The 1,153,433-nt window shown below is 42.0% G+C and overlaps 9 protein-coding genes across 28 annotated transcripts in view; 6 read left to right on the top strand and 3 right to left on the bottom strand.

The window, feature by feature from the left end:
• Positions 1 to 5,413, top strand: part of GPR20 (G protein-coupled receptor 20) — a 22,220-nt gene extending 16,807 nt beyond the window's left edge. Inside the window, exon 2 of the mRNA XM_082752368.1 lies at positions 4,078 to 5,413. Within this exon, the coding sequence (XP_082608494.1) occupies positions 4,093 to 5,160 (1,068 nt within the window). The 5' untranslated portion in view covers positions 4,078 to 4,092 and the 3' untranslated portion in view covers positions 5,161 to 5,413. The remainder of the gene's footprint in view (positions 1 to 4,077) is intronic.
• A 57,441-nt stretch (positions 5,414 to 62,854) lies between these two features.
• SLC45A4 (solute carrier family 45 member 4) lies at positions 62,855 to 113,063 on the top strand. 8 transcript variants are annotated; one of them, XM_082755045.1, is made up of 9 exons: positions 62,855 to 63,005; positions 79,796 to 80,022; positions 85,704 to 86,334; positions 101,229 to 101,417; positions 103,361 to 103,540; positions 104,547 to 105,622; positions 105,720 to 105,819; positions 106,556 to 106,767; positions 107,486 to 113,063. In XM_082755045.1, exons 3-9 carry the CDS (start codon positions 86,091 to 86,093, stop codon positions 107,846 to 107,848), a joined length of 2,364 nt encoding a protein of 787 aa, XP_082611171.1. In that variant the 5' UTR covers positions 62,855 to 63,005; positions 79,796 to 80,022; positions 85,704 to 86,090; the 3' UTR covers positions 107,849 to 113,063. The 8 variants fall into 8 exon arrangements, with proteins under 8 accessions (XP_082611171.1, XP_082611174.1, XP_082611172.1 ...); XM_082755046.1 differs by lacking the exon at positions 62,855 to 63,005 and adding an exon at positions 64,216 to 64,349; XM_082755048.1 differs by lacking the exon at positions 79,796 to 80,022.
• An 879-nt stretch (positions 113,064 to 113,942) lies between these two features.
• Positions 113,943 to 147,175, bottom strand: DENND3 (DENN domain containing 3). Its single transcript, XM_082753028.1, has 23 exons — positions 147,050 to 147,175; positions 142,441 to 142,717; positions 141,569 to 141,684; positions 140,936 to 141,075; positions 135,235 to 135,346; positions 134,259 to 134,378; positions 132,778 to 132,996; positions 132,088 to 132,209; positions 131,466 to 131,621; positions 129,241 to 129,337; positions 126,557 to 126,660; positions 126,046 to 126,227; positions 125,158 to 125,679; positions 123,880 to 124,142; positions 123,354 to 123,524; positions 122,342 to 122,471; positions 121,787 to 121,894; positions 120,313 to 120,452; positions 118,974 to 119,134; positions 117,951 to 118,084; positions 117,066 to 117,181; positions 116,797 to 116,934; positions 113,943 to 115,675 (listed from the first exon to the last, which is right to left on the bottom strand). Exons 1-23 carry the CDS (start codon positions 147,131 to 147,133, stop codon positions 115,475 to 115,477), a joined length of 3,813 nt encoding a protein of 1,270 aa, XP_082609154.1. The 5' UTR covers positions 147,134 to 147,175; the 3' UTR covers positions 113,943 to 115,474.
• Positions 147,176 to 216,350: 69,175 nt separating this feature from the next.
• On the top strand, positions 216,351 to 407,920 carry PTK2 (protein tyrosine kinase 2; the record flags this gene model as incomplete). 11 transcript variants are annotated; one of them, XM_082755035.1, is made up of 34 exons in its annotated part: positions 274,134 to 274,374; positions 298,126 to 298,352; positions 308,573 to 308,739; positions 314,906 to 314,993; positions 329,948 to 330,027; positions 331,585 to 331,647; positions 336,387 to 336,441; positions 340,299 to 340,439; positions 341,161 to 341,238; positions 342,221 to 342,328; positions 343,490 to 343,607; positions 350,882 to 350,912; positions 353,310 to 353,362; positions 361,152 to 361,235; positions 362,401 to 362,418; positions 366,071 to 366,127; positions 367,431 to 367,451; positions 368,507 to 368,604; positions 371,820 to 371,904; positions 374,732 to 374,832; positions 376,325 to 376,440; positions 377,446 to 377,546; positions 378,675 to 378,764; positions 379,970 to 380,174; positions 386,348 to 386,459; positions 389,289 to 389,375; positions 390,427 to 390,564; positions 391,936 to 392,067; positions 399,296 to 399,358; positions 402,315 to 402,354; positions 402,867 to 402,973; positions 405,646 to 405,801; positions 405,936 to 406,016; positions 406,639 to 407,920. In XM_082755035.1, the coding sequence occupies exons 1-34, from the start codon at positions 274,329 to 274,331 to the stop codon at positions 406,849 to 406,851; spliced, it is 3,360 nt and encodes a 1,119-aa protein (XP_082611161.1). In that variant the 5' UTR covers positions 274,134 to 274,328. The 11 variants fall into 11 exon arrangements, 10 of the variants coding, with proteins under 10 accessions (XP_082611162.1, XP_082611165.1, XP_082611164.1 ...); XM_082755036.1 differs by lacking the exons at positions 274,134 to 274,374; positions 361,152 to 361,235; positions 362,401 to 362,418; positions 367,431 to 367,451 and adding exons at positions 216,351 to 216,511; positions 230,693 to 230,751; positions 256,764 to 256,790; XM_082755038.1 differs by lacking the exons at positions 274,134 to 274,374; positions 361,152 to 361,235; positions 362,401 to 362,418; positions 367,431 to 367,451 and adding exons at positions 222,946 to 223,066; positions 230,693 to 230,751; positions 256,764 to 256,790.
• A 1,250-nt stretch (positions 407,921 to 409,170) lies between these two features.
• On the bottom strand, positions 409,171 to 410,311 carry RPLP1 (ribosomal protein lateral stalk subunit P1). The gene is made up of 4 exons (XM_082755043.1): positions 410,142 to 410,311; positions 409,949 to 410,023; positions 409,735 to 409,852; positions 409,171 to 409,292 (listed from the first exon to the last, which is right to left on the bottom strand). The coding sequence occupies exons 1-4, from the start codon at positions 410,211 to 410,213 to the stop codon at positions 409,213 to 409,215; spliced, it is 345 nt and encodes a 114-aa protein (XP_082611169.1). The 5' UTR covers positions 410,214 to 410,311; the 3' UTR covers positions 409,171 to 409,212.
• Positions 410,312 to 418,335: 8,024 nt separating this feature from the next.
• Positions 418,336 to 470,027, top strand: AGO2 (argonaute RISC catalytic component 2). 2 transcript variants are annotated; one of them, XM_082754604.1, is made up of 19 exons: positions 418,336 to 418,443; positions 432,356 to 432,551; positions 435,681 to 435,801; positions 441,146 to 441,327; positions 442,713 to 442,849; positions 442,986 to 443,120; positions 446,014 to 446,101; positions 447,128 to 447,275; positions 447,467 to 447,586; positions 447,954 to 448,076; positions 449,878 to 450,011; positions 452,345 to 452,529; positions 454,510 to 454,669; positions 456,703 to 456,793; positions 457,615 to 457,809; positions 458,906 to 459,040; positions 460,180 to 460,281; positions 461,099 to 461,298; positions 461,721 to 470,027. In XM_082754604.1, the coding sequence occupies exons 1-19, from the start codon at positions 418,413 to 418,415 to the stop codon at positions 461,827 to 461,829; spliced, it is 2,592 nt and encodes an 863-aa protein (XP_082610730.1). In that variant the 5' UTR covers positions 418,336 to 418,412; the 3' UTR covers positions 461,830 to 470,027. The 2 variants fall into 2 exon arrangements, with proteins under 2 accessions (XP_082610730.1, XP_082610729.1); XM_082754603.1 differs by having other exon boundaries at positions 441,143 to 441,327.
• A 3,216-nt stretch (positions 470,028 to 473,243) lies between these two features.
• Positions 473,244 to 476,174, bottom strand: CHRAC1 (chromatin accessibility complex subunit 1; the record flags this gene model as incomplete). The annotated part of the gene is made up of 3 exons (XM_082752367.1): positions 473,244 to 474,178; positions 475,029 to 475,155; positions 476,034 to 476,174. 3 exons carry the CDS (start codon positions 476,172 to 476,174, stop codon positions 474,033 to 474,035), a joined length of 414 nt encoding a protein of 137 aa, XP_082608493.1. The 3' UTR covers positions 473,244 to 474,032.
• A 3,607-nt stretch (positions 476,175 to 479,781) lies between these two features.
• TRAPPC9 (trafficking protein particle complex subunit 9) lies at positions 479,782 to 932,932 on the top strand. 2 transcript variants are annotated; one of them, XM_082754767.1, is made up of 23 exons: positions 479,782 to 479,803; positions 480,633 to 481,233; positions 489,256 to 489,401; positions 490,662 to 490,790; positions 493,328 to 493,354; positions 494,767 to 494,888; positions 497,070 to 497,195; positions 502,358 to 502,574; positions 505,069 to 505,212; positions 518,671 to 518,797; positions 523,603 to 523,748; positions 528,942 to 529,027; positions 536,558 to 536,684; positions 538,411 to 538,543; positions 542,054 to 542,217; positions 548,344 to 548,496; positions 558,927 to 559,051; positions 618,193 to 618,335; positions 629,431 to 629,541; positions 676,375 to 676,528; positions 686,705 to 686,795; positions 922,165 to 922,388; positions 929,692 to 932,932. In XM_082754767.1, exons 2-23 carry the CDS (start codon positions 480,650 to 480,652, stop codon positions 929,869 to 929,871), a joined length of 3,459 nt encoding a protein of 1,152 aa, XP_082610893.1. In that variant the 5' UTR covers positions 479,782 to 479,803; positions 480,633 to 480,649; the 3' UTR covers positions 929,872 to 932,932. The 2 variants fall into 2 exon arrangements, with proteins under 2 accessions (XP_082610893.1, XP_082610894.1); XM_082754768.1 differs by lacking the exon at positions 493,328 to 493,354.
• Positions 932,933 to 987,925: 54,993 nt separating this feature from the next.
• KCNK9 (potassium two pore domain channel subfamily K member 9) lies at positions 987,926 to 1,067,397 on the top strand (the record flags this gene model as incomplete). The annotated part of the gene is made up of 2 exons (XM_082752474.1): positions 987,926 to 988,502; positions 1,066,556 to 1,067,397. 2 exons carry the CDS (start codon positions 987,926 to 987,928, stop codon positions 1,067,395 to 1,067,397), a joined length of 1,419 nt encoding a protein of 472 aa, XP_082608600.1.
• Between the last annotated feature and the right edge of the window lie 86,036 nt (positions 1,067,398 to 1,153,433).

Here is a 1,153,433-nt window from a genome sequence, read left to right as displayed (position 1 = left end):
GAAGGGGGCAGAATTGGAAACCTCTGGGAATGTTCACTTTTCCTCAGACACGAGGTCACGCTGCCTTTCTGTTCAGCCTGCTGCAACATGGGGCAATGTACCTTTGTCAAGTGCTTGGAGACCCAGAATGGAAAAATACTTAGTAGCTGTTAACCAAGGGTTTGGTCCAGCTCCATCTCATTAAAAGCACTCAGAAGAATGCCGTTGCTTTGCCAGTCGTCAAGCTCTCCATCCTTGCTGTTTGTGAGCAATCCCACAAAAAAAAAAAAAAAAAGGCCATTCACCCGAACATCCATCAGCAGCAATTTGATTAGAGGAAGACTTTTTCCCCTGCAGCCCAAGAGCAGCTTTTCCATCGCTTGTCAGTAAGGAAATCTTCAGAATTACTTACATTTGTCAGGGTTTCTTTCACGTAGCTGCTTGTACTGTGAGCCCAGGCAGGGCAGAGACAGAGTAGGAAGAAACATCAGCTCTAACACGGCTCCTCCATTACAATTTGGCAAAGTGCTGCCTGTTATTCTTTTGGGTGATTACAATATCTGGAGTTTATTTCACTGCACACAGATCTCAGTGGAAGAGGGGCCGACGTAAGCCAGCACACCGTATGTGCTGATGATTTTCATTTCTGTGTACGGGCAGTACTCACAGGGGATACTTTCCTATCAGGCTAAAGTGCCCTACTTACCTCAACAGCGTTGTGAGGATGGGGCACATCTGAAGGCAGCTCAAGTTACTTATTTCACTGAAGCAGGAAAAGAAAAATGGAAGATGAATATCAGGTGCTCCTGATAAGGGATCTGAGAGTGAGTAAAAAGCTTGCAGAAGAGGCAAGCAACTAACAAGATGTAAAATCAGAGCAAACAGCCAATGCCTTACAATTACAATAGGAGGACAAATGCACATGCAAGTTCCTCCTAAGGGGTGGGATGGGTGATTTTGTCTTCTCCCCTTGCTCACATACCTGTATGAACACAGATATACAAGCTCATGCCACACTCGAGAGGCAATGGAGTCTTTATTTCCTTACTTGCACGGGTGCAGTGGCTTCTGCAGCGCTCCCCGTGACAGCATCTGCAAAGGGAAGCCTGGGAGCAGATCCAGGCATCTGCTGGTTTCAGTTTGTGTTTGTAATTAAAGAGCCACACAAACAAACAGAGCAGATCAGATGGTGAGAATATTAGAAAATCATGAGAAGATGGGCCAACTTTCTACATCCTCCCCACGCGTCTTTCTCAAGTGCCACGCTTTGCGATTCCACTGCCTTCAGCCAGTCTTGGGTCTGTTTTTTCCTGTTATTTACCATCAGCATCCTTGGCACAAAATCAGAAGAGACGAGACTTTTCCCCAGGAGCCTGCAGGCTCAGTCAGACCCAGACAAAATAACGTGAACACGTGTGTGACATTGGCTGCCGCTGGAGGTCAGTGCAGGGGGAGGTAATCCAGTTGTTTCCAAAATACACGTTCCCACATCTGATTGCTGATGGAGATGTCCTAAGTGCAAAAGTCAGGCCTGTTCCTCTTTGCCCAGCAGTCCTTTGGGACATCTGACACCAGCCTTCGGGATTTCAGTCCTGCAGAATAACTTGGGACTGGGTTTGATTTCAGGAGGGCTTGAATGATTGAGCATCAGCCATTCCAATGGGCAACTCAGAGGCATGGATCTGAGCAGCTACCTAAACACGACAGATTGCCATTTGCTTATAAACATCCTCCCGAGTTCAAGGATATTAAAACCCAGCTTTTTTTTTTTTTTTTTACCACTTCCACTGACTAGATGAGAGGCAAGAAGAAAGTAGAGCAGCCACCAGATCCCGGGCTGGCTGACCTAGGACACCTCATGATGGCAAAGTCAATTCTGCAAACATCTCCAGAGGGAGCTTGATGGCAGACCTAAATTCTTAGTCCTAATCTCTGCTTTTTCTCAGCAAATACTCTCCTTTAAGATCACCTCAGTGAATGATAACAGAAAAAACACAGGTGGGCTGTGACATGCCATGAGGACTCTTCACTCAGGGTGGTGAGGCCCTGGCACAGGCTGCCCAGAGAAGCTGGGGATGCCCCATCCCTGGAGGTGCTCAAGGCCAGGCTGGATGGGGCTTTGGGCAACCTGGGCTGGTGGGAGGTGTCCCTGCCCATGGCAGGGGGTTGGAAATATGCTTCTATGGTTACAATTGATTTTAAGCTGGAAAAAAAAAACAGCAAGCAATGTGTTCTTGCAGCTGACAAGACAAAGTGAAGACAGTGCTAGGTCAGGAGGATCATGCTCAGCAGATTGAGGGGACAAGTTACCTCCAACAATTCAGCCCTGGTGAGGTGCCCAGCTTGGTTCCACTCTGTTCAGGGGAAAGCTGAAAGACAGCAGTGGGTTACCAGATGGGAGGAACCAAGTACATCCTGGGGACAATCAGCTGGAAACCAGCTTTGCAGAGGACTTAGGGTTCTGGTGGACATCTAGATGCACACAAGCCAGCAATAAACCCTTGTGACAACACCCTTAGGGTTGCCTTAGGAGGAACGTTCCCAGCAGGTCAAGGGAGATGATCCATCTCCTCTGCTCAGCACTCAAGAGAGCTAAGTCCAGCCCAAGGAATTCCATCTATCAGGACTTTGTGATTCGTTAGCCCAACAAACAAGCTCTTGGTGGCTGGCCACCAACAGCCTGAAGCCTTTTGCAGGCAACAGAAGTCCTATTGGGACACCTCCCAATCCCCAGAGGCAGCAAAAAGGATTAGTGCAGATAGGAAATCAGCTGCCAAGCTTGGAGGAGCTTGATATCAGGACCCCCTTAACATCTCAAGCCTTCCCCATTGAGACACACCACGGTTCCTGCAAGCCCTGGGAGATGTGTTTGCAGTTCCTTGTCTCCTCGCCCTTCCGCACTTGGCTCTTCGGTAACAAGGATTTCAAACCCTCATAACTCAAGTCTTTCAGCATCATTCTCTGCTGATTCAAGCTGATTTTTTTTTAACCTCACAGGCCTGCTCAGCTGCTTTGAGATATTCCAGACATTTTTCAACCATTTATTTTTATTGAAACCAGCCAAGTCTCTGTATATATTGGGCTTTTTTTTTTTTTATCTTTTTAATATACAAATCAGTTTAAAATAGTGTGTAAGTCAGGAATGATTTGCAAATTAAACTGTCAGACCCTGGCAGGAGTGGTGGCTGACGCCCTTGGTTGAAATTTCCCGGCTGCTGTTGCTCTGAGTGCAGATCTCTAGAAAAATGCCACACAACCCGCTTGTGTTTTCCTGGAAACTTCAGCCACCCTTTGCTATTAGGACAGTCTCACCGTTCCTGAAGATGCTGCTGCATGGAACTCTCTAATGGGATCACCTGGTTAAGAGAAGGAATGGGATGTTTTAGGAGTCAGACGGTGGGGCTGTGGTCGTGCTAATAGGTTGGTAAAATGTCTTCTGCCTGCCAGCACTATCCTGCTCCCATGAGAGGTTCAGAGAGAGGCCCTAGTTAGGAAGAAACTGCTCCCATGGAGAAAGAACTCAAAAAATGAGTGCCTTATTCTAGAAGTAAGACTTGGTAGGACCCTCATACTGGTCTGAGCCTCCCTCCCACAGCAGCAAATGGACTATGCGTCAATGCACCCTGCTTACCCCCAGCAACCCCGTCCACTTCTCTGGGCCATTGGCCATGTGTTTGGCCGAGCATGACCCAAATCCCTTAATTTCCCTTCTCCTCTCTGTCCTCCTTGGTGTAGTTCACTTCTTTGTTCTTGCTAGGGTCTTAAAACCAATTTTGAACAGAGCAAGGGAAGAGCAACTTGAAGTTGGCATCGTATTGTTTTGGGATTCCCCAAAACACCTTTGAAGTGGGGATCGCACGCCTTCCCCAAAACACCCAGCTGGAACCGCTGGAAGACAGCAGATATAAAAGCAGGTATTTTCCTAGCAAGTACCAACCTGCCACTTAGTGTATTGACTGATAAGCTGCCTAGAGAGTACAGCAATACCTATAATTACTGAGGATGTGCAAATACATTGGTTAAAATGTTCTCGGGACAAGATTCTGAGCCTTAAGCTGTGATATATCCGTCAATAACCCTCTGCTTCTTTTGTTCCAGCTTGCTGAGAAGGCAATGACCATGCCGACCTCCTCCACCCAGCTGCCAGCTCTTGACCATATCAATGCCACCCAGCGACCCAACTCCAGCCTCTACTTGTTCTCCGTGTTCATCCACCCTGACAAAGAGCTGTACAGAGAATTTTACAGCCTATCGATCGCCCTGATGGCGGTCAATGCCATCATTTTCCTGGTGGGTGTCGTGCTGAACAGCTTGGCGCTGTACGTGTTCTGCTTCCGTACCAAGACAAAAACCACCTCTGTTATTTACACCATCAACTTGATTGTTACTGATCTCTTGGTGGGCTTCTCCTTGCCCATCCGGCTCATCATGTTCTACTGCGCCGGGGACTGCCTGTATTGTTCCTTGGTTCATATCTTTGGCTACTATGTCAACATGTACTGCAGCATCCTCTTCTTGACGTGCATCTGTGTTGACCGCTACCTGGCGATCGTACAGGTGGAGGCCTCACGTAAATGGAGGAACCCCACCTGTGCCAAGGGGATCTGCGTCTTCATCTGGATCTTTGCTACCGTAGTGACTTTCTCCATCCTCATCATGGCAATACAGTTTGCCCAGTGCTGCCTCTCCAAGATCCTGGTCCTGATGGTCTGTGAGTACTTCTTCCCCCTCATCATCATCATCTTCTTCACCGCCAGGATTATGTGCGCTCTCTCCAAGCCCAGCCTCATGCACCAGAGCCGGGAGAGGAGAATGAGGGCTGTGCAACTCCTTATCACCGTCCTCATCATCTTCATGATCTGCTTCACTCCTTTCCACGTGGGACAGGTAGCCATCGCCATCAAATCCAACATGTCCAATAATGTCAGCCTCCTCGTCTACCACGTGACGGTGACTCTGAGTAGCCTCAACAGCTGCATGGACCCTATTGTCTACTGCTTTGTCACCAACAACTTCCAGTCAACCATGAAAAACATTTTCAGGAAAACCGAGCCACAGCAAGCCAACGTGGACATTCTGGGCACAAACAAGAACTCCAAGGGCTCCAACGCAATCATCGCGTTCTCCAACACAATAGGAAGCCCTGTGAGCTTGCCATCACCAAGCAGTGTCCAGATCTAACCTACTTCCAAGGGGACTTGCTGCAGGAAGCCGGCGTAATGATGCTGGAACATTGCTAGGGTGCATTGTACCATTGCCTGACATCTTTTTTTAGGGTGAGGTTCAGATTGACAGTGGTGGAATTTATTCCTCAGAAACATTGTGGTCTGTTTGGAAAATAGAACTTGCAGTGTGGTTAGTACCAATACAAAAGAGAGATTATTAATTACTGTTCCCAACAGGAATGTTTTCTTTGTATTTTAATACAGACATTTTGCTAGCAACGAATTCCTTACTGTGGTTTTCTTTTCCTGTTTGACATTGTAATGATGACTACGAGTCCTATTATGACTTAGAAAGCAGTAAATCCCTCTGTTTTCTATGAAAGCTTTCAGGCCTTAGGCATGTGCTTAAGGGTAAAGGATAAAAGTGATGTTTCCAGAGCTATTCAAAGATTTTAGATGCCAATGGAGTGGGGCAGAATCACTCTAACCCACCTATTCCCAGTAACTACTCAGTTGTTTCTGAAAAAAGTCTGAACTTTCTCGGGGAGAAATTGTGAAGTCAAGCAGTAATGTCTCCTCTCACTATTTAAGCTTTAAGAAAAAAAAAATATATGTGGGTGTGTATGTTTTCATGCACGTTTTCTGTGCTTGGAGAGAGGTTAAGGATATGTTCCACCTTTATTTGGATCCCTAAATCCCCTAAATTGCAGATGAGCATACAAAAAAAGCTGTGAAAATGAATGTGCTTTCCAGCAAACTCTGCTGTTCAGCTCTCTCTCCCTGAAGAACAGCCAAGATGAAAAGCAGAACCAGACTGTGATGCTATACTATCCGTGTCTGAGTTTTCTTCCTGGCACATTGTGAAACCAGGGCTCGCAGTCCTAATTCCCTCTATCGGTTCATCCACTCAGTCATTTAAATGCTGATGCTTCCAGGGACAGAAAAAGATTCCATCTCAAGCATCCAGGTCAAAACTCACCCCAGCATAAAGCCCCTATGATGATTTAGGAGCCATATTTGAAAGGTATGTGAGGATATGGATGCCAGGAAATTCTGTCCAGAATAGTGGGTAAGTGTCCTCATTTGGACTTTACCAATTAAACAATGCCAATACTAAAATTATCCTAGGAAAAGAGCAAAACCTGCAGTGCAAATGGCAATAACATTTGTTGCTGCTCCATTTCTCCTTGCTCTTTTGGCTACTCACCCTCCATCTGGAAGGCTACCCTGAAGTCATCAAGTCTACCAAAAGGCTTTTCCTGGCACACAATGGTGTTGCCATTTAGGACAGCAGGCTCTAGGGTTGGTCCAAGCTGGCCATCCTTGAACACTCTGCTTCCCCCAGGTTCCACCCACGGGGCAGCCACCTCCATTTCACAGAAACACAACCCAAATGATTCTTCAAACCGTGTCCTGAAGCTACATGCATGTTCCCCTCACCCCGTTTCCTCAACCAATCAGTCAGGCACTGGGACGGGTTGCCCAGGGAGGTGGTGGAGTCACCACCCCTAGGGGTGTGCAAGGAAAGGTTGGACGTGGTGCTTGGGGACATGGTTTAGTGGGTGACATTGGTGGTAGGAGGATGGTTGGACCAGATGATCTTGGAGGGCTTTTCCAACCTTAATGACTCTATGATCCTCACATATCCCAGAGCACTCCCAGGCACAGACACGTCTGCTTGGACAGCTGAGTCCTGTGCCTGAAATAAAAGTATATACCTACAATCTACAAATGGGCATTGCTCACTCAGCTTCTGAGGGACGTGAAGAGGATTTTTTCCTTCCTAGAGGTTGGGATGACAGCCACCGACACAGTGGTACATCCCACGGGATGTAAGACTGTTGTTCTGGCTGTTGCTTCCCATTCTAGACATGGCCATGGTGAGTATTCCCATGGTACTCTGCTTTCCTTTTGCCTCATCTTTTTCTTCATTCATCTGCAAATTACTGACTTTGATGAGGCACCTAACAGCCAAGGTCACCTTCTTGGCAGGTCTCCGACAAATGATGCTTCAGCACACACGGATTATGCTCTTGCTTCTTGGCCATGCTAGGCACTTCGCATTTCCACCAGCCCCTCATTTTGCGAAAATATGCCTCAAAGTTCTGCACTGCAATGCAGACCCCCAAAACCCATGCCCACCCACCCACAACGTGCTCTCAGACCGCGTTCTCATTACAGCTAACTTGTTTGTAATGAAAATCTGCCTCATATATACAGAGTTGTTAACACTACTGCCTTTTGCCAAGACTATTTCAGAGAAACCGGAGCAAAAGTGCAGGCTCGGTGCATAGCTTATTTTAGGTTCTTTGTTCCAACAAGCTACAATTTCACACCTCCCTTTCTTCTGCTATCAGCGGGGTTTTTGCCATATACAGAAATGCTTTAACATCTTTCTCAGTGCCGTTGTTTCTTTGTGGCCAGTATAAAACCTCCGAGATTATTTGCTTAGATGTTTGAGTTCCTAAATAGTGTCTCAGCTGAATCTCTCTGCTGTAAACTTAACTTGCAGTAGGCTGAATTCCCTTTACTTTCAGTGTATTATTCACCCCCCAGAAGACCCATCTGACACTGAATAATTCTCTTTACTTGGTAAAGCCTGTTGCGTTATCTAGAGCTTTCAATGGTCCTTCTTCTGTTTTCTCCCAGCTCCAAAGCAGGATCAGGTCCTTTATCAAGAACACAGTCTCCAAAAACTGGCAAGCTGCTAAATCATTCACAAGCTAGCCTATTTTATTAGTGACTCTTTGTGCTCTCCGTTTAATCCATATTGTTTACACGTGTCATTTCTCCTCAGGGTGCAGCACTTGCCAAACTTCTGTCCTATTTAGAGTCAGAATTTTCTGCTCAGGGTGCAATGTAGAAAATCAGGATGAAAAATTTGGCTATCATAGGAAACAAGTTTCCAATAGCACAGGTTTGCTGGGCCCATTCCAATTCTCAGTTCTCATTGCTGCTGAAGCCTCTCTCAGTTCTCTTCCAAATTTCTCTAGGCTCGGGGCAAGTCTCTTACCCCTTATCTTCTCCATCCCTCTGCTCAGGTCTCATGTTGGGTTGCCTTCCCGTGATCAGGTTGCTCAGAGAGGTTGTGGGGTCTCCTCCCTGGAGATCAAAAAGCCACCAGGACGTGGTCCTGGGCACCCTGCTGGAGGTGGCCCTGCTTGAGCAGGGGCTGGACCAGATGGCCCCAGAGGTCCCTTCCCACCTCAACCACTGTGGGATTCTGCGATCACCGACAGGGATTGCAACAGCCCTGTTCCTGCCCCAACCTGCCCTTCCTCTGACGAGGGCAGCACATCAGAAGCTGCACAAGATACACCAGGAAAGCCTCCACAGGCACCGTGAGTAACGCCACGCACCATTAAATACACTCAGAGGCTGTGAAAGCAGAGCACCTACAAGACGACATTTGCAGGGCGAGATTTTACGTTGAGTACTTGAAGATTTAGATGCTGAATGCCCGACGATTTCGAACAAAATCGGGCACTTAACAGCCTTTGAGAATCTGAGTCATTAGCCAAAGGCTGAAATATTAATAGGGTTGGATGGCATTGCATAGCATGCTATCACCGCCAAGTCCGTGGCAGACAGAATACAGTGTTCCCTAAAGAGCTTAACAGCAATAAAGAGCCCTGTAAAAAGCTCCAGCCTTTCAGGGGAATTACATCGTTCATTCCCCTTTGATGTACCGCAGCTCTCTTGCACATCTCAAATCCTATGAAGTGAATTAGAAATATCCTCTTCTACCAGCTGCCCCAAGGCTAGAAAAAAAATACTGTGCAAAATCTCATGTTTTGGGGGGGATTTCAGCCATTCCTGGGACAAGACATCTCTGTTAACAGTGAGCTCGCCTGCCTGAGTCACTGATGTCTGTAGAGAGGCAGAATAGCCAGCCCTAGGTCACCGTGCAAACACAGCTGGGCCTGGAAATGATGAAAATCTGCAATTTTGTGCAAGGAAAGGAGCCCCTGCCTTGACACATGGGGTTGTATGCCAGATCGCCTTCCCCCTGGGCTCTGAGCTAGCCCTAGCTCCAAAACCTCCTTGATAACTGCAAAGGGGAACCAGCACAGTGGTGCTTGAAGGTGATTTCTTCCCTCCTGTTCAAGTGGAGCTTGGTAGAGGGGAGGGCTGGTGAGAACAAGGACGAGGAAGATAATGGAGGGGAAGGCAGCCAGGGAACGCAGGGAACTGATATTCAGCATAGGATGACACAGGAAAACGAGGGAGGGCTTGGCTTGCTTTTCCCCATCAGGGCATCGCTAGTCCTGAAACAGGAGCTCTGGGGAGGATTCCAGTGCTTGGATCAGAGCTGGAAGACTCCCATTTAAGGAAGAAAAAGCCTAAAAGCGGAGCACTGTACCCTCTTCCCAAGGTGAGGCCCAGCAAAGGGACAAGAGTGATCTCCCCACAGCCGTCTGAGCTGTTGTGTTCTTGGGGTAAAGGAAAGGAAGGGCTCCTGTGTGCTGGGAGAGATGAAGAAGGTTTTTGTCCCCCACATCCATGGAAAAGGGGTGCAGGGGGTGCAGACAGGGACCTGGTGTGATATGGGTGGGCTAGTAGCAGCATCCGTCTTGTATACTGGTTAAGTGATGAGGAGGATTGCTAAGGGAAGGGCTGGGTGACACTGCTGCTGGATGGTGCCACCTGGAAAACCACATCACGGCACACCTCATGACCCACGGGGCATCCCAGGCACAGGCAGAGTGGGATATTGCAGCAGGTCCAAGAACATGGGAAACGAGTGGATATGTCACCATAGTACCTCAGCAGGGGGTACTGTTCGTCTACTGGGATCTGATGGGGAAACAAGGGAGGATATCCCCTGCAATATTCCCTCCCCATCTCTCTGATCCACCACAGGACATGTAGCCTCAATTCAGCTGCTCTTTAAGGTGTGCAGGTTCTTGTTTTCCTCTGCTGGCCTTCCGTATAGTCACAAACACAACAATTCAATACCAAGCTGAGACAAGGACATTGGACCAGCAAAGTCCTTTACCCTGGGTGAAAAACTGGCTTGGCTCAGGTCTGCCTCCATCCTTTCTCTACACCCAGCAGATGCTACAAAAAGCACCCAAACTTCACTGGCAGAGACATGAAATTTCCTAAGCGTTTTTGCAATCTGCCAACGCTGGCACCATATCAAGGCCTTAATTCACGAAACTATCCTTCTTCAGGCTGTTTGACTGTAGCATTAGAGCTCAGATTAATTTAGGTACAGCTTTGATTTCTATCGCAAGTGATTTCACTTCTCTGTCACAGCCATATGTAGAGCTAACTGCTCAACGCGGGGCTGCCCTTTCCAGCTCCCCATGCATCAGAAAAGAGCATCTCAGATTAAATAAAGCCAAGTTTATGTGGAGGAGAAACCTTCACCTGATGGCAGTCTCAGCGAAAACTCACAGAAAGGAGCTTCTACCACCACAACCAGACAGTAAGTAGCCCTCTCCTGGCTCCAGTCCCCTATTAAACCCACTTCTTCTTATTAGGAAGGGCAGAGTGCTGGCCGTCACCTTTCAACACCAGGCCGCAGAAAAGCAAAGGTAAACATTTGCCATTGATGTTTAGATTAAATTCTATTAACAGTGGGAAATTAAACCACTGGCAGCCCTTACGGGTCTGCTTTCCTCGTTGTCTTGACGATGTAAGGCCACGTTGGCGAGAGCCTACCAAAAAATGGAACATGTCTAGGACCTCAAGGAGAAATATAACAATGGGGTAATGTTCCCCTGTGGCACATGGGGAGGCCCCTGGTGGAGCAGGCTGTCCCCCTGCAGCCCATGGGTCCCACATGGAGCAGATCTCCATGCTGCAGCCCGTGGAGCAGGTGGATGTGGCCTGGAGGAGGCTGCGGCCCATGGAGAGCCCCTGCAGGAGCAGGCCCCGGGCCGGAGCTGCAGCCTGTGGGGGACCCCTGCTGGAGTAGTTTGCTCCTGGGGGATGGACCCCATGGGACGGAGCCGTGCGGGAGCAGTTCTTGAAGAGCTGCTGCCTGTGGGCAGCCCACACCATGAAGGAGCGGTGGAGACAAAGTGTCAGGGACTGACTGCAGCCCCCATTCCCCTGCACTGCTTGAGGGGAGGAGGTGGAAGAGGGTGGATGAAGGGGAAAGGTGGTTTTAGTTTGTTCTGAGTTTCTCACTGCTCTAGTCTGCTAGTCATAGGCAATAAATCTCATTAATCTCCCTACGCTGAGTCTGTTTTGCCTGTGACGGTAATTGTTGAGCGATCTCTCTGTCCTTATCTCAACCCTTGAGCCCTTCCCATTTTCTTTTCTTTTCTCCTCCTTTCCCTTTGAGGATGGGGAGTGAGAGATGTGGTAGTTCTCAGATGCCCAGCTGGGTAAAACCACCTCAGCACCTGACTTACACCTGTGGTAATAGGGCTGAATGGGGCATGGATTGCTGATTTTCTTTGAGTGTTGTGCTCTTGACTACAAGATGTGATCAAGTAGGTGTGTGACAGCGTGTAAGCCTCTTGTAAGGAAGAAAAGGAGTCGCTTCAGAGAGCTTTCTGGAGAGCTCACTTGAAGCTTATTGTAGATAAGTGTGGGTAGAGATCAGAATCGACTGCAGTGCTATGCCTTGATGGACAGATGTGATCCAGAGTTTGGTTTCTTTATGGATCATGAAGGGATGTATACGCAAACACCAGCTGACAGCCATGTAGAGATGTACAATGCTCCATGAATGGGCAGATCTGCCAGAATAGGTTTTATTTTGTCAAAAGGTCAGTCAAGAGCTCTGATCCGAACATATCTCCTTCTCCAGCCATGTCACCTTTGCTCTTTTCAGTGGGAAGAGCCAAAGAGCAAGCACTGCTCTGAGCTCCAGCCCCCCACAAGAGGCATTTTTGATAATTCCTCTCCTCTCTCCCTTGCAGCAGACCTTTAGTATTCTCCTTGGTATCTCAGTAAACCCTAACAGGACTTTCTTGACGTGACCTTAAAGCAACCAAACAAAACTCCCTTTACATGGTTAAAGCACCTGGCCTCAAAATACTACCCAAGATTTTCCTGAGTGGGTTTACTTCCATCTCCTCCAAATGCAGATGTCTAAAACAGGCCTAGAAATGGTTGTTCATCTCCACAGGGGAAGAAAGGATTGCTGCAAGTCGGTTATACAGATTCCCCCAACAGATTTGCCCAGGGGAAGCCCATATCAGAGCAGGGCATGGCACAAAAGCCTTGGGTCGGAGCCCAGAAGTTGGCTCATCCTTCCTTTGATCTCACAGGCAGCACCTCTCCAGCCAGTGAAGGACCCCTATAAATTCATTCATGAGGCTCCTTAGACAGCAGCTTACACCAAAGCTCCGTACCCAGCCCCTTGACGTTTTGGAGAGCTCGGAGACTGCCCAAATCCCAGCTCCCAAGGGCAGGCCTCTCTTGATTGATATTATTTAGAGTTGGAAATGCCGTCCTGCCAGCACCACTTGGAAAACACGGCGGTGCTCAAGCTATTCGGCTGCCCATTCGCAGCCCATGTGGTGGGAATCTGTTGATAGGCTCTTGACAGAAGTTATGGTTTGTTTATCTGGTAGCTTTACTTTGTGCCTCCTACCCAACCCGGAAACCCTTCCTCTTCTAACCTCTTGGCCTGCTATTATACACAGACTAGTCTGCACGATAATTTTGGCAACCATGCTTCATCCTCTGACAAACACTGCGTAAAGCAAACAAATCAGTATTGTCATAATTAAAGCGAATTATTGGGTGACTTATCTATACAATCCTAACAGTTCTGCCACTGCGAACACCATACCTTGCCTGCAGAGGTTTCAGCAAGTGCTGCAGGATATATTAATCCCTGCAACAGCAAAATTAGGCACAAAAACCCTGCTGCCTCCCACAGTTGGCAGGACTTGGAGGCCTGCAGGAGTTCTTCTTAAGGTTACTGCATGCCTACCAGAGATGAGAAAGCCTCATGCAATCATCCCTTTTAAACTGGAAGCCCTTTTTAGGGTTTCTTTAGGGGGTTTTAAGCCCTTTTTTAGACAATCCTCCAGTTTTGCTCCGATGTTTCCCTGAGGTTTACAAAAGATAAAGCACGTTCTCTGCAGCATCACATTCCAACCACGGCTCTTTGCTTTGTCTTTGTCTAACAGATTACTACACCCCACAACGCCAGATTTTTTTTTTCCTTTGTTCCAGCAGACGTATTTGTAAACAGCCATGCATTCCCGCATTCCAAAAAAAAATATATTAAATGGCCCTGTCTCTTCCTATGAGGCATACTTCCACGGTCAGACTTGCAGCCTAGTGTTGGTGATCGATAGAGCAGCTGTTTGTCCTGCAAGCTCCTGGGGGCAAGAAAAATCGATTGGTTCTGCCGAGAGTATCTTGTAGGGTCACTTATAGCAATGCTGAATAAGAGGAGAAAGGGAGAGCCACACAAAGCAGGGCAGGAGAGCTGCACAGAGGTGTAGGTGTGCAAAGCAAGCACGGGTGGCAATGAATCCTCTGTGTGTGTGTGTGTGTAGTTATAACGGGGTGATGGAGAAACAGGGCAAGGATCCTGGATGAGACAGCTGCAGGAAGGGAAATCCTCTCTGTGTCAGGCAGCAGGAGCCTGTGGGCTGTTAAATACAACAGCAAATTCCTGCTGTGTGATGTAAATCAGACATCACCCAAAGCCAGGTCCAGAATCCATTGGCAGCCAGGCAGGATTTCGGGGGTTTGTGGTCTGTCCTGGGCTGTTCCTGGAAGTCTTTCCCACCTGCTCCAGCTGTTGGTGCCTTCACAAGAAAAAACACTCCTGGTCCCCTGCCCTGGGGTCTGAGAGAGCTGAACAACTGGCTGAATACCTGAGGACCCCGGCACCTTGAGAAACCCTGATTGATGCGAGGTTAATGCAAGCCCAAAGGGGCAAGAGATCTCTTTATGCTCTCTCCACCCTCCTCGAGGACACAATTTGCTTCCCATTCATGGCAGGGTGGTTTTCCTCCGCAATCAGCAAAACACCTCTATGGATTAAATACGCTTTAATAGCTCTCCAGAGGAGCCTCTTTGACCACCTAGTGGAGCGTAAAATCACAGGAAACAGCCTGGAGAATAGAAAAAGCTGTCAGGACACAGCCATAAATATTCTATTGCTTCTTTTTAGGCTTTTAGGCTTCAGCCTAGGAAGTGGCTCATCTCTGCTGCCAGGAACAGAGGACTCAGCACTGGGCAGGACAAATGTTGAACCTCTCCACTCATCCCTCCCAGTCTGCCCAGATCCCCACGAGCTTTTGTCTGCCTTATTAGCAGCGTTACAGCCATTCTACCATTTCTTCTCAAGCCTTACTCACGCCAGTGTGTCCAGTGTCAGTCGGTGAACCAGAATCCAGCCCTTGCCAGACAGAGGTGAGATCCTAAATCTATCCTAAAGCTATCACTTGACATGCCAGCAGCCACCGAGGGACTGTCACAGGAGCTGTCCCCCAGCTTTCCCTTCCCAGGCTTTCTGGAGCAGCTCAGAGCAGTCCCACACCAATTTTATTATGCTTAAGGAACTTTTCCAAGGCCACCTACGACTCACTTGCTCGGTCCAGGTGGCTGGTATCCTTGTTTTGCAGGAATTTTTCCATTTTCTCGTATCTCTTCCCTTCCCACGGGAACAGGATGCCCGGACGATGAGATGCCGCATGGTATTCTTCGCTCACATGAGCAGTACTGGTTACACACACTGTTTAGGGAAATTTTATAAACACAACCAGCAGGTTTAAGGATTTTTTTATTTCAATTAAACACTCGGGGATAACAAAATGCCAAACTCCTAGAAAAGCATTAGTAAATCAGTAGATTTAAACCAGGTCAAGGAATATTTTTTTTTTCCTTGGAAATCCTTTTTAGCTCTGTAAAATGCCACAGGGTGGGAAGAGGGAGGTTGGCTAAATTCCCCCAAAAGACTTCGCTGACCCTCAGCCATCTCTGCTGCATTGCACTGCTGCAAGGCAGGGAGGATCTGCTCCCATCACTGCTTTCTACAGCTTTTTTGGATACCCTGCAGCAAAAGGATTTCAACAAACAGCAAAAGCTCACAGCACAGGCACAGAGAAAGGCTCCCAGACTGTGGCAGTGGTTGAAGAGGGCTAACGCTGCCAGCCAAGTAGTGACCAAACCAAGCACTGCCCTCTGCTGAACACAGTCCGAAGTCCCCACAGAGATCCCGAGGATCCAGCTCGCCAGAAAATTAACACAGAAATCCTGTTTTGCTGGGAGGATGGAGAAAAACGACCCCCTCCTATATTAGACCATGAATTTCTCCTTCAAGTCTGCTGCCAAAGTCCTGTATTTTGTGGTTTTCATGTCAAATCCCTGCTACAGGGTTGCATCTCTACAGTGCATTTAGGTACACACTGCTACGTAAGGCTGCTATTTTGTGCTCACCATCAAACGTGTTTTGTATAGATCCCTTTCCACCAGCCACCCTGATTAAGGATTTTGGCAAATGTATAAGAAAAAGAAAAGTTTCTGATGAGAATTACCACAGAAGTGCATCCAAATAGGCAAAGATGTGGGGAACTTACTACGTTTGGGAGGAATCACTCACTGAATGTGATTTCTAAGGGACTTTGTGGAGTCTCCATCACAATAAGATAAGCCTGGGTGCTCTCCTCAAGGGCACACCAGCTATGGGGAGGAGGTAAAATCTCTGGCCCCATTCAGATGAAGGCCAGACTAGGTAACTGCAGTAACCTCCTTCATCTTCAGAATGCCAGTCATTCCCTTTTCTGACATACTTTGGGCTCAGTTTCCCTCATTGAAAGAGCCTGAGGAGCTTTGAGGGTGATCTCATGCATGCCTTCATGCCTTGGATCCCACAGAAACCCTTGGTGTTAGGTCAGAGGTTGGACTCGATGATCCTGAGGTCTCTTCCAACCTAGACAATTCTGTGATTCTGTGATTCTGGTGGGTTCTTCCATCCCTGAGCTCCAGCCCAAAGGTGGCAAAGGACCAAACACAGCCAAGGGCAGGAAGGATTCTTGTCCACCACCAACAGCTTTTTGTACACCTCTTCTGAGACCACCTGTCCCCAAAGCTCTGAGGGTGAGGGGTCAGTCACCGGTGCCCCCAGGATGGATGGATGTTTGCTCCACACACTAATTTAGAGTAGGGCAGCCAAGCCCCAGGGCACAGCACACACAGATTCCTAAGGATTCATTTATTAAAGCTGCCAGCTAAGACTACCCTTGGCACCATCGCTTGATTTATAGCACACTTCTCAAAACAGCCCAGCCAGCCTGGAGCCAGGAAGGGAGCAGAGACCCAACAGCACCGCTCCGTGCCCTCCTTCTGGGACTGAAAGCAGAGACTTTCCCATCCAGCCACCAGACTGGTCCAAATCCCACCCCAGGTGCCTCGTGCCTTGAGCTGTGACTTGCCACCACTGCTTTAGCAGTCACCATGCCACTTAGCTGAGCTGGGCTGGTCTTTCAGCATCCTTGTGGCCTCTCCTCTGGACACACAGTGCAAGAAGTCTCTGAGACCCCTCTTGTCTTACCACCCCGGAGACCCTAAGGTTACAGACTGGTAAGACACAGGGTTACAGACTGATGGACATCTGCTTATTCCACTGGTGGGCTTCCCTGGCATTTCAGAGATATCAGCCCATGCTGATGCAAGGAGTTCAGGCATTTTCTAAGAGATGGCTGCAGTTGGTCCCCTGTGCTGCTTTTAGCTGCTGGTGAAGAAAAAATATCACATCAGAGCTTGTGAAAAAGCATCTTTAACACAGCACCAGGCGAGGGAAAATAAATGTTAGCCCCTACCTGGAAGGAGAATGGAGGCAGAAGGCTGTGCACCTCTCCTCAGGGCTCTTTAGCATTTGCTGAAGGGGGGCTCTCTGCCATTTGCCGGAGAAGCTGGCTCTGCCAACACAACCCACACACAACATATTTCACCCTAAACTCCCACCCCAGACCCCATATCCAGAGCTGGGCAACCCCAGGATCCGTCCCCCATAGCTATGGTGGTGGCACCCCTTAACAAGCCTCCAGTTGGACTCCACAGAGCCAGCACCACGGGCTGAATCGTTCTCCTTCCTAAATCATCTCAGCTCTTGCCCATGTACTCGGCAAGAACCCATCCCACACCATTTTTCTGGTGCAGTTTTAATGGTGCTGCCGAGCCTTGGTTCAGAGAGGGGGATCTGCCCCCAGATACCTCAGCCTGAGGCGGGCATGGCCGTGCTCACGTCCCCTGGCACTGCGAGCTGGGATCTGATTTCTGGACCTTGCCACAGGGACTCATGAAAGGAAGGCAGCAGGGTTCCCTGCCCCAACGCCATGGGGGAGGCTGAGGGGAGAAAGGAGAGGGAGAAGATGGGATAGCGAGCGGAGAGCCGCTTCCCGCCATGGTCGCAAGATGGCGCTGCGGGAAAGGCCGAGGGCCGCCATGCTGACGGCGGTGGGGGGACCCTCGGTGACAGGAATGTCGGCCCCTCGGTGGCAGGGCTGAAACATGGTCCCCATATGGTGGCAGAGCTCAGACCCTGTCCCCTCAGAGGCATGCCCCCTAGGTGTCAGGGCTCTGACCTCTTCAGTGTCAAGGCTCAGCCCCAAACCTCTCCCCCCACCCACAGTCAGTTGTGGAGCCACAGCAATGTCACAACGGCCATGGGCAAGGGGACAGCCACTTTGTTGTCCCCTTCCCTCAGCAAGGGAGCGGACTCAGCAATGGGGGAGCCCAAAGGCTGCTCCGAGCACCCCCTGCTCCCCTCCATTTGAGAGGTGAGAGATGGGGACACCCCGTTTCCCTTCACCCACCTCAGCACATAACACAACCAACATTTGGCCCCACGCTCTCAGCTATTTTGGGTATCGAACTGCCCCAAAAGCTCCCAAAAGCAGCAGCAGCCAGGCATATGTCAAGGTCAAGGTGGTAATTGTCTTTGGATGCTGCACAGGGGCAGGTGTGGTGGTTTTACAGCAGCCCCTCTAGCTAAGAATGTGGAAGGGATGCAGCCCTGTGACAGACCCTGCTTGTCTTTAGGGGGTGCTGGCATCTTTACAAGAAAGGTTCCCCTGTTCTTGCCATGGGATACTGTTGCATAGGTGACCCTGGCCTAGTCCTGGGATAACCCTTCCCATTAGAAGTCCTTCCTCTTTAACTCCCTCTGGCCCTGATTTCATCTATATGACTCCTTATGTCTTGCAGATACATGGGGAAGCACTGTGTCCTGCCTCGCCTGCCAGGCTGTAGTCAGTGTCCTAAACATACCTGGCTAGAGCTGTTTTAAGGCTCTGAGGCTCTCATCCACCCCAAGGATAAGTGGTCTAAGCCCAGACCTCCAGATGAAGAGCAGTTAGTATCTCTCCTGGGTGCACAACAGGACCCAGGACATGGAAATGCTTTGGGTATCACACACAGCATGTGTGGGAACCCCTCAGCTCCAGGGAAAACCTACACACCCTGCATTACACTCTAGCAGTTTCCTGTCTGAAGCTGTTTTATTTGTCATCTTCTGGGATTGCTAGTAAATCAGGGGAAAATAAAGCTATGACTTATCCCTTCCATTCTCAGACACGCAGTGCTCCTTCACTGGGAATTTCCTTTGGGTTACCAAGTCACTACAGAAGGAAAAGGAAAGGTTCTGGTGGAAATAAGTCACCACAAATCAATCCTGTGAACCACTTGCTATGGAGTGCATCTCCAGACCAGACCATCTGAGTCTCTTTGTGCATTTTCCCCAGGCACTATGTATGTCTGAAAGAGCCTGAAGAAGCCCTGTTCAAAGTTTAGCTCCACCACCACCCTCCACGTGCCACACAAAACACAACAGAGCATCCCAAGCAGTTCTCAGTCAAGGAGACACTTGAAATACAAAGGACTAAAAGCCTCCAAGGACGATGTGCCATAACAAAAAGGCAGGAGACAGCAAGTATCTTGCCAGGGTCATGGGTCCCTGTCAAATGATCATAGAATCATAGAATCATAGAATATCCCAAGTTGGAAGGGACCAAATGATGTCACCCTCTGCATTACAGAGAAGGAAGGACCCAGCCCAGTTCCTTTCTGACGTTAGGTCTGACTCTGGGATAAATTTTGGGGGTGTAGGCCATTCAGAACACTTCTGCCTCCTTCTAAAAGCACAAGTGGACTGCTTGCCCTTCTCCACAACTGGCTATTTTTACTTGGGCTTGTCCGGTGGTAACAGGGAAGGGAGAGAAAAGAGCCCCCAAAATAAATCAAACCCAAAGCCAAGTTCTGCATCAAGGAGGAAAGGTTTCCTTCCTCCTAGCAGAAACCCTGAAACATGGGAACAACTCAACATGATGAAAACAGCGTGTAGCTGAGAACAGTAATGGGCATCCCCTTCCAATGCCCCCCTGTGGATACCAACAAATCCCACATCTTCCCAAGTGATCAATATGTTCTTCTCACAAAATAGATCCCGCATTTCCCTGGTCAGCCCAAGCTCCCCGAGACTGTGCACAACACTCTGGGAACCAGCTGGTAACCCCCGATGCTTAATTCCTCCTTGGTCTCCCTTAGGCATAGAGACTTTCATGTCTTCGAATGCAACAAGGGAGCAAATATTTCCATTATCTCCTTTCTCCCCCCCGATTGCACATACCTCTCCCCGTGACACATAGCCTGCTGCAAGGCCACGAGGCACCCATATGCTGGGAACATTTTGTGATGTTCCTTTCCTAATCCATTTGAACCCTAACAATTTGACAGGTCAGGCAAACCTAACAGGTTTTGCTACCAGCTGGTGGAGCAGAACAGAAGAGCTCATCCCTCTTTAAGTAGGACCCAAAGGACCAGGAGGCCACCCCAGCCTCCAGCCCTGTGAAATGCACGATTCGGTGGGCTGCTCGGGGAGACAATCACCAGTATAATCCCGGAGCCTTCCCTATCATTCACACTCCTTTGGACAGGGCATGTAACTTGCCTGTGATTCATCTCGGCAAGCTGCCACAAAGGAAGAACATTCAAAATGGCCCACGATGACTCTCCGCTGCTTCACTCCAAATCAAACAAGAGAAGCAGCGGCAGCTGCAGAGCCTATTTCAAAACACAGAGCCCCGGCGAAATGGTGACACAGCAATTCGCCCAAGCCCAAAACACTGCAAGGCTCTGACATAAGCAGCCTTTTTTTACAGCCCAACCTGCAGAGGCGGGGGAGCTCACCTGGCTGGTGATTTGATCTGTTTCTGAGTGACAAGTCAATGGAGAAAAATGTGGTGGTGCCTCGCAGTCAGAAACAGTTGCACACAGAAGCCAGGCAACTCCAGAAATTGTCCCTTTTTCCTTTTAACAAAGTATTATTTGTATCCTGGAGATCCTGCTGTTATTTTTTAGGTAGAGGACCCCCCAGCCTTACAGGAGAAATTTATACTCCAAGGAGGAAGTGCAGTGAGTGACTACATCTGGCCAAATAACCATATGGAGAAATGATACTGCTTTGGCACGGCTGTCCTGGGGCCCTTTATAACCTCTATCCTAAAACACGGCCCTGCCCTTCCAGATCTTACTGTTTTCTCAGCATTCTTGCTTCAACCACATTAAACCTGCGTGTTGATACTGAGAGTCAGAGTTAAAACAAATGGATTTTTGTGTAGCTTCACTCACTTTGACGTGGTTTAGTGAGCACACTTTAAGTTCGCCCCTCTGGGTAGTCCTGTTTAGCTTGGAAAGTTGGCTCTGCAGGAACGAGCTCCCCAGTAATGGATCTGTGCTCGTTCCTTGTTCCAAACCACAGTTTTCTCTGTGCTTTAGTTTAGTATGGCTTTAGAAGTGGGAGTTCTGAAAACCCCAGTGGGAAGGATTAACGTGGCTCGTATTTGTAGGGTGCTATCTACATCCTCGCTGGAGATGATTTCAACACAAGCGTTGCTTGTATCTGCCCTCCCCTGCGTTTGCTGACATGGGATCAACCTAATCCTCTTCCCAATCACACCCATCTGGTGAGCTGAGCCTAACCCTTTAGATCTGAGCTGATACCAAAGCCATAGTGCGGGAGGGCAGAGGGACACGTGGAGCAGGGCACATCCAGCTACACCCATCCAGGGAAAGGAGCCGGCACAAGCCGGCGAGAGCAGAATGAATGGGGCGGTGGTGTTGATTAAATAGGGTGTCCTCAGAGGCTCTGGGGTTTAATGGCAAGTCTCTGGCAACTGAAAGGAGGTGGAGAGGGCTAAAAGCTCAAACAGCGGCCGAGGAGGTGCTCAGCCTTCATTCCAGCCTCAGTACGGACAGAAATGGGGTACAAATGTCAACCCTTTCGCTCCCTTTGAAGGAAGCGTTTGTGCACTCGTCTGAAGACACTGACTTCTCCAAGGTGCTTTCAGTTGTGGTGGTTTGCTTGAAGAGTGCCCCCAATTCCAGATCTGGGAGAAGGTTCAAGTCCGCCCAAGGTTAAAACCAATCAGCAAAATTAGCAGCGGCTTCATCTCAGTTAACCTCAAATTGCCTACGTCTACACAGACGCACCTTGAAGCAATTGAGCTCAAGCTTTTCATTGGCGCCGGATCAAGGACCATAAATTTGTGTTTGAGCTTGAGCTCGCACTGCACATAAAGCTTATCCAGACAGCAGGCCCGCATGAGCATTTACGAGCTGCTTCCCTTCCTCTTTCCTATTTCCACAGAAAATTGCTGAGGAGTGTTCCTGACGGCCTTTTAAAGCACAAGCGGTCAAAATATATCAGTACGGTATTTATAGGCTGTTGAAGCAGTATAAAATAAAAATAAGAGCCTGCTCCTTTGCTGCAAAGCTCAGATTCGGTCTGCAACAACACGTGCTGTTTGCAAGCACAAGACGTTATCTGTGCAGAGGTTATATTCACATGACAAGTGGTCAATATAGCAGGGGGCAATACTTGCAAAATGTCCCTGTCACCGTCACCGTTCCCAGCATTTGGAGGCACAGAGGTCATCGTGGTTGCATTCGTGGATGGATCCAGCTTTGGCCACAGTCCCATTGCCTTCCCCACCGGGAGAAGCAGGCAGATGGAAAAAAAAATAAAAGGGCTGGGAATTGCAGCTAGGTGCAGGGCAGGAGCTGCTGATGCAATTTGTTTGTACGAACTTTGCTTTGGGGATTGTCCCGCCTTGCGTCACGGCGTGGAGAAGAGCCTGATGGCCCATGTGGCCTGCTAGATCTGATTCAACCACCAAAGTTTGCAAAGACCTTGAGGTTTTTTGCAGATCAGCACAAACCATTTTATGGGGTTTGTTTTTTTTTATTTGGTCCTCAGGAGCATTGCCATTGTATTGCAAGATGCAATCCTCACTCTACCTGCTACAATTTGCCCCAGCTGCCGATCCCTGGAGGCAGCTGAGACCAGCCAAAGCACAGAATAATTCTTGCCCTGTGCTGCAGAGGATGGAGCCTGCTGAAGATCACTCTCTGAGTTTGCTCCATGGACTCCCTGCCCTCATTAAAGCAGAAAGATATCTCCTCTCGAGTGCCTGTTTCCAGTCCCTAAGACCAGGAACCACATCTTTGCCCTTGCTGCCATTGTGGCTGTTACCACAGAGCATCTCTTGGGAGCATCCCTTCTCAGGAGGAGTGAGGAACATAGTAAGAACACATCCACGCATCTTTGCTCTCATTACCAGACTATTATGAGCTCTGTTATGTTCCACAGGCCACAAACCATCCCATAATCACCAGCCATAAAGCAGTTTGATCCAGCAGCGCAAACTCTGCAGGTGTTCCTGGCAGGGGATGGACTGGGGAGGGCAGATCGTAGAAAGAAACGAATTAATGGTTAACATACAGAGCGGCTTTTTTTGTAAATAGCAGCATCAGCAACTCTTTATTCTTGCAAAATGTAGCTGCAGATGTATCGTGGCCAAATCTCTTCTGTAGTGCCCTAAAACTGGCAGCAATGGGGTGCTGAGATGTGTACCTGTAAGAAAGCGTGCATGGAAAACCACAGAGCAGCCAGACAGACATGTGCCAGCTGCTTCCCTTTATCTCCAAGCCTTTGCCTTCTTGTTCCGTGCATTACAGTGCTTCACCCCACGAAGCCCTGCAGAAGGACAGCCTTGACTTCCCCAGCAACATGTTCCAAAACCTCAAAAAGCTTGCAAGGCCCCGAGGCCTCTTTGGGAGCTGGCTGGAGGAACTCAGACACAGGCCAAAGGTGGACGTCTGTGTAGGTGGGGAACAAGTTGTGCTGAGAGCTTCCAGCTCTTCTTGTGGGGATAACACCCACTGAGCACATTTGGGTAGTCCATGAAAATGAACGGTGTCTGGAGGAGATGGCCGAAATCTGGAGTGGAGGAGAGCACAGGCTCAGATGCCTGCTCAGCCAAATCCTCTTTTATCTCCCCTCGCAAAATGGGGATCAGCTCCCCCTCAACATCTTGTGCTGGTAGGGAAACGCTGGGGGGGGGCTCGGCAAAAGATTCAGTGGGATTTCTGGGCCTTGCTTAGTCCACACATCTGTAGCTGGGCTGCATTTCTCAGGTCAAAAAGAGAAATTCCTTTTAAAACAAAAGTCATTGATATTGATACATTTGGCAATAACAACATTGTCGTACGCTGACCGCATCCCCCTTTAATCTGATTTCTCCCCCACTGCCCTGGACGCAGACACTTGCAGAGGTAACGCTGCTCTCCCATCTTCTGATAAATCCTCCCACGCACAGCTACCCACGTAAGATCATTGCAAGGTGGTTTTTTTCCCCCTCTTTTTTTCCTTTCAAACCATTAAGATGTGAAACAATTTTTACATCCATCACTGCTCCTAATTTTCAGACCATTTTCCTTATATTATTATGACCAGCATAATAGCCAGGCAGAGGCATCTAGAAAAAAAAAAAAAAAAATGTGACTCCAAACCCTTCAAAAGCCCTCTGCAATATCTCTGCCTGGCCAAGCTCTCATTGCACCCTGGGCCAGGAGGGGCTGCAGTGATGTACTGGTTCTCTACCAGATATAAAGCACATGTTGCTGAGTGCCAGCTCTTTTCCCTCGTCCTGATAGTAATAAAAGATATCAGAGTCACTCAGTCCTCACCTGGCCGGGCAGTCAGCACAGGGAAGATGTTTTTGCCTTGCAAAAGTAATGGCTGAAAGAATACCTGCAGGGTTTAAGGATCTGGTGCTACACTTTATGGAAATGCTGGGCCAGACTGAGCTGGTCTAGGTGGATATAGCACCACCTGAGTTGTTTAAGCTGCAGTAAATGAGAAAGGATCAGGAAACGGCAAAGTCATTTATCCCCTAAGTGACACCAAAGGCAACAGAAGCCGCAGAGCCCTTGTTCCACCTGACGTGCCACTTGGAAAGGAGCAACGCGAGGGCCTCTGTCATGGTAACTGCTCGTCCCTAGCAGACGAGCTGTCTCCAGGCCTCTCCGATTACATCTTTGCCGTTATAATTCACATCCTGCACCTATCAGCGATAAGGTCGATAGCAGCAAGTACAATGGGGAGCTGCTGAGAGCTCTGTTGTTGCACATGCTCCCGCCGACACTCGCTGCGCTACAGAGACCAAAAATAACTTCCTGGTCTCCCAGAGCGGCGCGGAAAATATTTCCCTGTATTTTCTGGGTTATGGATAACTTCCCTTCTTTAGGTTTATGGTAGCTGCTCCTCCAGGATAGCTGAGCACAAATATCCCTTGGGGGCATGTGCCGTTTTTCCCTGTACTCTGCAGAATTGCTCTCACCCCAGAGACCTTCACGCCCTCCTTACAAGGGCAGAAAATCACTATCCTTTCTCTGTCTTTTATGCTTACGAAGCATTTACTCGAAATTTCTCCTTTTCTTTCCTTTTTTCCAACATCCTCAGCTTTATGTTCTTACTACAAATCTCCTAACGCTTTTATGTGAGTTTTCAGTGCGTGCTCATAGCAGGGAGCAGCAACACTGCTTGTGCCCTCTGTTGTTACTCTAAATTAAATATACGCAACCCCTGAAACTCCCAGAGGCACTTTTCTATTTTTTTTAAGCAAGAAAAGGAAAAAAAATATGTCCCAGGAGCTCCAATTCTTCCCCAAGAGCAACCACATCTGCAATTGCTACACACCACCAGGGCAATGGACCACTACAATCAGGGGTTTGCCCCGTATTTGAGGCAAGGAGTGGTTTCTTGTGGGATAAGTTGTGTCCTCACTGCTTAGACTTTGTGGTTTTGTTTCTTTCTACTCCAGGAGCTCTCTATCAGCTGCTGTTATTGACATAAATTGGAGTGAACCCAGGCAGGGACTTTCTCCCTCTTTCCTCTTAATAACATCCCCTGTTCTTATCTTTCATCCGATGCACGAAAATTATCAGAAAAAAAAAAAAATAATAATAATAATAATAATAATTACTTCTACTCAAGCCCTCCAGCTTTTTTGCTTCTCCCTTCCACTTTTCCCATTTCTTCTGATGCTATCTCTGACTGACTTTGTATTCTCTGAGCTTTGTATTCTCTGAGTGGTGAATGCAGAGATCGTCCCTGTGTGCTGGCATGCTGTGTTCTGCTTAAATGTTCCCAAATTATCCTCGGCAGTCTGCAATTTGTTTTCAACACATGCTTGTAAACTCCAGAAGTGCAGCGAGAAGGGGTAGGAACAGGATGTGAGAGTCTGGCCAGGTTGAGAGTGAGCAAAAAAGAGTATCCAGGGGCCTTCGCGAAGGTCAAGTCCTGTAGATAAGCCACCATATCATAAAAGCCATTAGCACTAATTGTTTTTCCAGCAGGAATCCCTGTCCCTTTTCCACTGTGTGTATGAAAATACAACTCACACACACAAGGGGTGAAGCTAGAACCGCTATTGCAGTCACATCTGGACACCTCCGAAGCCAGAAAGGCCCCATAGTGCTGTCTTACATGGATACACATCGTAAGTCCTGACCCCAAGTAGGTTAAACAGGCAGTGCAGAGCAGGAACGGGTAAATTTATTACTCCTCTGGCCACGGAGAGGGATTCCTTTGCTGGGGCTGATTGGTCTGGCTGTCCCCAGACTCCCACAACAGCACATGAACTCCTGTGTTTTCACGGATGCTGAAGGCTTTGACAGTCCCTGATCCAGCTGCAAAGAAACACCAGCTTTTCTGGCAGCATGGTAATGACTCATTGTCAGAGCAAACATCTGCGTCTCATCTAACATCTGGTGCAGCACCAGAAGTCCGAGTGATTCCGTAAGGAAACCAACAATGACCTGCTGATCAGGCCAAGAGGAGGCAGGCTTCAAGCTGGTTTGCACTGCTCTGCAGTCTCCAGAGCACCATTAATATGTCCAGGGACGTGAGGGACCTGGAACCAGTACTGCATACCCTTTTCTGACCTCATACACTGCAGCCAAGTCAGGGCTGTTGAACACCAGAACTTGCGAGCAGCCAGCTGCTTGGGGAAGCAAGCCCAGATGTGTTAGGAAGGGCTGGATTTTGTAGGGCGGGAGTAGGATCTCCTTTAAAAGGTAAATTCCCCAACAAACACTTGGACTTCGAGAAGCCCAAGAAGCTTTATGTGCCTAATTCTGCTTCTGTCCCTGTGAGCTCAGGCCAGACCCATGAAGTCAGCCATGGGGTGGCAATTCTCTGAGGGCTGGGAGCCTGGATATAGTGCTGACGTGGTTATTTAGCCTTTGGGTACCTCCTGCTCAAGGCCCTGGTGTTGCACTGAGCAAACTGGGCAGCTGGCTTCAAGTCCCCAGTGTCACCAGTCACTGGCTGGAATCTGTTAGGGAAAACTGAGCATCCTAATATATTGTCACCAACGTGGCACCTCTTGCTCCATGCAAGGATTTGGGAGACAGACCAGATTGCTCAGGTCTTTACCCAATCAGGTCTCGAAAACCTCAAAGGATGGAGACTGCACATCTGGTCCCCTTGCTTATCTTGTCCTCATGGGGAAAAGTCAGCCTGACAAGGTCAGATCTACCTTCCAAAAACTGGATTTTTGTGTATTTTTTGATGTACTTTTGATGGCCTGTCTTGTCTGTCCAGGCCCAAAGTTGATCTGGGGGTCCCAGAGCAAACCCCTGGCTCCTTACCCCATCAGCCACAGGTAGCCCCAGTCTGTTGAACGTGGGGGCTGCAGAGCCACTGGATTTCAGCCCATAACACCTGCACCCAGAACCCAGAAAGATTGGCAAGACCCTGAACATTGGGTCTAGAGACATCAAACATGAGGCTAAAAGAGTCTGGTGATGTATTTGCCTCCTCTGCTCTTTGCCAGCCTGCCCCCTGCTTTTCCAAAGGCTTTAATTCGCCTGCCTGACAGCTTCCTTTTATTAAAAATCTCCCTTTTCTTTGAGGTAGCCAGAGTCACAACACTGTAGGCCAAACCAGAGCTCCCGTCCCCCAGGACATGTTCGTTTGGTGGCTTGGCATCCTGATCAGGCTCTGAACGAAGGATGAGGCAGAAGCTCCTGCTTCAAAAGGTGCCTCCACGCCACCAATAGAAGGATCTTGGTGGCCACAGCTTTCAGAGGGACCTAGGAAGGTCTGACTCAGCCACTGCTGCTGGGTAAAAAACAGCCCAAACAGAAGGGGAAACCAGCTTCTGGTTGCAGCATCTGTGTGGGGCTGGACACTTCTGCTTTCACACACGGGTGCCATGAGGTGGTTCGTGTCTCTCACTCACACGTCAATAGGCCCCATGCAGGCCCAACACAGCCAGGGATCTCCCTGGGGGTTTGGTGGACACTGAGGAGACCAGGAACATCTTTCCAGGGAACTGCCTGGGAGGATCCCCTCACCTGCATCCCAACAGCCTCACATCCTTAACTCCAAGTCCCATCTGCTGTCTGGACCAAAACCATAACAGGGTATATGGATCTGTGGCCATTTTTCAACCACTATGAGGGGCCACCAGTATCGTGAGACTTCACACCAACCTCCTCCCACATCTTTGTGGAAGAGAAAACCTCCACCCCAAGCCAGGTCCCCACCAAACCCACCTTCTACTCCCTCCTTCTGCTCTCCTCAAACCAAGACCCCAACCCTTAGCTTCTGCCCTCCACCTCCTCGGCCCTGTCCTCCTCAAGCAGGGCCTTCCCTCCACCCGTCCAATAAATCTAATAAACCAGCCTCCTTTTTTCCTTCCCATGCCTTCCACCTCCTCCATAGCCCAGCCCATGGCTGTTTTGGAGCCAAGGCACCCCACTGCAGGGAACCATTTGGTTTACTCCTGTTCTCTTATGGGATCAGATGTGACAGCAATGAGCACAACAGAAAAGCTGTCACTAGAGGCAATGTACGGAGACTGGACTTCAGATCTAATGACTTAGAAGCATTTCATGTGTTAATCATTCTTCTTTGTTGTTCTTTATCCAAGTTGAAGCTAAATCTTAATCTCCTTAATCCCACTATTTCCATGTGAAAGGTCTCCGGGCAATGTGGGAGATAAACTCATTTATTTCTCTTAGAAGTTATGTCAAGGAGCACAACGGGAGGATCCGCATAGGCAGGATTTTTTAGCAACAGTCCCCCAGGGTGCGAAAGCCGTGTTCTTTTTTCAAACCTGATTAATTCTGCATCACTTGGGCACATTACAGACACCATTTTCTTGAAGGCTACAGCGTATTCCCTGGGCCACAGCTGCTGCTTCTGCCACTACTTGCTATTTCTGGAATGATTGCATCTGACAAATAGCAAAGGGAGAGATTTCAGCAATGACTCAGAGGCAGTTTCACATCCAATTTTACATCCAATGAAAGCTTTTCACTGGCTACAAAAATGTGAATGAATGAGGCTTCTTCCTGCCCCTACAGCCTCTTGGGATCTTATTGAATGTCACATCTCAAGCTAGGGGCACTCCATCGCCCTTCGGTTTTTCTCCTTTCCAGGCACAAGGGACAATGACTGTCAAGTCCTCATCAAACTTCTTGGGTTTCTCCCTGTTTAGTGACAATGGGCTGGGTTTGGATGTACCCTTTTGTCCCCTAGAGGAGCTGCCAGTGATGGGTCTCTCCATGCTGTCCCACTTCTGTGAGTCACCGGGATTTACTCACTTCTATTCATCTCCAAGTCCGAGTGTCTTTTGGCAACACACAGAGATTTAGTCAATTTGCTCATCTAAGAGCCATTTACACCTGCCATTTGTGCAGCCCTTTCACTGTGGGTCCCTTCTGGTTCTTCAGCAGGAATCTTCATCCATTCTCCAGTCTTGCCAAGCTCAACATTTCCATCAGAACATCAGCAGAACTCCAATACAGGCACAGCAGTGACTGCTCTGCCACCTGCAGGATCTGTTGCTCTTCTAATGTAGACCTAGAGAGCCCTTGTCCTCCCCTATAGGTAAAGTTGCCCTGTTACCCCATCCCTGCTAGTTTTCCACCTCTGTTTCTGCTTCTGGACCCAAGAAGCATCAGTACGGTAACAGAGAGACATTTTAGCTTTCATAGTCTGGCTTAGTCCCACATTCAAGCAATACTCCTAATGTTTTGGGTCTTTTTCCATATAGGAAAATGGTGATGGAGAGGAATATGGAAGCAGGATTTCTTTTTTTTTTTTTTTTTTTTTTCTATTTGAGGCTCAGTTTTAATGGCCTAACTTTGCGTTAAGTATTTCATAAATTGCAAACAGCCTTCTCAAAACACAGACTGAAAAAAAAATATATCTTTGAGAAATTCTAAAACTCAGCTTTTCTCTGTCATCAGAAATTGGCTGAAACCCTCCGAGCTCCAGGAACCCCCTACCTTTTTCAGTGGAGACATATTGACCCCCCAAGGGGAAAATCTGCATATTTCTGCAAATATTCCTTAAATTCTTGCCATAATCCCCAAACCTGGAAATTACACATCTGCACATTGCTTCCACTTCTAGAATTTGCCCATTCTGTGACTTTTTTCTCCTTTCAGGAAACGCCTTGAGCACCTTTTCAGGCAGATGTGCGGCAGGGCACTTGTACCTCCTGCGGTCTGAGTCAGGCTGAGCCTTCTCCTCGTGGCCTTGTGAAAGTAACGTGACTCACAACGCCGAGTCCCTGCCCTCCGATTCCGGGAGGACTAATAGCAGAAATGGTAATTAGCACGTTGGAGGATCAACAGTAATTACTGGTGTGTATTAACACCTACTATTACCGTCATTGTTATTAATATCAATAATGTCTCGAGAGTAATTGTGATTCTTGAGGCAATTAGAAGAGCAATTTTGTTATTACTGCTATTTTGTGCCTGTAGCCCTGAAGCACCTCGGAGCCCTTGCCATGAGCAGAGCTGGCCGCGACGGTGCCAGCCCCAAAGGCCAAGCCAAGAGGCAGCGTGGGGAGATGCTGAGATGGAGATGAAGGAGGTGGGGACACGAGGCGGTGTCATCAGCACGCGGGCATGAGCAAACAGGTGCTAACGTGCCAGCTGAGGAGTCAGGCGATCCAGAGGCGTTCCCCTTCTCCACCACAACCTTCCCCGTGTGACATCAAAGGAGGCGTTTGGAAAGCCATCGGGGAAAGGAGGCAGCTGCAGGTTATGGCGCTTAATTGTAGGTGTCTCCATGGGTGTAGGTGCCTGAGCTCACTTTGCAGCCACCAGGGACCAGATCGGAGCTGCCAGTGGAGGCTAATAAGCCATTTAACTGGCTGAGTGTACAGCTAACCCACCTGCCTAAACATCAGCACAATAGACATCAATTATATTGATAAAACCAGGAGCTCAGTTTGGTGGTAAAGCCATGATGCTCAGCTTCTGGTTTAAGTTACAGTGCTGGGCTCCCACGTGAGTCTAGTTTTCATTCCTCTCTGGATGTAAGATCTCCAAGTGAAAATAACTTGCTGTGCCCGGGCCTCTCTCTCCAGAATTTAAAAAGTCACAGAGGAGAAGATATTGCTATCGGTTCAGTGATCCAGCAGAGCCAAGGAACAGCTGTACTGTCATGAGCGAGGAGAAAAGCAAAATGTGACGGAGGCTCAAAAGCGAAGGAACAAGGAGGGGAATTTCTTAAGCCAGTTTCACCACGAAAAAACAGCATCTTGTTAAATGACACCCTGTTGCTGCCTGCCTGGACAGTGGTCTCTTCCTCCTCCAAAGGTCTCCTCCAACCTGAATTACCCTGGGACTGCAGAAGCCTACAGCAATTCCCAGCTGTTATTCAGCTCCCTGTTTAATCATTTACAGCAAGGTGGGATGGGCACCGTGCTGTCAAGACCTTGGTGCTCGGCGAGGTGACACCCCCAGGAGCCCCAGCCTGCCCATCGCTGCCTCTTCCACCCCACACCAAGCTGAGCATGAGGCTCACCCCAAACCACAGCAGAGCCTTCCAGGAAGGGGCTGGGTTATTCGGAGGGGTCCGCATCCAGCCACCTATCTCCGAGGTGACACCCTCTGCGCCTACGTGACCAACACCCTGCTCCTCGCCCTCCCCACCCAAGGAGAAATTAACCCACGGCGAGGCTCCCCGTCACACCCTGGGAGCCCGGTCGTTACCTGGTGACCTGCTAACAAACATATTCCCCACACCACGATGCCGTGTCCTCTCTGAGCCCCAGAAAAGTGCCAGTGGGCAGCTTTTTGACTCTTTGCGGGGTCAGGAGCATCTCTGCGCTCCTCATCCCCAGTGCCTTGTGCTGGGGGCACTTGCATCTCCGAATGGTCTTGTGCTCCTAGGAGAGCTTTGCAGGATGGATAGTGGCTGGCGTGATATAATAACACTGGTAAATCTCTGATGTGGTGGAGAGCTGCCACAGCATTAATTCACCGGTGTTTGGCACCGAGGAGCACTCTGCAGCACACCCCGTGGTGACGCCGCTCACCGAATGCTGCGCTCACGGCCCCGAAGTCCCAAACACCCTAAAGGGTGTGGGAATGAGGGCATCAGTGAGACATAAACAGGAAGAGTGAGAGAAATCCATGTGTCACCGCTGGGAGGGCCTTGTTTCCGAAGCAACTGGGTGGATCCTCAAGCCTCTGGGAAGGACACCACGAGGTGACCTCCTCCTTCCCTCTGCCCCAAGGCAAGAGCAAGTGTGCCTGAACCTGCCCCGAGTGCTCTCAGCTTCACCTGCCCCTGAAACATCCCAGGCCACCACATTTGCTGTCCCCAGCTCTGCCAAAGCTCTGCCTCGGTTCCTCCACCTGTAAAAGGAGGAATTTGCAAGCGGATCCATTGCTGGGTGATTGGAGAGGCAGCGGGGAGGGGAGCCTCCGGCTGATGCTCGATGATTTGCAGCCGTTTGGTGAAAAGCAAGAAACGCACATGAAAAATTATGTGCTTAGGGGTGTTGACACCTGCTGAGGTGGGTGTGACACAGCTACAAAGTGCTGCCAGTCTCATGATGGTCCACGTGTGCACACCTGTGCTTGTTTGGCCCTTCTCGTGCTCCTCCAAGCGCAAAGGGAGCATTTGCCTTGCAGAGCAGTTCCCAGCACAGGGACCGTGGCCAGATTTCCAAGGGACACCATGTACCTCCTTTTAACTGCAGTTTGAAAGAAGTTTTTTTTTTTATTTTATTTTTATGATTATTGTTGCTGCTGTTATTCTGTTGGGCTTGGAAAATGGTGTGAATCACAGTGCTAGACTTCCTAAAAAAAAAAAGTCAACATTTGGTCGATTGGGCCAGCATCCTATTTTAGCAAGGAGAGAGGCAAGAATATTACTATTTTTGTCCAACGCTGCATATATCTGATGCCTGTGTGAGCACTGGATGGCAAATACAGCCAAACATGTGTTTTAAAAATTGAAGTATTTTTATGGCTTTAATTGCAACGCCCTCAATCTTTGAACCCTACTCTTTGCAGGACATCGTGGGCGTCCAAAGCTGCGTAATCTGGGTCCAGGTGAAGACCGATTCAACACTTTGCCTCAATCGATGTCTCAATCCTGTGCAAAATCATGCCATCAGCTTGAGCTTGAATATTCCTGTTGCACCAGACAGGCTCTGTGTGCAGCAGACATCCCAGAGAGCCTCACAGCTGTTTACCAGCTCTGTGTGCCCAGGATCTGTAGGGTCCCGGTGCGATTCTCCACTGCCCCATATTAAACACAAGGACTTATTCCTGAGAACAGAGACAGCAAGGGGCTTCTTCTCAAATCTGGACAATAGTTCTGGCTCCTGCAGAGCCAAACTTACTTACAGAGATCAAACTTACTTAGCTGAGGTTGGTTCAATGCCCCATATGTTATTGTGTTCCCAATTTAGCTCTGAAGTCACTGCTCCAGTCACTACTTAGAACGCTAAACCTGTGTCATTAAATCATCTCGGAGCCCTCTGGGGAACAGTTAAGACTCAGGATGGCCTCTTGGTATTACTGTGTAATTTAGCTGTGTTCAAATCCTGTTAGCTGAGAAATATGATGAAAATGTATCCAGGAGACCAGCGCTCAGCAATACAGCTTCTATTCTTGACAGATGCACAAGCCCAACTTTCCACTGATAGTAATTGCTGAAGACTCGGACCTCATGATTTATCCAGGGCTCTTAAAAGCTTGATATTTGCTGTTCTTCCGGCACGGAAAGGTGAAGTTTAAATATAAAACCTGCCTCGGAAAGTTGTGTGCCATCCAACCGGCCAGCAGGTTCCTTACAGATGATAGCGCCCTGATCCTGGCGTAATCCGACGTTTCATAAATGCCTTAAAAGATTAACGCATCATTTTCTGCTCAAACGGCAGAGGAGAATAGCATCTCTGCAGAGTAAACACTGGCAGCAGTCTTGCATAAGAGCCAGCAATTTCGCTGAAATTCTCCTCTGCGCTTCCTTGCAAGGGCAATTACATAATCAGGAACCTGCATCTATCAGAAGCAATCCTTTTCATTAAACAAGATGCTCGGCTAAATGCACAAGTGCAGGCTGAATGGGAAGGAAGGGAAGGGAGCTGGACTGCATCGCCTGGCTGGCTTGCAGAGGGGATTTTAACCTTTGAACGACTCAGCCCTGCTTAGTTTTTTTTGTTCATTAGCCAGCTCCAGCGCTAGGAGCAGGAGTCTGGCAGCACCACGACCCCTTGAATCCCCATCTCGCGAGGCTCGGTGCTTACAGACTTGCACGCACCCCATCCTCCTCTGTAAATACAAGGCTTGTACCTGCCAAGGGGCACAGTGAGGCTCAGTGACTGAAAGAAGACCTGTGGGTGCAGAACAGCCAAGGAAACCTCACCTGCTCCTTGTTGAACCTTTGAAGAAGTAAAGATTTCCTACAGATTCACTACACGCTGTCCTGCTTGGCTGAGCTCCCTTAGGGACACGTCCTGCCCCTCTCTCTGTCACAGTCCCTTAGTTTCTAGTTTCTCCTAAGTCTCCAGGTGCATAAATTAGGGCAATTAGTGCTTAAATCTTAAGGTCAGTGCAGACAGTAACGGGCATCTGCACTTCAGCTTGTCAGCTAGACCCCATAACACCCATGGGGAGACAGCAGCTAGGATGAGATGTCCCAGTCGTTCCTGTTTCTCTCAACTTTGACGGGTGAATCTGCCACGACCTGCCACAGCCCTGTCACTTCCCTGCATTTGTTCTGCAACCAGACACAGCAGCGGACACCATTAGCACAGTCTCCAGATACAGACGGCAGCTGTCTCAGGACAAATGTCATTTAGAGCCATCTCCTGAAGGCCCATATCCAGGTATTAAAACCATCAGATACACTCATTAGCCTGCTAAAAGTGCTCTGCTCTGCTGGTACCAAGAGCTCCAGAGGAGGCCTGGATCTAACACAGGTTTATGCCTTACAGGAAGGCTGTGTCCTCACCGTGTTTTCCCCTTTGAACTGGTGGTAGGACTGTCCTTGGGGAAGATAAGGCCAAATTTTGCAGGAACCCCAAGGATGTCCATCTTGGTTTGGGACGGGCTTCATATCTCAGCTCTTACTGCCTCATCGTGGTGCTCCTGGATGGGGAAAATAAAGGACAAAAGGACTCAGAGAATCATACAATGGCTTGGCTTGGAAGGGACCTCAAAGATCATTTTACTCCAACCCCCTGCCATGAGCAGGGACACTTTCCACTAGATCATATTGACCAAGGTCCCATCCAGCCTGGCCTTTTGTCCACCAAAGCCCCCAAATCCTTCTCCACGGGGCTGTTCTCCACCAGTTCTTCTCCCAGCCTGCACTCCAGGACTGGATTTACCACACGCAGCCGAGTGAGGGACGTAATTCACTGAAGTGCCTTCTCTCGGCAGGAGAGCCCTTCCTGACTGCTGCGAGCGAAATTGCAGGAAACAATATTTTTCCTGCTCAGCCCTGGCGAGCCAACAGCACAGAAGGGACGTTTTTTGGCAGCGTTCCTCTGAGTTGATACAAGCATCAAGGAGACACAAAGCAAGGAGGATGCTGCTGTGGTCCACCCTCTTCCAGATATGAAACCATCCTCCTGCACTGGCATGGTCTTGGTGCTGTAGGTGTTAATCCTATCCAGAGTTTCCAGAGCAGGGAACTACAAGGCCAGGAAGCTTTGGCAGAGGATCTGGTGAACATTTCAAATCATTCCCTGCAGTGGACAAGCTGTCCTTGGAGAAGTGGAACTATGAAGCCTATTTTTTTAGAGACTGAAGGTTTTTAAAGGATGGTTTTGGAGGTTTTTAGAGACTTCTCCTCTGGGGTAATACGTACTGCAATCATAGCACTGTATTTCCATTAGTGGAGGCATGGAAAGAGACCTTTTCTCCATCCAGCAAGTGGTATTTGCAAAAGTGGCAGGAGTTTTGATTTCTAAGATCTTCAGCCCTTCATCTGAGCTGGCTGAAAAAAGTGAAGGATTCGAGGGCTTGAATGAGCAAAGCGGAAAAATCATGTAAGAGAAAGCAAAAGGTCATTAGCTTTGTATCTCCAGCAAACTGAAACCAACACCCTTAGTTATTGCCTGTGACATGCTTTAGGTCTTTCTGGATCGGAGCGTGAAAATTTCTGGGAAGGAGACTCAGTTATTTCAGCGTTTAAAGTTTGTATTTTCAGGAAAAACACCCTGAGAGGAGGACGGTGAGTTGGAGAGAGCAACCAGAAAACAGCAGCGGGGTTACAGAGCTCAAAGAAGAGAAAGGATGAGGAGCAGCCACTCATAGCATACTCAGAGGACAAACCTGCTCTAGGAAGCCACTTCCAAATACTCTAGGATGGGAGTTAAAAAGGTAACGAGGCACTGAAGATCAATTAGTCTTTGCAAACCATCCCCTGCGATTGAGTTTCGGTGGGAAACAGGCACCTCCGCATCCTTCTGAGGCTCAGTGGGGTGAGCATCGTGCTGGGAGGGTAGAAATGTCACAGCCTGCAGAAGGAAAAAAAAAAAAAATCAAGGAAAACTGCTGATGTTGCTGCCAAGGGGATTGAAAAGCTGAAGTGCCTTGGAGCAGGTCACTTCCAGAGCACTTGAAAACTGCCATCGAATTATCCGGTCAAATGAGCGTTAGATAAGCAGAGGCCTTTTTGGGGGCCTTCAGGGGAATTCAGACAAGAGGGTTATTCAGCAGCTGGGTGATTAAGAAAACTTTCTGAGGCAGGTGGGGGGATAAATCATCGCTGCCAACCCAAGACTCAGCTGGGAGGGTGGCTGAGGAAAGCCGTGAGGCTCAGCTGGGGCAGGCTCCTTCCTGACCAGCTACCAGATCCCCAAGCTCTTTGAGGAAGCTGATTGAAAAAAAATAAAGAGTTTTTTGGGTTTTTTTTGCTTGGGTTCTTTCTCAGCCAGGTTTCCTATGTGGCTAGAAAATCCCCTTATGCAGTCACCATGCCTGTCTGTTCCTCCCCTCCTGCCCAAGAGTTTTCACCCCACCAGCGACAACCCTGGGGCTCGCAGAAGCACGAGGAGAGGTTGTCCTCCACGTGCTGTGAAAACGGGTGGGCAAATACAGCGAGGTGTTTGGGGTCGAAGGGCTCGAGCAAAGTGTCACGGGGTCGCAGTCCCTCTGTCCCTTCCATAATACAGAGGAGCAGTGTGTAGAAAAGCTGGGGGACGCTCACCCTCAATCACACATCGGGTTTTGGAAATGGATGGAGGATGTTCCCATCTGGGGACCATCTCAGCCCACCAGGGCTAAGCCTTCTCAGAGACCCTGGAGGTTGTGCCCAGGACCTGGAGGGAGCCACACGTCTGTGGTCTGGCAGAGGACTATGAGAGGAGATGGAAATGAAGACGGCTGGCAGACAGGAGTCTGGCTTCTGCCAGTGAGTCACCGCAGAGCTGGGCAAGCTGCACGTCCTCCTGTGCCTCCGGTGCTGGCAAAAAAAAAAAAAAATAGGATACAGATCTGTCTCCATGTTGGGCCCTGAAATTCTCCAAAGGAGGAGAAGGAAGGAGGCAGGGTATGTGTGCTAGCCAACACCTTTTGATCCCTGAAGATGGAAAGTGCTTGGTTTGTCCTGCAGACAGCACTAAGCGGTGCCACATAAATCAGCTGATGATGAGTCGAAGTCTATCAGCAAGGTTAATGAAGGACACTGGAGTCACTGTTTCCCCTTTTCTTCCCTCTCCCCTCCTTGTTGTAACAAAGATCTCCTTCTTTCCTTCTCTTCCCTGCTGAATAAGTTAGGTCTGGCCATCTCCAGCTCCATCTCCTGCTCCTAGAAGGGTCACCAGGGTTAGGTCAAGACCCTATTTGGTGAATTTGGAGTAATTCACCAAATTGGAGTAATTCACCAGATTTGGAGTAATGGCAAGGGAAGGGCTACACAAACGGCACGTGCTGATGGCACCTAGGGGAGCAAGGCAGCGAGATTCCAGCAGATCGATGTGCTGGGCTGGGAGACAGAGCAGTGAGTAAATCCTGGTGACTCACTGACATAGGAAAGGGTGGAGAGACTCGTCACTGGCAGCTCCTCCAAGGGACAAAAAAAAACCATCAAACCCATCTGCCTCATCTACCGCAGCCTCTTCCCATACGTCTTGTGCTCTCCAGTGGACTTCGACCAGTTTGTTGCTCCCTCTTTTAGTGGGGGACCCAAAACTGACCACGGTGCTCCACGTAGAGGAGGATCATCACTTCCCTCAACCTGCTGGCTTTGCAAGGGACCTGTAAGAGAACGAAAACTGCCCTTAAATTCAGCAATGGTTGAATCAAAGCTGTCTCGGAAGACCCTGACAGTTCTGCTCCCCCTCCCTGTACCACGTCTTTGGAAATCTCATCTGAGAACGAGCCTACAGACACCTCTTGTTACTTGCCAAGAATCTCACTGAATTAGCAGCAAGAATGAGCTGTTGCATCTTTGACGGCAAAGCTTTAAGTATTTGCTGATGTGAACTAACATCCCCCTCTCCGTTTTGATTTGTACGTCCACTCTGCTCTGCCTGATAAATTGCCTCCCGTGTAGAATCAGAGAATCACAGAATGGCTTGGGTTGGAAGGGACCTTGAAGACCACTTAATTTCACCCCCCTGCCATGGGCAGGGACACCTCCCACCAGCCCAGCTTGCCCAAAGCCCCATCCAGCCTGGCCTTGAGCACCTCCAGGGATGGGGCATCCACAGCTTCTCTGGGCAGCCTGTGCCAGGGCCTCATTTTTTGCCCCATGATCAAAATTCTTTGGGAGCAAACCTAGGAAGGATGAACAGATAGCTCCAGCCAGCCTGGAGATGAAAGGGTGCTTTCAAATCACTAAGAAAACACGATTTAAAAAAAAAATAATATTCCAAAGCAGGAGCTTAGTTCAGCTTTTAATCACCCTCTCACCCCTCCAGGCTCCACTGAGATGTTATTCCCTTGGCTGATAGAGCCCCTCGTAGCCCAGAAGCGAGAGCAGGAGGCTGTGGGACAGGACGCCTGGGCTGCCCTGAGGTCTGCCCCCGACCTGCTGTGGGAAACGCGTCTCAGCCCGGCTCCTGAGGGGCTGTGCTGGCAGATTTGGAGGCCGAGGGTTTGCCTGCGAGGTGGTTTTGTGCAGCGTGCGTCACTGCAGCTGTGGTTTCCACCGCACTTATCGTGCCGGCCCCGTAACGCTTCCCTGTCTTACCGAGGTGTCAGGAAGATTAGTTGATGTTTGCTCAGCGCTGGACAGATGCGAGGAGAGGGGAAAGGTCCCCTGCCAGCTCTTCCTTCTCGCTGAGCAAATGTCATTCTCTCTGATGATGTTTTCAAGCCCTGCCAGGATCCCTCTGCTTGCCTTTGCCTCCACCCCTCTGGTGGCCCTTGCGGACCAAGGTCCCAGAGCAGAGCTTCTCCGCCCAGCACGGCAGGAACCTCCTCATGGGAAACATCAGGGCTCTCAAAAAAACCTTCTTCTTTCTCACCCCTCGCTTTCCTACTGGGTCTGTGTCCCCCTGTCCCTCCTGCTTTGTGGCCACACGCTGCATGGGGCTGGTAGGAAGCGCTGGACAGACCAAGTGGGACCAAACTGGCCCCTCCTGCATCCCTGTGAGAGCAGGAGTCTGCTGAATTGTTATTTGAGGAATAAAGGCAGAAATCCCATTTTATGTGCCCCTGCTTCTCTCTCTCTCTTTGCTGCCATCGCTTTGCAATGGATTCGTCCCCAGGAAAGGGAAGCAGGTTAGCTCTGAATTACCTCTGCAACCACACAGAGCCCAACGCCAAAAATCTGCAAAAAAAAAAATAAATAAATAAATGCAAAAATCTGCATCGGCCACCTCCAGCAGGGTGCCCAGAACCACGTCCTGGTGGCTTTTGAAGGTCTCCAAGGAGGAGACTCCACAACCCCTGTGGGCAGCCTGTGCCAGGGCTCAGCCACCTGCAGAGGAGCAAAATGCTTCGTGCCGTTCAAGGCCATTCCCCAGGCTCAGCAGTGTAGCCACGTGGGGCAGTCAATCTGCTTGGAAGAGGAAAAAGCCTTTTTGCAACGCACCAAGGTGCCCGGCCAGGGTTGCCATGGTAGGAGGAAAATCTCTGGGCTGATTAGGATTAAACTTTGGCTTCCCTAAGACCGAATGGAGGTGGCCCTGATGGATCAGATGGATCCACAGGTCCCTTCCCACCCCAACCGCTCTGTGTCCCCGTGATTTTGTAAGCAGAGCCCCCAGATCTCCAGGTAATGGAGCCACGAGGTTTCTCAGAAGACCCTGGCACTGCCAGCCTTTGGTGAGACCTCAGACACAGCCCTAACCCCAGTTTCCTTCCCCGTGGCCGTGCCTTCGCTGCCCTGGTTATCTCATGCCGTGTCCTGCTTTAAGCCAAACCTCTTCCCCGGCATTCAGTGCCATCAGGGAAGTCACCTCACTTTCCAGCCACCAGTTTCGTGGGCGTCCAAGGTAGGACAGGATCCCAAAACGGTGGGCAAGCCGCGGGGCTGAGCCACACAACGCCGGGGCTACCTGGAGAGGAACAAGAGGGGGAAAGCTAGCATGTGAGATCTGACAGGCTCGTATCAAAGCCAGCTGGCTGGCACACACACCGAGCCCAAAACACCCCGGGCCACCCCCCTCCCACCCGCCTGATACCATCACACCCCTCCGCGTTTAATTAAAAAGGGATTAAAGCCGGCTGCAAGGACGTGGGCGATGGCTGAGGTCAGGGGGTGCCTTGCGAGCCGGCGCCAAGCCCCGCAGCTGGTGCTGGGCCACTGGGCTGCCTGCTGGCGACGCCGATTTCTCCAAAACCTGGGAAGGTCTCAGCTGAGAGTCAGGCACCTCATCCGGGCTGGATTTTTTTCTTACAGAGCTGCTCCAGGAGGAAAGAGTAGGATTTGTGGTGCAGGAGCCCACAGGGGATGCTCACACCGCTGGTAAGGGTGAGTAGGATGGGGGCACATCTCCGCTGGCTCTTCCTGAGGCTCACATTTGGCTGTGCGTCCTCCAACCCGCTCCCCAGTTCCCAAAGTGGGATCATTTCACCAGGCAGAGCTCAGAGGGCTTTTTTTCCAGCCAGGCACACACCAGTCCTTCCCAGATCCAGGCTGATGGAAAGCCCTGGGAATGTGTCCGTGGATGGGGCACAGGGCCAAGGAGCCCCCATTTCCCCTTGATTTTGGGGTGTTCCCTAACCATGGTGGGAGATGGCTGGAAGTCACCTCCACAGTGGGGTTAACCTGGGTTTGAAGTCTTCACGTCAGCGAGTTGCACCTTCAGGAGATGAACCTATTCCCAAAAAGATGGAGAAAAACTTAGAAGTTCATCAGAATGTCCTGGGTCAGAAGGGACCCACAAGGATCATCGAATGCGACTCCTGGGTCCGCACAGGACCACCCAAAAATCAGACCCTGTGTCTGAGAGTGATGGGACGTGGTGGCAGGAGGAAAGATGGCTTGGGATGGTGGGTGGACTCCACCACAACAATGTCCCTGGGCCTCTCGGTTTGTATCACTGCAAAGAACTCATCTGGAGAACACAAGTGGGTCCCTTGTCAGTAGGGTGGTGGCTCGTCCAAGCTGTGACATGGGGCCAGGCCCCACGGGTTGGACAGGCCAGTCCATGGCATGTCAGTCCTCCCGGTTTGACCTGACCCAGCCACACATCCCCTAAAGCATTTTGGCTCTGCCCCAAACCCAGATCTCCCTCAGTGGTTTGGCCATCGCAAGCCTGAAGAGCCCAGCAGAGTTCCTGGTGGCCTTTTAAGCTCTTCCTATCAGGATTTTATAGAATTATAGAATAGGATCATTCAGGTTGGAAAAGAGCTCCAAGATCATCTGATCCAACTGTCCCCCTGCCACCAATGTCACCACTAAGCCATGTCCCTAAGCATCAGACCCAACCTCTCCTCGAACACCCCCAGGGACGGTGACTCCACCACCTCCCTGGGCAACCCGTCCCAGTGCCTGCCTGCTCTTGCTGAGCAGAAATGTCTCCTCACTTCCAACCTGAGCCTCCCCTGGCACAACTTGAGGCCATTCCTGGTCCTGTCAGTGGTTACCTGTGAGAAGAGGCCAACCCCCAGCTCCCCACACCTTCCTTCCAGGGAGTTGCAGAGAGCAATGAGGTCTCCCCTGAGCCTCCTCTTTAGACTGAACAACCCCAGTTCCTCACAGGACTTGTGCTCCAGGCCCTTCCCCATCTTTGTAGCCCTTCTCTGGCCATGCTCCAGGGCCTCAATGTCCTTTTTGTAGTGAGGGGCCCAAAGCTGAACCCACGACTCGAGGTGCGGCCTCACCAGAGCAGAGCACAGGGGGACGATCACCCCCCTGCTCCTGCTGGTTCCATTACTCCTGATACTGGGTGCTGTTGGTGCTGTCACCCAGCCTTGGAAAGAGCTCTCCCTCCCTTCTTCCCTCCTTCCGCACCCCACACTTGTCAGAGTCCATCTAAGTCACCCGCTCCGCCTCAGGCAGCCCACGCTGATTGAGTTCCCTAACGATTAAGCAGGGCCTGAAATCTTCACAGCACTTAACGTGGGTCAACTAATTAAGCCGAGCGCCTAGCTGAGGTAGGTTAGGTTCAGTCTTGCAGGCGAGCGTGCCTCCTGGATTGAAGGCAGAGCCACCTTTTTGTCCCCATGGGTCCCCACTGGGACCTCAAAGGGTCGCAGAGCCCATAAGACCTTGTCCCTAGCCCAGGTTTCTTTCAAAGCCTGACCTTCACTGGGTTTTTCTCCCACATTTTCTGTCCTCTCAGGGGGGACAGGGTTCAGGTTCACCGAGCTGTGGGCACCCCACAAGCAGCCAGGTGCCTGCAGGGTCCCGCTGGCTCTGCCTGGTTCCCAACCCCACAAGACTCGGGGCCTGATCCTGAGTGAATCATTTACCTTTTTCCCCCAATGCACCCGCTTTTCACCCAGGTGAGGATAAAAGAAAATACCCTGCAGGTTCCCAAGCATCAGCTAAGGTCTGCCTTGATCTTCCTGATGAGTACAGGATCCCCCAGCACAAGGACGGCCACCCCAGATGTAGGTGGCCCCATTTGACTTCCTGACACCAAAAGGTTCAGCCCCTGCTCCAGCCCTGTGGTGCCCATAACACCAAGGAAGGGGCTTGAGCCAAAACCATCAGCGTGCAGGTTGCAAAAGCATCTCCGCTGCTCGTAAGGGACGAGGGACACCCTTCCCATACTTTTTTAATAGGGAAACTTCCACCCTCACCGTGAAATCCACCCCAGAAAATCCAGGGTCCTAAAGCAGAGGAACTCGTAGACTAACGCTTTACCTCTGGGTCATAAACCATCGCATACATTAGGAGGATTCTTTATTTTTTTATTTCTTTTTTGATTTTTTTTCTCTTTCCTGAATATGCGCTGATCTCATTCAGCTGGGGAAGAGCACAGCGTGTGCTCAGCCGGGCTCTACCTGGCAAGCTGCACGGGCTGTGAGAGAGGGAGCGAACTTGCGAGCAGGCTCTGCAGTGGCTGCTGCTGGGCTCCTCGTGGTTTCCTGCTGGAGCGAGAGCTCGGCTTCCTCACCTGGCCTTCTGCAGAGAGATGAAGGGTAAGGCAGCACAGCAGCTCCACGCACCGCCAGCATCCTCTGCTTTCAGATTAGCTGGGGTCGGGATTTGCCGCTAGCTGGGCGAGAAAACGTCTGCAGGCTTCCCCCCCCACCACCTCCCGGGGAGCAAGAAAATGCTTTAAACGTGCTGAGTGCAGGGAGAGAAATCAACGGGGACCGCTCCTGATGCTATTTTAAACGTCGACACAGAACCGCTAGCTAGCGGCGCTGAATCCAGCAGGGCTGCAGAAAGCCAGGAGCAGCAGCAGAAGGCACCGGCTGCCTGCCCGAGCAGCAGGGAAGCATTTACAGGGACGCGTGGGCTGCTTTTTCGGGTCTGCTTCGTTCGGTGCGTCTCCTCCCGACACCACCGTGGCGTTGACATGTCGGCTTCTGGATGCATGCGGGCAGCTCCGGGGTTCAAAATGATCCGCAGCTAAGCCGTCCAAAGGGATCCGCGCTGCAGCCCATGTGAGTGCCCCGGTGGAAGTTTGCATGCGTGGCTCCAAGGGGGGGATGCAGCTCTCGGCCGGGTGACCGAGGGGGAAAAAGGGCACGCCGTGGGCTCGCTGCATCCGCCGGGTGCTGCTGAAGGCAGCGCGGGAGCTTAAAGGTGGCATCGGAGAGCAAAGATAGCGCAGCGACTCCCAGCCTAAAAATAAAGGCTGTTGCAGAGCCAGCTGCCGCAGGAAACGTCCCCTCGGTAAAGGACTGGGAAGGAGAAGAGCAATCCTGTGGCTGCCGCTGCAGCTCTTGGTGCAGGAGGGTTAATTGGGGGTGAGGATGTTTGCTGGCGGTTAAATGCTGCAGCCTGGGAGGCTGGTTAAAGATGCAGAATTACCAGAGCGGGCACAATCATCTCGAGACAGGGGAGCACCGATCGGTTTGAGCTCATCCTAGGGAAAAAATAAATAAATAAATAAATAAATAAATAAATAAATCTTTTTTAAGATAAGGCCCGTTTTGCAAAGCCCAGGCACCACGGGGATGGGCACAACCCAGAGCAGCTCTTTGGACCGGCGGCTGGAGGCCAGGCCTTTGCAGAAACGCTGCTTGTGCAAGCAAAACTGCTGCCGGAGGAAAAAGCTCAGGGGCTGGGGAGCTTCTTGTGCGTGGGTGCCTGTCTGCGCTTTTGGGGGAGGAGGTGAGAAATGCTCCCCGTCCCCCCCAGCTGACTCTGCAGCCGCTCGAACACGATAGTTTTGCCGTGGCTGTGATGCTGGGTGCGATGCAGGGCCGTGCTTTTAGCAGGAGAAAGCTGCCGGGGTTTAACGTGATGGTTATTTCTGGTGCTTACAGCCTTGTAAGCAGGAATTTCGTAGCTCTAACCAGAGCTTGTTTCTGAAAAGCTGGTGTCGGGGGCCCGTTGCTGCTCCTGTTGGATTAGGATTGATTCCCCTGATGGAGGGATCGATGCTGTGTGGTCATTACGTGCTCCAGGCACAGGTCCCACCTCCTCCCTGCCTTCCCTGGTTCACATCTCTGTTCCCTGTTTTGGAGATGAAAGTTAGGGAAACGTCCTGGATTGCTACTTCATTGCCTTTCACTACATTGTTTGTTTTCGCACTAAATTTATGGTCTGTATTTTTTTATTTAACACAGCCGAGGACAAAGGGTCCTCTGTGCTGAGCAGGCGTCTTAAAATGTGCCCATTAAACCTTGCCCTGTGAAACCATAGGGGTTGAGTGCTGCGTGCACTGGTAGCGATGGCCCCGACATTTCTCGTCCTGAAGATTACGGGAGCTGAGCTCAGAACAACGCTGTCGTTGTCAGAAAGGCTGCAGGGAGGGAGGAAGGACGGAAAGACTGGCACACGAGGGAAGGGCTGCAGCTCTCTGACTTGCAGGACACCTTCCTGGTGTCTTCACCCAGAGAGGTTGTGGGGTCTTCTTCTTGGAGACCTTCAAAAGCCACCAGGATGTTGTCCTGGGCACCCTGCTGGAGGTGGCCCTGCTGGATCAGGGGCTGGAGCAGATGGCCACCAAGGTCCCTTCCACCCCAACCACTCTGGGACTCTGTGATTCATGATCTGGATGACCAGGAAAATCTTCATCCACCTCTGAAGCACAGCCACGGCTTCGCTTGGCAGGGCTTGGCAACCCATGCATATCCTGCCGTGGAACTGGGCGTCGCGTTTTAGCCCTGCCGTCCACCCACCTTCCCACGGCGGGTGCCGAAAGTGACCAAGCACCACAAACAAACTCCTCCTGGATGAGCAGCTTTCCTGGATTGATACCCACAGAGTGCCTCTGCCTGCCCTGAAGTCATCCACAAGCTGCTCTGCGATGGGTCTAGCCCCCCAAGGGACAAACATTTCCAGCGTCCCAGAGCAATAGGAATTTTGAACACACACACACAACAAACACCTTGCTAGCAGCTGCACGCATGCACGAAAACACTGACCTGAACAGCAGCCAGATCGTGTTTTTCTTTATGAGAATGCCCCGTTCTTGAGCAATTTTTCCAGTACATCCCACGCAAAGAGGTTTTCCTTGAACGCCACACGGCAGCAGTTACCACCTCGTGCCAGGTTGTTTTCTTTTCTCATTGTGTAAGGGCTGGGAGGGCTCTCACGCATCACCTGGTGTCTCCGTCCTGGCTGAGACACCCTGAGCGATGTGTCCTCAGGGCGCTCGGGGACCGAAATCCAGCCAGGTTTCCCTGCCCCTACTTGATGTGCAGAGTCCTGCTGAAGTCACAAGATCCCAGAGTGGTTGAGGTGGGAAGGGACCTCTGGGCCCACCTGCTCCAACCCCTCCCTGCTCAAGCAGGGCCACCTAGATGAGGTTGCCCATCAAGGCAAGCCGAGACAAGATCGCAGCTTTCCACAAAAGCCTCGGGCTTTCATTTTGGCACGTACACGCGGGTCTATTAAGGTATCATCCTTCCTCTTCTCATCACGGGAACAGCCCTCGTGGGACGGGCACGTTGACTCTTCCAGGTTCACATGCACTGCAGAAACCTTATTGATACTCAGACTCCTTCAACACCGGCATTGGCTATTAGCGTCTGGGATATTTTGCTTAATTAGCTAAATTCTTAGTTGTCAAAGAGCTACAGGGTGAACAAGAACAATGTATTTAGGGTTGCGGGTATAACCAAAGTCCCACATACTCCTCAGTTGGCCCAGTGTAGCCTGTGCTTACTCTGAGTTTGAGCTACTGTGAAAAAGGGGAGTTTTTAAGGCCTTATTTGACCTCATTTATCAACTTTGGCCATGTGAACTGGGCCACACAGCTTCCACTTGCCCACAGGATGCAAAGACAAGCCAGGACATATGCCTTAATGGGTAGAAGAGGATAGTTTGCCCCAGCTGGGTTGACCCCAAATATAGGATCCCAATTATCTATCAAATCATGTATGATGGATCACTGCACTTCATGTTTAGCTATAAGTGATGGACATGCAATATTTATTCCTAACTAAGGGAATGAAATGGTCAGACTCTCCCATCCCACCTGGGAGAGCTGCAGGGTTATTTCTAGGGGAGCGGCTCTGCTCCTTGGCAGACAATTCTCATTGATCCAAGCTTGAAATCCCATCAGGTCCCTCGTTTCTGCAAGCAGGAGAGAAAGAGAGGCCAAAGGAGCACTGTCTGCCCTGCCTGTCTGCCTCCTGGTACCCTGCACATTGACCTGATTTGAAAACCAGGAGAAAAAATTGTATTAATTCAAGAGAATCTAGCAAAAATTTCCCCTGTGTTGTCTCACTCAGTAAAAACAAACAAACAAAACCAGTATTCTAGTTCTTCTTTGACCAAATCAGATCATTTTTAAAAGTCCATTAATTGTAAAACCCCAACCCTCCTCCAAATAAAAAGGCATGGGACATACAAAATTTGCTTTCCACAGTTCTCTTATCCAAATTTGATCTTCAGTTTGCTCGGCCGTGATGAATTTGTGGCCTTTAGCATTTCCCAAATAAACAAATAAAAAAATTTGGAGCCCCAAACAAACAAAAAAATTAACAGAAAATGTATATTTTCTTTTATTTCTAATGTAACACACCACAGAAATACCTAGGGAAACCTCTGCTTCATGGTGCAGTTTTATGAGGGAGTGAAGTAAACCCTGTAGTGGTGCAAAGGCGAACTGATCCCTGTCCCCATGTGATGCTGGAGCAGACTGAGCAGCTTGTTACCCATCCTTTATATGTTCTTTTAGATCTATTTTGGGGTATTTGACATGATTAGGTAATCATTAGGCACAGGAGAAGCTTCTGGCTGGGATCACAACTGCATTGTTGGCCGGGGACTCCTGCATTTGAGTCCTGTGTTAATGAACATGGAGTTAATGAATACCTGTTAGGAGAAGAGGTTAATGAACATGGAGCAAATAAATACCTGTTTGGAGAAGAGGTTAATGAACATGGAGCTAATAAATACCTGTTTGGAGAAGAGGCTGAGCTAGTTTGTGGGCCGGGGACCATACAGAGGATGCAGAGGATCCTGCCGGAGGATTCGGTGTGCTTCAGTGGGGAGGAGGGGGAGTTTCAGATCACAATTACCTTACAGACATGCACAGAGAAAAGAACTATAAACACACGAAGAAGAATACAGGTTAAATTTGATTTGGCAATCTAAAAAAAAATAATAATAAAATAAATAAATAAATAAATAAATAAATAAATAAATAAATAAATAAATAAATAAATAAAAACAGGAGCAGTGCTGCACAAGGGGGGCACTTAGTCCGAAATCTAAGTGACGTGAGGAGTGAAGAACCATCATGAACCAGTAATATTCTCCTCAGTTCTCATCTAAACATCCAAAATCTCTGACTTTTCCTCTTCAGAAAGCAGCATGGGGCTGCAGAGCTGCCTGCCCTTGGGAAGCTTTGGCTGCCATGGCGGCGCTGAGGGCCTCGGCAGCCATTTTGCCACGTCTATGGTGCGAGCGGGTTCATGGGCCTGAGGAGAACATTGGGCTGTTTTTCGGGCGAGCAGGAGCTGTGGCTCTCCACACGTTGTGCCGGGACTTGGCGGCACAAAGGCTGAGGAAGCCCGGGGCCACATTGGCTCTTTGTGAGAAGGCTGGGCAGACACATCCAGGTCATCCACTCCAGACGGCATTCACAGCCTGTGGTTTTTGTCATCTTCCAGTCATCCCGAGGGGAGCTCGGCGCCTTGGCAGCAGCCCTGCCGCTGTCCCCAGGGTCCCTGGAGCACGGCCGGAGCGTGTGGTGGCACTTTGGGAAGAGGCCACCACGTCCTGCTTGGATGTGAGGTGCCTCACGCACAGGGCGCCCGGCCACGGCGCCTCTCGGGTTCATTTGGGCACAAAACTCGTTCCTGGCCAGCTGAGGAGACATCCAAGGACAGGATTGAGCCGCGGCTCATCATCTCCTTCCTTCTCCTCGGTCCTTGTACCGCTTTTGGCTGGGATAGTTAATTCCTAGGAGGCATAGATGCAAAAGGGAATGAAGCAAAGGTCATCCGCGGCCAAGTCCATAGTTGTCTCTTGCCATGCCTTGGTGGAGTCCAGCATTCAAGCTTTGGGAAGTGTTTGGAACTGGATAAATGAGCAGGAAAGGCAGCATTTTGGCAGCTGTGAAAAGGAGAGGCAAGCTTTATCCTTTGCTCTGAGGTTTCCCTCGGCTCCCAGGCTTTAGACACTGAGGCGCAGGGGTTGGCAGAGCGTGACGAGGGAGATTTGGCCACGCTTCTTGCTGGGCTGACGGGAGGGACTGTGCTGGAGGAAACAACGGCTCGATGACGGCTTTCACATTCACAGGGCAGCTCATGGCCGTGCGTGCCTTTAGTGTGCTCGTTTTCATGGCATTTTCAGTAGATGCACCTTTGAGAGGGAAAGAAAATGAGTGCAAGATCCCATTTTCCTAGCAGACCCTGACTTTCATTTTTGAGGCCAGCTGTCTGTCTCAAAAAAAAAAAAGATTTTTCTTTACAATCCTGGAGAGAGAGATGAAAATGCAGGGTCAGCTGCAAAAGATCAACTTGCTGCAGCAAACCCAGCGCCCTCTGCACCAGCCGAGAGAGCGGGAACTTGGCTTGCGTTGCTTCTACACAACCGATCAATGGAAACCAGGCAATGAAACGCTGTGGGTTAGCATGGTCCTGCAGGCTGGGGGGTGGCCAGAGCTAACACGGTGACACACACAAACACACCGTCAGCTGGTGAGACCCCAGCTCCTCCTGCTGCTTGGTTCTCCGTAAGGAAAGGCCCGTTCAGCGCAATCATCGTGGATTCAGGCCTGCTTAGCCGCTGAAATTTTGTCTTCCCACAGCTTCTGTGACTCACTCTGCCCTGTTCTCCTCCTCCCTCTTTATTTCTCTTTCATGTTTCCTTTATTCCCTCCTCTAGCTTCTGATGGGGTCGCACAGGCCTGTGTGTTTGAGTCTCTTCCCAGGGATCACTCATCCACACGAGCAAACTCAGCCACCTATCTCCGCTGCTAAGAGCATCTTTCTATTCCTGACCAAACCTGAATCCTTCTGCCCTCCATGCCGTCTTAGCCTCTCCTACATCTCCCCATGGGTGCCTAATTAATATTTAAAGGTCAGCCTGGCTAAAACAGCCTTGGATATCCCCTTCCTCCTAAGCATCCTCCCTAAACTTTCTCATAACACAGCAAACAATATGATGTGTTATCTGCCACGCTAACGCAGCTCCTGGATGCCAGCTCCACTTCCCACCTCTCTTTCCACAGTCCGTGCATTTTGGCTGGTTTTAAACCTTGTGAATTTTCTCCAGCCCAGCTTCTCCAGCCCCGCAAGTAAATCTCTTGTGTATCTCCTCCTTCCTCTGTTACCAAAATACCTTCCACGGGACCTGATAGTGCTTCGCTCTTACCCATCCAGGATCCTTCCTATGAGGTGGTTGATGCCCCATGGCTTCAGTGTTAAGAAGCATTTGGACAATGCCCCCAATAATGTCCTTTAACTCCTGGTTAGCCCTGAAGTGGCCAGAGAGTTGGACTTGATCTTTGTAAGTCCCTTCCAACTGAACTTTTCTACCCTAAAATAGGCGTTTTTCCTAACTTCTCCTTTTTGTCTTCCACAAATAACCCCAAATAGCCCTTCCAGCCCCTGGCAGAAGCCTGCCTTTGCTCCCTAACATCTACACCCACCACGCTGACACAGATTACGTTATTGCCCCGTGATCCCCTTTGCCTGAGCCCATCCGTTCCCCTGTGTCTCAATCCTGGAACGGCAAACACCAGGAGTCATTGCGCAGCACCGCTTAGCCCAGCTGCAGCTTCTTGTCCTATGGCAACACAAACCAGGAATAATAACAGCAAGGTGATGACTCATTAAAACCAATAACCTCAATAATTAGGCTTGCTTAACTTTTCCAGTTGTATAAACAACTGAAAACAAATAAATAAACCTTATGCTTTTATGCATATGCGTTTTAATATACAAGATATTTTACTCGTCCAGTTCGTCGCACAGAAATTTGCAATTTCAGGCACTTGTCTCGGGTCTGATTTCCTCTCTACCCAACGGCAATCCCAAAGAGCGAGCTGAAATGCTTGCTTTGCCCAATTCTGTTAGTCCTAGAGGCTTCCCAGCACCTCGCTGCTTCTGAGCAAGGAGGAGCCCAGCTGCAGCGGTGCCTTGGTGCTGACAACCCTTCAGCTGCCATCATTGCTACAGGGGAAATAATTAAAAAAAAAAAAAAAAAAAGGAAGGCAGAACTGTCCAAGTTTTGAGTTCCTGAAAAATCTGTTTAAATCAGGTCAGGAAAAACTGTGTTGGAGTCTGGAAACAAAATCCTCTCGAGATCTGACGCTCGGTGGGTGCATATCTGCCATCCACCTCCCATGGGTGCAGCCTTTTCTCTGCTACCCTGCTGCCTGCCCCTCGCTAAATAACCCTTGTGTGCTCGTTGCTCTGGATGGAGGCAGAGAAGGAAGGTGAAAACTATGACAGGAGCTGCCTGTGGGATAGGGGGGGCTGTCTGTGGGACAAGGAACCATCAGTCAGAGGAAGCTGAGGACTGAACCTTGGAGAAGGCACCTGAGGGCAGCTGAGACCCCAGCAGGGTCTCAGGGTCTCAGCAGGGTCTTCTCCAGCACTGGGGAAGCCTTAGTGTAGACAAGACCTCAGGGCACTCAGGAATATCACCTCCAGGCTGTCACACCTGCCCCATAGTCCTCACACCCCCCAAAAACCCCCAATGAGTACAATAATGCGGTGTTAAAAACGGGAAGTGTTTATGGAGAGAGACCAGCTCGCTCCGCTGCACGGAGCTGCATGTCCTGGAGTCCCTTTTGATGTAAATGTGTGAAATTACACATTTCTTGCAAGGCTCAAACGTAGCCATGGCAACGTGGTTATCAAACAGTTCCATATGGAAGCACAAATCCATAGGGGTTTCTGGCTGCTGAGATTAAACTGCCCAGGGACAGGGCTCGATATACACCAAGCTCAGGCTCTCCATGTCCAAAAGGAATCGGCTCCAGCTTTGGACCGAGATTTTTGTCAAATTTTTTTTTGCCTCCAAATTGTCTTCGTTCAGCTGGGCTCATCACCAAGCAGACGCAGAGAGCTGCTAAAGGAGCCGGTACCATCAGCGGAGAGGCAGCATCATGCGCCTCTCTGCTCCTTTAGGAAGTTAAAAACTTCATCAAAACTCCTTCGCTCAGCCCCTCAAAGCCTCTGCGCCTCCTCTGCGCCTGGGATTCTGTGATATTTGGGGCAGGAGCCTCAGCATCGCTCTGCAAGCAGCAAAATGGGATGTATCTCCACAACAGCACAGTGAGCAGCTTCCTTGGACACCTAAAATCCCCATTGTCAGCTCCCCCCAAGTTGTCACATAGGAATTCCTAGGGTGGCTCCCTCCCTGTAGCTAATTAACCCCTGATCCTCATTTCCAGCAGGAACATTTCGTGTTTCTGCCTCCAGAAAATGACTCATGCAGCTCTCGGTCCAATAATTTAGGCAGCCTGCTAAATTCTGGCACCTGCTGCCACCGCAGGTTGTCCTGGGGACCGATCAAATCCCTTTCAACCTTCCCTCCTGCGAGCCAAACCTGTCAGAGCTCCAGTCCGCTCCTGTTTCCAAACCCACTTCCCACCTACATCAACCGTCCTCCTCGGGTTCCTGCTCTGCAGTGGGAGGTTTTGCAGCAGAACCTCTTCACTTTTCCTCCCAGACTATTTTAAGGAAAGGTTGCATGGGATATTATTTTGCTTGAATAAAATGCAGCGTGCTGGCTGTAAAGACAGCCTTTTCTCAGTGAAGGACGTGATTTTGGAAAGAAAAATGTTGTTTCTTGATTAAAAATAAAGGTGAATCACACCCAAACTGTTTTGGAAAATTAATAGAAGCTGTTGCAGCGCTAAGTGACGTTACCCAAACAATTTTGGGTAGGAGCTCCTGTCTGTGGCCACGCAGTTGTGCATATGGACCTGCCGTTCCTGGCTGCAGCAGACTGAGCACCTGATTTGGGGTTAGCTGTGAGTTATGGATAAAATAAAGGCAGCAAAACCCTGCCTGATGCAACACCTGCGATGCAGGAGCATCGGTGTGCTGCCGACGCACCCAAGCCATGCCAACAGAGCGTCTGCTCCCCAAACTCGGTCTCTGCAGCCGGAGAAAAACCCTCTGAGAGGGAAGGCGAAGCTGTTATCAGCATCCTCTCCGCATCCCTTGATCTCCGTAACTGGAGAATACCAACGGGAGCGCTGGAGCCTGAAGTGGCTGCAAGCCATTTGCTTTATTGCTCGATGAGTGGAGGCAATCTGCGGGCACTGAGCGAGTCAAGAGCTTCCCTCTCCTCGCAGAAACGAGTCCGCCGAGCGGCCAGCCTCAGCTAACTGCTTTTATGAATGGGCTTGGAAATAGCAGATGCTGGGAAGCTGTTGCTAAGAAGCTTTTTTTTATATATTTTTTTTCCTGCCTGCTGCCCTGATCGCTCCGGCCAATGCAAGCCACGGTGTCCCAAGTGCTGCGCAGCCCCCCAAAAACGAGGAAGTGGGGCAGGGACAGCAAAGGTTCTCGCTCTGCTCTCAGCCTGCACGGAGTTAAGCAATTATCCAACCCCGTTGGATATCTGCAGTTCTCTCTGGCAAGGTTTCTTCACCTCATGGGAGACTTGTGGAATAACACAGCGCTTTCCTAGGGAGTGTCAGCCATCAGGCGAATGTGCCTTCCAGAAGCGATTTTTTCTTTTTTTTTTTTTTTTTTTTTTTCCTTGTTTAAATATGTAAGTAATTGTTTCTTTAGCGTTTGGTCTTTGCCTCTTCGTGACTCACGCTTCTACCTTGTCGGCTTTCAACGCGGGCCCTGCCCTCCCTCACAGTGCCACAATCCTCCCAGCTCTCACCCACGGCGCCAGGTCACCCCGGGTGAAATGGTGAAAGACGAGAAGCTCGCTCCTGCCCAGATGTTCTGCTCCCGGGGGGCTGCTGTTGGGGGGCTACGTGCGCTGCAGCAAGCAGGCAGAAAAAAAAATAAAATAAAATAGGTGTAGGCAACGCCCCCGATAGATGTAAATAGAGGTTGGTCTGTGGTTTGGGATTTGGACGAGTCCAGATGCATTTTCACCAAGACGGCGACAGGCTCTGATCCCCGGCGCGGCTTCTGTGCCAAGCGGCTCCCTTCTGTTCCAGCCTCCTGCGGCGCAAAAGTGCCCTTCAAAATAAAGAGGCAGAAAGCTTAAACATTCATAAAACTGCTGCTTTAGCTTTTAATCCCAGTGAAAAATAACCCCGCCTTTCAGGGAAGGTTGTTTTTCTTTTTTTTTTTTTTTTTTTGGTTTGGTTTGGTTTGGTTTGTGTGCGTAAATTTTCCCCCTTCACTCCTCTCCAAAATTTATAAAAAAAATAAATAAATTAAATCAACTTGAGGCAGAGAGCAATTATGGAAAATTTCAGGCTCAATGGTTAAAGCGTGGCCAACTTGTAAAGTAATTGGAAACACAAGGAGAGAAAGGGAAGTGTTTGGCAACGTGAGTGTCATGCCTTGGGATGAAAGGTGCTGTGTAAGTGGAGGATTCTTTTTTATTGCACGCTCTCCTCTCTCTGATATGTTAATTGTGTTTTGCCTGATCCTTTGACAGTTCATTAATTTTTTGGTCCAATCGCAGGCTGTGGAGGGCAGATAAATCTCAGGCTATTATGGGAACACCCTAGAAGTTTGTATAGAAAGGAAACTCACGGTTTCCTGTATCATCCTTCTGGGGATCTTGAAAGAGCTCAAAAAAAAAAAAAAAAAAAAAAAAAAAAAAAAAAAACACTTAAGCAAACTTTCTTTGGTGGAAAACGGAAGGAAAGGAAACTGTGAACAAGCAAACAACACTCAATTCCATGAGACAAGAGATACTCGCAGGTCATTAGGGAGAAAGTAAAGGCGATGACCGCAACGCGCAGTAACTGTCGGAGGGTGTTCTGAAAAGAATGGGAATCTCTGCAGCTGAGCAGCATTTCTCATCTGTAAAAGGGTGAATGAGGCAAACCACCAGTGGGATGGGGGCCGGGATATCCATCCCAGCAACGCCTGAAGTCCTTTTGGAAGTTTTTGTGAGGTTCAAGCAAATGAGCTGGAAGTGGTCACGGATCACCTGCGTAGCTCTGCTTTCTTCCTGGTGTTAACAGCGCCGTCAGCAGAGGTCTGCTACCACCAGCTCTGATTTTTTTTTGTTATGTAGGCATTGAAAGCAAAGGTGGGAACAGCTGAAAGGTTTCCCGGGGCTGGCTTCAAGTGCAGAATTCACCCAGAGCTCAGACGGCTGGGCCAAACACAGCTTCAAGTGTGTGAACGTGTCGCCCATCTCCAAGATTTTGTGGAATTTGCTATGAGCACATCCACGTGGTGGAGAGACCTTCTAGCTGCTTAAACCCCAGGAAAACTTCTGCTTGAGTTTTGCAGTCAACAACAAGACACAGGCCTGGAAGAAGAAGTGGTTTAGGGGAGCTCTTGGCTAGCAGCAAGCAGGGCAGGCTGGGAGGAAGGGAGCGAAAGGGAAGCAGTACAGCAGCATCACTCATTTCTGGGAAGTAAAGCTCAAAACAAGCCAGAGGGGGTGACAGAAAGCTGACATCCCCTACAAAACACATGTGCCCCTCTCCGAAGAGGAAGAGTCCAGCAGGTCTTTGGTTTTAGGTGGATAGATAGATAATAAGAGCTGGTGTCTGCTCTGTACCTGTTGTAGAGTTTAAGAGCGGATTTCTGTCTCCAAGGGTGCTGACCGGCAGGTTTTGAGAGGCATTTGTGAAAATATCAATTGTGGAAACATTTTTTTTCTGGCAGATTCTGTAGCGCTCACTTCTGGCCTGACCAAAACCACTAACAGGAGAAAGGGAGAGAGAGAGGAAAATATATGAAACTTCTGCCAGCTGGAAGAAAATGGCTCGATCAAATTCAGAGCAAGCCATTCAGGCCAGTTGTTGTCTGATTGAGATTGGGGGTGGCCATTTTTGCAGAAATGAAGCTGATTACTTGACGGGATAAAATCGAAACTCCTCAAAACCATTTCTGCTGGTCTGTTCTCAAAGCTTTGCACAGCAACAGTGCTTCCCCGGGGAGCTCGTTAAAATACCCCCATCGCTCTCATCGCTAGGAATTTCTCTCCTCTCAATTTTATTATAGAAGAAAAAAAATCAAGGGGACAAAACTTTTGGTCGCTACCAGTGCAGTCCTGGGTCTTTGAGGTACTTACTTTAGGAATTTAGCTGCCAGACTCCTTTTACAAACCAAGGGACAAGCTGCTGAACTGATAGGATTGCCCAAATCCTATCTGGGATTTGGGAACTGGGAAATGCAGCTGGCTTTATAGGGGTCAAAAGCGAGGACGGGAGTGTGACTTACCCCGGGTGAGAAAACACTATGTGAAAGGCTCTGACCATTATCTGCCAGCCTCCGCAGGCTGAAATGAGGTTTAGCAACTGTGGTGTGAGTCAGTGTGCCCAGTTTATCCAGCAGAACACTGCCCATTTTTTTTGTGGGGTTTCCCACCAAATTGGCTAGACAGACTGAGTAACCCTGGGCACATACAACGAGCGGATGAAAGGAGAGGAAGAGAAGAATCCCTTTGGAGAGCAAATAGATTTTAAATCATCGTCAGTGCAAAGTGAAGCTAGAGCTCAAGAACAGCAGCGTGTGGTCTCCACACTGTATTTTAAGTAGAGGGATTCCCCCAAATAAAATGTTACATGAAAATTCACGACTGGGGTGACAGTCAGTTCTAGGGAAAGGGAAAAATAATAACACAATTTTTTTGAGCAAATAACAGAATTTGTGAATTTGACATTTTCCACCCACCTTTTAGTGAAGACTTGATTAAAAGAACCTTAAAAAAAAAAATAAAAAATAAAAAATAAACCCTCAGTATTTTGCTGAGGATTTTAGTTTCCATTCCAAACAACTTTGGAAATGCATTTCATTTTTTTTTCCTCTGTGTTTAAAATGGCCTTAATATGAAACACTTCAGGGTCTGCAGTTGTTTGGCTGAGTTTGGAAATTCAAGCAATTAGAATAAAAAATAGGCGCCCGATTCGTTGCAGTTTCTCAGTCACAACTACAACAACAGCGTGCTCCAGGTTATTCTTGAAACCTGGATTGCTTAAGTCATTTAAATAGATTTCTATTTCAGAAACAAACTGGGAGCCAAGAATTTCACAATTAAAAGCTCGAGGGCTATAAAACTTGGCTTCACCTAAGACTCTTAACATTGTTTTTATTATCTTAATCACCAGGTTCTTTACATACTAATTTTCCATCCCATTGCCAACCGGTGCCAATCCAGCTCGCTTTTCCATCACCCAGGTGAGCGTTACTCATGTTTTCAGGGGAATGTTAAAAAAAAAAAAAAAAAGATGAATGTAGTGGGTACAACCCGGTCTATTTTTGTGACTGCTCACAGACCTCCGCTAGCACTGAGTCACGGCTAGAGAAGTCATTAGCTGAGGTGGATTCCTTGAGTTGCTCCCCAGGATTCTCCAAAAAAACACAGAAAACACTGCTGCTTTCCCACGTGCCGTCCCCATGACACAGGGCTGAACAATTTCAACTCCTGCCTATGCTGGGACCCGGAATATTGCAAACGCTGGTGAGGTACGGCCCCGATTAGGCAAGGGGAGAGATGAGATAAGTCACGCCGTGCGGTTGTAACAGGCCTTAGCAGAACAAAGAGCAAAAGCAAGACCTCCTGGAAGGCTGCAGAGGTTTCAGGTCCCACCTTGGCGATCAAAACAGACGTGCCCAGTAACACCTGCGTGCTTTCAATTCAGCTGGAGCTAAAAGGCTGCAAGACAAGAAGGAGGTGTGAGTCAGGATAAACGGCCTGTTAACTAAAAGCCCTGGTTTAGTGTCTAGAGATATCGGCTCGGCATCTGTGTCGTGACCAGATAAAACATGACATTTATTCTGCGCCTAACTGGCATCACCTATAAATAAGTTAAACCCCCGAAAGGTCGTTTTGTTATGAGAAAGCACTAGGGAATAGAAACATCCCTCAGGTGAGGCTTCGGTTGGGAGCTATCTCCAGCACACTACAGGAGCCTGTACGGGGAGAAAATGAGCACAGCTCCCTGATCCAGTCTTTTTTGTGTATTCACGGGTGTAAAAGGGCAGTGATACTGGCCAGGGTAAAGCTAAAGCGAATGAGGTCACTTGGAAATCATCTCAGCCTTAACCAATCTCAGGCTTTGGTTTTTCAGGCTTTGCCTCATTGCAGGCTTTGGTTCCAGGTTTTTGGTTCTTCTTCGCAAACCTAACGCGATGAAAACGTATCCGCCTTTCAGTTTGGCAAAAATAGAGAGAGACCAAAGCACAAACAGCCCGGCGCAGCGATGGAAACCTCATAAACATCTTCGTCATGGTTTAATGTAAGAGCTCAGAAGGAATACTGACTAATCGCAGCTCATTGCCCAGGAGGAGAGAAACAGAAAGAGAAAATAACTCCAAAAAGGGCAGTTTCTGGTCTCTCCGTTGCAAGGGAAGAAGTGGCCGAACTGACCAAGTCCTGCAGCTCTCAAACGTTGTCCAGCAGCCGCTGTTCTTGAAGGCCAGACAAGTAAATTCCCCATCAAGTGCAAATTGCACTGGAGCTTAATGCCTCACAGTTTTATTGTGCAGATAATTATAGAGCACATAAATTCAAAAGACAGGGTAATTCTGCAGCTGTTAGTACCAATTTTAGCTGTGCAAACCCGGAAAATAAGTCTCATTCTTCAAGGCAACCTCCAGGAGACCTCACAAGCAGCAGCAGCAGCAATAACACATCTTAGGACCTCATCTTTTGCCAAAGTACCTCGGGACCTGACCCATCAGCCATTTATTTTCTATATGGGGGTGGTTTGGGGAGGTGTAGCTCCTGCTCCTGCTCTGGGTTTAGGCACAGAGACCCACAAGTGCCCTGCCACATTTGCTTAGGACCACTGACACTGCTCTGGGGTGACACGAGCCAGCTGGCCCCAAACAGGTGAACTTTTGGGGACAAGGCAGGGCAAAGGGCCGGGTTGCACTCTGTAGCCGCAGGTGCTGCCCAAAGCAATTTGGATCTGAAAATTCAAGCTCAAAAAGTGCCCGTCTGGGTCCCCCTCACAAACTCATACATCCTGCTGTCCGTGAGACCTTCTTGTGACTTGTCTGAGTCCAGACAAAAAAAAAAAAAAAATCTTTGGTTGGCTTGGCACAAGTCGACGGCTTTTATCTGATAAGCAGAAATTAGAAATATATCTCAATGCTTTTAGGCAGAAAAATAAAATAAAAGCATCAAGGGACATGGGCCATATTAACACAGCCATTTCAAGTTCCAGCTTCATGAGAGCGTATGCTGGGGAAGGGTGGGAAGAAGGAAAAACAACAGTTTCAAGCTCAGGGCGCTGTTTTCCCATCAGAAATGAATCAAACACCCTGTGCGAGAGATACCCGAGGGATAAGCTACCAGCCAAACGTGTGAAAGTTGAGGCTCATTTTTCATGTCCTGTTTACCAGTGGTCCTGGCCAGGAGACATCAGCTGGGCTTCGGAGGGCTCGGCTTTGCTTCAAGCCTCGCCTCAGGTCTCCTAAACCCATGGGTGCTGCCCCAGTCAGGAGACACCTCGAAGAGCCACCTGTGTCACACGCTGTGAAGGCTGAACGCCAGCTAAAACAACCCCGTGGGCTTTTGTCTGCCGGGGATGATGAATTACCTTTTATATATAAAAAAAAAGTCTGGGTTTTAAAGGATTTAGGAGCAGCCTCCCGAGGTTGGGACAATCGAGGAATCCCTGCCTTTGGCATAAAGCAACTCGCACCAGCTCCGAAGGCTGGCAAGCAGTCAGCTAAACCCATTATCGCACGATAAGGCTCGAACATTGCATTAATTCCTCAGCAGCTGTCCTCTGCTCCCTTACCCCTTTCATCGCACAAACATCCCTTCAACTGTCTGAGGGAGGGGAGGAGAGGGAGGATCAGACGCAGCCTTGTAAAATTCCTCCAGCCCGCTCTGCCTGCGGCAAGTTATTTCTTTTGACACGCATGTAAAATAATATCGGGGGTGGTGTTTGTTTGCCTTGGCTGCGTGGCCAATTTTCATAACACTTTTGGAAGCCAAAAGTACCTGAGAAACGGAGCGGGGAGTACTCACGGCAGCTTGTTGACGATGCTGGTTAATTAACGCAGCTCATTAAACAGAGGAGACCCCTTGCCAAGACGGAGGGCATCGCGTGGGGAGCTGCATGGCTTTGAGGGCAGGATGTTGCTCTCCAGAGGGCCCAGGGATTTTCTGGAAAATCCTCGGGTCCTGTGTGCAAAACAAAGCAGTGGAAGCAAGAATCCTGGGAGAGAGGAGAGCCCAAGGGGGTTCACCAGCTATGCGACCCACAACATGGAAAGCAAAGCACTGTGAGGGTCACGAGGGAGATTTTAAGGTCATTTCTGGATGTTTTCTCTATGGTAAGCTCCGGCTGAAGTGCTTCAGCCCCGCTACAGCTCCATTGCCATGGGAGAAATAAGCTCAAGGAAAAAGATTCACAAAAGCCACCCTGTTGAGCAGGGACCCAATAAAGGTAAACTATAACAAATGGTAGGGAGAGAAATGTGTCCCGAACCTCATTCTTAGTTATTATTTAGGGTCTTTTCTCTCAGCCCCACAAATATCAGACCTCAGCTCTGTGTCCCGACGGACATGGTCGTGCCCAGTGCGCATCCACAGATCCCTCAGCATCAGCAAGAGGAGAAACTTCATTTCTCCCCTGCCAAGACTCGAGGATGTGTTTATTTATTATGGATTAAATATTTGGAGTTGAATAAGAACCTCAGAGGGACGAGGTGGATCTGCTTCCTCGGCTTTTTTTTTTTTTTTTTTTTCCACCCCCTCGCTCTCTTTGTAACAATTCCTATTTTTTTTTGAAGTAAAATATTCGCTTTATGGAAAATTACCCTTTCTGGCTCTGGGCTCAGCTAGTGGCTGACAATTAGCAACTCTCAAGCGAAAATCACACGAGGAAATAAGATGGAGAAATATCTGGACACGCCTGGACACGTCTGGACACTGCCCGAACACGTCTGAAATGTCAGGGGGAGGTAAGGACCGAGCTTTGCCACAGCGGCAGACAAGAAAAGGACAAAAACAAAAGGGTATTTTCCTCAGGTATTTTAAAGTGAGGTGTCAAAACATCAGGTAACCTGTGTTGCCACAAATTATGGGGAACCAGAAGCAAATTTGGGATGTTTTAACTGCACGCCCAGGTCCCGATTCCTGCTGGGTGTTTCCAGTTGCGTTTGCACCTCAGGTAATTTGCACTGAAATCACCCAGGTCTTTTCCCTCACCACAAGCCATTAAACTCCTCCACTGCTATCCATATAGGCAAATCTTGTGTCTTCTGTGGAACCAGCTCTCATGTTTTATTAATGCACTTTCAGCTGAGATATAATGAATATTGTTTTCCTGCCAGGAGGAGGTGTTACACTAAGCTGCTATCGGTGTGGCAGCTTTATCTTTACCGCGTGCGTAATTAAGACAACTATTTTGCCGATTTATTTTTTTTTCCAGAAAGGTAACAATGTCATTACAGTTTTTATATACATCAATAGTACATTAAACCAACAACCCTTCTTTGAATAGGCTTTGGGAGTCCTCACCAGGGGATGGTTAATTCAGCAAGTTGTACAGGATTGTGGTTACGCCTGCTTTTTAGTCCTTGGCCTGAATTAGCCTAAAAACAAAGATATATTGAAAGTGGTGTTCTAGAATAAAAGATCAGCTCTGGTTTTTGTTTCTTTAGGGTATGTAATCGTAGTAATTTTGCTCTACTCGAAATTAATATTGCTTTTTAATAGCGCAGAGCTGTATGCCGTTCTTTCATTTTGCCTTCTGTGGTTTTCCTTTTTCTTTTCTGAAGTCTGGTATGCGTTGTGGTTTATTCATGAACTGCAGAGAAAGAAGTTCACAAGAAAAAAAAATTGTTTTGGAATATATACTTAATGGAATGGCAAGAAACAGAAAACGGTTACACTTACGCGATATAACGTGCATTTTTACAGGCCACTAACATGCAGCTTTACGCATCTCTAGTTTATATAAGTAAAGAAAATTAAATATTACCCTGCCCAATGCAGTCAGCACAGTTAAGACTAGATGTCAGTAATTCAGATTTAAGAATACATGCCTGTATAGGTTTATGAAAGAAATTGTAGGGCAAGTTTGCACAGGGTGCATACGATGTGGCAGGAACTTCAATGTAATGGGGTTTTCTCCTCATAATAAAAGGAAAACTTTGGACATGTGGCGTGTGGAAAGCATTGGAGATTTGGTTTTTGGAAAACTTTGAGATGTGTGTGGAAAGTTATGGAAATCTGGAATGTGTAAAACTTTGGAAATTTGGTGGGTGTAAAACTTTGGAGATCTGGAGGGTGAAAAAAAAAAATAGAAATTTGGTGGAAAACATTGGAGATTTGGTGTGTGGAAAACTGGAAATTTGGGGTGTGAAAAACTTTGGAGATGTGTGTGGTAAACACTGGAGATCTGGTGTACGTAAAACTTTGGAAATTTGGTGTGTGGAAAACATTGGAGATTTGCTGTGTAGAAAACTGGAAATGTGGAGTGTGGAAAACTCTGGAAATTTGGTGTGTAAAACTTTGGAATCTGATGTGTGGAGTACTTTGGAAATTTGGCGTGTGGAAAACATTGGTGCGTGGAAAATTTTGGATATGTGGGTTATATAAAACACTAGAAACCTGGAGTGCTTGCAGTACAGGCAGGGAAGGGACCCCAGCGCTTGTGTTTGGGTGACCAAAAGTCGCCTGCCATGGCAGGTGGCAGGGCACAACTCTCCCTCCGGGGGCCACCCCATGGCAAAGTGGCTCGTCTGAGGAAAACACCCGGAGCCACAGCCGAGCCTGGCGGCCTCCTCCTCCCACCCCCTTTTGGCTCCTCGCCGGCCTGAGGAGGCAGAGCGGCGAAAATGGCCGCTACACCTGCTCCCCCCCCCCGCCTCCGCCATCTCCCTCAGGTGGCAGCGCCCCTGCGGGGGGCGCGGGGCGGCCCCGTAGAGCCGCCATCGCGTCTCCTTAGCAACATCCCACCCCCCCACCACCACCATTTTTTGGGGGAAAAAAGACGAGGTTACGCCTCCTTCTACATATTCATGAGGCCGGTGGCGAGGAGGGGGGCGTGGAGGGGGCGGAAGCGGAAGCGGGGTTCCGAGGAGCCCGGTATAAAGCGGCCGCCGGTGCCCGCTCGCGTTCGCCGTGAGGGAGCTGAGCCCTTCCTCGTCCTCCTCCTCCTCCTCCTCTTCCTCCTCCTTCTCCTCCTTTCCCCCCCCCCACCCTCCCCGCCTCACGGAGCTGGTCCCGGGTGCAGGGGGGAGAGCAGGGGGCAGGTAAGGGGGATTTGGGGGGGGGCATTGAGGTTTTTTGGGGGGTGAGGGGGGTTTTGGGGGGCTGAGGGGTGAGGGGGTGAGGAGGGGTTGGGGTGAGGGATGTGTGGGGTTGTGAAGGGGAGGAAGGTGGGATAAGGGAGATAGGGGGCTGTTAAGGTGCAGGAGGGTTGAGGGATTTGGGGTGAGGAACATCCAGGGCTGTAGAGGGGAAGATGGAGGTGAGAGGTTAGGATGAGGTGGGTATGGCCTCAGGAGGGGTTGGGGGTGATGGAGGTGTAGGGCTGTGAGGGGAGATGAGGAGGTGAGGAAGGATCGGGGGGGATTTGGGGTAAGGGGTGTGTGGGGTTGTGAAGGGGAAGAAGGTGGGATGAGGTAAATACGGGACCGCAAAGGTGAGGAAGGGTTGGGAGATTTGAGGTGAGGGGAGTGTGGGGTGAAGGGGTGGGGAGCTGTGGGGTGAGGGTTTGGGAAGAGGGAGGTAGGAGACCATGAAGGTGACGAACAGCTGGGGATGTTTTGGGGGATGGAGATATGAGGCTGTGAAGGTAAGTAAACTGGGAGAAAGGCGTGCAACTGGAAATAGGGGAAGGTGGAGAGGCTTTGGGGTGAAGGAGGTGCTGTGGGTGTTAGGAGCTAGGGGATGGGGAGCTTTTTAGTGAGGGAGATAGGAGAAGGGTGAGAAAATGGGGTAAGGAGTAAGGGGTGAGGGAGCTGTGGAGATGGAGAAGGGCTGAACCCCATGGTAATGGGCTGGGGGCTGCCTGAGCCAGATGGGGTGGAGATCTTGGAGATGATAACTAGGATGAGTAAGGTGGGGATGGAGAGGCTCAATTGGGGTGTCTAGGGTAGAGCAATGAGTCCTAACAAGGTGAGGATGGGACGAAAAGAGATGGCTGTGGGGTTCTGCTGGGGGACGAAGGGACCAAAGATGGAAATCAGCTTAGCCTTTCAGGCTATTAAACTTGACTAGCCTGCCACTGGAATAATTCCACATTTAATCTGCAAGCCGATCTTGGCGGGCACCACCAAACAGTGAGGGCTAACCTAGGCTGCTGGGGTGGTGACTGGGGAGTCCTGGGGGGAGGAAAAAGAAATTACTTCGCACTTAACTCATAAATCTCCCCCGAAAGCTGCAGTTTTCCTTGAGATCATTATCAGTGATTTGCAGCTCAGAGCTGCCCTCATTCTGCACCTGCTAGCTGTGTGAAAACTGCTTTTGACCTTGAAAAATACCCTCCCCTGGGGGCAGTTTTCCATCGCGGTGGGTCTTATAAAGGCTGGCATCCTTTAGGTTGTGTGTAGGGGAGGAAGAGACGCAGCCAGGGCTCCGACTGGATGCAGTGGGTGAGTCCGTGTGGCTGGAGCTCGGCTCCTGCAGCTGATTGCGAGTGGGAAGGGCTAGAAGAGACCCCGCAGGGTGGTGGAGGTTGGACAGAGGAGGTGATTTTGCTTGGAAAGGAGGTGTGTTGCTAGATGCACAGAGGGATAACCGTGGTGTTCTGGGAATTCACGGGAAGAAATCTCTCTGTTACAGTGTGCTCTGTAAGAGCTGCTCCAGTACGATCTGCGTCATGTTCTGCTGCCTCAGATCAGGCAGTGCTACTGAAATATTTAAGGAAATATGGCTTGAGCTGGCACTTGAGCTGAAAGAGCTGGTGGATACTTGCTGGTTCCCTGTAGAACTCGAGCTTCTCTGTAAATATCTAGCAGCAGTGGCTGCTGATGTGATGACTCTGACACTTCTGCTGCTTAAATGCTGGACCTGCATAGCTTGTGCCTGCTTTTTTTCCTGTAGGATTGCAAAATAAGGTTTTCCTCGTTTGTTTAATGATTATACTGGCTTGATGAAATGTTCAACAGGCCTAAGTGCTCCCTTCCTAAATAAGGAAGAGCAGTTTCGGGTAACAGATTAAGGTATTTAGTTGATGCTTTGGCTATAAATGCTTCCAGAAGTATCTTTTCACCTTAGGCTTGAGAAGGTAACGCGCTCGTAAGCTGCTCAATCTGCATCCAGGTCTGTCTCGGGTGTTCTTGGACATCTCTCTGTCAAAGGCAGCAGCTTGGAAGTGAGAGCTTTGTTCCTATATGTACAAAATCAGGCATTTAAGGGAGTTATTTCAACAAATAACTCAATTCCCATGATGGAGAGGATGGGATCAGTGAGATTTTGGGCTAGCTCCTTGTGATATTGGAGGCCGGCTCACAAGTTGGCTCATGTCTCACGGAGCAAGGGAATGATAACAGGTCTTATTCTATACAACTGAGGCGTCTTCAGTAAAACTGAAAGCATCTGTTCCTACAGATAACACTCTTGTGTAATGTGTTAACTCCCAAAAAGCAGCAGGTTCCTGCAGGAGGTGTTTTTTTTTTCCCCTTTTTTTGAGGGGAGTGAGCAGTGTCTGCTGCTGTCATCTCATTTGGGTGCTGTGGGGGCTCCTCATGATCGAAAGCAGAACTCAACGCTGAGATGTTGTGAGCAGTTCAGCTTCTGTACGTCCTCCCTTGGCAGCTTAAAGCAGCGTGATGCATCCTGTAGATGTCCTTTATTAGCGGTGCTTAGACTTTAGCTGTCGAACTTCCTGCTTCTGCGTCACCTTGTGACAAAACTCACGAGTTGAACCAACCGCCTTCCTTCTAGGACAGCCTCCGAGGAGCTTAGAGGCTGAATTTGGACCCGTCTCGCGAGTCTGTGACCTCAGAGGTTAATTACCTTTCAACTCGCTCCAGTCTTGGCTTCGGTGACGGCTCAAAAGTAAGGCCTTGGTAATTTAATAGGGCTCTGCTCCTCTGCTGGGGCTGGAATGTGTGGACTCCACCGCTCTCCCTGTATGAACTTGTTTTTCAGCGGGTTGTTCCTAAAAGCTGGGAGAATAGGAATGCTGGGAAGTGTTTCATTAGCAAAACTGCAGCTGAGGATTGAAAAGCCTCGATGTCAAAACGTTCAGCTGGCAACACAGCATAGAAAATGTGTTTGTGCCTAGGTGGGAGCTGCTGGCAGCTGACCTAGCTGAGCAGAGCCATGGATAGGATTGCTTTTTGAGAATAAATAAATAATAAATATTTTGGGGGCTTGGCTAGCGTCTGTACCTCTGCTGTTGCTACTAACAGCAGGCCACCCCAAAATCCTTGTGCTGAATGATCAAGCAGGGCGTGTGGAGCTTCAGGTTTTAAAAATAAAAGCTTCGCTTGTGGTTCAGGCTGACTTTAAGCAGATGGTCGGTGTGAAAGCCTGCGGAAAAGAGGCAGAGCCGCTTGAATTGAAGCAGGACTCACCGGCTGATCTGCCAGGGGAGCTGCTGTGGATGCAGCAAGGTGATGGAGGGAAGTGTTAGCAGAGGAACTGGTAGCATGAAAAATGGCTGGGCTGCTTTGGGATCTCAAAGGGTCGCTCCTGTTGCTCAGTGAGCTTCCTAGCAGAGAGCTCATACATCGTCCAGAAACAAAACGTGAGCGGTTTTGGCAAATCCAGCTGCCAGAAAGCTGAAGGAGAAAGTGCAGCCAGCATGAGTGGGGTCTGGGGCTTCATTTTGGGATTCTCCTTCCAGTTGGGCTGCCCCAAACAGCCCGGGAAGGGAGCTGGAAGCAGACCCTGGAGCTGAGGAGGTCAGTGCTGAGAGCTAAGGACTTTACATGCTCACAGGGAGCTGCTGCTGGTCAGCTGACTGCTTTATGGGCTGCAGCTTATCAGCTGCCCACACATCGTGCATCTGGGTCACAGCCCTACTCATGGTGTGCTTGGTAACCACCCAAAAGTTCAGCTGGGGCGGGATATTCTGCCCTCCAGCTGGTGCTGAGTGGCTCTCAAACCCTCAAGCTCAACAGTGATATCCTCGATCAAGGGGTCTCTCCCCTGAGGGGGGAATAAAATACTTTGCATTAAAAAGAGCTGAGTTTATCCTATCCAATTTTGATTCAAACAGAACTTAACTCAAGTTAAATGTGGGATTTTGGGTGTCGCAGCCCTCCCTTGGGAGGTTTTGTGCCCTGGCTTAGCCAAAACCCCCTCGTGTTGGTGTTCCCAAGGGCTGGGCAGTCATTTAGACCATAGCTGGCATTCTTTATTATAACAGCTCGGGAGAAGCAGCCAGGTTTTCTCATCAAACTCATTCTTGGCCGGCACGCTGGGCTGGTAATAATTTGGGTTGGCGTAGGAGCTGCTGCTGACCTTGGGCTCGCTCTCCTGGCGTGTGTTGTGCTCGAGCACGAAGCTCGAGGTTGGGGTGTTGGGAAGAAGCTCGTCTCAACACAGTAATAAAACTTAAAAAATGCAGTTCAGGCATTCAGAGTCGCTTCCCAGCACTTCCATCCTGTGCACTATTAATATTAAACCATCCCCTTCAGCTGGCTTGATGCTGTGAGGTGTGACTTTGTCCCTCTTGTACTAGGACTGACAAATCTGGGGCTGTCCAACAATGGAGGAACCTTCCAAGACCAAAATTTAGTCATTTGTTGCTGCTCAGGTAGTAAGGCATGGGAAGACGGGAGGTAAACAGCCCTTCGTGGCCCTAAAGAATAAAAAGGTGATTTTAAAAGTCTTAGCGGTGTGTAAACAGCAAGAGGAGAGGATGTTTTGATAAATTGTTCCTGCAGTGGTGTTCTGGGCTCGCACGGCTGGTGATCTCGGAGCAGAGAGCCCGGTTCCTCGGCTCGCTTTAAATGAGAGCTCCGATGTTTTCCTAACTGAAATTGAAACCAGCGTTCTGCTGACCCTGCATATTTTCAGCCCTCCGCTGGCTGGCCCGCGCCACTTCTGCGTGCAGCGTGCTTCGTGTCTTTTGGAGGCTCGCAAACAAGCCGTTATCGCCCCTCGGTGCCAGAGAAATAAACGAACAGAGCGGGGGCTGAACCTGCAGCTCCCTCTGGCCAGCGGCACGTCACGCTTAGCTCCTGCCTCCTGGCCTTGAGGATGCGACCGTACCCCGAGGAGCGGTGAGTGTGGTGCCGTCGGGTTTCTCTGCCGCTTAATTTTAATGTGCCACAGGGATTTTTTTTTTGTTTTTAGTGGGGTGGGAGAAGGCGTGTGTGCGGGGTAAAAATACTTCTCCCCTTTGACGAGGGGAATATCTGAGCAAGGACGCCGGCCTGTGCAGCCTGGCCCCGGGCGCTCCCCGGGGAGTGATTTGGCAGTGTGAGCTGCTGCTCCTCGGAGCGGTGTGGCCGGCCAGCGAATTCCCAGGAGCTCAAAAACTAACCCAAAATAAATGGACGGCTAGCTTTCACACTAACACATCTCACACACATGGCCTGCTCGCTGTCAGGGGGAACTGGCACTTGATGTAGGTTTGTTCTCGTTTTTTCTTGGCTCTTGTTCTCCTTCTAACTAACAAGTAGAGAGGGTGAAGGGGTTTGCTTCTTGGTGCAGGAGTGGAAACAACTCTGGTTGTTTCCGGCATCGTGGCACTTGCGTGGCTTGGGCTGCTGCTCATGTCAGTCACTAGAGCTGAAGTCAAAACACTTCATCCTGGGAGCTGAGAAAAAGCACAGCCTGACAGTGATCTGCATGCTTTGTGCTCCCACAGATATTGCAGGTAGCTGCTGGAGAAATGCCAGTCCCAGGCTGTTTGGGGTGGGAAGGGACCTTTGGGGCCAGCTGCTCCAGCCCCTGCTCAAGCGGGGCCACCTCCAGCAGGGTGCCCAGGACCCACGGCATTTCCCGGAGCTGCTCTTAGCAGCTTTCTTTCCCTCATTAGTTTCTTTTCCTCATTAACTAGGCTCCTAAATTAACACCCTCTAAAGAAATCAGCTCCAGTTCTGTGTTAGGGCTGGTTACTGAATAACTGATTGTAATTAATGCTGAGATTTATCACTGGGACAATAATAGCCACACTGTTCCCTGAAATTCAGGCTCTTTCAGAAGCTTGTGGTCAACGGGCTCCTTGTCTGGGTGGCTCTGGAAGGAGCCTGTGTAGGTATTTCTGAATATCTGATGGGATCCTTCACTGAGCTGACGATAAACTGCCACAATTGTGGGTTGTAACCTCGTTCTGCCTGCTAAGATTTTAGCAGCTGATGCATTCCTGATGGCCTGTGAGGATCTTTCAAGTTTTAGAGCTTTCCCTCTGACAGCTCCAGGCTGGGAAGTGGCCCTTGGTCAAACACCTGCACCAGAGAAAGCTTTAAGTCCCTCGTGGGCTGAGACTTAACACCCAGCCTAGCTTAGAGAAGGCAAATTCTCCAAGTTAGCGCGGAGTGAGGCTCTAGCATTATGTGGAGACACCAAATAACGCCGTGTTCCTGCAAAACAGGGTAAGGAAGCCACACTGTTGTTTATCTCCTATGGCAGCCTGCAGCTCATTAATACTGCATCCACCCCGAGCTTGGAAAATGAGAGGAAGCCTGCCAGTGGCAAATACTAAAGGAAAACCAGTTCTTTAAGTTTTGCTCCAGTGGCTGCCCAGCATCCTTTCTAATTCTTACCTGGTGGTTACGCAAGTGCCACTAAAATGCTTCGTTTTCTTGCTCCCCATTGATGCAGGGATTAAATCACTTCCTTTATTACAATTTTTCTGGGTAATTGCAACAACTTTTCAAATGAAAATATTGGCCAGTTCTTGACTTTGGGTGAATTAAGTTTTAAAAACATGGATGAGAACAAAGCAGGAAACCAAGGCTGGAAACTTCTTGACCCCATCTTATCTGATAAAGCAAGCAAGAGCCCAAAACTCTTCATCAATTTCTTAGCATCATGGGACAAATGTAGCTCTGTAAGGTGCTAGCAACTAAGACTAAAGCTGTTTAAATCTGTTTTTTGCCTCTACAAATATTTAAGCCTGATGTTGCCACTCTTCCAACCCCTCAGGAAAGAATTGAAAGGGGAGTTGAAAAGAGAAGGCTCCCAGAGCAGTGAATAAATCTCTAATTATACATATATATGAGCATGTAGTTTGTTAAATCTTCATTCCTAACCTTCCTGATAAGGTTTGATACAGAAGGGAGCTGCTGACTGTGCAGGGGAAGCCTGGCACACTTCTGATCTGTTACACCAAGAGTTTTGCTCGTGGTGTGTGTGTGGGGAGGATGCGCTTGGAGTGACAGACAAGTGTCACTGTTCCCGATCTAATGGGATTCAAGGCACGGCTGCGGAGCTGCCAACACTTCAGAAATCAGCTGAATCACAGCAAATGGTAGGCACAGCTGCTGCTAATGGCAGGGATCTGCTGCAGTCTGGGGTTTTGCACCAGGAAAAACTTTGAGTTGGTTGATTTGAATTGGTTTTAACCCTGTGATGATGAGCTCTTTATTATCCCAGTCGGTGACAGCTCAGAAGCTGTTCCCAAAAATGCCCAGGGTGGCACAAAACTGCCTTGAAGAGACGAAGCAAAGAACCAAGGGTGCATTTCTCCTCTTACTCCCCTCCTACACACAGGATTGCTTCCAAGGTTATGCAGAAGAGAGCCGCAGACACTCAGGAAAGATGAGTCTGAAGGCTTTCAGAGGTTTGGAACAGTGTTGTGCGCCTTGAATTCCTAATAAAAGAAGCCCTAATTACCTTAATGTCTTCCTTAGTCACTTCACAGTTGGAATCACTTCTGTAAATGGAGATGCTTTATCATAATCTGAACAGGGTGGACCTTTCCAATCCAGCTTCAAGCTAGGATGTACTGACTGGCAGATAAATGACACTGGCTCTTGGTTTGGTAGCCCTCTAGAGACACAAATGCTGCTTCCCAAAACTGTCTTTTCACTTTGCAAGCATTAACTTTGTCTTCTTACTGATGTGTAGATCGTATCTTTAGCTCATAGCAAGGAGGATGAAGGAGCCTTTTCAGTGTGCTTGAGTTCCTTGGGATTGTCCCACTCCTTGAACCGATCACATTTGATAATAAAGCCTGCCAGAAGGCGCATACATGTGCTCAGTTTGTCTTCCATAGAGCAAAGAAATCCAGGCTCAGGTCACTGAAATCCCTACCCAGCTGCATGGTTGTTCCTAGTGTTTATCCCTGAATAAACCAGAGTCTGTTTTGGTTGTGCTGAGGGCACTCTCCTCTTCTCTGGAAGTCGTCGTGGCATACTGAACCCATAAAGCTTGCGTCTCTGCTAATTTTAGTTCCATGTTTTGAAAGCTGATAACACTTGCGAAGCTCTGTACTCCCTCTGAGTGAAGTTTTGAGCCTGAGTGAAGCTTATCGTTATAGGACAAGCCTTCTTTCGTCAGGAAAATAAAGACACAACGGCACGCTTCATTTTCACACTGTTTCTCCAGTCTTTGTGTATGAGTTTTAAGACGAGGGCAAGCTGTCTAGGGCCTCAAAAGAAGGTGAGCTAAGACTTTTCCATTTAAACCAAAATGAGGTAACCTTTTGAACTCTTTCTGTCGTTCTGTATGATGACTTGTACCACTTCAGAGAGCTTTGTTGTCTGCTCCCCTTTTTTCCAGATAGCAGAAGGGTGTCCAGCTTAAAAATTTTCCTTCTCGAAGAGAAAAAACTTATTACAGGATAATAAATGGCTTTCACTTCAAGGAGATAACAGGGAAGCTGTGCCCCTGTTTTGTCTATTAAATTTTGGCTGCTCTACAAAGCAGCATTAGGGAATTTCAAGTCTATTTAGGCTCTTAAAGCCCAAAACGTTTGAGTGTACATTATGCGTAACTGCGCATTGCTTCAATCAAATCTTAGTCCTCCCTGAAATCTGGCAGGTCATTGTTCAAGCAGTAAACACATTAGTTTATTGCATAAGCTGGTACTGTAATTGGAAAAGTAAAATGACTAAGCAGAGTTCTCAGTGAAGCTGCCAAAATGAAGTAGTCCAGAAGGACAAGCCACTTTTTTGTTAAAATTAGCTTGCACGGCCATGAAATTCTTCGCCCCGAGGGCTTCCCTCACTTTGACAAGTGACCTAAAATGTCAAATACCTCCGTGTAACTTTCATCAACTCTACGGTCTTTGTTAGTCGAATACTAACTGTACTTTCTTGTCCACAAGCTACAAGAACTGAAGAATTTTCTCCCTGAACTTCCTCGTGTTTAATATCGAGGCACCTGGCTACAGCGTGCAGCCCAAGGGGGAAAGTCTGCGCCGTTGCACCTGGTAGGAAGGCAGTTGTGTGTCTTCACAACTGGATGGGTGAGGATTGTGAGAAGCAATCTCAGCTTGCAGAGCCCCAAGAAAGCTATCAACGAGTGTGGTAAGGAAGGAGTAAACCTGCTCTGCCTTTCTCAGGAGAGATAATAACACTCCTGGTACCGATAACACACGGGGAATGTGCTGTAATCTTCCTGCTCGCAGCTTAGGCCAATTTCCTCTTCTCTGAAGAAGAGATCGCTTTAGTGTACTGCTTTTTCAACATGTTTTGCATTTGAATCTCATCGTCAAGTCTTTGTTTAAGTGAGGAGAATAATTCCATGCCCTTCCGCCTTGCCTTAGTCACGTCTCCTGGCTCTCCCCCCAGCTTTTTCGGGTTGGCTGGCATCTGTTTAGGTACGGCGTGCTTTGTGCACTGAAGTGTTCAAGATGAATGTTGTTTTACTGGATGAGGAGTCATCAGTCACATGAGGTGATCCTCACCTCCAGGAGCACGCTAGGACAAAAGCAGGAGTATCTGTTTTCAACAGGAGACTGGCTTGGCTTCTACTTCTCTGCTAAAACCCATAGACCTTGAAAAATCTGCTGTCCCTTCCTCAGTTAACTATGCTAACATAAAGAATGCTTGAATAAATGCTTTTTTTTTTTTTTTAATCAATTTTAATTTCAGACTGGCCCCTGCAGTTCATGCAGATCTGTTCAGTAATTCAGGGCTTTAAATGATGCTTCTGGACCAGCACAGGGAAACTCCTGACATCCTGGTTAGAAATGCTGTTTTGCGGTCAGCCACACTTCCTAGTAAAAGATGGGGAAGATGGTGTACTGCTCTAGAAAGGCCAGTGAAATCCTTCATCAGTGCTAGTTTAATGAAGTCTTCCTGTGTTTCTGAATAGGATTCTTTGTGGAAAACCTCAAGTGACCAAATTCAGGCACTTCCAGTTGTTTAGGATCAATTCTAAAAGTCTCACAAACCCAAGAAGGCCTATGGCAGGCTATCCAAAATGCCAAAGTACTTGTAAGAGGGTTTTTTCAGAAATTGTAGGCAAAATTAACATCACCGCAGTCTGACCTGGGTAGGACAAGGGATAAACTAAAAGAGGGTAGATTTAGGTTAGATATAAGGAAGAAATTCTTCACTCAGAGGGTGGTGAGGCCCTGGCACAGGCTGCCCAGAGAAGCTGGGGATGCCCCATCCCTGGAGGTGCTCAAGGCCAGGCTGGATGGGGCTTTGGGCAACCTGGGCTGGTGGGAGGTGTCCCTGCCTGTGGCAGAGGGCTGGAATTAGATATTTTTCAAGGTCCCTTCCAACCCAAACCTGTTGTATGATCTCTGCAAGTCACCCAAGGCTCACTCACTTCTTTGGTTTGATGCCCACTCTTAATAGCCGCACGCTTTTAGCAGTTGTAACACGTTCTATACTTAGCACACACACATCTCTGTATCGAGGTAACATCTCTGTCTGCTCTGTGAGCACCAAAGCAACAACGTAGCTAAGTGTATTTATGTGCACTTAGCAAAACTGTTCCCTCATCTTAATTCCATCAAACTTCTTCGTATAAGCATCCAGTAAACAATTAGTAAACAGGCCCAATGCAGGGAAATAATTCAAGGAAAAATGTTCTGTCCCATCTCAGCTTTGTGTTGTATAAAGGCACTTAGCTGGTTCTGATGCTGGAGAAAGGAGTCCTGCAAGTGTTAACTATTTTCTTTGGAGCTGGGTTGGAAGCCAAGCCACTATCTTGTACCAGAATAAACTGATAAGAGAAAATATTCGCTTAAAAGTAGAGCAGTCCTTTAAAGAAATAGACTGAAGACCTAAAACTCTTTTAAAAAGCCGAGAGTAGGTAATATTCAGTCTTCATCCAAGTAATTGACTTTGGTTTTGCAGCTTCAGCTCATCCCTTTGTTTTAGGAATAACGGCTGCCCTGCTGTTTCCCCCTGCAGATGTAAGCCCATGATTTCATCTGTAAAAACAGAATTAAGGCATCCCTTTCGGAAACCTACCTGCTCAGAAATGCCTAGCAGCTTGAAACAGGTGCACCTGCACTCACATCGTCCTTTGTGTGTCCTCTGCATGTGATTTGTGCTGCTCCTTGCTCAGGTTGCTGCTGGTCTTTACCTGTGGGTGGTTGTCATCTCCTGGAAGATCACCACCGAGTTGATTTTGAATGGAAAATTAGGATATTATAGCAAGTGGAAATCACCAAGAGGTGAAAGGATCAGAGGAGTGATGAGGGAGATCAGAGAGATGTAGAATACCCTAAGATCAGGCTCAGCTTTCTGAAGGAGCTGTGAGGATGGACATCCATCACGCTTGTCGGATCAGAGAACATCGAGCAATGGAAGCTTCGAGCAAAGAGCTGAATATCCTAGCTCCTGGTAGCCCTGTTCTGAGCAGCTTCTGCTCATGAAAAAAGATGAAATCAGAGCAAAGGGAAGACACTAAAAAAAACTCTTGTACCAGCAATTCTTCCACTACATGAGCAGAGCTGAAGCCAGACTGCATGGGAGTGGGGCGAGGTGAGGAAAAGTGTAAGAAACGTGTGGGGATGAGAGAAGCTGAATGGAGAGCTATTTAACTGCCTTTAGGAAGCCCACACTGTAATTTAGGTGCCTGTTAGATGAATCTTAAAGACTTCTGAGAATAGGTCTTGCTGTTTGGGTTCATGCTTCAATTCAACACTCAACAGACTTCACTTTCCACTCCAAGCTGTGGTTAGTATGTGTTTTAAACGTGGAAAGGAAATACTGAAATCTTTCATCTGTGAATGCGTGTCCACTTTGGGGATCCTGAATTTATGTTGTAGCCCTCACCTGACACTGAAAATATACTCAGACTGTGGAGTCCCTTTTATTTCCTGCCTCTGCAGATGGCTTACACCAACTGCCGTGTGCATTTTGAGGTCTTTTTAAACAATAAAAGCACAAAACCAAGCCTGTTTTGTCTGTGGTTAGGCTACTGCTTCTCTCCCCGTCTCGCAAGTGAATTTCCCACTTGCTTTGTGCGCTGAAATTCTCGCGTTTCCCCGATGATCCTGCTTGCTTTCCCCGTGTGCTGCTTGCAGTGCCTGTGAGTTTGAAAGCAGCTCTGCCCACCTCCAGAAGCACTCGTGATATTATCTGACCACAAATTCGCTCTGCCTCTGAGAACGATCTGGAAGGGCACTCGAGCTGGTATGCAATTAGCTGTGCATAACGAAGCAACCACTAGATTAGCTTTGTTTTCTAAACAATCAATCGTGCTTGTAGAGGCTAAACTTCTCATTTCCACATTCTTCGTGCCAGCAACCCTGCGTCTAGCAAATGACTCAAGTGCAATCCCTGCGAATCTCACAAGTGAATTAATGCTGGCCATGAGCTGTTGTCTTCAAATACCCATTTTATGCAGAGAAACTCCTAGAAGAAGCCTGAATAATCCAACAGAAACTACACAATTGTATTTTTTACTCATGAGCATTCAAGAAAAGGTGCTTTAGTATGTATAAAGCTGATTCCCTGAGGATGTGTTAGGTAATTTTAGGCAACTATCTGATAGTAAACTACAGGAGAAATACTTGTAAGAGACTAGATGCTTTTCAAACAGCATTTGCTGACAGAGCACGATCAAATTGAAGGTGACAGGACTGAACCCAGCCCATGAGGTAGATGTACTCTGATTTTTCCTGCCAAACGTGACCATCAGCTGTGAGATCTGCCCTATGATGGCACAGGTGCGACAGCAGACCATAAAAGCACCTCAACCACAAGTCTCATCCCACGGAGGTCCAGATGTCTGCTGTGTAGTGGTGTGGAGACTAAAACTCGTGCATCCTATAAGAGGAGAGTGGCCGACAGTTCTTCCCAAATTAGGTAAAAACGCCAAAATCTGCCCAGCCTTTGCCAAGTGCTTCATAGCTCTACAAAGTCAGATGGAAGAGGTCTGCATACCCCAAATATTTCCCCTCTAGCAGGTCTTTAAGTATCGCATCCAACTGCCAAGCCTCTTATTATTGCAGTGTGTGTCTGTAAATGTCTTATCTCGCCAGTGCTAACAGGGTTAGAGCTTGGCAAAAGCCACGACTGAAATAGCATTTATTCATAGTTAAAAATCAAAATATGCTGGTAGCAAGCTGCTCTCACACGCGGCCCCCAGCTTTCTGCAGGGCTGCTCGTGAACCAGCTGTCTAAATCCTGTGACTTGCAGAGAATTCGTCTAAAACAGATGGTTTGTAAATGCTTCATATTGGTCAAAATGTTGCCTGTGCACGAGCTCCTAGAAAGTGTAATTCTTAAGTGTTGTATTTCACATACAATTTTGCTTAAAATTGAATATTAAAATACTGCTGGTGGAGGTTCTTACAGCGTTCCTGGAGATGTGGTCTGAAATCAGTGTGGTCATACAACCCTTCTAAGCACTGATTAATCCATTTTATGGGCAGGACAGCATTCGTCTGGAATTCCTGAGACTTAGTAATTTTATTAATTATTGTTGCTAAGAAGCGACTCTGAGTTTTGGTCCTTTATCTTATGTCCTACTTAAAACATACCGGCTACGCATCACTGCTCGGACAGATAAAATGTTTATTTAAATTGTTCAGAAACTCAATGGAATAGCTGCCCTTTGTGGCAGTGAACATGAACACGGCTGGTGTTTGGCATGGTCTGAAGGAGCAGAGCAGGAATCTGCTCAAGTGATGTAGCTGCTCTTTTGGTGGAGTGTGCAACCTCAAAACTTGGTTCTGCTCACTGGTGTTTCAAAGGGGAGATGCTGAAGGTGTAAGAGATACAAATTTGTTAAAATCCCTTTATTCTTGTCTTTCAGTGCAAGAGCAGTCAGCTTTGTTTCACATGGGGCAGGTAAAACGATCTAGGAGCCCTTGATGAGAGGAACCTACGCAAACATTTGGGGGTGAGGACGAGGCAGAAGGGAAGGCGTTATTTATTCACACTGCTGAGAGGCAGGCTGTTTCTGGCAGTCGTGCTGAATCGGTGCTGGCTCAAACTGCAGGTTCCAGGTATGATTTAAGCAGTTCCTGCTGAATTACCAGGCTGTCGCAGTGAAAATGTACCAGTTTGGGCTGTGAGTTCACTGGAAAAAGGCAGAATGATAATATGCAGTGCGAGGTGACATGAGCAGTTATATTTAGGTGTTTACAACCTCTTCGGAGGATCTGAAATGTGAGAAACTCTTCCGAGTTGTTTTGCTTTTCCTCCCAGGGAGTAATTATTTCCTCAGCTTTAGGAAAACGTAGCCAGAGCGTAACTTCTCCATCTTGGTTGGAGAAAATTCTGTGGATGCTTTCAGAAGCTCAACTTTAACAGAGCTTTCTGAGCCTGACTGAGGATAATGCATTTAGGGACTGCTAATTGGAGATAATTCCAATGAATTAGACTTTGCAGATGTTAACGATATGCTAGGGGAAGTCAACTTAAGAAGATCTATGCTCTGTTCTTTTTTGTCTTGATCTGCTGAATAGCTTCTGTAATTGTCTGATACATCTTCTGGCACTGTTTGGGCTTCTTAAGCGTTTACAGCCTGAAGAAACCAGTCGGTACAGCCTGCGAGTTTTCAGAGCACCGAGGGTAATTAGCTCAAATGCCAACGCACGAAAATAAAGGAAGTCTTGTGCCCTTCACCGTAGGTGCAGTAACGTCTGCAGGGAATATCTGGCATTGCCAGTCCGGCTTGACTATTTCCGATGGATGAATATTCACGCAAAACACCGATCTCAGCCTCTTGCAGAAAGCATTGCTCATTCTGGGGAGTAATTTGCCAATGGTTGCGCTGATAGAATTCATTTCCCACACCGCCCTGGTCAAAGACCTTGGGAGAAAATGCTGCTGGCAACGATGCCCTGATAGGTAGGATTGCACTCGCAGCACCAGCCGTGCGGGGTTGGACACCTTCCTTCTGCAGGAAGGTGAGGTTGCCCCAGTTAATCCACTTAGAGACATAGCGAGATGTTCCCTGACGATAGCCTTACGGGTGTTTTCCTCCACGGCCCTGCCTCGTTGAGGCAGAGGGGGATGAATCAGCTCTGGATGGGAGATAACTCTCGTGTTCGACGTGGTTTAAGACTTGAGGATCGTTCTGCTTGAGCTGGACCATACTTACCAAGGTTTGCCTGGGCTTAGCTGACCAAATCAATGCTTTTCCTTCATTAATGTTTTCATTTTCACTGCAGCATTACTCCATATTTGATGGAGTAATCTCCATCCCAACGAGTTTCTGATGAGCAGATTGTTATTTTTCACCTCTGAATGCACTCAGGGCTTGCTGTCTTGCCCTTAACCCTCATCTAATTTTGAGGGTAGATCCTGCGACTTGGAGATCCAAGATTAGGGCACATTTTTCTGTGAAACTGCTTCAAGTCTGCCTTACTGGCATCACAAATCCCAGCTGTTTTCCACCAGTTAGGAAGGTTTCTCAGTTGTTATTTGTGCCCGTGCCTCCTTAGCAGTGTACTTGTTTAATACATCGCTGTTAATACACTTCAGGCTAACAGGAGCACACAGAAAGTGCTTTTTTGGGGGTTTGTTTGTTTGTTTGCTCTTAGTGGTACAGCCAGGAGGAGGTTTAATCAGATAATGGTCCCTCCCCTGTTGAAGAAAATGAAGTATTTCCTAGTAAAAACAGCAGCAGCAGTGATTTAACAATGTAATCTGATCTAATATTAGCAACGGGCTGTGCCTTCAGGGAGCAGTATAATAGCCAATCCACCCAATAAAGTCTGTCTCGCCTTCAATTCGGGATCCTTTTTGAAAAGACGGCTCCCCGAATTGGTTCAGCAACGTCACAAAAAGCTGGGCTTCCCTCCGTTTTGTAGGTTTAGTACCAGCAGGGCTGGAGGTGGGCACTCGCTTAGCTCAGGTTTTAATAATTCCTGGTGTTTTGTGTGCATCCCAAGGCAAGGGTGCAATAATTAATCCCGAACCCTTTCGAGGGGAAGCCGCACACACTTCTGCTCGTATTTCATCTGCGTTTCTTGGGGGAGTCGGGGATGTCAGAGTACGGCCTCAGCACTGGGAGAGCTGCCAGAACCCTCTGCTTCCCCTAGATAAGTGTATTTTCCACAAGTTATGGCCTTTTTTCTTTCCTTTTCTTTCTCCTTTTCTTTTTTTCCTTTTCTTTCTCCTTTTCTCCTTTTTTCCTTTTCTTTTTTCCTTTCCTTTTTTTTCCTTTTCTTTTTTCCTTTCCTTTTTTCCTTTTTTTCCCTTTTCTTTTTTTCCTTTTCCTTTTTCCTTTTCCTTTTTCCTTTCCTTTTTTTACCTTTCCTTTTTTTTCCTTTCCTTTTTTTTCCTTTCCTTTTTTCCTTTCCTTTTTTCCTTTTCTTTTTTTGTTTTCCCCTTTCCTTTCCCCTTTCCTTTCCCCTTTTTCCCCTTTTTCCTTCCCTTAGTAGTGTTGCTCAGGCACAATCCCCTGGTAAAACAAGCCGCTTTACGCCGTGTGGACTCGATGCCTCTGCTTAGCTGCCTGCTGGATTAAACATTAGGACGTGTCACACGCGGCTCTTTATTGCACCCAGTTAGCCTTAACCTTTTTCCTTTGGCAGCCTCTTTGCTCTTCGGAACAGGTTGGTCCTGTTCAGTGTCAAATCCGAGGTTGCCTTTGGGTGGCAGGAGGAGCGGTGCTCGCGTACGGGGCTGTGAAGTAACATGTGGTGCAACTGCATTAAAAAAAAAACAAATCAGGGAACGAGCCCAGCCTCCCCCTTCTCTTAGGGTTAGCACAGTTCTGTTTTTAGAAAGCAGCGCCTGAAAACCCTTCTGTGTTTGCATTTGACTAGGTGAGGAGCCCTAATGGGAATTTAATCAGCTACGGGGCTGTAATTGCTGCCTTTTTGAACCGAAGGCCTCGTGACTCGGGTACACGCTGGTGCTTCTAGAAAGGTGCAGGATTTTTGCTTGTAACCGTTTGCGAAGGAGCAGCGCAGGACGATGGGAGGATCCAGCCCCCTTGCACAACTCCAGCAGAGCTCTTGAGTGCGTTTGTCCGGCAGGGTCAGAAATCCAGGTATGTTTTCAAGCTGCTTTTCACCCTCCTACCGCGGCCGAGCGCTCGAGCCTTGGCATGGGCCAAAGAAACTTCCCCTGTGGCCAGTTCTGTTACTATAAACAGCTGCTAATAATGAGCAACAGAGCCACAAAACACCCTGGCAGAAAATAGCTGCCTGGTGGCTAAGCAAGTGCCTTTCTGCCTCGCATCTCTCAAGTGCTGCGAGGCAGAATAAATGCTGCCACTGGCGGCTGAAGGATCCTCCTTCTGAGGAGGAGGAGCGTGGAGCTGAGCAGGTGAGTCTGCTTTTTGACCTTGCAGCCTCAGGGAGCTGCTGATGGCTTCTTTGCTCCCCGGGAGCTGCAATTTCCCACTGGGTTTGGGTATTTTTTACCCAAAATGTTACTTCTAGCTGCTCCCATCCCCTGAAATGTTGGTGTGGAGCCACGCAGCCAGGTAAAACCAACCTGGCTTTAAGGATACGCTGATCTCTCTGGCTGGGCTTTGCTCAGGTTGGTTTTTAACCTAGATCAGCTTCATAAATGCTCGTGGCGTTGTGCAGGAAGGGGTGGGAGTAAGGAAGAAAAGGAAGAACAGAGTGCTGCTTTTAGAGGAAGTACTTGTTTATGCTAACCCGAAGTGATTGAGAAACCTATAGCATAAGCAGTGTGAGAGGCTGGCTGTGTATTTTATGTTACACCTTTGCAAGCAGCAGGCTGTAAAGCCAAAATTGCCTTGCTAGTGAAGCTGGCTGGCCTAGAGAATGGATTGCTGATAAATTTGAAGCTGTTCGTGCTGTGGGGAGGTCGCTTCCAGCTGCTGCTACCCCAGGGGTGGCTACCAGGCCTGTGGCAGATCTGCAGAAGACAGGGACGGTGAAGGAGCCACCTGTTTCGGTACAAAATCATCTGGATTCATCTCCTGGAACCGTTTTTAGTGTTTTGAAAAGGGACAAATCCACGTGAGGTGGCATATCCGTGGCTGCAGAAGGATGAAGGATGAGGGACAGGTTCGGTAGCTGCTTTTTCACAGCACCACACTATTGCTCTGCTGGTGTTTGAGGGGACTGGAGCTCCAAATGCCAGCAAGTTCCTTGGACAAACGCCATTCTCCTCTTTCAAAAGGCACGGGCCCAAACAATGCATCATCCTGCAAGGCCGTCAAACGCCGCAGCAGAACCCAGCCTCCTTTTTGCATTTAATCCCAGAAGGAATAACAAATGATGTTTGTCTCCAGCGCAGAGGTGGAAGTGTTCAGCCAAACGTTTATTTAGTCTGAGAAAAAGCCAGATGCACTCCGAATGCCTTTCTTTCCCATGCTAACATCAAAGCTGCACTTCAGCCACTCGAGATAACTTTTCAAGGGATGGCCAGGTTACTAGAAACTCGAGCATAAACCAAGTTGACAAGTACATGGGGTGACTGGGCAATTAGAGGCTTGCTACCCTAATGTAATTCCCAAGCTGAATAGTGTGGCTAGCAGCACGTGTGGCCGTGGGGTGTGCTCCTTGAAGAAGTGAAGGAGGGTAACATGCAAGATCCTGGAAGGAAGGCAGGCTTCTTTTGTTAGACTGGCAGCTCCTGGACTCTTTTTTGAGTCAAACAATTGGATATTTTGTGAAATACGCTTGCTTGGTTTTTTGTTGTTCGTGATTTTTAACTGTTTTCCCTGTGAAATTAGTGAAGAACGAGGGAAAGGCAGGGGCGTTGGTATGCAAGGATGGCTCAAGGCATCTCCATCCTTTGCTCCAGCATCGAGTAGATGAAACTTCACAAACTGCAGAGTCTTTGAGATAGGACAAGTGCTACATCACTCGAAAACAAGGCCCGGGTGGCAAAGAGAGTGCGTGTGATCACCTGAAGTGTGCTGCGTGCATTGTAGCTTCATTAAGGTCGCAGGCTCTGGCACTGGCTCAGAATATCCCCTTGCTCGTCGAACAGTACATTCCTACTCCTTGTGAGCCAGAGCTATCTGGGAACATGTATTAAAAATAGTTCAGTCTTAAAAGATTGGGGCGGGACCGCTGCTAACCCCCCTTTATGCTCTATTTTGGGACCGCTGGGTGTAGTGCCCATCACCTGATCTCCAGACCACGGTGTCAGGGATGTGAAAACACTGCTGCTCGACCTCGGAGCCCTCAGCAAGGCTGGGAAATGTGAGAGAAGTCGTTTGACTCATGCCTGGACGGGAGAGAGCACAGATTTATCAGATTAGAAGAGAGCTGAGCAGCTTTTGTAAACTTTTGCTCGCAGGTTAGTCTTCTGAGTTGCCTTTGAGGTGTCAGCCTCCCCTTTTTTGTTTGTACCATGTGCAGCGGGGCCAGAGGTCAAAGTAAAAGCCTGCAGGCAGGTTGGAGAAGAGCTGGTGTCATCAAATCTCCTCCAATATACGTTTTACAAGCGTGCATATTTCTGCACTGAAGCTCCTGCTCCTACCCCTCCTCCATACAGTGCCCGACGTTAACCCCTTTGTCAGGCCGAGACACTTTGTTCTACTTTCTCATTCTTTGTGAGTCATCAAAACGCCTCTTAAAGCGTTGGGGAAAGTACACTGAGAGTGCGTGGCAGATGGGGTACGCGGTCTCGTCCTCCTAAGGCACATTTTGAAGTGAGTTTGGGTGCTGCGTGGCCTGATGTTCCTGCCCTGCTTGAGTGATAGGTAAAAGGTAAGCCTAATTCATCACTTGGCTTTATTTTTAACCTTTTTCTAATTTATTTTTAGAAAGGAAAACAGCACAGGCCTGTTTTTTTCCCTATAAAATGAAGCCTTTGAACCTCAGGAGGAAAAGGAGTTTGCTGTATTACAAATTCCCATTGATATTCAAAACTACAATCTAAACTATGCTGTCAATTAAATTTTGGCTTTACTGGCTGACAAAGGTGAAAACAAAACAATATTTGTGCTAGATGCATCCATGGCAGTGTGCCCTCTTTGCTGTTTTAATCCAGCTCCTCTTTAGATGCCATTTAATTTGGATGCGGAGCCCTTTGCTACGTAAAAGCTTCCGTAATATTTCCTTCCAGCAGGTAAATGAATTTGCCTGCCTTTTTGATAAGAACACCGCCGTTCAAACCTGCCAAATGCAAAACAAGCTTGGGAAAAGAATCAGCCTGTAAGATGAGCCTGAACACAGCCTCCAGGGCTTACCAAAGGACTGGAAGACCTTCCTGAGAGGCTCTTGCCCTCCAGCTCGTGTGCTAGACGTGTGCTTGGAGCCAGATGAAAGTGCCACTCCCCACAAAATTGGCACAACGGGCCAGCAATTCGCTGCTGCTTGAGATAAAACCCGCACGTTGTGCCTCCCCCTGTCGCACTTGAAGACTGCAACCGCTTTTTCTGGCGTGTTTAAAATCTCCTGCTCTTTTTATCCGGGTCAATTACAGCTTCAAAGTCTGCCTCCATCCATCATCCGTTGTTCCTGTCAGTTATCCGACTGCTCCCCGGCTTCGAGCAGAACTTCTCCAGCCCTCCCTGAAGAGCTGAAATCTCACATCTCCTCTTTTGTCCTCCCTTTTCCCATCCTGGTGACAAATCCTCCCAGCCTGCTGCCAGCCTGCTTGCGTATTCAGGCAGCCCCAGTGCATCATAAAATGCTCTTCCTGCCTTGAAACTACCTTATAAAAGAGGTGTTTGGGGGAAACTGAGTCAAATCCCTCCCGGACAGTGACATGAGGAGCCATTGAGCCTAAGGCTTTAAAGCCTTGTAGTACAGGAGCCTTATCAGTCACCTCAGCCTGTAATACGACGTGCTCGTTCGGAGAGATTTCCAAGTAGTAAGAGCTGATACGTAAACTTATTAAATTCTGCTGAATGCAGTTTTGCCTGCCTGCCAGCAATTAAACGTTTTATTACTGTAATTAAAATAATAGCTTCTACCCTGCAACCTGTGCTCTCTAGGTTTTATTCACCCGGGCCTTCTGTTACGATAAGCGTACGTGTTCTGTGCTCGTGTTTTGGTGGCGGAGCTGTTTGGGGTGTTGTTGGTGGTGTTTTTATTACACGGTGCTTAATTTCATATTTCTGATAAACTAATCGCTGTTCGAGGAGCGAGTCTGAAACCTCAGACACTAGAGCAAGGTAAGAGACTGCCATCCCTTTCCTTCCTGCTGCAAGCTCAACACACTGCTAATTAGTGGGCAAATGAGCTCTGCCACACGAAGAACGTGGCAAATCCAAACACTGATGGGAAGAAAATGCTTTATGGAAACAGCTTACGAAGAACTTGGAACAAGTTCCTGTGTTTGTCGTGATTCGGCGACCCTGGGCACTGCAGCTCAGCTCCTCCTTTTCGTACCGAATGGGTGAAGAAATGCTTTCTTGAGCCCTTTTTGTCGTGAAGGATTTATTACTTATAGATTAAAACTTTGGTACTTAAAACTTAAGTAAAATAGCTTACAACCCCTAGTTATTTTAACTTCCCTTGCATGATTTGACTAGCTCAGAAGGAAATGATGGGAGTAAGTTGTTACCAAGGTGGCCGAAACTGAAACTTCAAGTCATTTGGGGAAGTCTGGGAGGAGAAAAAAACCCAGACCAAAAAAAAAGGATGCTTTTGGCTGGAAGAAGAGAAGCACTCAGGACGTTCCCTTGCTGCACACGTAGAGCAGGGTGTTGGGGTCACGTGGAAGCAGAGTTGCTGACGTGCTGCTTTAAACCCCAGACGTGTCATCTTTTTCTTAGGGCTGACTTGTAGGTATGGTGCCTAATGGTCTGATTTACCCTACAGCCCACAAAGAGGTTTTGTAGGCGCAGCCGAAAGGGCTGGGGACTTGTTGGGGTCTGGCAGCGTGGGACCATACCCCTTGAGGGTTTGTCCTGGGATAAGACTCCTTCTAAAATGCTTTTTCATCCTCCTGAGTGAATATTTGGTTGACGTGGGACTGTATTTATGGCTGCTTTGACTTCGTCTGCGGCACAGAGGAAGGGGAAGGACAGGAGAAGCCCGTCTTACCTGGCAGGGATAGATTTCACAAATAATGTACAGTGCACCAGCAATGTGTATTGCACCATTATCTCATTAAATTCACAAGCCTCGTAGGATATGAGACTAAAACACTCAGGTGTGTGCAGAAAGTGGAGATGGATGCCCATGCCATATAGATCTCGTTAAAACTTCAAATATTTTAATGCCAGTCTTCAGAATTACGTGCCTGATAGCTTCTTTCTGCTTGTGTTTGCACGGTGATGAATTCCTCTGTCAAGCCATGCACTCGATTTGCTAGTGCTAGGGAAGCTCAGGGGAGCTGTGGGCTCTCAGATGTTCCTGCAGAAGTAGCTGGCAACTTCCAAAAGTCCGACCTGGGCTGTCGGTGAGTAAATGGCAGGCGATGAATCACCTTCCTGGCATAGTGCTGGAATATCCCACGCTGTTTTGGGGATGGAACCTGCCTCACATTTCCCAGAATCTGTTAGCCTGGTGCTGGCTGTGCTCAGGGTCTCAGGCACTGCTGCGTATTCTTCGGTGGCTTCGTCTAGGATGAATTCAGGAGCTCAGATAAGCATCGGTTAACGGGAGGAGCTGCCTTTCACTGGCAAGTCCAGGGGTAGGAGGGATCGTGGAATAAAAGACCCTACAGGAGGCAGGGACAATGGAAAGCATTAAGCAGGAAATAGGGTATATGGTTAAAGGGGGGGGGGGCACACAATATCCTGAAAAAAAAATGCTATTGAAATTTTTAAATGCCTGCTTCTTGTTGCAGATTAATCAGCCGCTCGATGGGGATTAACAGTGGAGCACCTCTTTGTGTCGCCTTTCCACCTCTCTGTAGCAAGAAGAACAACTTCAGCACTTCTTCAATAATAATTATGAAACTGGTATTAACTGAATGGCAATTATGGATTTTTAACTCTAACTCTCAGTAAACCAGCAAGCCATATGTTGAAATTCCTACCAAATAGCTTTTCGTCCTTGATGTCTCGTACCTGTACAAGAAGTTGCAAGATTCCTGTTTGTACAAGAGGAATATAAGCGTTTACTTGCCTGAGGAACAGAAGCTGAACGAGAAGACACCCTGACTTGTTTGTGGAGTTATGGTAGTATTATTTATATAGATATAACAAAGAGAGATATATATATATATATTTTTATGGTAATGAAAATGGCTCCCCAGAATGCTGACTCGGAATCTATGCAAGTTCAAGACCTACCTGTGGCCCAGCTTCAGAAAGCAGAATCCAAGGAGAACGAAAGCAGAGAGGAGACCATTAGCGAAGGGTCCATAGACCGGATCCCCATCCGCCTGTGGGTGATGCACGGCGCAGTCATGTTTGGCAGGGAATTTTGTTACGCCATGGAGACGGCTTTGGTAACGCCGGTGTTGTTACAGATCGGTGAGTCTCGCTTCTCTTCATCAAAACTTTACGCCTAAATTTTCATTGATGTCAGAGGAAAAGGGGAGTGGGAGCCGATAACTTCAAAATGCAGATGGTAAAAAAAAATGGGTTACGTGTTTTTTTTAATTCTTAATTGTGTGACTGTTTAAGTGGGGAGGATTTCTGTCTGCATTCACCTTGTCTACTATTGCTTTGCTCCATTTAACCCGGTGTAAGTTTTGAGTTCACATTTAAAACCACCAATCTCAAAAGCTTCAAAAATTCTGTGTTAAAAGGTAGGTATCCTTCAAACCAGAAACTTCAGGCTATAAAAGACTGCAGTGAAGCTTTTTCATTTATGAAGAAATGCTTCAGGTTACAGTACTTCAGAACAACTAGATGTTTAATTTAGCTTTTCCAGCTCTTAATGTAATGTGACATTCATTTCAAACCACTAGTGAGTGTTGCGTTATATGGTTAATGTGCTTGGTTTATGATTAAATACACAAATGCTCTCGATAAACCCTGATACAAATAGCTCTAGAAAAAATGAGGGAGAAAGGGGAATTGGAATAGGAGCAGGTTATGGTAAATTTTGTGGTGAGTGCTCTAATTAGGTTTCCAATAAACTGCTTGCAGTATTAACGATATCTGGTTTTACCTTATCAAATTCAGAAAATCATGTTCCTCTATCAGATACCTGAAAATATTCCATGAAAGTGAATGGAGACGCTGCAGCGAGCATGGCTCCGCGTGAATAAATCAATATTTTGTGTACACTGTGTAAGCGTGTATGCAACACAGGCGTGTTACCTCTTTGCTAATGTTTGCTTTGGCTTATACAAGCAGTCGTGCCTTACAGCACGCTCGCTTGTGGCCAAACAGCAGCACCCAGCCAAGTCCCTAAATGCCGTGCGATGAACATTTTACAACACTGCTGAAAAAATTCAAGGCTAACCTTTGAAATGAAGCATTCCTATTTCCTTTAATATGACCAAAGTGCATCAGAGATTGAACGTGCGAGCGTGCGGTGGACAAATTCCTTCCTCCTTGAAGCTATAAAATCGTGTTTTCAGATGAAATTACTGCTGGGTTTGCTTTATATTAACAGATGGGTCTATAACAGGTACAAGAGCCACGAGAGACCCTGAGGGGTCATTCCTCCTCCGAGCTTTCCTGAAAATGTTCATTCTCAGAGCTCATCAGGTGCCCTCTTTGGATGTATTATTGACGTAGTTAAAATAGATTATAAAAGTATTATAATGTATTATTGATATACATTATATGTGCTATAAATATGTTCAATTCCTCTGAATAGGAGCTGTCTGCTCAAGCCAACTGGCTGAATAAAACACACGCAAGGTTCATCTAGGAATATTTACAGTGGCTGTAACTTCTTTCAGGATTTAGGGGGTTTTGGATAACCTCAAGATTCAGAGATTCAAAATATTTAAATTGTATTAGGAGATCAGATTTAGTTACTGTCTACCATGACTACAAAATACTTGCATCCTGCTCTGCATGGAGAAGACCTCCACTTTTATAAGTGACCTGTACTTCTTTTTTTGTTGTTTGTGCTGGCCCTTGGGTGTTTAAATGCATAGCTGGCTGAGCTGCCTTTACCTTCCCAAACGATTAAGGTCAGACAGCATAAACAAACCATCCTCTTAATTACTGATCACTCTCCTGGTTTACAGGTCTTTTGTGAGCTCTTCTGGCAGATCTGTTTCCTCCAGATAATTGAAAAATCTCTCTTCCCTTCCTTCCCTAGCACCAGTGATCACCAGAACATTGGGATTCGGGGGAGGGGAACGGAAGAAAAGAGCTCTAATTTCTAGAAAAGCTGGCAAATGGGGATGCAGTGGTAATGTTGAGTGTAGTATAGATGAGAAGTGGAGGTCACTGGTTAAATATGAGAGCATTTGGGGAATTGAAATTCTCGGTGCTCTTGCTCGTGTTCTCTTGGCAGAGCACTAAACATGGCTGGATGCACTGAAGGGTTAAGTTATTCACAGGTGACTTCTCTCCTGGTTTGTAATTACCTCTTACATGCTTCTGTTTACCTTTATCAACCTCAACATCTGTCTGCCTCAATATTTCTGCCTCGGTGGAAGGGGCTGCACGGAGCTGTTTTAGTGCTGTAATATTCCCTCTGCTTCTTGTTCTGGCGAAAGCAGCGTTCGGTTCTTTGCTCCCTGAGATCCCTCCGGCTTCAGAAACTTTCCAAGAGGGGGCAGCTGGAGAAGCGTGGCAATGCAAGCAATGAAAAGAAAACAAAATCACTCCAAATAAACCGAAAAACCAGAAGCCTTTTGGATGTGCAGGGCAGACTCCTCCTCACAGCCGTACATTAAATCTGAAGCTTTCTGGTTTGTACTCACGTTCCTCATCTCAAAGAAAATCTTTGCTCCCCGAAACGCTCTGAGATTCTTATCTGATGCCTCGGTTAAAACCTTAGATGTGTTAGCACAGTGCTAGACGCTTTGTGCTTGCAGATATTTGACTTCCCGAGCTGTTTGTGTACCCTAAATCAGAGGTGTAGCTACCACCTGGCTGATCCTAACCACCCGGAGACTTCAGGTACTCCCTTGGTGCAGTCCCTTTCCAGTTCAGCCCTGCTTGGGTTATCAGCACGTTTAAATTCCAACAAGTCCTCAATCCCTTACAAAAGAACCAGAAGTGGGAGCTGCTGGACTCGAAGGAGCGAATTCGAAAGCTCTGGAAGTCTCTGAGTGCTGTACGCCTGCCAAAATACGTGCAGATTTGTGACTTTAATCTTTGCCTTTATTGCTGTGCTTAGATAGATGGATGTTACGTTGCCTCTTCAGCAACGCAGCTACAAATTGGTGGCAGTCTTGTCATAAACGGGTTTTAGTAGCTTAGCAACAGGAACAAGACAAATGCATCTCCTTGGGTGTTTTTATTCTAACGTGTTCTTTGATTCCCAGCTATCTGCAGCTCAGGAGTTCAAAATTAAGCAGATAACTTGTTGAGGATAATTTGGAGGACACAGAGCTACGCCTGGTAGGAGAATTGGCAGGCTGACTCCAGATGAAATGATACTAGGTGGCACTTCTGTAAGTTTTAACCTCTAAAAACCTTCGTTAACCTTTTTTTGGAGGCCCACTGAGGCAGCAGTTCTCCCGACAAGTGTTAAAACATCACAAAAAAGCAAGTGGCGGCTCCTTCAGCACGCTGGGTTTGGTCATTCAGGTCAGTCCAAGGTGGTTTTGGAGGAGCTGGAGGATTTTGTGTTACAATTTAGCATGTTCTCTGCATTAACCCTGACTGACACCAGCTACTGTCGGCTTCCTCTGCCACGTTACCATATTATAAATTCCATAAGAGCACGAGAAGGCTTTGTCTTCTGAAACATCTGTTCTGCAATGCTGTTATCTGTGAGAGGGAATTAAAATCCCTGCTATTAACGAGGGAAGAAAATACAATGTCACTTGGAAACCTGGCTTCTAAGCATTACATCTCCAAATTCATAATAGTTCGGGGAAAATTTGGATGGGATTGGGAAAGGGTTTTGCAAGGGATTTGATGTGAATCAAGGTGAGGAGAAGGTAAGGATGGGTCTGGCATAAAAACTTGGAAAAATCTGTATTTTGGGGCTTGGGGTGGCTCCTACCTTCGGGAGGATTTGCCTTGCGACAAGTGAATAGAGGTGATGCAAACACAGAGTGTAAATTTCATATTTAATACGCTGAAAGCTTCGCCAACCCTTTCCTGTTGCTTCAAAGGCTCTTTCCCGTGCTGTTGAGTGTTTTATGAATAGTTAATAGGCAGAGAAGTGACTGTCAGCACCAGAGCTGTTCCTCATTCCCCTGCGTGAATTATTAAGGGGATTACACCAGTGCTTGAGGAAGAAACAATGTGCATTTACATCCAGAAAAACACAAACACGCCTCGCTTACCTTTACGGCACCACTTAAATCTAGGGGTGTTTCTCTGCAAATTAGGTTTGGTTTGCTTTATAATTTCAATAATTTCTCCCATTCTGTGCTCTCGCACCAGCAGAAGACTGTCCTTGCTGCTGTCTCACACATGTGGGATAGCTGTCTGGGGCTTTGGGCTGTGGGTTCGCAGCGAAATTTCCTTCTCAGCTCTTATGACTAAGTGCTTTATCAGCCCGAAGCTCAGCAGAGCGTGCTCGGAGGGTCTTGAAACGGAGCTCACGTGGGCTTGCCAGGATGGGAAAAGTGCGTTAAGCAAGAATAGAAATTGCTGATCCTGAGAAATCTCAACGTGGTGGCCGAGAAGTGTCTGGCCTAAGCAGATTTAATACTCCGGGGTGAACTTTTAGCATGAAGTAGCTGGTCTCCCCCTTGAAATTCAGCGTTGATACCTGCCTGAGAAGAATGCGGGTAGGTAAAGAGGAGATTATGGGGACGTATTTAGAAACCAAGCATGAAGTGTTAAAGATAAGTCAGCCCGTAGGTATGGCTCTTCAAAGGAATTAAAGTATCAGTTGCTGACTCAATTCAGTGTGGAAGGGGATAGTCTTCCACGGCTCAGCCTGAGATCAAAGGCAAGCTAAAAACCTTAAAGACCTGGGGGGGGGGAGAGGGAAACAAAGGGATTGGATGAGCTTTTAGAGGCTGCCTATAATTCAAGGGAAAAAGGGCTGACTGGCTGGAAAAACTCAGCTGGAGGAGCCTCTTCAACATAAAAGCAGCACTGGCTGTTTATTTCAGCTCAGCTCTCCTCTGGCAGAGAATTATTTTAAGGACATAAAGGATATACATTCATACAAATCTGTGTCTTCCCATTTCCCTTACCAGGAAGAAACTGTCCTAGTTGCCCTTTCACCCCCAAGTGAATTTTTTTCTAAATTCCAGCTGCATCTGAGCTCCTGGGCGTAGTTGCGTGTGATGCTGAGGATCTGAATTCTGCCTTGGAAGAGTTAATGGCTTGAGAGCTGACCTGGGGGACTGTACCACAGCTGACCTCAGGGCAGGAATTGAATTTACAGTGGCTCCAGAAAACTCAGACCAGTAAAGGCTTAATTGAATACACTTCCCAGCCGTGGTAGCTTTGAGGATAGCGTCTTAAAGATCACGTAAAGCTTGAATTCAGATCTCAAACAGTGGAAAGGATAAAACAGCAAATGCTGTGCCTTTGAGGCTGACTGCCCTATAAAACCTCCCACCCATCATTTGTTGGTTATTGACTAATTTTATGCCCGCTAAGGGGTTGTGTAATTCTAATTTTACTGTACTTTAAACCAAAAATCAAGTCAATGAGGCTTTCGTATCACTTTTCTCTGACATAAAACACCTCTTGGCTTGGAATCAGCAGCAGCACAGTTTTTGAACACGTTGTCTTCAGGAGAAGGTTTGGTTAGGGATTCATTTAGTGTGTGAGGAGCCATACAGCACATGCAAGAAGCAGATCTGAGAACTGTGGGAAGGTAGAGAAATCACAACGTGCAAGACGAAGCAAATTGCAGGACAACGCACGCTGTCAGCTCTCCTGAGAGGATGGAGATTTAAAAGCAGTTCTGAATTTTGTTGCCATTTCTGTTCTTCAAACCCAATTTATCCTGACACTTCAGGCTGTGTGTTGTGGGAAGGGCTCAAGGCCTCCAAAAATGATCACCCCTGACAAAGGGAATGGATATTTCCTTTCCTAAACCTCTCCAGCTCCCAGCAGGTGCAGCAAAGCAGCAGAGATAAGGACCAGCTAACGCCACCACGAAAACCCAGCAGGTTATGGGACTACACTGAAGTGTAAGCAGATTTTTGGGGGTTTAATTAGAAAATATTGGGTGAAATTCAGTTTTCTTTCAGTCTTTTGTCACTGTGCATCTTATGTTGGGTTGTTTTGGAGTTCTTCCCTGCCACCCATCGTGTTGGTGCAGGTGAGATGTGCGCTGAAATCAAGTGGTTTTACCCTCGCTGCCTCAGCCTTTCCTCTTAGCCTGCCTTCTGCCCACGTTTGCTGTCAGCCAAACTTGCCAAAACCCTCAGCTTTTTGTACTTCTGTCCAAACACGCTCCAGGAGGTGAGGGGAAGCCTCACTTAAATCTCAAATCGAGGGGCTCCTGTTCAACGTGGGTTGTGAAACAGGGCGTGGAAAGGGGAAAGGCTGCGTGCTCCTTAACGAACAGGAGGCTTAATTTTCAAGGAAAGAAAACGAAGGCCACTTTTGAAATGAAAAGAATGTCAGCGGGTCGCTGCCAAATCACAGAACGCTTTCATAAAGCTCGCTGCAAGGGGATTGTCAGAGCTGCAGCCCCTTAAGCCTCTATTCTGCGCCGGGTCTCCTGTGTGCTTGTTGCAACAGCGTTTCTGCTGCCATGCGCCCTCTGGGACTGCCTTTAAATCGGCCTTTTTTAACCAAACAGCAGTGGAGAAGGGTTCAGATACGCTTCCTGCAGGCCGTTCTGCAAGAAATTGTTGGGGAATTCGGAGCTGCTGATTGTTCGGTGATGAAACTGGAAACGAGTCCGTTTAATTCAACGCGGAAAAAGCAAATCACAGCTTTTGTTTCCGTGGGCTTGGAGAACCCCCCGATAGCTCCTGTCCCTCCATAATCATATTCCCTTCTGAAGTCTGAAGGTGAGGTGTTGTAACTGGCTGTGCTGTCACTGTAGCATCTGTCTCACCTGTCCTGGCTCTGGATCCTGCTTTCTGGCAGAGATCCTACTCTGGATCCCAATTTCTGGCCTCTCTGGCTCGAGTGACAAACCGAGCTGGACCCTTTTCTGCGTGTTCTTGTGTATGGGCTTGTTTGGAAACGTGAATTTCCTCCTTTTATCACTTGTCCTGCCCCGTAAACAATGGGCTTTCAAAAATTCACTCTATCAGAATGGAGCCCAGCACCCCCCCAGCCAGGATAATTGGCAAATTCCAAAAATATCCTGCTGGCTCTAACTGAGCTCTGGGTCTGGAGGTGTAAATGTTATACGAGGTGTTCAGCACCTCCTATAAATGTTGTATCTGGCCACTTCCAGCATTTTTTTTTTATGTCTTTGCAGAGTGGAGATCAAGTCCACACACTTCAGAGCTTACATAGCTGGCCAGAAAACTGGTGTGAAATTAAATATTTTAAAATCAGCGTTAAATGGGGATGCTCCAGGAGGAACCTAAAGGCAACAAAACTCCCCCGGTACTCAGACAGATGATTTTTTAGGGGCAGGGACGGGTCGTTGCGGGATCTGCTGTGTTTTCCTTGCCTGATTTGGGAAGCCAGGCGGCGCAGCTCGCCCAGCCAGGCATTTTCTGGCAGGGAAGAGTCATTACAGGCATACCTGCTGCCTGACATGGGCTGCATCAGGTGACTGCAAAGTGGTTGTTTATCCTGCTCCGCTACCGATCAGACAAACCCCATAACGATGGGCTGCCCCTGCAGCCTCAAAAACATCTCATCTTGTGTTTTATTCCAAGGTAGGCACACAAATGAAGAGCAGACACGCTGGGCTCTGCTCCTGCTTTCCCCCCTTGAGTTATTTTTCCGTGAAACCTGACAAAAACAGGCTTTTGGGATCAGTTTATCACCTCTGTAGTTGTTCTGTACTATATCTGCCTTTTTAGAAAAAAAAACAAACATTTATTTAAAGGGTTTAGGGGATCACTTAGGGGATATATTCCTCGTATTATTGCTGCTGAAGCAGTGCATGGGGGGGCTTTAAAGATACTCGGGGCAGAAGAAAACAAGATGTAATCGGTTAAAAAAGCTGAGGGTGGCTCTTCCTCTGTAATTGAATTAAGAGCATTTTAATAATTGATCCCTGCTTCACTTTTGAAAACATGAAATAACCTCAGGGGAGTCCTGAGGACTTCAGGAAGGGCAGGAGGCTGGAAGAACAGCGGCCAGAACACAAAGGTTACACCAGATACCTGCAGTGTTTGGTACCTCTCGTGTTTCCTTGGCTCTAGGGCAGTGACTGAAGGAGCTGCCCACGTAGCTTGAGGCCCTTACGAGGACCACACGGACGTGATCCCAGCTGAAATGCGGAGAGAACCGCCTGGCCAGGTGCTCGGGGGGGTGTCAGGCCAAAAGCCACCTTCCTGAGTCACTTTTCCAAGCGTGTAGCCTAAAAAGCAGGCTGGTTTTCCTCCATGTGCAAAGGCAAGCTGGTTTTTGCTACCTTACCCTGCAGGATTTGGGATGTCCTGGCCACGTTCTTCACCTTACCATGGCTCGATTTTTTATCTTAATCATGCTTCTGCCTCCTGTCAGGTTGGGTAAGAGCAGAGCAGAAGGGCAGCCAAGGTTTCCCCTAGACAAAAACCCCATGGGGCAGCTGCTGGGCTGCCTCCACCCCGCTACCAGCAGCCCCGTGGCCGGCAGCTCCCCATTAAGCAATCCAAATCTGGTTGGAAAATTGCCCTTAATCATCAACCAGATTTTTAGGGGGCCGTCCCCGGGTGGCACAGAGCTTTCAGAGTTAACACTTGAGGTTTGGCGCTGCGTGGAGGGGAAAAAATAGGGGTTTTGAACACCGCTTTGGGGTTAGATTTGGTACAGAGGCTGCGTAGATGGTCACATCCCAGGGTATTAATGCCTTAATCACGGCAACAAAAGCTCCACTGTGGGTAGCAGAGCACGTAATGAAGGATTTTATGTCGTGCACGTAAATCTGTTGGGTTTGGGGGATTGTGCAGTGCGTTGGAGCTGAAGCGAGCGCCCTCGTTTATAAACTTGCCGATTATTTCCGAGGCAGTGACGGGAAATTATCGAGCCCGGGACAAACTGGGCTGCTGCGTGCCTGCAGGCAGAATAAACATGGTGACGTTGTGGAGCTGGCCTTGGGTGCTCCCACGGGTACGTAAGGGATAATTGGGTGCAACTCCATCTCGCAGGCACTAGAGGAAGTCCTCAACTTTTTTCCCCTCGATTTAAACCTCTCGGTTCCATCCCCAGACCTCCCCTTGGCTGGAAGCTGGAAGGCGGCGTTTTTATTGCTGCTGGTTCAGTCCTAAATACTGGTTAATGAGTGACAGAGGACGATGAGTTGACAACAAGTTGCCCAAGAGCCCAAAAAGATGGCACGGGTAATCTAGGAAACTGCAGTGAATCGGTTCCAGCCATGGATTTTTGCTATAATAAGAAAATTGACAACAGCAATTGATTCTTGGGTCTTTTGACCGAAGAATTTGAGCGTCTCACGTGTTTTGCCTCTCGTTTCTCCTCTTCAGCAGCAGTAGGGGTGGCTTGTGTTGGCACCTGGGTCTGTTGGACTCCCCCAGCTGCCAAAGAAGAGATGGGGAGGGCAGCAGCAGGAGGCTAAGACAGAAAATGGGAAAACCGAGACAGAAACTGGGAAAACGGGATGCTGAAATCCTTGAAGGGGCCTGGCACTTATTCCCTTAATCCTATTCTTCAGAAGTGTCATTTAACCCAACGGGGCTGCTGCTGGCGTGATCCTTTTAACATCCCTGCTAATTCTTTGCTCGTTTATCTCGGGCTAGACCCAGCTTTTCTCTGTAGCCTTGTCCTTACGGCACAGAGCAACTAAAGCAGGAATGTGAGTGCATTTCAGGGGCAGGAATCTGCTCTAAAAGTGTTTGGACCTCGTGGTGAGGAGCATGGGGGGTCCCTGCCCTGCGTTCAGGCCCCAGCCACATTTTCTGGTGGCTTTGGAGATCGTTCTCTATATTTTACCCTAGCGTAGCACTTCCTCAAAATACTGTGCCTTTTATATCCTCGTAATATCCCTTCTAATGATTTTTTCTCTCGGTTATCACTCCCTGACTGTTAATAACCCACCCAAACAGCAGCATCGTGCTTTAACCATCGCTCTCACAGCCCGCAGCTGATTCTCCCTTCTCACCTGGCCTCGCTTCGTGTCCCCAGGAGCAACCCCAAACCCTTCGGAGCCAAGGAGAGGGCGGACTTCATGCAGCTGGGCGATGCTTCGTGCTCCAGAAAAGTATGTTCAGAACGCAGAGCACACGTCCTGCTGCCCATAAGATGCACGTAACGTGCTGACAGCTCGAGAAAGCTGCAGACTAGGCAGAAAGGCTCGCGTTGGGCAGCCCCAAGAAGAATTTCGGGAGGGAAACTTTACCGGGGGAAGATCTACACCACGGTTTCGATACCCTTCCTGTTTTACATTCCGCTTATCGCCGCGGGTCATTTCAGAGACCCTGAGCAAACACAAGCTGCCTGACTGCTCGATATAGGCTGGGATCTTGGTGGAGAAAGCAAACAGCAATTAAAAAGCTCGTGGTGGCAGCTTTTTTCTGAGCTCTTCCACCTGCACGTGGAAGTTGAAGCGAGCCCTGTGGCCACACACACTGCCCACTGTAATTTTGCTCTGCTGGCAGCTCGCTGAGGGCACAAGACACCGAGACATCAGGGGTGCAAACCGGGGGCTTTCCTATCTCATACAACATCAGGCTGTGATCGCAAGGAGCTTTTCAAAGCAATTCCTTCTTAACAGCTTGTTTCAGTTTCTCAGGGGGATCCAAGCTCAGTGTTTGTATTTTAGAGGCTGGGGAGCAGACGTCAGCTTGCCTTTCTGAAATGCTCGCAGCCCTATTCCGAAACCCCTCATCTAGATTCTCCAAAATGCCTGAGTTTGCTCTGTTTTCTCCAAATCTGCCGCGACAAGACGAAGAGCAGATACCGAGGCTCCGACTCTTTCACAGCTTTTTTGACAAGCATTGATCCTGGCTGGCTGCGCGCTTTAAAAACGCAGCCGAAACAGAGCGGCTTGCGGAGGGAATGCATTTCAAACAGATCGATGCACGGTATTTTTAGCAGCACGCCGTGTTTTCCGGGGGGATGAAGCTGCAGCACACGAAGTATTTACGTGCAGGGCCCGACAGCTTCTCGTGGTAGCCCAGAAACTTGGACGGCGTTCGCCTTCGGCGCGTAAACAAGTCTCTAGGTGATGATTTCTGAGGAACGAAACCAGGCGCTCCGCATCCGATTCCCATATCAGATCGTATTGTTAAGCTTATAAAGACCTATTTTTCCCCCAATAGACCTTATCAAAACGAGGTTTTGAATAGAAGGCGCTGCATGGGACTTAATCTTTCTTCCACGGAGCCCGTGACCTCACGCAGCCCTCAGCCCGCTGGTGACACAGTGAGCATTTCCTGTGAACCGCGAGCGGTGCTGGTCCCACTATTGTTGGGCACTTTTTTTTGTGTCTGGGAAAAAACAAACCCTTATTTACTAGAAGCCAGTGTCCTGTTTGTTTGTAGCTGGCTGGGAAATGCCACATTACGAGGGTCTCAGTGGCTGCCGGCGCTGCTCACAGAAGCTGTTGTTGTGGTTTGCCCTTTTTCTCACTGATTTCTCTCAGACTTCGGAGGCCGACTTGTGACCTGCTCCGGATCCAGTTCACGGCACAAACGCTACCCTTGTTTATCCAATCTGCTTTTTCCCTCCTCGGTGTTTCCTCAGATTATAGCTGTCAGTAAAAAGCTAAATAATAATCCTGAGGTTATTATTCCTCCCCCCTTTCCCCCCCACCACCTCCCCGTGTCGCTCCTTTTCCAAGCTGGCGCACGGGCGAGCTGCTACCTGGCAGGGAGAACGCATCGGTGGAAAATTCCAGGCAAAATACAGGAACAGCATGGCACTGGGAATGGGATGCAGCTGCTTTGGACTTCGAGTCCTCCTGCAAGCCTCTGCTAAAAGCGTTGGCTGCGGGATTCTTCCCTCAGCCATCTGAAATCGGCCCCAGCCCGGTGAGAGCCTGTTCCAGGTGGGTACAGCAGCTGCCAGCAGCTGGGACGTTTTACATTTGGCTGTGGCGAGGCCGTGATGTCGATGTCAAGCCTGCTGGGCCTTGAAATCTCATCCAAACCGGCGTCTGCACAGCTGTGGTGAGCATCAGAGGCTGGATGCTGCCTCCTGGCACGGCACCGCGGCCAAGGGTTATTTAAATCCGTGCTGCGTTGGAATCCCTGCCGCTAGGTGGGGCATCAGGAGGAACTTCTTGGTGTTAAAATGTTCCCTTTATGTCTTCATTTCAGCTCGTCGTCTTGGGTGCCTCCTTAACTGGTTTCAAACTTAAAAATATCGTATGAAATGGTCAAGTTGTGTAGGAAGGTATCGCACATACATACATGGAGAAAGGAACCATTAGGATGTGTAATTCCCTTCCTCAGCTGCCCAGCGCCCTTCACGGACACAATTTCTCTGAAGTTTGGTAGAGCTCCTTCTTGTGAGGCTGCAAACTTTCAGAAAACATTTGTATATATATTTATATTTAAATGTTTCCACGTCCAGTCCCCATATTTATTTCATTTCTGCTGCCAAATCACAGACACCAACCTAAATATCCTAGCGATGCACGTAGACATTGAAGGTACTAAAACCTCTTTTAAGGGAAGTGTTTTGGCTTTGGATTTCTCCTTGTCTGTCTGGAAATTTGTCATTTATATCAAAACTTCCAGCACTAACATAACCCTACTGCTGAAACGGTGACGGTGCTGGAGACGCTGCCAGTAGGATTTGATCTCTAAGGTATGTTTTGAAGTCTCACATCATGGTGAGACTGCTTCAGAAAGCTCTTTCCTGGAGGACCCATGGTGGGAAGAACTCTGTGAGCTCTACAAAGGATGATTTCCCATCACCAGAGTGCAGACATCAGAGGCAACACCTAAATCTATATGGAGAGAAGAGTCTTGAGGAAATCAGGCAAGAGAAAAGGGAAAAATGGTCCTGAGAAATCCATGCACAACCAGTGGGAACTGTTCTCCGTGCAAGTTAGCCCTTTCCTGTTTATTTGGAGGAGCGGGGAAAGCTCCTGCAAGACAGAATTTTCGGAATTCTGCTTGCTTCGGGGCTAATGGTTCTTCTAGAGATTTTTATCACGGCCTCTTCTTCCAAAAATAGACGTCTTGGCTGCTAAAGAGTAGTTCAATAAACAAACCCAAAGCGGTTTGTCTAAAGCAGGATCTCCAAACATTATGTGCTCGGATAAGCGTCCTTTTTTTTTCCCCTTCCATAAAAACTACCGTACATCCCTCACTCATTTTGAAATCCTTGAGATCTGCATCTTCTGCGAGCCATTTTCAGTGCAAATATTTGGATTTAGGCTCGTATTTATAACAGATGCTAGGAAGATCACCCTTTTCCATCAGCGAAGATGAAACCTTCTCAAGAAAGCACTCGAGTCTCTCTCCCCTGACTCACCGAGGCTATGATGAGTCTCCACATTTCGGCACGGAGCAGAGGTTGGGTAAAAGCCCTTTTTTCCTTTTATTTACTGCTCTGTAAAATCAGAATGCAGGCTTTAAGCTGCTTTGGAGTTATTACATGTAAAGTTGACCTCGGAAGTACTGAAGTCAGGGTAATGCTAGCAGTAAAAATCCCTGGGTTTTGATAATCTTGGGCCATTCTTATGCCAGCTGGTGAGTTGTGTGTTGTGTTTTGTTTTTTTTCCACCCTAAAAAAATCACAGCCCGCTCAGCATTTAGCTTTGCGTGCCCTGAGCATCCTGGAGCAGGCGAGGTGCTGGTTAAACACACAGCCCCTGCTTTCAGACCTCAGTTCTGGATCCTGATGGCGAAATCGTGTTTTTATGGTACCTTGTGGGCAAAAAAATGGCTTTTTCCCTGTAATATAAGTACCGTATCACCAGAATGGTGGGAAAACCTGCTGTACCTAGCGGGGGAAGTCACCAGCGTCGTTAGTCGGGATTTGATGGCACTTTAAATAACAGGAGATTAGACTTCCAACCTCGCAGCCTGGGCTATTCTGGAGGGGGATTGGTGTAATCCCGCTGGCAGCAGGTGCCTGAGGATGTAGAACAGAGCACGAGGGGCAGGTCGAAGCCTCCAGCGAAGGTCAGACACCGCTCACACAGCGTCTGCCTCTCGATTATGAATGATTTTCCTTCGGAGGATCGAGACACCGAGCTTGTTGGTCTTGGGCTGCCAGCGATTGATTGTTTTGCTTGCAGTGCATGTCGGAGGGGTTACCTGACCCGTGCTGAGAAGCTCAAATGGGGACAGATGGCAAAAAAAAAACCCAAGCACAGCTCTCCTGGGCCAGTCTGCCATCTGCAGGCCATTGGTGAGGTGTAAAGCAGAGCTTTTGGGTTTCCTTCTCCTCCCACACACCTCTCCCTCTCCAAAACTTATTTATAATGTTATTTTTTTTTCCCTAGGTAAATATTACATGGTAAGTCCAGTCTGTTTCCATCTGATGCTCTGAGTAATCCCCTCAGTTCTGGAAAACAAAATAAAAAGCAAGGATATTGGAGACAACCAAGCTTCTTCAGCTGCTCCCTGCATTTTAAGGAATAATTATTTCTCCTTCCATTGTCCATTGATCAATCCCATCATAAACAAACATTTAAAAATTTCCTTAAAAATGGGAAATTTCTCATGACAGCCAAATTCTGCCCATCATCCTCAGCCCATTCAGTCTTTAATAACCCTTTAAGGCAGTGGTCTTAGATGTGCAGTGCTGCTGTGATGTTTGGCTGCTGCTGGGCATTGGTGAGATGGAGATGTGTACGAGATGTACGACCAGCAGCTCGCTTCCAAGCATCCCAAAACTCTTTGCTTTTATCATCCATGGATGGACCGAGGACGGAGCAAAGTGATCGGGCTTCTACACGGCAAATCTTGGCTGCTGCTCCTTTACAGAGGCACTCCCTGCTAAAATCCCTGACAAAAAAAAATCAGCAGGTTCAGCAAAATTCAGCAAAAGTGGGATTTGGGGGCAGGGATTCAAACCGGGTGTAATCCAGCCTGATTAGTCCCCCCACCCTTTTTATTTTAAACTTTTATTTCAATAGCTTAAATATACTTCATGTTGTGTTTTTTAACCATTGTTAAGAAATCTGGCCGGAGTCGTGCATCTAGGAGCAAACGTAAAGTAAACCAAAGATCAATTTACGATTTTCCAAAGCTGAATGAAATGCCCTGCACGAGGTCAACTGTCTGCTGCGTCCCACGTAACCTTGCCATCCTTTTTTGTCTTTGTTCCAGGTCTTCCTGAGCAATACTACAGCCTCACTTGGTTCCTGAGCCCCATCCTGGGCTTGATCTTCACTCCGCTTATAGGCTCAGCCAGTGACCGCTGCACGCTGAGCTGGGGCCGCCGGCGGCCTTTTATCCTCGCTCTCTCCATTGGTGTCCTCTTTGGAGTTGCACTTTTCCTCAACGGCTCCGTTATAGGTAAATAACGGGGAAACCACCTGCACACATCCCTACCTTCAGATTTTTATGTAAGAAGTTACCATAACGACAAGCAGTCGAATAATTCGGTGGTAAAGTCGTCAGAAACCTCTGCAACACCGCACTTGAGCTGTCCACCCTAAATGTTTTCACTCCTACCCCAAAATCCGAGCGCTGTGCTGAGTGTTTTGCAACGGGAGCTGTCAGGGTCGCTGCAGAGTTACTCACGCCGCGGCTGCCAGCAGAATGTTTGCCGTGGCCGAGGTGAATTTCGGCGATCCTTGACATGGGAAAACTGTAGCAACCTGTTCACAGGGAAATGTTTCCTGTTGTGATCCGTTTTCCCTTTAATGCATATCTGGCAACACATCCTGTTTCCAGCATTATTTCAGAAATTATCTTTTCACTTTTTCTTGTGCTTTTCTTAGAGCCGGTATTGAAAAAGGCCAGAGCACAGTTAATATTTGTTTATCAAAAACGATGTGGGAAAACAATTTTTCCTGAGCCCCCATCAAAGCTGGTAAAAATAGTTCTCCTTGAACATAGTTTACTACAGAACTTAATCTCCAATCTAAGGCTCTTTTGTAAATTTAGTGTAAGAGAGGTGACACGAGTACATTTGGGAAATGTTTACGTTGTGATGCAAATGAAAGGAACTTAACACCTAATAATATCCTCTTGGCTCTCTTTTTGGGGGGTTAGGTACAGCTCTATTGTGAAAAAGTTGTATTAATTGAGGGAAGTGAGCGGAACACTGCCTTGGCTCAGCACATTTGCTTTTCAAAGCCAGGTTGGATTGCCATAGGAAGCTTTTCGTTTCTCTGCAAAGTGCAGGTGAACAAGGTCTAGCTTATGTTTTTTTTGAATTTACCCGAGAAATATCAATTATTGGAATTGCTCTCGTATGGTACCACTTGTGCTTCGTTGTTGTGTCACCAAGACTTACTCCTCCAGCTCCAGGTGTAGGCAAAATACTGGACTGCAGCCCTACTGCAAGATTTTAATTGACAAGGAGCTCTTATTTCCTCACCTTGGCTTAGGGCAGAAGCCATTGATACTGGCAAGCAAAGCTTTTATAGGTTCATTTCGAAGTATCTCACCTTCTAATAAATCAGCACAATTGATTTTTCTCCTCTTCTTCCTTACACAGCAGTGCAGTTTATGGCATAGCTCTCTAGAAACCCCACGTGTTTCAGATACCCAGAGCTGCTTTTGCTCCATGAAACTTCTTTAAACACAGAGGTTGTCGCAGAGCATTGCAAAAGTGATCCGTGTTCATTAGGCATCCCTTCCTGGGATGCTGTTGTGGTAGGTTTTGAAAGAATAACCCCTTCTGGGAACACTGCTGTGCCTCTCCCGAAGGAGCCTGGAGCAAACTCAGCAGAAGTGAGCCACGTCCCAAGGTCTTCTCCAGACCTCTTCCGTAGCCAGCTCATCTCTTTACTCAGTCATCATCATCAGTTACACTAATATTTTTATCATTCGTGCATGTCTAACAACTAAATCTCTCTGATTCAAGTAATTCACGCCTTTGTCAAAGATTAGTTTTATGAAAAATTCCCTGGCAATAGATGAGGTTTGTCATTCTGCTTTTGGATGCTCTCCTCTCTCACCGTGGCAGTCTCTTTTATAAGAGCAGCCTTCAGCATTTGGAGGAAAATACACGAAGAATGCAAAATAATCTCCAGTGCTAGCAGTGCGTCAAGAGACACTTTAAAAATAGCATTTTGAAAAATAAATGTCAGCCTTCCAAGTGTAAAAACATAATCTTCTGCCCCAGACCTTCCATCAGGCTGTGCCAGAGAGTTAAAATTGCCAATTTGTTCTGCAAAGGAATGTTTCCAGTAAGTGTGCTGGCCACCTTTCCCTTAAGATTAACCTTGTTCTTCGTAGTGCTTGCTTTTGGGCTGACGTGCTCAGATTTCTTTCCTGTTTTCCCGCAGGTCTGGCTATTGGCGACGTCCCGGACAAGCAGCCCATCGGGATAGTTCTCACGGTGCTTGGCGTTGTGGTGCTGGACTTCTGCGCCGACGCAACGGAAGGGCCAATTCGGGCGTACCTGTTGGATGTGGTGGACAGCGAAGAGCAAGATATGGCCCTTAACATCCATGCCTTTTCAGCTGGTACGTGGCTAGGTCATGTCTTGGCAGCTGTCAGCTCTTCCTGATGACCGAGTTTTGGCTGAATTGATTTTTCCTGGGTCAACTGTTGTTTTTTTTCATCCTTTGCCCCTGCCATTTCCTTACAAGTACTGAAGCTCATAGTGCAGCTGTCTTGGAGGAAATACCCATAAGGACCCCCAGGCAGAGAATAGAAAAATTATTTACAGAGTATGAAATACAAATGCAAAGTGCACTTACCTAGTGGCATAAAGCAATGAGTTGGTGGTCAGCATTATAAAATTTTTAAACCACTTGGTTAAAATGAGGGCTTTCAGCATTTGGTGCTATCTGCTGAGTAGACAAAACTGAACAGTAGCAAACTGCAGTGAGTCTGTTACTTGAACGTAGGTTTATGTTCTTTTTCCCCAAGTGCCATAGTTGGTAATGAACCTTGTATGCGTAAACCTGTGTGAGAAAAGGGCAGTGAGCTACAGACTGAGGAGCAGAGTTACTGCTGCACCTTTCAGCCGCAGTATACACTCATTTTAAGACATGAATCCAAAGATGTATCCTCCAAACACTTGCAGTCCTTCTTTTATTTACCACTTTTCCCCAAACATGCACCCTTCGGGCACTCCATCCCTTCTGAGGCTAAGGGAGCAACAGCCTTTATCCCATACAGTAGCAGCTGTACAGCCCCAAAAAAGAGCTTTGCACAAACACGTCTTATTTATTTACTCCTCCTTGTCTTTATGGATGCATGGAAACTGTAAGGGCAGCAGCAATTAGTCCTGCAGCCCTCAGGTTGTCCAGAGCTAGAGTATGTGTCCCAGAGAAAGCAATTTCCCAAAGAAATAGCCCTATCAGATATTTCCTCACATTGTGAGCCAAAAACTCATTTAAACTCATTTAAAACTCATTTCATTTAAATTTTGTTGAAGTTTTCTGATGTAAGCAACTTGTCTGTTGGGTTTAAGGTGCTTTTTTGCCAGTGCTTATTGCCATACCTCCGTTTTCTCTTCCACAGGTCTCGGAGGAGCAATCGGTTATATGTTAGGAGGGCTGGACTGGACGCAGACCTTCTTGGGTGTTATTTTTAAATCTCAAGAGCAAGTCCTTTTCTTCTTCGCAGCCATTATTTTCTCAGTCTCCGTTGCTCTCCACCTTTTTAGCATTGAAGAAGAGCAATATAACCCTCAGCAGGACAGGATCGACGATGAAGGAGACACCCTCTCGAGTGTCAAATTCAGCGGCAGCCTCCCCCCTCTGAATCGGCTGAACGTGATCAGCGAGGAGGAGCCGTACGGAACCTCGATGTTCCACGACGAGGTGCAGTCCGAGCACGATCTCAACATGGAGTTCCTGGAGGTGAACATCGTGAGGAGTAAGAGCGACTCCGTTCTGCACATGCCCGACGCCACCTTGGAAATCGAATCGGAGCTGCTTTTCCTGCATGACATCGAGCCCTCCATTTTTCAGGACACTTCGTATCCAAACACCCCCCACAACACCAGCCAGGAGATGATGAAGTCCAAACTGAACCACCTCGCTCCTTTCCTCAGGGACAACGAGAAGGAGGAGGAGATGTTGCTCGATAACCGCTTGAACGAAGACAAAGTCCCGAACGCGAACGGCTCCCTGCGGAAAGACTTCCTCAACGGCCACGCCCGAATAGGCATGAAGCAGTCCAGCACTTCCAACTCCATGCGGAGGCGGAGGCACATGTTCTACCGGCAGCCCTCCTACACCTTCTCCTACTACGGCAAAATCGGCTCGCACCGCTACCGCTTCCGCCGAGCCAACGCCATCGTCTTGATCAAGTCCTCGCGCAGCATGAATGACATCTACGACATGCAGAAGCGGCAGCGGCAGCGCTACCGGCACAGGAACCAGAGCGGCGCGACGAACTCGAGCGGAGACACCGAGAGCGAGGAAGGGGAAACCGAAACCACCGTCAGGCTTTTGTGGTTGTCGATGCTGAAGATGCCAAAGGAGCTGCTGAGACTGTGCGTTTGTCACCTCTTAACGTGGTTCTCGATCATTGCTGAAGCTGTGTTCTACACGGATTTCATGGGCCAGGTCATTTTTCAGGGCGATCCAAAGGTAAGAGAGGAGTTCCCATGTGCAGACCCGCTTGGAGCTGCTTGTTTTCTTTCTGAGGTGTGCTCACCAAATGTCTTTCTCTTTGCGTTTGGCACAGGCCCCTTCCAATTCAACGGAGTTACATGCCTACAACGCGGGGGTTCAGATGGGATGCTGGGGGCTGGTGATTTATGCTGCTACTGCTGCCGTTTGTTCAGGTAAGAGACTGCACAGCCAGACACTGGAACGCACCTCATCGATGCACTGCAAGATAAAAATGGTTTCGCTTCAATTAGCATCTACCCCCTCTTTTGGAGCGAAAAATACATTTGAAAAGCACTTTGGGTGGTTGTAAGGGGAGAGATTTTTAAAAAAATCCTAAAAATATAGAGGTAGAAATATGAATAGATGAGTTAAATGGTATCAAGCACAAAATGATACCATTTTTAAATGGCATTTATCATCAGGAAACTAAAATTTTGCTTGTTAGAAGATTCAAGCCTGTATAAAAAGGGTTCTCCGAAGACTGTTTTAAAATGAAAGTTTTACACAAGCTGAAATACGGCTGAAAACTTCAATCATCTGATCATTTCATCTAGCAAATGCGTTTGCATTAGAAAGAGCTCTGTGCTCAGAGTACAGCCGCATCGATGATGTTTAATAAATAGATAACAATGAATGGACTTCCACTGAGTGGACTGATTGAGTTTCACGTTATTGAATTCTGCTGCAGGCTCGTAGCAGGGCTGTAGGCAAGTCCCTGAGCTCGTTAGTTCCTCTCTGAAGCAGCAATACGTCCTTTTCCCAGCGAGGGCTGAGCAGTGCTGCTACGCCTTGCCAAATATGCAGTCAGCATCCAAATCCTAAAAAGCATATCGAGCTGCCCCGGCCATGTCAATACCATAAAAGCTCACCAAATAAGCTGGTGTTTGTTTTATTCTTGATCTGTTGCAGCCTTGTTGCAGAAATACTTGGACAACTACGACCTTAGCATAAAGGTGATCTACATCCTGGGCACACTGGGTTTTTCTCTGGGCACTGCAGTGATGGCGATGTTCCCCAACGTGTACGTCACCATGATCATGATCAGCACAATGGGAATAGTCTCCATGAGCATCTCCTACTGCCCCTACGCGCTTCTGGGACAATACCACGATATTAAAGAGGTACGTGGAGTACTTTGATCAAGGCAGAGCATTTATCTGCTCTAGGGAACCTGCTTTGGCACGGGGGTTGGACCCGATGATCTCTTGAGGTCCCTTCCAACCCCTACAGTTCTGTGCAGTTATATGAAAGGATTGCATATCTCTGTGCAGAGATATGAAAGGATTTGCATGCATGTGGGTAGATAAAGAGAGAGGAAATAATGATTAGAGTATTTATTATCTACATGGTGGTTGCCACTGTTATGGTAGCATTAGTTAGGTTCTTGGCAGCCTTAGATATTGAGGTGAGCCTGGATCTGCAGCTCAGGGTTTGAGGAGATGGAAGGCAACATGATGCTGCTGGCAATGAGGACAGCTTTCCTGCCCAGTTTTTAGCACTGTGACGTTTGGCTTACAGATGACACGAGGATTATTTATCATAACACGTTTCTGTGCTGGGACTGGAAGGGAGATTCCTGGTTTAAAATCACAGAAATAATTTTCACCAATGGTTCCGTGTCGATTTTTTTATGAAACCTTATCCTGGAGCCAAAGTCACGCTAGGTAAATATCTACCTCAGGGTAAGGTGAGGAGGCTTTGATAAGGAGATAAGGAATTTGTTGCTTTGGACGTGGCATAAAATTGACCACGTGGCTGAGATATTGAGGAAGATACCCATCTAAATGTTTGCTTTCCTGCTTTGCTTTGCCTCCTAACACGTTCCTTGTCTCTTCCCAGTACATTCACCACAGCCCCGGGAACTCCAAGCGAGGATTCGGCATCGACTGTGCCATTCTGTCGTGTCAGGTTTACATCTCCCAGATCCTCGTGGCCTCCGCCCTCGGTGGCGTGGTGGACGTGGTTGGCACGGTCAGAGTCATTCCCATGGTGGCTTCGGTGGGATCCTTCCTGGGCTTTTTGACAGCCACCTTCTTGGTGATATACCCCGAGGTCAACGAAGAGCCGAAGGAAGAGCAGAAAGGACTGGGTCCTCCAGAGACCGCCGAGGGCAGCAGCACGAGCGCGGAGAAGCCGACCGTGCTGAAGCTCACGCGCAAGGGCACCGCCGCGTCGGAGCTGGAGGGCGAGTCAGCCGTGTGAGGCTTCACCACATTCCAGGGAGTGCAGGTGCAGGATCAAGAACTTTCTTTTCTTTTTTTTTTTGTTTTTTTCCAGGAAAACGAATTAGGATCTTCACTACTTGTAGCTAAAATTGCAGAAGAACAGGCAGTTTCATGCAAAAATGTAAATGAAATTCTGTAGTCCTTACTCTAGGTTTGAACAGGTAGCTATGATGCTAATTGCTTTCTCTACAACTTAGAAATGTCATTTCTGAACACTTTTTTATTGCAAATACATTTAGATTTCAAATAAGTTTTATTAATCTGCATGAGACTCACAGTGTATACGATTAGCAGTTAGAAAAAATAAGTTTTCTGCTGTTTTTAAACTAACTCAAAATGGAAGCTATCTCGACTTCTAGTCTCTTGCCATTTTTTTTTGTCTGAACATTTCAGATTTCACTAGTGCAGTAACTGAATCCAACGCTTTGACACCTTGACCAGTTTTTTTTTTCAGGAGCGTATTATTGGTCTGACAGCTACAGTTCTTTAACATGAATTTTAGATTTCGTATTTTCGTTCGTGCAATTACTACAGAATAGTTTTATTTTCACAAAAAAAAAGAAGCAATTGCTGCGGTTTCTAAGAAACTGCTGTGAGTCCTTTTGGTCATAAGTCCACCAGCTGCTCCCACGTCTGCTGCTTGGCCCAGGCGGGTGGCATTGGGTGCGTGATGTGAAGCAGAGGTGGAAGGAGCAGCGGCTGGGAGAGGCGGCCGGCGCTCGCGGGTTTTTGTCACGAGTGCTGAGCTTTGTGAATGTCTTTGGAAATAACGCTGTGACAATTTCTTGCTGGGAGTTTGGTGTGCCCGTGAGCTCTGGGGTGTTCTCGGCGTTTAAACCCAATCGTCTCTGGATGAAGCTGCCGTGGGGAAGGGTCATCTGTGGGGTCAGCTTGGTGGGATGGGGCGTGCGAGTTGTCACCCGTGGGGAAAGGAAAGCCGTTGCTGAATTGCACTTTTTCTGATCCTTTAACCCCCCGGCTGGGAAGGCAGCAGCCAGGGAAAGGGCACAGTGTCAGGCCTACCTCTGTGACTTTGTGGCATCATCTGGTTGTGTAAAAATCCGTGTCAGAAACAGTTTTTAGGCCTTAAAATCCAACCCACTAGCATGTGTTGCTGTTCCAGGCCGTTTGTCGGAGGACTTGTAGGCTGGAGCTCTCCCGAGCTGCTCCAATTCCATCAGCGCAACCTCCGCGCCCCCTTCCTTGATTCAGGATGTAGCCACGGTGCAAAGACATTTGCTGTGAAGAGCTTCAAAGAGCTGTGCTAATCCGATTTAAAACCTGATCGGGATCGCTGGCAGTTCCCCAGTCCATGGGCAGACGAAACTCAGAGATCCGGCAGCCGTTTAAAGCAACTTCAGGACCCCAACTTCCACCCGTCGTCTTCTGAGAAGCGTTTGTGATGCTGTTGACCCATTTTCACGTGGACCTACGGGTTGCAGCCCATCCGTGGGCTAAGCAGCCGACTCACACAGCTCCTCGTAAGATTCCTGCTGCCTCAAACTTCTTCTACTACAGTCCTTTAAACCTGCATGTGGAAATCATGCTGCAATATAGTCAGTCAAAAGAAAAAAAAAAATCTATATATATATATTTCCAAATGAGAAGCAGTTTTTAACAAATTACTTGAATTGTCGATGTATTTAAGAAATGTTTCTTTTGGTATCTTCGAAGTCGACGTGCGGTCTCGGCTGGCATCACCGACCAATTCCTGGTGTGGTTTCCAGCTGAAGGCTTTCGGGCAGCGCCGACGTCCTTATGCTGGCAAGGGTGACGATGTCGTGTAATCGCACAGGACTTTTATTATTTTTTTTCTCAAATGTCTCAAAAAAGTCTTTTTTTTTTTTTTTCTTTAAGGTGATTTTTTTTTTTTATTTAGGACACATACTGTGAACTGTGTTCGGACAGGGGAGTAGTACTACTGAAAAACACGAGACCTTACTGAAGCAATCAGTTGTGAGAAACGCTTTAACTGACCTTCTGCCGTGAATTTGATCATCTCAGTTACATTTAATATATTCTGGTGATATTCCTATCTAACAGAGCTGTATTTCACCCTATAACTGGCATTCATGTAAAATACAAACTGAGTTAGGCGTTTTAAAGCGGCTTTAATATTTTATTTTGAAAACTCCTTGAAGATTCTGCTTTCGGTTCAATGAACACTGTCGAACGCTCCTTATTTCAGTCTCTACTTCTCAAAAGGTTCTTCTACACTTTGAAAACCTGCTGAAAATCTTCTGGTCAGCGCCAGCCTTCCCCCGTTTCCCCCCCAGTCGTGGTTTCGGTGATTGTGAATGTAGCTTCAGCCCGGCGTTGCTCCAGGCAGCACCTTTGTAAGCCAAGATTTCTTGCACAGGGAACGCAAAATAGTTTTGGGGGTGAGGTCACACTCTTTTATTTAGCTTTCTCGGCCGGGGTGAGCAGTGAGGAGGGAGAACGACATTTCCAGCCCGGGGGGGGTTCAGTCGCAGGCAGAGCAGGGCCGGTTTGTCCCAGGCAGCGTTTTGCTGAGCCTCGTTTCAAAGAATTGGACGTTAAAAGCCAGATTTGGGATTGGCTATGGGGTTCTTTAATTACCCTTCACGACGCAGAAATACGCACAGCGCCTTGGAGCAGGAAGCTCTATTTCACTGCCCTCTAAAGCCAAAGGAAATAATTACCCATTGTAAACAGGCTGAAGTATTTGTAGTGTTGCCAGAAGAATTAACTGGGGGCAGCCCCTGCCAAAGTATCTCCTCCTGTACCTCGGCCAGGCCGTGAAACCACCGCGCTGACTTCCAGCGTGCTCGCCAGCGATGGTTTCTGACATCTGTCAGAGAGATAAATGCTTTTTTCTGGAATTTCTGAGAGTTTTCTTAGCCCCAGCACTGCTCAGGGTAGAGTGGGCACTCGTTTGTGTCTAGATGTGTCCCTTACCTTTATTTTGATACAGAAAAGATGGGTTTTGTCACAATTCAAAGCTAAACTAGTATGGTTTTATGTCTTTATTACAGAAGAGAGAGTTGAGGGGGCTTTGTTTTTTATTCCTGGTGATAGTAAGTGTCATTTTTGTTTGCTGGTATTACTGTACGAGCTCATCCTGCGTGCTCCATGTCCTGGGACCTTCATGCAGTTGTCTTGAGGCGCAGTGGTTTCATTCCGAGTCGCTCTATACTGTAAAAAATTTAATGTTTTGCTGCGGCCTTTCTGACCTCCAGCACCTCTGCATCAGGCACCATCAGTGCTCAGTTTCTTGAGTGTTTCGTGAGGACTTTGTGGTCGGTGAGCTGCGCGTGGGTAGGGATAGCCACGGGGAGGCAGAGAAGCTCCAAGCGATGCGCTCAGCAAGGCATAGCAAGGATTTTGCACCGCTGGGTTATCGCAAGAGCCCAGTCGGGTCTGAACCGCTTGCGGCTGGCAATTTGAGATTCCAGAAGCAATAATTTCTTAGGAATGTTTCCCTTCCTGCTGGTTAGACGACGATCATAGAGATTTATTACCTACATAGCCTTTTCGGAACACGACTCCGGTCGTTTTGGAGCGCTAGCACTAAGCAGGCACGGCAAGCTGCGGGTTGTTCATCATCTGGAGGGAGGAAGCCAGTAAATCCAGCAGAGGTTAGCGCTCCCTGAAACGCGCTGTCCTTTTCCCCTCACCTCGGGAGCCCAAGGCGACTGTACTCAGCAAGGTTTTCAACTGAGTTCTTCCAGCTTTTCCCTCGTCCTCGCCCGCTACGCGACGAGCTCGGCTACACGTATAGACCTTATTTAAATCACTAAGTAAACTCCTGCATGCTACTCCAAGCACATGTAGCAGCTTCGGCATCTGAAGTATCTATTGTGAAAGAGAAGTCGGTTTTCTTTGCAGCTGTTTTGTCCTCGTTTCCTTTTCATAGGCCAAATAAATGTTAATGAACACCAAATGTTGCACAGAAATGTTGTTAATGACTGTGTAGAAGAAATACCAAATTTTATTTTTCTTTGCAGAAACTTTTATGGTTACAGAGAGTCCTCTAGCTGTTATTCTTAAGCGACAAAGCTGAACGTTTGTAAAGCGCGTTGAAAAAGTGGTCATTTTAAAACCAGGGGAGCTACCCAAAGTTTTCTGTTTCTCATGTTGCATCCAGAACAAGAGGCGAGCTGCAGCAGCCTCTTTGGTTTCAGCAGCCTGGCCAGTTAGAAAGGGTGTTAGATAATAATCAAGGGGCTCAGGCTTTCAGCCTCGCACAGGGAAACACGGGCACTCCGACATTGACCGAAATTACAGTAGTTTAGTGGCAAGCATTTACACCCCCAAAAAAAAGAGAATGTTTTCAAATTTCTTCTCAAATTCATTTTTCTTCTCAAATTCAAAGGCTTTTGGCACGGTTACAACCTGCTAAAGCTTTACAGAAAAGCCCGGACATGGGTTCATTTTGACATATTCTACCACGTTCTGAAATTTTCTGACATTTCCGAAATTTCAGAGTTGTGGGTGGAGCTCAAGGAGCATTGCCTTGCTCAGCCAGGCATCGCCCGCACCTATTCAATCCTCAGCGATAGCCAAATTGTAGTAAACAGCCCCAAAACCAGGTAGACTTCTCTCTTACCACATTGGCAGTTCCCAATGATGATTTTCTTTCGGATGTAACATGAACACTAAGCCCTTTTGGTAGCCAAATGACCAGCTTCTTTAAAATGCCTCATATTAATAGAAAGCTGCATATAGGCATCTCATAGCGGAAAAAAAAATAAAAATAAAAAGAGAATATTTAGTTCCTTTGTGAACTGGCCATATGACAACTACTTTTTTATCAACTTATTAAGTTGGGGCACTATAATAGCTCTTGCTGAGTTTAGCAATGTTTATAAGCATGTGTTAAACACATAATGTTAAGTTTTATGAGGAAAAAGGGATAAAGAAAAGTAATGTCACAGATGAATGTTTGAGTGCATAGACGGCATAATGTATGTATGTTTTTTATTTCTACACTGTTGAGCTTATTTTCTGTTTTAAGGTCAAAAAAAGAAAACAAAAAGATTTGTTGCATGAGAACTGTTTTATTGTGTTCTGCACTTTCTGTTCTTTTTGTATAATCTCGATTTATTTTTTTTTCATTTACGCGTAGAAAACAATGACAACAACAAAAAAATCAATTAAGAGCTATTCTACTTCACGAGCCGTTGTGTTCCGATCTGTTGTTCTGAAGTTCGATCTTAATAAACATTTCAGTAAGAGTTTGGGGCTCGCGTTCCTGTGTTGTTTGTAGGGTGGGGGTGTATTTGTGACGTTTTGTGATGTTTGCAGGAGGGAATACCCATGGAGGAGCAATGTGCTGCAGCCTGGGTGAGGTGCACGCCTGTTTTTTTTTTGCTGGTTGCTCTCAGGGCTTTGCATTCCCAGGCAGAGGAGGCGAGGGGTGGCAGCCACCTTCTAAGCCAACAAATGCCAATATTGAGAGCTACAAGGGCAAAGCAGCTCAGGGGACAGCTTCCTCCCTCCTTCACCTGCCTCTCCTCTGCTTCCATGGGGTGTGAGACCCTGCTGGCCCTGGCCCTAAAGGGGCTGCAGCAGGAAAAAGTGGGCCAAAAGCTGGGGCTGGGGCAAGGCAGGGACCTGCAGGGACCCCTGCAGCCTCCACCCAGCGCTCCCCACCTCATCCTCAGCCCCCGCGCGGCCTCTGACCTGCTCGCAGCCGGAGCTCCCATCGCTGCAGCTCCTGTGGGTTACTTCCAGAAGGAACTGCTGCCATCCCTCGGCTTGAATCATCAACTGCAGGAAGGAACAGACCGAAAGTTAGCCCTGAACCGCAGCCGGCTTCCAAAAAAAAAAAAAAAAAAAACAAGGAATCTTTCCAAGAAGTGGAAGAGGTGAGCTGAAAGCTGCACGGCACAGCTGAGCAGCCCCAGCACGGGGCTAAAGAGCCACTGAGTGTGCTCAGACAGGGCCCTGCTGCAGCTCCACTCCTCAAAGGGGCTTCCTAGAGCTCAGAAGGTCTCCATGTCCCTTCTGGAAGGCAATTATTTGGGGTTAAACTGAAGGGAGACAGGCAGAGAGGAGCCAAAGCCTCTCTGGGCAAGTGAGACCAGAAATAGCAGCTGTCTGTAACACAGGCTGGCAGGACGCAGCACCTCTTTCTGGTTTATCAATAATTTAAATATTTATAAAAAAAAGTTAAACAGGAGAAAGAACAAGACATAAAGCCAGTCTGGAGTATCAATATAGTGTTTAATAGTCTTAAATTGAAAAAAAAATACTAAAAAGATAAAATTACAATTGCCATCACATGATAAAACCATTTGTCAGTACATCGAAAGTCAGAAGTATTACATGAAGTACATCTACAGTAGTTTACACTTCACTGTTTCAGTTTACACTTGTTAAAAAAGTAGCAGCCCATATTTTTCCTTCTATTTACAATAATTTAAATATTGTCTTCCACTCTAGTGACACAAATAAAATTATTCTGCAAGGATTTCTTGTTTTACTTGAAGATGATTTTGTTACCAATGGGGAAAAAAAAAAAAAAAACTCAGGAAGAGATCAGGGAATGCTGCTTGAAAGAATCCCTTTGACTGCAATCTGATGGTGCCCACTCCAGTAATTAAGGAGTAGTTTGATGACTTTGCAGAACTTAAATAAAATTACATTAAATTAAGCAGGTTCTCCATTAAATAACAGCAGCTCCTCTGCTTACAGAAAGGGTGACCGAAGAGAGGGCTGGCAGAGATTTGTCTGCAAGGCAACTAAAAGGTTGCTTCCAAAAGGAAGTCCGACACACTTTCTTTGAATAAACTACTAATAATAAACTGCTGCATGTATTAAGTGCTTCAAATGAAAAAAAATCAGTTGCATGAAGTGTTACAAGTATCAACTGCATTGTTTTTACAGGAAGAACAGGTTTAAGAAGTAAAACCTTATGGAGACTACCGAAGTATCTTGCTTTGCCAGCAGGAAGCTTTCAGTGCTATCAGGGAGAGGCCGCCTGGACATACCTTTTAAATAACAGCACCATAAATATACACACGGCAGTAGCAGACGGCCCTCCCACCTAAATCTGCTGGTTCAGAAAGGTACCGGGCATTTACAGTAACTCAATAAATCAAATTAACACATTTGGGTGCTTTGTTTGGGGTTTTGTTGCTTTTTTTTTTTTTTTGGAGAGATTGGGTTCTGTGTTTTTTTCCCTCCTGTGAACTTTTCCAGCTATTACAGGCTGTAAGGCCATTTTTTTGTGAGTTTTTAAGGTAATCCGTGCATCGCTGAGAAAACATCCCTGTGGAATTACCAAGCTGATCCTCCGCTAGCTTTGGCTCACTCAGTGCAGCCCACACCACGGGGTCCGGCCTCCAGCTCCGATCCTTCACACCAAAATAGGGGAAGTTGAAAGCCCGTGGCCCCGCTATTCACATTTCCATTTCTTTACCCAACGTGCAGGTGCAATTCAAGGTGCAAGGTGAGATTCGCTTCTAGTCTGATTTTCTACAACAACGTAGCTCCGAAAAATAACTCAATAAATACAAAAATAACACTGACGGCTGGTTGAAATAAATGCAAAACGCTACGGTAAACAAAGCCGGAGGTCTTCTTCCAGCACAGGCAGGCACGCTGAATTTGCCTTTTTGTATTTTGGAAAGCTGAACTACTCGACCTTCCAGATTGCGATTTTCCCTTCCTCCTTTCCAGCACCACTGAGGACGTATCTGTCCTCTGCCGAGCAAAGCGCCTTTACTGTGTCAGCGTGCCCAACCAACTCCTTCTCCACGCTCTTCTTCTCAGTGCTGACCACGTAGATCTTCCCTTTGGTTTTGCCCTGGGATGTTCCGCTGCTGCCAACCCACATCTGGAAGAAAAACATAACAGAATAATGCTTTTTGATAGATTTTGTTCTAGGACACAGCTGAGACAGGAGTTTTGCATGCCGTGAGAATAAAGTGAGGGTTCTGTCTTGCTAAGCTGGAAGAAGGGAACACTGAGAATCTCCCATGTATGTATTTATTGGATTCATGGTTTTCCCTACAAAGAAAGGGGTCCTGAAGAGCATCCTTAGGAAAAATAAAATAATCAGGCTAACAAGTCTGACTTCCATCCCTGGAAAGACAGCAGAGATCATCACAGGGGATAAAATCACTGAGTAAATGAAGAAATTCTTACTGGTGGTGAGCATTAATACAGAGTATTTGTTAATATTATCTATTGGGAGCAAGTCAGCTGGGCTTCTGACAAAAAAAAAAATCACAAGAGTGCAGATGAGAATGTAGAAGGAGAATGTAGAACTATTTTTCAACGAATCCCACAACTAGAGAAGTAAGGGCCCCGTGTGGAAACTAGAAAGAGTTCAGTTTCATGCAGAAGAAAGCACTTCTCTTTATACAGCTGGCAGTGAACTTCTGGAACCTGCTGCTCCAGGAAGCTGCCAAACCTGCAAATTCAAGATGGAATCAGATTTACAGAATTCAGGTCCAAAAACAGATGAGACTGAGGAAGAAATACATCCATTTATTTCTTGTTTAGTACCCCTCAACAAGATCTGAGGAGAGTGAGTGAGTTTAACTGCAGAGCTGTGAGGAAGAGGAGCATGGGTGCTCCAGGCACGGTGACAAGCTTGGACAACAGGGGCAGTCTGGAAGATGGTGTTTGAACACTCAGGGTCAGGAGATGGAGCACACAGGGATATCTTCCAGTTGTTTCTTTGATATCAAGGTTAGTTAAGGTGGAGTTGAGTGAGGAATGAGTTAAAGAGAAAAGGAGCAAAGTTCAAAGTAGAGCAAAAGAGCCCTTAATGATATGGCTTTCCAAACAACCCTCTAATTTACAGGTTAGCTTTTCTCATTTTCTCATTGTTTGTCTATTAACATTTTCTTCCAAAACTCAGTTGCAGGAGCCTTTAGATTAAATATCAAGGGACCTAAACTTCCCTTCCACAAGAATTCCACGTGTAAGAACAGTCCAAATGTCTCCCACCTGGTTTTTAACTTGGATCATGCAGGTGATCTCAGAGCAATCCTGAAGATGAATTTTTTGGGGCGTGCTTGTGAAGTCTTTGGTGTTCCAAATATACAGGTCACTGCTCCCTGAATACGATGCCCACACTTCATTTCTCTAAAGGACAGAAAGTTGTGTTTAACAGCACTGCTGACAGGAAGCATAATGTGATAAGTAATTATATTTTCGCTTGTAACACCACATAATGTGGTGTGGAGACAGCATGACTACCAATTCAAATTTAGTACCTCAGGAAAAAGCTGGAAGCAGAGGAAATATGAACACAAATCCTTCAAGTGGCAATCAATTTTCATCTGCAGTCGAAATTCATAAGTTGACATAACGAGTATGCAACTTCCAGTACCTTCAATATGAAAGGGAAAGTGCTGTTAGCAGAAGTGCCTGCTTCTTCCACAGCCACAAAGCAGGGGGAAAAGAGGCAAAATAAAGCAGATGCATCTAACAGCTGCCTTGTTTCTCAAATCAACAGTGAAATCTTGGAGGTTCTTCTTCCTCTTTTTTATAGCATCTATTTTTTACATCTGTCCTTTCTCTAAACTCTGGTTACCATTCTGTAGCACAAACACCTGTTAGGAATCCAAAAACACTGCGAGGAGAAAAACCAAACTCCTTTACAATAGGAGATCTAAAGGGGTATTAGGAGATAATCCTTTACCCAAACATAAATCCTGCCTTTATTTATCTAGGCTTCTGCAGAGGGGATGACAGGTTCAGGGCCAGAAGGCAGGCATGAGGATTACCAAGTCAGACCAATAACATCAAATCTAGCCAAAATATCAAATGGAATTTGCAAACATCATTGTCACTCTAGACTTTAAAAGGGCTTTTTCAAAGCTTTTCATTCCAATTTACAGGGAAGGGCAGACAAACAGGGTGTAGCAAGGACTCATATCCTGCAGTAAGGATAATACCTTTAGGAGAAATCCGAGCTAGCCAACTATGAAAGTGTTTTGGAAGCCTTACCCGCTGAAGACTGCTTAAACAGACCAAGTGGAAAGAATATCACATACTGAAAAGTCAGTGTTTGAGATTAATGGATTGTTCTGCCTAATAAAACAGCGTATCGTGTGAAGATTTAAAAAAAAAGTTAATTGTTAGAGTAATGAACTTACAGCACCACAGCTGGTCGTTATGAAGTTTGAGAGAAGTGAGGTTCTGGCAGGGCAGCTGAAACGCACGGTTAACTTTCAGAGTGTTGATGTTCCAAGCGATCACTGTGCCATCTAAGCTGCTCGAGTACGCTTCACTGTTGGTACAGATAAAAAATTAATAATGACAGCACAGCGTACATTCATGTTCACAACAGAATTCATGCACAGAAGAGGCTTAGCGTAAAATTTGCTATTTTGCAGGTAAGCCTAATTAACATTTTTCACTTCATAGACTGAAGTCCAAGAGGCTCCAAGCCAGACACAGATCATTTTAGCAGTGAACACTCAGCCTCGCTCAATTATTTGAAACAGTGACCAGAGCCTTGAATGGATGAGAACACATCCATCCTATCATCCTATCCCAAAAAGATGCCTAAGGAAAGGCCTACACTTGAACTAGAGCACCAATTACATCATGCTTGAGGAATAAAGTACAACAAAAACATCCCCTATAATCCTCCTGAACATTGTTGCTTGTTAGGACTTTTGATTAAGATTTTTGACACATACTCAGCTTGTCATTGACCACATCCCCAGATCCCTTTCTCTCCAGCCTCTCATCCCCCAGTCTGTACATATATTCACAGAAGCCCCTTCCCAGGTGCAGAATCTGACCCTTGCTCTTGTTTAACTTCATACAGTTGGTGACTGCCCAGCCCTATAATTTGTCCAGATCTCTCTGTAAGGTTTTTTCCTTCCAACATCTCAGAAAATCAGCCACTGGTTTCCTCTATGCTCCTTGAGCAAAGTTAATTTTTTTTTTTTTTTTTTGCTTCAGTCAAATAATTAAGGCACCATACTGCATCACTTCTTTAACTGGTCCTGCACTGCAGGCTGAAGGTGCCCAGACTGATGAATACTTTTCTGGCTAAAATGGCTTTTCATTTAACCACAGGAAGATTGGCCTTACATCCACGACTCTTCCAGTCTTTCATTTTTGATTGTAAATGTATTTTAAGATGAAAACGGTGTAATTAGATATACCTGGGTATCCCATTCTTCTTCTCCACAACGATGTCAGTGATATCAGAACGATGATCATTTAGCTGCTTATTACAGGACATGCTGTGGGTGTTGATTATATAAATAATGGAGTCTTGAGAGCCGATCCACACTTGACTCTGTTCTACCATCACCATACAAGTCTGGGGAGAAAAAGCAGGATTAAAGACAATTCAGAAGAAAAACACTTTTGAATGTAACTTAAAAAAATGCTGCATTCAGAGTTCCAGTAATTACCATAAAATTGTAACAAGATCAAGACTCAGCACTGCAGTATTCTATCCTTTGCTCTGCTGGAGAAGAGGGGAGAGAGGAAGAAAGAGAGAGAAAAGGGACAGATCTCTGCCAAGTTCAACCTTCAGTAATTAGGATTAATCATGTATCTTGGTTATTGACTCCAAGTTGTGTTTCCTGGCTTACACAAAGTAAAAGTTACAGATGGTGCCAGGGGAAACCACTGAGGTTGGTGTATTTCTGTCCTCTGGATTAGAAGCTGCACTAGCCACCTGACATAAACATACTTCCCACTTTAGTTAGAAGTGGTGCCTCGGAAAATATCATCTTCATTGCCTCTGGAACATCCTTCCCCCATTCAGAAACTTTTAATTTCTCTCCCAAGTCCCCTAAGTTCCAAACTTCTCTTCTCCTCTTCTTCAGAACAGGCCAGCATCCAACTCCTCCCCTAAATTTCCACTTCTCCTCCACCCCCAGCCCCTCACCATCAGCTTTACTTTTTCCAACTCCTTTGCTGCTTGTTCTTTCTTCTGCATGTTTTTCACTCAGTCCCAAACCTGATTTAGCTTTCCGTGTTGTTATTCTCTCCCTTTCAAGTTACTTGTTTCAAGCCAAGCATCTCTCTTTAATCTGTTGTTAGTCATCTTCTTTTCGACTGCTCTCTCTCTTACAAAATCATCCACTGGTTTCCTTGCACCAGTTTCCAGTTCTTCAGCACAGATGACTTTCCGTGTACTCTTCAGGTTCTCCTCAGCTTCTCTTTATGTAGACTCTCTCCACTCAAGCTGTTTCAAAGCAACCTCCCTGCCCCAAGCGCCCACACCACTAGCCCAGCACACCAGACCAGCACTCAACCCATCACTTCCTACCAGCCGAGTTATTTCAGCATAACTCCATTTCCTCTCCTCTCCCTTTCCCTTAAAAGCTTCCATTTCTCCAAGCTGACTGTGGCACAAACGACCTGAATGTCCTCCAACAACTTTTAATGAGTAACAGCGTGGCCTAGCCCCACGATTCAGGGTCACACAGGTTCTAGCAACAGAAAAACCAAGCTGAAGCAGCAGTCATGGTATGCGTTAAGTCTCACCAGCCTGCAGCGGCCCATTCTGAAGCAGTGCTGTTGGATAGACCAGGTAGATGCATCGAAAACCACCACTTTCCCCTCATTTAAAGCACACCAGAGTTTCGGGTGAGCGCTGTCGGGTCTTTCTGTAGGGTCAAGATGCCCTAAAAATGAATCAGAGAAGAAAATAAACCACTTTTGGAGACACAGGGTAAAAAAAAAAAAAAAAAAAAAAACGTTATTAGGTTAGGCAGAGCAACTTCCTAACAAAATCCACCCATGTTCTGCCACTGAGCACTCCAGTTAATGAATCGGATAACACAGCTCGTGATGAATTTGTACTCCTGATCTATCTGTTGCCCAAATATTAGGAATTAAATGTGAACTTGCATCAGAAGACTAGTAAGGTTACAAAGTTAACCCAGAATTAGTTGCTCCACTTCCCACATTCACGCCCGCTGTGAACAGCCTCAGATACACGCCTTTTGTTTTGTTTTTAAATGTATGATCATATACTTTGTGTCTCATACATCACTGCCAGCTGTCCTGCACTGTATAGATTTACTTTTGAATTAGATCAGGATCTTGCAGCAAAGGAGAGTTATTTCTAGGATTTCTCCTTCACTTTCTGGCTAAATGCATGTCGTGAGTGAGGCAGAAGTTAGGATCTCTAGGGAGTTCTTAGTGCTTCTGAACCAGAACACCCATGTAAACCATTTAATCCAGAACTTCTCACGTGCAGCACACTCCTCACTTCGTTACGGTTCAGACGTTAAACCTGAGGTGAAAAGCTGAATTTATATTCAAGTCTCATTAAGAAGTGGAATACGACTGCTCTGAAAAAATCAGAGCCACGACAACCCAAATTAAGCATTTGAAATGATGAGGCTTTCATCCTTAATTTTTTTTTTTTTTTCCTCCAGCACATTTTGAATCAGTGAGGTACAAATTTGCCAACTATCAAACTTTTGCTCGCAAGGAACACGATAATACATTCTTCAGGAGTGAACCTATATCAAGTGCAACAAATTAGACATTGGATCACACAGGATACAGTGAGAACCACAGGAATATGGATCTGTCTGGGATTTCAAGAGGTAGTACACTATTCCCCGCACTGTGGTTCCACAAAACACCCCCATTTGACTATCCTGGAAGATAAAAAGGAGCGGTGAATGATTATTGATCAATAATGGAGCATCCTTCTTCCACCCCGCTCAATAAATGAGGTGGAAGTCGTAATGGGAAATCAGCACATTAACACATAATTAAAGACTATTATAACACATACACGTAGGGAAGCAAATTACAGCTTTGAAAATATACCTTGGAGTATCTTAATATGCAATATTACTGTTCTTTTTTAATGATTTTCCTGTTTTAGTATTCTATACACAACCAAAGGCCGTCAGAATGTGAACAGAACCATACCAGGTGCTGGGAGATAACCTGCTTCACAGGCTAATTAAAGCTAACACAGAGAAATTCATCACCTCACCTGGAGTATAAAGCAAGACATCTATTGCTTGTGGAAACGTCTCACCAGCTGAGGGGTTGATCTTGTGCTTTAACGTCTCTGAGGTTGTTTTGGGGACCATCATGGGCACTGAAAAAGAGATGTAAAAGGTTACAAAGCGCATACTTAAAGCCTGAAACAGATCTGTAATTTTTCTGAAAGAATAATTCTGCATCACTTATTAAAATTATTATTTTTCATTTTTCTTTCCCTCTAACTTTGGCTGACCATGAAAGCCCAAACGGTATTTGTATGAATTCTGGTAAGAGAATCACGCATACAACACCCAAGCAATAAGGAAGTGAAACAAAAATCCAGCAGCCTATATATGGACATAGACATGCCAACTATGTTGTGCACAGGAGCAAAATAAATAAGTAAAGTTACTATTTAATAAACTATAGCTATAAAGTGCAATTAGACTATCGTCATCTTATATTTCTGCAGAAATTAGCTCGAAAAATTTAACGTAAACAGAAGAAGCTGAGGCAGATGGTGAACCAAGAGCAGGTTTCGTGGTATTGCTGTGTGACTGACCTTCGTTTTTCATCCTGTCAAAATAGGACAGCTTAGAGGCTGCGTAGATGCTTTTGGAGGACTGCAGTGCACCAACCACAGCATCCATCAGGAGAACGTTTGTCAGTGCCTGCTGAATATACTGTGGATCCTAAAGACAAAAGTCTTGTTGTAGTTTTTTATTTTCACAAGTTATTTTTCACAAGGTTGTGTCCCTGGAGCACAGCCCATGCTAAGTGCAGTCAGACCCCATTTCAAACCCCACTCCTGCGTCCCATTTCACCCCCAAGCAAGGGCATGGAACGGGGAAAGAAGAGCTACTTTTAACTCATTGCACTGAAAGAAGTATTCCAGATCTGGAAGTTCAGACTCAGGATGTGCAAACGAAACCACATGAACTGCACTGATGGGAAACACGCAGCACGGACAGAATAGGGACCAATTTTCAGCCTGGACCTCTCTGCACAGAAGTGCATTACCCTTGATCTCAGCTAAAATGATCCAAAACCTTCCTGGAGAAACACCAAGATACATTTTCACTATTAAACTCATCACTGCTGGAGGATTTGGTGTTTTAGATGGAAACCATGGTTGTGTGATCTTTTTTCTCAAGGTTTCCATGGCAGAAGAAAGCATCGTGCTGTTCATTCAAAGGGATCTACAACCACCAAGATTCCCACATGACAAAAATCTTTCTGTATATTATACTTTTTAAGGGAAGCAACTTGTGGGAAGCTTTCTTTTGGGATCAATACTCTCATGCTGTAAGTTTAAACTATGAAACTATTTCCCGTAAATGGTGACTAAACAAAAAGGTCCAGACTAATGGATTAGAAAAAAGTAATTTTTAAATGTAACTTCACTTTTTTTTGGTAGTATTCTGGATGTACCATATTTAGAAGAAACATCAGAAGCAACAGCTTGTTACTTAGCTATCATGTGCTGAAACCTAGAAATTCCAAGATTGATACATGAATAATTCAGAACAGAGAAAGCACACCCCTTATCCAGTTAGATATGCCCAAGTTTATACCTTGTGATCGTCTGCCATTTTCTTCCCAGCCCACATTTCTTTCACTATCAGGTGCCAGAGATCACACTCTGTTTTAAGGTTAGCTTCAAAGACTTCTTTTTTGGATCTTGTTGCAATCCTCAGAGTAGGTATTTTCAAAAGAAGGAAAGCTACAGTTGTGACCTTCACATCCTGGAAAGAAAGAAAGCAAGGAAGATGTACCGTGCAGGCACGGGTGAGGTGCAGACCCACGAGTAAAAACACTCGTGTTTTTACACACCTCCAGCTCTATATCCCACTGTGCTTTGCATCTTTCTGTAAATCTAGAGGTTACGGGCTCCAGATTTTTGTACCATGCCACCTTAGCACCCAGCACACCTCAATCCTGCAATTCTTGGCCTGAAGATCCAGAATTTTATCCAATCACTGATATCAGAGGTGTTTCCTACAATCCTCACTGAAACAGTCAGGTTGAGGAAAATCTCTTTGCAAAATGGAACAAGATTCATGATCCAGGATCATGCAAGAGAAATTCCTCGATGCTCACCTCTATGTCCCTGAAAGCAGCAATATGGATATAGCCAGGGCGTCCTCCTTCGGTCAAAAGGAACAAGCGTTTTTGGGTCAGTGCTATTTTTCCTACACCATAGTTAGTTTTAACTGAGCAAGACAACTTGTAGACACATTCATTTTTATCTAGGTGCTCTATTACTGCCGGTGGCAGATTTACTTCTTGAGCTTCTGCTTCGGTTTCTTTCCAGTAGTTGTAGAAGTCTCTAAATGTTTCAGGATCGATTTGTTTCTGATGCCCTAAAAAAAGCAGAATGCTGGTTACTGTGAGAAACTATTATACAGATTTAAACAGAAAGATGGCTTTAAAGGATAGCTTTAAACTTTCAATTTGTGCTTCTAACAGCATAATGGGTAAACAGAGTACAAAAAATATCAAGAAAAAAAAAAAAGTTGGCCTGGAAAAGAGTTTGGAGACAAAAACTTTCTTGAGAAGGATTTATAGAGAAGGAAAATGCAAAAACTGCACCATTATTTCTTTTCTTTAAATTCTTATCAGAAAAATCCAGCCAGACAATGGGAAAGGATTTGTCATCCCCTACTGAACTGAATATTTTTCATTATTACATTCCAGTTCCTTATCCTATACTGTGTTACTATGCTACATACTTAACCTGGAATAAAAGTTAGACTTCCAGCAATTAAATACTTCAGCAACAGTTATTCCAAATACATAATTATTCTAAGAATTCAAGTGGGTCTGAAAGCAGAGTCAAACAAATTCTTGAGAAGTGTATTCTACCTTTGGCCTCAGAAAGTCTTGCTATTTTGACTAACATTTAATCCTTCGTGGCACAAAATGTAACAGTTACTGCAGTGACTAGGTGCAGAAAAAAACAAACAGTGTTTTAGAAAAGCACTCTCAAACTGTTTTTAGAAATCTGTCACAAGACTCAGATCTCTTTGAGGAGATAAGAAAGTTCTCTCAAACATTGAAGTAACCTCTCCTTTTGCTACGATGACCATCCAAGAGGAGTTTAATTTGTAGCTACTTGAATTCTGGAATTTGCTAGGTGCTTTTAACAGTCTGCCACCTTACCAGGCTACCTGGTGATTTTTAAGAGTTATTTTCCATTGGCAATTAAGACAACACTTTTCTCATCTAAGCCAAAGCAGAACTGCACACCACAGATCACAAAACAAGTAAAACTACCTCATCTACACAATCTGGAAAACTGTAAGCTGTATGCACATAAGCAGATTCCTTGTCTTTATGTCAATGTAGATAATCCATAAAAATACATTTTCTACCCACCTACTGTTAAGGCATCAAACAACCGATGTATAGTGTCTTTGTCTCTGACAATCCCAGACTCCTGGATTCGCTTCACAAAATCATCCAGTTGCATGTGTGTTTTTGGCAACGCAAAGTTTTTTACGTGGTCATCTATTTTTGTAACTTCCCTTTGTTTTTCCATCACTCGACTTATCAGCTTCTTCAGCTCAGGCTTGCGGTCTGCTTGAAAACGCTCAGAAGGAGGCATAGTTTCCACGATCTTTCTTACAAGATCAGTAGGAAAAATTCTTAAGTCTGTTTTATCTAGGTTCTGAAAGTCAGAAAGTGCATTTAGTAGCTTCCCTTGCATCAAGCTAATAAGTCCCCGGAGGTAGAAGTACCTTGCCAGCAATGCTGACTTGTCAGGTGGTAAGGTATTTATAGCTTTGCTGAGATGGTTGAAGAACTCTGTATAGTAGGAGTGAACACACTGGTACATCAGAGGAAAGTGAATTTCTGGGATTTTGAATGTGCTGACTGATTTGGAGGGCATCTTCAGAGCTAAAAACAAAAAAGAAGGTACACTGATTAGCGTAAGCAGAGAGTAAAAGTGTGAGTGTCTTCACAACCAGCAGTACTGTAAATAATGCGAAGAAATCCCAGTTGTGCTAAGGACACAGATGCACTGTATGCACATCCTCCTTATTATCAGAGTATTCCCTATTCTGATAACACCAGTAATAGAAAATGTATTTTAATTTGCATATTCGTATATATAATATGATACGTATATATATAAGCACAGGCTCAAAGTGACCCAGCTCACCATTTCTTTCTAGCATCTGACCCTGTTTCTGTGGAAATCATTGAATGATGTCACCAATAAAGATGACAGAAAAGCACTTGTTTGACACCTTCTTCCCTTACCAATGTCTGTTTCTACTCTTCGAAATGAGGAATTTCTAGGGGGGACTTCTGGCAGCTTGATATCTTGCAGATCAGGCATACTGATCACCATACGCCTATTCATCATGGACTGTGAATTCATTTGTTTAGAAGCCATTTTCTCTGTAGCCATTCTTCTTGGGATACGAAACATCAAGTTCAATCTGAGGGAAATAATTTTAAAAATTATGCAATTAATTTTACAACTCTGTATACATACACACTAAACGACTACTTGATAATTTTGTTGCTGTTTTACAATATTAAGTTTTACAGTATTAAGTTACCATCATTCTATTAATTTACAATTCCAACAGCTGTGACTGGACACATTTATATCATTCTTTCACAGCAAGCTTAATAAAACGGCCTATCAGTTAGTCACAATCTTATTCATGGATAACCTGATCTCACACCAATAGAGTCAAAAGGACTTTTATCACAGACAGCAAGATGAGATTCAGAAACACAGTAAGAAATGAGAAAGCATCACCTGTCTTCTTCAGACTGGGTACTCAGCTCAAGTCGAGCAAAAGCATCCATCTTTCTGTTCAAACGGGCTTTAAGAAAAGAGTGAAACATGTAGGTCTCCAAAACCTGCGAGAGACAAACTGATTAACTCTTGATCATTTACAAGTTAGCAGCATCTTTTGCTCATTTTTATTAGCTTTGCTTATACAAAGCTAAGAACGTTGATGTTAGCAGTCACAAAACCAAAAATATTTCAACCAGAAGAGCCAACTCAGCTTTCATGCACCTTCCGTACTTGCTTAGTGGCAAACTGCAATCTCAGACCAACCTCGAAAAGAGGGAAAAGAGGGAAAAAAAAGAGAAATACTGAGCATAACAGAGTTTTAGCTACTGAAGTGTAACAGCATTATTTTCCGCCTGTAACAAAGTGATGCAGATATTGTCTATGGCTTGGAACAAGAAGTTTCTGGCACTTTAATGTTACATAAAATTGCAAAGCTACCATTTCAAATTAAAACAGGATGAAACCAGGATTTGAGGCAGCATAACATGTATAACTCTATAAATGTTAGTACTAACACAGAGCAATTAGTGTTGTTTGAAGTTAAACAATTCAGAAAACTGATCATTCAGAAAAATCCAATGCAAACTTCGTCAGGAGAGTGTCATAACCAGGAATTATAACCATTCCTGTTATAACCAGGAATCCTGTCTTTATGCTCATGCAACTTTTAGCCATTAGAAACGGACTGACACTAACAGAAAGACTGTTGTATCTTTGAATGTAACTACAAACATTGCTTTAATTAATGCTTTATCACAGAGGCTTGGTTAAAGTATGCTTTTTAGTCTTGTAGTTACCGGGGTGGAAGTTTATTGATCAGATAAACATAAGTAATTTTGATTTATGAATCAGATTCGTAAGTAATTCTGGTACTCTGAACTTAATGGAAACATTTTCACAACAAATAGCCTGTTTGTACTCAGGATGCCTCTTAGCTACCTATTTGCAATGCATCCTGTAAAATGGCATCTACAGAAGCACCAAGATTTCTGCTTTCAGGTATTCTCCAGTAGATGGCGTATTTTATTTCCAGTTGTATATACAGGCGCTGACAAGCTGCAGGAACTGAGTCCTTCCTAATGGTTTTTAAAGATAATTAATCAAGATAACTCCAGATATCACTAGATACCATTAACACTATCGATAACACTAGATAACACTAGTGATTAGTCCATATTTTTCTAACTTGCAAGATTTACTTGAAAGCATACGTACCACTGTGGTATTTTAGTATTTAAATGAGTCATCTGTTCAAAGGTCTTCTTAAATATGGATGTGCTTTAAATTTCAACTCATGAAATTGCCACTCCTTCATTTATAGCATTAGAAACTGCCATTGAGAACATTTCAATTATTTCTATTCGTTTGAAATCTGAGTCAGAACATTTCTCCTAAGTTTTTGGCCAGCTGACACATTGACAGGTTCTTTTTATTTTTTCCGTATTTAGTTTGGTAAATGGCTAGACACAAACCCTTAAATACGCAAAGTCTATTTCTCAGACACGTGACGGTTTAGTTTAATTACCTGAAGGTAAATATTAATTTAATTAGGTGCAAACAGTTTGATGAAAAATTAACTGCAAGGATAAAAATCTCAAACTTTGAGCTTCTGGGCAAAGCGCCTGAACACTTCAAGAAGCTCTGGTGTAATTTGTCTATTCTTAGTTTCTCCTTTTCCCCCTGCTCCTTTCCTTCTTCCATTTTCACTTCCTTTCTCCTCACTTCCCCTCCTCACCCAAAGGGTCTCCAGCCTTTGATGATCAGTGACAGCCTCACACCAAAGAGAACAGCACCAAATCCTACAGCCTTGTGACCAAGATGCTCTCTTTTTAATGAGGAAATCACACCCACCCTATTTCTTTAGGATATACACAGTCATTACATTAAAAGCATCCTCATGCACTGGTGTTCCAAAGGAAAATGCCTGCAACCTCACAGAAGGAACAAAAGGAACTCGGGGCTTGTACAGGAAAACTCCACATGCCTATAGGGCTTTAAAATCAGGTATATTCCAATAAGCTGAGTTAGTAGGAGTGCTAGGAAAAATTAAGTGGGAATTTTAGGGTGTCCTTTAGCCCAAGCAGCTGTAGTTCTACCTACTGAGTCTAACAAGAGACAAATCCTGTGCTTGGTGTGAGCAGCACACTCTCACTGTGACACGCTGTAGGAAACGGGTTTGGGGCTTGCAGCCAAGCAGGCATCAGCAGCTCCACGCCCCGCTGCCCACGCTGCAGATAAGGCAGGTGCTTCAACTCGTGCCATTCAGGCTCTTCTGCCATGCTCACAGGCTTGCTCAAAACCTGTGTCCACGCGTGGGCTTTGGTCCAAACAGTCTGGACAGGTGCCTGCGCTTAAAATGCAGTTTAGATGTAGCTCTACTGACCATCTGCCATAGGTTTATCGCACCCCTGGGGAATTACATTTTATTTGCTGTGAAATTACGTAGTGTCTTGCTCTCCAAAATGCTGCCTGCTATTTAATCTGTTTACGGTAAATAAAACAAATCTCATAAAGCGTTCTGTGAAAGCTGGTGAGTCAGGAACACTACACAGCCCAAACTGTGACCATGCCATTAATTTTTGGCATTAATCCTAAAGTAGGGATTAATAGCAGAATCACAACATATTTAACACTGAATTTACCTTTCTGTAAAACGGCTGGTCTCCCACTGCCCTTGTTTTCAGAAATTCTTCACTGTTAAACACTCTGTGTTCATAATTTAGATGGTCTTTTACTTCCCTGGAGATAAAATAAACACAAAGATAAATATGCTTGGGGATTTGTAAGTAAGTTGCCCTTTTGCAGCAGCAACCCACTGATACTACCAGAAACATGCCGCAGTATCAGAAGGAAAATTCAGTTTTACTGAACAAGCCTGAGCTACTGAATCACAGAAAAAAAATACAGACTCTTGTAAGAAGCAAAACAAGCTACCTGCTGTCACTGCCATTTCCAATCAGCAAGGTCACTTACAGTCCATGGGTTTAATTTCAGTAACCCCTGGAGGAGAATCTGTATATTTAAGTCATGACTTAGGCTCCAACCCTGAAATTGTGTCTATATGCAGGGTCCCATACAACCCACTGGAGACACTATGAAGGCACCTCTCCACATGGGCAATGTGAAATCTGTGATCTGGCTTCATATTGTCCCACTGCATCACATCTGTAACATGCACATGAGACACTGAAAATATTTTGCTGAACTCTCAAACTCTGCTCCTAAAGCCAGCACTAACTGACAACTTGTGTTGTGTCTGAAGAGAAAGAGTTCTTTCAATAAGAGAGAAAGTGAAATGCAAAATCAATGCAATTTTTAGCATATGCATGGTCACAGCAGGCAACAGAGGCTCTGTGCTATCTCTGAAAAACCAGACATCAGTTCTAACTTCTGTGTCCTAAAAATGAGAGAACAAGCTGTCTCAGGAGCAGCATGTGTGAGTTTTTCAGGAAAAAAAAAGCTGTTCACTGAACTCAAGTCCACGGGTAAGTTATTTAAGCTATACATGCAAGTGGCTAAAATCAGGGCTCCTAATAAAAGGTTAGGATGATAAAATTCTATCTTATTTCATCTATTCATGCTGGATATTAAGAAATAATGGAAAAAAAAAATCATAAATGAAGAAAATAACTTGGTGAGCTAAAATCCAATGTAAGCACAACTGGGGAATCTTATATCCATGCAGAGACCTGACAAAAGGCCACTACATTGCTTGTCTTTCATGCATGTGTTCAGAAAAATGGTAGTTAGTACAAGTATATAGTGCTATATTATTTATCATGGCTTGCTTTGAACATGGAACCTCATGCACACAGAAATACTACAGTGCTTCACTGGAGAGAGCAGCAAGTGGCAGCACAATTGCATCAGAGATTTACTTTCCTTCATTCCTGGACGGTGGTAGATAGAGCATTAGAAGATAGAAGAAACAATGCTGAAAAAAAAAAAAAAAAAGAACAGAGAAAGTTTGAAGGCAAGGAGAAAGAAAGCAAGAAAAGAATCAAAAGAATCAAACAATCAAAAGGTTATTATCATCTATTAAATACCAAAGCATCTGTTCATTTTTTTTTTGTATACAGGCATTTAGTGAGTTAGAGAGTTCAAGCTGTTCAGGCAGGAAAAGGCATTTCTTGTTCATCTTTATCTGGAACATATTGCTGCCAAACACTGAAATCCACCAAATCCCACAGTGGCAGCACATCAGGCTTTAAATGGATTTCGTTTTCCAGATCCAGCTGTGCTCTCTGGAGTCTGTTGATTCCTCCACATCCAGGAGCTACTGTCCTTGCAGAGGGCCCAGCCACTTGCGTGACTGTTCTCTACAGTGACCCAACAAAAGCAAGCAGTTAACAAAGCCCTGGCACTTGGGCTATATAAATTAACCCAGCACCTCCGGACTGGAAGTATTAGGAGCAGGTAGGTGAGCAGCTGACCCACAGGGAGCTCCATCCCCAACAAGAGGGGGGTGGTAAATGGCTGGGGATTTTCCCCTCTTCTTCTAGAGAAAAGGGCTGCACTTCTCTTCCTGGAATCCTCTCAAAAGAGACACGCAAGTCCACAATTAGAACAGCTTTACCTAAGATGTCCTAAAAATGTATATCACCAAATCACTGGGGTTGAAAAGGACCTCTAGAGGTCATCTGGTCCAACCCCTGCTCTAGCAGGGCCACCTACAGCAGGTACTAGATGTATCCGAATACATTAATGATGGATATTCCAGCAGGTTGGCAGGACCTCTTTCTCATTCCCTCACAAAACCTACGAGATTTATGGAATGTCTATGAAACAGGATAAAATAAGAATATTTTCAGTGACATCTTAACCAGTGCCATATGCTTTTATGATAAAGAATTCTATACCCGCTCACCTGAAGATATTAACAATTAACTGCAAAGTCATTTGCTGAACTTCTGTATTCAGCTTCTGCTGCCAAGCCCTTCTGCGCATTTGGAGTTCACCAAGATCTGTGCTGGCACGGAGATGGCACAGCTCTAGGTCATAATGCAGCTGAAGACCCTCCACTCTACACGGAAAAGAAAAATAAATGTCAAGTTACATCCTAACACCAATGTTTTATTCTTATCTGTTAAAGAAAAAGTCATTTAGCTCTCACAAATGTGTTTTTTTTACCAAGTGCAAGACTGATTTACAAACACTGACAAGCGAACAAGATTCCTGGAAGTCCTATTAGCGCACGTACATCACAGTGCGCTCAGTTTTCTGTATAAAGAACAGTAAAGTTCAAAGAATAATATCTGAAATCAAAAATAAACAATTGTTCTAGGTGTTGCAGCATAACATGGCTATGATTACAACCGCTTAAAAGTTAATTGTATATTAATTAATTGAAAACTTCAATTTTCCTTCATCAAATGGCATTTTATATGAAAAATATGAATTAATAATAAATAACACACAATAAAAACATTAAAAAGAGAGCCCGACATGATTTATGCACTATGATAAACACAGTTTCAGTATCTTTTTACCTCTTTATGAAAGTTTCTGCGGCTTGTGCCGGAACATCTGGAATTTCAGGTTCCTCTTCATCCATTTTTGAACGTGCAATATTCCCATTATCAATATTAATTAGAATTAAATCTTCAGTTTCCTTTTTAACAGAAGAAAACAGAAAGACTGACAATGTATTTCTCTTTCTCCTTAATACACAAGAGTACTACCACCTACTAAAAGAGTGTTTCAAAAATAAGGACAAAAATAAACCTTCAGAATAACTGAGAAATTACATTCTTTATATTACTGTTTTTCTTCTAATTAAGTAGTTCCATGATAGAGAACAGCAGCTCCATTACAGTATTTTCAAGTGCATGCTGACCTCTTAAACCAGCTGCCTGGAAAAGGAATTCATCCCACACAACTCTTCAAGCAAAGATCTGAAGGGAAACTACTCATACACAAACAACATGTAGATGGAAATTTTCCCAGATGAAAAAGAAACTCCCAGAAGCCATGAGAAAAAGCCATGAGAAAAGAAAATAAGGGTAAAGGATATAACAAGCAGCTTATCCCAATAAGCCAATGGTCACACTAACATGGCTCTATTACTTTTAGTTTCTTCATTTCTCACACACCTAAATAACAAAACCAGGTTTCTAGGTGAATCTGAAAGAAGGGAGAAAACACACACATGGAACTGAACAGCAAGAATGGGAACATACCGTGCTAACTTCTTCAAAGTGATCGATATGACACCCCATCAGAAAAGATGTTGGGGCCATTACGAAATCCAGCATGTGACGAGACAGAATAGGCACAAAAGTGTGCTGCCACTGAAGAGGATGAAGGTACAACATAAAGCACTCAGCCACGAGCGTCAGCAAGGCCCAGTCAGAAGAGAAGAAAACAATTCTCTGCTCAGTCAAAATGCAGGTCAAGATCTGAAAACAACAAAGCGTTTACAAGGAGTTACATCTAGAACATACAGCATATATACAAATATTCCATCTGCTTGCAAAACAGTCTCACAAGTTCTGTTTTCTAAGAGATAACTTACGTACTATTAAAATTGAAATAACATCCATTTATGGGCTCTTAGAAAACTAAGAGAAGAAAACAGAGAAGGAGAGTAAATTTAATTATGGAAGTCAAGAGGCGTTTTGCCACCAATGTCAAAGAGGTTAGGATTTAGCTGAAATTACTGAAGAAGTTAATCCACCCTTTCCTTCTGATAGAGAGGGACTTAATGGCATCTCAGCACCAAACTCAGATGCCTTGAGTTAAGTGGGATGACTCAAAGCCAAGCCATGGCACATACTGGTTATCTCACAGAGGCGAGAACACAAACTCCATGCTCCAGATGCACCAGTTGCAGAGGACCATTATGGAGGATTTTTGATAGCTCCATTCATAAAATGCAGAAGTGGGTGGAAAAATGGGCACATCAAAAATTAAAAAAAAAAAAAAAAAAAAAAAAAAAAGCTAGTACCACCTCCCTTCTCAGGACTGAGGACGCTTACAAACATGGGTAGAAGTCTCCAACCTGAGCTTTTTAGAGGAAGTGACACCAGTACTGCTAAAGATCTTGAACAACCTAATTGAACTTTGAAGTCAGATCTTACATTTAAGCAGAGTCAGATCAAGTAACCTACAAAGACACTCCAAATCAAAATTACTGGACAATTCTATGAAACTCTGAAAAAAACCCTTTGCAAATAGCTTCTTGTATTTTCTTGTCTTTCTGTACCATTTACATTCTCTTTACAGGAATGCCAACTGTCACTAATCCATCCTACAGGTCCTTTTTTTTTTTTTTTTTTTTTTTTTTTTTTTTTTTTTTTTTTACACATGAGAAGCATTCTTATGAACCTTCTGAAAATGCATTTTATGAGAAATCAAAATAAAATCTGTCAGCTTGGGCATTTATATTTTAAAATGTGTGCTTAAGAAATTCAGCACCTGTTGCTAAACTGTAGAAGAAATAAATCCAATATGCCTTAATCTGGTCTTTAAGTAAGGAAATATCTTAATAAGTACGGTTTATTATGTTATATTTTTAATATGCAGAACTAAGGCTATTCTGAATTCCTGGGTTTACGATGCTTTTCAGTAACTAAAACATCTTGTTTTGTTTCTTTGTTTTAAATACAAATTACCAGTACTATCAATCCCACATACAATTTAAAGTGTTGACGAGCTTTACCTGAAGCACCTGCTTTGGCTTGAAACACAGCAACGGAAGGTGAAGATCCAAGTCAATAACTGGACTGTCCGGGTCCTCCCGTGAAGGAATTATTATTTGAAGTGGTTTCATATTAAATACCTGTTACAACAGATGTTTTTTTGTTTATTTCTTAATGAAAGTGTTCCCACACCGCATTTAGCCCAGAATTTTAGGTCCAGCTACAAAGCATCAAGATGAACTAGCAGCAAAGAGACAGGTATTTGACCACTGGAATAGAAACAGAGGGAAATAGCAAAAGATAAAATCTCTAGTTTGAAAGACTGACAAGGACTTTGTTTCCTTTCATTATCATAGGCTACTTTGCCAATAAAACTTTAAAAGAAAATACTTTTAAGACTTCTAAAACCTTCTTTGTTATAAATACATTATAATGTAATTTATATCTGTAGGTACAAGTGGAAAACTCGAAGTCTTGATAAAATTCATTTAGGAAACAGAAAAATTATGAATGTTATGTGAAGATGACAAAACAAGCCAAACCAAATGGATTATTTCAGTGTTTCAAACATTCCACTTCAAATATCATGGGGGCAAATGCTGGATTATCTCAGCACTCAGTAGTTGGTTTAGCCAATCACTCAATGTTCCACCTATGCACTTTTTTCCCTCTTCTCCAAACCCCTTATCCAAGGTTCAAGGAAATCAGCTAAGGAGAAGCACATGGCTGAAGTACTGCTTCCCTGGAAGCCATTTCAGGTAGATGAAAGATAACAAGGTGCCCAAAATCAGATACAAGACAGGGAACTCCCACACTTTGGTCAAGTGACACAGTTGAGAGGGAAATTTTGTTTCCCTTTTGACATCAGTTATGTATCAGCAGGCAAAATCTCTGATCTGACAGGGAAGACATTTCTCTAATTTATACGAAGCAACATCCTAGAGCTTTATAGTGTGTCATATGAAGATAATTGGGAAATTCAGCATCAGTAATTACCAAGTGCAGTGGTCCTGGTGGCGGGCTGGGTATTAAAAATAATTTTGCTGCAAATTCTTTTATGTGATCATCGACATCTAAATCCTTGAAAGGTCGCAGTTGCACCAGTAAGCTGAAATTAAATTATAGAGAAAAATTTATAAATAATAACATATAAACATGAAAAAAGCTTTTCTGATGACAACCTAGAATTAAGAGGTATTACTAGGAGCAATGAAGCTATTATACCAGATAATTTGTTTCTAATTTATTGGATACTTTTATGGCTCCATTTAATTTTAATGATGCTGCTGTGTCAGAAGCAGACCAGTGTTTTGTTTTGGTTGGTTGTTTTATTTTACTTCCTTGCATAAAATAATGCTCCATATGTATCAGAGGATGCAGCTGGCACACTTCATCTAATGATGGCCAAAGAAATCTAGAGGTGAGATGCAGCTTGAGGAAGGAGCATACTCAGATTGCTTCAAGAACAACACAGTGCCATTATGTCCATCTCATCCCAAGCATCAGACATCAGCTGTAAGATGGAAAACACAATCAAAAAAAGAGAAACTGTATATTAAAAAAAAGGCTAAACACCAGAGGAATCTGAAGCAAGAGCCACACATAGTGTAAGGCCTAGCCCTGCATGAACACCGCTGTTTGTTATCATTCTTACCCCGATAAGGACAAATGCAAAGTGCAAACTTGTCCAATATTGCTACTCTGGATCTGCATTACCTCAGCTGTTTCAAGGCCACGCAGATCATGCGGTTTGCATTATATGTCAGCTCAACTCACGTGCATTTAAACATACACGATATTAACACAGCAAACCAGGAAGTCTGACAGCATTCCTGAAACGTAACAATTCAGAAGCTACAAATCTGGAATTTAAGCCTAATCTGTATGTGCAGAAATGAGGAACTTCGTATGGTTAATATTCTCCTTTGCGGTTTTATTCTGCTTTGTATCTTCTTTGGACTCTTGCAGGAAACTTGTAGTTGGGAAAAGAAGCAGTCTACAAAGCAACTGAGTAGCTTGAGAGATATATCAGAAGTCAGGTTTCCACATTTGTGTACAGAACGTAGACTCCTGAATAAAGACATTCTGTTCTGTGTCACCAAGCTTTATAGCACGTTAGCAATAAGGAAGACATTTAGATTTACTAAATTCACCTTTGGAAGCTGCCTCGGGCTGAGTACTAGGCTGCAACATGCATCCTGCAGAGTCCATCAGCTACCAGGGGGTGTGGAGGTGGCAGGGGGACAGGAATTTAGAAATTCTCAAAGCAATGTACTTTAAACATGCTGCCACACTCAGACCACATCTAAGGTACTACCAACAGCAGAGGCAGACCCAAGAGGTTTTTGTTTGTTGCTTTATTATTATTAGAGATTAAAAAGCACGTGGCAACACATCCAGTAAGTGTTACAACAGAAACCACCTGACCCTGATGCTGCAAAGGAGCAGATGTACAAAAGGGGCTGTGAGAGCCTCCTGATCAGCAAGCTATGCCCATCAGTGTAACAGCAGCTGACAGATCCGCACTGCAAAAGCCTGCTGAAATAAAGGAGGTAATCTCTGAGACATTAGAGAGGGAGCTAATGAGTTTAAGCACCTTCCATTACCTCTGCTAACTGCCCTCAAACAGATTTTTCAGAAAGCAAGACCACGGGAGAGTAGGTGCTTTGTACTGCCTCGGTGCTGCAAGCTATTTGCACTTTTCCCAAGGCAGCTGAAGAAACTCTTACACAGGTTGGAAGATTTCTTGTTTGAACGAAGCCTGTTCATCCATCCAAGACGAGAGCTCATCCAGAGGGAGATCAGTGCCAGGGATATTTCACTTTGTGAACGAAAGATCATCATCACTACGATGAAGGTTTGGAAGTTCACCTTGCACTTCAAAGCACATACACGGATCTAACTTTGGACGTTGCATTCTCATCTTTAGTTTGAGCCTGGTTTCCAGTTATTATTTTTACTGTACTTTGGTGTTTGATAAAGATTAGGAGCCTGAGTTTTATCTGGAAATGCTTATGACGACAAAATACCTCTGAGGAATCTTCTAAATGAAAACAAACAACCACCCTACCTATGCACGATCCTCTGCACTGCAGGGCCTGCAAACAACGAGCTCTGCAGTACAGAGTTTTTTGTTTTTAAATTTCCCCAGGAATCTCTTGCTGGGACAGGATCCTAAGTGGAAACAGAACCTACTTCAGCATCAGCCCTTTATTAGCAATAACAAAGAGGATTTTTCCCATGAGTAATTACAGGAAAGAGCTACACACCAGAAATAGGTGGTTTAAGGTCCACAAGCAATTTTTTTCAAATCCCCAGACTGGCAGAACGATAAATCAGCCAAAGCACCCAGAAGAGTGGTAGATGAACATAACTGCCTTTCTGCTTTACAGGCAAACAGCGACAGAATTTTGTAATGTTACAAAAAGCTGAAACAACCCCAGCTGCACAGGGACCTATGCTCCAAACAGATCACTGAGGTCTTGTTTGCTATAATTGCTTGTATTCCTTTCAGAACAGCCATGCATCCCTGCAGCGAACTGTTTGATGCCCTATGAGGAAAAATAAATAAATCTGTAACACAATCAAAACCAAAAAAATGTTACCTCTCCACTTCTTCCTCTCAACTCCACCCTGGCACAGTATGCTACCTTTTTATAAAAAAAACAAAACACCCCAAAGGGTAGACATTCTGATCTTATCTGTCCAATGGAGTCAAGGAAAGCACGTGGTGATCACGAGCTTTGAAACAAATATAAAAATCCCAAAGAATATATGGAAACATCATCGGTTGAGTTTCCAGTTCAGCAGGAAAAGCCAGCACTGAACAGAGTTTTGCCACTTGCGTTTCCCCTCTCCTTCCAGCTGCACACACACACATGAGGATCTTACAGCCAGATGCAGCAGAGATACAGGAGGAGAGCTGTGCCACTAAATTCCCCCACTATACAACCAGGACAACTTGCAGTTCCATTACCCTTGAGAACTGCCATATAATTATTGACATATCTACAAGTCAATTAAAGCTTAGATGGCAGGTTAAAGACAAATTTGAACTGCCCTTAGAAACCAGTGCAGTTTAAAGGAAGAAGCCATCTATAGTTACCTTGGAGGCTAATACTTTAAGTGAGTGCAAAAAACGTGTTATGGGTGATCAAGGCGGAAATATTTAATTATAATGTTTAAAATACCCAGCCAGAGGCAGAAGGTTGAATTTCTAAAGAGATGACTCTACCTGCTAGTTCCTTTCCACACGTGCAAGGCTCCACCTGCAAGCTGGTTCCTGTCTGCTCTGAACCTAGAAACATTTCTGTAGCCTCTGGAATTTTCCATGGCTTTCCTGAACATTTCCCCACTTCTCCCTTAGCGGACTATTTAAAAATGCTTTCACAAACTGACTGCTTCATCCAGCTCGGAAGTATCTCCTTAGAGAAGAAATGACTCATGAACATACCATATAAACCTCTGCTGAGCACCATAACTGCAAAACTGAATCTAGACTATTTCCCAGCCTGTGGAGAGCTGAGTTCAGGGAATAAAAAAAAAAGCATAAAGCTGGACTGGGTTTACGTGGCAAGTTTTTGCTAGCAGGGAGCTGCAGGGCTGGCTTCTGTCTGAGGGGAGCTGCCGCCCATCCGTGGGGGACCCATGCTGGAGCAGTTTGCTCCTGGGGGATGGACCCCATGGGATGGAGCCATGTGGGAGCAGTTCCTGAAGAGCTGCTGCCTGTGGACAGCCCACACAGGCTCAGTTTGGGAAGGACCCTACAGGGAGCAGGGGCAGAAAGGGACCTGGAAGGAGAGACAGAGATGAAACGCTATAAACTGACTGCAGCCCCCACTCCCCATTCCCCTGGGCCCCTCAGGGCGTTGAGGGAGAAGAGGGTGGATCGGGAGAAGGTATTTTTAGTTTGCTTGTGGTTTCTCACTGCTCTAGCTTGTTAGTCATAGGCAATAAATGTCATTCATCTCCCGATGCTGAGTCTGTTCAGGCTGTCACAATAATCGGTGAGTGATCTCCCTGTCCTTATCTCAACCCTTGAGCCCTTCCCATCCTATTTTCTCCTCCTTTCCCTTTGAGTAAGGGGAGTGAGAGAGCGGCTGTGGTGGAGCTCAGCTGCCCAGCTGGCTAAAACCACCACAGAAGCGTATTATAAACGCCTGATAGATTGCAAAGCATCACAGCTCAGGTACACAGTTGTAACAGTCACACAGATTAGTATTTATTTGAGGTTTGGGACTATAAAAAGCGAATGAATCACCTCCTGCAGTACCAATGGCTGATGCAACTGACTAAAATAGAAGGACTGGAAAAAATGATCTGGGCAGGAAAGGAGAAAGTGAAACAAAACATTTCCTTTTTAATTTACTTATTGTCTGGATTTTGCAGTAGCCTGTGAATACCTAGTTTTTACCACATCGATGTCCCTCGTCCACACTTAACCCCTCTATTAATGCTCTGAAAGTGACAGGACAGAGCTAGCATGAAAAACAGCAGTGGGTGTTTTCTCCTTAAGGGCAGCCAAGAGTTACTCACTTCTGGTATCAAAGGTTTTTGGAGGAAACATCTGAATTACCAGGGAGGAAGGAAGGCACTGCTTTGTTCTTCCAGGGCTCTCTTATCTAAACCGGGGAAAGCCAGCCCCTACAACATCCAAGCCCACAGGGGAAACGACCAAGGTACAGAGTCCAGTTGGGAGGCAGTGATGCACCCACCGCACCCACGAAACACACTGCTGTCTGCTCTGAACACCAACAGCAGGCAGAAAAAGACTGGCAGACTCAAGCTGTGACCTAAAACCCTAGTATTTCTCGGCTTACATATACAAATATCACCTGCTGAGGCAAATCCCTGCAAAAAGATGACACGTGACGTCAAATTTGTCTCTACAAAGCTTGGCTGAAATTTCCTGAAAGGAATCTTCTACCTCTGCAAGCAAAATTAGCCAGGAATGTCCACCATGCAGTGCCAGGCTCCCTCACGCAAGGAGGGTTTAATCCACTTTAGAAAAGCATACAGATTTTAACAGTTTAACAACAAAGCAACATACAAAGGTTATGACCTCAAAAGTTACGAAAGAAGACTGACTTATGTTCATTTCTCTTTTAATTCATCCGTACTGCAGAGTTTGAGTGTTTCTGACACATGAAGTACTCTAACACTACAATTTTCTCTGCTAGTTCTACGACAGCCAGGCAGCCACCATACTCCCTCAATTAACTTGGATTTAGTTAAAATGTCATCAACTGCTTATCCATACACATATTCACGTTCTTATGGCATTTGTGTGCTGCGTAATAAAGAGGTCTTTGGCTTTTGAAGTGATTTTCACCAGTGTGCCAGAACTGCACTCACCCTTCTTCCAGTGGAAAGAAAAACAAAACCCAACCAAACAAAAAAAAATACCACAAAGTCTGAGGCATCTGTTTCCTGCAAACTGTTATTCTTCTAGGCATACCAAGAATATCAAAGAATAGAAAGATGTCATCAGATCTAAACATTATTTTTTTTGATATTTAAAATGTGTGTTTTCCTGCTGCCCAGGTAACATTCACTTCACATTTCTTCTCTTCCACTCCCTCCCATCTGATAGTATCTTAACTTAAAACTGTTTTAGCATTCTGCACGTTGTGGGAACTGATGTACGAAAACCTGCGCAGTTATTTACAGTAAAAACACAGAGGATAGCAAGCCTTACCATGAGAGGCAATCCTTGAGGGCATTGAAATACGGGTATCTGGATATAACGCAAATAGCGAGCGGTACGAAACACTCCGACTTCTTCTCAGTCCGCGCAGATTCCCAGGGGGGCTGCCCGTTTGAGGAAATACAGCCACCCTACAAGGAAACTACAGATTAATGTGTTTATGTTAATCAGGAATTTGTGGCTGGTATTTTCTCGAGAGCCCAAGAGATACGATACCCAATTCCCTCTGCATTTTCAGGGGATTTGGATGCCTATCTCCCTTGAGCTCTTCAGAAAAATTTCAGCCTACATGACTAAACACACATATCAAAAAGAATTTTAGCAGAGAAGATATTTAGAAAGAATAGAGGGCACAGCCTTCACAAAAAACGTGCCCAAGGGACAAGTCTGCTCTTAAATATTCAGTCAAAACTCCTGAAAAACCTGTTATGGATTTTAATCAGAGTACACTAGAACAGCAATGCATTAAATTACAATGGCATTATAAAGTATGATTTGTTCTATACTTCTGCTAAGAAAAACTATGTTAACTAATTGCAGAAATTAAACCCGGCATTATTTTCCAAGCATTTTATTTTATATCTTTTAATATGTTTCAATAATGGCATGAGTTAAATAACATACTTGCATAGGCTGGTAGTACTGTGCAACAACACCATATGTTCTGTTACCACAGACATCTGTGAAGACCAGGAAATGAATCTGGTCCTCTTTTGATTCAGAAGTTACATGAAGTCCTCCTGCAATGAAGACAGAAGTTTGTTTTTTTTTTTTTTAAGACTATATATATATGTAGTTAAAATATATAATGATATATATATACACACAGTGACAACTGCTTGAAAAGTGATTATTCATACCAAATACTGCACATTTCTACTTAATTTCAGGAGAAATGTGTCATCTGAAGGGATTAAAATGCACATATACAATCCACTCAATCTAAGGTTTCTTACAAAGGTTGCAAGCCACACAGAAGCCAGAAATATTGCACAATTATTTTGCATTTTAAATGGAAAGTACAATAGATGAGTTTTGTTCACTCCCCCCTCAAGGTATCTGTAAGGTGTGCAGTACTAATATGCATGTTAAAATTGCTGCACTTAAGCCTGGAGGAAAGAGTCATTACTAACTTTATTGTATATGTTAAGAATACACTAATTAGGCTATCTTAATAGCAAATGCAAATTCCAAGAGTCATTTAAAAAAAAGGGGGGAAAAAAAGAAAAAGTGCACGGGTGCTCATCCATTTAAGCCAAGATTGTGAATCCGTTGTGGACGGGGATTTCCTGCTTCCCTCCCCTGCACCTGCTGCAGCTTCTTGTGCTAACGGGTCTGTCCCACCCAGTTCAGCCCTACTCTCATCACCGACCTGCTGACAAGTAGACATGGTTTTTGTACTGTGGAATTCACTAAGAGAGTGAAGATGATCGTATTATGGGTCATGAAAAACATATTAAAACAGTTCTCACTTAGAAGTGAGAGCCCTACAGTACCTGGGAAGCACAGCTGTGGCAAACCAATAAGATCAATGTCCTTTGGAACTGTAATGTCCTCGGTGTCGGGCACTTTCTGCTCCCCATTGACACTCTTGATGTTTTCAAACTTGGGTTTCTCCTTCTTCTTTCGGAAAGACCGACGCTTACTTCTGTTCAAATTATTAGTGCTTGTATTAGCCGTGTGAATATCATCTCTGCTGATGAACGGAGGCACAAATACAGAAAGAACTTCCGGATCAAGGGGAGGAAGATTTTTGGTTCTTCTTTGAGTATCCTATAAAAAATAACAATAATGCATTAAGTTGATACTCATCCTGCTAGGTTTTTGAACCATTCTAACCCTGTTTTCTCCCTGCTTCTACAGTTGTGGGTTTAGAATACATTTTTCTCTTCTTAAATAATTCATTTTTCCTTCCAATTTCCCTCTTTAAATAAATCAGTGCAAGGGGAATACTCTGGTCATTTTTAATCTGTAAAGAATCATTCTTCATCTTTCAAAAACATTCCTTATCAGTAATCCCTTTCACATAAGAAAACTAACAAATATCAAATAAGCTATTTCCTCCTTCCAAGCATTAGGATTAAACACAGGCTCTCTATAAAGTAGCAAAACAAACCAGGCAACAAATAAATGAAAACAAACAAACCAAAGGAAGCAGAGCTGAACTCCCTGGGTAAGTATTTGTTCAGTTTCAGGGAAAGTTAGGTTTTGACTCAGAATAACATCTACAGGAGAAGGAGGGGGGCCCTTTCACAAAACAACTTCTTGGATTCTTGACCACATACCTGACACGAGTAGCTGCATTTGAACTACTTCGCTGTCATTTTAATTCTTTTGGCAAGGCAAAAGCAGCAAGTGAGAACTTTGTTTAACCAACGGATATTTGGAAACAGGAAAGGCAAGCCTCAGTGTGGCTGACAAGCCTTTCCGTGTGCATTTTTTGCCAACCTTAAAGACAGACAAAGCATGCATACAGCTTCTTTTACCCTAAGACATGATGCAACTGGCACTTATATTTTAAATAATCATTGAATAGCAGTGCTGGCCTCATCATTTGCCCCACTTTTTCAGGTAGCTGTAATATACAAAACTCTGCTTGTTCACTGAAGCCCATCCTCCTCTGTCAAAGTTTTGTAACAGAAAGTCTCAGCGTACACATTCCAGCAGATGAGCCCACCAGCGGTCTTCTTTACTTGTGAGGCATCACAGGAAAAATGAGAAGGAATACTTAACCTTCATGATATATTAGTTACTGGATCGTTAAGATCCACCATATTCAATAATAGCATACTTGAAAGAAAATACATAAAAATAAGTGAGAAACCTAACATGATCCCTCTCAAAAAAAAATAAATAATAATAAAACACAAACAGAAAAAAAACACTGCTAAGCACTGCAGAAGGAAGTTGAGAATTAAGGCTTAGCCCTGAGGCTGTTGCACTAGGAAAACACAGACCCACTCCAACAGCAGCAATCTCAACTTGGCAGCTTTGCCCCGCAGAGCTTTTGATAGGAGGCTGCTGCGACAAGGCAATCCCTGACTGCCTCTGAAGGCATCTCTGTGCTACAGAGCGCTGGATGGCAGCCAGCGATTCCACGGCCCCTCAGCTAAACAGCTTCTAACGTGGCAGGGCCTTGATGGCTGGGACTACAAGAGAGGCATTAGACACCAATTTGATTTTTTTCCCACAGAACAGCCTAGTCAGCGCTGTCGCTGGCTCAGTGACCCAGTTGTCAGCAGTCAGATCAGCTCTTATTAAGATCTAAAGCCCAAGTCATAGGCTTAACCTCTCAGATCAGAGAACGAAGAGGCAGCAACCCAACAACATCCACTTGTGTCTACTATTCTTTGAGCATTTCTTATTCTCTGCTTCTCCTGCCACTTCTCTGTTTTCTCTGACTGTTGCTTTTCACTACCGAATGTCCTTGCAGCATACCTAGCCTCTAGTGCCTTTTCTCTCCATTAATTCTGCAAGATTCCTAAGTCAGAGACTTTATTCCATTGCTATTTACACCAATTATGCTCCTGTGATAACAGTGCCACATGCAACACAGATAAAAGAGACTTCTTTAAAAACAAAAAAAAACGAAACAATGACCACACTGCTTTTGACAAAAACAAGGAGTATTGAAACCACAGAACGGAGCGTCCTCTCAGCCATGTGATCTTGACTATTTGCTGTCTCCTCGATGGCATTCTCCTCTTCCCATCACTAAAGAAGTTAATTCCACCTCAAACGTCACCAAAGAATTGGCTTCTTTAAGGAAGAACCAGGCAGTGAAAGGTATGAAGGCTTCCCCTAGAGGAAGGGACCTCTGGAGGTGACAGCAATAATAACTTTGAAGTTAAATCAAGTTGCTCTGGGTCTCATCCAGCAGTTTCAGAAATCTATCGAGAAGCAGATTCTCCCAAATTGTGCTGCAGCCCTCAAATAACTCAAATCACTTCTTCTGGTAGCCCTCCTGCTGGTCAGCAGCTGTCTGTATCAAGGTACCCAAAGGTGGGCCAGTATTTCAGGTGTGTCCTCGAGAGCATTGAGCTACAATAATAACAATAATCACCACTTAGCTTCACCTATCAGCAATGGTCTTGATAACACAGGTCACTACCTGGCAGCTTGCACTGCCACATGCTCACACTGCTGACTAATATTCAACGTGCTCACACCTGGCTGCTTCTGCACAACGTGACACCTCACTTCCAGAAGGCCGTTACAGAAAATGTCCAAAAAAAAATGGTTTGGTGGCGATGTCTGCTTTGGGATGGCCAGAAAGCATAACGCAGCCATTAAGGAAAAGCATCTGTAATACTTATGGTGGTGGATAGATCAAAAACCCAGCAACGATGGAGCCAGTGGAAGATCCCAGACATCTCACAGACTGCGTGTCACACTCATCACTTCAAAACTCAGCTTTATATCTGGAAATCTTAGAGCGAAAGTTATCTTGGCAATAAGGACAATTACTGGGTGACAGCCCGGAAACTTCTGTGCAAAATTGTCTCTTTGTTCCCGGAATCCCCACTGGCAACAGGTCTCTTAAAATTACTCCTGTTTGGGGAGTGGTTTAAACATCACGCTCCCACTGACCTCACTGACTTTATTACTCCACATTGCAATAAAGTTAATGCATAAACACAATTTCCAGACCAAGATCTGAAGCATTGACAAGGTTATCCTACTGTTACCTCTGCAAATATCACCAGTTTCCATCCACATTTTATTATTCCTGTCAGAAGTTCTCTTCTTTCTGCACTCACTGGAATTACACAAAACATATCCCAACATTTTCTGATGTCCATAGTGCTGTGGAAGGAAAAGGAAGTGGGATAAACCTACAAACTTTCCCCAAGATAACAATTACCCTGTGGTGTAACAGCTTGAAGAGATGTTACTGTAGTAACATCCACACCCACAGAGCCTACTTTCCTTTCTGACACTGTGAGCAAAAAGAGGATTCAAAGCATGTGATGCGATCAGAACAATGGAAAGGCTTCTTTTATTTTTTTAAGCCAGTTTCCTATTTATTGTTCCACATGTTTTTGGAAGCAATGAACTCACGCTGCACATACAACAGTGGATGAAAGTGAAAAGGAAATCCATCCCTTCTGGGTCTGCTCCTGAAGCAGCTGCCAGAACAACACGTACACACCGATTTCAAAAGCCTGGTGGCAACATTTATGGCATAACTACTTCCCCAATTTGAATGTATACATGAATGAGATCCTGGAATTTGAACCTCTGCTTAGCCACTATCACTGAAGAGGCTGACATCAGCAGAAACCGTCTCCTGAGTGAGTAAGCAACAATAATATTTTAACAAAGCCTTTTTTTTTAATCTAACACTATGAGAGCGCACGGCCAAATCCAAGCTGAAGAAAGAGGAGATCCGTGGGAGCAGGAGCTCGGCTTTTAGTGCATGCCAGCAGCATCACGGCTATTCCCACAGCCGGACAGCCTCAAACAGAGCCATCAGCACGTACCAACAAAGCAAAATTAACCAGAGGACTTTAATTGTTAACTCACGTGTGCAGCGGCGGGTCCCGAGCACATTACAAATATTCGAGGCTGAGTCCAACCTATCGACTCCTGCTGTACCTGAATCAAACAGGTTGTAATTGGGAGCACTTAATGAGCCCAACCTTAACCTCAATACCAGGATTTCGACCTTTAGGTTGCCCTCAGGGTACCGGTTACCTGGCTTTATTCCCCTACTTCTACCTTGTTTTCCACCTTGAGGTGGGAAATGGGACGTTAACCTGTAAAGTATACACACTATCCAAGCATTTTGCCTATGTAGAGCTACTTTGCACCCTCCACCAAAGCCCAGACCTCCAACAAAGCGCAATTACTTCACATTTTTTGCAGAATTCCCCCTGCTGCTGACGGTCTCCTGTCAACTTTTCGAGCGTTTCTGCCGCACCCGATGCCAGCAAGCAGGCAACCCAGGTGCTTCGCCCGCCTCAACACTTCGGGAGAGAAGCTCAAGGAGGGCAGGGAGGAAAGAAAAAAAGCTGGGGAAGAAGCTGCAGAGGTTGTCCCACGGAGGTTACCTCACGGAGGAGGCTGCCCGCCGCTCCCCCTCAGCCCCCCGACCCCCCTCACCTGCAGGAGCGCCCTCAGCTGCTCTTTGGGCACGCCGACCATCAGGCAGACCTCCAGCAGGCCCGAGGGCAACACGTCCTCCATGGCACGGCAGCACGGAGCGGCACGGGCCGGCAGGACGCGGCGCTCCGCCGCCTTCCCTCAGCACCACCCGTCCCCTCCCCTCAGGCGGCCCCGGGGAGGAGCCGCTCCCTCAGGGGGCTCCGCGCCCTCCTCTCCCCTCAGGGAGTTCCGCTTTCTGATTGGCCATCCTTCACGTCGCTTTGAGGATGCGACCAATAAGAGACGCGGAATTGAGTTAGGCGGGCTTTTCGGGGCGGGGCTTCGCCTCTTGTCACCGCCCGGGCTGAGGGGGAGCCGGGCTCGCCGCATGGCGGCAGCCGCTCGGCGACCGTCGCGGCTCCTCCTCCGGGAAAGCTCCCGGGGAAGCCGCTCCCCGCCTCAGGGGGAGGCTCCTTATTTTATCCCGAGAGAAAACAAGCCCTTTTTCTTTCTTTAACCCTGAGGTGCCTCGAGGCTACCCGCTTCCTCATAGAGGCGGGTGCAGTTAGCGGTGCCGCTCGCCTCATGTTTGCTCCAAGTGACTCAGCAGCAGTGCGTGGCTGCCATTAAATACACCATTAAATACGAGCCCCGTTTACATAACGTGTCACAGTTTCATAGTTTCGACGAGCCGTAACCGCAGAGCGGGTTGCGGGCTGTGGGGTGTTTTCGCCTCACAGCAGCAGGGCCCCGGCTTCGAGCTGCCCACACAAGCAAGGGGATGGCGAGGGGATGCCGTGGTTTCTTTTCCAGCTCTTTAATCTACGCAGATACTGAGTCACTTCATACCTACTGTCTCAAATTGGCTTTCCCTGACCGAAATCTGCGTCCTCTGGGACTGGCACGTAATTTTATCGGTGGCTGCACGAGGTACCTGCGACTGCGGCGAGCAGTTTCTTTGAAACCGAAAGTGTGAGAGGTAAATTCACCACAGCCACCAACCTCTTCGTGGTTTACTCACGTCTTACACACACAAAAAAGTCCTGGTAGAAGTGCCTTTTCGTGGAGATTTTATAAACTATTTTTTTTTTTTTTACAGCCTCACGTGTTCTCAGATAACTTTTTGGGGGAAGTCACACAAAAGAAACTCATTATATACCACTGACTAAAAGAAGGAAATTCTTGAAAACCTAGAAGCTCAGGGATTATTTCTTCCAAGGCTCACAGATTTATGTTAATCCCTTACGGCCTTAAAATTCAGTGTTAAAATCATCCTGTTTAGCTTGCATAGCCCAGGACGTGGAATCAGAGGGATTTCTGGATGCTTCTGACTGATGCATGAGTCCTGAAATAGGGTTTGATTGCAATCCCTGCTAGAAGTCATCTTACTTTTGGTTTCACTGTTCAGTTCGGCTTTTTGCCACTGGTTCATGTTAAGCTTTGTCTCCTGTTTGAACATCTTTGCTACAAAGAGATTTCTCCTTGCAGAGAAAATGTAGAGTTCAAGACGATTCTTGATCTCAATTTATTTTTAAGAAATCATACAATTTATGTATACTCATTAAAATTCTTCCCAGTCACATCTGTGCATCTTTTCTCAAACTCTTCACAGTTTCTGGATATTCTTAGGGTTATTACTTCCACAGTGACAGCCCTACATCTCACAGTCTTTGACCCGTGTCTGTGACCTGCTGTTTGACCACATTAAAAGAAACATACATATGAACAAAGGCTATTTAGCAATCTAGGTCACCCTACAGTTAATTACTCTGTATTATGATTAGTTTCAGATTTCTCTGCTCTCTGCAATGATAAATAGTGAATGATTCCTGTTCATAATTAGTCTAGCCCTCAAGAAGTTGTAAAAGCAGAACTACAAGATAAAAGGTGACAATGTGAATCTCTGATAAAATCTCAAAAACTTTGGAAACAAGAAAACAGCTATATGGGCTCACTGGTAGGAGACAGAATAATTGACGCAGAGAAGAATCCCTCTGTGCTACAAAGGGATTCACGTAGTTGAATTAACTTTACCCAAGAAAAATTGACATCTGAGGAAGAAATATTGACTTTTATTATTCTCTTTTTTTGCAAGAGTACAAATACAGTAGATGTTTCTTTGTTAACTATCTGATGTGGTGCTCAACTGCTTAGAGTACATGAAGAAAAACTGCTGCTGTAGATACATCTGAAGATGTAAGATGCCCTTGAGTGGGCAAGGCTCTATTGGACCTGAAGGCCATGTCTTGGTAAAGATTCCCTTAACATAGAAATCTAATTCAGCTTTCAGTGTTCCTTTGATGCCATCTTGCTTGTAAAATATAACCAACCCAATCAGATGAGAAGCCTCGAGCTGTCTCTAGCATTAAGGACATCGTCAAAATCCCATAGTCACAGGGAATATCTTCCATCTTCCATGTTCTGCCTTGCATCTGAAATCTCTTCCGAAATCTTCTCCAGGTGGAAGAGAAGGTGGACTTCCACCTTCACCTCTTTCAAATCGAGTGACTGCAAATCAGATTTGTCTGACAGTCGTGCTATGAACTGCATGGGCATGGTTGACGTGCTCTCCATCACCCCAGAAGAGAGCTCAGTGTGACTTTGTTGGGTTGCAGACATCTGTAGAGAACACCTCTAGTTAGTTAAACGAACCCTACCCATGTCATAGTAAAGCCAGTCGATGTGTCTTCATCCTTGCATCTTCCCACACAAGTCTTCTGTCGTCTTTGGTACCCAAAATACAGTGCTCAGTCCTCAACCTTTATGCTGCCTCCCAAAGGATGTGGCACAACCCGTGATAACAGCAGCGCTGAGGTAAAGAAGAGAAAGGAGTTTGCCCTCCAGAAGCCCTAGGACTGTGAGCTGTAAAGCACAGAAGTGCCCTAAGGAGTTACAAGATGGTTATCGGGTGTGTTATTTTAGTGCTGATTTCCGTTCATGCTTGTGCACGTTCTCAGAGCTGTGAATTATGTGTCAGCCACACAAGGAGCGTACAGTTTCTAACTTTTGCAGAGTTTCACCATGATTTATATAAGTCGACAGGCATTTCCTTTTGCCACTGAATATAGACATCATTTGTTTTCTGCAGGTTTATTCACATGCTGCTCAGTATCCTCCCCTTCTCTTACAATTCAGATCGTCTTGCAATGTTCTTCCCAACTTCAGCATTTCAGCATTGTAATCCTTCTCTCAGAAGGAATACAAAGCAGGAGAATCCCATGGCCATGTAGAGAAAGGTATTTATGGGCAGCCATGACATCGCTTTCATTGCCGGACAATGCAAATTTAACCTGGTATTAGCAACCACTTGGTAACGGGCTATGCAAATTGAATTATTATTTTCAAACACGGGCCCTGCACCGGCTTAGAATATCTCAGAGCCTCAGATATTTATTCCCATTCTTACTAATGCTATAAAAATGACTGTGATAAATGTTTATCTTACTTATTGTCCAGCTGAGGATAACGGCTTTGACTTCAGTATTATTCTCTAAAAGGTCACCAGATTCAGCAGGAAGGCATCAGAGGGAAAGGAGGACAGCTTAGGCATCTCAGCAGCTATTAACAGTTCCATTTGCATCTTCCTTTTTGACTTGGCTTGTCTGGTACTCTTACGGTACCGAGCTAGTACCTCTGCACTGCCCCACAGCAATCCCAGAACTGTCAATAGCAGTCTTTGCACCTGCAAAAACATCCAATTAATTGGATGTGCTGCACACAGAATGCTCGTCAGCTTTTATGATGCTTGCAGTTAATTTACCTTAATGGCTGTCACCTCCTTTGAGATATAAAGGCGGATCCAGCCACGCTGTGAATGAGGGTAGGATGTGGGAGGGAAAAAAAGGTGCCACGACCACACAATGTGCAGCAGCGTTGTGTGAGCGGGTGTTTGTGCCCCACCAGGGAGGGAGAGAGGGCTAATGAGGAAATTAACATCTCCGTAGCCCCGCTGTAATCCCACAACCTGATAAAAGCTGCAAAGGATGTAGGATAACACTAAATTCAGTAGAAGAGCTGCCATGGCGTTTGGGGCTGGAGCACTTGACCTGAGAGGAGTCAAAGGAACAGGGCTGGAGAAGAAATGGCATCGGGGAGCTACGAGCAGCCCCAGTACCTCCAGGTCATCGACAAGACGCGGCCAAGCTCATAACCGAGGTGCACAACAGGAGCAACAGTGGTCAAAACTGAAATGGGAAGTACTGAGTGTATCTGAGGAAAATATTTTTCATTCTGAGAATAGCAAAGCACTGGAAAAGGGGCCTGGAGATGTTCATCCGTGGAGATTTTCAAGAAGAGGCTGAATAAAGTCGTGAGCACGTGGATCTGACCTGACAGCTGACCCTGCCTTGAGCAGGAGTTTGGACTGGAGACCTCCTGAGGTCCCTTCCAGCCTGGATGAGTCCGTCATCCTCAGTGACTCTCTGTACAAACACAACAAGAAGGCTAAAAATTCTTTCTATATAGGAAACGAAATGTTAGAATTGCAGGCAACCAAGTAGGGAAAATCCTCAGCCAGCTGGACAAACAGTGACCTTTCAATTCAACATAGAGTATTTTTTTGTGGCAGGGTAACCGAGCCCCAAGAAAATAGCTTTGGGTGTCAATGCAACATTTATTCCCCATCATCTCTACACTCCCATTAAGTAGACTGGCCATAATTTTAGTTTTCTGGACAAAAAAAAAAAAGTCTGTTGAAAGTCCATTGATGAAAAAATAAAGAGCTTTATCACATGTAGCACCGCTAAGCTGTCAGGTGCTGGCAGAAGAACCAGACTAATATGAGTGCTGTGAGTATGAGAAACATTTCTCATTTCAGATACTGTGAGATTTTCCTGAGGCTGCAGGAGAGCTCCTTCCTGAATCTAATTACTATAGGGTCAATTTTAGCAGTGTTTTATTTACGTGGGACGTATAGCATGTCCCTCAAATCCGATTTGCTTAACATGACATTTATTGTTCCAGTTAGTTGCCATCTGGCACAATCTCGGGCAGCCAATGGGATTTTGATAGTTTTACAGCTTTTTTTTTATAGTAGCATTAAGGCTTCATAACATTTGTCATTTTACTGCAGTGCTGTTAAAGAAGTGCAGATCCAGAATTATCGAAGTGGTGGGACGAAAGAGAGGAGAGCTCCATTAGGGCAGAGAGAAGGAAAACCAGATACAAAAAGTAAAACTTCGGGTAGAATAATTTTTATGTGCTAATTTTTGCATAAATCAATCTCAGAAGCCTTAAAATACATGAAGACAGATATCATAATTCATAACTATAAGCTGTTTTTCTTTGTTTGCTTGTTGTAAATGAAGGAAATTTGTTTCTGTCCCTGGTATCTGACTGAATCTGAAGGTGCTTTGAAGTGGTGAGCATGGGTTTACCAAGGTCAATCAACAAGGCGGTTACTCCAAGTTCCCTTTGGAAACTTGTTTGGATAAAGAGCAGAGCAACCTGGTCTAACTTTGAAGCTACCTCCATTTGAGCAAAGGGTTGGACAGGTGACTTCCAAAGGTTCCTTCTAAACAACACCTGGCTTTGTTTCTATACTTAATTAAGCCTAAATTGCTTTATTTGCATCCAAGGGTCCTCAGAGATTTCGAGGTGCAGCAGAGGGAGAACAAAGTTCAAGCATTTGCATAACTAAACATATCAGGTACTTTTAGGTGTACTTCTATAGCACTGTAAAAGAAATCTCTTTAAATGTCGCCCGACGGGTCAAATATAGCAATTAGACACAAACTGCTGTGTCGTGTGTGACTGAAACTGGACATAACGTGACTTCTGGTAAATAGTTAACTCCAGTTAACTGCTTCAAAATCCCTCATTTGCATGGGGACATCATAGGGCAACTTGGAACATGAGAGCAAGCAGCCTGCACTGCCCCAAGACCAAGGAAGATTCCGCACATAGGTGGGTTTGCAAAGAAAAAATACAATAGTAGAAGCATTGCCCATGGTCTGTGCTTGTTTTTTATGCTGCATTTTTCCTGATATTATAGATAAAGAACTGCCGAAGTCAGGGATGGTAAATTTACCTGACAGTGTGTCCCCTCTGTCTTGTTTCTGTGGTTCTTGTTTGTTCCTCTATGATGGGAATTTCAGTTTTCTGTAGGCTATCCTGTTAGTTAAAGAGCAGAGAGAGTATCTACAAAGGTGAATTATTCATCAGAAGCGTGAGGCTTTCTTTTCTGGCCCAGCTGAACGTAACACTGCCTGTCTTTATTTCAATTTATCTTTCCTTGGTGCTTGGAGAATTTTTCAAAGTCGATTTACCTCAAATCTTCGAAGAGCAGAAAACCACCTAAATACAATGGCTCTACGAGATGAAGGAATACAACCCAGCGTAAAAGGAAGTGACTGAAAATTGTAAAAGAAGGGTCATACCCCACAAAGATGAACCTTAGATGTAATTATCAAGTGTCAGAAAGAGCAAACAGGTTATAACAGCTTTGGTCTTCCTCCAGTAGCCTAAGTTTTCTTCTCATCCACATGTTTTATATATTGGTAAGATCGCTTGCTGCATCTTTTTTAAAATTAAGCCTCCAGCCCTTAATTTCTTCCTTAGGATCAAGCCCACACAAGTCATCACAGCATTGCAACATCAGGCTGTAAAAGCCTCAAGTGGGGAGGCATCGAAATACATGTGGGATACATCATTTTGCTGTGGCCTGTACTGCACCAAAAGGGAGGTTGTTTTACTATCGCCTCTTCATAACGACATGCACGACTATCCCTGAAAATCATGTAATTATGATAAGGACTTCAAAAGGAAAGAAGGTAATTTATTTACGTAGTGTCCAGAAACATCCAGTCTCTCGAACTGAAGCAAAACTTGAATCTCAACATGGAAGTCTGTAGAGTTACTGCAACAGGAGCAGTCTGAGTGCACCAGGGAGGAATCACAGGGGCTATTAATAAAGCGATGACTAGAAGAGTGCTGCAGGGCACCGTGCTGCGAAGTACATTTACAATATGCTATAAAAGTTGCGTTTATTTTTAAATTAACATCTTTTAAAAGCAGTAAATTTTGCTTCAGAGAAAGCGGCCCCCAGCTGGAGTTTCCAAGTGATCCCGGCCTATCTAAACCTCGTGAAATAACAGCAGCCAAGCCTTCTGTTCTCCTGCTCAGCCAAAAAGCAGCCCCTAAACATAAACAGCACAAAGGCTTTGGCACCAAGCAGCATCTGTAATTCAGCACGGAGCCAGCTGTTGGATCCCCCATGGGATATTTTGGTACTCTGCTTTATTTTTGCTAACACCCAGGTACACTAGAGGGCTCGAGACACCCTTGATGCCAAGCATCCTGCAGACCTATGGCACAGCGTCTGGTCTGAAGAGCTTACAAAACCAACAGCCAGGCAACAAGGGCTTGTTTTGTCTTTATTCTCTGAGTACAGATGGTGTGCAGTTCTGCTAAATTAAAATAAATACCAGAACTTAAATATAACATCCACATCCTCCAGACAAGTGATTGCATAAATATGCAGAATTTGCAGCCTTGTTTTCATATTAATTCTAACCACATCTCCCTCGTATCGCCAGGCAATGTTTTCCCCTTATTATCTTTCACCACCAGTCTCATTTCAGACAGCAAAGCCAGCTCCAGACAGCCAAGTTTCTGATAACAAAATATCCACGGCTCTGGCTACCCCTGCAGCATACGACAGAGCTCTGAAAAGCTCTGCTTACCCTTTCAGCTCCCAGGAAGGAAGAGGGAGAAGGTGTGTGAGATGATGATTCAGAGATGGACACTGCCCGAGCAACAGCTTCTGAGTTCGACTTTCCCATTCTGTTCAAGGCACAAAGAGCAAACCCAGCTCTTCATGACTTTCCCCGGAGTTTTCCATCCCAGATCTTCTGCTTAAATTCATCCCATGTCCCATGGCAGGAGCAAGGTTTGTATAAAAGATACAGGTCAGGAAGGAGGCTGAGGTCATTATTTTTTTTCAGGTTCACCTCATTGACTCTGCATAACACGTTTCCCTTACCTTTTACAAAGGAGTTGTAAAAAGGGTTTCTGTAGAAGTCATTAGCACTTGCACTGCAGGAGAACCTAAAGCCATCTGAATCCAGACCTCTGAAGGCAGGATGAGCTCCCAGGCTTTGCCTTAGGGAACGTGCTCTCCACCTTTCCTCGCCCTCATTGCCTATTCTGCCCCGAGGCAGAATGGAAGCAGTTAATGATAGCTGTGAGGAACACCACAAGCTGTGTGGATGCCAATACTCATGGCACGTGTCTCTTCCTGCGGCTCCAATTTCATGGCATCCAGGCACTCTCAGGTCTGAATTGCAAACTAGGCTCTGCTTTCCACTCTTGCAATCATCCACCCATCCAGATTTTCCTCCTTTTTAATTGAGAAAGGGAGGTTGTGAAATTCCTGTTGCTGAGCAACCTGATCTAATTTCCATGTCAGCCCTGCTTGGAGCAGGGGATTGCACGTTGAGACCTTCAGAGATCACTTCACATTTGATTTTTTCTGATTCTTCCCTCCATAAAAGCAGGTGCATTGGGTGTCTTCATCAAGTTTTGCTTGAGCAGAGCCAGCTCCAGCCACCTCTAAAAGAGGGTAGGTTTAAATTAGACATCAGGAAGAAACTCTTCACTCAGAGGGTGCTGAGACCCTGGCACAGGCTGCCCAGAGAAGCTGTGGATGCCCCATCCCTGGAGGTGCTCAAGGCCAGGCTGGATGGGGCTTTGGGCAACCTGGGCTGGTGGGAGGTGTCCTGGACCATGGCAGGGTGCTAGATTTAGATGGGCTTTAAGGTCCCTTCCAACCCAACCCATTCTGTGATTCTTTGTTCTCCAAAATGCACCCACTGCAGGCACCTCTGCAACAACATTTCAGGAGAAAGGGTAAAAACCCCACACGGCAGCTGTGAGGTGCAGGGGGAAGGCGTTTTTAGTTTTGTTTCTCACCATCCTGCTCTATTTTTAATTGGCAACAAACTAAATGAATCTTCCCCACGTTGAGTCTGGTTTGTCTGTGGCAATCATCAGTACGTGATCCCCCCAACTTTATCTCAACCCACAAACTTTTCTGTCTTGTTTTTCTCCCATTATCCTGTTGAGGAGGGGGACTGCGAGAGCAGCTGGTGGGAGTTCGGCAGCCAGCTGAGGTCAAACCCACCACAGCAGGTAATGAACTTTACGAGCCATGCTCTGAGCACTGAAAGCACATGAACAGCACTGTGGAACTCGTGATGGGATTTGTTCAAGTGCATAAGGGTACCAGGATGTGCTCTTTTATGAAAATCCTGCAACAACACTCAGAAAGCATTTTCTGTTTATAGTTGGGTCACTGAAATCATGTAATGTCACTCAAATCATTGATTGGTATTAGGAAACAACAAAATTTTCAATTATCGACTCCAGTTCTTTGCTCTAATTTTTGCTATTCTATTTATGAGTGCATAAATACAACCATGATACATAAAGCAACAGAGACACTATTTCTCAAAAGGGTTAAGAAAAAGAAGAAAGAAAAAAAAAACAGCATTAAGGCACTACTATATCGTGGCAAGGCAGTTATTTATTCCAAGCTGAAGGGACTGGTTTCACACACAGAGGTGATCAGGGGTCAGTGTTATCTCCCTTCACTGCTTATATTGTCTTTGTTAAGTTTTAATCTGTTCTGCTCTCACTAGTGTCCACTTTTTTTTTCCAGAAGGAGGGAAAAAATCTGGCAGCACCGAGGACTGAAGTAATAAGGAAGCTTGGGAAAAGACTGCACATATTCAGTCGTGAGTACTGTTAGTAAGTTAGTGCCAAGTGAGGTGTGTCATATCAGATTCACAACACCAAATCCAGCCACCCCTGCTCATAAGATATACCCCCACCAGCTGCACAGAAAGAACAGGAAAAAAAAGCAGGAGGTGATCTGATTAAAAAGAACTTGGATGGACTTCTCCTGGGGAAGAAAGGGAAAATGCTGTGTTATTACTGATTTATTTAATATCACAGCCCTTTGTGACACACTGTAGGCATGCAAGGTCCTACTGGAAGGAATCTGTCTTTGTAAGTGTGTGCAAACACCCTGGATGCAGACCGTGAAACTGCAAACAAAGGTGGTGTGCTCTGCTTTTGACAAAGTAGTGGGATGGGCACGTATGCAATGAGAAATAATCACAGCTCTGTCACCAGAAGTTCCCTGTCTCCCACGACTACCCCCAAATAACCAGCTCTGCAGAAGCTGCTGACTAGTAAGGATGTTCCACAAGCAATTTCTTTTCTGAGTGTTACTGCCATTAACTTTGCATGTTAGCAAAACAAAGCAAGTCTTTTCCCTCCAGCCTGTCATTCTTCAGGCTTTTTGATAGAATCATTGAGTCGTTAAGGTTGGAAGAGATGATACTGCTGGTACAGACCAGTATGTAAAAATTATCAGTTGTTAGGGAAACTGTAGCTCTGTCTCCTAACAGCTGTGGAGACCAGATTTCAAACTGGTAGTGGGATGAGGACATCAGTGACAATAGAGAGAGTTTAGGGTGAATTTCAGCCTAGTTCCTTCACTTGGTACCAAGACAGATGAGATAAACCTCAGCTTAATCGTTCTAATAAGAGTACAGAGAAAATTGAATTAAGAGATACAGATAAATTCTCAAGAAGCACTTGCACATCTGCATCTTTCCAATTACAACAGAGGGGAAATAAAAATCACACTTGATGTCATCTGCACATTTACTGCTTAGACTGTTGTTGGGATGATTAACAAAAAGCTAAATTAGGTAGTGTTTTTCCACCATATTTAACTGCTAATAACAAATTACTAAGACTAGCAAACGGCTCTGCCTGAAAGATTAGCCTGAAGTTTGTAGTTCTGGCGTACTAAAAATAACAAGCTGGATTTCCCTTCCCTGCCAGCTCATCGGTATTGAGTACTGACAGCATTTTGCATGTGATGGAGAGCAACGCTCTTATCCTGGAGTTTATAAATAAAATACGTGTACCTGCATCACTGTTTGCCATGACTCACCTCTGTAAGATCACATGGGGAAAATCAGTGCACTGCTTTCACCTCTACCAGGCAAACAACGCTGGCTGCAGATGAACAACAGCAGGCCTTGACATTCGGGACCTGAGCTGACGTCTTCTTTGTTTCACCTTCTGTGCAGAAAAAGCAGGTACATACAATAGCACCACAGGATTTATTTTTAACCAGCTTATTTACCTTTCTCCATCTGTTCTAAGCAAGCAAACACCACAAAAAAGACAGGCAAGAGGCTGGGCCAGATGTACAGAGGTGGCTACCCCTGTTCTATTTCATGCAGCTCTTGGTCTTCAGATTGAATAGGTGAGGACTTCCTCCTTTCCAGCTCTGTGCAAACAATAACTCGTAAACATACCCATGGAAAAGTAGGTAAGAAGCAACAATTTCAAAACTAAGAGGGCACAAAATGTGTTAGTTCTTGGGCGGGGGGGGGAAGTATTCTTAATTTGGGCTGCCATGAGCATGGCAGCTGAAGCTTAAAAGCTGGGTTGGTACTAAATGAAAACTTCAAAGGGAAACTTGAGTGTAAAACCTAGCCCTGTCCCTCTATTAAAACCCCAGGTGACTTCCCTTCATCTTTGCACAAATTAGGAGTGTACTTCTTTCTTTCTGTCTTTCTTTGGAATGTAAGCACATCCTAAATGGAGGCAAGGAATTTCCAAAGCAGCTACTGATTTTGATTATGTCTCTATATGTTTCTGTGCTGTCTTTCAAACTGCAGCTTGTTCAGTATGAACTGGAGGTGTATGGCCATCACGGCTTCTTGGCAACCAAAGATATCTCGGAGGAAGCTTGCGGGTACATTGCTTACCCTTTTTTTGAAAAACAGAAGTTAGATAAAATGATGGTGAAGTGTGGGCTTCCCTTCCCCAGTGCTGCTTGTAACAGAGAAAGAAAAGCTACACTTATTTGTTCCGTGCCAGCAGGTGTAGTAACTGAAATCAAAGTCCTCTCTTCTCCAAAGGGCATACTTGGAGTAAACTGTTTCCTACAACCGAGAACAGGATTTCCCCTACCACAAACTACTCCTTTTATCTTCCTTCTCATAAGCAGTATCTTCTAGCTGAGAAAACCCCAGCTCCTTTTGTGTATGGCCATTTAACTCTTGCTAAGCCTAGTTCCATATTTACTGGAACAAATGAATATTTGATTTTAATCGTGACTTAACAATTCTATTTGGGTTTTGCAGAGACTCAGAAAATTTGGACTGGCTGAAACACCCCAAGATCCACAGAGTGAGTTCATGTCTGAGCCAGCCCAAAACTACAGCCCAGGACTTGTTAAATTAGTTCCCTGTAATGGCTACACAGATCTAACCAACGACCTCTCTTCAAGAAAAGGAAACATTTCCCATCTCATAAACTTCCTTTTTGGTGTAGGGAGATCAGACTTCTAATTGTCCCAAAGAGGAAGAATGCTGTTCTTCTATGGGGTTCCCGCTCTGAAGGTCACGAGGAGATGGCAGGAGTTCTTTCAATTGGTAATGACAGAAAATATTCGTTCAAATACATTCAGCACGTCAAGTGGCATTTTAAAAATCCTTTGAGAGTGAGATGGACACAGCTGCAGGCAACTGCCTTTGTCTAGGCAGGAATAGGGCACGGAGGGGTCACATTTGCTCCAGACTGAATTATCTTGCGCAAATCACGCTAGAAAAAAATCTTTCTAAAGGCTTCTTGAAAAGATCAGTTTTGACAACCTAAAATTCATCTCTTAAGATTGGACTCTTAAATCTTGTGAGTTTAAAAAAATAGACTCTTAAATCTGTTAAGTTTTAAAAAATATGCATCTTTGCAGCTATTCAGAAGGATTCAAGACTAGGGGATCTGTGTTTCAGGAAAGATCTCTTAGCTGCTGTTATGTGTCATGAATAACTGTGACTCCATACGAAGTCTTGTTTCACAAAGGTCCTCCCAGTTGTATCTCCACTGCAGACAGCAAACCAAAAATATTCAGGGTCAGTGGGCTACATCAGGAATTTACTCCAAGGAGCTTTGTCGGATTACATGTTGGGGTCTTCTAAAAGTTTCTTTATTTTCCATATAATATTTTTTAAATCAAGTATAATGTGTTACTGGGATATGTTTAAGAGAAGTGTTGGTTTTAGGTATGACACCTCCTTCATCAGAATTACATCACTTGTGCTGAGATAAGCTAACTTCTCCGACAGCAGCGTGTTGACTGTAAGTCATGCAATTTACACTACATCTTTTATCCCAGCACACAGGTAAGTAGCTCTCTCACCCTAAGTTTCACTTCCTGAAGTAAACATACACACACTAACGCTGAAGTCAGAGCAACCACAACCAGCATTTTAGCCACTGCAAATGAAATTAGAGCCCAATTTGATATGGCAGAGTCTGCAATTGCTAGAAAATCCCTTTGGCAATTTTCATGCTAATAACTTCCTCTCCTCATACCAGAAGGTTATGGCCTAGCAGCTTCCAATTTCTTCACTCGTCGCCTGTCTAAAATCACACTACCTTTCTCTAAAATGACTCTAAGACTTTTCCCTGGAATGACTAACTTAACAATATTCCACTCTTCAGTGGTATTTAAATACTCTTAGACATGCTCATGAATTAACCTCCATAACCTCCATTATGAATTCATGGGCATCGTACTTACTACACAAATTAGTTGCTGTTAGATGTTCAAACAATCAATTTCATGCTTTCTCTCATGCTCTGGGCTTACAAAAATATTTACAGAGCTTTCTCATTAGCTTTTCTCAAATCCTTTTTTTTTTTTTTTTTCCACAATACAGAAACCTCATGAACAGCTTACATCCTGTGATCAGTAGTGATCAGTAGTGCTGCTCTCAGACTGTATCCATCTGTTGTTTCTTGTCATACACCTCAAAAGCAATTTGGAGCAGGATTACCTCTTCATTTCTTTCTTTTTTCTTTTTTTTTTTTTTTTTTTAAATTAACAGTAGCTGGTAAATGGGGAGGTGGATAGGAAGAGGCTAAATGCATTGCCTGAAATATCCAGTGATGGCTAGGAGTTAGGGCACTATCCATCTTGCTGCCTTTGCATCCTTTTTCTCACAAAAAATTTGCCATCCTTCTCGTTCTAGAGGAAGCCCAAGAGTTCTAGAAAGGATGAAAAATCAAATCTAAAAAGGAAGAAAGATTACGGTGGGTAATTCTGGGGAAAGGGAAGAGTTCCTCATCCAGTTTACCAAGCGTCAAAACTCCAACAAAGCTCATGCAAAACATGCCATGGCTGCTTTTAACCACTAGGAGACGTATTCAGACCACCTCCCGGTTATAACAGTCATGGCAAATTTTAGCTTTTAGGTCAAGAGAACGGTAAAGATCTCCTACCAGCCAGGGCTGCAGTCATCGACACCTCATCCATGATTGCATTTGGGATTGCCAAGCTCCCGACACTCTCAGGAACACTCGATATTTCCCAGACTAAGCCAAAAAAAAAGCTCCACATCAACCCAAACTCTTGAGGAGTGCCTACGTCCAGCCCAGATTTCCTCATGGTCCCACTCTTCTAAGTGTGGTCACATCACTGGACAGCCAGTATTGACAGAGCTGGAGGGAAGAGAAGTGGTTCCACCCCAATCCCATACAAAAAAAAACTTAGGAAATATGAAAAAAATAAATAAAATACACAAAGAGAGCGTTGTAGGCCTTTCTGATTCTGGAGGGCTTTGTAGCTAGAGCCCCAACTTCTCAGAAAGTCACTTCAGCCAAAGAGTCCATTGTCATTAAAGACTCATCCTATTTTCATGAAGACTCATGAAGACTCATCCTATTTTCATGAAGACTCATTAAGATTCATCCTATTTTCATAAAGACTCATCCTCTGGACTCCACGAGGGCCTAGAAAGGGGGCAAACATTCCTCGACTAGGACTGTTAATTGCTCTGGGCTAATACACTCTTTTTGCCTGCAACTGCCAGGGAATCTGAGGATGTTGTTGAGTGTTTGATTATTTTAAATATTAATTCTTGCAAATCTCTAAATAGGTCTTTGGGGGATTTTGCACTCCCATGATATTCGTCATTTCAAGGCTCGGAGATCACAGATGTCTTTAGGAAAGTACACCAGGTCAGCTGTAGAAAAAGCAAAATTTCTTTATCCACTGCCAGCTTTACCAAACAGGTTCAAAATGTGAAGGAAAGGACAAGCAACCAAACAAAACAGAGACCTTTGCAACTTCTACTTCATCAGCTTTTCCTCAGTTAAATTCTGTCCAGTGTAAGCAGTTTGCACACAGAGAAGTTTGCAAGAAAAATCCATGGGCTTGTTACAAACTCCAAAGCCCAAAAAATTATTTAGAAAACAGACCTTTTTTGCACACTCATGATGTGTCATCAAGGCTGGACGTCTTCTCCTAAGCCTTTTGTATAACCCTGAGCAAATCACGTCGCCTGCCAGCCACACAATTCTCGGTAAAACGAGAAGTTTTCCCTCATCTGTGGGGTACCACTTCCTAACATATGCGAAGTACTTTGAGAGCCTCTGATTAAAGGTGTACATCTAGATGTTTCATTAAGTAATACATGAAAAAATCTCAGAGATCAGGCTTCAGTTGCAGCATATGGTGCTGACACACTGACAGCCTTTTCTAAAAGGAAGCAGTGTCATGGCTGTGGACTGTTTTTTCCTTTTCCCTTTCCCTTTTTTTTTTTTTTTTTTTCAAGCTAGCTACAAGCAAACATCTTTCAACACACCAGAATTTGTACAAGTGATGTTTGAGTATCAGTGAACCATGGATTGCTTGAGATTTGTGCCCCAACTCACTGCCTTCTGCACACAAAGAAGTGAAAGCACCCAGGGAAGCTTTTCCCACAGTAGCAATACCCACAAGGTGTCCACCCATTCTCATTTGAGTCACAAATTTACAGCCTTTGCTTTTGGTAAGGATGCTTACAGGTGCTTTTTTTACCCATTCACCGGTTTTCACAAAGCTGGCAGGAACTTAATTCTGCTCAAAATTTTGCCCTTTTGTCACATTTGACTGAAAAGAGGTTTAAACATTATTAGCAAGAGAAGGAAGGGTGGGGAGAAATCCATCCGATGCCATGATCCTACAAAGTCTTTGCAGGCACTGGTGAGAAAGTGTGTGATTAAACTCCAGCCAGTATTGGAGAGAGATGGGAAGACACAGCTCTCACTGGAGAGAATGAAAGTGCTCTGGCAGTCCAAGAGAGCAACTTTCTGTGAAAGTTTCTTTCCAAACAGCACAGAACATCTAAATGTGACCTTTTTCCTCTTGAATCCAGCACTGACTGTTGTTTTTTTTGCTTAAGTTGCATACATCATCGCTGAATGCAGGAAGCACCTAGGTCTTTATCTGCTCTCCAGTACAAAAAGCAAGGGTAGATGGGCAAATTTGCTTTTTATTTCCCAGTTTAGAGAAAATAAATTCTGTCGGAAGGGCACAGAGAAGAGCCGACAGCTTTCTGAAGAAAAGAAAACCTCTGGCTCCATTCCCAGGAGATAAACATTGTCGTGCCACACACATCTGCACCTTCTTCTGCTTTTCAAGGAGCTGCTGCCGCAGAACCAGCTCTCCTGGACCTGGCCTCCCTTCTCCTCAGGGTTAATGCCTGCAGCCAAATGCACACTGGTTTGTGCTCAGCTGCAGGGACACTGGAGCCCCAGTGATGTGCAAACAACACCTGGCCTTGTAGGCAGCAAGTCACACGCCGAACATTGAGCACCAGCCATGTGCAAGCTCATCTCTGGCCCTTGTCTACATCCCATCTTATTTAAGACATCTGACAACAGCCCACAGCTCTCCTACCCAGGCTTGGCAGAGCCTGCCCCCTATAGCTAGTAGCCATGGGGAGCAGGTGGCCCAGATTGCTCTCCCTACCTCCCCGTGCCCTATTAACCCATCTGTCACAGGCACCAGAAGGTATCCTCACCCTACACACCAGGGTGGGCTGCCCAGCTGAGGCTGTGGCTGCTCGGGGGTTCCTCCGACCCCTTTCTGGATCACTGAGCAGAGCTGACGACACCGGGATCAGCCGAAGCAGAGGAGCAAGGAGCTGAGCAGCAATTCGTCACAGCTCAGCAACATCCCAGCCTGCCAAACTCCGACCCTGGGCTCTCCTAAAGACCCAAACCCTTGAGAATAGATGGGACTGAGTGCACTTTTCCACGCTGTACGTAATATTATTCCTTGTCTGAGATTCAGGGGGAAGCCACTGCATGTTGCATGCCCTGCTGCCATAAATTCCCACTGGGATGTGGCTCTGAAACACCCTGTGCTTGCAGCCAAGGTGCTGTTTGTGCCCGCAGAGCAAGCAGCACAGCCCCCAGGAAGGATCTCCTCCAGGTCCCCCAAGGAGCACAGGCTGCTCAGCACCAGGCTGTCCGAGTGCCATCCCCTCACTTGCCAGGCTCTGAAATGCTATTTCAGTCAGTCCTCCCCAATTTAAACATCCTGGCTAGAGGCTGCAGCACTTCAGATGCATTTTTTAACTTTAAAAAAGAAAAAAAAAAGGCACACCTGACAGCACAAATTAGTCACAGCCATGGAAAACCTGAGAAAATGCATTAAAATCAGAGCAGAGCCTTGGCTCCCAAGACAGAGTTTTCATTAGCTGCAAAGGACAGATAACATTTTTTGGCTGTTGCCTATTTCCATTTCGAGAGCCGGATATTCCCTTCAACCAGGAGCACCTGAGTGCTTCATACCCCAGTTTTTTCAGTGTACTAATCCTTTCTCTCCTTGAAAACCCAGCTCAGACCCATACCTACCTCTAATGGGGGGAAGTTTCCACCATCTGAGCTATGTTCAGACCCCTGAGGTTGCTCTTGAGCTTTAAGGGCACTGATCGCAGCAAAGGATGTGTCCAGCTGGGATGCAGAAGGGTCTGGCCACAAGCAGGATTTTTGTAGGACCCCTGGTTCCTGATCCGGCTCCAGCACCCTGCCAAGGAGGGATTTCTCCACGCCTCCCTGGGCTGTGCTCAGTAATTAGACTGATTCCAGATGTTGCCCAGCCAGGGACTCCGAAGGGGGAAAAGAGGTGGTTCATTGTTTGTTTTTTCTTTTTTCCAAAAAAAAAAAAAAAAAAAAAAAAAAAAAGTAGAAGCTTGTTTTCTGACAGCTGGACTTCATTCGAACAGCCTGGTGGAAAATTGCATTGGTTTTTAAGACACGCTTGCTCACAAAGAAATCTTGTATGAACTACAAAAGAACGGGAAAAGGGAAAAGGGAAAAGGGAAAGGGAAAGGGAAAGGGAAAGGAAAAGGGAAAGGGAAAGGGAAAGGGAAAGGGAAAGGGAAAGGGAAAGGGAAAGGGAAAGGGAAAGGGAAAGGGAAAGGGAAATAAACTCTTTTTATAAAAATGGCCAAGATTTTTTATAAAACTCCTTCAAATGGCCATCCTAGTAAAGGAGAGAAAGGAAAGGCACAGCTCACGTTGTCTGAAGGGGATCCACCCATCATTGTCCAACACGGGCAAGCTACAAGAGATGGGCACAGGTGGGGAGGAAAGGAGGAGGTGAGCTGGACTCAGGGCACCTGGTGTATGGTGTTATAATAAAAACAGGGTTAATTTGCTAGGAAGAAACAATTTAGAGAATAGAGAGATGAAATCTGGGCCACCTGTCCAGCTGAGTCCCACCTGAGCTATTACAGAGGGGGGCGAGTTTTCCTCTCCGGGTTCCTTCCCTCCTGCCTCCCCCTCATACAGGAGCCTGAAATCCCAGCCCCGTGAGCGAAAGCCGGGAGCTTACCGGCAGAGGAAATGCTTTGAAAATGAGATCTCCCGCTCCTGTGCAGCAGAACGGGCTATTTTAGGACCAGCTTGCGTTGGAGGTACGGGATGGGATGCGATTACTGCAGCTGCTAAAGGAAACGCTGCTGTGCCCACAGCATCCCGGGTGCATTTAGCAACACCGCTTAGAAAAGTACAGCCCCGAGCAGCTCCCCAGCCTTTTACAAGCCATCAGAGAATCAAACGTGCTCTGGAAGCACCTAGAGCACATCACAGCCCTGCTGCTGAAATCTCCAATTCTTCCCTTTTCTCCTAGGCGATGTGCAGAGCCCTGCAGCTTGCTACCTGTGGATTTATGGCCCTTCAGCAGAATTCGAGCAGGACGCTGCCGTCTCTATTCTCACCAAGATTTACAGCTGGTTCCGCCTAGAAACGGGCCCCTTTTTTTTTTTAATTGAGTGATCTGTCTGGGCAGGAAATATTTTATTTTGGGTCGTGCGTTTCAAGGTCTCTGGCTGTGTCACTGCCACTTTATTTAGCTGCCCTGTCGTAGCAGCCTCGTGTACTATCTGTGGCAACCTTCATGGCTCACACCTTCATCTTTCCTTTTATGCATCTCCATGATTCTTCCCAAGCTGCCTGAGAGCTAAGCATGACCTTAAATTAGGACTTAGCTATATGGGAGGCTTTTCCAGGGATTTGGGGATAATTCCTCTCCCTGGAAAGGCTTCCTGCAGGATCTGTGTCCGTGGGATGGAGTTACAGCTGTCATAGCTCACCGTGCCGTTGTGCCACCGTAAATTAGTACAAGCACCAGCTCAGGAAAAGTCCTTGGCCATAACTGGAGAAAATTCAGTGTGTGCCCGCATCCAGCAATCAAATATGTAGGAGGCTTTATAAGGGATGGGATGGGATGGGATGGGATGGGATGGGATGGGATGGGATGGGATGGGATGGGATGGGATGGGATGGGATGGGAGGGGGAGGCTCTTTAATGCAGTTGCACAATATATGTGGTTGCTGACATTGGAAAAGTATCTTCAGGGCTTGTTCCTCTGTGTCAAAAATAAATAGTAAGGCTGGGCAGTTCAGGGACAAGCGGCGTCCTTACAGCGATGAACAAAAGAAAAACTAAAAGAAGGATCGGAGCCATTTATCTGGGAAGGACAAAATGCAATATATCAAATAATAAACAGCCTAGGACGTGTGGATTGAGCGCCCGTTTTCCTTTCCATACAGTAAAAGAGCAAAATGACATTGAAAAAGATGAGAAAATCATAATTTTACAGCAGAGGCACTTGCTCAGCGTAACTACAAACCATGGGGCTCTGGAATTTGCTTAAAACCCCAAAGAGAGAAAACTTGGTAGAGGAATGGGAATATATATAGATACCATAGGAGGGAGATAAACACTTCAGTACCCATTGTATATAGGGGATTCATTTATACCATCAGGGAAAAGAGAGCTCAGGGCTTATTTGCACCCTACAGATGTCTCCATCACTAAACCCCCTCTGAAGCAAGCTGCCCCACCAAATGGCCATACAGCCACCCCTGTAGTGATGGCTGTTCTCCTAAGGGATGCCACCAGCACCGAAGGCAAAGGAGCTGCCACTGACTTCCCAAAATCTATCACATCTGCCTTTTGTGCTGGTTCTTGGCACGGCAGCGCACACTGGAGCTCCAGCTGCCAGTTCAGTGAGGGAAAAATATGTCTGAAAGAGCTGCGATGCAGTGAACTTTCCTGGTTGCCCTGGAAACCCTGGGATGCTGAAGGCTTGGGGCAGCTTTGTCCTAGGGGTTTGCGTGGTGCCAGGAGCCTCAGCCACAGCAGCACTCACCGAGACGATCGATCTCAGCCCGCAGCTGCAGGGCAGGTCAGCCTGCTCCTTCCTGGGATTAATATCAGGTCACATCCATCCTGATCCTTGTGAGATGAGTTTCGAGATGAGTTTCCTTCGAACGCACATCTGTGCCGTGCGGCAGCTGCTCCTGGCTTTGGGATGCTCGTTGCCCCAGGTGGGCGCAGTCCCGGTGTCTTGTTTGCCTCGACGAAGCGGCAGAGGGAGCTCAGGCAGTTCAAACATCCCTGGAAGAAATCTAGCAGGGATTTGGGACTCCTGGCTGCAATATCACACGTTGCTACCAGCACATAGCAGTTCTCCAGTCGCACAGCACGACGGAGCCAGCCCGACAATTCTTCTTAGCTCTATTACCATTTTTTTTTACCAATATTCTCAGCTGTGTGGCCTCAGTGCCAGGTAATGCTGAGAAACTGCAAATTTTACAGTTTTCAGTAGGATTTACACGCGCTCAGTGCCCCTCGGACCAGGACCCTGTTTTGTTCTGCTCTGTAAGGCGCTATTTTGTGGCCAAGTCCCACCCTCAATGCCAAGGTTTTACAAAACTCAAATCAAAATGTTATTTTGCAAGCAGGATCTCAACCCCTGGGTTACGACGCATTCTAGGAATTGATGGGAGTGTCCTGCAGATCACAACAGGTTCCAACAGTGACCAGTGCCCACCTGATTTAGGGAAAAAAGACACGATTTCCTCCCTTTACATTCAGTTTTTTACATACATGGGAGTAAGCGTCTACGGGTGAGAAATCCTGAAACTAGCAACTGTGCTGCAGGTTTATTATCACGGCGTTATTTCTCCTACTAGGTGGAAATAACTCGGCCCTAATGCTGAATCAATTCACAGAATAAACCCTGTGCATAGCTGCTGAGGGAATCAATACGAGACAGTGAACTGAAAACACTCTGCAGATAGTCAGAAAAAAAAAAAAAAAAAATAGCTTGCAGCTGTCCTGGTCTGATATCCAGGAAAAGTCTGGGCCTAATAGTGAGTTGGTTGCCCAGGTCCCACCTAGGTTAACAAATTCATCGAGAAGCAAATGAGGGGAGACTGTGGGAAAAGGGACAAAAGAAAGAAATTGAAATTAAAGAGGATGGGTGGTCACAGGTAAGCAGCAGCATGGATGGGCGAGGGGAGAAGAGTTAAAAGAGGAAACCATTCACAGTGGGAGAGTAGGAAAATGAAGTGGGATGGGGCTAAGGGCAGCAAGTATAGTAGAGAGAAAGCTCAGCCTCTTTCTTTCTGCTCCAAGGTGGGAGCACCAGCAGGGAGACCCCATAAAGGTTGGAAAATGATCTCAGCTAGCTCTGATCTTTGCAGTGATAGCAAAAAGATCGAGGGGCAGCATGCCCAAAGGAGAAGGACAGAAGGAACACGGCTGCACAAAACGGGGGCACTGTGCAAAGCAAGGGGCAGGGAAAGACGAGGGGTGGAGAAGACAAGTGAGCACTGAGGACCGACGTGACGCACACACCAGGCTGCCATCGAGCTGCTCCCTCGATGCACACTCACCAATCCTGCAGCTGGGCTGGGGGGGGGGAAATAAATAAATAACATAAAGTGGAGATGGATGAGCAATAAGGTTAATAAATAAATAAAATAGATTGGATGAGCAATAGGGTTAAGAGATTTATATTTGACAATACAGTGAAAATACAATATTTGCCTGTTGCTTCTTCCCCTGTTGCCATATTTCAAGCATCTCCAAGATTTTTTTTCCCAGATCTCATCCAATTTCTCTACAGATGCAGCTTCACGCTGCAGTTTCTGCTGCATGGTCCAAGAGTGGTCCCTTAAGGTTGCTCTCGCTGCGTGTCTGTGCTCCTGTTCATCCTTGTGCAGGTCCAGAGCTTTACACTGGGGCTTCCAGTCTCATATATAGGTTTTGGGGGGACTTCATCTTTACCCACTGAAGCTATAAGATCTGAAATAAAGCTAATAAACTGGGAAGTGAGTCCTTCTTCTCCCACTGCTGCTCAGTATATTCATGCAAGAGATACACCAAGCATCCCTACACATCTGCCATCCTGTCCGTGGCTGGGTGCTTTTAGAGCCTTTTATCTCCACGATCTGCTCTTCGTTTTTTCTCTCATCTGCTGGATGGAGGTAATGAAGATTTAAGTACAACGTGCAAACCCATCTGTCCTGGCAGAGAGGCTGGAGCTGTGCAGAGCTGAGGATCTCTGTGAGCAGCTCCATGGGTGGTTCCGCCTGGGGCCAAATGGATTCCATATGCGAGGTCATCTGTCATGCAGAAGGCAGCGTCCTTCTCTCTGAGAAATCCTTTTCCCCTCCTGAAATACAGTGAACACACTGTCACTTAACCCAGCATGCTGTTTTGCCATGAAGGTGTTAGTATGGAGCAATTCTTTGGTAATTTCTAAAAGTACAATGGCTTTATATATATATGTATGTCTGTAGACAGCTAGTGATGCCATTTTATTCATTTTATTCTTGCTGTATTCTCTTCATTCAGGTGATTCCAGTGCCCGGATACCTTTGAGGAACCTCATCTTAAAGATACTCCACACCTGAGCTTTTAATTGTAGGCTCAGACCATTACCCAAGGAGCAACACGTTTCCACTCCGCATATCTGGTGGTTTCTCCACCCCATTTCTCATCTATGCCTATAGCTGGGGGCTAATCATCTGGATTTTTCTTACCATCCAGTTTTCCAGTTCTGATTTTTACTGCTCTGTAGCAACAAATGTTCAGATTCTGAATATTTTCCAAAGCTACCCAATTATTAGTATATATAATTAACACCCGAATCCTTAATCCGTAAGCCTGGTTTAGGCTGGATCCAGTCCTACTGCACTTACAAAATAAAACCTCAATGTGAACATCACATCTTTAAAAAGCACAAAGCAATCCTAGCTCCCAGTCCTACCCTGTACTCGTATAGTACAGAAAGCAAGAAGCACTACTACAAGGTGTAGCTGCTTGCCATAACTGTAGTACAACCTACTCCTCACAAACTCTACAGATTTATTAGCGCCTAATTAATTACCAAGACATGTGTCTAAGCTCAAATGCTCAGGAAAAGTGATTAATATTACTCAGAGCTACCAGCGTGTGGGTCATTGTCTGTAAGTTTGTAATCAGGTGGTGGCAGTGCAATGAGATGCACGTTTCCTGTAGCTGACAATGGATTATTCACATAGGATGTGCAGCGTAATCGAGCGAAGGCTGGGGGAGCAAACACACCTTCTGGAACCCACCCAGCTTGAGTCACACACTTTGGAAAAGATAAAGTTGCATAATTCAGGGATATTTGTATGCATTTGCACTACAAACATTAGGATCGTGCTCTGATGAAAATACAGCCCGGTAGGAACAGTCTTGGTTCTTACCCGGATCTAGTTAAATAAATGAGAAGTGCAGCTCGGTTTTGGGGTGGTTTCAGTTACGAAGCTATTTCAAGAAACCCATGAGGATTTCTCTAAACCGTGCAGCTGCGATGTGTGCAGGCAAACAGGATGCTGTTCTATCACCAAAGGAATAACAAACAATTCCAAAAGAGGGGGTAATTTGGTTAAATATAGCGCTTGAAATAATATGCTGAGAATTCGTGGGTTTTGTGATAATTCTACCTTTTTTTTTTTTGCAGTGGATAATAGCAAAATCCTTACACGGGGAACGACTGCAAATGGTGTTCCTGCAAGAGAAGAAAAGTTGGAGATAACAACTGAAGAACAGCGAGGCAAGCTCTAGCAAATAAGATACAGAAAAAAGCAACTGAATGCCTGAGGTCATTGCTTTGTCTACGTCCAAGGCCAGACCCTTGAGGTCTCACGTGCACAGCGAGGCTGAAAAAAAAATGTGCAATATTTTCTATCCTCTGTGAATGTATTTCAGGTTCTGTTGACCATCTGAGCGTCAGCTCATGCCCTGATTTAGGGCAGCCCAAGGACCAGGCTCTGCCATCTGTAGGCACCCTTCCCCAAAAAGGACACCTAAGGAAGAGGGTGAGAATTGGACAGGGGTGTGAGGTACGTGATTCAAAGTTTTCTGAAGCCACACAAGCTTTCGGTTCCCACCGCACGCCGTGGCAGGAAGTCCCAAAGTTTAACCACAGGTGTGAAGAGTCACTTCCTTCTGGTTGCTTTGAGCTCGTCCTCTCCTACTTGAACTTCCTTACTCCTTTCTTGAAGAAAAACAATGAAAAACGAAGCTCTCGGCACCTTCTCCATGATATTCATGATGCTGTAGATTTCTCCTGGGCATCTCTCGGATTGAAGAGGTGGACCAGGTTAGTTTTTCCGCATATTAAACAGCTGCATTCTGCTATCCTCCTTGTTATTCTCCTCTGAATCCTTTTAGCTCTTTAATTTCCCTTTTAAATAATTTTAGCTCTTCTCTTTCCCTTTTAAATGGGAGGACCAGAGGTGCACAGAGCTTTCAAGCTCAAAGGAATCCATAGGTTTATGCAGTTGCATAATGACATTTTTTATCCCTTTCCAGCCACTTCCTAACATTTAATTTGCTTTAATGACCGCTGCTAAATATTTAGCAGGCATTTTTCACAGAACTAGCTAGCACAACCCCAGGTTCTCCCTCTTGGCTGGCAGTGGCTAGCTCAGGGCCACCACTCCGCACATGAGTTGAGGGCTGCTTTCCCCTTGTGCATCCTCTCATTGCTGTGTCACTGGGAGCCATCGAGTCCTTCTGCAGCTCTTCACAGCCTGTCCTCACCCTTGGCACTGGGATTAGTGTGTCCTGGGTACTTGGTCACTTCACTCTTCGCTCCTTTCCAGCCCGTGGTATCAGGGGACACCACTGCTCATCAGCCCGTACCATGAGACCCGACCATGGGCTCCCCCTCTCTGTTTTCTAGGTTTTAATCCTGGTTTTATTCATTCAGGGCCCTTCCCTTTTATGCCTGGACATTCCTTAAAAGCCTTTGATGAGAGATGCTGTCCGCAGCCGTTAGGAAATAAAAGCTGGTTATATCAACAGGATATCCTTTATCCAGAGGCTTGTTGACACCTTCAGAGGACTCCAGTGGGCCCACATGGCAGGACTTCCCTTTGTAAACGCCAGGTTGACTTGACCACAGCACATCACATTTACCCGTTTGTCCACTAATTTGTTTTTTTAATGCTAGCTCCTATAAAGCAGCAGCACGGCACCAATCTGCAGGCAGCTTCCTACGCCGCTGAAAGACCTGAGACCTGGACCACAAAATCACAGAATATCCCGAGCTGGAAGGACCCACAAGGAGCATCGAGTCCAAATCCTGGGTCCCAAAAGGACCACCCAAAAAATCAGACCACGTCCAAGACTTGGATAAAAGCGCTCTCGCTGGATCTGTTTTCCAGACTGTGTCTTTCAGGTGCGAGAAGATCAGGAGCTGGGATATTTTCCCCAGATTTTCCTCCTAGCATTTGCTGTTGGTTTGGGTCAGACCCACAGCATCATTTCCCTGTGGCGGGATTTTTCTACCTACCACAAAACATTACAAGCAAAGTTCCCTGCCCCAGCCAGTCCTCTTGGCAAGACGAGCACCGGTCTCCCTTCGGTTACATCTCCAAGGGGCAGGAAATTCCTCTTTCTCGCCATATCCCCCCAAAATCCTGGGGGTGGGAGCCCTGCCAAATGAGGGGAGGAAGAACCAGACAAGTTGCTGCCAGCTTTGTCAGTCCCTGAGGAAAAGAGGTTCTTTAGTGCGTGCTGCAGTGATCCTGTGCGGTGAATCAGGAACATGTTTATAGCCCCCAGGCAGCCCAACCTTCCCCTCCCGTCTGAGAGGAAAATTCAGACAGGGGAGAATCCGGCTTCTTCGTATAATCCAGCATGAATTATTTCCTGATCCTTTAAATGATGATTTTTGTGGTTTTGGGGTGCAGATTAATTAATTATTTTTTTATTTTTATTTTTCAGCAGTGGTTACACGGCAAAGCAGAGGGCTGCCTGCATCACCCGGACAGTTGCAGCCAGTCTCTTACCACTTGTCCTTCTGGGTTGGGGGACAGGTTCTTTATGTTTTAGAAAATCCAGAAATCAAAATAAATGACAGGAAAAAAAATAAAAACTAGAAAAGAGCAGCTGCTAAACAGCTCAAGAAGGGCCTTGTGGCCATTTCCTCCAAAATAAACCATGAAAAGTAAACAAGCATTCTTGCCTCTCATGAGGAGAACATTTCACCCTTTCTAGCTCTCTGTGGCTTTGGGATGAAGCAAAGCACCAGCACCTTTGAGCCTTGCATGGGCTGCAGACGTCTTTTTGGAGCCCCGAGCCACCCCAAGGAACATCTCGCTTTGACTCTCCTCATCAAACCCCATTCCCAGACATTGCCCTGGGCTCATAGCACGGAGCTGACCTCTCCAGGAGGCTGGGGAGGGTTTTGCAGACACCAGTAAGAACCAGTTGTCCCACCGCAGTGACTCAGGGTGCTGCTGGCAGGAGCGAGGCTGTGCGTGGAGCGCGCCGCCGTCAGGGTGAGTAACCAGGTGAGCACAAGCATGACACCAAGCACGTACATGCTCGGCGTGATACGTAGGGTTGTGCAACCCCATGTGCCTCCAGTAGACGAGCTGAGGGGTCTACATTTCGTATTCCCAGTGTCTTGAGTGTGAGCTGTGTTGTTCATGGGCAAGAGCCTCCAGCTCTGCACCGATGCATGCTCCTGCCTCTCTCCCAGCAGCCCTGGGATGCTCTGAGATTACCAAATCTAGAAGGATCTGGTTTAGTTTAGAGGGATCCCAAAATGACCCACTGCAAGGGATCTGTAGGCTGTCAGATCTCAGGATTGACTTTTTTCTATTCCCTTAGGAAGGGCAGAGGTAGACCATCTGAATCACCAGGACTTGGGACACCTCATTCCCATTAACTTCAGCGAGGAGTTTCCATATCCTCTAGGAAGTTTTGAACACAAAGCTTTGACATGCTCCAACCCCTTCCCACTACAAGTTGTAACCATAAGGGGAAAATGAGGGATTGAGGAAAATCTTAAACAAAAACTTAAGCCTTACAAATTCAGAAGACCAAGGTCCACCTATAACTTTTGAGTAAATGGAAAAGGCATTAAATTCACACAGACCACAGTCTAAAATACAAGTATAGGCACAGAATACCTGCCACAAAATTGCCACGATCTGGAATATAAATTGTCAGAAAAACTATGATGTCTTCATGGAAAACCACGATACAAAATCCCCTCTTGCTAATTCTCTGTCTCCAGAGAAGTGGGAGCAATGTAAAGTCCTTATGGGTATCAGTCCTCTGGGTATTATTCTCAAGTGAAGGCCCCAGAGTTGTTATAATGTGCAATTTATGACTGTAAAGTGTAAATTGCACATTATTAATTGCACTGAGAGAAATTGGTGACTTGCCCATTTGGTCCAGAAGACGATGCTCAGGAAAGGATGACTTACTCCAAAATGTCCAAAAATAACTTTTCAATAGGTAAAATCCAAAGTAGCTATGAGAATGAGCTTGATAAATTAAGAGAATATCAGATGGATTTGGTTTCCCATTTTAGACTTTTCTATTTCTGTGTTACTCAGTTTATGCCGGACCCACACAAAGCGTGCATTTTATGCACGGATGTATTGACAGCAAAGGAGAAAGGAGAGTATGAAATATAGCTGCTGTGCTGATCTCCTGCACTCAGGCTGCTCTTTTCTTCCGGATATCTATGGAGATAAATTCCAGCATGCAGAGCAGCCTCTCTTTGCAGTGCAAGCTGCCTTTGTTCACTCACTTATGGAAATCTACCCTGAAATTAGTGATGTTCTCCTATAGAAAACCTCATAGTTTGGTCTCAAAACCCCAGCTTTTGTCCGGCTGTGGGGACAGCTGCACATCTAGGGGAGAAATATAGAGTTGAAAACAAGCAGCCAGAGCAGGGGACAGACAGAAAACCCTGAACCTACCTACATCCCCGTATCATCAAATTGTGTTTCATCAAATTCATCGTGAATCATTGTGAATAATCAAACTGTGTTTCACCCCAGTTAAACTGGGTCTGCTGTAGGAAAATCCAGATTATGCTGAGCTCCACAGACTCATCCTGCAAACCTTGTACGTGATGGTGGGTACCTGAACTGAGATCTTTGCCTCCGTTTGCTTCCAGCTCATGTTTGCTCCTTTCTGCCTTTTGCTCGCTTCACAGGGAGGAATGTTTGTATAAACACAAATGTGAAGGAAATGCCTGGGGAGTAGCTGCCTGCTATGGAAATGAGCCTGGAGGTCATCTGCGAATATCCGCAACGGAGACCTGGTTCTGGATGAACTTCTCCAGCCAGAGGAGATAAACCCAGTGTGTGATTCATGTGTCCAGTCAAAACTGACAGCACACCTCAGCATAAGCCATCTACTGTGTGCTGCTAATGTATCATTGATAAGCCATGGCTTACTGGGAAAAAAATGGTGTGAGAAATATGAAATACATGTGATAAAAGTAATAACCTGATTGCTCCTGAATAAGAAAAGAGATTGCATTTGTTGAGCAAATCCCAATCCACCACTTCTCACGCTGGTACCGAAGGGCAGCTGTCACAGGATGCACAGCTCTGGAGGCCTGTGGGTGACTGATTTTACTGCAGAGAGGAGCCAGCCTACCTTTAACCACTGCCAAGAAGGAAGTCCGGCTCCCTGCTGCCGTCCCTGACCCCGGCGTGCATCCTGCAGCTTCCCTTTCACCGTGCTGCTCTGTCCCTGACCCACTCTGTGCCAGGCCAGGAGCTGAAGCAGCAGCACGGAGCCCTCCAGTTCCTGGAGAAGTTTTCTTGCTGGTGTAGTTCCCAGCACCAGTATGCAGCAGGATCAGCACAAGGGACCCGATCAGAGAATCACAGCATCATTACAGTTGGAAAAGACCTCCAAGATCATCTAATGGAAGTGTGCAGGCTGCTGAGCCTGGCCACCCTTTCCAACAGCAGCTACCCACTAAAAATATAATCAAAATCTCTTTCTCGGCCTCCTAATCCCACCTTGCCATGAAAAGAACAACATTAGATGCCAGAGCAAAAGCAAAAGGCTGTAAGGGGAAGAAGCATGCAGTCTTGACTGACCGTGAGAATTAATTTCTGCCATAAAATACGGCACAAAATCTGAAAAGTCTGAGAACCATCCCAAAGCCTCGTCCTCCAGCAGTGAATTTTAAAAGTATTAGTTATGGTTTAACATCACCTGAAAGTACGTGAATGCCTTGCAGGCCAGACTGACGGGCAGGCTGCAGCCCTGAGGGAGCTGCCAGCTAATTAATTAACGCTAGGCAGCATGAGGCCTGATGAAAGAAAACTGGAAGGGCACAGAGTAAAGCTCCTCACTGCAACAAGCATGGGGCTAAGTGACGGGCACAAGGCTTTGCTGGGCAGGAAGGAGGGAGAGCCTCCAGTATCTGGCTGTGAAGGAACCAGGGGAGTATGCGGCCAAAGTTTTAAGGTTTCATCGGAGTTTTTCATATTGATTCGCCCCATGGAGGTCAGTGGGGAAAGTGCCTTTGATAGGGAGGGATCTGAAGGAAAAAGGGGTGCAGTGCTCTCCCGCACGGCCTTGCACCATCAGGCATTGTGCCAAGCCAGAGTCTTGGCGAGGTGATAGAGGGCACTGCTGGCAGAGCAGCACTACCTCATCGTACCTATAACATACACCAAACATCCTCTATATGCTGCCTCTCCTCCCCAGCCTGCAGGATCAATGGTGTTATTTCTGCTCCAGGCAGTGCAGCAGGGGACTGCTTGATGCGGTTATGTTTTTACAGTGAAGTCACCCCACAAAAAACAAGGCTCGCTGCCTTGTTTTGAATTGACACTGAAATTCCTTTCAACCCCCCAACCCATGCTTGAAGAGAAACTATTCAGGTTTCTCCTGTCTTCTGTTCGGGTTATTATTAGAAATAATGCATTGCTTCACACTGGTGTTTCTCGGCTCTTACAGCATTCCCAAGGTTTTGATAGTCACCCAGGCTATGTTCATGCATTTAGGCTCTTAAATAAGCTGTTATATACTGACATCCTCTAAACTGAACCCAGAAGTGCTTACTGGACTGAAAAAGACATCACCAGATGGCTCCAATATCAGCCGAGAAGGATTTCTGTTCTTCAACAGGCGCTAAATGTGGCTGAAAAATCAGCAGGCTGCAAAGCGTCTGCATAGTCAAATCACCTCCGAGAGGCTTTGTAATTGCATTCAGTTCTGCAGCACTGAAAAAATGAGGGTAATAAGCTCCATGTATTACACTTTAACTGTAGCTAGACTCCATATATAGCAGCAATAAGAAACACAGGCTGGTGGTTTAAAAGCAGTACCTGGGGACTCAGCACTTTGCGCAGTGGAAAAGGAACTGCCGAGCTACCTTGGCTCACCGGCGTCCTAGCCACAAACTTCTACATTTCCAAAAGTGCCCAGAGACAGGAGATCACCGATTCGAGGCAGTGTGAAAGGGCCCAGTACTCACAAGTCAAGTCTTGTGCACATCTAAAATTAAATGAGTTTCTCATAGTGATTTTAGGGTGAGAATCTAGCAAGTGACATTTTTCAACATGCAGATCAAAAATAGTTGCTGTATTAAAGTAGCTAGCGTCAAGGCTACAGTTTTCTTTGATACTAAAGCTTCACTAATCATTAAGGTATTTAATTTCATCGTGCGTTGCCTTGCTTTCATCTCTAAATAGTCTCATTTTCTGTCTCTGTGCACATGAATTGAGCTGAGGGGTTTCCTAACAGCTGACCACACACTACCTACAGAAAAGTCTTGAGCATGTTTCCACAAATATCTCTGTGTCTCAAGTTCTTTTCAACAAGGTCTAGAAAAGACAGGACTTTCTGCTATCTTTTGTCTTTACGTTGTACTGACAGATGAGTCACTCAGCTGGGTTTTCAGCTGGGTTTTGCTTTGAAAGGGTACTTTCCCTTCCTAGCCACCATGCCAGTCTAAGCAATCCCAACCTCTTTTCATGCTTCCCACTCAGTTGTGTGTGTTTCCATGGGCTTCCCAGTACATCCTGACCAAACATGATGCCTTTTTTTTTTTTTCTCAAAACCATTTCGACCTTTGTTCAGTCTAAAATAATAATAATAATAATAAGGAATAAGTCTGAATCTTGGTTTCAAATTCTTTTTGCAAGTCAACCAGCTACATCATTACCTGGAAATCCAGTGCAAAGTGTAACGTCCTCATTTACCATCAGGCTCAGATCACAGAAAGTGCAGCTCCACGAGCTCTCACTCCATAGTTATAGGCGTGTTCCAGGCCCTAAACAACTTAGTTTTGTGTCAGAGCAAAGACTCACAAATCCTTCAGCAAAGCTGGTCCCACCATGGGACTGAAAGCCCAGCAAGAAGTCCTTTTGCAGCCCCTGGGGAGAGCGGAGCTCTTTGTAGATACAGCATGACACCACGGAAGCCTTCTGTCAGCCTGGCTTTTGAAGCCTTCTGGGCCTCAGCACCGTGGGGAAATGCCCAGTATTCACCAAAAACACCTTTATCTGGCTTGTCCCCCTCTGTGCCCTCTCTGGTCAAGGTTCCGTTTAACAGAATCAGAATGCTTTGAGTTGGAAGGGACCTTAAAGCCATCTATAAAGCTGGAGACATTCAGAAGAATTTTGAAGGACATTCAGGCAATGACAGTAGTATATGATTCATCTCACCTCACTTTAGGAGTCTAGAAAATGCAAGGGTGGGATTCAGTTGCTTTAGACTCGCTATCTAGTGCCATATGGGATGTTCTGTGTTACCACAAGGCCACCGCACAGGGCTGATAGACGTGACACCGAACATGTAGGAGAACTGCACGTTCTGCAGTGGCAGCCAGAGTTGCTCTTTTCACCTTTGTTAAGGTGACCAAAAGTCACCCAAGAAGTCTACATCTGAGCTAATGGTCTGGGTAGCCATTATGGTGAGAAGAGGCCTAACCATCTGCGTCAACTTCAAGGTGCTATTCCTACCAAACGCAGGCGTCTCCTTCAGGAGAAGATAAATTGCTCGCTGGGTTCATCTGACAACTCAGTGTCTTGTTCTAATGAAGTTGACTGAGCTGGTTTGCAAATTACTGGGCCCAGTGTATGACATTTTGAGGCCTTTGCTCCTTGGGTGTCAGTGGAGAGGCTCGCCTTGGCCTTTTCTGAGTGCTGGAGGCTGTAACTTGGCTGCTGCCATCCCAGTTGCCCCCCTGAAACTATCATGTGAGCCACAGCAGGTCAGGGTTCCTTCTCACAACCTTGTCAATGGACTTCAACAAAACCTTTGGAGAAAGAGCCTATGGTGCAAGAACTACCTCTGGCCTATACCAGTCAAGGTTTGGCAGTGGTGCTCTCTCCTGTTTTCACCTTAGCACATTGCTTTACATATTGATTGTCTCACCTACACCCTGTAGGACACCATGGGATCTCCCAACAATCAGAAACTAACTTCTCATCCTAATTATCTGCAGCTGCACTTGAACCATTCGCTCATAACTGGAAGGTTTCCAACCTCTTACCTTGCCGCTGTTCTCAATGCTTTCTCCAGGGTGGTTGGACATTTCCATATGAACCAGGCACCAGGCTGGAAGTCCCTGCCCAGAACAAGCTGACTATTATTACACAGCCCACATCATTCATCTGCTTGCCTCATTCAAGACAAATCAAATAGCTGGGTACTGCCTCACGCTGCCTGCAACTTAAATTAGAAAGCATAGCCCACAAGAACAACTGCAGAGGTAGGAGAAGTGACTACAAATAAGGAAAGGAAAATGTTTTTCTTAGAAACCTTTGTTCCACAGAGGGAAATTGCACAAGTAGTCCAGGATATGTTTGTTGCTGCTTTTTAATTTGAAATTTCATCTCTGGAAACATTTACAGACCTGGAGTGTTGTGCAACGTTTTTGCTGCAGTATGGTTACTGCTAAGATTAGCACAGTAACAGATCATTTTAGAGTAAATTGCATATAATTAATAGGATTCGAGAGGAAAAAGGAATAATTGTACTTTAATCTAAATGCAAGTTCATTTCTCCCAGAAGGTGGAACCAGCACTAAGGCCATGCTAAAGAGGGGCCTTTTTGCATTCCTTTCAGCTGGGTAATGAACAACAATTATGTGCCCATATTGCAATTCTCCTTTCCAATTTGAGGTGAGTTTTATCAAAGTGCAGGGATTTGATTCAGGTCCTTCATTGCAATGTTGGAGGTTATTGCTTTGCACTTCTGGCTTGTCTCCCATTCAATGTCAAAACACTTAATAGACAATAAAATGATTTTTCCTTGTGCAGGAGCTATACAAAAGCTATGCGACACTTAGCTTATATTTTTCTCTTTAAGGCACGACTAAAAAGAGACTTCATTAGTAGTCTACTAAACACAGCTTCAGCTCACTGTTTCTGAAGTAAGGTTTCAACATCCCATGGGAGCAAAGAGCAATACTTCTCCAGGTGGTTGCAGAGAGGTTAAGCACCAGGACAAAAAAATCCTACACTCCCAGCAAGGTTTCTATCTGTTACAAACTCTGCAACACCTCGCCAGAGGGAATCTTAAGTCTCACTCCAACATGAGTAATTACAGCCTTCCCCACACCCTTCTGGAGCTCATGGTCAACAGAGGACCTGTACTGAAGCCACAAGGCATGCGGCATGCTGAGCTCCTGTCTTCCATCCCACTGAAGCAACCCAATTTCCCAGGGGGTGGTTGTGAGCAGCAATTAGGAGGAACGAGTCCACACGTGTGCCCTCACTCAGACTTTCTCAGCCTTTTGCTTCTCCACAGAGCCAACCCCCCCGAATGTATTAGAGCATCACAATATTGCCAGATGCACAGCTCACTAAACCGAAATAAATCATTGCAGCCAAGGTTTCACTTAGCTGCTGTTATTAAGCATTAGCAATAGTTATTGCTAATTAATGTCATTACACATCATGACTATTAACCATAATCTGCTGACACAAGACGTGTTGTCTCTTGTAGATGGAAAGAAGTTAAAAGCCAGGGAGAAAAACTTTAAAATGATGCTGGGCAGCATCTGCAAATTCACGTTGCAAACTTCGTGCTGAAAGTAAGCCAACGTCCCTGCCTCAGGTGGCTGCATCTCTTCGATTGGTTTTAAGAAATGCCATTTGGCAATAACCACATATCACCAAAATGAGCATACCAATTTAAGATATTGTTTAGTATAGGATATATTTTGATGAGAGCTCTATACTGTGCGGGAAACAGATTTCAATTAAACATTGTCTCCTACATAGCTCCCCACCAGGAACAGCCCTGTGCTGCTGCCTTTACATCAAGGTAGGCTTTCAAAAAGAGTCAAACTATTCAATTCAAATACAAGCTGTTAGGCTGTATGCAAAAATCACAGGGAAAATGCCCATGACCTTAGTTAGGTGGAAGGTGATATTAACTGACCCTAATGGTCCCTTGGTTCATGAAGTCTACAAAATGCTACAGTGCAGCAAATTCTTTGGCATCAGAAGTGCTGGGTCATTAGGATTTGTTTGTCGTTAGGATTTAAAACCCCATTAATCCTCATAAGGAAAGAGAGATTGCCTTCATTTTATATTTTAATCTCAAGTGGAAATTTAAATGCAGGTGTCTGAAGCTGCAATGCGAGGGTGGAATCAATTCTGTAGCTTACGAAATTGATTTGCCCCAGACCTGAATCGGTAATGCAGCCCCTAAACCAGGCAGCCGGGAGCTGCGAGCACTCAGCACGTTTGCTTTCCCCGTGGTGTACAAGGGCTCGCGTACAGCCCTTGGCTACCAGCTTCATCCTGATGGACCTGGGCAAAATCTGAAACAAAATCCCTGAGCTGGGAGTCACCGGTTGTGGCTTATGGAGAAATTCACCGCAACAGCAAACTCGGAAAGCATGATGTGAAGAACAGGACGCTTCTGCTGGCTTTGGGTCTACAGATTCAGCTATAACAGGGTGCTAAGGGTGGTTGTATGGGGGAGAAGGTGTCAGTCCTGCGAAACACAGCTCCTGCCACTGCACGTTCAGATGGCCACGTCTCCATCTGCTGCAGGACAAGGGGCCGTTGGTCACAGTGGTGAGCTCATTAAAATGAGATCAATAGAGATTTAATCTAATGCTGAGGATTATTCGAAGTGGAATGCTCAACTAAGTGTGGAGGGGGAAAAAAAAAAAAAAAAAAAAAGTAACACATCAGATGAATTGCCAGCTGATTTCCCTCCTTTCTTCAGAATTTAGCCTGATATTGAGGAGGGCTGATAAGCTCAGGCAGAGCTCTGAAGAACAGTTGATGCTGGGCAGAGGTCAGCAAATTCAGGTTAAATGTGCCACAGCGTTACTCAAAAGTTTTGCAGCCAGCTCTGAAGGTGCTCAGCGTTTGTCCAGGATTATATACCTGCCACTTTTCCCTTCTACACACACCGGAGGCTGTATGAATATTAGAAAGCTGCCAAGGGAAGGATTTGCATAAATAGGATTTGCTACAGCTTTTGGAAAAGCAGCAGAGTTAAGTGCGAGGAGTGCTACAAAACTTGTGTTTCCTTCACTGCTCTGTAACCTCAGCCATTGCTCCCTCCTTCCCCTTCCACCCACACCAAAACCTCTGCCTCCTACCCACGTCCCTCACCTCTCCGAGCAGCGGCCACACACGGGGACAAGGAGGATCCTGCTTTGAATGAAGCATTTCATTCTCCAGGCCCCCCCCCAAAAAAATGCAGTGCCAGGCAGTGAGCCAAGGCGTAAGAAAAGAGAAACACAATTCTTTAATTAAAACAAGCGCCGCTCGCTTTGAACGAATAAAACGATGCTAAAAAATACAAAATCGCCACGATGCCGTCTCATTCTCTTGAAGGGAAGGACGTGCTCCAGCCCAACCCAAGGCCCAGCGAGTGCCTGCATTGCAGAGGAGAGGGGAGACAAGGCGAGATGCTCTCCCCAAAGTCACTAATTGGCAGGCGCAGGGCCCAGCGCCGCTCACAGAGCGACGATTTAATCGGTACACGCACAGCTCTGTGGCCTGTTGGCACAATATCACAGCTTCTTTTTTCTTTTTTTTCCTCCAGCGAGCAGCTTTTAAGCCTTGCCCAGACATTTCAAGGCAGAGCTGTCTTATTTCTCCTGGATGGCAGGACACCTTCCCACGCCGTTCCCTAAAGGCATCATTTTTAGGATGAGGCCAAGCCAATCACGACCTCCCTCGTGCATCTTCTTCTTCTGTTCCTCTAAGAGCCTAAGGCTTATAATTTCCTTTAACAAGTCCAGCAATTCACTGTCCTGAATATTTTGCCTGAGCTCCCACACTCTGCCCCATCTTCATAACCAGAGAGGTTAAAAACCACGTGTTGTTACCTTTTTGGCTCTCACTATCGCTCTACATCCTGGGCTAATAAAGGCCAAGCACAGAGTTATCTTCCCCTGCCTGCTACCACCTACCCGTGGCCCTGCTTCTCTGCTATCTATCACTATTACCATGATTATTTATCATTATTATTGTCACTATTTATCAGTGGTCTGGGGTACGCAGCAGGAATTTCCCTCCCACCACTCAACAGCCTTAGAGAGGGGATAGGTTTCACAAAGTGGCCCAGGACGGGCTTGGGAAACCATGAGCCCAGAGAATTAAAAGACAAAGCTGCACCTACGATGACAGATTTCTCCAAACAACCCATTTTGGTATGTGTTTTTGCAATTACCCATGAAGTGCATTCCCTCTGCTGTCCATTCTTCTACAAAGCCCTTCTGTAGGATGCTTTTTGGACTCAAGAGTGACAACAGCCACTGGCACCATGGGGTTGTGTTACCCCATCTGGCCCCAGAACAGAGCAAACGCCCGGAGCATTTACAGCCCCTCTTGTTCTCGCCCTCAGCATCCTCCCAGCTCATCCCACAGATGACAAAATTATTGGCCCGTGTTTGTGATGCAGAAGACAGCTCTGATGGTTGCTCCACATCCATGCCTCTGTGGAGGAACAGCACACACACAAAAAAAGAGCTGATCGAGGATAAAAGAGGGAGATTCAATGGCAATTTCCTCCAGAGCCTTCCCATCTATTTATAACGAGGAAGAGCATCCTGCAGGAGAGACTGTGGGAGGTGGGGTGGGGGTGCAGCATCCTGGCTCATCCCAGCACATCCCATGGGATCTGCACCCACCGGAGGAGCCTCCTGGCTCCACAACATTGCCAAAACCTCTCCCTGCCAAGGCTTCTGGTGTCAGCACATTGTCAAGAGCTTGCAAGGCTGGGCTAAAAAGAAAAGCAGGGCTTGAAATGTAAAAAAAAACTACACCATGGGTTCAAAGCTCCCTGACCCCACCAAGAGCATGCTGTGGGTGCCTGGGGGTGGGATGTGCTCTGGGACATGAATAGATGGGGATTTGGCAGGAGATACCCTGGGGCACGAAGCAGAAATATTTGAGGGGCATGCTGTTTTCGGGAGGGTGGGGGAAAGACCCAGAAATGCTTTGATTTCGTACAAACACAGCAGTTTAAAGATAATGGTAATAATAAAAGAAAACAGTGCTCACTGCAAAAATAAAAAAGGGATAAAATATGAGATTAGAAATACATAATTTATATATAGTATAGGTCTGTATGCTTGGCATTTTTACAGTCATAAATTCTGCAAAGCTTTTCCTGGTGCTGTTTTGTCTCGGGGTTATTTAGAGGCTGTTGGAAGAGCCCAACTTGGGAGAAATTCGAAGTGGAAGAGGCTGAGCTGTGCCCGTGCAATCCCAGCCCCACCACACCGCTAACTTGTGGCATCAGCCCCAGTGGCTGCCAAGAGCTGGGATCGATGTCTTCATAAAGAAACCCTGCTGAGACCCCATGCTCCCATCGAGCCACCCAGCTGCAGCTAATGCCTCCTCTCGCTGTGTCCTCGCGAACAGGAGGAGCTTCAGAAGATGAAGGCAAGTGGCCAGGATGGAAATCTTCAAGGAGAGGAGCAAGAAGCAGAACTGAATCCAGAATTGATGGAGGAGCTGGGTGTCTGTGCAGCCCCAAGCACCCTGCTTTGTCCCTATTCATGCGACTCTTTCAAAGCAAGCGACTCTTTGCAGCTTGCTGGCACTCCATGAAAAGCAGTGCCCCCTTCAATTCTTTCTTTCTGGGCTTTTTATTGAAACCAGGCGGTCAAAAAAATGTGGTTTTATTGGAAACAGGGCGTCGAGGACGGTTTCTGTGTGGCAATATTCTCGTTGCAATCTGCTCCCAGCGACAGCCTATTTATTCTTCTCCAGGACTCGAACAATAAAGGTCTCACACAAAGGCGGGTCGCACAGCAGGGGAAAGGATGCTTGAGGTCAGGGCTCTTTCCTTAACCTCCAGTGAGGTCAGGAGGAGGCGATGTGCCAGTCCTGCTTTCCGGGGTGAGCTTTCACCAAGCCCAGGAGGTGGATGGAGATGCAAGGTCTCCTGCAATAGATCTCTTCTGCTCCTCCTCATAGTCCTTTGGGCTTCGTTGTGCCACAGAGAAGCTGTCCTCACCAAGGTCCAGGCCACCTCCATGCTAAAGGGCTCCTCCGTTGCTCTGACTCCTCTGCTTCGAAGTGTAATTTCGCCAGACCATCATTTTTAAGCCTCAGTTTTAGCCTTTCTGGACATTAAAAATATTTTTTAAAAAAAGGAAAAAAAAAAAAAAAAAGAAAGAAAACAAAACAAAACAAAAAATCTAGGCTCACTCCATCCATTTAGGAAAACACCTACAGAAATACACGTACAGAAAATACAGAAATACACAAATACATGTTTTGCTCTGTATGTTTGTGCTCTGTAGAACATCATAACACATTTTTTGTTCTTTAAACTCCTTGTCCCCCTGTAACACGGATAACCCATTTGCTGGGTATTGAGTGTACAAGTAGCTAAAATACGAGAGGTAAGTACATTAAATACTTCGAAATGTGATGGCCTGCTTTATTCCTAACCATGGCATCAACGTGGCCATACCACATCTGGACTGAGGAAAATCCATGTAACAAACAAAAAAAAAGGTAAAAAAAAATAATAATAACTAAAGCCAGGATGGAAAAGACCTTCAAGACCATCAAGTCCAACCATCATCCTGACCCACCAAGTCCACCCCTAAACCCTGTCCCTTAGTGTCACGTCCACACATCCCTTAAAACCTCCAGGGATGAGGATGCCACCACTTCCCTGGGCAGCATGACCACCATTTCCATTAATAAATCCTTCCTGATATCTAATCTAAACCTCCCCTGGTGCAACCATGAACTTGTAACTTTCTCCTGAAAACAGAAGGATCTGTCTGTTGCTTTTGTTTCTCCCATCACCACCAGCAGCAAAAAAACCTGGAGTAGATACTCCACAAACAGCACAAACACCACAAAAAAGTGTGAATTTCCAACCTCCCAGGACTATCATTTCAGCCCCTTGAGTCTTGTGTGGTGGGGATTTGGGCAAGAGCATTGCAAGCACAGGCATTTCTCTTTGCCCCCGTCTTTGTGCTAGATCTCCCACCTACTTATCACTTTTTTTTTTGCTTATCTCCAGCCCTTGAAAGAAAAAACTCCCCCGACACTCACACCAGGCATTAATGCTCAAACGCTATTAGCAGATTATCCATGGTGCAGCCTTGCTTGAAGGTTCATCAAGGACGTTTCCAGATCTAAGAACCGTTACTGGAAAAATTGTCTTGAACACATGGCGATGGACATCTTCCCCAAAGGCAGCTTCTTAATGAGTTTGACTTGTGGGGGTTGACTTGTTGGCTTCCTTGAGATAAAACACACAGTTGTTTCACTTCCCTGGCACTTTGCATATTCTTTTACAACCAATTTGTAACTTTAAAACAGCAACAAAAGAGGGGTCATTTGGGAGTCGAGAGTGATTTGGCCACTTCAATTCATTTTGTAAGGTCTTGTGGCCCAGATGTACATTGGAGCAGATTCCTGTGGAGTCCTTTGGCATCCGTTTTCTTTGAAATCCGGATTTTAATGATCTACAGAGGAGTTTTTGGCCAGAGGTGGAATCCTACATTAGGCATTACTTCAGGTGTGGGGGACTACACCATTATTTGGAGATAAAACCCTGGATGCCTTCAGCTGCCAAGCTTTGCTTGCACCCAGAGGGAGTCGTTACAGATAGCACAAGCCTAAAATGGTGGGAAAACTAAGGCAAATTATGAGCAGAAAGATTTTAAGGCTTTAAAGACCTTCTACCCCTGTCTCCAGGTGTGCTTTTATGCTATCAAAGTCTGGTGGAAAATAGCCAGGTTATGACAGTAGCCGAGACTCCCTCGTGCTGATACACAGAGAAATCTCAGTGCATTTGCCATTAAAAAGAGGGTTTTTTTGTTGGTGGTGGTGGTTTTTTTTTGTTTGTTTGTTTGGTTGGTTGGTTTTTTGATGACCAGGCTGGAATGACATGGAGGTGCCCACATCCATCTCTCCCCTGGCAAAGAGACAGGTTGGGCTCCTCACCTGGGGCACTATGTGATAGAAATAACCATTTTGTGGCAGCAGAAGCCACCTAAAAGCACAGGAGCAGCTTCACCCCAGCTAGGAACTCCTTCCCCTCCTCCTAAGCTTGTATACAGCTGGAAAACAAACTGCACGTGTCCCATTCCCAGTGAATTTCTACCACCCCCTCACCAAAACCCTGTTCATTTTTCTTCCACTGGTCTTGCAAGCAGGAAAGTTTTAAGTTCTTCCTCAAATCAAAAAAAAAATAACCTTAGCCTACAAGGACAGCATCCCCAATGCCTTGTTTTAATTGTGAGAGCCCCCAAACAGGTGGCAGCTGAGAGGGGCAAGCACAAGGCCGCTTTTCTTTTTCCAAAGCTGCATGTAAAACGCAGTCACTTAAGCCGGTCGGGGGCCGTCTGGTACTGTTAAATTTTTTAATAACCTTCTCGGCTGGAGCCAGCTTTCCTTTTGATGCCGTACTGGTTTCATTAGCGGTCGTTCAAGGTGAATACCTGATTAGCTACGGGGAGCCAAAGGGTGTTTTTTTTTTTTTCTTTCCCTTTTTCTTTTGACTCCTGGTAACACCCGCTCCCCACAACGAACACCCGTGTCCTTACCGTGTCAGAAGCACAATGAGTGGTGTCAGGCACTGAGTTTCTGTGTGTTTGGCAGTTCAAACAAACTGACTCACACAGCCACAGCCGAGCTTTTGGAGCAATTTTCCATGCTGCTCTTCGTGTTGTTTTCAGCCATTTGGGGTCCTTCCCCCTATTTTGTCCTTCTGAAATGCTGGGCATATCCTAAATGTCTTTATATCACTTCTTTCCCTGGGAAAGCACAATAGTAAATGGCACAGATTATTCAACGTTATATATAAGATCATTAAAAGTGCTGCAATTTGGAAGGGGAGGAAAGAAAACTTTGATTTCCTGAGAACTCCTGGGAAATAAATTCACCTGACCGCTTGCAAAAACGCCTCGGGTTTCTCTCTTTGCTTTCTGTCATGATTTTGCAGGCAAAAGACGTGGTAATAACTACTGAGGAGGCTTCCCAGAGATGCTACAAGCTGTCGACTGAATTTCAGGCCAGTTGAGACATCGCTCCCGCTCCCTTTCCAGAACCCATCAACGTGTCACTCTTGGGTAAGTTCAATTATTGGTGCAAAGGGAAAGAAACTGCTTTCTCCCGCTTTGGCATAATAACATAAACATAACAACAAGCTCTTAAAAAAGCCGTTCTCCACAGGAGGTACCAATGTGCTCTGTGAAAGGCGTGTTTTATGGGGAGAAATGGAGACACAGGCAGGTAGTGAGCTCCCTGTTGCTGTTCAGCGGGGCTGAAACAAGGACCTGGGCCCCCCAAGGAGAGGGTAGTGCCTAAGCTGAAGTCAGACAGCCTCCAGCCCCAGTATTCTCCAATTTTACAGCATTTCTTATTTTAAACTTATTTTTGCTGTCTTGATAGAGCAGGAATATGAGAACCACGTGGCTGGTGGGGCTGTTTGGCACATGGGCCCCATCTACCTAGAAAACAGCAATCTGGAAACAACAGGAACCGAAGCAATGCTCTCTGTGCTCAATATCCCCATCACATCTCTTCTCCTTACAAGGCTCCAGGACCCCAAACCTCCATCTTCCAGCTCCCAGCTGGCTTTTGACGGATCATAAGGTTCAATACACAAGCAGAGAGCCTTTGAAGAATGTTTCCCATGTGTATCTTGCTGGCACTCACCTCTCCCAGCACCCCACCATGTCTGCCACCTCAGGAAGATGATGCTGCATTATTGCAGAACTCTGCACAGAGCATCAAACAGACCTTACATAATAAAATATCACATCTCCTTACCTGCTTCTCATGGATTTAGAGCTTTTTAAAGGCAGGAATTGCTGCAGAGAGCACACAGCACCGGCTCAGTAACCTACACTTTAATTCACCACCCTGTGCAGAGCAGTGCTGCACGTCAATTTGAAGGTATCAAGAGATGAAGAGCCCATCACCAGCCTGTGTTTAACAAAACTTATTTCTCATTAAATTTGCCCAACTTTAAGCCCCCAGAACTGGCTGCTGTCACATGTTTCTTCCCAAGATACCTGGTGCTTCCTCCCCAAAGCACATTGCACAGACACCAAGTCATCCCTTGGTCTTCTTTTGGGCAAACTGAACAGATGGTGCTCCTAAATTTGCCAGTGAAGCATTTTTGCTGGGCCCCAAATCGTATCTTGCTTTTCCTTCCCACCAACACCAGCTCAGCCTTTTTCAACATTTCCTAAATGTGAACATGCAAATGGGATGGCATTTCTGCCACCAAAGGGAAAAGGTCACTACTACACCGCTTCCCATCCTGCCCTGGCCATTTGGCTGCAGTCATGTCTAACTGTGCATCTGTCTCCTTGAAGGGAGGTTTTATTTATCCCAATCAGCTTATTAAGTCATTTGTCTCATGCTGTGTGGCATTCCCCCTCTTTAGCAGGATGGGTTTTTAATTAAAATTGTCCGCTCGCGTCCCTGTGAAATCGAGGTGTTGGTCAGCTGGTAAAATCCTCTTATATAAAGCTCAACTTTCATTCTTTCCTATTCTGCTTCAGGACTGGGAAATTACCCTTTTTGATCTACCCAATGTATTCATTACTGTGTCGGGCCATCCTCTGCTTCTGTGAAAACGGGGTCCCAGCCATATGTTCCTAAGACACCGTCATCTTCCAATGCACAGCCCAAGCTGTCAGGGGGAAAGCTGAAATACTGTTATCTGGCGTTGGGCGTAATATCTCCTGTGCTAGAAAATGATCACACATCATTCGAGAAACTTCAAAGAGATTTATTTCTGGTTATATGAGACTTCCAGCATACATCTTGATGATTGAAATCTCCCATTACCTGGTATTTCTTTCCATATATTACAGATAAAAGCAGCTCACCTCTTAATGTGAGCCCACGGTCTGTAATCCCCTTTCCTGGCACTCCCACACACTCGCCCCGCACTAACCCCCTAACTTTGATTGTTAAAGCTTTAATATCTTTATATTTAACAACGAGACGGGTCACAGGCTTCTTCCCATGCCGTCCCACCCATCCTTTTCTCTCGGGCACACACTGCTGTTCATACACAGCTTGTTGTCAGCAGTTTTAATGCTCCAGTCAGCCTCCAGTTTTGGCAACTACGCCTAATTTATTTTAACCAACAGGCATTTGCAATTCCTGTCGTTACCCACATTCCTCAGAAATGCGAAGAACGAAGGAGGAAACTTTCCACCAAATTTCAAGCCCTGATAATAGAAATTGGATGATTTGCTTGCACAAAATCAGCCTCAATGGGTAAAAAAAAATCTGCTGGTCATACTGCGGGAGGTGTCTGTAGGCAAACAAATTACCACTGCCCTGCTATGCAAGGCAGCTTGATTGAGGAAATCTGCTAAGCATCATCAATCAGTCATCTAGGGAGTAATAAATAAAATTAATGGAAGAAGCTGGATAAAGGTAGAGAGTTGCAGGGGACTTGATGGCATCGGCAGAAGATGTTCAAAGCCAACCCTACCACGTCCTGCGTGGAGGAAGGCCCTGCAGCTTTGTTTGGGCCTGAGCAGGAAGGGATGTTTATAGGTTGTGTCTTTTAAAGAGCACCGTGGCTGAGTCAGAGGACGTGTTTACATTTGGTTATTGGGTGTTTTTAATATCAGCACAAAGTCCAAAGCATAAATTACTATAACGCAAAAAGAAGGTGAAGTCCCATTTTACTGAAGTGACTAGTTGTAGTGCTGGAAAGATAATGGGGTAACGAGGCAAATCTCATACCCAGTGCAGTGATTTTTGCTCACAAAGCTGAGTATTGGCAGACCCATGGGGTTTAGGGCTGGGAAGACATGCACAGTGACACAAAACACCGAACCGATGGCAGCTCTTTGGTCCTGGCACATGTAACTGGGGAGGAGGTGTAGCAGTAATTCCTTCAGAAGTAGGAGGAAGCCATTCCTGAAATAATAAAAACTTCCTCAAAGCCTCTGAAAACACTCTTAATACCAAGAGCAAGAAGAAAATGGGACAGATTCAAACCAGCACTGCACCACGTAACAGGACCCCTCTCCCTGGCGGGGATGAGTTCCTCCATGGCGCAGCAAAACCCCTAAAAGACCCTCAGCCAGCACACGAGGAGTTAAAATCTCACTGTAAATATTTAGCCCAGACCTAAAGAAAATAAATTCTTCTGTATCAAGCTGTGAAACTCAGCACAATCAGACTGTGGCAGGGAAAGGGAGCCCTCTCCAACCATCACAACGCGGTGTTATTCTAGAACGGAGGGTTCCAGGACATTTTGGAGCGTGGTGCTCGTTCCTAACTCCCCAAAGTAAACCTTGATGCAAACAGGAAGAATATCTCCATTTTTCCCAGCCAGCTGCTAAGAACCTGGGCCCGGCTCAAAAGAAATGGGTCTCGTCTCGGCAGAGCCTTGGACACGTGAAACCCAAATGAACGGGCAGCAGGGATGGGTAGGGTGAGACTTGAGGTGAGATCTTTAAACACACTGCCTCAATGTTTTCATCGGGAGGGGGCTGTGTCCTGTTCAGAACGATTTTCTTCCATTATGTCGGTTTTATTCGGTATTTTTAACACCGCTGATACAGTGGAGCCCTGCCAAAATCGGACGCTGAAATGCCAAAAAAAGAGGAGAGGCTCTGCTGGAGCCTTTCTGAGTCAATATAGGCAGGAAGCAGGGGAAGCCACAGGCACTTCTGTTCGTGCACAAGCTCCAGCCCCGTGCTGCAGGCTCCGGAAGATGGATTTGAGCTAATCGTCTGCATTAAACCCGTAATGGACTGTCACGGCTTGCAGGCAGGTGCGCTTTTATCGAGGATACTAATTGCCCTGGAAATAACACAGAGAGCTCTGCGGCCCTCAAGCCCAAGGGAGTCCGAATCCCGACGCGAAGCACTAGCACTCGGTATTAATTTCACACAGAAGACCTTTTTTTGTTTGTTTTTAGCATGAATACTGTCCTTGGCATCCCATAAGACATGGTACATTCCTGTGGGAATAAAAGGAGGTCTGTTGGGGCTTTGACTGGTCTCTTGTCAGACACACAAGATCTAATTCACTGTGGTATTTCTCCTTGTCCCACACTCCCACCGGCACCCTACTCCTTTAGCTATGCTGCTGGGAGGGTTCGTGTCTTCTTCTCCTGCTTCAGCTGCTGTAAAGCAAAGGGCAAAGGGATAATCTCAGAGATCAGTGCGTTGCTCAGCCCCAAGGTGGAGGCACCGGAGCTCATTTTTTTCGTTTCTACAGCTCGATATAGTGGGGTTTGTCCACAAGTTTGCCCACTTTGGTCATCCCAACCTGCAACGGCCAAATTCATTCCAGCTGCAGGTGTCTGAGTCCAGGCTAGTTTCACGATTTTCCCTTTTAATTGGTGGAGAAAAGCAGGTACAAGAAGGATGCCCTTCCTCTCACCTTAAGTTTGGTGTCTACTGGCTCAGGTGAACTGCCCCCAGGAGGCCTCTTTGCCCCCATAACTGAAGAGGACAGCCTGGATGCTCGAATGGGGCCGTTCCCATTGTCGGGACTCACTTTTAGGCTACATCTGAGGAAAAACACAGGAAACCTTCTGCCCTCCAACCATCCTTGCTGAGCTGGGAAAGAAACAATCTCAGACCCAGAGTATAAAGCATTTCCCTTCCCACAGCCTTTTCCTCTCTTGTCATTGGGAAGATGACATTTATATTTGCACAGCGTTGAGCACCAGGGACCCCCACTCCCATTTCATCCTTGGGCGCTGCTGCAATAAGAAAAATAAACAGCTGAACGTGCTGGTGGGGTTTGGGAGCGATGCCAGCTAGCGTTCAAAGCACGGGCCCAGTTATTTCCTGATGAATAACAGCGTTTACAGAAGGCCTCTCACCCCGAGGTGCTTCGCAAATTATAAACATACAGCGCCACATCACAGAGTGGGCAAAGCAGCCAACTTCAAAGTTTCAGCTGAGAAAATCCCCCACGCAGCCCACTGCAGGGAGCAATTCACCTTCCAGATACCAAGAGGCCTGGCAGTCCCAAGCACGAGGCCGGGCTTGCTTCCAGCCCCAAGGCATGGCCGCACTGAAAGAAGACCATAGGATCGCCTTGCCCCTCTCTGAAAATGACTTGGGTGGGGTTTTTTTTGGTGTCCTCTTTTCAATAAAATTATTTCCTCAGTGCCAAAGTTGAAGCCACCTGTTTTTTATTGATTTTCAACGTGTTTCAACAAGGTCCATGTGACGGTTCACCCTTGTTAGAAAATCATAGAATGGTTTGGGTTGGAAGGGATCCTAAAGATCACCTAGTTCAACCCCCCTGCCATGGGCAGGGACAATTTTTTACGTGTTTTACCTCAATTTCTTTCATGTCAGCCACCCCTTCCTCACAACCAGCAATCCTACCACCCCAAACTGGTGTGAACATGAGGAGAAACACTAAAGAAGAGGGCAAACATCTCAGGACTTATGCAGGTCTGTATAAAAATGACAACTAAAAATATCCCCAAAAGAGGTGATTCAGGACTTCTGGCTGAGTGTTCCAGGGGAAAAAAAAAAAAAAAAAAAAAAAAAAAAAAAAAAAGAAAAGATGCTCAATGGCATAATTTATATAACTGCAAAATAATCACATTAGCAAAATATAGGAATCCCCAAACTAGAGACATTTGAGCATCCAGAAACCACCTGAATACTTTCTTCATCTCTCCAGCTTTCCCAGCCCTCTGACTGTGCAGTTGGTTCTGCAAGGCCAGGTTTGTTTTCAGAGTGATTAACGATCAGCAGCAGGAATAGGTTTTTGTTTTTTTTTTTAATCCCTTCTGCAGAGCAAGGGAGGGAAAAAAAAATGCAGCTAAGACAGAATTTCTGCCTCGTGCTTTCTGCTTGCTGCGGGTCTGAACTCTCGGAGCAGCAGAGGCAGCTTACAGGTGGTCTCTGCGCTGCTGCTAAAATTACCAGGAGAAGATTTGCCCTGTATCTCACGACTGACCCACCCACTCATCCTTTCAGAACTGATGTTCCCATTCTTTTATTTGTATTAATGAACTCCACCCCAAGTAGCTTGCTCCATGATAAGAACTCGGATAATCTATTAACCGCCTCGTGTCGGGTGGCTGCCCTGGTTGAAATGAGATTTGCATGTCATCAGGCACGCATTCCTGCAATTCAGAGCCTCCCCTAATTGCATTCTCGTGCATATTAACATGAATTAAACCCCGGTTGCAGAGATCTCGCCTTCCTATTTTGTTCTTTTAATGGTTTTTGTTCTGGCTGTTGCTGCTGAATAATCCCCGCTTTGGCAATCGAACTGAACCGAAAGCGTTTTTTTAGACAGTAGATAAAGTTTCCAGTGGAACAGCATTGCCCTTGATGAGTTAACCTCCCTGTGCCCTAGTGTTTCCTGTTTTCCCATTGTCCTTTAAGCTTTATATTATTTTATAAGCATTAAATTGGAATTTATGTACACCGAGACACATTGCAATTATCAATAATCTAATTATAATAAATGCATTCGTATTATATAAATAAATAAATGCTAGAAATAAATAGGTATGAAATACTGGTGTCATTACAGTTCAACCTTATACAGCATAGAAGATTTTATTATGCATCCTTATGCCAAGAAGTTAGGCTGTATCATGCCTAGACGTTATCTCATTAACATCCCGTTCATTCCCAAATCTAAATCCAAATTACAATTGTTTGATTTAGCGTGTACACATCATTTGCAGGTTGTCTGCCTTTTGGGAAAGTCAAGAGATCTGAGGCTATTGCAAACGTTTTAATTGCTATTCACACAAAAGTTTAGCATAGTCCTCAGGTCCTTCCTTGGAGCTCAGAAGGTTTCTTTGAAAAGGAGAGCTCCTTGAATTGTCCTCTTTGCATCCAAGGCAATGACTATGCTGCAGTGACCCTACCACATGAAGGTAGATAAAGCCACGCACCGTGAGCCAAACCCCACGCTATTCATCTCTCACAGGGCAAATATGGTAGGTGCATGTCAAGATGTTGCTATTGCTGGGGAAAAATAAATAAATAAATAAATAAATAAATAAAAAGATAAAAATCACACCAAACACTCAAGGAGAAAAGGATAACCCTCAACATTTCATTCTCCCCTTTTTGCCCTCCAAGTGCGTTAGAAACCAGAGAGGTGCTGTGTGTTGTTGACAGCCGACTGGAAGGCTGAGGTTACGTCCAGCACGCCAGAAATTTCTTTTAAACACCTTCGGCTTACAAAGCATCTATGGAACTATAAACACGAGAGGCTCTGGTTGCAACGGGGTGGCATTTGTCCTGGGAACACAGACTCTCCTCTAGGACGTGGCTCGGCGGATCATATAACCGGTGTCTGCAGAGGGATGGAAGCAGCAGCACTGCCTGCAGTGGGGTTTTCACCTTGCTGAGATCACGCCTGTCCTCCAGGCTGCAGGGGACAAAGATAATTTCAATTTATATATATTTGCATTGTTTATTTATATAATACGAATTCATATAGCACCACAGTGCCATGCTTACCCTGCTACCGATACCCAAACTAGGCAACTTAACATTATTTTGGGTCTCTCTACGCCAGGCTATGCAGTCTGTGCTGTGACTGTGGGGCAGATATATCCCATTACCATTTTTTTACACCATTTTTTAATGCAGATCAGGAGAAGTTTGCATTAGATTACACGTTTGGCTGTTGAGGGAATTGGTGTTAGGCTTCTGTAAGAAATGTTCCTTGCTACAGTGCAGAGGGTTGATGAAGTAACTAAAACAATACAAAACCACCGGGAAACACATTAAATGGATTAAGAGTTGGCTAACTTCGGGCCTCAAATATAATTATAAACAGAGAAATTTTCTTTGAGTGGGTGTGTGTTCGGGGAGATCCCATAGGGACTGGTTCTTGGCTCTACACTAACGTAGTTTATCAGCAACTTGGAAAGAAGAAGAAAAAAAAAATAAAATAATTACCAACAAATTTTTCAGATGAGCCGAAGGTTGGGAAAATGGTAAAGAGCTAGAACAGAGGTCAGGGAAACAAATGAGTAATTGGTAGTGTGGAGGTAAGCAAGTACAGCCAAGCAGAGTCACAAGATCAGAGAAAGAAGACGGTGTTTGCCTGGTGGGGGTTGAAGCAGTGGAAAGCCTTGACCGAAAAAGACTCACAAGTCACGGTGAGCAACCAACTGACCATGAACTGACCCGATCTGTGTACATACAGGCAGAGGAAATCCAAGGGGAAGAGGAGGATTATGTTGTCTGAGTATCCTCCCCTCTCCAGACCGCTGCCAACACATCGTGCCTTGCTCTTGCATCCACGAAACAAGCAGGAGGTTGGCAAGAATGTACACGGGACTGAGAAGGATGGCTTCCAGGGAGACATTTAAGCAGCTTAGTCTGTTTAGCTAGTCAAAAGAAAGCTAAGGGATGGCTAGACACTCATCCAAGTGCCTTTAGGGAGAAATCCAGCACCAGAAGTCATCTAGGGTCTAGCAAACGGGAATGTCCCATGCCACCAGCCCTGGGGCTTTCCCAACGCCCACGCCAGGTGCAAGCCTTGCCTCCACAGGTGAGGAACACATCGACCTTTGTCTCAAAGAGAAATTCCAGTGCCTGGACAAAGCAAGAGCTGCAGCATGCTCTGGCAGGTCCCTGCCGGGGACCCGGAGCCTGTTGTGCACCGCAGAACTCCCTGGCTTTGGAGCACGAACGTGGCCAAAGAATTTGGGTCCAGGATCCTCCAGCTCTGTTTTCATTCTGTGGTTTTCGTCTTCGTTCTGATCCCAGTGCCAAAGAAATGTTGCATTGTTTGAGAGATTGGAATCGGGTGGCCCAGCCTGTCTCAGAACAAGCACTTTCAAAGTTCCCGTCTAATCTCTGGAGGGAGAAGGAGCTAAAAACCAAGAGACGAGGGGAGCAGGCTCAGGCAAGAAAACTGCTGTGCCTTTCCCCCCCCCAAAATAAAGGAAGGATTATTCATTGACCAGTTTGAGCAAGAGAAAAATGGAAGGGTTGAAGAGCAGCAGCGCTGTGTAATGTAGTACATGAGAAAGACAAAAAATAAAAAATGCCCATAAAAAATGATGGGCATTTACTACACCCATATCTCAGCAGTTCTGATTTCCATGGTCCTACCTGCTCCTTTGGGAGACCTCTTATCCCATCCTTTCTAAGGCCAGTAGCCAAACGTGACGGTGTAAGGAAGGTCAGAAAGGGGTGGCTAAAATCAGGCTGAATCCATCTGGCTGCAGATTCTGCCTTAGTGCAATCCCTCCCTTTTTTTTTTTCCCTTTTTTTTTTCCTTTTTTTTTTTCCCTTTCCTTCAGCTCTACTGGGAGATGCTTGGAAGCACAAAGAGGGGAAAAATAACCGGTGAATACGTAACAGGAACAATTCGTTCTTGGATTCAGAGCTGTCTGTGGACAACAGTAAGCCAGTGTTTCGAGTGAAATATTCGACGAGCAATCCCCACGAGGAGTATGGAATAATTAATACCTCGATGTGATACACAAGGGTGTGGAAAGTTGGAAGTGGGTGTAGCAACGTGGGAGCATGGCAGTATCTGAGAAAAGCCCACATCTTTGGAGGTAGCTTTTCATGGGGGAACAAGTTGTGGAAAAAGTACATGAAGAACAAGCTGGATGCTTCAGCACACATTTTAAGTGTATTTGAAACATTATAAGTGTTAAAAAAAATAAAAATATGGTATTATGCAAGCAATCACAATGCTAGCTGCATATTTTTAACTGCAGCAAATTATTGACTTGCTTGAGCTTCACAAAACATCGGTGAAACTTGTTACACTTAGGAACAATTGCATGGGCTACTTTAATATTCAAACACTGCTGAATAAACAAGCATTGTTCTGTATTAAGTTTTCAACAAAGTGTTGCTTCTGCTGGTTGAACCCTGTGTTTGCTGCAAGGATTACTTTCTTATGGCATTTCTAAAAGCTAATGTGCAAGCGCAACATATAATTTGAGGTCCTTTCAGTTAATTGCCCACACAGCTGAATTCTGCAAAACTCCTCAATTACAAAAAAAAAAAAAAAAGGCAAAAATCCGAGCTGTTTGTTTATTTTCCCTTCAGTGGGAGCGAGGCTTTCTGCTAATCAGGGAGTGCAGCTGAAATGAATTCATCATCACAATGGTAAAACAAGTAGTGCATTCATTTAGCAGCCCGTTAAGCTGTGCATACATTTCAGCCCCTTTGCAATGTGGTTGCTATGGCATTTGGGGGTGGCGGTGAAGATGACGGGAGATTCTCCACATAAATGCCAGACCGCGCTGTAATATATGTTGGAGTGACCTGCTATTAATTCGGTGGCTGCTCTTTTATCATGAAAAACAGATCAGCTCCGCTTTCCCTCCAAGAAATGGATGCGAAATGTGAACCAGCAGCGGCTACAGGAGCATAAATCACGTGGAAAAACTTTAGAGGTTGGGTTTGTGTGTTACTGGGGCTTTCTGAAACTGTGAAGGATTATAAGCAATAAGGGACAGTCTGTGCTGAGAAGTTGGGCTGTGCACCTGCCCATGGACTTTCTTCTAGCAGTTCCATCTTGCCATAAAATGCAATGATTGTCGGGAACTTGTATTAATTTATATACCCAATTATAATCCCCTAAGAGTTGTTTCTACGGGGCTGTGAAACCTGTAGCAGAGATGGGACCAAGAAACACCTATACTCTTTATTTGCAGAGAATCTGGCAGCCTGTTTTCCTTAAATTCGGGAAGACACAAATAACAAATCTCTTTCGTGGCCTTTTTCCTTGGGGTTGTGTCATCTTTGTATCAAGGGCCAGTGGTACCAGTGGTTGGTGCCTTCTTACTGAGGGGGAAGGTGACGGCCTTCCTGCTGGGCACACAGTTCTGACACCGCTCTGGAGGTGAAAATCAATGGGAATTTAGAGGATGTTGGCAACCTGAGCTTCTGTGATGCTTGCAGCAGGCTGCCCTATGGTGAGAGAGGCGCTGATTAAGCCGTTGCCTGCTGGTCGCTTTGGCAAGTAAAGTGCTGCCAGAAAGAAGTTCAGCAGAGGATGCGAAGCCAGCTTTTAGGTGCCAAGGCTTGTCTTCTCATCTTCCCTGCATTGTTTTCTGCCCTGCAGGTCCTGACAGAGGTCACAGCCGGCGATGTGGCCTTTTCCATCAGCCCCCAACCCCATAACGAGCCAGCACGGGGAATACTGGGGCCATTCACTGAGAGCTCCCGGGCTCTGTACACAGGGCAGCCAGAGTTTCTCTTGTTCTGTAGAGCAATTTCAGCTCATCTGGCATTTTTCATTCAAGAGCATTAACCTACAGTCTAATATAATTATGCACTGTATGCTCTTAAATTTTTATTTAGTTACACGCATTTGAGAGCAAATGGTCTCTTTTTCCCCTGGTATATCCACATAACTGCTCTCAGCGTTAATGGGATTTACAGGGGTTTATCAAGTGATAATCAAAGCCTATTCTTCAGCCTCTGCTAACATTTACTGTGTAATTTCCTGCTCTCCCAACGCACGGGGAGTATAACTACGCACTATTAAGTGTAACACAACAAGGGGGGGAAAAAAACATTTAAGGTCAACACTCAGCTTTACCCATACTGTCACTGGAAACCTGTTAGACACAGAGCTCTTCTTGAAGCATTGTTATAAATCACACAGAATGAAGCAAATCAACGGGAAAACTGTTTTACAAGCCAGGCTCCATGTGGATCTACAAAGGATGGTCCTTTGTGGCACCTAGGTGAGTCTTTGTAGGAGCCCCACAAGCAATGTGTTTGAGATTGGAGGGACCATACAGCACCTTGCTCTTGCTCGGAGGGGAATATATGAAGAAGACAACTCCAGCTGGGCTGATTCAACTTATTCTTAGGTGCCTGCAGCTTCCTGCCAGGCAGGCGTGAAGCAACAAGTCCTTCAAGCACCGCTGCCTCTGCTCTTCAGTGCCCAGAGGAACCACTGCCAGCAGGCATGCACCGGGCTCCTCTCAACCCTGCTCCTTCCTTTAGGGCAGAAAAAGCCACGTTCTGACCCGTGTCATTGAGCCGCAGCCAGTTCTGCAGGGTTTTTAAAATAAAACATATTTGAATCTCTTCTTAACGCCAGTATTTTTAATGCTTGGAGGGCTGAAGTTTGCGGCACGAACTTTCTTTGCAGGAAACAGGCATAGAAACACACAGACTATGTCTAAATATTTCAGGCATATTTTCAGTTTAGGGGCTTAATATTGCTCTCCAGCCTTTTCTTCCATGCCACAGCAGAAGGAAGTTGTAGAGGGGAAGCTGAATGGGGAAGGGAGTATGGACACAAGCAATTTTAATAACCGCTAATACAAATTCTAGCCACATGCTTAGCCGCCTCCCAGAGCAAATCAGATTAGCTTCAGCAATAATACCTCACAGATCTCAGTTCATTGGAAAAAATGAAAATAAAAACTTGCACAGGGTTTGCACAGGCTGAACCTGGGTTGGTGCTGCCGAGTGACTGCCACCAGCTCACTGCAAGCTTGGAGGATGGGCACACCTCTACTGCTGGTGCTCGATGGAGCTGCCGTTCACTTGCTTTTACCCAGGGACTGAAAGAAAATAGGAGAGAGGGTTGGTTTTTTCACTTTCATAGTGGAAAACTTGCCTGCTCTAAGGGGAATGTCAGGCAGGCTCAGCTGCAGGCAGATAGAGCCAGCGGCATCCCACACACATACCAACACATGCACGGGGAGCGCACACAATATGCAAACACCCTGAAATCCCAAATAAATATCTCGAAAATCAGTTGTGCTCCGGGGGAAAGAAGGGGCCTGCCCACACACAGAATTAAGAAGTTAATTAGCGTTTAAATATTTCCTTGCAGCTTTGGCACTCTTGCGGCTTCGATGAGTACAAAACCAGCAAGAGCAGGGTGACTGAATGGGAGAGGAATGGTGCTGGGTTTCAGTAGACCGAGATAAATGATAAACGCAAAGCATGCAGGTGAACTGTGCGTGCTTTTTATTACAGCTTTAATACGGTACGGTTGGCAACTGAGGGAAAAATATGCTCAAAAATGCTTATTCATTTTGATCTAGCAGTGACCTTTTAGTATGGACCCCGGCAGAGGTAACAAAGCTAGCTGTGGTCTTCTGGAAAAAGGATGAAGGAAAAGGCACTTCAAGATCACAGAAAATCAAGGCTCAGCCACAGGGAAACATATTTTCATCCTGTATACCACCAGATGTGATGAGCTATTCATTTTGATACCCTCCCATGTGTGACCTCAAGGTGCGATGTGTTTCATTGGCTCTGCCACGAAGACTCGTCCATCACAGTGAGAGAAAGCTGTGGTATCTCTTTTAGGGATGGCAACAGAGAGAGAAAATGATGCTTACCCATTCCTGCAGTGATTTGGCTATTTGTCATAGAACCATAGAGTCATAGGATCATAAAATCATAGAATATCCTGAGTCCACACAAAGTCCAACTCCTGGCTCCACACAGGACTACCTACAAATTAAACCCATCTACCCATCTGGGACAGAATTTACGATAGCTGAGAAGTGATAGGATGTGAGGAAACTGTCTCAAGTTGCAACCAGGAAGGTTTAGATTGGATATTAGAAATAATTTCTTCACGGAGAGTGGACAAGTGCTGGAACAGGGAAGTGGTGGAGCCCTGGAGGTATTTAAGAGATGTGTGGACATGGCACCAAAGTTTAGTGATGGGACTTGGTTGGTCAGGTTGATGGTTGGTCTTGAAGATCTTTTTTGACCTAATTGATTCTGTAATTCAATAATTTTGTTTTGGTAGCTCTTTGAGTGCCACCAGAAGGCAGCTAAAAGAGTCCTGGGGGAACCAGCAGTGTCTGAGGCACCCTATTGATGGTTTTACCTCATACTTAGTGCTACTGTGCAACTCCCAATGTGAATAGATGGATGGTGGAAATGGGTTTATACTTCTCTCTCCACAGCTTAGGCTTTTGGATTTGCCTTTTTGAAAAGTTTTTCAACTCATAGGTTTTTAACTTCTAGCCAGAGTTTTCACGTTGCCTCCGAGACAGAGCAGTTTCACTTCAGGTATTGAAGCTATGCATTCCTCTTTTCAGGTCTCTAGGGGCATGAGGTGTTTCTGCTTCCAGAAACGTGTCTAGCATGTCAAAATGGAAAGATCTTTGCATTATCATTTTTAAAAAGGTGGTGGGAAGCTTTCCAGACTGAAGTACTCTGTGATCTGAATACGCACTTCCCAAGGTAGGAGCCTAGCAGAGCTTTACATAGGACCAGAGCTTTATAGGAACATACAAGAAAGATGGAGAGGAGGAACATCGCCCCTTTAAAGCTTACTAATTGCTGCCTGCATTACAGTTGTGACAGCCTGACGTTTTACAGCTCGTTTCTCTTAACAGCTGATAAATGGTTTGGTTTTATGTGCTATTCCTTGTCTCCAGAAGTTCACTTGCATCAACAAGAATAAGATCAACGTTCCCTGAGTGCAGCTGCAGCAAGGCAGCTGGCTGCCATCGATCCTATTAAATTCACCTCTCCTGCTTCTCTTCCAGCTTTGCCAGGACCCATTTTCTGACCTTAATCCTGATGTTTTCCCTGTTGAGGTGCCACCTGACTCGATGGTAGACAGAATACTTCTTACCTTAGCTATCCACTTAGCTCAGTCTATAACGTGCTTTTAGCTCTTCAGATAACACACCACAGAAGTGCAGGTGTTATTGAAACACACAGGTGGGTAAAGCAGCCTTTCTGGAAAGGACTCTCACGTTCTCGACTGTCCTTGGCACATTCTGGACACTTAGGGCTGAACATTTGCATTTAGACACAGAGCGATGGGTCAGCAATAAGAATGTTCCTTTAATCTATTTTATTCGAAACAGGTATTTCCATTTCACTCTGATTAAGAGGTAAATTAATAAAGGTTTGTTTGTTTGTTTGTTTGTTTGTTTTCCTGCCTTCTTCAATTAATATGCATGGTTTTGAGTATTTATCTAGAAACTTTTAACTATATTTAAGAAAACTATTATTTTTTGTATTTTTTTTTTGAGCTAGGTGAGCTCCACAGCCCAGTTCCCAATGCAGCCCCAAAACAGCTTTACTGATTACAGCAGCATGGGGCTGGAGTGAAAAGCAGAGGACGATCATAATTTGAGTATTGGCATCGAAGATTCAGCATCTTAAAAGCAAAGCACAAAGGATTCTGTCTATCATCAGGGAAACAGCAAGCCTGAGAAGTCAGAGGATGCTCAATTTGTCTGCCACGGTGAATGATCCCTGGCTGCTATGCAAGGAAGCGCAAAGCAGCGATGTGCATGGTTTGTAAAATCCCTTCTTTTATTTATTTATTTTTGAGGGTGTACAGCTTTGTAGGAGGGTGTTGGAGGACTTTATAGGGGAAAGGGAGATAAACCCATAGAACTGTTTGTAAAGTCCCCAGGGAGTGGTTTTTGGAGTGAACAAACTTAAACACTACAGTTTTTATTTCAGAGGGAAGCGTCTGACCGAATCCCAAGGACAGCTGGGACTGAACTAATGTTTATGCACTGCGGATGCTCAAGGGAAAGGACCCAAAAGTGAATGGGGAGCCGAGTCATTTAGGAGGGTGGAGGCACCTTAAAGGGAAAGAGGGGAACTGGTTGCCAAGAAACTACCTTGGGAAAAAAGCAAACACAAACAACTCCATGGATAAACGGAGGGTGGAGGCTGAAAGGAGGCTTCTGACTCGTGGCTAGCTTACTGTACACCCTAGGACTGGGAAGTTAACTGTTTTGTGGTTGAATTCGGCCAATTCAGGATGAGGCTCACACCACAAGGTGGATGGGGCTGACTCACGAGCTTCCTTTCAGAACCGACCTCCTCTGTGGGATGGTCCTAATCGATGCTGTGCCATCCTTTCCTCAGCACAGGTCCCCCCAGGTCTGAGTATTTCCCTTTACAGGAATAATAGTAAATATTAAATAATAGCAGTGATGTAAAAAAATAAATAAAAATAAATAAGATAAAATAAAATAATAAAACCACATAAAATATGCTTTTAGAATAAAACCATAAGATAAAGGGCTTACTCTCCAGTTGGGATGGACAGGGCCGGTTCTCACTTCTGCGGCCACATGATAGGAACGAAGGATTTGATTCAGGTCAAATTAATCACCAAAAAAGGGCTTGATTTCTTTTTGGACCAGGAATATCATTAGCTCCTTCCTTATTCTGCTCTTCCAAAATACTTACTGCTGAACAAGAGAGGAAAAAGGATGAATCACTGCAAATATTTGGCCGGTTTAGCAGTAGTAAAAGCCTCTCTTCTACAGCAATCTCTTCCTCTGTGGGCTCACTTTAGCTTATTTTAGCTCAGGGATGAATGTATCAAGCATGTCTCTTGAAATTCAAGAGATAAATACTTTAATTTAGAATGAAAGGGCAAAATAATGAAGGAGTCTTAGTCTACATACCTAAAAATAAACATGACCATGTCTTGTTTTCAGGGCATCGAATAGTCCACAGGTGACTTTCCTGCAATTCTAGTATTTGACGCTACAGCTGCAGTGTAAGAAAGACAACAGAAGCCAAATGGACTGTGAAACAGTCCTCATTTATTGTTGAAAATAGTCTAGTATTTGTATTATTTTTACTGAGGGAACATTGTTTGGCACAGTAGCTTAAAATAACACTGCCATTGCTAATGAATTTGTTCTTTTAATTTGTGTTTCCTGTGGAGGATTGCTCAGGCAGAGATTGGAGGGATGCAGGGACTGCATCCATCCCCACAAAAACCAGGGCTGCAGACTTTCTTATAACTTCTGCTAGAAATAAATGGAAAAGACTCCAGCTCTTCACCAGCTCTAGAGAAAAGATATTCTCTCATCTGCAAGGAAATCAGAAATAAAATTTAAATTCCTTATGTTCTATGACAACTTTCATATATTTAATATATTTTATATATTCATATATTTTATATAAATTTAATATTTGTATCTTTTCCATAGGCACAGTGCCACTGCTTTCAGACAATTCAGTGGTTAAGTGGCTCACGTATCATATCAAAGAAAGCCCCCTAAGATAGTAATTCCAGGCACAAAACATTGAAAGTTACCTCTTTTTTGTAATAAGATATTTCGGAAAGGTTAAAGAAATGTTTTAAAACTTTCCAATTCACAACAAGAATTCCAGTGGTAAGACTTGAAGATAAAAATATTTGATAACAACAACAATCATGAAAAATCGATGAATTTATATTAATGTCAAAAATATTTGATATTAACAAAATATTTGATATCAACAACAATAATATCAACAATTTTACAATTAATAACTGATTTAATTAAAATATAAAGTTTTGTAAAAGAAGAGAACTAATTTATACCAAAGTCCAGCAGTACTTAAAAGACACGAGCATGTTTTATGGGGTTATGGTAAAAAAAACCTGCCATCAGTCTTCAGAAAAGAGTAATAATAATAAAATGACTTTGGAAATAATGTGAAGAATCTATAAGGTTGGTCCCAGCTATATAAATAACATTGCTAAGTAAAACTGTGTGAGGCTTGGCTAACTGAAAACGGAACTGGAAGCTGGGAACCCTGAAGGGACTTTTGGTAAGTTATTTCTCCTTTTCTATTTATAATTTCTGGATTTTATTAATTCTCTACAATATATACACACATTTTGCAGAGCTTTGAGGTTGGTCTAAAGGCTGCTGAAGTCAACTGGAGATTTTCTGCTGATCTTGGGGTCGCCTCCCAACTGGGAGACGCCGAGCACTGCGCACCTTCACCCCGCACCTGCAGCATCACTGTGGCAGATCAATGCAGGGCAGGCAGAGCAGATGTGACAGCACACGAACTGCCTTTGGACCTTCTGGGGTTTCACCCCTTTGGATGACTCTGCTTGTGGATTTAGGAGAGGATCCTAAAATATAGGTATTCATTTCCCTTCCTTTTATCTTCTGTAGTAAACTGATGCTCTAAGCACTCAAGAAGGTCCATAAAGTTTTCATCAATAAGGTCAGAGCGTGATTCAGGTGACTGCAGACATATCATTCAAGGTGAGATGATGCACACTGTCCCCTCCTTTGACCTGATTTGCTCAAAGACTTTATAGATGCCTCACTCAGATCAGTTCTGCTGCATCTTTTGGGAAGGCTTTTTGGAAGTATTGCATCCCATGAAGCAACAGGCCTGTTTGCCCCCCACAAGGATGGAGAGGAGGGAAATGAAAAAGGCTCAGAGCCATGCAAAGCTTCCATTATCTGGAAGAAATGCTGCAAACAACCTAATGTTTCTTTGTTTGGCTACCCAGACATTTCAACTGGTGGTTCTGCAGCTGCTTCAGAGCTTCTGAACTGGTCACTGTAATACCTTGATGTGCTCAATGAGATTTTTTTTTTCTTTTCTTACTAAATCATAATAATGACCAAAAGCAGAAATATTCCCCAAATACCATATGTTTCTCAGAAGATTTACATATGATGTTCAACACATAACTTAAGGAAAATAACATTCTCTGCAAATATGAAGATTTTCATTGCCATCTGGCTAGAAGCAATGAACTTCATTTCTATTCCTGACCTCAATACCTGTGAGTTTCTGTTTTCAGACAAATTGCAGGGCTCCCTTCCCTACAGCAAAGGGGAACCACTAAGTACCTCTAAAGACAATTTGTTTTTTAAGCATGAAATCTCTCAAACTTCTTAACTGCCTTTATTTTTTCCTACATTCTGGACACATCCCTAATTTAAATCATAGCAAAAGACAGCATTGGGGGAATTAATAACAGGAGCTTGAAAAATCCCTACACTTTGGCACCTGCTTGGTACATAATTAACACCAACAAATAAAAAAGGCCGACAGAGGAGCTGATCTAGCAACATCAAAAGAAACCAGTAAGGAAACATTTGCTCCTCCGTTACACACAACCCCACTCCGTCCCTGGAACTGTAGAAGTTTTTTTGTAAGCTACAGATAAGAGGGTTGGGAAAACAACAACTATACGTGAAAAGAGAAGAAAGCCTAGCTTATACACATGATCTTGAATGTTCAGACAGCTTCATCCTCCTAGCTGTGACACCCAGTGTCTTTCCCAGCTAAGGAATTACTACGCCTAATTTACAGACTGGAATTGGGGGCATCAAAACCCTAAATGACATTACATCCCATGGGAAGCTGATAGCAGAGAGAAAAAAAAAAAAAAGCCTAACATTGCTTGTCCTTCTAACTTGTAAACTCATAAGTAATACTCTTACAAAGTTCATAGTGATGTGCAAAAAATGCATTTTTAAATAAATAAGAAGGAATAATCCACACCTGATTTATGAGGCCATTTTCTTCCCTGCACACCAAAATGGCCAGATAACTTTCTAGAGAGGCAGGCGTTCATAAGAAAGACATGTTTGGCTCTTGGAGAAAGAGAAAGACATAACTGAGTACATTTGCTGTTGGTTTTTGTCTCTTGCTGTTTCTGAAGCAGCCTTTACTTGAAGCAATATTCTGTTTCCAAGCTAGATAGTCACACTTTTAAACTGGTTCAATAAAAATTAAAACTATTCCACTCTTTCTCGAGTAGAGAAACATTTTCAAGATCAAATTTCTATTTAAAGATGTGTTATAGGTGTCTCAGCTGCCATCAATTTGCTTTTCTATAGCTTCGAGTGACTTGCAACAATGTGAGATTGCCACAAAGGGCATGAATCTTTGTGCAGTCTTTCTGCTACAGCAATTGGTTTCAGAATAAAGGAACCTGAGAGAAATATTTGTGTTCTCCAGTGCTTGCCATGTCAAATCAAAATGGCACACAACCTCAGGATGTAGAAGAACATAACTGTTAAAGAACGTGGTCTACTCTTCAGGAGTTACTGAGATGAGTTGGGTTGGAAGGGACGTACAAAGCATGAACTCACTCCTGTATGTGTCATAATCAACTAATTTAGTCCCCCAAAGCAAAGCACACTGGTTTAAGTCCAGCCAAAGGTATTTTCTCTTCCTTATTTTGATGCAATGCTTTTCCTACCAAGTGCAGAAACTCAGGTGTAGCATTGCGGTAGTCAGATATTAAGGCACTTCACAGAACATCTTGAAAATAGGCAGAGATGTTGAGCATGTGCTGAGAAAACCCGTAGGTAGAACTAAGAGTGTCTGGTGGCAAAAAAGACACTGTAGAAAATCTCTCTTCATCGATATACTGCAAGTACCTACACTCCAGTGAATGTCAGTCAGCACCGAAGGGACACAGAATAAAATATGTGTGAGCTGGACAATCCTGCAAAGGAAGTATTTTCTGATGCATCACCATCTTGTAAACATATCTGCTATGATAATTAACTCCACATTTTATCTGTTGCAGAGGCTCCATTCAAAGACTTTGTGCATGACTGGTACCCTTCTTCTTCAGTGTCCTAAACGATAGTAAATTATCATTTTGTAATTAGGCAACTGAAGAGCATGGACCTGAAATCAAGAAAATCAGTCTTTTTTTTTTTTTTTTTTTTTTAATTCTATTTTTATTTCAGCTTTCAAAGCAGTACAGGATGAAAAAATTAGAGGAACAACAGAAGCCTTCTACCTAGATACGCTCCTTCAGGCTGACTTAAACTTATGAGGTCATTTATTCAGCAGTTCCCAAATAATGACTTCATTCAGACAGCAGGGACTCCCGATGCAGCCATCGGAGAATAAATTCATGCAGGTCAGCAATATCCTGACTATAACTTAAAGTAATTGTTTTTTAACAAGAGGAAAATGTAATGCAAGGGGATCGTCTCTGAATATGGGATCAGGAGACTTGCCCCACCCCAGAACTAAGTGCTAGAAGGTGTCTCCTTCACCACTGCAATGCAGCTATCAAAGCCAAAGACACCTTTGGACCAGCAGAGCAACTGCAGCCCCTAGCCATCAGTCTGCTGTGGGAGTGCAGAGAAAGAATAAAATTTCCATTGCCACAGCTTTAGGGAGGATGGGAAGAACCCTAAAACTCAGAGGAAAGGAACAAGCACCAGGCCTGTACACCATTCCTAAAATCCAAACCAAAACAGCATCAAAGTTGTCACGATTCTGGGACAGACCTCACAATGACTGGTCACATTGCCACGACTCTCAGAAGTCCATCTACCTAAAATTAAAAATCAGGTTGGTGACAAAGCTGGAGATGCTACAACTGAATAAACAGAGTGGAAAATAAGGGAGGTATTAAAAGAATCAATACTCACAACAATTCAAAATCATTCATTGAATATGAGGCTGGCCAGCAAAGACCATCAACATCCAAAAGAAAAGTTTTCCGACTTAATGTAATTCCCTCTGTTTGAAAATAAATCTACAGAAAATTATTCTCAGATGTCTAAACTGTTGTTTAAACAACAGCGAGGATTGCAGAAAGGAGAGTGTTTTTGTTTTCCCATTTGCTCAAATCCTGAGAAGTAAATAAAAGAAAAAAAAAAAAGGACAACTTTTCTCAAAGGTGGTCATCTAGACTGGACCACCATAGGTGTCCAGAAGTAATATTAGCTAATCTTATCAGAAATAGATAAGGCTTAAGTAAGTCTTAAAATAAGGAAGTCAAACTATTCCTCGGCAGCCACCCCTGACTTCCTTGCTGGCTGGACGGCTGTCCCACGGGCCCGGTGTCGCTCTGGCGATCGGGAGGATTAGATCTATACATCCACATCTGACTGCCAGAAGTGTGCTGAAATTTGCATTAAGTACAAGAACTCCTTTGATCAAAACATGGCATACATTTTACACATCAAGGGGCTCTACAGGAGAAGTGTAAGCTTACCAAAGCAGCTGCAGGGATTTGGGGAGGGATTTGACAGAGAACAGAGCGATGACATCGCTGTCACAGTTTCTGCAGAAGGCTGACTCGATCTGATTAATAACAAAGAAGCAGGACTGCATGAGGATAAAATAAAAAAATGAGATGTTTTAAGACCAGTTTGACAACTACAAACATCAGGCTTGTGGGCTGGTTGGAACTGGAAGGCTGTATCTTTACTGGGAAAGCCACCAAGTGCACTCCTGGAAAGCAAACTCTGTTGCTCCGACCCCGAGTATCCCAAAAGCACGCACTCCTCAGGCCCCCTTCTCTTCCAGGTCTGTCTGAGAAAAGCGTGCAACACAGTTAAAGGCATCAAAATGGTAGAAAAATGTTTTTTGTTTCTTTGTTTGTTTGTTTCCCATCGGGAAATCTAGGAGATTATTATTGTGCTTCTAATTAAGACATTAACATTTGCTTTGGAGGTTGTAGTTAATAACAGCAACTCATCAAGAGGGTCCCCCAGCCACTAATTAGTTTTTTCCACAACCAATTTTCAACCTGAATTTTCCCTTCATATTCCTGTGTAGTTACGTCAATTTTCCTTGGAATTTTCCATAAGAATTTATTTGGGGTTCTTTATTGTTATTATTTTTAATAAATCAGTAATTATTTTATATTATTTTATATTATTTTATATTATTTATATATTTAATATATTTTTAAAAAATAATATTATTTTTAATAAATCAGAGATACTTCTTTTGGTGCCTTTCCATTCAGTTTATAGTCTAGACACTGTCCAGAGATTCTAATATAATGTTTTGCTTATTTTTTTTAATTAGGGGAGAAGCCAAAGATGTGCATTTTGTCATTACTAACATTTTGGTGCCTTATTTAACCAATGTCAGAGTACTGAGTAGACACCCTGTATACGCAGTTGAAGACTTCTTCATCTAGGGCTGATTCAAAGGATTTTAAAAAGCATTTTCTCCTCTTACGATGAAAGATGTAACTGTGTATTTTGTGAAATATTTAACGTCTTGCCATTTTCTCCTTTTTTCTAAATCCTCCTGCATTTCATTGTCACAGCTTGAATTAGCCCTGCAGTTCAGAGCTACCTGTCTCTCACCAGCCTGATCACTCTGGTTGTTTTGATGAATATTTACCATCCTGCAGGAAAGCTGAAGACGCCTGACTGCAGCTGTGCTCCAAAACACCGGAAAGGACTGGGTCTTTTTAAAGCTATTACCCCAGCTCCGTCGTTCAATAAAAGACAATACACGCTACACTATAATGAAGTTTCCTATCTTTTTGTTTATACCGTGCAGCACAGGTTTAATAACTGCTGTAAATTGAATGAGATAATGGCGTGGACTAGACAAATAATAACATTAGTATTCAACTGAATGCCTTACCTCAATATTAATTGTTCAATAATGACTTACAGAGGAAAGTCTCGTTTCCACCTACCAACAACCTCTGTGGAGACAGAGCTGGCAAGCAAGTTATTTTACGTTTCTGTATATATTTTCAAGGAATAGAAGAAAACAAGAATCTTAGAAGCCCAAGGTGCAAGTCATATCTCATAAAAGGTTATCTGTGTACAGATTTAGGCTCATTACCTAAGCTCTCCAGCAGTCAGTTAAGAAAAATAGATCCAATCAGAGAGGGATTCGTTGTTTTCTCAGTAGGTAGGATGGGTGAACTTCTGAAGTGCCTGTCTTTCTGAAATGCAATTATTAGTTTGGATGAGAATATGGAATTAGAGGGGGTAAAAAGGCAACTACAAACAGCAAAGATCTGAAAATGAATGCCTTATTGTCCATACAGAAACCATGACTATCATCCTAATGTGTGATGAATTTCTGCTGACGCTTTTGTTCTGGGTTAACTGTTTAACTTGTCATTGGATTTAAACTTGAATATAGCTCCCCTCTCCCAGCTGAGAGCTTCAGTCAACAACTTTTATGGAACTTCCTCTATAACTGAATAAAAATTGCATTCAGTAAGGTGAGAGAGATTTCCCATCAAGTGTTTTATCAAAATAGGCATGTTGCTGAATGCTTCTGTTTTAATATTTTGCTGATGGACAAAGCAATGAGAAGCCAACAAAAAGTAATTTCACTAGGATATAAAACAACCACTTTTCAGGAATTGGTAGAAGCCATCAATTCATGCCTGACAATTACGGTGGCTTTCTACAGCAGGGTTGATAAGAGAAGAGCAACTGATGGGCTTGTGCAGAGCATTTGACACCATCCCACACGATATCCTTGTCTCTAAATTGAAGAGACAGGGATCTGATGGACGGACCACTCAGGTAAGGAATTGGCTGGGTGCTCACACTCAAAGAGTTGTGGTCAATGGCTCAATGTTCATGTGGAGATCAGTAATGAGAGATGTTCCCCTCTACTCTGCTCTTGTGAGAGCTCACTTGGAGTACTGCATCCATAAAATGGGGAGAATTGGTACTCTGATGCTTCCCAGAGAATCTGCGGACAATGAAGGTATAAATACTCGGGAATAGTCACCATTTATTAGAGCAAAGATATGTGAAAAGCTACCTGAAACAAGAATGTTTATTAAACCTGTGTATCAAAACAGTAGGATGTACTATGTGTCATAGGAAGTGCATATTGTTACTGCCTTACATGCTAAAGATACAGCTCTGGAGAGGAGCTATTTGCTTTCAGGCCTGTTCAGCCAGTGAACACTGCGTGCATGTGGCAACTCAAATACTGTCTCAACTTACCACTGTAAAAAATAGCGATAACAATATCCTCTTCACAAGTTTGTTGGGAGGCTAGTGCACTATGATGTCTTTGGATGAAGGCTGAGACAAAAGGAAACAATAATTGGGATCAAATGCTTGGATGGGTCATTTAGTGCAATTCCCTGTTACCACTAGTAAAAATATCATAAAAATTTATGAAGATACATTTTCCCTTTCCAGTAATGTACCTCCACTCCCTTCCCTGCCTATTACACAAAATATGCTTCTGTTTTTACTCATGCACTTCCTTCCATTTTTACTATCCCAGTCCCCAAGAGCATTCAATTTTTCCTGTGTGTTACTGTGAACATCCTCTTTATTGATGTCTCCCAACTTTCTGTCATCAGTAATTTTAATTAGTGCATTTCTACCTTTTTTTTGGCAAGAGCATCAATAGTGATCCCCAGACCAATAATTATAAAATAACTGAAATCATTCTTCCTTCCTTCCTTCCTTCTTTCATTTCTGCATAGTGGTCCAGCTTTGGCTGAAAGGGTAGAGAGTATCAGCTATCCTGTCTAGCCTACAGCCTGCTGGGCCAAGGACTCCCAAGAGACTGGCAGATTCGTGTACAAACCCCATAAGCTAAGGAAGTCACTGCGTCTCCCATTTTTTTGGCAGCCTATCTAATGGCCCAGTTCTTCTATAAAAGGTTGATGGTAATGCTGCACCTGTGTTTAAAAGTTTCTAGGACTTATTTTTATACAGTGCTCAGTGCATTTGTATCGTGTTCAGAGCTTACCTGATAGATTGGCTCCCATAGGGGCTTGGGACATTTTAGTTGGGATTCACCTGATTTGAAGTAGCTATTTACAATCTAGGCATCTATTTGTTTAGCATGGCTCCCTTGTTTCCTTATAGTACCTGGAAAGCTAATCAACCCGGTCAGTGAGGTTTAGAGCATGACTTGTCTTGCCCTAAAGTAAACTACCGACGTTTGATCTGATGAGTCAGCCTAAATTCCATTGACTGCATCGACCAGTGCTCCATCGATGACAAAGAAAACCCAGCCAACTAGCTCAGCTGTAGATACACGTTCCCACTGAAGCATCCTACCTTCGATTTCCAGCCACAGGGGCAACTTCCACAGAGGTGAGAGCTTGGGACCTGCTCAAGCTGGGTCTGCCTGGGCTTCTCAGGCTCAACTGCCACTAAAGGTGAGAGATATAATAAGGATTTTTAAAGTGGCTGCTTCAAACTTCAGTTGTTGAATATATGCAATGACTGACAAGCATGCAAACACTGTTGCCATGCTTAAGTATCTCCTTGAAAAATAATATTCTGTCTTGATGCGTCATCAGGGCAATTAAAATGATTAGAGGACTGGAGCACCTGTTGTACAAGGACAGGCTGAGAGAACTGGGCCTGGTTAGCCTGGAAAAGAGAAGACTGAGGGAAGACCTCCTCAATGTGTATAAATATCTGAGGGGAGAGTGTCAAGAGGCTGGAGCTGGTCTCCTTTCAGTTGTGCCCAGTGAAATGATGAGAGGATAATGAGAGGTAATATCACCAAGCCCAACCATCAGCCAACACTACAAGTCTACCACTAAACCATGTCCCTAAGCACCACATCCACGCATCCCTTAAATACCTCCAGGGGTGGGGACTCCACCACTTCCCTGTGCAGCCTGTCCCAGTGCCTAACCACCCTTTGCATGAAGAAATTCTTCCCGATATCTAATCTAAACCTCCTCTGGCACAATCTGAGGCAGTTTCCTTGTGCCCTTTCACTTGTCACCTGAGAAAAGAGACTGACACCCAGCTGGCTACAACCCCCTCTCAGGTAGTTGTAGAGAGCAATGAGGTTAGGGCTACAAAGATGGTGAAGGGCCTAGAGGGGAAGATGTATGAGGAGTGGCTGAGGTCCCTTGGCCTGTTCAGCCTGGAAAAGAGGAGGCTGAAAGGAAACCTCATGGCAGTGTACAGCTTCCTCATGAGGAGGAGCAGAGGGGCAGGCACCGATCTCTTCTCTTTAGGGGCAAGCGATAGGACCCTTGGGAATGGTGTCAAGCTGCAACAGGGGAGGTTCAGGCTGGATATTAGGAAAAGGTTCTTCACCAAAAGGGTTGTCGCACACTTAACAGGCTCCCCAGGGACGTAGTCACAACACCAAGCCTGTCAAGAATTTAAGAAGCGTTTGGACTGTGCTCTTCATCATATGATCTGAATTTTTGGGTAGACCTGTGTGGAGCCATGAGCTGGACTCGATGATCCTTATGGGTCCTTTCCTGTTTGGGATATTCTGTGAGGTCTCCCTTCAGCCTCCTTTTCTCCAGACTAAACCCTGGTTCCCTCATTTCATGTTTTCTAGCCCCTTCACCAGCTTCATGCCTTTCCTTTGTACACGCTCCAGCATCAGGCTGCCCAGGGAAGTGGTGGAGTCACCATCCCTGTAAGTCTTTAAAAGACGTTTAGATGTAGAGCTTAGGGATATGGTTTAGTAGGGACTGTTAGTGTTAGGTCAGAGGTTGGACTCGATGATCTTGAGGTCTCTTCCAACCTAGAAATTCTGTGATTCTGTGATCTTTCAGTAAAACAAACACAGACGCACTGAGAACACCAGCTGAGCACGCAGAGCTACCCCTACCACTCAGGAGGGAGGACACAGATTTAAACCTCCCTTCTCCCACCCTCACCCCTTTATTTTTCCCCCCAACCCTGTGTGCACCTGGGGGGCTAGCAGCAACCACTGACCCCCCAAACCCCCCCAGGAGGGAGCTGCCTCCATAGAGGCGCTTGCGCGGGCGAGGCGGGGCTCTCCCCTTACGGGGGGGGCGAGAGGGGAGGCAACTGGACCCTTTTTTCTCCCTTTTTCTCCTTTCCCTTTCCCCTCCCCTCCTTCCCCGCGGCCATGTTAGTGCGGGGAGGGAGAGGGCAGCGGCGCATCCCATGGTGCAGCGCGCCGGGAGGGCGGGGGAGAGGCCTTGGGGTGGCCGGGGCAGGGGGAGAGGCAGGCAGCGGGTGGGGGGGGCAGGAGGGAGGAGGCTGCCGCCCGCCCCGCCGCGCAGAGCCACCGACAGCGGGGCCGGCAGGGCGATTTCACGGCTTTTTCTTCTTCTTCCTCCTCCTCCTCCTCTTCTTCTTCCTCCCCGCCTACTCGCTCGCCGCCCCTCCTCCGGGCCAGCTGGCCGGAGGCGGCTGCCCGCAGCGCGGTGAGTGCTGGAGGCTTGGGGAGGGAGGTTGGGGTGGGGGGGGGGGGGACCGCAAGCATAAGGGGCCAGGCGGCCTGAACTTACATAACGGGCCCTTGGGGGGGGTGAGGAAGAGGAGGGAGGGGGAGGAAGGAGGAGATAACCCCCCCTTTTCCCTCCCCTTCTTTCCGCGCAGGGGGCGGCAGCGGCACCGGGGGGGGAGGGGGGGAACTGGAGACCCCCCCCCTTGGGGCGCCCATATCCACCCTTGGGGCACCCATACCCATCTATGGGGCACCCACACACCCTTTAGGGTCCCCCCAGACCCCTAGGGGGACCCCCACATCCCCAGACCCCCCCCACATAGCTCCGGGAGCCCATAGCGGGGGGCTGCGGGCGAAGCCGCTTCCCTGCCCCGCTGGGCGGCGTGGAAGGGAAAAAGGGGCAAGGGGGAGAGGGGAGCTGCTGCATCGCCCTTCCTTCCTCCTCCTTCCCTCCTCCTCCTCCTCGTCCCCTGCTTCTTCTCCTCGCCCCCTGCCCCTTTTCCTCGCCCCCTTCCCTCCCTCCGTCGCCCAGGGCCGGTCCCGGCGGATGCTGCGGGACGCGGGGCCGGGCGGAGCGGGGCCGGTCCCTAAAGTAAACAAAGGGGAAGGGAAGGGAAAAGAAAAGGGAAAAAAAGGAAGGGAGGAGGACGAGGAAGAGGAGGGGGTGGTGGCCCCTTGGCCGCCCGGATCCCCCCCTTCGTCCCCACAAGCCGTGCTGGGGGAGCCCTGGTCGGAGAATGGGGGGGGAGCGTGGAGGTTTCTTTCTTCTCCGCTTTTTTTTTGTCTTTTGGGTTTGGTGGTTTTTGTTCCGTGCCTGCACCCTCTGGAGAGCAGGGTTAGATCCAGGGAGAAGCGGTGGCAGCCCCCTGGTCCTGCACACGGGGTAGGATTTGGGGCAGGGAGCGGGGAGCGCCCCTCAGCCTTGCCTTGGGGGTCCGCCACATGGGTTGCGGCGGAGCCTTTGTGGCTCTCAGAGAAACTGGATTTCTTCCTTTTATTTTCCCTTTTTGTAAACCCGATTCTGCACTACACCAGCCATTGACTTCTGCAGCTGTAACCGAGTGTCTCTGCTCCGTTCCCGGGTCCCCTTTTGGGACGCACGCCGCACAAAGCCCTTTCTCATCCATTCTCCCAAACTTCCTTTACTCAGATGATGCTGTTTTGGAGCAGGGGGGTTGCCTATTTGATTTTTTTTCCCCCCTTTCTTCTCTTTCTGGCTGAAAGACTGCAGTTCGCCGTGTTGCTCCTGTGTCCGCCGACTTGCCCTCGGTCTCGTCCAAGTGCCCTGGAAGCCGAGCGTGTCCCGCAGGCCCCGGCACCGCGGTCAGGCTGCTGCAGCGTCAGCCTCCAGCTCCGTTTTTGGCTGTTTGATGAGAATAATAGCGGTGCTGTAACACTGGCACCGAACAAAAAGTTCCCTTGAAGGGAGAAACGCTTGGGGATCCCTGCTGAAGTAAATGGGAAAAGTGGGATTTAATGGGCTAGCTTGAAAGCGGTGTTGCGATGCCCCTTAAAAATACAGATTATTTTAGTCTTTGGCTGTTTCAAACTTTTTTTTTTTTCTTTTTTATTGTGCTAAGTGGAAAAGTCCCGCATTCCTTGCAGCTAATCTGCCTTCAGCATCTCTGATTTTATGAAACCTGGGGTAAGGTCAAGAGCACAGCTGGACGGGGGCCAGCAAATCCGGTTACGTAGCCATCGAGAACAGTGTGTTATCTTATTGGTGTTGGCCCTGTCCAAATTTCCACCGCTTCCTTTCTCCACCCATCTCCTTTTTTGTTACCTCCAAAATCGGGCTGTTACCCTTGCACATCTCTGTTTGGGGACGCCCTTGTCCCCACAGTGGGATTTATGGGATGAAAAGTAGAGCCTTTGGATTTCTTAAAGCAGGGTTTGTAGCAGAGAGTTTGTAAAGAATTTGTACGTGTACATTTGGGGCTGGAGCTCATGGAATAAATTCAGTGGAGGTAAAATCTGGGGTATTATAAACAAAACAAAAAAAAAAAAAAGAGGGAGGATGCACTTGGCTAGCTGCTGGAAAACATTTTATCTCACAGGACCGTAAACTCTTCTGGCTATTGAAAAAGAGGAATATGGTCCAGAAACTAATCTGCCTTGTACATTTAAAACCTGTTTCTTATATATTGGTGTTGAGCTCAGATTGATGCTTGTGTTGGTCGACCTTTTATCTTTGGGGAAGGTTGAAGCGTACGCATAAAAGGAAGATGGCATCGTGCTTATTTGTCAGAAGCTCTAAACTCTTCAGCTTTGGGTATTAGTAAAAGTGTTACACGTGTGGAGGTGACATGGCAAAGGTAGTGTTGGTACTGGAGTACTTCATCCAGAAATCAACATTAGAATAGCGCTTTCGAGTGTGGAATTGGCTGAAATAGCTTCAAAAAACTGGTTTAGATTCTAGATATCGAGTGTAGTGATGCAACCCGACTTCAAAGTAGTTGCTTGTTGTTGAAAGGGCTTTTTAAATATAATGGTTTACCACACGATGACTAACGCTTGAAAGGGGGAAACCTTGGTTTTGTGAATTCCACTCAGCTCTCAGATGTGTGGGGGGGTGATAGGCACGAAAAGAGGAGGAGTTCTTGGAAATGAAGTAGTGAGCCAGGTGGGTTTGATGGCTTAGCAGATTATTTTCTGTTTTGGATCCATAAATGTATTTTTTTTTTTTTTTATGAAGAGGGAAAATCCAGAAACTGAGCATCTCTGGGAAACAAGAAGTTATTTCGTGCTGTTTGCATAACAAGATGCATTTTCTCCCCCTCGCAGTCACTGCAGTGCATAGCAGCACTGCCTGTAGGATGCTCCAACACTCATGATGATAACAGCTTGTTCCCATCCTTCCTCTGCCTCGGGATTTGTGGAAAAGTCTCTTTCACTATGACAAAGAGCTTTCTGTGCTCTCCAAGTGTGGTTTTGCAGCAACCCCATGTGCTTTATGTTCCTAAATCCCCGTGTATGCATTCACCTCTGGGTTTTTGGCAGTACCTGCAGTGGTGTTTAAAAAAAAAAAAAAGTAATGTTTTGCAGAATACTGGTAATGTATACATTCAAATGTTGTCTGGTTTTCATTTTGCATCATTTCTTGTCTTAATTAGAACATCTGCAGCTTGAAACATGATATAGGTGGTTGTACACAGCGCCTCCAAGTTACTGTGTTCTGGATAAATGTCAGTAAATCACTAAAAGGTGTTTAACAAGGGTACTGTGAATTCATTGTCTTTTTCTTTTGTGCTCCAACTGGAATGCTAGTAGTGAAATCTGGGGGTTTTATTTGCTTCTTACCAGTAAGCTTAGGATTTTTCCTTTCAGACAGCTTTCAATGAACGTGCAAGTGTGTGACTGATACCTGCCTCCATCACGTGAGGTTCCCAGCCTAAATCCATTTTCCCCCTCATCTCATGCTAGTGTAGCTCTAATATTTTGAGCACCACTGCTGGGTAACTTGCAAACACAGACATATTGACTGAATTTCTTGAAAAGGTTTTAATTAGAGGCCGGGATTTAATAACTGCAACAAATTCTTGCTGTATCGTTTCCATCTCTTGGATGGAGTGACAGTAGAAATGATGTAAGAACGCTCTAAAGTTTTAAATGTATTTATTTAGCACTCGAACTTCAGGGATTCTTGTCTCCCTGAATGGTGACTTCTGCAGGATTGACGTTTTGCTTTAAAATTGTCTGAAAAAAGCAGAACTAAATGCATGTTAGTGTAGGATTGGAGCTTGTAAGTCGCTGGCTCTTTCAGGTGAGTCTCTCGGTGTGTGTAGGGCTGACATTCAGGAACCTCTGATGGCCGGTGTGTTGCACCACAGCACTCAAACACTGGTTTATCGTGTCTGTTAGAAAGATGGGAAGGTGGAAGAAGGAGAAACTCAGCTGAGAGCGTGATAATGGATAGCTGGCTTTAAGTAGCCTTTTAACGTAGGAGGGGGAGAACTGCTGTGGATCTGAGCAAACAGCTTTCTGAAAGCTGTCTGTTCCTGTCACGTTTTCCCTCTTCAGGCAGTGGCTGATGGCTAATCAGATGAACTGCTGAAGCAAGTGTTTATTTAGGAGCTGAGCATCTTAAAGACCTCAGGTTTGTACTGCAGGCTTAAACTTTCCTTTTTCCTCTCCTTTTCCTTTGTAAGTTTGTGGTATTTCCACCATGGAGGCTTCCTAAGGTGGTTTGCAGGTTGCTCAGCATTTAGGGTTCCTGATGCTCTACGTCTTGCTTCCAGCGTGGCTTTTGAGTAGGTCTTTGCAAATAGAAAGTGGTTTTGTATTTAAAAAAAATAAATACAAATCAGATGGCTTGGTTTGGTTTCCTCCACTTGTATTAGAGCAGCCCCAAGGGGCGGTTTGATTACCCCAGAGGGTTGTGCTGCGAGGTGTGTGAGCTACTAAAACCTGCAAGGGGAGGTGTTGAAAGCTTTTTCAGAGGGATGTGTTGGTGGATGGAGGGAGATGATGCTGGAAACCACGTATATGGAAGAAATAATGTCTGAGCATAGTCGGAGGTGGGATGAGAACCACTGAAACTCACCCCGCCGGCTGACAGTCCTCGAAATTCAGAGATGCACGAGGAAGAAATGGGAGAACAGTCTCTGAAATCTGGTTTGTAAGGTTTGTTAGCAGTGTTTGTCGAGTAAAAAATCAAAATGGAAGAGGTAAATAAAAGCTGAGGGCTTTGTTAGAGAGGCTCTCATCATTCTCTTGTATCAACGTCAATCGTGGGTATATCGAAGGCTTCCTCAGATCCGCAGCAGCCCACAGCTGAACTGATTAAAAAAACCCTCTCCTGTATCAGATTTCCTTTGTACCCTATGACTTCAAGACTTTTTTTTTCCCCTCTAACACTGTGCATTGAGTTACCTGGGTGTCTTTTATTGTGCTCAGCACAGGAAGGGCATGAAGGATGCATCCAAATAATTGTGCAGATTCCTCCTGCACCGAAGCTTTGCTGCTTTTTTCTTTTGGCTGGGAGGTGGGACCGGCAAGCTCAGGACTGTTTTGTTTTGCTGCAGGACTCCAACTTCATACAGTGCCATACAGGTCAGATTAGAGCTTTATCCTTTCCATTAATCTCGACCCTTTTCCCCCGTTGGAACTGTAATTCAACTCATTTTACAACCCTGGGCTAATTTCCTTCCTTTTAATCAGAAGAGCATGAGCTAAAGGTGTGCATCGGTTGTCCAGGAGACAGCACTGGGAGCTCACACGTTCTTTGCCCTGCTCTCATGCTTGGTAAGTTGATCGAGCAGTACATTTAGAGGCATTAATGTGTAGGGGAGCATCCCTGAAGTGCTGCCTGTCTCATTTCCATCCCGGATCGTAGAGGTTGGTGTGACAGAGCCGGAGCTGCTGAGAATGGTGAGGAAGAGGTCGGAGGGCTCAGCTGCCTGGTAGCTGCTCCTGCTTCCTGCTGCCATCCTGTTATTTTTATTTTTATTGTTTACCCTCGCATGAAAACGTGCAATTCCTGCTTTTGTTTTAATCTGTTTTGGGGGAGGGGAGCAGCGGCAGACCACATCAGGCTATTAAATGCCTTTGGAAGGCAGAGATCACTTTTCTTTCTGTCCCGTTAAAGTTCCTGGGAAGGATTTGAACCAGCAGATGGGATTTTTGTTTGTTTTGTTTTTGTTTTTTTCTCCTTTTTGAGTGTAGGAAGGAGGAGCTCCTGCTCTTTCCTGTCGTCTCGCTGCTCGGATAGCGAATAATTTGATTGCAGGGGAGTAGCAGAAGTCTAATCTAGCAAAAGCTCCAAATGAGCCCAGTGATTTATTCTGTGGATTTGAATGCATCTCCTTAACCAGGGACCAAGCTTCCTTCCTGCCTCTTTCTTAATGCTGCAGAGAGTTCACGGCTGTAAGCCACGGGACGTACAGCAGCCAGCAAGGTTCATCTACACTTCACATTTTATTTGCTGGAGATGCCTCAATAAACAGCTTCCAGACAAAATTAGTGAAGTACAGAAGGTACAGTACCAGACTTCTCATAAATCCCCATGCCTGATGATCTTTAAAAGAGAATTTCCTCTTACTGACCTCAGACAACTTCTTAAATTCTGTGAAATGCGGAGTGAAAGCATGTAGTCTAGTCCCGTTCTCATGTTTTTACATAGGTGTGTGTTCGTGGTTTCCTTCTTTGTCCCTTTGTGGGCTGGTTTAGAGCACTGGAGCCTGCTTTTTCTCCAGTAAAGGTTAAGTACATAAAGGGGAAAAATGAAGTTAGTGTTTTAAAGGAGCACAGTTCCTTTTCATTCCTGTTCAGCTCACCAAGCTGTCTCCCAACTTTTTATTTCTCCCGTTTCTAAGACGCTTTTCTTCAGGCAGAAATGCCTTTTGCTCGGGGCTGAACGCTCTCGTGGTCCTTTTATGCCCGCTTTTATTTCAGGTTTTAGCAGTCTCCTTCATCCTGTTTGCTGTTCTTCACTGAAGCTCCATTGTAGCAGCAGCTGCTGAAGGCAGGGATATTTCCTCACAGTCGATCTGATGATCTAGGCAGTGGCATACAAAAGAAATGTCTGCAACAGGTACCTCCAGAGCTGCTTGAACATACTCCGTGTAGAGATTTAAACTCAGTACATGTTTTGTTTTGCTTTAGCCCTTATCTCCCTTTCCTCGTGCCCTCCCCTGGCCAGTTCCAGAACGTGAGCGAGGTGTTCTTGTGTTCTTGCCAGTGCTTGCTAAGGCTCCTGATAGCGCTGCTTTTGCTAACCACTGGTGGAAGGAGATAGCAAGCACTGATAAAACCACAGCACTAAAAGTCAGGAGGTGAGATTTTTTTTCCTCTACCTCTTCTCTGGCTTATTTTTTTTTCTTCTGATGTTGGCTGAACTGATTGAATTTCTGTGCTGTTGTTTCGTCCTGCTTAAAATAAGGGTGCTGCTATGCTTCGACTTCGTCTGCTGGCATATAAACTCATGGTGATTCTGGAGTGCTTTCTGTAAGAGGGGTTGAAGTACCCCTCACCATGAATTTGGGTGAAAGCTGGTCAGTTAAGGTGCTCTTACTGCTTGGCAAGAGCCCTGACATGGCCATCTCAATAAATTCACATTTGTCAGTGTACTTGTTATCCTTTCACAATGCCTGACTTAGAACCACTTCGTGTTTTATTTAACAAATAGGAACAAAAGCAGGTTGATATTATGTATATGGGGAGAAAAAAAACCCACAAACACAAGTTGGAGGGCTTTAATCTCAAAGCTCTGTATTAACTTTTTAAACTGGATTTTTCTATTGCTAGCTTTCAGCCAGGAAACCTTTGCGTGCTGACTTGTAAGTTTCTGTTGCTCTCAGTAAAGTTGTTTTTTTTTTTTTTTTTTTTTTTTTTTTTTTTTTTTTTTTTTTTCAAATATTACAAGTCATAGTTTCTGTTCTCACCCTTCTGTTAACAGCACCATTACAGGAATGTTGTTAATGGAGAAGTAACTCTGATTTTCATCAGTTCTCATTTTCTACATCAGGCTTAAGCACCATATCCTAGAGGTTTCTAGATCCCAGTTGGTTTATGAACCATCTTTTCATTTTCATTTTAGTTTATAAAAATCGGGAAGCTGGCTGTTTTCTCTACTTGTTTTGTTGCCTCTCTCCTACTCTGAGTGCATTCTGAATTTTGTTGTTCAAGTGTCCACTTCAAGCATGCTTTTCGAGTTCTGCAAAAGCCGAGTGAGCCTGGATGTGTGTTAGTTCTCAGGTTATCACCTTTTTTTGTAGTGTGGCAAAGACAGACGTGTTCTCCTGTGATGTCTCAAGGGCTGAACACTTGGAATAATCAACCAACCAAATCCAATATTGGTGGGATGGAGGGAAAATGCTGTGTTTGTTTGCAGCAAGAAAGGGTTTTCCTCCCTTTTGGATGCCTTCAGTAGCTGACCAGATAGCTGAAGTGTAAGATGTATAAAAATGGAACAGAGTAAGGTGTTGATGCTTTCTCTCCTTGTATTCTAAAGCTATTCCCGTGCATTAGTATTGGAATAGATTAGGGAGCAGGCTCTTGTCACTGATGGTATCTAAGAACAAACTAGGCACCTGTGAGAAAGGAGATGCCGTTTATCCCTACCTCAGGAGCAGCAGATTGACGAGACACGCTCAAGTCCCTGATTTTGGTGACAGTAATAGGTAACAACCACGGGGTTTGTTATTTCCATGTTTACACTGGTGGTCGATGTAGTTGACAGTAACCCCAGCAACTTGTAGCTTTTTCTGAGCTCTTTAGCAAGTCTTCTCCTGCTACTTTGCAGCTTTGGGGTAGAATTGTTGCAGCAAAGCATCTTGTTTTCTTTGTGCAGTGCTGTTCTCAGAGCTCAGAAGAAGGAGAAAAGATCCCTTCCATAAATGAAATGGTCATGCTTTTCTGTAAATGCGCATATCACCTGGATATGGCTGGACAAACAGAACTGCAAACTGGTTACTGACCCCGCAACAATCAGCTTGCTTTGGTTGTACCTCTACAAATTCCAGGAAAGTGCAAGCACCAGGCTGCTAAACCGCAGGAGCAATCAGTAGAGTGCTCTTGGACAATTTCTCTCATTCTTTTTGGTATCGTGCTTTATTTAACGAGTAAATTTTATTGCATGCTAATAAACTGAGTCTTTATTTCAGAAGAGTAGTCTGGAAACCCTGAACACTTCATCTTTCACTCCTTAATGCGATGGCTTGCATTTTGAAGTTGCACCAGTAGGCTTCCTCTTAATTGTAACTTACGTGAATCTGTTTTAAAGCAAGTCAAAATATTTCCCGGCATTTTGTCAAGGAACTGCTGAGATTGGGAAACAGAATGAAGTGATCCTTAGTGCAAGAGTGTGTAGAGAGAAACTGCAGCATGGTCTGCGTGCTGTCTGTATTTGCTACAGCCTTTGCTGGAAACTAGCAGTGATGGCACCTTCGAAGTGTTCCTCGTGAAAATAAAGAGTAAGCTCGTTGATCTAATAGATTTTTGAACCTGAAGTTGAAATTTAGAGGTGGAATCTGCATGAATTACTCTTCTAGTGCTACACCTGAGCTTTCAGGGAGCCTTCAAACTAAGGAGCAGAGCTCAACGTGTTCCCTTGTGTGATGCATGGCCCGGTGATCTGGCAGGGATTTCAACAATAAAAAGGTGACGTGGAGCCAAGGGGAAGCCTCTTCCTAATCATTCGTATTAAGTTCTGCTTAATCGACTTATAAAAGCACCCAGTCATGCTGAATCTTCATTATTAGGGCAATCTAATATTAATCTCTGATTTACGTGGGCTTGTTTATCGTTGCATTTGTAAGCTGTGTGATTTTGAGGTGGGGGAATATCACCTCCAAGGAGGAGGAGAAGCAGTGCTGCAGTATCTTCCACAATGCACATGTACATAAGGAGTTTTGGGTATATTAATTTGTCAATATTCAGAAAAAATAGATTTCTACAAGTGAATCGTATTCTTTTTATTTCTATTTTTAAGGCACAGATTAAGGATTGATGTTAAGAGAAATGGTGTGGGGGTATATGGCACTTGTTTCTGCTGTGGGAATGTTCTGACTTGTTTCTTGGTGGCTTTGTGAATATTAGATGGAGTTTATTACTTGTATTTCTTAGGATATGGAAGGAAACAATGGAGTCATTGCTCCTATAAAACTTAGTCAAAGAGTGGAGTTGAAAGGAGAGGGTCATAACACCCAACGTGCCTCTCTTCCATCCCCTGCCCAGGGTTTGTGCCTGTACTTTTAATTAGATAAGAAATGAGCTTTAGTTTTCTGCCTGTCATTACCTTCTTTCCTGAAGTTCATTACCTCCACGAAATAAAGAAAATGCTCTTGATTTATTAAGGAGATCAGGCGCTGTTCGAAGGCGATGGTGTGCAGCACAGAAGATGAACTCTCCGACGAGGATTTAAACGAAAGTTTAGCTGTGGCACAGGCTACAAAGCCTCCACTGATTCAGCTTTAGAAGGGGGTGAGTTCCTTTGTGCTGCTCGTCTCGTGCTGTTCGGGGCTTCCAGCAGCTGGGTTTGTGCCTTGCTCTGCTTTCAGTGAAAGAGGAGAGGCAATTTGTAGGACAGGAGTGTATATCACTGGCTTCGTTTTACAACTGAATCAGCTTTTTCTTCCCTTAAAGGCAAACAAAACCTTTCAACTGCTTCATAATCTGAGCAGAGCATTGAGCGCAGGAGCTTCCCTTCCTAGGAAACAAACTTTGGAGTTCTGTAACGTATTTATCTTCTTTTTTTTTTGAAGATAAATGGGGATTGCATTGAGATCCTTCCTCTCAAGCCTTTCAAAGTCTGTTGCAAAAGGAGTTGCGCTGTAGCTGGAAGGGGGAACAGGAGCATTGGTTGTACTCCAGCAAGGAAAAGGTCAGAGAGCAGAGGGTGAGGGCTGCAGCACGTTAGGAAAATAAATGCACGTAAAGTCTGTGGGCTTTGATCCCTTCCTCTTGAAGCTGTTAATCTGCATGGCTGATGTGTGATGGCTCTTAGGGATAAGAGCCAACAGCAGGTATGGGCTCCTTTGGTTTGTGGCAGCTTTAATACACTGGGATGTGAGTTCTTACACAAATTTGCCCTTTGTCCCCCAAATAATGGCTCTGACGAGCTGGTGCGTGTCTGTGCTGAGCTGCTGGTGGTGGGGCTGAGTGGCCACAGCACCACGTCCTGTGCTGACATGTTTTGGGTCCAACGAGTCCACTCCAAATCCTCGTGAAGGACTGGATTCTTCTGCTGCCCGAGCCACAAACAGCATGAAGATCGAGTTAGTGCTTGTACCTTGTACACTAATTACCCTGAAACACAAATTCTTTTGCTGCTCCAGGCAGGTCCATTGCCCTTACTGCTCCAGGCGTGGAGGAGCTGTGCGTGTACAGCTGTTAACACAAGGTCCAGGAGAGCATCCAAAAACCCGTACATGCCATATAACTAGCAAGAATAATATCACAAAACTATGATAACTAAGACTCATCTCTAATAAAAAAGACTGATCTTTAATAAAGCAAGTGTTGCTTGTGTCCAGAAATCAGCGTTGCTGCTCTTTCCTTGCGCTGGCGTAGCTCTTGAAATCTTTTCCATCTGGCATGGTTGTTTGTGGAGCTGTCCTGTAACTTAGAGTAGTGCCAAACAGCATCATCAGAAACCAGTTCTGGTTGTTGTAAGGCTATAAATGCTTTATGTATAAGGATAAAAAAAATGTGGCATTGTGCCAAAATTTGCTCAGCTGTTGCAGATCAGAGGTAGAAGGAGAGATAAATCAGGGATGCTGGTCGGTAGTGGTCCATCATTAGTTTTGTCAGGCTTGGGGTAATGGGTTGTTGGAAGGTTCAAGGAAGCATAAGGGTTGAATTCTACACCTAGAAGATGTTTTTAAGATTTATTTTTTCTTGGATGTTACCAATTAGTTTGTTTTTAGTAGTGTGTTTGGTCAAGAGGTTGAGCTGGAGAGAGACTGGCAGACAAAACCTAAAGTTTCAGGCAGGGCATTTGGAGGTTTAGATCCCCAAATAAGATGAAATTTTAATAGAAAAAGCAAGTTGAATTGTGAGTGTTTTAAAAGAGGTAAGACAGTAGTAGATAAAACATTTAAAAAAAAAAAAAAAAAAAAAAGTAGGGAAGCAAAAGTGGAGCAAATGGAAGACTTTCAGCCAGTTGGAAGAAATGTAAAAGGAAATGGTTTTCCACCCCAAACAAGTGTGTTAATGCTTAAATATCGTCAGTTTATTGAGAGTCTTCCCTTGGAGAGAAAGGCAGAGAAATTCCTGAATCCATGGAAAGTTCTGTCCTAATATTTTCACAGCAGATATATTTGCCGTGCTTTTATGTTGTTTTAAGGAAACCGTTTTGGTAAAAATTCATGGGTTCTCTTTTAAAGTTGAAATCCAAGCGCTGCATTTTGATCAACCCAAACCACTTTTAAGTCTCATATTGACCACTTGAGGAGTTTTCGGTGTTTATCCCAGCCAGAATGAGACTGAGGGACACTTTTTAAAAGACTTAAAACTGGTGGAATCTGAGTTGAGCACAGCAGAGATCTCATCACCTCTTGCTTCCTAAAGCAAAGCAGTGTATGAAGCAGACCAGTAAGCAGCAGTGACAGCAGAAAATCAATGGGATAACCTGTGCGAAGAGTCTGGTATGCTCCTAAGTGTCTACATTTATTGATGCCTAAGCAATTAAAACGATATTTTTCTGGTATTTGCGTTCGGTGCATTTTTGAGGATGTTTGTGAGCACCTCCCAAGCATTACACACGATTCTTTTAACAAATGCTTTACGGATACCGTTGACGTAATTTCCCAGAGCGGAGAAAGGTCATTACTATCAGCCTTGGAAGTTAAAAGTAGCTTTTGCCATATCGGAGAGAGTCTTTTTTAAAGCAAATCAATACTTGCACGGGCTTCTCAGTCTGCGAAACAGTCTCGTGAGGAATTTCCCTTTTCGTAGAGGATGTAAAAAACTCGTCGTGATGTCACTCCCATTGTGTTCGTCGTTGGTGTTCCCACAACTTGTCTCAAATCATGACTAATTCCCTAAAAATACTCCGGGCAGACACGAGGCTGGGGAAAGCTGTCGTTTGCCACTCAGTCTGGAGGAGGTGATGGGAGCAGCTGGCTGCCTCGACGGATTCTGTGCTGACTTTGAAGTCGGTGTTTGGGGTGTTTGGTTGCTGTTCTGCTCTTGCTGGGGGAAAAACAGGTGCTAGGAGTAGGTGAGTAGGGGTTTTGCTTCTGCTGTTTGATGGGTAGGGGGTGAGAATCTGTGGAAGGGAAGGAACATCTCCCCTCTGCCATCCTCGTACCAGGTGAGACGCCTTTCCTGGGGAAATGCTGCATCAGAAGGAGCAAAAATGTGAGTTGCACCAGGCACACTTTGCATCACTGCACGCAGTCAGCACACTGCTGGGTTTACACCGGCCTGGCAATGTTCCCTATTCCCTCATGGCAGCTTCTTGCTTAATTTTTAACGTAGGCACACCGGTTTTGTAGGGGAAGGTTGAAATTCAGACCTGAGTTCTGCAAAGTGCTCTCAGCCAGCACGTGTAAATGGGGTGAGGAAGAGGCAGCACATCTTGCTCTCCCTTACCGTGCACGCGTCCAGACACTGAAATTCTTGTGGCTGTTCGTGTAGAAACTGCAAGTAGTTTGATTTTCTCATTTTTTTCAATTTATTATGTCATAGATTACTACTTGAAGGGGGATGTGTGTGCTGTTTTCTTATTTAAAAAAAATGCAAGCTCCTTTGCAGTCTCTTTTTAGTATTTTTTTTGTTGAGTGTTAGTTTGTCTTGTGGAAATCTTTCGGTGGCCTTTGTGTGTGAAATAGCGTAAGTAGCTAAGGTGAATAGAGGTTCAGAAACAGTCCTTAAAAATTGATTTCTCTCTGCTCAGTACCGCCGTTGTCCCTGCAGCACGCGTTCGTTCAAAAGGCAAAAGAGCAAAAAAAAAAAAAAAAAAAAAAAAACCAGCAAAACAGAAAAAAAAAAAAAAAAAACTCTGCAGATTACTCAGCTTCAAGGAGTTCTTTCAGTTTAAGCATTTCCTTTAAAAAGAAAAATAAAAAACAAAAACAAAAAAACAATTCTTTCTGGACAGTCTTGTATGTGTATTTTGAGCTGTATCTGCGTGTATTCATTACTTCAGCTAAAAAATGGCTTGGCTGTCCCGTGATGCACATACCCTGGGGCAATAAATGCTTTTCACTAGGTCCTCCCCCATGTGCTTTTTTCTTTCAGGAAAGCACTCTTTAATTCTAGATTTGGATGCTGCTGTCGTTGTTTTTATATCACTGATCAAAATTTTTAGTACTTGCTGCTTTGTTTTTACCGTTCAATGTATGTCAGCTAGATTAAAAGTTCACTTCAGAATCCTTTAACCCCTTCCACTCCTCAAAATATCAACGCCATCCAATTAATTAAGTTCTGAATGTATGAAACCTATGACATGGATGGCAGCTTGCTTTGTAAGGTGTCTATTTTCAGTTCAAATGTAAGTCTCCTGGCTTCTCCCACTGTATTTCTGGGGTCTTCCTAAGGGCTTGCAGGTGAATAACTTGTGATGCGGGGTACCTACTGTTCTCCATTTCAGTGGAGAATTAAATTATCTTGTCCTCATACAAGAACATCACTTAGCTGTGTTCTGCTTCTATGGGATATTGGTCTGCTTTGATGTTAAGGAAATAACCTAATCAACTCTAATTGTTCGTTTCAGATTTCATGTTTCATCTTATGTTGAGCACCTACTGCTGAGAGCTGGAAAGTCTACTTAAGGTAGGTAGAAGAGCTCATGATTTTGCTCTTACAAGGCTGTATGGTGGATAAAATGCTCCAAATTGAGTATTTTTTGTTCTTCTGGTTTTGTTACTCTCCTGTAATTATTGCCGAAAATCTTGAGTTTTGAACGGTCGCATTAAATAGAGTTTCTTGGTGTGTTTCTTTACCTGAGTCTTTTAAAACTGGCCTTTTTCTGACTTCCTGATAGCCCCTATGTGCTCTTTCCATTCAGCCTGAGTACCGAGGTATAGGCATGCACAGGAATTTATTGTGCTTGGGAGGAATTTGTAAGGTGTCTTCTCACCTACCACAATTGCTTAGCTGGAAATTGGCTGGCCAGACTGACATCCTGGCTCTGAAACAAAATGGTAATGGTTTTATGTTATTTTCTGTAGTAGATAAAAGCTTGTCTTAGGCAAAATCGTCACTGTAGGGGGACTTGACCTAATCTTAAGTAGTTGAGCTATAAGCAGGAGCAGAGAATTTGGGTAAGCACAGTATTCATTGTACTGGAAGACTCTTTTTTTAAAATTATTATTATTATTTATTCCTTCTGATTTGCCTTTCCCAAAGTCAATGGTTATATTTGCAAACTTCAATTTTATTACTCGGTGTACTTGGAGTTTTCCTGACTTCTGCTTTTATGCTGCTGACATGTGGATGTTTAGAATATTCGTTCATCTGAGCGTAGCTAGAAGAATTTGCTGGATCCATTTTTAATTTTTTCCATGATTGCTTTCTCCAGCGTTCTCTGTAGTTGCTGCTTTGTGAGCTTGCATTACAAGATTTATCTTTATTTCCTGTAGCTCAGGCTTTGACACGTAACAAAACTCATCTCTTGCCACTTCAGGAGCACTTGTGTATAATTTCTTGATATGGAGAACCTTCTTTAAAAATTATATCACCTGTTTTAGACAAAATTAGTATTCTCCTTGCTTGGGCTAGAATATACTTGGTAGCAAAGGAGATGTGGCTAGCGTTTTACATATGGACTAGGTCCCTAGGGGGACTTCAGACTTACCTTGCAGTTCAACTGGTGTATTGCCTCTGGTATATAAAAAAAGCTCTCCTGGATCTCTGTATTTTCATCTTTGGGAAACAGAGGGTCACTTATTGTCTCATGACTGTCTAAATTTGTAGTCGTAGATATCTTTAATCTTCAGTAACTTTTTTTTTTTTTTTTTTTGCATAATTTGTTATTCCATGAGTGGTGTGCATGCTAGCCTTTCTTAAATTTTTAAGTTGATGGCGACTAATTACTTTCTAATTCATTCCTTCCCTCTTCTGGTTGGGGATGCTGCTTGTATGTACTTACTATACAATTAGTAGGTGGAACTCCTCGGAAAAAAACTTTAATTGCTCCAAGGGATAAATGGAATAGCTTAAAAACTAACAAGTCTCACTTTTGTCACTTAAACTGGAAAAACGTGAAACACTTTAGTTTGGGGAAAAATGATTAAAAAAAAAAGAAAGAAAGAAAGAAAAAAGGCATCTCCACTTGTACTTTCTTTCAATTAAGACCAGAATTTGTTGTCTTTATATATTAAGCTGAATCTGAATTATGGTTCAGAAGGAATTCCAGACATAACTTTTTTTTTTTTTTTTTAACATGAGAGATTGGTAATATGGGAAACACAGAAAACAAAGGGGAGGGGCTCTTAAAACAGGGCACCCACCTCTTGAGTTTTTCAGCCCTGTGATTTCAGGTTTTCTTACACCTCTTCCTTTTGTTCGACCTTTTAAAAGGAACAGCTACTACTGTCGTGATGTCACGGGCAAAAAGCACACTTGTATGTGTTGTGAACCGAAGCCATTTGTTCTTTGGAATACATAGTCTGTAAAGGATTGAAGTGAGTCATATCCTGGTAAAACCATGACAACTAAGTATTTATGAGTTTGTTAGGTAAATAACTTGCAGTACCTTCCTAGATAAGGCTCGAGAGGAAAGCAGCCCTGTGAATAACAAGGTTTTGAAGTGTAATGGCAAGTAAGAAAAAACCAGCAAGAGATATTAAATGTAAATTGCGAGTATTTCTGATTCGTGAGGTTAACACTGAAGTATGTGTGTTTGTTTCCTGGCTGGGGATTTGCTAGGAGGAAGAGATTAGCACTCCTTACTTCTTGGAAATGTGTTATATGTGCAAATACTGCAGTGACACTTCCAGTACCGGATCTCCTGCTATGTTAAAGACCATTACTGTGAGCTATGTACTCAAGTTGTCAGAATTTAAGCTCCTACCGTGTTCCACGATACTCTTTACGTACACAATCATGCGTTTCATTCCACACCTCATTTGGTACCCAACCATATTTTGTCTATTTTCTGCAGTTTTTGAGCCCTTCTCTGACTGAATTGATTTTTTTTTTTTTTTTTTTTGTGCTAAATTTGCAGTGGCAGTGTCTGCTTGACCCTTTCATTTTACATCCTGGTTAGTACATGTGCTGGATGGAGTCACAGAATTTAGGATCACATAATTTGATTTTCTCTCCCTCCTCAGACATGCGTTTTTTTTTTTGTTGTAGCACTTAAAATTTGCATTCAAAGCAGATCTCTCACTGACTTGAACAGCACCTGAGAGTACTTGTCAGTTCTGTATTTAACCCCCAGGGTATCAAGGCACGTGTCTGAAAGAGAAACACGTGGTGACTGTGGAAAGCTGAACCAAATGACTCTGTTAACATCATCCAGAAACCTGAATGTGCAGATGACACTAATTGCTTCAGCTCGTGAAGCTTTGTCTTCTTCCTGCTGCTCCTTATTTACTCGGATTATTTATTAGCAAATGTAGAAGACGTGTATCAAGGAGGAGGGATTATGAGCAGCAGTTCGGCTTTATAACTGATTTATGCCTCAGGCAAGTCTTCATACACTGAATTGGCACAGGTATGGGTTTATGTTGTGTGTTTCTTTTCAAAGATGATGGACAGCCAGTGGCAGTAGGTGGTGCTAGCACTTCCACCTAAAAAGCAACTCAAAAAATGTTCTCCTGATTATATCCCTACTGCAAGTGGCACCGGATGCTTTCCAGCTTTCAAATCTTTTTACCTTAATTTGAATTAAACTAGTATTTAATAAGCAACCTTGTTGTACCTTTAACGTTATTCATTTAAAAGCAGTGTGGTAGACTGATAAAGAAGGATTCTTAATTATTTCTTGCAGTTTCTCTTATAAAATCTAAATATATCCACGTTTTCTCTATATTTTGGGTGTTGTGCTTTGGAATCATGTTTCAATTTGTAGAATTAAAGACTCCCTTCTTGATATAAAAGCTGCTTCCAAAGATTTCAGTTTGCAGCTCAAGCTCTAAGGAATAACCACTATCATTAAGTGTCAAGGTAATTAATTAATGTATAGTGCTTCGAGCCAATAACACCTATGTGCTTATAGCTCCTCCTGGCTTCCGAAAGTGGAATTTTGCTGGGCTCACTGATTTATTCTTCTGGCCTTCTGGGGCCATTGAGGAAAGATTTAGTCTTCCACTAAGTTTGTAGGCAACTTTGAACTCTTCCAAGCGGGCTGGGTTCACAAGTGTGCTTGGGTTGACTGGTGGTGTGGTGTAGAAAGTGTTCTCAGCTCTGGCTGGATCCTTTTTGTTCTTGATCCATATTGGCAGATGTCATCAGAGCCCTCACTATGCACAGCGTTGGAAGCAATGACCTTGAATTTAACAAACACGATCCATGCTGTGTGATGCTTAATGCCTTCCTCGGCTCTCTCTCCAAGCCTTTGCTCAGGGTTGCTGCTGTTCATGAGTGTGTCCCCAGAGCAACTGTTGTTTTATACATGGAAGTAAGTGGGCTGGGAGGAAATAAATTTAAGTGCTTTCTCCATATTTGTCTCATCTCTCAGTGGAGTTTAAAACTTCAGCCTGTCTGGATTACCTGGGAATACATTACCAAGGTGGAATGAGGTAGGGTTTTCCATCTTCCCTCTGGAGGTGCCAAAAGGTCTTCAGGACACCAAAACGAATGGTTTGTTTTGCCTGCTAGCTCTTCTGCTAAGTGTGAGTAGGGAAGTATGCAGCAGAAAATAATGCTTGTGAGTCTATAAATAGTATTCCTTTGTAGCACAACTTGGATGGATCTGTAGGAGTACATCCTGACAATGCCAGGAATAGCCTTGTAACGCTGCTGTTGTAACTTTCCAGACTGTTTAAATTACAGATTTCCGAATGACTGACTTGGTTAAACATCCATCAGGGCATCAGCCTGTCCACTGCAGCACTATTTCAGCTTGGAAATGCCGAGATCTTTTTCACAAAATAAACGCTGAAACCTCTTCACAAAATAAATGCTGCTGCTTGACTTGGGGCCACTAATTTTTTCTTAATCCCAGCCCTGCAAGTAAGTACCTGTCTGGATTTGTGTAACCACGCTGACCTGCTCACATCAGGCAGAGTATCTGAAGTCAAGCGTGCCTGCACACGTTTTTCAGAGTGACTCCAGTGCTTAGCTATTGTGGCAGCAGGCTCCTATTTGTACTTGTAATGAAGGTGGATGTAATCCATTTCCTTGTCTTAAAAGGCAAAGTAATTCTGGTCCCCTCTGGTTATTCTGCTCCACCCCAGTAGTGTATTTACCACTTCCCTAAAAATAGATGTGTCACTCTTGGGGACGCAGTAAGGTTTGCTGTAGCTGTTTCTGTAAGAACACTTACCTAGCTGATCATGGCTAATTGTCCTTTGATACTGTTTTTGGCTGAAGAGGTTAAAAAATCTGTACTGGCTGTTACTTGCTGCAGGAAATGCCCCGGGCTGACACTGGTCTAGGAAAGCTTCTGAAAGCAGCAGGATATTCTGAGTCATTCGCTCAGACATTCTTGGACAAACTGATGATGATGTGCTTTGCATTGCTGGTTGGTGGACTTTAACCCTACGGGATGTCCAAGCTTCAGACATTCAGTGGATCAACTCAGCATCAGGCTTTGAGTGCACCTTGGATAGTGTGCTTGTAAAAAGAAAACTTGAAGAGTTTTGGAGAGCATCAAAAAGACCCGAATTCAAACCAGACCATGATCTTTCCAAGGCTTGAAAATATCTGTTTTAACCTATAAACTTAGTTTGGCATGCCAGGCTTCCCGTTGCCTTTCCTGGTACTGTTTGTGAATGGTTTAGCATCTGGAGTTGTAGTTGCAGCACAAAGGGTAACGAGTGTCCTCGACCAAATACACATACCAAATACAAGGGAAGGAAAACTAGTGGAAACAAACGTACTGACAAGTCATAAAATACTGTGTGATGGGGCAAATACTGGTTAGCTTGATAGGCAGCAGGCCCAGCAAGTGGCAAGCCAGGGATTTGGTTGTAGACTTGGTAGTAAAGGAAAAAATCTACGTTATTTCCTGGCAGATGCTCTTGGAGAGCTCCTCTGAGTAGAAGCAGTCTTGAGTATGCTTCCTGAGATGTGTGTGTTAGCAGTGCCCGAGATGCTGAGAATTTCATCCTTCAAGATATCCAGGGTTTATAAATATCGGGCCATGCTGGATATGAAAACTGGACCCAATGTTCTAGCCAAATCCTTATCAGCGTTGTGTAAATTGAAGCCTTTCCTCATGAAAAAGGCATCCCTTTTTCTTAAGTCCTAGAGTAATAATTGACTCTTATTTTTCCCCCTTCCCTCAGTAGTTGCCCTGGTTCTTGTTCACTTTTGATTGACTGAAGCCCCCAGATTATGTTCCATGGAATTACTGTCCTGCTGGTGATCTCATTTTGGATATGCATGGTTTGCTAGTCCTACCTAGGTGAAAATTATGTCCTCTCATGTGTCTGTAAGAGACAAAACCATTCTAAGTGAACAGCCAGTTTCTTTCAAATTCAGTGAATCCTTTCAAATCAGCCTGACTCCCCTTTATGCCTAGGAACGTGAAGATAACTTTGATAATTCTCTTATTTCTTCGGGACCTTGAGTTTCCTAATTCTTCCTAATGCATCCTAATTCTTTGGCTGCTAGTTTCTTGTGAAACAAAATGTTTTGAGTTTGGCTAAGCTTATAATTGAGTAGAATATACTTACAAAAAGCTTTCTCCTATTTCCCATCCTTGTGCTGCTAACCATCTCCATTTAGATGTTCGGACTAAGCAATGGAGTCGTAGGCTGATGGATTTGTAGACCAGAAGTGTTGGCCACAGTTAGTGGAAATATTGCTCTGTTTTCACGTGCTTGAATTAATGTAACGAAATCCACTTACAGTAGCAAGATTTGGCAGAAATTGTGATTTCTTTTTGATTACATCGTGTGCTAGTCACGCATGCTGCTAGCTCTGGAATAGAGTAGATGACCGTCAGAAGCGATGTGAATTCTTGTGTTTCCTTCTTACTGGAAGCTCTTAATTTGTACTTTTTTTTTTTTGTTCTCTGGCAAGATGTACAGCAAGCAACTCGAATTCCCTGGGCAGGATTCTGGACTCGTGCAGCTTGTGCAGTGTTTCCTTATTAAGGAGAATGAGAGGACGTGAGAAGACCATAACAGGGTAGCAGTCTATAACCGAGCCCATAAATGAACGCATTAAATTAGATTACAATGCTCTTTACCAAGAGGACAAAGAGGGATCACCTAACAGTGTTACGATCAATGGCTATTCCAGGTATTGCTAAAATACTGCCCCTAAGGACACGTGGAACCTGCTCACAGCTGTATTGTGAAAGGTGCAGCCTTTAAATCACCCACCGAGGTTCCTGCTGAAAACAAAAGGTCATTTCTTATTTTAGTATAATGGTATCGGGCACGTGGAAAGGAAAAGGGCACTTAAAAAGTCACGGTTGTCAAGAGGGCTCCAAGTTTGGCATTCCAGGTTATATTTGTGTTTACTGTAAGCAGGTGGTCGTGCCATCATTTCTCTCTCCCAGGATCACTACAGTTGGCTTAACTTCCAGGATGGGATAACAAAAGCCTGACGGTATCTCGGTAGGTGTTAAGGTCCAAAGAAATTTGGGTAGCTGTGAACACAGAGTCCTTTCCTTTCAGCCCATTTCTTTATTCTTAAATGACTTCAGCAAGAGAAATGTCCAAAAGGAATGGTAGGCTTTTTCTAGTAATGTTAACCTTCAAAATTTTTGACTTTCTCCTATTTTTGGAGGTCTTCTGATGTTGTTTTGTTTATTGTCACGGTGCTGGGAGTCTGAACGGTATTGTGTCATAGCTATTTTAAGCAGGACAATCCAGGTTGTGCTCATCTGCCTTTAATGTATGCTGACTCATACAAACCATCTTTCATATGCGTTTGAGTTGGTTTCTTATGGTGAATAATTCACTTTACAGACCTCTCCAAAATAACTTCTTGCTCTTTGAAAAACAAATGGGATATTAACTTGCACCTCCTTTTTGCATGGTGTTAGAGGCTATGTACTAATCCTTCTTTGATACCTTAAATTAGGTTGAAAACAGGAAATGAAGAAATTAATTTTTTGGGGGGATAGGGCTAATTCTAAAGAATAATTTCTCCTAAAAAAAAGTCTTGACTTACAAGACTTCACAGGTGAGGAGGAGGTGATGTTGCCTTCTCGCAGAGACTAGGCTGTTGTGCATCACAAAGTCATCCTTGCGTTGAGGAGAGCAAAGTAGTAAGTTGGTCTTTTATCCTGTTGGATGAATACAAATCTACATATGAGGATAAAATTTGACAGAATAGCCTTCTTTTTTCACTTTGCAGGTTTGTGTGCTTGTGGTTGTGCCAGTCCGAATGGATTTGTGCCTCTTCATGGCCATGGCATGCGTTTGCCCGTGCTTTGCTTTAGGTCATTCCTAGCTCTGTGCTCTGCTCCTCAAGGCAGCTAGTTGCTTGAATCTATTGAACAGATGTGACCCTAAACAGGGTGTTCTCTACATCTTTTGGGGAGAGACGTGTTTTTTTGAGGCCCACTTTCTCCAGGAGGTTTTGTATTTGTGTAAGTAGTCAGTGAAGACTTGGACATTTCGGGGATGGAGTTGATCTGGGCTTCGGTTCCGAGGTTTCCTGTTAATAAAGTTTGAAGAGGAGCCAAGCAAAGCTACCTGAAAGATTGGTGCTTTTTATTTTTAATGTGGAATGTGCGGAAATGTATGTGTATGGTGTGAGATTCTCACACCAGTTACTTTCCTACTTCTTGAAGGAAAAGGAAAAATAAAAGTTGTATACTAAAAATGACAAAAAAAGACAGAATCCTGATACTAATACAAGAAATTCATACTTTTTGACATTTCTTTTGTTAACAGACACTTAGCTTTGGAGACATAAAGTAAGTAAATGCTGGAAAGGAGAGAGAAGGACAGAAGGAACCCAGTGAGTTGCATTGCTTAATGTACCGATGGTATCTGTATCCATAGCAATGACAGCAGAAGGACCTGCACAGGATGCTGCTGCCATCGCTCTGATCACTGTATTCCAGCAGGATGAGTAATATGGGTCAGAAGATGCTGCTTTAGCTTTTCTAAACCTCCCACTTGAAGGTATTCTCATACAAAGAAACTCTGTGGTGGCTACATGGAGTGGAGCACCACAGATTTAAAAGGAGCTGCAAGGCACGAATACTGAACTACGGTTATTCCTTCCACATTAACACTTTTCTAATGCAAGTTTTGTATCCCCAAAGTTTTAAATAGTGGGCAAAGTGCAGAGCTATTAAGGTGGGGAGGGAAGGTTGCAAGGAATCAGAATGCTCATCTGTTTTTAGGTACAGGATTACATCATCCCTTCATTCAAGTTGCTCATCGATTTTGCATTTTTAAATAAAATAAGTCTAATTATTGGATTTGCATCAGAACTGCTGCTTTTGTTAGGAAAAATTGATTTCTACGTTATTTGGGTGAGTTGGTTGGAGTTTGCTTCCCATTTGTTACTTTAGGATGAACTTCTTTCCCTTTCTTCAAAGCAGTTTCTTCAAGAGAAAATTGCAGGAACCTGGGAACACTTGAAAAGCAATTTATAGGAGAGGTCCAGTGCTTGGTCTCTGGTCTAGAATTTTTGCTTTCATGAGAGGTATTAGAAGGCTATAGAATTTGAACAAAACACTTGGTGCTTTTGTGTATGGTAGAGCTGTAATTTTTCTCCGAGTCAAGTGGCAGCACTGGAAGATTGTAGCAAACCTGATTTCAGTTAATCTGGGTTTTCACCTCTGCAGCACCCCTATTTTCTGTACTGCTGCTCGATGACTTAATTGAGGTCATAGGCAGCCTGTTCTTGAAATTATGGTAATTTTGATGGGATTTTATTCTTTCTTTTACCTCTTATTGAAATTGCCTGAAACGTGTTTGGGAGCGAGGGCATGTCCTGATTTGTCTGAGAGCTCTCAAATTTCAGAAGAATGCAGAAATTTGAAGGAGGGGGGCAGCTGGGGATGTGAGCAGCCCGAGGACAAGGAAATCTATCCGGGCTTGTTGTTCTCCCTGTAGCAGAAAAAGAAGTAGGAGGAAAAATTTGTTTTTGGAGTTTCAGAGCGTGCAATTAGTGGCATGTATGTGCCGTTTATAACTTAAACGGGTGGTTGTTTACAGGTTGTATTTCAGTCTTTTTTCTTTAAATATCCCCTGCTTTTAACAATGTATAATGCACACTGGCTTTTATTTCATTATTGATATAATATGCATGCTTTGTAGATAATCTCTCCTAATATTATTCAATCCTGTGCTGGCTGCAAATGAAATATTGATTTTATGCGTTGCTGTTTTTAAGCTTAAAGGCACTCCTGAATTGTGGTTAATTGATCTTTAACTCCATACTTTAATACACAGTGGTGCTTCTGGAAGCCAGACATCTTAATTACAAACTGCTTTCTGTTTTACAGCTGCAGTTCATGGGTGCTACTGATTGCAGTGATGTGAGTCTAGCTTGGTTTTGCTCTGCAAGTTGCTTTCAGAAAAGGTTTGGTGTAAATATGGAGGGGGGGGAAAAAGGACAGGAGAAAATAAGAAATAGGCAACTGCTAACCAGCTTTCTAAAGTGACACTGATGGTACTTGCATGAAACGTACTTGGAAATGCCTCCCTTGTCATTCATACTGTCCATCTCATGAAGTTCAGTTTCCCAGAAAATTCAGAAATCAGATCTCAATTTTTTGGAGCTTTCCATCACAGATTTTGGTATTTAGCTAGTAATCAGAGCTGCAATCCGGTGCACAAATGTTCCCAACATAGGTTTGTGCTAGCTGAGTCTCCCTCTCTTCGCTTACAAACATGAATTAAACAATTGTCATCCCTCATTTTTTAATGAGGTTTTATCCCTAAAATAATAGTAATACATTTGGGGGGCTGTTGTATGAGGCCACATGAGTGATTTTATTCTTGTGTTGATCCTTAAAATATTTTGATGCATGTTCTTGTCTTGCTCTTAATCAATGCTGCCATTGCTTGCCTTGCATTTGAAGACAGACCTGTCTTTACGGGGTGCTGGGGTGGAGGTCCACCGGGTCTTGGTCATGCCATAAAATTCAAAAGCCCCCCAGGAACTCTGCCTGGCAGAAGGCAGCAGCTGAGAAGAGCCGCGTGCTACCCAAAGCTCTTGTCTCTGACTTAAATGGACTATAAAAATTAAGGTAAAAGTTAATGTAACGCAATCAGGTTGTCTCAGTTCTTGAGCAGGTAGAGTGGGGGTTGCCAAAAAAGAAAATAGTTTTTCTTTAAATTTTCCAGAAATAGATATGCTGGATGCAGGTCAGATAGATAAAGCTTAGGTGTTCCTAAAATAAAGCTTAGGGTCTAATTATTTTGTATACTTTGGATTTTAGAGCTGCATTTCACTTCCAAGCCTACTGACATCACTGATTGTCTACAGACAGATGCGAATATGTCTTCAATAGAAAAGTCTGTTGGAAAAACTAGTTGTTTTTTTTTTTTGTATTGCTTTTTCTGAGGTGACTTAAATGAGTTTAAGGTAGTCAGTTGTAATTGTGCATCACTGGGATAAGCCAAGGTAACTTGTAGCAGGTGATGCCCTTCTGTGCACAGAAACACTTTTGGACAGGATGAAACTACTTAAAGTTAAGGTCTGTACCAGCTGTGACATCACGTTTCCCTTCTCTTCATGGTCTTGTTCTTGAGAATCATAGAATCACTATCCTTGAATATCCTGGATTTGAGGAGACCCACAAGGATCATTGAGTCCAACTCCTGGCTCCACACTGTTCTTTCTATATTATTTATTATAGAATGAATATATATGTATGTACATCTAAAATATTATACTTACAAGTAAAATAAATTATTAAATAACTTGCTTTCCTAAATAATTAGGCTTGCACTTCATACCACCTCTGTTTTCGTCTTTCATGTTCTTTCTGACCATAAGCTGGTTCTTGCCAAATTGAGCGCAGTGGCAGAAGCTTCCAAGCAGCTGAGCAGAGCTGTTGGTCTCAGGCCAGCAGCTGTCCCACCAGCTGAATGGTTTGGGAATGGACGGGGACCCTCTGGTCACCATTGTGGCCATCCCCTACCACCAATGTCACCACTAAACCATGTCCCTAAGCACCAGGCCCAACCTTTCCCTGAACACCCCCGGGGACGGTGACTCCACCACCTCCCTGGGCAACCCGTCCCAGTGCCTGACTGCTCTTGCTGAGCAGAAATGTCTCCTCATTTCCAACCCAAACCTCCCCGGCACAACTTGAGGCCATTCCCTCTGGTCCTATCACTGGTTACCTGTGAGAAGAGTGGACTGAGCCACTGACCACAACCTTCTGGATGCGGCCATCCAGCCAAATCCAATGTCTAGTGAGAAGGTGAGCTGGGGGGAGATGCTCGTGAAGCAAGGGGAAGGGTATTCTGGTTACTGTGGTGGTGGTGAGTACACACTATGCTGGAAATAATCCTTTATTAATCTGTTCACAACAGCTTCTCAATTTAAAACATGCTGTAGTTAGCTGTTTTAAAGTAAAATAGTGCTGGAAACATGTGAGAAGCTCTTGTGGTCTGAGCTATCCTGTTAAGCACTATTCTGTGCCATTCATTTGCATCTTAGTCTGTGTGTTGGTTTTTTTTTTTTTTAATTTGGAGACTTTTTTCAGACATTTTCAGTTTTCCTTCATTGTATTTAAAAAAAAAAAATCCACCATAAATGAAATGAACAGGACTTGACTACTGGTGAAGCAAGAATAAGCCTGAAATTTTACAAAGACGAGCGATGGAATAGGATTTGTATGGCTCCGTGTTGGTGCCTGCATGTTTGGTGCACTCATCTGAGCCACTCTAGACACAAGCAAAGGGTGATTTGTGCAGTGGGACAGGAGGAGGAGGAAATAACAAGCAAGAGTTGCTGGTTTTAGAACAATTTTCAGGAAGGGAAAGCCTCAGGATTGCATGCTTCAAGCAGTACCAGCTAGAGGTGTAAGACGGGTTAATAGAGAACTTGTAGGATATTGGTTTCAGGCTGTAGGTTTTTCAGGGAGACGTGTAATTAATTGCACTGGGCTGCGTGTGAATTTGTTCGAAAAGATTCTGCTGATTCCAGCCTTGGATGTGCTGGGGAATGCCTGCAGGCGCTGACTGCCAGATCCGCCACGGCGATGGGAAATGTTGTGCTCTGCTCTCCTGCAGGTCAGTGTTGCCTGTCTTACCCCAAAGCCTTCTAACCAAGGTCTTTGTGTCCTGTGGGCAGAGGGAGAGGCTCCCTAAGGTTCCTTCTGGCCTCGTGACTCAGGAATTGAGGAGGAGGTAGACGGACTTCCCTTCGACTGCATTCACGTGGCAGCAGGGTTAACATCCCTGTGACTTAGACCGAAAATAATGCTTTCATTCTGAGCTTCCTTGTTTGTTCTAGCTTTCTGTATCCTGTTATTAACAACTTGGGCTTTTTTTTTTCCTGTGTGGTGCTGCGACAGAGAAATACAAAGTAGAAATTATTTCAACTCCAGTTCTGCGAGATATTGTTAGTGTACGCAGCCTGAAATTCCTTTTTGCTGTCAAAAATGCTTAATTTGCAGAACGATGAAATAAATATCAACTCTAGCAGAGCTAACACTAGAGTAAGTATATGCTGTAGTTCTTTAGTTTTCTCTCTTCCTGCATACCAGCAGAAGGTGGATGCGTTCAGGGGCTCCTGAACTACAGCTCTCCTCTTGCTGTAGCCGGACAGCTTTGTGCCAGCACAGCTCAACAGTTCTCAGCAAATTCAAGTTCATGTTCACTCTGAGCTTGACTGGATCTTGAAAGAGCTTGCTTTGAAAATGTGTGGGTTTTGGGGGGTAATAATTACTGGGAAATTTAATAAGGTTTTTAATTTGGACCTTTAAACCATTTTCTTATTTATGTTTCAAGCTTGAACTTGAATGATTTTCATTAGGATGACTTTTAGGGTGCCTTCACTGCAAAGTCAGAAAGGGAGGGTTGAAGAGAAGAGATCTTGATGTCCTCAAGGCTGCTTCAATATTTACTGAAATTTAATTTTTAATAAACCTGGCGTACGTACTCTCCTATCCTCCACAAAGTGCAGGTATTTTTAAGTCTTTGAAATACTTTAATCTGCTAGGAATAAATAGCATTTCATACGTGATAATGCAAAAAAGCAAATCATGATTTAGTAAAAAGAAAAGTACCTTTTTTAAATGTTGCCAAGGTTAAACGTGTGTGAAACAATTGTCATTCTGTTCTTCATAATTGCTTTGAGCAGGTGTAATTCTTCCTTCTTGCTGCTGGTGAGATTTGGTGGCATCCAAGTGACAAGGCTGGGTAAAGAGCAGAGAAAGCTGAATAGATTCTTTTGCTGGTCTTTCTTGCATTATTAATTAATTATTCCATTATTCCTTTATTATGCTTCTGTAATTAGCTATTCAACTAGTTAATTTACTAATTAATTGAAAAGGAAAAGCTTTTTAGAGCTCCTTGAATAGCTTGTCTTTGTTAGGAAGATGCGAGCTGTGGTTATTCTTTTTATGTTGTTTGATGGTTGGCTGGTTGTTTGTTTTTTGTTGTTGTTTTTTTAAGTGACCAGTGATGGGATAACCAATAAACTATAACATTAGTGAAGAATTTAAGTCTTATCACTGTTTTTTCTTGATGTAGCAGCCACAATAAAACCTTTCATTTCCTACACATCGTATTGTGTGGTAGGGAAGATGAACGTTGTGTTGTCTTTCATCCCTCGTTGCTGAGGAGAAAGCACACACCTTTTCTGTATGCTTCTTTGTAGTCTTGAATTTCTATCTTTGTATAGAAATCACTTGTTCACCACGACCAACCTACACATGGCTGTACCCAGTGTGCTTATATAATTCAGATCTGCAGCCCTTCTCTATTTATCCTTCAAGGAAGACAAGATCTCCTTCTTGATGCCAATGTGTGTTCTAGCTAATTTGCTTGCTAATAAGGAATCATTATACGTCAGCAGTGTATATGATCAGCATTAGTATTGCATTTTACATATCAACTAAGCAAGTTCAAGAAAGACATAATTGTATGAGTGTGTACACTGTATGATCCCTGTGCACAAAGGGAGAAAAGCTGTTAGTGAAATATTTGACTAAGTACTCTTTAAGAGAAACAGTACTGTTTCTGAACTTCAGAAATAGTAACTTTTTTTTTTGAATTTCCTGTTTTTTTGATTACTAGATGAAAAGTATTCAGAAACTTCTGAATTCTGAAAGTTTCAGAGACTTATTTTTTCTTCAAAATGAAGTCTAAATACACAACTCTGGTAGACAGTCAATTTTAAGTAGACCTGTAACACTCTAGTACTTCAATAGTTCTCAATATAAGGTAAGTTGGAGTTATGTAGGGATTGTAGTGATTTTTATAGAAGAAAATAATGAACATTTTCCATGAACAGTACTCCATCAGGATTCCTCTCCCCGCTGCTGCCCTTCATGTTGGCCTGTTCATTATTTGTGAGGGAAATCAGTCTAACAGCACCAAAGGCAGAAGCGTCTGCTTCATCGTACAGATAGCGGCAGGGCTTTCAGTGTTTTGGGGGATAATCCAGATTATATCCCCCCTTGATAGGTTTTTTGGGGGGATTATGAGCAGATTCTTATCTGAGACAACAGGGATTTGGATCTGGAACTCGTTCGGTTCTGAGCCATGCATTTATCCAACTTGCTGAGGCCTGGAACCTACATGGGAGAAATAAAATATATATAAACTGAGAGTTGTCTTCGTCCTTGTTCCATCTCCCTAATGTCAGCGGAGTCTGCATGGCATCAAATATTGTATTTGACTTGAAATATTGCAGTCGTCGCTTGTGTAGGAGGCGCAGTCTGAGTTAGCTGCTGGGGAGGTAATTACAGCGTCAACCCAAAAAACCCACAGCTTTTGTAGACCCAGGATTGAGTCTACAGAATGCAGAGTCTGTGGCGTGTCTGATGTTTATCTGGTAGTGAGTCTTGAAGCTTTCTGCAAGTATTTCTGGTGGTCTTAATCTGCTTCATGCCAGAGGCAGGGCGAAATAACGCATCCAATTTTGTCAAATTAACTTTTTACTGCGCATTGAAATTGATTAAGTAACGCGGCAGATTAAAGGGAGAAATACCATCTTCAATTGCATTTTCAGGACCGATAGCATCTTAATGATGCCAAGCTGAAGTTTTTTCAGTGGGCTCGTGGCTATGAGAACCCATTAATCATGCACGCTAGACTAAGGGTGCATTTTATTAGAAATAAATGGGCTTGCTCACTTGGCTGGTGTGAGTAAGGGCCACGTGTGGAAGTCGCTGCAAACAGAAGATGGAAGCCACACGTGTGTTGTGTTTTGTCAAGCCAACTGGGGCTCTCATTTGATCGTGTTCTTGCCAAGAACAGACGTGTTGGGGGTTTTCCTTTGACACGAACAACAGCGGCTTTCGAGCATCGCTTTCCGACAGCTACATGACAGAGCCAATTAGGAGAAGAAAGCCTGTCTCGTGTTGTGTACTGAAATCCTTCTGGCTGCAGCCTTGTTCCCCCCCCCACCCCTTTTCTTCTTCCTAATCTAGTTTTCATCAGTCATCTCTTGGTGTCTTTGTCCTGGCGAATGTGTGTATTTTCTCGTCATGTTGCTCTGTGTGTAGGTCCTCCCTACCTCACCTGTCATCTTTTTTTTTCTTTTGCTGTCTTAATTTCTCCTGCATTTCTTTTCCAGCTGGAAAACTGTATAAAAGGTGACAGAATCAGAGATGAAGCTAGGGGAAAAACTTCTCCCTAGCATCCCCCTTAAATGAAGGGGGAACCAACCTACGCCAATGCAGTTATTATTAAACATAGCTGCCCCCAAATGGTTTTATGTTTCAAATGAATGCAGAGTCTATATCTCAGACTATTCTTTTATTATTTCCTGATTTGCCATCTTTATTTGTTTCACCTCTTTAGGATCTCTGCCTTTTTGGCTTAAAATAATTACGAATGTTTGTCTAACAATAGAAATAATAATGAAAATTAACAAGAAAAACATTACCGTATGTTGTCTAGTCTCTGACAGATAATTTAACCTAGATGGTTCTTGAAAGAACCTCCCTTTCTTTGTGATCTAGGTTTTAGAAAGCTTCTTATATATATTTTATAGCACCAACATTGCACCTTGCAGCATGTTATGCCTCCGAACAGCAAAGTAGTTTGAAGGTTTGTAATCTGTGTCCCTAGTAAGAAGTGCTAAGACTTGCTGAAATAACATTGAAGGAGTCATCAGTTCCCTGTTATTTTGTCTGTTGTTGGGACCTAAAAGCTGTTCTGTCTCACTGCAGGAGCGATTTCCCACTGCAAATGCCTTAAACCATGTGCTTGTGGAACTGCCCATTCATTGTAGAGCTGTTATGCTTCGCTTTGAGAATCAGCTCGAAGTGCAGCTAAGGTTTTCTCTGTCCATAGCATCACCCTCAAGCTAAGTAAGCATCAGTATTCTCATTAAAATAGATTTAATTTCCTGCATTGGAGCAGGCTTCTGTACAGAGCAAAACTTTTGCAGCTGCTGTCAAACTTCCTTTGAATGGCTTGCAGGAATCCCACTGAAATGAATCAAACTCTTAATTTTTGGCACTAGGTAAGTTGGTCTTTTCATGCATTAACTACACAACAGCCCTTTTTAGGTAGGTACGATGCATGAGCAGAGATGCTAAGCTCTTAAACTCCTGACAAACTGCTGTGTGTGTGTTCTTTCACTGAAACATTGTCTCTTACATTTATTTATTTATTTTTTTTACTTCTCCTTCCCTCAGTGCCACTTGCATTGATTTCCTTCAGCCTTCTTTCACTCCAAAGTCCTGTAACTTTAATTCTAGCTTCAGGAAAACTGCCGTAACAATGGAATCCGTGTGTGGGCCATAGCCATGGAAACAGCATAATTTTACAGTGGTGGAACATGAAAGGAAGTGACTCTCCCAACTTTCGAAGAATTTAAGTCTTTTCCCAAAAAGAAAAAAAAAGGCTTGCAAATTACCATTCCGGTATTCAGAAAATAAATTTTAAGTGTTGTTTTTTTCTGTTGTTGGTCTTTTACTCTAAATCTTCTTAATTACTGTTTTCTTGTTCTTGTAAGGATATTCTTATACATTGTTTTCTGGGATCTCTGGCACTGGGGGGATTATTTTTGAGTTTCCTGCCTTGAAATACTTCTGTCTTCCATTCTTGTTGTGACCTTGGTGTTCATTTCTGTACCCCAAAATACATTATTTTTCTTCCGAAGCATCTCCATACTTGTACTGAGTTCCTGTAATACCTGCAGCAGCTGTTCTGGCATGCAGTGCTGGTTTGTATTTTAGCACAAGAATTACAAAATCCTGTCACCTTTTGAAAATGCGGGTGACTTGTGCTGGAACACTGCATGTCACGAGTCCATCATGTTAAATGACACGGGAGGGAATTTTAATCATAGCAGGCACCGTCAAGCCTATGTTTAAAAAGAAAAGGTTGCACTAAACCCATTGCTTTCAAGAAGAAACTCTCTGTAGTACAAATGAGAAGGGGAGAGGTAGGTGTGTGTAGAGTACAAGTCTGCTGTTTTCCCTAAGCTTGCCCGAGGGCCTGAATTGGTCGGTTCATAAAAATGTCGCAGGATTTCCACCAGGATTACGTGATCACAGGTCAGTGCTGGAGATACTCCTGTTATATCTGAACCACTGCCAGCACACAGATGTCCCTCCTTAAACATCTGAAGCAGTTTTAAAGTTTCCTGGGCTTGTTCAGAGTTATAGCAAAAGGAGATGCGTTTGTGCTTAAGCCACAAAAATATAAGATCATTCCTATAATGTAGCTGACCTACCCTCCAGATAGTGCTTCCAGTTCAATAGGTATCTCTCCAGGTTAACCCTAAAGCTTGTGGGTGCCCTTCATCTGCACAGAGCTGCGGTGGGGACTTCAGGGCCATGAGGGACCCTGCTGGATGAGACCAGTGATCCTGCAGCCCAGCGTCATGCTTCAGTGACAAAAAAAGATGCTGTTTAACCAGTGTGTGGATGTTCCAGTCCCTTGGAGCTCACTGAGGCTACCTCTCTGTGCAGGCACTCGAGGAAGCTCACTGCTAGCTGTGCTCTTATCTGTATGAAGCTATCTCCAGCACTTCCTTCAGATGCCTCCCACTACTCACATTGGCAGGATTTGATGAGCAGTGGTGCTGTATTGATGCACTTTCTCTTTTTTTTCCTTTTCACCCTTGCTTGTAACCTGTGGCTATACTCTGTGAGTCTCATGTCCTTCCAGCAGGAGTGTCCCAGATTATTTTGTCTGTCCTCACGCAGCAGCTGCTCCATCCCTTCCCTGAACCTTCTCCAACTCCACTATGCATTTTCTCAGGTGCAGAGGCCAAAATAGGCAAGATTCCTTATCATTTGATATAACAACATCTTTAAGTACCACGTTTTCAGTGCCCTTCCTAATGATACACAATGCTTTACTGCTTTTTTGTTGTTGTTGTTGGCTCCTGCCCTTGTTGGAGCTGGTGATTTCAGAGAAAACAGTCAGCAGTGACTCAGACTTCCTTCTGCAGTTGGAGCTGCAGAAAGTGTAAGTGGTAAGTGTGATTGAGGTATTGCTCAGAAAATTTTCCCCTAGATGCATTACATCACATCTCTGTCGAAGTACATCTGCTACTTTTTGGGAACTCGCTTCATTTTGTGAGGTCCTTCTGGAGTTTCTTCCCACTAGCATGGCATTTGCATACCCCCAAGAGCTTAATGGTGCATGTAGACTTGCAGGTCTGTTATCCATCTTGTTAGGCATAAAACTAACTCTAAAGGGACCTGAGTCTTTATCCATATCTCTCTTCACCATAGGCAAAAGAGCAGTGAGATAATAGAGAATAAATTCTTCACCCGAGTTGCTCTGTAACTCAGTAAGTAGTGCCGATGATCCCACATTACGTTGTGTAAATTAATTCAAAGTTTCCAGGAGCGTGCTCTTTTAGATGAGGGCAGAATTCAGCTGAAATGAAGGAAAATACAAGTGGGTTACTCAGCATCTTAATCAGAATTTAGATTTTTTTTTTTAATTAAAAAAAAATAGCATTCAAAAACCATAAGCCAAGTGATTTAGGAGTGTTCCCTTCGGTGGGAGAGGGGAAATTGTTGTTGGAAACTGTTGAAAAACTTTTGTAGATGCTGTAAACTAAGGAAACTAAACATTGCTTTTGTTTTTAAATCACGGTAGGTGAGAAGCAGAAGGCAGGTACAAGCAGGAGGTTGGGGGCAGTGAGAAGAATGCCACAGTTAATTAGCTCCAGATTTGTCAATTTGTCAGTTATGGAAATAAATATGAACTGAACACGTTACTGAGATATAGGACAAGTTGACGCTTGTGTTTCTGTAATAGGATATTTTACTCATGCATGATATTGTTTTAAGCTGTCTGAAGTATGGCAGATAGGTGGTGATGATACTGTAAATATATCATACCTGTTCTGTCAACCAAACAATCCCCAAAAAAGTTAATGTTCTGTGCAGTATGGCAGCTTGTCTTCTAATTTTTCCTTACCTTAATTTCATGTTGCATTCATGATTCAGAGACAACAGCTTGCGTTAAAACTAATAAATGGTAAAACAGACCTTCGCAAAATACAATACAGAATGTGCACATTTCCTGAGGAGGGTCTGATAGCGGTTCATTTTTGGCTCTTTGCTCATTAACCTTTTCAACAGACGTAGATGAAAGCATTAAGTCATTACTGCTGATATTCACAGTTGAAACAAGGATTTAAACGAAGCTAATAAAGGATTACAGCGCAACCTGGGTGGGTCTCCTACGAAGTAGGGTTGAAAACAAAAGCCGTGCGGTTTTGTACACTGAATTTCCTCTGATTTGGTGAAAGGACAAAAAGTGCAGGCAAGTTGGGTGGATGGAAGAGTCTGTCCTACAGCATTCGGGTGTTGCTGTGCTTAAGGCAAATGCAGTAAATATGTTAATGGGGAAAAACTCGATACTAAAAACACCTCCTGCTTGCTTAGACTGTTGTGGGTGACACACAAATACTGTGTCAGGTACTGGTACCTGCAAATCAGAGATGCTACTAAAAGCAAAAGTAGTGTGAGATCTGTAAGGCTGATCAAAGGCTTAGAGAAATGGGAAACGCTTCTGTCTCTCATTCTGTGTAGCTAATGTAAGAAGAGTTTTCATTGAGTTGATCTTTAACCTAAAATTGCCTTAATGGGAAATGATATAATAAAGGGCTGCTGCCATTCAGCTCTGCAGACTGCTGAGTTAGAAGTAGGTTAGATTGAGGTTAGAAATAAGGTATGAACTTTTAACAGTGAACGAAAATGTATGGAAAAATTAACCATTGGCTACTGTAGATTTTGCATGGGAATTTAATCATGTTGTAAAAACTACTTAACAGCTTTTCCTTACTGGATATGCTGCAAGAATGGATTAATTGTAGTTCCAGTATCTTTGCCTTATGGATCAGATGACCGTGGAGAAATAAAAGAATGATAGAATATCCCAATTGGAAGGGACCAACAAGTCCCCACAAGTCCAGTTGGATCATCGAGTCCAACTCCTGGGTCCCCAAAGGACCATCCAAAAAAAATCAGACAATATTTCTGAGAGCGTTGTCCAAATACTCCTTGAACTCTGGCAGGCTCTGTGCCATGACCACTGCCCTGGGCAGCCTGTCCCACTGCCCGACCACCTCTGGGTGCAGAACCTTTCCCTAACCCCCAGCCTGACCCTCCCCTGTCCCAGCTCCATGCCGTTCCCTCGGGTCCTGTCGCTGTCCCCAGAGAGCAGAGCTCAGCGCCTGCCCCTCCGCTCCCCTCGTGAGGGAGCTGCAGGCCGCCATGAGGCCTCCACTCAGCCTGCTCTGTGCTGGGCTGAACAAACCAAGGGATCTTTTTGTAGAAGAAAATTAAAGTTTGTTAGATATGACCTTCCTCTGGTGAACCCATGTTGGCTCTGACCAATGACTATGTCGTCCTTTAGATGTTTTTCACTAATTCCTTGAGTTAACCCTTTTTCAATAAATGCTTGAGCTTCACAACAAACGTCAATTTACAATTTTTTTTAAGGTTGTTTGTGTTCTCTGCTTAATTGTTTACGCTTTAAAAATGAAAACCTAGACAATGAAATCTAAGCTTCATCAAAGAGTAGAGAAGCATCCATCCAGAAATCCCCTTTGCCTGTCAGCAAGCAGTAGGAAGGGGAGGCTTCAGGGCTTTTGAATATAGCCTTTGAGGCACCATCATGCAGGATCAGTCACGGGAAGGCTAAATAGTGAATACACACGTGTATTCCTAAATGATTTTGGTACCGGTAGGTAAATAAGAAAATTGCATTTGAAGCTGTGGCTGCAATATTCCTCGTTCAGCTGGAAGGCTGCTTGCTGAAGGACACGTCCTGCTTCGCTTCCTGGAGCTTGGGAGCTTGTGGTCTGCGGTTCCTCGCATGCTGCGTGCTCCTCGCAGGAATGAGAGATGGGTTTGTGAACCGAATAGCTGAACACATTTCAAGGGGATACTGTTAGGTTCGTCTGTTATTGCTACAGTAAAACGGGATTGAATTTCTTGCGGTTGTCTGCTTACCGCGGCGCTGGAAAGAGATCCGTGCTGCAGCCTGGGCGAGTGCATGAGCCTCTGTCATGGCCCGTGGAGCCATATTCTCATCTTACCATGGGACAGGAACACAAAGCTCACAAAATATTCCTGCCTTTGATGGTTAAATGTTGCTCTTGGAAAGACGGATGTTAAATTGTGGCTCGATTTCCAAGAAAGCATTTGAGGAAAGTCTGCAGTGCAAAATGCATGGTTTCATTCAAAACAATTTTTTTTATTTAAACAATTTTTTTTAATCTTTAAAAAAAAAGCGTTACAAATACATGAATCCCTCGGAGTACTGGATATCTTAAAAACACTGCTTGTGACTGGATCAGCAAAGCCTGCGTGAGGACTGTACTGCCACAAACCATCCCAGCGGGTAGAGAAGTGACAGTCGTATTCTTTCTTTAAAATGAAGTCCTTCTGTGAATTCCTGTAGGTAATTGATTTACTTAGCAGGATTTTTGGCCGAGGAACCGTATTTCATAGCACCTCTAATATTGTTACAGCTTCTTTCCTGTTCATTTATTGTCACCTGTGTGTAGTGTTACAGAAACAGTGATTGGAAATGACCTCTTGAAGCCATCTCCTTCATCGTTCCACTATCTAGGATTAAAAACAGTTTTCCTTGAGAAGTAGCTTACCTTTGCTAGGTATATAAAAGGCTGTTAAAAAAAAAAAAGTCTAAATTTTATTTTTCTTTCTGCCTATGTAATGACTGACAGTTTTTCTTCTTAGTAGCATGGTAAGTAAGAACATAAATGCAGAACGTGACTGATTTGCTTGGAAGTAGGAGTAGAAAGAGAAATACATGAAATCTGAATGTTTTTTAAATACACTTTGAAGAAAATATTTAGAACAGATGGGAATGTACGTTTGGCTTGTGTTACCCAGCTGTAAATGGGGTGCACGTGCCAGTTCATGGGCGTTCAGGAAATGAGTTGCAGGAGACAAGTCAGTGCAAACCTCCAAAAGGGGGGATCCTCACCGACAGGACAGCTCCTGGAAAAGGACAAGTGTGTAAACATGATGTGAAATGAGTAGCTGGCTGAATGCATAGTCTATTTGCTTCTCAATGAAGTCCTTAAAGTGTTGTCAGAATCCACTCGTCTTTTTTTCAATGTTAGATGTTAAATGAGAAACTGTATTTGGAGAATAGGCTTAAAAAGTTTCAAGCCAGAAAAGATGCTGAGGAGACAGGATAGACCAAACGGTAAGAAACATCATGGAAGTTAATCTTCAAAATCTGTGATGCGACTGCAACTAATAAAAATGCGTGAAGGTAACAAACGGAGTAACATTTACTGCTGTGGTTCCTGGGTGCACAGTGATCACAAAGCATGGAACTGCTTTGCAATTTGCAATCAGAACAGTATTTGCTTCATTTTATGCTGTTATGAGTTGATGTTTCTTAGCAGTCTCTGTTTTCCAGAGTTAGGATGCATTAGCCTATGGAGGACCTTGAGCTTGATGGAAATCTTTTGAAAAATAAAAGCAACTTGCTAAGTGCATTTATGCAATTTTCAGTTGACGGATGTGACCTTCAGGCTTCAATTTCTTTTGGCCTACTTGTTTTTAACTCTAGTGTGTGCATGTCAATTAATCTTGTAAACCAGTCTCGTAATCAGTTGTATTAGAAGAAGGTGGACTTGCAGGAAGCTGCTCAGGATACTTGTCCCGGAGGTGCAGCATCTCTTCGCTTATTGCATTTACAGGACTAATTTGTAGTGGAACTTGGAAGTACTAAATCATTGCAGTCGTGGACTTCGATATAGCAGCAGATCTGATCTGGTAGGTCCTACAGAGGTCGGTGGGACACACAGGTGCCTTCACACAATGATAGTACAGAGGAAGAAGCAACTCAGGTGCTGGGGACAAACACAGAAGTATCCCAAGCAATTGGTTAAGTTAAAAATCATGTGTGCATCCTAGACACAGAGCTTTCCCTCGAGCTGTTTGAAATTGCTTGGCTAAGTTCAGAGAATGTAAATGAACGTTTTCCGCATATCTCTGTGGTATGATAATGTATTTATCTGGCGGCCGTGTTTACCATTATTTTCTTGAGATCTGTTGTGGAGGCACACGAAATCAAATGGGCTGCTTCAGGAATAATAAATGCTGTGATGAAAATTTTCCAGTACATCAAGGGCTACGAGAAAACTTTAATGCAGCTTTTAGTTTTTTACGGTAAATTAAATTTTCAGTTTTCTTTATAAATTTAAGTCTAAACGGAATTTAGAGATTGGTTTTCATCACAGTAGACAAATTAAAGTCAAATGTAATGTTTTCTGCTCTGCAGTCTTATTCTAGGTTATTTACTCAAGTGGCGAGGGTTGTGTGGTCTTAGTGACAAGCAGAAATTGTTTTGAATTATCAAAAAAAAAAAAAGAAAAGTGGGGGGGAAACCATCAAACCTCCGTGTAAACAGGCAGGCAGAAAGGTGTGATGTGACGTTTCTCTTGATTCGTTCAACTTTACAAATTAATTGTAGCTTCAAGGTTTGTGTGCCAGAAGAAAGCTCCCTTCCTTGTACGCTGCTGTGTACTCGATGCAGAAGCTGTTGCAGGAGGCGGCTTGAGGCTTTTCCTTCCTGCGGTTCGAGCAGCTTCTTCCTGCCTTTCTCCTATCTAAAGGCATTTCTGACCACATCAGCTCATTTGGTTCATAAGCAGACAGCATGGTGAGCATCTCTTTAATGTATCTTAACTGACTTTCAGCCTTTTTGTTCTGCCAGAACAAAGCATGCAGTGTTGTCTCTGCTCTTTCGGGCGTCCCGTTGCTATTTTTGTTTGGCATTTTAAGTGTAGTTTAGCTTTGTTTTGCTTCTTCACTGTTTCTCAGGGTACTGAAGTTCGGTTTCGAAATTTTCAGGAGGCTGCCTTTACGTTTCCTTTCCAAGTGTAATCCTCTTTGGAATTCAAGTTTTGCTATTTATTGCAGCTGCAAATGTGGAGTATAAATGAAAGCAAGCATGTCGTTAAGAGTCTGGCAGTGAGAGCAGGGCTACGTTTATTAAGCCTTGTTATTTCTTCTAATAGCTATCAGTGCAGTGACCATCTGCCCTGATAATCTCTGAATTTGTTCCAGTTGCTTCACCTTTTGACGAAGTTCAATTTCCACAGGGCTTTTGTACCCAAAACAGGGGTTTTATTACTCAATATTGCTGTTGCCTTCTGACCAAGCAACTATGTGGACCTTTTTTCATGGGCTCAGTTCAGTTTCTTAATTCAGTTTCTTTCTATTTACCCATATTTGTATTTATTTCAGCTTTCATTAACTCCTTGGTGTTTCTCCCCGTCCTCATCCGTACTGACTTGGAGTAGCTCTTGCTTTCTCATTCTGGGTGTGTTTTAGTTTCTGTTCTGAGCCTGATCCAGTCCCATGGAGGGATCACACAGATCTGAGATGGCAGATGTAGGGAAACCAGGCAGAAGGAATATAATGACTTATAATTTATTACCTGTTTGTGTGTTTACATCAACGTCTATCCTTTTTAAGGCGTCATTTTTTAATATGGTCTATTTAGGCTCTGAACCAGTGGTTTTTGTTATGTTGATCGTAGTTAAAGACAGCCTTGACTTTTACTGTAAAAATGTTCAGCGGCTGTGTCTTGTGCCTCAGATAATGGCAAATATCAGCCCTCCTTTCTTGTAGTATTGCTTCTTGTGTTCCAAGCCTGTTTGTTTTTAAGGTTTCTTTGGTAAGGTTTTTATGGTCTTTTCTCTAAAGGGTTAAGAATAAAGCAAACAATCATGCCCTCTTCATATGCCAGGATTAACCCTGACACTTCTAACACTGAAATTACATAGGTACTAATAGAGAAATGCACGTGTAACATAAATTTGTACGTAGTGACTGGTATTCTGCTGCAATAATTACCCTCACTGCTTAGTAGTGTCATCTTTATCCTTCAGTTAGGCGGGCAAAACATAATCTTGTTAATGAACAGGGTGAGACAAGGGGAATGCTTCTGACTTGCAGGTGGCGTGCCTAGCAGCTAGCAAATTGCTTCAGATAATGGGCTTTATTAGGCAAGCACAGCTTTGCAGAAAAGTGATTAGGCTGCTTCAGTTGCAGAGCTATTTTTCCTTCTGCTTCTAAATGTATTTCTTTATTGTTACAGATATTTCAAGACATTCCCTGCCAGCAGGTAAGTTCTCCTCTTTCATTTATTTCTTGATGTGACAGCAAGCAGCATTTAGAGGCTTGCTTGCAGTACAGCAGTGCTTTTATATAATCAGAGGATCGGTTCTTACCGGCCCTGGCATGGCACTTGGTCATGCGGGGACCTGAGGTAATGCTAAGGTCAAAACAAAACCTGGTGAGGTCCAGAGATTTTTACATTCAGATGGTGTATTTTGACAAGAGGAGGAGCTAACTCGAATATATGCAGTTGTTAAATATGCAGGTGGTGTGGTTAATGTTTAAAACAGTACAGTGCATGATAAAGATGTCAGAACAACAAGGATATTGGTGGTGGTGCATCAGAGGGACAGCCTGCAAGGAGATGTGGATGGTGGTTTATGGTTGGAAGGACCCGGATGCTAACAGGGATGGTACGGGCCAAGTTCACCCACCCAGGGTTGCTGGTGACTGTGGCAGAGCTGGAAATATTTCGTTGTTGAACCCTGTGTCTCACATCAGTGTTCTTTGTCCAAAAGTAAATAATAATAATTTGAAAATAGTATCAATTGGCTGGTGCTGTGGGCCCAAGCGTTTGCCATGGAGCTCAGGATGAGGATGGTTTTTCATTGTTTGCTCTCACAGTTTTTCATCTGTGTTCCCAATATGAGTAATTGAGGGACAGCCTCTGAAACATGACTTCTCCATTAACAGCATGGTTTTACTCAAAGCTGAGCAAATTTTGAGCTGGATATTTGTTAACAGGCCTGCTGCCTGCTGTCCTTACTCTTGGTTGGTGATTTTCCTAAGTATCCTTTGTGTTATTTCTTCTTGCTGAAACATGCTTCATATCTACCCTCAGAGTGTCTTTTTATAGTGAGTATCTGAAGTGCAGTGGTATGTATGTATTACGGATATTATTCGAAATCTGTTCTGGAGGTGCTTGGTTTTTTATATTTGAACCAACTGACCGTTTCAATTAAAAGCTTAACAAATGATCTCTCATACAGTTTTTCCCCAAGTACTTGAACGTGGCTGCTCTGAGAAAGAATCGTGCTTGGTTGAAGCAGGGAAGAGAGTTTGGTGAGGCTGGTGGCAAGCTCTGGGTATTGTGTTGTTCTGAGTTCCCATTTGGGACTCGAAGATTTTTGTCTGCTGCCGTGGATCTGAGTCACATGGAGATTGTTCCTTTCAATTTGTGTATGTGCAGGGGGGCGTCCCAGTTGCAATTCCGAGTGCAATTTTAGCTGTGACATTGAATACTGATAGAGGGCAATTAATTGCCCAGGATTTTGAAAAGATAACCTTTTTCTGTGGCAAGGTAAGGGGATTTTATATAGGGTAGAAAAGCTGTACAACATAGCTTGACGAGGGTTTAACAATTCTCACAGGTAAGGAAATTAAGGGAACTTGTTTTAAAAACATACTTAAAGTGTTGTCAGAAGAAAAGAGTGTGTGGAAAGGAGTCCCACAGAGGTCTGACTTGTGCTGTGGTATTACAATAGCTTCATTAATGGCCATGATCATGGACTTAATGTGCTTATTCAATTCACGAGTGACAGCAGTATAAAAAGGGCTACAAGCACGCTGGATGATGGGATTAAAACTCAACAGAAACTTGACAAACCAGAGAAATAGCCAGGATGAAAGATACAATGCGTTTGAATGAAGATGAGGTTCTGCATTTAGATGGGAAGCTTTAATTGATGTTCGGTCACCAGAACTCATATTTGCAGAACTTCATTTTCTTTTCCATGTGCCACTTTTAACAGATGCTGGAAGAAATGCTCTCATTTCTGCCTCCTATGTTTTAGCACTCCAACTTTGCATCGTGCAAGCTTTTTGGGTGTTTGAAGACTTTGCAGTAGCAAGGAGGTCTTCGTCACAGTGTCTCGTTTAAGGTTGTGTTGCACGTAAGTTTGTTGTGGTCAGTGGTATACCAAAGTCACCCAGAAAACTTCCTTTTTGCTTTGGTTTCATAACAAACTCTTGTGGTATGAATAATTGCTTGTGTGCTGTCGAAGGTATTGGTTGACTGGCTGCTGGTTAAATCATTAGTAGGGAGTTGTCCTCCCCGAATCTGTGTCACTGCTTTGAAGCCTAGGTAACTCGGGTGTTTTATTACCTTTTAACAGAGTCCACAGATACGATCGTAGAGGGTTTCTGCAATGTGAGCCATTAGGGACTTGGAAGGAAATGTGCTAAAATATCAGAATTTCAAAGCCAGGTAGAGAACAAAGTATTCTTGTCTATGTGTGAAGCTATCCTGGAATACGAGTGTGTTCATAGTATGCCTGGAGGAATGAAAGGCTAGCTCCCTTTGGTAAGTGCAATTAAACTTTTGTCCGTTTGGCACTGTTGGAATTAAAAATAATCCCTCCTGGATTTTATTCCCCTCTGAATTTAAAACAGGTATCGTATTAATGATGTAGGTGGCTATTCTTAAGCCTTGGTCCTTTGTTCTTGATCCTGTAGTGCAAATAAGTATTCATTACTAGAATCAAGAAATAGTAAGAAAGAGAGAAATTGTGTATTAAAGGACTACATCAGATAGTTAGAGAATAATGACAAAGGAGCATATACTGGGTTTCTGGTTTGAAACGGAGTGAAGCATTTTCCCAGAATAGAATCTTAAATGCAGATGTTCTCTCCTTGAAGACTTTCTCCTTCCCAGATACTCTGAGTTGAGTAAAGCATTGTTCTCCTAGCTTAAGGCATTGAAAAATGAATAAGTGTAGCTGAATTCCAGAGGTATAGTATATTTGAGGTCTGTCCAGTATTTTTTGGGTGGATTTTGTGACGTATAGCATAGAATTTAGGTAAGTAGCATCCACACACAGTCGTCATCTTGAAATACTAAATGGCTTTGGGACTAGCTTTAGTTCCATGTGACCAGGAAAAAAAAAACCAAAAAACTATGAAAATGAATAAAGTTGAATCTTCACCTCAGCCTAATAATATTGCTCTTCCTAAATTAAAAAAATGTCTTATGTCATTTATTAGTGTGTTCCTTCTTAGAGGAAGCCTGCTGGTGATCCCTTTAGTTAAACCAGATTTATCCCCTGGAACCCTCCATAGAAACACAACACCTCAAAAAAAACCTGCTGCTTCTTTTTTTGTCAGCTACCAGCTACGAGGTGGGGTGCTTAATGCTGCGCTGTGTAGCTGGATCTTCCTTATCCTAAATCTACACCTGCTGCCTGATGAATTTGCATGTAGCAACCTGAAATGCAACAGCGCTTTTCAGACTAGAGATGAAAAACAAGCAGGGATACTTTCCATGATGTTAAAAGATGGAAAATTGAAAATCAGTTAAGCAATAGCCAGATGAAGTTGCAGTAGCAAGAAATGACAAATTGATGAAATGCAGAATTCTTAAAAATAAATGTTCCCGCTTAAGACAGCGGGTAATAAATTCTGCAGTGATTATTCATTCAGCTGAGAACAAACTCAGTAATATTAGTAGAGAACTGTTGTTAATGTCTCTGTTTAAAGCAAAAATGAATGACCAACTGTGGACTTAAAAGTAAGTATGAAATAGTGGCCTTTTGATTTGTCATTTCAATTCTAAAGTGAATGCAAACTGTGCTAGAGATTGTGGGCAGTTCCTCTCGCTGCTCATGTCACATCGCCTGTTGTATGGTGCCTAAGGTGGTATGCAAGGAAACCTGCATCGTCTGTTTTGTTACAGGTGTAGTATTTTCAATAATACCTTTGGAAAACTAGGATCTTCTTCAAGGAATTTTTATCTAGAATTCTGCTTCTTATCTAACAGTATTAAATTTACTAAATTAAATACAACAATATTAGCATTTTAAATATATTTTTTTATATGTTTGTAATGCCTCTGGTTGTAATTTTTACTTTGTGTTTAGATGAGGCACTCATACAAATGAAAAAATAAGGAATTAGCAATTTTCAGTCTATAAAAAGCTAGTGCTGTCAAGTCAGAATAGTTGTCTGCGTGCCCCTTGAAGTTTGGAAGTCCCAAGAAAGCTTTTTCTTCTTTTGATACAAGTACACTTTATAATTTTAATTCTTTCTTCACTATTGAGGAATCTAGACTTCCACATAGTGTATTGTAAAACTCCCACTCCTTCTGGATGAGAACTATTGCTGATAAAACTTAATTGTCACCTTGAAGACATTTCCTTTGCCTTTTGTATGCTAAATCTTCCTCCTTTAAAATTTTGGTGTGTACTTCTCATAATCTAATTCTCTTTGCTCATATAATACCTTTTCCTACTGTTTTATACCTCTGACACTTGGTAAAACCATATAATCTATCCTTTGCTGCTGTTAGGTGTCTGGCTTCTTGTACTGAACACTTTTGGGATGTGAGGAGAAGACAACAAAAACTTTGAAATTCAATATTGGCAAGCCTCTGTAATGAAACTTTCTATGCTTATTTTGGCTGCTCTTTTGACACTGCCCTCTCCCACCCTTCCCTTTGCCCCATCCATATCTTGTAGCATTGGTCCAAACAATTCAAAAGCAGGTGACTTAGTGTTTCTTCTTTTTCCTTTAGAAAATGTTGTTGTTAATCTTTTATTATTTGTGGCTGGTCTCCACCTGGACTTCGAGCTGCTGGTCACAAGACATTGAGTCTGACAGTCTGGACCATTTTCAGTTTGTTTCACTGTCCGTTTATTTCGTCCATGCTCCATCAGTTTGTCTACAAAGATGTTGTCAAAAGGAGGCAGTGCTGAAAGCTTTGCTGAAGTAAAAATAAACAACATCCTCTCGTCCACCAGGCTAGCCCATTCATCATAGAAGTCTATCAGGTTGGTCAGGAATGCTAGACCTCCATCGCTTGTGCCTGGAAGCTAGCAACATACTCCAGAAACCCTTGGGATTTGTTGTACCCTGCTGCATTGACCCTCCAGCAGATACTAGGGTGGTGAGTCCCCCATGGTGACCAGGGCCTGCTTATTCCAGTTCTGTCCTTTCACATCTCCTACCTCAATCCTTGTTTGATATCCTTGTTAATCAGTTAACCTAGATATCATCTAGTTATCATCTGTGCCCTCCATCATTTCTAGTTTCAAGCTCTTAACCAGGCCAGCCTGGTAGTAAAGATGATTTTGCCTCACTTTGTAAGGTGGATCCCTTCTCTACCAAAAAGTCTTCAATCCTCAGAGAGGATCCCAGCCAAAACCCTGTTGCCAACACCAGCTGTGCAACCTTTTGTTGACGCCCAAGGTCCATCTACTCCTCAAGCCCTTGCTCTTCTCAGAAGTATCAGAAGAGACAGAAAAGGACAAGTGCTTGTAGCATCAGTAAGCTAGGGGTAGCCTTATATGTAATTATCAAAGCTAAATAATTGATTTCTGTTTGCAAGTAAGCCTGTGGTTTGTCAGTGATGCTAAGGCAGTAGTTTATTATTCTCTCCTGAAGACATTTCATCAGCAAAATGCTGGTGAGCGTTAATTCGATATTATTTAGAGGCGACAATGTCACTTCATCAAACCAACCTGAAATGCTACCAAGGCCTGGTTTGCTGATTTTGAGGTTGATTTAGGGCATTACTGGCTTATAGCCCATGAAGATACAGCCTTACGTAAAGTTAGTTATTTGGAAAGAGAATCTTTCTTTCGTAACAGGTTGTGGAAAGGGGGAAGGCTATCTGCAATGGCAGATCTAGGAGCCTTTATTTAAAAAAAAAATGCAAGATAAATATTAGTTGCTGCTGCTTCTCATTTAAAATGTTGGTTCGGTAGAGGTTATTTAGAAAATAAACTACAATAAGCCGGTGTAAAAAGTCTTGTTTTCAATGTGTTTTTTTTTTTGGCTTTGGAGTTTATATTTGTATTTATATGTTGGTGCTGTATATTCTGTAAATGTAACTTACGTGCCTCTGAGCATGCCAGAGTTTTACTAAACAGTAAGAAATCCTATGTATGACTATAAATCACAGAATCACAGAATTTCCTAGGTTGGAAGAGACCTCAAGGTCATCGAGTCCAACCTCCAACCTAACGCTAACAGCCCTCCACTAAACCATATCACTGAGCTCTACATCTAAACGTCTTTTGAAGACTTCCAGGGATGGTGACTCCACCACTTCCCTGGGCAGCCTGTTCCAGTGCCTCACAACCCTTTCAGTGAAGAAGTTCTTCCTAAATCTTCCTAATCTTCTGTGATTCTGTGATTCTGTGAATTCTGTGATTCTGTGAAAGACAAAATAAACTCAGTTTTTGAAAAAGAAAAAAAAAAAAAAGAAAAGAAAAAAAATCATATAAATACTTCCATAAGAGATTCTTAAACTTTGGTATGTGTAGTACCAGCAGTGCAAAAATGTTGTTTAAGAGGCTGTGTGTGGCACACAGACTATGCTCAAAGGTTATCTTTGGTGTCTCAGTCTTGCACTGAAGGGACAGAAGAAAAAGGATAGAAGGAAAAAGGTTTCAGCGTAGGGTATTGAATTTTGGCGATAAAGTCAGGAGAACTGGGAGTAGTGCTGCACCCCTAGTAATTGGTTTAGTTTCTCTTGATGCTCAAAGTGAAATTCGATGCGTTTATCGCTTGATTAATGCACTATGACAGGACTGCATGACAATGTAGGGAGTAGGAGTTGATGACGTGAAAAGTCCTTCTAGCCCTATGCTTCGTGTTCCTGTAAACATGAGCAAGCTGGCTTAGTAGTCTGATAACTTCAAAAAAGCAAACAATGAAACAAAACCAAAGCCTGCAGCCATTGAGCACGTTCTTGTAGTGCTTCCTGTCTAGCTCCCAAGATTTTGGGGGGACACACAGTTAGGATTGTTCTTGCTTACTTCTCTGCAGTCATCTGGAAGCGGAAGAATTGCAGAAGTCAAGGATATGCCATATACAAAGCCAAAGGGACGTTGCTGAGAGTTATTCAAGTGGCATAATTGATCTGGATATAAAGCAGAATTTTGTCTGGACTCAACCAACATTACAGAAACATGAGATTTCTCACATTTCTGCAGGAAAAACTGGTTTTTGGCCTCAGGGGAGTAGCTGTATGAGTGCTGTTGTGCTTCTCAGAAGTGAAGGTTTGCCTCTGGTAGAAGTGCAGCTGGTGCACTCATTTCAGTGGGTACCTTTGCAAAAACCTGACCGAGCATCCCTGTTCCAGCTTGATGGAGCAAACCCTGCTGGAATGAGACATCCTGATAGTAGCAGAGGATGCAAAAATTGTTTCCCGTTTTGTTACGCATACTGTGTGCTAACAGTGAACTAATTTCCAGGGCTATTTTAGAGCATCAGCCAAAGGGAGTCGCTTTTAAATGGAAAGATTGGCCGTCGTTGCTCTAAGAAGTGCATGCCTGCTCATTTACCCTGGGACATCATACAGCTGCAAACTCTAAGGGAACTTCTTAAGGCTGTTTGGCAAGGAGTTAGGAACTTAAGGGATTTGTTTGTTGTAGGGAGGGATTTTCTGAGTTTGTAAAAATTTGTTTGAAAGTCAAGGCTGGAGGTAGTTATCTGAGAGAACTGAGAGAAAATTCACCTATATCCTTAAGGGAAAAGAAAAAAAAAAAAAAGATGTAGAAGCAGAGCCAGCCTTGCAAGTGGAGGACGGTGAGCTATTCAGGCATTAGGATATGGTGAATGAGAGACCGTGTTGCTCCTTTACAAGAAAAAACATTTGGTGGCAGCTGCTGAAAGGGTCTTGTTATGGTGCAGACCACAGTAAGAAAAATATGAAATTCTGAAAGCTAAAGAAATGAATAATTGCAGTACATAAACATATATACTTTATCTTGCAGCACCTTTATCTTATGCTTATGCCATAACACATTTACTCTTTTTTTAATAAGGCTACTCCATAGAAAAGTGCAGTTCCTGCTAATTTCTGTAACCACTTCAACTCTTGTAATCCTTTGAATGCGTAGAAATAATGCACAAAGCAGATTTCTCTTAAACCACACACCATGTGGGTTTCCTGTCCAGTTATATTTGCATCTCATATTGTAGGGCTCTGCTGCAGAGGCAATCGAGATGACTAAACCTTGATACATTTTTCAAGATGTTACTTTCCTTTTTCCTCTGATAAAACGCAAAAGTATGGGAAAGGAGCATCCTCTGTATCCCTCCACTTTGTCAAGAAGATGTTGACGTAATCTTTCTGGATTTCTGTAAAGCTTTTGATACTGTCTTTCACGCTATCCTGGACAAGGTGACCAGAATGCAGTTAGATAAAAGTGTAATAAGCTGAGTGAAGGACTGGCTGATGGGTCAGGCTTAGAGGATACTTGTAAATGGGGTAATGTTGGGACGGCGAACTGTTGCTAGTAGGGTTCCCCAGGGCTCCATTTTAGGACCAGTCCTCTTCATTCTTTTCATAAACAATTTGGATGAAGGATTTGAAGGTTTTTTGAGCAAGTTAGTGGACAATACCAAATTGGGTGGAGCTGTTGACGCTGTCGAGGGTGCTAAGGCTTTGTGGAGAGATCTGGACAAATTAGAGGGGTGGGCAATCATCAACAACATGAAGTTTAACAAGAGCAAGTGCCGGATTCTGCATCTGGGAAGGGGTAACCCTGGTTATATGTACACGCTGGGGAACAAGATGCTGGAGGGCAGCCCCACAGGGTGGGATCTGGGGTTTTGGTCAACAGCAAGCTGAACATGAGCCAGCAGCATACCTTGGCGGCTAGAAGGGCCAACTGTACCTTGGGGTGTGCCAAGCACAGCATTGCTAGTCCATCAAGGGAAGGAATTGTCCTGTTCTGTGCTGGTGTGGCCTCACCTCAAGTACTGTGTGCAGTTTTGGGTACCACAGTACAAGATACAAATACAAGATATAAATATAAAGATATAAAAGTGTTAAAGAGTGTCCAAAGAAGGGCTACAAAGATGGTGAAGGGTCTGGAGGACAAGGCGTATGAGGAGTGGCTGAGGTGCCTTGTTTTGTTGAGCCCCAAGCAGAGCAGGCTGAGGGGAGGCCTCATGGCGGCCTGCAGCTCCCTCACGAGGGGAGCGGAGGGGCAGGCGCTGAGCTCTGGGGACAGCGACAGGACCCGAGGGAACGGCATGGAGCTGGGACAGGGGAGGGTCAGGCTGGGGGTTAGGGAAAGGTTCTGCACCCAGAGGTGGTCGGGCACTGGGACAGGCTCCCCGGCTCAGTGGTCATGGCACCAAGCCTGCTGGAGCTGAAGAAGTGTTTGGACAGTGCTCCCAGACACGTAGTCTGACTTTTTTTGGGTGGTCTTCTGGGGACCCAGGGGTTGGACTCGATGATCCTTGAGGGTCCCTTCCTACTCAGGATATTCTGTGATTCTAAGATACCTGTGGAATTGGGCACCATTAATAGTGTGTTTTAATGAGCCCTGAAACTTGCTTGGATATGCTTGCTATACTATCCAAGTATGTTAGTACCTAAGGTTGTGATAGCAGCAAATATAAAGTAAAGGAGGGGTGATGATGACGGTGTTACTGAAAGAAGGATTCTGGAAATCAGGTTGGATCTTGTGTAGTTGTTTATATAAAATATTAGTTGTTTGTGTTTTTTTGTTCTGCAAGACCTGAATTGGGAGTGGCTTGGGATTGTCTCCCAAAATACACATAAGCTTGTTTGAAGTAGAACATCATGGGCCACAATGAACTAAGAGGAAAAACATTACGTGGTTGAACTTTTATCAGACTTTGTTATAAGTTACGCCTTAAATGATCATAAATGAAAGGCTATATGAGAATTCCTGCTGATTGTTCCCTGGTCAACTATGCATCCTCCAAGAGGAGGACTAAATGGTTTTGTTAAACTTCTGAAACTTTAGGCCTTATGATATGGAAAGGTAGATGGTTGGATATTAGAGGTGGTCTTAATGACTGAGGTTCTGGAAACATCAGCAATTGAATTACTGACATTTTTTAATGTACAACTTGTTCTGTAAGGGTTTTAAGTTGAAATTTGGAGAACAGTGATGAGCTTTGTTGAACGACCTGCCTCCTTCAAAGCCTGAGGGGAAGAAGAAGTTTGTCCTTCCTACCCTCAAGACAGAAACAACTAGACATAAGTCTTTTAACCTATGAAGATGACCTATTAAGATGTCGGTTTCACAGTTCATTCAGCAATTTAAAAATTCTTACTGGGCCTTCATTGCAGAATGCTTAAACTTCTCTATCAGACATTTGACTGCATTTTGTTCTCCATGTGCTGCCACCAAGACAAGGCTTATCATCTTCCTCTGTTTATGCATTCACTGTTTTTTGTCTCAGTTTTTTTGCATAAAAACTTTAACACCATGACTCGGTTGAAAGGCATCAAATGGGACTGTGGAGACGAATGCCACAGGTTTTTTGGAAGTGGTGTTTGACAGCTCACTACTAGACAAGAGGTGAATTCTTGGCCTTGTCAGATGCTGTTACATGCTGACAGCATTGCTCCTGTGACGTTTGGTAATGTATTCAGGTCACTGTCAGGTTTTTTAACATTGTGTCTACCATTGCAAAACACTGGATATTTATTTAATATCCCTTTCCCTAGATCTGAAGAAGGGCCGTGCCCCAAAAAGTTCTCAGCTGTATCACTTGGTCTTGTAGCTTTTGGTCTTCCTTATTTTAATTTTCATTACAGCATTCTTGAACCTGTCTTTGACTTCATTAAAACACTGCCTTTTGTGCATAGTTGTCCTCAAGTCACTGAATAAAGTTAATTACAAGTCAGTTGAGTTTGGAGCTACAGTGAAGAGGTTGTATGGGTCTGCTCATAAATGTACCTGTTACAGAAGGATGAAGACTAGGGGTAATTGCTGTCTTCAAAACAGTTTCATGCTGTGTTACAGCTGGTTAACGAACCCAACGTGGGCTTTATTTCCCAGTGACGTCCTTTTTACAACTGAGCAACATGTACTTGTGCTTTCTGGGCCCTTTGCTTTACAGTTTACAGGCACTTCAATGGGTAAACCTGTTGGATAGAACAGTGCAGTTGTGCCTAATTGGAGGAACAAACGAGTTTATATAAGGTGGTGGATTTTGCATCGAATCAAAGGTTTTGTGTTACCTGAGGACAACCTTTGATCCCCATAACCGAGCGGAGAATGCCTCAGGCAAACAGCAATAAACTTTGAAGGAGCTGCTCCTCAGGTAGTCAGAGACACAGGAGAAAGTTCCTGTAAAATGAATGGCACTTCTCGTAGAAAATTGTAGGGGAGATTGGTTAAAGTGAACAGGAGTCGATTTTTTTAATATATATTTTTTTTATTGGTGGTTTAGGGGCTATGCTACAGCTGACTTTACTGAGGTTATCCTTTAAAAAAAAAAAAAAAAAAAGTTAAACTCAATTTTTATTTGAATTTCCCATTCAACAGCTCTCACCCCAAATTATGCGAATGGAAGAGGAAAAGGTGTATTTGTGCATCTTTTCTTATGTTTTAAACACACATTATTCTTTGCTTGATAGCTTAGGCAAAGAATTTGCTCGCTTAAGCAGCCTTAACATTTTGGCTTATAAAATTTTAATTAAAAAGACATTATGTAAAAATGAATTTTTAATTTCCTATTTTCTTAGGCTTGAAGGATGTCAACACTGGCTTGACTCGTCTAGCACTGAAACATTAAAGTTAGATGGGTGTTTATCGTAGCCTGTAAGTGTTTATTTACACGTGGAAATTATTTATGCTGCTCTCACCCTTCAGTAAGAAATACATTACTAACCGTTCCACCAGATTTTTTAAAATATAAATGGAATAATGCTGCATTATTGTGGATTTTTCTCCATTGTGATGGCATTTAGTGATGTGAGTCTGAGGAATTGCTAATGTTATATTTGTGTTTCATGTAATGCTGTGAGTCTGAAAATTACATGCTTTCTTCTGAGGTGCGGTGATACATAAATTAGACACAACTCTTAGTTGTAAACATCTTTTTAGCACACTTTTTTTTTTTTTTTTGAAAAGCTGTTGTTCTAGCTGGGTGTTTAGCATCTGGAGGAGAAGCTGGTAGGACGAGGGAAACGTGTCCAGGCTATGCCATTTCTGGTAAATTAATTGGACCCTCTGTGGCTGCGTAGCTTGCTTTCTGTTGTATGACTGGTTATGAGATAGATGAGAGAAAAAGCAGCCCAGATCCGAGCAGGCACTTAAGAGACTTGCTGACCCCTAACCAACTTCTTTTTCCTCTATCGCCTCGTCGAAGATGTGACCAATTATTTCTCGTTTACCTTTGAATTAATGAAGAGGGGTTTTCAGGAGTGTCTGTAAGGTCAACTGATCCACTCACGCATCCCTTCCACAGAACAAAAGTAATCCTTGCAGAATGAGTCCCCATTAAACAGCATCAAAGAGGGGGGGTTCTCCCCCTGGAGGTACTTTCTGCTGTGTTTACCCCATAACCAGAGCCTTTCCGCACAGAGGAAGGTTTTGTAAGGCTCTGATGACCGTTCTGGATAGCTTTGTGTCTCACTCCTTCTCCCCATCCAAACTGGAAGAGAGAAGCAGTGCAAACTGGTAAGCATGGGGAGCAGAATTCTCAGACTTGATTTTGCCTTAAAGCACGGAGCAGGAGCTGCAGGTTTGGGTCTTTTCTCCTCTTGGCTTTCCAGCTCACCATCAAGCAGATTTCTGCTTTCTGGAAGCACTGGAACTGTGAAGGAACTTCGCAAAGACATCTTGAGGATGACAACAGGGTTTTTGGTGAAGAGCCTTGAATCCAAAAAGGCAGAAGATTGGAATCGGTGCCCTAAGGAAGGAGTAATCTTAAACCATTCTCAGATTTCATGGTGCTGCCTTTCTATTTCTCTACAAGAAGCCTTCGCAAAAGTAAATGGAAGGAAGTGGGAGAGTAGGAGGGGGCTGGTACACCCACAAGAAAATCTGCCGTGACTTTCATGCCTGCAAATTAATGCAACCCATGTGGGTTTAAAAAATGGCTAGTCTTTTTTTTGTGTGGAACAATAAAAATGAAGTTAACTCAGTGGTCCTTCTAACATCTGGTGCCTTAACAGCATGAGCCAGGACACCGGGGTGTGAATCCTGCAGTGTATTCCCTCCTTGTCCTGGCCCAGGCTGAAGCTAGGAGGTGTCCATCGCTGTGTCCTCAAAACAGAGCAAGAAATCGTAAAGCAGGATCTGCTTAATGGAGGGAAGACTAACATTGAAGGCTGAATTCCCAAATCCAGATTTCTTGATTGAGAACTTTCCAAAAGAGAACTGATCTTACTGGGAGTTTGCTTTGCTCTTGTTTTTTGGCCTTTTTTTAAAGATTGATGTGTTTAGGTACCAGGGCATCCCAGGAAGACCTCCAATAGAGTCCTTGCAGAATTGAGCACACCCACAACTAATTACAGGAATTAAAGGAACTGTAAGGGGTAAGCTTGAGAGAGTGCAGATCAGTAAAAATTGCACTGCAGCTTTGCTCTTTGGAGAGCATTGCTGCTGAATTCTAGAAACAAACATGGAAAAGCAAATGAGTTAGGATGCAGAAGATTGTCACATGAGCAATGAACACGTTTTAATTGCTAAAACAGTCGTGGGCACTTTAGCTTTACAGGCTGTTCTGCAGTTCTCAGGAAAAAGCATTTACAGCTTAACAAAACAAAAGCCTCCATTTTTCATCAGGGCAAATTTGGTTTGGGAACTGTCATTTTTTTTTAACTGGTAAAACGAATGCAATGAAGAAATGTTCTTTCCGGCGCTATCCCAGAAAGTGGCTGAGACTGGGAATGGTCAAGTCCAAAAAAATAAATAAAATAATGATGGTGTGATTCCTGTGCTCTAGGCTGCACCTTTTTGTTTCATCTAAGAAGCAAAACTGCTGCTCTCTTCTCGCTGTTGGAAGGAGAGCCCTGGTGCTGGTATGCTCAACTGGCAGCTGAGATGTAGCAGCAGAGGAACCGAAAAAGAAGGTTTTTATTCTGCTATTGAACGCTGCCTTGAGACAGATCCATGAACTTCACCAAGTTTCTGAGGACTGAGTTTAGTTTGGTTTCTCCGGGCAAAGAAACTTCTTGATTTAGCTCTGTCCTGCTGCCCATCCCAACAGTGCTCAGAGTGGGCAGCCAGTTTTGATCGAAATCTGATGAACAGAGATCTTAACTGATGGGAAAACAAAACTGCTCTTTAACCCTTTGTTCCACGAGGCTTTGTTATTTTTGCAGCTGGCTTCTCTGGGAGGCAGGACCAGCCCTTCAGGCAAAATGAAAACAAACAAAAAAAAAACAACACAAATGCTGTGATACAACTCAAAAGCTTTTGACTACTTTCCTTTGCCTTCAGAGATACTCAGAAGCCTGGAAACTAGGCTGGCATTGGGCAACTGAAGTCATTGCCGCTGTGTAAAAATTAAGAAATAAAAATTATATTAAAATAACTAAAATGCTATTTCTTAGGCTTTCTAGGTTATTATTGGGGTTCTCCAAGGTTTTCTGGCTACAGTGTGTATTTTATGAGAGTGCCCATCCTTCTACATGCTCTTAGTATGAACAGATACATTTTTTTTTTTTGAAATAGATGTTTTTTTTCTTAGTATTTTGTGTAATAGCTGTTAGCATCATTGCTTACACAGTGAGTACAACGCAGATACTATCAATATATGTCAGCATGTGCATCTAACACGAGAAGAACAAATGTTCTTGTTCCACAATCCTGGTTTCTGACAAATGGTCCTTACCTCAAATGCTTAATCTGATTGGCATTACTTAAAACAGGTGATTTTGTGTTAGTGGTACTACAACACCTTCTTGATGTGCAGTATGTATAAAATGTTGCAAATACTTTTTGATTATTTTTTTTGTTTTACTTTGTGCCTCATCTGCTTTGCATCGCCCCCCAGAACAGAACAAAAAATCCTACCAACAGCCTAGGTTTGGGGTTTCTGACTTTATCCAGAACACAAAGTTTACTCTTTGGGCTTTTTTGTACTGGAAAAACTGGCAGTGGTGTGTGAAAGAGGAGAAAGAGCTTGTGTCTACTAGGTACTTCTTACAATAATAAATAGAAAATTAAAAGAAAATACACCCTAGCATCAAGGAAGCAATTGGCTTATTTTGACAATCTGTCTATTTAGGGTATGAGATATTCGGTTAAATTGTAAAACAGAGTACAGAAGCTCTCAGGCCGTGTAGTACTTTGCATTCACCTTGACTTTGTAGTGATTTTACAGCAGGGAAGTAACGTCCTTGCCAGGAAGGATCGTCTCATTAGTAAGGAGAGCTGTAAGGAGCAGGCAGCATCTCTTGGTGCTGGGATTGATAGCCTGCACCCGTTTCACCTGAAAAGTGGAAAGACAAATGCAGGTCCACTCATTTTGCTACAATTTGCACTTATTAGTTGATATTTAAGAGTTTTCTTTTCATAAATAAAACTTAATTTAGGCCCTACTGCTTTTGCCTCTCAATTTAATTATTATTATTTTTTTTTTTTTCTGCAAAACACCATCTTTCTATGGGAGAAATCCACGCTTGTTTTTAATATACTTTACACCCTAATGCACAGAGCAAACAAACTGGGTGAAAACCGGGAAAGCGCCTGCAGCTTTCAGTTTTGCAGCAGAGCGAAAGAAAGGTTCAGGGTCACGAGGTGGCGGAGCCGGACCTGGAAAATCTCCCTGCTGGGGCTGGCACCGCACCGGCACCTGCCCTCCTCTCCGTGCATCTTCTGTAGGACACAAATGTACTCGGTCATGTTGCGACGGGTCCCCTGAGCACCATGTATTTCTTCAGCGTTGAAGGTAAATAGCACCCAGCCCGTTCTGGGAAGTGCCGGGCTGTCTGCGGAGCACTTGAAGGCTTTGAAAACTTTATCGGGAGGGGGGGAGGCAGCCAGGCACGTCTTCGGTTCCCTTTGGCTTTCTTCAGCCCCAGAAGGAGCTTTGTGCCTGAGCAGTGATGCAGAACATCTGATGGCCTGCTTGTGGCCTCACCCCGCTCTTTCTTTTTTTTTTTTTTTTTTTTTTCCAGTGAATATTTTTTCTCCTTTAAATATAGAAGAAAGCAACGCTTCTCCAAAGCAGCAGCAACTGTATTTATCGAGAGTTTTTGCATGCACCGCCGTAGTTCTGCGTAGCCAGCGTATTAAGAAGTGAAGGTGGCAGTGAAATAATGAACAGTAATTAAATCTACGCTATAGATTAGTTTGTGCTGCTACAAGTAGGCAGATAGGTTAAGTCGAAGGCTGTTAGCTTCGGATTAATTCCCTTTTGGTTGCAGACTTGGCTAAGCCCTGTGCCTTACAGCTGCGAGCGGGGAAAGATTAACATGCAAGACGTGAAAAGGCCTGAATCGAAAATACGTGAAAGGAGCTGCCTGAGCCCTGTTCTGGTGGCTTTAGTGGGGATTTCAGCCAAAGCAGTTGTCCACGGTCTGTTTTGTGCCAAGGGTAAAATGGGTTTTTCCTTTATTTCCATATACACACGCCGCTCGAGCGCGTGTTTAGAAACACACACGTGTGCAATGCTTATACTCTGGTTATATACTGAAATATATTCTGAATTTTATCCTGTGATTATATACTCTGAAAATCCTTGTGTAGATGTTAAATCCTGCAAAGTTTAGATGAGCCAAAGGCTGTGTGCTGGTGGTGATCCTCACTTTTCGACTAGAGGGGTGTGTGTGTCTATATATATTTATATATATACATAAATATATATTTATATATGTGTATATATATAATATATATGCCTGTATGTATATATATACATATATATATACAGATATATATAAAATATACACACACACACATATATACACACATACAAAAAAAATATATATATACACATATATACGTATATACAAATATATAAGGAAGCCCTGCTTGTAGGGGGGTGGCAGCCATGCTGCTGGCTCTGTAGTGACACGGGCTGTGGTAATTGCTGGCTTTTAGTGCTTTCTCTTATTTTTTAAGGCATCCAGACACTCCCAGGGCTCTGGGAGCCAGGCTGCAGGTGCGCAGTGGGGCAGGCGATGCCGTGGGGCTGCCTGCTTGCCCCTCCAAATTTGTGGAGGATCCCGTGCGCTTTTTGGGGTCGCCGTTTCTTTTTTCTTTTCTTTTTTTTTTTTTTTCCCCTTTTTTTCCAGGACGGCTGCGTGCGAGCATCTGTAGAAAGGAGATAAAAGCGACGGGTGGAGGGGAGGGAAGAGGGGGGGGGGAAGAAAACCGCGGGCGTGAATGCCGGCTGCGGGTGCCTCTGGGAGGATTTTCTCCCCCATTGAATTTGGCCGCATTGTTTGCCGCCCCAACCGCGGCACCGGGGGCTTGAGGAAGCCGCTGGAGGCCCCGTCAACGGGGAGCAGGGGGAGATGGGCTCTATGGACGCCGCGTTCCCTCCTCGCCTCCCCTCCTTCTGCCCGCCCTCCCTCCCGCCCTCCTTCACTCCCGGCCTCCGCTCGCCCTCCGCCACGGCTCACCCGGCCTTGGCTTCGCCGGGCGGAGGAGCGAGAGGATGAAGGCGGCCGAGCGGGCTCAGGAGGGAAGGTCGCCTGGTGGATCTCTCCTCACGCCAGGAGGAGAGGAGCTCTCCTTCCCAGCCCCGCCACAGGACCCCGGGCGGCCGCAGCACTGAGCGGGGTCACCCTGAGCCTGGCTCCATCCCCTCCGCCCCGGGTGCGTGGCGGTGGTGGCGGTGCTGGCGGCGGGGCCCCAACCCAGCAGGTGCGAGCTGCATGGAGAGAAGCGGCTGCAGCCCTTTCCCGATGTGCTGGGCGAAAGGTAGACTCATCTCTACCCTGATTTCACCCCCCTCCTCCCTTCCCTCCTTCATCTCATGTTTTACCAACCTGTGCGTCTGTAGCTTTGCGGCGCTTGGCTTTTAAGGTTTCTATGTTTTAAAACAGCGTCGTGCTGCTTTCCTGTGCCTTTTGGAAGAAGTTGTGTGTAGCATTTATGATGGGGGACTGATATCTCTTTGCTTCAGCTCTTACACACACAAAAAGAGAGGGTGTCTGGCCACAAAGCAGGCATCCCTTACAGCGAGGCACTTTGACTTGAAATGGAGGCTTAACAATAATTAGGTGGAAACATGCAGCTCATTCCCGTGATTATCTGAACTTGCATTGCAAAACACTAATATTTACCCTGCTATGATGTTTGCGCTGGCGATGTGGGTGAAAGTATCCCTAGGAAGACACAGCGTGGGGATTAAGCTCAAAATGTTGTTAGTAGTCCAAGAATCCAATCTTCCTTAGATGGCAAGCGGCTGTGAAAGGTTAAGTGCTGCTGATTGTAAGCATAACTCTCCCCTTGTCCACTTTCATTTCAAAGCCACTTTCTTTTTTGGAAGAGAAACCGGCCGTGGGGTGTTGCGTCACCGCAATCTTGGATCGCCGACAGAGGCGGTTGCCTCAGGAGTTGAGGGGAGAGGTGGCTGAACCAGGGAGGAAACGGTGCTGTAGGAGCTGGAACACGTAATAATTGATTAGGAGTGGTCTCGGGTAAAGTAACACCGAGTTTATTTACAGTTTTTGCTGCTGTCTGGAGGACACCCGATGCAGCTAACGCTGCCTTTGTCCTGCGTGCTTTCTGCGCCTTGCTGAAAAGTTCAGGCTAAACTTACTGCCCCTTGCCTTGCAGTGATAAGTAGGGGCAAAAATAGGAGAAATAACTTAAAGAAATCACAGAAATGGAACACCGCCGCGTCCTGGAAATGTCTAATGAAGTATAGGATCTGTCACCTCGGTGGGGAACAAAAGTTAATAAAGCGGTGAGCAACAGGAGCTGGAGGTAAAGCTGAGACCAAGCTGTGCTTGGATTCCAGAAAAAAACACACTTGTTTAGTGGGATTTATGGGTAATAGTGGTGTCTACGCCTCTTTGACATAAACTGGGTAACAGCACTGTTAGATGAAATCAGGATTCACCTCCTTGGGATATCCTGGGAGTCAGAAGGAAGTCTCTTTCCTAGAGAATAACTTGCAGAGAGTACAGATAGGGAAGAAAAAGTTCTTTTAAAGGGAAAAAAAAAAAAAAAAAAAGAACAGGTTGTTGCCATCTGGTGTTAAGGCTGTTTAGTCTCGGGGATATCAGTTTTCTCCCTCCTGCTCCAGCACCAGAGGATCAAGGCAGCAGGGAAGGCTGCCTGCACCCTTCTTGCAGGGGATGGCTGCGGTCGGCCACGCTAAAAGGTATTGATTTTCCCCTCACCCTCTGCAATAAGCAAAATGAAGGCAAAGCGATCCCTCTCTCTTGCCCTGGCTGCCTGAGGAGGGTTCTCAGGACTTAATTTGGGTGCTGATGGCTTATCCCAGCCGTCCCCGTGCCGTGTAATCTCTTCTTATTCCTCTTGGGGGGGGAGAGGGGACACGAGCGGTTACGTAAGGACAAAGGCACAGCATCTCCGAGTCTGCCAATTGTGGCGATTTCTGGAAAAAAAAAAAGACGTACCGTCCTCCCCCCCAAAAAATAGGGCAGATGAGCAATAGCTTGTGCTATATTTGTCATTGAATGGTGGCCGTTCGCTAGTTGATGAATGCCCTGTGCACTGCTCGCCGGCTTAACCTTAGGGAAATGAAACGGATCTGGCCTACTTTGATAAGGGTCGTGAGATATCTGCAGTCCAAGAAAGGTAATATATTAATGAGAGAAACGGTTGGTTTGCTTGGCTTCGTTCTGAGCCTTTTTCTAATCTGTTAAAGCGCCCGTTTACCTGCAGCAAAACCTGATCAAACTTTTATCGAGTGTTTTGTAACGTCTTAAAGGTGTGATCGTGATGGGTGTCTTTGATTTCTACGGGAAACGTCTTTCTGAACGGCCCCTTCTCCCTTTGAATGTGACAGATGAAGCTTTTGGCGTGCTGTGTGTGATCTCATAGCAAACATTTGTTCCTTGAAAATGCTTCGAAACGTTTCGGGAAGTCTGCGCTCGCTTGCTTTTGAGCATCAGTCTGAAACCTTCGGTCCTGCCGGTGCTGTGGGCCGACCGAATTGCTGTTAATTCTGTGTGCTCCCACTGCAGGGCTGCAAAAAGAATAAGATAAATGCTTATTTTCTTCATCAAGCATTTGTATAATCTCTGTTGCCAGGTTTTGCCTCCTCTTTACCCTAGCATCCATCCGAAGTGATGCTGCTGAATTTGATACCATAGCCTGGTGCCGTATATTCCGGATTTGAGAATATTTTGCTTGGCAAACGAAGAGAAAGAGTGGATTTTGTTGACAGGCATGCTTCTTCTCAGGGAGCAGCCCCTCTAACTTGACTTACTTCGGCAGCGATAGGAGGAAAACGTTTTTGGCTGCTTCTTTCCCCCCCGCTACCCTTCCCTCACGGAGCAATTTGAAACTTAAACTCTCTCAGCTGGTGAAATACGCAGCTTCAGGCTTGGCCACAGCCTCAGAGAGCACTGCAGTCGGTGTCTTGGTCACGGCAAAGGCAGGCAGTAAGTTTCTTTGGGCTGAGCAAATCCGTGCTGGTGTCCGAGAGGGATGTTTTCTTCCTGTAACGTGACCAGAGAGTACTTTAATTGCCTTAAATTTTACCAAATCCATTCTGTGGATCAGTAGTAATCTACTAAAGCTGTAATCTGAAGCTTGCAGCTATCTAAAACTTATAAATAATATGATTTATTGCATTTTGGTTTAGATGCTTTTGCTGGTAGCCTTTCTTCCCAACTTTTGCGTGGCGTGCCATTTTTAATATACCCAATAACGTGGTGAAGGAAATGTGAAATCAACAGTTAAGGGTGGTTGGATGGCTGGGCTGTATAGCTGTAAATTATCCGCCCAAGGGAGGAGGAAGTTTCTTTAATAACCTTCCAAGTGAAGAGCTCGGTTTAATAATTTACGAGCAATAAATGGACGTGATGTTAAGTGTATCGCCCGTGAGTAGTCAGCGAGGGGCGATTGCAGTTGCTGAATATTGCCTTTTAGACTGGAAAAGGTGTGCACTGCCTCCAGATAACTGCAATTCAGCCCAAGCCCTTGTGTTGATTTTGTTTTCGAGCCAGCTGTGTTGTGAAACTCACTCAGTCCACCAGGAAGGCGTTTTACCCTATTTATTGCAAGCTGTTTGTGTTGCAATCTTTCTAATGCGATAAGCGATGAGTAAAAGCCAGATTTCGGTACATGGGGGAAAAGTTCAGAGCTCCTTCTCCCTCATCCCCAGCTCCTCACTCTCTCCTGTTTTACCAGCAGGAAAATACCGGGGCGATAACTGGAGTCCTGCACACCCATGGCTTTTCAGGTGCTGAGTAATCCCCTAAACACGATGGTAGCAGTGGCATAGGAAAGTTGCTGATGTTGGAAAGGTAGGCAGGTAATTAGTCTGAGTTCTCTTTTTTTTTTTTTTCCTTAATGTCTTTACATAGCATAGAAATATAATAGCCATGGTGTATTAAGAAAAAAAATCTGTTAGCATGAGTTTTCTGTTCCATCTTCCTCGTGACCTGTGGTTCAGGTGGCTGGAGGGAGTGTTCAGCTCGCTTTTGCACTTCTTTTAGACCTGGGGAAGAGTTCAGTCCGTCCTTTGGCAGCCTGTTGGCATCTTCCTACGTCAGCTGCATCAGCTGATGAGACACGTTAGCCATTTATTTCCAAACATTAGTTTTCTCTAAACTTTTTGTTAGTGACTTTTTAAGACGTGAGGTTCACAAACTCTTGAAGCACGTGTTATTTCCATCAATGTGTGCCTGCTTTATTGTTGGAAGCCTCTGCAGAAAAAAAGGAAAAGAAAAATATCATTAATCTTATCAAACCACTAATTCTTCATAGGCAATTTAAGAAAAATTCCCAAAATGCTTTTGTATATTTAAGAGTAAAAATAGCCTGGAAAAGTGGGTGGTTTTGGTTTTCAGTTCAGCGTTACCGCACTGCACGTGGTAGAGCTGATGTTGCTCAAAATGTATAGGATGTGTGAGAAGGGCTATGAGAAGTGATGTGTTTCCATCGGGGTGGTTGTTTCTTATTCCAAGAGAAATGGGATAGAAGATGGAGCTCGAGATACTTGGGCAAGAAAGGCAAAGGATTGTTTTGAGTGCCTGGAGAGCATTTAGTGTCAGCAGTGTAATGGAGATGTGTGATCTTATCGCTTGTGGTACTTAGTGATGAGCCAGTGAACCAGAGCGGAATTAAATCCTGTGCTGCCACTGGAAAACCAAAAGTTAGGCAAGGAAAACAAAGTGATCTCACTGTCCTTTTGGAGATGCTTGAGATAAAGGCAGAAGAGCAAAGTCTGGAAGGCAGAATCTAAAAGAGGATGGCACGTTGATCGAAATACTCCCTTTTGCTGAATGTTCAGACAAGAGTTTGGGGTCTTAACAGATTTCTTATTCCATTTATATTTGGCTTTTTTATCACAAGTCACATAGGAAAAAAAAAAGTGTGTGTATGTTCTTACATATATATATCTTTACTCATTTTCTTCACCCAGTTAGCCTGGCAATAGCCTGTTGCAGCATTTAGAAATCAGCATCCTTAGGTGCTAATCCTTCAGTCCACTCCAGATGTTCCCTTACCTGTTTTTGTTGTGCTAACAAAAGCAATCCACTGCACAACTGATCTCCATGCACAGCTCCTTTTGGAAGGACTATTGTAATGAAATGAGCTTTTCTGACCGGCATTACATTTGCAGGGCATATATTAGCTTGCTTAAATCCTTCCACTTGCTGAAGTGTGGCTTGAAGGGAAGAGGTGCAAATTCATGCCATGCAAAAATTTCAGTGTGCTAGCAGAGCCTGTAGTTTTCATCAGTTCTTAGTCCAAAAAAAAACCCTCTTTATTATCCTTAATTCATGACGTGGTATGGATTTGTTCACGATACCCTATTAAAAACTGGAGAGACATTAAATTAACAGGCGCTATCACATTATAGCAGGCAAGCCCGTACAAGCTGCTGGTTCCTATAAACTGGCACAGCAAAGACAAAAGAAAATGCCTTTGTGAATGTTGTATTAAAACCAGCTTAAGTACAGCACTTCATAAATGTAGTTGATTATAGTAGTTCTTTACTCCTTTTTTTTATCTGATAACCAAGTTTTGTGCCATTGCCAGGAGAGGGATGGCTTTCCCCAGCACCACCACTGCTTTCCAAAAGGAGTGTTTTGCCTGGCAGGGATTTCAGAGCTGTAAAACTACAGGCTCGCCTTCTGGTTTTGCCTGGTTTTTGTTTGTTTGTTTAAATTGGACTCCTTCTGCGAATGATGCATAGTCCCTTGTTTTATGGGGGAAATTCCTAATGAAAATATGGCTTTTCCGTGGTGTAAGACTCTTCTTTTGGATTAAGCCCAGGAAGAAAATCGGCCCATGACCTTCAGTTTTGCCACTGCTCGGTACAGCTGTGCTCAGGGCAGCTGAAGCCACTTGGGGAGCAGCTTGCAGGGAAGAGGGCGGATGAAGAGCTTAATAAAAGTGTGGCATTTTGAGGCAGAAAGCTGAATTTTGACTTGAATTTGACATGCTGTAGGACTAAAAGTCACTTGTCAGAGGAAATTGAGTAGTTGTGACTCCTCTGCACCCAGCGTTTGGTGTTTTACCAAGTGTGCCCCCAGTTTCCTTTCAGGATCAGAAGAGGTGTGCTGATAAAATAACTTTGAAAACATTTAAAAAAGCAATCAATTACTTTGCTTCTTGACCTTGTAGACTACACAGATCGTCTTCATTCCCTTGTTTCTTACAGCCTCTGACCCTGGCATTGTCTAATGACTAAAGAAAAGTAAATGCTTCTGGTTTTTGCATGCTTGCCAATAACTATAGGGATTTAGCTGAAGCCATTCATACTTAAAATTGTGAATAAAACTACACTTCTCCTGGTTCTAGCTCCTTGTTGAAGCTAGACTCTTTAATTGCTAATAGTTCATGGATTCCTGTGGTTGTGGATTTGTGTTTTCTCCTTTAACATGAACTATAAAGATCACTGCAGCAAATAACGTGATCACAAGTAGTTGCTGCGTGGGTAGTGGCCTGCAGTCATGCCAAATCTGTATTTCTAGGCAGGAAGATGGGAAAGAGCCAGATATATTCCTGGAGCTTCTCAGCTGGCTTCTGAAGGTAAGGGGCAATGGGTAACAGTAGGTTATAGCAAAAGGTAGGCGTCCCTTACGTGTTCCTGAATCCGTGCTTGTTTAATACAAAAAGGTTTTTTATATCAGTGATAACGCGAGGATTTAATGCCTGGGTTTATCTTACGCTAAGGTAGGAGAACATCAAGGCACCTGTTCTGCCCTTGAAGTAAAGGATTTGTACTACAGCTGCTAAGTTTCTTCAGCCACGTTGCTTATTTGCATATGTAAATGGGTACAAGGAATCATCAGTGCTCGGGAGGGAAAATGTTCATTATTTACTCTTTCAAAGTCATTTTGGGAACTCAGTAGGTTCTGGTTTTATCAGATACTGAACAAATTCTTTCTGGTTTTGGATGCACTTAACTCATTTTTAGTAAAACAAAATCACTTGGCCTGTGATAGCCATTAATGGATGTGATGCTTGAGAAGTACCAGGTTACATTTAAACACTTCCAAGTATCTGCCGTCAATTGGAGGGGCGCAGTAAGGACTCAAGCTGTATACTGCTTTTATCTGTCACATCTTTCAAAACTGTGATGTTCATAAAGTTTAAGAATGCAATACCTTAATGATGGAAACCAACGGATCACAGTAGGAACAGCAGCACTTGCTGTGAGTGTGGCTGCATAACAGTTTTTGTGAAAAACCCTCTTTCAGGTAGTTTTCTGAACTCAGAGTTCTTACTATTCCTGCTGAAATTACTCAGGTTTGTACTCTGGAATCCCTCTGCTCTATCACTGTGGGTTTCCAACAACATCAGGATTCTCTGTAGCGATCTTGATGTTGTGCTCCTGCCAAGGAATTAATATTAGGCCTTACTAGCAAATACCATGCATCTCTATAGGATGTTTTATCCGGTACTTTTAATACTATTTTCTTTGTTTTGCTTTAGTTTTTAGCTCTAGTTGCTAAAAATTATCATTTTGAAAAGAGCAGTAGATTTGAGAAATTTTGTAGGGCTGTGCAAAGCAACTAAGAAAACCGGCATAGGTATCACCCGAGTACGTTTTGCAGGGCTTTAGCTGAAGATCTGAAATTAAACAGAGCAGCTTCCTTAAAGAAGAGTGAGAGAAGAGGAAAAAATGGTAGTGAAGCACTTCCAAAACACTGTCACTGGACACTGGTATCGTTTAGGTAATGGTAAGTCTTTGTAGGTAGAGGCAGCTGTGCTCATTTTTAGCTTAAATAAAGAAATACTGAAGTAGAGAATCGTTTCTGCTTTGTAATTAATAAATTACGAGTAGTTCAGAAAAACAATGTTTTGATCACCACCAGCCCAGTGTGAGATTCTCTCAAATCTGGTGGCTGCTCACTGAGCTGATTGAAGTGAATTTGAGGAGTTTCCATTAGTTCAAGTACGTGACTTTTTATCTAATGCTTATCCAGCACAGAAAAATAATGCTGGATGCTGATTTCTGCTTAATATAGGTTTATCTCCACTTTGTTATTTTATGCGAAAATCGCAGTAAAGCCGAAGTAAAACAAATCAGGGTGGGAGGGTCTGGGTTTAATAATCTCGGAAATCAGTAAAATTCAATGAAAAAAAGAGGAAAAACCTTCACAGGGTGAACTTCAGTGTCTGTTCTGGACCTGCATCGCTGCACAAATGAGTAAGCTACCTAATTGAAACTGGTTATGTTATAAGAGAAGATAATTCTTGGATGTGAAGTTATGAATACAGAAGACAGGTATCATTTTGAGGTATCCAGAAAGGAATTTAAGGATGCTTGCATTCAGTATCTGGAGTTACCTACTATAGTTACCAGCTCAGTCGTGGCTTGTGCATCTTCAGGAGAAGGAGGAACAACCAGCTCAGAAGCTTGTACTTGTACCTCTTCTGGATTTCTTTGACATCAAGCAATTCAGAGAAGTTTAGTATGAGTACATTGTTCAGAGATGTAAGAAAAAAGAAAGCAAAAGCAGTGGGCAGATTGGAGGTAGGGTGCCAAACCTCAACTTAAAATAATTTTACTTGTATGTTAAGTATACTTGCCCTTAGTTGTGCTTGTGGATCCATAGAAAGTGTTGATATAATGATTTATTTTAATAGTTTTTTAAAAAAAATCAGTCATCACTGATGCCTGAGGCCAGTCGATATTTTCCTGTGACCAAGAAGTTGGGTATGCTGTCAGTCCTCTGAACAACACAACATCTGCAAGCACAGAAGCATTCCCGTGGGCTGTTGGGGATGATGCCTGGACCTAGGAGGTGACAGATACCGTGAACTTCACTTGGGTTTCTCAGTCTGTGGTGTACGTGATGCTTCAGCCCTGGGACAGATCATGGGAAGGAGGAGTTCATTAGCAGCTTGTCTGTAACTTAACCATAAAATTCTTGGAGAGCATCTTTTCCTTCTTTTTGTTAGACTTTCCTCACTCTTCATCTCCAATCTACGATGTAAAGATACCGTAGATCCTACTTCTAAGACTAATATCACTCCACTTCTGATGGCAATAAAATGCAGTCTTGTTTTCTTCCTCCAATGGGAAAAATAGTTCTCAGAGCAGCAATATGGTAAATACAATGTAGGCTGTTACCCTTCTGTTCCTCGCAAGGACAGTCAGCCCGCTGCAAAGCCATAAAGTTGCTCATAAAATGTGTCCTTCGTGACTCTGCAGTTTTCTACCTGTTTGTAGGGCTAGGGCCAGGCTCTCTCAGGTGCTGAACGATTCTTCCCACCTTATCAGTATGCACACACCTACTCCAGCTCATCACCCAGCCATAAATACCCACTTGAGTCTGCTCCTGGCAATGCCTGGGGGCACCCATTGCTTTGCAAAATTAAGGCCAAACTGGTGAAGGGCTCGATACCAGACACTTCAGGTTGCTGATTTCTATTAAGGTCTTTTTTTCTTTGACATTGGTTGCCCGGTGTAACTTGGCCCTGGGTTTTTCTATGGACTATAATTATTTCTGGCATTTTTTACAGCTACTTTGCGTATTTTCCTTTTTCCCCTTGCTGCCTTTGGGCCATGGAGATGCTGTTTGTACTATCACTGTGAACTGGTTCGTTTAGCACATAAGAGGAGAATATATAAATGTTATAATAAATTGATTTATAAGTTCATAGCTGTCTGTGAAAACACTTCTTAGGAGTATTTCCAGAGCCATTTGTCATCTCCTTAATCCAAATTTTACATTAAATCACAAGAACAAGGAATTTAAAACCCCTCCCGCAAGAAGTCCTTCAAAAATTGATAAACCTTTTCCAAAATACATATTTTTTAAAAACACTGCTGCTTCTTAGGCCTGATAAAGGGGAATAAAAGAGCAAGGTAAATGTGCAAGCTAAAGATATGGAGCTTGTTCTTACTTTTAAATCAAATTTACAGAACAAATCCAGTTCTAACAGTATGCCTTGCATCTGGAAAACGAAGAACAAAGTTGTTTTTTCTGTTTGTTTTTCCTGGACACTTGCTCTGGTATATAAAAGCAGTAAGTCTAGGTAATTCAAATAATTCCTTGATACCAGGTCTTTTGTGGGTGATGGAAAATGAAGCAGTTGACAGCAGGGCATGCTGGTGAACAGTTGTTTGAATGCAGTGCTTTCAAAGTCCTCTGTCCTCAAATGCTGTTCAGGTAACTTAATTGGTAGAGTGGCTGTGTTAAAAGCAAATAACTTAGTTCATAGAAGCATTAAGGTTGGAAAAGACCTCCAGGAGCAGCTGGTCCCCTACAACCAGCATCATAAATGTGAAGGAGAAACCGAATCAGTCCCGAGTGGTTGCTCGGTTTGGTATAAGCTGCCTTCATCTTCTGAAATCGTTGAGCTTTGAGGTTCGTTTGCTCAATTAAAGAAAAACTAAAAATCTCTCCTCTAGTTAGAAACAAAGAGGGAACACAGGCCTGGAGGAGTGTCGGCGAGGAAAGTGCCACAGCTTGACTTGGCCATCAAGACCTGAAATCCCGTGAGGAAATCCTGAAGCACAGCTCCCTGAAGTCCCACATGGCTGAAGTGAGAGATGAGGAAAAGCCATGGGCCTGTTTCTGTAGTAGTAAAACCATGCAGCTAGCTGTTCCTGACGGGTTTTTCTCCCACCAACACCCTTCTCGTGCCTGTCTTGTTGCAGAGAAGTGTGGCCGGGAAGCAGCCTGCAGCTGAGACTCTCGTAAGGAAATAGGTTTTTCACAAGAAATAGAAGAGGGGAAGTTTTCAGTCTCATTTACGAACTGACATCTGAAATGAGGAATTGCTGGTTTGCATTAATAAATCAGAGTTTGCTTCTCATTTTTTGCACTTTCTGTAGCCTTGCAGTAAGTGAAAGATTGTGGCTGGGGGGTGCTTCTTTAGGGTCTGCTCTTCTTTAGGGTCTGCTCTTCTTTAGGGTCTGCTCTTTTGTAGCTGGAGGGACAACAAAGCACAAAGTCTCGTTACGTTTCCTGGTCTGGACTCAGCTTTACATGAGCAAAATGAGCTTCTATCCACTCCTTAAAGCAGGTAAAACCCATTTTCTCCCAGTGTGGAAATAACCTGCAGTGTATTTCTTTGGAGTAAATCTTCCTAACTCTTACTGTCTCCGATTTTATATTTGTGTAGAAGGGACATAGGCTCTGCGGCTACCGAAACCTTAGTTTGCTGCTTTTCACCCCATTTTGGTGTCCCTTGTTCCTCTAAGCAGCGTGTGTGACATTTTAAATGTTTTTTTCTCTTTGACTGGCTGTTAGCTATGAAACCCCATTTGCTCCAGGAAATATCCTGCAGCTGATGAAGACGTAGTGCTTTGAGTCGGATTCAAACAAATGCCGAGCATCTTTAAAGCATACTTTGACATTTACAAACTACTTGAGAATAATTAGAGATCAGGTGTGCTCCTGCTGCCATTGACTGTGCCAGGCATCTTTCAAACGCTTGCTTGTTTTATGTCATGTGTTCAAATGGTTTCTAACCCCAAACTTTAGTTTCAAAAGGTACCATAGCACTTCTACAGTGTTCTTAAATCACAATCCCTTGCTGAATATCTCCAGCTGGTACTGTGATAGTTAACTCTCAGATGTTTTGTTGATTTGGGTGCAAATTACAGGTGCTTGTCCCTGTCTGCTTCCTATCAGATGCAAACAAACCTTGTCTGCCCTGTTACCCAGGAGTCCCATCCGCTTTTGCCCCACGTCCAAATTCCTGGAGTTAATTTCTTTGATAAGAATGTGTCAGAAGATAAAACTTCAGTGCCAGCACTGCTGGCATGTACCCTCAAGGACTTCAGCTCATGCAGTGTTGAATGTGAACCCAAAGCAGGAGATGCCTCAGTTTTTAAGAGTTAAAATTTCCAGAGATAAGGGTGTTCTGATGGACTTTTGGGAATATATTTGGTATTTCGCAACTATACTTCCCATATCTTGTTGCACTTGCTTTGTGTGCATTTTATAATACCATCCAAGTTGCATGTTACAAAATCTATTATTTTTTTTTATAAGACACTTGTGTTTCAGAAGAACACTGGATACTGCTGTAGCCAGAATTGTCCAGCTTACCAAAGTTTCAACCCCCAAAACTACAAGATAAATTGCTTCTCTTGCTCCACTCTCAGGAAATATAAGAATAATCTTATTAATAAGAACAATCTTAATAATTACTATCATTATTTCTGACGATTTAGTGTATTACATTACAATCCTTTAACATCTGGTGCAGAAACAGAGCTTAATTTCAGCAAAGCTGTAATTGTAAGTTTATTATTTGTAGTTGAGATGGAACATGAAAGTCCTGTGCAGTTTCTGTTCCCTTTTCTTCAGTACGAAGGGTTGGCAGTAGAGACTACGTAGGTGACCTAAAGAGCCATCCATCCTTACTGGTAAGGAGATGCAGGCAGGAGCTTCCCAGATCAGCAGGACTCCCTCGTGGTGAGGTAGGTCAGGCATTGAAAGGATTTTTAATATGAGTATTTTAACCAAATATTTCTGCCTTCTTTAACCATTGCAATGGAAGAGCTCCTCTTCTCCTCCCAGCTCTGCCTCTTCTCCTCCCTTTTTCCACTTCTCTTGCCCAGGTGAGTAAATGGTCTCCCCAGCATCAGTACCAGCAAGTGCAATTTAATAGTTCAGTGTCAGGGGCTCAGAGCTGTCAGGTGTGGACTGCAAACGATCCATGCAGCTGGACTGGAAAAAAGCAGTTTCACAAAAACCCAGCCCTCACTTTTCTCCCCCTCCTGTGCGTGCAGAGGATGTTTTCTATCCCCTGCTTAGCTATTTTCCTCCCACCCCAGCCAGGTGTAGTCCAAGAAGAGCAAAGAGCCGACATAGCTTGCAGCTGCCAAGAACGGGGAAACCTCCTCCTCCTCCCTACTACTGGCCATGTGCTTTTGCTGTTTACTTTGTGCTGGCTCCAGAGCTTCTTAGAGCTCTTTTTCAGCCACTTCACCGCACTTAGATAGAAAAAAAAACCACACACACACAACCCAAAACCAGAAGGAAGAAGCCCGGACAGATTTCTTCTGTCTTAATAAGTAAAAGCAGCTCAAAAAGCATTTAAGCAGCAACAGGAGGCCACAGAAGGGAAGCAAGGGTTGCCTCGTCAGGCAACGTGGATGAGGAAATGCTTGGCAGGGAGGAAGGGGGTAGCAGGCTCTGCAGCTTTGGCAGCAGCAGGGACAAATTGGTTATATTAAATTGGCTCAGCAGCCTGTGGTGACAACTTGCTTTCCTCTGAAAAATGAGCTCAAACATCCGTACAAACATATATATATACACTTTAGAAATAATTATGTATCAATTCTGTTGTCTGCAGCATCTTTTGGAGGTAGATTCGAGAAGCAAGACTTGAATTCCTGTAGTGAGATTTGAACATCAGACTATACATGAGAATTTCAACCGTGCTTGCAAACATTTGACATTTAAAAAGAAAATAACAAAACACCTGAAAGTATTGAATGAGTGATGGGGCATCTTTGCTTTTTTCATACTACTTTGGATCCCTGTAAGGATGAGAATATATTGTGAATGTTTTCTGGCAAGTCGATGTGCTTTTTTCTCAGATTTATGGATTTTTCTGAATTGTTCCATGCAAGAAAAATGTCTAATTTTTATTTGACTTCATTTAATTTTCTGACTTACAGTCAAAGCCTTTACTAAGCCTGGAAATAATCATCCTTCACTGGCAACAAATGACATGATAAATGTGGCCTGTGAAATGTCAGGCACGGGAAGGCTTGCGAGTCTGGTTATTTGTATTTTCAGCTGAACTTTAAGGAAGAAGCAGGGATCACGCTTCAGTGGTAGAAGCAAGAGGTGAAGCTTTTATGGACATTAAGAATGTAAAAAAGTGCATCACATCGGTGGTCCATCTTGCTCACTGTTCTCTTTGACAGCATCTCTCATCTGTAAGTGTTTGAGGAGACCACATGAGGGTGGCTGTTATCTGCAGTCTGTTCTCCTGGTTCTTCAGCATCCACCATTGATGCATGAGAGACTTCAGAGGAGTCTTACAGGATCTGTTTAGGCACCCATTCTCCCTGAATTTACCCAAAAGCTTTACAGATTTGCTGAGACAGTCCCCTTTCTCCTGTCCTCACACCTTGAAGGGTCCCAGCCTTTTTAATTCCCCTCACACTGCTGCTGCTGCTTTTTCCCTAATTGCTTGGTTACCTTTTTTTTTTTTTTAGGACTTCGTGGATATTTGTCAAATCTGGTGGAAATCTCATTGACTTTTCTACTCTGTTGCACCTTGAAGTTAAAATAGAACAAATTTAATCCGTGGTTCTCTGCTGGTGAGAGGCTGTAGGATGCTAAAGATAGCAGCCACTCACCCCCAGCCTTTGGTGAGCACTGACAGAAGTTATTCCAAGTTATGAATATCCTGAAGACCCAATTTCAGGCTAAAATTAATACAATGCAATGAAATACAGTACCCTTTGGTTGGAATACCTAATATTTTACTCCTTTGTGGTATCTTTCATAAAACTAGCATGGAAATAGGGCTTGGAGCGACGGTCCTGTTCCTCCAACCTGCAGAGAAAAAATGAATCCTCTCTACAGTGGAGGGTGTCACGACTGAACAAATTCTCATTTGGTGCAGAAATTTAGATGTTTTGTACATACAAAAGCACTCGTGAAGGTTTCTATTTTCCTGTGTTCTCCATAGCTACAGCAAAGGACTTTTACAAGAAGTTTAAACAAATTAAGAGCACGGATCGCAAATATGTAAAAAAAACTCCCTGCTTCCTGAAGCTCAGGAAGTAATGCTTTCATTGCTGGACCCTCTTGTAACAGGGTCTGTGCTCAGGCCAAGTGCTACTCAGCATTTTTAAAATTCCAGGTTTTTAAGTAGCCCCTGACATTAACGTGCCTGCCTGCTCTAATAGGGACTGAAGGAAGATGGGGTTGTTCGTTCTGAGTAATGGAGGCTTGTGGAGGTGTCGTCTCTGTGTAACATCAATTTATTACCACCTGGTGTTTCCGTAAATTGTCAGCGTGGGATGCAAATTGCACTGTTCACTTCTATGTTATAGTGGGGAATTGATTTATTGTTTCCAAGGAAGTAATAAAGTGGAATCAAAACGCACGATAAAGTAAGCTTCGTCGTACGAGTCTTTTAATTGCCTGCCTATGATCAGGTGTATGATAAAATGGTGCAACAAATTCTGGTGGAGGTAGTGAAACCTGCTAAGCAAGCAGTCGTTTCTTCAGGTTTGCCTTTGTTCCTGGCACGTCCTAGGCCATGAAGATCTCTCACCGACTATCTGTCACCCATGTCCTTCAACAGCCTGGCGTGATGAGGGACAAGGCACACCAGTGGCTTTGGACATAAGTGGGTGTTGATAGCTCTGTCATTACGGCTGTGCTCCTTAGGGCTGCCAAACAATGTGTGAACACTAATTTTTACTATGATTTTTTTCCCCCAAATTTGCAGCAGCCCAACTACCTGATGTTTCTGACCCTTCCAAGTTCCCCCCCTGATCATGATCGAGTGTTCTTGAGGTGTTCCTGTGTGATCTCATCCATTTTAAAGCAACAAAAGGACGAGGCTGAATTGCCACAAAATCATCCCTGTTGTAGAGAATTGAACCCTAATTTTTCTTCTGCGGACCACTGTTTCTTGAGTATTAGGTTTCTCTTTCAGAGGCTTTGTTAGAGGAATTTTTATCTGGCAGTGTGCTTAATCTTTAGATCAGATGCCAAACTTGAGAAGCTACTGTACCTGTTCTTTGACTAATTAACCTAATTCTGCTTATTCTTCTGTCTTTGGGTGCAATAGATCGAGACTTTAGGAGAAAAGGACCCTTAGCTGAAGAATGGAGTGGCTTAGATCCTCAAGCACAAGATGAGGAGCCAAGAGCTCTGATTCCTAAAGGGATTCAAGGGAAGCCCACAATTTCCCCAGCTCTTCAGGGTTTTACATGAGGATGTAAGGAGACACATGGTACATGCGCAGTTCCAACAGCAACAGCTCTGCAAATAACTGATATTTCTTGTGTGTGTGGAGATGCACAGAAGTATCATCTCAGCAAGCCATAATTAGAAGGATTTTTATGGTTGGCCTACATTAAGCAGCCATTCAGTCACTTGAATGAGAATCACTTTGTGTCTGGTCCCTCCGTTTCTCTGTATGTAACAGAGGCTGTAATTACTGGCTTTGGAAAACACTTGAGCCGGAATAGGCTTAAGTAAAACTTTTTACAGGTCATTGATTTTTGGAACAGGCCGTTGCCATACAGCGCGACAACGTGACCATTGTCATGCTCTGTTCCCCTTCAGTACTTACAGTGCCTGTTATCTGATGTGCCCTTCTGGTTTCCATGAAAAATGGAGATAACGTGGGGGCAGTTAATGCTGTATTAAAAGGGATCCAAAATTAAAAGGCTGTGCAGCTGAATGGTGTGACATGCGGGTCTGGGATGGCATCATGCTGTAACCTAAAACTAGGAAGGGAAGGTTTTGAGTCAAATGGCAGCAAAAGCCAAATATTTTAATCTGTGATACTGCATAGCAGGAATACCTTAATACTTCCCCTAACTGCCTCTGTTTCAGGCATGTCTCCTTCCTAATCTCCTGGAAACATGTTCTCATTATCACCAATTCTAATTTATTCTTTGCATTTGGTTTTCTAGAAAGACAGTAAACACTCAGTGCTCCTATTTACTTACTCTGCAGCTGTTTAGAAGAACTCATGCTATGTAGGGCCTCCATTGAGCAGTACTCAGTAAGTAGTATTAAAGATGGTCATATTGCTTCCTTCACAGTCTTGTTTTGATGTCCATAGGTAGGGCTGCTGCCAGTTTTTTTTAGAAGAACAATTTTTACTGCTCACTTTTAGCAGTATCTTTTAAGAAAACTTCATTATAACTTTGTATACCTTGCTAGAGAGATTTGTAAGGTCGTTAATTGCAGATGTAAAGGAAAATTAGTGTTTACTTGGATTTCTGTGGTACCAAGGGACTGCAGTGCATGTTCAGAGTGCTGTTGAAAACTGAAGCAAATATCTGGCTGGATACCTTGTGCTAATTAAAGACACTGGTTTTCTTGTATTCCCAGCACAAATGATGTTTCCTCATTATCAAATGTTTCACATTAAAACTAGGAATTGGTGCCAACTCCAAAGGGAGTTGCTGAGTGGTGCAGATTATGCAAGCACATTGCAATGAAATTGGGTTAAACTGAGTACGAAGGTATGTCGGGACTCATCCCTGGGGAGCCTTAGGACTGGTGCCATACTGGATATTGCAAGACAAAAGGATTGCAAGACATCTTACTAGATTAAAATTACTGTTTGACAGTACAAATAGTTCAGCTGGTTGTGAATGTTCTTTAAAACTTTTCCCTACTTTTTTCTCCCAAGGTACAGACGAATGCTTTTGTAGCATTTTCCAAAGGTGATTTACAGGTTCTTACAAATCTTGAATACAAGTTCACCAGTAGCAGCTGTACATGGAATCCACCCTTGTTTCAATTAATTTAGGGCATTTTTATACTTAATAATTGATTTTTGTCGAGATATGCTTGCCTCGTGTTACAACCTACAGGATGTCATATTGCTTTATTTCATATGAGTCTTGTAGTTTACATTTTCTCCAAATTCCTTCTTCATGCTCCCCTGAACACTTAATCTCCTAAAACACTGATATAATTGAAATAGATTTTTGTACGTTTGCACCTTGCATTGCTAAACTTGCTTTGACTTTGGTCTCTGTCTTTCCATGTTGGCTTTTCAGTGTATAGCTCAAATACATAATTTTGTTTGAAGAAGGACTATAAATTTCTGCTTTGAACTGAACTGAGGCCTGGAGTTTGTAAGTGCTTGGGCAGTGTTCTACGGGAAAGAAAACGGTGAGGAATTTTGTCAGTCACAGGCCATATTCCCATTTCATATTGATAAAGTGAAATATTCAGTGGGTCAATTCGGACTAAAATAGATATTAAGAAGTCATTATTTAAATGGCTTTAATGGGGCTGGCCAGGCTTCTTTATACTTTGACCTGGGGGCCTCAATAAGTGCTTCTGACTGCAATTAATGTACTTTAAAATAAATATATGTATGAGGGAGGGAGTGGTGGCCAGGAAGGGATCAGAGAGGAGGCAGCAAGGGAAATGTGTGTGCCTTCTTGGATGTGTAGTTACAGGCAGCCTTACCAACGAGGGTGGATGTAGCCGAAAGGTGCCAAAGCTGGAGCAAAGGATCACTTTTTTTTTTTTTTTTCCTTTTGAACATCAACAGTAGCTGAAAGAAAAACAAGAGAAATAAGCTCGTTAGGAAACAGAGAGTTTCCAATGTGACTTTTGGAAATAGCTGAAATTACTGACTTTCTGAAGGCAAAAGTGAATGTAATGGGAAGAAATACCCTTTTTGCTGTCTTCCTCTGTTTTATCCCGTTTGAAATAGAAAACTCTTAATAGCTTTTTCAAAGTTTCATCCTTAAATCCGTAGCAAAATTTGAAGTTAGCATAAGATAACTTTAAAAAGAAAAGAGAGGAGAAGAACCTTGTGCTTGCACTCCTGGTGTGCTTGCTGCTGCTTTGCTGTGGTACATGCATGTTCTGCGGGTTCAATTTGACAGCTCAGCTTTTCCCACCTCTCCATTCTGTTCTGTTAAATACATTAGGACAGTTTTCTTAGGAAGAGTGTGGTACTGGTAAGATAGGGAGTCATCTGATTTATGTCCAAGAGCAAGCATCGGGCCGAACCCTCAGAAACAACACCACCAACAAAAAAAAAAAATGTATCAGGATGTGGCATATCAAGTGTCAGCAGTGTGCAAAACTTAACAGACTCCTAAAAATACAAGCTTTGTAACAGGGAAAATATTTACAGTTCTGCCTAACATCCTCACTTTCTGTCAGGTTGAGATAGACAAGGTAATATTTGCAAGGTGAGCTCCAGCAGGATTTAATGCAAGCTGTGAAAATGGATTGAGCTGTATGTTTGTGAGATGTTTACTGTCTGATACGAGGCACATTATGGATAATTTAGGATTTTAGAGTGTGGAAGGAATTCTTAATGCAGTCTTCACTGAATTGCAAAACCAAGGCCCCCTCCAAGCAGGGGCAGGTGCTGGGGCTGTGCCCAGCTGTGCTTTGAGCATCTCCAGGGCTGGAGGCTCCCCGGCCTTTCTGGGCCACCCAAACCAGTGCTCTCCCCAGGATAACATAAAATCTTTGTATTACATTTAAATGGCACCTCCTGTTCAGCATTTTGTGCCAAAAAGGGCTTCGTGTCAGTCCGATAAAGCAGTGTTGCTCCTTGAGGGTGCAAGTAACCTGATGGGTTTCCTTCCTTTTAATAAGCCTACTTTAATAAGTCCAACTTTAGTATTAATTTTAAAAGTATTTCGAGTCTTGTAGAATTTCCACACCAGGACCAATGAAAGAAATGAACTCTGGATTTATTTGTAGTGGGAGATTTCTTCTGGGCCTAGTTACTTTTGTAGGCCTGAAGTGCGACAGCCCAAGTTAGTTTTGATGAAGTGTGGCGAGAAATTTTCGTAGATGTGGCTGCCTTCAGGCCGGAGGTGGGGATCAGGATATGGAGATTGGAAGTGCCCCGAAGTTTTATAACATTGCTCAAAGGACAACGTGAAGTCACGGTGTGAATAATTCCGGCCTGGTTCGTTGTCAGGCAAACTTGCTGACACCACGCTGATGGCCATCTACCAACACCAGCATGAGGAACTTTTCTATTTTATTTTATTATTTTCGGTAACTTGTCAAATATAGAAGACGTTATTGGCATTGAAAAGATTGCCCCGATGGGACTACGCTAACTTTTCTGTCAGTGTGCTAATCACTTCTTAATTAATTGATTTAAACATTTGTTATGACCTCTTTTTTTTCTTTCTTTCTTTTTTTTTTTTTGACCGTCTCATCGGTGGAAGTGACTTAGTTTCTGAGTACTCAGAGCTGGTAGTGAAATGTGACTTTGAACTTTGCTTGTTTGTACTACTGAAAGTCATAATATTGACTTTGCTCCCGCTGCAGTCATCAGATGTGGGGCTGCGCAGTGCTGGTGAGATGTCAGCAAGAATTAGGCTGAGCAGCAAATGACTTGCAAACAGAAATTCAGAAGTAATTCAATTAGTTGCCTCATAATTCTGGGGGTTTTGACAAAATGATTTTGATTATTCTTTCCTAACGTAGCTGATATGTGAGTAATGACAATGGCTGCCATTCAAAACTGAATGGTATAAAAAGCAAAGTACAAAAAAAGGTCAACAGTGCTTTCTTGCTGCAAAGTACAGTTGTTTGGGGGGAAAAAAAAGGCTTTATCTTCTAACCTCATGTAACAATCTCCTGTTTATTTCCCTAAATGTCAGGTACTCTGATAGCAAGCTGTCAGGATGATGATGCTCAGGGGAGTGACTGCAGCATCTTAGCAGAACCACTGAGTATCAGCAGGCCAGGACTGGTTTGCTCCACTCCTCTCCCCAAGCTTGGAATAAATTGTCTTTATAGTACCAAGGAACAGCAGAGTGTTTTGTAATGTGTGAGCACCAGGAGGTCAGTAGTGTTTAGTTTGGGACAAGCACAAGGAGAGGTGGCACGACTTTGCATACAAACAAGTTTGACCAGCCTTGATTTTAGACCACTGGGCTTGCCCCTGCTCTTTTATCACCACAATATCCAATAAAACCTGGCAGAATTAAGTCTCTGTGTGTACTGTAGCTTGTTTCTGCTCCGTAATAGTGTCCTGCTTGGTTCTTTAATACCAAGAGAACTGATACTGTTCTTTTAAACCGAGGTCTGTAATGGCAGGATTACAAACTGATCTGGTTTGAATTCAGAAGAGCACAAGGAGGTATCCTGGTCTTGTAATCCCTCTTCTCTTTGTATCTTAAATAACTGAGCAGATCTTGTAAAATAGTAGTTTAATTATCCTTACATGACAAGCAGCTATGTTTTACAGAATTTTGGCCAGGGGCAAAGTTTTACAGTCACATTATAAACTCAGACCCAGGGGCAGGGCTTAATGGAAATATTAATAGGTCCATAACCAGAGACAGAGCATGTGTTTCTGTAACTTCAGAGCTACCAAAGTTACTGCTCTTCTGCTGCCTCGTAAAGTAAGCATTGGGATTTTTAAAAGAAGTTGTAAAGAACCCAAAGATGATGAAATTTTTGAGGAAAAATGTTTGTCTGCTTTTGAGAAGGAGGTTGGTTTACCTTTTAGTGCTTCCTATCCTGTGAAACACTGAAAATTGACAATACTTTGTATCTGCTGTGGTTGGTCCCATGTTGGATTCCAGATTTTGCCCTCACTGTGATGAATGTGAAGGAATTCCTTCTGTCGTTGTGTTTTCCCCACCCAGTGAAATTATGCTGCCTAAGTGCACTTCAGTATATAGGAACTGATGTCTTTCACTTCTCTGTTTGCTGCTCCCAAGGGACATAGATTGTCCCATAGATTGTCCATAATAAATCTGTGGTTAGACACTTACAATGCTTGTTTCTGCTTTTTCCTATAGCTTTTCTGCCTACTCTTTTTCTGCCAAATAAAACCCGATAAATAGGTCCTTTAAGTTGATGATACTATGCATAGATATTAAAACAAGAGCTCTTTTAGTTCATCATTACTAAAAAAATACATTGCTTTGGTTTGCAGTCAAATTTTCTATAGTTTGTGTGCATAAGCTTGAGGTAACACAGTATTTTTCCTAGTGACTTTGAGCTAGGGTAGCTTGTTTTAAAGGAGGCAGAACGTAATGGAGGAGGGTTAAACATGGCCCAAGTTTGAGCAGAAAAATAAATTCTTAATAGAAAACTATTTAATTCTTAGTAGTTACACCAATGAGAGCCATTAGGACTTTGTCCAAGGGAGTTGTCCTCATGCAGCTCCCCAGCCTGCAGTCATCTGGAGTTTTACGAGGCTGTTTTACGATCACAGGAGAGGCTGAGGCAGTTTTACAGGAGAGGCTGAGGCACTTTTACAGGAGAGACTGAGGCACTTTTACAGGAGCTGAGGCCATTTTACCATTACAGGAGAGGAGCCTCGCAGGTCGGAGCGTGGAGGGTGACGTTGCGTGACGTTGTGTTGGTCTCAGTCAGCCACAGAGAAGATTTTTATACCCGCTGCAACTTCCAAATCAAGGTTTTTATGGAAACAGCATGCCGGCTCCTTCAGTGTGGAAAACCCACGAGTAACCTCGCCGAGGTTTTCCCAGCATTTTGGGATCTTTATCTGTTGGGACAGGGCGGACAGGTCTTAAAATGGACATGGGGTTGGTTTAGTGCATTTGTATTGATTGCTAGAAAAGAGAGCAATAAAGCACAGCTCAGAAGCTCCTAAAAGCTTCTTGAATTTTCAGGCACTGTGGCAACAGAGGGTTACGAAAGCAGAGCTGGCAGCTGGCAGGTACGGGAAGTCCCTCAGGGCTCAGGCAATGGGGAATATTTGGGAGAAGTGTTGTTGGCCTGCTCTTAAATCCCCTGAGGGCAGGACGGCGGAGGAGGGCTTTTGTCTGCCCCAGTACTGCCAGTTCCAAGTTCTTACAGCTCTGTTGGATGAACACAATTCAACTATTTGTTGTAGAGGTAAAGTCACACTGTGCAGATGGGCTGTTTGTTTCCCCTTTATCTTGTACCCTGGCTAGGAATTTGGACACTTAACATTGTTGTTAGACTTCAAGCCCTGTTTTAGCCTCTAGCAAACTGTGTTATCTGCAGTCTCAAGATTTCGAGCCTTGATAAGGGCCGGTGCTGAATTCCTGGTAGCCAAACCCTGGCTGTGGGTTGAGATTTGGGGAGAACTGATGCAAGGGACAGGGTGTCCCCTCCTGCCCCTGTCTACCCACTTCTGCTGCTCTTGCTCTGTGAAGAGCTAATTCAAGATGCTGTGCTATAAAACTAAAAAGGGCTACCCTAAAAGCTGAGCTGTAGCCTTCTGTAGCCTTCTGCCTTGCAGTGGAGCAAGCTAAGGTTCAGCAATTCGACCACAGTACTGCTTAAAACACTTTTAATTCACCTTGTCTGCCCCTTTCCCAGCTCAGCTTTACTACCAGAAAGGCGTTCATCCTGCTGTGCCCAAAAGATCAAGTTTATTTTTAACAAATCGGCTCCAGATTTTGAAAATTGCTTCCCCACTGTCTGCTTGCTGCAAGGGGGAGGTGTATATATATATAATTTCCAGGGAAGCTGTGGCTGGAGGTGTTGAAGGCCAGGCTGGATGGGGCTTTGGGCAACCTGGGCTGGTGGGAGGTGTCCCTGTCATGGCATGGGGTTGGAATTAGATGATTTTTAAGGCCCCTTCCAACCCAAACCACTCTGATTTCACAGAAATATCAGTGTGCTTGTCCAAGCCCTGTCAGCTTGGAGCAGAGCCCCACAGGTCTTTGCTCTTTGCATCCATCAGGCTGGGATGGTTCTTGAGGCTGCGTCAGGCAAGGAAGGATGGATTATTTTCTCTTTTTCCCTCTCGATCTGTATTGATTTCTCAGACACCATCTGCTCATGGTTGATTAATTTGCAGCAGTAGCCAAAAGTCAATCTTTTTCTTCTTTGGGATGCAGACTCGTATGGTAGTCCTTTTGCCACCAGACTTGGAAATCACTCCGAAATTAGTGGGTAACAAAACTAGCCCCTAGTCTTCACCTGGAGAAGCTGTGTCAGTGTGCAGCTTCTTAGTGCAGAGCCTTCAGTTTGGTGACTCGGTGGTTGGGGTTTCCTGGTGCTGATCTTTGAGCTGTTGTAAACTCAAGAGACCTTTGGAATGAGACCTCCTGTTAAAACTGGAAGGCCGTATTTGGTTTTAAAGGCTTTTGGTGGAGGGCTAGGTTAACACACTGAGAAACTGAAGGAAGAAGTGATGCCAAAGATGCCACTTGTGTTAACTGTATCATGGAAATTAGACACACTTGCTCGCCGGGGCTTGCTGTTTCTCCGGTAATATTTCTTTTACATTCGTATTTGCATAACTATTTTAGTAGGGGACTCCAAAAGAGCAATTAAATGTCCCTTAAAAAAGAGTTTTGTTGGATTTGCAGTAAATATTTTGTCTGACTCAGCGTAAGATTCAGGCATAACTAAAATTAATTTGCTTTCTGTTTTCCTTTCCTAGAATATGACCGATACCTAGCATCTAGCAAAACCATGGCGGCAGCTTACCTCGATCCAAACTTGAATCATACACCAAGTTCAAGTGCAAAGACACACCTCAGTACTGGGATGGAGCGTTCCCCAGGGTCCATGGAGCGAGTCTTAAAGGTTTTTCACTACTTCGAAACTAACAGTGAGCCGACAACGTGGGCCAGCAATATCCGGCATGGAGATGCTACTGATGTCCGAGTAAGTCTGGCTTTAGCGTTCTCATGTCATCTTCAGGTTAAATGTTAACTTCATGGCCAAAAGGCAGAAGTCCAGAAACAGACACACGCAAGTTTCGCAGTTTATTTTCAAATAATCTTTACCAGTTGTATGCTGTGAGTAATTTCAGAGAAGGCTTTAAATGGTACCAGTTTTCCTTAAAAAAAAAAAAATATCTGTTAAACGGTTGTGTATTACCTTAAAGAAATATAAGAACTGTTCCCATTTTTGCAGAACAGAAACTTGAAATTTAGAGAACTGGTTACCAGTCTAGGTACCACTCCTGATTTATGTCAACTGACTTTTATCACTGTATACTCCCCCAAATCCTCTGTGACGACTGGAGGAAATGTAAGAGAAAAGTGGCATTAAATTACTCTCTTCATATTCTTCTTTTTTTTTTTAAGTTCAATGTTTTTACATGTTTACTGTGTTCAAATGTAATTTTCAAATTCAAATGTACATATTTTTTTTGTTTTCTTTGTCTTTTTTATTTTTTCATCCCTGTTTGGAAAGTCTTTCCTCCCAATGTGGGGAAACTGAGCTGAAGTTTTTGCATCAGAGCCCTTTGTCCCAGCAGTACATCCCTTTGTCCTCCCCTCCTCACCCTGGCAATCACCTGCTGCTTGTATTTGTACAGTGTAGTCCTTCAGTTAACTTACACAAAATACAAGGCTGGGATTGTTTGAAGGATAGCTTTAAGTATCTGTAATCTTTGAGATAGGTGGAAATGCACATATGCATGAAAATAATGTTTGTTCAGAAGAGGGAAGTTAAGCAGCACTGTGTGGAAGGTGCAGGTCAATAATCCTATGCGGAGACTTTTATTCACCATTTTTTACACTTGCTCATATAATTGGGGTCTTGTGGAACTGAAACAAAGCTCACTTTAACAAGTCAAATGTTTTTATGATACCAATTTTCCTTAAAAAAATAAATAAATCTGATAAATCATGAAAAAGTTCATGGTTTGCTTGGTTTTAGTTATTGTCCATGAACAGTCTTGCCTGCTGGTCCGTGGTGTATTGTTGTTTTTTTGTTTTTTTTTTCTGTGATATTCTTGCTGTAGAAGCAGGTTTCCACCTGCTCATTCCTCCCATCCATCACTTGTGTCCTCTGTACAGTACTTCATATCCCACTTCAGAGACACAATTCCAATCTGCTGAAGCGAAAGGGACTGCCAGAGCTGAGGAGATATGTTGTCTCCTACTGACCACACAAATTTCTTTTGTGTAAGAGAAAACTTAGGAAAAAAGACAAAATTTGAATGCTCGCTCTTCCTTTCTTACTACTTTCTAGCATCACTGTGTATGAAAAGACCTAAGAGCATGCCTCAGTGGAGTAAGTCTTGTGGCAGGGATTGCAGACCTGTGAAATTCAAGGATTTTCGCTGGTGATCATCAAAGAATCTGCCTAATGGCAATTGAATAAGCTCCCATCTGTGTTTAGGGATAGCCTGGTGACTGTACCAATTAGACATACAGCAGTGGGAATCATTGTCATCGGGAACATACACTTATTTTACATTAAATAGGTTTTTTTGGGTGCCATTTGAAACGTCTTTACACCCTGACGTAGGTAGATTAGTTTGAATAGAAATCCAATATGATTGATTAATTTCATAAAGTGTATTAATGGGTGAAGGGAGGAAAACTGTCTCCGTTTTTTAACCTTATTTGCAAGCCTCTACCATGAATCTAAGTCCAAGGTTCTTTATACACTACTTGAAATGCAGGTTATCTTTCCAAGGGAGAATGTAGGAACTTGCAAAACAAAAGCAGAGATTACATCTCTGGTTTCTTCGACTCAGAAATACCTGTGGTTATGGGCTTTGGGGCTTCAAAACTTACACTCACTAAGAAGCTCAGTGTCGAGTTCAGTTTGCAGAGCAACATATCCTTGTTTTGAGCACAAACATGTCATATTATTTTTAAAAAACTGGTTTAAAAGAACAGACAAGTACCAGTAACCTGAGGCTTGCCTTAATTTTTACTTTCCATACATACACATTTCTTTGGATGTTTGTTTCTAAAAAATAACATTATTTTTGTGTTCTCCTTTCCTAAGACAGAAGAATGTACTTTGGGCAGGTGAAGGGATCGCTCTTACTCTTTTAACAAATACGATGGCTCTTTTATTTTGTCAGACTGGGACAGTGACAGTGGAAACGTGCAGGTACTCTGTAGTAATGACTTAGCACTGATGTGTTACCACGCCCTGACACTTATTTTAGAAACAGTAAACCGTTGGTGGAGTACAGGCCTACATTCCATTGAAGTGACTGCTGTCCAGCCAAGCCCAATAATTTAAGATGAAAATAGTCTTTAAGGTTAGTTTTTTTCCTTCTCTTATGGAGATCGACTGCAAGAGAGCTTCTGTTTCTTCTGAATTACGAACTGGGAAGAAGACTGGTGCTGGCTTCGGTATTTGGCTTGTTTGTGACGAACTCTTGAAAGTGTTCGGTGGTGAATATCTTTGAGGTAGCTCTGCAGTTAAAAGAGGAGGGGGAAAAAAGGTGGTTTTTTTGTTTGTTTTTTAAGACTTCTCCCTGGTTAGTGTGGCTACTGGGATGATAGCCGAGGAACCTTCCCAGTATTCAAAGGAAGTTAAACTTGGGCTGAAATCTCCAGAAAAAAAGTATTTCTGCTGGTAAAGCTGAGGTCTTTGTGGAGTGTTCTAACACCAAGGGAAAGTAAGTGTTGAAGTTTCTTTCCTGATTTCTAACATCTATTTCCAACCAAGTCAAATTTGCCTTTGTCAATGGAAAGGATGTGCTTGGTGGTTAAAAAAGTGAGGAAAACCCTCTTTTGATTTTTCAAGAGCAGAGTGGAAGCAGTGCTTTAGTTGTATACATTATACGCAAATCCTCGGTAATGAAATCCTGGCCGTGAACCTCTGTTTTTTCTGGATGGGTTTAGTCCCTCCAAGACAGCTGTTTGCTCTGAACGATGAGTCTGTATTCTCCAATGGATTGAAGGGCAGCTTTTCAATTCTTGGAAATGCTTCCTTGGATTTCAAAGAACTGGCGTGCTCTCTTTATTCCTTTTTTTTTTTTCCTTGGTTTTACACTCCAGACATGCTTCATTTCCAAAACAAAAAGTGCTTTTTTCTGAACGTGCAACCATTGCTCTCCTACTGCCAATGTCTGTATTTGCAGTGCAGGGAAAGGAAGGTTGTTTGTCTTGCCTATTTGTGTTAGGATGTGTTGTCTACGAGGATATTGCCAACAATGGATTTGCAGGGCACCCTCTGTCCTGTTCACAGCCTCGGGTGGCCATGCGAGTGGGTGGCTGTTGCCGAAACGGAATTTCAGTGGTCCCAACGTGCCCTGAATGCAAGCAGTGCCACCACAGCTTGATCAGCAGTCACAAGTAAATCACCTTTCTCCTTCCAGGTGTGGCTCAAGAAAAGTTGGAACTACCCTACTGAATGGAGAAATGAAGGCGTTGTTGACATTTAGCAGTTTGGGGGGTGGAAGAGGGGATTTTTGTTAAACGAACCATTGAAAAGGGTGTGTGAGTGGGTCTAGATACAAAGCTTTTTGGTCAGCTGCAGTTCGTTCCCACCCCAAAGGTGTCTAGTTCACATACATTATATCTTTTCAACTTCTAGCCCTCAAAGGTTCCTTCAGGAATCCTTGATGAATGGGCTAAAGTTGTGCCGGGGAAGGTTTAGGTTGGATATTAGGAAGAACTTTACTGAAAGGGTTGTGAGGCATTGGAATGGGCTGCCCAGGGAAGTGGTGGAGTCACCATCCCTGGAGGTCTTTAAAAGACGTTTAGATGTAGAGCTTAGGGATATGGTTTAGTGGGGACTGTTAGCGTTAGGTCAGAGGTTGGACTCGGTGATCTTGGAGGGCTCTTCCAACCTAGACGATTCTGTGATTCTGTGAATAGTAGTTGTGAGAGGTGAAAGTGGCATTATTTGCATAGAAATAACAACCAGAAATCTCAAACCAGGTTATTGCCGGACTTGCATCACACCTGAATTGTCACACAGGTTTGTTTCCTTCCAAGCAAGCTCAGTCCGTTCACTTTGACATCGCTTTTAGTGGCGTTTCTAACCCAGATCAGCCCTGCAGTCCTGTTAGCTGCATCATCCTGCAGACGGACCCAGCTGAGAGGGTTGTAGGACGAAAGGAAATGCCTGTTGGTGCTGGCACTGCTCAGGTCTGCAGAGTTACTGCACCGCCAGGGGACGGGCTGTTAGAGCTTTTTGTGAGCATCCCTCATCATCCACTGCAGCATTCCTGGACTCCAACCACACATCAAGAAGGATATTACCTATCTGGAGGGAATTAGAGGCCTATCAGTCAAGCTTCAGTCCGTGAGACTTGCTTCTAGCCAGGGTTGCACCCTTTTGCCTTCCTCTCTGTCCTTCAAGCCTTTTCCTCCTTTTACAACCCACCTGATTTATGGACAAAAGACAGCAGATCCTGTGGCTAGTCTGGAGCAGAGCTGGTCTGAGTGATACTGATCCCGACGGGCTACCAGGGTGCTACTGCCAGGTAGCCAGAAACGTGGCTTCCCAGCTGCTGGATGGGCCAAATATATTCCACCTAAACCAAGCAGGTACCTTGAAGAATTCTAGAGGATTTGGCATGCTGCAAGGCTGTTCTAATTTAATTTATCTACTGCTACCTGTAGAGGAAATTGCTGATGTGTTACACAGTAGGTTTTATCTAGTAGGTTTCTCTTTTCTAACAGGTTCTCATGGTAATGTGGTACGGGGCTAGCAGGTTGGCCACAGAAAAAGTCCTTTCATCTTCAGGGCAGAGAGCCTGTGAACACCAGCAGGACTGAGAACCGTGCCAGATGAGGATTTTTTGATTGGTAGAAGTCTGCTGCATGCAGCAAGGGCTACACATCTGAATCTAATTGCCATATGTATACAGCAATATACATGCTTAGAGCCACAGGTACCTTCTGACGTAGTAGAATTGGACTGGAGCAAGCACACTACTTCCTAACATCAATTACATCTGTGTAGAAGTAAACAAAATCCATCCTGGTGTCACAAAGGAGCTAGAAAATAAGTAGCATTTACTGTTTTACCTTCCTCTTCTCCACTGTATCCCAACCTGCATTGCACCAGATGAGAAGACATAGTTGTATTTTTAATTACTATGAACTTTGCTTCTGAGAACTTGAAAAAAATTATCAAGAACACAACTACAGACCTGCAAATGGAAGCAGCATAAAAAATGAAGGTATACAAGTTATAATCAAACTAATTGTAACAGACAAAACCACCTTTGGTCTTTAGAGTGCCTGCTTTACTTGTGGATGCTCTGGATATCCTAGGATGAAGTGTACCAGCTGTGCATTTACCCGCACGTGCCCAGAGGTCCTCCATTATTTGGCACTTGGGATAAGTGATCCGTGTTTTGTGGGACGTGTTTGTGGGATCAGCGCAGGGGAGAGAGAGAAAAAAAGCAACATGACAGTGTTCAGAAACAGAGGTGTGGGTTTTGCTGTTCAAATATTGGGCAAGCATCATCAGAGGGGGTGATGCTCGGTCAAAACTTGGTTTGCGAAGGCGTTCTGGAGTTTTCTTTTATGGAAATTTTAAAATTAACTTGCACCAGAGCTTTGTCATTTCCTTTTGTTCGGCTCTTCGTTTAAGCTCCCCATATAAATCTCTCACCAGAAATGATAATACGCAATATATAAATAGCATTTGACATATTTTGAGAGCCTCACAAACATTGACACTGTGTCCCTGTGTAGGAGGTGCCGCTTAAAGACTTTTTCTAGTGCAGGAGACTTTCTCCTTCCTGCTAAATAGGGAAATTAGGTTTGTAGTCGCCCTGGGAGAGCATTATTCCAACTTCAATTTATTCATAGTAGCACATCAGCTTGGTTAATTTACAAGCAAGCAATTCATTTTCACTCGTTTGCAGGAGCAGAAGATGATATTGATGCATGCTGCAAGAGCTGAGGTTATCATCCTGCACCGTGAGCCTTCCTCTGGCCTGTCTTGATTTTTTCAACAGCTTCCTAACTAGCCCGTATTGTCAGTTCAATTTCTGGACACTTTTTCCTTCTAACAGAGGACAAATATTAATCTGTTTTGTGAGTTAACTGTGTTGAATACATGGGTTGTTTGGATGAAGGAATAAATCTTAGTGCTGCCTGGTTTGTTAGCTGTAGAAAAAGCTTTTTTTGCCTCTCCTCTGGGCTAAAGGGAGGGAAGAGGTGACCTATCACCTGTTACTGATAGGAAATTCCTCCAAGGGCTTCCCATTCTCTTCTGCTCAGCTGTACCAGCCTATTTTTTGTTTGGGATGTAAATGTCAGCTCCACAAACCTAATTAAAGGCGATGTGATTGCAGTAAACAGCACTCAGCTTGCGTTCAGTCGTGTGACTTCATTACGGTTGGCCTGTGTTCAGATGAGAGTGACAAGGGACAAGTGAACATTTCTATCAGGAGTTTATGCCCGTGCAGGTGCCCTGCTTACACCCAGATAAAATCCTCTTTTGATGTAGGTGTCTGCTTGGGGTGCAGCTCTCCCACCGGTATTTCTATCAGGGATGGCTTTGGGGCAATGAGTTTGTTTTCAAGGATGAAACTTTGATGTTGCTTACCTGTGTGTATTTTCACTCAAGAACACACCTGAGGAGCTTCCTGAGCTAAAAAGCTGCTTGCAGTCGAGCCTGCAGAGACTTCAGATTTCTTTGGCAGCGCTTCCACTTCAAAGACTGTTGGGACGTAGCCCAGCTGGGTGTTCAGTCCCCATTGTGTGGTGCTCAAGCAGTTAAATTATTTGTCTGGGAACTGCTGATTAAGCATGCTGGTCCAGGCCTGTGAAGAACACCAGGCGTGCTTCTGGCAAAGCAGAGGAGCCGTCACCCATCCCGCAGCGATGACAGCAGCTTTGTTCGGCACCTCAGCCTGGCCCAGGGAGGCTGCCCACGACCCGAGGAGGCTCCATGTGGCGTTTGAAACTCTACACGGTTCAAATTCACCTTCCCTGATACATTAATAAAGAAGTAAAGAAGCAAATAGGTTTTTTATTTGAGAGGTTTCCCCTGCTGACTGGCCGTAGGCACTTTGAGCAGCTTGACCACCACGGTGCCTTACTTCTGCGTCTTGATTCTGGCTGTGGTGGAATGAGCTCTCTGGGATTTCCTAAACCAAAAAGAGGAAGAAACCTACGTGTTTGTTACACATAAAGCATCACTTCTTCCTTTCTGGGTATACATAGTAGTTCTTAGATTATATTTTCAAACACTTGACCCCTTTCCATCAATACTGAGATCTCCATAGCGTTTGGTAGTCAACTTTTTCTTGAGATGCAGCGTGGTCTCTTGCTATTTATTTTCTCAGTGTGGTACTAACTGCTTGACCAGAGGGGTTATTGTGCCCTGCTGAAATAAATAATACTAAAAATCCATATGTGTTTTTATGTTGATTCTGTGATAGGCTTAGAATTGTCCAACCTTTATGATTCTGTGATAGCGTAAAAGGGAGAGAGGCTTGAAAATCTTGCTTGCTTTTGGCAGGAATGAAGATAGCTGGCTTCTTCTGTCCTTCTGAGATCTCAACCTGAAAATTAGAGGCTCTTAAATGTCCAGCCTGATTCTTTCCTGAGATGCTCATGGTGTCAGCTACCTTACTCATCAGTGTTCTTGGTTGTTCATGGTCATAGAAAAATGATTTATTTTTTTTTCCTTCTGAAGCCATTTCTTATCACAGCAGGCCTGGCTGCCTGTTAAGAACATGCACACCCATTTTCACTACGGACTGACAGCATCCAGAGACGTGGGAAGGGTTGGCTTTCCAGAACCAAAGGCTGCGTGCTACGTCCTCTACTCACTCAGCATTCAGTAAGCGAGGAGAATGAATGAATCTCTTCTGGCTGCGTGCGCATGGAAGAGCTGGCGGTGTGCCCTTCAGGGGAAAGCACGCCTGCCAAAATACCAGGCTTCCCTGACTAAGCAGAGACAGCCCTCTGGGTGAAGAAGAGGTTAAATTACAAGTTCCTCTCTTTGTGGCTTCTGAGAGTGCTGGGTTGTTGTGTGTTTCCCTGGATACTGGCAACTCTGCTGCAGTATTTGCTCCTTTACACAAAGAGCCATAAATAGAGGCAAGAAACAAACTTAACCGTTTTGTACCCTGCGGTCAATGCCTTTAATTCAGCTCTGAACCTGCCCGCTGTCTGGGTAAGAGACCTTTTCAGGCGGTTGGTGAAGAGTGGAGGAAGTTAACAGCCTTACGGAGAGACCGGAGGAGGAATTGGAAGAGTCTCACTGAGGGCTGATGAATGACACGAGGCTTGGCTCAGGAAATCCTCGGGATAAAAATAGGCAGAGGCTGGCAGAGTGCTTCGGGCAGTGCCTGTGTGCTTGTCTGGTGTTGCCTCTTCCCCGGGCATCCAGCCCTGGCCGCTGTGGTTCTTCCTTCAGTGGTTTTACCAGCCTGTAGGGAGCTCGTTTTCGTTTGTGTTGGACGTTTGTCCCAGCAGGTTGGCTCCTGGGCTCAGCTCTCGCTGCTTTGTCGGCGTGGTGCCGCCAGCAGGTAGCGGCTGCTCCCAGAGCTTGACTTGTCCAGCATGTTCTAAGGCATCCTTCCTATATGATAAAGCCCTCCACAAGCATCTCACAGACTTCACTGTTTGTGTCCATCTTCCTGCAAGCATCAGCCTCGCAATTTACTTGGCAGTGAGGATTTGGCACCTCCTGGCCAGGAGCACAAGGGTTTGGAGGCACCGCTGGTACCGAGGAGGAGGAGAAGGATGGAGACAGGGTGCTGGGCTCACGGCACTGCTTCTAACTCAGTCTAAACTTACTCAACACACTTTGTCTTTCCTTCTTGTAGGCTTTAAACAGTTTTATTTTGCATTTCACTGTGCACTCTGTTCCTGTAGCAAGATCTTTCCAAGGTTGCAGTTTGATAAGATATGCCAGCACGCTCACCAAAAGCATGGTTCCACTCCTACACGTAGCAACTTCCCCCTCTATTCAGATATAATGCTTCTTTGATATTTTTTGCTGTTTTCTGCATGCTTAATTTGCAGAATCGAGGTCTTAAAACGATTTATTTGGGATATAAACTCATGAATTTGGGGAAACAGTGTCATGGTGTAGCAAACTTTTGCCTGAGCAGCTCCAACAGCTCGCACCTGGCTCCTGCAAAACTTCCTGTTGCCTACACGTTTTCTGAAATCCTGTGCAAGACTCAGCAGCTCGTGGCTGTACCTGTGTATTTGTGCATGCATGCATGCCCACATGAGCGTTTTCAGAAGGATGCATCGAGCTCATTACAGGGTCAGCAGCAGAGGACGATGATTTCCTGAAAGCAGCGCCTGGGAGCGGCGATAGCCCGTGCTCCTGCTGAGCTGGGAACTCAGCCCTGGCAGGGCTCTGCAGCCTGCCAGGGACACATTTTACCTTCCAGCAGGCTGTGAGGCTGCAACTCTGGTCTCCTGCTGACTTTCTAATCTGGCTAAGAGCAGGACAGCCCGGCACACGGCGCTTGAGAGGTTGCTAATCCATGCTCTGTTAACACATCTCGATTTTAGTTACCGCATCTTAAACTTTTCATTTGGGAAGGAAAGAGGCAAGCTGTAGGGTGCTTTTTGCATGGATCCTCTCCCTGGCAGGAGATCCTCAAATTCGGAAGGTTACCTCGGTGTTTTTTTTTGAGGGTCTTCTTCAGTAATTGTCAATTCCCTCATTTTGTATGGGATCTGTGCTGAAGCTCAGGAACAAACAGTTGGGGGGCAGTGAAATGAAGGGGCTGTGACCTGCTTAAATCCTGGCTGCTCAGGCACTAAGCAGCGTGAAAATCTAACATAATTTTCCAGATGTAGACAGATTTTTTAAAGGCTGATGATGTTTTTTCTTGGACAAATAAATTTCACTTTCATCCACAAATCTGCTTCTTATAGTTTGGTTTTTGTTATTTTATTTTACATAGAAGGAATAGTGGCTTAATTCTGATAAGATTCATAGAAACCTTTTTATGCGGTGATTTCTGAAGCTGTGCCAGTAAAGCATCAGCAACTGTAAATGCTTTATCTTAAACAGGAGCTTAAAATGTTAAGTATTTTTAATAAAGATGATACCTGATTTATTGCTTAATATTTTGTATAGTGTATGACCTGGTTACATTTTAAAGCCTTACTGTAGGATTTTTTTAAATATGTATTTATTTTACACTCTTTACAAGCTGTATCATGCGTGTTTCTCTGTTTTAGGGCATAATTCAGAAGATTGTGGACAGTCAAAAAGTGAAAAACGTGGCCTGCTATGGGTTGCGGCTCAGCCATCTGCAGTCTGAGGAGGTTCACTGGCTACACCTGGACATGGGGGTGTCCAACGTGAGGGAGAAATTCGAACAAGCCCACCCTCCAGAAGAATGGAAGTAAGGCCATAAACTTTTTTGACAATTTTTTTGACATTAGTGTCAAAATCAAGTGCTGTGAGTGTTTGCCTAGTCATAAAAGTCAGCTCTATCATGTGCTTTATTAAGGAAGATCCTCTTTTGGGGGAGCAAGGTAAAATGGTTTTCACATTGAAGAGCTCTAAGTGGTAAAAAAAAAAAAATGTTTGTTGTTGTTGGAAGGGGTTTCCTGCAAACGGAGAACAGATAGGTCTAACCTGGGATTTAGAGGAGGTATAAAGTAGGGGCAGAAATCTCAGACATTTGTCCCGAAAGTCTGCAAAACCTGTGATACATCCAGTGAGCCCCATCTCACGTCTTGTCATCCTTAAAGTTTTAGTACAAGAATCTTAGTGTATCTGTGGTGTAAGCATACCTCTAAAACAGAAAAGGAGAGATCTTGATACATAAATGAAAAAAAAAAAAAAGAAAATATTGTCGTTTACTAGGTTGTTGCAGGGGTTTTGTGCATGTTTTTCTCCGTATTTTATGTTCATAACCACAATTTGTGCAAAAGTTGCTGTTATTTCAAAGGCTGCAATTATTATCTTCTGCAGAATTTTCGTAAATAGTCTTAATTTCTTGTAAATTGAGTTAGCTCCATATACCAGCAGAAGTCACAGTTCATATGTTCTCTTTAGTGTCCTGACTTTCACACAGCAAACAAATCAGAAATATTTAAACCTTGGGTGTCAGAAATGTAGCATGTTCTCTTCTATGCATGTTACATTTTATTTTCTGGGATGTTACATTTATTTTCTGGGATGTGCATCAGTATTTTTCCTTCTTTACCACACAATAAATTTTTCATTGATAATACTGTGAAATCACAGCTTGGGAAGTAAGGGATTCCTGAATCCCTTCCCTGAGAGTCACGCTGCCTGTAAGATGTGAATTATTTATGCTGTTTGAAATTTCTTAAATAGTGTACACAAGTGCCAGTTCCATTTTTATTACGTGGTGCAACTCACATGATACACGTTGCAGAGCAGAGTTAATCAGTTTTAAAAGCCAAGGTAAATGATTGTTTTGAAGTTTGTGGAAAGGAATTGGATAAAATACTCATGAAAGAGCTGTGATAAGACGTAAATTATTCAGTGCCTTTCCAGGGAGTCATTTTATGTTTTATCGAATACATGCAGCTGACATACCTTTGAAACCTGTGGAGATTTGCTGTGCATAATCAAAACGTTGCTGTCATATTTGTAATACCATAAAACAGAGTGTTTAAGATCATATGACAGTACTTGTAAAAATATTTAGATTAGTTAAGGGAGAGGAGTCTTGGGATGGGTCTTAAATGAAAAGCTTCCTATAGTATTAATAACCCAATAACTGCCTCTCGTGTGATTTATTTTTTTTAATTATCTAAATTTAAAGGGCTGTACATTCAGTGCTCCGAAATAAGATCTCAAACATTCTCCTGGACTGATCCAGATGCTAGAAGTTGTACCGTTCGTCAGTAGGACGTAGGCAAAAGTTTCCAGAGTAAAATCCATCTCCCATGTAGGCATCTCTTGTCTCGTCCTGCACTATTTATAGACCTGCAGAGGATGGGTTAGTGATGGGGAACAGCAGGGCTGTGGCCCTGCCTCGGATGACACAGCTGTAGCTAGAGCTTAGGAAGAGTAAATAATAGTGGACAGCAGGGCAATGAGGTCGCCCAAAATGCTGTCATTTCAAATTCTCTTCCCTCTCCCTATGGCAAGCAGCTGAGCTGCAGGAGCACACACGATTTAGCTTTGCCAGACTGCCAGGGGGTAACCTCAATTACGTGGCAAAAGACGAGCATGAAATCACTGCTTACTGCAAGTCTTTTTTTTCCCCACCCTCATGTTTGCCTTTACGTACTCCTTTGACCTCCTCATTGCTAAAAAAAAACGTTTGTATTTTGGATGGGATAGCAAATGTTGAACTACCTTGTGGTTAAAAAAATAATCAGTAGAGACCTGATACTTCAGTTTTCCCTACAAAGATGGGCACTAAAATTCACATTGAAGCTGTGTATTAACTGCACCTTCGCTTTGGGAATATTCATGCTAGCTAACCATATCAGACAAAATATTCTCTATCCCTTTTGTTTTAATCTCTGGAAATGAAGATAGCTCCTCCTAGCATCAGAAAATTCCAAATGTATCTCAGTCCTGGTGCCGAAAAGTCTTCAGCGTTATAATTATTGGAACTGCGTGCTTATTTGTTTGTGATAACTTTTCGGGAAATAAATATTCTGGAGTCTGCTTTATGTCAGTTTGGGCAATACTGCCTTATCTTGGAGATGTCCAAGGTTTAGCACTACAGAAGCATTTGTAAAATCTGAGGATGATTTCATGCAGTTGCTGTAGAATAACTGGGGTCGTCCAGATGAAGCCTGAGAGTTTTGTTCGTTATTGAATTCCACCAACACTGCTGCTGGTAGGTTTATCTTAGCCTAGCATAAATTGTTAATTCTTCATTAAGCGTTTGGTTGTGTGAAGCTCTGTGCAGCTGTGTGTGCAAGACGGTCCCAGATGACAAGAGGAATACAAACAAAATCCCAGTGCTCTTTTATGGGAAGATAATAAAGACCGGAGTGCCTTTGATTTATATGCTTCAGGTTTCCTCTCCGTGTTTATGCCAGCAAGGCAGAGCTGGGCACTGCATTAAACTCAGTTTTTTAATGAAGAAACTCCTCTTCACTTGTAGGATTATTTTAATGATTGGATGTTTCAAAGGGCACGAGGGTAAAAGATGAAAGAAGCTTCCTCCCTAAACTGTCATTTTTATCCTTGTACAGAGAGGTAAAATAGGATTACCAGGATGCAGGACTCTTAACTCACAGCATCAGCCCTGGTCATTTTTGATCAGACTCAGCAATCACAGCAGCTAAAGCACTGTTCCATTTCTTGGCCTTTTTTTTTGTCCCAAAAAAGGGGGAAAATCAAAAAAGGTTCGTGTAACAAATGAGATCTCTTGGAACAGGTTGTTCCTCCTGGGGTAGGGCTCTTCCAGCTCTATAGGGGTGTGGGTAAAAGTGTTCCTCGTAACGGGACATCGCTCATGCTTCGGGTTTAATAGATAAATACCCCGAAGGAAGCCCCAGAACGTAGCAATCCTGTGCTGTAAGTTTGGATAGCTTCCCCACAAGTCTTCTGGTAGTGTTTTTAGTGAACTTAAGGGAGGTGAACATTAGCTGGCTGACTGGCTCAGCGAGCAGGTCAGTGCTGTGAGAAGGGACCTGGCATCCTCTTCAGCTGGCTGCGTTTCAGAGGGTAAATTTACAGGATATTGAAAATCGAGCCCATCCTTGAGCTGGCCTTTGGAAATCAGGTTCTTCGTTCCCATAAGTGTAGTCAGAGATTGGTTTATAAATAGGTAATGAAGGTCACTACTGCTGGCCCAGCCCAGCTTTTTGACTTTGCTCGATTTGCTGATGAGGTCCTGTTGCAAAAAGCAATACGTTTTGTGGCTCCTCAGTGGAGCAGGCAGGTCTCTGCAGATAGGAAATGCCGCTTTTCCTGGATTTTCTTACCTCTTTACAAGGGTGACTGAATCTTGGAGGTTTGAGATAAGTTTTGTATCCATCTCTTCAGGCCTGAATGATGTCTTATTTCTGTTTGCAGGATTGAAAAATAGGAGAAGAGGTGTAGGGTGAGCAATGGTGTTTAGCCAGTGTTTGTTCTTTGTACTTTGGAAGACCAAATAAAGGGGTCTTTTCATTTATGTGGTGTGAAAATTTGATCCCATCTTCAGAATCTGTCATTAATCTGTACCTGTCCCTAGTACAAAAAAAGACAGGGATCTTCTGGAGAGAGTCCAGTGGAGGGCCACTAAGATGATACGGGGCCTGGAACATCTTCCCTGTGAGGAAAGGCTGAGAGACCTGGGCCTGTTCAGCCTGGAGAAGAGAAGACCAAGAGGGGATCTCATCAATATTTATAAATATCTTAAATGTGGGAGGCAGAGGGATTTGGCCAACCTCTTTTCAGTGGTTTGTGGGGACAGGACAAGAGGCAATGGTCACAAAATGGAGCCCAGGAAGCTCCGCACCAACACGCGAAATAACTTCTTCCCGGTGAGGGTGACGGAGCACTGGGCCAGGCTGCCCAGGGAGGATTCTTCCTCCTCACATGTGGCCCTGCTCCAGTCAGAGGTTTGTACCCAAGACAAGTGACCTCTGTTTGGATGATACTGAATTTTCTTTAGCTGATTTTGCTCTTTTTTCTTTGGTTTGGTTTGATGTTTCAATTCTTTTATGCCATGCGAATGCCCTCAAGTTGCACATCAGCCTCCGCTACGTATTTGCAAGTCCCTAGTACAAAATAATCCTAACAGTAATACAATAGGTAGTGGATTTTGTGTTAGCATCCAGCGATCTGCTCAAATTCAGCTCCAATTCAGCTGTCAGACTGCTTTAGGAGTGAAAGGAATGGGCATAACGAAGCTGCTTTTAATTAACCGGGAAGCAATGTGGATAACCCTGCTGCATTCAGGTCTCAGGTCACCCCGCTTTCCTTTTTTCAGAGGCTGGATCTTCACTTTTGAATATTCTTTTTTTGGCTCAGAAACAGCAAAAGCAAGCGCCAAGAATAGGAGAAAGTGCACCTGAGAAATGAGGAGGAACAGTAAGGATGGCTTTCAGAGCACAGTGGTGTTGATATTAAAATGTAGCAGGACAACTGAGACGTAATGGGTTACAGAACAAAGAAAAAAGTGTAAATGGGTCTTTTTTTATATAGATTTGTTCCATTTCAATCTCTGCAGTGGTATTCAGTGATGAAATCGAGGGGATAGAGGGTGATGAATTTGAGGTGGTGATAGGGAGCGCTCTGCTTTTCTGCTTCTGGGTCGTGTGTGCCTGCTGCCTTCTCTCCTCGGCACTTATACACTAATAGGTACAATTTGCCTTATAGTTAAAATTCCAGTGAATAACCAGGTATCCTCTATGTATCTTGAAATAGACAAACTCTCAAAAAATGACTCGTTAAACGTGACTTTGGGTCTTTTTCTCGCTTCTGCCTGGTGGTGTCCTCCATCTCTTGTATATCCTACAGCCTGAAGATGGTTTAAGAATGTAGTTTTCAGTGCACAGAACGACTTGCTGTCCTGTAGAAAACCCTTAATTCTAAATATTCCTCGTTTGTGTACAATGTCTGCGTGTGTTTCCAGTTTCTAAATATTTTCCTTAGTTTGACTTCTAACTAGACAACGTATTTCCAGTGATTTCAAAGCAAAGAAGAACCCTGCAGCTTCTCTTTGAAGTCTGTTGTGTAGGACTCCTCGTAGCCCCATATAAACCCTGCTCATGGGCGTCCCAATTACTTGCCTAAAAGAAAGTAGAGGGATGCTTGCCCTAGAGGGATGAGTACATTTATTATCAGGGTTGCATGGCAGGAATGCAGTGTGTGTCAAACATCATTAGCTCTTGCCACAGGACAAATAATAATGCTAAATTTAGGATTTAGAAATAGAAGTAGAGGCTTTGAGAAGGGGTAGAAATTTGGTGTATCATGAATCAAGGGGAAATCTGAATGTCACCCATTATGCACTGTTAGCTTGTACATGACTGCCACGTTGAAAACCACTTCATTCAGCTTTTGCTGCTGCTTAGTGATGAAATAGGAAGCAGGAAACCTTTTTACAGGTAAATCCCTTCTAAACCTGTGGCGCAATTCAAAAGTGGACATTGCAGTACTGGATCCAAGAAGGAGCTGAGCTATTTTCCCTCAGCACACCCTTGTTTTGTCTGGAGGATTTGGGATCTGTGCGTGGAGAATCACGCTGCTGATAACCAGAGATAAATTCTCTGGCAGTGGTTGTGCCAGTGTTTATGGCTGGTGACCTGCTGTCATCATCTCTCTGGGTTCATCCTTCCCATGGTTGTGGTCCTGATCACATATCCACTGAGTCCTGATGCTTCAGTTCCCTCCTGAAGCTTTGGGAAGGCAAGGCACCAGGATTTTAGGTTTGCTTCCATACAAAGGTCCCATGGAGGGGTTTTTAGGAAATGTTGGGTACTTTCTGCCCTTGTTTTAGTTTTCTGAGTGGTCAAAAGAGTCAATTTCCCCATAGTTTATGATTTTATCTTTGTTTTGCGCAACCTTTGAAGGCTGTCTTTAATTGTGAGGAACTCTTGATGATTGCTCATCTCAACTCTTTCTTGCTTTTTCAGGTATGAACTACGAATTCGGTATTTGCCAAAAGGATTTCTAAACCAGTTCACCGAGGACAAACCAACTTTAAATTTTTTCTATCAGCAGGTACGTTCAGTTCTGCTACTTTCTATTTTGCTGGCATCAGTTTGGGAAATTCTTGCATTGCTTACATGGATAATGTATTGTTGCAGAAACATAAATTGGTAAAAATCTAATCATATATAAATCAAAAGGAACCAACAATGGCATCTTTGAAGAGATGAGTATTTTCTGGTAATTCTGCAGTTGTTACAGATTTGCTACATGTTAGGTTGGTCTTTTTGAGTTTCTGGGTGGTGTAATGTCTGCCTTCATGCACTGAAATACTGCTAGTGCTTAACAATTTCTGTTATTAATGGTGGCTTTTTTGTAAACCAGATACATTTGTATGTTACACTTCTAACCAGTAGTTTATACTACTATATGGAATCTTAGTTTTAATCTAAATCATTTAAGAGGTGTCATTTTATGAGACTTCTTACGAGACGTTATGTCATAATAGAGACAGAATAAGGTAGGACTGAGAGGCAGGAGAACAGGGCATCTGCCAGGTTCAGAAATATCCCAATCTTAGGTCAGTTGCTTGGGGCATGCATAATTCCTGAGCAACATCACCTAAAATTAGGATATAACTGGAGCTGGGGCAAACCGTGGGACTGCCCTGCCCTTGTGAATAAGCAGCGTCCTCTTACATTTGCAGATGAGGAACTAGGAGACAGTAATTCTGATTAAGTTTTCTCTTTAAGATCCTAGAAAGACAAAAATATAATCAGCCCCTCTGTCCAATCCTTCATCTTAAGTCAGTATAGGGAATTACTACTAATTGGCATTAATTTCTTAAACATCTGTTACACTTTATTGTACACACATATGTTACTGCCTTAGGTAAATGACCTGTAATTTTTTTTAATGTGTAACAAAATTGATGTGTGCTGGAGTTGACACCTGAGAAGGCAATAACCCTACTGCAGTGCTTATCTGGACGTAGTATTCCAGTTCAACCAATCTGTGACATATGCTTGGACTTTTTTGTATTGCCGGGGGTTCTGCAGAAGCAACAAAATCGTGTTCCTTTTTACTTTAGCAGCAAGTGACTTTCTTCTTACTGGCTTTAAACATACGAAGGTTTTGTTTTCCATAATGCAAAAGTGGGTGATGAGCTCCAGAATCGTTCCCTGAGCTCCATCATTCGTCTGCTCAGCAGGTGGGAAGAGTTCAGGAGAACTCCCCCAGGTTGCTCCCCTTTTATTGTAGTGTGACAAAACTCACCTGGCTGTCACAGCCCAAATCTGGGTAAAAACACACAGTTATGTTTGGTTTTGTGATTATTATTTTTTTTTTAATCCCACAATTCAGCCCTAGGAAGGGCAGCAGCTATGTCTTTTCAATCCCTTGTGGTGTACTTATTCTTTTTTCTTGGTATGTAGAGATTTGTTATGTTTGCAAACGGTGGCACTGCAAGCCTGCAGCTTCTCACGCGTGCCTCACAGGACCGTTTCTTTCAAGCAAGGAGTTGAAAGTGCCAGAGGGATACTTGTAAACAAAGATGCTTTTACTAAATTTGGAGAAATCATTATAAACAGGTACAAATGTCTGAGAATAGCAGGAAGGCTTATGAAGCTGTGCAGGAACTGATGTGCAAAGACAGACAGCTGCATGTATCTGATGATACCCTGAATCTCAGTTCTGCCAATTACCAAATGAAAATCAGAGGTTCTTGTCTCCTTACTCTGCATACCACGCTTTTTTTTTTTCTCCTCCCCTTTCTTCATCATGTTATCAGGAGACATTTCTGAATCCAGTTCTTCAAAAGTCACTGTTCTTCCTTCTGGGGTCCTGCAAGGTATTTGGGTCTCTATTGTCATGCAAATCAAGTGTGTAACTTTCAGACCTATCAAACTCTGTCCCTGGCTCTGTTTCACTCCATAATTCTCACTTGGCTTCTTGCTAAATCAGAACAATGACTTCTATCTGGTAAGGTAACCCCACTGACTTAGGAAAAGAAAGCAGGAAAAGGTTTTGAGCAATAACGCTGCAGCATAAAACAGATCTAAAACAGGGAGGGACGTGGAAGGAATTTTTCACTTTGTCTCTAATTGTCATTCCCACAACATTTTAGTATTCTTTTCTGCTAGCCACAGCTCACCCTTCACAATCAGACATTGTGTCATCAGACACAGCATGTTGTGTATGGGCAAGAACAAAGCACATCTAAATTATATGTGCATGCACGGATATCAGGAGGGTTCAGCACAGAAATTACTACATTAAAGGTAATGATTGTAGGGCCCAGTTAGAGAATTAAGAAAAAATAAAAGCCAAAGTAGTAGTTTTAAGATTCAAATGGATGTAAAAGTTGAACAAGGTCTTACCTTGTGTGTTTTAAATGAGGAAAAAAAAAAAAGATTTGGGGGACCAGATGCTGCCCATGACTAAATCTTTGTTTTCAAGACGTGGCTGAGGACCTGTTGCTGGCTTGATAACATCTAAACACATGTTGTCTGGCTGATTAAAAATGTACAACATCAAATTAAAAAGGTCGTGGAGAAGGAAAATAAAGCTGGTGGCTTCTGTCACCTATGAAAAGTCCATGGATTTTAGAAGTCATGCAATTATTTTTGTGAGTTTTAATTGCAGAGCAGCGGTATCATTGCAAACCTGAAAGTTTGGGCAAGACCAAGTCCTCAAGTGATCCCCCGTCTTTCACAAAAGCCCAGAACATTAGTAAAGATGACAAAATATTACCTTAATTGCTGTCAACAGACACAATTTATTCATACAGTTGAACCAAACCAGGCTGTCGAACTGCAAACTGGCACGCATTTGCCACCCCACGTGCATGACTTCTCCCATTCATTCGATGCGTGCCTGTATAAATTGATGCAAGCATTTAAGTTTTTCAGCTTGTTCTTAATATGTGAAATCTTTTTTTGTTTCTTGTGTTTGACTACATTGAGGATGCTGTGACCTTTTTTCGTATCACATATTCTTTATTGCCAGGAGTTGAAACCAAGACGCTGCAAGCGGAGCCGTTCGCAGTCAGTGGCAGTCACTCTGCCAGCTGCAGTGGGCGTAATCGGTCCTAATTGGGAGTATAAAAGCAGGGCACTTAATGAGACCTTTCACAAGAGTGCTCCTGTTCTGCAAGCTGTACAGCAAAGGATTCAAATCAATACTTTGGGGGGGCGGAAATGCTGTGACTTGTTTGTAATGTCACAGTTAGTCAGACTTGCATCGATAGCGTGTGGTTTGTCCAAGTGTCTGGGTTTCAGGCTGAGTCTGGGGATGGTGAAGAGTGATGCCCAGGCCAGATTTGTGCTTGAATTTTCTGTTTTTTCACTTTTTTTCCTGGTCTGTTCAAAAGGCAGCAAAGGTAGTGGAGGACAGGTCTACAGAGGTGTTTTCTTGAAGTAGAAGCACGTTTAGCTGGTGATATTGCATTGACTGTGTTCTTCCCTTGCACCCAACTGCTTGCAATTTCAGCCAAATCAGGCAAATTTCATCCCACCCAGTGGTGTTTGAACTGAGAGATTAAGTTGTCAAAAATCAGGAGGTGCCATTTTTAAGGTTGATCACGCAGTCTGCAGATGCTGTACTGGCTTTATGTGCCCGTCTTCAGTTGTGTCCTGTCGTGTTGGATACCCAAATCCGAAACAAGGTCAAGTCCAAACCCACCCCGAACCCCTTAAACAGCAAGTACACAGGATTGCTGAGGAAAACTACTGCAAATGAATTCTTAACACTAAGTATTTTTTTTCTATTAACTGATACTGTAAATCTCAAAAGGATAAATTCAACTATTTTTTATGATTTTTTAATATACCGATTTTAAAGAAGACTTCAGATGAAACAGTGTATGAAAAGAGAATTAAAAACTGGATTGAAACGAGTCAGGAAAATCACACTTCACACTTTTCTTGTTCTTTTTGGAGCATTTCAATTTCCTTTTTTTTAAAAAAAAGTGTTGGTTGGGAATCGTTGCAAGTGTCTTCCTCTCCCTATGGTCCAGGGATAACACTGCTGGGAGGTGGTACAGACTTAATAGCTGAGCGAGGACCGAAAGCTGTGTCTCACATCAAGCTAGAATACAGATTTTTAAAACATTCATATAATTAAAATCAGACGTAAGCTACTTGAACCGCCTGCCTTTGATTGTGGGACAAGAGCCTGCCCACGGTTATCCTTGAATAACATGTTAGGCCCCAGTAATTGGAGCTGGTTTATCCCTTGATGAAAAGGGAATAAGCATCTGGATGAGAGTGGGGGGTAACCAGCTCTTGGGCATCAGCTGTCCCATTGTTGCCGTCCCTGTGCTTCCAACAGATTTGTAACTTTTGGGGGCTTTGAGATCCCAAAGAATAGGAAAAAGTCATTTTTATCAATGTACAAATTTTCTCTATGCTGTCTTTTATAGTTCATGGCATGGAGCTGCCTTGGAGGTGTCCATTTATCGGAGAAAGGAGACCGTAGGACTTGTTTTGGGTTTGCTTTTTAAAATGAGGCAAACTTTATGTAATGCACAAGAGGAGGAATTGCAAGCAGAAGGAGGATGAGCTCAAAGTTAGGGCAGCTACACGGTGCTCTGGAAAGACAGAGATGAATTTGCTTCACTTGGTAATTGCAGTGCAGGTTTGTTTTCATAAGAAATGGCGTCCCTTTCAAAAAAAAAATAGAAAAGAAGCGCCGGTAGTTTTCTGATTTTAAAAAAATAAATCTGTACTATAAAGAAAAATGAGATGGTTTCTTGTGGGCAATGTCCTGTTGCTGTAGCATTTGTGAAGGTAAAGTTACCAGTTTAAATGCATTTCCTTAAATGAAATTTCCTTAAATGAAAATTCTCTCTTTATTCTAGAGAAATATATGCAAATAAAATGCCATTTTTATAATCTGTCCCCCAACATTTTGGGGGAAACGAAAGAGATTTTTAAGTCGGGACAATTGCTATAATAACGACTAAAGTTTTATAAGGGTTTGGTGCATGAGATATAATTTGAAGTGCAGGCTGGGAATTAGACTCTTTAACCTAATTAGATACCAGCATCTCTTATACTGTAATAAAAATAAGGGAGACCTAAAGCAAATGACTTTGATAGTAAAAGCATTGTAGAGAATCAAGGACATACGAGGAAAAAGCTTGCATTGTTCCTTATATTAGCAGCCTGTTGGAAATAAAATAAAATCCTTCAAGAAGAGTTAATGGTTGACACACAAAACTGTGCCCTAAGGCGAACTGTAATAAATGTAAGAATTGCAGCTGCTTAGAAAGTGGAAAGATAAATCTAAGTGAACATCACCTGTCTGCTCTTTACAGCTTGTAAAAGTAATTATGAGCGAGGTACCCTTTACAGGGGTCGGTTTCTTGAAATTGCTGAAATTCACAATTCCTCATAAAGTACTCATTTTTTCCCTATAACGGCTGATTTACGGTCTTGTAACTGCGCCGATGTTCTTGCAGGTCCTGCTGTTTGTTCGGGTGCGTCGCTGCTTCTGCATCTTCCAAATGTTCCGTGTCAAACGTCTGCTTTCTGTTAGCAGGGCCGTGTGCCAGGAATGTGAAACATGCTTGTGTTCCTAAATCCTTCTTCACTAGTCGAGCGCAGCCTGAAGGAAAAGGACGTCTTTGATTTTAAACTTCCACCTGTCAACAGAAGTGGAGAAAATAGTGCTTGTGGTGGGCTTGCTTTCAGTCGTATGTGAGTGGCTGTTAACTTGAAAATAGCACAGATTTTCACATATTGGTGCGTGTGTGCATCTTTCCCAGTGTCCTGAACAAAATGGCATTGTGATGAGCAGGTTATGGGGTATATAACATCCCTCAGACAACCAAAATGTAAATCACATTGATCCTTGGACTCGTTTGATCTGGAGAAGCAAAGTCGTGTGTCGGAGGGGAGGAGTATGAAATGAGCTGTTAGCAAGGCGTGCTTAGTAGGTTGAGTGCTCTATGGCTCCCAAGTGTATAGTCCTACTTTATTGAAGATCTCCGAGCTGCAGTGGATATTGCGGTGACATCTGGAGATCAGCCCTCTCTGACAGAAGGGATCATTTTTAGCCATTCTGTCCCAAACAATGCCTCGTCAGAAGTTGCTTTTTTTTTTTTTTTTTTTTTTCCTCTTTTCTCCCTACTTCTAATGCCCTTATTATTAACATAGGAGCTTCCAAAATTAGTTAGAGATGTCAAAGATCACCTCTAGATAATGTAGAGACTGTGACCTTGGAAGATGAAGAGGAGGAGCAGCTGAGGGCAGATGGCAAATGAATGTTATCCTGACACCGAATCTGTGCTTTTAGCTCCACGAGAAAAGATTTGAAGCCTTAATTTTCCCTAATGTAGCCTTAGTTTCTATAATAAGTCTAATATTATCGGATGGGTAAATAGGGGCAGTGAGCTCCCACATATGCCTTTTCCTCCTGTGTGCATTTTAAAGTCTACCATTATGATTATTAAGGAGGCTCCTAAAATACTGATGACATTAGAAGCCTGCTTTGGGTTTTTGTGCATATGGTATTTCATTTAAAGCAGATGAGGCACAAATCTTGGAGGGTTAATTTTGCATAAGATTTCTGAAGCTATAGCAATGTGGGTTGGGGCCTTACTCTCTCTAGGCAAAGTTGTATCTCAGTTTGATTATTTTGAGTATGCAGTGCAGAGCCATCTCCTTTTGCAGTCTTGTGATTATAAACAATTACAGAGCGGGACATTTCCACATTCATCTAATGCTTTATCTCTCCCAGGATGTGCTACAGCTTTTTGGCAGTCTATTTTACGTTGCACAGCAGATTACAACCGAAAGCACACAATATTTGAGATGATTATTTCTGGTAGGAAGAGCGGTGACATGGATTGTGGTGGACTTAGGTGGGCTACCTGCAGTAAGTAGGAAATAAAACACGATCAGAATGTGAACACTGAGTAACTTGGTTAATTTTTAATGCCAGGTTTCAGAGAAAAGAAATGTGGTATGTGCTTCGCTTTTTGTCATGGGCACATAACTAGCTGCTGAAGATGAGCTTTGCAGACTGATGCATTGATGTATTCTGGACCTGAACACCTTTCAGAAACTTAAAACCTCTAAACACAGGAGCTAGAACACACCTAAGCTGTTAAAAAGAAGAAATAATTATTGTAAGTAGAGGAAGAGAAGGAGGAGAGTTGTGTTTGTTAACGCAGATATCACTAACCAACCACAGGTACTAATTTCTGAATGACAAACATAAAAACACCAGCTGAAAATCTGTGGACAGAACACATTGCCTAAGGAGAAAGTGATGTAATTTAATTTTTGTCTTCCACGCTTCGTTAAACTACTCTAATGACAACTCCTGTGCTGCTTACTAAATGGGAGTGCAGAAGACAATTGGTACCCCCAAAAAACATATGTATGAATAAAATTGAAAACCTAAGTTGTAAAAGTAGGTCACACGCAGTGAAAGTATAGCAGGAGAAATAGATTGCTTAATTTTAAACTGTCCTGAAAAATTGGAGATCGTCCTGTGGGAAATGCCTTGGTAACATTAAATGAGATGGGAGAGCCAGCACAGAGGCTAATTATTGGTATTTGCTCGTTTTTAGCCAGCTTTTAATAGCATTGTAAGTAAGGAATATTCACAGTATTTATACCTGAAAACAAAACTCAATAGAAAGTTTGATAATTGTATTTTATAGTTTTTTTTTTAGGATATAAACAAATTTAAACTGAAAGTATATTGTTAAGACATAAGAAGTAGGCTCTTTTCTTTTAAATTTCTAAACTCCTGGAAAGAGTTCAGTACTCAGTTCAGAGTGGTTTTACTCTTGTTCTTAATAAAGAAATCTCAATCCCACATGGTGTTTTTATGAACTGCACTGGCAGGATGGCTTGTCAGCCCGAGTGAACGTTGTTCTGAAATACTGCAGCTGCATCAAAAACTCGTGTGCAGAAAAATGAAGCAGATGGCTTTTGAAAGTAGCAGCTGGTATATAAAATACGAGACCCGTGATAGATTTCTTCTTAGATCATGTGTGCTAGCACAGGGCTATTCTCTAATTTCTCCGTCTTCACAAACATGGGCTTTCCCCTGTCTCCAATTTTTGTTTTTAATTGTACCAGCTGGAACCATTCATAGCTAGCCATTGAGATAACTAGCAAAGTGCCAATTATTTCCTAGTAAATTTTGAGAAGTTTACAAGTTACACCATCAGTAATTTGTCCATTCATGGAAAAGAACAAATATTTTAAAAGTCTGACATCAGAAACGAAACTGGTCCAGAGAAACTGGGCTTTTTGTTTGCATGCCTGTCTTCCTCGTGGAAAAAGCTTATTAGTTTGTGGTTTAATGTTCACCTCCTTTTGTTATGATTTCACACTATCTTTGAACTTTTATTGTTGAAAAGACTTAAAAACCTAACAGATAACTGTGCTCTGGCCAACCAATGAAGAGTATTGGGGATAAAAATACATTGCTGAGAACAGAAGGTGAATATTGGTGAGGACAAATAATAATAATGGTAATAATAATTTTAAAAGGGAATTCTAGCTGAATGTCAGGACATTCATATGTCAAATAAATTGTGGTTTAGGATTATGTTGGACTTTGACATTCTTGTTTGTTTTAAATGTTACTGCCCTTTCTAACCACATATTTATTGATAGGCAGTGTACATTGCGTGGGTTCTCAGTTTTGTTCCACCTTTTATTTTATCAGGGCCTGTAAAAGACTTTTTCTTACATCTGAGAAGTGCATTTCTGCTTGGCACTGGTGGTTTTCACATATTTCATCCCTTCTTTGCAGTAGACTGTAGTTGTCATGAGCAAGAGCTTAAGAACAAACATGAAGCATAGGTTGTGCTTAAATTCTTACTCATCAGCCCGTGAGTGGGCAAATACAGGTACAGTATCGTTAACACTCAGATTGTAGTACTCATCTAGAAGTTTGAAGTAGTCTGAATTTCCTTTATACTACGTGATCCTTTACACCTGAAGTATACACCTGCTTGCCCATAAACCTGATTTAAACTTGTTGGAACATTTTCAAACAAATCCAAGGGAAGAAGTGGTTAAAGTCAACACCGCAATTTGCAGCAAGAAATTCTTTTTTTCTTTATCCTCCTTTAAAATTTCTTTGCCAATACAGTTTCCTCCGCAAGGTCAGATAAGCACAGTGTGCAAGAATGGAAATTGTACGTGGAAACACAATTGTGTTACAGGCAACGTAAACCAACGTAAAAGCATCATACCAGCTTAGGAGGAGTACTTCAAAGGCTTTGTTGGGTTGGTAGAAGTTGGTATGGGTTGCTGCTTTGTTTTTTCGTATTTTTTCGTATTTCGTATTTTGTTGTTGTTTTTTTTTGTGGCTTTTTCACAATCAGGTCTGTGAGACTTATTTATCTAAATTAGTGTTCTCTTACAATCTAGGTAAATTAAATAATGTAAGCTAGGTAAATTAAATAGCATACTAGGCATTTTTCTGGTTTAGCCTTTGGAGAGTTCACATGTTGAGCCACTAAAATGGGGAAGAGAGCAACAGCAGCGAGACTTCATATCCTTGAGTAGTATGGAGATCTTGGTAAATACTCTTCATCCCTCCTCCAGGAGGATATATCTGAACTTCCAAGCCATAACTAGAGGTCTGCACATGTCTAGGAGGAGGGCAGTGCTGAGGGGGAACGTGAGTTGGGATATAACAGTGTCATATTTGAGGGCCACAAAGATGATACGGGGCCTGGAGCATCTTCCCTGTGAGGAAGGGCTGAGAGACCTGGGCCTGTTCAGCTTGGAGAAGAGAAGACCAATAGGGGATCTCATCAATATTTATAAATATCTTAAATGTGGGAGACAGAGGGATTTGGCCAACCTCTTTTCAGTGGTTTGTGGGGACAGGACAATAGGCAATGGTCACAAAATGGAGCCAGGCAGTTCCGCACCAACATGCGAAAGAACTTCTTCATGGTGAGGGTGACGGAGCACTGGGCCAGGCTGCCCAGGGAGGTTGTGGAGTCTCCTTCTCTGGAGATATTCAAGGCCCCTAGGGACGCCTACCTGGGCAGCCTGCTCTGAGGAACCTGCTTTGGCAGGGGGGTTGGCCCTGGTGATCTTCCAAGGTCCCTTCCAACCCCTACAACTCTGTGATTCTGTGATATCTCCAAGGAACACAGATCAGGAGTCATCTTTCCTCTTAATGCATTTCTGACTTGGCAATAACCAGGAAAAACTAGTCGAATTCTTCTAATGTGTCAAGAGTTTAATGTTTTGTGGTTTTTAGATATATTTTAGGTTTTCTGCTCTTGAGAATAAACACCATTTTCTTTTAAAAAAAAATAAAATAAAATCAAAAAACAACACAAAACCACTCATCTCTCTCATTTAACTTTATTAACAACAATAATAAAAGTCATAACTGAGCAAACACAAAAGACTTGGAGGAAAACTATTTGATTGCTTTGTGGCAGCACACTTAATTGCCATTGAATTCTCTCTTGTGTCTCTTCTATTTAATATTTGCTCGGCTCTTTCCTTGATGTTATGCAAAACATGCTGAAACTCTTGCAAGGTTCGTCTCCAGTCTGTGCGTGAGCTTCAGTTCATGCATGGATCTCAAAGAGAATAGGCAGTAAAAGGCGATAAGAGAAGCTCTCATTAATATTCTGGGAGCAGAAATCAAATCTACTTTTTTTTTTCTTTCTTACTGAAATTTAAAGAAGAATGTGTGCAGACAAGTTTCTGAAAAAAGCAAGAATTTAATTCCTCCTATCAACTTATTACATTTGCTATCTCTAATACAATGTTGTTTGATCGAACTAGACCGCAAGATTATGGCTGTAGGCTTTCTGAAGTTTGTACGACTTTGTACACTTGCCAAAGTTTAAAAATAAAAATAAACAGACGAATATGCAGCGCTTTATGATAATCAAGTGCAGCTCTTCATTTCTGTAAGAGGATGTCATAGCTGATTTTGTGAACGCTGACATTGGTCACTTGTGAAAATTGGAGAGGTGTTTTTTTCCTGTATTTTCATGTCCATTTGTATGCAGATAAAGGCATTTTTATTCGACTCTTCCAGCTGCATACTGGGGTGGCTTTGACAGACTTGAAACTCTACATCACCAAAGAACTTAAGAAAAAAAAAAAAAGTACAGAAAACCTGCAGGCAAGAGTCTCTTTTGAGCTGAAATGTGAGGATATGGGAATATTCTTGATTTACTCCACCTCTGTGAAATATCCGTGTTTGTCCGTCTCTTCCAGACTGGGATGTGCAAAACAGAAAACCTCCTTTTTTTCTGCTTGTCACACTAACGAAATTATGCAGTCAAGTAGGCAAATATCTGCCTGCCTATTAGAATACGGTGAAAATGCCTCACTTTTGTCTTGCAAATAAGCTGAGGATTTTCACAATGCTTATTTTTCCTGCCAAATTGTCGAGATCAGGAGGGCTTTTAAATTATTTTTGTTGAGTTCTGGTGCTTGTAGTTGCAGAGTCGGGCAGGGAAAACACGACTGGAATTTGTGAAAGCTCCCAAGCCAGAGGGCAAGGGGAAAGAAAACCCAAGCGTTAAGTGTTTGGTTAATGTTGCATATTTATTTATGGACTATGAGTTACTTGAGGCTAGCAGCATTTTTAAATTTGTTTGTATGAAACTGAAGATGTTCTTGAGCTGTTTAGTTTAACAAATGAATTATTTCAGTACTGGGATCCACCAGGCAATGAGCTGTGAAGATAAACGAATAAAAATTTGATCATCATATATTCTAGTAGCTTCAACATCGTGTCTGCAAGGGGAAATTTTGTATGGCAGTGTTGAGAAAATGCTTTGCCACAGGCAGGCCCTTTGTGGTGCAAAGGCCTCGAGGAAGGGGTAGGTAACAGCACTGTGAAATCTGCTGGTGATGCGAAATTGCTGAAATGGTTCAAAAATGGATGTGTATTTTAACAAAATAATTAAAAGTGAGTGAGTTAGATGATGAATGGTTGATCTGGGTGGACGTAAGGCAGGTTAGGTGAGGGATTTCGTGAACAGGTACGGTAGTGTCTTCAGGGAAGTAATTTGGACTATCCATAAAGGCGAATGCTTAGAAAAGGTAGGAGATTGAAATGAAAGGTTGTATTTAAAGTGCCATTAAAGTTCATTAAACCTCGTTATGAATGATATAAATGAGAAGTAAGTTGGTTATAGCTCTTCTTAACTTGATTCATTTCTGAAATACAGGCATCCATATAGGAAGTGAACTCACTTAGAGTTCGCCTCTTCAGTTTGTCTCTTATTTTTCTTATATCCCCATGCAGACCTGCAGACTGGGAGTACCAGCCTGCTGTTTGCCATCTGTAGTACTGCAGAGGCTGGTTATGGTAATAACACAGGAGTCTGAAAATTATATTCTCTATTTAAATGCTCTGAGCTTGGGACTGACAGTTTTAGTGCAGGACTGGATTCATAGCCCAACTGATGAAAAGAAGTTCTAATTTAATTTTCTGTTTAAATACTTACATTGTGCCGCTGTCTAGATGGTACTTCTGATTTAAAGTTGAACAAAACCTTGGAAACAGAAGATTTTCCCATGGAGGAATATTACACCATCACGCACAGGTGCAATTCTGCAGTAGAATGACGAGTGAACGTAGATACTAGCCAAGAGAAGTACTGCTCAAAACCTTTTTTTTTTTTCTTTTTTTTTTTTTTTGTCATTTACATACTTCTTCCTGCTTTGGCACTTCATGATGCTGAGCAGTACGGGCTGGTGAGAAGTGCCCAAATTCCTTGATTTCCAAATACCTTGGAGAGGTATTTGGAAAGAGCTTGGAGAGCTTGGAAAGGCTTTCTAATGACTTTGAAAGGCCTGGAGCTGGCGGAGAGAGTCCAGCAAAGGGCCATGAGGATGATGAAGGGACTGGAGCATCTCTCCTGTGAGGAGAGGCTGAGAGCTGGGACTGCTCAGAAAATATCTGCAGTGTCTTTGAAATGAATGGAATATATCCACTCTATAAATATAAATAAGTAGATGGCAATATAACACATGTTGTAGGTGGTATCTGTGGTCATATAACTGACCGTTCCTTCTAATTGATGTTTTTTTTTTTTGTATATGACTTCGCAAATTAGATACTTCATTCATTTGAGCAATGTCTGTTTACTTGGCTAACACGTAGGACTCTTTGCACAGAAACCTTCGTGGCTTTGAATGAAAATACAGAATCAAAACATCTTGACTTCCCGGAAGAGGCATCTCTCTCCGAGTTTGCATCACTTTCAGCCACTGTACTTATCAGATATATGCAGCCTGTGGTTTTTGGGTGCTGGGTTTTTTTAACCTCTAATCCGATAAATCTTGGTAAATGTTACCAGAAAAACTCAAACAGGAATCAAATACAAGAGGGATTTGTTTTGTTTTCCTGTAAACTTCACGAAGAAAGAAGTAGTCGTTAATTCTACGTATCTTGTGAATTACTACCATGGGAGCACAAAACACCGATTATATTTCCATGTGTGTATATGCTTTGCAAACTACATAATGCAGAAGGACACTTAGTTAAGTCTTTAACTTCTTTCTAATCGTCAACTCTAATATGTTAGAATTGAATTAAGAACGATTAAAAACTCACTGTTTTGTCAGTGTATTGAGTCCCAACGCAAGAAGCTTTTTCCTAATGTTGCAGCTTTTGTAATAAACTGGGTAAGAGTGAGAATGTAGTTATCATATTCGTTCTTCACCATCTTTCAGCAACAAATTAAAAATGTTCATGTACTTTATATCTAGGAAAATCTCCTGCATTTGTTGCACTTTAGTCTCAGGCTGGATCCAGCTGTTACACTGGTGGGGGGACTGCTGCATGGTAATATTTTACTGGGCAGATGTTGCCTTGAGATGACCTCCAGCTGTTGAATCTGCAGCTGGATTTCCTTATCTCATAATCCATGAATTTCGTAGTGGTAGTTTTGAAATAGTGGTAGGATGAAATAGTTTTTCTTACAACTTGGAATCACTCAAAAAACATTGTGTGAAGTATATTTCTCTCACGGTGTGTAATCTCCTCTTTGATTTGCGGTTGTCATGTTGATATTTCTGGTAATTTAGGACTTTCTGGAACAAGAGGCTTTAGGATCGCAACAGCAGGTTTATGATCTCATGAGATAGAGCATAATGTGAGCTATAAAAAAAAAAAAGTTATGCTTCTGTAAAATTTTTACTGGTGAAAACATGTCTGTTGCGTGGAAGATGGGGTTTGAAGAGTTAAGTTCTTCAGCACTAGTTCTGTTCCCTCTCCCTGTCCTTTTTATTAATAACTGTACAAATGACTTACCGCAGTGTTGTGAAAGTACTACCCCAAAAGTGCTCTTGCTATCTAGGCTGATGTTGGTAAGTGAAACAGGTCCAGGACGTGCGGTGGGGACGCTGTGTGCCCCCAGTGCTCCAAGTGCACTGGTTTGGCCCAACCATCCTCTTCAGGAGCCAAGACGATGGCCAAACATAGCATTTGGTTTCTCTGTTGGAGCACTCTCCTGGCCTGTTTGCTTTCCTACTGTAGATGGCACCCATCTACTTATGCTTGTTTCTTCTAGTTGCTAGTTCAAACATTATTTCAAGTCAGTATAGAACATGATTTTCACATGCCACTATTTTTACTTACAACTATTTTTATTTTCACAGCAATGCATGGACATTTATATGTTTTATGCACCTAGAAAATTAAAAACTGTAGACCAAAATGGTTCAAGAGTAGAGCACACGTTGATGTATCTCAAAATCAGGGGTGACCGTGTGCTCAGATACTTTGAAGATTTTCATTTAATTTAATAAAGCATAAGTAATACTGATGTAGATTATTTTTTTTTTACCAAGTTCATTGCAGTTGAAATAAGTTTCTTACAAAAATGCGGCTCATTTGTGGATAATATAAATATGGCTTCTTTCTGTGCACTTTAAGTAAAGACTCCAAAAAAGTTAAACCCAAGATAGGTTTATCCCAAAGATGTTTGGGCTGCATTTTCATCTGTATCAGCACTGAACTGATTTGTCTGTGATACGTACCTGCTTCTTTTGCTGTAGGTGAAAAACGACTATATGTTAGAAATAGCAGATCAAGTGGACCAGGAAATTGCTTTGAAACTCGGTTGCCTTGAAATCAGGTAAGCCGATAATTTCATTTATTATTCAACATGTTTCTGGTAGAATATCTACATTAATTTTGAAACTCTTTGTAGTTCATAGATCTCTGGCCAATATAGCTGAATAAAATATCAGACTTTTTGCTACAAAATAGTTGAAGAAAAACTGAGTAGGCATTGTAACCAACATTGTAACCAATTTCTGGTGATATTTAGATTAAAATTATTTATAAAATTTTAATTACCTCTTGATACTGCCTTCTTGGGGTGATTTTTTTTTAATTTGAATAATCCAAAACCCTGCTGACGACAATGATATACATTAAAAGAAAAATGCATCCGTGGTTTTATTTAGCAAACAGTCTTGCCAATGTGCATCTATAAATAAGAATAAATATATAAATCCTACAGCTAAATAATGCTTAAGATAAATGCTGCTACCTTGTCTCTCTCCATTTACTCAGTTTTAATGCGCTGGTTTCAAATGATTAAATCTTAGAGATTTGGGGGGGCGGGTTCTTGTCAACTGTATAGACAGCTGGAAAATAAAGATAAGTTTATCAGATTAATAGATCCTTGAGAGAGTTCCCAGCACAGCTTTTGAAACGCCTGTTTTGTTTTTTGCTAATTTATGGAGAATTCACAGCCTGAAACATTTGCTTTAGTTACACTGTTGTCTCACACAGGGACATTAGGAAAGCAGTAAAACTGATAAAAAAATTAATGGCAAATGTAAACTTCTTAGCACAGAATAAGTGTCCTTTGAACTGTAATTCTGCAGAATAAAACAGAATTTAGGTCTGTGAAATTGCCTGGGCGCTGTTAGGGAAAACCTTATGTCCTTGCTGTAAGTTTTGCTGGTAGTCCCAGAGAAAATAAATTGTTTGTGTACCTGCACATCCTTCCACGCTGGCACAACTACTAGTACCTTGTTTCAAAATGTGCAATGAATATAATAATCCACGATTATTTTGTCAGCCAAATCCTGCTTTCCATGGCTCTGCTGTGGTTCTTCAGCACTCAGCACGTTTTCACCTCAGTGAAACTAAAACACTTATTTTAAGTCTTAGTGGCCCCACTTTGTCCTCTCCCTACAACAGCCACTCATTCTCACATTTTTTTATTTTTTGAGCTGGTGATTTGAACATCTCTGGATTGAAACTTCTGGCTCTTATCATTTGCCCCTTCCTCTGGTTCTCCCTGTTACGTGCCCAGACACAGATGCTGTTGGAGATGTAATGATGGAGTTGTAAGGATGGAGATGCTGGGAGGGGTGGAAAGGAGCTGCTGAAGGAGAGCTTAAATAGCTTCTTTTAAAAGTTAGGCTAGGTCAACGTGGTTCTGAAAACGCAGTGCATACAGTCCCATGCAATGTTCCACGCCTGAAATTATTTTGTCCCCCCCAAATTAAATCTGTTGTATTGAGCTAGGTTAATAAGGTACTGATACTTATATTTGAATTCATTCTGCAAATGCTTTCTAAGAATAAGTCTCTGAAAGATTTGACTGTGTTGATATTGTAGTTTTGAGTTGGGTTTTGCAATAATTGTTGCTTTCAAATGTTTTTCCTGCCTTCAGGAGATCCTATGGAGAGATGAGAGGCAATGCATTAGAAAAGAAGTCCAACTACGAAGTGTTAGAGTAAGTATTGTGTTCCAGCTGGAGGTTTGAACTGTTTCTTAATCAGATAAATGAAATGCAGGTCCATGAAAGAAAGATTCCATTGTTATTTTTTATTTCATGAAGATTGTTGAGATTTTTGAGTGCATTAAATAAGAAAAGGTTGATGAAACCAACCAAAGCATGGAAGTAGGAACAGCACATTCAACTGCTATAGGGAAATAAAGTTGGAGTCGTTTGAACTCGATTGTGAGGCTTATTATGATCTTTTTTTTCAATTTTACTAGTGTCTATGGGATCAACAAGTCTAGTTCTAAGGTGTGCTTGTTTCTAAATGATTTTCTGTGCGTGGCTGCATTCTTCAGTTGTGAGTAATCTGTGGTAAAGTTTGAATTGCCCAAAAAGCTTGAGGTATCATTTTTTCCTTTTATTTGCTAAGTAGGTGGACTTGCTGAATCGCAGTTAACAAGTTGATGATTTATTTTATGTATCACCAATTTTAAGATGACCAGGAAGCATCTTTATACTAAAATATTTTGGAAGATTAATCACAGTGTATAGTAGATTGGGATCAGTCAAAAAAAAAAAAAAAAAATCCAAATTCCGTAAAGTTTTAGGGATTGAAGATTTTTTTTATTTTTTGAAGGTTTTATTTGTGTTAATATAGTGGAACTGTGTTTCATACATATGTAGTCCATTGAGCTCATCAATTATCTTTGTGAAAATATGTTCTACAGCATAACATAGAATTAGATGTAGCAATGAAGTCTGTATTTTTATTCTATTTTTAATAAAACAAGTGTGCTGACTTGTAGAGGAGTGATATTAAGAGTATTTTGGAGTATCAGTATGTTCTTCACAGTGAATATTTATAAGGTGTTTTGAGGAAACCATATAGTTTTAATGGGTAAAGATAAGTTGGGAATTGCCTGCTCGTTAGGCTGCAACAATAACACCCTCCTCAGATGCTCCACTCAAAAGTTTCCCTATCTTCAGACTTCTTACTGCAGATGGACCCTGCTGCATGTGCATACTGTGGCAGGAGATTTTTCTGTTTAATTCATGCACCCAGTTGGTTGTACTGAACACACAGCCAGGATTTTCTAGGTCCCCTTGTCTAACGTTGGCTTTTGAGCAAAGTGGTGAGACCTAAACTTTCAAAAGTGGCTGAGAAGTGTGGCAGAGCTCCCATATTGGCTTTTTGACTCTGCTTAGATTTGTTTGTGGTTGGAACCTGTGAATTAGTCTTCAGAAATAGATATTCCAGATTGAGTATGGTAGAGACAGCCTCAGTTTAAAAACCCAACTGTTTTCAATCTTTTTAAATGGAAAACAGTTGTTCTTCTGTTAATTCAGAAGGATAAATTGAATTTATATAATGCTCCTCTGTTTGTGCAGCCATTCTGAAGTTCTGCTTTCATTTGAATTTTTTTTTTTTTTTTTGAAGGAATTCAGTTTTTTGTCATAGTCACCAGTAGAAAAGTGCTGGGTGAGGGAACTCATAACAAAATGAGAAAGGACTAATAAAGATGAACAGTATGAACAGTTAGAAAAGGCTAAAATACTATATAAAACTCAGCAAGAACTTGAGAATATTTAGACAGTTATTTGGCAACTCGTGAAGTACAGATGTTAGTAATGAGGTTAATAACTTGGGAAGCCATGAGACAAAGGAAACAAGGGTTATAACAGCTGACACAAGTATTAATTAAGAATTACAACAGGTAAGAGCTCCTGTAGGACTCAGCATGGGGCTGCTTCCATTTTAACAATGACTTATCTCTTGCAATGCACGTGTTTTCCAAACACTTACTCTTCTGGTAGGTTTTAACGTAATTGCTGCTGTGAAATCCAGGAAGAAAATGAAGCAAAACCACGATGTGCAAAATGGAAAAGCTTAATGCCATGAAAAAAAAAAAAAAAAAAGTTGAATTGTGCACTTCAAGAAACAAAGTGTGTTTTGTATGGGATTCAGCTAGGAGAGGTGGAGGATAAAAGCATCTTAAAGTGGCTGCAGATAATTATGAGGTTGTGAGAGTGTGCAAAAAGTGCCAGTGATCCCCAAAATGTACCCATTTGATCTTATCACCTTAATTAGCCTATAAAGGCTTTCTTATACAATTAATATTTATTTCTCAAGTGAGGCCTTTTGTTTCTTTCTCCTTTTTTTTTTTTTTTTTTTGCTACTTTTAGTACTTCATGAGGCACTTAACCAGCTGAGTGCAATTTTTAAACAGCACTTTTTTGCAGTCGGTATGATTGCTTCTTGCCTGTCTTTGTCAGATGTCTATTTGATGTATATTCATCTTTGATCAGATTTTCAGACAAGACCAAATCTGGATGGGAAATGATAGATAGAATCAAACTGTTAAGTAGCCTTTAATAGTTGGGCCTTCATGTAATGAAAGAAGAATTTTTTCATGATAAATGTGAAGCCTGTTAGTGTGGAACAGGGATAATTACAAGGATACAAATGGGAGCTATGTGAAGAAACAGCTGCATCCACAATTTTGTAAAGAGCATGTTGAAGTCTATTATGTTAATCTAACATTACTTTTTTGATGTAACTTTAATTGAGATGAAAAATAAAAATGAAGATGGGTCCTGCCTAGAGCTGCTTATCAGTATACGACAAGCAGTATCATCTATTTGTAGTTGGTGTTTTATTAATCCTATTGAAGTTTATACATGAAAAAAAAATAATAATTTCGCATTTATGTCCACAAGTAGGATGGAGTAGACGGGGTTAAACACAAAGCTGCTGAAACTGTATGAACAGGGATCTCCCTGCAAATTATTTCTTACTGGCAATCAGAAAATAGATGTTGGAGTTCTTAATAGGGAGGACTGATTTGTTGTGGTTTATCCCCACGTAGTGCAGCTGTGGAGGGAGAGGAAAGAGTTTGTAGGGTTGTTTAAAGAGCTGTTTGTATGCTCCAGTTTATAATGCTTCTCTTATTTATAGGTACCCATCGTTTGTTGTTGACTTTGGCATTAAATCTCTGTGCTCCTTAGGTTAAATTCTCCTACAGTAAATGAATTTGCAGCCTAGCCTAGCATACTTTATTAACAAATTTAATTAAGAGTTGTGTTTCGTTGTATTCTGCATAAGAGTTTCTTCCAAATTTGTTGCATGCAGACCTTACAAACCACACCTCCTAGCAGCCAGCTGAATCCGAATGGCACAGCCAGGTGTTGCAGTCCTGTTAAGATGAGTGATACAGCAGAGATGTAGGGTGCTTAATTTTTGAAAACACCATTTCTCTCTAAAACGCTTAATGTTAGACTAATATATTCCTTGTCAAAATGTCTTTGCATGTTATTTAGATGGTAATGGTGTGTTAGACTTAGTTAACTGTGTGGGATGATAAACCGCATATCATTTGCATTTGAGAAGAAACGCAGCAAAGGAATTAACATTTATGAAAGTTTTATCATCTTTCAGCTTACTGTCATTGCACAGATGCCAGTGTTCACTGCTGTGCGTGAACATTCTGCTCCTCGTGGTGGAGGATGTTTTTAGTATGTTTTATAAAATTCTAGACTAGTCTTTAGAGAGCTTTAAAAATACCCCGCTTTATTATTTTGAGCAAGCTTTTTATATTGACTTTAATTTTGGCTTTTTTCTTGTGCCGTTAGGCAGCAGTGAATGTATACTATATTTCTCAAGCTGGCTAACAGCTTTGCCAAATGTAAAAATTCCAGTTACGTGTCTGATTCTGCAAAGCATGCAGTCATGGAAAGCCATCATACTCATTTCAGAAGTTGAATGCAGTCTTTGTTTAAAAAAGGTTGCAACCTTTTGATCATTTTTTTTTTAAATAAAGTTGTCACTAATACCTTTGAGAGGCAAGGATTTAAGTCCTTTTCCTATTTACATTTTTTTTTCTTTCAATTTTTCCTTTTTGTAATGCAAATTTCCTGCTAACGTGTGTACAACTTGTCTGTGGTCATGCAGTATTTGATGTACCTTCCTGTATAATAATCTCCTTCAGCACCAACACCACCAGCATCTAAGCTCTTTTTTAATTGTAGTCATACATATATATGTTAAACATACGGTAGGTGCAGCACACCTAAGCCACAAAAATATTCACTCCTTGTGGATGACTGAGCCTCTTTGTAAGTGATGTAATTTGGTCGCTTGATGTAATTTAGTTTGCAGAAGCCAAGCTCACAGATTTAGGATCCTGACATACGGATGCAAGAAGTGAGATTATTTGCAATAAAAAGCTGGAAATTCTAACATTAGATGCTCAATGTGAGGAAAAAGTGACAGTAGAAATTCGAAGATGTAAATTGTGTTTTATATGGGTAACACAGTAGTGGAAAGACGGTCAGAATGCCTACTGAGCTGATAGCACAAGAGGTCCTCTTCTTTATATTGCATCTTCTACTTAATTCCAATAGCTGTTTGTTAGAATTTGTCATTTTTGTATTACCCCTTTCTCAGTTGATAAAGCTGTAAGACTGTTTTTCAATATTCTGTAACTTATTAGAACGTGTACAATTAACAGTTTTTATTACCAAAACTTCTCTGTGCCTAAGGCAACATTTCAAATGATACTCTTTCCACATCAGGTACCTGTTGTAAATGTGTAATCCTTCTGAGTTTAAAGTAGCAATTCTGCTAATTCTGCACTTGCTGCAGAGTGCACAAGTTTAAAAAAAAATAAATTAAAAAAGACTCCCTGAGAAACAGCAATACAGTATCTGACATTGTATTTTATTATAATATATATGCTTTTATTTTTTTTCAGGAAAGATGTTGGTTTACGACGATTTTTTCCGAAGAGCTTGCTAGATTCAGTGAAGGTAATTTTAATTCCTCTCAACTCTATGTCACTTTAAAAAAATAAAAATAAAAAAATCTGTTTCAGAAATCTGAAAATGGCATGATTAATTCCAATATATAGCCATAAGTGAGTTGGTGTGTAGTTGTAGTATCTTGCTGAAAAAAATATCAAAGCTGTCTATCAAATTGGTAGGGCATACATCCATATAGCCAAGTATAAGCATGCGACTGGAAGAACTGATAGTGATTTACGTGGCCCTGCTGAGCTGATGTGAGAGAGGTACACCTCTACCTCTCCAGCCTGGTGGACAAAAGCTCAAAACGAGTCCTCAGATTCCCTGGCATCAAATAACTTATTTTCTGAAAGAGAAATGAGACTTCTGGAGAAGGAGGATGGGGATATTAAAAAAAAAAAGTCATATAAAGACATTTTTAGTGTCAGCTTGATGAACCAAATCCTGCCTTCCTTGCTCAAGACTGCAACCAACTCACTCGAGGAAGATTTCCAGCAATTTCCATTTATGTTAATCCTCGTTGAGACTATAAACGTTAGTCAGATCTCACTTCCATTGAAGTCCATATGTTCCCAGAGTAAAAAATGCAAATTTTTTCCTACATGTTCTGAAAAGGTGGGGAGGGGAGGCAATGTTAAGAATGGTCACCATGAAGTCGTACAGCTGTAGCTGTCTTGATATGGTTGCCGTGGTAAAATACATCTGTTGTTCATATATGCAAATATAAATCATAAATGGTTATTTTAGAGCTGCTTTTGGTAAGCAGTGATGTTTTTGTAGAGGAGTTACCAATAGAATTTAACTTCAGATTTAGAAAGTTTATTCATTGTTAATTAAATGGGAGGATAAACAGCAAAGGTCTGTCATGAAGGGGTTTTGTTTCAAAAGACTTCTGAACATCAGAAAGTAATGAAGTCAAGTGGATTTAAGTAATCCCTCTGCATTTAAATTCAAGCAATTATCTGAAGCTGGAGGGAGATATTGTGGTGAAAGGCTCCAGACCCAAATGAATGAAAAACTACCTTGAAAAATGTTATTAGGGAGCCAGAAAACTGACCAACAAAAGAAGATTGCTCTTTAGAAATTATGAAATGGAGAAAATAACAGAAAGAAGTAGCAAGAATTGCCAGAAGGTGAAGCTGGGTAGAAACTTGCAAAGACATGAAAAAATGTTGGATGTCTGGAGAGAAAAGCAAGGGAAGGAAAACCAGGTCTGCTTTTTAATGAAAATGAAATCCCTATGAAAAATAATTTGGGACGCGTTCAAATAATTAAATGACTAACTTTGTGATGACCAATAGTTTTGAACTGGCAGGCAGAGAAGGGCTCCTGATGGCCATGAAATGCAAAAAAAAAAAAAGTGTTTTTCTCTATTAGGGAGGTAGAATTACAGCATCGTGCAGTGCTAATGAAATTTGTTGATATATCCATCTAGATATATCATGTGTACGGAAACCACAGGATAAAAATGCTACTTACACTAAACCAACAGTGGGCGGGGGGAATGAATATAAGCCAGATTCTTTTTAGTTTGCAGATTTTCTCCCACTCCAGAGCATGCCTTGAGATAACAGATAAATAACAGAGAAAAAAAATGTTCTTATGAACTATTTTAAGAGCAATTCTTTAATGCATTTCTCTTGAAGTCATTTGCAGGTATTTCTCATAAATGTCTCTTTTGTTGTGGATGAGGTTGTTTTTTTTTTGTAACTGACTTCCTATGTTTAGGCTTTATTAATGATCTGAAGTTAAGGTGAAGATTATATGCAGGTAGCAAGTCATCTTCATTGACTTAAAAGAACCAAATAATACTTCCCCTTATGCCTTGAAGTCAAGATAAAGTAGGGCAGTGAATTAAATCATGGGCAGAATAATCTATCTTTCACAAACTGCATGGCTGAACTACTTGGGACGACTTCTATTTAGCAGATTTTTTTTCTTATTATTCCTGGTCTTTATCAGCTGTCCAGGTAAGGCTATGGTCTTAAGTTCCCTAATATCAGTTTTCTCTATAAAAAAGGGATTTAACCTCCATTACATAGGAAAATATAGAGGCACAGGAGGGTCTGGTATTCCTGAGTGCTGACGGCTCTGGGTGCAGTATGGAGGAGCCACTTTTTTGTCCTGCCCAGCATCCTCAACTTGGCAGAGGAATGGTTCAAACAACAGTTGGTAGAAGGTTCTGCTATACAGACAGGGTAATTTGACAAAATGGCAGATTTCTCTGTTCACTTTATGACATAAAGCTTACTTGCTGATCTGAGGTATTTTTTTTTCCATCCACATATGCATTGCTCCAAAACTCATCGTCATTTTGTATGTGAACACACCGCACCATTAGATCACTGCTATAATGCTCTTTTCTTAATGCTACTTTTTAAAAAATCTGCCTATTTAGAGTGGATGTTCTTTAAAGGATTCCTAAAAATTAATGCTTAAGCTGACTGGAAGTGCTAATGTCAAAAGAAAGTTTATATTTGAGCAGAGCCTGGAGCTGTTTCAGGCAACGTGAAAGAATGAAGACCCTTAGTGCTGTTACGACAGGAAAGTTAGATACGTTTTGGTAGAGGAACAATGGAAATTCCTGTTTTAACCTTGACGTGTTGAAAAAAAACAAAAATGGTTTTGCATTTTATTATTTGTGTTAGTTGGAAGATATACCAGAAATAGGTGTTACCAAAGGTAATTTTTTTAAACGTCCCATTCAATCACTTTTGACACCATTCAAGCTTTGAAAAGGAAAAAAAAAAAGGATTGGGTTTTGAGATTTTGTCACTGTGCAGTAATGTAAGCAGTGATGAAACCCCAAGTTACTTACATGTATGCTACTTAAATAGCATCGTTATGCTCTTATAATGAGGACAGATGAGAGAAGCTACTGGACTTTTTCTGGGTGTTTTCTGGTGGCTAGTCAGGATGTTTTCATTTGGGATTCTTGATTGTTTGTTCTATTTTGGGGTGTGTTAAAGAGATTGCATCTCAGATTGCTTTCATTGTGATATGGATGGCAGCAACCCAAGGGATATGTGTTACATACAGGCAAATATTTCACTTTTCCTAAGTCTTTGTTTAGTTACCCGTTAAAAAAAAAAAGGTTGCTTGAAAATCTGCTTGGATCTTCTACATGCTTTGTGGCAGGACATGTAACAGGTGTCTTGCTCCATCTCATTGTCCCAAATGGTGTGGCTATTAGAAGAACGATGTGTACTGCTCTTTCAAAGTGGTTCTTTCTGTCCTGGAAAGAGTTACTAAAATGATATGTAATACAGTTTAAATATTTTACTTTTTAATTTAAATATTTATTTTCCTTTTTACATTACTTTTTTCTTTTTTCTTTTTTTTTTTAATAGGAAAGTTATTTTGCATGTTATCAGACTTTAAGAATCCAGTACGTAATGGATAGTCTAAGATACTTGAATGGAGAGATTAAGATTCAGCTACAGCTGAGGTATTTGTACCAGATAGGCGAATGGTGATTTAAATTTAAGGCAAATTAGAAGGTGTAGGGTCCTGATGGCAGTGCTTTTCTGTTGGTAGACAGTTAAGATGTTGGGAGAAGTGAGGAATGTAGAAGAAATAGTTCCTGCAAAGGTTAATGTCTTGTCTTTTGCTGTAATTTAATCAAAACATTATTAGCTAGAGATTCCTTCTGTAAAGTATAGCAGAAATAATCTTATTCCCAAGAAGAATTTGAAAGGAAAAAACGTTATTTATATTTTGAAGCTCTTTTTTTTTTTTTTCTTGAGAATTTTCAGGGTATCGTTTGAAAGGAATTCTTAGTGACACTAAGTGAATGAGCGTCTTAAAATGCACCATCACTGACTAGATTTAAAATAATGACTCTTTACAATTTTCATGCACAGGCCAAAACACTACGAAAATTAATCCAACAAACGTTTCGACAATTTGCCAACCTTAATAGAGAAGAAAGTATTTTGAAATTCTTTGAGATCCTCTCCCCGGTGTATAGATTTGACAAGGAATGCTTCAAATGTGCTCTCGGTGTAAGTAGAAGAATGCAAGTCACCAGAATACTTGTTGTAGTTACAAATTAAATTGGTTTTGCTTAGTTCTACAGTTAAATGCTTGCTTAGTTCATCTTTTGATGTAGAGAAGAGTCCTTGGATTTCGTTAACGACAAACTATATTTATTGATTTTATTTGGAACTTTCTCAGTTGACTGTTAAAAAGCACCATTTCGTAGCAGGGTAAGAATTGTACCTTATTAGATGTTGTTATTGGTGCTTCATTTGTGAAAACTGAGTAGTCATTAACTTGGTTTCCTGAGGAAATGAGACTCCTCAGCTGCTTCTGTTTTGTAAATTTTCCTCTACTGGCTTTTAATCTCTACCAATTTCAAACAAATTTTGCGAAGGGGACCTTAAGTCTGCAAACTTTGTGAAAATAGATACTCAAGTAGAAATTAGAACATGAACATCAATGTCCATGAGGAGAGAAAAGGAAATAAAGGAAACATTCAGTTCTCATGTAGACCTAAGATAAAACACATGGCAACTCACTCTGCGTAGAACAGATCCCCAGGAAACTCGTCATTAGGAGTTCTGCTACTTATAGAATGACTTGATTTTAATATATTTTAAAATGTTTGAAAAGTTTGGAAGCTTCTAGAGATTAATTAATTACTAAAAACTGTAAGGATAACGTGGGAAGATAGCATTCCATTAAACACACTGCAATTCTACTCTTTCTCCTTCGATTCTGAAGTCAAGCTGGATTATTTCGGTGGAGCTGGCAATTGGCCCAGAAGAAGGAATCAGCTACCTTACAGACAAGGGCGCAAATGTGAGTCTACTTCTGTTTTCTTCTCTCTGTTACTGAGTTAACAGCCATGGCCTGTTGCGAATTGAACTTGACACGAAGAGGAATGGCAACTCTAATCTTTGAAATAAACTCAAAAGAGCTGGGAAATTCAATGTACAGAGCTATTACTCAGACATTAAGTCATGATTTGGGATGGAGAAAAACATAATTAAGTAGAGAGAGTGTCAGTCCTTACCGCTGAATTTTTTATTTTTATTTTTATTTTTTAACCCAGTGAAGTGCTCACTTAAGGAGTTTGAAGCATTTGTGGTTACTTTTTTAACAGTGAAACATGTAAATTATTTTAAATTATTTTCTCCTTTCTTCAGGAGGTTGTGTAAGTGAAGAGCTTATTGATCAGTGTTTAGCATTGGCGCAGTCATCGCTGGCTTATTTCTGGTTTTTGTCTTATTTTGTGCTCTTAACAGCCTTGCTATTGCCTGATGTTGGCCATGTTACAGTTTTGCCTGTACACCTTCATGGTGTAAGCTTGCTTGGACAGGTTCTTTATCAAAGTGTTTAGGACATCTTCAGTCATGATATAAGTTAAGCCAACTTCTGTTGAAAATCATTCAAAGGTAGTGAAAAGATTTAGAGATCAGCTAAAAATAAACCTCTTACAGCCATCTGATGATATGTAACTGTGCTCTGAGTGCAGATACCATGTTGGTATAACCTGTTGAGTTTTCAGTCTTGCCCTCCAAGACGTTTTTTCCACTGTGTACTTCAGTAAGTGCCTAGAGTTACTCAACAGTGACCTCTGTAGGCAAACTTGGTGCTTGGTTTCATTTGGTAGCTACTTTTGCATATTTGTAGATACTGTTATGCAAAGCCCAGTGAAACTAGAAACAGAGGAACAGGCTTCTAAAAGTGTAATGTGGAGATCAAAATCTACATATGCTTCAGGAGTAAAGCCAAGGTATTTTGCTTTAATTTGAATTTTGTTTCCATTGCCTTCTTGTAGCCAACTCACCTGGCAGATTTTAATCAAGTGCAAACTATTCAGTATTCAAACAGTGAAGACAAGGACAGAAAAGGGATGTTGCAACTCAAGATAGCAGGTGCCCCTGAGGTATGATTCTTGTTGTGATAAACTTGCTATCTTTGGTTTTCCTTAAATAAAATAAATGAAATTAGTGTACTCTAATTAAAACACTCTGTTAATTTTACTTTTCTTCTGGTCTGTAACTTCATCCTGATTTTTTCTACTGTCAATGTAGTTGACAAATACATTGCACTAAAAGTATATGCCATGTTTGCACGTGTGTTTAATCTGGGGACAGCCTAACTAAATATGCATACAAAGACTTCAGTTATCATTAAACTCTCTTGCTCCTCCTGTAGTTACAGCCCATGCATTATATTTTGAATTTTGCATTCCAGGCAGTCTTGTATAGTTGTTTGATTTTTCTTGTGCTTTAAGAGGGAAGGGAAGTTGAGTGTGAGTATTCATTACTCATAAAGCTCATTACGTGCTTTTTGTTCTGCATCTGGTACTTGTATACTCTGATATTTGTAAATGAGGTTTAATTTGAAAATACTAACTCTTAAGTGCATCTTAATAGTAGCCTGCATATATATATAATGCTATGCACTGAAGAGGAAACTGAGCAATTTCACTTTTGTGAAAAGGGAAGTATAAAAGAGAGAAAATCTGTTTTTCTTATATTACAAGAGGAAGAGCTGGAAGGGAAATCAAATCTTTTTCTTGGTCCTGTACACAGGAAAACAGTCACTGTGATAGAGAAGCATTGGGGGCAAGTTGGCAAATCTGTGCAGAGGAGGATGAATATTGGAGTTATTAAAATTAATAGTTTGCCTGTATGTCTCATCTCCTTCTCAATTTCTCCCCTTTGTCGGTTTAATTTCAATTTATTTTGCATTTGGAGAGGTAACTTTTTAGGGTAAAGAATAAGTTTCTGCAAAAGGGTGGGGAGAAAATTGTAATAAGAGTGGTTGACTAAAAGTTTGCCTAGCAGGTGTTTTAATAAGTCCATGTTATTCGTAGTTTTAGGTGGAAGGTTTTATCAGCTGTACTTTCTAAACCTTGTGTTTTAAATTTGCTACATTAAAGGTAAAGCATGAATCTGATATTTCTGTACTTGCCCACTTTTTTCTGTGGACTGTTTGTGAGTGTATGTAAAGTTCTGATGCAATGACACAGCTGTTCTACTCAGTGCTTGCAACTACAATAATCCCTCTTTGTTGCTGCCTTGTTTTTCTTCTTCTCTAGCCTCTGACAGTGACAGCACCATCCTTAACCATTGCAGAGAACATGGCTGACTTGATAGATGGATATTGCCGACTGGTGAATGGAGCCACGCAATCTTTTATTATCAGGCCACAGAAAGGTAAGGAGGTGTTTCATTCTGGTAGTGGCTATGCTCTTATCTACTGATAGATTATCTTGCACTTGAACAGAAGACCCAGGGTAGTTTCAGAATCCTCATTTGGAGACTGTTGTCTTTCTCGAAGGAAACTTAAGGTATTTTTATTAAGGCAAACACTGGCAGTCAATGTCACACCATTGAAAATTACTTAATAACTGATAATTTATATTGTTTTCCAGTAGTCACTGCTTTACAGTATTCTGAACCTAACTAACAGAAGTAAGCAAACTGTAAATAAAGGCAGCCCTAACAAGAACTTGTTAACTTGAAATACAACACCCTAATATTCAAGTGGAAATTCGGAGAGGTTGGTTAGAATGCCTTTAGGTAAGACTATTGGAAATCAGCACTCTATTCCCAGATACTCAAAATTTCTTAGTTTTTATTATTTAAACTCTGACACAAGTCCTGCAAGCCTTTCTCAGTTAATAGAACTGAAGCAAAGCATGTATTTTGTAGTGTTGATCTATTATTTTTTAGCAAACCACAAGCTGAAAGCCATGAGAACAGGGTGCAGCTTCAGCTAGATGTAAAGAGAGAATTTAATTAAATTTCAGTAGGATTTTTTCTACTTTCAGTTAGCTTTAATTATTGAAATATGTCCGATCAAAGCTGCTTGAAAATGGAACTTTATCCTTCTTCCATAGTCCTTGCTTATGGAAATTCATCCAACATTTTTGGTTTCTAAAACAATGAACAAATTATTTCCTTCTTCCTTACTTGTCATACAAGAAAGTACATGAGCCATTCCAGAAATTCTGCAATCCAAACTTGAGTCCCTTTATAGCCACATTTTTGCTTTTTTTTTTTTTTGCCACCAGCTTTCCCCACTCTGTAGTTGTTTGAATGAGGTAACATTATCGAAATAGTTCGGGTCTTTCAGTTTCAGGCATCATGAACCAAGAATTTCATTTCAGTAGTCTAGTTTATACCTTTTAGCAATTGTCTTCTATGCCTATTATTATTTAAAATATTCACAATACCTTAGCTTTTTCTGGCAATCATAGTTTGGGGTTTGTTACAACCCTTATTACTCACTCCCAAAACTTCCCTTCCAATATCCCCAGTAAATCGGCAATTTGTCAGCTTTAACTATAATGGCCAAAGTTGGGCTTTTAATTTTTTCATGTCTCTTCCCACCTCTCAGTCATCCGAAGTTAATGGTTAGCCCTTTCTAAGTTAATGGAAAGCCCTGCTTTTTCTTTCAAGGCACCCATGTATGCTATGTCCAGTTCTTGCCACTTCTGCTTTGGTGGTATTTCAGAAATTTGGTCCGCTTAGCCTCTGTGGCCAGTGCAAATTATCAGCATGGAAAAATTACCAACTGGGATGGCTTCCTTTTCTTATCTACACATAGGTGCTTTTAACTCCGCAGAATAATGCTGCCTGGTGATTTCCCATCCTGTCATTCACAATTGCAACCAAGAGGCAGTTACGGTCCCCATCGCGTCTTAGCTCTGTCCATCCAGTGGGCCATCTTCCAGTACTGTGCATGGCAGCATTGATTGTATTCCAGTCATGCCTGTTGCCATTTCTCTGCCAAACCCTCCTCTGCTTCTTGCCTTATCAGGAGAACAATTCCCAGCCAAAATCTCTACAGGTTTTAACCTTTCCTTGTCAACATAACCTGTTCCATGATGCATACAAGCAACTGCTAAGACCAACAGCACTAATTGGTCCTGATACTCTACTGCTGAAAGAGGCAATAAATTTGACCCACTCAGTTTTAATTTTTTCCTTTCTTCTACCGACCTGACTTCCTTATTATTCAGCTATTATGTCTTCTAGGCTCACTAAGCTCTTTTAAAGGCAAAAAATCTGATTTTTCTATGTTATACAGTACTAAGCATGGCTATGCCATGCACTGTGGTTTGACTGTAGGCACTAATGCAAAATAAATCAATGCATGTAAGAAAGGGAATGTGTTTATTTGCATGATATTCTTCTTAGTGTATATTAACATAGAGCAAACAAGCAGTGATTCACTTAAAGGAACATTATATAGCACTTCGGGAACATTCCTCTTTATGCAAACATTAAGAGAATCCCTCCAGCTAAAAATGTTTTGTTGTTGTTGTTTTATTTGAAGCTTTTTTTAATATTGTAGCAATACTTAGTATATTAATTAAACATCTTGTAGGAGAGCTGTCCCCACCATGATCTGAATTCCCACATCCCTCCAACAGTGAGCTTTGAAGCATATCAGAAACAAATCATGTAGCAGCTCTGGATCCAACAGATGTGGTTTTTCCCCTCCATGAGCTTTCCCATTCCCTCTTTGTTCTAAATATATATGTTTGTTGCAAGTCTCTTTATAAATTGTCTTCCTTGATTACTACAAGAAATGTTTTTGTGATATCTGCACAGTTAATAATCCTGTTTCTCTTAATTTGGTGAGATCTCTTAATGTTTAAGACCTGGACAGCATTTGGCGTATTTTCATTCAGTTTGTTTTATTTTTCATAAATATTTTAGTACATAGGTCAATTTAGTCCATTGTAGAAACTTTATGAACTTAATATGTGCTTGCATTATCATATTTAACTCTTTCAAAGTGCACAAATCAATGATTAAAAACTTCAGCTGACATTAAGTAGCTATTTGCTGATTGAGCTATGTGCTGAGTAGCTTTCCTGTGATCTGAGTCCAGTGACTGAATTTTGAATTTATTAATCTATTTATTCAAGCTGGTGAGGTAATGCAAAATTGTCAAAACTCTTATAAAAGGCTAAAAATACTTGGGGGGGAAGAGAACAAAAAACATTTGAGTAACTGAACTAGATAACTGATTGTCATTCCTTTAGATCAAAACTCACCTTTAAATTTAAACATTCCCTTTGAATATGAAAGGATTGCAGCTAAATGAAAACTCAGAGCTTTGAGTCTCAAAACACCAGAATGAAGTAATCCATGAAATTCTCCAAATAAGTGTTTACTCCTGGTTCATACCTGTGAAAATTGTTCTCATTTTAACAGAATGGCAACGAACTCTAATTAAAATACTACAATTAAAATCATGTCAATGTCTGGGCATGGATACCCCAATACAATTGTGCAGAGCTGAATTTTGTTTTGTTTTGTTTTGTTTTGTTTTGTTTTATTTTGTTTTATTTTATTTTGTTTTATTTTATTTTATTTTATTTTATTTTATTTTATTTTATTTTATTTTATTTTATTTTATTTTATTTTATTTTATTTTTTCAAGTGTGTGAAGAATTGGGCAAAATGTTGTGGGTTTCAACTTGTGAAAAACAACATATGCTTTTACTGGGATGCTGTTAGTAAGGAGTTTTGACTTTGGACCTGCAAAGGTACTAATGAAGGCTTCTGATTTGATTTGGGATATAAGCTGTAAGTGGATGAGTGCCAGCTTGGGAAATGGTGCCTGAAGTGATTGGTTTGTGCACCAAGAGCATGTAGGCATCTGTACCATCAGCTTTGGTGGGCCATTTCACCTCTAGTCCCATACAGATAGATTTTCCCTAAATTTTCTCCAGTGAAAGTAGAGGTACTTGATAGTAGGGTTCTATTTCTGACTTGGGTGTTTTGGTGGTTTTCTACATATGTTTATTTTTCCCCTTTTTTTCCCGTTCTCCTTGTCCGTATTTGACCATCCATTTGGGGCACGTCTCTGGTGGCCAGAATGGGGACGTTGTCCATTGTGGCTGGCCAGTGCCTTGCTCTGCTACTAATGAGAATGAAACCAGTCGTGCTTCCTGTGGGCAAAGGACAGTAAAAAGGAAGATTATTTAATTCCAACCCCCTGCCATGGGCAGGGACACCTCCCACCAGCCCAGCTTGCCCAAAGCCCCATCCAGCCTGGCCTTGAGTACCTCCAGGGATGGGGCATCCACAGCTTCTCTGGGCAGCCTGTGCCAGGGCCTCACCACCCTCTGAGTGAAGAATTTCTTCCTTACGTCTAACCTAAACCTACCTTCTTTTAGTTTAAAGCCATTCCCCTTTGTCACTACACCCCCTGACAAAGAGTCCCTCCCCAGCTCTCCTGTAGGCCCCATTTAGGTACTGGAAGGCCACTGTAATGTCTCCCCGGGGCCTTCTTCAGGCTGAACAACCCCAGCTCCCTCAGCCTGTCTTCACAGGAGAACCCCTTGATCATCTTCATGGCCCTCCTGGAGACCTGCTCCAACAGATCCATGTCCTTTTTGTGCTGGGGGCCCCAGAGCTGAACACAGTGCTTTATTTGGGGTCTCCTGCATGCTGCCTTTTTCCAATTTAATCACAGTCCTTCATTCCAGCCACACCATCAGAAAATTGGTTCACGTGTAGAGCTGTTATGCTATCAGTTACTGCTTGTTCATCCTTGGAGCTCCTGATTCTTCCTGCTGCCTGCTGTGCTCTGCTTTTCATTTCACAAAGTTGAAAATAAGACAGCTTTCCTAAATGCAGTCATGACAACATAAAGGCACTAAGAGAATGCAAATCAAGTCACAGACTGCAAAACATTAGGAAATGCTTGTTTAATCCTGTGTCCCTCTGTGTTATTAATCGACAACTATGTAATACCACCTCTATTCACATTCTCCTTATATCATAAGACACATAGGATGGCTTCCTCCCAAAGTGGAATCAGATTTTGGTGTGCAAGAGATATTTTGATAAGGCCTTTGCTTTGTATTTTGCACCGATGGGAAGCTGTTCAATAAGAGAAGTAGAGAGTTGCAGGGACAGAATGGGAGATATCGTGTTTAAGGATATTTAATATTGCCCTGGAAAGTTAGAATCTATATTTATCTCTTTTAGAGAGATCCCTTTCGATATGTAGCAACTTCAGCTTCCACTACCAGTTTCCACCTATGTGGTATCTCACTTTCTTGAGGGGTTGGAGTCTGTGTTTGCAGGAGAGGGGAACAATCTGATCTGCAGCTGAAGTCAGCACTTGGAACATGTGCAGTGTTATAAAATCATTCGCTCTTTCTGTGAAATCCTCAAATATGATGCTGATATGCTCCTCACACACACAAAAAAAGAGAGGAAATTAAAAAGCCCATCTTTAGAATACGGTTTTGAATAGTGTGCAGTTAATATGCGATGGAGCTGCACGTAAATATCTTTGAATAGTTTTTCATTAATTGTACGCCAGTTAACCTGATTTAAAAATAGCAAGTGATGAAGTTAAGTTTGCAGTTTAATAAAGTTCTCTTAACATAGAGGTCTGTGTGTTTGTATAGTTTCCTGAGCCTTTAAAAGCAGGCTGGCAGGTATGTTATATCAGCAACACATGGTTCATCAGCAACATCTGATTCAATCCATTGCCAATGGATCGGAGAGGTGTTGGAGTAACTTGATGCGAGCTAGAACTTGGCATGCTTCCACAAAAAAGGGCTGACAGCTGATGGAGGTATCCGGAGATAGATAGCAGGTGGAGTCTTAAGCTTCTGAGCCTCTTTCACAACCCAAAAAAGCCTCGCCAGGTGGTGGGCAGGACTCTTGTGCCTGTTTCTCCAAGATTGACATCTTTTGCCTAGTTCAAGCCAGTGTGATTCCTCTAGTGCCCATCCCAGTCTCTCTTTTTTGGATATTCCCTCCTCCTGCATCTTTTTAGTGCCAGGCTGTCACGGTCAAGCTTCTGAATTCTTTTTTTGTCACTCCACACTACTTTCATGATCTTTGCCTTTAGTTTCCTTCTTTCCTTTTCCTTTCCTTTACTTGCTCCAGTCTCCAAACTTGCTTGGAAAGATCTGGTTTTGTAGCCCTGGGCTGGATGTGGAGCATGTGCACTTCTTTTGCAGGAACATGTTAAGTCCACACAAGAGCAGAAAAGAGATGGAGCATGTTCGGTTACTTGCTGGAGATGATGAATGTATACTTTAGTCAGTGCTAGGTGGAAAAACATAGTTGTTTTGGGAACATGGTGCATGTCCTGCAGCCAACATCCGAAAACTTCAGGGGGATCAAGGAGCACTGGCTCTGTGTGGGCTGATACATGTTCAGTTTGTCACTTGGGAGTTGGTAAGGTCTAGAAAATACTTCCTAGTTGCACAGGGGACAGTGCTGGAGTCCCCTCACACAGGAGAGATTTAACTTTGAGGCTGCATGATGCCTCTGTTGAGCGTACCTGTGCTGCAGTGGGTTTGGGTTTTTTTGGACACCAGAAGAATTGTAACTAAATGCTGTCATTTGCCATGTTGAGCATGATGTTTGGATATTGGGCATTTCGCTGCATTCTACTACTTTCTTTTTTAAGGTTCGGAAATTTCAGAAATTTGAACATAGGATTAAGAAAAACTAGAAATAATGTGATTCTTTGTAAACAGCACACATCTCCATTTTCTAAAAGCATCTCTTCAATTTTCTCTCAGGTCACCATATCACTGCTACAGTGATTTGGAGAAAGATACTTGCTCTTGTTACCCACTTTCTCACCTTCCCTGCATACTTCAATATACTGCAAATTGTTGGTGTTTTAGTAAAGGCTTAGTAATTTCCCCATCATCCTTCCTGTTATGAATACTGAGTGTATCATCAAATGCAGATGGGAAATCTACTTGATTATTTACATGCAAGCTTTTCCACTCAGTGCCATTATCACACAAAGACTGGCAGAGGATTTGAAAATAGTTTATATGAGGATACCCTCGTTTCTAGCTACTGAGCATTACTATTGTATAAACTCAACCAAATGGGAAATTAAGATTATATGTTACATGCATTAATGATTGTTGTCTTGTTTGGAAGTCCACGTTGGCTTAAGTAGTTTTATTTATGTGTACATAGTATGTTTAGAAATACATTATTATATCTATATATTTATACATATCTATTATATATCTATATATCTACTATATTTTATGTTTATATTTTTATATTTATATGTAAAAATAAATCTATATTTATTTCCTGTATTTATACGTGTATTGTGTATACTTAGCACATCTTGGAAGTGAGAGAAGCATTTCTCACTAGAGAGCTGAAATACTGTCATACCTTCTGCCAGGTGATTGATCAGAGTTATTTGTTATGAATAAAAGAGGAGTTATATTCTGTTTACGATGCTCTCACACAAGACTTTGCCAGAAGGTCTGTGTTTCTGATTAGGAGCTGTGTTGATATGCTGCTGGTAATATAAGTATAGAATGGTCTTTTGAGTCACCATGCTTAGTTTCCCTGAGAGGTTGTGGTGATTACTGTTTCAGGCTTGTATATATTGCACATTGAGAGAGGTTATTTGGAAAGTGAAATAAATTTTTAATTCCTTTTTCTTCTTCTTTACACAGAAGGTGAAAGAGCTTTACCGTCAATACCAAAGTAAGTTTTACGCTTTTTTTTTTTTTTTTTATGTAGTGAAAAATAGTTTTGCTTAAGTGACACCTTGGGACTTTTTATACGTGCTTAATTTTTATTGTTGCTTTTGGATTCTAGGACAAATAGCAGGCAATCACTGGGGACTGCGGGGCATAGATGACTGACAGCAGCATTAAACTATAAAGATACCAGAAATAAAATCCGTGGGGAAGGAGTTCATAATGCATCAATAATGTTTGACAATAACAGAAGTAGGATGTTTTGGAAAAGACTTGACTGGGCTTCAGGCCATTTATTTCCAGTCCATAAGTAAATTTAATTATAGGAGTAAATTTGATTACAGGAGTGATGCTAAACAGTCCTCATATTGTCACTTCAGTCTCTCTGTGAGTCAGCCTACAGTGTTGTTCTTTCCTATTTGTCCTCTTTTCTGCTTATGCAAATATAGAAAATATTTCTTTTTTTCCCTATCATAAATCTTTCATGTCTCCTTTTTTAAATTAAATTTCTATAATGGGACCAATCTGAGTTGAAATCTCTAGGTATGACTGTAATAAAGAATATCACTTATATGGCAGAGAATTTCTCATCTGTTTTTTAAAAAATATAGTAATGCAGAAAAAATCTGCTCCGATAATAATTGTAGATGTGTAGAAAATCCTAATCTGTGTCATGCAAATAGATCTGAATTCTTTGTTTCTGCATAGTTTTATTGTGATATTCAACCCAAGGTACGATGAGACATGCTATCAGCATCTAATAATTCATATTTAATGTGTGCTAATACATCTCTCTGCATCTTTCTCCGTTCAGAGCCTTCAGGTAAATAAGAAAAGATTTCTAATTTGACTGTTTGAACTATGAATACTCCTTACCTTGTTGGAGTTTATAGTCCCTAATGCAGTGACAGCAAGCCTGTTAATTCTTTCTGCTGATTTTTTGCCCACCTAATATTAATGCCTAGATCTCTGTCCTGTCTGGCAAGTTGTGATGCTTGTCTACCCTTTCCAAGTGCATTGTGGCTTCCTAAAATACAGTCTGTTAACCGGCTTCTTTGGAGTCTGACTGCTTCATCAATAGTCACATTTCGACCCAATTTAAAGCTGAATCTCATCAGATTGTTTTCCTTGAAGCCCTATCAGGTAGCATCACTAATATTGAGTAGCAGGAGATGATGGTTGAAAGACCACATGAAATGTAGCTTTTTATATTGTCTTATCTCTTCCTTTTTTTCTTACTGGAGGAAGTCCAAAACTATTATTATTATTACTACTATTTTACCCTCTGGATGGAGTATGGAACATGATTTATTCCTGAAATCAGCAGGAAACAGGCCATGTAGATATTAGTGGTAGCTCTTCCTTTGCATGTCCTGCTGAAGTCCATGCTAGCCTGGCTTTGTCACAGTGCAGAAAGAGAGGAGTTAAAATGCAGGGAGGAAAAGGAAATGAAAGTCGAGGCTGGAGGCAGTAAGATTGGTAAACGCAGTGTGCACTCATACAGGAAAGGAGAATTTGTTCTTAAACAGATAAAACTGAGGAACACAGCATAACCTTCTAATTGCATACATTTCGTCTTACTCCTGGTTTTGTTTTTCCATTGTAGGGATTTCTGGGATAAAATAAGGTTTGAAGGAGAAGCTTATTCCCATTTTAGGGACAGTTTACCAGAACTGGATTAGTACACCCATGTCTGTATAAACAAGAGCACCACATACACTCTTAGTCTGACAGTAGAGGAAGGGTCTTATGTCAAATGTATAAAAGTACTAGCCAACACCATCGTGCATCTAGAAGGACTTGCTTTGGGCAGCTGAAATTTCGGATTTTTCACAACACAAAGTGCAGTACTCTTTTGCTCTCTTGCCATTAAAATTATATACGTACATAAAAAAATGCTGGAACAATTCATTGAAATTTGTTAGAGATGAACTTGTGTAGCTAAATAAATTATTTTTCTATGTCAAGTAAATGAAGAAAACGATTTAAAATTCTTTTACAGGATAAGTCATCTTACAGGAAAAAGAACAAATTCATATTTTCTATTTCTAGCATGATAATGAAAGCAGATACACCATCAAATTGCCTGCACTGACAGTGTTTAGACATGCACTGCTTGATTTTAAAAGTTTTTAAAACTCAGGTTTATCTTTTTCTTGAAATTCACTCTGTGGTCAAGAAGTTGTTTGCTAATTAAAATGGTAATGCCTTCTCTCCACTCCTCCCTTAGCTGGGTTGAAATGGTAGATTCCTTTCTGACTTTGCTCCCCCTCAAAAGCTGTCGCTGTGGCAAATGGATTGGCCCTGCTAATTACAGAAGGTGCCCTGTTAGGATGAATTCACAGCGTATGGGACCGTGAAGAATGTACAGCATTCAGCGATTCAAACCTCTCTTTTACAGGCTGGCCAACAATGAGAAGCAAGGAGTAAGGTCACACACGGTCTCTGTATCAGGTAAGGCTTGTAAAAAAAAAATAAATAAGTGAGTTTATTTTTAAAGCTAGCAGATGTTCAGGCAGATTTGCATTTGCAGTTAGCTCGTTTTGTGCTTCGTGGCTGTTGACTTTCCCCAAGACCATAGCTGTGCTGCTTTTGTAGTGGAATTTGTAAAGGGAAACTTTTTCCAGCTATCCTTCCGTGTCGTGTTGCTCGTGAGAGCAGCCCCAGCCGTGCAGTACAGCAGGGCCAGGCTACTTCAAAGCAAGGCTGTCAATATTCCCGCTTGGCTTTGTAATCAAGTCGGCTATCTCTTAAATTACCTGAGGATGTGTTAATTATGAGGGAGTAGCTTTGGAAAGTGAAAATAAGCAATTAAATATTCATCATCGCCTTGCTGAACGAAGAAACTGAATAGCTGTTTTCTTGTAGCTGCTGTTCAGATCAAAGCACTTAAATTTTTCCTATTGAAAATCACAAGTTAATTGAAGGGTTGAGCAAGTGAGGTAGTATGTGCTGTCTCTGCAGCTTATAGGCGTCTAAGATTTCCCTTAGTTACTGTATTTTTTGTGTTGTTTTAAGTTTATATACTTGAGAAAGAACAGTTTTCTTTTACAGAATCTCAGAAGAAGCCCTTTTGAGGGATCGAGTCAGTGTCTCAGTAGGAAATGCATTTCTGAATACTTACACATGACATTTATAATGGAGGTTTGCAGTGTGGAAGTGTACTAATATTGTGATGTGTCCCTGTAGAGTTAGAGTGCTTGGCCACAGACTTCAGGAACAATTACTGTGACCCAGTGGAGTGTCCATCCTTGACTTACAGGGAGGCTGCAGCCCCACTTTTGGGAGTTTTGCAACCATTTAGGGGTACATACTCAGAAAACTTACAAAAAGGAGAAAAGATGCATAATGTTTGATTTCCTGCTTTTCAGATTCCTTTCCCCACCCTTACCCTTTTCTAAAGATGCTTAAGATTCACCCCTGGCATAAGAAGCCCATGTAGACAGACCTTGTGCAAGAAAATAGGTGAGAAGATCTGGAACTCAAATGTTTATCGAATTGCAGACGTGTAATAGAGCTTCATCAGTTAACGTTTGCTCTCAAATAGCAGCTCTTGCTCCTTCATCAAGCAAGGTTTTGGGGCACAGAGGTAGATAAGCACGAAGCATGATAGGCTTCTCTCTTGATTCATACCTGTGTGGGTTATTTTGGCTGCTAGAAAAAGTGGAAACGACTAGTGCAGTGTTTTTTCATCACCTCACTCCAACAAAAAAAAAGTTAATCTCCAAGGAAAAAACACACTGCCACCTCAAATTTCCACCCTTTCAATTTTTGGAAGACCACTGATGTACTTTTATTATTGAAAAAGTGTATGGTATTAAATACTTAATTCGTGATCCTATATTGCAGTCACTTCAACTTTGCAAATTTAGGTATTCTTTGCTTGATATCTTATATCTGAATTAGTGTCATGTCTCACACCACAGACTTGCTCAGAAAAGTGGTTTGATGTTAGTTGTGATACCCCGTACCTCTGGTGTGCAGGGCGTCACATGCAGAAGAATGATAGCCAAACAAGAGCATAGCATCTAGCAAAATCCAGGAGAAACAAGTAGCTGGAGCTGAGCCAGTTGTTCCAGTGGACATCAAAGAAGCTGTAAGGCACAGAGCTGCCTCATAACGACATAAGCAAGCCAGGCAAATTAATCCAGCAAATGTCCCTCTGCTTCTTTCCAGTTCCAAAATCAAAACCAATTATGTATTTTTCTTGTAGTAAGGTATCTTATTTAAAGTATCTCTCCCCAATGAAAATCTTAAAGTATCTTTCCACAAAGAAACCATTGTGCTTGGGTTTCGTACCGTGTTACTAGCTGTTGGAAACACTGACATAATACTGGAATGATTCAAACCGTTGCATTTATAATTCAGTCTCAAGGATTTGTTCTTCTTTTTAATAAGAGCACAGACAATCTTGAACTTTTTTTGTGTTTGATTTGGTTTTGCCCCCAACTTCTTTGAAGTGCATCAAGTGTGGATGTCCGGACATTGGGTTTAACCCATAGCCAGATCGTTGAGATAAAGTTGCACGATAATAAGGTTTTTTTTTTCCTTAAGGGAGTTGTCTTCTGTAAAAATCTCCGAGTTACCCTAAGGAATCAATTCGTTATAAATGAGGTAATGCTTCGTGTAGATGCAAAGAAGTGCCACTGGTGTTGTCAGATGTAACTGATACATCATATGGAACAGCAGAGGCAACAGATGTACGTAATGCTCGGTTAACCCGGGACTTACAGGTCAGCAGAGTCTGACAGCTGACAGCATCCAGCGCGAAGCCAGCTGTGGATGATGCTATCTCGGTTTGCAGAATAAGAGCTTTTCTCTGATGACATTTACATGCCTTAGAGCTAAGGACTTCAAATGAGATGAGGCTTTATAACATTCGGACAGCTGTAATGTCCTTCGTGCCTTTGATAGTTTAAATCATCAATTAATTCTCCTCTTTGTGTGCAGTGAGACTCCTATTCTTTATTTAGACCCCTCCCAATGCTAACACTAAAGAGCAAAAATCATAAACAGGCATTCAGCAGGAAAATCAAGCAGTCAGACACATTGGTAGCATTAAACCCCATATTTCAAAAGGAAAGTTTCAAAGCGAGCCCCCCCTCCACAATTTGGAAGCAGCAGTAGCTGAAAGCCAGTGTGGAACATGATGTAGTGGTCGAAAAGTTCAGGCATTTGTCTGAAGTTTTACAGGTTTGAGGTTGAACTTGTTAATGAAAGACGTCTTGTCTTGCTTTTTGAAATGTGCTTTAAGCTACCTTGAAATATTTCTGGTCTAGGGAAATGAAAGCTTGTTCTTTCCAAGTGTTTCAGTATTCCAAGGCATACAAAGATTGAAGGTTTCTAAATACAAATTTTTTATTTTTTTTTTTGCTCTGACTTTGAATAAAGACCTTTTCAAACTAATAGAGGGTGAAGTTGGTTCCAGGAATCTAAAGCAGGAGATTGCTGGACCTGGGAGCCAAGAAATGTTCTCTTATGGCTGTGTGTCACTGAACCAGCTTTCACCACACACCTCTTACTGCATGCGTTTTTTTTCTGTTTGTTCTGCTATTCTTTGTCTGTCTTGCCTTTAAATTAAATGTTTCTTGCAGCAGGCATTATCTTTTATTATGTGCAAGCAAGATGCCTACCAGATTTCCCCCAGTTTTTAAGCATAGTAATAATTTTATTTGTCAAATTTTACAGTTATGTGTGCGTGTCTGCATGTATTTATATATAAATATAAAAAGCCCAATTAAATCTGAGTGGAATTTCAGATTTTTTGATGTTTTGGATTAAATTACTGTGACTCACCAGAAGCGAGTGGTGTTCTAGCTGATGGATAGTCCCAACTTTTATCTCCCTCTCAGTTTATTTCTTCCTTTCACATTAAAAAGGAATTCTTTGTACTTGGCCGAGAGCGTGCACTCAGGAAACAGTAAGGCTAAGCTATTTGCTGTGTGCAAATAGTACATCTAATTTGTAAGAAGCAACATAGGACTTTACTATGATTTTATTGACTGGGTTTCCTGCTGTTTTGCTTGGAGTCACCTTATTAAATGCTTTACTCTAGTCCACAGAAACTTTCTTTGGCCAGCAGTTTGTTTTGAAATAGCAACCATTAGCCTCAGCAAGGTGATGCACGTATTTCCTGATAGACATATTTCCAAAAATAATAAGTTACCCAGTCAGTTATATATTATAAGAAGTTCTTCATAAAATGGAATCAGTAAAGCCTTAGTTAGCTTGCTCCACTCTTACATAAATCCTTCATGACAAAGTTCTTTGGTTTCTCCTACCCCATCCTTGCTCACGTAAATATGAATAGGAAGAAAAAATATCAAATGATTGTATGCCATAGCTAATCGTTGTGCTTCCTTTGCACTAGAAAATTCTCTGGCCATAAATTCTTCGAGTTGTAGCTCCAATGTTGCATTATGTGCTGAGCTACAGAACAGGGCAGAATACATACAGACTGTGGGTGGACTTACAGAAACACAGAATATCCTGAGCTAGAAGGGACCCATGAGGATTATCAAGTCCAATTCCTGGCACCACACAGGTCTACCCAAAAATTCTGACCATACGACTGAGAGCACAGTCCAAACGCTTCTTAAACTCTGACGGGCCTGGTGCCATGACTACATCCCTGGGGAGCCTGTTCCAGTGTGCGACAACCCTTTTGGTGAAGAACCTTTCCTGATATCCAGCCTGAACCTCCCCTGTAGCAGCTTGACACCATTCCCAAGGGTCCTATCGCTTGCCCCTAAAGAGAAGAGATCAGTGCCTGCCCCTCCGCTCCCCCTCATGAGGAAGCTGTACACCGTCATGAGGTCCCCCCTCAGCCTCCTCTTTTCCAGGCTGAACAGGCCAAGGGACCTCAGCCACTCCTCATAGATCTTCCCCTCCAGACCCTTCACCATCTTTGTAGCCCTTCTCTGGACACCTTCCAACACTTTCACATCCTTTTTTGTACTGTGGTGCCCAGAACTGCACACAGTACTCAAGGTGAGGCCACACCAGCGCAGAGCAGAGCAGGACGATCCCTTCCCTCAACCAACCATCGATGCTGTGCTTGATGCACCCCAGGATAAGGTTGGCCCTCCTGGCTGCCAGGGCACACTGCTGACTTGATCATCTTGAAGGCCTACTCCAGAAGCCAAAACTGGCATTGGGATGTTCTGGTGCTGCTGAATAAAACGAAGTGTCTGTGGGGAGGGAGCAGTGACTGGAGAGGTGATGGCAGGCACCAGCACAAGGCACAGGCCTGAAGGTTTGCTTTGAAGGAGATATACTAAAAGTTCACTTAAATTATGCCTGCATTAGTAAATAAATAAGTAAATAAACAGGATATGGTACAGTTTATCTATGAGAAAGACTTCCAGTTGGCTATCTAGAACAAAATGAAACATAGCAGGAGCCAACTGTCAAAATTAAACATACAGCAGAGAAGAAAATGCTAAGTGTATTTACCTGATTACATTATTAAGACAATTAAAAATGTTCTTAATGAAGACAGTGTTGGCATACAAAAGGCCCAGGATAGCTGTGAACGATGAGGGCTGTTCACAAGCAAAACTGTGAGCAAGGATGGAAAGACAAATAAGATTTTATTAAATCACTTCTGTTTGCAAAGCACAGTGCCTGCCCTGTGTGGTGATTCCTGTGCTAAAAATGAAGGTGTGCCCTGTGCTCAGCTCTGAAGGAGTTTCTTGTGTAGGGCTTACATTGCCTAGTCCAATTTGAATAAATTGATAAGGGGGAAAAGGTGTTCTTTGCCCGAGGTCGTAAAGGTTTTTGTTTTGTTTTGTTTGCATGCTGATTTTATCAAATCAGTCCAAAAAGATAATGCTGAAAAGTGCGTGGATTTTTTAAGATTCAAAAAAAAACAACAACTTTACTTCTCTTCATGCACAAAAAGACCAAAATGAACTGTGGTGACACTCTAAGCTGATTTCTTCCCTGTCAAAGCCTAGGAAGTTATCGCACTGATTTCATCAACCTGTAGCGTTGGTTAAATTTCTTCCCCTCCTGTGCTCCTCCTTTGCGATCCATTCTCTTGATTTGAGCAGACATTTTTGTATGGCAAGAAAAACATCCCATGCATTGTTACTTTTTTGTTTGTTTGTTTTATTCTTTATGTCTAAGCATACTTGCTTTGACAAATACATTCATGTTTCTGCTCTGTGGTACTTGTTTTACTTCAAAAACCTTGAAAATGCATAGATTTCTTTCTTTCACAGGTTTTTCTCTGGGGTTTTCTCAAACTGGTTCAGGAATATGTGACTAAAGTAGAAAGGGACGTTACAATATCCAGCCTTCCAGTGCTGGATATCCTAACGAGGAGCTCCAGGAGCAGCTGCCCTCTTGCCTGATGGCTCCCTTTGGAGAACAGGTTACCATGTACAAAGTGTTGTGGCCTTCTTGAGCACAGTAGTTTTAGTGAATACTTAGAATTTGGGAGAGGAATTAAACAAAAAAGGAGTCAGGTGAGGTCTGTTTGCAGCAGCATTTCTAAGCTTTATGGGCGTCAGTGTGGAATGGCAGAAATCTGTCTATAACATTCATTTCAACCAGGTACTCTCAAGGTTCCTAAAAAAGAGTTGCAACTTCTTTTTGAACTTAAAAATGAATCTTTACCAAAATAAACTTTTTCCGTAGCTAGACTGAAGATGCAGTAAGTTTAAGACAAAGCATTCTGGATTTAATCTGGCAGAATAATTGCACAAGCTATAAGCAGTGGATCATAACCACAAATTTTCAAACGCAGGAGACAAGTTGATCTGAGCATTGCTACTCATCGGGGCATGATGAAGTCAACCCACCTTTGTTATTTCAAAGAGAGCTTCATAAGAAATGGGCTGGTCAGGTTTCCATCAGCTTCTGCCACCCATGTGCTGGTGTAGGAGTGACAACGTTGCAGCGCGTCAGGCTCGGAATTAGCCTTGTAGCCTGAGCAGATGGGTCGAGGTGAAGCATCTCTTCCCTTTGAGACAGCTCGCGTTGCTTCCAGCGACTCTATACCTGTTCTTGTATTTCAGTGCAGTGTATCATGTTCCTTCATTCTTATTTCAGTACCTTTTCAGCAGCCTCTAAAAATAGCTGTAGTAGTTCTTCCTTCTATTTGTGGATGTTGAAAGCTTTGTTAGGAACGTTACCCTTAGGTTTGTGCGCATGAAATTCAGCGTGCAGCCTCCACATTGGACAGTGAACACACTTAATGCAGCTCTAAAACATCCTGCACATCATCCCTCAAGCTCCAGCCACAAAAAAAATGAGTGTAAGACAGTGCTTTTTGCATAAATACAGCTGCTTCGGTGGTTTGTAGGTTTCCAGACTCTATTGAAAGTGTCAAGTTTTTAAATAAAATCAGCTGTAGTTCTGCCCTTTACTGGGCTTTGCTGGAATGGTAGCTGTGAGGGAGTCTTTGGTTGACTGGATTTTTACATCACCTCTCCTATTCCCTGAGATAGAGGAGAGAGGGAAAGGATGAAAGCAGAGAAGAGTGCACAGATGCCAGAAATAAGAGGAGCAGCTATCCTCAGGTTCTTAGCATCTTGTTTCCTCCTTTCTCACCTTGTGAAATCCGCTTTGTATGCTCTCAGAAATATCTCTCGTCATGATAAGCTCTTTGCTAATTCAGTGCAGTGTGATGATGAAGAAAGGGGGACTGTGCTGAATATCTCCTGGCAAGTGAGGTCTGCACTGGCAAGAAAACTCAGTGACTGATCCCATTTTATAATATGTGTCAGTGGGACAGAGTAGCATAGTGCTTTTCCTTGTTCTGTGTTACCGTGATATGTGAAATACCTGTTTTGTGTGAAGTTTTCCCTGTGTCTAGAAAGTCAGTACATGCATGTTTTGGTCTGGTGACTGCCACTTAAGTCAGAATTTAGCTACAGCACCTTCTAGGAAAACAGGGAGCTTGCAAAAGTGCATTACATGTTTGGGATGGACGGTGTCTGCATTGTGAATGAGGAGGCGTATGTAGCTGGCAATTTTTTATTTTTTTTAATAGATTCTATTTTAAAAAGTGAAATGAACATAGCTTATTGCTGTAGAAAGGAATTTGTAGAAAAATAACAAATGTGCCTTAGAGTCCCATGAACATTTGTATATCCATTTTGCGTATAGAGAACTGTAACGTAAACCTTTTATTTTTATGTTCATTCGTTGTAGATGTTCTCTCCGCTCTCTTTTCTTTTATTTCCAAATAATTTGTTTCTGTTTTTCTCTTTTCTTTTCTTGCCTCTTTGTAAAGGAGTCAATCACTGTCAGCATAAAGTAAAGAAAGCCAAGCGCTTTCTCCCTTTCGTCTTCTGTTCCCATGAGCCGCCGCCTAAGGGTACTGCACTGCTCTTTGTATAGGCTGCCTTATTAACCCAAAAGCTGAAATACTAACTCGGTTACTGTTGTTTTTTTGTTTGTTTGTTTGTTTACTACTTTAGCCTCAGGCAAACAGAGTTCCAAGAATAATTTCATTAAATTTCTGCTACCCCTTCGTCTCCCATTGAATTGGATTTTCCTGCAGTCGCAAACTTGCCGGTCTCCATTTTAGTAGGGGACTTTGTTTTAAACATCGTATGCTATGCTGACAAATTACTCATATTTTTATTTGTATAGCTCTGCGGGCCCCGTCTACCCTCGGTGGGTTTTGTCGATGTATTTTTCCTTCATTCTTGGAGCCCTGATGCAGCATGCTCATGAATGAAATAGAATAGCAACAGTAAGCATCGGCTCAGATCACTTTGAATTAAATACTGAGTACAGCGATGCTTGTGGCTGCACACTGGTTCAGCACTTGGGCTGGGCTGGTTTGGCTTCCGTAGGGGTAAGAAGAACCAGAGTAACGAGGGCATTTCTTTTCCAATATTTTCCTTTTCTTCGTAGATAATGTCTAAAGTACATCAGCTTGTGCTGCGGGGATTGGCGTGGAGTAGTGTCATTACCAGAAATGCAGGCTGTGGGGCTCGTTTGCATAACTGCACTATGCTCTGTCTAATTAATACTTAAATTAGAGGGTGTTTCTGATGTCTTAGCGATAGCACTGGAGTGTCCTTCCTTGGAAAGTGTCAGCACCAACTCTAGTTACCAGCAGCCCTATGTGTACGTGCAAAGCCAAACTGAAATGGCTCATCTGGCCGTAGGAGATCTATTTTGTAGCAAAATTTCAAGTTATAGCAGAATTTGTCATTACTGAACAATACCTTAGGAGTACTAGTTCCACTCCTGGATTTAATTTTTGTGTAATTTTGTGCTTGAAAGTCATTAACTCTGTTTCGTCATACAAGCTTCTCAGGACATATCTTTATCCCTTGGGTTTTAGGTGAGAAGTCTTAAATTCCGCTACTTTTCTGGTTTCTCTTGAGTCAGGTATATAAGATAACTGCAGTCTGAATACTTTTGGATTACTCATGAATTTAATAGTGTATTTTCCCCTCCCCTTCTCTCTGTCCCTTCTCTCTCCCCCTCTGTTTTTCTCTCTCCTTGCATGCCACCTGGATCTGCAGATGAAATTAGTGGGGACGGTAATATGTTTTCTAGTCTGTGTGTTACTAATATGCAATATGCAACTCCTACATCCACATACCACTCAATGCGCATTTCAGTAATCAATTTTATACACCTTTTAGTATTAAAAAGCAGTTCTGCATTGGACATTAGCCGATAAACATTGTACCTTACAGGCTGTGCCACTAACCCTTTCTGCTAAACTGGAAACGAAAAAGGAAAACCCATTTCAGACACGCAGGGATGTGGTATTGCATGTGTTTGCAAAGGGAGCTCTGGCATGATGCAAAGAAAGTTTCTAGCTTTTCAAGAGCGTCCATTCAGTTTGATTTACATGGTTATATCGCAGATCGGGTTTGGTCAATGGCTGTAATACAGCATGGGAAATGAATCCACTAAGTGATGCTTTAAAGGCATGGTGGCATCAAAGTGCTCGGTGGTCCGCAACTGCTCCTTGCATTAAAGAAGCTATACATGAGGGATTGATTTAGATTGAATTTATGAAATATTAATCAGGTTTCAGCTACTCAATCTACCGATTTTTAAGACATTTAATATTTTTCTTCAAAAGTTTGAAACCGTGGTTATAAAATATTGTCCTCTCTAAACATTTAAAGCCTTTTTTTTTTCCTGGAAATATTCGCTTGCTATCCTCTGAAAAGAAGTTTGTTTTTTAGCAACAACAAAAAAAAAGATTTTAGCTGGTTTTCTAAAGGATTTTATCTGATGATGGAAAAAAATCAAACTGATAGACTGGTGTATGTGTCTTTATTCTTATAAGTAGGAGGCACTGCTTTTTATGTTCTTTTAATTTGCAAAAGAAGGAAATGAGAAGAAAGAGAGAGAATGTCTTGTGGCCTTTCTCTTAGTAAACTGTCAAGGGGGTGTATTAATTCTCATCTGCTTTCTCTCTTTCAGATATAAATCATGTTAAGATAATACTAGTTATTACTTAGAAATAGTGATGTGTTTCTTAAAAACTCAGTGTTTTATTTCTGTCATAAATTCAGAAATTGTATTTCAGATACTAACCTTGCATTGATTTTCATTGGTGTTTACCTTTTAAAAAACAGGGGCTCTGAAAAGAGAATAAAAATCATGAGAAAAAGAATTTCAAAGAGGTTAAAATAAAGGATGAGCTATTATGGATGTAATACTGATTTTTTTTCTACTCTTTAATAAATACATTCAGTTTAGTGAGGTTCGACTTGGCTCACACCCCTTTATCACTGACACTATGTTTGTCCAAAAGTAGCCTGCTCATTTCCTTCACCTGGAATAATCCAAGCCTGCAGATCCTTACCCAGATGGGTTTTGCTGTAGACTGCGTGGATTTTGGACCATCTCTTGGCAAACATGGTCGTGGTCTTACCAGGCTTGGTTCTCATCTCTTACCAAGTGACTGCAGTCGTGGGGTAAAGCAGCAAGCGAGGGAGGTTGGTTACCCTTGGTGCAGAGCACTTGGAGCACATCACCTGGATTGAATTCGCCTCTAATTCCAAGAAACGATGCCAGACATGGATTGGAATCGTTTTTGAATTCTCATTATATATCCCCCTCCAGAGTGTTAAATGTATAATAAGAAATACTTAGTTAATTACATACATTTTATTTATTTGGATTGGCTACAAAGACCCTTTTCGTTTCAGGACAGTTTTGGGCAGTGGCTCAAAACCACGTAAAGTGCTCTGCAGTGTTCTCTTAATGCTTTTATTAAAAATAAACTTCATTAATTTAAAACGGGGAGGTGAACAAGCCAAGTCATTTATCATATTTTATAAGCACTGTCCCGTAACCTAGTGTGACAGATGTTTTCTTTTTCTAAAGAAGTGTGACACCACACTTTCTAGGCTTTTAAAATTCTTCTTGAAGATGTTTTTGTATTTCTTTCAACCCCTTTTTTATACATATATGAAGAATTCTTTGGTATTATCCTCACATAACAGCTTGTAACAGTAGTAGAGAACTAAAAACATCTTGAACAATATTGCAAGGAGGCAGAGTGATCCGTCCCCATCACAGTGGTGTAACACTGATGTTTTCTTTCAAGCAGATGCTTTTCAGATCAAGCAGGGGCTTTTCTGCAAAAACACTAGTTTATATTAGGAGGAAAAAACATACCAAGAGATCAGTGCCTCTGGGGTGTGCTGCCTCTTCAGACTTGTGCGCTGTCTTCAGATTTCATTGAATTTTCATTAGGTGGCCCTGTTTTGCAATGTCCTAAATAGAAATTGCCTAGCACAGATTCAGATGGCATAAAATTTCCTGATTCTGTTTTTACAAGACATGGTACAGGTGTTTGACAGAGAAATTGCTTTAATTTTATTTTAGTAGTACCAAGTTAGGATCATAAATCTCCACTTAATTCTCCATTTAATTACTGAAGTGTGTTGAACTTGAGAGGTTGCAGGGACCTCTAGTTTCCCAGTTTTTGAGTACTTAGTTGGTCTGAAAGCTTTTTTTCTTGTTTATCTACGTGTAAAATATTTAGGGGCCTTGCTCTGGTTTCGGAAGTGGCTTAATTTGGTTGAGCTGAGGGCTGCTGCCAAAAGGGATCATCCGACCTTTGCTTTGTCCCACTCACCATTCAGAAACCTTATCTTTAGAGATGATGCAAAGGACATGTAGGAACATACGTATGCTCCAGGGCAGAAGGGGAGAAAAGGGGAGCGAATCTTGCTTTTCAGAGGCAGCCCAACCAGAGGCAGCTGAAACCAACCATGAAAACCTGAGACTGGACTTTGAAATTGCTTGATTTTGAGAATTTCTGTGCATTTAAAGTTGGTGAATTGAATGTGTCTGGCAGTGAGTAACCATCTCACTGCTGTGGATTGGTTTTGTAACCTGGAAGAGTTTCTGACCATTAGGACCTCCACTCACTGGAAGAAGCTCTTTAGAGCAAGCCAAGGACCTTCTGATAGGGCTTGACACCATTTAGACCATTTTGGGAAGTGGTGACATAAAAGCCCTAAGTCCTAAACAGAGGAAAAAATACTGACATTTTTCTGAAAACTTTGAGAATTGGGCGTTTTCACAAGCAGTCCATGAGATGCCGGTTCTTGACAGCAAAAGTGATAGTGAAATTTCTGCTAAACAAAGGAAACTGAGAGCGATACAAGGAAAATGGGTCTCAGGCAAGAGTGTGACCTAAAATACCTCGAAGCTCCAAGAGACGCTACAGAAAATTGCTCACGTTGCCCCACTGACAGCGGGTAGATGCTGCCCTGGAACATCTTTACTGGCTGTTTTGCTTGTTTGACACCAAATAGTAGCAAGCTACTATTCACACTTTTATTGAAGATGAAGCAATTTAATCCATTAATGATGTTTTATCTTTCCTGTGGTGGGATTTGCTGTTAGAAAGGTTTTCTTCTGAAGTCAACAGTTGAGATTGGTTTCAATGACAGAGCTTAGACTTTTCTGAATCCGAATGAATCTTCCTTTTATTCCTTGGTGAATGCATCTATGTGACGTGGTATAATTGGCAGGGGTCATTACCATACCATAAATTATGCATGAGCAAGTTTTATTCACGCTATTGTGAATGCGTCCCGGCGCTGTTGAAGTGGGGGGGGGGTTGTCGCATATCACCCTTGATAAATTGGAGGTACTGTTTTGGAGAACTGTTTTCATTTTTTCCCCGAAATTCTTCAATTCCTCCCTTTACAGAAACAGATGACTATGCAGAGATCATAGATGAAGAAGATACGTATACAATGCCATCAAGTAAGTATGGGACTTAATAGGAACTTTTTGTCTGGCAGTTTCTTTGGTTTAGCAAGGGGTGAATCTGAGATTTCATGCTTAGTATGTGTGCAAAGAAACTATTCTTGATGATGTTCTGAAAACTCAGTTTCAGTGTCTTTCAAGTTCAGGTTACGAAGCAAACAAAAACAAGTTCTTCAGTATTTTTTGCTGATGTCAGTGACTTCACAGAGAACTGCCTTTTATGTCTCAAAATACATTTTTTTTATGGTGATGCTGAACACAGTGCACAAAGAAAGATTGGATAAGATTTGTTTAATAAGGGCAAGGAATTTGGAAAGCTGCTGCCTACTGCTCTGTAACTGCTCCTCATCCTTGCTCTGTCTCAGACTTGCTGCTCTCTAATTCCTTGGTGAAAAAAAAGTTGTACCACATGCAATTTTGTTAAAGATGAAAGACTTGGGGAACAAGAACAAAAATGCAAAGTTTTTCTGAGTCTTCATCTTTGAAAGCAAAAAAAGGTCATGCATTAGTCACTGCAAAGATTTTCTTATGGCATATTTGAATTAAGGTATAATACTAAATAGGGTTAGCTAATTTAATGATTGGCAATCAGATGGTGCTCAGACCTGCAAAAACGTCAGGTTTGGCTAGCGTAAAAGGGGAGGGTGGTGCTGAGCTGGTACCATGTTCTGCTGAAGAATGATGAACATATGGAAGGATTTCTACAGGTTTCCATGTGGCAGGAATGCTGCATGATCACTCCAGTGTTCGCAATATAGCATACTGCTGTGGAAAATATTTGAAAAGCAAGAATATATGTTTTCCAGAAATAAACAATGTGTTTCGAATGTCTTGCAGTAAGTCACTACATGAATCTACCAAAATAATTGCAGGAGCAAAAAAAAAGTACTGTGATAAGTTACATCCTTTATTTTTTGTGAACATATTAACTCTGTATGATTTTTTTCAAAAAATCTTTTTATTTAAACTCTCATGGAAGTAATTACTTGTGGTCCCAGCCCTGGATGATGCTAAACACTTAAGTATGCCTTCAATTCGAAGCCCATAAGATGGGCTGTTGGAGAGAAATTCATGAAGTGAAGCGCTTTGCTTGGATTGAAGTGGGTTCAAGTGTTCAGCTCTCGCAGGACTGAGGCAGTAGGATCACAAGAACAGACCCGTGACTTCTGCTAATGTAAACTTAAAATTGCATCAGTATATTTCTTCTTTTTTTTTATTGTTAACAAATGTTTGTCCTTGCTTTGATTTCAAGAAGCTATATCTAAGTAAGCATTTGATTTTTCTCTTAATTGCACTGCAGAAAGCTATGGAATAGATGAAGGTAACAGGAGACCCTTTCCCCATCCCTGTATGCTTGCAGTTTGGAATGATGTGGAATTTTTAAGTTTCCTATTCACTTTCATTTAATAAACATTTATTTCTAGTTAAACCAGCTAGCTTTGGGATTTTAAAGAGGAAAATGCAGTACTTAAAACAAGAAATGAAAAAATCATTTAACATTGTATTACCCAGCTCTAGGTGACATTATTTCTGTAGTGTTAATGAAGACAAAATAATCAGTCATGAAGTCCTAAGCTGGTAGATTATATTTTTTTCTCTCTGAATAAAAGAAGTAGAGGTGAAAACATATACTGCACATGCTTTTCTGCTACTCCTGAAATATTTTTCCATGTCTGCTAGAAATTAAATTGCAAATGAAGTAATTCAGTTGCAATTGATTAAATGTTTTGCTGAAGTACCGAGACATTTTCATCAGAAATATTCTCAGTCTATTAAACAATGGAGTTAACAAAATTGCATAAGTTGCAAAGCATTATATCAATTTTACTCCAATTACACACTGATGGTGGTGTAGTGCACTCAAAATTCTGCTCTTTCATTTTATCTTTGTTTGCCACGCTCTTGTTTCTGTATTTTTTTTCTTGCAGTTACCTCTTTAAAAATTCTCCTGGCTCATTTGATGGTTCCAAGATCTAAAATATCACATAGTGGAGTTCTCTTAAACATACAAAGGCACGTGGGCTAAGGCTGTATTTATTATCATCTGTATTGCCCTAGGCTGTTTGTGTTCTTTGTCTTTTACGAGCTATAATTAAGAAAGATTTAATTACGTCTATTGCAATGAAATAAATAATGCATAATAGTTCATTAACAGATTAGATTTCACAATTCCTTTTACACTGCTTTGATTCAAGCATTTGTTTAAGAGGTTTCCACTGTGTATATGGCATTTTTATAGGTTGGTGTGCAGCAAGTGTTAATCTTAGTTATTCATATGAGACATTTGAGTGACTTACTTTGAGTTTGGTATCTTGTGGATTGTTCATTTGCTCTTCATCGGAGATCTGATGTTTTAAGTGCATTATATTCTTGTAGCCAGAGATTATGAAATTCAAAGGGAGAGAATTGAGCTGGGGCGCTGCATTGGTGAAGGACAATTTGGAGATGTACATCAAGGAGTTTACATGAGTCCGGTAAGCCTTATTTTGGAAGTAAATCACAGACAAACAAAAAGTTTCTAGTTTAAATAAATAAATGTATGCTTCATATGCCTTGGACTGTGTCTTCCAGAACACAAGTACATGTTGACTCTGTGGTTTATCAAAATAATCAGCATGTAGTGCATCTTTTTCAGTTTTCAGGTATGTAAAAAAGGAGCTCCAGAGTGGCTTCTCTGCTCCGATATGCCTAATTTTTTTTTACAGATAAGGAAACAAATCAAAAATGCTAAATAAATTATTCAGGTCCTTATCGAAGCCACTGGCAGAGTTGGAATTTTGCTTTTAAACCCCAGCAATACACTTCTTTATTTTGAGTGTGTCCAAGCATGGGAAGCATGCACGTACCTCTGGCCATACTCCACTGTGGGATATTCAGTGCTCTAGAACTTGTTCAGAAGTTCAAAACAGTATCAAAAGTTGTGAAACCTGAGCTGGGTTTAGGTTCAGTGTTCAGTGCAGAAGCTGCCGTTTGTGTCAGGATAAGGTAATCTAACTTAATCTAACTGTGCTGAAATACAGAGGAGAAATTGTACTCTGTTATGCTGGAAGGGCAGTAGCCTACAACAGAGGGACAATAACATTGAAAAATGTCTGTTTCGGCAGTAAGCATCTCTCTCTTGCTCTCTAGTTTATATGTTAATAAATCTACCACTTTTTCTTGAAAGAAAATGCTGTCCACTTCTATAATTTTTTTGTCTAGGAAAAAATTGGTTTTGTTAAGTCAGTGTGTGTCTGGCAGATTTTTGAAACTGATGACTTTCTTTCATGAATTTTTGACCACATACAAGGAACTTGAATATATAAAGGAAAAATAGTAAGGTACCATTACATTTTTATGCAGTAGTCATAAACTGAAACGTAAACTTCTGGAAGAAATGGTACAGCAGGTAAAAGATCAGATGCAATAGCATGATAGCCTTCCCATCTTTGTATGTATTCAGGTCACATTAAAAAAAAAAAAAAGGGTGATTTCTGGCATCTCGTTCTGTTAGCTCAAATTCCAATCTGAAAATCTTATTTATCCTTGTTCATTGGACTTGTAAAGTTCCTACTCTATTGATTGTGCAGCATCCACATCTTCTAGAAAGCTGCTTTTTACTAAGAATTCCCGAAATACCACAACCAGCCTGCATTTATAGCATGCTGAATGAAAGATGTATGCATACATATACACCCAGGATCCTGTTGCTCAGGTGTAAGCTGTTCAAATAAGACCGTCTTTAAAGGTTTCTTTACTCTGGAATTAAGCCAAAAGTGTCATTTAAAACGGTGATGTTTGCTGCTCACTGAACATTTTGGTACCTGTCTGTTAGATCCTCGCTGTTTTGGCTCCTTATCCAAAAATAAAGCATCAGCAAAACCCTGATAAGAGTCCTCTTTCTGTATGTTGTTGTGCTGCGTATCTGGAGTCTTTGCTGGCTGCAGGCACTAAAACTCTGCCTTTTGATGTTACTACTGATATATAAGACGTTGAAAAACTCTGTCTGTAGCCCCAGGAGAGAAGGATTGGTCTGGCAGGGCTCCAGAGAACTCTTCCAACCCTGATCGTTGGATCCTGATTTCAGAAGGGAATAAAATCTTCATTTACCACCAGTTTTTCAGTCAGCTTATGGGCACGTTTATGTACGAGAGAAGATTTTTGAGCAACGTTTTCATGCAAAGGCAACCCGAAGACCTGTGTTGTGACTGACTCTTAGCAAATGGACGTGAAGCCTGCAAAATACAAATATTATTCTAATTCTGGTAACACTTGTGTATAAAAATGGATTTAAAATAGCAAAGGATGTGGGGACACAGGACAATTCTGTGAGTGCTGGGCTCTCACAGGCCTTAAAAACCAGGCGAGGACATTGGTCTACCCTCTGCCCTTTTGGGGAAAAGGTGGTGTGTAATTTTCCCATTAGAATCATGGAATCAAAGCTGAAAAAGACTTTCAAGATCATCTGGTCCAACCATCCCCCTACCACCGATGTCACCCACTAAACCCTGTCCCTAAGCACCACGTCCGACCTTTCCTTGAACACCCCCAGGGACAGGGACTCCACCACAGAATTCCCAATATGAAGGAAGTCATCTAAGGCCCTGGTCAGGACTGGATCAGGATTAATTTTAAAACACTTCAGCTGCTTTTAATCCATGAAGAATTCATCAGAGTGACATCTTAGCACGGCGTGGAGCAGTGGGGATGTGCCATGTTGCTGTGCTGGAAGAGCTTGAGCTACCTGTGGTGGAGCAGCTTCTGCTGGGCCCCTGCAGTGCTATTCTTGTGAGAGCTAGGGATACACGAGCTTTCCGGTTTGTAATGCAGGTTACTCACTTGATAAATGAAGATTTAAACTTTTAAAATACCATTTTCTAACTAAATCGCAGTGTTTTGAATTCTACTGAAGCTCAAATGCCTAAAGCTTCTTTACAAAATAAAAGGCACTTACAGCTTCTCCATGCTGTCTGGGACTTAGAAAAGGAGTGTTTGTAGAAGACACCAGAGGAAGAGAAGATGAAAGATGCCGCCTGAGCCAGGAGGCCTCCTTTGGGCTTTCTTGGAGCTTCCCATTTTTCTGTATTCAGAGGATAAGCAATGAGATGCTACAATCTGTTTCTGATTTTGAATACATGTGTTGGGTTAAATCGGTTCTAAGCTCTCGATGTAACTGATTGTAAAGCTAATTTATAAAATATTTCACTTCCCTTTGTAGTTGGAGCTCAGCTGAAAAGTCCAATTAGTATGCATCCTGTTAGCAGTCTGCTTAATAGGAAGGATTGGAGTCAGTCAGAATTACAGCCAGTCTTTGCACTGCACAGCCACAAACACTCCTTTATTTGGCTTTCCAAGTTGCTTGCTTGCAGAAGCCAAGTGTGTTTTTCAAGCATGTATCTACTTGTTTTCCTTTGCTTTTGCTAAATATGCTCATAGTTTACTCTCCTCCAGTAGCCCTGTAACACTTATAGCACTACTCATTTAAATCAGTCATCTTTTATCACAATTTTTGTTTGAATTAATATATTCTAAATCAGATGAAATTTTCCAAGGCTCATTAGATATAAACACAGACACTAAGTGTTTTGCTTATATTAATGTTTTATCAGTGATGTTTGCAAAATGAATTTCTTAACTAAAGTGCTAGAATTTTACAGGACTTAGCTTTTGGTGGGCTGTATTTCAGTTATTTCTAATTAATGTGTTTCAGGAAAATCCGGCGATGGCTGTTGCAATCAAAACTTGTAAAAACTGCACCTCAGACAGCGTTAGAGAAAAATTCTTACAAGAAGCCTGTGAGTATTAAATTATTTCTTTCAGGGTAGCTTCTGTAAATGGTCCTTGGAAAGATTTTGCAGCCCTCTGTGCCAGAAACTTCTGATACTAATTTGAATGTTTTGTTAATGTACAACATGAGCTTTGTTCTCTCCTGCAAAATGTGCCAGGAAGACTGCTTTATTTCCTGGCATTGCCTGTGTATATGATTATATGTGGCTTATTTGATTTTTCCAAGTTGAACAGTGATATCTGACTCCTGGAAGACTTCAGAAACAGTTTTGCAGTGTCAGAGATCTGATCTTCTATTTTTTTTCCTCAACGAATTTTTAAAATAAAATCAGGTAGCATTTGTTTCAGTGTATTACACTACCTTTAGAAGGTCAGGTTGTGCTTGTTAAAAAAGTTGCTAAAACGTTAGGTCTAATACTTACCTGTTTTGAAATTTCAGAATTAAAAATTGTAGTAGAATAAACAAATTTTCTAAATAATTGCCCACAAATATTGCATTCCCCAACTAATATCTTCACACACGAGGAAGGCTTTTCGTTGAGAAGAATACTTACAGAAAACGTTTGTAAGCATATTGTAGGTACTGATTTCCATAATGTTTGGCTTTGTAAGTAAATTATGATATGAGACATAGACCTTAATTTTTGCCTATTATCCTCCGCTATTACATATCTATAAATCTTGTAAAGGCATTGTGTTACAACAGTAAATTAATTGGTTATGGCCAGATGTTACTGTATTCTCTTACTCAGTAGCCTTTTGTTTAAGGATTTTTTAATTATTCAGAAAAAGCGTTCATAACTAATGGCTTATTATTTTTGAATGTCAGATTTTTCTTAAATTACTATAGTTCTTTCAACTATAGTAATTTACTGTTGGAAAAGTAAATACCATTGTTTAGAGTAATAACATAGCAGTCAAAGGTAGGCTGCTGTCTCTTAACAACATAGAAAATAATTGCTCATTGAATGCTGCTTATTAGACCTTGAGCTCAACAGATCAGGAAATGCCAGCAGCATAGACAGGTAAATAGTGCTTTTCAATTTAGTTTTAATCATTTTTTCTTCCTTTTTTCTTCTAATTCCATCCATTCCATTTCCCCTGTTTGTGTTCAGATTGCAAACTCTTGAGAAGACACTGCCACTTTGTAAGAGCACCCATAAAAGGCCCAAATTCAACATTTTAACCAGAGTTTCAGTATTTCATTAAAGAGCTTTGTGTATTTTTTTCCTTTAATAACACATAACATACGTAAACCCTGCGGATTCAGAACTTCTAAGTAGGATATAAAGACAGTTCTGGTAGTTTGGGGGTTTTAGTTGTTCACATTGGATTTTCCAGTGCTGAAAAGATGCTGTGTTGATTCTTGCAAGAAGGAAGACAAACTGCCTGGGGTTTGGAGATCTTCACTGATCTTCCACTGGTTTTGGTAAATTGCTCCTTTCTGCAAGTGGTTCATTCCTTCTGGAAAGGGAATCTTCCTCTTGGCTCTAGAATCTTGATGGCAAAATGAATTTGTGAGTTTGTCAGGTAACGTTGATTGAATTAGTCTCTCAGATATATTTTCCAACAATGGAATATATTGTGCTTAAAACTTAAGAACATAAAAAGTATAGAAATATGTATGTTGATTTCCTCTTCATCATTTTGTCTTCCCACTTCATTTCTACATCAAAGAAGCAATATTTTCGTGTTGGAAAACATACTGCAAATTTCATTGAGTTAGATTAGTGTAAGAGAGGCCTAAAGGTAAATAATTGGTGGTGTTTCAGAATATACATTTTATTTACCAAGATTTTAATACTGAAATAGGGTTCAGTTAAACTTCCTTCTCTGAAATTCCTTTTACTTCAAAAGGGAGGAGGGGAGTTCAGTGATTTAGGAACCTAGTCTCAATTCTATGTAGTGTTTTACCAGTTTTTATTGCCCAGTTGGCATGTTCTTTATTCCTGTTCATTAATGTGTTAAGCTAAGTCCTCGACAGGGTTGTTTGTTTTATTGATTCTTTTCCTGATTTATTCATAATACATTAATATTTTAAAGAGTATCTTTGTTTCCTTCTTTGCAGTAAAATATATTAGTGAAACATTGTGGGATTAAGTAGCATTGTCCAAGGGATTTTCTTGGGATTTTTAGTGTTGCAAGATGTAGTGGTTATACTGCTGTTGTGTATCAGAAGTAGAATTCAGAGCTCATCAGAATGTGAATCCAAAACCACCTGCTGTTTCAGTTTATAATTAATTAAAAGCCAAAATACATTTTTTCTTTTCAAATTCTGTGTGAACTGAAGCAGACTTGCCAGTTTGGTAATTGCTATGTATTTCTGTTGACAGCATACACTGTAAATGTAAAAGAGAGACTACTTTAAGATTAAATTAAGGATGCTTGTTGTGCGTATGTTGGAAGATAAAAACGTAATCAGAGGACTGATGTTTTGTTTAACCTACCAAATAGACCTCCCCAGAACATTAATAAGCATTTGTACATCTTCCTGCATAAAATATACCGACTGTGCTGCTGAGACTGAAAAGTTAATTAAGCCCATAGAAAATAAAATCAGATGTGAACTTAATCATCAAATGAGGTTGTGTGTCTGTGCCATAAACTGACATATTTTTTCAGACATGGAGTTATATATACTGGTTTTTCCCTCCTCCTCCTGTTCCGATAGGTTTATAGGTTGGACACTGGGCTGGTAGGTCAATGTGTTCACTTACATCATGCTCAGCCAGGGCAGAACTTAATTATTATATTTATTTAAAAAAAAATAAAAATAAAAAATAAAATAAAATAAAATAAAATATAAAAACACAAACTTCTTTTTTCTCCTTGTAGTAACGATGCGTCAGTTTGATCATCCGAACATTGTGAAGCTCATTGGAGTTATTACAGAAAACCCAGTCTGGATAATCATGGAGCTCTGTACCCTTGGAGAGGTATGAAAACTTCCCCTGTGCCTTTGGTTTCCCTTTTAGCTTTGCAAAAGACTGAAAAAATCACTTATCACTACTAAGCCAAAGGCAAACTCCTCAGACATGATATCATACTTGTGGTAGAATTATGGACTCAGACACAGGAGTGGCAGGATTTGACCTCACTCCTCCACTAAGGGAACTGCATCAGCTCGTACCAAAGGGATTTAGTCATAGCTTTCAGAGAACTTCAGTTGCTCTTGCAGAGTGAGAGCATGACCTGTGTCAAGTCAGATGATGGTAATGAGTTACAAATAGCATTTTCAAGCATGCCTTCTGGAAGGGAAATTACGTGGTACATCTTCTGCTCCTAAAAGGTGGCGGTAGTGGCTGCTGTTGTGTGAGCAGCAATTGAAGGAAACTATAGCAGAGAGGGTTTGGGAGGAGGGTGGAAGTGGGGTACATAAAACCATCCAAATTTCTTTCCCAGCCTTGAATAGATGTTTCTTGAAAAGTGGACGTTGCATATGAAAGGGAGCAGGTGTGTTATTCTTAAACAAAGATGGCTTTTGGAAGCCTTCTGAGTAATATTGCTATTTTCCTCAGAATCCTGAATTTATTACCTTTCTTTCTGTACAGTCTCTGCAGCAGAGACCTTAGATAAGATGACTTTCCTCATTATCACGTCATTTGGATGTATGGTTTAAAGAAAACTAGAGCTCAGGTTTTTGAAACTCATTTGTTTCCTTTGAGCCACGTATATCTGAAAATGTGAGCTGAAGTAATATTTCATTCTGTAAGACATTTTAATTAGCAACCTGCAGTACATTGTCTAAACAGACAAAAAAAAGGCAGAAAAACTATAGTGGAAGCATTTTCTGTCAAAAGTTTATAAATTTCTTTTATGGAGCCCAAATTACTTTTTAAAGCCTTTTTTTTTTTTTTTAATTGATAAAAGAGAATCTAGTGCTACTAGATTAGGCCTACATTAGGTCCTAACTGCCTTTTACTGGGAGTATGGTTCATAAAACTTCTGCATTGATAGGGGCTACTCTGAGCTAAATGCGTATATCTTAGCAAATGTAAATGCAGAGTAAAATTCATGCTGCTCAAACAATATTCATCTAATCAGTATTTCAATTTGCTGGATACTGTTATGTCCTGAAATCATTTAGGACAAAAACTTGCTCAGTTCTCAGGGAAGAACTCGTAACAAGACCACGAGCACTTGTCTCAGCAGCAGCATATGCACTCAGCCCTCGGAAGGAGCCTGAATGCAATGCAGAAATGTTTTCTTGATTGGGCTAACAGTTTCCACACAGAAAAAATACTGCTTGGATTTAACCCAGTTGGGCTTTTTCATAAGTGGTTTTCTGTTCTTGCCCATCTAAAGGGAAAGCAGGCCTGTTGACACTTGGGTAAACTTTACAATTTGAGATATGTCTTGTTCAAATCTGTTATCTTTTTTTTGTTGTTGTTCTGACTTCTTTCCTTCTTTTTTTCTTTGTGCAAAAAGTTGAGATCGTTTTTGCAAGTCAGAAAATACAGCTTGGATCTGGCCTCCCTCATACTCTACGCTTACCAGCTTAGCATGGCACTTGCTTACTTAGAGAGCAAAAGATTTGTACATAGGTAAGCCCGTATATACACACGTGTGCGTGTTTTTATACGTAACTACTTGAAATTTTATAGAATAAGCTGTGTCTTAGATTACCAAATTGCTTGTTGGCAGTAATTCTGGGTACTAGATACAGTTGTCTGAGTGAAGAGACTTAATATACATAGTTGGATCCTTTAAGCTTCACTTTCATGTTTCTTTCCCTTGGCTTATGATGAATGTGTAGCAGCAATACTTTGACACTCCTAAAAGCCATTTACATGTTTTATGTCTGTCTCCATATCAGTATGGCATTTTTTAGTCAAAATAACACCCTTTTCAAGAGTGACACCTGCTGGCTCAGCCCTAGATTGACTTGGAGATGGTGCCTGATTTTAATCAGAATAGATTTCAGCTGAGTTGTTGCTTTGTGGTTACATTTTTTCAAACTGGTAGTCAACTGTAATCTTGCAAATACAGAAAATAAAACAATGGGCAGCCGGCTTCTTAAGCAAAGAACAGGGAAAACAAAATATTTATAAAATAAAAGTTCTTTTTTAACCAGAAAGTGAACCTAAATTTCTTTCTGGATGTGTTTTTAATTTTCTTCCCTTTGAATTCCTCCCTAGGGGGGAAAGACTGATTTTAGCCTCATGTTGTATGCAATTAACAGTAAACAGAATTCAAACTGCTATGAAACATTTAGGGCTTGAACTTTCTGTTTGTGCTTAAAGATTTAAGTTCAGGTTGCATGTATATGGTATATATTGTACATAGATACATATATATGCATACTATATATAATACACACCCAGATATAAGACCAAATGTGCTAGAATATTTCTTTAAGCTTCTTAGAATCAGTAGACAAATATGTAGACTTTTTTTTTTTCTGTATGTACCCACCCAAACTGTAGAAGAATAATTTGGTCCTCTCAAGGGACTTTGATACTTCTGGACTTTAATAATATACTTCAAATAGTGTTTTACCACTCTTAAGTTTTTAAATGACTAGAAATAGTGTCTCCTCTATTTGGCAGGGATATTGCTGCTAGAAATGTGCTGGTGTCTGCCACTGACTGTGTGAAATTAGGTGACTTTGGTTTATCCCGATACATGGAAGATAGTACTTACTATAAAGGTAAGTCGACATTCAGTTTGACAACTGCTTAAAAATTTAGCAGATGGCAGTAAATTCCTACATGTATGGTTCAAGAAGACAAATCACAGGATCTGATTTAAGTTGCAAAAAGTAGGAAATGCATTTGTAGGTTACATTCTGGTTTTTAGGACAAGCACACAGTACTTTTTTCACAATTTTAAGAAGGTTCTCCATTTCAAGTCCTGAGATAATCACATTAATGGTATAATCTAAGTAGCCTAAAATGGTTTTAAGGCTACAGATGTTTGAGTTTGCATTGTTATTGTATGCTGCATACTCACAAATGCCACTGGTCTGGCAAGATTCAATACAAAACATACTTGAAATTACTTTTTACCCCCATTTTGCATGGAAGACTGAGCTTAAGTGTCTCCAGCAGCTGTGAGATGCCCTTCAGTGCCTGATGGGGAAAAACAGGCCATCTCTCTTCTCCTGCTATGTGGTGCCAAACTGCAACATTGAAATCTGGTGCATATTATGTAGCTGTCTTTACAAATTCAAGTTTCAATAAATTTTGAAGTTACAGTCGTGTATTTTAAAAATCTGTTATCTGCCTTCTTAACGCTTCGGTATGCTTCCTGGTTTCACTTGTCTCATTTCACTCTGAGCTACTTTCAGTTGATTTAATTGCCGAGAAGGTGAGGAATGTTTTTGACATGGTCGTTTCTTGTTGTGCTTTTGGGTTTTTTGGGGGGAGGTTTGGGGAAGTGCTTTGTTTTGGAGTTGTTTTTTTCTGCTTCATGTAAAGCCAAGCAAGCTACCCTTATTTTGATCAATCATTTGCAAACACCTGCTCCCTAGCTGAGATTTTGTGAGTTTTAGACTTAGTACCAGTGGGTTCTTAACCACAATAGTTGTATTTTGAATGAAGAATTGACTTAAAATTAGAAGGGGCTTAATCAGTCTGTATATTTATGCAAGGTGCTGTTCCCCTCTCTCTCAAGGATGACCAGCAGAACTGGCCAGGTGGCACAGAGATCTCGTGTACAAATTTGATAGTTACTCACTGGAGATGGGTTTTGCCTGTAAATTATTTCCCTGAGGAAACAAAGCTGTTTGAACACAGCAGTGGGAATAACAGCCTGCCTTGTCTTGCCTTTCCTGTAGCTTCCAAAGGAAAATTACCTATCAAATGGATGGCTCCAGAGTCAATCAACTTCCGACGGTTTACCTCAGCTAGTGATGTGTGGATGTTTGGTAAGTGAACCCAAATGGTGCGGCTTTTACTGTCCTGTCTGAGACGTTCAGTGTTTTTAATTACTGTAAGATGAATAATTTCTAGATATTCAGCTGTTCTTATTGTTCTTTCGGAAATTCCAGTTTCTTCTAGCACCTTTTCTATCTCTGTATTTTTTTTTTTCTATGTATAAGTTTAGGCTTAACTTTCAGGAATATCCTGAATCCTTCATCTTTTTTTCCTAAATATGCATGTTTTTTATATGAATCTGATCACCTGTGCTCGAACAAGAGCTCACAGAGCGCTGCTCTAGACAGACAAAACAAAGACAGGCTGTGTAAAGGAGCAAAGACGACGAGACTTTAAGTAAGAGCAGCGTTCACCCTCTTCACAAAATAAAGTGTGTTTTTTTTTTAAGCAAAGGGTATATGATTTTTACCTGTTTTATAATATTATGAAGAAAATTCTGGTGGTACAGTCAGAAGAATTAAGCCCGTGGAACATTCTGGCTGATCTTAACCTGACAGACCATTTTTCCCCTTTGTGCTTTTTAACATAGTTTCAACAGAAACTGTTTTATTACATAGTTTCAGCACAAAAAAAAAAAAAAAATGGGATCGGTGCCAGCGTTAAAACACCCTCAAAGTGAAAATACACTATGCAAGTCGAAACAGGCCAGTTGGAACTAGTCAAAGGGAAAAGCAAATACAGCTCATTCTACTTAAAAAAAAAAAAAAAAGAGAGAGAGAGAAAGAAAAGTAGATTTGAATATGAGCAACCATTCTGATTTACAATAGGTAAAGCGTAGCTAAATGTGCAGGCAGGCTGCTGTGAGCCAGCTGTGGGTCATGCTTCCTCATAAATAGTTCTGGTTGGTACTGCGTGTGTGATCTTACTACACGTCCCTCCTTGGGCTGTCAGCCGGTAAGTAAAAATTGATTCCCTGGCTATAGGGTTTAGAAGAAATTGCATTGTTTGGCTGTACTTCTCAAAGCAAGTACTCTGGGAATTTGTAACATGTAGTATTCCTGAGCATAGCAACTCTGAAAGGACGCTTTTGTCCTTTATTTTAGCCACCATTCTTATTAAACCTCCTTTCTTCCCTCTTAAAATCGAGGCTTTGTGTGCTGGGGCTGGGGGAAAGGTTTGCTTTCTCTTTTACCAGTTTTTTTTTTGTTTGCTCACACGGAGGAAATGTGTTTTTTTTTTTCTGTGTGTTCTCCAGGTGTGTGTATGTGGGAGATCCTCATGCATGGGGTAAAGCCCTTCCAGGGAGTGAAGAACAATGATGTAATTGGGCGGATTGAGAACGGTGAGCGGCTCCCCATGCCTCCAAACTGCCCTCCTACCCTCTACAGCCTTATGACCAAGTGCTGGGCATACGACCCTAGCAGACGACCCAGGTTTACAGAACTTAAAGCACAACTCAGGTAGGGTTTTACTTCTGAAAGGTCATTTCCTTGTTCAGAAATATTTGCTTTTTGCTGTGCCTTCCATTACAGTGTTTTCTTTCTGTCAAAAATGCAAGGCTTTATCTCCAGGGGGCCAGGTTGGTGATACTTTCTTGGAAATCTGGGCCTTATCTGTTGGAGAAAATTAAACTAGGCAGTGAATTCAAATAATGAGAAATATGAATCATCTTTCTTTGCCAAGAAAAACTACGTTTTGTACTAGTAATTTGTTTATAATTTTAGCTATATGTGCTCCAGTTCTCCAGGGGCAGGGGGAGGAGTAGAAAGAATTTAGAGTGATTACCTAGTCAAACATGTAGTATACAGTTTTGGGGTACAAACGTGTATTTTCCTAAAGAAATGAATCACCAGGTTTCAGAGTAGATGCTTTGAAATTAGACATCTGAGCATTTTCAGTAGAACAAGCAAAATTTTGAAGTGCTGTTGGAAGTCAGTTTCATTACGTATCTAGCACACAAGTTCCCCATGGTATCTCTTTGTGTGCAACTGTGGAGCCTGCAATAAAAGCATTGTAATTAGCTAGGAATTACTCTGCCCTTCATAAAATGGGATGGACTACCTTATGTTCATCTTGTAAAGTGTGAGTGCACATTTGACACCAGTCTAAATTCACACCACAGTTTATTCTGCAGTAATTCAATCCAGTGTCCATATACCCATATCTCCAGCCACAGGACAAGGGTGATATTTAAACTTAGAAACATTCCTGAGATACTGTATAGAGACATTTAATATTTGTGGCCATTTTAGTGATTTTATGAGTCCTCAGTTTCTATTTTGCCTCAGTCAGTATGTGAAGGCTTCAAACAACGTGTAGGTACTGTACAGCTCTAAATCTACTCTTGAATTTGTTGTGATTCATTACCAAGTTCTTCAGTTTCAGCTGACATTGAAGTTGTGCTTTGTGGTATGTTTTGTTTTCGTAACATAATATGTGCTGCTGCTGGATGTTTGTGTTAGAAGAGAATTCACAGGTCATTAAAATAAGAGGCAATTGGAGTATAATTCTGATGCTGTTTCAAAGTTGCTGGATGGATAACTTTTCCTGTAGCTGCCTTTTAAGGTTTTTTTTTCCTCCTCAGTAAAATGTTCCACTGTCTGTTGCTCTGGGAGCTCTTGTGTAAACTTAAAATGTACATATCTAGAGAAGGACATACCCTTCTCACAAGGACCTTACCATAATATTATCAGTGCACAGGAAGGAGTGGTAGGCCTGGGTAGGGATTACAAGGAGAAGATAGGACTTGGTAATGTGGTTTGGATACTAGGTGGAAAGTGGCAATTCTTTATTTTTTTTCTTCCTCTGGAAGAAAATAGAGACTGTACTCAGAGACTGTACTCAGAGAAACAGAGCAAAGGCAAGAATGGCTCTAACAGCATGAGTCAGAAGAGGAAAGAGAGGAAAAGGTATCGCCAAATAAACAGGGTGGACCAATGCCCAAGAACCTGGCTCTCATCAGAACCTGGCTCTCATCAGAAACGCTCAGGCAAAGGGTGAGAAACAACAGGCAAAATCTGCAGCAAGGCAAGTTCTGATCATTTACCAGGAAAAATGTTTCCCAGAGTGCATGAATAAGCACTGAAGCTGGTCGCTGGGAGACTTTCAGACCCTGCCTGGAAAAAGCTCTGAGCGACCTGACCTCGCTGTGCATCAGCTTTACTGGGAGGTTGGGCTGGAGACCTCTGGGAGTCCCTTCCAACCTCAGTGGTTCTCTGATTCTGGATGAAAAATGCCCTAAGGGGGAATTTTTTAATTTTTTACCCTCCTCTTGTCATGCTAGGAGACTTGAAGCAGCATTCAGAGAACAAGCTCTCTCCTGGGGCCGCAGCAACCCTAACACACAGTTTTTGTTCTCACCAAAGCAAAGAGTTTTCTGCCCCTCCAAAACGGTGACCTTTCCCTGCTGGACGTCAGGCAGCACAGTCGTCCTCAGGGCTTCTCCACGCTGCTCGCAGAGTCAGCCCCTTGTCAGAAAGGTTGCCAAATCCCGCATGGCGAGGCAATCTCAGGCAACGAGGAAGGATTGTGTTTCAAAACTCCAATTCCCATGAACTTGCAAAAACAAGCCATTTCCCTGGTGGCCTTCTCTGTGTGGTGTGGCTGCTGCTCGTGCTGGATAGGATCCAGGGTAGTTTTTTCGAGCTGAGAGCAGACTTTGTTTGCCTAAAGCCAACGATACAACACTGCAGCATTCCTCCCTTTTTAACGACAAAGACCGTGGCTTTGGGAAAAAACTGCTTTTCTGCATCTGAAGGAGTACTGATGGGAGCACAAATATTTCAGCTGTTCTCGGTTTAGTTGATGCCTTACCCGTTCTGTCGTGACATCTGCGTTGCACAAACGTTACTTGCAGCTGCTTGTGCCACGCAAAGATGCTGATTGCTGTAGAATTTGTGTAGTGTTATTAGGAGGGAAATAAGGCCGGAAATTTTGTGGTATTTGGTTTGTCCAGAGTGGGTAAAGGATGAGTTAGTCATCGCATCCTTCCTTCCTAGGTCCATTTCAGCATTTAACAGACCCAAATCGTGCACTATTACTCTTAATAGTGTTGCTATTCAGAATGAGTTCTGCCTATTTACAGCACCGTAACATACACATACCACCTCATACATAAATGTATTATTAAATTTAAATTATTCTTTGCTGTGTTCAATATGCTACAGGCTTGTGTTGGTAGGGTAGCCCTAGTACACTCCCAGGTTTTCTTACAGGTCTTCTCCCAGGCTTGTGCTTGTGAGTCGTGGTGCCCTGCACATCCCTTGGCAATAATCCTGTTAAAACTCCTTTTAGTATTCCGTGTTAAACTGGATTTTCCTTTTGAGCTTTTTAAATTAGTATCATGCCATGACATTTTGACTGCATCATTGAATTAATTTTGTATCAAGTACCTGTCGCCAGCCATTTCTCTCTAATAGAAATAGCAAAATCAGGAGCAGTTTTATCATTGCTGTGACAAGATTGGGCCCTCTGTTGGTTGCTGATGAAGAAGCACAGGTTTTACCAGAGTAGATGATCCCAGATGATCCCTGGACTGCAGGTCATGTGTTAAATACAGATTCAACTCTAAAAAGAATATAAAAAGTAAAATAATGACTGATTCATCCCCATAAAGTTTGGTTTTATGACAGCAATGAGACAGTTAACTGATGGAAATGGGACTTGAGCCTTCTTGTGGCTGTGTTTGCTGCAGCTCTTGAAATGTTGCTTATAAATAAAAGGCCCAAAACTGATAAGAATGAAGGCAGTTTAAGTCACGTCGTTTGATGGCGTCTGGCAAAAAAAATTGTAGCACGTACTCGATATATATGATGGAGGTTGCAACACTTCGTTGGCTTTTTGGTCATTGACAGTGACTATTAGGAATAAAGTCCAGCAAAAGTGCTCTTAAATTAGGGCTGTATGGGGAAAATGTGTTCATCTCCATGCAACCATGTGTTTTTGTTGGCCAGACAAGAAAAAAGAAGCTGCTTGTTGAAGGGTCAGCACTTCCTCTAGGTTCCCACACCACATACAAGCAAACACTGGCATTGCTTTGTCTTCCAAAACGTAAGGCTGCATTTCAGTATTTCAGATATTTCTGCTTTGAACCTCCCAGTAAATGTTTCCTTTTCAATGCCACGGGCAAAATTGAGTGAAAAGGTTCTTTGAAAATGAAATAAGTTTATCAACTACACAAACTTCAATAGTAGACGTTTTTCATCAGACCTAGCCAAGAAGACAGCTTAGGTTTGTTTGTTCTACCTTGAGGTTTGCTAGGGAAGTCGTACGAGTAGAAATGCCTCTCTGCTGCTAAAAATACGTGCCGTTTGGGAAAATATGCCTAGATGTGACTTCCCTGACCTCTGCAATTTCTAATAAACCGTTGAGAGTCCTCAAGCAGCTGCACCGAGATGAGGTCAAAAATATCTCTTGGCACACTTGTGCTCTGTCTATGGATCGGTCTTCCCTTTGTAAAAACAAAGACGTTTCTGTGAGTCATTTATATTCCTTGTGTTTTTTTTCGAGTGATGCTTCTCCGAGGCATTTCTATTTTATATTCTCTTCTTGTATGTAGCAGTCAAGGGCATCCGGTACAAATTCTGCTGTAGCTCATCAGCCGTTGACCAGGCTACTCGCCGGGCTGGGAGGGAAAGGTCCTCGTGATGACACAGGCGAAGGAATAGCAGGATGAATTAGAGCTGTAAGGCAAAAAGCTGAGCCTGTGTTATGAAAAACAAATCATTTCAGTCAGAATTTGTCATTCCCAGTGACACGATTGAGGTTAATGGTACGGTATTAAATACCGGGACGCCACAGATAAAATGGCTTTGACAGCAAGGCAGATAGGTAGCAGTGTTTCATTCCTTTTTATGGAAAAACAGGACTGGGCTGTGACAAATTATACCCGTGGCCCCAAATTGTCAATAAGCCATCTCTAAATTTAGTCAGCTGCTTTTAGCTGACTTTTGTTCCATTCCTTGTGCTCGCATTAGAGCAACTGCCATATCAACGAAAAAAAAAAAATTAAAAATGCACATTTTATTCATACGTGTAGGTGGTTTTTTGTTTTGTTGGCATTTTTTGGTTAAGTTTTGAGGTATTTCTTCAAAGATTGTAATCGTGGTTCGTGGCTCCAGATGCGTCCCGACTGATTTCTCACGATACATAAAAACTCGTGCTGAATATCCAAAGCCTGACCGAGCCTTAAAACGGGGCATTTTTGCTAATTCTTCGTGAGTTATAGTAAGAAATACTCTTTTTCCTTCCTCTGTAGGAAGAGAGAGGTGGTAAAGCAGAAGGATTTTCTTTTTAGTCGCCTGTGTGGGGCTGTAGCTGTTTGTCTGCAATAGCTCTATCAGAATGACTGCTGCAAATAACTTGGTCTGATTTTGTTTTTGTTCCACATTCTTGTGTTCCTTCGGCAGTGATGGATTGAGATTGCTGCAATACTCAGAAACTCGGGTAGGCTGCAGTTGAGATGAGCTGACTTCCCTGCTTTTAAGAAGTGGCATGAATTTTTTTGGCTGAGGGAGGAAAGGCGAAGCTCTAGCCTCCGACCAAGCAGGAATTTATTCTTGAAACAAGCAGCGAAGTTCCAAGATGAGAATAGATTGCTGGAGTTGATCTCATCCCTTGCATGAGTAATTCTGGGTGGTTATTTAGTCGTCTGAGCAGGAGATTATAAACTCAGAACCGAGCTTTGTTTCTAGAAACTGGAGTGCTCAAGGAGCTGGGGTAGCTCCTTCTCGGGATTATCTTTACTCTGGGGAGATCAACGTGTCAATAATCTGCCCTGCTCCGATCTCGGGACTATCCCGTGCAGCGTGCAGCTCCCTCGTCCAAAGCTTCCTTCTGAGCAGTTCTGAAATGGCAAATATCCAACATTAATAATCCACATAGCAGAACTGGGAGGAGGCTGCTGTGGGGGCAGCAGTATCACGTTGAACTTCAAACGGGCTTTTTAATAGTCAGAGCAGTGGTAAGTAGCAAACTCGGTTTTACTACTGTCTTGTGCTTTGTTTGAAAATGTACCCTCCTGACCTGAGCCTTGTAAAAGCGGAGTGAATGCTGTCAGATGTTTCTGTCTCGCCGAATTGCTTTGCTGAATGTGTTCCTGGTTAGGCTGAAATGTAAGAGGAAAGCATGGTATTTGAGATGTTGTTTTTTTTTTTTTTTTTTTGACTGCTTTGTTTAACAGAGGGGAAAATCCCAGTGATTTGAAGCTCAGTTGAGCTTCCATAAAGGACGTTATTTTCGGTTTGTTTTGATCCTTTGCAGCAATCGGGGTATTTTCATGTGAAAAATAAGCTTTCATGCAAGTAAGTGCTTGGTTTGTTGTCTTTGAGGATTTCTCTTTGTAATTACACATCAAAAGAACTGTTAACATGCAAAAAACTTTTTTGTACAAGATCAACCACAGCTTTCTGAAAGCCCGGTGCTGCTTCGGTTGTTGAAAGCACCCTGACAGCCCTACAGATGCATTTCTTCAGAAACCTGGTTTCCAGAAGCAATATACAGAAAAGAACTTGGTCTCAAAAGTTCTCGCTCACTCTTTTCGTGTAATATTCATTGGCTTGAGAGATGTGGGAGCTCCGAGGTTTGTTAGACGTGGAGCTGGAGTTTTACTTACCTCCGATGTGTTTTTTCTTAGTACCATACTGGAGGAAGAGAAGCTGCAGCAAGAAGAACGAATGAGAATGGAATCCAGGCGACAAGTCACGGTGTCCTGGGACTCAGGAGGATCGGATGAGGCTCCTCCCAAGGTAGCTAAGATATCAGAACGCAAAGCACGAGTGTTTCTAAAAGTAATAATAATAATAAAGAAATGGAATTGAAACGATGATTATTCTTCAAAGCCGGGTTTGATGGGTTGGTTGAGAACGGCGTTCTGCCCAATTCTGTCATCATCTGCTAATGCTTGCCTGAAATGACCCAGCTCTGCTTAGGCTGTTATTAGAACTGATCTGTGCTGTAATTTTGCACTGACAATTTTCTGTTTCTTGTTTGTTTAACTTGCAAGAGACTCCCATAGTTGCCGCAAAAATGTTTCCTGGCTTTTTCTTTCTTTCTTCTTTCTTCTAGCACTACTATGAAACGTTAGCTGGTGAGATCTCAGACATTCGTCAAGTTTATTTATAAAACATCAGCGACGGAGTATAAATTAATTAATTGTAATTTTCTTATTCTGGACAACGGTTTTACTTCCCAAGGACGAGATGTGTTTCAGTTTACACTTAATTTTGTTTCCTTGCATGTCTGCCCTGTTTGGATGTCCCTAAGCTCTCCAGTTGGGGTAGTCTAACCTCTCCAGTTGCTGAGCACACTCTTCTCTCCATAACTTGCGTGCTTTTCCTAAGATATATTTTGTAGTTTGAAGGATCGGGTCCATACTTCGGAGGATTTAATTTTGTGCAGTCACTGCTATGATGCGGAATAATATCTGCATCCTAATCAGTCTGTGATGAATTCCTGTAGCCCTCTACTCAAGCTCTGGTGCTGATAGGGATTTTAGTAGTAGTAGCAGGGCCCCTTCTGCTGCCCCAACGGCCATAGGAAGGCAACTTATTTTTGTTTGGTTTCCACACATCTGGCTTGTTGCCTGATAGATTTCCTGGCTTTGTTTTTCATTTTGGTAACTTTATGGCAACCAAGAAATACGGACACTGAAGCTGCTGCTTTCATTTCAGAGTTGAGAATGGCAAAGAATCCATCAACCTGTCTAGGCACCTGAGATTATATGATTTCGTGTATATGTAAACAGACAGCATCCTGAATTACACAAGCAGATAAACTGCGTGAATTGGAACAATATGCTACTTAATTATTGCAAAATTGTTTAAGAATGTAGTCTTTAGGGCTTAAAAATACTTTTAATTAATGTTAGGAGTGATCATCATCAGAGCTGTGGGTGTGACACATAAATGAAAACACCTGAAAAAAGGTGTTAGGGTTGATATTAATGCTCCTACCACTGCACACCTTTTTTTCAAGAGGTAGAAGGGCCTTGATATTTTAACTCCTTGAGGTACTCTCACTGTGTATGCAATGCAAGCGTTGCTTAGTTTTTCTTTACATTGTGATTTTGTAAAATGTGTTTTTTCTAAAATGTCATGCTAATGACATTTGAACAAGTTGAATTTTGTAGATAAGGAATTTCAAGCATCTCAACTTACTATGTAAATTTTTAATGGTAATAATTGACTTTTTTTCTTATAACACTTCATTTAAAAAGTTTGAATTCTTCACAGGACTTAAACTCCCTTTTACTTACAGCCTTAAATTCCTGCACATTCTCAGACAATTCACAGCTATCACAATCTGTGCTATGAAATTACTTGGTGATTAGTTAGAAACCAAAAATAACAAGTGCTGAGTGATAACAACATTTTTCATGCAGTGGTGATAAAATTCTGTAGTTCCAAAGAACTGTGAAAGTAGCTTTTAACTGCCAGAGGGACACCAGGAGCCCATGTGCAAAACGATGAGGTTGGGTTTGGGTTTTGTTTTTTCTCTTTGGTTGACTTTTTTTTTCCTTCTGAAACACCCAGCAGCACTGTTTCTCAGGAAAAGAGGCAAATGTACCTTCAGAGGTTAACATCAAGTACAAATAACAGAATACTGCTTCTTGGAAGATAAAAGTACACTTCTGAGAAACTTTTTCCAGCATTGCTTCGTCCACTAGTGTGAAGTTTCTGTGCCTGCTCTGGCAAAAGGGAGATCTGTTCAGTGTGGGCAGGAAAACAGGCTTTTTGAACTGGGCTTTCCAAATTTCTGGTGCCTTTTCTCCTGTTTTTCTGTAATTATACCTCCTCTTTGTTTATATGCACAAAGTATTGTGTTTTTCCTGAAGGGGTAAAGCACAATACTCAGATAAATAATCTGATAACTCTTCTTTAGCTCCTTTCTAATAGGAAATATTTCTGTTTTTTTCTTGGCTGGGAATGGGTTGCAACCCATAGCATGTATAATGAAGGACATGGGGTTCAGAATATGACTGAAACGTGGGGGTTAATAATCAGAACTAACATCAGTCCTCAGAATAACGCATATAAATATTCATGCTAAACAAAACTTGATTTGTGTTCTCACTGAAGCAAAAGAATTTTGCTGGGAACTGCTGGGAACAGTCACAGAACAACAAATTAACGGCAAAACTTTACGTAATGCAGATTATAAACTTGGAAACTTCGCTATTTGCACCTGGAAGCATGATTTAAGCATTAAGTTTTTCTGTGATATTCTGTCTGGACTTAACCAGCAGAGAGAAGGCCCTGTGGTTCAAACATAGCCCCAAAAATGTACAGAGTGAGTGTTATTTAATGAAATACCTAGCAAATAATATAGCTTCTTCTGTATCCAGACAAAAAAGTGGAGGAAAACTTAATTTTATATGGATGTTTGTTTGTTTGTTTGAAGTGTAAATAACTTTGAATGTTTATTTCAGGGATTTTTTTTTTGAGCTTGTTTTTGTGATGTGCCTCCTGTAAATGTTTGTTTCAGCAAAGAGGAATTTGGTGTGTTTAGTTTTCTGTTTAAAGACTCTCTTCTGTCTAAAGACTCCTTTAAAAGACTCTTTCCCTTTATCCTTACAGCCCAGCAGGCCTGGTTACCCCAGCCCAAGATCCAGTGAAGGGTTTTATCCGAGTCCACAGCATATGGTACAGCCAAATCACTACCAGGTATTAAATTTAAATACTCCGCGTGTTTTCTTTCAAACGTGTAGTCTATAACTCAGTTGCAGCTGGTGGGACTGATTCACTTCTTACACAGTTTAGTTTCATAGAGTTGCGTTAAACATGTTTGGTTTTTTTTGGTTTGTTTTACATAAGAACAAACCCTGAACTGGACCTGGTAGGGTTACTCCAGATGGCAGATACTTTCAAATGTGATGTAGTGCTCAAATTCCTAAAAACTAAAGTGAAGTGCATTAGACATTTTCATATTTACTGAAGGAATATAATATCCATGTTAGCATTTTTCCAAGCTATGAAATTACTTGTGTTGTAAATTGCAGCGATTAGCTGCCACGCTTTCCTTGGGTTTCTTGATACTCTACTCCCTGATGGTTCTCTGGATTTTTTTATTTTCTGCTAGCTGATAGCCTCCTTTGGGTATTCTTGGGCTTGTTCAAATCAACATCCACATACAACAGACTCAGTCGAGGTCCTTTTTCCCGTGGAGGGGGGGAGGTTTTCCTTGTTTTTATTGGAATGCTTCAGGCTCATTAAAACTACTTTGATTTTTCTGTGGGGAAGTTCTCAGGCTGTGCAGCTAGGCACAGTAATTACATGCAATCACTCCAGGCTTAAGCTTGTCATATGCACGGGGGGTACATGTTTGTATGGCTCCACAGGGTGATGTGTGCATGGCTCCTATTAACTTGAACATGAGTTCTGCGTGTGTAGGTCTTATAAATGTATCGATACGGTTGGTTTTGTTCATCAGAGGACTTTGATCGTTGTGACTACAGAGGTTGAAACATATTTTCTAATGCTGCTGTTTGGGTAGGCTTCCTGACATAGTACAAGTCTTAGAGAAAGAGTTTTTATCATATTGTGTCTTGGCTTCCTTTTTCTGCTGTTGTTTCTTCTCCTCCTTCCTTGCAGTGACTACTGGAATTGAGTCCCTTCTGCACTCTCATGTTTGCTCCCTTGAGAAAAAAAAAATAAAATCTATTAAATATGGGGAAGTAAGTTTGCTAATATAACACCTTTTGCGTTTTCCCTAAAGGTATCTGGCTACCCTGGTTCTCACGGGATACCAGCCATGGCAGGCAGCATCTATCCAGGGCAGGCTTCTCTCTTGGATCAAACAGATTCCTGGAACCATCGACCTCAGGAAATATCAGTGTGGCAACCAAACATGGAGGTAACGTGAACTAACACACCTGTTGTTGCTCTCTGTACAATAAAGACACTTTTTTATTCTTCAGATACCTCTGGAGATTATTGTAGGAAAATTGAGTATGTTTCTTGGGTGTTTTTTAAGTTGCCTTCTTGGAGTTGGATTGGAGTCATGACTGAATTCAGTTCTTTTTGAACCAAATCCTCTTATGTGAGGTTGGACATAGTGCTTGTACTCTTTACACAAATTCTTGATGAAGTGACTGCTACTTAGCATCTTAACTAAGACATTGAGACTAAACGAGTGATTATAGGTATCCTGAGTTTGTTAGAAGAAAGCTTTACTGAAACTTAGTGGTGTTAAGAGGGGAGGAAAAATTCATATTAAAATTTGTTATATCGTTACCTACTTAAAAACACCTCTCATGGAAGATACCCAGTATAGAAATTGTACTCAAAGATTCTCTGTAATTTATCAGGCACAGAAAATGAAATGGTCTGCAAAACTGTTCTTGAGCTGTATTCTTGGTAGACGCTTTTCAGCCTCTCACAATTGCATATAGCTGCAAGGAATATGAAATTATTCCCCCCTTTAACCTTCTGCCATTTTATTCCATTCTCCTCCAATATTTTATATGTTTTTCATTCCATTTTATCCTTCCACAAAGATTCACTTTTTGCAGTTTCTGTCTTAAATCCATTTGCACTCTCTAAGCAGTGTTCTGTTCTTTGTGCCTCTGGTAGATCTTTAAGTGAGAGCTGAGGTTTACACCCAAAATACAGTAGAGCAGATAGGCGTGCGAGCCTTCAGTTTGCCTCAGGTAACTCTTGGTAGATTTGGTCGTATTTTCTGCCATTACAGCTTGCTGCCATGCTGTTGTTATTCCTGCTGTATATAGTTGAGATATTGCATATTGAGGCTCAAGGCACACACAAAAACCTGTTCAAAAATTCATTAAAGGTGTTTTCGTGACATGATTTACCCGTCAGCTGAAACAGAAAAGGGTATTTGGTTTGGGTAAAATACGTATCCTGCAGCTTTAACAACTGGATAGTTGCATTATTGCATGAGAAAAGGAAATTGATAATTGTTATTGTTGTCCAACTTGAAGTGCAACATATGAAGTGACAACATTATTGAAAAATAAAACAGGATTTTTCAAATCTTTTGGGTTCCAGTGATTAGGAGCAAGGCAAATAAAATGTTTGCAGCTGGAAAGAGATTCTTCTGATGACCTGCTTCAGTTTATAAGCAGATCGAGGAACTCTGCTTGATTGCTATTGTGCACTGGGGCTTTTAAAAATCCACTCTTTTATAAGCTCAGTAAGTTCTTGCAGCTGTTTTCACAAATTATCAGTGGTTTTGAGATTGCATAAACCTACCTCTGTTTTGTAGGATTCAGGCACTTTGGACATACGAGGAATGGGGCAGGTTCTACCCACACATCTCATGGAGGAGAGGTTGATACGACAACAACAAGAGATGGAAGAAGATCAACGCTGGCTTGAAAAGGAGGAGCGATTCCTGGTAAAATTTTGTTTTGTGGTGCTTCTTAACTCTTTTTGTTGCAGCTTGCTAAAACTGATCGCTTCCATTAAATGAGAATATTAATGAACACAGGAGTCGGTTCCAAAATGCAGGTTTGGAAGAAATTCTTAATTGAAGTGTTCAGCTAGGAAGTGTGACCTCTCCTACAGGTGCCTCAAACAGCTGTTGTTTTTTTTAGTGAGTCTCACTTGATGCAGTCAAGTATTGATGTGTGAAAAGTTGTGGGTTCTGTGGCCATCTGCAGATTGCCTGTTTATTCTTAAGGATATCGATCTGTGCACACTCTGCCCCTAAAAAAGGGATAACCTTCAGCCATCTAGCAACCCTGACTGTGACTAGACTTGCAAGCAGTCTTGCACCAAAGGAATAAAGAGACACATCAGTGGGAAGAAATAATTTAAAAAGAGAGCTCTGTGAGGTGGGGGGAAAAGCTCTGAGCATCGCCAGGAAAAAGAAGAAGAAATGCTTTGGTAATGGCATCTACTGTTGCTGTTTCTCTGCAGTTCCAGGTTTTCTTGTTGTCAGAGCCACTCATTTCTGAGTTCAATTCTGACTTCTTTATTATAAAAATTCAAGTTCAGTGTTAAAATTCAAGACTGTTGGCTACAGATGCAGCAGAAGATGCTGGTAGCATTTTACCCAGAATAGGCTCGTGCTGGGGAGCCTCACTTGGCAGGTGAATAAATTGCAGTGGTGTGATATGGATTGTGACAAATACCAGTCCTATGTTTGGTCATAAGTGTATTTCAAGGAACCCTTTGTTTTTGAAGCTGGGTATGTAGGTACAAAACATGTTTGTATAAGTGCAGGTGTGCTAGGTTTGTTAGGGGAGGTAAGTTTAAATAAGCTTGCTGTGTATTTAAAGATGATGATGACAGGAGACAGTTTCTCTAAGAGTTTTCTGCACTGTCCAGAGCAGACCTCCAGGGAAGCCTTTGCTGTACAGATGGATTATTTGTAGCTTGGACATCAAAGTTCGCTGGCAGTGGTTGTCCCACAGAGCTTGAAAAAATGTCTTTTAGGGATATCGAAGCCACTACATTGAGTTCCTTGCGAATAAGCATTTATGCTTTATTCTACAGGAAGCCAGTGGGAGGGAATGCAGAGCAGATCTTGCGTGTAGGCAGCGTTACTGAGACCTAGCTCCTGGCCAGCTGAATAACCTTACTCTGTCAGGGTTTTAGGTAGATGCAGTATCCAGAACCATTGACAAGAAAGGGTGTAAATCTCTACTTGCTGTTGAGAGTTACTGGTGATGCCCACATGCCCATTTCATGTTCTAGCCACCATCCAAATTGTGCTAGAGTTAAGACGTTGCTTTTGGTTAACAGCTTGCTTTTGACTTACTTCTCTGCACGTACATGTGGGAATTTGCATCTTGCCATTGGATGATAGCAGAGAAACCACTGCACCCACATTGCTTTGTCCAATTAATTACGAGCTTGAAGAGAGGGAGGGGAAAGGAAAATTTCTTGCCTAATTTAGGCATTAGCTTTTCCAGTCTCAAGCAGCTCCGATTGCTTAGGACTTTCGCAAGCTTAGTAAGTCAAATTGTGGATGCAAACTTAAAACATTGTCAAGAGCTTCTTGAGGGATTAATATTTTGCTCCTGAGGATGCCTTTTAATGGCATGCCTCTGAGAAGGAGGCAGTTGTGACTTCGGCGGTGGCGCTAGGTTATGTGGGACCTTCCTGTTCTGCAGGATAGGTGATAATTAATCGTAGCATTAATTCTGCTTTGGGTCAGCCTCAGGACCAGCAGGATGTTCACCGTGCCCCAGATTGCTGCCTGAGGAGGGACTCAGTGATTTTTCTTTTGACCTCTAATAGTCTTTACTGCTGGAGAGACACCGTCACTGCTGCCACATCCTGCTTAGAGGGAACTTGTGAGCAGTTCTACAGCTCTGCAGTTTGCCAGAGCTGAATTTGGTTGATACAAACCTTAGTTAAAAAGGCAAAAAGCAGAGAAAGATTGAGAGGAAGTAAACGTGAACTTAAAAATGGCCAAAACGAGGAATTGGAATTCGTAAACCCATGACACATTTACACACTGTCAAAAGCTGAGCAAGCTACCACGATAGACACAGGGTGTGTTTGAACCCATAGCATGACACATGTCAGAGGAAGCTTCATTTTATAGGTGGGTATTTCCTGAAAAAGGAGCATGTGTTTCTAGGGTTAGCCCTGAAGAAATGAAGATGGCAGAAAAGATGCTGAGGGGAGGCACTCCCAGAGGCCTTGCACTTTTCCTGAAGAATATCCAGAGTTTATACAGGAGAGTCCAAACTACATACAGTGTAGAAATATTTATATTATAAACACTAAATATATGTTTCCTTGTCCCATGTCCTTTTTCTCTCAGGAGAAGGGACTTCTCTAACTGTGCTCCAGGTGATTGAAGGAGGAGAGCAACTTGTGCTCTCAAAATCGTTGTCATGTCTCTCGCTTGCTTTTCCTGCTTTCTGCAGGAAAACTGACCTTTAGATTTCGGTCACGTTGTTTGGCTGAAGCGTGGCCCTCCCTTCCCTGCTATAGGTTTCAGAAGAATATTTTTCCCTTTGAGCACAGAGAACAATAGAGAGAGGAGAGCCAGAATTTAATTTTTAACTTATGCAACTGCAGCCTAGTGCACTGAGTTTAAACTGACTGCTTTCAAAAGCAGCCCCTATTTACACAGCCCTCAGACTCCTACAATGTATCGCACTTCTACTACTGAGAATTGGACTCTCAGAGGGGTAAGTGCAAGTCATTTAATGTGAGACATTGCACGGAGAAGAAAAAGCCTCGCTGGGGTTTCTGTTAGTACAGTTTTTATTTCCCTAGAGTAGCAGCAACACGCTCGTGACCCAAAATTTATTGCTGCTTCTACAAAGAGAAAATCCAACTCAAAGCATGTTAGCACAAGTACAAACGGCGCTGGTGCCGTGTGTGCTAGAAGAGAGACCCCAGATGAAGAACAAAATCGCAGCGGCATTGAAATGGAAATGTAGCAGTCTTCAGAGAGGATGTTATCTGTGTAAGCAGTTTGTCTGAAACTGGTCCTTTGAGAACACACAACCAGTCAGTACTTGAGAGGAGACAGAAATGTTTGCAAGCTGCAGTCTTAAACGGAATCCAAAATGCTGAGATCCTGCTGGAAAAAGAGAAAACAAACATCGCTCTTCATGGGAAGCTCCTGAATACAAATAAATCTGTTGTGTAAAAACTGAGGCATAAAGAACTTCTTAAATTGAGGCAAATTTATTCACTGGGAGGTAAGAAGAGAATAGGGAAGGTGGGGAGGGTTGTCGTCTTCAGGACTAGACCCCATCCCATCCCCTGATACAGCAGGGATGTTGCACACTAGGTGTTTAAAGGACACGGATGAAACCTGCAATTTTTCATGCTGTCCTGGCAGAAGTGCCTCTAGGAAGGAGACAGAAATCTGTGAGTTGTGTTTGAGGAAGTCGAAGCAAAGAGGAAGCGTTGCAGCACTTCACCCGTGGCGCAGGCAGCCACGGAAGACGCTGATTGTGTATGGCAGGCAGCTGCCACATAAACGCGTTGCATCAAACAGGTGGGACACTGCTCATCCTTCAGGGCAAGGAATCTTGCTGTACACTTCTTTAGGTGCTGCAGTCCACAAGATTTTCACTCGTTTTTATCCTGGGATGTTTGGGTGGTTACCTCATTCCCATGGGAAGTATCACAAGAAGTACACGAAGCTCTCATTCTGCATTTTCCTATCACTTCTCAGCCATCTGGGTAGTTCCACTCTAAAAAAAAATAAATAAGAAAATACACAAAGATTGATCAAGGTTTTACTCTTACGTAGTGCAATGCATGTAGAAGCTGAATGAGCAGCCTCCACCCCTAAAAGCAGAGCTCCACGATCACAAATAGCCCGACAGCTCGCTGTAACTAAAAGGTTTGGCCCGTTACCCTGCAGTCTGGCACGCATCCTGAGATACTTGCACTTCATCTCGAGCCTGCTGGCTTCCCTTTGTAGTGTGTGTGCACAGAAAATCAGGATCGAAGGACTGAAATACTCCATCAGGGCCAGGGTATGTAAATGTTGATCTTCCAGCCCCGATCTCATGTGTAGAAGGAATTTAAAAGCAAATCAGTTAATTCATTGAGTTAAAATAATTTCTTAAAGGCCCTCTGAGGGGGCCTTAAAGGCCTACTTTGATTTTGGGGTCTTGGCAGAAGTTGGGAACTGCCAGAAACTATCCTGATTTTTTTTTTAAATTGCTTCTAGAAGAGCACATCTTCTGTATTTTAAGACAGAGTTTGGCCCCAAAGGGGAATCCGTCCACAACCACAGTTAAGAAAACCCATGGTGGAGGTGATGCCATGCTTAGCAGAAGTTGTGGGACAGAAATCGTCACGCTGTTACCTTCTCAAGGTGACCTCCTAAGTACAACAGTGTAGGGAAATTTGTGGGTTTTATGCTGTAACTTCTTGCCCTGTAGCTGGCCGTCTCTGAACGTTTTGCAGAGGACTTTCCTTCTTTTGGGACATCTTCATGAATTCCTTCCCCGTTTAAACTTAATTTCCAGCTTGAACCTTTCTGTTGCAGTTGTATTTATGCTACGTGGTGTCGTTTTTAATTATATAAAATAAAGATGCATTTTCACACTCCTTTTAGTGACTCCACAGCAGAGAGAGCAGTGTTGTGCTGAGAAATGTAGAGCTCTTTCCTGCGATGTTTGGAAGAAATAACTCGCATAGTTTCCTTATCGTGCTTGGTTTTGTTTTTTTTTTCTGAAATTCCCACATAGTTGTGGTTTTCGTATTGGTCCTGTTCTGACACTGAGAACGGCAATTCAAGCATAATTGATGTGAACTGTTGCTAAAATAAGATTTTAATTTTTAGCCTGAGAAAATCCCACCGAGATGTTACAGTTCGGCATGTCTTGAGAGCGCCAAGACATACATGGTCCTTTTATTAGTGAGTGACCGGGAATTCGGGAAATAAAATAGATTTTGTTCCAGTTTGTCAACATATGCATCCTGTCTGAAAAGTCCTCCTAAAGTTTCCAGAGATTTCAGATAGCAGATTTTTTTATTAGGAAAAGAAATTCATTTACTTCTCCAGGACTTTGATTTTCTGCAAGATTTTGATAAAAATCCAACCAGGAATATATATCTGTAATGGCTACAATAGTAAGTAGAAAAGACGTTGCTTAAACTTGCATTTTAGTCTGGTAAAGCTCGCACCAAAAAGAAATAAAAAGCAAAGTCTGTGTGTTTGAGCAGCCCCATCATACGGTGAGTACGAAACACATCTGAGGATGACTCGTCATCACGGTCAGTCACTGTACTAAAAAATATCCTCGCAAGTGAGAAACATTTTCAGAAAAATCTGCAATCGTAAATCACCCATTTCCCAAAGGCTTCATGCTCTGAAATGAAGAGACAACACGAGCATTAAGCAGGGTGCTTCTAGGCACGGCTTGCTAACAAGTCTTACCTGTTACATTCAATTTTGGGGGCTTCACGGCCAAAATTACAGCCTGATTTTTCCCCTGACATGTCACATACACACCTGGGAGCACCGCTTGTGCTCCAACAAGGTTAAGAAATGCAGAAAAATAAATGGATAAAGCACGGAACAGGTGAATTTTGGTGTGGGGCTTATTTGTTGCATGAAACATAGCTGGGAGAGCTCAGTTGTGCAGTGGCACAAACTGCTCACGGACCCATTGGCACTCGGTATCTTCATTTTCAGGTTCTTGGAGGTGCCTGGGCAACTTCATGGCTTTGTTTGCCAAGGGCTAGTCCAACAGAATTTTGTTAATCCTGCTTTTAATAATAATTTCTGTGTATTTACGCCCTTCTCGTGCAACAATTCTTAGACTGCAGCCAGGTGTTCGTGTGTGCAATGTCCTGAAGGTCGCTCACATGCTGCACGTTGGCTGCTGGTGGTGCCGTGGGTTGTAGGACAAGGAGGGGAGAAGACTCACTGTGTCTGTAAATTTAACTTCTCCTGCTAATACTGGAAAGAAAGGTGTTATTTGGGCTCATGTGCACATTGTGCTTCTGAATCTTCTTTCGGGCACATCTCTGGCTAGAAATGGAAGTGATAAATTGTGAGCATCAGTGCGATAGAAATTCAGTCGTGTGCTTAGATAATATTTAGCTAAAAAATACCACGAGAATCACAGTCACTTGATATGTACCGGAGTATCTAACATCTGTATCAAATCAGAATTTCGTTATAAAAAGTTCTTCATCATCATCAAGGAAATAAACTGAAGCTTCACCCATGTAGGTCTCGCTATAAAAGTACCACAAATTCTCAGAGAAACATGGAGCAGGTTGCTCGTTTTTGTCCTGTTGGTTCTTCATGCCCAAGAAGGGGTTAAATACTTCCCTGTCTAATTTTGTTTCCCTATTTTTAATCTCAAGCTCTTTCAGGCAGCGACCCTCTCTGACTGTGCCTTGCTCCATCTGGGAAGGACTGAATGAAAACCCCAAGAATAAGCCCTTGCTGCAGGCTGCCGGCACAAAACGAGTGTTTTAATGATAAGAGATCAACGTTAGCACGTTGATCTGCCTCCCCTGATGGCTTTTAGGGTTTTTTAGGAGGATATGGGAATTGGAATCATTCTTTGGTGCTTTTAGAAAGAAGGAAGGGAAGGGATCGTGAGTAGCATTACCTTGTAAAACAATCAGGCCCCGTGTTTCTTAAAGGAGATAAAGCAGAAATTCATTTGTTTGTCACTTAATTGTGGAGACCAGTGCATCTGGGCACCTTTATTAGACCTCTGTGCCCAAAAGCAACGTTTAAAGAGCTCCAGCAACTGGCCCCGGTCGCAGGCTCGGCGAGGCAGCCAAGTACATCTCAGCCTTCCCGAGCTGGAAACGGGAATTAATGCGCAGCGCTCCTCATCCTGGGGCTGAAATCGTGCTGTGGGGAGGAAAACGAGCCCCAAACCCAACGTTTGCCTTTGGGAAAATGGAAACGCAGGTTTCCAGTGTTGTGTTGGGGAAACGGTACCGTCACTGCTTAAAAAAAGCCTTTTTTACACGTGTGCTGAGAAGCAGTCCAGAAGCCCACCGGGCGTTTTGGTAGCTGTAGCATGGTAGGGAGGGGAATTAAATGACATCTGGATATGTCAGCATAACATTTTTGACGTTATTTGCTTGTTTTTAAGACGGTTTTGAGCCCAGGTTGTGTGACTCTGCAAGCAGAGCAGTGAAATTGTGACTTCTCCTTGCAGAAACCCGACGTGCGGCTCTCCCGGGGCAGCATCGACCGCGAGGACGGAGGTCTCCAGGGCCCTGTAAGTGCTTGTGGGATCTCCTCGGCTCCCAGCCCTTCTTCCAGCTTCCTGGTAGTACACGCTGTGCAGTCGTGACTGTGGGAGATGACTGAGAGGCTTTGCTCAATGTTTCCACTGCTCTTACACGCTGCTCCAGCTTTCCAAGAAGCTCAGCTTCTGCGGGAACAGCAGCCGAGGCGGAGCTCCTCGTGCAGCACTTGGGAGGATTTTGGGGGGTTGGTTTTGGCCCCTCGAAGCTGCCGTGGAAGCAAATGCTTCTGCAGAGATGTCGCAGTGATTTTCAAAAAGCTTCTGCGGTGCCTAATTGGGCCTGGGCGTTTTAAAACCCTCAATGGTTTTCTGAAACTCCCATCGACAGGAAGCCGGGGGAAAATAACTTCAGCAGTTGTTTAAATATCTGAAGGGTTTTCTTACCAGGAATGTAAATGTTGCTGTTGTATTACCCGGGAATCTGTGTAGGGTAACTGACCCGCTCTGAAACAAATGGAGCAAACCCCACAGCCATCCATTTCTTGTCAGACAGCAGCTGCAGCTGTGCTGTTCTTCCTTCCTGGCTTCACTGCTGTGTATTTAACTAAAAACATCTCCCCGGTGGTTGAACTGCCATCAGACCCTCTGAATCACGCAGCTAGGACAGGGGATCAGGCCAGGGAGTGTTACTGATAGAAACCTGGCGCTTCCTCCCTTGTTGGTGTCCAGGGATCACCTTCAAAGCATTGGAAGTCAGCATTTAAAATCCACTTTCCTCGATCATTTGGGATGCAATCCCAGAGGCGTCGCATGGCCTCCGTCCTGCCAGAGGGCTGATCAAACTCCTCGCCGCTTCCTCAAAGCACAGCTCCTTTGGGCAGGCTGCTTTCTCTGACCCTCATTTCAGCTTTGACCGCCTGGGGTTAGGTTGAAAAATCCAACCCCCCGATCCCAAACTGCTTGTAGGATATGTTCCAGGTTCCCAGGTGAGGTGGGGCACTTCCCACTTGAAGGAGCGGGAAGAAAAACGTGCTGGTTGCCCAAATGGGTTTTACAAGAGGCTCTTTATTCAGTCCCAGAGTTTGAGTTTGCATTCTTGGAGTTCTTAATACATTTAAAGCATTTAATACGCTTAAAACGCAACTCTGACTTCGTTTGCAGCGGGAAATGCCTGGTGCTTCTCTGAGTCAATCTCAGTTTCTCATCGGGAGGATGAGAAATAAGGAGGCATTCGTAGGAGAGCTTCGGTTAAACAATCACCCGGCATTAATTACGCAGAGGTTTCTGTGGCAGGATCCCGATCACCGAGGTGTCACTGCAGTCCTCCCACCGAGTGCCTTTTTGGTAGGTGAGGCATGGTGGTAGCTGGAACGGGCGTGAGCTTGGCTGTATGACCGCTCACATTTCTTTCAACGCATCTTTTTAATAATTTTCTGGAAAGAAAAGTGCACAAACTTCCTCTTTCCACCCCTGTCTTCCCCCCAGTGGGATTCAGAGACGTGGTAACAGCAGGAGAGTGTCAGGACTCAGGAGCTTTGATTCCTCCTCCTGCTAGAATATCATTTCTAAAACCTGTGAGAACTGCTTAGCATCTTCCTTAGGAGTCCTCCCCACGCAATATATTTCTGTGGGACCCGACACCCTGAACGTTTTCCTTCTGGCCACAGTTTTCCACAGCAACCTGCTAGAAACGAGCTAGAAGTGGAGTTAGCGTGGGAATCCTCAGTCCATGCAGTTAAAATTGGGAAAAAAAAAAAGTTTTGAGCAGCTGAAAAGAGGCCTCAGGAAGTGCTGGGCAGCCCTAACCGCAGAAGCCTTGGCAGATCCGCCTGCAATTTTTAAAACCCTGACGTTAATTTCTAAAAACGCCAGGCCAAAGCTTTGAATAAATGCTGAACTAACACGGTGAGTGTCCTTCAGGTTTGTTAACGAGATGTTGATCCTGTTAGCAAGATGTGAGGATCTCAGGTCGGTTCAGAGGATCTCCTGCAGACCTTCTGCACTCTGTTGGGCAAGGAAGGGGCTTGGTTTGTCCAGCTGTGGTTGTGTTAGTGCTGGAAGGAGGCAGCTACGAAGTTGGAAGCTGAGGAATAGTGGGGGTGCTGTTGCTGCCCCCGTCACCTGGGTGTGTTTCTGAAAAGAGAGAACGTGGGAGATTCAAAAACGGTGCTTAAATGATCAGAAAAGTGAATTAACATTTTTAGGCAGTGATTTATGATAGCATTATCCAGAGCTGAAGTCAAACCAAAGCAGCTCCTGTGTTTTCACACCACTAAAAGGGAGCTCTAGGATTTTTTATTTAACATGGTGAAAAAGCAGCTTCCCTAGGTTTGATGCAAAGAGCTGTTCTGGCTTTGCAGAAAACAGCCTTTATTTTATAAACCAATGCCTTCTTGAAATGTTTTCCTGCTGGGCATGTTAAATTCTAACTGCCTTCAGTGTCTTACTTTGCAATGGAAACTCCTTTTTACAGATACGCGTGCATAAAATGTGACTGTAACATTTTTGTGTGTTTTTTTTTTAATGTGGCAAGTTTTGCACAAGGTATTAATTTGCTTGTGACCAAACAGATTTTCATCTTTCTTGGCCTGGAGGTTGTATAAGCATAATTCCCGAGGAAATTCACTTGAATCTATCCGTAAATACTTCCAAATGAATAAGCAAATTGACCTTGATTAAGAGCTTCACAGCTCAGAAGTTTGATCCCTGAATGGAGAGCAAAAGATAGCGTGAATATGGCACCACATTTGATTCATAGTGAGGGATAAACTGTCACACACAGGCCAGGGCTGCTGTGGGTACTACAACATAAATGAAAATCCTTTCCTTACTGTGTAAATAATGTAATTAGGAGATGATGGTGAATATGGACGTGTTTTTAACTGAGAAATGGGCTGAGAACTGGCTGTTTCCAGGTGGTTACGGTTCTGCTAGTGAAATGGTGAGCGCTGTGCTAACTGCTATAAATGTGTGCTTTATTTTGTAGGCTGGTAACCAGCACATATATCAGCCTGTGGGGAAACCAGGTAAGCAGTCAAATCCTACCACGTCGCCTTGAATCCTGGATTACAGGTCTTGTAGCAGCAGTAGTCAACAAAGGTGCTTTCCAGTATTTCCATACAAGGTTGGATTCGATTCCAGAGAACTCCACAGAGGTGTTTCGGTGCTGGCAGTGCTTAAATTCCCAGAGATGTAGTCAGCAACTCCAGGGAGGTGTTCGAACAGCTGGGGAGTCTAGAGGAAGCTGAATCACCGTGTAGGACTCCACTGTGGGTGGAGTTGAGACATGCAAAGCACAGGTAGACAACTAAATTTAGGTTTCTCTGTCTTGAAGTGAGTCAGGCCCAGGGCTTCTGCCAGGAAGAGGCCTGATTGCCCAGACACGCAGCTGGGGCACGAGGTGGTGAGCACCTCTCAGCCCTGGGTTAGGTGTACCGAGTTAGTAAAGCAGGAGTAGCACTTTGTGATGTTGATAGACCAGAATTAAGCAGGTACAGCTGATGCTCTGGTCCTCTAAAATGCAGATTTTCTTCCCCAGATCACACAGCGCCGCCAAAGAAACCTCCCCGGCCCGGAGCCCCCGGCCATTTGGGCAGCCTGGCAAGCCTCAACAGCCCCGTGGACAGCTACAACGAAGGCGTGAAGGTACAGTGCTGGGTAGCACAGGAAAATGAAACTAGCACACGTCTCAGAAAATGAAACGGTGCCCCTCAGAGGTAGTTAGCTGTTCCCCGAGCCCATGGAAAGCAAAAGTGACTGAACTCCCCGAGTAGATGTTGTCGTGCGCTGGCAGCTCTGCAGGGAGTTTATTGCGTGGCTCACATCCTCCAGGACTGCTTCAGCACGTTCCTCACCTAGAATCTTTCCCAGGTGTAGGATCTCGCTCATGTGGACCCAGCCTTGGAGCTCAGCACACCCAGGTTACTCAGGTATTGCCACGGTGTCAGGACCCTCAGTCACGTAGAGGAGAAACATCTGAGCTGCGGTGCCCCAAAAAGCTCTTGTTGCAGCCCCACGACTCCCAAAACCCTGCTGGCTCTGGGGAGCAAGGAAAGAGAGGAAACGGTGTGGTTGGGACTTTCTTACTGTTGTCTTTGTTGTCACATCTCCAGTAAACAGGCGAGCAAACCAGACATGAAATTTTGTGGAGTTGTCTGGCAGAGAGGTGCTGCAGGGCCGTACGAAACCGTGCCCTGTTTCCTCTTGCAGCTGCTGTAAGTGGAACTGGTCCTTAAGAGTGTCAGTGACTCCTAAAATCATGTCTCCAGGTTTTTTTTCCCTGCCTTCGGGACTCGTTTACCTGCCTAATCCGAAACAAGTGACCCCAGGGCCTCCCGAGGGGAACCACTGGAGCTATTTTTGCTATTAGCAATTTCCAGGAGTTAGATACACTGATGGGGGCTTCCCCGTCAGCACTGCCCTACCAGAAATGATGCAGACACACCCCAGTTCCCTTTACAACCTCTGTGCACTCCAGCCCTTTCCTGAGAAGAGAGCAACGTCAGAATTAGGGTGCGGGCTCCTGTAAATACGCTGGGGCCATCCCTGCTCTCCTACGACAGCCAGTTAATAAATAGTGCAGTTCCTCACAGGAAAGCCTCGCGTTAATCAGAGCCCTGCCAAGCCTCGAGCAGAGAACTGGAATCCCTATTCCGGCAGGCACAGATGGAGCTGATGCTGATTTTGAGAAAATTCAGGGAAAAATGCAGTTCCTCTGATCGTGAGGTTCAAAACTTGCCACCAAAGCACCGTGTTTGGCACAGACTGATCTTTCAGCCCCTGCCTGTCTCGCTCTTGCTCACTTTTGTCCTGAGGTTATCTGAATATTTAAGAATCAGCCTAAACAGGCAGCGCGGGCGAGTTCAAGCCAGGTTATTTATTATCAGCTGGTGCCAGTGCTTTTCACGCTGCCAAGCCACAGAAAACGTAAAAAAAGCAGGAGCAGATGTGGCGCTGAATTTGGCTTCTCCAAAAGTTGCTTTCTAACTACTGATACTGGAACGTGAAAAATGTTTTCTGAAACACAGCCTCTTCGCAACAAACCAACCTGAGCAGCCAGAAACATCATCAGCGCGAAGATTTATTTATGCTCCTTCAGTGGAAAAAAAAAAAAGTGCTGGTTTTCTTCTTTTTCCTGGCAGCAATTTCCTGAAATGGGATTGTCACGTGCCCTTTCAAGAAAAAAAAAAGTTCATTAGTTTGGAATAGGTCGTGACTTTGCTCACTGAAGATGTTTTTGGGGTGCATTTCAGTATACTACACGTCCTACAATGCATTTGGAGCGGGCTCTTGGTACTTCCTAACCCCGGCTGCGTTAAAAGGGAGCAGGGTTTCCCAGGAAGCGTGTCCCCCCCCTGCTGCAGAGGCCCTTTCACTGCACTCCCCACTTCGCTGTTTGCCAGCCTGCCTTGCTCCTCTCGAGCTTTGCATGCTCTCTTCCCCACGTGCCGAGCCAAAAGGCGGCGCGGGCGCATGGCCAGCACTTCTCCCCCCTTCAGTTGTCAGCTGGGGGGGCCACGAGCTAACCTGAACGCCTGCCGTCCCCCTTCAGGATCACTTTTGTTGCAGGCTTTTTAACTGGGCTCTTATTGCTGCGCGTGTTTTGGTTTGGGTTTGTGTTTTTTTGTTTTTTGTTTTTTTGTTTTTTTTTTTTTTTTCCTGCTGAGTTTATTAATATTGTTTTTCTCTTTTTTTTTTTTTCCCCTTCTTTCGGTAAATTTCTTTAACCTTCCCCCACCTTCTGCTCAACAATAGCCATGGAGGGTAAGCAGTGCGTGAGCGTGTGTACGTGCCCTGTCCCCCGACGTCTTTGCATGCGACCTCTTGTAACTTCTCGCTCGCTTCATCCAATTCCAATCACGGCCTCTCCCTGCTGATTCAATAATTACCGGGTTCCTTACCCTCAGTTATAGGAAAGAAACTAGTGAACACCTTTGGGGTGTCCCAGCTCTGCTGGTGACACTGGTTTTTGTTAATTTGCCCTGCAAAAAAAAAAAAAAAGGATTTTGGGGGACAAGGGACCTGTTGTAAAAGGGACTTTGTCCATCGGGAGCGAAGCACTGAGATGTGCCCAGTGCTCTGCTCCGCGTTCCTCACCTTATTTTGTTGTTGTGGGGGTCAGACTGGGAGCTCTTCGGAGATTTTTTTGGTAAAATCCCTCATTTCACATGAAGGAAACTTCCTTCAGCCCCAAGGGTGAGTGTGTTCAGCGGGGACAGGGTGGCGGTGGCGAACACCAGCCCTTCCCGGAGCTTGGGAGGTTGCTGAGCCCCATCTGCTGGGGGACACGAGTTTCAACAGCTCCTCTCTGCTTCCAGCTTCAGCCGCAGGAAATCAGCCCCCCTCCCACGGCCAACCTGGACCGCTCCAACGACAAAGTCTACGAGAACGTAACGGGGCTGGTGAAAGCCGTCATCGAGATGTCCAGCAAAATCCAGCCGGCCCCGCCGGAGGAGTACGTGCCCATGGTAAAGGTGAGGAGGAACTTGGGAGATCGGGGCTGGATTTCGCCCCCGAATGACAGAATTGATGGAGGAGAAGCTTTCTGGGAAGTCAAGACACGTTTTGGGGCTGTTTTGTTTCCTTATTTACTTCCTTTTCTCTTCAGGAGGTGGGCTTGGCGCTGAGAACCTTGCTGGCAACGGTGGATGAGACCCTGCCGGTGCTTCCTGCCAGCACCCACAGAGAGGTGGGTACAGCTCACGTGCTGCTCAGTCCCCGTCTGTTTTGGCTCTGTCTTCCCTGCACACACACGTTTGGATGCAGTAGGCACTGTGGACGCTTGGATTTCTTCATGAAATCAAGTTTATTAGAACCTAAGCGCTGTGTGGATGTCAGTTTTTCCAAGTGAAGGTGCTCGCAGTGGGTGAAGGAGCACAGTTGGAATAAAAGCTGTCAGCAGTGCTTACAGCGAATCACAACTGGGGTGCAGGGAGAGCATCTGGGCCTTAATTCTTGGTGCAATTTTAATCTTTGATTAAACAGCTTGCACACAAAGTCATGACACAGGAAACTGAGCACAGCTCGGTGCGGCTGGGAGCTTTGGATGAGAAAATATCCCTTAGAAACCTCGTTTGGGATGAAGAAATGACTGAGATCTGTCAGTGGAGTTGAGGAGAGTCAGGAATAAAACCATTTTCCTCCAAAACCTTGAGCGTGGTAGTGAGAAAGGCAGCAAATCATCCTGTGTAGCAATTCCACGTGGTGGCTCCAGCTCTAAAACGAAACCTCAGAGAGGGTCGAGGGTGCTGTTGCTCTGTCCTAAACGATTTCTGACGATTTCCCCAGCTGACCGAGTCCTCTCGTTGCAGATCGAGATGGCGCAGAAGCTGCTCAACTCGGACTTGGCCGAGCTCATTAACAAGATGAAGCTGGCCCAGCAGTACGTCATGACCAGCCTGCAGCAGGAGTACAAGAAGCAGATGCTGACGGCCGCTCACGCTCTGGCCGTGGACGCCAAAAACTTGCTGGATGTCATCGACCAAGCCCGACTGAAAATGATCAGCCAGTCCAGGCCGCACTAGGAGCACCGAGGGAAGAGTTTCAGCAGGCTGAAGGAATTCTGCTCGCCACAGGCTGACCTTCCACCAGCAGCGAGGATTCACCCGGCGCAGTCCTGGCTTTCCAGTGACTCTTGCTTCAGCTGCCTGGCAGCCGGCGCTTCTCTCCCGCGACAAAAAAAAAAAAAAAAAAGTTGAACCCAGTTTTTTTTTTTAAAGCCGAGCTGGTCTGGGATTGAAGCAGCGGCGTGGGCAGCAGCCGAAGTCTGTACAGAAGGCCCTGGGGGAGCGAGGTTGGGTTTTGCTCCCATCGCGTCGGCCGCGCTTCGCCTCGAGCTGCCGCGGGGTCTCGGAGCCAGAACTGTTCGAGCAGCAGAGCGGGGAAAAAAAAAAAAGAGATCGTGAATAAGAAGAATTCTGGGAAACCTCAGGGCTGAGAATTCTTGCCCGCAGTGTATGAACTATCCAGACTGGAAGTTTTTTGTTTTTTTTTTTTTTTATTAGAACACTTAACGTCGCAATATGCTAATCACAATTTACAGAGAAAGAAAATAAAAAGCTATATTTTCAAGACGTCGGTCGTTTCCGGACAGACTAAAAGCCCTCTTCATCTTCCTGCCTTTTACTTTTACGTGCCCGTGTGATGCGTTTGGTTGGAGCTAGCTGTAGGACACAACTGAAAACTCGTCCCTTTCACCCGAATTAACGTGCCAGTTCTTTTTGTAGCAACGTCGTTTTCCTTGGAAGCAAAAAATGCTGCTTTGTACCAGAGCAACTCAGAGCAGCGTTTCGAGGAGCCCTGTAACCATTCATGCCCCCCGTTTTTATATAATTTATAAAGACAGATTAAAGCCATGTTGAATATTTTAAACCCACTGTAGCTAACTAACCCATCCTTTTGTCTATCTTGCCTGGGAGGAGTTACCGTAGAGCAGCGTGAGTAGATTTTCCTTGGTTTTTCCAGTTATGCCATCGGTTCTGTTAAAATAAAAACCACACTCCCTTTTTGCTGTTGAGGGATATAAATTATTCTCAGGAAGAATATAATGAACTGTACAGTTACTTTGACCTATTAAAAAGGTGTTACCAGTGAGTCTGGCTCTTTTTTTGTGTGTGTGTGTTTACTGGAGAAGCCCTTCCACATCCTGCTTGGAGCCCTCCCTCCCTTTCCCTGACGTTTTGGAAGTTACAGCGAGCAGCCAAGGAAGAAATCAAATATTTTTTAGTCCTCTTCCCTAAAGCAGTTTTATTTCTAAGCACAAGAACAAGTCAGCCAGTGCTACCAGCCATCTAAATGAACCGTTTGTGATTACGGGGTGTCACTTCTTACGTTCCTTTACTTTTAAAATCACTTTTTCTTTGATGGAGGTGGGGGGAGCAGCAGCTGCAGAGTTGTTTCAGAAGCTCTCAGCAGCAATGCAGTTGCAGGATCTGCTGCCACCTGGAGTCCCCCATCAAGACCAGAGCACATTTCCCCAGGTGTCTGCATCTTCCCCACAAAAAGTCCTGGGTTTTGTGAGATGGGGCAGCGTAGTGCTACCACCGTTCATCCAGATACACAACCCTCCAACACAGCTTTTGAGTGTTCCTTTAAACGTACAGAATGCTTTATTATTGCCTTTCATTTAATATTTTGACACACATTTAAAGATAGCCCTTACCTTGACTCACATGCTCAGGATAAGCCCAATTCAAAAGTTTTCATAATACTTTTACATCACTCCATTTGTAAGTTAAACAATTCTCTACACCCACCCTTCAAAGCTGCTTTTTCCTGTGATGCTTTCTTTTTTTTTCCCTGGAAAAGCAAAGCCCTCTGTGCATTTTATACCCCAGGCTTGAAGCTTTGAGTATTGCAAACTTTTTTCATGTACTTCTTAAATTACAGCTATACATGAATAATTACAGCCACTCAGTTTTAGCCAGACTTTAACCAAGCGTTTCAGCCTTTTCCAACGTGTTGAGCTCAACAACTGCCCTCCACAGTTGTACCCTAACTGCTCCTGAGCAGGTTCAGTTGTCTGGTGTTGTGAGCTAGGAATTGGTGGGGTGCAGCAGCATCCCAAAAGGTTGCAGCACAGGGAGCACACCAAGCAGTAACACTTCTAAACCTCAGCACCTCCCATGCTCACTGCAGCTGTGTGCACACCTCTATCTACATGCTGGGACTGCAGTCAGGAGCTGTAACTGGTGCTGTGCTACGCCTCTGCTGCTGCTGGGGATGAAGAACCAACACGGGGAGTAGTTAAACCCTAGCCCTGCATTCAGTGGGAGCAGTTTTGGGGACTGCAGGGAGTGTGAACAACCTTCATCCGCTCCCTTCCAGCATTTAAGAGACAAGCAAACAGTTCAATGCTTCTTTATTACAGGCAGGTACAAAACTAATTAGTCAAAAAGACCAAAGCCCATGTCATCATCAGATTCCTCTGATTCCTCTTTCTTTTCCTCTTCTTTCTTCTCTTCAGCTATAAAAGAAAAAGCAGTATGAATTGGTGCAAAAAATTCTCAAGTCACATGCTGGAGGATTTAACATCAAGAAGCAAAACCTGGACGGTGACAGCTTATTCATCACAGAATGGCCTGGGGTGCGAGGGACCTCGAAGATCATTTAGTTCCAACCCCATGCCACAGGCAGGGACACCTCCCACTGCATCAGCTTGCTCAGGGCATCATCCAACCTGTCCCTGAGCACCTCCAGGGATGGGGCAGCCACAGCTTTTATGGGCAGCCTGTGCCTCTGAGGTAACCCCAGCCCCACGTGCTTAATTCAAACGCTGACTCCAGCCTTATTACTAAGCATGAGGCGTGGTTCTGCTCCCTCCCACCCGCACGCTGCCTCCCAAACCGCCTAAGAACATCTCAGCCCAAGGTTTCACCCAGCAGCTCCCATCCCAGCACCCCACTTACCCGGGGCAGCCCCGCCGCCCGCCGGCGCAGCCCCTCCCGCGGGAGCAGCCGCAGCCGGAGCCCCGCCGCCGGCTCCCACGTTGCAGATGAGGCTGCCTATGTCGATGTTGGCTAAAGCCTGAGGAGAAAAGCGCCCGGCAAGGCCTCGTTAACGCGGGGGCAGCTTCGCTTCACCCCCTCCTAGAGCCCCCTTCCCCATCCACCCCCCGCTTACCTTAGCGAACAGCCCCGGCCAGAAGGGCTCCACGGTGACTCCCGCCGCCTTGATGAGGGCGTTAATTTTGTCCTCCTGCAACGAGGCCGGCGCTGAGGGGACGGTTCCAAGGGAAGGAGGAGGGGGAGGAGGAGGCCGCCGCCGCCATGCCGCGGCCGGCCGCCATCTTGTGGCGCCGGGGCCTTGCACTCACCGTGACGGTGACTTCGTCGTCGTGCAGAATAAGGGCGGAGTAGATGCAGGCGAGCTCGGAGACGGAGGCCATGGTGTGGTGGTGTGGTATCTGGGGGGCGCGGTGCCAGTCGCCGGGGTGGAACGGCCTTAGCTTCGTGTGAAGGACACAGCACCTTGTGCGGCCAGCGAGGAAAGGGCGCCCGCCGCTGAGGGGCGGCTTTATATCAGCGCCCTCAGCCAATCGCAGAGCCGAACAAGGAGATGACAGCGCCGTTAGCCAATCCGAGAGCGGGGAGGAGAGGCGCTCCACCAATCGCGGAGGGGGGGCGGGAGGAGGCGAGGCGGCGGCCATTTCCCGCTGCCCCCCTCACGCGTGAGGGCGGGCTGGGGCTGAGGCGCCGCTCGCCGTCCTGCGCCACGAGGGGTCGCGATTTGGCACTGTTTTGCCTCAAAAACGCATCCAAACCTCGTGGGTGGCACCTAGGTGGCTGGCACCTTAGGGTGACGTTGCTTGCCTGAACGCACGTGTGCAAAAATAAATAAATAAATAAAATAGCGATGTGGAAAGAGCCATTTGTGATCAATTCCCACTTCCCCACTTCGAGGTGACTTTGTAACCTTTGCAAATTCCAGCATTTCCCCCTCTGCTATTTATATGTGATCAACCGATATCCAGGCAAGAGTAAAGTTACTTAAAATATGTATTTTTTTGTAGACTGGTGTTTGCGATCTGTAAATAAAACTTTCAAAATCAAGCTTGAGCAGAATAATTTAAGGATTTGCAAAAAGATAGTGTATCTAGAACCCTAAAATGACAGCGTTCAATACATCTTTTATCCATCCCTTCCTCATAATTCGAAGCATCTCCAAGTTTCACTGGATGAGGATCAGATGCTACTTACTGCTGGAGATGGTGAATGCTGAATGTTGCAGCACTTTGTTTGCAGGTGACCGAAAAATGTAATTTTCAGGCAAATGAACTCACAGATCTAGTTTAGAAGGAAGTTCTTGTGTAGGCTATAGCTATGCTTGAAATATCTGGAAGCAGAAACTGGAGTTTGTTTAAGGGTGTTGGAGTCTCTGAGCAACTCCAACAGCACCTCTGGAAATGTGCAGCTTGTGGAAAGGCTAAAAAAAAGCTGCAGGAGACCCAACCTTATCCAGTAAGAAAGATTCCTCCTAAACACATCCCAGATTATGTTCGTCTATGTGGGAGAGGGAACTGAAGAATGACTTGCTGAAGCAGATGGAAGCAAGAGGAATTATCAATTGCCAATGCAGGAGGACCACCATGAGCCTTTATTGGAACAGCCCACGTGAAGATAGCTAAATAGCTCAGATTATAACTCATGGCTAAAGACACTGCCAGCTGAGAAGCCAAATGATGTTAGATTCAGCATCTGAAAGGTGCCTGCTCCGCTGAAAACATCCTGCGTTGAATAGAAAGTAACTTATTGTACAGGATTTAAATAGTGACTGTAAATCTTTGCTGTCTTCAGCAAAAAATCTAGCTTCACTGAACTTGCAGGTCCTGTGTGTTCAAGGGCTTCTTGTCGGCGATGATCCACAGATTTCATGCTGTTGTACTGAAATTGAACACATTTGTTTGGGGACAGTACTTGGGAGTTTCTGTTGCTTGTGGATAAGAAGACAGGTGAATGACAGGGGCCAGCTTTTTCTATCCTGTTTTCATGGTGAAGGTCTGAGTGGAAATTTGGGCAGACCCTATAGGAGAGAACAGGGACATAGGTAACAGTTCTTAAGCGAAAACCATTTAAAAAACGAAGATGCATTGTTTAAAAATAAAATATTATGACCTGAAATTTAAACGTGACTTTCACATAAACTTAGGTTTCGGTTGATAAAGACATTAATTAGAGGAGATTTGCCCGCATCCTTGCTTCATGGCTGTCTTGCTGCATCTATCGAGTGACACTGAAGTGGCTGATCTGTAGGGGCTCAGAATAAAGTTAAATAAAAAATCAGAAAAAAATACATTTACGTTAAAAAAATATATATATATTTATATATATATATGCTTCTGTGTATTCTACAGTTCTAGGATCCTGAATTACTTCCAGAGTGATGAGTTCCTAGGGCTTGCTCCAGAAAGCCAATGCTCTGATGTAGGGTGATAATGCAATTGTGCTGATAAAGATTTCATCAGATAGCACAGGAGTGTCTTCCTGATAAGCAAAGCAAAGAGGTTGGGTGTGAAAATTTCCTGAGGTGGGTGTTTTACACTTGGAGGACAGTAAAGGGCAGTGGCAGAGATTTGACTGAATACACTTGAGCTCTACTTACCAGCCAGGAAAGCAAAACATCAGGAAGGAGGGGATGAACTTGTTCCAACAAACACTGTTGCAGCTGCTATATATGCATGTGTATATATATGTGTGTATGTATGCATAGATATGTATACATATACACACCATTTAAATTAGAGATAGCTAGGAGTGCTAACACTGGTAAATCATGTCAGTTTTAAAACTGAAAACAGAACTTTACTACTAATATTAATTAAGCAAACACTGTGCTAATAATTCTCACAATTGTTATCATTATAGATTAATGATTGTACTTTATCAGTCATTATTGCTACATATACAAAACATTCAGTCCTTAACACTTCTTCCTAAATTAGATGTGTGTGCACACTGCTACAGAGCTGGTGCTGTACAAAGCACAACTTTGGGTATTGACAGTCATCGAGGTGGCCAAACTCAAGAAGTCCTTACCAAGGAGACCTGAATCTCACATTTTCTTTCTCTTTTCCTGACACTGCTTAACTGTTTTGTTGTTTTTAACCTTTCTGAGCTGATTCTTCCTTTATTAAACAGCCTTTTTCCTGCTCTCAAGTTGCACTTTTTCAATAATAAGTTGACCACAAGTTTAGGGAGGGACTCTTTGTCCCATTACACAGGGAGGGTAATGATAGGGCAAGGGGAATGGCTTTAAGCTAAAAGCGGGTAGGTTTAGGTTAGATATAAGAAAGAAATTCTTCGCTCAGAGGGTGGTGAGGCCCTGGCACAGGCTGCCCAGAGAAGCTGTGGATGCCCCATCCCTGGAGTCGCTCAAGCCCAGGCTGGATGGGGCTTTGGGCAACCTGGGCTGGTGGGAGGTGTCCCTGCCCATGGCAGGGGGTTGGAGCTAGATGGGCTTCGAGGTCCCTTCCAACCCAAACCACTCTGTGATTCTCTGAAGTTACTGATGATCTGGGGGCCTCTTCTTTCAAGGCCTTTGCCATTATCCCACATTCAAACCTCACAGCGGGCGACATCTGCTATCAAGTTCCAGTTCACACAGCAAGCTCTCACACAAGTTGCACAGATCTGACAAACCAGAATTGGGGGCTCAACACCTTTACCCAAAGGGCTGAAGGCTTTCTGCTCCTGAGAGAGGGAAGGAGCTGGCAGTTAATCGGGGTGCCCTGTGCTGGTTGAGGCACATCTGGGTGCTGTTACCCAGGGCAGTTATCCCCCCCGCAACTGTTTTCCAGTGGTGGTCCCAGCTTTTTCTCTGCATGGTATGATTTTGATTTTATAGCTGTACCTACTAGGCTATAGTGACACTGAGGCCAGGGCTTTTTTATTTTTTGGGGGGCAGCCCAAATTTTTTTTTTTTTTTTTTTGGTTGACAAAGCAACTATTCACCATTAAATTGTCTTCTCCAGCTTTGTTCATTAATAGTATCAGTACAGTATCTGCTTTTCCTATCCTCTTTTTGGAAACAACTTGTTCCTTAGCAGATTTTTTTTCTTTGTTTCACCCTTTCTCATAACTGCGTTCAAACCCCAGAAATATTTCCAGGTCTGAGTCCGTGACTATAGTGGGAAGTCCAGCTCAGAAACCTGCCTGGACAGGCTGCTCCTTTGGGCTCACAACAAAGAAAAAACTCTGCTGCTACTTGCAGTGGTGCCAATCAGCACACAGCACATCCCCAATAGGTGGTGCTGCATCTTTTTGATAGTTTTTAATTGCTGTAGTGTTTGCACTGATCACCTACAAAAGTAAGTCCTGCTTGAGTCCTGCTCGAGTCCTTCACCTTTTTTCTGATCTTGTTTTATATTTTCATTGTGCAAAGCAAAAAATATATTTTATTATGAAAAGGACATAGAGTATGTGACAAATCTAGTGTGCACACTCCAAAATAACAGCTTAAAAGTCCGGCCAGTTAAAAGCTGGAATAACGTAAGCTTAAATTCCCTTACAGTCAAGAATCAAATTTACATCTTTCTTCTCTCAGTAACATTTTTTGCCATTGTATCATTATTATATATGACTATCAGGCATTATAAACTGTTTTTTAAATTAATTTATTTTAAAAAGAGAAGGGTTGTGCTTAGTGAGGTCAAAATATGTTCTCTCATAAAAAAAAAAAAAAAAAGCCATATATACTGCCAGTAGCTTATTTGTATATAAAATATTTACTCCCAGTTACCTCTGTTTATATAAACGATTCTTAAAAGCCATTCATAAATGCCACTTTACTTCAAAAATATTAGAAAATGCACAGTTTTCCTCAAACCAGTAATTCCTTCTTTGGGAAATATCAGTTCTAGGAAATTTCAACTTGAAATCCAACAGTTATGATAGGGTATCTATCATAGTTGGTATCTGCCAGTCAATTTTTTCTCTAAATAAACCTGATTTTGAGCATTTCAGCAATTCTTAATAATACTTAGCAATTGTTAATATTAGTTTATCAAGAGCATGTTGAAAAGAATGCTTTTATAGAGCTTTCAAACCAATCTAACCCCGAATCTTTTCAAAAATAGAGGGGGTTTTGTGTGTAAGGGGGAGTGAGAGGGTTGTTTTTTGGTTTTGTTTTTTTGGGGGATGGGGGCGAAATTGCTCATTAACACATCATTAGGTTTCAGTGTGCCCCAAAACATCATTTGGCAGTGACAGAAAGCATGAGAAGTAATGCAAATGACCTGTGTATGCCGTTACTACAAGAACAGGGGAAGACCAGAGCCGTAACTCACCCCAGTAACCCAGAAATCTTGTAGAGAGTGTACAGTAGCATGAGAACAGCCTGCAGGAACACCAGGACTTCTACATGAAAAAAAAAACAACACTGTTTAAATAAAGCTATTTAACTGATTTACTATTTAACTGATTGTGCAAGCCCGCAGTCATGTATACACAGCGATAAGCCCTTTTGCTTATGAAGTTTGAAACCCACAGAAACCAGCTCGAAATCAATACAAGTATACTGCACTCTAGCCTGTTCCAGATATTCATTGCTGTTCTCCGGATCTATATTTTCCAGAGAATGTCTGAAATCGATTGCAGTGTTCTTCAGAACCCAAAAGTAGCATTGGGTATGTCTTTAATGTCTTGTGCAACCTCCCCTAAACGTCAGCTATCTTCTGTTCCTTGGTGGCTTGTTAATTTCCAACTAATTGCAGAGTACCAAAACGAACTCTGTATTTTTTATTTATTTTTACTTTTGGCAGCTGGGTGAGGTATCAGATGAAGTTGCCTGTCGGCACATCCTTTCAGCAATGACCGTTGTTTTCAGTCGGGTATTTCACAAGCAGAACGACGTGGAAAGGTGAGATGGGATTATCGGTGTTTGTGTGTCTGTTTGTTTTTTGTCCATCACAGAGGTGGTTCTTTTCCTGGAAGTCTGGATTGAACTCATTCCACACGCCTACCAACACGAGGAGTTCTTCCTTCAGGTGGAAATACCATAAGAAATACCACATCCTGCAGTGGGGGGCTCCAAGGTCCTGTTTCCCAAATCCTCTTAACCTCACATATAGCCCTCTTAACCTAAAATCTGTGTGTTGTGTGCTAGAATTTGTATAAAATGAGAGCTGTTTCTTACAAAATATCTTTAAGTGCAGTCTTGTGACTGAAATATTTGTTGTAATTTTTGACTGAAGTATATATAAGCTTTGATATTTTTTTTTTGAGTACTAATGGACCCGGTATTAAAATGCTTGACATGCTATTAGTGATGTATGCTAACTACCACATCACATCAGGTGCCAGGGATTAAAAGTCACAGATTTTGAAATGCCTTCATTACTTGTGATGGATTATTTTCATCTTGTATTCCCTGTGTAGCAAACATAAGTCGTGTTATTTCTCTTGCTAGAACAGTAAACAAACTGCTCATATGATGGTAGCCCTACTACATTTTTCCCCCAGCTCTTTCACGTCTAATTTTTAAACCTGAGTAGGCAAAGGTAGGTGCCAAGACAGGCATGTAGCTACATCATCCAGCTGGTGCTGGTGTGAGGCAGGAAATCTAGACTTAGCTGGGTGAGATGAGGTGGTGGGTACTGGATGCCAACTTCTCCATGATCACCACTTTCAACGGGCTTTTCTAGAAACCTATCTGTGGATTTTTATGTTCTCTTGTACTTAAATGCAGGAGGTCTAACAGGCACACGGGTATGCATAATGTTAGCGGGAGTTATCCTCCTAATCAGATTGGAGAGATTGATTTAAATATAGTATCAAAAACTCAGATGCTGCTATAGGGACTGCATGATTTCCCACTGTCACCTCAGCATTTAGTACTGTCTGATACAGCAGAAAGGCCAAGGTTGCCTCAGATAACTCTCTTCTGAGTCTGATTTGGGGGGATTTTGTTTCCTCTTTTCAGCCTCGTCTAACCTTACTTAGCATAAACCAAGAAATTATGGGTGTTTGTACAAAAATGTTAAAGAACTCTTCACAGAGGAGACAGCAGCAACCCCTTTGCCAGCTGCCTTGGCAGACCATCTTCAAAGTCTTTCTTTATACTTGTGCTCCAGCCACTTGGCTTTTCTCTAGAAATGAACTTGACCCATCGTTTTGTCCTTTATTTGTTCATAATTGCTGGTAAACCTTAACTTTCCAGTAACATGAGGAGCCTGGAATGCAGACAAATCCAAAATCACTCCAGTGGAAACTAGTGGTGACAAGGCTTTCAGGAACAGTACACTTGCAGTGACAGATGAGCAGTTAACAGCAACCCCTGACCCAAAGGGGAGAGTAAATATCTAGCTGATGTCAATTTGGAATAGCTAAATGCTTCTATTATCACTTTATATACAAACTGATGAAGGAGGATATTAAATGGTTTGAATAACCAAGCAGCACGTTCACCGTGTCCCCTAGCACGTACAATTAACTGAAGGAATTTAGTTGACTTTGAAGGGGCTTGACTGTTCTGGGATGATTTTTTTTTTAAAAAAAGTCACCCTCATCTAAATGGCGCCGCTGGAGGAAAGTATGGATCATAGCTGATGTAATGTAATTAATGTTTTCTGGTGGAAGTGAGCTCATGCTTTAACTCAGTCTCCTTAGCAGGTTTGTTTTTTATTATTTTTTTTTCCTATTTTCTCCTCCTGAAGTGAAGAACCCATGAGGTAATTACCAATTAGTCCTGAAAACTCCTCCAGGAGTCACCACAGACCATCTCCCGGGCCTCAGTGCATCACGCTGACCAACATTATGCCTCCTTCACGTTATTTCAATTGCTACTTTGCATCCTCCTGTACCAAACCTCATGTAAGGATGGCCAGGAACTATCTTTGTGTAAGACAGGGAGGTACCACAACACAACCGGGATTCCTGGACGGGACAAAAAGTGGATGTGGCTTGGAGGTGTGAGGGAAATGAGGTGATCTAAGGTTTTCACAGCAGAGAGGGAGCCTGAAGCAATTTGCATTTTCCAAAGTCCTCTAGCAGCCACCCTACACTTTTATTTCAGCACAACTGCCGACACCACACCTGCCTAAAACAGAAGCTGAGGCAAAACACCCTTTTGTTTCGCCTCAGCGGCTGGCTGCGACCCTTAGAAACGCTTCTCCCCCAAACGCTCCGCGCCTGCTCGGCCACACCGGCAGGCGAAGAGCAAAGCCCGGCGGCATGGCTGAGGAAGAAATCGGTCAGGGGAGAGGAAGAGGAGGAGGAAGAAGATGAGGAGGAGGGGAAGCGGCTGCCATTGGCAGCACGCAGCCGGCCCCACAGCCGGGGCAGCGGGGCCCCTCAGGCGGCGCCCGCCCCGCTTCCCGCTCGCCGCGGGGGCTGAGGGAGGGAGGCGGGCAGCAGGCGGGGCGCCCCTTCCCCGTGACCCCACAGCTCCTCCCTTCTCCCCGCTCCTCAGGGCCGCCGAGTAACCTGGTTTTAACGCGGGCCCTCCTCCTTTTTTTTTTTTTTTTTTTCCCTTTTTCTTTTCCTCCTCCCTTTCCCCCCCCCCCTCCTCCTTCTCCTCCAGCATTAAGCGCGGCTCGGGCTGCTCCCTTTCCCTCCCTTTCCCTCCCCTCGCAGCCGCCTCACACGGAGACATGTACCCGGGAGCCACCTCCGCCGGACCCGGTGAGGCTCCGACCGCTTTCGCCTCCACTCTCGGGGGCTTTCTGGGGCTTTCAGCTCGGGCTCGCTGCGTGCCTGAGGGACGGGGACGAAGGGGGGAAAGGAGGGGACGGCTGAGGGGAGGCGACCGCCGGCGCACGAGGCGCCCTGAGGCGCCCTAAGGCGCTCCCCCGCTTCGTATTTTACCCCCAGACGGGGCCGTTTTGGAGCCTTTAGGCCCTGTTGGAGCCTCTGAGGCCGTGGGGAAGGAAGGGGCAAAGCCTCGGTGCTGTCCTGAGGCCCCGAGAGGGGCGGCTCGGTCCCCCCCCACTCTCCCCTCGCGGCCGCCGTGAGGCGAGGGGGCGGCAGGGAGTCCCCCGGCTCCGTGTCGGGGTCGTTCCCCGGGCTGGGTGAGCTCCTTTTCGCCTTCTTTCCCCCCTCCAGGCCGGCTGTGCTGCCAGCTCAGCCTCCTGCTGGCAGCTCTGGGGTCTCCATTTCCTTCCCTCCCCGCTCCCGGCAGCGGGCCGCATCCTCCTGGCCTGCCCCGGGGCTGAAGGAGGTCGGGGGGAGCTCGCTTGTCATGGGCTCTGCCTCGTTTTTGGGGGTTTTAGGTGTTGGGAAAAGCTGCCCAGACCCTACCCAGGCACCAGGTAGGGCTGGAAGAGGTTATCGGCTTCCTTAGGTGTCCTCAGGCTCCGTCGTGTAACGAGTGCCGGGAGCTGGAAGATGAATGTGGGCAGAATAAAGGTTGCCAGCTCCCTCAAGGACCCCCGATATTATTTAAGAGAAATATATTAATATCATATAAGTGTGTATTGTTACTACAGGACAATGCTTTTTCTGATTCTGGGCTGTTTCTGTGAGGCAGTTTCTATTTTCATGTAGGAACTGGAGTGTTTGGACGGCTGGTGCCTCATAGCTGCGTGGTGTTTTTTTTTTTTTTTCTTTTTCCTAGAAAAGTTTCAGAACAAGTCGAACTTCCTGTACTTTAATTTACTGTTCCTGACAGCTTTGCATAAAATCTCTCGCCCTTATTCCTGAATTCCTTAGCGAGGAGCAGCGCGGCGAGGTACGGGACCTGTAGCTGAGGTGGCTCCTGCTTCCCACGAACCATTCCCATCCCGGCACCCACGGCTGGCTGCTGCCTTCTTTTTTTTCTTTGCTTTCCCCTTGAGGGGCCAAGGAATCAAGAAGGGCAGCCAGGAGGAGGATTGCTGCTGTGCCAGGGAACGCAGAGGAGCTGTACTTCTCGCTTTTCTCCCTCCGGTGCTGAAGGCCTTTACTAGAAGCCCTGGGAAGATGGGGCTCTGCAGCTGAGTTGGGTTCAAGGCTTTGCCTCTCGCACGCTTTCGTACCAATAACTGTGAGGAAACGTTGATTTAATCATTTCCTTTGCTTCCAGTGTCAGGTTCTCTTGTTTCCACGGTTGGCATACAGGTATTCGTGGAGCTCAGGCTGTGCTGTTGTTGCTAAGGCTGCTCGCCTCCTGTCAATACATCTTGTTCAAAATTGGGAGAGCCAAATTATTGAAAATACTGCCAGTGTGTGGAGTGAGAGTATTACTACTAGTGTGGGGGATAGTTGCTGCAGGTGACTTAGAAATTAAGCTGATACTCACATCTTAAAGAAAAGGTACAGCACTGAGGAAGGCTCCAGGGTGGAAGCCTTTTGTAGCTGCACTCCCTAAAAGTTCCCTAACCCTAAATATTGGGGGGTTTGAGGGGAACTTGGTGTGCTAACTGTGTGGAGGGTGGAGCGGAGTGCAGGCACCGCGGCCAGGCTCAGTGATAAGATGGGACCTTGAAGGTACATCAGAACCGATAAGCTGCCTGTTTGCTAGCCTGGGCCAACGGCCTGCCATGTTTTTGGAGAAAATGCTGCCCTTTTGGTGAACTTTGTCCATTATCATAGCATAATGATACCGAAACACACCTCCAGCCTAAAAGCTACGTGTATCCAAGGTGTAACCGTGCGTCGCTGAGCTTGTGCTTTAAGTTTTTCCAGTCTATACCTTTAAAAGCAAAGTGAGAGCATTTCACACCAACCAAGGGTATGCGTGTCAGTCAATCTCCACCTAAAGATAAAAAAATAGATTTGTTTAAGGGAGAGGGGATGTTGGGGAAGATACCTCCTGATGAATTGGGCATCACTCCCAATTACTTGAACCCTTAACGCAACAAGGTGGCAGTCCCTCTGTCTTCCTTCCTTTGCTCTCTGATCCTCCTGCTCTCCCTTTCACTCAGAGTGGTCTTTCCCCAGCACTGGATTTGGTGTGTAAGGGTATTTTCCTCGTAGTAGAAGATCCCTTTCTGAGCCTTGGGCTTTTGATGCCACAAATGCTGCACTTTTACTGAGTTGTGGGCTCAGTAAAAGTCTCGGAGGCTCAGCCCTTTCCCCTGTTCAGAGCTGGGCAGCAGCAGCGTCTGGCCTGGGGTACAAGCTGTGAGCATTTCACACCATCAGGTTCCCTGCGTCCTTCCCCAGCCAGGCTTCCAGCAGTCCCAAATACCTTCCTGCTGGCAGGCAGGGCATTCAGCTAGCACTTTATTTGTGAAGAGAGCAGCGAAGAGGCGTGGAAACGGGGCCTGTCAGCAGGATGCTTGGCCGTCCTGCGCGAGGTGTGCCGTGCGGTCTGCTGCTGCCAGTGAAAGTTCCCTTCCACATGCTCAGCTGCTACCTGAGCGCGCGCTGAGATCCGCCTCAGAGGAATGAGCACGGGCTGTGGTTTGCAAACACGCACAGAGACGCGGCTGCTGTGAGTGCACGAGAGCTCCAGCCCCTGTGTGGCTGTCAGCACATCCTCGACGCCGCGTAAATGCTCCATTCATGCGCCTCCTCGCTTAGATCTTGCTGCCCTTTGCTCCTCTCCAGCCCGTGGATACATCCGAGCTGCTTCACTGCTCCGGCTCCACTTGCCAAAACAGGCTGCCACCACCCCCGTTCTGTCACCTTGGCCCCCTTGAGCTGGCTCCATTTGCCCAGGGTTTGCTATTTTCATCTTCATTCTTTCTTTATTATTATTTTTTTTTCTCCTGGAAATGGTAGAAAGCAAGCTGGGAAGGCCGCATCTGACTAATTTCACAAAATTGCTGCTGAGCGTGGAAACTTTGTTCAAACACGCTGTTACGCTGGGGGAAGATACTTTTAGTACCAGAGCAGGATATCCCAAAATCACTTCTTCCATGCTTAGCAAAGCTGTGATCCCTCTTCCTTTTCCCCAAGTATTGACTTCTTGACTTAGTGTTTAATTTGCTGCATTTCTCAGTCCCTACACTTTGTTGCCTTCAAGAAACTTAAAAGTAAGAAATGTGAAAGCATGGGTGGGATTTTTGCTTTGCTTCTTTAACACAAGAAGCTTGATAGTCTTACATCTCGGGATATCTTTTCCAGGATGGAAACATAAAAGTGGCATAAAAAGGGAATGTTTGGGGCTGGAAGGGACCCTTAAGGATCATGTACCCCATGATCATCAACCCCTCTGCCTTGGGCAGGGTCATCACAATAAAAACTCTGTCTTTCTATCAATTTGGCTTGAAGAAGTGGTTAAAACTTCCATGAACTTCTGTAACTTCCACTGCAGAGCATTTCTCTGTTTCTAATTTCTCTCCTTTGCGTGCTGCAGGTGCCTTTCTGAGTCTTTGCAGGGATGTTTGATTTTGTCTTCTACCTGACATCCTAATTTGTTGTCGAAGCAGCAGTTGTCTGAAAAAGTGACTTTGTAAAGGGGGTTTTGGTTTCCATGTGAAACACAGACTCTGCTTCTTTTGCTCGAAACTACTTGGGAGTTCTCTGTAGCAAAGCAGTGAAACTCAGGCTATTTTATCAGTTGCTGTTTGGCTGAAAGTTCCCTCTTTAAAAGCTATTAATAGACTTTTGAAACTTTTAAAATCTTTCTTGAGTTTCAATGCATGTGTACTCGCTTTTAACCTCCCGATATTTTCTTGACAACATGCCGTGGTTGCACATTCTCTCTCTTTAGTCCTAAAACATGCAGGGAAGGGTGTGCTCCCCCCCACACCGGGTGCTGGAAGTGGCAGCATCTTCACCTGGAGGATCTGAACTCCACCTGCATCCTCCCAGCATATGCCCCAAGGGCAGCAAGAACGCCTGGCACCTCCTGTCGCTGCTCTTTGCGTTTTGGAAAGGTTTTTTGGGTCCTGCTCTGAATGTGCCAGCTCAGCTGGTGGCACAGGGTTGTGTGGTTTCCTCGGCTTTGTTTGGACAGCGAGTTGTGTTGAAATCCATTGTAAGCATACATAAAAGAGGCAATAATTTAACGTGCACCTTCAGCTCTCCCTTTTTGCGTGAGATTTCTTCCTGAAGCTTAAATCCCTTTTGTCAGCCGTACCCACAAATCACAGTGAGGTTTTTTCAGGAGCAGTGTCACCACGCTGGGGTGTTTTCCTAAAGAAGACGACTCCTTACTATGTTGGCCAAGCCTGCTGCGTAATCGTAAGGGATCTTAAAGATGTAACAGTGATGAGGTGCAAAGCCAAGCGATGAAGGAAACCTTCTCCTTTTCCGTAGCGAGCCAAGGTACACAAAAGATTCACGATGCGGAAAGTGGAAGTTGTTTGTCAGCGGTGGTTCTCTCCTTGGCTGTGCAGAAACGTGAGGTTCAGTACCCTCATCAAGCAGTCTAGCAGGGAGTGTCCGTTCCCAAAAATATCCCTTCTGAGTTCTTCTGGCCCCCCAGAAGTTGTGGGGATCGGGCAGTAAACGTCTCCGTGTTAACTTGGCGTCGCAAACGGCCACGGTTCATGCTAATTAGCAACTTTGCATGCGTAACGAGAGTCATCTCGGGGTGAGCAAAGCATGTGCCGACAAATAGCTTTGCAAAACTTGCCAGACTCGTCACAAAGGGTGTCGTGGCTTCTTGCCGGCCTTCCTGCAGCTTTTAGCGGGGTGCTTGGTCTTAGTTTGTAGTTCCAGAGTTTGTAGTGCTCAAACGACCTGAAAACGCTGCTCGTTTTTAAATTTGATCCTTGCCTTCAGCGATGATTAAGAAGAGTCAGCCCTGAGCAGCTTGCTTTTGGGAAGTTAAGAAAGAAATCAGCTGATGGAAAATATGATGTGTGTTTAACTGTAGTGTCAGTGGGCAGGGACCTGCTCTGCGTGTCACTGAGTGAATTTCCCTTGCTGCTCTGCTTCCTTTCTGATGTCCACGCAGAGCAGCCAGCTGCTACGAAAAGTATGGCCTGTCCATAAAAAGTGCTGCACTTTTAAACTTAACACAAGGTGTTTTTTTGTTCTTTTCCCATTTATGTTAGTACCCAGGGATGGGCTGAAACGTTTCCTTGGCAGCTTTATGCTCGCAAGATGGGGAAAGTAACAGACAGACCCGAGTAGTGCTGTCCCCAGGTACGTCACACAAGTCCAGCCTTTCCCAGGTCTTACACCAGAGCTGTAATTCGTTAGCGTGATGATTTTTTTAGTAGCCATTTCGAAGAAGTAGAGCTTGAAAAGACCTTTTAGAAGCGTTCAGGAAGTGTTGTTGTGACCCCGGGGCAGGGCTGATGCCCCTATTTTTGTACACACGGGGCTGTTTCGGTAGGTGGTGCCTCGCAGCGCGCTCAGTGAGCCTCAGAGGTTCAGCAGAGGCTCGGAATAAAATTCTCCTGTGAGCATTTTGACAAATTTGCGTGGTCTCTCTCTTTCCTTGCATTAAGGAAAAGCATTTCTTGTAGATACCCTCACAGCATTGCTGCAGCCGAGAAGCCAAGCGCTACCTGGTGACCGTGTGCTCTTTTTTTTTTTTTTAAACTGTGGGACTTTACAAAGTGACACAGCCAAGGCAGAAGCAACCCATTGGCTCGGTGTGCTAATGACATAATTAAGTCACTCATTAAGTTGGCTTTCCCCCTCTCTCTCTCTCTGCTGCCGTTAGTGCTGTCTTTCGGATTCAGTTCTCATTGAGCTTTCCACAGGGCTGCCAAATCTTGGTCGCTTTTGGGTTGTGAAAGTGATTTTTAACCACAGCGCCTGCGAGAGCACTTCATTCTCTCTCCCCTTGCCGTTTGCTTCCCCTTTTCTGTTTTCGCCAGCGCTTCTCGGCCGCGTTTCGGCCCTGCTGCAGCTTTCAGTCGTCGTGCAGCCTTCACCAAACAGCCTCCCGAGAAACAAAGCTCCTCGCTGCTGAAAGCAGGTCTAAAAGCTGTCTGTGCAAGCCAGTAAGTTTACCTACACCCCAAACTAATCCTGCAGTGTTGGGGAAAGAAACAGTCGGGCTGACACTGGCGTGGGAGGCTGCACGAGGCACTGCGGGGCAAGCTGATCCAAACTGAAACCAAAGCTCCCTCGTTCGTTGCCTCCACCTCCTGCCCCGGGAAGTTCTTCCTGCTCTGCTCCTCTCTAGGAACGTGCACGACAACGCAGCCTTTGGGATCCCGGGCAGCTTGGCCCCGCAGAGCTTTCTGTCCTAGCAGGGCTTTTTTTTTTTTTTGCGCCTCTAATTAACACGAGAAAACGAAATCTGAATTTTAATTTAGCTCTAGGAAGCGTGCGGATGTGCCAATCTCGATTTATTTAAAACAAGCCAATTGGAGAAGAATTCCCAAGAAGGGAGGTTTCGCTGGCTTAGCTGGATCAATCTAGGAATTGTTTGAAGTTAAACTTGTCATGCAGATGAACGAGGCTTTAAAACTTAATTATTTCTGGGGCCTTGGTGTGTACTTTTTGAAACTGGCTCAGCAAGCGGTTGCTATTAAAGGACAGGCGGCTGCTCATGCAGAGGGTGAACTCCTATCAAAATATTTCTTGGTTCTTGGCTTCTCTTATCCTTTGATAACGAACTTATTTCATTGTCCTTTCATACAACAGGGGGATTGCAATGAATGCCCCCTTTTTTGCTGTTTTTTTAATATATTTATTTTTCTCTGCTGGTTGTCCTCTCCTGCCCTCAATCGTTTCTGAAATCTTTGTTTGCTCCCATGTGGAGGACAAATCTGAGCGGGGGGGTCTCTTGTTTGTGTGATTTGTGATTTATTTTTTGAACTGCTGGTGAAATGTGAGGTTTCTCAAGCAATCGGATGTCTCACCTTCAGCTCTTCAGGCTTTCTAGCTTCCTCATTAGAAATATTTATGAGACATAGGTTAAAAAAAAAAAAAAATCAGCCCAAACCCACCAGCCCTCCAAACCCCAAACAAAACAAAAACAGACTTGGAGACGCTCAGATGCAGGTAGGAAAGCCAGGACGGAATGGATGTCGTGGTGAACCAAATGCGTTTCTTTCGGGGGATTGCTTCATCCTGTAGTGCTGGCACTCTCGGGAACGATTTGCACTGATTCAGGCTGAGTCAGGGTGTGTTCCTCAGAAAGTGAGAGCTTCGCTCAGAAGGAGGAACCTTCAAAAGGAGTTCCCGCTGGGGCGAGGAAGTTGGAGCTCGGTTGTTTGGATTTTGCTGTGTGATTAGAGTACAGTAGTGGTATTTTTTTTCCCCCAAGTGTTTCTGATTTGCAAATCTGTAGTCATGTAAAACTTCAGTGGAGGTATCGGCTTCCTGCTGGCATTTACACCTTTTCTGTTTTCACTTTTACACTTCTTTTTACATTTATAGATCCCTTAGAAGAAAAGGACAGCCCCCAGATGAAAATTTATAGGACTGGGTGTGACGTTGAGTAAGGTTTTCCTAGTGACACTGCAGGAAGAACTGAATAACTTAATTTTTCTGCGGGGATTTGATCTCCCTGTAGTAAAATGCCATTATTTACGGTCTCCTCCCCTGCTTTTGCTGTCATGGCAGGGGTGGCGTGGTGCCACGGCCGAGCCTGAATTTGTATTGACTGCTCGGAGAACCCGAGCTGCTTACAGGAGGCAGGTGGAGGGAAAGCAAGCTGTAACGGGGTGTGTGTGTGGGGAATATCACAGAGGCATCCTGCTGGAAGCCTACACTCCTGTCATATCGCAATTATTCTGTTCGTACAAACCTGTATTTTACCACTCGTCCCAGCAGCGCCGAAAACCACAGCCCTATCTCTCCAAACCGCATCGCATGCTGCTGGATCTCCTAGTAGGGATGCTCCCGCAGCTGCTTTCACTACCAAAAATGATAAATCAGCTGTGAATTTTCTACTTCCAAACCGAGACACGAGTTGTTTTTTGTTTTTTTGTTTTTTTTTTAAAAGATTAATCTGGTGTGGGTCTGGGCGAAGATTTCTTTTCCGAGCAAAGCGTGGCTGCTTCTGAGTTAGAGCTTAACAGCTGAGCTTCGTGAAGTAAAAAGATTTTTAGGCATGAGACTAACTCAAAATTCCGATTTGTAGACTTCAGGCAAAACTACTGCTATTCAAAGCGTGGGGTGGGTGTGAATGTACTCGCAAAAGGACAGAGCAAATGTGTCCATCCCGGGCTGTTTCTCTAATAAGCTGAGGACAAATCGCTTCTGTGTTTCATTAAGTTGCACACAATGTGGATTACACTGGGGACGGAGGTTTGGGGCCTCCGTGGCACCAGTCTCCAGCTGGCGAGGCACAGCTCACCAGAAACACATGCCAGGGGCAGAAGCCCGAGCCTTTAGAGCTTGTTGGGCTCTGTGGTGCTCGTGTGCGTGCGGGCACCGATGCCTCTGATAACACGCAGCAGGAGGGAAGGAGCCAGGATAACCATGGGTCTGGATCTGTAAGTGTTTACTCCAGGCAAAAATCATACAGCAGCGGGCTTGAGAATTAACATAGTTCGAATTCTTTCGTGGTAAGTGACAATTATCGCATAAAAATCATGTTTAGATTAAGTCTGCTGAACGTAAGGAGATTACAGGTTTGCAGGCGATGCTGTTTAGCCGAGATGTTCCACTTTTTACCTGAATACTGGATTTCATGCGACAGCACTAAGAAATTAGAAGCAACGTGGCCTGGTGGTGGCCCTGAAGATCCCACTGATGTTGTACGAGGGCCTGAAAACATGCCTGTGGTGGTTTTAAGTTTCTTCACGGCTTGGGTCCAAGTGGAGATGGAGACGTGGTGCCCTGGGACGAGCAGGTGCTGGAGAGGAGCTCAGGAGCAGACTGGATGGGACCCGAGTGACCGAACTGGAGAGCGTTTTAGGGGCCGTTCCAGGCAATAATGATTTAAAAACTGGATTATACCTGGCTAGGAAACTCGAGGAGAATACAGGAGGTGAATTACTGGGAGGCTTGCCTCCTCTCCACTCTTCCTCCCTTCTTTTTTTTTTTTCCTGAGATCTCTAGCAATCTGTTTGCCCTCCACCCACTTGAATGCTTGCCCAGTTTGCTATAGGTAGGACAAGAAGTGGTTAAAGGAGCTGCCCGAAGCAGCCCTGGACATGCTTTATTTGCATAAACGGGTAGGAAGAATTGGTTTCTACCCTTTGCACCTTACCTCTTCCCATTCCTTCCAGATGCTTATCGAGTTGTTTGCCCTGTTGAGCCCCACAAAGTGCTGTTTTCCAGAGGAGGGATCAGCAGAAAACCTCAGGAGATCTCGGGGCAGTCCCACCTTCGTGTGGGGCCTTCAGGAGGTGATGTTTAAGATAATGCTGTCGCAGCTCCTGGATTCAAACCCACCTGCACCACCTCCTACTTCCCTCCAGCACCTTCCTTGCGGTTTGCTGAATTAATCTTATTCCTAGGGATGAGGTTAAGCCCGTTACCTTTCCTCGGTGCCTGAAATCTACTCCAAGAGCCCTGTGCCTTGAGTGAGGAGCTTTCTGGACGCCAAGAGGCGCTCAGTGAGGAGCAGAGACAGTCGTGTAGATTCCTCTGCCCTCGTAGTATCAAGGGACCGTGAGCTGCAGCTTGGAGTTCTCCTTATCTCCTAGAAAACACCGCCAGCCTCTTCCCTATCTGCGGCTAGCGGTTCTTAACAGACAGTTTGAAAGTTGAGCTTCTCTCCAAAACACGGACCGTGGAAAAACCTGAAGGTGGTCCTAAGTGTTTTTAGTTGGTTTGGGGCGGAAAAAGGGAAAAGCCAAAGCCCCTCTGACACACAAAAACGGCAGAATTTGATTCAAGAAGCAGTATTTGCAGTCGTTTTGGGGTCTGTGCTGCCTGCAGCGTGGGGTGGATGAGCAGGGCACATCAGGTGCTGCAGGGGAAGCGGAATTAACATTAAATTGCAATTCTTTATGCAGGCTTGAAGTTTGGACTTCTTTTAATACTTGGGTGTCAAGTAATTAGTCCATCTGATATCCTTAAAAAGTGTTTGTTGTGCCTCTTCTGTTAGCACAGAGAGAATTTATTCTGTCTTCAGGTTAAGCTTTGTTGCCTGTAGCTTGCTTGGTTTCAAGTCCTGCTTAAGATGAGTCAAACTGCACCAGAAAATGTTTTTGAAGGGCTTAAAGCATCCTCTTCAAATGGCAGCTTCAGCATCTGCAAACGCCCATCCTGATGATCCAGAGGAACTGCCTCGATGTCTGCTATCAGCGACTTGGACCCAAAGCAGAGCTGCCAAACGAGGGGCTGTATTTTTAGAAGAATAGTTTAAAAGACTTCCTATCGACTAACGTGGGCTACGGGAGACAGATGCTAAAACATTTGTGAGTTGTGCAAACATCACCTGAGTATTAAAGATGTGTCAGGGCTTGCTACGCTGGGAAACTTATTGATATAATTACCCTGGTCTAATTACGCTCAGACGATCTCCTGTGTCGACAAGCCCTCGGATGCAACCAGCTCGGCCCCTTCTTATTTAGTAACTCGTTAGGCTCTGATATTATTACCAGGGCCTAATTAGCTGCTGAAAATCTGTGATATCCAAGCTTGGCGCTGACCTGTGACACCTCCAGGTACTGAGCAGCCCGGCAGCGAAGCTTTACAGCATCGGGAAGGATGAAGGACGGCGCTGGAAGCCTGCCAAGTGGTTAGAAATGAATGAAACGGCCCCAAAAATGCAGTTACACAACCGGCTGGATGTCAGAGCCACGTTGAGACGCGCGGCTCATTCACACCTTTCATGTGCTGGGAGTGTCTTGGCCAGGTGGCTCCCTGAGTCACTCTTATCTCGGGGTTGATCGGCGTTGTTTGGATGCAGAGGGAGCTGCACGCAGGCGGCCTGGCTTTGCAGGCAGGTTGTACATTTCAAAAACACCTAATTTATGCTAAAGTAGCATTTCTGGGCTCGTTTCCCTGTCGGTGTGTAGCTCCTCTGCTCCTCCTTCCTCTTCCTCCTCTTCTCTTTTCCCAGAGCAATGCTCTTTGAGGTTTACTTCCCTCTACAAGGATGGTATTTTTCTAATATCTGGCTTTTCCCAGATTTCTTTCTTTTTGAGAAATCACATTTCTTACAAGCGATAACTCTGAACATTCGGTCTGTGTAAATTGGGTGAATTATAAAAGGAAGCGACTTCATGATTAAAGAATAAGCCTGAAGATGCTCTGTGTGGGCACCTCGCTATTGAATCTCCAGCGTACCTTGCTCCAAACCCTTAAAACAGAGCTCTGCGTTTTTGTGACGGCCTCAAGCCTCATATCAAGGCTCAAACACCCTCGGTATTCGGGGTTTTGTGTAGTGAGGAGCTTCTGATAGATATCGCGTGGATGTTTCACCTTTAATAACTCATCTTCCAGTTCGTTCTCCCCCTGACAGTGCTTTAAGAGTTAGGTCCAGGTATCCATGTGGAGTTCTTGAAATGCTGTCTCTGAAGGCAGCGACCGTGCTTGCGAAGGAGCCTCTGGAAAAGCAGGGATGGAGGAAAATAACAAGGAAAAAACCACGGGGGTGTTTGGAGAGCTGCCAGCAGCGGCCCTTCGGGCCCTGGCGGGTGGGTGCAGGGAATTGCTCGGGAGCTGGGCAGTGTGTTGGGACAGCTTTGAACACAGCAGCTACGTTTTGTGGGTTTTCTTCAACAAAAAAAAAAGAGTGACAATGCTCTGAACTCAGCGTGCTGTGCCTCTGAACTTCACAGATGGTCGCTGTAACGCGTTTCCCACAAGATACCTTGCTTTTTCTCAGCACTCTTAGTCTGAGGTGGTGGTCCCTACAATGAGTTCACGCCACCAGTTGTAATTTTTGGTTTAACTTGGGTTTTCCCCTGCAGTTAGGTTCACATCCCTCAGTCCTCCAGCTGCAGCGTGTGCAGCGACGTAGGCTGCCTGCTTATCGGGTCAGCGCTGCTGTTTAATAAACAGGACTTATCTCCTTCAAGCACCACCCTGCCCTAAATAAGTTTGCTTGGTGAGCTGAGCCAGAAATAGCTTTTTTCTTTTTTAATTGGATCATTTCAAAAAATAAAAATAAAAAGGTTTAAAAATACGTGGTGCAGGTGTGCTGTCAAACTGCCTCCCCGTCTTGCCCAGCAGCGTGCTACTTTTCAGAGAGGTGAAAAATGCTGCATCAAACCTGGCCCAGAAAAAAAGGAAGGGCAGGGAAATAAGGCTGGAAAATACCTGGGAAATAGATAAAATGTCAGAAAGCATAAAAATAGGGGGTGAAGAGAAGGGAAATGCTTCATATGGATGGGATAACAGTTGAACAGGTACTAGTGGTAAGGCAATCCGTGATCCAGCTAGGATAGAGTGCGGATAAAAAGAGCAGAAATGTTCAAAGGCAAATGCCAGGAGCCTGGAAAGAACATGGAAACATTTTTGGAGTGGCTGGTGCTATGGGAATGATAGGGAACAACCCAAAAAACACAGAATCGTGTCAGTGCCTGGGTGCTGTGGTTGAACGGGGATGTTAGAGAAAAGTGGAAATGAAAATAAGGGCTTTAAGACGACAATAAAAGCAATAAAATGGCTCGTTGAGTAATGGAAAGCTTTGAAACGTTGCAGCTCTAAATGTTTGTGGGAGCAGCTTTCTCACCTGGTCCTGCAGAGGAGGGGCAATGACAGAGCAGCCTGGTGCCACGGTAAGGGGCAGCTTGGCCACATCTAGCCAGGTTTAAATCCGAAACCACAACCAGTGCTGAGTCTAAAAGGCCGTGAGGATAACCCGACCAGGATGAAATCAGCCAGAAGCAGGAGGATATTGCTGAGCATTACCCTTTTGGAAGCATTTTCCAGCAGAGAAGGTGACAGCCGTGTGGATGAAGGAGGTTCTGTGTAGAAGACTGAGCTGGGTGATCCCAGAGCCCCACCTGGGTGCCCACATGTAGTGAGGAGCCCGCTGGGCTCATGCCCACCTGAGCATTTTGCAGCGAGCTACTGCTGCTCTAGACCTCTGGCAAGCTGAGCACTGCTGTTTGAGGAGCTTTGGATGCTCAAATTGCTCTCTCAGATCCTTTCTGGTGGATTTTTCATGGAATTCCTAGGTTAAAGCAAGCAGCTATTGTGCTTCGGCTGTGCCTTGCCCGATCTATAGCAGCCGGCTGTTGGTTGAGCTCAGCCGGAGGCTGTTTGCTCTGTTTGCTCTCTGCATCAAGGAAACAGCAGGGCATAGCTGAATTCTAACGCGCCGTGTTTGCCAGGGAGCAGAGATGTGCAGGAAGGGCTCCTGGGCTTCATTCCTGCTCTTGGCAGGCTGCGGTGATCAGAGCAAAATGCACACAGCTGAAATACGCCTGTGGTATTTGCTTTACGTGCGTACAAGCCTTTCAAATAACGACTTCAAAGGTGGCTTAAGTAGTGTAAACTCCATCCTACAGGTGTTTGCTCAAATAAAAGCGGGTAGGTGATTTGCTTCTGTATCTCTTTTGAAACTGAGACCTTCCCTGCAAGAAAGTGATGCTCTAGTTCTCGCTTTTCCAGCAGTACGTGCTTAGCATCTCAAAATCCTGTCCAGGGTAGGGAAATGCAACTAGTTTTAAGGTTTTGGTCAGTAATCAGGACTAAGAAATACAGCAAATAACGAACCAGCATTGGAAGAAGAGACTTACCGACTCCTGTTAGTGTGTTTTTTTTGTTGTTGTTCTTAGTTTGGGTTACAGGTTTGAATGTGCTCTACTTCAGTGGTCAACTAGGCTGTAAATTTGCTCAAAAGGCAGTTGAATGTAGCTCACATGGCTAATTTTTTCTAATTTTTTCTTCCTTTTTTTTTTCTCAGTGCTCGCACCTCCTCCACCAATGCCACCACCAATCCAGGGATATGCCTTCAAACCTCCTCCTCGCCCAGATTTCGGCTCTTCTGGGAGAACAATCAAACTGCAGGCCAACTTCTTTGAAATGGACATTCCCAAAATTGATATCTACCATTATGAGTTGGACATAAAGCCAGAAAAATGCCCTAGAAGAGTTAACAGGTAAATGGCGTGCTTTGCTTTTCTTCTTTTTGTTTACATTCCTGCGGTGATTTGAAAATGCTGGAGCCGTGTGCTGGGTTTTGTGGACAGCTCAGAGGAGTTTTTCTATCTATTCATTATCTGTACTGATAACTCCTGTTGATGAACATGCCAAGCCAGAAGCTATTTCTGAGAGTTTTTCTTCCTTTCTTACCAACTCAGTGCTAGTGGACCCTTATTTTGATGCAGCTTGTCAGCTTGTGATTAAAGCCACTGTGTTAACTCTAGAGAGGTCAGGTCAGTATAAATTAATTTGATAAATACAATTTTTGGTGTTGCTTGGTTCAGTATTGTGATGCAGCTGGCTGGCAAGCTCTTCAGCAGGGAGTTGGTGTTGCCAGCTTGTTTTCCTACCTTCCCCTATGGAAAAAGAGAGGTAAAACCCATTTGTTTGTGCTGCTGCAAGAGGATCGTGGAGGGACTGAGTTAGGTAAGAAATTATCCTTCATCAGGAGATTCTATATAAGGGAAAGATATGCTCCTGCAACAGATAGCGAGATGAAAACAGGCATCAGTTGGCCAAGGAACCAGGCAATTAGGTCCCGCGTTTTGCATGTGTGCCCTATTAGTCACAGTGTGGCAACCTCGTTAACTTGGAGAAGAGTGGCGTTGCCAGAAGTGAAACTGAGAGCAAGACTTGGCAGCGACTGGAAACCACAAGTGTCTTCAGCGTAACTACCTACACGTCTTGACTGCAGGGGATCGGAATGGCGTGTTTATATATTCAGGAGCAGAAACTTTCCGTATGAAAAAAAGGTCACATGGGTGGAATATGCAGTCGGGAGCGAAGTGTGGAGTCAAAAAAAAAAAAAAAAAAAAAAAAAAAGCCACCTGAAAGCCAAAGTTCTCCTACCATGAAGTAATAAACTGGAGCGTGCTACCCATTGTTACCCTGATGAGGCCACTAATGGTAGGATGTCCGTAAAGCAGCACTGCTAAGGTTTGCTGTTCTATTTTTTTTTTTCCTATGGCTAGCTATTTAATCTTGAAGCTAGTTGAGAATTGGGTTTAGTTTTGAAAGCAAACACTGCTTGGTAAACTCTCTTCAGGAGCAGGTACAAAAGTGCATGGACAAAATGCCTTTTGCATTAAGCAGGGGTGTCCTAAATGCATTTCATGATGCTACAGTGTGTGTTTCTGGTGTGGTGTGGGAAGAGTACAAATAGGATTCCCTCGATGAAGGGTGTGTTTTACTTCTTTGAGCACTGATTCGTGCTTTGTTACCCTGTAGATGTACATGCCTTTGCCTATGCCTGGGTTTTTGTTAGCCAGAACCTTCTAATCCTACACGTATACCTGTGTTGGTGTATGTATTTGGGTATATACGTAGGGTTGTGTGGGGTGCATGTATAATCCAGGACTAAATTGTACTTTTTTTACAAGTCCATTAATACAGATATTTATAGTAAATAGCTTGTGTTAATTTATAATCTCCAGCAAAGATAGGAAGACATCTTAATTTCATTTACACCACTCCCTCATCTGTCCTGGCTTCCTTCTTCAGTTTCCTTCTAGGATTTGCTGTGGCTTGGCCTGCGACTGTGCAGATCCGTGTCCAGATCTATTTTGGCTGACAGTCAGGACGGGCAATGTGGCATCGGGTTCTGCACTGTGGATGCCCTCAGTTTAAGTTTTGAGGATAGCTGGGATTGTACAAAGCTCAAAATGAGCTCCACTTCTGGTCAGCAGCCTCAAATTCTTGCATGCACGCATGGTCTTTGTGGGATAGTAGTCCCAAGGGGCCGAAGTTGGAGAATGAGTAAATAACTCTTCTTTTAACTTCAGATGGAGAAAACACTTTCACTTTTCATTTAGATGTCTCAGCCCACAGCTGAGAAACACAGTTGCTAAATGTGGTTTGAAGTTTGAAAGCCTTAATTAAGCTTCGTTCATGTTCATAGAGTAGTTTACAACCAAAACTTGCTTAGTAAGAGAATGGATGTTTTGTTACTCAAAACATTTAACTTAAGGTTGAAATATATTTCCTTCCTCCCATCCTTGAAGTATGTACTTGTCCAGTCAGATACTGCAGATCCAAGGCAGAAATTACTGGGCCATGTTTCATTCCCACTTCTCACAAGGTCAGACGAGTTTCTTTTAATGAACTTGTGTTGTCCTAAAGCCTTGGGACACAGCAAAGAAATCGTCAGCTAAAAGTTTTCATTGGCTGCAGCACTTGGATGAACTCGGCGTTTCTTCTCAGAGCTTTGTGCCGCTCCAGTATCCAAGTAGGCTAATTACCTTTCCAAGAAATGGTGTATAAAATAGCTGCCTGAGCAAGTTGACAGTGGTACTGCAGAAACAGCATCCCGTGGCTTTCCTTTCTGTGTCTGCTCCACTTCTCCGTGCCCTTTTGCTCGCAGCCATACATCAAGGATCTTCCAGGGATGTCTTTTTGGGACGTTTGGACCAAAGGCTTTTGGCATCAGAGGGCGGTGTTATTCCAACAAGCTGCTGGTGCACTGCACGGCCAGCGTGTAAACCACAGTGGCTGGACAAAAACTTGAGGTGGTTGCTTCATTCCTGCAAGCTATGCTTTATGAATGAAGATAGATTTTTAAAACGTGTGAGTCCCTGTGAATGCGAGTTTTGTTGCTTTTGTGGGGAAAAAAAATGCATTTAAGACATCTTTTGTAGTGTTAGGCAAAAAGCTTGTGTGCTGCTGTCATCGTAGGAGCATCGTGCTGGTGCAGCACCAAGGCTGCAAGGTTTAGTGGTGGTTCTTTGGCCCACCATCCTCTGGTGACATGCTGAAAGAGATCTGTAGGACAGGGGAGCAGAAGCCCCGGAGAGTGCCATGCATCTGCTGTTCAGAGCCTGAGATAGCTTTGCCAGTTCTAGTGAATCACAGAAAACAGGAAGGAAAGCTTCAATCTGAAAACGCTAAAAATAGCTGCTTTGAGAAAACAGTTCAGGCCGCGGAAAGGTTGCTTTCAGGCAGGTCAGCGAAACAAATCGTAGCTTTAATGCTCAGCAGTGGGCATCCCTTTCATTTTCTTCACGCTTCCGCTCATAAATGGTAGCGTTCACTTGCTGCTTAACGTGAAAAGTTTGAAAAGTTGAATTAACGTCATCTTTTTGTGTTTCCAGGGAAATAGTGGAGCATATGGTTCAGCACTTTAAAACACAGATCTTTGGGGATCGCAAGCCAGTGTTTGATGGAAGAAAAAACCTTTATACAGCTATGCCGCTTCCCATTGGAAGAGATAAAGTAAGTTTTAAAGAGAAGAGTTTCCAGCGGGTGGTTCTAATGTAATATTTGCAGAACCTTTCTAATAACTGATAGCAGCTATTTTGTGTGTGTGTGAGTGCGTTCTGCTGCCTTTGGAGGCCACTTTACTCAGGGTATGGCTTCGCAGAATGGTTTGGGTTGGAAGGGACCTTGAGGATCATCTAATTCCACCTCCCTGCCATGGGCGGGGACACCTCCCACCAGACCAGGTTGCCCAAAGCCCCATCCAGCCTGGCCCTGAGCACCTCCAGGGATGGGGCATCCCCAGCTTCTCTGGGCAGCCTGTGCCAGGGCCTCACCACCCTCTGAGTGAAGAATTTCTTTCTTATATCTAATCTACGTCTCCCCTCTTGTAGTTTAAAACCCTTTCCCTTCATCCTGTCATTATCTGCCCGAGCAAAATTTGCCATCCATCTTTTTTGTAATACTTTTGAAGTATTGAGAAGCTGCAGTAAGGTCACCTCAGAGCTTTCTCTTCTCCAGGCTGAACATCCCCAGCTTTCTCAGCCTTTTATTGGCTCATTTATGTCATCAAAGCCTACCAAGAGCTGATTATTATTATCCACTAATTGGAAGAAACTCCTGCACCACTTGGTTGGCACTATGGAACCTCTTCTCTCGTCTTTTGTGATGAGAGAGCCAAATTGGCTTTAATTGCCCAGGCAAAGACCTGCTAGCTGAGCACTGGGGCAGGCGAAGAGCGTTTGTGTGTCCTGTTTGTCAGCTCTGTCTTGGGGAAAGTGACCTCTTCAGTCACTCCGGCTGTCGTGGCCGAGTGTACTCGCATCGTTAGGCAGAAAGGAGCATATTGGAGCACGCTGACACACAAACCCTGTAAAATAATTTAGTCTACGCTTGCTGTGGTCTAATATCAGATTGAATTTTCCGTGACCTTTTTTATTTCTATGCTAAATGCTTGAGGACGGAGTCATGCTCGTTATTTGTTTCTGCTGCGGTAGTTTCTGGAGGCCATTCCAGCCTTCTGCTGTGGGTGCAAGGTGAGGCATGTGCAATTAGGGACAAAGCCTGTTCTGTCCTGTTGACTGCAACGAAAGGAGACAAAGTGAAATGCAAATGAATTTAGAGAGGGATACGGAAACTTGCTGCATGCTCCAGCTGGGAGAACAGCTCAGGTCTCCCTAAATCTGGGAAATGTGCTGTTTAGCAGTTAGACTGACCTTCTGTGTCTCCTGCTGTGTGCCTGGGCAGTGCAGGACGTGGCTGAGGTTCTACCCAAATCAAGCTCTTGTTCTCCTAGCTGCAATTTATATTTCCCCAAAGCGTGCTTAAGTGAGTACAATTCAGTAAAGGTCAGCCTCTGCTCCAGGCTTAATTACTTTTCATTAACTGATATATCTAGGAAAACCATAAAGGAATCATTTAAGATTATTAGAGACTTTTTTGACTTTCACATATGGTGTCCAAGTTCCTACAGGTTTGCCCAAGATTGCAAAGTCTTTGCCAAAGCTGGAATGATCTTTGGTGTGTGTCTATGGGGGAGGTAAAACAGGTCCTCTGGCCACACGGGCTGAGCTTATAACTACAATACCAGCTGAGCTGTGCATGAGTAACTCTACATTTTATGACAAGCATGAAGTTTGGCATTTAAAAAGGAAAAGTAAATGAAAAATGGTCCATCTGCGGAGGATAAAGGAACGTGGGATCAAAGTAATCCTCTGATCTAGTGCGAGCGTGTGAGATGCAAGATGACTTCAGTCGGAGTAACTGGCTGGGATGACCTCCAGCTGCTCTGCTCCTCTTTGTTGTGTGGCTGAGAGTTGTGCTCAGGAAGCAGCCACTACTCGAGATGCTTTGGGATTTTCAAACCCACTTGTGCTAGACCATAGATCTAGCAGAGAAGAGGTGTTAATGTCCAAAAAACAAACAAACAAAAAAAAACAACCCAAAGACAGTTTAGGTCTCTTTATTTGTGTGAGTGACTCACATTTAGGCTCACTTCTAACAAACTGCTCTTTTTCCCTTTTTCCCATCAGGTACAGGCCTTATGCAGTTATTAAAGTTATTACCCTGGAGGAAAGAGCTAATAGAGATAAACCTTCAGCTGCTTTAAATCGGGTGTTGGGAAATTTAGCTTAATGAGGGACATTTTTTACATGGATTCTTAATTGGTTTAAGCATGGTTTAAACCAGTATAAAGCTTGTAGGTATTCAGACTTCCTCCAGGGCAATGAGATTAGCTTTCTTTTGGCTGTTCTGTACAGAACAAATGTAGCAAGTTTACAACATGTTTGATTACGTTTAGGATCATATTGAAAAAATTCATGAACGTACAGTGATTAATAGATGGCCCTCCATCTAAGTGAGAGAATACCTCGATTATCTTTTGATGTATGTCAGTAACGGAAGAATTTCTGCTAAGCAGAAGGCTGACACTAACTTCCCATCATCTTTCACCAGTTGCTCCTCAACTTAATTTACTCTGTTCTCATCTCTTGTCAGTGGTGTTTTTCTAACCTTTTTTTTTTTTTTTTCCCTTGCTGATAACGTGCTTCTCTCATAACTTCCTCATGTACAGACTTTTCTGCTTGGCCTTTATGATAATTAAACCTGTTTTCATTCATTCCTTACACCATGTTTTCATTCTTCCTTCATTTCTTTAGACCTTTCAGGACAAGTAGGGAATAGGTAAGTGCTAACAGAGTATTTTCTGAGTTTTTACTTACACTTCTTGCTTCTGAATGCATATAGGACATCATCAAGGTATAAAAATCTGAATTGGGTCCTGCCATAGGGTTCTGATAGTGAGCCCAGTTCACCTCTAACTTCTTGCTTTTGTTCTTTTGACGTATTGCTAACAACACTATGTGATAGCTGACCTCTTTTGTACATCCTTAGCTTGAATTTTCCAGCTGAGGCCCTGGCAAGTAGGCACACATTTGATTGGAAACTGCGTGTTGGTTTTCCTTTGAATCTATGGGAAGGAAAAGCTCTAGATTAAGAGAGCGATTATACATCATATACTCAAAGCATGACAAAACAATCATAGTGATGCAAGTTTTAAGGAAAAGAGAACTGAGAATTCCCCATGATTGTGTGGTTAGGTTTTAAGAGAGCAGCAACAGCACCAAAATTAACCAAAATTAAATACTGATATGCTGATTTGTATGCATGAATCAGATGAGAACCTCAGCTACAAGCCCTGTTCTTTTTAAGAACGACTTTCCATTTTTCCCCATCACTACAGTAACGTCCCTTTCATTTGGGTTCCTAGCTGTCAGGTGATGTTAACTGCTAAACTGCAGCACAATGTCTCGAGCAGGACAGGTTAGTGATCGAGACTGTGAATTTTTATTTTCAGGCAGGTTATGTTTGGAGAAACTGCAGGCAATCAGCTGTTAAATTCAGCTTTACAATTTAGTAAGTTATATAGCAAAATTCTCATGTCAAACTACTATTTTGAACTTCCCTACTTGAAATACTACTCCTCTACTATGAAATACTACTCTGCCATAGCTTTTTATTCAGTTGAGATATTAGAGGAAGAAACCCTGGAAAGCTGGATTTAAACTTGCTTATTTGAGCAAAGACTCTTAATTCAACTGTTTTGAAGAGGGTTTAGATCTGACAGCAGGAACTGGACTAAATTCAGCAGTGCAAATTCACTGTTAGAACTAAACTACGCGTGGTGGGTGTCTGGCTCAGGTACTGCTCTGATCACTGGTAGGTTTGTTGAAGGTAGCTGAGCATATCTCTGTGTTGGGGTGTTATTACCAAAAAAAAAAAAAAAGGGTAAAATTCTTTCAAATTACAGATTATCTACTTTTAAAATTAAAACCAGGGAGTAGGACAGATACAAGGTTGTGGTCTGGTCATTGGCATAGAAATTCTTCAGTCCTGTGATTTTTATTTCCACCAGGGACACGGATACCTCAACACAAGTAGTCCAATTCTTTATCCTTTTCCATTTCATGGTGGTTTGGGAGCTTTGTAAACTGAAATCGGGGAGGGAAAAATAGATATATATCTAGATTAATGTACCAAAAACACTAATAATCACATTAGTTATGTTTTAACAGTGTCAGGAATAACAGAAATGATGGAACTTTATTTGGAAGAGAGAGAAGTTTAAAAGAGAAATGCATCTCATCAGTCTTCTATCTACTCTAAATGGTGTTGAAGACCTTTTGATGGCACAGTTTGTAAAGTAAAAACAAGCAAAAAGTTTTTATAGAGAGCTTCCAGCCTGTGTCAGGTGAAAACCTGTGCCTTTGTATGCATTTTTCATGGAATAAACAGTCTTGGCCAGATTCAGACCAAGGGATCTCTGCTTTCCATTGCTCTCTCGTGTGTGGCTCCTTCCTGTACGTGACTCCTCTGGTGAATGGTGTTTGTACTAAAGGGGAGACGAGGCTGCAATTTTAATTGTCATTGTCTACTGTAAATTGTCAACTTGGTGTTTGGCTTGTAGGGAGGCTTATTATTTGGGCTTTATCATTGCTTCCTATTTTTTGACTGCAGAAGCTGACTGCTGTGAAAGATCAGCTGGTTGCATACATTAGCTCATTGTTACCCGTGTATTGTCTTCAGCAGCCCGCTAATTACAGTTTGTCTGTAAGTGGATGCCTTCTGTATTCAAAAAATAAACTCCCTAGGACAGGAAAATGCAACGTGTTTGTAACCAGCACAAAGGATATTCTTCTGATCGTGTTATTTCTTGTAGCCATTCCCACAAGTCTGAATAATTTCAGACAAGCCTTAATCTTTGTTGGTTTAAGAACCGTGCTCAGACTTTGTCTTTTACTAAAGATGAGAAAACAACAGTACCAAATACTCCACAGCTAGAGTAATTCACGATAATGTAGTTTGGTTTGGGATGTAAAAGTCAAAGTAGGGCCTAACACAGCGAAGAAACGTGCCTGTTTCCCACATGCTAATATCACCAGGATAAGGATTTGTACCTGAACTATGTGAATCCTGGCAGGTAATTGCAGACCACGTTTTATTTTGGGCATGCAGAAGCTGACGGGCATGTTGCTGCATTAGTTTGTGTTGGGTATCTGAAACGGGGTTATCAGATCTTCACGGGGACCTCCCTGTTTGTACACAAACACTTCCAAAATGCAATTTTGTCTCGGAGGGAGATAGATGGCAGCTGGGAAGCCTGCCAGTTTTCTGAAATATATCTTCGGAAAAATCTGGCTGTAAAAAGAGGCTGTAGCTAATATATGTTGTTGCTTCATCATTGCTCTTTGTCTTCTCCCATGTTTTACAGCATTTTTCAGCGTGGTCCCTTCTAAGTCCCTCTCAGTTTTCCCTCTCAATAGAAAGAATCATCTTGGTTTGTTGTTTGGCATTGTTGCAGGTGGAGCTGGAGGTCACGCTGCCGGGAGAAGGCAAGGACAGGATATTTAAGGTGGCAATCAAGTGGATGTCCTGTGTGAGCTTGCAGGCTTTACACGATGCTCTTTCTGGCCGGCTTCCGAGCGTCCCGTTTGAAACCATCCAGGCTCTGGATGTGGTGATGAGGCACTTGCCTTCCATGAGGTAAGCAGCAGACGTTGGCACGGCTCAGGAAATTTGCCTTACTGCTTAGGAAATTGCCTTATGGCGTAAGAAATTTGTCTGAATCGCTGTAGCAGCTGTTTTGAGTAGGTGGACACAGATCAACCCAAATAATGGCTACCAAGTAGATTGTGGGGCCAGGTAAGAGGCAGTACGGCACTTGTCTGCTCATTGGGAGAAGGGAATAGCCTCAAGCCTGGATACAAATCCCTTTCCTCTCTGATTTTCATCCTCATTCCCTGCTGGTGTGCTCGCACCAGTGTGCCCTCCCATCTCAGCAGCCCCCTGTTTCTCTGGGGGCTTCAGAGAAGGAAACCCCCCGAGATGAAAGTCCTTGGAGGCTGGGAGACGTGGAAGGGCAGTTTTAAAACTTGTTGCCCTATTCCTGTGTTTTCTTTGGCAGATGTTAATTGCTAATTTTGTATATTACCATGCTAGAGAGACGTTAGTGTCACACAGTACAGCTATTTTTATAGGAGAAAAAAAATATCCTTCAAAATCCTTTTTCCCAAGCCAGTGGGATCTATGGCATTTGTAGTTAACCCAAGATGCTACGTTTCTTTAAATCTGCTGCCACGAAAAGACTCGCTTAACAACGCTGTTCAAATTAAATTCAGCTGGGAAGTAAAGAACAAAGCTTAATAGGGCTGAACTTTCCCATTTTAAAGGACTAAACAGACAATGAGAATTTTATGCAAATATCTTTAAGCAGCCTTATATTGCATTGACTTTATCCTCACATTAGGGATTTAAAAAAAAAAAATCATTTCAGTCAGCTTTTACAGTAAATAAACCAGCCAAGACTAGTTTTTCATGCACCTCTCTTCAGAGAAGCATATTAGCACTGCTTTTGATTAGTTTGATATTAAATATATAGTACTGAATTGCCAGTGCAGTGATTTTGAGGCAGCTGAAAGATGTGTCAGAAATACTTAGATCAGTTGTTCACGTGCACAAAGTTTCCATGGGTTTTAGAGGAAGCCATGCACAAGTACAGGGAGAGATTATTACGGTGCTGTTTTAATAGGAGAGGTCTTTAATTATTCTCTTACTGAAGCATGGCTGAATGGTTAATAGGGTACCAGAAAGTTATTAATGCTTCGTGGGTTGAATTAGTGGGTATGTAAAGGCAGTATACTGAAAATAAATGTAAAAACCAACCTGACTACTAGTACCCAATTATTTAATGTAACTAGATGGGTTTTAAGAAGTATAACCTAGAGTCCTGAAAGGGATTTCAGATTATTGTTTGAAACACTCGTATTTCTATGCTTTCGAGTACGAATTTATATTAGGTGTGTCCTTATTACTATTTTTTTTCCTTCTGCTTTAATTTTACGACCTGAATTTCTTTTCTTTTATTTCAGATATACTCCTGTGGGGCGATCTTTTTTTACAGCATCAGAAGGGTGCTCAAATCCATTAGGCGGTGGCAGAGAGGTTTGGTTTGGATTCCATCAATCAGTCAGACCTTCCTTATGGAAAATGATGTTAAATATTGATGGTAGGTTCTGCACAAATTCCTTCTTTCTCCTATCCTCTCTTTCAGTGGAAAGGCCAAAATCGAATTCCCTCTGCTGGTTTTCTTTTAAAATGTCCTCAGTACTTTTGTAATAAATCTTTACTGTTTTTGTCTACAGTATCTGCAACTGCATTTTACAAAGCACAGCCAGTTATTGAGTTTGTATGTGAAGTTTTGGACTTCAAAAGTATTGAAGAACAACAAAAACCTCTGACAGATTCCCAAAGGGTAAAGTTTACCAAAGAAATAAAAGGTAATAATTACATATTACTGCTTTATTCTGTCTGCTGATGTATTATCAACACATATTCAAAAGATTTTCCTTAGCTGTTGACTATTTGGGAGACAGATTATCATAATGAACAGTGGATGTGCTTTTTGAGCAAACTAAGAGGCAAGAAACATTTTATTGCTTGCATATATTTCAAGACTTTGACAGAGTTCCTTGAACTACAAGCAAAATTGTGTCAGTTCAGAAAAGTCTATGGCTTCAGACGTGATTCACTAGTATGAAAGGTTAAGTGAGCTTTTTGTTTCATTTATTTTTGAAGCAGGAACATTCAGAGCTTGGGTACATAGAAGTAAATTATCATACATTTGAGAATATTCGGTAACTGTACATGCACGTACATTTAGCCTGTGGCAGATAGAGTAATTTCAATTAGCTTTGCCCTTAATGAAAGTGCTGCAGTGAATCCATGAAGATGATAGATTTTAGTCTCTAAGTGTTGGGATAAACTCTTCTCCTAACAGCAGATGGATCGTAACTTAATTACTGAGATCAGTTACTGGCTCGTATAAGCTTTTCCTCCTTTAAGTGTAGATTCTCTTGACATACCTTCCTTTTATCGTGCCTCACCACCACCCAGTCACTTGATCAAGTTTCAGGTCAAAGTTACTCATGCATGTGGATGTCTGAGAGCATCTCAGTGCAGAGGAACTGAGAGCCTTTCAGCTTGTGCAGCAGCATCCCTTGTTCTGTCAGTCTCCTTAGAAAAAAGTTATCTTAAATGAATTTTGCTTTTTCACCCTGTATTTAGAATTTGAATATTACTTTATGCTTTGCTCTTCTTAAAATAGTTGCATCTCTAGAGTAAATGCAAGTTACAATTAGACATGTGGAAGGGTTGCATTATTTTCTGTCTCTAATCCAGTCATTTCAAGTTGTTTGTAAAGACTGGGATTTCATTTCTTTTTTTAATTACTCAGTCTTTTTTTTTTTTTTTTTTTGAGATTACTGCTGTAAAGATTTTCATATTCCAGCTTTTACTAATGCATTGACAACGTATTTTTGCATACTTAAGTATAGTTTGTATGTATAATTTCCTGGAAGTATGCTAGTTATTCAAATACGGAAAGACTGAATCAAAGAGGAGAGGGGAATTGTGCTGTTCGTGTTGTTTGAGTCCATACCCAGACTGTTTCTTCTGGAGAATCAGGGTCACTCTGTTGTGGTTTAACCTGGCAGGCGCTAAGCACCACGCAGCTGTTCCTTCCCTCCCTCTCACGTGGGATGGAGGAGAGAACTGGAAAAAAGCGACTCTGTGTAGACCTGTGGCTTGAGATAAAGGCAGTTTAATAGGAAAGAAAAGGGAGGAGAAAAAAGAATAAACAAAACAAGTGACACATAACATACACCACCTGCAGACCCGTGCACAGACCCTCCCTGAGCAGCAGCAGCCCTCCACCCCAGCCATCTCCCCCCCAGCATGACGCTGTGTGGTGTGGGACATCGTTTTGGTCAGCCTGGGCCAGTTGTCCTGCTTCTGTCCTCTCCCAGCTCCCTGTGCACCCCCAGCCCCTCGCTGGCAGGGAGTATGAGAAGCTGAAAAGTCCTTGACTTGTTAGCGTGAGCACTGCTCTGCGATAACTAAACTGAGTTATCAGCATTATTCCCATCCTAAATCCAAAACACAGCACCATACCAGGCACTACGAAGAAAACACCATCTCTAGGACACCTTCCTTCATGATAAAAACTAAGTTAGACAAGAAAAACAAGCTGCATAAATCTGTTCTGTGGTGAAAGCAGCTTTAGGTCTTCCTCATTCCTACAAAATCATCTTGAAAACATGTATTTGCCCAATGAGAAGTTTGCAAGGAAAGTATAAATAAATCGAGTTTGTACCATTTGTAAGCGTTTTGGAAGAATAGCTTGCAATTCAGCATCTGGTTATTACTGTTATTCTTTTCCATGGGATTTGCGGTCTTCAGGAAGTAACAGTTACCTCAGATTTGCAGCAAAACTAGTTGTAAATTGAGGTATCGCAGTCAGTTGATCTTTTGATTAAAATACTGTGATGCAGACTTCACAGATCCTTTTGAAAACTTGCTATTTATTGATGGTTTCATAATAGATAGCACTTTGAGCCCCAGCAAATTACGTGGGAAGATGAGTTTGTTTGGCAAGTGAGTGCCTTTGACAGATAGGGGGAATATGCAGTGTTGCTCAGCAGCAGCATGAGTTTATACACGTGTGCAGATATTGATGGAATTTGTATTTACAGCCCCCTCTTTCCTATTCCCACGCATCCAACTTCCTAACTGTGACAGTCCACCTACACTTCTTTCTGTCTGAACATGCAAGTAATAAAAAAAAAAAAGTGCTGTATCCAAGCTTATGTTTGATTGTAGTGGTAGATCCAAAATACTTCTGTACAGGTAGCAAATGTTTGTCTTCACTGAGAATAAAGCCCTGCAGCCTCATTCTCGTGGGCTCCTAGAGGCTGCGTAGGGGCCTTTTGTTTCCAGATTCATCAGGTCTGCGTTGGAGGTCTCACAGACACTGTGTGTTTAGACAGAGTATAAACAAGCCTTTCATTTCATGCCCTTTTTGTCCTTCCACCACCATCCCTGGCTTCCTTAGAAGTACAGAATTAGAATTAATTATGTCCAGCTTTGTCTTTCAACTCTTGGGGCTGTAAGGTTTTGCCTTGTACCTAAAAGTCTATGTTGAACTTTGGCTGAAGGTCAGGGGTTTTGAACTGTAAGACTGGAAATTGTTTGAGTTCTACCTTAGATACCTTTCAAAGCTCTAAGAACACGCTAACGACTGAACTTTACTACACAACATAGTCTTGTTTGGTAGCTGGGGGGGCTGACACCTTGTTTTTAAAGAAATGGTGAAACGTGTTTTCCAATTTTTAGGTCTGAAGGTGGAGATAACACACTGTGGACAAATGAAAAGAAAATACAGAGTGTGCAACGTCACCAGACGACCAGCAAGTCACCAAACGTAAAGTATTTTGCTTCTTAAGCAGATGTTTAATTTTATGCTGGAAGAGGGCCTGGACTTCCTTACTAAGCTAGGAAAAGTCTTGCAAAATGGCAATTTTATTTGCTCGATACATTTAAAGTACACCTCAAAGTATTTTCCCAATTTTGTTGTTCATTTTGTTCTGTTTTTATGCTATAATGAAATTCCTAGCATTTCAACTCATCTTTTGATTTTAGATCTGTGCTTTATTTCTTTTTCCTTCATGGATTTCTTCAGCATTAGAACCGAACACCCTATGGGTAGCATAATGTTTCCCAGAGCTGTTAAGCAGAGGAGCGAAGGCAACTGGGATAAGGTTCCTAATCCTGCTTATTGCCAATCCATTTTTAGCCTGGAAAAATATTCATTAATAATCACTGTTGAAGGTTTTGCAGAGAGCTTAAACAGGCAGGTATTTTACCCATTTTTAAGACAGCAGTATAAGAAACAAAGCTGATACCAGCTTTTTTAACAAGAAAGTAACTCACTGATATTTAAATACAGTATTTAATTGACTTCATTTCCTACTCTTTCAATGACACGTTATATTAATGAAAGGACTGTGTGTGCCAGCTTGATATAACTGTATGCAAATGAGTGCATATGTGGTAATCTATTTGGAATACAAAGAGAGAAGTGCATTTGTGGAAACAATAGTTGGTTTTGTGCCTCACAGTAAGCTTACAATCGTCTGTGCATGGCACATCCTGAAATGCAGAACTGCAGGTATCACAAGCAGAAAATGTTAGCTTTTGCCTATAAGTACCCATTCTTAGGAAACAGTCTGCCTTTAGTTATCAAAAAAGTTATAGAAACAGCTTTCTGTTGAAAGCCACGTGGTAGTGGCTGTGATGGACTCCTAATTGCAGAAGTGCACTCGCATCGTTTAAACAAGATAGTTTAAATCTCCAGCAAGTGTAACTTGTGCCAAGAAGTGTATTGAGCAAGTGTGGGAAAGTAGTTTATGGGAAATAACAGCTTGTTTTCATGTTTGCTTTCCAATAGATTCCCGCTTCAGCAGGAGAATGGACAAACAGTTGAATGCACTGTAGCTCAGTATTTTAAGGACAGGCACAAATTAGTTTTGCGCTATCCTCACCTCCCATGTTTACAAGTTGGACAGGAGCAGAAGCACACGTACCTTCCTCTGGAGGCAAGTAAACTTTTAGATATTACTGTGTTCTGGGAGTGGGGGAAGGCGGGCAGAGGGGAAAAAAGGAAGAACTGCTGTCAAAATTATGAGTAGCCAACTTAAAAATGTTGTGTTTTTTTTTTTTTTTTTCCTGCTGCTTTACACACAGTTGCATCTTGTTTTTTAACTAGCTTTGTGTGCGGGTGTTTTAGGTGTGCAACATAGTGGCAGGACAAAGATGCATAAAAAAGCTCACCGACAATCAAACTTCCACTATGATTCGAGCAACTGCCAGATCAGCACCTGACCGTCAGGAAGAGATTAGCAAATTGGTAAGTGTTCTGTCAAAAATGAGTCAAGTGTAGCAGAGGATTTACTTTTTCTCTTACCATTAGCAGGTACTAAGTTGCTTGCATGCTGCACGCAGGTTGTAACCTTGTTTTTCTAAAACTTTCTTTATTAACCACTACGAAATGCATTCTCTCAAAAGGTTTAAGGGTTGTTGTTTGGGTTTTGGTACTTTATTTTGAATTTGGAGGCATCCACGTATCCAAGAAGAATTAACTGAGGTTCTGAATGCTTGACTTCACCCATATATAGGGGATATATGCCCAAATACAGTTACCTCAGAAATGTTATCACCTTTCCTAAAAAGGACCTCTTTTTCTTCAAGTAATATCTCAGTCCTTTTAATTTCAGATGCGGAGTGCAAGTTTCAATACTGACCCTTACGTTCGTGAGTTTGGGATAATGGTCAAGGACGAAATGACAGATGTGACTGGTAGAGTCCTGCAGCCTCCCTCAATCCTCTACGGAGGCAGGGTACGTTGAACACACGCTGTACAATTACCTGTGGTTGCTTTGATTACTGCCTGTGATAATTTTTGTAATATGCTCGCTTGCAATGAATGACGTTGGGCGTAACGGGATAAAGTCATCATATGTAGCACTTAAATATTTTAATTTTAGAAATCCTTCAATTCAGTGGCCATGTTATGTGTTACAACGCTTTCTTCAGCGCTCCCTTTTTATTTCTGAAAGCAAGGCTAGGGTAAAATGCCTTTGTATAAACCAAAGGAAGATGTTTGCAAGCTGCCTTTTTCTTTGACACGCTGTTTTATTGCGTGTTGCAAGAAGAAACCTGCACACAGTGGTTCAAACTGCAGTGCATTGAAAAGAAGAGAGATAAGGAATGGTAATAACTGAAGTTATTTTTGTCTCCCTCACTAAAGCTAAACTTCTGGGTGGTTTTGAGTGTTCTGGGTGAAGCAGCCCTGTTTAGGACAGCTATATTAAGGTATTCTCTGTCTCTCAGCACATTACTCTCTAGAGACTCCTCTTCCTGTCACAGTATTTATTTGCAGGTTTTTCTTTACAGTGGGTTTTCAGATGTCTGACATAGTCATCCTACTTCATTGTCTTTAAAAAAAAAAAAAAAAGCTTAAAAGTAGTATTTTCTATCAATGACACAGCATCTTGTTTTTCTGCAAGATGAAAGCCTTGATGTTTAGGATGACTTAATTTGTGGAGGCTTCTGATGAACCTTTTCTACATCGTGCATCACCGGCTGAAGATAATTCTGTTCCAGTGCACAACTCACTGTTAACTGCCATAAACCTGCAAGGGGCAGGGATCTCATGTCTTAAATTGTGATTCTGTCTTCTGCCTAATGCTCTTCAGTCAAAATCAGCCAGATTAGCTCAAACCTTCCTCCAGTGTCAGGTTAAGGTAACCCAGCTGCCATTGCCTGATCTTGATGAGGGAGAGTGCTCTTAGGAACTATTCTGGTGCAAGAACAGAGGGGGAAGACAATGGCAGCTGGGGGAGGTGCTGCTTTCAGCAAACCCAACTCTTTGCAAAATGAATCATCAAATTTGTCTGTGTCTTGAAAATTTTTGGCCTCGTCTGCTCAATGAGAAGGCAGACGTCGTGGTAACTTGTCTAAAACATCTACTACAGACTGACACTTATTAAGGTAATTAATGTAACCAGAATAAGTTTGTTGTCCTGTATCCATTATCCGCCATCCTTAATGGAGATAATCCATCACAGTAATACCCACTTGATGGGAGAAAATGGTTGCAGAGGTCAGAGTTCAGTAACCAGTCATCGTTTGTCATCTCTTTTGGGTCTTTTCTGGAGTTGAGTTGACACTGAACCACTATTTGCCTCTACTTAGTGATAAAATGCTGATAGCACTTGGATCGAGTCATTCTTGGAAAGTTCACCCAGCAATTGTGAAGTTCCTGCAGAAAAAAAAAAAAAGTTCCTGTAGAAATGTACATTCCTGTTGATTTATATACCACCTGATAGCATCTGTCTTAATATCCGTGTATAATTTCTGTCTGCGGCTGATTTATGTAACCAAAGAAAACCATAAACAGGAGAAATGAACAATGCCTGCTTGATTTTTTTACAAGCTTTCCTTTTCACCAGCCTGGCCAGCTGTCTTGTTAAAGTGATAGAATGATCTTTATAAGGTAGGATAGGTGTAAACAGTAGAGAAGGACCTCAGACTATAAATAATCTGCTGGTTGGAGAGAAGCACAAACGTAACTGATCTTTGTTAGCATGAATCATTCTGTGCATTAGTGTTACTGTATTTTTTTCTTTCCTCTTCCAGAATAAAGCAATTGCTACGCCAGTTCAAGGAGTTTGGGACATGAGGAATAAACAGTTTCACACTGGAATTGAAATAAAGGTTTGGGCAATCGCTTGCTTTGCTCCCCAGCGCCAATGCACTGAAGTTCATCTTAAGTAAGTGCGCTGCGTAAGATGATGATTTTATTGCTTACATGTATGGAAATATCATAATTTAATTAGAATATATGGTTTGTTTAACGCATGGCAGTACATCTTTAACAGTGCTTTTGAAGTTCCTCTTAGTGTTTTGAGTGATGCCATCATGATTTCAATGTTGGCATGATGAAATCCTCAAAATCAGACTGAGCAAAACCACCTAACACTGAACGACAAAGTTCCTACCACAATGAGGCCTTAAGTCTGAGTTTCAGATGATCCAAGTGATGTTATGAAGGATGTTCAGCACCAAGTATTTGTCAGGACTGAAAGCTAGCTTGTATTTTTCTTAGTTCTTTTCCTCCTTATATGGAATGGAGTAATTTATGCAGAACTTACTCAAAGGAATATTTTCAGAAGTAATCCAACTTCCTCCAGCTTTCTGCCCAGATGCAGGAGTACAGCAGTGTACAAGTTACTGTAGTCACAAGTTCAGTAGGACTTGTAGTTATTTTATTGACTTTCGATGTTAGAATTAATTTCTTGGATGTCGTTTCCCTACCTTTTGTCACAAACAAATGGAAGACTTGTTAAAAGTGACCTCAGCCTTTCTTAGATCAAGGAGAAAGTGTGCGTGCCTGTGTAGGTGGATTTGCCTAAATCTTTTTGTACACAGTTGCTTGCCCTTCGTGCACGGGCAAGTGTGGCTCTTAGCTGCCCTGGCGGGTGACTCAGCTGCTCTTTGTCAGGTGAATGCAGGGCCGTGGTTATTCATCGCAGCGGTATTCCCGTAACAAGCTTCTGGTAGATAATTTGCCAAATAGCTTGGGAACCTTTCCCTAATAAGTGGTGAGAAAACAGTGGAAATGTTACCTTTTAGTTCACATCCTATTTTGTAAAGCTAAGGACTTGTTTTTTTCCAGGTGTTTGACAGGAATTAATCTGCCAGCAGATTTTCCCTTACACATGTTGCTTCTAGTGGAGCTCCGGCATAGGAGAACTCAGTTTTTGGGAGGGTATGAGACAGATTAGAGGGATTGGCAGGTTATTAAGATTATTACGGTTCAGATGGGGTTTGTCCTTGTAGTGAAAGGAATTTCCTTCATACTGGGAAAGTGGCTGCATCCAGCTGCACCTTGTTGCATCTTGTTACATCCTCAGTTAACTGGAACTCAACTGCTGTAGATCCATCAGAAAAAAACACCTTAAAAAACCTTAAGTCTTCAAAATCATCCTGCTTTTGGGGATGTTGAGTGCACCTTTCGTCTCAGGCACTGTACCTACAGACAGAATCCTAAAATGAAAGGCTCAAAACCTGCAGCAGTGCAGACTTGCATGTTCTGCCACTGACTCTCTCTGCTTAGAGTGGCAAATACTCGTTTTGCCAGGGAAAATGCTTAACGTGCATGTTTTCTGCAAGAAGTCACAAGCTGCAGGGCTGAACCTCACGCTCCTTTATGATTCACGAGAACAGCAACGGGGTTGGAAAAAATCTTCGTGCCCTCTGTGGGCAAGAGAGTGCTACGTGGCGCCTCTTGGTGAAGAGGAGCAACTTGTTACGCACCTCTGGAGACATCCACTCCAAAATAATAAAGGTGGTACCAAGCTCTCTGCTCTACAGATCCGCACTGTGGCACCTCACTGCCTGCTCATCTTGCCTGTGTGGGACTTACAGGCATCTAAGTTGGACAAGCTTGGACTTTGAACACGATTTCCAGACTCGGTGTGCTTTATAAACCTCCACCATGCCACACTGAAGTGCTTTCTGTAGTCTTGCTCGCAAGAGGCGCAGTAAAAAACCTGGAGAAGGTTTGTCTGCACCTCCAGGGTACACATTTTCTCTGGTGATCTAGCAAGGTGATTTTTTGTATGTTATTACCGATGTTAGATTAATTCTCTGAGATGCAATTGCTGCTAATTTCTGTTGGTCATTTTTCTTACCAGGACCAAAAAACAAGTTCCTGTAACTTTTATAGTGATACACACAAGAGTCTGGTGTAGCGGGCTATCCAAGCTATCATCCCTGTAGTTTGTTTTGCAAAAAGAAGCTCATACTCTTTCTCCCATAGAAAGATCAAATACAGTGGAATAACTCCTTTGCTTTGGAAGTCAAATTTTCAGCAATGGCATCATCTACACAGTGTGTTTCCTTATCTTCTCCTACCTTCCCTTCAGTGACTACCTAGGCACAATAAATTGAAGATGTGCTTGGGATAAATTCCCAACTATTTTGGGCAGCAAACGCTGCAAGTCTAGAGACCACTCCATCAAAAATAACAACAAAAATCTGATTTTTGTTCTTTTTTTTTTTTTCCTTTTTCTGAGAATCTAATGTATTTCCATCCTTGTAGGTCCTTTACGGAACAGCTGAGGAAGATTTCCAGAGATGCAGGAATGCCAATCCAAGGGCAGCCGTGCTTCTGTAAATATGCCCAGGGAGCCGACAGCGTGGAGCCCATGTTCAGACATCTCAAGAACACTTACACCGGCCTGCAGCTTGTTGTGGTGATTTTGCCAGGAAAGACACCAGTCTATGGTCAGTAAGCCAAACCCACCAGCATGTTCTAGTCACAATTTCATGCATTTTTTTTTTCGAATTATTTGAAAAACAAATTAATTCTGGTTCAATTGTATAAATTCAATTTAGAAATAGCCTATGAATTAAATTTATTTCTCTTCTTGTGCTGCGTGATGCTTTGTATTAATACCTTAACGTATGTTCGTATTTCTGACTATGCTTTTAATTCGCTTTTGCATGTTCGTCCTGTTGGTTGCATTCGTGAGTGAGAAAGGTAAAATCGGGGCTTTTCAGAAATTGATTGAAGTGTTATGTTGTGGATTAAAATGAACTTACTGTAATTGGTGTCCTAAAAGTCCCAAGTGGTTGAAGTAACGAGCTCAGAAGCTGTGTAGCTTTTAGGACTTTGCTTACTCATGCCATCAGCCTTTGGCAAAAGAAGTTGAATGAAGTAGAAAATTTCTGCCTGTGGATTTTTCCCGTTTCAATTTTTAACTCCTGAATCACGAGGGCACAAATGTCTGGAATTACACGGGTGAAAAAAGTCAGCAACTTCAACTGATTTTGGCAACAGATTGACAAATAGAGCATTTTACTTAACACACAGACATAAGTTTTAATGTTTGAGACAAACCATACACCTCGTCTTTACCTAGCTCTTCCTAAACACAGGACTGCTCTTTTTCCTGTCCTGCCTTCCTCCTTTTTCTCACTTAACCCTGCCTAATTGCAGCACCATCCACTGTTTTTTCTCCCATAGCTTCAAGGACTCTTTTTCTCACAGCCCCGATCTGCCAAGCAGCTGTGGATTTGTTTTCCCCATCCCATCTCTCACCGATTTAATACAGTAGAAAATAGGTTCCTAATTCTTTTCCCAAGATTATCTGATATAAACTCAAAAGTGAGAGAGTTAAGAACAAGCCTCCACAAAACAACACTTTTTTTTTCCTTTTTAGTTCAGCCTTGCAAAGAAAGCTGTCTGTCTCTAGGTTGTTCGGTACCAATCCAGTGCAAAATGACATCTTGCAGTTTTCCTGCTTGGCATGAAGAGGGGATTCTTTCCTCCCTCTGACTACTGAGAGGATGTGGTATCTCTCTCATCTGCTTTCCTTCTCATTATCTTCAATTATGGTTCTCTCTGCGCCCTCTAATTACCTCTCATTTTCTCCCTGTGCTCTTCCATCCTCTTGCACGTCTATACACACACTCTTGTCTCTTCTCCTTCTCTCCCCCTGCTCCTCAGAAAGTCTCTTTCCCTCTCCTGATGCCAAATGGTGTTGCATCTTCTCCAAGAGTAGTATTGATTCTATTCCTTTGGGATAAATGGATATCTGCTGTCTTGGAGCCTACATTTCTTCTCCTGAGTGTAAGATTATACACTTCCCTTAAAGCTTTTAAGTTTCAGTTTTGCTGTTAACAATGGGATTCATTTCAACCTTTGAGGAGTGTGGCTCTTAATGAGTTATTTTGGAGTTTTTATGGGCCATCCTTTGCTAAAGTGGCTGCTTTTTATGCAAGTCAGGGCAAAAGATGATAAACTGGAAGGACATGACCATGATTTTCTCAATGTTATTTAGCACACTAATACTAATTTTGTGTTACTAGTCCAGTGTTTAATAATAAAATGTGCATCATCCTAATATTATCCCTGTTACCTGACTCCATTAGCCAAAGATTCTTCGATGCTGCTAAAGCACTGTAATTCTGAAATTACAATTAGTTTAATTTAAAATAATTTGTAGTTAAAATCAGCCAGCAGTGCCTTTAGTGATGTCTAGGACTGAGGTACTGTGTTGGGAACTGATGGAAGCGGTAGAGAACTGGGAAGAGGATTTCTGGAGAGCAGGGTTGGGTCAGGGAATTTTTTTTTTTTCTTTTTTGTCTTTAAACAATCATTTTACTAAAACTCCAGGTGTCACTGACTCAATGTCTCCTACATTTATTTGATCTGTGATACACAAAATATATATATATAATTTTTTTTTCTTTGTTTTGCAGCGGAGGTGAAGCGTGTTGGTGACACCGTGCTGGGAATGGCCACGCAGTGTGTTCAGATGAAGAACGTGCAGAGAACAACACCACAAACTCTGTCCAACCTCTGCTTAAAAATTAACGTCAAATTAGGAGGTGTAAATAACATTTTACTGCCACAGGGAAGGTAAGGCATCCTTCACAGAGGAAGAGGGTATTGTATGATAAAAGAACGTGCATGGTATAAGATAACTAAGTAACTAAGTGTTTTTTTTGATAGTCAATCACATTGTAATTTAAGTGAGTCTTTAGTCAGACTATATCTTTTGGCTTCAAATGCAGTTTTGCACGAGCTGGGTTACAAACTGTAGAGGAATACATTTTCCAGCTGAAATTTATTAAAAAAAAAAAAAAAGCTCTTACTGCAATCTGGCCATTGAAATACACAGCTTCCACTTCAATGGAGAAAAAAAAAAATAAAATTTTGTTTGTTTTGAGTTTTCAAACAAATAGAAAACATCTTAAATAATAGCACCTTTTCCTTTATAGATTAGCTGTGGTGAAGATTCTTTATTTTGTTGTACATCTCAACTTCAACAGATATTTAAAAAAAAAAAAAAAAGAAAGAAAGAAAGAAGCTGGGGAACTAATTTATTTCCAGGTTTACCTTGCAATTTCTTATTAGTATTACAGTGAGAAGCTTTAGTTCTACATACACACACAGACACTATTACTAAGAGTATCTTTAATCAAAATGAACAGTTGGGTTTCTACATCAGTGAAAACATGGCATTTTTACACACATTGCATTTCAAGTTATAGAGAGCCCATGGAGCAGCCTGCTACACCATTCTTGGACTTCTGTATCAAAGAAGCAAACACTGTTTTGCGTAGATAAGCAAATTTTCACTTGATATTTAGGCTAGTCAGAGGGCAGCTGCAGAAAAATAATCCAAAAAGTATCTGGTGGGAGGGAGAAGGGGGCACATTATGAGAAGGGATGGGATGTATGTTTTGTTTATCTCGTCAAATTCTGTTTATTGCACTAAATATATGAAGCCTTGGCAGTGTGGACTCTGTCAACCAGTATTAAAGCAACAGAAGATCTTTGTATTATGGAGACTGCATTTAAAAAGGCACAGTGGTTTTTAGAGCAGAGTTAAGATACTGCAGTGGAAACAAGACAGAAAGAGCTGCATGCCATGTAAGCAGGCTTCATAAACAGAAATTCTATGTTAAGTGCATGTGTTAACAGCAATGAAATGGGCAGAAAGTTGAATTCTGCTCCTCGTACCAATAAACTATGCATTCAAGAAAATGGAGTTAAATAAAGGGGAAAAGGCAGAGCAGCACAACTGCACAAAGTGCCTGAATGCTCCAGAAAAGTACTTTTTTGGGGGTATTTGGAACAGAACGCTTCCATCAGTATTTTCTGTTGGTTGCAGGGCAGGACTAGAACAGTTATTTCTATAAAAGAACAATTCTCTAATTGCATTACAAGTTATATTGTTATAATTGCCTTCAAATTCATTTTTAGAGGAGGTCTGAGAACAGTTGAGTCTATCAACTTACCTAACCATTCCTTCATACATCACGAACACCAAAAATACCAGTGGCCTAAAATCTCCCGTTTAAAATCCTTTTGTTGAGGAATAGAGCTGAAGCTTCACATTTCGAGCACAGTGTTTTGGAGTTTTATTTCTGAGGCAGTAGACTAATATCTTAAGGGTTTAATTAATCTTTGAAGCACAGCTTACCAAATCTAGTTCTAAAGCAGTAACTGATTGCACTGATAAGGAAAAATGTGGTTGTCTTTTCATTTGGAAACAAAATCATAATCATAAACATAATCAAAATCATAACAAAATCATGTGTGCAGTTTAATTTTATCAGATGCTATTTGATGCTGAAGAAGCAACTTTTGATCCTTCTGTGTGGCTTAATTAATAGAGGTGGTGACTCTACGAGTCAGAAGAATCCTTTTTTCTCATTTTTAGTGAAAATGAACTATCAGTTATAAAGTACTATCAGTACTTTGTACGTAGCATGAGAGCCCTGATCAGGACAAAGTACTGTCTCATTGCTTGTGACCATCTCTGATTAAGTTGAAATTGTTGGCTAATTCATGGCAAGAGAATAGAGAGCTATTTAGCTGGCTTCTAATGTGCTTTATTAGGCATAAGCCATGCTGCTTTTATAAACTTGCTTTCTCTTTACCAGACCACCAGTATTTCAACAGCCTGTCATATTCCTTGGTGCAGATGTAACTCATCCTCCAGCTGGGGATGGAAAAAAGCCTTCCATTGCTGCAGTGAGTAAACTGTGTAGTTATCTTTAACCCCTGCTTTCTCCCACTGCTCAGTTCTGAAGCATTTATTACTTGCAATTCTTTTGCGGTCTATTTCTTCTGATTGCCTAGTTAGAGTATTACAAATTATTTCTCTGCAGAACTTAATGAAACTTTGGAGAGAAGTCTGATACTAATTACTTCAATGTGTGTATTGCTTTGTAAAATGCCCGAGATGCTAATGCACAGAGGAGCTTTTCTATTAGCTGATATTTATCAACCTGTAATACGCTGGTGTGTGTCTAAATCTGCTTCTTCAGATCTTTTTAACCTGCAGTTAAGAATGTTAAAAATGTATCCATTGTTGAATAGGAATTTGAGATCTTCACTTATGTTTTTCTGGGGGGATTCGAGCTTTCTGATGACACATACTGTGCCGTAATCTCAAGTGTTCTTAAATAATTCAAGTAATCTTAAGTATAGGGAATGGCATGATTTGCATTATGTCCAACACCTGTAATAGATGCTCTGGCTTCATTAATAATGAGAATCTTTGCAGGCAGTATGTGCAATATTCATCTTAACTCTGGTGCTAAATAAACAAATACCTGTTTTAAAAAGCTGCACACGTGTCCTGGAAAGCCAGGTGGAGATGTGTTGGGATTTTTGATGTGTAGAGTTCTTGTTTGTTTATTTCTATGTCGAATGGCATTTTAAAAATAACGAACTTTGAGGTTTAATAAACAGAAAATTGCCTGTTTAAAAAAGCAGTTCAGTTATTTTCATCAATTACCTTTATTAAACTACTTTTAAGTTTGGTGTGATACTAAGCCTTTTTTCCCCAGGTTGTAGGAAGCATGGACGCTCACCCTAATCGATACTGTGCCACTGTTCGGGTCCAGCAGCACCGCCAAGAAATCATCCAAGATTTGGCTGCCATGGTCAGGGAGTTGCTTATCCAGTTCTACAAATCAACCAGATTTAAACCAACTCGTATCATTTTCTACAGAGATGGCGTTTCCGAGGGGCAGTTTCAGCAGGTTACATTTTTCATTTTGAGGTTTTTATTCTGTCCATTTCTGGTAGTAAATGTAGTTTTATGTGGATGGAGCTATGAAAAGTAGTGTACCCTCAACAAATCTGTTACATTCTGAGCAAGAAGAGCAGGGAAAATGATTTCAGTTGTTTTAGGAACTTTTTTTTAAATACCTGATCACCTTAACGTACTTAACTTTGCAAAAATATAAGCAATAAAGTATAGTTTTAGAACTCAAGTCTGTTCAACATCTGTGACCTACTCAAGATACGCTAGTCAATTTGGATCACATAGAATGTGAACAGTAATGAAAAACTGAAGTGTAAGCTCATTTTCCTACTTCTAACCAGGTGTAATATTCTCCATTTTCACACTGTCATTTCTCATTTGTTCTGTTTAAAACTCAACAAATGTATTTATTTTGTTCGCTTACAAATGCCATGCTTTATTAAATATTTTTATTTATATCTTAAAGATATTAAATATGCTTTCCTTTCCAATATTCTTACATGTAAATGTAAAGATAGAGAACTTGATCTACTTCTCAAAATCAAAGGGGAAGGGAGGAAAGGTCACTTAGTAAACATCAATTAATAAAACTCCTCTTATTTTTTTTCCCATTTTTTTCATTGAGATTTCAGTTTATAGTTACCATAAATCCCAAATTGTTTTTCACTTACTGCATTTATCTTTGTTTTTGTTGATCCCTTTAGCTTTGCTTTACACAGCTGGAAAAGCGTACACAGTTGAGCAATTCTGGATTTTTATCCCTTGTACTAGCCTAAAAAATAATTAGGCTGTTGTATGTTCAACAGCCTAATTAAATGTTCATTTGTCTTTGGCAGTTGAAAAGATTTTGACACACAGCTTTATTAGCCCAAGCCTCATGCTTGGAACTGAACAAATATGGAACCAGCTCCAGCCTGGCTCAGGGAACTGGTGATCTAATTTGTTCTCATTAAGTGGAGAAATTGAGGTTTGATCCTGAAAGCTTTGACATCTCATTGGTCTGAGTGACAGTGCAAGAAGGAACACGATAAAAGAGTCATCTCTAAGCTGTCGTTCATATTTATCATGTATCTTTTTTGCTTCTGACTCAGGTTCTCCATCATGAATTGCTGGCTATCAGAGAAGCATGCATTAAACTAGAAAAGGATTACCAGCCTGGAATTACATTCATAGTTGTGCAGAAAAGGCATCACACCAGACTCTTCTGTACAGATAAAAATGAACGGGTACGTTCTGACAGTGACCAACAAGTATATAGCACACATACGAACTGCTCGGGTGCTGTAGGAAAAACCTGCTTTGTTTAAAGAGCTACATCATGTATTGGGTGAAATATTGTGCCTGAAAAGGAAAGCTTCTGGGTTTTATCCCATATCATAATTGGCAAGAAGATTTTATGAAAGAGCAACAGTGTGCATCATCTAAGTCTTTACATCATCTTTTAAAGTTAATCAAATTGTTCCTGTTTCTTTTCAGTTTTTCTCCTATCTGGAGATCCATAAGGGTTGAGGTTGACTCAAGTAGTGTCAGGCTTCTAATGTAGATATCTACTTCTGAAATAGTTCAGGCACTCTTTTTTTTTTTTTTTTTTGGTAAGCAGAGGTCTGTTAAAGTAGTGTTAGCAAGCTCACTGATTTGATTCCTGTTGACTGTAGAGTGACTCTTAGGTAGCCAGCTGGGATGTAGACATGGAAATTATTAGGTGGGGTGAACTCTTTTCCTTTAATGATACGTGTAAGATCTCTTAGGTATCTAATCTCTTGGGTAGCTGGAATTTGGTTTGGGCATATGGAGTGTCATAACACGTTACATGTAGCAGCGTACATTTGTAGGTGTTATTTCTGGAAATGGAGAATTCTGAACCCCAAACCTCTTTTTCACAGACAGGGCTTTTCTTGTGTTGGTTTTCCTGCTGTCAAGCTTCTCTGCCTAAGCAGAGAATTACTTCTAAGGCTGACATGCAGCTGGTTTTATATTAATAGTGTGATGTGGTTGCCCTTAAACTGCTTTTAAAGAGTATTTCTAAGTTCTGCTTTCAAGTAGAATATTTTTAAGGGGAGGTGAGGCCTGTCTTACAACCATGGGTTGTCCTCTTTCAGGTACAAACAAGAAAAGTCACAGAGAAATAATCTCTTCTGGAATGGGAAGGTGAAAAGAGATTGAAAAATCAGTTGTGGGAAAGTCTTTTTGCATTAATCAGAAAAGCTAATTATTATACAGAAACCCAAAGGTTTTGCAGCTCATCTCTTCTTTTTTCCCCCACTTTTTACATTTTTTTTAAAATGTTTTCTTCTTCCTTACTATACAGCTGAAGAGAAAGAAAAGTTTGTGCACCTTAATATATTTGCATTTACTGTTCACGCAGGTTGGAAAAAGTGGAAACATTCCAGCTGGCACCACAGTGGACACAAAAATCACCCATCCATCAGAGTTTGACTTCTACCTGTGTAGTCATGCTGGTATTCAGGTACAGCACTTCGTGTGGGATGAGAACTTCAGTGCTAACACTGGCTGTTGGTATTTTATGTGCTCTTTACTCCAGAGACAAAGGACACGACCTCATTCTATGTGTTTCTGCTTTTTCCTGTGCTGTCTGTAATGCTCTTCCATCACTGCTAACATCTAGAAGAAATAATGAACCCAAACACCCAGGAAGCACACGGTGTGCAGTTAGTTTAATGTGCTTCTTTCCTGCCAGCGTGCTGCTTTGAATGGTGGTGAGGTAGTTGGGCTATTTTTCCTAGCTGCCTCTTATGTTAAATTCTCTTGAAACACACACAGGAAATCTCCGGTACGTTCAGACAGCACCATTATAGTTTCACTTTTTCTTGTGATTTCTTCTGAACCAGAAGTGGAAACTATTAATCAACAACAGCACTGGAAGTTTAATACTCTTCTAAATTCAGTACTCCCTAAAAAGAAGTGCATGCAGTGAAGGCACGGGTTAGGTTACTGTTAGTAGTGAATGTTTTGCATAAAGCTACTTTGCCTGGCTTCTTTGTAAGATTGTAAGTTTCACGAGGTCAAAGTGCACTTCAGTGTGAATATTTAATATTAGTAACGTGGATGAAATTCTAGAAAATGCAATCCTCTCCAAAAATGCAAAGGGATTTGCTACACAAGGAGCAAGGAGGGAAATTCTTTGCCTTTTTAAAGGAAAAATTTGCCGAAGTCTAGAATTTCACACGTAATTTTGGGGAAGTAGCAGGTTGTATTGCAGTTCACCCGCAGAGATTTGAAGAGACATTCCCGAAGCGCTGACATCCTGTGTGATCTGCCTGCAGGGAACAAGCAGACCTTCGCATTACCACGTCCTCTGGGATGACAATCGTTTCTCTTCGGATGAGCTGCAGATTCTCACCTACCAGTTGTGTCATACGTACGTACGCTGCACCCGCTCGGTTTCCATCCCTGCGCCTGCCTATTACGCGCACCTGGTTGCCTTCCGAGCCAGGTACCATCTGGTGGATAAAGAACACGACAGGTGAGTCGCACGGTTTGAGATCGCTACCCAATTTCCCAGGAAGGGAAACGGGCTTGTTAATTCTGGGATTGGTGGCATCCTCGCTTAGCGGTTTGAGGGCGAGTTTGTTGGCTTTTTTCCCCAGTGAATTACGTTGTGGGTGGGGAAAAAACTGAGGACAAACAAAAACAAAACAACAACAAAACAAACAACCAAAAAAACAACAACCCACAAACCAAAAATAAACAAAAGAACCAAAGCCAACAAGCAGGAGATCTTCCTGTATGCTTCTGTGCTGTTTTTTCAGAACTTCAATAGTATTTTAAGGGCAATGAACTGTTCAGAAGAAATAAATGACGTGAAAACCTTACGTGTGAGGAGAGGCAGATTAAATAGGGTTTCTTTTCGCCCTCCCTTTTACCCCCCCCTCCCTTCTCTTTCAGTGCTGAAGGCAGCCACACTTCGGGTCAGAGTAATGGCAGAGATCATCAAGCACTTGCTAAAGCAGTTCAAGTTCATCAGGACACGTTGCGCACTATGTACTTTGCTTGACATGTTTTAATGTTTAGCGACTCAGTACAATAGAGAGTTGGATTCACATGAGACCAGCTGCACTTAGACCAACAGTTGCCCAAGCTACAGTGACAGCCAGCCATGAGGGACGCCTCTTAATTTCTTTCCCATTTGCAAAGAAAGCCTTCCGTCCAGAATTTCAGACTTGATTGTGAACTGCGTTCTTGTACCAAACCCCACGATTGTTGGAAATGTGGTTTGCCAAAATCTCTAAGCTGTCTGTTATAAAACAGACCCATATTTTATAATTGAACCAAGAGCTGTGATCTCAGGGCTTAGGGAAAAACAAAACAAAGAAACAAAACACCGACCTCTTCGTTCAGTTTGCTATTCATTTAACTGCTTTTAATAATTTGGAGAGATCTAATTCATACTCAAGTTGGTGGGCAAAAATGCTGTGAATTAGCTTTTAATACAAAGAAAAAGCAAAGCGTTTTTTGGCTCTTTATGAAGCCTCGATTATTCTAGATGCATTTACAAAATGTTTATTTTCAAAAGAGTGACAAAATCCTGGTTTTCAACTGTCTTACAAAGATTGTTCTCTCTGTGTCTAAGGGCAAATGTATTTTCTGAAGCTTGTTTCTTGAATGTTTTTTATTGTGCTGCATTTAAAAATGTTTTTTCATAGACTAAAGAAGAATTTAAAAAAAAAAAAAAAAAAAAGAAAGAAACAAACTCGTACCTAAACTTTTAATAGGTCCAGTTAGATTGGCAAGAGAAGACGTGCCATTTTTGAGAAACAAAAATTGTAAAGGATTTTTTTAATCACACTGACAGCTAACTTTAGAATTTGTCATACAGGACTGTGACACTTACTTTCCAAAGTCTCTAAGGAATACGGGTCTGTGGTGATAAAATACAGTACAATCCTCTTTCACTGTTATGTTTGAATTAATGTAAATTTTATATATGTTTCACAGTATTAATGTGATAGACTAGATGCTATTATTTATTTTTATTTACTAAGGAGTGCTCATTATGCTTCTGTTAACATATCAAGAATGCTTTGGATTTAGAAATTAAAACCTTCTCGTGAGGACATTACTCTTCAAATGCAAAAAAAAAAAAAAATATGCAACTGACTTTGTGAGAGCTCAGAGATACGTGCAGTGTGTGTTGTGGAGCTTGTAATGTGTAGAAGGGCTTTTCGAGCGTGCACACAGCAGAGCAGGGTTTACCTGTGCCGTTCAGAGACGCACACGAGACCAACATTCTGTATTTTCAAGCACAAAACACTTGTTTTTTTTTTTATTTATGTGTTGGTTACTGGCGAAGCGGGCGCTCTGGGAGAGGAGAGTGATTCAGTGTTGGTGATTTAGACAGAAGTCAGAGAATCTATGCAGTAAAGATAAATCTTAGGAAACTGAAGTTTACTTGTGAAGGGAGGGGAAGCTCTCTTCATTATGCATAAGGTCAATGGTAAATGTGAGAGTTTTGCCATTCTCTTTGGAGAAGCATTAATTAAAGCTGATAATTGTTAGACAAACGCTTCTGTTAGTTTGCACACTGGGTTCAGAAGAAAACCATAATCCATATGGAAACCATTGCACTAATTACGATGCCACAAGCAGGTTTAGGAGGAAATGGTAAAAGCCCAGGAAATGTTGATGTTGACTTGATTTTGTTCGTTGTCATAGGATAACTTAAATACAGTGGTAAGAGGCAGGTTGTGAAAATGTCCTTCTCTTCCATTTTGCGTTGTCTTTTCCCCTTTTTCTCTTAGCAGAAGCTCAGTCACTGCTCTGAGTCCGTTTACCTCTAGCCACTGAGGCGGGCGCGTAGCTTTAACCCCCGCGGAGCTCTGTGCCATATAGCAGAGGGACTAAACCTGGTTGCTGTCGAATAAGCTAAGAAAATGCCCGAGCTGTGCTGCAAAAAGAGCTGTAGGTACATAACTTCGTGCACCTCGTAGCAGTGTGTTGATTTTCGGTGGTGTTTAGGTGAAATAACACAAATCCTAGTAACGGAGGAGTGGTGTTTGTGGTGTTCTCATTCCTTGATTGGGCTGCTGGGTCGGATTTTCTTCTTGGTCAGTTTTGTAAACCTAGATTTTTGGTTTTTTTTAAATGACGCTGGTGTAACAGAAAGCAAGTTCCAGGTCGCATCATCTGTCTTCCTGTTTCCCAGCCAGGTTGCACATACCTCCCTCACAAGCGCTGCTAAGCTGCAGAAGCTTTTCCGTAAGGGACACGTTGCACTTCTCCGTCTGCTTGCTTGAGAAGTTTCAGATTTCAGCCAAGGTTTGAATTCGGCAGAGTTTTATATCAGAATTATTTTTGTACGGATTATTCTTAACAAATAGGAGAGATGGAACACTTTTAAATAAAGCGCCAGTTATTTTTGTTTGCTGTTCTTCCTGCAGAGACCTCTTGGATGTGAATCTCATCCTCCTCTTCCCTCTCCCTGCAGATCTGGAATAAAGGACTTGATCCAAGGACTTTACGGTGGTCAGGTCAGGCTAAGAGGGCAGAATCTGTCTTCACCCCCAAATCTTATTTCTGAAGCAGACTGGGGGGCTTCCCTGCACCCTATTTAGGATGCATTCTTTGTTGCAGAAGGGCTATCAGGCAGACCCTGTAATCTCAGTGTAGCTCTCATCTCTGCATCCTCTTGGAAAGACCAGGAATTTTGTGTAGCTTTCCTTCCTGGAGTGTGAAGAACTTGGGATGGTTGCGTGCATTTCAGGCTCGGCACATTTCTACCTTGCACGGGTTTTTAAGCCTCCGGTGCCACGAAGTCGACAGCTTGACTTCTCCCTCCTGTCCCCTGCTGCCCCTGCCCCGGTGGTGAATTAATGACTAATTTAGAGCATTTTTCTAAAAACTTTTGATGAAGTATTATACTTGGAAAAGCAGCGTGCTGTAAGCCCAGGAGCTATTTTCTGGCAATATTTGTCATACTCAAAACCTCTCCTGCCCCTCACAAAAAGGGAAGGGGGCGGACAGACACCTAAACCCCTACTCTTATTTTTAATTTTTTTAACCCCTTTCTCCTGTTTTGTGTTTTGTAAGAGCAGCAATATCTCAGGTAAACGCAACGCTGAAGACGTCTCCATCTCTCACGTACTCCTGCTGCCGAAGTCGTGGCTGAGGCGGGCAGTTATAACCACTAAGTCACTGTGCAGCTCAGGCCAGCAATAACCCAAAGTGTTTTCCCCCCTGGCAGCTGTTCTCCGAGGCCGTGCAGAGCAGTTGTGTGACTGCAGTTGCAAAAGAGCACTGGGCAGGACCTCTTCCATTGCATTTGCTCCCCGTTACGTCCCTGGCAGTGACCTTTTGCTGTTGGTGCAGCCTGGCCAGGTGCTCAGCGGGCTGAAAGCTGATCCTGATGGCACCCTGGTGAGGAAAATATCTCCTTCCCCTTCCAGGCCTCGGCGCTGTTAGGGACAAAGTGACGGGTGGCAGTCCCGCAGTATTTATTTTGGTGCAGCTCATCTTTTAAAGAGGGTGCTGAGGAGGTGAAGAGGTATTATGAATGAGTTGCCCGCTACAGATTGCTTTGCTGGCTTTGTACTGAAATGGTAACACTATAGAAAGAGAAACAGCCAAATACTGGAGCAGGTTGTGGATCTCTGTCCTTGGGAAGGCTCCGATCTGCTGGGCCTGCTTTGGGCAGGGGCCTTGGCATCTCCAAAGAGCCCTCCCAAAGCATGTGGTTCTGTGACAATCACAACGTAGTAACAAAGACTAAAATACTTTAAAACTCCTCTCTTTTAATGTGCTAGCTGTAATACAGTATTACCTGGTGTGAGAAACTTCTGCTCCCTTGGCTCCATCAGATAACGTCCGCTCTGCCTCTTCGTCGGTCAGTCCTTAGGAGCAGATGTCCCACTGTGAAATGTAGGAAGGAGGGGGATTTAGTAGGGGGATTTCTCTCAGCCTTACATCAGTTTGGCCTTCCAGATAGCCCTATGCAACCGTACCTGCTGGTATGGCCGCCTGCACTGATCACTTCTTTTTATTAGGACTCCTCCTCCTGGCTTGCTTCGAGTTAGGCTGCTTCAGTGTTTGGCTTGCTGGCTTAAAATCAACGATCTTCCACGTTGCAGAAGCTTTGGCATATTAATTTCCTTGGGTTTAGATCTGGCAGGTGGGAAAGGTTTGGGATTAGTCGTTGACCTAAGCTGTTAGGGAAGGTTTTGTGTGTTAACCTGCTGCAGCCAGCGTGGAAAACCTACAGGTACCTAAGTTTAAAGCAAGAAATCCGTACTACACGTTTCTGATCTTCATCCAGGCATTACGTTCCCTGATTATTAAAGCCAAAATGTTGCTAAGCTTTAGTTTGAAATCAGACTATCAATAACTCCTGCAGCCTCTGTCCATTTTTAACATCTCTTGTCCAGGCATTAATAGACCACTTGTAAAACTAAGACCATGGAGGTGCAAATGGGGACATAGTTGCCTCTTGATGTCACCCAGTTATCATTTCTGGTGGCACAGGTAGCCCACAGGGGATTGTTTTTTCTTTTTAAATACCTTTTACACCCAAAAAAGGAATGTAAAAAAAAAAAAAATCTTGTTCTGTTTTCCACACTCAATACCAATGTAGGAAAATAACTTTTTTCCCTACCTTTTAATACTCTCCTCCTACAGTAGCATCTGTTTTTATTTTATGTTGTTTTTATTTTATATGTTTTATTTTGTGTGGCTTTCTCTCTCCCTAATACAGGACAGTACTATGTTTTTTTTAAACTTTTACATACATTTGGCAATGCTTCTTGTTGCATACATGCAGTCTTAAGGAAAACTTCAAGTAGAAGGTAATTGCACTGATTGTTTTTAAACTCCCTTTTTACTGTAAGACTTTTTTTTTTTTTCTCCCATCTGCTGTAGCTCTTTAAAGATACTGTAAATAGTGCTACGGACAGCAAAGCCTGCAGTGCTGTGGATGCCCTTCCTTGCTCTTACGTTGTAGGAATACTGCCATGTTTTACAGTGTTGAGCTATGAGCTTTGGTTCTAAACGTCGTCATGCTTCGTTTGCGTTAGGGTGTGAATCCGAGGCCACAGTTGCTTTGTTAGGGGGCGTTTGCCAATCCTCGGTAGCAATTAGCTGATTAATTAATGCAGTGTCTGTACTCTCAGCTCCAGTTGTTGTCCTGCTGCGCCTTCCTGGCTTCCTTCAGCGTTTGATTCCTGTGTCGTGTTGAGGAAAACCGGTCTGCGGGGTAGAATTAGCAGGGTGACAGGGATTTGGGCTGGGATTTCTGGATATAAAACCCAAATTTTTGTCTCTGGCGGGTCAGTGACCGGGGCTGCATCCCTCCGAGGTGTTGCGTTGAATCCCAAGGAGCTGGGGCTCATCGTGTGTGTGGCACAGAACCAGTTTTATCTCCTTTTGTCTGTTTCAGTTGCTGCTGCTTTGTTATTTCCTTGCCTGCAGCGTTCAGATGAATGTAACGGCTCGGCCAAATCACTACGGAAGGTGGTTGTTAGTTAGCGAGCAGATGCAGTTCAAGGCTACCTCCTCAATTCCTCCACAGATAGATTAATTTCTAAAGTGAGCCTACTACTCAGCAGCCAAAACGCTCCCTGAGGAACTCTTATTTTTGCTGTTTCGTGCTAGAGAACCAGCGGTGCCATACTGTGATCCCAAACATCTCCTTTTCACTCCTCTTGTCTTCCGAAGGCGTCAGCGTGGCTTAAGGTGCTGTTGAGCTTTCAGAAAGAGCCCGGCACATCACGCCTGGCACGTTTCTTCTTGTGCAGGGTCATCTGATAGAAGCAACTCGGTGTCACCTCCCCATTCACTTGCTGGATTTGGACACTCTTGCTTCCAAACGAAGCCTCTTCTCGTCTTTCAGCTGTTGGCCAACAAATGTCACACTTTCACTGCAAGTGACATCAAGGTGCATGAAATATATTTTGAGTCTGAAGTAAAAAAAAAAATAAATACGTTTTGTTACCTGCCATTTCATCACCTTTAATCTTTGGCCATAGACACTAATGAAGCCTGTCGGTGGTGGGGATGAAGTTGTGGCTTTTGGGAAGAATTCTTGCTGAGCAATGGCGAGTGACGGAGTAAATAAGCTCAGTAATGATTGAACAGGGTAAAATCCTGAACATTTTGTTCAGTTCTTCATTCTAACTTCACAACCCCCCCCCCAAAAAAGCATGAAGAATAGGATTTTGCTCTAGGATAAGTAGCTGCTTTTGGAAAATATTTCACTACACCCTGGTTTTGTGGATCCATAGACACTATTGATGTTGCTGTGGCCTGGAAGAGGTTTCCCTGTGCAGGCAGGGGATTGTGAGCACATCCCCTTAACATGATGAGGGAGACCAGGTGAACCATTTCTACCAGAAATCTGCCAAATACGCACTCATTGAGGTGACAGTAAGCTTTAGTTTTCCTTCTGGCTTCCCTGCAGATTCTGCTGGCAACTTCCAGCCCCTTCCCCCTTAACGGGAAGGCTGGCGGGCAGTTCCCAAAAGCTGCCTTCTGCTCTCGGCATCGCAGAGCACCTCGGATTTGGTCTGGATGTGTTGCTGGACCAGGTTGCTTTAGTTTTGCTCTATTTTATCTCCCTTTAAGACCTGAAATACCTGCTGGAATAGCTCCTCTGCCCAGCAGCAGCAGTTACAGATACAGCTAGCCTAGGAACAAGCCTAATAATTGTCCCTGAAGCATTAATTTAAACATTTCCGACCATTTTATGCCTGCCTGTGCTTGGCAAGCAGGAATTGTGAAAAGGGCAGCAAGCAACCTTGGGAGTTCCTACTCCCCTGCCCGCTCCTCTTTGTCTTGACTTTGTTAGCTTACATTTCCTAGCAGGAAAATAAAAAAACCCCACACTGTGTAATCGGGATCCTATTCTTTTCCTATCAGCTTTTCCTGTTTCTGCACCAAGGGAGGAAGCTCCCCTCTTAGCATAAATAAAACTGCCTGGTTTTGCTTGGTCCATGCTGGGTGGGCACCCCAAAATCTCACCTCTGTGGTTGACACTTGATCGTGATTGACCCTAATTTTTTGACCCTCTTTGACCCTAATTGATCCTAATTCTCACTTTCTCCTGTGACTGACCCCTTAAACTCCTCATCTCATTTACACGTGACAATTTTGCCGTCTTATTTTGATGTAAATACCGCGTCTCTAATTGCCTGGCCGACTTGAATCCTCAGCTGATCTGAAATTGCCTCTCAGTGTTCAATCCCCAGAATGTCTCCAGCTTAAGTGAAGATTGTTGCATTTTCCCCATCCTTTGCTGTCGAGCTTGGGGCAGCAAAAATAGTGGTTTTTTGATTTTATGGGGCTGAAGGGTAAGATAATGGATGGATTTGCAGATGGCAGATATACTTAAGGGGTGATTACTAGCGAGCACCTGGGAAAGCCGTGCTTTTTTTATAGGGAGATGCAAAATCAAAAATAGAGTGCTCAGACACGAAGGTGTGAAGGCAGAGCTTTTTGGGGAACAATAAGCACAATCTCACTGGCTTCCGTAGCCCTTTGTTAGTCTGTACAATCCCAAAACCTCAAACTTTCGGGGCAGTTTGTAAATAGAGACCTCACCCTAGGTTTCTCTGCGGCCAAGTCGTTGACTTAGTCACGGAAGGGTGAGGTGGAAAAGAGAATGTATTGATTAAATCCCCCCCTCTTTTTTTTTTTTTTTTAATCTTAAGTTTGGTACATTGCAGATTTAACTGACATCTATTAAAACCCCGTTCCTGGAAGATTTTCGTTTCTTTATTTTTATAAAATAACTCAAAAGCAACCAAAAAAGGAACTCGGAAGTTTCCCGTTGGACGTGCTCCCTCGAATCCGAATGCTTTTATGACCGTGTAAAGTTTACTATTTTTGAAAGAAGAAGAAAAAACAACAAAAAAAAGAAAAAACTAAGATGTTAAGGGCCTCATTTCAAGTGGTACTAAGTATTTGTTGGCTAGCTTGCGTGTTGCATCCGTATTAAAACGTCTCGTGCTTGCGGTGTGTAAATGATGTAGCGCTGTTGGGGTAAGCACTTGTCACACACAACCCCTTGACTGAGTTTTAAACACATCAGAGGCATTGTAGGGTTGATGGTGTAGCTGAAGTGGTGCTTTCTGTTCCCCAGAGCCGGCGGGGTTTTGTGTAGATGTGTTGGGGAGACGCGTTGGCCGTGGCTCGGTGTTGGCGTGACGCTGCGTGGCGGCGCCGCTTTGAATTAAGCCTTAACAAAAAAAAAAAAAACAAAAGGATAAATTCATCAGATTTTCTCAGAGCGGGCAAAAATACTGTTTAACCAGAGTAGGATCTTCCTCGAAAGCTAAACTCGGATAAAGGAAGGCTCATCTGAGAAGGAAAGGGAAAAACCTGTAGATCTCTATACTGTGACCGAGCTCCTCGGGCGCTGGCGTTGCCCTACAGGAGCCGGGCTCTCTGCGTTTCTCGGGCAGTCTGCCCCAAAAACGGGCTTTCTGAAATCTCAGCTCCTTGCGTTAGGCATCTCCTCCTCCCTCCCCCTGCTAGGAAATCTCTGCCCGAAGGAGGATTGCTGAAATTTTGCAGTGAAAAGGGACAAAACCAACCCAAATCCAACCGTTCTCGAGATCCGTGCTTGCTTCAGGTAGTGCCATCGCTTGCGCTTCTCCGGCTGACATCTGATCCTTCCAACGTTAGGGCCAGGGGGCAAATCACGTGGCGGGTTGGGGACCCAGCTTTCTTTTTCGATTTGGATCTACCTCATTTCAACAGTTGGGTGCTATGAACTCAAATTGTCGACGAGATTGGCAAAAAAAAAAAAAAAAAAAAAAAAGCGACCAAACTGCATGTGCCGGCCGACCTCGGGGCGGAGGCGGTCGTCTGCAAACCAAAACCTTTTGGGTTTCTTCTTCAGAAACAACAACGTTGTCGTTCAGTTTTTATTCTTTGTGCCTTTGTGTTTCTTCCCAGTGCGTAACAATCAAAAGTCATTGCTCTTGATCGAAAACAGCAGACGAATTTTAACCGCAGAGCTTAAAAAAAAAAAAAAAAAAATAGAAGAGAAAAGCAGCATATTTTTAGCAAATTGGAGAATATTTTTCAGTGTATCGAACCGTAAAGTGTACAGTATCAGAGCAGAACTAGGCAAAAAGAGAAATACCCAATAAAGAAGTTTTTGAAATTAATAATTCCCACCCGAGATATATACATTTATATCTCTATATATGCATATATAACATAGGTGCACATACAGCATATAGCTGTGTGGGTACTTCTGTGTGCATATATATAAAAAATATGAATATATATTAAAAAAATGAAGGGATCCATGGGTAAGGGGAAGGGAATAAAATGTAATTTGACTTTTCCACACAGTTTTATATCTAACAGTTTACAACTATGTATAAGTTTTTCTACTATGTAAGCCTTTTTTACTTAAAAAATAATCCTTTTGGGGAAATTTAAGTTGTGATATACTATCATTTTTTGAAGTTTAAAAAAAGAAATAAAAAATCGACTTTCTACCAATACTTAATACAGAGGGGGAAATCTTTTTTTCTGTAGAATTGTATTTAGTTTAAATATTAAAGGCAAATCTATGTATGGAACTGTACAAGTGCTGACAGGCCGGGCTGGCAGGACTTCAAAGCTGTTTGCTACGGCTTTCGGCTGCAGAGAGACTCAAACAAAAGGAAGATGCCTCTGTTAAATGTTTTTATAAAACTGCTCCATCAGGTCTATAGTTAAGCTATATTTTCTAAAGCCTCTACTCATCCTTTAATATGCTGCAGATAAATTATCAGCATGGTTGCACTTTCTCAGTAATAATGTATGCCCTGCAATTGGCTCGAGATAAGGACTTTAGTTTTTTAACAAAACCGATAGTACTTTGGGCAGAAGGTAATATTTATATAGGTACCTCAAGAAAAAATAAATAAAAAAAAAAAAGAGCCTGAATATGCTGCATTTTGTTCCTTTCACATTTTTCATGTAGCATTTGTTTGCTTTTAATTTTTTGTATTTTTATTTTTTAGTAGATTTCTAGCTACCTGTTTTGCTTCGGGGGACCCCGGTAGCATTTTTTTAGAGCGGTGTTTTCTGTCGAGCTCGTAGGGTGTAGCGTCCGTCCTTGGTTTCATGCAGGAGCTCGGGGGGGGGGGGGTTGCCCTGCATCGTGTACGCAACGGGGAGGGGGGGGACCACGAGGAAATTCGCTTTCCGTAGACTTCAGGAAAAGGATTTTATCCCCCGAAAACAGACAATAGGTGTTCCTAGCTTGTACCGCTTTCGGGACTCTTTTCTCAAGTAGGGTTGGGGAGAGGGGCAGCGTGTTGGGAAAAAGCCAAAGGGACCAAACTTCCCCTGTTGGTCGAAGTTTTGGGGGGGCCGAGCTGCCCGAATTCAGGCTTGGTGAGCATCGGGCCCTGGCACGGAGCAGGATCCCACCAGAGGTTCTTCCACCTCTGCCTTTCCCAGCCAGGGGAACCCGAAAAACGTGCAAAGAGGGGGAATTGCTGTTGAGAACCATTGAAGGAAGCTTCAAAGGTTGTGAAGTGGAGCATTTATTGTCGTGTTTTTAAGCTTCGGTGGGTCCTTTTCCAAGTTTGTTTTACAGCTTGCAAGGTAAAATAGTTTTGCACTACTTTTGCAATAAACTCATGAAAAAAACCTAACAGTTTCTGTTCTGGTTTCTTACTGTATATATACAACTAATACTAAAGATCTAGCATAGTGTTTCTCACCTCAAAACATAAGACTCGTAACAAGCTCAGAATGCTGTAATTCCTGACAAAATAATGATGTGAATGATATTTTATAAAGTTATTTTGTATGGTGTCAATTTTGTTTTGCCTCATAGTATGTCAATAAAATAAAATTCCTCATCTTTACGGGCTTGTTTGCTGTCTTTTCTTTGATTTGTTTTTTTCCAGTTACTTGTGCACTGTGAAATATAAAACTATCGATTGCTGCAGTCTGTAGCTCAGATAAAAGTCCTGATGGCAGAACCAAGGTGATGTCCTCTGTCAAATCATGATTCAGGTTTAAATGTGCTGGTTTTGGGCTGTTTTTTGTGAAAAATACAGCTGCCAGCACACAGCCCTCTGTGCTGAGGCTGTTTCGGAGCTCTCCATACCCCCCATCGTGGCCCACCTGAGGTAAATGTGGCTCTTTAAGACAACTCAGGTATTTTTTGGGGTTCCCTAGTGATACATCTCATCGCCCTCTACCTAGTTCATGCTGTAGAATGACCATTCTGGTTTGTTCCAGGCTTTGATCTTTTAGAGTAAGAACATTTCTTTTGTGGCTCAGCAGCTTGACTCTTCTGCCAGGCTCTTATCTCAGCTGTCTAAACCCCCGTTTTGCACTCTTTGTGCCCTTACTTTTCCTTTCTGGAAGGAAGGAGGGTGAGCACACAAGGATTGTACATTACTCATACATACAACAGAAGCTGGAAAGAACCATAGAAAGCTTCTGCATCAACTGTCACTTTTCATAAAAAAAAAATGTTTATTTCAAAGTCGCATATAAAGTTGTACACAGGAAAGTTACCTTTATAGTGTAAAAAAAAATAATACTCCAGCTCTCACTTAAATGGTGAATGGTTCACTCAACAACCCACCTTTACCAGGCCTCAAACAATGCGCATTTCGTCAGACACCACAGACACACTGCAGATGTGGAGAGCTGGGTACAGAGCAAGGTTCTCCATGTACATATTTACATTGTTTTCTAACGTTATCTATTTTGTTACCACCACAGCCACCGAACCACACCAGCTCTCAGAAGGGCTCTCATCCTCTCCCTGTTTCTGCACGGGGACACCCCCGGGGGCTGCGTTCCAGTTTTACGCAACACTTTTCAGAGAAGGCCAGGACAGCAGACAGTAAGATGCTGTGTAAAACACCTCCCCTCCCCTCATTTTCCCACTCTGAGGAGAAAGAAACCAGGGTAGAGCCCCCTCCTAGAGAGCTGAAACAGCTTTTGGACTGAAAGCTGCCCTGAAGGACTTGTAAATTTGGTAAGGATTGTCTGAAGAAGTCCCATTGCGAATCACCTCAGTGAGTGATGTCAGATTTACGTGAGCACTGCTCTCCCCACCGAATTTTCCGAGGGAAGAATTCCATTCTTCAGCAAGGACCAAAGTTCAATTTCTTTTCAACTTCTTAAAGCAAAAGCAAATGGCTCAGTATATAAATATATCCAGCTTCTGGAATCTCAGTCACAAAAATAACATCCTTTATACAACAGAGAACGGACCGGCTACGAAGTAGCTCTCCTCTAGCCTTAAGATCCAACATCTTCACCCACAGCTTCATCTTCATCATCTTCCTCCTCATCCTCCTCTTCGCCTTCCCCCACTTCTCCGTCTCGCTTCTCTTTTTCGAGCATTTTTAGGTATTTGCTAGCTAGGATCTTCTTTGGCAGGATATCTGGAAGGCAGAATTGCTTCTGTTAGAGTCAGTTTGAAACTTCAGTTGGCTCATTCGTAATGTTGCATTCATACCACTACTGAAACACCCTAAAAAAGGCTTTTTTTGATTGTTTTACATTATTATTTAATAACCAGATTAATTAGTCTGACAGGTATAATAAAATCAGTCTATACAGCTGTACTAAAAGAAGGGAATTACCCACATGTAGCACAAGGAATGTTATTTATTTGATGTAAAATGGAGTGCTCAGCCACCTCTGATGGATTCAGTAGGACAATGATCTTATTTATGTCCTATAAAAACAGGTTGTCTCCATTCAGGACAATAAAAAGGGCCCTGAGAAAGCCCAGCCTAACAATGCCTCATTCTCACTTCATATCCTATGCTGATAACTTTTCTGAGCCAATTGTTACAACAAAATTACAAGTTTGAAGCGTGCACACGCGTGTATACCTTGTATATACAGATTAAAACAGGGAGAGGAAGCATACGATGAATCACTTCGAGAAACAGGACTCACCGATTTAAAGGTATAATTTGTGAGCCATGTAATTTGTACCCAAGACGTGCACTGATCTTGTTTTATAGGCTGAGCGCTTTCAAATGGAGTTGTGGAAGGCTTATGGCAATATGCTGAGCACTAATTAGCCATGTATAAATTGGAAACACCACAAAAATCTCTATTGCCAAAGAAGGGTTGTCAGTGACGCAGCTTATGAGTTCCATTTTAACGTTATATAAAAGATTAACAACCAAGCAGGAGGGTTGTGCTCTCACTGAGTTGTTTTATGAGGGCAAGGCTTCATTTTTTCCAGTTTGATTGGATTTACTGTCACTCCATAGATACCTGCAAGGAACTGGAAGGTTTCACACTCTTCTGCAGTATGAGACAAGTCACTGTAAGTCAGAGCATTCTTTTCCTTGCCTCGGCCGTGTTTGTAGGAGTACGATGCCAAATATTGGACAAAAAGCTCCTAAAGAGTTAAAGCAAATAGTAAGAATTCAGATACAGAGCTGGCAGCAGTTCTCTTTAATCCCCAAAGGCAAAACCACCACATTTAACTGTACATATACAGGGCACCCTGTGCAGAGACCCACTCCTTTGAGAAGGGCTTGATACACTTCAGAAAGTCAGGATATGGACTCACAGAATCATTAAGGTTGGAAAAGAACTCTAAGATCATCTGGTCCAACCATCATTGTATCACCAATATCACCACTGAACCACATCCCTAAGCACCAGGCCCAACCTCTCCTCAAACACCCCCAGGGACGGTGACTCCACCACCTCCCTGGGCAACCCGTCCCAGTGCCTGACTGCTCTTGCTGAGCAGAAATGTCTCCTCATTTCCAACCTGAACCTCCCCTGGCACAACTTGAGGCCATTCCCTCGGGTCCTATCACTGGTTACCCGTGAGAAGAGGCCGACCCCCAGCTCCCCACACCTTCCTTTCAGGCAGAGAGCAATGAGGTCTCCCCTGAGCCTCCTCTTTAGACTGAACACCCCCAGTTCCTCACAGGACTTGTGCTCCAGGCCCTTCCCTATCTTTGTAGCCCTTCTCTGGCCACTTTCCAGGGCCTCGATGTCCTTCTTGTAGTGAGGGGCCCAAACTGATCCCAGCACTCGAGGTGCGGCCTCATCAGAGCAGAGCACAGGGGGGCGATCACCTCCCTGCTCCTGCTGCCTGCACTATGAGCTCCCCCAAAGCTAATTAGACCCTGCTGACCGGGCAGGAGGCAGCAGCAGCCCCCAGAGCCCCGGGGCTGACCCCGAGCCGCCCCTCAGCGCCTCGCCTCATGGAGGAGGAGGAGCAGCGGGCCCGGGAGAGCACAGAGAGGGAGCAGCCGGTACCGTGGCCTTGGCGGTGAGGAAGAGCGCGTCCTGGTTGATGCTGGAGACCTCCGGGGAGCTCTTCATGATCACTCGGATGCGGGACAGGGGCAGCGACACCAGCCGGTGCTCCCCACCGCCGCCGCTCAACCTGGCCGCCATCTTATGCCCGCCCCGGCCGGCCCGCCGAAGAAATGGGCGGCCGCCGCCGCGCGGCCCGCTGGGAGTTGTAGTTTCCCGCGGGCAGCGGGGGAGCGGCGCGGCGCCGGCAGCGGGCGCCGGCGGGACTACAACTCCCGTGAGGCCGCGCTGCTCTGCCCGCCCGCTCGCCGGGCGGCGGGAGGACTACAATTCCCGTGGTGCACCGCGGGCTGCCCGCGGCGCTGCGGAGATGGCGGCGCCTCGCTGAGGCGGCCCGGGAATGGCGGACACCCCCGCGGCTCCCTCAGCGCTTTGGGCGGGTTGCTCCGGGCCTAAACTGGCCACAGCACGGGCAGGGGCAGCCCCAGAACTTCCCCTTTATCAACTTCCCCTTGTGGGCCGCAATACAAGCGTGGGGAAGTTGTGTTTAATGGCAAATAGGCTCATCCTGTGTGTAACCCAATTACAGGCCGGTGGCTACAGAGTTATTAACTTAAACCGTAATTACAAGCCGCTAAACACCTCTTTAGCTGCTGGTGTACGGTGGTAGGGAATGCTGTCTGGTGATCCCAACACCTGTCAGAGCTACGTTGGGGTGCGGAGGGCACCCAGACTCCACTACCTCATTATGGGGCAGTGGCTTAATTAATATTATTAACACGTTCCCCACATGCACAGCATTCACCCTTATTTTTCCTGAGTGACCCGAAAGTTCTGTTTCTGATGCCATTGGAGCCAGGAGTCCCCATGGAAAAGAGCTGCTGTGCTCCCACTGAGTGGCAGAGCACTTGGTTTCATTAACGGCTTTAATTAAGGGTTTCCAGCGTGCCTCACAATTGTTTTTCCTGGTCGTTTGTGGTGAGAAATCTGCAAAGACCACTAATTTGATCTCTACTTAGCATGGGAGGGATCCGTGGGAGCTTGTCCATAGCATGCAGTAACAGTTCACGTTACAGAAAGGGATGCACCTGCAAAGTATCACATGAAATGGAAAATTCAGGGGATTTTTTAACTCAGTATTATGAGCTGATAGAGAATTTGGCAAATACACAAGGACAGGGCTTTCATACAGATGACACTGGATTATTAATGGAAGGGAGCACCTTCAGCAGCTGCCAGCACCTCGGATGTGCTTCTTGGCACTGGTTCCAGCACTACTGTGTCTGGAGACAACTTTTACAGCTACTCAGTACTGACACTCAAAATCCCTTAGACTGCATAATTACTTTGAGGTTACAGCTTTGGTGAGGCTACTCTGTAACTTATACCTGAAGTGAAGCATAATGTACAGGGATGCTATATGGGCATCCAGCAGGCTCGGTTCCTTTGATCCTTATCGTCTTGTGACATCTTGTGGAAACAGCTGACATTACTGTGACAGTGAATTTCTTACAAATACTAGTGGGCTGCCCACGGGCAGCAGCTCTTCAGGAACTGCTCCCACACGGCTCCCACGGGGTCCATCCCCCAGGAGCAAACTGCTCCAGCACGGGTCCCCCACGGGTGGGTGGCAGCTCCTCCCAGACCCCCTGCTCCTGCGTGGGCTCCTCTCCACGGGCTGCAGCTCCAGCCCGGGGCTTGCTCCTGAATGTAATCTGGAGAAAGTGTCTGTTCCCTAGATTACTAAGAGAAATTAGAGTACTGTTAGAGAAAGAGCAGGAGGTTGAGGCAATTCTAGCTGCACTGAAGATCTTCCAGTTACTCTAGAGAGAATATGACAGACTGTAAATTGTTTGGCAGAGCCAAAACAAAACAAAACAAACCCACCAACCAACCAACCCAAAACCCAAAGGATAAATTTTCTTTATTAAAAAAAATAAAAATCTATGCACATTTAAGAAGATAATAGAATATAATAGACTAATGATAGATAATAGATTTGTAATTATTTATGCTCTGTAATCACACACACACACAAAAGATTATAGAAATTCACCATTATTGTATAAAGAACAGCGGATAAGTGCTGGACTGAGGAAACATCTGCCTGTATCAGCAACCAAGGGAAGGAGCTGAAGTCAGTCTGACAAAGCAGAAACACAAGATGTGGATGAGTAGCTGGCACAGGCAATAAATATAAGTTTATATTAAAAGAAAGAGATGTTTAGCACTAGATGCATACTGTCACAGAGGAAAACAGCTTCTGTAGTAGTGCTCTCTAAACTTGAAGCACAAATATGAAATACAATACAAAACAATACAAAAGCTGCATTTACAAACAATGCAAACAGACAAGTTCTTGATGAAGCAGCAGTACTGTCTTGTACAAGGCAAAAGAAGTATTCTGAAGGGATTTGACGAAATGTTACACAGTAAGAAAATGAAGGTTGTGTTGTTCAAAATGCAAGATTAAGTCTGAGCAGTTGGTAAATTAAATGCTAATCCACAAATGCAAGCAGAAAATAACTGGACTGACAATGGTCATAGGATATATACATATTCATATAAATATACGAAATAAAACTTCCAGACGAGGAGTATGGTTACTGAGTGTTTATTTCTCTCCCCACAGCTGTAGGTTACCAATGTGCAAACAAGTTTGTAACATGTGCCTTGTGTTTTCACATGGCTCTGTAAATCTAATAAATGCCGTGCATTTTAAACAGAGGCATCCAGCTGACAGCTCTGTTTCTTTTTAGTGGAGGCTTCTGACCTGTCAATGAGAAGTATGTTGCTTACCAGGTTATTAAAGTAATTATTCTCCTACAATGGGTTAAGACCTGTTCATTTATCTACTTTTATATTTAATAATTATGTGTTGGAGGTAGGTTTGTGATTGAGTGACCCTTCCCAGACACTTTAATCTTTTCCCAGCAAGACACCTGTAACAAGGTCTCCTTAATAGTGAGCTTTGAGGGAGCTCGCTCTTAATTGCCAGCTCAAAGCTGATATTCTATATTATCCCCAAAATATTTGTGTAGGAACTAGTTTTAAAATTGTACATTTTAGGGAATTTGAAGACTTACACTTTTTAAACACAGAGGTAACACAACACATTTTCTTCAGTCTTCTTTTTGGGAAGAGTGCACTGCTTCCATTAATTGTCTGTGACATGACAATGTTCTTTGGGTTGCTCTCCTGAGGAATTTCCCCATATCAACAGTGAATGCTTTATCAGATCACTTCAGTAATAGGTCTCTTAATTGAGTATCACAATTAAGTTGATTATCAGGGTTCTGGATTACAGAAAATCCCTCAGGGTGCAGTCACACATAGCGGACCTCAAATGGGAAGAGATATAAATTCAGAGGCTTGGCACCACCTGAGACATTTCAGTCTGGAGACCAATTTGGGAAGGGAAAGCCGGTATTTGGGGCCAGAGGTGCCAAGTGGCGGGGAACTCCCATCACCCTTGCCCATAGTGGAAAACAGACGATTCACTGGGTTCACTGGGACGGGTTGCCCAGGGAGGTGGTGGAGTCCCCATCCATGGGGGTGTTCGAGGAAAGGTTGGACGTGGTGCTTGGGGTGACATTGGTGGTAGGGGGATCATCCTACAGGAGAGACGGGGCTGAGGCACCGGGGCTGAGGCGCCGCCACCTTCCCGCCCAGCGCTCGGCGCCTGCGCCGCCCTGCCCGGCCGGAGGCGGCCATTGCCGTCAGTTCCGTGCCGGCGGCAGGAGGCGGCGGGGGCGGCTCCCGGCCCGGCTGTGAGTGCCCCCCCCCTCTCCTTCCCCCCCCTAAATCTCCTCAGCGCGGTGCCCCCCTCACAGAGCCGGCAGCTCCTCGGCTCCCCCCCCGTCACGCTCTCAACCTCCAAAAAAAAACCAAAACACCACCACAAAACCTGCTTTCCGCCATCTGTTTTGCCTCAAAAGTCTTTGCTTTCTTTGTGGGGGGTCAGCCTGCTGCTTGGTTTTGGGGTGTGTGGGGGGTGCTCGGGGGTACAAAGGGGTTTGGGAGCCCCCCACACCCCGCAGCTGGGGCTTTGGGGCTTGTAAATGTTTCCGTGCTGAGGCAGAACTGATGGTGTGGTGCCCCCTTCTTGTGAGAGCTTTGAGAAAATGCTGATTTTGCTTCCTTCACCCAAATGTAGGAGTTGGGAGCTGATTGTCCACAGCCCGGACCGTGTGAGGGCAGTGCCAGGTTGCCTCATCCCCACCTGGGCCATCCCCACGCAGCTTCCACCTTCCAGGCAATTATTCCCTGTGTTTTTTCTCCTTGGTGTGAGGCTGGAGACCGAGGCCAGGAGAAAGCTGTGTGGAGGTGGTGGTGGGTCAGGAAACATTTAATCAGCTGCCCTGAGCACGATGTTGGCTTGTGCACCACGTAGCTGCACCGTGAACGGGACAGGAGAACACAGCCAGGTGGAAAAAAACCCACAAGTATTTATTTAAAGCACAAGGAATGAACAAGTATATCTTTAAAGTCATGCACAGGGTGCAGAAGTGCTTAGGAGCAAAGTCCCGGTCTCATTCGGCAGCCGCGCGTGCTTCTGAATGTTAAAAGAAATAATGCACTTTTATTTTCTTCTCCTAGCCTGCAGTTGATGCAAAATGAGCGTTCCTGACTACATGCAGTGTGCCGAGGATCACCAGACTCTCCTGGTTGTGGTTCAGCCGGTCGGCATCGTACCCGAAGAGAGCTTTTTTAGGATCTACAAGCGAATTTCGGCCGTGAGTCAAGTAAACGTGCGCGACTCGCAGCGCGTGTTGTACATCCGATACAGGCACCATTATCCCCCCGAGAACAACGAATGGGGGGATTTTCAGACCCACCGGAAAGTTGTGGGCTTGATAACCATCACAGACTGCTCTTCTGCAAAGGACTGGCCTCAGACTTTCGAAAAATTCCATCTCCAAAAGGAGATGTACGGTTCCACGCTCTACGATTCCCGCTTGTTTGTCTTTGGCCTGCAAGGAGAGATTGCAGAGCAGCCCCGCACGGATGTGGCGTTTTATCCTAGTTATGATGAATGTGAAACCGTGGAGAAGAGAATAGAAGATTTTATTGAATCCCTCTTCATTGTGCTGGAGTCTAAGCGGCTTGACAGAGCCACTGATAAGTCCGGAGACAAGATCCCGCTGCTCTGTGTTCCCTTTGAGAAGAAGGATTTTGTAGGTCTGGACACAGACAGTAGGTAAGCAGCTATTTTTGGCAGCTTGCAGGTCTTGAAAAATCTATGCGGCAAGTGCTAGCCTCTAGAATAAGCCCATTAGAAAAAACAAAGCCTGCTTTTTTACCACAAAGGTCGTGCCCCTATCTTCATGTGTATTTCTGATGTAGTTTAAGAGAATTTAATTAGTAGTCGGACTGTATTTGATGCTGTGAGTTTATATATATATAAATAAATTTACTTTATGAGGCAAGTCAAGTAGCAGGAAGTATTCACAGGAGAGGTTTGGTGGATTTCACTGTAATGAGACTTTTTGCTTGAAAGATTCAAATGGCTTATAGACATACGGTGTTAATAAACAAATTCAATTAACATCAATTGAAGTAATTTGATGTTATGTTGAGGAGTAGTACACTAATCCTGATTTTTTTTTTTCTAAGCTTCTGTTGTCTTTTTCATCCCACGAAATAGTGACCTTTTATTCTGGTGTCTGGGTTCAGTGCCTTTCCTTGTCTTTTTAATTATTTGATGTTCTTGACCCATCTTGTTTTGCTACTGTTCCCTTTTGTTTTGTCAGTTGCTTTTTGTAATTTTTATTTTTTATTTTTCCTCCTCGCGTTGCATCTTCCCTTCCTAACCATGTGCACACTGAGCTTTCAGCATTGAGAGTTAAACATTTCTGGTGTTAGGAATTGGCAATTGTGGCCTTTTAGCTTTTCGACAGGTGCAAAGCCTGCTTGACTGTGCTGCTTGAACTCCAATGCACCATCCTTTGGTCCTGCAGAAGATAGGAGTGTGGAAGTCCTATCAAAACACATAGAGTGCATGAAAATAACATCTTTCATGTCCATCTCGTACAGCTAGGGATGCCAGTAGAGGTTCTTGCATGTGGAAGCTAAGAGGCATCCAGGCTGGGCTGCCAGGAGCTGTACAGGCACGTTCACAAAGCTTCCTGATCATGCTCATCAGGTCTGCCTGGGTAATTAATCCCAGCCTTAGAATTTCTGTGTGAGAATGGGATAGACTAGAAGAAAGTGTTCAAAGTTTCTAAATAGTTAGAATTAAAAGTATTAAATTATCCCTGCTTGCTCTTTGCTTGTGTGCAGCTGAACTTACTCTGTCCTGAGTGTGCTGGTTAGCTCCTGCAGCACTCTGCTTTCGTGGGCAGGAGAATTTATTTTACTGTTATTTTTTTTTTTTTTTTAATGTTCTGTGGGCAGAAAACTATGAGTTTTAGCCCCAAAATCTTTGCCTTAATTTCCAAATTAATTACGTTGATCGTGTCTTTTAAGTAGCATGCTTCCATGTGGTACTTTGGAAATCAATTCCTTGTTCACAGCCATTATTTCTTAGGAGCAGGGGGTGTGTGAAGCCAGTGGCCAAATTATTCCTGTGAGGTTCTGACTAGGTGGGGAGCTCAGTAACAGGCAGGATGTTTACCCCTACCTGCCCAAGAGCTTACTTTATGCTGTTGAGCTGAAAACTTGCTGCAGATCTGTGTTGTACCTGAATTCTATACTTTTAAGTGCTTGCTGTGCTTTGCTGTTCAGAGAAAAGGTGATCAATATTCTAGTTTTTCCTTCTTTGGTTTGGCAGTAAGAGCATTTTTCAGCTTTTCTTTTGCTGTGGAGTTTATTTATATATAAATAGGGCAAGCAAGCTGAATAAAGAGATCCTTCCAATCAGTTTTTTAGTGTTTTGTGAGACTGAGGAATGTAAGGAGATCCAAAATCCCAGGACTTTTTGAAAAGCTTTTGAATTTTGTAACAGAAAGAAGAAATCTATTCCCAAGTAAAGATCAGTGTGTGGTGTGCATGAGCTGCTCTGCACTGGCACCTTTCATGTAGCAGGACAAATCTCAGCTTCTGCGTTCCTAACAGAAATTGAGGACCAAGGAGAGTTTTTGAACTAAGACCGGTTTATTAAAGTAACCTGCACTTTCAAGTGTAGCTCAAATGTGAAATGCTGGCATATTTCATTTTATTTCTTGGGTTGCAATAAAGTGCTTTTAAGTGAAACAGCTTTTGTGAGAACAGGTGAAAATTGTTAGAGGTTTAGAGATAAAGATTGTCCCTCTGTTTTCATCCTCTTTTTACTCTACTTATCCTGGCCTAACCAGTTGGTGTGTAACTGGTTAAAAACAACACCATCACAAATATTCTTTATTAAACTGATGGAAGCTAGCTTATAACACAGAGAACATGTTTTGCTGCTGTAGCTGAAGATGCCTGCTTAGAGTTTTCCTGCAACATCTAAATTTAAAGGTGAATTTTCCGGTGTATAGCGAAGGTCTCGTTAGAGCTAGAGCACAGCTGTAACACCCAGCTAACGAATGGGGCTGGTATATGGAGGGAAAGTACATTGAGAAGTTACAAGGGACATATTAATTAAGATTGCATGGTTTGAAAACAAATTAAAATGACTGGAGCTTTTTAGTCTCTTAAAGTAGACTCTCCTCCAGCAATTTAGTGTGAAATATTAAGGTTAATACTAACGAGTGGGACTAGATAGATAGGATTGATGCTCTCTGTTGCTCAGTTGGGTGACTAGCATTAATATCAGTATCTAATTTACATAATAAATGCAACATTGTCAGCTTGTTTTAAGAAGCAGAGTTCATCAATTAAGAACCTGGGTTATTATGCTGAACTTCAAATAATTGTCCAAAAAAGGGGAGCTGGCCTTTGTCTTCTGCAAGGTGCACGAGACAACATGCCCGGGCTTTGTACTGTGACTATAACACCCAGAAAAAGTCTGTGTGGCTTGTGTAGGATCTGTTTTTTGGTTGGGATTAAGTCCTAAGAAGTCTTGAAGAAAGCTTGTCCTGTTATATAAAAGCTGCAGGAGCGGGAGGCAGAAATAGGTTTAATTCCTGGAGCAGCCAGCCAGCCAGCAGGTCATCTTGGCAAAGCTGTTGATTTTTCCAGTGTGTGTTTCCTCATCTGTAAATTAGGTGAAGTATTTGGTCTTGGAGCTACTAAGGATAAGTGTAAAAGTTTCTGAAATTGGATGTACCTGGTAGTTGTTTGTAAAGGTCGGGAGACCCATCAAAGAGAATGGAACTGCAATTTCTCGTGGTGATACCAGAGTCCTAGAAGCTCCAGGCTGGGAAACACTCGTCAGAAACACCAGAAAACATCTCTTTAATTTTCCTATTATATTTCTGTTTTCAGCTAACAAATGAAACATGCTCATTTTAATGTATTTTATATCGGTTTGTGTCTTAGGACCTTTTTTATTTCCTACTGGTAAGGCTTTCACGTAACACTACTGAGTGGGGAGGAAGCAGGGGTTTACAGATGTGCATTTCTCTGTACTGTAGCGGATGGGATTTGTTCACTGATTTGCCAACCTCTGTGATATCTCAGGATGTGTATGTGGCTGTTAATTTTCTTTCTGTTCTCTGTCTTTCTAATTTTTGTTCTGTTCCTTTCTTTTTTTTTCCCTCCTTCTCTCATACTGCCCTGTGAGTTTGTTATTGGGTCTAAAAAGGTAGGCTGTGATTGCGTCTGTTTAAAAGTAGTTAGCTTTCCTCCATGAACCGCCTTTCCACTCTGCATTCATTGCATAGTTTAGCGTTGCTTTTTTCTATTTGTTTTTTTTTTTTCAGTACACACAAAAATAATTGCTGCCTGGAGCCTCACTACCGTGCTTGACACTTTTGGGCACACTTGGCAATTATCTTTTGGTAGCGATGTTGAGTTTTTTTGTAGGGCACACATGATTTGCTTAGGCGGCTGCTGGCCTCTGGAACTTGCTTTCTTTTTTAAGCTCCAAAGCCATGAAGCTGTTGCTGCCCGTGTTTCGTTTCTAGATTGAAAAGTCCTGGCAGATGATGAAATGCTGTAGCTGTCCTTTAAGTCCAGACACTGGTATGATCGGTGAAGTCTCTAGTTTTGCATGCTAAGCGGGGTCGGATGGAAATTTTCGTTGAAGCATTCTGCATGAATTTTGCAAATTCATTTTGCATGTTTCTCGTTCTTAAATTCAGCCCTTTACGAAATGTGGAGGATTCAGAAAGTCCTTCAAACTTGTTGCTGGATGGTTTGTAGTGAAAATAAATTATGTCTTGAAGTATTTTACTCTGCCTTTTGCATAAAATGATGCTGGTAGCCTAGAAAAGAGTTGAGGATGTTGTATCCTATATAGCAAGTGAAGTAGAAAGGGACATGAGTAGGGCTTTCTGGGTCCCAGAACAGGTTCACTGCCTCCAGCTTGAAGCAGCAGTCATGGTTACTGGTGCTGATGGTGGGCAATATTATTCTGAAGAGCACATAAAGAGCGTGTTAGGTAACAGCTTAGCACAACCAAGCAACTTCAGAGAAGAAGAATTTAAATTTTGTAGTATTTTTTTGTATTAATTCGATTTTGTGTTGAGGAGAGGATCTTCGGGAGATGGGTTGGCTGCCTGCATGCTGCAGGATCCCACATACAGCCCTACACGATGTGGTGTTACCTTCTCTGAGGGTATTTCTGAGTGCGTGACGCGCTCCAGAAGAGCTTTTGGGGTGTTTGGGTGAGCCATGGGTGTGTCTGGGGTGAGATTTCATGTCCTAAATTCTCCTTTAGAGGAAGAAAAGAGAAACGGCTCTTAGCAGCAGGGTGCAACAAGGACCTGGCCTTGCAAAAATTGCTGTCCTGTTGTAGAAAAAGTACCAATTCTTGCGTGTCAACTTCCTGTCATCGAGTAGGGTCAATGGTGGAGAGCCAAAATAATTAACCAAAGCTCTGATCAAAATTAAATTGGAGAGAAAATATCCATAAGCTTTCAGCTTTGTGGCCTGATTCTGCAGGTGAAGCTGTGAAGCAAAGCCAGCTAAACATTAAAATGAATAATCAGAATGTTATGCTGGGATAAATATGCATCTATAGTTTGTTTTTTCAATTAAATTTGCAATCCAATACGGTTTGAAGAAATTATCAATCAGTCTCATTATGCTTTTAATGACTCGATGTTGTAGACCTGGAATTTCTAACCAAGCTTCCCAAATACCAACGGAGCTGAGTTTTACTCTCTGTGGAGAGTGGGTTTAGTTTCAATGAAATCTTTGCCTTCTATCTTTTTTGGATGCCCTAAATTAAAAAAAATGGTCAGAAATCCTCGTGTTTGATTGTGAGAGCTAAATGTAGTTGAATGAATTTGAATTTTTAATAAATAGTAGTATATTTCTTCATCATTGGGAATAAATTATCTTTTTTTTTTTTTGTTTATAAACAGGAAATCTTCCTAAAAGGGGAATGTTTTGAATGAGCAATGCTCGCTGACACCCAAGTTTTACTGTAATGAATAGATGTGTTCACGTTTTGAATATATTGGAGTATATAAATATATGTGTATGTATAATATATATAAAATCTCAGCAAAATTAGGGATTGGTTAGGAAGAGCTGTTGGTGAAGGAGTGCTGTTGAAATAATTTGGGTATTAGGCTCTGATTGAGGAGTCTGGAAATATCCCTTTTGCTGTCTGACTCCTATTTATGAAGTTAATAGTAGACAAGCTAGAAAATTTGGAAAAAAACAATACACCTTAAAACCTACAGTTTTGAGAGAACAGGGAGTGTAGTTTGTCCATAAAAACACAGAATACTTGAAAATATAGGGGGAGGAAATCAGAAGTGTTAGCATCTTGGAAAGGAAATGTAGCTCTAGAAGGAAACTGTTTCTTAATTCCACTACTTGTTTTGTGTTAAAACTTAAAAGTGATGTAACACTTCACTTTTTTTGATGTAACCAGTAAAACCTGACACTAATCAGGGTTGTATAGCAGAGTGTAAATTGTTTACAAGGTTACAAAGCACATTTTTGGCCACCTTGTTTTTCTATCACCTAAAGCTCAGGCTGACATCTTGCTAAGGTTAGAAAAAGTAAAAGATAAATACTTCAATTCCTTGATGTATTTGAAAGATAAAGAGCAGCTGTTGTATTTAGTTTCATCTAATGTCACCTCCACATCAGTTGTGAACATGATGTGATAGATGAGAAAAGTGGGACCGTACATTTATATTGAGTTAATTTGGAACATTTTATTTGGAGAGGAGCAATAGGAGACAGACTTCTTGCCTCCTTTTAAAATTTCCATGTTTTTTTCTAAACAATGACACTGTTTCTGACTGTTTTTCTGTTTAATTTTTATATGGACAGTGCATGTGTCCGAATATCTTCTCTTTTTAGATTGGTGTCCTCCATCCATCCATCCAAATCAGTTACTCTCTCTTTGTCCTCTTGAACTTCTTTTCTTTTTGAACCAGCTACAAGGAGTAAGACATTGCTTGATGGCTGAACGCAGGATCTACCCTTAGCACTTGATGGCTGTCTTTGATGTTAAACCAAAAAACACACCCAAACCCTCAAAACAAAACCCCAGTAATGTGTGATTGTTCTTATTGTACCCATTTCTTCTAGCCTTTATGCCTTAAAATCTGAAGGATAGAAATTAATATGCCTCTTAGCCCTTTCCTTAGGCTTCATATATTCTTCCTTTTACTTTTTTCACGCGTCAGGCTTCATAAAAACAGCAGTGTTGAAATTGCAGTGAGAGATTATCTTAGTCAGTCAGTAATTCAGCTCTGGGAAGCTCTGTGTGGCAGGGAAGCACCACCTCGAGCCCCATTTCATCGCCTGGTTGTGACATTTCCTCGTATTTCAAGTGTGCTTTAGGGTAGGAGAGAGAATGGATGTTACCTGTTTGGTTTTTGTTTCAAGTCGCTAGATAGGTTCACATATGCTAGGAAATTTTGTAAAAAAAAAAAAAAAAAAAAAAAAAAAAAAGATATTCTGATATTCTGCTGGTTGTTTTTTAAATGAAAAAAGCCTAATTGCAACTATCACAAGCTAAAAACCTCAAGCTATGACAGGCAGTCTGAGGTGGTCGTGTAGTTTTGGAAACCCTTGTCGTCCAGATTCTTTGGCAATCCTTCACGTATATAGAAAAGTGACATCTACAAGAATTCTTTTAATTAAAGCTTCAGTCTCAGATAACTTTATTTTATTTTAGTCTAAACAACAAAAGAAAATCTTGGTGTGAAGTCTGGAACATCAAATATACCATGTGTGTGTAGGTATTTATATCTCCACATACTTGGAAGGCATTGTTAGAAGGATACACAATTGCAGTAACGTAGATAAAATAATAAATTGCCTAAGCTGAGGTTTGGTTCTTTAAGAAAATGAGGTGAGGTTGAGCAAGGCTCTTCTGGCTAGGGAATACTTCTGCAGAAGGGGAGATCTGAAGCATTGCTGATGAACTTGAGAGTAGTGTTGGCCTAAGCCACGACTGATCTCTCCTGTCTTAAGAAGGAAGAAGGTGCTTTGGAAGTATTGTGTCTTACATTGCAGCTGTTACCTTGCTTTAGATGCAACTTAAAATAAACATAAATAAAGAAAAAAGTAAGGTTAGTGTCTTTATCATGCTGATTGATGTCCCGATTCCTTTCTAGTTCCACCTTGGCTGTTGGTTTCATTTGGGAAAGGAAAGGAAAGGAAAGAAACTGTATTGCTGGTGCTGTCTCAGCTTTTATTCAAAAAAAATAAAAAAGGAGTAGCAAGAGAAACCCAGTCAGTGCTTGCCTGAAGTGACAGTGGTTTTGTTGGGTCTGTAAGTGTGGAGTAGGGTAAAAATATAAAGGAGACAAAGGCATCATCAATTCTTTCACTCATCGTTGCTTTGAAAGAAAAATATTCTGTTCTTGTGACATAACATTTCTAAACAGGTCGTATTTCTTTATAAGCATAAGCAATTCTTTACTTTTTACAAGTGTGTTTTGTATTTTATTTCTTTTGTGGCACACTGAAGGGCAGTCTTTTAGCTTTATCTGACTCCATAAATTCTGTCTAGCCCAAGTTTGCATTGTTTTTTCCAACATCTTCTCAAAACGTTGGTTCTTTTACATCTGCATACTATGCTGCTTAGAATTCATACTGAATATTTGGTCAGAGAAACAGAGTAAATAAACGTTGATCTGCTGTTAAGGAGGAAAGAACATTGTCTTTACCTCAAATGGGTGTTTCTTGGAAATAACTGCAAATTGCACTTTTTATTTTGCAGACACTACAAGAAGCGTTGCCAAGGCCGGATGCGGAAGCACGTTGGGGACCTGTGTTTACAAGCTGGGATGTTGCAGGACTCCTTGGTGCACTACCACATGGCGGTGGAGCTGCTGCGGTCTGTAAATGATTTTCTGTGGCTCGGAGGTAGGATTAATTGATGATAGTGAATCAAATAGTTAGCTGCTAAAATCCAGAAAATGAAAGTACCTTCTATAACTTTCCTTCTGTGTTATGAAAAGTAGGAGCAGCTTTGGTGGCCAAAATCTGAATTTCAAGCGTGACTAAGAATTAATTCAAAATAATAATAATAAAATACAATAAAGAATGAGAAAGAAAGGTGTTTCAGAAAACCTGCAATGCAAAATGTAGTTTTGTAGTAAAGCTTTTTAAAATTGTTCTTAAGAAAAGGGCTACTTCTTAATACTTTTTTTTTTTTTTGAAAATATTTCTTTTTTCAGTGGATAGTACAGATGATTTTGAAATCTTTCCTGCAGGTATTACTGTCGACTATTAGCCGAAGGTTTTTGCCTTTACATCTACCAAAGCCACAAGTGTTTAACTTCCAGTGGTGTATCTTCCTTCTGCTTTGAACTTTCCCATTCTACTTGGAAATCCTTTTAGCTTTCTGTGTGCTTTGTGAATTACATATGAAAACTTTAACACCTTCTTCTTCTTTCCTCCTCCTCTTGCAAAAGGTTAGATGGCTCAGGATTCTTAAAGCACAAGAAAACTTCTCTACTTGTGTAGGGCATGAAGATATTTTAAGGCCCAGCTGTCGCATTATAAAATTATACTCCTAGAAATTACAATAATTGAGGTTGGGAGTGACCTCTGGAGGTCCCCTGCTCTGACCTGCTCAAAGCAGCCTGGCAGTCCAGCCCATTTTTTTATGTCCTTATTGCCCACCTCTCCACTTTGTATCTCATCAATTTGGCTATAAAAATGCTACTGGGAGACTTGTCCAAGATATACCACACGCACTGCTTTCCTTTGTCTTTTGTTTCCTTTGTGTTTTCTACTCAATAAATCGATGTTTCCTGTTCCCAGTCACCTACCTGTTCTTCGTGTGCTTGGAAATGGCTTCCAGGATTTTTAATAGCCTTGTCAGAGAGCTGAGATCGCCCTGCTTGTAGACCCCTGGTAGCTTCTTCTTGAAGATGGGTGTGATGTTTCCTTTTGTCTGTCATTAGAAACCTCCCCCTGCTCAAGGTGGTAGAGGGCAGCTCCTCAGGTGCATCACATAAAAAGGACACAGAGTATCTCAGCCTTTTCCATGGCCTTTTTCACTCCTTTCCAATTAAAACATACTTTGTATTCATGTCAATTAACTCAGCTGCATGGTACTTCACTTCTTGAAAGTGTCTCTACTAATTTGCTTTTTTTTTCTTTCCCTTTTATCTCTAGCTGCCCTCGAGGGGTTATGTTCAGCATCAGTCATCTACCATTACCCTGGTGGCACTGGAGGTAAAGTTGGATCTCGCAGGGCACAAGGAGGTTCTCTTTCTGCTGAGGCAGGCAACAGGCACAGACCAGGTAAGCACGGGATTTGGCTTTTATTCTGGGCTCTGAGCCTCAGGGCTCTGCTCCAGTTGTTGGTGCTTAGATATCCACACACAAATACACACTCCCCCCTTCACAAATACACACTCCCCCCTTATTCCTCTAGTTTTCCATGCTTCTTCCTCCTCAAATTGCTCTGTCCCTCCTTCTCCCTGCCTTTGGTCCATCCCCTGTATCTCCCATGAGAAGTCTTGCACAATCCCAAGGTATTTTTTTTCCTTTTGTCCTATAATCCACGCCCTGGTAGGCAGTAACATCCCTTTGCCTGTTCAAGTGATGTGGAGAGCAGCTCAGGAAACCCAGCGAGATGAGATAACACCCCTGGACAGCTCTGTTGACTCCAGGTTATTGGGGTTCAGCTGTCACAGTTCCTCTGTGCTCTTTTGTGACTGTGGAGTTGAGCCTTTAATTGCATAACGAACACTTCACAAATGGTGCTCAGGCTCCTGAAAGCTTCTGGGACCTGCCAGGAGAGGCTGGCTAGGGTCAGGAAAAAAAAAAAGCTGTACACAGCTGTACAGTACAGTTTGTATGTGTGTATTTACGGGCTTCCACAATGCTGAAACAAACAGAAATTAGGTTTACGTGCTGGTTTAAATATTTCTGTGTGCAGTGAGATCAAAATCAAGTCCTTGTTTAAATAAATAATAATAACAAACCAAACTCCACCCATTTTTACTCATCTGTAAATCACAATGTAGTAAACGTTTGCTTTGTATTACCTTTAATACATACTGTGTGTGTTGACACCAGATGATCTAGATAATAAAATTACCTTATTTAAGGAGAAAACACTAGCTTTGCAGGAAATATTTAGTGGTTAAAATCTGTCTGTTTGGTCCCATGACTTTTAAGTTTATTTTTTATTGCCTGCTAGGGTAAAATTTCCTGCAGTTATTAATCTTTCTCCACTTTTTAACAAATATTTAACATTATATACTGCAGTCTGTTACTGAAGTAGGTAACAAATAAGTCACAGCTATGAGAATGATTCAGTAAAATACGTTTGGGTGCATTACTACTGCTTTTGTGCAAGATGTTTTATAGCTCATAGTCCTTCTGTCACTTCACATAACCAGATTTTTCAAAGGGCTATGAACCAAACGTTAACGTCAAGAAAAACTGATTACAGACTTTTGGTTATCCCTTGCAGATGAAAGTGTTACCTTATGGCTCACTAGATATTGTTCTCTAACACTAGTTAGGATCTTTTAATGTTTTTGAGATCTGAAATGCTAACCTCTGTCTAGCCAAACAGCTGTTGCTGTGATGCGTTTTTTCCTCTACGGTTCTCCGAAAGTTTCTTTTCACTACCTTTTATTTGACCCCTCAGTGCCTTTCATTTCAAATCTCTGCAAGGCACCCCCTGGCTTATAATCTACTATATTTTAATTCATTTTTGGGGACAATAATTAATATGGAGAACTACTTCCAGTGTACCTCAGTCCAGATGCAGAAGGGCTTCCCAAATTCTAGACAAATCAAGAAATGGCATATGTGGAATTGGGCATTGAACTTGTGCCGAGTTTTGAGGGATGTAGATCTGAGAGGTACCTGGATTGCTTCCCGATGTGCCTGCCTGGAATCGCTCCTCTTCTTGTGCCTGTAGCTCAGCCTGGCCACAGCAGGGTTCCTTGGTACCATCTTCGTGCTCAGACCTGGTTGAGAGAAGCATCTTTGTCTTGAATCTTGTGGGATTTCCACCATTCTGAGACTTGAATGCCAAATTTTGGCTGGAGCACCTGGAGTGTAAAAGTCAATTTTACACTGGGAGTAGATTTTTACACCTAGAATGTAAAAGCAGATTTTGAATCTCTATTTCACCCTGAGACTGAGCAAATGAATTGAAGGGAGGTCCTTCCTCTCATGAAGCGTTGTTTTGAACTGCTTAACCCTCCGTCTTAATTTTACTGCTGTGCTTAATCAGCAAGGTGTTATCTATCTGATAATCCTCCTTCCGTGCAGCCGTCTTGTCTGATGTTTTATGAGAACAGCCTGGCTCGGTGGCTTTTCTGCCTTTACTCAGTTATTCAGAAAATGCGATGGAGTGAAATTAATGGGAATCAAAAAGGGATATGTTGGGTACAGTTCTTTGAAAATGTTATCACAGAGTATTTTGTGAACTAAAGGAGCTCAGACGGAGAGGTTTAAGCACTGCAGGACCTGAAATTAAAATACCAGAGGATTGTGACAGGAACTTGCCAACTAAAACAAGAATGGAGAAAAAGCATTTGCCTTTAAATTGTACAGTGAAAATTCTTCAATTCTTTACGTGCTTCAGAATTAATTGCAAATATACAGGATTTTTTACCTTGTTTTTTACAAAATGATATTTAACGTATTGTGACTACTTGAAGTGTAATTGGTAGTCCTTCAAAACAGGAACGATGATTCTGATACACTTTATAATTTTGTTCAAGCCTGATGATCATTATAAAACATTGTAAGAGCTTATTCTGTTGGCTTTCTTGAAGGCTGAAAAAAAAATCAATTTTTGTTCCTCCTTTTAGGGGCACAAGAAGTTCTCATTGATCCAGGTACATTATTTTCATGCATGTTTCCGAAGTATTTTCCTTTTATTACTTGCATTTGTTTTGTATTTGTATAAGTAGTGGCTGCCACTTGCCAAAAGCAGTCCTGATCCTCCTGCTTCAGGTTTTGGCTCAAAATCTTGAGGAAGCAAAGAGACTGTGAAGGGTAACCAGTACAAAATAAATGGTGTAATTCTATGATTGTGTCCCTGGAAAGTCTGATCAAGAGTGTTCCTTCCCATGAGTAGTGAGGTTTTTAAAAATTTTTCATGGTCTGAATGGTTACATTTAGCCTTACACTGTTGTGGTACTCCTTCAATCATCACAAACAAAGATTTTGCAGTTAGCTTCCATAAAACACCCTAAAGCTTTAATTGCAGGTGTTTGTGGTCTGATTCTTTTAAGGTTGACAGACGTAGAAAAAAGTTCTTTAGTGTTTGAGGATATAAATAACATATCTGAATATACAGAGCGAGTAGAAAGTATCTTTCACAATTTTTAACTGTCCATTAAAAGTTAGGTCCAGCTCTGAACCATGAAGATTCCTTTGCCATCCTAGTAAAGAAGCCTCTTGGAGAAATAAATTACTGTCTAAATTTAGGCGTGTAATCGTACAGATTAAATAACACGTAAGGAGATACAGCACCTTTCTAAACCTTTGATGGATGTTTTCAATTTTATTGTTAACCCTGCAATAAAATTGAATTCTAGAAATAAAATTTCCAGGTGCTTATTAATACCCCAGATTTCCTTGGCTTCTACTTTAGATTCTTACCCTTGTAGACATGAAAATTCTCTCTGTCTCTTTCCTTCTTTCTTATATGAGAAAAGCAATTTTGTACTATTTTACTTGAGCCTCAGGTAGTTTTCTGTTTTAACATGGAAGGCTCAGATTGGGTGGCCTTTAGTAATGCTGCTGTAACAGTTGTTTTTCTGGGATTGGACATAGGGAAGAGAAGCATTTGTCTTAAATGATTGGAGGAGGAGATCACTGTTCTAATCATCAGTTTATAGAAGAACTTGCACATTTTTTGTGTGCGTGCTTTAGAAATAAAACTTGTAAGTAAAACAAAGAAAAACTCAGATTAAATTTGCATATCCAGATGTGGCTGTGTAGTCGAATTTTAGCAGCCTAATATCTTATTCATAGCCTAAATACTCAGATACTTAAAACCTTAAAAGATTGAATAATTTGGTTATCTCCCATTTGCTGATTGGTGATTGAATCCATTTTTTTTTGTTTTCCCTCTAACATGACATAGTAAAACAGAGCTAGCTAAAAAAGGTAGGGCAGGTATTCTTTGTGTATGCCTTGGTCAAACCTACAGCATATCCTAGTGTTGTCGTCGCTGTTTTTCTTAAATATTTACTACTTGCTAGAAGTCCTCCTGCTCATTTCTTCCCCTGTCCTGTTCTAGGCGCGCTGACTTCGAATGGTATAAATGCAGATACCAGCGCTGAAATCGGACGTGCCAAGAATTGCCTGAGCCCTGAAGACATCATAGATAAATACAAAGAAGCCATCTCTTACTATGGCAAGGTAATTCTACCTAGCTCTAAAATTTCACTCAAATTCCTGTATATAATGAAGTGCTGTGTTTTTTGGTTTGAGAGCATCTTCTAAAGCATTACAGTTTTTACAAATTGCATTCCACCTGCAATAGCAAGGCACTGAGTGAAATATTCACTGTGCCTGCTTGTACCTGGAGGTTTTGGATTAATTGTCCTAAATATTTAAAGCACTCTCAAGCAGAAGTATTGAATGTTGGGGAGGTTTGTTAACTATTAGGTATGTTTATAGTTTTTATTACATACCTCAGCAACTTTATGGATGCTTTTATGCATTGTGGGAGCTGAATGCGAGCTTATTTACTGTGCCTGCTGGAATGATCTCTGGGGAATTCAGGAGTTTATGAAGGGGTTGCTGATGATGGATGTGATTTTACAGGACTGTTAAGGGAAGCTTGTATTTAACGTGTGTGGTCATGAGGAAAGGACAAAGGAAAGGCCACGAGAAGGACAAACGCTCATTTATGAGGATTTAGAAAATTAAATAGTTCTCAGCTCTACAGGAACTTTATTGGGGGATTTTTTGTGCAAATGTTCAGAGGTAGTAAGGTAGCTTAATATTTGCATTGGTAGTATAGTATAGAGGAAAAAATTTGATTTCATACTGTGATACGAGTAGCTCAATATCCTCATCAACACTAAAGCTGAGTTTAATTGCGTTATGATGTAGTTATATATGCTTTAATCACTTCTTCATTTCAGTTAGGCTTTGATTTTAGAAGTATGTTTAAAGATGAGATGTCATTCCCACACTTGTATTGAAGGGAGACTCTCCAAATGAGACAAGATAAATCATGTCCATGAGTTAATTTATGAGCAGAAGCAAGTGATAGTTTGGGGGGCAGTTTCACCAATACAGCAGTAATCCTCAAGTATGTATTCAGCTTTTTATGTTACCTTAAGTTGCTCCTTTAGGATGGATATGATTTCTTTAAATTTTGGACTTCATTTTGGGGAGGTTATTTATATTTTGATTATAATCATATCTGGTATGCTCTCAGCAAGTAATAATAAGCTTCACTTGCAACTAACAAAGAACTTTGCCTTGGGACTGAGCTGTGGCTGTTCAAGACAAGTTTATTTAGCTGTTGTCTAAGCCCTACAGGCAGAACAGCTCTCAGCTGTAATGCTGAGGAAGCAGTACTTTCTACACATTTTTTGATGTCATCACTAAGCATAAAAAACTTTCACATCAGCTTCTCAAATGGATTCGATCTCCCACACTTCGCTTTTGCTGATGTCTCGAGCACTTAAGGAAGGAAGATGGATCTGTGCTTCTCTGGAGCTATTTCTGTGTTTCATTCAGGGCTTTATTTCCCCCCATTAAGCTCCAAACATACAAGACTTTAAGTTAAGCAGGAGATTCACGTGTCCAATATGGGCACTGTTTGGGGAAATAACGAGATCAGATTGTTTGTCTGGAAGATTGCCTGTGATGCCTGAGCTCAAACGGATCAATGCACCTCTGTGTTGTTTCTGGCTTTTCTTAGGCAAGCTGCGTAATGAAAATAAAACATTAATTTACAGAAAACGGTATCAGCTAGATATTAGAAGACTTGGAACGGTTTGTAATTCACCTGTGATCAATGATACTGCTTTAACTACAGAGAAAATCAATGGAGTAAAAACTACAGTTCTGTTGGTACAGCTTCCTCTGCTATATAATACATTTTGTGATCAGTAGAGTAGACAAAATAAATCCCCCATTTACCTTGATAGAACAGTTTTAGGTGGTGAAGAGTAATTGTAAAATTGACCTGCCTATTACCAGCCTTGAGCTTATAGAGGTATTATCCTGTGCAGGTCGAATCTGTTACTTTCTTGTAGACACGCACCGTGTGTATGAGGTTACCTAAATTGATGCCCATATTCCCAACTTTTCTCCTCATCTGAACTCAAAGACTTGAAGCTCTGTGCTGTCTGAAAATAATAAAAAGGAGGGAAAAGGATGAAAATTGTTATTTACATAATAACATTTCAGATGGCACCTTAATTTTCACTCGGGCACATGTTGTAAATTAAGCATAATCACTAGTGTTAGGGAATTGTTGGGGTTTGAAAGCTGTGACAGCTGATATACGTGCTGGGGAGAAATGCTTATCAAATCTAACAGGTGCCATACTTAATATTATTTAAATTTTCTCTCTCCAAGTACAAGAATGCGGGTGTGATTGAACTGGAAGCCTGCGTGAAGGCAGTGAGAGTCCTCGCAATACAGAAGAGGAGCATGGAAGCCTCTGAGTTCCTTCAGAATGCAGTTTATATCAATCTTCGTCAGGTATGTGCACAACATGCCATGACTCTCCTGTTCCTGTTGGAGAGGTTACACTCAGATGTTAAAATTACAGAGATTTAGGAGACTCCAGTTTCATTTCTGTATCACAGATGTGGAAACCATCTACTACTTGCTTCTCACTAGGACTTCTGATGGCTTTCATATCTCTGAGACTGCTTTAAGAAGGTATTTACAACTCATTTAAAAATAGGAGGACTTAGGTTGAGATTAGAGACTCTAGCAGTTATTTTCTCTCCTGAAGACAAAATGTGCCATTCTTATTCTCTTGAGTTGTTGTGCTAGGGAAAAATAGCTGCTTAAGGCAGATCTCCTGCCTTGGATTTCTTTCTTGATTGTATCTTGTTTAATGAAACTAGGAATGGCCTTTCACAGAGTGAGCTTAGAGTGTAAATGGTATTGTTACTCGGTTGAGTTTTTGTTGTGCAGTGCTGTGTCTGGGTGATGCCAAGTCAGAAAGGAGTTCAGAGGGAAAAAAAAAAAAAGTATTTGGAACTGTGAGAAAAGTGGGGAGCATGGGGAGGAGAAAATTAGGCGTAGACCTTTTCACTTCAGGGAAGACTTGAAAATGTTTATTTGTAATCACAAAACTGGCTCTATAACACAATTCCTGCGGAGATTATCCAGAGCCTCTCCAGTCTGAAATGAAGACGGTGAGTTTTGGTGAGCTCACTCTCCTACTGAGAAGCTGATGCTCAGTACTACAGCAGAACAAGATATTATCAGTGTCTCATGCTTGGTGTCACCAGTTACCAAAAAAAAACCAACAAGGAAACCAAACCAAACTGGTGTGGTGGAAACAATTCATAAAAAGTTGTTACATTTCTTAACTATTTTTCCTCTTTTGCTCATTACGCCTTGGTAAAACCAGCAGTTGAAATCCACACCACTGAGCTAAAGCCCAGATTGGGACAGAAAATTTATAAGGGGGGTAGAATAATTTCTTCAATTTGTAGATAATGTTTTGCTTATTAAATCTGTTCAATGTCTCATTTTTTTTTCTAACCAAAGAAGAATGAAAATTTAATTGGTTAATGAACTATCATATAAATTATGAATTTTGTCATGGGATGTCTTAACTGCTGCAATCTTTGCCTTCCCCTTTATTCTCCAGTGGCTTACACTGGCAGCTCATGCATGCTGTTGTGGCAGGATTTTTGTGAAGCTGCTGTGCCAGTAATTTTCCCTCGTTGTTGCGTTGTCATTTACCTGGCCTGCAAACTTGAGTATTGCTCTTAGGTTGTGTTGATTAAGGGAGCAATTATTATTATGAGAATCACTTGTTCTCCTCCTCCTTCCCACTGATGCTGTAACTTGAAGTTTATGTTAGAGGAAAAAAAAAATAGGATTAACTTTACTAACTGGCAAAGTCTATAAAGGCATTTAAGTAGCTGCTAATAATTACCTTGTAATAAACATGCACAAAGCTCGGCAGCTGCTCAGAATGCAGCCCCTGTCCTGATCAAAGCTCGCACCAGCCAGCTCTGTAGTGTCACAACCAGAAACAAATCAGGGTTTGAGCAGGTCCTGATGAGAAGGACGTAGTGAGAAAGCACGGCGAGAAGGCATCGTCGCTTCTGTCACCTGCTGCGTTGGAGAGAACAATCAGAGAAGGGCATCCTGGAGGCCCTGCTGCTTATCTTAGTAGCTAGCTGCTCTCTCCGTCTTTCTGCTTTGTTTTTTCCCTAAAGGAACTTTGAACTCGATGTATGGCAGCTGTTTGACCCCACAGATAAATCTCTGTGCACGTACACACTATAAATGCCCCGTCTCCCACTGTCTGGGAAACCTTGAAATAAAAATGGGGAATACTGTGTATTTTTGTTGTAGCTCAGTCTGAATTTAGGGAGCTAATGCAGGGAGTGTTTGCATCATGTGGGAGATGAAGCCAGATGGTGATGGTACTCAGCAGGATACGTTCTGGGAAAGAAACAGGTTAAATTTTGATACTAAGGAGCATGATCATTTTTTTTTTTGCTTCTCAAGTGGTATTCAGTGATTCTTTTGGAATCATATTAGTAGTTCAGAGTAGTATTTATTGTATTAGAAATACTCTTTCCCACTGTATATTCCTTTCTGCACCATATGCCTGATTATCCCTTGGCCATTTCCTGATGTCAGCTGTCAAATCATGGTGATGCCCCTCTGAAAGCGTTTTATATGACAGGTTCTTCAACAACAACACGTCACCGTGATGATACTGGGTTATCCAGTGCTGAGAACTAACCTTAAACTGCCTTGATTTCAGTCAAGGATGACATAACTCATCATTCATCATACGATCATATCTGCTATTTTGTCATTTTCTCAGGTGGAAATGTTTCTGAAGCAGTATTAAGATGTGAGTAATGGGATCTTGCCAGTGTTGGGGGATCAGTTTTCCATATAGGACAGTGTGGCTGGGAATTATATTTCTGCCTTTTCAGGATTTATTGTGCACAGCCCGGAAGCAGATAACAATTGTACTTCTAATTTGGGCTGACCTGAAAGAGGAGTCGTCTTAAGTTAGAGAAGCAAACGGAGGGCTGTGTCTTTCTCTTGCAGGTAGGCAGAACATCAGCACAACTAATGGTAGGCAAAAAACCACCTCAAAATATAAAGTGTGGGCCTCTGATGTGAAGGAAAACTGATTTCTTTCCACATAGATCCAATCTCCTGAACTGTAAAATTCAGGCCTGTCTGGTAAAATAATGTAACTGGTGTTTTCTGATGGTAGGAGAGCTCCAGGACAATAAGACTTCTCGTTGCATCCAGTTGTGAGGAATGGATTGTAACTGCCAATTACAAAGAAAGTGAGGTTATAGAAGCTTCTTTGAATGTAGCAAGGAATAATTAACCCATGTAAAGAGCTTCCCTCTTTAAAGCTTGTCTTAAAACTGTGGGCTCGGCTGCTTAGATAGTGAAGTACAGCCTTCACAGCTGTGGGTGCTAACTCGGTTTGTTACAACAATCAAATGAAAATGAACCAGGTTGAAAAGAAGCTGTGCCTCACATGTTGGCTATCTCACATCCATGGAGTATCTTTCACAAATCTATAAGGCCAGGAAAGATGTTGTCTGCTGAACCCTGCTGCAATCTTCCCCAAATTAATTATTTGTTGTGTTTGCGTGGGATTGTTTTCTTCTTTCTTTTAAGCCCCTAGGTGGTAACACTGAACTATTTATGCCCAGGGAAAATGCAGCCTTGCTATCTTTGTTGCCAGGAGGAAACACAATTTCCTGCAACTGCAAGAAATGTTTGAGTAGCTGTATGGACAGCCATTGAGCCACAAGCTAGGGAAGTGTTAAAAACTTACTCAAATAGGACAAAAATAAAACTTGCAGAGCATTTTTTATCTGCTAGCTGTTCCAGTTAGCCAGTGCTCATGTTCATCTAAAGAGCTATCGTGGCCCTTTCTCTTCCTATCTTAAACTTCAGTTTCCATAGTTTGTGAACACAGATTTCATATTTGAGAAATCGTTTTGATAATTTATTTAAGCTTTTCTAAATGCAATACTTGATCTGCTCATGCCCCTTTCAATTCTGCTGCCATTTTTTGATTTTCTAGCTTTTAAAAAATGATACAAATAGGGAAAAGAAGAAGAAAAAAGTTGGAGCAGCTTCTTCTCAGCTAGAGTAGGTGAGCTTAATGTAACATCTCACGTTCTTTCCAGATGCTAGCTTTTGGGGATTCTGATAAACTGCATTAAAATTGATCTGCGTCATACTTTTGTGCCTTGTTTTCCTTCCAGCTGCATTTATTGATGGTTTTCAGCTAGGTGCAGTTGCCTTTTCACAACTGCAGTTACAGGTCTGTTACGTGGCCGGGCTTTGTTTCTGCATTGTGCATTAGCTTGTGTTGTCAGGTCTGATGGAAATATCAATTTCAGCTTCAAAAACTGTGCAAAACCGCCCCAAAGCATTTGCTAGTCTGTCTATGTCTCTTAATCTTTTGACCTACTAGGATTTGAGCTATCAGATAAGGTCATGGTGCGTCCTGAAAACTCCATGTCTCTTTGGGCCTTTTTTGGTCCTATCCCTGTGCCTAAAATTAGTAGTGACTTGTGAAAACAGATCAAATTTTTGTAATTCTGTCAGGATTTACAGGACTAAAAACATTTCGATATTTCGTAAAACCTAATAATTTCTGCAAAATTTACTAGTGTGGCTGGTATCTTTTGACTTTGTATGTCTTGAAGTATCTGAATTTAAACAGAATTCAGATTGATGCTTTGAATTTTGCAATAAGAGTGGCAGAAATAGTGTTTCTTGTCCATTAGTGCTATTTTTGTATGAACTTTGTGCCTTCCTGTAAAGCTGCTAACCTATTTTCAGGAATAATTCTTAGTAATGGGAAATACTTTGTAATGCTTTTGGTTGTGTGTGTTGGATGTTGTGCACTAGATGTCAGCATGGATCCACTTTCAGGACTCATTAATGCTTGTTGCTGGGACGTAGACATGAAGTAGCTGATAACTTCGAGACTCTTGCAGAAGTTTCTTCTTTTGCATAGAAGAAATAGTGCATGCTAGGGTGGAAGGAATGATTACCTGGGACTTGTGCCAGCATATTTACGAGCCACAGTGTGTGTTGGTAGTTCCTTACCAAGTTTGTATGAACTTTAAGCTTAATGACACTTAACCTTTCACTAAATTCTAGCTCGCTAGTTGACAGTCTGCATATGTATGGTATCATGCACTGCATATTTTGTGGTTTACAAGATTAGAGACTCATAAAAATCGAGGCATTAAGTTTCTTTGCTTTCATAGCCTGAGATTTCAAGATCATCTATCAGGTAGGTTTTCTCTTAAACTGATGAAGACACTTCACTTGTTAAATCAATTGAGTTTGGTCGTGGTGTATCCCTAAAATACAGAGCTGGTTAGGTATGTTTAACTGCTTTGACTACTTATTTGTTAGTACAAATGACAAGTTGATAAAGAAATGCATCTTTACTGTTCTCGGTAGCAGTTGAACTTGAAGCAAGCGTAGATTTTCCTAGCAGTAGGAGCTGCCAGGACTGGCTGTGTGCGAACTCGCTGGCCTTCTGGGCTGGTGGAGTTGCCTGCTACATTTCCCCCTGCCTCTTTTTTTTTTCTGTTACTCAGATATATGCTTTTTTAAAATTATTAAAACCAATTATTTCCTATTTTCCCTTTAAATTTCAGCTTTCAGAAGAAGAAAAAATCCAGCGTTACAGCATTCTTTCCGAGCTGTACGAGCGTATTGGTTTTCACCGCAAATCCGCTTTTTTCAAGCGTATAGCAGCGATGCAGTGCGCTGCTCCCAGCATCCCAGAGCCTGGCTGGAGGGCGTGCTACAAACTGCTTTTGGAAACTCTCCCTGGCTATAGCTTATCCTTGGATCCTAAGGATTTCAGCAAAGGTTAGTGTCGCTGGGAAAGCGTGTGTTTGCTTACTAGGTCACTCAGTTGGCTTTCTGTAACTCATTTCCTTGAGATATTTCAAATAAAACTCAAATCCTTTACCTATCTGTCACTACTTGTGACAAATAAAGCAGTTCTTTAAAGCAGCACCTTCACTTCTTGCTGCTGCTGCTTCCAGTAGCTCTGAATTTCTGAGTGCCACTGCTGAACGTCTTGCTGAATTCATCTGCCTGCAGCAAATGCGTTTTATTAGTGAGAGCTTCCCTTCCACTGTTTCAAAAATGTCTTGTGATGATACATTTCTCAGTACAGAACAGGTCATGTTTTATGCCTGAGTATTTTTCAATTAGCTGCCTCTGACTTGTGTCTCAGAAATTGTATTCCTCTGGGTATTTGTTGGCTTTTATTTGAAGAATGAAAGATTCTTTTACGTCTTTATATATAGACACATATACATTATATACAGGTATAATTACAAGCATGTACATACTTTATATATTATATATATATATATTTATTTGTATCAATGTCACATTCTTCCACAAGTTAAATTGGTGTGACATTATCTGCAAGACTAGCTCTTGATTAAGACATTTAAGCAATTTTTAGATGCTATATATTTTTAAAGTTGCTATTTTTTTTGCATTTATTTAAAAAACAAACACCACCCAAACCAGCCTGTAACAAGTGACTATTCTTGTTGCTGCTAAGTACTGTGTTCTCCAAGTTTTTTTTTTTTTTTTTTTTACTGTCTGCTGTCCTTTTTTAGGTAAGCTATATTTGAACATTTTTTAATTTGGCATCAATGTTATCTAAAGCTGTATATAAAATAATCATTTTTAAAAAGTCTTTATGTTAATATACTGCACCACATTTTCCCTGTAAAAGAAGAGACAGATAATGTGCTGCTTGGGAACTTGGGAGTCCTGAGCAAGCTTTCCTGGGTTGCCCAAAATCTCGAATTCTTTTTGTGTAGTGTTTGTGAGCATTCACTAAATGATGTTGCTGCGGGAGTGGAGCAGCAAACAGGGGCTGAACATCAATGGAAAAGGCAGTGAGGTTCCCTAGTAATAAGACTGAACTGGTTTAAATAAGAATAAACTGCAGCTGGAAGATTCTTCTCCCTTTTGTGCAAATTCACTGGCTATCAACTGTTGAGATTCCAGTTTGAAGACTGGTGTGGGTTTGTTTTGGGTGGAGAATTTGTAGAAATTTTGCGAGAACTGTCTATTAAGGAAAAAAAGATGATTGGTGTTTATCTTTCATTTTTACCTTGCCTTTATGTTGCACTGAAGTGCTTTGTCAGGTTTTACCCCTAAAAATTGTCAGATCTTGCCCTGGCTATTGCAGAGGCATGGAAGGATTACTGCAAATTGTAAGCAGTGCTTGGTAAAAATGGCATTTCACACGTGAAAAATAACCTCATGTTGATATAAACAATAAAAACTCCTTAAGATTTGGTTCAAGGAGTTTCTAGAAAAGTTAGCCAACTGCTGAAGGGTAGTCCTAGAAAGAAGACTGTTTAGAAGTTTATGAAGTATTGCACATCTTAGAATGTGTGTTATTTAATGATTACTGCTTTTGCTTGCTACTGATCATAGAACCACAGAATGGTTTGGGGTGGAAGGGACCTTAAAGCCCATCTAATCCCAACCCCCTGCCATGGGCTAGGACACCTCCCACCAGCCCAGCTTGCCCAAAGCCCCATCCAGCCTGGCCTTGAGCACCTCCAGGGATGGGGCATCCACAGCTTCTCTGGGCAGCCTGTGCCAGTGCCTCACCACCCTCTGAGGGAAGAATTTCTTCCTTATATCCAATCTAAATCTCCCTTTTTTAGTTTAAAACCCTAACTCCTTGAATTACCTAAAAGCAGGTTAAGTTTCATAAAAAAAAAGTGTACTGAATATTACATTTTCAAAAGAAAGCCTACATTATGATGTACTGCTTATTGTTCTCATAGAAACCTGGCAAATTTGAAATAATTTGTAGTCTGAAACTTAGTTTTTAAGACTAATAGTCAGGAGATGTGCCTCATGTCCTGTAGTCTAGGGCTTTTTTTTATCTGACTTTTAAAGGTGAGGAAAGTATTGGGAGAAAATTTTTTGCTTGATCCTTGGAGAGATTTAGGAAGTACTGAATTTAGATGAAAGTGAAGTTTCTGTCTTAAATCTTGAATGAATTTCTTGTTCGGAGAAGTTAAAAATTGTATATTGCATTATTTTTTCTTTATGAGAAGTGTTAACTTCGTTTTCTCAGTTCTAATGATAAATTTAGTCAATAGGCAGGCATATGAAACAAAAATTGCTTTACGTTCAAATATACAACAAACCCAAAGCCCCTATTTTTTTTGAGTCCAAGCTTTGGGTTCTGTAATTATTGGTTCTATTGGGTGATTTAAATCTAAGTATCATTAAATTGCTGCTTAGAATATACAGAAAAACAAATCTGATTGTTTTTTGATGACTTCTAGCTTAAAAATTGTTTGTTTTGTAGGAACTCACCGAGGCTGGGCTGCAGTACAGATGCGTTTGCTTCATGAACTCGTGTATGCCTCCAGGAGAATGGGCAATCCTGCACTGTCTGTCAGGCATCTGTCCTTCCTTCTCCAGACCATGCTGGATTTTCTTTCTGACCAAGGTATGATTTTAAAAAAGAGGAGAGTTTCCTGCATTTTCTTCAGTCCTACAGTCAAATAACGTGACTTTGTTTTGAAGTATACTTAATTTGAGAAGTAGAGGAGAGGACAGAAGTTAGAGTTCTGTTTGATGGCAATCAATCAAGCATACAGCGTTATTAATTTTAAATATTGCAGTGTCCTGACCTTGATATGTAGCAGCTAAAAGAAAACTTTTAAAAATGTTTTCCCTCTGCTGATTGACTGCCTCAAGCCTAATGCTCAGTTTCCTCTGTAAATATTTGGTGTATGATTGGAGGGCTTAATTTGGGATGTGTGGATGTGGTGCTAGGGACGTTGCTTAGTGATGGGGCTTGGCAGGTCAGCTTGTTGGTTAGACTTCGATGGTCTTTGAGGGTCTTTTCCAATCCAGGAGATTCTCTGCTAAAGAAGCCCTTGAAGGAAGTAGGCACAGTCATTGTCCCTGTGTTCATGACAATGAATTTGTAGCAGCTGAACAAGATGGAATTGAATTGAGCAGTTGTTTTTCCTCCTTTCTTCTTTAGTAATGTGCAAATGTCTCTTTTTGGTGACTCCTGCAACCAAGAATTTTGTTGGCAGGCTTCAGCTTTTTGCCTATTCACAAATTCCTTTGTTCATTTAGTGGCTCAAATCAGTAATGGAGAAAGGAGAGGAACAGAGAGGAGCTGGTGGAATAAATTATCTGCCTCTCTGTAGGTCGTATTTGCTGTTGAAAAGGTCTTTGGGTTTTCCTGGGCTCTTCCATGAAGCTTCATTGATTTATGTATGGGAAACTTCACTTAAGAAAAGGCTTTGAGCAGTTCCACAGATGTCCACATGTTGTTGCTAATCCCAAATCCTAAAAAGTTCCTAAAAACAACATTTTTTTTGTATTTGCCACGAGGTTTTGAATCTCATGAATGTTCTGTGTTTCAATTTCCTCTGTATGGAAAAAAAAAAAGCTGAAATTCAAGTCTTTCTCGTCTTCAAACATTGCATGTCTGAGTAAAGCTTCATAAGATCTTAACTCTGATGTTTAGTGTCTTTGGAAAATTAAAACTCAGTGTTTTCCAAAACGTTTGAAATGTACTTGAATCTTTTTAGCCATTTCTGCTGAAGGGGTCCAAAATAGAGCTTGCTATTGTATTTGAAATCTTTTGCTGATAGTGTGGTGCTCAGGCATGGTGAGTATTCCAAACTAGAGTACCAGGGAGCACCAGAAACATATTTCTGGATTGTAACTTTTTGGTTAATTCTTCTGGGACTGTTCTTGTGTGTTATCGTGCAAGGGTTCATTTAGCATAGAAAATTATTGTGCATTTATAGTGTTTTTTTTTTTCTTCCATTATTATTAGGCAAAACAAACCAAAGAACCCCCCTTGAACCATGGATTGTAGTAAAGGACTAAAGCAAGATGCTTTGGATGCATAAAATTTTGCTACTTACTGCTTATTTAAAGTCTGTGAACGTTTTCTATTATATCATGAACTTCTTACAAAGTGTTATTTTAAGATATAACTAGTATTCTTCTCTGATAATCATGACTGAAACTTCAAGGTTTTCTTTACCAAATAAAGGTTTCATTATGAAATTGAAATAACACGGTAGCACCAGGGAATACTAAGATTTTAGTATTATTCTCTATGGAAAGTTGCCACGTTAGAAGTTAAGAGGCAGAGGAAAATTCACTCTTTTTAAAATGAATTTTTTACCCAGAACGATTTTTTTCTTAAATAAAACACACTTCCTATTTTTAAAGCTTTTAATTGAGGATACATGTTAAATCCTATGCTTATATTTAAAATTCAGAATTTGCAGGTCATCATCTTTAAAATAAAACCAATGGAAGTGAGAACTCTAAACTGGACGGAAGTTACCAGGCAAACTTTTGGTACTGGAACATAATGTAAGCCTTTTATGTCAGAGGATTTGCTCCTTGTAGACACAGAAAATGAATATTGGCTCATTCTATCTTCTTAATCTACTTCTGTTCATTTACTGCTTCAGCTGAAGTTGAGAAACTGGGATTTCAGCAGACAGAAGAATTTGATTTCTTTCCGCTTCAAGTCGAATTTAAGAGGATGAGATTTTGTATTTGTAATGAAAAATCTCATTAGGAGCTCTTGCTTCTATTCACAGAACACAAATGCATTGTCTAATAGTCTGTGTTTAAAACAAAGCTTTCTTGTATTTGAATTAATTAAATGCCACTGGTAATTATTTTAAGAACGCAATTTTTGTGTATATTTACTGGAACTACAATTTCCAAGCATGCAAATCCAAGTAACAGTATCATCAAATAAATGGGAGTTATCGGAGTCTGATTTAAAATTAAGCTATTTAGTTACATAAATCTGTAAAATGCAATCGTCTGGTTAGCAAAAAGAGGTACCAAACTCTGCTGTAAAGCTCTGTGATCTCCAACCATTATGTTTTAATGTTAACAACCCCTCGAGAATCACTTCTTTCAATAAGAATTAAAATGTGCAGTTGCAAAGTTGCTTGGAATTAAATCCATCTCTTTTGCATAACACTTTTTGAAACATAACGCCACGTACAGCTCACGCTAAATTTAATTTGAGTGAGGTCAGATACTTGAAAAACAACATTTTCTGGTGGATTTTTATTGATTCTGATAGTATCCATAGTACGTAAAAGGACTGCAATTTATATTGCGAACAAATGATTCTGAGAGGGCTTTTCTAAACAGAGAGTTACTTCAAAACAGCAGTTACTGGAGCATGACCATCCGCACAGAATTGACCTACAGAAAGCACATGTGGCACCCCTGCAAGTTCAGGTTCTTCCAGGTGTTCAGTGGGTTTTGAACTCCATCAGACCTGATGCTTTGGTTACTTCTCTGGTGACAAGGATGGAAGTGCACAGAAGTGACCTTTTCTCACTGTTCGTGGTATGGCGTGCAATGAGGGATGTTTTGTGCCTTCTTTGGACCAGTTCAGTTCATTAAAAATTCTCAAAGTTGGTCTCTTTTATTGCTTGGGGAAATAATAGCCACCTTCTGTTGCTTCTTAGTGTATCTCAGCCATTAAGATCTTCCTGTCCTCTGGCTGCTCTCACGCTTCTCAGCGTTCTGATAAGACGTTGGGCTGTACATCCGAGATCTCTGCTGATCTGCCTGTCTAATACTTCCTTAATCAGTAGTGTAATTACTGTGCCTTGTGTGAAACATGCAGGGGTTATGTTTCATCTCTTGACCAAGCATTTTGGATGCCCCAATTCTTGAGGTGAGTGACACGAGGTGAGAGACAGAACAAGATCTGGAAATACTTCCCGTAACGTGCGAGGATGCCTTTCTGTCATCCCTCTGCAGCACTGATTCTTCTTACATCACTAAATACAGCTGCAGCCTCTGCTGCCAAACTGCAGATTTGGTAGATTGGTCTCCAAAGCAGTTTGAGATCGTGGTAGTAAATATGAAGGTGCACACTGACTTCTTGATGCTGGTTCTATCTTCTGATCTTGGATAACCAGCAGGCAAAGGTAAGAGGAGAAGTATTCCGTTTTGTCACGACAAAATTTGTTTTAGCCCTAGCTAAACTGCAAGTGATATCCTGGGCTTCATTACAGACACGCTTTGGACGCAGGCGTGCCCTCTGCACAGCACGTCGTCATCGCTCTGGCCACTGTCAGTGATTCTCTGAAGGACGTGAAATCTTCAGTGAAAAAATTGTTTTGACATTTCTCTTCAGGCAGAGGACAGACAAAGTCCTGCATGTGATGAAGGACATTGGGGGGTCGCTCTCGCAGTAGCCGTGTGTTTTTTTTCTGCAGAAACAAACTTTATTAACGGAGTTCTTCAGTGTCCTTTAAGAGGGTTTTCTGTGTGTGGATTTTCATTTGCAGTGTGAATGCTTTGTGCATCTTCATACAGCCTTGCACAGGAAATACCCCAGCGTGGCTGGGGATGAGAGAAATGGGAGGAGAGAAACGTGGTTCTATCGAAGAAAAAAGTCTTTGCTCCTTTCAGAGGTCCCGTGTTGATTTTTCAAAAATATCCCGAGTTGTATAAATGTCAGGGACATGACTCTGAACCCTGAGGGGGCACAATAATGTCCCCGTTGCAGGGCTGGCTGTTGCTTGCTGCTTCAAAATCACGCGGCGTGTTAATCCGTGCCATTCAAAACTTCAGGGTTTGCAAGCTGGGCTCCGGGCTGTTTGCTCATGCAGATAATTTCTCGCTGTCCACAAGCTGCTTGTTCTCCCCTGGTGCTGAGATCATCCTCCTCGACGGGGAATTTCTGCCCAACCTTATGCTGAATGCTCTTTCGGTTCCCCTTGTCCTCTGGATGAGTCGTGCTGGACTTGTCAGTGCTGGCTGGCAGACGGCTTTGATAGAGCTGGGGGTAGCTGGAGGACCATGGACTGCGTGACAATAATCTGAGATCACTTCCAGACCCTTTTCTTTTCAGAATTTCTTTTCAGAACCTTCTCATGCTCCTTACAGCCCTGTCATGTTCAGGAGATGACACATCAACTGCCAAGGGTGAGGTCTGGCCCTTTTGCAAAGAAACAATGGGCTAAATCTGGGAAAAAATCCCCAAACCGTGTTTATCTCTGGAAGTTGTGGTTAAACCTGGGCCGATCGTAATTTGAACATGTCAAACCTGGCATCTGACAACCCTTAAAATACGCCTTCCTATCTCATGGCTTGAAGGAGGAAACTACGTAGTATTTTGCAGACATTTTTATTTATGGCACAACTTGCATATGCATTCGCTTGGCGATATTTAAATTTCAAATGTAGAAATGCACGAAGGAGTGAAGAATATTAAACCAAGCTCGTAAAAATTGACAGCTAGACCAAAACCAACTGTGCAAATGCCCTTAGGTGTAACCTTCCTGCCAGTATATTGGCAGCAGTAAAGGCCAGAGTTAGTTTCTGGGGGATCCTTACATAAAACATTGTCTTCAGTTTGCCCCTGAACGCTGGGGAGGATTAAATCAAACTGCATCAGCACTCAGTGAGTTGTAGTTCCCCACACGGATTTGAGTAATGGCATCTCAGTGAAGAAAGGGATGCAGAATAACCTACAGCCCTCTAAATAACTGCTGCTCCTCTTGAGCACGGGATAATTTAAAGCCACCTCAATTTGCAGGACTGTAGGAGCAACTTGTTCGTGTGTGTTCACCTCGCCATGTCCTGCTCTCTTGTTTATGTCTTGCTATGATGTTCTCATTCTTCCCTTTATAGACATCTCTAGTAGTAGTCCTTAAGAGCTTCAGTTTGAGCTGGTTGTTTGCCATTTCCCCTGCCTCTTCCCAGTGTTCCTCTTTGTTTTTTCCTTTCTTCTTCATCATATTCAGGTCATAAGCAGCAAGACGGTAAGTATTAGAAATAAAAATGAGGATAAACAAGTACGAACGTCTGATTTTTAACAAAAACAACCCTCTCATTAGCTCTGAACTTTGAAAAGAGGAGCTATGTAGAAGTAATGAAGCTAATTGGAAGAAATGAGGAGTGGTGTGTGTGCTGCTTGCAGGGAGACCACTTAAAGATGTCATAGTGGATTCTCTGTGAGTGTATTCTCCCTCTTCTCCATTAGAATAAATCCGAAAATAGTGAAAAAGCAGGGCAAAATAAATACAAATGGAGAAAACGTACACTGTAAAAGTGGATGTTGTGTCCAAACGTGGGAAGTAAAGGGGAACGCAGGAGGAAATTTAGGAGGAAAGATTCCAAGGCAGAGCCCCTCCTCTGCAGAGAATAAACCCAGTGAATTCTTTCAAAGAGTAACTCAGAACGGTTTTATGATGGGGAGTGATCCGACCTGTAAGATGAATAATAATAAATTCCTGGCACCAGATAAAATTCAAAGATGCTAAAAGTGTGGGCACCGACTGATTCCCTCTGTGGCTTCTCAGCTTTTGTGCTGTAGAAGTTGCTCATACAGCCATGGCCACAGCGTGGTGTTTTGGTTGACAAAGCCCATATGAGGGGGTTTTGTGAAACCAGTAAATCTTTCACACAGGAGCTACTCTGCTTGGTATTGTAATGCTAAAATAAACCAGTTTCACTTAACTCATTCATCATGGTACTCTGCATAATCAGATAAATGGAGGGGACCTGGAAACGCACCACAGACAAGCCCAATGGCCAAAGTTTTGTTTTTTCCTCCAGCTCTTCCACCTCTCTTGCAGTACTGCAAAGAATGACGCTGCATGCTCATCTTCAAGTTTTCCCATACGAGGTTGACATATAAAGGCATCAGTAACGTGGATGGTATTTAGGATTTGAAGATTTGGAGTTAAGATTTGAGTTTTTCTGCCTTGGTTCTAGTGCTCTTTTGTTCAGTTCTGTGCTAAAAAACTTCAGCACTGTTACCTGCTCCTGTTACTGGGAGTCAACAGCACTCAAAAGCACTCCTGAATATTTTAAAATCTTTTTTCCTTTCTTCTTATTCTTATTCTTATTCTTATTCTTATTCTTATTCTTATTCTTATTCTTATTCTTATTCTTATTCTTATTCTTATTCTTATTCTTATTCTTATTCTTATTCTTATTCTTATTCTTATTCTTATTCTTATTCTTATTCATTTTCCATTATTATTATTATTATTTTTAATACAGAATAGTAGCAGCCAGGTAAAACTCTCTGGGTTTATTTTATTCTTTCAAAATGTCACTTTGGAACTGGTGTTTTCTAGAGGAGCCGGCACGTTAAACAACTTCACTCTAAAACCACATTTTAAAAAAAGAGGTAATTGATTTTTAATAAAATACACGTCTTGTAGACTATGCTGAAACTTTAGGTTGCTGAGAGGAAAACCAAAATGCTTGTAGTAGTTTTATCTGTTTCAAATAGCAATCTGCTTATCCTTGTGTGACTGGAGGAACTCTGGTGCAGCCCCCAATTCAGTGAATTTTAGTAATTGTGGAGTAAATAAATGAGATTGACTAAGTCACCAACAGGAATACGAGATTTAAATTCATTTGGATACCACAAAATATGAAGGCTAGCAGTTTGAGTCAGTTTTACATGAAGGAAAACCTGCTGTAATGTGAATAAAATGAACACTGACTCAAACTGCCTGGCATTACACACAAACCTGAATGTCTCTCACACGATTTACCTTAGTTTAGACTTCGGTTGGACTTGGTGAGGTGCAGACAAAACCTCCAGCCTCTGCCTTATCCAAATTGTTATGTGAAACAGCAAATCCGTCACTAAAATAAAACGGTGCATTTCTTTATGACACAAAGTTCTTACTAACTTGTTTTGAAGTCATTCGCGAATAAAATGAAATTTCCAAGCTGTACGTCAGAATTCCCATCTCCACGTAGTTGCCTCTGTTTTTGAAGAAGCCTGATCTTCTTCAAAAGATTAACTTTTGTTATGTGATTAACTGAGAGATGTTGAAACGAAGACAACTTGCCAAGCTGTTCCAGAAAAAAAACCTACTTTGAGGAAGACACGCTTGAATTGACAATATGAAGAGGTGAAGAATTTGTGGGGTATTTGCTAACGTTTTGTGCTGAAGGAAGGTATTTTTTATTAACTATTTTACTAAAATCCAAATACATTTTACATGGTTTTAATAGACTCAGTGCCCTTCTAATCAAGGCTGCTGCTGAAAGGAGCACTTTATATGTAAGTAGAAATACGGGTGTTTAAAAGATCATCCATCTGCTTTGGTGATCTCCTAGTATGATGTCCATTTGAGTCCATTTGATGTCCATTTGGATGTGCTTCGAAAAGAACAAAAAGATTCAGGAGTGATACTGAAAAAATGCTTTTTTGAAAGGATTGGAAAACTCAAATCTGTTAGCTGAGAGAGCTGGCATGTTTTCGTTATCAGCTTTCAGACAGTTGTCTCGTTCTTTAAACAATGAAACTGGCCTTTTCTCAGGCAAGAGGAGCCTCTTCATTGCTATTGCTCAATATTACAGTATTACTATATTAATACTGCTCAGTGGTTTACATCCTGATCTTGTCCATACAAAATAAATTCTGAGATGTTTTTCAGAGAGCACAGACATCTGGAGTTAGCTCAGGTACGGTGGAGAACTAGGTGCTGAAATTTTAATGGCATTTTTCTGAACTCTCACTTGGGCTGTGTCAATTTTTTGAGATTCCATCCCAAAATATTTCCGTGCCGGGCGTGAATTTCAGACTCACTGTGACGTAATGTGTACACGTTTTATGCGATTGCTAAACCCTCTTGTATTAAAAGACCGAATTTCCAAAAAAACTTGATGTATTTAGGCAGCCTCTCCCCATTCTTTCTTCCTCTGTGGTGGTCTTCAGAAGCAGAGAGCATTATTCTGACACAGACAACTCCTCTGCATTTCGGCTGTGGTGAAACCAGGTATTTCTCTTTTCCCTCTCCCCTGCAGCATTAGGAGTAAAGCCAATGATTGCTCTTTCAAAGATGAACTGTTACACGGCAAATAACTGAATCCCCTCGTACTCAGTCCTTCCTTGTAAGGATGGAGCCACTTTCATGAATAGATCATTATGAAAAGCAGCAAAGTGGGTCTTATCCAGCTCTCTATGGCACAGATAAATTATTTTCCTATCGTTCCTTCTCTTTTCCATCTCAAATTGTGAATTTTATTAGTTTTAGTCTCCGCTGTATTTATTTAGAGATTTATTTTGCTTGATTTCTTGGGTTCATATACTATAATGTCTGCCAGCGCTTTGCTTTTCCCCGTGAGAATATCTTTTGATTTTTTTTTATAGACAAAAAGTGGCGTGGGGATGTTCAATTTGCTCAGTTAAACGCGGAGATCAGAGATGTGAAGTTTGTTCCAGGTGACACTTGCAGTGTTCCTTTCAAAGCAACTGGCTTGAGACCCATGAGCAGTTCGAAAGCAAGGTTAACTCGCTCCACGTCTTGCTCTTCCGAAAAATATTAGAGGTGCGATTTGCTACAAATGTAGAAAATGCTGTCAGCTAATTCCTCTCAGACTTTATGTAATGGAAAAACTGGTGATGCTTGCCTGCAAATTAGAGGAGACCTGCTCTGTTCTGCTGAATTAAACAGCTGAAATAGTGAATAAGTGGGTTGATCGGGCAAGTCTTGCTAAGATGCTTCACTCACAACGTTAGCTTTCTTGTGGTAGCGAAGAGGGATGCGCTGAATGTACAAATAGGATCCTTAACTGTCCCTCGGCATCTCTCCCGAGCTAGAATTTGAGGGACTCTTTGCAAGGTCATGAATACCTCTGCATGTGTGCTGTAAGCTAGTGATTAACTGCAAGGTAAAAACAATTTGTAGCTGATTCTTCATGAATACTCACTGCTCCAGCTTTTGTTGAGGGTCTTAAAACATTTTCTGGCCTTTCTGAATTGCTTTTTTTCTTTAAAGGATCAGCAGCATCTCGATGGCACGGTGGTGCAGATCGCCGCAGCAGCAGGCACTTTTCTATCTTCTCCAGTTGGAAGGTGGCTCATCAGGCAACTTTCTGTTATGTGAAGGGAAAAGTTGCAGTTTCTGGGTACAGAAATTACCGTTTCTTGTGCTTCTTCTGCTGTCAGACTGACTGTTTTCTGTCTTGTTCCTTGTAATTTGTCAAGGAGAAGTCTGACACTTTGTTCCTGAGAGAGTGGGGTGGGCCAGCTGGCTGCCACTTGACGGAGCTGACTGCTGCATGAGGTCTCCTCTGACTTCTTCTCCGATGCCATTTGCTGTTTTCAAGGGGGAAGGAAAAGCTCAGCCAGCACAAACAACCCTGGGTACCAGCTTTTTTTTGTGTTAAACCTCAGATTCTGGGCTTACCACCAGGGGAAAATTGAAGTCGGAAGGCTTGTAGCTGTTTGTTTCCTTCCTTTCCTTTTCAATATTTTAGCAAGTTGTGGAAGGAACCAGAAAGTCATTCGTCTTTCAGTGCAACTGGCAGGTCAGACATAAACCGTTCCCTTTCCTCAGTCTGCCTTGCTGCAGATTGCTCTGCGAGGGACAGAAAGATCTTCATCAGTACAAGACCCACCACGTGCTTGCCAAAATACACTGTATGTTTAATATTTGACTCCTTTTTAAGGGGTAGTGGCTGTGGCTGGGTATATTCTACATTTCTTGAGTTAAAACAATTGGTTTCTTCTGATTTTCTCTGTTACTTGTTTGTGTGATATGGTTAAACATTTGGTTACCAAAGTCCTTAAAAATGTTCCCATATAACTGACCTTCTTCCCTGTCCTCTTCAGATTTTTTCAGTGGCTCCATAATTGGGAAATGTTGCTTCACGTTATTGTGAAACTGGCAAAAAGACTTTTTTTTTCATATTCAGTAGCTTTTAGTCACAAATGATTTCTAACTCTGCAACTGAGGCTTTCAGATTTTTGCGTTCTCATCTTAGAAAAAGGCTCCAAGCAGGTTTGGGACAAAACCAAGTTGATTGTGTTGACGTGAAGTAGTTAAGCAAAAAAAATACCAATAATATTGGTGGACTTGCAAAATTTTCAGTTATCAGAAGCGGCAAGAACATGGTAAGGAAAATAATTCAGTATGAAATAGGGGAATTGCATTATGAGGGTATAATGAGCACACTGAGATGCTCGAGTGGCAGTCCTGACCGTGGCTTTGTGCAGCTTTGTTTTGGTTGCAGCCCTTTTATGATCCCGAGCTTTCAACGAGCCTGCAGAGAAATTGGAGAAGAAGATCGGGAACAGTTATTCCACGTGAGAAAATAACCCCTCATTTCTCACTCAATAAATCAACCGCCCTAAAACCTGCACAAGAGCATTCAGGGGGGTTTCCGGGTGCGGGGCAGGCTTTTAAAGCTGTTGAGGCTAATTCACAGGTCAGAGGATCAAGTGGCGATTGCTTTCCTGCTGACACACACAAGCACGAAGATGCTAGATGGGCAACCACCTCTGAGTGCAGCCGTTTTCCATCCCTTCTGTCCAAAGAGGAAGAAAACTGCCAATAGGATGGATTTTTTTCAGGTGCTTTTCTCCTAGAAAATGGCAAATAGCATCCTCAATGCTGTAGCCTGAAGTTTGTTATGAAAATAGCCTGGAATTGCTACAACTCCTGGCTGTGCTATGGTGTTCCGAGTGTCTGTGTATGTCTAAAACATGTTTTCTGGAGTTATTTCGTACACCCCATTACAATGTGGTGAGTAGCCTGAGACTTGTTAGTGGAACAGAGACATAAGCAAGGCAATTTGTCATTTTTATGGAAAAAAAAAAAAAAAAAAAAGGCAAGCACAGGTGTGGAATGGTATCAATAGCATGTAAGCTTCAGCATCTCATTGCTTGGTCTGACAGGCAGCAGACAATCTAGGAAATAAACAATCAAATGCTTTATAACAATAAAAGGGGATCCTACTGCTTAGTTCTCACTGGGCTTTATGACTCTGCATTGAAAATCCTTGGATGAATCCTGAACCTTGACGTTGCTGAGCTGAGCGTGTGGGATTAGCTGTCTCGCAGCAGCACCTGGTGAGATGTGCTCTTCCAGAAACAGGTCCAGGACCTCCCTGAGCCACAACCATTTTAACCTTAAAGGAGAAAATGATCTGATTTTCCCATTCCTCTTGTCACAGCTGTATCCTTCAGCTCCTGTTCTTTATTATTGAGCGTGCTGTTTCTACTTACGGTGTTTTGCTGTTATTACAGGTCTTGAGGAAGATCAGGCAGGCAAAACCGAGCAAGTTAAGAATATTTCTTCCCTGCCATGTCCTGGTAAAGGAGAGCCCCCTGTTTGCGTTGTGAAAGTTGCTGATTTTGTATTTCCTGACAATTCACACTGGGCAGGAGCTGGATCTGCATCTGTAAAGGAGCAAAGAAACGGCTTCAGGATGTTGTAGAATCATTCACTGTTTGTAAATCTGACAGCTCACTGCTGTTCTTATGTTGAAATGAGTAGTTCAGTATCTCACACTTCACTCTCCCTTTAAATGAAGCCCTCCTTTATCTTTTAGGGGGAAAATATATGAATAAGAGAATCTTTTGCATGATGATGGTGTATATGGCTGCTTCTGGAAGTTGCTCTGCTGCATTTTGCACTAAAAAGGAGTGAAGTGGTAATAACTTGGAAGGAGGGTGAGGTGCGGATGGCCAGGAGGCAGCAGCAACTGCCTGAAATAATGGATCAGTAGAAACACTGCTCTGACTTCATCTCTGATGGCCACCTAGTCCAATTTAAGCCAGGACTGTCACCAGCTGTGGTCTTATTTTAGCAGCATCTTGAAAACCTTCGGAGATGAGATTCCACAGTCCTCAGGGCAGTTTCTCTGGGAGCTGCTCTTGCTCTGCTCTGCTGAAGGTTTTCCAGATACCCAATGTGAGCCACCCAAGCTGCTGGCTGTGGCTGGTGCTCCTCGTTACACCAGCTGGCCCTGCTGGGAAAGGTTTGGATCCACCAGCTTAGTGGAGGTGCTGATTAGTTTCCCCTGGATGCGTCTCAACCTCTCTTCATGGCCCACGGGCTTCAGATTACTGATGGTAACGTTCCAACCGTGCCTGATTGCACCTCAAACATTTTTGTGCTTCTGTAGCTGGGGATCTTTGGGACTTCTCACTGGGTTTGCTCCTGAAGGCACGCTGTGCTCCTCACGGTGCCTTTTCTATTTTGTTTTATCTTCATATATTTAGATTTCTGGGTATTTTCAAGAAACAATATAGTTATTTGATAGTTATTTGTACTGGTAGCACACGTACAGAGGAACATGTACACTGTACCTTAAACCAAGGTAGGTCTCAGTCTTCAGCTACCTCATTCTCACATCTAAGCACGCAGTTCCAGGTTTGTTTCTGTTTACAGACTCTGGTCTCACCAGACAAATACAATTTTATACTCATATATATCCCAATAGATATTTTTTTCCTGGAGACTTACTCGTTTGAATAGGTGGAAATAAGGGATGAAATTCAGAATTGTTTATTATGAATATGTATGTTTGCTTGAATGTTCTTTTACTTTTACATAAAACTAAAGAAAAAAAATTCTTGGCTGTTACAATTTAGCAGCATTAGTGTAATTGTTTTAAAAATTAGGAAGTCCTAACACAAGATAGCATGAAAACTAATTTGTTTCTCCTTTGCAATTAGTATTGTTTCAGCTGGTGTTTGAGGACAGGGCTTGTTCACATAACGTCGTTCCTATCAATAACCTTTACGTGCTTGCTCTGGATATTTAGATTTTCTATTTCAATTATAGAAATTGTTGTTTTGACAAGTAAAAAACTAATGAAGGGTAGGTATACGCTGATACTTTAAAAATTCTGAAAGTCCATAAAACTATCTTGCTCATTAAAGACCATTTAAGTAGCTTTGGTCCATCCATTGAGGCTTCTGGTGCATAATGTAAGCGTTGTAACGCAGACATTTCTTGGCATTCCATTGGAGATATTTTGTAAAAATGCAAAAAAAAAAACCAAAAAACAAACAAACAAAAAAACAAGTAACGCTTCAGGTTCTAACTTCATGTTTAACTTCTGTTGCGTGCAAGTTGAAAACGTTTCTGACTCTCTTTGAAACAAATTTATTTTCTAGAAAAGAAAGATGTCACGCAGAGCTTGGAAAGCTACACAGCAAAGTGCCCTGGCACAATGGAATTCATCACTCTGCCAGATGGTTTGAAGCTACCTCCTGTTCCGTTCACCAAATTGCCTATTGTGAGGTAAGACTCCAAAATGCAATCTTTAACTTTTCCACAGGACCTGTCAGATTTTAAAGGATACTGGAAGGATGTAGTCTTCTCAGTTTACGTAAGCTGTTCACAATAACATGAAAAAATGTCAAAATGTCAAATTGTTTTGAGAAGTTCTTAAGCAAAAATAGAGCCTTTGAGTAGAAAATACTTTCCGTGGTCTTTAGTTTCAGAAGGAGAGAGAATTAATTTTTTTAAACTGTCAGTCAAGAGTTTCTGATACAATCTAAGAGAAAATATTTTATAATTGCAGCTGAGATTTAAGTTAGATACCTGACCACGCTGAAAGGCCACTAGTTGGTTGCTGTCTCCATCCACGGAGCTTGGAACTTGGCTGGGACTGAAGCCTGTTGTAGCTGTTCCTTTCCAGATGTTGCATTTTGAGTTTGGGCCTTTCAGTGGCCTGTTCTAAACCCACATTGCATTTCGTGCCTGTGTTCCAAAGCCCACCACGCAGTCACTCCAGTGAGCAATACCTGGTTTAGACTAAAGCCTGGTATTTGAGAGAGACACAGAGAGAGAAGAAACAGCCATTTGGCATCACTGAGAACAGAAAATCTTTGTCAAGAAGTAGCTTTTGGAAGGAAGGGTAATTGGTATTCAGAAGAAGTATGGGGGAAGTTCCTGAAAAGAGTTCTTGGAGAGATTTGAGTTCTCTGTGGGATGTCATCAATGTTTCATGAAGCAATGTTCTGGTATCACAAGAAAATAATAAAATGTATAACCAAAGAGTGAAAAGTCCATTTATTTGCAGATTACTTTCAGTAAATGTCTCTGAAATTAAATCAAGGTTTTACACCAAGACTGGTTTTCATGCTGTAGCTACTTTTACCAGATCCTCTCTAACTTTTACTGAAGAAATACATGCTGTCTAACTCTTTGTAGTTCATTTGCAGTGATGTCTGCTCACATGAGCAATTTGTTGTGTGGGAGTTGCTCTCTGACGGCACAAATTTAACCTGAGCACATACCTGAGGTTGGATGCACATGGGCAACGCACCAGCGGGGTTCTTAAAAGTGTTTTGTCCCCTGCTGGGACCAAGCACAAAGCTGTGCGTCGGTTTGCCACCTAGGCCACATGTTATGTCTGCTCCTGGGGGAAAAATGCAGCTTCTCCAAGGTCTTCCAGCTTTGTCCTCTCAGTGCCTGGGCAGGATTTGCTTAGCAGTGAGCAGGTATTTGGGATGGCTTTGCAGGTAGCTGCTTTGTGTTCCCTGCTCGGTGGCACAGCACACGTTTTGGAGAGGCAGCTGATACCAGCTTCTTTGCCACATAACACACAGTGTGCACTTAGGATCCTAAATCTGTAACTGGCAGAACCACAGTTACACGTGGGAGTGGGGAAGTTGTGTGATTAATTTATTTTCAGCTGACCTTGAGGTAGATTTAATTCCACTGTAACTCTATGGATAGTTCTAAACTAGTCATCCTACGTACTTGCAGTCATGAGAAAGGTGAGCACATTTAGGTTTTTCTGCCCAAATTTGAATTCCTGCTTAAGGATGAGCTGAATGACTGAATCCCATTGTGTGGTTTTCCGTTGACATTACAGATGGTTGATGGCAAGTTCAGGTACTTGTCTCTTACACAATTTCCCTGTCTCCATGCTGAATATATAAAATAGATCCCTAAATACATCCTGAAGGTGAGTTTCTGAAGGCCAGTCAAAACTTTTGCCACCAGATTAACAATATTTGAGCGGGGAAAGGCTCTGCCTTTCTCCCTTAAAATGTTTTCTGCTCGGAGAGAAGCACATTTTCTATTTTGAGAACCACGTTACATTTCCTTGCTATTCCGATGCCTAGCGTTAAGAAATTGCTCACCACCCAGGTGCAGCGATCAGTGTGAGCTTTTGCTGACCTGGCTGCTGTTGGAGAGCTGCTGAAAATAGTTCCTGCAGTTCTGCCGCGGGGCAGAACTGAGGAGACAAACAGCAAGGCTGCTTAACAGGGAATTGCGGATCACTCTCCTCTTCCCCTGCCCCTTCTTCTTCTCTTTTGGAAATCCTATAAAAGCCATAGTGATAAAAATCCGTTAGCTGACAAACTATTTAGTTGCATTTACATATAAAAGCCTCCAGTTACATCTACGCAGCAGAGCTCATATATTTTACAGCTGTCCAGCTTGTTGGAAAACAGCTCAGTGCAGGACTGCAGCACTCTTTGAGCTCAATCCTGCTAATTTTCGAGACACAAATGATAAATGCGTGGCAATGGGGTTTTGGCCATGGTTGAATAACCCAAGCTTATGATTCAATCTATGCTAGAGCCCTCTAGAAACAAACTTCTACTGGTGCTGAGGTCTATTTACTGTTGGCGTTTTGTAGCCTATTAGTTTCTAATCCATTCAATGTGCGGTGCTTATTTTGGATGCAGATTTCTTAATCAAAGTACTGTCAAGCATTGAAATGCTTTGGTGAGGTCAGAACCTAGTAGCACTGTTACCTTTTTTCCCCCCACACCTATAAAGGAATTGAAGAGATTTGGCTTGGAAAAGTCTTCATAGCTCATTATTCATGTTAGTTAGCATTTAAAGTCTAGAGCTGTCCCTTATTTAAGTATTTACTCCTGTTATTCCATATAGGCAGATTCATTTCTATTTTTTCTACCACATTGTTTAACTAGAAACTCGGTCTACTATTGACAGACTTTAAACATGTTAATATTGTTATATATTGTCTTGTAACCTTTGGATTTTTTTTTAACATTTCAAATGTTGTAGTGCAATATAGAAAGCTTTTTTTTGCATTTTTAATTGTTTTGACGAAGCTCCAGAAATTAAGAGCACGCAGGATGGGAAGATTTCCATTGTAGCATACTATGAAATCATCATCTAGGATTTTTTCAAATGCAAAATAGGAGAATTTAATGTCTTTCTATTCTAATAGATGCACTGTTTACTTATGTAGAGTGTTTAAAAAGTATTTTCATTTCCCCTCTGAGCAAGTTTGTTTTCAATTAAAACATTTTATTTCCAAAGAAAAGATTTTGTTCTTCTGGGTGGGTGTTGCAATTTTTTGTAATTCCCAATTGTCACCCATCTGAATTCATTGGGGCTGGGCCCAAGGCTAGGAAATGTATTTTATTCAAGCTTTTCACCCAAAGGAATTAAAGAAGTTGCTGTATTCGGTGTGTGACCTGTGAGTTCTCCAACAGGTGGCTGAAGGACATTGCTTCCCCTGCTCTGCAGTGAGATAAAAAAGCTTACCCAACAGTATTTATGGAAGAGGGGTGGGTGAGACAAAGCATTTCTACACGGAAAATAAAATCCAAATGTATTGTTCATTTCCTCAACAAAGTGTCATTCACACGTTTTGCTTTAAATTGCATTCTAAATTGAATTAAAACCCAATCCAAGAGGTACTGTGCTTGCTTCGAGGAGCAATCTGTGATAGTTTCTCTTTATTCCCAAAGTCTGTTGGTCTGATGCTGACCCGAAGTGTTCCCAGCTGATAATGTGTGTTACATTTCTTGTTCCAAACTACTTTGGGTATTCTCCAGTAACTTCTTATCAGGTGTTTGATATCAGAGAGAACTCGTCTTGTGATATTCCTCTTAGACCTTCATCATTTTTAGCCATAGCACATCATCTGGGATGATTTGGGTTATTTTAGAAGCAAATTGCTTTCTTGTATGCATGCACTTTTTATTAGTGGGGATGTTGGTTGACAACCGTCCTTTATTGTGCTCAGCTCCCAGACGTGCCGAGGACTTGAAGTAGTTTTGTGTTCTCAGCATTAGGTTATTGTTCTGAAATGTAGTGTAATTCTGTGACTGTGGTGAGCGACTTCAGTTATCTTGTGTAAATGTTACAAAATTATTTTAACATGTAAAGAAGAATGTGCTTTTCAAAATAAATACATTTGATTTTGTTTCGGTGACCTGTACAGCTGAGGATGGCAAATCTCTTTCATAATCCTCCAGTGTTAGCCATTGTACTTGAAAAACTTCATAAAACACAAGAATTTAATCACATACAGCAACATTCATAGCCTCTTGGGTTTATTATGGCATTATCAAAGCAGTCCAGTGAGGTAAATTTTACTGTGACAGGTGAATGGGGGAAAGGGGGGAAGAGGGGAGCTCGTCTTTGAACGGGTTGGTGTTTTCTAGGATTCCTCTGCGTGACTCCTCAACTGATTTCTGGTCTCCTAGGGTTTGGGCTGGGCTCTCTTCCTGCTGTTACTTTTGCTGAATATCCACTAACATCTCTCTTGTTCATATTTCTGATATTTAGTCTGTAATTTCCCACCAGCAGTGGAGGGCCAGTGGTTTTCTCTCTTAGTATCACAGGGATTTTGGTCTAGCAGAGAGATGGTCTAATAAATCATCCCCTTCTTGTCTATTTGTGATTGCTTTATGGGCCTTCAACAAGGCCACTCCAATTCCTGTCAGATTTCCTTCCTTCCAGATGCAGCTCTTCACTCCAGCTGTTTGAAAACCTGTTTTATTCACCTTGAGAAGTTCTTTATTTGCATTACATTGTCCACTGAAATTTTGTTTGGCTTTTGCCTTGGGTTTAAGGTAAATATCTGATTGCTTTCTGCACTGGAGTTGTGGTGTATCTGCCATCAAGATGGTTTTGGTGTTCTGATACCTTTCTGAGGCCTTCCCTTTAGTTTTCTGGGACTGGTGTCATTTTCCTTTTGTATTGTAGCTGTTTACCTCATGTTTTCCATTTCAGGTACTTTAATCAGTATTTACTGAGTAAGTCACTTAATATTTATCGGCTCACTTTTAATACAACCTTCTGTAAAAGCTATTTTTACTCAACAGATCTGTGAAGCTCTTGAACCTCCCCACCAGTCTCCGACCTCACAAAATGAAAAGCCTGCTGGGTCAGAACGTGTCAACCAAGAGCCCCTTCATATACTCTCCAATTATCGCTCACAATCGCGGGGAAGAACGAACTAAGAAAATAGGTAAGGCTAAGAATATTTCCCAGGATTTCTCATTGTTTTAGTAAATCAGAAATTCTTTCTTGGTCAAGGAAAGCAAACCTGAATTTTTATTTGATTTAATCAGTTTTTTTAGCCTGTTGTGCTGAAGGAGCAAAGCTTTGTTCTCCCCAGTGATTTTGAACCTTTGAGACAGTTCAACCTAATTCAAAGTGAGGATCGAGTCACGTAGGGGATCAAATTCATTTTCAGAGGAGGTAACTAGTTGTTTTCTGCTCAAACAAAAGAGAATTCATACAAAACCTACTTCTAACATGTTCCGGTGGCAGTAGGCAGCTTGGCCAGTTGTGTGTGCTGCCATGAGCTAGCTGCAGAGTTGGATTTTTCTCTTTTCTGATAAGGGCATAAAACACAAAGACATTCAGATGAATAAGCTGCAGTTTTGGGGACAAAAAATGCAAATCAGCTTGACAGTGGTAGTTCATCACCCCTGTAATTTTTATTTTTGGTTAATAAATTGTTACTTTAATAACTAATTGATAATTGGGATTTTAAAATTGGTTTTCAGCTTTTTTCTTTCAGAAGAAAAAGAGAGCGTCTAGTTAATATCCTAGTTTGATTTAACTTAAACACAGAATGATTAGCTGATTAGTCATTTTCTGCCAGAGGATTATTTAATTTATTATAAACAAACTCTTCAGCGCAGTAATTGTGTCACTGGAAATAGATTAAAAGGCTTGTTTCAAATCCTGGATTAAGTTACAAATATTGGTAGTCCTTTTTGTTGCTTTTGTGCATATCACAAATGCATGATAATTTTTAACATGGGCATTAGTGTCAGCAGAGGAGAGACTCGTGTGACTTTGGAATAGGACTGATCGTGAAAACCTGAATACAGAAATGTGCAGATGGGTGTCTTTCTTAATTTTGGCTCATTATGATATTCTTTTCAGTACTGTGCAATCACAGTACTACTTTGATTTCAAAAAATTGCCAATAAAGGATAAGAAATTCTTAAAAATGTAGATCAGAAGGTGTATCTTATGCTATTTTTTTGGAAAACAGTTCGTATTTCTCTTAATTTGATAAAAAATAGATTGGGATTTAAATTTTCAACATTCAATCTCATAAGTATACCACTTTTTTTTTTTTTCTTTTTCATTTAAATAACATCTTATTGCTGATCCTGTCAAACAGGTGCTTTATGTAGTGTTCTTGTTCCTGGATGGATGCAAAACAGAGCCTCCAGTTTTGGTAGCAGCGCCGGTTGCTTTATTCATGTGCAGTGGGTACCACAGGAGTGTTGCATTATACAAAGTAGCTTCTCCTTTTAGTTTTTTATTTAGCATTAGGAGATGTCTGAACTGCTTGTGAGCCTGTGAAGCTTTTGTCTTTTGAAGTACATATGCAGTGCTTTCACTTGTAAAAGCCTCTAACGTTTGGTTCTACAAACAAAAGAATACAGAGAACAAAAGCAGATACTTCTTTGTAAGAAGCAGAGGAATTTAATAAACTTAGAAAATAATTAAAATATTTAAAGACATGTCTTTAATCTGCTTTAATTGCAAACAACGACAATAGCAAATGAACTGTTTGCTGTTATGGAAATATGTAAGCTGTATTCTGGATAACTCATTGTTACAGCAAAGGAAATCAAGTGGTGCTGACAAACCAAAGGGAAACAAAGCCCTTTTGAAAAGTCTTAAAGGAAATGTTTTTTGGCTTCTGAGCTTTCAGCCTGATAAGCTTTTCTGATTGGAAACAAGAAATTGGATTATTACGTTCTGGTTGAGTTGCTTTGATACTACGCTAGTCGCGAGAAATAAACCTCAAGATTTATGACATAAAGTGATTTTTGTTGTGAAGTGCTGATAGTCGAAACGGCACTGCTTGTACTGTAACAGCTCCAGTAGTGCAGGTGGGCTAAATACTGCTCTGAACCATCTTGCTGGGTTTTACCTGGCCTTTCAACAGCTTTTCCCCTAGGGAAGCAATTCTGTAGTGCTGTCCTGGTGTTTTTTCACAGAATCACAGAATTTCTAGGTTGGAAGAGACCTCAAGATCATCAAGTCCAACCTCTGACCTAACACTAACAGTCCCCACTAAACCATATCCCTAAGCTCTACATCTAAACGTCTTTTGAAGATGTTTAGGAAGGTCTTTAGGAAGGTCTTCTGGAAAGCAAACCTGAGGTCGCTGGTGGGAGCACCTTTTTGGTGCTGCTGGTGACCAGCGGGGTTTTTCTGCAGGAACGAGATCCCACAGTGTGTCCCATTTGTTTGCCTGAAAATAATCAGCAACGCTTTTGTAGGGAGGTAGCTCACGGAATATTTGAGGGGTCAAACCTGCATAAACCAAGAAATGAGCCTAGGATCCTTTCTCTTTGAAAGCAGGGAGATATTAAAAAGTCGGACAAATTAACAGGTTTGTTGGTTTTGAGTAAAACTTAGATGAAATAATGAGTTTCCAACAGATATATGTATATTTTTTTCAGTAACTGACCTTTTTAGGATCACTTTTTCAATGTGTTTTCATTGAATGCATGTCAAAAAAGGCATTCTCATCCCATGGTAGCTCAAATCCAGAACTGATACAACTTTGAGGACCGAAGTGCCTTCTTCTGGTGACTGTTAACCATAACAGGGGGTCAGTGCTCAAACATCTCTGCAGCTCTGTGCTCTTTGGAAGAGTTCCTTTGGGGACTGCAAAATGCGTAAGATTTTGGATGCTCATAAGGAAGTTGATTAAAATAAAATTGTACAAAACATTCCATACAGTTGTGCTTTTGAACATTTGGTTTTAATCGACTGTTTTACTTTGCAGGTTTCGTAGTAATATAACCTGTTAATATCTCGGGATGTATGTTTTTAATTTCCAGTAGCATTAATTGGAGTTAGACATTTGCATTAAGTATGTGTCCCTCGAGCTATCTAACACTGCTTGCAAAATGTAATCAGATAGTGATTGTGAATGTGCAATTAGAGTACAGATGGTTTTAATTGTGAATTACAGTCTTAATAATCCCGTCTTTTTACAGAACTTTCTCTAATATCCTGGTAAAAAAGTGTTGAGATTGTGTTAAAATCACTGAGTAGAGTAGTTAAAAGATAATCGGTGTGTGTTATAGATTAGGTTATGGCATGATTTATTTAATCTGTTTAATGAATATTTGTTGGTGAGGGCTGCATGTGGGTACTGTGAGAAATTTGGAAGGTAGACAGAAGCATGCGGGCTGAAAAAAGTACAAAATGGTGCTGTAAAATAATCTTTCTTCATTGAGAAGCTCCTCAGAAATTGTATCTGTGCTGCTGTCCTCGCTTTGTTAAATTTCTCACCTCCTTAAACAAAATAAAACTTCCCAAAATTCTACACTTGGCAGGGTGAGATGTCTTTAAAGCTCAATCTCTGTTATCTGCAGTGAGATACAAACTGAAAGTGCAGCTTATTTCTTGGCCTGTTTACTGGTTGTGTCCTTCCTAAATATTTCCAGAAGTCACTTAATAATTGGTGTTATTGCTTAAGAGTCTCCCTTTTGTGAACCTCAAAAAATAAATGAATAACAATTGGTATCAACGGATCCTCACAATATCTTCCCCTCCTACAGCATTTCCCAAACTTCCATAGAGAATTAGGAGGAGGAAGTGGAGATGGCATCTTAGGATCCTAGAGTCATTCGGGTTGGGAAAGCCCTCCAAGATCATCGGGTCCAACCATCCCCCTACCACCAATGTCACCCACTAAACCATGTCCCTAAGCACCACGTCCAACCTGTCCTTAAAGGAAATCATCCTGCTGGTGAGCAGATGCTTTCCCCATCCCTGGAGGTGCTCAAGGCCAGGCTGGATGGGGCTTTGGGCAAGCTGGGCTGGTGGGAGGTGTCCCTGCCCATGGCAGGGGGCTGGAATTAGATGATCTTCAAGGTCCCTTCCAACCCAACCCAACCTAACCCATTCTGTGATTTTATGATTCTCTAATTTCTTCTTAATCATCTTTTATTTATTAATATTGATTTATTATATATCCTCAGCTGTATGTAGATGAAGATTTGCTCCCGTTATTGTTAATATCCTTTTTCCCGTGGTGTTTATTCCCGATCTGGTTGCTTTTTAACCAAGTCTTGATCATAGAATCATAGAATCATAGAATATCCTGAGTTGGAAGGGACCCTTAAGGATCATCAAGTCCAACTCTCGACACCGCACAGGTCTACCCAAAAGTTCAGACCATGTGCCTAAGTTCACAGTCCAATCTCTTCTTAAATTCAGACAGGCTCGGTGCAGTGACCACTTCCCTGGGGAGCCTGTTCCAGTGTGCAACCACCCTCTCTGTGAAGAACCCCCTCCTGACGTCCAGCCTAAATTTCCCCTGCCTCAGCTTAACCCCGTTCCCGCGGGTCCTGTCACTGGTGTTAATGGAGAAAAGGTCTCCTGCCTCTCGACACCCCCTTACGAGGAAGTTGTAGACTGTGATGAGGTCTCCCCTCAGCCTCCTCTTCTCCAGGCTGAACAGGCCCAGTGACCTCAGCCGTTCCTCGTACGTCTTCCCCTCAAGGCCTTTCACCATCTTCGTAGCCCTCCTCTGGACACTTTCCAACAGTTTCATGTCCTTTTTATACTGTGGTGCCCAGAACTGCACACAGTACTCGAGGTGAGGCCGCACCAGCGCAGAGTAGAGCGGGACAATCACCTCCCTTGACCTACTAGCGATGCCGTGCTTGATGCACCCCAGGATACGATTGGCCCTCCTGGCTGCCAGGGCACACTGCTGGCTCATATTCAACTTGCTGTCTATCACGACCCCCAGATCCCTCTCTTGATGATGCGCGGTGCTGTGTACCTTGTACCTGCCTCCAACCACGGGAGTGTTGAAGCTTTCAAGTGGCCAACATTTGGGATATCTTTAAGTACTATTTTGAACTGATGCCTGAGTTAATTTTGTCGATGCAATGTTGGCACGCAGGGGCTCTGGAGCACTACTATTATTAATATAATGAGTGTATTAACGAACGCTTCCGGTCCTTTAACCCATTGCTTTGCCTCTGATTTATGGCTTGTGTCCTTCGGTGCACTTGAACAGGACTGGGGCTGTGCAGCTTACAGAGAGATGTTAATTTAGAACATAAAGCCAATATAACAACCTGACAGCTCAGCTGATGCTAATTTTTGTACCACTATGATTAGGCAATTCCTGCTTTAATTCTGTAATCCTTTCTCTTAGACTTCCAGTGGGTCCAGGGAGATGTATGTGAAGTTCAGTTGATGGTGTACAACCCTATGCCTTTTGAGCTCCGGGTAGAAAACATGGTATGTATCTTTCTGCTTTTTATTATTTTTTTCTCAGCTCTTTCCAAAGTCAGAGTTTCAAATATGGCTTTCTAGTAATCAAATAGTTTAAAACCTGGTTAAGTCAGTCCAACCTCAGTTTAACAGTGCAGTCGTGTCAGTTTTATCAAGTTTTGCTGTGATGATGAGGTATTAAAATGAAAATCTCTGCCACTTGGAGTGTGTAAATGCTTTACTGTTACTGACCTGTAAATTAATTCTGTGTCTCTCTGCATTGCCTTGAACTCGTGCTGAAGAATGTACTGGTTTTCAAGTAATAATCATATCCTGAAACCTTAAAATCAGTGTATTCTTCCTGTTATTTAAAAAAAATGCATTTATTCTAGCTTTTCAAATTCCCACCTTGATTACATTTTTTAAAAAATGAGGAATTAAGATAACTAGTTCTGGGAAGCTTTGATTTGTTAATAGAAGCTTCAGCTTATGGATCTGCTCTTCCCAGGGACAGATGTTATTTGAAAGCACCGGAAGCTAAAGGGATCAGAAGGGAGGACACAAAAAAAGGCAAGAATACCAGAGTAGCATTTAAGGTCGGAAGGTTCAAGTCCAAGCTCTCTGCTGCTTCATGCAACTGTGTAATACTGCTTTTGTGGACTGCTTCCAGTGGATACTGAAACAAAGTGGATCATTTTCCCCCCCTTAATGCCAATTAACAGGAGTTTTTTCATTGTTAACCATTTAAAGGTTAAGACTCCTTAAACTGCTAAACCAGATTAATCTCCAGCCAGTCCTAATGCAGTGTTAGCCTTTACGTTAAATATTTCCACCTTTTCTCCAATCGTTACTATTGCTTTAAAAATAAATCCTGTCTCACAGAGCCCACTGTTCTGTTGGGCTAAGTGAGTTAGGGTATATTTATTTGCTCTTTATTATTATTATTATTATTATTAACAGGTCTACTTAAAGGTTACTTAATATATTAACGTATATGAAGTAACTGTAAAGCCGTGCATCACAAAGGACGCTGTGTAGAAATCAATTTAAGAGCATTTTGATTTATAGTCTAATTTGTATCGTGGAAGTAATGATGTAATTATATATTTCAATTTGGGGGGGATAATTTTTTAATGAGGAAATTTCCTGTGAGTGGTTGCATACCCTTAAGAACTTGGTCTAGTTATTTATAAGGCTGTGCGCTCCATCCATTCACTGGATTACTACAAATTAATTGTAGGAAGGGTACTACAAATTAATTGTAGTAGCATGACTCCTCCTTTTTTCCTGTTAGGATGATAGCTGTGTTTTGAACTAATACTGAATTTCGGTTTTATTGGTAAGGATGAGAGGAAGGAGGCAAGCAGACTGGACGTTTAATAGAGACGACTAACGTAATTCTGTAGTCAGTGATCTATAAATAGAGTGCTTTGAGATATTCTGCTTTGCTCTGATGTCATCTCACCGGGGAGGGAACGTGGGATCTCCATCTCCTAAATTTGAGTGGACAGGAGAGTGAAAAACCTGCACGAACATGAAAGCTGGCACCGTTTTGAGCAGTGGGTTGGACACGAGGACCTCCAGCATCTCCTTCCAGCCTAACTTGCTCTGATTCTCTGATCTCATCTGTGGGTTCTCTAGAGTGTGGGAATAATTATTACTTTATCACAAGAACGAAATCTTTTGTTTTTATTTTAATAATTCAGGGTGTTTAATATTTTAAAGTATTTTATTTTATTATTAGTGATTTGTTTTATTATTAATGTCTACTTATGCCTCATGCCTCCTTTTTGTCTTTTTTTCATGTCACGTTCTTTCACATTATTTAACCTCAGAATCATTTGCATAGTGAGTGCATCCTTTTCTGTCATTTAATGTCAGTTTTAGCTTGTCCGTCCCACAGCTTTTTTCCTTCGGACTCAGCACCTTACCTGTGCAGTATGACTGCTCACTCGACCTTGTTTCCAATGCCTGGCAGTCCTTTGAGTTCTCCATCACATGGTTTCCTGTGCTCTTTCCCTTTATTGTGGCTCACCATCAAAACGAAACGGTCTTGAAATCCATCGTCTCACTCCTTTTTTCTAATTTTCCTTTCTGTCAGCTTTCAGTTTAGTTTATTTTGTTCTTTTAGCTTACTTGCTGCATGTTAAATAAACCATGGAAGCGTTGATCCAAACTTCTATCAGGATACTTTTCCTTGTGACATCGGGTAAACAACTTAGTATTGAGATACAGCACAAGTTGTTAAGGAACACGATTCCTCATTGAAAGGCTCCTCTAGCTTTTTTCATTATTTGAAGCATTAATGTAAAATATATTTAGTTTTATGAGACTGTGGAGGCATGACTTTGATCAGTATTATTCAGATGAGAAGCCCTATAAAGTTGGAACAGTTTATTTTTGTTGTTGTTTTTCTTCAAAACTCTTTGCCCATCTTCGTTGTTCTTGCTGTTTATTCCTTGACATGCATATTCATGATTTGGGAATCTATTTAGATACTTCTTTTTCATATTTTTCATGTGTGTCCCATTTCTTAAAACTTTCCTGTCTTCTGTATCCCGGTCTTCTTTTGGTCCATATAGCAAGAAGGCCAATCCAATGAAAGGTGCAGTAGTGTTTGCAAAATGACAAATTAAAATGGCATGGACTGTTGAGGTGGTTAGGTCCAACAGCTGCATATTTTGGTCAGTAAAGCAAAGCAGGAGAGATCAGAGGCATTGCTTCCGTAGTACTTAGCAGGTACCTTCAATCAGCATAGTGAGGGAGAGGCAAAAATGAGCCTAATTTTCTTTGTCTGCAGCAGGTCAGGCAGAATATTTTTTGCTGTCCTTGTGGTCTAACCCAAGTCAAGAGTAGATTTGACGTTCAGCTCTACATAAGTACATACAGCACTTCACTTTTTTCCAGGAATATCGATTTCTGTTTAGACTTGTTCAGGTACCTGAATGGTCGCCTTTATCTCTCGTACAGTTACCAAACCCTTTTTCTATCCAGGAAAAAAATGACCTTTGGATTTCAGACCTTCAAATAAAAACCCACAAAACCAAGCTGGTAAATCTCCGGTGTATTTACTTTGTATCTTGGAAAAAAATGTTTAAAGCAGTGCAAAGTGTTTTAAGTCCTATAAGATTTTAACTACTTTTTCCTCTTTGTTTCTCAAGTTTCATTTCCAAAACAAATGAGCTGTCTTCACAGGCTGAGAATTGTTGTGGGAGTGTTATTTATTCAGTGAAAGCATCTTTTTACGTTTCCATTTCTGTAGAAAATGGAGCCTTCTTACAACCACCATTGATACATACAGAGCAGTGGAAGCTGTATTGCAGTAAGTTAGTATTGACAAACTGAAAAATACTGCCACAACACATAGGGTTAATGTAATTTAGAGTATTTAAAGCTGATAACTCAAAAATAGCCTTTTTTCTATAGGTCTCATTCTGTTTGGAGCATTTCAAGACAACTGAAGTATTTTGATTAATGACAGTTTGAGAATAGCTGTTGCTTTTTATTTTGTAAACTTCAAAACTATGCTATTAGCCAAGAGCACTTTTAATGTTGATATTTAAAAATAACATCTAAAATTTCGATAGATCTTTTTGTGCAACCTGTTCCTGAATTTAGCTCATGATCATTCAAAATATTTCCGTGAACTGCTCTTTGGAGAGTTCCTATCTATGTAGTCTTGAGAGAATATTTACTTACTGATGGGCTGCATGTCATTGAAGCTGTCCTGGACAAGAAAATACACAGAAAAGGTTGGTGGAAGAAGGGTAAAAATGGTTGTGGTTGAAAATTCCGAGGTCTGCTTAAAACAGTCTCGCTGGAAATACTGGGAGAAACTTCCTTTTAAATTAATATTTGGTGATTTTCATGTGAAGTATTTGACAGCGTTGTATAAAGTATGTTGAGTGAGAAAACGAACTTTGGCAGTGGTACTTGGGGGAAAAAACAGCGACTGCATATCAGGATTGGTAAGTAAAGCCTAAAAAGGCACTTAGATACTGATGTTGTTTTAAAAGCATCCCCAAAAGCTACCATTTGCATACAAGTTGTTCTGTTTCTTTGAAACTAAATCTAGTTTGGAAGTGATTGAAAGGCAGGCTGTAGTAATAGTGTGCATATATGCTCTCTAAGACAATTTAGATAGTTTTATAGGAATACAAGGAAATAAAAATCTTTTTGCTTCTGATTCATATATTCCCTGGAGGAAGCCTTGCATACAGATACAGTTTTTCAATTTGGTCGAAAACAGCAATGATTACTAAATATTATTACTGAGATCAAGTACAAGACTCTGGGGAAAAAGAAATCTGACACTTGCCTCCTTTTTCTTTTCCTTTTCTTCTTTCTCCACATCAGATACCTTTAGGTAAAGGATATAATAGTACTTCAGCCTTGCTTTCATTGTCTCCATAAAATTAATTCTTTTTAGGCACCAGAGGGCAATGTTGGGCAAATATTGCTGAATCCAGCACGTAGCAGAACTGGAAGTGTCTTTCAGACATTGTAGATATGTCACTGTCATGTAAAATTTATTTGTGTGGGTCAAGTTTTCAGAATAATTATCTTGATTTCAATTCATGCCTGGAACACTGAAGACTTGTTGAGCTTTATATTGTATTTTTTTTTTCCATTCGATGAGCTTTTATGCTTTCTTGATGTCTATTTTTAAAAGCTTGAAGTTTCACTGGAGAGTAAAAACTCTCAGAATGAGGGAATTGGATTAACGATGTTTTTTCCTTCATGTGTTAATGGACTTGAGGCTCTTAATTTTTTAGCCCAGGAATAGTTTTGCTTAGTGCAGATGCTTTGGCATTTCCATTGCATTTGTTCTCTAAAGATCTCTTCATTTTCCTTTGCTAAAGAATAAATTGGGAATGCATTTGTAATACATTATAAGAAAAATATATCGTGCTGAGCACTTTGCGTTATCAGTTACCCTGTGATCAGTGTGGATAACGTCAACATTTTCCCCCTTTTTTCCCCCCATGGTTTCAATTTCTCCTTGCCTGAGCCAGAAAGGCAATTAGCTTCCCCCTCCCCCTTGGCCCAGTGAAAATTGGGCTAATTAGGACCGTGTCTTAATGAGAAGCTTCCTATATTTTGGAAAAGGGACTGGGCCATAGTTTTGCAGTGGTGTTGTAGTTTCTTAGAGTTTATGTGCATTTGGGGACATAGCCAGGAATGGAAAAATGCTGCTGTATTGTTCCAAGGTAGGTTCAGTGTGGTCATTAGGAGAAAGACTGAAGTGGGAAGGCTGCTGAAGCACTGTGTTGTTACCTAATCCCCTCCTAGAAACTCCCATTGAAGGAAATTCCAAAATACCCTAGACAAAAATGACACCTTAATGTGACACTTTAAATGACACCTTATTTACTACAGTTGATACTAAACAAGACTTTGGAGGGTTTTTTTAATAGTTGATTTTTTAGGATTTTCAGTCCTTGGATGACAGGATTTAGTTGAGGCGAATCCTAAACGATTCCTGTGTATATGAATATTTGGCCAAGTGATAGCTCAGTGCTTTGGGGGCTGAAATAATTTTGGAAAGCCTTCTGTACCTGTTGCAAAGGTGAGTTCTGGAGTGTGTGGGGGTCACCTTTATGTTGTCAGATTTGCCTCACTCAAAGCAAAAGCAGAAGGATTACGATGAAGAGTGAGCCTTAGTGTAAAGTGTAAATGCTCACCCCTCTTCTGGGGTGTGGATCCCTCTGCAAGGATTCCTTCCATCAATTACTTTGCATCCTATCTAAAATTAATTTGTATTGACAGCTTATTGCAACTACAATTTTATAAGCTTTATTATGAAATCGTGTAAAGAATGCAGCAGAAAGGACTGCAAGCAAGGCCTGGTTGTGTTCCTAGCTACATAAAAGCACCCTTTTGGAAAGCAGCGCCCACTCCTACGCTGATGAGGTGGGAGTCACAAAGCATCGATGCTCTGCTAGACCGGCTGGCGAAAGCAGAGTGAGACAGAATTTGATTTACGAGGTTTTGTTGTGGGGATTGCTTCTTAGAACAGAATTCTGTAGGAGAAACGAGGGGAAAAGTAAAATTCAGTAGAAAGGAGGGTTCAGCAGGATTTTCTTATAGCATTTCAAGTGAAATGATTATATTGTGTGCAGTGGTAGAGAAGGGTACAGGTCTCTGAAGAACCTTTCCACAAAGACAGCTTGGTTTGAAATCAGCTTTGTCTCAACAATGTATCGTCTACAAAGAAGTAATCGCTGGAATGAAGGATTTAAGCTTTTGGGTACATTAGGCGATGTGTGAATAGTTAATTAGTTATTGCCCAGGAATTTGTTGACGAGGTGGTGGTGGTTAGTCCCGGTGCAAATCAGGTCATCGAAGACTTAATCAACAGGTCAAGACTCAGTCATTGCCTGGATAATCCAGGCCGTGCCATTTTCCTTTCCTTATTATATGAGTAGCAATTAGGATAATTTCTAATTGAGAATGAGAAACAGAAGAGTGCTGGTCTGCCTTTTACAGCAGCTGCGAACTGCAGAGGTACGCCATTCAGAAACCTCTTGAAGGAGAAAGTAGGCAATCAGACGTTTGCAAAGGAAAGCAGGGCTAGTGCTCTGGCACTGTGCAGGTACCACTGCTGCTTCTTCACCTCCTTGTGTAGTCTGCAGTCTCTGTGTTTTTCTGTCTGAAAGTGTAAGTTTTCACATCTGTCTTTCCAAAACTAGCACCTACCTCTTATAGAGACTCTTGACTTCCTGTGAAGCATCTTAATGGAGCTGAAGTTCAATCCAGTCGTACTTACTGCATTAATAGTTGGGTATCATCACTTTTAATTAATAAATCTATAGAAGCAGCCATTAACTTAGTCTCCCGTGTTTGACAGCAATATTTATGTTACTTCTAAGCGCATACTGTGCTCAAGCGTCTTAAACTTGTTAACTGAGCTTAAAAAAAGCAATCAGTTGACTCAAGAAAGTAATGCCGTGGTTCTTAGGACATTAAATAATTTATTTTTTTGGTTCCACTTCATATTTTGTCCCATGTTTTAACTTTAGGGTGCTCAGAGATTTCTCCATCATCACACAGTCTAGCTGCAGGCACCTAGGCTTGTTACGTGGTCAACTGAGAGAGGTGAATGCCTTATTCCAACTCCTAATTTAGACTTGTAGGTTAGCTAATAAAACTAGACTTTATTTTCTGTAAATATTCATTTGTTTCTTCCATTTAGATAAGTCTTTTCTGGACAGGAACTTTAATTAAAGCTAAGCAAGCTAGAGACGTTTGATTTCCACTGTCCAAAATGCATGCTGTACAGGTGCAATTAAGTGTAGATAAAAAACAAAACACCTTGCAGATAATATTACTTCATGTATCTTTCCCACCTCAGAAATATCCTGAAACACATTCATTTCTTTATTGAAGACAAATGTTGCAGTAATACTGGAAGCATACTTAAGTCACTGGAACTTTAAACCAAAGCAATTGCTAGGAGCAAATTTGAATAAACCCTAAATTCTTGGATGATATAATGCAAGAGATTGGAAGTGTATATTATAAATGGATTTATCTGTGTAATATGACTTTTTGCAGGGTCTTCTGACAACAGGAGTAGAATTTGAATCTCTTCCTGCAGCCCTTTCTCTACCTGCAGAGTCTGGTCTCTATCCGGTAACTCTCGTTGGTGTTCCTCAAACCACTGGACAGATTACTGTCAATGGTAAGGGATGCATTTTGTCACTTTCCTTCTAGCAGGACAACATTTTATGTCTCTGTGAATTACACGTTTGTCTGGCCCACTTTCAACTGGTGTGCTTTATATATTTGCTACTCTGAATTCTCCTCAGTGTGTAAAACAAACAAAAAGTCCCAAACAAATAGAGCTGTTTAATACACTAGACTTCATTAAAACCACAGCCTGTGATGCTGAAAATTCACTTGGTTGCGACAGCAGCAGCGAACACATGTTTTCAGTATCTCCAGGATGAGAGGAAAAGGCTAATGAACACAAACTCCACCTTATTAATGTTTTCATTGGAAAGCTTCTGAGAAAAATGACGAACTTTTTCATGAGAATGCAGAAGATAATCTTGCAGCTCATTTTTCTTAATCGTGTTCATGTAAGATTACAGAAATGTTTGCCGATTGTTTGTGTAGAAACAATTTAGCTGCTGTGTGTAGTCTGTTGCACTCGAGATGTCATTTCATTAATAAGCAAAAAGAGAATTGTGTTCATAGTAAGTGGAGAGAATTAAAGAACTTTTTTTGGAAGACCAGCAGATCGGTCTCCTAGAAAAGGAGGAGATGATAGATGCAGAAAGCAGTAGTACTGAATCATATTAACAACACACAATTTTAGGTACATGCTCCTGGAATATAGAATTTCAGGGAAAGAACCGTTTTAATAAAATTAAACACCAAAAGAAGATGAATTTGAACTTGAAGAAACTCTGTTCTCACTGTGTTTTCTGCTCATAAAAAGAATCTTCTTCATTTCTGTTTTTTTTTTTTTTTTTTTTTTTTTTTCCCTCAGAAACTATTTCAGTAAATACAGAATAGCATCAAAGCATTGAGGAACAGTTGTGCTATAGTTGTCTGTTTTTAGTTTCACACACTAAAAATGTATTGCAAGTAGAGGAGTTGATTTCTGTATTTGGCCGTTACTTGGGTGTCAATGAATTAAATTTGACTTGAGATACAAGTTGTATATATTGCTTGGCAAGGAATTGCTGCTGAGGTATTTGCCTACTAAATCAAACTTTTGGAGATGACCTGTGGACTTGTATAGCAGGCGCATACATATATACATATTCAATAATGTCTATATATATCTGCAGTCTTTTATGGCAGCAGTATACATACATAGATATTCAAAAAATAAATTTAAATCATTTGCTTTGGGATTTTTTTAATAGCTTCTGGATGCTGCTGATGCTCTTTCCTAACAATTTCATTTTTTTGGGAAAAAATAAGGGGCTCTCAACATATGTTGAAGGGTAGCAGGTATATGTGCAGTGGTGGATTAGGCGATATGGTATTGTGAAATGCTGGTCTTTATAATACAACTTGTGATGTTGATCTTTTAAAGGTTCCTACTGAATTTTATAATACAACTTGTGATGTTGATCTTTTAAAGGTTCCTACTGAATTTAATGCATAGTAGAAATTATGGAGTCTAATTTTTAAAATAATTGTGTATGTCATAGATCCAAAGGCATAGATGTGCGTTGTTTGTATGATGTCATTTATTTTAAAAAAATTGTTATATATGGTATTTGAAAATCTTTTTAATACATATTTTGTGTCCTGAGAAGATTCTTCTGTAAAGAAGGTGGTGTTTTGCAAAGCAAAAACACTGGCAAGATCTGACTAGTAAGGTTAATGTATTAGACATCTCAGCAAACAAAAAAACTTGTGCAATATTTGTGTTTTCTTCCAAAAATCAGGTTACCATACGTCAGTTTTTGGAGTCTTCAGTGATTGCCTTCTGGACAATCTGCCAGGAGTGAAGACCAATGGCTGTACTGTTGAAGTCATTCCAGCTTTGCCAAGGCTGCAGATCAGTACCTCCCTTCCAAGGTGAGGAATTTAATAAAATTAGGCTTTCATTTGGTTATATTGCTGTGTGAGTGTTCATAAATGTTTATAAAATGTTGAAGTAAAGAGGTAACCCACAGATTAGTGTAAGCTGGAAGGGGGAGATCAGCTGGTCTAGGACCTTGGTCAACGCAGGACCATCTTTGACAAGTGATACATCTTTAATGTTGGAGCAGGTTGCTCAGGGCATTTTCTAGTTGTCTGACCACACTCAGAAGAAGTTCCCTCTCCCCTTCTCTTCTCCAAAATGGAACAAACAGCCTTTGAACCTGCCCTGTGTAACTCCTAATCATTTTGATACCCCTCTTCTGGACTTGCTCCAACATGTCAATATTTCTGTTGTATGGGGAAGCTCCAAACTAGATACCATACTACAGAAAAAACACGTTTAAGAGGTACAGGAAGAATTAATTAAAATAACTTCGTTATACACTCACCAAACGTGTCAAAATTGTTACGTGAGGGCTAAGTGTTTTTTTAGGGAGGGTTGTTGAGCATTTTTTTGGGTGAAGAATGAGACTGACTACTTCCATGTCTTTAGAGAAAGCTCATAAGACACCAATTCAATTCAGCTTCTGGAACTTTTACAGGTTCAAGAGCATCCATGTACCATTTTGCAAATAGTTATAGAGTTTTGGTTTTCTTTTTAATATTCCTTTTAGCTATGGATCAGCAAACAGCCTTTTGTTTACTTACTTCTTTTTTTACTGTGTTATTCAATATAGCATACCAATAAAAAAAAAAAGTCTGGTTCTGATATTTCCATAATGAATTCTACTTTTCTAATGTGGAATAGCCTGTCTTGATGGGATTGTATTGCAAAGATATGAAAGAAATACCCTGGTGAAGACAGCAAACTAATAAAACACTGTAGTTGAGTTGCATGTTGGTAAATTGTCTATAAAAATTTTGCTAGATATGGAGTCTGGGTGGTTTTAGCTGTAATCAAAATTAGTATTGGATAGCCGAAGTTATGAATATATTAAAGAATATGATGAGTTTGAAATACAGAGGGAATTGCAAATATTCTTAAATGAGCATAATATCTGCTCTTTTTGGATATATGTTCAGCTGATAATGTGGAGCAGTAACGAGATTGCCTTTGTCTATTGGCGTATGTTTCCCTCCTCATTGGTGTTAAATTTGCTCTTGGTTTCTTCAAATGCTTTAGTTTCAGTACTCAGTCTCAGTTCCTGGGACATCCTGGGAATTCAGATGTGCTTCTGACTACCTTGCAGTGTGCCAGAGAGGTCCTTGGTTACCATCACTTCTTCCTTCTCCTGGCCTCTATGATATCTGTAAATTGACCCATGCAACTCCTGTCAGCTCTGTTTTATCCTTTGGATCCTCTGGAGAATGACCTTCTTTTAAAAGACGTGGTAAAGAAATGACAGAGAGAATACTCCTAATTTACAGGCAGCAGGATTAAATCTGAGTAATTTCTCTTCTTGCATCTTTCCAATTTGTTTTACGTTCATGTTCAGAAACCTTCTTCGTAGGCTTCCCAAGCTGGTGAGTTGCTGCAGGAGGGGAACCTCAATCCATCCTGCTCCTCCCAGTTTGATGCCAGTGTCAGTGGCAGATGTCCAGAGCCTGGAGAAGGGTCGTGGGTCAGCAGGAGAGCACCTGAAGAGCAGCCCAAAGGAATTCCAGGCAGTAATGCAGCTTTGTGAGGGGCCCAACTCAAATGGGTTTCTTCCTTAATGGAAGAACCTGTGTTAAAGCAAAAGATGTGCAAGCTGAATTAGCTGGATTTTGGTTTCACATGTACACTTGTATGGAAATGAAGAGTAGTCATTATTTTGCTTTGTTAGTGTGCAATTCCTACTTTTTCAGAATATGAGGAGGAAAAGAAATGAAGAAATTCTCTTTTTATTTTCCTCCATTGCCACTCCAGATGCCCACACTTCAGAGTGCTGCAGTGATAACGATATATTTCTGTAGCATTTAAATGATCAAAAAGTGTGTTTTTTGTTGTCAAAGCTGCATTCTGAAAGACTAAAATCTGCGGTGATGTTTTTTTTTTTTTTGTGGAGGCTGTTTATCTTGAGTAAGGGAAAAATAGGGTACGAAGGAAGGATAGCAGAAATACCTGCCACAAGAAGTTACTGACCGTGGGTTTACCAACAAATTTATCAGCCATTAATCTCAATAGCTTTTGCCCTTGTGTCCTTGATCCCTTCTGACCACTTTGCATTAGCGTGAAAAATACAGTCAGAAACTGAACCTCTGCCCATCTGTCTTGTTCTGCAGTTCTCCTTCCCTCATTCATGTTCTAAAGAGTTCATTTATATTCACTATTTCACCTTTTGCTGAGTAAATTTCTTCCAGGATCCACTCCCATGAGGTTTGTTCTTCCTGCTGTCCACTAGAACTGCACTCTGCCAGCTCCCATATTACCTCTTCCTAGCAAAGTTCAAGGTTACTGCTCAATTCTGCTTTACCCCCGTGTTGTTACAGCACTGTGAATGTCTCCTATTTCGGTAATTGGCTGGTTTGCCACATTTGTTATTTTAAAATGAAATTTTTGGTGCTCATGGAGATAAATTCTCATCCTTCTGACGCTTTAGGTATCCGTGCATTTTCTCTAGCACATGTAATTCTGTAAAATAATTTTTGCTTGTATCATCTCGAAGTTCTTTGTATGATGTATGTTGCTGTTGAGCATATCTTACCTCATATTTCTCATACTGCTTATGATCCCTGAAGTAAACAGTTTCTGTGGCTGATCAGCTGCTTACATCAAAGGTGTTTCTGTCTTCATATTGCACATTGACAACAAGCTGGTGAAGTTTGGGAATGCTTAACAATGTAAGATAATGTATCCTCCCTTGTAAGTATAAAGGTTTCATCTCAGCTGAGGAATCTTCCTGGTTTGTGGTTTTATGCTCATTTTTGTAATTCTGATGGGCTGATCAGAAAGCGGCATGAACTTCAGGATCCTGCAGAGGACTTTCACCCTGAGATCTCCTATGTAGCATTCAATTTATTCTCCTTATTTATTTGTTTTATTTTTACATTTTACTTTTACATTCAGCTCTTGACACTCATTAGTATTCAACCCTAGTGTTCAAACTCTTGGTAGATCACATGTCACTTTTTTCAAGTTTGCTCTTTCTGATGACCTGCTATTAGTTTTTTGCCCTGTTCCCTTCCGTATGATTTTTACAGCGATTTTTTTAACGAGCTTTCAGTCAGGAATAAATATGTATCTCACATTGTTTGAAATCTGACTTGTATTATGCATAACATTAACGTTTGACCTCAGTGGTTATTAAAAATGATCCTTGCTAAACTTAGAACGGAAAATTATGTCAAATATCTTCAGGATTTCAGAGGAGTGGTTTCTGAATCTTCAAAGGATCTTATATGCTGTTGAAGATTTATTGAATCTTCAAGTTTCTATTAAAATCTTCAATAGAATATAATAACTTGGACAAGATTTACCATGTTTATTCTAATATTGCATTTTCACGTTTGTCACTTTTGTAGGTCTGCTCATACACTTCAGCCTTCTTCGGGGGATGAAATCTCCACGAATGTATCTGTCCAGCTCTACAATGGAGAGACTCAACAGCTTATCATTAAGTTAGAAAACATTGGAACGGAACCATTGGAGACACTGGAGGTCACATCGAAAACAGTCAACACTAAGGGTAGGTGTGCTGGTTTATATTCGGAAATAATCGCTGCTTGTTCTTAGCTAAAAGGGGGTCTAGTTGTGGTATATTTATTTTAGGTCAGTTTAAAGCAAATATCATAATCCCTGCTAAAGAACTGGATTCATTCAGTTTGATTTTTTTTTTTTTGGTAGAAACATAAAAATGAAAGAGAAAATAAGAAAATGCAGAAAAGAAGTGAAAGAAATTGTAGTACTATCTGTGTGTCAAGGGATTGCCTGCTTTTTTGGATGTTTAGGTTTCCTCTTCAAGTTCAGTGGAAAGCAAAATAATAATAATAATAATAAATAAATAAATAAATAAATAAATGTATATGTATATAAAAGGCAAAACATCCTGAAGCAAAAAAATAAAAAAAAAAAAAAAAAGGAAAAAAAAAAAAAGACATGAATCACGGGTTGGAATTACTTTCTCCTTAGATATAAGTACAGTGATTAGTTAATTAAATAAATTGCCATTAGCAGTAAAGTTTTCCTCCTTGAAAGAGTGGAATTAAATCAGCCTACTTCTAGCTTACTCAGTAATCAATAAGAAAAAGTGGGATAAAACACTAAAAAAAACACAACACAACAACACAGCAATAGATGAAATGAGGTATTATGAATTAAAAGGCAGAATGGAAGGTACAAAAGAAATAAAGTACATCTCCTGCTTTCACTTACTTCTCCTAAAATGCTCTGTACCTATTAATATTTAATAACTAGTCTGATAGGTGAATCTCACTTTTTCATGATGTGTTTTATTGGTTTTAGTTTTTCCTCTGGGGAAAAAACATTTCATCACCATGAAAATGATATTAACAGAAGAACTGCAGATGACAAGCAAGATAATCTTTACTTACAATAGAAATACCTCATTTGATTGTAGATTTTATTGTCAGTGCTAGAATATTAAAATGGAATGTGATTTTTGCTCTTTTCAGTATTCAGGCTCATATTTTTTTTTCAATAGAATATCCTTTTCTCTGTGATCTCAGAGACAAGGAGTTGCCAATCATCTAAGAATAGGTTTTCTATCAGAGCCTTGTTACCAAGAATAATTTTAAAAGCCGAAGTGAAAGGACTTTCTGTTCTTATTTCAGTAATTCCAAGGTGCTCCCACTGTGCTAGGTGCTCTTTGTATGTTTTGGAAAGACCAAGTGCAGCACGTGTATTAAATGATGGAGTTGTTGCAGTGAAATGTTGGAATATGTGGGCCTCTGGATCACAGGTGTTTAGCAGACTCTTAGTATGTAACATTACATAGTTAAAATGGTTCAAAATTTAAAAAAATAGACTTGTCAACATTAAAACCTTCATCACATCACTGTTAGAACTTTTGTTAAAAACTGGGGGAAAAAGGGGAAACGTTGATGCATTCAACTGTGAGTTTTTACCCTGTCTCCTTACCTTCTCTTTTTGGGGCCACAACTATTGGAACAAACATTGGTGCTGTAAATAGGAGCCATTCTCATTTTGTGGTGCAGTACCCAGGACAGAATTAGTTGTTGCATTGCAATGACCAGACCTTTTTCTTTGCTGCAGCTGGTCACTTTTTGTGGGGAAGCCCACTTCTCTGGCATCGTTTCTAATGGTGTCTTGTTAGTAAGGAGCTCTGGGGATCGTGTTTTCAAACGTGCTTCCCTCTGATTTCCTCTGCTTCTTTCAGCTGCAGCTCTTTGACTTTCCCTCTCTAGCCCTTGGATTAAATGAGAAGAAGTCGCAGCTCACCCTGTGCAGTTCAGAAGGTCAGCATAGGATTTTCGAGTCCTTTAGCAGCCACGCGTTCTGGAACAGATCCTGGGGCAAATCAGCAAAAGGGACTTGTCATAGCACCACAACGAACGTGTCTGTCATTTCTCTTAATGTCTCATTATACCAGGCTCATCTACCAGGCTGTGGTGTCTCTAAGTTGGACATCACACGCATCCCATCAAGGTCAACCGCGTGTCACCTCCCGTTGTCCCTACCCATGTCAGATGGCCCGATGCTTTTTTAGGATGATGACGTGTGAGGGGTTGCCTTTCCATCCTCTGTCTCCAGCCAGCTCTTGTCAGAGCCTACCTGATGTCAGAGTTCACTCCAAAAGCTTTGATAACTCAACGATTTAGTCCGTGCAGGGTGAAGTGTGACCTTGATGTCTTTTTGAAGGTTGAAGCATCGAGAGGAGCCTGCCAGGCGTTCTCACCAAACTCGCAGGCTGGAGTAGTGAGCACCAGCTGCACACACTGAATGAACTCGGATGATGAAGCAACAAATCCTCATTGGTTTTTCTTAGAAGTGATTGACCTCTGGAATTTAAACAGAGAGAAATCAATTTACCTGTCTGGCTCTATTCTTTTCACGGTCTTTGAATGCATCTGCTTGTGGTCTCAGCTGTTTAACAATGCTAGACCACAAATGAGAAATCTACTCTGAGGATCAGGTTGTAAGAACTGTGAGTATCCTAGAATAGATCTATTTACCTTTTTTCCAACCAAAACTGCAAAGTTTTTTGGATCTGGAATTGGGCTATGGTCCTTGGAGAGCTGTGAATGTAGACACCAGTTCCACCAGTTAGTGTAAACATCATTGCTAGGGAAGGACAGTGAGTGTTGGTAGCCCAGCCCCACTCTTATCTTTATCTGCTGGGTTTTACTATCAGGATTTCTCAGCTCAGGTCTCTTCCTTTCTGCCCGCACTAGCTGACACAGATATTCAGGAATTTGTATGATTTTTACTAACTCTTTTTTTCCCCACTCATAGGAAGAATGTCAAATGGTTCATGATTTTACAGCAAGTTTTGTCACCTTTTAAGGATACTTGTTAATTGCTCGGAAAAAGCTCTACAAAATACATCTGCACTGCAAAGAATATAGCAACTCCTGCAAATCTATTTCTGTCTGCTAGGTCTGAGTCCAAAATTTTCTATTACTGTCTCCTCAGTTTGAAAGCAGGCTTCAAGGAAAATTAATAACAATATTGATTCACTGCCCGTGAGTGCACAAACTATTAGTATTTTTAACCCTGTAATTCTAATTTACACACTCCACAGTTCCACATTTTCGAAAAAAAAAAAAAAACAGTAAATGGTGCTGGTTTCTCTGCAGTGGTAAATACACAACTTCTATTTTCACTAGAATTTCAGGCACTCGAGGTCAATGCATATGAATGCCGATGTCAATGCATTTAGAACTGATAGCTGCATTGGGGTCCTGTGTATTCTTCCTCAGCTGGTGAAAGGCATCAAGAAGCAGAGGTGCAGATAACCATAAAAGTCTGAAGAGTTTTGTTGCCTTGAAACAAAGGTTTTTATCTTCAGGAGTCCGATCCTACTTGCATTCAGGGTACCTTTGTGCATCTTGAATTCATATCAGAGGCATGAAACACTTGCCTGACTCTTCTCTGCCAGCTGGTGAATGCTTTTGCATTTCCATTTCCCCTCAGCAGCTCAGCTTGAGGAGCAGCAGTTGTTTTGGCTGTGCTTTACCCAGACTTCACCTTTCAGCTCTAGTCTGTTAGTTTTTTTCTTTGTTTTTGCAGCTTCGAGGCTGTCTGCAGATCTTAAGGTTACAGTTAGTAGAGTTCAGTGCCCCCAGCGACCTCCTCCTGCCACAGAAAGGAAGACAAAGGCATAAGAATTTAAGAAATGCCCTCTTAGGGCTTATGGTCCACCTAGCCAAGAATTCACAGGACTTTAGGAGATGCTGCTTAGAGAGAGAGCATGCAAGTCATGGTTGTGTTTCTGTTGTGCTTGCTCAGTATCCTTAGTTGCCCTACATCCCAAGGAACATCAGAGATGCTCCTTTATTAGTAGCCCATTATGAACTTGTCCTTTAATTAATCTAATCACATTTTGAAGCCTCCTGTACTGCCTGCCTCTGTGGATTGGCATTTTAGGTTTGTTTTTTAAACTGGTTATAAGCAAATAATTTTGATAGAAATATTAGCAATCCTGCTACAGGCTTTTTGGGAACTTGTGGTGGTTGTAAGGTAAAAACATAGATACAACTCCTCGCAATGGCTTTAATAGTTATGCAAATTTAGATGCCTCCACCCAAAGTAAAATTAATTCTGTAAGGAATTTTATAGACGTTTGTATGGTAAGTCATGGAAAAAAAAAAAAAAGAATTGTCTGGGGGCTTAAGTTTGGAAAGAATTGAATCTCGAAAGACTTACAATTCTATGGAGTTTGTATAAAGTGCTAACGTGGAGTCGCTTCTACAGATCTTCAAACCTGTAGAACTTAGAGCGAACCCAAAGTTAGATTGTGGGTGAATCGCAATTAGATATTTTTATGATTTTAGTGATTTAGTCTCTAGGTAAAAGATAAAGCAAGTCATTAATTTCCACTCTTTACTAGAAGTTGCTTGCAAATTCAGTTTGTTAAACACGAATTTTGGACTCTAGAAACTGCATGCAGACATGCCCCACACCAAGATTTTTTACCACCCAGCCAGAAGGTTTGAATCCCCATGCAATAGTATAATTCATTGGGATAATGGCTGCTAAACAAGGTAAAGAAAACAACAATATTAAAGGATAAACCAGCGACAGCTAAGTATTAACTGGATTTTTCTCTGCAGTTAAACTTTGAGCTTGAGCATTCAGACTTTGTCTTGTAATTACAAACGTTAAATTAGAGAGGATCTGTTGGGTACCTTAATACCTGCAGGGGCTGTTCTCACTCAAAGTCTTTTCAGTCCAATATCTTCAGATAAATCTCCTCCTTAATGAAAATACATTTTGGAAACAATTTGTTCATCATGTTGGAGATACGCTCAGGTGCTTGGGATACGTCATTCTGCTTTGCTTGCATTGGGGAAAAACATCCCTGTAGCCCATTACAGTTTTACTTCTTTAGAAAAGGGGGATAGAGATCACTCTACTCGTTAAACTTCTTGAAAATAAAATCAGAGTGAAGATATGGTTACAACTAAATCATGAGATGAAGTGGAGGTGACTTCAAGGAAACAATTGTTAGCAGGATTTTTTATTTTTTACCTTGTTGTTGTTCTTCTAGAGAAGTTTTAAAATGGATTTGATGTGGAAAGAAAGAAGATCGTTATCTCAAGCAGACCAACTGTTTAAGTTGTGGTTAATGGAAAATGTTTTTCTTCTAGATGCAGTTGTTTCTGGGCAAATTAATAAACTTCTGACTGGAATTCTAATTACTTTTCTTGCTAGATCCTTAATGCTAGGCTGTAGTTTATTGAGGCAGCCTTCCCAGCCTGGTTTCTCGAAGATGGGTCTTAGAGGATGGTTTTGGAGAGGCTCTGAAGCGCCAACACACCGATGTGCTGTTAAAGACAGTAGGCTGGTACGAAGCAGAGATGAGCTCTGTGACTTTCTGTGGTCCCCATGTTACCTTGGAGCTTGAAATAGCACAGCTTAACTCACCCCTCCTTCCAAAGTGGACTTGATTTCTGCTCTTCGTTATTTCAAAATGGATCTTCGGATCTTACTGGAGCACTAAGGAGGCTGCAGAGCTGGTTAATGGACCTCAAGCTATTGATAAGCAATAAATAATATATTTTTTCCTTGTATTATCCCTTCTGGCACTTCAGGCCTAGGACAGAGGAGCTAATAGTGACAGATGCCGTATCTCATGTGGACCACTGGTAAATCGTTTCTCAGATACATAAGTTTTAAGGCAGGCTATTCCTTAAGGTTTGGGTCTTCTGTACTTTATGTTTTTCATTTTTGAGAAAGGACTTTATTTTATAAATAACTGAAAGCCAGCAATCTTCCTAGTCTTCTCTATTGCTTGAAAAGGAATTGTATAATGATGTCACGGGTGTTTCAGAACTGTAACTGGTTTATTTTGGTGCAATATTTTGATGTGTTCTTGAGTATTTAAATTGTATATTTAATACCGCCTATTGTGCAATCTATAAATTTTTTCTTGTTAATGTTCTTCACCTAATTTTTTTTTCAGCTCTGTCATTTACATGCTTTCAGGCCAATCTCAGTAATCTCTCTGATGTCATTCTAGTGTTACATTCACTTTCGATGTCTTAATTCTAAATATTTTAGAATTTAAATGGAAGATGGCAAATCAGTTAATGCTCTGTACAACAACTATAAAATAAAATGTTCTTGGCATGGTGGTTATGCTAATGAAATATTGTTTTTTTCAATACAGAGAAGCTGTATGGTGACTTCTTGAGCTGGAAGCTAGAAGATACGCTCTCCCAGTTCCCTCTAAGACCTGGGAAGATTGCAATTTTTACTGTAAACATCAAAGTGAAGCTGGACTTCTCATGCCAAGAAAACCTTCTGCAAGATCTCAATGACGGTGAGTTCTTAATTTCTTCTTGCTTAAAAAGGTTCTGTGACCTTCTGAGAAGCACTTAACCAGCTGTTGTGCTGTTCTTTTTAAAATATTATATGTGATGTGGCTACATGTTTCCATATTCTGTCTTGTAATGCAAAGGCAACTAACTCTTCAGTGAGGTGTGTGGACTCAAGACTGAGTTTTTGTGACAATGTGGGGTGTGATAGTTTGACCAAAACTTCTCACTATGAGACATCATCTTGCTATATTTTTAAATCTTTCATGATTCTTTTTAATTCTTCCATTTATGCGTCCCTTTGTATCCTTATCTAAAGAAAATGAAGAAAAATTGAGTTTACAAACAGCAGTGGGCTTAAAGAGAAATGAACATGAAGTTGATTATTTCATTATCTGAGCTTGTAGAATTGTTTATAATGGCTGACTGCAGTTTTGCCAGAAGTGACGTACTCATAGGGCGTAATCCTCCTAATATTTATATTTTAGAGAAAGTGTGCTTAAACTCGTAGCTTCTTTTGAATCAACAAAAAAAACACAAACAACAAAAAGCAAAACAACAAAAACAAAAAACCAGCAACGTTTGCTTGTATTAGAATTATCCAGAATTACAAGTACCAGATACTTGTAATAAGGATTTCCTCTTTATGATGAACACAAAGTCTTACTGGAGTAATTGCTATACTCTGTATTTTTTCAATTGCCTGCTATATTTACACTAATTGAATTAACTTGCCAAAACAAGATATTCCTGTATTTTAAAGAAAACCATATCTTAATTATTATTTGGACTCTTTCCCAGGATTCACGTGCAGGTGTGCATTATTGGTGTAATTAAAATACAAATATTTTCAAAACAGAAAAAATAGAACAAGATGGTATGTATAGCTTACTCAGGGCAAAAGGGACCAAATTCTGCAGCGAGTTGTCTTGCAAATGCATTTAGACATTTTATTGTGTTAATAAAGTTTAAAAGACTTCTTTGCTTTTAAACTTCACTGGTATAAAATGCGTAAGTTAAAAAACAAAACAAAACAAAAAAAATCAGGACTTACTAAAGCTATCGGTTTTGTTCAGTAACAATAAGATCTGCTTTGCAGGACTTCATTTTTCACTTATTTTTATGCTAAGGCTTTTGAAATGGTAAAGAAAATGGTATAGGCCAGTTGATTCAAAATTTTAATTGAACTTCAGAAACTTCGGTTTTATTTGTATTTGTCCTTCTAGTTGACATTTATAGGAAAGGAATCTGAGTCATGGAGATGAGAAGGAACTTGATCAATGTAATCAATGTAATTTGCAAAATAATTATGAAAGTCAGTATCTTAAAAGGTAGACGTTATGCCCTTTAGTGCCAGTTCTGTTATTTCTCTTTATTTTTGTAACTCTCAGAAAAAGAAAACAAAATCTGCCGTTGACCCGCTGTCCAAAATCTTTAAAGGTGCTGCAAAGCTACATGTTCCCAGCAGTTTTTTAGGTGAAATAATGTACAAATAAAACATGCTGTAGAAGGAGAGGATAACATGCTTTTGTCTTGTTACTGACATCAAGCAGTTATGGAACAGTGGATTTGGGCCTCTTTTTTAAAAATAAATAAATAAATAAATCCTACTTTTATGTGACCAGCTATGAAAAAAATCCTGGAAGAACATTATTACTTTGTTATTTCTGTCTACAGCTTCTTCACAGCTTCTTCACCTATAGCCTGGAAGGAATTCAGTGTTTTCTCCTTCAGTAGTGATAAAGTAGCAAGATCCATTAGTATTTGTTCAGAGCTCTGGTGTCTTTGGGGGACGTGTACCATGTGCAATTTGAATGTATTAGTAGAAATGCTAAGTACATGGACATTTTAACTTGCTACTGTATTTTTTCTGTGTTTCTTGAAGGAATATATATATATATATTCATACTCTGAATGAATACTGTACTTTTTAAAGAAGCAGGTAGCATCCTGATATGAAGAACAATCGAGAGCTAAGAAAGTCAGTGGCAACTCTGCCATGGCTTTTAATCATATGGTAGCTATGGTACCTTTTTCTTTTGAGGACCAGATTTACAACGGTGATCAAATACTTCTGTCTTTTAAAAGTAATGTCCTTAGCCGGGCATCTGTTACTTTGATCTGTTTTCATTTGCTGCTGAAATTGTTTCCTTTTGTTTGTAATCTGAAGATAGGACGGAGAGGATAAATTGCAGATGTTTGCGATGATACACTTATCCAATTGGAAAGTAAACTAAGTTATCAATCAGAATTGCTGATCTAATTCTTGTGTGTTGATGGTATACTGTCTGGTAAAGAAAAATGTTAGATGTTCTTCTAGATTAAAGGAAGCAAAAACACATGAGTGGCTGTACAGGATCAGATCAATGACCGTCTAGTCCAATATCCTGTCTGATAGTGGCTAAGAGCAGATGCCTGTGGGAGAATATAGGGAAAATTTTGAACATATATGCTCCTTGCCTTTAGGTGTTTGCGTGCTGACTTGTTAGCTGTGGAACTTCCAGAGTCTGGTACAGTTTCTCTGTTTTTAGGCACTCTTACTCATTCTCAGTGGGTTTCTTTGTCATAACATTCTTTGCGCTCTCTGCCAGGCTGGTACAGCAAGCTGTGCCACGAGGATTCACAGTTAAATTACTTTTATCAGCTTTCAACCTACTGGCATCCTTCTGATATTACCTAGTGTCTGCCTTGCAAGGAACAGCTAACAATCCATCTCCTAAACATCGTGCTGACACTTGCGATGTTACGTGTTCTCCCAGTGTTATTTTCACAGTAGTCTCTTTCATAGTCTGAAGATTTCTATCTGGCTTTGCTGTCCTTGTCATGGAAAGAGTGCCAGCTATTTCTCAGTCTTGTCCCTTTTGAACACCGTCGGCTCTATATCCTTGAGGTAGTCTATGTACACTCTTTGAAAGGTGATCTCTGTGAATCTGTACTGACCTAATGATGCTCCTTACTTTTTCTATTACTAGCCTTACAATAATGCAGTAATGCACACCTGGGTTACTTTTTTTTTTAACCGTTCCTCAGTGTTGAATTGGTGGGTTCATGAATCTGTGAATCAGCTCCACGAGCTTGCTTCTGTACAAGAATATTTACACTTAAGATTGTTTTTATTTTCCATATATTTATACAGAATTTCATTTGACATTTATCACCTAGTCACCAAGTTTTATAAGATCCTAGCTGTTAGGTCAGGAACATGCCATTCTCTTTGTGTTTCATAGGCTTCCACTCCGGAAGTTGGGTTTGTGCAAATACAGCCTAATAACATGCAAGATAATACCACAGAAGAATGTGCATCCCATTAAAACATGACATTGTCTTGGCTTACTATTTTTAGAAATAATTACTTTGCAAACACTTCAAACAGCTGGGCAGATGTTCTAGAGACAACTTGTATTTGTTAATGATTAAGAAATCCAGGCTTGAAGGTACTTGCCCAAGATTTTGCAGCAAAGAATCCTCTTTGCTGCAAATACTAATGAGGTTTTTTTCCCTGAACTGGGTGTTTCAAGGTTCCTTCTGCGTACATTCTTGGTTCTCTGGCCAAGAAATCCAGTGTGTGTATTTAATTCAATTTTAAGGTTGTTAGAATCACAGAGTAAGACAGGAGGAAGCACAGCGTTGCTTGGTACAGCCTGGCCTAAGGAGCTTCAGCAGTAAGGCCTCTCCCTGCTGTTAAATGAAAGAGGTCAACAGGATGCTCACATCATGAGGATAATTAATTCTTCCAAGTCATTATAGCGTAATTTCTGAAATCCAGTTTTTCCCTGATGCTAAACAGGAAAAGAACAATAGCTGCTCTTTTTTGATTGTTTTATAATTGGTAACTTGTTAGTGGGAAAGAGGCTTTAAAAAAAGCTTCTATCAGATGGGGATACTGTTTTGCAAGGTAAATTAATTAAACTGCAATGAGTGCTTCATTATGTAGAAATGTTAGTGTTCGTTCGTTCTGTTTATAGGGAGCCTAAAGACAGATGAGAGAATATTTAAATTCATAAACTCATCAAAGGAACTAAGTAACTAGATGCTAAGAGAAGCAAAACCATGCCTGAAGTCCCTCCTTCCCTTCTCTGGGGGAGGAAGGTTTGCAGACAAATAATAGCTTATTTCTGACAGCAGTGATCTTGAATGGTTTTAATACTGGTATACGAGACCATTGTAAATCTATTTCGTAATTACTTTGTTGCTTTTCTGCTTAAATATAATACTAAAGTCTTCTTAAATAAAATACAAAGCTAGGCTTTATTCATTTAATGTTCCTATGCTTATATAGCTTATACACAAGATATTTCTTTGTTAGAAAGATACCTGGTTATGAGTTTAAGTGGGTTCTTGACAAGTCTGCAAAACAACATAGCCTGGAGAATTCTATTAGGATAATATTTCTGAAGTCCTCAGGTATTTCAGTAAGATCATTTGTGTTAGTACCTTTGGTTGCCTTTATTGAATTATGTCATTCAGAATATTTTCTCATTTATTTCATTCCTAACTTTTTTGTCTTTACAGTTTGAAGATATCAGTTTTCATTTTGGTTGCAGCAAGGTTTTTTTCTTTACCTACAAACTCTTCTGTCCTCCATAAATTAGTCACCGCGTTACTTTGAAAAAAAGTTCTTGATTTTTTTGAGAATTTTTCTTGCAGATTTCTTTTTTGAATTCCAACTTCAGTGCTTACAGAAGATAAGGTGCCTTTTTCTCTTCCAAATGTCTTTTAACCTTTCTTGTGTGATAATTAGACTGATAAGGATTTCTTATTTTTATTTTTTTTAACAATATATAAACACCATAAGACTTTAGCCTCTATCAGTTGTACAAGCTTCTACAGGAACATGTAGGAAGAAGTATTTTAGGCCTCAAATCTTTACAAAGTAAATAGTAAGGCAGACATGAGGCAAACAATAATAAATTTATTATTGAGACTTACAGGCTATTTAACCCATCATCCTATTAAGTTTCCTGTTGTGCTGTTTCCTCGCTGAGGCTCTTTAATTTGGCATCTAATGTAGTGTGCATAAATAATCTCTAGCCTTTGACTACATTTTTTTTTTTTACATTTCACTTGCTTCCTTTGTCTGAGTTTAGCTTCTCAGTACTAGTTCATCAACCTCAATAATGTATCCTTACTTATACTATATTCCTATTGTCAATTATTAAACTTCAAATATTATGTCAAAAATTATGTCAAATATTATATGTCAGATATTAAACTCTTCAAATGTAATGCAGCTTCAAAGAAGTGCTCGCTCTGCTACGTGTCATCTCTGCTCTGGCCCTGGGTGCCAGAGAGCTGATGCAATCCTGGTAGCATCACCGGGTGCACTGATAACTCTTGTCTCCTGTGCTTAGTTTTAAGCATGTTTTTGAGAGGGAAGGAATAAATACTCTTGACTGCTCTTGAGTTATTGCCCTATTTGTTGTGGTTTAGTCACCATAGGCAACCAGTTATCCCTCTGCCCCCAAAGAGCTGTTATTGCTGAGCACGATGCTGTATGGTATGGAATATCCTTTGGTTATTTGGGGTCACCTGTTGTGGTTGTGTCCCCTCCAAACTTCTTGTGCACCCCCAGCCTCCTTGCTGACCAGACAGTGTGAAAAACAGAAGACACCTCGTGTGCATGAGCACTGCTCAGGAACAATGAAACCATCCATGGGTTGTCAACACTGCGTTCATCACAAATCCAAAACATAGCACCACAGCAGCTACTCTGAAGAAAATTAACTCTATTCCAGCCAAAAGCAGGACATTGTTGCAGTATCCAGAGACGGCAAGTTCCTGGAGTTCTGCAGACTTTTCACTTCCAGCAGAATACACGATCATTTGTTCGTTTTTCGAAGAAAAAAAACACACGTTGTTTGGCAAGCATTCTGTCTCTCCCCTGTCATGAACTACTTCAGTCTTTTTTCTTTGTGCTGAAAGTTCTCTGAAACTGTTACAATATTTTTCAGAGAGGCTTTTCGTACTGAAATTTCTATCAGACAATTGATGGACAAAATAAATACCTGGGCTCAGAGGACATTTAATTTTCACGTCTTATATTTCAAGTTCAATACTTTTCAAGAACTCTGACAGATCCTCTTGGCTTATAATTTCATGCTGCCACAGCACTCGTGTTACAAAGGTGTTACTCTGTTTTTATAGTTTTTAATTTCTGGCAGGTTAACTTCAGCTAAGGGCCAAATATCCACCAAGCTACTTGTTTGCTGCCTCTCCTCAGCAAGATGGGAGGATGCAACAGGATGAAAAAGCTTCTGGGTTGTGATAAAGATTGAGAGATCACTTACTAGTTACGAAAATGGGCAAAACAGACTTGACCTCAGGAAAATTAATTTAACATAAATAAAAACACCACTTTCTCCCCCTGCCCCGGGCTGCAGCCCTTCAGGAACACCCTGCTCCCGCGGGGGCTCCCCACGGCCGCAGCTCCCTCAGGAAATGTCCCCCTGCTGCGGTGTGGGCCCTCCCCGGGCTGCAGGGTGGAGATCTGCTCCATGGGGGCTCTGCAGGGCTGCCGGGGAATCCCTGCTGCCCGTGGGCCTGGAGCCCCTCCTGCCCTCCTCCTCCTGGGGCCTGGGCCCTCTGCTGCTTCTCCCTTGCCCTGGGCCTCCTCCTCGGCCTGTGCCCTCTCTGCCCTTTTGGAAATCTGGTTTCCCTGAGGCGCCGCCCGCTTGGGGCTGGGCTCAGCTGGGCCCTGCCCACAGAGGCCCCTCCAACACCTGCAGACTCCCCACATGTTTTACCTTTCATGTATATTTAGAATATATCAGAGTTTGATAAAATACCAACAGAGTTTGCAGCTCCCATGGTTGTGCTGTACCTGTTTAAAAGTATTTGTATTTCTGTCACCTGGATCAGCCCAGTGATCACACCACCTTACTGCATTGCCACGGGGCTGTGGGTTTGTACACGAGGGAAAGTGCCCCGCGGCAGCTCGTTCAGTCCCCGCCTTGTAAATCGAGAAGTTTAACCACCTTAGTAAACTTTCCCTCATTCAATTATAAGATTGTGTGGGATTCGTCTGCGCAGCCTACTGCGAAAGTGGCTAATGAAGTTAAATTGACAATTTACTTAACATTTGAGAGGAGAGAGGAAATGCTGGGAAGAGATTTCGCTTTGTTATGACAGAAATGCCTGCGATGTTGGAAAAGCAAGCTGCTTTTTCGCAGTTACCATGGAAAAAGTGTTGGTCATGTGCTGTTACCATGGAAATGTTCAATGTGAATTCCAGAAATTAGAAAGATTTCTGGACCGAGTAGCAAGACAATTGTTCTTTTTATAGTGAAAGGCTGCTCAAGCTGTTTGACATTAGGAACGTGGAGGATGTAGCATCTTCAAATCTCTAAACCTCATGAGAGAAAATAAAATATATTTCCACTATGAAAACTCATAAAATATAAATGCGAAGTAATTTAAAACTTCTGGTGAATTGCTTTAAATTTTTCAGTTACCTTTTTTTTTTTTTTTGTCTGTAGTCACCACGTTCAGCAACCTACCAATACTTTTGACAGAATTTCCCCATTCCGTGATGAGTGTTGAATGCAGTGCAACGGAGCAGTTTGTGAACTAGCTAGCCAACTTTGCTGCCCGGTCAGACACCTGAAAAGGCGAAATAATCTGAAACAACTGGCTAGCGGGAGAACATTAATTATTTTTGTCCTCTGGCAAAGAAGTGTCCTTGTATAGTCAAAGTCGTGGAGGGGTGAGCCATTTGAAGTACATGCAGTGCTGTGTGCTGGACCCTGTTATACACAATACCACAGTGCCACAAACTAGAAACGGAAGTTTGAACACAGTGGTGATTCCCTAAGACTTTCCTTTGAGCCTGAAGCAGGATCAATGTTCTCTTTGATGTCTTGCCTCCTTTTGCCCGAAGGTGCAATTTGGAGATTAAAAAAATTCCACTTCTCCCCTAGAAATGGTTTGAACTAACTTCTGTCTTTTCATTTTTCGGATAAAATGAAAATAAAATTGTCTTTAGGAGACAAAATAGCTTACAAAAGGCATTAGTTGCATGTCTATTGCATGTTTTAGGTATTAACTAGTCTTTTAACAAAGAAAGGAAACCTTGGGTCTTATATAAAACTGGAAGATAAGGCGAGTGCTATGAGATATTTCATATTTAGTTGTTTCATGGTTTTGTGTGCAAATGTGTGCACCAATCACCTTTTCCTTTTCTTCTGAATATGTAACTGATGAAATTAATTCATCCATTTGAAAAGAGGATTTTTCTTCAGGTAAAATTACTTATCATCATTGAAAAGAGTGGATTTCAAAGCTCTCAAGTGTAGTTATCAACAGTGTTGCTGGCAAACTTCGAATCACAGAGTCATGGGATGGCTTGGGCTGGAAGGGACCTTAAAGGTATCTGCTTCCAACTCTTCTGCCAACTGACTTGAATGTTTTAATGTATTATTGTCTCAAACGTTAGTCTAATAAGTAAATTCGCTTTGATATCACTTGGCTTTAAAGAGATGTTAAGAGCTGGTTTAGGATTGTTTTGATATCTCGTTATTTCTTATACAAGTTAGAAATAAAAAACCCGTTAACACATGCAAAATTCATTCTTGTTTTCATGACCCTTCCTTTTCCCTGATGTCCATGGGTACACTCCTGCATGATGTAATGTAGCAGTGTTATTAGAGGAAAGGCTTTCTTTTGCTATTGCTGAATATATCTATATATTTAAATACTGTTTAACTGATTCTGTTTGCAGTTCTCCAGGATCGTCATATAACAGCCCATATGATTGTCTTCTCCATTTGTAGCTGTGCTAATCTGACTCACCCCTTCTGTTTTCTCATCAGTTAGATGCTGCTGATTAATTTTCTGGAGTGGACCCATGTGGAACAAATATGTCTTTTAATTTGAGCATTTATAGAGATTACCAGAAGAATTCTAACAATGAGGAAAACCAGGCTTATGGCGCATAAGTTTCAAAGTAGTGCCATGTGTTTTCCTTGCACTCTTGTTGCTTTGCCCACGTGAAGAACGTCACTGCACGTGAACACATCTTTTGCTAGAATCTGTGAAGGTTATCGACCTTTTAAGGAAGTCTTGAGTGCTCTGATTTCATTGAGCAGATGATGTTTATGACAGCTGGTGATGGAAATGCCTGAGAAATATGAATTGTTCTTTGCACTGATTTTTTTTTTTTATTAGTTAATTGTCAATTAAATTCTTCCTTGTTCTTTGACTAGTAGTCTCCCAAATCAGCACCGTCAAATCTGATGATATCCATAAAGTAGTTTGACGTTATTCATATTCTAAAGGAGTTTGGAAGTAAAGAAACATTGGAGATTCCCATGTTTTCTCACTGGGATACGTGTGAAATTTAATAGGGCAAAAAAATTCATGCTTTATCTTGCTCTTCTGGTTTTGAGCCTTTGAGGAATGTAACCGCAACAGGTCCAGATTTGAGGCCATCCGTGGAACCAGAATGGGATCTAGCAGATAAAATTTGATAAGGACAGCTTCCAAAGAGGAAGTATGTTTGATTTTTGTACAGTAATTTTGCATTTACCCTGTGTTTAGTTATGTGTGTTTGTTGACATACGAGATTTTGTTTGTATTTAATTGGATTTTGTGGATTGCATTTGCTATGCACAGCATAGGGGAACAAAATACTACTCTGGGCTTTGAATATAAACCTAAATAATAAGAAACCGAATAATAAATTTTAAGTCTAATTCTTAATATATGTTAAAACTCCATTATTTTATTTTTTTAATTCCCCTGATTTTTTTTGATTAAACATAATTATGCATTTTAATGATTTAGTATGTGGCTCCAGGAGGTTGACACACCCAAATACGATGAAGTGTCTTTATTTACCTTCAAGGTATACAAGCTTATCAGCAATAAAGATAAAAATATAAGGATGGTCTATTTCAGTTAAGCTTTTTGTTGACTGTTACAATGTAAAGCTTAGTTTCCATTCTTTATTATACAGAAGAAATATTGTATATATTTGGTGTCAGTATATGGTATGACACATCAATTATTTATATTTTTTCTTATAAAGTATATATTTGGAAAATGAATCCTCAGACCCGATATTGGAAGTTTTTAAAAGATATTAAGCATTTAATAGGGCCATTATCATGGCAAAGCACAAACTTTCATTTCGTTCTTTTTTAATATTGCGAATATTAAAACTAATTTTACATTATGAACTCTGACATCTCTATTGTGTTTTTTTTTTCAAATGCAGTTCCCTTCTTTTTCTCTGAGTCGCACAGTTTTATGTGTAACTCCTCTTTATTTTTTGGCTTCTAGAGCAGAATATAGCAAAATAATCTTTAATTTGTTTTTCCTTTTTGTATAAAATATTAATGTTTCCTTTCTTTCTCTCCCTTTAATAAAACAGATACAGATTTGCTGGACTAAAATATAACATTTAAAGAGAAAGTAATTTCATTTATTGTTTTTCTAGATGGAATCAGTGTCAGCGGACTTCCACTTTCCAGTCCTTTTCGGCAGGTTGTCAAACCAAGAGTAGAGGCGAAACCTGTTAATCCACAAGAAAGCAGCAAAGCTGGTGACTTCAGTCACGTGAAGGTAAGAAAGTGACGTAAAAATAAGTGAAAAATTTAGTTTTCATTATGCTACATTACGGTTTGTTCTGGGATTAAAAAGTAAAGGGTCAAAGGATCAAAGTCTTACCTTCGCACTTCCCGTGCTTAGCATTTTAGAGGTGCTCATATAAGTAACAGAATAATTGAGAGAGACAAATGAAAAATAAATAAATGTAGCAGGATGAAAGAACAACTGTGTGGGTTAGGAGCTGCACTCTGAGAGTCTTACCTGGAGTAAGCTACTGTGTGTTTTTCTTTGAAAACAGAACAAAAAGTTCTTACCTGTTCAAAATAAAAACTTTGTGTTTTGAGCAGGGAAATGAGAACAGTTGCAGTTTACTGGCCTGATTTGCAGGAGATATAATTTAAGACTAAGATAGCAAGGATTATCAAAAACGTAGCCTATTACTTCATTGGTTTCTTTCATAGCTTTGGTGTGTGTTTTACATGCCATGTAATATTTGATATGTTTCCTGCATGACTTCTGCGTTAATTCATTCCCTCTGAATTTCTCTCTACTATTGTACACAGCAATTTTGGCTTGGCAAGTCTTTAAGACTGAGAAGCACACCTAGGCTTTGCTTTTTTTTCAATAACACACTTTGGATCTGATTTACTTTTTTCCCAGTGAGGTTATTTACAGTTCTATTTGACAAATAAACAGGGGACACTATTAATTTATAAATATGTTTCTTTTGAACCATTAGTACTACTAATTCTCTCTCATTTGGTTCTGCATTACAAAAAGGATGATGACAGCATATGAGATGATTAAAAAACCACACTAGTAAAGGCTTTCTTTGTATTTTTTTGACATAGTGAGGTACTTCCAAGTTGCTCATAAAGATAAATCACCATGATTGAGAAAACAGTTTTAAGCTAGTAAAATGTTCACCATTAATTTTCAAGCATAGAAGTTTGTGTAAGAATTTATGTTCTACAGAACACTTATGATTTATGCAAGCAAGGAGAATATTATTGTGAAATGGGAATAAAAGTCCAGAAATGCAGAATTTCCACGTACCAAACACATGGAAGAGTCCCTTTGGTGCTCTTTCTGGTTGTCAGCCAGTTGTCCTGGCAACTGCGAAGTTGCAGGTTCACGGTGACCTTTGCGATGGTTTTGTAAGGACCCTGGAGCCCTGTAAAGCAAGAATGTGTTCTTTCAACAGTCTGGTGGGAATGCACGAACTTGTTTCTATTGGTGAGTTTGCTGAATGCAGGTTGAATTTATTAATTGGTATTTTGTGTGGAAGGACCTTGCAGGTAGCCAAAACTATGTTGAAGAGAGAACACAAATTCTGATAACATTATGGGGTTCCTTGCTTATTAAAGTTTTCTGTGCATTAAGCCTTTTTTTTATATGACTGTAGTACAGCTCCCATAGCATGCTTGAAATTATTAATTTAGCATGTTAACGCCTCTTCTAGAACTCTTTTAATGACTGCATTTTTGTAAGTTTAGAAGAGATGATTTACAGAGAATCAACAGGAAAAACAAAAAATCAGGGAGTTGAAGTAGCCAAAAGAATAAAATTCTGGAGGAAGTCTACAAAATTATCTCTAATTACTTAAATTATACCATTCAGATCACGTAATTGCAGGGGACATTAATGGGAGGAAAGATGTGATTCCTTTTTTTCCAAAATTATTAAGACTGACATGTTTTGGTTGAGGAGAGAGAGTGCCACATTAGGGTACCACCATCTTTGCAGCGTATACTGTCATGGCTAATTCCATATTAACAGATCACCATTTCTGTAACTTTCATTTGCATTTACCATGTTTTTATGAATAATTATAATATTATTTCAGCTTGTCCCTATTAAGCCACTACAAATCAACCATTTGATCTACCTGGATCTGTGTAGTTCAGAAGTATTTAGAATATCTCAGAAATATTTTTAGGTTTACCAGCCTACCCACAAAATCAAGTCTCTGTGCATATGGACATACACAGGTACTGGCCAGACAACCAGGAGAAATTACCTGTCACAACTAAATAGATTTATTTGTGTCCTTCTGGATGGTTATGTTACATTTGGCTACTTGTCATCTGTGATAAGGTGTTATATCCAGCTTTTGCCTACTACTTTTGTACATTATTGTTTACTTCTCTTTGCAACAGCTCTCTACTTTGACAGAGTTCTTCATCTGAATAAAAAATAATTAATATCCACCAGTGGAAGATTCCAAATTAAAACATCAGGCAGTTATTTTTATTAATTGAGTCAATTGACTATTTTTATTTAAAATCATAATCAGAATGTATCTTGGCTGGGTTCTGAGGAATTTGCTGTTATTTTTGTTTCTGACTTTACTTAATTTCAGACAGGATATCTTTCAGAATACACAAATAGAAGTTCATTGACAAATGTAAAGGCTTTTCCTTGCTAGGAACATTGTTGTATACATTAGGAAGCTGGGATATATCAAAGAGAAATGGTCCAAGATTCTCTTTGAACCTGAATCTTAAAATATTTCATATTTCTGAATCTCTCTGACTGCCCTAGAACCTCCTTAGAAGGTACTTCAGGTTCTCTCAGCTGCTGCATGATAGTTCAGTGTGTGTGGGCTATGGGCATGTCCTGCATGGTAGGAGAATTGCTTGTTTATGTTTTAAGGTTAATCTTGTAATAGTCTGGGCAATTAAAATTGTTTAACAAGGACTGTGGTAAGAAGCAAGTGGGAACTTTTAAGTTAAGAAACAAGAAAGTTCTTAAAGAATTTGGGTGTGCTGTGGATATATTCTGCTAGCGTTTATACACGATTTAGCAAGAGATGTCCGTTGTGAATATGCAGGAGCAGTAGTGATTTTTCAATCCTCTGTGTCGTGCATTAACTGATCTTCCTAAGACAGTATAATTTTTGCAAATGAAAATTAATAGAAATCAATGCTTCTCCTGATGCTGTTTCTGAAATGTCATTGTTGGTTTATTTATAAGTCTTGATTCTTAAATCTTCCCTTCGTATTTGACTTCCTTCCTTCTTTTTTTCCTTCCGCTTCAATATTGGATATTGCCAGTATTGCGTTTGAACTTCTTTGCAATCTTCGTTTTCAATTTTGCTACAGGCTGTCTTCTAATAAACCAGTCACCGGCTTCTGGAAATGACTGTTATAATGATCTCATAAATTTCCTACAGAAATTGCTGCATGATCTCATCATAAAGCTTGCTTACACCCTCAAGCTGAAAAGCATATCACAGTATAATGTTATGTCCAGATGTACTCTTTCCTACTGCTCACCACTGAGTAATTTGGTAAGCGTTGTCTTAAATCCCTTGGTCCTTCTGGGGTGCATCTCCACGGCAGAGCGAGTTAGCCCATGCTTGGCTCTGCGTTGCTGTGGTTATACTGGTAGGTGAAATGGTCTGTTTCATGGCTGGAGCTGGTACTTTTCTGAATAACACTGCAGTGTTTTTAGATGCTCAGCTGCTGAGTATCTAAACTGCAATTTAAAATTTTAAAGAAATATTGTCATCTCTCAGTAGAAAATGTGTTATTTTTAAACCAGGGAATTCTGTACTGGTTTTTCTGCTTGGCAGCTGAGCTTATTTGGCCTAGACTAGTTCAGCTCAGTGATGGAAGATGCACCCTCCTACTCAATGCCACATGTTAGTGACCTGAGCCTTATACAGCAATCTGATCTGTGGAAATTTGGTCCTTAAAGTCACAGTGATTACCATCAGGTAAAGATAATCCACTGGTAGTTCCTTTTTGTCATAAGGTGAAAATGAGAATTATCCATCGGGACATATTGGTTCAACACAGTGTCCCTGGTTTCTTTAGAAGAAATCTGGGATTAAGAAAGGCTGCAAGACCCTACGGTTACAAAGGACCAAAACAGGAGCTAAAATGGAGAAGTCTTAGTTGGGCAAAAGAAGACTTTGAATACGTTGTGTGGATTTTTTTTTTTTTTAATCCTGATTTAAACTGTAAATCATAGACATCAATTAATGGTCAGTTGTATGGCAATCTGAGGACCACTTTATAATTCATAGAGCATTAGCTCACAGTTACTTACCTGTTTTGAAACTTGCGTGTTCATGAGGATTTGCTTTTGCAAACTGAACCTGAGCTGTAATTCTAGAGATTCAACTGCTGAGGTTTAAGTAATCTGGATGTGTAATCTACTGTGTTTCTTCTGTACTATCAGTTAATGGCACAAAACGTTAAAATACAATATGTAGAGATAATCTAATTTCATACACCGTTCGTGGTGTTTCTTTTCTGATTTGGTCAGCGTGTATTAAAATAAGATACTGGACTATTTTTTTCATGCCTTTCTCAGGCTATGCTCTTCATTTTTAATGAAAGTATGCTGTTAATTGAGATAAGGTTTATATTTTTAGTGCTTTAAGCTCAAAATCATTTGATGTTTGATACCTTGAAGCTATTCTATGTTTAACCCTGTAAACAAACCATTTGATTTTTCTCAGAATTTTTGAATAGTTCTAGACCCTGCTGAAAATAGTGGAGATGCTGAATCTGCAGAGCACTCTTAGTATTTCGATTACTTCTTTCTATTTGCATAAACGTGTATTTAGCAGTGAGATTTTAGGCACAAATGTATAATGCAACTTAATGTTCTACTTCAACGTTGTCCTACGTTGGCATTCAATGCTGTGCTTGTAAATTGTGTGCTTGGGAGTTCTCCTTTGGTATTACACACATCAGATCTTATGAAGAAAAAAGAAGGAAGACGCAAGTCTCTCTACTTATTTCCCTAATAACTTTCAAGCCTGTGGAAGATAATATAAAATCCTGGTCAAATCTCTTTCACTTCCCAAGGTAATTTCTATTGCAAAGAATATTTTTTGATTGGTTAATAGGAATTTCTGAGTTAAATACCAGAAAACAAGTCACATTTCCTGAAGTCTGCCCAGCAAGTAGCCATGTGCCAAATCAACGTTCCCCAGGTTAGCAGCTTGGTTTTTGTTTGCTTTCTGGCCAAGGATTGCCGTTTCCCCTGAGATAAAGAGAATAATGACAGTAGATTTTTTCAGCAAAAAAGAGTGAGATCTGAATTCTTGGTCATTGGTATGTGGCTGACAAAACGTGATTATGATCTAGGTTTGGATGAAAGCCTGTAGTTTTTGAGTAGTTTGGGTCTCATCACACTTAACTTTCCTTCCCTGCCAAGTTTGGCAATATTCCTTTGAGTGCTTTTCGTTTTATTAATAGTTGAATATTCAACACTATTTCTGCTCGCCAACTGTATCCTGTGAATAGTAACATCAAAAGATGAACACTGTTGGGCTCTAGAGAGGTTTGCACTTCAGAACACGAAGAAAGCATTTTACTAACGCTATTCTCTAGAGCCATGGGAGGAAAAAAAAAGCTTCCCCCCTGGATTTGAATAAATTTAGTTCATTCATCTCATCTGCTATTTTACGTTCAGTATTGTCAGAGTAGTAGCTGCAATTTCGATTCAGAATGTTTTACAACTTTGACTACTTCCTTTTTGCCATTTTATTTGAAGGAAGCATTTAAATTTTGCATTGTATTGATGTAGAAGTTTTGGATAGATTCACAATGTGCCTGTTGAAAGCACCATTTTCTCCTGACTATATGCTTCAGCTCATAAACCCTTCCTTTCACCAGTACTTATTTTATTCATTGTGCTATTCGTTGGTGGCAGCATGTCTTCCAGTTCCTAACGGACTCATGTTAAGTCAGACCAGGCTCTAGACAGAGCATACTCAAGTATATTTAAATAAAAAAAAAAAAAAAAAAGGTAGGCAATATTTAAAAGATCTGTTTTCACCCCAAGCACACAAGTTTGTTCTGCAACACAGGAATTCTTTCAGAATGACTTATCTGAGAATGTGGAAGAGTCTTGCATTCTCTTCTAAGTGGAGATGTTTTCAAGCATCTGATATCTAGATTTCAATTATAAAAAAAAAAACAACTTTTTTTTTGTATAATTTCTTTGATTCTGAATATTATATTAACTTTATGGCCAAATGTATTTCCACACTTTATCCTCACAAAAAATTATGCAGTATTTTCATGCAGTAATTTATGGTTATTGATGAACATTTTGTGGTGTTCATTTTCACTAGACTTGTCATTACAGTTTCTAGCATTTTAATTTAGCCAGAAGTGTGGAACTGGCTGGGAGGAAGGCAGCTGCTCTGGTGGGAAAATATGGTGGCAGAAGCTGAAATGCACAAAACGTAGATTTGGGGAGACCAAGAAAGAGGGCAGCTCTGATCTCCTAGAACTGTGAAGGTTCTCCCATACCTAAATATTATTGATCTAATATCCAGTGAAGTTATTGTCATGGTTTTAAAAGTACAATCAAGATTTTAATTCAACCTATGTGAGCATGAAATTAAAAGTAGTGTGTTTCAAAATCCTATTGCTACTTAGTATGACACAAAATTGTCTTGCATATGTGTTCTGTTTAGTAGCTTTATATTTGTCAGTTGTTCTATGTAATTTCACTTAAAAATTCAAGGCAGCTTTTTCATTTTCAGCTAGTTATTCAAATCTTAATCCCTCTAAGTGTGCTGTAATGCAATCAATATTCTCAGATCTTTCTTGAACAATTTTTGTTTTACCATAATTGAACTTCTGCAGCTCCGTAGGTGCCTTTACAGCACTAAGGACCTTCTGTCTGCAGTTCTCTAGCTTGCCCTTCACCTACAGTTTAATTCATCTTTTCTTCTTCCATTTCCTCTCTTATTACCTTGTAGCTTTTAGTTTATAACTCTGTAATCAGATCTCTTCACCCTTGTCCTCATAGCTGCTAGTTTATAACTTCAGAGCCTGGTAAATAACATACTAGGTAAATCACTTACATACCAAATAAATACTACCCATATCTTATTTACTTCTTTTTATCTCTTTTCTTGTTTTGTCCTTAAAGTGAGGCAGACTTCTTTGTTACAAATCTGAAAAGCTCATACCTAGAGGAAATAATTTTTCTAACTTCTGAATGATTTACTCAGAAAGGTAAGTTTACATGTAGCATCATGAGCATGTTATATCACCTATGACTTGAGATCCTAATAATGATGTTCTATTACTGCTATAAATCTTCCCTCAGAACGGTTACAAGCAGCCTACCTCAAAAAATCATTCTGATGTGATAGATGTGACCAAATGAGCTTGTAAACAATTGTTTAGGGTAAAAATGATGTGTTGGAAGAGTAATTTTTGTAGCTCATGTCTTCTCTCTCACATTACAACTGGAAAAATTACTCCGTAAATGAAATGCATTTAGCACGGCTAAGTGCTGGTCCTGCACTTGGGTCACAACCACCTGATGCTGTGGGATGGGCTTGGGGAAGAGTGGCTGGAAAGTTGCCCAAAAGAAAAGGACCTCGAATCATAGAATAGGATCAAAGAAGATCCTGGGTTGGAAGGGATCCAACAAGGACCATCGAGTCCAACCCCTGGCTCCACACAGCACCACCCAAAAATCAGACCATGTGTCTGAGAGCGTTGTCCAAACACTTCTTGAACTTCCTCAGGCTCGGTGCTGTGACCACTGCCCTGGGGAGCCTGTCCCAGTGCCCGACCACCTCTGGGTGCAGAACCTTTCCCTAACCCCCAGCCTGACCCTCCCCTGTCCCAGCTCCATGCCGTTCCCTCGGGTCCTGTCGCTGTCCCCAGAGAGCAGAGCTCAGCGCCTGCCCCTCCGCTCCCCTCGTGAGGGAGCTGCAGGCCGCCATGAGGCCTCCCCTCAGCCTGCTCTGTGCTGGGCTGAACAAACCAAGGCACCTCAGCCTCTCCTCATGTCTCTTCCCCTCTAGACCCTTCATCATCATTGGTGCCCTCCTTTGGACACTCTCTAACAGTTTTATGTCCTCCTTATACTGCGAACATGAACCAGCAGTGTGCCCAGATGGCCAAGAAGGCCAGTAGCATCCTGGCCAGCATCAGCAATAGTGTGGCAGCAGGACTGGGGAAGGGATTGTCCCTTTGTACACCGGCGGAACCTCACCTTGAATATTGTTTGGTTTTGGGCCTCTCGTTACAAGAAGGATATTGAGTTGCTCAAGCATTTGCAGAGATCAGCAAAGCTAGTGAAGGGGCTAGAAAATAAGACTTAGGAGGAGTGACTGAGGGAACTGGGGTTGTTTAGTCTGGAGAAAAGGAGGCTGAGGGGAGACCTTATTGCTCTCTACAACTACTTAAATGAAGGTTGCAGTGGGAAGGATGTCAGTCTCTTTTCTCAGGTGGCTTGATATAGGACGTGAGGAAACTGTCTGTAGTTACAATAGGGGAGATTTAGATGGGATATCAGGAAGAATTTCTTCACTGAAAGAGGGGTCAAGCACTGGAACAAGTTGTCCAGTGATGTATTACAGTTGCTGTCCCTGGAAGTATTTAAGAGATGTGTGGATGTGGCACTAAGGGGCATGGTTTAGTGACGGGACTCAGTAGGTCAGGTTGAAGGGTGGGCTTTTGATGATCGTAAGGGTCTTTTCCAACCTATATGACACAGTAACACTTGGTACCGTGCAGGATTTGCATCCTGATTGTCTTTCTTCACATCCCAAACTGCTTGTTTAGGCTCTCATTTCATTAATCACTACTGTTGGCAAGCAATGTCTGCATCCTAATTGTGCTCATTTCTGTAGCTGCTGCTATTAGCACCTTCTTATTTACAGTTCTTCTCTGGAGCTTATTGCCAAGTGCCTTTAGCCTGTTTGAATGTAAGGAAGAACAGGTGGAAAAGAAAGGATAATCCTAGGTTCTTTGCCCTCTCCTTGGAGCATTCAGTTACGATCAGTAAAACTTATTTCTTACTTTATGAAATAGTCAAGTTCAAAATATAATAATCTAGAAATTTGCTGCCGAAGGTATTTAAACCTCATGTTAGATTTTTGTTTAAATATGAGCACATCTTGGAGATGATAATCTCTTTTTGCCAAATGTTCATTGGATCTTTTTTGAGATTTCATAAATGTTATCAATTTAGTCTTTTGCTGTGGTGTATTAACCACGGCAACCCAGTGCATTGACAGATAATGAAGAAGAGCTTTTTCTGAAGGCTGAGATAAATGCCATTTAAAATCCATGCAGGCCTTTCTTAGCCGCATAACCTTGATTCGTTTGAAATTGTTAAGGTTTTATTCTGTTCTTCGTTTTAAATATAGATCAGTTTGCTTTCTCTCTATTTGTGAATAAATAAATCTGCAAGCAAGTTCAGTTTCTTAAGCTTTGACTTAACATTCTTCTTGAAATATTCTCGATATCTCCATCACAGGTGCGGATCATATTTATCCATGGAGGTCTGTGCTGCTTTGTGGCCAACTAACCAAAGGAGTTGAAGTACATCTTAAGGGAAAAGTAGAGCCTTCAGTTATACTGTTTGTTTCACTAAAATGGCTTTCTTAATAGCCGTCTTACCCAGGAGTATGAGAAAAGGGAAAGAAGTTTAGTAATTTATCACTGTAGGGACTTCAAAAGAGTAGGTCAAATGCTGTAGCTTTCCGCAGAAGAAATTGGAAGCGCAGAATGTGACAGCTGTAACTGATGCTAAGCCATTTTTGAAAGGGCACATCAGAATCTACTTTACCAACTTTGTTTCACCTAGGGAAACAACTGGGTAATCATCACAGCGAGCTCCACGTTCGCTGCTTACGGAGCAATACAGGATTTAAATATCATACTTCGCAAACTTTTAGTAAGATGCTTTGGACTAACGTTCTTGTTGAGGGATTGCTTAATGTAATTCCGTTTGTTTAAGTTTCTACTGCTCTCAGTAAAAACAGGAATCAAACCAATACATCCCAAGTTTTAATGCAGGCAATTATATCTTACTGCAGTATAAGTACAATTACATGGCAGTACAGCACTAAGCATAACATGTTAACTTTTATCATCAAGGCTGTCTTTGTTAACGTGAAAGGACAATTCTGGATTCAAAAGCCTCAAATTTCTGGGAAATGGGAAGGGTGTAAAATGCCCAGAAGTAGGGGAGAAGTTCTAGGACAAGAGGAAAAAAGTGCCAAGTAAATAAATAAATGTATTTTTAATGTGTTATATAAAATAGATCTGAATTATAACTTGTGTTGTCAGCCAGTGTATGAACTGGTTTCTCTGTGTTGTCATTAAACCGCTGGTTCTGCTGTGTACTGCAGTGACTGATGAGGTGAGAGGAAACGCAGTTAATGAAAAAAATTCTCATATGAAGAGGTGAAAGTGCAAGGATTTTGCGATGCTGTTTTGTTCTGGAATCAAATCGCATTATTTCTTTGATTTTTTTTCCCCACTACTGGTTTGGAACTAACTTTCCGTAGGTGTAAACCAATAGTGTAATGGATTTCTAATGTTACCCGATTTAAATTGAATAAAAATCTTATTCCCTGGTGGTGGAACACAGCAGAGAAGAATAGTACAGCTACTGGTGTGGAAAAATTACTCCTTTGCACTGGTGCGCGTTGCTTTGTGCCTAGAATGTTTTTATGCCCCTTGACTTAGAGATCTGTGGTTTGATGATGTATTGGTATAAATATTCCTGGTAACTGACTTGGCTGTGCATCAGTTGTAGCCATTAAGTACAGTGAGCACAATATATCATTCTCTGCAATTATATTTGTGAAAGTGGGAAACTCGTAACGACCTGCTAATTTTAAACCTGGGGCTCTTAAAACATATTGATCTAACTGAAATAGGACTGAGCAGCAGGGAAAGACAAATGGCAAGACGCAATTAAAATGCATGCTTTTTAATAAAGTCATTGTCAGGAGCAAGGAGGCTTCTAGATGACTTTGTAGGGGTTGCTAGTTTATATAAATTTTACCTTAACATTTCCCTTCAGGTATGTTAGATCTTCCTACAAAATGACCAGCAAACTGGGCAGCATGTTTCAAGTACTGTACAAGGAACTCTATTAGGATTAAGGCATTTTGTACAACTCCACTTATGTTTTTGTTAGGCACTATGCAAATACGAGACACTTTTATTACCATTGCTGTCATTTCATACAGTGGCTGACAGAGCAGAACAAGGAGTAAAGGACTTGCACAAGATCGCACAAGGCGTTCAGTTAGGAATATTTCCATTATAATAACTGCATGTTCCTCACCATGAATAGGGTAAGAAATAGAGAAATGGGCTCACATCGTCAAGATACCCCCCTCTTTTTACATCCTTAGAACAGTTACTTTAGTGGTGGCATGCTCGTTTCCTTTATTTTACCACTAGTCTTGGTTTGTCCACGTCCAGTTTCCAGCACTGTGTTTTGAAGCAAGTAAAGGCCCTTCTGTGCCAGGCATCTTTCCACTACTTTCTGTCAGGGAGTACGTGTAAGACCAATTATTTTTATATTCCTATTAGAAAATTTTGCATATGACACAGTTGTCAGTCAAAAAGAGGGGAAGCATTACCTTTCCAGCACCATTGTGCAGCTCATTGATGATTTTCCAAAAAGATCTATTTTAGCTGCTAGTTAGATTTGAACTGAAATAATAATAACAATAATAAATACATCCTGGGATTACCAGATCCTGTGCCACTTAATTGGGTGTTATTCAGAGTGCTCGAGAAGCCAGAAGAGAAGAAATAGCTGTCCCCACATCTGAGCAGTTATAGCCCTGCGTTTAAGTGAATAATAACTTTGACTATGATTTCCACGCAGAGGAAAAAAATAAAATAAAAACACTCAGCCATCCCCAAACCAAGAGCCCTCAGATGAAGTAGTGGCAGCTCTGCTTACCTTCCTTCTGTTTGGAAAGTCGCTCGCTCTGAGAAGTCCCTGCTGTGAAAGCCAGCTCCTGTGGGTACGTGAGTCACACTTCACCAAGTGTAACCAGTGGGGGCTATTTCTCACACTTACCTTGGAGCATTTTTTTCCGTGCATATTTTTTAAGACATTCGAATTTAAAAGCATGACCACGGTTGCATGAACGCGGTCTCTGTATATACTATGTCTAGCCCAGGGGATCTTTTTTCTTCTGAAAATTAAGGGGTGATGACACAACTGCCTGCAAAACAAGGCATGGCATCTCCGCACCGTGCAGTGCCAGGCTGAGTCCTGTTGGATCGCGTGTACATCACGTTAGGCTCTCCTGGCATCGGAGTTGTGTGCTGAATCCCCCCTGGACCAGCAAGGAATAAGAGAAGGTATTTATATTCCAGGAACAAAGTTCTAGGGGAAGATGAAAAAGGAGAAATCCAGACAGCAGCTTGCTAAATCTCACTTAGAAAAACACCTTCTGCATTCTGGCCAAACTTTACAGGTGCTCCTCTAAGCGCTGGTGCAGTGATATCCAGCTCACAGCAGGGGCTGTGTCAGTGATGTGGGAGCACCTTCCTCCACTTTGATACCTCCAGGTTTTTATTCAGCACTTCTGCACACCACTTGCCTTGTGCTTCCATTTGGCATTTCCCTCCACTGTAGCCATTTCTAGAATCGCTTATTTATGCTGGGTATTAAACTGTTTGTAGCTTTTTGGCTTTTTTTCCTCATCTCTCCTATAGTATTTTCTACTCACTGAAGTGCTTTGCCATGTACAAAATCCTGGCCTTCTTTTTCAGGAATCTTGCCATCTGTTTAGTACCTTGTAGTAGCCTAATGTGTGAAAGTTAGTAAGATTCAACTCATGTTCTCTTCTCCTTGTTTGTTCAGCTTACAGGCTTGCCATCTTACTCAGAAAATCAAGCTGTATGAACATTAGGCTTTTTAAGGATATGTGAAAGGATATCAAATGGGAATAGGAGTTGGTCTGTAATGGAGATTGCTCTGTGTTTTCATTTTGCATCTTAATTTTTGGCTTTCTTTCTAGGTTCAACAAAGTCTCCCTGCTTGTGTGTGTGTTTTTTTTTCTTTTATTTTTCCCATAATGGTTGTGATGTGTACATTCCTAGACTACAACACAATGAGACCATTCATTCCAGGGATCAAAATCAAAATTTTCTCATGTATTTGAATATGCTCAGTTATAGTTGAAACTCACCTGAATAGGGGGTAAGCAAAAATGTACTTATTTAAACAAACAAACAAAAAGATTTAGATGAGTCAGCTTGTTAAAAATCTTTAGATGGACATCTAAATACTGAATATTTTTTTCCTAGCTGGTGTAAGAGTGGTATAAAATACCTGATCTGGTGAGCATGGTGAATGTAATGCATTCTTATCAGGCTCATGGCCCTGCAAAAATGAACCCCAAAATAAAAATGTAGCTGGAATCTTCTTAGTGATTAAAAATGTAATTGACTTCACAAGAGTTAAAAAGCCATTTTTCATGTCTTAGTGAAGAAACTGTTACTGTTCAGTGTGCTTTCCCTGCAGGAAATCTGAAATTTTTAAGAGTGAAATGTTCTTTTGGAAGCAGAAACCTTCAGGCCAGAGGATGAGGAAGACTGCGGAAAATGCTCTTTGTAAACTTGCTCTCTGAGACAAGGAGAGGGCTTCGAAGAGGGTGAAATTAACAACTCAGAATGCTGCAGAATGAGGAGCTGGTAGTGGTTTGTGCTCGAATGGTTGAAGCCTGCAGTGTAGTGAAACACTTCATTACAATTTTGTCAGCCAGGCTGAAGTGTTAGTCTTAGACTAACCTAAACAAATGTGATGGATTGGCATATGAGTATCTTGCAATGCTACATCTCAACACAGTTTCACAGTTTCTCTAACCTCTTTTTTTTTTTTTTTTTTTTTTTTTTTTTCCCTGCTGTATGTAAAGGAAGGGATGTTTTATTTTGACCATTTAGTTCTTTTTTCCTACTTTTGGGTGGCTACTTCTTAGGGCTTAAAGATGGCCTTTTAAGTTCCTGACCTAATATGCCTTGAATTTAGCTCATTGTACAGGATAACCTCATTTTACCTACTTCTTTGTGTAAATAGGTTGCTGGATTTAGTTTTTTTTTTTTTTTTTAAGAATTAGGAAAACCTTGAAGAACAGTAGCAGATTCTGTGAAGAGATTTCCATATCATCTTCCGTGTAACTGGAAATGCATTTCCGTGCACTTTTTCTGGGGGTTTTGCTCAGGGCTAGGTTTGATGGTAAAGCAATGAAACAGAAGGTAGACATTCCAGTTTTTTTTTTATCTACTCTGCAGGTTTCTGTGTGGTGTTTTACTTCTGGAATAGGTTCAGATCTGGAGGGGTTGGTTGCAGCTGTGGCGAATGTCAAATGTGGGTTTTTAGTATAGGGCATGAGAAGCAGTGGGGCTTGGGGAGCTGAGGATATCTGGGAAATCTGCACTGAAAGGAGTACAGGTTGAGTGAAGTCTGCCATTAAATGAATGTTTAGGTAAAGAATGAGGGCTATCTTGTATGTCTTAATGAATGCTGTACTCTATATTGTGAAAATATTTTTCTTTTTTTTCCAGGAAGAGAAACAGGAGCTAGGATTGACAAGACAGGAAGTATAAGAGAGGGTTTTCTGATTATTGTCACATTAAATAGGGTTATACCTTAAGTTTTGCTCCATATCTGACTTCAGTGTGTGCATGGTTACTAATTTGAGTAACATTTATGTATCGTGAGACAAGGGTGCAGCTTTCTCACTGAACCGGCAGTGTGGGGATGGTGCTGCTCATCTACTTGTTTTACTCAGTTCAGGTAATCTGTTCTATGCTTATCCTTGCTTTAGCCATCATTAACCCAGTAGCAATCGATGACAGTGCAAAAAACTATCGCTGCAAAGCAAAGAAAAAGGAAAAATACTGAAATTTCAATATTATTTGCCTTTTCTTTTGTATCCCACAACATTGTCCAAGTTCTTAGAATGACTGTGATCATTACTCTTTCAGCAATTCCCCTACTTCCCCGCCACTGGCATTTATTCAGGTCTTTCTTTCAGTTTATGTTCGTCTAATCCATAGCAAATTGCCACCCTGCATCTTTAATAAATGTTTAGGGCAAAAAGTGAAAAGAAATCTCTGATCTCCTAGAAGGAATAAAGTTTATTGTGCAGCTAGAGTCTTTTATCTCTAATACAAACAAAATTAATTTAACTACAGATAAACATAACCGTGAATTGTCAACATTTCTCCTCCCTTTCCCCTGCATAATTTTGTTTGCTTTTTCTTGGGTAGGATTTCATATTTCCTTCACTTTTTGGTTTAGGAACTTGAAGGGGTTGTGGCTCTGAGACGTACATCGTTCTGTATCATTGTTGTGATAACAATGTCATGTTAAAAATACCACCGGTGTCAATACATGCTGCAGAACTGTCTATTTATGTCACTGGCCTTTTGCAAGCAATCTAGTTAGGATTGATGTGCGTGTCAGTGCTCATTCTTGAAAATCCCTTGAAAAAGTGATGCACCTGCTCTGAAATTAATTCAAGAGGACATTTCAGTGTTACGGCAGTCCCGGCAAGTGTTAAACGCATTAATCCTTCTGTCGTCCCCAAACTTGCATGCTATTTGGATAAAATTCAGCTTAAATTATCACAGCATCCCAGCAACTTCTGGTGTGTTTTTTTTTTGACTGGAATCCGAGCCTCATTTAAAGAAAGCTTTTTGAAAATCAAGCCTCTTAACATGTCCCCAAAATGAAAATTCCCCAAAGTTACCACCAAGTTAATAATTTAATGGTTGGCAGGCAGGGGGTAGGAATTAGATGGTCTTTGAGATCTCTTCCAACCCAACCCATTCTATAAGTCTACATTTGCACTTTTCAGGAAAAAAGTCCAAGGAAAATAAAGGTTTATAAGCATACAGTAGGAATACACGGGTAATTAAAATGCTTTTTAAAATTAAAATTAAAATGTGTAGCAGTGATATTCGGACCTGCTGATATTCGGAGGGATATTCATGAAGGCTGCCTGCTTGGTAAGCACAGATTATTGTTGGATGGAGACTTCAGATTCTATTGCTTTGTGCTTTTATTTTTGTCATATGCTTAGGTTGTGCATTCCCTGCAAAATTATGCTACTTTCATTGAATGTATATAGCAGTACCTTTGGTGTTCTAACCTGTGGCTGAGGTTTTGGGCCACCGAAGCTACAAATAATGTGAAAATTGCCAGATAAAGTGAATGAATTCAGCATTATGGAACGTACTTTAAAACTGATTAATGCCAGTTAAAATTGTGTACAAGTAGGTAGATTTAAAATAAGAAAAATACAGCTAGCTTTTATAAATGAAACTGAAGATATTCCAGTCTTGTTTTATATATAGAAAAAAAAATACTGAGCTCTACTACTTTCAGCTGTCACTTTTGTCAGTTCTTAATTTACTTCTTTCTGAGTGAGTTTACAAATTTGTTCATTTAAAATTGAAAGTTGGCTGCTGCTGTTTCTGTTTAACACATGCTTGAAAATGTGCTACTTTTGTAGATGCTTATTTAGGTGAAAGCTGAAGTCGAGCATTTTAATATGTTTATTTTCAGAAGTCTGTTTCAATTGTGTGCCTAACTAGGCCTGCCAGCGTGCCTATTTTCTAGTTTCAACTTGGTAATGGGATTAAAAACAAACGAACAAACACCATTATTTGTTTAATGTGAATTTGGGGACTATTTTTTTTTAATACGGAGTAAGATAGTATGAAGTTTTACAGGTATATATAGCTTACAGGTATGTATCGTTTACAGGTTATGGATTGTTCCTACACACTTTGTACTTAGTAGAAGTATTGAGAGCTGAATTTTGACCCTGTGCTGTTGTGTTGAACGTTCAAATTCTGAGAGTTTACATGAGTTGTAGTGGCTGGGATGTGGCAATAGCTTTGTGGTAAATTTCTCTTGTCAAGATGGAGATTGTTATTATAAGTTGACACCAATGCCTTGGTACAGTGAGTAGGTTGGTCGTAATGGCAATTGTTGGGAATGGCTCAGTTTCAGTTAAGCAGGAGAGGGATTTTGAAACAGGCTTTTCCTTACTAGAATAGTAACACCATCAGCACAACAGGATCAAGAGTCTCACTTTCAAGACCATACTCACCCTGGCTCAGGGCAGGACGCTCTTACACACATTTTCCATTTTAGTATGGGCTCCTACATGCCATGGCAGCACTTCACCCAATGCTACCAAGAATACCATTGCCCTTCTTAGCAGCAAGGGCACCTTGCTGGCTCACGTGCAGCTTGGTGTCCACCAGGACCCCAGGTCCCTTTCTGCAGAGCCAGTTCCCAGCTGGTTGGCCCCAGCACGTCCTGGTGCCTGGGTTTTTTCCTCCTCAGGTGTGGGACTTTGCGGTTCTTGTTGTCTCATTTGTCATCTTATTGTCTGCTCATCTACAGCTTCTCTATGAGGATCTGACTGGGGACAATGTTGAAAACCTCTCTGAAGTCCAGATATGCGATATCCACTGCTCTCCCCTTGTCTACTAAACTTGTCGTTTCCCCCTAGGAGCTCATGAGGTTGGTGAAGCATCACTTCCCCTGGGCCTTGCAAGCTCAGTGCAGTGCAGAAGCGATACAATTTCTGGCCTGTTGTCAGTACAGTGGTCAGAGGACTCCACATTTCCAGCTCAGATGAGATGAAGTTTATTGTAGGTGATCAGGACATGAAAAAGGTGGGCATAGGTTTCAGGGACTAACCAATGTTCAATCAAGTGAATAGAAAATCATTCTCTGGCACTCTAGAAAATTAACTTGAAAGAACAGGTGAATTGAATTAATATTCCTGCAGAAAGACGGGTTCTTTCCCCAATTCATCATGTAATTTTGCATGCTTGTTGTCAGGACTAGGTTACATTCCCCTTGAAAAACAAAACTCTTATCTTTGGGTGTGAACCATTTACTAGAAAGCATGAAACAATGTCAAAAATTTTAATAATTTGCTATACGGAAAGAAAATTGTATCAGGACTTACTGACCTGCATAGCATGCTCAAAATAATTCAACTTACTGAGTCAGTGTTTGGAAATTGGCAGCTTCTTGCACTGAAACCTTCAGAAGTAGTGGATTATTTTTTTTGAACAGCATTTCTTCATGACTGAGAATACTTCTGAGAATTGAAGTAGTATTAATAATTAGTAGTAATAATAAAACACCAATGAAGCAAATTCATTTTCTAACTCATGAAGTACCCACAGCTTGCTTCATATGAAGTTGAGATCTGATTATTATTGAAAAACTGAAATGTGTTGCGTGGCATCTTTTTATACAAGAAGGAAGGAGAGCGAGAAATCTGCTTGTATTTTTTGTTCAATAGCTATTGTCTTTTTCATGTAACAGTTAACGACTGAAATGTTTCTACTCCCTTACTTTCCAGCTAGGTATTTTTCTTACAGCACATTTGCATTGTAGAAAAACACTTGAGGAAAAACGTTACCAGGTATCACCAAGTATTTCCCTTCAAGGTCCTCTTTCATAGGCAGGTATGAAAGGACAAACGCAATATATTTTATAGTCCTGTTGCTCATTCTGTTGTGCAAGGGGTGAAGGGTGAATAACAGTGGGAATATTTGTTGTGAGCTTGGCAAAGGGGACAAAATAGAGGTCAACACACATATGAGAAGTCTTTCTCCCATGTTACTGTCTACATCAAAGCTTCAGAACTGCACTCATCATTTCTATAAATTGTTCTAAAAGAAATTAAATATATAACGAGCCTGGGAAGTCTACTTGATTTTGCTTATGTGAACACAAACTGATCAATACATTTTATACTTCAGATTCTCATTTATCTTCACAAAAGTTATTATCTGCCACTATTTTTTGAGTTAAAACTATGCTAATTTTAGCAATAGAACTTGAAAAATGAAGTCCAGCAGTGTTTGTCCTTTGCTTTTAGAGGCCAAATTCCAGCATATCTAAAGGATACCTTTCCATTTATCTTATTCTTGAGATCATGCTGTTTGTTATCAACAGCAACCTTATTATTTATAGCAATATTCATATGATTTAGTGGTTAAAGTGTACTTTGACCATGTAGTGCACTGTGTTCGTAGCACACTTTTAAGTTTGCAAGAAGAACATCCAAATTGGAATTTTTGTACCATTTGGGTTCATGGAGAATTGTTTCTGTCCTCTCCTTCAGATAAAACATAAGACAGGAGGGGTGTGGGGGCTAACATAGGGTAATGGATGACAAGAGGTAGTTGGATGAGCCTAAAACATACCATCTATTTAAAATGTATGAGTATAAATAGTCACCAGATGGCACTGTGACTGAAATTTAAATCAGGCAACTGTAAATATAGTCAGCTAGATCTCGGAATAAATGTTAGTTGTTGTCTCTGAAGTTGTGTTATCGAATAGTGTTTTGTGTTTTTTTCTTTTTTTTTTTTTTTTCCTTTGTTGAACTTTAACTTTTTTTAGCTTCAGCACTAGTGCTTAGGAACTGCTGGTTTATCCAAGCAAAACTGTTTTTGTAAACTGAGCCATCTAATTGATACTTGCTGAGAATTAATTTGAGACTCTCTGATTAAGTTATAATAAATTCAGAAAACTTTTGATCTTTTTCTTTTACTTCTAAGGGAATCCATGGAACAAACCACTTGAGGAAAACAGAGTCCTTCTGCTCAGAGTCAAATGCTACTTGATCAAGGATTTATACCAGAACAGGGTCATACAGTAATATCGTAGAATTTGGTTTAAATTTGTTGCACAAGTCTAACTGGAACTTGTACCAAACCCTTAATCTCCATTGGAACAAAACTATTATTGTAGTAGACATTGAAGTCACGTGGAAAAGAAAATGCTTTCTTTCACACACAGGTTTCGTATAATTTTTGTTTTACTTGTAAGACTCAGTTACCCAATAATGTTTTAAAAGAAGGCTAGTGAGGTGTTGCTTATTCTAATGCCTTATTTTGTCATGATTTTTTCTGTTTGAAAAAATACCTAGCCAGATCAGGCATTGCTTTCCTGTTCTAAGCATCACACTTTGACTCGTCCAGGAAGAATCCCAGTGGCAGTAACATCACTTGGCAGATACACAAATGTCCTGAAGGGAGCTGGAGTAGTAGAGTCAGTACTTGCATACATTTTCAGAAGCTCAGAGTTGTAGTGTATGCTGTGTGTTGTAATTCCGGCATGATACGTGCTGAAAAAAGATTGGAGGTGGTTTAACTTTGAAGAGAGGACCGATGTATAATTGATAATGTAGTTGATAAAACCCATGTAGAAGTTTTAACGTTATTTGCACCCTACGTTTACTGCAATGATCAAGCTGATCTTTATGTTTTACGAAAACAGTATTTTAATTATCCTAAGAGAGCAATTTCCTTGCCTGAATATTAGTCTCTTGCTACAGTATAGCTTCATTTTCAGTATTTGAGTTTTCATGACAGGTTGCCTTACCAAAAATAAGGCTTTCAGAGGGATACATACAACTCATGGAAGTTGTTCTGTGTAAACTGTAATTCATCCTCAAATAATCTTCAAAAAAGGTGTAAAGGGTAATATAAACCTGCTCCAAAAATACGTATTTCATTTGGCTGAGAGATGCTTTTTCTTTCCTAGTGTCTTGTTTGCAGTTGCATTTTTTGGAGTGTACATTGAAGGTGTAGCCTTTACCAATGAAGAACAAAAATTTGGTGGTTTTTAAACAAAAATTCTTTGTTTAAATTTAATTTCTTACTTTGAATTTAGGTAATACCTGCTAAAACCCTATAACTGAAACTTAATACTCGGCTAGACACTAAAATAAAATTAAACACTTACACCATAGTACTCCAGGCAATAGAGTTCAGCGCTTGTGAGACCACAGCTGGAGGATTGAACCCACTTTTGGGTTCCCTGGTGCGAGAGAGACGTGGACATAGCTGGAGTGAGTCCAGTGGAGAGCACTGCAATCCATGAGACATGAGGAGAAAGAAGGATTTCTTCCATCTTCGGTGGTAAAGGGAGTTACATGGTAGGTGAGTGCAGAGGTGAGGGAGCCAGGCTCCTCTCACAACTGCACAGTAAAAAAAAAAAAAAAAAGAAAAAAAAAAGAGAGAGAGAAAGAAATCATAAATTGCAGCTGAATATTGGGAAGATTCCTGTTCACAGTGAGGGCACTTGAACACAAAATGGTTGCTCAGAGATGCTGCACAGCCTCCATCTTCAGAGACGTGTTCAGACTTTCACTGGGCTGAGCCCCTAAACAGCTTTCATCTAACATTGCCCTGCTTTGAGCAGAGGCTTGCACCAGAAGACCTCCAGAGATGACTCCTCAGCTAAAAAATCCTATGATATGTGACATTATTTACTCTGCAGGCACACTTTTATTTGTGGAAATCATCATTTATCTTTTTTTTTTTGGAACTTCCACACTTTCCAATGTACAGTTGCTCGTGAGGAAATTAGCAGCTTCTGTTTTCATTTGATAATATAAAGACATGTAAATATTTTCCTGAATACTAAAGGAAACTTGTTTATTTATTTTTTACCAGCCCCATCATGATTTTTGTTTTTATCATGGCCCCATTGGTATTACTGCACTGCTATCAACCGTGGGTACCAACATTTTATGGTAAGATGATTAAAACGCTGAGAGGAGCAAATGAAAAATACCTAAAAATACCTTTTTTTTTTTTTTTTTGGACACTGTGTGTCTGACTTCATGACTACTGAATACCGAAATCTGTTTTCAGACAGTTTTCCCTGCTTAATATTGAATGCTGGCTCATCCAGTTGTTAGCAACCACTGCGTAAGCATCATTTCCTTGTTGCAGTTATCTGGAAGTGTATGGGAACGGAGCCGAGCTCCAGCAGCTCCGACACGTGATTCGTCTGCAGTTGATTGCCACGTTTGTGTTTTTCCTTGTAAAATGTTTTTTGATTCTGCCCTTGCTTTCGTGTGCTTTGAATTCCAGGCATTACTTCGTGTTTCGGAGCAGCCTTCTCAAGATTTCGCCGCGCCGCTTTTATTTGTAGCGGTGCGGGGAGGAGGGAGGTCACGAAATGTCACGCTGTCTGTCTCTTGTGTGCCACAGATGTTCATTTTCAGCTTCGTGCAGAAAAAAAACACATTGAAATTCACTCTGTGTGTGTGTGTGACAAAGTGTTTCTGAGGACAAGTGCTCAAATGCAATATTGTCGAGCTATTTTTAGCCAACTGCTGTCCCTATAGTGCTGTTTAAAGATTCAGCTCAGGCTGCTAATAGATATATTTATAACCATTCTGTCAACTGCCACAGCATGAGTGCTGTTACAGATGATAATTCTATTCTTGGAAGCAGCACCATGGTTACCATTCCCCTAGCCGCTCAAATAGAAGCTATACATCTGTATACGCTCCGTAACATTTCAATACACCACCACGTTTTTACACGGCGAGGAAGAAGAAAGCTAGACGTGAGACTAAAAGAAATCACACATGCAGAAAAAGGCACCAAAAAAAATATGAAAATCAGTGTGTTTACTTATTTAGGCAAATACAATAGCTTCTTTCATGTTACATGTTGTGAAGCCTGGGTGTGGGAGATGCTCCATGAGGCTATGTTTTGCCTGCTTTTATTTTTAATACCGGCGGTTTGGCTTTCCTGATCCTTGTTTCGTGTCGGATTGCCAACGTATAGGCACTTAACTGAAGTATGAATGTGCAGCCACGTGCTCTCGGTTCTGCTGCAAGTGCTGCTGCTGAGGGTGGCGTTTTGCTTTCTAAGAAACACGGGATCTTCCTAAATTTGAGGTCGGTGTGCCGAGAGGTGGAATTCGAGATGAAGAGGTTCATTTGGCTTTGGGTGCTGTGCCCCGAGCATGGGTTTGGGAGGCGCTCTTCTGTCTGGACACGTCCTGCGGTGGTCACACCTGGTGGCTGGTGGCCCAGAGACTGAGTGAGCCCAGAAATCCTACAGAACCCTTGGGTGCACCTTTAGGACCTAAAACCCAAGCAATCTAAGCTCCTGCAGCATACTTAGGGAAAAATTTGCCAAGCAGTGACACAGTCTGGGACTCAACTGTGTTATTCATTCTCTCTAAATACGGAAGGGGTGTTAAGTAAATACGACGGGAGCGATGGCATTAGGTCCCTATTTGAACAAAACCGTGGTGATGTGCCTGCACTATGCCTGGCAAAGGCACTAGAAGACAAAATGTAGAGCTCTGTGGTAGGGGAGCTGCAAGGCTTTGGGTTCTCTTAGCTTGGCTGGGTTTGATTTACTACATGGTTGGACTGTAGGGCCATAAATAGGAAGCAGTAAAAGACTGAATGATGTCGGTGATACATTATGGGTTTGGGATGATGTGGTATCATCTACCCTGCTGGGAAAGAGGTGGTTAGGGCTACTTTTACTCTCTTCTAGGGGAAAGAGCTTCTGTAATTCATGGAGAGCAGCTGTGAATTTTTCTTTGCCTTTAAATTCATTAAGCACAGATCGGAAAAAAAAGCTATCTCGACTTTTATACAAGTACTCTAATCATAACCAGATCAATATGTTTTTTAGTGAGTCTTCATTGTCATTGAGCGCATCAGTTTTCTGCTCAGTGTTGGCTTGAATTACGAATCATTCCTGGCTGAAAAATTGAATGTGAAGTGAACTTGGTAGGGAAATGTGTGGAAAGATTAACATTTGGGGCTTTTGAAGAAGATAATATCAGCATTATTGATCTCTGCAGCTGGGGGAATTACCAGGTGAAGTTCTAAACAAACTTTGTTTTCATAATGTGCGGAATTTAAATTGTAAAATTCACTGCTACCAAGTGGTGGGAAGGGAAGGAGAACAGACAGGTCCAACGTGGAAGGAGTGAAATGGAAAGCTGGATTTGGTAGGCAGCTATTGTAAGGATCAGGGAAGGGCTCGGGTTGGAAGGGACCTTAAACATTCCAGCCCTTAAGATGACCCTAATGCCATGTCTGTGTTAAAAACTTGGCTGAATATTGAGGAAAACATGAGTAATGATCACTCTGTTGCTTTTCTTGTCACAATCCTGTTTAAACAGGCACTGCTGTCCATTGCAGGATGCAGAGCTACTTGAACATTGGATTTGTTCCAGTACGATAAGGCTCGTATTAAGAAAAAGAGCAACAGGGCTCTGTTGTAACGAATAGATGTTATTACAAAATAAGGAAAAGTTCACAAGATAGCCAGTAAATCATAAAGCTTCTTATGATCTATCTTAAACGCAAAAGCCAAGGTTGTTTGGTTTGGCTGCTTAGAGAAAACTTTCCATTTTCCAGGTTTTTCATAGTTTTCATTTGCTACTCCACTAAGTGTTTTTTGTCAAATCCAATGAAGTTATTGAAAAAGAAGTCCTGTGCTATGTTACTTAACATTTTTATGTTACTTAACATTTTTACTTTCTAGCACAGTTTTTCAGCTAAACGTTCAAAAAGTTTTGAAGTAATGTGGATGCTTTTACGGCTGGTGGAGAAACTATTTTGCCAGCGTTGCTGAGGATAACTTTTGTCATAATCGGTGCAGGCAAGTAGTCGGTGTCTTCTAATTGTGAAGTTGATGAGGAACGAACAAATACAAATCCAGATCCTTTTCGCTGCTCAAATTTTGCACCAGAAATGTCAATCATCCTGAAAATTGTCTTTCTAGTTTTATATTGGAATTGCGATGTGCCTCGTTGTGCACACAAATGAAGCAGTTATCCAGCTTATATTTGGGATGTAAATTAGTTCAGGGAAAATGATGTTTAAAAGAAAAGACTGAAATCCAGTCTGAGATAGACTGCATATGGCTTGGTATGCTGAGATTGCTTGCTCCTCACAATTTTGATGTGGTTTCTAGAACGTGCAAGGCCCTGGGTGAGGTGTGTGAAAACCAAATAAGCAAACCGAGCACATAGGATCCTTATATCCTGTTTTTTTGCACTTGCCTTCAGATGGAGGAAGAAGGAGAAAGAAAAATGTCCCGCCGGTGATTAATAGCGATTCTGCTTCGATGAAAAGAAAAAGTAATTGATTGGCAGGAGAAGAATTTTTGCATGATGTATGCCTTGAAACACCTTACGTCTGTGAGATTTACTACTCCTAATCATATAATGCCATCAAACCTATATTATATATTAGGGTGAAGGTCACTGATTAAAGCTGCCTGTGTGCCAAAAGCGCTTGGAATGAAAGCACACCAGGATGTGCTGCAAAGTGAGGGGTCTGCGGGGCTGTGATGTCTGACCTGTATTGCAGACCTGCTGGGGCTTTTTAAATGAGATGGGAATATAATAATGTGTTGACATCAATTAGTAGGACAGCAGGAAGGCATGTGTGAAGGGATGGTCAAAGTGAACTTGATCAGACAGTGAAGAATCATTAGTTCTTGGCTTGTCATGCCCACAATTCTGAACATATACCTATATACGTTACTGACTATATAAACCTGTGTGTTGATGTAGGGATTTGGGATGCATGCACCTGTAAACAAGTGGGAGAACTTGGTGTTGTCTTGGCACGTACAGAAAAAGAGAGGAAAAATATCTGAAGTTACGGTGAAGACCAAAAAGCTGTAAAGACAAGGCTGAAAAGCATGAAAAATGTGTTGGTAGCCAGGAGAACTTGGAAGGAAAGAATGATTTTATTGTTGAATACCATTCTGTAGGTGGCATCCAGGTGTGGTTTTGAAGTGGCAGGCTGTTGGAGGACACGGTGTTTTTCCTGTTAAAGGGACACAGAGAGAAACCAGACTGGGATTTCAAGAAGGTTCCTGATGTAAGAAAGTTAATGTGTCAACCTAAAGGACAGACAAGAAGCAGATTTGGGGTTTTGTAGGCTGTTTGGCCTCATTTCAGTTCCTGTGAAGATAACGGAGACTGTTCCAAGCACAGGAATGACCAGAAGCTAACTGAGCATTGTCAACGTGGACTTACCAAGTGTAGACCAAGACCAACCAACTCGATTGCCTTCTGGGATGAAATGGCTGGTTCTCTGATGCTAATGAGGCTGATAGTGCCCATTATCTAATTAGCAGTCCAGGAGGTGAAACAGAATCCATCCTCAGCAAATTTGGGAATGTTGGGTGGACATTTTAAGGTGGAGATCGAGTTCAGAAGTATCTTGGGAAAATTCCTATTTCTTCCTCAAACCACGTAGAAATCACACTGGTTTTACTGTTTAATAACATTGCGTTGATAATGAAAGATGTCAAGCACGAGTGCTGTGTGTAGTTTTGCTGGCTATAAGAGTTGGTGTTTGGTAGAGCCATGCTTTAATTATTCCCTTTTTATTCTCTCCCAGAAAACAGAGTTTTTTGGAGCAGTTGTTCTCTTCCAGAAGTTTTCCCATGGAATTTTGGAGACTCCTGTCAACCTTGCCTTTCATGCGAGACTGCAAAGGAGAGATTGTGACAGATTGGTTTGCAGTTTCATCAATATGTTGCTAATACTCATTTTTACATCTCCTTTTCATGAAACACAGATGGTCAGGTTTTTTAGATGATCAGCGTGTGACTGAAATTGGGTTTTGGCTAAGAGTTTGTTGGCTAGAGCTCATCCTAGCTGAAGCAGATGAAGCTAGTTGACTTAGGGAAAAGATGAGAAGGTAGGGATTTGTTTCTTCAGGAAGGTGGAGCTGCCTTCGGTTGTGAAGGCATATGATGTTTGGCTTAGATTGCTTTTGCTTTTTGGATATCAAGAAAGAAGAGGCATCCAATCATATTTCCTGATGTTCACTTAAAATGCAATTTTCTGCTTTAATTTTATGGACTAGATGCTGACTTTGATTACGACAAATGTCATATTTGTGGCTTTGTCTTCAGACGTATTGAATTCCAATGACTAAGAGTGTGTCTGTGAGATGAAATGGATCTTCCTCTATTTAGTGTTCGGCGTAGAACACATATATAGCCTTTCAGAAAGAACACCATCTTTGAGATTTTTTTTCTGTTTGGAATCCTAAAAACCCCTTTGTTTGTGTCCCTCAGATAGAATTCTTAAGCATTGTGCTGAGAGCTTCTGGTAGACATAGTTTTTTCTTTTGTAGCACTTAATTAAATGCCTACAAGTCTCTAGCAAATACCTGGGAGAACCCCTGGATTTGAATTAAAATTTAAAAGAGAAATGAACTTATATAAAAAAAAAACCACAACACTTTATAAGGCTAAAATCTTGTTTACTCTTTAAAATAGGACTCACTTCATAAAGGGGTGTCCAGTCCCATTACTGGAGCTGCACATCAAAAATGCCACCTGGGTGTGCACAGCAATCATACATTTCCACGCAACTCGCACTGAAACATGTTTTATATGTGATGAGACAAAGTAGAAATCGGATTTGCAAAATACTCCTTGGCAGGTGCCACTTAGTTCCTGTGCTGATTTTCTGGGGATCTGTTTTAAAATTGATATACAACGTGCACGATTATGAACACAATTCTAACTTTTAAGAAAAGTCTTTTTACTTCCTAATGCTGGTTTTCTGGTCTTGCTTATTTAGAGATGGCCCATCCCACAAAAAAATGGAACAGGAAAGAAACAGGTTACATGTCCTTCAGATGAGAGAAAGATCTGTACTGTGAAGTGGCCTCTGCTGTCCTTTTCTCCATTTTTTATTATTTTAACAGCAGTTGGAATTTTTATTCTAACCATAACTTGTCTTGATATCTGTTAGCAATGATATAGCATATACAAAATTTGGAAAGCTTTCCTCCGTGAAAAATGTGGTTCTGGTAATCTGAATTGCTGATTTTTTTCTGGTAGTCTGATTTGTTATTTGTGATTGGATTTTTAAGAAAATATCAATGGTGCAAGAGAAGACCGTTCTTTTTGTCTCTTGTTTTCAGAGTTTCTTTAAAGAGACTTCCACATAATTTTTAAAGCTTATTTTTATTCCATAATGTGATGAATCCTACACTAGTATTTATTTATCATGGCCTTTCCTTTAAATTGGGACTGTAAGTATCCTCTTGGATATGCTGCCCATTGCCCCAAAGGTCTTTCACTTTTTCCCGGTCTGCTAAAACAGACTGATGGATCTCCAGGTCCGATTTCTTTAAGGTCACTGGTTATTTAATGTTTTTTTGTAAAACTTTTGACTGTACATCCTCTGATATGGACATTTACATTTTGACGTCCATATCCTCACTCCCAGAAACCTTGAGTTCCTCGCTACATTTTTATCTCACAGAACTTGACAAGATTATCTAGCAAGAGAAATCCAGCAAAAGCAGGATTATCCTTCTGTCCCATGCTCGATGGTTTCAAGAATCCATCATTAGCAAATTCTTGTCTGTCTGAAAACTTGTGGCCAGTTCAGCATCTATCTGCTCCATCGATAGTTAAGAGAAGATAATTGCTGCTGGGCTCCTTGGAAGGACTCATCATGGTTTTTCGACTGTCAGTTTTAGGATCATTAGTGGTAGCACTGCTGATGAAAGCTGAATGTTCCCTTATGAGAAAGAGGAGTAAGCTTCTTTGGAAAGCTGTGAGTCATAAGTACAAAGAACTAATTTTTACAGCCTTAACATAAGGACATCCATCTTTTTTTTTTTTCTTGATAAAAGAGCTGCCAAGAATACTCTATCTATTCAGAAGTGCTGTGTAAGCAGATCAGTGCAAGAAGTATTTGTTTTACCAAGGTAAAAGTAATTTATTTGACAGAACACAGTAGTATTTTTTCGGCAGACAAATTCTTACAAGGTTAGAGAAAGCAGGCCTGTCCACCACCTGTGTCAAAAAATGATCCTTTTTGCACTCCAGAAATCTCCTTGTGTAATTGTTTCCTTCCCAGCAGATGCTGAAGGTTCTTAGTCCTCCATCGGAAGAGAGACTGCAGCTGGGAGACAGCTCGGCTTTGTCAGAGAAGGCTTTGTCTACTCCTTGGTCAGGCAGGCTGTATCAAAACCTTCTAATAACACCAACCAGCAACTTTCTTTTGCTGCTCTGCCCTTTGCTGGCTGGTTATCCATTCTGTCTCATCCCATCTGTCTTTGGGAAGGGGTTTTCGTTCCTCAGACACATCCTGTAGCTGTACAGGTCCAGCTGCCAAAGCCAGTTGGGCAGTGATCTGCTAGATCCCCTCCTATGGGAGCCCCCATCCCATAGCTGCCAGTGATCTCTGCTCTGACTCTCCCTTTGCAGCTCAATTTGTGCCCATGGAGAGGCAAACGGGGGGCACAGATTTAGCAGTGCATGAGCCTTAGCAATCCTTTGGGCATTCCCACTCAGGACCCTAAGCAAACGCTAGGTTTCCAGGCAGACGGCTGCTTCTGTCCTTCACAACTACAAGTTCTGCCACCACGTGCACACTTAAAACTCAATAAAACTGTTTTGTTTCATTTACTAGGGTATCTAAAGCAGTCCCGCAGAGAGATGTGGGAGTTGCCATCTCGTGAATTTGCCAAGCATGCCCTTAAGTAATCTCTCCGCACTTTGGGTGGGTATTTGTTGGGTGTAGTGACAGATGACTGGATGTGTGATCAATGTGGAAGTTCATGTGGAGCAACAGGAGAAGCTGTGGGGGCTGCACACAGCAACCAGATTTCCAATTTCGAGATTATAATCTCGTTAGTACGGCAAATTTGTGGTAAGCAGTAACATTTCCACTGCCTTTTCTTGCTCCTTGGTTTTCTAGGTTGGCAAGTAACATATAAACACACACACACTTCATACAGTCTTCTTTAGGACTTTGTTTATGTCATTGGTAAGCATGTTAGGCATACCCCATTCAAATGTTATTTACTAGTTCATGTTTTATAAGGAAGTTTACACATGCTATTAATAAAGCAGAAAATGGGAAACTAGAAGAAAGTAACAATCCGTTTTCCCAGTTAATGAAGGCAAAACCACAGGAAAGTGCTACTGCCTGTGCAGCATTTTCAGGCTGGTTCCTTCCAGGGCTCTTTTTTTTTTTTCATGGTAAGTTTTGGGATCAGTAGAATTACTTAATTCTTAAATCATATATAAAGTTAAACTGAAGTTGGCAAGCTTTGAGAGGTCATTTTCTCCTTGGAAACATGGCCGTGAATATCTAAAGATCAGCTTTTCACAAAAAGCAGACATTCAGACCGAAGCAGGGAGACTCAACTCTACTTTTTTTTTAACAATTTCATGTATCAGGCTGTTTGGTTGTTACCTACTGGTTCTGTGCTGTGAGTTGCGCCGTGTCGCAAGATTACAAAACCAGAAATTCTTGACTGCCATTATGTCACCTTTTTTTTTTTATTAACGGCTTGACTTTTCTGTGCCAAGCATCCTTGAAACGAAGGTTGTTGTCGGGATGGTTCTGAAGAATGTATAAGAACAGCCGGAATTAAGGAAGCTCCACCTAGCTTGGCATTGCATCCGTAATACTGGCCGCTAGTAATGTAAGTTATTCACAGAAAGCTTATGAAAAGATAGGAAAAAAAAAAGAAGGTTATTTTCTGCTTCACTTTTTCAGCTTTTAGTGTTCAGTGGGCTGCTGGCCTCATTAAGCATAGGCTGTAGCCGATCAATCTTGTTTAAACCCTACCATTTCGGCTACATTGCCGTGAAAACTTCAGATCCCTTTTTGTTTTACAGCCTCTGAAGTATTCTCCCAAAATTGTTTTGTGTTGCAGGATCTGTTATCTGCCAAATAATTACACCAGTTAGCCTCCTTCCCCCCTCGCTCTGCTTCCCAAACGGTAGCTTAGTCATTCCGTATTCATTTTCTGCACAGGGTTTCTTATTTGACAGACTGCTTTCATACCACGGCCCGATTGTCTGTCTACCTGAAGAGTCCCAGTCTATTTAATCGCTCCTTTTGGAACTTGCTTTCTACCTCGCAGGTGTTTTCGGAGAGCTTCCCACAATGATCAAGCTGTAATTTATAACCAGTAATTGCTTTTAAATACTTAATATGTGTTACTCTTTTCTACGATAAGTTGCTTTGCATTCATCGTCACAGAATTTCCTCATTTGATTCGTTCCTGATGCTGACAGTGGTGTTAGTTTCTCTTCTAAATGGCTGGTTTTCGGTTCATCTGGAGGGAATACTAAGCAACACCAACATATTATCGGTAAAACCTACACTTTTTGCAGCCCTGCTTTGTGTCCACATGACTGTATCGCAGAGCATTTGATGGCATAGTGCTGTCTTGACCCACACTGGTTGAAAAGGGCCTTTTTGCACCTCCATGGTGTTCGCTGTCTGGTTTCTGGGAGGAAATTCTTTTCTTGTACTCCACGTACCTTGGTTCCTGAAGTGCTTTTTAGGAAGCTATTGGAAAACTTGCACAGACTCATCCTTATTCATGTCGACAGGGACTTCTTTGGAGAACCAATTGGGCAGGCGTCAGTTGTGCCTACAAAGATAGGTTTGAGCATTTCCAGTGTATCACATTTCCAGTGTATTGCTGCAGTCCGTTCAGCCTGCTTTTGGAGCCCATGACTTTTGGAGGTCCCTTCCAACTGGGTTATTCCATCCTGTTCTAGTCAATGTTTGTCCACTGATTGTGTTTTCTGTTAGGGTTCCTGCCCATTTGTCCAGTTAGAAGTTCTTTACGGATCTGTAATTTCCTTCATCGTTTGCCCCGAATCTCCTTCATTTAAAAAGAAAACAAAAAGGCACCTGGGCATCCTGTGTTGCAGACGGTTTGTACCGGTAGGTCACCAGTTTGGAATGGGAGTTCATGTAGGACACGAATGTGGATTTGAACATCATGGAGGATATTCAAATGGGAATAACCACGGTGGCAATTTCTTACTGGTCCCCTTACTTCTTCTAAAATTTCCAGTTTGGTTTGAAGGTAATTCTAAAGATTCATCCTATGTAAAGGAAGCTGTATTTATCCTAATAAATAAATAAAAACGCTGCCCATCCACTGGGTGGGATGATACATTTATGTTGGCAGTCTTGCTTCCTATTTACCTTGGTGGAATATGAATGACTGCAAGAATGCTACTGAGTAATGTTTAAAGTGCTCTGTACTGGAAATGATAAAGCCTTTTTGATTTACACCTTGCTCAAATGAGCTTAGAAATTGCAAATGTTATTGTGTTCTGGTTAGGCAGAGGCAAAAAGTGAGGAGAAAAAGGGTGTTTTTAAAACTTTTAAACATTCTCACGGATGCTTTGTGCTCAGAACTATCTGCAAAGAAGGTTATTTTCTGACCTAATTAAAACGAAGGGAAATCACAGGAGCTAGTGAAAATTACTTTTTTTGCTCGCTTCTTCTTACCTTTGTGTGTATCGCTCTGCCTTTTAAGAGTATTTGTTTGCATACATTGTTAGTAACAGCTCTAATAGCAGCACTTCTTTCAGGAAAGGCTGGGGGGAGAAATGCCACACTTGTCAGTGAATGATAAATGTATTGAATAAAGGTTAATTACTCTGCGATTCACAGACCAGCTGAAAGCACAGATGAATGCACCATGGAGACAAGCCTTAAAGTGGGATCGGTGCTGGCCTTAAGAAATGGTGAAAATGCAGTTTTTCTAGGCTAAGAACTAAGGTAACGTGCTGTTGTTTGAAAAGCTTCCCAATCTTTGGTATTCAAAGTAATGTTTTTTGTCTCCTATTTGGGAACCTTTTGTGTGGGCCAACCAGCAGCTACGTCTCTGTATTTACGAACAGCATTTTCACACTGCTTCATCGTGAAAATTCTCCAATTGCCTTTTGCACTGGATAGGTTTTGATAATGAAAATAATAAGACAGTGCTCCAGTGCTGTGTATATGTGTGTTTATCTTTATACCGCTCAGAGCAATAATAGGCTACCCCATTAGTGATTAAAATAATACCCATTTTGTGTATTTGATGAGAAAAACGTGCGTGCTGGTTGTATTAGGGCGGTTATATTAGTTGTTCTGTGAGCGAGAGGTATAGGGCAGGTACGTAACGCTATCAGTAACACTCGGTTTTGCTGTTTAAATTTCAGATTCGTGAGATGTTTCCCGGTACTTGATGTTACTTTGATTTTACGAACGTTAAAGCGTAGTAATGCATTCAAAGGTTAGAACTTGAAAAATTGCAGCTTTCCTCACACACAGTGGATTATTGATGTGGAGGCAGCGTTACTACAAAATGCTTCTCATTATACTTTACTCTGACTGTCTCCTTTCTTCTCCTGAAGAGGCAAGGTTATCTGCTCTGGAGCTGCTGAACGCGTTGATGTTCTTCCCGTGGCTGGCATCTGAAAGGCAGTAAAACCCAAATTATTTTAAAATTCCTGGTTAACAGCAAATGAATATGCCGTTCTTTTATCTGTGTGCCATTAAAATAAAATAGCTTTGGTTATTAATGCTGCTTTGTGATAAGGGCTTTTATAATCAGAACCTTTTCAAAAAAAACCCTTCCTATTCTGCCTGAACAGAAAGTACATTTTTAGGAGAAAGTGGGATTTCAGTTAGCTTGCGCTCAATTTTATTACTGACGTCTTAAATAAACATTCCAGTTGCAGATGATAAATTTTCCTGTCCATGTTTGTACAAGAAATGCTAACCAAATCGCAGAAAGGAGAGCTGGAAGGGGCGTTCAGAGAACATCCAGGCTCTACTTGCTGCCTCAAAGGTCAGGTTGCGGAGCAGCGATGTCTCGACCATGCTGGAAGCTGATCTACTGATGGAAATTCCACAATCTATATTTAATCATCTCTAGCACTTTGCTGTCGTGGAAAGCTGTAGAAAAAAAACACAACTTAATTCTTTATTTCAGTGCTAACTCTTTTCATAGTTTTCCTGTCCTCTGTGCAAAGTATGCCTGTCCTTTGTGCATCAAACTTTTAATTACTTAAAACCTGTTGCTTGGTCTTTCCTATCGAGTTTCTTAGAGTCTTGCTAGTTAGGAGAAAAAGCCAGTAACCAGGGAATAGCTAGAGTTTAATTCAAAGCTGAATAACTTCTTCATCTGATGACTTTTGGAGAGATGTCTCACTGTCATTTTGGGGAAAATCAGATCCTAGATGAAGATGCCTGCTCTGTCTGGCTGAGCACAGCTAGATTCATCCTGCTTCAGTTATAGTCACCAAGCTGTTTCAGATGGAAAAAAAAACCTAAATTTTTAAGAAACAACACTATAAATAAAACCTGTGGTCCATGGAAGGAGCAGGTTCAGAGTACATCTGTGGACTAAAAAGCCTTAAACCAGCTTCTGGCGTTCTGGAGGTGGACGGCTGATTCGGCAAGTTTTTCATGTCAGAATGATTTTAAGTTGAAACATAAATAATTGTGTGCTTGTGTGCTGTGCCCTGTCAGCTGCAATGAACTTGTTGAGGAAATGGTGACAAAGGGATTATGGCAATGGTAAAATTATTTGTAAAATGTTTATAATTCTGGTATTTCAGAAGAGAAATAGTTAATGTGCACTATGAGCATCCAGCTTGAGAGTGTGGGCAAACTCTTCGTTTGTGATTCAGAGTTTAGCATGGGTTTATGTTCTTGGATGCTATGTAGTTGCAATTTATTTTAAGGCTTTATTCAAAAGGGCATGTATTTGTTTTCTTTAGGTTTTTATAGACTGAAGTATCCCATGCCAGAAGGGTCACCGATCAATAGAAGAACTGAGAGAGTAAATACATGTTGAACTGAGTGGAGCTTACATAAAAATACATCATTTTCTTCTCTCCTTACTTCTTAAAAATTGTTTCACCAAACTGTGAGAGGTAGGAAATGTGGACTACTCTGCAAAAAATCAAAACAACAAAACAAAAACCGTGATAGACTGTTAATTACATGGCAAAATAGCTCAAAATGCTGATGTGCAGTCCTTGACAAGGATTGCACTGTGCATGTTTGAACTAAGAAGACTGGTAACAGGATCGATTAGGGAATCTTAACTCAACATAGTGTCTCTTAAACAGTTTGGTCTTGAATAGATGAATTATTTATTCAGAATTCCTTTTCATTCAGTGCTTTTTCTAACTTGCATGATCAGTTTTGACTGCATGAAGTGTTTGCAACTTGTAAAGCTCCAGAGCTAAACAGGGATGTGAAGCTGAACAATACTTCCTCCCACTTTTCTTTCCCTTTTTCTCTCCCTTTCCTTTCTTTCTGAAGGTCCCTAGGTATTGTTTAAACGAAATGCTGAATGCACTGACTGTTACACGGGGCTGTTCCTTGCAGAGATGCAGCTGGCTAATAGGAATATAGGTGATTCCTGTATATATTCGACTACCAACACTTTGAGCAAGGCCAAGTTAGAAGTGTTACATGTACTGAAGATAACGTGAAGGAGCAGGGTTTGTTTTATTTATACATGGTATATAAGTTTCCAAAATTGTGTTTTTTTTTTTTTTTTTTTTTTTTTTTTTCTACTTGTGAAAGATTTAATATACACTGAGCGCTGGTTCAGTTATTTTTGATAAAAATTGGCATATTGATGGAGACATTTTAATTCAAAGAAGACTGATTTTTTTTAAATTTGAAAGAAGCGTGACACACGCGGAGCTGGTTATTCAGTTTGCCTGAGCAGTTATCTTATTAAGCTGTCACCTTGGATGGAATATATTAAGTGATTTGCTGCAAATGAAAACATTCTTTCATAATTACTGTTACAGTTATAAATATTTTAGAAGACACTATATGTTTGTTTTCTCTGTGGACCCGTGTACTCTGAACTAAAAGTGCCGGTGTAAGTCAGTTGTTTTTAACTTGCAAAATTGTGCATCATAGAGGATTTTGGGGGGGACTGAGGACAGAAAATGGGGATAATACATTCCTCAGCTTGAAACCTGTTGGTGAACTTGAAAACAGAGGAAGAAAAGTCAGTTGCTGTTTGTGATGGCTTTGTCTTCTGCATATTTTCTTGCAGAGAAGAAAGAATTTATGAAATACTCCTCCAAGTATAACTGATGAGATGAGTGTTTCTGCAGAGTTTTGAGGCTCAGCTACATATTTTGGTGTAGGTGCTAAACCGTTTACATGTTGTTAAACATTTTAAGCTTGGTTTGGGATTATATGAAGGTACTTACTGTCCTGTACAGTCTCTAGGGTTGTTTGAAGTTGCCATCCCAAACTTTAGCTGCCATCTGATTTGCTTATCAGTTCCTAATGTTCTCATGTGTAGTTACACAAGATAACCAAGAAAAACGGAGAGCTTTTTCCTGTATAGCTAGGTGTTTGCATTACATATGCTGTAATATTAATGCAGCCTTGATTTGATGTTCAGATGTAAAATGATGATGGTTTGGCGGTTCCTAAGAACATATTTAGCTAGGTTTAGTGGACTCAGCTATAATATTGTGCTCATAATTGAGTAATGAAATTTTCCTTCTGGTTGCTGATATGATCAGGTAAACAGTTATTACCATGAAGAAGCAAAAAGGTTTTATTTTCACTTATTTGCACGTGAAACAAATGGAAGCTCTCTTGAGATTCTTGCTATTCTATAGAAACAACAACAACGAAACCATGATGAAGCAGGCTTTGAACAAAAAAGTGTAAAAGCACCTTCATAACATGGGCTTCTAAGTGCCAAGCTCAAGGCTGGAGCCTTCTATAGACAGAGCAAGATATGGAGACAATGAGACCCCATGTTCTTCCTGCTTGCATGTTTGGTATGTGTGTGAGTGTTTTTATTCCTTGGGACTTTGTACCCCTCGAAACAAATATTCAGGCCTTCTTTCGCTGAGGTTATTTTTGTTTGTTTGTTTTTCTGAGACTGCACAGTAATGTACTATTTATTTGCAGTGCAAGATTGTACAGTGCTGCTGGGGTTCGTTCTGTAAAATCCTGCTTTAGGCTGTGACTTCTGCAAGGTACCATGACATGTCACAAATCCGCAAACTTAAACAGGTTTGGGACTCAGTTTACTCCCAGATTCCAGTTTTTTGTAGACGTGAGAGGTCAAGCAAACTCCAGATATGAAGAACAGGACTGGCAGTGGAAAAACTCAAACCAAACTTGCTTTGAAGATGAGTACCTTTAAAATAAGTGTGACAGCATGGCAATATAATTTTGCTGAGTGATGTAATTAGAATTTTTCAGTAGCCTGCTTAATGATGAGCTGTTACATCAGTAATACTCCAGATATTTTTTTCCTTGTCTGAATTTCAAGTTTCCTAGCCGTATTGGACTAGGAAATCCATCAGAATGATGCTATGAAAGTGCCCACAGGCAGAAGATGAATTTGCTTCTGTCTTCATCAAAGCTCAGTGACAAACACAAAATTGTTTTAGAAAGTCCAGTGTTTTGTGAGCCTGTATCTGATTTTTGGAATCGTACTCTTTTTTTATCAAGGTGAGCATCCCCAAATCATTTTGTGTTCATGTAAATATCCTATCAGAATGCATGAGTTCCTTTCAGGACTTGAACAAAGCACTATAAAATTCATTTCTTTTCTAAGTGGTGCGTAGGTACTTCTTATGAGTCTCAGATGAATGAATTGCATTTACAGCAAATACAGCATTAGCATGCTTTTTAAAAATGGATATAATAAAAATGTAAAATGCTTATAATAAGAGATATCATATTGCAGAGCAATCAGTTTCGCTGTCATGCTGCAAATGTTTAATATAACTTGTTAGAAGTGTTAAGAGGGAGCTAAGAAATATATTCAAATTTTGTTTATAGTCTTTCTCGTTAACTCCTTCTTTACAAGTCAATCTAGTGTGCCAGGAATAAAATGTGTTATTCATTTATTATTGAAATGTTTGACAGAATAAGGTGTTACTTACCGAAAATACAGGTAAGTTGTCTAAGGAACAAGGTGAATCTTGTTTTTGATGGGGAGAGACCTTAGCCAGCAAAGAAAGATCAATTTTAGTGAAGTCTTGAAAGGATGGCTTTATGTATGTGATATCAAGTGGAAGTGTAAATTTGAGGTGCATCGAGAATAGAGTAGTCACAAAACAGAGAGATGATCTCTTTTCTACTAAAGGAAACCAGCCTTTTAGAATATTACATTAGGTTTTAATTTATTCCCAAAGATAAGCTGGATACCATCTTACTACTTCAAAGCGAACAACATACCTCCAATACACCCTGGGATAAATGTATTAAGTTCTCAGAGAGGGCTTTAGAAGCTGCTTCAGCAAAATGATTATAGCTTGAATAATGAGCATAGTGGGATGACAAGTACTGCAGCACTGGTTCAGTGGGTTACATGCGTTTTTCAGATGAGTGATGGGTTATTTTAGTAAGATATTTTATATGAACAATGCCAATGCAAAATGTAGCTTAAAAGTAATCTCAAGTAAATAAATTTATTAAGATTTTTTTTCTTATTTCCCTGGTTTACACCCTACGTGTTCTTTTCAGATACAGTATATCACTGATAACGTTGAGAATTGGGTTGTAAATTCTAAAATTTCCTGTTGTATTTCAAAAAGAGAAATTTGCTGTTACTTTTGTTCTTGCCTTTTTCTTTCCTTAATACAAATGCTAGTTTTGCCCTATTTATTTTAAACAATAAAAACATTCCTGTTCTGCTGCAATGTTAATTTAAACTTACTGAATTCCTGATACAAAAAATACCTGTGATGTGAAAATACCATTTCCTATTTTGTCCCTGTCGTTTTACCTTTGATATCATAGTTTCAACTCTTCTGTGAAGCTAAACAGATTTTTTTTTTTTTCCCCAATAGGTGTTAAGCAGCTGTGTTGCTTTTAATTCAACCATTTTCAGGGATGTTCTGTGTAACATTTTTAGTTCTTGTCCATGGTCAGTCATTAAAATATATTCTGTATAATTTCTTTTAACATGATTTGTCTTCTTTCCATGAAAGAAGTGCAGTACTTCTCTGCTTGTGGTTTTTCCTGCAGTGCATGGGAGATGGAAGAGAGATGCTTATTCCTCTCTCTTCTTTCTGAAAACAGAGATTATGCACATGTAAGAGCATTTCCTTTGGCCAAACTGTAGAGGGCAACTACACTGGGAAGACAGCTTTTGTATCATGCACTACTGTTAGTAAATCTATAATAAATCATGTAAAAGGAGCCACTGTCTAAACTAAAACTCAGATTTTCTGGGTTAATGAGTGCAGTTTACAGACTGCACCTGTCTATTTGCGGACATCTCATATACTTTCAAGCACTGTAAAAACATTGTCTTAGCTCTTTATTATTTTTTATTATCCTACACAGAATTGCTTTGCTGACATGTAATGTTGTCTGCCAACCTGTGGCTGTTATCTCAGTGACCTAGTTCCTTGTGTTCTGGTCTCAGAGCTAACGTGTAGCATGATCTGTTTTGGTGACTCCGGGCCATTTGAAATTATGGGAATGGTTAGTTGGAATATAATTATCCGAATGAAATTTGGCAAAAACATTAAAGCTAACACTTCACTGTTTGTGAGAACTACCAGGTTTGAAGAGCAGGGGCCTGAGTTCCAGTTTTGCGTTTCATCAGCAATAAAATGCTCAGCAATTCAGCAATGTGTTCACCTACTGCATGAGGATATGAAATAAGTGCCTCATCTCAAAGAAAGTGTGCTACCCTCTGAAAGATGGAGAATTTCCTTCCTTTAGGCTGTATTTTCCCTTTTTAACTATATACTGATTTTTCCACATCTCAAATGCAATTCTAAAACCTTTCAGTGGCTTTGGCCCCTTTATACTCCTGTTTTCTGCCTCCTGCAAACTTCTGCTACTTCCAGCGTGTAAAGCCTCCATTCCTAGCAAAAATATACAACATCAATAGTTCCTTTAAAATTTGGAACAAGAAAAGGTGAGTGCAATCTAAAGGCACATTTCTTCTGGCTCACCACTTCTATTTAACTGCGATTTGATGACGTTTTGGACAAGCTGGTTGTCTTCAGGCTGAGTCAGCAGGTCTCCATGAGGACAGGGTCTGGGACAGGAGAACAAATGACCTGAGAAGGACAGAAAATAGAGGATCCAATGACAGAATATTAGGAAAGGTAGTGTGAATTAAATATTGGAAGCAATATTAATTTTAATCCATCAGTTTGAAATCTGTGAAACTCAGTTTGACATCTGAGTTCCTGTTGCGATTTTCAGTCAGAACTTCTCTGCTTGTTTTTCTGGTTTCTCCAGGATATATATACGTTATCAGTGAAGAAGTACTCGAGACTCTGTCAAGAGTTGTGACACTGAATGAATTTAGTTCGTAATATGAACAAATTAGGGGAGATAGTCTGTAGCACAGTATTCTGAATTTCTGACTGCAAATTTTATGTAAGGTCACTGTAAGAGAAAAACAAAATATCTTCTTTTTATGTCTTGGTGTTGTGAAGCTTTCACAAAGGTTTCACGTTGAAGCCTTTGGTTTCAGTCCCGCTCCTGTGGGGACTCCCCACGGCTGCAGCTCCCTCAGGAAATGTCCCCCTGCTGCGGGGTGCAGGGTGGAGATCTGCTCCAGCGGGGGCTCTGCAGGGCTGCCGGGGAATCCCTGCTGCCTGTGGGCCTGGAGCCCCTCCTGCCCTCCTCCTCCTGGGGCCTGGGCCCTCTGCTGCTTCTCCCTCGCCCTGGGCCTCCTCCTCGGCCTGTGCCTGCTCTGCCCTTTTGGAAATCTGGTTTCCCTGATGCGCCGCCAGCTTGGTGCTGGGCTTAGCTGGGCCCTGCCATGGGGCCGTGTCCGGCATGGGTCAGCCCTCCAGAACCTGTAAATGGGCACAGCAAGCATCCAAAATCAGAAAAAGTAACGTAAAAGAACCTTCAGTCAGAACTTTCCCTCCAGTATTTGATTTTCCTTCCCTCTCCCCCCTCACTGTTTGCTATTTTCTTGTCAGAGCAGTCTGGTAATGTTCCTGTCAGACTGAGCTGCGAGTACCACTGGAAAAATGGATCCTTTGGTAGCTGACAGGGAAAAACATCAGAGGAGCTCTACTAAATATGTGTGTAATTAAAACATGAAAATATTGCTATGCAAAACACTTATTACAGTATCCATCATGGTCATTCAAATGAACTGCTATTTTACCAGCAGAACAAAATTTTACTTTCTGTAACCGTGAAATTAACAAGCAATTTGCTGTTGAAATATTAGGAAAATTTGAAAGGAGGACATTTGTAGTTCATGTGTTGAATATTGGGCTTTTTGTGAGAAAGAGGCTTTATCTTTAAACGAAAAGATTTTTAAGTAGTACACACAAAACCAAACTGCTGTCCTGTCTCTCGTTTCTGGTGCTCTCCTCCGTGTGGTGCTGTTTGTCTGCAGCAGTAGCAAGCTGGAGTTTTTTGAGTAGCTTTTCTAATGCATTAAAACATTTGACACAGACTCCTCAGATCATTTGAAATAGAAGAAAATATTCTGTAGAGAAATCAGCGACCTGGAACTTTGCGTACCTGAATTGTCTGTCACATCTCTTTATGTTTTGACTGGTATAATAGCTCATAAAAGTGCAGGTATATTTGTGGGTTCCATTAGTAAAAAGTTAAAATAAGTTAATGATGTATTTGTGAGCTATCATGTCGTTACAGGCTTATTGATGAACACAGGTCAGATATTCCAGAAGTGAGGAGGAACAATCACTGTGCGGTGGTGTGAGGAGTTCTTTTAGCCAGGACTGCAGATATTTGAGGTTTGAAGTCCACTACTGCCCTACACCAGATCATTCTCTTTAGCAGAACATTACATATTTTGGTAGCATAATTAAAAATTTCTAAATATTTCCTCCACATTACAATGGTAGGCACTTGGGTGGATGCACAGTAGGTTTTTTTTTGATAGTGCTGTGGTCCTATGAAGTAGGGGATGCTTTAAGCAAACGAGATTAGTAAACCAACAGTGCTGCTGAGTAACACAGAACTTTTTTGGCAACAGCTGCAATGAATAGTATGGAATTCCAGGGCTGAATTTTCCATCCTAAGTAGGAAGAAGTTGTAGTGAATCAGTACTGCAGACTGGCCAGCGTGATGCTGATCGCAGGATCTTCAGCGAAATTAGTGAGGCTGCGAAGTTTGGATACAGCAGTAAGAACTGTAAGAGTTGCACTGGGACATGACACGGACTAAATTCACAGACCCATTGGGTTTATAGATCAGCGGATTAGAAAGGCAGTGAGAGAAAGTTGGTCTTGATGTTTTTCTGGGGAACATGTAGGACCTGGTTCAAAATGTTAAGTTGAAGTGCTGCCTAGTAGTAAGGACTGTGGTATGCTTGGATACAGCAACAGCAGCAGATGAAATGGCGCACAGCCTCTTAAAGCTATTCAAAGAGAATATTCAAAAAATGAGAAAAGTTGTTAAAAAGACATGAAACAGCAACTGAGAGTTAACTATTGGTAGGTAGCCTGGAAAGCTTTAATACCACCCTATAAAAGCATTTCAGTAAGAAGAACCTTTTACCGATCAGGAAAGACTTAAGAAGAGGGACAAAAGAAACAGGCATGTCTAAACAGGGAGCAAGGGAGCACATTAAAAGCAAGATGACATCTTTCAGAAGTGTCCTGGAAATATTTTTTGTTAGGATTTTCTCAGGTCCATTTTTTTTTTTTTTTTAGAAAATAATGTGGTAGGAATAAACAAAGTTAATAGTACTGTCAACAAGAGCGCCTTTGTGAACTGAAGGGTGTAATGGTTAAGTTGTCAACTGTAGTTTGTCACCTCCTGTTTCAAGCCATCCTCGTGTTCGAGGATTGATAGATGGCAGATGTAATGCCAATATCTGAGCTCCAGATCGGAGACATTGTGTACTGCTAAGCCTGATGGCTCTGTTGGCCACTTGAATAGAAATTGTAATACAGAATTAGTGGACGCATGAGCGTGTCTTATATACTGGGGACAAGGCTGTTTATTTTTCTTTTCAAGTCAGTGCTTCACAGTCCATATGCTTCGCATATTGGAGTTCTTTGAAGATGTGAAGAAACACTTGAATGAGAGAGACAGTAGAAGTTTTTCTGGATTCAGAGAAACACTGAGTAAGATCAGAGAAGAGAAGTTCAGTGGGGGTTACTAAATACATAAAATCCACCTTTGTTTCAAGGAATCTCATGCTATTTGTGACTGGGAGAGTAGTTTGGGAAGTACTTTGTGTGCTTGTTCTGTTTGGTAGGCATCCTGTTTTGTTTACTGCATGAGGCCACTCTTAACTAGTATAAAGTCTTAACTTTTCTTTGCGGCGTGTTCCATCGGTAACGTTGTGTTTTGGTTATGGTACAACTTGCCTTTGTATCAATTCAGTGAATCTCAGTAAATTCAGGTGAGCAGGTGTCCACCTAGGGAAAGCACTGGGTTTGCTATATAACGGTCTTGTTTAACTGAAAGAAAAGTAAATAAGCATTAAAAACACACAGTCTGAAATATTTTTTTGAAGAAGATGTAGCCTAGCAAGTACTGAATGACAACCAGGAGCTGTTTTTTCTGATGCAAAAGATCTGCAATGAAAAAGTATCTATATTTTACATTATTGTACTGATCATTAACTTTTTAAAATGTGGTTTTCTATCTGAACTGTTGGTGCAAACCAAGTTTTATTTGTGTTTTATATTTGCATTTTCATGCATTGATTCTTGCATCAAACATTTCTTAAACACTTCAAAATGGGAGAGCACATATAACACGGTGTTAGAATTTTTGAGAGAACCAGTGAAAACATATAGCTCCTTCTAGCACATTTGGTAGTTTAAGTTTATATTATTATCCCCATTATATGGAAAATGGCTAAAAAGCTACTTATTCTCTCTCCGGTTACCAAGCTTAAGTTGTATGTTGGACTGGCTTTTCTTTATATTTTAAAGTTAGTATATTAGAGAGTAAAAAACTTGATTTGTATGACATGGGAGATGAGAGAGCAAGGCTTGAAGCATCTGAGTAATATGGATGGAGGGTGAGTAGCGTGTAATAACTCACCATATATTTGCTGCATAGAACAACATTTTCTCCTTGACGTCATTCATAAAGCTGTCATACCAACACCACAATAGAAAGATAGTTCCCTCTACAAATTTTACAATATCTTGCAAGCTTGTTTGACAGGGCACATGACAAGTCTATCAAAACTGGGAGTCTCCCGTGACAAGATTCAAGACAAGTGGCAATCCTGTAAATGGAGAAGGTGGAATTCTTGTATGTCAAAAGCAACCCCATTTTTATTTAAATTTCTGAGAGTCATCATTTTTCCTTCTCATTTTCCTGTCTATAGGATCTGAAATATTAAAATGACAAACACTAAAATACTGCCTAGCTGCACCCTGCTTTTATATAATCTTACTTGAACGCTTCCTTCTCTCATCCTTAGATCTCTTCCTTTATCTCATCCTTAGATGTGGAGAATATATCTTTCGTCAGAAAGAAATAAACTAGAAGAGAGCAGAATTAAGGCATAAAGAAAGTTTTCTGGTAACTTTTCCTCAAAATATGAGAGGCTTCTGGTCAGTGAAACAGATGGCTCAAACCTGACCTGCAGGACTGCTGTATGCTGTCAAAGGCTTGCGAGTTCTCCAACCCGAGTGGGTGCCCTAATGAAGCTAACTAAAAAAGAGCAGAGAAGCAGAAGGCAGCGATGGACAAGGAATTCATAAATCAAGCACAAATGCTGTATTTCCATGCCTGAGGACATGAACGATTTATTTTTATTAATTGAGGATATATTTAGAATGGTGCTGACTGTTTTCCATGCCATTTTCTTGGTGTAAAGTGGTGAGGTCGTAGCACATGTCATTTATAATACTTAAAAATGCAAAGTCATTGGCCTGTGTTACAAAACCCAGCACAAGTATATTCAGGTACGAGTAGTTGAAGATTTTATTGCTCTACAAGGGTCTGTCTGGGTCGGAGCGAAGAAGGTTAGAAGGGCCGTGCTTGCTGTGTCCTGCCTGCTGCGGGCTGCGTTGTCCCAAACCTTCTGGAGATGGAGAGGTTTGGCCGTCTGGGGAAGCGGGACAGAAGGCTTGAGGAGGAAAAAACTTCTGCAAGTGAGAGGTGAGAGAGTAGAAAATGGGATGGCTGAAAGGATGGGAACTCTGCTGTCAGGAAGCCAAGACCTCAGCAGCCAGGGAGACTTTGGGGAATAGCAAGGATCAGATCGCCAACTGTCTACTGACTGGGTAGACCGTATCTACATCAGAAACTAAATTGGCCCAAAAAAATGCTCCTATGCAAAGTGAGTCGGTTGTGCTAAGGATGGGATGTCTGTCCTAGCAGTGCTTCTGAGGAGAAATGGGGGATTTTATTTCAGACTGTCTTGAATCTGGTACTAAGGACTTGAATGGCTACTAGTAGATGGAATATGTCTTCTGATTTCGGTAACTCCGTCTTGAAGTTCTGGGTGACTTGTGGTCTCATCATAATGTCGTGGTTAACTTTATCCTTTGGGACTTTAAACCTCGGTATTTTCCTTTTAACATTTTGTGCCTACCGTGGTTGCATTTGCACAATTTTAGTACCAAATATTTTAAATATTACATATATCTATAGTAAACCATATTTTTTCAGAGCAACTCATTTGGACTTATCTTCTTTGGAAAAGTTAATTTCAATTTTCTTTTTTTAAATCCACGTAGCTTGATTTTTCTCTGATAAGTGTTAAATGCAGATAGGTTGCCTTAGGCAAACAACTACAAATCAACCCTCCAGCACAGTCCATAGAGTAATTTACACTTTTCCCATATTAAAGCTGTGAGGCTTTTTATATTTAAACAGAGTTCTTATGTGTCTTTATTTCAATAGGGAAAACTTACCCTCGTGTTACCTGGTAAAAATAGATTATAAATTGCCAAACAGATTGTTTACCATTTGGTGTGATAAAATAAAAATGGTAGAGATGGACAAGAAGGACTCGATTCTTTATGATTTTATTATTTCTCAAAGCAGGGTGTGACACTTGTCTGGATGCAAGAACATGTAGTCCAGTAATTACGCTTCATGTTTGATTGACTTTGAAATCCAGTTTTGACCATAATTTATCTTCTATTAAAGAGAGAATAATACAGATTTATTGATAAATAGTTCTTGACTTTAAATGTTAGCGGTTCTAACTGCATTCGGTAAAAAGTTATGCTTAATAGAGCATGGATGTGTCATATTCTGTGCTCATAATTCCTCTCAGCAGGCAATTTAAAGAAATGAGTCTCTGAATCAGAAGGGAGCAGGAGCATATATTTTAACAGATATGAAATCGAACTATCATCTGATTTTAATCATTTAGCCTAAAAAAGAGGGGTGGGGGCATAAGAGGGCTTCTGACTAGCTGAAAGTATGTATTTTGATACTTTAACCAAACCCAATTTTCGTGTAATTATTCCTGTCTTTAAAAATATATTATGTGTGTGTGTGTATATATGTATTTTTTTCTCATTTGGTTTTGAATGAAATGAAGCACCATCATTCAGGTTGAATGAATTTGAATGATAAAAAATGTAAATCCCATTCATCACCATTCCCAGTCATAATTCTGTTACTTGCCACTTTTTATTTGTCTCCAAATTGGAATTGTTGGTTATTGGGTATGTTTTATACATTTTTAGAAGTACGGGGTAATATCTGATCCTTTTGTCTAAAATTAATCCCTATGAATTTCCTTGCCTCACGTGCAGTAGTTTTGTCATTGCAGTGACAACGGGATGGATAGATGTTTAGACTTTTATGATGGTGTGGTAATACTAATTTACGTTTGTATGGTTTTACATTGTGCAAACATGAAGTTGCCTTTTGGTGAAATGATAACTAATGTTTCTATAAAAAAAAACAAACAAGCAAACAGTATTCTACCAAGATTTGGAAGGAAGAGGTTGAGGTGTTCTTGTTCATTTCACAGAACTCACTGTCTTTATAGTAGTTATGTATATTTTTAATACGGTTAAACTTTAAAAGGATGTTTCTTTTTTCATTTCAAGACCAAATAGGAACACTATGATGATATTTAGAAAGAAGCCGTTAAACATTTATTCTAAATGAGCCAGCAGTGTGACTTGGCAGCTAGAAGAGCAAGCCATGTCCTGGGGCTAGGCTGTCAAGGGAAAAGATTGTCCCACTCTGCTCTGGTGTGGCCTCACCTCAAGTACTGGGTGCAGTTTGGAGTGCCACAATATAAGGAGGACATAAAACTATTAGAGAGTGCCCAAAGGAGGGCTACAAAGACGGTGAAGGGTCTGGAGGGGAAGATGTTTGAGGAGCGGCAGAGCAGCCTAAGGGGAGGCCTCATGGCGGCCTGCAGCTCCCTCATGAGGGGAGCGGAGGGGCAGGCGCTGAGCTCTGCTCTCTGGGGACAGCGACAGGACCCGAGGGAACGGCATGGAGCTGGGACGGGGGAGGGTCAGGCTGGGGGTTAGGGAAAGGTTCTGCACCCAGAGGTGGTTGGGCACTGGGACAGGCTGCCCAGGGCAGTGGGCACAGCACCAAGCCTTATAGAGTTCAAGAATCGCTTGGACAACGCTCTCAGACACATGGTCTGATTTTTAGGTAGTCCTGTGTGGACCAAGGAGTTGGACTTGATGGTTCCTTTCCAACTGGGATACTCTATGATTCTGAATATCATGCAACATATTCTCCTAGATGTTAGCTGGAAGATGTCAGTGCATTTTCTAACTAGGAACTACACAGGTTTTGTCGAGCTGCACAATAAATAGATATGAATAGATTTCTGTGGAGAAGAAACTTCAGGATTGTTGCATGTCCTCTGATCAAGTTTCATTTTTCTCTTCTCTAGAGAAAAGTTGGTAAAATAATTTTTTCAGACCAGTCATTGAAAGTAAGTTGAAGACAAAATCCACCCACGCATCAGTTGTAAGGGAAGCAATTATTTTCCAACGTATATTTATACGAAACAATCTTTCTATGTAAGCTGTTAAGAATTAGCACTCATTTCCATGTTATATGATGTTTGTTGCTTTTCCCATAGGACTCTCACTTCTGTAGAACTTAATGGATGGTCAGGCGGGATTCACAGAAGCAGGATGGTTTTGGCTTAGGATTTAATCAAGTATGACTAACAGTTGGAAATTTCATGATTATTTGTCTGTTTTAAACCTCTGAAGTTATGAGTCACTGTTGGGGAGTTTCCTGCTGCATATTTATGAAGTTCTCTGAGTGAGCTGAGTCAGTGTGTTTTTTAAATAAGCATTTGTAATCCTTTTAAGTGTGTGCTAACCACTTAGATTGGGAATCAAGTTAGCGTCCCTAAGAGAATCAAAATAGTGATTTAAAGATCAGGCACCAGTTGCTTAAATATATATGTATTACATTTATACATCTTTACTTGTACAGAATGTGAATATATATATATATGTATTTTTTTTTTTTTCCAGGAAAACTTTGAAATTTAAGAATTTGTCTAGGTCAGTTCACCACTGACCCAAGAGAAGGAAGTGCTATCATGGCACCGTTCTGCTGAATTTTTATGTAGTGTGGGTAGTGCTTGGAAGGTGGAGGAGCGTGTTTCTCTGAGTCTCTCAAAGAAAAAAAAGAGAAAGGAGTGAAAGACTGACCTCTGCCTTTTCACACAGAAAGGAGATTTTGTGTTTCTTCTTCTCTTGCAAAGTGGAGACTTCTCCAGATTTGTTGGCGTATGATGGCATTACTTGGTTTTACAGCTTAGATTCTAGAATTAGATTTGTCATGTTTTCTTCAGGAAAAGATGTCTGATTCAGCTAATTAATTCTTTTGTTCACGGTGTTATTGAACCTAATTATAAAGACCTCCAGTTGATGTTGAGAAAGTATTTCTCAAAAAGGAAAAAAGAAAAGCATCAACATACATTAAAACCTGTTTTTTTTTATGTTATTTTAATAGGATATTCTATTACCTTTCAAGCAGAACTAGTCTGTGTGAATACAAATAGGTAAATAGTGGCAGATTGAAACAGTGATGGTCCAGGTATTGTTTGAATTGCAAGATCGTTCTCAGAAATCAATAATAAACACATACTGCAGACCAGTCTGACACAGTGCTCGAATTGCCAGTGACTAGCCCTTTATAAATCTGTGTTTCTGAGAAAACATTTTGCGATGCCTTTCATCTGCTTTAAGACCTTTGCCTTTGTAGAACTTTATTTCTGTTGTTGTGCCATTCGCAGAATTTAAAGTTTGTGCTCAGCCTTCAGGAAGCTTTAGTGAAGATGGGACACGGAGCGGGAAGTGGTGCTGGAGCTCATTGGCCTTGACCACGTTTACCTGGCTGAATTATGGCAAAATGGGATCAGCGAAGAGAGGAAATGAGTTTTAGTGTCATCCCTACTTCTGATTCATGTCTGCAATTATCTTCTAGTGTTTACTAAAGAGCTAAGTCCAAATTCCCTATATTGAAAAAAAAAAAGAAAAAAAAGTGAGGAAGTCACGTAACACTGTGTTTGTTGAGAGAACTGTATGTTTTAATAATGTGAGTGAATGCTTGGTTGCTTGGCATATTAGCTGCGGGATAACATGCCCAGCAAAAGAAAGCAGATGGATTAGAATGGAAGGCATTGCCGTTCTGCAACTCTGGGACCTGATTTCTAGCTAGAATATGGCGTGTTTGATTTCTGAAGCTTTAATCTCTGAAAACAAGTTTCATTATGTTTTCATTTCGTTAGTTTTTGCCATCGTGTTAAGAGTAGGAATTTGCAATATTCATTCCAGATAAAACTCATTAAATCAGTGATAAATTTAGCTCAATAAGTTTACAGATTTTAAAAATGATTGTGCTGCTAGAGCCTCTATTTCCAACCCGAGGAGCAGCTGAAAAATCTGAAGTATTCAGTCTTCCATATTTTTATGTTAATGGCTGTGCTGAATAAACAGATCTATTGATTAAGTTGTTCAAGCATCCCAGTTTTAAAATCCCTTTTTCACTTGTTCCTACTTTTGAACAATCAATTAATTGGGCTTATCCCTCTTAATCACAGGAATTCCTGAAAAAATTGAGGATTGTTTATCACAGGCATACAGAAGAGCTCTCATGTGGAAATCTGATCACTCAATTTCAAGGATCTTTTGTTGTCGAGTAGAATTTTTCCGATGTTCTAGATGTATTCATTCTTTTTAAGGTACTTCAGACATTGCAGCAGCAATTTGTTTTGTCTTTTGTGGGTGTAGGTATCGCTTTTATTTAGAGTGCAATACAGCAATAGTTAGAATAAAAAGTGAGTGTACGGATAGCGGATGGAGCTGGGTTCTTCAGACCATCATGAGCAGCGAATGGATTTGGCATCTTCAGGAAACCATTTGTACTTCTTGTGTGCTCTTTTATGGGATGGATTTGTGTGCTGTAAAATAGAAACTCTAAATTTCGCTTGGACCTGTGTCAGGCCATATGCCCATAGGGGGATGCATGGAGCTGTTCCTTCTTTGTCTGACATATTGTATTCATATCTAAGGTGTCTTGACAGTTTGTTGACTTGGAAAAGTTAAGCTTCATTGTGTAGCAGCAGATTTTATGATAAGGTATGTGTGTTGGGATATTGTTAAGGTATTTCCTTTGTGAAAAGCAGTATTGGTTATCAAATCTATCAGAATTCTTCAAAGCGTAAGCTGAGCCCAAGAACAAAGGGAAAATTGTTGATTACTGCTTAGTTTGATTCTTAAAGTACCTAAAGCCTCATGAAAGGCTGTTTGAGAGAAACAGATACTCTGTGAGGTAAAAGTGAAGGTCCCATCAGGAGTCAAGAGCCTGGTAAAGGTAGGATAAACGGGCCTTTTGCTCACTAAGAAAGTCGCCTCCAGCATGTTTCTAGGGATCATTATTGTGCCTTTGTCATTCATATAATCTGGGTAATTTGGGGCTGAGGATTTTATCCAGGCTATTAAGAGTAGCGTATATGAAAACCAACTTTTAAGGTTGACGGGAGTATCCTGTGATAGAGGTGGGTTGTTAAAATTTGAGGTGAGGGTTGGTACTGATCCACATGTGCCTGGAGAAAATGCAGCCTTAATTCCAAATACACAATGATGGGCTCTGAGTTAATGATCACCATTCAGGAAAGAGATTTTGAAGAGATGAGACAGTGTGAAAATGTGAATTTAATTTGGAATAGCAATGGGAAAAGGCAGGTGGAATATTAGGAATATCAGAAATAAAGGAATAGAGAGCAGAACAAAATGTGGCTTCTGGATTTACCCCACTGCTTGTGCAGTCTGGTTCCCGTTTCTCACAAAGGACATGGTAGAAGTAGAAGGAACGGAGAAGGGATGGGCTGGCGTTGAGGAAGTGTGAAACAGCAGAAGTGTGCAGCTTGAAAAACTGAAAACTGTGTAACTTGGTAGAGTTACCCTGAGGCTCACGGGCTTTGCAGCCCAGGCGGGCTGGGTGGTGGCGTTTCCATCCCCTGGCTGGTGGGAGGCTGGAGCTGCAGCCCACACTTGTGAATAGAGTCGTACAACTTTCTAAAATTCTCATTTGCTTGGCCCCAAATCCACACTGAAAGTTAATACTTGATGGCTGGGTCTGCAGAAGCAAGATGTGGTGGATGATGATTAAAAAAAAACAAAAAACGGTGTGCTCAGTCTCTGTGAAGTGAGAGGGAACTTGCTGGTGGGTGAGTAGCAGCTCAGATCAGATGTGTCACTCTTAACTAGGGCGTCAGTTGTGCAGGGCTTGTTTTCCTCCTTGTGCTGATGTTCTTTCTGGGGCTGTGAGTGTTTTTATCGCATCTCATTATTTCACAGAATCACAGAATTGTAGGGGTTGGGAGGGACCTCAAGAGATCACCGGGTCCAATCCCCCTGCCAAAGCGGGTTCCTCAGAGCAGGCTGCCCAGGTAGGCGTCCAGACAGGCCTTGAATATCTCCAGAGGAGACTCCACAACCTCCCTGGGCAGCCTGGCCCAGTGCTCCGTCACCCTCACCATGAAGAAGTTCTTCTGTGTGTTGGTGCGGAACTGCCTGGGCTCCATTTTGTGGCCACTGCCCCTTGTGCTGTCCCCACAAACCACTGAAAAGAGGTTGGCCAAATCCCTCTGTCTCCCACACTGAAAATATTTGTAAACATTGAGGAGATCCCCTCTCAGTCTTCTCTTCTCCAGGCTGAACAGGCCCAGGTCTCTCAGCCTTTCCTCACAGGGAAGATGCTCCAGGCCCCGTATCATCTTTGTGGCCCTCCTCTGGACTCTTTCCCTGTCTTTTTTGTACCATTTTATCCACCTCCCATGGGTGCATTCTTTCAGCATGAAGTTATCTGTCAGCTTCTCGTACCTTTACATTTGGGGACCTGCTACAGGGCATAAAGGACAGGTTTCAGTGAGGAAACACATTCGGTGATGTACTGTAGCTTCTTTACAGCAACTAGCATCTTATATGGCCATTGCTGGGAGAATCAGGCTGAGTTGTGGGTCTTCAAATAGAAAGCATTTCCCTTTCAAAGGGTGTACGTGTGGGAAGCTGTGTGTCAGCATCCATCCCTGCACTGAACTCTCCTTTTGAACCTTCCTACTTTGTGTCGACGCAAAACTCTGAGTGGGAATGTTCCAAATCAAAATTATTTACATCTAAATTCCTTCTGGTTTCTCATCCACGTCTGGACTGAGAAGGAGATGCTGTGACAGCTGTGGTCAGTGGTCTTGCACCTAAGTTGACAGAGGTCAAACTTTTGAGGCAGTTGTGAAGATGCATCAGTGTTTGGCTGCTATATTATTGCCCTGCAGGCCTGGCCGCAGGCCTCTTTAATTAAAGGGAGCAGAATTCTGTGATTAATATTACAAGAAAAAGTAGGCATTGCATTGCTTCAGTGTTCCCAGAGGGCGACTGAGCCCTAGGAGGGAAGACTGTCCAGAGAAATAACGCTCTGTGCTCCTATCTTTTTCCCGTCTTTTGGAAGCAACAACTTGTGTTCTAGCTAAAAATGCAGAGAAAATAACTTGGGGACGTGTAGCTGGAACAGGCGATTAGGAAGTGCACGGTTTAGTGTGAGATGAAGGCTCTTCAATAAAAGGTGGTCGAGCATTATCGTTGGTCTGTCCCTCTCCCTGTCTGTTTGTTTGGGTGACCTTTGATTCACCCTGTTAGTTAATGCAGAAAGGCTATAGTGTGCCTGCCTTTAAACTTCATCTTATTCTGCTCACATCTCCATTCTCATTATAAACACGGCTATTTTTAGCTAGCACAGATTCAGAATATGCCTTGTAAGCTTAAGGGGGATTTATTGAGCTCCTGTGTGTATTCACCAGAGATTCCTTGCTGCAGCTTACTGATTTAGGATTGGGGAAGGGGAAAATGTACTCTTTAATTCCCGGCATGTGCCTGCAGGAGCTATATTTAGCTTCAGCTCCTTGCTGTTGCCATTGTGCTATTTTTACAAAGGGATGCAGCAGTTTCATTGTTCAGGGGCTTAACTAGACATAAATGTAGATGGATGAGCTAGATAAACATCGGTGTGCCGCAAAAATTGCTCCTAAAAGTCACTGTGTATGCAGTAGGTGTGCTGGAGTAAAACTGCACCAGAGCACGAGCACAACAGGCACCTTGTTTCATGGGCGAGCTGTGTAAATTCACCTGATTAACACGTGCAAAAAAAAAAAATAAAATTGTATTTAATTTTCCTTCAGACTGAAAAAAGTAGTGTAAGGGCACTAGCAATTTGGGCTGGGTTCGTATTTATACACGTAAAGATCTGATTTACTGCAGTGGCATCATTTCTTTCGTTGCTTATCAGTTCTTAAGAATTTTATCATCGCTTCTGTAATTGCCACGCGTGTGCTTAATGGAGTGCATGGAAAAAAAAAATTAGTATGGAGACTGCTTGCTGCAGCTCGGTCCTACAGGCTGATTACATATGCACTACAAGATGATTACATATGCACATCCTGCTCATAATGCATGTAGCGGGGATCTGGCTATCAGTTCTACTCTTTGGTGCTTTAAGGAACATCATCTCCTTTTCCCGTTTGGGGAAGATTAGGAATTCTGATGCGGTCAAATATTCCAGTAGGCTCGGATTTGCTCGATCATTTGCAGTCAGAAAAATGGAGAGGTAGTTTCTTCCCTTTCATGGCTTTTTACTTTCTCCTTAAAGATACAGAGTTTGTTTATTTTTAGCTGAAAAAAGAAGAGTTTTTGTATCATCTCGAAAATCCAGAAAAACATACAGCAGCTATAGTTTGTGTATCAGAAAATCAGACAGGGTAGCCATAAGTGAAAAGACTAATATTCTCCGGAGAGAGAGGGAGCAATGAACAGAACTCTTGCTGCAAAGTTGCATGATATCACTGAACAATTTTCTCATTGGTTATTTCAATTTAAAATTTCAATTTATGATAGAATGCAGTATCTGTGAACTATGATATGATGTTTTCTTCAGGTAGAAAGATTTCATATGTGGTTGTTAACGTGTTCCATTAAGGATCTTCAGTTCTCGTCCTTGACCTTTCTCAGGTAGCCTCAGAATTGTGTTGCTGGCCTTGCTTCCTAAAGACATCAGGGAGGACTAACTCATTCCCAGTTTCAGAATATTACTCAGCTTGAAAGAAACCTTGTGAGGTAAAGGCTTGGTGTGCTCTCCATATCACAAATAGCACACTGCACTTCTCCCCTCAAATTTCCTTTCAATACCAGTATTTCAAGTAAAGGAAGATCTCAGTGGAGGGAATAATGTGGATTCCTGCATGGAAGAGGCTTTGAAGATGCCAGCACCTGACCCCTTGCGGTCTGCATCTTGCAGTAAGAGACTGGTCAAAATTGTGAGTGTTAAGAAGTGTGTGTAGCTAAGAAATCATTAGGTGTGTCACAGGAGCACTGAGATTTCAGTAATGCCGTTCTTTGCTTAGCTCCCATCGACAGAAATTAACAGAAACACGATGCTACAGATGTTTAGTTAGAGGACTTCTTTTTTGATTTGATTTGAGATTGTTGTCCTGCCGATGAGAATTGCAGAATCTCCCAGCTCGTCAGCACTCTGCTTTTCCTGTTTAGTGGTGTGCAGGTGAATTTTTTTTTCCTCCCTGAGTACAGGTGGGCAGGAGAATATTCAGCTTATGTACATAAAGGCACCTGGTATTTCTCCCAACGCTGCTGTTAAGTCTGACTTTTATACATTCTTTGTCCTTTGCCAGGTTACCATGTGAAATCAGGGACTCAGTGATGGGAGAGAGAAGCAAAAAATGACGAGCATTTGTCTTTTGTTAGACTACTGTTAATTAAAACTCAGAAAGTGCTAATTTAAGTAAATTCTGATAACCAAATCAATGCGGGGATGGAACTGGTGTGCTTTCTGGGTGTCGTCTAACTAGAGGTTTGCAGGATTGAATCTTTTCATCAGAGCAGGCCTAAACCTGGACATGGTGTTTGCATTCACCACCAGGTACAAGGACTGGAAGCTTGATGTGTTCGGGTCCTGTCTTCCTTGGGTTCAGCTGTGTAGGTATCTATGCCCCCATCCCCTCCCAGTGCTCACATTCTTGACTTTTCCTGAAAAAGATCCAGCTGTGTTCAGTGTCTGCCTTTCTGTATGAATCGTGTTGGTGGAGCAGCATGTTCTAGGTGCTTGGATTCAGAAGCTTGCAGTTTCTGACTCTGTTTTTGTCCAGCAAGATTTAGACTAGGTAATTTTGATGGCAAAGATGGGAACGATGCAGAAGAACTGCTGCCCCCATGCAGTTGAGGACATGGGAACCGACTCAGCAGCGCTGCCCCACGAGCTTTCAGCTGGCCAGCTCTTTGCTCTTCCCACTTCATTCATTGCCAGGGTCCTCTGCTGCTAGTGGAAAGAGCGTAGTTAATTTGAGAAACTTGTTCTCTCTTTGTCACTGCCAGGTCGTTTAATTAGTTACACAACTTTCTTAGGCGGCTGAAATTCCCGATACAACTCTGTGTAAGTAAAACCAAACAGAACAGAAAACAAAAGGCATCCAGGCAGCTGAGAAAAGGGGCTGGAAGTCGGGCAGATTGGCCAAGCAGTCGTGAATTCATCCTCTCCTTCTGGAGCGTGTCCTGCTATTGCATTCGCTGATTTGGCTGAGATGCAGGAGATCAGGAGCATGATGGGATCCGGGAGGAAAACATGTTTACTGTTGTGCGTGTAATTTGATTTAAAAGAGAAGAAGGTAGATGTGAAGATTACACACCTAGAATATGTTACTTTTCAAATGTCAAGCCCCAATCCCAGGAGAAATTATGCTCATTAGTAGGAGTTGTTTTCTGTAATGAGTTCAGAAACCGAAATGGAAAGAAGATTATATTCGGAATTTAAATATTTTTAGTCTCCTCATGCTGCTTTTTTAAAAGTCTTAATGGGGAGCCTGCGATGTTACATTCTGGTCTTTCTTCACGGTTATTGCAGGCAATATCTGCAGAGCCTCAGGAGCAAACTGCCTGTAGCTAAGTGCTGGCATTTCATCTTGTATAAAATGTTAAGATCTGCGTCGTGTCATTTTTGCTATCCTAACAGAATTCAGAAAAGACCTGAAAATGCAGTGTGTGTGAGCCTCTGTTATAAAAGCTGAGGTTTTGATTTAATTATGTAAAACATTGCTAATAAATATTTATAAAAACATTAAGGTTCCAGTTTGGGGAAAAAAAAAAATAAATCGACAAAATAGATCTGTGCTGTCTGAAACACAAAATGCAGCATGTGTGGTGATGCAGTGCTGTGGGTAAGGAGTTATAAAACAGAATCCTCTGGTTCTTCTAGTAACAAGATACAGGGATAAAATCTGAGTTACTGCCGTTGCTAGTACAAGGGCTTAGGAATGAAGCTAAACTTTTGCTTACAAAAATAGGGAAAGACAAAATCACGAAGCAGAAGAGGTGATGGGAGATAGAAACCCAACGCGAAACAGCTCCTGACCTGTTTCACACTTTCTAAGTTTCATGAAAGCAAAAATAAAGAATCAAAGAAGTGTTTTGCAGCAGTGAGGAGGAAAGGATGTGAATTGTTTATTGATTGTTTGCTCATTAAAAATATATCACTATGGATTCGGGTTTCCTGAGTACTCATTCATCTCCTGCATGTATCATTTCATCATTGGTAACTTCCTTGGTGATTATATCAGCTGCTTCTGTTCAATAGTGGTTCTTTTTTTTTAAAGAAAATGACTCTTTTAACGTTTCTCATACCTTCAGGATTTGTCTTTAAACCAGACTTGGGATCCCTTCCCTTCCCTTCCCTTCCCTTCCCTTCCCTTCCCTTCCCTTCCCTTCCCTTCCCTTCCCTTCCCTTCCCTTCCCTTCCCTTCCCTTCCCTTCCCTTCCCTTCCCTTCCCTTCCCTTCCCTTCCCTTCCCTTCCCTTCCCTTCCCTTCCCTTCCCTTCCCTTCCCTTCCCTTCCCTTCCCTTCCCTTCCCTTCCCTTCCCTTCCCTTCCCTTCCCTTCCCTTCCCTTCCCTTCCCTTCCCTTCCCTTCCCTTCCCTTCCCTTCCCTTCCCTTCCCTTCCCTTCCCTTCCCTTCCCTTCCCTTCCCTTCCCGATAAATCAAAGAAATTCTTTTATATTCATAAACTTTTAATAGGATGTGCAGCTTGGGCTATCAGTGCAGGTTTGACAAGGCCGCTGGAGTAAGCGTACAACGGTAGTTAAATCCATGGCTGTAGCATTTAGTGCCTCTTTCTCTGGAGGTGCTGTGGGAGGGAATGGGAAATTGTTTTAAATTGGAGCTTTGTAAGCTTATGAAAGTGTAGGATTTTTTTTTTTTCTATCCTGGAGATAGAAAATCGATCCTTCATATTGTGTGTGGAGTCCTTTCCAAGGTGTGTGTGCGTAGAGGAGTTTAAAGGAGATTTAATTTTTTTTTCTTTTACATCCTGTTGATATTAGATGAATCCTAAGTAATAAAAACTTTCTCGGATCGCCTGAAGGCACCAGAAAAAAATGTTTTCCTCAATCATGCTCCCAATCTACACATCCGTATACACCCTGGCCGGAGAGAGCAGGGGGTTCAGTGCTCTGAAATTCTCCGAGGGACTCCAAATCTCTCAAGTGCCCCGCTTGCATCTTATATTTTGGGTGAGAAGAGATTCCTCCTGCTCTTGAGGTTGGTAGAAGACCTTTTGGGCATCCTTGCCCTGTTCTCTAGCATGGGGTGCGAGATGCACCCAGGGTCACCAGCAAGGTTCTGCGACCAATTCCTCACTGCAGGAGGGACCACGATGATGATGATGATGATGATGATGACGATGATGTCTTTGAAGCCTCGTCCTAATTGATGGCACGCAATGGTTGTAATTCGTGGCCTTTTCTTGAGCGTTTTCATTTGGTATGGGATGTTGGGAAGGGTTTTGCATGGGCAGTGGTAATACTCCAGCACCTTTCAAACCAACCCTGTCTCTTTACCAATGCAGAATGAGCCATGGACCCAAACCACGGTAGCTTCCCAAAGCAGGATACTCAGAGAGTTACAGCAATAAAATGGGGCTTTTCCACAGAGTTTTCACAGAAGATTTCCTAATTAAACTTGAAATCCATTCTTACATTCCACTACTTACATCAGTAGTGTCAGATCCCCGTGCTTGCGGAGCTCTGGTCTGTAGGAAATACACCAGCAGGTTAATTGGAATGAAGCCCGTTTTGAATGGGTTTCTGCTTTTTTTTTTTTTTTATAAATAATTTTTGTATTTAATATTGATTAACTCTCCTGACATAACGTAAACCGGAGTTCATTAACTGCAAATTAGGAGTTGACATAAACAGAGTAGACGGGTATGTCCAGAGTGCCCGGTGGACATTTTTGATTGTGTTGTAAGGTGACTCTTGTGAATTTTAATCAGACTTAATTAGGAAGTAGAGTTACTTCAAGTTACTTCAAAGCAAGCTGGAAATGTGCAAACCATTTCAGCCCTCGCGTGCCATAAAACCTTAAACTCTTGATTTTGGTGTTCCTCAAAGCGCTGGATTATGGTTGTTTTAAGATGGTGATTGTGTTAGTGCTTCTGTGCCTTCAGCCGGGTTTAGGAATCCAACTGACAGGTTTCATAAATGTCTGGTAAATCTTCAATTGAAAGGGAAAGGATTTTTGACCATCTGAGGCTTGATGGCATCTGGTAAATAGGAATGGTTTCTAGCAGAGGGTGTTTTCTTGGAGGGTTTGGTGGTGGTGGTTGTTTTTCTGGGGTGTGTGTTTGTGTCTGTGTGCTGTATTTTTGTAAAAAAAAAACAAGCTAAAAGCTAACCAGGGAGGAGGTGGACATTGTTTCTAAATCTTTTTTAGAAACTGCTGTCCTAGCTGACATAAAGTTCAGCATACAGTGGTAATTCTCTAAAATGAACACCAGGGAAAGATGAGGTCCGTACGCTGTGTCAGGGCAACAGTTTTGTTATAGGCTGTTAGTGGAGATGAGCGAATACTTACATGTATCAAGAGCAGATGCTTTTAGTTTTGTATAACTTCTCTCCATCTGTCTACAGGCAAAAACTTTCTAAGTTACCCATTTGATTAAGAAGGTAATGAAGTGGTGAATATTTTTAAGAGTGTGAAAGAGCGGATCATTTCATAAACTCCAGGAGGAATTATGTCCAGCTGATTTTGTTCTGTGCTTGTAAGCTTGTGAAAGGATTAAGGCAAAAAATCAACTGAGGGATGCAGTCATTTGTTTGATTGCCTTTTTTTTTTTTTGGATACAATGGAGTGGATGGATTAGGAAGGCAAATTCAAATTCTTGATGGCATAGAAACTTTGTTGCTCTATCACTTCTGTGGTGTAATTTAATTGTACTTTTGAAATGCTCAGCAGTGAAACATAGCTAATCAGTAATTTACTTCTATTTCTCTAGACACTGGAAGCCATTCTGAATTTTAAATACTCTGGTGGACCAGGACACGTTGAAGGCTATTACAGGAACCTTTCACTGGGTCTTCATGTAGAAGTAGAGCCATCTGTTTTCTTTACGCGTGTCAGTACCCTTCCAGCAACAAGGTAAGCCTTGCTTTGACTCTAGTATATGTGACTTATCATCTCTTTTCTATTTTCTATAACTTAAAGGGCATGCTGGAAACTTTCAGTGTCATCATCAACGGGTAGGCAAAGAGTTTTGTCAACTAGTTTTCAAAATTCCTCCTCTTTGGGAATTTACCCTCGTTTAACTGCAGACTGTGATCAAAGCACTCCATGTGCATTTGAAAGTTTCTGATGTTCAAATGGTTTTTCAGTAATGTTCATTTTACCAACAACAGCATATTTCCTCTTTATTATAATACCTGATGACTCCTTTCTGTCTCTCTACTGCTACGGTGTGGTCTGCATCACATAGGTTTGTGTTTGCCTGGCTCTTAAAAAAAATAAAAGTATGTGTAAATGATTGTCTTTGGATGTGAGGAATAAATAGAAATCATTCTCTCCTTCAGTGCTTAGTTTTGTAAACCACAGAGTAGTTTCACACGTCCTAGTGAGTTTTAAAAAATTAAGGGTCAATTTATGTATTTGCACAGAAGTTCACACATGCTAGTTGTTAAATACTCTAAAATCTTTAAATATTTGTGATGTATTAAAACTCTGGGAGTTCCAGAGATGACTTTTGAATAGCTCTTGTTCAAAATCTGAATAACTAAGCTTGTTTTTTTTTTGGAAGAAAGAAGACTGAGAGGGGACTTAGTTTCAGTACATAAGTATTTCTGCGGTACAAACATTGGTATGGAGTTAGTACATGAAAAATGTGTTTTATGGTGGATAGGAATGGCATGAAACAGCGTCAGGGGCAGTTCAGGCTGGGTGTTAGGGAAAGGTTCTGCACCTAGAGGTGGTTGAGTACTGGGACAGGCTCCTCAGGGAGAGTGGTCACAGCACCAAGCGTGCCAGAGTTCAAGGAGTGTTTGGACAAAGCTCTCAGCCACGTGCTCTGATTTTTGGGTGGTTCTGTGTGGAGCCAGGGGTTGGACTTGATGGTCCTTGTTGGTCCCTTCCAATTCAGGATATTCTGTAATTCTAAGTTTGTTTGAGAAATCCTCTTCCAAAGTAGCAGTATTATTGAAAAGCTTGCCAGCGTGCATTGTAGAACTTCTTGTTTTCAAGTTTGAAATTATTTCAGTGCATTTCTGTAGTACTGCTTTGATAGCTGAGAGTGAACTTAATTGATCAAAGAGATTCATATTGGTTCCAGGACCTTTTTCATGGCAGCCTTCAGAGAGAAACCCCAAAGGTAGGCAAGAAAGAACTACAAGTCTCAGAGATATTGGCGCCATATTTCATTTTTCCAAGCAGAGAAATGAGTCACCAGTATCATACTAATGCAAAAATGTCAAAAGATGGATGGACTGCAACATAGCTTGCAAAACATGAAGTGTTTCTTTTACTCCTGTTTTGTTCTTCACAGGAACAAAAACAATGATGTCTCAAGAAAAGTACTGAGTCTGGGTGGGCTTTTAACTCAGAGAAACTTGAAGCAAAAGTGGACAAGTTGGAGAAAGTCGAAAACAAAAAGAGTAATAGAATGTGAATGCTAAACCATTGAAACTGTTGGTATTAGTGTGGGGGTAAGGAGAAGGCTGAGTGTAGACTGCAATTTGTAATTACATAAATGGCATTGCCAGCAGGATAGGTATCTGTTTTTCACAGCAGGTAATAAAGCAAATAATGGTCTTTGCATGCAGCAAGGAAATTTTAGGTTAGACGAGGCTAAGGGAGCACTGAAATAGATTGTGCAAAGTATCATTAAAAATTAGACAAATGAGATTGTCTCAAACTGATTTCTTTTTGAGTATTCGAGTATTGTGTTCGGCTTTTAGAGACCTAAAACTTCATACCCTTATCAGCAAGCAGGTCTGCCAAGCATTTTGCTGCTTGAAAATACAGCACAATGGGCCTAAGTTTATTCCTTTAGGAGCTGCTCTAGAGGAAGTAAATCTAAAGCTACCTGCCAAGTCAGAGCATGATATTTGGAGAATTCCAGGAGCTTTATTAATGATGGTCGGAGTTTCATACCTGCAGTGGCACATCGTTCAGTGTGCAAGGCTTTCAAGCTTTAATAAATGATCTCTGTACCATCCTGGAAGTACCACAGCATCTATGTTAGGTAGTTTTCAAGAAGATTCAGTGTATAGGTTGAAATGCTTAGTTTACATTTATTATTTACATGAATGGTCTCTTTCATTCATTGTCAAAATCTCCTTTGTACTCCGAGTATCCTATATACACTTTTAAATGGACAACATGAAGGCTCTTTGGTTCACCGCTCTTACTGTACTGTAGTGCTTGGGTGTGAAGCTGTGAACCTTCCAAAAAAGCCTGAAATACAACACGATGATTTTATTTGAGACACCGCTGTTTGTGCAAGGTGTCCCCAGCTGTGGTTTGTGTAAGACACGCTTATCCTCCCCCCTGCCTTGTCAGTCTTTTCGCAGGAATTTACTCTGCTTGGAAAATGCTTAATCCCCAAAATCTATAAAAATAGATCGAGGTCTTAATTCAAAGGGAGAGTCGCCGTGTTGCTCAGCTGTGCACGATTTCCCTAGTCATGTAGCAGCAGTGCTATATATAGCAGCTCCGCTCCAGCCAAATGCTGCAGCCCTTGCTGTCTGCATTCGCTTCATTCTTTGCCTGTCCGTCACACAGACCAGCATTTAAGGCAACTTTAAGTGATTTGCTGATTAGAGATCTGGTTAGAGACGTTATTGATTTTAATTCAGAACCCTCAAAGATTTGTTACTGTTTGGGGGCAAAATGCCTTCATGTTTAAATTTCTTTCAGAAATGTTTCATTGCGGGAGCTGTCAAATTGCCATTCAAAACTTTTTGTTGTTGCACAGGCACACACTGCCTTATCAGTTATGAATGCATTTTGTTTTTAGGTGCTTGTGCTCTCGATTTTATGCTACTGGTTTTAGTGAGCAGTAATGCTTTTCCTTTACTCTTCCAAGGAGGCTCTTGTCAATCCTTCCCAGTGGTGATTCTCCGTCAGAAGTCAGCCACCGTTCAGCGTTGTGCTGTAAAGTGACAAAGAGTAGAAGTGTCATCTTCCAAACTGCTGGGGATGAACGTTTATTACTAGATAAAACAAAGTTTGTTATGTGATTGTTGAGCATCTCTGACAATATCTGAGACTCGGCGACAGCAAATTACAAGTCAAATTTTGTACTTTTCCTTGCTTTTAAAAACTTGAACCAAGTTTCCTCTTGAGTTGCAGCTGAGGAATCATTGCTTAAATTCTTTTTGAGGCACTGAACTATTTTTGTTTAGTCATTATATGAGAAGCTGTGTTTTATAACTTACCTTCTCAGCTGTCATTTCAGAATGAGTTAGCATTGTTTTCATTTTCTGGATTCGATTTTTTTTTCTTTTATTTGTATTTTTTGTTATTATGTTACGTTTTACCTCAATAAAAGTAAGAAACAATAGCTTAATAGCTGCTGGGCTTAAAATCAAAGTCAAATATAAAACTTTAAACATCGATTCTTCCCTTAGGCCTTCATTGGAAAAAAAAAAATCAACAGGAAAAATGTTAATGAAATCACTTTTTTTCCCCCAATGTAACATAAAGATTATGGTTTATGTAAAAGTCTTCCAAACTCAGTTGGTATTCCTTTTATTTAGTTGGTTGAGCAGATATGCATTGGAGATCTCACTGGAACAGACTTCTTCTTTTGTTTATTTTTGCCTTTTTTACTGTCTGTAGCCATAATTACGTCTTCTGCTCATGCACGGATTTGTGCTTTAGAGGGAGAGGTTTCATTAACTGCACCTTCACTATATCTTGAGATGCATTTAGCTCTGACACAGCTCCTTTTAACCTTGACCTGGGCTAGTCCATAGGGGCACCCCGGCTTAGCTTGGTGCAGCCCTCGATGTGCTGCAGTGTGCTCTTTGTTGCCTACTTCTCCTGCAGACACCAGCTCTCAGAAGGTGATGTTCTGTCCGTAAGTGGCCCTCTTCTGCTCCAAGGATTTTCCCTGACCATCTCATCCTCCTCTCACCGAGCTGCCTGCATCCAAAAAGACTTGGGGATGGCCACGCGTTTGGAAATTATATGCCTCTGGCTGTGTCACTTGTAATCCCTGATTCTGCATGTTTGTCCTTGCCAGCAAATGCTGGTCTTGTCATGCATAATGAAAAAATGAGGTGTTGGAACTAGCCCTGAAATAGGGTAGGAGAATGAGTTAATACTGAAAGTTTTCCCAGTGTTTCCCACAGCTCACTGAAGCCTCGAAGGGCTTCAGGGATCTCCTTGCTTGACACTATGTACCATAAAATGCTGGTAAATCTATATAATAATATTGTTTTCATGGTCTTGTGACTTGACTCCTTATCAGGTCTTAGCCTCAAAACTACGAGGGTGATTCCAGGCCTCCGAAGAGCTCAGCTACCAGCAGGTTGTCTCCTAGGTCTCCATCGGAGCTGTGATGCTGATGGGTCAGAGTAAGGGAAACGTTCTGTTGGCTGGTTCATGTGAAACACCTCTTCATTTTCCCATCTTGATAGCTCCAAGAAAGTCTGCCTTTGAAGCTTCTTCTAACTAGATTGTCTTGAACACTCCCTCAGAAATGTTATCTCGCAGTTTTGGTGGGCACTGACTGTCTTCCCCTACTGCCTCTGTCAAAAAAAACACAGCTTGAAAAAAAATGCTAGAAAAACTGCTGATTTACTCCACGTGTTTAGTAAGAACTGAAATAAGGTATGCTCTGCGTGCTTTGTAGGGTGCTTTTTATTCTCTTTGCATCCCTTGCCATTGTGCCACCTGTACAGAGATGTTTAAAGAAGAGCCATCTACAAAAACTGGAAGCTCTTTGCCTTGCTTATTGCACTCTGAATCTGTGGATGAAGTCAGTCCATAGTGCAACAGGGTTGCTGCAATTCCTTTTGGGAAAGGTTAGGAAATCTGGTATGTAAGAATATCCTTACCTTTCAGTTCTACAAATTCACAATGATGAGCAAAGTGATTTTTTTTTTTTTAATTTTCTTGAGGCAGCCAAGTTTTCTTCTCGTCTCAAAACCACCTTACAGCATCAGCTGCAGATCTTTTTTTGGCAAGAGCAGAGGCTTAGACTCTCTTCTTGTAATTGAGTCAGAGAAGGAAACAAACAAAAAAAAGGAACTTCAGCAGGTCTGACACTGCTACTGTCCAGAAGTGCCAGTTCAGTTCAGCATTTGGGTCTTGATAAAATCAGATGTGGTTTTCAGAATTCGTTTCCATGGCTGCCCACATTTTCAGTGCAATAAATGGCAACGCAGCCCCTTCAGCAGCCAGGCTGGGAGTAGAAATCCCGATCCTTATTCACAAAAGACAGAGGGGGAATGGCAAACAGCGTGGTTCCTCGGCCATGTTCCAACAAACGTTTTGGTCACGCAACAGAAAAGTTCTGTAGCATCTTCTGAAACACTTCTGTTTTTTTTTATAGCTGAATTTTTAAAGTAAATGTTCACACTTGGCACATTTCGAATGAGAATCAGCTACCTGCTGACAGGCAGCTGTTTCTGGTCTCGTGTTTTCCAATATTTCAGTGCTCAAATGCCATCGATTGAAGGGTGGAGAAAAACTTTTGGGTGGCTGCTTGAAGGGCAGTTGTTTTGGTTCATTGGGAGGAAGGCCAGGATAAGACCTGGTTACAAGGAATAGATGTTGCCACGGTGTTAAACTCACTCTTTTGTTAGTGAAAAATAATAATAATAAAAAGTGGATGAAAGAGAAAGCAGGCAAACTCGATTACAGCTAAAGGTCTCCTTTTGATCAATTAGGCTGAATAACCATTTGTAAAACCTGCCAAGGGATGGGTTTAGTAACTTTTTTTGTAATGTTCTCAAGACTGGATGTCTTTGTAGAGTACATCCTTTCTTTATATATACACCATTGAGCTCGGCATAGATGTCACTGAGTGAGAACCCAAGGCACACGGGAGGTCAGATCCTGTAGGTAAATCAGCTCGCTAACCCCAAACCCTGCTCATCGTGTGATGTTGTAGTGGGTTCAGGGGGGGCAAGGAGGAGCTTACACTTGGAGGGAATTGATTTTTTTTGAGATCAAAATGTTAAATATGCACGGTTTGGCACATGAAGACGTGCGAACATAAATCTGCAAGTATTTATAGATGTGCTGGGAATATTTAGCATAATCGCAAAGGTTTACAACCAGGAGAAGTCAGATGAGGACAATTCTTGGAAAATGTGGAAAAGGCCTTTTAACAGTGAGATGTGTAAACTTCTGAATTAATCATCTGGAGCTAGCGTGGAATGCTTCATGTTCAAGGGAGGTAGTGAAAACCAAATGGAATTAAAGAAACCCTATTCAAAACACAATAGTAACAGCAGAGATGCTCCAGATCGTTGTTGTGCTGTACTATACGAAGTGGTCACGTTCATCAGTGGATTTTGGAGAATGGGGTTGACTTCTAGCGTGCTACAGCCTGTCATCATTTCCAAGTGCTTCTCTTCACTTTCTGGTGTCTTGTTTTGAGCAGGGATGTTGGGCGTGCCTGGTTACAGAACTTTTTTTTTTTTTTATGTTTTACAGAAAGCATAAAAGAAGCAAACCAAAGTCTAGGTGTGAAAACGCTCCTTGATGGGAGAAACTGAGCTGAGTCAGGATGTGGATAACTTGCCAATCCCCCTCCGAGTGTTTCTTGTTGCAACTGACTTCAGAACAAAGCTCGAAACAGAGCTGCCATACGATTATTCACTGAAGTGAGCTGTCATTAGTGCGTGATAGCTGCATCTGGTTTTTAATTTTGTGTTAAATGTTGCTGAAGTGCATCCTCTGATGTCATTTCAGAGTAGACTGCAATACCCCTGAAAGAAATTTCCAGATTACAGTATAATTTCCTCTTCTCTTAAGTTCCCACAGCCCCAGTTTTGTGATGATTTCTGTCATCAGAGCAGACATTGGAAGGTTTTTACAACACAGTTTGTCACTAACTTTTGTTTGCCTTATATCCTGGATTCTGTAATGGAGGATAACAGAAATTAATTTATGCAGTAAATCTCCAAGACACTGTAGAAATAACTCTTTTTGTCAATTAAAAAAAAATAAATCTTTTTTAGTGTTTGAAATAAGTATTGACTTAATTTGGCATGTTACTCTGAGACCTTCAGATAATAAATCACCCAAGTGAAAACAAGCCAGCCTTTGTAATTCTAGTTTTGGCATGCACAACCTCCTGAGCTGCAGACTTTCATGTGAAATGTGAAAGAGAATCTTGAACCTGAAATTCGTGATAGATTTTTCTGAAGGAAACACAATAGACAAACAAGGAAGGTAATTGAAATGGAAAATGTTTTCATGATGTGATTTTTAGTATTTTTCCACTTAGGCTCTGAAACTGTTTGTTTGACCCAGGCTTATTTCCTTTCCATTAGCAGTCCGAATGATAGATGGAAACAAAAGTAAAATCCTTTCAAGCACTGGTATTCTTTATCCTGGAGTCTATAGACAGTCCCGTCCAGCTTTAATTCAGCTTTGTTTAATTTGGGCTTTTAACATAATGCAATAATTTGTGTATCATTCCGTTCAGAAAAGACACGTGTTGTATTCGCAGTGTCTGGTTTCAGAGGAAAGGAAAGCTCTGTGCTCTTTTATGCTGTTTCCCTACATTTTGGTACATTGTGCCCATAAGTATATGGAATAAACCAAAACTTGATGAAGGTTTAATTGGGTGTGTTAATATGGGATGATACCATGCTATCTGTTTATGTTTTGGAGGAAACAAACAAACAAACAAACAAACAAAAAAAAAAACAAGCAAAAACCACCAAAAGCACCCAAACCCACCAAATGACTTGCTGTAGATGTGTCTGACCCAAAGTTTAAGAAGTAATTAGTCTCAGCAAAATAATCCAGAACCTCTAGAAAGACCGGGGAGCTACCAGTGACCCTTCAAGTTGTGTGACATCTTACAAAGACAGTTCTCTCCCTTCTCTGGGAGGAAAGAAAGGTAACTCACCATTCTTACCTACATTTAGAGGACTCAAAATAGTGGATTTTCTCCCAGTGACTCAGCCTCTACCTCCCTTCCCAATCCACTAACCTTTTAGCATAAACTGTTATATGGTGGTACATGGTGGTGGCTAGCTTGGAAAATGAAGAAGAAATTGGGTAAGTGTAGGATGATCTTTCCCAGGTCCAGGAAACATGGCATATGACTCTTTTCTCAGCCAAAAAATTCACTAGGCTGCTATTGCCTGTAATTACATCATCTTATACCCATTTTTTTTTTCTTCTGAGTGTTTAATTTTTTTATAAGCTTTCAGACTTTTCTTTAAAAAAATAAAATAAAAAATGGAGGCCATAGCTAATTTTCTCAATAGCCTCGAAATCCTTAAAACAATACGACATTTGAAATGTCTCCTGTACAGAGCTTAGTTAAAGCAACAGATTACTGACTTGATTTTTATGTAGTAGTTCAGCAAATTCATGCTGAATTTCCTTTATCACACTTGCATGAATACAATTTACTTCTAAAATCTCATTTACTGACACTGATACAGGTCCTTTAATTCCTGGCTTGCAGAGGACAGTTTTCTGTAAGTTCACCTGTAGTGAAAATTGATATAAAGAATTAATTTGGCTTTCTTGCTAATTGTTTTTCTGAAACTTTCACCCAGATTGTAGCTCAACATCATCAGTTCTACACAGTCCTACAGATTGTGACATGGTTAAAAAAAATAATTACATTTTTTAGGTCTTTAAACAATTTGCTTTTAACAACTTGTGTGTTTTTTTTTTTTTTTCTTTTCACTTCATTATGCTATCACATCTTATTTTCCAGAGTTTATGCTTTGTCTTATTTCCAGTATTCGAAGCTTGCTCTTTCAATTACTATATTTTTGTAACCTTAAATAATAGGTGGTTTGGCACTGATACGTATTTACTCTGAACTTTTAATACTATGTTTTCATATAGCCTTAATGTTGCCTATAAGCTTTTTATACCTGTATCTCATTCTTATTTTTCAAATTATCATAATTATTCTGTAACTTTTTTATTTTATTTTATTTTATTTTATTTTATTTTATTTTATTTTATTTTATTTTATTTTATTTTATTTTATTTTATTTTATTTTATTTTATTTTATTTTATTTAAGATTTCCCTGGAGAGTTAACTCAAAGCCAACAAGGACATTCCCCTACACACCTAAAAAGTCTCACGATGATGAATAATTTTCCCTACATAATCTCAGAGTTCCCATTCAGAAATGTTCGTGTTAAGGGACAGTGTCCTGTTCGGAAAGACTGATGGTTTTATAGATCCTTTACACTTACAGCAATTGTTTTATTTCCAAAACTTCAGTTCTCCTACCAAAAATACCGCACAGGGCTTGTCTGAGTGCAACTTCAGACAATTGTTTGATTTTTGCTGTGGGGTAAATAAAGAATTCCTTCTGCATTGAACTTTGTAAACCGACTCAACCCTGGCAGTCTCCTTTGCAGGTTTTATCTTAGAATCTCCTTGAGAGGCAGAAGTTTCTTGCGTCTTTACAGGTCTCGTCCCTCTCTCCCAGCTATGAGGTGGAAGCCAGGCTTCCTTTTCTCTCTTTTTCATGCCCGGCTGGTAACAGGTTAGCTACCGACTTGAATCCTGCCCTTCCAGTCATTTCTTTCTTGCGAGTTGTTAATTAAGTCGGGGAGTTGCTGCTGCGAGCTGAGGCTCCTTATCTGGTCCAAATTGTTGAGTTTTGATGTGTTTGCTTCAGGCACTCAGCCACCTTTGTGCATTCCTCTCTGTATGCAGTATTCACCGGGGCTTTACCCCAAAAGAGTGAAAACCCTTAAAATACGAAAAAAGCACGGCACGGTACTGTCTGCTGGCAGCGTTCGCTTGCAATTCAGTGCCTGACTGAATTCAGGGTGAGGGTGTTGGGGTTGTTCAGCCTGGAGAAGAGAAGGCCCCGGGGAGACCTTCCAGTGGCCTGCCAGTGCCTAAATGGGGCCTACAGGAGAGCTGGGGAGGGACTCTGTCAGGGGGTGTAGGGATAGGACAAGGGGGAATGGCTTTAAACTAAAAGATGATAGATATAAGGAGGAAATTCTTCACTCAGGGTGGTGAGGCCCTGGCACAGGCTGCCCAGAGAAGCTGTGGGTGCCCCATCCCTGGAGGTGCTCAAGGCCAGGCTGGATGGGGCTTTGGGCAACCTGATCTGGTGGGAGGTGTCCCTGCCCACGGCAATGGGTTGGAATTGGATGGTTTTTAAGGTCCCTTCCAACCCAAACCACTCTGTGATTCATGTGAACTCCCTCTCAAATTAAAGCTGCTGATGGCTTTTACTTCTGACATTCAATACGAGTTATTTTCCCCCACTTATTGATTCTGGTAGCAATTGCATGGGTTGTGATGATCTGTAACCTTTGTACAATGGCTTTACTACTTTATTCTGTAATTCCCAATGGCGAGTCACCTAATTCTGTTATACATGCATTTAAACTTCAAAGTCATTTATAGCTAAAGCTAAATTGTAGTGATGCTTAAGGCTACGATATTTCCCTGTTGTTAAATAGCTTCTGAGGAAGTTTTGAATTTGAGTGGTCTGATAAAGCATTATTGGGGCTGTCTGGTTGTATCTGGCATTTTACTGTCTGGTTCTGTTCCTGATTGTTTTTGTTTCATGTGAATTATATTGTAATCTTCATTCAGTGCTGCTGATTGTGTTTAGTTTCACAAGGAAGAAAAGTTTATAAATGAGAATAAAAATTTAAGAGTTTCTTTTCTGTATCTTTATTGGTATTATTTCCTAGGCTTACCAGAAACACGGTTGGTATATTCACAGAGAATGCTTCTAGGGAAATTTGGATTTGAAGGATGGTAGCTGGTGAATATAAGAATTTCTGTTAAGCCTGCCTGTGTTTGCCTTTCCTACAAAAGGGACAAAGTTGTCTCTCTTGAAATACTTGGTGTATGGGAGAGAGTGCTTCAGATGCCAAAAAAGAGTTATTTCTAGTAAAAGAGCAAGATACTCATATAGTTGGAGTAGGGTATAAAATATATATATGTGAATATATGTATATTTATATGCATCTAAATTTTTATGTATACATGCTTATTCTGATATATAAGTTGCAATATTCCTTTTTTTTTTCCCCCTCCTGTCTGAACAGCACCCGGCAGTGCCATCTCCTTCTAGACGTCTTCAATTCTACAGAGCACGAGTTGACCATCAGTGCTCGGAACAATGAAGATTTAATTCTGCATGCTGGGGAATGTCAGCGGTAAGTCTTTTCAGTATTAAAAGGGTCCTATTTGTAACAATACCATGTATTTCTACCCTCATGATGGTATTTGGGGCCTGTTTTTCCTTTGAACATTGTAGAGTTGGCAAAGAATAAAACAATTAACAAATCAACTGAAAGGTATGCAACCACGAAAAACAAATACAGAATATGTAACAGTACCAGCAATATGCTGACAAAGGGCAAAGTATGACAACTCAAAATAAGGCTGAATTTTGTCAGTGTTTATTTATCAAGGAATGGACAAAAATATCAGTAACATGCAGTTCTTTTTACTTTATCTTATTCAGAAAGAATTTGTTCTTTTCTTTGTCAAAATAGAAGTTAAATACTCACCAAAATGTGAATATTTATTTTGTATCCTGTTTCCCATCATTTCTGTAGTTGGTAAACTGCTTGGAATTTGTTGCTCCCAATTTTTGGGGTAGTCTATAACAAACATAAATAGTGCTACAAATAAGGTCACAAAATCTCCTTGAATGAACTACTTGTTTTTTCGTATAGGCTTAATAATTGAAGTTTAAATACCCTTAAATTTGTATATTGTAATGCACATAAACCTGTTCCATAAGACTTTTGAAACAGTCATTTATCAATGTGGTTTTTGTAGCTCTTTCTTGCAAGGATGGTGAGTTTAATCTTAATGCAAAATATTTTACCATTTTATTCTTGCTTAGAAGCTGCACTGAATTTTCTGTCACTTCTAAACTCATTTATTATCTATTTCTTGAATGATAAGCACAATTGTTACTATGTGTTTGTAACTGTGTATATAACTCCTGTCTTAGAGGGTTAATTTTTATTGGGATGGATCTGCTACGGTAACTTAGGTGGAACATACACTTAGCCTTAAAATTAGCAAACTCTAGCTAAGGACTTTTATTAATCATGAAAAAAAATAGGGAAAAAAAAAAAAAGTAATTTTCTCTTTTTTTTAGAGCAATGATTCAAGATTGGACGTGGTGCTTAGGGACATAGTTTAGTGGGTGACGTTGGTAGTAGGGTGATGGTTGGACCAGATGATCTTGGAGGTTTTTTCCAACCTTAATGATTCTGTGTTTCACAGGTGTTTGCTTTTGAACCAGGTGTTTTCAGTACAGATGCACAATGTTTTTCAACAAGCCCTACTCTTAAATTCTCTTTTTATCAGTTTTTCCCAGCTTCTGACATCGATTTTTTGTTAATATTTGAGTAGCATTTGAAGTGAGGCCGTTCAGACAAGTCCAGTTGTTTTTCCCCTTGCTTGTACCTTCTTGATATCTTCCTCATTCCTAATGCTTTCCCCATTCCACTTTTATTTAAATGGTAGTTTTTTCTCCAGCTCTTACTTTGGTCACTCACGGTTCCTTTTGTAATTTACCATCCCTCCATTCATCACCATCATTTTGAAATCTCCTGTCCTGACAAAGTGTAGATAGCAGGAAATTGTTTTCTTCGTTCCTGTTCTCATTGCTCGAGCCTTTCATATTTGCTGCCAACAAACCTACAAAGAAGGATAATGCTGCATCCTGCTCACTGCTCGCCTCTTTGCTTCCCCCTTTGTATGTTTAGAAAGTAAAATAACTTGGAAGCCTTTGTTGTGTTGTTTCTGCTTTCTGTATTATGGAGAGGTCACTGTAGGATGTAAGATTTGCACTCCTGTGCCTAGTGGGAAGGAATTTGCAGGGAATTCTCTTATATTTGCTATTGGAAAGTTCAGCTTTCTCGACCAGTGGAGCCTCCCAGCTGCAAAGCTGTTTCTTCAAGTAGTTGACTGCACATCGTTGATGGAGCTTTGCTGTAAATTAGAAATATTTTCAGTGTAATCAGCGGTCAAACTGAACTTGTTTATCATGGTGATGCGGCATCCAGAAATGAAACCAAAAGAATCTAGCAGGCAGCTCTGGGAGGGAATTGTATCAGGTATGTTCACAAAAAAAAGTGTTGCTGGTAGCAGTGATTTTAATTTATTGAAAACCTTAGGTATGGTAATTATTGTGTTTCTTACTTGATTATCAAACCATTAAAATGAAATTTCACGACAACCCTCATTTATGCGTAAATCACTTCATAATTTATGGTAATAGATGTTATCTCGTTATGTGCCCCAGGATATCTCATTTTGTGCAACATCCCCTGTGTTACCTTTGCATTTCCATTCTGTGCACAGTATGTCTGGCAGTCCGGAATGGCAAACATCATCAGCAGCGCGAGATTCATCAAGGTGATGCTCTGAGTTAGATGAATCCTCTCACATATCTTTGTGGTGGGACACAACGGAGGTTTGAGAGACTTTTATGTAGATGCGACTCCACAGCTGGAGGCCAGAGGTACAACACATTTAGGTGTTGGAGGTTTTGGCTGGCTTTGGCCTTGGTGTGAGGACCGTGAGTATTAAGGCTTGAACTGCAGGGGAATAGGGCTGGGCGAGGAGGTGAGAAGTGAAGAACAAACAGCACCTGGGTAAGAACAGGCTGGGAAAAAAGGGACAAAGGCTGCCAGTCACAGAGGAGCTGTAAAGGATCAGGAATGAAATCCAAAAGTTTTTGAGAGCTGTGTTTCCTTCTGAATAGGAAGTACCTCTTGAAGCTGTCAGATAGATGTATCGCTGCTACAGGCCATCATAAATGAGGGCATCCTCGTATTGGTCATTCAAGTAGCAGAGAAATATTATAGCAGCAAAGCTAATAATCAGAAATTAAGAATCGCAAGCCAGGCTTCTTTCTGGGTAGCCAATTCACGCCCTTTAGCAGGGCTGGAGGGCTAAATGAGTGAGCTTTTGGGTAAATATTCACTAAAGTTGAGCAGGACTTTTCTCAGTTTTGATAAGTGAACTTCTATACATATTGACTCAGCTATTTTTATTTTTATTTTTATTTTTACTTTTTTTTGTTAAATTCTATTGACAATCAGAAAATAAAAGATTTTTATTTCGATTCCCGTCATCATACAGTATGGTGGTTTTTGTTCATGAAAAATATGGTTATGTACAAAATTCTTTGTGTGCATACTTACTGAGCATTGGCCATTGACTACTGCTTAGTTAAATACATCGGTTAATCGAGCTGTGAAGTCTGGGAATATTTGATTAGAGCTAGTTCGCTAAATGTGGAGTTTGCAGAAGTGGCATTACTCTGGGAGCTGGTTATCAGACTGGCGTTAAATACTTGCTGTCTTTTTTAGAACTGTTTGTAATAAACGTGGCCTGAGTTATCAGTGTTTCAGTAAAGCTTTCAGTTGAATGGAAGTGTTGTATATTGCTTTTTTGGTAGAGTTACTTGGGAATGCACAGGTGCATTGAAAACTTCTGGAAATAATTTAACTTCTCCTTCCAAAGGTTAGGAGAAGTTAAAAATTCTTACCTTTTCTAACCCATCAGTAAGTTCCCTTAATAAATATATTGTCTATGTGTAAGTAAATCCTGCTTGTTATTGCTCACAGCTGCTAAGTCAATGTTTAATTTGTGCTTTTGATTGTGACAGGGCATGTTGTCTGTATGAGAGATTAATTATGTCTTCCTTATGTCGCTGTTATAGTTTGTTTTTTTAAGGACAAAGCCACTATGATTAAGGCCTTGCTGTCATCAACTTCACAGCAGTTTCCCCAGCTCTTCACATTAAAAACATGACAAGCTGGAAGTTTTTGAGGATGCTTCAAGCTGATTTTAAAAAATACCAAAGGTTGTAATAACCCAAACATAAAAAAATCACCTCCTGTTTTCAGGGTAATAGTGTTTGTTTCCTTGACAGTTGTTAAATACATAGCTCAGATGCTTAAAGTTTGCCATTTTTATTTTATTTATTTATTTATTTTATTTATTTTAACTAATAGCAAAGAAATATTACTTTGGGTAGGGAAGGGTGATGTGTCTAGCACTGCTCAGATCAATATCAAGGTCCACTTTTAATGTTAATATTTATTTCATAGCACTTATCAAAAACTGGAGACTTTACCTAAAAGATATGCAAAAATGATAGGCTGGCAAGTCATAATAATAAAGAAATAAAAAGAAATAAAGGGAATGATCAAGAGAAACTTAAATTTGGATTGCTTTGTGGTTAAAGCACTGAAGAAATCCCTTCTGTGAAAGGAACCTGCTTCTCTGGTAAGGTGTGAGGGGATGGTGAGTGATATCACACGATGACTGTGAGTCCTCCATGGGTGTGTGCTGCAAAAAAAACAACAAATGTGATCGGGGAATATGACTGGCAAATAGAAACATGGAACAGTAGTTGAGAATTACAACGTTTCTGGCCACATGAATATAAGAAAGATGAGATCACATGGTAGAAGATGTAGATAATTGGTCAAAGTGATGTAGACCTAGAATTCGGTTTGATAAGAGCAGTAAAAGTTAAAAGGGTTTAATAATGTGTTCTGTCAAGCTGGGGACAAAGACGGGCTCTCTTTTAAATGTCAAGGGAGGTGAAAAGCCAGGAAAAACTTGGCTTTGAGCTATCTATGAATAAAGCTAGAAGTGAAGAGACTTCCAAGCCTCAGACATCAGATCATCAAGCAGTTTTCCTTGCTGAGAAGTAAGAGGCAAAGGACCTGGCTTTGTCGAAGGTGTCCTCAGCTGAATGGTGAAAGACCTGCCTGCAATTGCTGCACCTTCCAACAGGAAGACCTTTTCAGGTGCTGTGTCCCTGCAATTGTCGATGAGAAAACATCAACATCTCTTTCTTAGGCTCAACATTTGAATTTAGCTTTTCTGTGTCTGTCAAAACTGCAATAACTTGGAGCACAGGTAAACCCCTCTTGCCTAGTTGTTACGGAGAGAGCTACCTTTAGGTAGTCTTTCCTTTATTTGTCTACTCCAAGGCTGTTTTCTTCCTTCAGCCCCATCTGAAAACCTCGGTGTATTGCCTTCAGCAACTGGAGGGTGCTGTGCTGGGTAGGCAGCTGTTTTGGTGGTGTGTGACTCCTCGTAAGGTCTATTTGCTATTCCCACTTTCTCAAAAGTAGGTGTAAGCGATTTGACTGCTTTTCTAAGTCAGCAGCAAACCAGCTGGATCTAGCCTGCATGGCAGTTTTTCTGACATCTTTGAACATTGACTTGACCTTAAGAGACCAAATTTGCACCGTTCCTAATATTTTGTGTACTCAGCTAGGGGAACAGGAGGTTTGTGAGTATAGGCCAAGTTTGTCTCTGACAGGATTTATTAAGTTTAATAAGATACAACATAAACATGGTTAGATAGGTTGGCCTCTATACAAAATATCACTTAGGTATTGTATGAGTTTTTTATCCTAGTTTTAGATGATCTGTAAATTACTCCAAATCTGATATTTATCTTTATTTCTGCCTTAAATCTTAACTAGAGCACTGGCTGTAGGAAACTAGGGTTCAAAAAAATCTCTCTTGAAAAAAACAATTGATTTCAGAATTCAGATTTAGATTTTTATTTATTTATTGGTAAAGGAGCTTTTTTGTAGGAGAAGCCAGGGTTCTTCCTGTCTTCGTTTCATCAATACTTGGGAAAAAACATTCATTTATTGAAGTTTGTGGATGCTGGACACTTACAGAGGGAAACAGAATTTGGTCCTTAGTAACTAGCAGTCTAAGTGAAGGCATCCAACAAAGTACATGTGTATTAAGAAAAAGAGTGAAGTGCTAGTACTTCTTCATTTATTTTTCATTTTTGTGCGAGATACGTGGGGAGAAGAGGGAAGAATGTAAGAAAATTCATAAATACTTTTTTTTGGTAGATAAGAATGGATCAAAAAGCTAAACAGGAAAAAAATACTGCTTCCTGTAAATCAAATTGTGCTTGCTCTTAATTCGCACATATTGGTGCCTATAGGTTTGTGTGGTGGTTTTAGAAAGACCATGTTTCAACACTGAGGGATGATGGAAAAAAGCGGAATTGAAGGCTGACCATTATGAGCCTTTCACTAGAAATTAGTCCCCTCATTAAATGAAAAACAGCAATATCCATGGGAAGAAATGAATCCACAGAAAAAAAATTGGGTTGTCCATTCTTGTTTTTTAGTGGATTTCCTACTTGAAGGAGAAGGGTCAGTAGTGCTAACAAACATATTTTTTCTACCAAAGTTTGTCACTAATTCTGTGAGACGGAAAGTTAATCAAAATTTCTGTTTTGTCCTGAACCTACTTAGTAGTGAGCACAACTGAGATAGGTCCTTATTGTCTCTCACCCTATAGTTCCGTGTTGTCACACATCAAATTTTAATGCACTATTACAGTGAAGTCCAAGTTAGAAACCTAGGTGTGAAGGAAATGATGATAGACAACCATTAAGTAAAAAGAGACTCCGTCTGGACGAGCCCTGCTGGGTAGGGAGGTATTTATCTGCAGCTCTACTCGTGTAGTTGCCACAACCCCAAATCCCCCAAATCCTCTCAGACTTCCCTTATGGAGCACACTCAAGGTAGGCTGCAAATGTTGCTGTTGAAGAGATTATTTCTTGATTCCTTCCAACCTAGTTGAACGCAACGCTACCTAAGCTATGATGGGCAAAGGAAACTGCCTGGATCAGAGCAGGTTTGTAAAAAAAAAAAAAAAAAAAAAACAAAACAAAACAGTATTTCTTGTATGCTATTGGGCTGCAGATGTGGATCTTTGGGGCCGACTTCCAGGCTAGCTGTGCTTTGAATGAAGGTTTGAACCTTACGGCCTCCATTGGTCCCTTCCAACCTAAAATATTCTTTGATTTGCAAATCTAGCTGCTCACTGGAAACTTGCTTATTCTTCCCAAAGCCAACAGAATTGTGTTGTTCTCGCCAGGCAAGTGCCCATATAACTTGGTTCCTCTATCACTTTCTCTTGTCCTCTAAAACTTTGTCTTACCAACATTTGGCCTATTCTGTCATTATTATTATTGCTTCCAGACGATTAATCCCTTTCCTTACCCTTTCTTCCCTTATTTTTCATCTGGAACAGAAGGCATAGTGCCAGTTTACGTTTAAAGCTCTTGGCCTCCAGACCCATATTACTTTAAGTAGTCTGTTATTGAAAGTAGCGTGCATTTACATGGTCCTTCTTTGTATATTTGATTACTTCTTATTTTATTTAGAGACTTGTAAATACAGAGGGAAGGGTATCTTGCTGTAGAACCTTTATAGGCTGTAGGTTCAAACTGAAGGGAACTGAATAGTTTTTGTCCATTTCCTAATTAACCATCACCTCTGTTTTTAGGGGAAAAAAACTACCAACACATTTCAGGACATTTTTCTTCTTTCTGCCAGTGGTAGAGTGAGCATTTGGGTGCAGGTACAGCTCTAGGTCACACCTAGCTCTAGGTCACACCGGTATCTCTAGTTAAATAGATGAATTCAGCCTATAGCACTGCCTGTATTTAGGAGCACTTGCTGTGTTTTGCGGCGGTGGTGACATGGTGACTGCGTTAATGGGATGAAAGAAGATTGTCTTGAATGGCTGCCAGTTAGGCTGGTTTAACAGCCAAAGGATTTATTAAAGTTGCACTTCAGCGTTGCACTGATTTGGCTTTCTGCCTGCTCTCTGATCTTCTGCAAAAGATCACGATGGTGCGGCATCGGCTTCCTGAAGTTGGAAATGAAAATACCCGATTCCTATTAATTTATTTTAGATGATCAAAAGTGTAATTAAAATAGCTGTTTTATGAGTCTTTCCTTCAAAGAGAAAAGTCAATCAGAATTAGTGCCTCGGTAGTTTGAATTTATTCTTCAGTCTTGACATCCATTTCCTTCTTCCTTCATTAGCTGGAGCCACAAGCTAAAACAACAACAATCTGAAGAAGTCTGAAAGATGCTGTGTAAATGCTCTGGTGTATAAAGCCTATTTTTTCTTTATGATGTTTCCATTTTGCTGTCATAGAGGTGTTTTCAGAACTTTGAAACTGAGTCTTTATTTTCTTTTTAAAATCCTTTTAATGCAATTTTTACCCTTCAGAAAGTTAGACCAGTCCTTCCTCACCCCACTGAAAAATACCCAGTGCTTTAGGAAAGATGGCCAAAATAAGAACACGCAAGACAAAGTAGCTGTCATGTTGTATCACGATATTTGCTTATGCCGATACCTCCGCAAGTGAATTTGATTAAATAACAGTAACAAAACCTGATTTCTTGGCTGAGAGTTTCAAATGCATTCATTTTAGGTACCGTCAGCTCCAGTATTAATCTGTCTGCACGATTGCCGTCCCTGGCAGTCACTGGAGAAGCAACGTGAAACCTTGGCAGGCAGCGGCATGGTGCGAAGCCCAATATCTTCCCTTATTTTTGTCCATTTAGTCTCTCCCCTCCAGCCACCCTTTCGGTGGCTGGGTCTTCCCAAGGGAGACGTCCCTCTTGGTGGCTCGGTACGCTGTTAAGTCAACAACGTGGCCTTCAAAGCGCATTTGCTAAGTTTTGGAAAATGCCTACTGCTTCTAATTTGATTCCTTACAGTTGGAAAGAGCAGTAAAAATAAAGAATTCCGCTCTAGCTTTGGATTTTTAAAGAATAATAGTCAGTTCTCGAATGAAATCTCTGGAGTGGTTTGTCTGTCCCTCAGAAGGAGCGTTACTGAAGGTAGAGTAACCCTAAATCAGAATCCCATGGTGCTGTCATCTCTGTCCAGTGCTGTAGGTGCGTTTGAAGCCTCCATATCTGCACGTTTAAAATTACTCCTTGTCTTATACAGTGCTTTCGGGCTATGAAAGATGCCAACATTTTGGAAACACTCCAGGTTTGACATGTTGAGTCGTGAGTACGTACCCTCGGGGAACTTGTAAAGAAGGTTAATTACAGGTTTCTTCCCATTTTTTTTTTTTTTCTGTGTACATCTGCAGTGGATAAGTGCTGAATTAGAAAAGAGTAAACATGTTTTTAAGCAAGGAAGTTTTAGCTCATAAATCCATTTAAGTTCTATTAAGGCATTAACAAGCTTGTGGGTAAGGCTGACCTAATTAATGTACCTGTTGGCATGTGACAACGTTCCTCACCAAAGGCTGATAGAGAATCGGAGCTGCTGTGGGGTAAGAAATGAGAGTTATTACTTGGTTAAGAGAAAGGTGACAGAGGAGTGAATAATCATTTTGTTAATTGTAGAAGTAAAGCCATCATTGGAGTCCTTTTGGGATCCATGCTGGGCCCTGTGCTGCTCGGCCTTCCTGGAAACTGAGTGGGAAAAGGAGCGAGCAGGGGGCTAGGAAGTGCCCTGTGAGTAAATCGGGGGCTGTAGAGTGGGAAGCCAGCTGCAAGGAATTACAGAAGGACAAGGTGATCAAATAGCAGACGAAACTCAGAGGTAATAAAATCCAAAGCAATGAACAGGGTGGAAGAAGAATCCAACCTTTAAATAGTGAATAGCTTCAAACAGCCCAGATGAGCTCTGGGCTGTCTTTTACCTCTCAGGAACGGGATGTGGATTTTAATACGTACACCTAAAAAACCTCTGCTCAGCATTCAATAGGAGTCGAATGCAAACCAACCATCCTTTTAAATAGACATTATAAATACACATCAGCACGTGGTAGGATGTTTTCACTTCTCTGGGAAATTATTTCCCCTTGAAATTATACTTTTTAAATCCAGAATGAATTGTGTTGCACATTAATATTCTGTCACCATTTGGAATAGAAATTTTTCATGGGGGGTTGACAAACAGTGAAATGTACTGTTTTTTTTTTTTTTTGTTTGTTTGTTTCCTTTCTTTTAGTTTATAATCCTGCCAGTTTTAAGAAGCATTATCACATTGTCATATTAAAGTATAAAAGCAGCTTCGTTTCATACTTTGGAAAGATTAAACTTTCTAAAAATCGTAATTCTTTCTGAAAATTGAATTTTACTCTAGGCCAGTTGTTCTTAATTTGAAAAGAAACATGGGTGAAAGCATTCATTGCATCTGTAATTTGACCTTGTTTTCTACACATTCTGCAATATTGTACTGTATTCTGAGACTATATGGTGATGATTGTCTTTTTGAATTTGTTTTCCTTGTTACGTTAATCCTCTAACATGCTTCTGAGATTTAGAAATACAAACCTTTAATATACCTAAGTGTTGGGTTTATAAAATAGGAATGTCCAGTCAAAGAGTTTCAACTAACTCTTCATGCTTTTGTTTACCTCTTTTTATAGTCTTTTCTTTATTCTAACGTTTAATACCTCTTTCTGTTCTACTGATACCTCTGCTACTGGCATCTTAATAATTGCTGTTTAATTCTGTTAATAATTAGTTAATAATTTAATAGTGGGTGGAAATTACACAGTCCCATGCTTATCTGAGGTTGCTGAGTATATCCACGTGGATTAACCTGGTCGTTTCTTGGGTTGGGACCTTCATCATCCACCCAGCAGAGGAGCACATCGGAGAAAGCTCACTGAAGTTAATGTAACAAGTTCTTTGCCAGATAGCATGGTAGGAAGAGCATAGAGAATTGTTGATGCTATTAGACTTGAGAAAAAAATAAATAAAAAATAAATAAATATATTAAAAAAAATAAAGAAAAAATAAAGCAAGCTGGCACACATCAGAAATGTAAGAGGAAAAGCAGTGGACAGGCAGGAACAGCAACCTTTAACGTTTTTTGAATCTGTTGAAAGTATTACAAGTCACGTGACAAAGCTAAAAATTGCAGTTTGGATAAATTCAGGTATGTCTTGAAACTAGCTACACCCAGTACAACAGCATAGAGTTTGACCAGTGGTTTAGTTTGGCTGCATGCCACAATTAAAATACAATTAAAATAATTTTTCCTCTGTGTAAGTCTTCAGGAGCTAATTTAGTTTTGGAAAGAATCTACCAAGTCATCGTTTGTAACAAGAATTTTTTTCTCTCTAAATTGTTTCAACTTACAGCTTACCAGGTCATCTGTATTTTTTTTTTTCTGAAATGTTCATTCTTTATCTATTTTTTTTGCAGTTCCAATTGCAATGTAACTCCACAGAGCACATGGCAGAATAATAATTCTGCTAATAGTTGCTGTGAAGCACGTGTTATAAAATCCTGGCCATGGATGCATCTCAGCTAAAATCTTTCCCTTTGATTAATGAGGCCCCAGCATCTCAGCTGATCGCCAAAGTTTCCTTCCAGGTTTACCTCTGTTGTCAGCCTTATCTTTTATATCAAAAAGGTGTTAATGAGTTGTACATCTCCCAGTGTGCTGGCAGAGCTTTAGCAGCTTCAAGGAGGTCTAACACCTGCTAATGCCAGTGCAAAAGCTTGGCAGGGCCACATTTAACCTACTTGAATCCCCAACTGCCTTTGATCTGTTGTACTGTGTTCTTGAGTGCTTAATTTTAGGAGATTTATTACTTAAAAGTTTTAGTATTAAACTCAAAATGTTTAAAATGAAAGCTGCCTGTTTGGGATTGATAAATGATCAAGTACAGTTTGATGATGATAATTATGATGATAATGATAATTCACAGCGCTTTCTGAGCTCTTAAAGTCTTTGTTATAGGATTCTTCAGGTTGGGGTGAATGAAACCAAGACTGATCAAGGAGAAACTTCAAATGGTGTAGAGAACAAGGTTTCTGGGAACATACCTGCATTAAGAGTGGGGGTAAGAGCAGTGAAGGACAGTTCATATAAACCAGCTGTATCCCTGTGATCCTGGCGTGGTTGAAACACCTCTTTCACCTGGCCCAGGTTTTGAGAATGGCAGTATATTAGAACAAGCCTTTCCATCCCGTCCTGTAGTTCGTGATGCTAAATCAAGGAGCTGTGGCTGCACACATTTGGTTATTTCTCACGATCCTGAGAAATGCACTATTATGATGATTTGCCATGTTTTAAGGCCCTGATATGAACTGTATTACTCTGTGGGTGTTATAGTGCCATGTTAATGGAGGCTTGTCATTAAAAAGGGAGTATGTGGTGGCAGTGGCAGTCCACGTTTGTGATGGTTTTTCATACATACCAAAAGTGGAAGTGGACTTTGTGTATAAAATAGAGAAACCTCTGGTTTTAAAGCTGTTCACACCGAATCCTTGTTTGTGTGCATTTGGGGAAAATATCAAAGCTACATCTGAAATAATTTCCAACTATATTCTGTAAAAATAACAGATGAACACTGTTATCAAAACAGGCAGTTCTTAATGAATGTATATCTTAATTTCACAATGTCTGTCTCTTGCAGACCATGAAACTATATTTTTTTAACTGTAAGGCCTGTGACTGTATCTTTGGGGTACCTGGGCGAAGCGTTTTACGTCTTGCAGCTTTGTGCACGTTGGGAGCGAAGTTAATTTTGCCAAAAGTAGGCAAAATGTGGGTTACGGCCGCAAACACGATCTGTTCAGTTTGAATAAAGCTTACATCGAGGTCTGAACAGTTCAGTGACTGGAGGAGTGACAAGAGAATACAAAATTAGAAAATTACACATAATAAAGCTACTTGAGTAGTAGTTTATTTTCCTGCTGCTCTTTGAAGAAAAGGGGGCAGGGAGGAAAACAGGATCTTTAAATAGCCTGCCAGGCTGCTGCTGCATCTCGTTCCTTGTGTGACAGATACTGCATTTCTCATTAACGGTACCTTGCAAGTGCCTCTGGTTGCCATAGGAACTATCTCTGAGCCCTATACATTAAATTTATCCTGACAAAGGTTATTGTGGCACTTCTTACTAATTGGCTTTTTTTTTTTTCCTGCTATTTTTAACTTGTCGCCTCCCCGTGTGTTTCAGTTACACATCCTAAACGGAGTGAATGGGCAGAGGGGCTGCAGGTGAGGAAACGCTGGGCAGGGCAGGGCTAATTGGCAGCCAAACTCTGGGTTTTTGTCTTCAGTGCTTGGTCAGAGAACTCTAAATCACAACTTGCAGTGGGAAATCAAACGTTATCTGTTTTGTCCTTCAAACATTTTGATGTAAAATAATTTAGGTGCTCTTGAAACATAGTTTTAGTTCACGCAGGCTGCTAATACTGTTTATCACCAAATATTAGTCATGTTGTTTATTACCAGCTATTACTACCAGCAGAAATACCAGGAAGTAAGCCATATCCTGAGGAGCTGAAAAGCTAATTTAAAGTAAGACTCCAATAAACAGAAGATAGCCCAATGAGTGGAATGAGCCTTGTGCTATTTTGGCACCTGGGACAGGTCCTGTATTAGTACGAACGCAGTTACCTGGCGTATGCTGGTACAGCAGGTTGAATTAAAAGTTATACATAGACTGATGATATCATTGTTTAATTTCCTGTACGTGTTTTAGGAGACTGCTGCTACAACATTTCCAATGGATAAGCACTCTCAAATTTAATTGTGTGATTGACTTCAATTACATTTTCCAGGCTCGGCATTGAGGCAGCAAAGCAGTGACTTGATGAGCAGTCCCACAGTATGCATTTAACGGGTACGGAGCATCAGAGAAGAGAAGCTGTAGTTAAAATAGGGGGGCTGTCAAGCACTGTGACTTTTTACAGTGTGGAAAGAATAGTCCGATTCTGCTGCTCAGCAAGAAATGTGATTACAGCTGTGATAAGACACAAAAACGTGGCCATAAAGAAGACAACATGACAGGAGTCGAACACACCGTGCCATTAGAGGAAGGGAAGGGAGGGGCAGAGGAATCCAAACCTTGCAGTAAGGTGAAGGAGACGGATGCACATTCAGCCCATTTCTACACTCAACCAATTTCTGGGGCAGAGTTCACCCAGAGGTGCAGGCAGCAGTCATTTCACTGCCTGCTTTCTTTCTGGCCGTATGAGAAAGTAAAAGGTGCTTAAAGCTGCCCAGCCTTTAAACACTGAACTTCCTGGTGTTTCAGTACTGATTGTAGACCAGAATTTAAGGTTAGGGCACAGCAAACTTAAAAAGAGAAATGTGGAAGTTAGAAATGTTTGTTTATAGTTGATTCCTGCTGAAACATGAAGAGTAGTGCATTTAATTGCCTCAAAGCCCAGAAATATGTCTGGTTTTTAGAAACTTTAGAACTTTTTAGAAAGTTTTCTTTCCATGCTTTGTCAGAATGAATTTACAAGGACTGTAAATTCATCTCTGGGAATGGGAATTTGCTACAAGAGCTAGTAAAGTCCCCATGGAAATCTGAAGGAAATGAAAGGGCATTTGGGAATTATATACCTCATCAAGGGCTATGCAGGGGTATGTTTCAGTCAGTATTGGTTTTTGTGATGTATAACTTTGACCAGAAGCTTCTTGTTCCATATAAAAGCAAAATGGAAAGCTTTAGAAGACTGGCATAGACTTTTATTTTTTTATTTTATTTTATTTTTTTTTTTTTAGTTTTCCTCCTTCAGCTTGAACGAGAAGATGGAAAGCAAACCTCATTCTCCTCCATATTTGGTGCTACAGTTCCTCACACTGTTGAACTTTCTAGATTTTCCTTTGTTCTTTGCTGGGTATGAGGGAACAGACCTCAGAACTGATACTTGCTCGCTTTCGGAAATTTCAGTCACTCAATGTAACAGGTACTGAACTGGAGTAACGAAGTCTGTCTCGCATGTTTTTTTTTTTAAATCCATATGCTAAAGTACGTTACAAAAGAGGTGTGTGTTGTGATTTGGGGCCTGAGAGACTGAGTAGTAAGCGTTTCTCTGGCTGTCACTCCGCAGGAAAGTGCCAAGAGCTGAAACACAATCTGCCTCTCCGGGTTTGCCGTAGCCGTCGCTTTTCAGTGCTGAAGTGCCCTGGCAGCAGATGAGCATCTGATACGTCCCTTTTTATCAGATACGTAACTTTTTATATGAAATACGTCAGCAATGGTGGGCTGTAATGTAAATTATGATTTACAGTCACGTAGAAAATTACAGCAGTGGTAGAGACATTTTTTTTCCCCCTGTCCCGTGGTCAGCCCTGAAAATGCCAGAGCCCTGCTGGAAATCTAAAATTAAATACGGAGGGAAGAAAACAGCGTTCAAATGCTGTTATAATGTCTCAAGATTCTGAGGCATTTAAACCTAAATTTTATGTAGCAAATTACATTCATTTGCTGCGTAATTGAATTTCTAGCTGAACACCTACTGAAGAGTTTTTCTTCCCGTGTTGACTTCTCTATTGTGTTGACCATTAACCATAATTGTTGTTCCATCTCTTCTCGGGTCTACCCAGCAATTTTATATCTTTGTGTTGTTTATAAATTCATTGACAATGGGCTGTCTTTTTCCTAAGCGTGTGTTCTCCCTGACACAAAATGATTCTCATCAGTAATTAAGACTTATACTAGCTGCTGCAGGAATTACAAAAGATTAAGGAATAATACAGAATTATGCAATAAGAAGAAAAATACTAATTTAAGTTGCAGCAGTGCATGTATTCTCAGATCTTTCACTTCGGCATAGCAAATATATCTAATACAGCACAGATTTTTCGTTATTCCAGGGGGGACTATAAAATATATTTCTGATTCTGTGGTAGAATATTTTATTGAATTTTGAATCATAGAATCACAGAATGGTTTGGGTAGGAAGGGACCTTAAAAATCATCTATTTCCAACCCCCTGCCATGGGCAGGGACACCTCCCACCAGCCCAGGTTGCCCAAAGCCCCATCCAGCCTGGCCTTGAGCACCTCCAGGGATGGGGCATACCCAGCTTCTCTTTTTCTTCTTCATAAAATACTCTTTCATCCTAAGATCACAGTCAGTGACTCGTGGAATTCTACAGAAAAGAAGGAAATGAGAGAAACAAAAAATTATCTGTAGTAGTAGTCTAGAATCTGGACTGGTTCCAGGTAAGTGACTCAATTTTGGAAGTACTGCTCTTTTCTTGACCAAGGAGATGCTGGAGTACCTTAACCAGTGTACATACAAAACAGTCTTGGAGTTGGATGTAGGGGGAGAGATGTTTAGCAAAATTTCTTTGTGGTACCACAACAGAAGACCTGTGCTAGAGTGGAAACCTCATGAGACTACTTTTCACTAGAACATGGACCAAACTTTTGACAAGCTGAGGTGCTGAAGGTGGTGAAGAAAAGTCTAAGGTAACAGCGAGTTTCAGTGGAGGTTACTCATTTACCTGATTTTTAAAGGATTTTAAGTTCTAAAGAATTTAATTAAGTGTACTTATTTTTTTTCAAAATCTGCCTTGCACAGTGTATTAAGTCTAAGTTCCAGATAACTAAGTGGACTTAGAAGCTGAGTGGATTACTCATGCAGTTAACACATTTCTCTGCCTTCTTGCCATCTGAATCCAATTTATGAGTGATTCACCATAAGAGGTTTGTGACAGCTCATGGAGGGTAATGGTCCAATAAAATCTGCCACCAAAAATAATTTGTTTGAAGTGACGTTAAATTTTATCTTCATGCATTAAAATATAAATCACAATCTCATGGCAGCTTGAGCCCTTCATTTTTTTTTTTTTTTCTTTGTATTATTAGTGACAATAGAAATGGCTCAAATAACCAGGAAATTCATTTCAGACCATTTTGGTTGGGATGCAATTGCTCCATCAAAAATTGTAATGAAATACGTGTTCATGGAATCACAGGATCCTTTAGGTTGTGAGGGATCTCTTGAAGGGATCTCCAACCCTCCTGGAGTCCAACCCTGTTCCAGGAAGGCCACCAAGTGCCTCAAACAAGTGCCCAGGATCGTGTCGAGTTGGCTTTTGAATATCTTTGAGGATGGAGATTGTATGACCTCCCTGGTTAACCTGTCCCAGTGCTTGGCCATCCTCAAAATGGGAGATGAAAAAAAAGAAAAAAAAGATGTTTTCTCATGTTCAGATGGAATTTCATGTTTTTTAATGTGTCCAGTGCCTCGTCCTGTTACTGGGCACTAGTTGGAGGAGTCTGCCTTCCTCATCTTTCTGTTTTATCATGTATTTATCCATGTTCATGAGATCCTACCTGAGCCTTCTCTTCTCCAGGCAGAAATTTCAGCTCCCTCAGCCTTTCTTTCATCCGAATGATGCTTCAGTCCCTTAAAAATCCAGCTCTATGCTGGACTTACTCCAGTAAGTTTGTATCTTTCTTGTACTGGGGAGCCCAGCAGCAGACCCAGTGCTGCAGATCCTTCTCAGCAGTGTTGAGTAGAGGGGAAGGATCACATCCTTCGACCAGGAGTTTGCACGGAGTTTGGGCTCATTTTCTATACAATTTTGTTAGGCCACTGGGGAGACAGCTCCCGTGACATACTGTGTGCTGTGGCCTCTCCAAAGCACCTAAGTGGTGGCGAGGCAATTCCCAAATCTGGGCACCTCCAAAACGCTTTACAAGAACCAAGACTCAAGACTTAAATTAGATCTGATTATTTTACTAAGAATTACCTAAATCCTGTAAAAGATAAGTAATTTTTTGTGCTGTGAAGCAACACACGTGATTTTAACACTATGATTTTCTTTTTATCATCAGAATCTGGAATCTACGGGTTATAGTGAGGATTAATGCTCTGCCTGACCTTGTCAAGCTCTCTTTTTAAATTTGCAATTTGCTTTTACATTGAAATGTGGTTGCTGCATTTTTTTTTTCCTGTTTTGTCACTACTAAGTTTTGAATTCACCAGTAAGTTGTGAAACACAAGTCTCAAAAACTGATTTAATTCTTAAAAGTCCTGTCAAAGTCCTGGATGCTGGAGTGGGATGGTTCCTTGCACAACACCAGGCAAGCAGCTGATGAGTGAGATGTGTGAGATTCTGAAATCCTCCCTTAACTGGCCATGGTCTGGGAAATATTGGTAGATTTTTTTTTTTTCCTTCAGAAAGTAGAAGAGTATTTCCAGTTTTATATTCAATTTCTTTAAGCTGTTCTCCTTCATCACTTTTAAAGATGGCTTTGCTGGCTGTGCTGATGGGATATGAAATCCAGCCACTCTTCCTGCCCTGATCAAGAAAATTGGGATTTCCTTTGCTTTTATCACGGCATTCATCTTAGTCATGGGTCTTCTTCACGCTAGCAAAGACACTGTACTGTTTTGGATCATCTAATGGGAAATTTTCATTGTGGTCAGGTTTTCTCAAAATTTGTATTGGCAGCTCGTGCAATTCTCCTTAATCCATTCTGTTCAGATCTGACCTGTCAGAGATTTGTACCTCACTGATTTGCAGATAATATGTGTATCATGGGAAGTATGCTGGAAAATCACAGAATCACAGAATGGTTTGGGTAGGAAGGGACCTTAAAAACCATCTAATTCCAACCCCTGCCATGGGCAGGGACACCTCCCACCAGCCCAGGTTGCCCAAAACCCCATCCAGCCTGGCCTTGAGCACCTCCAGGGATGGGGCATCCCCAGCTTCTCTGGGCAGCCTGTGCCAGGGCCTCACCACCCTCTGAGTGAAGAATCTCTTCCTTATATCTAATCTAAACCTACCACTTTTTAGTTTAAAGCCATTCCCCCTTGTCCTATCGCTGCACCCCCTGACAAAGAGTCCCTCCCCAGCTCTCCTGTAGGCCCCCTTTAGGCACTGGCAGGCTGCTGTAAGGTCTCCCTGGGGCCTTCTCTTCTCCAGGCTGAACAACCCCAACCCCCTCAGCCTGTCCTGAAAAAATCAGAAGTTAGTTGTTCAGCTCAGATTTTTTTTTTTAATGCTATACGGTAATCAGAAACTAATTAGAGGTTCGTAACCGAGAGCTTAATTTATTAAGTGTGGATACATTTGTAATTTTCAGATAGTGGCTACGTTTGCGATTGATGTATGATCTGTGAGATTAAAAGTTATTAGGGTTTAAACTCTTTAAAGTCTAAGAGAATTCCCTCCCTCAGTACCATTAAAATTTGGTTTGGATTTAAATTGGTTTGTACCCTCTTCGCAGGAAAAATATTTTGCTTGGTTTTGCTGAAGAAAAATTACAAATAGCTTGAGTCCATCTGCTCATGCATTAAGGCTGAATAGATGCTGATCAAGAGTAGAATACATGGATCTAAAAGAAGTTAATAGGGTTTCAAAAATGCCTTGTTTCCTAGAAGGTGTTTGTGTTGCTTCCAAATTACAGCTAAGCCCGAAGGTCTGGATACTAGAGGAAATGCGAGCATTGGAGGTATATTTCCCTTTAGTGGTGGTAAAATAATACTTAAACATTACACAGTACCAGAGTGATCAGTTCTGCATACCCATTCTGAAGCAGAGGCACCTGTGCAACTAATTTGCTTTATTTCAGCCCTACATACGGTCTGAAAATGAGTCCATCCATGTTCTAGATCATAGGCAATGGCAAGAGTTTCCCAGTTGTATGTAGCTGATCTGTGTATATCAGTATATAAAGGGGTTGGTTGGCTGATTTTCCAACAGGAGGCAACCCTGCTTTTCTTCCACATCTATCAAGATAAGGATCCTGATAATTGATGTTTTCCAGATGTGACTTCCTGACAACCTCAGCACATTTCAGTCATGTGTGGCATTGTGTGAGGGTCTCTGAGTAGGTGACACATTTGATTTTCTTGGAAGATTGAACTCTATACATCACAAGTTCATCACAGGAGTATGTGTGTATAGGTTTTACACCTGTTTCTTACAAATACCCAAGTAGTTACAGCAGTGTCACTAGTTATTAAACCTGCTGACTTAAACTCATTAAATATGTTTAAACCCATTAAATATGTTTAAACCCATTCAATTTGTTTCAGGTTACAGCATTAGAGGTGAGACCCCGATGCCTTGCCCGATCTCTACAGTATAACACAGGTTTTCCTTATACAGCCTTTACTAAGATACATTTGACTTGAGGGAACAAGAAGCAGGTTTTAATATTTTAAAATCTTAATATTTAATTTTCTTTGTGAGTTTAAAAATAGTTTTTGCTTGATTTGGAACCCCTTGGTTATTTTAAGACCATTCAGATGGAGAGGTAGAAACTGCATGACATCTGATGAATTAATTAAATGAATTTCAGACATCTAAGACATAGTAGAAATAAAACTTCTCTTGCACTTTATCCTTACTTGGATGTGGAGTCTTGTGGAAAGGTTCATAAGCAAAAAGGTAGAAGCTGTAGGAATTATTCCAGGGACATGGGATTTTCTTCTTGACATTAGAAAATTGAGCCCAACCAGGTATTCTCCGTAGTACTTGAGTTAAAATTATGGCATGTATAATGAAAAGTAAAAGGGAAGAAGATAAAATGTAATTTTTTGTCAACTCTTAGCTGTGTGAGATCCCTCCAATGCCAGTGTGCTTGGGGAGCTTTAGGAATGTAATGTGTGCTGACATCTCCCTCCGTGTTCAGAAGAGGACGAGGTTCTGCAGTCCGGATCTCCGTGCTGTCTTCTGGTGAAAAATCCAGCCTTGGCACCTCTTCTCACAGAAATGACCAGGTCAGGTCCAATTAAATGCTGGTTTAGCCAATATCCTGTGTCTAACCAAAGCCAGCAGGAAAATGCCTCAATAGCATTTATAGGAACACAGTGCGTGCACTGAATCTGCGAAAAAGTTGAAGCTTTCCATTACCAGATGTTACCCTGCTGAGCTAGTTGAACACTTAGACTGAAGCATGTTTAGCTTTGATTTAGGCTCCCAAAACTTTTCAGTAAATGGCAAACCTACCAAGGGTTCAACGATGCCTTACAGACCCCATGTGGGCTGCCTGTGGCATGTCGTCATTTCTCTTTTTAAGTACTATCAACAACACTAATGCAGAGAAAAAGCACAGAGTTACAGTTCTGTGGTTGAAAATTCACTGCATTAAAACTAACAGTGAATCAGGTATGTTTCTCTGAATCTATACTGCAAAACATGCTGAGAGCTGCTCACTTGCAAATTCATCATTTTCCACACCTGGTTCAGGTCATACGAAGCAAACCTATTCACATTTAAGTGTAGTGTCTAATATATTTACACGGATCCAATGATTTTACACAAAAATAATCATTAAGGGGTTTGAAAATCATTTGAAGTAAATAATATATGTTATGACAGTATTCTGCTGCTGTTTTCAGATTGTTTAAAGCACCATTATGCATATTTCAGTGCACTTTTTTTTTTTGTTTGTTTTTGCTTGCTTTAATTCAGAAACGCCTAAAAAATTTCTGAACCCATATTTGTTATGTTACTGTTGATAGCAAACTTGTAAAGGTTTGAATGATGTGCAGAACATGCTGATGAAGCAAATGGTAGAGACTAGGAGAAACAACACTTTCAGAAGCAGTTTTAGAGAAGAGCAGCAACATGCACAAGCTACAAAAGCGGTGATATGCTCAGCCCAAGTTCTCTGGAGCCTCGGCTGTCACCCAACTGCTTTTGTACCAGCCAGGTAGGCGAAGCTGTAGAGAACTGCCTTTGGCTAGCAGGTGAGTAACGACTTATTTTAAGAAGTCCTAAGCAGACGGTGTCACCTCTGGGGTATTGTATCTGGGTGATAAATCAAAACCAATTTTTCAGCCCAGTAGAAAGTTGGGATTGAGCAAGTGATCCAGATCCAGAAGGGTGTTCAGGGCTGCTGGGCCCGATGTGTAGAAAATCAGAGATCCAACATCGTCTGCAGGTATAGGAATTGGGGGTGAGCATGGCCAGAAGTGGAGATGAAGGCAGAAGCCCGGGACTTCACGCTGGAGGTTTGTGGCAAGAGCAAGAGCAGAGTTTGGCTAGGTTGGGTCAGAAGTAGAAACTGGAACTGGGGCAAACAAACCAGGCAAAAGCATGACAAAAAAAACCCACAAAGATGCCACAAATTGGGCATTTTCTAATAGGAATTGAGCCCGGTTCTCTTGATTGCAATGTAAATAAAGAGGACCAAGGGTCAGCTGGGTCAAACACAGCACAAGTACGATAGACGCTAATGATGTGGCCATACAGATTTGATCTTGATGAGATATTTGTAATCCTTGTTAAGACTGTGAAATGGAGGAAGCAGGATTTAGGATGGAGAGCATCAAAAACTGATTGAAAGAAATGAATTTGAAACAGTAAGTTTAGATAACATTCAGTGATTTCAGACCTAAGTGTAGAGGTTGTGTTTGAGGACAGAGAATATAAAAAGAAGGGATTTCTCAGGCTGCAAAAAATGCATTGTAAGGAAAGAATGTAATAAACTAGAGAGAAAAACAAGAGAAGGAAGGAAAAGAAGTTGAGAAGGTGGGAAAAGGATATGGAATAGGAAAGTTAGTGCTGGTGGAACAGCTAGAAGGTATCGGAGGAGTGGAGGATTCAGGAAAGAAGAATTAATCTTTGCGTATAAAAACCCCAGACTCTTATTTCATATGGTGTGTTGGTAAGGAAGAGAACCAAGAGGAGAATTACGCTCATCGCCTCTCCAGTTCTCAGTAGTAAACCCGGTCTCTGCTGGCTGCAGATGCCCCTCTGACACCCAGCCTTTGTCTGTGCGGGTTGTGTTTGTCTGCTTCCTTAGACGCTGAGTTCCTCGGGGTAAGTCTGAGTCATCTTCGAGACCTTGGTCTGCTAAAGCAATAAACCAGCTCTCTTGTCTATAAAATAAAGGTCCAATTTTGCATGGTGTGCCAGAAGAGAGATTATATTTGACAGTTTCAATATTTTGATTTCACACCGTGCCCCATTTTGAATGGCATCTGTCAAGGTAAAGGAAAGGTTTGCTCTTACAGGGACTGTTGTCTATAAGGCATGATAGTCTTATTATGCTGCTCAGCAAATTTGGGTATTTGTCTTCGGCTTTGTCTTCAGAGGGCGAAGAATCAGTTTCACTTCGGGTATGATTAAAAAAAGAAAGAATCAATAAGGAATTAAATAGTCATAAGTCAGACAGAGGCTGATTATGATGGAGAGCTGTAGTACAGGTTTCTAACTTTTTTTTTTCCCCCTAGATAATAAAGAGCAAGAATTAGAAGTAAAAGTTACTGAATATAAATAATAAATTCCCAAATGAGCTAAATTATAGTTATTTAATGTTTGGGGTGCGAGGCCTGTCATTAGTTCTGTGTTTTCTGCTTGCATTCACTAGCAGCAATTAATTTTAAAATAACTTGTTTTGAGAATATCGGCGTAACCTTAGAAAATTGTTTCAATTGTTTTTGCTAATTTGCTCCTTATTCATACGATTTTAGGCATTTACACTGGAGCACACTTATTAATACATAACGTAGCACCTTGGAGATAAAAGCAATAACGTGACAGGTCAGGGACGTGGTAGCCATGGCAAAGGCAGGACGCTAATTAATTACTGTGACATTATTTAGACTCTTCAAGCCTCTTCAAACCAATATAGACTCTTTCGGGTGATTGTGGAGTCTCTTCAAGATGCTGTTGGTTTGTCGGGAGCGTGTTAATGAAGGTCTTGTGGCCTGGTAAGCCGGCAAGGACTGCAGTTGTGGAAGGAGCCCCAGGGCTTCTTTGGTACCTGTGGGTGTAGAAGGAGATGGACAAGGAGCATCAGGTACCAACAAGCACATCTTCACCTGATTTAAGCGCTGAGAGTACCAACGAACAGATGGGCACACTAAAAAATCTGCTTTTATGACTAATCTTTGAAATGCTTCAAACCGAGGAAAGTTGTATGGAGGAAAATGAAGTTAATGGAAACAAGAAGTGTAAAAACTGAGAAATGGGCTATTTAAAAAAAAAAAAGATTTACAACCATTTGACGTCATCCTGAAATTTTCATCGTTTCCATAATAATAGAATCTCGGATAGTTGCTCTTATGTCATGAAGCATTATCAGGACAAGCTCTATAGCTGGAGACTTCGAATTTCACTGAGAATCTGTGAAACAAGCAAAAAGTCATCCCTGAGCCCCAGTTCAGGACTGTGCTGAGTCTTACTGATGCTCCCAGAAGATAAATGAGACCGAGCTTGGATGCGCTAACTCCGATTCTTTTTTTTATTTGAGAAGGTCACAGGACTTTTAGTTACAGCAAATTCTTCATCTATCTGAGGTTTAACGATGCATGTTTCAGCTGAGCTCCCTTGCTGTATTCCGGTTAGTTTTAGCCATGCCTCTGAACCAGCACTTAGGAGATTCCCACACATTTCTTAGCCATTATGTGCTCTGTAAGTAACGCCTAGTGTTGCTACAGAAAGTCGTTGAGTAAATGGGCAACCTTAAACAAAGCTTGTCTTCATGTTACCTGTGAGTTCTGCAGCCTGTGTCCATCAGCTGGACCTAGGGTACATCTTCAGGTGTTCACCTTGCATGTGTATCACATCTGCCCCGTATCACTCCTGGATGCATGAATAGTCATGTATAAAAGCCAGCATTATGAAATTCCTTCCAGGTTCTCTTTTGTGCCTTGCTCCCCATCACTGTCTCATATTCCCATCTTCTTTCCTTCTCCCACCTCTGCCTAAACGCCTCCCACCTCAAATGAACAGATTTCCGAAGCAAACCAAGGTTTTGCCTTTTTTTCCCTCCCTTCCTTCAGGCAGTGTTTTCTGTAGAAGTTGAGGCTAACCAAAGGTTGGAGATTTCCTTACAGCGAATCCAGTTTTGTGGAACGAGTTGAAACAACGACACGAAACGTCTGTACGAGGAAACTTCCAATTTTTGTGCGGGCAGAGATAATGAGCAGATGATCCCACAGCTCCTTGTGTGCAGTTCTCCTCCGGTGCGTGAACATGCTTTCTGAGCTAACTATGCCTTATGCAAGCAATCTTTCAAGTACTTGAATATAAAAAACAAAACAAAACCAAACCACCCCAGCTCTGCATAACTTCACCTGATAAGCAGGAACGCTCTTCTGCATATGACATAAATATTTATTTCTGTAGAGCAATCTTTTGGCCTGTGTTTTCTAGCCATTGATGTTTGAGAATTATTTATTTATTATCAATTGAAGATTTTTTTTCCCCCCCCTTGCTTTCTAATTATTTGTTGTCCAAATCACTAACCTGGAAGCAGGAACTATTAGAGGACTGACATTCTGGAATAGCCTTCAGACAGGCTTTTTGCCCTTTCAGTCTTCCTAAATAGCCTGAAGACAGAATTAGATAATTTTATGAATAAGTTTGCGGAGCCATGCAAATGATCACACGCTGCACAGAGACTGCACAGTCTCTCTAACAGTTTGTTCTGGTGTTTGACCACCCTCAGAGTTAAAAAAAAAAAAAAAAAAAAAAAGGCATCTGCTATGTTTAGCTGGGTTTTCTTGTGTGTTGCTCTGTGCCTGTTGCCTCTCGACTTGTCACAGGATGCCACTGGGAAGAGCCTCGCTCCATCTTTGCTCCCTACACTCAGGTATTTAGGCACATGGAAAAGATCCCCCTGAGCTTTCTCTGAGCAGTCCCAGCTCTCTCAGCCTCTCCTCACACATCCCATCCCTTAATCAGCCTCGTGGCCTTGGTCTGGGCTCTCCCCAGGTCTCTGTTGCACTGGAGAGCCTGCAACTGGTCCCAGCACTCTTGATGTGCCTCACTGGTGCTGAGCAGAGGGGAAGGAGCACCCCTCTCCACCTGCTGGTCCTACTTCACCAAATTCACCCAGTTTTACCAACTTCAGAGCTTCTCTTGGCCTCCTTCTCTGCAAGAACATGCTGCTGGCTCACGTGCAACTTCTCCACCAGGACCTCCAGCACCTTTTCTGCAAAGCTACCAGCCCCAGCCCCTGCTGGTGCCTGGCTTGTTCCTCTTGTGGGGCACGACTTTCCCTTACCTGATGGAGTGCTTTTTGCAGCTGGAAGCTGGACTCCATGCCCCTGGAGAATTTTTCCAGCTAGAGGTTTTAATTAGACTGAGGAAAAGAATAATGCTCATATCTGCTTGTTACTATCTTTTTTTTCCCTCTAGGAGTTTAAACTGAACCTTAAGGATTTTCTCCAAACACATAGGATGCAGTGGATCCACAGAAGCACACTTTTTTGCATCTTGGGAAATAGTAATGAGTAATGCAATAGGTCTTAATTTCAAAATCTCATTGTATTTACATTAAAGAAAGAATACAAAATAGTGCACTTTTTTTTTTTTTTCAATGTAGCTTCCTTTTATTTGGTCCCGTAGTGTTAGTTTCAAAGAAAAAATGAAAAATCTGTTGTTGATGTGAGATACCAGCTCAAACTTCATTCCCCCCCCTTTTTTTTTTCTCTTAGTCCTTGATACAGATCTTATTTTTTTATAGGTCTATTATGGCTCTAGCTATAGATATCATGGTTTTAAGAGCCTCTCATTAGAACATGACCGAGTATCTCCTTATCGTGAATGTAATGATAGTCAATCTCAAAACTATTTGCAGGAGTTATTCACATTTCAGTTAAAGTTTCCAACTTAGAAGAACATCTTGACTTGCAGGAAGCACCGGGGAATTTGGACAAGGTTTTCTGTACAGGTAATTCAGCTGCAGTTGGGAAGTGCTTTAAAGCTTGTCTGCGGGGTGCTGCAACTTAGATTTTCTTCTCAGAGACAATATTGTTTAATTTTTTCTTCTGTCCTGACTGCTGGTAGCATCGCTTTGATCTCACCTGATGTTTGACGAGTCTTCTCCCAGTGAAGAAAACAAATGGAAATTTGACATCTTGTGGGAAGAGTTTCTTTCTGAGTTTCGGTTAGCGGTAAATCAATTCAGCTTTCTTGCTCTTGTCCCTAATTAGATAAGTATTCTACAGAGCAGGAGCCATTTATCTCTATTGCATCAAGAAAATAGATTTATTTGAAAGTGTATTTGCTCTTTTCAATATTTTGTTAAGATTTCCACCCATGTAAATATATGAATTTTCATATTTTTAATAAAGAGTTGGGCATTTTCCTTGAAACATCATCCTAATCAGTAACGAAAAAGTAATATTTATATCAGGTGTTATTAGGTGGGTGCTGCAGATGCTTTCAGTCCTGAAATGTGCTGGAAGAATTTTGTTATTGTGCAGCAAAAAATCTAATTTATTTTGACATGTATCGGTGTTTGACTGCATTGTCTTTCTTCAAGGATTTACCAGCCAAGTTGCTCTCATTTAATTTAATACATAATTCTTAAAGTGTTTCATAATTTCTCCCAGGAAGCTATTCATCTGTCCACTTGAAAAGAGATTCTTCAAACAGAGAGAAAGAAGCTGTTTGAGTGTTCATGACTTGTTTTAGGTTGTATTACCCAAACTTAATAAATCTTATCATTAACAATGAAACTGAAAATCAAATAGAACCGCTGAGGAAGGTAAGCTTTCTGCTCATAGTTTTAGCTAAAAACACGAAAGAACCTCAGGATGCCATGGTGGTAAATCTATTTTTAAAAGAGAGCATTGCTATTTAATGAAATGCTGACCCCAGGGAATGCAGCAAAGAATAATCAGAGGCACTCATCACCTTTGACAGGCTGCAGTATTTCTTGTGGCTTTGTTGCAGCCTATGCCTTCCTACTTTGGTAATCAAATACCTTCTGTACCAATTTCTAGGGAAAACATTAATATTTAAGAAAAGCACAGTAAGAAAAAGAAGTATAACTGGACGTGTTGGGCGAATGCCTGAAACGTCAGATTTGAAATATTTACGCTCCTTAAACCAGAGGTTCAGATCCCAGGGGGGTTGGCTTCGTCTTTTCATCTCTTCTCATCTTTCATCTTTTGCAAGCTAGATAAAGTCAACTCGATGTGGAATCATTGAAGTCCCTAAATTGTCATATCAGTGAATCGCTTTACCGGTGCTCAGATTGATATTGATAGTCTAAGACTGTTCCTTAAGGGCTACAAATAGGAGCTTTCTGTCTTGTGATACGATACGCTACCAGGTGTGGACCTGCCAAAGCCAAAACCAAGAAAAAATCTCAAACAAATCTGAGCCCCAGTCATTGTTGCTATTTCCATTACACATTTTAACTATGAGAAACGTGAAGTATGTGAGGGTACAGGCTGTTGTGTGCTAAGGCTGATTTGGCTTTCACCATGGTCTTTTTTCCATGGAAAAGTGAAATTTTGTTTGGTTTCCTAGTAAGCAGCAGTGTGGGTTGAGGTGTAGCAGACGTGCATTGCAAGTTAACCAGGATTTGGGAAAGAACCACCGGAAAATGCACGTGGACAAGGTTTCTGATGTAGTGTGGTCAACATTGTTGGTGTTATCTGCATTCATAGCGACGGGACACGCTGGACTACACTGAATTGTTGAAAATGACTCCATCATGCAGCTAAAATATGTCTGTCTTTATTCTCCTTTAGCACATAATTAATGAAGAACAGAAAGGACACGCTCCAGAGTTTAATTTCAATTAAAGTTCAAGTAAGCGTGCTCTGAACACCCGCTAAGTGGTTCACTGGTGAGAGCTGTATGTTGGGATTGCTTCCTACATCTCAAACCATTGTAGCCTGAGTGTAACTCAACATAAATTGACGCTGAAGAACTGCATAGAAATCGCTGCGAGCTGCTGGCAACACCTTCACTCTTGTCAATAGTATTTTCTTTACTGAAAGCTCTTTGTGGAGCCTCAGTTCTTTGTGGTTTGGAGCATCGTTTTCTACTTTGACCTTGTGGCTAGGCAGCTTAAAGTTATTTTTAGACCATTTGTGAGCATATTTATGTGACAGTGGCTTTTTAAAATTTGAAAAGCCAGGTAGCTTTTTAGAACATTGTGAAAGAGGCAGTGGTCATGGCTCAGTAGTTAAAGTTGAATTCTGTTTTGCACTTAAAAGCTGAGATTTATCCTTTTAAGCCCTACGCTGGCTTAATGATTCAATACAACTGTATGCCTGGCTTTGCTGGAAGTGGTTTCTGGCTGCTTTGCTATGGCTGTGTGGATTTGTCCTGCAAAAAGAACAGCTACAGCTTGTACTGTGTGTCTTCTTCATACCAGCTTTTCCTCTTTTCATGGATATTCATTGCTGACATTGCATTGGTTTTCAAAAATATCTCCAATTTCAAGAGAAAGCTAAACCCACAACTATTCTTTAAATAGCCAAAAATTGGAATGAACAGATCAGCAATTTAAACCAGGAAAAAACCCACAAAAGTTATCTTTATTATCCCCACATTAAACACTACAATATTAAAAAAATTCACAGTTAAAACTTAGCCCAGGGAAAGACTGATGTGTTGGGTAGTGGAACTCAATAGAAGCTTCACCATGCAATGACTTGCATTTTGTCTTATTATATATATATTTATTTATATATATATGTTATATATAAATATATTTTTTTTCCTTGATTGAATGAGAGAAGCTTGTCTTGGAATCTCATCAAATGGCTTGCTTCATCTGCATGTGTTATTTGATCAAAGTCTAAGATCCTCTGGTATTTTTCTGCTAATGAATACCGGCCGTGGAAATAGCGCTATATAGCAACTGTGTCTGTTCTCTTTGTATACTGTTTGCTTTTGATGTACTTTTTTGTTAAAATATTTTTTTTTGTCTTTGAGTGGTTGCCCCACGTACACTTTCCAACAAGGATCTGTGCATTTCCAATAGCTTGGCAGCAAATACTTCAAGTTCTGTGCATCACGAATGAACTAAAGCACTTAAAATTCATGTGTACCTTCTGAAGGAGGCTTCATCCACCTTTAGTGTAACATTTCTCAGCGTTTTGTAGGTTTTCTTGCCATTTGTTTCAGCATAGTTCTTTGCACAAAACACTAATAGGCAATTTTCAATTTTGGATGGGGACTTTGAAGCGATTGGGCTTTGAGGGTCTCACTTCTTTCAGCCTGCTTCTTCCGCTTGAGTAAATCTTGATTTTTGATGTCTGATCCTGGAGCATGTAGATTTTATTTTCTTGATTTCCTCTTTTATAATAAAAGTAGAAAAACCAGCTTCAGAATACCGACTGTTCCAGTGATCCTATAGAAGGATCATTGGCTTGTATGCTGTCATCAATAGCAGAATTACGTCCTCTATTGCCTTGTGGCCCTGTAGGTACGTATATACGGTGTGGTTTGGAGCAGACCTTGGTAGAGCAGCCTTTAATAGCCACAGCATCTGCTCTGGTTGTGCCCAAGAGCATTTCAGCCCTTGATCCCTTACTGCAAGCCTCCGTCAGGCCCTGGTGTTCATCAATGAGCCACACGTTGCACAGTCCCAGGGAAATTTGTCTTCTCTGGCAGCCTCCACAGCATTCAAACGTCCAGGCCATCCCAGGAACATCTTGGCAACTTCTCGTTGGTACTGCAGCTACCTTAATAGAGGTATGTGATCCGTCTGCCCCCCTGAGGTGCCTGGCATGACTCCCATCCCTGACAAGCTGTTGGATGTACCCACTGTTACAGTCGGTGTGCTGAATTAAGGCAACCTTTGTCATTACTTGTCACAGGCTGAGGCGTCTTGCAGCTCAGACACTATTTTCTCAGAGGCTTAAGAGATAAAGTGCTGTGTTGGCAAGGAACCCTGCTGTGGGAGAGCTGGAGAACAGGGGGACACAGTCCCCTGTGCTCAGAGGGTGCCCCTGAGGCTTGATCTGGCTTTACTGAGTTCTTGTTTGTTCTGGATGCCTTAACCAAGCTCCAGAGAGGAGCTTTATCGTGACAAGGGAAGGGGGTTGAATCTCCCTTGCCTGCTTTGCCTGCAGTTATTGATAGATGCCAATAATTATCATCCTCATGGCATCCCAGATCTTCATGAAGGGCTCATCTTCTTCGTCTCTTCTGTTGCGTGTGATGGGAGTTTAAACATCTGTGCAGGGAGCAGTAGAGGTTTCCTAATTCCGAAGTATTTCCTTATTCCCACCTGTAGTTCCCTTGCCAGTAAGAATGATTTCTCTGCCCACCCACCTTTCTCCATATTTTTTAGGATCATTCCTCATGCAAGCCTGCTTAGAAGCACTACTAAATGCCTTCCCCACTACTTTCCCTCGCATTTTAGGAGAGTGGGGCTTTACAGCAGCTGTTTTCTGACAATACAGAGAAACAGAGGACAAACTTACTTTGGAGTTCAGAAAATGGAGAACAGCTTTTGTGGTTCAAATTAAACGTGGTAACTGCAGCTGAAATAGAGTTCTGTCACTTCGTGAGGAAAACCAGCTTGCTTCTCTCCATCTTCCAGGGGTGTGCTTTTCATATTTTACATATGTTTAGGTAAAAATCACTTTGTTGCTGGTCAAGAGTGCTGTAGTGGAAGGATGCTTGGCCTGGATTCTCAGGAGCTTTAAGGCCCTTCCTGGGGTTCTGTGTACCCATAGATGTGTACGCTTCCAGTAAAGTGGAGCTATTTTTTGTCATTTCCAAAGAGGTACAAAGATGCCTAGAGATGATTGTGCAGCTATTTCGCTCCCTAGAGTTAATTTGAGCCATGCTTTTTGTCTGATGAGACGTGGCCAGCATCTACAGCGAGCAGCCTTTCATCTTCAGCCCCTGCCCTGCTGTATCTGGTCCTGGCTGGGGCACGAAGTCTGGGATGCGTGTAAGTGCTCCACAGCTCCGGGTCTATCAGCAGTGCTCGTGGTGCTGATGCTTACTAATGGGGTCGTGCGATATCTAGTCAGGAAATTAGTGTAAAACGGTGCACAAAGGGTTTTGATTTGAGTAGTCGATCATGTCTGACTTCCAAATAAAGAGCAGCAGCAAAGATAATCTCCTTTGGTTAATTTTCAGCACCGAACATGTCAGGAATTTCATTTGTGTTTCATTCACTGCTGGTAACTAACAGTGGCTGCTCTTCCCCAATTCCATCTCTTACTGAAAATATCTTAGGAAGAAGGCATTGAAGCTGCTTTAGTAATTACATTCATACTTATCATCACTATGTTTCCAAGAGCTGCTTGTTTTTTGGAGTTATAAAATTGTCCCAAAGCTCAAATCAAACATTTCTGATCTGGGGAGCATCACTGCAGTGAACTGAGTGCCTCACTGCACTACAGTGGGGTTACCCTAAACCAGCTAGACATATAGTTCGTTGGGGGCAGGAAAAGAGAGAATTCATCTCTTCTCAAGGGTGGTGGAAAAGCCAGAGGCTAATTTTACACGTAGTTGATTGCAAACTCTTTAAGACCAGCAGGTTATAAGTCAGCTAACATTTTCCTTTTATCAGTCTCATTTGTGATGTTGAATTGAGTCTGGACACTGAGGGAGACTCAAGGAGGTGAGGAAAGTTACGCTGTCCTTTTTGGGCCATTTTCAAGGAGCACGTGGATGGTTCAGGGCAGCGGTGAGCTGGGAAGGCCAAGGCTAAAAAAAGTATCCCACGTCATGAAGGTGAGCTCAGCCACTACATAAATACTCAAGCGGAGCAAGACATCATAAAAGAGCTTCCAATTTTTGGTGAATAATCTTCCTTTTCCATATCTATTAATATTTAACACTATTTAGCCACTGGAGTGGAAGAGCATGATAAAGGGTTTCATTATTGTCTGGACCGTGTATTATCTACAGAAATGTTAACTGAATTCTAATGGCTTGGCCAAATTCTGACCTTCCTTTGCACTTCAGTCTCTTCCAAGCGTAGCAGAGACTTTGAAAAAGCTTGTTAGTGATAGTGATGAATGGGACAAAGATTATGAACATTAATAATCTGCCTGTCGGGGATTAGAAGAGTGGAAGGGGGGAATTAAACAATAAACTAAAATATGATTTGGACTGTTACTGACCCCCAAAAAACAGGATATTTTTTTTAGAATATAAGTGCACATTAAACAAGGGATTATTATCCCCCAGGTTAAGTTGGTTTAGGTGATGAGGATTTATAGACAGGGCTAAGATTCTGTCTGAAGATTAGTCTGTATTGCTGAGAAAACTTACCTGGTATAAAAAAACAGCTATTAATGGAAAGGAGATGGAGAATAGATGGCTTCTTCACTGAAATAAGGAGGATACAGCAAAACACAGAATGTTGTTGCATCACACAACAGAATAATCTGTCTCTTTTTTTTTTTTTAAGAAAGCTTTATGGCAATAAAAATCATGCAACAATAAACATTTTCAGCCTTAGAAAAGAAAGCGCGTTATTCAATCTTCTGAACTTTGGAAGACATGGGAGTAAAAGAATGCAGCAGCATATGCAGATGTAGTGAATATTTTATAAATACTGCTTCTTTTTTGCAGCAAAGAACGTAAAATTAAAAACTTCCATGCACTTGCAAGTATGTTTTTTATAATAAAATTTTGTTTCTTCTTCTTTTTTTGGCTGATGTATATGATAACCATTATTGTCGTAAGTGTTGTGCTTTTAGCTTCTTGTTTAGATCTCTTTGTTTTGGACCAGAACATGAATGCAACTGTTTAGTTGCATTTCCCCTCCTGAATTCACTTTTCACTTCTTCCTGGGCATTGCACGATACATTGTACACTACTCATTATTCACTGGAAGGAAAAAACAATATGCATAAAATGAAAATTACTGAGCTTCTAAAGCTGAAAGTTAAGAATTTCAGAAACATTCATTTAATGATAGGAGAGCACGTGCACCATGCTTGAAGTTGGGAGCTGAAGTCCTGTAGTTTTTCATTTGAATTTCTACCTGTAAGTATGAAAGTAAACTTAGAAAGTGAAGTTTGTCTGAAGTCCCTGGGATGTTTTCGCAAGTATCCATAGGCTTAAATAATGGTCTGTGCTGTGTTGTACAAATAACGCTCTAAAATACTTATTAATAATGTGGTTTATATTAATCATGAGCGGCCTTTGCCCCATCTCACCCTACAGCAACTCTGCCATGCCCAACAGCATCACGCACAATATTGCATTGTTCTTTACCAGTATTTCCATTTTTTTCCCCATCAGTCTGTTGATGGAAAGCTTATTTTAAGGTGGCCGTCACTAGCAGCTTATTTCAGCTGCTGCTTATATTTGTTCTGAACACACAGTGACTCGAGGAGGACGGGACTTAGTGAGGAATATTCAGAGTTGTGACCTCTTCAGTATGAAATGGAGAAGTGCACGAAAGAAACTTGGGGAGTGATTTACAAGCCCTGATAAAATGATGACAACAAAAGGGCAGTTAACAGGCAATAACTGCATATACACAGGCTTAATCATGGAATTTATATCTAGATGAGGAGCATGCTTACGTCAGTACTCCTCGCTGTTTGTTTTCCAGGCTATTTGGTGTATTCAAGTCCACTTCTTTCTTCTATTCACTCTTGTATCTTTATGTTAGGGCTCCTTTTCTGGAAAGAGCTGGTCTTCTGTAATTTTGAAGAAGAGTTTCTTGTCTTTTATCTGGGAGTGTGTGCAGGCTGGACTCCTGTACAATGATATTTTCAAGCACACAGTGACATTAGACAGTTGGTTACGTCTGTACTGCTTGTCCTGAATACATACTCACCAAAACAAGCCCTGGTTTTTGTCGTTTGTATCACTGCTTGCTGGTTCAGGACTGCCGTCAACTACACAAACTCATTTACTCCTGAGCTTTTGTACACAAGCACTGATTTATACAAATAAATAACATTTAAAAAATATTATATATATTTTTTAAATCTAATATATATTTTTTATGATTATTATTTTTTTGTAAACCACGCGGCTATGCTGTTTCTGCATTTCCATTTCAATTGAGAAAGCAAATCACATTATTTCCTTTCCAACTCTTCCAGGTTAGTTTGTGTACATTGAAAAAATGAACAATAAACGGTGTGGCATTTTCAGTAATGAAGTAATGGTAATTATTTAACCAGGGTTTGTAAGCTAGGCAAATGAGTTCCAGTGGGACAGGAACTTTCTCAAGACAGAAGTTCACAGATTTGCTATTAAAATGGTATTGTCTGAAGAAATATAAAAAGAAAGAGAGTGAGTTATTGGGAATTCCTTGAAGGGAAATACTGATTTTATGGTATAGAGGCAGACCTGGGTTTCTGAAAGCATTTGCCCACTGATTTGCAGAGGGACTACAGAATTAATTTAGTTCCAAAAAAGCAATTTGTGCTTAGAGGTGTTAATCCACATCTGATATCGTGATGATCAATTTTATTAACAATTACTGGTCTTTACTGGTCTGAGTTAACTAAGTTGTATTGAATAGTTCTCAAAAAGGAGTGATGATGTTATCGTTTTTGACTGGTTGAGACAATTTTCAGAAAGAGGGAGTTTGGAAAAGCACCGTGGCAAAAAGTAAGTGTTGCTTCTCCTCTTCCTCTGGCTTTCCTAACCCTGGAGATTCACTCGTCTGGCCCTCTGGAGTATGTTTTGATCCCAAGCTGGATTCCAACTCTGAAATAGGTGCCAAGGGCTGGAAAAAGTACCGGTGCAGTAGCACGAGGGCAGGGCAGTGAGCAACAGTTTGCTCAGCACTGAGAATGGCTCGAGAAGAAGAGCCCGAAGCCTTGCAAATGAGAATTGATTGCACTGTTGGTTTTTCCCCCCCACCGTGTTAGTCGTTTTGATGGCGTTTGTGATTACGAGCCAAAACTATCATCCCTTTTTATTGTCACTCACATTGCAGCCTGCAGTCAGGGTGGCGATTTGATTTAGTGATTTTCTGTGTTGATGCATGGGCGTCTGCAAAAGAGCGGTCCGACCGACAAAATGTGTGTAGATAGCTAGTTGAACGATTAAATAACTAGGAAAAAACAAAACAAAACAAGAACAAACCTAATTTTTTTATGACTTTATACTCAATTATTCATCATTAGAGTCTGGGATATATAGGAACGAAGGCTGTCATTTAGCACATTTCCTAACACCTGGAAGTAACTCGATTTACAATTAAGAAAACTGCATTTTTTTTTTTAAGCAATGCCAAAACTCTTAACGTGCTATTTTAGTGACATGTCGTACAATGTGTCATGTGCTGATTAAAGTGAATTTTTGTCCTTTTTGGGAAATTATTCTAATGCAGTCTAGTCAAAGAATTTCATTTAATTACATGTGTAATACAACTTTCTGCCTTTTACTTAATTGGTCTCGCCTACGTTGTTTCTGCCTATTAGATGATAATTTAGCAATTTCCAATTTGTATATCCCTGAGGGAGGCTCAATGGGAATAAATGGGAATAAAAAAATCTCTGCAGCTTTCTTCCTCAATTTACTGCTTGATGGCATCTCCTTTCTAGTTGTATGGGAGAAGCGAAATGGAGAATAGTAAGCAATAAAAAAGGAAATCCGCTGTATAGAAAGCTTTGTATAAAGAGCTTGCTTTCAGAACAAAGGAGATTATGTAATATTTTACACATTTTTTATATATCAGTGTTATCCATATTTACTATTTTCCAAGAGGATAGAGGGCAAATTTCCAAGCAGTTTTTAAATGCTGAATCTGAATGGCAGGCTTGGGCATGATTTTACTTATAATAATGGGGCAGTTCTTATGTGAAAAGCAAATGCTAAATCTAAATGCTGCTGATTGTGGCTACCTCTACATCTGACTTTTTTTTTTTTTTGTGTTTGTTTACAGTGTTATATACTTAGCGTAATATATATAAACCCAATTTTAATTATATGTACATATAAACTGTATAATTGAGTAACTGAGAGTACTTTAGTACATCAGAAGCGTGAGGACTTCTCAGCTGTGAATGGGAAGGTTCAAAAAACTACACAGTTCTGGGGCACAGTTGGTTTGGTAGTACTGGCCTGGTGTTTTGGGATTTGCTGTGTTAAATGGTTGGGGAGAAATTTATTTTTTCATCTATTTATTTGTCCTACCATTGTGTGTGTGAGTGTCTGTGGCCTTCTATGTATCTGGGCTTTTTGGCTTCTTTACAAGATGGGGAACAAAGCGAGACATGATGGTTTAAGAAATAAAAGCATTGGTTATATGTATACACAAGTGAATTTCAGCCTTCCAATTGAAAAGAATTGAAAGAATTGAAAACAATAATAATTTCTTTTTTTCTGAACGTGGAAGATAAGACTGTGATTCCTAAACTGGGATTCAGTTTCAGATTGATGCCTGAATCTAGATATGCCTCCATATGTTTTTATTATACTCAGCAAAATCTGGTCAACAAGGGGAATGTATATGCACTTCTCATAAAAGAGATCTTCAGTCATTGTTTTCTGTTTCAGAACCTTTGAATTTTACCTTGCAGTTTGCCTTTTTTTTTTTAAAAAAAAAAGAAAATTCTCTTGAAGAAATTTAAATAACATCTGCTCCTTAGCTTTCATTCTCTGTAAAGTAATATTACAAAGAAACAGAGATTCATATAATTTTGGTTAAAATATGTTCTTAGTTCATAAAATTAAGATTAGAGGAATGAAAAGACTTTGTATACTTCTAGGTGGAAAGTAATGCTGAAAAAAAGTTACTTCAACATTTACATATTTTTTAGAAATGTTTCCAAAACTTCTGAATAACACCAAGACTATTTTTACTTGAAATAATTGTCTTGCAGTTTATGAAACGTTGAAAAGATTAATCTAAAAATGTACATATTTAAAGCTAGTCAATTTGAAAACACTTAGATGGAAAACTCAATTTTTTCTTAATCCTGATACTGTATTCCTCAGTTCAGGAAGAATACTTTCTCTTAAAAACTAATTAAATTTTTTAAAAAGCTTAATAGTGTACATAAAATGATGCCTTCTAACGAACGTTTAGTTGAAATTTTTTTAGTCTTCAAATTTTGAATTGTTCTTCATTGAAGGGCACTGCACTGGCCGTGGTTACATGGACACGCTGGACGTAAAGAAGTTCTTCCTGAAGTTCTTCCTAAAGAAGTTCTTCCTTAGGTTGGATGTTAGGAAGAACTTCTTTACCGAGAGGGTTGTGAGGCATTGGGATGGGCTGCCCAGGGAAGTGGTGGAGTCACCATCCCTGGAGGCCTTTAAAAGACGTTTAGATGTAGAACTTAGGGATATGGTTTAGTGGGGACTGTTAGTGTTAGGTCAGAGGTTGGACTCGGTGATCTTGGAGGGCTCTTCCAACCTAGATGACTTTGTGGTTCTGTGATGTCCATTGAACCTGAAAGCTGTCACCTCCAACACCTTGACTTGGCTGTTCTCAACTTTGTAGTTGTGCGTTCCCTTCCTTTCACTTCCTTAGTGAAGAATCCATAGTTATTTAAGAAATGTGTGCACCTGCAATGGTGTCGGCCCCAAACATCGGTGTCGCTGCCCTTTCCCTTGGGGGCTGCAGCTCACGGCTCCCTGGATCAGAGGGCACCCGGCCGGGCGGTTTGATGGGATGTGGCAATTTCCCAACGAGAACTCACACTGGTTGAGTTTGGGCTAAAATAACAAAGTTCTTCAGATCTGTGCTCGTTTTTTGAAGTGCTAATAAGGAAAATCTGTCTATTTGTGCCACACAGCAATGTACGGGGTGAAACGCACAAAGGCAGCTCAATACCAATGTGAGATGCAAGGGAAGGCAATCCCAGCTCTGGATCCAGGGCTGCTTGAGGCTGAGCGATATTAGCAATAGAAACGGCGCCTTGCCTTATAAAACATTAACTGCCGGGCAGAGGGGAAGCGCTTTGAGGCTCTGACATGAGCATTCATTAAGGATTTAAGTGTTGACAAGACTCGGTAAGGCCAGTGTGGTCTTCCAGGCTGCTGCAGTGCTCAGGGGTTGGTGTTATTTTTTGAAAATAGCCTTCCTTCGAAGCCTGCTTCTAAATGCACACGTAGGTGTTTCTGGGGGAGGAAACGTGGAAGGAAAGTCTGATGTATGCATTGTTTTCTGGTGGAAAAATATTGTTCATGGAGAGGGACATGGGCACGCTTGTAATAGTGCTGAGCAATTGGCTGCATGGCTTGCAGATCTGCCCAGGTGAAGCTTGTTTGTGGGGAAGTGAATTTTAGAGATTTTGTGAGCATAGAAGCTGGCAGTAGTTATAAAATAAGCTTTGTAGGTCAAAACTCACAGACCTACAATGTCAAATGTTCTCTATAGTACTGGTGCTTTGTATTCCTAAACTGGGTACGTGCTGATTTGTCCCCCAACTTTTCTTTTTGGCAGGCTAGTGTAAGGATGGTGTCGCTCAAAAAACTTGTTTCTGGGACCTGAGAGTCTCTAATAAAATTGGTACAACTCCTTTATGTACCAAAAGAATTGTGTTAAAAGGAACAGTTTGAAGTCCATAGTTTGGGCTGCCTTGCCTAGAAGAGCCTTCAAGGAGCTAACAGAGGAGGGCTCTGAAGAGCTGTTGTTGGTTTGTAAGAAATCCTGAAAATGTGCAGGCCACGCCTGTGATTGAAGTATGCAGGTTACAGATCTGTAAAGGGAAATTGTTTGGGAAAAACAGACTTGGAAAAGAATTTGGGTATCAGAGCAAATCATCTCAAGGTGAACTTCTGCAGTGATCCAGGGGAAAGGGCAAACGTTATCTTTGTATATTAAAAAAATGAAAAAAAGTAGAATATAAATGAATAATTTACTACAAATGTGGAGTCTAGTTGTATCTTGAAGTGATAATCCACTTCAAAACATGTACACTTGCATGCTGAGCATTCATGCATGCTATCACTTTACCCCATGACTGTTTGAATCAGTTCCTTTATGAAAATCTGGTATGTAAAGCCATGCATCATTTCATTTCCTCTTGAGTGTCACTGAGACGGACTGCTTCATGTGTGAGTGATTTCTCTATCGGTTTTCTGCTGTTCTGAGCACTCGGTTTCTCTCGGAGTTTGGTTTTGACTGGCATCTCAGTATCTTCTTTGAAAATGACCTTTCAGGTGTGTCCCATGTTCCTTATTGCTAGGAGTGTGCAGTGTTGGTAGGAAGACAAAGCTCGGAGCAGGTGAGTGCCTGTCCTCTCTCTGCAGCACTTCTGCACGACTCTTCTCTGCTTCAGCCTACAGGGAAAAGCTGCTCTAAACATTACAGACACGTGCCTTATTCCAGAATATCTTTCACTTTACTTTTTGGGGTGGCCAATCTTCCCGATCTCCAGCTCCTGCTGTGCTCCCAGGAATGAGAAGTGGGCACAACTGTAGAATTTTTTGGTCTCATGCATTCCATCTGGCACAAAATGACACGTTTTTAAATTTACACCTTCTCTTGTGAGCCTTCTGCCCCAAAACAGCAGTACTGAATTATACAAATGAGTAACTGAATATGAAAATATACCTTTTGAAATGTATTTCTCTGATTATTAATATTGCACTGTGAGAGATGTGGGAGGTACAGTATGACATTGTTTTGGGTAATGATAGGATGACAATCCATGCTTAGTTCAGATTTGATTAAAAAAAAAAAAAAAAAAAAAAAGAGAATATTCAACCCAGTCTTTAAGCATTATCATGGCTACAGTTTTCTAGATTTCTTAACTGAGTAAATGGCTATCAATTATCAGTCTCTAATGCCCCCTATGGAAGTTGGTGTATTTATAGAGCATGCTATTACCATTATAATTATTCTAAATTTCTTATTTCATTACGTACCTAACAGTTTTGCTGCGTGGCGATTGCCATAGAAGTCCAAATCATTTAAATGAGGAAGTGGGAAAAAAAAAAAAAGAAAAAAAAAAGATTCAAGTTGAAGTTAATTGTTATGCCTCTTCATTTCCAGGTTATGGTTTTCAAATTCAGAGCTAGGAATTGAAAAGTGAGATTTGCAGCATGCACAGAATAATCTCATTAAAACAGAAGATTTATGTAGCTAACTCTCTCTTAACACTGTTCTATTTTCAAATATTAAATTATATACAGAGGAACTATTCTTTGCCAGTTTAACTTTTTATCATCTGAAATGTTGTGGATCAGATAAGTATAAGCTGTTGAATTTTACAGACTTCAGCACTACAGTTTGACTTTCATCTCCTCTTCAATTATTTTAAATAAATATTTAAGTTCTAAATGCAAATTTTTTAATTTAATTGACCTTTCAAAGATTAATGGAAAAATTTATCTTTTGCTCTGCATAGTTCAGATATTAAAGCAATCCTTTTTCTTTATGAAGTCAGTTTTAGGCCAAGAGGAGAGATCATTACTTATGGGTCGCTTGAGCTACTTAGTTTTACAGTTGTATTTTATTGTAACGTATGAAATATAGATGGCACTTGTAAAGCATTGAGATATTCAGAAGTAAATACAAGATACATGTTAATTTGCGTTACTTTCTCATGTTCATCTGGTGATACATATGTATTAATTTCACAGGAGATTTGATGCTTGAGGTCCCTCTTAGGCCATAACTTATTATATACTGGGGTGTCACTACTCTGCCTTACTTTATATAGAACAGAACATGGAATGGGTTGGGTTGGAAGGGACCCTTAAGGATCATCCAGGTCCAACCCCCTGCCATGGGCAGGGACACCTCCCACCAGCCCAGGTTGCCCAAAGCCCCATCCAGCCTGGCCTTGGTCACTTCCAGACTAACACAAGAACCCTAACATGCTTTCACCTCCTTGAGAACGTAACGGTACCATCAGCATGTGATGTCCTGAGCAGAGAATGAATATTCCCTCTTTACTATAAAAAAGTGATGTTTTTTATTAAAAAAGGTGACTGGCAAACATAAAGTTAAGGAGAATAACTGAGTGTCCCTCTGACACATTAATTTCTAGGGAACCATTACCTGTATACCTGGTCCAGTCAAAAACTGTCAAGCATTTGGCTGTACCTTTGATAGGATATACACTACATTTGACTGCCTAGCTAAAACCAGGGATTTTTCTACATTGTGCATAGGGTAAAAGTGAAAAAAATAATGAACTAATATCAGCTAATAATAAGTAATAATAATAAATTCCCAGTATCTGTTGCAGTACTTTTATTTAGGGTAGAATTAGGTACACCTGAAACAGGGTGTTATAAAAACTGTTTTACTGAGATTGTACAATGGAAGAATCCTTTTTGGTTGTTTGTTTTTGTTAATATATATATATATAATTTCCTCTTGAAAGTGAGAAGCAGTGGTATCATCCTCACTTGTAGCTTCTCCTGAAATTTGAGGTTACAGACAATAGAGGGACTATTCACATACATATATATACATATTCACATACTATATATATATAAATATATATATATATGTATGTATATAAACATTTTGAGTAAGTAATAGTAATCTGGCCTGGCTCTGTGTCCCTGCTGTCTCCTCTATAAGTAAGGAGAATGAGCAGGAAGCATAATACTGAATAACATCTCTGACTGCCTCCTTTCAGCTTCATTATTAAAGCAGCTTGCAAACTCATTTGTGGGCACTACTGTTTAAATATTAGTTAGCCACGAGGAAGAGTTTTTGCGTTCCTGTTACATCCTTTCTTCCTAAAGATAATTGAAGAAGGGCTATCTCTAGATTTTGATTCTTCCAACCTCAGCAGCGATATTTTATTTATTTAAAGAAAGCTGGAATCTAGTTATGTTACCAGATTGCTGCGTTTCTTTTAATTCCCTATCTGCTTTTGCCCCCGTCTTATTTGGTGAGCGTGACAGATGTCATTTCACTTCAGATGCTCATCCTCTTAGAAGAGATGAGGACATCAGCAGTGCCAGGCAGCATCACTGTGGGTAGGGGATGGCTGGGACCTGCATGGACCTACAGGGGTCTCCAGCAGTGTGGACAATGCTCCCTTGATGACTTCTCCACCATTTTATCTGCTGCTTCTCTGAAACTTGGGGGGATGGATGTGTACAGCACTGCCTCAGGATTAGGCACGGTAGCATTTGCAGGAAGTTTTCTTCTGTAAATAAAGTCCTTTTTGGTGTGCATTTTGTCACCAGGATGGGGTAGTACTTCCAGTAAAGTTGTAACTCAGGTTATGAGAAGCGGTGAAATGCACCATCCAGTGCCTTTTGCAGCTCTGTGCTGGTGCTTTACCAAGACTTGGGATAACTGTCATTGAAATGGCTGCTGTGTGTGGAAGGTTTGTCATCTTTCCCCTGTAAGTCATCCTGACAGGTGACGTGAGATGATACGGAGCAGCCGTATCATCAGCATTGCCAATGAGTTGACCTTTTCCTCTTCGTATACTTAATTTGTATTTGAATAATTTGCATCCCTGTAAGGATGCTTCCTTGTCTGAGTAGCTGTCACAGCAGCTTGGGCTCGTTTCATGACAAAACCCAGTAGTTTCAAACCACGATTGTTTCATTATTCATGAAAACTTGGGTTATTTTATCCCTCCTCCTGCACCAGCAAGGTTAGCCGGAGAGAAACAGAACCTGATTTGCATTGCAGGATTGCCTATTAAATATTTTGATATAATGCAGTGTTTTTATACAAATAGCTCATGATTTATTTAAAACTCTCCTTGTAGAAAATGGGGATAGCTACCCATGAGGCAGAGCAGGTTAAAATGAAACTCCAGTCCCTTTTCCCGAAGCAAGTGTATGTTTAAGCTTTTGGGTTTTAAGATCTTGTAAGTTTTCCCTCACACCTAATTACTGTGAAGGGCAAGGTACTGGGTATGCAATTATCCTTGCACAGTGTGAGCCATCGTTGTCATAGCTGTTGACAATAAATTGAATGCCTGTTTCAATCTCAATTGTCTTTTTTTTTACTTTTCTCCATAGAATCTGTAGGTTCTGGTACATTGCAACAAGCAAGGACAAAAATGGGGAGAAAAGAGGTGCAAAGAATTCTTGACAAGAAACATAGATTGTAAAGAACTGGAGGTAGAAGTGAGAAAAGACCTTTACAGCTAAAATATGTTTTAGTTTCATTATTTAGATGCACATAGCACAGTGGCAAAGTTGGGTGATGTTCAAGACGTTGCCTTTCACTGCCTTCTGCTGCATTTGGGATAAAACCCATGTGATCTCTACAGATCACTTAAAAATGAAACAAATCTTTTCTTACTTGCTGATTGTAACCCAATGTCCAGCTTATCTGTTTTCTCCTTCAGTCAGCTGTCTTCAGGCATTGTTCGTCCCTTCGTTCATACCTCACCTGCATCTCCTCGTAGGAGGAATCACCATATAAAAGTGAAGAAGCTGGCTTTGTGTAGGGGTAAAGTTTTAGGGATGAGTGACTGATTTAGGTTAAGGTATTTATTTTTCGTTTTGATTTTTAGGTAAAGCCTTTCAATTTATTGCACATTCCATAGGCTGAGGAATAAATACTTGACACGAAATTCAGAGACAAAGCTCCATATGAATATTTTTTAGGGAAGCAGGAGGAGAATACCAATGGTGAAAGGTGTATATGCTTAAGAAATACTTAGGATATAATTTTGTCATGCTGCACCTTGAGTGTAACCATACTCTTGCAAAATGTTATTATGTTTGTTTTCATATATTCTGCCTACAGCTGTATTTGTAATATTGTTTAGTGTGATATTTTCTGCCTGTAGTTCTCTCTCTTTTACTCAGACCTCTCACTTTCCAGCAGGTGGGTATGTTGGGGGTGTTCTGTTTTTTTAAGTGACATGAGGTGTGTTAAAACACTATGCACAGTATAAATAAAAACATGTTTTTTTAACAAAAAACATTGAGAAATTAATTCTAAGTACTAGGGGCCCTATTTACTTAAGTTACCATACCTTTGAGCTAATACAAGTCATTTCAGAGCTGTACAATGAAGTGTTATTAAGAAAAATCTAGCCTGTATTCCTGAAGCTGATGTGAATTTGTTGTAGACTATCGGGGGAAAAGTGCTTACATGCATATTTCATTTCCACACACAAAAAATACCATAGTGCCAGTAATGATTCATTAACAGAGGAATGCAATCTCAGTGCCTTCAATTAAATGTTATTGGGCAGAAATGTTTTTCTACTGTAGTATTTACTTGGAAAAGTGTGGCATGGTAAATAAATGAGCTGTTCGCCAGGTCCATTGGCTGATGCATTCTAAATATGGTTGACTGTTCAGAAACTGTGATAATTTGTTGTTGAAATGTGAATATAGGTAACTACCTATGAGTATTTATGGAAGAATTTATGCAGTGCTGTATGTGTAATAGAAATTAAGTGCCGGGTTTGCATCTGGTCATTTACCACCAAGTGATGAAGTAATCTCAGAAACAAAGTTCTTGTTGCATCTCTGTTTTCTGCATGCATTGCCCATGCAAAACAGAGGAAACTTCACCTGCATTTACAGATTCGTATCATGCTTAAAAACAATAAGAATTGTTGTTGTTTTCAGGTCTGATTTTTTTTTTTTTTTTTTAATGCACAGATTGTGTCTAGGTGTTTTTCATTACATTCTTTATTTCTGGCTTGATTCCTGCAGTTTCTGTGATATACTTTTGGCAGCTCATTTTAGCTTTTTTTTTTTTATATGCCCAGCACTTGATGATCTTTGCATGCAAATGAAGAATTCGCAATGATCTCTTGCTGGAGAAAAAATAGCCAAGACAAAAACACCCCTTAGAGAGGAATAGATTAATTTCTCTTACTACTTTGATTTTTAAATGCAAAGATGAGCAAAGACACAGTCTTCAGAGGAGGTAGCTTATAGAAAGTAATTTTGCCACCTTCGTCTCAGTGCTGTATTTGTACTTTTTCATGATGAAGGTAGAGGAACGTTAATGTCTTCTTCTGAGATGTCAGTTTTTGCTCAGGGTGAAGCATGATGGGCCTATTTTGTTTCATCTTTCCGCAGTAAACCTGATAAGCTTTAGATTATTCCTTGTTTTTTTGTAATTACTGTATCTTTTCTCACTTTTTTTTTTTAAGGTCAGCATTCTGTTAAATTAATGCTAATTATTGAAAATCTCTTCTGGTCTGGTGGGATTTCAAAGTCCTTTCATGTTGATTTCTGTTACTAGTATTTTCCTTTTGGCGACATTTGGAATTGGTTTCCATCTTTGATATCTGCAGAAATAGAGAAAAGGAGGAATAGTAACCTTGGGTGTTTTGTGAAATGCCCTTCTCATACCCCTTCTTTGATAGTAGTTGAATTTCCTCATGAATGGTTTTAAAAAAATAGTTGCTTGGTCTTGTGTTTTCTTTAAGAGCAAAGTCATCTCAAGAGCAATATCTTTTAATTCTTCCCTAATTATTTTTCTATTTCAGACGATTCAGGAAATTAAAGCTGTTTTGGCAGCACACTATATTAGATCCGCTATAACCACATTTCATGTGATGTGAGCTGCTCTAAATTCCCTTTTATATTAGATTAGTGATTCTAGTTTAACATATAAGTATTTAGTATGCATTATAGCATAATATATTTAATTTAATTTGCTTTTATGCCTCACCATACATTTAATAAAGCAATTATTTAACCATTTGCTACTGATGAATTAGACTATGATACTGAAATCAATATCGCCTGTAATTCATTAACATACATTAGGCAGGATTCAAGTATCTTCTCAAAGGAAAAGGGAAGGGTCATATTTGAGCCCTAGTGCTGACATCGTTTGGTCATTCCTTCCTGACTTTTGTAAGGAAAAATTCCAAGGAAAAATGGAGGAAATGGGCTTGTAAAACCAGTGAAGTACACATGACTTTCTAAGTGTGTTAGTTTTTGTGTCAGGACACACTTCTATATAGAATCATAGAATCAGTGAGGTCGGAAAAGACCTCCAAGATCATCTGGTCCAACCATCTCCTACCACCGATATAACCCACTAAACTATGTCCCTAAGCACCAGGCCCAACCTTTCCTTGAACACCCCCAGGGATGGTGACTCCACCACCTCCCTGGGCAACCCGTCCCAGTGCCTGACTGCTCTTGCTGAGCAGAAATGTCTCCTCATTTCCAACCTGAACCTCCCCTGGCACAACTTGAGGCCATTCCCTTGGGTCCTATCACTGGTTACCTGTGAGAAGAGGCCGACCCCCAGCTCCCCACACCTTCCTTTCAGACAGTTGCAGAGAGCAATGAGGTCTGCCCTGAGCCTCCTCTTCTCCAGCCCAAACACCCCCAGTTCCCTCAGCCGCTCCTCACAGGACTTGTGCTCCAGGCCCTTCTCCATCTTTGTGGCCCTTCTCTGGACACGCTGCAGGGCCTCGATGTCCTTCTTGTAGTGAGGGGCCCAAAACTGAACACAGCACTTCACTTGTGTATAGGTTGAGATTAATAAATAACTTTTAATAGTACGTTCATCAGCATTTGGCCCAATTTTGTTGCTTTTTTAGCACCTGTTAAGCACACCAGGAGCATTTACACACCAAGACTAAAGGCAGATGGACACCTGCACAGCCACAGTGAGTTGCAACAGCAAAACAGCTAACTTCTGCACTACTCACAAAGGCATTAAGATGCTAATTGATGATTTTTTTTTTTTTAATCTTATGATCTTGAATGGACACACTTCTGTTTTCATTAGCATAAATCATGGGGGTTATCAGTCCATAGGCCACATGCCCGCGAAACAAATACAGTATAATATTGTAGTGCTTGGTTTTACAATGCTCTGCCTTTTCTGCAGAGGTAATATTTGTAAAATTGTCATAGTGAGACTCCTTTTTTCCCCTCTTTCTTTTCCTTTTGTTACAGTATGGCTATCCAAGTTGACAAGTTCAATTTTGAGAGCTTCCCCGAATCTCCTGCTGATGGGACACAGTTTGCAAACGAAAAGCAGCTGGAAGAAGAAAGACAACAGGCAAAAGGTCTGGAGATTAACAGCAAGCTGGATATTTGCTGGAAAATTATATCCTTTCATAAATACTTGCTTTAAAAATACGTAAATAGATGCCCTATGACATCTTATTTTATAATTCAACTCACTTTATAGCAGTGTTACTGAAAAGAAAAGTAATTAGAACGATGAAGCTTGTAATAATTATAGACTGTTTAAGGTTAATTGTGCTGTATATTATTTAGATGGTATTTGGGTCTTACTCTAATGGCTTTGCCTGAATCATTGAGCCTGCCACAAACCCTATGTGTTTCTCCTAACATTTAGGGAACTGAGGAAGCATAGTTAGGGTTGATGAGTAGTAGTTTCATAGGGTCAAATTTTTCTATGCTCTTCCCCACACCATGTAAGGGAATCATAAAGAGAGATGTGAAGCTGGTTTAATGAGGTTTCATATATTTAATTAAATATGAGCAAATCAGAACACATTAGAATAATTTATTTCCAAGTCCTTTAATAGATGCCGTTGTATATCTTATCTTGGGTAGCTGTTTTAAGGCTTAGAAAGGACTTCAGTGATGACTTAGTCATCTTAAACATCAAATCCTCCTAATCGTTCTAAATGCAGTAGAATATTCCCTCATTATTAATAATAAGAATTTACATTAAGAAGCTTTCATATACGTTCAGTTTAGAGTGAAAACAAACCAATGGTGTTTCTGTAACTTACATTACTTCCCTAACTCTAAATGCTTTGCTTGTCAGAAATACGCTTTTTCATGATTGTCATCAGGGAAACATTCTCTGCAGCCAACAGCCCCCCCAGCCATGTGTTGATACTCGGCATCCTTCAGGAGATTTATGTTTTTCACTCAGATCATCCTCACATTAGTGTGATAATGGCTGGCAGGAAATGAGAGAAGAGTGGCAGTCAAATCATGGTTTATCTTTAGGGATGTCTTTTTGTGCTTTTAATTGTACTTTTATCTAGTGATCTGAAATGATTTTTTTCTATTCCTCATTATTAAGGCGGCACAAAGCCATACAGGATTAGTCAAAGGCAAAACTTGAGATATAAATGAGATTCCTAGTGCCTAGTTCCATCCAGACTCCCCAGGCAACATCTCAGAAAGAATTCCATTTATGCAAAAATGTCAATATTTAATCAGAACTCACTTAGAAAATTTCTCTGTTATGGAAAGATATAAATATTCTTTGATAGCATAGTTGAATTCTTATGTCGGAATTGAGTGCATAGTTTTAATAATTTTGTCAGGGTGTAAAACTACATTCTCATTCATTTCTGTTGCTGAGCAACACTGTTTACATCCATGCTGTGTTCTGTATTTGAACCCAACTCTCGATACCCAAACCATCATGGCTGGCATGTAAATCTGCCCTTAGAAAACTAAGAGAATAACAAGTGAATTCTCTGTGTTAAATTCAGTGCAAGCTTTAGTTTCTGTGCTCTTAAGATTTATTATGAATGTTTAGTTTGTTCCTAGAACCAAAGCTATTCTGACCTAAGGTACTGAATTACACACATGTATGCTTAAAAATTCTTGAAGAAATGTTTGTGTTGTTTTCATAGAATCACAGAATGGTTCAGGTTGGAAGGGACCTTAAAGCCCATCTAGTCCCAACCCCTTGCCATGGGCAGGGACACCTCCCACCAGCCCAGGTTGCCCAAAGCCCCATCCAGCCTGGCCTTGAGCACCTCCAGGGATGGGGCACCCACAGCTTCTCTGGGCAGCCTGTGCCAGGGCCTCACCACCCTCTGAGTGAAGAATTTCCTCCTAATCTCTAATGTAAATCTTCTCTCTTTTAGTTTAAAACCATTCCCCTTTGTCCTGTCATTATCTTTCTGAGCAAAAAGTTGCTCTCCATTTCTATTATACGCCTCCTTTAAGTATTGAAAAGCTGCAGTAAGATCACCCCGGAGCCTTCTCAGCCTTCTTTAGGCTGAACATCCTCATCTCTCTCAGCCTTTTTCTACAGGAGAGGTGCTCCAGCCTTCTGATCAACCTTGTGGCCCTCCTCTGGACCCTCTCTTAGCACATCCGCGTCCTTCTTGTGCTGGGGGCCCCAGCCCTGGATGCAGCACTCCAGGTGGGGCTTCACAAGGGCAGAGTACAGGAGGACAATCCCCTCCCTACCCTGCTGCCCACCCTTCTGGTGATGAAGCCCAGGATGCAGTTGGCCTTCTGGGCTGCAAGCACACACTGCTGGCTTGTGTCAAGCCTTTTGTCCACCAGAACCCCCAAGTCCTTCTCTGCAGGGCTGCTCTCAATGAGTTCTTCTCCCAGGCTGTACTCCTGTCTGGGATTGCCCCAAAACATTTAGGTGTAAACAGGTGAAAAAAAACGTAAAAAATAAACCAACAAACAATTCTCCTCACACTTCTGCTAAATTTGAGAAACTTAATTTCTCACATTTATGAGCCAGCTGTCCTTCCACCAGACTAATTTGATGCTGGCCAGCAGATCTTATTTCAGACACACTTGTGGAAAGATAAGCTAAGAAATGGACAGATAGCTTAACTGTGTAAGCTTTGTTTTCCTTCAGAGGCCTGCGGCGAAGAGATAAAAAGTATTTGCAGAAATGCAAAGGGATATAGTTGTTTTTATTCCTTACTAGAGAAGGAGTTCTTGCAAAAGCCTTTAGAAAGGTAAGAAAAAGCAATCTCTTTGGTATCTGCCATTATTGAACTACGTTGAACTCTCCGGCTAATCTTTCTGTGCTAAACATATGCATGAGAATATAAGTATGCTTTAGGGAACACAGTTCAGACTTTTTTTTTACAAGCAGTCTTGTATTGTTTACGAGGGAGGGGGTATATTATTTAATTTATTAGATATGAATAAAAACTGATGTGTGCTTCTGTGAATACAGCAAAGTGGAAAAATGAGTTGCCATGGTTAGAATTTGAGAGATTCAGTGTTCGTAAGTAACCACAGAAAAGTTGGTAAGCGTCTCCTGTGTCAAGTGTTTTTATATTTTAAATATAATTAGATATGTGGTAGAAATGGTTTCAGATTTAAATGTGTGGATGCCTTTGAATAGAGTGGAATAGCTCAGTTGGAAGGGACCTACAAAGATCATCAAGTCCAGCTGCCCTGGTGCAGCTTCCTGCCATTCTCATGTGTCCAACTTTGTTGCCCTCCTCTCCTTGCTTTCAAGGACCTTTTGTTCAGGATGTAGCGAAAAATTATACAGAACCCCTGTAGGGCCAAAAATAGTTCCCAAATAATGAGGACTTCAAGTTGCGTCTGAATGTCTTGAGGAGCATCAGGAATATCTTCCAGTATGAAAAGCACATTTTATTCATTGAAATATTCATTGAAATATTTTATTCATTGAAATATAAAATACATTTTATTCATTGAAATATTCAGGGTTTCGAGTGATGTTTTTTTTTTTTTTCAGTGCTTCATTTGTGAAAGTATTGTAACGCTTGATCAATTATTATATATTTTTGGAGGGCTGAAGGCAGGAGGTAAAGACAACACGGCGGTATATTATTCAGTGTAACCTCTGTACATTTTTGATAGAATGAAAATTAGTCAGAAAATAGACCTTCTTCTGTGAAAGCTTACTGCCATGCCGTTTCAATTAAGAAAAATTCTGAAGTAATTTAATTTAGAGTGTCATTGAGATTATAGGTGTATTGAGATAATTTAAATTAAGAACACGCTGTCTTGTTTTTTAGCATCTGGTAGATGGCATCTGGTATCAGCTTAACAACCAAGGTTTGTTGTTTTAACACAGGATTCGAACAGATGGAGTACATGTAGTATTAAGGTGGCTAATATTTTCAACTTATGCTTCTCTTCATGTTTTCTAAATATTTTTAAACAAAATTTATGTTTTCTGCAAGGAACTTCTATGCATTCTGTCTTAAGGATCTAGGCATCTGTACTAAGAGTTCTTTAAAGGTTTTAGAGTGCTATATCTGTTGCTGAGTGCTGTGTCTTTTTATGTTCATACCGCTACTCTGTACCTGGTTTCTTCAAACCCTTGAGCTAAGAAATGTCACTTCTGCCATGTGGAAGATGAAGGGTAGGTTAAATTTCTCTTTGTGCTCTTTACCACAGTCCTTGTTAGACCCACCATTGACTATTGCTCGTCAGGATATTGGATTAATCTCTACCAGCTACGTTTTGACTGAAGAAATTAGGATATGTTCAGACTCATTTCAGAGAATTTGGTCATTTTCAAGTGATCCTTGTTTTCAGAAAAACACATGAGAATTTATCAATGTTCAGCTGGCTGAAGGGATTTTTTGTAGGGATCACTGAAAGGTTTGCCTAGGGGCAACTTCGCTAACCATCAAGAGGTTATTTATGCTTTAGTTTTATATCTAGTGTTTTTTGGCATAATTTGCTGCTGTGTTTTGAGTGGTGTATCTCCATCCTGTAGTGCTGGGTGCTTCTTCTCAACCCTCTCCTGATCAAGTAAGGTAAGAACACCTTTGCCAGCAGCCTGGCTGGTCTACTGAACTTGGCTTTAAGCTTGGTACTTCACGGGATGGACACCAAAGGCTCTAAAATAGTGGGAGAACAACAGAGAAGAGACAAGCATGTGTGGGAGAATGTGGATGCCTGAATTGCCGAGATGTGGAAATACCTTGGAGGGCAAGGATGTCACTCAGAGCATTCTTGACAAGGTTGGGTTGGAGTTGGTCTTGACAAGTTGATTGGAGCAACCCTACTGATTTCAACAACAACGAAGGAAATTCTTGCAGCTGGAGTGGAGCTATTCTGTGCATCAATATAGGCTAGAAATGAGATGGCTAGAAAAAAAGAACATTGGGTTCTGCTGGACATCATCATATATGGGTCAGTGTTGCACTCGTGTATTGATGAAGGCTCACTCTGTTCTGTCCGGCACAGGTGAGAGTATAGCCAGCAAGTCAAGATAAATGACTGTTATCAACCCCTTGGCACTTCTGTGTCTGCACTTGGAATACTTTGTACTGTTTTGATGTTTGAGTGTGATGGAGATACTGAAAATATGATGTAGGAGGCCACCAACATGATGAGGGAGCTGTAGCACACAAGGTGCAAGAAGAAGCTGAGAAAAATGGCCTCTTGGGCCTCCAGTTGATGATACTGAAAAATTCAGGACAAGGCCTTGAACAACCTGATATAATTTTGATGTTTTCCACCCTTTGAGCATAGACTCAGACAGTAACCTCTAAATCTGGCTTCCATTTTGTGATTTGCACAGCCACGCGGTGGAAAATTCCTCTTCCTGCCCCCGTCTCCTGCTTCTCCCAGGTTTGTTTTCAGACTGAGAAAATTTCTGATCTTCCTAAGAAAAAAATGCTGTTTCAGTGAAATGAGACGGTAAAGTTTTGGATTCACATTGATAAAAACATCTGGGACCTCACACTAGCAGCCTTTACAAATGAAACTTCCAGTGCTACCTTAAATATCAAGCTCCCTTTTTAACTTTTCCAATAGTTAGACTTCTTTTTTTTTTTTTTTCTTTTTTTTTTTTTTCAGCATTAATTTCTGTGATTTATATGAAGCCTGTCCTATTTTAAATGTTTTCTTACAGGTTTTGAAATTGCAGCCTATGTCTCCTCCGATTTTTCTTTTCTATATTTAAACCTAATTGCCAGCTTTTTTTTTTTTTTTGTCTTTTTCTTCAAACCACATTTTCTTTCCGTCGCATTGCTATGTTTTTCTCAATATGTGGAATCCAAAGCTGGAAGCAATACTTCAGGTGAGGCTTCTCATGAAATAAAAGCTGCATCTTCCATGTTTCAGAAGCAATGCTTGCTCTGAGAATAACATGTTTTCTTTTCCAAGTGTCCTATATCTGATTGATTTTGAGTATATAGTTCCACCTGAATAATTATTCCCAACTTCCCTTTATGAATTTGTTGACTCCTTCCAATTCATACTTGGAACTTTTCTTCCTTCAATTTCACCTAACTGATTTTTAAAAGTCCCACTCATTCATTAGGTTTCTGAACACTGACATCTTTTCCAAATACATCAATTTTATGAATGTGTTTGTATTTCATCATCTAAGTAGCCAATCAAAATTTTGAAATGATTATGTATTGGACAGAAACTTGAGTCATCTCATTTGATATGCTGTCTGGGTTTGACAGCAAACCCCTGGTAACTGTTACTGAAATTTACTTTTCTATTTGTCTGTTCTGACTTCATCTTGATCATAATTATGAATTGCCAGTTAGGGGAATATTGCATGTTGTGGCATTTTTAAATCATTATAGATAGATTTCCTAAGAAAAACTTTATTTGAATGGAGCTTTACATTCCCATACAGCTTCTTAGCATCAGCAATTGTTTGCAATAGTAACTTTTAAATTTAGGTACCTTAATAACTGCATGTAATTAGTCTTAGTAATAAAATACCACAATAATAGTACAGCAGAAAGCTTAAAATATGACTAAGGCTACTGCTATAAGTAAACTGTGTTCATTAATCATTTAAATCTGTTTTTCATTAGTATAATCTTATTTATGAACATTTGCTAATTTGTTTATGATCGTGAGCATGCTCCCACCTGTATTTATTTGCAAAAGAACTCAGAAATATGTTAGTGAAAATAAATCTTTGTAGAAGGATGCAAGGTGTGGAGTGCTGCATAGCAGAGAGAAGAAAAGTCAGTAATTTTAATACAGAAATGGTTTTTAAAACTCTCTTGTATTTTTAAGCTGCAGGTTTTAGGTAACAATGCGGAGTTATAAATGGAGGCACCCAACCACACATTAGGCAACGAAGTTGGTATAAAAATCTAACGTTTTCCTAGGGGAAATAACCAATTCATTTGATTGTCATTCATGTTTTTAGTATGAAACAGTTTACATCATACACAATCTGTTGTTGCTAAAAAAAACAACATGAAATGAAGGTGTCTACTCTGTAAAATTATTATTATTTTTTTTTCCTCAATAGTATCTGGTTGTTGTGTGTTCATTGCATCCGAGGCCCACATTGAAACTCTTTTTCTTGGCCAAGAGACAAAGTCTTGAATTGCCAAACGTGAGTAGTTGCAGCGGAAACTGGAAGTCATCTGTTTCATTCCAGGCTGATGCGTGTGCTGTTAAAAACAAAGAATTTGCTCTTAGAATTGAAGCATTTCAAAATGGGACTGCTATGGAACAGCAAGTTTCTGATCACTGTGGCAGGTCACGAAAATGTGTGGAGGCTTATTTAGGGAGATTTAATCTACAAAGTCAGACTTCAACAGCCTGTACTTCTGTTTATCTGAGCATTTTTTTTTCAATGACTTTTGCATTCTAGATCATGACCTTGTCATTCATCAGGTTGCACTTTGAGCAAAGAGTGGAACCAGCTGATTTGCTTTAATTGGCAACCAAAGGCTTGAAATTCAGTGCTCTACGTGCCCGCTAGGCATGCTCAGACCATCCCACCACACCGAGTTTCTTTGTGATTCTTCAGTGATTTTTGTCTTTGAGGCTGCCTGGCAGCAGAGTTTTACCTGGTCTGGGTATTTAGGGAACTTTGTGGTCAAGATCTTAGGTGCCTGTTAAAAACTAAGCACTTTGGGGATTTGCTGCCAAGGGAAAGCACATTTTCTGAATCAGTTTGTGCAACTTGGACATCAGTATTGTATTTGAGTCTATTTTGTCCTGAAGACAAAATGGATTAGGGAATAATTGAGGTTGGAAGGAACTTCTCCAGGTCTGGTAGAACACCATGCCCTGCAACGTGTGTCTGTTGCCCCTCTTCGTACTACTGTGTTCCTCCAAGAAGAGTCTGGCTCCATCTTCTCTATACTCTCCCACTATGGCACAGAGCAGTAAAATTTCTTTTTAGGCTTTCTTCTCTTCTCGAGACTACACAAACCCTGTTCTCTCAGCTTTTTATGTCGTGTGCTCCAGCACTCTATAATCATCTGGGCATTGCTCCAGGGAACTTGATCCAGTATTTTGGTGTCTTTTACCAGGAAACAAAAACTGGACATGGGGGTTAAAAAGTGTGTAAAGGTAATTTTTATTAGTTGATATGCATATATATATTTAAATCGTTGTACATATTTGCCAGAGGGTGGGAACAATGACCTAAACATAGACTTTCTTCTGAATATTGTACTCACCTGGAGGAACTTCCCATATTTTTATTGGTCTGTTGCAGAAGTATCACGTACATGGCAAAATATTCTGCATCGAGTTGAACAGGTTGTTGGCTATAGAAATAATCTGTGGTGGCTGTAGAAATAATCTGTGGATGTGTTGAATTTGAAATTGCAAAAATGTGTTTTCCTTATGAATACATGGATCTGTTTTGATAGCATTTACCAACAATAAACTTTGGAGAATCACCTTTTTTATAGTCATTTCATAATGGTATCTGAGGCATTAAGCTTTCCATGGAGCTTTAAGCAGTAAAAATTTGTAATATTCCAGGCACCACTGTGAGCCAGTTGTAAGTAAATTACAGTTAAGTTAGCTTAACATTACGGGTAATGGCAACCGCTCTGTTTTAAAACTTCTTTAAAATACTGCCTTTTTATTAGTGCTTTCCCTTGCTTGCATTCCTTAGATTAAAGATGTGATAACAGAATTATTTATCTGCTGCGTCTATAAAGCCCTCCAAATATGTATTCTCTATCTCACAGTTTGGTTTATGGCAATTATTCTGTTGTGCTGGTGGCCTGGCTTTTATTTTTCAGCAGCGATGTTTTTCTGAGGTGGCAGTCTGCTGTCCTGAACTTTCCAAATAGGTGGGTTTCTGCAATGTTGTTTATAGCTTTTCAAATTCTTCTGGTAAGATTTGTGATTTCTTTTTTTAGTCTGAGGTTTCAAGATTATTATTTTTTTTGAACCTTCTGAAGAATACATAATTTTATGTCCTGTGGTAGAAATTAGTTGTTTTCAGTACCTGTTAATTTTCTTTTAAATGACTCAGATGAGAACATACTTCATCAGTCTGATGATGAGCCACCCTTTTCAGAGTTTTGCAGAAAAAGAACTGATGGCTTTAAGGAGTTGTTTATAAAAATTCATAGATTTTTCTATCTTTCTTTATCCATTTGTGGGAAAAATGGCTCCAGTTCTTTTTGGAGTAGTTGGATAAAGCCTCGAGGCATCTTCCTGGGAGTTCAGCCTGTAAGGATGTTGGGACAGCACTTCACATCTGGTTATTATGTTTGGATAAGGAGAATTTTTGAGAAGCTTATGTGCTGAGCCCTGCTTGCTCCACGTCCACTTCTTCCTGAAGGTGAAATACCTGAAGGGAGGGCACAAAGAAGGTGATGCCTCTCAGCTGACCTGAGACAGGAGCTTTTTGCGGTACAAAATTGTGCCAAAGCCAGTCAGTGCAACTCTGGCTAAATACAAAGTGGTTCTAATGTTTGTATGTCCTTCAAGGCCCTTTGAATTCAGTGGTCTTCTGAAATCAGAGAATTAGGAAAAAAAAATCCAGTGCTCTTTGACTTAAGTTTCCTGATGCACCCCATTATATAGATATCATTTTAGTATATTATTTATAATTATTATTATGAATTCATTTAAATGGAAAATGATACCTTTGTGTTCCATTGGTTTTGAAGCCCTTTAAATGCAGAGATTCTCTTTTTCCCAACAGGTGATTTCAGTTCTCAGCTGTCCTTAGAGTAAGAATATATTTTCTCATTTCAGTCTGAGCTTGTCACTGGGTTCATACAGGACTGAGTAGAAGGGAAGCTTGCAGGTTACATGCCCGTGTGATTCTGGTTTGATGTTTGCCCTTCGTAAAATCATTGACTGGCTCAGGTTGGAAGAGACCTTAAATATTAAATAATGACATTGTCACTAAATTCTCTACCCTTCCTCGTATGGCCACAGAACTTGCACCAAGCCAATATTCAAAACTGACCTACCCCACATTTGTTCTGGTTTGTATTTTATCTCTTTTTGTTTCCAAATTGTTCTTGTCATTTTGAATTATGAACCTGCACCACATACTTACAGATTCTGCATTTTTCCAGATTTTTTTCCCCTTGTGCTGTACTATTGTTCAGACACTTTTTACCTTTGCATATTTATATTTAATGCTCCTCAGTGGAATTAAATTTTTATATTCCAGAGATACAAATTGCTCTAATTATTATTGTTAGCCAATTTACTGACTAATACGACCAAATATAAAACTTGAGCCTTTAATGAATCTTGAAGTTGCAGTTTTGATTTCCAGTAATAAAATTTGTGCGTGCTACATGCTCTTTTTCTCTCTGAATCAAAGTTTTCCTTAATTCTAATTTACCCTTCCTTGAAGCGTGAAGGAGAAGCAAGTGTGGAAGGCGTTCTCAATCAACTGGTCCTGGAGCATCTACAGCTGGCTCCTCTCCAGTGGGGTGAGTAATGTCAAAATCTACTGATGATCTCGTCTGAGGACGTACTGGTTTGTAATTTCTGGCTGCATGAGAATGGTAATGTTTTCATTTTCTGGTACTCTGTGATACAGAAGAATCTGCTAGGATTTTTTTTTTCCTTTAGATGTTTTGCTTAGCTGAATATAACCGTAAAATTTATATCAATTTTATTTTAAGTATCGCTGTTCAGTGATGGTGTATATGAAACCTGAGCATGCACTTTTTCCTGTAATTTGTGGTCTGAGTTGTTTTGCAGGAGAGGTGGCTGCTGCTTAAATTTTCTCTTTGCCTGACAGTATGTGTTTTTAAAGTAATTTCTCTGAAACGTTTTCATATGGAATTGCGATATTATTTGTGGTATATTTCTCACCATAATCTAGACGTTTGCATTAGTATCTTTTCTAGTAATCTTAGTAAATCTTAACTTTGTATTTACAGTGATGTTCCACCAGCTAAATATTTAATTGATTTAATTTTGAAGAGGTGTGATAATTTGGCATGTGTCTGAGGTTCTCAACAAGGCTTGTGTAGAGATTTTGGGATGTGGGGTGTTTTATCCCCAACTCTTCTATTGCAATGATCGGTTACAGAAGAAGTGCTGTGTTTGTAAGAAAACTGTTTTCAAAGTCTTTGTTTGAAAAGCAAATTTAACTCTGTGCTCCTTGTTCTAATTAATTTGATGACTCATAGGGGACCCCTTTTAAGGTGCAATGGTCCATCAGCATTGTCTGAGCTAATTATTTAAACTTAAAAGACCCCAAATCCTATTATTTGCATACATTTATTCTTTCAGATTTTTTTTTTCAAGCATGCAGACCATCGTCTACTCATATGTCAAAATGTGTATGCACCTGATATATCGATAAGAAGGCTAAAACTGGTAGTATTTTGAATCTGGTGTGTTGCAAACATGTTGAACTTCAAGCATCTGTCTCTGAAACCATGCTTACCTGGCAGCTGTTCTTCAGAGGATTCAAAGATTTGGTAACACTTGCTTGAATGTCTGTCTTTGGTGATTTGGTCCTCATCAGTAAAACAGGCAGCTTGTGTTGGATGTTGTCATCTCAGGTCACTTGGGAGTCATCTTAGTTCTACCGAGTGCCGTTGACCTTCAACAGGTTTGTAGTCTGGGCTCTGGGCTTGGAAATCTTTCCTTGGCATTTTTGCACAGGAGATTATCTTAAGGATGAATTCCTCTTCTTCTTCTTCTTCATTATTTTTCTTGGTTTTCTTTTAGTTTTCAGTTAACTGCCAAAGTCTACTAGCGTCTAAGTCAAAGAGACTTTTAGAAGCATAGGGCTGTGTTTGCTAATCCTGCCTAAATGGTGATTTTCATTGATATTTTGATGAATTATTCAGGAATCATGAATGTAGCACCGATTTACAATAAAATCCAGTTGCCTGTGCAGTTGGTAATTTCTCATGTGGTTGCTTAATTCAGTTAGAGTTGCAGTTGCTGTAGTTGTGAGAACATACGAACACCAACCAACACTCCATGATGTTCTCTGTCTCATACCTGTAAAATCTGATTTTACTTGAAAACAAAACAAAACAAAAAAGAAAATAAAAAGCAATGGAGAAATTTCAGTTTCAACTCTAACTTCCCATATTCAGTAGCTGAATCTTTGCTACCTGGTTTCACCACCTTGTGGCCAGGTAAACCTACCTTTAGTCCTCCTGAGGAAAGCTACTGGGGTCCTTCAGAAAGACCATGGCATTGGCAGGGTAATTTTGATTTTATTAGTGTATGGGATGGAGGAGGAATTAAAAGTTTGTCTTTTGGTTTGGGAAGTGGAATAGCAAGAATTTGTTGGAATGTCTGGACAATCAAAAATGTGTATGTGTACACATCTTTAGGCAATGTGACACATTGTCCTTCAGACTCTAAATTTTAGCCAGATTATGTTTCCTACTCAGCTGTTAGAGGCATAGGAAAGTGTTTCAAATCGTCATCAAAGACGCAATGCACATTTTGTTTTCCTGTTTTTTTTTTTTTTTTTTTTTCTCCTTTCGCTTTGAAGTGATAGAAACAGTGTTTGTGCTTTCGTGTGGTTTATTATAGACCTTAACTATCTTGTACAAATCCGCTTTTTTTAGTGGTGGTGGTCTGTGCTGAATACCAATATTGAGATAATCTTATGCAAGCTGTCTTAAACGTTCTTTGACCGTTACCATTGCTACTTAAAGACCTGTCATCTTAATACGTATAATTAAAGCAGCAGTATTTTACAAATGTTCTTTTATCATCCTGCCTCTCTGATTTTTTTTTTGATGTTACTGATAAGTTACTTTTAAGAATAATGTAATATGGCAGTGTCGGCCACTTGAATTTCTTTCCTCTTAATCATCATCCTGTTTGTAGTCAGAACCTCGCTTTGCTCTAAGCTTTGCTTTTCTGTAAGAAAGATGAACTTGTGTTTTAATATAAACACTCTTCATATTAGCCATCATTGTAATACAGCCTTTGAATATATTGGCTAAGAAATGTTGCCTTCGTGTTGTATAAAGAAATTGATCCTATGATTACTCAAAGCTTTTCCTATATTGATGGTTACACTGAAGGGTTTACTTTATTATAAGGGCTCACACTGAAACACGAATGAATATTTAACACGGTTTTGATTTAAAAAAATGGCTGGCTCTTGTTCAAAATTATAAAAGCTGGACTTCAAAATTTATTTTAAATTTGATGTAATTTATATTAGAGTTAACACTACATTTCTAAAATTATAAAAGCATATTGAAATAATTTTTCATGTAAACTTGACAGTCCTGTCTTTGTTTCACCAAAGGCAAGGCAAAGAATAAAATTAAAAGTTAGTGGCGGTGAAGTTTTGGTCTAAGGGTCAGAAGTCAGCTCTGAGAGTTGTCAAATGGAGGAAAAAAGTGGCTCTTAGTGGACAGTGTGGGTTGTGATTTCATATGATTAAATGACCGGGGAAGGGAACAGTATTTAAAACATAAGGAATCGTAAAAAAGAAAATATGTCAAAGGCTAGAGAGGGAGAGTTCTTAATGTGTTGTTAAAATTGATTTTAAGATTTAGGACATCTCCGTAAAATGAAGTTGTCTATTAGCAAGGTTAGTAAATCACACGTAATTGAAAAACATGATCTTGCTCAACACCAGCAAGTTCAATGTTCTCTAAAATTTATGACATATTTTCTTTTTATTGCTGGGCAACAAACCAAGTGTAGGAATAGATGTGGTTTTAAGGTGCATATATTAATATGATCAAATCAAGGAAACATAGCCTGCAAAGTTTAATGAGAAGAACCAAGACTCTTCCAAGGCGTACATATGTCATGCAAGTCCTGGGGTTTGATTTGCAAACGATCAGATGGAGGCAATTGTAATTGCTTGCAGTGAGATATTTTTTCGATCTGTATTTGATTTATGTTGCTACGTTTTGCAAGCAAGCAAAATTTGGAGACCAAACACTTATCAGTTTGATGGTACTCTTCTGCGTTGTATAGGGAAATAATCATAGGTACGAATGCCATACACAAAATGTTGTTACTGAAGTTGAAATAGACTGAATTTGAAATGGGCTTTTGATTGAACCTGGAATAGGTTGGACCCAGGATATTCCTGCATTCAGATTTGACAACCACATCTAAAGGGAGAGGTTCCCAACTTTTTGCATGCTGTACATAAATTTCACAACTGAAAGTTTTTTGCAATTCTCCTCCTTTGTAAAGCAAAAGAAACTGAACTTCTGTTGCTGGCTGCAACCACAGGGTGAAGATGTTTTTCCTGATGGCCCTCATACATGATAGAGTGAAGATTTATCAGAGAAGTTTGATTTAGGAATTTAGAATTGCAGACAAATCTTGAAGTGCTGCACGTCATAATATATAGGGCAAACATTTAGCTTTTCCTTCCCTGTAGAAACTGGCTGAATAACTGAAAACCAATGATTATAAATAAGCTATAAAGGCTGTATTTGCAATAATATTCTAGGAACCATGTGATGATTGAGCATCACCGCAGGCAAAATCCAGAAATACCTTTTGCTTTCATACATTCTTTTATTTCATTTGCTCATTTCATTCATTCTTCACTTCTTACTTTCTAATAAATAGGAATTTCAAGACAGCTGGTAACAATTCCTTTAATTTTATACACCTTTTCACAGTGCAATATATTTCATTTTCATGTTATTGAAGGGAAAACTAACAATATTGCTGTTAAATGTTGTTTCCAGATCAGAATTAAGGAAAGTGGTGGTTGATAGCCAAAGTCTTAGTTATTTACATATAGGTGGAGTATACTACATTTTGTTGTGGGCCCAGAATAAATTGTTGGTTTACTTGCATCATGCAGGCATGTTGTGCTTACAGGAAACTCAAAAAGTCAGAACTGAAGGATGGTGTTAAATTGTCCCTTGCAAGTAGTTAGCATCAAGAGGAAAGGTAGATTTTAAAGTATGTTGATGTGTTTTATGAGGATGCAGTCCACAACAGCTTGTTTGGAAGTTCTGTCTGGTGATGTTTCACAAAACATCCTACAAAGTATTACTTTTTAAAGAAATTATCTCAATAACATATTGTTTGTTTTAAAGAGCATCAAATTAGAATAATTTTTCACAGCTTATGTATTTAATGGATCTTAAAATTAATTACTGAAGCTACTCGCCCATTTTATTTTGTATTTTCCAGTCTGACCTTAGACCATAATTAAATCTTCCTTTCCACAGTTTATGTGATTAACTCCGAGATTGCAGCAGTGTCAAATCTCCATGTCCTGAATACAGAGGAAAACATTTTGAAGTATTTGTCAGTGAGTAGATGAGGAAGTCGTACATCCTTAGCCTGTGTCCTGGATGCTATCTTGACATCCTGACAGTTTGTTCCTCCTCCAAGAACTCACTTAAAAAGAGCCAGATCTCTGCAGACGTGATTACTGCTAACAGTTTGGGTTTAGTTGGGGCAGTCCTACAACATTGCTCATCCTCCATCTTTGAATCACATCTTGGTATTTGTTAAAAGAATAGTTTTAAGAGGGAACTGCAAGGAAGCAGTTTTCCTTTCTCTTTTAATACACAAATCACTCATTATCACAGGATCATGTGGATTACGTAGGGATAAACTTGGGAATATGGAGAGATCGGGTGGGTATATCAGGGTCCGTCCTTCAAAAATATCACAGTTATTATTCTAGTCATTTATTAAACTAAAATACTCTTAAATGTTTTGTACTTCAGAATTACAGCAGGCTGGCTATTACCATCAGAAGTTAAGTTGAAACCAAGAAAACGGTAGCCAGAAAATTTGAAGAGAAAGTTGTCTATGAGAGAGAGAATCGCAGTGTGATTCATAGCAAGGCAGAAACCGAGAAACAGTTGGGTGGTAAATGAATTTCACTAGGTAACCAACCTTTCTCATCCATTTAGAAAAACCTTCAGGTTTTTCATTTTTATTTTTAAGAATTAAGAGAGGTGGGAACACTTTCGTATCTTAACAGCTTGTGTGCAGGCTGCTTTGGAGGATATTTTGGCAATGTCAAATAAGCAACATGCTTTAGTTACTGGGAGGTGTTAAGGGACTGGGGTAGTACATTGAAAAAAAAAGGACTAACTTGATAAAACTAGGGCATCTGGCACAAAAGTAACATTCTCACATGTCAAAACATGCTATTGTGTGAAATGCTAGGAATCAGCTGTTGCTTCTAATTCTTACCAAAGCCTTGGTTACTCTAAACTGAGGGGAAAAACTTGCAGAGAAAGGGTTTCAGACATAACTTGCCTAGTAGCGATTTCAAAGAAAAGGTACTAAGAATAAAGAGAGCACCAAAAGGTGAAAATAAATGAACAAAACCTCCTAGATTGGGTAGAGAGCCAGTGGTTACATCCTTCTTGGGTTTCTGAAGGAACTGGTAGCTGGAGCTGCAGGCCCAGAATTTCTATCAAAGCAGGGAGAAGAGGCTGGAAGGGAAAAGGAGTAATAAATACTAATGGAGTTGTCTAAGCACTGGTCTAGGACCATTCTTTTACGACTTTGCCAGTGTGAACTGATAGTGATTTTTGCTTTAAAAAAAAAAGAAAAAGGAAAAAAAAGACGAGGAAGAAGAACATACTGATGAAATATGCTGTTGGCTCAAAGACAAGCACCGCAGTCTCTTCAAAAAGATCAGGCTACCACGCAGGAATCAATAGATAATCTCAAAAATCAAAGCACCATAACCAAAATGGATGAAATGTAAGTCCAGAAAGGAAGATTATCTGTTCTGAGCCCAATAACACAGAAATCTGCTCGAAGTTCAGCTGTCTGAAGTGACTGGAGAGGGATTGATTGAGTGTAGCTCTGAGCTACCAGCGTGATTCAGCTGTGAGGAAAGGTGCATGGGATGTCTGCACAAGTCTCTAATGAAACCTCCCATGGGAAGCTTCTTACGGACGAGCTCTAATCAAACCAGAGCAGGAAAAAGTAAAGTTTTGGAGGCGATCAAATAATGAAGACTTATTGTTGGGTTTACGATTATGGGGTTATGTTACCACACCGAACAAAATCTGCTCAGATACCGAGTTGAGTAAATCTGGCAGGTGGATTCTGTGTTCCCTACTCAAACATCTGAGACGGTCTTTCTTGCTTTGAACTCCACTTTCTCTGATACTGATTCTTTAATTTATCAAAATCAGGGTATAGGAAATAAGTGGAATTGCTGGAAATCTGTCAGAGGACCAGGTTGCAAGGAGGGGAAGAAATTGCTGAAATCAGGCAACTTTTGGCATAAGAACAAACTGAATAGTACCCGTCTGTTAATAAATGCAGTTTATTTATTTATTTTTTTAATTTTTAAGATGCTTAAGGATTTTAATACAATTTTAGAGCAGGAATACTGGCAGAGAGGAAACTACCAGATGATGGTATTTGATCAGATATGAAAAGGAAGGTGAAACCCAGAACTTTGTGGCACACACACCTAATACCTTTTGTTACAGTGAGTTAAGTGACTTACTTTGTTTTCAGTATTTCATTTTACAAAACCTTATTGTCTTTTTAAAGAAAAAAAAAAAAAAAGGCATACATAGGTTACTTCTTTGTAGGAATATTGCTTATGAGATTGCAGTTAAGCCATAACAGGTGATTGAGGAATACCGTAAGGATGATAAATTGTTGCACAGTCAGAGCAAGGTGCTTAATTTTCTAGGTACTGTTAGAAGCAAATTGAATAATAGATTAATTGAACATGCAAATTAAAAAATGAAAAGCTATTGAAATAATCAAGAAAATGGGTTATATTTCCAAAAAGAGGTTCAAAGACAATTATAAGGAAGAAGATTGAAAGGACAAAGAAGCTGGCTTGTAAAGCAGTCAGTGAAAAGTATCACTGAATCTGCAGAGAAATAGATTTCTATTACTTTGATGGACACAGAAGATACCATTTGAATAAAATTCAGAAAAATATAGTTCAGCTTGTGGACAATTAACAAAGAATAAAGGAAAAAAAGATCAGAAGATGTATGTATGAACAAGAGAGGCAAGAAAGATGCTTTGATCAGGCAGGATTTTAATTACCCAGCAATTAAATGAATTGTACAGTTAAGTGTGCAGAGAATGAGAAATGAAAAATAAGCTGATTCTACAATCAGGAATATTCTGAATAGCCTATGTAGGACAGGTTCAACACGTAATTGGTTTCGGGCAGTAAGCAGGAAAGGAAGCCTTGTTCCAGAAGGCATACGCTCAGCTTTCCTTATCTAGCTTCTGGTTTTATTCAGCTTTTATTTCTCTTTAAAAAATAAATCATTCGCTTGGAACCGAATGGCATGAGTGCTGTAAAATGAAAGCAGTCTTTTCACTGACTACCCTGGACTTAGATGAGACTCTTTTACGGAAAAAGGGCGTCCTTTGACTGGATTATGACATCTTCTGAGGAGAAGCTGTAGCTTAGAAGTTCATAGTTTAACAAATTCAATGGAAGCCTTTTCTTTTATTTTTGTATTTTGCTAAAAGTATTTGCATTTGGGCACACCCCCCCACACCCTTAATGTGTTTTGACCCTTTACTTAAGGGCAGCTTGGTCTATGATCAGTAGAAATTTTCTGGGGAACAGACGATCTGGGGGGAGGCAAGGTGGTTTAATTTGCATTGCTCATTCTGAAGTAGTCCCTCATTTCATCAAGGAAGCAGAAGTGAATTAATGACTTTAAAGAACATAAATCCACCTCAATAAGCCTTGTAATGCTGAAATTAATAGCTTCCAACTGTCAAAACCTCAACAGTACGAGCATAAGACTAGAACAGACAGATTTGTATGAGGAAATACAAGCTTTGACTGAAGTCCTCTCTTTTTCATTTTCTCTCTTCTTCTCATTTATAGTGTTTTTTTTTTTTTTCTTTCTCTCAAAATCGGCTGCTAATTGTCTCTTTTCTAGCTTAAGAGATTTGTTTTTCTGTCTCTTTTTTCTCCATTTCTTTCTTAGCCTGTTCTTTCTCCCCATCGTCTCTTTGCTAAAATGGTGTTGAAACTTTGTGATTTTACTTTTGTTTTTATTTTATATACCTGACCTTTGTATTAAGTCATCATAATGTATATATATATATATATACATATTACAGTTTTAGGCAAGGAAGAGGTTACTTTGATTTGATTGATTTGAATAATTAACTTGATTCTTACGAAGGAAGCCAAGCAAAAAGAAAAACCATCCCAAGCTATGATTGTATACTCAGTAGTGATCTTATTTTACTCTGCATTTCCCTATCAAGCAAAAATTCAGACTCACTGCAGTAGCATTTTTGATTACCTTTGGATACATTAGAAAAAAGTTACAGAAAGAGATGGTTTTTTTTGTTCTTGTTGCAGTTTTTAATTTTACTGTATAAAAGAGCTGAGCAAATGTCTTCTGCAGTATGGCTGCAGTAAGGGCTTTCATCAAAAGACACTGTATTTGTTTTCTGTTATTCATTACATTTCAAGTGGTGTCATAGAAAATTGTGGCTCAATGGTGTCAGACATGTACAGAGTTGTTACAGAACTTTCATATCAAGGCCAGAGACAAGAGATGAAATAAGGAAGAGTCTTAATTAAAAATGTTAGTAGTATATAGAAAGGGTGAAATGGCTCGGCAGTGTCTGGAATTACACAGAGAGAAATAATTGGTTGCCTCATGTGAAAACTTCAGGGAAAAAAAAGGCAGCAGCAGCAGCAATCCTCAATAATTAAAAGAAGTGTCAAGGGATAATTACATTTCTGTGCTTTGATAAACAGTCAAGTGTCAGTTATCTGTATCAACGGTGGGGTTGAGTTATTCAAGCTAAAGGAAAAGTGCAGGTATTAAAAGCATTGGAAACCTTAAGTGAAAAACTTCAGAGCAGAAACAGAGGCCACCAGCCCCAAATGTTTCTGCCTGGAAGCCTTTGAACAGCACTCCCAAGCTGTGGGAGCGTTAGTGAATTTATTATGGTGGGACGTGAGGGCTCAGAGCTGCAACCGAGCTCCAGCCAAGCACTGCTGTGCTGGGGACATTGGCAGCAGGGCTTCTCAGCGGGGTCTTTGCCTTCCTCACACTCGGATGGGTAGGTGGGGTAAAATACGATGTTACACCTATATATCATGTAATTTGGATTCATTGGCCCTCCCAATTACTGCATCCCTGCTTGCTTTTCTATCACACTTTTCCCCATATATCCTTCACCTGCAGAAAGAAAACACGTTTTTTTTTTTTTTTTTTTTGCAAAGAATTGTGAACTAGTGGTTGTGAAACAAAGAAAAGGAAAAATGAGTGATAAATGTAGTCAAAGGTTTGAGATTAGATGAAAATAAGACCAGTAAACAGCAGTCAGTTGGAGTGAACATGCTGAACTTTGCCTGCTTAAAGAGGCAAAATGACCACTTCTGCTTTCCCAGTGACTATAATTTCTTATAACTTGTTGGAGCAACCAGCGAGTTTGTGAACGTCTGTTCCTAATGAAGGTATTAATCAGCAGTGCTCTCACTATTTGCTATTTATTTGCTATTTATTCTTGTTAACTGTTAGGATGTATTTGAAATAAATTATTTCTGTTTATGGGTACTTAACAGATCGGGATTTGTATTGCCTGCATGTTTTTTGAATTAATATCATAACATGAAATATACATCTCGATGTTATTTAATTCAGAAGTAGATTGCAGAAAGTGTCTCAGAGTAATGTTGTTTGGAGAGCCTTTTATAAACTTATCGAGCTGCATCTCAGAACCATACTGTGAGTAGGAATTTCAAGATTAAATTTATTTGTGACTCATTTCCAGCCCTTTTGTTCTCATGTCAATAATGTTCTTTAGTTTAAATAGCTTTTCTCAGTCTCTGAAGTTTGCCCTTTTTTACTCTAGCTTTTTATTTGGTGCATTTCAAGACAGCAGTCAGGACTACCTCTCCTAGTCTCCTTGATAGCACAGTGCTATTTTATCGCCTGTCTCACGGTCATTTCAGTAGCCTTTATCTGTGTCTGTTGCAAAATATATATATATTTTTTTCCTGAGATCTGCATGACAAGACTAGCTCTTCAGAAGGATCATTCCTGACATACATCCTTAATGATCTCTACCTTAAAAAAGTAAACATGCTTTCCTTTTCAAGATTATCTATCGTTATCCTATTAGTTGCTGGAATTGTAATGAATATTTAGTGTTTCACAGAACATGATGTAGGCTATTCAGACCAGCATTGCCTCCCTCACAAATGTTAGTTTGAAATTGGTGAAGATGGAGCAAATCCAGCCTGTTAAACCTTCTGGCACTTTTCAAAGTTTATGTACTAAGATCAATGTGAATTTTGTTGATATCCTGCTACAACGCAGTGATCAGCAAGTGGCTGCAGTCTCCTCTAGCCTAACGGGATCTTCAATGTTTAAGATGGATAATAATGTAATTCCTCTGAGTAAATACGAAATAATTAAACCGCCAAAACTTTCAGAGGAACATTTTAATTCCATTTTGCGCTTTGGCTACTTAACTTCCTAATCAATGCTATAGTAAAGCAGTATCTGGACTTATTTCTGTCAGAGATGAATGCAGTGCTACGAAAAAGTGTCTATATTTCAGGCATTGTAAGGTTTATGAATTGATTTCAAATTCCTTTGTCACCAGCATTTTTCATCCCTTAGTCTTCCTTAGCAAACCCGGGCAGATGCTCCATGGCTGACAAGTGAGAGCTGGATTGATGCCTGCAGCTCCACTGCTAAAGAGTCAGATATATAACAACTTCTTTCCTATTATCTTGACTAGCGTTCTGAGTGACAAAATGGCATTTGTCTATCCAGGTGACTTGTGTTGTCCTTCAAAGCATGGAATCAAACACGTGTTTCGTGCAGTGTTGCTTCCCAAGCGCTTGGTTTTGCTAGCTGGACGTTCAGCAATTGTTAGAAAACCCACATATATGTAGGAGTTTCAAGTAATAGGTTAGTTTTTGTTGTAACTAAGCTTTTCTTCATATTCACATGCAAAATCTTAGAAATCAAAATGTATAGGATGTCCTTGCCCAGGTGTTGGCAGGGGGGCTGCAGGGCCTCTGTGGGCAGAGGCCAGGGCTGCCCGGTGCTGGACACGGCCCCATGGAGGGCCCAGCTGAGCCCAGCACCAAACTGGTGGTGCCTCAGGGAAAACAGATTTCCAAAAGGGCAGAGCGGGCACAGGCCAAGGAGGAGGCCCAGGGCGAGGGAGAAGCAGCAGAGGGCCCAGGCCCCAGGAGGAGGAGGGCAGGAGGGGCTCCAGGCCCACAGGCAGCAGGGATTCCCCGGCAGCCCTGCAGAGCCCCCGCTGGAGCAGATCTCCACCCTGCAGCCCAGGGAGGGCCACGGGTGAGGAGGAAGGGGCTGCCGAGAGGGGCTGGGGGGGCTGCGTGCAGCCCCCACCCCCTCCCACCCCCTCCCACCCCCTCCCACCCCCTCCCACCCCCTCCCATCCCATCCCATCCCATCCCATCCCATCCCATCCCATCCCATCCCATCCCAACCCAACCCATCCCCTTGCTAGGTGCGAAGGGTGAGGTGAAGGGGGACGTTGGGACTGGGAAAGGTGGCAGGTGGAAAGTAGTATTCTGTCTTGTTTCTTACTGTCCAAATCTACTTCAATTGGTATAAAACAAAATCACTCTTCCCCAAGTGGTTCATATTACTCATGACAGTGATTGATGTCTCTACCTTTATCTCAACCCACAAGGTTTTTCATCCTTTTTTTCCCCCTAGTCCTGTTGAGGAGGGGCAGGGAGACAGTGCTTGGGTGACATCTGACAACAGCCTACCAAAGCATGTTACTTCAATTTCTTGATATTCTTCAATTTTTGCCTTTCTGAGATGCAGTAATGTAGTCCATGCAGTTCTTCGGAGCCAATAATACTCAGAAGTCTCTGCAGAAGGAGTAAACACCAGACAAAGACTAAAATATATATATATATATAAAATGCTAGCTTGATGCAAGACAAGGAATGAAAACGAGAAGTTCAGGACTGTTTACTTGTGAGAAATGTTTTGGCTTTCTGGCTGTCACAGCGCATAGTTTTGGAGCAGGACGTCCATTCAGAAAGCTGCACACAACTCAGCCAAGTGAAAATGGGAGGAGGTGGACGAGCCCTGTGCTATGGGGCAATGCATGCCTGCTAGGGAAGGCAGCCGTAACGAGGTTAGAGATGATAATGTGGAAACTGTTCTTCAAAAGGCAGAGTGGCACACAATCAAACTCTGTTATTTTGAGTGTTTGAAAAAAAAATCAGCTACTTGATTGTCAGGCCAAACCTTCCCAGGTTTTCTTCTCTTACTGTAATAAATTGTTTGGAAAACAATATATTGTGTGAGATTAAGAACAGCTCTGAAGTACTGTATAGCATCTCTCTTAATCATCCTTGTTCCTTCTAAGGTATCTTTTGCATTGGTGCTGGCAGTTTGGTAATAATCCAGAAGCATTACCTAATTTATGGAAAAGGCCACAGAGGGCATTTACCCTTATCCTATACCTGGAGTTTTAGTCTGCAAAACTGTGGATGCCATACACTGTGCCATCAACGAACCTTTAAACGAATTAATTTGGATAGTCCTATGATACGAACTCACCATGGAGTTGCTGCATGGGTACATTTAAAGATGAAGGGACCGGTGCTGTGCAGAAACCCAGACATTTCATTTGGCCGAGGAACTATGTTTTATTTACATCCCGCTCTCTGTTACTCATTTATTTATTTATTTATTTTCATTAAAGTTCAAGCTAGCAGCATGCATATTCCCAGTAGGCGAGTCTTCCAGATATCATTGAGTAGCACTGTTGATACCGAACCTTGCAGTGATGAAGTCTTTGAACTACCTTGGGGAAGAAGCTTTAAACTCAAATAGTGTAGTGATGACTCCTATACTTTTCATGACATGCTATAATCTAGAGAGGAGGCTGTAACGAAGGGCTCTTCTATAGATAATGCTAAAGAAACAGGAGATGTAAGTGCAGGTTCAAATATTTTCTCTGCTGAAGTGGAATTGCCCTGAGCATTTCTCTAGAAATTAAATCTCAGTACATAGTATCTGGCAATTAATAGCAAATCAAAACTGTTTTATATGCGGTGATTAGTCAGTCTTTAATTGTCATTACTTCGTGTTCTGATGGCAAACTGAGTTTATTCAAGTTTGTAAACACTGAAATAAATAGAAGTAAAGATTTTGTTCAGTAATAATTTTACTGTTGTATAATAATGTCTAGGTGAAAAGTCACTTGGGATTCTTTGTATTTTGAAAATGAATCCGAGTCATTTTTGCTATTCATTAAGCAGTGCTCTCCTGCTCCATCATAAATAATAAATGCTATGATGGGAAGACTCATCACTTGTTAGTGAAATTTGAATATCAGCAAGTAAGTTAATAGATACAAATAAAAAGCAAGCTAATGTCATCACAAAATATCTTAAAACATTTCTAAAGCTGTAGCATGAATGTCAGGCTTGGATACCATCTTCTGCCTAGGAAAGTGGAAATTAATCAAAATTATCTAGAGCTGTTTCCTGTTTTTTTTTTTTTTTTTTTTTTTTCTTTTTTCTGTTCCCCATTCAAACCAGCCATAATTGGCACGGATAAAGAATATTTAATTATATGTGCTTGCCCACGAAACCGGGTGATTTTCAAATGTTTGGAGAAGCTTATTCTGTAAGATCCCATGATGCCAGGAATAGCTTCGTAGTTCTTCCTTTCAACCACCGTTAGGAGTGGATCTTCATTATGGAAAGCTGAGGCATTATAAGTAGATATCCCTTGATACCTCCATCTCCCAAAATCCCAAACCCCATCCCACCCCATAACACCCCTCACACACATCCCCTGCGTTCTCTACCCCCATTTCTGGGGTCGGATATCTGAGAACATTTATGGGAGATAATGGGGATTTAAAAAGATGGTGCTGTAAGAAGAAATGCATCTTTCATTCTCCTTTCTCCCCATCCTCTCTAAGTCAGTGTTCCGTGTGCGGAGGTCTCTTCATGAAGACAAATCACGTTTGTGAATTTATGTGGATTAAAATATTTCCAAGATGTGTACATTCAAGTATTAAAGGCTCTGTTGGGTGCCTGAAAGTAACAACCGCACTAGGAAATTTATATTTTACCCCGCTAATTGTTGGAAAATATGAACCCTTGATTGGTAGGCAATTAGAAGTGTAACATTCTGTTAAACATATCACACAGCATATGGCATGTTAGTAGCAAATCCTCTAATTTGAAATGAAAAAACTATGTAGTTCTGCATATTAGAAATTTTTGCTGGGGATCAAAATTTGCCATTTGTCTAAATATCAGAGGGGAAACATGCATCCGTAGTTATTTTTGCCTTCTATATTTGGTTTGTTGTATTAAATTTCTGTTCTCTAACAATAAACAAATATCAAAGTGGGAAACCCGCAAAGTATTTAACTGTGCCATTAGTTCCAACTAAATCAAACTGTGCCTTTTGTTAAATAAATAAATACTGAATTACCTTACAATGTGTGCTTTAATGCAAACAGATTAGAAACGCTGAGGGAAAAACATCTTTGCACGGCCACAGAACTAAAATTCAGAGGACTGGAGGTTGAGTTTATTGGGATGCATCGATGGGCGATCTAATGGTGCAATGTTTTGTCAATTGAAGTCATACAAGAGGGCCGTAGATGGCCACAGAATAACAGATAAACCTCAGTGGTCTGAAGACTTGATACGTGTTCTAGGCTTTTGATATATATTCTCTTATCAGTCTTCCTTAGTGTTGTGTTTTGGGGCCTTTTGGGATAATATTGTGAACAAGTTGTCCCAAGCGAACCTTCTGCTTGTGGTCAAATTCCTCGTATGGTTCCAGAACTAGCACTAGAAAATGCTACCCCCGTTTATAAGACTAATTGTAAATGATGCTAATTGTAGGCATGGTTTATTGACAGATGGCTTGGGAGTGCAGGTTAGGATGGGAGCAAGTAAACCACATCCAAGAACAGAACGGTTTCCTTTCCCTGTGCTTGTGTGGGGTTACTGCGTGTTTCCAGGTGCCGTTAATCTCGGAGGGGATTGCATTTCACTGATTGACTGCTTATACACCCCAATTTTAGTGCGTGTCGGGGGAGTTGAAGAGATCTTTGGATCCTTCAGAAGTGTGTTTGTTAACAGGGTACTTGACAAGCTTGTTATCTCCAAGAATTGGAAGTGCTAAATTTGTGTCACGATTAGCAAGTAATATTTACCTTCTTCCTCAAAATTTCTGGCTTCCTCGTCAGTCTTTCTCCGTTGCTACGTTAAGATAACTCATCATTTAACAAACGTGCCTTCTTTCTGCGTTAATTTACATCTTGTCTCTGGTCTCTTTCCCATGGCATAGTATTTGTGAGACATCAGTCTGATGGTGTAAGTGCCAGCACATCTGTAACGCCGGCTTTATTAAGTGTTGATCCCAAAATGGTGAGTAGGATCCCCATTCTGCTCACCTCCTTGCCCCTGCCTTTGTCACTCTCCTCCTTCAGTCACCAAGAAGGACTCCTACCAAAACGTAGCTGAGTGCTGCAGCCCAGCCTTGGGAGAATTCGTGTCCCTAACTCGAACTGGGCAGGAAAGAACAAATTTTTCTGCTCTACCAGATAACTGATCGTTTGTTATGCTCAAGTACAGACATCGGCTTTGTTGCGACTTTGTGCTTCATTTTGACATCGCATTATACAGTCAATTTGGCATTGAACTGGAGAAGATGAGAGCACTAGGAAGCAGATTCCTCAAAATATTAATTTTGTATCGCAGACAGCTCTCCAAAATGTTGCATGGGGAAGAGAGAGCTCTTCTGCTTTCTGCTTTACTGACCAAATTACAGTGACTTTGGAAATCTTCAATCTTGCACATTTAAAATCAGTATGTGCTACAAAGCCTGAGGTTTGGTATCGGTTGTTCCTGTTGTGTGTTGTAGTCACTAATCCTTTTAATGAAGAGCTTTTAGCATTGAAGAGATTCTATTTATAGTAAAGCCATTAGAGCATAAAGCTCCTCATTGCTATTCTGCAGCATGTAGCTGTAATGTTTGTCAGCGGAGAAAAGATATTTTTAGCTGCAGCATTCAAAACCAAGGCTGAAAGGTCAAGAATCCTCGCAGGGATATGTTCTGCTACATCAGTGCTATCACACAGCTGCTGTTTACTGTCTTATCGTTCTTCAGTAATAAGAAGATTTCTTTATTGTGACACTAAAGGTATAAAGCATCAAAAGGATTTTGTGCATGAAATGAATACTTGGGGAAGGATGATGTATCCAATCACATTAAATGTTCTACTTCTCCTTAAGTGAATGATTTTATTTTCCCGAAGACTATCTCAATGCCTATTCATCAAAAGATTCATTCTAGGAAAGTTTTTTATTAAAGGGGATAAGACCTAATGCAAGCAAAAGGCAATCTGCTGAAATAGGGAAGAATTTTAAGCACACGCTATCCGGCCTGACGTCTCCACCATTCATTTTCTGAGCAGCGTACTGCAGGAGCAGAAGACATAATACCAACGTGTAGTTTGCCAAAGGGAAAAAAAATTAAAAAAAAAAGGAGTCTGGAGATTGCTATTGGTAATTCGAGGAGCAGAATTGTGGGTGGCGGGGATGGTATCTGCTACAGGACAGCGCGGCGAGCACAAAAAGCTCGCGTGGTCCTATTGAAGCAGGTGGAAAAGGGAGAAGGGAGAAAAGAGGAGGGGAAAAAAGGGGTAATTATAGGAATACAAGGCTGGCATGTATCAGCCGGGTGTACAACGTGGAGCCTTCAGAAGGCTCTCTAATAGCTTTATATAAAAATCGGGGGAAAGATTAATTGCCGCACTGAGAAAATTAGGGCTGTGTGATCAAAGGAGAGGCAGAGAAGAAATGGCCTGTTGACAGATGGCTTAGGCAAATGAAAAGATTTTTCAGAGCATCTGAGTGGAGTTTTTTGCTGCTCGGGAAGACACAAGCGGTGTCATATTTTAATAATAATAAGCTGCTGTGTAACCCTTTTTGTTCAGAAAACGTTATGTAGCATAAGAAAAGCATGAGTAAAATAATACGCTGATGGGTACACTTTCTTCTCAGGGTATAATAAAATTAATTGTGCTTTTTCTCTAGGAATTTCTTCTAGGTCTTCCTGCTGGAGGTTGTTCTTATCTTCTGACACATAGAGGCCATTATCCCACACCGTTTAAAACAGGTTCTTTCATATCAGGAAATTATTTTAATTCTGCTCTTTTTGCATACCCCAAACAGTTTTTAATACCATTTTTCTGAGATTTCTCTCTGGCTGGCAGTTGAGTTAGTCCGTGTGGGTATAGCCCACATTAGTAGGCAGCTCCTGTCTCCAGGATCTCGTAACATAAGCCAAAAATTGAAAGATTATCAAAAAGAAGAGGAAGAAGAAACCGAAAACATCTAAATTCTATGTTTTTTTTCTGTGTAATTGAATGAGATTTAGGTAAATGGGCATTGTCTGAAGGGAAGGACAGACAAAGGAAGGCTATGGGTGTAGGAAAAGACTCGTAGGGCATTAGTGGCTTGTTCCTACTACAACCGAGCACTGGTCCTTAGTTCTCTTATCTCCTTATCTCTCACTCCTATGTGAAAGAAATTCATGTGCTTCTGGCTCTGTCACCCACTTCAAGGCACAGTGACTCAGTTCAATTCACTAAAATAGCAGAAAAGAAACCTTGGGGTAGATGGAAGTGTTTTGGTTTGCTTTGGTTTGAGTTTTTGCCAGATTAGCGAGCTGAATCAGCATGCCTTCTACCGGGGATGAGGAGCCAGAGGAGGGCAGGTGGGCGAGTCTGGGTCCCCCTCCCTTGCATGGGGTGCTGAGCTTCTGATTGCATTTCTCTCTCATGAAGTCCAGGAGCAAGTCAGAAGGATGCTGCGAGGAGCAGGGGAGAGAAGTTGAGTTATGCAGGAGGAGCTGTGTGAGCAGCCGGTCCCCGTGTGGAAGAGAACACTCTAAAAGGGCTGTCAGAAGCCATTAGAATAGAGTCTATATGGGATGAAGGAATTTATCCTTTATTCTTCACTTCGTTATGGATGGATACACATTTTCATAATGAAAGAGGAACTTTATAAACATTAGTGACAGGTTTGAGATAGAGGGAGAATGGGAAATGCCTGGGATTTTGATAGTAAAGGAAAGAATTTGGGATGTTTTTTTTTTTTCTTTCTATAACTGCTTGACTGCAGAAGGGATCATCAGAGAGTATGATTAAAAATGATGTAAAATCATAATCAAGGATCTTAACTGCAAATCAAGAAGTTAGTTATTCATAGCTTTCATAGCCTACAGAGGTGGTCAGGGTGTTGATGGAAAAAAAAAAAAGTCTAGATCACAAACTGATAAAAATGAATTGAAATCCTGATGTACACCCTAGTTTTCCTCAATTTCCCTAGTTAATCTTGATGCTTTTTATACTCACTAGGCATGTGAAATCCTGTGTAGGTTTGCTATTTGTATTCTGTCTTGCCTTTTTTTTAGGCGATTTAATTCTTATTTGGGCTCAGACCAGCTGCAATTACTTTAATGGTGGTATCTTTGTTGTAATTTTGCCATCACTGCGACGTCTATTTTATTTGCAGCTGCTTTTTCTTTACAGTTAGCTGTTCACATACGACCTAATTTGCTTTATTAGCTAAGCATTCTTGGGAGAAACAGAGGGTTTTTTTTGGTGTTTTTGTTGTTGGTTGGTTATTTCCCTTTTTTTGTTTTGTTTTGTGTTTCTCTGGTGGCTTTTGTTATCATCTGTCACTGATGTTTATAAAGCTTCTCTTTCATTACGAAGGTGTATATCTAATGAAGTGAAGAAGGAAGCTGAAGGTCAGTCGTGCGTTGGCTGGAAGTTGAAGACTGGTACATTTTGCTATTGATTGACATTCAGCTTTGCTGCTCATTTGTAAAATTCAGAGCTAATCAGTTCCTAGAACTCTTTGTTTCCATTAAATCCTCCCATAGATCTCCTCTGTGGGCAGAGAGAGGTTAAAAATAATTGCCAAGTAGTCTTGCATAGCCTTATTGACACACATTCAGTGAACACACAGCAACTGACAGTTGCCATTTACTAGTTTCATATTTCCACTTTAAATACATAGTTTGTGTGAGAGAGTGGAAATGTCAAAGCTGTATCTGTAGTGAAGACAAAAATACTTGCCTGTAATTACTGTTCTCTGAAAATGTACTTTGCGAGGGGTTTTATTTGTTCTCCTTTCTGCTGCATCTGAGACTTGGCTCCCCTTTTCTTGATTTGCTTATCAAGCAAGGGGAATTTTCTTATTCTCCGGTGGTTGAGATTTATTGTGTGATTGCCTCTAATTTGAAACCTGGCAAGTTTTATAAAGTATGGAAATGCGACCCAGATCTGACCTCATCTACCTCTGCTGCGTTTTGTAGCGATGCCCCTGGCACATTCGATGGCCCTGCAAGTCCTTTTATTTGCAATCTGTCATCGTAAAACGTATGTGGCTCCTGGTTGCTGTATAAAAGGATTAACAATCCCTGACACGGCTGAAGTTTCAGTTTAGGAATCTCAGTGTAAATCTCCTCGCAACAACTGAAATATCAAGGGTTGTTGTTTGAGGAAGATTGAGTTGCTTTGAGAGATGTGGGGAGGCTCGTACGGAGCATCTCATCACTCTAACTGCAGCTTCCCCAGCTGCTGCAGAGCGGTATCGGGAGAGTTCAGTTGATCTACTCGAGCTAATCCCTGCCTTCAGTTTATTGTACAGACAGGGCCTCCGCTGCAGATCCAGTCCAAATTAAAACAAAGCACTGGGTCTCAGCGGCTCACCTGAAGCAGCAGTTGTCTGCTGGTAGCACTTCTGCAAATAAAGCTGCAGGCGGTGGCGAGCATCTTAATGGCCCTGTCCTTCCCGTTTGCTCTGCTCGGGACTCTTGTCAATGCTGATGCTGCCTCTGTAATACAAAGTTAGGATGACTTGTGATTCCAGACCTATTTGGGAAGTGGATGCATTTTCTGTGTAAGTAGTGACTTGTTGTAGTGTCTGGTGGATGTGTAACTACTGACTCGTTTCCTTGTCTGTTTAAAGCTCACCACGAGTCCTAAGACACATTTTTGCTGTGGTTTCCTCCTTGTGGTTGGGTTCCTTGCAAGATCTGTAAGGAGTTAACAGTTGTAGGTAACCCTGTCATCTACCTCTCTTCCTATAAACCATGTCAGCGCTTGGATCCTGTGCAATTTTATGTTAACAAAATCCTAACCTGGTGAACTCATGGGCAGAGTGTTTGTGGAAATGCACTTTGTAGTTCTTGCTGTCAGTTCAATGACTAGGTCTGAGTGTAAAATCGCCCTTTCGTGATTCTGTTCACGATTCTGACTTTGCTGCTGACATGCTGGAAACACCGACGTGATAAAAGGTACTGCTATTATTGCCTGCCCACACGTAGCGTGTTTGCCACACAAATACTCTTGTGGGCTTTTTCCATACAGAAGTCTAAGTAACCACACAGAAACACGTATTTGCTGTCTTAGTTCACTGGATTTTTCTATGATATGTTCAACATAAATATAGATAAATAAGTCAAGACTTCATCAGGGAAAACCACATTTCTACCAAATTGCCTTATATTAGGCCAAAATAAAAATCTTTCCTAAACATTCCGGGATACTTGTGAAGGGAATACCTCATGCAGCACACGTGACTTCTAAAATCATCCGTCTGTTCTTAGGGAGGAAATGCTGAAAGTGAAAGGGTAATTTTGCCTTTTCAGCCAGTAATCTCTAGTCTAGGTCATGGAATATAAATAATTGGAACTGGATTTAAACATTTCAAAGGAGAATGTATGGGGTAGCCAAGGCCTGTGAAGATGTCTAACTTGGCCATTGTGCACTGTGTCTGAGAATAAAATGAAATAAGAGCTAGAAACATGTCTACATAAGCAGATAGCCTCTTTAATAGCTCGTTTCTAACTAGTTCCCAGAAGAAAATGCTGCAAAATTATCATGCAGAGCTTCTAGAGCGCTTCTTTCAAACTGAGGAAATATTGTGTTGTCAGTTGCTGAAACTGCATCACCCACCACGACTCCGGCAGCCTTTTAATAAATAAAAGAGCAGGTCTATTTAACCAAAGGAGCAAATCCTGCCTTTGTTGGTTTGTCTGGTTCTTTCCCTGACCTCTTCCTCACGTCAGCTTTCCAACTCAGCGTGTGCCGATACGTTATGCGGCGGCTCCTTCACTTTTCTTGGCTTCTGTTGTCCTCCAGAGCTGGCGGAGCTCCACTCGTGCTGATCCTGTTCCTGAGGGTTCACGGGATGACGTGGAAGATCTCATCCCTTCGGGCTCTAGATCAGAAGGCAGGAAGAAATCAAGGGGCCCTCTTCCTCTGCAGGTAGAATGAACTTCTGACTTCTCTGTTTATAAGGCTGGAGGCTGACTTGGGAAGCTAAAATAATTTTATTTTTTTTTTTGGAAAAAAAAACCCTTGGAGGGCTCAGTACCTGAGGATGGTGTATCTGTAGGTAAAAAGTTTATTGTAGCTTTAAGTTGCCCAACTGCACTGGTACGGGAAGGTGGTTGTTTTCACTGTTGCTTACCTCTCGTGAGTTTATGATGCTATTTTTCTGAGAACTCTGAAATGCTTCTCATCATCAGTGAGCGGATCGTATCCCTGTGAGAAGCATAATGTGCATATTACATATAGACAGGCTGAGAAAAGATCATTACTCTGCCTCGGGCTCCAGAATAAGACAGTAACGTAGTGGGAAGCTCGGTGTTGCAGCCTCTTGGTTTAACCAGGGAATGACTCATTTATGAGGCTGCCCCAAAACATGCTAGGAACGGATGGGGGTGAATAAAGCTTGGAAAATGGTTGGTCTGAACCATGTCCCCTTTTGGGGTTTAATAACTCGTGGCTTCCACACCAGTTTGGAAATTAAGCTAAAAATATGAGACTCTGTTTTGCTTCTGGCAATATCCCTGATTAATAAGCAAAGCAAATGTTTTTCTACACGGAATTACTTCCAGTATCTTTATTTACACATCAGTGTGTCAGAATAGTCATTTCACTTGTAATTTGGCCGTTTTGCCAGACTTTTTTATTATTCCCTTTAGCTGCCACTGGCTTGGCAATGAGGTGGCTTATGTTCTTCTGAGCACAAAGACTTCCAGATATCCTCCCCAGCATCCCAGCAATATTTCTTTGCAAAGACCTTCCTTGTAATTGCAGGTACGGCATCCACAAATCTACCCTCAGCGTGTTCCAGGTTTGGTATCAAGGCTCAAAGGGACTTCAGGTGGGATTTCAAATCTGTAGTGTCCCGGTCCTGCACTTAGGGCTTTCCTTCTCCTTCCTCAATGTTTGGATAAAAGATAGAGACACTAAATCAAAATGGAGTTAGAAGGACGAAATGGATTTATGATAAAAAGGGTTGCAACGCTCACAGTGAGAGAGCCATGAAAAGTTCAAAGCTGTCGAAAAGCACCAAACAGGACAGTGTGGAATCAAGTTGAATTAGCTGGACCAGACCCCTGCCATCATCTGGTCTAGACTCCACTCAGAGCAGGGCCAACCTAAATACTGAACTAATAGTAAAGTCAGGGCATGTGTGAGGGCTGTTGGCACCATTCTGCAAGTTCCCCAAGGGCAGACGGGGCGATACTGGGATTTGCCTGTGCCCTTCCACCCCAACTCCATCTTCTGGTCAACTTGCTTATAAATTGCTGCACAGGCCTCTTACGTGCACTGTAATTTTCCTTCAGTAATTATGTTAATTCGATGTAGAATTTAAGGTGAGATGAAGGACACACGGATGTGATGAGGAAAGGGAAAACAGATTGGGAAGGCTGAGTAGCCTTGAGAGAAGGAGAGCCTTGAATCTGTTGCCTCAGTTAAGATGTCAATAACGTTCAGGATTAACGCAGAAAATCTTGTTGGCAGGTAACTGTTTTCTATTCGTGTCATATTTTCTTCTAAAAGAACATGTGTTGTGACTGGTTGAGCTTCTTAGCATTTCTGTTCATCTAGATAAAGCGTATGATATCGTCTTTGTTTGAAATGTTTTAACGTGATCTTTTTCCTATAAAACAAAACAGAAAACCAACCACCAAACCAGCATGTACGTATATTCAGTGCTTATTGTACTGATCAGTATGGTGTGAAAGTAATCCAGATCTGCTTGAGCACGTTGGAAAGAGTTGTGGTATCTACCCGTTAACATGCTTGTGTTCTTCTTCTCATCCCCAAACTTCAGGATGAGCTCTATTACAAGTAGAGTAATTAATATGTATACATAAATCACTGCTCCAAGTGAAAATGCTGGAAGATGCAAGTAAAACGCTGCAAGAAAATTGCTCTCCATTCAGTTGTGTTCATTGTGTTCAGCCAAAGATCGGGTCCTGTTGGGGGTAAAACATCTAGAATTGTTATTAAAGTGTCACTACTAAACTTCCATACGCTAGTATGATACGCTCAGGTTTGATAGCACTGACTCTTAGGATTCCTCAGTTTTATTCCTCAGTTTTATCTCATCTATGATAAAATACGATAATTTTTCATTCATTTTAATTCTTTTTTTTTTTTTCCTGGGCACCCCGAGAATATTTCCTATCTCCATCTTGGAAATTTTAATGCTTTTCTCTAATATCTTTCTTTAGGGAGAAGGTTCTTTTCTGGAAGCTTGTTGCCAAGCTAATTTCATTATGCTATTATTATTTAGTGCTTTTTTTCCTCTAAAGAACAGCAGAACTTCTAAGAACTTAATTTTGGGAGAGTGGTTGACCTTTAGTAGTCTTGAAAACCCACACATTTGCTTTGGGAAGATGGTTATATTTTATCCGTAGGACATCAGTCTGGAAAGAGACTGCTTGAAGAGAACTTATTTCAGCTACTTTTCTGTGCTGATGCCTAAAATAAAATTGGTAATAATTACCAATGCCTCTTCACATGGCTTAATAATAGAACCTATGATATAACATCCTATCAACTGAACATTTTAGATATCATTTCAAGAGATAACAGACGTGGATCTTAACAGCCTCAGGCCTTGTCAAAAAAGGTGATTTTGAAAACTTTAATTTTCTGTCGAAGATGGTTCGTTTGCTTCAGAAATAGCAATATTTGGGTCACTGACTTGCGCATTCAGCTGACGGTTCAAGTCGTTTGCAGTCAGTTCTTATTCTGAACCAACAGATACTCAACCACTTAGTTATTAGCTAGAGTTGAGTGCATGAAGTCATCTGAAGAGGGCTTTTGCCTCCCAATTACGTACGTTCTTCCATATTTTCCTGCAAAAATAATTTTTGGAATCGTTTCTGCCCACCTTGTCCAGGAGCATACTTCTTTTGTGCCTGTCCGGAGAAGGTGAAGACAAAGCATGAGCCCAATGGGTATTTGACTTCCTTGGGAAAACAGGATTTTACTACATAATGAACAATTTATTGATACTAGTATTGCCTGAAATTGTCAGTTTGCAGCACAGATTTCAATTTCTGCCAGCTAAATCGGAGTGACCAAGGGAAAAAGGGAGTTAAATTGGCTATTTGCAGGATTTAGTGGTGTTTGCTCCTTCATACAAATCATCTTGGTCTCCGTTCAAAGATGTTCTTATTTTTAGTCTCAGCATTCACATTTTTTCTCCAAAGCGTGTTTGTTGCTGCTGCTATTTCTAGACCCAGCTCGATGTGTTGATGCAGCAAGCGTTTCGGCACACGTGTGTTTATGTGCATGTGCAGAGAGGGTGCCGAGGCTGCGTGCGGGTCACTCCAGTTTCCACGATGAGCAATTCTGCCAAAATACAACATTTGCAGGAGCCAAGACAAACGGACAAGATGATGAAATTCAGGCTACAGCAACGTGCTAATTCGGTCTTTGAAGGCACAAGCGATATTTTCACCCTAGATCCACTTGCTGAATGTTCCACAAATAGACTTTATTCATATCCCTCTAGGACAGACGTGGCTGCAGTTTATGGAAACCTCATCATGCTTCATGAAAAAGCTGAATGCCGCAGTTTTAACCAAAGCACGCTGGTTCATAAATGTTGCAATGCTCAGAGCAGTAGAAAAGCTTTTTTTTTTTTTTTTTTTCCTATCTGGCAGACGATAAGATTTTATTGCTTGAAGTTGATTCCTACGGAGTTCAAAGAGGAAATAAACGATCTCCGTAAATTTTGGAAAGAATTTGATGCCAGCTAGCAAAAAAAAAGGTTTTCAAAATAATCTCCCAGCCTCGTTGGCAAGTGGACCATGTGCCCTGTTTTTGCTTTGAGCTGCATACAGTGTCACACTGTCCTCCTTTCTTGCTTTGCCCATCAAGAACTGATGTTCAGAGGGAAACCTATGCTGGAGGGCTGCAAACCCATGAGCTTCCCCATGCTAGTGGTAGTAGAAAAAAATGATCAATAGAAAAGCACCTCGCTGTGCAGTGACGCTTTCTTTTTCTGAAGATGAAAGCTGTTAGTCACAACAAATAATATTCTTGCCTTTTACCAACAAGTGCATGCATGCTGAGCAGAAATACTACCGTGGTGAAACTGGTGCTGTTATTGTCCCTGCAGTGTCCTTGGCAAAGTGCTTGATGGATTACCAAGAGAGAGGCTCTATTATACAGATTAGGGGCCTCGTCCTTCATAATAACTACTGATTATGTTGCATTGTTATTTACCGTGCCCTGCATTCAAAATTGAAGTTTTAATGTAATCATATTAAACCCATATATTATAAAAAAAAGGAAGAAAAAGAATGAGATGGATTCACTGTACTTCAAACTTGCTAAATTTTGAGCTTTGTGCAGCAGCCCCAGCTCCTTGGTGAGACTACAGCTCAGTATTTTTGGACACCTTGGGGGACAATGAAGATTCTCAGTAGTTCTCAGGTACTCATGGCTCAGCTCTTCTGTTTCTGGGTGTAAATGCCCCTGTGTAGAGTAGATGTGAGAGTACAGATGGAGTACAGAGTTTAGCCTAATAAAGGCTACACCCTAAATTGGTTACAGCCTGTAACTGTCTTCCCGTATTCATATGACCTGACTCCCACCTCTGTTCCTTTCCGAGCTGAAAATAGCATTATGTACTCACTACTCACTGCAAAGAAAGCACGACGGTGTTGGATTTGGGCTTCTCATTAAACAGAACAGTCCAGACTATCAGGAGGATGCAAGAAACCCCTAGAAAGCCCTAAGGAAATATTGAAATGAACAAAGATTTCAAAGGAAGAAACTTTTTTTTTTTTTTTTTTAATAATTATGAATCACGAAGTTTTTGGTTACTCTGCAATAAGCAAATCCTTTAGGGATGAAAATGTGCTCTAACTGGCTGCTTTGCAAATGTCTAAAATTCATAGCGTGGTTGATTCCAACTTCTGTATTGCTTACTTAAGCTTTTCATTGAATTTTAGCAACATTTCATGAAGAGTAGTTCATAAATCTTATAAGGCATGCTTACAGGCTGTCAAAATCTGATGTAAGCACTGTTAAGAATTAAAAAAAAAAAAAAGAAGAAAAAAAAGTGTTTGAAACTTAATCGGAATTTAGAAATACAGCAAGGAAAGAATTGTATTTTCTGTATTACTCAGACTATGGGCAATGCCAGGACTTGATTCCCTTGTAAATTTGATGTTTCACATATTCTTAAGAATTCTAGAGATGTCTAACAAATGATGAATGGGAAAGCAATGCAGAAAATAGAGCAGAATTATGGAGCTTCAGTTCTAACTTGGCAAGAGACTGTTGAAAGGACTTCTACTTGTTTCATTTTAATATTTTTAAAATAGCAGATTTAGGGCAATTAGGTTTTCCTTTCCTGAGAACCTTTAATAGGCTCACCATAAAATAAAGATTTTTTTCCTAGTTGTGAATCTGTGGGTGAAAAAACCAACGTGATCCTCTCAGTACAAACACAAATAAAGCCAGCAAATTAGCTTATATGTTTTTCTGCTGAGGACATGAATTGCATAATAATTAGAGTTTTAAATCAATTTTTAACTGAATTTATCTAAATAGTACAGGTGCTGCAAATGCTCTTTATCTACTGGTTTTCAATAAGTATCTGTTTCTTCAATGATCATCCATATGACACCTGAAGTACTCTTCTTGCCTCTTTCCTTGCTGAATTTTATTGTATTCCCCAGCAAGTTTCCAACTCCGAAATAGAAAAGGGCCATAATGACATTATTGCTGTGGCTTTTGTTGCTGAAATTTTCTCAAAGCCCTTGAGCAAAGTGAAACCAAACCAAAATTGGTGGCATTCATCAGCACACAGGGAACAGCCAGGATCATTCTTCGCATCAGCAAGAAGGATCGCTCTTCATGTCAGAAAGAAAGGATTTCTGTTCCATTGCGATCCATAATTATGCATCTGCTCTTTCCTCTTCTCCCTCTCCCCGACTTATTTACCTGGGCATTCATAATCTTGACATTTATGCTGACCTCTGCTCCTTAAAATTATTTTCTAGGTCTTTAATTCCATTTTCCACAGTGCCCTGAGGCGAGACTTTTTGCGGTTCCCTTCAATGGCAGAGGCTGTTAGAAGCACCAGCTAGTCTCTGGGTAGCCTTTCTCTCAAAATCCAGTTCAGAAATCTTCAAGAAGAAGAAACACTGAACAGAAAAAAAGGGAAGGTTGTATGGAAAACAATCTATGTTTCAGTGCAAGAGAAAGAAAAATCAATTGGAGGTTTTTGTGTGTTGCGATACCTGGAATCTGAGGTGGTGCAGAAGAAAATCACAAGTTCTACTTTGAGAAGTAGTTGCTCTTGTAAATCATACGAAGAAAGAAGGATGACTTCCATAGTCACAACGTCCCTGACAAAGTAGCAAATCAAATAAAAATCAATCTGCTTGCTTTTGAAATTAAATTAAAAAGAGCAAAAGAGATGGACTTGAACCAACTTTTAGAAGTTTTTGAAAATCTTTGTAGTTAATTTTGATCATTTAGCATACTAATTCTATACTTTGATTATAATACAATCATCATATTTGATAAAATAACGTGATAGGAATACAGCAATGAGGTTTTGATTCCCAAATGATGCTGTACTGCTGGCCTGAAGGTACTCCAAAGTGTCAAGGAGAAAAAGAGAAAAAAAAGTATTATTTTTTTTTCTCTTTCCCTGTTCAAAATGAATCACGGCCCTCCTCGCACACTGCCGAGCGCAGCACTTAGGGCAGCTGCTTCTGGTTTTCACTTTGGTGAATCAGAGCAAATTACATTTGGAAGCTCCAAACCTGAACTTCTTAATATAATTTAATGTGTGGTTCTCCCTTTGAGCCAAAGTATGACGAACAACAGCGCCATGAGGACTTGCAAATTCAGGAAAGTTATGATGCAGATTTATGAGATATTTCTTCCACCCCAAGAGGCACTCTATAGCAGTTCATTTCAAGTTACACTTAAAAATCTGCAGAAGCTGATGTTTGCCCATCCACGCAATCAGAGGGTACAGCTAGAACATTCAAGACCTTTTAGGCTTACATTTTAATTAATTTTTTTTAATCTATGGCCATCAACCTAAAAAAAATCCTTCCAATTACCAGTTTCAAACAATAGGGTACGTTTTATTTTAAGGTAAGCAAAGAGAGGTTTTAACCCCAAACTTTTTTTTTTTTTTTTTTTTTTTTTTTTTTTTTCCTCAGTTTTATGGTGATGCACAGAAGCTTGGAAAGAGTTTTATGCTAGTCAAGAGTGATTTGGGCAGGCAGATCATCTGCAAAACAAGGATCCATTTGATTTTCATTGAGAAATGGCAGGTTATTCTTAATTTTAGAAACCATGGTATTTGCCCATTGATATTATGGAAAAGTTGTTTTCATGTGTTCATAGTTTTCTCCTTATTATCCTATTTCAGCTGCGCATTGCAGCTTCATGAGTTCAAAACTGTTAGTAGTAGAAGAATGTGGAAAGCTTTTAGGAATATGTGCCCATTTTTGAGCAGCATCGATGATAATATATATTGGAATAATTAATTTTCTGGGTGTTAATTTTAAAAATCCATCTGAATTTAACTGATTTTTTATTCCAATTTGGCGATGCATCTGTAATGATGGCCTGAGTGTTTTTGAAAACAAAATCAAATTGATTAACAAGCATTTAATTCAAGGGAGATAGTTTTCTGAACACTTTTTTATTTAGGTGATAGCTGTCAGTATTTTAACAGCTGTTCTCTTTGGGTGAAATATGTACGTTCTTGCTTTTAGTGAATTTCCAAAAAATAATTTCACAGTGCTATTTTTACAAAATCAAAATATACAGGGCTGCACGTAAGCATGGAAAGTGAAAATATTATTTAACGTATGACATTGGAAAAGGGAGTTTGAGTAGATCATCACCCATTTCCAAAATTATTTTAAAATAAATATATATATTTTTTTCCTAATGTGCTTTCTCCAAAAATTTTCAAGGCAAGGCTTCTCTAAGCACGTGCTTTGAAGGTTTAATGCAGTTTATAGTTAGGACCTAGTGTTTTGGCTATTCAGTGTTTCTAACCAATTTGATTTGTCACTGCTTTTGGTTATCTATTCCAATTTAGTATCATCGAGCCTTGTTTTAGAAGAGGAGGTTAACCGCAGTTTTCCCCGCTCACTATGTACTTTATATTTAACTTTCAACTAATTCTGGTGGAGTGAGTGGGCACTGCTGTTTGTTACAGTTCCTCGTGTGGGTACAGGAGAGTAAGAAATGTAAAACTAAATGCAGCGAAGTAATTCTCTAGGAATACAATTTTTGAAAAGTGCATTAAAAACAAGGTGTAAAGTGATACGTGTGCTGAGACAAACTGTTCCTCCTTGTCTTTAGCTGCAGCCTTCCTCCTCCAATGTCTTGTTCCTTACTGTGATTACTGTCCTACCTATGAGGGATGGCCACATAAAGCTGTTTTCCCTCAAAATAACTCCCCATGCTAGACATGGCCCTGGGCACTTTGCTCTAGGTGGTCCTTCTTGAGCAGGGGCTGGACCAGAGAGACCCAGATCTCCTTTCCCACCTCCACCAGTCTGTGAATAAGTTGCCAAACTTTTGTCTTTTTGTTTCTACCTCCATAATTTTCTGCTCCATTGAACATCCATGCACGTGCCTTGCTGCCTGGTCACTCAGAGCTCTTAGCACGACCTGGCAAAGGCCTTTTGACTCCTGACTGACTAGTAAGCAATAAAACCATCTTTTCTCTCTGCTCTGGAAGAAATGCAGTGAAGGTCTCTTCAGCAGAGGTGAACGCACTTTGACAGGGCGCCCTTCATGATGCAGCAGTTTTCGTGGTAAGGACTATTTAATAATTACACAGCATCAGTCCTGTGCCATCAGAGAGTCTTCAGGTTGCACAGGGTCTTGGTGGGGCTCTTAAATAAAACAGGCTCTTCAATAAAATAAATAAATTCAGACCCCAGTCCTCCTGGGGTGCTGCTGGTGTTTGTAATGGAGAATCCCAAGTTTGTGTGGCAGAAACTTGCCAAGAAATCAGGAGCACAGTAATAAAGTCCTTATCTGCCAGCTCCTCCGTCTATGCCTCTTCCTGCAAGGCCAGCCCTTCTCTCGTTTTATTGGAAAAAATGCTTTTGCCCTTATATTTCTTGCAGGACAATTGACCTTTATGAAGTCTCCCACTGCTTGCTCGATTTATATATCGCTGTTTGACAGCGTAGTTCTTCCTGCTGCCTGCAGAAATGGGAGGGAAGTGGAGACAGACCCCGAAGGGAACCTGATCCTTCTTTCTTAGGGATGCTCATTCAGGCACCCTACCCTGGTGCATGCGGAGCTGTTCTGTGGCTGGTGTTGGCTTGGACGTCTTCGTAGGCTGCCTGTAGTCTGTCACTCTGCAGCAAAACTATCACAAAAGGTATTAGTTTAAGCTGCTCATTTTCTATTTACTTGTCGCTTTCTAGGTCAGTAAAATAATTTCTGGGTTTTAATTTTTGCCTCTTCTCCCTCCTATGGAAAGTCAGCTGACTGCTTGGGTGTAGGGCTCATAGGCATGCAAAGGGCAGGAAGCAGTGGTCTGTGACATTCCCCACTGCTTGTGGGAGTGGATAACCACATCCAAACCTTAGTTTTTAGCCCAACCTTGCTTCCTTTGGCATTTTTTTTTTCCTGCTTTAGCCTTTATCAGCTGCTTCTCAGAAGAATTTCAGTCTAGTGGTTTAGTGCACAGCTTAGATGTAGGCACCTGCCTAACATGGGAAACTAGGAACAAAAACCCCTATTTATTGCCTAAATGATTCATGGGTACTAAGTTACTCCTTCTTCAGTTTCACATTCTGTTCTTTTCGCAATTTTTGAGTTAAACCAACAGCCTCCCAGACCTTGCTCCAGAACAAAGCAGTTTGGAGGCCCTCTTACTTCTGCTGAGAACCTCTGCTACCTCCTGACGTTGCTCGATGCACCCAAGTCCAATGTTCAGGTACCGGCGAAATGATCTTCAGCTGGGATGTTCACTTCTCCGAGGGAAAGCAGGGCTGCCCAAACTTCACATTTCATAATTTCATAATAATTTCATAATTTCATAACAGTGATAAATAGAGAGAACTTGGGAAAGAAGAGCAATTGGAGAAGGCAGCAAGGCTTATTTTAACCTCTGTTTCCATCTGGTCATTCCAAGTGAGCTCTATTTAAATTAATTTCTACTTCTATTGTAGGAAAACGTGTTGGTGGCAATTGCAGTACAAATTCTGGGGGCTCAGGGTTGTGTCCTGTCTCGCTGCAGGGATGTGTTTGCAGTTGTGTTCCTGCTTGATTTCCCTGCCAGCTCTTACGGCAAATTCTGCTTGGGCTCCTACAACGTGTTCTTACAAGCTTACAATTTTCTGTAGTCATACTTCATCCATGACAAGAGATTTAACCTGAAGAGGCTTTTAGGAAAAACAAAGCAAAAAAAGTTTTCTCCTCTCTCCTATACCCCTGTGGGTCTGTGTTCAGTCCACGTACAAAACTTTACATTAGCAATGGGTTTAAGTGATACCTCTCATCTCAGTGTAATTACCATGGCAAATCTACAAAAGCACCCATCTGTTGTTCTCCAGTTATTTCTTTAAAAAATACCTTTGTCGGTAGATGAATTTGTTGTATTTTTGTCAAAATATTGGGTGCTGAATTTTCCAGGCAGTCATCATGTCCTGCTGCTTGCAGTAACACGCAGTGCAATGTGTGGAGGGCTGCAGAGATGATTTTGTTTTGGCGTCAAGTAATCGTCCCATTCTGGTTTGTTAGGGGCGATTCTGTACCCAGAAAAATGGTGCAAAAATACTGGAAACGGTTAAAAACTGGCCGTATTTCAAGCAGCATATGTGTGTGAAGCTGTGGCATGGATGTGTGCTTCGAAACTCAACGGTGGCTCCCTGTTGGAGCATCCCTCAGCTGTGAGATTGAGCTGTGATTACTGCCATACACCTGCGATTTACTTGTGGTCCTTGCTTGTGGTGCTTGGCCGTCCTCAGACAATGTGAAAAATACAGGGATTTTCATTAAAATTCATTTCTGTATTTGTTTATTTGGCTTAAACAAGCCTGACCATCAGAGAGCACGACACCATTCCCTGATCCATTGTCATGCTAGGGACATGCTGATACAACGTGTACGATGCTCTTTGGCAATGTCTGCAAAAGTAGTTAGAGAATTTTCTTTAAAATTCAGAAATTCCCCCAATGTTTGTGGGGTCAGCTTTAGGTTACTGTGCTGCACTGGCTAGCTTCCCTCATTCCTAGATGTTAGAAATCATCAGTATTAAAGGAAATTTTAGTTTTCAGAATTGGATTTGAAAGTGAACAGTTTCTTAACGATGAGTGTGTGATATTTTATTTCAGAAACTACAAACATTACTTGGAGTAAGTGTCAGTAGTAGCAAAAATGATGGTCCTACAAAGTCAAGGTGGGGCTTGGTTTGTTCTCTGTTTAATGCATGCATTAAGCTTGTTGTAAGGGGTATCAAACAAAGGGTTACCAAAGCAAAAACCAAAATATTCCTGTACATAAAATATAAATAAGTTATAAATATTGTTTTGTACTCATCCCCATGAATGTTCCATTACATTATAGGAGTTCATCCATTATTTATTAGTTATATCTTAAATTTGTCAGTGTATTTGCTCCCAGGAAATGGATGCTCTTGAAAGAGGAAAAAGAAACAATTTTCTATTCCAAAGTTCAAATGTTGATGGCAAATAGAAACGGATGAGATGCCCATTTGGAATGGAAATGGTTTTTATTCAGCTGTTTCAGACCATGCTTCAGACCACCAATGAATTTACCGAGGATTTTGGTAGCAACAGGAGTGGATAGTTTTGGAGCTGCTGGGGCTCTGGTGTAAGTAGAGAGATCTGGAGTCACAAAGCGGGTGGTTCTGGTGTGCATTAATTCAGTCTTTTACAAGCAACACGGCAACTCTTCAGCCCAGGGCTTGGTGGCTAGATGAGATGGACCAGGGTTGCTGGCAGTGCTCCTGGCTTTGAAGTAAATATCAGGTACAAACACTATTGTAAAAACAGCAATTGCAGAAAAAAAAAAAAAATACCCATTTATCAGTATGGGGTGTCACAGTGAACCTGCGTTTGCTTTCTCATTTAAAAAATCAATTTTCAGAAGACCTGGAAGAACAGCCTATAATTTCAGCTTGTTTTCCTAGCTATGAATTCGTATTGGTATTTTTAATTATGGGAAATTTTTACTGACAGTCTGTTACAGCCTGACAGTGCTGCTGGCTGTTTCCCCTGGCGATAAGAATTCTTCTGGGAAAAGAAGTGGTTCTGCACATTTTTCAGGTCAGTTGGTAGTCTCACCTCCTGGTAGTCATTAGTTAGCCCGGGTCAACTGGGTGTGCAGACAAAGGCAAGGTTAAATATGATGGTCTATTATGTGTGTGGGTGAAGCCTAATCGCTCGTAACATACCCACATGGCCTCAGTTGCAATAATCCCTCAGCAATTTGCGGGATCCCGAACCAGTGACTTGAAGTTGTCATTTAGAGGGATGATGAGAATGAGCTTCATCTGCAATTTTTATTTTAAACATGCTCATTAATATCAAAAATATCTATTGGAAAAAAAAAAAAAAAGAAAAAAAAAGAAAGAAAATGTTGAATTGAGAATTTCCTAAGGTGGAAGAACAGGTTGGGGTTAGAAATACGGGCACTTTGTGTTTAGCGCCCATGAAAATATTATTATTAACCTGCTAGAGGATGTTGAAGGAAGAAATCTCCAATCTGCAAAGGGTATCTATCTAATACATCAGCAGAAAGGTCACCATCAATCACAGCAGAAGGGAAATTATCAATGGAAAGTTCTGTAAGGTTTCTTTCCCAAATTCAAGCAGGATATTGGCAAATGTGAGCTCGCTCTGAGGCTCTGCTTTGAGAAGAATGTGTCTGCTTGTTGTAGGCTGCCATTGTAATGAGCAGTATTGCATTTTCTTTAAGACTGCTTTTTAAGACTGCTTTAAAAATGTCCAGATTGCATTCATTTAGTAAAATAGCTTAGCTAAGTGAATTTATTTTGATCTGTTTATCATAGTTCATAGCGATATGGGTTTAAATAAATGGGGCTTTATCATGCTGAAATGACAAATGAAATGCAAATTAAATTTATTTATTTTTTTTAAAGGCAGAAGAGATAATTGTAGTTAAATATGTTTATAATAAATACTTAAAAAGAGCCCCCAGATGAGTATGCAAGACATATTGTTGATAACTACCAGAAGGTAGCTAGTTAGTGCTCATTTCTGCACAGGAGGAGACAGCTGGCAGGAGGCCGGCGGAGGAAAACTTTCAAGTCCCATATTTCCTGTCTTGTTTTTCTGTTGGTTGTACCGTGGAAGCTTCAACTTAGATTTAGAAAGGAGGTACTGTGATATTGAGATGTTGAAGTTTAGAATAACATAAGGAAGTTTTTTTTTTTTTTTTTTTTTTTTTTTTTCATTTACTTTTTTCAAAATATTCCTTTTCTGTTTCAATTTAGTCCTGTATGAGAAGAGGAAAACTGAGCACCAAAGTTGCCAGCCCCTATAAGCAGGACTTGCAGTGTTTTCAGACCCGAACAGCCTCTGCTATCTCCCACTTTTTTTTCAGTTCGCATGTTAGAAAACAAAACCAAAAGCCCACAACAGCTTTCATTTGCAGTCCCATAAAGTTACATTTGCTTTATCTTGCAGCATCAAGCCGGAGTGCTCTGCACAAACAGTACTGAGATGTATCCTCTGGCCAATGTCTTAACATCACACCGGAACAAAATCCAGGTTTTTGGGATGAAATGCAGGTATTCGGCAGGGTGAGGCAGAGTGGAAGAGGTCTGGAAACCCCGATACTGTAAGGAACAAACCTCTCTGAATGGTGGGAGCCCAGGTTATGGTTCAAGTACGGTGCTGAAAGTAATTCTTAATGAAATCTGCTTGCCAAAAATACAGTATGTATTTTGTTGACATTGTGTAGATGTGCATAAACCAACTTCTTCAGTCAGTTTTCTCGGGTTCATCCCTCACTGTCACATAAAGTGACTATTCTGGTATGGATCTGAGAGATATTGCACTCATTCTGCTTACTTGGGCATGAAGGCAAGGGGAGAAGAACAGAATAAAGACAATTTCCTTGCCTGTGGCCTCCTGCAACCTTGCTGCATCTCTGCCCTGTGTGTTATCCCTCTCCAGACTCTACCCCTGCTGTTTCATTACCAACATTTATGTCATTCCTTCACCAACACCACAGCCATGACAAGAAAAGAAATGTGGTCTGCTATTGAGTTCGAGGAGCTTAAATTAAAAAAGGAGAAAAGGGGGGACAAAAAAAAAACAAAGTGAATGACCCAGCTGAGCTGTTTTTAACTTTTTACCTTTTTGTATTAACATCGTGAATTTGTTTTTTGAAATGTTGACCAGCAAAATTTGTCAAATTTGGTTGAAATAGTGAAAAAATACTAAAAAAAAACAAACCAACCAAACAAACAAAAAACTAGAAAGGGGACAAGTAAATATGGAGAGTGTGTTGAATAAACTTTGTTTATTAAGAAACCTGGTACATGTGAGCAAGCCTGAGCCAGATGCACTGGGATTTTTGCCTTCTTTCCCTGCAAGCATTGTCATCAAACTCAAACTTAGCTGGATTGTCTCCATATTTTCCCTCAGCCAATCAATTAACAGAAACATTAATTTTTTATAAATGCCACACTGTTATAAAATTACCTTGTGTCAGTTGTTTTTCCCCTGGAACTAATTTTTGTAGCGCAGGGAGAAGTACTAAAGTACAATTTTTTGGAGCCGAACACGATTTGTTACAGGAGGATAATAACCGTATGCTTTTAAACAGATGGGGTATGATTTATTTTCTTTGGACCTGCTTTCTTTCATCACAAACATTTCATGAGAAATATGACTGTTTATCAGTAAAGGTTTTCTTCCCACCCACCCTGATGAGATCTCACCATCAGGTATGAGAAGCGCATCCCTGTCACGGGTCATCCTGAGCAAGTCCCGAGGGATAAAATTCTCTGTATTCTTGCTAATCCTTTCCTGATGGAGTTTTAACTTCTGAGATTCCAGCCAACATATTTGGCATTTTCTTATGACTACAGTGAAATGTTCTGATCTTCCTTGCGTTGTACCTGAATTCTTGTCAATGTTTACAGTTGCAAAGAGAAGGTGTTAAGAAGATTACTGCTTTGGAGCACTTTGGGCTAAGTAAGGGAAAAACAAAACTGAGGACTAAGTCGCAAGTCTTGTAGACTAGGGAAGTGTGTTGCTTCCATCAGAAACACTTGCCTTGAAGACAGACTTTCTTAGCAGCCTGCTCAGTATTCACTTAAAAATGCTAAAGTTTCTTTTCACCTTGGGCTTGCAAATCCTGTTGAGTGAGCTGTGTTAGAGGAGACCTGTGCTTGTGATGTAAAACTCTGAGTATTCCTGTTCTCTCGCCTCTTAAATGTTTGGAAAAAGCAGGAAAAAATCTTTTACTTCTCATTTTTGTTGTGTTTTGCTATCTCAGGAAGGAGACTGCACTTTCTAAAATCTCTGCTTTTGGAGATGACCTGTATATGGGCAGTAAGAAGAAAGTTCTGAATAATTCTGCTGTAACATTCCCAATTTCTCTTTAATATTCTCATGCAAATTTTGCTCTACAGCGAATGTAGGGCTACACTCAAGATTTTTTTCTGACAATGGGGCAAGAGGGATCCCAGTTTTTGAACTGGAGCATGGTTACCTGTTTGCTCTCCTCCTGCTTCTCATATCCTTGATTATCTGTTTCAAATCAAGCAGCTAAAAGGCATTGGGTACTTGTGACTAAAAAGCTGGTGAAGATAAGAAAAAAAAGTAGCATTTCAAGAATGCTTAGCTGCTGTCCTGGTGCATATTTGCCTTCAGATAAGGTAGCTGTATTTTGTTGTTATTGTTTGTTTAGAAAACATAAATCTGTATCCTTTTTTATAGCAGTTTGTTCAGATATGATGTATCGTGTTCTTTCTTTACAACAGCTATATCAACTTCGGCTTTTGTGAGGGTACATAATTGGAAAAGTAGGCTGTTAATTGTACACTCAGTGCGTTTGATCTACAGTCATTGGCAGACAAGAAACATTGACTCACAGAAATACCAGTGTTCCTACAAAGCCATTTATTACCACCTTTTAAAAAGAGACGCTTATCTCAAAGCCATAATGCAGATGTAAACCTGAAGTCCAAGAAGGAATGCTGTGCTCAAACTTTGAGGTGCTCAACGACTTGTTTTCTGTGGTTGAGTTGGAAAGAACATGATGTGTGCCATTTCTCTGCTCTTTACAACAGCAAAGTTTCCTGGTGGAGTTGTTGTTTGGCACGTCTAGTGAGTTTTGAATGCATGCTGCTCATCAGACTGATCGTGCTGATATATTGCTATGTCCACTTCATCACTTGGAACTATTATAGAGTATTATCCTTCTTATTTATTATCCTTTAGAATTAAAGGGAAAAAAATATCAAAGGCACTAACATCCTCAAATGAGCAGATAAAGATCAATCAACAGGAAGCAGTCAAACGGTGTCAAACCAATCTGATTTTTCAATGAGAAAGTGGCAAGACTTAATGAGAGAAAATAATTGGTGGGTGACATGTTTCGGGGTGTTTAGTAAGGTCTTGGACTTTCCTTCTCATGATGCTTGAAGCTGAATAAAGGTGGTTTAGGTCATAGTGAATGCATAGCTCGTTGGAAAACCATTTTCAGAGAGCAGTTATGAGTGGCTTGTTGTGAGACCGGGGGGATATTGAATGGAGCTCAACAAAGACTTTTGCTGATTAGTTGTTATTACCAGCCCAGATGGTGGACTAGAAGGGATTCTCATTAAATTTGCAGATGTGAAGAAGGTGGGAGAGGTTGTGACTGTGTCAGGACGCGGAATGAAAATTCCAAATTACTTCAAGAACTGAACTAAAAAAGTAAGATTTTTTCTATGAAGAACAGGCAGGAGGACTTTGTTAGTGCTCTGGTAATGCCTTTCCAGCAGGGTACAGACTCGTAATAGAGAATTCGAAGTACGTTCAAGATGTCATGGTTATAACATCTACACAGCACGATCTGAGGGAATAATGAGAGATTTGGGGTTACTTAACCTGAGAGTGGACCAGGAGGAATACAACAGATCTCTGTTATGTCTGCTGTAAAAGATAAGAACAAAAATAAGACCTTTTATGTTTCTGGTTAAAACAGGTGTTGAAATAAAGTTGCAGGAAAAGAGACGTAGGCAGGGTATTTGGAATAATAGTGACTTATTGCAAAATTACGGAGGAGATTGTAAAGTGAGGAGCTGGTAGTTCTGCCATGGAAGCCTGGGAGACCAAACTAGGCAGAAATGCCTCAGGAATGATGAGGTGTAGCAAGAGCCTCTTGTGGGAAAAGGAGATGGAGCAGATGTCTTCTTCAGGATCAAGATCTAATTTTCATGACAATCTCACAGGGTTGCCATATGTGGTACACCAGAAATTTACGTGATCACCCATCCTCACCATTTTAATTGGTGTGTGTGTGCTCAGGCACATAAACTTGTCAAACTATATCCTCCATTGCTGATGAGTGAATAAATTAGATCTTTTATTTTTACATTTATGAGACTATAAAGGCTTCCCTTGCCTATCAAAACAGAAACTTACACATTTACTAATGGCTTGTAGGAAGCAAATGAAGCTTGAATTCAGTTCTTTTCATTTTGACAACTGTTATTGATATGAAGTGTAATGAAAACAGCCTGCCTGTTGTTAGGCTTTTAGTTATTTGGTGTGCTGTTTCCAGTCTTTAATTTACAAGGATGAAATAATTGACCTTGTATCCTTACAGGGCTGACTGGGAATTACCGACCGCAGTTATGTTTTATTTAACCAGAAGCGTTGTGCCATTGAGAATAAAGAGACGTGTGTCTTTGGTAAACATCGAGGGAGGTCTGGTTCAGCGTTCTCCTAGAGATTGTTGGTACTTCATAGACTTCTGACTGCACAAATATGGGCTGAAAAAGCCTTGTGGATGATGAGCAGTGATACACTCAAAGGCAATGAAGCAGAAAATATACATTAATATCACTACTGCTGAGTTTTCTCGTGGCAAATGTAGAATATTCTGCTTTACTCACCTACAATGAGCCCCAAGGTACCTGGGAAGTAGCATGCTATTTGGTTCAATAATTAGAATTATTTTAATGTAATTATTTCTTCCTGCAGCTGGATCTGATTACCACAAAAGTTAAAACAAATTGATTCTTGTTTTTCACATCATAGATGTAAATAGCCTTTTGAAACGAGTTTTAGGAGAGCTAATGAAAATAAGTTAGCATTGCAAAGCTCCAGAGTCCACATCCACAGCATCACAGCTAGTTGCTGGTGTTTGTTTTTTTTTATTGCAATTAGGGTCAATTCTGTCAGTGTAAGAAACTGTCATTGCATGTCAGTTGAATCACAGCTACATTTTGGGGAGAAGACTACACGAGCTCCGTGATTGACGTAGTGAAGGGCCTGACCTGGGGAATTTGAGAGATCATAAAAGGCAATAGCTTGACACCTCCACCTCCTCTGTACGTTCAGAGCTGTGCCCCATCCCACTGCTCTGATGCACGTACCATATTTGGGTATGTCTAATCAGAATTTGTAATTATTTTTAATTATTAATTTAGAGAGTTACGTAAAGAGCTGGTTTTCCTGAATGAGAAAGGTTATTGGCAACTGCCAGCAAAGAGTTTTGCTAAATATGCTACCAAGAAAGCCTACTTTTTCACTTGGAAAGGAATAAACTAATGTAGGTTAAAAGCGTGAAGATTTTGACTGGAAGCACCAAATTGTTTTTTGCTATTCTATTACACCAGCATTGTCATACAGCTCTTTATTTTTGACTCAATATAGACTATGCCAAATTGTTCATCCTACAGAGTTTACTTTCCTGTTTGAAGGAGCAAAGCAGTATTGACAAATGTGTTGGTAGTTGCCTGCTGAAGTTTCTTTTCCCATCTACTTCCCATGCATCCACTCTTCCCCTTGCTTCAAGTCTGCCTGGTCCCTTACATCCTTGCATAGTTTTGCAAACAGATTTATTGTTGAGAGTATATTATTAGTATGGTGCCGAACACAGAGCCTCTGGGTGGCACCACGACATGAATAATGATAATTATAATGAGTCGAGTCAGCCATTAAATCACTTCACCTTCAAATCTTGGCTACGTGTGGAAGCCTTTTTTATTTCTAGAGCTGACTTCTTCCAAATCTAAAATTCATTACTCTGTGCATTTTTCATCTCCGCAGACGTGCTGCTGCTCAGTGAAAATTGGGCTGCAAAAAGAAACCGCAAAAGCTTTAATTAAAAAGCAAATAGCATTTTTCAGCAGGGAAAAGCGGTGGTGAGATCTCCCCCAGGCTTTTCTTACTAAAAAAAGACTTCTATTTCTGTTTCACTTGCCTTTTTAAATCCCCCACCTACCTTATTTGTTCATCCCCGCTTGGAGTTTACTGATCCAGTTGTAAGAGAGGTATTCAGAATTAGCAGCTGTGCTGTGGCAGCCTTGAGGGGTACGTGGCTTTCTTCTGTAAAACAGAAATTGCAGCCACCGCACATTACCTGCACAGCGACGCTGCCAGGGGGATAAAGCTCTAATAGTGTCAGTACCTTTTATTTTCAATAGTTAATTGCCCCGTATTTAAAAACAGCTTATATTTGACAGTAAGTTAAGCAGGTAATACGTGCTTTTTCACTTTGCAGAGTAGACCAGGTTGGTTGGAGAAGGCAAAGGGAAATGCTGTCGTTATTCCACTTAGTGTGCTATGAGTTAGCAATTGCACTGTTGAGGCTTTTGGATGCCATTAATACCTTTAGCATACGTATCTTTTACAGTATTATTTGCTTCTTTGAATAAATACCGTGCTCACTACATTTCCAAACCTTGCAGTTGGGTTGAGTGGTGGTAGAACAGCTCGGAAAGCTTGTGCGTGCAGTTTATTCTTTTGTATTCCAAATCAAAGCGATGAAAGCCCTTTACAATGTATTAGCTATCTGACGACCACTTTGAAATCAACTACGATCTTATTTTGTGCTGCACAAGAGCAGATCTTGTTCTGTTGCATGTAGTTGTAATTGTCATCTTTATTGGCAGTCTTAAGATGATGAGATGGTGAGTTTGGCCCTGGGAGCTGGTTCAGCCCTTTTAATTACTGAATATTTGTACTCCTGGGAGACACCAGAGGTAGCTGTGGTGAAGGGGAACTTCACCCTGCTGCTCCTTCATATCAGTTGCTCCTCACTGTCCTTCATATCACTAAAATACGAGAATTATTTTCTTAAAATGAAACCATTCTGATTTCCTTTCAAATGTTGGCCGGTGCATTTCTACAGCTGCTGGATGTTTCTGTGCATTGGAATGTCTCCCATCCTGTGGGGAGGTTTGATCTTCCCAGAGATGAAATTCTGGTCTTACTTTAGCTGGTAAGTGTTGGGTTTTGGTTGGGTTGGCCATGTTAAGACAGCCTTGACATCACGCTGTGGTGAGTTGATGAAATGGTGTTTCCTGGAATTAGGGAATAAGCTGTCTTTTCTTAATTGCCACCTAAAATTATTAATCACACAGCATAATGTTATACTGTTGAAAAGTTCTGTGCAGAGAATGTGTAAAACGTGCTTATTCTGGTAATGTGGGAGTTGCTCTGAGCTATATCGACAACATCACATCTCTGAAACTGCTGTTGGTGAAGTTCAGTACTGACATATAAATATTGACTGTAAAATGACTACAAGCTACAGCCTAATTGTTCAGAAAACTAAAGTGCTTTTCAAATAAAACTTAGGGACTTAGAGAATTTTGTCATTAACAGGCACAATTTGGTGTCTGTGGCCTGTAGGAAACCTCTACTCTCCACGTGAATGTTTTAAATCGCTCTGTATGCAGTCTCTCAAGATAAGATTTGCCTGGTGGATCGTGCCTCTTTATGCTGTATTGAAATGGAGAATTCACACATTCACATTTTCAAAGTGGCGTGGACATTTGCATATGAAAACTTTTTTGTATAGCATAAACACGAAATCAATCAATTAATATTTGCTTCTACCTTAGGGCTTTTCCTCATCCTCCTAAGAACTGCCTTGATCCTGATGCTAACTCAGCAGATGCAGTATGATAAAAAGGCAGCTGGAGGTGATTTGACAGTCTATTTATTTTAATATCTTTTTAACTTCATTACTTATCACAGTCATATGTAAGAGAGCTTCTCCTCTTTTGTCAGGGTGTAGGTATCAGGCAGTAATCCTTCAGAACAGTCTCTATATATCTGGCTAGCTTGCTTTTGAGGGAGCATAAAACCATGAAAGTTTGCAACTGTTTTTAACCTTCTGCCATCAGATGTATGCATAAAACTTTAAGACTTATGTTTTAAAATCTTTCACTAGTATAAAACCTTTTGAAGTCATCAATTTTATTATAGACTTCTAGGTACCTGTTAACTCTTCTGAGAGACATTACCTTTTCCTTGTCTGGCATTCCTAAGTACCTCTTCATCTAGTCCTTTAGTACGTAGTTATTAGTGGTTGCAATGAAATTTACGTTGTGATTGATCTTATTAAAGACTACTGAAAAAATGAACTCTGAAATTGTGTGATGAACAATTGCGACCCAGATAAGCCAAATTGGAAGCTATACGTAGAATTGTTGTAGTATTGGAAAACAGATACTTCAAAAAGTCATTTTTCTTAACCACATTCTAAGTTGGTTGACCTTATTACCATATAAATATGCCAGTACAGAATATTTTGAATGATAGTGGGATTTTTATGAATAGAAGTAGATTTGCTATGTTACTAAACTTAAATATTTGAAATTTCACACTTTTAAACGCTTAGTGGAATTCATTTTTAGTGAAGTAGAACTTTGAAAGACTGTCTCAGCTTGAATCACAGTTATCTTCAGATGATTGGTTTTAGGTTTACATGTGCCTGTGATTTTCTTCCTTTTTGTTTTACTGTCTTATAGTTTATATTTTCTGGCTATATTATTTTTTCCTCTTGCATCTAGGAACAGACTGTTCTGCATATCCTCTGATTTTTTGAATCCCTTTGTTCTTATTTTTTTGGGCAATGTCCATTGCCTTTGTTATATCAAGTTTCTCACCATTGTCGTTTTTTCCTTCGGATCCCTTCAGAAGATATATTTCCATTAGGATGCCAACAAAATTGTAAATAAATTCTAATGATGCATTTTAAAGGCATTTATTAAAAACAGAAGCATAACCACACTGACGCACAGATATGGTACCATCATCCCTACTTCTTTTTTGTTACTTTGCCTCTAAATTTGCACATTAATTACAAAGAAAAAAAAAATTGGGGATTTGAGCAGTCTCCAGGTAAGTGTCCTTTAACTGTCATCTTTCTGAAGTAGTTACCTACAAATTACCTACAGATTGTTTCAGCATCTGTGCTTAACTGCTACATCAGAAACAGATCCTGAAATCATCTATAGAATATTGTCTGCAGACCTATTAGGCATTAGCAATACTTTAAGCTTTGAAAACTGATGCTTTGAAATTGGCCTCCATAATTAAAATACTATTAAAGAAAGAGAGGGGAACAAAATACTGTCAACAGAAGTTAATGACGTGTGAGGTGTCCATGTTACTGAATGCGTCTCACAGTTTTTACATTTCCTTGGAAACTGTGGTTCCTGAAGGTGTCACAATGAAAGTGCAGAGCACCAGAATTTTATAGCAATACTTTAAAAAAGTATTTTTGACTTGTTGGGAACAGTGATGGTCTCTTATAGGTTTCATCTGTTAGAGTTGGAGACTAATAACAGCATTTCTTCTCCATGATGAATGACCACTTAGATTTTCCTTTCAGTTAAAATTACTTCAGTGTAAAATGCTGTAGATTTTAAATTGGGAGAGGAGACTATTTATCCAGCCTTCACTATTTGTTATATTTATCCTTTAATATTGCATGGAAAAATGATCCTTCTACACAGAAACAGATTGTAAGTATTAGACAATTTGGTATCATAAAGTATATTTCTACCCTTAAATATACTGTTGGGAAAGAAGAAGCGACCGTCTGGAGCTCTCCAGGAGGGGGAAGATATATCTGTGGTATCTGAAGTTCAGTAAATTGAATAGGAAAGTAAAGGGATTGTGCTGCACTTGAGTATTAAACTAGAAGGAACTCTGTGCTAACTACAAAGTATATCAAGTCACGTTCTCCTTTGCAGGAAGATGGGAGTGGGAAGGAGGACGGCAGTTTATATATTGTGTCCTTTCCATTTTCCAGTAAATTGTATTCCCCTTGGGATGCTCTCATCTACCTGTGACCTACATCAGGCATTTGCTTACTTGCACAGAGAAGTGATAGGAGCAGCCGTGCAGGACGTGGACTTGTCTGGCCCACAAGTTGTCTTATAAAATGGCTGGTGGCTGGGGAAGGAGTGCAAGGAGCAGGGCCATTAAAGTCATCCTCCCCATATACATGTCCTGGATTTACATTCCTAGCTTCTGGGAACAAGGAGGACTTTCTCAGCTGCAGCTACAATGAACTATTAATAGCTGCTAATGGTGTAATCCTACACAAATCAAGGTAAACTCCTTTTCAGCTCCTGTGCTCTTGGCCCCTGCAGTATCCTGTGGTGAAAGTCCTTCAGCTGGGCTTTCTGTGGTTTACTTTACATTTCTCGGTAACTTCATTCGTGCCCCAGTTGTGTTGTGTGGAACTGTGAAAGAATTGTTCCCTCCTCATCGTTACCTTATAATTCGTGATATTATACTTCTGTGTCAGATGCTTTTGTTGTCTTATTTTACCAGCTGCAATATCAAAATACTGTTTTTTTTTTTCTTCTCCTGTTAGATGTGCCATATTTCATATTTTTTGTCACCCAGTTTTTTCTTGTTCAGCTCTATTTGAGGTGGTATTGTCTGCAGAGCCTGAGATATGGGCACACCATGGAGTTCTGTGCAGTGACACACCAGTATTTTCTCTCTTGCTCTCAATCCCATTCGTTATTAATGTTTTACGTGCTGTTTTCTTTTGGTATTTCTTGCACTTCTCGTAGAGCTGTCTAGTGTATATCTGAGATCTCCTTCTTGGGTGGTAATGACTAAGAACCTGTCATTTCTTACATTATATTTAATACCTATTTTCTTTCCTTTGACTTTCAGCTGCCATTTTATCACCCCATCATCACTAAATTATGCAACACTACAATTTTTCACAATAAGCTTTTGATTTTCATTATTCTGAAAAAAAAAAGAATTTGCGATGTCAGCCAGGCTCATCCCTACTCTACTCAGGCCCTTCCCAAATATTGTGTTGCTCTTTTCAACTGCACAGGTCCCCTGGGTGTTTTTCTGCTGTGGAAACTGGTGAACTGTACTTTGAGCAATCTTTTTTCTCCCCCTACAATATCCCAAATTCATTCTATTTTAGAAGCATTTTAGTGATCTGTAGGTAAAGAATTTGGTCATTTTCTGTCATACCCGTGAAAAGAGCCTTGATCAGGGGCTGAAGATGAAGACCTCCCTTCCCTTGCTGTAGGCTTCATCTTGGTTAGGCTCTATGAGGCCGTGGGTTGTGAGAGATTTGTGTGGCCATGGCCTGTACGGTCCCTTTTTTTGTGGATTTAATGAGGATTTAATGATGAATGGCCATCAGCCGTGAGATATCGCTCATAAATGCAAATTGACATTTTTAAGGAAAGTTTATGAAGCTGTGCAATGATTTTTTTTTGCTGCAGACATTACTGTGTTATGAATCATTAGACAGAAAAATAGCAAACAAGTAACTATTGATCATCTGATATTCCCCATATTTAGATGCACATAAGAGCAATTTCCCTTTGTCGATTTGCTCTATGGCCCTAGTCTGGCTATCAGAATGAAGTAATGGTGACATGTTTCAGTTTTATGATCCTTTTTTTCAAAGCTAAAACTTTGCCTGATCAATGCTGCTGTATTTAATGTCCTTTGCTGTATTTCCTTAAGTAGGACAATAGTCCATGCTACTGTGGCAGAATAAAACCGTAGACAATTTATCAAAAGTTCATATTGAAATAATTTTTAGTAGTATTGCAGCAACAGATTTTAATGGCTATGGTGCAAGCTGTTTACCAGATACATCAACATAATTAGATTGCTATTTTTTTTTTTTTTTTTAACAGAACACCAAAATCTGTCAATCTGAGGACGACTTGTGTAGCAGTGCTGGTAGACAGGGTAGGGTGTCCTATCCTCTGAAACACTGCTGCTTTTTAAGTGTGCCTCCTGTGTGATACTTGTTTTTCAAAAGGACAAAAATCTATTAGAGAGTGTCCAACGGAGGGCAACAAAGATGGTGAAGGGTCTGGAGGGGAAGACATATGAGGAGTGGCTGGGGTGCCTTAGTTTGTTCAACGCAGAGCAGGGCAGGCTGAGGGGAGGCCTCATGGCGGCCTGCAGCTCCCTCACGAGGGGAGAGGAGGGGCAGGCGCTGAGCTCTGCGCTCTGGGGACAGTGACAGGACCCGAGGGAACGGCATGGAGCTGGGACAGGGGAGGGTCAGGCTGGGGGTTTGGGAAAGGTTCTGCACCCAGAGGTGGTCAGGCACTGGGACAGGCTGCCCAGGGCAGTGGTCACAGCACCGAGCCTGAGGGAGTTCAAGGAGTGCTTGGACAATGCTCTCAGCCACAGGGTCTGAGTTTTGCGTGGTTCTGTGTGGAGCTGGGAGTTGGACTTGATGGTCCTTGTTGGGTCCCTTCCAACCTTCCCCATGATTATTTGATTAATCTACCCACATACATTTTAAGTAAATACCTCATCATTTTTCTTAGCATTCCTACAAACTCTAAAGAAAAAAAAAAGGTTTTTCTATCACTTGGCAGAGCTGAGTATGGCTCTGTAAATGACCATAAGGAATATGCTGTTTAGAGCTAGACAGAGGTGTTTGTAGTACTTTAGGCTTATTTTTGTTAATTTCTGTGAAGCTTTTATTGGTGACAACAACAGGGGGAAGGTCCAGGTAGCCTTCATTTCAGTACAGGCTATCAAATGAATTTACCCAGGCTTACTACAGAGTTGGAATCTGAATCTTTGCTGGCCCTGCCTTTGCTTGCTGCCGTTACCCTTCCTTGCCAAACTACAGATTTACCAAATTCGAGATGTTTCGGTGTTCTTGATAGATCAGGTGCAGCGTAGCAGTTACTCAGCAAATTCTTTTCTAGCTAAGAAACAGTAATATATGGAAGCTATTTAATAATATGTATTAAAATTTAAGATATCTCACTGAATATGTGAAGTTTGGCTGCATGTGCTAGCTTTTCTTTCATCGTTTCCTTTTTGTGCTAGGAAGATTTAGGTGGAACCCCTGGAGGCTTCACTTATTAGTTTTAGGACTTGAATTTATGTCATCTTGGAAGTAGTTAAAAGCCAAAATAACAAAAGTTGAGGGCTTGAAATATTGCTTATGCAAAAGATTGTGTCGTATGGCTATTCATTAGAGAAAAATCCACATTAATTTTGAAGGCTGGTACGTTTCTTAGGATTCTGGCACAGAGGAACTTCAGTGTGGAAACAGGTGTTTTAACATTTACGAAGGTAATACATCATACCTAAATTTGGAGAGCTTTTCTGTAATGCACAATGCATTGAGTACTTAATGGCTGTATGTTGAAAATTTTGGGGAAGTCTGATCTTAGTCATATGCAGCTGTGACACACTGGAAAATCCCAACTGGTATTCATGTTTCCAGCAAGGCTGTGTTACTGTTAGCTTCTAGTAAGTACTTTTTACCTTTACTAGCACTTAATTTTGGTTTGCTAATATACTTGGATGCTCTTACCAGCACTGAGGTTAGAACTGTAGCATATTGAGTAAGCTTGGTATGGGTTTTGAGCTGATGAGCTGTAAAGAAGATTTTGCAGAACAATTTTGAATCCAGGTGGGCTTTATTCCACTATTGTATCTTCCCCTGGTATGGATGCTAATTCGGTCCTCTCTCTTCTAGAAGCTCTGAGCTCCCAGCTCTATAGAGCTTCTGAAAGAAGGGCCCATGCTGGATTTGAGGAAGAAGAGCTTCAGCAGTACACCAAGGACAAAGTAAACCTGCACTCAAAGACATGAACATTCCCTTTAAATGTTAAATAGGAAGACAGTGCAAACGTTGTATTTTTTAAAACATACATTAAAATTAAGACATAAATGTCTTATTAGAGAGGTGCAGAGACAAATTAGAGGTGGCGCCTTTCTGGCTCTGTAACGGTTGTTGCTTTGTAATGAATGATTGTAAGATTTATAGCTTTTAGAGCTCTTCATTGCTGTATGGACTAGACTTGTGAACTACTCGTTGTGCTGCAGGTCAGGCAGATGTGTTGCTGTGGCTGTGATTCCTGTTACAAATGCGGTTGGCACTTTCTTCCCGGTCCTATTAGCAGTTATTTTCCAGCAGTTTCACTCTTCTGTTTACTCAGTTACTGGTAGCAGAGTTGGCAGCTCTCATTTCCCAGGACCCAGTGCAGCATTATGTGACTGCAGGATTTATTTCAAACTGACTTTCAGATGCTTTCAAGTCTTTCTTTTTTTTTTTTTTTTTTTCTTCTCACCAGTTGTCTTGCAGAGCCATGGTTAACAAACCTCACTGCAGATATGCCTGGCAAGTTGTCGTGTACTGAGAACAGCAGCAGTGAGGGAAGGGAGGATGGCCCTTGCTGGTTATACCTATTAATATATTTTTTTCCTCAGGTGGAAGACTGCTTGGAGTGATTTCCACACTTCTGGGGGAGGTTACTCATTTCCAGGTACTGCAGAATTACTCCTGCAGTGAACAGCATGGCAGGGAAGCATGAAATTTTCCAGAAAATGGCTTTTTAAAAACCCTTTGGCATGCTCCAGATTGCACACAACATGGAAGGGAAAGAGGAGAGGAGTAGAGGGGATCCTGCTGTAGTTCCTTTCCCATCCTGCAAATTGCAAAAAATGAGTATTGAGCTGTGCAGCAACACACCACAAATATTTCCCATACACTGTATCTCATATGCATTTGTTTGCAGAGCAGGTCCATGGCACTTTCTGTATGCAAGGTGTTGGGCTTCTGGGGTACGAGATGCTGGCTAATTAAATGGGAGGTGATACTAAATTTCCTTCTCTGAAATCCTGGTAAAAAACATCGCTGTTGTGACAAAGCGCCGCTCCACAGCTGTAATGTACAAAGCAGTGTTTAAAAAACTCACATACAACAATTAAGACCAGCCTTTTGAAATCTGTGGTTAGCTTAGGGCCTGAAGAAACCAATATTTAGGTACCTAAATAAACAAACAGTTTTCAGGGATGCTAAATTCCAGTGGTTTCCATTGATTCAATAATGGTTTGGGCTAAATTAAGCGGCCTGTAGAGAGCTCCATGGCATTGCAGATGACTCAGACCCCTTAATTCATTAAATACCAAACCTCAGAGAAGATTCAGCATTTAATAATATATTTGCAGAGCTGGATGAAATTAGTTGGCACTTGTGTTTTATTTTTTTTCCCTAATAATTCAGAAATTAGCAAGTATGACATATCCAAAGACCCTCAGGAGAGAGTATCCTGAGGAATAGAGCTTTACAACAGGGGATGTTCTTATTTAATTTCTCGCTTGTAGTGTATTCAGTGGTGATTTTCTCAGAACTTTCTAGGCCTTCGCAGCCAGGCTGTAGGTACTAGAGATCGGTTTTTGAATTATGAGAAGTCTGCAAAGAGCAGAGGGAGTTTTCATGAATTTTATCAGAATGAATATGCATTTAGACGTAGATATTAGAGTCAGTGCTTGCAGAAACCTGCTAAATTTGCCAAGAAGCATTACCAATTAACGTAGTTAATTAACAAGAAGCTATGTTAAAATTAGTTTGGGGTTGGAAGAGGGGAGAGGGAGTGAATTGTAATTAGAAAAAGAAATCACAGCTGCTATTTAGAGAACTGGTGGGGAAGTTTGCAGGTCGAGCTGTCGGAAGAAGCACTGCATTGCGGCTGTGCCTCATTCATTCATTCATTCATTCCATTCTCAGTTTTCTAGGAAAGAAACTACTTTGGTATTATGTATCACAATTTCCAAGCAATATTGATTACCCTAATCAAATTTAACTTTCTGCAGGCGAACATAATAATAATAATAAAAAAAAAAAGGTCTAATTTTTCACAATTTCTCAGAAAGGTGAGACTCCCAGTGTTTCTTGAGCATCTAATGTTCAAGAAATTATGCTGATTTTCTCCAGTTAAGGATTTCGCTCCTGCTGGGTAGAATTTGCTCAAAGAAAAATGCCGACTTTCCCAGCTTGTATTACCCTGCATGTTGTTACTAAGCAAAGAGGAAAAATCAAAGCATTCATCTTTGCAAATTGAAACAAGTTTCACACTAGAAAAATATGAAAGTTACCCATGAAGTAGTGAATGTCTCATGTACGTCACTTTATTTTCTCAATGAAAAATTTACTGCAACTTATTTAATGGATTCATGAATAGGCCTGATGTTAGCTGAGGGAATTTTCAGACCCTTTTTGAATGTATTTCTTTATTTTAAAAATGGGGTTGGGCATATGGATTAGGATGAGAGAAGCAAGACTGAATCTTAGTTTCATCATGGTGCAATGAGACCAAAGGCAGACTACAAAGGTTTCAGCTGCTCCCATCACGTTATAGAGGAGACAGAGTTTAGGATATTAAAAATTATTAAATAATTAGGCAATCAGTATTCTGATTTCTCCAGTTGTTGGCACTTTGACTGTCTCAAGGCGAGATAGTCTGGTTCTATTTCGTCGAGGCTATCAGGGTGCCTTTCTCGTTTGCCAGTCAACATTAGCATGCAAGTAAATCTGAGTCTTGTTCTCCTTTTCTTGTGGATGTGTACTGGGATCCCCATTGCCTCACTTTACCTGTATTGAAGTTTGTCCGGTATGTGAGTACACCTGAACTGTACAGGAACTCAAGAAAAAAATCATTGCTCAACGACCAGCTTGAAATTCAGACAGACAAAAGCAACATCTCTACGATTTCCCTATTTAGAAGGTTTTCTGGAGGGTTTTTCATCACTGAAGGGTCACCAGGTGAGGCAGGGGTTTGTGCCAGAAGAGACCCAGGGCAGACTGTACACTGAGTTAGCCAAGTTATTGATTAATATTTTGTAAAGATAGGCTAGCAAAAGTTCTGTAAAGTCACACATTTTGACTTCAAATAAAGAGATGTAACCTGGCCACACAGGAATGGGACCTTCTGGTTACACCCAGTCAGTTTATAAATAACAACTGCGAGGAACTCTGTTGTAGATCTGTTGTATGCCTTTGCACAGATGGTATTTGTGAAGAGCTCTGGTTACGTTTTTATATCTAAAGCATGTGTGAGGCGTTGTCTGATGGCCCTGTGGCTTTTGCAAAGTGCGTTCATGGGTAGCAAAACCAACGTGGTGTCTTCTGAACACCTCACATCATTCCTTATCACTCTGCTTGTGTCCAAGAACGGTTAGAAGAGAGAATATTTTTATTCTTTCTTCAAAAGATTTGTTTTTTGGTTCAGCATAACATTTCTCTGACTTGTTAATGCAGTCAATACATCCTGAGAAGGGCTGTATGTGCAAGCCGTTCTATTTAAGGATTATTGGGAATGACATTAATAGCAAATCTGGTAGCTTCTGCTTCCCATTCTCCGTTAGAAATCACGATCCTTTGTTTTTGCTGACATAATTATCTCCATATGAGCCAGTTCTAACAAGGCAGAATTAAGAGTTCACTTCATAAATGAGCAGCAGGACCAGATGGACTGAGAAAATAGGTTTCATGCAAATATCAATAAAGGTGATTAGCAAAGCAATAAAAGCATTTGGCATGCGTGTTCCTTCATACTAATAAAGAGGGCCTAACGGGAAAGGTTTGGAGGCCGTTTGGAGATCTGGAGCGGTTTAGATGCTGTGCTTCCACACGTTACAAAGTCTTGGTTTGTGAGAAGAAGGCACTGCCGTGAGCGATGTCACACTGCCAGGCCCAATCTTCAAATCCATGATTTTAGCAGATTTGTACAGCATTACATTTCATCCAGTCCACCAGATACTGAGCTGAAGGGCTTGAATTTGATTAAAGCAGCAGCGTGGCCAGGTAAAACAGAACCTCTGAGGTTTGCCCTGCATTTTCTCTTGTTCCTCCAACTGCCAGAGATAGAAAGCAGCAGAGCTTCTGACAACGTGGCAGGTAGGAGAGAGCTGAAATACATTTAAGGTTAGATAAATAGCACATGCCTGCATCTTCCTGCCCAGGATTTTTTGGAGAAAACCTGTCCTACATCGTGTAGCTCTTGCTTCTTGACTCATCAGAGCATCAACGCAGACATTTGGGTGATATTAGTTGGAATTGCTGCCCATGTTTGTGCACACGTGCACCGTGGGTTGAGTTTTTGGACAGCCCAGTGGAGTCAGGAGCTCAGACTGTTCTATCGACCTGTCAAAAACCTGGAAACATCTCAGAAGTCCTCAGAACTCGTCAGAACATCGCTTCCTAACAGAAATACCTGGGGAAAACTAGCCTTCCTCTTCTTCTCACATGCTCTGAGCTGCTAAGAGTTGTGACAAAGTGGTCATCTATTTTATGTCAGGAATGATATATATATGTGTGTGTAAAAGCTGTATTTATTCTGAGAACACAAATGATTTCCCAGTCATGTAAAGTGCCTTGTATAGGAGGGCATCCATCTTAAACTGGAATATACAACAGTGATTTTGTTCTTGCTTACTAATGAATGAGCACTTGGAAGAAAGTAAGTCTTCCCTTAAAATTCGGTTAGGTAACTTCTTTCAGTAATAAATACAGAAAATGTGTTTTTCTCCAAGAAAGTCCTTAGGGAGGTGAATACAGTGAGATCTCCAGCAGTGGGTTTTTCAGTTGTATTTTTCAGGTTCGCCTTCCTGGAAGAAAATCTCTCGTGACTCTCCCTGACTCTTGTAGATGTTTCTGTCTCTTAATTGGGTTGTGACAAATTCAGAGATGCCTTTGACTAAGAATATGACAGAGTATTTGCATGTGGTAGATCTCTTATCTTTGAACTGTTTGGAAATACTGTACATTAAATTATTTTTTCTTCATCTTAATAATATTTTGTGTCCTTGGTATTAATAATGGATACAAAGCCTTGCCTGTAACCTTGGTTTTCTTAGTTTTGCTCTAAGCATTAAGCCTGAGCCCACTCTCATTTTTTCTGCGGTCTGCTCTGGGAAGATGAGAGAGTTTGGTTCTCAGCGAGAATCAAAGCTTCATGCATTTCACTTAGCTTCTGATCAATTTTGTTGCTCTTCGCTGTTGGTACTGTGTTGAAGTTGTATTTTTATTGTTTTAAGCTCCTGTGTGCTGTGCTGGTTGGCAATCTAGAAATGTGTTAAATAATATTGATCTCATTTTTTCCCCACTTGGCAAGCATTTTATTTTTCTCCGTCTCTAATACTATTTTAAGTAACATGTATTGGTTTTATTTTCTTTTATTTATGCCTTGGCATGTCGTAGAGCAAGGGGCCATAGCAGTGCCTGGAGAAAAGTCCCGAAACAGAGGATGCTCATGAGAATATACTTCCCAATTCTCTACCTTTAAATAATGGGAAGAGCATATTGCATATTACATTCTGAGGACATAGTTAAATAGTAATTTTGCATTTTTGATTCAGAAAAAAAAAATATGATTTTTGTTGCAGTATATGGAAGCTGTCAGGTAATCACCCTAAATGGAGGTTTTTGGTGAATCAACTTCCAGAAAACATGCTCCCTGGACCTCCAAGAGCCAGCAAGGTGATATAAGAAGTCTACTGTCCGTGTCTGTTATCTTTCATGATAAATACATGCATTCAGGTGGTTTTCACTCTGGGATAAAATGTAGGGTCCAATCTATCAACGCTGACTCCTTCTGAGTTCTATTTATTTGTCAGATAAAGCTACTGGGGAAATGTTTTCAGGAAAATATCTGTCCTTCACTAGGGGAAAATAAGGATTTTCTCTGAAATGCCCGCAGTTAGAGGAGTTGGTACTGCGTCTTAGAGAGCTCCATAACTTTCTTGTGGTTTCACCTTGAGCTGGAAACCTCTGCTGGGCCATAAGGCACGCAGAGGAGGAGAGGTACAGAAAACGGCTGAGTGATAAAGTTGCGGTTTCCAGCAGTGGTTTTCATTGCAGCTATTAAAGGAGCACAGTGGCCTTTTCAGATATGGTAATTGTCTGCTTCTGTTGAGACCTCTCTTGAAATAATAACGGGAGGCTAGCCTTTAAACCAAAAGAGGTGTTGCGGTGGCTTATTGTCACCATTTAGCTATTTCACTTCTGCTCTGTAGAGATTCGCAAAGCTCTGAGTTGTTTCTGGTGTTGAAAATGGATATTGCTGCTTTAAAAAATGGTGCTTCCATCCATATTTTGCACTACTTCTGAAGAATTTCATTTGGGAGGAAAAATTTCTGTAGACCTCAGGTCAGGCTGTTATAACATCTTCTCTAAAGCCTTGTATGTGCTTATGGGGAAGAGGTTAACTGTTTATTTATTTTTCTTAAATATTTAAAAATTCTGAACATTTTTTTTTTCAGGAGAAATTCCAGAGTTGTGGAAAACTATTAACAGTTCTTTTTTCCCTTAGAAAAGTTGGTATCGTGCTGTATGAAAAGGAGTAAAAAGAGAAGCAATTCATCAGCTTCCAGTGAATTCATTTTCTTTCTAAGAAAGTGTTGAAAAGGGTAAATTAGAGAATGCTTGGAAACCCCTCTATGGGAATGAGCATTCACATTTTTCACTTTTTTTTCCCTTTGTGAAGACTCACAAAGCCTGACATTGAACCCAGTTCTCCATAATTTGACATCGTAGTTAGGTGAGCACGTGGATTTCCACGGGAATGGTGCAATTTGCATCTTCCCTGTGGGCAAAATTGAAACACCCCATGTCTGTGAGGTCAAGAATAAAGAATATTTAAAGAATTTTATGAATCCTTTGGCCTCAAAACATTTCTTCTGGCCTCAAAACAGTATCATAGTTCATAAAGATATTACATTAAATGATTTATTTTGTATTTATTATTTTTATGAGTTCCTTACAGCCATCCAGCATCAACCCCTGGGCATCAGCCTTTTCCTTCCATGCCTGTCCTCCTGTGCCCCGTGTCCCAGCTTCCAGAGGCCTCTGCTGTCATACCAGGCTCGTATTCCTCCATGCTGTGTCATTATCCGAGAGTCATAAATACTTCATTGTTGTCCAAATAATTACTTGTTACTGCTATTATATAGAAATTATGGTTATAATGTACAAAGATAAGTTAAACCAATTAAGCACAGCCACCTGCTCATTAGTAAATTTGCTGCTAAAATAAAGAAGCTCAAACAAAGCTTCGTGCAGCCCAAGAAGAGTTGGGACCACCTTGCCTTGCCATTGCATTGGACTGCAGCACTGTGATGGACTGATGGTCTTGGTAGAGTCTGAACAGTGACAAGAATTTACCTTTACATAGAAAATTTCTCTAGAAAAAGAGATTTCCCGGGCTACTTTGGCTGGGAGTCAACATTAATGGCTATTTGTCATTGGTGGCAGCAGCAGCTCTTGGTGTTTTTCAATGTGGAGCACTTTGGGCTGTATTTCCATGGGTGTTTGTACCTAAAACTTCCAATTATTGTTCATATAATAAAGACTGTGGAAAACTGAAGTGAGAAGAGAGCAAGGCCATTTCTCCTCTGGTGGCCCTGTCCATCATTGAATGTAGACACAGGGGTATGGCCAGTTGTTGAGGGAAGCAAAGCGAGGCACCAACAACCCAACCGTGACCATCCAGGGGATATGGAGCACCTGCCATGCTGCGAACGAGGAGACTTGGAGTCTCTCCAAACCCAATGGTTTGTGTCACAGTCCTTTGATAGACTTTCCTGTCCTGGAATAAGATAATCCTTGTCCTGTCAGCCTTACAGTGGCCATACTCTGAGGCTTACACTTGTTGGGAAGCCTTGAAGCAATGCCACCTGAATCTGTTGGCAGCTTTTGTCCCTTTTTAAATTTTTTTCTTTTTCTTTTTCTTTTTCTTTTTTTTTCTTTGAAGCACATGCAGTTTCACTGCACTTCTGTACATAGGCACCCTGTCAGGTCTCCAGGCTGCTTTACGCAGTTGGAAATGAAGGAAGCATTTGTGCTTCCCTCTGGGATAGCCAGTGGCACCACTGTGTTAAAAGTAAGTGAATGCCAGCTGATTTATAACTGCACCTCCTGCATCCAATCTTCACCTCCTTGTCTTGTAAAATCTGCATTACTTCACGACACAGAAATAGGCTATATTTTTTTTGCATAGGTTAGCATTAGTCGGTGTGCTACAAATTGATCTCAATCATCTGAGCAATAAAACAGACGTTTCCTGCCAAATATCTCTTTCTGCTGGACACTGTACTATATCTTACTGAGCCCTAGTGCTATCTTCACTTGACTGATGCCAAGACACTGTTTGGACAAGTTTGTAGCATCTCATTTGTGTAACTTACCTTCTAGTTATGTTGATATCCCTACATCTCTCTCCTTTTTACTAACATAAAGGGAGCTTTCTTCTCAGATCCCTGACATAGCTCATTTGCAGTGTTAGTTGAAGGCATGTTGGGGGAGTTAATATTTGGAGATAATGTTCGTGCAATGTATTATTTATCTGTCTAACACTGCAAGTGTATGCGTGACAGTTTGCAGATGAAATAAGAGGTGAATCCTGATTCATTTCTAACCTGAGCTGAAGGCAAGGCAGGGTACGGCACTGGGGCCATAAGTAAAGGGCGATGGCAAAGCGATGATGAGGTTGCAGTGGTAAAATACTGTGAAAACGCCCTATTTCTGGTGTCAGCTTCGATTTTAGTGATCTGTGTTTCCAAACCAGGTCTGCCCCTGGTTTGGGGGCAGCCAACTCCAAATGTCAGCGACTCCCAACATCTGGAAAAGTCTTTATTGTAAAACCTATTTGATAACCTAATTCTCCACACTCAATTGATTTCTGACCTGACTTTCATTCTTGATTCAAATGGTTTTCTTAATAGCTTAGCTAACTACAGTTACCAGTAATTGATCCTTATTAACTATTTTTTTTAACGTATCTCAGCATTTTTGCCACCCATCTGTTTTTAAACTGCCCATTTGTATGGATTCTTTGCATAAATATTTTGTGGCTCATTTGATTCTTTGCATAATTAATTAATTGCTTCTCATTTAGTTTTCTGCATAACTAATCTACTGCCACATAATTAACAAACTCTTTAATTCCTTATTAATTATTTACTGTTCTTTTGAATATATGAATTAATTGACTGTTTAAATTTGCTGCTGTGCTGATTTGACATCTAGTTAATTGTTTTGATTAATCAATTAATTAGCTGCTTAATCTCTGCTTAAAAGCATAACCCCGTGACTGCCTCGTACATGTTCTAGCACCTTGCTTTTTGTGCTCAGCACTATCGTCATCTCATCAACATCTGGATGCACAACTCAATGTCCAGGCACATGTGGACCTCTTGGGCTTACATATATCCCTCCTGTAAGCCATCTCTATAACCCCAGCGATGCTTCTTATACGTTTTTCTCCCTCTAAATGTGTTTTTTTTTATCCACATGTCACACTCCTCATGCACTTGAACCTCAACAGGGCTTTAACTCTGTTTAATTCTGCCAAAATGAAAAGGGCAGAGTCAGGAAGAAGGGCACCAAAATCCTTGCGAGTGGAAATCCAGCAGGTAAATGGGGTATGAGAACAGATTTCGAAAATTATGCATTTTTATGGCATACAGGGAGAGGGTGTTTCAGATGCAATTTAACTACTGCAGATGTTTGTGGTAATTCGATGTAGCTGATAAAATTTCGGGAACTTTTCAGAAAGCTTTGTAATTATGTATAGCTCTTCCAATAGACTCGTTGAGGCTGTTTTTCTCTGGTTCTTCACTACAGAAGAATTTTAGTAGGAAAGAACCTTTTTTTCACACTTTGCTTTATTTATGTGCTAATCCCGTACTTAAGTTTTCACAACTGGTTGCTGTAGAAACTGTGTTCTTGTGTTCTCCTTGGGGAGGAGGCCTTTGAAAGAGGTGTTGCCTTAAAAACTAGTTTGCTGCTGTATACCGCAAATAACCCAACAGAAACCATGACCGCCGTGATGAAAACTTCATTGGAAATGGAATGTTTTTTTAAAGTTTTCCACAAGGTGTCAGCTGCTCTTCGAAGGTATTAAACTGCGGCTTCTTATGCAAGGGGAAGTTTGAGAAGTGAAGAGACTTTGTAAAGCACGCAGCATGAAGCACGGGAGGGTTCATTTCCTTCTTTAGAGGAAGGTGCTAAGCCAAATGTTGCATTTAATAGCAAGAGAATAACCAGGTCAGGACCAAAATTGGCTGGACCGGCTCTTATTTTTGACGGGTACTCTGCTGATTTGCTGTGTGATGCTGATCAATCTCCAGATTTCACAGTGACGGTCATTGCCAGATGTTTCTTGGATCGTACCAAATGTATGAAAACTGCATCAGCAATGGCACGTTTCAAAGACATGGTGTGATAGGTTATACTGTTAAAATATATATTAAAAATTACAGTATGGATAATATGCATGTTTTAATTTATCTTAAAAGGACCACTTGGCATGAGTGCTGGACCATATTAGACAGTAAAACACAGGAGCTGGTAGAGTATTCACTGAGTTGGAACCATCAGCTATGGCAGTTCAATCTTCATTCCCTGACACAGGTCTGTAAACACCGAGTGCACATGGGTATACACACATGCAACTGACTCAGTTTAGGTGTCTTGATCGTGAGCTGAATCCTCCCCCCAAGTATTTTTGGTGAACCAGTGTGGTAGGAAGACTCCAGCTGGTCCATGAAAAGTCACCTGTAGCAGTGGGCTAATGCCCATATCTTTGGGACTCACTTTTCCGGAGAAGGACGCTGGAAAATATGCAAAAGTTGTTAATATTTCAAGAGAGTGGATGGAAGAGTCTGCTAATCTTTTTTTGTCTTTGATTTCTATGAAACCGATTATCATGAACAATTGCCGTGAAAAAGTGCTAGGCGGCATGCACAACCTACTTGCTTGGCTTTTTGCTGGGAGTGCAGTGGTGAAGAATTTAAAATAGTTTGCTTTTCTTTGTTTACCTTAGGCGAATTAACTAGAGGCTTTTTGGGGCTGTTTTACAATACTGAGTCTAAATAAGGAATCTGGAAGAATTAGATTCACTGAACATGTCGTGAATACTAATGACACACACAAAAATGAAGTTGTTGTTATTGTTGTTTCCTCTGATGCTACTTTAATTAATCTGAGATGCAGTAAGGGTGCTGCAAGGTATAGATCATCTCTTAGTCTATATGTATCTCTGAACAACGAGGCTTCGCTCTTAAGGTTTCCAGGCACTGCTTGATACAAAAGCTATTAATAAGTATGACTAGCATTAAGCATGTAAGTATTACATTTCAGGGAGAGTATTCATATGATTAAAATTAAGCATTAAAGTTAGATAACTCAGTGAACCAAAGCCCTAATAATATTCACATTGGAGATGTGCCATTGCAGAAATTTATTTTAAAAAGAGGTCCAATCTGAATGAAGAATGAGCTGTTCAAAGAATTAAAAGATAGCAGGAGATGTCTTGTAAGGTGATGTAGAAGAAATATGTAAGGAGGTCATATAGGTGGGGAGAAACACAAATTTTTATCTCCAGGAAATATATAGTTATTGTCAGTATTTCTTAATAATGAGGAAAATATGTCAACAATCCAACGGCCTATAGGAATTATTAGTGGTGGTGAAAATAGCTGAACCTGCAGGAATATAGTTCCCATTCAGCTCTGTCTCGTTGCATTTTTTATCAGCATAAATCCACTGACTCAGTGAAATTCAACCCACACCTCGTGATTTCTGTGTCTAACTGAAACTGTGCAAACAGCAGCTCCTACATTTTAGAGTTGTTGTTTTATTTACTGCTGGGACAGCATTGTGCCAGCGTGGTACACAACAAAACATGCTTATCTTTTTAGTATTTGATTTTTTTTAATTTTTTATTTTTCTAGAAGTGAAACAGCATCCCTGCCTGTCCATATGTTTGGTAGCTCGCTGCCAATTTTTCAGTAAACTCTCACAATAATTTATTCAAATGAAATGTTAGTATTCCTTTTCTCTAGCTTTGTTTCTTAAACTTAGAAGAATTGCGTACTAAAGCAGGATGCTTTTTTTGTTTAAAAGTCTGTCCCAATCATGTATGACGCTGCTGGTTTCATCGGTAGACTTGGGAGGCAAGGTTTCAAGCAACACACTGGCTTCACATGTATGTAGAAATGCTGAATCCTGAATGATCTCTATTTTTGGGGGTGTTTACCTCTCTTTTTACTGGAAACAAAAGGTTATAAAACTAGGCAAAATATAGAAGGTAATCTAACTGTTTTTTGCAGGATTAGACTTAATACTTGGTGATTGAGGAGTTGTGGATGACAAAAAGGATGGAGGCAGAATACCAGAAGCCATTGATCCGTCATGGGCTTGTGTTGTATCTCCATGTCAGTATTTCTGGGTTTTAATGATTATATTTACTTGCTAACCTTTGAGAGCTGTAAGAGAGGAAGCAGTATTTATCAGATATCAGCCTAAAATTGGCATTGTTTTAGTGAAACTGTGAAAAAATAACTGTAAGTACTACGTAAGGAAAGCTGGCTTCTTTTGCTGCTTTCTCTTCAGTTTAGAAAAGCTGTGTGCATTGTTTGAAAATATGATTTTGAGAGAAGTTTAATTTTCGAGAATGTAATGCTTTAATTACCCACTATTGAGTTTTGCTTAATTAGAAAAGGGCATATAGAACTTTTTGACATATCAGCAAAACATTACCAGCAGCTTCCTTTTGAAATCTAAAAATCCCCAGGAAAATTAGGTGCTGAGCCATTTTGCACTGCTCAGTCATTTTACAAAACTCATTTTTTTCTACAAGACAATGGAGTATTTGAATGGATTAATTAAAAATCATTTCAACATGCATTTACTTCAACTGTTATTTAACTTATTTAAGAAGCTGAACAGCAAATTATTTTTATGTCTGTGTACCTGTCTCAATACTTAAAAAAATAAATAAACAACAAGTCTTTCTTTGAATTTGACTTGAATTTGTATGGTGGTGTCTTACAGCTTTTCAGACAGTTGCCTGTAAAGGCAATCCAGCATCCTCTGCTCTGCTGCACTTGACTGTTTGAATTAGGTAAACCTAACAAATAGGTTCAAACATTTACACATTAAGCCTGCTGTCTAGAGGCTCAAATTGTCTAGAATTTCTTCCTGATGTCTAATCTAAGCCTACCCTTTTTTAGTTTAAAGCCATTGCCCTTTGTCCTGCACTCTGTGGAAATCTTTTCATTACATTTACAGCTTAACAACTCCCAGTAATTCATTGGTTGTCTAGTTTGGACACACAGGAGGTAGGTGGGTTTCAAATCTGTGAAATAATACCAAAATATTAGGTTTACCTTGTGATCTTAATGTTTTGCTAGACTTGTGGTTGCTTGCTCGTCTATAATACTGGCTGTCAGGGTAGACCTGTAGGTTACTTCTCTATGAGATGTAATATTGGATTTGACTAAGAAGGTTCTGGAGTAACATTTGTTAGTACCTTTGAGATTCAAGAAATGGAGAAATCCATTTCCCTTTAATTCCTCTTTCCCATTGTCACCTGTGAGCCCCAGAAACTGGAACCAGGTTGGTATCCAAAGGCAATATCAACCCTAACTCCCAGCTCCCTAATTTTCCTGGGCTTATTTATAACAGAGATTTTCAGAGGCTCCAGAATGACAACATTACACACCTTGGCTATGTGTAAGCTGTGTTAATACAATTTTGGTTCTGTTGCTACAAAAAAAAAAAAAGAAACATAACATGGAGCAAAACTCCCTACCACGATGCTCAGCAGTTGCACCCTGCTCCTTCCTTGCGTTGGCAGCAGCCACACTGGGAAAAGGTGTGGGAAACAATTTAGGACAGAATTGTGGATTGAGGATGCTTTTGAAGGGGAAAGGAAAGAACATCCTTTGGGAAAGGCGAAGGACATGAGAATTTAAGAGTTGTTTTCACAACTTGAATGTGTACTTTACATTACCTTTCAGAAACAGATTTTCTTCTTAAATAGTTCTGCTACCCAAAGCACGTTGCAAAAGCTTAAGTTCCCTTTGATGGTAACATCCAGCCTTCTGATCATTGCCGTTTTTCACAAATTGGAATTTGAGCCCGGAGCACAGGGATGCAGCCAAGGCTTGGTAGCAACAGCTTGTTCCTTGTCCGAGGCAGCCTTCGTGCTTCGGCACAGTCCTGGGCTGCCAGATGTTGTCTTCGATCGGAATCGTTGACTTTGCCCTTAACAAATCCTTGAGTGTAGCACCATGCCCCCAAGCCAGCAAGTGCCAGCTTGCTTGCGAGGCATGTATCGAGTGACTAAATTGAATTTAGGAGGATCAGAAACATAATCTTGTCCTTCTTGTGTGTCAGAAATAAATTGGTTCTAATTAATTTTTTTTTTTTTTTTTAGATGAAAACAGTATTTTGGGAGCAGCTTCCTTAAAGTAATCCAAGAGTGGACCTTTAATCTGGTCTCATGTACATGTTGCAAGCAGATATCAAGATTATTTCCATAAACACTGCCAAACCTTTCTTTTCTTTTTCTTTCTTTTTTTTTTTTTTTTCCTTGCTTCTGTTCCTCTTCTGTATGTCTATAGTTTCCAGGTTGTGATAGTATAGAAAAGTTCATAAATCAAAATATAGGAAGTGACGGTAAGCGTATTGCTTATAGATTATTTCATTTTAAAAAGATCGCTTACAATAAGATAAAACTACTCTACATCTATTTCTAAAAGCATTAAGTTCAATTTAATGCACTGTTAAGAATCTAGAAAGATTTTCTTTTTAAATATTTACTATTTAGACAGTTCTTTTGCTAGGACAGCCTGATTTTGGGAGTGGAGGAGGAAAGCAGCAGCTGGGAGGCAGCGACCACCTGCATGCTCAGCGCCTCTCCTGAAGGGCAGCATTGTCCAAAAGGGTATTGAGAAAGTAGAGATTTATTAAGTAGAGATTTTATAAGTAGAGAAAGTAGAGATTTATTTCTAAGCCCTGAAAAGCAAAGATGCAGAAAGGTCTGAAAGCAGCACATGAGGCAACATTGTCTCTTAGTACTGCTGGAAAATGAAAATTGAAGCTATAAAAATATAGGGAAAATGGAAAATGTCTTCATGGGGAAGATATCATGCAGTTAAAAACAGAGAATTGGTGATGCCACAGGTTTAGGATAGGACTTCCTTGGCTTCCTTCCTCGCATATAAACCAAGTGGTTTCCTTTACTTTTGACTCAAATAACCTTTCTGAAATATATCTTAATTAGGATGTTCCTTAAACCTGCATATTGTATGTTACGGTACAAATCATGCAACATGACAATGCTGGAAATGCCGTCCTAGTTCTTCACGTCTGCATTTTGGTGAGCTGCAGCTCAAGAAAGCTCAGCTGCTGTTTGGCTTTCAGTTCCCCATGTGATCTGAATGTCAGTTCTTGCTCTCCTGGGATTAGAAATAATCACTGCTAAATAAACTCGGCGATGATGAATTTATTTAATGACTTTCTGGAAGCTGATGGAATCAAAACGGGATTTGTTTAACTTTCCATGCCTTTATTCTTTATTGATTCCTTATATGATGAAAAAAAAAAGAAATGAAAAAGAAAAAGATGTCAAAAGGCCTTTATTTTGTTAAATTAGTGAAATATGAAGATATAAAGCAGAGCATGTAAGATACCTTCTCATTTAACAAACAAAAAGCTTTTCTGAATTTTGTCACATGATTATGAAAATTCTCATTACAGTCCTCCTGAGCGAACACCATTTTAGTAGGACATAGTTGGCTCTTTCAACCTCTTCAAGGAGTTTGAAAAACAGGTAGATATTAACAGCATGTCTACTGCATACAGAAGGAGATAGGGTTTTTACTCTTATTCAGATAAATAGTGTTTGGCAGGAATATCATCCAGAAAGATGTTGGTTTTGACGCTGGCCATTAGGATGATCAAATTGATTTTTTTAAAAGATTGTAGGTTTTTCTCAAAATACCTTTTCCGTCCTTGAGTGACTTCTTGAACCATGATGATTTTAAATGGAAGCGGCACAGCAAAGCTGCTGCTGTTCCAGCTCACTGATAAGTATTCAAAATCTGCCTTTTGTAGCTGCTCTGTGCAATTGGAATAAACTGAAGCACGAGGGTTTAATGCTGGTAGGAGCTGTTCCTTTGCTTTGACTCATTGTACTAGCTATTTCTGATCCTTTTTTGCTCTCTTTCCAGTAGGTGTCCTCACACGGGTTCTTTGCCAAAATATCTCCTAGGGTTCTGTTACCCAGTAGGTATTTTCTTTATAGGCAAGTTGACCTGAGTGATGGGAACCCTGGTTCCTTTCCCGTATGCTTATTTCTGGTTTTGCATTTTATTAACACACAGGCTACGTGTAAGGGCAAGGAGCTCAGTACTGTCAGCTTTCCTACTGCACTCTAAGTGCCTGCAGAGTTGCAGAACATGGATGTCTTTGTTTTCAGCTGTTAGTTATCAGTAGGAGCAGGATGTGTGCTAAACTGCATGGATTTAACATAGAAAGTCTTTATTTTTATCTTTTCTTCAGAAACCACATGCTAAGGTTACAGGAAAACATCTGAGGATCAATGAGAGGGAACAGGAAAACAAAACTGCTAAGCCTGGTGTTGGAATCTGGCAACCCGAGGGCTTTTCAGAAGGCTTTGGGTTTTAGAAGCTCTTTCCAGTAACAGTTTAAGACGTGCTGGGAGCAAAACCCTACATCTCTGGAAGCTTGTGTTTGAGTAACAGATGAGGTTTTAGAAGGTTGCTAAGCATGTAATGGTCTTCCATGTTCACACTTGTTTATATTTTTGGTTAAAGTAAGCTAACTGCTGTTATCTAACCTATAAAACCAAGATAAGGTGGTGAGAGGATTCCAGGGAGAATGGGGAATCGAGAGGACACTCCCAGTACCGACGCGGATGAGCCTGTGGCTCCCTGCAGGGCCCAAGGTCTTCTGGATCGGTGCTGCACATGTGAGCCTTGGGAAGGGGAACAGCCCTGATGCCTATGGATAAGAAAAACTGTGGTTTGCTTTTCAGATGATGGAGATTATTCTCTAGCTTCTGGAAATGTTTCTTTCAAAGCTGGCAGTCTTGACTTGGAGCCCTAGTCGGTTTGGAGCATCTTGCAAAAGTCACATCAGTTTAATTCCTTGTTTTTTAATTCCCTGTGTGCATGCAAACTGGCTTTAAAGTCACTGAGTGGAGTTCAGAGACTCTGAAAATGTTAGGGGTGGGTACTTGAGTGTGTTTTATTCACTCTTTACATTATTTGTAAGGTTATGGCCTCTAAGAGGTTCCTCAGCCTTTCTGAGCTAAAGAAGGGCTAGTTATTTTATACCAAGATCGACTTATTGCACTGTGTTAATATGTGTGTGTGGGTGTGTTTGTACAGCAAACAAACCAGCTTCATTCAGTCTTGTTTTCCCTTTCTCTTCTTGTTGAGCTGAAGCTTTGCCATCCTTGCTGTTTCAAAAGCAGAGAGCAACTAGATGAATCTCACATTTCTTTGAATTTTTTTTTTTTTTTAAAAGAAGAAGAAAGGGGAGCTTGTAAACTTGTCTGCTTGCAAAGAGCTCAGGCGACGTACTTGGTGAAAAATCTATTCCTTGTTTGAAAGCTGAATTTTCCTAAGGGCCTGAGAGCTGTTATTCTCATTTCCCCCAACCAGGACCAGATTTAAAATCCCAGAAAGATGTCATGAAAGAATTTTGATTTTGATTTTTCTCAGGGGGGTGGCTCCAGCTGCTTTGGAGGTGTTGGAGTCCCAGCTCTCCTGCAGAAGGTAAAAGCTGCTGGAGGCAGACCAGCTGCCAGCCTCCTGGGAGGGTTGGTTCCAGCTGTGATGCTGACCCCGTGTTGTCCTTTGGTTGCCTTTGTCAAGCTATGCAATATTTTAAGATTACTGCTAAAATTAAGTCTATTATTATTATTATTTTCTAACTGATACTTTAGCATTTGTGGAAGAACCCAACTCCAATCATCATACGATCTTATTTGCCTTGCTTACTACATGTGCTCTTGCACTGGATATTCCAGAAAATGCATCTGTCGTGCACCTTGTTAACATCACTAGGTATGAAAACACAGGTCAGGTGTCAGAAATGGAGTCAAGGTTCCCTTTCTGCTCTTCGTCCAGAGACAAAAATCCCTCTAGTGCCACGTGCGGGGGTGCATTCACAAATTCCTTCTGCACCACGTAGTTGCACAGGAGATGCTCTGCACTAGCCCTTTTTACAACAGCTTCTCCTGTTGATTTCAAATTCCAAAAAGTAACTTTTTAAAAAAAATCACTTTCAAGTCATGATGGTTTGAAAGGAAATGTAGGTTTCTGAATATTTTTGTCTTTCCATCTACAGTTTTCCAGACTTGCAGTGTAATAAATCAAACTTCTGTTTGTATTTAAGATTCCTTCATTTTCCTGCCACCTCATAAAGCTAAATACAAGAACAGTGTTAATAAGTTGAATACATTACTGGTACATTAGGAGTGCTTGGGCAGGTGTTTTCCAGGTAGGTGTGAAAATAATATTCTGGGTTTGGGATTCTCAGTGTGAAGGACCCCGGAGGGACCAGATGTTGGAGCTGTTCTTCCATCAGGTGGCCTGGTATTATTTTATCCTTCATGCTTTTTGTTGCTGGTACCCATTGGCTGTTGTGAACAGTTCCCAGAGCTGCCTGGTACAGCATGTAACAAAAGCATCTCTTCATTAGTCCTCGATGTTAAGTCTTGCCCCCTTGGTGTATTGAAATGGCCGTACTTGCACCAGGACTGCAAGTTCGCGCAGCGTGTGGGCGTCAAGTATCTGTCGGGTGAGAAGCCAAAAAGCACTTCTCTTGCAATGAAACGGTTTGGTATTGAACTGTGTCTTGTTGCTGCTGGAAAAATCTCTCTCTGGATGGTCACTCGTTTCTTTTTAATGGTACAGAAGGCCACACTCAGACAGCACTTCTGCTCTGGATGTAGAAGAGGAGCTCTTGGCTCTCCGGTCTTGCTGAAGCCATGCTCTGATCCCGCCGGGGGGATACGGGTGAACCAGCCCGTGGGGCCAGCTTGGGCACTGGTAAGCTGGGAACTAGCTTTGGTGTGTTTATATTTCTTTATGTTGTTCTTCTGGGCTGGTAGCATCACCTTTCAGTATGAAATAAAGCCGTGGCAGCCTAGTGTTAAGCATGGTTTCACAAGAGTTTGGGTACACGGCTTGCTCTGCGGGCTGGAGGAGCAGGTGTTTTTCCATGGGAATGGAGCTCTCTGCCTCTACAGGAACTATCTTTGCTTGTACAAATCCTATAAATATCTTCTGAAGAGACAGTTTAATGACCTGAACGTGCATCTCGTATCCTACCTAGCCTAAATGAGATCTGAATATTAAAAATCCCTTATTTTTGATGTTTTACTCTTGAATAGCATCTCGGTCTTCAAAATAATGCTGAGCCATCGTAGAGCTGGTGTTCTCGATATCTGGGATGCAGCTGCTCCATAGAGGACTGCTGGGAAAACAGGCATATTAGCCCCAAACTGCAAAATACAGAGAGCTGGCACCAACTTTAGGATTCAAGAACTGTCCCTTTCTCCCTCTGTTCTCCATAAGGCGGAGAGGGAGAAAAACATTTACTTTTGTGTGATAGGCTGGATATTTTTGGGCTATGTGAAATGTGGTTCCTTCCAGAGCTGTGTGATTACCAGAACGATAATGAAAGATGGAAGTTTTGTTTAACTCTCAGCAGGTGGATGTTGAGTGCCCCCAAAAAGTAAATCACCTTGAAATCACAGAGTTAGGCAAGCACAGTCAGCACACTGCTGTCACGGACTGTACTCTCAGAAATGGGAAACAAGATGAGAACTCGCTTTGGTTCAAAGCTGAGGCTCAAACTCTGAATGTTTCAAGGACTTCATATGAATTTGTGAATCTTTTATGTGTAAGGTAGTTAGGGATGCTTGACACTTCATAAAGGCACGCTGCAGTCCCTGAAATATTCAGCCCCTAAGCTAGAAGGAAGCTATAATAGAAATGCCACAAAACTCAGGTTCTTGTCCAAAAAATTAAAGTGGACAACATGAGGAAAGAAGGTGGAACAGGCTGAATTAATAATGTGGGTTGGTAATGTTTGCTTGTTCCTCATGCAGGCTGCCACTTTGAATATCAGGGACTCGCTACAGCACTGTGGAGGATGCTTTCCTCCTGCCTGGAGGTACAGGAACAGTCTTCAAGCCTGGTCTAAGCAGGACTTTAGTGATAATCACAGAATCACAGAATTTCTAGGTTGGAAGAGACCTCAAGATCATCGAGTCCAACCTCTGACCTAACGCTAACAGTCCCCACTAAACCATATCCCTAAGCTGTATAAGGATCCTTCCAATTCTGGAATCACATAGGGATTCCCCATAATTTGCCATCTGACCTTGCTCAACAGTGAAAGGCCAAGTAAGGCTGTTGAAGAGGCCAGCAAGTTTTCTCTTCATCTATTCCTCTGAGAAAACAGTGAACTCTTTTAACATTAGTATTTTTCAGAACCTGAAGAATGAAGAGAAGAGTGGTGTTGGTGCTGTGCTTGCTGGTGATGGCAACGGTGGCTGTTCTAAGCCATATGAGCTTTGGTATCTCTACTGTGTATTAAATAGTGAACATACTAGGTAGGTCTGAGAGTATTCAATCTCATTATAAACTCTATTTCTAACCCGTTGCATCCATTTATAGCAAACCATGTTATATACCAAACCATGTTTATACCAAGCCACTGTTACAGCGGGATGGAGTGGCCACCATCATTGTTCTTTTGATGGAGACAGCACCTCTCTGTGGGCTCAGAGCTCACTGCCATTAGGTATATAAAATATCCTTGCTGGTTTTGGCCCCTGTGATAGCAGGGAGTTAGTTCTGTGCCTTAAAACTAATAACCTAAATCCTCTTTCAAAGTCTCTTTCAAAGCTTTATCCACTCTCAGGAAGATCCTCCCAGTGGAAGTGATGCAGGAATAATTCCTTCTGCTGCTGTTTCAGGGTGGTGCCTGCAAGTCACGCTCTGGAGATGCTGATCCCCTCTCCCTTGGTACAGAGGGACACTCGCATAGCTCCTCAGCTGCATCATCTTTCACGTATAATGTTTTTACTTGCTGGTGCATTTTATCTGATGATCTTGTGCTGCAATAGATTTTATTTAGTCATTAAAGCCTAAAAGAGCAAAAAGTCTCAAAGCCAAGCAGCCAGCCAGTGGAAATGTTAAGTATGCTTGTTTTACAGAAGGAAGCAGGTTCCTGAGGCTTGATAGTTCCTTGCCTAAGGTCAAAGTGAATCAACAGCAGATCCCAAACCAGGCCCCAGAAACATGGCTTCAAGGCTGGAAAGGGAATAGTTGTCTTAAGCTATTCTATTGCATTGCATCTTTGACCTGAAAGGAGTCCAGAAAAAATCAATATTTTCCATAGACTTCTGGAGATGGCTTTGTGGGTGGGTGAGGATCGGCTGCTTTATTTAATGAAGCCGGTGGCAGGAAGTAAATACTGTCACCGAGTTCGTGGGTACAGATTGGAGGGAGAGCAATGATTTCTAAAGAGGCTGCTATTTGCACATTCATTGATCTTTTGGTGCAGCCGTAGTTACCGATCCTTCTGTGATGCCAGGTTATTTTATCAGTGATACATCATGTGTTTCCTCCTTAATTCATTTATAGGCTCTTCAGCCGCTGGCACGGCGTGGCAAAGCAGTCTCAGCTTTCTGGCAGAAAGTGGCCTTCTCCTTCTGCATTGGATGTGTCCCCCCTCTACCATTGCTGTGCTAAAAATGTCTAATAATTAAGAACTAATGCCACTTTGGTTATAAAGAGCCAATGTGCTCTGACTGCAGGCTTTCAGGTTGTTGCTTTATGTGCTATGCGTCTACCAGGAAAAAGAGTGCGATGAAGCAAACGCTCCCCCGAGTGTCCCAGTAAGTCCCAAAAGGCTGAAGATGAGAATCTGTATCGCTGGTCTTGACAGCAATAAAAGAGAACTTATGGTTTGATTTGCCTCATGAATTTAAACACCAGTGAAATTGTGAAAGCCTTGTAGAGTGTTACCAGAACAATGATTGCCAGTTGCAAATTACGGGGCTTTTTAGATCTGCTTACTGTGCGCTTCGAAGTCCTCTACAGAAAGCTTGGCTTCGTGCTGTATACTAATATTGCTAAAGTGCTGCGTGCACCATATAATGAGTCCCTAACCTTGTTTGATAGAAGGGAACCAAGCAAATTTGTTAAAAGTCCGTAAAGTCTCATACGTTTAAAAATGATTTTAAAAATAGAGTCTAATTGAGGTACACATCGCCGTTCCTATTGCTTCGTGCTCCACGAAGCCAATTAATTCTCTCTGCAAACCAGAACGTGTGACAAGGAGGAGCTGAGCACAGCCCAAGGGTACGCGTATCTTTGAAGGTTTATTTCTGCCTGGGTTGCAGATAAGAAACTTTTGAGCCTGTGAAATGGCAGAAGTGTCTACATAGTCGTGCAGGTGCCGAATGCCACCGATGGCTAAAAAGGGGACGGTGCCCAGAAGGGGAATGTGAGAGGCTGGCTTGGCGTCACACCTGGTGCTGGTGGGTGTTGTAGGGTGTTGGAAGGTGACCACCACTGCAGATGTTGTTTATAAGGTCATAAATTCTCGCAAAATCAGCTTTTTATCTTAAGCAAGCAAATGCGGGGGTTTTCTGTCACATCTCTTTTAAGGGGGCTTGGAGAGACACAACCCAGATTTTTGTTTTCTTTGAGAGTTTCTCAGAGGGTTGTCAAATCAGCAAGAACTTGCTTCCTATGGAGACAAATTCTTTAGTTTATTTTTAATATTTTAATACTCATAACTTCCAGATAGCTTAGGTCAGTGCTCCTAACTCAGAGCTGAGACAAATAAAATCTTTCCGCAGTGGCCCATTAATGGCTTGTGGCTTCTACTTAAGCCTTTTCCTCGTCTGCAGTTTCATTTTTTGAATACCCAGGTCCCATAAAACATTCGGCTTGCGCTCGGTTAATTAGCTGACTTTAACAATGGTGTGCTAATAAATATTTGCTTTCAGTTCCTCTGTGTCTGTTACTTGTGGATATTTGCATCTAAAACGGGAAACTGGGCTTCTTACAGCTCGCAGGATAATTTGTTTCCTACCTTGCAAAAAAATATGAGTCTTTTAAAGTGGAATAAAAGAACCAGTTGCTCCTCTCCCCTCTGGTGCCCTTTAATCAGTTTACCGTCCTGTTTTCCAGCCACGGTTTTCTTAGTACTACCAGTCTGATACTCTGAAGATGGATTTTTTTTTTTTCCTAGCGTGTCTGTAAAGAGCCTTGAGCACAAAGTCATTATCCGAGAGCTACAAACTAGAATTGATCTGTTTCAGGCTTAGCATAATTTCCATGTCTGGGCTGACCCGAATGTTATTGTCCAACAGGTTTCTGAAAATGTCAAGAGCCAGAGGGGAGGTCCCGATGAAATTGAAGTTCTTCCTTCCCTCGGAGTAACTGAATTGTAAAGTCCCCAAGCCCTGTAAATAAAAGGGAAAAATTGGTAATGAGAAGAGGAATTAATAGGATAGTCTCTCACATGATTTATACAGCTTTCAAAAACTGTTGCATTATTGTGTTTAAAAGTGCTGGTCTATAGCACTTTCACACCAGGAAGATAAGATTAAAAAACTGGAAGGGGCAGCTCTGGGAATTAGAAACTAAAAGAGCTGATGGATTTGAAATGAAATAAAAGCTGCTATTGGGGAAAATTTATTTTGAAGCTAAAATAGTGTGGCTGCCAATAATGTATTCAGAGGACTCGCGTGTTTACCTTGATAGAGATGTCACGTTTCAATTTACTAGACAAGTACTTTTTTTTTTTTTTTTTTTTTTTTTTTTTTTTTTTTGCAGCTACTGTTGTCATTATGGAAATCGCCTGAATGAATCCCTGCCATGTAATACATTATACCCTAAATTGGAATCTGAGGCAAAATTACCGCTCTGCAGATGTGATGTCCCGTTGAGACGGGTGTGCAAAGTCATGTCATTGCAACCCCCCGGAACATACTGCGCTTGGACAGGGAAATGGTCAGCCAGAAGTTTGAATGGTCTTTTAATTAGAAGGGAGAAAAATGAGCAGGCACTGATGCATCTGCAGAGCATCTGTCTTTATTAAAGACTTCTTTTTTGGTGAAGCTATTTATTTTGAACCCTTAGTGTTGATAATGAAATACATCTTCGCAGTGAACCTTATTTTAGTGATACAAAGACATAGGTTATAGTATCAGAAGGTGACATTCACTTCTAATGCACTAATTTCTGTATGTTTCTAAACTGCGCTCTCCTTCCTCTCAAATATGTAGATGTTAACTTTATTCTTGCTGCAAAAATGTCTGAATTTGTAGGTATAAGCATAGAAGTGTTGTCTTACTCATACTGTTACTGCCTCGTTAATGCATTCAGAATGAGATTAAATTGATTGCTCCTGAAGTAGGCTACCGTCAGAGCCATCCAAATTCCTACGGCTTTCCATTTCTTTACCAGAAAGTCTTCTCTTTAAGCACAGCTCTTGCAAAACAAACAAAATTTTCAGTACTTTTGCAAATCAGTTGCATCTCTGTTCTAAGTCTTTGGCTGATAAGAAATGGTGTTTCTCTGTTGATCTGAAAAAAAAAAAGGTGGTACACCAAAACCTGGCTTCTTGGAATATGATCATTTAGGTGAATATATAGGCATTCATTTAAATCATGTTTAAATGCTAGTGTTTGAATACTTTGATGATAATTTCCTTGATAAAAACTCATGCAAAAGTGGTCAATGTTGCTGAAGTAAGGATGGGGAAGCTAATTATTGTTTAATTACCATTTTAATTGTTGTTTGTTTTTTTTTTTTTTGTTTGTTTTTTTTTTCCTCCCCGCAATTTGCTATAGGGAGATTTTGCTAAGAATTTCCATCCCCTCATATTGTTGAGTTGTCTATCATACTTTTCTCTTCCCTTGAAAGAGCTTTAGAAGTTTCCTAGGCAAACAAATTGATTGTTACACTGCAGTGTAGGAGGATTTAGTGCTGCATTTGTTTGAGAATGTTATTGCTCCTGGAGCTTCGTTGTTAAACCGACAAACTTGTGTAGTCCCTGCTCTGTTTTCTGCTCCGCTTGCACCTTTTTTATTTTATTTTATTTTTTCAGACTGCATGGAAATAATCTACAGTAGTGTTAAAAGGAAGTTAATGAACATAAAATAAGAGTGCTGTAGGAATTAACGGAACTGAATAGGAAATGCATATTCTTAGAAGAATTTTTGTGTCAGCAGAAGCCAGGATCACAGGATGAATTATTTCTTTTCTTTTTTCTTTGTTCTCCGGCTATTTATCTACAGGATTTAGCACAAGAAGAAAGAGACTGAAGATTCTACCAGTATTTCCAGGAAAAAAGAGAAGTTTTATTTTACTTTTTATTAGAAACAAACTGAAGCAAAGGCATATCGTGCCTAAATATTTTTAAAAGTTATCTTTTTCTAGTATGTAATTGCTATGCTGTTTACTAGTAGTTAGCCTATTAAGATGATATAGCATAATTACACGTTAGAAAGACATGTCTGTAGGTATGCCAGACAGATAACAATTCTGGAGATGCTGTGGATGACATAAAATAAATGCTTTGCAAAACCCTGCCTACCTGAACATGACTTCTATCTGCCAACAGTGGTCATCCAGAGACCTCAGCTGCATCCCTTGCTGTGCATTTCTTGCAGTAGATGAAGTGCCTTGTGGAGGTTGGGGTTGGAGGGAAGATGGAGCTCGCACAGCAGGATGTGGTCAAAGACTATCAGTCAGGCCAGAGCCCTCTTGTTACTGGGAGAATAACTTTCACACCGCTGTTTCCTTACTTCTGATTCCCAAGAGGGAAATAAAATACCTGAACCTGGCTGCTAAAATTCTTAAGATCTGATGAAAGGAAAGGTTGCTCTGACATACTGGTTTTATGGCCCATTCCAGTTTGAGTAAAGGGCACTTTTTGCCTACAAAAGTAATGACAAATCCCAGAATCATAGAATGGTTTGGTTTGAAAGGGACCTTAAAGCCCATCTAACTCCAAACCCCTGCCATGGGCAGGGACACCTCCCACTAGATCAGGTTGGCCAAGGCCCCATCCAGCCTGGCCTTGAGCATGTCCAGGGATGGGGCATCCACAGCTTGTGTGGGAAGCCTGTTCCAGTGGTAAGTGAAGAATTTCCTCCTGATGTCTTATCTAAATCCACCTTCTTTTACAGAATCACAGAATCACAGAATTTCTAGGTTGGAAGAGACCTCAAGGTCATCGAGTCCAACCTTCAACCTAACGCTAACAGCCCTCCACTAAACCATATCCCTAAGCTCTACATCTAAACGTCTTTTGAAGACTTCCAGGGATGGTGACTCCACCACTTCCCTGGGCAGCCTGTTCCAGTGCCTCACAACCCTTTCAGTGAAGAAGTTCTTCCTAACATCTAGCCTAAAACTCCCCTGGCTCAACTTAAACCCATTCCCCCTCGTCCTGTCACCAGGCACGTGGGAGAACAGGCCAACCCCCACCTCGCTACAGCCTCCCTTGAGGTACCCATAGAGAGCGATAAGGTCGCCCCTGAGCCTCCTCTTCTCCAGGCTGAACAAGCCCAGCTCCCTCAGCCGCTCCTCGTAGGACTTGTTCTCCAGGCCCCTCACCAGCTTCGTCACCCTTCTCTGGACCCGCTCAAGCACCTCGATGTCCTTCTTGTAGCGAGGGGCCCAAAACTGAACACAGTACTCGAGGTGCGGCCTCACCAGAGCTGAGTACAGGGGGACGATCACCTCCCTAGCCCTGCTGGTCACGCTGTTCCTGATACAAGCCAGGATGCCGTTGGCCTTCTTGGCCACCTGAGCACACTGCTGGCTCATATTCAGCCGACTGTCCACCATCACTCCCAGGTCCTTCTCTGCCTGGCAGCTTTCCAACCATTCCTCTCCCAGTCTGTAGCTCTGCTTGGGGTTATTGCGCCCCAGGTGCAGGACCCGGCACTTGGCCTTGTTGAACTTCATGCAGTTGACCTCAGCCCATCGGTGCAGCCTATCCAGATCCTCCTGCAGAGCTTTCCTACCCTCAAGCAGATCGACACACGCACCTAACTTGGTATCATCTGCAAACTTACTGAGGGTGCACTCGATGCCCTCGTCCAGATCATCGATGAAGATATTAAAGAGGACCGGCCCCAGCACCGAGCCCTGGGGGACGCCACTAGTGACTGGCCTCCAACTGGACTTGGCTCCATTCACCACGACTCTTTGGGCCCGGCTATCCAGCCAGTTTCTAACCCAACGAAGCGTGCGCCAGTCCAAGCCAAGAGCAGCCAGTTTCTTGAGGAGAATGCTGTGGGAGACGGTGTCAAAAGCCTTGCTGAAGTCAAGGTAGACCACATCCACAGCCTTTCCCTCATCCACCCAGCGCGTCACTCTGTCATAGAAGGAGATCAGGTTCGTCAGGCATGACCTGCCTTTCATAAAGCCATGCTGACTGGGCCTGATCGCCTGCTTCCCCTTCAAGTGCTGCATGATGACTCTCAGGAGGATCTGCTCCATGAGCTTCCCTGGCACTGAGGTCAAACTGACAGGCCTGTAGTTTCCCGGGTCTGCCCTCCGGCCCTTCTTGTAGATGGGCGTCACGTTTGCTAGCCGCCAGTCGATTGGGACCTCCCCCGATAGCCAGGACTGTTGATAAATGATGGACAGTGGCTTGGCCAGCTCCTCTGCGAGTTCCCTCAGTACCCTTGGGTGGATCCCATCCGGCCCCATCGACTTGTGCACATCTAAGTGCCGTAGCAGGTCACCAACCAGTTCTTCATGGATAATGAGGGCCACTTCCTGCTCCCCATCCCCTTCCACCAGCTCAGGGTACTGGGTATCCAGAGAACATCCGGTATTGCCGCTAAAGACTGAGGCAAAGAAGGCATTGAGCACCTCCGCCTTTTCCTCATCTCTTGTAACTAAGTTTCCCCCCGCATCCAGTAAAGGATGGAGATTCTCCTTAGTCCTCCTTTTTGTGCTGATGTATTTATAGAAACGTTTTTTGTTATCTTTAACGGCAGTAGCCAGATTGAGCTCCAGATGAGCTTTGGCCTTCCTAATTTTGTCCCTGCACAGCCTCGCTACTTCTTTAAAGTCCTCCTTAGTGGCCTGCCCACTTTTCCAAAGCTTATAAACCCTCTTTTTCCTCCTAAGATCAAGCCACAATTCTCTGTTGAGCCAGGCCGGTCTTCTTCCCCGCCAGCTCGTCTTTGGGCACGTGGGAACAGACCGTTCCTGCGCCATTAAGACTTCCCTCTTGAAGAGCGCCCAGCCTTCCTGGACCCCTCTGCCCTTCAGAACCGCCTCCCAAGGGACTCCACCAACCAGTGTCCTGAGCAGTTCAAAGTCAGCCCTCCGAAAGTCCAATACAGCGGCTTTACTGGTCCCCTTCCTGGCCTCGCCAAGAATAGTGAACTCCACCATTGCGTGGTCACTCTGCCCGAGACAGCTCCCGATGATCACGTCCTCCACCAGTCCTTCTCTGTTTGTGAAGAGAAGGTCTAGCGGGGCACCTCCCCTGGTAGGCTCACTAACCAGCTGCGTCAGGAAGCTATCTTCCACGCTCTCCAGAAACCTCCTAGACTGCTTTCTCAGGGCTGTGTTGTGCTTCCAGGATATGTCAGGGAAGTTGAAGTCCCCCACGAGTACAAGAGCTGATGATTTTGCAACCTCTGTCAGCTGCCTGTAGAATTCCTCATCCGTCTCCTCATCCTGGTTCGGCGGTCTATAGCAGACCCCGACCAGGACACTAGCCTTGTTGTCCCTGCCGATCCTAACCCAAAGGGACTCGACCTTGTCATTCCCAACCTCGAGTTCTACAACCTCGAAAGACTCTCTAATATAGAGAGCCACACCACCACCCCTTCTATGCTGCCTGTCCCTTCTATAGAGCTTATAGCCAGGCATTGCAGCACTCCAGTCATGAGACTGGTCCCACCACGTCTCCGTGATGGCAACCAAGTCGTAGCCTGCCTGCCGCACGATGGCTTCCAGCTCCTCCTGTTTGTTACCCATGCTGCGTGCATTGGTGTAGATGCACTTCAGCTGGGCCATTGCCTTATCCTCCGGCCTTGCCATTGTTCCCCCTGGCACAGCCCCAACAATCCTAGCCTCAGCCCCATCCCCCTTCCTACCTAGTTTAAAGCCCTCTCAATGAGCCCTGCCAGTTCCTGGCCCAGGATCCTTTTTCCCCTAAAAGATAGGGACCCGTCTGCGGCCATCAGGCCAGGTGCTGAGTAAAGTGCCCCATGATCAAAAAACCCAAGATTTCTGCGTTGGCACCAGCCCCGGAGCCACGTGTTTAACAGGTGGGCTTTCCGTGTCCTCTCTGAACCCCTCCCTGCCACCGTAGGGATGGACGAAAACACCACCTGCACTCCCGCTCCATCCACTAACCGACCCATTCCCCTAAAGTCCCTTTTGATAGCCTTGAGGCTTCTCTCTTCGATGTTATCACTGCCCGCCTGGACTATCAAAAGGGGGTAATAATCAGAGGGGCGTACCAGGTTAGGAAGCTTCCTGGCAACGTCCCTGACCCTGGCCCCAGGGAGACAGCAGACTTCCCTACGGGTAGGGTCAGGCCGACAAATAGGGCCCTCTGTTCCCCTAAGAATCGAGTCACCAACAACAATAACCCTCCTGTCTTTCTTTGTGGAGGCAGTCCTGAGGCGCGGAGTCGACCTCCTTGCCCCAGGCATCCTCCTGGGAACACTTGCTACCTCTTCCTCAGCTACTGGTCTGTCGAGCTCCAGGGCCTCAAACCTGTTGTGTAAGGGCACCTGGGAAGGTGGGGCCGGAAGGGGAGAGCATCGCCTGCGATGTCGAGCAGGGACCTGTCTCCATTCCTCCTCAGCTCCCAGATCCCCTCCCTCTGCCCGACGGGGACAGGGCGGGGGGTCCGCCCCCATTTGGGGAGTCTCACCTCGGCACCTCCCCTTGAGGCCCTGCAGGGAGTTACTCCAGAAGTCTATCTCCCGCTCACACTCCCTGATGGCCCTCAACCTCTCCACCTCCTCCTTGAGCTCCGCCACCATGCGGACCAGATCATCCACCTGCTCGCACCTCACGCACGCAGTTTCTCTGCCTCCCGCCGATGGCAGCAACAGGCTCAGACACTCCTTGCATCCGCTGACCTGAACTGCTGCATCTTTTAACGGGTAGTCGGTCTGCGTGTGTACCGACTTTCTGGAGAGCGCGCCGTGCCTGGTGGCGACCATTATCGCCTAGTTACGGCTGTTGTTAACGAGGTGTTGTTTGTGTGTAGGGGGAGCGCTCTGCCCTGCCTGCGCGAACTGCCGCGCTAACTGCCGCGCCACTCCCTCTGACGCGCCACGCCCTGTTTGCCCGCCCTGGTCGCCGCGCTCCTGGTCGCTCGCGCTCCCTAGGGGCAGCTTTTGAAGGGCTGGGGAGGGGGCGCTGCTGGCTCCGCCTTCGCCTCGTCAGCCTCCCTCACGAGGGCTGCCGGGTCCTGGCGGCTCCCTCAAGTAGGCTCGATGCCGGACAAAATTAGCCCTGCCTGGCCCGATCCCCCGCTCCGCTGCAGAACGCGTCTGCCCCGGAGCCGATCGCCTCGGCAAATGGAGTTTTAGTTTAAGACCGTTATACCTTGTCCTATCATTAGCTACCCAAGTAAAGAGTCCCACTCCATCCTTTCTATAAGCCCCCTTTAGGCACTGGAAGGCCTCAATGAGGTCTCCCCAGAGCCTTCTCTTCTCCAGGCTGAACATCCCCATCTCTCAGGTCACTTCTTCAGGCTGCCCTACAGACAGCAATAAATTGCTCTTCCCATTGAACTGATGCTGTCTCCTGTGCATTTATAACATCTGCAAGTTATTCCCTTAGCCAAGCAACTTCGGAAGGGATTTGACTAAACCAGAATGGACCATAGGCATATGAGCAGGTCACCTGTACTTTGAATGGCGTAAGAGTTTTTAAGTAAATCAAGTTGTTGCATATTAGGGTTTCTGGTGGCATAGAGGTCTGATATCTTTTTCTGATTCACCAAATTATTCAAGTGGGTCTTTTCACTTAACCTCAAAATATGACCATGATGCCGTAACTTGTTTTAGATGATTCATCTGCTCTCGGTAGTCAAATGGACAGATGTAGCAATCCATGCCCTTCAAGGCTATAGAAACCATAAACTAAAGGACCGCTTCTTCCCTTTCAAGAACTTTTTTGGCATTTTATTGGCTTGCTTTTATTTTATCAAGGTAAGAGGAACCAGCATAGTGACCCAGGGTGCCAAGTAAGAACCCAAAGAAGTTTTATATCCTTCTAGAACTTCTGCCCAAAAGGAAAAGCTTCCTTCTTCTCTCTGTCTGGGTTTATTATTTTTGCTAATATGAAAATAATGTAGACTTGGTGTAAAAGTTGTAGTTCTGTCATTCCAAGTTTGGACATCACTCCCATAAGCCGTGATGCTGGAGGACTGTTCTGGGCCGGTGTCCTTGGCAGCTGAGGACGAGCAGCACAGTATTGCTCACATATATATATATATATATCTCCATGAGCTGGTGTTTTTACAAAGACAATGTTTTCTTGAATAGTTTCAAGCAAAATCCATTTAAGATATACTTTTAGGGGTCAAGTTTAGGATTGTTACTGCCTATTGCCTTGTCTTAAATAAAGAAATTTGCAGATGGCAATAACCCCTAGAACCTCCATTTGTACATTGACTGCTTAATGTTTTTTGACAGTTGAGTACATTTTAGGTTGGATGAGGGGAAATGGCCTCAAGTTGCTCCAGGGGAAGTTTAGATATGAGGAAAAATTTCGTTACTGAAAGAGTTGTGCGGCATTGGAATAGGCTGCCCAGGGTGCCTGAGTCACCGTCCCTGGAGGTCTTCAAGAGATGTGGAGGTCTAAAGATTGGACCAGATGATCTCAGAGGTCTTTTCTAACCTGAATGATTCTGTGATTTTATTGCTGAGCTTTTTTGTATTTTTAAAAAAGTTTGCATGTTGATCTTTTTGTGTGCCCCCCCAGCCCCCCCAGTTTTCAAATCTGGAATGCAGCCCCACACCAACTTTAAATTTCAGAAAGAGAAAAAATAATGTGTTGATCACAAAGATTTCACTCATGGCATTGTTTTCATTTTTTTTTTAAAAAAGATTTATTAATAGATTTGTGTAAAAAATGTTACCCATATGGCAGTGCTAAATGCTAAGTATTAAAAATTCTATGTATGATGAGTTGCCCAAGGATTTAAAAAATCAAAACCAAAACCCCAACCTCCTTGAAAATCTTTTCCTGAATTCATGTTGAAATGATGACTGATACAGTGCCAAACAATGTTTTGGGACTTGCTGGATGCTCGAGTCTTCAGAATATCAGACCATTTATCTGGATGCTTGAATATAACACTACAGCCTTTTTTTTTTCCATTTGAATTTTACAAGAAAACTTGGAATATTTCTGTACAGCAATCGAGAGTGAGACAGTTAAAGGCTGCTCAAATATCCAGAGGAGCAGGACATTCTCTTCTAAACCCACCTAGGAATTTCCTCCTCTCTTCCACAACCACCATTTTATACCAGCGACTGAAGAAAGGAAGCTGGCTTTGTTTTAACTCCCTTGTGGACACAGGGAAACTCCCAAGAGAATATGATCGTGTCTCTTCTGCACAGGCAGGTAGCTGTCATCTACACGTTGAATGCAAGCCTTGAAATTCGGCACATCACCACTTGATCTCATGGCTTACGCAGCAGAATAGCCCTGGCTGCCTTTATAAAGGTGGTGCTTTGCAAGTATGAAGGGAAGGCCAAAGTTTGCTTTCTAGTTTGTGCAGTTTGCAGTGCTTGAAGAGCACCTGTTCCAGGAAAAGTCCCCATAAATTGTAAGAATGCTGTCATTAGTTGCTTTGTCAATAGCCTGAGAAAATGGTAAAGAAGAGAATGAGTACTTATCTGACGGCATTTACACCTGAAGAGCCAAGAGGCCAAAGTGATTATTTTCTGTTTTCAAGACCTGAACACCTGGAATTCAGCAAAACCTGATTTCAGAGAAAATTTGTAGCTGTACGAAGCCTGAAGAAGTACGAAGAAGACACGTGTAGGCACAACATTGTGTTCCTGCAAACCTGGCTGGGCATCTTTGTGAAGCTCATATTTGTACCACAGAGATGTTAACCCAGAAAATCTGCCTTCATGGTAACTTCTAGCAGAATCAGAGTGGTTGTGCAAGATGGGAAACAAAAAGCCAACGTGGATTGTCATAGTTAAAATCCAGGATAAATGGTCTGATACGTTTCGTGCTACTGTGGCATGCATAGCTCTGAATTACTGTGCTGAGATAAGGAGGGTATTTATTGTCTAAGCACAGGTGAAGTGTGCATCTGAGCACATTACCCTCAGAGCATTGCTGTCATCTGATTGTCAGATGCTACGTGCATCCCGGTGTTTCCCCAAGCAGTGAGTGCCTTACAAAGGATAGCATTAACGACACGGAGGCTTCATTGGTGAAGGGATCACAAAAGAACTGATAAGAGGAGTTTCCCAGGAGAAAATTGGTTTCACGGAGAATCTCACTTTGCAGGAGCTGGGACAGAAGGGCCAATCATGTCTTAAATATTTACGGCTTCCCAGAATGAGGTGGGAAACTGAATGGCATCTTGATGATGTGACACATGTAGGTGATGCGTGCGTAGAAGGTAAATACTAAGTGCAGTACTCACACTGGTATCTTGCAGTGTTGCATTCTTACTATTCAGTTTTACAGTGGAACAGTAGAAAACATATTTACATTCAGAGTAATAAAAAAAAAAAGTTTTTCTGTGTAGTAAATCTGACATTCTGAGATGCAAAAAAAAAAAATCTGGGGGTTCTGGATAGCAAAAGTAAGCAGTGGGGCTACAAAAAAAAAAAGAAAAAGAAAAAAAGTTACACCTAAGGCTGTCAAGCAAGCTGTGCCCTTCAGTCCTTCCTGCCATGAATATACTCTGTATTTGAAGCCCCAGGCATCAATCTAATCCCCAGGAATTATTCTCGTGTCCTGAAATCTTGAGTCCTTGCTGTTGGGAGGAGCTGGCAGTCAAGAGCGGAGGATGATTGCTGTGCCTAGATTGTTTAGTTTAGTTTTCAGTCTTACGTATTCTGTGCTGAATGGCAGCAGAAACAATTAGTTGACAGCACAAATGCAGCGATCACTGCTTGTTTTTCCAGCAGTAAACCTGCAGCAGAATATTTCCTCTCTGTAAACAGACCGTCTTCTGATTCCCACCTCCCCTCTAGTAGAGACGGGTAGGATCCTACCATGATGCCATCCCATTTTCTCTTCTCTTGGTCTTCTTCCAAGTGAAGTTCGGATGTTTCACTCCTGAAATCTTCCCTCCTTCTTCCCTTGCTACTTTTTATGGGGATTGTGCCTACAGTTGTTTTGGTAGTTTGGGTTTTCCTTCTCTCGTTTAACGAGAAGAGCAGAGTTCAAAGTCCCCTTGGGTGTATCTGCAGGGTTTCCAGTCGGCAGAAAATAATCAGGCTTGTGAGCTCTGGGGACCGCAGTAGCACTGCTGCGCAGCAGACACTGCAAAACAAGCACAGCTGAGAAGAAATTGAGGTTTTCTTTAAGTACAGCAACAGGGAGCACAGCAGCACGCGAGTGGGCAATGTGGCCCTTAGCGATGATTTCCCAGGCATCTCCAAAGTTTCCCAATTACTGAACTTTGCAAACTATGGGTCTCCATAAAAAGCAAATGCAGGTTTAGCGTTTGTCTCACGAACACTGCCAGATTGGAAAGCCAAGAGGGGGATAGTTCGCTTCAGAAATGTTACTGTCCCAAAATATTAAAACTCAAAATTACCAAGTTCCTTGTGTTATTTGAAGCACCGTTGTATGCTAAGGCTGATAAAGGAAAGCTGCTAACTAAAAACTGAGGCTTGCTAGCTCAAAACTCCCAGGCTTGCACAGTGTAATCTGTATAGAGTAACCTCAGCTACGTGGCCTGGCAATAATAGCAAAATGTAAGCATGTATTTTGGAAAGAAAAGGTTTTATTAGTGAATTAATCCTAGAGACATCATGATGGACCTGCACCTTCTCCGACAGGAGAGCAGCTTGGCTGGTCCCTGGAAATGAGCCTGCATGCACGATGTGTCCCTGGCTGTGTTGGAAAAATGCTCGATCTGGATGTGGTGGGTTTTAAATAAGTGATTGTATGAAAATAGCATTTTTTTTTTTTTTAAATGAAACTAAAGCTTTAATTAGCTTTAGCAGAAAACAAAGGCCCCAGCATATGTATTCTGAAAATGCACAAGGGAAATAAAATGCCTGTCATGGAAAGAAACAAGAGAATCATTTTCTTCTTAGTTGATACAGTAAAAATTGAAAAAAGCCTATCTATTGATGATTTTTTTTTTTAATCTACCCTTGATAATTTCAGATTTGAACAGCAGGATGAACTGTGTATCAAACTAATGGTAGTGTTAATCCCCCAAATCAATACAGAAAATGCTTTGCTTAGATAGCAGAAACGTCTCAACTGGGACATTCGGGATAGAAAATGAGATTAACCATTTCCTTTCTGAACATTTTGAAAGGAATATTTTTCTGACTAAGATGATTTATGGGGGAAGGGGTTTCAGGTAATGTCAAATCTTTAGGCAGTTATCTTGTCTGAGAGCAAAATCCAAGTTTTGCAAGTCAGTACAATGAATTGAGATGCAATTCACTGCATTTATTTGTATTTTTAGGCTGGCTTCTGTGCTCGTGCTTATCTCTATCACCCCTACTAACTTTTTAACCTTTTGGACAACCTAAACCAAATTTAAAAGACTGGGAGGGCACTTAAATGTCATTTAAATTTCTACCAGATCTACAAGAAGGATGAGATAGCGAGAGACCAAAGGTTAGCGAGCTCAGGAAGAGGCTGGAGGATTTGCCTATTGTTGTGTTTGGCAGCAGCTAATTTAAAAACCCAAATTAACCCCAGCACTTGCTCCTTTGGCTCAGTGGTGGTGACCTTGTGATGGAGAGGAGACAGCAGCAGAGCTCAGTGTCCTTGGGGAACCAGGCTTTAGCACTGATGCTCTTTGCTCCGGTGGCTTTTGGCACTGCTTTGGCAAATGACTTGGTAGCTTCAGGCATGCCTTGGCCAAACCAACACGGGACATGGAGGTGGTCTGGAGGGGACACCCGATGTACATTGAGGGTAGTAGGACCCTGCTTGAGAGCAGAGTGAGCAAAGCCATGGCTATGCTGTATTTCCTCCTCAAAGTCTCATTTTTAAACCATTTCACCACGTTATTGTTGTTTTACTTGATGATATTTTTGCTTCTGTTGTTCAACATAAGGAGGAGTTATTGTTGTAGATCATTATTGGAAAAAAAACAAACTCGCTTGAGCAATAGTAGCAAACTGAAGTCTCTCTGTGAACTGTCTTTAAGAACCTTCTATACCCTCCTTAAAAATTGGGTAAAACAGTGTAATTTCCATGATGTGTGGGTTCATGCCAAGAAATGTCTTTTTCAGTGCCACCCTTCAGTGCAGACTGAACTAGCTGGCTTTGCTTCCTCGTGCTCCTTTGTGCTAGGAGAAGGAGTGTGATTGCTCCCTGGCCTCCAGTTCTTTGGGAAGGGGACTTCTCCCCTATAAACCAGTACAAGACGATCAACCACGCTTCAAAGAGTGCAGCATCCGCAAGATAATTTTAGCAGGAAGGTGAGGTGAGCAAAGGGTTTGTTGGGGTGGACATCCAGTGCACGGTAACAAAAGGTATCTGCACTTAGCCAAAACACTTAAATCTTACTGTTTGCTAAGTGCTGCCTTTAAAAAAAAATCCCAAACCCTTAGCAGGTATTTTGAATTTTGGTAATCAAATTCAAGCTTCGACCGAGATTGCCGTAAGCATTGCTGGGCTGGTGATTTACATTAATTTCTTGGCTGGTGTAATGAGGCATAGAGTTCTCACGCGGGGTCACTCTGGGCGTAGGAAATCGTGCCAGTCGGAAGTGATAACTTGCATTCTGTCCTGCCCAGGTGGAGTCACAAAGATTTGGCTGCACCAGCCCAGGCTGGAGCCAAGAGCTCATCATGCATGCAGAAACTTGAAAGCTCAGATGGTGCCGTATGTGAATGGCGGGGGAACAGCGACTAGGCAGGAGCAGATACAGTTCGTATGTCAGCATATTTTATGTTTCCATCTATTCTTGACTTCATAATTCAACTCCATTGATATCTATTGTGCCGCCTTCTGCTTATTTCTTTAGCTTATTTGACTACATTTTAAACTTCATTGGTATTGCAGTCCTTTCACTGCTGTGCTCTTGAAACACGCTGAGGATGCATCATTTAGCATGATCCTGCTTTGCTTTGTTCAATGAAATGACGACAGCGGGATGATGTATGCTGTACTAAATATATCCTCGGGGTTTAAAAATGGCATTTGGGTGGACATATGGGGCAGTGCTGAACAACATCAAAAGTCATGCTTAAAAAGGTTGTTTTTCCATAAAAACCGTACATTTTTGACAGCTCTCAAGGTGTGTTGTGCAGCCAATTATTCTTGTTACTGATGTGTTCTTCACAACATGTTTCTTTGGGGTCTGACCTGCACTGTTGTATGTAATAAAAAGATGTTCCAACCCATATGTCTAACACTGGAAGGACGTTCACATAATCTGCAAGAGCTCTTTATAAATGAAAAAGACTTTCAACAGCAAAGCAGAATTTTTTTTTTAACTACCCATTTAAAAACTTGGTCAACAATTAACTGAAGGACCAGTAATACCCACTCTGATTTGTAAGGGTGCTTTATTTTTCTTGCCTGATTGACCAGATGACTTTGAGCTGTCATTGAAGGGCTTCTTTGCTGGAACCAGTGACGTAGTGAGACAGAGTGCAATATGTGTAACTCCGTTTAGCATCAAAATGTAAAGAATTGTTCTTGTCACCTTTCACAGCGGAGTGAATAGAATTGCTGTTATTTCAAAGACATTTTGTATTATTGATGGCTAATCACAAAAAGCTATTTCAAATTAAAAAAGAAATTTATACGAAAAAAAACAACCTGTAAAGCCATCTGCCCGTAGAATGCAGATTTAATCTGTTCACAGAATCACACAGAATCACAGAATTTCTAGGTTGGAAGAGACCTCAAGATCATCAAGTCCAACCTCTGACCTAACGCTAGCAGTCCCCACTAAATCATATCCCTAAGCTCTACATCTAAACGTCGAGAAGAGGTTTCCTTTCACGGGCTGCACACAACTAATACCAGCTCCTGTTGAACAGAAATCACATTTTGCCAATACCATAGATGATTGTATTTGCTTAAAGACTGGTGTAACAGTAAATGCAATCAGGAGGAGCAGGATATCTGTCATATGCCAGATTGTCAGCATGTGCAAAGTTATCTGGAAATACTGTTTTGGCCTTCAGTTGTGTGACTGGGCAGTGGTGAAAAGGGAAGGGGAGGAAAAACATTTTTTCTTGGGTAATCCAGAATCCGTGATCCCGTTATGATGATGGTTGTAGCTGTGGGTCTTGCTGCTGTGTGTGTGTGCAGCCTCCACTAGAGGAGCGACAGGGTTCCTGTTCCAGCTCTGGCATGGTTTGATCACCAACTTTCCCCACTTTTAGATGCTCACACATACAGCAGGGGCTTAATCTGTGCAGCTGGTAGATAGGCACATATTTCAGCTCCAGAGAGTATGCTGACATTTTTATTCGAAGGGTACCCATCTATCCACCCTGCTTCTTTAAAGTCAACTTTAAGCATCGTGTTCTGCTCCTTTAGTTTTTGTATCCACAGCTGTTCCTCTGCAACCTGCTGAAAGCATATCAAGACATCTGGAGCTGAAGAGAAAGCTTTATTATCCCCGAAAACGGGGGGATATATGGCATACCTGAATTAAAAGGGCATTGAGCCAAAGACAAACACTCATGTGTGCCTACATGAGGAGGACAAAGGCACAATGAAAATGATGAAAATATATATACATATCTTCTGTTTTTATTTAACTTGCAGTAGCAGAAATGAGTTAGTACAGTGCTTCAGGGAAGATACTCTGGTGGACTGGTTGGTTGATTGAGTGTAGCTGACAGGATGGGTTCATTTTAAGAAGAAACAATCACATCAATGGGCAGGAAATAGAATTAAGTTGTTCCTGGCTTGGTAGCTCTCATCACTGGAGTTGAACCTACATTTGAGACCTCCAAAATTCAGCAAAGAAGTGGTATCTGGTGGCTACCAGGTGAGTGGGATGTAGCACCTAGTGTGTGGCTTTTGGTGATTTCTTTTCACCCAGAGACCTCTCCTTGAAAGAGATGCCTGTGCCCAGCTGATTGCCTCAAACAGCAGACTGAGGAGAGAAATATCTGTTTCTCTCTCCTTCCCCTTCCTCTGCAGTGCCACACGTATTAGAAATACTTGTATAAGGATTTTTCCATTTTTAATTTCTGCCTCTCGAAGCAGATAATGATAGATTGTTATTTCATGTGCAGAGAGCAGGTCAGCGTTTTGCTTGAGCTGCTTTGTCTTCCATTCACGTGGAACAGGGAGAGTGCAAATGCAGGCAGGTTTATCCGTATCTAACAATAGAAACTGTGGTCCTGTGATGAACTGAGAAATCGTTCAGTCAAACTTTCATCTGATGGATTTGCCCGTGATTTGTTATGCTTAAGGGCTAAGGGAAGAGGAAACAGGAAGGCTTTAGCGCATGGACTAAACTTAACTTGTGCATTCTTAAAAATGGGGAAAAAGTTCTCCGTCAGCCTTTTTGTGGGAAGTTAGAGAAGCCCCTGGCATGTTAAGCAAGCTGTTGAGATTATGTAGTAATGAATAATACATGTGTACCAGTGGAGAGATCTCACTGCTGATTATTTAAGTGGATTTCTTTTGTGGCCAAACTACTTGTAAAATATGCAGAGAATTTCTTATTGTTAGCAGAAGAGAGATGATGGAGATTGGACAAAGCTGCTGAAGGGTTTGTTATAGGAAGTGGTTAACCACACCACTTGCATGGTCTTTGGATGATGGGCCACGTGTATTTGCTAGCAAAGTTGGGAGCCTGACCCCACAACGTCAATTTGTCCCCCCCCCGGCTTTGAAGAACTCATCTGGAAGGTTTCACTAATGTTCTCCTGAGCCCAGGATGTGGCTTATGACCGTGTTGCTTCCTAGCCCATATCCAGCAGGTTTCATAAGTCGGTGAAATACAGATCCAGGCAGCTCACGTAGGAGGAAAGTTTTAAACATCTTTGGAGCAAGGCTGCAAGTCAAGTGCTTCTGTCGTCTTCACCTCATGGTGTCCTCAGCCCTCACAGCCAATTTCACTGACAATTTCACTTTTCCCTTGAGTAACTGATGGTGTTCTGATGCAAAAATGTGGAATAGCAGAAGTGTGGGGCTCCTGACATGGAGTTTTTGTGCTAGAGGCAGTGTTGGAGACAGATTCCCACATTTTGGGAGCATCCAAGCGATTTGCTGAAGGAAGGTGGAAGCAGTGCTTCATCTTGTGACTGTTTCTTTAGGAAGGTTGACACTTGCACTTCACTCAGAGACAAATCGGGATTGTGGCTTTCAGGGAAACGAAACTGCTTCCCTGCTGTTTGAAAGGATTTTGCTCTCAGCGAGAGGCAAGACGTGAAGATGCACCTGTCACCTCCGCGTTTCCTCCCGGCTGAGCTTGAAGTCTCCTCCAAAGCTTGCCCGGATCTGCGGAGTGCATCTGACAGCAACTTATCTGCCCCAGTGCCCTTCACACTTCGGAAGCTGGGTATGTGGCTTCAGCTACACTGAAATTAGGTGATGAGAGGGAATGTTGTAACATCTAGCTCTCTTTCTGAATGCAGCTGTAGCTGCCTTCTAGTACTATAGCAAACTACAAGGCTGGCATCTGCCCAGTGTCTTGTTTTCTGAATTTATTTGGGCTTCTTTTAGAATGAAATGTGCATACTAAAAGGAATAATCAGTTGAAATCAAATATTTTAATATGCTGTGGCTGGAGTTATATGCTGTCTTACTTGCTGTGTCGCTTTTTGACTCATGTATCTCTTATGGAAAGGAGAAAAAATGCACTTAGGGCCTCTTATTTAAGAACTTGAAGCTCATTTATAAATGTGTTTCATGCACAGTGTTTGCATTAGACATCAACTTGTTCCAGTAGCTGATGACATATTCCGGTAAACAGTGATCTTATTGCTAAGAATTAAGTCTAAAATACATTGCATGTGATTTTTCTCACACTCTTCACAATAACGACCCAATTCTTTCTACAACTGCACTTTGACAGTGTCCAGGAGCTGGAAATGCAGTACTCTGCAGAGATACGGTTCTTTGGTGCTCTTTATTTGCCATCACATATCATTTTTAAAGAAATAAATGCCACCTCGGTTTGCCATAGCTCCTACCACCACTGGTTTTTCTTTGATTTCCATTTTTTCTTCCACATATTTGAAAAGTATTGTGCAAGTAAAAGCACTTTATAACTAGAATGAAGTGGAGATAATTAGTGGGACCAGGGGAAGAGTTTTCAGTATTCCTGTGACTTGGTTCATTGGTGACTACTAGATTTTAGCTCAAGAAAAATAATTTTAATGAGCATCTTTGCAGTCTCTGCCCATTGCTGCTTGCCCCAGGAAATACATTTTTACTCCAGAGCTTTCATGTGCTCATCTGTGTCTCGCTTTTGGGGGACTTAATGGAATTTACCCTGTAATTTCATTGAGCAGATATATTGCTTTTCTGTTGTATTTAGGTTACATGAAAGAATTGAGGAAGAAAAAAAGCTGTGCAAGTTTGTTGGTAACAGCAATTGTTAAAGGCACGAATGTTCTTAGAATTATATTATAATAATAGCTTATTTAAAATAATGTGTCAATTATAATGGAACCATGATAATATTGCATGCTGATTTTTTTTATGTGCTGGCACATCATTTAGAGTGGCAAGTTCGTGGAGTTGTTCAGAAATATACTGTAGAGAGATGGAGACATCACCATTAGCTCAGCCTTTAACGGATCTAACTGGGGCTGGCCAGAAGGATGAATTGAAATTAAGCCTTCAGGTGAGATTTAGGCATGAACATAGAGGGGAAAAAAAAAAGAGTACTTTGGTGAACAGTAATGTCAGAGCCAAAAGATCAATCTCCTCTGGGTTTTACCACTTATGTTGTCCTCCTGACCTTCCACGTTACGTGTTGGTGTGTTTGGAGCAACCTTTCATGTAGGGCTGGAAGAAGTTTGTATGTATCGTCCTTTTATAGCATGAATATCTGAAACCAGCAGTGGTTGTATGTCTATATAACGTAGTTCAAGCTTCCATAGAGTCACAGAAATTTTGTTTGGCCTCTGGTGGTCATCTGGACCTGGCGCTTAGGAACATGATTTAGTGGGTGATAGTGGTGGTAGGGTGATGGTTGGGCCAGATGATCTTGGAGGGCTTTTCCAACCCTAATGATTCTGTAATTCTATGGTCCCAGCTCCCCTTTGGAGAGAGGCTGTTGCCAGCAGGTCTATCAGGATGTAAAAAGGCTCCAAGGACGGAGATGCACCGACCCTGTGGGTGAGCTGTTCCAGACCAAGGTTACCCTAACACTCAGTCTTAAACCTTCACCTCCAAACCTTGTCAGTGACCAATCTCTGACCCTTTTAAACACATTGTTGGATTATCTGTTCTCTAATTGCTAACCACTGATTGAAGTGTTAATGGCAGCCTGCATGAGGCCAGCTCTGTCATCTGAATTTTGAGCATTTCAGCTCTTGGAAGGCCAGGCAGTGTGTAGCAGGCAAAAGTAATAAACATCAAGTGTCACTACTGCCAAGATTGGCGCACTAGCAAGGAATTGATACAGCTGAGAAAGAACCAGATCATTCGAAGAGACAAATTAAATCCTATGCTAAAAAAAAAAAAAAAAAAAAGTGATAAAAGAAATCCAAACACTAAAGCTCTTCCTTGCAAAAAGTTCCTTGGTTCTTGCCTCATTAGAAAGTCTGATACATGATCCTGTGTACACTGTAGCCAATGGCTAGAATGCTCCCATGCAGCAAATTAAATATTTTTATTAAAAAAAAAAATAAAATCAACTGTTGAGTTGGTTTTTCCCTCTTTGCAGCATCCCAGGTTTGTTCTTTACATGTAACCCTCCAGACTGCAACTGTCCAGCATCTTCCAAGAGCATCTTCCAATCCAGCATCTTGCACATCCCTACTGGCAGACCAGGACAATGGCAGTCAGGCCCCAGGTTTTGAATTTGCCATAACATAGCAAGGGTTATGTAGATCCACTTACAGCTCAGGGTTATCGGCTGGAATGGGAAGTCCAGGGACAGTCAATTTGTCTTGACCTTGAGACCAGAACGTGCTGGCTCCAAGAGGACAGCAAAGCTGTGTAGGGATGAGGATGTGTTATTGAAGGGGTTATTCTCAAGGAGCAGTAGCTTCACCACTCTGTGGCTGACAGCTGGGCTATACTTAGGAGAAAGCAGCTGGGTTTTGTCAAAGTAACGTGCTCCAGGATTACTGGAAAACCTATTTGGTATTAGGTGAACATTCCTTGGCTGCTGGTGGAACATGGCTATGAAGCTCTTTGGGGGCTGGAGTTAGATGATCTTTAAGGTCCCTTCCAACCCAAGCCATTCTGTATTTACCCTGACAGGTAAGCAAACTCATCACTTTTAGCTGCAGCAAGCTGGAAGCATCCCATTGACTTGGAAGAGGTAGACTGAGCAAGCTGAATCCTTAAGTGCTGCCTGCTGCCCTGTGCCATGGTTAACCCAGAGCCATGACTGAGATGCTTGCAGGTCATAGCTGCAGTCTTCGGCAAGGCAGCCACAGGTCGTGGTTAGAGAAATCAATTTCCTTCTAACAACAGGCAACAAAGTGAAACACCCCTTGCAAAAGCCCTCTGTGATCTGTAAGCATCCTGCTTGTCCATGCTGCTGTTTTTGCTGTGGTACACGCAGGAGGCAGCGCTTGAGATTTTAATTTTGTGCTATCAGGAGAGTGCAGTCTGAACTGGCTTGGCCAAAGCAAAAAATTATGATGAACCTGCGACGGCTGGACTGATACTGAGAAGAAGCAATTGTTAATATTTTTAGATCAGTTTATATTTAGAATCTGCATAAGCTAAATCCAAGATGAAGGATTACAGCAGACCTTTCAGATGGAACATTGCGACCGTCATTTTTGAAGAGATAAAGACATCTTATTTCTGATAAGGTCTGCATGAGGAGCCCTTGAATCCTAATACTGTTGCAAATGAAAACTCAGCTTATAGGGAAAAAGGAAAGGGTAATGTGAAAAACACTCCCTATGTCATGAACCTTTGAGAGCAAAACATTTTCATAGCCATTCACAGCATTCAAAGCACTACATGTGGTATTTGTAAGTTGTCTTGAAGCTGGGAAAGATTAATCTGTGCAGCTCTTGACCGTGCCCGACTCATTGGACAGACGTCAGAGTTTTCCACTGACTTCATTTCTCCCTGTCTGCGCTTTTGATGGTTTCATTTCCTTTAAGGTGTGCTGCAAGTCTGAATTTCCTGGCTTCCTAATATTTGTTTTTTATTTGGTTTATCATTACAGACTATTAAAATTACTGAAGTTACCAAAGTGTGCCTTTAGGCTTCACTTCCTCTTAGGTTTTATATACAAGCATGTAGCATATTATGCTGTGTCCTCATGGTACTATAAAACTCAACTTCTAGCAAACACTGTAAGCTTTTATTTGTAAACATCTCGCTGAAATGACTACACGAAGAGTGAAAATTTTGAGTACCACTTGAACTTTCACTGTAATTTTTCAAAAAATGGATGAGACTGGGGAAAATAATAGGTGTTAAGAATTACCTCTGTCAGATTTTCCCCAGAAAATATCCTTGCTTTGCATGTTTCTGAAGGGAAGAATGAGAATTTCTTTTCTTATCCCTAGTCCGTATCATTTAATCACTGCTTGTTGTGTGCTGGCTGTTAGAGTATCAGTTATAGTTCAATAGCTTTTGTCTAGAGCTCATTATCTGTAATTGAATGTATGCACCAAGCTGAATATGTTTATTTGTAACTTGATAATTAAGCTGCTGCAGACACTTATTCTGGGAGAAGGGAAGAAAGCAGACAGGCAGCCTGTTATCCCGCAGGCACCGCGCTGGCCTGAGATGGAAAACAACTGCCACGTGCTCCAAGGTGATCAAAGTCCACGTCTCCGCGTTCACAACCACTGTTTAAATTTCACTGGGGCTACTCTTGTTTGTTTGTTCATTTTGCTGTCTCCAAACTAAGTGGGCACTGAGGAAGAGCGGCTTTATAGTTCTTTTTTATAGCCAGTGTTGACCCAGATGTTGCTTCAGACCGCTCTTGTGAGGTTGTTTTTGAGACTGCTGCTGCCCAGTCCTTACCACGGCAACTCCTAATTTAAAGGTGTGAAGGTTAAGAAGTGGTGATTTCACTAGTTCGTAGGCAAAGGAACTTCCCAAATAGGCCAGGTGGGTGACAGCACCTTTCTGTGGTGGCAGCTGATGCCAAAGTTTGAGAAGCTTCTCTTTTTGACATATTAAGAAGAAGTTTGATGGGAGATTAATACCTTTTGGTATTTCTCATTGATGAAAATGAGAACCTACTGACATCTAGTAGCCATGGTTGGAAACATTTCAGGAAGCAGAAAACCAGGGATCAATGTAAAAGTCTGTCTTTCCCAGTTCCTAATTCCTTTCTTATGAGGTTTGAACAGATCAGACATATACCACCACCTTAATTTCTTCTAAATATATCTCAATTTGCTAATGCTTTCTCAGAGCAGACCTGAGATGACATCGCAGAACATAACTGCTTTGTTTTTGCTCTAGTTATCCTTATGCATTTTTTAAAGTAGAGCATGTTCAGTTGAATTTTTATTCTCTGTCAAATGTAAGAGCCAGTACTCCATTATGTCCCATTAATCATGTTTTAAAAATAAGCCCAGATCCTGAGAGGAAAATCACTCCGTTCACTGATTGACTCTTTTAGGTAACAAAATAGGAAAAATGCATATAACTCTCAGAAGAGTTACAGTTCTGCACGGTCCTAATCTTGCTGTACTCTTGCAGGGTGCTCAGGGTATGTTTAATGCCCGTGCTTAAGTTGTCCTAAAGCCATTGGGATCAGAGATTTTATGAACCTTGAAGAGAAAAAGAGAAGCAACTCTTCGAAGGAGCATGGTGCAGGAGAGATGGGCCTTCCTGTTGCTGAATTTGAAGCCATCCTTTTACACAGGGGAGAGATTAATCCAAAGAATAAAGTGGAATCTCGTGGTTAAAGACCATTGATAAACTCCTTGATAAAGACCTAGATAAACTCCTGCTTAAGGTCAGTTGAGTGGATTGGGTTTGCTTTACCAAGCAGTCTACTTCAGTGTCCTCATACAAAGTTAAAAATTATCCGAGATGAGTATTTTAAAATGGGGGCCTGATGACTGGAGTCTCACAGCCAGGTTGTAAAATCACCAGTGGTGATTTCAGACCACGCGACTGAATTCAGTAGGATTATTGCCTATCAGTTATGGCATGCATGTATAAATACACACACCCACGAAGATACTCCTCTTTTTTACCCCAATGCAGGATTTATTATGTGGGTTGGGTTTATGTGCTAGTTGGTTTGGGGAAGGTTGAGGTGTAGGGTACATACACCTTTCCATACACCTTTAATCTCTTGAGTACTGCTGCTATCTGCGGTGATGCCTTTTCTCCTCTGAGTTGTAATAACATGATGGCTTTCTCCCTTCAGTAACAGTCCTTTGGGGATGTTATCTTTGTGCCTTGATGTAGGATCACAGCATAGGGAGGGCTGTTTTGTATCTTGCCAAATTTTCTAGCATTTAGTTTTTGAGAAACAATGTACCCAAAAGCCTCTTTGAATCAGCACATCTATACAGACGTCAATACGAAGAGCAGTTGTATGAGGCTGCACATGGTGTGGTGGTTTAATTTCTTCACCTTTTACTGACACTGTTAGAGACACAAAAAATAGACATTGCTACTACATTTTTACATTTATAACCTCTTAGAATTAGTGTTGTATTCTGGAATAAAATGGAACACAAGGGAGAAATTGCTGCCTCCAAATTCTGTTTCTTGCTTGAAGCTATGTAAGTTGAGTCTCCATCTGGAGCCATGTTTGAAGACCATTAGAATCACCCATTTGATACAATCTTGTGAAAGGCCCCTTAACTCTGAAAGGTTGCCTTAGTGCAAATAGATGAGCTTAATGTATAAAATGAGGAAAACTGCATGTGTAGAATCTTTGAACGTTGCAGAAATTTCCTTAGAGTGACCAGTGCATCATGCTGCTATAAATTATTCAAGGCTCCTGGAAGATGTGTTCTTGGTAGGGATTTACCACCCTCCCTTCATCCTATAATATGCTCAGTTCTTTTCCACAGGATAATTTAAGCATGAAGGGAGAGGATCTCTGGAGGTCGTATCGCCCACCCTCTGCCCATACAAGCTAACCAATCTTCAAATATATCAATGCATAATAAAAGTATCATTTTGGTTTAAAAGATACGGATGAGAAATCTGTTTTCTTACACCTCAATTTCATCAATTTTATTTTTGCTAATCTGCAGAACTTCTCGATGAAATATTTTTGTGCCTTTCTTCCGTGCTTCTGACATTCCCCTCATGTAAAACAGTTTTGAAGGTTAATTCTCTGATCGTTTCAGTGTAACCTGAACTGTGGCTGTGGCTTTGTTTTTTAGTATTCTTTTCTGCTTGGAAGTGGGCAACAGTTAGGATTTATTTGTGGGTGGGAGGATCTTGGTAGTTAGCTGTGGTGGATTTATTTTGTCTGTTTGAATGCAATGAACAATAATTCATGGAAGGATTGCTGGATGCTCAGAGAAAAAAAATAATTAAACCTTTTGAATATTTTATTTCTTTTCACAAGAATACCGTTCTAAAGACAGAGATAAAATGATGCAAACAGCCTCTAAAAGCACCCCCAACCCTTGCAGCATCTAGAGCTGAAAGCCAGCCGTGCTGTCTCTCTCTATACGTACATACACATATATGTGTGTTTATTTGAAATTGTGTAATTCACCTATCTGCTTTCCCGGTCTCATTTCTTATTCTATCCCTTGTATTTATTATTTATAGCATACCATTATTTTAAGTGCCAGCACACACTATAGATTATGTGGTGATCTCTGATGCGGTGGGAAGTCAGTGGAGCAACCGTGTTCAGCATCATCTATCATCTTTTATTATAAAAATCCAAGAGCATCCCTGAGCAGCGTTGTTTACCGTGTTTTCTTTTATTGTTAGTTCGACAGGGCAAGGAGGTGAAGCTGCCTTTGGGGTAGATTTTGTGATGAGGGAGCCTTGTTCTGTAGTCCTTTCCATTTGGGAAGGAAGCTGAGCATGCCACAGCTACGGCCTTCACACTTGGCCATTCTCTGGCAAATGTCCTTCTTCTGCCAAAAAAAAACACAACACAAACACAACAACATTGATTGAGACAGTTTCTAAATTAGTTATGTTTTGAGACCATGACACCGCAAAGTTGAGTGAAATTATCCAGAGCAGGGCTAACAAAACTGGTGAAGGGCCTGGAGCACAAGTCCTGTGAGGAGCGGCTGAGGGAACTGGGGGTGTTTGGGCTGGAGAAGAGGAGGCTCAGGGCAGACCTCATTGCTCTTTGCAACTGCCTGAAAGGAAGGTGTGGGGAGCTGGGGGTCGGCCTCTTCTCACAGGTAACCAGTGACAGGACCCGAGGGAAAGGCCTCAAGTTGTGCCAGGGGAGGTTCAGGTTGGAAATGAGGAGACATTTCTGCTCAGCAAGAGCAGTCAGGCATTGGGACGGGTTGCCCAGGGAGGTGGTGGAGTCACCATCCCTGGGGGTGTCCAAGGAAAGGTTGGACGTGGCTCTTAGGGACATGGTTTAGTGGTGACATTGGTGGTAGGGAGATGGTTGGACCAGATGATCTTGGAGGGCCTTTCCGATCTTAACGATTCCATGAATCTATCAGGCAAATACTTGAGCAGTGGCTTTGTAGACATCTCGTAGCCAAAGACCTGTGCAAAAACTGTGGGTTTGGTATTTTTTCCTTCTGTCCCACGTGTGCACTAGTTTGTCTGCTTACTGCCTTTTGTTTAAGTCCCAGACTTATTAATTCTGTGCAAACATAAACTGATAGCAAATGAGCTGGTTTTTCGTTCTTGTAATTACACTGAATAGTAATGAAAAGTTGGAGCTATTTTATGATGCCTGAATGGGCATTTTTGGCTCGAATACAGTGCCTGTGATTTCCATAGTGACTGCTAGTGATTAAAAAAAAAAAGAAAAAGAAGAAAAAGAAACACAAAAATCACGTGAACAAAGAAACGTTAGGTCCTGTTTGGGCCATTTAGGTTATAAATTACGCAACTTTTAGTGTCTCTTGCTGTGCGTTGTGGCAGTGAGCAGAACAAGGTGCTTCGTGTTGACCTGAGTGGATGGATGTTGCAAGCTGGGACGTGGCTGAACAATGTTTTCAAATGGGGGAGAAGAGCAATTTCCAAATTCTCCAGGCAAAGTTGGGGTTCCTCCTGAGCTTCTGATAAACTGCTAATGCCTTCCCCATCTGCCTAAGTTTGGACGTCTTTGATAGGTTTGTTCATACCAGAGTTTACACCACATTTTCCAGTCCTTTTGGAGCAACTGTCTGGATTTGTCTTCTTGCTTGAAATGCAAATGTTAAGATGTATTTGTTGCCAACTGACAGAAAGGAAGAAAAATTATTTTAGGAGAAAGAAATCAAGCAAGCAAGCATAGCCATTCATTATTTAAATGACGGTGTTTCATGGCAATTTTGTCTTGAAATAACCTTCTGGTTTTGTAAATTGTGCAGCGCTGTTTATCAGTAGCCAAAAATCTTTGTCACTCACTCAAAACCCTTTGTGATACACACATTACTATCTCAGTAATGGAAAGGTGGGAGCAGATAATTGGCAAATAGCAATAACCAGCAGTTCATTCCAGTGAGTGCAATGAATCAGTGCTTAGCTTGGTGAATGCACGTTGGTATCCAAGCAATTTGGCAACCCTTTAGATTTGACCTGAGAAAATAACTAGAATAACTGGATTCTTTTTTGTCCAGTGTCAGTATCCCAGAAACATTGCTCTCATCCTGCTCTTCCACCCAGAAATGTGGAATTGAGAGCTTGTTCCACTGTAAAGGAGGATTTTGTTGGCTTTGGCTCTCTCATTAGGGTGCCCAAATAATGTGGGCATTCTCTGAGAGGATCAGTTCCTGGGCTGAAGGCATGAGATGTGCCAATTTTTGGAGCTGCCAGGGTGTTTTGGGAGGTATGTTAGAAAGTGGCCATGTTGCACGTTCAATATTTTTCTTTGCTATCTGCCTGAAAGAAGTATCTTTAAGTAGATTTGATTCAGGGAAGAAATTGCAGTCATTGTTTCCAAATGCCCCATTTTGTGCAATTTGTTTGGCTTACAGATACGGCCCTTTACAGCTTCTCTATTAGAGATCCTTGGCTTCATCTGTTCTCCTTTTTCCTACCCCAACAGCATTGCATGGGTCTCTAATGTAAGAGCAGAAGATTATTTAAAGGTAGGTCTAATTTTGACTAGAGCTACACAGTTGATTACTCTCTGATTTAATTTGTTGGATGCTGACCAGAAGTCACTGCCGTGGGAGCCAGTGATGACACAAAAGGTGTTGGTTCTCCCTGACCTATTTGTATTAGAAAAGAATTGCTATCCAAAAACTATTCCAACATCCCTACGTGCCGCCGTCTAAGCACTGCATTTGCTCAGGTTTTGAGCCCATCTGGCTTTTAAAGCCGCTTCTAGATAACAAAATAATTGCCTTAGGCATCTTGTTCTCTTCTCAGATGATGTTCTTCTGCTATACCTGGAGGAAACTTTTATTTTGTTCATAACTCAGCTGTTTTGTGGTCTGGGTGATTTTTCTCTGTGGCCCTTCAGCTTGCAGCAAGTTGCCATGTGTGTTATTAGTAAATTCTTTCCGACAGTAATCTCTGTACCTGTTCATGATATGGATGAGCCCTACAAAAGCTCTCATAAGAGCTCTCATAAACCTTCACCGTGTGAGAGTAAAGGGCTCCAGGCTAGGGCTCGGTTAAATGCACGCGTTGCATAGCTCATGAGCTGATTTTCAGCCTCTGAGTTCAGGAATTAATTTTATTGTATCTCTGGCATGAACAACAATAAAAAATTGTCACCGGCTATTATTTTATTTCTTTAAGTAGGCATTTATTTTCATACTTTAAATATGGAGGGGAGGAAAAAAGCCGTGATAGAGCCTGTGTTAGAGCCCCCACTTATCTATGATAACTTGAATTCTGATGTCTGCTGGCACAGTCCTTGCTCATCGCTGTTCCCTATAAAATCAGCCTCATTTTAATGGGTTATATTAGACATTGAGTCAAAGAACTTGCCATGACTCAGCTGTTGAGGAGGAGGAACCGCAGCTGCCCCTGGCCCTTCCTAAACTCGGGCACGGGAGCATCCACTTGGTGCACAACGTTGGAGCCACGCAGGAGCATTTGCCCCCACAAAATAATAATAAATAGGGTTTGTGGTGTACTTTCTTGTCTTCAGCAATGCAACTCTTTATATTGGCTTCAAGTAATATTGTAATTATAACATTTAGCTACCATTATTTTTATATTTCGAGATAGGGCTACGCAGAAGTATAAATGAAGGAGGCACATTGAAGAAAGGGAAGAAGATGGCCTTTAGCAGAGGCTACACTGGTACTGTTGGTAGCCAGCACCTCGAATCACAACTGCACAGCTGTTATCGATAGGGTCTCTAATTAAAAAATTAAATAATCTTTGTTGGTCAGTATGTCAGTCTTATTAATTCAGTGTTTCATGGCCCTATACTACAAAACCTACTGTTGTCTGCTGACAAGCGGGATACATTTTAGACCTAAAAAGGGAAATTAAGTTCATGATACACAATTTTATGTTGTCTTTTTTTTTGTTGTTGTTTTGACCTGATGCTACGTCGTATGCAGGTGCATCAGAAAGCACCTGGTGCAGCAGCTTAACGAAGTGCGTCCTTAATGTTCCCCAACAACATGTGACTAAGGCAGGCCATGAAAGAAGATTAGCCCGTTATTGGCAAAGATTATGCAGACAAAAAGCATTTCCTTCATGCAGCGGGAAGGAAAAACGCCAGCAAGGATGATGAAGACTTTTTTAATAAGATTTCTGTTTTCAAATATTCCGCTTCAGACCTCTTAATAAAATGAATGCGTTAGATGCACAGGGCTAAGATCACTGCTGAATGAGATTATGCTCTTGTCCATTTAATCATGATGCAGTTGTAGCTTTTCCTCCTACCTTTTCTTGTAACTTCTAGTGTTTAGCACTGAGCAAATTTTGCTTAGATTTGAGTTTATTGGATTGGATTATTAGGATTATTTATATATAATATAAAAAATATAAAAATATATATTTATGTATTTTTTTCTAAATAACCTTTTGGTTTATGTAATCTGAATAGTCCCTGATCTCATAAAAAGACTAAACATATTTTTTTCTAATCATCTTGTGGCTTCAGTGTGTCTGTTTACTGCAGAGGCCACATGGACAGGAGCCTTTTTAGAACAGCATTTGAAAATTGAATTTAAAGAGAGCATTTTGGTTTAATTTGCTGGGTCAATTTGTTTAAATAGGCAATAATGTCGTATTTGTCCCCACGAGACCTTGGACAGAGAGTACATTTGGGCGTCAGTTTTGTTGCTCTAGAATATAGCACTTTTGCTAATAATTGATGGTAAACTGATACATTTATGTATTTTTACTTGGAATGACTGATTTTTGGCTTATGTATTATTTGTGATTGATTGCAGGTTGTCTATTCATTTTCTTTCTGGCTGTGCTATGGAAAGAGGAATTACTCTTTCTCTTTCCTTCCTTACTCCCCTCTGTTCTCAGCCGCCTCCCCAAGAGATCAGCTCCAATCTCGGCACCGCGTGACAGTTAGCAGTTGTGACAGGCTAGCCTATTTTTGGAAGTCTGTCCCCACTCTTTCCCCGCTGGAAAAGAAAAGCAAGTTATCTTTAAAAATTAATCCATCTGGAAAAGGAGGAGAAAGCTTCACGAGGCACTCGCCACTCAGGGCTTGGACTGCGGGTTTGCTAATTATTTGTGTAGTTTATGGCACGGGACTGGGCCGGTTTGCACTTCGCCTGGCATTGATCACCTGCCCTTAAGCTCTGCAAGAGCCCTTCTGTTCTGCACGGAAAATGAGACAGACTAAAATACAGCATGGAGCTGCATGGATGTTGTCCAGTCATGTCTTATATTTCACACATTTCTGAGCTGCTTCTGCAAAACCAGAAATACTACTGCTTGTCTCCAAGGAGCAGAAACAGAAGTTCAGAATTTGGCAGTTAGGGTGGAAAGATTTTTTTTTTCTCATTTATTTTGCCCCTTCTTTAGACTCTGCAGGCTCTACATGTAGTAAAATAAATGCATTAAATCATACTCGCAGCAGGGGTAGCATCCAGGATGCTGTTCCACGTGAAGAAATAACTGCTGTGCGCTAAGCGATTGCATCTCTTATTTTGATACGGTCTCCTTGTACCCAAACTGCTACATCTCTGTGCATTGCAAACCCAGCCCAAATAAGGCAGATGCAGTCCTGGAGCTTTCTCAGGATTCTGAATTAAAAAATATGAAGCAAATGTCTGGTGGGGAAAGCTTGGCAACAGAATTAAGCTACCAATGGAGAGCTTGTATTGTATCGAGAAAGGTAGACTTCCAAGTGTGTGAAACTATGACCTAAATGGCTTTAAATTTTTTGTTCTGTTTTGTCGGTGTCCCTAAAGCTCAGGAACGCGCTGGACAGCTGGTTTGAGTTTTCATCTCCCGAAGCACTATTATTTTGTTTTCTCATAGGTGGTTATTATTGGAACTTTAAAAATAGACTCTGCTGTCTGTCTAATCTAGTCGTTTAATCTTGTTCTAGATGCTTCACTTTATTTCCTTAGATATATGATGTGAATGCCTCTGTGCGTACCCTTTATATACCTGTCATCGCTAGAATATCAGAACACCTTTCCCTGGCAAGTCAGTGCTGAGTCATCTTCAGAAAGTGCTCATCCTCCCCGCATCAGCTTGGTGTACAAGAAATTAAGTGTTCAAAATATTGTTGATATAAGGAGCACAAATGAGTGGGGGTCACTTGGCCATCAGTGGTTGAGCCGATCTTTTTGAGGTCTGTGGAAGCCGTGTCCTTTCAGGCTCCCGAGCCACGAGGCACAGATTTATATGTTTGTGGGTTGATGATGCCATAAAAATTCCCCAATTTGGAGACAAAACTGTGATGCTGGATCACGGTGCTCTGTTTACATGGATAACATTTCCTGGATATGGATTTTCCCTTCTCACCTTTAAATAATATTGTATGGCTGTTTCTGTCACCTCTACCCAGTGAAACTCAAATGAACATAGGCTTGTCTGGGTAGAACAGGTTGAATTGAAAGTGAGTCAGTAAATTAATTTACAGCTCCAATAAAGCCTGTATTGATTCCTCCAACTCTACCACTTTCCTTCTCCTTTCTCCCTCTCAAAGAAATAAATGCATATGTTACACAGTTTAATCCTTCAGGTTAAGACCTTCTAGAGGAATACAGCTCAGTTGATTATACTCTCACCTAGAGGCTTTTTAATATTATTATTGTGCTGCATTAAATTCACGTGTCTCCTTCATCTAGGCCTTCATTGCCAGAAGGCGATGCCCACGCAGGTACAGGTACACGCCGTGTTTATGCTGATCCCTATTGACAAGCATCCAGCCCATCTATAATCTGCATAAACATGGCCTTGCACAACCACAGCTGAAAAATGGCAAACCTCTGGTGTGCACGCTGTGGTATCTGTGGCATCAACCGCGTGTGTGGGATTCTGTGTGGTTTTGGGAGATGTTAGCATGGCAGGTAGGTGTTTTTATGGGACAGTGTAATCGTGAAAGACAGAGTTGGGAGAGGAGAAAAACATTTTAGGATTATTTGGGGTGTGTGCATATGTATTTGTCACCTCGTGTCTGTGAAGGTGGATCAGTAAGGGGAAACTTGCCTTGGCTATTGCATCGAGGCCCTGGAGTGTGTCCAGAGAAGGGCTATGAACGGCCTGGAGCACAAGTCCTGTGAGGAGCATCCTTGCTCAGTATCTTCTGTAGAAGAAAAACAAAACAAACCTAAGGAGAGACATTTCTTCAATAAGAAGACATTTCTTCTCAGAAAGAGCAGTCAGGCACTGGGACGGGTTGCCCAGGGAGGTGGTGGAGTCACCGTCCCTGGGGGTGTTCAAGGAAAGGTTGGGCTTGGTGCTTAGGGACATGGTTTAGTGGTGACATTGGTGGTAGGGGATGGTTGGACCAGATGATTGTGGAGCTCTTTTCCAACCTTAATGATCCTAGGATTCTATGAGTCCTGTACCGTTTTGTGCAAGGAGGGAAATGTTTCCATAATTCTTCCTTTCATCTCACAGCTTCTAGAAATGAGCATATATTCTGGGTAGGCGTAATTAGGCCCATAAATTGATTGCTCTTTCATATCCATCACCACTAGAATGCCAATTTTTTAAAAATAGTTGTTTAAAGCACATGTGGACTATGAAGTAATGTAGGGGCTGTGCCTCTGGACTTTCTCTTTTCATGTGCTGGGCAGTAATAGTTAATCAGCATTGCTTTGTGGTACGACATCGGATAACCAGACCAAAAATATCCATCTGCTTCTCTTGAAATGAATCACCATTCTAGCATCCTTCCTCAATATCTTCTGCAGAAGAAAAATGAAACAAACTTCTTTGAGCATAAAAAGTGTTTGCTTATTCCAAGTAAATGTCTAAGAGGAGTGGAAAAAGAATTGAAGTGATACATGTATGTATTTTTATAAGGCTGGCTGATCTGTAACGTTTTCTCTACATCATTTCTATCATTTCTATCAGTCCACCAGAAACAAATGTGCTTCTCTGCACAGCGGCTTGCCTGGGCGTGTGGGGAAGCGTCCGTCCCTTGAAGGTGTCTTGAAGGTACTCTTAATTTGTATCCGAGGGAGAGACTCCAGTCATCCTGTCTTTCTAGTTCGTATACTTCAATTTTTTTCTCTCAAATGTGAGTTAATTTAATGTAGTTACATATATATCAGTTAGTAGCTTTCTGTGCATGGTGAGCAGCAAATCATTCCTTTTTTTTTTTTTTTTTTTTTTCCTGCATGTGTAGATTTTCTTTTTATCAGCTTTCCTCCAAACATAGCTGTGGTCTGAATTTCTGAAATCTGTTCTGTGGCTATAAAATATCATGACAAATTTCGAGTAAGTCTATATTTGGACACAGAGAGTGAGTTCCGTGGAATCGCTCTGAACTATCCATGTGTTCAAACTCTTGTCCTCTGCTTACAAAAGGCAGTCTTCCTGGAAAAGGTGAGGGCATTTGCAGCCTCTTTGAGGATGTACCGTGTGTTTTCTTTGCTGGGTGCTCCTTTTGATTTTTTAGATAATTAAGACAGATGACTGAAATAGCTCCAGTTTTGTGTTACCGAATGCCAGTGAAACCTATCTAGACATTTCTAACAGTCAATAGAAACTTTCCTGCAGAAATGGTTATGCAGAACAGGCTTTTGCATGTCATTAAGATATTTAAGAGATGTTTCATACCTAGTCAAGGTATATCAATAGGGATAAATCATGCATGTGCTGGGGTCATCACATAGGACCATGGTCAGCTGGATTAGATCGCTAAGCAAGACAGTGGTTGGAGGAGTCTCTGACTATCTTGCACAAGGAAAACTGCAGAAAAAGGAGGCAAAGTATTTATGTAAGGATGTAGGTTTGACTTTGATCATTGAGATCAGTGCAAAGAGATGTATACTGTGCCTCTGTAGTCAACCAAAAATGTGTGATTACCACTTGGTAAAAGTGAGAAAGTCTACCCAAAAGCATCTAGCAGAAGAGAGTCAGGTTTCCTCCCCTTCCTCACAACTCATCGGTCTTCTGCAGTGTCATCTGCTTGGGTTCCTTGCCACAATGAGGACAAATCTCCTCACTCTCAGTCCTGCTACTGAATGAGGAGTCCACACTGCGTTTGATATCACAGGGGAAATCTCACTTCTGCCAGCCGGGTGTTAATTCTCTTTTTGGGCAGAGCTTGTTTCTGTCCACAGACACGGTTGTGCGGTTTGAGTGTTAATAGCTTCCCACTTCATTTGTTCTCTTTTGGTTCGTTGTAGTCTCATTTAGGTATAAGGCAATGCATGCCTTTTTTCCCCTCCCTCCAAATTCTGCTACTAAAGTGGCTTTGCAAGGGCTGCTTCTGCATATAATTGGAATTCTGTAAATCATTTGTGTCACTGAGAATCCAAAGCATGCAAATTTAAGTACTTTCATACAGCCACCTTGGCTTTAGTGCTTTGTTAATCAGTAGAGGAAGGGGTCTAGCTGAATTATTTTTTTATTTATCGGTGCATGAACATCCATCTGTTGTATGATTGCCTTCATCTCCATGGTTTGGCATTCTCGGTCTTTACCCTGGCAGGTATCTGATTGTAAAAAATGCTTCCTTATAGATTTGGTTGCTACAGTTGTTTCTCTTTGATTACCAGCTTGCAAGCTGGTCAGTGTCAAAAAGCTTCCATAATATTTATTACAACACAGCGTAAATCAATATCTGTGTAATGGAACAAGAATATATCCATTAAGCTTGTGAATTATAGTGGTGTCTCAGATATGGCTTAGTGTTTCTGGACTCTGGCCTTCCAGATGTCCTCAAAGGCTGGGATGATGCAGACTAGCAAAAATATAAAAGATGTAGAGAAGGTGGTTCACAAAATGCTGACAAACTTCTTAACCTGAACACCCAGGTAAAGAGACCTATTGCTGTTCATGTCACCTGTTAGCAGGGTACTTTACACTCTCATATCTAAAGCTCCCCGTGTAAGTAGTTTATTTTTCATTTATCACAGAAGAATACTCCATTTTCCCCTCTTACTGATTAAAAAGCATCCATGTTTGCATGTCCGTGAAACTCATCAAATCACAATTGAAAGCACTAATTTCTAATAGCTAAATGTCACAATGGTAACGTGCTTTGTTTCCTGCCCTACAGATTAATGGTGATGAAAATTAGAATGACATTGGCACACTTAAGTAGTAGTGTGGAGAGTGCTGACTACTATTTAAGGTAGCTGGAGTTCCCATATCGGATATAAGAAGAATCAGACACCTGATTTCACCCAGTTACCTAGAAAGGAACTTCATTCTGCCCTTAAAAGCTTACTCATGGCTTTGCTTTTCTCCTAGTTACATCTTCTGGTGCTGCTTATTGCTCAGGACCCTGGAAATCAGATCCCCAGAGACAGCCAACCACTGCCTGTGCATCACCGTCATGGGATTTTTACATCCACACTAACGGAATTGTGTCAGGGTTGTTGCAAAATGTGTTGTGTTCCCAAGAGAAAATTGGAGTAAGGGAATAGAGGAATTAATTGAATAATTTATTAACACACTATATTGTCATTAGCAAAGGCAAAACTGAAGAAGGTGACCTGTATTTGGAAGGGGAGGATATGGCATGTGGCATCTAGCATTTCTTTTAGCCTTGGACCAACCCTCTCCCAGGGCAATTTTCTCCAGGCTCTGTTGTATCTGAGGAGTGTATTTCTTCCCCCAAACTGGTGGTCTTTGCTGATGTTTTGGGCATCTTGACTGAAAATCACGTAGACGCATTGAGAACTGTAGGACTGTGTGATGCGACTCGTAGAGAGTTGGGTTTCTGAGGTCTTTATTCTTGGTGATGGTGTGTGAGAAGATTGTAACACGGGCTGGCTTTTGGGTCGAGGCATACTCTCTTTTAGGGGAAAGCAGAACTGGTACTTGAAAAGCAAATGCATTAAGTGTGGCATTCCAGATACTTAACATGGAAAGCTATAATCTTGTTTTTCTATGATCTTTTTTTTTCAGTGCAGAATCTTTTTTCTCATCTCCAGTGTCCTTCATATTGTGCAGTTTTGCTAGATATTCAAATTACAAGATCCCTACCCTGCTAATTTGGTCTCCGATCTTTCAAACATTTCCTTACATCCTTATGTTTATTCATGTGAGCTGCTCATTTGACTAGTCTGCTTGCAGGAGAAGAGATGCATAAATAGTGCATTTTGAGTTTATTACACAAAGTTCAGGAAGATAGGGGAAAGAGTATATATGTCATTGCAAGCTCATTTATTTCAGTGTACTGTACAGAACACGCCAGCATGGTCTGCGATGAAATTTATCCTTGTGCTGCTGGTGGTACAGAGGAGTGAATAAAATACATTTGTTATAACATAATAAATCATATTAATACCAAATAAAATAGCATAGGGATCTTGTTATAGATACTGTGGCAGCAGTATAACCCAGGGCAACACGCGAATAAGTAACATTTATTATTAAGTGTAATTCTTAACGCTGCTTTGAAAGTGACAAACATTTGACGTGTTCAGTTAATAGGTTTAATTAAAATTCGGGATTAATTATGAAGATGAGTAACTCTCCTTCATTACCTTGTAGGAACAAAAGATACTTACATTTCAAGAAAGAAAAGATGATTAACCCAGTAACATGTATCAGAAGGATTGCAAATACTCCCTTACAGGAGCAGGGATCATAAATATTAAATTCTGCCTCCCCCAGCAAAAGAAGGAATGAGATTCAAAGCAAATTGGGTTTGCAGAACTGCTGGGTTTCGAAAAATGGATTTAAAAATCACTGTAAGTGCACTTGTCAAGGAGGTAAACCGTTGCTTCAGACAGATCAGAGATGATGAGAACAGGGGAAGGTGTTGGAGGCTAGCTCTGAATTTCAGCGCTCTGTTGAGGTATAACTCGGATGTAAAGCACTGGGTGTGGGATTGCTTTCTTGGGCTTAAGTTTTCAATCCCACGGCCATGTAAGACACTTGAAAAGAGGGTATTAGACAACTATCCGAATTTCTTCCACGGGTTCCAAGAAAGTGGCAACACCAGCTGATGCATTGTAATGCGGTATATTTATAGGTCAATTTAGCAGCTTTTTCTATTAAATCTTGTCAGGCTCTGTGATTTATATGATATTTGTTCAGCATGCCTGTAGCAGATACGACTGGTAATTTGAAATATGAAATGTGTTAACCTCTGAGTTAAGCTAATGATAAAGTTGAATTAGGCTAATAACAGTTTAAAAAAGCCATATGTTTCCTTTCAACTTTATAGACTTTCAATCTTAGATATGTTTTTGCTCGTATCAAATTACAAAATGTTATTTCTTTGTAAGTACACCGTGTTGTTTTGAAGGGTCACCTCTAGGTCTTTTTTTACAAGGAGGAGAAAAAAAGATTTTAATTTGACTATGTTCTGGATTTCCAGTTTTTGAAAGATGCCTGCTTCTGGTGTTTCCTGTGTCAATCATCAGTACTTCAGCTTAGACATTGAACCAATTGTGAAATCTCAGCATCGATTTAAAACCACCAGTAGGGTTGTTTCATCTCCATGGCCTTTTTTTACTGGGTCCTTTGAATTAGCTCAAAGTAAGCTATGAGCACTGAAGCCCTCGTGCCATTTTATGGATTTGATGTACAAACAGGGTATTACTGTAGAAGCTCTTGGACCTCGTCTTGTGAGAGAAGAGCATCTTTTGATCGGGATTCAACTCCTCACTTTTAAACTCGATCAGCAGCTTCAGCTTTCCAAAGCTGCCTTTGCTTCAGTGCCACCTTAGGTGCTTGGTGTGTCCAGTCTGCTAGCGTGTGCTGCAGCTGAGCTATTTTAAATGTAAAATACTATTGACTGCCTTTTTGAAAAATGGAGCCCTATTTTTTGCTCATAAATCACAAAAATCAATTTTTAGGAGTAACATTTGTGTCAGTGTTGGGCCTTGATGTCGCAGCTCATTTAATGAAGTCTCATCATTGCTATTCCTTTTATCCCAGTGTTCCCACTTGTGCATCCCACATGCTCCTGTTTACATACAAATTCGTAAGGACAGCCAGATTAAGGGTTCACTTCGACCTTGCTTCATCCTTGGACAGAAAAAGTTTATGTCTGGCAATGTGGAGGTACTAGACAGGGACAGGGCAAGGTGCAGATCTGAAATAGGTTCCTTTTTTTTTACAGCTTCAGAAATCCTCATTCAAATTAGGAAGGTTGTGCCTGCAGGTGACTCCTCAAGCTGCTGTACAAGTATCCAGATGCTAGAAGTCAAGCTTTTTGTGTCACTCCAAATGAGCAGTATCGATTAGAAGACGTCTCTTCTCCCAAGCACCAAGTGATCAGAGAAGAGGGAATGGCCTTAAGTTGTGCCAGGGGAGGTTTAGGTTGGATATTAGGAAAAAAATTCTTCACTGAAAGGTTTTGAAGTATTGAAACAGGCTGCCCAGGGAAGGAGTTGAGTCACCACCCCTGGAGGTGTCCAAGAGACGTGGAGATGTGGTGCTTAGTGACATGGTTTAATGGTGGGCTTGGCACTAGAGGTCTTTTCCAACCTGAACCTTTCTATGATTCTAAGTAGAAAACTTAGAAAAATTATTCTCTTTCCCATTATTCTCTTTCTAACAGTGAATTTATCTGCAAAATTAACCTTCTTTGTGTCTTCTTGGTGGACGGCCGTTTCATGTTTTTATGCCCAGTAGTTTTGCAGGCAAGTTTTTATATTTAGGGCTGGATGCGCTCGTTATGTCCAGCCCTGCTCCCAGCACCGAGAGTCCAAGGCACGTGGTCGTGAAGATTGGCTGCGATATCTGCTATCGAGGCCATCGAACATAATGAAGTTCCTGCAGAAAAAGAATCGCCTCTGTTAGCTGACTCATCCAACGCCTAGAGGTAGCCCTTAAAATCATACATATTTGGGTTGTGTAAATGGTGCCGATCAAAATGCTTCTGTCGAGGGGATGTGGGTTTTTTATGTGGACAAAATTACTGCTTGGGTGCATCAGCAGAGAGCTGTGCTTTGCCATAGGCAGTGCAATAAACTTCCAGATCTTGACTGTCACAGCAGAGGTACCGATGTAGGGTGAATTCGATTGCTTTTCAACGCCTGGCGGTGAGATCAGGCTGGAAAAGCCCAGGAAAATCTTTAGATGGGGTAGATTCAAATGAAACAAAATTATCTGCAGCAAAAATCAAACCGAAATGGAAACCCACTGGTTGGACACAGCCGTGCTGCAGGTTGTTGAGACACCTTGTGTGGTGTTGTGCCCACTTCTTTCTGACGTACATCACACGCAACAGGCTAAATGATCCCTTGGTATCTATGTTTGTTCAGGCCATCATGAATGTAGAGGTTTCCCAGCTTTTTGCCAGCAATGATTTGGAAGCTCTCTTAGTGATAGTGGCTCTGCAATGGGATCCTTCAGCCAAAATGAAAATGGTGGTTATAGTCTTTTTTTTTTTTTTTTTTTTTTTTTTGCCAATAAAAAAGCTTCTTTTGTTTTCTTGAAAAACTTAAGTCCTAGCCTCGTGTCAAGGTAAGGCACCAGTTTAAGAAAATGTAGATTGCCAACCTGTAAAGGATCACTCGTGGAGACCTTCCCAGCTCAGGTGGTGAGAACCTTCTGCATTTTCTGGAACCTCGATAAAAGCTGCATCCTCAGTCTCTCAATGAGGCCAGTCCTGTTGCTCACGGGATCATTATTGCTCTTTGTCTGCTTTTTCTTTAGGATCTGAATAAGAGCTTCAGACGTCTGTGTCAGACAGTTACAGTAGGTGGTCTAGCAGAAGTGATTACCTCTTCTAGAAAACCTGCCCTAATCAAAAAATTATTTCCAAGATTGAGAGAGGCCCAGCTGCTGTGGGAAGCTGTTGCCCTATGCTGGAAGTTCAGCTAGAGAAAAAATAAAAAGGAAAAATCTTCATTTGCAGGTATGTGTGCTGCAATTTGCAGTGTTTTGAGGAAGAAACAGAAAACTCGTATGTTTTTTTTTTCCATTGTAGACAATTCTGGGCTGAACACAGCAAGGTTACATGATTAGACAGATGTTTTGAAGAAGGATGACAAATAATTGCTTTTACACACCATTCTTCTGTAGATATCTTTTGGTGTTAGGTAACAAACACATTTAAACCCCAAGCACGTCTGGATTTTTTTTTTTTTTTGAGTGCCTTAAAACACAGAGCTAGGCTGCATTTCGGTAGCTGCAATGCATGGTCCAGAAAGTTGGCTACTATGACAGATGGTGTTAAAATACGCTTTTAGCTCTGAGGATTTCTCAGAACGTGGCACAAAGAAAGTTTTCAGAGATGGAAGGAGCTGATCCCTTTCACATTTGAGAAGTTCATAGTCTACCAGCAAGGAAAAAAAAACAAACAAAACTCGTCTGTGCATTTCAGTCCCTCCAAAGAGGGTCTAGAGAGAGAGAACTCTTCCATGTTTATTCTTCCCTTTTCCTCAGAAAGCACTGCAAAAGAAGAGTTTTTATCCCATTTGGGTTATTGTAGATTTCTTAGTAAGACTTTTATGTACTTTTTTTTTTTTTTAATATACTTTTCCAGGAAAGTTTGGCACAGAAAGAGTTGAGTCACATCTCCCTTAAAGCTGTTGGTTAGTAGGGAGCTATGAGAAGATCACAACTTCTCATGTTTGAGTAGAGATCCGAAGGCACCTTGGAAAGTAAGTGGGTTTTAATTTATTTTCTAGTCAGAGTGATCTGAATTTTTCAGAACTGAGATGCCCTTCTGCCATTCTTGTGCTCTGTCTGGTGCCTCCCTATAAATAAGAAGCAATTTTCTCTTTTCCCGTTGGAATTCTCAGTAGCATCCCACTGTGTCTGAGCTGGCAAGACATCACATCTCAAAAATCTCACCTGTTTTCCCATCCAGCAGGTCTAAGGCCCTCAAAGAACTCAGAAACAGGTGTCCATAAGTCACACTAAAAAGTAAATTCTCTTGTAGGACACTTCGATATTTCCTTTCTCTTCCATTACTGGCTTTTGGTGGAAGGGGTCAAGAAAGACGAAACCATACCAAGAACTGTTTTAGAAGGGACCAGCAGTCCTGTTCTAACCCAGCATCCTCCTGACAGTAGCCACTGGCAGAGAGAGCCTTTTTTAGGGAATGAGACATCAGTTCTGAAAAAAAACACCACTTTCCCTAGCGTGCCCTTCTAGTTTTGGAAAAGAGCATCCCAGGCACTTTTTGAGCCAGAGCTTGTATCCACAGCTTTGTATCTATTAGGTCACGCTGAACTTTCTTTGATGGATTTATCTAATTAATCTTTGAAAGTGTTTGTACTTTTCAGTGCCTATATCACAGGGAGTCATTTTTTATGCATGTTTTATAGCAGCTTAAAGGACCTCCTACGATTACCTACAGTTTGTTTGTCTACCATAAATCCTTTCCTGGGTGCATAAATCCAATTAGCGCGCCTTTTATTCTATCTGTTGACATTTAGGTAAACATCTCTGCATCAACATTTTTATCAACAGGTTTATATAATAAGCCATTATTCCAGTCTCTAAGTATTACAAATATGCTTTCTTAGTTGTAGGAGAAAGAAATATTTTTACTTCGCCAAATTTTGTTAAATAAATCAACTAATAATGATTTAAAACTAATATAAAGCATGTAAAATTCAGATATAAACTCGTATACAATGGGATTATCCAGCCTTATCCTCCCTTCTTCTTACTGAAGCCGGTGTCAGTCTACAAGACAGTTGGTTGTCTTTTGTGTGAAGGATGTATATCTTTTATGAAACATGTCCAAAAACTTTTACTGTTTATTCTGAACTAGTTATGAGATTTTACTCGCTATTCCTAATGAATTGACTGACCTTATTGTCCATTTTTTCCTTAAGCTTAGGATCCTATTATTTTTTCTACATTGTCTCCTGCTGTTCAAGAGACACGGTTTCTCTCTCACTTCACTGTTTTCTTTAAAAAGTTTTAGATCTACTTGTGCTTTAATTCCAGTGCTAATGAGATTTTGTCAGATAGTTTTCAAGCCTTGGTTTTCAGGACTGGAAACTTTATTAATTAAAGGTGCTTTTCATCACAGCTGTGCTAGCAGCCAGTCGTGTTTTTATGTGCTTCTTTATCTTTTCCTCTTAGTTCTGAAAAACCTGTTAATATTCTTTAAATGGAACCAAGTAAAGGTGTTCTGAATCTCAGAGAATATTATTATTTTATTATATATATATATATATATATTATTTCCAGCCTTTTCACCTGCAGTTGGTGGGCGATCTTGTATCTACAGTGTTCAGTGCATTTCTTACCAGCCAGAAATGAATATAAAGTCTTGTTTTAATGTTTGTCAGGATCTCTCCTCTGGAAGCTGTATAACTATGTGTTGCTCTTTCATGATTTTCTTATCCTCCTCATTCTCTGCAGGACACTTTTTTTAAAAAACAATGATCTTTGTTTTACTGTCTTGTCTTAGTTGTACCTTTTAAAATGTATTTATCACTAGCTCAGATTGTACTTCCAGTTCCTCCTGTCTCCTGTGTTTGGTTTGGGAGATGTCACTCTGCGCTCAGCTTGCTGGGGACCTCTCTCCTCGCAGGGGCTCTTTGATATCTCCTCTTCTGTCCTGCATATTCACTTTCCCACTTGAGCAACCACATTTTATTTGCCAAATTCCACGTGGTATCCAGAGCTGTGATACTCCCTCAGAATTTCTTCTGGGAAATAGCGTTCGTAATCGCCCCCCTCCATAGAGTATCAGTTTCATAACCAGGCAGGGAGTTAACAGGCCAAGTTAGGAGTGGTATTTTTGGAAGATTTTGATATTTCCCCCATCAAACGCCAGCATTAAGCGACGACACTGCAAACTCCAGGCCTCTTAGTGTTTCTTTTCCTTTTTCTAATTTTTGCAAGTTTAGCAACAAGGTGATTTCACAGATTTTAAAACTGTGGGTTTGGATGCTACCAACAGTTACTGTTATTAAGAAGGTGTAAAAGATGAAGAGAAGGGAGTGTGTGTGTGTGTTGCAGATTTTACAGTACCTGAACTTGCTTTTAAGTTGTTGGCCACGTTGCCAGTGTTCCTAAGCATCAATCCCTAGATGCCAAGAACAATAACAACAGCAAAGGAAGCGTTAAAAGTTGAGCCGTTAATGAAGTCAGCAAGGAAGAAAAATGGGAAGAGTTTTTGGAAGCCAATATTGGTTCTTGTTAGAAACATGAGTTTTAAGGTAATAACGTGATAAGTGTTCCCACTTTTTTATTTGAAGTCCTTTGCTTGGAAATTCTTGAGCTTGCTATGTAATGAAAAGTCCTTTAACAAAAACCCTGGGGTAAGGCACAACAGTGATGGGAGCAAAAAGTGGGGAGAAAATAATGGGTGTAGGTTTGGTTGATTAAAGAATGAGCAAGGGAAGAGTAAGAATTTTCTTGTTTTCTTCTCCTCACCATAAGAAATGAAATCCAAGGTGCAAGGGAAGGGTTTCTGCAGAGTTGGGTGTGCACATGCTGTTAGACATGGGGTGTTGGGTGGGAGGGGAGGACAATTAAAGCTTATGAGTATCTTGAGAGGAAGGGAAGGATGTTTCCAGACTTATCAGACTAGGAAGATAATTTTAGCAGCTGCCACTTGGACAGGCTGGGAAGGAGGGAAGCAGGTGGGAACAGGACAGCAGGTAGGAAGGATTGCAGTAATTGAGGCAGGAGCTGATCAGGGTGAGGATGAACGATTCAGCTGGGCTGATAGGAGGAGCGTTTGATCCTCAGTAAATTGCAGGGCCGGGAAGCGATGTGACCTGCTGAGCACCCAGATGCTGCGCCGAGGGCAAAGCAGGCAGCCGAGCGGATGGCGAGCTGCAGGGCTGCTTGGGCACGAGGTTGGGAGCAGCATTCTCAGGCGAGGAAGGAGGAGATGTAGGAGGGAAAATAATTCACCCGCCGCTTGCATGCAATGTCCCCTCCTGGTTGTGAGGTCTGGAGGCTGAGCTGGGAGACGAGGCAGCGATGCTGAGGTTGAATTTGCAGGTTAGCTGCGTCGCCGTCGTTGCAAGCCCATGAATGAGTGAGCAAGGGGCGAAACGTGGATTGGAGAACTCCTGCACACAGGCACGTTGTGGGTGGTTGAGTGCAATGAGAGAGATGTCAAACAAGCCTCAGAGAGGAGGGTAACGTTTACCAAAACTTATAATTACACTATTACCCCACGCTGGAGCAAAGAAAGAGGCTTTGTAGTGACATCTAATAATTTTTTATTTTTTTTTTTCTCCAGCGGGTTTTGATTTTGTCACAAAGCAACCGTATGCTGTGTTTTCAGCTGGAGGGAAGTGACATATGGTGTTGTTTAATAATTGAATTTATTTTAGAGCATCATGTAGCATAATTGCCCTGGAAGTACTGTACATACTGCTGAAGCTGCCTCCGAGAACGAAGTACCGTGCTCATTTCTTGCCTGCAACTGTGCTGTTGCGCTGGTAGGTGGCTGTGAACATCAACAAGTCAAAAAGTGATGTCAAATTATGGAAAAGATTGTAGGACCTCTTCTGCTTGGGGAGGTCAGAGATTATTTTTGGCCTTCTCTCTGCTTTTTTTGTCAACTGGTTGGGGCCCTTTGACTTAGATGATGAGACCAAGCTAAGGCACCAAGTTGTCACAAGCTGCATATATAGTAGATATATGCTTAAGCACGTTTTATTCTTGACCCTTTTTTGTCCATCACTACTTTTATTTCTGAAAATAGGTGGAAAAATGCCATTTGCCCCACTTTTCCATTCTCTGTCTACACATTTTTCAGGGCATTTTTGCCTTGAAAATGAATTTTTGCCTCCTGTTATTGGGGCTGGGTTGGCAAATGGGAGCACGTAGGAAGACATTTGTAGAACTGTCTTGGGCAGTGATGTGGTGGCAGAAATGCTTTCACAGCAAGGCTCCTGCCCACCTCTTTTATCTGTCATTAAAAGACAGATATGCAATGGGGAGAATCTCCCACTTCGTTCCCAAAGGGAGAAAAATGTCTGGAAACACTGGGATGCTCCTAATGTGAGTCCCTGATGACATTTTTTGGTCCTGGAAAGAAAAAAAAAATGTTGTAATTGAGCTGTGCTAGTGTGTTACTCATGAATAAGTTTTTAAAAATCTTCATTCTGTCTCTTCATCAGATTGAATGTGAGCCAGAAGCAGCAGGATTGATATGCTGCCTTGGTTAGATGTACATGTTTTATCATATTAGTGATTTTGTTGTCATACCGCTTTTCACTTTCATTAGTACTAGGCGTTCCAATTTTTGTTTTCCTTTTGAGTTCTCTGAAGTAAATTACAATTCAATAAACATAAATAGCTGCATAAAAACAACATTAGGACTGAGGGGGGAGAAAAGTAAGAAATAATTGATATAGAGGTAAAGATCGTGGTTTCTCTCCTCCTCTTGCTCCCACGGGGTCCCAAAATAGACATTCCCACTGCAGACTCTGCTTCGTTTTTTTGCCATGTAAGAAATTTCCCTGTGGAAGTGACGGCCACAACACAATCCTTCTTCACACTGCTCTGAACCAAGTAGGGACATTATGCTGTCTGTTGAGCGGTTTGCCACCTTCCTGGATGTTTGTCTTGTTTGGATTTATCTGGATTACATATTATTAATGCTAATGACTACAGCAAAAAGGTTCATTCTTAGCCTCCTACATTGTGTTCAGGCCCACACATCCATAGAAATGTAATTCACCTTTTGGGGGGACCATAGTGGAGGTCAAATTTCGGTCTTTGCAGCCTCCATTAGTTCTTGCAGTTCTCCTGGCTTCTAGGTTTTCTCTTTTGAAGGGAAATTCCTAACTATATTTGAATCTACTGAATAATTATTTAACCGTTTAACCGTTATTTAACCATTTGGCTCCATAACGTGTTTGTCCAGCTCTGAATGACATCTGCAGTGGCACTTGTTTTGGGGGGACGAGAGTCCTTTTGCTGAGCTTTCTCAGAAAAGTGTTTTTACCAGCAGAAGTTTCAGGAAAGAAAGCCAGAAAATCAAAGGCATCAGTCTCTGTGTCCATTATGAGTCCATTACCCCAGTGTTACACCGGGTTACAATTTTAGCTTCTTGGTTGATGAAAGAGGCAAATAAGAGAACTGGAGCAGCTGGCTCCTGCTGAGGAATTTCCCCTTTCTGTCCTTCCCTTCCATTTTATTCAACAGAAAATGAGAAGGGCTATCTGAAAGATAATACCTATATCTGTAAAAATCTTCCAGGAGAGACTCATACATGGCTTCTTGAGAAGGGAAGACCATAAACCCCAACTCCAGACTCCCTTGCAGGGAGGCTCATGGACGAGCAGAAATGGCTGGAGTGTCAGTGGGAGAAATGAATGAAATTGTACATCCTGGGAAATACGGGAGGTCAGAGAAGAAGATGTAATGTTCCCTCTTGGTTGTAATGTCTATGAATCAGGGACAAACTCCCAAAGGACACAATAATAAATCTGAACTAGTCCCTCTGATCAATTTATTTTAAGCCAAACTGACAGGTTGGTGGTGCCTCTTTGCATCACAAACGGCAGCAAAGTCCCTTCTCTCCACTTGATGCACAGGAACATGAAATATCAGTTATCTTATCAAAAATGATGCGTGGTTCTGCCTGATATTTTCCCACTGATCTGCATGGCTATGTAAAAAGCCATCAAAGAAGAGAGAACATTCATATAATTCCTTTCTTACTGCTATTACTTACTGCTATTTCCCTGTCCCCTCCTTCACAACAACAAGAAAACCCCAAAACTCCCTTAAAACTGAACCACTATTTGTCATCAGAGTCCTAAAAGAGAGTTACTGGATGAAAGGCATATCACTGCTACAGGCTCGAGGCAGAATGCACAAATCAACATTTTTTTTTTCCATTCAAAATATAGTTTGTGATTTGAGCAGTTAAGAAGCCAGTAAATAATAATGCGTTCGTTTGAGAGACTTCTCATTTGTGTGGGTAAGCATCCAAGGAAAATTATTTTTTTTTTCCAAATTATCTCGGTAGTATTCCCTGAAAACGAAGATGTATTCAAACAGAAATGATTAGGACTAGATTCATGTTACTTAGTGTAGGTGTCTGTGATCCTGTTGTGTTAGGCTACTGTTATACTGAAGGGATAAAAATACAGTAATACGTGCTTGAATGTTTGGGGTTCTTTGGTCTACATAGTTGTCTAGGTCAGGCTCAGAGAATGCCTATTTCTTGCTGCTGAACAACAAGGGAACAAAGAGGTGAAACAGGTGAAAAACAGCTACATTTGTTCAGTAGTTTAGAAAAAAAAATCATTTTTTTTCTAGCTCAGTGGGTTATAGAATACAACCTTGGAACGGCACCAACCACACAGCATGCTTTAGTATGATGTATGGATACAATCTTTAGAGTTATTAAGAAGTCGGTTAATATTTGCACTAACTACTAATCCAAATGTTGCTTTACACCCTGCTAATAGGCATTGACATGTATGCCATGCCTGAGCAACACCAGTATATAAATATTTAAATGTTAAAGGAAATACGGAAGCATTGTGCTTATAAGCTATAAATAAGATAGGATCGATAATACCTGAAGGCATTATCATTTGAAGAAATCTATTTAAATAGTTGCTTTGTAAATTAAACTCATTTGGGGAATGTTTATTGTCACAGGCAGAATTTCACAATGGAATCTGCATTTAGGAAACGTTGAACATCGTGTAATATTCCACAGTACTTCTGGAGGCAGGATACGAGGGACACGCAGACTACTAAACACTGTGAAATGCGAACTTGCTCTTGATTCACAATTTTGTGAGTGGGAAGGGCAGGACACACATTCGTTTTGCAAAGTTATCTTTAAAACTCTGGCGTGCTGCATTTAAAGGATATTTGAAGGACGCAGGTTAGTTTTCTTGGATGAGACCCAAGCCAGATGGGTTGCTTAATGCTCAAAATTGAGAAAAGGAAAAGATTTCTAGTGTGTCTTGAAATCTGACAGCACAACTACTGTAGTTTGTCCAGGGAATATTAAAAAGTTAATTTATTTGATTAAAATGTAGATTAAATGAGAATGGCAGATAAACTATTGATTTTTCTTTGCTTTTCTTTGTCCGCTTGAGGTTTGATTTTTCAAGGTGTTGGTGTTATTCCAGGTTTGAAGTTGAGTAATCTTTGTGATAATTCGTTTTAAACACAGAAATTAGATGCTACTCAGAGAAAGAGAGATACTTTCCGAAACAGATGAGGTCTCCTCAGTTGAAGCCTCTGTTGACAGCCCTGTAGGGCTTTTGCTGGAGCACTGCAAAAAGTCGCAGCAATGTATGATACTGAATTTCTGTAAATACAGTAAGTAAAAATTTCTGCTTTCAGTTTGTAATACCTACTTCTCATTCTTGCTACATTGCTTTTCTGCATTTTGTGCCATACATTGTTATGTGATGCCAAGGAATATAAATCAGAGCAAAAGGAAAAGGAAAATTCCTCCTTTTGGGAAACCTTTTTGGGTAAGGCTATGTGGCAGCTCTTCTCCCAACAGGAGTGATAGTTGTCCTATCACTGCAGGGCCTTTGTGGCTACTTAGAAAAAAACAAACAAACAAAAAAAAACAGGAAAATATGGACCAGCTCTTTTGTTTCATATACCTGAATATTTCAGCCTAGTTTCCAAAATGAAATATTCAGCTAAAAGTGTCCCTTTCTCACAAAATCCTATTCTTGCTTCCAGTTTCTCCGCACGGCATTCTTTGATGAAGAATGTCAGATGGAGCGTGATTTAATAAAGATTTTTCTCCTTAATTCCTAAGATATTTTTTTTTTTGGTTGGGAGTTAGTGTGTGTCTGTGTTTTACTGGGCTTAAAATTACTCTTTTAGAAGTTAATTCAGTGAACAGTCCTTGCAATGTATACCAATTGTAAAGAAAGTGTTCATTGTCAATAATGACTTATTTCTAACATATAGAACAATTTCAGATATAAAGATTTCATATTTTCAATTTAAAAGAGAGTAGATAAATGACAAGAAAGTTAAAATATCTGAGTTTTGAAAGAGTAGAGTTAATGAGTGCAAGTATGGGAAAGTAAATTAGGAAACACGATCCATGAAAAATGGCCAAATGACTTATTTATTTTCCCAAAGTCCTAATAAGTTAATTATTGTCTATTATTTATGTTAGTGTAGAACCTATAAATCCTGCTAATGCTGCTGACAAACTGGTGCATTGCAAGCAACGGGACAAAACAAGAGACCTTGTCCAGAAATACCCATCCATGTAAAAGATGAAATAAATAACTGAATGAGCTGAGGAAGAGAGGAGATGCTGCGGTTCAGTGATAGGCAGTGATCTCTAACAAGTCAAAAGCATCACCCTTGTGAAGCATTTGTAGGCGTCACACCAAGGAAATGTTTTAAGGAAGAAGGAATGCAACATAACTCTTCCAAGAGCCAATGGGCAGCATAAGCAACGGCTTGAAAAAAAGCCTTCTTTAAAATCAAACAGGTGGATGATGGATGTTTCCCCATGCCTGGTAGAGGTGAGCTCAGCCACCCGGAGAAGAAAGAGAGAGGAAAATACAGGGGAGAATAGGCTGCAGGAAAGGCTGGGAGCAACAAAATGTGACAGGCATTGCATTTCTATACTATGACTACACTTCTTATGTGATGGTATGAAGTCAGAATTCATTAAAGCCTTTTTATAGGCACAGTAGCAACACCATATGGAATATTTCTGTGTTGGCCATGGCCACATGATAGTCTATTAAGAATGCCATGTGTACTCTGTATATAGTCTGTGACACAGTGGATGTGTGTGGAAGGAATACATGCAAAGAAATCAATTTATCTGGTAGTTAACTCATATATAAATTCTATTCTTACTATTTAGAGAAATCCACAGGTAATTTATTTCCCGAGAGGGCTGAGGGGGTTGACCTTAGCTGGCTGCCAGTGGCCCACCCAGTTGCTGTTTCGCTGCCCCTGCTCAACAGGACGGGGGCAGAAAATGGGATGCAAGAGCCTCTGGGTTGAGGTGAAGACAGGCAGATGATCTACCGGTTAACCTCATGGGCAACAAAGGCCTGCTTGGGGGAAATTAATTCACTTTATTGACAGTTATAATCTGCTCCAGCGGGGGCTCTGCAGGGCTGCCGGGGAATCCCTGCTGCCTGTGGGCCTGGAGCCCCTCCTGCCCTCCTCCTCCTGGGGCCTGGGCCCTCTGCTGCTTCTCCCTTGCCCTGGGCCTCCTCCTCGGCCTGTGCCCACTCTGCCCTTTTGGAAATCTGCTTTCCCCAAATCTTGGTGCTAGGCTCAGCTGGGCCCTGCCATGGGGCTGTGTCCGGCACTGGGCAGCTCCGCCAGCACCTGGGCATGGGCACTCAATACAAGGGGACATGTAAAAGGTCCCATTTAAGCGCAGAGTTTTAACTACATTTCATAATTGGGTGCTACTGCTATGTTGCTAAATAAAGACAGCACAAATTACAGGAATTTCCACCTCCAAGTTTGCACTTACCTGTGAGAACTTGGAGAATTGCACAGCAGGGCATTGCCAGTGTCACCTTGTATGTATTTTATCCATGGAGGGATGAATGTGAGACTTTCTAATTGCTTTAATTCAAGAAGAGGCTGCTGAACAGCATACTGTTAAGCTACAGAATGGGTTTCCTTTCTATTTGTCCTAAATATTTATTTTTGGTATATGATAGCAAGCTCCTTTGGTAAAGTTTGTTTCTGAAGTGAGAACAAGCAGGCCACGTTGCCGCTGTCTTATTAACAGATCTATGCAACTTCCAAAAAAATACATATTGCATGTGATGTTCCCTTCCCAAAATATTCCCTTACCAAATACCCACTCCAGGGAGGCGAGAAGCGACAGGGAAGCCGTTCTATATTATATTCTATATCCTATATATAGTGGTTGCACTGCCAGTGTCAGGTCTGTTGGATCCCATTGGTGAATTAACCTCTTCAGTCTAAACAGGATTTAAGAGCGTGGAGGAGGCTAAAACTCCTGTTCTCAATTTCATCTCTCTAAATAGACAAAAGACCTATCTGCCTAAACATCAATAAACAAAGGAATGCAAATAAACAAACATGTCAGTGTGGGTTTATTACTGCCATTGTTAATAAATATTGAAATACTCGAATTCTACCAAACTAAAGAGTGTTTGCAGTTCTTGATCATGTGAAGCTCGTTTCGGAGCGTAAGATAAAATAAGCATGCTGATGCAAATCTCGGTGCAGATTGCAGATCTGGGGCTGAAACCATTTCCATTTTCAGTTTAGCTAATTGGTTTCCAATTGCCTCTTTCATTTCACTGCACCCAAATGCTCATTTTCAAATCTGGAAGCAACTGTATTACTAACTCCATAAAACGGAAATATTTTTGCTTGGCTTGTTGATTATCTTAAGCATTTTTCTGGTATCAGTGAATTTCAAGCTACTTATGATGCTGATAACTAGAGTTACTTGGCTTATGTTACTTCCATGAAACATAAACTTAGCAAGGATCAAGTTGATTCCTACTCTTCTGTTGTATCTGTGTCATGGGTAAGTTCGTTACTTCTTCCTATCACTGAGGCAGGACAAATGTTTTTATATCAGAAATGTTTCAGATTTTAAAGAAAATTACAAGGAAAGTTGTAGGTTTAGTAGGATGTCTAAGCCCAAATGGCATGGCACATATACATCCTCTGTCTATCTTTGATACACACATTTTTTTCAGCTAACCCTTGCCAGCCCCAAATAAGAACAATTGGCAAATTAATTATGGTAGACTGTGGTCATTTTTATTTCTTTCTTAAATGTTTGCATGCTAAGGAAGACTTTGTGATGTGGTCCAGAGGTTTACCCCCATTTGCATGTTCAGTAAGATGGGCTGAGGTGGTCTATGCCCATACTGCACAATGTGGAAGGTGCACGCACCATTGCTCTGAGCATGAACATCTAGAATTTGTACTCCTTGAACCAGTGAGTTGCTGACTCCATTTTCAGTAGCATCCTGCAAGATAAAAAACATCAATTAAGCTTGATATATTTCATGTGAAGCAAAGTTTAGCACTGGTAATAACCAAGGTGGCATTAATCACAAAATTAAGAACAGCACTAATACAGTTTGTGAGTTGAAAATTGTTAATGTTTCCCTGAAGAAATTCTCAATTTTTTGTTTGCCTGATTTGTGATGCTCTCCTCTGTCATTTTAATATTGCAGGTTTCTCTCTTACTTGTCTACTTGGAGAATGTCTGAGAAACCCCTGTGTGTTTATTTCAGCATTTAGAAGAATTAATGCTGGTTTACTCCTCTCAAAGATAATTACATTTCACAATTAGCTAGATTTTATTTTAGTTCTCCTGCCTAATTGTGTAGATGGCAGCAACAATAAAATTGTCATGGTCTTTCATATCTCCTCTTCTCTGAGTTGGCCCAGGTTCATTGCAAAGAAGCCTTTGGGAAGATATTAACCAGCAAAATTTCCCTGTTTAAAGGCAGCACACATCAACTACAGTGCATTCAATTCAGTCATTTTCCAGTTCTTATATAACAGCAATATGGAAATCTTGATAAAATCTGAATTTGGCGATGTAAATATATATATATATACATATATATATATATATACACTCTTTACACATTTTCATTTGTAAGTTATTTTTGTTTTCCCTTTTTTTGTAAAGTAATACTTTTATTTTAAACATTTAAAAATGTTGTGTTAAATATATACTGGTTCCAAACATACGAACAGACTTCGATGTACTTGTATCTTCAGATCATCGTGGTTACACCATCTCTGTTGTTATAAAGAAAGATAGCTATGGTTTTGAAAAATTGGACTAGAATTTGGAATGCTCAGAGGACTGGAAAAACACATTGAAAGGACTGAGAGTTTAGTGTATTTTAGTTTTAAGACAGGGTTATGAGATATCGATCACAATCTATGCAGATCTATTTGAGGAACAGAAAGCTGGTGATGGAAAGAAAAACCTGGTAGCTGGAATTTGAAGCTAGATGCCATCAGACTGGAACCAGGTAGCTTTTCTGAACAGGGAGGATAACTCACCAACCACAGAAACAATCACGTGAAGGGTGCTGGATTCACCTTTGTTCAGCACCTGGTGTTCTTCTGAAAGCCATTCCCGTGTGAACATGGATGAATTGGGCCAGTCTGATGGCATGGGTCACACTGCAGGGTCTGAGACAACCTCTTTTTTTAGCTAGAGCTAACATGGGTGAAGATGTTGAGGTGGTGCAACCTGTAAAGTGATGATCTGTGGATGGGAGTATTTGGTTGCAGTATTCTCAGCACTGTGATTGCTGTCTGTGAACTTCAGTGTTTTCCTAACTTTACTAATGCCTATAATTCCTTTCGAGAGAGACTGACAGGAACAGGACTGCCTATATCATGAGAAGACGGTGAAGTTCAGTTAGAGGGATGAAGTGTGTGTGTTCTTGTTCTCCTTTTCATTACTAAGTAATAATCTTGGTTTGACATGATTGTAGCCAGCATACACGGGTAATCATTTTCCAAGTGACAAGCTTTTATGCTTCCCTCTCAGGCACATGATTCATCCCTTTGCATGACTTAGACTGAAAATAAGCATGCTACAGTTTGCATTTTTTTTTTTTTCAATACAAGCTTAATGCCATAAGCTGAGTTTTCCAGAGGAGGTTAAAAAAGTCAGGGCTTATCAAATTGTGCCTACTGTGCCAAGGCCCTTTGTAAATACAGATTTGATTTAGTCCTTCTATTTTATTTTCTTTCTAAACTGAGATCTTCTTCTATGCAAGTCTGCAGTGATCAAAGAAGAGTATGTAGGATTGCTTTAAAACTTTGTTATTTGCACCTCAGTGGAGCTAGTAGAATATTGGACGAACATTATAAAAATTCAGACTCTCAATTGGTTATTGATTGTTTCCATGCTAACCTGCTTTTCTTAAAACTTTGCTGTTACTGTGCGTTTAATTTTTGTTAATTGCTGGGAAGAATCCAGAGCTCAGGATGAGTAAGTTGGAATATTAAGCATTTAAAAGGACATCATAGGAATTTAAGTCATGCTTTTCTTTATTACTAGTGCAGAACTGGTCAGAAAGAGAAATGATGTTTTTGGACACAAAAAGCTTAGAGATTCTTCTAGGTAGATGGCTGTGTACATGATAATTTTTTATGTGAATAAAAATGATGTTACTACTTTGAGAAACTGCATTTCTGTTTCACATATGGGATTTTGGCTCTGCAAGCAAGAACCTGTGGCAGTGACACACACGTGTAAATAAATCTGTATTTGTGTCTGTGAATGAACTTGAAAGTGTTCTGGTGTATGCATGTAGTACTGCTATATAAAATTATATTAAATATGAAAAATCATTACTGACCAATGAATCAGAGTAAAATACGTATTTACTAATCTTTGCTAGTCGGAGGTACGTGAGATACTGTTTTGTCTGTACATTGTGTTCTCTGTTCTAAGAATATCTCAGGTACTGCCGTGTTACAAAGTCCAATATTGACTTTAATAAAACGAACACTTCAAAAAAATTATAGCAGTATTTCTACCTTCAAATCCCACACCTGGGCTACCCGTGATCAGCTTGCTATCATGGAGTGTTAAACAAGAAATCCCAACTGCACTCCGGAGACAAGAGGTTGGGAAGTGGTGGCTGGCTTGCAGGCTCTCTGGAGAGGGGAAAATCATCTTTTTGCAGAGGTACAGGGAGGAAAGTTTGATCTGATTTTTAACATCTTCTTCTCTTTCTCAAACCCTAGTTAATGTTAGCAGTTATTATCCTCTTGCGTATCTCTTTGGTCTGTTATGCATGTATACATTTGTCTTATAGTCTAGGTGGAATGGTGAAGCCAAGAGTAGGAGCTGATAGCTGTGTCAATTAGAAGATGCACTGAAGTTGGAATTGATCTTTTTGGAGGAGAAGTACTCTAACAGTTTGTGTATTCTTAGATTTCTGCTTCGAAGTGCTAAGTCATACTGATCAGCAAGGGCTTATTGCATTATTTCACCAGTGGAGATAATTAAATGAATGATGACTAAAAGAGGACGTTTATATGACATTCAATTATTTAACGATGTAAGCTGTCAAAGTGTTTTATTCCAAGATTCTAAAAGCTGAATTTAGAAGCCGATCCAGTGGAGCCTTTGGAACTGAATTTTTCATTAGTTTTAATGGCTTTTTTTCAATGGTTATAGTATGGGTCATCTGCAAAACGCAGTAATTAATGCACTGGTGGTAATTGTAACTTACAGAACATAACTGAGGCTGAGTTTGAGTGCAATGTCTATCTTTATGCTGCAGGACCAGACCAAAGGCATGCATGCATGCTTTGTTTTCAGTTACCATGCCTTCCTTTCTGTGCTGGAAGCCATTGGGAAATAATTGTTCAGAAACTGTGAATACCTTCCACCAATAATATTTAATTTTCTCCTAATGTTCTCCTAGTGAAATGTTAAAATAAGCTCCTAGCTGCTAATATCAGAAGTGTGTTTCTGTGCCAGATGCTCCTTTCTCTCAGGCCTTGCACTTTCTTTACAAACACATCTTGCACACATTCCCAAGCATTTGACCATTGATAGATGTGTGAAAAAGAGTAGATGCCCATTTTCCCTTAGGGCCTTAACCCTCCTTTGCTCTTCAGTCTGGCCTTTAAAGGGTATAAATATCAGAGCATGCTATAAAGCTCTTTAGCTCAAGATATATACCCTTTGATTCTACAGACTTCAATGATTAAGTTCATTGATAACCCTCAGCGTATGTTTTTATGTTTTAGTTTTGACCCAATTTATTGTGTTTACAATCCTCAGTACTGGGGGACAGTCCAGTGGATAGGGTGACTAAGTGTCAGGAGACCTTGGTTTCCAACATCTCTCTGATTTATTGGATGAACTCTTTTCTATCTGTAAAAGAAGGGGACATCTTCCCCAAGAAGTTTTTTTTTTTTAAAAAAAAGTTGAGTTTTTAAATTACTATTTTAATTTGGACTTTTCTGCAAAGTAATGCACCTACCATTGTCTTAAATATACTCTTACGTTGATTTTGTTCTCTGCCATTCATTTAATTTCAGTTGGAAGAGCCACTTAATGGTACGTCTATTGGTTTATGCTTGTAGACCAAGGGAGGTCATCCTGCATGGCTCTGTGTCACGTATTTCCTGATGAAATTACTGATGGATTTTAAGTAGGGATGGCCATAATTAGTGTGCATTAAATGCCCTTCAGCATAGTGTCAAGGTGCTCATCTGGGTATTAAAATCAAGAACAGTGTTTCCCCTACTGGAATAACTCTTCATGTCTGGGGGCAAAACGTCCATTTCAGCATCGACTACAGCAGCAGAAAAAAGGGCAAGAAGAGGCTGTTCCTGGTGTTACGTGCTCCTGGCCTGGAGCTTTGCAGAGGAGTGCTGGAAGTGACTTATCAATTGAGGTGATAAGGTAATTAACCTGATTGTCCTGCTTAAAGATGCTTCGAGACCCATGAATATGCATAGTGTTCCCTTCCAGGGGTTAACCAGAAAATGCACAGGTATATAACATGCTCAGAGGATAGAATTGGGAAGGCTAAATGCAGCTGACATTGTGATTTTTTTCTTTCATTTGTTCTTTCTAACATCTTGAAAACAGATGAGATGTGTGTTGTTTGTTTCATTAGTGTGCACAAGTTATAAATGTCTTAGCTTTGGGGGGGTTCCTCAGGAAATGCAGTTATTGTTTTTTTTTGTTTGTTTTTTTTTTTTTTTTCTTGGGTTTTGAATCATCTGTTAAAGTCACAGGTCCTTGTTTACAAATCAAGATCCCATATGTGAAAGAGAATTGCAGTTTCTTGGATGTTACTCTTATTTTTGTTCACATTTTAATGAAGCACTCTGGGCTCTGCAAAGGGGATTATTAATACTTCAGGGTTGTTTTTGTTTGTTTGTTTTTGTTTTTGTTTTTTTTTTTACTATGTGGCTTCCAGAGTAAGTGTGAACTTTTTCCTGGGAAAGCATATTTTTAGTTTATAATAAAAAGGGATTTAAAGTTTGCAGATGTTCCACTTTTGGAAGCAGGCCAGCCTAGAACTGCAAACTTGGTTTTATACCCTATCAGGGTAAAGACATTTGGAGAGTTTTTACCAAGAATACTTTACTCACAGATTACACATTGATTGGGCTTCACTTCAAAGAAAGCTGCCAATTAAAAAACTCCCTCCAATACTTATCTATGTAATTTTTCTTATAAAGGGCAGAAGTCACGGGCAGAAGTCGAGTCCTGTTCTTGATGAAGTTAAGGGGATCTGCCCATCATCAGTGTGTAGCATTAGGGTTGGGAGAAGCATCTCTTTCTGCCTGTGTGTCCCTAAGCTGCCAGGAGCCCACTGAAGATCAGGCTCAAAGCCTACCTCAAGCAAAAGTATTAAGCGAGCTGGAGGAAGGACTGACTATTGCATATGGGAATCCTTAGGATAGAAAGTGATTTGTAGTCAGTGAAGGGAATTTGACTCCTCATGAACTGCTCACCCAGGGATAAATGAATTCTTCCTGTCGGCTCTTGCAAATGTAATGTCCACAGACCTTTGAAATGCCAGCTCCATGCCACTGGGGGGTGATTGCTGGCTTCGTGCTGCTGGTTGGGAAGGAGTGCCTTGGTGCATGGGAACATTCATTACATTTCATGGAAAGCTGAGTGGTAGTCTAAGAAACCGTGAGGAATTGTAAGAAAAAGGGGAAAGAGATGGAAAATGGCTACTTGCCTTATGCTTCTTGGGATTTTTGTGAAGGGGCTTCCAAAAGTTGCAGAACCATTTTCCAGCCATCTATTGGAAATTTCAAGTTTCATTAAGTATCATGTTTCTAGAGGTCAAGACAGAAGAATTAAAAGATTTATTGCTTGTTTTTTGTCCCCTTTCTCTTTCACAATATCAGAAGGTGAAGCTCTTTGCTTTCCTTCTAAAGCCTCTGGTGCCGAGGCAGCATTGGACCAGGCCACGTCTTGTGTGCGCTTCGGCACAGTGATTTCCTCAAAACCAAACTACCGTGTAATTACATCACTGATCTATCAGAATAGATCAAAAAGCATCCCATTTTTATGACGTTTAAGAAAGGTACAAACCCTTAGCAGGTGTCGTTTAAAGTTAGGACCATTGGTTGCTCCTGACGCAGCGGATGGGAGGAGGCGGCGGTCGCAACGTCTCCATGTCACAGCACTGACATGTAGCAGGGCTGGGTCTGAGCTGTCAGCAGCTGATTTACAGGCCTTGGTAAGGACTTCACGAAAGGATGAAAATACCCATCACAGCATCAGCATCGCTTACCAAACCTGTCCAGCGTTTAGAGCCTTCTAGGTTCCCCTGGTAACTAATGGAAATGCCGTTTTGGTGGTAATAGTGAGTTTTGACAACAGCAGCCTCTATTCACATACTAAGATAACAGATTTCTTCAGACATGGCGTGTGGAGATAAGTTGAACTGGGGGGTTTCTGAGTCATACTGGAGGGAGGTTGTTAATTTTTCCTGTCTTGACTTGGCAGAAGAGATTTTAAAGAACCAGCTGAAAGCTTGTTGAGGTGTTTTTTGCTTGGGTAATGATAGGTTCAACCGTATCCTGCAGCCTAGATCTCCTTTGATTTTTTTTTTTGTTGGCCTGAATTGCTGTCAGGAGATAAAAAAGAGCATAAGTAGCCTTGTGACTAGTGTCCCCAGTGGAGACTGCCTTGAGCAATCTGTCTTCATCTAAGCTGTGACCGAGTTCTCCTCTGGAAGAGCAGCAAGCAGTTCCCAGGACAGAACCAACAAACAAACAAGGGCTGGAAGTATGAGTCAGGGTGCTCACCCTACTGCACTCCATGGAGTCACTGATATATGTGCCAAAAAGGATGAATAACAGCAGTTTTGTGAAACTCTGACAAAGGCTATTTTGGGTAGAAAACACCCCTATCCCTGAATGCCCTTCTGTTCCTGTGTCCATAGTTGAAAGAAGAGTTGTTTGGCCACCAAGTTCTCAGATCAAGAAGACTGAGAACCTCAGTTCTTTGGGATGATTTTCTCCTCTGCAAGTACAAACTGGCAAAAGTCAGGGTTTGAAGTCTTTGAAATCTGCTTTCACTTGATATTTGGAACTGTCTTTGAGCAAAGGTAATATTTGTGTTCCCATTTAAATGTATAGATTTAGATATGCAGTTTCTTAATTTACAAGGTAAATTTGCTCTGCAGTTATGACTGCTTTAAATCTATCTGCTAAATGATTTTACTTGCTTTCAGACTGTTCTTTAGAGATATTATTTTGTGTTTTTTTTTTTTTTTTGAGAGAGAATGATGATCGAGTTTATGACTGTGTTCTCTATAGCAACATCAATTATTCCAATAAAGGCCAAATAAAAAGAGCTATTTACTTGTTTTCTCAGACAAAGACTTGCTGGGACTTTCAACTAGCTCAGATGTCTGTATCACAGCAAGCCTCTGTAGCACAATGAATTCTCCTGCTGCCTTCACATGTGCTGCTGCACTATTCAGCAGAGAGGTCCATGAAAAGGCACTTGTCGATACCTTAGAGACTAGCTTGTTATCACGCTTTTTTTAGACCGTTTCCCCAAATAATGCAGTTCAATGCAATCAAACTTAAAATAGGAGTCAACAGTGTTGGAAATGGTTCGGGTCTTGCACTGAGTGAATGGCCCTTTCGCAGGAGCCTGCCTTTGGTCTGACGGACTGAAATAACTTTGGTGCTGTTGAATGCGAACAACCAGGAAGCTCCCTGCTGTTTATTTTGCAACAACGAAGGTTGTTGTTGTCTTTCTGTTGGAATGGGCTCTCTCCTTGTACAGAACAGAGGGGCACAAAGTGAAGTGTGTTTAAAGGACGGAGAAATCTCCATTCCTGTTCCTACAAAGCAACCGTGTTCTGTGTGAAAAAGGGAGCAGAGGTCCGGTCCTGTGCACGTGCCAAGTGAATCCTAGAGACACAGAGCTGCTTCACTTGGGCTCTGCAAAGTTACTGCTTTTGATCTGTTCATTGCACAGCTAGTTGCTTGGCATCAGTTACAAGTGAAATTTCTCAGATGGCCCTTCTTAAAAAGCTGAGAAGAATGAAAATTACCAAGGGATATGTTTGGATTTTTTTTCCCCTATGGAAATTCATTTTCATTAAGTCTTTCTCTTTTTACTCTGGCCATGATTTCCCTTAGCCTAAAACAAAGGGAAACAATCTCCCCAATTTAATATTTTCCTTTGATTAAAGTTGTTTAACTCATGCTGAGAGTAGTATCACGTTGCTTTTACAGTCATTTTCTTTATCAGCACCACTCAAAGGGCTCCGTAACGAGGCAGGTGGTATTAACACCATTTTGCAGATAAGAAATTGAAGCAGAGAGAGGGAAATGCCTTTGCTGAGATTTCAATCGAGCAGACCGGTGTCCTCGGTGACAACTTGTCTTTTGTCTTTTTACAGCCTTTTGTCTGTAAATAAGTCAGCTGAGTACTGTTGAATCAGCTTGTTTCGTGCTTCAGCTCTGTCTTTGGTGGTTTAGCAGTTTGCTGGCGTAGTCTTGCTTTGCAGACAGTGTGGGCTGTGACACGCTGGCAGTCCTACTGCTGGGTCTGGTAAGAGAAATACGTCGGTACTTAATTTTGAGCTGTTTTATTCACCTGTAATTGTAACATAAAACCGCATCTTTGTAGACAAATCGTGCTACACAGAGCTGCTAAAGCGTCTCCAAGTTCAGCTTCAGTGCTGGGGCATTACAGATGAAGACACAAGGTGAGCAAATCTTGAGAGGAATATCTGTCATCTGGAGAAACACACACAGAAATGACAGCTGGGGACATGGGCATCCAGCAGTACCCTTGGCAGCACCACAGGTTCCTGTAGCCACCTTTCCACTGTCTCATCATAACGGTGGAAATTGAGGTATCGTAGTTGTACCCATGGCTTTTGGTCTGGTCTGGAGCTTGCTGCTGGATGGTGCTCAGTGTTTCTACTTGATTTCCAGTCCTGCACTACTTAATGCTGGGAAGATGTATTCACTCATAGTGTTTTTCAAAACACCAAGATAAAGCTTGAGTTTGTCCAGCTGCATTATTTTCTGGAAGTAGAAAGTGAAAATTTCGAGCAAACAGTACAACAGTACATAATGAGTAGCCCAACTCCTTTCAACTCAGATGAGTTTCTGTTCATAGGCAGCTGCATGAAGAACGATCAACTGCATAAGATGGCTTGCAAAAGGGGACGTCATTTTACAAGTTTTCAAAGGCAACACTTATTGTTGACTCCCAAACTCCACATCCAGCTTTGATTAAAAAGAAAAAAAAAAACAACAACAACAACAAAAAAAACACCTTCCTATTTGACTGCTTGTACTAATGTGAAAAAAAAAAGTTCATCATAACTTTGTTGTACCCTAATAGCCTAAGGACATAAATGAGCTGAAGTTTGTCGGAAGAGGTCATCTCTTCTACTGCTTCTCTCTCCACACCCTTCACTCTCATTAATATGCATTCCTGATCCCTCTGCTATGGCAAACATAATCATGCACCAAAATGATTGTTCCCTTTGAGCTTTGTCACCCCAGGCTTTACAGTGTGATTTCGTTGAGGTTCTCATTTAAGAAATTATTCAAGTACTGTTTCTAAAAGAGGTTTGGAATGTTAATTAGGTCCATTAGGTCTATGCTGAGGCCATCAAATTAATTTTGTGTCTGTCTTATGTAGATATGAATCTCAGCTTCCTGAATTGAAAAGGCCATTATATTATATACAGCGGGAACTTCTCTGTGCTGCATTTATAGTACTTATCTGCCCCAAAGAAGTAGTTCTGCTCATTCAGGATGAGTTTAAAACACCAACTTTGCAGCAGAATGCAGTCTTCTCTGCCTCTTTTTACGTCTGATTTGTGGCAAACTTATGACTGAAGTTAAACCAAAATAGTAAGTATGCCTTTATTTAAGCCATAGGACATTTAGCATACAATGATGAAGAAATTCTGCATCCTTCATTCTAGTAGCAGTACTTATTTTGTGTGGAGTCGTGCATACAAATTGCACCTAAAATACTTCATGAATTTGAAGAGTAGCAGATTGAAGGCAAATTCATGTTCTTGATTTTTTTGAGGGAGGCAGAACTTGGATCATTGGTGTCCCAGGTCTATTCCAATCCTACCAGAGAGGTGGGCATGATATTAGAGCTACTAAAAGATATTATGACAGGTTTGCATCTGCCCAAGGTTGAAAATGATGATAACCATGAAGGACTGATTAAAGCAAGCATTATTCATGCTGGCCAGAAAAATGCTTGTTAAAAATGTTACCCATTACAGAAATGATTGTAATTATGAATTTCAGCTGTTATTGCAACTTTCCTTGTGAAAGAAATCTGGACCACTGGGCTGTTGTACATTTTATGCTATCGGCAGGATTACATTTTGTCTCAGGACTCCTTTGGTTCACTTTTCCACTGTGCCTTTGGCTGCATACCTCAGGTGCTCACCTCCTTTGTGAGCCAGCTCTTGCTTCGTATCTGTCTGCTTTGCATGAGGCTCACAAGTACCTCACATGCCTGCTCAGGAAACTGAATTTGTTTCTGAAAGCAACATCAGTCAGGAAGGACAGATTTAAAATCTTCCTTTTGAACATAAAAATTATCTGTCCCTGTCCTCAATTTGGGATTTACTAAGGGGAGATAAGCAGTAATTGCTTGATGACACTGGGGGTTCTTACAGATTAATTAATAACTGTAGATGCACTGAGAACATCTGATAAAAGAGACTCGAGATGTGGGTAGCATACTTGTTTAAACATCTCATTGCAAGGACCCTTACTTCAAATAACTATCCCAGAGATAATATAATTGTCATGATAGTCAATTACAAGTCCGTGTGGTTCCCCTCAAATTTCTTTCTTCTCTTCTAATTGTTACCTTAGGAGGAAATTATTCCAGTTACATTTTGCACAGCCAGGCTGTAAGCTGTGAGTTCAGCTTAAAGGCAGCTAATAAGGGAATGCAGTAAGAGGATGCGGTTTTATGCATGATGTCAGGAAATATAAATAGTATAATAAGGGTTTTTGTCTCAGAGGGAAGAAAAATAAAAAATGCCAGTCCAGGGGGGCGAAAATCCATTTCTGATACTTCAGATGAGAAAAAGATTTAAAAAAACCTCTAAGATGGAAGCCCTTTACTGAGCCCTATGCTTTGGAGCCATGCTGTCCGGTGATCGGAGATGCAAATGAGAGCTTGTCACTGATGTATTCTCTGGCCTTTAGCAAGCCATTGAGCTGTGCCTTGATTTCTTCATCAGCAAAATGAAATTAGGGATTGACATTTTGGTTCAGAATATTGTGATGAGCATAGGTGAATAAATTTGAATAGTTTTCTAAACATGTTTGCTAGCGAGCTGAATTTAACCAACCAGATAATTGCGGCTGATATGAGTAGTATGTTAAATCAATTTTATTTCATATATTCCCCTTTAAGCAATCAAAACTAAAACAATGTACTGTTTGATTTAATGCCCTTGAAATCCTCCTTGGGGACACAATAGTGTTTTGAGCCCACAAAGTGCCCTCCTATTCTGCAAAAGGAATCAAAGCTCTTGATTCCCAGAAAGTTTACGCAGTAAACACCGTGGCAAAGTCAGCAGTACACACGTATTTTGGTTTCCTATGTACCTTTTCCCCACAACCTTTGATGTTAATTCTGAAAACAAATTTTTAGAGGTTCTTTGGGGGATTCAGGGCTCTGAGGCTCGATTTTCCCAACAGCAGATGGATTTTCATTTCTTTGTTCCATTTAATTCGTTGTTCTTATTAACCTGATCCCTGAAGGTATGCAGCAGTCAAGAATGCACCATTCCTCATTGCTTTCCTTTCCCGGTGGTGAAGTAGAAAAATACATCTTCACTAAAAGTTGTTTTTAAACAGTAAGAATCCAGGGAAAGTTAAACATTACTGTATTGACTGGAGATGGATAGATTTCTTTCCCTTTGTGTATGTTATGACGTTAGAAGCCTAAGATGGCATACTGCTGTGTCATGAGCTCGGTCAGCATTCAGCAGATAAATGCATCTGTCACTGGCATTGTGATTAAAAAGCATAAAGTGGCATAAACCCAATAAATTATTCCAGAAGTTTGTGAGGATTTTTGCATCTTTTAAATATGAAAGCTTATGGTGACAGGGGTTAAGAAATATCTCAGCGAACTACGGAGTAATAGATTCTCTACTTAAAAATTATGATCCATATCATAATGAATATATGGCCAAAAAAAAACCACAACCCAGAGCAGTACAGGAAGATGGCCAAATCCATGGCAAAAAAAACTGAAAATGTGCCCATTAATATATCCAAAACAGTACGTGAATTATCGGAACTAGAGCATAAAAACTGAACTGGCACTAATGAAAGTAAATGGGTTGCTTGAAATAATAGCAAGGACTTGGGTAAATGAATGCTTTGAGATAAAGCCGTGCTGCTGTGCCACATCACTCCGTGCCCACACTGCCACCAGTGATTTGTATTTTGACTTTTTGCTGACGATGCTTGTAAAGGCTTCCCAGCAGAAAGAAATGTTGAATATTCTTCAAAAATTCAAACTCGGAGTGTCCGGGAGACATGGGGACTGCTGTCGGCTGCCATTGGTATTACTACTAACCCCTCGTGCGGTGAGAGGGTCTTGACCATAGTTACATCATTCAATATTCCTTTGCTCAGAAATAAGTGGAGAGACTTATTTCTGGTTTTCTTAGACCATATGACCGCAATATGGATTTTACCTTTTTTTTTTTTTTTTTCATATGTGATGAAGTTGGGATGTCCCGACTCCATAGAAGGGGTGTCTGGAGTGGAAAAGAGAGCAAGTGCAGCATGGATTTGTTATTTGGGTGCTTTGGGCTCCTGACAAATTGCTATTCAACAAATAATACGTTTCAAATGCACGCCTAATTGTCAGGATTAAGGCATTTGAGCCTTGTAAAAATAATGTCATTGCTATAATGGGGGGTCAAGAGGTGCTGGTTAAGAATTACGCGCAGTCTGAGCTGTGGTGGTAGAGGACTGCACATATGAGTTTTACGAGGTCTGGTGACTGAAACACGTGTGGGAAGATGATGAGGAACGCCTCTGTCTAGCCAATGTGTGATTTTTAAAGAAGTATACACACAGTGGTGTTTGGCCCTTACAGGGTTTCACATATCCAAGGCATTGTTAAGCAATTAAGGGATCCTCCTGACCTGTCTGTGAATGAAGAATAATTGCTGAGAAATTCATACTCCATGGCATAAATGCGTTTGTTTTTGAGAAAATGCCCATCTCCCTGTTGTTGAGTTGGTGGCAAACCATGGTTTTAACTCAGGTGTTACATATGCAGGATCTACCTGCTTGTGTATGTCAAGTTGTGTATGTCAAGGAGCCACAGAAACCTAATTGACACTGAGGAAAAAAGAAAAAAAGGATAAATTAATAAGCCCCAGGGCAACAACCCTGCATGTTCATTGCTGCAAAAGTAAGTGTGTTTAGCAATAATCCTCTTTTTTCCTCTCTTGTTTTCATTATCCTGGATACCCTCAGATCTTCCTTCTGTGTTGAATGCCTGGCTTCAAGGGGAGTATCTGCTGCAGTCTGTTAAGGATGTGAGAAGGAAGCAGGGTGAAAGCTTACTGGGACCACTAAGTGCAATTACGGTGCAATTCCAACATCTTTCATTCTGAAATCTAGAAAAAAAATAATCCCAGAAATACCAAACCACGTAGCAGAATGGTTTGGCCTTTTATTTTGTACTGTTTCTGTGGTAAATGAAGGTGGTTATCATCATGCCCCAGTGATTTTTCTACATCTCTTTTCTGTTTCTATCATAAAGGAGTGCATATATTTGTCATGTGGGGGAACAGGTTGTTTAATGCCCTGGAAGCCTCGCGTGATTTGATTGCTTTAATTTAGTGTCACTGCTCCAAAGTCAACCCCACAGCCACTGCTCCTTACCCTCTCCTCCACATCTGCTTCAGATAAATCTGAGGTCTTGAACCTCGTCATGTCTGAGCTGCTGGTCACAGACAACATCTCCAGCACTGCTGGCTGACCCAGGAAATTTATACACTGAAATTGAGGCCAGCAAAGAGCATTGTGTTTAATGTCACCTACACCTTGCAGTATTGCTGCCTGTGGCCAATAAAGGGTAGTTACCTGCCCTGTACCTGAAGATCCTGAATTTTTTTGTAATACCTTTGAGGAATCACACCTTCAGCATGTGTTATTTTGTCCTCTCAGTGCCATGACAATGATTTCAGGGCTCAGCTTTAATGAAACAAAATGCTACCCAATTGGAACAAACCTATCCCCTATATATATTTGGGATATGCATTGGAGATATATATATATATAAATTTCCATGTGTATCTCCCATATATATATAAATATATAGGATATGCATACATCTTTATTACATATATATATATTTTTTTGCCAACTGACCAAATCAGTCTTGTACTCTGTTAGTCAGGAGGAGCATTTGGTTAGTACTTTTCTTGGATGATTTTCTTGAATTCCTCCAGAAACACTTTTTGAGGGGGAGGGCAGTGTCCCACAGAAAGCATGTGGCTTCTTAGGGATTTAGATAGAAATTCTGTTGCTAGGAAGCCTGTGAAGAAATATGTAGTATGAATATCCTGAACACATCCAGTCGTCCTCAAATAGTGCTCATATCCATCTGTCACATGTCAACATTTGTTTATGGAAATATCCTTTCCCAAATCTCAGTCTACTCCATTCAAAACTTTGTGAGTTTGCTGTAAAATCGTCATCTTCACCTATCCAGATAAATCCAAATAACTCTTCTGCAAATAATAAGCTTTGACCTCAAGCAAAGCACTTTTGTTGTTGAGTTGCTGCATTTCTCCTTTAGCTTTCACTTCCTTTGCTCAGCTATAGGTGTACTTTTTTCTTTATTTAAGCTTTTTTTTTTTTTTTTTTTTTTTTTTTTTTTTTTGTACAGATTTCATAATTGCAATTTAAGCATTACACTAGGACAGGGCAAAGATTAATTTGATTTTAATTTGTTTTTTAATTGCAGTTTTCTCCAAAGCTTGAGTTGCATTTCTCAGTGCACTTAGAGTGGCTACATTGGTCTAACATAAATATTAACCCACTTAAAGCTACATATTACTTTTAATCTTAGAAAAATTGTTCCTTCAGTTTAGTAAGACATTTCAGCTCCCTTCACCATGAAATTGCCACAAGCGAGCAAGAACAGAGCTGTATTGTTAATTCCGTGTGCGTGGCACCACGTTATTCTTTAAAGCATTTGTAAATTATCCTTTGAATAGGAAATCTAGTTCTCAAAGACATTTGTGGATTTACAGTTATCTGATCTCAGTGATATGCCTGAATTTCCCATGTTCTGTATCCAGACTAAGGTTTGTCTGGGCAAGGCCTATCTGGTGCTTCTGGGGTCGCAAGAAAAGATTTAACTTTTGTGCTAGAAAGAAAAATAGGTCAGAGCATCTGGAATCATTGTCATCCCCAATATGTCCCACTGTCCTGATGAACTTTGCAACTCAAAAAAACATTTGTAAGTTTACAGCAGGATCTGCATCCTTGTTGCCAGGTACCTCGTGTTAGAGAAAAAGCTCTTGTGCTCTGCGGATTTTTCTCATTTCTGGCACACTGATGGGTTGATCGTATGGTGGTGGTGGTCCTTAAAATCTTCTGGTTTTGTGTTCTGACCTGTTGTATTCTTAGAGGAAAGATGTCCCCATTGCACGTTGCTTTCTTTCCTGGAAAGCTAGTTTGGCCTGGGTAGATAGCAGTGCCAGTACCCTGACCCCTCAGAAAAGGCTTGATAGATCAGTGCTTTACTCCAAATTTGTCTGAAGAATTCAAACAGCAAAATGATAGTCTATTACAACTATTTATTCCATCTTGGAGTTTTGTGGCTGCAAGTGTCTCTGATTTGGGACGTGGTGCACGTGGGACATGTGTATACCTCTCACACACATCAGAGGACCACCGGGAGTATGCACCTTTTCTTTCTTATCTTAGCAATCGTGCTGCTCTTAAGAATACCAATTCAAGCAAAAAAATGCTTGTTCCAAGCACGGGCAGTGTTTAATGTTGCCTCCCGAGGTCTGTCGTCTCATTAAATGAGATCACTTTGAAGGAAAAGACTGAGTCTGTCAGCCCTTAATCACGTAACCAGGCTCCAGCTGCTGTGTCACATCCCAAGCCCAATAATACGCGCCCCTTGGCTTTGTTTTGTTTTCAGCAGCAGCTTTCCAGGAAGACTTGTGAGCATTTCAAGCGCCTCTTGATGAGGAACGAGAGCAGAGATGCTCCGGAGGTCAGGGGTCAGCAGTGGCTCCTCTGCCTGGGGATGGGTGACGGTGAGGCACATCGGGATGCTGAGCCAGTGGGGTGGCAAGTCGGGATGGGGTCTGGAGACTGATTTCTGGTTGAAATCAGTTCTTTTGTATTTTTATTTTTTTGATTGCTTTTTCCCCCTTTCACCACCTCCCTTTCCTGCAAAGCACATCTCTCAGCATCCTGGCAGAGCCATGCCCCTGTCTATACACGTGTATTTGCCAAGTATGTAGTCTACAGGGGAGCATCCAGGATCGTAGCTCCAAAAATGAGCTTACAGGAACTTCGGACACATCATTTTAATGGATTCACCGCATTGTTTCGCCCTTGTGACAAATCTCAGAACTTCATCTCTTCCCCAGCGTATTAAGAGCCATTTATGAAGGTTTCACTCAAGTTCTTGCTTGGAAAATGTCAGCTAAGCACTGGCCCTGCATGTGGAGCTTCCTATTTGCTGACAATGATGAAGCATTGTAATGTTGTTGGGAATTAGAATATGAATTCATGCTTTAATTCAAGTACCAGTGTAGTTCCTGTAATTTTTCTATGGATTATATGTGGGTACTGGCAACTTCAGCAGTTTTATGGCCAGTTGACATTATGACATAGCTGCCACTATGACATCAAAACATCTGGAAAAATTTTTGGTGAAGCTCTGCCCAGTGCTGTGTCCGCCTTTTTCAGAAAAGCTTTTGTTGGTCTGGATGAAGAAATAATGAAGGAATCTGCAATTTCCATATTTATTTGAAATACAAATATATTTTTTGTCAAGCAGGTAATCAGAAAACATATGAAGAGGTCATCTCAATGAACTTTCCCTTTCCAGATGAGGTGGCCTTCCATCCATCAGGTGGTAATAGGTAATGTTGCAGAGGTGCCCCTCCACTAAATTTCACTTCAACCCTGCCAGTGTTTTAATGAGATAACCAGGAACTACTGGGTTTGTACAGTGGTTTCCAGGTACGTTTTGAAGAAGAGAGGTGAAATAGGTAAGGACTTGAACCTATTAATAAAACTTCCTCAACATCAGGGAGCACTTTACTGTAGGGGTTATGGAGTGCTGGAACTGGTTTCCAGAGGGGTCGTGGAGTCTCCTCCTTGGAGACCTTCAAAAGCCACCAGGACGTGGTCCTGGGCACTCTGGAAGGTGTATGTCTTCTCCAAAATCCTTAAGATCCATATTTTTTGCTGTACTCCTTGGACCTTTTGTGCGCTCATGTGCGCTTGTTCTGGAAAGATGACAAAGACTTCTAGTAAGAACCAGGAGATAAATCAGGACTGTACTTTAACTGAGGTAATTGCAGTCCTGAATTTGCTCAAGTGTGTAGCTTCCATACTACTTTATTCTAAACTTAGAGGTGATTTGAATGTTGGTTATTCAGCAACCAGGAGGAGTGGAAATACTTACGTAGGTGGCTGGCTACGGGGTTTTATCGCGTCTCTGAAATAGAAACAATATTCCTTTTCATTTGTGTGGAGACTTTAGCCTGAGGATGTTAATGCAGCTTTATAACGTTCTTGGGAAGAAGAACATGATTAAATCTAGTCTGCCAGTAGAGTAGATTTAGTCACACGCCAGCAGAGAGGGTGTACCCCAGTGGGGAGCAGAACCGTATTTTCCCCATCTCCTGAGTTTAGAGCCTGTATTGGCCAAAATCACATGCTCATGGAGGCAGATACCTATTTATTTGTAGATGAATGAGTCCTTCACGGTATTCATTCTTTCTCATCGGTATGGTCCTTCAGATCACAGCAAACTGCTTGCTGAGGTTTGGGATCAAACTGGGGCTGATGTACATGGATCTGTGCTATCCTAACACAGTAATTCTCCACATTTTGCATAGTGATGAAATCTGACTTACATCAAGGGATGTCTTTTGTATGGTATGAATAAAAAGAAAACAGTATAGCACTTCCACAACTTCCATTTGAAACTGAGAAACTGATAGTCACGAGCCAAAGCTCATGGCAATCCATTGCCAAAGGAAAACACAGGCTTTCTTACGAAGTTTCAAGAGCCTCAATAGAGTTTATCTTTGGCAATCATGAAGCAGAAATTAGCATTCTCAGCTAATGTTAGCTGGTTGATGCTCCGGGTAATTCCCTTACAAAAATACATTTCTTTTTCTTCATTTGAAATACTTTTTCCTCCTCCCCCTTGTTCTTCCTCTGCTTATTTTTTCTGTTTGGCACACGAAGAGCGATGGAAGTTTTGTTGATGAGGCACCGAGATGCTGCTGCTTCTTTGGTAAATTGCTCCTGGCAGCTCAGTGAAACTCTCCTTTCCCCAGTGCTCTTGTCCTTTGTCCTCCTTTGGAGATATATTGGTTATTTTTGATGGAGGAGATGGTCCTGGCTTTGTCCCCATCAGTCTTCTTAGTGGTCTAGTAACTGCTTCTGTGAGTATGATCAGGTGAAGCACATAACGAAGCTGGAGGAACACGAGCTATTTAAGGCGGTTACCAAAGACAGTAAAGAAAGAGCACATGGAAATTTACGCTCTCAGGGTGTTGGCTGAGCTTTTGCAGGTCTGACAACACCAAGAAAATAAAGTGACTGCAAGGGAAGGCTGCAGAGAGGGGCTGGAGGGCACGGCGGGAGGAAGCCAGGCAGGTTCAGCGCTACCGTGCTTCAAAGCACTTGGCCATGTGCTCGCTCCATCAGGGCAGCCAAAATAGCCTCCTTCATCTTCTTCACTCTCTGCTTTCTGGAAACTTCACACCAAGTACCTGCCTTAGAAACGCCTCGTTGTTTGCGGGCAGGGTTTATAAATAGATGCGTTTATGTGGCGGTTGATTAAAAATAAATAAAAATCCCAGTAACAGAGTTACTGTGTGATGAATTCTCCGTGCTTGCCTAAGGAATTGATACCCTCCTTGATTCTCACAGTATGGATTCAATTTATATGTGCTGAGGGAAGCAGGAATGCACTTTTCTAAAGGAAACAAAATGATTCTTTAAGTTGTTTATATAGAGTATTTTATTTGCAGATGAAGAATATCATGTGCAAGTGTAATAGATCTGTCAGTTGCAAATGATTTCTACGTATATAAAAAGAGATCAAAGATATAACCTTCCCAAAATAGACCTCTTTATGTAATCATTGTAAAGTACTACCACAGGCAAGATAAATAGAGGCTCATCATGGTTGTAATGTATTTAGAAAGTGGAGTTCAAGCCTAATAAGGAAATTATTTTGATATTATTGCCGTTCATATATTTTAATCATTTATGAGCATAATATCAAGAACGAGAGAGGTTTTATAGGCAGAAGCATTAGAAAGCAGGTATCTTGTTCTTTTTTCTTTCTTAAAGATTTGGACCAATATAATTTTGTGCAAGAAGTGCTTTTTTTTCTCTTTTCTGGGCTATCTGATGTCAGTTCCAAGTGGAAAGGAAATGAGAATAATATAACAGAGGTTTGAATATTTGACTCAAGTGAAAGGAAACCAACAACTAAATTATTTTAAGGCATAAAACATCATTTCAGTTGCTTTTGCTAGGGAAATAAGGTATGTGCTCCTAGTTTGTGTTTTATGAGCAGCTTTAGAAATCCTTTACATTTTTTCAGCAGAGATGAAGAGATCAGAGTCAGGATCCTGGAAGCATTTTTCTCAGAAACCTTAACTAGGATGTGTATAAGCAGAGAGCTGGTGTGGTTTATAAATGTTTCCAGGGCTAGGGCCTAGAAGGAGAAAAGAATTAGTGGAGCTTTTAGTTCACCCCGTTGCCAGCACAGAAATGTGCAGCAGAAGAGGGGAGCCAGCAGCTAGAGGCACTTCTGCTGGTTCCTGGAGCCCCCCCTGAACAAAGCAGTCTGTTTTGTCTTTTTTTTTTTTTTTTTTTTTCCAGTAGTCATTTAGTTATTATTTGGCCAAGCTGCGCTCACTGCAGTATCTTTCATACTAATTTAGGCACTCCAGCTTTTGAATGATTAATGTTGCCTGCGCTCAGAAATCTCACCGAACCTTTCCAGCGCCGAGCTGGGTTGAAGTGTACGGGCTGGGTTTGATGTGAACTGCACTGCGCTGCACAGGAATAACTAACTCATGTCTGGAGTAGGTTAATATATATATTTATATCCTGTAAGCAACCAGCTGACCTTGCTGTCTTGGCCAGCCGTAAGCCTGTGTCTCAGTTACTGTCTGTTGCTTCTCCGGGGGCTCTCTGGTGTTGCTGCTTTCAAGGCTTTTCTCTCCTCTCCCCTCAAATATCTGTTTGCTGTTATTCCCCCCCAATATGTAATACTTGCTATATTTCTAATTCCAAACCCACTATATTCATGCCTGCATTTTAACCTCTTTCATTTTGACAGTATTGGCAGCGTGCACTAATGACATATACAAGGCTGTCTCATTTTAACTAAATCCAGGTCCAGCATTTGCCTGACAGCCCTCGTTTTCATTCAACAGCCCGCTGCCACCTACCATCACCATTTCTTATCTGCCCTTGGATGATTTCTGTTGATAAATAAAAAATGGAATAAATGTTTCATTTCGGGTCTAGCAAGCGGCAGCGGTGAGTGCTTTCCTGGAGTTCACTCAGTCGGATGCAGCGCATGCGAAGTGCGGTGGTGAATGCTCTCCATTCACTAACTCGGGTAGGTTCATCAAAATTGCTTTCTGCATGAAATGAAATACCCTGGGGGAGAGGATGTTTTGAAGGCTGTGTGGCAAGAAATGTCCGTATAGAAATTAATATTCAGCGCCGAAGAGAAGTTGGCTGTTAATTTTCACAAGTGTTTTATGATGGCAGTAGTACTTTAATACAGAAAGCACTTCATAGCTAGAGAAAATAGATAACTCTATTATCTGTAAACAACAATAGAAACTATACATCAAGTTGTTTATGTAGCCATCCCATTTTTAAGATTTAGTGAGGCTTACTTTTAATTTTTGTGTCTACCAAGCCTTCCTGATTTATCACTTCAATGTCTCTCGGTTTATTGTAGAGCTGAACTAAGCACGGTCTCCCCTCCATAAATAAACACACCCCATTATTGTAGTGCCTGTTAGCACAAAACTCAAAAGTAATATTTAGGCAATAAACTTGCATAAAATTTGGTTGTTGTCTCCTCTGGTTTGTTCTGTCTTCTCATTAGCAGATCTGTTTGGCAGTAGATGGCTGCCTAATAAAACAGGAACAACAAAAAAATCCAGCTCAGACTCGTGGTCCTTGCCACCCACTGTTCCTTCTCCAGGACCAGGCTGTCCCAGGTACTTTGGGCAAAGATGACTGGATCTCTGAGAGCAGGCATTTCAGCAAATGCTCGCCACGTCTTTATTGATTTCCATAAAATTTATTGCTTTGGTGGGGAAAGGAATCTTTTATAACATCTCGCTGAGCTATTGGCCTTATTTGTGCTTTGGAGAAATGAGTTTAAATATTTAGATGAATTTGCCTTTTGATTTTACACCATCTAAAATACCAGTCAGATAATTGGTATCAACATCGGCTGTTTTCGTCTGCGTAAAATTTGCATTTGGAATTTTAAAATTTCTTTTGAAATCCAGCATGGTTGCTGAATGGCTGCAGAAAAGGCAGAGGCCACTGTACGCTTGGACTTATTTTAATTACTTTAATGATCAGCTTTTAACTTTCAAGTGTGCTATACAGCCCTCACAGCAGACTAACTTAAATGGCAAGTGGGAGGTTGAGGGGAGGGCAAAGCCCACTAAAAGAATTTGAGAGAGAAGGAGAAAGAAAGGCACAAATGACTACTTGTGCTGCCCTCCCACACACCCGCACGCTTTCTGCTGATAATTTCTGCCCTGAGGCAGGGCACATCCATCAGTTTGGGGAATTTGATTTAGGTTATATTTCTGCTCCTTAACCTCTGGAGAACCGGTGAGGTCAAGCCCAGGGGAGTTGTCCTGTTCCTGGTGGGAACCCATCGGTGGCACAGCACCACAGAGGTGAGCTGAGTGTGATGGGTTGTATTGTCACTACAGGCTGGTGTTTCTCAGAATTGAGGAAAGAGCCTGGCAGTGTAAATGAAAGTGGGTTTATTGCTCAGAGAAGTGAATTTGTGGTTGGAAACGTTTAGGGATCACTTCTACAAACTGTCATGGCTGTGCACCTTTGTCTCCGGTAGAATCATAGAATCATTAAGGTTGGGAAAGACCTTCAAGATCATCTGGTCCAGCCAATATCACCACTAAACCACGTCCCTATCCTTGCAAGATACTTGCAACGGCCAGAATTACAAGATAAACCAGCTCTTTTATCACCCTTATGCATTTTGGTTGCTGTGTCTGCTGATGGCAGCGTAATGACAGTCTCTTCTCAACCCCAAACGTTGGTCCTAACCTTCCATCTCATCTTCCTTTCTAAATGCTCTGGAGCAATACCATGATACATTGCCACTTGGTAGGTTGACGTTTCAGACCATAACCCTGGGAATGAGCAAAGCCTCGTGTCAGCAGTGCTGGAGGTCGGGCACCTCCACACGTCTCCTGAGAAGGCTGGAGAGAGGGCAGGTGGTGTGCACCCAGACCTGCAGGCTTGTCTCCAGCTCCTTGGAGAGTCCGCCTTGATCATCTCAACAGAAACCCTCTCCTGAGGGACCAGGAGGTGACATTATTTCATTCAAGCCTGTTGAACATTTGCTGGAGGAGGCAGAAAGGTGGGAAAAGCCAGACGTATCAGACAGTAAGGCTGGGGAGGCTTCGTGTGAAAAACTAATGTTTCAAGAAGAAAAATTCTATACGAATCATAACTGAAGATTATTTTTATTAACACTTGCCTAGACAAAACCATAAAAAAAAAAAAAAAAGACAAAAAGCGTTGATCCAGCTTGCATGTTCCTCAAAAGAACAATAAAAAAAGTTATGGCCTCAAAAATGTTATGGAGGTAAAAGCAAGCCTGGCTTGCATTAAAGAAATATTTGGTGGCACATGGGATTAAATGCAGATATGAGTGCATGCCCTAGCCCTTGTGCTTGTGGATATACAAAGTGTGGAGGCTGTGGTAGGCAGCACCAGGCAGAGGTTTGTTTCAGGTGAACCCCTAGGCAAGAGGCTGACAGCCTTGTGGAAACTGGGAGAGTCATGGAAATCCCAAATTTGTGTGGATAGAGAGTGGATATTAAGGAACGTAATTATATTTGAGGATCTATTAATTTTTGACAACTGAAATTTTGAGACTGAAGTAAAAACAGGCCGTTTTCCAGGCCTCTGTGGAGAGCTGACTTCTTACTCAGTATTTATTTTTAATGTGCTCCTGAGATCCAGCAACTGGATTTCTACCACTTCCTCAGCTGATACTTTTGGGGATGCTCTCTTATTTTCAAGATATGTTTGCCAGGACCTGGAACAGTACTTGTAACCTTCCCATTCTTCCATGTATTTAATTCAAGTTATAGCTAAAGTTTCAATGGTAATCACAGAGGTTCTGAAAAAACAGAAAGAATGAATTTTTAAAGCAGCTGGGCTAGAAAATACCCACGAAAGGAAAGAGTGAGGAAATGATCAATATTTTATTTGAAATAATGGAGAATGTCCCCGTTAATGACGGTAAAATATCCATATTTGCACTCTGTTGATGACTGTTCATTTTAGAATTCATAAAACAGGAAAATATTTAGATTTCTCTTGTAATTTGTGTAAACTTTGGACTGAACAGCATTTGGCAATGGCCCTTCAGTTACCGTGAATGTTTTTTTTTGATCCTCCCTTGAGAGAAATAAAACCACATTAGGAAAAGCTGCGGGTACTCATGTTCCTCCTAGCCAAGCACTAAAGCATTCAGCCTCGTAGCTAGCTCCGGAGATGGACCAAGCTATAAAGCGTAGTTACCAAGTTGTGCTGTAAAGCACTTTATATCCTACCGGCACGATGTCCTATTTTGCAAAGCAGTTTATGGGACTGCCTGAGCCCGGCCAGGGAAAGCACATCGCCTCTTTTCAGGTGAGAACCACGTCTTAAAGCATGTCAGCTGGGACAGTTTTGAATCCTGCTGTAATGAGAGCCTTCTGTACGTACCAGAGAGATGCTCAATGTATCTCGAGCGTGAGGTGAGTCTTTCTGTAGTCTAGGGAGGTGGTATTTGGTATTTGATGGAATTGCATCTGTACTTCCTCGTGTTATTTATATCCACTGATACTGTCTTCTCTGCCCGATGTAATCTCTGTTATCTCTAGTACATATAGCTTCCCTCAGGCTTCTTATGAAAATGAGGCATTTATGATTTCCCTGGAAAATTAGATTTTACCTAAATACATCCAAACTGATTACAAAAAGCAGTACAAAAATCTTCACATTTAAGCTTGCGTGAATGTTCCCATCCAAATTCCTTGTCTGCAGTATAAACCTTTCAGATTTTTTCCTCCGAGGAGAGTTTTTTTTTCCCTTCCTGATTTCTGCCTGAAGACTAATATATGTTTTCTGAACTTTAAGCAAAAGTTGTTCATCTGCTCTTGAACAGAAAGGTAGACAGAAATGTTCTTATTAAGCAAAAGCAAATGAATCTTGCAGCTCAGTTCATATCCAACACCAAGAGCCTGAATACTTTCGGCGTCTTTAAAGGTGTAATTCAGGTCTGAACAATTTACCCATGGTGTTATGGTAGCTGCTTCTTGTTGCAGCTTTTGCAGTTCCCCTAAAGAAAGTTTGCTGATGGCAAAAGAGAAAGCATACACATTTTTAACTACGTATTATCTAAAATTTGACTGCATATGAAAGAAAAAGGCTTTGGGGTAAAACTTGCAGTAGTTTAGCTGCAACTTAGTAAAAAATAATGTTGTTTATAGTCCTGTAGCCCATAACATAATAATTAGAAGGCAACCTTTTAGTCCTGTTGCAGCAAAAGCATTCCAGCTCTCCTGCTCTCCCAACCCATCCCTGCTCTGTCTCAGACATCCTTGAAGTGTGATAGAGTGAAAGTGCTCTAAAAGAAAATGATTCATGATATAAAATTGCTTCTGTGAAAACACTTACCGTTGGGAAATTATTAATCTGTATAATTTTCTCTCATGATGGTTATCAGTGCATTAGGGGACAACAAGCGGGACAAGCTTCCCCGTGGCTAACGCTCGTGTGTTTTTCTCCTTTGTTGTTCAAACTTAAGCTTTCTTTGACCAAAATGCTTTCTAATCACGCTGAAATCTTTGCAAAGTCAGGCAAGGAAAGCTTTTTGGTTCGAACTAGTGAGCTGAGATTAGTCAGCCTGTTTTACCTGCATTGAAGTGCCACCTTAGGGGAACACAGAGAGGGGCTTGTTTTAGGATTTTGTTCTGTTATGTGTCATAATAAATACACCGCATCATTGCAGCACAGAACTGGGGTAGGTACTTAGAGCAGCAGCAGCTGGGATTTCTAATAGGAAACCATTTGGGTTTGATCACTGGCAGGGTGCTCAAAATTGACAAAATGCTTACAAGTTACAGGATTCATCTGAATTTGTAGTGCTTTGCTCTGCAGAAAAGGGGCCAGCAAGGAGATTTCTCTTTGTTTCCACATAAGGAGGAAAAAGCACGTTTGGCCAGGCGAGATGACTGGTGATTGCTGCTAAAAGGAGGCACGCACGCCAATGTCCCATTCCTCATGTTTGTTAAAATGCAAGTGAACAAATTATTACTTCACTTCTTCTAAATCAGCAGTAGCACATGAAGTCTTAAAGAGAGGATGTATTTTGAGTTTTGGCAGATACGGACGGGGAAGGAAATTGTTTGCCAAATTTATATTATCTGCCGTGGTTCAACCTTTCAGATTTTTTCCTATTTAGCTCTTGTGAAGAAAAACAACCTTTAAAAATAAATAAGTGCAGTAATGACAAATACAAGGGTGGAAGAGAAAGGAGGAGAGAATAGTTTAAAGAAAAACTTGGCAATCATACAGGAACATCCTTAAGCAAAAATGTAGAAATTTTATGTAAATCAGACCCGTGCATTTAAAAACTCTTGAAGCAGAGTCTACAGCCCAAGCAACTGAAATTTAATTTTTATTTTTAGCGATTATCTTTCTGAAATTTACTGAGCAGACCTATGCATAGCCTTTTTATTTTTTTTCAAAAGTAGTATCTACTTCATCCTTAGTATATGGTCAAAAACTTTTCTATGCCTGCTAAGAGAGAGATACAGCAGTGATGCCTGCTGCTGAGATGCTTCTACTGGTCTCATTCGATATAATCAGAATGTGTTGGGGGTTCTTAAATAGGTTCTAACAATTAAAGCAAATCAGCACCTTCTAATCTCATATATGAAATTCTTTGAAGTACTAGGGGAAAAAAAGAGGATTGGAGATGTGTGTTTGTAAAGCAGAGGCATGGTCTACTAGCTATTGCAAAATTCAGTAAATTTGCGTGCTCCAAATAGTTGGAAAAAAATAAATCTCTAGCTAAGTTGTGAAAAATAAGTGTTTGGTAGTCCCTTCTGTATATGTAGTAGAGTCTGGTTGCTAGTTCTTTAATGAAAAAGATCATCAGTCTAATTGGACAGGGAAACAAAATGCTGGTCATGGTGAGTCGAAGCGGAGGTAGGTGAATGCCACGCAATAAATCTGTGCACTGTGGAGACAAATGGGCGAGGTGTGATGGGTTTCAAGGGCGGGATTTTGAGGGCAGGATCAAATTTCTGAGCAATTCTGAAGGAAAAGTGAAAAAGTAAAATGCCAAAGTTGGCCTGGCTGTCTGACACAGAGAAGGTTTGAAGAGTGCGCTTCATTTGCAATAGGTTGGCTTGTTTTGACCCAGCAGAAGTCGTCTCTGCTTCCTTGCGCAAATAGACGTTAAATAACGAGAACCTTTCACCCCTACCCCTAATTATGGGAAAATTCACACCATTGATGGCATTTTGATGAGTATTTTGTAGAAGGGTGTTTTCATAGTCCCAGGGCTGGTGAGAGTTCATCAGGGGGCATCCTTCAGCTCCTCTTGCTCAGCTCCCTAATGGGGTCAATTCAGTGGAAGTCAGATGCTTGGTCCCAGATCAAAACACGATGTCTTAATACCCCATAACTTCAAACTGGGATTAGAATGGCGTCTTCAATTCTATTAGCTAAAAACTATCAGTAGCTTTCTACTCTTGGATCATGTATTGGAGAGAACTTCTTCAGACCTCATGTTTAAAATAAATTATTATTAATAATATTATAAAAGAAATATTGTAATAATTTTGGATTGCTATTGTATATTTTTTGTAAGTGGTACACTGAGGAGCTTGCAGCATCCCCGGGGGATCCCAGATGTGTGATCACCTCTGGGGTGCCTTTTCTGTTGGCCTGAGGAACCCCAGTGCTCACAGATGCCTACCTACTCCTTCATGAGGCATTCATGGGGTCCGAAATAATTCCCTAATGAGAATCAAGCTAAAACCTATGACTGGCAATCTATTGTTTCATACTATGGAAATGGCTAGCTGAGCTGGGGTGTGCTCAGAGTTGGCATGCCCCCTCCTGTGTTCCGTATACCAAATGAAAAGTGCTTTTTGACGTTGGTTAACTTCTCCTAGGTAGTTTTGCCTACTCTGAAGACTTCAGTGAGCACAGCACAGAGGTAATGAACCAGCAGCGTAAGAGACAAAAGAACTGAGAGTGCTTAGGAAGCAGTATGGTATATTTGTTCCCTGAGACACTGTCATCAATGTGCCTGGGCAGAGATTTACGGCGTAGGCACTCATCACTTTGGAAGTAGGCAAAGGCCACTATATTACATGAGGAAGCAAGCTGGAAGGCTGTGGATTTTATTCTTTAGATCAGTGGTTTTAGTTATTGCAGAGCAAAGAAAAACGCCTGAAGCCTGTAATTGAAGCCTTTGCACTTCTGAAGTACACCAGCTTGTATTACTTTTGAAACTTGTCCCATTATTGTTAATGGAACCTGTTCGTAAAATCTGTTTCCCCAAATGCTTACCAGAATGAAAGCATCGCACAACAAAATTTAGAATTAGAGGTGTCTCTTTTCTCTTTTGTACTTCTTATTTTATTTGTACTTTCTCTATTATATAGAAACATACGGAGGAGAATAAATAGAAAAAAAAAACAACATGTGATAGGGGGAAGGTAGAAAAATTAGAAGACATAGGCAAAGGAGAACAAATGTGTTGTCATGTATGCCATTCCCATCACTACAGTATATCAAATTAGCTTATAATCTGTCTCCTTGTTTATCAGAGTATCGGAGTCTTGGCCAGAAGATGACAAACTGAAGCAGGGCACTCGAACTGAAAGGCCGAATCTGTGCCTCGCATTGGCGAGCTCCCTGCTGCCGCTGAGATGCTCCAGCTGGCTTTTTGGGTCCCGTCCCAAACGACGTGCAAACCACAAGCTGAGTGGAGCAGTCTGTGGCAAAAGGTTGTTGTTTTAACACGAGATTTTATGCTATATCCAGTGACTGCATATTCCTGAGTCTTTGCGGCTTGCAATTTGACCATCATCACGAGTTTGCTTTCTGAAGATTTTGCAGATTGAGAATGAAGGCTAAAAGAAATGTGAGGAGAAGAAAGATGAGGTATTTTTGTAGCCAAGAAATGAAGCACCTGCTCTGCACTGAGTTTTCCTGGCAAGCCAGGCCTGGTCAGTCCAAATCTCTGGGAAATTAAAATACCTCTTTGTGACTGATGTGGATTTATAGCTTTCCATCAGTTCTGTTTTAGCTTATAAATATATTCTATAAAAACACTTATGAAGACACCTACTTTGAATAAAATTGGGCAAATAATGAAATATGTCAAATATGTAGATAAATTAGAGCTTCTTCGTTCAATTGCTCTGCATTGCTGAAGGACAGTGGCAACCAAGAGAATATAAATAAGTTGAAGATAAATCCAGAAGCAAGTTTTTATATTTTCCTCGTCAAATATAGAAACTCTTGTAATATTGATCCCTTGGTATGTATTAGTGTAAGCGGCAGAAAGGCCCCTTATGAAAATTTATGAAAGCCCTTTGGAAATATCTCGTCAGTTTTCAGGACTCGGCTATCAGGTTGTTGTTACCATTGATTAGACTTTAAAATGACTCATCTGCGTCGCTGTATGTTAAGGCGTGAGCTCTCTTCATTTCGTACACGGATACACTTCCCAGCTTGCAGTTGATGAAATCCGTACCCTTTGCCTTAAGAATAAAGAGGTGGTGCGAGGCATTGAGCGAAAGCTGCAAAAAAAAAATAGCTTCTGCGCTGCTGTGTTGAGGGCTGGCTTTGTGAAAAATTGTTTCTTTTCTTTTCACTGCAATTTTGCTACGGTACAAAGAGGGAAGATACCGGCACATCAAGCCATAACAGGGCAGTCTGTTAGAAAATTCTGTCTTTGATCATAGTAAATGCATAACTAATTGCACCGTCTCTTGCCACCCGATGCACTGAGGCACTTCACTTTCCAGTGGCGTCTGTCCTTTTGAGTCGTGGTGCGACGTGATAGAGATCCTTTCACTTCGAATAAGTGGGAGAATCTTCCCAATTAGCAGTTGGGAATTGCCACCTGTAAAATGGCAGTGATAATTGTTACCTAGCCAGGAGGAGTGTTACGACTCTAATTAAGGAGTGTTTTAGTGTTCAATGGGGAAAAAAAATGTACAAACTCCGCTTTGATTTTTCTCTTTTGAGGCTGTATCTATTAAATCTGATATTGTGGAATTGTTATGAGTGCTTTCAGGTACGAGACTGGTAATCCAACAGGGCTTTGCCATTCTGTAATACCGTGGTTCTTGACCAGCCTGAGATACAAAGGGTTTTTCTCACTGATGTATGGAAAATAATGGTTGAGAACTCTTTGCTTCCTTTCAGTAGTATATTCTAAAGAGAAACTATTTTAAATAGCAATGCAAAGCAAATCATAGGACTTGAATAACTGATTAAGGATATGAATAACTTGGCACTTGTGAGTTTTCCTATAAGTTTGCAAGGGATGCTTGAGTAGAGTTGTTTCCAGGACAATGTTACCTGCCTTTCTGACAAGGTTTGATGATTCTGTCTGATCTGTTATTGGTGTGTTTTGGTTTCATTTTTAATTTAAGTTTATTTTTTTTATCAATATTTCAGCACTTCCTGGGTAAATTAGACTTACCACAGCAAGTCTCCCAGTAGACTTCCTGGACCCAGTAGACTTCTGAATGGTTTTCTCCATACATATATATATATGGTCATTAAAGTACTTAGTTACATAAGGTATGGGGATGCTTCTCAAAAAAACAAGCAACCAATATAACATAGTGTAATGTCAGAAGACCTTCCTACCACGTTTTGACTTTGGGATTTTGTTCATGGAAAACATATGCTGTTGTCCACTATTTGGTCTGTCTGCACATTTCTGGCTAAATGTGTCTCTCCTGTACTTTGTCTTACTGAAATGGAGACCTTGCAAGGACGTCTTGAAGTTCAGTGAGGTGATTATGGTTCCAATTTAATTGCTAGACAGGCCATAATGTTGCTATTATTTAATTATATAATTAAATTTCATTAATTCTTTAAACCATTAAAGAAAAAAAAAGCGTGCTTAAATATTTGACCATTATTTTGACAGACTAATCCTTGCCTGGAGCAAGGGCTTCTCTTAGCTGTTCTGACATTCTAAGATTATGCAAGCTCCACCTTATTTTTAATTTTACACTTGATTAATTCTATTTTGTTTATGAATTTGTTATTTGCGGCTGACTCCCCAGGATGCTAATTGCTACTGTAAACTACAGATACTGCTGAGCTAATGTATTCTGAAAATATCAGGAAAGGAAAGGATGTCATGACTGCACGGTTCAAAAATGAGCCACTGATTTGTAATTTTGAGTTCTATGCAAAATAAAAAAAAATCCCCTATTCTTTGCTTTTGGAGAAAATGCCCTTCCTCTCTGTATTTATATCTCTGGAAGGTGACAATGGATCTGGTAAAAAGAAAACTTTTTCTGTACTTGTTGGTTTTTTTTTTTTTATTATTTTTTTTTTATTTATTTAATGTGTTATAGTTATTAAGAAGACCATTCGTGACCTCCCATATTCCAGTGGAAGGTTCTTCTGACTATTATATTTGGGGAATACATCCTGGGTAAAGTCTTAATCTAAATGAAAGTGATACAGCAGTGGCATCACAATTTTAAACTCATTGCATTTTTCTTTCCTAAAGAAAAGGAATTGAGATGATCAGTGGAGTGCAGAGGTGCAGAGTAGCTACAAAAACCATAAACCAAGACATCATAGACATCGGTCGTTTCACATGTAGAGTTGTCCTGGTGGGTACGTGGGGAGCTGGGCGAGGAGCAGAAAACCTCCTTGTTCCTACACTGATCTTCCATTTGGGGCCCAAGGCTGAGACCCAAGAAAGCAGTTCTCCATGAAGAGGCTGGCTTTTGGCAGAGGTCTCTGCATGGATTTCCAAACGTTGTGAAACTTCTGAATGGCCTGAGGCAAATCAGTTTAATGAGTTGGACTTGAATTTCTCATCTTAATAAATGTGGGCATTTGTGTCTATCCACTGCTACAGGATGTCCCAGGGCTCTCCTCTTCCCTGCCAAAGGTCAGAGAACTTTCCAAAGCTTTTCCCTATTTCTCTTAGGTTATAAGGTGTCACCTCATTTTCTCTGTTCAGGAAGGATTTTCCCTGCCATCTCCACATTTCAACGAAGTATGGCTCATCTTTTATCCCACCCTCAGTCACAGCCTTAGCTTCGTCTACTGGGCAATACAGAGATTTTATTTCCTCCTTTCTAGTGGCAGAACAGTGGTCTACTCTGTGGCAGTAGGAGGCACGTGGCAGCATTTTCCCTTCTTCAGTCTTCATTAAGTACCTTAATTAACATGTCTCTGGCTTCAGGCTGCCTTTTTTATTTGAAGCCTACTGAAGAAACACTGGTAATACTTTATATGTCAGATTACCTGAAATATTTAGACACGCTTGTCTTCAGTGTATGACTGTTTTCTCTACGTGAACACCGATTAAAGGAAAAGAGATGCTTAGACCAAGTGCAAGATCTTCCTCCCGGATAATTCCTCTGATACAGGATGAGTTTTACTCTGGTTCTTTACAGGACTCCTCTTACACCCACGCTTCGAGAGCATTTTAAGATCAGCAAGCAAACAGTTACAACTGAAAGCATGGTGTTCCTTCTTAATGGGGAACACGGAAATTAGTCATAAAATAAATGGAAATCCTTATAGGAGCTGCTGGATAGCCCTGGCTTTCCCCAGCATGAGGTATAGAGTTTGAGAGTCTGGGTGGCCAAATATTTGGCTGCAGGAGCAGACAGACCTCTCCAACTGCAGGAATTTCTTTTACAACCTCAAAGAGCTGTTCTGGGCCAGGTTTTATCAGTGAGTGACTATAGCAGAGGTGCTAATTGCTCACTGTACTGCAGATTCTTGCTGTTGTCTCCAGAGCAAGTCTACAGAAATGTAATGTTTAACTGGAAAGGTATTGCTGGCCACTCTGGATTTTCAGCAGTTTCTGCCGTACCGAAGCAGAATATTATTTGTGCTGTTTGCTGAGCAGCAGGGGCTGTGCACCGTATTTTTGTGTTTCATTTGGGCTGAGACTTTGAATTTTCATTGGAAAGCATTAACATGCTGTAACATCCTGAGGATGAAGCAATTACTTTAATAGATGCTTCTGTCTTATTGTATGGTCTAGAGCGCGTTCCTTGCCATCCCTTTCTCAGTGTTGCCTTCTAGAAAATGAAAAATTTACCAGCAGACTCCTGCAGTCTTCAAAATGGTGAAAAAGTATTGCATTGCATATTAATGTAGCATAATAGTGGTAGTCAGAGAGTAGAGGCTGACTTAGTCTGTGCAGGGGAAAAAAAAAGTTATTTCATTACCTTTTTATTTAATCTTGCAAGTGCTAAGTCCAAACATGTCTGTGTGGGCTAGCATTCATCTCTCATCTCTGGGTTTTATCTTTAGCTCAGGTGCAAATGAACTCAATTTTAGACCCTTGCTAGCTGATCCTTCATTTTTATGATACTGGGCTCTCGCAGCCTCTGTCCTCCTCTCATTTGACACCATGTAGTACTTTGAAGCTCAGTTCTAGTGCCCAAACGTGGAGCTTATAGGTACTGAAATCAAAGCAAACATTAAATCAGGATGTTTTGACTTGATCAGCATTTCAACTGCGTAGGGAACCTGAAAAGTTCTTGATAGGTACAATATAAGGCTGTGCAGTGGCAGCAAAAGATATTGTTTAATGTCAGCACTACATAACGTTATGTTGATACTGTTGTCAAATGTCAATTTTCATTGCTATTTTCAGTGCGGCTTGATTGCTGGAAAATTAATACATCGATGTTTTAGAAATACTTAGAGCTTTTCCATGAAAAAAAAAAAAAGAGCGAGTATTCCAAAGAAAAAAAGATGACTTCACTCCAGACGCCAAATTTTAAAATTCATGCTCAGTTTTTATTCATTAAGGTCAATGGAGGGGAGAAACCTCAGATTTTCAGATTTTAAGTTAGGATTTTTAAAATCTTATGATCTGAGACTACTTCGTATGAAAGAAAAGCAGCTTTCTCCTTTGCTTGATTGATGAAGTATCAAGCTTCTCGTATGAATAATATCCTGGCTTAATTGAAAAGTAGTTAACCAAATATTTAAATCAGAGCAAAAGTAGGAAAAATAGCATCCTGGTTTAATTAGAAAGCAGTTAAGAAAGATTTATATCACTGCAAATCTGAGAGGTGAATGAAGTATTAGAAAGTATGGGCTCCCACCTTAGACATGTCAGAGCTTTGAGAGAGGCTGTCACAAAATACTAATGACTGTAGTCAATAGACATCCTTGTCTTCTGTTCCCTCTACCACCAGAAGTCTCTCTGTTTGTATGTTGAGCACATACGATATATTTTGTCTGAAAAGAAACCCAAACACTACCTCCTCCGATTGCAGTCTTGCTTTAACGTGTTTGTGCAGTTGTTTGTGTACATGAATCATAAATATCTCTTCAACATCTTTTATTCTGACATAATTCAATGGCTTTCTTTTCAAGTAAAAGTGAATATTAGTCTACTAAATTGTATTAGTACTCAGGAACTCTCTTTGGTAGTTTTTCTTAGTCATTAAATGTACCAAAGCAGTCTAAATCTGTGTTTCACTTAAGCATAGCTAAGAAGTCTTAATTCTCTGCAGTGGATCCTCAGCTATAATGTGACCTCATACCTTTCTGCAGATGGAAAGTGTTTTAGTTTCTTATATTTCAGACACATTCAAGGTGAGGCCAGATCTGTGAGAGTTTCACGGTCAGCTTGTCTTTGGAGCGTTGTTAAAACGTGTTGGTGATGACACCCAGAAGCCAGTTTGCTGCTGGATTCAGTGCGTGGTCCTCTCATTTCTGACAGTGACACTGAAAGAATCTTAAGTCAGGAAAGTTAAGACTGAATTGCAGAGTCAAATCCTCAAGGAGATAGGAAATGTAAAAATTAAGGCTTCTTCTGTGACTTTGAATCGTGATGGACATTCAAACCTTTCACAGGTCCCAACTATTCAAGGGCTTAAAGTATGAACATGCAGCGTGCCATGGCTTCATAATAGTTCTTATTATTTCACACCTTCAAACTCCTTTACAGGCAGGAACTGTGGAGGTCATCTGTAAAAAACTCAGCAAAACCATTACCTGGCATGGTGCTTTTTTTTTTTTTTTTCATCTCCCTAATAAACTTTACATAGCATGACATGTTTTGCTTGTGATGTCCTTGGTTCTCTTTCATTCCTTCAGATGTTGACTTTACGTTGAAAACCACTCGGTGTGAGACTGACAAGGGCTCCTGGGCATCCTTACCTGTGACTAATTGTGTGTGTAAGTGTGGGAAAGCACATAAAAGAGGAATGGACATGCCTAACAGTCATCCTGCTTTCTTTCCACTCCTCTGACATTGCCGAGACCTTGTCTACAAGCGTCCTTTTCCCTTTTGTAATGCACACACCACAGATTTGGTCCTGAAGAGAGGCTTGGATGTGAAATATTTTCACTTCCCAAAGCAGTGCATGGGATTGACCTCTTTATTTGTGTATTTGTGCTGTGGAGATGCTGTGTAGGTCTCCTAATTGCTTTTATCCCTCCCAAAGTCATCTTAACAAAAATCGGCGTACTTCCCTTCGGCTTGAGCTTGTGAAAAAGAGAGGAGCAAGAGAATTCGAGGTTCCTGCTGACTTGCATGGCAACAGCGATCTCCTTCCAGTTGGAAGTAATCAATTGTGTAGCTGAGTGAATCAATTTGTCTGCAAAATTGATTTCACACAGCCAACGCAGAGTTGACTTAATATTAAGGAAGTGAAAATGAGTGCTAAATAATCACTTCGAGCAAACGACTGAAAGGGTTAACTGCAGGTTTGGTAGTCATAGAAATAAAATAAAATTGTGGGAGAGAGAAGTCTTGTTGACGTGCCACACCGTTCTGTGTGGGATGCACTAATGGGCCAATTGGCCATGCTACAGAGCTACTCACCATCGGTGCTAGGATATTTTTCTCCAACTTTGAAGAGTTTTATGCCTTGAAGTGAGTATGTTGACATACATCTCTGAGCAGCTTGGGGTTGGATGTTAGGCAATGCATTTGAAGGAAAGCATGCAAAACCAAGAACTACTTGGGACAGAAAGGGAACAGAGGTTGGAAGTGACCATTGCATCTGCACAAGGCAGCATTTTTCTTCTTCACACTGTGAAGGTGCAAAAGTTTATTGGGAAAAGCAGTGCTCTAGAAAAAAGCCATGTGTATTACAAATGAGCAGGTCATGACTTTTTATTGGTTTTCTTATTTTGGTTTCGCTCAGTGAATTGTACAGCAGGGCACTTTTTTTTCTTTTTTTTTTTTTCCCTCCCAGTTTTCCTTCCCTTTGAGACTGATCTTAGAAAATAACTTCTCGCCTGGTACCTTGAATAGTTTCAGTCTGCGTCTCTCTCTGCAAGGAGGATAAACAAAATAAAGAAATGCAACACAGGCAGTACAAAGACGTTAATGATGGCTGAAGGAAGACTAGTAATTTCACAGATTCATGTGGGAAAATGCTCTCTAGCTGCCATTACCAAGGCATTCCCCTTCTTGATTCAGGAAATTTCTCTTCAGGGTGTACCGGAAGGCTTCCCACTTATCCCAAGGTAGTATATTAAAACTTGTTTCATAATTGTCATTTTTATTTCAGGGATAAGTTCCTAGAAAAACAGCATCTGTGATTTACAAATAGAAACCGGATGGATCGTCACAAAATCTCTTGCGAGGTTTCAGGACTATTCAGTCAGTCAGATGATTCAGAAGTTTTGTTAATAATGGGAGAATCTCCGGTCTTAAACGTTGAAAATGACACAGTAGAGGAAAATCAGCCTCTTGGAACATATAGAAAGCAATCAATCCCCCCCACCCCCCCAGTGTTTTCCACAACATGAAGTTATGCAATGTAGGGACTCTTTGTCCAACAGCTTATCATTCCTCCTTTAAAACATAATAATTGTAATCAAGTGTCTGTGACATTAATGGTACAGAGAAATTTTTCATGCGTGCCGATAATTCACCAGAGCTGGCAGGAAACCTATTATGCTGTATCAATCACGGTAAGTATAATATCATCAAAGGCTGGGTAATGAAAAAGAAGAGGAACTTGAAGAGAAATTGGAGACAACAAAAACTCATTACTACTTCTCAACTTAGCATGTATGATTTTTTGTTTAGAAAGGGCAGTACTACCAGAGGGGAATTATAGATTGGCCTTTTTTTCTGTTCTTTACATATTTAGAGAAAGATGTTTTATATTCAAATACCCAAACCATGGCACTGCTCCATATTCTGACACTACAGGAGCTTGCTGAGCAAATGCCACCCAGATAGCATCACACAGTGATGGTCTCCTCTGATTTAACAGTGGCTGTATCCATGCCTTCAAGAGAAAACCCCACTGGGACTGATCCAAAATATTACATCCTGCATTTGAACTGGCACCTTTTGTAGTTAATTAAAAATGTTGTATCATAAATGGTTATATGGCTCTGCTAGCAGGTACTGCCTGCGTGTAGGATATGGGGCAGTGTTTATGTTGTGAGAGTGAGTTAAAAATCTGTGAACCCTTCTCCCAGCCTCAAGCAGCCTGACAGTGTGCCTAAGGTTTCTTTGCTAGCTTATCACTGAGGAAATGTGTTTTTTCCCATTTTGTGTATGTGTGATTCTACAGAGCTAACCTACTCTAGCTACTGCTAACCAAAAGCAAAGTCTTACATTGAAAAGAATGTAGCAACTGTTAAGATATCAGGGCTATCAGACAAACACTCCGGCAGAGATTGTTTACAGATATGTATGAAATAGCCAAAAAGAAAAAAAAAATCCCCAAAACATCATTGCTAAGATAAATTCCATGTTTGTTTGTGACTACAGAAGGTTAAAAGTCCAACAGGCATGTGATTAAAAAGTGAAGGACACAAAAACACTCCAATACCTTCACGGCTGGCATGTAGCGTATGAGATTAAATTTCAACGGTGAAGAGCAGATATAAAAATATTTACCTGTCCCTCTGTTTTGATCTCTGGTTGCTGGGGCTATCCTTCAGCAATTGAAAAAAAAAAAAAAAGCAGATTGGTTATGATATATTGATGGTTTAGAAAATGTAATTTGTGATCTTTTTTTCCCCTGTTTCATCCAAGTGAGTCACAGAAGAGTTGAGATTACACTTGGTTTGCTTTAGGTATGAAATACTGAGATAGCTTGCGTTACACTTAGGTGGGAAAATGATTTATAGTTTAGAGAACAATATGAATTTTGGTACCAAAACTGTATGAAATCGTTGCGGTTATTTTTACCCTCTCTTAAGTTCTTGTTTCTTTTGTGCTAAATAAATCAGATTAATTTGGAAGTTCAACTTGTCTTTCCTGGACTCCTCTCTGCCAGTTTTTCCTTTGGTAATTGAGCATCTTCAGGAATTAATGAGCATGTTTGGCTGTATTCAAGAAGTTTATCTGTATTTAGGACAGTTCATGAGAATGTGCTGAAATCTAAGTGCCCCTAGATTTTTATTATTTCATAGTGATTTAACTAATCTCTTTTAGCACGTATTTAAGCATTGTTTTAATTACAAACTGAATTTATACTTTTAAGAGTTGACTTTTTAGAGCGTCGTTATGTCTGAACAGCCCTGATTTTTTGGCTGGCAGCTCTCTCCTAAATTAGGGAGGGACTTTTATCTCTGCTGTGCAGCTGAGGAGCAAGGGGAGACAATTCATGGCGTGTCTCAAGGTGTGCAAGAGTACTGTGGCAGAGTAGGGAATGAAGCCTGGCTCTCCCAGGTCCTTGACTACAGCAAAGTCATTAAATCTTGAAACTGCGAACTGCCTTCTTGATTCATTTCTTTTCACGCAGCTGCTCAGTCCCACTTGGACCAAGGAATGAGAACTGATTTTAGGTATGAGCTTTTACTCCTCTACTCTGAGTGATTAAGGGCAAGCTGGAAGTCTATGGCGAGTATGAACAATTGCAGCCAGCACTTGAAACCACTTCTTGTCTCCACGCTGGAAGGAATTGAGCTATGGCTGGCTGGTACTGCTTTTTCTTAAGCTTTATAATCCCCATTGAACTCAGTGTCTGAGTTCCCTGGGCTAACATCTGTTAGCCCAACACTAGGCTAAACTATCCCTTTTCTCCAATTATAGGCCTTGGTTTTGGTGGTTTTTATAAATCATCTCCTTCAACAATTTTTTCCCCATGGATAAGGTTGGGATATTGAATGACTACCTTTCTGTAAGCTAATCTAATAACACAATGATTTTCAGACTCTTAGGTACAAAACGAGAGAAAAGCCTCTTTAGACTTCCTGCTTAATAAGATTTATGGTGTATTCTATTAACCACAGACATAGTTTCATTCCTAGCTCAGAGTGTGCTCACTTCACGGGCAGGCTTTCTAAATGAATGACTGATTCTTTTTCCAGGAGTTCATCTCTTTTAATTGGCACTGCTCGCGGTCCATCCTTGTCACATCGTGCTGCCTCCGCTCCAGCTCTGTCCGGCTGCTGCTCCCTCAACTCATCTGTTCACCTCAGTTCTTCCTTCTGTCCTTCAGCCCTCCCCACCACTTCCTACCTGCCCTGCCTTCGTTTGGCGATGTGAGACTTTCAGAGCTCCTCCTACCCTTTTTCATGCACACTGATATCTGAGAAAGAAATGGCTTATTTTGTTCAATTTCCTTTGTTTAAGAGAAGATACCTTAGAAAAGATGAGCAAGGTCCAGCAGTCTCTTATTTCAGATAAACCTTTGATCTTTTTGCAGCTTTTAGGATACCAAGTGTTGAAATTAGAGCCTTAAAGGCAACCTCACCATTGTTTAATTTTGAACTTCTATTTCCAGCAAGCAGAAGATTTACCTACAGGAATAACGGCGGGTGTGTGACCTTTATTTTCAATGATGTAATAAAAATGGCATAAATTTATGATATATATTTCAACACTTAAATTTTCATATAAAAAAGTATTTGTTTTAGACCAGATTCTAACTATTCTTAATAATAATCAGCACATATCTACTCCACTTTTCTTCATCTAAGTAATTGATAGTGCCCTCCAATATAAAGCCTGTGGTCTGTTTACTTCCATTTTACGTATCACCTATGTTTTAAATGAGTGCTTTAGACTTTATTCCAGTTTATTTTATGTTCCACTGCCTTAACTACATTGACTTCAACAGAGTTAACCATAATCTTCATTTACGTAGGAGTTAAATTGTGCACATTTAGCTAATTCTCTAGGTGTCTGGGCTGGAAATGGAGTGTAATAGATCTTAGTCACTGTTATGTTTTCATGCAAACTGTTAAAACAACACTTTATTTGCAGATTTTCCCAAACCAATGGAAAATAAAGAAGTTCTTGAACATGCTTTTAGCTTAAGAAGTACAAATCTAAAATGTGCTGATTTCACAGTGGGAGAAGGGGAGGAATTATAGTAGGATCAGGGAAACTCCAAAATATCAATGGCCAGCAAACCTTTCCAGCTGTGACTCCTAACTAAATATTTCCTTAATATTTTATTAATGAAGTCTTTTCTGCTCTAATTTTTGTTTTCAATTTGAAGCTTATGTAAGTTGAGCATGGTGCCTGGAAAGGTGGTTAGGAGGAGGAGAGTGAATAGGGAAGATAAACCAGAACACTTTGTCACTTATTTTAATATAAAACATAGAACAAACACATAAGCAGTGCAAAAGCTTCAGACAGAAGGATATGAAATAACAATGAGGCAGCTGGGAGCTGATGGGTCAGGATCAGAGGACAGACCAATGCAGGCAATGATGTGGTGGAATTCCCCCTACTAACTTACAGTTTAGGAAGAAATAGATGAGACCATCTTCAGAAAGCTGTAAGAAGCCTCACATTTGTAGGTGCTCGTCCTCATGGGGGACTTTAACCACCCCAATAACTACTGGAAGAACAATAGAGTTAGACACAAGAAATTCAGGAAGCTTCTGGAGTGCATTCAGAACAGCTTTCAGACAGGTGATCAAGGAGGATGTAATCTGCTCGGACCCAACACTTGAAACAAGGAAGAGCTGGACAGGGATGTTAAGATCAGGGTCAGCCTTGGCTCCAGTGACCATGGGATGATGGAGTTCAAATCCTGAGGAGGTGAGAGAAGCAATAGGATCACTACCCTGAATTTCATCAGAACATTTTTGGCACCGTTTCCGTAACATTCCCATAGACAACCTGATGAAGTCTGATTGGAGAAATGGAAAGTGAGGTGGGCTGGAAACTGTCAGAAATGCCCAGCTTGAGTGATTGTGATCAGCGGCACAAAATCCAGGTGGAGACCAGTCACTGGTAGTTTATCAGGGATTGCTCCTGTGGCCAACACTGTTTTACCTCTGCAGTAGTGACCTGGGTGATGGGATGGATGCACCCTCCATAACTTCGCAGTTTATATGAAACTGGGAGGAGTGTCTGGCATCGTTCAAAGTTGATCTTGACAGGGTGACAAAAACCTCCTGAATTTCAACAAAGGGAAGCGTGAAGTCCTGCCCCTGGGGAGTAGTAATCCCATACACCAGCACAGGCCTGCAGCCAGCTGGCTGGAAAGTAGCTTTGCAGAGAGGGACCTTAGGGTCCTGCTGGCAACATGCCCTTGTGGCAAAGATGACCAGCGGTGTCCTGGGCTGCTTTGGGCAGAGCATTCCCAGCAGAAGGAGGTGCTCCTTCCCCTCTGCTCCCCACTGGGGAGACCCATCTGGGGCTCTGGGCCTAGTGCTGGGCTCCCCGGGATGAGAGAGATGTGGGGTTAGGGAGTGAGCTGGGACTGTTCACCCCAGGGAGGAGGTTCAGGGGATCTTGTCCATGCTTGTAGATACCTGGAGAAGTGGGACTAAAGAAGATGGAGCTAGACTGCTTGGTGGGGCCTGATAACAGGACAAGTAGCAGTGAGCACGGAGTGAAACGTGAAGTTCCATCTGGACGGAAACCAGCGCTTTTTCACTCAGGATGGTTGACCACTGGGACAGGTTGCCCAGAGAAGCTTGTATGTTATCCAGTTACTCCTGCCCACTGCTGAGCTGTTTACAGAAATTCATCAAAGGTACATGGGCAGCTATAACTCCACACAATATAACTGCACTGGGAAAAGAAAAATGAAGGAAATAGCTGATAGTGAAATCTCCTGGTCCACAGACCAGCCTGCCGGGAGATGCACTGGATGTAGTTATTTAAGATGACAAAAAGCAATATTGGAAACATAGCATGGTAATGGAATAAGAGGATGTAATTTAAGTTTCACTTAGCAGTGGCAGCAGCACTGCCTTCAGACCCACGCTCTGCTTGCAAGAGGCACAAACTGTTTTCGACTTTTGCCTCCTGCATGAACTAGAGATGAGCGTACTGCTTTATCCTTCCGAGAGAAAGCACCTCTGTTCTGTAGCACAAGTTCAGAGTAGTCATATCCATCCCGGCTTCTACATCAGCTCTGTCTTCATCCTGCTCTCCCTCCTTTCTATAACTCCCATTTGTTTTTCGATGCCGCCTTCTTTCTTGGTAATGAATATTTTTGTATTCTCCTATTTGTTTTGAAGAAGTCTAGATGAGGTGTTTGCCATTCCATTCTCACACTGTCTTATACGAGCGAACATCCATCGTTCCCTGTTTACCAGCTTTTGTCTCTGCTGTACAGGCATTGTTGAATTGAAATAGCCTTTTGGGGAAACTAGTCTGCCAAATGAGTAAATATGTGAGATAGTGAGCAGTGAATCAGTTTTATGAAAACCTCCAAGTCTGAGAAAATGAAAAAATTCCTAGTTCTTGCAGACATCTGATTCGATCTCTCCTCCCTTTTATATTAAATACAAGCAAATATATATATGTGGTGTCTCCTTATAAAGCCATACATTGAAGCAAAATCTTTGGGAAATGATCTCCTTTTCTGTAGACAACTCTTTGTTAATGGCTATTTTGACCCAATAAAATTAGATCCCTGCCAGAGACTTCCCACTTTTCCAAAACAACTCAGTTGTCATCTATTTTATATCTATGATATCTAGAAAAGCTATAATTTCTGTTCTTGTTTTATGCTTAATGTTTTGTCTTTGTCTTCCCTGTCTTCCGTGGACATCTTTATGAGTGTGTGTTATCCCAGGCTCCTGTCCTCCCCTGCCGTTTATCTGCAGAAGGTGACAGAGGAGTAGGAAAGCACTGAATGCCACGAGGGATTGAAGCCATACCTCAAGCCAGGGGCTGATTCCTCGTATTCCCTGGCTTACCTGAGCCACGCCAGTGAAAGTCGCTCTCGTCCTTCCCAGCTTCTCTCCCACTAACCACTGCAAGTAGATATCTGTGAGTCCACGGGATTTATGAACATCTTTAGTGAAAAGATACCACTCAGCCTGATCTCTGGAAACCCCCATGTCACTCCTTGCTCAAACATTGTGCTCAGCAACTTGATTTTGATTCCAGCAAGGCACCAGTCTTTACATGAAGAGCTTGGATAGGATTAACCCCCCTCTTCCCTGCCTGGTTTGTGTCACTGCTTGACCCACTCTCTCAGCTTTGTTCCTAATCTGAACTTCTCCTGCTCCAGCTTCCAGTCTTTGTTACTTTAACTAATGTGTTTCTCCACTAAATTAAAGAGCCCTTTATTACTCTTCATTTTCACTCCACAGAGATACTTACACACTAATCAAGTAATTTTTCAATCTTTTTATAAGCTAAACAGATTAAGGTTTTTAAGTCTGTCACTGAAAAACATTTAGTTGAGTCTTCCGTTATTTTTCCACCTTTTCTACAACTCCATCGTTCTGCCTTACCTCTCAGAAAGGGACACCAGAACTGCATACTGGTTACAAGGTTAGATTTACCAGTGGCAAATACAAAAGGTTTTTTTTTTTATTTAATTTCTTTTTGCCAGCTTTTGTGGTTGCAAATTTTTTAATGCAACATGTCAGTAGAAGCAAGAGTTTATTGTCTTCTGTGTCATTTATCACAAAGGACATACAAAGGCCATTTCAGGGTTAGATTAACGATCCCTCTGGTCCAGGATTTTGTCTCTGACAGTGCTCAGCAGTAGACCCTGGGGAATGGTGCACGAATCAAGTGAGCACAGCACTTCTTAGCAATTGTCATAGCAGTTGAAAGCTCACCCAAGGACGAGCAGTGCCGTATTTAATAGACCTCGCTGAACCTCTCTTCCAATCCTTTTGCCCAATCGCTTTTTTTGAACTCGAGGAAACCTTTTGCATTGATAACTTATCTTGGCTTAACTGCGCTTGTGTGGCGAAGCATATCCTTTCTTTGTTTTCAGTGTGCCATCTGCTACTTTTGTTTGACTTTCTCCATGGCTTCTGATAGAAGAGCTGGTGAACAGTCGTTCCCTGTTCACCTACTCCATGTCACTCACGATTTTATAGATCTCTATCATAACCCTCCTACATCAGTTTCTAAACTACTGATTTTCTTGACAGGTCTTCCACTCTCTAAGAATAACCTTTGTTACTTGAATAAATAAAGATGCATCCATTTGTATGTATTCTAATGAAAATATGTGCTGTTGGGAAGAGCCCATTTCTGTGGTCTGCAATGTCCTTAGCAGTTCCCTGGCCCTCGTTATTTATTGACATCAGTTTGCTAAGAAGTAGAAGGGGTATACTGTTATTTCTGTTTAATATTTCCTTTGTGAACCTCCTTTTAAATCTCTGACATTTGGTCTTTTTTATATTATTTTTCCAAGACAGGTTGACAGTAACCGTAGCTCAGTAAAAGTAATGGCACCTAATTAATTCCAGCTTGCAATCTTAGATACTTACACAGGAATTGCCAAACAACATCGATCTATTTGTGATTTTTTTGGGATGAGTTTACTTTCAGATTTTTACTGTGAAGGTTTACTACACCTAATACTTTAAAACTATTAATTCTGTTCTAGGGAAGCTGATTAGGAAACCGTTAATGTAACTCTGTAAGGCTTTGGGTAAACTTAACTCCCTGATGTGCTATTGCTGCATTTTTTTTTCTTTTGCATTCTTAAAATGCATTCTTATTCATATAAAATATTGAGGATTCACTTTTACGTGGTAAGAGCAGCTAGTCAGTAGCATGAATCTTTGCAAATGCTGACTTGTATGGAGAGGATCAGATATGAATTTACTGTCAAAAAAAAAAAAAAAGAAAAGCAAATCTTGTCTGTTCTTGCCTGCGTCATACACTGGCACAAAGACAACCTCCCGAATGAGTAGCCTGTTCCATATGCTTAGCCTTCTAAGCCAACAGCATTGCATAAAAGTTTTCTTTTTTTCTTCTTTTTTAAATTATGCTGATGCTAATTTGAAAGAAACCAACCTGCTTTTTCATAGCCCTAAAAGAGTCTTACAGTGAAAATCAGGTTACTTCAGTCTGATACTCTACTACAACAACAACAACAACAACAACAAAAATCTGATGAAGCTAGGAGCATTAGGAAATAATGGGTAACTGCTTCACAGTGGTCTTTTAAAAAGTGCTCAGATGGTAACATTTAATTCAGCTTCCCAAGAAATTAGATGGGGACATTAGAGGAAAGATTTGGAGAGAAGCAGGTTTTTGCAGTCTTGAAGAGGCAACATCCTGACCTGGTAATGACAACAATTTCTGTGTAAAAATAATAAAAAGCATTAAAAATACTTCAGGTGTCTTTTCAGATACTCACAGGAGTTAGTCATGCCTAATGGTAGCCGCCTTTTCCCAGCTGTTTCTAATGGACTTTATTCTCACAAATTATGATGTTATTCGTGGTTCTGGGGATTTTATCTTTAAAAAATAGTGCATTTAGGAACCATATTAGAACCATACCACTTCTCGACCAGCTCGCCCATTCAGAGGACAGCTGGTAATTCAGTGCTCTTGGGACAGTTTCAGGATTTACATTATCCAGAAGCTATCCAGAAGCAATGAAGGCATACTTAAATGGACTTTTAGCTTAAATACCTGTGAGTAGTGGAACAGGGATTTTACCAAAGCATAATGTAGGCTCCATGCTGTTTGCCTCTTGCTATGCTACTGATACAAATAGGACTAGATGCCTCTAATGAGAACCTGTACAAAAATGGGAAGAAACATATGTAAAAGCTTGGAGCAATCCCTGAAACATGCTCAAAATGTGTCTAGACCCTGACCATAGCTCCCTGCCAGAGAGAAGATGACTCTCTCAGATACTTGTGGCAGGTATTTGGGGGAGAAAAAGGTTTAGCAGTACTATCAGGGATGGTGACATGTGAGTGAAGCCACAAATCTTGGTATTTCAGCAGTCACATTGGATCTGTATTTACTTACAAACCTCTCAGGATTTGCAGAACCATATATCTAAGGACTACATACTCTATAAAACATCACTTAATCATTGGCTACATCAGCATAATTTTATGAATCTATAAGGAGGATGGGAGGTCCAGATGGATCATGGGACTCAATACCATTACTATCTCAAGTAGTGACTTTTGTTGTGGTATTGAGAAGATGATTTCACTTCTCTGCACAACGAAATAACACCTTTTTAGAATGATTTGAGTTGTTGGGAAAAACAATTGGTCTGTTGATCCAAAATTAGTCTGTTGATCCAAAATCATATGCCAATTTGAGAATGAGAAAAGACTTGTGTGAGTGATACTCCACGGCAAAAATATATGATGTGAGAATTGAATTCATGGTTAACTATTCACAGCATAAAATGTTTTCTGCATAGAACCACGCAGGGAGTATTTTCAAGTTCCTTTGTGCAACCAGATGCATATCAGTGTAGTACGAAGGACTCAGACTGTTCTTCCACTTTTCTCTTAGGTCCTGTGCTTCTCTTTTACCGGGGGAAGGGAGAAGCAGCAGAATACTCATTGTGTGAGCTCTCTGTTTCAATTTCTTTAAATTAGGGCTGAAAATAAGTGATGAAATATTATTTTTCCGTCTTTTCCTTTCCTGTCACATCCATACACATTCATAGTCTCAGAAATAGCATGCTCCTTATGCAAAGGCTCCCTTCTTTTGAAATAATACCAGTATAGTTTTTTAACATTTCATAGGCATTTCATAAGCAGCAGGGAAATTGATTACCTCATGCTCCTAAATTCAGCTGTTAATTATTTATTTGGAAGTGCTGGGTGGGCTACCACAATTAGCTTTGACATATTAAATAAATATTTTTTTATGGTAATTGGTGGTTCATACCATGCTGCTTAGAATAGGTTTCAATATTTTGTGGCTGTCTTAGAGCTAGCTGTAATTTTTAATTTCGTAAAACACTTTAGGACACCGTAAGAAAAAAATAATCGCATTACAAGTGAGAAGTGTTGAGTAAATTCATTTCAGAAAAACGCATCCGTTATAAATTTAGCCCTTAATTGGTAGCATTACAAAGTGCTGAGATGGAAAACAAACAGGAGGAAACCTAATAATCTGTCACGTCAGGAGTCTGCACCTGCAGCTCGGTCGTGGTCTGCTTGCCAGTTTGGGTACAGGCTGTTGAAGAGGTAGAGGCTTTTTTAGTAGCAAGACAAAAAAAATCTTCAGATACCCTGTGCCTGTGGTGGAAAGGTGTCCAGCTGAGGAAACAACAGGTAGGTGATGACCTTTCGGTTCTTATTTACTTTTATAGTCTCAGCCAAAGGGCTTCCCTGTGCTGTCGCTTCCAAGGCAGCAGGGCAAGTTGTTGGTTCCCTGGGTTTGCTTTCTGCCAGGCTGCTCACTCTCCATGGGCAAATGGCTTCTCCATTTCAGCCGGTCTGGTGTTTGCTTTCAGCTCTAGGCAGGCAGCTCGGGCTTCTCGCATCACCCTCAACTGGATGGATGGATAGAAAGTCCCAGATCTGGCTGCGTGGTGATACAATTGGGCTGGGCAGACACACAAATCTGCCTCTGTAATCTCTCCTGGCTGACTGGAAGCTGTCCAAGCTCAAAGACGCCTTCTCCTCTCGCTCCAAGGCTCCTGACAGAACAAGGGAATAGCGGGATTTGGTTTTGCATAACAAGGCTACCCGTCCAGGAGCTCACTTGGCATCCCTCTCTCCTTCCATCACTGCCAGGTAGCGTGTACCTTGAAAGATGCACAAGGATGATAAAGAGCACTTGGAGAGCTGTGCTTGACTGCATGCTTTCATACCTCCAAAGGGGTAAGATGTTGTCAATCTATCTTAGTTGATATGTTTTTCAGGAAGCTTCAGCACTTCGGTTCTTCCTGTTCTCCCTGGGATACATCAACTTCAGAAACTTCTTTCAGTTTAGATGTGAATTCATAGTTTGATACATTTGTCTGTCATGGTGGGCCCTTCCAGTAGCAGGTTCTTCTGATCCTTTTATTCCATGTTTGGGTCCAAGTTGCAGATATATAATCCAGTTTGAAGAATAGTTTTGTCTTCTGAAGTTCTCCAACCTGTCTTTCTCCAGGGGGCTACTGATTGCCATCTGTGGATGTTATTTGAGCAACTGGCTGCAAGCTTCTATAATGAAAGGTGCTGAGGTGTAGTTAAAAATCCCAGAACAATCATTTCATACTGAAAGTCTGTAAGTCACAGAGAGCTGATCATATTTCTCTGCTTATGGGAAGGTGCATTTCAAAGGCAGCTGTGAGTAAAAAGGTGTGCTCCACAGTGCTGGAGGGCTGCTGGGTGCACATTTCCAAATGGTGAACTTTGGGCAAGGCAATCTGTGTCTCAACATGCTTAGAGACCACTTCTTCTTCATTACCATCCCTGAGTACTTGGCATTAGGGCGGCATTTGTAGCCTTGTCTTCCTTTCCCTACCAATCAGAATTTTGTTTCATTTTGCAAAAGCGTAATAATTTCTCTGCACAGCCAAAGCAATTGCCCTTGTTGCATTTAAGTCTTTAATATAAAAATATTCTGAGAGGCTGAGAACAGAGGCAGTCTTATTTTTTCCCCTAATATCACATTTGCTCTGCAGTGCCTTCTGTTAAACTTCTGTCTTCATTAAAACCTTCAAGAAATGGTAACCACAAGCATATCTTACAAAGAGCAGCCAGATTTTGGGGTGGTGGCATGTGAATGGGAACTATATATGTAATAGATTAAGGGGTCTATATCAATTCTCCTTGGAGTAATGAACTTCCTGACTTCCCAGGAGGCCTACAGTTTACTTTTTTCCTCGTCCTGTAACAAGTAAGAAGTTTTGGAGGAAGAGATATGTCAATATGAGCGATGAGTGATATGAGTGATGTGGTGAACCATGATAGACTTTGCTGCTTATTCTGCGCTTCCACAGGGATAACGTCTAATGTGGAAAGATTCCTCTTACTGTAAATCCCTGCTGCACCCCTGGTCTGTGGTAGTATTCCTGTAAACCATTGCTTATATATTGGAGGGGACAAGAAGAATCCTACTTTCTTTCCTCTTTAGATTTTCTGAGTCAATTATGTTGGCCTCTTACATTGAGTTGTTTCTTTTCCTCTGCTCCCTTCGCATGCCAAGCTGCCCTTTTCAAAGGGATGAACTTTTTATGAGATAGACTTGTGAATTGACTCTGACAGACCATTGTTTTCTAATACTGGAGGATATGAGCCTTTTTTAGCCTTTATCTGTTCCTTTAGGCATCTGTGTAAATTCAGACAGTTGTGTTCAGTGTCAAGATTGGTTGAATTTTAGTGGAAGTCTGAATTGTATCCGAATAAAACTTTTATAGCAGCAAATAAGGGCAGTTGCACGTACAGGTCAGGAAGCTGAAGTCATCTGTCCATTCGTGCAGGTGATGAACTAACTTGTGCCCCGTGCTCAGTGAATCTATTTCCCTCCTAAATGGAATCAGTTATGTAAATACTTATTTCTCTTTCTCAATAATCTATAATCTATGGGAGGTAATTTACATAGTGGAAGAATATCTAACTGATATACACCTACCACTTCTGAATGACTTTGGTAACCCAGTGCCAGCTGGTTTTGTATACCCAAACTCCTATGCTAGCAGTAATTATGGGCTATTGCGCATTGTTTAGTGTCAGTTTTAATCCAATTGTCACATTCAAACAAGTTTTCTGGTGTTATTACTGTAGAGCTCCCAACCCCATTGCAGTAGACACAGCGTACGTGTGTAACAGAGCAGACACAGTGAGCCTATCATCTAAATACCAAAAAGAGACTCCAGTTGGTTAAAATAAAGCAGAGAGGGGAGATGACAAAGATGAGCATAATCTGCTCTTTTGCTGTGTGCTCATGGCCTGGCACGGGCATTTGGGTGAGAAATCTCTGCGACTACTGCTGTGAATGGGGACAGCTGTCACAGTACAGGTTTGCAAGACTGCTTACTTTTAATTCAAAGAGGAACTGAAATATGAATGAATTTCATAAAAAGATGATATAATCTGTCTCCAGTGTCTTATATCTATTATCCTTACACTATTCTGTAACCATTTGGGAATGAATTTCCCAGTGGACTAATTAAAATCCTCCTGTGACATCCTGTTCTCTCACCACACTCCTGCCTCTCTTTGTGATGATTTGATACTGTCACTGGGAGGATAAATTTGGATTGTGTGGACTATATGGGTTAAACATACAGTCTTCTTCTTTAATCTTGGTCTGATTTTGCCAGAATGTGACTGTATTGATGGGCTTTAAGAACATGTCTGAAAAGAAAGCAATGGAAAACTGATAGCAGCAAAATTTGCTTAAGTCAGAAGAACAAAAACATGATGTCTATGACTACCCAAAGAGACAGAATCTAACTAAACCCCAAAACATCAGTGAAAATTGAAGTAATGTTCCTCATTCATTTCTGAACTGGGTTCTGCAAACTCCTTTGCATTCCAGCTTTCTGCACATAACTCAAATCATTTAACTTAATGCTGAAGTATCCCCAGGTAGAAAGAATGATACATTCTTCATTAAATTGTCTATTTATTTATTCATTTATTTATTTATTTTTAGTAGTGGGTACTGTTTTGGGGAAGGGAAGGCAAAAGTTTCTCCAGTAAATCATGGGAGCGTATTTTGCACATTCAGTTATTCCTATGGCGTGTTGCATTTCCCTTAATGTGCTATAAGTTAGGCTGGTGGTCTCAAATAATAAAACCAAGATTTTTTCTTCCTTCAGGTATACTGTAATTGTCAGGTTTCCTGTTTCTAGTAGAGTAGTGGTCCTTTTGGGTGAGGAGAAGTTAGTATGTTGTCAAGAGCTCTTAAAAAAAAATCATGTGTCTCTTTCCAGGCCTCCTCACTGGTGAGGTGTATTTGTGTGGCAGTTGTCTTTGTCTGATGGGGATCAATTCCAGAGTAAAACTGACATTTTAACACATTGTGTAGGCTCCAGTTGTGTTTTCAACGTCTAGATGATGAACAGGCATTACATGCAACTTTACACCCCAAAAATCATCTTGGAGTTGCTCGAGAGCATAGCCCTTTTTTTTTCAGAATGGTATTACATGTATTGAAGTATACTGCATGAGAAGAAAGTCCGGTTTTCTGTAGGAATGCATTGTTTTTTGGAGCCTTAATCTCATGGATCACTTTTACGGTTTTCCATTATGTCCTTTTTCCGTAGTCTGAACAATAAGTCTTGTTATCCATGGGCGGTTTGTGTTGCTTCCTTGGGGTCCCCATTCTGGGGATTGCTTTTTACTGTGTTTTATCCTGCAGTAAAAATGAAGATAAAATAAACTGTCCAGATGGGGCTTTAAAGATCTGAACTGTGGAGATGTACAACCTAAACATGCAGTGAATAGTTTCTGGTAGTCCTGCAGTGTTGTAGGGGAAGTGCATGTTCTTTGTCCTTATTTTCTACCTCAGAAGCAAAGTATGACAGAAAATTCTATTATAACATCACCATTGTTGTTTTCATTTGATCCAAATCTAGGACTATGGAAAGAGCGAAGGTAAAAGAAATTTAACAGCACAGGTTTAGGCCACAGATAGGACCTCGTGACCCAGATAGCCAAGAAATCACCGTGATCCCTGTCCTGGGTTGTTGAATCTTCACATCTGCTGAGGTAATACTGAAGGGGTTTTATGTAAGGAGAGTTTCTATGGTGGTTCACGTGGAACAGCATGAAAACATCCTCAGTGTTTTCACACTGGGTCCTGGAGTTGCCTGACAGTGTTTTTAAGTTGGTCATTTAAAGACCGAAGTCTGCTTATTATCATAAGCTTCCAGATACCCAGCTCTTCTCTGGCAATCTGTGTATGTACATTTATGCCTTAAAATTTCACCTTTTAAAATGCTTCCTGACTAATTAAGAGTTAAAATATCACGACTGTCATAAAGCTGTAATCTAAGTTTCTCAGGAATACAATTAACTTGCAAAAAGAGAGGGAGCCGTGGTGTGCTCACAGGACTCTGGTTGGGGTTTTTGGGGACCAGGACTCTGGAGCAGAGCACCTTTGTCCATCAGCCAGAACATAATCAAGATGCACATCGAAAAACAAGGCCATATAATTCATATTGTAGGTGCAGGGTGACATTCCTTTCAAAATATAATACAGAAGCAAAATCTAGTGGAACAGCACTTATGTCACAGAGAGCAAAGCTGAGCCTTATGTTTTGCTAGAAACCTAATTCTTCAAAAGCTGTTTAATTTACACTAGAACATTTCTTAATGCAAGGAAATATCTCTTTGTATTAAGAGTGTATTCTTCTAAGTGCTAAAAATCTTGCTTTTGCTTTGCGGTAAGTGCATCAAGGGTTTTAAGTACAGTATGTGTTTGAAACAAGGATAACAGAAAAAGTGTAGATTTTATTAATCACATTAGGTCATAGATTGAAAACCTTAAAATTTGTTGCTGAAGTTCAAACTTTTGACTGTTGTTTACAAAATCACATAGATGCAGAGAGCTATAACAGAATCTGAAGTTGGTTTTATTATCAAAAGGGATATAGGTTCTGTGACAATGTTAACATAAAGGTACAGTACAAATAATGTACAGGCATTCAGCAGGTATTTTGGCTGAATCTTGGTTTTACTGAATGTCGTGGTTTAACCCGGCTGGCAGCTAAACACCACGCAGCCGTTCGCTCACCCTCCCCCCTCCCTCTCTGGGACGGGGGAGAGAAATGGAAAGTGAAGCCCGTGAGTTGAGATAAAGACAGTTTAATAAGACAGGAAAATAATAATAATAATAATAATAATAATACAATGATGATAACAGTACTACTAATAATAATATGTACAAACAAGTGATGCACAATGCAATTGCTCACCACCCGCTGACCGATGCCCAGCTTAACCCCGAGCAGTCCGGCCCCCTCCCCCCGGCTAGCCACCCCTATATATTGTTTAGCATGACGTCAGATGGTATGGAATACCCCTTTGGCTAGTTCGGGTCACCTGTCCTGGGTCTGTCCCCTCCCAGCTCTTACTGCACCCCCAGCCTGCCTGTTGGCAGGACAGAGCAAAAGTCTGAGGTGTCCTTGGCTTGGTATAAGCACTGCTCTGCAACAATTAAAACATCGGGGTGTTATCAGCACTCTTCTCATTCTAAGCCAAAACACAGCATTCCACCAGCTACTAGGAAGAAAATTAATTCTGTTCTAACTGAAACCAGGACACTGAATCAGATGGGATATTCAAGAAACAACCTCACATTGGCATTATCATTTTTGTCATTGGGAAGATTGCATAGGTCAGTAGAGGCACTATTGTAATCTTTATTATTGGAGACTTCTTACAAAGATCTTAAGGAATAAGTAAATAGTTAAATACTACTTAGCATCATGACTTGAGCAATTAAGCTTTTGTTCTCACTACCTTTATTGCTCTTTCATTATAATGTAATCTAATCACAGGAGTTATACTGCAAACATACTCTTATGCACAGCCTTAACTCAGAGCTCTCTTTCATAAAATGGCTGAAGAGCCCTTCTTTTGAGTCTCTTGCCCCAAATCATCAGTCTGACATTTAAAGGGATTCAAAATTTCCTACCTGGGATTGCTTTTTTTATGCACATTTTTTATCTTCTGCATGGGACTAGCATGTCCCCCTATAAACAGAGAGAGCATTAAGAACTCTACTTTTCATCTGTCTGGGAGATGACTTCATTTTGTGAGTATAAGAGCACTTTTAAGTGCTAGCATTTGTCATATATCATTTAGTTTTATTTCCTGCAAATTTGGGCTCTTCTGTATTTCAAACCCACGTTTATGCATTCATATCAGAATTGCATCATGGCTAATGTTGTAGAATTTTGATAAGAATAACAATATATTGCCTTATTTTGCTCCAGTATGCTTGACCTGTCAATTAAGCATATGACATGTGGACCTCACAGCAGAGTGATCCAAGTCATTTGTTTGTTGAGCGGTACAAATCCTTGCATAACTCTTGTATAGGATGGGCACATTGCTCACAGTATCATTTATCTCATGGCTTTTAATATCTGTCAGTAAACTATTCTCAGCTACACTGATGTAAAGTTGAATAGTAAATAATAAATGAAATTCCCAGCCTAATGGATGAGGGGACAGCAGTGGATGTTATCTTCTTGGGCTTCTTCAAAGGCCTTCCAGTAAGATCTTTGACACTGTCCCACATAAGATTTTCATGGGGAAGCTGTTGAAGCATGGGCTGGATGAACAGTGATGTGGATCAAAAACTGGCTGATCAGCTGGGGTCAGAGTACCCTAGGGGACAGTACGGGCTCCAGTCCTGTGTAATATCTTTATGACATCGTTAATGACATGGATGGGGGGTAGAGTGCACCCTCAGTAAATTCTCAGTTAACACAAACTGGGTGGAGTGGCTGACACACCAGAGGGCCGTGCTGCCATCCAGAGGGACCTCAACAGGCCAGAGAGGTGAGCTGATGAGAATCTCACGTTCAACAAGGAGAAGTGTGAAGTCCTGCATGTGGTGGGGAACAACCCTAGGCACCAGGACATGCTGGGGGCCACCCAGCTGGGAAGCAGTGCTGCAGGAGTGGACCTGGGGTCCTGTTGGGCACCACGCTGGATGTGAGCCAGCAAGGTGCACTTGCCACAAAGAAGGCCAATGGTATTCTTGGCTGCATTAGGTAAAGCGTCACCCTCTGGTTGAGAGAGGTGCTCTTTCCCCTCTACTCAGCATTGATGAGGCTGCACCTGGAGTACTGGGTCCAGTTCTGGGCTCCCCAGTATAAGAGGCCTGGACCTACTGGAGAGAGTCCAGTGTAGGGCTACTGAGATGGTCAAGGGGCTGGAGCAGCTCTCCAGTAAGGAAAGGCTGAGAGAGCTGGGACTGTTAAGCCTGGAGAAGAGGAGGCTCAGGAAGATCCCATCAATGTGCACAAACACCTGAAGGGAGGCTGCAGAGAGGATAGAGCCAGGCTCTTATCAGTGGTGCCCAGTGCCAGGACAAGAGGCATTGGGCACAAACTGGAGCTCAGGAGGTTCCCTCTGAACATCAGGCAGCACTTCTGTGCTGTGTGGGTGGCTGAGCCCTGGCACAGGTTGCCCAGAGAGGGTTGTGGAGTCTCCTCCTTGCAGACCTTCAAAAGCCACCAGGGCATGGGCCTGCGCACCCTGCTGGAGGTGGCCCTGCTTAAGTAGGGGCTGGACCAGATGGATCCAGAGTTCCCTTCCCACCTCAACCAGTCTGTGAAAATAATGTTAATTGAAGAATTTAGTAAGTGATTTTTGCTGAAATTGCCGCTATATCTGTGCTCAATTACATAGAGAGAGAGCTGTTATGGGCACATCCTGTCAGAAGGTGAATTCACACAGTTTTTTTATTCCAGTGCTGATTTAAAGGGGCCTGAAATAATCTTCTTCAAGTTTATTTTACAGTCTGGTCAAAAGGTTGAGAGCTAAAGCTTATACCGATAATGAAAATGAAAATTCACTCATTATATCCCACCATTTGTTAGGTAGAATACAAAGCTGTATTGGAAAGACATTTCTAAAATAAGGAGAAAAAAAGTTGTTTGAAACAAAAAAATTGTAAAAATTCTAATGAGTTGAGAACTAACACTTTACCAAATGTTCACTGAGTGTGTAAGAGCATGAGGAAGAGGAAGATGACCTTTCCTATGCCTGTTGCTTCTCCTCAGCCATCCCTTTGGCAATCTGACGAGGAATCTGGGTTTGTAGGGACTGTATCAGCAGGCTGGCTGGGCAGTACCCATTGCACCACGCGATGCTTTACCCTTCCAACACACTCAGATGAGAGGAGCCATGTTGCCAGGCAAGCTGTGCTGCAGGGAACCGCAGCAGCCTCGGGGTTCATAAGTCTTGTTTTCTTCCTGAGCCCGGTGCTCCTGCACTACGGAACAACACGAGCAAAGAAATTGGAGAAATTTACCATCCTGCTGTTTCCACGGATCCATTTTATGAGCATGCAGGGTGGTAAATTCTCCCCATTTCCTTTCCTGCTTCTCTTCCCCTGGCTGTCCCAGTGATTTGTGGGAATTAATTATTTTTTAAATTATCTTTTAAAAAAGTCATTTTTAACTTGACACTCTTCCTGTCAAGCACACTTGAGCAGAAGGGACCACACAAGGCACTTGCTACTACCCAACAGATCAGAAAAGATGAAAGGAGGGAGTTAGAAATCTTGTATGTTAAAGACCTTGGGGTTTTGCATTGTTGTTTTTCCACATGATTTATTTTTTATATAAAGTCTCTGACTAAAGCAGTGTTCCAATGTTGAAGTCTTATTTTTTCCCCTTTAACATGCTTTAAAAATTGTAAGTGGTGTTCTGCTTGTCTCTTAATCTTTGTAAGGGTCTTCGTCAGAAGTAAAGATACACAAGAAATGCAGCCTGATTGAATATAGTTAATTTGGTGTCTTTTGCAAATGGCAGCACAAAATTTGTAGATGAACAGGACTTTCAAATCTGCTGTGTCCTGCAGAAAGGAAGGAACCATTGTTAGGTGAGAAAGAGCATATCCAGATTCTCACTTGAGGAAAAAAGAGGACAAGAAAGAAAATAGTACCATCTCTTCTATTTTTTATTTTTATTTTTTGAAAAAGATCTTTTTTCTTTTCATTAGAGGTGGATGGGATCAGCATATTCCTTCACAGTGATAATAAAAGATGTTCCCAACCTATTGTCAAATTTAGTGCTCAGTCATGGAGCTTCTCCCATTTCATTCAGGAATCCCTATTTAAATTCTAGCTTATATTAATAATGATTTTCTCTTTGACAAAGTGTGCAGTACTCAAAGAAATCCACACTTGTTTTGTTTCCTTTTACCATATAAGAGCCAGTTTCCTGAATCACTGGTAGAAAGAACTCTATAAATATCTGTGGCCTTTGGAAATAAGAGACCCTTTTCTGCAGCTTATATATCCTCAAAGTATGTACAGAAGCCGAAGTGCCTCCATTTTGGACAGTTTTGCTCATCGCACGTTTCCCTTCCCATTTAGCAAGATATTAAAAAGATATCCTTGAGGGAAGGTAGTGAAATGTAACAGCTGAAAGGTCACCCAAAGGGCAAGAAGATGGCCATAGAAGAGCTAAATCTGCAAGAAATACAGAAGAGAAAAAATCACTTTCTAAAATTTTATTTCAGGAATAAGAGCTTTTACTTTTTGCTGATTTTTTTTTTTTTTTTTTTTTTTTTTTTTTTTTTTTTCAACCTAGCACTGTCAGTTTTTCCCCTCGCATAGCTTAGCAGTTGCTCTGGTCTTAATATTTTAGGATACTTTTCTTCATGTTGTGGATACTTTATAAGGGCCCAGAGCATTATGGATTAAAGTTTTGCCCAGTGCATCTGCTGTTGGGTTGTACTTGAAAGGCCTGTTTTAGCTTGTGGAAAAATTAGTAGGGCTCTGTTTTCCTGAAATGTCATTACTTTTTATAGCTTTGAAATAAACTGTCCTGTCTGATTGTGTCAGGAAGAGGATGAGTCTTTCTAACTCACAAATAAAGGAGTGTCAACAAGGACTGCATGTGTAACTGGCATCGGCTGGAGTATTAAGATTAATGGTGGCTTGTTTGCCCTCACAAATCCTTTCTTCGTAGGAACGAATACTTGTTCCATGGTCATGTTAATCCTTCAGTTTAAAGGAAATCCATCAGACTTCTTTGTATATTGGTAGAGGAAAGAAAACAGTGCACAGGAGAAGGAATCACATCTGTGCCTTCGGGCTTTTTTAATTGCTTTGGTTCAACAAAGCATTTTAAAGATATTATTGGTGTTATGTTGGTTCAGAACTGCATGTCTGATTTTAGTCTAAAAGTTTTAGAGGTCACTGAAAATGTTCATGTTATCTTTCTTCCTAAATTTCCATCTCTCTTTGATATTATTGAGTCCTATTAGGGAGATGAGTTACTGGAAATGTCTTTCCACAGGTGAAAAATTGCAGATTTTTTTTGGTCTGAATGAAGGTTTTGGGTCCTTGGGTTCCTCAGAAAATGAGGTGAGGAGTGCAGGGGAGAAATTCAATAGAGGAGTTAATACATCATTTACCAAAAAAAAGTGAGAAACGGAAATTAAGCTTTTTTGATGGTCCAAGCAGATTAGTCAATCAAACAATGACACTTCTCTGACTCACCACTTAAAATTAGTAAAGGAGTTATCGTAGATTGTGTATATACAGTAATAAAAAAAAAGGAAGCTTTTCATTTCATTTTTACACTTTGATTTTTCTTTCTGTTTTCTGTTACCTGTATAGAAATAGCATTCCTTGGGGTGCTATTGAAGTGCTCTGTTATTATGAAGAAGTTGTGCTTGTGTCCTTATTGCTGTTTTCAGCTTGCCTCTTCAGGAGTTTTTTACTAGACATTTGTGCGTGGAAGACCTGTATATGTGATGCTTTATGGCCAAAATTCAGTAAAGGTTCCAGCTGCTAAATTTGTATCCAAAAATAAACACTTTCAGGTCCACATCTCTGCTAAAGGTCTGTCTTTCATAAAAATGGGACATGTTTCATGATCCCAGCATGAAAGATATTACAAAGAAATGACCAACTCTTAATTCAGCTGCTTCTTACTTCACTTCAAGTTTTAAGGATGGATGCTGCAAGGTACTAAAAGTGGTGTTTTTATTTTATTTTCCTTTTCTGAATCGGCATTCATAGATCACATTAATGCTTCAGGGACTTCTTTAAAGCCCAGAATAAAATGAGATGTGCTGTTCCTATGGAACATAGTTGCGGTCTGATGAAACAAAGAAAAGGAAATTATATTTTTGCCACCCAAAATTATTGTCCAATAAGTAGTGTTAGGAGAAGGTGCACAAATACTTACAGAGTTGTTTCCTTTGTTACTCTATTTTCTTGATCAGCATATACTACTTCCCACTGCTCGGTGGCAATTTCCACAGCAGCTTTGCTGTTCTTGTGTTTTGTTTTGTTTTTAAAGGGATTAATCTAGCTCCAGATAGTCTAAATTCAGGACAACTTTATCATTTTGCTATGTATAAGTTCTCTGCTAAGACTTTTTTGAGGTCATTAAGATACGAATATTACTGAGACAGAATATTGAAAATACTCATGAAAACATTTTTCCTTTTCATGTTCTACTGCTATTAGAGTAAATCTTCTTCTTTGTCAAAAGGTTGTTGACTCAGCAAAGCTTGTACTTCTGCAGATGCTGAATTAATTAAATTTAAAAGTACAATATAGGAAATCTTGTCTCACCTGTAGTACAGTTTAGAGCTGTTTTTCCCCAGCCTAGCCTTTAGTGAAATTGTTCATCTGGAATAACTTAACTGTACTGCTTTGTATTTGTGATCAGGTTTGGGTTCCTGTTCTTCATAACACCTTCTGTCATTAGTCGTAAGTCCTGGAATCTGTCACCATTACCTAGAAAAAAAAAAAAAAAAAAAAGTTGTCTATTTCTTCAACTTGAAAAGCAGGAGTGATTTTCTAGATCTGTTTGGCTGCTAAACTGAGATTGCTGTACGCTGAGCTTACAGTGTGCAGCAGGACACATAGCAGGGGTGCTAGTTTCCAAAATGATCTAAGCATGACGGTGAAATAGAGGCATGGTTGTTGTTAAGAAGAACAGGAGGCTTACCATTCTCCCTGTGCTTGCTTGAGAATATTGCCCTCTGTTTTTTCTTAATATCCCCCAAAGCAGAAGCTGGCAACTGAGCCACTACAGATCAGCTGCTTTTGGTACCCTGAGATCCCCTGGCTGCATGGAAGCTGAGGACACACTTTCTTCTTTAAGTCCAGCAGAAACAGGGAAGCTGCCTTATCTCTTCTCTAATGCACAGTCAGTTTTGGGTTTCCTCCCAGCTTCCAGCTCTGGAGTGGTTCAAGATGTGGATAACTGGTGCCAAATGTAAGACGTACCCCTGTCTTCACTCTCCTTGAAACGTAATGATGGAGGGCTGACTCCTTTCTCTGCTGTTTCCTATAACAGCTATCACAAATAAATAAATAAGTAAATAAATAACTAAATAAGTAAGTGCTGCAGTACACACAAAGATTCTGGTTGGAAGGGGCTTCTGGAAGCCATCTAGTCCCACCTCCTTCTCACATGAAGGCTGACCACCAAGTTAGGCCGGATCACTCAGAGCTGCCTCCAGCAAGTCATGAGGGGATGGATGGAGAGTCCACAGTTTCTCCTACTGTGGATATTTTTCCCTTGTCTCTGAACAGGATCTCCCTCACTACAGTTTGTAACCATTGCCTCTTGTCCTTCTGCTATGCACCTCCAAAAACATCTGGCTCTGTCTTCTCTGTAAGCTCTCTTCATGCAGGGATGTTGGAAATGAGAAAGCCCGAGCCTCCTTTCCCACTTTTAGTCTTTCCATGTGTATTAAGTGCTCCAGCCCCAAACCATGTGAATTCATTCTTGTTTGTCAACATCTCCCTGTACTGGGAGCTTCCCAAAACTGGACACAAAGTCCCAAGTGCAGAGGGAAAGAGTCACTTCCAGGTGCCTCTGCTGAGGTTGCTCTGTACCGAGTACAGGATTTTGTGCATTTTCTGGCAGCCTCCAGTTCCTGGATGTGGCTCTGACCAGCCAAACTCAGCATCCTGACATGCAGAAAAGCATCTTGCCAGCTCTCCCTCCCTGATTTGAGGTCATCTACAAATCTGTCGAGAGCACATTGCATCCCATCAGCCAGGTCAAGATGGGAAATAATGCCAGCTCCAGTCCTGGCCCCTGAGAAACATCCCTGGTAACCTCTTCTTAAACGTTTAAGCTCAGTACTAGTACTTTTTGGCTACAGTCAAATATATATATGTATATATTATGCACAGCAAAAGAAAATGGCTATAGCAAGCAGGAGCTCTTTTTCCTTTGAAATAAGGAAGATGGATTCTTAATGTCAGTTTTCTCTTTGAATGAGAACATTTTTCGCTGCTTTTTATGGCAATGTAGTAGGACGGAATTAGTACATTAAAATATCAGAAAAGGATCATTCTTGTATTATTTTTGTATGCGATGTAACATTCAATTTTGTCCTAATAGGCTTACTGTTGCCCCTCATCTATTTCAGTTCAGCTGCAAAAAGTCAAAGCCCCTACTGCAGATATTCTAGACAACGTGCCCTTTTGAAAACCAGCCTATAACTCCCCATAACCAGTGGTACGGAACTGCCAATTCCCCTCCTGCTCTGCATAATATTGATGTGTCCCTATGCCTGTGGAAGATGAGTGTGCTGAACCTCTGATGAGTTTGGCTGCCGAAAGGTTACGTGCGCCGAGTTGAAGCTTTTTTGGGGAAAAATAAGGGGGACTTCTTCAGCATGCACTTGCAGTCTGGAAAACAGGCCTCACACCATCACGGTCTCGATTCCCTGTGATTTTTTTTTTCACTTACATCAGTGTAATAAACTGACAGGTACAAATTTCTGTTGCTGTCAGCATGGCATAGCCAATATGAGAGCGAAGCATCGAGCTGTGTGCCTGCTCTGCTTCCCGTGGCAGTTGTGTTCCTGGGCAGGATAAAGCTGGATGCTGGCGGGGAAGAGGTCTCTGGCTGATTTTTTGGTGCAGGCTGAGCTACCTGAAATACCTTGTTTTGATCTGTAAACTGAGCAAGCCGAGGATGAGACCCGCTGGGTCTCTGAAGCCACATAATGCCATGGCTATTCATGGCTTTGATATGCAATGAGAGTGCTTCTCCCTTTCCTTTATAAAAAGCTTTTCCAAGTAGACCCAAGTTGACTTTTTCTCCTCCCTAATGCCACCTCCCCAAATGGTGGACTTTTCCCAGGAGCCTCACTGTTCGGTGAGGATTATATCCAGAGAAAATCCTCCCCATATCCATCCCCACAAACGATACCGCCTTCTCTGGGGTAAGCACGTCTGTCTGTCCAGCTCCCCTCCTTGGACTTGATTCAAGGAGGGAATTGGCTGCCTGGATTTCTGTGGATGCTGCTGCGCAGTTGTGTTCCAGCGTCTAAGCCCAACATGTGGCTTTTTCATATTTTTTTATAATGCAAATATGGTTTAGTGGAGGGCTGTTAGCGTTAGGTTGGAGGTTGGACTCGATGACCTTGAGGTCTCTTCCAACCTAGGAAATTCTGTGATTCTGTGATTCTGTGCTAAATAACAGTGCTTCGCCTCTGAGGAGTGCCCGGAGATCATGTTAGCTTTAGCCCAGGCTGGTTAATCATTGACGGAAAGGCAATAGTTCCTCACCTGTCTTCTCCTTCCTTCCCTTGCTTTCATTCTCTCTTCCTAATATGAAGCTCAATTAATACGCTACATTATTTCAGGATAATACCTGAACTTAAAATATGCAAAATAAAGTTTTCAATTTTATGTCTTCAGTCACCTTGGCAGGGGGTATTTTTAGCCTGATTTCCACATGAATATTATATTATAAAAGGGCTGATTAAAACAAGGTAACATGACAGGATTGGCTCATAGTGAATGGATATATTATTTGTCCTGTTGAAAGGGCATCACTGTGACCTTGCCTGCAATCCTGCAGAGTGGTTCCCCTTAAGTTATGTGCCATCTAACCGTCCCTTAAATTTATTCCTAACAATTGACATCAATGCAACAAAAGTATTTTATATTCTCTTCGGAGCAGGGGGTGGCAAGTAACCAACCTTTCAAAGAAAAATCCAAAGCTCCCATTGATAAAACTGGAGATAGACAATTTAGATTTTTCTTTTTAAATTCTGGATTTCATTAGAGGAGTAAAAGAAAAGCATTGAACGAATTTGGCAGTCAGAAAAGTGAGCTTTTTGTTCTCATTTCAAAGGGTTTTGCCTTCACTTGAGTAAGGTATTTCATTTTTAAAGCAGATACTTGTTATAATGTGAGCCTATTATTTTAGAAAAATGACAGTGTTATCTTTTATATGGAAGATTTACAATTAACCGATGAAAAAGTTTCCTGGGTTAATAATAGCATCACTTTAGTAGAACATTCTTCAGCAGCAGATCTTGAAGTAGAGAATGAAACCAAAGACATCAGGGTCCTTATTTGCACTCTATGGATGGGGAAACCAAGGCACAGAGTGAGCCACTGGTTTTCTGAGCATGCCAGTGGCATGGCACTGATCCAAACGCAGGTGTCCTAATCCTGCTCCAATGCTGTCTGCTCAACAGCATCCCTGCTTTGCATGCAGAGGGACAAGGGAAATCTGCAATTGGTCATCTACTGTTTTGAACAAGCATCAAGGAAATACTGGAAATCTCTTTGGACAACCTGGTGCCAGAGGCTTTCACCAGAATAACTCTCACCTTTACGGCATCCCGTTTCTCTTCCCTCCCTTCTTTTCACAGGGCTTGTGATTGAAAGGTCTGAAGGAGAATTGCTGTGGTCATCCTATCATGAATTATCACAGATGCTAGGACTTCACTTCTTAATTTCTGCACTGATCCCTGTAAATCCCAGTTGAAGAATTGCGGGATTTTCAGAAAGTTACAAGATTAATCTTTGAATTTTCCACATTCTTTAAAAATCAACCAGCCCTATGATCATTTTTTTTTTTTTATTATTTCCCATTCTAATTTCTGTAGGTTTAACCTCCACCACTGGATGTCATTCTGCCTTTGCTGGAGTGGAACACCTTCCAATATCAAATAAATTAAAGTAGCCTCCAATATTGGTTCTCTGAGCGGATCTAGTGACCCAGGTGGTGCTTCATTTTTTTCTGCTTTTCAATTTGTGCTCAGTGCCCAAGAACAGTGGAGATAAGGACACAACCCTTTTACGTTTGCAGTGTTAGAAGACTTTGAGAAAGTGGCTTCTCTGCCCCAGTGTACTGAACCTTTCCTCAAAAATGTGACTTCTTTCTGTGCTGATTTGAGGATTAAAAAAAGGCCGAAGGATATTTGCAGTCCTAAAGACACGTAGAAAAAGCGGATGTTTTGCACTGATGCTATCAGCCCCTGTTATGGTAAGGATTGATGTGATTGAGGCTTTGACTAGTTTCTATAGCTCAGGCACAAATTAGGATTGCTGTAGATAGAGCTAGAGAGCTGAGGTTAAATACCTGTGTTGTGCTCATGAGGTGTGGGGAGTTAGGAAGGAGGACTTCTGTCTGGCAATTTGGGCAGGAAGCTTCTTCCTAGCTTCAAGAAAATTGGGTTTCTGCTATACTTCTGCACATCTTCCCACCCCCTGTAATTGTACGAGATGGTGGCCAATTTCAACAGCATTTGAAATAGGACAGAAAGCTGCAAAATTCAATCCTACACGTCAGCTCAGGTGAAGATCTCAAAGGATCAGCCAGAGATGGCTTCTTGTCCCTTCAGGGATCTCAAGAGACAGAGCAGGATCTGGGGCGATTTGCAGGAGTGATGGTGTGGGACATGGGACAGTGAGCACAGGTTTTGCAGGAAATTGGCCTTTTTTTCTTCTGCTGCTTACGGGAAAAGCTACTTTTTGTGTACACATGGGCGGGCATCGTGCAAGGAAAGGCTGCAGCTGCACATTGTGTTGGGGCCACTGCACAGGGAGTGAGAAGGGTGAATTTCCTGACCACGTCCTGTGGTTTTGAAGAGGTTGTGGCAGGCTTGTTGGCTGGGGCTTGGTGGGGGAGAAAGATTTAAGCCCTTCAGCCTACATGGCAATAGGACACAATGTAAAATTCAGCTCAAATTTTTGTTTTGCTGTTGATTCCTTTCATTTTCTGAAGGAAAAAAGTGTTTGCAGCAAAGGATTTGTTTAATGCAAGGTTTGTAGCTGATGAAGCCAGATCATCCTAGGGCTAACGAAGGCTGAGGCCCCTGGTCAGGCAGTGATGTGTGGTTTCTTTTGGCACAATTATTTTTGCTCGTTTGGTTCCACACGCAGGGAATGGAAGCGAGCGCCAAAGAGACGGTTAGGACAAGCTGTTTGTATCTGGCTTTAAATAGGAAACAGTTTCTCCATCCTTGATTTCTTTCTCACTTTATTTGAGCTATATTAAGTGAATGCTATGCACAAGCTATTTTCAGAAAGTGGTAATTATATTAAATTTTCTTCTTCCGGTATTCTTTCATTTTCTAATGTATTCAAATGCTGGTAAGATATTGTCCAGACAAGATGATGATAAAATCTGATCATCTGTTACTGTTTAGTAATGAAGGCAAAATTGGAAGATTGTGTAGCAACTTTAAAAAGCGTACTTTGACAGTTTTTATTTTATTGAAGTTGTTCTAGTCTATTATTTAACAAACCATCTCTTTATTGCTTAAAGAAGTGATTGCAATATTTCACAAGGAGCTCATTTTTCTTCAATTTCTATTCACTTGTGCAGCCTTCTTCTGATAGCTTTGTGCTCTGCTTCTCATGCTAATTCCTTTTACAGCAGCTGCTAGAGCATCTTAATGATATTTGGCATTTCAGCCCCCTTCACTGCCTGCCACACACAGTGCAGCAGCACAACCTGGTCGAGCATATGTGTAACCTCTTCAGCACAGGCTGGTGGTAAATCTGGCCACTCAGCTCCTGAGCCTGCAAAACTTTGCTCTAATATACTTCATTTATACGCATACCCCTTTTGAAGTCACGGTGTGTAGTGCAAACACGATAGCATCTTTTTGAGACCAAATTGGTGTTGGTCCAGCGATGGCCAAAGCAAAATGTTTGTAGCAGAGGAAGGATGAATAATGCAACTAGAGTTTAATGGTGGTAGAGCATTGGTCCAGCTGTTTGACCAAAAGTGACAGTCAGTTTTCTCTCTGGTGTTTTAAATCTAGTGAGCAATATGGTGAAAACTGTATTAATTCACGTGAAAATCTGCCTTGATGTGATACTCTTGGCAGGGAGCTCCGTGGGTTAATTGAGTCGAGTCTGCGTGTGCTGCTTTATCCTACCAGTTTTTATCTTTTAGTTTTATTGATAGATCTTTTGCTTGCATAGTCAGGAGAAAATGAACACCAACCAACTTTCTCATTCTTTTTCTGCTGTTCAATTATCGATGGTTTTTCTTTTGTCCTCTATAAAGAATCTAACGAAATGGTTTTCTGTGTTCCTGCAAACAACAGCAGGCAAATTTCATTTAGGCTTCAAAGGTCCGTTGTGTCTAGCTCCAACCCTGCAATTGTTTATCTCCTTTTCTTTACACATATGGATATGGTGATTGTCCCCCTCTGCTCTGCCCTCGTGAGGCCCCAGTTGGAGTCCTGTGTCCAGCTCTGGGGCCCCCAGCACAAGAAGGATGTGGGGCTGTTGGAGCAGGTCCAGAGGAGGGCCATGAATAGGATCAAGGGGCTGGATCAATCTCTCCTACAAAGAAAGGCTGAGAGAGCTGGGGATGTTCAACCTAAAGAAGAGAAGGCTCCAGTGTGATCTTATTGCAGCTTTTCAGTATTTAAATGGGGCTTATAATAAAGATGGAGAGCAACTTTTTGCTCAGATAATGATAGGACAAAGGGGGAATGGCCTTAAACTGAAAGAGGGGAGATTTAGATTAGAGGTAAGGAGGAAATTCTTCACTCAGAGGAGCTGTGGATGCCCCATCCCTGGAGGTGCTCGAGGCCAGGCTGGATGGGGCTTTGGGCAAGCTGGGCTGGTGGGAGGTGTCCCTGCCCATGGCAGGGGCTTGAAATTAGATGGGCTTTAAGGTCCCTTCCAACCCAAACCATTTTGTGATTCTTTGAAATGCTGGAATTTTACAGTTGCTAATTTAGGGTGTAACAACTTGTATTTGCTACACAAGCTGTCAAAGGAACTTGTATATGGGCTAGAAATGGAAGATAAGGAGTTATCCTTTCTTAGTACGTCCTGTTATTTTCTGTGGAGGGCATCCCTTATGAAAGGATGCTCCTCTTTATATCCCCCTCTATTCCCCTAGGAAAATCAGTCCTGAGCAGAGGCTGGTGGTCAGTAGTTGTAGACAAGGAAAGCTGAGCTGTATTTCCCCAACCACCTTGTTTATTCTCAAGCTGGCTTGAAAACTTTGCCACCAAAGAGCCATTTTACACTCAGTGCCCCATTCACTTGTCTGAAAGACAAACCCAGTGCACGGGGCATTTGTCTGCCTACTTTCTGCTCTGATGTTGCTGTATGCTTCTCTTAGCTGTCATTTCTGAGATTCTGGCTTTACACAAACTAAAAATGAATGAATTTTCTGTTACATACTATGGTCTGCGTGATCCATAGGTTGGTGTATCATTGGATTATATTTGTTCTCACAGCCGCAAGCCTTCCGATATTGCTTTTCACTATAGCTCTATATTAGGTTTCCCATTACTATTACTATTATTATTTTTAATATTGGTGCTGATGCTGTGTTTGTCAGGTGGTCTCTGCGCAAGATGCTTTTCCCAGTACTTTCCTGTACCTTACAATTTCCACATCATCACCACACATTCGGAGTCAGATTTTAATCGTGCCAGATTTTAATGCCCAGTGCTTTACTTCAGGTAGACAGCAATATGTTTAAGCTTTAATGTGTTCAAAACTGTGTGACAGAGGTGAGTTTTCCCTGTCCTATCTTGCAGGTGACTTTGGGAGGGGGAAATCATGCTCCAAGTCCTCCTCACCTCTTCCAGACCTGCTGCCCAAGGTGTGGGGGTCTATTTCCAAGCAGAGCCTAGCAATACATGCAGTATTATGATGTTACCACAATGCTCACTAGCATTTCTTGTGGATGGTGAAAGGCACTTTTAATAAAAAAGTATTTTTTTTTTCCACGTGCTTTTTTTAGGGTTGCCACTGGGTAATCACTCTAGCGGAACCGGAAAGGTGTTGTGCTGCAATTATTTTCATATTTATGGGCTGCTCTCTTTGGCTATTATTTTACTTTTACTGGCTCCACTATTGTATTTGCCAATCGGAGCTAAACACTCCTGAGCCCTGGGGATTTTTGCAATTATTGCTACTGACAGAGCAAACAGGAGCAAGGAATCCGAGCCGTTGCTATAGAGGCTGTATATAACACAATACCCGGGGAGCACTGGGCATAATAACCATAACATGAAAAATGAGCTATTGATTCTCTGCCCACTTCGAGGGAATGAAAAATTTCCTCCCAGTCTGTGAGGCAATGCGCCGACAGCATCCCCCTCCTAAGTGCTTGTCCGCCAAGGTCTGTCTCCGTCCTCTGGTCACCATTTAGTTTAGGCTAATGAAAATGCATGTGCATTTGAGGAGAAAACTTGCCATATGCTTATATTGCAGTTGTACAGTGTTACCCGTGCAAAGGTTTCATGGCACTTTGAAGGCATGCAAGGCTCTGTCTCGACTTCGTTGGGTACCGGTCCTGCTGTACGTCTCAGGGAGGAGCGAGGGCTGAATCACAGAAAGCGTCAAGAGGCAATTCTGGCATCCTTACTCATTCAGAGCATTGCTTCAATCTCTGCACAGTCCCACTGTGCATAAACGTACTAGTTGATGTGAGCAAAGATGTCACGGGTTTAGCGATTGTAGCGTAATCACACACGGCAAAGAGTAGCCCCCGAGCCTGTGTCATAAAGAGAGACAACAGCAGAAGTGATCTCTCCCCTCCTCACGAGCTGAAATTCAGCTGTTTCCTTTGGAGTGATAAACTAATTACTCAGGCTTGAAGTGTTGCTTTTGTTCTCATTATTGGGATTCTCAGCAGTGCCCTGCACAGTTTTGCTCCAGAGTCTTCCATGTGTGGCTTGGGGGTGATGTCCCACGGACACCTCTGCCACCAGAACTGCTAGCAGTTTTCCCTTCCTTCATATCCCCTCTCGCTGGTTTTAGGCACCAAGTATAGGGCAAAGAGCCTGCATGAGGCAGCATTAGCTCTTTGTGGGCAGCTGAAAGCCGTGTGTATATCAGTAAAACTTGGCCGCTTGCTTTGCCGGCGTTGGTGCCAGCGTTTTCTTTGGTTTGCTCCATGCAGATTTGGGACCTTGTGTTTCATTTGGAATTTTGCTCGGGACCGAACCCAAGTTCGGGAGACAACGCTGCCAAGTTTTCTCCGGTTTTGTGTCAAGAGCAACTTTGGATTAAAGCTGGCACTGAACCAGGCACGTGATCTAACTCCCATACTGTCTTGTACATTGAGGAAAGCTTGCCTCGTCTAGCCAAAATGGAGTCAGACAGAGGGTGTTATATATTCCTGGTGTAAAACCAAAGTAGCTGCCCTGGATGTTTTTACCCTCCCTTCTACTATTGTTCAGCAAACATCTCACAGAAAAGCGTTTGTGGAACAAACCTTCAGTGCGAAGGTTGTGTATGGCTTTTTCTTTCTGTCTTTCCATTTCTGAAGTAGCATGTTGAAGGATGACTCTGCCCTTTTTGAGTGCGTGGTTGAAGGAAATGAACACAAGAGAAGTAGATGAAGCCCAGTGGTTGAATGCCAGGTGTCTGGAGCTGCTACATCCCTGTAGACTTGGGGACAGGTTCCCAAAAGATGCCTTCGATCCCCTCTTTGGAAAGCATGAAGCGCTCTGCTGGGCGCTGTGCTGTAGGCTGTCACCTGAGGGTAATATATAAGAAGCCACTGGAAGTGTTTGATGTGTCAGCATTTCTGTTAGTACAAATTATTAATAAGAAGATTGATTTTTGGACTGAATTCCTTTTTCCCTCTCAGGGAGAGAGATGATCTCACTAAAGGTATCTTGCTCTTTATTTAGGTATTTCAGCACTATTTGTCACATACCGAAAGAGGCATCGCTAAAGAGGTTTGGGATGGCATTTTTAAACGTGTCATCAATGAAATTGGTAGTGTGAGACTCACAAACATGAGCAGTGTGTCTATGTAACCCCACGAACACTAAGGAGGAATGGGTACATGACCACTCTGTATCTGCAAACACTTTGTGCCCTGCTGTTACCTCCCCTAAATGATATATGTCTACAGCAACTCATGCCAAAGCATCCGTGTGCCACCATGCTGAACATCTGTGCCCAGAAGCTGGATCTCCAAAACTGGAGAGCCCCTTCCGTGGTCTTCTGTTGAGCATTGCACAGAGAGGAGACCTCAGGCATGGGCTGTTAGGTTTTATGGTCCCGGCAGTAGTGCCTGCAGCTCATGCAAAATATCCGTGCTATTGGCAGGAATGAATTTGCCAAAATCAGGACGACTGAGACAGATGTTGCAGGGTGTATTTTTGTTTTGGATGGAGATCCGACACCCACATCTAACCAGCAAGTTTTATTTTTAGCATTTGGATGCGGAGTGATAAACAGGCAAGAAAAAAATAACAACCTCAAGCTCCATTTTCAAATTTATAGAGATACCACAATATTTCATGGAGTTTCTGCTCTCTCTTGTCCTGTCGGTGCATGTCCCTGAGCTCGGTGCTGAAACCTTTTGCTTTCCCTCTCGGGCTGCTCAAACCACACCTGGGCGATGCTGATCAGCGGAGAGAACTGTAGTGTGTGACCTACCTGCTTCGCTTAGAGCAAACCAGGTTCCCAGAGTTTTCAGAGTCCTCAGGCACACTCCTCAGGCTATTTTTAGTCTGATTTCTCTGTTAGGATCCCGGAATTCTGTGCTCGCTTCATCTGGAGTACGACAAAAGTCTTTTGATTAATTTCAGAGGCAAAGCTCCTTGGAATAAAATTTGGATTAATAATGGAAATGCATTAAAAATTTATACGAGAAACAGGAATTTATGTCTCTCTGGGAACTTAGATTTAAATACAATCTACCTGAAACAGACACTCAGAATGTAATAAACACAAGATTCACGTTGAATGTATGTGCCCTGTTGAGTTTTCCAATCCCATCCTGCCTAAAAATATTCCTATGTAGTAGTTGGTTACCACACTTCTCGCTCACAGCCTTTTTATATTTTCTGACATAAATAAACCCACTCCCTGCAGGTTTTTCATTGGTAAGGTGGAAGCCCCTGTATCTTTCTTCCTACCATCTTCTGACCTTTTTTTTTTTTGGACCAGTTGGCCTGTGCTGAGTCTTGAAGTTCGGGCCCAAACCAAACCTGCTGTCGGTGCTGAATGTTGCTCAATGCAATGGAGCAATTTTATGTTGCAAGGTCCAAATCATCAGTAGTTTCTTCTAGCTTGAATTATTTTCCTTTACTTTCTAATATTTTTTTTTTCATGAAATGTTATTGTCAGTGAAAATAGGGGCTGGACATTCAGACTCACCCTCATGGGAGATGTCTTTGAAATATTCCTTGGGGGTTGGACCTGATGATCTCTTGAGGTCCCTTCCAACCTCTACAATTCTGTGATTCTATGATTTTTGGCAAAAGACACCAGGTTATCAATGATCAACCTCTCTGAATACAGATTTCCAATGGTCTTTGAATCTCATCTGCCACAGACAGTTTTAGGCCTCAAATGGAAAGGTAGAGAATGAGTTGGTATGGAAAAGGCTGTCACTGCTGTTCTTCTATCCCAGCTGGAACCAGGAAACTCTGGGATTATCAGTAAATATCTTCTGGTTCAACCCTATTTTGTTGCCAGCCTTTGGGCTCAGAGCAATGATTTAAGAGAAGCTAACCCACAAAAATTGTGTATCTGTGACAATATGAAACCCTGAGGTAGTATATATTTTAAAGCTGGGTGTAAGAAAGTGAAAACAGATGATGTGATTTAATTCTGGGGTATAAACACAGCCAAGTTGAGAGCTTGAGAGCATCAGAGCCGGCTCAGTGACTCGGCATTGCAAAGGGGAAATTGTGTTCTGGATCAATATATATATATATTTATTTATTTATTTATTTATTTTTTAAAAAAGGGGGGTTGTGTGGGCCAAATGTACTAATTCACCACTGGGAAGGCACAGCATTTTTTGAATTTCATTGTGCCTATGCAAGTTGAAATGGAAACTATCATTTTAATGTCAAGCAGTACCTTTTTTGTTGCACTGCAAGATCTAGTTTCTGCATGCTTTTCCAGTAAGTGCTGGACTTAAATCAGATTTGAATCTTACATATCAATCTTGTTCCTTCTTCCAACTATCTTTCATTCCAGTTTGCTTCTTGCCTTTTATATCGCTCCTAAAATCTATTTAATTTTTGTGCTCTGCTTAATATACTCTCCCAATATTTAATTTGTTGGAGGTTAACAGCATTCTGATTGAAACTTCCATCAGCTCAGAAATAGTATCAAAGGAGAAAATGATAGACGAGGGAAATCTAAGGTATTTTTAAATCTAAAAGGCTAATTTAGACTAAATGCAAAATGGATGTGAACAACTGCCCTAGTATTTTCACAATAGCCAACCAGACACCATTGGAAGAAAAAGTACTAATATCTTCATTTCTTTTTGTGTGACAACATTGGCAGGTACTGATATAGGAGGCAAACTAACTCATTTGAACTAAATTGGGTAGTTCAAACTGAACAAAAGACATTCAGCTGCAGTTTCATAATACATGGTACAGAGACCCTGGGATCCTGAACAGCAGTATGTGAAATTGCCTTGGAACCACATGTGTTTGTCAAATTATTATTATTATTTTTTTTTCCTGCAAATACCACCCATTTTTGAGTTTGTTTTCACTGAGATTTTCTGTCCGAGTTTCCTCTCACTTCCAGTATGCAGACTGGAGTGATTGCATCTAAAATTTGGCAGCGCAGGACTGGAAGTAAGGAGTGCGGTGCTGTCTGCACTGAGCAACCACTCAAAAGAGCTCATTTGACGTATAAATATATATAAAAAGTCACAGCTAAAAGCTTTGAATATTTGCCCAGAGATAAATTTGTGGGTTTGCCATTGCCATGGCGGTAAGAAATTTGGTCTCCTTGAAAACCCTGGAGATTAAATTCCTCTATAGATGCGATCGTCATCACAGCAATGAGACTCCAAGATTTTCTATAGAAATGAGTGAGAAACCTTTGAGTACCAGGAGTGCCTTTTCTCTGATATATTTTTAGCATTGATCGTTATCTGTTAAGAACAGAAGTGAAACATCGGTAGGATATACCAACATGTTTTTATTTTCACTAGGTATTAACTTCTTCCTTTTTATTTCTTGGAGAGAAGCTGCACGGAGCAGAAGGCCAGCTGGGATTTCTATACCTTATGAATACATTGTGTATGTAGCTAAAGGTTCTTGCACTGCTCAGCTAAAATCCTCTCCGAGGACCAGTCCTTACACCACCGACTATGTTGTAGTCACTTGTCAGCTTCTCTCTGATTTTTCCCCCATAATATACCCACCCCCAGCTCCACATCCTCCTCGAAATGCTCATCCTCTTGCTAAGAGCCCAGCCTGTTACCCAGTTTGGTCCCTGGATGGGCAGGCACGGTGAATGAGAGGCCTGATTCAGCGCTGTTAATTCATTAAATACACGGGTGTGAAGAAGTTGCACAAGTACATCAAGACCCAAGCCTCTATGAAAGCCATCCTTCCCCCAGTAATTGGAGGATTCAGCCACTGCATGCAATTAGTCGATTCCATCAATAGGTATCTGAGGTCATTTAGTACCAGGAAAATTCACTACATATGAACTTCTTGAAAGTTCAGTCCCTTTCTCATCTCAGGGTTTGATCCTAGCCTCTTTCTTAAAGAAAATTTAATTGGTTAGTACAAGTCACACTGAGGACGTTGAGCATTAATTGTCTTTGTCCATGAGCTTTTTTGATCTGCAAAATGCCTTTGCAAGAAACATCACAAGAAGCACACACACACACACACACAAAAAAAGGCTCGAAGAAATCAAAAGAAGGAAAAAAAAAAAAAAAAAAAGAGCCCACTATGTGGTCTTTGAGATTGTCTTTTGTGGCGTGATTTATGGGTCTCTCAGTTTTGTTTCAGGCCCCAGCTCAGAGGCAGCAGCTTACAGAACAACCAAGTGGGCTGGCTTGACAGAGATGCATGTTGGACCTGTAATATGGAGAAAGCTGAAAGGAGAGGTGGCTGAGAGTTTAGGGAAATAGGACAGCCTTTTCACTCTCTTTCTCTTTTTCTTCTTCTTCTTTTATTATTATTTTTTAAGGCGTGAATGTATAACATCAGGTACTTGCTAAACTACTCACTTTCCATAGGTCCTTTGAGTGACAAAGGTTAGATCTGCTTGTCCTCATTATTTTTCCTGCGTTGCTGACTACTTATACAGAAGTTTAACTTTATGTCATTGATTTATTTTAATGACCAATGGACCATAAATCAGCAGCAAGATAAACAACTTCCAGTAGTATCTCCATGAATTGGTATTTATCTTTACAGTGGATGTGAAACAAGATGAATTACAGAAACGCCACCTACGCTTGCAACACCTACATGTTTCCCAACTGTTTTTATGCCCGTGCTATCTGAAAGTGGATTTGGCATTACAAATGTGCCTTCAAAATATTGATAACAATAGAAAGGCATCCCACTGAATTGCTGCAAAGTTGTGACTGTAGGAGTTAGCGCATAATTATCTCTCTTGTGTACTATAGGTGATATTTGTCTCCCTTAACTTGAGTTGCCTCAAAGTCTTGGCTGTGTCCGCCATCAGCAGGGATGAGTAGTCCCAGTAAAACTGTCCCTGCCCTACACGACCTGCCCAAGACAGGAGGATCGTGTTCACCTTTGGAGGTTTATTTTTCTCCGTGAGCTTAGAGAGGATCTTGCTGTCATGTCTGTGGTTTGAGGAGGTGAATTCTTGTTGATGGAATTGCTGTGTTAATGCTGTCTGATGCCTCATGTGTAGGGGACACTGTAACAGTACTTGTTCTGTGGGGCAGGTATGAGGAAGAAGTATATTGTACCCGGTTAAAGAACTCTTCCGTGTAGAAATGCAGATACAGATTCAATAGAAATTAAGGACAGATCATTGACTCTTTTTGTCACAGGCCATTAACTGCCATTCAACTACACCATTACCAGCCCGGAGACATTAGGGATGTATGTTTCAGTCTTCTAAAAATTCAGTTGTGGGTTTCAGGCAGGAAAAGAAGCGAGAAAAATCCTACTGCCCTTGGCCCACGTTGAATCACTGCGTACGTGTAGTTCCATCGGAAGACCCTGTAGGTGCTCCATGCCCTGCCTTCCAGAGAAAGCTGAAAAATCCCAATGGATGGCTCGTTCAGTCTCTGCTCCAGCATTGCTGTATTTTAAAAATAGCGATAGCTGTCTCACGCGGTGCCCTCCTGCCCCTCTGCCTCGTGTTTGCTGTTCAAATGCAGAGCTTGTTGTTGCCTTCCAAGCTGCTCGCTGCGACGCCCCTTCGAGGAGAATCTGCGGTTGTTCTGTGTCTCCCTCGTCCTTCTTGGTATTCCTAGCATGCCTTGTATGGGATGAATAAGTCGGGGAGGCAATTCAACTGGAGTTGTTTGAAGCAACGGATGATTATGATTTTCCACAGCGAATGTAAGTCTTGGCATTGTCAGACAATAACTCATCCTGGGTTCTTCTGATAAATTGGCTCGATCATGGCTGATGAGCACTGTATAGCCACAGTGGCTGTGGCAGCGAATCTTTCAGAATCATTGCAAATGTGTTCAGCTCTGAATAAAGCGACAGAGGCATTTTTTTTTCAGGGAAACCTTTGTGACTGATGCCACAGACTGGTTTGGCATGACTGAAAACCCACTCTGTCCATTTTCATTCAATATCTGCTATTCAGCCTCACAATGTCCCTTTAATGAAACCATTTAGGAAAATGATTCTATTTTGTGGTAATACTGGCAGGCCGGGGAAGTTCATGCTTGTTAAGCAAACTGGCTCATACACTGACCAAATCACTGCTGCACTCCTCGCTTTGAGAAGGCATTTACCGCTAAGTGTTTGTTAGCACAGAGAGAGCCCGAGCTGTTTCTCAACCTTTGCAAATCTAATACAGAGAAGTCTTATCCTGGAATATCTTTTTAGCAGGTGAACTCAGGAGCTATTAGGAGGCCAGGGTATTGTTAGCAGAGAGGAGAAAATAAAATACACGCTGAAAAGAGAACATAAGATTAAAGATAATAGTTCTGCTGTAGGGGCCCCTTTAGGCAATCAGGAGAAATAGAATAAGGTTTGTAATATTCCTCTCTTTCTCTCATAGCCTAGAGAAGTCTTCGTGTGCAAAATATTTTTAATCTCGTTTTCTATTTCAAGACTCTGTTTCACGAAGTCATTTTTATACATCCCAGCATAAACACTGCAGCAGATTTAAGAGGGATTTTGTGTCTGTCAAAATTAAGTGCATCAGTCTGTGTGCGAGGCTGGGAAATGTTAGGAGGCAATCACAGTGAAAAACAAACATACAAAAAAGGCAAACATCAAGTATGGAATAGTTTTATGTTTCAGATAAGTGACTTTATTCCCAAGGCTGACTAATGACGGAGGAAAGAGAGGTTATTCAGTGGTTATCACAGCCGATGGATGATTGGGGCTTTGGGGTTCTTTTGCGTTGCTGACTCATTTTCTGGCCTTTAATGAGTCAAACTCTGTGTCATTCCAGCCTGTAAAAATGGGTGTAATAAGGATGTGTGTCCCAGAAGCATTCTGAGTCTTAATTGACGTTGGTAAAATATTCTGATATATTTGTTTGAGGATGCTAAAATGAAAATAATATTGCTAGCAGCGGCACCAAGTCTTCTCATGTGAACATTTCTGCATAGAACCATATTCCTGTGGACCTAAATCTTTTGGATTTTCTTGCTTTCCCTTATTTTTTATGCTTCACGAATTGTGCAAAAAGCTGAATGTTTCCACCATTGCATTTAGCAGTGATGTTCAGTGGCACGTGAATCTAATGTTCAGGTCTCTCTCCGTTTCTCTTCCTTTCTCCAGCATGGACATTTTTGTATTGAAATTCAAGGTTCATCCAGATTGAGCTTTCTTCTTTACAGTTGTCATAGCTTGGCTCTTGTATGCACTGCCAGGTCTTTGGGCGTGTAGGTGTGCTATGTCCCTCTCCCATGAAAGTCCAGGACAAAATTCCATTGAGTTTCAGTAGGGCAGGATCAGATTCAATATTAAGAAAACTTCATTTCCTGCTAATGATCTATTTTGGTCTCCAGACAATTTGCAGCGTTGCCTTTAAAGCAGATGTCTAAATCTGATGGTCTGCTTGTTTTGTTCTCTCTAAATAACCTGGAAAAAATTACATTTATTAAGTTCAGTCCTGCAGATGCTTATCAACGCTGTTGCTACTCATTCAAAGGTGACCCTTTTATGAATAAGGATTACTTCTAAGAATAGAGGCTGGCAGGATCAAGCCCTAAAATTCTCCCAGCCATTTGTATTTCAGACCAAATTTCGTGTCAGTCAGCTGACTGCATTTGCTTTGACTTCAGCGAAGCCTGGTAAATAGAAAGCAGACAAATGAATTAATAGTGAACTCAACTAAAACAGGAAAGGTTAAAGGGATGTTTAAAAAGGAAAAAAAAAAAAAAGTCTCAGGCAAGTAGAGAACATGATTTGAATGAGAGGCTGTAGCTGTCGTGTTGGAGGGCACTTTGATTACACGGTCAGGAATTCAGCAACACCAGCCCTGTTCTACGCAGTAGTCTGTAAATTTTATTAAGCAGAATATAAACAAGATCTACAAATGATTTCCTAAAAAGGATTATGTAATGCAAATTAAGAGAAGTACTAATAACAAGGGAAAGAAATTGTGAGGCAGAGGCGTGGTGATGGTACGGATTACAGGAAAGAGTCTTTGCAGCAAGGCTGAAGTGCTGAGCTTCTCTTGCAGCATCCTTGATGAGATTTTGAGAGGTTCAGAGCTGGGCAAACACAAATCATAGGAGAAAAATTGGCAGGGCTGCAGGGCCACATTCAGACTGTTTTTCTACCGAAACCTATCTTTAGCATCTGAATTTGAGAAAGTGATCAGTGATTCAGGCCACCTACAATCCAGTGCTGCCAGACCCGGCTGTCTGCACCGTCAGTGGAGGAAAGCAGCCGTGATACCTAAATTAGCTGCTGGGAGCAGATTATTCTGAATACACCCCTGAATTTAGGAGTGGAAGTTAAGTTTTTGTAATGTTTAGCTAAAGATAGCTGTTGAAGCAACTGGGGACCCAATAGGACAAAAGTGTCTGTATCACTTGGCTCTGATTTCCTGATTTTATAGCTGTGGAGGAATACTGAAATTCCCGTTTATTTTAAGGTAAAACTTAGGGGAGTGGGAGGAGAAAATAACATTGGTTTCTTCAGTGCCCCTTTAGGTTTTGAAAGTAGTGCAGAATGGGAAAATTTTAGGTATTCAGTGAGGAACCTTAAAATGGAAGAAGTGCAATGAATGAGCAGGGCAGCACAGCAGCCTTTAGCAAAAAAAACCAAACACATTTAATTGCAAGTAGGTTTGTGCATATCAGGAGCCACATATTCGCTGTTGCTCTTTATCTGTTTAATATGGTTGCTCATTTTCAAGGTGCTTTGGCATTGTTTTGCTTTTTGGAGCCCCATTTTGGATTTAACTCATTGGCATGTTGTAAAAGTTTAGCACTAATAATAATTACAGACAGATTTTAGTTGTCCCATGTGGGTCCATTATGCTTACTTTTCCTTGGTTTTTTTTTCTTTTTTTTTTTTTTTTTCTTCCTGATTTATTTGGTACGGTGTGCTTAGAGTTGTGTACAATAATGCCTAATGAATTTCATGGTTAAAAAAAAAAAAACACAACAAAAAGCAACTCATGCAAATGAGAGGAGGAGACAGGGAATAGAGAAAAGGGGGAAAATGAGGATACTTCAACTCAGAAGTGTAGGAAAATACAAGAAAATTGTAGAAGAAAGCTTATATTACACAATCCTCTTACCTACCTCTGACAAAGATAGTATTAGCCTCCTCGTTTAAAAATAATAAGAAAAAAATGGAAGTCAGTGGGTGGCTTTTCTAATGGCTCAGTGGGTTTTGGCTGACTAATGCTCTCAGTCTTCAAGAATGTGAGCAAAGCACTGGTGCTGTCTGTCAGAGAGGACCTGACATGTGCCCGAGAATTAGCCATGGTTAGGGTGGCATTTGCTTAGCTTGATGTTGGGGGGCTACATCTGAGCCCCAGGCTTGTCTTAAATGCAGAGAAAACCATCTCTTTTTATTATTTTGTTTCCTTGAGTGGGGCACCTGAGGTCAAGAAAATGAACGCTGCCCATCTCTTGATCTCATGTTGCTTCAGATAGATGCAAAAGATCTGCCTGATTTTTAATGATGTAACCCACCGAGACTCCTCCTGGTTCTCTGTGCTGTTAAGTGGAAGGAGTGGGGTGGATCAAAAAGCCTCGGCCACACTTGGCTCTGGGTGAGGGATTTGAGACAGTCGAGAACCTCTGGAACAAGCCCCCAGGCGCATGGTGTGTATCCAAGCCTTGATCATTGCTAGGAAATTGTGCTGAACTTCTTTTGAAACAAGGAAATATATGAACAGCACTCACAGTGCTGCTGCTTTCCCTTTCCAGGTAGAAAGAAAAAAACAATTGTGTAAAGTAGCAAAACCAAGGAAGATCAAAAGATCAAGAGAGTAAATGGACAAAAGCTCAAATTAAAAGGTTTTTTTTTTCTTTTTTTTTTTTCCTTTTTCTTTTTTTTTTTCATTTTGAGTTGAAAGAGATTGCTGTCAAGAAACCCTAAGGAGTTCAGGTATTTGTTTTACATGAAAGGTTTGGGAAGTTTTTGGTAAAGGGTGGTAGTAAATAAAATGAAATGCATTTTATGATAGATGGAGCAAGAGCTTGGAAGACTCACCAGAGTCCTGTTTGCCTTCTTTTCCTTGCCCACTGAGCCAGCATCCCTGTCTGGGAGTGTAAAATGGACAGCTGATCTCCTCCAGGCAAGCCAAAACCATCTTTTTGTAGGCACTGGGTGTAACAGCTGGTACTTCAGGGTGTAGGTGCACGATGTGGGTTGGAAAAGAACAATTAAATATGCAAGGTATTAAGAAAGACTTTCAGATTCTCTCGTTAAGTTCCCAACATGGGCAGCTGAACTCACTGGCTGAAAATGCTGGTATTTGGGATGCTTGGTATGTCTGCCCCTCACCACTCTGCTAACTTGGATTTCAGTGTTGGCGTCTTGGAGAGCCTGACATCGTAACTGGCTTCCTCAGCTCAGTCAATGCATTAGGAGAAATACCACTCAGAGGTCATAACGCACTGTTCCATCTGCTCTGTCCTGGCCTATATCCTCAGCTGGATTTGCAAATCAGGTCATGGACAGAAACGTTACGTGGGAGCCAGAGCGCAGGAATTACAGTACCAGGGCAGAGCACTTGTCTGCCTCGCCTGGGATTAACGCTGGCAGAGTTGGCACCGTGTGCCTCGGGAAAAGGAGCGTGCTGGAAAAATCAGCCCCTACGTGAGTTGTTGGGAAGATGGATGGTGGTTTTATGCCTTCCTATCTCTGGGTTAAGGACGTCCTGAAAAGGACAGGAATTCCTGCGTGCACGGGGCTGTGATGATCTTCCCTGGGGCATAACTTTGTGAGAGCGAAACCAGAAATACTTCTTACTCTTTTTACTCTGCTTTCACATTTTTAAAAAAGTGTGTGATCACTCCTCCGTGGAAAGAGAAAAAGAGAGAGTGTTTTTGCATCTCTGACTTTGTGTCTGTCTTTTCTCCCTGCATTTCCCTCAATTCTTTTGAAATTACTGACCAATATTTTATGCAATTTGATAAAGAGCTTTGTGAATTCCTGTGAATTTGTTAAAATACAGCAGAAAGGAAAGATCACAGAATCATTCTGAGTTGGAAGGGATCCACAAGGATCATTGATTCCAACTCCTGGGTCCCCAAAGGACCATGCAAAAAATCAGACCGTGTGTCTGAGAGCATTATACAAATACTTCTTGAACTTCTTAAAGATACTTTAAATAAGGGAAAAGCACTAAAAAGCAGACTGCAGTCTGGGCACAGGCTTTTTCAGGCACCATCAAATCCATATCACAGAAGCTGGAAATGGCCCTGGGCAGGAGCTGCTGGATGCCTCCTGCTGAAGGAACCAAACTACATCAGGGCAGCTTTGCCGGGGTCTTAAATTTTTAAAAGAATAAATAAAAAATTGAGACTTTGCTGAGTCTCAAATGCCTCTAAGAATGGAAGATGTATTTCAACAACCTGAAATACCTTAACAACCACCCTGGATGACCATATCCACTGTGTTACTACTCTGCAAGTGAAGAATCTTTTCCTAACGTCCCATCTGAACCTGGGGCCACCTACGCTTTTCAAGATTGAGAAGTGTTTGGCTCCATCATCTTTACAACTCCCGTTCAGGTAGAGCTAGACTGAGACTGGATTCCCCCCTAATCTGCTCTTTACAAAATCAAACAAGCTGATGCTGAGTCAATTAACCAAAAAAAAAAAAAAAAAGTTGTTGTAGGTAACCAGTACCCTTAGAATTACTCTTCATTTTATAACTGAGAAGATGGAGGGATGAGAATTAGATGTTCCTGCACTTCCTACAGAAATGTATAAATGCAGCCCTGCTATGTATTGATCTCTACTTCTTCCTATAGTCTTTGAAGAATAACAGCTATTGCTGCAAGAACACTTATGAGTGCTTTCTCTCTAAACAAATGATAAAGTATCTTATGTTATGTCAACATTAAAGAACTGAAATCAATTGTCTGTCTGCCAGCATTATGTATTTCATGAAAAGTTCTGACACTCCTCTCTCGTGTGGTTTCAAATCAGTACCTCATTTACAGAATTAATGTAATGCCTCATTGGTCTACCGTAGTGCTCCCTTAATGTTTTCTAGTTTGCACTTAATACCTGGGTTTTAAATAATTTCAAAATTACAAACATTGTTTTGCTATTTCCCCCCTTTGCCTTTCAAAAAAATCACTAAAACATTTCCATTTTATTTTTCCATAAGGAACTGTAATGGCTGTCAGTAACACAAGAAAACCAAGGCGTCAAGAAAACAGGATCATGTAAAAGGAATTCAGAGATTTGCAGTATTTACCAGTAAATGTCAATGTACATCATTTCAGCCAGTGAGAGGCTAGGATTTAGCATCTCATTGTATCGAGGATTTAGTATCTCATTGCAACCTAAGAAGTTCCACTTGATAGCTCGCGTATTTTTTATCCGTGAAGTTGTGCTCTTCTCTGTACTTCCACAAAAAAAGATGCTGTGAACACGAGCTGACATGGTTCACAGCATTCATCAGGCCCGTAGTAAATTGTCAAAGTGAGAGCAGCTGACGGAGGCAGCCAGCAGGCTGGCGGTTTCTGTGCTTTGCTTTGAGATCTTGGCACTTCTGGGGCTGGTGGAGGACTCCTGGCAACTCCTTGAAGAAGGCCAGGGTGCCTCCTGAAGACAGCTTCAGGAGGCCCCAGCAAGCTCTAGCAGGCCACCATTGGGAGCAATGTAGTGGGGGGGGTCTGCTGCAGATGGCCAGGTGATGAAGAAGTAAGTGAGGCCTTCTTCAGACAGCTGGAAGAAACCAGCATGGAGAAGAGACATCTCCCCTGAGGAAAGGCTGAGAGACCTGGGTCTGTTCAGCCTTGAGAAGAGAAGACTGAGAGGGGATCTCATCAATGTTTACAAATATTTTCAGTGTGGGAGACAGAGGGATTTGGCCAACCTCTTTTCATTGGTTTGTGGGGACAGAACAAGGGGCAGTGGCCACAAAATGGAGCCCAGGCAGTTCTACACCAACACGCAGAAGAACTTCTTCACGGTGAGGGTGACGGAGCACTGGGCCAGGCTGCCCAGGGAGGTTGTGGAGTCTCCTCTGGAGATATTCAATGCCTGTCTGGATGCCTACCTGGGCAGCCTGCTCTAGGGAGCCTGCTTTGGCAGGGGGGTTGGACCCGATGATCCCTTGAGGTCTCTTCCAACCCCTACAATTCTGTGATTCTGTGATCTCAGGAGGACCTTATCCATGTGTGCAAATATCCAAGGGGAAGTTGTGATGATAGAACTCACTTCTCAGTAGTATCCAGCAAAAGGCCAAGAGGCAATGGACACAAATTGAAATATGGGAAATGTCATTTAAACATAAGAAAGCTTTTCTTTTTTCTTTTTTTTTTTTTTTTCTTTTTTTTTCCTCTGAGGGTGTATGGAGGTTGGAACAGCATCTCCATCCCTGAAGGTATTCACACTGAGCTAGACGTGGCCCCAAGACTCCTGCTCTGAGCAGGGGTTGGAGCAGGTGATCCTCAGAGGCTCTCGCCAGCCTCTGCAATTCTGCAGCCCTAAGGAACCATCTTCATTCTTCTCCTTTACGTCAAAGCAGCCTGCAGCAGTGAGAATAAGGAGCCTGATTTCTGGGGATGTGCTTGGAGTTTGCTGAAAAAGACAACAAGTGGGAATGGTTGGCAGCACAGCTTCCTCGGGGTGTATTTGCTTAGAGCAATGCAAATTTTCATGAGTGAAATAATTCACCTTGAATTGCTTAATTATCGGCAATAAAAGAAACCACAAGGCTGACCTGCAAATTACAGGGCTAAAAAACTAAGTGCAGGTTTAGACTTCAGCAAAGCTTTGTTGGAACTCTGTAGGTATTCCGAGTGTATGTTTAAGAATGTCAAATGAATAAATAACAGCTACTTGAGCCATCTACTCTCTTTAACTGCAATTAGTGGTACACTACAATCTGCTTTCTGAAAGAACTGGAAATTTTCCAAAGAAGAAATAGGCCATACGGGATTTTGGTAGAGTTGGTAGAGATGAAGTGACATGATGTCCTTGTAGGTTGGAGGAATGAAAGCCAGAAGAGAATGACCAGGCAGATGCTGAATGGTAAACGTCAGGATTTCGGCTCAGGCTGGACAAGGGAAAAGATTTCACAGGCTCACAGTCGGAGAATAGCTGGCGTTACTCATAGCACAACACTGTGAAGAGATCTTGAACATCTCTTCTGAAAAGAGCAGCATAAAATGAATAACAAATTTGTGTCTTTCAATAGCAAATGATATTCAATATACGTCATTTGCTAAGTGCTCGATTCCAGTAATTCACACATTGTGAGTGATTAAATATCGCTAACGACAGGTAGATTTAGCACAGAGACCACTCAAGTAAAGTAGGAAAAGAGGCTGTCTGGGTAGAGCAGAAATGGTAACAAAGTGAAAGTCAGTGTGTTGCAGAGTAAACTTGTTCAACTGAGGGGAGGCATGTTTTGGACTGAAGATGTCCTAGAAACAGAGTCTCTTTAGATCCAGAAATTCATCCAACCTACCTGCAGTCAGTCAGAAGCATGTTGCCTGGTAGATTAGGTGGCCCAAAAACTCGGCCAGAGCAGCTGTAATAGAAAAAGTGTTTGCCAAGTGCTTCAAAGCTGCCCTGCAGATAAATAAGGTCAATTCCCTGCTGCTGTGCCAAAGGAGGAGGTCCATTCCCATGTTCTGCCTTGGGGCTCCGGATCACCAGCAGCGGAGAAGTGATATGAAATTGTGTACTGCAGCCCTGGCGGGTGCTGTTAGCATTTGTCCAGCCTGCAACGAAGCTCTAGCTAGCACTGTAGAGCACGCCGGTCTGTGCCCTCCTCCTGCAGTGCACATAGTGCAAATTGCTGCTGTGTAAATCACGACTCAGCCCTACAGCCTCTCCTACCTCTTGTTTCTCCCCCATGCAAGATCTAGCCGGTGTTGAGGTAAAGATGGGCAAGGTCTCCTTCCTTGCTTATTTTTCATTCTTCCACTACTGTGTCACTGGCAGAGGTGCATCACTTACTTTTTCCCTCTGTTCTCCATACCTGCCTCTTTGGCTCACATTTTCAAGGTAATTTCAGGGTCTTGCACCTTCTCTGTTCCTTCTCTTCACCTTGATGTCAAGATTTCATCTCCTTCTCTTTTTCTTTTTGTCAGCCTCATTTCATGAAGTCTGCTTTGCGCAGGGATGCATTTCCTTCCCTCCACTTTGTCGATTCCTAGAAAATCCATTCATATTTATTATTGTGTTGCTTTGAAAGTTAGTCGTAAAAATAGATACACTACGAAACTGCAGCTATTTGCAGGCACATAGCAAATAATATCCTAAACCTATGCCAAACACCTCTATTACAATTCACCCTTCCCTATTGAAGGGGAGAGGAGAATTGTCTGTGTATCTACTGCCAGCGCGGGAGAAAGCAAGCAACTTCAAAGGAGTGATGAGTCTGTTGGTTGCAGTGAATAAAATGAAAACAAACCTGGAAAGGTGACATTTGCCTGCAGAAAACCAAATAAAATTGCTGTGCCCAGCTGCAAGTAAAATGATTCCTTTGCTTTTGTGAAATTTGGAAACAGTTTTTTCTTACATGTCATGGAAATGAATTCATAGAGACTGCATCGCTGTGAGCAGGGCTGAGGAGTTCAAGGTCCTGTTCCCACCTCTGTCTCTGGCATATAGTATAATTGTGAGCAAGATGTTTCACCTCTCTGTGCCTGTTTCTCACTATTAAATAGGGCTAATGATGCTCACTGTCTTTGTAAAGTGATTGCTGACTGACAGGGGAGAGCCAAGCTATGAAAGGTATGTAAGGTTGCTGTATTACACAGGAAAATATCTTGAAGGCTTCTTTTAAAATTTAGGGGAGATGTCTGTAAATCCAAGATCAGTGTGAAGCATTACGCTTGTAATATTAGGACTAGGAATCCAAACAAACTAGAGTTCGGTGCCCAGTGTATGTTTGTGTGCTTTACGTTGCTGGTTGTTCGTATGCATAAGAGGATATTTCTTCTATTACCTGACATCCTTCTTTCTCTGCTTAGAGCTTTTTGAATTGCCAAGAATAGAAATGAGTACATAAATGGATGTATTTCTAAACCACCTTCCCCTTTGTACAGAATCTGAAATGAGGAGGATATTTCTGCTATGCCGTAAAACGTGGAGTTGCAGTGGCTTTGAGAGGCTTCACCGCCGTGAGCTTTTCAGTTAGTTTAAGGAATATGGTTCTGTTACTGGGACACTACAGCATCAGCCAAAAATAATGAAACATGCTCCCTTTATTTCTCCAAGGCATTGTATTTGTATTACAGTACAGAGTGATGCGATCCGATTACTTCAAAGGCAGTCTAGCTGCGAGCTCCTTGTGTTCATAACCATTTGGTCATCACACATTGGTCTCTCTGCAGGTCTTGTAAAGATGTTGCCATCAGAGCTTTTATCCCTGGGTTAACTATTTTAGGGAATTCATTCAGAGCAGCTCTGCTGCAGCGACGGCATTGACTATTTCCCTTTTTTGCCTTACTGTTTGCTTTCTGAGCTAACTGTATTTTGAGAGAAATTCTGTGTGTTTCTAAACAAAAGGCTTGGTCACGGTGAATGTATGCAGGAAGAATCAGATCTGCAAGCAAGGAATACTTCTCAACATGACTTCTTTCTTTTGAGACAGTCCTCGGGGAGATAAATGGTGGGTAGATGTAAAATGCTTCTCAGTACGTTGACTTTCTAGAGGGGCTGTAGGTCAGCCTGACTAAGCCTGGGGTCTCGAAAAAGGAAGGATCTAGTGGTAAGGAAGAATATTTCAGGTGATTTTGCTGAAAGGGCCTGTGTACTGACATCAGCTGTCAATCATTGCTTAAGCTATGAGATCATATTCAATGCAGATATGCTATGTGTTGTCTGAATAATGGTTGAAAACTTCTCTCCTGGTTATCCACCTGACATCTACACCCTCTTTGGTTGCCATTTTAGCAGAGAAAATAAGACTTCAGTATACACAAATGCACCCTTCTGAGAGCTAACGTGAGCTTCAAATCCAAATAGGGCTAATAGTGATCACCTTCCTCCTTCTGATGCAGACAATAGTCGTTAAGGGATTCATAACAAAAACTCATCTATAATTTGAAAAAGCACCTTGGGATGTGTTTTCATCTTCAAATTGTATTTGCCAAAACAGAGAAGTCCTTTACACGATTGTTCAAGGCATGAATTGAGGGTCTCTGCAATCCCCCATTGGGATGATTCTTTGCTAGGGCATGCAATAATGTTTTTTGTTTGTTTGTTTGTTTGTTGTTTTAATCCTTTATGTTTACACAGTAATCAATGAAATACATATATAAAAAAAAAGGTATTTCAAATGGCACTTCTGAAGAAGTGAGGGTTGATGCTTTCCCAGTGGCCCCCTGTGGTGGTTTTACCGTGCTGGGCAGTTAAACCCCACAACCGCTCTCTTTATCTTTAGATAAGGAGGGGGAGAAGTAAAGCAAAGAACAACTCACGGGTTGAGATAAGGATAATTTAATTAAAGGGAAATAATTATAATAATTAAATAAAGACTACCATGAACTAAACAATTTAACTAAGGGGAAATAAAAGGGAAAGGGGAAAAAAGGGAGGAAAACAAACAAACAAAATAAATGAAAGCTATATGGAAGTGCAGAGGAAAGAAATTACTCTCTACTTCCCACAAATGAGCGATGATTGACCACGTCCTTGAAGCAAGGCCTCAACGCACGCAGCCGGTGTTCGAGAGGAGGACCGACGTCTTCTCAACGAGAGCCCACCCCTCCCCTCTTCTTCCTGTTTCCACCTTTTATTGCTGAGTGTGACACCACATGGTATGGAATATCCCTTTGATTGGTTTAGGTCAGCTGCCCTAGTGATGTTTCTCTCCTCACTTTTTGCCCACCCCCTAGGAGGGTTAGAGAAAGGCCCAATGCTGTGCCACTGCTGCTCAGCAGTAGACACAACACTGGTGTGATAACACTGCTGTTCCAGCTACAAGTACAGAGTACGGCACTGAATGGGCTGCTGCCGGGAAAGTTAACATTCCAGCCAGACCCAGTACACCCCCTCTCTTCAACAGGTAAAATAAAAGTTAAAATTCTTACCATGAAGTGTGTGATGAATCACTATTATTGGTCAAATAGGGGGCAGTTTGGGAAAGAGAGAGAAGGTTAGGAGATTTGTAGTCTAGTCATGCTAATTGCTTTTGGTCATATTATAAATCTGTCTGGAAGCAAAGAAGTTGCAGAGCTGCTTCTTACATTGGGTTGCATCCGTCAGAGATGAGATAAAGTAGCTGGAAAGTGTACACGTGTCCTTTGTCAAGCAGGGAAGTGTCAGTGTCTCTTCTTGTCGTAGGCTGGACAGCCCTCCTGATCTTGTTGCTGGATTTCTTCTGGAAAATGTAATTTTTGCAGCTTAAGCAGGTACAATTGTCAAAAGTCGATCACAACCGGCATGTTGAGTTTTCAAATTTAGGAAAAGTGGGATTGAAAAATGCATCCCTTGCCTTATGGCTCTTTTAATTGAAGGATTATCATGTGTCTTCGGGGGTAGCTGGTGGAGTCCTGAGGCACAGTATTTAGGGGAGAAACCCTCCCTTGCAATGTTGGAAATGGGACTGCTCAGTGAAGGGAACACAGGGGGAGCATGAATAAAAGTCTTGACTACAAATACACAGGCCTTATTTTGCAAAGCTTATAATTTGCATGAATTTGGGTTGAGCAGCAAAAGTATCACGCTTAACATGCAGGCAACTGCACCTCCCCAGCCAAATTACAGACCCTAGCTATATATAATGCCTGAAAACGCTGGAGCTGCTCAGGAAAAAAAAAAAAAAAAAAAAAGCTGTGCAAATTCTAAGCTGATATTAGAAACTTTTGAGTCATACTAGAAGCTACGCTAAAAAAAAACCTGCTGTAATTGTGCCCGAACTAATTCATCTCAATGGTGAAAGACAGAACTGGCATCTTTGGTCAATATTTATCCAGGAATATTGAAAAGAAAGCTCTCGGCTGTCACTCAGACCACTGTATTATCAGAAGGAATCTGTGGCAGCATTCAGAAAGCAAAAATTAACCAAAATATCGTTCTCCTTTTGGAGAAAAGCAATTTAGCATTTAATAAAAAAAGTAACTTGACTCAAGGGGGGTGAACCCACAGCCTATCAAGCCTGCCATATCATTTTAAAATTTATAACTCTCATGATTAGAAAATGTCAAGATAATCAAAATACAGGGGAAATTACAGCTGCAATTGTAAATGAATGCTCTGAAAGCACTCAGATTGTGCAGTACTATAATATCCACATCGCGATCCCAACTTCTAAAACACTTTTGTCACACACAGCCTTTTGCTTATGCACTGCATGAAGATAGCAAAGGCTCGGGTATGATTTCATTGTTGATCTTAAGAGCGAGTTATTAAATCCCGTACATGTGATACACTGCTCAGATAACGAAGCTGCACCGCGGAGAAAGCGTCAAAAAGTTTAATTTATTTTGTGCTCCAACCCTCCTTGAAAATCTGTGTGGGTAATGAAAACGGGATCGCGTATTCACACCTCTTTGCAAAATAAATGTAACGATGTGTTGTATTCCCTCGGCACCACATCTCCCAGGTTCTTCAGGGACTTTGGGAGCGGAAATTAGGACTCGCACCTCTGCGCCCATCTCCGTCGTGGTTTGGTGAAGGCACTGCCGTGTCTCCATCGCTCCGCAGCCACCTTCTGATTGCTTCAGCTTACCCATGGGTAAATTGAGGCAGAGAGGTTAAATCCTTAAAATTAAACGATGAAGTTCTGGCAGCACATCGGTGGGTGAGGGAGGCAATTAAGGGAGGAGATTCGTTTTGCACTTCCCTGGTGTCACCACCAGGCTTAGTCCTACAGGGACTCAGGGGGATTTGCGGCGATTTAAATCGCTTGCCGTATTGGAAGGGACTTAATTCGTGGCAGGAATAGGCGTAGGGTTGTTAACTCCTTGTCGCTTGGCATCTCTGGAGGGCAAACGCCTGACAGCGGGGCAGCCACGAGGCGTCCCGTGGCACCCATTAGGGGCTCTTTTCCCATAATAAACTCTAACAGACGAGCAGAAGCTGTGCTTTGTTGTGGTGGGGCTATGGCTCATTTATGACAGGATGACTAAACCCCTTCGCTTGGTCCTTTGCTTGCGATGTGCGACTTTTGCCTCATTTTCCAGTCAAGAGAATTGTACCTTCCTCTCCTGGAAGCAGCCTTTCTCTCCCCTCTTGCCAAAGGCTGTTTTATTAACTCCCGGCTGACTTCTGTTTCCTGTCATTTTCTGCTGCTTTTCCATCTGAAGGAAGACAGTGGTCACGTCATAATTATTTTCTTTAGTAATTGCCACAAAGATGCTGAGTGGTTCCTAATTAGATCAGGCAGCGCTCACGGTGAAAACCTCAGAGATGCTGTCCGAGGACGTGAGTTTCCTTCAGATCTGGGTAATTGAGTTGTACAGCCCGTGCTGGTGCAGCCCGAGCACACCAGAGGGCTGGGAATAGCGTTATTTAAAGAGAAAGAACGAAAAAAAGAGCTTCCTCAGGGAAGTAAAATGCTGGGATTTTTTTTTTCCCCCTTTCTTTAAATACTCCTTAGCATGGAAATGTAGACAATTTTATCTCATCGCATTTACATTTTACGTATAGCAAACTGGGGCTAAAATACTTTGGTATAGGAGGGGGATCTGCTAAAAAAGTAGATTTTGCATTGTTGAGCCTGATAGATAAAACTTGAAAAGCTATTTTTCAAATGCACAGTCCTTTTTATGCTAAGTAATTTTGCAAAATGTTCCGAATAGTGCCTTATTTTGCTGTTAGAGGGCTGGAAGGTAGTAGATCATTGTGCTGTAGATGAGATGTTAATTTGGAGGACTTCCTGAGTGGTACAGAAATGCAGGATATGTTCACTGTGCTGCTTTCTTTCTTATTCATTAGTCAAAATGAATAAAAAGGTGGTCAGCGTTTGGGAGAACCTGCAGAGATGATATGCCACTGGCAGGATTCAAGTTCAAGGTAAATGCCAGAAGCAGTGGGAGCGATGGGGAAATGCCCTCCCCAGTGGGGAGGACCATTCCCTTTGCCCTTCCCTTTGCATTAAGAGCACCTCCCTTCCCAATTTTGTTTAACAGAGAGGAACAGGGCATTTATCCCATGCTGGGAATGGGGTGGTTTATACAGAGGTAAACCCATGGGGCATTGAGGGGCTGGGATTTGATCCTTCCTGTGACCACTGCTGTGCATTTCCCCTGCCATTTCGGCCCATGGGATGCTGGAGATCTCCTACGACCCCTCAGCTCTGTGTTTCCCTTGAAAATTGTGCTTTTAATATTAGGTTCTGGAAAACAATTGCAGTGGATCAGCATTTTGGATTCATATCTCGCATGTAAAACCTGCAGGGACACTGTGCCCAGGCATTTCAGGGGAAAAAGGGCATCTCTGTGCCTGTAGCATGATGCTTCTCCAAGCTTTTCTCATTGAGTGCTGGCCAGAGAGGGTTGACTTGTGACTCTGACAGAGCTTTCAGCTCCCCCAGGCTAAAAATTAATTTACTGCATAGAAGAGAGGGTTAAAAACCAACAGAGTCACTTAAACCAGGAGTATGAAGTGCGTTGTGGGGTTTGTTTGCTGGCAGGTAAAATGCTGGAGGAAAGGTTAGGCAGGAAGTTTTATGTTAATAGCAGTGTTTAATAATAGTTATGCCAGATTATACTTTTCTGCTTTGATGATAAAAAGACAAAAACAAAGCAAAAAACATCAAGCAGCAAAAAGCAACGACAAAGAATGGCCAAGTCTGGAGTGATGGCTAGATACCTTGCTTATCATGGATATTAAACCCCTCTTTTGATTAGCTACTTAGTGGAAGTGCTTGCATGTAACATCGGAAAATGACTGTCAGGCAGCCAGAGCAGGGCCAGTTATTCTGCGAAAGAGGAAGAAAATGTAACCATCTCCTAGAAATAGAGAAAAAAAGGTAGTAAAAAGGCACGGACCATCTGCTTCTCTCCTATCAGTACCCGTGGTCTAATGTTTAATGATAGAAAATGCTACTGAAGGAGACAGAAGCAAAGGAACCTTTGCTTTATCCGGCAGGTAACAGAAAATGTTGCTGTCATTTCCAGGGCTTAGTGGATTCATTATGTTTACCAAAATTTCAGCCTGATGCTGCGGATACAATACAATAAAGGAGGAAAGCTGTTGCATGCTATGCGAGGAAGAGACACGTATCGCAGCACCATTCTGCTTTGGTCTGCTGGCAATGTGATTCAGTCATCCCAAGAAAGATTAGGAAGGAATTCAAGACACATGCTACATCTCACAGGCAGAAGCCCCGGTGATATATAGGATGTCAGAATTTCTGCGTATTAGCAGGGCTTTTATTATTATTATTATTATTTTCTCCAGATAGAATTCACATAAATAATTCAACAATACAAAACCTGGTTCAACCTGGCTGTCCAGCAGAAGAGAAGATAAATATTTGCCAGGTTTTAAAATGTATTGTTATAAAACAGACTCGGGGCTGGATTCTTCCCAATGTTTTGTGGTCTCTTTGCCATTCCCAACTGTTTTTGCCAATTAGATTCTCCCCAGTGGCTGTAATATCATGTGCATGTTCGAGGCTTTTAAGTTCTCACCTTGATATGAAGATAGCAATCACTTAACTAGGAGTGACAAAAAAAACCTCAGTTTTAGGATGTGTCCCTGCAGTGTGTGGCAACACTGAATACAGCTTTATAAACACAGCCCATGACTCAGGATGCTGTTTGCAAAATCGGAATCAAAAGAGTTGAAATTGCCTTCGAAATTATGCCAGTCGGACCTGTTTTAAGGGTTTGTTGCAAAAATAATTGTCCCACATTAAAAATCAGAAAGCAGAACGGATCCCTTTGTGTTTCCAAAGATTGGTAAGCATCTCAACCCATGTTTGGGACATATGCTTCCAGCCATGGTCTGTCAGATCTACCTTGAAATAAAGAACTTGTTTTAAAAAAATAGATATTCTGGACACTCTAGGCTTTTATCATCATGAATAAAAGGATTTTTCTTTATTCAGAATCCATCATATCTTTTTCATTGCCATCTCTGAGCAGAGGCTGTCGTAATTGCTGCGGTAGACACTAGTTCTTCATAAAAAGCAGAACATTGTTATTCAAGTGCTTGCTGCTCGTGGCATCCTAAAACCAAATGCCAAAGTAATGACCACCTTAAAGCAGGTGCTGAGGAAGCACAAAGCAAAATGTAATGGCTAGACAACCTTGTCTAGGCCATGAGAGGTTGGACCAGATGCCCTCTGCGGTCCCCTCCAACCTGATTTTGTCTTTGATTCTCTGATCTTTTCCCTAGACTATAGATATTGTGGTTCAGATGTGGGTCATTCTCTAGTCTTTAAGAACAGGTAAAGCCATTACATTACACATTTTGAGCATTTAGAAAATGAAACTGGAATATCTGAGTTGGACACGGGAAGGATGTACATGTAAGGTCCAACTTGGAGCTTGAAGCCTGTTGTGCCTCACGTTTTCCAGAGACAAGGCAAATGGGAAGACCTGAACTCAGCCTGGCTTCCTTTGTGCCTTGTGAACAAAATCAAAGCATCCTTACTGGAACCATTCACATATGTCAGCAAACGTCTCTGATATAACAGGTCTGAAGAGGCTGGTAATAAAATAAAGCAAAGTAATTTAGCAAAGAGACAAGGCACATTGGTTTTCCCCTAGTGGTTAGCAATGGCTGCAGTTTTTCCTACTTTACTTGAGTTGCTAAGGAACTTTATTTCCTCGTGAATCTATTTTTAATTGACCCAACAAGGAGGAGTTTTGTTGCAAGAAAATGCTTTCTTCAATTTAGATACTTGAATCAAGGGGATTCAAAGAAATAAAGTTTATTCTAGACCAAGATGCCTGATATTTGCAGAACCACTCATCAGTCCTTAGGCCAAATGTGTATGTGCAGACTGTAACAAACTGAAGCCTGGTAGATATTTTGGGGATTAACTGGGGTTTATTGTTTAAAAAAGTTTAGGAACAACTTTATTTTGCTCTTTCCTTGAGGGACTTCTGTTTGAGCAGTTAAATGACTTGTGTCTTGAACTAGTTCAGGCCTACTCACAAAGAAAACAAAAAGAAAACAGAACTGAAGTAGGGCCTGGTGATCATGGTAACACCGCATGTTCTGACTTCTGCAGCATATATTTAAGTTTATATTCCCTTTAAAATAACTTTCCCAAGACTTCCAGGTTTGAGATTTTGATGTATTGCTGTTTCATTTAGACCATCTGTCTTCTGATACCCTGAAATGGTATTTCGTGTAACACAGTTCCTATCAGAGTTGTGGTATTATTAAAAATCAAATTTCATCTTTTTTTATTTTATTTATTTATTTTTTTCCAGGCAAAGCTGCTTGGCATCAACACTGTTGGTAAACAAACACAATCAAATATTCTTCCAGTACTGCATTCCCATGTGTGTTTGTTGAAACTGCAGCTCAAATGAGGTTGGATGCAGCAGCTCTACCTGACTGCAGACAGGCACAGCAATTTTTCCCTTTGCACTCAGTTTGAAGAAGGCACAGTCTTGACAGGCAACTTGAGTTATGCCCTGTCCAAGGTTTTCACACTGGGGATAAGTGTGCTGTAAGATGAAGGCCATCATTTTCTTCAGAGAAAGAAATGAGTCGGATTTTTTGAAAAATAAAAATTAGCACACCTCAAGGTGCTGCTGCATTAGCACTTTGAGACACATTGTATAAAGGCCAAGAAATTATAAATTAAAGAAGATATGCAAGATTCTTCGTGACCTTTTGGCTTAGATCACATTTAATATCAGATTAATTTAAGACATCCTGCATTCAGGGACTCATTCAGTAATCTAATAGGCCTTCTCCATTTTTAACTACTCTAATTGTATTTATTTTTAAATGATCTGGCATTCATTTTTTTTTCCTGACAATTTTAATTTATTCTAGTATATTTTTCTAATGTCTTCCAAGGGTAGTGGAAGCTAGAAGTTTTAGAAGGATACCAACCCCAAGTGGGAGTGGAATTATTTCAAGGCTAGAATAAAGGCTATAACTAAGAGTAATGGGATAAAATCAAGATGGGAACATTTAGACTGAGACTTAAGGAGCCTTGACAGTAAGATCTATTGAACTGTGGAGTTATTTCCTAAAGGATACGGTTAAAGCCTCATCATTTTGAACAGTTGCAACCAGACTGGATAAATTAGGAGATTTACTATGCATGGAGCAATCTTAGACTTATAGATTAACTCTCTTTTCAGTCTAAATTTTGGGTTATTTCTCCTCCTTTGTTTTTTCTTGCTCCTTGAGGAAAGAGCTTTAGCATAAGAAAGTATTCTGTATTTGAGTATAAGATTACCTGAGAAAGCTATACAGTATGAGACAGCTGTAGTGGAAGGAGCCTTTTCCAGTGCAGCCAAGGAGCCAGCAAAACTCTGATTTTTTTTCTGTTTCTACGTACTGGTGAGAGGACTGCTGTGGCTGTTCTTTGCAAGGACCTGTTAACACTAGTTTGCATTCTTAATATTTTTTGAAGTGAAAAATTCAGAATGCAGAACAAAAGATCTCTTCCTTGAATGCCGATGATGGCATCAATAATATGGTAAAAGTGAATTTTGATAGTTTATTGCAGAGATGTGCGTTTCTGAAGTGCTGAGTTGAATTCTCACTGCAAACTTGGATTAGCAAGATGAAAGTGTGATGCAGTGGTGTGTGGCTGTGGTGGCATCTGAGCCACTCTAGTATGAAAGTGCCTGCGCCTGCAAAGGCCAAATAGTAGTCATTTCTTCTGGTCATCTCCCAAGCCACTATCTCCTACTAGCATCCCCAAAAGTTCTGTGCTGGAGATGATCAAGGCTGTGGTCATGAGTGGAGATGGAGACACAGCTCAAAGGGCCACCAGAAGTAGCAGCTGGAACTTCTTTTGCAGTGGAGAATATGCAGCCAGGAGTGGGATCCAAAGAAAGTGTAATATGACCAAACGATGGCCCAGGAAATAAAGCTGGGCTATTTTGTCACTTTGGATAAGCACTTCAGAATCTTTTTCTTTGAGCCTATTAACTGTCTAGCCTGTGCAGTGATCACTGATTTTCGGAACGTTAGATAAAGGGTGTCAGCTTAAAGTAGGAAAACCATTTCTGAAGCATCTGCCAATTTAACAGAAGCGTGGCAGCAAACTACTGAAGATAAAGGAGGGAAATATAAGAGAAACCAGACAGACAAGTAAACAAATTTTCAATTTTTTGAGTTTTTGGAAGGGAGTTGTTTGAGTCCCCCCCAGCTCAAGAGATCTTTGTGAATAATACCAATTTCGGAACTATTAGGACTCATTTCCTATAACCACCCTTATCTCCTTTGCTACAGGTCTCTTTCTGCTCGGCGCTGCGGTAACTTGAAAAGTGACAACCGTAATACCAGCTCTGCTCGTTAGTATAAACAACCTGCAGACAAACTTGAGCTATTTTATTAATTAACAGCTGCATTGTTCTCCCTTGAAACTCCCAACAGAAAGGCCATTCATGGGACTGCCCAGCAGAAATTGCTCAGCTGTCGGAGCCAAAGATGGCAGGTGGTTTATCAGGGCTCTCAATAAAGTCTGTGTCATACTTTTATTCTTCCCGGGGCTCAGCGAGTGGGTAGTCAGGGAAATGGCGTTTGCTGGCTTCGATGGCAATTCACACTATGGCCAAGTAATAAAGAGCCTTGCCTGCAGATGATCCAAAAGAAGATCCCAGTCCCAGACAATACATATTCTCATACAGAATTCAAATACTTTGGATTGTTTTGATAGGATGAAAAGTCTAGGTAAGGTAAATTGTTTCTCAATATTATTAACATTAGCAGGCAGCACAGATCACAGAACAAAGATCCATGTAAATATTTCAGTGGCTTGCACGGAAGTGAACCTCCCACTAATCTCAGATGGATTTTCCAAAGTGATTCTGCCACGATGTCTTTCAAATACTTAGATTTATTGTCGGGGTTATTGTGACTCCATGGATTCACAATGCACAAGAAAATACGTGCATGAAATATTCCTGTGTTTTCTGGGGAAAGGCTGACTGAGCAAATGTAGGCTTTTTTCCATCTCAATGTCAAATAGAAATATTCCAGATATAACTAGCCTTCATACTTTTGGGCATAGAAAAGCTGTTGCTGGCAGAGGATGGTGTCTTTTTGGACAGGCATGATTTGGGAGAAAATTCTATACTTAGTGAGTTGTGGACAGGGATGGACAAGGGATATATGAAAGTGCACAGGATTTGAGTGTTGTAATGACTCTCAGTTGGGCAAAGGAAGCTGACATGATAAAAAATGTATCATGTAGCTGTGTGTATAGATAGATGCTAGCATGTAATAGTTTTACCAACCTGTTCTATGGTACCTGGAGTAAGCACTTACATATATTTGTCTATAAGCCCAGAGATGTATGCATGGAAAAAGATACATATCATGAGTTTAGCAAGCTCTTAATACCAAATTTATTTAAGTGCAGGAGGCCTGAATGCCAAAGCAATACAGAAAGAGTATACAGGTCATATATATTAATTGCAGTATGTTCTGTCTCATAAAGCTGGAACAGGCTTACATTCTAGACCATTGGACTGTAGGCAGGACAGAAATACATTAGAAATTATCCCTGTGGATCCCCATCAGAAAGTATCTCCATGAATTTTTGACCAAGTTAATTACTGTTTGCTCACAGAAGACATAACTACAGCTTATATTTTATTAACCAAACTACAGCTTACATTTTACGAACCACTGGCAAGTTCCTAGGTTGGAAAGAGGTTGACTGCTCCGTTAAATTTTTCCTCATTCTCCCTTCTCTGAACTTTTTAATCATGTTTTCTCATTAGCAGAATATACTTGATTAACTCACTAGTTTAATGAGGTGCTTTGGGATGGTAAAGACAGCAGTCCATTCTGCAGAACGACTTTGAGAAGTTAAAAAATAAATAAAACTGCGCCAGTAGATCTCCAGTTAGCCTAGTAGTTCTTTGATGTCAGAGAGCTAGTATCCCCTGTCAGCAAGTCAATTTTCGGATTGATTTTAATAACAAGTTTGGCATACTTAGCTAATACTGACTTCTTTACTTAGATAAACATTTTAAGTAAGAGTAGGTCAAGATCGTGTAGTTTTCAAGTAATTAACAATTTTTATTTTTTTTATTGTAATTTTTAGAGAACACACTTAAGAGCTATTTATTTAAACCAGATCTCAAAGAAAAGTGTCAGAGCAAATGGACCTTGATCTTACAAAGCAATTTTCCATGAGGCTGCCATGCGCCAAAATGGAAAAAAAAAAAAGTTTATAAATAAAATTTGGAAAACAACGGGATGGATGCTACTGTTGGGTTTTGTATGATTCAGATTATTAAGGACAGCTGGAATTAATCTTGCCTGTCAGACAATTCTCCACTCTTTTTTCTAGGATTTTTTTGGTGCTCTGTGGGTTTGTTGCTTCTGTACTTGTATAAGAAACTGGAGAACACTATTAATTCTGCTGCAATTTACAGTAACAAAGATCTTGGCTCAGCATTTTTAAGACAGGGAGCTGCAAATTCCATTTTTATTGAAAGGTCAACTGTATGGACTTTGGTGTGCCCAACATCTGCATATAACTTCAACAGCTGGCAAACTCCTGGAACATCTGTTTTGTATTACAGATACTTTTAATTGAGGCAAATTGAGTCTGGCAGCTGAAAAGGCTCTTTGCATATGTGTAGATTTCACTGGTCATTACATGACAAAGTGATTGCTTAAGGACAGAGATTTTGCCTGGTTTTGTGTTCATACAGTGTATCACTGTCAGGAGTAAATGCAAATGTGAGAAAAAATGGTCAGGAAAACCATGGGTAGAGAGGACAGCAGTGAAGAAAAGAGCATTCTGCTACATCTGCAGATATTAATGACTTTCTAAAAATGGTTAAAACTTAATTTTATAGATTGTGAATATTTTTATAGTTTTGAATGAGGTGCTTCACGTTAACAGATCTTACTGTGATAGAGGTCTAAGACTGATGCTATTTTTAGAAAACTTCCAATGTCAGTCCTTCCATGAAGCTAGGTAACATTTTACCTCTGATTTTTGTTTTGTTTTGTTTGTTTTGATCATGGGTACTCTATTGACCGATTTGGTATCTAAATCTCATTAAATCTCATCATGTTTCTGCAATATTAGGCTGTTTCTATGTGCTCTTATCTCTAGACGTGACTCAGGAACTCAGTGATACCTTTATGGAAGAAGTAATAACTTGGATTTGGCCAGTGATCTTTCCATATTACAATCTTATGCTGCCCATCATTGCTGAAGAAAGGATTTTGAGAGATTCTTATTGAGTAGGCTCAAGCCAGAAATCTGTTCAAAAAAAAAAAGTGTATGAATACTAATGCAGGTCACGATGTAGCTATGGACAATAGGCTGAGGACACCTGCACTGATACTGTATTATATTGATAACATCTGACACTATGGATCAGAACATTTTGTAGACTCCTACTAACATCTATGAAGGTTGGATACACTTCTTCCCTTCTTTAAAAACATTTCTTCTCTGACTTTCCTGTGCGGGATAAGGCTGGATATCCTGTTTTTACCCACAAACGTAGTTAGAATCATAGAATTGTAAAATGGCTCGTGTTGGAAGGGACCTTGAAGATCATCGAGTTCCAACCCCCCCTGACTCCAGAAGTTAGAGTGGATGTCTCCTCCTTGTGCTGTGCTTATTTAGGCAGGATGTCTTTTCTTCTCAGACCATCTGGGAATAGCATCTTTCTTTGATGCTATTACTAAAGTAAGAGTGCTCTGGATGCAAACGCACACCGGCAGGCTCTTGCACCATGACCTGCTGAGCCTGGTGCCAGCGTTGGGTCCCTTCTCACATGGGCTTGTATCACAAGTGCTTGGCCAGTGAACCTCAGGGGAAATAAGATGTGTCACTGAAGTTCCTTAAAGCTCATCTCTGCTCTACGTGAACATGAAGATCTAGGAAATGACTGCAAGTTCTTTTCTTCTTCCTCCCATCCTGACATTTGCTGTTCATTCCAACAATGTAAGCCAGAACAAAGTCATCTCTGTTCTCCAAGTGAGCTGAATTGTATGCCCTGCTTTACAAGGGGGACTATAAAATCTGTTCAGGACCTTTATGGAAAAATAGTTCAATTCTATTGTCAGTCGTAACTGCTTCCTCATAGCTGTTTATCCAGTTGTCATGTCTTCCCGTGGTCTTGCCACTAATGTCATTAATGGAAATGGATGAAAGAGAACTTCATTTGTTTTAGAGAGTTTTCCAGGAGAGGGCAGCCATAGTTACTTCTGGGTCAGTTCATGTAATACAACGTGAATATAGATTACTGGCAGTGTTTGGCTGTGATGCTCCATTGCCCAGCATGGTTTGTGTGCTTAGTTCTTTTAATTTGTTCTTTTGTTTGGATTGCAAGTGCTTAAAAGATAGACTTTTTCACAAATTAATGTTGGAAAAGACAAACCACATAATGCAGCGGTTAACTCTCAATGTCCTGCGCTTGCTGAGATTGCAAATGCTCTTGGGAATACTTTCCATTATATGTCACTGTTTGCTTTATATACTTTCCAACCAGCTTCATTCTCTTTCTTCAGAAATATTTATGGAAAAGCATAGCCCAAACTCTTGCTAGGGACCTAAACATTTCTGGAAAAAAAAATCCCTTGCACTGAAAGCTTCTTTTACTTCTTCAGGAGCTTAGAAAGGATCAAGACAAAATGATCCTCTCTCTTCCCCTGTTTTACGTGATGAGGCAACATACAAAACCTCTCTGAGTCTGGATGTAAGGATGATAAATTAGCGTTAAGGGACATACCCTGCATCCACAGTTTGGAGGCTGTACTCATCTAGACAGCAGGAACAATTTAGATGGCAGCAGGGGACAAGTTCAAGACAGCAAAAGCTGTTTTTCTTCTTTGAATCTTTTTTTTTTTTTTTTTTTAAAAATACACAAAACTCATGTCCATGGACCACCAAATAAAAACCTCCATGATAAACCTTTTGCCAGATCTTTAGATAATGTAAATCCACAGATTTTTACAAAGTTAAATATCTGGTCCCTGCAGATACAAAGGTGGTGGGGACAGGGAGGATTTCTCTGTGTATTGTAAGAGGGAACAAGATGCAGTCAGCATCACTTCACATGTAAATCCACAAAATGACATTATTAATGTCATTAACTACTTAACTGTCATGACTAAGGAAGACATGCAGTTGTTCGATACATTGGGTTTTGAAGATTTTTAGCTTCTATTTTCTTCAAGTTTGTCAACTTCCTATGCTTTACAACCTCTCTTAATTTCCCAGCAGTTCCACTGCCGTGTGTCAAACACAAAATCTCAAACTACATAAACCAGTGAAAGGTTGCACCAGTCCGACCTTGTCAGACCTTGTTGCTTTGGCTGCTGTGGTGGATGAGGAGTTAATAACAGCTCTTCTCTGCTTATGCGTCTGCAGGTCTCTAGAAGGTAGAGCAGGCACAATACTGTTTCTGTAGATGAGCTGATAGCTCTGGCCCGTCTGCTCGCAGAGCCTTGTGCAAATAATTCTTAGAAAAGAGACCTAATCAGCTGCCACACTACACTGATTTGCACATAATTGTATCTGTCTTTTAAAAGCTGAAGATAAAAGGACAGAATTTGACACCTGCTCATTGCTCATTTTTCCAGCAGCTCTGCAGGCTGGAACAGGGTTGCAAGTTTTGAGCAAGGAATGGTTTTGCCACCCAAATAGCCAATTAAAAGGAGGGGGGTTTGCAGGAATGCTTTGCACCACTTGACAGGTGAAGCTCAAGGCATAGCTTGCAGCCTCGGGTGTGGGGAAGATTTAATTTTTCAGTCTCTCTAGCTGAGCTCAATGTTCCTTTTCTTCTTCTTCTTCTTCTTCTTCTTTTTTTCTTTTTTCTTTTTTCTTTTTTCTTTTTTCCATTCTGATATATTTCACTTTTAGTTTTATTTAAAACCAAATTTTCATCTTCTCTGCATTTCACTGTGGTGATACCGGACGTCTCCATTCCTTCAAAATGCAGTGATGGCGAAGAAAGGGTTTCTAGGCTCTTACTTTAACTCTCTTATCAAAGAGTTCTTCTTTAAGTAGCACTACTTTATTTTTTTTTCTTATGTCTGTCTTTTAGCCTCTTCCTTCCTCTGTGTCCTACAAATCCTCAGGTTTTACCTTCAGTTTAGTGTTAAGACTCGTTCCTGTAAGGAGTTGGTGGACCAAAACACATCCCGATGAGCCAGCACAGGGATTTTGAAAGCTTACAATTCAGATTTTTTTTACTCTGTCCTCTGGAAATCACCTTCCCCTCTTGCTCTTGCTGAGTAGCTTATGCTTTTATCTGCTACGTAAAAACTCCCGACTACTCCTCACAGGTTAACTCATTCCTAAAATGTCCCAGTGTCCTGTTTGGAAAACTGTTGCACTGCTCACATACATACATACATAAATTTATATTAAAAAAAGGTTAGCAGGTAAGAAGAATGGGGAAAACAGAATGACTGTATAACAGGAGAGCAGTAGTTCTGCCTGCAAGTTGTAGCCTGTAAGAAGTGGTGGGCATAACTTGCCACCCATGTAGCAATTAGCAAATGTCACATTTCTGTGTGTATTACAGTGGTGTCATGTTGTGGTGAAGGAGCTCAGGAAGGGTGAGGTGAAGCTTTGTAGGTCCTACCACAGCAGGAGCCCAGTTCAGGAAAACTGGGATCTGGATGTGGATGATGTTGGCCTGGCAGCCTTTCACAGAATCATTGAGGTTGGAAGAGACCTTCAAGATCATCAGTTGTAACCATCACCCTAGTACCAATGTCACCCACTAAATCATGTCCCCAAGCACCACATCCAACCTTTCCTTGAACATCCCCAGGGATGCTGACACCACCACCTCCCTGGGCAGCCTGTTCCAATGCCTGACTGCTCTTGCTGAAAAGAAAAGACTTGAAGACTGCCTTTGTTGGTTGGCATATGGGATTTACTCATGGGAGGGCTAAGCTGTAGAAGGAATTCAAGATCAGAACAAGAAATTAGAATGTGGAGAACTTGGAGAGAGAAAAGATGTCTACAGCAGGCCTGAAAACCCGCAGTAGGCCTTTTGTACAGTAGCTAAACTTAATCAAGGCCTGACCTCAGGAGCAGAGCTCTGGTTAGGTTCAAGTTGCCCAGGAGGTGGGGATTTAGCCTGGGCAGAGCTCTGCTGCTGTAGCTACAGAGAAGGCGAGCCATTCAAGGTGCCCTATGGACATAACCAGGCTGTAGATACATTTTTTTTAAGCAAGAAGCTCAGTAGATGAGAAGGCAGTAGTTCGAAGGTGTGTCAAAAGCAGAGAAGAGATTTTAATTGTTAACGCTCACAGTTTAATTAGATCTGAGGCAGGGCTTTGGCAATGTGGGCAGCACGAAAAGGTCAAATTTGAAGAAGTTTTGTAGGAAGTGGCATCAGGATTTAATCACAGACCAGAGATGTGAGTCATGAGAGGAAAGCAAGTCAAAGAGGAAGCTGAGACTGGCAGGAAAGGTTCTCGATTTATTTCTGAAGCTAAGATAGGTAAGGAAAGGAAAGGGCTTCTGGAAAAATTCAGGAGCTTGGCTTTGAGCATGGTAAGTTTTAGCAGATTACTAACAGAAAGATCTGAGAGAGGCCAAAATTCTGGGGGGTTGATGACTAGGCTTAAAGATTTCCTGTTTTCTGCACATTTGATTGTCTTTGTGTGTTCTGCCTAACTAGAAAGAATATGGATTTGTGTCACAGAGGGTGTCTGAAAACGTCCAAGTACATATATCTATTAGTGTGGTTTTTATTAAAGGACTTAGACTAGATTTTGAGACAGGCTGTGATGCAGAAGAAGGATGTGATCAGAGTTAAGATGTTGCAACACCACGGTAGGGCTTGATAGTTTCCAAGTCATATCTACCCAAATTACTGTTTCTTGTCTTAGTGCTCAAGTGACAGAATGAAGTAACCATACCCAGAGGAATTAGTAAAAGTTTAACTCAATCCACTGGCAATTAAAACAATTTAGACTCATTAGACCGAAATATGCTGTGACTGAAATTCAAAGAAACTTCATTAAGACTGTGTCCATTTTAACGTGCACCTCTGCTTTTGAGCAACTGTGGTCTGTAGACATTAGCCACATGTAGTCTAGTAACCACACGTCACATCTTCCCTGTACATAAAGTGCTGCGAGACAGCGTTTGTACCTGCAGTTGTTTAATATCTCATATTTAGCTCAGCTCATTGCGTTTCAATCGTGGTTGGGCTGAAGGAGGCCCATGAGACTCAGTGTCCTAGTGCTTGTATTTACACAGCGACTGAAACGTGGTAAATCATCTACCTGCCTGTTAATAGGGAGTTATATATTATCTTGTACCAGGCTTTGGCTGCTCTACGAGGATATACAACTCTTATGGCCTGGACATCTCCTCAAATATTTCATGGTTCCTTTTTAAGACAAGCATGGAAAATGGGTCATGTACCCATCATTTTTCTTTAAATAATGAGTATCTTTTTTTTTTTTTTTTTTCCCTTTTCTTTCTTAAAGCATTTTGCCCCTAGGTCTCTATACATGTGGGCTGTCTTGCCTCTCTTCTCCTCTTTCTTTGAATTCCTTCTTGCTTCAGACAGCACACAGCATATTTCATCCTACAGGAGCCCCAAGTACTCAAATATGACAGTTATATTTCACATAGAAATAATTTAACTAAGAATTGAAAAAATAGCAAGATATATGAAAAAATAGTTAGGTATGATCCCTTACATGGGATATATATAGGTATGATCTCCCTATAGAGGAGCCTAGAGCACCGTTATATGCCTGTTGACCAGATAATGCAGAAAATGCTTCTTCTGCTTGATATTGCCATATTCAGTGAGAGTTTGGGCAAGTAGATGGTGGAATCTACATATTTGACTTTGAGTCAAACACCAAACTTACTATGAGATCAGACAGGCTCCCATACCAGCAGACAAGGCCTCAGAACTTTTTTTTTTTTTTTTTTTTTTTTTTTTTTACCATTAACTTTTCAGCAGCAAGTCAGAAACTCTCACAAAGATGGCTGGAGACCTTTAAAAATCCCCTCTGCAGAGAGGTTTGTCTCCCATCCATCATTGCAGGGTGGCAGAAAGAAGAGGAAATTTTAAGTCTCATTATGCAACCAGTGAGGAATAAGGTGATTTTCTTTCAGTAAGCTGTAGGTTAAGCCACATGTTATTCATCACCTGCAGCAGTTTTGCACAAAGCTGCTAATATACAAAAATAGTGTAATGTGATATATCCTGATAAGGATTGGTTTTCTTTAAAGATAGTATAGGAGTTTTCTTCCCTTTGTTCTGTTCTTTGTTTTTTTGGCAAAGCAGGGCAAGAATGCTCTGAAAGTAGTCCTGCCACAAACAAGCTGTAGAAATAAAGTTTTTAATAACCAAAAATAACATGCAAATCCTGGGGTAGTGAATTTTCAAAATACAGGCATACAGCGTATGCCAGCCTGACCTTCTGGCGGTGTAGCAGATAATCAAAAGAAGTCTTCTGCAAGCCGGCTTGTGATGAATACATAAAAAGGGGTTGGCCCACATTCAGAAATGAGACTATTTAAGCGAACTGGGGCTACGTCATGGAGCATTTTCAAATAAGTCAAAAGGAGCTCAGGCGCACTGGAAAGCACAAAGCTCTGAGAATTTTAAAATTTCAGGGGCCTGCCTTTGAGTATTTACATGAGGACCGGACATGAGCAATACAAATGCTGAAGCGAATTTCACTTTGATAGCAATTTGGGCAGATGACCAAATGATGAATTATCTTGGCTGCCAGAGGAGAAGTGAAACAAGCAGGTGCAGTCCACGTGCCAGCAATTTCACAGGGCAGGAGAAAAGTCTATTGTAAAAGGCAAGTGCAGAATAAAATAACTCCCACCACCACCAGGGAGGTTAAACTGAACAACTCATTTCTTAACTAAATCTGTGGTTAATGGGCATTCAGATTTACTGTTTTAAGATCCCCAGCAAAAATTGGAGGCAGCCAAACCCCAGAGCACCAGTCGTGTTAGTACGTCTCATTTCAGTGAGTGCGACCCTGGTATTTAGAGTTAATTGAAGAAGATTGTACTACATCTGAATGTTTACAGCTGAGATCGAGTAGCACCAAAACTGAATGCTGATCACATACCTGCCGAGGACAGAATTGGGGATTAAAATTGGACATAAACACTGCACTGATTTGGAGGAAGAAAGCTTACTCACTCCAGATGAACAAGGTTGAAAAAATCCTTTTGCCAGCCATTCCTAGGGGATGCTGCAGCATCCTCACTCCGTTGTCATCACAGAGTTAAGAGCAGACACAAACTCGAAACGATTTGGCAAGAACGGTCCTCGGACCAGTCGGGATCTGTCATCAGCATACTGGCCACTGCAAAAGAGTGATTAAATAGGAAGACACAGACAATTATCTAAGACTAATTGCTTATTGTTGCTAGAACTATATTTTAAATGTGTTTTTCTTTTTAATTGCTTTTGGAGCGAATAAAGTGTCCTTAATTCAATTGTGAAATGTTTGGGAATGGGAAGCCTGCCAGGAATTGAGCAGCTCAGAGGTCTTGCGAAAGCAATTGCCTCTTTCAGTAGCCTGTATTCATGTTCAGTCATCCCATCCTCTGCCAACTTTCCTGTTTTCAGGTCCGTGCCCCTGTGTTAGGTGTGAGTCTCTGCCTTGTTGGGACTTGCAGGGAGTTGCCCTAGTTTATGCATGTGTTTTCCTGTATTTTTATTCATCCCTGTCCAAGGATCTCGACCCAAATTGGAGCTGAACTCTTCAGGTCTGTGGGAGGTTTGAATCAGCAGGCTCTGAGTTCACTGGGCACTTTCCAGGACGGGGCTAGCAGTGGTAGACAGGGTGAAATATTTGTGTTATTTGAACCTGTTACAACACAAACATCTGTATACCTCCGTGCTCTCTTGCTTTTGACTGCTATGAAATTACGGAGGGGATGGATTTGGCTCCGCATCGTGTCAGAATAACAATGAATGAACATGAGGCTGCTATTCCAAGCAAAGATGCTGAGGTCTGGTGCAAGGAGCAGATCCAAACCACATCCTGAAGATTTTATGCAAATAGCTAAAAGGCTCTCATGTTATTGAGTAACCATTCAGCTTTTTCATGATGAGAGTCACAGGGAACACGGTTTTTATATTCACAGAAATATTGTTTATATGGATGTATTCAGCTCTGAAAATACTGCAGGACCTCATAACGGACAAGCAAATGTAACCAATGCTATATCTCTGTGTGTAAATAATTTGCATGAATGGCTTGGAAAATGAAAGGGAACTGGTCTACGTGACAGAGAACAAATGGGAACAGGGGAAACAGAAACAGAATTTAGGCTCATTTATTGGAGGAGATACGTTAACAAAATAATCAAGGAGCCTGTTGTCTTAAAAGAATGCCACATGTTGTCTGCCAGCTCCTGTGAGCAGCTGACTGAACCCCAAATAAAAGGCTGCCAAAAGTGCTGCTGCCCTGATAAGCACATGAGAGGAGGTACAAATGGTTTGGAAAAGGGCAGGATCAGCTTGCTCTGTACACAGATTTGGCCTGTCGTACAGGTTTTTTATCCCATTCTGATTTTTCTTCCATCAATATAATATATAAAAACAGAAATGCACAAAGTTGTTCAACCTATTTTTTAAATGAAGGATTTTATATTTATTTTAATTCCTCTTTGCATTTTTACATTCCTTGCAAAGTCCTAAGCAAACGTGCTTGCAGAAGAGGACAGAATAAAGAAAGAAGAAGCTCCAGACATCATCGCAGGCCCTTTCATTGCTCTTTCAGGACAATTGGAAGCAAAGCTGGCCTGGGCAGACATTTTAATCAGCACTTTAGGTTTGATGAACACAGAATAAGTGAACCACTCTGCGAGACTTTCCCTGCAGCAGCTCTGGCTTGGGCTTGTGGACTTTGGCTTTCCTCCATCAAAGTGTCTGATGGACAATGTCTAGAGACATCAGCGTTGCTGCTGCTCATCTCCCCTCCTTAAACCACGTCTCTCTCTCCCAGTACACTGACCAGGCTGAGTAAAACTGGTATTTTGGAGCACTTCTAACAGCATAAAAAATGCTGATTGACTGAAATTCCCCAAACTCTTGCAGTATGGCCGAGCCATGCTTGCTTTGCTGGGCTCGAAGATCTCTTTTACCACTCGTATGAGATTTATTTACTTATTTAGGCATCTCTTGCCTTGAGTTTTGCTCACTGAGTTGTTTGGGTGAAGCCGTGCCTCTGCGAGGTGTTTGCAGGAAGCCTTGAGCCAGGTTCCCAGCTGCAGTGAAGGGGAGAGGCCGGTGCCTCTGCACCAGCTGGGGATTCAGCATCCTGTTGAAAAGCAAGCATTGAATGGGAATTTCTTTCTCTAAAGGTGAGCGCAGACACCTCTGCAGCCTGTTTTCTTAGAATCAACTCAAACTTGAGCGAGGAGCATAAGCACTGCTGGAATATGTGTTTCCGTTGAGATTAGGCACGTATTTGTATGCGGCTTTCCAAAATTAAACTTTCAGAGTGTCAGATGGGGAATTGGGTGTGGAAATGCAATTAGCTCTGACTCAGGACTCTTCACGTACAGGTGGGCCAATGTGTGCGGGTGCTCACATGGAAACTGAACCGAGTTGCGAGAACAACTTGCTGTGTGTTAAAATGAGCGGAGCAAATAAAGCAAAATGTTAATAATAGTTGTTATTTATTTCCAAGCTGCTCCTTTGGGTGATGCAGACAGAAGCGCGCCTGACAGGTGATGCTAAATGATGTTTTTCTTGCGGAATAGGGGCTGTCTTCCCTTTAGGAGCATTCATGCCCTTTTCCTGAGAGTTTTGAGGTCCCGAAGGAAAGATGTAATATAAATTCTGATGCATTATTTTCATACAGCTGTCTTCCAGCCTTCCTGTGAGGCCAATAAGCATTGTCTATCAGGTGGGCCATGAAATAGTTTTTCCAACAGAAAGGTGAGTTCACAGAGATCTTAAAAGTCTTGGTGAAGGCTTTCCTTTCTTCAGTGGCTTTCAGGCATTGCAGGGTGATGTTGGCACCCAAGGATGCTTCCCATAGGGGACATATGTAGGTAAATAGGCAGGAGAGAGAAAAGAGAGGAAGAGGAAAAAAGCAGCAGCATTGTGTTGGCTTATTAAAATACTTAAAAGGACTTAGCTTTTAATTAGAAGGAGGTTGAAGGAGATTGCTCGGTCTTTTTTTTTCTTTTTTTTTTTTCTTTCTTTTTTTTTTTTTTTTTTCTGGGACTGCCAAAGTTTCAGCTTCCACCTTTTTTTATGCAGTTTATTTATGCTGTTTGCGGTACAATTGAGCCTCCTAATTTTCTGAACTAGTGTTTATCTTTGTGTCTGAATCCGGGGAAGGCGGGGACACGGCCACCACTGTCTCCTGTGCTAGCGACTGTATCTTCTGCTTCAGAGCTACTGTATAGTGAAGCCAATAATGATTCACTCTCACAGCAGTGGTGTGAGCAGTCTCAGCTTTTACATGCCATCTGTGTTACTGAGCTGAATCTGCAGAAATGGGACCCTGTGCACATGGCTTTTCCTCTGTTCATGGATGAAAATATTAAAGCAAATCCGTATGGTCCATGAGATGTTTTCTGTGTCAGGAAGGGAGTAAAGCTGCCTGTCAAACCAAGCTGTTCTCTCTGATGAAAGGAGACTGTTTTTAAACACTCCTTTCCATAGTATTTTGCACGCCAGCCATGTGTGTTTTCTCATCTGACATCTCATTGAGATCCTTGGCTGCGGTACTGCAAGAGGGAAGGGTGTGCTGGGAGGGAGGGAAGCAACCTCGCAATATGTACACAAGCGCCTGTGAGCACATACCCTTAAATCAATCCTAAATGAATTGATTTTTTTTTTTTTTTTAGGAATATGATAGAAAATTAATCTGGTTGAGTCAGGCTTAATTGCTTCCCCTTTGTTTGGATTTCCTATTTTTGCACAAACATGTTGGGAAGCGATGCTCTGAGCTATTATTAGACACAAAGGTGCAGACAGAGGGCAAAGGGTTCATTTATAATTCCTACAGCAGAGCATTGAATTTTCAAGCTAAAAGACGAGTTGATGAGCAGCTTGAGAACACAGATTCATCCACTTAGCTCACTGAGTATTTCTGAAGGCTCATGCTGGTCCTGGGAGCTAACTGTTCTCGCAGCTGTAAGACCTGCTGGCTGGAGGAACCAGAAAAAAAGAGACGTATTCTTGAATGAAAGTACTTACTTTGCAGTGAGAAGCTTGAAAATATAAACTAATCTAAGCTTGGAAACTGATATAAATGAATTATTTCTGAAAGCAGCAACTGGACTTTGCTGCTGGGGCAGGATGCTGGAAGCATAGATCATATAGACACATATATACATTTTTGTGTTTAAAAACATTCAGTTTTGTCAAGTTTCATGCATTCCCCAGTTAATGGGATACCATCACAGGCACTATCTCATCTACTTGAACCTAGGGCAATCCTGCAAGAAGCAGTTTCCTCATGTTGGGCAGGATTAGGGTGTGCTGTTGCAAAACAAACCCAAACTTCCTTTCCTTCTTGTCATCATAAACTGGGCATCTCCTTTGGAAAAGGAAAAGTTTTGGCATGGATACTGTTCCAACTGGGATGCCAGCATGAGTTTTGGATGACTGCAGCTTGAGCTTTGTAGGGTTTCCTTGTGCTCGCTCTGCCGAGCCTCTTGAATCCGGGACGTGCTGCTGCATTGGGGTGGCTTTGATCAAGGAGGGATTTTCAGCTGGGGAGCTCAGCTTTGCAGCCCCCACCTCTGGAATTAATATCCCTTTCTGAACTAGTTTTCTTCTTTGGCACTAGCTATTTATTTTTATTTTTTTTTAGATGCTGCACCGAGGCTTGTTCTGTTCACCAGGCTAAAGGGCATCAGGCTAACATGCATTATTTATAGCTTTTCTTCTGAAGCAACGAAATAAAAACAAGTTAAAAAATAATAATAATCACCTTGGTGTATTTTTGCCTCTGAAATTTCCTGAAGTGTAAAAAAAGCATCTTTTCCTGAAAGGGGGATATTCCTAATGTAAATGCGGTGCTCTTGGCAGAGGAATAATGGGCTGTGCATCGTAAGGCAAGCGACCGAGGAGGAGCTGGAGTGATCGAAATGTCTCATGGGCACGTGAGATTGCGGGGATAGGTATTCACACAGAGGACTCTTTCTTACACGTGCCCAGGGCTTTCTCTTATCTCTGAACATGAACCCACAGCGAAATAGAAATGTTCCTCTATTAATAGTGCGTTGGAGATAACCCTCATCTGAAAAATACAGTATTACTGCACAACTGGGAGCCCTTTCAGAGCAGGGAATTGGACTAGCAATTTCATAGTGTGTTAGTAATGAAACATTTTGGTTCTGTATGAGCAAATGGGCAAGGTTAGTGGACGCATTACTCCGGCTGTCATTGTCCCAGCAGTAACCAATTTAGAGCTTTACATGTTTCTGCTATCCCAGTAAGAGAAAGAAAAGTAGAAAGTTAAAAATAGAAATCTCAGAATGAATTAAAGCACAAAGAGTGAACATGCTTGTAGTACTGCTGTATAGTTTTAAAATCCTTTTTTTTCCTTATTAGCTGGGCCATTCTGTGTGTTTTACATTGCATATTCTGGCAGTGTCTGTCCTGCTCTGAAAGGTCACCTTTATATGGGAGCATTTATTTCTGGCTGTAACACATGAATATGGGCATCCAGCCCCAAATCTCTCCCGTGTAAATATGGGCATCCAGTCCCAAATCTCTCCAGCCACAACTTTGGAGTTCCCTTCACCTGATGCTGCTGATGTGCAGGAGAAGCAAGAGAAGGCGCCTGTGGCTTTGGCCTGCCAAGGAAGAGATTAAAAGGAGCTAGGTGGTTAAAAAGATATGTTCTGGTGCCTGTGTGTAGAGCACAGACATTTTTTTCATAGCTCTCTCAACAGCCGTGGACAGATATCGGACCTTCGTGAACTGTTTGTTGCAAGTAGTTTCCTAATAATCAGGATTAATACATTTTTTATTTTTTTATTTTTTTTTAAACCAGGATTAATAGAGTTTTTTAAGTAGAAGCCCAACATAATGTGGAATGATTTTCTTGCTTTGCAGATATCCTCGTCGACGGCAAGCTTTGCGACTGTGATGTCGTGGTGGACTGCCAAGTGGGCGACCCCGTCCCGCTGGAGGTGAAGCTGACCAACTGGAGCAAGCACAGCGTGGGGCCCTTCGCCCTCACCGTGACGCCCTACCAGGATTACCAAAACGGGGTGCACAACTATGAGCTGCAAGACGCTATCACTTTTGTGGGATCCAACACCTTCTACATCGATTCCGTAAGCTTTTCTATCAAATACGTCACAGCTGGATGATGCATGTTTCCAGAGAAGGGGTTCATTTTTCAATTGTACGTTTAAAGGCAGATTAGTTTTTTGGAAAATGCTATGATTATGGCAACTATAATTTCCTGTAATGTAAGCCACTAGCAAATTCTTGCAGCCAGTAACTTTTGGTCACTCCAGATCTGATGACACGCGAATGAGTAACCTAGATATAATGTTTAACACCATATTGCCAATCCCTTGAGCCATCCGGTGCAGTCTGCAGGAATGGATTTTAAGTAACTTCTTCTCTTTAGTGCATGAGAAATATTCCCCAGGCTGAGCCAAGGAACTCAGCAAATCAGTTTTAGTTAGATCCTGAGGAAAGACAAAAGGAAATGCTAAACATTAATGACCAATATGATGATCTGGTTCATTTCCTAGTTGCTTAGCATGCTGTTATAAAAATAAAGAAAAATAGAAAGATAAAAACCCTGCTTAAAATAGGACAAAGAAGTCTCTTTTAGAATAATTGGATTTTCAAATTTTGCCTCAAATCATTTTTTAGAAGTTTCAAGTCCAAGAGCTTTTTACTTCTAAGGCAGGCACTGGAAAGACTTCCTGAATATAACTACTCTCTCCCACATCCTTCCGTGAAAAAGAGCAACAACGAAAAATCAGAGGAATGAAAAACATATGGACAATGTTGCCGAGTGGAATAGACAGTATTTCTGGTAACTTATAAAATAAACATGAAGAAGAGGATGAATGTTTGGGATAGTGCCTAGGACCTTTGCTTAGGTCAGCTCTTCAGACAGATAATAAAATGTACCTGTCAAAACTGAATATTTAAGTGAACCTCAGTAAGAAAGAAATTAAAGGTTAACCACAGGGACAGTCACCATGCATATTTTTCAATTGCGTATCATAGGAAGAAAATATTTCCAAAAGATAATGAGCATGCAATAAACCATCGGCTTGAATTTTAATGGGTACTAACTATATTCTGAGCTGAATAATTTAGATATGTCAACAGAAATAATCGGGAGACGGCTTTCTTTGAATCCCTTCCTGACAATGTGGATTTTTTAATGTGAGTGGCGGTGTTCAGATACCCAACTGCCAAAGGGCTGACCCTTCAGGCTAATGAGGGAAAAGGGAGATGACAGCGTGATGTATTCGTACCTTCTGATTGAGTCTCCTATGGGGCAAGAAGTCAGGAGGTCACATCTCTTGTGCCTGCCTGGGCAGCCTTCTCATACATGACAGTCCCTGCTTTTGCCCCGTTACTCAGTATTTAGCCATTTTTCCTGAAAATGCAGTCCTCCAAAAGTTAAAAATAGAGTTGTTTTCTGATATTTTGTCCTCCTTTTTATCCAAAAGGGTGAAATGAAAAAAAAAATAAAAAAGTTTGCTCCTAGACAAGAAGTGCTGTATTTCACAATATGTAGCATTGATACATGTCCTACACAAGCTCCCAGAGAAAATGCTTAGTCATTTTTCTTTGAGGCATAGAGCCCTGATCATGGAAGAAAATTCTTCAAACAGTGTGTCTAATGCTGTCAGAGGCCCTTTCATCCCACGTAATAACTAATTCAGTAATGGAAAATGATTTCAGAAAGCAGCACCTGTTTTGGGGACAAGAATAAAGTCCTGGTTTGTGCAGTTGATGCTTCGGGGAGGAACGAACATACTCAGAATTGTGTTCATGCTCTGAGTTTGGCAGAAACAACAGACGCTGGTTAAGAAACTGAAGAAGCTCGTGGTTGGGTGTGATGAAAGAGATTCATAGTGTCTCTTTTTTATAAATTAAAGCTGAGACACTGGACAAGATTCCCAGCTGGTGTAGCTCTGTGCTGCTCTCTTGAAGCTATTAAACATGTGTTCATTATTTTTATAAACTGAGGTCACGGGCACACAATTATTTCTCTTGTTTAATGGAGGTGCCTTGAGATGCTGCCGTTTCGCAGTTGCTTGTTTCTGCCCCTCTGCAGAAAGATGCTCCCCTCTATAGCAGCAGACCGTGCAGGAGAGATGGCCTGAGTATTTGTTTCTGTGCAAAGTTGGCCAGTTTCGCTCAAACCACGTTCGTCAGCACTTTGAGCTAATTGGGCTGACATTACACTGACACTAGCAAGGAGGTGGTGACATGATTTATTGCACCGCTGAGCTGGGTGGGAGGGAGGACGGAGAACTAGTGCATGGTTTGGCGTAGCAGTAGCGGATGGTCAAGAACAAGTGGGAGCATCAGGTGCTACAGCACAAAAAGATGCTTCTCATGCCCTGGAAATCTGGTCTGTTGCTGCGATGATGCTACATTACTTGTGCTCAGCTGAATGTGATCTCTCTGGAAAACCAAACCAAAACAACCCTTGGCTTTCTTAAGCATTAACTTCTTATTAAACCTGATGAGTAAATGCTCAGTAAATCACAAGTTTTTGATTTCAGACAACAAAGTTCAAATCAGTTTCTGCACGTATCTGGAAGACATGGAATATATACAGGAGTTTTCAACACGCACACACAGCTTCACAAAATGAACAAAAAATGTTTAAAGGGTAAAAGTCGTAGGCTTTTGTTTTTCTCTTTCTCATGGCTTGAAGTCAAAGTTAGATGATTTGTCTTGGAGGTAACAGAACGAGTGCTTATTCACCTTTCTGTGCTCCCCTTTCAATTCAGTGTACCTTTCTGGATTTGTGTCCAAAGATCTCTGCTGTACTACCTTTAAAAGCAACATTTTTTACTGAACATTTTAGAGGATAATGAGATATTTCCACGTGCTTTAAATTATGTAAGGCCTTTATTTTTAAGATTAACTTTTAATTTGATTAACCTCACCTTTCTATGCCAATAGTTAACAGAAAAAGCGACTTCCTCGGTTATCATTTAGATAGAAGATAAAAGTGTGAGGTTTTGAAACATGAGATAACCTGGCGGACCCCTACCAATTAAAATACCTTTGCATTTATTTCTTATCTCACTTCACAACCTGAAGTTTAGCTTTAATCATATTATTAAAGATTCTTAGTTCTTACCAGTGTTTTGACTAATTAGTTGATCAGACAGAGCTGCTTCTAGCCACATTAAAAACAAAAAATTATCTGCTATGGAGATTCCTGTAACTATCAACAATTCATCATTCCTTGTTTTTCTTGCTTTTGCCATTACTATTCTCAGGCAGGTTTTTCTTTTTCCTGGGTGTGTTATCACTCACTAGCTCAAATGATTGCTAGCGGAAGATGAGGAGAAATTCATTAGGAGATGGTCATTTTGAATCAGCCCAGAAGCGATGATGAACATTTGCTCACTTCTGGCAGGTCCTCTGTGGCCCATCTGGAACAAATTAGTTTTCTTGGCACTTGTACTCGCACTGTAAACTCTTTGGGGCAGCGTACAGTAGCTGGCACTAGCCCTAATCTCTGACTGAGCTCCCTAAGTACTACAGCAGTATAAATAAGTAGTAATTAGTTCTCAGGAATTCGCAATCCCACATGGTAGCTTGAATCAGGGAAGGATTAGGACAAAGCTAGAAACTTAATTTTTCTTCTCTCTCGGAGGAATGGAGGAGTAATGTAGGTTTTTTTTTTTCTTGATTCTTCAGTCTTGTTTTCCTGGGGTGGAAGCTTCCTGCCTTTGGTCTCCATGCAAAGGACCTGGTGTGATTTTAGTAAAATCTCTTCCAACTCCGTAGCTAGACTGAGCTACATGTGTGCAACATCATTTCAGATTGGGACAACCAACAAGCATGCATCTGGGCAGTCAGACTACCAGACCTGTTTGCTGGTAGATGAAAAGACAGTACAAATTTGGTCTGGATCAGGCATGAGTAGGTCACAGAATCATAGAATATCCCCAGCTGGAAGGGACCCACAAGGATCATCGAGTCCAACTCCTAAAGAGTTGGATTTCATGTTTATCTTCATGTTTTTTTCAGATTAGCTGGATCATGTATTGCAGTCACTGGGATGGCATATGCCAGGTACGGTGGGGTACGTCTGACTTGTATCCACATCTGAACAAGTCATACTGCGTTCCCTTCACAGCCAATGAAGAGTGAGTCATCAGGGCTGATAGACTTTAAGCAATATTTTACTTCATTCTCCATTCGACACCTCCATTTGATCAGATAAACGCTTTTGTTGAACAGCTGGCTCAGGTGTGGACATCCACTTTACAGAGATTTGGGTTGATACAGTTCCAGATTGAGACATCTGAACGAGTAGGTGTCTCCATTGATGCTGGCCAGCTAAGCTCTTGTGAGACAACGGAGATGTAGTCTGCTGCCCTTGGGGCCTGACTCACCCTAACGTAGACACCAGGGATGAGATCCAGTTGCCTAAATGTATCCCTCCAGCTATTGCTTCAGAAATCCTCCTGTAAATCCTGTGCCGCATCTGCCAGCCCTGTATAGATGTCTCAGTGCCTTAGGCCATCCCAAATCTCACGAGATGCCTGTGGTTAGACAGCTGTGTCCTGCCTCTGTAGGCCAGCCATGTAGATCATTTTGTTAGCTCCACTGCTTTGACTAGGTCTGCTTACTGTAAGAGGAGCTTGGGTACCGAGTGTGTGTAGAAAGACCTAAAAGTAGGTTGTTTAACCTCAAAATGAGTCCTGTGCCTGATATACCAATCGGTTTGGATCTGGCTCTCTACTGATCCAACTGCTGCTGATGGTCTTCTGGGAATGCCATACTCTGCAGTCATTGCTTTGGAAGAAACAACTTCTAACTTTTGCAGGGCCACTTGCATCTCAGCACTGGAAAGGTTTCAAGCTGTTTTTGCTTCCCTGGTTCTTCCTCAAACCACAAGTGCTGATGAGAGTAATGGCTGTACAAGTGACAATGAGGATATCCCCACGGCAGGAAGGTTGTTGATGAGGGTGTACTGGTTCTTCTCCCATATGATGAAGGAAAGGATGAGTGTTGCAGAGACTTGTGGAACAAAGGCAGGGAGAGCTCCTACATAGGCAGAACAAGTGAAAAAGACTACGTTGATGCTGATGTGCCTGAAGTCATCTTTCTGCTTGTCAAGAGCTTTGATAAATGCTATTTTAGATGTTTCTCCATGGTGCAGCTAGGTTAGGGAGAAATGGACTGGGGGCTTCATTTGCTGCTCACCTCCACCCCTCACTTGCATTAGTGCCTGGCTCTGTCTTTCTGTGGATGCAAGTGTGCCTCGGTTGGAGTTAGGCAAAAATAAGGAAGGCAGCCCAGGGAGGGGGGGAAGGAAGCGAGCAGGGAGGCTGCTTGATGTTGTTCTGCATGTCCAGACGCAGAGCCGGAGGGCAGGAACTTGTACCCAGCGAGGAGGGGAGATGCCAAGGACACGGGTCAGGAGAACAGCTGTGACTGCTCTGAGCGCTCACGTGGATGACACGATGCTGCCACAAGTTTGCTGGAGGTCAGCAGAAGTGATCAGCACCAAAGCCAAAGGGAGCCTGGGCTCTGCCAGCCCTGGTGATGTTGCTGCTTGTGAAAAGCCAGGCTCCTGTGCAGGAGCAGCAATTCAGGCAGGTTCAGCAAAGAAACCTGGTACCTCTAAGGGCTCTAAGAGGTGTGTGCCTGCTGGCTACAGGACCCAGCAGAGAAAGTCCAAAAAACCACCACCTGGAATAGGAGAAAACAGAAACAAACAGCTCATTCCCCTCACATCTGACGGGTACAGACAGATTTCCTCACCAGGGGTGGTGGCAGCTTAGGCAATTTTCAGCTTTTTGGCATATTCTTGAGGTGCTGTACACTCCTGCAAACCTTTTCCAGTGGTTTGCCTCCTCACTCCCCCCTGCCATGGGCTAGTCATCATGATTATTCTTGTCTCCCTAAGTAAAAACACAGTGCCCTTTCAGCAAGGGGTGTCCAGAGCACTTCCCCAGTTAACCCACAGTTGTTGATGTCCTGGTTTGCCATATGACCAAATTCCTCATAGCAGGCAAGAATCCTCCTGGTCCTTGACCGTGTCTGTAACCCATATCAGAGCCTTAACCTCATCCTTTCACTGTCCCGGTGGTAATGTCCCATCATTTCCAAGGGATGCCCCTGGCAAACATTTTTCTTCCCCCAAATCCAATCAAGTCCTGTACATTTGGGCAGCTTGGTGCCTCTGGTTGTAACACTAGAGTTTTCTTTGTGGTTATGTTTCGGTCTCAGCTTGGTGACCAGTGATGTGTCTTGCTGCCATTTGGAATCAGCTCTGGGCTCTGTACCATGATGGACACTGAGGTGTTTGGGGATGATCAAGAAAAGGCCCATTACAATGAATATTAAGTAAAAAAGAAATCACAAGCCTACCTGTGAGAGTAGGGATGGTCCCATGATGATATCTTAAGATTGTTTCAGGGTCTCCAGAGAGCAGATAGGAACTGGTAAGATGGTCTTGATGGAAGGAAGACCCATACTGAGGAGCATCAGGTGCCCTTTGTTGGGTCTGTTCTGGGACTGAAGTTGCCTCTTCTTGATTTTTCAAATAAATTCCATCCAATGGCTTTGTGCTGATTCAGTATTTTGCATCTGCAGTGAGTTTAACCCAGATGTAGTCACTGTAGAAATGGATTTATCATCTTGTGGAAGCAGACATTTATTCAAACATTAGCACATGTTGAATAGTGATAAGACTGTTGAAGTTAAAAATTACTCGAGTGTCTCGCTGAAATGGCGGAGCAAGATATTTGTTGTAAAGATATGGATCATAAATGGTTCAGTGATGAAGGGAGATATATAAACGTAGAAACAATGCAAATTCTGTGTTTAATTTGGACAGGTTAAATCCCACTTTTCATGAGATGTTTCTTGCTAAATTTAATTATTTCAATGAGAGTGAATATTAAAGATTCCTGATTAGAATTTGCAGTCAGATTGTGTCTGAATAATAAGTGGGGATGAATTTAGTTATTGCAAAGTTGTTAAACGGTGTTCAACCATGCGTTTAACAAGAGTTCACAGCCATGATTTAGACCTTTAATATAGATGTTGATAAATGCAGTCCAAGGGAAGATGTTCCTGGTTATTCAGGACATTGTGGGGGACTTTTGCCTTAAACCAAATCTGTTCTGAAATCAGTGACAGCTGCAGATTTGTCTTCTGGTTTGAGCTGTGCCACGGCTTTACTGCATGACAGAATAACACAGAATTTCATTTTCAGTGCTCCCATTTTATCACTGCTAGAATAGGGACAAGAAATTTACTTCTTCTTATGGGATGTTTAATTTCTGAATATTTCTAGAGTACTTTGAGATCGTTTCAAGGAGCTACTGAATTGCAAAGTGCAATTATTTTGTTTCGTTGCTTCTTTAATTTCACTGATTTTCACGTTCTCTTTTGCAGGTGAAGCCGACCAAAGACTCTGTGTACTTTGGAGCACTTCTTTTCCTCTACACGGGCGATTTCTATCTGAATATCAAATTCCATGAAGACAACTGCAGCAGGGAGCTGCCTCTCTCCTGGTTCTGCCTTCCTAGTGTCCACATCCGTGCTATGGAGCCTGTGGCTGGAACTAAGCTGTAAATGCACAGTGTGCTATTTGATTAACAACAGTGCACAAAAATGCTTGGCACATCCTCTGCTTGACCCCAGCTTGTTTCTGTCCAACCCCAGGCCACAGTCCCTACTTTGGAGGAACAGCTGAATGCTCTCTGAATTGGCTGATAGTCATTTGGGCAGCTGCTTTAGCTAATTTCAGAGAGAGAGACAGATTATAACTATGCTCGAGTTTTCCTCTGTTTCCAAAAAACCTTTGAAACCGCTAATATATGCATCATACTTTCATACACCCCATAGATACCAGTGGATTTGAAAGGGACTCAAGGGCTGAATTTAAGGGGGCTGAACTTAACCACGTGTTTGAAGGTCTCAGCTCCAACTCAAACAGTTTCTTTTTAGCATTTCAATACAAGTTGAAATTTCTGAATGAAACTCCTCCTGGCTTAGGCTGGACCTGTGGCATGTAGCCTTGAAGTGTAGGTTCTCTGTTAGAATTGTTCCCAGGCTTGGTCTTTTTCACTTGTTTGCTGAGTATTTGGTGTCTTTGGTGGTAAATAGCAGTAGAGATACTTTTTCTTGTGTTACTGAAAGTAAGAATAGCAAATGTGCCTCTCCAGTTATTCTGTTCCTCCCCCGAGTCCAGTGCCACATGCTCCTTGTGGAGTCACACTGCCTTTACTTCGGTAGATCTGCGAACAAATGAAAAAAGGCAATGAAAAGCTTAAAGAGTTTTGTCCTTGAGAAGGGAAATAAGTCAACTTTTGGGTTGCCTGGGGCTTGCCTGTGAATTTGGGCTTTCGTAGTTCTCTTTAATACAATCACAACCGATTGAAATGTTTGCAGACACTTAAAGAGCCACCAGAATTAATCAGCTGGCCATTATTATCACTTTGCATCAGTTTTTGCAAGCTCTTCTCATCAGGTTTTTCATGCTAATAGACTGGGTTTGATTATGTGGTTGTTTTGTTCTTTCCTCTCTTTTTTGTTTCTTTATATTTTTTGGTTTGTTTTGTTGGAATGAGTAAGCTTAATTATTAGGCAATTAAGAGCATGGAATTCCCGACCATAAAATACCTGATGAACGTATTGGAAATTTAACCTCTTGTCTTTCAGAAAAAATGTTTTTGCATAAAGAAACACAAATCTACCCCAGGTAAAGCAGGGAGATGTCTGACATGCATGATTAATACAGGTTTCAAACCTGTCTGAATCTTTTCTGAAATTTACAGCCTGCAGCTCTTCAAGCTTATGGTAGAATAATTGCAGGGATGCATACACCAAGATGCAGTAGGGGCGCTCAAGTTAGCTCTATATGTGCTAAACCTACATGCACAACCTCTTTGCAGATTTTTTTGTTGTGTAGGGTTCATCCAAAAGTGGATGCACTTGCCCTGGTCCATCCTGCTCATGCTGTGGAGCATTAGGCTGGATACCCACTCATTCTGGCTCTCTGCACTGTGCTCATTTATACTTTTAGATGTGACTGGTGTTTTCCTTAGGAATGTGACACTGCTCCAAACTGAATCCATTGCATGCTTGGAAATTACTGTGATGTATTCATCCTAAATATGTTATCTTTAAATTTAGGAGACCTATAGCTATAGCATGATAACTGTATTTCCAGCATATCCAGGGTATTATCTCTAAAACCGTATTGTGGTAATGATATCAGTGTTTGTTCCGGGGCTGTGTCTCTGTACGCAGCTTCCACACAGAGTGGAAGTCTTCAGACATAACGTGGTGGAAATCTGAGACTGACTGAAGATTTACTTGCAGTGATGTACTGCTCTGCCAGCTGCCAGCACACAATGTCCACTAACAAAAGTGCTCCTTTGATTGCACAGTGGCTCTGGGCCAGAGGCACCCTTGGAAAGAGGGGCGAAAGCAGCCGAGCTGGGCATGTTTTTTGTGTCACTGGAGGCCGGTTCTGTGCTATAAGGCTGAATTCTCTGTCACTAGATAGACATATACACAGAAAAATAAGATCCCAGGAGAGCAGGAATTAAACCAGTTAATCTTCTCCATAAAAGCTTGCTTTTGACATGTGTCTCTGTACTGTGTTACACAACACTGTTGCAGCAAAATCCAAATTGGGTTTCATTCAGTATTCCCAGCAGGTAATCTGCAGATGCGAGGCATGCAGCTAAGGCTTTGTAGGGACCACACTGCATCCAAAACAAAAATATTGTGAAGCAGATGATGTTGTAGTGAGGATCCTTCAGCTTACCTGGCTACGGGATCGTTTCCTCATATGGGTTTGAGAGTATTCTCTGAGAACAGAGGGAATGGTTCCTGTGAAGCCTATGCTGAGGTGCAACTCTGCCCTTCACTTACAAAGGGGGCGATTCCTAGCCTGCTGAAGCTGCTGGAATGGGAACAGGTTTTATTAGAGCAAAAGATAGCTGCATATTTCCTAGGTTTCCAATATGCCATTATAAATCTGCCATATGTGCTCATAAATATAAGTTTTATGTGTGAGCTGACCCTTAATGGTCTATCTGTTCATTATACAGTATACCACTCTGTCCCTTGTCAACTTTGATGCTTAGTTGCTTTTGGCATTTATGATACCTTTCCCAATTTTCTTACACTTCTACTTGTCTTGGAGAGAGAGATGGAACACAAGAAATTCTTCCTTCTGGGGATCATTTGTGACATGTCCAGAAGGAGAATGTTTAAGTGTCAGTGTAATTTGGCAAAGGGGGGGGGGATGGCACTTGAAATGAGAACACTGCATCACTTTTGGTTTTCTTTTTAATGGAAGCTTTCACTGGAATTGCTGTCAGCTTTGGTCCTTGCAATGGCTTGAATAAAGGATGATACTTTTCTGATCTACTCTCCTTTTCTGGAACTGAAAGCTTGTTTTTCTCTTTCCAAACCACCCAGCTATTATTTTGAACATGAAGAGCCAAACTGTGCATTGTAACACAGCTGTAAATCTGATATGATCCCACTTGGTTGAATTAAATCATTCCTAATTTAAATCACCGTTGTTGAGAGCAGAAGTTGGTCCAATATATGTATGCATTGGAGAAACATAAGTTGTGTAAATTTAACTATCTGAATAAATACTTATCCTGTGTTATTTACACCTCTGCCTGTCTCTTCTGCCTACGATTTGTGACAGTGCTGTGTGTTTTTACTGGTAATAATAATGTGTCCCTCGACGCTGCATTCTGTCTCTGAAAGGAGAATGTATTTGTGGCTCTGAAGCTTCAGCTTTGTTCAAATTTTCTCTTCCTAAATGAGCTCAGAGCTGATGAAAGATAAATGCTGTATAGTGTGGCTCCTGTGTCCTGTCCTGGGTCAGTCTCCATTGACTGTCAACTGAGGGGAAAGGGGTGCACTCACATGAAGAATTCCTTATGCCTCATCATCCTTCCATCCTCCACAGAAACAGCACAAAGGCAGGACAGAGGACCAGCTATGGAGGTAGTATGTTTAGGAAGACTGGTTGGGAGCACTTGTTTTGTGCACACAGTCAGATATCCAGCCCTATTTGAGTTCCTTCTGCCATCGGTCCTGAGGCTTCCACATCTGGGTTCCCGACCTAGCAGCCCTTAAGCTTTCCTTAGTGAAAGCCAGGTGCACTCTTCCTCAGGCTCCCTTTCTGGATGTGGACACTTTGTCTCTTACTTACAAAAAAGAGACTGTGCACCCATCCTACTCCACAACACAGCAGAGCAGTGCTGTCTGCCAGGCCCCAAGATGTTAAGCGTGCCCTGTAGTGCTCTGGGCTTGCAGTTCAGCTCTTTGGGCTGGGCTGGGATTTGAGGTCTTTCCTAGAGAAACATGCTTTGCTGCATGAACCTATGGACAGCACTAGTGCTCTTTACTTGGTGCAGAAAAAAACACAGATGTGGACAGTTTTTCTGTTCAGTGTTCACTGATACATTCACCTCTGCAGGTTAGACCATTCTGGGGCTTAGCTCAAGGTCCTTGGGTTGTCCAACATCTTTGTATTTTAGTTCTTGGTTTCTCGTCTCTCTCACCTCATCCTTCCCACCAAATCCTCTAGTCACCGCTTTTCTGCTTTCTTTCATTTGATTCCAACAGAAGAGATTCACATATCCTTTTCTTTTTCTCTCTCCTTCTGCTGCATTCCCATCAGACCCCACCTAACACTTGGATCATTTTCAGGCTTTTTTTTTTTTTTTCTTTTTCCCTTCAAACCATATTTTAGTTGTTAAACCGGAGTTTGGCTCTCACATTCTGTGTTAAAGCATCTTGAGATCCTTCATTTGAATGGGACCTTATCTATTTTATAACCATCTGGTTGCTTGTTGGAGTTATACTTAGGTTACTACTTTCATGATGCATCAGTTCCGTAACACCAATGGAACTCGTGCTGTATGTAGGTGAGACGTCATTTAACACACACTCATTTTGTCTCTATGTTCCTGAGTCAGCAAGACATTTAAACACGTGCTTAATTTGAAGCACATGAATAGACCCACTGATTGCAGCTAATTCAGAGTCACACATCTGCCTGGAGAACTTGCTAAACCTGTGCCCAGATGCACAATCTGTATCTGAACCTGTACATTTGAGATTAAGGCCTCTGTTTCATTATGTTGTACAGACCATCATATTCTTGTGGCACCACTGGCTCCCAGAAACTGTGGTCCATAGAGAAGATATCAAAATAGGGCACCATCATGTTAATGCTAGGTATATACAATGAGTCTAGGAATGCAGAAGAAATGCAGATTGTACGTGCTCAATGCATACCTACACCAAAGACAGTAAGGAGCCTTTAAAGCATAAATCATATGAACCATTTGCTTTGGGGAATCGTATTATACCCAAATCCTGTGCCCGGCAGCTGCATAGTTGTAGTAGGGAAGAGTGCTCCTCAACCTCCTGCTTACAGTTGTGTGTCCAAGGGCTTTTCTCCCATGGGCCGGTACCAACCCAGGCTGCATCCACATCCTTTCTGCCTCCTTATCCCTGCATCCATGGTAAATCTTCCCCAGGAACTGTTCAGAAGCCACTTTGCAGAGTGGCAGGTATATGTTAACAGTGAGAACACACAGCTAAGAGGGAGTGCTGGGTCCTCTGAAGAGAAGGATTCCTTACAGCCCCATGTTCTCTGATCTCAGGAGTGAATTAGGGCAATTTCAGCCCCATTTTGGCATGTGGTTGATTTGAACAAAACAACACCGCCAGAAAGAAACTAGGGCAGCTATTGAAATGGTTTAACAATGAGGATCTTGAAATGGCTGTGAGGATGCCATCACTCATCTGTGTCAGAGGCAGGGCCCCTGGGCCACCCAACCTCTGCCCACGTTCTTACAGAGCGGTCCAGGGCTGTGGCTGAAGTCATGCCATACTAATGATGCATTGGTGTAGGTGTCTGCCTCACAGCTCCTTTCCCAAAAGATCACATCCAGAGCATGGATGCCATGTTGTAGCCCCTCTAAGTGAGGCATTTCCAGTGAGGACCTGAGTTGGGGCTGTAGCTGCTTGAGGCTGTGGGGAGTTAAACATCTCTGGGACCAAGCCAAGATCTGCATCACCCTCTTCAGGAGCATATTTTGGACACATTCCTAATTCAGGATGCCACTCATGTTGCTTTTCTATCAGGTGTGTGGTCATAGACTTACAGAATCATTAAGGTTGGAAAAGACCTCCAAGATCATCTGGGCCAACTGTCCCATACCACCACCATCACCCACTAAACCATGTCCCCACGCACCACACCCAACCTTTCCTTGAACACTCCCAGGGACAGTGACTCCACCACCTCCTTGGGCAACCCGTCCCAATGTCTGACTGCTCTTTCTGAGAAGAAATGTCTCCTCATTTCCAACCTGAACCTCCCCTGCCACAACTTGAGGCCATTCCTTCTAGTTCTAGACCCTATAAAGGTTTTCCGCTCTCCTCAATCCCTTTGCCAGATTTTCCTCTCTGTGTGGCTGCACCAGACCAAACCCCTGAAATGATTTTGTTTGGAAAGGGGAAAGAAAAGGCAGAAGACCATTCTCATTGTAGTGTGTGTATGTGTGCAAGGGTTACTGGTGTGCAACTTGATCATTGCACAGACTGTGGAAACTTTTGAGGGCACAGTATCCCTTACAGACATGTATGCAGTGCTCTTTGGGCAGCAGTGGGGTAAAGAAGGAGTGGGAGGCTGGGAAAGGAGAAATTTCAGAGAGAAATGGAAGAGGGCTTCAGCCACAGACACCTCCACGAGGTGCCCGAAGTTAGCCGAGATGAATCAAGGCCAAATGGATTATGTAACTGCCACAACATTAAAAATAGGTTATGCTGTATATTAAGATTTCATTTATAAATTGTTTATAAAGCGTTCATAAATGTTAGATGTGGTAAGCACGTTATGCACACAAATACTTCATGTTCCAACATTATCGATGGCTGTACGTACGGCAGCAGCAGGTGTTATAGATGGTTAAGTCACTGCTCTAGAGACCAACGGTTCAATAGCAATATACAATAAATGATTCATCAATCACTTAAACATGTATTAAGCATTTATGTGTTCTTTATAAATGGAGTCTTAATACGAAGTGTGACCTTAAGAAGTGTGGAACAGGGAACTTTACCTTTTTCCTTTTTTTTATTTTTTATTTTTCCTCCTTAAAAATTTTGAAATCTCTCAAATCGCCCTTTTAATAATGATTCTGTTTTCCTCCACCTCTGCCTTGATCCAGGTTATTGCCTCCTGAATATTAGAAATGGTTCAGGGGAATGAGTGCAGCATTTGGATGTGCTCCCCTCTGCCATGAAATATGTCTTCTGTAGGCTGGGGGTTTGGGCTCCAGGGATGCAGAGGGATGTCACCTCAGAAGGATGTCACCTTGCCAGCCTTTGGCCTTGCTCAGTTGCGTCTGCAGATCCCTGGGGGAAGCACAGTGCAAAAGTAATGTGAGTGTAAAATAAGTAAAGAGCAGAGCAGGAGAGACATGAAATGAGACTTGGACAGGATAATTTAATTCATGACAATAAACCTGCAGCCAGCTCTGTGGGCATTTACTGGCCCATAGATGGAAGGTGGAAGATGCCAATACCACAGACTTGGGACAAGGCAGATTCAGCAAGAGGTTTCCTTCCCTACCGTGGTGACTGCAATGTAGAAACCTGGAGGAAATGGTAAGGGTGTAAAGCCTTCCTGCCCCATCCCAGCTCTTGTTCACTTGGGCTGCTGAGTCCCACAGGCCTCCTCATATTAATGGAGGAGAAAAAAGCTGCTCCTGCCTTTCTACACCTGGCTGAAGCCCTTTACAAGTCTCTTCAGGAGGGCATTGTGGGAACCTGGCCCAGGGCTGCAGCATGAAAAATATGAAAAAATACAACCAAATGCTTTGGGATATTTTTTGTGTATAAATACTGAGTAAATCGACCAGATTTTCCCTTTTATATATCTCTCCAAACATTCCTGCTGTTAGTTTCAGTATAAAATCATCTCCTCTAGAGCTTGTGGTCCATCCATAGTGGGGGCTTAGGGGTCACATGAGCTCATTTGGAAGAAAGAACAGAAGGGATCGATGATGTTATCAACACAACCCTCTTTATTTAAAACCACTGGATAGGAACAAGAGCCATGTGATGAGCTGTTGTGATTTACAGAGCATTCATCCACTGAGAGGAAGGGACTCTACGAGGAAGAAATCCAGCCATCCTTATGCAAACACCTACCCTTCATCGAACGAGTCATGCTCCCACCCTAAAGGGCCAATTCTTTGCCAGTGGCTATAAAGAGAGGTCAAGATGAGAAGCTGGGATGGGATGGAGCTTACCAGAGTGCTGCATTGAGGTGCGATAGATGCCCCTGCCCTCCAGCACTGCTGTGCTATGAATAACAGGACAGTGGCTTGTGCCCAGTACTTTTCCTTCTCGCTATGTGCACCATCAGCCAGGTGCTCAGTGACCTTCCGGGCATCACGCGGCATGTCAGTGAGGAGCCACATGACGGGGAAATACAGCTCCCCTGGGGCCCATCGGTGTGAAATGTCCGGGGGAAGGGGGAAACCTGCCGCAGCTTTACATTGGCTTTGTGCAAATCTGCTCCAACGAGCCCCTTGGCTGGGAGGAGCCGGGCTGTGACCAAATGACCACAGTCATATATTTTTCCCTCTCCCTTTTCCCCACGCCTCTTGCTGTGCCGTAGATAAGGCGGCAGTGTTTTGGCAGCTGGGAGGCAACGTGCTATCTGTTTGCACATATAGGATGCTAATGGAAATGTGCTACCCACCACCCTCGTTGGGGTTTAGCTCATGCTGGTGACATCAGCTGGGTCCGCTGGTGGCAACACGGAGAGCAGCTGCTTGCAGTGACACCGGTACAGAGCCTTTAGGGATTTTTTATTTATTTTTTTCCCTGATGTCGGGTCTATTTGTGTTGTAATCCTTCATGCTTCTTTGTATGGCTTTTCTGCAGCTGGACCACATCATTTTGCCCAGTTGACCTAACCCTTGATTCTGGGCTTGGAGCAGTCAGAGAGAGTCCCAGAGTCCATGAAATCCTCTTCTTCTTCATGATGAAGAGTGCAGGAAGTCCTCTTCATTTTCAAGTGCATCCTTCACCTGCTCAAGGCTTGTTCACCCGTGTCCTGCATGCTGCCTGCCGTATTTCAACGTGCAGGCATAGAGAGGACAACACGAGCCCTTCCTGGCTGGCGTCCCCCTTCAGACCTGATGTATCTAGTCTGACTTATCCCACAATATGGTTGTCCTTTCTTTCCTGATTTATGGGTGCTCCCAGTCAACACGGTGGTTTCTAAATCCCCTTTCCTCCTCCCTTCCCAAGGTTTGTGCACTTCAAGGTGCATTGGGGGAGGAAAGGAGGAAGAAAGGTTTGGTATCACCCTACCATCTCCTGCAAAACCCTCGTTTTGTTGCTTAGTGACAACATCTCCGTAAGCCATCCCAGTGCTGTGTGTAAAACACCAAATGTGAAGCACAAATGTGGCAAAAGTTGAGTGCCCCTACATGCCCCGTCTCCCTGCCCCTCCTCCAAGCATGGCAGGCCCTGCACCACGGGGGAAATGGGCTTGGCCACAGCTCCATGACATTTTGCCGAACCAGTGGAGGTGGGCTTAGGGCCTCTGCTGTGTTTGGGACATCCCAAATGCCCCCATATTTCTGGTGTAAAGTGGGTGAGGCCTTGGGGCAGGCTCTGACAGCGTGGGAGGACAACGTCCCCCATGCGGCCTGCAGAGCCTGGCCCAGGCGGGCATGATGGCCTCCAGTGGCTCAATCCATAGTTACACGCCACAGTTTTTTTCCCAGGAAAACTCTTCAGCAGCTGTAACTCTCTTTTCCACCTGAAGATACATAGCTGACAACTACCTGTTTTCAAGCCTCTGCCTTGGTGACAGAATAACAGCAAGAAAGAAGGCCCTGGGGCTACAGATGTCCCAATCCTATGGCACCAAGTGCAGCCTGCACCAACCCCAACCAGCCAGGCACCCATCCCTGGCTTTGTCCACCTCCTCCTTCTTCTCTGGAGTGAATCCAACAAAAAAAAATCCCCACCCCCCCCCACCCCGAAACCATGCAATGCGAATTGTCAGCCGCTGATAAATAGAAATCAGGCTGATGCTCCACTGTGGATGGTGGCAGTGAGAAGGCAAGAGGGTTTTCCTTGCTTCCCCAGCATCTCGTCTCTGGTAGGAGCAATTAGTGGCTGCTCGTTTGCCAGTACAACAAAGCAAAGCTGGGAGACATGGATCTGGCCTCTGCCTTGTGACCCACCTTGATGCCAGGAACTGGATGTGTGAGATAAATACACCAAAACAGCAGCAAAATCCCTGGCTGTATCAGGGAGAAGTGCTCAAGAATGAATGTGTGATTCAATCAAAATGCAGTGGCTGCTGCATGAAAATGCGCGTTTCATGGATTACTGGCAATGCACCAAATACATTTTGGACAGTCTGCTTTGGTAGTAGACTCTGTCTAATTGACTTTGGAGACTAAGGTGGCTGCAGCAGCCTTGGCTACACCAACACACACTATTCCATTTTTGTTGTGTTTGATAGAGTTCTGCACAAGGCAGCACACTCTCAACTGAAAGCTGCATTGCTATTCTTGTAACAAAAGAATAGCTGCTCTTGTTTTAGGTGAAGCCTCCATTTGCATTAAGAATGCCCACGGGACATGGAGGCATGACCATGCTTTATCCAAGGGAAGCATTGAGCAGGGTTCCTTGTAAGCCTCAGCTCATCTGTCTTGGAAAAAAAAAAAAAAAAGAAAAGGAAAAAAAAACACAAGTCAGGGCTGTCGCAACACAGTCGGCTTTATTTTTTATTTTATTTTTTTTCTGCCACACTGGGCAGCAAACCCACACCTGCAATGGTGCACAGGAGGGCTGTAACAGTGAGAACATGCCTTTGGAATGGATTTAGAGATAATAAGAAATCATCTTAATGCGACTGTTGAATGTACAAGGGATCCGGTAATAGTTATCACAGGTATACTTTCATTAACTCCCTTTAATTTAAAAGCTCAGTGTTTGCAGCAATCTTTTATAGGGAGTAAGAAGTTAAATCAAATAATAAAAAATAAACCTTGCTGAAGTGCAGTGCTGCTGCCTCCCCCCGAGCCTGTAAGCCTGCTGTGAGCATCCCTCCAGCCAGAACCAGTGGGGAAGGGGCCTGGGGATGAGGACTGGGCTCAGACCTGGGAGGAACAGGGATGGATTAGCCAGGCAGAGCCTGGGTAGCCCATTAGACGAGCCACCAGCTGTCACTTTGGCCATCAGTACCTAATTCTGGTACCTCCTGCTGTGCAAAATGGATGTTAAACAGCCCTTTCTGCACTCAAAATGGCCCCGCTTGGTTAATGGTTGAGGGGTGCTAGAACACCCTGCATCATCCTTTGCCCCCATACCTCTTTCCAGCTTGCTGACTGCAAATGGGGCTTGGATGTGATCTTCCCAGCAGTGAAGCACAAGTGACAGTGCCTACCATGTCACCAGGGCTGCATTTTTGTCCTGTGCTCCTGATGAGATGGCAGGCACAGCCCAGGCTGGCAGTAATAGTGTCCTTCCACCCAGGAATACCCCACGTTCCTACCTACTGAGAGAGAAAAAGAGAAAGAAAGAGAGAAAGAGGAAGGGAGAGATAGAGAAAGAGAGAGAGAGAAAGAAAAAGAAAGAAAGAAAGAAAGAAAGAAAGAAAGAAAGAAAGAAAGAAAGAAAGAAAGAAAGAAAGAAAGAAAGAAAGAAAGAAAGAAAGAAAGAAAGAAAGGAAAGAAAGAAAGAAAGAAAGAAAAGAACGAACGAACAGAGCTTAATACCCAGCCCTAATATAATTCTGTGACAAAAATAAATAAATAAATAAATAGATTCCATTATCAGGATGCAATGTAAATCTCCTGAAAATTAATAAACTGGTAGTTGACCTACCCAGCACATTCGCTGCACAAATCAATAAGCATATAAGAGAAAGCAGGGCTTTCACACAAGATGCAATAACTGTTGAGACTTGTGATTGCTGAGAATTGGGAGACAGATCCCTGATTTAAAATGACCGTGCTCCCCTTTCCCCCTATGCCCCCCAGGCTGTGCTGTGCCGAGGTTACACCACGTGTAACTAGTGAATGAGGAGAGAAGCCGGCCCAGCTATGCGCTGGTTGACTTTACAACAGCTTGCTGAGGTCTGCTCCTAGTTTTTCTGCGAGTGATTCAGCTTTATGAAAGCATTCATACGCGTGCAGGCAGTTTCGGAGGACACACGCCAGGAAGGCTGTAGGAAATTTCGGTGCGGTGCTGGAGTGTTCCCGGGGCTGCAGTAGGAAACGCCTGTGTTTGTGGAAGCAGGATGAGGGGTGGGGACACAGAACGGAAAAATAGTTCAGTTCAGGAAAGGTTTATTAAAGGAAAATAACCGAACTGTTAGATGTTATCGGGGTTGTGAATCATGTGCGTTTCCAGCTCAGCTTCAATGGAGGACCCATAGCGCTGGTCTCTGTTGCACGCTGCTCTGTAGGGAGTATCACGTAATGGCATGGTGACCTCTGGGGACAACTGAGGGGTTTTAGGGCTAAATGTACTGTAGATGCATTGCTTAACGTGTCCCCTCACCTTGTGGCTGAGGTTTCTTGTGCCCTTTGTGGTCTTAGCATGGGTGAGCATCAGATGGCAAGCCCTACGGCACTGCTGACAGGAGGGGGATGAATGGGTGAAATATGTTAACATACTTTGAAATAAGGAACCAGAAAGAGAGGTGGGGAAGGAGGTGCTAATAAAACAGCACCTACAGGGGATGTGGAGAGACGTGGGCCTTAGTGGGATGTGGCGAGCTTGCCTTAAGCGTCTCACAAGAGACCTAAGGCATAGCAGGTAGCCCAGGCCCAAAGCTCCAGGTGCTTCAACCAGGGTTAGAAGCAGCCTCAGAGTTTCAGGACAGAAGTCCCTGTCCACAGAAGGTTGTGGATGTTTCCAGTTGGGCCCACCTGGAAAAAAGCAAAGGGCCCAAGGCTGGGAGTTTTTATGAGGTGAAATAGGAATGCAAAGGTACTTTGAGTTATCACAAGGGAAGGAAATATGTATATGCAAGTGTCTTCTGGATGCTTTATCTATGGTGTATCCGGAGCTTCTTCTTGCCCTTGGCTGGCCTTTACATCATCCCAGCTCAAGAAAAATCTCACCTGTCATGGGAGATGTGGGATGGGGATTCTCCAGACAAGGGAGAGCTGAGATCTCTTCTTTGTGAAGCTGAAAAGTTGAGATGAAATGGGATTGTATATTGGTTTGCAGGCAATATCCCAGTAAGGGTGAGGGTTCAACATCCCTAAAGCTGATTGATAGATGAAGCAATTATTTCATGCTAAAAGCAGTGTCAGGAGAAAGGACTTGGCAAAAAAATAAAGGGTCACAAGCTGAAGACCTTCATGTAACATGAAATAAAGATCCACACAACCAGGTTGGACTTCAGTTCATCCCCAAGGCAAAAGCTGATGGCCACCTGCTGGAGCCCTCCCAGGGCTACTCTGGGCACAGCGATATCTTCTCCAACCCTTGCACTGTTTATTCACTCATCCTTTCTGGCTTGTTCACAGCCTTTTTTACCTCCACCTGCCATCCGGAGTGACAATATCCCCTTTGCAGTTGGGTACCATGGGACAGCTGGAGCACTGACACAAGGAGGAGGTGACACTGTAAAGCATCTTGGTATGGAGAACAGCTGCAGATCCAAACTCTTCTCTTATAATCTCTAATGCTTTGCCCCAGGCTTAGTAGAAACCTCATATCCATCAGATTTGGCCTCCACAAAGTGAGATTAAATCCACTTTCTCCTGCAAGGGGCTCTGTAGGGTACAGCCACCCCAGGGCTCTGAGTTTCAATCACCCATACCAAAATTTTCCCGTCCCCGCCAGCCCCAGGTTCACATGGCAGCTCTCCCTGCCAAGGGCTGTCCCTTGGCATACTTGGCTGCATTTCTGCAGGCAGTGAGGAAAGATTTCCCGTGAAAGGACCTTGCAGGGCTGAAGGTCCCTGAACACTGATTTTTTTCTATTTTTATTTTTTGCAGCAAGAGCACCAGAGCTACCTGAAACTCCTGCAGCCTTTGTGCCAACTGAAAGTCCACGAGCACGCAAGCACCACTAGGTTCCTGCACAAAAGCCAGAGGAGGCTCATCCCTGTGTGAGGGGCAGCTGCCATGGGGATTTTTGTCCGAGGGAGCCACCAAAGACCTCTTATCCTTGCAGCATCTCAGCTGTGTGCACCTCTCCTGGCAGGGTGAGTCACACCTGCACGCCGCTCTGGAACACAAGGCACTACATACAAATGCTCTCGGGCGTTTTTGGCAAGCGATTTCATCCTGGTCCTCCCCCCCACACATCTCCCCTTAGCTACAGCACCTTGTGTAACTGAGAAATATGGCATATTTATCCCATACCTCAGGCCGTCTCTATGCTCTTTCGCTGTACCTTGGAAACCAAACTTCTATTCTTGCCAACAAATCACTTTCAGACTAACGGGGGAGTGTGTGGTAGCTTGGATTTTATTTTATTTTATTTTTAAGGGATTTTTTTTTTTTTTGAGATCTAAGAAAAGAATTGAGGATCTATTTTTAAAGATTATATCCCCCCCCTCCACCCACTGTGCTGCAACAACTGAACACTTTGGCTCGCATGAGAATATTAGTAAAGCAGTCACAATCTGTAGGGTGCACTTAAAACTACATTGCATAATGGGACGAGCGGTGAGCATAACACAACAAAATGCAATGGGGGCTGGGATTTTTTGCAGTATATGAACTAAAAAGCAGTGTGTTTGGCCATTATTGATCAGTAAATAGTCTGAAATACCCCCCTCCCCATCCTCAACCCTTCCCTTTTTTGTGTCCCTAGATTTAAGCCCATCAATGCCACAGGTATGTTAGAGCATGGTTAATACAATATTTCATGGGAAATGTAACTGCTAAAACAATCTCTCTCTCTCTTTCCTCCTTGATGTATTTTGGTATTTAGGGAAACCAATAAGTACAGAAATGGTAATGATATGCCTGTAAGATGATTTGAAAAGTGCATTTTTATCATTAGAGTCCGGGGGAATTGCATTAGCTGTAATAAAATCCTATAGGACTTCAGTGAGGGTAATAACTTTAAAATGTTGTTATTAGTAGCATTGTCAACTCTATTCTGAGATCTACAGTGTAAACAAATTAGATGTAAGAAAAAAATAATCAGTTTGATTCAGTTGAAGGCTATTGCATTCAAGGAAAAATATAGCACTTTCTAGATTTTATCAAAAGTCCTTGGGAATCAGCCACCCACCCAGGGTGTTGTGAGTGATTAATGCTGGTCGTGTGCTATTTATCCCTTAAAATGTAATCACAAGCTGATTATTTTGCTCAACACATTTTTGGTGATTTGATTAAGAAGCTGCATGGACTTAACGGATTCAAAGGAAAACGCATGGAAGAGGAGTTGAAAGACAATGGTTGCCGCTAGGTAAGGATGTTCTTGGGGCCTTGGTATAACCAAATATCTCTGATTGAGATCCAGCTTTTGCAGTGCTTTAGGCTCCTGTGTGTTTGCATCTATCTTAAATGAAGTGGGCTAAGTTGATGAAGGTAGATGAGGGAATATGGCCTTATTCTGCAGCCTTTTGTACGGCTGAAAAAATATCGAGCTTCAAGTCTACAGACACTGTAGGGGAGAACAGGGAGGAAGAAAAAAAGTGAAGATTTCATATGATGTTTAAAATTTGAAAAAGAAAGGTGTTTATATTCAGCTCAGCTGCCCTCTTTGAACAACAACTCCTTGCCTCTGGCCTTGGGATCTCATCACACCTGGCAAACAGAAACTCTTGGATAATAATAATAACAAAATAATATAGATTATGTGGCTCTTTGCATCAGCATCTAATGAAGCACATTAAAGGACAAGTACGTGTGACTAACCCTGCTACTGAGATGGGGAGACAAGAGCACAGAAAAGCTTTGTCTTCCGATTTACATGCAGCCACAGTACCACCAAGTCCTGGGATGGATGCTCCCTACCCCACTAGATTCTGATTTCCTGACCTCACCTCTGCTGCCCTACAAGAGGGTCAAAGCTATCTGTTTGGTTGGGACAAGGTGATAAAAGCAAGATGTTTTCTCCTTCAGTGACTTTCTGCTGTCTTCCTTCCTCTCTCTTTTTTTTTTTCTTTTTTTTTTTTGGAAGGGCTGAATGTGACAATGATAAATGAGATGACCTCTCTGGCAGGTGTTAAATATCAAAGTCTAGAAAGAGAGCCTTGTATAAATCAGGAGGTGGGTTAGAGTCAGCCACGGAAAAGCCACAAGGCTTATGTCTGAAAATCTGCTGGCCTCATGCTGGCAATTGCAGGAAGCAGAAGAAGAGACCGTGCCTGCATATGAATTCAAAACAGTTGATGTGAGAATGGAAGCTTATCCTAATTAACTCAATGAAAGCAAATTCAATTTGTCTGGCAACATGTGCATGTTGCATTCTGTTTGGCTAATAATGGTTTGAGTTTAACCCTGTTAAGAAAAGAACTGGAATCCGGAAGATAATGCCTGGAAGCTGATGGGACCCTTCATCTGCAAGGTGCTTGTTCCTGTCTAAGGAAGAAGCTCGGGATGAAAGAGAGGATAAAAGAGTTCTTAACTTTTCTCAGCTACGAAGCAACTAGTTTTAAAATTATAGAGAATGACGGTGCCAGGCTTAAAAGGCAGTTAATGTTCAGAGGTCCCCAGACAGTAAATGGTCTTTGGCACTTTTTGGCTTTGCGTGGGCTAAGATGACATTCAAGTGCTTTGTGTTCAGCCTGCAAGCTGGAGGACAGGAGCGGGGCTGACAGCCTTGGAAGTACCTGGTGTTCCTGGTGGGAGCTCAGCACGCAGTGAACTTATTCATACAAGAACCTTTTGTTGAGTCCTGTCACTCATGGCCTTTAGGGAAGCTATTTGATTTGGGGGAGCTGTTGTTTTCTAGACCGTATGTTCTCCTGGAAGTGTTTCCTCATTTTTTTTTTAAGTATTGGCTGAATTTTTTTCACTGAACAAATGTCTTGTGCTTTCTTCCCCATCACTGTTTCCTTGCCCTCTTCCAGAGGCCTTCTGCTCTTGTTGGCCCCACGTCAGTGCTTCTCCCCAGTTGAACAACCTTTGCAATGCAATGCCTCTCCACGTAGCTTTTTTAATGTGTCCCATACTATTCATCCACAGCTCTTCCCCAAGAAACTGCTCTCCCATTTCTCTCCTGCCTTTCCTGGCCATCCCACCACAACACATTGTCCCAATGTCTTTCTTCACAGAAATTCATCTTGAAGTAAGCCCAGTCAGTGACTCCACTGGATCCTATGGATGGCATTAACATTTCTAGGTGGACATCTCATAGGCACTCCACTCTCAGACTGTTCCTCCTGGTTCTTTGCTCCTTCTTGATCTTCTCTAGAACATCTCATGCTGCTCCGTTGGCTGAGAGGGATGATGCAGGACTTCTTGTCTTTTCTCAGGACAAAAGCAGCACTGTACTTCACACCACTTAACCCCAGAACATGTGTACCATATTCCCTCACCCTTAGCTTCCTTCTATGAAATAACCAGGCCACCACACTGATACGCTGTTTGTGGCCAGCAAACATGTATTCTTTACTGCCTACCCAAAGCTTTTAAGGTGTGAGAGAGTCCATCTCTTTTCCTTTGCAGTGGGAGGTACCCAGAATAGTTTTGAATGCCATCAAAATAACAGAGAGCAGAGGTTATTTCTCCCTGTAGCACAAAGAAAATGACATTTTGAAAGAAGAGACTCCTCTCAGGGGATGGTCAGCCCAACATCCAAGAAATGTGTTAAATACCAAGAGATGAGCTGCACTTGGCGCAGTAGGGCATGGGTCCACTGAAGTCAAAGGAACTCAGATTCACATCAGCTGAGTCTCTGGCACCCAAAAGAGTTTGTATGAGCTTCAGCTGAGACTGGTGTTGCACTAAACAAACCAGAGGTTCACAGGCAGGGTCTCTGTTATTTTATTTATTTTTTTAAGAGCAGCATAAAATTGGAAAAAAATCTGCTAACGCTGACATAGAAAACACTTCAGTAACACTGGCTTGCAGCAGAGAAGGAGCCCAGCACAGGCTCACCTACAGCAGGGGATTTCAGGCAATTATTGCATCTTGTGTGAGATCAAAAGGCGGCTGGAGCATCGTGTGGACCAGCGTGGGACGTGGGGAAGGTACCACAGGGAACAGGACGTGCTGACTCCACACCGCCTTCGTCTCAGTGGAGACGTGTCAGAAGCAGGACTTCAGCTGCTCGTTTCTTTGAGATTACCCCGTCTCACAGGGCGCTGATGAGACATGGGTAAGGTAATGGCTGTCAGGGATCCAGAAGTGTGCTGGGATCAGTAAAATAAATCCAAAGCCATAACTGAGAACCAGAGACCATCTCGCTAGTGCCGACTCCTAAATATTAACGCAGGAGAGTGAGAGATAAGAAACCAGAGAGTCTCATTTATTGCTTCTTGAGAGAGAAAGGCATGTTCAACACTGACAAGCTTGCTTTTTTTTTTTCATTATTCTTTTCTCCTAAAGCCGGAGAAGCTGTTTCAAAACTATTTCCCGTAGAATTGCAACAGGCTGAGAAATGGAGTTGAACAGAGATAGCTGTAATTTCCAGCAAACCCAAGTAAAGAATTGTTATCGACAAGGCTTCTGCCAGACTATAAAGAAGCCAGCAGCCATTTTTTCACTCCTGATGCTGTGCGAGATAAGGGAGTCAGCGGCAGTTCGGACAACTCCTGCCTCATTACTCTGACACGGCGCTCGATAGGTTCAAACAAGCAGCCGGCAGAGATGGGACCAGGGGTCTGCAGGGACCGACTGATGCAGGACTGGTGACTGATGCCACCTGGAGCCTTCTGTTGTTGATTTGTGGGGCAGCTAGGGACCAAAACCAGAGACTGGGTTCAGCCAAGAGATAAATGTGCCCCTCGGTCTCTCACTGCTGGGGTTATAAAGCTGCATCTTTCTCCCTTTGAGAAACCAGCTTCTAAGCCATGAAATAGCCCTATCTCCTGTAAATGGTAGTTGAAATGCTTCTTAGCTCTTCTAGTTACTTCAGTGAAATGCATTCTGTGAAATTTCAGATGATGGCTCAAATTCTTTTTAAAGATCAATTTGTTTAAGAACAACCAAGGCTTTTTTGTTAATATTTCTAGAGGGAAACTTTGGTGGAGGATGTGCCTGTGTAAGGACGAGGTTTCTGAGTGATGACCAGGGGGAGAAATGCATCCGCTGTGGTCTGTAAGCCCACCCCATCTCTGCCCATGCACATTTGATACTGCAGCAAGTAAAATCATGGAAAATTCCCATTGATTTCAGTAGGGTTAGATTAAATCCCCAAGGAGAATGGTTTGGAGGCAGCAGTGTAGCCCACGTGGCCCCTTCTCTTTGATGTCTTGCTAGGGTTCCTTCAAAAAGAGTCTGACATGGGCATGTCACTTTTAAGCCACAGTCTTGGAGACAGTTTGGATCAGCAGTGACTGGATCGCTTGCCCTCTGCTGTGTGATCAGAGGGGTTTAAGACATGGACAGATAGTCTCGTAGCATCTCACTGCTTAGATGTCCACTTCCTCCTAATCAGAGCCTTTGTTCTAGACTCAAGGGTGCAATGAAGATGTGGCTGGAACTGCATGCTAAATTATCCTCTCATCCTGTAGGTGATCCAATTAAACCAAATTTGAAGAGAACCAGAGAAGTTCATGCTCTGCCTTGCTGTGCATGAAGTCAGCGAGTTAATAATGGACATTGATCTCTAGGGCTGTCAGTCTGTCTAGGGCTGGGTGGAAGAGATCTCAGATTTCTTTTCATCACATCATTAGATTTCATACTGCAAGCAATAAACTCTGTAGCCTGCAGCTGTGAAAACTCTAATTTGAAAGCTATTATTTCTGATATTTTTGAGAATTTGCTGCCATATTTATTTATATATATATATATATACATTTATATATATATCTTTTTTCAAAACTCCAGTAGTTCATTCGGTTTCCATTTCCCCTTGTCTAGTTTTCTGGGAAGCCTTTCATATCATCTATTTCTATTTCACCCTCCTCCCCCTTCTTTCTGTCCCCCTACCATCTCTTCCCCCCACCCTTCCATCCCTTTACATGCTAAAGCAACTAAAACCTTCAGAGCAGAGGGGATTTACCCCAAACATACGGAAACACCAAAGTTTTGCCTGTTTCTTATGCATACAACACAAGCCCTTTCCATTTGTACACTCCACTTGGGGTGTCTTAATCCACTATCTTCTTCCCCCTTTCTCAGACTAAAATTTCCCATATCCGATAGCCTCTTCAACCACATAAGATTAAAAAGAATAGTCCTTGGCTGAGACTGAGTGACACTATCTACCCAAGAAATTGTCATCCTTCAGTGGCATGTTCAAGAGTTTCTGTCTCCTGTGCCTTCACCCTGCATTTACTCCCTGGATATCTTTCTGCTTTATTTTTCCCCCAGCTCCAGAGTCCCCTGCTAGTTAGTAAAGGCAACCTTTAAAAGATAGTTCTCCACCTAACGTATCAGAGGGACATCAGTGCAAAAGCTGGCCCTGGGATTACATGTTTAAAAGAAAAAAAAAGAAAAAAAAAAAAAAAAAGAAGAAAAAAAAAAGAAGACTATTAAACCTTGAGAAAACTAAGTCAGTGCAGTGTCTTTTCCACTAATGAAAGGAGAGGTACTGTCTGCCCTTCTGCTTTTGTGGGATGGTTATGGTTAAACGTGCTGGCTTGTAGTGCAAGGTGATGAAAAGCCACATCTCTGTCTGACTCAAATACAGGCTTGGAAAATAATAACGGGAGTTAAAGTGTGACTAAGCACTTCCAAGGGCTGTCATGCTTGACACTGAAGGCAGCTGGTCATGCCCTTAAAGTCCTTTTTAATAAGATTACTGTGTTGCTCATTATTCAGAGGTCTAGGAAATGTATTAAATTGTAATGTTCTTATAAGTGTAACTAGTTGCTTGGGTGTATTCTGCCTCCTCCTGCATCGGGACTCCTGAAGACCCTTCTTTATGATGACCAGGCTGGACCCATGATGTTTAATTTGCAAATTTCCTTCTCAGAGTTGCTTTTTTGTAATAAAAGCCTTTAGTTCACCAGAGCCCTTAGGTTCATGCCTAATTACTTCTGGGGACAGTCAGAGATGCTTCATGTGTGTGCCACAAGACACCACGCTGCTGTAGGCTCTGCAGATCAGCAACCAGGGAGCTTCCAACACCAATCCTGAACCACCTAGTGCAGTTGTTGCCATCTGAGCAGGGGTACAATGGGAAGGAATGCTTTGTCTGCCCTGGCTATTAATGAATGAAACGAAACCTCTCCCCTGGATGACTCTATGCTGGGCTGGAGAATGAGCCATACAGGAAACCTGACTTTCATTTCCTTTCCAACCCCCATGTTTAAACCTCCATGACTGTGATTCATTACTGAGAAGTGACTCTGTTCTACCTTTGTATGCTGTAACTAGATTAATACAGCCCAGTTTCGCATCTACGGGTGATGATGTCCAGTGGTTAGCACACCTGAGATTGAATTAAAAGCCTCTAGAGCTAAGACCATGAGTCACTCCCATGGGCTGAGCTCGGGACTCAACCTTTGTGGCTGGGACTGAGCACATCTTCTGTGGATGAAGGACACGTGCGGAGCTGGGTGGTGGTCCCGTCCTCATCCTGTTTCTGTCTCTCAAAGGAGAGTTTCTGGCTATCTTCCACCCACTGAGACCTGCCAATGCATGAGAGTGGGGGCTCAAGGGCTGGGGGTGGAGCACTGTTTCCTCCCATCCTCTATCAGGCTCTCTGGGAAAGACAAGTATGGTTGAAATAAGGTGTGTGAGAAGGTTTAAAGGGGTATCTTCAATTACAGACACTTGTTCACAAGGGTTAGTCTCTGCCTTGGCACTCAAATGCAACTTCCGGTGCTAATACAGCCAGTGCCACCAGGGATGCTGAAGGAACCTGTATGAAAATACAGCTACCGAGAGTGTTACTGTGTTTAACCTGGTCAAAAACACCCTACAGAGATTCAGTAGTAGACAGCAGTGCTGTTGGAAAACTTTGCCAAGCCTTCTGCTGGTGTTACCTCTACAAACCATCTGGATCCAGAGCATGGCCACTGTGGTGGCCATAGGGAGAAGGGTATGACCTGGGGAAGGCTGGGGTTAAGCTGGCATTTGGCAGCATGCTCTTACTGCTCTGATAGGAAGAGCTCAGCACCTGCACCTTGTTCCCTATAGATGGGTTTTAATGTGTGGAGACGTGGCCACCAGTCCCCAGCTGGCCCAGCTCAGTGATGCTGGAAACCCTCTGCTCCAGCAGCTGGATCAGCAACAAATATATAACTAATTTCAGTTTTTGAGGGAAAATCTGCACATGACTAAAACTAAAACTGAAATCACAGCAGACCTCTGCAGCTGCTGGTGTGGACTGGTTGGACCACAGAGGCTAAACTCCCAGTTCTGCCACCCTCCTAAACTGGGGTTGATGGGAATCTCATGCTTGTGTTCATGTTCTCTTGATCCTGTGGCACACAGCCAAGGTTATTCACCAACCACAAGCAGCAGAAATCATTCTGAATTTTGAATGAATTCTCTCTCTCTCTCTTTTTTTTTTTTTTATTTAAAAAAAAAATGGATTAGTCTGCTTTTGGGTACAATGAATTCAGGTTCACTTTCAGCTTGAAGAATGTGAGCTTAAGCTATCTCTGACTTTGAATCTGTGGAAATAAGAATAAAATGCAACCCTTCGCTTCTCCAGTGGCTCAGACTGAATTGAAATAGGTGATTATTTAAGGTTTGGAACTGGTTAGATAGCTCCTCCATCGTACTGACAACTCACAAGTCTCTGCCTTTCCATCTCCTTTTTATTTTTCCTTCACTTGTGCTCTGGTGAGGCCTGGGAAGAAAAATATATGCCAAAAGAAAAATTAAATCTTGGATTGTATCCATTCTTACCCAAAACAAAGTGGGAGTAATGGAAATCCAATAAGAAAATATGTCCTCAGAAACCAAGTGATCTGGAAATTTAACAAAACCTAGGAATTACTTGGTGTCTGTTTGATGTTTACTCTCCCTATTTGCTTTGTTTTATTTTGTTTGTTGGTTTATTTTAAAGGTGTAAAATTTGGGACAGCCTGTACTGGACATATTTTTGTAATAAATGTCTCTCTCCCAGCAGAGAGATATACTTAAAAAAAAAAACAAAAACAAAAACAAACTGCTGTGGCATGACTCTAGCTATCTATGATGATGTTAACTACAGATCTGAACCCACTGTTGAATTTTAGGATTCCAACACAATTTACAGGCTTTCTAGCCATTTTTGTTATCCCTGAAAGGCCCTGGTAATTGAGATGAGCCTGTAACTATTTCTAAAATCTGTTCTTTGCATACTAGTTATTTCTACAGGTTCTTTCCAATTCTTTTGTGGAAAACTGGTATTGGAAGGGTTTTAGTGCAGGTCTCAGCCATCACAGAGCAAGACACAGCCTTTTTTGCAGTAAAAGGCTGGAGCACTTTCTACTGTTGTATTTAACTAGAAGTCACTCTCCCTGTATTTTTTTTTTTTTCCTTGTGGCAGAAAATCAATGCCATAATAGCTATTCCTTTTTGGCAAGAGACTGATAGCATTGGCCCACACCCAGAATAATGCAAGCTGGAGATATAGAGTTGTGCCAATGTACCTTACACCTCCTGACCTTCAGCGTCTCAGGATTTCCAGCCCTGAGAAGAGAGCTTTTGGGAGAAGAGATTTATTGTTCTGCCTGGCTGCAAGATGGTGTCCAGGAAAGAGCCCCAGTGGGAAACAGAAAACCTCTGTGTTGCTTCTGCTTTCACAGTAAGGTAAATAATGGCTGATGCCACTGAAGCCAAGGGAACTGACTATCGAAATTATGGTTAAAGACAGCAAAATCAGTCCTCCTAGGCACGTTCTGGCTCCCCGACTGCACTGTGCTGACTTTGCTCACAAACATCTATTGGATTAAAAAAAGGTATGTGCTTGGCATGATCACTCTGCCCTGCAGATCAGCTTGTATTTTGGACGGTGGTAAGACTGCAGTTACAACCAAACCTCTCTTGGCTTATGGCTGATTTTACCCTGATTAACCTCCTGTGTGTCTGATGTACCAAGGCAATCTCCCCTCATTCTTGAGACGGGAACATTTCGCTTCTTGCTGAATGGGAGGGCTTGGTTCACCAGCCAAAGCACAGCTCTGGGACCCAAAAGCGCTGACATCTCTCCCTGCCTTGGGCACAGACTTACCGCATGACCTTGTCCCGGATGCTCTGCCTTTATTTTCCCGTCTGTAAAAATGGGTTTATGAATCCTCAGCAATCCACCTTTCCAAAACTGTTTACTAACATGAAGGGTGGTCATTTTTCCAGTTTACTGCTTACTTGTCTTGCTTCATGAGCTGCAGTGGGCTGTTGGATGTAATGACGCTAAGGAAACATTGCCCCAAGCTGATCCCCATAATATAATTCCACCATGAAATATGACTTCTGAAGAGATATCAAACACAGGGAGACTTGTGCATTGCTGCATCTTCTCACTCCTTCCGGCTTAAAGCTTGCAGTCCTGTTGTCTATAGCACGGCTGCTGGTCTAATCCTTCATGTATTACATTCACTTAATCTGAGAAAATTCCTTCAAGGGGAAATGTGTTATGCATCTGTATCATTTTTTGCTTTACAGTGAATGAAAACATCCTGCCCACGTACAAATAGACTTCTGAGTAGTGAGAGGGCATGGTTATTTCATAGGTCTTAGATCAAGTGCATCCATTATAATTGTTGAGCCTGATCTTCTGCATAGCCAGACTATTGAATTCTACCAAGAGACTTCTGCATCAATGTATATTTTATCTTACTTTTTACTTTTTTTTCTTTTCTTTTCTTTTTTTTTTCTGAAAAGAGGCAGCAACAGAAAGCATCTTTTGTGATACAACATTAGGATGAAATGGAGAAGCAAGAGTTAAGCTAAACTGGGAAGTGACAGTGCGCCAGATGCATTCACACTAATGTGCCTCTTTAGAGTTCACGCCTAAAGGCTTTGTGTGCGATGATAAATATATTTGTTTTGGTTGTTGGAGGTGGCCTTAAATTATTAAAATACAAAACAGAAAAATGGCTTTTCATTTTCTAGCCCCATTAACTAGTTTCACTGGCCATGAGAGGCTCAAAAAAGGGTTCAGAATTGAAAAATCAGGGCTCAGACAGCCCTAAATGTTGTTATAATTTTCAACCTTTTGTTGTGCTTCACGTTCCTATCTGTTTAGGTCCAATTAGCAGTGTCACTTGTTCATAAAACCCACAACCTCTGGCTGCCTCAAAAGTCTTTTTATAATAGAAAAGGGAAAATAGGGCATTTTCAATATTTTCTTCTATTGATTTTGTGTATTTGTCTAGGAGAGAGAGAATGGGAGAGAGAGGGAAAGAGAAAAATGCAATTGTGATAAAATAATAACACAGTAGCAGTAAAATTTTAGCTAAAAGAAAAATGTTAAAGGTAAAAAATACTTCTGGCTCTGTGAAGCTCTGAAAATGTCTTTGACAGAGTCAAAGACAGACTTTAGGCTAAACTTTTTAAAGTGAAGGTTCACCTCCATCATCTGTTACCTTTTATCTATTCAGGCAGTATTTTGCTTGCTTTTGCCCATTCATTTAACCCTCTGCTATTGAATAAATAATTTTGTGTCATCTGCAGTTTTTTGCTCCCTCTATAGCTTTCCAGATCACAGAGCCATCTGAAAAGGCAGGACCTCACCCAGATCTTGCAAGGGGTCCTTGACCACTTCTGACAGCAAACTCTTGACTGATTCCAGTAAAAGAACAACATCCCTGTAAATGAAAGACATAAAACATGCAATTTCTGAGTTTAATGCCAACTGAATCTGGCATATCTGTCTTCACGTGCAATGAAGAAGGATGAATCTGTGCAACTAAACGCCACACAGAGCATCAGGGAGGGATCAGGATCCCTGCAGTCCAATGCATTTTGATCCCAGAGATGCCCTCAGCAAAGGAATGTGTCCAGGACACTAGTTAGGACTTCGTGTCTTGTGGCTCAGAAATGCTTACCAACATTTTCAACATCAAGGTCAGTGAGGCGGTGAATGGGGCTAAATTGAAGACATGGAGGTGATGAAATTCATGGTCAATGAAGCATTGATTCAAAGAAAAGGAGCTGACCCCTTCTATTCCTCTGGCAGTGAAAGTTTGCTATGATCACCTACGTCTTTGGATACATTTTCTATACATCCCTCCACTGCTCCTGTATGCTCACATCAGAGATCTCCATGCAAGGTCTACTGATACCAGCTGATGTGTACATAATGCGTGCGGACACATCCCCTGGTAAAAGTAGGAGCAAGAACTCAGAAAGTCCTGAATGAAGGCATTTCAGGGAACAGCTAAACCTGGAAAGATGTTTTGTCAGGGGCTAAAAAAGTAAATTCCACAGAAGTGGTCAAATGCCTGGATCTAGAAAAAAGCAGCTGCCTACCTATCCTGAAATTAAAAGCTGTTTCAGGGCTAAATAAAACTAAAGTGTTCCCTAAGCGGGTTCAATTGTAAGTAAGGTCTCCCACAAATTTTCTAAAAGCTGACTTTACCATTGTAAACCCTATTTTTTACAAAACTGTTCTTTCAGCCTAAGAAAACACCCTAATTATGATAGCCCGTGATGATCTTCATCCCATTGAGCACATCATAAAACAGTATTACATCTGGCTTGTTAGCAGCTTGCTCAGTAAACTGCATTTTAAAATATGAAGTCCCATTCTTTTCATAGATACCTTCACCACAGGTAGTGAAAGAACATTTTGAAGGTGCTTCAAAGGAAGACCCGGGCAATCACATATAGATATACTTGAATGCAATTACAGGAGCAAATGATTGTGTACCAGTGAATCTCACTTTAATCTAAGCTATGCAATCACCTTCTGCACGCTTTTCAGTATCTTATTATTAACCTCTTGTCTATGGAAAAGCCGCTCTCAAAATGAAGGAGTAAATGAAAGTAGTTTTAATGCTAGGCTTTAAATCTTAGCTGGGTCTTTATTTGGGAACAAGCACAGTCAGAGCTGACCGTGCAGCCTCTAAAGTTGCATAACACTTTCACTTCTATCTGACCTCTCTTTTCAAAAGTTCTACCAGACTTTCATGCAATCATGGAATAAGTTCAACTATTTTGGTTAAAGTATTCTGGCTGCCTACTTCTGAGCTACTTGCTTCTTTCTTTTCTTTTTTTTTTTTTTTTTTTCTTTCTTTTCCTTTTCTCTTTGCTTTTCTTCTTCTTTTTTTTTTTGTTTTGTTTTGTTTTGTATTGTTCTGTTATGAACAGTTTTTTTTCAGCTTGTATTTTTAATATGTTATTTCAAAAAATAGTATGCTTTAATTTCAGAAAAAAAAAATATATTTGGCTGAAAGATGCAACAAGGAAATGGAAAAACTGCATCTTTTACCCAAGTCCCAAGACTTGTGGGAAGTCAAGTGTTCACATGTTCCAGAGCAGACATGACATCTCCCTTGTGCCAGGGATTGCCTTCTGCCTCTCCTATTAAAATTCATGCCCATTAATCTTGGTTATGAGCTGCTGAAATATCTGTTTGCACATACTCAGTAGGGATATACTGGAGTCTGCATGCTGCAGTTTGCTAAGATGCCACCCACCCCGTGTGCTCTACTCCCTTACTATACCTCCCTGTGGGCAGGACTGGGCGTACAGCTATCTAAAATACATATGCTTAAATGTGTTTATCTACAATGCACTCATTTTCACATCCACCTAAGAAAGCTGCACTTCCTTTACAGATAGTGCAGAGCCAGCCAGTCTGGTCAGTGGAGCTCCAGACATGCTTCATTTCACCCCACCTTTGGTCAGATCTATCCCGAACCCCGAGCTTTCCATGGGAACACCACTAGCTCTGCATGAGAAGTTAAGGCTCAGGTCCAGACTTCTGTTCTACAGACAGGTAAAGTCAGTTGAGATTAATTTTGCTTGAAGTAGCTGATTAGTCCTGTACTGTAGGGATTGAGCGGTAACATGTCCTGGGAATCTGCCATAATGAAATATTTAGAGGGAGAAATTACAGTTGCCTTCAACATTTGTTTAGCATCATTTCTGGGTGGAAGTTTTGACACTATTTCTTCCCAAATTAACTCGAGGTACTAGGGATTTCAAGCCCATTCCAACTCCTCTAATAGAATGAGAAGGAGAAGAAGAAAAAAATGCAAACCTGTGAAAGTATCGAGTTAACCAGGAGCAGAGATACCAGTGGAAATTTTTGCTGTGCAAGGATAAAGAGGAAAATGATCAATGCTATCTAAACTGATATTTTTCACAAGGACTAATATTTCTCTAATAGAAGAATCACCCCCACACAAATGCATGTAATAAAAAGAAAAAAGAGAAAAACAAGGAAAAAAAAAAAAGGACGAGTTTAAATATTTGGAAGATAATTCTAGAAATTAGTTCTAGAAAGTAATGGGAGACCTGCACTCACATAACCTCAAATGGGATTGCCTACCATTAAAGTATCTGTCTAACAGGTGTCAGGGTACTAGTATGACAACCTAATTCAAGTATCAGTTTATATTGTGACTCTGGACTTCCTAGGCTCGAATTCTGCTGATGCTCTGGTCTCTCAGGCTGGCTAAAATAGCCTGCATATGTCTGATCAGCAGGGCAAAGCCTGCATGTGTCACTCTTTGCATAAGTACTAGGCATCTCTCGCCCACTTGCTTTCAGGATGGGAATTACCTAGAATTCAAGAAGCTAGAGTGGCACACCATAAGAAACTGGTGAAGCACCATGCCTCAAGGCCCTACATCTTCTTTCCTTCCTAACCTGATAAATTAATTTAACTTCTGACCACAGTATGAGTTGCAGAAGGAGAAAAGCATGTAGTCACTCCTCTCTTCTTCAACTGTCAGGAAAAGCAAAAACTGAAGAAGTGGCAGAGGAAATGGGCTTCAGTGCAAAAGAACAACTGAGATGTGTTTGTAGCTGTCCCAACGGAGGTGGCCATCTACTCCCCCAGCACAAGAAACAGCTGGTGTTGGACACTCGTCTCCAAGAGGCAGACAAAGAGGAAAGGACAATCCCTCCACAGAGGTACTTCCTAAAGACCAGCTAAGGATGACAGGAAAGAACGGGCAGTCCTGTAATTTGTTGAGACTGAGGATGTAGACACACAACCAGCAAATTCAGTGGTCTCCTGATAGATGCCTTGTGCTCTTCTGTTCTCTTCATGGTGATCTGTCTGCATTTTTAGGAGCTGGACTCTCAACTAGCAGTGTCGGCAATGTAGCAAGAGCCTCGGAGGAGCAATCCCTGGTGACAGACGGTGGGAAGCCTGACCAAATCGGTAGCCTCTGTTGCAGCCTCTCTGAACTGCTCATCCAGAAACTTCTCGGCTGTTTGTTAGCTCCTGCACTTGAGATCATGACAGTTCCTGGTGTTGCTGAAGAGCCTGTTTACTGCTACAACCCTTAATGGGATACAGCATGTCTCCACTGTGTGTTCTTCCAGCCCTAACGGTGAAGGGGAGGGGGGAGAGAAAGGGGTAGGGCTTTGCTCCTGCTTCTCTTTTCCATTAGGGACACTGGGAGGGAAACAGTGAATGTGATGCTGCGTGGGGATGCTGGGGTCTGCCAGTCTCTTCAGTGTCCCCACACCTCGCCCTAAAAATACCCATGGAAGAAGTTATAAAATGCCTGTAACAAGCTTGATGACTCAGTGCCGTCCATTTCTAGGCACTGCCGTTCCAGCAACTTAAACAGATTAATCAGTAACTTAAAATAATGTTCGTCATTCTAATATCACTACTAATAATGATGTGATTGTCATGGCTTTGATGAGTTTGTGCAGCGTGTCAAGCAAGGAATGGAAAGCAACTGCTGATGCATATTGCTTGAAGGCACCCTTCACCGGTGGCACCATATATCTGGAAGCTTGCAGAGGAATCAAGAATGAAGCGGATCTCTGAGCACAGTGAAAGATCTCACTTACTGGTCACCACAAGAGAAGGATTTGCCTCCAACATCTACATTTCCCTACTGCAGTTGTTGCCTGCTCTCGGCTTTCACAGGTACAGCTGAAGACTATTTTATTTATAAATTTGCAAAAAATGTGCCGACATGTTTCAGGGGAAGACAGCTGTAGTCGTGATATGGCTTCTATACTGGAAGGCCTTACAACATGATTTAATTATGATCTTCAGTTTGAGTAGAGCAGAGAACAGGAGAACTAAGGCTGAGGGCCACAGTGGCCAGAGTTTGTGGTGCGTTACTCTGGTACGTGCATGTGTGTGTTGTGGCTCTTTTCCATCCTTGTAACAGGCATTCAAAAATAATTAGTCTGCCTAAATAAGACAGCTATACACTTCTTGTCTTTCAAAATGGGAGAGGTGTGCATTTGAAAGTAAAAGGCAGTGCTCTTGAAAGTAAAAAGAACTTTTGACCATTGAAACAAACGTAAGTCGCCTTGAAATGTAACCTCTTCTCTGGCTGCTAAGAGAAGACTTTGCTTTTGCTCCCCTGCCTGCCATCTGATCTTTTCTGTAGCTCTTGCTACTATTTTCCTCTCTTTCAGGCTCCTTCATGCATCCAAATTTTTCTTAATTCCTTCAGTGTCTCTCTGATTTCCCTATAATTTCTTTTTTTTTTTTTTTAAATTATTATTATTATTACTTTTTTCCCCAGTAGGAACCCTTTTCCCCAATTCTTCTTGTATGCCTTTCACAAAGTTCACAAGACTCTTCACAGACCTTGCATCGATGTGTCCTCTCTGATCTTTTCTTACATGTCAATATGCAAACCCGCTGAAGGTGACAACCACCTCAGAATTGTAAGAAGTTGTGCTTTTGTGGGAAATGCAATAAGAAATCACCTCTAAATTGCTAGCATAGCAATAAAATAATGAGCACCTGACCTAAGGACCTAACATCCACACAATCTAAGTGTGGAGCATATCCTGATCTTATGGCTCAAGTGCTCATTAGTGGCTCAAGTGCCTTAGATGCATTCCCAGAGAACATATTTTGGCTCAGTTTAATCCAAAATGAAATCAATTTCATGTGCCATTCCATGCTATGAAGGAAAGTGCAGCAAGTATAACTGAGAAATTTGCTTCCAAAACAAACTCTGATCTAAACTAAAACTGTAATGTAGACAAATCCAGCATGTCCATCTCAACTACTCTAGTAGGAAGGTGATAGTTTCCACTTGGCTCTGGGAAACACTAAAACTTGTACTACAAAAGGCACTGGAAAATTTATCATAGGTCAGTCTTGATGTTGTAGGGAGCTGGAACTAGCTGCAGTATGTGTTTCAAGAGTGTAAATTGTGTTCTCTTGAAAAGATGTCAGCAAGGTATATCTTCTGTGTTCAAATTCAGGTGCCTTATGGCCTGATGGATTTTGTTTCCATCCAGAATCAATGTTTTCCACTTAAGATGAATATTCTGTGATTCATTAGGTCTTTATGAGACTAGAGTCTTCAGGTCAAGGAGAAGATCCAGCCTTCTTGTGAACTGTAACGTGGAGCAGGTGGAGTTTACATCCCACTTGCTTACTAGGGCAGAAGCAGCCAAACAGAGCTACCAAGGCAATGAGCTGAGCTCTCAGCTTTTCCATAGCTACCTTCTGCTTTTCTGAAAGGAAGGAAGAAATAAAGCAAGAGAAGACATGATCTAGCACTCCTCCTCTGTCACTTGGAGTGAACTGTTTTTGCCATGAGAACAACTTAAGGACCAGGATCCAGAACTGGGCACTCAGTCCTTCGGATGTAGCTGTACAGACCGACTTGTCTACCCACTGAACCACATGTGAAAATATAATTTTGGAGCATGAAATTGGGAATGAACATGTTAAGGATTTTTCCATATTGAATGTCTATAGGGCAGGGTAAGAGGGGAAGCTAAGAAGCCAGGATGTAACGGCAGATGTTTTTATTTGATCAGCTTTTCTTGTGGCTTATTGAGTTTGTCCAAGTTTGTGCTAGTTTCTTTATACCCTTAAAGATCAGGGCAGTGATTCTGCACTGATCTGGTGGTGGTAAGTGGCTAAATATAGTCCAATTAGTGCAGTCCAGACCAGTAATATTGATCAAGTTTTTGGAAAAGCTTACATTTCTTTATGGCTCTTGGTGCAATCAAAAGCATCTTAGAAGCTTTACACAGAGACGTTACCTAAGAATGAGGAAGAGTTTGACCTGACCAGCATGGCTTTATCCCAAAATATACCATAGGAGTGAGGAGAAGGAGGTTCTCTCCAGCTACGTGGGAAATTGTAGTTCTGAAGAAAGTCACCACATCTCTGTTCCCTGCCAATGGTGTAGGCAGAAAGTATCTGCATAATTGCTGAGTCTCACAGCCATCAATGTACTCATCAGATTATTTTCCAACCTAGGGAGTCCTGTTAGGTACAAAATATTCCCTCTCTTCATTTATGTCTCTGAGATAGTCAGTTCATAAATTAATGTTTGTGTCGGCAGCGTCCATATGGGCCTCTTGCATCTGGGGGTTGCAGGTAGCAGAGAGTGACAGGAAGGCATCGGAGTGAGATGTGTAAAACACACAGAAACAGTGTTCATTTTCCATGTCTCAGCTGAGAAGGCATTTTTCTATGAGTGTTATACCATGGTTCTTTAAATGCTTTATTATTTATAGACATGACTGGGGTAGTATTGAAAGCAAGATTTCTGGGTGACAGCAAATGGTAAGGTAAGGTAAATAATGAAGAACAATGCAGTTAGACACAAAAGGTCTTAGATCATTTAAGTAATTGGGCAAAAAGATGACAAATTCAGTTTGGTGCAGATAACTGTAGAATAATGAGTCTTGGAGCAAAGAATATAAAGAGAGAATATGCTAACTAGGAAGATGCTGCAGCATACTGACTAGCAAAGAGATCTGGGGACCTAATAGAGAGAAATCTCCTTAATGCTCAGGATATAACAGCTCCTGAATGGGTGGAGTTGCAGAGGAATAAGAAAAGGGTCAAGAACTGAATTTTTCATAGACATAAAACCCTCTTAGGTTATCTTGTCCATCCCCTTGCAGCAGTTGAGAGACAATTCTTTCTGCAAAGAACCCTATTATGTTGAATTATGAGAACTGTCAAGGTGATTTATAAGACAGATTTAGTTAGAGTGTGAACATTTTTGCAAGCCAAACACAAAAAGCTGAACATTTTGTATGAGATTCTGACCTCACCGACACAGATGTAAATAAAGTCACCTGTGCAATTCTGAGCAGACTCACTCATGCTATACAGAAGTATGTACGTACTTTATTTATTTTTGCAAGTAGAATTAAACCCCAGGCTTTGTGATACAGGGATTTTAGCTACGACTGCAGCTGAGACAGTGCAGCTGGTGAAGAGGGGTTTTCTACCAGGGAAATTCACAGGACTTGTGATGCCTGAGCCAATTTCAGACTGGTGGTTGGAACCTTTCCTTTTACACGGGTGCTGCATGGTGATCCAGGTCAGATGTTGATCTGAATGAAAGGTTACCAGATTTTTCAGCAGACCCACTGACTTCAGAAGATATTATTGTAGAGTGAAAAGAGCAGGAGTTAGCTCTTTCAGTAAGAATATAAAGATGAAAAGCAAGAATAAAAATGCACAAGCCCCAAACCACGAGCTTAAAACCCTGTGCTTGACATACACTAGAAACACTCATCTGTCAGTGTCTGCTTATTTCATAGAATCAGAGAATCACAGAATGGGTTGGGTTGGAAGGGACCTTAAAGATCACCTAATTCCAAGCCTCTGCCGTGGGCAGGGACACCTCCCACCAGCCCAGGTTGCCCAAAGCCCCATCCAGCCTGGCCTTGAGCACCTCCAGGGATGGGGCATCCACAGCTTCTCTGGGCAACCTGTGCCAGTGTCTCGCCACCCTCTGAGTGAAGAATTTCCTCCTTATATCTAATCCAAACCTAGCTTGTTTTAGTTTAAAGCCATTCCCCCTTGCCCCACCACTCCACTCCCTGACAAAGAGTCCCTCCCCAGCTTTCCTGTAGGTACGGGAAGGCCGCTGTAAGGTCTCTCTGGAGCCTTCTCTTCTCCAGGCTGAACAACCCCAGCTCCCTCAGCCTGTCTTCATAGGAGAGGTGCTCCAGCCCTCTGAGCATCCTCGTGATTTGATATCAATGTTTTCCATGTTCTTGAAGTTCTACTGTGCTCATGGTCTCTGCTGCTGGAACCTGCATTGAAGCCTTCTGGGATCCAGATAAAGGTCCACTTTTCTTGACTCATGTAGGAAACAGAAGACCTGCTTTCTGATCTTCCTCCAAGGGCTGGTCACACACCGTACATTTAACAACCATAGAAGCAGTGAGAGGAACCCAGGCCTCCCCTTTCCCTAGGAAGTGCTGCCAAGAGCAGACTGCGGCCTTCTTGTGCTTCTGCCCCGTGGGTCAGTGAAGGTTTTGCTCCTTTCTTCTTTTGACACAAGGAGACCACCTCCCCAACCCTCTACTGAAGCTTCTAGTTACAGCACCAGTTTTGGGAAGCAAGAGACATGGGCAAGATACCTCTTGTTTTGTGGAGGACACTGATCTGAGCACCTCTGCTAAATAAGAGAAACAACAAGTGCAAGTGCTACAGCATTGCTCTAAATTGGGAAGAAACTTTTGCTCATGTCTTTTGGAGGATGGACCTATGCTGTTTCTTCAGGGAAGGTGAAGGGGCTTCCATATTTTCAACTCTGAGAAAGAAGGGTGAAAGAAGGAATGGGTGAAGGAAGGATGAGAAAAGGATGCAGTCTCCCTAAGCATTGCTTAGGGAGTAAGCACCAAGTGCTGGGTCCTGGACCCGGGTGCCTGGCATCCTGCGTATCAGACAGATATTATGGTACCTACCTCTTCCCATGGAAGAAACTCAGGATCCACAGGTGAGCTCAGTGCAAAACAAACAGGGTAATCTAATCAGAGCGCTGTTGTTTTGTTAATTCAGCCTTGGAGAAACTTACCTCTAGGTAAACAATAGCTGCAATATCCTTTTCCATGTCAATGAGGTGTATATTCTACTACCTATTCACCTCTGTCAGCTCTTATTTCCAAACCTTGCTGGGGGACCAGAAAGTGCTTACTTGCTTACTCTGTTAAACACAGGCAATTTAAGAAACTAACACACAATTGGAATTTGAGATGTTAATTAAAAGGTTCTTTTCATGATCTCCAGCTGCCTCTTTTTTTTTTTTTTTTTTTTTTTTTTTTTTTTTTTTTTTTCCTTCTGTTTGCATCAGGGTGGCCAGTAATTTCAGGAGGGTAAAGCTGAGGTTGGGTGAAGTGGAAAAAAGTAATGCAGAGGGAGATGGAAGCAGGACCTCTGTGCTGTTGGAAGCAAGCTAGGCACATTGCACAAAGGTGTGCATCCAACAGCTCCCTTTGCATAAACAGTCCATCTTAACAGGAATTTTCCAAGAGCTGTACCTGAGATTTGAAAATTGGGTGCAAACGCTTGATCCATGCCAAGCTTTCCATAGAGCCCTGGCCAAGGTACTTCTGGTTTCATATCATTTTCTGTGAAAAATACACATGCACAAACATACAGCATGTAAGAGCACTTGCCCATCTCCAAGGGGCAGAATACCAATAGATGCATTAAAACTCTTTTCTTTCTGATAGTGTGACCTTGGAAGCCTTTAAAATGCTAGAGAGATCTTACGACATTTAATTCCTCTTTTTAAGAGGTGTGCTCTTTTCCATTTTGTTTGTGGGGAGACATTGGACTCAGCTGAAAATGACTTGCAGATTCAATGTGTTGTGAAAAAATAATTTTTCTTTGTGATGAGTTACCGAGTTTCTGGAGCAGTACTGAAGTAATGCTACTTCATTTATTATTCTTATTTTCTCTCAAAGCTGGGGTTACTGTCTGTGTCTAATAAAGCTGCTAACAAGCATCTGTGGCAATTTGTTTCCTTCTGATGCCTTGTTCGCAAAGCCCTTGAAGAGTGTGGCATCACATTGGCTTTTCAACATACTAAGGAAATACTTTTGCTGCGCTTTGATCTGCTATAGGTTCCAAATACCTTTACTTGGATATTAAATGGATGTCAGTGTTCAGTTACATAATTATCAAGTACTCATTTAACCTTTTTGACACACAAAAATGTCAAATGTTTCCAAGCTGCTTTCCTATTTTCAATAAAATCTATGAAACTTGCCTTAAATTCTGAAATGTCTTTACAACTCTAGGATGCTGTTGTTTTAAATGTTATATATGACTATGAAATAAAACGACACCCTACTTATTACTAATGATATTAAGCAGGTCCTAAAGTGTACCAGCTGTATAAAATGAGATCACCTCAACAGCCTTTGATTAATATAGTCGGAAATTTCTGACTGTAGCCAACCATGGAGAGAAAAAACTGCTGTAGAAGCTTTCTGGTAAACAGCTAGAATCCCATCTTGAAAATTTACCCTCTTGTGAAGCTCAAGAAGCAGGTCCTAGATTGGGATATGAACAGATTATGGACTCTGGGTTGCTATGGGCATGGGAGATAACCTTTCCTGGTGAACAAATGGAGCAATTATGCATGTAGTTTCTGTTAACTATCTATTATTTTCTCCATCAGTGAACCTCTTTTGCAGTGCTGCACATGACATTCCCCTTTTTTAGAGGAGAGGTCCCAACACACACATAAATTTCAGTGCATAATGATATTCATTTAGTCATGTTCAGGACCATATCCCACCAGCCCAGACCTTGGATTAAGGTCACTTTGAGAAAAAAAAAAAATCCACATTTGAAAGACACAGTAAGATTCATCCTAAAAATGTTCTAAGTCTCAGTGGGATGCTTTCTAGTGTAGAGAGAGCAGAAGAGACTTGAACACACAGGGATGCACAAGACAGTAGATGACAATCTAGGCTTGAAGGAAAGTGTATAAAATATTATGTCAGTGTAGTATGTGTGTGTGTGCATGTATAAAATTTGTTTCCACGGTACTTGGTATTTTAAACACCTGAACATACAATATATAGTACAAGGGGCCTTTGGGCCATTGATACCTGTTATGTATGAAGGTGTATAGTACTGTGATAACTGTGATACAGTGAAAAAGAACCTGGACAAGAAAAATCAGCAAGAGATCTGAATTTCCCTACAAGCTTTGTTGACATAAGTTGACCTTTGGAACCATCTTTGGCAAAATCAGTGCAAATCTGTGTGCCTTAATTTTGCAGTCAATAAAATGAAGACATTGTGGAGTGCTCTGTGAATATAATGAAAGCCACAGTGACCAAAACCTTGATGACAGCATTAGGAAGCTCATTATGGATTTGTGGCACATGGCATGATGAATCAAGGACACACTATGCTCTCAAAGAGTAGTAGAACCTTCTCATGCCTCTTACTGCTCCAGCAGGACATTGTTATTGGTGAAGCCTCTGATTAAGAAGCAGTACTTGAGAGATAACAAATTTTTAGTGATTACCATGGGAACCACAAATGATCTCATAAGGGTGGAGAAATTATAAAAAGTTCTAATTGAGAGAGGATGAGGCTTGAAACAGTTTCTATGGAAACCAGAGGTAGTATCCAAAAAAAGTGGGTTTACTAATCTGATAGTCTGACTGGCAGGTAACTGGTTTGGAGTTAGAGCGGTGAAAGCCTTGGGATGTGAGATAAAGTGTCCATCACACAAATATACAAAACAGTCTTCTAAGAGGAGGTAGAGCCTCGAACTCTTTCCTTCCAACAGAGTACACTCATCACTCATCACTCAAGTGGTAATTCATTTTCATTCTTGTCTCTTTGGTGAGTGAATCTTGTTCCTCTTTTTTTTTTTTTTTTTTCTCCCCCCCCTTTTTTTTGCACTGCAAAGTGGAACAGCTTCAACAGAGGCGATGGATGGAGCTGCTCCCTCACCTTGCCCGAAGCTTGGAAGCCAAAAAGGTGCTTTTATAGATAGCAGACTTGGGCTCTAGTGCCCTTCTTAGATGCAAAAGAGAAATGAATGCAGACTTCCAGCCTTCAGTAAGCACTCTGAACAGCTGGATGAGATATTTGCTTGGACTTTCCAGGACTTCAATTTCTTCTGACTCATTGGATAGTATCCAGCTAAACTTAGTTCACAGAATCCAGAATTTCTAAAATACTTTTACTTGGAAGATCACATTGGGAATCCCAAAGACACACTGTCCAGTATGATCTGTGAAGGAGCCTTAGAGGTGCAAAATAAACCAGCTAAGTTAGTATTTATATCCACCAGAACTATTTGATTTTAAGGCAAGTGGAAGACTCTTGTCAAGATTTTTGGGGAAGACATGAGGAGCAAATCAAGTTTTTACTCTCTTTCATGGGTCCACAGTCCAAGTATATTATGATATCTTTCAGCCTGATGCCTGAAGAAAGAAAATAGCACAACACTGTTGTCAGTAAATTAGATAAATAACAGGCCTTTGGCAGCTGCAAGTTGCTGAAGTCCTCAGCAAAATCTTTGACAGCTCAGTTGTTTGTCAGACACCTACTTTCCCCCAGTATCCTCTGAACTCACCAAGTTAATTTATCCATTCAGCAGATGTAGACAGAAATGCCTAGTATTTTGAAAAAAAAAAGTATGGATCTGAGGCGTTCTGGAAGAAGATGAGCCTCCCTGTTGAAAGGACTAGGAGGCTGCTCTGCAACCTCTCCGACACCACTTGACAGTCCTCCCATTGATATCGATAATCACGATCTAAAGAAAGTATTGCAAAAATATCTGGAGTAAAATCATCCCTTAATTTAGCAAATGTACATTTGGAGAGTTGGCTTTGCCTGTTTTCTGATCAGTGCCAGCATAAATCATCGCAGCCTAGGCTGTAGCCATCTGCAGAATGGCCACACTTGTCATGGTCTGTGGCCAACCTTTTTAGGCTAAATTGTATCCAGAATGGCTGCTATATCATGAGCTCTGTATGCTCCACCATAAACTGGATTTGAAGAATGGGACATAAAGGTGTTCCAGAAGATCAGAAAGATTTCTTGCTTCACTTCTGGTCTGTCCATTTTAGATTAATCTTGGGTCAAGCTTCACTCTGTTTTATGTATAGGACTCAGGGTAGATGAGTCTTATATGTACCACAGCTTTGGAAAACATTGAGAAGTCTGCATGGATATAAGCCTAAGCTGAAAGCTTTCAGGGGTTCTGTCCTTATAATATGATATAAATATTGTTTTCCATAGACTTCAGGGCTCACAGAAGCTGTGAAGGAGGTGGTGGCACCCATCTAAAGAAGACTACTAGAATAATGCCACATTAACAATCATCATGCAGCTGGAGAGGCTCTCAGGTGGTCACCCTGCCTTGTGGTTCAGTGAATCCATCACTGCTTATACCACACACTCTTTTTAACAGCATTTCACAAAAACAGCACAGTGAACTGAAAAGATCAGCTGAAGAAAATGACAGGAGATGTAGCTCAGTGCAAGCATACCCAGGGCTCCATCCTGCTCACTCAGTCTGCATGGTCTTATGGTTGGGTCGAGGTCACATTCTTCTCCCAAAAAGCATCCACTTTTGTATTTTCATCTATATTCTTATTCTCACTGACACCAGTGGGCGAGAACATCATCCGAGAAGCAAACTTGACCCAGACGTGCTTCTGGCTGGGTGCTTAACTTGCACATCTGCTGCCTTCCTGACAAATTCGCTGATGGTGCTGGCCTGTGCTCTGTCTATTATGAACCATGCATATTTTTCCAGAGCCTGAATCACTAATCCACATTTCATTTCATTTCAGATCTTGCAATTGCACTTCTCAGAAGTGCATGTCTGTGTGTGGGAAGGTGTGTAATAACCTTATTTATATACATGTTCAATAGAAAGCAATTGTGAAAGTTTCTGCTTTACACAGGTGAACTCTTTGGTGTGGGTTTTGCAGGTGGTGCTTCATCCTTTCCAGTACAGCATGCCAGTAGGATTAAGCCCCTCCGGAGACTCTCAGATCTTTTCTATGCAAACAAAATGTTCCATTAGCTACAGAAGTATCAAATAAAGTACCAGATTTTGTAGGATCAACATGCAAGAATAACCACTGGGTCAAGATTAGTTGAGCTAAATTAAGGAACTTTTCATTCCTGAACCTTTCTGGGGCTTAGACAGGAGATGCTTAGCCTGTGAAGATTGAGATGTTTGAGCATGGGCAGAACAGTTGTTTATTATCACTTAGAAGCAAGGTTTTGAGGCTAGAATAAATGCTTCACGTTAAAATATAACTACAGTAGGGGTCAAAAATACAAATCAGATGTTGGAAAAGATGTTGACAGCGCAAGAGAGAACTTCATCATACTTGTGTAATTCCACACTGTGCCCTCATCCTGGTGAACGTAAGGAGTTGTGTCCTGTCTGTGTCTGAAAGGCACAGCAGAACTGAAAAAGGCACAAACAGGGTGACACAATGGGGGATAACTGTGTGAGGGATGATTAAAAGACTGAGACTCTTCTCCCGCAAAAGGGAACAGCAGAGGAGGAATTTTAAAGAGGTCTTTAAAACCTGAGTGGTGTGGAGAAAGGGAAGGAGGAGAGTTTTCTTCTTGTCCTCTTTCAATGCAAGGTCAAGGGGATGACAGTAAAACTAGCAGGTGGCAGGTCACAGGTCCAGAGCAAATAGGAAGGTACAGTCCCTTGTATAGGGTATAATTTAGCTATTAAATTTCCTCCCGTGGGATGCTGTAGACGCTAAAAGTTTACGTGGGTTCAGGAGGTGACTAGGCAGATTCAGAGAAGAAAATATCTGCTAAGAACTGTTAAATACAAAGACACAACACCTGGGTCAGAAATTCCTAGATGATAGTGTGCAGACACTGGGGAAATGCCAGCACATGCTGACCCCATTCTTTCTCTTTTCTAGGAATCCACCTCGAGCCAATGCCAGGGATGGCAAAATGAGCTATAGGAAACTTTCCCCACCTGGAAAAGCTGTTGCCATGTGAAAAGAAGTGGACTTGTGCAGGGATCGGGCTGTGAGAAAGAGAATCTGAACGTGGAACAGAAGAAACTAACAGAGGGTGGTGATGGTCCACTGGTAAGAAATGCAGTTCAGGAGGACCAGGTAGGGTCTCAGAGTATTATTTATTTCTGTTTGAGTTCAAAATCATAACCCCAACTGCACTGGGAGCCCTTCTGGATTCTTTTTAATGTTGTTAATACTCAGGTCAATAGATTATGCTTTACTACAATTTTTGGAGCTCAGTTTGAGACATCTTCAAGTAGACCAGTTTAGATGGTGGCTAGTCCTACCACTGTTCAATACTGTACTCAAGCCCATAAACAAATGGGATCCTGTGAGTAAATCCAATTTAAACAATTTCACAAGTAGATGTTTGTCTGGACAGTTTATTCAATGAAAAAAAGTCTCGAGTTTCATTTTTTGTTTTCAGATCTTATATCACAGTGCGCCCTGTGTGTCCCTAAGTACAACTTCATACCCTTTGGCACTCTAAAATAAGTTTTTGGGAGGACTGAGTAATAGTATTTTTAGCACTTAAAGTCCTCATGCAATCACGACAGAACTGGAATAGAAAAACAAACTTGTTTATAGTTTTGCTCTGAACTTACTTATTCTACGGGCCTTAATGTTGTAACAACACCTTTGAAGAGACTTGTTCAGATTTCAGCTAAATTAAAAGAACTTAACGTATTTAAAAAAATAAGGAACAAAAGTGATGCAAAATCAAACTTCTAAGTTTGTAAGTGCAGATATGCCAAGGGTTACATGAGAGTGAAGTCAATGTGCATGTTCCTCAAGCTTGCTTACAATGATCAGCTTGCAGAGTTTGCAAATACAGTGATTTGCTCATTTGCTGAGTGACAGTTAATATAGTTGCCTGGCTGATATATTAGCCTTCCTTCCTTCATGCTGTGAGGTAAGGTAACATTAACGGAGTACAGGGAACAGGCAGTCAGAGCTGGGAGAGTAATTTGCCATCAATAATTCCTCTGATAAATGTTGCTTTTATTTATTTATTTATTTTTACTTCTGTTCACAAACTGTTCATGAGTAGGCTATGCTTGGAATTATGTGCTGAACAATTTCTGCCACTGTGTCTCCATCTATCGTGAACTTTTTTCTCTGAATGTGTGATTGACAAAGGTCAAGAGGCTTTGGCTACACATATGTTACATGGACTGTTTCTTTTCCTTTATTGGATGGCAGCAAATCTCAGAGTAAAGCCTTTTGGAAAAACAGCTGTAAAAACAAATCCTGAGTCTGCTTGCTGATTGATTCAGTTATATTTTGCTGTTCTTTTAAGCTTTTTGAAGTGCATTACATTTTCCCTTCCAAAGACTGTCATTCACCAAGAAACTGATAGCTCTTCAACTCAAAAGCTGAAGAAACTTGTGAGCTTAAGTCTAGAAGCCTCCAGGTCCAAATTTCAGTCTGTGTAAAATGAAGAGCATTGCTCTTTGCCTCAGGACACTGGACAATAAAATTGTCTTACAAATATATTTGAGAATCAAAGATTACTATAGATTGGAAAGGCCCTCTGGAGGTCTCTAGTTCCACCTTCTGCTCAAAGGGCTCAGTTCAAAGGTGTGTCAGGTTGCTTGAGGTCTTGTCCAGATGATTTCAGTATCTCTAAGGGTGGAGATTCCACAGCCCCTCTGGGTAACCTGTCCCACTGCTTAGTCATCCCCAAGGTGAAAAATGTTTTCCTGCAAATAACTGAAATTTGCTTCACTGCAACCTGAGTCCATCGATTCTTGTCTTTTCACTGTGCTTCTTCAAAAAGAACCTGGCACCATCACATCTATAAGTACTTTTTAGACACTTAATGAAGTCTTCAGCTTTAGTAAGGGCAAATCTGGATCACTGGAGACAATACTTGTCTGCAGAAGGTTGTGTCCAAAGGTGAGCTACTCATAAAGCAAATAATTGTGATATTACCCTTGCTTCTAATGGCAAGATTCATGAGCACAGATGTCACTGAGATAGAACACAGGAAAACATAAAAGTAAAGAAATTAAATAGAAACATATTTAATGAATTTGTTTCTCATTACAGCAGGGCTCTGCTTGTCTCTTCCAAAACACCCAGACCTCGCCCTGACTGCCTCTTTTGTGTGTGTTTGTGTGCAGTGCTCACATAACCTGTCACAAACTGGTGTGTCTCTCTGCAATTTTCCAGTACTTTCATGGCATTAAAAGAGTCCCACACAGAACATGGCAGGAAAGGAAGAAATCCTACCACGACCCATTGGAGCTGCAGTGTATTTGTTCTGTGGGAGGTAAATCTGCTCCTCAGGTACATGCAGTGTCACGGCCGGGTGGATTCACAGTGGTTTGCACTAGTCACTGAAATGGCTGTAATTGCCAAGGAGGACTTTTCAGATCAGATCAGCATAGACATTGGGGATATACAGCTTCAGTATCGTGGCCTTTAATATTACCAGTGGCACAGAGCACCTGACTATTGCACACTCCGTGCTTCTGATGCTGGAGCCCTGAGGTACAAGGTTTGCTAATGTGGCTTAAGGATGGGGTTAGGGCATACACGTGGTGGATTTCCATGTCCTGAAGGCTGTGTCAACACCATGTTTGGATTTCTAGGGGATTTCTCAGCTCTCTGTCCCAACAACCCTTTACAACAGTGGAACAACAAGACCCCAGTATGGTCATCAATATTCGGATTTGTCTGTGTAAACCTAGCTTTACTTGTTATGGGGCACACTTAGATATAAAAGGATATCAAATCCCTCAGAAAACAAGCTTTAGTTACTGATATCAGAACTGAGTGGTTCGTTTCTGAAAAGGCGAAGAATATATCGGTATCAAGCGGTTCGTTTTTGAGAAGGCAAAGAAAAACACAACAGTTAAATACCAAAACCCTTATTCTCCTGTGTGTGCTAACCCAGCCATTCAAGGAAATTTTCAGCATGTGTGTCGCTAGCCAGACCCATTCTCATTACAGCACAGCTGTTTTTAGTGCCTGTCCATAACCCTCATGTATCTCTCTGAGGCATTGAGTCAATACAGTAATTTTATACGAACTGGGCTAGCCAGCTGTCCTATTAGAGGCCAGCGATAGGTCTCATGGACAAGAAGAAGGTCAGTGCTGCTTGCTGGCTATTCGTGGCCAGCAGGATGGCTATTGATAATCTCGAGACTCTTCTAACTAACACCATGAGCAGAAGGATGAAGGGCCATTGCTAGGACCAGGAGGGTACAAAGGTAGGTTAAAGCAATCTCAATTCATAGCAGATGGCTGTTGTGCTGAATGCAGGTGTCTGGAACAGAAACAACAACAAGTTGTGTGATATTGTTGAGTGGAGGCACTAGAATACTTGCTCCAAGGTACTTAAATTACAGCAATTGGTGCAAAACTTAATTTCAGAGCTCAATTGTATCAACTCATTTCAGTTAGGTTGAGAGCTAACCAGTTTCTTTCCCAAATGATGTTGGCATAAGTTAAGTGTTGGACACCTTCATTGTATTGTATGCTGATGTTAAATTATTCTAAAGGGGGGTTCTGTTAGCAGCATGTCCATTGACTTTAATGAAATAGCTAATTTGATCATTTTAATTATAAGTTGAGGCAAAACAAGAGCATAAATGTTAAAATATCATTTTGTGCCATTAGAGAGAAAATTTGACATTTACTTAAACCAAGGACTAGATTGCTGAGAATGAAGGAGAGAGATAATGAGCAAGTGAAAAGGAAAATAGGAATGAAAAGGTGAGACAATCTGAAAGCTGACAAGACACTAGAAGGACATGACCTGGAGCCAGAGAAGGCTGGAAAAGCCTTCAGGCAGGGACAAGATGAGAAGTTTTGTGAAAAGGTTTCATGTGTTTCTTTAGTTAGGGAGGAAGAGGTTCAGTGCTGGAAAATGGAGCCTCTGTTTCCTGCAGCTCTGAATCAAAGCTTTGGATATCACACACACAATAATGTCTCTGGATTCTCTTCTGAGTGGAATTATTTCTGCATTTGTAAAGCCAAATTTGATCAGATTCCCATAGGAAGAAAAACAGGCACACAGACTCTTCCCCACTCCCCCACCCCCCCTGAAAATAAAACCATACTTTTATTGCAAGAGACTAACAGCTACAACAGGCTAACAGCGATGTTAACAGAAAACAGGTTTCTAAGACAGAAAGAAAAATGGGATTACACAATTACTTCAATACCAGAAGCAGAGCAGAATTACCGAAGCGCTGCAATTTGCAAACCATTCCAGCACCAAAGCACCTCCTGCTGCAGAGGCTGTCTTCTGCTTTTGCTTTAGCCATTGACTGGGTGTGTGGACTATGAATCATGTAACGTCCCTATGTGAACTTGTGCCATTGCTGGAATCGATGAGGATTTTATCACTGGGGGCCAAAATCCTGGTGTATAGTTTTGAGAAGGGAATGTGAGAATATTTACTGACTTGGCAGGGACTTGAGTCACCAATTGGTGCTCGTTTTGCACTTGGGTGGGCATGGTGCTATGGGAAGGCTGGCTACCTTTGAAGGTTGATCGACTCCTGCTTTATGGACATTATGCTGGAGCTAGGTTTTCCAAGCTTTTTTTGGAAATCCTTTTTGTCTTTATCAAGGAGAAAATCTATGACCTGAATAATTGCAGTTTGCTATGTCAACACCTTCGCCCAAAAGCTGGGAGATCAAAATCACCTTTGGGTCTGGTGATTTTCCCTACTGTCTTTCCCCAGCCAGACTTTACATGGGTCTGGGAAAGCTGCTGTTAAATACATCAGGAGAACCTGAACGGTAACTGATGGGAATACAGAGCCACAGGGGAAGTTGCTTCGTAAGTAATTTCTCCTGAGAACAAGTTTCTTCACACAGGAAATTCCCCATTTCTAGTAACTTTAGCAGCAATACTGTAAAAAGAGAATCCTTGTCTCACATAATTTTTTTTTCTTACCAATTCAGTAGAGAGAATTTCCCTAAGATCTTATAGGCTAGAAGCCTTCTTTGATCTTACATTAAAGATATATAATATCTGACAATTTCAGTGGTTTATCGTCTGTGTAATTAGATGCAGCGAATGGATTAGGCCAAATTCTCAGCAGATGTAAATTGACATTGTTGGCAGCTTTGCAACTGTGCATTTCCTCCAGTTTCTGTCAGCTACAGATTTCAGCCCATGTGGCTTTGAGGTTAGCACGCTGTGGTTTGAAATCTCGTTTGTGTGTCCCAGGGAAATCTGGTCCCCACAGGTAGATAGGGAGGCAGATTTGGGTCCTATTTGTAGCCTTTGTGTCTGCATCGCTTCTGATTGACATTTCTGATCTGCACTGATTTCCTCCGTGCTCCCGGTCAATGCTGTAATTTCTCTAAGATGCAGTTCTCTGTCTGTAAGATATGGGTAGTAATACAGCATTGAATTTCTCCTCACTCAAGTCATGCAAGGAGAAATCCATTAATGCAAGTCATTTAGGTAATAGAGTAATGGTGGCTATGAGCATTGCAAATACCTAGGTCTAGTCCTGCAGAGGGATGCACTCATATTTATATGGAGATAAGAGCCATGTTTTTCTAACTGCTACCAAACCATTTGATGTTCTGTGTTGAAAAAGCACAAGGCGGTGAAATAAATATTCTAATTGCAGTTCCAGAGAAGAATCGTGTGAAAATAAAGGATAGAAAATTGAAAAGTGCTGTTTTAACTTCGCTTGTCATTTGCTCTGCTAGGATATGGGAAGATTTTGAAAAATAAAAGTGCTGTTTTGTGGCTGCTGCTCTCCCTCTGTAATCATCCCTTCTCCTTTGCTCTAAAGCATCATGACAGCATGGCAGTTAATAGTGATCTCGTGTAGGATTAAATCGTCCCTCTCTCCTCAGGCCCCTCAGACTCAGCTCCAGGTCAGCCTGGAGTTCCCCTCCCAGTCCTTAAGGACACAAGTTTTTCTAGGGCTGACTTAATGATACTGTCATAATAAATGCTTTGCACTAAATTCTAAATGTCTTTTCATTCAGCCTCAGTCTCTGCTCACACAAACTCCCAGTGAAACCAGCCATTTCCACCAAACCCAGGCTTTTGATTTACTAGATCTCAAAACACTCAGAGAAGCAAGCATCTCCCTTATGTGAGATTTGGGTATGGCATCAGCTTATAGGTTCTTATTTTCCACCCTGTGCAGAGCCAGGAACACAGACCTAGGGCGGCATCCTACGGAGGGTGCCAGGAGATTTAGGCATGTGTCATGGCAGAAGAGATTTTTAGGGAGGACTGGCATGAGCTGGTGGCACGTGGGGGTCAGCAGGCGAACTGAAGTGAACGTGAGAGGCATGGAAACAGGTACGGAGCCAGGAGAGGAAGAACAAGACAAACAGAGCACGAGGGCCAGAGTAACTGTGAGGTGGGAGTAGAAGTTGGACGATGGCGGAGGATGTGATAACAGATGAGGCTGCTATAAGAAGCCTCGACTATTAGTAGTATATCAGTCTTCTGTTTTACTTAGCAGTGTGCTGGAAAGTGCCATAGATTCAATCTTGTGTAGCTTGTGGAAATGCAGCCCTGCGTGCATTTGAAATGCAGGAGATGCCACGGTCTGGAGCGGATCTCAGCCCCTGTTTTATCTTGTACACCTGACATTTGCAGTTGAAGGAAGCCTGCAGCAGGAAATGGAGTGCAGTTTATTTCACTATATTTATATGAAAAACATTCATTCATGTGCCCTGCTGTTTGTACAGTTACTAAGAGGATGAGATTGATAGTAAGTGGTCTTATGAAGCTATCAAGCAGTTTCATATTCAGGGCTCAGCTTCCTGACTGTTCAGTCTGCCCCAAACCGGCCTTTTCAGGACTTTCTAATTTTCCCAACAGGGCTTTTCAATCTGCCAAAAATTATTATCCTTGCCCAGACATGATCTTCAGGGAAAATCAAAAAAGACCCAGTCTCCTCCTTCCCCATCTCTGTCGCTGATTCAGCAGGCCAGGAACACAGTTTGCCGTTTCCTCGTAGGCTTTTGTCCTGTAACTCGTGGCTGTTATTTCATGTGGCTTTAGTCCAGGTTCAGCGAGCAAGAGCTCAGCAGCCCTTGGAGCACACGCCAGCTCCAGCCTCGCTGCCCAGCCGGAGCTAACCACGAACTTTTGCTGGCCTGGTGACATTGCCCAGGGGTGTGAGGAGGTGTGAACCCTCACTGCCTAGCCATGCTGGCACACAGTCCTAAAAATGGCACGATTATAAAGCTGAGAGCTACAGCTTGCTTTGCTAACGGGGAAAAGCTGCTAAGCTTGTGCAAAGCTCTGCTTTGTAGGCAGGAGTCTGCGTATGTATGCAAAGATGCTTTGCCACTGTGGTTTAGCAGGAGGGAAATGCATCTACTGTAGACATAAATTTAATCATGGAGAAAGTCTATTTAAGCTGCAAATTTCCCTCCTGAACAATGTGTCCTGAGCTGCCTGCTCAGGAGAAAGGAGGGTAGGGTTGTTTTGGAGATGCATTAGGGCTAATGGCCCCCAGCTATCTCAGCGCACACAAGGATTCTCCAGCTGTGCTTAGGGAGGCTGGGATCAGAAAACCAAGGAGTTGCAAGAATCCTGGCTCTTTTTTTTTTTTCCCCCCTCTAACAATCAGCTTGACACAGAAGCACAAGGAAAAGTCTCTGCGGTGTGACATCCATGCAAGAAAAAAGCCTTAGCAAGATATGTGCTCAGAAATCTTCAAGGCTTGATGCCTCTTGGAAACACAATTCGTGTCTGAGAGCCCACTCTACCCTGCCAGTACAGTGCTAACTTCACTGAACATAATGTGCCTTTCCCAAGAATCCCCTAGATTTTGAACACCGCTTGACTATCTGGCCCTCCGGGAGAACTGAAATTCGGGTGCTAGCTGTTTCCTCCTTTGCTTTGTTGCCTTCAAGAAAAAATGCCAAGAGTATTCAGCCAGAGTCTCCAGACAGCTGGAAAAGCTGCAGACACAGCTGAAGTGGACATTGACAAACATTTTCTGCAGTTCTGACGGCAATTTTTTGCCTGTCCAGTGCCAAATAGCTCATTGCACCAACCACTTCCCTCCAGGCCCCTTTCCCTCAGCTTCAGTATGCAGCTGCACCATTTCTCCATCCTCTGCCTTCCTCACTCTCTCACACCTTTTTTTCCTTCTGTTTTTTCCCCATCTAGGTTAGATTCCCTGCTTGATAAACCCTACAGGTCACCAACACTATCACACTCTTCACTCACGCTGCACAGCCTGTCCCTACCACTACTTTTGTGCCTTGTACATGCAGATCGTGAGCCATCAGTCTTGGCTGGTCCTTCAAAACGGACTTACTGAGCCTGATGCCAGCATCTCCAAGCCTGCTCTATGCATCCTTTTATAACTCCCAGCTCAGCGAGCTGGCTGGGGCGTGGATTGCTAAGCAGATCCATTGGTCTCAGAGTGAGGAGATGTCACACCACCCAGCACCATGAGAATGCTAAGTCGTTATTTTTGGTAGCCAAAAGAGGAGAAAATGCAGAAGTCTTCAGTTATTATTGCAGCCTTATTCATGCAGTCAGACTGGCCTGTGTTGAGCAACCACGAGGAAGAAATGCTGTCCCCAAAGCACTGCTGTATGATAGTTAGGATATGGCAACCCGAATTTGGTTCACGGTCTGCCTTTGTTAGGCTTGTAACCCTATAACCATGCCCTGCTTCAGAGCAACCGTCTGCACCCTGGCTGTAATACTGAATCACAGGGATGTTGTGAGGCTTCATCAATCAACTGTGGTTTTAAAAGGAATCTCAGCTCCTGGCCCAAAAGTGTAAATCTTCGTAATTTATGTCCTTGTTAGGATTTTTTTATACAAGCCTTTATCCTTTTTTTTTTTTTTTCTTTCTTTTTTTTTTTTTTTTTTTCTTAAAACAAATGTACTCTGGGTCAATTCTCAGTGGGTTACTCCTGATTTAAATGTGTGTAACAGAGATGAGAATCCAACCCCTTGTCTTCAGCCAGAGGAAGGCTCTTAATACTGTAGCTACTTACACACCCTGTAAAAAGAAAGCTATTTAAAAGCCGCATTTGACTTCAACAGCAGGAAAATGTGCCCCTCACTTTTCCCCAGCATCAATCCTTTTTTAAAGCATATCGTGTATTTACAAGCTGTCTTGAGCACTGAAATTGATTTTAGAGCTGGGCAGTTATTAAAGGTTCATTTTCCCTCCCTCCTCCAGTTTCTAAATAAGTGCTAATATGAGGTGGTGGGAAATTCTCTCCATGAGACGGTGCTGCCTTTGCCCTGACTCTCTGAGTTTCTCGGGGAAGGTTTTCACTATACTGTATATCCCGCTTGATCTCTACAAGTAAAACTATAATCTTCCTTTCAAAGAAGCCGTTTAGCCTTGTGTGTATATACAGGTTGGAATTTATTTAGGAAAATAGCTGTAAGAGACTCTGGCACAGCTAAATGTAATTGAATTAGCAGAGGTTTAGGCTACTGCTATGCTCTTAGTTCCATTTCAGCACTTTCAGATATAATAATAATGATGTTTAGCATCAAATTCTTAATTATTAGTTGGTCCAGCTAGTGCCTGAGTTTGGTGCGATAAAGCTGACACTTCCAACATGTGAACGGAGAAGAGGAAAGATGCTGTTTTTCCATGTGTTCAGTGGAAAATTGGCTTGCTTGGCCCTGGTCTGTCCTAGGTGGACTCTGAAATTGCATCCACAGTCAGAATATTCAGGGATTACACAGGAATATTCAAGCCTTGGACCACTGAGACAGGTCTGCAAGAGATGCAATAGTGGAGGATGCCCATCTTCTTTTGTGAAGGATCTAGGCTGACACTTAGGCTGGACACCTTACCTGCCACAGGCTTTCTCTTTTAGTAAATCTGTCTGTTCCCTACCTAAAAAAAATGGGATATGCAGGAGGAAAATGTTGGGTGGAAAACATTTTTTTTGTTTACTAGGAGGTGGTCAGGTCCTAAATGATGGGAATAGAGGCTGGAAATAAATACCAGTAAAAAATGCACTCTAAAAAGTATGGAGGTATCTGAAGTGTGAGTGCATTCATGTATCTTCAAAATAGGAACAAAAAAAAAAATAGAACGATGTGTGGAAGAGCCCACTCAATCTCTTCTAAATAAAAAGGATGTATATACATCTACCATTTACTCAAAGGAGATAAGAGTTAGATCCTGCAGTTCGAGCAGTCAACACAGAGCAGCCAGTAAGGTAAATCAGAATTTTATTCACCCTTATTTTAAACATTTTAGGCAGTATTGGGTATTTTCTTCTGGAGAAGACTACTCCACAAAAACTATTTCTGATAATGAGTCCCAATTTTCCTTTTGCAGTGGTACAGTAATAGTTGCAGCTTATTTCACCAGCCAGGAAGCCCCCAAAGCAATTTACATCTCCTTCAGCTGTGACTTTAACGCAGTGCTCACTTCCACAAGTTCATTCAGAAGTTGCTGCATCAAATTATAGTAGCCATTGCCACGGGAAGGCTGCTGTCTCTCCTAGCACTCCAGCTCTTTGCAGGTCAGGTGTCACTGGTGGTGATGGACAAGCCCATACCAGTACAGGGATCTTTTTTTTTTTTTTTCCTAGTTTTCCAGGGCTGTCCTCAAAGAGTCGTTCTTGTTCAGCAGCAGTTTCAGTATGCAAGGCAGTCATCTAAAGTATGCATCAAATACTATATTGAGGCGTCAGCTGCAGCAAATGCAAAAGTGCCAGTCACACTGCGAGCGTTCAGGAAGCTACAAATAGCTCGGGAAGTCACATTGGCTCAGGAAACGGAGTCAATTCTGCAACAAATGATCAATAATCAACACCTTTGCCGTATTAATTTCTCCGAGGCAGCCTGTTTCTCTTGCAGTGTGCCTACAAGACTGGCATACATTACTGTCAGTGAGTGATGCTGTCCCCTTAGCTGCTCATGTTTAATGAAAGCTTTGTGCCTATATATAAATTCTGTGTTTGAGTGAAACATCTTCCAAATCCTTCACAGCAGTTCTGGAAGAGACCTTTGGCTTGTGTACTGAGAAGCGAACTCACCCTTTCCGCCATGCACGAGCTCTGCAGAATAAAAATGATACATGAATATAAAAATAGAACAGAAGAGACTATTTAGGTTGGACCAGATGCTCACACTCCTGCCACCTAGGTTGATTTAGCATTAGTGAATTCACTGTAAAAAGAAGTAAGTGTGGGAAAAATACGAAGCGTAGGTCTGATCCTGTTCTTTTTTTTTCTCCCACGTGTGAACTTGCTTCACACGAGCACCCTCTCCCTAAGTCAATGAAACTCTTGGTGCATGTTTTCTGTCACCGCTGATTACTTTCAAGAGGGTTGTCATGTTGCAGACACAGAGGGATGAAGAGGAGAATTAAAGCACCAGTCCCCTGTTTTGTCTCCTTCTGCATAAACACTGCTCGGGGAAGGGAACACTGCTGAATGATCCGAGACCTGCCTGAGTGTATCCGATAGAGGCTGCGCTCCTTTTGAACATCAATGGGAAAAGGCACAAAGAATAAAAGGAGAGCTGCACGGGGAAGGTTCCCTCCTCCATCATTTTCCTGAACTGCTGCTCTAAGGACACGGGTGCGTTCGCCTAGTAACCCAAGCTCGGCTTCCTCCTGCAGTCAGCCAAACAAGTCCATGGTCCACGAACACTTCAGTGGCTGTGCAAACGCACGCAGCTGGTGGGAGCACTGAACCAGAGGAGAGCTTGTGAGAGTAAAAGGAAGCGTGGCTCTTACAATCCAGCCTCTAATATTTGCCGCGATGATCCTCGCATTCCTGATAAAAACCCGATCCAAAGACCGCCAGATAGAAAGATTCTGCCTATGATAGGCTTTGAGTCAAGCATTGCGTTTTTAAACCGAGCCACTTCCCAGTTCTTAAAATCGCAATGTTTACCTCGGTGCTGCAGCTGCACTGTGAAGGACAGCCGCTCTCACGGTTGGAGCATTTCCTGAACTAGTTTCTTAAACTTGCAGGGAAGAATTTTTATGGGGGACCTCTGGTGAGCTATTCTTCACCGCTGAAATTGCAGAGTTTTCCTTATGCTTCCCCGCCCTCAGTGGGTGTTGAATTTGCTGCAGATCTGAAGCCCTCCTCTCAGGTAAAATGTGTGACAACAACCCCTCCTTGCATGTGCCCACCTTCCACGAATAATTGCCTATCGCCACTCAGAAGAACATTCACAGCAAATTTCAGCACCCATCAGGTGTTGATGTGTATCTCCTGCCTGATTATCTAAGCTTCCTTAGGGCATGCAGAGCTGTAGAGGACAATGCCTCCTCCAGTACCAGCACTGCAGCAATTTAAAGAAATCCCCCGAAGGGCAAGAGACACTTTCTGGGGTGAAACAGGGCTACATCTCTGCCTTGCTTGCTTGTAGGCAAAGAATAAGACACAGAACATCTCCTTGCCATGGCAGACAGGTGGAGAAGCTACAAAGAGCTGTCATGTTACACCCTTGCATGGGGATGGTGGCTAAAATTGGGGCTACCTCACTTGAACTTCAAAATCTCTACCAAGCTGTAAGTGTCATGGAGAAAATTTATAGTAGACTCTCTCGCAGCACAGGGGCTGGGGACCGCTGAAGGAAGTCTGGTTTGAACAAACAAAAGCAAGTGCTCTTCCCAGTCTGAACGACAGATCTGTCAAACACTTTCTCAGGGGATGCTGAGGATGCAAAAATTTTAGCTGGATTCAGGAAAAAGAAAGAACAAGTGCTTGGAAGAAAGATCCATTATGGGTCACTAAACAGAGCAGCTAAGTGAGGCTCAGAAAAATCTCCTGAATCAAAATAGTCTTGAGGTTGGGAGAGTACTGAAGGTGAAAAAGAATCACACATACTTGTTCTGTTTTCATTTCTCCCTACGTGTCACTGTGGGAGAGAAATTTCTGGGCTAAATGAGCCCTGGCCCTGAACAAGAACCACTGTTCTCACCATCTTCGTGCCGCCGTTTCAAGAGAAAGAAAATAACTTCCTGACAACCTGTGGAGAAAAATAAATAGCCTAGCTCTTTCCTTCATTTTGATCATGTTTTTCAGTTATTTTTCTAGTTTGGAGCTTTTTTTCCCCCTCATATCTGGTTTGTTGTGACTCCAGTGGTTTAACTGGAAGATGGCTCGTGTATTGGCAACTCTCAGCCCGTTCTTGCAGAGAGAGCCACTAGATCTCTCCCTGCTGCAGCATCTCTCTTTGGTCAACAGTAGAAACTGGAGAGGTCCACAAAAGCAACTCGATGCCAGTTCCCTTGCAACTTGCTCCTGCCTTCGCTGTAAACTCAAGGTGAAAGAGGAAAGCAGCTCTAATGCCACAGCACCCACATTTTACCTGGAAGGTGGGATTCTTCTCATACCCGCTAGCTTCTTCTCGAGGGAGTAAGTGAGGGAGCAGTTAGCAGATCTCACAGCAGCCAGTGCAACCATTTCGTAGCTTAGGGCTGTCTTCCAACCTGTTTGCTCTCTCGCAAATCAGACTAGTCTGAGAGGAGTTAAGATATATGTTGACACTTTGAGTTAGACATCCTTTTGGTGAATAACCAGGGCTTGCTCCTCCAGTAGCTGTGTTACAAGTGTCCACGTCCCCAGCCAGGCAGTTTTCCACAAATATTTTTTTTCCTTACAAAGAAAAATTTTGGCTCGGATTTTTCAGCCACCTCCATTTATATTAAAGAGAAAAAAGCTGTTCGCTCATCCCTCATCCCTCTAATCCTTTCCATGCCAGCTTTGCCAAGAGATATTTTCTAGATTCTTCATCTTTACGGCTTCCTTTTCTTTCAGCCATGCTGCACACCCCTGGGTCCCAACCCAGCACTCAGGCTGACAGTGAACTTTCTGTTCCAGGGTGTATGTGTCTGCCTCGCACTCGGGCGATGCCAGCTCCGCTTGGCACTCCAGCAGAGCCTGCGAGCTGAGCCATCGATCATCCTGTCCAACGTCACTCCTTCTCCCCGAAGTTTGCCTGACTGCTCCGCTGCAGACGGAATGCTTGAGGGACACTTTGGATGGTATTTGCACCGTCGTTCAAATGCAGAGTTTTGCTGGGGAGGCCGGATGAACAGTGCCACGGGGCTGGTCCTCAGAGAGGCTGGATGTTTTCTCGGCAACAAGGTCAGAAAACAAGGAGAAAATCCTGAATTGTTGCAGATGTAAATAGATGTGACTGTGACTTCTCTCTAAGCAATGCTGAAATGTTTGCAAGCACACAGAGCTACAAATATTTCCTGCTCCACAACCCCACCAAAATGCTAATACTCGGATATTTCTCCACTATGCACTACGCCAATCTGCAGCTTGACCCTGAAGCCCGAGAGGAGGAAGGCTGCAACCCCGTGGCTATGCCTGTACCCTCCATGACTGTCACGCTGCTCTATGACCCAAAACCTCACGGAGACCTTGGCCCTTCCCAGCTGCCCACAGGCTCCACCTCAACCCCCCGTTAGTCACCATTTCCCAGCTAAAGGTTAATTACTCTGGGGGACATTTCCACCCAAGCTGTTGCCCGCAGGTTGCAATCCCTTCGTGAGTGCTATTTTTAGACCAGCTCCTTCGTTGCTATTGATCCCAGTCACCCTCCGTTAATTAGATACACACAACACACACAGCATTTGCAACTCATTTATCAATTCCATTCAGCACCTCCATCCCCTGAGATGTAATTTGGAGCCCTCCTTGAATCATGCTATTGATCTTTCCCAGCGACTTTGCTATAGGATTCTCTGTGTTGCAAACTATTTATAGATCCTACTTCTTCTCCTGCTCTCCCTTGGGGAATCAGAAATGGGCAACGGTAATCAGGCTTCTATTTTTAAGAAGGAGTTGATCGAAACCAGATATTTCCTCTTTTCTCCTTCCCCCTGTTGCCGTTAGCACAAGCGTCTTTCAGCAGGTGAGACCTTCCCGCTATGCGTGGCGCTTGTAATGATTTTGGTAATGCTCAGGTGACACGATCCAGGCCTTGCCCTGGAGGATGAAAATTTCATTTGCTGAATTAACAAAATGAATCCCTCACTCCTCACTGTGTCCAACGGTTTCACGAAGGGCTCTGTGACCTGTTTTGGCTGCTCAGCCTGAGGTGCTCCTTTCAGAGGGCTTCTGTCTCGGAGACTGACTTCTCAGCATGCAGATTTGATCCATTTTCAAGGCACCAGGTTCCCGTTGCACGCTAAAGGAAGGGTACCCAAAGCCCTTAAACAAGCTGTAGTCAGGACTGGGACATATAGAGATGCTTTAAGGGAGGGAGGACAAGTAAGAAGTCCAGGTGTCCCAGGATTTCAGAAAGACCTAAAATGGGACTCCAAAGAAGTCAGGAGCAACTCAGCCTTTGTTGGCTACGACTGCAAATCCCAGCTGTAGGGCAGGAGTTACCATCTAGGGGCCTGCAGTTACCATGAGCAAGGTGACACCATAAGGACAGCCTTGTCTTGAAGCTTACACAAAAATGGCCCTGGGCTTCCCCTGGTGGCACCTACTGCTGCAAAGCTGATGGTGACATGGGGGAGAGGAGCTGGGCAGGCTGCCAGGTGGTGCTGTGGCTGGAGGCCAGCTGGGGTGTTTGGGGCTAGGGTGTAGCTGTGATGTGTGGGGTTGTGGTATTTGGGGCTGTGTGTGAAGCTGGGGTGTCTGGGGCAGAGCTGTGTGGGGCTGTGTGTCTGCAGCTCGGATATTTGGGGCCATAGAGTTTAGGAGTGTGCATGTGCAGCTGTGATGTTTGGGGCTGTGGTGCCTGGGGTTGTGTGTATATTGCAGTGGTATTTGGGGCTCTGGTGTTTGGGACTGTGGTGTTTGGGGTTGTGTGAGTGTAGCTGTGGTGCCTGGGGCTGTCTGTGTGTAGCTGTGGTGTTTGGGGATATGCATATGTAGCTGTGGTATTTGGGGCTGTAGTATTTGGGACTATGTAGCTGCATTATTCGGGGCTGTGGTGTTTGGGGCTTTGTGTGTGTAGCTGTGGTATTTGGGGCGGTGATGTTTGAGGTTGTGGTATTTGGGGCTGTGTGTGTTATTGCCGTGGTGCCTGAGGCTGTGTTATTTGGGACTGTGGTATTCAGGGCTGCATGTGTGTAGCTGTGGTGCCTGGGGCTGTGGTATTCGGGGCTGTGCGTATTGCTGTGGTGTCTGGCACTGTGTCACTGTGGTGTTTGGGGCCGTGTGTCTTCGGGGCTGTGCATTACTGCGGAGCCTGAGGCTGTGCGTGTGCAGCTGAGCTATTTGGGGCTGTAGCGTCTGGGGCTGCGGTTCTGGGGGCTGCAGCGTGCCTGTGGGGCTGCATTCCCCACAGCTGCAGCGCCCACGGCCATGAGGCGCGGAGCTCGGCCGGCGGTGTGGGGCGGCTCCGCCCGTCCCGGCCGCCACCTCCCCACCACCACCACCACGGCCACCACCGCCCGTCCCCGCTTGTGGCGGCCGAGGCGTGGCCATGCCGGGGGGAAGGCGGGCAGCGAACGGCGGCGGGGGAGCCCCGCGGCCTCTCCCTGACAGGGCGGCGCCGACGGGGTTAAGCCGCTCCCCGCGGCGGGCCGGGGCGAGCTCCCGCCTCCCGAGCCGGCTGCGGGGCGGCCACGGACACACAGCCGGGCACACTCACACACACACACACACGGGCACGCTCACGCACACACACCCCTCACACTCGCTCTCACACACACACACACGCCGAGCACACACTCACACACGCGCGGGCGATGGCAGAGGGGCGCGGGCTTCATTTTCCCCGAGATGATGTCAAGAGCCTGGGAGAAGGAGGAGGAGGAGGAGGAGGACGCTTGCTCTTTTCCTTAACGGCTTTGTTCTAAAAAAACCATCCGAAATAAACCAGCCCAGGGGGAGCAGCCGCGAAAGTAGCCTTTTTTTTTTTTTTTTTTTTTTTCTTCCAAATCTTTATTTATTTATTTTTGTTTGTCTGTGTGTATCTTTTGCTCCCGGGGGGTGGGAGCAAGGCTCCGCGTCCCAACCCCGGGCAGGTGCTCCAGCGGCGGCCGCCTCCCCGCCGCCCTCCCGGCCTCTTTCTCTCTCTCTCTCTCTCTCTCTCTCTCTCTCTCTTTCTCTTTTTCTCTTTCTCCCCGCCCGCCCGGGGCGGCTCCGGGGCCGCTCCTCCCGCTCGGCTCGGCTCGGCTCGGCTCGGCTCCTGCGGGGCGCTGGCTCCCCGCCGCCCCCGCCTCCTGCCGGGGATGCTGCCCCCAACTCCCCGCCCGTCGCCTGATACCACCACCGCTACCACCACCACCACCACCACCGCTACCACCACCACCACCACCGCTACCACCACCACCGCCGCTTCTTTCTTCGCCTCCCCGGACTCCGCACCGCGGACACCTGCAGCAAGCCGGCTCCCCGCCGCCCGCCTCGCACGGCGGCCGAAGGAATAAAAGCGCCCCCAGCCCGTCCCGAGCCTCTCGGACGGAGATTTTTTCCCCCCAAATCTTCTCCCCCCCCCCCTCCCCGCCTTCCTCCTCAAGCAGCCCCCGGAGCCCAGCCGCTCCTCGGCCCCTCCATCCCCGAAGAAACTTGGGACGGGGCCGGCTCCAGCCTCCCCGCCGAGCCCTGCCCGGGCTGCGGGGGGCGAATTGGCGGAGGGGGGGGCCCCTCAAAGCACCGCAGGACCCCGTCCCGGCTCCTTCCTTCCTTCCCACGCCGGGGACCCCCCCCTCTATAACCCCTGGCCTCGGTGCTGGGGAGGAGCGGGGTGTGTGTGTGTGGGGGGGGTTGCCCTGGATGGCCCTGCGCACTGGGACGGCTTGGTTTGGGCAGGTCCTGCGCAGAGTTTCCCGGCTCCAAGGCACCTGGTCCCGGCGCTCCAGCAGCCTCCTGTGCCTCTCGTCTGGCCAGGAGCCCGAGCACAAGCTGCCCCCCAGCAGCGGTGGCGGTGGGCGCCGCCGCCGCCTCCCCCGGCAGCTGTCCCCCTGCTGCTGCTGCTGCTGCTGCTGCTGCTGCGGCTGCCGCGGCCTGTCGGATCCCCGGGTGGCCAGGGGGGGACATGGTCCCCTCACTCGCCCCTTGCTGGCGGCCATGAAGAGGCAGAACGTGCGGACCCTGTCCCTCATCATCTGCACGTTCACCTACCTGCTGGTCGGGGCCGCCGTCTTCGACGCGCTCGAGTCCGACAACGAGATGCGGGAGGAGGAGAAACTCAAAGCCGAGGAGATCCGGCTCAAAGGAAAGTACAACATCACCAGCGAGGACTACCGGCAGCTGGAGTTGGTGATCATGCAGTCTGAGCCGCACCGGGCCGGCGTCCAGTGGAAATTCGCCGGCTCCTTCTACTTTGCCATCACGGTCATCACGACCATCGGTGAGTGGCTTCGTTTTGGGGAGGACCTTTGGGGTCGGGACAAAAGCCTTCTCCCTCCCCTCTCCCGGCTTGGAAGAAAGGGAGAGGGGCAAGGGGGCTGTGGCGTGCAAAGTGTTAAGTGCCGGATGAGTTTTTTGGCTTCCCTCCTGTGTTATGTAATTTGTGTCTCTCCACGGGCAACTTGTTGGACTCGGAGGTGTCCCGCATCTCTTTCCCCTGGAGATGGAGCCTGTTGTCCCCTGGGTGGGACTGGAGAGGAGCGGGGCTGTGCTGGTGGGGGACTGGTGGCTACCAAGTGGCTACCACTGTCCTGCGGCTTGGGTGGCGAGGAGGAGGTGGGGAAGGGGCGGGATGGCACCGCTTGGGGGGTTCCCCGCGGGAGGAGCGAGGCCCTGCCGCCACGCTTCTCCTGGGAACCCTGTGTGCACCTGCACTTCGGAGACATGGGGAAAACTTGGGCAAAAGGCAGCTGGATGAGGACAAAACGAGGCGGGCGTGTGAACAGGCTCAGCCTGGAACCCCCTCTTTGCAGCCGTGGCTGAGGGCAGCCCGGCTCTCCCAAACTTTGTCTTGGCATCGGCAAAAGGCTGTGGTGGGGTTCCCACAGCTGCGGTCTCCCGCCGTGTTCCTGAAGTTTTCTTTGCAGCTGGAGCGCCTGATGTGTCAACAGGTCACAGAGTGCATCTCCTCTCTGTGGCCGTACAGTCCAGCCAGCAGAACGATGCCCGCTGTCGTGCCGGTGTTGCCTAGCTCCCCGGGCATGCCATTCCCCAGGACAGCAGAGGGACCGCCAGCGGACGCAGCCACAGGCTGTCATTTTGTACTTCTCTGCTTCGCTCAGCTCAGACAGAGCATTTCGCATAAAGTTTGCTTCCCTGCCGTAAAAAATAAATGCCACGGTAACTAGAGGCTGCAGTGTGCACGCCAGGCTGCTGCAGCTCGGGCTTTGGCTTGGTTAGCAGGTGTGTTCTTCCTTGTTTTGCTTTCAGTAGGGTGGATTTGCTGAGGCTGTTCGACTCGTCCTTCTCTCAGCACTTCTAGATGCTCCCCTCTAATATCTGGGGAGATCTGAAAATACCCCTCTAGCTCGAAGGCTGCTTGACAGTGCCTTGTATTGAACACGAGAGAACTAGCTCTCATGCTAATACAGGAAGACTCGGTCTTTTTTTTTACCAGTTAGGGCTTGTTACGACCAATTACCACGTTGCCACCTGAAGATAGTGGCAGTTTTCAGCAGAGTACGCCGTCCGCTGTCCTTTGAGCTGTGTTTACTTACATTTGTATTTGACTATGTTATAGCTGGTGCATTAACATGTTCATTCGAAAGACTATTTGACAGCATGAAGCCTATTTGCCCTTTCAAAGATTAGATTTTAAGTGGCAATCTCCTTTTCTGTTACTATATACATACATAAATAAACATATGTAAGTAGTCTATAGAATATAAAGTAGAATGTAACTTTAGCAGATGACTTAGATTTGCTTCTCTTCATTACGGTGTCCGAACTCTCCTCCTTTGCTGACAGATTCTCTCTTCCTCGATCTGTGTCTTGTCATTTATTTGGGCGAAGTGAATACTGGACTACCGTGCCCTCCTGGTTTACAACAGGGCTTCCATGCACATGCCTGTATACTCACGGTGCCCTATACTCCTGCATGAGCTGCAATACTTTCTGTGTTCTTAAGCTCGGTTGGTGACAGGTAGAAAGGGCTGTTTTTACAGTATTTTGCTGTTTTGACCATATTTTACCTGGAAACAAGTACAACTTGTCCGGGAGGCTGTAGCATTTTCTCATGCAAAGAGCTGAGATTCATGTAGGAAGCTCGGAGCCCATCAGCGTGCAGAGGATAGTAGTGTACATTTCTGTAGGCTGAGGTGCTTTGGGATGTCAGAAATGTGTAGGTTTAAAGCATGTATAGCAACGGGGAACCACAGGAAGCGAAGGGGATAATAAAGAATGGTGCTGAAGGATGTTCTTTGACAATTGTTCATTGGGGAAGCTCTGCTCCAGGAGGATACGCGATCCCTCTTGCAAAAGTTTATTAATAGTTACTATCAGTATCTTGCCAAACTTATTTCTGTTTTGCATGTTTCTTCAGTACTAAAGTAGCTTCAGGATGTTATCAGATCTACTGGTGGTCTGTAAAAGTGAGCATGGGCGGTATTTCTTTATTTTTCATTTATCCTAAAAAAAAAAAAAAAAGGTTCACAAGAGAAAAGTATGAGTTTCTGTATTAAAGTTCTCAGGAAAATAAGAATAGATTTCTTCTCTGTTTCTTGACCTGGACAGCGATCTTGAATGTTCATCTTTTTTTGGTGGTTCTTATTTTTAATCTAACTGTGTGTGCTCTCACATACATTTCCTTCTCCCTCTGAAGCTTTCCAGACACACTTCAAGAAGCACATGCCGTGTATGCATTAGTGAGCGTGCTGTAGGCAGTAAGTGCTCTTGTAAAAGTGCCTCTAAATAACCATCTCAGGCTGTTTTTTAAAACAGAGTGAATAAAACCCTCTGTCGCCTATTCCAGAGTGGTAAATCTGTCTCCACGAACTTCTCCTCAGAGGAGTGCAAGAGATATCAGTGGACCACAAAGTCTAGCGATATGCATATGATAGCAGGCTAATTTATGTCTAACCTAATTGCTCTCCTTGATATTGCAACGTGCCTGCAGCGATTCCCTCCTCGCCGTGCTGCGTGAAACTCCGGAAGCCTTAATTTAATGCGGGAAGGTTCTCATGGGCCGTGGACCGTGGTCTAGATGTGATCGATCTCTTCTTCCTCCGGGCTCTTCATCCTGCGAGCTCTTCATCCTCCGGGCTCTTCACCCTCCCGGCGGGACGTGGTGCTGAAGGGACAGCTCCGGCAGCCTCCACGCCTCCTCCCCGGCCTCTCCAGGGCAGCCTCCGCAGAGAGGGGCTTCGTTTGGGTGGGATTTGGGCGCTGAAGGCCAGGTTGGGTTGGCTACTGAAAGCTGAAAGCCTCCTGTGCGAGGTGAAGCGCTGAGTGTTGGCCAACTCTCACGTTTCCTCGAACCTTCAGCGTTTCGCCTGGGGTAGAGGGCGGGAGGTTGTTGCTCACTTGTCAGTCCGACTGCTAAACAATGAAACCAGGGCTGATTGAATAAATGGAAACATTTTTATTTATCTATCTATCTATTGATCTATCTATCTATCTATTTATTTATTTTCCACCTGTGGCAATATTTTTTTTTTCCTACTCCCCAGGTGCAATGATGTTTTTGTTTGTTTGTTTGTTTGTTGTCTATTTTTTGAAACAACTGCAGGTGCTACACATTTTTATGGCTCCGCTCTTAAAATTCACCAGCAGAAGGGAAATAACCACCTCTTCATGAAGTTTGGGTCCTGCTTGAATCCTGTGAAAGTTTTTAGGTGATCAGAACGAACTAATAGGCTGTTCTTGGCTGTTGCCAGTTGCTGAGTTTATTTCGGGATTGCTCTCACTTCAGAGTTAGATAGTATAATTTCCTATCCATTTACAGTTACAGAGCCAAAACGATGACAGAGAGTGATTTAATCCAGTTCTCCATCCAGCTATTTGTCTTTTCTGAGAAACACTGCAGAATATGCCACTGAGTATCAAGAGGCTGGCTACGATGAATGAAAACACCAACTTTTGAAAATAAAAAGTAGCTCCTAGGATTCCCACTAAGTTTCGGTGCCCTTTTCCACAGGTTTATAGGAGTGGCTAAACTGCTTCTGTGTTAGCAGGTGTCGACACTGTCAAAATGTGTTGTTGGTATGGCTATCGCTCTACCATTTAGGCCTTAAAGGGTGATAGTCATACTTGATTTAACACCACTGAGCTCTAGTAAACACTGAATATTTCTGGAGGCTTGTGTAGAATGTAAAGAACTGAAAGCTGTTTGTGTCACCCTAAAATGAACTGAAACAACAAACAGATTGAGGATTTTTATTTATTTATTTTTTTTCCCCGGGAAGTGACTGTAAGGAGAACAAAATTGAAACAGTGTGTGTGCTGTGAATTGCTAGTCTCTTTTTCTAGCTTTTAGGCCTTTGTTTTCAGTCTCAAACCTACTGTAAGCAGTGAATGAAGTATCCTGGTGAACAGAGACAAAATATTTTTGGAGAATGTGGTGCAACGCCTGTAATGATGAATGGAGAAACCACCTACTGACAGCTGCTTGGCTACTGATACCTAAAGATTCAGGAGCTGTTTACATCCAGAGGAGGGGATGGCTTACTTCTGGTGGCCTCACAGCGAATTTGAACCTGCATTAATGAACTAAGCAATCACATGCTTAAACCCAGATCAGGATAGCTGTTTTGTGCCCTCATCCTTTCTCTGCATCTCTTTACCCTTCTGTAAAATGGGTATAAAATACTCACCGTGCTGATAGTGTTGCGATGTTTCTAATTTGGGTTAGAAAAAGATATGTTTTAACGTGTGAATTGTTTTGCCAGCGGTGCTCCTCCTTTAAGGCCGGCCTCTGGTGGTTTGAGTCTGCTTTTGGTTTTTGATAGATGGCAATAGCTAAAAGCAGTCCACTGAAGAGCTGTGAGTAGGGAATCGTGTCAGATGGACAACTTGCAGTGGAAAGAAAGGAAGACAACAAGACATAGAAGGAGAAAGACCAATATTTTGTTCAGTTAACTGCTGTGCTTGTGAATTGCTGGGACCATGAAGGTCATACCTCATTGAAAAGAAAGAAAAACAACAACAACAACAAAAACACACACACACACAAACCAAACCAGAAAACAACCATGACAGAGTAGATGAAAGCCACTTTATTATTAATAAGCTCAGGTGAAAGTAGAGAGCAAGATTTTCTGGTGTTTGTAGATCCACAGAAGTAATGGATCTGTTCTGATTCACACCACATGAAGTTTCAGTGGAGATTACTGGATGATCAGAAGTTGTATTATCTGCTTGTGGCATCTCCTGGACAAAGAGGAGATCAGCTTCTGTGAACCACATGAAGATGAGTTTATGTAGAGTTTGCTCCCCTGCATAATTAAAATATTCTGCAATATCTTTTCATGCTATATCATTTGTCTCATGGAGAATTAACCAAACGATACAAAACAAAACAGAATATCCAAATAACGCTGTGCTAAGGCAGAGAGGACTTGGTATGGCTTCTTTGCTCACACGCTCACAGAAACAGTTCCTGAGTTCTTGAAAACTGGTTTTGCAATGATACCTTGCATTCCTGCCAGAGGCACATTAACAAAAGCTTTTTAAAAATCACTGATAAGCAAGGCAAAAATACAGCTCAGACTGATGCTGAACTGCAACTTCCAGCTGTATGGCTTACTGGCAGGGCGAATGCAGCACCTAGTTATAGTCTGAAAACTATTGGGGAAGCATCGAGAAACCTCTAGCCACTCTGACAGGAGATGGAGTCAGAAGATATCCTTAGCATAATCTGGGTTGAGAAATTGGATTTTTTTTTTTTTTTTTAATATTTGGTGCCCTTTCTTCTCTTTCTAAATATTATTCTTCATTTCTTTCTTGAACTGAAGCAAGTGAGGTTTAGATGAGGCACTAGCAAACTCTTCCCAGCTGTCAGGGTAGGTGTGTGCTGGAAGAGATTGCCTAAGGAGGCTGTGGCATCTCCATCATTGGAGGGTTTTAAAAAGAGTTTAGACAAACATCTGTCAGGAATGGTTAACTTAGAGCTGCTTTTGCCTTTGGGGTGGAAGATGGACTGGCTGACCTCTTGAAGTCTTTATCAGCCGTATGTTGTACAGTTTTCTTTTTCCACATCTCAAACCCTCGTAGTTCCTACACTGGTTGGTTTTTCTGGAAAAGGAAAAACGGAGATCTTTTACATTTCATTTTCTCCACTACATAGCCTTTGCTTATTGATGATTTTTCTATGCGGTAAAATCATTTATATGCTTTTGCAGGTGTCAGCATAGAAACATCTTTGTTTGCACCCTGACAAGGTGGTAGGTTAGAGATGTCATTGAGTCTTAAGGGGAAGAAAACGATCCCCCTGATTCAGGACGGCAAGCAGAAATTTTCCAGGCAGAACTGTGAGGGAGAGGAGGTGTAGATGAAGAGTAAAGGAAGAAGTTTATCTGTTAGCTTTGGGCTTGTGCCTGCTTCCACTAGAATGAAGTGGAATCCTGGATGCTGCTTTCTTTGGCAGTAGCATCAGAACTGTGAGGCTTGATCTATGGGACAATGGATTGATGGATGTACAACGTGTGATTTGGGGCAGACCCTGTCGGTCTGGCTCAAAGCAAGGACCAGAATGCTGTCGTCTTCTCTTGAAGGCAGCCTGAACTGAGGTGCTTAGTTCCTTTGGTGCTGGAGCACATTCCTTCATGAATGCTGAAAATGATGCTCATGGCTTCGAGCTGGAGTTACACAGCACTTTATATTCAGAATGCTGTTCTGACATTAGGTGATTCATCTTCACAACACCTCTGTGTAAAAATTATCCTCAATTTAGAGACAAGAAGATAAAATGACTTTCTGAAGATTCAGGTTGAGAACTATTTCTAATTGCCTAGCAGCTCACTTCTCCCTTTCAGACCACATGGCATTACTTTATAGCCAGATTAAACAGTGAAGATGAACCAAAGGCACAGCTCCATAATGAATTCCAGGTGATATTAGCAAACTCCTGCAGCTCAGGTCTTCTGACGTGCAATAAAAGCAGAACCTGGAGCTTTACTATGTAAAGGAGCATTTACTGTTCTGGGTAATTATTTGCATTTTAGAGTTTTTAGGTACCTGGTTCCTGTGCATTTTTCCTGACAATCCTTGACAGGATTCGGGCAACGGCTGCATGAAATATCCCCCTCCCCTGTAACAGATGCTGGCAAGGACACTTGCTGATGATGCAGAACTAATCAGTAAGAGACCTTGCTGCTTCTGAGCTGAACTACAGCTTACTGCGGGCTTGCAACAGATGTTTGCTGCATGTGGCAGGCATGGTCATCTCCTCTTGGTTTGGGGATGTTTTTGAATAAAGCCATGGGCTACTTCAGAGATTTTGTATATGTAGATGCATACGTGCAGAAGTGGTGTAGTGCAAATTAGTTTTAAACCATTGCCTTCTCTGAATGCATCCATGGGATCCACTGACTCCAAGATAAATGTATGGACAGCTGCCTTGCCAGAGGTTACCTATATCCTACCAGGTGTTTGCAGCTTGACTCCTTCCAGCTAATGTTGATGTTGACAATGCACCTGTGGCTGTTTCTTTGGTTAAAGTCAGATTAGGGAATCTACGGATTAGGGAATGTAGGAAAAACAAACAAACAAAAATCAACACGGAAATTAAGGCCTGTTCAAAGTCTGCTGTAAATAATGGAGAGACTGTCTGGACTCAGAGTAGATTTGAATCAAGCCATTACATGACATCAATTCTCCAGTGCAAGGAGCTATATTCTGTAGCAAACCATTTCCTCCCAAATAGCTGTAATAACAATTTTCAGATTTTTCTTTTAATAATGAAGCAAACAGATTTTGTGGAGTGCTGAATTTGACATTTCTACTGATTTTTAGTTTATTTAACTGAAAGTGGAAAGCTCAAGCATACAGCTCCTGAATACCTTTACCTTAGCTTTCAAAAAAGAGAAATCTTGAGGAAGAATTTTGATGGATTTTATTCTTTTTATTTGTTTTGATGGTGTCGTTTTTTCTTTTTCTTTTTTTTTTTTTTTTTAATTTTTAAATTTTGTTTTCTTTCATTGCTGCCTGACATTAACAACCTCTTCTGATCCACTGAGACTTTTTGATTTTGTTTCTTCTTGGAAGTGTAATGCATACTTCTTTACTGTTTCAGGGGGAAAATCTTTCAAAATTTCTTAGTTTTTATTTTTTTTTTAGGAGTTAACTGACCTTTTCTAAAGCCTGGCCAATTGCTACAAGAGGCTCATGCAGTAGTCAGTTGAGTCAGTTGGTTAAGGGGTTCGGTATCCTTTTTAACTGCTTTCATTACAGAAATGATTCAGGCATGTCAGTGGAAGACATATCTGTATTAAGGACTCGTGTATTTGTTACTTGTTAGGACGCTTAGGAGGGAATAGACTGTCTTGTCCTTTCAGTTCCCTGCACCATCAAGAAAGAAGAGCTTCAGAGAAAAGCAGACAAATAGTGGGGTTAAAAGGTATCTGATGGGAAGCTGATTGTCTCCTGGCTCTGCTGTCACAGAAGGGTATCGCTCCCCTTGCTAACTGTGAGCTATCTCCAACAGGAAAATTTCAGAGAGCTTTAGGAGCTGATGAATGAGACCCACAGCAGCTCTCTAATTGTACAGTGCAGGAGATTAGCTGCAAGCAAACATTCATAGTCTCCCAATTTAGGGATATGCTTGGTGTGCTGAAGGAAAGGTAGGAAGAAAAGGGATTTGCTCCCAAGGCAATCGGCACTGTCAGCAGTTTCCAATGTATGTTACTATTAAATCATTACAGAGATATTTGGGTGCAGATGGAATATTTTATTTCTTCCATCACCTTTTCTTTTGATGTCCTGTAGAGAGGATGTCCTCTTCCTATGTTTAAACCACCATGGGCCATTGCTATGGGAACTGTATCACACATTAACTGTTGTAACACACCTGTGACCACCTGGAGGTTTGAGTTTTCCCTTTCCTACATCTCACACCCATCTGGATCTTTTCAGGACCAGGCACAGTAAGAGAAGGTGTCAAATGCTCTTGTTTCAGAGGTCTAGCCCTCTATTACTCTAACTAATGAGCAGTTGTTCTTAGCTGTTAATAGTGTGGAGTATATGGTAAGACAGGTCTGGCTCCACTCAGTAAAAACAGAGTTATTGGCAGCAATAATTTTTAAAAATCTGGAATTTGGTACTTGCATTGACCCTGCTCTGGAAGTGAGGGGACCTGCAATAATATGAACTCAGCAGCAGGAAGCACACAGAGCCCTCACTATAATCTTCTGTGTCCCAGGTATATTGTTTAAGGCACTGCATTGGAAATATTTTAAAATTCTTGATGTAATAAAGGTGATTGATTATTATCTTGCACCTCATACCTGCAGAGGTGACCGAACGTCTCAGTGCTCTTCCACAGTTGTTCTGGTCTTTGCTATTTTTTGGGGGGTTTTCAGAGGTAGACCAGGAGTTGTAGAAGAGTAGCTTTCATGACACATCTGGTATTTTCTAGAAACAGCAGAGGGATGTCGTTTCAGTATTATTCAGAATTGTTACATGTACATGTATGAGGCTGTCAAAAAATCTGAATTGCCTTGGACTCCTAAAGAGAAAAACAGCAAAAATGGAAGTCTGGCAACCAATGTTTGGGGAATGAGAGGCTGTCTGAGCGTTTGAAGGCATTTACACACCATGACTCCCCTGTGTCCTCCATCAAAGTGCCTGATCTACTGCTGGTGTGCTGCTGGACACCAAATATGAGTTATCTTTGCAGTCTTTTCTGCAATATTACTTAGGTGTGTAAGAAATGAGATGAAACTGATTCTAGTCAACTGATAGACAATGAAATGACAATGGATCTCTGTCGCTGGAAGCACCTGGAAATCCCAGAGATTTGACTGAACTCTTCAGTTGACTTTCCTACTGATACATGAAGAATTCAGTGATCTTCTCAAGCTCTCTCCTTCAGAGTTTCTCCCCTCCTTTGCTGTTTCACATGGCAGTTAATATCCCAAGACAAGGATGTAGATCATGGAATCACAGAATGGGTTGGGTTGGAAGACCATCTAATTCCACCCCTCTTGCCATGGGCTGGGATATCTCCCACCAGACCAGGTTGCTCAATGCCCCACAGATGATAGCTGTTCAGTCTGTGCTGGTGCAGTTGGGTTTTGCATCATTTTTTGGTACTTTTGCTTGACAAACAAATAAACGAGCATCCAGTCTTTTGGCAGCAAAGGCTTAAGCTCATGATTTGCTCTTAAAACACATCCTGCCTAGTAGTAAAAGGCCTGTTATTTAAAGGGCACTTTTCAAAACAATTAGGGCTTTAGTAGCAATGTGTTTGCCTTAATGAGTGCACTCTGCCAGTCAGAGGAAACAACATAAGCTGATACCTACTCGTGTAGGCCAACAGAAGCAAATTAGCAGTGTTACAAGTCAGTCCATGAATGTACTGCACATCCAAGTGGTTTGTTTTAACACTTGAGAAGCACTTGATATGATTCAGCGCGGCTTTATTTTTGTTTTCTTCCCAAATATCCACCCCCAATTATGTTTTCATTTAGAAGCCTTTGTACCAGTCCTATCCTATTAAGCGATAACCTAATCTGTATGGGCTGCGTTCGGCTCTGCTTTAACTGTTGGACTGGCACCAGAGATAATTTTCCACAAAGCCTCGCAGTCTTCCTGCATTGCTTTTGCTGCATGAAGTTTGCTGTCAGTGCCCTTACAACGTAGGCAGGCCAGCTGCTGGCACTTTGGTATTTTGGTGATGATTTTTCAGTCGTGGGTTTGACGGTGGTTTACCTCCATATTGCTGCTTCCAGAGCTAGTAAGATGAATATGTTCTGGCTTATTTATTTATTGATATATTTTTATTTCAACTAATTTTTTCTTTCCTCAAGATGAACCACAGTAAAGGCTGGTGATACCACAGAGGTAGAAGCATGTCATGTGAGCTTGGCTCTGCGTATTTAGCAATAGGTATCACGAGGGAAGTTGCTGGCTCTCGAACATTTGTGGTCCTGATTTGGATGACTAGTTGAAACCTGGCTTGCAGGTCAGGAGCTAAGCAGTTAAAAAAAATTTCCATGATCTCTTTGGAAAGAATCCAGCCTGGGCTTTTCAGATCTGACCAAAGCCACAGCCTGTTCCTGAAGAGCTTGAGGTTGGTACAGGGAATAAGAAAAAACTATTAAACAGCATCGAGGATGACTTATATTAGCTACAGAGGGAAAATCTTTTTAGCAGTGATACTAGTGAAACACCGAAATACATTGCCTGGGGAGGGTGTGGGCTCTTTTTTGCTAGGTCCTGAGGAACAGGATAGACAAGCATCTGTCAAGAATGACCTATGCATGCTGTCCTACCTCGCGGCAAAGTATGGACTAGTCTCCTCCTGCCTGATTTTCTCTGGTTCTGTACACACACAGGCTGTTTGAAGTTTGTCTCAGATCTTGCTTGGGATCTATGTAAGTTTATCCTGTCCTTTTTTTTTTTTTGCTAAAGGTTCCTGCTTCCCTGAGGGATTATTGGTGCATCCTACAATTTCACCTCCAGCTGAATATCTGGATAAGAATCAACCTCTCTTCTCTTAGCAGCAACTGCTCACTGTCAGCTCTGTCACCAGTTTTTTTTATGGCTACTGTTTGAACAGTTCTACCGGTGGCTGTTGCAGGGAAAAGCAAACACACTGCCTGTCTCTGAAAAAGGGACAGGAGACAACATGGGGAGTTAATGCTCAGTCAACCTAAATTTGATACTCAGAAAGATATTTGACCAAGCCGGTAAACAATCAGTGTGAAAGTACCTAGGGGATAACAAGGGACAAGCTGGAACCAGCACAGATTTTTCTTGAGTAACTCACGTCAAAGTTATCTGGGTTGGTTTTGTTTGTTTCCTTGTTTCCTTGTTTTTCAGTAGAGTAGCTGGTCTAGTTGATAATAGGGGTGCGGTAGATCTTGACTTTTATTATATATATGTATAATAACATTATAATGGCATTGTGATAACATGGAGTTCTCATAAGTACAGTAGAAAAACATGGGCTGGATTGAATTACCACAGAGGGGTGCAAGGTCTGGAAGCACACGCACGGTGGACTCGAGGTTGCAGTGTGGCAGCACTTACCCTGTGTGAGACTCCGTGCAGGTGTGGGTAAATGGGGCAGAAAATACAAACCTGGTTGGCCTTTGCTAAATCTGCCACTGGATAATTTCACAACAGGGATAAAAGAAAAAATCTACAATAATTATTGATAGTTTTTTGTCAGATTGGATGGTCATAAAATCCACGGTCTTATGAGGGTCTGTCTTGTGGTTGGTACCATTCAGTTTTCCCATTAATGGCTTGGCTGATAGAACAGAGAGTACACATACTGTTAATTGTGAGAGGGGTGGCTAGCACTCGGGAGGGCAGGAGCAGAATACAAAATGATTTTGATGAATTGGAGAAATGGTCTGAAATCAATATGATGAAATTCAATAAAGACAAGTGCAAAGTATTGCACTGCAGAAGGAAGAATCAAAAGCACCCAGAGAAAAATGATGTGAACTGACTAGATGCATGTACCGCAACCAGAACATGGTGATAAAGTGGATTGTATTCTGAATATATGTCTTTGGTGTGAGATGCACAAAACAGGCATGTGTTGGATGTAAGTCGCAGAAGCAGCTATTCTGTTTTGTTAGAATTGGCGTGGCGTCAGCTTGAAAACTGGGTCCAGTTTTGGGTGCAGTGTTTTGAGAAAGGGACAGAAAAATCAGTGTCAGGAGGGGAAGCAACCAAAATGCTAAGAGAATGACCTATCTTGAGTGTGAAATGAGTAGAGGTTGTTTAGTCTGGAAGATGAAGGGAGGAACAGTAACAGCCTTCAAATATTTATGTGGTTGTTGTAAAGAGGACGGCAGTAAGTTTCTCCACATATCTACCCACACTGTTTGCGCTACAGCATGGCAGATGTAGGTTCACTGCCAGCAGTGAAAACAGCTGTCACATCATCTGCAGGGAGCCTCCCACGTGCCAGTGGTTGGATATTTATCTGAAGAGGTTAGTTGTCCAGCAGGCATGGGCTTGCTATGCTTCAGCCTTCCTCACTGCTGAATGAACTTGGTTACCCCTTGAAGTCCCTCCAAGCCATGCGTTCCTAGGAGTGGGGAGCTGATAAATGCTATACGGGAGCTAGTGATAATTTGAACAACCCCCAAGTGATGGACTGAGATTTAAACATCCTGGAAAAGGTCAAATAGTTGAAAGTTTCCTTCTAGTTCTGGCATCTGGGCTTGTGTACTCTATGGGTGTTGCTGAGTACCACGCTAAATGCACAGCAACATTTGCTGTCTGGCTGTGGGCTTCATTGCAGTCAAGGCTGAACTTGTCTTTAAGAGAATGGTTCTGCTAGAACATGCATCAAAATGCATCTTGCAGCTCCTGCTCATTTTGCGTTTTGGGTTACAAATTGTCACGTTGAAACAAAGAGGTTTCTCCTCTTTCCCTAGATCCCATGCATACAAACCAGCAATTTCCATAACACAGACAATCACCCAATCTGTTATCTTGGCAGACACCAATGCGTTTCTACTTCGGAGGAAAGAAACCTATCCCATAATACACCTGTGCAATATATGGCGATGGTGATTTCGTTGCTAACCCCCGCAGCAATCAGTTTATGCCCTCAAGCATGGGATTTGATTATCCTTGTCATTATCTTAGCTACAAATGTTATTAGCAGCCATAAAATTGTCCATTAAAGTGAGAGGAATTACTTGCCTGTACCAAGGGGAGAACAGATAATTTACTACACAGATTTTAAGCCCAAATGTACTATTTTTCCAGAAGAACCCTCTAAGCTTTTGTACAAGCCTCCATTCTTTTTTTTTAGTATTTCACAACTTGCTTCCCCTTCCATGAGCTTAAGTTTGGGTCTTTATAAAATAATAGGTAGATACATGTTGTTCTTGAAATAATCCCAGTCATGACCATATAGTTCCTCATGTTCCATGGCTTGGGTGAATTTGTCCCTAAATCTGGAAGAGCAGATGCCCAAATGTTGTTTGGGTTCCATAATTTCTAGGCTTCAGTTTTGGCTCAAGCTTCATTTCCACACAAACGATTCTGGAGGTCTGAGACTGGCTTGGCATGCATGGACTGACTGTAACATCACTGGTTGAGTGTAGAATCAATTGATTTGCTTCTGGAAGTGTCATTTTTGTAGGTTTTCTTGATACCGCCGTAGTATGTTTTTATGAGAGGAAGAGATGAGGTATCACAGGGACCAAGAAAAGGTGCTGTGGCTGAGTGGGTGAGATCCAGTGTCTGAAAATTTTCTTTGTCTTCACTGGGACTGGCTGATTCATTCCCTTCCCACCACCTTGTTAATTCCTGTTCATGTATCAGTTCACCATAAAGCTGCTTTCTTATTCCCATGTGGTATTGTGTTCCCACCCCCTTCCATCAACAGGGAGTGGGAGAGACCACCTACGTCTTTCCCAACAGACAAAAATGGTGGGTCCTGACAGACTGGGACAGATTCTGATCACCGTTGCTCTTTGTAAATCCTGTGGAACCAGGTTGTTCCAGTGGAGTTGTTGGCTTTAAACGGAGATGAACGTGTTCAGAATCTGGTCTTGAGAGCCTGTATTTTGTAGGAAGTATCCCCTCCTACTCATCCAACAAATTCACACACACACACAATGCAGCGTCAATATTAGCTCCTGTAGCAAATGGAAAATGTTGCAGCAGCCTGAAAAAAAAAAAAAAAGGAAATGTTCTCAAACAGGGCTTAAGAAAGTAAATAAACATCATATAACCAACAAAATCAATATGGTTCCTTATTAGCCATTACAGATATCTCTGTCGTTGTCTCCATCACCCTGTACAGATTTCAGAGCTGTGGAAAATGTATAACCCAGGGGACCTCATTTCAGAACTTAGAGCTGCTATATTAAATGCAGGGTCTTGGGCAGGAGGCCTGAAAGAGATTGATGTTTGTAACAGGTTTTCCCCTTTCTCCCCTGAAAGAGCATTAACTGAACAAAACAAGTGTAAATATATCCAAAATGGATACATATTCATGGGTGTTTCAGTGTTATTAGAAACAGCTCCTCAAAAGCTTTCCTTTCCTGAGTCATCTCCATTGACTTAAAAAATGACTTTTCAAGAACAAATGTTAGTTTCAGGATGTCCAAGAGGGGAGAGCCTTTTAGCTTTCTGCATTCTGAAAGCTTTATATTCAGCTGTGCTTCTGCTTGGAGAGTGTCTTAGACAGAGGAATGCCCTTATGCTTTCCAGTCTATGTCTGATCACCTTCTTTTACTCTTCACATCTTCCAACACACCCGGTAATATTCAAGCTATTCTTGTAGGCTTTCCTATCGAATTTGTTTAAGCCAAGCTCCTCTTGGCTGCTGAAGGTTTTCCTCTTCTCCTCTTTGAGAACTTGATGTCCCTTTTGATCTGGGGAGTAAGAGCAAGGTCTGTGGACTAAGCAGGTGGTTAATGATCTTCCCATTCAGAAGACCATGTCATTAACAGTTTCGGTAGAAGTGATGTTAAATTTGAAAGGAAGAAATCGTGCTTTTATGACCCAGGGCCATTCTTTGGTCGCCTGCCTAATATACATAATATTGGGGGAACATCCTGTGTCCTATGGTGACTTCTGCTTCCATTCACAGTGCAGAGCTCTTTGCCAAGGAGAAGCTGGCACGTTTTCCTGCACAGCACATTGGTAGAGCCTTTGAAGAAGAGGAGGAAGCTGAAAACGTCTGTTAGGACAAAATGGACCATTGCTTGGACCATTCATTCAGGTGATTTCCTGAAACAGAAATATCTGGCTTTGTTGGTCTGCAGTTTCCTAGTGTTTTAGTTCTGCTTATCAGATAAAGTGTGCATAGAATCACAGAATGGGTTGGGTTGGAAGGGACCTTAAAGATCATCTAATTCCAGCCCCCTGCCGTGGGCAGGGACACCTCCCACCAGCCCAGGTTGCCCAAAGCCCATCCAGCCTGGCCTTGAGCACCTCCAGGGATGGAGCATCCACAGCTTCTGTGTGCCAGTGCCTCATATGGAAGAATTCTTTCCTTATATCTTATCCAAACCTAACCTATTAGTTTAAAGCCATTGCTCCATGTTCAGTTTTTCATCCACCAGTACCCCCAGGTCCTTCTCCTCAGGGCTGCTCTCAATCCGTTCTCCATCCAGCCTGTGTTTGTGCTTGGGATCGTCCCAATATGTCTGCAGGGCCTTGCATGTGCCCTTGTTGTTCACCTGGGCCTACCTCTCAAGCCCGTCAAGGTCCCTCTGGATGGCATTCCTTCCCTCCAGCGTGCCAGTGGAAAACTTTAACCAGGACGCACTCAATCCTGTTGTCCGTGTTACTGACAAAGGTGTTAAATAGTGGAGTTAAATAGTACAGGGTCCCGGTACAGATCCCTGAGGGACACGACGTGTGTGTGAGCGTGCTGACTGAGACTGCTGGAGAGCCCACAGGAGCTGTGTTTCACTGTTTCTTTTTCTGTATAGAATGGTAGAATTACCTGAAATTTGAATACACATATACAGGTAGGTAGAAAGACAAATTTCTTTTATACTTAACCTTTTAATGTGACATGCTCCAAACCTCTTACAAGCGTCCGTAGGCCCTTTGGGACGTCCACAGCCTTTCATCTTCAAGGGGAGGCTGAAGGCTTTTGTGTCTCCTCTGGCTTCCCCTTCACCTCCCAGCTGCAGTGCTTGATGTCGGCCTTGCTTCTTGGAGTGCCTGCAGCGTGAGCAAGACCTGGGGACCAGGGTTTCCTGTCGCTTTTAATGGTGAGCCTGTGCTCAGAGTGAGACAGAAAGATCAAAGGCTGTGCGAGTGCACCGTGCTTGGTTTTGCTTACACCAATATGAATCGATTGACTTCACTGAGTTATGAGGGATTTACAGCTGGGGGAGAACGGTTTCTGACCTAATGGCTCCAAAAGAGGCTTTTCTTGGATGAGCAATGTAATTAGAGCACTGGAACAGACAGATTTCGTGACTCATCTGTGGGTCTGCAGTCTTTTCTTTGCTTCTACTAGGGTGTTCACTAATGTCACCACACTTTCATTTCATCCGTGGGCTGATCTAATGAAGGATCAACCATTGCTTGAACAGAGATCCCTATTCAGCTGCAAACCGTCCTCCAATCTTTGTGTCACTGTGCAAACTTTATTAACCTCAACGCACCCTAGGAAGAGACCCAGCAAGCTCAGAGCTAGGCACTCAGGTAGTTAGGAAAATTTCCATTTTCTTCCTTTGTTGGAGTTAAAAGAAATAAAAAAAAAAATGAGGTGGGGAGCAGGGAGAATGAATTAATGACTCGGTTCACTTACTAATCCCAACTATCTGTCTTAGCAGGGGGCAAAGTGGTGGAACACATGTGCCAACATGGACTTGCTCTGTGAATACAGCTGAAACATGGATTTTGAGATTAGAAAAGCCTTTCCTTCAGAGCTGGTTGGAGGCCTGGGGATGAAATGTTTTTGTTAAAAGATACCAGTCCACTGGAACTGCAAAGCATCAGTTTGGGAACCTTCATTGAGGATGTTCCCCAGGTTTCTGGAGGAGGAGGTAGTGGTCAGTGTAAGAGGGACTGAGCTTGTGTTTGGAATTAGTAGGGGTGGGCATAGTCACAAGGCTCTGGCTTATCTCCTCCAAGTGTCTGGAAGCCATGCTGGGCACAAGCGCCTGATGTAGAGGTGGCAGCAAGGAGGTGGACTTGGTGCTGCTCTGGCTGACAGTTCTCCTTCGGTTCCAGTGCAGTAAAAATTGGAGTCAGGGGCCTGACGTTGTAGTTTTGCTGGTGACCATAACCATGAAAACACTAGCAGGTGTATGTACGAGCTGAGTAGGCAGCAGCTCCTAACCTGTTGCATGTATGGTCCAACGTTTTCCTCACCCATCTCTTGTTTGAGCAGAGCTTGAGCTCTGGTTCCTCTTCACCTCTTCACTGTGGCAAGCAGCAATGGCCTTGCTTTGGTCCACCAAAATAACAAGAGCCACTAGTTTCAGAAGACAGTAGGGGTACGCTGGTGCGATGGATTTTGGTCCAGCATAGGGTGGGAGAAGTGAGACAGACACCACATCTGGCATCATTGAGGGTTCCTCCAAAAAGGCCGGAGTCTGTGGGTATAGGGAACCCGGACAGAGGTGCCCGTTTCTGTGTGCAACCCTAACTTTTGCGCCCGTGTGTTATCTTCTGAAACCTTTGAGATGCCAGGGTGCGTCCACTCCAAAATCACAACCTACTACAGCTATACCCCTGTTAGCTTTAGCCCTACTAATTGGGGAGCTGCTGGTGCGGTGCTCTGCACAGGTTGTAGGACCCACCGAGCAAGGAGGTGAGTTGCTGTGTGCCGTCACTTGGCAGCGACAACAGCACCGCTATATCTGCAGTTGGATTTGATGTTCGTTTTCTTCTAATTTGCCACTCGCTGAAACTTAGAGCTAGTCATGATGATTGGTCCTGTCCTTGGATTCAAGCCCTGCTGCAAACCGGGCTCTGTACCAGCGTGAAATTCAGGGTAATTTTGAAAAAGTGTCTAGAAGACCACAGAACTAAAGCTCCATTTTCAAAAGTAGCTTTTGCACTTAGGAGGCTCGTTTTCAAGCCAAGTAAGCTCTTACCTGCCAAATACGGGTTTGGAAAACAGGTTGGATGGGGTGCGAAGTCATTGAGGAACATGTGAAAAATACGCCTTTCAGGACAACTTAAAGAAAGGGTACAGGTGCTTGGTAACTCTGAGTCCTCTGGTGAATTGCCTCCTCAGCTACATGCACACAAACTTCCCATGGAGGATTTTGCTCTCTTGTTATTCCCGAGGGAGGAGTTCACCACCTGAAGTATTAATGAAAGCTGCAGTTGGTGCTGTTCTGCTTGTATATAGAAGTTAAGACTGATTTTTTTATACTTTTTGTTTTTTGCGTGCTGACTCATGAGGTGCAAACTGCTGTTGATATTCACAGGAGTGTGGTGAATACCTGCAAAATATGGGATTAAGTAATTGCCCTAAGGAAATTTTGTCGTTTTGAAACAAGACATGAATGACGGCAACAAGTAACAGGATGAAAGGAGAAGATACCACGATAGTAAGGACAATCGTGTGGTTTTCCAGGTGTCTTTACTACCAGATACTGGATTTCTTTTGTTCAAGAGGTCAATGTGTAAAGCTGAGTTCTCCTAATAGCTGTCAGTTGTCACCATCACTGCCTAGCTGAAGAGCTTATCCCAGGAAAAATATTGGCCTCATGCTTTAGTTTGGGGACAGCTTTTGTGTCCAAGAGGCTGTGAGGAACAATGCCTGGAGACATTTTTTTGGAGAAGCCAAAAAATGCTAGTCACAGCTGGCACAAATGGCATTGCAGATGGGGAAGTGGGTGATGAGGTGAGAAACAGGAGCTGGGAAAGATGGAGCAGGGCTGCGTGGTCATGAAAAGCTGGAAGATGCTGTGGGAAAAGAAAAAGCCAGCAGAGAGGGAAGGGTGAAGTTCTTGGGGTATTGAACTGCTTTGATTAACACTTGACATTGATTTCCTTTGATGTTTTTTTTTTGAGATAGGTGAGGATATCCCACCTGAATGCAGTGGCTCACATGCACAGAGCATCACAGCTTGTGTGAGTGTCAATTAAAACAACTACAACTTGATTGACCCGCCCTGGGGTGCCAGTGGGGATCGGACTTGGCTGAGGCTTTCTTTATGCTTTGCTTGGTCATGAGGACCTGGATGCAGGACGCATTTTCCATTCTGAAAGAGTCTGAAGCTATACATTTGATTTTTTAAGCCTCTAGAGATAAGCACTACCACAACCGTTCCCTGGCTATTTGCACCGCGCAGCTAACAGTGTAATATAGTCCAGGACAACATAAGAGGTTTATGCTGCTTAAAAAGCTGCAATATAAGCAGGGCTGAAGCATGCTAGCACAGCCTTTCCTGAACCTACGGGTTCTGTGTGCTCTCTGCCCTAGGTTTAACGTCAGCCTCGTTAGTAGCACAGCTCTTTTGAACGGCTACCAACACTTCTCAGCAAACTTTGGGTTTAAGGCACTGGTGAGAGGGTTAAACTGTTCCCACTGTTCTGATCTGTGGAGGTACTTGGCTGTGGAAAGTCCTACCTCAGCAGGATGAGACGACATCAGGGTAGAAATGCTAGACATAAAGTTCATGGCACCGAAGCCAGATCATCGATCAATAAATTGCAATCCTATCTCTCTGAGCCCAAATATTGCTTTATGACTTCAGCTGGGTTTGTGGACACCTTCCAGTCTGGGGTCTTGAAAATAGACCTCCAAGGAGGGAAGCTGCTGTTGCAAATGTGTGGCACATACTCTGATGCTTTTGTTTTCAGTCTGAAAAGTGGGGGCAGAGCCCTTCCAACCTCCCCAGAGCTCTTCTCTCGGTTTAACCACACTCAGGAAGTACTAAACGTTTCTTTCTCTTATGCGTGTGATTGAGGAGAGCAAAATCACCTCAGGAGAAAAGGAACCTCCAAATCCCCTCTCCCAGCCACACCACAACGTCACACTGAAGAAGAATTTTGACTGTGAGCACAACTCCAGGCTGCCGTGATGCTCCTCTGCTGTCATTGCAATGCCGCGGCAGGCGTGCCGCTCCCACTCCCGATTGTGTATTTTGAGCACGTTTCAGTAGTGCTCTGAGTTAACATTTTTTTTTCTTCTCTTCCTCTACAGTGCCAGTCATCGCCTTTTCTTCATTTTAGTGATTAATTGCTCTAAATACTCCTGCTCCTGGACTGCGGGAGTACAATTTCTGAGCTGTATTTCATTTGAACTTGCTATGCAAGTACAAGCGAACTTGGGGGAGTGCACACACCCACGTATTGCTAGGTAGAGATGGTTGCCAAAAGGACACCAAGTAAAAGAACAGTTAGTTCTTAAACAAGGGTATAATCTAATAAGCCAAAAGAGAGAAAATTACATATTGGGATCTTCAGTGCCTTCTCCCCTCCCCACCCCCCCAGTTTCCAAATTACAGCTAGTACAACCCCTGACTAGAGCAGTGATTTAAATATATATAGGCATCTGTGCTTCTAAGAAAAGGAAGTGTGTCTGTTTGGGGAGCTGTGCGGAATGAGTTGGTGGATCTCAGTCCAACTTCTGGCAGCCAGGTTTTCACATCACTCAAAGCCACCCCCTCGCCCAGCCCCCCCCCCCCCCCCCATGCTGGGGCTTGTGCCAAGCTCTTCATCTCTTCCCCATACGACGCCACCTGCCTTAGCACCTTCCTCCCAGATGGTGTGTTTCTCGTTTTTGGTTGGGGTCCTTCTGGGCTGGCGCTGAGACATGCCGATGGCCTGTCAACCCGATGTGTGCAGCCAGAGGCTCGCAGAATTGCATCTCTTCTCACTCTCCCCCCTGCACAGCCCGTCCTTCACAAGTGGGATGCCAACTGCCGTGGGCTCTCATCACCCCCTATCCCCATGAATTAGACACATTTAGCCAACCCCATGACCAGTTTTGCCTGGCATGTGGTTTCTTTCCAGCACGCCAGCAGGATGGCACGGTGCTCTCTTGTGTTAGGTACATCACCCACCATAGGGTGGATGTGCTGGTCCCGTGTGCCAGATGTCTCAGGAACATGTATATTTTCTGGGATGTGGAAGGACAACACTTTGCCTTTTCTATACCCTGGCTCTGTTTTGCTACAGGCAAAAAGCTTCAGGACTTGCAGCGAATTTAGCAGCACAGAATTAGAAGGTTATTTCGCGCTGCCTGGAGGTTACAATTTCCTCCTCGGTTCCTAGGTGGAAAATCCATGGCTTGCTGCTGCCCTCCTTCATCTGTTCTTAGGATGCCCATTGCCAGGCCCCTCAATCTGGTCTTGTTTATGTGCTGCCTTCCAAACCTCGCTGTGCGAGTTATTTCTTACAAATCTGTCTCTGTGCCTGGGTGTATTTAGTTGTTCAGTGATCCTTCTGTGCCTCTTGAAAAGCACAACAGCCCTTTCTGATGAAAGCGGCACTCTGCAGGCTGAGTGCTTTTACCTTGACTCGAAAACTTAAAAGGAAATGTTAATTGCTTTAGTGGTGTTATTGTTGAAAAACGCACGCTGGGCAGACTAGCTCAAGAAAGATGAGTCCCGGTGCTGATAAGGGAGAGAGCTATCTCTGCAAGTCTGTGAAAAGTCAGTAGTGCCCAGGGCAAATTCAGAAATGGAATGGAAATACCTCGGTGATTTGCTTTCTTGTTGCTTTTGTCTGGAGATGGCAGAACTGACTGGCGTCTCAGGGCTGTGTTAACTTCTGTGCTGCTTTGTCACAGGCTCTGGGCTTCTTCAGCTTGCTGCTTGTGCTGCTTTTTTCTTCTGTGGCGAGTGGCCAGCTGGAATGGAAATGCAAAAGGGAGAGAGAAAAAGAGACTCTTGTGGGAATTGATTAGTTACAGGAGTCATGAAGGACATGGGAAAGGTGCGTGCTTGGTCTTCTCTAGGTGCAGAGCTGCTGTGGATGGATCAGAACCATCAAATCCTCAAAGCCTGGGGGATTAAATAGGTGACAAAAAGGTGACAGCTCTACAGGAGCTGTCACCAGAGCCAGGGCATACGACCCTAGAAATATGAGGGTGTCCCTGCTCATTCCCTTTCTCAGATCCCATTTGCTGTAAAACCAAATCAACATGGTCTTGTAGATGCTTGTGATTTGAGATATAGCTGATGTATCTTCATGTCTCAGGCTTGCTTTCTTTTGTGCTCAGGTGCTCTGTTCCCAGTACTGAAACCTCTGCTTTTCTGGTACCTCTGCTGTTGTCTTTTGTTCTGCTTTGTTTTTCTTTTATTTTTGAACTCTTCCAGTTAAACAGTTCCAGTTTTGCATGTGGGCAGAACCGCCCCTCTGTTAACATCTCAACACCTAACACACATTTAGGCATGCTTCAGATCACAAATAGAGGTTACTGTGGAGCAAGAGGAGGTAGGGAATGATCACTTTCTTCTACTCATACTGTTAAAGCTGAGCCATTTGATAGAAAAGGATCCAGCAAGGGAGAGTACAAGGGATGGAGCATGCGATACTGCTGCATGGTGATCAGATGAGGAGGAAGTCTTTGACTTTGGTTTTGGTTCCCTGCACCGATTCTGGATTTTTTATTTGAATAAAAAACCATAAGAGTCATGACAGCCCCATTTTCCAAGCCCCTGAGACAAGGTTTTGAATTCTATTCTGCGAACTAGACACATACAACATAGGCATTGCTGCACCTCTGTTGTGGGTGCCCAGGGGCCTTCCTGCTTCTACCCTTTAATCTTACTGTGTCTCAGTTCCCTACAAGTGCAATAGGTGTAACAAGTGTCTCCCTCTTCCCCTCCTTGTGCAGTCAATGCCGAAAAAGAATCCTTATCTTGCTGTGTTTGCACAGTATATAATATAGGTGCTTGCTTGGGGTTTCAAAAGCACAGCTCAAATCCAATAAACTAATGCATTATTTACATTTCTGTATGCACCTGTTACTGTTCTCCAAATTCTTGTTTTTTATTATTATTATTTTTTTTTTTCATGTACGAATTAAGGCAGGCAGCCCGTAAAAATCCAGACACTTAGGAAAGAGCGGCAACCTTAATTATCACCTCAAGTTATCGCTGAGCTGTGTTACTGCTTATCCTGCGAGGTGCTCCGAGCTGTGCTGCAGCAGCTGTAATAGTGTAGTCCGTGATAGTGGGGCTGTTTGGTATCAGGTAGAATCAGAAATGCCCCGTTGCATGCTAAATGGTGATGGTGGTCTTCTGTGTGAGAGCGTGGTGGTAGCTCTCCTATATCAGGGAAATGCCTACTGTCTTATATATATTGTCTCGTATATATCTAAAACTATACCTCTTGTTTACTCCCTTTTTTGTTCCTTACCCCACGTTGTGTCTAGTTCATGGGATTTTTGCCCAGGATCAGATGCCGAGGGGTTATACAGAAGGCACCTGTTGGCAGAACTCTGGCTTGTAGGTGAACAGTGATGGCTAAAATTAAAAAGTGCCAATTAATGCTTGTTTGAACTACTCAGTAGCCTACAAAACCGGTGACTAGCCTGAGACAGTCATAATATTCCCAGAAGGACCTGGGCTCTGGGTTTCACTGGGAACTAACAATATTTAATCCTTGCACAAGATGATGTTTTTTCTTGTCCTGTGGCTTTATTTGAGGAAAGATCACAGCAGTTTGGTAACAGTGCTGTGGCAGAACGTGGTTGCTTGGGTTCAGTGCCACAGCTTTGATGGTGGCATTTGGTTTGTGAGGGTTGCCCTAGGTTTTCAAATCAATCTCTTTTGTTGGGATGGTCTTTGTTGCGTTTCTTTGTGCTTGTCATTACTCCAGAGCAAGCATTCAGGAGGTGGGTGAACTAGTCTGGTAGTAAAGATAGTCCTTTGGAACCAGGTGAGACTTGTTTGGGACTTGTTATCACTCTACTAATGGCTCAGTAAGATAGGCAGAGAAGAACAGGTCCAAGGGAGAGGGGAGGAAATGGTGTTATTGGAAACCAGGTGGTGGGAGGCCAGGATTCGGATCCTTTGTGATCCTTTCAGATCCTCCCTGAGTCTAATGATGATGCTTTTCAGCCTGAAATTTCATCCTACTCCCAAGAAACATGTGCCAAAAGTGGCGTATTCCCAAGCAAAGGGCCAAGGGTTGAATTGACACTTTTAATAAAAAAAAATCCAGAAAATTACTGTATGTTCAGTATCTGTCCTAATTGCTACAAGGGAATCCAGCTGGCTTGTGGACATTACATCTCCTGTATGTCTCCCAGGAGATGCAGCAACCCTCTCTCCAGCACCAAACTTGAGCACAATCCCAGTACAGTCACTTCTGTTCCTGAGTAAAACTTAAGGAAGCAGAGAGAAGAGCGAACATCTTGTTCATCTCAAGTGCTGGGGACAGGTCTGTCCTTGCATCTTTGCTTGATTTTGGCATTGTAGTTCGGAGACTGGCTGCTGCCCATACTCTGGAAGAGTTGTTGCTGCTAGGCAGCCCCAGAGAGAAACCTAAATGTCTGTCACAGCATTACAGCTGCCCGAGGAGGTTTGCTGTCTTGGACACTTGCGATCCAGGCAACTGCAGGAGGAGCCTGAGGAAACCTTACAATGTTTTAAAAGCTGTGGATGCAGTCACAGGATCCTGGACACTGAAGAAGGCAACTGATGAGTGCTCCCCCAGACCATCCCCTGTGCTGCCGATGTAGGAAATTTGTTATGAAAAAACTTCAGGGAGCCCAGCATCGTGCTTCAGCCAATTCGAAGCCATCTAATGCATTTTCCAATATCCTGTGAGCAGGAATAAGGCAACTGTAGTGCTTTTCCTTTTATCCCTGACATTCATCACAAAGACGAAAGCAGTGGTGCTGTGACTCAGCCAACCTGAACAAGCCTGACACCTCTTCTCTCTGATGGGCTGGGACTAGGTTACAATACAGAGTCATTTACTCTTAGTTGGCTTTCAAGCAATAAGGACTTCAGAAACGTCCCCGGTGAGGTAAGGATGAGGGCACTTAGCAAAAGCTGGTTCTTATCTAACTGACAACAAACTGTAAGAAGCTGCTTCTTTGTGGTAAAAACCTAAAATCAGCACACACAAAAATAAAGACGGGGTTGCAAAAATGCCTCATTCCAAAGTGTGTTTATCCATGGTGAAGTGCTTCAACAAAAGGCATCTTGGGACTCCCTGTTTATCCCCCCTCAATGACTTCTTGACTGGGTTTGCTTGATTTTCAAGTCAACATTTCTTTTTTGCAACGACCAGACGTGTGAACCCAGCTGGGTTCTGGAAATCAAGCAGTGCTGCCTCCCTCCTGACTGCCATCTCCAGCAATACTCCGCAGTCAGCACACGGGAACCAGCTTTATTGGCGGTGTGTGAGCCCGTTTAGGAAGCAGTTCATTCCCCATCATAGTGAACCTATGGTGTTAAGAACATTAAAAACCTGTTCCTATAAGCAAAGTAGGAAGAGCTGACTTAGGGACGTGCCACCTTGGGAAAAAAAGGGGCTGCTCTTTACATTGACAGAGTGGTGACTGCAGACTTTGTTAGTTCCCACACTCCTATGTAAAGTCACTGGGGTGAAAAGTTGATGCACCTGTAGTGTAGTGGGGAGGAAGGAAAGCCCACGTATGCACGTCTTTTCCCTCTTTCTGGAGGGTCATGTGGATTTCCTATTTGTACATTACAGAACCTCTAGGTTGGGGTGTGCTCAGAGAGACCCCCAAAGGGGAGCATGTAAAGGGGGTATTAGACTTCCACTTACATCTTTGGGATTTTGGGTGGATGTCTGGGCTGGTTTAGGTCTTGAACAGCATTATGGAGAGGGGAAAAAGGAGAATTGATTTCTGGGAGCTGTTTCTGATGCAGCTCTAAATCTGTCTGGTGCTTCTGGAAGCTCTTGATCCCAATCCCGCTTCCAGTTTTGGTTCTCCTTCCATGAAACCACAGAGTGGCTGAGGTTGGAAGGGACCTCTGATGGTCTTCAGTCCACGTCTCCCATTAAAGCAGGCCCTGTGTTAGGTCAGAGCTTTGTCCCGTTGTGTTTTGATCATCTCCAAGGCAGCTGGCTGTTGCACCTCCTCTCTGCTCCTATTCCAGTGTTTGTTTTGAGGATTTTTTTCCTCATACCGAACTGGAGTATCTCTCTCTGCAATTTGTGACCATTTCTTCTCCTTTCATGGTGCCCCTCCAGGTGTATGGCTCTCTGTGCCAAAAAGAGAGGAATAATCTCTCTTGACCTGCTCGTTAAGCTCTTACTCATGCAACCTGGTGTGGTTGTCCCCCATTGCTTCAGGGACACACCGCTGAGTCCTGCTCAACTTGTCCTCCACCAGGATGCCCATGGCTTTTTCTGCTAAGCCGCTTGCTAACCAGTCAGGATTTTCAGGCCCCTCGTGACTGTTTCCAGCATGTGCACTTCTAGAGGCAAAAGCAATGGGGCTGGGAATCCATCTGGATAAATAATAGAAAAAAAAAAAAGGATGGGAGATCTCCAGCCTGAGAGCTCTCACTGAGGGGCAGAGCAGAGTTGCTTCCTTTTGTAGCCGGAGCGATGTTTTTTCCCTCTCGTAGTGCAGAGCTGCTAAAAATTTGCTCAGTATCAGTTGTAACAGTGGTGTTACGATTTGCAAACATGCTATGTTAAGCAGTTAGTGCGAGGCTGCACGCTGGAGCCTGCAGTTCCTCGACTGATTTCTGCTGAATCCTCCTAGATGACAGACGATGCTGAGAGACTACGTCTGTATTAAATAAAATCTTTCCTTTTTTTTTTTTTTTTCCAGGAAAGATCACTTTCCTCGAAAGACACTTCCACTGATGTACAGGCCCAGTATTTGGCATGAGCTCCTGATTTTTAGCCTTCTTCATTTTGAGTTTCATAATTTCCTTCAACCCTTGCTAGTTTTACTGCCTCAGATAAAGTGTTTACATCCTTCCAGTGTTTACTGACTGCTGTGAAGTCCTCACCATAGGTCACGTTTGGTCAAATTGTATGTTTATTTGACTGTTTCAATTCTTCATCAGTTCTTTCCAACACTGAAATAATTCCTTATGCCTTTCCTTATCTTGTACAATTAATTATCCTCACTTTCTGGGCCTGGGAGTACTGTAGAGAAGCAATCAGGGGTGAGCTTTTCCCCGCTTGTTTTTCTTTTTTTTTTTTCATCAGAACATTCACTTCAATTATATTTCATCAGTGATTTTAGTTTTTAATTTTGCCTTCCCTGATGAAGGTGTGAATGCAAGCATCTGTAAGTACTGCATTGAAGCTGAGACTTCTGAAAACCACATCTATGGCTTGGGTTGAAAAGAAGGAGGAACATCCTAACGGGCTGCCTTAATATTTCTCTCTTCTGGGAAGGCTTCTGGGGAAATGCCATTTCCCAAGCTAAATGTAACTAACGTCAAGGACTGTCACAGCCCGAAGACAGACTTTTGAGAGGGATGAAGAGGGCAGGGTCACAGGTTCACTTTTCCCATGGAGAGATGGGATGCTTGACAGAGCCATTTGTAACATTAATGTTGGAGAAGACCTCCAAGATCATCTGGTCCAGCCATCCCCCAACCACCAATATCACCCACTAAACCGTGTCCCTACAACTGGTAGCATCCCAAAGAGACATCACATAGGGGGATGGTGGAGTCACCACCCCTGGGGGTGTTCAAGGCAAGGTTGGATGTGGTGCTTGGGGACACGGTTTAGTGGGTGACATTGGTGGTAGGGGGATGGTTGGACCAGATGGTCTCAGAGGTCTTTTCCAGCCTTTATGATTCTATGATTACTGGGAGGAACGTTTCAGGGCACGATGCTCTTTTGCTCAGCCCCTGTCGTTCTGTTTGTTCTCAGCTAGCCAACAGGCTGCTGTAAAGCAGATACCTGCCTTTCCAGCCCGAACATCCAGGGGAAGAGGATGCTTATTTTTCAAACGAGAGATAAAGGGGAGAGACGGCTGCTTTCCCCCTCCTCTCCCGATTTATCAGCACAGAAAGCGAAATGGAAACAGCCCCGTGGGGGGGCGAACTGTGGTTCCCGAGCTCCCCCCAGAGGCGCGCCTGCTCCCCGCCAGGCTCGGCAGGCTTTCCAAGCCTTTTTTTCCTTATTTTTAACCTCTTTTCTTTTTCTTCTCCCCTCTTCCTCCCCGCAAGCTGTAGATAAGTGAAGCATTTCTGATCTTCAGCAAAAATGACCCTCCTCCCCCTCCCCACCCTCCCCCTTTTCCCTTCTTTACGGATGGATTTTGTTTGTTGAATAAGGCTCCCATCACCATCTGCAATGCAAAAGATCCCCAGCCCCCAAGCCCTTGGGAGTACCCTCCCAAACTGATCAGCTCAGTCATTAAGCCGGTTATGGACTCCGAGATAACGTAAAACAAAATGAAAATAATAGAAAACCCTCCAAATTTTGTTTTAAACAATTGAACTGCTGTGTTTTTTTGGCTTTAGCTTTTTAGGAGATGCTTCAGGTTAGAAGAGCTGCACAGATGGATGAGAGCGTGCAAACATTTCTCATTTAGGCTGCCTAAGGGAGAGGATAGAGGCAGAAGGGATGCTTGCACTTAGTCCTTTGAGGGATGTGGTTGTACTTGGGTTTTACTTCTTTCAGCATTTGGGCATCCTCATATTGGATAATCCTATTGACTCTGGGTTCCTGGCCAAACTGAACTCCCACTTTTTGGGAGCTCAGTCTCTAGGTAACGCTCGTTCCTGGCTGAGTCCTTAGGACTTCTGCAGGTCTGGGGGATGTGCTTGATTAAGCTTGTGTTTTTCATTCCATTTTGCTGGGGAATTTTGGATCCATTCCTCCTCCCATCCTACTCCTCTTCCTTTCCTCCCCAAAATGATGGCTTACAGTTATAAAGAAAAATGAGCCACGGAGGATAGCAGCATCAGGTAGACTGCAGAGTGGGGACTGTGTGGCCAAGCACAGCGGAGAGGGAAGATATCAGCATTAAAATGATATTTTGTAGGGTGTCTTTAAATTACATGAGTTTCATGTAAGGGACTGTAGAAGGAGATGCTAATGCTTTGGCAGTACTTATCTCCCAAGCTTGTGTTACAGCGGTCGGTTAGCATTAAGGTGACATTTGGATGATCCCATTAGCCTTTCCGAGATGAAGGAGGAGAACGCAGGAGTCTTTGCATTGTCAGTGAGGCCTTGGCCAAGTCCCAGTGAATAAGTGAAATGAAGGTGAAGTGCATTTGGGGAGTTACGGGGATGTCAATCTGCTTGCAGTGAGTTCCCATGTCAGGTCGGTGGCTTTTTGATCATCCTTTCTCAGCTTGTATTTGCTTTGCCTGGCACTCCAGATACACATTCATTCACCCTTTGAAATTTATTACGTATTCAGCTGGGACATTCACAGACTCTATGGGATTTCTTTTTGGCACTTGGGCTAGATTTTTTTACAATGGGATCCTTGCTAAGGATCATTTTCTGGCATTTCCCTCTTCATTTTATGCTGTTTCACTGTATCTGTCGTGCTTGAGCATAGTCTTCAAATCAGCCAGCATGATTCAAGGCACTTAACTGCGTGTACTGGGCAGGGAGTAGAGTTTGAGGTGGTTTCTCCTTGTTCTGTGAGGAGTTTCTTCACTTGTTAGCAAATATTTTTACTCCACACTTGATGAAGAATGGAGGCAAATGGGAAATCTGAGCACAAACCCTCAGTAATCCTGCCGTTGAAAAACTCCTGAGGGTTCCCAATTTCATCTGGTACAGGGCAAGATGTTTTTTGGTAGAGACCACTCCATGCTGTAGGCATCACCCAAGGTAAACCTCTAAGCTGATGTCAGGAGGTTCTCTTTCTGCAAGAGAGAGGATTAGGTACAGTTTTAGGTGTTATGTTTTTCTAGTCAATGGGATTTATTTAGGATTTTCTTGGATGATGAAGACTGGAGCATGTTCTGCAGTGACTATGTTTGATGTCAGTACAGCTCCCTGAAGATTCTGTACCATAGGATCACTGCAGCCACTGGTTAACAGAATAAGAAGAGTGGACATCAGAGAGGCTTTGGCACCTGCTACAGTGAAATATCTGCCAGAACAGGCCAAACCTAACATTTGCTAGTCTGGCATTTCTTGCCAAGAAGCCTTCCCTTTTCTGTGTAACCATGAAACTCAGAGGGGACAGAGTTGGAAAGCCTTTGTTTGTCTTCTTTAAAGTATAATTTCAAAAGTTTTGGTGAATGATAATGAATTAACAATTTTGAAGGCAGGAATGTGTAAACAGAAAATAAATATCTGGTGCCTAATATAATACCCTGAATGCTTCTGACCTCTGAATGCCATGAGCAATAATGGTGTGCTAGATTAAAGAGACATCAGTACCATGTAAAACCTTTTTGGCATGTGCAGATGTCATTCATAATAAAATTTTGCATTCCAAATGTGCTGTTTGTTAGCTGGTAACTTGTTAAATTTGACCTGCTTATTGACTATGAAACGCCTATAAAATTAAAAAAGCAAACCATTGAATGTGTTGGTCAGTAAATACAAATCATATCACAATCTGGTTAGTAGACGTTTAATAAAACTCAGAAGCTAAGTAAATGCTGCTTTACTTTTCATTTAGAAGATTATAAGAGAACACAAAACATTGTGGAAAATAGACTTTTTTTTGGACATTCCATGTTTTATCTCAAGAAGGTTTTAATATCATAAGTCACTAGAAAATGTACACCAATGTATTTATTTTAAATATGTAGTCAAATACAGGTTCAAGATGACCAAAGAATTCCACAGGAATGATGCAGAAATAGGTCTCTGTTGATATTTTGTTAAGGTAATGATTTTTCTTTTTTACTTTCCAGACAGTAAGATTTCAATAAAAGAAAGTGAAATTGGAGAACAACAATAACATCCACATTCTGATGGAATTGACTCAAATAATCAATTCTCTTGTCTGAATCATTCAACTTTTCATCAACAGATTCATTCCTCCTTTTTTTCCCCTTGATTTGACTATTCAGAAGTGCCACTACTTTATCATAGTCGTAAGAAACCATTTTTAGTATCAGCAAAATGATATTTGGTGGGAAGAGGAAACGAAATAGTGAATCCTAGCAAAGACAAACAAAAAGATTTATTTTTTTTTTCTACTCAAGGTGCTACGAAAGTATTAGGTGAAAATTATGAGATACTTAAAATTGAAGCAATACTTGCCATTTCTTTCAAATAGGAGCAGCAATGGCAGTCTAACTTCCACCCCACACTCTCAGCATTTCTCATCCCCGGCGCATCGTGGTTCTCCTCTAGAACTACCTCCAAGCTCTCACAACAGGATGAAGCTCTCCAACTAAAATCCACCTAACCTGCATTTAGTCCTCATTTGTTGTTCTTTCAGACTTCCATCTGCTGTAATATCTGTTGAATACCGTCTGTTGACAGTTACCCAGCGAGGAGGAGGGTGGATTTGTGTTTATGATGTTCTTAGAAGGATTTGGGTTCCTGCAGCACCTGAGAGTGTAGGACTCACTTCTGAACATGAGGAAGAAATAAATCCCTGAACCCAAATGTGCTATGAGCCAGTTACACACATGGGACCAGTAGTCCTAGAAGTACTTTGTGTTGACATCATGGCTTGAAATACAGAAATGTGAATAATTTGTTGCTGATTTATCATCTTTATTTCTTGGCATCATGTGCCTAGGTCAAGTAGTGTCCCAGGCCTTATGATTGCATCCCATTGAGTCCTCTCTCGGGACTATAGGAGCAGTGAAGGGGCACAGGGGCTTACTAAAGCTGCTCTGTGATTCAGGAAATGTTTTCCGGCATACAACGAGAGCAGCCTGTACCCACAGCCAAATTAAACTAGTGCTGAAATCTAGAAGGACAAGGTTCCTCCTGGAAGGCTCGTGAGAAATCAGAGCCACTGATGTTGCCGTACTGGTGTTGTCCTGGCTTTATCTTTCTCTCAAGAAACATTGAGACGGACAGACAGACCTCCTTGGGAATCCTTTTCTGCCCCATGGGTGGAGAAGACCTTTTGAGAAGAGGGAAAAAAGCCTTCCCAAACAAGTGCATATCTATCTTTGAAAGCCTGATATAATGGGTAAATCTGGGGTAGAGACTTTGTTTTCTCCTTCTCTCCATTGTTTTATTGGGTCATTCTGAACAAGTGGCTTAAATTTGCTTCCTCTGTTTCCTCCTCTAGCTGTGACAGTTCCTACCCGTTGCCTTCCTTCCTCAATCCTTGGTGAGGACTATTTACTTAACATTGGTGCAGATCTGTGGGAGGGAAGAAATACCTCTGAAACCGCTGATTGTTAACCCAAGTGATGAAACGCTGTTGTGCGCAATAATTCATTTTCTGCTGGATGAATTGGCTAGTGGCAAATTAGCTAATGTTCAAAACAATTCACTCCGGGGTCCCGCTTAGCTGGGTTTATCAACCCTTGAATTATTAGCCTAGCATATTGTTACGTATTACACGATGAAGCTATCGAATATGCATCGGCAAAGTCTCTATTAGCAAGACAGGATGGGTGTAATACTGTAAGTTGCAGCCAAGCCCAATTACCACACGAGAACGCCTCTCATGTTTGGTCGCTGCCAACCATTTCAATTGTATATTAATGGTGTTTACTCATTTTAAGTGGTTTTGCCATCCTGTCCCCACCTCCTTTTTCTCAGCCAGTGCCGCATGGCTCTAAGCAGTGGTGGGCATGTTCAGAGGTTGTTTCGGCTTTGAGGGGGGATTAATTGCTCTTTGAAGATGCTGATCTCCCTCCACTGACTCCACAGGGAACCTGTCGAAGTGCATCATTGCTGAGTCTCTACCATCAAGGTGAAAGGGGGAAATAAGAATGACAATTTGCAGTGAATGATTGACTCTGGGCAAATTAGACAGTGGCTTTGGCAGCAAAGTGGTCTTGTCATCTGTTTCCCAAGGCCTGGTGAGCCCAGGCTGCTGTCCTGCCAAGGGGTGACTTGGGTTCCTCTGGAGAATGGCTGAGGCTGGGGCTTGGCCACGGTTGGCAGCACCCTACCACCTCCGTTCTTTGGGTAAGGTTGGAGTAGCAATCCTACTCTACTCATCTCCCCAACCTTTCCTTCCACCCCACATCACTCACTTTTGCAAAGCTCCTGCTGGGCTTCCAAGCAGAAAAACCCACACAGTCAGGTTTGTTCGTATCAGCTATTTCAGACTAGTATTAGATGACCTGTATGATGAGTCTTCCTCTGTCTTAGCCCTCTGGCTGCTGGTACAAAAGACAGATTAGGAGCACATATGATCCTCCAAGGTATTCTGGAAAGATTTTAAGGATGTTGTCACAGATACACTCACAGGCAAACAGAGCACTTTGGCTGCTGCAGGCTGTGAAGGCTTAATTGAGCTCTGAGAGAAGGCTTGAGGCTGAATTCAGTCTTTTTTTATGGTGGAAAGCAAGGTATCCTCTAAAGAAATTCTCTTGATGCTTGCTTTCCCCACGTGTTGGCTGTACAAACCCAGCTATGACCCTATCCCGAATGGAGTTTGTGCTGAGAAAGGGGCCATTTGCCCTGCTGGAGTTATCTTCCACAAGTAAATAAACTATTTCAGGCTCTTTTCAGCTCCAAAAGCACTTGGAGTAATTGAACTCCCATTTTTTAATAGCTGTTACTCTATAGCTAGAGATTGTGTTCCTTAGTAGTATAAAGATGACATACTAATTTCAGAGCAGACTGTGGAGATCTGTCATAGTAAAACCTTGTGGGTTTTACTTCTGAATTTTACTCCTGGATAAAAAAAACACTCAAACTCTACCGTGTTTTGACTCCCAGGCCAATTTCTCGGCCTCCTTACAAGCAAAGGTACCTAATTTGTCCATCCCTGTAAGGATTGTATTTGGAGATCCTAAGGGACAGATCTTATGTTGGTTACTTGGAATTAATTACTCTGGATATCTGCATGGTTAACACCTCTTAAAGTGACTTTGAAAAATACTTTCAGCCCCGTGTTCTTGTTGTTAGACTTGGCTAAAATATCCTTGGCAGCCAAGAGTCCATGGCTAGAAGATGAGTATTGGGGATCGTCTGGAGATGGACAAAGACTTTACCCCTAAGGCTCAGAGATCCTGTGAGATCTTCAGGGAAATGTCAAAAAATGCTTCCATGGAAGGGGATCTTCATGCTGAGTGTCTTTGGCTGACTTTGTTTTGCCTGTGCTTTGTGAGCAAGAGGATTTGGTTTGTTTTACAAATCATGGAATCACGGAGTCATGAAATATCTGGAGATGGAAGGGATCCACAAGAACCATCGAGTCCAACTCCTGGCTCCACACAGGATCACCCAAAAACCAGACCCTGTGTCTGAGAGCATTGTCCAAACACTTCTTGAACTCCAGGATATTGGTGCGATTGAAACTTTGGGGGATTTGTAAAGTATTGCTTTCTTGTTGCTTGCTGCAGGCAGATGGTTGCTCAGAAGATATTTTTTTTTTTTTGCAATCATAAGGTGTTTTTGCATGGATTTAACAGGAATTCAGAGAGGTCTTGTGGTATCAGATCGTTAGCATAACCCCACACTGCTAGTCTTTTAAAAAGCTTTCTCTCTGTCTTTCCCAGAGATCCTCACTATTAACATGTCTGAGAACGTTTTCATTCAGATGTAGCTGACCTGAGACCATCACTAAGGTGCCAGAAGTGTTTAAACTAGAAAAGAGTTATTACAGAATCCAACCTTGAACTACCGGGGGTTACAGGAAAGCAGAACTAGGTATGAATTATGGGGAAGTAGATGCGAGGTGAGAGATAGGTAATATTCTTGGAGGCTTTGTGATTCCAGGAAAGAGGGAAATGTGAAATGGAAGGTGAGCCAAAATTAGAGACCCTCTAGCAACCCTAATAAATCTGAGGGGTGCTGATTAGCACAAGGTTTGAGAGCAGCTTCCCATCTTTTGTGCAATCGAGGGAGAACTCTTTCTAAATCAGCGCACGCTAACCTGCTTCTCATCCTGTACCATCATTTACACACGCACAGAAGGTGATGTAAATCACAGAGGAAATCTGTTTGGGCAGCGTTTTACCAGCCCTCTGGTCGGATGAAAGTGAAAGCAAAAGTCACGGCAGCTTTATGGAATTCTGTCCTGTGCCTGTAGGATTTCATCACACAGCTCTGGGTCTGAATTCTTTTGCATTGCTCTGACATGACAAAATGAAAGGACTCTAAAACAGCCATAGCCTCATCCATAGGAAAACTTGCACCAAATCGAGTGCAGAAATGAAAAGACTGACCTGTGACCGAAGCTTGCAGATGCCTCACCCCCTCTTATATTAAAATGGCACTGGGAAGGGATTACCTCTCCAGTAGGAGATCAAGGGTCCCACTGGGCTGTAATTCTTCCTGAGGATTTGGACACTGCACTGAGCAGGCTCTCTGTGACCTTGGCGAGGTTAATCCTCATGTGCAAGCGTGAAAACAGAATCCAGTCCATATGTTCAGCCTTGCATGTGGCTCCAGAAGTGGCACGGAGAGGTTCAATATTAGAGTTGTATCACTGCCTCCTTGGGTAGATGGAAGCTTGCCAGGACTGGAGGGAAAAATGTTAGCTGATATTCATGAAAGCAAGGACATTTGTGATTTTTCCTTCTCCCACCTAGGTTAGACACCTGGAGAACCTGAGGAATTCTCTCTTCAGTTTTGTTTTGCTTAACGAGGAAAGAGATGGAAAGACTGATTGTGATTTAAATGTCAGGTGACAGAATTATAGCCTTGCCAATGCCTTGGGTGCCCTTTTATATAAAACATGCACCTGTGAAAGAATCGGTACCTTCAACAAAGCCAAGGTTTCAGACAGTAAAATGAAAGTGACTGTAACCAACCAGTAAACACAAAGCAGAAGCATGCCTGAGTCTGCCTCGGAAACTTCAACTTCTCTCCAAACTGAAGGACAGGGGTGACAGATTTTCCTAGTCCTCTGACTTAAATACCAAGTTGTTCTGCAAAGCCTGTAAGCCACAGGATGAATCGGTGTACCTGGGAAATGAGGAGATTCAGGAATGATTTACATTGGTAAATGATGGTGGTTTCTCAAGGGTTGGTTACTCATTTGGTTCTGCTGGGTAATCTCTTGGGGCTGGTCAGTGTCTGTTTCTGGGCTCCTGAGTACAAGATAGATGTGGAGATGCTGGAGAGAGTCCAGTGAAACCCATGAAGATGATGAAGGGACTGGAGCATCTCTGCTATGAGGAAAGGCTGAGAGACATGGGGCTTTTTTAGCCTGGAGAAGAGAACTCAGGGAGATCATATCAAGGTATATCAGCACCTGAAGAAAGGGTGAAAGGAGGACAGAGCCAAGCTCAACCATTTTGTGACCCTCTGATTCTTTTTTTTTTTTTTTTTAAACTAAGGCTTCAATTTACTGAGAGCTGTGGCTCACCTGGGTTCATTTCTGAAATGTGAGTGGTGTCTTAAACCATTCAGCCTGCGTGCCTGTCCTGTCCTTTCTTGGGTTAGAGTTTTACTACATCAAAAAAAAGATACTGGCTATTCCAGAGTGGGAAGAAGAGCATATTTCACACCTGCCAGCCCTTGCAAGGATAGACATCACCAGCCACAGAGAAGGACATGCAACCTTGGCTTCCAACCATGGCTATACAACCACACCAATATGTTTTGTAAGACAAATATTTAGTAGAGGTTATCTGAGTTTCTGGAGGTCTCCTCGAAAATGTGAAGCCAGCCCAAATTATGTGACAAGGATTTGTGGGCTGGTGTGGGGGTAGTAGCCCTGGAAAGTGAAATTTCACTGTGCTTTTCTCCCATGTGTTGGCTTTGACAGAGGGAGTTTCTTGCAATGAGGGAACCTGGCAGCACCACAGGTTTGGGTACTGGCAGTGTCCTTAGCCAGGGGGTGAAGCAGCAAACTCTCAACCTCCATCCCAAGTGGGCTGGCTGGGAGCTTTGCAGCCTACCCAAAATAGCATCACCATTTCTGACTCACCTCATGTGCCACTGAAACGCCACGCAACGTTGCGGGTGACCCAGCAGGGGTTAAATAATATCCACAAGCCCACTGATGTCACACGGAGAGCTCTGAACTTCTGGCACCATGTAGTGTGGCGGAATAATAGGAAATGAGTTTTGATGGGAGGAAGGGTAACAGTAAAGACAAAAATCCCGTCTAGATCAAGAGGTTAATACAGGTCAGACCAGTGAAGCGTTGCTGATAGAGGTGCAGATAGGCCATGAAAAATTCACAGGCTAACATCTCGAGCCCGTGTCAGGCTGCAAAACATTGACCTCAATCCCCTGAGCCCCTGATGTCATTGCCAGGCAGTAGATGCTGAGCCTGCTTTCCCCGCAGCGTTGCTCTAAGACCTGCTGCTCGCCGCGTCTCGTTCGGTGTCACCCTGAATATGGCAGCATGTCTGATCTGTTTGCCTTGAAAATGCAGAGCCAAAGCTTCACTGGAGGGTAAGCAGAGTGTAGTGGGCTAACTGGAATCTGTGCTGGACCCCACTGCACATGGACAGTTTGACCACCGCCACCCTTACTGGAAACAGCAAGACTACATCGAATCCTAAGAGTCCCGAATATCTCCCATTCCATGCCAAACAGGGGTCTCTTTGGCACAGCAGTGGCATTATAGCTTTATTGTTGCATCATTTCTTTTTTTTTCCACTAATATTTTTTTCTTTATAAATTTGCCACTCCTGCTTCTCTTGATCTAAAAGAAGGTAAGACTCAACAGCTCTGCTTGACCAGATGAATGCTAACCAACCTAAAGTGTTCAAAAGTTGTTCTGAGGATAGAGATCTAAAATCTTGTACCTCATTATAAGCTGTGGGTGACCTGGTCGATGAAAAAAATGGGAAATGCCCCACTATCTCAGTCCCACCATCTCAGCCTTCAAGTAGAGGCACTCTGCCTTCTGGGAGTTGGAGGACCAGGCTAAAAATTAGCTGTGTCCTCTGAGTTGTGATCCCGACTTGCCATGAAGGTTGTGTAAGCACTCACCTCCCTCTCTGGAGCCGATAGGTGTCTCACTGGTGTCGGAAGGTCTGATTGCCCCATGTTTATGCAATGTTGGAAATCCTCCAGTGAAGGGCTGAGTGCTATTGCACTTTTATAACAACCCACCCTCTCGCATGAGCGGTCACCCCAGCGACAATGGCATGTCACTCATTTTAAGCCTAATCTGATTTAAACTTACTTATAGAAAAGCAGAGAGAGAGATGAGGAGAATTGGCTTCATACAAGACTACTTATATCTCCCATTTAAAGATTTCCTAATTAAAAAAAATGTCTCAGGAGGGTTTTCAGAGATTGGTCCCTAGGGACCTCTTTATTCTCCCCATAAATATTCTCCCCATATTCTCCCCAGACTACCTCTAGCTGATAGTTTTAGTCCCTAGCTGGTACGCAAGGCACTAGCACTGGAGTTTTTGGCCATAATTCTTGGCAGAGGAGTAAATGGATGCAAAGGGTACAGCCCGAGCTAGCTGGGGTCTTCTTGACAGTCTCCAGCCCTGGTAGTGATCAGGCATCTGTTTGTCTTGTGAAAGCTGAAGTACCTCCTTGCAGAGTACACCAACCAGATAGATGTGAGAGATCCAGCTAAAAAAAGTCTCCTAACACATGCTGATTGGGTTTTGGCTAATAAAAACATAGATTGCATGGCTTCCATCAAACTGTGTGACTGCAGACCTCAAAGATTTTACCGCTTGAAGTCAGGGGAAAACTTGGGTACATAAAGCGGTAATAAATCAGAGCCTGAAGGATTTTTGGATTTAGCAGGGCAGTGGACAGCATGGAAACAAGCCCAAGCATTTCCCCTTCTCCCATATCACTTTTCTCCCCATCTCCTTTCAGCTTTTGTGCCTTGCCATCAGGAAGTACTGAGGGAAGCTCCACAACATCACTTTTCCTAAGATAAAGTCACCAACTGATTTTATTTTTTTTCCCATTCTGCACACATAAAACTTGCTAGCACTATAAACTGATGGTTTTAATATGCTCCCCAATTTATTGGTGAATTCCTGTATTAAAACGAATGTGAGGTACCGTATTCCTACTGCTGACTTGTAGCTTAGTAGCAAGGCTGCCAGCAACCATAGGTCTTTTTCCACTGAGGTGGGGACCCCTCCTTCTGGCCTCATCCATGTGGAGGTGATTGGGCTTCTCATAAAGCTTTGTGGGCTTCCAAGTGGTTTCAGATTCATTTCCTGCTTGGGTTAATAACCAGTTGATTCATATCCTTCTTCCTAGTTACAAGCTAGTTGCAGTGACTCTAAATGCTAGACTGTCAAGGTGAAAGTGAGGTGCTCTGTTCTTATGGAATAAGGTCCTTCAGCCCAGTATGCAAGCACGTGGCTGAAGCTTAAAGATAGGAAAGTCCCTATGGATATGATGCAGTAACCTTCTGGACCTGAGCTTCTTACTGGCTCTGCTGGAAACGTGCTCTGTTTGTGGACCATATGTACCTTTCCTGTTTGCTACCCTTGATAAAAACTCAGTTGGGGATCAGTTTAATTTTCACCATTCTGCCTAAAATTAAACCTGTAATGCCATAGGGGGTCAGGATGGGCAGGACATCTTGCTGTGTTGATTCTGCTGAACACATCCAGTTTGGTGAAGCCTGCTATGAAGGAGGTGGGCCAACACCTTTGCTCAGAAGCCCTAGTTGATGGATGCATTCATTCCTTCACACCCACTGGTGACAGCACTGGTATCAGCTTGGGAAACTGTTTGGTGCTGCCTGGGATCTGTGGCAGGACAGGTGGATGAGCTCTTTATAGAAAACCACAGAGAAAAAGGTCCCCTCCTGGTCCCCAAGGCTGGGTAGAGCCCCAGAAAGATGCTGGTGGCTTGTTTCTTGGCTGATCAAGGTGGGGGTGCTCTCCAGGATGAGTTCAGTCCCACTCTGGTGTCCAGTTGGAGGGAGAGAAATTTTTAGTTCCTGATTATCCTTCCCCTTTTGCTCCCATTTAAAACAAAATCCAGTTGGGTGTTTCACTGCGGCTCTTGTTGCCCTGGCAGGCTAGGACACAAGACCAACCTTGCTTGCTTGATCTCTCCTGCTGAGGGCACAAGCCTGCTGATCAGACACACGCTGACTGCTGTTCCTGGCTTTGCTAAAGCCTTTTTAAACAAAATTTTCCCCCTTTTAGTGCTTCAGTCTTCTTCCTCTTACTCATTTCAATGCTGTTGTGTTGAGGAACATCTAACGACTCTCACCAGAGGACCCTGCTCTCAACTGAAGCTCCTAATCCCTCCGGTGAAACAAGCATATAATTTATAGAAGGGTGTACTGCAGGGCACAGAGATAAGACACCAGTAATCCAACTGAGAGTGCTGGTAGGGAAATCACTAGACCTGCACTCATGTTATACTCTACAATGCACAGTGTGTGTGTGTGTAAAGGAAATGTTTATTTCTAACTCCATTTCACATTTCTTCTCTTGAGGAGTGCTGATGTCCTATCTTTATTCCTCACTTCTTATTTGTAAGGAGTTATCAAGTTTAAGTGCTCTGTTTTTTATAAGAAGAGCCTGTTGATTAAATACATCCCTTGCTTTTCCCTGTTCAGGCACAAATTTTCAGACTCAGGCTCTGAATGTAATTTCTATTCCCCCCACACCATGAGTGTGTTGCAGAACTTTACCAAATGTGCAGTAAAAACTTTTGCAAGGTGTTAACAGTGGGTACTTCAGTTTTGACCGCTTTAGCCTTTTGAATTGGTCTAGTTTGGTTTTGTTGGTGGGGTTTTCTTTTGTTAACGAGAGATTCTAACCCTTGGAGATCTGAAGAAAAAATGGGTTGAGGCAGGGTTGCATGGGGCAGCCTCTCTCTCCGGCAAGCCAAATGGCCTGAGGGGGGGGAGCCAGCCCCAGAAAAGGCCAAAAATCCCCAGCCCTCCTCCTCGTCCGTGTGAGGGCATCTCCCAGGCCTCTCCCAACGCAGCCGCCTTTGGCCTCACACGGGCTGCTCCATCACAGAACCTTACCGAGGTCACAATGGCCACCACCGGGCCTGGCTTTGCCCCGGGCCCTATCAAAGAGTCCCCCATGCCGCTGGCCTGCCATTTGCTCAACTACTTGGTCCTCTGAGAGCCTGTGAGGCAGGAAGAAGGCTAGAGAAGGAGCAAGGCTAGTGGCAGCCCTCCTCGGTGTGAGGACAGCGAAGCTGTCTGAGGAAGCACCGAGAAGGATGGTGCTCTTCAACTATTAAAACAATCAGGAGACATTTCTTCTCACAAAGAGCGGTCAGGCATTGGGACGGGTTGCCCCAGGGAAGTGGTGGAGTCACTGGGGTGTTCAAGGAAAGGTTGGACGTGGTGCTTGGGGACATGGTTTAGTGGGTGACATTGGTGGTAGGGGGATGGTTGGACCAGATGATCGTGAAGGTCTTTTCCAACCTTAATTTTTCTATGATTCTAATCGCGGACAATAAACTGATTGCAGAGAAGTTCGATTACTTGTTTGTGTCAATCTTCACTCCAAAGCTGTGTTCATGTTGAATTGGGAAGGGTTCGGGTGGCAGGGTGAGAAGAGATGTGTGGGAGGGAATCCCTTTCTTCTCCTGGGTTTAAATTTCTGAGTACCACCAAACTATTCCCACAAGCAAAGCTCTGTGCCTGTAAGCCATAGGATTTTTGACATAAAGTCTCCCTTTAAGGGCATCATATCAAAGCAACTAAAAGACAGTCCTGACTTTGGGGTCGCAGCTAATCCGGGGCCCCATTTTGTAGCATTTTTCTTTCTTTGCTCATGCTTTGCCCACAGAAGAAGTAGTGAGGAGAGGGCAATGCAAAGCAAAGTCAAGATGGTAGTGGAAAAAATTGAGATTGTCAGGCTCCGGTCATGTCAGGAGCATGTCATGGGCACATCTCTGTTGTACCCTGCTGAAGTTGGCTGGGCACAAGGTCTTCTTCCTGAGGAGCAGCTCCCAAAAGAGAGATCTTGATAAGGGTAGTGGGGAAAATCTAGATGTCTTGAAAGAACTTTATATTGGAGGTTCATAGCCACGCTGTTTATCACCAAAAGCATCTGAAGAAATGGAAGAGTTGTGCAATTAAAATGCAGTTTTGTTGTTTTGTGACTGAGCACTTGAGGTCATTTAACTTCAATTCACTTCATTCTCTTTGTAAGTATACTGAGAGCCCCAAAAGATGTGTGAAAGCATCTTCCAGTCTCCAAAGTGCAGTAATATTCAATGTTTTTTCAATGGTAAACCATTTTATCATTGATCAATGATTTTCCAGTGCAGTGTGTGACTTCTCTTATAGATGAGTTATAAAAGATCATGGACACAAAGTACCAACCAGGAACTGACCATTAAAAGTAAACAGTCAATGAAAATTGTTTGCAAATAACTTAAAATTTATTTGCCAAGTGCTTATAAACAATCAATACATTTAAAGAAAATCAGGATGGTTCCCAAACGTTCTGCTAACCAAAATGGGGCTTTATTCATAATAAATACTATTTATGATGAATAATTTGACTAGGGAGGACTGGAGAGACGCCAATGTATCCATCTATTTAATAGGAACTATGGGTGATCCAAAGAATTATAGACTTCTCAGTCTTATTCCAGCTGCTGTAAGAATAACTGAGAAATTAATTTAAAAACAGGCAATAAAACACCAGGGTAAGTGTAAGTTAAAAGCAACAAAACTCCATGGGTTTTAAATGTAAAATTCTGCATGCTTTCGTTCGCATTTTCTAGAGTAGAGGAAACAATTCCTTTTCTGGCTTTTCTGTGTTGACTAAGATTGTGAACAAACAGGGGTGAGGACTTTCCCTTGGAGTAGACAGAGCTTAGCACGATGCCACCTGATCTTTGCTGGTGTCTTTGAACACTGCAGCACTTGAATATAGATAGTGAGTTATGTCTCTAACCACCCCTCAATTACTTTAGAAAGATTAACAGCACAGTGGAGGGCTGGTAAATACAGTTAATTTAGATTTTCAAGATGTTTTTGAAAAAGCGCCGTGCAAGAAGCTATTAATGGGATTTGGTGAGTGTAGAGGGAGAAGAGAGGCAGGGGCATAGCTTCAGCTGTATTTAAGAGGAGAGACGGAACGAGGAGGGTTAAGAGTTCAATTCTCAGCATGGGAAGAGGTTAATAACAAGGTCCACCCCAAATCAGGTTAGTGAAGACTACTGAGGAATAAAAGCAACTCTGTAAAGGCCTTAATAAACCTCAAAAACTGCTAGCGTGAATTTCAATATAGCAAAGCACAAGGCGATGCTGCTCAAAAGGACTGATTTAAATGCCTTGTACACAGCGATGGTTTCTGTGCTCATTTTAACCCTCCAGACCTCGGAGCATCATTGTCAACAGCTGAAAGAAGGGATTTGCTCGGGACGCAGTGGGGACTGGCAGCGGTGAAAGGACCACTCAGCTGAGTGAAGAAACGGATGGAGGAAACCATGGCTAATAATAATGGTGTGGCTAATAATAATCTGATGAACCAGTGCTTCATCTTTCCCACCTGCTGTATTCAGTCCTGGTCGCCCTTTTGTTGAGAAGGGGAATGATAGCACAAATAGGGGGAAAAAAAAGAGTGATGAGCAGCGTGTGGTTCTTCTGTACGGTGGAGAAGGGAAAGCGATGGGGTTTAATCTGTATGGAAAGAAGATGAATGAGTTAGCATTGACGTATTTAACAGGGTTAATACTCCCAGGGAACAGCTCACCTGCCACTCCCCTGTTCTGCTTTTTGTCTTTTAATCCTTTTCATGAAGCAGTGAGTACAGAGAGGTACAAAGAAAGTTAAAGGCTGTTGGTTTTGGAGGGGAGAAGCATTCAGAGGCTGCATGGCAGCAGGTTTCAGTTTGTGGGCTTGGGTGGGGACAGCATTTCTTGGAGGCAGCTGTATATTTTTGTAATGTATGCTTATATATCTAAGAATACATGGATGTGTAAGTATATATTTTAGGGAAGGATCTAGTATTGTTAAAGGAAAGAAAATTTCATGGGCTGTGAATACTCAAGATGTGAACAGATGTAGAACTGGGAAGGGGAAGGGATGTGACTCTGGAAATGTCACCCTGTTCATGAGAGCTGCTATATGCAAAATCCCTCGTGCCTGGCCTCCATCGCAGCACGGATTGCATCCTTCCAAAGGGCAAATGGCTCTTGATCCTGAGGGCTGTTTTGGGCTGTTTTGTTCAGGATCTCTAGAAGTTGTCTGGACCCAGTGTGTGGTATCTTGGACCAACCTGAAATGAATTGGGCAAGGGTTGGGGGAGTGTGCCTGTGTATGACTGCAGCTGGGAAAGACCCAGCAGCCTTGATTCAGGTTCAGGCTCAGTTTTTGAGTTCGTCTGAACCCCAGGAATGAGACATGGGCAGCTCGGTTCAACCCAGCACTTGGGCACCAAAGCACCAGCTCAATTTTCCTGAAGAGGTGCGAAGTGAAACCCATCCAAAACCGAAGAGTGCTTTGAGAAACTGCCAGTGACCTGATGCTCCCGTGTGTGCTGGCTTTTCCTGGCACAGGCTGGGACACTGCCACTGTGCACACACACACTGGCACGGGAGGGACACCGGTCTATAGGCAGCTGCAGGATGCTTGCTGATGGGGAGCACTGATCCTGTGAGCGAAACATCAGCCCCCTGTACAAGGGATAGGGATGGGTTGCTTGGGGAAATGAGCATGCCGGGTCTTTACTCTTCTTTTTTCTCAAGCCACTTGACATGCATGTTGAGATGTGACCACCAGAGGTATCTGACATGTCTGTTTTGCCTGTGGCTGTTTGCTGCTTCAGCATTAGCTAACTGGGCTTCTGCAGCTGCTGCTCAGAGGTCATCTGCTCTCCTCCTGCCTCACCTCCATTCCCTGCAGTGCTGCTGCTGTTGCTGTTAGCTGAAAAGGTAGCAAACAGGGCAAGGAAGGAGGAAAGGCCCCCTGTGCAAAGGATGCTGTAGTCTGTTGCTGAACAAACACTTAGGACACTGATGAAATGTGACACAGGGATCACGTCTTCCCTTTGCTCATGAAGGCAGGCAAGTGCCGCATCCTTCAGTTGTCACCAGAGAGCTGAGGCATAGAAAATGCCCTGGCCAGGAAGAAATTTAATGCCAGCAACTGATTCTGGCGTCCCTGTATCCCAGCCCTGGGTGTAAAGCTTGACCTTCCATTCATCGAGGCTGCCTTCTCCCCTCCTGCCTGTCTGTTGCCGTTCATTGCATCATGTTCAGCATCAGCACCCACGTGTGCTATGGGCAGGGCAGGTCTTTCAGGGGTGAGCTGTGGGGAATAAGCCTTGCTTCAGGGCTGCTGTGCCAGTTGATAACAACAGTGATCCAGAAACAGTAATCCTTAATCATGAGTAATTTCTAAAATGAATCAAGCATAATATTTTCTTTCCAACAAATAATTTTGTTAGTGCTGAACTTTAGTAATAATAATAATTAATAGAATTATAATAATAATAAATAATAGAAAATGTCCCTACAATACATTTTTAGAAGGCATCGGTTTCTCCTTTTAATAAATCCCCTTTGGATATGTTCTGCTTGACTTGAAAACCTTAGAAAGAAAGAAAGGTCTGGGTCAAAAACAGTCGCTGCTGTTCAACCTTAATCACATCAAGATGGTTTTCATCTGCAGACTTAATGCACGTGTGTGGATGGGTGGCTCAGACCCTTCCTTAGGCATGCACTGACTTCATAGTCCTTAATGGACATGTCAGAGATCCACAGATAGCAGGTCAGCAGGAGATGGGGCATTTTGATCCTGCACCTTTCAGTCCATGTTGCTTTGCCTTCAGGGGGTTTCTGGGGCAGCCACAGGAGCTAGCCAAGAAGCAGTGATGTTATACCCATCAGAGAGCATCCTCAGGAACACCTTGGGCAGTGACTTTCATCATACCCCTGGCCTTTGAACAGGCCTGAAAAGCGTCTCAAAACTACAGGATGTTAAACAAAATTAGAAAGTCAGAGAAGGTACTGAACCACACTGCCCTGCAATTACATTTGTTTGCTAATTGGGAATAAAGCTGCCCTGTGCTGGGGTGGAGGGACACAGGCAGGCACACTCGTGCAACATGTGCAAATGCCCTCACTGACGGGGATGCAATGCTTTTGGCTAGTACTATCCGTCCTTACTGCCCTATTCTTTCATCCTGCCAGTCCAGCTGAAAAAAGCACAGATTGTTTCCTTAGAGCCGCAACAAGGAAGGACTAAGAGAGGAGAGTTTAATGGATGCCATCAGGGCTGGAAGTGCAGAAGGGCTGTCAAGGAAAACCACAGATGCTTGTGGTCCTGGAGATGATGTGGTAACTGCATGTTCAAAAAGCCTGTGCACACCAACGTGCCAGCTGCCCCGCTGCATGGGGCATCATTTCATGATGTTCCCCACTGATGTGCCCTCAGGACAAGGTTGTGAACCATCAGTCCCAGCTCAGACAGACTTCAGGAAAGCAGGATTACACTCAGCAGTTCCTGGCACTTTTATTCATACTTCTACCATAGGATCTCCTGACCACCTGGTGCAGTAGTTGGTACACCGACTTATTTTTGATAAACCAGAAGTAATAAGGCATGGAATTAACAACAGAAAAACTCTGTTCCATTCAAAAATGTATTTCACTAGGAATGGAGAGATGCCACAAGTGGCTTATCTTGGTTTTATCTTGTTTTCAAGGTAGGTTGTCTCACAGACAGCAGTGAGATCTCGACATGGGGATGCGGCATTAGATCTGAATTCTTGCTCTGTGTCACTATACAGTTCATTCTTGCATGAAAATTATATAGATAGGGAGGATATTGCCTCCTTACAGACCCAGAAATAAGAGTTTGAGCTTCCCTTTACATCCCTGCTGAAAGTTAAGCATGTTTCAGTGTGGTGTGAAGAAAAAGTGCCTCGTATGAAGGGCTGATGACCCAGACCTTCAAAGGCAAGGTGAGCAAGGAAAGCAAACATCTAAACTAAGAGCCAAATGGGGAAACTTTTGCCCTTTCTGTCCACTGTTAGTAGAATTTGGGTTCTAGTGCTTGCATGGATCTGGTGGTCTTTGATTAATACAATGTGGGAAACTGGTAAAAACTTGTAAAAAAAAAAAAGCTTATCACTATGTTTAAAGGGATTCGTGTGGGTTCTCCACCTGAGTCTGCTGTTTTCCTGCTCTCACCCTGCCTATGAGGAAGACTATGAGGAGGACTCCTGACTGTGCAAATTTCATGGGATAATTTGACTGGAAATAATAATTCACCTGAGTGTCATGCAAGACCCAAAAAGGCCCAGTAGGATGGAAGAGACAGTTACCTTGTTTGTGGGGGTCGTGGCCTAACTAAGATATGGGAGCCTAGAACTGCATGAAGCAAACATATACTGACAAATTCTTCCCATCCAGTCCTCTAATGTCTGTTCTGTACATGCTGTCTTACAGAGAAACTCTTCTGCAAACATTATAGAGAGCTGTAATGTATTAAATTTAGGTTTAGATTAGCATCCTCCCACCTGGAATCCAGGTGCTTTACTTATCATAAGTTGAGCTCTCTGGAGCTTGGAGACAACCATAAAGCTTCTGTGAACAACCTTAAGTAGCTGCTCTGCACATATAAATGCTGCTCCTTTGAAATCAACTACCTAATTTGGGAGCAAGTGATACGTGCTGCTGTGCATAACTTTCCTTCCCTGGGTATGAATTGCCCTATTCTTCTGCTGCAGAGCACGGGCCAGGGCACAGAGTGGCAGTTTTGTATTACATACTTCTGTCTGGTTGAATTTTCCTTCTCCTTTTTAGAGAAGGTGCTGGTGGGCAAGGGACAAGGCATGCCATCTTGGAGACAAAAAAAAAAAAAAAAAAGGAAGGAAATGGTGCATGGAAGATCTTTAAACAAAAATTAGTGGTAATCATTTGGAGGTGTCCAAATAAGATGTTTGAGGGGTAAAATCATAACGTTCCTGTAATCATCAGTGGTATCCTAACGACTTCCCAGCTCATCACAGGGAAATCATTCTCCCCAGGTGTGGAATAGATCAGTTCTTTTTAAGGGCACCCTGAAATCTTCTAAACCATATCTTCAGCTGGTATGGGGTGGCATACCTGCATGAATTCTGCACAACTTATCCAGCTGAAGTTCTGGTTTATTGTCTGGTTGCAATAAAATGCTCCACACATTGGTTCAAGGTGGCAAGTACAGAATCCAGCATTCAAGGAATATTTTAGGGGAAGCAGAAATAATACCAAACTCACTCACCACTGCTTGAATTCTTCCAGGATTCTGTGTTTAAGCCTGCTGCATGTATTGGAAGGCTCCTTGTAGAAAGTTCCCAGCTTGGGGGAAGTAATGGAAAAGACAAATGGGAAAGGATGATTGGACTGCTGTCAGCTTGAGGAGGTGAATAGTTGGAGATTGGAGTTTATTGTGAAAAGGAGGCCTAGCCAGAAAGCCTCCAACTGGCTTTGGTGTCTCTTTGTTCTAAGCAAGAAGAAGATCATGGGAATAGGAAAACAAATTGAAAACAGGCCTTTGACCTGCAGAATGCTCACTTGGCCTGGGCGATGAAGAGGTGGAATTATCTATTTTCAGGAAATAATCTGTTCAGTGGAATTGGATGGACGTGTCTAAAAAGGGATGAGGATTAAAGGCCTGGTTCTGCCTGTTGCACCCCTGACCAAACCTGGGTTTAGGAGCAATGTAAAGTAGTTCAAGGAGCAGAGGCATCAGTTTGAGTTCTACAAGGAGATGATGGGCATAATTAACCAAAAGAAAAAGGAGACTGCATAAAAGCTAACTGAAAAGATCTGTTGGATAGTGTACAGGAGGGAATAAGCTTCAGTTGGCAATAAATTGAGGACAGCCAGGTTCTCTTGGGAGTCTTGAATCCTCCTGGTTGTCTGTGCACATATCAGCCATCTGCATGGGGCATCCTATAACTAAGGTAGAAAACCAGTCTGTGACACACCAAGAGTGTTGCTTTGGATATGTGCACCTGAACAAAGCCTGGTTACTCTGGTGACTATGGAAAGTGCTCATACGTATTCCTGGATTTCTTGCCAATTTGTAATCCAGCAGGGAGAGAGAGTGGTCTGAGGTGGGGGCTTTGCCAGACAGCCTCTAGGGCACATCTATATCGGGAATGGGGTGTCTTCCCTGGAGACCCAAGGGGAACGTCTTTTGTTGATAAATTGATTTTTTTTTTCTTTAAGAAAAATAAAATGAACACTAAACACAAGGGACCCTGCAGTTAGAGTGTTTTGTGGGACATAGCTAGACATCATCTCACAAGCTTACAGGCACATGTTGCAGTGGTTTGGAGATTGTCTAGTCCATCCCCCATGCTGGTCCTGCATCTGGGTCAGGGCAATCCCAAGCACAAATACAGGCTGGGTGGAGAATGGATTGAGAGCAGCTCTAAGGAGGAGGACCTGGGGGTGTTGGTGGATGAGAAGCTCAACATGAGCCAGCAATGTGTGCAGAAAAGCCAACTGTATCCTGGGTTGCATCAAAAGCAGTGTGACTAGCAGGGCAAGAGAGGGGATTGTCCCCCTCTGCTCTGCAGAGTACTGTGTTCAGCTCTGGGACCCTCAATATAAGACTCAGACCTGTAGGAGCAGGTTCAGAGGAAGGCCATGACCAGAGGGCTGGAGCACCTCTCCTATGAAAACAGGCTGAGGGAGTTGGGGTTGTTCAGCCTGGGGAAGGGAAGGCTCCGGGGAGACTTTACAGTGGCCTGTCAATACCTAAAGGGGGATACAGGAAAGCTGGGGAGGGACTCTTTGTCAGGGAGTGCAGTGATGGGACAAGAAGTAATGGCTTTAAACTAAAAAAATAGTAGATTTAGATTAGATATTCAGAATAAATTCTTTTTAAAGAGAAGCTGTGGGTGCCCCATCCCTGGAAGTGTTCAAGGCCAGGTTGGGCTTTGGGCAACCTGGTCTGGTGGGAGGTGTCCCTGCCCATGGCAGGGGGCTGGAACTGGATGAGCTTTAAGGTCCTTTACAACCCAAACCATTCTTTCATTCTAAGCTCAAGCAGGTCCAGCTCTCTTAGCCTCTCCTCCTATGAAGGATTATGCCCTCTCTTAATGATTTTCATGGCCCTTTGCTGGACTCACTCTTTCTTGTACCGGGGAGCCCAGCACTGAGCCCCTTGGCCACAAACGCTGTCCTTCAGTGAGTCTTCACGTTGTTGGTCCAAAAATGAGCAAGGGGGGCAGGAACTATACCCAAATGTCCCCACTCCTTACTTTGACAGCGAGACGTTTTCTAGCCAGGCTGAGAGATGGTTCCCGTCCCTGGCTTCTCTTCCACGCTGTAATGAAATCCTGGTTGGGCTGATTATCAGAAGTGGAGAATTTGATGAGTCACTGTCTTGTAGAGCAGTGCAATTTTGTGTGGAGCTGCACCAATCTGCCTACCTATCTCGGGCAAAGATTTATTTATGGCGCTCTCTGAAGTGATACTGTAATATCCTTTTCTAGCCCACATTCCCTCTGGTGCCTGCTCACTACAAGATTTCTTTTCTTTTTTTTTCTTCATTGTGTTAAATAAGATTATAGCGTATTGAGGTTGAAGGGAGCAGGATATTGTTAGGATTTTTATCATCAAATTACTACTTTAAGCAAGCTGGAAGTCTCTGATCAATCATTTGGAGCACAATGTACTGGTCCTGGCCCTGACGTCCTCTCTCCTCTCAAAGCCCCGGCAAGATTCAACAAGAATCCAGAGGTTACGCGAGGTAAGGGTGGAAAACATATTGGTGTGAACAGCTGCTACTGGAGCTGGCTCTTTCACTCTTAGGGAGTGTTCGGAGGCAATAGATCTGTCTTGCTGAAACATTTCTCCTGCTTGGTACGTTGTGCTTCGCTAAAGTGCTCCTTTACGGGGTGCTTATTTCCAGTTTGTGCCCGTTCTGACAATAAGTGAAGGATCACCTCCCCCCAGACTTGTTGCTTTGTCCTGTAAAGTCTCGAGGGGCATCTGATGTTTGTAGGGAAATGTGAGCACTAGGAGCACATGCAGGAATTGTTCTCCAACCCGCGTCCATCCAGCTAGTAAGTGTGAGCACACATCCCAAGGTTTGCCTAATGCCTCACTGCGGTCCTGGTCAGAGCTGTCCACAGAATCACAGAATGGTTTGGGTTGGAAGGGACCTTAAAAATCATCTAGTTCCAGCCCCCTGCCATGGGCAGGGACACCTCGCACTAGATTAGGTTGCTTAAACCCATCGTTAATGCAGCATGAGAATAGGGATCCACTGAAGGTGCTGCTACATGTCCATGGCTAAGTGCAAGTTTAAATAAAGTGGTACTTACTTCTGAAGCACGGAAATCCAGCATCTCCCCTTTTACAGTGAATGCATGATGGTGACATTCCTCTCAACTCCTGAAACCCCAAGTTAGACTTATTTTGACACAAGGGTACACAGAAGCTAATGAGTCTAGTACCCTGACAGTTAACCCAGTGGAGGCAGCGGTGCAGTGGTTAACAAGAAGGCACCACAGAGAGACAAATGAGATGAAATGGGATTATCCAGGAGAAGTCGCTTCAGTTTTCTGCAGAGGGGCAAGTCACTGGTGATGGTGGCTGATGCATGTGTGTCTTTTAAATAGACGTGTGTCTTTTCTGAGTGAGATTTAAATCAAAAATACAGCTTAAAGGTGGACTGCTGTCAAATGATGCAATCGGGACAATAAAGTGCATATGTTACACCGAACAGCTCTGTAGCAGGCCACCTGTGAAAGGCTTGATGGGTTATTTATTGCAGATTATGTGACAGGGGAAGAAATTGGGCTCATCAGGGGCTAGGGAAATTAAATGTTATTCTCCTGTCACGGTAGGTGTTGAAATCAGCCTGTTACCTCCTCTTACCTCTTCTGATGATCATGCAAAGTAGCTTGTTGCTCGAAGGGTGAGGCTGGCTTTTTAGAGTTGCAGCTGACTAATTCTGAGGGCGGTGACAACGTATCTGGTTATGAATTTCAGAGCAAGAAAAATGTTTTCTGCATAGATCAAGAAAGAAGACATCCTTGCCAGGTAAAACATTGATTACCCACTAAGAAAGTATTTTTACACGAAGAGAGCTCTTCCTTGAACCATCAGCCCTGTGGCTAGTGCTGGGCAATGAGGCTCATTACATTTGGCTTATGAGCATATTTATGACACATACAGGCACAGATTAAGGACCTGAGTCTGTTCCAATTGATAGCTGCAAGGTTACCAAGCAAAGTGTTCATCATTACAAAATGATTTGATAAATCTAAGTGAGATCAGTAATCCCTACTGAGGGCAGCCTTAAGAACACCAGAAATGAGGCAATGTGAATGCAAGCTGGATGGATGGGACACGTTGCTTTATGAAAGAAACAATCTTAGGGAGTCAGCACATGGACAAAAGGCAGGCTAACCAGCTTAGGAGACAATTATGCTGTGGCTGGGTGGAAGGCTAGGCATGATTTAGCTGTTGGCAGTGCTGTTGGGTCTGGGTTCTGCTCCTAACTCTGCCGCAGGCTCGCAGCTGCCTTCGTTTGCTACTGATGCTGTCCCCAGCACAGCCTGGTTTCTGCTTCAGAGCTACCGAAGTTTTTCCCACCAGTCCCCCTCCCACAGTCACACCAGAAAAGATCTGCTGAATAAGCTGAGTAAGCTGCTTCGCTGCAAAAGCCAGTGCAATAGGCAGCAGTTCTGGCAAAGACCAAGTTTTCAGGAAATCAATTACCTAAAATTCAGCCTCTGGCTGGGTAAGGTCCTGTAGATTCCAGTACAGTGTTTGCATCACCTGATGGATTTCTCTTGGTGGGGATTGCTTTCTCCTTGTTTTAATTGTGGCCACTTTCAACAAGTGCAGCAAGGAACGCCCTGTGAAACAAAGCCTGGCAGCTCTTCCCCATGCACCTCTTAGATATGGTCAGAGAGGCCGCTGATCCTGCCACCTCGTTACATCTAGAGATCAGAAAATGAGACTCATGCTTAAGTGGATTATGTAGTTTTGCTCAGTGGCTTCACGTGGAGAGCAGAGAGTGGGAGCCAAGATTTCTCGTTCCCTGCATTGCCTGTTGGCACTGCCCGGGCTCCTGCAGCGTGTGACGTTGCCACCTGCTCTATTATTTGGTAGAAAGCTGGGGCTTCCTTCGAATGCACCTTTCTAGGGGGTTCCCACAGAGCTGGGATCCTTCCCTGTTTATTCCCTTCTCGTTTCCTTCAGATGCTTCAGTCTTTAAAGCTGCAGCATGCCAGCACAACTGGAAAGATGTCAAGCAGACAAGCTTGGAGATTGCAGCTGGTGTGTGAATCCCACTGGACCCCTGGCATGACCTCCAGATATGCTGTAGGTGCTAGGAGATAAGTAGATGGCTTCATGCCATGGTATAAAGTGTGCAACACTTCCTCCAAGCACAAGCATGAAGGGAAGAAGCAATCACCAGTACAGCCCCTGGGAAGGAAAAGGAAGAGGCTGAAGGTGGTGTATCCTGCTGAGAAGGGGGAGTCCCCTTTCTCCTACCTTCTGGAAGGGCAGATGTTCAGACTTTGTAAGCCTGAAACCAAAAAGATATGTGCTACCAGGAAATGCATGGAAAAGCAGTGGGAAGGCAGCGTGAAATACTAGTGGAGGGTTAAATCTGGAGAGCTTGTCCAAGGGATGAGTAAAAGGGTTTTTGCTACCTAGCTACAAAAATTTAATGGATGTAAAATCCAAAGAAAGAGGGGAATGATTTGGCTTAGTCAAAGGGCATAGCACTTAGCAGTAATGGGGAGAAATTACGGAAGGTTAAAATCCAGGTTGAGTACAGTACAGATTTGCAGTCAGATGTGTTAGTTTAGAGAATAACCTCCCGTGGAGATGTGTGGTAGTTGGCTGGCATTTTGTAACTAGGTGAACACACAAAAGGGGAAAGGCGAATGGGCATCTGGAGACAGGAGTGGTGTAGAAGCAGGTCTCTTGACATATAAACACTTGTGAAGCTCTTTTATGAGGTCTCATGTCTATTTTACTTGTAAATAACATGGACAAGGGAGCCTGGGAGGAGCCAGTGGGATGGCTTCCCAAGCAGTTATCCCAAGGATGACCCTTAAATGAAAAAAAATCACAGATCAGTGGGGTTTATTAGGAATATTTTTGTGCCCAGTGCTTGCTGTTCAGGAATCTCACAGCCTTTGTTGCTTACTGATGGACGAGCACCACTACTCCCAGTTTACAGAGGCAGTAAACAGCAAACTTGACAGGCTAAGACTCTTTGTAGTCACTTGGTTAGCAGCTGAGCTGAAAAATGTTCTTATTTCTTATCATTTAGTTTCTCCTTTGAAGCACACCGCATATATCCTTTTTTCCCCATTTCCAATCAGTACTGGAACCTGCTGTACCAAAGTTCAGCTGCTGTTTCTTGGAGGGGGGTAATCTCCAACTGAATCGTGAGAAAGATTGTACCTGTCAGATTTCAGCACAACTTCTGAGACATTTTTAAATGCCTTTTAAAAAATATTTGAATTTATAAATGGATCTCCAGACCCAAAAGGATTCTGTGACTCCTTGATGTCTGAGGTTCTTTCAGCAGTCATGCTGGTAACGTCATCCAGGGAACAGCAACTTTCTTGACTTCTTATTGTACCTGCTGTTATACCCAGTGTGAAGGAGCTGCTGTATTCTAAATGTATAGGAAGCCACAAAGTTCACATGTTCTTTCATTTATTTTTCATCCATGCAGTGAGCAGGAAGCAGCCAACAGCTGTTGCACCAGGATCCAGGAAGGGAGGGAACAGCAACAAATTGGGGGCTACAAATAAATCCCTCATCCATTTAGAAATGCAGCAAAATTTCCAGGTGAGCAAGTCAGAAACAGAGACAATCTGCAATTATCTGGGAGCCAGTCTGTAACTAAGAAGTTGGTTTAGTGAAGTGTCAGTCTCAAGCTCCAAAGAAATGTCCAAAAAATAGAACTCTTTTAGGACTTTTTAGCCACAGGATCCACTTGTTCTCATTCTTCATTCTGTATTTATGTAATATGTGCAAGGAGAAGTAGTCTGATGAAACATGGAACTGAGCTGAATGAGGCTCTCACAGGAAAAAATGGGTTTATTTTTCTTCTAAATGACAATTCAGATAAGTAGTCCATCACTCCTGCAGGACTTTGCATTGAGATCATGGAGATACAGGTGGCTCTCCTTCTATAGTTCCCCTCAAATCCTCTTCCTTGGTCTTAGACTCATAGAATCAGAGAATCACTCAGGTTGGAAAAGATCATCTGGTCCAACCTTTAACCTAGCACTGACAAGTCCACCACTAAACCATGCTACTGAGTTCTACATCTCTATGTTTCCTGAAGACTTCCAGGGATGGTGACTCAACCACTGCCCTGGGCAGCCTATTCCAATGCCACACAACCCTTTCAGTATAGAAATTTTTCCTAATACCCAACCTAAACCTCCCCAGCACAACTTGAGGCTGTTTCCCCTTGTCTTATCGCTTGGCACTGACAGTGTTATGCAGTGAGGTGCATTTGGGAGTTAGGACAGAGCAGCCAGGAAGGACTTGCTATTCAGAGATCCCCTTGATAATCAGACCCACAGACGACAGTAAAAAATTACTAAACCTACATAGAGCTATAAATCCATGTCCTTCCTCTCAGCCTGCCTTTAGTGTTGACTGATGATGAGGAAGGAGATGGCATCTCTCTTCTGTAAGGCTCGTGTTTGAGCACAGTGGCCTCCAGATTAGGATCTGGGGAGGCAGTGCCACCAGGTCCACAAGTGTCCAAGGGCATTAGAGTGATGTTGGGGTGAGGATGGGGTTTGCCATGCATACAGTTGGCAGCCCAGGTACCTGCTGCAGTGTGACGGTTGATAGATGTTGCACTGGGGGCTTAACCAGCTAAATTTGGCTAAAGAAACCAGCTTAATTAGGCCAAAGAAAGGCTGTGCAATTGTAGGACTTCCAGGATTGGCCATGGGAGAAAATGTGTAACACACAATGGTACGTCCCCAGATCTGTATGTGACTATATCTTTAAGCACCCTTTGCTGCTTAACTTACAGACTTTGCAGGAGCAAATATCCTAGGCTGCAAACAGCAAGACCTCCTTCCTGTCTGAGATGGGATTTTTTTTTTTTTTTTCTAAATTGGTTAATGCCAATTGCCTGTGCTTCTTGATAAGCTAAATAACTGCAGTTCGGAGCATCTTCATGGAAATTTCCATATGCCCCTTGCCGAGAAGCCAATAACCAGCTGTCAAGCAAGGAACCTCAGCCCAAACACTCGACCAGGATGGCTGCTAAATGGGTGTGGAGGCAGTGATGGAACCTCAGCCCAACTGAGGATGGGGAGGATGTCTTCATCACTTGGTCCCCATCCCTTTTTCAGTACAGAAGTGGAACGAGATGCTGTGATCAGCAGTGCTGGGCCAGTGTACCTCTTTCTTGGTGCCCTGCAGTCTGCAAGGGTGGTCTTGCCTCCTGCAGAGCTCCCATGGGTGTCAGCAGGGTGAGCCTGGCTTTTGTCACTTGCAAACTGTGCCATTAAAACATTTATTGCAGCTTTGTTCTTTCTTTCTTTGAGATGTCTTCCATTGCCCTTCAGCTGCTCAAGGAGTAGCAGAGATGGTGTCTTTGGAGGATTTAGAGTAGAAGTTTACAGTTGTCTAATCTGCAGCTTGAGGGAACTAATATGTGTCAGTCAGGAGTATAGAGAGTTGTTTTGTTATTATTTTATTAAAAGTGCATTTTTTGGTAAAGGGGATTCTTAGCCAATAATCAAATAAGAGAAGCTGCAGATCATTAGGAAAACAATAAAGGATCAGACTAATGACTCTTAGGGCCTCATTTGCTCTCCAGTTAATTAAACAGACAACACAGATGCTGCTGCTGTTAATAATATCATTCAATTACTGTGCTGCTAAGTATTATGGTCCCTCGGAAACCATTACCCACTGCTGATTGAGAAGGGGAACTGTGAAGGGCTACTTAGGGGACAATAAACCATGTCTCTGTTGAAAAGGGGGCTGAAAGCAGTGTTTTCTGGTGACACTGGGTGCTCCAGCACAAGCAGGGGCAAGGTTGGTTGAAGTGATGGAGGAGCTGGAGGACTAATCCGAAAAGCTATGCTCCTGCCCAAGGTGTGCAAACAAAGGTCAGAGAGGGTGGTTGGGGGTCAGTGGGAGGCATTTTGTGCAGAAGTGGCTGGGGAGGAAGGCTCTTTGAGTGTGGAGAGATGGGAGCTTATGTGGATGGCTGCTGAGAGCTGGCTGCTGAATAAAAGGGAATTGGAAATGGAAATGAAGGTATCTCAACACCCCAGTGTATAGTAAGCACCTCTCTTTGGGGGACAGGGAATATCAAAAAAGCCTCATTGAGCAGTGCAGGTAATGGATTTGCCTGCCTAATATTTCCACTCTCCTGGTTTCAGGGTGAGTGTAGAATCCAGGGCTGGCAGTACAGATCTCATCTCGGCCCCTGGGACTTTGGTAGACTCGGCTCTCTTGTTCAGGCACTGCAGCACGGGGACTGCTGAGCTGAAGGAGCATAGCACAGAACAGTCCCAGGAGGCTCCCCATCCCCTGGCTTCTCTCTGCACCCTCACGGCCCAAACCTGCTTCCCCCAGCATCCCAGAAGTGTGATGCACAAACACGTAAGAAGGGAGATGAGAGCTTTTGAAAGGAAACCTGGACCTTCCCCAGAGTCCTGATGCAGCCTTTTCCTCTGTCCCAATCAATCCAGTATTCCTCCTTTTCCTTACAGTGACCAAAGGAAGCTCCTTTTATTTCTTTTCCTTTCTCATTTTCTCTGGTTTGCCTGTGCAAAAAGAGCTTTTGTAGTTTTTATCTGTGCTGCGGTAGCAGCAGGAGACCCTGACGGGGGATGCAGGGGGACTTGTAGTCTGTGATGCTCAAGCTGGCAGGTAACAACAGTCCGGGGTTAATGGTCTGTGTGCCTGGTACTTTCAGCTGTTCTTTGGTCCCCAGGAAATGCCTTGGGTCATGGTCATAATAGCTTAAGTAATATGAAGAAATGTGTCGGAAAATGCTTGGCAGTAGCTCTGTGGAAGAAAACTGCTCCTGCATGGCTGCACTGACATTTTGAGCACAATGCTGATGAGCTTGCCTCTCTAGGAGGCTGTGTCTTTGCGGATGCTGAGGCTAAGCGAGCAAATACAGAGGTTTTGGGGTGCTAATACTGCATCCATAAGGAGGTCTGGCTGTGTCAGGAGCTGTACCACCGTGTGGTGACACCAAGCTGCATCATAACTGGTTTTGTTAGATGCAGGAGGAGCTGTCACTGGCCTCTCCTGGAGACCTGGGACAAGATCAGAGTCTCAGTTTGTATGTTTAAGGTTTCACCTTTTTCAGAGATGTTTATGCATGGGTTTGCATGTTATACAAAATGCTTCAACCCCAAACCTGCAAAGAGGGAATCATATTTCTGAATGATACTCTGGGAAAAGCAGTCCATTTTCTTTAAAGGTCAATCAAAAAAAAAAAAAAAAAAAAAAAAAAAAAAAAGAGACAAAAAAAGTTACTCAAACTTGCTTGTATTCATTATTTTAATATGCTATCCCAAAATAATTTCAAATGCCTTGAATCTCACAGCTGTGCCCCCACTGGATTAATGTCTGAACACCTCAGATGCTGTTCTGGGCTCCCAGCCTTGGAGCTGGACTTGGCAATTAGCAGCTCTGCTCTCTAGCTAATAATTCCCAGGCATAGACTTGGGGACACACTGGGATCTGAGACCTGGGCATGCACCAACATCCCGCCAGCCCCTGGGCTGGAAGGGGGCCATGAAGGACTGAGGCCAACCCAGATCTTGTGGTGCTGCCACAGGGTGGACCTGTGGCTTCATCCACGAGTAGCCTTGGGCTGGGACCATCCTGGTGGCTTCGGCAGCTCCAGCTCACCGGGGCTGTGTAGAAGCACCTCGTCCTGGAGAGTGGGAGAAGGTCTCAGCAGCTGCCCCAAAATGATGGCCAAGGAAAGTTCAGTGCAAGACTGAATCTCTCAGGATGTTTCTTAGTACCGTGACAAACACAGGCAGTGAGAAATTTAAACGGGAGGACGCAGTGGAGCAGCAACAGGAAATTTGGACCCAGTTCTGCAGTTAAGCATCGTAAATTGGGAATAACTTCAATCAGTGGAATTAAATGCGAGGGAGAATAGCCGAATAGCCTAGCCCCTCGCTATAGCCACTGTTACGAAAGGAGATTTATTGTGAATGAAATCATTCTCCGGGGTGCCTTGGTGTAAGCAAAGCATCTCCTCATTTCCATACAGTTTTTCTCTGCTGGCTGTGACCTGTTGAAAGGCAGCTCTGGATCACCTCTGTGACAGCGGGATAGGAGAGGGACACGCTGCAATGCCTCCTTGGTTGGGCAGTGTGAGAGCAGGAGAGGGGCTGTAGTGGTGTGGGTGAACGGGGCAGGTCTACACCCTGTGTTTGGGGAGATGCAAGCCTTTCTAGCATCTCATTTTCCTTGCATTTCAGCTCTTCCCCAGTCTTCAGGCTGTGTTTGGCAGCAGGAAGGGCTTCAAGAGGAAAGATGCTTGCCTCTTGTGTTGTCTGGGGCTCTTGGTGCAAAACTTCCCAGTGCTCCCACTGTGGATTTTGGTGGTATGGATGCAGATGTGTCTGTGACTTGGTAGCTGGCATGTCTCATATTTAGCATCCCGCTTCTGTCCCAGCAATGAAAATACGCACAAAGAGGAGACCTACCTTGAGGAGCATCCATCCCCCAAGGCTTTGGCTTTGGAGTCTGCCAGTTGCCCAGCCAGCCCCGTTCCTGCAGCCTGCTGAGATCCGTGGATGGCTGCCCCTGCATCATCTGCTCCTGCCTCTGACGTTTGTTCACTTACCCGTTGTCATACTAAAGACTTGTCTTGCTCATAAGCTGACACACAGACGTCTCTTTAGCCACTGTGACAAAAGATGGCCATTAACTCTTTCTGGGCCAGCTATCTGCCTCTCCACACAATGTGTTGGCACTGCTGTTTAATCCTTTAGCTTGCTCATTTGCACCAGGAATTCCCTATGTAGGGCATATTATCCCACTGGAGTGCAATAAGAAACAGACCTGTAATTAATTAAATATTTTATCTCCTTCCCTACTCTCTCTCCTTTTCTCTTCTCTCTCCTTCCCTCCTCTCTCTTCTTCCCTCCTCACCCTCCTTCCCTCCTCTCTTAAACCTTTATCTATTTGGTTACAGTAATTCTGATACAAGGATATTCAGTTCCTACATTGGAGGATGTGGGAAGTTATTGTTATCTGTCCTCTATCCCCATTCCTGATCTCTGTTGCCCAAGTATCAAGTAACCTCCTTTTTGCTGAAAACCAAAGCAATGATCTTCCTTTTTACCCTATCTTCCTTTTTTCCTCATACATTCCCCAACCCCTTTCCTGATTGCTTTAATGTTCATTAGGCAGTTCTCAACCCTCCACATGGCAACTTAGCAGACATGGATTTGTTGGCTTCTCCTTTTCCCGTTCCTCTTGAATGCTCCTGTCAAACCTTTCCTTGCACTGAGGATTAACGTAATCTTGCAATACGTGGTGAGATTGATTGCAATAAGCATTATTGTAATCTAATCCTGGTATTTGTGCACTTGTCATGGAGAAATTTCGAGCCTCTTTTTTATAATCCCTGTGCTCTTCATACCAAGTGACTCACTCCCTAATCCCTTTAATTTTTCACTGTTGCCTTTTGGAAATTAACGACTTGGCTACCTGCTGTTGCTTATACTTTGTGATTTAAACACTACCAGTCAACACTTGAGCAAACACTTTTCCATAGTGTCCTCACTGTTCGTCTCAACCAAGTCTAAAATTGCCTCTTGCTGGCTCTGATGTTATTTCAAGGGGGAAAAAATCTATTTCCTATTACAACAAGGAAGGGCACAGCACAAGTATTTCTGGTAACAGTAATCCTCCACTGCCATCTAGAAAATTGCAAAATGACACATTTCCCAGTATTATTTATCTTTCTAATAATTTCCCAGAGATCTCTCGTCTTGTCCGAACCCAACAGCAGAGTTCTGTAAAAACTTCCCAGAAAATAAGAAAATATTCAGATGGATCCTGCAATAACCATTGTTTATTTTTTTTTTTAAATCCTTGCAAGGTATCGTGTAATTCACCTGCACTGCAGTTTTGCTGTTCCAGCTTTTATTTCTCTCTGATCGTATCCCCTGGTACTGTGCTCTAGCCAGAACGCTGATCGTATCATGCTCCTGTTATCACAGAAATAACCTGTTTCAAAGCTGGCACCAGCAGTTCCAGTCCTCCCAAACATTGTCTGTCTGTCATTTTCCACAAGCAAGTTTTTCCTCATCTTTTTCTTTACTTCTCACTTTCTCTTCTTCTCTCCTTCTGCTTTTTTTGTATCCTCCTATTTCCTTTACACCTCTTCTCTCTGCTTATTTCAACTGTTTTTCAGACCCTTCCCCATCTCATTTTGCTTTTTTTCCCCCTCTTTCTCTCTCCTCTCTCACTGTGAAACATCTCCCATGTCCTTATAAATCCACTTGTGCTTGTCTCTCTGCTTCATGTTAGCCTGCAAGAGAGTCGCAGGGAGCTGCACTTTAAAGGCATTTAAGATGTTCTTAGTCCATAAAATATGGAGTGCACTCAAATACAGTGAATCTGTCTTTGCTAATGTCCTGGTACGTCAGTGAGAGTTAAACAATCGAGGTCAGTGCAGTTCGGGGCTTGCGTGCACACAAGATTACTCAAAACCCCTGCACACGATGACACTTGCTATCTCTGTCAGCCCTCTTTGACTGTTTTACTTGTGTTCCCTAATCCCGCTGATTTTCACACCAAACTGCCCGCTGCTAAAAGTGGAGAAGGGAGGGATGTGTCCAGTCTGGAAAATAGGGGAGAGGGTGTCAGAGGGGGAAATGAGAAGAGGCTGGGAAGTGTTGTGTGGGGAGAGGAAAATTAGACGTGTTTCAGGGGAGCTGGTACAGCCAGAGGTGGGGTGAGAAGGGCCACTTGGGCACCATTCAGCTGCTGCTGGAGGTGGTACACTGGCCCAGATGAGCTCCAGATCTGTGCTGCATTGCATTTCTGGGTGGCAGGGGAGGGAAGAAAAGGCACACGACGCAAAGGGGAGCATGAATGTGAAGGGAAGGACCTGGGAAGGGACTGAGAGCTATAAAAAGTAGAGATTAGGAAGGGAGGGTGGAAGTGGGGCACTTCTGAACCCCTCACACTTTGTCTTCATAGCAGGAAGATGCTGTTCTCCTCCCCAGTCCCTTTTGGTCTGTGCGGGATGCTAGCACCACCCTGATGTTGTCTGCCTGCACCCTACAACCACTGCCTGAGCAAGGCTTCGGCACTCGCTCCCTGCACCAGCACCAGCACTGCTGGCAACAGCAGCAAAATAACAGGGTCAGCCACTGGCAAGCTGCTATAGGTAAAATCTGAAACAACAACAAAAAATTATATACATAAGAAAAGGAAAATGAAGCAATGATGGGTCGGGCAATTAAGCTAAAAGCATTTGGGAGTGTAATCCAGCTCTCGCTATCAATAATTCAGGAGTCCGAGATCAGTCTAATTGATTGAACACCTTCCACGGTAGTCAGCCACTAATAAGACAAATGAAATGTCCTTTTTATTGTCAGATCTCCATTCCACATTCAAGCAGGCAAAATCCTGCAGGGCTTTTCATTTGAGGAGCTTGGGTATTTTTTCTCTTGATGGAGATAAATAGAGGGCCAGCATCTGTTTTTAAACAGCAGTAAATTAAGCTGGTCTGCTCCTGGGCTTTGCTCCTTTGGCTGTGGGTGGGCAGAGAGCTGTGTTGAGCAGGATTCGTGCGTAAAACTTGTGAGGGTCATCAGAGGTTGAGCCCGGTTTGCAGAGAACGTGTTATCACTCTGTAATGATTTGAATGCCTGGGACACTTGGCCTAGACAAACTCCAAGGGACTACATATATTACCCTAAAAAAAAAATCCTCTTTACCTATCTCATAACTCCTTTCATCTAAAGGACAACTGCAGTAGGATTCCTGGTTTCCTAGTGGAGTATCTGTGCTTATCTGGGGGGGCTGGACAAATGTTGAATTTTTCCAGTTTAGAGGAGAAAACCATGCCGCAGTTTGTGTGAAAACTGGTGGGTTGAACTGCTCTGTTCCATAAACTTCTTCTAAAATCATGTCAAACTCAGTGATTTATGGGACCTCTATGATGACAAAGTAGGGCATGCTCATCAAATTTGCTTTATTTTGTTTCCTTTGAATCATATAATGGGTGGCAGCGGGAGATCACCCCAGCAGGCTGGAGCTTGTGGACACCAGCTCCAGAGCACAGTCTATGAATAAAAAGCTGATTTGGAGAAAAGGTGCAGCTTGAGTTGCTATTGATGAATATACAAGTGCCTATTCAAACAGTGAAAACCTGTGAGCAAGGCTTCTTTAAGCCCAGATACTCACCAGTTATGCTAGCACTCTCTTGCATGCACAGAGGATCAGGGACTGTTTTTTTAGCCAATGTAAATCAAAATAGCTCCTCTGGGACACTCTGCTGACTTACATGAGCTGGGGGTCCAGCCCTGGGGTGAGGGAGCAGCTCTTGTTATGAGGTGTGCGAATGTGTTTAATTAGGAAAGACCGCAAACTGTGTGCATGCTCTGGAGTCCCCATGGAGTTAACCTTTCTGCTGGCGCAGTAGAAGTTGTCTTCTAGGCAAACCCAAAGTCTGAGTATCTGGTAGTGATTTTCCTCTGAGTTATTCGCTGTTATTACATACACTTCGCCACGGCTTGCTAGGGAGGGAGGAAAGTGCCCAAAAGCAGCTTCATTTTCCCTGTATTACCTCTGAAATGTTATATAATGTGTTCGAATGCTTGACCTAACTGAGATGTGGTTGTTTTAACTTCCTAATCTAATAACTTCATGATGTCTGTCTCCTCTTAGCTTTGCTCTAGCTTGACTGTGCAAATGCCATTTAATTGTGTTCTTGTGAAAACTAAAGGGCAGTAGCTTTGCCAAGGATGGCTAATTTTATAATACATCATGCCAGAATTAATCCTGTCTGCAAAGATAAGGCTGATGGCTTATAGTTGGCCATTATGGTCGTAGAACAACTATTGTGCAGGGCGGTTATAGGCTATGAAGTTCTCCTAACTATTGAGCATTGCCTAAGCAGGCAGGTGCTTGAAGTAGTCAAGAAACGGAGTAAATGGGAATGAAAGAGAGGAGTGTGGGCAAGAGAGAGGAGGGAAACAGGAGAAGGAAAAAGAAGGGGACAACAACAGGTGAAAACAAGTAGAGGAAAGGCAGGAGAATGGCTTAACTAAGAAGAGGAATGGATATAGCCAACAAGAAGGGAAAGGATGTGGAAAAGAAGTAGAAAGAAACTGATGGGAGAAATAGGGCAGTGAATACAGAAGTATCTGAGATGCAGTGCAGCCAAAGCAGATTTTTTTTTCTTTTGAAGGGTATTTTCAGCTTCTCTGACCTTAGGCCATGTACCACCTATCCGCATAGCAAGAAAAGCAACTTCATTACCTATCAGATGTGCTGATACTTGCTGGAGTCTTCTCCCAGAGACAGGTTCTTTCAGGCTGGTCCTCTGCAAAGATAAATAAAACACTGCCAGGTTTATAATTCTGCTGCTGCAACACAGCCAGGAGTCAGGAGATCATCAGGACTCAGAAACAGCTTCAGCCTCACTGCGCGCACTCGAGGCTGGTGACAACAGCTCCATCACACTGCTTAGGGTTTTGCAAAGCAAATGAGACCCAGCAACAAATGAGGTCCCAAGTCTGGAAGTGCAGTTGCTACTTCCAAGACTAAAAAGCAACCAAGCAAGCAAATAAAAAATAGATATTGATTATGTATATTGATTCCAGGAAATGTGCAGCTGGGGAAACTTGACTTCCACAAAACCGTGCTCAGATCCTTACTGAGAGCCCAAACTTGAGCATGTGTCTGTAACTCCACTCACAAACAGGAATGGGAGTTGGTACCACACTGGAAATGCAAGGCATGCATGGGATGGCTGGTGCAATGAGGAGTCATTATGTATTAGGAACTCTAGTGGACCCTCAGCTGGGCTGCTCCATATTTATGCAAGCTCCAAACTTGGGTCTAAAGCTGAAACAAAACTTAAATGCCTACAAGAGTGGTACTGGAGGATACTAACCAGGCTGTTGTCCAAAACATTTTTAAAATATCCTCCTAATGTTTTTTGTTTGTTTGTTTGTTTTGGTTTGGTTTTTCCACTTGCTGAACAGTTTAATAATCCTCATTACATGACCTTTTTTTGTGGGGGGTATCAAACTCTTGGTCTGATCTCTATTCTTCATGAGCAGGCCCTCTCCCTCTCTTGTATCCCCATATTGGAAGTGCAGAGAGTAGTTCCTAGTGTCAGAGGAGAATTGTGAAGGGTCAGGGGCCGTATCATGTTATTCTGTGTCGTTTATAGCTCCTGCCACTCCAGGCTCTTGGACCACAATGGAGATTCCCGGAAATAAAAGCTATTCAAATGGTGGCTGTGACTGCTCAGAAATATCATGTGAAGTACTTTTTCAGTATAATTTCTCGAGCTACATTGCATGCAGGACTTCAGGGATGAAATAAAATTAAAAATAGTTATGATACTAGAATAATGTAGTAGGAAAACTGTTTTCAACCCAGCAAAAGAGAAGTGATGAGGGGTACAGATTTGAAAAAGTTTATGGAAGTGGCTTTGCATTTTTTGCCACTCGGTTTGACTATTCCTGTTGGCTGCGAGTAGAAAACTGAGGTGATGGATTGCTCCGATCATGCTTAGTCAGGTGCATTAAATGGTGTCTCAGTCTACTGCCTCCTGTAATCTTGCTGCTCGGTGTGCTTATCGGGGCTGACATGGAAAAGGTAGATGTCTGTAAACAATAAAGAAATGAAAGGGGAGGTGAAAGATCTCTGACTGAGCTCAGCAAAAAGGTTTGCTGGGAACTGGAAATGTGTTGAGAAGGTTAAACGGAGCCACTTTTAGAATAACTAATTGCTATATGCTTGTCAGCTTCAGGACTCCGTAGCGCACATGAACCCCATCCTGCTTTTCATGGGTCATTTGTTGGAGACTTACTTGCAGTATACGGAAAGTTTCTTCTTAGCATCCGTCTGCTTAACACGAACATGGAGCTTAGCTCAAATGCTTGTCTTTAGTTAAACAAAAAACTTGTGTACTTGAGTTACAGCACTGTGAGTTCATGGTCACCAAGAAAGATTAGTCTATTTTCATCATATTATTCATATTAGTTTGTGAGACAAAATAAGATCTCATGGATTTTTAGTATTGAGATCCAAAGACAGATAGGCTCAGGATTCAGCACTTTTCAATTTTCAAATTTCAGAGTTCATGTCCGTGCTATCTCCAAGACATATCTAAAATTGTATGAAATACTATTCAAAGTCTGCACAAATGGAGCACAGAATTTCTGTGTTTTGTACTGTAGGTGTGCAAGAAAAATTGAATTAAAGTTGAATAGACTCAAAATGCTATGAAGGTGAAACTGTCTAATGCAACACACTAGCAGAGGCTGGTTTACTCATTCTAGGGGGAAAAAAGTCTGTTGTGATATGTCTACTGTTAATCTATGGGAGTAGGGAATACAAACTAGGAGGAGAGCTATTCAAGTTAATGGCTTTATTTTTACAAGAACAAACCACGAACAAATTTGGATTGGAAATAAAGACTTTTATCTGAAAGAGCAATGAGTTTAGGGACAGCCTTACAGCTTGATTAGTGGAGTCAACACGCCTAGCTGAAGTGGAGCTCCATCTGTTTAGGAAGGAGATTTTCACTGTATGTGAAAGAAAGTTCTGGGTTTAGTATCTCTTGGTCTCAAGTTTCCAAAACACCTGATTGCTCTTACTTTCTGCTGGCTGGGACAGAATCCCATGAGAAATGCCTCTGTTTTCATCTTGGTCCAGCAGTCTACACTCCTTGTATGTGCTTGCTTAGTTGAGTTAAATGTTGCTATTAGGAAAAAAAAGGAGAAGAAAAAAAAAAAGAAAAAAAAAAAAAGAAAAAAAAAGATGAAGTGACTTCATATAAAAGTGCCAACCTAGGGAGTTAGGTTAGACCAGGATAGCTGCAGCAGTGTAATTACCCTGATATTGCAATGTAGAAGATCTTCATGTAGCCAAACCCAAACAATGCTGCAAAACTTTGACGTTCACATTTTAGCTCAGCCCTTCTATCTTCAAAGTACAAGGATACATGAACCTCAAAGTTAGTACTGGGTCAATGGAAAACTGAATAGGATGGTAGAGTTGGGAAGTATATTTCCATTAACTTTTTTGGTATCATATTGCAAAAATGCTTTGTCAATAAGAATTGAACTTTTTCCTTCACAGAAGTGTTTTGGTTGAATTATTGCAGTTTCTCAAAGTTGATCAAAAGAACACACTTAAAATTTGTAGAAGAAAATTGAGACATCTCTTTTCACTTGTATTCTCAAACAGAAGTCTGTTTTGGGAATAAAAGAAAAAATCAAATAACCTTATATAGGTTACAATAAACTCAATCCAAAGCATTTGAACAAAATGTTTTTGTTTGTTTGTTTGTTTGTTTTTTTTTTCTTTTTTTCATTAAGAAAAATGCATGTATCCCTTTGATGAAATCTGTTTATATATCTTGTTGAATCACTGCTTGTTTTGTATGTGATGTAATGGGGGAAATTATGATGGACTTCACTTGCTTTGGCTGTCAGATCACTGAAGTCAACTTTCAGCTACTAAAGCTGCTGGAAAATGAGAGTGTCTGCAGGGAAAATAGCCTTGGCCAAAAGTGCGGCCAGCCAGAGTCAGAATACGTGTTTGAGAGATTTTTTTTTTTTTCCAGAGAAGGGTACAATAAATGCTGTAAGTGATGTAAAGAAGTCTGTCATTCCAAAGGTCTACAAGTAAGGAAGCTTGTGTCCATCTGGCTGGTTCCTTACCATGGCCAGGAACAAAGGAACAGAAAATAAAAAGCAAAAGAGGGAAGAAGGATTGGTGGTTCCACCAAGCTCAGCTGTTCTCTTGCCAAGACAGACACTACTCTGGAAGTATTTTTGTACATGTATAACTTTGTCCAGATCAGAGGTTATATCACATTATCCGTGTTAGTAGAAGTAGTGTCTTCTAACAGATTTGTTGGCTTGTTTTTCAAGGGGGGACAGTGGGGATCTCTAACCCTTCCTTTATCTGCCTTTTTGAATGGGTGAAGCCCTGATTTCCTTCACAGCAGAAAGGACAGTCTGCTCAAAATACCGTGTGCCTATTCATATTTTCTAAAAGTTTGAAAAATAGCCCATTATTCTCCCACGTGGGAACAACCTGCAGCAGCCATGGCACAAAATAAAAACAAAACCAAAAACCAATCAAACAAAAAATGACAAAAAAAAAAAACCAACAAAACAACAACAACAACAACAAAAGAAAAAACAAACAAACAAACAAAAAACAGACAAAAAAAGGCAAACTTGTGGCAGGCTGCCTGTGCTCTTCTACGTCTCTTCATTGCACAGAGGAGGGGAGAGTCATAGAGACAAAATGTGATTGCTGCAGTGAAATCACAGCCAAACTGCTTCTCTAAGAGCCACCCCGTGTCTCTCGCAGGATGCGCTGTGTTTTACCAGACCAGCTCTGACAGCTACTGATGTCATGCTGATTTGCAAACAGCTCCGTGGGCTGCAGTGGATAATGACATCACAGGTACTGGGGAGGTGATTACTATGGCAGGAATGATTTGTGTCTGATGTTTTGAGCTATTCTGCTTCTTTTTGGCCTTGGAAAGCATTTATTTAGCAGTGTTTTTTTGCTGAGATCCAGCTTCTGAAGCCCTGACGATGTCAGACCGGGAGAGGTGTCAGGCATTCAGCAGGTCTGAAAGGAGACTTCTTTTTTAACCCCATGAAAAGGCTCAAACTTGGTATGTTTTTAGTTTGAAAAGTACTAATCCTCTAAAGAAAGACAAATCAGAAATTTCTCATGACCCTTTTTTTTTGTCACCAGAAAAAAATGAAGAAGAAATCTGTTTGTTTTTGGCCTGTTCTTAAGATGCAAGCCCCTGTGCTTCTTCCTGACATATTTTTCCGAACCCTGAGTGCTGTTTGGATTATCCTGCCAAACCTGCAGGTGGTGAGTCCTTTGTCCATCTCCCCTCATGGAGAGTTCGCAGACCATTGCCAACAAACTGGGAACAACCCAAATCACCATTACAGAAAACAATTAAAATTGCTCGATAAGGTCATTTATACAGGAGGCTGAAGAAAAATGATATGTATTGCACTCACATATGTTCAATAGAAGGAGGGTTTGGGATTAAAGAAATGACAGCAGCAGGAAAAGTTTGTAGTGTTGGGTGGTCATTATGTTACAGTGACAGTGGCCAGTCTTACAAACTCAAAGAGGACATTTGGCAGTCCAGGGAACTGATGAATGTGCTACTGTGGTCCTGTGTCTATCAGGACTGCACACAATGCTGGCATTGAGATCTTGAAAGTTTCTGGAGAACAGGAGGAATCACAAAGAAGTGTAAAATGGCCACATAAGGAGCTGCTTCTAAAGAGATGTTCAAAATCTGAACCCAGGTGTATGTTGTAAAACATCCATTGTCTTCCTTGCTGCAGGACACTGCCCCAGACAACTCTGTTTGTAGCTAATATTGGCTAAGGGATGAAGCTGTGACTGTCTCCAAGAAGCATAAAGGAGTGAATAACGACAGGAAGAAATGGGGTGTGTTGGAATGAGGGCGATAAAAGAATGCTGTGATAAAAGATGGCATAGAAAAATACAGGCCGTATATCAAAAAACCTTAATAGCTGGATCTGTTAGACAGGGGAATAATTTCCTAAGGGAGAGAGCAGAAACCTTGTTATTTCAATCATTTAAACAAAACTGGACAAAGCCCTGGAGAACATATTGTAGGGAACAATCATATGCTGGCCCTCGGGAATGGATAACATGACCTGATAAGTCTCTTCCTAGTCGTTGCTACGATTCTGTTCAGATTGAGATCTTGTTCTGGGCATGATTTGTCTTGGGACTAGATGTGATGTGAGCCTCGGGTCAATCCTCAGACTGTTTCAGAGAACAAAATGGAGAGAAGGATGTGGAGAAAAGGCATGCAGGGGTAGTCAGAAATAGAGAGCATGAGCTGAGTGGGAAAATGTTGACTCAGAAATGCTACGGGGCTTTGTGCAGTCACGTATCTCAGCACCAAACAGATATAAAACACACTCTGGTCCAGATACAAAAGTTTTATGCTGAGCTGGTGGTGTGCAAGCTCCGGAGAGCCTGATCATTTGGTACTTACCACAAAGCTCCCAAGACATATGAACCCAAAGAGTCACTGTCAACCTTCCTGTCCTTGACTTTGGAAGTTTGTTTTTCTTGCTGTTATGAGAATCCAGCATGCTGGCTGTTAAGTCTGTCTGAGTCCCTGTGATGCACGAATGCTCTCCTCCTGGTCTCTCTGGCTGCCAAAATATACTGCTGTTGATCTCCCCAGAAAACTGGCCAGGTTCAGCTGCAGTGGGAAGAACCGTCCACTGTTAACCAGATGGAAATCCAGAACAGAGTTGCTGTTGGTTTTGGAAGGAGTTGGGAAATGGTGTACCAGAAGCATGGCCCAAATCACTGCCAAATCTGTCCCAGTCTATTCTGCTCTTGTCTGAGCAGTAAAAGTTGTCCAAGTTCAGCAAGAGGAGGTTTCAGATGAAGAGGTCTTTGTGTCTACAGCATACAGATGAGCAGGAAGATTGTTGGTGGCTTCGTGTAGCTGGTTGAAAATACCCACTTTCATTCATTTACTGAACATTTTTTTTTAGTGAAACCCTTTAAAGTATAAATTTTATACACACGTACAAAAGGAAAAGTTTTACATGCAAAAGAAAAAGAAGAACATCAAAACCAATCAAGTGCAGAATTCTCAAGTACTTCATTGTGGTTTGTTTTTTTTTTTTTTTTTTCAGCAACATTTTTCAAGTTTTACCTTTTTCTGAGCACCAGAACTAGTTAAGCCTGGTTTCTTGTGAACTCTAATATAATTCCCCGGTTTTCACAGAATCACAGAATTGTAGGGATTGGAGGGGACCTCAAGAGATCATCAGGTCCAACCCCCCCAAACTTAACCCTCCTTTTCTTGAACCCTTATCTATATCCTTATCATTGCAGGCAGATAGGTATCACATCACAAGGTATCTTATAAGATGATGGAGACATATAAGCTCCTTCTTCTTTCCTCTAACTGGCCAGACAGGGAGCTGATCACATTGCAGCAGAGTTTGCATGTGTGTGTTGGGTTTTTGTACCTTTTGTGTGTATTCACAGATTGGCCAGATGGCATGCCCAACAGAACAGATTACTATCAAGTTCACATTACAGCTTCTTGTAAGTGGTGGAAATTGATGAGCAGCTTCAAAGCTATTGGGAAGGAAAGACAGATGGGCAGAGAAGTAGATATAGGTAGCTCATCATTATCAAGCAATGTGGATTAAACCAGTGCTGTTTAGAAAAATAAAAGTTTCCTATGGCTTGGTTTAAACTTGTCGGCTTGTCTGTTCTCACAGTGGATATCTGTGAGGGACAAATGTGACCAAATCTGCTTCCCCAGCAGGCAGAAGCTCTGAAAAGGGTGGAGCTGTGTTCTGTAAGGGGTGCCTTACTGAGACTGGGACACGTTATTTGCCTTGACCCTCTAAGAATCCAAGAGAATGCCTTTCAACAAGGGTACCTTCTTACAGGGCATGCCTGACTGCAAAGCGTGTGATCCCCAGCTCAACCCTGCCAACCCTGAAGTCCCAAGTCCTGCCCTGAATCCAAAATGAGCATGGCAATACGTGGCTGTGTTTCACAAAACTAGGTTGCAGCTTTTCGACTACTATAATTTAAGATAGTCTGAGAAACATTTTGTCTCCTAAGCTACACCCACAGGAGGACTACCCAGAAAGCTGTCCCAGCTGATGGCCTTAGTTGTTGCTCCATCATTTCTGCAAGAGTTCAGGGATGTTGAGGCAGTCATCTGTCCCGACTTTTGATGCACATGGGTCAGGGCTGGCCTCCCACCCACGAAAAGAACAGTTTCAGCTGCCCCCTGACCTGCCAGGCACCAGAAAACACAGCAAAAACATTTCTCCTCCTCCTCATTCCCTTCCTGGACACTGTGTGTGTGTTGTGTGCCTGCCTATCCAGTCAGAGCTGCTTTTGAAGCTGTCTTCCCTGAACATTTTGAAAGTTTGCTTCCAAGATCAACAAGAAAGAACATCTGTGCTCGTGGTGGGGAGAATAAAACAAGAGAAGCCTACTGAGTCCTTGGATACCCAGAATAGATCTTCTGTAGGTCTCAATGCAATGTAAAGTAGTGTGTGTAACTTCCAAGGTGGCATGGCCTTAGCTCTGCAGCCAGGACATGGAAACAGTCATAACACAACAGAGGTGAGCCGAGGTGAAAGGCTGTGCCAGCCTTGCTGACGGATTTCAGATTTTAGGTTGCACCTGGGGTTAGCACATCCTATCTCCTCCCACACGACGTCCATATCTTTGCAGCACAGGATGATATCATCCCATACTGGCCTGTGTACCTGTAGGGAGCCATGCATTATGCTTTGACCTGACATCAGAGACTGTCTTTTGGGTAGGATGGAAAGGGAATGCTGTGCAGCAGTGAGATTGACTGAAAAGGGAGAGAAAGAGAAAGGGGATCCTGGAGATGTTCAGGGAGAAATGCAGCAGGATTCAGGGAGAGCCCAGATATGTGGGAGAAGGAAGAGGGAGCAGGCAGTGGTGCTTATGTTCCAGGAGGATGGTGCTTGTAACACAGCAGCTTTCATGCGGGTACAACGGAATCAGTGATTTGCTCTCCATTTCCTTGCAGGAGAATGTCTTTGTCCTAGAAAAAGAGTTACTAGTAAGTACCAGTTAGTTAGGTGAAATATCTCCTCAGTTCCTACCATAGCATGAAGACAGTCTTGTTTCTTCTCCCCACTGAAAGCACAAGCACCAAATCCAGCAAAAAGCCAGACTCTTTTCCGTGGTAGTTTCCCTGACATAGACAAACTTATGAAGTGAACGTGTGACATCAGGAAGATGTTTTCATCTGAATTGTGCTTGCCCATCTGAGGAACGGGTGCCATAATCCTTTTTTTTTTTTTTTTTGTTATCTCACGCCCAGAGTTGCTGCCAGCATGAGTAAGAAAGGATTGAGTCATGGGGATGGAGTAGTTCATTTCTTTCTGGAGGCTGTTGACAAAGACAACCAGGCCCAAATGTCTGTCATGGGGATGAATGATGCGTAGATGAACAAATGGAAAAACCTACTCCAGAAAGAAATAAAATGTCCCTCATGAAGAACACAATGTTGCTTCAAGATTCAAGACATCTAAACCTTATGGCATGGAGAGTGCCAGGAAGAGCTGAACACCTCTACAGCTTCGGAGTGGTACTTGGCTGCAGTGGTCCCTGTGTAGAGTTAACCTCCATGGGTACACAAGGCATGGGCATTGCCTGGACAGTAATGGCTAGTCCAGGCTAAAGCCATGATGTTAAATCAGGCTAAAGCCTATTTAACATCATGGATAATCATGGGTTGGTGCTGGAAAACGTCCCTTTTTCCAGTGTAGGAATCACTTTGCAGTTTTAGAAATGGTTACTGTGTAAATGCAACATACTGAAAATATTCAGGATTTTTCCTGCTAATGCGTTATCTTTGTTATGTATTCACTTATTCTGGGTGGCCTGCATCATTGCAATAGCATGGCATTGCAGACCCTTTTCACTCTAGAAGCAAAGTGTTATTGAAGAGAATTTGTGTTGGAGGACAAGACAGACTTTAGGGGCCTGTCTATACCCTGCAGCTGAGCGTGGTGCAAAGATCACTGATGTAGATCTTAGCAAGCTGGTCAGCCCACATGAGGCTGTACAGTGCCAGAGATATTTGCTTAGTGCCTGAGCACAAGCTAGCAAGGCATGGCGTTTGTGTTGAGAAGTTCCATAAAATCATGAGTGGCACAAAGAAGGTTAGGAGGGAATGACTGTTCCTGCTCTCTTCCATAGGGGAGATCAGGCTTCAAGGGATAGTAGTGGGAGAGAAGTTATAAAAATAACTACAGCTACATGAGAGAAATCAAGAAGTGATGGTGATTTTTAAAAAGATGATATGGTTTATCTATGGACTTTCTTGCTACAGGGTGCTGCAGGTGCTGAAAGTTTATATAGGTTCAAGGGGGAAAGCCCAAGCTCATGGGAGAGAAATACATTATGCATTACTAAAACCAGTGAAATCATATCATGCTCTTATCCTTTGACTCTCTTGCCCACACCTTCCTGCAGTTCTGTGTCTGTAGCACAGCTCTCCTATAATTGTGGTGGATTGGTGCTCTGTACTCCAGAATTGGAATAACACTCTGAGGCATGACATTTCTTCATGCCAAACGATTCGTCTTCATGCCAAACCAGATGAGTTCTGTCTTGAAAGTCAAAGCAACTGAGAGAGATTATAAAAGAGAAAGAGACTACTCATGACATCATTTCCAATCAAGGTGAAAGTTATTTAGACTGTCATTGACCATTCAAATGATATCTCATTGAATATAGGACAAATCTGCCTGCTGTGGTCATAATATTGTATTGTGGGACCTGAGCAAACTGGATAGAGCACTAGAGTAGTATAGGTAGTGTTTACCTAGGGGTGACTCAATTTAAAGCTCTACATATACACTTCTTCCTGTTATTTCAATCTCTTGGCTTGCTAGGGGATGCATTTGCTTTACCTACTTTTAAAGGACTTCTGTTTGGTCTTCCTTCTTAGTCACCAAAGAGTGAGAAATACAAATGTCATGTTTAACCTCTGTATTTCTCTTTATGTCTCCCACCTGTTACGGTTCATATGGAGCTGTCTTTTTATACTCAGGCAAAGGGCAGTGACATTCGTGCAGAGGAAGTTAGGTTGAAGTTTGGAGGCTGAAGTCTGCTACCAAAGCAGTTACTTTTGCTTCTGCCTTTCCTTGACACAAGTAAAACCCAACTACTTGGAGGCTGACCTTATGCACTGTGGAAGGCTATTTTCCAGGCTTAATGATTCTCTCTGCCCCTCTTCTTGTGGCAATTATTGACCTTCTCATTTTTCCCAGAGGTCCTTTCTGATGTTAAGAAGACAGGTTTTGTTTTAAATTTGAGATTTACTGAATTTCAGAGAGCATGCCCTGGTGGAGATTATTATATCCTTTTCATATATTGTTCTGTGTATTACTGGACAGATTTTGTATGGCTAAATTAAAGGAGAATTTACTCTGTCTTTGTGTATTTTGAAACCCTTCATTTTTGCTGAAGGCAATGAATAAGGTTCCATAAAGCTGCATTGCACTGGAGAGATATATTTCTCTGATTCCCTATACATGAATCTATTTGCAAGGCCTTATTCCAGCTTTATGAATAAAGTTCTTTCTATTCCCCAGCTTCATGGTCGAAATATGGTAAAAGGCATGTACCTGATATTATGGTAACTGAGTATGACACGGGGCAGAACAGATATTTGAATTTCTGGATTTTTTGTCTACTTAGTAGAGAAAAATTATAACCTGCCTGTGTCTCTGCTTTGCTATCTGTAAAACAGGGATGTGAGTATATTCCTATCTCATGAGAACTGAGTTTGAGTTAATTACAAAGTCTGTGACGAATCTTAGAAATTCAATTGTGAGATAGTGTCTAAGCATATAATATTAATGTTTTATAATCTCCCTAAACTGTCTCTGTCGATATCTTTAGTGAGAGGGATATAATGATATCAAAAGAAGTCTTTTTTCACCCCAGCCCTTTTCTTTAGAACCCAAAGTGAAAGCTGTTTCCACCAACTGCCATCTCTGTAACCATCTGGAAAATCACATTTTCTGAAACTTTCCTTCTCTTTATCAGCTGTAACTAAAGCTATAAAATGGGAAGATGTCCCTGGTTTAATTAACACCCCTGTAGTTCAAAAGCTGATCTTAGTAATGAGAGGCAATTATAGCCTTTATTGAGGGACAGTCAGGTGGAACAAATCCAGCATCAGTCTATGGAAGACACTTTCCCATGCAGGTAATTTGGAAACTGCCTTTTTTTTTTTTTTTTTTGTAATAAACAGGGTACCTTCCTCAATAGAACAGGTGAATCTATTTGTTTTGTAACCTGCAAATAACTTCCTTTTTTGATTTATGTATTTCCTTTTCAAACTAGTGCCTACATCCTATCCATTTGCCAACAGCTAACATCTGAGCTAAGGAAGTAAGTACGTTTTTTTGGAGGGCATTCTTGCTGGTTCATTCATCTTATTTTCTTTGTCTTGTTTTTGCTTTTCTTTTTGAAGGTTGTATAGTGTTCTAGCAAAACTGTAGACTTTGTGGTGTGCCCACGTCCTGAGGGTTTTGTGGAGTTCTGGTCTCTGCACCTCAACTTCAGACAGGCGAAAACTGAGGTCAGGGATACAGCTGGGGTTAGCTGAAGTTATCAGACTGTGGGACAATGGGGCACTAGCTGGAACAAGGAGATCTGCTTAAAATTAAAAAATACTTTCTTACACAGAAGAGAGTACACTTCTGGAGTCTGTTGCTGCAGGAGGTCGGGGAGGTAGGTAGTGTCAAGGGGTTCAAAAAAAGGATTTGGCAGCTTCAGAGCAGCAGGTCCATAACTCGAGTCTAGCAGTGATGTACAGGGCTGGGGCAGCAGGAGGGGAATGGTCTTCACAGAGTGGTGCCCACATTTGGCTGTTTCCATGTAGTTGTCTACCTGTGCAGTAGATGTCTAAATTCTTCCGTAGTCAGCAGATATTCAGTCAGTCAATGGAGCAGCCAGTACTGTCATTTCAGCTCAGCATAAGGTAGACAGATGCTGGAATGGCAGTTAAATAACTCGCTGCTGCCTGTTTTCATTAAATCTTTGTGTACTATAAAGGGAGCTTGGACACCTAGCACACATGTAGATACCTAGATTTATGCATATTAATCTTGAACTGAGGTCAGTCCTGAGATTTCTGTTATAATCACTGCAGAGAAATATGTGGCTCCTGAGAATAACTTAGTGACCTGTTTTAGATATCTAGGTGTAGATGGGATGTACTGCACTTGAGAAGTTCAGATTTCTATTCATTGACTTTAATGGGAACCTAGAAAGTGCTACCCACATGGTGAATGTGTATCACGGCCAGGCTACTTGCAGACATCCTATTTTGGAGACTTTGGTACTGTCACTTGCAATCTTAGCTGTAAGAAATGTAGATTTCTAAGGCAATGTGATGTGAAAAATTGAAATTAACATTTTGAAATAGAAACCTCTACATTTGCTGTTTGATTTAGAGTGAAGGTTTAGCTGTGATTTTACTTTCTGTAAGCTATGCTGTGAAACATGCTACATCCTCTGTCCTGGATTAGTTTAGCATCATGGCAAAAGTGTCTTTCCTAGCCTGGCTGAAAAAGCTGTAAAACTGTAAGAGAAGCTGGTAAGTTCTTTACTCTTTGGTAATTAAAGTTGCAGCAGGTATTAAACCCCCTAAAATCCCATGGTGTTCCAGCAGTGAGTGGCTTTCAGAAGGGTGCCTATAGGAAAGGTTTGTTCTGTAAAGAAGACAATTTTAAAAAGACTTCCATTGATCAGTGTTTCTGTGGATGTCATTAACTCCTTATTGCTAGCAGACACGGAATTTAGATGTCATCAGTGTACTCTGGTTTTGGGATAGGGCTATACCAACTCCTCTCAAAAATGTTGTGGAGGAGGCCACCTATTTGCAAAGTTTTCAATACCTCAAGTGATGCATGATGGATATGACATTTCTTCAGCAAATGAAAGCAATGTTTAGGATTTTGCAGCTATTTGAAGTAAGATGGATTGCTTGTTCTTTTGTCTTTCTTAGTCCTGCGTATACAATTCAGTTTTTCTGTCATATTTGCTTCAAATACAGGATGTGAGCAAGGAGATAGGAAGATCCTGTGACCGCGATGTCCTTGTAGCCACTGGAGCCTTGGATCTGGCCACAGCTCTGGAGTCACTGCGATTCACGTGGCCTGTGTGGGAAGGGAGCTGTGGTAACCACCTGCCTTGCTGATTCTCCTGTCTTTTCGTTCCCCCTCCCAGGTTATGGACATGCTGCCCCAGGAACGGACGCGGGGAAGGCCTTTTGCATGTTCTACGCCGTCCTGGGGATCCCACTGACACTCGTCATGTTCCAGAGCTTGGGCGAGCGCATGAACACCTTCGTCAAGTACCTCTTGAAACGCATCAAAAAGTGCTGTGGGATGAGGAGCACTGAGGTCTCCATGGAAAACATGGTCACTGTGGGTTTCTTCTCCTGCATGGGGACACTCTGCATTGGAGCAGCAGCCTTTTCCCAGTATGAGGAATGGAGCTTTTTCCATGCTTACTATTACTGCTTTATAACATTGACTACGATAGGTTTTGGAGACTATGTGGCCCTGCAGACCAAAGGGGCCCTTCAAAAGAAGCCTCTCTACGTGGCTTTTAGCTTTATGTACATTCTAGTGGGGTTGACAGTCATTGGGGCATTTCTAAATCTGGTTGTTCTCAGGTTCTTAACCATGAACAGCGAGGACGAGAGGCGGGATGCCGAGGAACGGGCGTCCCTGGCAGGGAACCGCAACAGCATGATTATCCACATCCAAGAGGACTCCCAGCATGGTCGGCCGCGGTACAAGGCCGAAGTAACAGACCTTCAGTCAGTTTGTTCCTGCATGTGTTACAGGTCCCACGAGTACACCAGCCGGGTGGTGTCCCACCAAAATTCGTTCAGCTCGAAGCTGAACCCCCAGTACTTTCACTCCATCTCTTACAAGATAGAGGAGATCTCGCCAAGCACATTAAAAAACAGCCTTTTCCCATCTCCTGTCAGCTCCATCTCACCTGGGTTGCACAGCTTTACAGATAACCACAGGCTGATGAGAAGGCGAAAGTCCATTTAAAGTGATTTGTCTTCTTTTGCTTTCCTTGTTTTCCCCAGTTCTTCTCTGTTGTTTTATTTTGTTATGTTTTTTTGTTTGTTTGTTTGTTTTGTTGTTTTCCTTGAGTGAGACGGAGCGAGGCCGAAGGGAGTAGAGAAAGCCAGTCCTCCTCTGAGACTCAGCTCTTGAGCATGAAGCATGGATTATTACTGTTCCAGCAAAGTATGCCTTACATTACCCCCTCGGTGGATGTCAGAGGATTCAAGGTGACGTGAAGTTGGTACCAAATCCAAAGTTGCACACACAGCTGGGAGCCTTCATGTGCCACTGGCACTCCTGACCTAATAAACTATTTTCCTCACGAGCAGGTTGCAGCGTGCGTGCTTGCGTGCGTGTTGGGTGCGTGTGGGTGGGTGTGTGCGCGTGCAATTCCACAACTAGTGCCATGTGACAAAATTAAAGCATCAGGTATTATTTTTTTTTCCCTTGAGGCAATTGTGTTCCAGCCTGCTTTTAACTTTTTAGATTGCTTCCAAAAAGAATGGGGAGGTGGGGAGGGGAGCCAATTTGTTTCCTTTTTTGCCAAGACAAGCATGCGCCATAAGCAGTCAATATACCAGGTGTATCATGATAAATTTTTTTAATGCTAGATTTTAGATTGTATTAACATTACAAAAAGGCAGGAAACGATGGATCATTTTAGCTTGCCAGTTCAAAATTAAAAAAAAAAAAAATAAAATAAAGCATGCACTTTGTAAAACTGGTATGCATAATAAAAACACAAGAAAAACTAGCAATGGAATTAATAATCAAAAGCAAGTAATCCTGTTGATTTAACTATATTTACTTTCATCATTTGAAACTGTTCCAACAATTTGCAAGTGGATTTTTTTTTAAGATCAATTGGGAGAATTGTTGGAACTACAGAGTGTATTTTGTTGTTTTTATTTTATTTATAAAAAATATTATTATTTTATTATTATTTTATTGTGCAGTAATTACCTGCATGAATAGGAATTATATATTTTTTTGAATGCTTGGATTAGGATGGGTATAAATAGGTGGATGTATATTTTTTCTTATATAATAGTGACAGGGCATTCCTTGTTTTAAATAAAAAAAATAAAGATGATTGTCTCTAAATGCTTTTGATTTGTAAATAATGGAAAGCCTTTGTTGGTCTCAGGAAGAATTCAAGGGACAGTATCTTGTGTTTGGCTCACTGGGAACTTGTGAGATTAGATGTGATATTGCTTTTTTGCTAGGCAGAAAGGCAAAATGCATTTAGCAGTAATGGGCAAAAGCAGTTTTACTCCAGTGTTTAGAGGGTAACATTGGGAGTGATTGCATTGGCAAGCTGTAGTAGACGATGTTGAGACCAAGTTGTAGAGTTGTTCCTTGGAAATTGTCCTTTGCTCGGTTGTTCATCTGGACCAAACAGACTTTACAGAACCAAATTAGAGGCCTAATCCAGCTCCCTTTTAAGACAATAGGAATTTGCAATGATTACATGAGATTTAGTGCTTTGGGAGATTTATCTTTAATTTGACGGCGGTAGGACTGGGAGTTTTATAAACCTGCACCATTGTCTCTGATTTAATCCTATCTTTTAAATTGCCTTCCATGTTAATTCGCCATACAAAACCCATCTTTTTTTTGGCACTAATCACTTCCTGCTGATTCTACCATTTTGTGCTTTCATTGTAAAAGCAATAATCCTCCTTTTATATATATATATATTGAAGTAGATGGTCTGTTTTCACACAAACCCCAGCTCTAAGCTCTGTGTGCTGATGGATGTTGATACGCTATCAAAGAGGCATCTATAGAGAGCATTAATAGGGAGAAAGAAGGAATGTCCTTCCTTCTCTTTTCTCCCTGACTTTAAATGACTAGCTATATCAAATATCTTCATGTTCTCCCTGATTTTGATATTTGTATTTCAATGAGTAAATGAAATAAATTTGACTTCCCTATGCAACTTCTTTTGGGATTTTAAATTGCTCTGGCATGCAAAAATCCTTTAAAATTAATGAAAAATTAGCTTATAATTCTTAATGAGGGTAGATGAGATGGACTTTTTCAGCCTAATATGTGGGTATAACATCTTTCAGCATAGTAAGAGAGCAAGCTGGGTGCATTAATGGCGTGCTGCTGTTACCATGACCTAAGGCAAATGCTGATGGCAAAAGTGTTGGAGCAAGCATACCTAGAAAAGCAGTTTCAGGATGTATTAAACAACCCCTGTGAAAACTATATAGAATATGGTTTCTGGAGGGTGGCCCATAGGGTTCACCATGCTGTCAAAATTCACTTTCATAGTGCCATTGCTGGTGGCATCCCAGGACTGCAAATAATTGTAGGGGTTTTTTCTTGCTAAGGAGATTAGAAAAAATATGTACATATCTGTATCATGTACAAGTGCTGGGTTTGTTTGACATTGGGGTAAAGCAGGAAAAATCTGGGATTTTGCAGATTTCAGGAGGGTGAAATTCTATCTGCCTATTAAAGATGAACTTTTGTAACAGGACTTTGAGCCAAAACTTTGAACAGTTTTGTGAAAAACAAAGTTGTATTTTAAAAAGCATTGGGTAGCTTTTTTTTTTTTTTTTTTTTAAGAAAAGAGGAAAATGCTATTTCTGCTGCATATAAAATAATTTTGAATGTTCTATAAACATTCTTCTTGTTGAACTCCAGATATTCAAAGCTGTTACATGTTCTAGCTGATTTGTTACTTAATTTCCCCTCTGGAACCATAAATTAAGTTAAATGAAGGGTAAATTTTAGCACAGGGGGTATTTTAACCAGGGGAGCAACTTACCTAGGGGGTCATAGGTTGTCTGCCACTTAATCTTTGCATTAAAATTGATTGTCTTTCTAAAAACTCTAGTTTAGCTTAGTCAAAGTTTATGGATTTGGTTGAAGAAATCTACATGTGTTGATATGATGGAGCCAGAGTAGATGTTTGTAGTGATACTTCTGAGTCTAAAGGATGTAGAGAGTTTGTATGTCGGAAAGCATTTTGGAAAATATATCTGCATTCATTAAGATTTTAAAATATTTAAAATTTATTTTTACCTTCTGCCTGAAGAACTCACAATTCTGTCCAGTCTATATTTTTGGTGCACATATGATTTTAAAGTGGCAAGGCATTTCCTTTGCAAGCCTCCATACATTCAGACACTTGTATGAGCTCCTGCAGGACTTTTCTTTGTGAGCATACACAAATACAAGAACTCCTGTGCGCACACGTCAGTAAACCAACCAAAATATGCTGAAAGTGCTTCTCTCTTGTTGTTTTTGTGGTTCTTGACTGATGCATGAATCTTGACTTGATCTGTTTGTAACTGGAACATGCAGTATCTTGGAAAGAGTAGCTTTTGTCCAAAGTTAACCCCAGCTTTTCACTAAAACATGCAAAATCAGTCCGTGAAAGTTGAGCTGATTTTTGTCTGCTCCACCTCTGGCTACTTACTGCCCTACCATCTTTCCCTCCAATGCCACTTTTCATGGCATATTTTCTTTGGTATGTTACTATTTTATTCTACTTAAGATACTAGTTCTTTAAGAACAGCTTTTCTTGCTTTCTACTCACTCTTTCGAAATACAGCTATTTTCTTGAAATTTTGAGATTGAAGCAGGTAGTAGTGGTGCCACTTATGACAATACATTCTAATATCCAAAATACCTAATCTATGTTTCCATAGCACAGAGACTTTTGCTATCGCTTTGTGATGCACTCTCATTCCCCAGAGTCTCATTTCCCCTATTATTAAGCATTCGAAATAATAATAATAAATCAGATTAATCTATTTATGTCACACTAATGTGCTGTTCATCAAAACAACACAAATTTAGCTCCCTGCTGTCGACTTTGATTATATAACAACCCCATTATCCTATCGTATTTCATATTATCATCAAAGGAAAAAATCAGTTTGATCAGTGAAGCACCAAAATAGCTTTGACTGAGCATGCTGTGATATGGAAACGAAAGAGGAAACAATAGAGCCACATAGGCACAACTCTTCTTGCTCTTCATTACTGCATAAGGAAGATCACAACTGGTCTAACTGGGCCTGCTTCTCCAGAACTTTGTACATATTTGTGCTTTACAAGAATGGAGGGGACATCTTTGGAAGGGGTGTCTGGATGTTACATGATGATGTCTGGATGAAGGATTCCAAATAGATTCTTGGTTGTTAATGAATAGAGAAGATGGACAGTGATCCTCAGCAATAGACCTCAGTTTGGATTCCTCTGTAATAGCTTATTAGAACAACATTAGCAACATTAGAAAAAAAATAAAAAAATAGGGAAGTGACTGAGTTAATCTCTTGTAATATCTACTGTAATGTAGGTGGTTTCAATAGCTTCCTATGCTTCGATCAAAGAAATTCCAGGGAAATAATCAAGATAATTGCAAATTCAATTTAAGCAAGGTAATTTCATGTTTTCTCTGACAAATTTGAAGGTTTTTGATGTGGAAAAATGACTCATTTGTTGCTAAAAGCTTTAAAAAGAGTGGTCAGTGGAACCAGAATGGAAAAGGGAAATGTTCCAGAATGATTTGGTGTGTGCAGACCAGAGAGCAGGGGCTTGGGTTGAAGTAGCTTTCTGTTGAAGTTTATGTCCTCATTTAGCTTTATGTAATATTCCTGTTAATATTAGGATCCAATTAAGACAGTCATTTAAAATCTTTATGAGGAAGCCAGACCAGAGAGACGTGTTGGAGTGTGTCCATTACAGTAATGTTATGGACTTTTTAATGCATATTTCAACAAGACACTATTATTGACTGGAATATTGCACAAATTACAATGAAAATCACACCACAACTACTTTCATCAACCAGAAGTGCATAATGCTCACAGAATTGAAAAAGAAATATTGCCTTTCTAACCGGCCTGCCTGTCATCTAACTTTAATATCAAACTTTATTTTGGGAACTTCAGCAAGATAAACCATATGAAAAGGATTAGACATCATAATGATGCACCAAACTCAAAATAAATAGAATAATGACATTGGACACAGAGAAATTGATTACAGATGGAAGGCACTCTGGGACTCTTACGCTAGTTAATCTGAGCTCAGAGACTGAATTATAGCCATGAAAACTGACGGGAGCCTTTGCCAAAATGCAGTTTGCAATTATTTAAGATGTAGATAATGAACATGGCAGCAGAACTTTCACCCAAATAAGTAGTAGCAAGGCAAAAAAAAAAATGTTCTCAACAGGAAGAGTACTTAATGTTATTTCCAGTCGAAACCACAGTGAGGTGATACTGAAGACGGTTGGGCTTTTATCTGGGTAGAATTAGTCTGGGAGATGCTCTCTTCTCAGATATGGTTTATACTTAGCTTTATTAGCCTAAGCATTATCAACAATTGATAACTGATGATAACTGTCAACAATTACCTTGTTGACACCTCACCACACCCATTTCCCAACCCATATCTAAGCATGTCAGGAACTGGAGAGCTGATGTGCTGCTTTGGGTGATCACAGAGAAGTGTTCAGGACAATGAAATTGGGCTCCATGGAGGTGTCTTCACTCCTGCAGACCTCCTGGAGATGTGTTTGATTTAAAGTGTTGTGCAGTCCAGCACTGACAGTATTTCAATGGTTACTGCTGATGAGATTCATGGTGATCCTGATTCTCTGGTTAGGTTTTTGCTGCTTTGTTGAAATCAAGACATTATTCAGCCAGCCCATCCTGAAAAGTGGAGGGATCCCTGTGATATATTTTGCTAGTGATGATGTTTTCTTACACTAGTGCTCCTAAGTGCAAGAAGGGCTCAGTGGGATGTAAGCAAACTCTTAGCTACTCTGTAGAGTCTGTAGTGGCAGGACGTTCTCTGAAGCCAGCAGAAGCTGTACTAAAGCTAAACTTATTCAGACTGTCCCTAAGTCTTTCATTTCTTTGGAAAATTTTCAGTGATCTCATTTTCGGCTTTTCCCTTAAGGGGCTTCTGCAACCCATCTGACTGATTCTCAGTCAAACAGTATTGTTCTTTGCACAAATTTCCAAGTCATGTACATGTACACAGCAGTATTCCTTTGGGGGAAAGTCCAACACAAAGCTTTAAATTAAGGAGCTTTCAGCATTTGCATCTTCTTTACACTGGAAGCTCCACAAAGTTACTCCTTGTGCATGCTGGAGAATGCAGACATGGTAAATGCGTGATGGTTGGGTTTGCTTATGTCCTTGGTGGATATTGCAGCTGCTGAGCTGACCCTTGCTGGACTGTTCTCTGAACTTGCTGGCTTTATATTGCTGTGAATTGGTAAGCTACAGAGAAATGAAAGTGCTGAGGGCTAATGTTTTCTCATGCACTTTTCCAATATGGTAACCTAACTGATTTGGGTGCAATACAATGAGTCCAGATTTACACACCACTGAAATTAGAATGAGAGCCTCTATTTAACTCTTAGATATGGTATCTGTATCTTCAACTAGTGTTTGCCGTGAACAAATTTTCCTAAACTTAATGGTGAGAATAAAAAGACCTGAAGACAGCAGTCAACATGTATAACTTATGTGACTGTATTTTTCTTGTTGGAATCCAGGCAACCAAAGCTTTCTGCTAATTTTAGTCTGTAAATATTATCTCTGGGGTCTTCAGCCTTCAATTTTCTCTCCTTTTGTGAATATTGTAATTAAGAAATATCCCAGAGCCTTCCCTCACCTTCCTTTCTGACCATGTAAGGATTGCTGCCATATTTTAATACAACAGATGAGAAGGAAAGAAAAAAAAAAAAAAGAGAAAAGAGAGATTAATGCTGCAATTTTATTGGTAATTAATATTCACAGTTCCAAGCTCTGTCATGTTTTAGTTCACTTTGAGAAATGCAGAGCAAACAGCAGCATGATAACATTTATCATAGCTGGCTAATTCACAAGTGAAGCTAGCAAATATAATAATTGAAACTATGCTCTATAATGCATCTTCCTCATGCATGAGTTCTGATACCGCTAGCCTGGCTTTGATTCATCGTTTATCTGGTCTGTGGAACAGCTTGCAGTAATTGCTCTATCCAGAGCACTACACTTGAGGCTAGAAGGAAGATCCATTGCACAGACAGTGGCCCTCCGGCTTTCTCCATACGCCCTCCCCATTCTCTACCCAGACATTAACTCATTAGCTTGCCATTTCGTAAACGTATGCTCAAACCCAAGATCACCACATTCTGTACTTTCCCCTATCATGTATTAATGAAAAGCATTATGCTACAGAACTGCACCCTGGGGAAGGAAATGTTCCACTCTAATTACTACTGACAAAAGAAATCTACAGATTGATTAAAAACAATATGCGGGGAATCAAATAGGAAACGCAAAGTGCACAAACCTGCATGGGTGAAATCCACTTGTATCCTAGTTGGGATGCAACATGTTGGCCTGGGAGGAGAATTTGGGGGTGTTTGTCTGGGGGAAGGCCTGAGCACTAGCAGAAAGCACAGATCTGAGCATGCAGAGATGCAGTGGTTTACTTGTTGTCTGTAGATCATTGGTAAGGTCTGTGGTATTGTTTCAAATTAAGGACAAGCCATGGGTCTTCTGAGTGTAGCCTGTTTGCTGTCCATCTGCCATCATCCTCCCAGGCAAGAGTCACAGGAGATGTGGGAAGGATGAAGCATAACAGGGTCATGGTGGAGTGTATTGTCATTAGTGATACCACAATACTGATGTTGATGTTAAACAGGGAGCAGCAAAAATTGTGTCTTCTAGAGCCTCTTCCCTGTTCTGTTTCTGTAAGAGATCAGTTGCACCATCCTCCCTATTGCCTATGGCAAATCTGTACTGCTCAGAAAGGCTTGGACTGGGGTCTCCTTGCCCATCTGTGATATTATATCCCAGAGCTGTTTTGTAGAAATGTGTGGGAAATGCTAAGCTGCTTCAGCTGGGTTTGGGAGGTCGTGGTACAGCGAGGAAGCCTTTTTGTATTGACTGTGTTTGGACAGTTCCTTCGTGTCCAAACATAATCAAAATTGACCTTTTGAGAAATAATGGTAATTCCTTATTGCTCTCTCTCTCCCTACAGCACTGGTATGCAGCTCCTTAATCATAATTATTGTTAAGACGCTAATTAATTTGATAACACTATTTAATTAGATTAGCTGAAGTACAGTGTGTAAATGATTTTGGCCTCCCAGAGTCTGAAATCTGAAGTCTACAAAATGATTTCCAAAAGGCCTGCTTAGTAGTGGCACTGCAGACATGGAGGTCATGCCACGTTGTCCTACTGACAAGCATCATCTTGGCATGTTGACTGGAAGTGTCTGGGGAAAGGATTTTAGCTCAGATCTAATATATGGAATTAGGCCCTCAATTCCCACTGAACTAAATAGGTGCTTAAATGTCTTTGTGGTAGGCTTTGAGCCTGAGTTTTCTCTTACTTGTAGAGAAAAGAACCAGTTGTGTGTCTTAGAGAGATGGCATGACCCAGGTGGGCTGTAAGAGGCTGTATTTCAGGATGGAGCATGGTTCTGGTACCCATTTGGCCATTTGCAGCATGGCCAAAGGGTCTCAGCTGTGTTGTCTGGGAAGGATTGTGCTTTGAAGAGAGAGCCCCAAGTTGGCAGCAAGGCAGGGATGAGCACAGGGATGGGTTGCTGGATGTATGTGCAAACACATCTGGACCACCAGCGGAATGGGGAAGGTACAGCTGAGTTTCTCCATCACAAGCTGAGTTGATGAGGGAGCTGATGCTATGGCATATCCTTCTCCCAACCCCTGTCTGAGCAAGGTTACAGAACGCAGAGCAACAGAGCTGATTTCTGCCTGTCCTCTGGGTGAGGGTGAAGGAGGACAGGATTAATTTCTAGCTTACGCACTGGGCAAGAGCTCAGGGCAGCATTCTCCTTGGAAACCAAGACTAGGGCAATCTGCATCTCTTTTGTAAAATATGAATAATACTGCTTACTCCCTTCACAGGTGTTGCAAAGATTTTAATAAGCAAGGGTCTGTCTAGGACCATGAAACTAGTGCATGGTGGGTCTCATTGCTGTGTGTTCAACTTAGAAAAATGTGTTGCAACATTCTGTAAAAGGGGGGAAAAAACAACACACGCAATCTGTACTTTGAAAAATGAGGAGACAGATTAACGTTTATCTTTTCATCTTTTTTTTTTCCTTGTTTGAGCTTGGATTTCAATAAATGACTCAGGGCAGTCATTGGAATAGGTATAATGTGACTTCTCTTGCGGCACTACACCTGTTAGATGAAATTAAATCAAATCTTCTCAACGTCACTAAGAAGCCAGAGTTTCTGTTGTGTTGGTGGCAGAGCTTTGAGATAGCTCTATAGCCATTTCTTCTAGTGTTTCCTTTAGGGGATTTAGTACCCTTCTCTAATCTCTATGATTTGTTCTTCTGAGAGCCCCTTCTGAACAGTGACGTGGGCACATCTCATATCTTCTTTTTGCAAGTCATCCAAATGGGTCTGTTGGGCAGCTCACAGCTATTCATTGTGGTGAGGGCTACTGGAACATTCTTCTCCTTGCCCTGGTAAGCTACAGTTTTGCCAAAGGATTGGCTAAGGGAACACAGGATTGAAGAGATTTGTGAGATCCTTTTAAAAATGCCAAGTTAGTTGTGATTTCTTTTTTATTTTCACTGGACACTCCTTTCACATTCGTCAGCATCTCAGCCCCAGTTGTTCTTCAGTGACATCTCTTTCCATCTCTGTTCTTTGTAGAATTCCTGTCACACACGTTTTCTAGCAAAGATGGTTATCACATTGCTCCTTCTTAGCATATTTTTTCAATTCTATACTGCAGTCAGAGGCAGCAGTAGGAAATGTCTCTTCGTGGTTGATACTATACTGTTTCTATTCTCCTGTGAAGATCAGAGCTACAGAGTCTGGTGTGGTCACCACTTGCTGGTATGCTCAACACAACTCAGTGATCTCCTCTTGCCAGTTTACCTCCTTTTTGACTGTTCAGCTGCATTTATATTGTGTCATATAATTTCTGTATAAGTTGTCAGTGCAGGAATATTTTGTGGATACTGGAGGATATGCACGCTGACTGCATAACAAGATGGAGATCCAAATGTCCAGGTTACAAGAGGGTTGAGACTCTGCTGCTCTAGCAGTAGGCTTTATTAAGTCATTTCCTGGGTACCACTCTGGGAACCTCTCTTTTAGTCTTCAATATTAACAAATTTGGTTAGTCCACCCAAAATTAGTTTGGGTGTCCGTATTCTTGTGTTGAACCCATGGAAAAAGAACTGGTATATGTTCCAGAAAGAGTCCTGTCTACTACTAACTTTTTTAACAAGCTAATAAGCAGAAACAATGAGAGACTGTATCATTCTTTACAATGCAAACCTAATCTGTATTTCTTTTACAGAATGTAAATTTCTTATAATATGCTATACAACCAATAATACAGCTGTTGCTTTTCTGCAAGGTCAGGAGTGAACTGTGGAAGGAAAAAAAATGTTTTCTTTTTCCTCTTCCCTTGACTTGTTAAGATTTGTGTGTCTGTTTGTTGCCATTGAGGAGTATTGACTAAAACTTTTGATCCTAGTGATATGATGGCAAAGGAAATTATTTGGAGCTGGATAGGTCAATGGGGAATGGGAGGGGGGCTTAAAAATTGTTTCCAGTAGGCCAAAAGAATGTGGATACTGTCTCTTCAAGGTGCAATTTCTTCAACAAACTGTTCATCTATGAGAAACAGGGATAAAAGTGTTCAATTTGGGACCTGAGGAGTTTATATGGAAATTCTTGGATTTCTTCCAAACACACATACATGTTGAAATTAAATTGTGATTCCTACTTTGGAGACTGAGCCTTCCTGCTCAGACAGAAGCGTGTGTGTATGTGTGTGTTTGTGAGTGTGTGTTGATGCTATGTCTCTTTTGGATCTCTTGACACTTTTTGGTGCATTTTTGTACTTCTTTGAATGTGCATATGCGGACTTACCGATGGTATACTGACGGCATTCTAAAGGCCCTCAACAGCCTGAGATAGAGCAAAACTCTCTAAATTTCTGCCCTGGTTGATACATTTTCTGTGCAGCACACAGATCACTAGGAGCATGGTCTTCTAGAAAGAGGAGCACTTTGGCTGCTTGGCTGTGGACTGCACTGAGAATTTACCTCCTGAAGCAGTTTTCTCTGCTCATTTCAGACCTCTAACTTCAACAAAGTTGTTGAGCTGGTCCTAGCAAAGGAGAAAGAGCAGGTCATAAGCATCAAGATGTGATTTGTTAAATCAGAGATAACTTGATTACAGAGAACCAAATTAAAGATGTTTTTGTGTTTTCATTTCTTTTTCTGGCCTTCTCCATAACAGGAGAGGATGCCTTCACACATGGCCTTAGAATGCCGTACTGGAGTTAGAATGCAACAACAGTCAAATGAAAATATGATGTATTGCAGCTTATATAAAGAATGAAAACTGTATCACACAAATGTTTACAAGTCCAAGTAGACAGCGAACCCCTGTACAATATGTAATTTATGCAAGGGATTGCATCTTTCTTTTGTAATGAATGCACTAAGCAACCCTGTATATATTTTACAATGTCTTTACAGAGAAAAAAAAAAAGAATCATTTACTGTAGTGTTGTAAAATAATGCACTTTTCTAATTTTTTCATTAAAAATCCTATGGCACGTTTTCAAATGTATATTGTTTCTTTTATATTGAATGTGGAAATGTTAACTTCCTGTAAAATTGCACTACAGAAGTAAAATCCACTGATGGAACCTATTTTGTTAAAGAAAAGTCCCTTGACAACCAACAGATGTTTATGATTATACAATATGTATGTGTGTGCATATATGTGCATATAGTGTATATATAGTGTATATATATGTATATGCACACACACACATATCTAGTGCTATGTGTATATATATAAAATGATATAGGTCCAGATTTATATATGATTGTATTAATATAATATCTATAGATTGATAGATATATAGATATGTATATATATTCATACATACACACAAGAATCACAATGTACAAACCCAGAAAGGATTACTCATTAAATTTAAGGGGGTTGGGGGAAGAAAGATGTCATATACAGAAGATATTTTGCATTGCAATAAAAGCTTTTTTGACAAAAGTACGTGCAGAGTGAAGTATGAACCTTCATCGAATATCCAACCGTGCTGTGCCCAAAAGATTACAGTGCAGAACGAACAAAAGGAAAATGCTTAGGGAAGCACTTGTAAGATCAGTGTCAGTGTATGTTGGACTGGAACTAGCTGTTGAAAATCCTCTCACATCAACTTTGTGGAGCTTAGAGGCAAGATCCTGGGATATGAAAGTCAACAGTGTTGACTTTGGTATCTCCCTGACGTGGAGATACCAAAGTTGCACTCAAAGTTATTAATCTAATGCTTCCTAGCAAAGGATGAGAAGTGAGTCTCAGTGCTGATTTTAGCTGGCACCTGTTGCTGTGTGGCACTGCCATGATTTCTCATTTGGCATGGAGTTTTGGGCAACTTTTGCTGTTGTTCCCATCCAGGTAAGTCTCAAGTGATGTCAGGTACAGGACATCACTTTGTCCTTATGATGTGATTTCTGCCCACTGAAATTTAAGTTTTCAGAGCTAATATTTCACATTTAATAAAAATGGTGATGGTACACAGTTTTATAAAAATGCTGGCCTACATTAAAGCAACAATGAAAAAGATTCATAAAGACTTCATTTTGTGATGGTGAAGATGAGTTCCCATGGCACAGAAAGGAGAACAACCACTTTAACAATAGAGATAAATATAACTGAACAATCTCACATGCATTTTCTGTGCTGCATCAGATAACATCTCTGTTAGCAATTAGGATCAACAACTTCTTTATTTTTGGAGTGGTATTTGCCAGCATATTTTATCATCTCAACTTATCCAACATAAAATGACAAGCCAAAGAGTTGTTGAACCCCATCCACCCATTTTGCAAGGAAAAAAAAGAAAAAGCCTTTTAGAGTAATTAATTGAGCAATCAATAATATAGACTTGAAGACCACATTTTAAAAGGGACCCAGGTAGTACAGAGGCATGTACAGGAGAATTTGAAGAAGAGCTTGTGCACTGAGCTTTTCTTAACAACCAGAGGAAAGTTAGATATCTGGAAAAAAAATATCTGGGAAAAAAAAAAAAAAAAAAAAAAGTAAAAATAAAAACTTGCAGAAAAGTAAGCCTGATATTTCATCTATAGGCATATAAATATCTTTATAAATCTAAATCAAAGTCACAGATGCTTGATTGCTCAAGGTATTGCTGTTGCCATGTGCCTGGGTCCTGTCTCAGAGGAGGAAAGAAATTAAGCATCCTGCAGCAAAATGCAAGAGTCTGCTCAGTACACATCAACTGTTTGGTTGACAGCAAACAAAATATTTCAGTTGCTGGAAATGGGTTTGTGTCTGTAACCATGCTGTGACCAAATCACTGCATCTTTCTCACCTAAGGCAATGTCTTCAGTTCAGTTTGCTCATTGTAAAAGCAGTGACTTTTGAAAGGGGACAAATGAGGGAATTGTACTGGAAGTGTACAAAATAATGAGCAGTACAAAAAAGGTAAATGAGCTCTTCCCTGTTGTGCTTTCTCACTCTCCCAGGACAAAGTAATACCCAATTAAGCAGAAACTAAAACATTTAGACCTAAGAGGAGGAAATATTTTTAGTTCAGTTATATTTATATATTTTTATTTTTATTTTTTTTAAGAAAAAAGAAAGCTACACTTCTAGGATCTTCAGAGACAGAAAACAAAACAAAACAAACAAACAAACAAACAAAAAACATGTTATTTGATTATACAAGGCAGAAAATAAAAGCTCTGGAAGACCTGCAGTCAGTGTTACAGCTGAAGTTCAGCCACTGAAGGAGGTATAAAAGATCAGTTGCTGCTTATATTTGGACAAACCTTGGATCCAGCATTTTACTGCTGAGAAATTTTGACTGTTGAAGGAAAGGAAGAAAATGTTCCCATAGATGAAATCAATGTACTATGCCACACAGTGACTATTAATGGAAACTCTTGGCTTTAACACTTGATACGGATTCAGACAAGCTGCCCTTTCTTAGCATTATGGTTATGTGTTCCAGCTCTGGCTAGGCTGGGAGCGTGTCATTTGGTTTCTAAGACGCTGACAATGCTAGGGATAGAAACTACTGACCTATACAACCTCAGACTATATGGACTCTACCTGGAAGTTAACGTTCTCCTTCTGTTTCCGATTTGAGGTTGAGAAGGAATAAAATTAAAATAAAATAAAATAAAATAAAATAAAATAAAATAAAATAAAATAAAATAAAATAAAATAAAATAAAATAAAATAAAATAAAATAAAGTAAAGAAAAAAAAAACAGCCCCGCAATAATCACATTGCTTCTACATCTCTCATACACTAATGCTCCTGTGTCACAACAGATTTTAGTTTCACACTAGAAGTTCAGGTCATGTGAATGAATTTGGTATTTCTGAAGGGAACAGTTATCCATGGCTGTGACATTAGATTTAGGCCTGAATAAAAGGAGGGCATATGATACATCTTGATCATAGGGAATTTTAGAGCTGGCCCGTAGTCTGTCCCCACTTTGCATTCTTCTGCTGTAGAGGACCTGTGAAAGGGGAGGTACAAGATTCCTGTGCCAGAGGGCAGGAACAGCATCTTCTCAAAGTGTGTCAATGGCATGGTCAGCTTAATCTAGTGTCCTTCTCTAGAAATAAAGCCATCATCTGACTTTTCAAGCAAGGAAGAACAGTCAACACTATCCATCCTCTGGTGCCCTGTGTAGCACAGTGCATAAGAAACAGCTTTTATCTTGCATTTCATTGTTGTAGTGTCTGATGAGTGTTACCAGCTGCATTTTGAATAGTAGGATGCAGACACAAACTTCAAGATGCTGACACATCTGTGGAGATATAGAACAGAGGTTTGCTGGGTTGTACACAGAACTGAGGGGAAAGAAGGCCAACTTGTAACATGAGTGATCTTGATCCCAGACTGTGAGTTATGCCTCTTGATGATGCTCACATTTACCCTATTGTTGTGCTTTCCTTTCAGAATTTCTGCATTATAAAACATAAGAAATTTCATGTATAAAAAGAGAAGATGCTAAAATATTCAGACACCCTGCTCCTCAAGGATTTCTTTGAGAATGCTGTCCTTTTCTCTTTCTTTGAAGACATAGGTTGAAGTATTTTTTCCAAGAGAGCAAGAATGCAACCTCCTTCCATTCTATACTTGGTTTGCCATTGTAAAATACAGACTGTGCAGTATGAATTCTGACTTTCATGGTCTGGACTCTCAGTTTAAGAGTAAATCTGAACTCAGTTCACTGAATTTATATTTCTGTAAGTGAGAACATTTGGACTGTTGGGTTAAATTAATCTGCATTTTGGTGCAAGAGCCTGTGGGATGATATGAAGCAAACTGCTAGGTGGTGCTATGAAAACTAACATCACTAAGATAGGACTCAGCTGAATGCAGGTGTGGTGAAAAAGGAAGAAGCCAGAGCAGCAATTAAGAGAAATTGAATTACTTATCTAGTAAGAAATAATAAAACAGAGTTTACCGCATTTTTAGCACTCTGCTGAGCAGTTTAATATAGGTTGGCTCATTTAAGCCAGCTCAGCAAACTGTGCAAATGATACCATCCTGCTAGTTCTATTTGTAGGGTGTTCCTGCTGGAGCTATTCGCACTGACCAGGTAAATCCTAGAACTGTTCACATCACCAAAGGTCTGATTCTGCTCTCCTGGGCTCTGATTTCATGCTTATGGTACACTTTTCTTCCTAATGCTAACACAATTTGCTTTTTTTTTCTTCCCAAGATTCCTCCAGAACTGACTTTTCCATTCATATTTTAAATTTGCCTGCCCAGAAGATGTGGTCACCAAGGAAGAGCCCTCCTGCAGCTGTAAAACATGTAGATGGTGGATGTGGATGCTAATAGCTTCTGGCTCATTAGCACAAGAGCAAGTATCTGTGGGAGGTAATTGCTGTAAGGGTAATAATGCAGGAAACATCCAAACCATCGATCTATGTGTGAAAGTGAATCCCCAGGTGTTAAATCACTTCAATTAATCACCCAGAGGTGTTACAGGCAATGATTAGTGTCTGCCCTCCTGAGGGAGAGGGATGGAAAGAGAAATCTAGAACAGAAATCACACTGTTTGTTGTCCTGTGGTTCTCCACCTCATTCTCTTCTTGTAATAGCTTGTAGGCCAACATGGCTTTGCAAGATGTGGCTTTGTAAGGCTTCCCAAATGCAAGCAGGTCAATTGGGTCTGGCAGATCCACTAATGAGAGGCACAACCAGGCAACCAGATGCTGTTTCAGTAAAAGGGAGGGCCTGCCTCACAGAATCCTAAATGATCTGGGGAGCTGTTCCACTCAAGTGAAGTCTCTGTAGGAAACTGGTGTACTCCTATACCCAGTCTCAAATCATACTGGGGAACCAGCTCACACCTATTGTATTTTTCAAAGAGCAGGTTCAGAAGCACTCTTTTCATTTCAACTGCTACTACCTCTTAACACTACAGGTGTGTGTTAAGACAGCTAATGAACCCACCTGGGAACCAGCAGAATTGAGGTTGTTTCAAATACATGACACTTCAAGGCAGAGGAAAAAAGCAACAGGGAAAAATGCTCCCTACTCTTACTTCAGTCTTATGTTTGTAATTGCATGTTATTTTGACTGCAGTTGTGCTTAATGCCAAGTGAAAATGGTGCTATTCAGCCTGGCGTTGTACACGGACACCACTGAGGCAAATTGCTCCCTTGAAGTGTTTATAATCTAATATGTTAATATGTACCACTCTCCTGAGCATCTTACCATGAATTAATGGGGGGGGGGGGGGGGGGGGGGGGGAAGTATATTCTGCTACTCTGGTACATCAAGTAGTCATAAGCAGGTTACTCTGCTGTTGCTTATGTGTATGAGAAGAAATGAACACAAACTAAGAGCTGTTTGTGGTTAAGATTGCTGTTCAAGATCTACTCTAAGAAGGGAAGGGATAGTGTAAGGAAGGCACCACAGGAATGAAAAGGGCAGGGAAGCAGTTGATCAGTGTAAGTGAAGAGTCAGTGCCTGTACTGTGTGTCCGTTCTCAGGTGTTGGCCAGGGGCTGCAGGGCCTCTCTAGTGGCTCCAACAGCCCCATGGCAGGGCCCAGCTGAGCCCAGCACCAAGCTGGTGGCACTTCAGGGAAAACATACTTCTGAAAGGGCAGAGCAGGCACAGGCCGAGGAGGAGGCCCAGGGCGAGGGAGAAGCAGCAGAGGGCCCAGGCCCCAGGAGGAGGAGGGCAGGAGGGGCTCCAGGCCCACAGGCAGCAGGGATTCCTCGGCAGCCCTGCAGAGCCCCCACTGGAGCAGATCTCCACCCTGCACCCCATAGCAGGGGGACATTTCCTGAGGGAGCTGCGGCCATGGGGAGCACCCACGGGAGCAGGGTGTTCCTGAAGGGCTGCAGCCCGGGGCAGGGCCATGGGTGAGGAGGAAGAAGCTGCTGAGAGGTGCTGGAGGGGATGAGTGCAGCCTCCACCCCATCCCATCCCATCCCATCCCATCCCATCCCATCCCATCCCATCCCATCCCCTGCACCGCTGGGGGAGAGGGGTCAGGACGAAGGGGGGATGCTGGGGGATGTTGATGAAAGAAGCAGGTGTTGGGGAAGGTGTTTCACTTTTTGTTTTCGCTTCCTACCAACCAAATCTATTTTAATTAACAATAAATTAATTTTCCTGAGGCCGAGTCTCTTTTGCCCATGGCGGTAACTGGTAAGTGATCTTCCTGTCCTCATCTTGACCCATGACCTTTTTTGATCTTATTTTCTTCCCCTGTCCCCTTGAGGAGGGGTAGTGAGAAAGTGCCTGGGTGGGAGTTTGTCCCTTGGCCAGGCTAACCCACCCCAGTGCCCAAGTGAAAAAAGCCCTAGACAACTCAGTCAGAATGTAGCAATGACCCAGCTTAGAGCAGGAGGTTTGCCAGGTGACCTCCTGAGGTCCCTCATAGGCTGAACGGAGCCGTGACTCTGGGTTTTTATCAGTGTAATACAAAGAGCCACCTGCAATCAAGACTTTTCCCATAGGTATAATAGCAGTGACACAATGGCTACTTAAATATAGTCTCTCATTATACGAGCATTTCTCCAGAGGTGATAGATCTGTCACTCCAAATGGAGCCAGTGGAAGATTTGACCTGATGCCCATGAATTAGGAGGAAATGAAGCATAATCTAAGCACCTTTAAAATGTCTCCCTCGTAGTACAGGCTCCTGTGGACCTTTTCAAAGTGCACCGGACTTCCCTAGTAATGATCACACATTCATGCCTATCTTTTACCGGGCCCAAAACATTGTACATGCAGCTTCACAGCCTCCCAGGGAGAGCTGTGTGAAGGCTCTGGTAGGTAGACATTAATCATTCAGGACGGCGAAGTGACGGATGGCTGAGCGAACAGGGCACAGTGTGCTTTCATTCTCAAAGAAGACTGTGATAAGCAGGAGCCAGGGTTGTAAGGACATGATTATTAGTGTAGCTGTCTGATTACCAGAGAAACAGCAACAGAAAACACAATCTATTTGCAACTGCTACCTGAGCACCTCTCCCCTCCAACAGCTCAGGGAAAGGCAAAGTTGTACAGGAGATGAATGGCCCTGCAACAGCTGCAGCCTCGCAGGCTGCCTGCAAAGCGGCATTGCATGCTGAGCACAGTGCAAAATCCAGGGAGATGGATTGTGCCCTCTGCTTCTAGGGGGAGAGGTGACTGTAGATAAGGACAGTTGTAAGGCAGTCTCTCCATGTCACCCTCACACCGGACTCCATATAAATTCGTAGAGCCACCTGCTGTTTGACCACTGGCTTGGGAAATCTGGGGCAAAGAACCAGCTGCAATCATCAGTGTTGCCACATGCTGTCAGTCCCCTGGGAAGCTGCTGGAGGCTCAGTGGTGGGTCTGAACTATCTCAATTTGGGTATTTCTTTGTGTACTATAACACTGCTGCTACTGCAGATAACAATGCTGTACCTTGTAGGACAGGTCACTGACTGGCAAGTGTCTGGGTCATAAAAAGTGTTCAAAATGATGTCAAAAGCTTCCTCTAGGAAATCTTGATATGATGAGAGAGATCAGGGATCTGAAAAGTAACAGGCTTCTTTCTAGCAACCTCCTAAGGACTTAGGTCTCTGCTGTGGCATATGACTCCAAGGGAGATTGAGATCCCTTCTGCACCTCTGCAGGCAGTGGGAAGAAATGGTGCTGTACACAGATCATTTCCATCCTCCAGATAGCTGACTTAGACGTTATAACTACTTATCTCCATTGACGTCATCAAAAACCATGCTCTGGTACCCCTTATTAGAAGGCAATGTGAATAAATCACAGCCACATCAGCTGGGAGACTTGTGCTGCTGTCTCTGCAGAGGACTCGACTCTGGTTCAGCGGTGCTCGACTCTATTGATTCACAGAGAAAGTGACCACAGAAGAAAAAAAAATGATGCTGGTATGTTTGTGAAGACTCTCCTAAACAACCCTGTCATCTGAAAAAATGACCTTTCCTGAAATATAACAGGGAGGGGTGTGTGACTTATGCAGCCCAGATTCTCTTCCAGCAGCTGATTTCTTGGCTCTGCTCATCTCCAGTACATGTCTCCTTCCATTTTGGTTCAGTCTGTTCTTTATCTGTGCCATCCGTTGCTGAAGGACGACACTATTTCTCATCTACTTAACTTCTGGACAGGAAGCCACATGAACTCATGCACCACCTCTCAGGGTGCTTCTGAGGGTATATGCCATGGCTGTGATTGAGAGCTCTAGAAGACAGAAAAGAAACATTTGCATTCAATTTTCAATAAGCAGATGGTACACGGCTTGTTTTATATCGCTGTAAATTTTGAAGTCCCTACTGAAAAATAAGAAAAGCAAGCGTGTTTGCCTTTATTTCAAACTTTCCCTGTTTCCATGGCAATATCCCAGTGAGGTACCAAGAGTAGATGCTGGGATGTGAGGTATTAAATAGTTCTTTTTTGTCTGTGTCATGAAAGACAGTGCTGAGATCCATGTGTAAAGAAAAGCAAGTCAGGAAATGATGAAGGGACATTGAAGACTTATTACACTGAGGATTATTGCTGAGAAAATTCAACATCCTGTGAATCCACAGAAGGATGTGATAAATTCATCCCTTTGCTCTAGCACAGTCCAGCTCAATTGATTTTCAGTAGGGCTGTCTCAGCACTAAAAGGGTATGACAATTCCCATATTATATGTGTGGTTATGGAAAAGATGGAGCCTGACCGTTCTTGGAGCTGCACAGCAAAACGACGAGCAGCAAGACACAAGCTACAGACAGTGAAATTCCCATTAGGTAGCAGGGAAATATTAGACACAAAGAGAATGGACAAACACTGTAACAGGTTACCCCGATACTAAGCTTGAAGATAATCAAGATTTGACTGGAAAAGTTCTTTGGCAGTTTGATCATACTTTGAGTTTTGGCTTTATTCAAGGGTTAGATGATCAGTTCCCTTCAAACCTAAGTTATTCTGTTATTACAGCATTCCCTGACACAGGCTGTTCCAGAAGCTCCTTTTCTCCTACTGCATAATATATTTGCCTAGTCTGTATTTAAGGTAAAGGGAATACTGCTCCTTCTGTTGCCTCCTTTTGCTGATCATTCTGCAATCTCATAGAGTTGCTTGTAATGAATATATAAACCAAATTTCTCCACGGTTCCTTTCTCCTCAGTTTCAGTGTTGCCAGTAGCTGAGACACTACAGTACACCTAACTGAGCTCAGTGTTTACTCTTTACTTCAGTAAATGGAGACCTTTAATACCACAACAGCCAGACAATGAGACACCTCTTGAGATAAAATGTGTAGCCAGTGCATCATTAGCCAATTGCATCCATGTACCAGAATCATAATTCAGGTTGGAAGGAGACCACAGGAGATCGTCTAGTTGAAGGAGGGTGTGAGAGAAGCTGATTTGTACACCCTCAGAGATTCATGGAAGTATCTCAAAAGAGTCAGAGGACTTGAAATTTAACAGGCATTTGATTGCCTTCTCTAATAACAGTGAAAGCATCCATAGTAATTTGTTGTTGTCTTTATTATTATTATTATGCATTGAAGTCCTAACTCTAAACAAAATGGTATTTCCCCATGAAAACCTAGATGGGAAAGAAAGATAAAGTGGTGTCTGAATGTGATAAACCTGAAGCTTATTCTTTAAATGGGGTATACTCATGAATGTAAGTTTTTTCCCATTTAAAGTGTGGCCAAGATTTTAGTAACACTGTCTTAGTTTTTAATGTGGAGACAATTGAATGGATTAAAATGTCCATAACACTTTGTAAGGGCATCTATATCTCTCTGTATCACTGTACAGCCAGTGGATCAGGCCTTACTCAACCCCTACATGTTCGACTTTAATGACAGGATATCTTCTGTAATAACTCTGAGCTGGATATCAAAAGGAAGCATAGCTGAGTTTCTGACTGCTGTAACTCAAAGGGTGTACTGCTACGGGGCCTAAGAAGCCTGGTGTATTTCTATCCCTTTTGTACATGTTCTAATTTGACTTAATTTATTGCTTTAATGTTCTTCTTATTCCAGTCAGTCTTCTTTTATTAATATGTTTATTGCTGATTTTAAATGGGCTTCTCTAACACAGGCTGAATTTTTCTGTACATAATGAATGTACAGTGTGACACTGCTCCAAACACAGCAGCTATCGGTGTGGGCTCAATGGATAAACTCTTTCCAACCAGTGCAGCACCACATCCCTCCTGGTTTCTCTCAGGATCATACTGTACTTCTCTTGCTCTTCCCCATCCTTTCTATCTGCCCTGCTGTGACTCCTTCTCTTAGCAAAGATGCTGTGGAGTGTTTCTCCCATCAGGTATATTAATTCTTTGTGAAACAGCCACTGGTTTGTGTCTCGAAAAGTAACTCTGATTACCGAGCTTGTCTGCTTCTTTAGTTAATCCTGGAAGAAAGCTGTCTGTGATGCTGACCACCTTTCTGTCTGTTTTAGGGAAAGTGTCTGAAGGTTGACACAAAGGGCTGTGGATGTTCTCTCTTGGTAGGAGATCCTGAAGTAGACAATGGCTTGATTACAGTGAATATTGTAAATATAAATCAGAGGCTGCCTTCCCAGAGAGGGAGGCCCTACCTGGGCTCAGGTCCTACTAGCCTACTGACCCCATCACAAGAAGGACTGAAGGATCCCAGTGGGACCTCCCAATGCTCAAAGAGTGCAAACCAGATTCTTGGCCTGTAGAGCAACCAACCAGAAACTTTCTTGGCAGAGCCCCATCTCTTAATAGGGGAACAGTGGTGTCCTCTGTAGTGCAAGAGAAACCACAGCTTCTGAGGTGAGCAGGGTTTCATGACACCAGGCGTGCCTCAGTCATTTGGTCAAGACCATTTGAGTTGCTGAAAAGGAATTAAGAAAAAGCATGAATCTTGTTCAAATCCAGGAAAGGCATTTGGTAGATTCAGCTGACATCCACTGGGATGTTTTTACACAAAGCATGGTAGCAAATGTTTGGCCAGGCAGGTTGTCTGAACACTGACCACCCCAAACACCAGACAGCACCAACTGTTCAGTAACTATTTAGGAAAAAAGAATGTTTTCAACAAGCACTTTCTTCTGTAGCAACAGATGGCTTGAAGCTGCCGCGAGTAAGAATTCCTAATGAAGAGCTTCTAGTGGAGCTCCTGCAAGGGGCAGATGAGGGAGAGAAATATGCCCTAGATTCATGAAAGTGCTTGTCTGCACTCATGCTGTCCTTCTGTGCCTCAGCTGTAAGGGCAGGAGCAGAGTCTCACCGCTTCCTTGCAGGCAGCTCAGACAGCAAAGTCAAGACAAAAAGAAAAAAAATGAAACAAAGCAAATAATATTTCTCTTTTTTAAAAAAGACTTGAGCTGTAAGGTGGCTTGTTTTCAAGGTTCATTGTTAGCGAATCTCTGTGGCATGTGGAGAATTGGGATGGAGCTTTTGTATTTGCGAAAGCAATGACGTGTGAGTGGAGTGCTGTGCGGAGAGTGTGAGGCAGAGAGAGACCCCTTCACCATCCCTGCTGCAGCATCTCAGAAAATCAATACTAATAATATTAACACGCAGAGAGTCAAATCCAAAGTGTATGCACAAGGGCTGTGAGATTTTAATATGGTCTTTTCAGTGAGCAGTGAAGGGTAGCAAAATAAGATAGGGAGAGCAGTTCTCAGATCCAGAACAAATGAGGAACTTAGACCCCTGAAAATTACTTTCTGTGTGATCTGATTTTTACTGTTAGAGCTTTAAGTGTGGGACTGAGATGTCCCGTATGAGATTTCTGGATGTCCTGCATTGTGTACACAGTACAAAATTGTGAGGAGTGTTTGAGAGACCGGAGGATTGTGCTACCATTCAGAGGGGCCTCGACTGGAGGCTGGCAGAACCCCATGAAGTTCAACACAGGGAAATGTGAAGTCCTACCCTGGGGAAGGAATGACCCCAGGCACCAGGACAGGCTGAAATTCAACTTTGCAGAAAAAGATATGAAGGTCCTGGAGGACAACAAGGTCAAAAAAAAAAAAAAAAAAAGGGTCACTAGCCTCCTGGGCTGCATCACACAGAGTGTCTCTAGCAGGTCGAGGGAGGTGATCCTTTCCTTCTACCCAGCACTGCTGAGGCCCATCAGGATTGCTGTGTCCAGCGCTGCTTCCCCACTACAAGAGAGATATGGAAATACTGGAGTGAGTCCAGTGAAGGGCCACAAAGATGGTTCAAGGATTGAAGTATGTGACATGAGGAGCCTGACTGTGACTTTTCAGCCTGGAGAAGAGACGGTTCAGGGTGATCTTACCCGTGTGTATAATTATCTGATAGGAGGACGTAAAGAAGATGGAGCCAAATTTTCCTCAGTGGTGCCCAGAGACAGGACAAGAGGACATGACAAAAACTGAAGCACAGGAAATTCTGTGAAAACATAAGAGGCTGTTTTTACTGATGGCAGGGGTGAAAATAGGATGGGATGTCAGACTCTGGAATAGGTCAGAGAGTTTGCAGAGTCTCTGTCCTTGGAAATATTTAAAACCCAAATAGACACAGCCTTGGGCAACCTCCTATAGCTGATGCACAGCTGATGCATGATTCTTTTGATAAATTAAACAGCTTAGCTTATGAAAATGGGAAAAGACAGTGAAATCCAAGAATAAAGACTCTTTCAAAGGAGTGACATAGAGAAGGGTATCTATCAGCAAATCATGTGCCAAAGGACTAATTACCACAGAGCTGGTAATGGGCTGCTCAGTACTCATTGCTGAAAGACTGATCCTCTCTGTCTAGTTAGACTCCAGGGCTGAGTATCTGGTCAAATCCAAATTTTCTATTGGCATTCTCGTATTTTTCACAAAGAAACTCACCAGCTGGGGTGCAGTCTGGTTAGGGGTAGGGCAGCCCTAGCATGATTCTGTTGCTGTTTCTCTTAAAACCAGAATTTGTGGGTCATTTCATCCCAAATTCCTTAAGCAGTACAATATGGTCTTGATCAAAATCCAGCAGTAGGCCACACACCTCAGTATCATTTATTTAGCTGGATAAAATGGGATTGTCAATGTAGATGACTGTGTGGAATGTGAAGATGAATAATGAGGCTTCACTCTGGCATTTGACTATAGAAGTTGCAAGGAAGAATATTTTCTTTTACAGTGACTTCATAATTTATTTCCTGGCCACAGGAATATTCATTAATCCTAATGATATTCTTAATAATGTCCTTGTCGATAGCCCCTGACCACAGGGATATACATTAAATATCTTTATTGACCACCTGGGCAAACAGAACTTGCACCAGGCTATGTCCAAAAGACATCACTCTTCCGAATGCTAGCAGGGCCATGTCATGGTGTGGGGACAGGATGCTGCTGCAACACGTTTCTTGATTGGGTAGGAAACATTCAGATCTGAAGGAACTGCAAGGAATGACTTAAATTATAAAAGAGCGAAGGGCTCTGTGCACAGGTTGCCTTTTGTGAGGCAGCCAGATGGTGAATGGGTTGTGCGAGTCCTTGAATAGGAAGGCTGAGGAGCATCTCTCAGCTTATTAGCTGAATCACAGAGTGTGAAAGAAACTTCAAAACCTGCTAGACTAGAAAGTGGCATATTTATAGAAATGTCTCAGTAAACTGTATTTTCTATTCCTACACTGTGTGCTCAATCTGGTATTACTACTGTTTGCTCTTACCTTAGGCCAGCTTAAGATAAAGTGATTTAGAGATAATGGGCTAATACCAAGGCTTTCCATCCTTTTGGTGTGCAAGTCCTTAAAATGAAGTTACTGAGAAACTCCAACAGTGCTGAATTCCCAGGAAATCCCAAGGAAATTGGATTGGGATGTCAGGATGCCTGACAGCATGGTACTAGGGAGCAAGGAAAATCTGCTCATGGCCACTGTTAAAGTCAAAAGCTCTTTGATGTACAGCAGAGCCCCAGGACCTTTGTGCTGAGACCATTGATTTTTCAAGGGCTACATGTATATGGTAACATTGCAGAGATGTGGGCATGATTCAAAGATCGAAGCCGAAATTCCTTTAAGTGGTATATTCTTTATTGCAGCGCTGGATGCACGGGGGATCTCTCCACCTATCGTGCATACCCAAAGCAGAAAGCAGTCTTGAATTTATACAATCAATCTATCAATATTCTACAAGCACCTATACATATTCATTACCTATCCCCGCCTTCCCTCGCTTCTCATGCTAATTAGCCTTTTGGCACCTTGCGCCTGCATAGAGCCTTCCAAGAATTGTGGGCAGGGGTCTTTGGGACGTGGGCAGGGGTCTTTGGGAGGAAGACCCCGAGTCTTCCTCACAGTGTACTTTTCACCTTTGGTCAAGAATCTGCTGAATTGGCATGTTTCTTAATTGCGAGAGCTGGTTGTTGCCAATTCTTCCGTTTGTTGTATCTTTATAATGAATTCCAATGTCCAGTTTTGAGATTTATAGTCCTTACGTTTGTTTCTCTGTCCGTCTGCCGCTTCCTTATCATGAGTTTCAGTGTCTTGTTTCGAGATATACAGTCCATGTCTGGGGATTGTCCTTGCCTCCCCAATGCCTCCCCAATACCTCCTTAATCAGGCAACAGGCTGGCATGGCAGGAACACTGAGACCCTGTGTCCTGAGAAGATGGACTTCTACCTGGAAGAATTGCTTGGCCCAGAGCCCAGCTGCTTGGGTTTTGGAGGCTACAGTTCATTCATTTCAATTTGCCTGAGAATCAGCATCAATGAGTGCAGCACCCACCACAGAGCCCTGCTCTGCATAATGCAGCTTGGTAGTAGATACTGTCACCAGTAAAACAGAAATAGCTGGTTTTTTTGGGCCTGATTGTGGCTGGTGGGTTTTTGGTACTTGTCTTGATGCCAAGGTTAAGAAAGCCAGTGGCAGTAGCAGAAATAGTTGCATCCTTAATCAATCAAAGCCTATTCAGTAAGAAACAGATTGGTGTAGTGAAGAAGATTAGTCCTAGAAAAGATCTACACCTGCAGAATAGTAAAACCATCTCCCATGGTCCTCAGGGGATGTTCAGCTAACTATCCCCGTAGAGAGCTGGATCTCCTGGCAGAGAGATTAATTCACTTGAGCAATATCCCCTGGGGAAACAGAGCATGTGAGGTGCTGAGGACTGGATGAGACAACATCTCCATCTCTTATTATGCAAGGGGGTGGTGGATGAAACTTGGTGTGCAAAGCAATGAGTTAGGGAAAAAGGCAAAGGAGCGATGTTCAGGGCCCTAAGAGCATCCCCTTGCTGGGAGGTCTGGCTGCTGGGGTTGGGGTCATCCCAGTGCCAATGCAGCTTGAGGAGGCCAAATCAGCCTTGCTGTGCACTGCTAGGCTGGAGGCAGAGGGGGCAGAGGAGAGGAGCCCTTTGTGCATCCCATTGCGCAGCAGCACTAGTTCTGCACATGCAAACCTGAGCTGTTTCCTAAAGAGTAACTTCTAGTGAAGTCATCGTCACAAGACAAACACACAAAAATGCAGTTGGCAGCAGGAATTGTCTTCCAGGTGACAGCCCAATTACAAGGCTGAGGCACAGAGAGGTGTGCAGCATCGGACGGGGCAGTAGGAAGGCCAGAAGGAGGAATGGGAAGAGGCAGCAGGACAGCCAAGGGGAACTGGCATCAGACAGGGAGATGGGGATGCCTTGTGAGGGACGAGACATTTATTATTGTGAAGTCTTTATCTCAAACCTTTTTAATGTGTGGTAGCAATTAACACTTATCTGTGCCCTGCAGCAGGATGGTGCTTGCTCTTCTCCCCACTCCTAGCAGCCAGCTGCTTTCACAGTCACTGCTTTCCCCTAGCTGCTGGCGAGAGGAGGAAGGAAATCCATATATCACCTAGAAACTTTGTAGATGTTTTAATTCTGGTCTGTCTTGTGCCCACATAGGAGGGATTCTGGGGATGAGAGACTACAACAGAAATTATGATTCAGCCCTGTAGTAGGTTATAATGCCATGGTGTAATGAGTGATTACTTGGGATGGGGGTCAGTGCATTGCTGCTCTCTTCTGCCTGGCAGTCAGCACTCAGGGCCTTGGTGTGATGTTTATAAATAGGAATTAAGAACAACTATGAAACTAGGAGAGATATAATTATTGCAGAGAATTATTACCTTTTTTTTTTTTTTTTTTTTTTTTTTTTTTTTTTTTGAGCTTTGTTCTCTTGAAACAATTCATGATGTTTCAAATCAAGACACAAGCTATTGCTTGTGGAAAAAGGGTAGAAAAAAAAAGTATTGAAAACTCAGAATAAATCTCTCCCTCACAGGCATTCCCTGAAGCTACTTGGGACCCTGGGCTTTTGGTCTTGAATTTCTGTGCTCTGCCAGGGGCAAAAGATGAAGACAGATCTCCAGGGGTCTGACCAATGCTTGTGTTCCTTCATACCTAACCCAGCTAAATAAAGGATCTCCATCCATACGGGCCTGTCTCCTACAGACCCAAGTGCCAGTGCAGGCAGAGTCTGGACATACTGTGTGTATCCAGAATTATTGATCTGGATAAGACCTGAGCTCCATCTCTGCCTCTTGGAGTGTGTAGGAAGAGAGGAACAGTGCAATTCCTGGTTTATTTTATTCCTGGTAAAACATCTGCAGACACCTTAGGCTACACTACTAAATACTAGCTGTAAATTCAACAGAAGGTGTCATACCTCAATGGCAAGAAGCTTCTAAGTCACAAATTGTAGGTCTGACAAGATTTTTGTAGGTCATAGAATCACAGAATGGTTTGGGTTGGAAGGGACCTTAAAGACCAAATAATTCCAACCCCCTGCCATGGGCAGGGACACCCCCTAGCAGCCCAGGTTGCCCAAAGCCTCATCCAGCCTGGCCTTGAGCACCTACAGGGATGGGGCATCCACAGCTTCTCTGGGCAGCCTGTGCCAGTGCCTCACCACCCTCTGAGTAAACAATTTCCTCCTTACATCTAATCTATATCTACCCTCTTTTACTTTAAAGTCATTACTAATGGTCCTATCCCTGACAAAGAGCCCCTCCCCAGCTTTTTTGTAGGCCCTTTAGGTACTGGAAGGCCACTATAAAGTCTTTCCAGAGCCTTCTGTTCTCTAGAGTGAACAATGGACCTAATCCTTGTAGATTTCTGTATGGATTTACACCTTTTGACCAATCCCTTAGATTCGGTTCACGTGCACCCATGCAGAAGGCTCAAAAAATTGAACGCTTTGTTCCCTGGGGTCAGGCCTGACTCCAGACTTTTGAGTGTCAGTGTTGATGGTATTGGATACTACCCCTTCTCAATTTCCCAGCCTAGTTATAGGAAAGTGCTGAGAGGGGTTGGGAGAGGTGTTTGACCTTCACTGCTTGCCTTTCTGACCTAACAAAGCAGCCGAGCTTTAGCTGCATCAGAGAAGTGAAATGTAAAACAAAATCATTAAAGCAATTTAGTTTAATAATTCAAGCATTATGGTAAGTAAGGAGGAGCAAAAGTCAAGACCTCACATCCAAAGCCAGATTTCAGGTGTCTGGGGATGCAGAAGGCTGGACTAAGTTGGATTTTGCTCTCTCAGTCAGTGTTTTCTGGGCAGGGCTCAGCTTTCTGCCTCAAAACTGTTTTTGCACAGCCTAGCCATGGTCTAGTTACTTAAACACAGCACAGATTGTCCAAAGACTCATCGCTGCTGTGTCTCTCTCTGAGACCTGTGCATCTGCAACTTGTTTATCTCTCTTTTGCAGAACAGTTATTCAGCTTTTGCAATAGAAGGTGGCTAAATATCCCTGCAAGAGCCAAACACAGCTCTGGGAAATGGGCTTTGCTGCAACATCCCTGAGCAGGGTGAACAGGAGGGGAGAAGACACATCTGACTGAGCAGGGTGTTTGAATTATTGGGAAATTTAATTATTTTTATTATTTTTCTTGAGGACTCCCTTCCCTTCTTTTGAAGTTATTTTTTCACCTTCACTGTCTGCTGTTTGAGCTGATGCATAAGCTGTTTGCAAAGTGCCTAACACAGATCACAGTACCTGAGCCTGCTGCAGGTAGTAATGGATAATTGGAGCAGTAACACAAGGGTTTGGTGAGCATCCTCCAGCATGTCATTCACTGATATCCTCACTTCTACAGAAACTCACGGATCACCAGCTGATCCCATGTCTGTTGGGAGGGGGATGAAAAAACCCACCCACACAGACAAATATAGTTTCTGCCTTGTTTAAGACTTCCTGAAGCTTATAGTGAGATTTGAATGAAAAACATTGTTTCTGAAAATAACTTCAATATTTAAAAAGAAATACAGGAAGGCAATGCAATCTACCTGCAGGTGCAGATAACCTTCTGAGGCTTACACCTGGGACAGAGAGGGTAAAGCATAACTTACAGACAATGGAGAAAGGAGGAAAAAAATCTCTGAAAAGCTTTCATCAAAGAAAATTGAATTTAGGGGATGAATTTGCCCCATAAATCTAGGAGTAAAAATAGCCAAGGCTGGCTGATAGTGGTCTGAAAAATGAGTTCAGTTAGAACGGTCACAGCTGTGATGGATGGAGGAGCTGCTTCTTATCAGGTCAGGCCAGTAATGGAAAGGCAATGGGATAATCATCAAATAATTCTTTTTACTACCTATCAGTTACACATAAGTGGTTGCCTTACAGAACTGGTTAACTGGTGACAGTAAATCTGAGCGGAGCCCGTATGCTCTAAATGAGGATCTCCTTGTGCTCCTCCCTTACTCATTCAGTTGTGTTTTGTTTTTTCCACCTCTGGTGCTGCCTGGGTTAGCTCTCACTAAATGCCACTGCTGTCTGACCGTGCCTTGGTACCATGGGGAAATGTGTTAGAGATGCCATACTAGTTTCAGGTGAGGCATGCATCATCAGCAAATACCGCTCCCATACTGATCTGGTTTCACCAGTGTGACTAAACTGAGGTGCTTTAGGAGATTTATTTCTCAGATAAGAGTAAAGTTGAACTCATGACTGTCTCCTAAGAATAATGCCCTTGTTACTCTCATTATTGCTACTACAACTAGTGCTCTTACTCACACACATGATATAGCATACCTAGTAGTGCTAAGGATAAAAACAACAAGGAATAACAATGAAGACATCTCCCTCTCACTCTTCCTGAGCACTAAAAATGCTCTGTCAAGAATAAAAAGGTTAGCCCTGACTCCCCAGCTCCATCTGACCTTGGAGAGCCGCAGTTTCCCCATGGGGTCCCTGGGGTGTCGCTTTGGAGCTGGTGTCCTTTAAGTGTGCTGACCCTGCAGACAGTTTTGGTGTGTGCTGCAGGAGTGCCTTTTAAAAGGAAAGCTATCTGAGCCTGTTTTTATCTGTTCATGCTCACATGCTTAAAGCTGGGGTGAAAAGGTTTGTGTGAAGATAAATAGGCTAGTGGGAAAGGCTGTGCTGGGGTATAAGTGATTACAAGCATGTTATTAAGATCCATAATGATAAAATAATGACCATGGCCTTGTTCACACAGATGGCCTCTGAACCTCATTGGGAATTTTACACAGCAGAAAAGATGCCCACATAGGCAGGTACCTGGTTTCTCCCTGTTGATATGTGCTCCTGTTTCATACAACTTTACCCTAATAGTACTGTGGTTCAATAATTGAGCCAAGGCATGGTGTATATGTAGAATTACCCAGTCAAGAGCTTGCCTGGCCCCTCACAGTTACTCTTTCCAGTCTAAAAGAGATAACCCCAGAACTGGGCAGAAAGGGGGCTGCTGGTTTGGCACAGTCCCTGTTGTTTCTGTTACTTAGGATAGAATTGTGGAAAATGCAATAGGAACATGCCACTGTGCCCTGTCTTCCCTGCTCCCTTCAGCTGCAGAGTAGAAGACAAGCAAGGGCTGTGTCTTACTCTACTGTTTGATACCTTCTTCAGTGGAGTCCTACTTTTATTAGGATTTGGCTGCTGCTGTGCTGTTGTTCCTCCCTATCCTTTTACACACACACACACAGAAATCTGAATAAAAAAAAAAAATCAACATTTGATTATTGGTGATGTTGTCTTTGTAGTTTTCATCATTCAGCCTTGACTACAGAGCTTCAGATATTCAAGAAGCTTTGCAGTTTCTTTCCAAAGCACTATTTGGTGAAACTTCAGCCAACTCATGAGTTTAATTAGTTATGTGACATAGAGGAAAACATGGCTGCAGTTTCCTTGATGCCATGTCACACCACACATCTGTCAAAGAGGCTGTGGGAGTCTTCCAAGAAGTACATGCCCTGCTATTCAGAAAGCCAAGGCCTTTTGTTCCCTTCAGTGGCAGCCTGACTTAATAATTATTACTTAGCACTATGTAAACATGAGTTAATGAATCCTCACACTGCCCTAAGGCTATGGTTTAGTGCTCCCCTTATGTGAGAGAAGGCTGGGCTAGAGCAATCCCTGTTGTGTCTTCTTCTGCAGTTATGATGGCCTGGGAAACTACAGGACTTCAATGCCCTCATAGAGGTTAAGTCTGAGAAACCAAACTGAAAGAGGCAGGTTTGTTGTTCAGGGACAACAGGAAGAAAGAAACTACGAGTACCATGGATCCTCTTCTTGTTGAAGCAAGTGATTGGAAAAGTGATAAAATGATAAAGGAAACAACTCAGTCAAATGATGATACCATGAAAATTTCCTTTTAGGAATACAAGAGCCAACCCAAAGTCTCTTGCTGCATAAAATAAACATGTAAAGTTTAGAAAGATACAGATTATGTTCCTCCACTCTGCCCTTTCCATGTACCACAATCCCCTAAATGCTCACTAGTGTTCCCATAAATGACAGTGTTCACCAGTGTTCCTGTACCATAAGACTTTCACAGTGCAAGTGCCATACCCAGAATTCAGACCTCCTGTTAAGATAGACAGGACAAATCTGGTCTGAGACACCCGCTCCATAGAGCTGCTCTCTGCTGGCTTATCCACTGCAGGTGCTGGACAAATACTGCAATTGCTTTTTTTTTTTTTTTTTTTTTTTTTCCTTTATGTTTTTGAGCATGCCTTTTGCAAAAATTTATATTTCCTAGGCATCTAGGTTAGATGAGGCCTGATCAGTGTTTTCCTCTATGTTGATGGTGCCTAAGCAATGCCTTGAAATGCCTAGATGAATAGGAGAAAAACCAGGTGTCCAAGGTTTACCCAATTCACTCAAGCTTGTAGCAGACCCAAGAACTGGATCCAAACCTTCCCATATCCTCCCATCTGCACACCAACCTGGACGTCAAGCTGAACCACAGCTATGTATCTGAGCACTTTCAGCCCTTGTTTTAATGGCCTGAAGGGCTGAAACACCATAGCCAAAACTCTTCTTACCAAGCTGTGGGTGGCATTAACCTCCTGCACGTCAATGCAATGTTTGGCAGTGAACAGACACAAGGGGAAGGAAGGTGAGGTCTCTTCCTCAAAGCAGCTTAATCCTAGTAGGGAATTGAAACTGAGCCCACTGCTGAGTGTCATCCTTCCCTGCCTGCCTCAGCACTCCGGCGAGGAGTAACTCGATGGCTTAAGCTTCTCCTTGTGACTCGTGCTTCTCCCTTATGACTGCAGCGATGACGCAGCAGCAGCAGCTCATCCCTGACTCACTCCATCGACGTCTCTGAGAGGAGCAGGGGCAGGAGGGAGACCTGCGCTTCCTTCATTTAAAATCTGGATTTTCTGTGAAGTTGGCAAAGCGTGCCTGAGACCGCCTGTGTGCCGTGCTAGAGAAACTTTATGATCCCTTCCCTTGGGGAGCTGCTTGTGGCATCCAGCACCCCTCTGAGTCAGAGCTGGTGGCTCTGTGGGATGTTTGTTGCACTGGACAGAGACAAATGCAGCATGGGGAAAAAGGTGAAATGAAAATACCTTCAAAGGATGGTCACTGGCGCAGCGGTGAATGCCGTAGCTTTTCTCACAACAGAAGGGAAAACAAGACTTAGCAAAAGCAGCATTAATAATGTATTTGTGTGCCAAAGCACCACCATGAGCAACCAGAAACAGCTGCATGTTTCACAGTCTTTCCCAGCTCCCTGTGGCAATTGCCTTGGGACGTTTGATAAATCACCTTTGTCTCAAGCTGAATTAAAAAAGGCCTTTTTTTGTCAGTGCATGTGTTACTACAATGTTCCCAATACCTCAGTTCCTCATCTACAAAGCCAGCATGCAGCGGAGCCTCCTGGAATCCTTATCTCAGAGCCTGACAAGGTTTTGCCCTGAACATGTTGTGCCTTTGCAAATTATAATCCGATTTGAAAGTGATACTTATCTAAAGTGGGCTAAATGATTTACATTTTATAATCCTGCACTTTGATAAAAGTCTAAGCATCAGACACAATATCTCCCCGTCCAGGAGGTAGTGTTAATATCTGTCAAGGGCCCTTATTTGGGAGAAGGGATTGAATTCCTTGTGTGTGGTACAGACATCCTCGCTTGCATGATCCCCTAGCTTTCAAGTCATTACACCACTGACTGCTCCGTTTCTCAAGCGGCTTCCACAGCTTCAGTTTCTGTGCCTGATCCCAGGAGTTTTATTTCGCTGGTTCACAAAGCATCACAGCAGCAGCTTTCGTCATCAAACCATCGGTGACATTTATGTCTCGGAGTTCAGACCCATATCCAGCTTAGGTGTGTCTCTGCAAATAAACTTCAGCCAAGGTGTTTCTAAATAGGAATTATATTGTCACATTCATCAAAACAGGAGGCTTGAGGCTTCTATTTTTTTTTTTTTTTTTAATTATTATTTTTTTAATCCAGGAATGTGAGTCATGCAGACCTTCATACACATATCATTGTCAGTACAATCACTGCCATTTGGAGGAAGACCTCCATGTGCTGGCATCCTAACGCTCTGCACCAGCTCTCACTGTCACCAGGTAGATGATACAGTCCCTGGGAGGGGAAAGTGTTGCTGGTGGGATGTTGCTGGTTGCTGGCCCTTGCTGGTGCTAAAGCTCCTGTGATAATCACAGTGACCCTGGGAAGAGTCTCAAAGGGCAACAGGCAAACTGTGGCAAAGTCTCTCTGGATAGTAGTGCCCTAGTACTGCACAGATTGAAGTTTATGCAAGAATTTGGTCCAGGACAAGGAGATGCAAAAACTGTATTGTGAATAGAAAGCAATATTTAGCATTGAATAGCAACACCAATTTTGTTTGGCTACAAATATCCTGCAAATATAAAGTAGAAGAGTAATATGAGGCAGGAGAAGGCAGATGAAGAATGGCTGAGGTGGATCTGAAGATTGAAGGTGAAACTGCTCCTTGCTGTGTCCAGGGAGCCTCATACAGAGCAGGGACCTCCTTGGCAAGCAAGGGAAACCTCACAATGTGGGTCCCACCACATTAATTGGTGTAGTCACCTGCAGAGACTCCTAGTTCCTAGCCTAAGGGAAGACTCTAGCTTAGCTTCTGAGTACAACGCAATATTTCACTATGCTGTAATACCCTTTTCTAAATCTGGACAACCTTGAATAACCTTTCCCAAGCAGCTCTTTTAAGTTTTTTCTTTTGTAATCTGAAAGGGAGACAAGCGTTTCTAGTTCTAGGCTGACACTGTCCAGACACATAATGAAAACACCGTGCTTTGTTTCTGCTCTTCTGGTTGTGGTGCACAAGATGTATTGAAACAGGTCTCCAAAAAGCTGCATGGAGGAGGATAGGAACAAAATGATTTTATTTTGCCTCAAGTGGCTCTTGAAATGAATTTGTCTTCCTTTACTTTGGGCACTGGCCCCATGGCATTAACAGGGTATATACTCTACTGCCTTAGGACACATGGATGATCTATTCTGCTTGTGAGACCCATTTTATCCATATTTTCCACCACTGTATGAATTCCTGCAGGGATAGTTTCCTCACTTCCTGCAAGTCTCACCTCTATTTGCTAGTGTTACAGCCACACAAGACATCAGACTTCACACCAGATGTTGGGGTAAGACTTGTCCAATAACAAGGTAAGAGTGGGATGAGATCCCAGATTTGAGGGATTTCATTTTTATGGCAAGAAGATTTTATTCTTTCAAGGACACTTGCTTGATATGGTTAAATTAGGGTTTTGGGAATAACCTACCTGGATATTAAGTAGTGCTTTGAAGGCAAAAAGAGGTGCCATTTCCAAAAACATGATAAAGGCAGTCTCTAGAGATGGAAGATGGCAGGCCTGTATCGGGAAGGAGATTTGGAAAATCTATTTAACCCATTAAAGGTTTCATAATGAAGTTCCAGGACAGCTGTATTATTCATGAGTAGCTCTTATATTCCTGTTTTGTTTATGCCACAGATTCTTACAGGAATATTATGACTTAGAGAGTTATAAAACACTTTATGGTCTGCACATCCCACTATAAATCCAGGTTGCCTTAGTTACCATCTGGCTTGCACAGGTGAGGAGAGAGACTGAGAGGAAAAGAGGGAGATTAGTACTAATACATTTTTAAAATCTCCAAAGATCTCGTGAATTGTAATGTTGTGGTACGATAGAAAGCTTTCAAGACCTGAAAAATGAAAGAGGACTATCAAAGCAAAGGTTCAGAATAATAGCTCTTTGAAGGGATAGTGAACAACGTAAATCCATATGGTTAAATCATCTTCCCTCCCCTGTGTAATGGGACTGCTCTAGTTGATGCTACACCTTGTCTGTAATGGTTAGGCTGCACTGGCCTGGGAACCAAGCACAGGCATGGACCAAAACCATACCACGGGCTTTGCTGGAAACTAAGCAGTAAAGACCAGCTGCAGGATAGCACTTGAACTCTTGCTCTGGTCTGATTTAGTGTAAATGGAGGCAGAGGAAGAAAATAAAGTGTCTCCTGAATACCCTCCAAAATGGCACAGACACTTGAACAATGTAGTCTGGGAGGGTGGCACTGGTATTGTGAAGTTTTGTGACACAATTGTGAGTCACATAATGGTTGATGTTTTTCTTATATCAAGTCTCAGCTGCCAGAATCAACAGCAAAGACTTGATAATCTCAGCCTTCATTTGAAAAGACAAAGGAGAAGATGAAATCAAATAATCCCAGTACACGCAGCCGTGAACGAAAGTTTGCATGAATGGAAGTTCCCCTGTGGGCAGAGTCCAGTGTTCCATAAAAGCTGTTATTTTAAGCCAAGCTTATGAATTTCTGAGAACAGACTCAGTTCTTTGTGAGAAGAGCATCACCACTAGCAGGTTCGATTCTTCTGCCTCCTAATATTTTCTGTATCCAATGCCCTGTGCACCCATGGTAAACCAAATTTACTTTTTTATTTTTGTGAGGCAAAATGAACCTAAACTGGAAAAAAGTTCGGAAATAAAAATAGAAATGTCTGTCCCAAGTCTGCTCTTTCCACACAATCTGGTACAGTATTCATTGGCTCATTAGGTCCATGGCTTTTGGTTAACTGCTACTAAATATCATATATGTTGGGAGCTGTGCATTGACTTACATGGGAGTCTGAGTCTCTGGGGAAGTTGAATACAGATGTTTGCAGTCACTTTTCTCTAAATGATACCCTGGGGATAACTGATATTAGTCATGATAGCTCTTAACTGTGTCCTGACAGAATTAGTTTCTCTAAATTAGTATGAGGAAAATGGGTAGAAATCACAGTACATTTCTTCCATTTTTTGATTGATTTCCTACTGAATTAAAGGGCTATGTGGACATGCTGTCTGTTTGTCAGTCAGTATCGCCATAATCCATTATAAATTTTAACTTGAAGGCAAGTTTCAACCAAATCTAAAAGAAGGTTTGAGATCTTAGAGATACCAATTTTCTATGCTTTTAGGATAACAGATGTTAGTAAAGCTTTCTCTAAAAGGAAGGCAGTAAACATCATAGCTTCTACTAGGTGTAAGAGAATTCTCACAGGAACACAACTGTAGGACATTGGCTTCTCTCCTAAGGACCTACTAGCTTCTAAATGAGGTAGCAGAGGGTGTGATCCCAGACACAAACACATATTTTAGGAATTAGTAGAAAAAATAGTTTGAAAGATTTATTTAGTTTTGGTAGGAGTGAGCTGGGATATTTCAAATGATGTGTATCTTGTTACCATAACATTCACAGGAGTAGGCTATACTGTTTCAAGTCAGAGTTATGAAGTATTAGGCCACTTAGATCAGGTTCTAGCTCTCGTGTTGCATCTCACTGAGGTTTGGGTTACTTTTGACTTGTCATGCCCTACCAATATTCCGCAAACTTTCTTGACTCACACCTGTGGCTTAACCCTGGCAGGCAGCTCAGCACCACACAACTGCTTGCTGACTCATATATTATGTCTTTTAATCAAAAAATGCCCTGGATAGTTTTCTTCGCTGTTAGTCATAGTAATGAACAGTAATAGGTCAGAAAATCAAGAGCGCTAAGTTTATGTGTTTCTTGGAAGGAAACACGTTCCCCCATTTAGGTGAAGGTGAGAGCTAGACCCACATAGGCACTTGCTCCTCCTACAGTAACTCAATCTGGTAGTTACTGAAGAAAGCCAGAAATAGCTTTCCCCATAATGTGATGACCCTCTCTCATGAAATCTGCTCCTTTGGATAATAAGGCCCAAACAGACCTCTTGGCAACAATGCAGGGTGAAGGCAGAGTCATTAAATTCATTCACAGAAGACTTGGACACCAATCCGTAGTCTCTTCTTTTACCCTTCTGCATCATGAACGCAATCACAATTTACCTGTCTTACCTATTGAGATTTTCTTAAACAGTTTATAACCTAAAAGTTACTTTCAAAGCATAACTATTAGAAATATAAATTCTCATTGGTCACTGAACTAGGTGGGACCAAATATTAGATTGGAATACCAAACTGAGTATCAAATAATCCCCAGAATTTACTCCACAGCCCTCATTTTCCTTTGCTGACTTGGTGCCTGAAATATACAGGACAGATATTTTTTTCTAGCAGTCTTAAACATAGATGAGTAATTCTTATGGTCTTTAAAAATAGTTCAGGCAAAGAACTACCCATCTGCACAACTCATGCACTTATAACCACCACATCTTGAAATTGCCTTGCTTCCTTTAAGGGCTCATTGTTCCAGCAATTGAAGCTTACTGAAACAATAAATATGGCAATGCTGTCATTTCTGATGGGGTGAGGAGCTCAGAACTGGTTAGTGTTAATTTACTCCTTGAGGTGGTTTGAATCTTGACAAAAATATAGTGTTTTGCTGTTGCTGTTTCAGTTTGCTGCCTGAGCATTTTTTTAAATGCTTACTGCCTCTGCTCAGCAATATAAAGCAAGATTGCTTTTTATTGCCATTTTCTCCCAGCACAGGATTGTGTCTGGGTCTCTTACAGACTTAGCTAAGCTTGTCAATCTGAGAACTTCATTTGTAGTTTGCCTGGAGCCCTCAGGCCATATTTCTTGCTGTAGTCCTCTGTTTCACCGGAGAGGGGCTAGATTCACCCTTACAAGCATGGGATGGCAGATGAACAGCATGCACCCCCCTGTATGTGTTCTGTGGGGGTTTCTGAATCTATGGTAGGTAGGCTACATGTTTCCCCCTGTGTCTCATTTGCAATGGGACTAAAATAGCGAGATGTAAGGTCTTGGGACAGAGGTACAGCTCAGAGAATTACACTTGCTGTTCTGCAGACTGTGGTTCTGCCTCAGCCTTGTCCACAGCTCATCCCAGCCCGGCTCCCTTCCCCTACTTATGGCTCACCATTTCTCAGGCTCCTCATCACATTTCCAGCCAGGTTCTTGCCCCTTCTACTCCCCTCAGCTGCTGGTGTGTCTGACTTCTTGCTTTCATTCCCATTACAGTCCCTAACATTCAAAAGAAGAAAATGGAGGGAAAAAATTATCCTATCTTTCCAAAATCTGTCATGGAGCATGTTTACTAGATCTAGAGTTTTAGAAGGACCCAGAGGCTCTGTGCAATTTGTCCACCTGTAGCTGCGGCTTCCCAAGCACAGGGAAAGAACACAAGACACTGCTGATAAGTGTGGAGGTGAGCATGAAGGTGCCAGAGCATCCTCATAAAAACTGTGAAAGAATAACTTCCCTATATTTTCTTTAAATTACCTTAAATCTGTTTCTATCCTTTGTCTCATTTTTTCAAACAGCAAAAGGAATTTTGCTGAAATTTTCTAAGGACCCTGCTTTTTCCACGGTCATTCGAGGGACAATATTTGAACCTTCCATCCTCAAACATGCTGTTTGTAAATAACATCTAGGGCATGAGAAGAAACTTTTTGTAGATCTCAGTGGAAGTCAAGGACAAAGAAGGAAGGCTGAGACAGGAACACAAGGGACAAAGAGGAGAGATCAGTCAAAATGTGTCAGATCAGTGAACACATGCAGCCCTGCCTTGACGGCTCAGTTTTGCTTGTTTGCCTCCAGAAAGAAAAAAAAAAAGAAGAAGAAAAAAAGTGCCTTTTTGTGCTCCGTGAGTACAGCCTGTGTCTCACTGAAGATGCTAAGAGGGGGAAGGGAAGTCTCAGCGAAGAGCTGAAAACTGAAGGGAAAATTCCACTCAGGATTCATTTCTATGCTTGGAACCTGAAAGTCAAGGTTCGAGCTTCATTTCAAGGAGTATGATTAAAGCCTCAGGGAGTTTCCTAAGGGATTTCTGCATGCAGAGATGGATAAGAGTGCCTTGAAGCACTTGCAAAAGGACCTAAGCAGGGTGGGTGTCTAATCCTCTATGATTCCCTTCTTAGGTTCTTTTGTAGATCACATTGAGTTCCTATCTCACATCTTAATATGCCTTTGTAAGCCTTATATAATCCTGTATTCACCTAATGTGTTTGCTTGGTTATAAAGCAAGCAGTTATTTGGAGCAACACCTTATGAGCACACTCAATGCTTTCATGCAGTATTTGTCCAGAATAATTTTCTTTGTATAAACTGTTTTATTCTCCCAGTAATAACAGTGTCCCTTAAAGAAAAGAAGAGCACCAGGGCTTTGCAGATACTGAACATTCCCTATATTTGTACTGTATTGGGGTCAGTATGGTATAAGTTGGCTCTCACTTACCTAACATGACTCCAAACTGGTGCCACTGAAGTCTCTTACTCTGACAGCTTCCCATCATGCCACTTCTCTTTCTCACTTTCCTCAAAAAACTACCACTTCAACATCCAGCTGTTCCCTACTCTTGCTAAGTCTGGTTCCAGAAATGATGTAGGCATATCTTTTTCCCTACCCTCATTGTTTGAAACAGCAGAAGGATTTTTTTTACTGAAAGTTTTGAGATATATATATATATATTCCCCATTTGAGGCCTATTTTTAGATGCTACTGCTGAGTACCATGAAATACCTCATGTGAACAATGCATTGCAAGTTGATATATATTGTCTTTCCCTTGTTTCTCATCTTTTACTCATCTGTAGAGAAGCATGTGGCTTGAAATGAAATAAATCTGAGTAACTCACTTTATGATTGCTTAGAAGAGTCAATCAGCTTTTTTTTTTAAGTTTTAATTGATTTCATATATGAAAATAACTGTGAAGCTAGAAGACTAAACTGAGACAAGTCAATTTTATAAGAGTATTTGACTATTTGTCTATATTTCTTTATGATGCTGCCTGAGACAGAGCAGAAGAAACAAACTAACAAACAAACCAAAAAAAACCCACCCCAAATAATAAAAAAACAATGCTAAAAGGGTATTACAAAGATAGATATTTATCCCTTTGACCAAAACCAAAGCTTAATGGAAGTTTCCTTAACCTAGCAATTCTCAAACATTTGGATACAAGAAAAGTTGCTGCTCCTCCTCATGCTTTATGAAATTGTAGAGACCTCTGGGAGTAGGCCTCACTGATGAAACCGCACATGATTTTTGTGTTTTTTACTCCCCTATTTTCTGGTTTGCCTCCCTCAAGGCTTCTTCTACACCAATGAAACATTTGTGACACTATTAGGCTGCTAGGCTGAAACCTCCTTATTCTGCTCCTGGTTTCCACACTCCTTTATCCCTGTGCAGCTGTGGCAGAAGGGCGGCAATGGCTACAGAGGTGTGAAGTGATGAGAGGCTGAGTGTGTGTTGAGGGAGTGAAACATCAAGGAAATCTCTGCTGGATGTTGGCCTGGGACTTGATCGTAGCTGCGCTGGGCAGGACCAGAAGCTTCTGTGAAAGAAGGTGGGATGAAAGTCTTTTTGGGAGAAAAATACAATTACACATTGTCAGAAGAAGGTAGAGGGCTGAAGTGCATAAGGTCTGGGGAGACAAGACGGTGCAAATTGTTTGTGTGGAAGGTATGGCTGGATGGTCCCAAGTTATTAAAAAAGAAAAAAAAAAGAAAAAAGAAAAAAAAAAGTGGGAGATTTTGGCCTGAAGCAGGATTGGAGGAAAGGATGATGAGTCATGATGTAACCTACACAGAAGCCTCTCCTGACTCACACCACTACCTTAGACAGACTTTTGCAGTGCTTCTCCAACCTTTGAGTAATGGTTTTCTGATGTGCCATTTGACTTTCTCCTCCCACTGTTCTTGTTCATCATGATCTGTTGGTCTGAACAGCAAAAGATATAAAATGTCTGCCTTCCCCCGCTCCCCAAATCCAATGTGTACATTTCCACATGTGCATTGGCTCCTGATGTGGCCAAAGACTTAGGATTTGATTCAGTTGTCTAAACAGAAGTGTTGATTGTCATTTGAAGTACATCAGTTTAATCAATCTGGCCTTCATGTGCCAATCAGGGAGGATATAAATCCCCTCTAAATCCTATGTCATATCTGTCAGCCTTGTCTGGATATATTGAGCATCATAGGATACTTCAAGTGGCTCTACACATCTACTTTAAGGCAACTGAATTGCTTGCTTAGTCAAAAAGAACAATTCAATTCATCCTAAAGTAGACATTACTGACTGGTTAGCCAAATTGCTCTTTGGAATGTTTTCTCTGTACTACCTAGATTGGATTGCCATGACATTCTAGGCTACAACCATGTCTTTCTCAACTGGGGTTTGATCCCACCTGAACCATCAGATGACACAGGCACATCATACAAAGTATGGACCTTGCTGTTAGCACTTCTAGTGCTGTATCATTACTTTGGGTTGGGGTTTCCAATACAGTCCTGTTGTGAGCAGCCAGCATCCTCTGTCCCTGTGTTAAGGTCAGATTTCCCACTCTTGCTCTGAAGGAAATTATTCATTTAGAGGTTCATAAGGAATGAGGGTGGAAGCCACAGCTCCAAATGGCAGCCCTTATTACTTGTTTTCACAACATTCTCCAAACAGACTCCTGAGCTGGCTAATTTGGGGATCTGGCTGTACACCCCAAGTCAGGTTAGATGCACCCATAGAGAAAAAATTTACAGCCTTTAAACCTTCCCATCAAACTATGCTAGCATCTTTTAGGAAGGCACATTTGCCAGACCCCAAACAAATATTTTTGCTCTCCATTAAGTACCTTCCATCTTTTCAATGTTGTAGTTTTGTTTGTTTGCTTTTAATAGCATGGATGAAAACTGTGCACAGCACTGCAGTAGTGGTTTCTTCAGTGCCCTATGTAACAGGTGGTAATTCTTTTCTCCTACTGCTGTTTTTGTTCTTCTACTTATACATCTTGTTGGAGTGAAAAAAAGAGACACATCACATGGAAGTAATCTCCCAACAAAGTTCTTAATGAGTGTTCCTTTCAAAGAAACAAAGAAATAGAAAACATTTTGTTTTCATCTTTTGGTTTCTTCTGCAATATGCTAAGAAACATTGCTCTAAAAACTATCAGCAGTATAAATCTAATCCTGCTTAGAAACACTTGTTTTAGAGATAAGAACCAGAGAACAAAGTACATAAAGCCTTGATGCTTCACGACAAATGATAGGTGGGATTTCCTTTCCCTTATTTCTCCTCTTGGGGAATTCATAGCTTTCGCTTCATGACAAATAAAAATATTTTTAATAACCGCAACAAGGATTTTGGTGTGTGATTCTTAAAACAAATGCAAGACAAAGAAAATCTGCTCTGCTTTGGGAGTAAGAATGATCAAAGAGAGTGTGTCTGAAACACCTCCAGTGCTGCCTGGCACCATTTATTCATGGGTAGCACACTCTTTTCATATGAGTGCAAAAAAACAGTAACATGAACTTAATGCATTCATATACAGCCCCCCCCCCCCTTTTTTTACACTTCATTTCCTTTTCTTATTATGAAGCATTGTCAGACAACTAGATCTCCGTGCTTTATGGTTCATTAACACCCTTGCCAAAACACTCACAGGATTACCAAGTGCTGAGGCAGAGTCACTATTTGCACAAACACACATACACGCACATGCTACTTAGATTGAATTATTATTCATAAATTAGCCTTAATTAGACTGTTCATCAGTCTGAGAGATTATGCTCCCCAGTTATGAGTAGCATTAAATTACATCTTAAAATTCATTACCACAGCTTGTTTTTCATGTGTGTTTTTCCCCACGGTTTCAAAATAACAACCTCTTAGTGCTAAAAACTCCTGATAAGGTTTTGATTTTGGTGTTGCCCAGCTTGTTGTGAACTCCATAATCCTGACTCTTCCTTTAGGAAGGTTTCCTCACTTTACTTAGGAGGGGAACTGTTGTGGGATAAGATCTTATCCAGCAAACCTATCTGACAGGGAAGTGGAGAGACGAGGATCTGTCCTGGCTGGCAGTCCCAGAGGATTCAGCATCTAGATCTTCTATATTCTAGGCAGACCCTAGCACTTTCAGCCATCTCTTTGAAAGGAAGCTATCTGAAGAAGAGTGTTTAAATGAATATTGTGCTGCCACTTAGATCTTGAAGAGGGGAGGGGGATTAATCTGTCCTCAGCATTTCCCATTTCCTAGCATGGGTGCTCTCAGCTTTCATGTGTGGCTTTTATAGATCCTTTTCAGAGAAATCTAAATCTCCTTTCTCTCTGCAGGGACCCTGAGCACTTATCCCAAGTGCAAGGTTTCCACTGTAAAACCACACACCAAAAGTAGGATTTGCCATCCTGAGCCTCGCAGTTGCTCACTGAACTTTTGGGAGAGGGGGTCAGTGTGCACGATGGGGGGAGTAATTTCGTCTTCCTTTGGTCTGTCTCATGGAATTTATTGCCTGCTCTTCACTTCTCAGTGCAGCTGTTAGTCTGAGAACTGTCTCCACTGTTTGGAAATGGGGCTTTGTCACTGGCATGTGCAGATGCAGCTGAATCTCTCCCACCTTTTGCACTACAACGTACCTGCTTCTGGTGCTTTCATCTGGGGGAAGTCAGCTTGCCCAGTTCTCCATGTTCCCCAACTGCCTGCTCTGTGAAAAGCTTTTTTTATTTGCTTGTAACACAGGGAGGTGAAAGGCAAGAAAATTCAGAAAAAAAAAATAAATACAAGCAGACAAGAAGAAAAGACAAAACAAATCCTCCCACTGAGGTAGAGATCTCAGAGCTCATTTATTTCAACTTCCAACTTATGCAGAGATTTTTCAATTTGCTGACGTTGAAAAGTACATCGAATCTTGGCTGAGGTACAAGATCTCATTTTATTTTATTTTATTTTATTTTATTTTATTTATTTATTTATTTATTTTTATAAGCAGAATTTACATCTACGACTGCATGGGAGACAGATAAAAGAGAGGCCAGATGAAGTCTGCCCTTTTCCAGGATGGGGAATTTGTGCATTACATTGCACAGACTGATAAAGTCTGTGCAATTCTAGATTTCTCTGAACTTGATAAAGTTCAGAGAAGGAGTGCTGTTTCTTTTGAGTTTCAGTTATGTTGTGTTATTGAAAACCACCAAAATAATTTCCTTGTTGGCAGAACTGTGAGGGAGGAAGGAGAGACTGCTGGGTTATTTGGTTCATTGCTACCTTTTATTCCCTTGGGGTTTCAGCATCTGTGATCTTTCAGGGATGTCCGTCTTGTCTAACTATGATTTTAGTGTCCTCCCAATCTACTATTGCTCTCAAAATAAGGTTTCCAGATACAAGGAGGATCAAAACTCCACTGTCAAAATGTGTTAATCTTGCTTTTTCTTTATTTGAGAACTACTTTAGCAATTTGCCGCCATGGATCTGACTCAATTGAACCTCAGCAGCAGAGCAGGAAACAGTGGTAATCCAAAACCACAATTGCTCTGGGCAGCAAGCTGAGTTGTTTTGGTCAATCCTTACTGCTTAGTTCAAACAGTTCTGGTCCACATACACAAAGGAATGATTACTATGCAGTTGATGCTCTCCTTCCTTCATTGTCATACCCATGAGATGGGTTTCGGGGACATTGTGATGGGCAGCATGCTCATTTACCAGCTAAGAAACAAACTTGCAACTATTCATGTTTGCTCTAGGCTTGTGTGGCTTTTGCTGAACTTCTACTGAAGAATGTAAGACTCTGACCTACCTAATCAATAAGCAACCTACACAGTTCTCTTGTCTACCTGTACGCACAGTTTGAAGAGATGAGATTAAACCTAACTAATTAGTCATCATTAGTCATCAAAGACATGTCATCAAAGATCCCAAGTTACAACTTTCATGTAAGAGCCATGCAATGTAAATTTCCTTGAATTACATAGTTCTCCTTGAATTTGTTTGGCTAACATTTTGTATATATATATTGATTTTCAAGCTAAAATACGGAAAGGATCACATCTTTATACCGGTAATTCATATGACTAGTTTTTCTCCTCCAACCCAAAAAATTACCTGTGATGGCCAAATTTTCTCCTGAAAATCCTGGAAAACATTCTTTCAGAATGTATGGTTTTCCTTGCTCAGATCTCCACCCCCACTGGCTACATAGATTAGATAAGGTCTTTGAGAGACTGTGTTGTTACTCCTCATGAGCAGCAGAAGTTTGGGGCAAGTGGGTATTAAATGGTTGGAGAGGTTTCAGTCCTGCCAGGACTGAAACTAAGCTTGAAATCATGTCCCACTACACTCCTGTATGGGAAATAACAGGAAAAGAGGCACCGCCTAATTTTCTGAGTAAAGGTATCTATGACCAATTCAGAGTGCCTAAGGATCCTGCCTGAAACTGCCTTTGCTGTAGGTCCTGTGTCAAATCTTGGATACCACTGGCATCTCAAAGGTCACTACCCACCTATTTTTGGGCAACTGAATTCAGCATAAGGAGTCAAAAAAGGCAAAGGAGTGTCTTCTACTCAAGCTTTCCCTAGAACTCATGCTTCCACATCCAGATTTTAAAATGAAATATATGAAAGGAAAATAATGGCTCAACTCCTTCCCAGTGTTCAGATTAACAGGGGAGTTTTACTGAACACACAGACAGATAGCAATCTTGGTAACAATCAGTGGAAATACCTACATGACACTGACTTGTGTCTGATCCAAGAGGAGTCTGATCAGGGTTGCATGCTCTGTGGAAAGGGGATTGTGTCTTTGCCATAGGACTGCCCATAAATGACAATGATTAAGTGTTGAGCAAGATGCTATAGTCCCCTAAAGGAATGGTTAGACAATCTATTTTAAACCAAGATAAATGGAAAATTGGAGCAAACACTGTGGGATGGTTCATGCATTGACAGTGGAGTGGCTCTGTCATGCTGTCTGTCTGGAAGTCTGCTGGTCTCACGCTGGTCGTCCTTCCCTTAGTACGTTTCTAGACCAGTATGGCCCAGAGCAGCTCGAGGCATGGAAACACTAAAGAAAAAGTGAGGAAATAAAAGCCACACATGGAGTTTCTATTGGAGGCCACTGGCAGGAAAAAACATTAGTGAAGGAAAAAACAAGGTCGAAGAGCAAGAAGCCAAGGAAATTCCCCTGAGAGAGAGAGAAAGGTATAGGTAAAGAGAGAATAACGTGAGAATGAGATAGGAATAAATATGAGACAGGTTAGGGCTGAGAGAAAGACACTAAAGAGAAAGATTATTGGATGTGGAGCTAAGCTTTTTGTGTCAGGAAACCTGAGATCTCTCACTGGCTCACTTGTGATTTACCCTTAGGTGAATAGCTTGCTTTCTCTGCCCATCTAATTCCTCTTCTGCTTTTTATATACCAGCCTTTAGACGTAAGGTTTGCCACAGAAAGGCCTGTTTTCTGTGGCTGTATGAGAGCTGGCATGTTGGATTCCAGTGATACAAACACAGAGGAGAGAGTGCAGCTGAGGAGGAGCCTCCCTCTTGGAGGGATCTGGATCCAAAGCAAGCAGGAGGTGTGTAGGACTGAATAACAGATGGTTATAAAGGGTCCCCACCTTTTTCAGTGCACAAAGATCCTTGTAAAACTCATGGATGAGGAGTTATCTGGGGCCTTCAAATGCAACTGTGACCCTTAGCAATGAGCCAAAGGGGTTAATTTCTCCAGGATGGCTTCAGAAGGTCTGGAGGGATATAGCTTGCTTTTCACTTTCCTGATGTTATTCTTCCATGATTGCTATCCTAACAGCTATCATAAAGATTTCAGAAAGTCACAAGACAAGGGGCAGCACCTCTGGCAGAAGAAGTGGTAGGACCTACTTCTGGAGGAGTCCAAGAATGACTAAATTTGATGACAGACTTCCTTCCAATCTCTACTTCCACCCCTTCCCAGGCCCTTCAACCACATCCTTTATGCTGAAGCCTGCTGTCCACCTGTATCCTAGGAGTGCTCTGTCTGCCTAGATCATATGGTTTTAGAAACCTCCCGATGCAAAGTAATAATAAACAAATGAAAGAGGTTATTGAAAACATTACAGGCCATAATTTTAATAAATGTTGGCTCTTGTCACTATGTTCTCCAGTATTTATAGTTTTATATACTGCCAACAGATCCAAGTGTTTTGTCTTTTTGACAAACATTTCATGCAATCATAAATTAACTCATTTTTCAGCAAAATCTGACATCAGCAGTTAAGCTGTCAGTACATAGAAGTACTAGGGTTGGCAAATCCTCATCTCATAATAAAAACAAAGAGCTTTAAATGAGTCCCAGACAGTGAGCTAAGTGCGCCCAGGCTGAGTCTGCTATCGCAGGCTACATTGGTCACAGATCTGACAGGCGGTGATTCTGCAGCTTACATATCAGCCACAGCAGCTCTCCCAAATGTTGTCCTCATTAATAATCCTGCACAGGTATGCGAGAGCAGCTCCTGGGCTTTTGATAAAGCCAGGGAAGTTAAACCCTCTTTATTGTTCCATGCTGGCTGGTGTTGGGCTCCATGTGTTGCTAGTTTAGGTCATCAAGAGAAGTTCTGCAGCAGTTATTTTTAGATGCAGTGCTAATAAAAACAGGCTATAGACCATTAGAAGAATAATTTGTCTGCTTGATTCTGGGATTTACCTGCTTTCTGACTGAGTAGGGTATTGGGGGCAGCTAGAGCTGAAACCACTCTTTTGAGGGAACCAAAGGGGAGAGGACAGAGCTGCCCTGAACTGTAAAGGAGCTCAGGAAGAAATATGTTTATAACCATAATCCATATAAAGTTCTAATTCTGAGCAAAGACTTTAAAACAAACACCACACATATGTTAGTTTACTCGTTACTTGTTCCATTTCTTAATGTTCTTGAAGAGGGCTCACCCATAGACCGCCTCAGGGGGAAGGAGGCTTCATGCAGAAACCTGCCCGAGCACAGTACTATTAAGACTCCCCTCAAAAAGGGAAAACACTGCATTCATGCAGCACTCTAGAACACCAGGTGGAAAGCACAGAGGTGGCAGATGAAATTATAGCAATGAGAGACTCCTTGAAGAAGCAGATGCAGAAGGCAAGAGCGAGGAAGGGTACCCTGGCTGCTACCAGCACAGCAGTAATGTGGAGCTAAAGAGGTTGCTGAAAGAGTTCTTGAGAAGCTTGAGAGATTTGGGCACCTACAGACCTCACAGAAGTCCTTCCAGGAATCTTGATATTAACAGGTTAACACCCAAGCTCAGACTTGGATCTGATATTAAAAGTGAACAGGAATGTAAATCCCCATTCTAGAGGTACATCTCCTGTAGGAAATGGCTGATGTTAACATCAGGGACTAAGGTAAGGACAGAGTAAAACTCACATTGCCTGGACATCAGACTGGCCACACGTGTGCCATATGAGGGATTTGTGAGCTTACTAATGGGTTCTTTATACTAGCTTGGGTATGGCACTGCACCAGCACAGCTACACATCCTCTCCTGGAAACAGATTAATGCCTAGACAACTGAGAGCAGGACTGAGCAAATTCAGTTCAGGATGCCCTAGGATATTTCAAAATGTTTGCATAACTCAATGAAACCTTACGGTGCATGAAAAAATTACCAAAAAATTTACAGAGCTTTGGAACCAGCTTTCAAATGGCTAGGGGATTTGTCACTGAGGAAATCCTATACTGAAAAAAAAAAAAAAAAAAAAAAAAAAAGATTTCTATAGCCTTCTCTTGCCTGAAGATTTCTGCTGGTGTGGGAAAGAAGATGGTGTCTCCCTGCTCTGGGACCAGCACAGAGCAGCTCCATCCCACATCTCAGGAACCAACCAACTACATCTGTGGATGTCTCTTGTGGTTTCTAGCCTATTTGCTTTGGGACAGGTTGTTGCAGTAAAGGACATTTAATTAAAAATAGCTGTCATTCAGTTTACATGGATTTAAATGTTAAGCTGAAAAAAAAAATTATTATGCCTTAATAAGTGGCAGACTTCAGATTTGTTAGTGAAAATAAAAGCATTACCATGCTGATGCTTTGCTTTTTTGTTCAGTGCTTCTGTTTCAGTGAATGTCTACTCTCATTCATCATATCTTTTCAACATTTTGGCTTTCCTCCCAGGCAGGGTATGTTTGATTTTTTTCCTAAAAGGAATAGAATATAATAGGAACCATTTTTGTTTAGTTGTGGGGAAATATACAAGGAGATAAATAGTACCTGAATCAATAAAGGGTGAGACCACAAGTCTTACTGTTTAAAGATTTAAGCACTGCTTGTTCCTCCATTCCTCCAAAGTGAAAAAATTGAGATCCTTTAATCATTTGAGGATGGCTATAGACATATGTTTGGATAAGGCCTTTGTTTGTTTATCAGTGTCTCTAGTGTGTTGTGTTCCTCTTGTCTTCACTTGTTTAATACAAAGCTTTTTACAGATCTTTTCCCTCAACTAGTCTGTTGAGGAGCGCATGGAGTACTTAATACAGTGTAATGCTTAAAGTGCCACAAAAGAAAGCAAGATGGAAAACAGCATGAGATATAGGTGGTAATTTCCTCTCGCAGGGCGAGGCTAAGAGCAGATTTGGCAGGCCATCACAGCTTTGGCTCCAGCAATTCTGGATCTTTGCTGACTTCAAACCCTGCTAAGAAATCATAACACTTCACTTGCACTCTGGGCTTCTGCTGTTGACCACCTAAGAGGAAGACAAGAAGTAAGCACAAGAAGAAAGTTCCTGAGAACAAAGTTTTGGCACTACAGGAACATGAGAAAGGATAGCCTGTGCTCATAGAAACCTGTGCTCTGTCTCTTATACTTACACGGTCACTGTCTGCTCCTTAATAATTGCTGCATTTTGGTAAATGGAGTTTCAACTCATTTTAATAGTGATGTGGATTCAGACCTCCCACCAGAGAATCCAGGCAGTACTGAGGAATTAACCCAGAATCCCAACATAAGGGGTCAAAACAAATTTAAAAGTCCTAACACAAAACAAGGAGAAATCCTGGCACATTCATAACTATTTCTTCTCCACGGTCTAAAAAGAACAGGAGCATTTAGAAACATGTTTCTTTTTAGGCTTTTACTCCTACAGTCTGGTCTGGTTTGTTTTTATCATAGCGTGGTGGTAGATTGAGTTCCAGGCTATTTTTTTTTTCCAGGCATTATTCTTACAATGGAGAAAATTAGAAATGAAAGAGACTGAGACACTTGTCTTGTTATCATAAATTCAGGAAATGTAAGGCCATTCTCCAAACTGTTGGAGCTTCAGGATTAGGAAATCCATAGAAATTTAGGGGTTGTATTTCAGAATAAGTCTGAAAACATAGAAGCAGCTGGCAATGATAACTGGGCCAGGTCAGATCTAGCTGAGAGTTAGACCAGCAGCTGGAGCTGCACCACTGGCACAGTAGGGTGCCTTCTAAGGCAGTGATTTCCCCTTCCCACCCAGTAAATCTGAGTTTGATCACTTAATTACAGTTTCCTACATTTTGATGTACCTGAGCGCAGTGCTTAGTCACTGATGCTCTGTTAATGGTAAACAAGGAGAAGCCATGCACCGGCCCAGTGTCCTGTTTGACTTGGAAATCCTGTCAAATCCAACTGCATAACCCAGTTATAGCAAACATTTATTTTGGAAGATGTATTTAAATGCTTCCCTTAAAAAGGACTTTTTCTTTGGTTAGACTTATTTGGCTTGTCTAAATCCAGTGTGTACTGCAAGTTCACCATTTGAACAAGTGGTTAAAACTTGGACTAATCTAGAGCATTGTAGCCTTTACACATAAAAGAGTGCAGCATTAATTAGAAATCAATTGCATAAGGGGATTTGTAAAATCAATTGAAAGACTTTGTCTGATTAAAGAACTGGTCACACCAAAGTGAACATGCAGACATTGGACAGCACTGGACTACTTGGTTCAACAATTTTAATTCCTTACAATTATAAACAAGTGTATATTAAATACGTAGTGTAGAAAGGTCCACAGAACATCTATTCCAGGCCTTCACAGACCAATAAACCAGCCTGTGACCAGACTTACAATCAAAGACCAAATGCTACCGTTATAACATGCCATGCAAAGAATACCAAGGGTTTGCCAAAGTATCCTCCAATGCTTATAGGAAGCAGAGAGTGCACCATGCTACACATAAAGACAAAAAATCCAAGCATGCAGCCTACGCCACTCTGACCAGAGGGATACATGTCTTCGAAGGATGTGAGCATCAGTGAGACTCACCAGTGAAGAGACAACTTATTACCTATGCCTGTCTTCAGCAATCTCCAGTGATTCAAAGGAAGGTGAAATCTTCTTCTAAAGCACCCCAGGAGACAAATTATACCTAAGAAGGAAAGAATTCCTCCATCATCCCTCTAGGCAACCAGCAGACACCCTGAAGAATGGCAATGATATTATATTCAACGATTTAGGCTTCCTCGTCAAACCAACGGCATCACCTGAAAGCATCAGCTGCTTCAAAGGAAGTTGAAAAGAATGAAGTTAGCACCTAAAAGAAAATGAGGGGATGGGAGTGGGGGACAGCTACATCTCAGATATAGGCTCAGATCATTTCCAGTGTTCTTATACTATGAGTGTACTATGGAGAGATGCTCCATAAAATAGGGAGAAAGTAAAGCAGAGAAAAAAATAGCATACTCTCTGGCTTATAAGGAGATAAAATTACCCCACGGTCCCACAAAGGTAAGAGTATGACATGGACATTAGTAATACTCACTTATGCTCTTATGTTCATTCAAACCTAATTGCAAATATGCACCAAAGACATTTAATTAGGGAAGAAGCAGATTCAGAAAGTTCCCGTCAATGAAGTATCTTCTGATTGCAGATGCTTATAATGAAGTTAATGAGAATAACACTTTAATCATAGATAGCTGCTCTTGTGGGGAGTATAATAGCCACATTATTTGGGTTGTATTTTTGTTCTGACAAACACAACTTTAGATCATAATGGTCAAATGTTTGATTCCCAATTCTCAACTGAGTCAATTAAAAGTAGAGAGTTGGAGAATTTTTACTGAGAGATGAATGGATACAATCTCTTTTGAAAGACAAATTCTTTTTATTCACATCTCTACATATTGATTTAGGAACTTAGCATTGGCTACTGAATTTAAATTAGGAGCCAAAAGATTCTGCTTTGCTTTTATGAACGCTGTTAATGAATTAAGCTTTCCAGTATGCCCTCAAGGTAAGTAACAATCATTATTTGAATTTTAGAAATGCAGAAAGCTAAGGCCAAGTAGTCTCTGAAGTATCCATTAATATGTCTAGTCCAGAATACCTACTTTTTGGTTTTCCAGAGGCTTGTTCAGCACTTTGCTGATTGTAAGTGCAATAATTAAGCCAAAGGACAAGACCTGGAAAAACACCATAAGCACTTCCAGCTCAGGTGTGAGGAGGTGAAAACCTGGATATCTGTTCACCCCATCCTGCTGCTCTGCATGGTAAGAAAAATGAAGTGTTTGGCCCCTAGGCTTTCTGCTCACTCAGAGGGGAGAGTTACCATCCCGTGGGGCACTGAGGCACATGCATTAAACAAAGTAGTATTTGAGCAGAAGAGTGTTTTCAAGTACCCTCTCTAGTATGTATATGCCTGAATCAAGGATGTAGCTTAGAATGCCTCCGTCCTATTGGGGTTCCTAGCTGAAGGAATAGTGGCAAAGTAGGGAATTTTCTCTCTCTTTGGAGTGTATACATAATGAACTAGTGGCCAGAGCCTCACCCAGAGCACTCTCCATGTTGCCTCTAGATCTTCGCCAATCTGCATGGATCTCCTTACTAAAAGAAAATTTTAATCATGTTTTACTGAAGCCAGATTAGTTATCAGTGAAGGATACAAGAGACATACAAGAGTTTCTGATAACTATAAGTATATATTCTCAATTATATGTATGGTGTACAAATTTCTAGGTGTGTGGCAGTAAGAAAAAAATGAATTTGTAGCAGAAAAATTTGAGGGGAAATTGAATAAAGTTGAAAGCATGCATGCTTACTGGGTTCCTCTTAAGTCAGCAGCTGTTGTCGACACAGCCCAATACTCATTTGAATGATGTATGTCCACAGAGCATAGTTTCAAAGGAGAAGTGTTTAGAACTCTAACAAAAGAAAATACTGGGAAGAAACATTTTCCAGCTATTCAGAAGATAGATGGAAGACATGGATGTGCTTATTCCAAAGCTACTTTCCTTAACAGCAGCTGGTGCTTTTCCCTTGTTTCAGTGGTGATACTGATCTACTGCACAGGAAGGTGTTATATTTCCAAAGCCTCTAAGTCCCTGCACAGGCTACCAGCAGTTCTTTGGTAGCACAGACCATTCTGAGGACAGTAATTTTCATCCCTGCCAGATTCCCTTACTTGTTTTTTTTTTTTTTTTTTTTTTTTTTTAAACAATCTTTTAAAAGTGCACATTACAACAATGCAGCAGAAAAGTAAAAAAGTAAAAAAGTAAAAAAAAAAAAAAAAAAAAATCTTCTTTCAGAGAACAGAGAGGTAAGCAGTATGAATAACTCTGGTCCTCCACAGCTGCCTGGTTTGGCTTTCAATATGGAGCTGATATCCAAACTTCAAAACTGTAATCTTGAAATCTGTGAAGGGAAATCTGACACAAATTATTTGATCAGTAAGTGCTTTCAGAATAAAATTCAAGCTTAAATGACCTAGTTGAACATAGATTTCTTTTCACTACATTTCAAAAGAAAGTCAGAGAGGAAATAAACTTTCCCAAGATGATGTAGTGTCGTGGTTCCGCTCGAGTAGGCAGCCGAGCTCCACCACAGCCGCTCTCTCACTCCCCCTCCTCAAAGAGGAATGGGGAGAAAATATGTGAAAAGGGCTCAAGGATTGAGATAAGGACGAGAAAATCACGCAATAATTATTGTAACGGGCAAAACAGACTCGGCATAAGGAGATAGTAAGATTTATTGCCTACAACTAACAAGCGAGAGAAGTGAGAAAACAAAGGAAAAAAAAACCAAAAGCACCTTCCCCCCCCCATCCACCCTTTTCCACCTCCTCCCCCCGAGCGGCGCAGGGGAACGGGGAATGGGGGTTATGGTCAGTCTACAGCACTTCTCTGCCGCTCCTTCTCGGTCACTCTCGTCCCCTGTGCTGTGGGGTCCCACCCACGGGATGCAGTCCTTGATGAACTGATCCGGCGTGGGCTTCCCACAGGCAGCAGCTCTTCCAGAACTGCTCCAGATATGGGTCCGTACCACGGGGTCCATCCCTCAGGAGAAAACTGCTCCAACCTGGCTCCCCTACGGGCAGCAGCTCCTGCCAGATCACCTGCTCCTGCGTGGGCTCCTCTCCACGGGCTACAGGTCCGGCCCGGAATCTGCTCCGGCAGGGGTCTTCCACAGGCGGCAGCCTCCGTCGGTGCAGGGCCACCTGCTCCACTGTGGTCTCCTCCACGGGCTGCAGCGTGGAACCCTGCTCCACCGTGGTACTCCATGGGCTGCAGGGGGACATCCTGCTTCACCATGGTCCTCACCACAGGCCGCAGGGGACTTCTGCTCCGGCGCCTGGAGCACCTCTCCCCCTCCTTCTACACTGACCTTGGTGCAAGGCTGTTCTCCCACTCCCTTGACTCTCCTGGCTGCTGTGTGGCGCAGCGTTTTTTCCCTGTCTTAAATATGCTCTCACGGAGGCGCAAACAACATCGCTTATTGGCTCGGATCTGGAAAACAATGGGGCCCTTCCCAAACATGGGGCAGCTTCTAGATCTTTCTCACAGTAACCACCCCTATGGCCCCCTGCTACCAAAACCTTGCCACGTAAACCCACTACATGTAGTCAAGTCTATTTTGAAAATGTTAGAGGATTTTGAGCTGTTACATTCTGTCTTCAGCTGCAACATACTCACCTGTTTGCTAGTGTCTTGGTTGCTAGACTTATATGCAGAATTTAAAATCAGATTGGAAGTGTCTTGAAAGTAAATGCTACTGACCTGGAATGGAAATTATAACCTTACAAACAGATGTGCAATTAAATGTACAGTCATGTCAACCATATTTTTAGCCACTACTGGAAAAAAGTCAGCTTTCTCTTTCTAAGTGGAGTTCTCTTTTGATTAAGTGCATGTTTCAGGTCAACATATCTAAGTGAAGCTGAAATTTCCATGTTGAAAATATCGAAGTCCAAGTTCAGGTCTGTCTTGTCAGATGACCTACTTAATGACTGCAGACAAGTAGCAGTGACACATTAGATATCCTGAAAGTTGGCTGAGAATATGCAGTTCTGGAATTCTCATTACTGCTACTCTGAGAGCAATTTTTTATGACACTGATGGCAATAATATACATTTAGGTCTGTGGCTGCACTGTATTTTCTAATGAAGCTGTATGAGAAATTTAAAATCATAAAAGAATGAGTTAATTATTAGCTACATATTATTTTAACCTCCCATTTTTGTGCAAGGTGCAGGTCTTACTTAATATCTCACCCTGGCATTGGATTGAAGGTGAGCATAGTGAAGGCACTCAATGCAAGTCATAGAAGAAATTTAGAAGTAACTACATTTATCAGTGTTGAAATAGATTTACTCTTGCTGGACCTGAACTGATGTCTCCATATAGCTGTCTTGGGTCTTATGGACTTATTGGCTTGCTAGAGGATCTTTGTTCTGCTATTCATTGTGTGCTGCAGATGCATGTAGTTCTGAAACATGAAGGAGGCATTGGTCATGAAACGCGGTCTATTTCTACTCCTGGTCTAGTTCCATGGTTGTTTACAAGCAGTGGAAAAAGATGAGAAAATCTGGTGTGCAAACTGGATAATGTATCAGTCAAATGAGCAATGCTACATCCTGGTAATAATCTGTGTGAGTTGGCCAGCAGCAGTCAGGTGGAGCATTGTGTGAATGTCCCAAAAATGTGTCTTGAAGGGATCTCTAGAGGAGAAAGATGATGATTGCACAGTAAAGGATGATGCTTTCTTTACTATCCAAATGCAAAGTAGTAGAAGAAGCAGATGTGACTTGACTGGTACGTAAATGTGCACAGAACAGTTATCTGTGACTTGATCTCAGTGGCCATTCCCTCTGCTTTTTCCCCTGGGCCTGAGGTGTTGCTACTTTAACTCTTCAATCCAAAACAGTAAGTCTTTGTTAGATCAGCTTGCTTTTGCTGAGGTGGGTTGGGGTGCACTGACACCAGTCACTCTTCTGACAGGTCTGAGAAGCCAGTAACATCTACTGGGGGAGCCTGGGCATGCAGGAGTGATAATATATGCATGTACTGTATCTGAAAAAGGGTGCTATTCAAAGCCTTACGAGGACAGATAATCCCTAAACCCTTTCTGATTCTCTTTGTCCAGGGCTGTGACTCCAAAATCTCAGTTTTTCCCTGAACAGGCATTCATATCCATGTCATCACCAGAACAAAAGCAAAGCAGCTTGAAATTAGACCTATTTTCTCTCATGAGTGCAAATGCTCCACAGTATATTCTTAATAGTCCATCCAGTTCAATAGCATCTATTTTCTCACGTAAGTATTCCATTAACTCAAATTTCTACCAAAATGGGCTAGTCACTCTTGTCTCCTGTATGAGCAGCCCCAGCTTAAAAAGTGCCTCAATAATAAACACCTGAGCTTAATCTAAGTGCTGTGATAATGTATTATGACTGTACATTAGAAACTATTGGGTGATGCATCTTACAGAACAAGGCAACTTTGCAATAAATTATGAAAGAGCCCCATCATAAAACACGTAAATGGTGATTCTTCAGATGAATATGCCATCAATATTTTGTCATTGTTTATTATGCTTCATAGCACAAATCACAGCCATAAATATTGCTGAAATGACTAGCACTTGACAGGCTGTACTGTAATCCTGCCCCTTACTTCTGTGCAGATGTAGACACAATCATAGCTTTAAACCACCTTTGAGTAGGGTCTGTGGAGGACACTGGTTGGCCCCTGCTAGAAGGTAGAGGAGCCTCCAGCTGCTTCACTCTACATCCACTGCATGTGGAGCTAAGGAGATTGCTGTATTTCAAGGACCCTAACTGCTCCTGGATTTACAGGAGAACTCTTTTATTCCTACCCTGAATTTTTATATGTTGGTTTTAGATCCTGGCTTTCTCCTTCTAGATCCTGACTTATTTATTTTTGTTCCTTATTCCTTTCATTGATTTTGGTGCAGCTACTCTTGGCCACAATAATATCAGGATCTCACCATAGGAACAAAAATAACAGTCCTGGCTCTTGTAAAATATATCTTGTATTGTTTCTCAAAGAGGGTGAAGTAGGAACATTGATCATAATCCTAATTTTCTGTCAGAGTGGAGTCAGCTGGCTGCTTTTGGTCAGGATCAGTCAAATGTGTTTTCTTCACAGTACTGCAGAAAGACACGTCCTAGACAGTGGATATATATTGATGGATATTTTATTAGCATGCAGTGTCTGGAAGGATTGAGCACTAGGCACATTACGTGAGAGATTACTTTTTTTTGTCTGAATACTCTCTCTACAAGGAAGAATGAGCAGAAATTGTTGGAAGGTGAGGACCCATGTAATCTAGTGCTGTACAACACCTCAAAGTGTATTAGCTATTTCATAAAGAACACACTGAAATATAGCCAGTGCCCCAGAAGAATTGCAGTGAAAATATTCTGCACACAGCATTACTTTTGTTGTCATTACCAATAACTGATGTGGCCTTTTCACAGTGGGGACTGACTACAGCTGGGAGAAGTAGGGTTGTGTGGGCTTGTTCCAGAAGCTGGTGAAGTGTTGACCCACACTCATTTATTCCAGGAAAAAACAATTGCTTTTAAGGTAAGTAAACACCTTTTATTGGTTCATCCTGATCTCATACCCCTTGCAAAGAAGCAGAATTGGAGCTTGAGAAGAGTTATGGAACTGTCTGAGCGTCATCCTGGCTTTCTGCAGTGCAAGTGCAAGCAGGCTCTCCGTGCTCTTCACAGTCCTAAGCATTCTTGTATAATTGGTATAATATAATCATTTTTCTGCACATGGATTAGAATGTGTAATCTAGAAGGAAAATCCAAACTGGCCAGTCTTAATCAAACACGGACTCATGTAGATGCATGCTGAATGCGAAATGTTGTGGGACAAAGACCCTGAGCAATATTATATGGCTGTCTCTTTTCCGAGCTTGATCTAACGGAGTGCTGCAATTACGTGATAATGGTGACTGCATATCATTGCACACATGTAGCCCCAACATAGCCATCAGGTAAAATTCAGGTTAAGCAGCAAAATCCCACGTGAGTTCTGCAGCGATAGTGGTCGTTATTCTGTGCTGATGAAATTCCAATGTCTCATTACAGGAAAACAAATGAGGAAAGGAAAATGGTTTCTCTGCTTCCTAGCATTAAAGCATGCCTGTCCCCAGTATGACTCTCCCTAGGTGCTGGCATGTTTTCCTTCTGGTGCAGCGTGCTCTGCATTATTAAAATTCTTCTTGTTTGACCTCATCATTAAGTTTTTATTTTACTTTTGATTGTAGTGACTAAATATAACAATACATGATTTAAAGAGGAGACAGAAATAAATGATAGAGAAAACAAACAACCTCCCCCCTGCCAAAATGCTGAATGGCGTAGCAGTGAATGGTTAAAAGAATCAGATTTAATTAGGGTTCCTTTCAGCACTGAAAATTCCATTTATGCACACTATTAAAATAATCTTCTGCATTAATACTAATTTGCATCATCAAAATAGCACTTCATCTATTATTCATATGGTATTGTAATTTCTCCCGACTGAGAGGGTGAAGCGTGGTAAGACTCTTCTGCTAAATACTGCACAGATATTAAGATATTGGTAATGCCTTAGGCTTCTTTTCTGTATTAGATATCACACACAATTTCCTCTCTCCTCTGGATCTGTGTAATGACCACTGAAAAGACTTTAATTGTTATTACACACTTTCTTTGCCCTTTATGGCCAGAAGGTCTCCCTTCCACAGTCATTCTTGTAAAATCAATCTACCATTGCTGGCTGCCAAAGTGCAGCCTCATTCAGGGGAGGGTGCAGGCGCTGTTTAAGCAAGAGAATAACTCTTGATGAAAGAGCAAAGAAAAAATCTCCTTTATTCTGGAGTATGAAGGGTGAGAATGGAGGTTGACGTGTAGAGTGCAATGCTGGTATTTCATGTAGTCACTTCCTGAAGATGTCCAAACTCTTGCTTTCTGTATTCAAACAAGAGACTGGTGACAGTTTGCAGCTGTCGCTCACTCTGCTGGGTTCCCTAGTGTGTGGGTGTGTAGGGTGTTGTTGTAGCTCCTGGTTCCCAATGAGCATCGCGACATGCACCCTGCCTCACGGTGCACTGCATGCCACGCTGGGACCTCTGGCTCTCCCAGGAGACAGAGCTAATGGACATCCTAATATTTTTTGATTTCTGAGCCTGACTCTCGTTATCCTAAGAAGACAGACCAAAGTCTTCTTTAGACACCTCTGGCAGTAAAAGAGAATCTTTCAACGATATAGTTTTCATCTACTTGAAATTACAGTTCCCTGAAATGTTTATTGAGTGGATTCCTTCTTCATCTACACACTTTTGAAGTGAAAATTAAAACTTCCAAATCATCAGTTAAGGAGAAAATTCCCTGATAATGTATAGGTTAGACTGAAAAAAGAGTAGGTAGAAACATTTGGGCACTGAATGTACCAGGCATCAGCTTATATCACCTTCTCCAATGGAGGAAGGGCAAATGACCTAGCATGATTTTCATGTTCTGTGGTGGACTGAGTCACTCTGCTCCTACTGATTAACACAAAGGAAGAAATAATTGTCAACAAAGACTGCTGCTAATCACTGATTAACAAGCTGGAAGGAGGAAGGGAGATAGGTGGGAGGTAATTTTACTTCTGACAAAGAAAGGGGCCTAAACAGAAGTTTCCTCTGTCAGTTGGAGATGAAAAGAACACCTCACATAATATTTCTTGGCTTTGAGACTTAAGTGGCCTTTCTTCTGCTTGTTGGTTTAGTCTGAAGTGAAACACAATATGACTGCAATGTTTAAAGAGCAATAATCACGTAGACTTGGAAATCAATATCCCTAAATATCAGAAATCTTATAAAAGGGGGATTATTATTTTTTTTTCCATGAGATGAAAGGTCTTGCTTTATTACCCTTTTAGTTTTATTAATCTCTATAAAGCTATTTTTATACTTGGGCTGGTGTTTAATAATTACTATTGCCCATGATAGGGTGGTTGGAATTAGATTGTCTATGACGTGTCTTCCAACCCGAACTATTCTCTGATTCTATTTGTCATATTCTTGGCTTTTTAGAATATATTAAACACTGTAGATTAGATGTACATTGAAGTGCAACAAAGCCTGTCATCTTGAAACTCCCCATAGGAAGGACAGCTCTGCAATGACCTGTGTGGAGGCACCATAAATTTGCTGAAGGAAGTGATTTTCCATGGACTTAAAAAAACAGGAACTAATATGCGTTATGTGTTTCATCACAAATTCCACGATGCTACCTATGACCAAAATAACATAATAAGTAAACGAAAACCTGCCAGAGTAGAAGATAATCTTCAGAGTGGATTTATATGATTTAAGTGACTATATGTAAAAAAATATTTTAATGAACTCTGCAGTTTTTCTCACAATGAAGTGAAGGCTTCTTGAGCTCTTGTGGAGCTGGTCTGTCTGTCTGGGAGATGGAATGACTGGAGAGAAAGGAACTGTTCTGGAAAAGTGGAGCTGCCTTTAGCAAATGTCAATATCAACAAAGTGAAAAGCTTGAACAGATGGTTAAGCTTTCCCTGGCCCATTTTGAGAACTTTCTATGAGAAGCAGAAGGACCATGAACTCACATTATAGTCAAGATTCTCTGTGATATTAAGGATTTGGATTTCCAAAATTTTAAACATCAGGTTGCTAATATAAAAGAGACAAAAACATTGATACATCTATATATAAAAAAGGAAACTCTAACAAGGATGGAATTTAAAAGTTACTGTGTCATCAGGTACTCTGACCATGACAAGGACACCCAAGTCATCTGCTTAGTTAGTGTTAAGCAGGAAGGTTCTGCATGCTAGTCCTCAAATCCCAGTGTAGGTATTTTCCTTGTGTAGCAGCATTTAAAGACAGACTACAGTAATTACCCATTATGAACTCTGTAGACCAAACCATAGGACACGCTTTAACTGATTCCTGTTTCTACCCCATTATTCCTTCTTGAGTTGAAATCTAACTTTCAGAAAAACATCCAATATTGATTTAAAAATTTCCAGTGATAGAAAATCCATCATAGATGTTGGTACTTTGTTCTGATGTTTAATTACCTTGCCTGTTAAAAGTTCATGACTTATTTCTTGTCTAAGCTTGTCTAGACTAGGCTAGATCTTTCTGTGTTATTGCCTGTGAGACAGAGCAATATTTTGTTCTGTATGTGTAACCCATGTGATCTTCCTAGTGTTTTTACACACATCCTGGAATGTCAACACCTGAAGTAGAAGTAGGAATCATACAACTATTATTATACCTTGCCAAATTGAGAGGCTGTGTAATATCAGTTTCTACACTCCAAAATCCTCAAATTTATTTATACAGGAATCATATTGGCTTGCCTACTATGTTACAACCAGAAGTCATGATCTTTTCTTAGGTCACTGATTTCCAAGAGGGAATGGGCTCAGCTCTTATTCTTTATTCCTTCACTTATAGCTTGAGAGCTGATAAAAACATACTTTGTGTATGCCTACTTTATTAGGTAACTGTCTCAGTGACCTCTCTTTTTAGTATTATCTGTTTAGAAATCCAGCTAAATATGTACTCTGTTTGTGATTACACGTCAAAGACTATTAGTCAAGGAGCTGTAAGAAGTTCTGCATTTACATTCTTTTTGTATTTGCCTAGTTCTTGTACAAGATGTTTCTGATGCAAAATCAAATGCCATATTGACTTCTATATATTTTTTTCATCTAAGCCTGCAGTCTCAGGTAAAAACAATAGTGTATTATTTTAACAAGACCTATTCTTACACTTCAATTCTGATTTACATATTGACATCTTTAATTCCTTATTAATCTATTTATCTATTAGGCAAGCTATTATTTTGCTCAAGATAGATGTCCAAATTTTGCACCTATAATTACCAACATTTTTATTTTAAAATATTGGGTCATCTTAATTTTCTCCCAATCCCTTGGAATTTTCCTATTATTCTAAAATATTTTGAAAATAAATAGAAGGTCACTTGCCCAAATGTCTTCATTTTTATGAAAGTTGGATGCAAACTGTTGTAGACCAATGGATTAAAAATGCCCTAATTTAAAGCTACTGCTCCAAAATCCACCAAAACCAACAGTGGTTTTTCTTATTACTTATATAAAGAACTCAACCATGCATAGCTTTTCAGCATAATAACTTTGGATAGTTGAATTAACATACATCTTGTTCTTTAATGCCAAGAAGGATGGTTCATTGTTGCATTAATAGTTCTTAATGGTCATGGTTTAATGATGAGGTGCTCTATTATATTTCTCTCATGTTCCTTATATTTTGTTCATCAGGAGTAGGCTACAATTCAATCTGCCTTCATACAGCAGTGATGGCAAAAAGGAACCAAGTTTAAGAGGAAGTTAATAGATATTTCTGTGTGTATTCATTGTTAATGTGCTTCTTATTTTATTAAGTACAAATCAGAATAAAGTAATAAAGTTTTAAATGGTAGATAATGAATATCCAGCTTGTATAATGTAAACTTTCATTCTTGAGAAAACAAAGGAAAGAGAAGTCAACTGCTCTAGGTACAGGTGCATTCTTTTACCAGTTTGTATGCATTACCTGGTATGAGATGGGGGTCAGAAGCTCCAAACTGTAATGTTTGGGTTTTGCTTTAGCGGACATGTTCAGTCATTTGTTATCTCTTCACTTGCTTAGTACTTTGAAGACAGTCATTGCCTGGTATAAGCAAAGACAGATATATCCTTGATCAGAATATAATAAGTGCAAAACTGCGTGGGAGCTCCCACATGACATGACAGGGAATGTGTTTACTGAAGAGACAATAAATAGGCACCATTAGACAAGTTTCTCTGATTTAGACCAACTGAGCATTTGTCCTTGATTACATCTTTACAGACTAATTTCCTCTCCTCTCCTCTCCTCTCCTCTCCTCTCCTCTCCTCTCCTCTCCTCTCCTCTCCTCTCCTCTCCTCTCCTCTCCTCTCCTCTCCTCTCCTCTCCTCTCCTCTCCTCTCCTCTCCTCTCCTCTCCTCTCCTCTCCTCTCCTCTCCTCTCCTCTCCTCTCCTCTCCTCTCCTCTCCTCTCCTCTCCTCTCCTCTCCTCTCCTCTCCTCTCCTCTCCTCTCCTCTCCTCTCCTCTCCTCTCCTCTCCTCTCCTCTCCTCTCCTCTCCTCTCCTCTCCTCTCCTCTCCTCTCCTCTCTCCCTCCTTCCTTCCTTCCTTCTTTTTTTTTTTTTTTTCTGTCTCTCTGTCTTTCTTTTTCTTTCTCTCTCTATCTTTTTTTCTTTCTCCTTCTTTCTCTCTTTCATTTCTTTTTCTTTCTCCCTCTCTTGCTTCCTTTCTCTTTTCTCACAGAATCCCAAGCTGGCTGAGGTTGGCAGAGACCTCTGGGTCCATCTGGTCTGTCCCCATACAGCCCCCTCCCCCCCCGATCCAGGTATCAGAAAGACTTAAACATAATGAATCATCACACGTTATGGAAGCGGTCAGTTACAGTGACTAAAGTTACAGCTGTCATGACTAAATTGTAAAATAATATTACGGAGCCATTAGAGGCTTGTGAACTGAAGCTATGACACTGCTATTTCAGGTGAAAAGGGATGCTTTTTCCCATCTGTTCGTTCAGTCCCAGTAGTTAGGCAGATTAATTATGGGCGTGATTCCAGCACATTAGGGATTGATTTGCCTGAATTATTTTCTTTGTGTTATTGAAGGGCTGCAATGAAGCATATAGTATTTTTAAAATAAAAAGCACTAAACTATAAGCTCTAGAGAGCAGGTTTCAAATCTGCCTTAATTTACTAGACCTTCACTATCTGAAGCATGTCCTTGATGGGCATTTACTAGTGTTACAAAATCACCTGAAGATGATGTGTTGCAACTGCTCAGTAACTCCTGAAGGCTGTAACAAGCCAGCCAGCTTACAGTGCAGACATTTTGCCTTTTCACTATTGCTTTCTTCTAGTGTAAGAGTTCAACTGAGACATATGTAAAAAATAAGCGCCATGCTTCACTGAACCCATTACAATGACACACTTGAATCATACCTGACAGAAACACAGGGACTATCACGACATTCAGAGGAGTTCTTGCACTGGTTGTCCCATGTCTTGGCTAATCTTGTCCCAGCCAAATTGGGACCCAGCCTATGCAATGTAGTGGAGTAGCATGCATCTTGCACTTCAGAATTTTCCTCAGTCTGGAAGGGGGTGAAGGATTTATCCCCGTTGTTATTTTTTAATTCCCTTGCAAATACTTTCTTTGGCTAGCTTAGTTCTTGCAAGCACTCAAAACCAACCTGTTATTATGGTAGAAGTAGTGGATGTATGTACTGATGTGATTCATAATTAATGCCACAACAATGTAAGAAACAAAGATGTCCTTCTGTGACTGTATATTTACCCACCTTGAGGGAATTTGCTCTGTTTCAGCCCACTTGCTCAGCTCTCCCAGCTGCGATGCAATCCTTTGGCATGGCTTTCATATCTGGAGTTGCTTTCAGTGGTTGGGATCTTGATCTGGAGACAAACATTTCCCCTCTTGTTCTGTGCTTGGGATTCTGCTCAAGTTCAAATCTTGCCCCTTGAACACTTTCTATCACTCACAGAACTGAAACATAATCAAGGTACAACTTTTCTTCTGAAGGGTCTTTCCTTCCCGTGCCTGTCTTCAAAGGTGCTGCTGTCTTTTGAACATGGATGACCAAGTGGATGGAAAACCTGGCAGAAAGTAAACAAAATTTGCTAATTACAGTTAACAATAATATATTGAGTGAAGGAAACATTTCCCCTGCCTGGGCAACAGCGTTCAAACACATGGCTAGATTCTGTAAAATATTGACAAGGTTCATAAACGGAAGCATCAGCTGAGAACTACACTTACAAAAGCAGACATATGAGAACAACTTCTGAAAATGGTTATTTTACTTGTGACTTGATGTTACAGAAACTAAGCATCATTTCATTCATAGTAGGCAGATAAATAACCCACCAATTCATCTTTGAAGGTGGACATGGCACGCAGGCTCAGTGGCTAAGTTAGGCTCAAGGTTGAATCTTGATCTATGTTTTCTCAGAACAAATGGGATTTTAAAATATTGACACACTGTCATTTTTATTGTTTGATGTCCTGGTGCACTCTGGGGTTTTCAGCCAAATCAGAGAGGTAAGGACACAAGGAGAAGGAAATGACAACATTAAAACACATATTGAAACCTGTAGTGTTAAACAAGAAAACTGAAGGGAGCAGGCAGTGAGCAGAGAATCTGCCAACAGTATGGACACTGGGGGAAAAACACATATGGTTTGTGCTATTTGCCAGTCTGGGAAACAGAAATCAGAAATGTGTGGAAGAACAACTGATGTGGGAAACCAAACAGGTAGAATTGAGATACAATTTCGGTAAATTATGCAGGTTTCTTCTAGCACAGCAGAACAGTTGCTCTCTCTTCTCCCTCAGGCTCTTCCTTGACTACTGTTATTTTTATATTTGCCAGCAATCTTTATTTGATTTTTTTTTCTTTTCATGTCCATTACTGGAAAATATTTCATCTTTAAGTTAGCCACACTGCTAGAAATGATCAATCAGATATGGGAAATCAGAAGGCCTAAGGTAAAAGAAGCAGAAGTTATCAAACACTCGCAGTAATGCCAAGCTGTGAGTTTTGGCAGCTTTTCTAAACTAAGCAAGGTCAAGCTAAATCAGTGCTAAGATGAGAGACCACCAAAAGAAAACCCAGCTCAGTAAGCAGCACTTCATCTTTTCAAGCAATTTAATATGGCTCTTCAAAAACAATGTCATTAAATGCCATGCTGCTTTTGAATGAATAGCTATTGGAAAATAACCATGCTCAATTCCTTGTTAGCTTCTGTGTTCATTTTTTATAGAAGAGAATCTTTTTAGTTTCAAGAAAATTAAGAACTGTTTCTTTATCACCAGTTTGACAAGTTCTGTTAGCTGTTACTGTCCCTATGATGCTGAAGTGGAGTTTTATGTTTACTGTTATGCACCAGCCTTTATTTACTGCTTATGAATGCCTCCCTCTGAAGATAAATGAAATTATAAGCAGAGAATAGACTTCAGCTTAAACCCAATTGAAAAACAGGTTTAAAAATATTTTTTCCTGAGTTGAAGCTGAATTGGTTTGGTCAGTAAGAAATCTTTTTTGAAACTGAAATATTTATTTATTTATTTATTTATTTATTTATTTCCTCAAAATGGAGCTAAAGGCAAACTGTTCCTTTAAAAAATCTTGGATTTAAAACTCTACTAAGCCATAATAGCTCAGGGCACACCCAAAACAAGATAAAAGTTGAATAATAAAATAATAAAAAAGGTTCCTCATGTGACTACTTGCTTTACAAGTTAAAAGGCCTCTAAACTACAAATCCCCCCAAAATAAAGGTGTATGCCAGCTTTGCAAAAGAAATCAGAAATGAGAAAAGATGTTCTTTGCTCTTTTACCAACACTAGAACCACGAGTCCCTGTGGATAGAGAGTCTCACTGTATTGGGTGTCCCTGTGTCACTGACTTGCCACCTCTCTGCAAGTTAAATAATGAGGCAGATCAAGCATGGAGAGCCTCATTGAAGGTTTGCTCAAGTGATGCTGTTCATTGACATCTCTGATGTCTGGATCAGGCTCTGAGATCACAAGAGCATACAAATCCTCCTGAAGGGTTTCGGCTGACCTAGTGGATTTGGAGGCCCCAAGGGCAGGACAGTTTGTCTTCCCACCGATTTTATCTGAAAAAGTTAAAACGTTGTCCTCAAAACAAACACATGGATATTTAAGCAACACATCCCTCACTTACTGTAGGTACTCCTGGGGAAACTTCGCTAATAGGATTTAACAGTCTGTTGTACAAGGATGCCAGTGGCATTAAAGAAATAAAAAAAAAAAAAAGAAAAAAAAAAGAAAAAAGAAAAAAAATGAAAGAAAGAAAAAGAAAAAAGAAACCCTTTGTTCCTCTTGTATCTCTCTTTTGTTCAAAGCTGCCAGATTGAAGTTTACTCAGTAAATATGCACAGACTTAAAATTAGCTCTCAGTTAGCATGGACTGAAATGGGAAAAATCCCCTTCCATCTAATCTAATTTACTGCCAGTATCAAGAGTGTCAACAGAAAAGAGTCATCAATATGACGTGCACATGGAAAATAATTCATTTCCCTGTGTTCCCAGGTGGTCATGGTGCAGATGCAGTGGTTGCTTACATGCCATAATTAAGCCCCAACAGCTTTTCAATTGTATTATCTGTTACATGCATTATCCTCAAATTGTCTCCCTCCTAACGATGTATCTGACGGATACATGGCACCACTAAAAAGCAGACATGAGGATGATGGTGGTGATAATGCAGTGCTGGCAAAATGAACCCTTTGGTGCATGCCATGGAGTGATTTATAACCCTAAAATGGCTCTGTTTAAGATGGGGAGCAAGTGTCAAGGTGGGACAGGTGGAGGCTTTTGGGGGGCTGGGAACATGTCCCTTTAAACTCACCCTCCAGCAAGGTTTCTGTTGGTTTTACAGCAGTAGATTTCTAAACCTTTCTAACTTTTCTCCCTCTCTCTGTGTTTAGGTAACAATATTTAACTTTTTTATAGCACTGCAGTGGCAGGGATAAACTGTGACAACCATTGCTGGGAAAGGAGAGAAAGTACAACACAATCCCGTTCAACAGAAGACGACTGCTGGCTCCACATTCAACAGTGCATCAAATTAAACCTTCTTGTCACTGTCCTCGATGCTCTGCGTAACTCTTCCCTTCCCTACTTCTCCCCCTTTGTCACACTCTGAGTCCTCCTCACCCCTGTAGCTGTGCTCACTCTGTCAAAGCTCCCAGCTTTGTCAGGTTCTTTATCAACTACTCCTACTGTTGACCAAAAGCCCTATCAAATGTAGCCCTCTATATAAACGGCCCACATTCCACCCACCTCTTAAAAACTCCTTTGTGCTGTGTTACCTAAAATGAATTGCATTGGATATACCCTGCCCAAGCAGAGGCTTCAAGGACTGACAAAGGTGATTTTCTATCTGAGATATTAGGTGCAGCAAGTATTTATTATTCGGTAGCATATATTCCTCATTAAAATTTGCGAGAGTGAAAAGTCTGATCCAGTACATATTTGACTGGGGGGTTAGTCCAGAAACTTGGCATAAAGTATTCCTGCCTGCTCTCAGAAGTAGGCTAAAACTGGCTGTATGCCTGATTTTCTTTCCTTTAAGCTACATCCTTCCTCAGATCATGGACACAAAATCCCCCCATCCTGAACCAAGCCGAAATTGGACATAACTTAAAAAAAAAAACAATTGTCTTTTATACAAATGATATCCCATAATGCTTTACTGGTTTAAGAAAAAACAACTGGTATATATATTAAAAAAAAAAAAATAGAGAGAAGAAGAAGAAAAAAGATAGAATGATTCAGAGTATTTGTGGCAAGTATTTGCAGCTCAGGTTTGAAAGAAAAACTCACCCAGGACACATGGAAGAGGTCTATACAGAATGGGAACTCAGGTTGCTGCAACGAAAAGAGCAATTGTATTCAAGAAGTCAAAAAATGTAGTGAGGAGGAAAGGCTCAGAGTGAAAGGTCTGCTGGGGCAAGTGGATGAATGATTTTAAAATCTAAAAAGAAGTGATTGAGATGGAAATCTCCAATTACAGGAAAAGCTGCTGTGAGCTGGTTAGAGAAGCATTGTCTAAGAAAACTTTCGAAGGGAGAGACAGTTATGGTCTTTATAATAGAATATGGAGAGGTGCAGTGAAATGAAAACCAAGAAAGGATGCTCAAATAATGTGTTACATTTTGAGAAAAATGCATAAAAGTTGATGATAGATTTCTAGACCTGAAGGCTTAGAAGAGAAATAGTATTCAAAATTACAGGGCTACAACCACCACAGTAAATCTGAGTGATATGGAATTAATCTATCTACAGGCTGTTTGCACACCTGACTCAAACTAAGTCAACAAAGTTGGTGATTGCCAAAAAAATCATCTCGGTGACAGTCACAAGGAGATGCACTCTCATTAGCAGCACTGATTCAGTCAGTGAAAATTATACTGGAACTGCTTTATCCTTCCCTTACTCAGGCCTCTGGGATTTTCATCTCAATTGATCTTCATCTAGTCTTTCTGTGCTGCCTTTGGGACCAATCCAAACCTATGAAAAATCAAAATGAGCCATCCTACCAGTTCAACTGACTTTTAGATCATGCCTTTAAAGTCATTCAAAAGGGATTTGAGATCACCTCCATTGTTAGTTTAGTGGACGAGGCTGAGAGAATGGTAGATTTCTACCATTTCCCCAGGGTTAGATTGCTTAATGTCCCAGTGCCAGGACTTCAGTGTTCATGCTTCTCATTTTTATTTTATTTTATTTTTTGTGGGTTAAAAGGAGATGCAGGAAACTTACGAAAAGGCATTAAAAATGAAATGACTCATCCAGTAAGGGATTTAATTAGATCCCAAAATGAGTAAATGAGGTTGGTCCACAGCAACGTGGAGAAGGTGCCAAGCATGGCAATCATCTTTGTGAGGGTAGGAAGTGGAAAGCCCTGTTAGTTAGTAGAGAGTAATTGGTAGGGGTGGGCAAGAGGGTGCCAAACATCTCTTGATAGCTCTCTTCAGAGAATATATAAGGGAAATCACTGACATGCCATCAATAAAAATCTGCAGCTTAGTGTGTCTGCCATGATCCCTGGAGCAGAAACTCATTGTGAAAGTCCCAATGTGCAAGGTACTATGCGATCCTGCTCTGGGGTTTGTCATTTATTATTTCTCTGTGGCAACCAGGCAAAAAATAAATGAGAATTTTTAAACAATGACAAGTGGAAAATTCAGAAAATTGGAATTCCTGACAATATCAGTTCAAAGGCATTTAGTGAAGTGTGATTAAATATTTCATATTTCAATTAGGGCCTAACATGAAGCCAGTTCAGTTCCAACAGAAGTTACCAGTGACTTCAGTTCTGGCCCCTACCTTAAAATTTAGGTTTTATCTATAATATCTATTATGTAGGAAAACTCCACAGGGGGGTCTAGCCTGGAGTTTTACTACTTTTGTTTTATGTATCTGTGTAAAGGAGGCTGAAGAAGGTTATGTGGTACACTTCAGAAATTCCCTCTTGGTGTAAAGAAGAGGACTCCCAAGGTTTACCCAGAACAGGTCTCTCCTGATCCCTGAAGAAGGCCATAACCAAACATGGTGGAAAGAGCAGGTTAATGTCCTTATAAAAAATACAGTGATCAGATGCAGGGCAGCTCAACAGGGACCCTAACCAATCATTTCTGCAGGAGGGGAAAGACACAGTTCTGTAAAGGTAAACACATGTAAGGTCCCGTTAACCCTCACTGTTGTATGAGAAGTGGATAGTTGCCCACTTAATACATCTTGGTTACCTGTACATTAACAGCAGGGGCTACCCTTCAGGTACCCTTCAACTCCTTGACCTCGAATACTTTTGCTTTGTTCCTCCTCCTGCCACATTGCTGAGGTGCATGCAATGACTGCTTTATTTCCATTACAGAGTTGATCAGCCTTTCACTTCTTTAAACAACTGCCACCAGTTAAAATGAAATATTTGCCTTTTAAAATTTAGTCCTTCTCAGTTTGCAATCTCTTCTTTTCCAAAAAGCTGTAGTTTCAAAAATTACATATTTGAAAGTAGAAGATATAAAGTAATTGCAAAAGGAAAGCGATTTAAAGATTTCAGTATAATTTAATGCAATTCCAAACAATATTCTGTATCGTTTTACCTGTAATAGCTTCTCTTTGATGATGCAAAGTTTTCTGTAACTCAATCCTACTCTCTAGCAATTATTCATATTCTACTTGAAAGGCTTTACATTTCTATAACCATAATCTTTTATATTAATGATTTGCACATCAGCTACTCAGTAATATTTTATAGAGATATCTTTCTCATTATACAAAATTCCTTCCTGCTTCATAACTATTCTGAAACCAAATAACATAAAATGTGCCATTTGGAAAAGAACTTGTTGATACCCCTTACTGACTGGAGACTGTCATCTGGAAGTCCCCCAAAACTGTCAACAGTCTTCATTTCATAATAGCACACTAGCTCCAACCACAAAAATACTGAAATCAGGATACAGATAATTTTCCCATGGAGCCAAAGACTGCAGAAGTAGACTCTTGGACAGTTGGTTGTTCAGAAATATTTTGAAACTAGTTGTAAGCTGTTTGGAGCACCTACGGTCATATGGAGGCCAATAAAAAAGGAGGGAAAAAAAAAAGAGAGAAAGAGAGAGAAAAAGGGAAAAATAAAGCCTTATGTTAAAAAAAGGAAAAAATTTGATAGAAATATTTCCTCTGTCAAAAGCACTTTGTACTGAATGTAAAAACAGTGTTAAATGGAATCAATAGATGAGCTTATGACCCACTGGCTCTTCATGACCTCAAAAACTTTCAGACAGAGTGCACAATGTGTCCAGCTTTTGGTGATCAGCCCATCATCACTGGTAGAGAACAAGAGTGCACACTGTTTTGAGATATGTCATCCCTGATCGTTTTGAAATATTTTATTTCTCTTCTCTCAAGGGATTTTAATCTAATTGTGGAGACCATTCTGGTGTTGATTGCATGAAATTATTTTGATCTGGAGACACCTGGGATGAAGGTGAGGCTCCATACAGCTTGAAGTTATGTTTCCCTTACAGAATCATACTGATAAGCAGTGTCAAAAAAATGGTTGGTGAACAGCACAAGTCAAAAAAGTTCTTCAAAACATGACACATTGAAGTTATTGCTTCTCTGAGTCTGTGCCCTAGAAGTTTCTCTTCCAACAGATTAATCAAACTGGTTGTACAAAGGAATTCTAACACTTCAGAGGTTTGCTGTCAAAGTAATAATATCGCAGTGTAACCAATTTTAATCACTTGTATTTAAAATAAAGTAACATCCTTCCAGTAAATGGCAGCTCATTTTCCCCTCATATTCAGTGGAAGACAAAATCATACCACTGTTGTAGTAGTTCTATAAAACAATAATTTGGGTTGGCTTTATCTTTCAGGACAAAAAGGACATCAAATGTGCAACTGCAAATTGGAGTCAGATCACTTTACTGAGGAAAAAGAACAGGACAATATGATTCTTCTAGAGGAGTCCTAACTTAATTTTTTCCCATTCGCATTTGTATTCTTGGAAAAAGTGATTCAAGTTGTGAAATAATTGACAAAGGATATTCAGAGTAAATTCCAGTTATTGTTATTCCTGGTAGATGAGAACATCTAATCTTTCTTGTACCATGCTCCTAATCTCACAGGCTGAGGTTTCTTCCCTTCCAGTACCACAACTGCATGCAGCCTAACAGGAATTTCTGATTTAGTTATGCCCTGTAGTTGTGCAAAGAGCTAAGCTTCTGCTTGGAGATATAATATCAACTACAGATTCATGGAATCCAGGATTACAACTTCTTACTGAACCACTATAGTCAGAAAGTGACCTGTTGTGTGGTACAGGCTTTCAGACCTCCCTGAATTTATTTGTGTTAGAACAAGAGGTTATAGCTTCCATCTTACTGTGACTTGGCTGTATGTGCTACAGAATCCTCTACAACTGCTATTCCAATCATTCTGTGTGAAAATCGTGGGTCTCCTACTAGCTTGGTTGTCTAACTATGGACAGTTGTCTATAATTTTTGTCTACACAGTTGAAGAGCTTATTATCCAGGAATATGCTAAGCTCTCACCCACCTCTACAAGTGTGACAGATTAACCCTGAGGTAGAGAAAAGGAGTATTTTAAATATTAAGCACATGATACTCATGTATTTATGCCCATATTGCATGTAAGATATTGTGACTTCCCAAAGCAGCCACAACTATGGATTTTACTGGGTAGTCACAACCTTCTTCACTCATAATTTTTAAGACTAGAAAGGACAGTTATGATTGTCTACTTTGTGTGTTTCCATAAACACTGTGAATTACAATTAAAATAAGTGATTCATCAATTCATCCATCTATGTAACATCATTTCTGTTGAAGACTTCCGTTACTGAGTGAAGAAAGAGTGCAGAACAAAACCATCTGGGCCCTGCAAAAGGGGAGAAGTACACCAGAACTCCCACGTCCTCTAGCAGATGCATGTGGAAGAGGTTGTTTGAGGTTATTCTTCTATCAAACAAAAAAGACAGAAAAAAAAATCCATAAAATTCTCCAATTGTAGCACTTTCAAGACTAAGGTTGTTGTCTGCTGCAGGGGCCAGCAAAGCCCTTTAGGTGCCTTACTAGAAGAAATGTTGTAGAGTACACACACCATAGTCATGGTGTTGAGCTGGAAATTGGCTAAACAAGGAGTATCTGGGATCAATTAAAGGATCTTTCAAACTATTAAAGTACTGAGCAGCCTTTAATGAAGAAAGACACATAGATATATTCCCATGAAATGCTGCTGGAGGGTCTAAACTGATCACAAAAGGTAAGATCTCTGGAGATACTGTGAAAGTACTGCGGCTCCTCTGGAATATTCAGTGCCACTGCTCCCAGATAGCAACTCCAGTTACCCCAAGCATGGATGGACAGAGAGAAGAAAAGGAACAGCATCAGTCATCAGTCATGAGACTGTTGTGGTTGTTTGTTGTGTTTGTGAAATAGTTACTAATGTAGCACCCAGATGCTCTGCTTTTGACATGAAAGGAGCTTTTTGAAGACATGAGTGGCAAACTTGCTTATCCTCAAACTAATAGCTGTTAACATAAGCCTGGAGTGAGACATTTGAGGCACTGATAGCCTGGGAAACCTTATTGAATATTAATCATGTAAGGCTATCATTAAGAAAATCCTGATCAGTTGTACAGCCAACTACATTTCAAATACTGTTTTCATCCTCCTCTCCTGTAGAAAGTTGTGTAGAAGGTCTTCAAAGGTGCTCTCTTTTGGGGAGTAAGGAGTTAATTTATTTGATTCTCTTTGGCTTAACAGAAAAGAAGCAATTGTGTAAAAGCCTTGTGTTGAAACATAAATACAGGCAGGAATTAATATAATAGCACCAGTGCTACTGATAGTAAAAAAATACATGTACATTTCATTCTAAGTGTGTCTGGATGGAGAAGTTTGTTTGGGTCTTCATGCAATATGCAAATTATATCAGACTTCATTCTTCATTGTTCTTCAGTTTGCAGCATTATCTTCCTCACTGCAAGGTCCATGTGGAAAACTAAAAAAAACCATGATAACATATTACATTTGGTTTCAACTGGTATGAATGAGTTCATGATACAGAAAGCAAAGATGAGCTCCAAAATCTTTGGTTTCAACTCATCTTGCAGTTTTGCGTTAAGACCTTTTTGCCTTCCTTGGTGTTGAATTCTCCTTCCCCCTTAGGTCTGTTCTCTCCCACTTTAGTATCATCAATCCATTGAATTACTAAGATTTCTTCCTCTTCTACATCATTAATTAAAGTGTTCAATTTTTGGTTCGCTAATTAAAACTGACTTTGGTAGGAACAGCTCATATGGACATTAGGGAATGGAAATCAAGAAGGAGAAAATCCTACTTGGTGAGGATTTCCAATCAAGAAAGGGTTTTAGTAGATGAAAATTGCATATCTAAAGTCAGAAAGTGCTGATGTTGCTAAAAATTTGGTAATGTGACATAATTTACTGCAAGCAAAACAGCTTAGCCTTCGTCTCCTCAACAGGAAGTGACATCTTGTGGTCCTGTGATTACTGGAGAGAAGGAGTGTCCACGATCCTTTATCCTGAAATTTGCAGCAGAACTGATTGCAATTTTTCCAGTTAATCTCACTTTACCTGAAAGCACAGTTCAACAATACACATGATTGAGAGTAATGATTAAGAGAGACTTCATTTTGATGGCCATATTTGTTAATGAAAAATAAAATTTGTGAATAAACCAGAATGTTTGCCCAGGAAGTCAGACGAACATATTACATTCGTCATTTGATACTTCCTCATTTGAAATTTTCATTACTTAGACATGGAAGTAGATCATTTACAAACAGAGTAAGAATAAATAAACAGAGTAATGCTGAAAAAAAAACATTTATTTGAAGGATGTCATGAGCAGAAAAAGCAACATATTTGTCAGGTAACACCCAGATGAGGAAGGATATGATTACTTTGGCACATACATGTAACTGTAGATAGAAAAAGTCTTTTATAAGAAGTTGTCTTCAGACACAGCATCAGACGTTAAAACAAAAAAGAAAAAGTGGATATTTTTCAACTTTTTTCTTTCTTCCTATACACAGAATTGTTTGTTAGAGGTATGCTCCGCAAGAAAGAGTTGAGTTAATATTCTATTACAAGGTAACTGCACTGAATAAATAAGCACAAATTGATCTTCCTCCGTTAGCTATTGGTACAGCAACTTTGAAATCACCTGATATATCTTCTAAGCTGTGGTACAATTCTGCTTTGTTAGAGGGAGATTGTCTCTCCTTTGTCTTTTCAATCTATCTGTCTCCCATGACTTTGCAAATTTTACCCACTGTTTTCAAAAGCCAAAATACATAATAAAGTTTAACATCTTGTACCAAGTTCTTAAGAGATTTGAACCCTGGAAGTTGATATATCAGCACTAGGTGAGAAAGTGAACAGACAGTGTTTGCATTAAATGATGATAATTATTAAAAAAAAAAAAATATCTTGAAATTAACCTGGTGATTATATGGCAATGAGATAACAGAATCAATCTCCAGTAAAGCCTCTGCAGTGTGCTGATATAGAGTCTGTAGCCTCAGGTCAGCTTTAGTTTGCTCAGTTGCAGATCCATCTGGCTAGCAAGTTTGCTAGCTGGAATCATAAATCATTAAAAAGGTATTCTGTTATTCCAGGCACTGATGCTCCAGTTTGTTGATGCTCTTCTCATTTAGGGGCACAGCACAGCAAAACAGGTCATTGTTTGACTTATGCAGCACTTCTAAGAGAGGTTGGTAAAATGCTCAGAATCGTTAATGCCCATTTTGTGTCCACTGGCAATGACCTTTGTGTGAGATACCCACAGAAGCACAGCTTGCACTGAGATTTACCACTAGGAGAAGCTGGAAGCTCTGTTGTTGCTATGCAGATGCTACGGATGAAGGTAATGCTAGCTGTTAGTTGAGCAAGCAAAGCTCAGGACCACCAAATCTCTGCTATATTATCTTTTTCAGAGATTCCAGATATTCATTGCGGATATGTGTGCAGGAATTTCCTAGGTGAGTACTGTATTCTTGCAGGCCTCCTTCTCTAAGTACTTACTATGGTCTTTGTTCCCCACCACCAGTGATGGCTCAGAGAACTTCACATACATGTATGAAGGAATGCATGAAGAAAAATGACACAGAGTGTTTGTAACAGCATCGTGTAAAGCCATTGTGAATGTGCCAGATCTCTAACCACTGTTCATTATCAGATAAACCTCCTACCAAGTTCTCATGCTGTGCTGGTGGTTCATCAAAACGTCTTTGATCCTGGGGTGGAAGATGAGGGAAGAGAGCACACGTGTTGTGTACAATGGCTTTCAGAATGTTCTTGCTCAATTGCTAGACATTTACTTCCAATATTGATGTTAATTTATGTGGCTTCTAGAGATTATTCAGTAATCTGTTGTTCAGGGCTAGCAAGAGGCTATGATGGGGACCTGGAGGAACTGGAAGGAAATGTCAGGGTTACGCACATCAGACAATAAGAAGGGGTTTATGTCCTAAAAAGGGTCCAACCGAATGAACAGGGTGCCAGTGGTGAGTTGTTTGATGTGGCTGAGCTGTAGAAGGCAGCAGAAAAATCATCCACAGAGAGCCATAATGTGTATTTTCCGAGGTGTGGGAAATGGAGGGACTTCCAACCATGACGTATTCGGGGAAGCCAGTCAGTGACTAATGGATGAGTAACTGTGCGTGCTGACTTAATTGCAGTCCCCAGGTTTGTGAGTGTTGAGTTTTCATGAAGACCTTAAATGTGTATCTTCAGCTTTCAACCTACTTCTGAGCCTCCCATTTGACTGCTCAGATCCTCCCCCCACCTCTAGTCCTCTGGAGCTTGCATGCAAATAGCACACTTCTCCAGCAAATACCCTGGGCCACAGGAGAGGCAGGCTTTGCTAAATCTAAAATCTGCTTCTATAAAATCCAGTGTAAGTAACTTTATCAAGCTCTCTTCTCATCCCACCTTTGTTCCAAACACACTGCACCACCTACAACACAACTTCATTTTGCATTCCCTGGGGCAAGCTGCATCCTTTAACTGCTGCCCAGAGATAATGAGTGAGCAATGCCACAAAGAGAAATCATAATTCCAGGAGTATGCAGGAAGCTAGGGCTGCAGAGGAAATCTGTAAATGAATGGAAAAAGCAAATGGGCAGCAGCAAAACTGCAGTATCTGCTTCGAGTTTGGACATCAGCCAGAGCTGAAATACCCCAGCTTGGAGTGGTCTGTATGCCTGAGCACTCCAGAAAGCCAGTTTTCTCTTGTTTCATATTTATTGACAGTAAATCACAGTATATAAAGCTGACTCTGCCGTTAAATCAAGAGTCAGATAATCTGGCTATTCGCTTGGAAGGAAACTTCCTTGTTAATTAACATAAATAAAACCTTTGGGGCTCATAGGTGTCAGAGCCAAGGCACAAGGGAGAAAGTGATAAAGGAAGGCAACTGTGGATGGTAAAATGGGAGGATCCTTAAAAGGGTTGAAAATGGACCTGTCACATTTAATTTTGCTGGTAATTTGATTATTAAAAAAAATTAAATTTGATGCTCTTAGAAAATAAATGGCTCGTTTTAAAGGGCTGGAAGGGAAATGTAAAGCAGCGTGAAGGAAGCTGCAGACTCCAGTATATCAACTTTTTTTTTTTTTTTTTTGAAAACTGGAGTAAAAACTCTCCCACTGGTAATTGCAGAAATGTTCACTAGGCTTCATCTTTGGAAGAAGAAAGTTGTCTTATCAGTAGCCCAGCTTTTTTGTTCTTCCTCTGTCACACCACTTCCATACCATAAAAATGACATCTGGGGCACCAGTGAAATGCCCTGTCTAGGAATACGAACGGTGATGTTTTCCCATTGATGTTTTTGCTCCTGTATGACCCCACCAATGTGAATAGCTGAGACAATTGTATTTTGTGGGGAACTTGGGGGAACCATGGATACAGCAAGGTGTTATTTTGGCCTTCAAAAGATGTGTGAGCCTAGGTGGATGCTCTTCTGCTTTTAAATATTCCCTGAAGTCCAGAAAGCCCTGGCTAGGAGAAAATAAGTCATTTCCTTCTCCTTGAAAGAGAAAAGCATCATTCAGAGGATCTGGACCTTGTCAAGAACCAACACAGACAGAGAGGAGTTAATGTAATTGTGACCAGCCTTAGGAGCTTGAAAGAAAATCCATGAAGGGCTCCATTTCACAAAGTGTCTTACAGTTTCCAGGCTCTGCCTCATCTGGCTTTGGAAGTAAACCAAATCACAGACAAAACTAGCACAATCTGCTTGGGAAGTTACCCAGACCCAAACAGCCTGGTGCCAGCAGGAGCAGAAGCATCAAGGCACAGCAGTCAGATACCAGGACAAGCTGAGGCACAGGTGCACGAGAGAGGATCAGACAAAAGTTTGCATGGCTTCTCTTTTATTTTTTTGTTATATTTCTTCCCTTCATTTCCTTTTTGTTCATCAAAGGAACTCCCACGAATATTAAAATATAAAATAAAATCTATCTCTTCACCCAAAATCCTAGAGTAGATTTTTTTTTCTTGCCTTCAGAGATTGCTGGTGCTAGCAAGCGACTCCTTAAACAAAAAGACTACCCTCTGAAGTATCTCTCTACATGTGAGAGGAATAATAGGGAGTTTTCCTAGAAGAGAAGTCATTTGACTTTTTCACTCAGAGTATTTTAAATTTCCTCTTTTTTTTTTTTTTTTTTCCTTGATACATTTCAAACACTTTAAAGAGATTGCTGTGCAGCAGCTGGTATGGGAGAAATTAGTCTTTTTTTTTTTTTTTTTAGTCATCAGTTAAATATTTAATATTTTAATAATGGAAAGAACTTATTTTTAGTGAGAAACCTTTCTTTTTGTTAAGTTGCCTCTAGTGATGAGCAGAAAATGAAAAACTTGGAACCAACAAGCTTACTCACAAAACAAGGGAAAGCTTTGCAGTATATTTCAGAGTTGAAATGTCTCTATTTTCTTTTCCATGAACAATATCACTGGAAATGGTGTGATTTTTCTCAGGGCAACTTGGTTAATTCACAGTGACAGCATCCCAGAACTTCAAGTTCAGCTGGTTCCTTGACAGATTCTGGATGACCTCTCCTTTCAAAAACCCAAAGCTACTTGGAGTGAAGGTCTGTCAAACTGTCCCTCTTCATTCAGAAACAGACATTCAAAAGAGTCTATCGTTACTCTCTGTGGTGTAAGAACTGACACCTTAATTACGAGGTGGCTGTAACCACAAGGTAACCTTGTCAGAAAAGTCAATTAATAACTCCTCTGATAATAGTGACAAACTAACATTCCACATTAAAGCGAGGAAAGATCTGCAAATTGTTTTCAGTCTAAGATTGCACTCTGAAGGGAAAGTCTCCAAGACAAGACAGTTTTTGCAATGCTGAAACTGCAAGCATGAGATAACTAGACTGTAATATGAACAAAATAGAAGGGAAAGGACTTTTTAGGGACTAAAGTGGTTATTTGATTACTTCTTGGCAAAGCTTTTATCTCCTTGGGCAGGTACCCTGCTTGGAGCATGGATTAGACTCCAAGTTTCCCAATTTAGGAAGTTTGTGGTGTGCACCCAGCAGAGGAGGGAGACTCTGGGTGCTCAGGTCCTCCCTGGGCACTGGATTGGGAAACAAGAGATTAACGTGTCTGGAAAGACACTGGTCCTATTCAGGTGGTCTCAGTCCCTATTAAGCCCTTGTGCTTAGTGTTTTCTACCAGCTTGACATATCTGAAAGCCTGGATTCAGCCTGTGGGATGCATTAATCCCAAGGGCACATGCATCTGCATTGGCAGATGCCAGCCCTTGTGCAACTGAAAGAAACTGAAGCTTTGGTCTAGCAAATGCCACACGTAAAGCACTTCTTCTCACATACAACACTACAGTGCTTGCAATGGTAAAAATGAAGAATGAAGTTAAGCTAGTCTAAAACAGCATCAGCAATCGCAGCACGATTGCAGTTGTATCGATGCATCTTCTTCAGCCTAAAGGATGCCTTCTTTCAAAACAGACATGTAGACCAAAGCGGCTGTGCCCCAGCCAGGCAAGGAGAGGAGGGGGACAGGTCTGGGCAAATTGCTGGTGCTGAAGATCTGAAGCCTTCACAAACACAAGAAATGATTGCAGCATGAAATCTGCTCATTTGGGGGCAGAAGCTAAGGTATTGCCATGGCAACAAAATTAAAGAAACAGTTCCTGATGGATCCTTTGGCACCGTAAATGAAGATTTGATTTGTCCCAGCCACTTTGTACCAGATAAATTGGTATTATTAGAAGGTTTCCAACAGACTTTTCACAGAGTTGCTTCCGTGCACTGAAGGGCAGTGACACAAACAAGTTTTGCACTCTGGAGATAGGTGCAGGGAACAGAGGTGTAGGCTCTAATTTGGAGCGGGAGTTTACTTCAGAGTCGTCTTTGAAATGAAGAAAGACTTTTAAAAGTCTTTTAGTCGTAGGAGGTGGGTTAGAGAAAGTAAATAAATATTGATGAAGAATGAAGCTGAGCATAAAACACCACTTTCATTAGCTTGTTCTCTCCTGAGCTCCTGGAATGTTTTATGCATTTTAAATTAACCAGTTTAGCAGAGGCCAGGTTAATTCTCACCACCTGGAAATTTTTATATACATTATATATATGTTTTGAAGGTGTTTCTGAAAGCGGGAGGTATTCATCTAAGTGTATGATTTGCCCTGCAAATTTTCATTTCAAATTGAGGAATATCTCATAAATAATGATTCGATCTGATGCCTCAAGAACATGAAGTGAACAACAGCAGAAAAAAAACCCTGAGGCAAATAAACATACTCACATGCAGAGACAGAGGAGCACAATCAGGTCTATAGAAAGCATTGAGACAATTCTACAGCAAACTTGTTGCACTGTTTGTGCCCAAGACTGCAGAGAAATTAATCTGTTCAAAGGTTCCTGTTGAGGGTTGAGATAATTTTTATGGCAAATTTATGTAAAAAAAAAAAATCTTGTCGTTTTTTCATAGATATGCTTCCTTGCTCTTATCCCATCTTTGACACTGACTCTGCTGCTGCCTTAGGCAAATCATGTACATTGATTAAAAGTTAGATTTTTTTTCTAGAGTTAGTTGACTGCCTTTGTGAAGAAATTCACAAGTGATAAAGTAGCGTTAATCACATGAAAGGTCAAAAAGTTCCTGCTGGTTAGGTTTGAGAACTATCCTGTAGATGGGACATTTCTCTTCAGCCTCCTTCTAGATGTTGCATAAGCAAATAATTTATCCAGATGAAAATGTAGCAGAAGTGTAGGGCAGAAGATTAGGATAGTTAAAACATGGAAAGCTTCCGTTTCCTTGGGAAACAGACATTGTCTTTCCAGTCTCTCTCTCCCTCTTTCAACATACATCTCTATATACATATATACATTGTTTTCCCATTCTTTATATACATATTAATTTCAATTTGTTTTCCTGTAACATCAGTGGAGAGCCCCTTTTATTATTTTTACAAAACACCCAGTGCAGAAGAGGGATGCTTGAATTTCTTGGTATCATTTTGGGTGAGGAGCAGCAGAAATAATTGCTGATCTTGCACAATAAGAAGTATTATTCATAACTTCCTGGGGAACTCCTTCGTTTCATCCAACTCAGGTACTGTTAGCCTCAGAAATGAATCAGAGTTAAAAAGAACACCACCAACAGTAACAAACAGAACTAATACTTTGGTATGCACCATTGATAGTGCTTATTTACAGTTTGTGGTATCATCAAAATCTACGTAAAAACTGGCAGATTTTCTGATCAGCTTTAGAGTCAGAAATAATTGGGGCTCTGGATGCTATTTCCAGTGACTTTTGAGGGCATTAAATACTTTGCCTGTTTTACTGCTGGTGTTCCCATGCCCACATCAGTCTCCACATCTCCAAGAGACACAAACTGAAGTCAGTTCTGACACAACCCAATTCATTTCATCCCTTGAAATGAAAGTCAAGCTGGCCAAGCCGCTGAAATAAATTGTTTGTCGCAGCTTCTGCTTCCTTGCAGGTCCATGAAGGCAGAGGCAGCCCATTTGGCCTCATCCTGCTCCCTCAGCACTGCTTCTGGGTGGGGATGTGGCAGTATTAAACACAAGGGAGAAGTGGCTTATGTGCTGCAGTCTTTCAGGCTGCTACTTGCATTCCTTCATCTATTGTTTAGTCTCATTGGTCTGCTTCAAGCAATGGTAATCTATAAAAAAAAAACACATTACAATACACAAATGGCTCATTCATAGGCAAAATGCACCCCAGAAAGACCTCTATAGACTCTAGCTACTCCCAGGTTTTTACAGCTTCTGGTATAAGACCTAAATTAGAGGAGCCTTGAATGAGCATTCCCAGAAATGCTCATTATAACAGCATTAATCACGGTTGTCACCTGGCATTTCCTCTAAGTGCATGCAGTCTGAGAAAAGCCAGTCCTGTAGTGCATACTGGTTGTTCCTCCAATCTGTTTCCTTCTGCTGGGGTTTAGAAAGACTGTTACCCTGTTCTCGCCATTACAAAAAAAGTGGTGTTAGATACCAGATCCTCATTGTGGGTGGACTGCAGAGTTATCCTGCATTGTACAATCACTCTCCCTTCCCACATACTATGCACAAAAAGAAATTCAACCTCTGGCATGAATTTATTACTTCTAGTTTCCACTCTTAGCACCACCTTGAGAAAGAAAGATTCAACAGCTAGAGGTACAACCAATGAAGGAGGAGATGCCAACCCCAAACCTTGATGTGTTTGTCTAATTTTAATTCAGAAATGTTTTCCTGACTTTCATGAATATCTGTGTTATTTATAAGATTTTGCTAAGTACTGCTGATGAAAACTTTTCAATCTGTGCACTGTTTGCAAACTGTTCACTTCAAATCATCACTATTCATCACATGTGTTAGCTCACGTGGCCTGGCTTTTGCATCCTGCTTGGATGCCTGAGATACATTCATAGGAAAATAATGAGTAGTACTTCTTCAGTACAATCTGTTTAACATTCAGAAATGTTTTCCGGAGCGGGAAATAGTTCTCCTATTCACAAGTATGCAGAACATGAGGAGTGAGACCTGTTGAATAGAAGAGCTCTAAATTAGAATCTAAATTAGATTCGATTATTCTCAAATGTATTCATGAATATTTTACTTAGTCAAACATATGCAGTAAAATATTTAAAAAGGTAGGCCTGACCTGTGCTAGAAATAACTTCAGTGTTCTGTATGAATAATGACATACACTTTATGCAATACAATTTCTCTCTGCATTCATATTATGGCCATGTACAATACTAACATTTTTCATCGCTGTAATACTTGACACCACAGAAATGTATAATCTTTGCAAGTGAATGTCCCTGAAGAATCAAGGCCCAACAGCAATAATACATCTGGATGTCTTTACTAAGATGACTTAAGTTAGACTTAACATAACATTAGGGTGAGCCCGACCAACGAGAGTTTTTCCCCAGAACTGTTTCCCAGAATACCATAGTTGGAAACAGCTTCCTGATTTTACAATGTCATGCTCTGAATTTCCTTAAAATGGTGTACTCCTTCTGAAAATTATTGATTAAATTAATCTAGAGTATGTTTTTAAATTTCCCTTTTTTTTTTTTTTTTTAATGATTACCATGTGGCTATCTAGTTTCAGGGATTTTCACTGATAAATTGTGAAAATGCAAGTGATGTTATAGCTTCATAGAGACAATAATCTGGAGCATCAGACATGTTCACTGGAAGAATGTTAAAATTATTAAATTATTAAATTATTAAGGGAATCTGATTTATGCAGTACTTTAGAACTTATTTATCAAAAACAGTTTGTGTAGAATTTTGCCACAAAAAAGAGAATGTTTTCAGACCTGAAGAAATATGTTGTGCCAGTTATTTGAAAAGAAGAAATAAGTGATAGTGCTAAGTTTAAAAAAAAGGATGTAGAGATCATATCGACGGGGATGAAACAGAGAAAACAGGATGGATAGCTGAAGAGTGGAAGCTGGACAGAAAGTGTACTTTGGCATGGTAATGTGTTGAAAGTCTCAAAAAGAGAATCATTTTTTGATAGAATGTAGATGATTTATACATCTCTCACAATCTACTTTCCAGAAGCACAAGCAAAACAATGTTTTTAATCTTTTGACATGTCCAACTCCACATCACATTTCTGCTGTGAAACTTTAATGTTCTTGCAGGCTTATCTCCAGCTGTAAAATGCTTATGGCAAGTACCTGAACCTTTTTAGCTAGTCTTACAACAGCTCTTTTTATTTGTTCTGCTTTGTGGTTTTTGCAAGTAAAGTACACTGTCAGCACCATTTAAGGGCACCGTTTGAAGTTAGATGCCTTGCACTTTTTTCAGTGGCAGTAAGTGTATATACTGTAGTAAGTATAAGATATAAAAGGAAAAGTGTAAGTGGGAAACCTTGATCTATGCAGGCTTCTGAGAAGCATTTAGACATTAACTCAGGAAAGAATAATGTGGAAATCTTGCATCTATCTTTCACTATTCATTTCCTCAGTACCTAAAAATATTCCTTTGCCTCACTGTTAAGCCAAGTGTGATGAGGGCAGGGTGAACCAGCGTGAAATCAGAGGATGCTTTTCTTTTTCAGAACTAATATATCCATAAAGATCAGTTTGTGCTGACATATCTAACCTAAGTGTTCAAGGGAGCTGTGAGCTGGGGGTGGTTTCCTTGGAACCGGGAAAGGATTCGTATGAGTTTT

Source organism: Aythya marila (assembly GCF_965140915.1).
Source record: "Aythya marila genome assembly, chromosome: 2".
NCBI classification, from domain to species: Eukaryota; Metazoa; Chordata; class Aves; order Anseriformes; family Anatidae; genus Aythya; species Aythya marila.
Note: the sequence above shows the minus strand (reverse complement) of the source record. Positions and strands in the feature narration are given on the sequence as shown.

Coding starts and splice junctions, on each gene's coding strand:
- SLC45A4 (XM_082755048.1), top strand. CDS start 86,091: ATGGTAATGAAAATGGCTCCCCAGAATGCTGACTCGGAATCTATGCAA. Junction 105,820..106,555: donor TACTGCTGCCGTTTGTTCAG/GTAAGAGACTGC, acceptor GATCTGTTGCAG/CCTTGTTGCAGAAATACTTG. Junction 106,768..107,485: donor AATACCACGATATTAAAGAG/GTACGTGGAGTA, acceptor GTCTCTTCCCAG/TACATTCACCACAGCCCCGG.
- DENND3 (XM_082753028.1), bottom strand. CDS start 147,133: ATGGAGGACGTGTTGCCCTCGGGCCTGCTGGAGGTCTGCCTGATGGTC. Junction 131,622..132,087: donor GCAGAAACTTTCATAAAGAG/GTAAAAAGATAC, acceptor TTTTCCGTGTAG/AGTGGAGGGTCTTCAGCTGC. Junction 115,676..116,796: donor TGATCCAAGTTAAAAACCAG/GTGGGAGACATT, acceptor TTTTTCTTCCAG/ATGTGGGTTGGCAGCAGCGG.
- RPLP1 (XM_082755043.1), bottom strand. CDS start 410,213: ATGGCCTCCGTCTCCGAGCTCGCCTGCATCTACTCCGCCCTTATTCTG. Junction 409,853..409,948: donor GGCCGGGGCTGTTCGCTAAG/GTAAGCGGGGGG, acceptor TTTTCTCCTCAG/GCTTTAGCCAACATCGACAT. Junction 409,293..409,734: donor GGGCGGCGGGGCTGCCCCGG/GTAAGTGGGGTG, acceptor TTTCTTTTATAG/CTGAAGAGAAGAAAGAAGAG.
- AGO2 (XM_082754603.1), top strand. CDS start 418,413: ATGTACCCGGGAGCCACCTCCGCCGGACCCG. Junction 447,276..447,466: donor ACACGTACCTTCCTCTGGAG/GCAAGTAAACTT, acceptor CGGGTGTTTTAG/GTGTGCAACATAGTGGCAGG. Junction 459,041..460,179: donor GTACAGATAAAAATGAACGG/GTACGTTCTGAC, acceptor CTGTTCACGCAG/GTTGGAAAAAGTGGAAACAT.
- TRAPPC9 (XM_082754767.1), top strand. CDS start 480,650: ATGAGCGTTCCTGACTACATGCAGTGTGCCGAGGATCACCAGACTCTC. Junction 518,798..523,602: donor ACCAAATTGCCTATTGTGAG/GTAAGACTCCAA, acceptor TTTACTCAACAG/ATCTGTGAAGCTCTTGAACC. Junction 548,497..558,926: donor TCTGCAAGATCTCAATGACG/GTGAGTTCTTAA, acceptor TTGTTTTTCTAG/ATGGAATCAGTGTCAGCGGA.